Source organism: Sus scrofa, chromosome 3 (genome assembly GCF_000003025.6).
Source record: "Sus scrofa isolate TJ Tabasco breed Duroc chromosome 3, Sscrofa11.1, whole genome shotgun sequence".
In the NCBI taxonomy this organism is placed as follows: domain Eukaryota; kingdom Metazoa; phylum Chordata; class Mammalia; order Artiodactyla; family Suidae; genus Sus; species Sus scrofa.
In genome coordinates, this window is record NC_010445.4 from 30,361,973 (window position 1) to 31,480,212 (window position 1,118,240).

General features: G+C 48.2%; 8 protein-coding genes and 5 long non-coding RNA genes across 30 annotated transcripts; 9 read left to right on the forward strand and 4 right to left on the reverse strand.

Annotated features, from left to right (window-relative positions):
* CPPED1 (calcineurin like phosphoesterase domain containing 1) lies at positions 753–122,278 on the forward strand. Its single transcript, NM_001243581.1, has 4 exons — positions 753–846; positions 24,548–24,766; positions 81,485–81,907; positions 121,822–122,278. Exons 1-4 carry the CDS (start codon positions 777–779, stop codon positions 122,049–122,051), a joined length of 942 nt encoding a protein of 313 aa, NP_001230510.1. The 5' UTR covers positions 753–776; the 3' UTR covers positions 122,052–122,278.
* On the forward strand, positions 148,760–159,924 carry LOC110260089. 2 transcript variants are annotated; one of them, XR_002342914.1, is made up of 3 exons: positions 148,760–152,297; positions 152,812–152,919; positions 157,293–159,924. It is a non-coding gene; the product is annotated as an uncharacterized LOC110260089 (long non-coding RNA). The 2 variants fall into 2 exon arrangements; XR_002342913.1 differs by lacking the exon at positions 152,812–152,919 and adding an exon at positions 152,641–152,769 and having other exon boundaries at positions 150,954–152,297.
* SNX29 (sorting nexin 29) lies at positions 222,735–771,420 on the reverse strand. 6 transcript variants are annotated; one of them, XM_021088055.1, is made up of 21 exons: positions 771,262–771,420; positions 749,092–749,156; positions 744,527–744,579; positions 720,008–720,132; positions 700,112–700,292; positions 696,984–697,054; positions 695,063–695,311; positions 692,325–692,703; positions 686,958–687,076; positions 680,863–680,938; positions 678,861–678,943; positions 638,125–638,188; positions 635,521–635,649; positions 565,637–565,719; positions 492,398–492,504; positions 427,762–427,878; positions 398,391–398,446; positions 394,531–394,612; positions 323,101–323,241; positions 278,005–278,144; positions 222,919–228,420 (listed from the first exon to the last, which is right to left on the reverse strand). In XM_021088055.1, the coding sequence occupies exons 1-21, from the start codon at positions 771,266–771,268 to the stop codon at positions 228,291–228,293; spliced, it is 2,457 nt and encodes an 818-aa protein (XP_020943714.1). In that variant the 5' UTR covers positions 771,269–771,420; the 3' UTR covers positions 222,919–228,290. The 6 variants fall into 6 exon arrangements, with proteins under 6 accessions (XP_020943719.1, XP_020943717.1, XP_020943718.1 ...); XM_021088056.1 differs by having other exon boundaries at positions 223,023–228,420; positions 771,123–771,377; XM_021088057.1 differs by lacking the exon at positions 771,262–771,420 and adding an exon at positions 749,794–751,115 and having other exon boundaries at positions 223,023–228,420.
* On the forward strand, positions 771,431–777,569 carry LOC100739121. Its single transcript, XR_298185.3, has 2 exons — positions 771,431–771,862; positions 775,559–777,569. It is a non-coding gene; the product is annotated as an uncharacterized LOC100739121 (long non-coding RNA).
* On the reverse strand, positions 775,700–779,890 carry TNFRSF17 (TNF receptor superfamily member 17). Of its 2 annotated transcripts, none has more exons than XM_021088062.1 (3): positions 779,646–779,890; positions 778,544–778,612; positions 775,700–776,209 (listed from the first exon to the last, which is right to left on the reverse strand). In XM_021088062.1, exons 1-3 carry the CDS (start codon positions 779,761–779,763, stop codon positions 775,923–775,925), a joined length of 474 nt encoding a protein of 157 aa, XP_020943721.1. In that variant the 5' UTR covers positions 779,764–779,890; the 3' UTR covers positions 775,700–775,922. The 2 variants fall into 2 exon arrangements, with proteins under 2 accessions (XP_020943721.1, XP_003124635.1); XM_003124587.6 differs by having other exon boundaries at positions 778,544–778,675.
* On the reverse strand, positions 872,697–875,394 carry LOC102166437. Its single transcript, XR_002342422.1, has 2 exons — positions 874,828–875,394; positions 872,697–873,274 (listed from the first exon to the last, which is right to left on the reverse strand). It is a non-coding gene; the product is annotated as an uncharacterized LOC102166437 (long non-coding RNA).
* GSPT1 (G1 to S phase transition 1) lies at positions 875,183–911,860 on the forward strand. 2 transcript variants are annotated; one of them, XM_021086589.1, is made up of 15 exons: positions 875,183–875,878; positions 887,352–887,396; positions 887,500–887,541; positions 888,836–889,063; positions 890,191–890,224; positions 891,718–891,795; positions 893,460–893,640; positions 894,231–894,385; positions 894,554–894,694; positions 896,859–896,952; positions 898,694–898,774; positions 903,495–903,668; positions 904,459–904,548; positions 904,704–904,872; positions 907,271–911,860. In XM_021086589.1, exons 1-15 carry the CDS (start codon positions 875,521–875,523, stop codon positions 907,321–907,323), a joined length of 1,923 nt encoding a protein of 640 aa, XP_020942248.1. In that variant the 5' UTR covers positions 875,183–875,520; the 3' UTR covers positions 907,324–911,860. The 2 variants fall into 2 exon arrangements, with proteins under 2 accessions (XP_020942248.1, XP_020942250.1); XM_021086591.1 differs by having other exon boundaries at positions 875,241–875,878; positions 888,839–889,063; positions 907,271–907,767.
* On the forward strand, positions 916,422–929,233 carry RSL1D1 (ribosomal L1 domain containing 1). The gene is made up of 9 exons (XM_021086592.1): positions 916,422–917,002; positions 917,720–917,859; positions 919,985–920,123; positions 921,131–921,279; positions 921,367–921,468; positions 923,393–923,486; positions 923,570–923,695; positions 926,297–926,569; positions 928,642–929,233. The coding sequence occupies exons 1-9, from the start codon at positions 916,901–916,903 to the stop codon at positions 928,996–928,998; spliced, it is 1,482 nt and encodes a 493-aa protein (XP_020942251.1). The 5' UTR covers positions 916,422–916,900; the 3' UTR covers positions 928,999–929,233.
* Positions 942,775–945,438, forward strand: LOC110260131. Its single transcript, XR_002342981.1, has 2 exons — positions 942,775–942,898; positions 944,968–945,438. It is a non-coding gene; the product is annotated as an uncharacterized LOC110260131 (long non-coding RNA).
* ZC3H7A (zinc finger CCCH-type containing 7A) lies at positions 970,514–1,010,830 on the forward strand. Of its 8 annotated transcripts, XM_021086594.1 has the most exons (24): positions 970,544–970,658; positions 979,319–979,438; positions 982,405–982,506; positions 983,284–983,323; positions 985,435–985,632; positions 986,586–986,744; positions 986,982–987,062; positions 987,405–987,443; positions 988,105–988,138; positions 988,632–988,915; positions 991,697–991,901; positions 992,974–993,038; positions 993,869–994,055; positions 995,085–995,246; positions 996,598–996,794; positions 997,222–997,322; positions 998,623–998,804; positions 999,207–999,283; positions 1,000,824–1,000,957; positions 1,001,375–1,001,480; positions 1,004,034–1,004,142; positions 1,006,406–1,006,539; positions 1,008,295–1,008,458; positions 1,009,916–1,010,823. In XM_021086594.1, exons 3-24 carry the CDS (start codon positions 982,439–982,441, stop codon positions 1,010,103–1,010,105), a joined length of 2,916 nt encoding a protein of 971 aa, XP_020942253.1. In that variant the 5' UTR covers positions 970,544–970,658; positions 979,319–979,438; positions 982,405–982,438; the 3' UTR covers positions 1,010,106–1,010,823. The 8 variants fall into 8 exon arrangements, 7 of the variants coding, with proteins under 7 accessions (XP_020942252.1, XP_020942258.1, XP_020942253.1 ...); XM_021086593.1 differs by lacking the exon at positions 979,319–979,438 and having other exon boundaries at positions 970,514–970,658; positions 1,009,916–1,010,830; XR_002342423.1 differs by lacking the exon at positions 979,319–979,438 and having other exon boundaries at positions 970,567–970,658; positions 1,001,375–1,001,418; positions 1,009,916–1,010,830.
* TXNDC11 (thioredoxin domain containing 11) lies at positions 1,014,543–1,085,405 on the forward strand. 3 transcript variants are annotated; one of them, XM_021086600.1, is made up of 12 exons: positions 1,014,543–1,014,943; positions 1,023,121–1,023,337; positions 1,027,259–1,027,356; positions 1,031,944–1,032,073; positions 1,044,331–1,044,424; positions 1,063,594–1,063,706; positions 1,065,796–1,065,996; positions 1,071,510–1,072,302; positions 1,074,848–1,074,990; positions 1,075,306–1,075,415; positions 1,078,968–1,079,048; positions 1,082,926–1,083,666. In XM_021086600.1, the coding sequence occupies exons 1-12, from the start codon at positions 1,014,699–1,014,701 to the stop codon at positions 1,083,554–1,083,556; spliced, it is 2,856 nt and encodes a 951-aa protein (XP_020942259.1). In that variant the 5' UTR covers positions 1,014,543–1,014,698; the 3' UTR covers positions 1,083,557–1,083,666. The 3 variants fall into 3 exon arrangements, with proteins under 3 accessions (XP_020942259.1, XP_020942260.1, XP_020942261.1); XM_021086601.1 differs by lacking the exon at positions 1,082,926–1,083,666 and adding an exon at positions 1,084,068–1,085,405 and having other exon boundaries at positions 1,014,546–1,014,943; XM_021086602.1 differs by lacking the exon at positions 1,031,944–1,032,073 and having other exon boundaries at positions 1,014,650–1,014,943.
* Positions 1,083,604–1,093,455, reverse strand: SNN (stannin). The gene is made up of 2 exons (XM_005662128.3): positions 1,093,308–1,093,455; positions 1,083,604–1,086,718 (listed from the first exon to the last, which is right to left on the reverse strand). The coding sequence occupies exon 2, from the start codon at positions 1,086,629–1,086,631 to the stop codon at positions 1,086,368–1,086,370; it is 264 nt and encodes an 87-aa protein (XP_005662185.1). The 5' UTR covers positions 1,086,632–1,086,718; positions 1,093,308–1,093,455; the 3' UTR covers positions 1,083,604–1,086,367.
* On the forward strand, positions 1,093,599–1,107,319 carry LOC106509692. Its single transcript, XR_001307467.2, has 3 exons — positions 1,093,599–1,093,724; positions 1,102,307–1,102,564; positions 1,103,276–1,107,319. It is a non-coding gene; the product is annotated as an uncharacterized LOC106509692 (long non-coding RNA).

Below are 1,118,240 nucleotides of genomic sequence, written 5' to 3' on the forward strand. Positions count from 1 at the left end.
GTCATGGCAGGGTTTTTGCACCCAGGAAGGCCCTACAAAGGCTTGCTTGGTTTTAATCCCTTTTGATACCCCTCAGTCTTGAGGGGAACAGGGGCAGGACAAGAAAGAGAATAACGTTTTGCATAAATTTATTGTAAACTCCATAACGGAACTAAGTTTTAGGGGGGTTTGGTTTCTAATGCAGTGATGATGCTGACGACTGGGAAGGTGAAGATGCCTGGAATTCAGTGTCAGCGATCACAACTGGTGGCTTGGGGAACCTTCTGGGGTCTTTCAGGGTCTTTATGACTCTAAGGCAGGATTCCCAGGTAACATAAGGTCCCCAGTTAAATTATTTCAGATAAACAACAAAAATTTTAGCACAAGCAGCTCCCAAATTGCATAGGACATACTTACCATTCGTGGCTTAACTGAAACCTCAGTTTACGGGCATCTGTATTCTTATTTGTTAAACCTGGAAACCCTACCTTTAGGAAGGACTGCCCCCTAAGCCTGAGTCCAAAGGCCCTCACTCTGCAACAAGCCCCAAGCAAGAAGTCTCTACTTGCCAGGAGCCCCAGTCTATCCCAGAGGGGCCGCTCACGCTTCCGCCCCGCCCAGGCAGCACTAGTGGCGCCCCGAGTGACCGAGCCCTGCGCGCCCGCCGGCCCTGCCCCGCCCCCGAGCAGAGGGCGCAGCCCCCAGCCGGGCAGGCCCCACCCGGCGGTTGAAGTGTGAGGCGTTACGTTGCTCCCTCCCACGCAGTGCACTCAGTCAAGGCCAGAAACTCGCTCGCCATGTCCGCTGAGGAGGCGGGGGATGTTTTCCATAGAGCCCGTGGCAGAACTCTGGACGCGTTTTCCTCAGGTACTGCCCGCCCTTCGCCCTGGGAGGGAATGGTTTCGGGGCTGCGGAACCTTCAGCCGGGGAACGTTCGGTGGGGATACGCACCTCCAGCCGGACCCCAGCGGAGAGTGCACCCTGGGGCCGGGGACCGCAATAGCGGCCGCACCGTGGGCAAGTTGGGCTTTCAGGAGCGCTGTTGGAGGAGTGCCTGGGCGAGGGGTAGGGGTCTAGGAGCCTCGCTGGCCTTGACCGAAGTTCCCTGAGAGAAAATAGAATGAAGCTGCAGAGCATAGTTAATAGCGTGAGCTTTGCAGTTAGACTTGGTTTCCAAGCCCTGCCTTGGACACATTTGTTCAGCGCGTCTTGGCCTCAGTTTCTTCATCTGTAAAACGGGTGTAATAACTGCGAGGTTATGTGTGACACTGGATAAGCGCTGGGTGGACGGTTAGATGCGGTTATTTTTATTATGGTCTTTGGCCATGATGTAGTTTGTGTTCCATGATCGTGGTTCCTCACTGTAATATGAGTTATCCACCAGAATGTGAGCAATGCCCGTCAGAATGGAAGCGAGGGGAGGCAGTCAAAAGTCGTGTTGGAGTTAAGTGCTTGCACTTTGGATTTAGATAACCCACCTCACTGTAAAAGTGGGTTTGTTAATACTTAACTCATAGGGGAGAGTTAGCAGGTGGAAAGGGTTTCTGTGACCCAGTGCTAGGTGCTAAGTGAATGTTAATGTTAGCCCTAGAGCTGTAAGTCAAGAGCGAGGCTTGTTCCTGGTTCCTTGGTCCTCCCAGCATGGAGTCAGAGTCTCCAGTTTTTGTGACCCCAAGGAAGTCACCCCAGCTGCCCTGTGTGATCTAGCTTGTACTCACCTTTTTTGCTGTATGCTCTCTGCTCTTCCCCTTGCCCAGTTCTCCTGCCTCACTGGTTTTCTTGAACTCCATTTGAAGGGGCCAAAGTCTTTATATCCTTAAGGGCCAGCTAGTCTCTGCTGGACTAGCTAATAGCTGGACTGCTGGGCCTGGCTCTTTCTCATCCTTAACACCTTATTTAAAGTTCAGTCACTTTCTCAGATTTTCCCTGGCTGTCTTTACTAAAGTAGGTGTCTCTTATAATTCTGTGTCCTAAAGCCTTTTTCTTTTCTTTCTTTCCAGCTGTTGGTGTGTGTTGGGGGGTGGGGGGCAGCAAGGTTTTGGAAGAGCACGTCGGGCTAGAAATCTAGCTGAGGTAGTTTTAGAAAGTACAGTCTGTGTGCGCATTCCCCAAATATTTTAATAGGCCCTTTTCACCCTATTGTCGAACCCAAGTTTGTGTGCCCAACGTACACTGAGGCCAAACAAATGGAAATATCAGAGTGTGGAGCAGAGAAAGTTTCATTTCATGCCCCAGGCTTGGAGAATGTTAACTCATTCTTGAAAGACCCCAGCTCCCAGTGGTTTTCAGGGAAGGGTTTTAAGGGCAGCATTTACGGTGACAGCTGCAGGGTGCATGACTTCTGTTTCGTTGCTCCTGAGGTGACAGGCTGGTGTTCCAGGAATCTCCGTCCTCAGCCTTCAGGCTCTGATCTGTCTGGGGTCTCAGCATGTAGTTACCATTCTCCACCTGAGTGAGGGCCTTCTTTCCTGCAATAATCACACCGTGTCAGATTGTTGTGTATATCCCTTGAGGAAGAATCAGGACTCTGTTTTGTCTCTGACTTATGTTTCTTGACTGCTTTTCCTTTGTTTCTACATTCCTCACTTCCCTAATTAGTAACTCCTTGAATCTACTCTTTGGGACTCCAGGAAGGTCTAGGAGACTAAAACCTTTTTCTTGGAACAAGAAATAGGCAACTTCGGAGTTCCTGTCATGGCTCAGCAGGAACAAACCTGACTAGTGTCCATGAGGGCGCAGGTTCTATCCCTGGCCTTGCTCAGTGGGTTAAGGATCTGGTGTTGCCTTGAGCTATGGTGTAGGTCGCAGATGCAGCTCACATCCCACATTGCTGTGGCTGTGGCTAGCGGGTGCAGCCTTAAAAAAAAAGAAAGAAAGGAAAGAAAAAGAAATAGGGAACTTGAAAAGGCTTTTGTGTTCTGGAGGGCCCACAGTGTCTGGCGCAGTTTCGTTGTAATGTGAGGTTTTTGAGATTTATCCATATTGAGATAAGTAGCTCTAGTTTGCTCATTTTCCTGCTGGGCAGTATCCATGGTATAAGCCTATACTTGATGATAGATTCCGTTGCTGGGTATTCTGAAGATCTTCCCTTTTCCTCTCCCAAAGCACTCTCTCCCTCCCCCACCATGCTCCAGGAGGCCCGCCTCTGTGGGCTTCATCGGTGGGCTCCTTGCTCCCTGGCTTCCTGTTGGGTTCAGCCACGGGGAGTCCTGACTGGAGATCAGAGGGGGCGGGAAGCAAAAGTCAGGCTGTTTATTCCCTGGTTTATTTCCTGGGGGGTTGCCTCAGGCTGACTGTGTTCCTTACCTGAAATTCCCTGCTCATTTCAAGATAGGCTTTCTGCTGAAACTCTCTTTTCAGATTCGGAACCCCTTTCTTCTTCCTTTCAGACATAATTCTGCTTTTCTTTTCTTTTTTTTTGGCCACACCTGCAGCATGTGGAAGTTCCCTGGGCCAGGGATCCAAGCTGCGCCCACAGCATGGACGCACGCTCCAGCAGGGACAACGCCGGTTCCTTATCCCGCTGCACTGCAAGGGAACTCCTGTCGTCGTGCTTTTCAGTGTTGGACTACTAAACTGTCCTTTGACAGTTTCTTGGCACTCAATTCATCCCAAATAATCCTCTTTTAAACTTTTTTAATTCTCCTAATTTGAGTATGCCAGCTATTTCCTGCTGGGACCCTGATATGATGGCCAGGATCCATCATATTATTTCTGTTTTTCACTCCTGGTGACAAGGCTGTTGTGAACATTCTTTTACATATCTCCTTCTGGGTACATGGGTACATTTCTCCAGGGCATGCGCCCAGGAGAGCAGAGCTCTGGGTTTAGGTGTGGTCTTTCAAACTGCCTCCCAGAGTGCTTGTACCAACCTAGACTCCCACTGGCAGGGAAAGAAGAAAGTACCTCGTTACTCTGCACTAGCTCTTTTCAGTTCAGGAAGTATTGATGATTGTGTTCCTACTGTATTCTCGAGCATCTGGCGGGGGGGGGGTCGGAAAAAGAGAGGGGAGGGCAAGCTGCACACCCTCAGAGGCTCATTATCTAGGCACAGGGCTATGGCACAAAAAATAATTCTTGGCAACTGGTGGGCTCTGTAGGGCACTGCAGTGGGAATTGGAGTTTTAAGTATTGGTCCTGGGTGATGGGGAGACTGTTAAGTGAAATCAGGGAGTAAGGAGTAGGGCTAGGTTTGATGGGATTGATCTGGGCAGTGGTGGCTTTGAAATGCTGTCAGAAAATCTGAGGCAGCGTGTAGGGTCCCGCACGCAGCTGGAGATGGAGGTGTGGATGCCACCCACAGAGAGGGTGGTAGCCAGCGTTGCTGCAGGAGTCAGTGGCATTGCTAAGGAGGAAAGTGTGTAGTCATGGAGGGCGTGTGTGTGTGTGTGTGTGTGTGTGTGTGTGTGTGAAATCTTAGAATCTGCCAACGTTTAGGGGGTAGGAAGGAAGAAAAGACCCTGAAGGTCTCAGAGCAGTAAACAACCAGAAATTTTGAAAGAGAAAACCAGGAGCTGGCCTTGATACCATGGTTGGGGAGGAGGCTACTGGCAGGTGGTCCATAAGGTCAGACGCTGCAGACATGTAGGTGCCTGTTAGCTCAGTAGAGGGTGGTGGGTTTGATTTTATGTCACCCACGGGAGGACAGTTTCAGTAGAGTTTAGCAGGAGCCTCAGGCCTGGAATGTTGGAGGTCTGAGGAGTGGTAGAGAGAATGTGAAATCAGCAAAGGTAGGGTTCTGTTTGGAGCCGTTTGGTGGTGCAGGGTAGACAGAGGATTAATAGCAGCTTGATGGAGGAGCGGTGCTGGAGGGTTTGCAGTAGTAATAATGATGACACAATCAACAGGAGCACCTAACATTTAGCCGGGGTTTTTGGCATGCCAGGCACTGTACTCTATGCTGTATGGGAATTAGCTCATGTAGTCTTCATGATAGTCTTATCTTTTTATAGTTGGGGGAGGAATCTGAGAAAGGCTAGGCAACTTGCCCAAGCTCATGTGATTGGTTTGCACTGGGTCTGGGGTTGAAAAATGCAAAAGGCAGAATAATTATTGGGAGAGCAATATCCGAAGAGAGGGGAAAAGATGGGATTGAGGGCTTGGAAGAGGGGTTGGCCCGGGAAACAAATGGCCTCTTTGACCATCTCTCTCTCCTTCTGTTTTTCTGTCCATCAGTTCACCAGTCTGTCCATCATGTGTCCATCATTTCATCTGTCCCTCTGTCTGTTGGTTGATCCACTTGCCCACTCATCAAATGTACTTGGCGGCGTCCTTGTCCCAGGCATTGAGTAGATGCTGGCGTGCAGTGACCAGTGGAAACCAGCTCTGATTCCTCAGCTCTGGCCCGCACCTCCTTGGAGAGCACGGCCTTAACCTGCCAGTCAGTGTTCACAAACCGGCATAAACCACAGCTGTGGCAAAAGTCAGGGAAGGGAGGAATGCCCCTGGTCAGGAGGTGAGGGGGATTTTACTAAGAACCTGCAGGAGGTGCTTCTCTGAGGAAGGGGGCCGTCACCTGATTGCTGAAGGCTGAGTAGGAGGTACCCGGGTGTGAAGGGGGAGGGCCATGGTGGAGTGGAGACAGAGCAATGTGGGGGTCTGGCTTGGTGGACAGGCAGGGGAAAGGTGAGGGGTGAAAGGGACCCTGGATGTGTATGAATCAGGGTGTTGTGGGATGAGGCCAGAGAGTGGGGAAGGGGGTCACGGAGGAGTTTTGTCTTTACCTAAAGGCACTAAGAGTTTTCAGCTGCATATGTGAGGACACAGGGACAGGCGATCCAATTTCCATTTTGGAAAGGATGGTCTGGCTGCAGCATAACAGCAGAGTTTCTGCCTGCAAGGAACTTGCAGTGCAGTCTGATTGGCAGCTGGAGCTCAGCCACTGGTCTGGAAGCAACATTTGCAAGGCACACATTGTAACTTTGAATCTATTGATTTTCTGGGAGCTGGAGGTACATGTGGTAGAGGTGGGGGCTTCCGCTGGAGATTGGGGTACTGAGGTGTGAAGCTTCCTAGCCCGTTGGAACTGCCCCAGGGTTGCCTTGGGACCAGAGCACAAGAGAGGCACTCACCTGGCAAAGAATAGTGGTGATGCAGAGAGACTTAGAAGGCAAACTGGTGAGACTGGGCGAGGGGAAACGACCCTGTTCTTCTCTAGATGTGGGGCCTGCACCTGGTCCTCTCCTCCCCAGTGGCCATGCTCAGTGGGGGTCATCTAGTGCAGGGTTTTTAGAAGCCTGGCCGTGGAGGATTAGGTTTAGAATCCCCCGTCTTGGAGTTTCCCAGTGGTGCCGTGGGTTAAGGATCTGGCTTTGTCACTGCTGGGGTTCTCGTCGCAGCTGTGGTGCAGGTTTGATTCCTGGCCTGGGAACTTCTGCGTGCTGCAGGCATGCCCCCCCACCCCCACCCCCAAGAGAACCCCCTAGTCTTGTGGGCTCACTTCTTTGGATGTTGAGCACCTTGTCTACCCCCAGACTGCCTCTACCGCTGTCTCTGACTTTTCCCTGGATCCCAGTCCTCCATTAGCATTGCTGGTGACTTTGAGCAGTGCTCTTGAAGGGCACATTGCCAGTCCCCGCTCTGTGGGCAGGTAAAGCCTCCAGCTGGTGAGCTGGTAAGAGCTGCCCCGAGGGCGGGATCGGAAGAGAAAGGAAAGGAACTGGGCTTTTCTGTCTCTTGCCAAAATACACGCTGCCTGTCAAGGAGTGTGAACTAAAGCAACTGTGCTTAAAATCACAGCCCCGATAACCTTCACACTCACTACCGGAAGCCCCCTCCAGAATGAAACCATTTGTTTCTCAAGTGAAGCTTGTCGAGTAAATGAAAGAGCCCCGCCTTAGCCAGCTTGGGCTGCCATAGGCACACACCATAGGCTGAATGCCTGATAAACAACAGACATTTGCTGCTCCCAGTTCTGGAGGCTGGCAGGCCAAGGTCAAGGAACCTGCAGATTTGCTCTCTGGTGGTTCATAGATGACTGTCTTTTTTCTGGTTCATAGATGACTGTCTTTTTTTATGTCCTCACGTGGAGAAAGCAAAGTGAGTGCTGTAGGGGCTCTTTTATAAGGGCAGTAGTCCCAGTACTAAGCCCTCAGGACTGACTTAACCTCCCAAGGATCCCACCTCCAAATATCATCAGAGTGGGGTGAGGTTTCACCGTAAGAATTTTGGAGGGACCAGGCATTGTCCACAGCAAGCTCTTTAAGGCCATTGCCTCCCTGGCAATTGTCAAGTAACCGTATTCCATGCACTTCTTCGAAGAGCGTTGAATGCGAAGCCTGGCTTCAGTCATCCATTCCATGTTAACATAATCTGCTAGGCTCTGCCACAGATGTTTATAGGAAGTGAATTGTACATGTTTCACCTGAGAAGGTTCACAATCCTCAGACATGTTCAAATATTCATTTTAATTAGGCAAATTGATAATTATATTTCCTTGACACGTATCCTAATTAAGACTACTTTCTCCCAGCAAGTGATTGTCTCTCTGAAAAGTTTAGGACGTCTGTTTTGAAGAAATTCTCAAAGGGAGGAATAGCAAGGTAAACTGTGTTTTCAGAATTACCTATATTTAATTATTTTCAGGTCCTAATCAGTTTTTCCAGTTCCTTTTGCCACTGGAGTAGTTTCCCCCTTTGAGACATGGCTCTTCGGTGGTTTTACGTAAAAGGATGATTTCCTGGACATTTTAAACTTCTGCAGCTGTTTCAGAGGAGCCAACTGTATTCACTGCTCCTGAGTATTGCTTGGTCCCGTCTGGAAACCAAGAATAGATGAAATCTCTGAGAAATAACTTGCTCCATCCCTTCCAGGTCTTACCTAAGAACTTTGCTAGAAACAGCAGACCTAGAAATGTTGGTTCAGGTCTAAACAGGGTTGAAAATATTGTGGTGTAAAAAATTCTAACATATCAGAGTTCCCTGGAGGCCTAGTGGTTAAGGATTTGGCATTGTCACTGCTATGGCACAGGTTCAGTCCTTGGCCTGGGAACTTCCACATGCTATGAGTGTGGCCAAAGATAAAAGTGAAATAAATCTTTTAAAAAAATACTAACGTATCAACCTTAGTTCTAACAAAAATAATCAATGAAGAAAGGAAGTGAATTTTTGAATTATGTGGGCTAGACAGTTACCCATTTGAGAAGAGTTCCTGTGACTAAAATCGTAATTTCGATTACTTATCCCCTCCTCATTATCATCATCCATAAAAATTAGTGTGCAAAAATTTCCCATTATTATAACATGCCCAAGAGACAAATGAACTTTAAGTTTTGAATGCCTTTTTTTTCATTCTTTTTTTAAAAAAATAGCTTTATTGAGGGAGTTCCCGTCATGGCGCCGTGGTTAACGAATCCGACTGGGAGCCATGGGGTTGTGAGTTCCGTCCCTGGCCTCACTCAGTGGGTTAAGGATCCAGCGTTGCCGTGAGCTGTGGTGTGGGTCTCGGACGTGACTTGGATCTGGCATGACTGTGGCTGTGGCGTGGACCAGCAGCTGCAGCTCTGATTGGACCCCTGGCCTGGAAGCCTCCATGTGCCATGGGTGGGGCCCTAGAAAAGACTAAATAAATAAATAAATAAGAATAAAGTAAAATAGCTTTATTGAGCTACCATAACATTCATTCATGTTAAGTTTCCTTGGTTTTTAAGCAGTCTGCAGAGTGGTGCACCATCCGAATTTCCGAATATCTCAGTCTCCCCCGCAAAAAGGAAACTCTGTGCCCATTTGCAGTCACTTTAATGTTTCTAATCCCAGCACAGTCAGCTACTGATTTACGTCGGTAGCCTTGCCTTTCCTGTGCACTTCATATAAATGGAATCGTGTAATCTGTGGTCTCTTGTGACTAGCTTCTTTCCCTCAGCATAATCTTCTGAAGATTCACCCATGTGGCAGCATGTGTCGGTGCTTTGTTCCTTTTTTACTGAACGGCGTTCCGGTGTGCACCCAACCACACTGTTTATCCATTCACCCGTTGGTGGACATTTGGACCCTTTTTGGACCTTGGCAGACGCTCCCCCATTTGGACACTGGCTCTCGTGAATAAAGCTCTTATGAACATCCACATAGAGGTCTTTGTTGGACGTACGTGTCGTTTCTCTTGGGTAGATACCTAGGGTTGGAGCTGCTAGGTTAGGCACATAACTGGGTCTTACATTTTGAGGACCCGCCAAACTGTTCTCCAAAGCAGCTGCACCATTTACATTCCTAGCCGCAGTACACAGGGGTTCCCATTTCTCCGTGTCCTCACCCACATTCGTTATTGTCCATCTTTGACTGTAACCAAGCAGATGGATGTGAAGTCGAACCTCATCGTGGTTTTGACTTGCATTTTCCTAATGCCTCATAATGTTGAACATCTTTTCATGTGCTTATTGGCTTTTGAAGAATCCTTGAAGAAATGTCTGTTCAGATCCTTTGCCTTGTTTTTATTTTTTTTACTTTTTATTTTTTATTTTATTTTATTTTTTTGGCTTTTTAGGGCTGCCCCTGTGGCATATGGAGGTTCCCAGGCTCAGGGTCAAATTGGAGCCGTAGCTGCTGGCCTACACCACAGCCATAGCAATGCTATGCTGCAGTTGCGACCTATGCCACAGCTCGTGGCAACACCGGATCCTTAACCCACTGAGCGAGGCTGGGGATTGAACCTGCGTCCTCATGGATGCTAGTCAGATTCGATTTTGCTGTGCCACTACAGGAACTCCATTTGTCTTGTTTTTAATAAGGTTTTTTCTCTTTCTATTACTGAGTTGTAAGAGTTCTTTGTACAATCTGGATACAAGTCTCTTGTCAAATATATGACTTGCACATTCAGTGGATTGTCTTTTCACTTTCTTGATTGTATAATTTGCAACACCAAAGATTTTAATTCCAAAGTTCCAATTATCAACTTTTTCTTTTATTACTTATACTTCTGATGCCATATCTAGGAAATCTTTACCTAAACCAAAATTGTGAAGCTTTTCCTTTAAAGAGTATTTAAGCTCTTCCATTTAGGTCTGGGTCCATACTGAGTAAATTTTTCTGTATGGTGTGGGTGGAGTCTAATTAGAAAATTTTTTTTTTTATTATAGTAGAAGCCTGATAGTTGGTCAATGAAGAGAAAAAAATTAACTAAAGAGAGGGATTATTTGAAAATTACAGGAGTTCCTGTCATGGCTCAGCAGAAACAAATCTGACTAGTATCCATGAGGATACTAGTTTGATCCCTGGCCTGACTCAGAAGGTTAAAGATCCATCGTTGCCATGAGCTGTGCTGTAGGTTACAGACACAGCTTGGATCTGGCATTGCTGTGGCTGTGGTGTGGGCTGGCAGCTGCAGCTCCCATTCGACCCCTAGCCTGGGAATCTCCATATGCTTCAGGGGTGGCCCTAAAAAGCAAAAAAATAAAATAAAATAAAATTAAAAATGGGGGAGGGGTAGCATGAATAGATCTGGGAATGTCCCCATGGGCCCTCCTTGAGGGGTAGGGGCGTAGGTACCTCTGTATAGAGCCCGGGAGGGCCATCAGCTTGCCCCCCGGGCCGAGGTCCGTACCTCCATACAGGGCGTGGGGAGTATTGATGACCCTGCTTGTTGGTCCAGTGGACAGCTGTTAAGAGAATGTTGTCTTCACAGAGAAGAATGACAGATTTTTATATTTGGGTAGTGTGTGATTTTTAATTTTGCCAGACAAGGAAGGGGCAGTGACCCAAGGACTCCAGGAGCCCTGGAACTGCTGCCAGCCACTCTCAAGACCAAGTCTGATGTGGGGCCTGACACCCAGGAAATATGTATTGAATGAAAGAATATCCAGACTCCCCATGTAGCCTCGTTTAAACCAAAAGGTGAAAAATCCTTGTTTACCTAATACTGCAGGTCCTTATTTCTTTTTTCTTTTTTTTTTTTCCCTTTATTTATTTATTTTTTTTCTTTTTACAGCCACACCTGCCACATATGGCAGTTTCCAGGCTAAGGGTTGAACTGGAGCTGCAGCTGCCAGCCTCCATCACAGCCACAGCAACGCCAGATCCAAGCCACATCTGCAACCTATCGCAGGCCAGGGAGTGAATCCACATCCTCAAAGACACTATGACGAGTTCTCATCCCGCTGAACCACAGGGGTAACTCTGGAGGTCCTCATTTCTAAGACAGAGGCAGAGTGCTGGCTGGATCTGTCTAAGGGTTAGCCAGGATGGTGGGTGTGTTGCTGTCATCTCCGTGAGGACACTGTGACACTTTGGTGATTTTAGGTCCCAAACTAGTAGAGGGTTCAGAGGAGAACTCAGGTCTTGGCTCCTGGCCCTCTGTCCTTGCACCCAGAACACACTGGAATCAGACAGAGCACCTCATCTTCTCCCCAGGCACCCCCCCCCCCCCAGTTCGTCTCCTCACCAGCAGCCTGGAAGTCTTTCATGACCTCCCCCTCCTCCCCGTATCCCAGCCTCCACGGTCCTGTCCAGTCACCCCCAGGGCACACCTTGGTTTTGTCCACCTCTGCTTCCCAGGCCACCCCCGCCTCTCACTCGGACAATCCCAACAGCCTCTGCGTCCCCTCTTGTCCCTCCAGTCCATTCCCCGGACAGCATCTAGAATCACTTCCTTGAAACAAAAACTGGGTCTGTCAGCCCTCGCTGTGGCTTTTCTCTGCCCCCTCCTCTGCTCTCCGCCCCTTCCTCTTTCTCCAGGCCGTGGTTTAAAAGGTGCTGATTTCCCATCTAAATGAGGTCCCTGCCATTGGCCTTCACCCGATCTTTTCTTTTATGATACTCTTTACACCTTAGAGTTGTGGCTTTATTCCTGTGACTTTGATGTCTTTTCCTGCCTGTAGATGATAAGTTCCTAGGGGGCAGGAACCCTGGGGCCTAGGGCTGTGTCTGGTGGCAGCAGACCTTTAGTGGTCTTGGTTATGTGAATAAATGAGTGAAAAATGAATACAACACCCCCTGATCATGTGTGTGTATCTGCCTAACCACCATGTTTTTGCTGGACAAAACCAACAGAAACCCAGATATTGAACCAATCAGCACGGCCCTGGCAAACCACCCTGTGGCTGTGCAGTTGGTGTGTTACTGTTGGCATCTGTTGGGGCCAGTGCTTGTTCCTAGGCAGGTGCCCTCCTGGAGTGTTGTGCATCTGCCTCAGGAAAGGTTCCCCTTTTTTTTTGCCTCCGGGGCCTGTTTGCTCAGCCTGTGCCTGCAGTGCTGCCTTTGCCTAGAGGGAGCACCTTCTTCCATTTCTCCCTGAAGCACCACTGGGCCAGCAGCCACCTGGTCTCTTAGTGGCGGAACACAGGGAAGGGCACAGAAAGGTCATAGCAAACCCACCCAAAATGCTCAAACCTGAAGTTCCCTGGTGGTGCAGTGGGTTAAGGGTCTGGTGTTGACACTGCTGTAGCTCTGATTACAGCTGCGCAGGTTCCATCCCTGGCCTGGGAACTTCTGCATGCCTCAGGGGTGGCCAAAAACAAATCAGCAAACAGATCCCACAGACCCCACATGGAGTTCTGCTTTTGAAAAGTGAGAGAGGTGGGAGTTCTCCCTGTGGCTCAGTGGTTAGCAAACCCGACTAGCATCTGTGAGGATGTGGGTTTGATACCTGGCCTCGCTCAGTGGGTTAAGGATCCAGCTTTGCCGCGAGCTGTGGTGTAGGTTGCAGATGCAGCTCAGATCCCACATTGCTGTGGCTATGGTGTAGGCCAGTGGCTACAGCTCCGATTAGACCCCCTAGCCTGGGAACCTCCATATGCTGAAGGTGTAGCCCTAAAAAGACAAGAAAGAAAAAAAAAGAAAGAAAAGTGAGAGAGGTTTGGAAAATGCCTCCCCACCCCGCTGCAGACATTGTCTAGAACTGCATCGGCCAAAGCCAGTGATGCTGAGCGCCTGCTTGGCCAAGTAGTCCTGGCCCATCTGCCTCCTTCCATCTCTGAAGGGTTGCAGATAAAGATGCTGGCAGGTCCTTCATCCCCAAATGGCAAGTGTGGCAGCCAAGCTGTGACTCAGAAGCTTTTGTGTGTCTCAGAAGCTACCTTATGGATGTGTGTAGGCCAAGAAGAGAGGTTGGGTAAATTCACTTTGTACTTAGAAATGTAATTTGGAGACTCTGAGGATTTTGCTGTCCCACTTAATTATTTTGGGGGAGGAAAGGTCCTGAAAGACACTTTTTTTTTAAAGAGTTTCTCGTACCACGTGATTCACCCTTTTAATGGGAACAGTTCAGTGGCTTTTAGTCTATTCACAGAGATGTACCACATCACCACAGTCAATTTTAGAACGTTTTCACCCCCCCAAAAAAAACCCCACAGCTGCCACCCCCTGTCTTCCCCCCCACCAGCTCTAGGCAGCCTCTAATGAAAGACGCCGTTAGCTCTGCTGCATTAAGTTCTGGCAGCCTTATCCGTTGGAACATTTGGATTGTTAAACCAGAAAGAGTCCCCAAATGGTGAAGATTGTTTGCTACTGTTGTGTTTTGAGGGGGGGGTTTAAGCCACTAAAAATAAGATTCGTCCCCAGAGAAAATGAGAGGTATTGCTAAAGACATTTAGATTGTGATTCACTGTGCAGATGGCTACTGCGAGAAACTGCAAAAATTGCATTTCGTTGGCATTTGCTCTTTAGCCAGAAAGCCTCCAGGCAGCTGTAAACGTACCCATCTTTGCCATTTGATAACCAAAGCAATATCCACTTGATGTGAAGGAGAAGACGTTAAGCCCAAAGCATCTAAGTGTGTGTTGTGTACACACATCCACATACATCACATGTTTTGTGAGGCCCATTATGTGCTATGGGAAACAAAGAACTGATTAAGATTTTGAAAGCTCTGTCTAAGACAGGGCAGGAATTAACCATGAGAAACAGTCACGGCTATAGGAGCTCACACTTGACTGCTTCCTGTGTGCCAAGTCCAAATGCTTTACATGTATTAACTCAGTGATTCTTCACAACAGCCCTTTTGAGGTGGGTGAGGTTATTCTTCACTTTGCAGATAAGGACACCGAGGTCCAGAGAGGTTAAGGAACTTGCATTATGTCACAAAGTTGGTAAAGAAAAAAAATTCTCTCTCTCTCTTTTTTTTTTTTTTTTTTTTTTTTTTTAAATGGAGTTCCTGTCCTGGTGTGGCAGAAACAAATCCAACTAGGAAGCATGAGGTTGCGGGTTTGATCTCTAGCCTCTCTCAGTGGGTTAAGGATCCGGCATTGCCGTGAGCTGTGGTGTAGGTCGCAGACGTGGCTCGGATCTGGTGTGGCTGTGACTGTGGCGTAGGCTGGCAGCTGTAGCTCCACTTAGACCCCTAGCCTGGGAACCTCCATTTGCTGTGAGTGCGGCCCTAAAAAAAAAAAAAAAAAAAACTAATATTTTAAAAACATAAAACAAAAAAGCTAAGTTGGTAAAGGGTGGAAATGGGGTTTGAGCCTGGCATCTGAGCCTCAGGCTTTGCACTGTACCAGGACCAAGTTAGGGCTTTGGGAAACGGAGGCTCAAAGTGGTCCAAGGGCTTGAAGCCTTTCCCCAAACCCGTGTCTAGGTATGATGTGTTTGTTCCTGCCCTGTATTCATATTTGTCCCTCGTCTCAGGGTCTGGCCCTTGCTGTGCCCTCTGCTTGGGGTGTGTCCCCACAGGCCCCTCTCCCACCCCCCCATGCCTGGCTCTTTCTCGTCCTCAGACCTCATCTCAGTGTTGCCTCACTGCTCTCCCATCCACCTGTTGCTCCGTCTGTGGTCTCCCTCTCTGTACTACGTCTGTGGGACCAAGGAGCAGGTGTGTAATGAGCTTAGCTATTGACCTGTCCATTGTCCTTCTCACCACCATTCTGGAAGGTCTTAAGGAATGGGACCTGTGGCCTTGCCCCCTGTCAACTGTCTGGTGACAACAGGGTGCCTGTCCTCAGAACATACTTGAGGGTGGGGGGATGTGCTTGGGTTGTGGGATGAAGATCCTCTGAAATTGGATTGTGATGATCATTGTACAGCTACAGATGTGATAAATTCATTTGAGTCATAAAAATAAATAAATAAATAAATGAATAAATTTAAAAAAACACACTTGAGAAGGAGGGAAGGAGGCAGAGGCGCATCAAATGACAGCGGAGGGAGAGAGATTGTTGGGGAGGTGACAGTCGAGCTGGCCTGGAAGGGAGGGATAGAATCTCAGCAGGTTGGTGGCATGGAGAGCCTCTTCTGGAGCAGAGGTGGGAAAGCATGGGGGTTGTTTGAGGTCTATTTGGAAGGATCCTATGGTGTGTCTTGTGCAGGGTTCCTCAACTTGGCCTTGACATGGACTGGATCCTTCTTTGTGTGCGGCTGCCATATCTAATATGGGATCTTTAGCACCGTCTCTGGCCTCTCTCCCCTGGGTGCCAGAAGTACCATGCCTCTCCCACTGTGACATCCAGAAATAGGACCTCCAGACATCATGCCCAGCTGTGGGGATGAAAATCATGCCCAGCTTAGACCCTCCTGGTCTCGTGGGAACAGTAGTCAGTACAGCTGGGAAGGTTTCGGGCCACATTCTAGCGCCAAGTGCTGGAATGAGCATGGACCCGTGGACGTCTTCATGTAGCCCCTCTCCAAATGTTTCCTGAATGCCTCCCGCTTGCTGGGGACCAAGGGATGCACGGAAAGGGAGAGCAAACGTGGGCCTTGCCTCATGGAGAGAAGTCAGTGGCCCTTTAGCTAGGGGGCTTGATGACCAGAGTAAGTGCTTCAGGGAGAGTCATGGTGGCGGTGATGGTCCGGGGTGAACTGGAGCAGGAGTGCTGCGTGGAGCTGTCGTGATGCCCCAGGGGGGCACTGATGAACACCTGACCCAAGTGTTCAGGTGTGAGTGATGATGCCAAGTTAATTCTGTAACTTTCTAGTCCAGTGGAGAAACAGGGCCTCTGAGGTCCCAACTCCTCTATCACTTTGAGGGAGAGATGTTAACAGGAGTCAAAACTTTGAATTTTTAAATAGGATGTATTTCTATAAATTATTTTATAATTTACTATTATTTTAATTATATAATTATTATTCTATAAATCTGGCATCATAATGACAGGAACCTCTTGAATCAGACTACCCGCCATCAGACTTCCTAACCCAGTATCCTGTGATATTACCTCTGTCTTCCAAAAGTCAAACCAGATTGAGAAAATGAGACTTTTATTTACGAAAATTTAATTAGGAAAGCTATTTATCATTGTATCCCCTCCCACCTTATTTGAGGTTGCCTCTAAAGGAAGAGGTTTCGCCCATCATGAGACTATAAATGATTCGAGGAGTAGGTATTAATTAGTGGCATGGCTGGCTCCTGTAGGCCTTTTCCGGGTTGGGCGATGGAAGGCGTGATTCACTGGCTTTTGGGGATGAATTTATAACAGTTGGTCATTGATTAGCTGGTAGTAATGAAAGGATCAATGAACTTTCTAATTCTTGGTACATATTGAAAAGTCACCTTTCATTAAGAATTGACAGATATCCCAAAAGATATAACAACAATGAGTGAGAGGAAATATATTGGCAGAGACAAATCCAAGAAAATGTTTGGATCGTGATATTGAAAGTGCACGCTGTAAAGAGCGATTGCAGTTTGAGTATCTGTCTTTCAGGCCGGATATTGGCACATAAACAGAATCTCACAGGAAGGATTAACGGGAAGGAATTGTGTGAATTTTTAAAGGTTTTAGAGACTCTTTGTATCCGGTTGCTTCGTACCCAGTGACGCTTCAAGGAGACTCCCAGGGCTTACTTGACCCTGGCGTAATTCCACCCCAAATCCACTGTCCTTTTTATCCCTCAGTTTTGAAGGACTGTTTCTGTGGCAGTCTCTATCCATTAGCTGAACATTGCAAGTGGCCAAATCTTGTTACTCTGACTATGACAGATGAATCAGACTTCTTCCTGAGGCCAATTTTTCCTTTAAAATGTATTTAAAAATTAATTTTAAAATTTGATGTAGTTGACGGTAACATACCAAATTAGGGCAGTTTATTTCGGTAGCTTGGAGCTTGTTTTTTTTTTTTTTTCCCTGGCTGGTCATTTGAACAGACCTCGGCGCTCCTAGCTGGATGTACCTCCTCTATGATCCCACCTGTGCAGTCACCTGCACTAAAATCAGGGCTCGGTGCATAATTTTTTTTTTTTTTTTTGGTCTTTTTGCCTTTTCTAGGGCCGCTTCCCCGCAGCATATGGAGGTTCCCAGGCTAGGGGTCTAATTGGAGCTGTTGCTGCCGGCCTATGCCAGAACCACAGCAACACAGGATCCAAGCCGCATCTGCAACTTACACCACACGATGCCAGATCCTCAACCCACTGAGCGAGGCCAGGGATCAAACCACAACCTCATGGTTCCTAGTCAGATTCGTTTCCGCTGCCCCACGATGGGAACTCCTGCTTTTCTTAAATAAAGACTTGCTTGCTGCCTGTGTGTTCATGGAGTTCATTCTTCGACTACTGTGAACAAGAACTCGGATTCCGGTATCATCTTTCCGGGATCATCAGTATACCTGCATTGGTTAAAAGAGGGTTGGTTAAGGTGACTCCCTCAGACAGGTCTCTAGGGACAAGAGGTGGGCTCTTACGAGGCAAGGCTTCAGCCTTCATAAGATGGGCTGCAATAAATGAGTTCACTCAGCTCGGTCCGGGAGGGTCAGGTGTAAACTTGTGGTTCCCTGAGATGAGTTAATGAAGCATGTTAGTGAGTATTATCATCTGTGGCAGACAGTCCCTGCCTCCTGGTGATCCCTGTGTGAGCCCCTGCTTTTGAGCATGGGCTGGCCCAGCAACTGGATTATAATGAATTGAACGTGTTAAAAGTGAGGAGCGGTCAGTTCCATCATCGTCCTTACATAAGATCATCACTTGTTTGCCAGCAAACCCTCTCTCCTGCTGGCTTTGATGAACAAATTTCCGTGTTAGGAACTGCCGCATTGGAGAGGCCCATGTGGCAAGGCACTGCCCGTGGCCTCTGATTGACAGCCTGCAAGAACAGGTGCCCTCAGTCCCCAGCCCACAACCACCATGGTGAGCTGGGAAGCATGTGCTGCCTGACCTGTGTCTTTAGATGAGACCCCAGCCTTGGCGGACACTTGGATTGGATTGCAGTTTGTGAGATGCTGAGTGAGACTACCAGCTTAACCAGCTTAGCAGTGCGGGGATTCTCGAACTACAGAAACTGTGAGATGAACTGTGTGTCTTGTTTTGGGGTCCCGCATTCCTGGTAATTTGTTACATAGGTAGATAGCTAATACACTATTTCTGAATTTGTTTAAAAAATTAACATTGGGAATTCCCATAGTGGCTTAGCAGTAACAAATCCAACTAGCGTCTATGAGGACATGAGTTTGATCCCTGGCCTCACTCAGTGGCTTAAGGATCCAGCATTGCCATGAGCTGTGGTGTAGGTCACAGATGCGCTCAGATCCTGCGCTGCTTTGGCAGTGGTGTAGCCGGCAGCTGCAGCTCTGATTTGACCCCTAGCCTGGGAATTTCCATATGCCGCAAGCATGGCCCTTAAAAAAAAAAAAGGACAAAGACAAAAAGTTAACATCGAAGAGTTTCCATCGTGGCTCAGTGGTTAACAAACCCGACTAGAAACCATGAGGTTACAGGTTTGATCCCTGGCCTCTCTCAGTGGGTTAAGGATCGGGCATTGCTGTCAGCTATGGTGTAGGTCGCAGATGTGGCTCGGATCCCAAGTTGCTGTGGCTGTAGGGTAGGCTGGCTGCCACAGCTCTGATTAGACCTCTAGCCTGGGAACCTCCATATGTCTCGGAAACGGCCCTGTAAAAGACCAAATCAAAAAAAATTAACATTGAAAAATTTGAATTCACTGTAGACAGTCTTACGCCTAGCAGATTGAGGTGTTTTTAGTTAAATGAATGTGTGCTTTACTGTGTCTTAACACAAAGAACCATTATCCAGAGGTTTGGGTCAAATGTTTCAAAAGATTACAATCTTTTTTTGGGACCATCAGGATTAGAAATATTTCTTAATCAACTCATTTTATTCTTTAATTCATTCATTCTAAAGTGCTTAGTTTATCTCAGAATTTGACCTTAGCTTTATCACAGTTGCCAATTAGAGTCCCTGACTGCATTCTTGTATCGAACTTGGACAAAAGAATGCCTCTCTTGTTCATTTGAAAACACACCTTTTTTTTTTAGTCTTTTTGCCTTTTCTAGGCCCACTCCCTCGGCATATGGAGGTTCCCAGGCTAGGGGTGTAATCGGAGCTGTAGCCACCGGCCTACACCACAGCCACAGCAACTCGGGATCCGAGCTGCGTCTGCAACCTACACCACAGCTCATGGCAACACTGGATCCTTAACCCACTGAGCAGGGCCAGGGATTGAACCTGCAATCTCATGGTTCCTAGTCAGATTCGTTAATGGCTGTGCCACGATGGGAACTGTGCCACGATGGGAACTCCTGAGAACACACTTTTGTGTATGCTGCACACACACACTTGCTAATGGGTGCTCTCATATGCCGTGATATCATGTCAAAATCTGCAGTGTTAGAACTCACTAATTAGTCATGTATTTCCTGATTAAGTTCTTACTTTGAATCTTCGAAGTTTTACCAAGAATGTTCAATTGGTTTGGGAAGGCAATTTAAAGGGACATGATTAGATAGTAATGGGTAATACCAAGAAATGTTTAGGACCAAATCACCTGATTTAGACCCAGGCAGGGCATTAGAATGAATACGAAAATTTGCAAAACAACCACAACCACTAACAATAAACCACCCCCTCCCCCAGACATTATTTCAATTTAGGGAAACTGTTGCTATTATAAAACACGTCTAAGCAGCTCCTTGATTAGTTGCAAGCCAGTGCTTCTCAAGCTTGGATTTGCATAAAATCACCTGGGGATTGGTTCAGGTGCAGACTCTGCCTTAGGAGGCCTGGGGTGGGCTTGAGGCTCTGCTGGTGCAGCAAGTTCCCAGGTGATGGCGTTGTTGCTCGCTCATAGGCTGCACCTTGAGGGCTGAGGTGGGGGCTCAGCCCTGCCCCCTACCCCCACTCCGTGGCTGTCTGCAGCCCGTGTCATTGCCACACTGTCATCATCTTCACCTTCTTCCTCAGCTGCTGTTTCCAGGGACTTCAGCTTCTTAGGCTTCCTCGTTTGCGTTGTCAGGAGTTTACCAGCCTGTCTCACCAGGTTCTTTGACTATGGAAATTAAAACCAAAGCAGCCCAACAAACAAAAATCACTGGATCCCTAAGTGTTTTTTTAAAGCGCCCTGATTGTGTATTTCCAGACTTCCGTGGTTCGGGCTGCTGGAACTTGGCTTTCAGGGTGTCTAAAGAGGGAAGTTGGTCTGTGCTGGGGGCAGACCTGGCTCTTCCCGGAAAGGGTGGCATCGCATACTCTCCCAGGCTTTTGTAGATGTTGGTCAGCTAATACCTGTGCCCTACCCTGGGGGTAACTCTGGGCTTTGGTGAAATAACTTAGTGCAAATCTTTATAAAAATTCACTTTCCTGGAGTTTCCCTCGTGGCTCAGTGGTTAACGAATCTTACTAGCATCCATGAGGATGCAGGTTTGATCCCTGGCCTTGCTCAGTGGGTTAAGGATCCGGAGTTGCCATGAGCTGTGGTGTAGGTGGAGGCTTGAATCCTGTGTTGTTGTGGCTGTGGTGTAGGCCAGCAGCTGTAGCTTCAATTAGACCTCTAGCCCGGGAACCTCCATATGCCTCGGGTGCAGCCCTAAAAAGCAAAAAAAAAAAAAAGAATTCACTTTCCTAATATAAAAATCTGCCATTCTGAGGGGTGGCGAAGTACGTGTTTACAGAAGATTCTTCCATCTAGTACTAAGCCTTGCAAGCCTCAAATATCTTGAATTCAGCCTTGATTAAAATTAAGATGGGAGTTCCCGTCGTGGCGCAGTGGTTAACGAATCCGACTAGGAACCATGGGGTTGCAGGTTCCATCCCTGCCCTTGCTCAGTGGGTTAACGATCTGGCGTTGCCGTGAGCTGTGGTGTAGGTTGCAGACGAGGCTCAGATCCTACGTTGCTGTGGCTCTGGCGTAGGCTGGGGGCTACAGCTCCGATTCGACCCCTAGCCTGGGAATCTTCATATGCCGCGGGAGCGGCCCAAAGAAATAGCAAGAAGACAAATAAATAAATAAATAAATAAAATTAGGATGAGACCAAAGACCGCAAACTTCTGTAGCAAGAACTTTAAGAGGATCCCGCTGCTTCTGAGAATGCAGAACCCTGAGTCATCCAATTGCTTTTATCAGATAGGTAAGGTAGATGGATAATGACGTATGAGCTGTCACTCATTTTAGGTCAAATCTGTTTATTTGGTGCTTTATGGTCATAAGATTGAGATTCTTTCTAAAATTTACTAAATAAAGGAGTAATAATGAAAGATTTATTTTAATACCTCCAAAGACGATTGACTTTTCTAGATGACGAGCGTTGGACGTAGGAAACTGTGTTCATTAGAACATTCGCTATAGGAAACTATTTATAAATTCTGTTTGTTGTAGCAGATTGATTTATGCGCCAACCTTGGGGTGACAGTCATCTCCCTGATGAATTTATCCCATTTAAACAGCTCTGCAAACTGCCTCAGAAACAGAAACATAGCTGAAAGCTTTCAGAAGTGCACAGAGGTTATTCTTTGGGTAAAATAAATAAATGGTGCCAACAATTAACTTTAAAACACAAATCAGAATCTCAGTTTTTTTTCGTGACACCAACCTTGAGCTCTTGAAGAAGTTTTGCTGACTCCTTCCTGACCCTTTATCTTTAACGCCTGATCCCTGCATATCTAGTACCGCATCACAAATTACCTGGAAGCTTGGCCACTTGAGACAACTCACTGGCATTACTTCTAAGTTTCCATCAGGATTCTGGGCGCAGCCTAGCTGAGTCCTGCTGCAAGGTCTCACCAGGGTTCCATCAAGATCTCATCTGGGATGTGGTCTCATCAGAAAGCTCGCCCAGGGAGGACCCTCTTCCATGTTCACTCACGTGCTTGTTGGCAGGGTTTGGTACCTGTCAGGTTGCTGCCTGGAAGGCCTCTGCTCTTCACAGGCTGTTGGCCGGAGGCTTCCCTCAGTTCCTTGTCACGCTGGCCTCCCCTCCAGAGGGCTGCTCATCAGGGCCTATGGAGGTTCCCAGGCTAGGGGTTGAATCGGAGCTGCAGCCGCTGGCCTGTACTACAGCCACAGCAACTTGGGATCTGAGCCTCGCCTGTGACCTACACCACAGCTCATGGCAACACAGGATCCTTAATCCACTGACTGAGGCCAGGGATCGAACCTGCATGCTTATGGATCCTAGTCAGGTTCCTTAACCACTGAGCCATGCCGGGAACTCCACACTTGGTACTCTTTGATCATCACCGCCCCAGTGCCCTGGAAACCACCATTCTGCTCTCTGCCTCTGTGCATTTGACTCTTTGGGATTCCATGTATAAATGAAAATCATGCAGTATTTATCTTTCTGTGACCGGCCTATTCCACTTAGCTTCCCCATCCCATCCAGATTGTCCCAAATGGTGGGATTTCCTTTTTTTTAGGCCGAATAGTATTCCATGGTATGTGTACACCACATTTTCTTTATCCATTCATCCACTGAGGAACACACATCTTGGTCTAGCCAGTCTCTGAAGCCACATCCTGTCCCTGTGTTCCGCTTAGCAGACGCATGTCACCAGGTCTAGCCCACACTCAAGGGGAGGGGATTGCACAAGGATATGAATGTCACGACCCAGGGACTTTTGGGGGCACCTTGGAGTCTTTCTGCCACACAGTAAGGGCTCAGTGAAGACGAGCTGAATCTGCTGTGGTGCTGGACGATTGAAGCAGCTGTAGCTCCAATTCAGCCCCTAGCTTGGGAACCTCCTTGGCAGTGAGATGCCCACTACAGGGTTTAGTGCAGTCCTTATTCAGATCCCTTCAGGTCAGTTGTGATTTGACGGAACAGCTGGCATTCTGAGCTGTAGGTCAGGAACTGGTGGATTCACTCCCCTGTACAATTAGTCTGGAAAGTAGGTACAGGTAGGTTTATTTGTTTACATGCATGTCTGAAGTTCTGGAAAAGGAACTAAGGAAGGAGGCCTAAAGCCTGAGATCGACTCTAAGATAGGCATGGAGGGTGGCCATGGAATTTTAAAAGCTTATAGATCTCAGCTTCAATGACACCGCCTCAGAGAGGCCTTCCCTGTGCATCCGATTTGAATTAGCTGTGGCTTCCCTCTTAATCCTCTGTAGAGTCTTTAGCACCCTCTGGGCTGTTCTCTGTGCATTTCTTTGTTTGCTGACCCGCATGAGAACCAAGCCCAGGAGAGCAGGGACCTCACCTGTCTTGGCCTACCTGCTTTGGTACCTGTGTGTCATCAGCACCTCACAGAGGGCCTGGCAGACAGCAGACTCTCAGTAAATACTAAAAAAATGAATGACTCAAACACAGAGACATGAAATGATTCCAAGGAACTTTTTGGAAATTCTAAGATCTTGATGACTTCCAAAGGACATGCCATTTATTCAGCTCACCCTCAGAATACATTCATTTGTTAAAAAGAAAAAAAGCAGTCTCAAGGTTGTGGGGTAGTCTTGCCCCCGAAGTTGATTGTGGGCTGCCGTGAGGCAAGTCATGTCACCTCTGTAGGCTGAGGATAAACTCCGGGGGCTGGTGGGCGAGTCCCCAGAGCCCACTCGGACAAAGGAGGCTCCTGGTTTTCAACATGGATCGGCTTCATAGGGTTTTGTCTGAAGAAAGGATTCTGTGGCCCAAAAGAAGATTGAAAGTCAGTGGGCCTCCATGCCCACTGATGGGCATTCCAGCTCGGCCATAGCAGCTCTGTTTGCAGTTCTTTTGACAGGTTGGGGTGGAGATCCGTGGCCTGTGACACTTGGGGCCAGCAGAACCACTAGGAAGGGCAGCTGGATAATTCATGTTCCGGTGACCTAAGTGCTTTCCAAGAATATAAACAGTCACATCCCCCTAACCCCGTCCTGCAGCCTCACACCTCACCTGCGCCCACATCGTACTGCTTTGGAGATGTTAGCATCATTTTCTGTTTGTTTGTTTCCCACGTTGACTAAGATTTCATTTCTGGCACTGTCTTTCCCACCAGATAACCGGAGCTTCCGAGCTCCAAGTTTTATAATTAAAATTTTGTCACATCCCCTGAAACAGTGCAAATCGTGCCATTAAGCCTGGCGTAAAAGATTTGAAAGCACTTCACCTCGTCATTTAAACATAATACTTCTGGCAGCTTTCAATTTGGGTTTTTTTTTTTAATTCTAATTAAAAAACTATTGAACATTAATATCCTATGTACGGCTGGCCGGGGTGCCTCTGCGCTCCATCTTGGCCATCCAGCTTTTAAACAAACAGCTTGGTTGCGCGGCTGTTACGGCCCACGTGGTTTCGCCTGGCTTTGGGGAATCACCAGGTCCCAGGCATAATTAGTACAAATCAAAATCCTCTAGACTATGACAGGAAAATGGTATGTTTGAACAGCAGCTTATTAAAATGACCTACTTAATTTAAGAAAAATATTGTATCCACTAACCTGGATGCTTTCCTTGACAGATGTTAGAATATTCTCCCTCATGCTCTCTCTCTCTCTCTTTTTTTTTTTTTTTTAAGAAAAGGAAAGGGAATGGAAGGGCCCATTCTACTTCATCCAAGGTGCAGATCCACAGTTTGGACTGATGAAGGCCTGGTCCACCGGGGACTGTGACAATGGTGGTGATGAGTGGGGACAGGAGATCCGCCTCACTGAGCAAGCCGTGCAGGCCATCAACAAGCTGAACCCCAAACCCAAATTCTTTGTTCTGTGTGGGGACCTCATCCACGCCATGCCAGGTAAGACTCGGGTTGTCTCTGTGAACCTCTTCTTCTTCTCTGCCCCCATGGGGAAAAAAGAAAAAAAAGATTTCTTTTAAAAGACATCTCTATTCTATAATGGCTTACCCCTTCTCTTCACTGCTGTTGTAGTTTCAAACATCAGACAGTCCACACTCGCTTTACATTTAGAGTTTGGCAAGATTAATCGCAGTAATTAGGCAGAGCTACAGTTCTGATGATCTGAGCTTACTATGAAAAATGGAACAGGTCCCTGTGTGTCACCTTTCTTCATTTCCCGGGGACAAACTTGAACTGCTTTCAGATCCATAAATGTAATCTTTCATTTCCCTTCTTATCATACTTTGATTTCTCCTGTATTTGTTAGTGCCTTTTCAGTTTCCACTGATAGTCTGTTGTGAGCTGGATTAATGATTTTTTTTTTTTTCAAAAGTTTGCATTTACCTTATGAGACTGTAAAGTCCAGGGGCAGATCTGGGCTTTAGGTATGGCTGGATCCAGGTATTCAGAGGTTGTTATTAGTACTTGATCTCTTCATTGCTCAGCCTGACTTTCCTCTGAGTTGAATTCATGCTCATGCAGGCTCTCTCTAGGTAGTGACTCCTGGGAGCTCTAGGTTTATGTCCTTCTTATTGAAACTACAACAGAAAGAAATGCCTTATTCTTGGTGTCCCAGTCAAAGTTCCAGACCAATATCCTTCCTGCTCACACGTCCCATGAAGCTAGAGTGTGGGGTCAGTTCCATTGCAGCCGAGTGGTCAGAAGAACAGAATGGTTCCCCTAAAGAAAGGTGAGGTAATGGGAATATAAAAATAACAGATGCCTTCTAGAACTCACTTCTTTTTTTTCCCTCCCTTTCCTACAATGATATTCTTCTCTCCCAGACAAGGATAAAGCCCAGTGAGCAGGTATGAGCAAGTGGAAACCACCCATGTCCATCAGGGAGGCAGAGCCGATGCCCAGGGCCACTCTGCCTGTGTCCTGGTTTCTGCTGAGTGGAACCGAGATGACCCAAAGGCCATTGCAGAAAACACTGCATTGCTGTGGATGTTTAGTTTTGGGTAATGTTACCTTGTAAACCAAGACTCTTTAGTCCTGCTGTGATTTCTGATGACTTTAGAAGCCGAGGCACCCTGCAGGAAGCCTGGCTACACTCATTCCTTCTACAAGGGCTCGCTTGGTGGGTAGCCTCTCTCTCGAGGATGCTCCCAGAGTGAATGTGTGAGGATGGGGAAGGGGCTGCCCAGAATTGCTCTCCCTGAAGTCCAGGCAGTGACCAAGAGGCAGAACCCCCCAGACTTTGCCTCGTTCTCCATCTACTCATGTTTTACACAGAGTCTCAAAGGCGGACATGCTCACGTCATTGACTCCCCCTGGGTAGAACTCTGTGATGTCATCCCTGGAGAAGCAGGCTGTCCTGCTCTTGGACCTGTTCCAAGGTGGCAGCATGGGGACGAGGGAAAACAAAGCAGTGGACAGGAGCTAGGGCCCAGGTGGCTGCGATGCCAGCTCCACAACCACCACGGATGCACTGGGTGCACTTGGCCAGCTCCCTTACCTTCTTAGAGCCTCAGTTTCTGAGCCAGGAGCCCCTTGATGCGGTGAGAATGTGAAGCCTCCACAGTCTGGGGTGACGCAATACAGGGCAGATGTGCTCTCCCTCTGTGCAGGTGGTGAGCATCTCAGCAGCTTGGTAGAGAAACACAGTCCCAGGATGGTGCTGAGTTTGATTTTGTGGAGAGGCAAAATCTTAGCTGCCTGTGACCTTGGCTGTCCTTGGCGATTCTTGGCAGAGGGCTCCCAAGTGCTAAGATTGTGCAGCGCTAAAGGGACCACGTAGTACCCTAGTTTCTAAAGGCATCAGGAGTCACAGCAGGGCTCCTGAGTTTTGGTTGATAGGGTAAACCAAGGTAATGCCTTAGTTGATGTAACAGATTAACGCTACTTCCAAGCGGTCTGGTTTGCAGTTAGCTGGTTTCTTTGGAGTCCTTTGGCCCCAAAGGCACCATAGCATCAGCCAGCGCCCTCCCTCTGGACCACACAGTGAGCAAATGTCTGCTTTTACTGGACACTTGAAGCAGATTCCAAATTTACTGCTTTTCTGTCCAGTGGTTTTTTTCCCCCCTTTGAAAATAGAATATTATGAGACTCACTATAATTACATAACATGTTCTTGTAGATGTTTACTGACTTGTTCTGAATTATGTTAATGTATTCAGTCATATTTCAAAATAAGGTTTTTAAAATAAAAAGCATTCCTTGTGATTATATTGCTTCTTAAATAAACGTGTACTGAACGTAAGTAAATTAAAAGATAGAGTTTTTAGGATCAACCCTACCAGTTGGTCAGAAGACCTTGAAAACATGAACTGGCAGATTTTGAATACTTGTTTTATATTCATTGTGACCTGAGCGAAATTCCTCTCTGTTCTGAAGATCTGGTCTGCTTTGTGGCGTTGTAACTGAGCCAGGGAAAGGACTGTAACTGTTTTGAATATCATGGTCTGAGATTTAAACGGAATATTTTTGAAATGAGTTACCATTTTTTTTTGCATTTAATTGCATTTTTTAATATGCAATTAGTGGCTTCCCCCTCATTTAGTTCATACGCAGGGGCAGATACTAGAAAAGTAATTATTTGCTTTGACTTCTTAGCGCATTGTTAATTATCAAATGCATATATTAATAGGCAAACGAAATCAGAGAGCATACTTTTAAGTCTACCATAAATAATATGGGCCAAGCAGTTCCAGGTTCCAATCGAATACAAAGAGCTTCATAAATAGTGCCTTTTCTAATGACAGTCATAATGTGCTTTTGCAATGTAAGTATCTATCATAATCTTCGTTCATCTACAAACACCTATTGTGTACAAACTAAGCGCTGTTTGGAGCCCTCGATGCTGTGGATACAATGGAAACAAGAGCCCAGTCCTTCCATGGAGCTTCGAGTCTGGTGAGGGACATGCCCAAGCGAGGATGTTTAAGCAGCGCCGTTAGCGCCAAGGCCTGCAGGAAAAGGCCTAAGAAATGCAGCGCCAAGCCTGTTTAGTTTTGAAACATATGTTTGCATTCCGCAGGCGTCTTTTGGGTTGTCTTGGTATTTTCGTCTTCCATCAAGCTTCTCTATGATACGTAGCAGATGAAGACTTGCACAGATATTGAGACCATTGCTTTTCAGTCCTTCACCCTTAAGCCCAGGGTTGCTTGCTTCTGTCATCGACCCACGGGTGCCGTCCCCAGCAGCCTCGTGAGGTTTCATGGATGATGTGAGAGGCCGAGGATAGGAATGTGGTGATACAGGTAGAGGGCAGTGCAGGAGCTTCAGCCTTTGCCACAGTTTGTTATTTGCTTGCGTCTCACCCTGTTTGGTCACAAGGGCTGTAACCGCACAAAACGGGCAAAGTGGGACAATTCTTCCCTTGATGCAAAGTCTCCTTGAAGGGTTCTTTGTTTACTGACCTCCATGTGGGCAACTGTTACATGATGTTGTTTCTGTCAGTTCAGCCTCAGGAAGTCCTCTGTTGTGTGTAACGTGAGGCAAGCCTGCATTAGCATTCTTAATTAATTGTTAATTGAAGTATAGTTGATTTACAATGTTGTGTTGGTTTCAGGTGTACAGCAAATTGATTCAGTTATGTGTATACATACACATATATATATGTATGTATATGATGAATATATACATACACAACAGTTATGTGTGTATATAATGAATATATATACACACATATGTGTATATATAATATGTGCGTACACGTGTACACTCATTTTTTTTAGATTCTTTTCCCTTATAGGTTATTACAAAAGATCGAATAACATTCCTTGTGCTATACAGTAGCTTATCTGTCTATTTTATATATAGTAGTGTGTGTATGTTAATCCCAAACTCCTAATTTATCCCTCCCTCTCCCTTTCCTCTTTGGTAACCATAGGTTTCTTTTCAGTGTCTGATTCTATTTCTGCTTGTATCTTTTGTTTATAGGATTCAACATATAAGTGATATCGTATGATATTTGTCTTTCTCTGCCTGACTTCACTTAGTATAGTAATTTCAAAGTCCATCCGTGTTGCTGCAGATGGCCTTATTTCATTCTTTTTTATGGCTGAGTAGTATTCCATTGTAGATAGCATTATTTCAATTGATGGTGTATTAGTTTCCTATGGCAGCTATTAAAAAAATTATGTAAACTTAGTGGCTTAAAAAAACACAAATTTAGGAGTTCCCATCTTGGCACAGTGGAAACGAATTTGACTAAGAACCATGAGGTTGTGGGTTTGATCCCTGGCCTCGCTCAGTGGGTTAGGGATCCCATGTTGCTGTGGCTGTGGTGTAGGCCGGCAGCCATAGCTCCAATTAGATCAATTAGATCCCTAGCCTGGGAACCTCCATATGCCACGGGTGGGGCCCTAAAAAGACAAAAAAAAAAAAAAAAAAAAAAAAGAAAGAAAAAAAACCCCACAAATTTATTCTTTTACAGTTCTGGAGGACGGATGTGTAAACTGGGCCATACTCCTTCTGGAGGTCCCCGCTTCTAGAGGTTGCCCACGTTTCTTGGGTCAAGGCCCCGTCCTACAACTTCAAAGCCAGCAATGTAGCATCTTCTCTCCTCACTGACCTTTGATTCATCCTCTCATATTCTGTTACTCATGCCCTCTTGTTTCCCTCTTATAACATCCTTGGGATCACACTGGCCCACTCAGGTAGCCCAGGGTAGTCTCTTCACCTCAGTTCTTTACCTCGATCACATTTGCCATATAAAGTAACATATTCATAGATTCCAGGGATGAGGGTGTGGACAGCTTTGGGGGACCACTTTTCAGCCAACCACAGATTGGCATAGGATGAATTCAGGGTCTGTTATCTGTCTGGAGCTATGCTTACTCACTCATTAAGGTCCTACAAAGGTGTCATTGTTCTTTCTGTTGTGACCGATGGTGGAAACTGGCTCAGTGCAGTTAAGTACTTTTCCCAGGGTCCCTCAGTCTGTAAGTGGTAGAGTTGATGCCAGAAAGACGTTACCGGAATCCAGGTTCTTGTTCATGGAGCCAAAGAATGAACTTCAAGAACATGCAGGCAACAAGCAAGTAAAGTCTTTTTTTTTTTTTTTTTTTTTTTCTTTTCTTTTTTTTGCCTTTTCCAGGGCTGCTTCCCGCAGCATATGGAGGTTCCCAGGCTAGGGGTCCAATCAGAGCTATAGCCGCCGGCCGACACCAGAGCCTCAGCAACACAGGATCTGAGCCGTGTCTGCGACCTACACCACAGCTCACGGCAACACCGGATCCCCAACCCACTGAGCAAGGCCAGGGATCGAACCCTCAACCTCATGGTTCCTAGTCAGATTCGTTAACCATGGGAACTCCCAACAAGCAAAGTCTTTATTACAGGAAAGCAAATAGCTCCCAGGACAACTGGGAAGGAGAAGAAGAGTCCCCCACTCTATTGTCCTATAGGGGTTTTTATCCCTTAAAGATGGGGGTACCAACATGGGGTCCAGGAAGATGTGTTTTTTTCCCACTGGCCTTGCCCAGTTATCTATATCAGTCCTTGTCCAATAGGGGTCTTAGGGGTGGAAATGTCCCGTAAGTCTCATGGTTTCTTTGCCCTTCTCTTCCCGTAATTGAGTCTCAGGGGTTAGAGATTAAAGTCCTTCTGGACGTGGGTATACCCCCTGTAGTAAACAAGGCAGTAAACAAGGTCTGTGGGGTTGTTACTCCCTGGAGCCCTTAAGCCCCAAATGTTAACCAGTAGCCACATCAAAGACTGCAGCAAAGCCCGTGCTCCTACACTGACTACCTGAGTTATTATTCTGCCTCAGAGTCAGGACCTCACTCAAGTCTGTCCGTCAAGGCACTTGTACGCACTTCTACTGCAGCCTTGTCACCTGAGACTCAGGCAGCAGCCAGGAGCTTGTTTGAAATGTAGTCTTTTCTGTCCCGCTCAGACCTAATGAGGCAGAGTCAGAGTTTTAACAAAATCCCCCCAGGTGACTCTTAATGGACAGTCACGTCTGAAAAGCACTTACAAGGCTGAAACATAGTGCCCTCGGGGTTTTTCTTTTCAGTGTATCATGTGCTACACAAGTTTTGTGTATACACAAGTGATTTGTGAAAATTCCCTTCAGCTCTTCAAGATAAGAGTGTTGGGCAAGAGACCATTGATTGGGAGTTTCCGTCATGGCTCCGTCGTTAACGAACCTGACTAGTATCCATGAGGACGCAGGTTCGATCCCTGGCCTTGCTCAGTGGGCTAAGGATCTGGCGTTGCCATGAGCTGTGGTGTAGGTTGTAGACACAGCTCAGATCCCGCATTGCTGTGGCTGTGGTGTAGGCTGGCAGCTGCAGCTCCGATTCGACCCCTAGCCTGGGAACCTCCATATGCCATGGGTGCGGCCCTAAAAAGACCAAAAAAAAAAAAAAAAAAAAAGAGAGAGAGAGCAGTAATTACCTAGACTTACCCCTGGTCAGCTTACCTCTTCAAGGGGAAGTGCTTTAAGTGTGTGGGTTTCGTTTTCCTTTTTGAACTCCAGTTGGAATAACTAGAGCGGAGTGACCTCTGCTGTGCAGGGCTTCCCAGATGGAACCTGACCAAAATGTTCAGGAAAACAACCACACCCGTGAGTGTGGATTCCTTTAGCGCTGTGTCTTTGATTTGGGTCGTGCACCTGTGCTTCATCCCTTGTCTGCCATTCCAAAGTTCAGCGAGGGCTCCACACTAAGCATCTTTCGTTTAAGGTTGAAACTAACTCAGTTGGCCGTGTCCACTAAAAACATGCACAGCCTGAAAAGTTGAAAGTTAAATTTCATTTTGGGTGAAATGAGGACGAAGCCCAGGAAACAGCATCTCAGGTAGCCCTGAGAAACCGCCCCAAGCAGGCCGTGGGGGAAGCCAGGATAGGTGAGGTTTTGGAACACAGGGAAGGTAGTAGGAACAAAAGGTTTACAGATAACCAGATTTACAGAAAAAGATTACAGAAAACCAGTTTCTGTGAGAAGAATCACTCCTTTGAGACACACCTCCACTGTGGGCCAGTCTTTGTTTCTTTCTGGAGTTCCCTCGGGCCGGGCTTATTGGCCCACCCGTGGGACTGGCTGTTCTCACAGATGACCTGTGATGTCTTTTGTGTTGTCCCCTGAACCACAGCCCAGGAGGCAGTATTTTAGATAGCTCTGAATCACAGCCCAGGAGGCAGTATTTCAGATAACTCTGATTTACTGCCCCAAAGAGGAAAGGGGGAAATATCAAGATCTAAGTCCTGAAGGTGAAGGGGGAGGTGCCTGCAGCAATGTGCACATTTTATAGAAGCTGCTGCTGGTCAACTGGTCACGTGAAGGTTACTACTGGTCACAGACATGAGTCATCATGAAGGATCTTAGTGTTTTTCTAGCTATGAGGAGATGCAAGAAATCTCATAGAATCTTAGGCTCATAGAATCTTCTCCTGAAAATAGCTAATTGTCTGAAGACCTGTTCTTCCAGCTTTCCCAGAGCACAGGGCGCCTCGCGCGTGGTCTCCACCCTGAGCTCCACTCAGGGGCTGCCGCGGGTCAGCATCGGCAGCTGCAGTGGCTCACGTTTTACTCTGAAGAGGCTGATGGCAAGTGCCAGACTTCAGTTTACAGCAGCCACACTTACCTGAACTGACATGAGGCTATTTGTAGCCTCTCTTTATCCTACTTAGAACATTGACACGTTGTGCTGGTGAAACATTACTGTCTTCCGGGGTGGGCTGCTGCCCGAGACCCAGCTCGAGGCATAGTTTAATAGGCACCTTCTGTCCAGTATTGCTATTTTAAAGTTTGAAAAACTCCAGACTTTCAACCAGATCTGGCCCAAAGCATTTTGAATAAAAACATGTTGGATCTGCCGTATTGATACCTTGCAATCTATACATGAAGAAACTTTTCATCACCTGAAGTAGAAGGTTCTTCCCCCCCCCCCATTTACTGTCATTTCCCTGAGTTCACTTCTGCTCACCCACTGTATCACAGTAACCACATTTTGATTTTAACGTTCATATGTTCCCAGGCATCTTATATTTGAATTTTGGGGCCCATTCCCATTGGGACCAAGGTGACTGAATATGAGAATGGAATTGAATTCAGAAGTTGAAAGAGAGGGTATGTGGCCAAAGGTGCTGTTGGCTATAGATAGCGCCCAATAATCCACTTAGGTGGAAAAGGCTGAATTCCAGGTAGAGCAGGACTGGGCTTCTGCAGACATGACTGCCCAAGGCTGAAGTGTAAAGGGACCCGCGGGGACGCGCTCAGGAATGGAGACACTGGGGGACCGTGAAGACCTGCTGATATGTGGAAGTGCGGTTTCCCACAGGACCCAAGTGAGACCTGAAAAGTTCTATTTCATCTGGCTTGATAGCCCCTCACCTTAAATTAGATGTGAAGGACAGGGTCAAGGTCCACCTAAGAGGAGCTGTGGCCATGACTGACAACACTCCTTCCCTGCCTGGAGATTTCTCATTCTGTGATGAATGGGTAGAAGTGGGGAATAAAGCAAGACACTTTGGTGTGCTGGACTTCAGGCGAAGAACAAGCCATTTGTCCTTCTGTGATTCACATAATCCAGGAAGGCTGGTGGTATTCATTTTCCCCCAGCTGGACGGACACAAACATGGAAGAGAAATGTAATTCTGGTACAAGAGGGACTATGATAAGCAAAGCCTCAGAGGCATAATTTTGAAAACCAAAGCCGAGATTAAGGCTGTTGGTATTGTGTGTGTGTGGGGGGGACTTTATCTCCCTCCTGCAATCTTTGTTCAGTTCACCTTCTCCGGGCTTAGTACTGAGTTCCTCAAGGGCAGCGAGTATGTGTGTCTGTAGTAGGATTGAATGCAGGTCAAATAAATCACTGTATGTTTCCCATGGCCCTTAGCAAGTAGCTGGCGCAGGGTAGGCACCCAGTACAAATTTCTGGATTAGGTGAGCAACCAAGTCAGTTATTTAACACATCTCTCTGGGTGCTTACTTTGTGCCAGGCGTGGTTTCAGATGCTTGTGCCACGTCAGTGATTAAAACAGACAGAAATCCGTGCTTGACCTAGAAAGGACAACTGTGGACCCATGGAAACATGAAATTATTTGTTTTTTGTCATTCGCTTCTTTTGTAGGATTCAAACTTGGTAGCTATGGATCCATTTTACTATTAGATTTTTCAAAAATTATACAGGTAATAGGTGAACACCTTCTCTTTGTACATCTTTAAAATCTGTATCTGGAATAAACTGTGTCACCTCTACCCAGGTCCTTCCCTGCGGGTCACCATAGTTAGAAGGGCGTGTGTTTATAAGCAGCCTGGTCTTATAGAAATGTCATCATTCTGTGTACATCGTTCTGTGCCTTGCTTTTCCCCCCTCGAATCTATCTGGAGAATCCTTTTGTGCTGCAGCATAGAGGCTGATGTCAGGCTTTTGGTAACTGCATTGCTTTCTGTGGGTTGAAGTCTCCTAATTGCTCTGTCCTCTCTCCTGGCCATCACTGGGAACGATGACCCGAACAGTGCTGCCACCAGAGCTGCTCCTTGTGTACGAGGTCAGCTTTTCTCTGGGCTTGAAGTCAGGCGGGTTGACCATTGGGGACCTGCTCTAGTGCTGGCCCAGAGTGAATACTAGGCGCTTCACTCTGTAGTTTCCAGGAGGACCTCTCTTGGGGACTGGCCACACTGGTATCACCTCTTCCGTGCAACAGCATCTCAGCCCCTGTGGTACACAGACAGGCACCTGCACTGCCCACCACGCCCTAGGGACTTGGAAGATTCGTTGAATGGAAACCCTTTGGTCCCTATTACAGCAGAATTTGTTCCTATTGTTTTTAAAAGAAGCTCAGTAAACTCATGTTCAATTCCTTGGTATAGTCTTGAGTTGTTATTTTTCAGTGCCTGTTCCAGGCTCCAAGAAATGTGACAATTTAAAGACACTTTACCACACAGCTTCACCTACAGAAACATGGAGGTGGGGGGGTTCCATGGATGCAACAAAGTGATCGCTCCTCGGGTGAAATGTCACCAGGCCCTGGAGTGGACCGGCCTGCGGACCTTGGCTGTTCTTGTAGGTTGTGTGCAGGCTGGATGCTGAGAAGTGGTGGCCGAGAGCAATCAGCCAGCCCAGGGCTCCCCAGCTCCTTCACAGCATTATAAGCACTGCCGAGGCATCCAGACAATCAGCAGCAGCACCTCCCTTTTGCCGGGGCTGATGGAAAGTGGTTTGAACTAATCTACCTAAAGTTGCTAATGAGCACACTCAGAGCATTGCTTGCAAAGTTGTTTCTGATGATGCGTGCCATCTGAAGCAGCGTTGCTGGGGGCAGAGGTCATCCTCCCCCCCCCCACCAGCATCCACCAGCATCCACCACCATGGCCTCATGGCCGAGGGACTGTGCTCAGTGCTGTCCATGGTCAGGACATCTCAGCTGGTCCTGTGCCCCGACCCCTTTGGCAGCTTGGTGAAGCCTTCAGACCACCTCTCAGCAGAATGTTTTCAAATGCATTAAATAAACTGCTTAGGATTTCACAGAAAACCATTTATATTGAAGTGGAGTTATCAAAATATTTTAAAATATGATAGAGTAAAATACATACCTCTCTTGTGAATCTGTTATATAACACAGTCTACAGCAAGGCTCATAACTACCACAGTTTCAAAGCAGAGCTCAGCTTGAGCAATACTGTTGCAGGTTTTGGCAACAGTGCTAACTGGGTATGAAAAAGCCCCGTGGTTTCTTGGTGGTGACAAAGTCACAGGAGCATGAATAACTTTGTGGTTTTCTGCCTAACGTCATAGTAGAAGGAAATGCTAAGTATCAGAAGTCAGCAAAAATATAGTTTTTTCCCATCTAGGTTCACAGATCCCCAGGGACTCCAGTTTAAGAGCCCTGCTCTGTGTGCGCACATGTGAACATATTCTTGTTTGACTGGTTGGAACTGTCTCTTTATTTAGTCAGTGTGTGGACAATATAATTGACCAAAGTACACACTCAATGGCAGCAACTCTTCCTTTAATTAAAGGCTAAAAAGGCTTCTTACTTGTAGCTGGGGAAGGGTGGACATTTGATTATTCCCTGAAAAAGAAATGAGCTCAATAACAAACAGGAGCTAGTTAACAATCACCTTTTAATTAAGGGAAGAAAAAAAATTTTCTTTCCCAAACTGTTTCTCCCTGCTGTCCAGTGTTTGGCTCAAAAACTGACAGTTGAGAGCGCCTTGTCTCATTTGTTTGTTCCAGGGAAGCATTTGAGACGGCTTAAGATGGACAGAAACGGACAATGGGAAAATAGAAGAAATAACCAATCAGGACCAAAGGAAATATAAGTCCATATGGGAAGTTAGGACCAGAGGGCGAGCAATAGAAACAAAGAGGCAGGTCTCGAGGGCTGTTGTGGTTGGTAAGGTGGAGGGTTGGCCAGAGAGAAAGGAGAGTGTTGTCCAGGAAATAAAGTCACAGCCATCTAAGGGGAACAGCGCTTCTTAGAAAATCTTAGATTGAGGAGTTCCCATCGTGGCTCAGCGGAAATGAATCTAACACCCATGAGGAAGCAGGTTCTATCTCTGGCCTCGCTCAGTGGGTTAAGGATCTGGTGTTGACTCCAGCTGTGGTGTAGGTCACAGATGTGGCCCGAATCTAGCGTTGCTGTGGCTGTGGTATAGGCCAGCAGCTGTAGCTCCAATTAGACCCCTAGCCTGGGAACCTCCATATGTCGCAGGTGCGGCCCTAAAAAGACAAAAAAAGAAGGAAGGAAGGAAAAAAGAAAAACCTTAGATTGAAAAGAAACTTTTGAGGTTCCCTTCTACAGCACTGAGTCGAATGATGTCCAACAGGACACCTGGAGGTAGGATGCTTAACCTGGGTATAGGGTCCAAGAATAGGCTTCATCTGGCCCATGATCCCCATCTGCCTGGGCCGAATCCAGTGATTTGCACAGATGCTTCAGGGAGTGGGGTGGGGAGAAGATCTGCACAGCCCCTTCCTCGCGGGTTCTGTGGCTCAGTAGGAGGATAAGGAACCAGGGGACAAAAGGCATTTATGATCTAAGTACTCTTGTTGTCAATTCCCATCTATGGACACTTTATCTTCATTTTTTTTTTTTTTTTTAATTTTAAGGGCCGTACCCATGGCATATGGAAGTTCCCAGACTAGGGGTTGATTTGGAGCTGCAGCTGGCAATGCTGGATCCTTAACCCGCTGAACAAGGCCAAGGATCAAACCCACAACCTCATAGATACTAGTCAGGTTCTTGACCAGCTGAGCCACAGCAAGAACTCCCTCCTCATTTTTTTAATGTACTAGTTCAACTTCAGACTCTTCTTCCAGAGGCAGAAGTGCATTCATTTCCTGTCAATGCATTTAAACATATTAGGCACTCTCTCAGTGTCAGCTTCCTGAAGAAATTTCTCCTAGAGCCCTCTCTTTCCTGGTGGTTCCTCTCTGAGCCTAACAGCTGTCGTCTTGGGATTTCCATCCCTGGTCCCGGGTCTGACTGCCTCTCTCTCATGTTGGAGCTCCGATTCTCTCTCTTATAGCAGAGTGGGACTGTTGAAGCCATTAGGCAGAGAACCCATGGCAGTCTGCTCAGAAGGTCTGCTTGGAGATACCAGGCCAGCCCTCCGAGAACAACTTCAGACCCCACCTGCCCCCTCTGGCCATCCCGGGGGTTTCCTGGAAGTGGTAGACGAACGCCACAGAAGCGTGCAGGGTCCCTGGTGAACTGACACAGTGTAGACACAACCAGTGTATTTCTAGCTCATGCTTAGCTTATGGGAATACATACATCTTTCCTTTTATTGTTTTTGCCCTACTCATTTTCTGAAATTGAGGCATTTCACCTCTTTAATGGGCCTATTATCTGCAACTAAATGAAATACTAAAAAGCATGATCCCAAAGGCGTTCAATTACCAGGTAATTGGTCAAATGATCATATCATGAAATGAAAAACCATAATGAGAGGTTGGAAAAGAGAGCAGATTTCAGTGCCACAGCTGCTGCGGACACCTATTTGGTAACCTGCAGACATTAGAAACTCACCCGCATGTTTGGGATTCTGTATTGCTCTTTCCAGTTCCCAGTTTATTTGAAAACCATGGTAGGTTCTTTTCAAGCTATATTATTTGTGTTGTACACAAAATTTACTGCTCTTTTTCTTTATGTATTATTTGGGTGAAATACTGCTGTCATAATCCATAAATATTCTTGTGAAGAGATTCTGTATTGATCTGTAAGGTAGCAACTTTAGAAATTTCACTTGGATAATACATTTTCCTTAATCTCTTTTTGTTTTTTTTCAGAAGCACCGTAAAGTATATTTTATATCCCACCAAAGGCTCCTATTATGCCAGTTTATTTGATTAATTATCTCCTAAGTTGGTTCATAGTACAGATTCAGCAGAGATTGGCTATAAATGTCTGGGAACCAGTGTAATGAGTTGTAGCTGTTAGGTGCAAAATTAAATGCATCTTGTGTAATATCATGTATAATTTAAAAACCAGTAGAACCTGATTAAACTTGATCTGCTAGCCCTGTGGTGCTAAATCACCATGTGACTAATGTTTATGCTTGCAAAGATTTAGATCAATGAATTTACATACCTCAATTAATTAGGAAAAGATAATGGAAAGGATTTGAGATGGAAAGGATTATGGCTCCATAAATTCTCTGGGACGAGATGAAAGTAAATGTTTTTAATTGAAGGAGTAAATCCTTTTCTTAAGTTCCACTCAAGGCCGCTGGGGCCACGTGTCCCTAATCCTAGTGTCTTCCAGCCGAGTGTCCTCCTGTTCACTGCTTGTGCCCTTGACTTCGGGCGGTTCAGATCAGATCATTCAACCTCAATTCATTTTCTCATGTGCTTGTCTGATTAATAATAGCAACTATGTGTGGAGGGCCGACTTAGCAAGAATCAAGCCCAGCCCTGTCCTCAGCATGCTTACTGCCAGGGAGCGAGGAGGGAAGGGAAAGCCATACAACTGAAATAAGGTGGCCGCCTGAGTGCTGCCAGGCGTGGTGCCTGGCGCTGTGAGCCGATGCAGGGTCCAGCCTGACTGGGTGGGTCAGAGAAGGCTGTCTTGAAACTGGAGTAGTATTGGGTCGCCCCTGCCACACTGCTGGTACAAAACATCACATCAAACACTTCCAAAAGGCATTAAAAAGACTAAGTCAGAGTTCTCACTGTGGTGAAACAGGCTCGGCATCTCCGCAGTGCTGGAACACGGGTTCAACCCCTGGTCTGGCACAGTGGGTTAAGGATCCAGCGTTGTCACAGCTGTGGCATAGGTTGCAACTGCAGCTCAGATCTGATCCCTGGCCTGGGAACTCTGTATGCCACGGGGCAGCCAAAAGAGGGGAAATTTTTAAAAAGTCAATGTTCCTGCCCCCACTGCCCCACTTCTCCTCAGAGAAACCCATGATTATTAATTTTTCATGGAAAATGCTAGAAAATTATCTACTTGCATGTAGAGCGTTTTATAAAAAGAACAAGTGAAAGGAAAAAAGACAGCTCTTATTTGCATCATTTCTCTTGTCTTTCCAGAGCAGGATGTACAGAGCTGCATCCCTCTTTTCAATGGCTGAGACCTGGGCGTGTGTTTGGATTGTCCCGCCGGGGTGGGGGTGGGGGGGTGTTTACATAGTGGCCTGTGTTCTGTGGTGACCAGTTCCTCGGGGGCCCAGCCTGAGCCTGCGCCTCTGTGTGCAAGTACAGTTGTTAAGGACAACGGCTGCGAAGTCGGATTGCTCAAATTCAGATCCCGGATGCCCTGTTTATGAGCCAGGTAACCTTGGACCATTTACCTTATCTCCGTGGAGCTGAGTTTCTTATCTGTAAAATGCAGCTAATAATGGTCCTACGTGGTGGGCTTCTCATAAAACTTAAAGTGCTCAGAGCACGGTCTGGCATTAAATACCATCGAATAAATACAGTTACTTCCACGTGCTTTTTTTAAAATAAAAGCTTTATTGAGCTCTCATTCCCATATCATTGTAATTTACCCATTTAAAATGTACAGTGCTGTGACTTTTCATATAGTGAAAGATGTGCAAACAGCATCACCATCCATTTTAGGTTTTTTGTTGTTTTTTTGTTTGTTTGTTTTTTGTTTTTTTTTTTAGGGCTGCACCCTCGCCATATGAGGTTCCCAGGCTAGGGGTCTAGTCAGAGCTACAGCTGCCAGCCTCCACCACAGCTATAGCAGCACTGGATCCAAGCTGTGTCTGCAACCTACTGAGCGAGGCCAGGATCGAACCTGCAACCTCATGGTTCCTAGTCTGATTTGTTTCTGCTGCGCCACGACGGGAACTCCAATCACCATCCATTTTAGAACATTTCCTCAACCCCCCAAAGAAGCCTCTTTTCGTTCTGACTTCTAGGCCCTTCTCCATCTCCCTCCACTCTGGTCCTCATCCTGTGTCCTAGGCAACCACCAAGCTACTTTGTGTCTTTGCGGATTTGCTTGTTCTGGACATTTGGTGTAAATGGAATCGTTCATATGTGATCCTCTGTGACTGGCTTCTTTTGTTGAGCATGATGTTAGCAGGGTTCATCTGTATTTTGCAGGGGTCAGTACTTCATTCTCTTTTATGTCTGAACAATACGCCATCGTATGGATAGACCACATTTTCTTTACCTGCTTTTACATTTTGTTATTATTCTGTGAGGTAAATTCTTAGAAATAGATTATTGAACCAAATGTTAATGGAAAGTAGAAATGAGGCCTTTGTCCTAATAGATGGTACAACTAGTACATTTGAGTCTTTTTACTCCATCACTAAATAATATCCCTAGTGGTCCAAGAGATCAAATTTACTGTATTTTTTGTATCCCCCAACCCCCAGAAAGGGTATAAATAAAAGAGAGGGTATTTTTAGGGTGGGAATTAGAGCCCCAGGGCCCTAAGTAGAAGGGAGGGCGTGAGGAGGGGGCCATCTCCCTTCCTTCAGGCAGACTTTGAGTTTGCCATCTCAAATAGCTGAAAGCTTGTTCTCATGGTTTTGGGGTTTTATTTGCTTGTTTGTTTGCTTTTTTGGCTGCACCACAGCGTGTGGAAGTTCCTTGGGCCAGGGATCAAACCCATGCCCTGCAGTAACCAAAGCCATAGCAGTGACAACACCAGATCCTTAACCTGCTGAGCCACAAGGGAACTCTGAGAGAGAGCCCTGTTTTTGGTTTTATTTTGTTTTGTTTTGTTGTTGTTTGTCTTTTTAGGGCCATACCCGAGGCATATGGAAGTTCCCAGGCTAGGGGTCCAATCAGAGCTCCAATGCCACAGCAATACCAGATATTTCTTAAGTAATCGTAGTCTCCCCTGGTTCCTTCCTCATCATTAGGTCAACTCGCTGCAAGGTGGGAAGAGCTGGTTCCTCTAAAGTGTAGTGCAGAGCCAGCAAGGTCTTAGGATGAAAGGCTTCCGTTTATCCCTTTTTCCAGAAGAGCCACCTGTCAGGTCAGACGACTTGCCCAGCACCACCTGCTGGGGACGAGATGCTGGGCCAAGCCCTGCTCAGTATCTCAGAGTCTGGACTCCTGGAGTTACAGCATCTTAAGGTGACTCCTTTATCAGCTGCCCCCAAGACAGGCCAGGTGTTCTGCAGTCTCTCGAGACCAGGCAGGTTCCATATGGATTTGGGCAACCTGAAGAACAGCCGAGGCGCCGTGGGTAGGTCAGACATTCCTTTATTGGATTCGGAAAGTCCCGCCTACCTTTTATGATGATATAGAACAAAGCCGGCAATTTGCCAAAACGTTACGTAAGGGGTGGCTGTCCTCTTTCTCTCCTGTGCATGCACATGTGTCACTATCATGTAATAGCTGCTGCATCCTTCCTCGTCGGACCAACGAGGCACTGTAGGCGGAAGGAGCCTGAGTTACTCCATTTTCCCCACACCAGGGCTGGGGGCGGGGACGAGTCTTCCTGACTCGAATTTGATGCTCTGGCCGTCCTTTTGGAGCTAAACCTACAAAACCCAATCTGGCCTGTCCCTGTATTCTAGATGCAGCGTATACCATAAGGGTGAAGCCATGTTTCTGTAAATGGAAGCAGCAGGTGCTGTTGGGTGGCCTCTAGGCCGCCTGCCTACCCTGGGCCACATTGGCCTGATCAGGTCTAGGTGAATAGGATGAGACTGGCATGGGACTCGCCTCTCTTTGTTTAAGAGACCAGGGCAGAGGTATTCAACAATGTTTAAAATTTCACTTATCAGGGAGTTCCCCGTCGTGGCTCAGTGGTTAATGAATCCAAATAGGAACCATGAGGTTGCAGGTTCGATCCCTGGCCTTGCTCAGTGGGTTAAGGATCTGGCGTTGCTATGAGCTGTGGTATAGGTTGCGACACGGCTCAGATCTGAATGTGGCTGTGGTGTAGGCTGGCAGCTATAGCTCCGATTCAACCCCCAGCCTGGGAACCTCCACATGCCATAGATATGGCCCTAAAAAGCAAAAAAAAAAAAAAAAAAGTTCACAAGATTGAAGGAAAAGCTGAAAAACAGACATCTGAAAGAAAGCAGAAGGAAGCAAGTTGCTCTGGGGAGTTGGGAGGTAGAGCTTCATGGAAGATCTTTCCTGCTATTGCTGTGCAGGTGCTACTTCTGCATTTTTCTGATCTGGGGTCTGATGAGAAACCTCCTCCTCCTGGTTTGCAGACAGCCACCTTCTCATTGTATCCCACACGGTGGAGAACAGAAAGTACGATCTCTTGTTTCTGCTCTTATAAAGGCATTGATCCCATTAATGAGACTTCCACCCTTCTGATTGCATTACCTCCCCCCCCCTCAGTTCCTCACATTGAAGATTAGGGTTTCTGCACAGGAATTTGGTGGGAGACACAAACATTCAGTCCATTACATCATGTTAAGAAATTGAGTAGTTTTTCAGAGGAATATTTTTGGTGGTTGATAAAGTAATGGGTTTTTTTTTTTGTTTTTTTGTTTTTTTTTTTGGTCTTTTTGCTATTTCTTTGGGCTGCTCCCACGGCATATGGAGGTTCCCAGGCTAGGGGTCCAATTGGAGCTGTAGCCACTGGCCTACGCCAGAGCCACAGCAATGCGGGATCTGAGCCTCATCTGCAACCTACACCACAGCTCACGGCAATGCTGGATCGTTAACCCACTGAGCAAGGGCAGGGACCGAATCTGCAACCTCTTGGTTCCTAGTCGGATTCGTTAACCACTGCGCCACGACGGGAACTCCTTTTATTTTTTTTTTTTTTGGTCCTTTTGGGGCCACACTCTCAGCACATGGAGGTTCCCAGGCTAGGGGTTCAAATCAGCCAGCAGCCTACACCACGGCCACAGCAACACCAGACCCTTAACCCCCTGAGCGAGGCCAGGGGTTGAACCTGCGTCCTCATGGATGCTAGTCAGATTCGTTTCCACTGATCCACAATGGGAACTCCAATGGGATAATTTTTTTTTAAATTAAAGATAAATTCACACCGTACTGACTTTCTCATAGTTCAGACTAGGTTGAATTTGCTCAGAAAACCTCATTTTGCTGTCGGTCTTCAGCTTATAAATCTGAAAGGTGAGAGAGTTTGGAGTTGGTATTGCCACTCAGGCAGAATAAAATAAGCAGATAATTTTTCATACCCTTACCTACAGTCTCTCTCTGTTTATTCATTTGTTTACATGCCGGAATAGCCCCCAAGTATCCAATTTTCAGAGTTTAATACATTTGATCTACTCAAACTGACACAAATTGATTTATCCCCACCAATCTGAAGACAACTGTGCTGGAACAGAAGGCAGTTAGGGAGAATTAAGAGGGAGCTGTCAGGATTAAACAGAGCTTCCCTATTTGTGTGGTAGCGTAATGGATAACAGGCGAGTTTCGTATCCAGCGTGGCAACTCATTAAAACCCAAACAGCTATTCAGGTGCAAATGATGTTATAAACTAACATCAAGGAGGCTTTTTAAGATCCAAAGGATGTTTTTCACCAAAACCCAGTTACAGCCTGTGATGTTCTTTTAATAGATTTTCTTAAAGAAAGAACGAGCCTTTTCATTTTAAAATAGCGCTTTAACCTCTGCTCTATTCCTGTTGTGTTTGATTTTATAAACCAGAGCTCGTTTATTACGAGAAACTTTTATCTTCAAGGCAAAGCGTGTTTATCTACTCATTAATTCAGGGGTGTATTGGGACATGCCTGGAGCTGGAGGTCAGACCAAACCGGGTTTGTGTTTAGCACTCCTGTCTTCCAGCTTGGTGACGCTAGGAAGCTTTCTTTCTATTTCCAATTCAGTTTATTTATTGAGTTGCCAACTGTAAGTATTTCTCATATATTTTATCATTGAGTCTTCAAAATCTAACTGAGGATTAAGTATTGGGCTAAGAGTTTTAAGTGTTTCAGCACTAAAAAAAAAAAAACCTGAAAAACTAAAAAGCATAAAGAACACCAAAAATAGTCTAAAGATTAGTATAATGTATACACATGTATCTTTTCTACCAGCCAGCTTAACGAAATAAAATATTAACGACACTGTTGAAGCTGCCCCGTGTCCCAGTTTCAGTTAGGGATTAAGGGCATGTGACAGAAAATCCAAATAACAGTGGCAAATATATTTTCCTCTCAGGTAATGAGAAATTTGGAGGTAGGCATTCCAGGGACCCAGGCTGTTCTAGCTTGGTGCTCTTTCATCTTTACGGTGTGACCCTTGTTTTTATGCTTACAGAATGGCTGCTAGAGCCACAGCCATCACATCTGAGATCCATGCAGGAGGAAACACCAATGGCAAAAGAGTTTTTCAGGAAGGCCCATCCCAGAGACCAGAATTGTATTAGAAAATATGATTATTAGCAGAGACTGTTTTTGCTGCCATCAAAATGAGGGTTGTGCTAGGAAGAACAGGCCTATTAGGCAGCTGGCACCTTCTACTTAAGAGGTAAATGCTATCCTAAGTTGAGGTTTTTATTTTTTATTTTATTTATTTATTTATTTATTGCCATTTCCAGGGCCACTCCCTTGGCATATGGAGGTTCCCAGGCTAGAGGTCTAATTGGAGCTGTGGCCACCACCCTACACCACAGCCACAGCAACTTGGGATCCGAGCTACGTCTGTGACGTTATACCACAACTCGTGGCAACGCCAGATCCTTAACCCACTGAGCAAGGCCAGGGATCGAACCCGCAACCTCATGGTTCCTAGTCAGATTTGTTAACCACTGAGCCACAATAGGAACTCCCTAAGTTGAGGTTTTTTAAAAATTTTGTTTCTTTATATTTTTATTCTATATGTATATACCCCTCAGAAATATATAGGCTTATTTTGTGTGTTTTTAAACTTCCTGTAAATAGTGGTGTATCCTGTATATGTTCTTCCACGACTTGCTTTCTGTCGTCCACATTCATATGAATCATTCTAGTTCATTTATTTTTTACAGTTGTTGAGTATCCCATTATATGACTGTACCATCATTTACCATTATCCGTTATTCTGGACATGTAAGATGTTTTCTGTTTTTTGCTACTGTATTTATTCTCTTCAGTTCCATTAATCACTTAATTGACTTATGTTTTTCCTCGTGATGGGTTTTGTTTTCCTACTTCTTCTTCTTTTTTTTTTTTTTTTTTTTTTTTTTTTTTTTGTCTTTTTAGGGCCACATCCACAGCATATGAAGGTTCCCAGGCTAGGGGTCGAATTGGAGCTGTAGCCTCCATCCTACACCATAGCCACAGCAACACAGGATCCAAGCCGCATCTGTGACCTACAGTACAGCTCAGGGCAACGAAGGATCCTTAATCCGCTGAGCGAGGCCAGGGATCAAACCCGCAATCTCGTGGTTCCTAGTCGGATTCGTTAACCACTGCGCCACCACGGGAACTCCCTTGTTTTCCTACTTCTTGGCAATTCTGGTAATTTTTAGTTGGATTGCAGACACAGTGAATTTTACCTGGGTGGGATGCTAGGTATTTTTATCTCCCTATAAATATTTTTTGAGGCCTTCCAGGACGCAGTCATTTAGAAACAGCTAATCCTTTCAGTCTCGCTTTTAAATGTGTTCTGCAGGACCAGAGCAGAGTCTCGTTTGGGACACATTTTTCCCCACTGCTAAAGCAAACTCTTCGAGGCTTCTACCCAACTGCCCAAGCATTATAAGGTTTTCCTCTCTGACTGGTGGGATTAGGAATTGTTCCCGGCCCTGTCTCTTATGGTCCCTGACCGCCATGGCCCAGTTCACCGTCTCGAGGGCCATCCGTTCATACAGTTTTTCCAGTGTTTCAGTCGTTCCAGGCAGGAGGGTCAGTCCAACATGCACTCCTCCTCTTGGGCTGGAAACAGCAGTGCGTCCTCATTGTGGTTTTAATTTCCTTTTTTGTAATTACTGTAGAGCTTAAGCATCTTTTCCCCTGTGTCCTGACCACATGGATTTCCTCCTTCTGGATAGCCTGTTCATCTCAGCCTGTTTTTTCTTTTTCTTTCTTTATTATTTATGTATTTATTTATTGCTTTTTTTTAGGGCCACATCTGCGGCATATGGAGGTTCCCAGGCGAGGGGTCCAAATCAGAGCTGTCCTTTCCCTGCTGATGTTAACATGATCCTGAGAGGTAGATATTGTTCTGAACTATTCGTAATCATCAGTTTCTTCATCTAAGCCCCCCTCCCTTTCTGGCCTTTTAGACAATGCCTGTGCATATGCTGTGTCCCTCAATAAATGATAATACTATAAGAAAGGATAAAGTGCTGGGGTGGTTTGGAGCAAGTCTAAATATTTAGCTGTAATTCTTTCAGGTGGGCCTGTTTTACATTTTTGCAATTACTGGAATAAATTTTCCCATGTCTACTTAAAGTTAGCAATCATACTTTAAAAAATCATCTCTAGGAGTTCCCATCATAGCTCAGCGAAAACAAATCTGACTAGTATCCATGAGGACACAGGTTCGATCACTGGCCTCGCTCAGTGGGTTAAGGATTCGGTGTTTCTGTGAGCTGCAGTGTAGGTGGCAGATGTGGCTCGGATCTGGCATTGCTGTGGCTGTGGTGTAGGCCGGCAGCTATAGCTCCAATTCAGCCCCTAGCCTGGGAACCTCCATACGCCACGAGTACAGCCCTAAAAAGACAAAAATAAATAAAATAAAATAAAATTGTCTCAACATGTATAGTTCCTTCAATATCCCTAAATTAGGAATTTTCTACCTTCCTGATCTCGACATAGAATTTAAAACTGTTCTTATTTAACATGCTTCACATTTCTGCCTTTGTGTCCTACTACGGACTGAATGTTTGCCTCCCCCTCAAACCCCGATGTTGAAATCCTAGCCTCCCCCCACCTTGTAATGGTGTTAGGAGATGGGCCTTTGGAGGGTGATTAGGTCACTGGTGTGGACCCTTCATGACTGGGATCGGCCTTCCTCTGAAAGACCTCAGAGAGCTCTTATTTCTCTTTCTGCCACGTGAGGATGTTGCCAGGATTTGGTAGCCTGGAACCCGACCATGATGGCTTCCAGAACCAAGAGAGATGTCTGTTGTTTGTTTATTTAGTTAGTTCTTTTGAAGGAAAAAAAAAAAAAAAACTCTTTTGGCCACACCTTCAGCAATGCAGAAGTTCCCAGGCCAGGAATCGAACGCACACCACAGCAGTGACAACGCCAAATCCTTAACTGCTAGGTCACCAGAGACCTCCAAATTTCTGTTTATGAGCCACCCCATCTGTGGTGCTTGTTTAGCAGCCCAACTTAGATCTGTCCCTCTGTGATTTCCAGCCGAGCAAGCTCATCCACACAGTTGCTTTTATTGATAGACTGTTTCTTCAGGTAGGAGTTCATTACTAGGTAAGCGATTTTATGAAAATATTTTGAAAGACAGGTCCACAGTTATTTAAAATGTATTTTCTACAAGTATTATGGTCATTTCTATGTATTGCTCTCTTCATGTGTCTATAAGAATGTCTCTATCTTGTCATGTTTTAAGTTCTGTCAACCTTGACCATCAATAAGATGTAAGCACCCATACAGTGATAGGCATTATATACTAGTAAGTTGCAGCACAGTTAAATGAACTGTCTTATAAAATCCAAAGAGATGCCAGGAGTTCCCATTGTGGCTTCGCAATAACAAACATGACTAGTTTCCATGGGGATGCGGGTTAGATCCCTAGCCCCATTCCGTCGATTAAGGGTCCAGTGTTGGCTGCAAGCTGCAGTGTAGGTCGCAGATACAGCTCAAATCCCTCGTTGCTGTGGCTGTGGTGTAGGCTGATGGCTGCACCTCTGATTCGACCCCTAGCCTGGGGACTTCCTACACTGCGATTGCGGCCCTGGGGGGAAAAATTATTCTAAGAGATGTCTTGTTTGTCCATTCAGAGTGTTTTGTCTCATAGAAATTCACACGCCCAACCTGCTTTTTGATTGTGATTCTCCCCAGTGGCTTTATGCACAGATCAGTAGTGTCCAATGAATTTCTTCCCCTAATGAGGGGATGTGAATAATTACACCCATTTCAGAGACTGCTCTGAATTGAACTTCATGCCTCAACTCACAGCCACGGTGAGCGGAGGTCCCTTTAATCACCCGGAGCGACTGCCCTCTCTGTTCGCATGTGATTCTCTGCAGCTCCCTATAAACAGGTCTGTCTCAAATCACTCAGTCTGCAGAACAGCATCCCAAGGAGCATTTATTTTTTCTGTCCGATTTTTAAACGTCTGATAGAAACACCATTCAGAGCATCTCGGGCACCAGTTGGGAGGCAGAATAGCTCTTTCTGATGCTTTACTTTGCTGTCCTGCCCCCTGTATTATAATTATCACCCAGCTCGTTGACCTGAAGTCATTGTTGTGTTTTGTCATAATTGGATCTCGTTGGATTGCTGTGTCAGGCAGTTTTCTGGGTTTAGAAATGGGAATGTTACCCGAGTGCAGTGCTGGCTCCTGAGCGCTAGTAAGCGAATTACTTCCCAAGCATGTTGAATAAGCGTGACCCCTTAGCTGAAAGTCGGTACATCACTAAGGAAAGTGTTTGGCTGCAGTTAATAGCATCCTAAACAAATCCTTAGGGCCCCAGAATATTTCTAGCTTGAAGCACCATTGTGGCTCTCGTCGTCCTGCTTGTTGCCTTGTGGTCTCGAGGTGGGTGTATTCTCCACATATGGTCCTCCTTTATCAGGAAAGCAAATGCTTCCTGAGGACTATGCCCTTTGCACCCTCCTCTACCCTCACTCTGACTCCCAGTGCTCAGGAGACCTGCTGAGGTCCCATCAGCCAGATCTGGGTCATGTGGCCATTCACAGACCCAGGGAGTCTGGGAAAACCGGAAGAGGATTATTCCTCTTGGTGTGGACCCGTCAGGGCTCTTCAGCTGGGCACAGCACATAGTTGCCCTCAACAAAATTGGGTTTCTGCTGGCAAGAGAGAAAGGATGATGGATACTGGGCACACAGGTGGTAGTTGGCCACAGAGATGTAGTCTCCGTCTCTGTCCTCTCATACAGCACAGCACACCCACAGAAGATGGCGTGTAACTGCAGAGTCAAATCTGCATCAGTCCTTTGCCAGGCTCACTTACATAGCTTCCTTGCTCTTAGGGGGAAACAAAATACAAAAAAATACCAACCCCCCAAAAAAAAACCCCCAAAAACTCAAACACTAAATACTGAAAAATTCAAGGTTCAAAGCAGTCTGACCCTGCCCCCCCTCCATAGTCTGGTCTTGGACTGTATATCCCCGTGCTCTCTGTGCACCAGCCCACAGTTCGTTTTAAGATCCTCATCCTTTGTACCCGCCTTCCTGCCACAGGCACCTGCTATTCACTCCCCTGAGGATTCTCTCCTTTACCTCCACTCTCCTCAGCGTCCTCATGACCCGGTCAGGGAAGCTGCTCCTGACCTCCTCAGCTGGTTCAAAGGCCCTCCTCCTCTATGAAGGAGAACATTCCAAGCACCCCGTTTTTCAAACCCTGATAATATAGGCATCCCTCGTTATCCACAGGGGATTAGTTCCAGGAACCCTCCCCACTACACACTCCCTATGCTAAAATCTGTGGGTTCTCAAGTTCCTTATGTAAAATGGCTTCATATTTGTGTGTAACCTGCAAATGTCCTCCATGTGGGTCATCTCTAGATTACTGATAATACCTAATATGATGTAAATGCTAGGAAAATAGTTGTAAATATAATGTAAAAGCTATGTAAATAACTGCTAAGTCAAGTTTTGATTTTTGGAACATTCTAGAATTTTTTTTTCCCACCTATTTTCCATCTGCAGTTGATTGAATCCACAGATACAGAACCTGTGGATTTGGAGGGCTGACTGTACATTCTAATTGTACATTTATTTGTGAGCCTTTTTTTTTTGGTCCTTATCCTCAGTAGAGAATATGCTCCATGAGGGCAGCACCAGACCTCATTATACTCATGATTTGTGTTCTTTAGAATGCTTCCACTGCAGGTTAAAAAGGAGGGAAAACATAGCTTAAATACAGCAGGGCTTATTTTTCTTACACAGTTAACAAATCTAAGTGTTGGCAGCTCCTGACAATGATTAAGTTGCTTAATACTGTCAGGAGCAGTATCTCTGCCATTTTCTTGTTACCCTCCTCATGGTTGCAATATGGCTGCTGTAGCCCAACCACCTCCTCCACATTTAAGAGAAGGAAGGAGAGTTCCCATCGTGGCTCAGTGGTTAACAAATCCAACTAGGAACCATGAGGTTGTGGGTTCGATCCCTGGCCTTGCTCAGTGGGTTAAGGATCCAGCGTTGCTGTGAGCTCTGGTATAGGTTGCAGACATGGGTTCGGATCCCGTGTTGCTGTGGCTCTGGCGTAGTCCAGTGGCTACAGCTTCAATTCGACCCCTAGCCTGGGAACTTCCATATGCTGTTGGGGCAGCCCAAGAAATGGCAAAAAGACAAAAAAAAGGGAAAGATAGAGAAGAAGGAAGGTACCATTGACACCTGACCTTTTCATTTAGAAAGCAAAAGTTGGCATTCCCATTGTGGCTCAGTAGAAACGAAGCCGGCTGGTATTCATGAGGACAAGGGTTTTATCCCTGGCCTCGCTCAGTGGGTTAAGAATCCAGTGTTGCCACAAGCTGCAGCATAGGTCGCAGATGCAGCTTGGATCTGGTGTTACTGTGGCTGCGGAGTAGCCGGCAGGTGCAGCTGCTATTCCACCCCTACCTAGCCTGGGAACTTCCATATGTGGCCCTAAAAAGCAAAAAAGAAAAAAAATGGAAGGAAGAAAGAAAGCAGGAAAGCAAGTGAAAGTTTCCCAGAATCCCTCCAGCCAATTTCTGCTTATATCACTTTGTCACTTGGCCACTTCTAGCAGGAAAGGAGTCTGGAAACCATTGTGTAGGCTTTTTAGCCTCTCTCCTGGAAGTGAGCAGGGGAGTAAAAGGGAAAGAAATGGGACTTAGGCTAGCCCAACCAGGAGTGGTCTGTCCCACCCCTGTTACCCTAGTATTTACCAGAATAAGTACTTTGGTATTAGGATGGATAGGAAAAAAAACCACCTGCTTTGGTTATTTGTTCATTCATTCATCCACTTGTTCATGTGAGCCAGGCATTAGTCACTTAACAGATAACATTTTTCTTATTCTCATGACAGTTTCTTGTAACGTAGATGTTGTTATACTTACTTTACAATTAGAAATGGGGAATCTGGGGGGAGTTCACACTGGGGCTCAGTAGAAACCAATCCAACTAGTATCCATGAGCTTGCAGTGGGCCTTGCTCAGTGGGTCAGAGATCTGGCGTTGCCATGAGCTGTGGTGTAGGTCTCAGACGTGGCTTGGATCCCGCTTTGCTGTGGGTGTGGTGCAGGCCAGCAGCTGTAGCTCTGGATTTGACCCCTGGTCTGGGAACTTCTATATACCATAAGTGCGGCTCGAAAAAAAAAAAGAAATGGAATCTTGGTAAGAAGAAATGATGTGCCTAAGGTTATGCAGCTCTGTAAGGAGCAGAACCAACCCCTCACCCTCACCTCCCCCACCTCCGCTCCCCCACCTCCAGGTCTCACCTTCCAGAATGATTACTACTGATTTTGTGAAAACCTCTGCATTTGATTTTTTTCTACCAGGACATGGTGATTATTAGCCTGACAGAGCTTAGCTTCTACATTAAAAATGTTTTGGAAAAAATGGTTTGCTAATAACATTGCAACTGTGGTTTGGGTTGGTTTTTATATTTGGGGTCTAGTGAGGTGACATTAGTTTTTAGTACAAGGCCTTGGATGGCAGGTTAGTTAATGAGCATTTACCCCATGGTTGGTCGATACTCTTAAGACTAAATAATTTGCATAATCTTTTTCTAAGCACATAAGGCACCTTGCCCTTTATTATTCCTGAAAATTCCAGCATTCTTATTTCAGAACCAGTGAAACCTGATCATTGTCTGTATTGATGTCCACAGCCTACACTTCTGTATTTGTGAACTAAAATATTTTGAGACATTTCATTCCTGCAACGTTTTTTAACGCATGTGGTTTTTGTGATTATTAAAGTAATAGATGCTCAACTGAAGGAAATTTGCGAAGACGATGAATGAGAAAAATCACTCATAATTCTATACCACCCAGAGGCAATAGCTATTAACATTTTTTGGCATATGTCCTTCCTCATCTTTCTGAAATTATTTTTGCATAGTTGATCTCACATGTTATTTGCAATTTTGTGCTCTGTGATTTTTCATGTCACATAAACAAGCCTCCTTGTTACAAGCATCATTGTGAACGGCTGCATAATGTCCCTTCTTTAAGAACACACCATCCTCCATAATGTTTAAATGCTCACTGAAATAAAACAATGATAGAGCACCTTAAGCAAAAATTTTTTCCTTTTTCTTTGTTTTTTTTTTTTTTTTTTTTGCCGAGGCCATGGGGTTGAACCTGCACCACAGCAGCAACCCAAGCCATAGCTTAAATGTGCTGAGCCACCAGGGAACTCCAAAAACATTTTAAATATTATTTTATATACTTAAAGATAGAAACATTTTCTTTTTTTTTTCTTGTTTTTTTATGGCGCACCTGCAGAGTATACGGAAGTTTCCGAGCCAGGGGTGGAATCGGAGCTACAACTGCCAGCCTGTGCCACAGCCACAGCAAAACCAGATCCAAGCCACATGGGTGACCTGTGCTGTAGTTTGAGGTAATGCCAGATCCTTAACCCACTGAGCGAGGCCAAGGATCGAACCCACATCCTCACAGAGACAGCGTTTGGTCCTTAACCTACTGAGCCACAGCAGGAACTCCCAAAACATTTTTTGATAGATATATGCCAGGATCTCCCTCTTCTTTTAAGATTTGATTAATGTGGGAGTTCCCATTGTGGTGCAGCAGAAACGAATCCGACTAGCATCCATGAGGATGCAGGTTCGATCCCTGGCCTCGCTCAGTGAGTTGGGGATCCGGCCTTGCTGTGAGCTGTGGGTGTAGGTCACAGGAGCAGCTTGGATCCAGCGTTGCTGTGGCTGTGGTGTAGGCTGGCAGCTGCAGCTCCAATTGGACCCCTAGCCTGGGAACTTCCTTATGCCACGAGTGTGGCCCTAAAACGCAAAAAAGATTTGATGATTGTGTTCTTGGGTGGCGTATCCCTAAGTGTATGCCTCTTTGCCGATCTCCCCTTTACTCTAGCAGTGTTTGTTCTCTTTCTAAATGTTTGGTGTCTTCCTCATTTTACGGTTCCCCGTGATTGCTTCCTATCTCCCTGGCCCATTGTCTGTGTCTTGATTTCGTCCTGCCCAGCAGGCACCGGAACGCTGACCTCAAGTCCATGTTTATCCAGATCACAGTGGTGGACAGTGCATCTTCTGCCTGAGCATCCTCACCCCTCCCTTCCTCTTCCCAGCCTTTGCGTTCACATTGCCTCCCAGTAGAGTGACTCACAAACACCTGGACCAGGGCCCTCAAGGGTGCAGAGTACCCAGCTGTCAGCTACTCGAATTCTGAGTAACTGCAACTCGTGTTTGGGTGGGGATTACTATAATTCCCATGGCCGGGGCTGACTTCACTAAAGTTACTAGGGAGAAAATATTTTTGGTTATGTTTGGTTTTGGTTTTGCAGCTCAAGGACTGAAAGAGTCCTCTGTGATATGATAGATGCTACAAATTCTACTCTGTGATATGACAGATGCTACAAATACAAGAATCTGCCAGATGAGAAATTTTTACATATTTTTAATTGAAGTACAGTGTATTGACAATGTTGTGCCAATTTCTGCTGTACAGCAAAGTGACCCAGTCATACATATATATACACATTCCATTTCTTATATTATTTTCCATCATGTTCTATTCCAGGAGACTGGATATTGTTCTCTGTGCTGTAAAGTGGGACCTCTGTGCTTATCCATTCTAAGTAGTTTGCATCTCCTAACCCCACACTCCCAGTCCATTCCACTCCCCACTTCCTCCCCCTAGATTTTTATTTTTTTTTAATTCATGTATTTCCTTCAAAAGACAGTTTCCTCCTACTCTGAGTGTGTCACTTGAGTGATTTTTTAGCAACACATCTGCAGAGCATATCCCAACTCTGTGTTATGAAGAATTAAGAACTGGTGCCTTGTCTTTTTCTTCCAGTTGCGAGCTCTTGCCTATGACCTCTTGTTTTCTCTGTGTCTGTAGGAGCCGGTCATCAAATAGCCTAACATGTAAGTTTGCAAGTGGTTATTCCCAACACAGAAATAATTGCTACCTTATAGAGACTTCAGCCTGATGATTTCTCTGCAGATAACGGGCGTGTTCATTAACAGAAGGCCTGCCAGTCTTAGAGCGGCCGGGTGCCTTGGGGCCAGTTCCTGGGCCTGTTCCTAACCAAGCATTGACAAGAACTTCAAGACCCCTCCTGCTTGGCTCCAGCGAGGCTTGTGGTGTGGGCACACCTGGGCTTTTCCAAGAGGCTAGTCTTCTTGCGACCACCAACCAGCCGTACATTCCTCACTCATGGTGTGGACAGGATTGTGGGTTTGCAGGCGTGGTTGCTGCAGAGGATGGCTCAATGGTGAGCATAGGGTGGTCTGAGGCTGTCCATACCCAAAGTGAGCATAGCTTCTGAATTGTGCATGCCTTTATTCCTGCCTTTAGCTCCACACCTGGCTTTTTATAGAAAAATATTTATAATGTAAGGGTGCCGTTCCATATCCATGGCTTAGGGAACCCCCTCTGCCCCACCTCCAAAAAAAAAAAAAAGAAAGAAACCACCCTTCTTTAATGTTGGATGTTTGGGTTATCTCATGGATGTGATGGTGTGAGCCTTGAATAGACAACCTTTTCTAAAGAAAGAATAACCCACATCCTGACACACCTGTCAGCAGGCCCTCAGCTGCATCAAATGCCATGCTAACAGTTTATCACGGAGGAGCGTCAGGCATCCTTATCACCATGATGACTTTTCCTTGGTAGAGCAAGATGCTGGCCATTTTTATATTTTAAAAAACAATCAGATCCTTTAGTCTTGCAGCCAGATGTCCCCTGATACCGGGAGGATGAATCCCAAGAAGACAGAGAGGGGATTACTCACATGTGTGTTCTCTCCAGCCCTTCCCTTCCTCTGTTCCACATCTGGCCACCCTCTGGTGGCCTCGAGCCCCATTGCTGCCCATTCCCCGTGTCCCTTTTCTTCTCAAGGCTCAGGTGGCTCCTCTGGCCTCTGCATCCTCACATGGTTCATGGATTCTTTGGGAAGGCGTGGGTATACTTTGGCCATCTGCTAACTTATGCTTTATTTTTTATTTTTTAATTTTTATTTATTTATTTATTTATTTTTTTTTTTTTTGTCTTTTTGCTATTTCTTTGGGCTGCTCCCTCGGCATATGGAGGTTCCCAGGCTAGGGGTTGAATCGGAGCTGTAGCCACCGGCCTCCGCCAGAGCCACAGCAATGCGGGATCCGAGCCGAGTCTGCAACCTACACCACAGCTCACGGCAACGCCAGATCGTTAACCCACTGAGCAAGGGCAGGGACCGAACCCGCCACCTCATGGTTCCTAGTCGGATTCATTAACCACTGCGCCACGACGGGAACTCCTAACTTATGCTTTAGAAAAGGTGTGGGCGGTAAAATCATTGTAGCCAGAGAGGTTGTTTGAACCCTCAGTCCTAAACATGACCCTTCAGAGGCTTCCCGGTGCTCTTGGAGTCCATACAGGTCCCTGTGGTGGCCTGCAGGGCTCTGCCCGACCTGGTCCTGCCTGCTGCATCTCCTGTCACTCTCGTCCAAGTGCTCAGGCCTCCAGCCATGCCAGTTGCTCTCTGCTTCCTCAGCGGGCTGCGTCCCTTTGACATTCTGTTCTCACATACTGTTCTCACTTCCTGGAAGCTGCTCCGTCTCTCTCCTCTCCCTCCTCCCTGTGCCTGAGCTCCTGCTCCTCCTCCAGGTACTTGTTGTCTTACATGTCACCTATTCATTGAGATCGTCTCTGATTTTATTGTATTATTATTATTATTATTTTTTTTTTTTTGTCGTTTTGCCTTTTCAAGGGCCCCACCTGCCGGCATATGGAGGTTCCCAGGCTAGAGGTCAAATCAGAGCTGCAGCCGCCAGCCTACACCACAGCTCCTGGCAATGCCGAATCCTTAACCCACTGGGCGGGGCCGGGGGTCAAACCTGCCTCCTCACAGACAGTATGTTGGGTTCTTACCCTGCTGAACTGCAGTAGGAACTCCCGTCTCCAATTTTAGAATTGCAGTTCTCATCCCCACCAGCCCTCCTTAACACCGACCCTACTTTATTTTTCTCCGTAACAACTTAGTACCATCTAACAGCCTGTGTATTTTACTTATGTACTGTCCTTGTGGTCTGTCTCTGTCCACTAGTATGTCAGCTCCAAGAGGGCCAGACTTTTTCTTTGTTCCGTCTTCCTCTGTGTTCTTTGTACCTAGCCTAGTGCTGGGTCCAGAGTATTTGTTTGGTAAACATTTGTCAAGCGGATTAGATTTTAGATTCGATGACTAAGCCTAGGTCCCTCCTCCTTCTCTTTGTATCTTCTCTCTGGGGATTTCCTTTCCTTTTTCCATAGTAGCTGGATGTTCTAGACCAGAGCCAGACCCAAAGATATTTAAACCTCTCCTTCCCTGTGGACAGCACTGAGCAGTATTGGGATTCGCACTGCCCAGGGAGATGGTTCTCTGAAGATCGAAGCTGCCCTAGATGTAGGGACCGCACCTGCACCCCCCACGTCCAGCTCACTGCAACCCCGTCAGAACCCACAAGTCTGGGGGGTGAGCTCAGTCAAGCTCCAGGGGCCTGGGAGCTCTAGTTTCCAAGATGGGGGGTGGTCTGAAGTACTTACCCCTCCCCTGGCCCCGAAGCATGTCCAGACTTTCCTCTCTTCCACCATTTGGTTTGGTCCAGAAACCACTTTCTCTCCTCTCTGGGGCACAGAGGGGACGGGCCCCTTTTGATCTCTTAGAGAAACACTTCATCAGCACCTGAGCACCTCTCTCGGACTTCTCACAGCACCCCCGACACACCGCATTCTCTCCCCTCGTTCTGTCTTGTTTATGTAACTAACATTTGTTACAGCTTGCCGTGGGCCAGGCATTTTCTCAGTGTTTTGCAAAGATAAACTCACTTCATCTTCCTGACAATTCTGTAAAGCAGGCGGTTCAATTATACATACTGTGGTTTTTTTGTTTTTTTCTTTTTCGGGCTGCAGCCGAGGCATGTGGAAATTCCCAGGCTAGGGGTGGAATCAGAGCTACAGCTGCCAGCCTGCACCACAGCCACAGCAATGAGGGATCTGAGCTGCATCTGCAACCTACACCACAGCTCATGGCAACACTGGATCCTTAACACACTGAGCAGGGCCAGGGATCCACCTCTTATCCTTCTGGATGCTAGTTGGTTCGTTTCCTCTGGGCCTCAACAGGAACTCCCAGTTATACATATTGTGACACTATGTATAATTGATCTTTGGGGAAGGGACGCCGGGATCTTGGTGCAAATTGCTTCATAGTCACAGGCTGCTCATCCCGTTTGGTTCCCCAAGAGATGAAAAGGGAAAAATAATTATTGTTCTGTGGAGTGGGTCCGAAGGGCAGATTTTCAGGCTCACAGACAGGGGTCTCTCGGGCATCTGTGTACTTTGACAGCAGTGGCTTAAGTTTCTCCAGCTGACCCTTCAGTCAGGGCTCCTGTCGACAGGGTTCACCCCATTTCCTGTCCTGCATTTGACTCATCTCTGAAGTCTGGTGCCAGGTGAGGGAGAGGCGTGGAGCACAGGGGAAGACAGAGCAGTCCTTCAAGCTCTGGCCCTGGCTGGTCTCTGCTGGCACGGAGGCTCGCTGGCCCGGTGGACTCCGTGGGTGCGCACCGCGACTCGTGACCCTGTTTCCGGATTCCACCACTTTCCTCTTCTGCTCTGATGAGGGGCTGTGGGAACCCAGCAGACCCTCTGGGGGAACGAACTGCCTTCTGGAGCCAGGCGTGTAAATACCTTCGGGGATGGGAAAGTGACTTTTTGTTTAATTCTAAAAATTAAACAGCTCAGATCCTGTGTTGCTGTGGCTGTGGTGTAGGCTGGTGCCTACAGCTCCAAATTGACCCCTAGCCTGGGAATTTCCATATGTCATAGGTGCACCCCTAAAAAGACCAAAAAAAGAATAAATTATTTTGTAGTGGTTTACATAGGTTGTGGACTTGGTACTTTATAGAAAACAGAGTTCTGATCAAAAGTTTCACTGCCTGTTTTTTTTTTTTTTTTTTTTTTTTTTGCCTTGGCATGCAGTGGCTTGATGTGGGACTTTAGTTCCCAGACCAGACAAGGATCAAACCCAGGCCACAGCTGTGACAGTACCAAGTCCTAGCCACTAAACCACCAGGGAGTTCCCCAAAAGTTTTGCTTTTTTTTTGTCTTTTTGCCATTTCTTGGGCCACTCCCTCAGCATGTGGAGGTTCCCAGGCTAGGGGTCGAATCAGAGCTGTAGCCACTGGCCTATACCACAGGCACAGCAACGCAAGATCCAAGCCACGTCTGAAACCTACACCACAGTTCATGGCAACACCGGATCCTTTATCCCACTGAGCAAGGCCAGGGATCGAACCTGCAACCTCATGGTTTCTAGTCGGATTCGTTAACCACTGTGCTATGACGGGAGCTCCCAAGTTTTGCTTTTTTGATTTAGTTTTTCATCTTTGTCCATGTTATACATGGACACAGATTAATGAGCCAGATTCTACACAGAATGTTATGAGAAGCAGCAGGTCACGACTCAGCCCCTGCCCATAGGTTACTTCCCAGAGGCCACCACCACCCATGATTTTAGCAAATTTTGTTCATAAGCCCTTCCATGGTTCTAAATAACAAGCCTATACTACTGTTTCCAGATCTTCTTCTTCTTATCTATTGAATTTGCATCTTCATTAAATCTTAATTTTGGTTATACTGGTATTCAGTAATTCTAATAGTTCATCTATACAAACAGTATTTTAAATACTGCTCCCCATTGAGCATTGAAGTATGCTGTGATTATTTCTCTTGCAAATATTGTTTTTACCTTTTGGTTTTGTGGGGGTTCTTTTGTTTTGTTCTGTTTTTTTATTTATTTGTTTGTTTGGCTGCTCCTGAGGCATGTGGAAGTTCCTGGGCCAGGGATCAAACCCACACCACAGCATCGACCCAGGATGCTGTAATGACAAATTGGATCCTTAACCTGCTCCACCACAAGGGAACTGCTTTTGTTTGTGTTTTTGAAATAAAGCTTCTTAATTTTCAAAAGTGTACTAGTTCAATCTCAGTCTCTTCTGCAAAAGGTTCAAGTGCATATACCTTTGGAAAGTATATGTGTTAAAGAATATTAGACGTTTTATCAGTGTCCTCTTCTTGAAGAAATTCTTCCTAGAGTTCTCTATTTCCTGAGTGATTACTCTCTAAGTCTGGAGTTCCCATTGTGGCTCAGCAGGTTAAGAACCCGATTAGTATCCATGAGCATGTGGATTCAATCCCTGGCCTCACTCAGTAGTTTAAGGATCCAGCGTTGCCACACAAGCTGTGGTGTAGGTGTCCAATGCAGCTTGGATCCCGCATTGCTGTGGCCTGCAGCTGCAGCTGCAGCGCCATTTCCACCACTAGCCTGGGAACTTCTCTAAGCTGCAGGTATGGCCCTAAAAGAAGAAAAAAATAATAAGCCTAATACCTGTCACCCCAGGATTTCCTTCCCTGTTCTGGGGTCTGATTACCCCTCTATCATGTTGGATCCTTTATAGATGGTTCAATATCAATCAATATCAATATCGTCTTGTAGCTTCTAGAGAAGAATGTATGTCTGAAAATATCTTCAGTCTACCCTCGAACTTCATGGGTAGTTTGGGTATAGAATGTTGGGTAAGGAGTTGTCTTTCAGAATTTTGAAAGCTTCGCTTCTCTGCCTTTGCTCGTTCAGTGTGGATAGCAAGGGGTTTGATTCCATTCTGCTTCTTGATCCTTTATATGGAAATGGCAACATGTAAAAGCTTCTTTTTGTATCTAGGGTTCTTAAAAAATGCCGTGATGTACCTTGCGTGAATCTGCTTCATCTGCTTAAGGTCATGCCTTTGGTTCTAAAATCTCCTTGAATTATTTCATTGATGATTTTCCTTCTGTGACTTTTTTCTGTGCTCTCCAATACTTGAATGCTTCAGATGTTGCACTTCCTCTTTTGGCGCTCAAATATTATTTCCTTTTTTTCCTATTTCCTTGCTTATTCTATGTTCTGAGACCTTTCCTCAACTTTATCTTTTAAGCCTACTACTGAGATTTTCATTTCTGCTACCACAGCTTTTCTTTCCAAGAGTTTTTTGGTCATCCCTCCTTTTAAAAATAGCATCCCACCATTGTTTAAGAGCAGCAATATCTTCTTTTCCCTCTCTGAGCATATTAACAGTAGTTTTTATTTTTTTCTCCAAATAGTCTGTTTCCTCCTGTTCTGATTCTCTTTGCTGTGTCTTTCATGGGCACGCTTTGCTCAGGTGTCCTTTGATCTGGCTGCCTGCCGCCAATGAAGAGTCCAGCACACACACAAAACCAAGCAGCCCTAGAAAGCTAATTGTCGGGAGTTCCTGTGGTGGCTCAGCAGTGGCAAACCCATCTAGTATCCATGAGGATGCAAGTTTGACCCCTGGCCTTGCTCAGTGGGTCAAGGATCTGGTGTTGCCATGAGCTGTGGTGTAGGTCACAGATGCTGCTCTAATTTGACCCCTTGCCTGGGTGCTTCCATATGCTGTGAGGGCAGCCCTAAAAAAAAGAAAGAAAGAAGGCTGATTGGACCCTTTTTGTGGGAGGTCTTGGGTTCCATGGTCACCACAGTGAAGCTTCCCATCCCCAGTACCAGTGCCTTTAGGTCTCTTCTTTTTGACTTTCGATGCTCCGGAGTGGACTCTTCCCACCTCCTGCTGGAAGCTCCACCTGGCCCCTCCCTTCTGAGGGCAAAGGGAGGAAGAAAGCTGGGTTCACAAAGTCAGGGTGAAACTTTGCTTCTTATTAGTCTTTCTGTCCTCACTCTGGTGCCTCCACCCCCAACAGTACCTGCTGGCTCTCTGAATCCCCCTGGTTACTCTTTACAAAAACTAAAGTCTCCATCTGCCCAGGTGTGAAGGACAGCAGTCCAGTTTTAGGGAATTTCAAGCCATCGTTCTTTGTTTTGCTGTTTCATTCCCATTTCCAAGGATACCTGTGAACCACAAATTCCTGGTATCTGTAATACAAAGCAAAATTTTTTCCCTTCATTCATTTTCTTTACTTTTTTAAAAAAAAATTAGAGATAATATAAATAAAGTGAAATGCAGTTCATCTAAAGGGAAGAGCTTCAGGAGTTCCCTGGTGACACAGTGGGTTAAGGATCCAGGCTTATCACTGCTGTGGCACCAGTTTGATCCCTGGCCCAGGAACTTCTGCATGCCCTTAGTGTGGCCAAGTAAATACATAAAGTGAAGAGTTTGAAAATGTGTATCCACCCTTAACTGTCATGCAAATAGAAATGGAGAACATTTGCCACAGGTCAGAAGCCTCCCTCCTGTCTCTTTTCTATCAATAACCTTTCTCAGTACCAGTTGATTATGCCTACTCTGTGGGTTTTTTTTTTTTTTTTTTTTTTTTTTTTTTTTGCTTTTTAGGACTGCATGTGTGGCACATAATAGTTCCCAGGCTAGGGGTCCAATCAGAGCTGCAGCTGCCGGCCTGCACCACAGCCACAGCAACACGGGATTTGAGCCTTATCTGCAACTGACTGCAGCTCACAGCAACGATGGACCCTTAATCCACTGATCGGGGCCAGGGATCGAATCTGTGTCCTCATGGATACTCGTCAGGTTCATTACCACTGAGCCACAGTGGAAACTCCCATTTTTTCCTATTCTTGAATTTCATAAAAATGGAACTGTACAGTACAGTGTGTACTCTTTTGGCTTCTACTGTACATAATGTCTGAGATTCATCCATATTTTTGCACATAGCATCCATTTGTTGTTGCTGCGTAGTATCCATCTAGGGATTATATCATAGCTTATTTACTCATTCCACTGTTGATGGCTATCTGAGTCATTTCTCTTTGGGGACTACTATAAAGCTGCTAGGTACATTCTTGTTCATGTCATTTAATAGACCTGTGCGTTCATTTCTTTGAGTGTATTCCTGGGAGTGGATTTGCTGGGCCATTGGGAAGATGTAGGTTTAACTCTGATAAATACCACCAAAGAGTTTTCCAAAGTGGTTGTACCAAGCCACTTGCTTCTTGACTTTTCCCACTGCTGGCTGAATATTTAACTTTCTAAATTGGTTAAGCCCATTGCCACTTGCCCATCTATCTGCTTTCTGGTTTCCAAATATCTGTGGCTCTTTTCTCCTCCCCTGTTATCTTTGTCCTGGGGAATTTACTATCTCTGCAGTTGCGTTTGTGGAAGGAACAGAGCTAAGTGTGTGTTTTTAGTCCATCTTTAACCGGAAGCTTCTGTTAAGATTTTAAGATGGCTTTTAGCTCTCTCGGTCTCACCAAACATAATCATCCCTGTGTTTTCTGAGTCATTTCTGCTTAATGGTTTTATAAAAACAAAGTTTTATGGCTCTCAGCCTTTCACAAGTTACTCCAAACATTGTTTTCTTTGTTCTGCATTGCCAACACAGTGATAAGATAATTTTGGTTCTATGTCTTTATCAGATATAATGGTTAATTAACAACACAGACAGAAGGTATAGTTTGTTCAGATTAATTCCATTATTTTTTTCCTTCAATTTGCAAAACCCTGAGTATACTATTTAGGATTTTTAAGCTGATCAAATAATGTCTAGGTCTAGGCAAATTTGAATACCATACTTTATAATATCCCACATTTAACCTTGTAGCATCCCAGCATTTAACCATACAGCATCCCAACATTCAGCTTTGTAATAGCCCCATATTCAGCCTTGTAATAGCCCCACATTCAACCTTGTCGCATCCCAATATTCAACCTTGTAGCATCCCAGCATGTAACCTTGTAGCATTCCAAGCATTTAACTTTGTCCAATCCCAACATCCAACTTTGTAGCATCCCAGCATTTAACCTGTAATATCCCAACATTTGACCTTGTAGCATCCCAAGCATTTGTCCCAGGTGTTCCCATCACTCCTGGAACATCTTCATCATTTTGGTTTGTACTCCAGGACCAGGAGGCACAGTGAAGCTCCTAGAGCCATGAATTAGGAGTCAGATTGTGTTTCCCCAAAGAACCAGTGGTGTATGTTGACTCCCACTGACTCCTCTGTGGCCTTCTTCTTGTGTAGAGTTGGCGACAGTTAGGGAAAGATGGCAGCGACGAGCCCGAGACATCTTTGCTCACAGTGTTGGTGACCCTGTGGCAGAGAGGATGAAAGACACCCTCGGTGCCCGAGATGCTCCCAAGCTCCTAGATTCTGGATGTCCGCATCCATTTGCCAGCCAGGCTCTTCCTCCAGAGAGCGAACCCTTTGTCCTTGACTTAAACTCCTCTTTATCCATCCATCTTGCCTGCATCACAGAACTGGCGAGACCTTGTCTCTCCTCCCCTGGTTGTATCACTGCATCTGATGTGGTTTTACTCATTAGAATAGGCTTAGCATGAGGAGGGGACCCAGTCAGCTGGCCAACCAGACAGGTAGCATGTTGCAGTGTAGTAACAGGCTTGCCAGGATGCAGTCATGCCAGTAAGAGTTCCATGAATGATAGCTGATAATGTGTTTGTTATTTCTTCGCACAGACACGGTTTCTGATTAACCAGGAGAGTTACAGGCTTTACTTGGTCAAACTCAGAACTGTGACCTTGACTCTTTGGAGTCTCAAGAATACTCTTGAATACTCTTCTTCATCTCTGTCTTCCCTGCTTCTTCATCTATCAGAGATGTGTTATCCCCAGACCACTAATTTCATATAGTTTACTTCTATTAATGTAACAAATAATATTTCTCAGTATAACTGACCACATAATTCTACCTTTTCTGATCCTCTAATCAGGTGCATTTAGTATACTTACTACTTTACAAAATATGTTTCTCTCCTTTGGTGTATTAAATTTCCTTATGATCCTTGTTACCTGTGGCTATAAACAGTGGTTAGGTTCCTCTGCTAGCTGCTGAGAGAATTTCTGAAAGGAAGCAAAGTCACGAAATCTGGCAACAGTAAACAGAAATCTTCAGTGTCCTGCTGGAAAGTGAACAGTGTAACTGGGGAGAAAAGCTTGATTGTAACTCTTATGTAGTTGAATTAGTACATTCATCTGCGTCGTGATGGAAGGAAAAAAAAGGCTTTTGTGAGCTGGCCTGTGATCTAATCACCAATTACATTGTTACTTCTGCAACACACCCTGGTCACATTCCAAACAGCCGGTTCGTGAATGAACTTTTGTGCCCAATACATCTTTTTAAATTTTTAAATGATTTTTTTCCCAACATGGTTGGTTTACAGTGTTCTGTCAATTACAATACTTTTTTTTTAGAATGAAGACGACTCTAAGAGGTTAAAAAAGTTTTAAGTTCTAGTGCCTTTCCCTTTTCTTTCAATACAGCTGAATGCTACAAGGGGAATAAATTTACAGACTTTGCAAGTTAGTAAATCGATATTATAGTGCCCACAAGTGCAGAATTATGATGAATTCAGAAACTATAGAGCCTCATCTTCATGGGGAGAATTGGCATTTCCACCAGAATGGAATGCTTACAAAATAGGCTTTGATATTCAGAATCTCCCCTGTAATTCCAGTCACCTCCCTTTGGCAGAGTTGACCATTTGGTCAAAGGGTTTGCTGCGCTCTCTCTCGTCCCCATTACTACTCCCTGGAGAGCCTGTCTGAAATGACCAAACTGGATATATTTCAAGAATGTCTAGAATTCCCTGATATTCAACATGCATTTTGATAGACTAACCATACTTCGTAAACCCAGGAGTCAAGTCATTTATTTTCAAAAGCCCGTGAAGGCTCTTTGTTCTTTATCGTTAACTGAATCGATGCTTCCTTGACGGATGCTACGAGAATGGTCCTCAGCATCGAATGGAGGAAGTGACTGACCTCCTGACAGCTCTGGCACAGCCCTGTGCACACGCTGAGCTTCACGGCACAAGGATGCACTCTTCCCATTCCTCACGCTGTCCTGGGCACCTAGCTGCATGCACCCTTGGGTCACGGCTTTCATCTTTTCCCTGTATCAAGAACTGTTCCATTTAGATGAGCTTGGGCACATTCAGGGTGGCATGGCCATAGACAAGAACTATTACATTTAGAATGATAAGCAATGAGCTCCTTCTGTACAGCCCAGGAAGCTATACCCAGTCTCTTGGGACAGGACATGATAGAAGATAATATGAGAAAAAGAATGTGTATATTTATGACTGGGTCACTTGGCTGTACAGCAGAAATTGACACAATAGTATAAATCAACTATGAGTTAAAAAATTAAAAAAAAAATAGGTACACCCAGTTTCCTATGGCTACTTTATACCCAAAGATATGAGGGCGGCACACAGTTAAGTAAGAAGCAGTGTCATGTGACAGGACTGTTGTCATGATAAAATATCATGTGTCAAGTGCTTTCCTTGGTGCCCTGGCAGATAGAAACCCTCCCTAATGACAGTGAGGGCCATGTTTATGATTGACCGTTGCCAAAACAGCACAGCTTGTGGGTCACAGAGTGAGATTTAGAACACCAGGTCTCCCCACTCCCCCAGTGCCCACCAGTGAACCCCACCGATGAGCCGGTACCCAGTCTAGTCCTCCATGGCCGAGCCCTGGGCTCCATCCGTGCAGCTCAGCCCCTCCCCCTGTGACTGCAGTGAGGCTTCATTTGCTCATTTGTAAACAGTGGTCACAGAACAATGAGATTGTTGCTATGTGAATCCGAAATAGTGTGATTACAAAAAAAAAAGCCTCTCTTTATGCTTTAGCTTTGAAGTAATGCAAATCCCTTCAGATGAAACCTTTATCAAGAATCCTGTCATTTTAGGGCTGGTGATGCTATTGATGAGTAGATGTTCAACTCTTCATGCCTTTGCAAAGTGGCAGGGACGCGTGGGCTGGTGAGCCGTACCATTCAGTTTCAAGAGCGGTCCAGAAATAGGCATGTTTTGAATTGAGCAAGGTTTTCAGAAGATGGCTCTTGGGTAAGATGCCACAAGGCCGTCCACTGCACCATCAGAAGGATGATGTGAGGGTCCAGTGGGATAAAGTCTCAGAAGATAAGACCAAGTTCTGTGAAACTTTGTATAGTGGGGGCTGGGAGAGGTGAGCCATTTGACAGGCTGGTGGCCTGGCTGAAAAAAACTCACCCTGTAGGCAGGTGAGGAGTAGCATGGCCTTGCCGGTTCTGTGATGCAGGAAGGATGGCTCAGGAGGTGTTTAAGTAGAGGACAGAGGGTCAGCTCTCCTGGAAAAGGGCCTGCATGTGTGTACCGTTACCGTGTACCGTCGCAGGGGGTTAGGAGTCAATATACAGGTTTGGGAGGGAAATAGTTCAATCCCTAAGGGCCAGATGCTAGTACCTTTTTTTTTTTTTTTTGGCTTGCTTTTTGGGGCTGCATCTGTGCTATATGGAAGTTCCCAGGCTAGGGGTCCAAGCAGAGCTGCAGCTGCCAACCCTCACCTCAGCCACAGCAACTTGGGATTCAAGCCACACCTGAGACCAACATTGCAGCTCATGGCAATACCAGATCCTTGACCCACTGAGCGAGGCCAGGGATCAAACCCACATCCTCATGAATACTAGTCAGATTCAATCTCACTGCACCACAACCGGAACACTGCTAGCACCTTTTACAGCTTCCCAGGTTGCAGGAAGCCATGCTATGCCTTGAGCTGCCTGAAAATTGGCCACAGCTCTATTAGGAAAAGGGACTCCAGAAGACGGAGGAACGTGTGTAGAGGTTGGTTTGGAGCCAGATAGAAAAGCTGCTGGGCTTCTGTTCTTGTCTGAAAGCCTGGATTGAGGAAGAACAGTTCTGAGGCTGCTCAGCTGATAACCTGCTGCCGAAATTAGGAAGAGGAGGGACGAGAGAGGGGCCTTCAGTGCATGAGCTGGTATCTTCCTATTCATTTCTGTGCTCAGCTGGTCCCAAGTCAGATCAAATCCATACATATCACCAGGCATCTTCCCTGTGCAGAGAAAACACTGCTGGAGACTGCTCGTCGCTGCATAGCCCAGCCTGGGAGGGCCACGGGGGTGGAGGGAGCCAGGGTCTGTGTTGTCCCAGGTGGAAGGGAGCCCCTAGGAGCTGGGGCAGGCAGGCAGGTGAGGAAGGATTTGACAGAGCGCAGCAGAGGTCGTTGGGCAGGAAATCCTTCCCCTCCACTGCACCGGCCTCCACTGGAGAAATCATTTGCTTTGCAAGAAACTGCTCAGAAGGGGCCTCGTCAAGGGCCACATTGATTTTGTTCTTTCTGCTGCTACCTGGTATTGAACCAGGAAGTCCTCTCTAGATCCCCTTGAATGAGTAGCCCGCTGTGTCACCTGACTTTCCCTACCGACTGCGGCTGTTGCGCGATTTAATTTGAGTTTTCCCGGCAGTGGTTGGGTGTAGCTGCATCATCTCTCCTTTGAGTTCTTGCGTGACGGGGACTGGGGACTAGAGGTCTGAGTTTCATTACCTAAGCAACATCCTTTCTTGTTGCTTTGCCACAGAGAACATTGGTTTGCTCACTCTCTTTGAAAAAAAAAAAAGAAAAACTTCTTAGAGTAAATAGATTCATAAACTCTGTTGAGGTCGTTTTGCGGTGTCTCTTATTCAGACCAGCTCCACAGAGGAGAGAAAGGGTTTGGAAGGCGTCAGAGGTGGATGGTTCTTATCAGGACCCTGCCGTGGGATTTTGCGTTCGTGTGTGTCGCTGGCTGGGCTGCGTGGTTCAAGGGAAGCGGACACACACGGGGTTCGATGTTCGTTTCTTGCTCCTCGTCTCTTTGCAGCAGCTTCTGTTTTCCTTTTCCCCCAAAGGGGAAAACAAACGTGTCTTATCGTTCTGTCTTGTACTTGGCAGGTCAGCCCAAACATTTCTGCAGTATCTGCCTGCATGTCGGGTTGAGATAGAGTTTAAGTGATGCTTAGTGGTGATTTTCCCGTCAGGAGATGGAGCCCTAGTCCGGGGGGAAATGGCAATCGCGGGGACCCCTGTGTTCTTGGAAATGAAGTAACCACCTGGGTTCTCAGTAAACAATAAATTGTAGTGCATTAAAATCCTAAGACATTTCAAGGCCAAGACTTCTTCCCGTCCTTCTACAAGTTTTACCACTGCTTCTGAAATGTTAGGGCACTATTCCATGCCTGGCCATCCTGTAGGTACAGTCTGAAGTTTACTTTTAATCTGCCACACCCCGAAGGGTTTAACTGTGGGATTAAAGGAACCAGGCATGGGATTTTTGACCTAATAACAACATAGAATTTTGTTTAATCATGTAGATCTGTAAACTAAGCTTTGACAGACTTGTATAAAACTGAAAACACAGAGTTCCAATTGTGGCTCAGCAGTAATGAACCTGACTAGTATCCATGAGGACACAGGTTCGATCCCTGGCCTCGCTCAGTGGGTTAAGGATATGGCACTGCCGTGAGCTGTGGTATAGGTCACAGATGCAGCCCGGATTTGGCGTTGCTGTAGCTGTGGGGTGGGACGGCAGCTACAGCTCCTATTCAGCCCTTAGCCTGGGAACTTCCATTTGCTGCAGGTGCGCCCCCTGCCCCCTGCCAAAAAAAAAAAAAAATTGTAAACACAAGTAGAGGTCAAAGGCTCAGCAAAGAGGAAGTTTCTTTACCTGAAACACAGATCCGTGGGAGAGAGCCCTGAGCATATGGACACAGGACACCTCTTTGAGAAAGGCTTGCTAGCCGCTGAAGCCAAGCCACAAACAGGTGTCCCATTTCAGGGACAGCTAAGAATATGGAAGCAAATCAGACATTCTTGTGTTTTAGGGCAGGGGTTTCCTCCTCCACCATGGACAGAGCCACAGATGAAAAAAGCATGGTCCCACATTGCTCTGATCTGTCTCTGTCTGTGGGGAGCCATCCCTGGGGAGAAGAATGATGCCAGGTACTTAGCACACCTACAGCAGGTGCCCTGAAGATGATGAGCTGTGCGAAGACGTCTGGGCTCTGCTCTGGGCTTGTGCAGCATCTCTATAAGGTCATCCAGCTTTGTTCTGTTCTGATGACATTCTGATTAGAAACATAACGTGTGTGTGCACACATGCAGTGTGATGTATGTGTAACTAACATACGTGCAGTTAATTATGTGTTTACATTTTAAGGTAATATGTGCATATAGGGAAAAAAAGGCAAATGCTGTTTGTGGGTAAACAGCGGTAAATCGGTTGTTCCCCTCCCCCCAGATGTCAGTTTTGCTCTCAGAGACCACTGTCAGTTTCTTTTTTAATTTCTATTTTTTGGCCATACCTGTGGCATGTGAACGTTCCTAGGCCAGGGATCAAACCTGCACCACTGCTATAAGCAGAGGCACAGCAGTGACAACGCCAGATCCTTAAACTGCTGTGCCATGAGGAAACTCCACTTGTCAATTTCTTGTGTATCTTTTCCAGATATATTTCTAAGTGTATTTGCACTTAGGGTTTACTTTCATAATTTTATATTTTGAATAGAGAATCTACTTATTTGGACCAGTATTCAAAAGTTATAAAAGAATGGGAAGTTCCTTTTGTGGCTCATCGAGTTAAGAACCCGACTGGTATCCATGAGGACGCGGATTTGAACCCTGGCCTTGCTCAGTGGGTGAAGGATCCAGTGTTGCTGTGAGCTGTTGTGTAGGTTGCAGACACAGCTCAGATCTGGCGTTGCTGTGGCTATGGTTTAGGCTGGCAGCTACAACTCCGATTTGACCCCTGGCCTGGGAGCTTCCATATGCTTCAGATATGGCCCTAAAAAGACCAAACAAACAAAAAAGTTACAAAAGAATGTATAGGAGTTCCCATCGTGGCGCAGTGGTTAACGAATCCGACTAGGAACCATGAGGTTTCAGGTTCGGTCCCTGGCTTTGCTCAGTGGGTTAAGGATCCGGCGTTGCTGTGAGCTGTGGTATAGGTTGCAGACACGGCTCGGATCCCGAGTTGCTGTGGCTCTGGCGTAGGCCAGTGGCTACGGCTCCTCCGATTCGACCCCTAGCCTGGGAACCTCCATATGCCGCGGGAGCGGCCCAAGAAATGGCAAAAAGACCAAAAAAAAAAAAAGAATATGTAAAATATTCTTGGAGTTCCTGTTGTCGTGCAGCAAAAATGAATCCAACTAGTACTCAAGAGGGTACAGGTCTGATCCCTAGCCTTGCTCAGTGGGTTAAGTGCCATGAGCTGTGGCGTAGATCACAGATGTGGCTCCGATCTTGAGTTGCTGTGGCTGTAGCTTAGGCTGGCAGCTATAGATGTGATTTGACCCCTAGCCTGGGAACTTACATATGCTGCAGGTTCCGCCCTAAAAAGCAGAAAAAAGGGGTGGGGCGGAGTTCCCGTTGTGGCGCAGTGGTTAATGAATCCAACTAAGAACCATGAGGTTGTGGGTTTGATCCCTGGCCTTGCTCAGTGGGTTAAGGATCTGGCGTTGCTGTGAGCTGTGGTGTAGGTCTCAGACATAGCTCGGATCTGGCATTGCTGTGGCTGTGGTGCAGGCCGGTGGCTGCAGCTCTGATTGGACTCCTAGCCTAGGAACCTTCATATGCTGCAGATGCGGCCCTAGAAAAAGACAAAAAAAAAAAACAGAAAGAAAGAAAATGTATAAAATCCTACTAATCTACTGTCCCTCTCTAGAGGCAACACTTAGTACCAGTTTTTAGGACATCTTTCCAGAGGTAGCATATACACATATGTGTATATAGTTCTCTTTTTTTTTTTTTTACATAAAAAGGGTAGCAAATTATGCACAATATCTTGATCTTGTTTTATTCCCATATTGTAGGCACCCTACCTCATTTTTTTTTGTCTGCGTGGTAGTTCATTGTATGGATAGACTGTATATTTTATTTCCCCAGTCTCCTATCTGTGTTCCCTTAGGTTGTCAATGATGATATGCTGGAGGTCTGGGGGTTCAAATTTTCTGTTCCTAGGAAACAGAATTTAAGGAGGCACTTGCTCTCAGAGTTGTGCAAATGCAGGTCCAGCACTTGCACAAACACGAGAGTGAGCGCCTCCTTAAATTTTGCCATCTCTTCCTCTTATTCCCAGTCTTGCTCTGTTCTTACAAACAAGCCACAGTGAAAATTCTGTTTGTGTCTCTCTCCATCTTTTTTTTTTTTTGGCACATATTGTTGGGAAATACCAGGTGTTCAAATGTTGGGGTCAAAATGTATGTGGATTTTCAAATTTGAATAAAGAAAATCATTTACACTGCAGCCAGCACTGTAAGAGAGGTCCTATTTCCCATGCCCTTACCACAAATTGTATTACTAACACTTTTTGATTGTTGCCAGTTGGATGGATAACACACTGAGAAAAACGTGGTTGAGCTAATTATTTAAGGGATTGGACCTTCCATCAGAGCCCTGCATCTCAACAGAGAAATGCATGGGGCTAACTCCCTCTCCCTTCCCTGACAGTATTCCTCTGTATCCGCTCTTGGCACTGCCCCAGAGGCCGTGTACACACCCTCCTCCACTCTGAGCCCAGAACACGAGCACTGGAGTCAGGCTGGGTTAACCCAAGTGGGACCTAAGTTTGGGGCTGCCAGATTTAGCAAGTAAAAATATAGAATACAACTACTGCATGGGACATAGTTGTACACTGAAAAAATCATCCGTGTGAAATTCACATGTGACTGGGCACCCTGTATTTTCTCAGGCACTCCTGCCTGGCTTACTATCCAGCTATGCCACCTATGAACTCTGTGCCCTTGAATGGCCTCCTCACCTGTGCCTCCACTTCCTCATTTATACCATTAATTCTACCCTGTGGGGTTCTCCTAAGAGCATCTGTGTAAAGCACTCAGCTCAGTGCTGAGCACATAGTAGGCACTTTAAAAAATCTAAGCTTTCTTTACTACTCTGGCTTGTTCAGTCTTCACTTCCTGACTTCCAAAAAGGCACCAGGCTCTCTTTCTGACCTCTCTGCCTTCACCCCGTTATTCTTTTGCCTAGGAAAGCACTGCACCCTCCCCCCACCAATGCCCTCAGTAGGCACTAATTCTTCCTAAGCCTTTTGATATTTGGTTGGAATGTTGCTTCCTCTGGGGATGCTCTTGAATACCTCTCAACTAATCAGTGTCCCCTACTCTGTGCTTCTGCAGGGCCCAGTGCTCCCAACACATAGCTTGACAACTTAACACGATACTGCATGGCCATTGTCTGTTTCCATGTTAGGCCCCCTTCAGACTTGATCTCCAGGAGAATAAAGATGACCTCCTCCTTATTCTGGTGTGGCCATGATCTGGTACACAGTAGGACAGCAGGTGTGCCCTGCACAGACGCCTAGCTGAAGACAAATAAGTTCTCTTCTTCTATCCCTGCGATGACTGGGGCTTTTTAGATTTTTTGCCCCTGGCTTTGTAAGAGCAGTGACCGTGTTTGGAGTTCAACTGTGAATCGCCTATTAACTTTTCATTAGGTTGTGTATTTAAAATCCCAAATGAAACCAAAGATTGAGGGGCATAGCTGCCAGCGCCAAAGTTCAGATTATAAAATGGAATCTTAAAGTAAAAAGAGGCACTCATTCTGAATAAGACCTTTTCATGCATCTGACACCCCAGGAGCTGCAAACAGAAATGAATTGTTCTCATGCCTTCTTCCAAGGGGACAGGCGAGTGCCAGAGGTGAATCTGCGCCCCTGGAGCTTCTCTGTGTCTGGACATGGCATTGTCTTTTCATAGCATCAGGCTTCAGCCATGTCTTGCATGTACCAAGTGTCCAGTAGCATTTCATTAAATTGAAAGTCTTATCATTATGTATGTACAAACCTTACAGTAGCACTAAGATTGGCTCTAAAGAGGACAAAAACTAGAGGTTCCCACCATGGCACAGTGGGTTAAGCATATGACTCCTCAGGTTGCTTTGGAGGCACAGGTTCAATTCCCAGGCCAGCACAGCTAGTTAAAGGATCCAGCATTGCCACAAGCTGTGGCATAGGTCACAGCTCTGGCTCAGACTCAATCCCTGACCGTAGAATTTCCGTATGCCAGAGATACAGCCATTTAAAGGGGAAAAAAGTTTACAAATGATAAATGCTGGAGAGAACATGGAGAAAAGGGAACTCTCCTCCATCGTTGGTGGGAATGTAAATAGGTGCAATGACTATGGAGAACAGTATATAGGGTCCTTAAAAAACTACAAATAGAGTTGCCATATGATCCAGCAATCCCACTCCTGGGCATTTATCCAGAAGAGGAGGAAAAAAAAAAAAAAGAAGAAGATGATGATGATGACAAATACCAGATAGAGGATCACTTTGGAGGGAAAGATAACTTATGGAAGACCTTGGCCAGCAGCACCAAGTTCAGATATTGGCAGAACAATTACATGTTTTTCTCCTCTCTGTTTTCTTATTCAAATACAGTGGAACTTACAATAGGTATTTCAGTGGTCTTTCTCCCCACTGCTGGTATCACAGCCCTGTTCCAGCCTTTATTATCTCTTGCTGAGAAACATAAAATCACCTCACTGTCAGCCCCTCTTTCTCCATTCACCTCCCTCTAAGCCATCCTGCCTGCCTTTGGCAGATGGATCTGCTTGAGGACACAGTCCTCCTCATGTGCACCCTTTTCAGAACATGCCAGCACCTCACTCCCTCCCTGCCTTCCTCACCTGTGTAGGGCAGGTGCATGGAAGGTTGGGGCATTATTTTCAGAAGCACACATCACCTTCGATCTCAGGCATGGGCCAACCTGCGATTCCATCCCAGAACATCCAGCAGGGCTGTGGGTGTGTCTGCAGTGACAGAAATGCAAACACAAGCCCTCCTTAAAGCTCCACATTTCTCAAGTGGTAGACCTTGATCTCACAGGCTGATCCTGAAATTCTCGTGGAAACTCAGGGGACCAAGAATAGCCAGAATGGCCTTGTAAAAGAAGAAAAATATCAGAAGACTCACACTTCCTAATTTAAAACTTAGTAGAAAGCTACAGTAATCAAAACAGCATGACACTGGCATAAAGATAGATCTATAGATCAATGGAATAGACTTGAGACTCCAGACATAAGCCCTCACATTAGGGTCAGTTGATTTCAGACAAGGTTGCCAATATAATTCACTGGGGGAGAGGATAGTCTTTCCAACAAACGGTGCTGGTACAACTGGATACTCATGTGCAAGAGTAGATGGACACTTGGGTTTCCACATTTTAGCTATTGTGAATAATGCTGCACAGAAACCTCTTTAACACTCTGCTTTCAGTTATTTTGGGCATATACCCAGAAGTGGAATTGCTGGATTGTATAGTAATTCTATTTTTAATTTCTTGAGGAACCACCATACTGTTTTCCCTAGCAGCTGTACACTTTATATTTCTAATAACAATGAACAAGATTTGCAGTTTCTCTACATTCTCACCAACACCTGTTATTTTCTGTTTTTTGTTTGTTTTTATTGTAGCCATCTTAATGGGTGTGAGTTGATTTCCCATTTCCCTAGTGACTAGCAATGTTGAGCATCTTTTCATGGGTTTATCAATCCTTATTTTACCCTCTTTGGAGAAGAGTCACTTCAGTCCTTTGTGTACACTTGTGTCAGGTTGTTTGTTGTTGAGTTTTAGAAGTTATCAATATATTCTGGATATCAATGCCTTATCTGATAAATGATTTAGAAGTATTTTATCCCATTCTGTAGATTGCCTTTTTACTCTGCTGATAATGTCTTTTGTTGCATAAAAGTTTTTATCATCATGAAGTCCATTTGTCTATTTTTTCTTATGTTATCTGTACCAGTACACCAAGCTTTATGTTGAAAAGGAACTCTTGGGTTTTATCTGTAATCTGTTTCTTCCCCAGTCTTTTAAATGTCAGTAAATGCCATGACTAACTATCCAATTATTCAGATGTCTGGGAATTATTTTTAAGTCTTTCTTATTCTTGTAATCAATACCAAAAAAAATATTTCTTCTTTCTACCTCCTAAATATCTCTCAGATCCTTCTATTTATACCTCCTGTTCTTCATTGTCAGTATATGGAAGTATGGTTGATTTTAATATATTGACCTTTCATCCAATAACCAAGCTAATTCCCCTTATTAGTTCTAGGAGTTCTTTTTCTTTGTAGATGTTTTGGAGTTTTCCATGGAGACAGTCATGTCTTCTGAGAATAGGAGGTTTTATTTCTTCTTTCTAATCTCTATCCTTTCATTTCTTTTTTTCTTGCATTATTACATGGGCTAGCACTTCCAGTGTAATGTTGAATAGAAGTGGTGAGAGCAGACATTCTTGCTTTGTTCCTAATCATAGGGGGAAAGCATTCAGTCTTTCACCATTAAGTCTGTATTAGCTACAGGTTTTTTGTTGATGTCTTTTATCAAGTGAAGGATGTTTATTTCTCTTCCACGTTTGCTAAGAGGTTTTACCAGTGTATTTTAAGGCTGTTCTGAAAACAATAAAATGATAATCTCTGCCTTAATGAATATTGACAGTAATCAGTTACGCATTTCATGGTTCCACATCATGTTAAAAGTTTGAGGTCAGTGAACGGTATAAATAAGTATGTTGTTACTATCTTTACAGTGTTATTTACCTACTGGTTTAATTGTAATTCATTGCATTAAAACGAAAAAAAAAAAAATACATAGCTTTCCAACCTGCCCCACCAGTCCCATCCAGAGTTGTCCTCAGCATGAGCAGGTAGGTGTGTGCTGACCTTGGGGTCCTTGGTCTCTCGGCACCCACTTCTCAGCAGATGCCTCTCATCCAGTTTGAAGATCTTTCCAAAATAATCCTTTTCCTTCTCTTCTGAGTCATTTCTTGCATTTTTTTTTTTTTAATGTAGCCAGGTCTTAATTTCCTGCTTGCCTCCCTATCTTTTCTGTGAAGCACAGAGCCTTGCTTAATAATAAACTCATGGGAGCTCTGTATCCTTGGCCAGGTTTCCATTTTTTTTCTGCTCCTGGTGCTAGTGAGGTTTGGCTTTGAGCTTTGCTACAATATTAGACTTTTTAAGGAAGCTGTGCTGAGATATGCTATCAGCTTGTTGATTCTAAAGGGTTCCTGATATTCTGACCCTAAGGAAATTCTGATATACACAAATGAGTGTGTTGAACATGATACAAATGTTTTTGTTAAACTTGACTCCTTATCATCTCGAATGTACTCCTTCACTTTGAAACTCTCACCTAAAAATTATTTATATCCCTGGAGAATGCTTTTGTTCCTTCAAAAGTCATATATTGATTGCTCTGTGTACATGGTTGGGTCACTGATAAAGAGGGAGGGATTGATGTATTTCGGTGTGGGGTGGAGGGAAAACAATTCACATTTTGCATACCTGTTTGTACAAAACTCTGGAAATCATCTTGGTGTGACTCCTTACAGCTGCCTTATTCTGAGGGGTGGGGAATTATTCCCCTTCACACACCTTGCGACCAAAGCTCAGAGGATGCAAGTGACTTGCTCAAGCCACACAGCTTATAAGGGGTAAGAGCCAAGGTACAAACCCAGGTGTCACAGAACTCACATCCACATCTTGCCTCCAAGATGGTATAGAAAGTTCTGGGAAAGCTGCACAAGAGAGGTTTATCTTTGATTAAGGGGATCCAGGGAAGATGGACTTCATTTTTTAAATTATTATTCAAGTATAGTCTGTTTATAATGTTGTGACAATTTCTTCTGTACAGCAAAGTGACCCAGCCATACAGATGTGTGTGTGTGTGTGTATATATATACACATTCTTTTTCTCATATTATCTTCCATCATGTTCTGTCCCAAGAGACTGGATATATTCTCTCTTCTGTGCAGTAGGACTCATTGTTTAACCATTCTAAATGTAATAGTTTGAACATCTACCAATCCCAAGACGTCATGTTTTTTAACAGGTTACTGGGGAAATATTTGTGATTTCCCCAACATGAGCATCCTCTAAAGTTGGGGGGGAAAATCCTATTATTTTTCTTTTTGCTTTTTTTGTTTGTTTAGGGCCACACCTATGGCATATGCAAGTTCCCAGGCTAGGGATCACATCAGACTACACCACAGCCACAGCAACACGGGATCTGAGCAGTATCTGCAACCTACAATCACAGTTCACAGCAACACTAGAACCTTAACCCACTGAGAGAGGCCAGGGATTGAACCCGCATCCTTATGGATACTAGTTGGGTTCTTAACCTGCTGAGCTACAATGGGAACCCTCAAACATCCTGTTATTATGTATAATTCTCAGCTCCTCACTTAGATTGCTTTGTAGACAAGGTCTCCTTTCCAACTTCTGAATAAGTCTTTCCTTTTTTTGTCTTTTTGCCATTTCTTGGGGCCGCTCCTGCGGCATATGGAGGTTCCCAGGCTAGGGGTCTAATTGCAGCTGTAGCTGCCAGCCTACACCAGAGCCACAGCAATGTGGGATCCAAGCAGTGTCTTTAGCCTACACCACAGCTCACGGCAATGCCAGATCCCTAACCCACTGAGCAAGGCCAGGGATCGAACCCGCAACCTCATGGTTCCTAGTCAAGATTCGTTAACCGTTGAGCCATGATGGGAATTCCTGAATAAGTCTTTCTTTTGAAGTGCCCATTTTTCACTTTTCAGTGCATGGTCATTAGCTCCTTGAACCGTTTTTTGTGTCTGCCTCAGTCAGTATGTGAAGCATTGCGATGAATCTTTGGCAAAACAGTGGAAGACACTCTTCACCCCAGTGTATTATAAAGCCCTCGTCCTGTGGATCAGGACTTTATAATACACTGTGACCAGAACACTGTAATGAGAGGCAGCTCTCTGAGCTGGAGCACCAAGTTCAAGTTCCCCACTGGTCGTCAACTGAGCTAGTACACATACAGTTCTTAGAACAGTGCCTCTCAGAAACCCCCCCCCCCAAGTCAACATGAATGGAAGGAAAGAAGACATCCATGGGGTCTTTTAGAAAACTGGCTAAGGAAAATAGTGATGAATCAGCCTTGGTTCGTGGAGTCCCTTTGAGATGGTTTATCATGTTCAAGGCCATAAAGGATCCGTCCTTACTGGCAACCTCTTCACATGGGAAAAGAACTGACCAGTAGGGTCTTAGAGGGGAATGCGTGAGTCGGTACAAATGCCCACAGTCCAAGGTCTGCTCAGGAAGCAACATTAGATTAATGGCCTCTTCAAACCAGGACCAGTGAGGAGGCAGATGGGGGCTGTAGCCAAATCCCCAGCACCCCTGAGGGGAGGCTTCCTGCTCCCCAGTGCCAGGCAGGACCTGCTTCTCCTCTCACCTGAGCTCCTCCTGTGGGTCAGCCAGCCTTTCCCCAGCACCCACCCAAGGGATCAGGATCCCCTGAACCTTCTCTAGACCTTAGGATCCTGGAGCTAAGGATTTTTTTCTTTTTTCTTTCTTTTTTTTTTTTTTAATGAAAATAATACACAAGCTTTAAAAAAATTAATTCCCTTTTGTAAAAATTTAATTCTTGGAGTTCACATTGTAGCTCAGCAGATTAAGAACCCAACTAATATCCATGAGGATGCTGGTTCGATCTTTGGTCCCATTCATTGGGTTAAGGGTCTGGCATCTCCACAAGCCGCAGCGTAGGTCACAGATGTGGCTTGGATCCCAAATGAAGGCTATGGCTATGGTGTAGGCTGGCAGCTATAGTTCTGATTCAACCCCTAGCCTGGGAATGTCCATATGCCGTGGGTGTGGCCATAAAAAAAAATTCGTTTTCTAAGTGAAAATGATACATAAGCTTGGAAAATATGAGTAAGAAAGGAAAGAAGGAATCTTTAAAATGTAGTATAAAGGGTTTTAACCAAATGTGAAAGTCTCCTTCACTCCCCACTTCTGTTTCCCAGATTTAACCAGAGTTAACTTTTTCCTTTGTATTTTTCAAGACGCTCTCTCCATAATACACGAGCATGTGTGAGCCTTTTAAAAATTTATGTGTGATTTTTATTCCTCCTTGTCTTAGCTTTTTAATGTAATGCATAGACTTTTCCAGAACATCCGCATAGACCTACTTCTTTCTTTTCATTTTATGTATGTATCTTGTTAGCATTAAATATAAAAACATTTCCGTGAGATATGGGACTTCTGAACTCTTATCTGTCTAATAACATAGCTAAGAGAGTAAGGGAGCTCCACGCTTGGCCGAATGCCAGGGAGACGTGGATCGATCCATAATTACAGTGACACCTGACCCAGTCTCAGAAACTGATACAGATCAATAGGCCAAAAGCAAAGAATAAGGATGTAGGAGCCTTGGATCATCCCTTGAACAAGTCTGAGTGGAGTGGAAATATGAGGGATTCTGCATCCACAAGTGAGAGAATACAGGTTCTTTCTATGCTCACACGGGACGTTTGGAAACACAGGCATATACTTGGCTGTAAAGGAAATCTCACTACTGCTGTCTCCTTGGGGTTGTAATTTCTGACACGGCTTTGTCTTTTTCACCTTCTCCTGAGTTGTAGGGATTCAGTTCCTCTTTCACATCTGCCCATGGAGACCAAATTCCTCGATTTCTGCTTGATGGTCTCCTTTCTTAGCTATAACTGCTTCGTGAAGACTTTCCCGCTGTCCTTTTAATTCGTGACAAAGATGGAATGCTGGGTATATTTTTCATCTGCTTCTGGCAGGATTTTTCAGGAGCGTTTTTATCACCCCCTGCCAAGTTGGGCTGCACTCCTTCGTCATTTTTCTAAGGCTGTCTTTGCGGGATTGCAGCGTGTTCCTCCAAGCTAACAGGAATTACGTCCTTCCCCTGCTTTGCCTTTCTCAACCGTGTTAATAACATCTGATACAGATGGGTGTGCTTCTGTCATTTACTTGACAAATTATCTGACTCACCACTTTGAAAGGAAGGATTTGAGTCTCTCTGGCTCACAGTTCACCCCAGTAACGAAATCAGTACCTTATCCATAGCCGGTCCTCTGTAAATGTTTGTTGAGTAAATTAGCACCCCCCCAAAAAAAAGAATTAATCATTTCAATACCCATTTATTAAAGTTTTAATACATTATTCCAGGAAGTATCCAAATTACAAATGGAGGCCAGGAACCTAAAGGAGAAGGGAACCCATATGGTTCACAGCTCTTTGTCCGAGTGATCATCTCCATACGGACTCTGAGTGCAGGGGGCAGTGTGCTTCCCACGCAGACACTGGGCCCTGCACACTTACATGCTGTCAGTGGGGCATAACATGCCTCTTGCCCATATCGGCAGGGTTTGGCAGGATGCTCGTGCCCAGTGGATGTAGCCGCTCAGATTCTAAGACGTTTTCTGGTAAAGGTGGTCACATAGTCTCCAGGGTCATGTGTATGCTAAGAATCACTTATATAGCTGTCATCAGAGACTAGCATTCAGAGCTCGGTCGACACACCTCAGGGGTGCCCTTGATGACCTCTTGACACAGGGCAGGAAAGTCACAGCTATTTATACTCATTTTCTTTTCTTTTTTTTTTTTTTAACTTTTATCACAAAGCTCAAAACCACAAAAGAGGTTCTATTTCCAGAGCTATTTTTGTATTTTTATTTTTTCCCACTCTTCCTGCCCAGTTCACATCAATGGATAAAAATGCATTCACATCTTTTAAGCCTATGACAAAAATAGGGAAAGAACTCAAGTAGCACAACTGTAAGAAATGCCAATTATGAAAGGACTTTTTTTTAAAGCTTTCTGTTTTTTTATTACTTAATGAATTTTATTAGATTTATAGGTGTACCACAATCATTACAACCAAATTTTACAGCATGTCCATCCCAAACCCTCAGTACATCCCCGCACCCCCCAACCTGTCTCATTTGGAAACCGTAAGTTTTTCAACGGAAGGAAATTCAGCTTCACTAATATTCAGTCAGAATGAGCCTCCACCATCATTCAATCCAAAGCATTGTGTCAGATGGCTGCTTCCACATGGAATTTCTGCAGGAAGGGGGAGAGAGGTTCCCACCCCACTTGATTTGTTTTCTTCCCGCCCCTCCTTTTTCAGCCACTGCTGCAGCATATGGAAGTTCCCAGACCAGGGTTAAATCGGAGCTGCAGCTGCCAGCCTACACCACAGCTACAGCAACCCGGGATCCTTCACCCACTGGGTGAGGCCAGGGATTGAACCTGCATCCCCACGGAGAAAACAACGTGTTCTTAACCCACTGAGTCCCAAGGGGAACTCCTGATTTGCTTTTCAGGCAGGACTACTTTCTGCCGTTTCCAATGTTGAGTGGATTTGTAGGTTATTCTGTGTTATTTGATGCTAACGAGGGCATAAACAGACTCGGTCATTTTAGGGACATGACTCTCACTCTTCCAGGAACGCCCTGGCGGAAGGAGCAGACGAAGGACCTGCAGCGCGTGCTCAAGGCGGTGGATGGCGAGATCCCGCTGGTCTTCGTCAGTGGCAACCACGACGTGGGCAACATCCCCACCCCCGAGACCATCGCGGAGTTCCAGCAGACGTGGGGGGACGACTATTTCAGCTTCTGGGTGGGGGGCGTCCTGTTCCTCGTGCTCAACTCCCAGTTCCTGTTCGACGCCTCCAGGTGCCCCGCCCTGAAGCAGGCCCAGGACCAGTGGCTGGACCAGCAGCTGAGCGTCGCCCGCCGGCGCGCGTGCCGGCACGCCATCGTCTTCCAGCACATCCCGCTCTTCCTGCAGAGCATCGATGAGGAGGACGACTACTTCAACCTCACCACGTCCGTGCGGAAGGAGATGGCAGACAAGTTCGCCAGAGCAGGTAGCGCCTGGACCCCCAGGTGTCTAGGTGGAAGGGTGGTTCTGGAGAAGAGGTGGCCAGATCCTTCCCCTGCCCCTCTGCAGCCTGGCAAAGGGGAACGAGGATGGGACTTCGGGCGGAACTGGGTTCCAGTCCCAGCTCTGCCACTCCCTGGCTGTGTGGCCTGAGAGTCCTCATCTAAGGGAGGAATACACAGAGGATGCTCGTGGGAAGGATTCGAGCATCTTCTCTGGGGATCCAGTGAGCAGTAGCCTGGAAAGCGTTAGAACAGGCCCTAGCTGAGCCCTGAAGTTGTAGCTGCTCACCACTGAGGATGAGACCCTGCACCCAGGAGGTTGTGGGGGAGCGGGGCAGGATCTGAGTGTGGCTATTTGCGCCCCAGGTGGAGGAAGATGCCAGGGATATCTTTTCTCACCTCTGGGAAGCAGGCATTTGCCCAAGGGCAGGTGATACTTAAGAGCGAAACTTCTACCAGTTTGGGACGTAACCTGAGAAATCCTGGCGGGTGGCTGTCATGGGCAGGTGCTGGAGCCTCCTCAGTATTCCTTTAGTGAGTTCTCCTCCAGAATCAGGAGGTGAGGTCTATGTCGTTTGATCTTACCCTGCTGTGAATTTTAAGCTGATTATGCATGTGACACATGCACACGCACGTATTTGCACGTGCACACACACACAAAGAAGACACTCCCTTTGTAGAGATCTCCACTCTCGATGGTGTCATGTGCAATACCTGCCACCTGCCTTATTTCTCCTCCTGGCACCTGTCGCCTCCCTCTCAGGAGAAATGTGTGTTCTGAGCTGATTGCCTCCATCCCTCGCGACTTGGCAGGATTCCAGTTTTGACAAATCCTGTGTCTGGTCTTGGTCCCAATGCCTCCTTTCAAGATCTTTCCAGAGTGTCCTTCATCAAACTCTTCAAAAATTTAAATATATTCTGTGTTAGGGCCAGGGAGAAGGAGGTGGCCTGACCCAGTAAGTAGCAAGCATTCATTAAAAAAAAAAAAAAAAAAAAAAAAAAATCCTGACACTCTTTTCATCTTGAGCATTAAATGTGTTCACATTTACTTGTGAGAAGTACAATAAGCCCTTCTGTATTTTGGAGGCATTTTACAAAGAGCTTGCATAATTGGAGACATTTTCCAACTGTTCCATGGAGATGAAGTTGGAAAACTTCTATTAAGGCCTTTGAAATCATATGCCAGGCTTGAGTTGATGCAGAAAACCCGTTTTGGATGACAGGGAAATGAAGAGTCAAGATGGCATCAGCACCACCGCAGAGACTATTTTGTAACAGAGAATAATGCCGGAGAGAACATTTAATGCCCCTGAAATGATTCCTTTCATAGCAGATGTTAAATGGTGCACATGCCGTCCCCGTGGCTGCTCTTTGTTCTCTGTTCTTGTCAACCACGTCGTGGAGTGGCGGGTGGTTCTGGGCTTCCTGTTGTAGGATGGAGTGCGTGCTGCCATGAGCACCCCTGAATATTGAGACCTGGGGACATTTATAAAGAGAGAGCCCTCAACTCTAAGAGGGACTCTGGTGGGGGTGGGGTGGGACAGGGGATGCCTACCCACCCATCAGGAACCCCAGAAGGTGGCATTCCATCTGGGTGGCACCAGCCACATCCCCTCTTAAGCCTGCAGCCTCATGAGCTCAGGAAGAAATTGTTGGCACGCTTGGGGCTGGGCTGTGTCCTGGACTTGGGCTCCTATGGACCCAGCTCATAGATACCGATATCTGCCACCGGAATGTCATTTGATTAATTTAGAGCAAGATTGAAACCCTCTCCTAAACCCCAGCAGTGCAGTCTTTTCCCGGAGGCAGAGCCACCTGGAATGGAGGCCGAATTACAATAGGAGGTTTCTGAGCCTGAGACAGAGCAGGGCACCTAGCCCCGAGTTTTCTTTTTGCTCCTTTTTTTTTTTTTTTTAAATTGAAGTATTGTGGAATTATAGTCTTGTGTTTGTTTCAGGTGTATGGCATAGTGATTCAATATTTCTGCGGATTATACTCCATTATATTATATTGAGTGTAATCCCCTGTGCTTTATAGTATATCCTTGTTGCTTATCTATTCTATATATAGTGGTTTGTATCTGTTAATCCCAGTACCCCTAATCCATCCTTCCCCACTTCTGTCTCCCATTTGGTAACTACAAATTTGTTTTCTGTGTCTATGAGTCTATTCCTATTTGGCATATCCATTCATTTGTGTAATTTTCTAGATGCCACATATAAGTGATACCATATATTATATGTCTTTCTCTGTCTTATTTCACTGAGCATAATATTCCCTAGGTCCATTCATGTTACTACAAATGGCATTATTTTGTTCTTTTTTATGGCTGAGTAATACTCCACTGTGTGTGTCCAGCTGTCTGTTGATGGGCATCTGGGTTGCTTCCTTGTCTTGGCAACTGTAAATAATCTTATCAGCTCTTAATGGCATTTGTCTCATCTCCTCATTGCCCAGGAAGATGGATGTTTCATGTCCCTTTAATGCTGCCTCTTTCCTATCCCCTTAGCCTGTCCACTTCTTTGGGTCACCCTCCCCTTTCATCTGGGTCATAGCAGCTCTCAGTTGGTTCCCCCTCTTGCTCCTTTCTGGTCCGTTCTCCACCTATAGCCAGAGGGCATGAAGCCTCACAGCATCCACCCTTCTGAGGCCCCCTCTACCCTAGGTAAGGCCGGCTCCTTACCCTTCACCATTGTCTCTGCCTCTTCACTGGCCAGTGTGGCCTCTCATCTTTACCTATGAGGTGCCCGCAGCCCCCCTGCCACCCACTTTCTTCCTCAGCTTCCCTCCCCCCATCCCAGCATTTGTAAGTGTTGACTTGTCCAAAGTCCCCCTAGACTCTGAGCCCCCAGAGCACAGGGGAGGCCTCGCTCAGGCCTTTGCTCATGATAAACACTTCCTCCGCGTTTGTGGAATGAGTGAAGAATTGACCCTCTGACTCTTGCTCCCTCCCTCTCTGGGTGGCTGACCGGCCTAGCTCGTTCCTCTAATTAGCGGCCCTGCTCCGTTCCTCTAATTAGCGGCCCTGCTCCGTGGTGCGTCCCGAGTGTCGGGCACACATCACGTGACCTCCTGGTCCTTCCGTTTTGGGTGAGGCTGCTTCTCTCTGATCACATGCCAGCTTTCCAGGTTCCCGCAACAGCCGATTGCTCTCTCCCCACATGGCCCCCACTGTCCCCACCAGACACCACCTCACCTGTGAGTGGGCCGGCTCTTCTTGGCCGCTGGCCTTGGGCTCTTCACCTAGCCCTGCTGAGCAGATAGAAGCAATGAGAGCGGTGCCCTTCCTGCAGCCTCCTGTCACTTTGAGTGGCTCACCAAACCGATGCCCTTTGTTTAATACCTTTCAAACTCCGAACAAACCATGGGCAGCGTTGGGAAAAGATGGGGGTCAGACGTGGTCACAGGAGCCTACGTGACCTGCTAGGTTTGGAAGCACAGGGAGGTGGGCTCTCAGGGGGAACGCAGGCCCCCACAACTCAGGGATGCTGGAGATTGCTCAGGTCATAGCCACGTGATTCTTGAACTCATTTGGGAAAGCCAGAAGTTCAAGTGACATTTCGTTAAAGTCATTAACTTAAAGACCATGATCAAATTGGGGGTAATGATGACAGATGGTATTTAATACTGCCTCCAGCTTTTTTTTTCCCCCCCACAGCAATATTATTCCCTAATACTATTTCAGTCTCATTTATCTCCTTGTGCTAAAATGCCAGTACTCAGAAATATGTCAAAAGCTCATCAGGATATCAGGGTAGCTTTTAATTATGATAATTGTGTTGTTATAAAATATCCTTTTAAAGAGCACATCCCTCCTCAAGCCGCCGTAGAGGTAACACCCCGCTTCCTCCCAGCGAGCTGAATGAATAATTCTGAATCATTGTGTGGGATGAATAAATGATTTAATAACGAGCGTCAACAATCATCTCACATTGTTGCATTAATTTGTTAAATGGGATGAGGTAAAGGAGGAGGAGGGATGTTACCATACAACGGGCCACCGTGTGTGGGGATGCATTCTGTGAGGCAAAGCCTCCAGCTTCAGCGAGCTCAGGTTTCCTTAGAAACGGAGGCATTCGGTGTCTACTTTTGAGGCTCAATTTAAAAAAAAAAAAAAAAAAAAAAAAAAGCCTACCTCCTTTGTAGGATACAGAAACGCTGTCAATAGCCAGTACAAATAAACAGTTATCGGGATGGGACAGATGCACAGATCCGAAGCGGCACGGTTATTTTCCATCTTCTTTGGCTCTGCCCGAGGATAATCAATTTCATCACATCCACGGGAGGTAGAAATTGGTTTTCTCCCTAATTCACCTGATACCCCGTTGGAGTTGCAAAGACAGTAGGTAATGAAATGTTGGTCGAACCTGGCCATTGTCTCTGTCCCTCATGCCTTTTTCAGCAGCAGGTTAATACGTGACCCAGTTAATACGATTCCAATTTAAAAGCTCAATTTTAAAACTCAAAAGTCTGGCTCTTTAACTGACCCTGTTTCCCTTGATGTCCCGATAGCTTTTCTTTTTTCCATCTTCAACGTAGAGATTAGAACTGTGTAGTCGAAAGCCCAGAGCGAGTTTGGCAATTATGAAAAATTCCAATAAGTTGATCTTTCCTGTAAAAGCTAATGAGTAATTTCACAGAGTTATAGTTTCATCTGTGTTTATGCTTAAAAAAAAAAAAAAAAAAAGGTGTGCAAGAGATGTTAGCCCCGGTAGCCTTATAGGTTTAGAGTTTCAAAGTGTTTTTTTTGTTTGTTTGTTTTGTCTTTTTGCCATTTCTTGGGCAGCTCCCAAGGCATGTGGAGGTTCCCAGGCTAGGGGTCCAATCGGAGCTCTAGCCACCGGCCTACGCCAGAGCCACAGCAACGCGGGATCCGAGCTGCATCTGCAACCTACACCACAGCTCACAGCAATGCCGGATCCTTAACCCACTGAGCAAGGCCAGGGACCGAACCCACAACCTCATGGTTCCTAGTCAGATTCATTAACCACTGCGCCACGATGGGAACTCCGAGTTTCAAAGTTTTAAAGAACAAAAGAGCCTGGTTTCCAAGGTCTGCTTAACAGGGAAGATGAGGTATCCACTCCTCCTCTGACATTGAATTCTGATTTGTGGTAAAATTACCTGTTTCTTCCCGGAAGTGGAGTCCCAGCTATGTTCACCCCTGTAAGCCCAGCCCCTAGCCAGGACTCTCACATAGTAGCCCCTCAGTAAATGACTGTGGAATTGAATTAACTTGATTCACATCTGCTTAGCAGCATCACAGGCAGTATCCTTCATACCTCTGGGTTTGTATTTAGCAGCTGACTTTTGGATGGGCTTGCCGACCCCTCTGGAGGATGCACCGCCTCAAGAGGGGTCCGCAAACCTTCCCTGCAGTGGGTGGGACAGTAAACATTCTGTTTGCGTTGGTCTCCGTAGCATGAAAACAGATGCTAAACTGGGCACGACTGTGTCTCAGAAAAACTTTATACAATACAGGCAGTGTACCTGCAGGCCATAGTTTTCCCTTCCTTGGCTTCAAGAAATGTCCCCGGAGTTCCCGTCGTGGCGCAGTGGTTAACGAATCCGACTAGGAACCATGAGGTTGCGGGTTCGGTCCCTGCCCTTGCTCAGTGGATTAACGATCTGGTGTTGCCGTGAGCTGTGGTGTAGGTTGCAGACGCGGCTCGGATCCCGCGTTGCTGTGGCTCTGGCGTAGGCCGGTGGCTACAGCTCCGATTAGACCCCTAGCCTGGGAACCTCCATATGCCGCAGAAGCGGCCCAAAGAAATAGCAAAAAGACCAAAAAAAAAAAGAAATGTCCCTGATACAGCGTGATGTGCTTTCTCTCCCCTAAGACCTTGCCTAACTCCAGCATGCCTCTGGTGACCCCACTGTCACGACTCTGCCTGGAAGGAACCCCAGGTTCCTCAGTGGAGGGCACGCCTGGCTGAGGCTCATCTCGCAGGAGGCCCACGACATGGTGTGAGGGTGGGAGGGTTCCGGGGGGCACTTAAAATCAAATGTGTGGGTGTTTAATGTGTGTTAGAAAAAAACTATAACTAGTTCATCAAGTGAAGGAAAAGTGGGGCATTCCCGTTGTGGCTCAGCGAGTTAAGAATCCGGCATGGTATCTGTGAGGAAGCAGGTTCGATCCCTGTCCTGGCTCAGTGGGTTAAGGATCCGGCATTGCCACAAGCTGCAGCATAGGTCGCGGGTGTGGCTTGAATCCTGCATTGCTGTGAGCCGTCGGGGAGGCCAACAGCTGCAGCTCCGATTCAGCCCTTAGCCTGGAAACTTCCATATGCCTCAGGTGTGGCCCTAAAAAGAAAAAAACAAAAAGTGAAAGAGAAGTGGTAAGTGACAAATAGCACAGGTGGTTTGCAGGCGAAGCAGAGCTTGTGATGCGGTACCTGGGGGGACATGTTCACGAGGGCAGGGCAGGGCAGGTCATAGAACATCTCAGGTCAGTGGACAGGCTTTGGCTTCAGACAGACCTGGATTCAGTTCCTTTGGTGCCCCTCCCCAGCACCGTGGCCTCACATAATCTGCTGGATGTCTTTCTGCCTTAGTTCACTCATTTGTCAAGTGGGGGTCTCCACTTCATAGGGTTGGTGTGAGACACCTGTGAAGGGAGGGAGCTTAGCACCAGGGCCTGGGACGGGGCCTGTGCCTGACAAAGGGTGGTTTGTTGTTATCTGACCCTGGACCACGGTGTGAGCCCACAGAGGCAAGTGAGCTTAACCAGGCTTCCTCCTTCCCTTAGAGCCAAACTCCCCACCCCTGGGTGCTGGCAGGAGGGGGCAGTGTCTGTGAGGGTGTAAGGCAGGGAGGGGCACGTGGAGTTTGGGAACCTGCTTGCAGTTTGCTAATGTAACTTTATATACTGAAAAAGGAGCAATTAGCAATTCTTTTCAATTCTTTTTTTTTTTTTTTTATTTATCTTTTTTGGGCCACATCCAACAGCATACGGAAGTTTCTAGGGCTAAGGGTTGAATGGGAGCTACAGCTGCTGGCCTGCACCACAGCCATTCCAGATCCAAGCGGCATCTGTGACCTTACAGCACAGCTCACAGTAGCGCCGGATCCTCAACCCACTGAGGAAGGCTAGGGATTGAACCCATGTCCTCATGGATACTATGGTTCATTACCTCTGAGCCACAAGGGAACTCCAATTCTTTCAGTTCATTTACAAACTACAGGAAGTGTAGACAAAAACAAACAAACAAACAAAAAAAAACAAAACAAAACTCTTGGCCTGTGGGCTCTGCAGGAAGGTAGGCTGTGTCTCATGGAGTCTGAAAAGCTTCAGGGTGAATGAGGAATTCAGGGTCTTTTCAGTTTTATCAAAAGGGGATATTAATTTAAAAAGTTGGGAAGCACTAGACTAGATGGAAAATGCCTGTGGAATTTAGTGAGACAATTTGATTCTGCATTTGTTTTTGGAAAGCACCCACCTCACGCATTAATGTGTTAGCCTTGGAATGCATAATTTCATAGTCAGATTTTTTTTTTTTTTTGTCTTTTTGCCTTTTCTAGGGCTGCTTCCAATGGCATATGGAAGTTTCCAGGCTAGGGGTCTAATCAGAGCTGTAGCCGCCAACCTACGCCGGAGCCACAGCAGCAAGGGATCCGAGCCGAGTCTGCAACCCACACCACAGCTCACGGCAACGCCGGATCCTTAACCCACCGAGCAAGGCCAGGGATCAAACCTGCAACCTCATGGTTCCTAGTCAGATTTGTTAACCACTGCTTCACAACAGGAACTCCATAGTCAGATTTTTCTGAATCCAGCAAATGGGTCCACAGCAAATCTCGTCCGATGAAGCCCTCTGTTTAAAATGCACACATGCAAAAACTGTCTTCCTGGGCTTTTTTAAAGCATCTGTAGTATGCAGGGTTTCTGGGGGCCTATCAGCTGGAGGAAACTTTACCCTCTTTAATGTACGTATTGTCTTTAATTCATCTTCAAGGTTTGATCTGTTTTATGTTTTATCAATTCACCATAAAACATCATGCTTTAGTCATCTGATGTCTGTGTTTCATTCACTACAAACCAAGATAAAAGACCAACTGCGGAAGCTACATCTGGTGTGAAGTGATGGATTACACTGCTCACTTTGGAGGTATCCTTAACAGTTGGGCTAATTAAAGTTAAAATCAAGTCCTGATGGTAAATATTTATAAATTGAGAATCTGGCATGTGTAAATGTGTGCGGCTGGTTCCCAAAGTTAAGTCAGCATTTATCCATTCAAGAAAGAGCACGGGGACTGTGTTGGGCGCCCAGGATGGGAACTCACAAAACAGAGTGCTGTAATACCTCCCTCCAACAAAAAATTCCAAATCTCGTTGAAAAATCCCATTGCAACGTTTCAAAAAGGAGCCACAAGTGCATTGGAAACAGCAGTGTCTGTTTAAGTTTATGAAGTCAAAATGTCTGTCTTTTCTTTTTAGGTCATGTTTTTTAAATAGCAATGTCATTTTCAAATGAGCGGTGGGATTCCTTTGTAAAATTGAAAAATCTCTTGCTTAGCTAAATACTTATCTCCTATACTAGTTTGAGTTTTGTTTTTGTTTTCGATTTACTGAACTTGCTTTCATTTAAAAGGTACTTATCAGAGTTCCCGTTGTGGCTCAGGGGGTTGAGAACCCAATATGATATTGGTGAGGATGCAGGTTTGATCCCTGGCCTCGCTCAGTGAGTTAAGAATCCAGTGTAGCTGCAAGGTACAGCATAGGTGGCAGACGTGGCTCAGATCCCGAGTTCTTTGACTGTGGTGTAGGCCGGCAGCTGCAGCTCCGATTTGATCCCTAGCCCAGGAACTTCCCTATGCCACCAGTGTGGCCCTGAAAAGAAAAAAAACAAAACAGAACAAAAAAGGCATTTATTCCCACTGTGACTAACACTATAGATGAATATTTAGAATATTGCTACATAAAATGAGCTGGAAATTGCTTTTGTTTTGTTGTATAGTTTTACAGAACAGAAATGTTTGTATATTGATGATTCATTTGGAAGTAAAAGAGCAGTGCCTATTTGGGTAAAGCCCCCAATGTCCCCCATCATCACAGCCTGGGTAATGGTGATCGTATCAGCAGTAAACAGTGAAGAACCCATGCTGACAGCAGTAAGGAACCTGAGTCCGTTTCAGATTTAAATTATAGACACACAGGAGGAAGGAAAAGAACTCCTAAGTGTCTCCTTTGCACAAGGCACTCCCCTAAGCACCTTGGGAAATCCAGGTGAGGGGTCCCTGCTGCAATGCTGCCCAGAGGCGGGGGGCTGAGTCCAGGGCAGGTGTCCTGCTGCCTGAGCCACGAGCCTCCTGCTGGACCACCTGCCTGGGTGGGGCCCTGTGGTCTGTCTCCCTCCAAGGGCTTAACCTCTATTCCTCCATGATGCCACCGAAGGCAGCTAAAAGCAGGTTTTCTCCTGAAAAAGGCAGAAGATGAACAAGTTTCTTAGAGCCATGGCTCATGTTCAGTTCTTCCTTGCTCCCATGATTGTCACGAGAGCCTCCCCAACAGCCCTCAAGGTATCGGCGTGCTCACCCTTTTCCCGACAAGCAAAGACCTGGAGGCGGAATCACTTGTTCAGGTCACAGAGCTGGGAAGTGGGGATATAATAGCTCAGGTTTTTGTGGAGATTGGATAAGATAACCCAGTACCTTGGCACAGCATCAGGTTCCTGGGAAGTGCTCAATAATGATAGCGCTATTAGTATTATCCAGCGTGCTGTCATCGTGTTCATTATTTTCAGGCAAAAATATTTTTAAGGGACTCAGTGTCAGAGAAATTGATGTATGAGGAGCAAAGCTTCTCCTTTGCACAAGTTCGCACCTCTCACCCACTGCTGAGTGGCTGGAGTGTAGGAACTCAAGGCTTTCCAGACCCTGTTCTTTCTGCTACCCCTCTATTGTCACACCCGGGTCCCATGTCCCCCAGATGGCCCCACCCTATGCCACCAGTGGGTGCTAAAGACCACAGGGTAACCAGCATCCCCAAATACCAGTTTTACCGCAGAAGCCATTTGAAACACCATTAATATCACTTTCACATGAAATAATTCCCACATGTTAACTACTATACTGTAGGTGCTCTTCTGCGTGTACAGACAAGGAAACTGAGGCTCAGAGAGATGCGGCAGCTTACTCAGCCTCACGTAACAAGGAAGAAGCTGAACTGGGCTCCAGTCCCAAGGCTCTGGCCCTAGCCCCTTAATCACGCGAGTTGGGCAGAATAAGAGGGGCTGGACCTTTGTGTGTTGGGGCAGTTGCCACCGGGTCACCTCCCGCTCCACGCTGCACCTGCGTTTCCTCAGGGCTGCCCCTGGGGGAGGAGCCGGTCCAGCCAGCGCTGTCGGAAGGGGCCCTGCTGGGTGGGGGTCCTGCTGGGTGAGGGCCCAGGGAGTCTACTCAGGGTCTGGAGTTCCCTCCGGCCTCAGCAAGCAGCAGTCTTTTTTTCCAGGGTAAGCCCCTCAGCCTTTCCTTTCATCTTCAGTGGGTGGACTGTGCTTGCTGCAGATAAAGATACCTCTTGGAACAGGGAGGAACCTGTACCACCCCTGCAGACTCTGCTCCCCCCACCTCAGGCATACAAGTCCAGGTGAGCTTTGAGCTGAGGATTAGGGCACCAGAAAAAACTCACTGAAAAAATGGAGACTGGGAGTTCCCATTGTGGCTCAGCACAAACAAACCTGACTAGTATCCATGAGATTCAGATTTGATCCCTGGCCTTGCTCAGTGGGTTAAGGATCTAGCATTGCCATTGAGCTGTGGTGTAGGTTATAGATATGGCTCAGATCCAGTGTTGCTGTGGCTGTGGTGTAGGCCAGCAGCTGTAGCTCTGATTCTGCCCCTAGCCTGAGAACTTCCATATACCACACCTGCAGCCTGGAAAAAAAAAAAAAAGAAAAAAAAAGTGACTACAGCTGGTAGAAAATAGTGATTAAAAAAAGGTTGGTTTGAGACATTATCTTGAGCAAAGGATCACATTATGGCAATCAGTTTATTTCAATTTGAATTTGATTAAACATTGGTTGTTGCTGTACATATGCACCAACTCTTAAGGTGAAGAAAGAACCAAGTATTGACTTGGGTTTTCTTGGCTTAAATTTTCTAAAAGAGTTGTTTGACAGCATCCTGCATTTGACATTGGCAGCAGCATAATTGAGGGTCATTATTGTAAGAGAAAAAAGTATTTGCAGATTTCATCAGTTTTCTCAAGGATCTTTTTCTGAATCTGTCAGTAATCTGATTATTTCTCTTCTGTGTGTATGTGTGTGTGTGTTTATTCTGCCAGAGCCTTGTTTGTTGATGACTGCCCCATGATTCAGGCAGTTCCTTGGTGTGACTTTCTTCAGCTTTACACAAAGTCCTGTGTCTTTCGCCTGATTTGTGATTTAAAGGTGTGTCTGCCTGGTTGCACAGGCCAGAGGGAGGGGTTTTTAGTAGGGGGCTGAGTTTATAAGTAATTCATTCATTAATGTTTTCTTGTTATTCTCTTTGCACATAGCTCAGATGGTACCGTAGAGTTTTAGAAGCATAAGGTGATGCGATAACAAAGCATTATCTCATGGCATTAAAAATGTTCCCCAGGAGTTCCCGTTGTGGCGCAGTGGTTAACGAATCTGACTGGGAACCATGAGGTTGTGGGTTCGATCCCTGCCCTTGCTCAGTGGGTTAACCATCCGGCATTGCCGTGAGCTGTGGTGTAGGTTGTAGACGAGGCTCGGATCCCGCGTTGCTGTGGCTCTGGTGTAGGCTGGTGGCTGCAGCTCCGATTCAACCCCTAGCCTGGGAACCTCCATATGCCACGCCAAAAATAGCAAAAAGGCAAAAAAATAAAAATAAAAAAAAATAAAAACGTTCCCCAGACCGCAGATGTTTTCTGCCACGTGGACACACCATGTTCCTTGCACTCTTTTGCCATTATTACACACTTAACTCTTCCTGCTCTTTCTTTGTGATAAATACTACTGTTATGAGGTTCTTTATGCACAGACAGGCCCAAATCTTAAAATAAAAATGCTTACGTGGTTTTATTTATGAAGCAAATGCCTGAAATTGGTGTGGGCAAGGCCGGGCCTGGCCTGGAGTCAAGTTTTGAATTACAGCCGATGTGGGAGTTTTGGAGCAGAGACTTCCTGACACATAGATTTGTTTTTTCTTTCTTTCTTTCTTTTTTTTTTTTTTTTTTTTGCCACCCCATGGCATATGGAGTTTCCGGGCCTGCAACTTACACGGCCACAGCTTTAGCAACACTGGATCCTTTAACCCACTGTGCCGGGCCGGGGATCAAACCTGCATCCCAGCACTGCAGAGACATCGCAGATCCCGTTGTGCCACAGCGGGAATGCCTAGATTTGTTTTTAATATTTGAATTCCTCCGTCCTTAAATCACATTTGAAGATAGATAAGTACTTTGCTTGTTACCTGTTCGATGGGGGCGTGGTTTCCGGTAGAAGGTGAGTTGCCTTTACTTCATGACTATGGCTTCATGCAATTCTCTCCATCAGACGGGTACCCATTCAATTAATCCAGTAGATTGGGGTTTGCCTCCTCTGTGCTGAGCCCACTTATCATGGCAAAGACTGCTTTCATGGGAAAGGGAAAGAAATCTTCCTGTGTGATTGATCCAGTGTCCCTGTCTTCTTTTTTTATTATTATTAGAGTTGATTTACAGTGTGGTGCCAGTGTCTGCTGTGTGGCAGAGTGACCCAGTCATCCATATAAGTAAACATTTTTTTCTCATCTTCCATCATGTTACATCACAAGGGATTGGATATAGTTCCCTGTGCTGCACATATTTCCTGTCTTCTGATCAAAGTTCTTAACTTTGTTGAGGCCTCTGACCCTCTGGCCAGAGGTGCCCATTCCTTAGAAGTGACGCCAAGTGATTTTGGGACAGCAGGAGGCGGTCAAAGGGGATGTAGGCCAAAAAGGTATAAAAATTATATAATTTTTTCTTTCTTAAAAACTGTGAAAGGAGATCTTATAAGATGTTAATATTATGTGTGAGTGATAAAAATATAAATGTTTTATATACACGTATTTTTTTTTTAACCCATCTGAATCTTCTAAGATTCTCAAAAAAATGAAAAAGGAATAAGAAGAAAAGTCCCTAGAAGGAAGTCGAGGTCAGGGGTTGGCAGTTTTTTTTTTTTTTTTTTTTAATTACTCAAATGAATGTATCACATCTGTAGTTGTCTGATGGTGGCAGATTGTTTCTGTAAAGGGCCAGGTCATAAATAGTCTAGGCTTTCTGGGACAAGAGGCAAAATTGAAGACAGTACATAGATGCTTCCATAAACCTAAATGTAGCTGTTTAAAAAATGTAAGACGCATGCTTAGTTCACATACCTTAAAAGCTGTGGTTTCCCAGCCCCTGATCCAGGTACTTAAGCTCAGTCTCCATGGACACCTGTATTTAAGGCTACTGGTTACAGAGCCATCAATTACTTTCAGAAGATTATGCCACTTAGCATTTTCCACACCTAATCTCTTCTACCCACAAGTGAGAGACGGAAGAATCTAGGGGTGGAGGAGATTTTCTTTCTTTGTTCTCAGTTTGCATCTGCTAATAGCACCCTCTGCCTCTGGTGTGTGTTGTTTGTTTCTCACTTCCAAACTGCCTCGAGTTGTCTACAGACCTGGCTTAAGGTTACCCAGCTCCCTGCACCACCCTCCCCTCTGTGCCAGGCACAGCCTTAGGCTAGCGCTTCAGTCCTTTGAATGCTTGATGCCGGAGAAAGCAGTTTCCCAAGCCGTCAAAAGGATGTCAGACATTGCTGACCACACAAGATCTGCGGGAGTCCCACTGACCACCCCATCCCGGGAATGCCCTGCTACCTCTTGCAGTGTCTTGTAAGAGCTTCCAAAGGCCAACTTATGTTGAATTGAAACGCAGGTTACCGGTCACCGCAGAAGAGTTACTGTGCTAAAAAGAATGGGGTAGGGAGTTCCTGTTGTGGCTCAGCGGTAACAAACCCAACTAATATCCATGAGGACGCAGGTTTGATCCCTGGCCTCGCTCAGTGGCTTAAGGATCCGGTGTTGTCGTGAGCTGCTGTGTAGGTCGCAGACACAGCTCAGATCCAGTGTTGCTGTGGTTGTGGCATAGGCTGACAGCTGCAACTCCAATTGGACCCCCTAGCGTGGGAACCTTCATAAGCCGCAGATGCAGCCCTAAAAACCAAAAAAAAAAAAAAGGATAGGGTAGTGTCCCTTCCTTTTGGCTGTATTTAACAGGAAACTCCAACTGGCCCAGCTCAGAGAATAAGGAAACTTATTATCTCCTGTAGAAGGCTGGCAGGGGGTGGGGAAGGGGGGGTGTTCGGCTCTCAGGCTAAGCTGGGGACCAGGATCTTGCTCTGATTCTGCTGCTCCCCTGCCCCATGTGGTCCTTTCTTTAGTTTGGACCATCTCAGGTGGCTGCTGTGGCTCTGGGCATCGTGTTCAGACCTAATGATCCCAAAAGGCAGCAAAAGGGATACTGGCAAGGAGTCAAAACCTTCCCTGGGACCCCAAGCAGCCATCTCCCCGCAGCTCTGTACCCAAACCTGGGCCATAGACCCTCTCCCAGCCGCGTGGGTGGCCATGGGAAGAGAACTGCATCATTGCTGGCTCCAGGCATGCAGCCCATTACGTGCCGAGCAAAAGCAGGATCCCTTTAGCAAAGAGACGGGCCCAGATATGGGGAGGCAACCAGCAGTATTTCCCATGGCCAGGAAGAAAGAACCCATGTTCACACTTGACTTCAAAAACAGGACCGAAAAGTATCGCGTCCCCAATGCAACTTAGTGAGCCCTCTTTGGGGACTAAACACATCATCTCTGCAATGCACAGCTCCACAAGGGAGCTATTGCCCTCCCCCTTTTAAAATCGAGGCTGTTCAGGGAGGTGACGTAGCTTATCCTGTGGCGTTTAAGTGACAGATGAGACCCAAAGTCAGTGCTCGTTCCACTCTCTTGTTAGTAGTAAGATCAGGCCTCCTTTTATCAGGAACATGGCAATTCTTTTCGTAATATCAGAAAACACGGGCACTCCGTTCCTCCTTAGACAGTATTGGCAGAGGGGAGATTTAAGTTTCTCCTCCAGGACACCCACTAAAATACGGCTTCTGAGTTGCCACAAATTCACATATGCATTCACTGCCTGACTATCCATCCTCCAGATGATTTATAAAGCAGCAGCTCTGCTATATTCATTCCAGGGGTGGATATTTAGTTAAATAGACTTGGTTCACTGTCCTCATGGGCCAGTAGGGGACCCGAGGGTAGAAGTAAGAAATTGCAGGACAGAAGTTGAGGGATGTGCCAGGAGCAGGAGGAAGGAGAATCAACTCAGTCCAGCTTGACCAGGGAGATTTTCCCTGCAGTGTGGGCTGAGGCCAGAGCCTTAAAGCAGCCGGGCACGTGTCGGGCTCTGCACCGGAGCTGCTCGGTGACTAGACTGGGGCTCAGGTGTTGGATGACCAGGAACAGGAGCCAGATCCAGCCCCAAGGTGATGGAGAAGCATGGAAGGTTTTACATGAAATGAGGCAATCAGGGTTTGCATTCTAGAAAGATGCCCTTGCCCAGTCTGTCCAGGGTACATTTTTCTTTTTCTCCCTTTCCTGATTTTGTTCAGGACATACGTATGACAGGCTGGAAACACTCCTCTCCACACCCCCTCACACCTAGTGTGGCCACATGTTCCAGGCCTGGGATTTAGCAAGTGGGGCTTCCTGGAAAGCTTTTCATTGGCCCTTCCCTCTTCCTTGTGCTTGGAACTTGGACCTAATGCCTGGAAGCCCTGCAGCCGTCTTGCAGTCTTGAGGACAAGCCACAAGCTGAGGATGGTAGAACAGGACCGAAGGAGCCTGGATTCTTAACAAAATCCTTGAACAGCTGCACCTGCCCTGACTGCTCCGCCTCCTTTCTTTATATGGGATGGACAGCTTACCCTTTGCTTGTGTAAGCTCTGACAGCCTGAATGTCATCCTGACACATCTAGGGGCCGAAAGGCGAGCAGACCAGGTGGCCGCAAAGACCACCCTGAGAATAAAGAGAAGAAAGGGCTGTGGTTTAGATGGAGAAATGAATGGGATGCATGGCCTGCATCCCTGAAGCAGGTGGCTGTGTGCTGGCCCAGGGAGGCGCATGTGGAGGAGCAGGCACTGGGGCTGGAAGGAGCGGGTTGGCAGTACTTGCAGAGACATCAGGAAGAAGGGTCCTCTGCACAGCAGGAGAACTAAGTCTGGGCTGGGAAATGACTCGGGGATTACCAGCAGGTGGGGTGGCTGAGGTCCTCACAGGCTGTGGTCATCTGGGGAGCAGAGAAGGGCGTGGACAGCCCAGGAAAACTGCCATCTAAAGGGCTCGTGGAAAAGCACGCTCATGAGCAGGTGCATCTCTGCCTGATGGGACTCTTTCTTTCCCCAGTCACTAAACCAGAAACCTGCCTTTCCAAGGTCCTTACGTTCCCACGGCCACAGTGCTCCCCTTCCGGACCCACCCAGTCAGAGCCAGAGCACTTCTTCCCCAGTACATTTCATCTGCAGCACCCCATAACATCTCCCTTCCGTGGCTTGCCGCCACCTCTGTCTACCTCCGTGAGTATTTTTGGACGGATTTCCAATTCGATACATGAGCATGCCGTCAGTCAAAACAGCCTTTTTAATGAGCCTCTTGTCCTGACAGCTGTGTTTAAGATAGGCCATGGAAACCGGGTGATGGAAATCTAGAAAATTGTTCACTCTGGATTGGAACCTTCATGTGTGCCCCACGCTCCATCTCACACGCAAGCCTGGTGTCTTCTTTTAAAAATAAAGAGGAAATTATGAATAGCGAAAAAGATGTAATTTGTGCAAATGGAAAAAAGATCTTCTGATCAGATACTTAGAGAAGCATGAGAGGAAGGTATAATTATTGAACATCGCCTGAGAACGTCACGTGCAGCTTCCTGCCGGGTGACCTTGGGCAGGGCTCTGAACCTGGGGGTGGTTGATGTTAGTCCTACCTTCCAAAAGGAGAAAACTGAGGCTCAGAGAGGTTGGTGGACATGCCACACTCACACAGCCTGGCGGTTGCAGGCTGAGATTCAAGCCTTCATCCCCTGATCCTGTACCCCAAGCTGCCGCGACTTTTCTGGCAACCAAATATGAGTATTAATAAAATACAGCCATCTTCTTGCATATTCCACACAGGTTTTAATTTTCCATGTCACCAGGAAAGGGAAAAATTAGGCGTTCCTGCTGTGGCGCAGGGAGTTAAGAATCCAACTGCAGCGGCTCGAGTCACTACAGAGGTGCAGGTCTAATCCCTGGCCCAGCACAGTGGGTTAAAGGATCCAGCTTGGCTCTGAATCAGTCCCTGGTCTGGGAACTCCCATGTGCTGCAGGTGCGGCCATTAAAAAAAAAAAAAAGAAAGAAAGAAAGGAAAATTAAACTGAAAAGTTGAACATACCTCCCATGTAGAAAAAAAATCAAGGGAAGTGAATCTGAAGGTTGTAGGAGCGTTTTATATATATATATTTTTTGGCCGTAGTTCCTAGGCCAGGGATCAAACCTGAGCCATAGCAGTGACAACACCAGATCATTTAACCACTAGGCCACCAGGGAACTGTGGGGGCATACTTGATCCTCAGGTCCAGGTGGGGAAGCAGTGCTGCCCTGCAGTCATCCTTGGGGGCTTCAGACAGGAGAAGAATCGTCTCCCAGCAGCTCCGCTCTGGACCCAGGACTGTGCACACATGTGCTGCAAAGGCGGGGTGACGGCTAGAGTGGGGTGCAGTGGGTGGAGGGGGAGGTGATGTTCCAGACAGGAGCTGGGTCTCCACTGCCTCCAGGTGAGGGTGTGGTGCACCTGTCTCCACCCACTCTTCTTTGAAATTCCACTTCCATTCAGATTGAGCACAGCGCCCCAGCCCCTTCTCTGCCCCTGGGAATGGTAGTTTCATGCCCCTTCCTCCCACCTTCTTGTATATTCAGCCAGGAGGAGCCTTGGGAAGGGAGGAATATCATTTTTGTTGGTGATTATTTAGGGGAAGCAAAAGTGGCATTTACGGCTTTGTGGGGGGTGGGGGGCACACCTGCAGCATGTTCCTAGGCCAGGGATCGAACCTGTGCCACAGCTTCAACCAGAGCCACAGCTGTGATAAAGCCGGATCCTGAACCTGCTGTGCCACAGGGAACGCCTACAAGGCTATTTTTTTAGGGGACAAAACTGGCTGGGAAATTTCAAACTAGAGAAATCTCCTTGCCCAACTCTAGCTCATCCTCTATAGAGAAAAGAAATCTCTTGACCTTGGGTGAAGGTCATTTCAATAATTGGGCCATTACTTCCTCCCCAAGCAAAACAGAGAGAGAGAGTCCAGAGAGGAGGCTGTGAATCCTCAAGACAAGCCAGATGCCTCGCGGCTCGCGGACCGCACATCTGAGCAGATGCCTGAGGGGACCAGGTGTCTGCCCCTTGTGCCACATCCACAAAAGGGAGGCACGATCCCCAGGTTTCCAGCGGTGGCCCAGCCCACCGCTTCTCCTGGTAGTGAAGTCTTCGCCAGCCTTGGGGTTCCCTTCAGAAGATCGGGGTCCAATTATTGTAGCAGATAATGCCTTTCCCCAACCCCACCCGGTCGGAGTCACAGAGGCAGGGCTGCCTGGCTTGGGAGCTTTCCAAGCTGAGGGAGTCCTTCCGGTGCTGATGACCCTGCAGCAAACAGGCCCAGACAGGCCGTCCCCGGAGAGCTGGCTGTGGGGGCTGGGCATGGTGGTGCCTTCCTCCCCGGTGGGTGGCGGCCCCTGGGCCCCCCAAGGCTCTCTGAGGAGCTACACTGAGTGTCCCCAAGTACCTGGGCAGTCGCTGGAGGGCTGGAAGCCTCTGGAGGCACCAGACTCACAGCTTAAAGCGTAGAATGATCATCTGACTGCCTAGATTTCACACACGGCAAATACAGTTTTCAGGTAGCTCTGAGATAGAGCTGCACGTCCTGAGGGGGACAATTAAAAGATAGATTGTTGAGGGAATAAAAGCAAGCTGTAAATCCGTAGATATCCCATTTTTTGTGAAATCACATGTATTTGTGTACCTGTGTTTCTATAGACCTGTATCTAACATCTGATATATTACTATAGACATTTAAATTATCTGAACAGTACACGCTGAACTCCTAAAATGGAAAAGAGATTTCAAGACATTTCTCTCCTCCTTTAAAACAAAATGCCTTGTATTTTTACAGTATTTGATTTTATTTTTAGCAACATGCATTGTTTTTTAGAAAACAAAAAAAAACAAATTTTTACTCAGAAATGTCTTCAAGCTTACGAAAGAGCTGCAAGTCAAAAGAACCCTGTGTTCCCTTTACCCAGATGTATCTGGCATTTTTCCCCAGTTGCCTTACTCTCTTATTATTTGCAAGAGATATTGCAGATACAGTTGTTCCGATCTATTTGAGAGTAAATTGCACGCATCGTAGTGTTTTCCTTTCTTTACACAAAAGGTAGGCTCCTTTGCACATGGTTATTATTATGCTTTTCTGCACATTATTCACATTTTTCTTTGCAGTCATCCCCTATCGGGTCATGGAGATGGCCCTCCATTTTTTTTGTTTGTTTGTTTACCAGCTGCGTGTGTTACGATCGTTTACTCAGCGGTTCTCCTAAGGCATGCCTTGCTTTTGAAGGCAGAAAAGCAGAGATAAATAATGGAATGGAAAATTTAAAACCCCTGAAAAGAGCAAGCTGAGGCTCTAACAGAACGTCTTTGTTGTTTTTAAAGTGGGCGGGGCTGTGGGAGGTGTCAGGTGGCTGGTGAGCATCCCTGTGGCTCAAAAATACAGGCGACAGAGAAGCCACCCAAAGGGACCATCTTAGGTCAGGGTCTCTGGAAGCAGAGCCTGTGAGAGGGTTGCAGGACGTCTGAGGGAGCGGGGAGGGAAGGACAGACTGGGCAGGCAGGTGACAGCTGAGAAGGGTGTGTGCTTAGCTGGAGTCGGGCTTCCCCCTGATCCAGCGGGTGCCCCAGAGCACGAACGGCTCCACAGAAGTGGTCCCACCTTAAGGCAGGGGGCTCGGAACTCGCCCCCCCATATACAATGCTACGTTTTGAGAATGTTGAAGAGTTCAGATCAATTCATGGATGAGGCTAAATCTTCAACGAATGAGAGCTTTTACTATCCTGACGGTTATTCCCTTTTTTCCTTTTTTTTTTTCATAACAACTTTATTGACATACCATACCATTAGCATACAATTCACTCATTTAAAATGTATGATTCCGAGGTTTTAGTATATTCACAGAGTTGTGCATCTATGACACAGTCACTTTTAGAACATTTTCACAGCCCTATAAATGCTCCCTTCAGCCATCCCCCCCAACTTCCTACCCACCCCCTCCCTCCCTCCCTGCCCTAGAAACCTACTTTCTGTCTCTGTAGATATGCCTGCTGTGGACATTGCATATAAATGGAATCATATGATGTATGGTTTGGGGGGCTGACCTTTTGCCCCATGGGGCCCTTGGGTCATGGCCGATGCCCCTGCCCCGTGCTACCCAGTTACCCTCCTGAGCGCTGTGGCTTCAGTTCAGTCATTGAGGTCTCCAGAGAAGGACAGCTGTGAGCTATTAGCAGCCGAGCTGCCCTGCATCTGGAGGATGGACCCACCAGCCTGTAAAGGGACCCAGTGGGGACACCATCAAAGTCCAACAGAGGAAATGGTGTGAAAGGCTCCTTAAGAGTGAAATGAGGGCGTTCCCATCGTGGCTCAGTTTTTAACCAATCCGACTAGGAACCATGAGATTGCGGGTTCGATCCCCGGCCTTGCTCAGTGGGTTAAGGATCCGGCGTTGCCGTGGGCTGTGTTGTAGGTCGCAGACACGCCTCGGATCTGGCGTTGCTATGGCTCTGGTGTAGGCTGGCGGCTACAGCTCCGATTCAACCCCTAGCCTGGGAAACTCCATAGGCCACGGAAGTGGCCCTAGAAAAGGCAAAAGGACCAAAAAAAAAAAAAAAAAGTGAAATGAAAGGGGAGTTCCCTTTGTGGCTCAGCAGTAACGAACCTGACTAGTATTCATGAGGACACAGGTTCGGTCTCTGGCCCTGATCAGTGGGTTAAGGCTCTGATGTTGCTGTGAGCTGTGGTGTAGGCTGGCAGCTGCAGCTGTTTCAACCCCTGACCTGGGAACTTTCATCTGCGGCATGTGCAGCCCTTAAAAAAAAAGTGAAATGAAAGGGATTATCCAGCATAGTAAGAGAACAACAGCAGTGATGCAGAAGTTCTGGATAAACAGAAACATATTAGACATTGTCCTGGGCCATTCCCTTTCAGTCTCTACAAGCCTCTTCCTTGAAAGACCAGCAGGGAAAGAAATTTCAGTGACCGAACTGTCACACCCTTGGTGGGAATTTAAATTGGTTCATTTTCTGAAGGATCATTTAGCAGTCATATCAAAAGCCTAAACTATGGGACTGTGAAAGACTAAATGATTCCCCTGAAATCAGGATGTCTGTTTCACATCTAATTGGAAGTTCCAGCCATTATAAAAAGCAAGAAAAAGCATAAAGGCTCAAAAGAAGAGTGAAGCTGTCCCTGTTTGCAGATGATATGATTGTTTACTTAGAAAATCACAGGAATCTGGAGTTCCCATCGTGGCTCAGTAGTTATCAAATCCAACTAGGAACCATGAGGTTGCGGGTTCAATCCCTGGCCTGAGTGGGTTAAGGATCCAGCATTGCCAAGAGCTGTGGTGTATGTTGCAGACGTGGCTTGGATCCCGTGTTGCTGTGGCTGTGGCCTAGGCCAGTGGCTATAGCTCCAATTGGACCCCTAGCTTGGTGCCTCTGTATGCCCCAGGTATGGCCCTAGAAAAGACAAAAAGACAAAAAATAAAATTAAAAAAATAAAAGAAAATCACAGGAATCTACAGAATAGTCACTAGACCTAAAAAATGAATTTAACAAAATCTCCAGATATAGGACTAGTAGAAAAAAGTTAATTCTTAAATACCAGCTGCAAATAATTGTCAAGTGACACTGTAAAAACAACAATTTAGAATAGCACCCAAACCCATAAAATGCCAAGGAAGAACAAGGGATATCTAAGACTTCTACCTAAAAATTACAAAACATTACAGAGAGTAATTAATACCTAGGTGAATGGAAAGGTAGACCACATTCCTGGACTGGAAGACTTGTTAATATGGCATTTCCCCAAACTGAACTACAGACTCGGCATGATACCAATCAAAACAACTGCGGTTATATTTTGGCTAGGAAACCACAAGCCGATTATAAAATTTCTGTGGAGATGCAAAGTACCTGTAAGAGCAAAACACTTTTCCTTTTCAAAGGAACAAAATTAAAATTAAAAGACTGTTCCAACCTGCTTTTAAGACTAATTGTAAGCCTACAGTGATCCGGACTGGTATTTGTTTTTTTGTTTTGTTTTGTTTTTTTGTCTTTTTGCAATTTCTTGGGCCACTCCTGCAGCATACGGAGGTTCCCAGGCTGGGGGGTCGAATCGGAGCTGTAGCCACCGGCCTACGCCAGAGCCACAGCAACAATGGATCCGAGCCGCGTCTGCAACCTACACCACAGCTCAGGGCAGCACCGGATCCTTAACCCACTGAGCAAGGGCAGGGATCGAACCCACAACCTCATGGTTCCTAGTCGGATTCGTTAACCACTGAGCCACGACGGGAACTCCCGGACTGGTATTTGTTTTTAAGAGATAAACAAATAGATCCGTAGAACAGAAAAGAGAGTTCAGAAATAGACCCAAACGCATATGGTCCATCCGTTCTCATCAAGCGTGGAGGCAGTTCTGGAAGCAGCTCCAGTGTCCATCAGCAGAGGAGCGGATACACACATTATGGCATATCTGTACCGTGGAATGTTTCTCAGCAATGATAACAGGAACAATTGACCCATGGACAAGTCTTTTAAAATTACACGTTCTTGATTCTTCCCTGAAATCTTTCCAAAAGTCTTTCAAAACTATGCTGGATGAAAGAAACCAGAAACCTTCCCCCCCCCAGGAAAAAAAAAATGGACGTTGTGTGATTCTATTTATATAAAATCCAGATTAATCTCTAGGAGCAGAAAAGCAAGTCAGTGGTTTCCTGGGGTGGAAATGGGGGGAGGGATGGCAGAGGACCACAAAGGAAACGGCGAGTGATGGATGGGTGGGTCCGTGACCTTGTTCTGGGTGGTGGTGTTTCCAGGAGTGCACACGTGTTAAAACCATTGCAGTTTATGGTTCTTCAGCTACACCTTAAGCTGTACGCACAGCGGGAGTGTGCTTTGACCCAGTGGTTCCACTTCCTTGCAAAATTTGGAAGCTGATCACCCTGGAGCCAGCATTTTTTTTTTTAATGTATTTGTATATGTGGTGTAGTTAACATTTTTACTCTGCAGACGTGCCTTGTATTTGGCATGGTGTTAATAATTAAGAACTTCTGGGAGTTCCCGTCGTGGCGCAGTGGTTAACGAATCCGACTAGGAACCATGAGGTTGCGGGTTCGGTCCCTGCCCTTGCTCAGTGGGTTAACGATCCGGCGTTGCCGTGAGCTGTGGTGTAGGTCGCAGACGTGGCTCGGATCCCGCATTGCTGTGGCTCTGACGTAGGCCGGTGGCTACAGCTCCGATTAGACCCCTAGCCTGGGAACCTCCACATGCTGCAGGGGCGGCCCAAGAAATAGCAAAAAGACAAAAAAAAAAAAAAAAAGAACTTCTGCTAATGAAACAGTCCTTGCTTGAATTAAGTAGTATGATAATGGCTTTTGTTCATTTGGTGCCTCCTTTGTGCCAGGCACAGTTGAGCAGTTTCTCACAACAGCAGCTTTGCAAGGGAGCTGTTATTATCCTCATTTTATAGGTGATGAAACTAAGTCCATTCTGTCAAGAAATATCAGGGCTGGAATTTGATTTCCACTTCTGCTCCACCCCAGATCTGCACTGTTTAATACAAGTGGCCACTAGCCACATGTGGCCAGTTCGGATCCAGGTGGGCTCTATGTATAAAATACACACTGAGTGAGGTTCCATTGTTGCTCAGCAGTAACCCGAGTAGTATCCATGAGGACTTGGGTTTGATCCCTGGCCTCGCTCAGCAGGTTAAGGATCCACCATTGCTGTGAGCTGTGGTGTAGGTCGCAGGTGGCAGATGTGGCTCAAATCTGGCATACTTTGGATGTGTTGTAGGCCAGCAGCTGTAGCTCTGACTTGACCCCTAGCCTGGGAACTTCCATATGCCGTGGGTGTGGCCCAAAAAGACAAAACAAAACCCACACTGAATTTTCAAGAACTTATTACCAAAATAGTAATATAAAATAGTAATATTTTGTATGTAGGTGTTGAAATTGTAGTGTTTCAGGCACACTGAGTTAAAATATATAACTAAAATTAATTTCACCTGTTATTTTTTCCCTTTTTTCAGTTGCACCTGTGGCATAGGGACGTTTCCCAGGGAAAGGGAGCTGCGGCAATGCCAGATCCTAACCCACTGCCCAAACCAGAAGCACCACAGAGACAGGCCAGATTATCAACCCACTGTGCCACAGCAGGAACTCTTATGTTTTACTTTTTTGTTTTTTTTTTTTTTTTGTCTTTTCTAGGGCCACACCTGCGGCATATGGAGGTTCCCAGGCTAGGGGTCTAATCAGAACTTTTAGCTGCTGGCCTACGCCACAGCAACACCAGATCTGAGCTGCATCTGCAACCTACACCACAGCTCACAGCAATGCCAGATCCTTAACCCACTGAGCAAGGCCAGGGATCGAACCCATAACATCATGGTTCCTGGTTGGATTTGTGACCACTGTGCCATGATGGGAACACCCCGATTTTGTGTTCTTTAAGGCAGCATTCTTTGTTGGGCAACTATGCCTGTCTCCCCTGCTCAGAATGGCATCCATAGTTTTACAAACTAACTACAGTTTACTTTGTCCTTTGTTGCTCACTGTATTTGTGAGAAGCACAGAAGCTTCCAATTTTTGAAGGATCAAGAAACCATGACTGACTTTCGATCACTCAAATGTTTTTTTTTTTTTTTTGGTCTTTTTAGGGCCGCACCTAAGGCATATGGAGGTTCCCAGGCTAGGGGTCTAATCAGAGCTACAGCTGCTGGCTGACACCACAGCCACAGCAACGTGGGATCTGAGCCACGTCTGTGACCTACACCACAGACGCTGGATCCTTAACCCACTGAGCAAGGGCAGGGATCGAACCTGCGTCCTCATGGATACTAGTCAGTTTCATTTCTGCCGAGCCACGATGGGAACTGCTCAAATGTACTTTTTTAGATGGTATGCTTTTCCCTCATTGCTGGGAGTTGCCCTCCTCTCATTTTTGTAACCAAAGTTTTATTGGATCACAGCCATGCCCAGGTGTTGACACACTTGGTGTAGCTGCTTCTGTGTCACAGAGGAAGGCAGTTGAGTAGTTGCAATGGCAGCTGAATAGCTTACAATATTTACTGTCTAGCCCTACGTGGAAAGGTTTGCAGACCTCAGGTCAATTAAGTTGCAGGTGATCCTCAAAAGAAGGTCCATGAAAATATCCATGAAATGTTAATGGGAATGGAAGAAAAAAGACTGTACGTATATGTATGACCAGGTCACTTTGCTGTACAACAGGAATTGAAGGAACATTGTAAATCAACTATATTTTACTAAAAATTTTTAAATAGTGTATAGAAAGAAAGCCATGCCTCCTATAATTGAGATGTCTCTGAATATGAGAAAGATAACAAGGGAGTAATTTGGTGCAATAAACTAGCAATACTCAAAAAAAGGAAAGTTAATGGGAGTTTGGGGATGGGAGGGTTTGGGTCAGTGAAAGGCTGAAACCGGAAGGGAGGGGACGCTTTGAGCACCCCGAGAGAAAGCCAGCCCCCGGCCCAACTGGCTCCTGTCAGGAGACCATTTATTTCCATTTCAGCCAGACTCGGTCCAGCCTCAGGCTGCAGCTGCCGGGCCCTCCAGCTAAGCCAGAATCTGGAGCTCCCGGTGCTGCCCAGGGAAGTGAGTTCTTCCATGTTGGATGTCTGGAGAGGATTCCAGAGCCTAGAGAGGAAATCCGGTGCCTGGAGGGGGCCTGTCTGCAGAAGTTTCTGTTGTTGTTTAGCTCCAGCTTCTCCCGATGTGCTCGTGGTCACCCCTCCCTGACGTGCCCTTAAGCTCCACTTGCCAAGTGTTGTCCTTAAAACCACTGAGCAGGGCCCGAGCTCGGCAAACTCCCTAATGTCTCTCTCTATCTCAGTTTTCCCATCTGCAAAGCCAGGGTCATACCTGCACTTTTTTTTTTTTTTTTTCAATAGGGAAATCATGAGGATTCGGTGATTTCAAAACATGGAAAGGGCTCAGAAGCGCGTCTGGCAGATAGTGAGAACTCATTAATAATGCTTATTATTTTCACCACCATAACCATACCCCTCTTTCAAGTCCCAGGTCAGGCACCGGCAAAGAACTAGATGTCGAAGGTGTGTTTGGTCAAAGCCATCCCTTCCAGGAAGCCTTTTCCGGAGCTCCAGCGCCATCCATGGTCCATGGCACTTCATACCTCTAGGGTGGTAGACAGAAGAGCATCTGCTTCTGAGTCAGTCTGATCTAGGTACATGTCCTAGCTGTGTGCCCCTCGGCGAGGCACTTGGCCTCTGTGCCTCCCCCATCATCTGTAAAAGGGAATGATAGCTTCCTCACGGGGGTCCTTACGAGGCTTAACTGAGATGATGCACAGGCAAAGCGCACTGCTCAGACCGAGAGTTCAGCAAATAAAAACACTGCAAAAGCGTGTTATTTTCACCTTCTGCATTTTATTAGGAAGGTGCTTTACAGGACTACCCAGCTGTAGACTTTCAGCTCTCGATTGCTAGGCATGGTGAGTCTGGTGCCGCAGGGGGCTCCACCAACACCTGGCATCAAGAGGGAGCTCTGCAAATCTTTATTGCTTCAAATTGGCTGAAGAAACGGCATCCTCCCTCGCCCGAGAGCCGTTTCCTTTCCCCACGTTCCCTGGCAGCCCTGGGCCATGGGCACTTAGGCATCTGGAAAGATCCCTGCCAGTGAAATCCTGAAAGCAATTATACTGGAATCTGGAACTCCCACATGGGCAGCTCAAAGCCGTAACTTGATAATGAAGAATGTCGTTCTGAATGAGTCAGGTGGGCCTTCAGCCCGACACTGGATCACCAGCTGAGCGCCCAGCCCTAGGAAGCATGGGCTTTTCCCCTTGGCCTCATAGCCCTCCGGGGCCACTGGCAGGGACCGTGGTCTCCAGGTCTGCATCTTGGCGGCCTGCTGGAAATTCCTTACCTGCAGGAAGGATTGTTTACACCTGCCTTCTGTATGTTCACAGCACAACCTTCCTTTTTTTTTTTCTCCTTTGTTTTTTTTTTTTTTTTTTTTTTAACAAGTCTCATTTTTTCCTCAGCACTGAGGCAGAATAAACTGAGAGTGATTAATGATTTGTGACACAGTTTTCAGTCTTACCGCTGGCAAAGACACAAAGCATGTTCATAAATGTATATTCAAGGGGATAAAAGTCAAAACTGTCCAATTAGAATCTGTTTACACTTTCCAAGCCTAAGGAACACCAAGGCATTAAGGAAGCCAGTATTTAATACCAAAATTGTACCAGGGCACCTCCCAGTTTCTGGCTGATTTGAGGCGCGTCTCTGATATTAGAATATTAAATTATATGGAGATTGCATTCCTGTGCTCTGATTGATTTGAAATGAATTTGAATCAGGACAGCTTAAAAATAGCTTTTATAGCGTCTTAATGACTTGATATCATGGAGGAATAAATAGGAAGCTAATGCCATGGGAGACTGACTTCCTGTGTTGATGCAGGGGCCGTCTTTGCTGGGAATTCTTTTTCTGGTGGTAATTTAAGAAGATGCTTGTCGTTTCCTTACAGCAGTTCATAATGCAGAAACAATCTATATGTAATACTCAATTAAGGACCCATAGAGGCATGTCAGCCACAGATGACTGATGAGCAGCCCGAATGGAAACCCTGCACAACTCTGGAAAACACTGCTAAAATCAATCCCCCGTCAGGCAACCCATGATTTATTAATACATCCCTTACCTCCATTGAGTTGTGAATCAATGGGTCCCCATCAAAAGCTAATAGAAAGCCGAGACGGGTAAAATTTCTTGCCAGTCCTTGTGGCAGGATTGTAACTCAGACAAGGGCCCACACGTCGTAGGAGCAGCTGGCCGCGTCTGTGTCACCCTCAGCAGAGAGCCGCTGGCCTTGCCCTGGAAGGGTCCCCTGCAGCGGGGGTGGGGTGGGGGATGAACACCTCTTGTTTCCTGGGTGCATGTTGCCGGCATCCGCCCTCTCCTGCAAACCGTTCTGCCACCTGAGAGACAGGTGTTATTACCTGTCATACAGGTGAGAAAGTTGAGACGTACAAAGGTCAGTGACCTGCCCAAGGTCCCGAGGGACAGAACCCGAGCCTGCAAGCTTGGGCCCTGACCTCCAAGTGCCTGAGTTCTCATCTGGGCCACCCTGTTTTCTGAGTGACTTTGCCTTAGTTTCTTTCTTTTTTTTTTTTTTATCACTCAATGAATTTTATTACATTTATAGTTGTACAGTGATCATCACAACCCAATTTTATAGCTTTTCCATCCCAAACCCCCAGCGCATCCCCCCACCCTCCAACCCATCTCATTTGGAAACCATAAATTTTTCAAAGTCTGTGAGTCAGTATCTATTCTGCCCAGAGAAGTTCATTGTGTCCTTTTTTTTAGATTGCACATGTCAGTGATAACATTTGATGTTGGTGTCTCATTGACTAACTTCACTTAGCATGATAATTTCTACGTCCAACCATGTTGCTAAAAATGCCAGTATTTCGTTCCTTTTAAGGGCTGAGTAATATTCCATTATGTATATGTACCACATCTTCTTGATCCACTCCTCTGTTGATGGATATTTAGGTTGTTTCCATGTCTTGGCTATTGCAAATAGTGCTGCAATGAACATTGGAGTACATGTGTCTTTTCGAGTCATGGTTTTCTCTGGATAGATGCCCAGGAGTGGGATTGCTGGATCAAATGGTAGTTCTGTTTTAAGTTTTCTGAGGAATCGCCATACAGTTTTCCACAGTGGTTGCACCAATTTACAATCCCACCAACAGTGTAATAGGGTTCCTTTTTTCTCCACACCCTCTCCAGCATTTACTGTTTGTAGGCTTTTGGATGCTGGCCATTCTGGCTGGTGTAAGGTGGTACCTCAGAGTGGTTTTGATTTGCATTTCTCTAATACTGAGTGATGTTGAACATCTTTTCATGTGTTTTTTGGCCATTTGTATGTCTTCTTTGGAGAATTGTCTCTTTAGATCTTCTGCCCATTTTTTGATGGGGTTGTTTGTTTTTTTTGGTGCCTTAGTTTCTTAACTTCTCTGCACCTCAGTTTTTTCATCTGTGAAATGGGCATGTCCCTTGGACAAAGGCCGACAGGAGGATTGAGCGAGATGATGAATGAAGAGACCCTAGTGTCCTGCCACTGACCTCCTTCCGAGCCACCGTGGGACCCACCCTGCCTTAGGGTTTGCCCTTACCTGGGACAAGACCAGGAGACATTGTCAGGGTCCAGAACTCCTGGACTTCCTAGGAGATGGGAAATAGATTCAGATTCCCACTATCAAATACCAGGCTTCTGGCTGTGGTTCCAAGGCCAACCAGGAATATCCCAGAGCCTTGAACTCTGCACAGAACCCAGGAGAATGGACAGTCATTCATATGTCCCCACTTGGAGACAGACTGTAGCCTCCTGCGTGACCATCATCACGTGGTCATTATGTGGTTTCCTGCTTGGGACTCATTGCAATGAGGAGGGAGCAGGGATCTCTCTTACCAGAAGCAGCAAGGTTCTGAACACAGCATCTCTGCTCACCGATAGCCTCTTTCTTTCACACTTATTTCTAGTCCTCTCTAGGGATCTTTGCTCATTTAAAAATCCTCATTCAGTCACATTCCCTGTGACTTGGGACATTAGCAATAAACACTGAGCCCTAGGGGGCTCAGAACCAGAAATGGATGGGACACGCTGATTTGCCAAGAAGCCCCGCTGTGCCACCAAGACCTGCTCTGAAAGGTCTGCCAGTCACTTGAAGGGTCCCCTTCAGTGCCCGTCTCTGCTAATATCAGTAAATATGGGGTGAAATTTATTTTTTTATTTTATTTGTTTTTATTTTGCAAAAGTACGTTTTAATTTACGAGAAAAACTCTAGGAAGTTGCCACGGTTGAGAAGAGAATACATTGGGGCAAAGTGCTGATAATATCTTCAGAGATACTATGCACCATTCTACAGGATGGTCAAGTTTCAAGAGAATATACATTATATGGCGTGAAATTTAAACGTAAATGCGGTTTTACAGCTAATTACGGCTAATGTGAGCAACTTTCAAAATTGCCCAGCATTCCTTCCAGAAGAGTACAGTTTGCAGCTATGAATTAGCCGTAAAGAGCCAAATCTCATAAACATAATTTAGCATGCAACAAAATAATAAAATAATACTAAATGCTTTCCGACTGGCTGTTAGAAGCTCCCCGAGGTGGGTCTAACATGCTCCCGTTTGGGCCTCCGACGGCACGGGCCACAGAGCTGTGAAACCTGGAAGGTGGTGGAGGAAGCAGTCATTTCCGTGCCCCCCCCCCCCCCCCGCCAATTTACAGCAAGACACCCAACCCAGTGGTTGCAGCTGCAGCTTTACACCTTGGTGTGGCAGCCTTTGTCCCTCCTGTCATGCTTTCCTGGTCCATGTCACCTTGATGTTTATAATCACGAAATCAACTCATTATCACTGCAGACATGACAGTAATAAAAACATAAAGGAGTTCCCGTTGTGGCTCAGCAGTAACAAACCCGACCATTATCCATGAGGACGCAGGTTCAATCCCTGGCCCCCCTCAGTGGGTTAAGGATCCAGCGTTGGCATGAGCAGTGGTGTAGGTCACAGATGCAGCTGGGATCCTTAGTTACTGTGGCTGTGGTGTAGGCTGGCAGGACAGAGAAAGCCAATGCCCTCCCCCACCTTCCCCATAATCCCCCCTCCACCACCAAGGCCCTGAAATCACCGGTGTCTAGTTCGTGTCTGTTTCTCTCCTATTCAGTTAAGGATAAAAACACAAACACACACACCATCTTTATTCAGACATTGTTTATCTTTATTTTACAAAAACAGGATCACACAACACTGTTTTGACATCTTGCTGTTCATACTTCCTATTTGGTGCCTTTCAATGGCAATACATGAAAACCTCTCTCTTTTAAAAATACGTGTACTCTGATCTATCCAGTCTCCTGTAAATGAACATTGCAGATCATGCCTCAGTGAACACTGTATATTTATGCCCACAGACACAACACACCTACGTCTGCAGACTCTTCTCTGGGTGTTTCTGAAGGATAAGTTTATATGAAAATGTTGGTGTTGGGTCAACACACAGTAAAATGCAAGAACCTAGTAACACCTGATTACCCTCTGAAATGAGTTGTGTGTTTGCATCCTCGCAACAGGAAATGGAAATAGCTGTTTCTCCCCACCCTTGGCTGTTTGAGGTAGGGAGGCCCGGGTCACTTCCTTCCCACCCCTACCTGTGCACCTCAGCTGGCTGACAGCCACATCTGCCCACAGGTGGGTCTCAGGTCCTGCCACATGAGAGTGGCTGTAGCTCCAGAACTCTGTTCAAAGTCTCCTGGAACCCTACTGCTGTAAACACTTGGAGCATATTTCTTCCACAGCTTTTGGAATCATTGTCAAATGCAGAACAGTTCCTCCACCATGGGGATCCCTCCTGCTGCCCTCTGTGGCCACACCCAGTCCGAGCCCCCCCCCCCCCCCGTGCCTGTCCCTATCTGCTAGCAACCCTGCCTCTAATTTTGTCACTTCAGAATGTTATGGGAGGAGTGCCCGTCGTGGCTCAGTGGTTAGTGAATCTGATTAGGAACCATGAGGTTGCAGGTTCGATCCCTGTCCTTGAGCTGTGGTGTAGGTCACAGACAAGGCTCGGATCCCACATTTCTGTGGCTGTGGTATAGACTGGCAGCTGTAGCTCTGATTTGACCCCTAGCCTGGGAACTTCCATATGCTGCGGGTACAGCCATTAAAAAAAGCAAAAAAAAAAACCAAAAAAACAGAAGAATGTTATGTCAAGGGAATCACAGAGTGTGGAACCCTCTGAGTTGGCTTTTTTTTTTAAACTAGCATAATGTCCCTGTTAGCCATTCAAGGCATTGCATGTTGCGTGAATCACTAATTGATGCCTTATTATTGGTGAGTAGTATTCCATGGTGCGGATATATCAGAGTTTAGTCATTCACCCACTGAAGGATGTTAAGGTTGTGTCCAGTTTCTGGCAGTCACAAAACAAAGCTGCTGTGAACTCTGCATACAGAGTTTAGAGTGAATATAGATTTTCATTCCTCTGGATACATATCCAAGAGTTCCATTCCTAGGTCCTCTGGTAAGCGCATGATCAGTTGTGTAAGCAACTGCCAGACTTTTTCCCGAAATGCCATCTGACTTTACATTCCCATCAGCACCATAGGAGCCATCCAGTTCCTCTGCACCAGCATTTGGTGTTAGAAACATTGAGAATTTGTTGTAGTTGTGATTTTTTTTCCCCTCTTTGCTGATTGAAATCTATATATTACATTTCAGTTCTTTTGGAAATTATCCTCATTTTTTGGGAAAGGCTTAAATTTCAGAACAATTTTAGATTTACATAAAAATTACAAAGATAGGAGGTCCTGTTGTGGTGCCACAGAAACGAATCCAAATAGTATTCATGAGGATGCGGCTTTGAACCCTTGGCCCCACTCAGTGGTTCGGGATCCAGTGTTGCCATGAGCTGTGGTGTAGGTTGCAGACGAGGCTCGGATCCAGCGTTGCTGTGACTGTGGTGTAGGCTGACAGCTGTAGCTCCAACTTGACTCCATATGCCACAGGTGCGGCCCTAAAAAGAAAAAAAAAAAATTAAAGATAATACAGGAGTTCCCATTGTGGCTCAGCGGAAACCAATCTGACTAGCATCCATGAGGGCGCAGGCTTGATCCCTAGCCTTGCTCAGTGGGTTAAGGATCTGGCATTTCTGTGAGCTAAGCTGTAGGTCACAGATGCACCTTGGATCCATCATTGCTGTCGCTGTGGTGTAGGCCAGCAACTACAGCTCCAATTCAATGCCTAACCTGGGAACCTCCATATGCCCTAAAAAGACAAAAAATAATAATAACAAGATAATACAGAGAATTCCCTATGCCTGGTACCCAGCTTCCCAATTAATGAAGCAATGCTGATACATTTTTATTAACTAAAGTCCGTAATTAGATTCTCTTACTTTTTACCTAATGTCCTTTTTCTGCTCCAGGTTCTCATCCAGTATACCGTATTACATGTAGTTACCCTATCTCCTAAGACCCCTCTTGGTTTTGACCATTTTCAGACTTGCCATGTTTTCGATGACATTGACAGTTTTGAGAAGTACTGGTCCGGTATTTTATAGACTATCTCTTGGGATCTGTCTTATGTTTTTCTCATGAAGGAATTGTGGGCTTGAAAGAAGACCACACAGGTCAGTTGGGTCTTTTGCTGGGGGATGGTAGGGTCCTGTGTCCACAGCATCCAAAAATTCCCAGGTCAAGGATTGAACTTGCACCACTACAGTAACAGAGCCACAGCAGAGACAGCATGGGGTCCTTAACCCACTGAGCCACAAGGAAACTCTCCAGTGCCATTTGAATCACAGTCATATCAACCTGTCATCACTGTTTCTCCATGGTAAAGTTTTTTTTTTTTTAAACCCCTCTTTATACTTTACTCTTTGGAAGGAAGTCACCGTGCACAGCCCATACCTAAGGGGTGAGGAATTACACTCTACCTCCTTGAAGGAGGCATATCTCCATAAATTATTTGTTACTCTGTATGGGGTGTTTTTCTCTTTCCCCCACATTTATGTATTTATTCAGTCATTTATTTGTATTAGTAAGGAACCATGGAATTTTTTTTTTTTTTTTGGTCTTTTTGCCTTTTCTAGAGCCACTCCCGTGGCATATGGAAGTTCCCAGGCTAGGGGTCTAATCGGAGCTATAGCCACCGGCCTATGCCAGAGCCACAGCAATGCAGGATCTGAGCCACGTCTATGACGTACACCACAGCTCACGGCAACGCCAGATCCTTAACCCACTGAGCAAGACCAGGGATCAAACCCGCAACCTCATGGTTCCTAGTCGGATTCATTAACCACTGAGCCATGATGGGAATTCTGGAACCATGGATTTTTAAAAAATATGTCTCCTGCCCTCAGTGTTACAGTAGCCATTTATCCAAGGATCTGTAGTTCCTTTTGTTGGAGAATAGGATTAGAAACCAAGATGTGAATGCTGGGTGTGCTCACTGCTCACATGTGTCCAAGCTCTTAGGAACACCTGGCAGAGCTAGGAAGCATGTGTCTGTCTACTAGCCTGTGTACATACATATCTATAAATGTTTTCAGATGTCAGGAGGGTTTCAGTATTAGGCTGAACACAAGTTCAACCTGATGTCTCCATATCTAATCCATTACCACATGGACCATTCTAGCCTCCTTCCTTTCCCATACAGGTTTTTTTTTGGGGGGGGGGGGGGTTACATTAAAAAAATTCACATTCCATACAATTTACTCCAAAATTCAGTGGTCTTCATACATTCACAATGTTGTGCAACCATTGCCACTGTCTATATCCAGACCATTTTTACCATTCCACCAAGAATCCTGTGCTCACTAGCAGTCACTCCCCACTCCCTCTTTCTACTCCTCCTCCAGCAACCACTAACATACTTCCTTTCCCTATGGATCTGCCCATTCTGGACATTTCTTATAAATGGAGTCATATAATATGTGGCATTTTGCATCTTTTTAAACTTATTAGCATAATGTTTAGTATAATGTTTTTAGAAGTGGTAAACTCCTAGTCTTTATTTGTCCAGAAAACTATTATTTTCACCCTGAAACTTGAATGATAGTTTAGCTAAGTATAAAATTTAAGGTTCAGTAATTCCTGTTGTGGCTCAGCAGAAACAAATCTGACTAGGAACCATGAGGTTGCGGGTTTGATTCCTGCCCTTGCTCAGTGGGTTAAGGATCTGGCATTACCGTGAGTTGTGGTGTAGGTCACACACATGGCTTGGATCTGGCATTGCTGTGACTGTGGCTGTGGCCGGCAGCTATAGCTCTGATTAGAGCCCTAGCCTGGAAACCTCCATATGCCATGGATACAGTCCTGAAAATCAAACAAACAACAACAACAAAAAATTTAAGGTTCAGAGTTCTTGTTGTAGTTTAGTGGTAACAAACCCAACTAGTATCCATGAGGATTAGGAAACAAGTTTGATCCCTCACCTCACTCAGTGGGTTAAGGATCCAGCATTGCTGTGGTGTAGGTCACAGATGCAGCTCAGATCTTACAATGCTGCAGCTATGGAGTAGGCCAGCAGCTGCAGCTCCAATTTGACTCCTAGCCTGGGGACTTCCATATGCCATGGGTGCAGCCCTAAAAAAAAATAAGAGATAAAATTTAAGGTTCATAGTTACTCGCCCTCAGCATTTTGAAGATATTGCCTTTGATTCTTTTATTGCTGACATGCTTGCTACCTGTCTAACTGTCATTCCTTCATATTTTTGCCATGATATCTTTTTGAGATTTTTCTTTTCGATGCTCCATAATTTTACCATGATATATGGCATTATGAATGGACTTTTATTTATTTACTTAGTACTTTTCATTTGAAAACCCATATGTTCCTCTTTTTTGGAAAATTCCCAGCTATTATTTCTTCAAGTTATTCTTACTATTATTGCCTCCTTTCTCCTCTTCTGTCTCCTTCTAAGCATCCATTGATATCTCTTAACCCATTCTTTGGGTTCTTTGAAATGCTTATTCGTTTTGCATAATTATGTCTGGGTCTCTGTGATGTTTTCTGATTCAGCACCTCAATTCTACCTTTTATTTCTATGAACTCCCTGTCTGATGAGTGTCTAGTTGAGGGTTTATTCTATTTATTGAGAATTTTGTTTTGAAACTTTTTTTTTTCCCACTGTACAGCAAGGGGATCAAGTTATCCTTACATGTATACATTATATTTACATTTTTTTTTCTCCACCCTTTGTTCTGTTGCAACATGAGTATCTAGACAAAGTTCTCAATGCTACTCAGCAGGATCTCCTTGTAAATCTATTCTAAGTTGTGTCTGATACGCCCAAGCTCCCAATCCCTCCCACTCCCTCCCCCTCCCATCAGGCAGCCACAAGTCTTTTCTCCAAGTCCATGATTTTCTTTTCTGAAAAGATGTTCATTTGTGCTGGATATTAGATTCCAGTTATAAGTGATATCATATGGTATTTGTCTTTGTCTTTCTGGCTCATTTCACTCTGCATGAGATTCTCTAGTTCCATCCATGTTGCTGCAAATGGCATTAGGTCATTCTTTTTTATGGCTGAGTAGTATTCCATTGTGTATATATACCACACCTTGCGAATCCAATCATCTGTCGATGGACATTTGGGTTGTTTCCATGTCCTGGCTATTGTGAATAGTGCTGCAAAGAACATGCAGGTGCATGTGTCTCTTTTAAGTAGAGTTTTGTCCGGATAGATGCCCAAGAGTGGGATTGCTGGGTCATGTGGAAGTTCTATGTATAGATTTCTAAGGTATCTCCAAACTGTTCTCCATAGTGGCTGTACCAGTTGACATTCCCACCAACAGTGCAAGAGGGTTCCCTTTTCTCCACAGCCCCTCCAGCACTTGTTATTTGTGGATTTATTAATGATGGCCATTCTGACTGGTGTGAGGTGGTATTTCATGGTAGTTTTGATTTGCATCTCTCTTATGATCAGCCATGTTGAGCATTTTTTCATGTGTTTGCTGTCCATCTGTATATCTTCTTTGGAGAAATGTCTATTCAGGTCTTTTGCCCATTTTTCCATTGATTGATTGGCTTTTTTGCTGTTGAGTTGTATAAGTTGTTTATATATTCTAGAGATTAAGCCCTTGTCAGTTGCATCATTTGAAACGATTTTCTCCCATTCTGTAAGTTGTCTTTTTGTTTTCTTTTGGGTTTCCTTTGCTGTGCAAAAGCTTTTCAGTTTGATGAGGTCCCATGGGTTTATTTTTGCTCTAATTTCTATTGCTTTGGGAGACTGACCTGAGAAAATATTCATGATGTTGATGTCAGAGAGTGTTTTGCCTATGTTTTCTTCTAGGAGTTTGATGGTGTCCTGTCGTATATTTAAGTCTTTCAGCCATTTGGAGTTTATTTTTGTGCAGGTGTGAGGGTGTGTTCTAGTTTCATTGCTTTGCATGCGGCTATCCAGGTTTCCCAGCAATGTTTGCTGAATAGACTTTCTTTTTCCTATTTTATGTTCTTGCCTCCCTTGTCAAAGATTAATTGACCATAGGTGTCAGGGTTTATTTCCAGGTTCTCTATTCTGTTCCATTGGTCTGTCTGTCTGTTTTGATCCCAGTACCACACTGTTTTGATGACTATGGCTTTGTAGTATTTCTTGAAGTCTGGGAGAGTTATGCCTCCTGCTTGGTTTTTGTTTGTTTTGAAACTTTAACTATTGTTACATCTTCTATGTCCACCATTTCTAAATTTTCATTACCAACTATTGTTGTTTCATTCATGCCTGTTTTGTTTCATAATGTTTTATTCTTTTTTATGGATATTAGTTCTTTATTGGGGATATTTGATATCCTCAACATTTATTTTAAAAATTTTTCATACAGTTTTATATCGCTGATTTCACCTGAAGTGAATTCATGTTACTGAGTTTGTAGACTGTCTTACTTATTAGCATGAGGTTTTCACAGGTGGTAGAATTTTTTATTTCAGGTTTAAAAGGAATAAGAGGTTATTTTTTTGAATTTCATTTTTCCCTCACTTTTTTCTTTCTTTTTTTCTTCTTTTTCTTTTTAGGGCCACACCTGCGGCACATGGAAATTCCCAGGCTAGGACTCTAGTTGGAGCTACAGCTGCCAGCCTCCATGAGAGTCACGGCAATGCAGGATCCTAGCCGTATCTGCAGCCTACACCACAGCTCACAGCAATGCTGGATCTTTAACTCACTGAGTGAAGCCAGGGATCAAACCCGCATTCACACGGATACTAGTCAGATTCTTAACCTGCTGAGTCCCCATAGGAACTCCTCCCTCACTTTCTCTCTTGATGCACTTCTCCCTGTCTAGAGGTTTTGGTCACTTCCAGATGGCCCCCATCTGGGGCCAGGCCTTATAATAGTGCTTTAGAGTCCTGGCCCCATAGTCATCCTGGGAAAAGATGTTACAGGTTTTATTTATTTATTGTCTTTTTTTTTTTTTTTTTAGGGCCACACTCATGGCATACGGAGGTTCTCAGGCTAGGAGTCTAATCGGAGCTGTTGCTGCTGGCCTATGCTAGAGCCACAACAATGCCAGATCCAAGCTGCATCTGTGACCTACACCATAGCTCATGGAAACGCCAGATCCTTAACCCACTGAGCGAGGCCAGGGATTGAACCCACAACCTCATCGTTCCTAGTCAGATTCATTTCCGCTGCACCATGACGGGAACTCCTGTTACAGGTTTTAGACTTGAGCCTGTGTGCATCCTTCCTTCCTAGACCCATGGGTGGCTATATGCCTTCACCCAGGAGACAGATCCTACCAGCACATGAAAACCAAAGATGAAGCATTAAGGAATTATGTTGATAAAGAGACATTATTACAGTTTAGTTATACAAACTCACCATTAAATAAATTATATTCAGAAGCAACAGTAAAAAAGACTCATACTCAGCCCTTAGCAGTTTCTCATTATCTTGCTCCGTATCTCTCTCGCCCTTGCTCTGTGGTTGCATACAGCTCTCGTATCTGTGTGGTGGAAACACTGCATGTCGGGGTGCTTCCACTTCTGCTTCAGTGACATTGCACTGGTCATTTGAAATCAGCCACCCTGAGAGTGTTGATGCCATGGACTATAAACATTACAAATCAGGTTTGGTTTTTTTTTTTTTTTTTCCCTGAGGTGCTTGTTAACCACCCCAGCCCACCACCCTGCTCCAGGGCAGCGGGCAACAGTAGTTTCTTTCAAGCTCCTCCCATAAATGCAGGTCTCAGCGCCACTCCTGTTTCAACCCAGGAGCTGGGCTTTATTTCCTCGTCTCAGAGAAAGTGCTTTCAGTCTCAGTTATAAGAGCTGAACTCCAGGAACATTGTAACCCCACTCATTGCTCTGCATTCCTGCTTTTTTGTTTTGTTTTTTGTTTCTTGTCGGTAGAGCTCTTGGCTTTGGTTTTGTAGCTACTTCTGTCGTTTGGTTTTCTTGTTTGTATCTTATCCATCATGTCTAAGTTTACAGAGAGGGGGATGCATTAAATGTTGAACATGCTGTGCTATCTTGATTAGAACTCCATAAGCATTTTTCGTAGACGTACGCCCTCTCTGCTATGATTGTTGTTGTTGTTTTTGGTTTTTTGTTTGTTTTTGTTTTGTTTTGGCCACAGCATACTGTGACTTGATGTGGGATCTTAGTATCCAGACCAGGGATTGAACCCAGGCCACAGCAGTGAAAAGTGCCGAATCCTAACCCGTAGACCACCAGGGAGCTCCCTCCTATAATGGTTTATATTGGCTTCAAAATATTTCCTTCATCTCTCTCAAAGTCATTCACCTTATCACCCTCTTTCTCCTTGTTCCCTGTACCAGTTATGACAAACAGGTTAATCAAGCATCATGAGTTATCCTTGAAAGGATTTTGGATGTCACATAGGCTGCCTTATTTGTTACATACTGAATAATATGCATTTTCTATAATAACAGGCTGTTGTTCCCTGAAGAAACCCTGGGAGCCCCAAGTGACCTAAATGGAAATCTTGACACCCTAATGTTCTTCTCCCTTCCCTGCAGGGGTCAAAGCCGTGTTCTCAGGCCACTACCATAGGAATGCTGGGGGCACTTACCAGAACCTCGACATGGTGGTGTCATCAGCCATCGGATGCCAACTGGGCAGAGATAGCCACGGGCTCCGCGTCGTGGTGGTCACTGCCGAGAACATCGTCCACCGATACTACAGTTTAGATGAGCTGAGTGAGAAGGGAATAGATGACGATCTGCTGGATTTGATGAAGGAGAAGTGATTGCCGATTATGACTTGCTCACGTTTCCCTTCTGCTGTTCATTTCAGATACAGCAGCTGCACACAACCCCTTATTGAAATAAAGTGTACCAGGAAAATTTGTGAATTGATGTCCTTTGGCTTAAATCAGAGGGCTGGGACCTGTCCTAAATGATACTCGAAACAAAACTACCCTCCCTTTTAAAAAGCGGCATGGCCGGAAAGAATAAATGATATTAGTAGACTGTCTCTGCATGGGTGATTGGACATGTTCTCCTAATGATGTGTTTCTCACGTCTGCTCTGAATTAGATGGTTTTCTGGTCCCATGTGGCAAACCTCTCCATGTCAGCTTCCAGCACGACTTGCTATACAAGAGCCATCTCTGATGAGGATTCCTTGAGCAAACTGCATCTGATTATATAGTAAGTTGTGGCCACAACTCCCAAAGTGGGAGGTTATCTCCTTTCCTTCCTAACAAAATTAATTGTGTCCCATTCCTAGAGCCAGAGACTCATCTTAACAAGGAGCTAAGTAGCCAGCATTTGCTGTCAAAGTCTTCTGTTACTGCTGATGACGCAGATGATACAGGTCAAAGCTTGAGTTCACCTTCTTGACGCTGAGAAAAGTCACCTGTGCACATACATTGTCCATATTTCAAAACCTCATCCCAGAGATTAGAATCGAAGCCCTGAAGGTCGACCTCTGCAGCCACAGGCCGTGTGTCTGAGCTCATTCACACTCGCATCTGATGTGCAGAGGCTCTGTCTGCACGTGGATGTTCCCGCGTGATCACAGTGATGCTCCGTTGATGAGGCTCTTAGTTCCGTTTGCTCTGAAAGAAAGCATGGGAATGGCTACAGAGTTCTCAAGAAGCCAGGCAGAAGATACAAACGATTACATTTAGAATAGATCTGCAGAGTTCTCAAGAAGCCAAGCAGAAGATACAAACGATTACATTTAGAATAGATCCGCAGAGTTCTCAAGAAGCCAGGTGGAAGATGCAAACTATGACCTTTAGAAGGGATAATCAGTGAGGTCCTGCTGTACAGCATGGGGCATTATATCCAGTCTCTTGGAGTAGAACGTGATGAAAAATAATATGAGAAAAAGAATGTATACAAATGTATGACTGAGTCACTTTGCTGTACAGCAGAAATTGACACACCATTGTAAGTCAACTATGCTTTAATAAAAAAAAAAATTTAAAAAGCAAACAAACAAAAATTCCTATGGGGCAAAAACAGTGCTTTGGGCCAGGTTATCTGCATTGGCACTGACTTGATTAAATGCACCAGTGCAGTATCCCCTGGACCAAGGAGTGTGCATGAGTATGAATCAGCCCTGCCTCTGTGTCACCTCTGTTGCTGCTGCTTCTCCACAGCTCCTGGCTTCTGCGTAATTTCATCCACGTTGTCTCTTTTCAGCAGTCATCCTGGTGGACAAGGAATCTGGGTGCTCTCCACCCTGCCAGGGAAACTTCACAGCATTATGCAGTAGCATTCAGTCATCCTAAAAAAATGAACAAAGAAACAAAAAAAAAAAAACTGGTTACGAGTGCACTGCAAAGTCCATTACATTCAAAAGATTTTCTTATTTAAAAGTTTTAGTCAATGTAGCAAAACCATGAGAAATTAAATAGAAAGATAATTGGATATGTAAATTCATAAGGACCCAAAGACAAGAAGTTAATTATACTGTGGATTGGTGACACACCATAGCTCATTGTTATGTGGCAAGAAAATTGAAAATTTTCAAAATGAGAATGCTCTCGTTGTAGAGGTTGGCTGCATTCATGCTTCATAGTTGCTTTTCTTTATAGCAGGTATGGATATGAAAGGTGAAGAGGAGAAATTCAGTAAGAGGCATAACCAGTGAGCTAAGCCTCTGAGGCCTTCAGACGAGGACATCAGGAGCAACAACCAGGATCATAGATGCAGCCGTTGGAGTTCCCGTCGGGGCTCAGCGGAAATGAATCCGACTAGGAACCATGAGGTTGCGGGTTCAATCCCTGACCTTGCTCAGTGGGTTAAGGATCCGGTGTTGCCATGAGCTGTGGTGTAGGTCACAGACAAGGCTCAGATCCTGCGATGCTGTGGCTCTGGCCTAGGCCGGCAGCTGCACCTCCGATTGGACCCCTAGCCTGGGAACCTCCATGTGCCGCAGGTGCAGCCCTTAAAAAAAAAAAAAGCAAAAAATTAAATAAAATAATAAAATTAAAAATAGACTGCGGCACCAGAAACCTAGTAAGATAATTAATTCAGAACTCAGCCAGAATATGTTAATAGAGAATCATGAAATTCTCACCATTTTTAAAGCAGCCAAACAGCTGTATTCCCCAGCAGTGGTAGGTTCAGAAAAGGGTTTGGAAATGAGTGTATATCATCCTGAAAATCAATAGTTACCAATGCATTGGCTTATGGTTTCTTTTGCAGTATGTGGAAGTTCCTGGGCCAGGGATCAAACTCCCACCATGGCAGCAACCCGAGCCACTGCAGTGACAATGCCAGAGCCTTTAATGCACTGCACCACGAGGAGTACTCCAAAAAAGATACATTTTTTAAAAAGTGTCTTACAGTGTGATAAACAATATAACAAACCATGATCATAAGTGCTGTGGTTTGGAATGTTCGTTATGTGCTAAGTACTGTTTCAAGTCCTTTGGCTCAGAGAGGTAGGGCCACTTGGCCAAGGTCACACAGCTCATCAGTGGGGAAGGAAGGACTGAGTTACAAGCAGTCCAGCTGTTGAGCCTATGCTTCCTAACACTCTCCTCTTCCCTGGAAAACATTTTCCACGTTTATACCTGTTTTTGGCCACAGTCCGATATTCAGCACCTCATCTTAGCGGGAGGCACTGGAACTTCATCCCAGGGTTTGCAAAGCTAAGGATGGCTCTGAAGCCCCTTCTCTGCCAGGCGGTTCAAGGTAGCAAAGCCTGTCCAAGGAATAGGTCGTGCCAGACAGAATTTTCGCTGGAGAAGATTGAAAAACTGAAGGGAAACAACAGGCGGACTGCAGAACCCAACTCTGGGAGTTCCCGTCGTGGCGCAGTGGTTAACGAATCCGACTAGGAACCATGAGGTTGCGGGTTCGGTCCCTGCCCTTGCGCAGTGGGTTAGGGATCCAGCGTTGCTGTGAGCTGTGGTATAGGTTGCAGACGCGGCTCGGATCCCTCGTTGCTGTGGCTCTGGCATAGGCCAGTGGCTACAGCTCCAATTAGACCCCTAGCCTGGGAACCTCCATATGCCACGGGAGCGGCCCAAAGAAATAGCAGAAAGACAAAAAAAAAAAGAACCCAACTCTGGACACAACAGCAAGTGGGTCATCAGACATCTCTTCCTTCCGGTTCATAGTTTTCACCCTGAGGGGTGGGAAACCTGCAGCTCTCTCAGGGCAAGGAGTGCCCTTTAAAGCTCCCTGTTCCGATTAATCATTTTACTTGAGGGGCAGGGAAGGGGGGGGATGCTAAAGGAGGAAGGTTATTTAAAGTTATCTATATATACTTCGGGAAGTATGGTCATTTTAATGATATTAATTCTTCCAATCCAGGAGCATGGACTATCTTTCCAAGTCTTTGAATTCTCTTTCATTTCCTTGATTAATGTTTTCTAGTTCTCAGCATATAGGTCTTTCACCTCCTTGGTCAGGTTTATTCCTAGGTACTTCATTTTTTGGGGTATGAATTTAAAAGGTATTTTTATATTCCTTTGTTAATATATAGAAGTGCCACCGATTCCTGACTATTAATCTTGTATCCCGCTACTTTGCTGAATTCATTGATCAGTTTGAGTAGTTTTTGTGTGGTGTTCTTAGGGTTTTTTGTATATAGTGTCATGTCATCTGCACAGAGTGACAATTTTAGCTCTTCTTTTCCAGTACAATTTTACCTTGTATTTCTTTTGTTTGTCTGATTGCTGTGCCTAGGACTTCCAACACTATGGTGAATAAAATTGGTGAGAGTGGGCATCCTTGTCTTGTTCCAGATTTTAGCAGGAAGGCCTTTGGCTTCTATCCGTTAAGTATTAAATTGACTGTGGGTTTGTCATAAATAGTTTTTATTATGTTAAGGTATGTTCCCTCTATAACCCCCTTTGGTAAGACTTTTTAGCTTGAATGGATGTTGGATTTTGTCAAATGCTTTTTCTGCATCTATCGAGATGATCATAAGGTTTTGGGCTTTTCTTTTGTTAATGTGGTGTATGACATTGATTTTTTTTTTTTTTTTTTAGCGTATGTTGAACCATCCTTGTGAACTTAGGATGAATCCCACTTGGTCATGGTGTATGATCTTTTTTATATGTTGTCAGAAGCAATTGGCTAAAGTTTTGTTGAGAATTTTCGTGTCTATATTCATCAAAGATACTGGCCTATAATTTTCTTTTTTGGTAGTATCTTTGTCTGGTTTTGGTATTAGGGTGATGGTGGCTTCATAATGTGATACCTATCAAATTACCCATGACATTTTTCACAAAACTAGAATAAACAATCCAAAAATTTATATGGAAATCATAAAAAATCCAGAATTGCCAAAGCAGTCCTGAAACAAAAACCAAGCAGGAGGCATAGCTCTCTCAGACTTCAGACAATATTACAAAGCTATAGTCATCAAAACACTTTGGTACTGGTACAAAAACAGACATACAGACCAATGGAACAGAATAGAGAATCCAGAAACAAACTCAGACATCTACAGTCAATTAATCTTCCACAAAGGAGGCAAGAATATAAAATGGGAAAAAGACAGTCTCTTCAAGAAGTGGTGCTGGGAAAACTTGACAGCTGCATGTAAATCAATGAAACCAAAACACACCCTCACACCATGCACAAAAATAAACTCAAATGCCTTAAAGACTTAAATATAAGACAAAACACCATAAAACTCCTAGAAGAGAGCATAGGCAAAACATTTTCTGACATTAGTTGTACAAATGTTTTCTTAGGTCAGCCTCCCAAAGCAGTAGAAATAAAAACAAAAATAATCCAGTGACACATAATCAAATTTAAAAGCTTTTGCGCAGCAAAGGAAACCATAAAAAAACAAAAACAAAAAGACACTTTATGGAATGAGAGAAAATAGTTTCAAATGATGCAGTGACAAGGGCTTAATCTTCAAAATATACAAACAAGTCATACAACTCAACAGCAAAAAAAAACAATCCAATTGAAAAATGGACAGAGGACCTGAATAGACATTTCTCCAGAGAAGACATATGGATGCCCAACAAGCACATGAAAAAGTGCTCAACATCACTGATTATTAGAGAAGTGCAGTTCAAAACCACTCTGAGGTACCATCTCACACTGGTCAGAATGGCCATCAATAACAAGCCAGCAAATAACACATGCTGGAGAGGGTGTGGAGAAGAGGGAACCCTCCTACACGGTTGGTGGGAATGTAAATGGGTACAACCACTATGGAAAACCGTATGGAGGTACCTCGGAAAAATAAGTATAGAACTGCCATATGACCCAACAATCCCACTCCTGGGCGTAAGTGAACCTGTCTACAGAAAAGAAACGTGTTCATGGATGTGAAGAACAGACTTGTGGTTGCCGAGGGGGAGGGAGAGGGAGTGGGATGGATGGACTGGGAGTCTGGGGTTAGTAGATACAAGCTGTTGCATTTGGAATGGATAAGCAATGAGATCCTGCAGTAGAGCACAGGGAGCTATGTCTAGTCACTTGTGGTGGAACATGATGGAGGATAATGTGGAAAAAGCATGTATGTAAATGGTAAATGTATAACTGGGTCACTTGGCTGTACAGCAGAAATTGACAAAACATTGTAAATCAACTAATAAAAAATTAAAAAATGAATTTTAAAAAAGTGATCTAAAAGTGGACTGTCAAAGAGTTCCCAATGTGGCTCAGCCGGATTGGTGGTGTCTTGGGAGCACTGGGACGCAGGTTCCATCCCCGGCCGGCACAGTGGGTTGAGGATCTGGTGTTGCCGCAGCTGTGGCTTAGGTTGCAGCTACAGCCCCGATCTGATCCCTGGCCTGAGAACTCCATATGTCTCGTGGCAGCCAAAAAGAAAATAATAATAATAATAATAATAATTGAACTGTCAAGAGTCAGTCATGGAGAACAGACTTGTGGTTGCCGAGGGGAAGGGAGTGGGATAGGCTGGGAGTTTGGGGTTAGTAGATGCAAACTGTTACATTTAGGATGGATAAGCAATGAGGTCTTGCTGTACAGCACAGGAAGCTATATCCAATCACTTGTGATAGAACATGATGGAAGATAATATGAGCAAAAGAATGTACATATTTGTGTGTGTGTGTATATATCTATGACTGAGTCACTTTGCTGTACAGCAGAAACTGACAGAACAGTGTAAATCAACTATAATAAACATGTAAATAAAAGTGGACGGGGGTGGGGAGCTGATCATCTAACTGCATCTGCTTTTGAGAATAAATAAGTTTATCTTAAATCTTCAGTCATGTTTCCCCTCAGATTGGAGAACAGGGGGATAAATTAAACTTCATGGAACCTACAAACAGCATTTCATAATATCTTGATTTTCCGCATTGCAAGATTGTCAATCCCTGATAGAGGGTTTTGAGACCCACATTAATTTTAAGCCTGAATAATAACACTAGAACCATTTACCTTATGTACCTGCAAAAGATCCTGAGGTCTGTATAACCGCAGAATCTGGATATACAAAATACAGTTTAATGTTATAGTCTGTCTTCTAATGTGAAATCTTTTGAGAAAGGGTAGCAAAAACATCATTTGCATTCACTTGAACTCTTAATACTTATTCCCCAAGCACAGTGCCTAAAACAGCTTTGTGCAGTCATGAAATTAAGTAACAATATTATATTGAGCTAAGGGGAAAAAGATTTGGGAATAAATTGTCAAGGCAAGTTCTATTAAAAGCTCCCTTTAATAGACATCGGGGATTGCTTGTTCAGATAACCTTAGCAGCTTTGGGTTGCACATGCAAGAGATAGTACTTGACAGGTATTATTGATTTTTTTTATAACTTCATAAAGTACTGTCTTATGCCATTGGAGAGCTCTTAGGTATATTTATATATAAACAGAATGGATGGGTTTTTTCCTTGGAATAATAAATGACTTCTAGCCTCCTCCAGAAAACGTTTTGACAATTTTCTTTTTCCTTCAGTGGGTTTTGTTTCCATTATTGTTGTAGACATTAGTGACTACACACACACACCAGACACACACACACACACACAAATATATACAAATTGGCTTTTTTTCTTTAGATAAAACCTAAAGGAACAATGTCATTCCCTGTCTTGACAAGTGCCAACACCCCCACCACCACCACCATTTGCCTTAAGTCAGAAACCTGGCTTCTCCCTCCGCTTCTGCCCCCTTTCCAGTCTCTCCTGACTCCTAACACCCCAAGGCACCCCCAAGATCCTCAGCACAATGATTGGGGAGGTCCTAAGGTAGGTTGAACCCAAATCCCATTTGGGCCATTAATGGTTGCCTGATTTGCGGTATTTTTAGCCTCTGCAAACCGTCAGGTCCTCTTCTGTAGAACGAGCATAATAATGGTATCTGGCTGAGGATTAAGTGAAACGGTACGTGTCGCGCTCTTAACCAGGCACACCGTAGGCACTCAGCATCCTCAGAGCCACGGCTTCCATCAAGGTCCTTGAACTATTGCTGCGCCCTCCCAACCCATGTTCCTGCCTCTGCTATGTCTTTCTAGGCCTGAGAGAAAAACTTAAAGCCCACTGGGGTTTAAGTCCTGGCTCTGCCAACCATTCAGTACTTCTGTGGCCTTGGGCAGGTAAGATCCTGTTTGTGGGACTCAGTTTCTTTCTCTCTAAAATGGGTACAATATAGTACCTTCCCCATAAAGTTTAAATGATCTTTTTTTTTTAATTGGTCTTTTTGGGGGCCGCCCCTGCAGGATATGGAGGTTCCCGGGCTAGGAGTCACATCGGAGCTACAGCTGCCAGCCTACACCACAGCAATGCCAGATACAAGCCACATCCGCAAACTTTATCACAGTTCACTGCAGCACCGGATCCTTGACCCACTGAGTGAGGCCAGTGATCGAACCTACATCCTCATGGATACTAGTCAGATTCATTTCTGCTGAGCCACGACGGGAATTCCAAAATGAGTTTATTTTAATGCACTAGCATTTAGACGCAGAATATGCATGCAATAGATAATAATGTCCCTAATCATCTTCGAACTTGGCACGTTTGTTCCCTCACCCCTGCCCCAGCGCAGAGCCAGGTCACAAAGGGCCCACAGTGTCCCCACCCCCTTGTGTTGAGACTCCTAGATTGGCTCCTTAAACATAGATTTATATTCCTGAATTCCTAGGATAACATCCTCGGTGATCATTACAAAAAAGGCGGTAAGAATGGGCGTGGCGGGGGAGCAGGAAAGTGGGGAGGCAGGTGCAATGGTTAGCAGAGCAGCAGCCACGTGTTTATAATTCAGCCTCAAAAAAGAAGAAGGAAACTGCCCTCTAGTCAGTCAGAGACAGGAAGCCAGAGCAGGGGGCAGTCAGCTAAACAGCCCATCACACTTCTGATCGATTCCTATGTATGAACTTACTGCATGCTGAAAACAACTCTGTGAAGGTAAGTGCTTTTATTAGCTCCATTTTACAGATAAGGAAATGGAGCCACAGAGACGTTAAGGAACTTGCCCAAGACCACACAGCTCAAAAGTGGCAGAGCTGGGAACCAGAACCCAGCAATGGGGTTCTGGAACCCATGACCCCAACACTGAACCAAGCTTCCCAGTGGTCCTCTGGGGGCTGGCAGGGGTGCAAGCCTCCAGCCTCCTGCCGGAAAAAGGGTGGAACAATGCCCATATCCCCTTCAGCTACGCAGGGAGGAGTGTCCTGGAGTCACAGCCCAGAAAGCAAATACTTTCCATCCTAAAATGATGTTTCCTCTGACACGTGGAACCAAGTGTATCCATTTAATTATTCAATCCAGTTAAGTATTTTTTTCTTTCACCAATGAATTCTAGCAACGAAGTCCCACATTTCCCCAAAGATCTCCAGCAGAGGGGGTTCTGGGCCATCCCTACTCACCTACAGAGACGCTGTAGCTCCCAGCACAGATGGAAAGTTTTATCGGCTTTATTTACTTCGCCTGACATAATAGGCTGGGGGAGTATAAATGCTGATGTCATGTCTAATGAGTGGTGACCTCTGCCCTCCTGGTCCCGGGTCCGTCTGGCTTGTTTGTGTGCATGGAGCAATGTCATAGAGAATGTCCATGAACTAGCTTTCCCGTGGAGATGCTCTAATTATCATTTCAGAAAAAACGCTTTTTGATGTTGTATAGACAGTTCAGCAACATCTCCCCAGCAAGGCTGATAATTGAAACACCCTCTCTGTGGGTGATGGGTTTTTCTGAGGGTGCTAACACCAGATCCTGGAGAACTGGAAATCAGGAATTCATCTCTGCTTTTCCGTCTGGGACACCTCGCCAATCTTGGCTCGGGTTGGGTCCTTCGAGGGCCCTAAAGGCGATTGTTTGCTGTGGGATGCATTTTGCCAAGCATGGGAAATTCAAATCGAAACACCAATGCAGTCATGGGACCCCGGGGTACCATTTATTGTCATGAAATTGAACCCTGCAGAAAGAAAAACCATTCAATACCTACAGATACAAAAATTAATTGATAGTGATAAATGTCACAATGTGCTTTTGTTTAAAAAGGAAAAAGAGCAGGGGACTCATTTGGATTCCTCAGTGGCTGGGTTCCGTGGAGCTTTGATGAGGTAAAGACTTTCAACAAAGTTAATTACTGTCTGGAAACAGTGCTGTCTGCTCGTCCTGCCTCTTTCAGACCCAGGAAATCTGCCGAGTGCCATCAGAAGGTCAAGGAGGTGCATTCCAAGCTTTATTCCAAGTTTTACATTGCCTTCTTGACCCTTGAATGTGAGTCAGTCCTCAAGCCCCCCTGTATTTTCTCTGAGCTCTGACGGCCCCTGCCCCGTCTGACTCCGGCTGACCAGGCCGGAGCCTGGCTTTGCCTGTGGCTCCTTCTGAGTGTAAGCTGTTCCCCCCCACCCCCGGCCTCTGCCCCAATTCCAAGCAAAGCCATTACCATCAGTGAGGCCTTTGTGCTTCCAGTCAATGCGAGTTCCAAACCATGCCCCCCCTGCCCCCTGCACTGCCTTTCACGAATTTGTGTCTCCATTCCCCAAATTCTTGGCCCCCAGCTCAGTGCTGGGGCTGCACCTCATGGCTCATTCTCACTGACATCATCTGCCCAGCTCCTGGCAACCTGTCCCTCTTTTATGGGAGGCTTTGGGAGCTCATTGTCCATAACAGATCTAACCTTCATCCAGAGTGACTTAGTGACCATCTGAGCCACCCGCATAGCACTGACATGGCTTGCTTTATGCCTCTGCTGCATCCATTGCTCCTGATTTTACTTTGGGGGCTCCCCCCACACACATTAGTTGTTTTGGTGGGGTTGGTGCCATTCCCAGGCTTTGCCACGGTAGGAACAGAAGTGCCTGTGATATATCAGAGTGCCACATTCTGGTGCCGGAGAGGGCCATGTGACCCACAAGCTTATACCAAGGAGGTATAATCCCAGGATTAATGCTATAAACATTGAAAGAAAGGCTGTCTTTCTTCTGGGGATGCCACCAAGGGGAAAACCTACCTGGGATGAAGCGTCATGGAAAACTAGAGCAGAGACATGGGGAAGGAGGGGAGAGAACTAAAAAGAAGAGGTAAGAACTAAAGTGAACCCCTGGATCCAGCCATGCTTGAAGCCAGCCAGTGCCTCATTATTCATTTAAATGAGCCAACAGGAGTTCCGATGTGACTCAGAGGTAACTGACTAGTATCCGTGAGGATGCCGGTTTGATCCCTGGCCTCCCTCAGTGGGTTAAGGATCCAGTGTTGCTGTGAGCTATGGTGTAGGTTGCAGACGCAGCGCAGATCTGGCACTGAGCTGTGGCATTACTGTGAGTTGTGGCGTAGGCTGGCAGCCACAGCGCCAATTTAACCCCGAGCCTAGGAACTTCCATATGCCAAAGATGTGGCCCTAAAAAGACCAAAAAAAAAAAAAAAAAAAAAAGCCAACAACTTTCCTGATGATTATACCACTTCACATGTCGATCTCAACTCCCATTCTCTTCCGCATTTTACTTCTGCAGCTTAAGCTAGAGCCCAAGGGGATTACGGGCATGGCAAGGGAGTGATACACCCTGACCTATCAGGAGCCGACTCATAGAAAAGATACCAGAAAGTCAGGACTATATTTTTCGGGGGAGTGAGCCAGTGCCTCCTAGATGCACATTCGTGACTCTCAATTAGTTCTACAAATATTTATTGAGCATCTGCAACTCGCCAGGCCCTCTTCCAGGTGCAGGGATACAGCAGTGGACAAGGGACATGGGCTCCATGAGGTCCTCTGGCTTATATGTCTGACCAAAAGTGACTTACTGCTGTGTAACAAATCACCCCAAACTTAACAGTCCAAAGAAATAAACATTTAGTATCTTCCATTTTCTGAAGCCTGGGGATAGAGGAGCCACTCAGCTGGGTGGTTCTGTCTGTTATGAGGTGGTTGTCAAGCTGGGGCTGGGATGCAATGATCTGCAAGCTGCAGATCCCTCATTCATGCTCTCACGTGGTTCTCGGCAGGTCTCCCCTCTGCTGGCTGTTGGTCAGAAGCCCATGTTCTTAACACGCGAGTCTATCCATAGGCTGCCTGCAGTGTCCTTGTGACACGATGGCTGGCTTCCCCCAAAATAAGTAACCCAAGAGAAAGAGAGTCCCCAAGACTGAAGGCTTAGTCTTTATTTTTAAACTAATTTTTGACTTCTACATTGGAGTAAATTTATTTTCTTGATTTGTTAAAATTGTATTGAAGTGTAGGAGTTCCTATCATGGCTCAGCAGAAACAAATCTGACTAGCATCCAAGAGGCCGCGGGTTCCATCCCCAGCCTCGCTCAGTGGGCTAGGGGAGCTGTGGTGTAGGTTGAAGATGTGGCATTGCTGTGAGCTGTGGTGTAGGTTGAAGATGTGGCTTGGATCCTGTGTTGCTGTGGCTATGGTGTAAGCCGGCAGCTGCAGCTCCGATTCAACCCCTGGCCTGGGAAGCTCCATGTGATGCAGGTGTGGCCCTAAAAATACGAAAAAGAAAATTTCTTAAAGTATAGTTGATTTACAATGTTGTGTTGATTTCTGCTGTACAGTAAAGAGATTCAGTTATACGTATACACATATCCATCCCCGTATGTGTAGAGTTCCCTGTACAGCAGGTCCCCGTTGATCATCCATTCCATGTACAAAAGTGTGCATTTGCCAGTCTCAAGCCATCAATCCATCCTCTCCCCTTCCCCTTTGGCAACCAAAATTTTGTTTTCAAAATCTGTGATTCTCTTTCTGTTTTGTAAATAAGTTCATTTATATCTTTTTTTTTTTTTGATTCCACACATAAGTGATATCATGTGGTGTGTGTCTTTTTCTGATTGACTTCTAGGTCCATCCATGTTGCTGCAGATGGCATTGTTTTGTTCTTTTTTGTGGCTGAATAATATTCCATTGCCTGTATGTACCACATCTTCCATATGCATTCATCTGTCCATGGATATTTAGGTTGCTTCCGTGTGTTGGCTGTTACAAATAGTGCTGCAGCGAACATTGGGGTGCATGTATCTTTTTGAATTATGGTTTTCTCTGGATAGATGCCCAGGGGTGGGATTGCTGGATCATATGGTAGTTGTATTTTTAGTGTTTTGAGGAACCTCCGTACGGTTTTCCATGGTGGTTGTACCAATGTACATTCCCACCAACAGTGTAAGGAGGGTTCCCTTTTCTCTGCACCCTTTCTAGTGTCTGCTGATTATAGGCTTTTTGATGATGGCCATTCTGAGTGGTGTGGGGTGATACCTCACTGTTGTTTAGATTTGCTTTTCTTTAATAATTAGCAACATTGAGTATCTTTTCATGTGCTTCTTGGCCATGTGTACATCAGAAGGCTTAGTCTTTTAAAACCTAATTGTGATTGTGGCCTGTCATCCCTTCTGCCATATGCTGTTGGTCACAGAGACCAATCCAGGTACAGTGGAAAGAGGTCACGCGGGGTATGAATATGAGGAAGTGGAGGGCACAGGGCGCCATCCTGGAGGTTGGCCACCACAGCAGGGGAGGAAGACCGAACACCACACTCATGAACATACAGCTGCAAATTCAGGTATGTGCTCTGAAAGCACAGACCAAGTTTCTGCGAAAGAAATGACCAAAGGTGGCACTCAGACCAGGGCGGGGATCAGGGATGGCACTTTGATGTGGCCTCTGGGATGGCAGGAGAGGAGGAGTGACAGAGATGGAGGAAGGCAAACCAGACCATTGGTTCTCCACGTTGGCTGCTCATTGAAGTCATTGGGGGAGATTTAAAAAAATACTGATGCCTAGACTCTACCTCCAAAGACTCTAAAAGGCCTGGGGTAAAGTCTGGGCATCAGGATTTTTTTTTTTTAATTACCAAAGTGATTCTAATGTGCAGCCAGATTTGAGAACCCCTATTCTAGGCTAGAGAACCAATCTGTCAAATGTCCTGGGACCAGAAGGAGGATGGCGTGCTTGAGGAGCTGAAAGGATGGAACAGCTGGAAGACAAAGAGGAAGCGACGTGCAATAGGGTGAGAGGTGGGCAGACGCTGGACCACGTGGGGGTCTTGGAGACCACGTTAGGGAGGTTGGTCTTGGAAGGTGTGAGGACGGTGGGGAGGGTAAAATGGTCCAGTGCACAATTTGAAAAACTCACTCTGGCTCAGGTGGAGACTAGATTGGTGGGGGTGGGGGCAGGGGGAGCTTAAATGCCCATGGGGTGCCACTGGGGATGCAGGGACCAGGGTCCCACTTCTCAATGTCACCCATTCTTATGGTCCAATCAAATATTTCATTTTTGGAGTTCCCATGGTGGCACAACAGAAATGAATCTGATAGGAACCATGAGGTTGCAGGTTCCATCCCTGGCCTTGCTCAGTGGGTAAAGGATCCAGCGTTGCCATGAGCTGTGGTGTAGGTCGCAGGTGTGGCTCAGATCTGGTGTTGCTGTGGCTGTGGATGTGGCCAGCAGCTGTAGCTCTGATTAGACCCCTAGCCTGGGAACCTCTCTATACCATGGGTGTGTCCCTAAAAATACAAAAAAAAAATCATTTTCTCTCATGAAAAACTGGCATCAGAAAAGTGATGGGGCTTATTCAAGGTAATAGAGTAATAGGAAGAAGCAGAAGGAAAGAGAAGCCAAACTGGCCTTGAGAATCCAGGGTTGTGGTTCTAAGGGATAAAGAAGAGCAGAGAAGAAAAGAAAATGGTGATTAGACCATCAGGCTAAGACAAAAGCCATGTCTAAAACACACAAGCTCCCCAGTGAGAAGATGGAAAGGTTGCCGGTAATTTGACAAATAAATGGTGTAATTATGAAGCTGTCAGAAAGGGCAGCCAGGGTCAGCCCCCTGACCCATCCCTCTGTTCCCGGCAGGGACGCGGGGTGGGGGCTGGGGGAGAGCTGTCAGCCTTCCTGACCCACCGGGGAGGGTACTGCTCCGTGCCCTGCCTCCCTGCCCCACAGCAGAACCTGTGGCTTCCTCTGCAAGACAGCCAGCGCCTCTGACAGCCCGTCCCACCCCTGCGGTCACAGGCTCAAAGGCTATTTCCAGCACCCCACTTTTATCCACACATGTAACAGAAGGGGCGCTTCCCTTTCCCATTAGTAATGACCCCCTGCCTCTAAAGGGGTGGCTTTTCAGTGTCTTTCTGGAGAGAAAGAGAAGGTGACTCACATCTCACAAGCCTGAGATCATTAGTTTGGGGACAGACGCATGTAGACACAGGTAGATACTTTAAAGTTAATCCCTGTAGTCAAGAGCCTACATATGTCAGGAAAGAAGCAGATGGTGTAAGGTTTGAAAAGCGCACTGCTGTGGCGCAGTGGGTTAATGATCCGGCTCATCTCTGTGGAGGCACCCTTTCGATTCCTGGCCCAGTGCCTTGGGTTAAGGATCCGTCGTTGCCGCAGCTGTGGCGTAGCTCACAGCTGTGGCTTGGATTCGATCCCTGGCCCAGGACCTTCCATATGCTGTGCGTGCAGCCATAGAAGGAAAAGGGAGAAGAAAAAAAAAAAAAGCACACAGAAACCGGAGACAGTATTTCCTCTATGTCCTGGGTTAGATCATCAAGTGGGTCCTGAGTCCTCCTGAAGGTTTAGGGAAGAATGTATGATTCTGGACTGTCAGAGCTAGAAAGACCCTGTGAGAAAATCCAGTCTAGCAACAGCTTAATAAGAGGCACTCTCGCCATCACCGCTCCTCTCACACCCATGCCAGACATTTACTCCTGGTGGGGGTGGTCCCGTGGCTCTTTTTAACCACATGAAATATGACAGAAGTAACAGCATGCCAGTTTTGAAGCCAAGCCTCCAGAAAACCTGGTATTTTTGTGCTTGTGGGGATCCAGCCATCATGCAAAGAAGCTCAAGTCAGATGAAAAGATCTCATGAAAAGAGAAAAGTGCCAGCCCCCCCCGCCACCAGCTGTCCCCTCCCGGACACCAGAGACATGCATGAAGCCAGTTTGTCACAACTGCTGTAGCCACCATCCGACAGCAACCCCACAAGACCAAGTGAGGTCAGCTGAAGAGCCGCCCAGCTGAGCACAGCCTCCCCCCAGAGCTGCGGAAGATAAATAATCAGTAAATAATACGAATACAGGAGTTCCTGTTGTGGCTTAGTGGTAACAAACCGAACTAGTAATCATGAGGACGCAGGTTCCATCCCTGGCCCCTTGCTTGGTGACTTAGGGATCCGGCATTGCCATGAGCTGTTGTGTAGGTCGAAGATGCAGCTTGGATCCCACGTTGCTGTGGCTGTGGTGTAGGCCAGCAGCTGTAGCTCTGATTCAACCCCTAGCCTGGGAACCTCCATATGCCGTGGGTGCGGCCCTAAGAAGCAAAAAAAAAAAAAAAAAAAGGCATTTTACAAAGCAGGAAAGTGAGGTACAGAAAGGTTCAGTGAATTCCTTGAAAAACTTAACCGAGATATGAAAGGTGCATTGGTACTAACAGAGAGACCACTCCAGACATAGGGACTGTTATGTATTAAGATCCTATGGCAGGAGAGAACCATGTCATCCGAGGAACCAAAAGGAGCCACTGTGGGGACACTGGCATTCAGTGAGGCTGGCAGCACCCAGTGATTGGTCCAGGCATGGACATATGGGTTCTGGGTACTTTTGCTCTAAGCATCTTTCCCATAGACAACTTTGTTTCGAACCATTTTTCTGTGAACATTTTCAGTGAATAATAAGGTAATTTTGCCATAAAGGATAAAGAATGAAAAATAAAAGAGAGACATTAAAGAGGACATAATGAAACATGAGAAATGATTAACAAAATTAAAAAGGTATTGTGAATTACAACATATTTGAATGTTTTTTAAAATAAGTGTAGATTCATGACAATACTGTGCAAATAATTGATTTTATGTTATGGGTTATACCAAAGCACTTGTCTTTCCGAGTCTTTTGTTTGTAATATTGTATATATATATTTTTTTCTCTTTTTATAGCCGCACAGTATATGGATATTCCCACACTAGGGGTGGAATCAGAGCTGCATCTGCAACCTATGCCACAGTCTGTGGCAATGCCAGATCCTTAACCCACTGAGCAAGGTCAGGGATTGAATCTGTACCATCACAGAGACTATATCAGGTCCTTAACTCTCTGAGCTGCAGTGCAGCTCCTGTGTGTAGGTATGTACATGCTTGTTGATTTGTTTCCTTGCTCAGCATGGCACTTTTCTGCTAAAATGTCTTCCTTCACTGAGACGTATCTGAACCCTAGGATGCATATTTGTAGCAGCTTTGTAACACATCACCGAAACCTCCTACACTGTATTCTTGGCACATTGTCGCACAGCCACAGATAGACATTCCAAAGTCCTATGGGACATGTGGGTTCCGCACTGTGCCTTTAAGGCCCTCAGTCTCCTTGTCCTCTGATGTAGTGTGTTTCAAAATAAGAAACCAACTCTTGGGCAAATCCTCGTCATCTGTCAGCTGGGAAAGCCATCAATAACGTCACCGACTGGAAGATGTGCTAACAAATTTCAACCCGTTGAAAACCAACCTGTCAAAACACATTGTCAACCAGTTGTTTTGGCTTTCACGGCAAAATTGCCTTCTGGCCAATTAGTTATGTGGCAAAAATGTTTGTGGCAAAGATGCTTGAGGCAAAGAAATTCACAGTAAAAAAAACCAGACACAGGGCAGGTGATGCAGTTCTGGCCATTGAGATGTCGGGGGCATTCTGCTGGGGCTCTGGGGAAAGACTTTCCAACCTGGTTAGGAGAAGGATGTGTTACCAGGAATTCCTCCCTCCTGGCCCACTTGTGGGCATCCTGAGGTTGTGGCGTTTGTGCAAACCTCGGAGGAAGATCAAACCAGAGTGGAGAGAAACAGTCCCAGAATCCATCAAGGGCGGAATGAAGCAACTTTGAAACACCCTCCCCCAGGCTGCACACTCAAGGACCGAATCAATGTCCTTGTCTGGGAGGAGATTTTAACCTGGCATTCTGTTACTTGTAGCCCAAAACTGTGGCACACTTTTTCAGGAGAGAATTAGAGGATTGGCCAGGTGGAAACCAAGTGTGCTGGAGTGACTGACTGCCAAGCCAGGGCTCTCAGCAATTCTCCTGTTCAGAAAAGCCCATGACCCAGACTTTGGTCCAGGGAGAGAGGAGGCTTTGAGGGGATCACAGGGTCTCATGTATCCCCCTCCACCATGCCGGGATCTCTCAGCCTGCAGACGGGCTGTTTCTCTGATGCCACCTCTCACCCATTTCTTGAGTTCTGTGAACTGTTCCAGCCAATGATGGAACCCAAGGAAGGAGTCATGGGAACCTCCCACTCGCAGCCAAGTTGGACAGTCGTGGCGGGTAACTTAGAGACCTAATCTCGTGACTGATGTCTGAAGTGGGGGCGGGGGGGAGGGGGCAGTCCCGTGGGATGGGGCCTTTAGTCTGTGGGGTCTGCACTAACTCTGAGTAGTATCAGAAGTGGATTGTAGGGTACCTCGCCAGTGTTACAGGGAATTGCTTGATGGGTGAAAACCCCACACGTCTGGGGTCAGCAGCGAAGTATGGTGGCAGTGAGGGAGTAGAGGAGAAATACAGGGCTGTTTTTCCCAGAAGCCTCCTTTTCAGCCCAGCCCACTGCTCTCGTCATTTCCTCATATATAAAATGTGAATAATCATAGCTACCTATTATTCATTATGAATATAAGAAATATGGAAGCATTTTGAAGAAAATGACTGAGTATTATATAGGAGTTCCCAGTGTGGTGCAGTAGATTAAGGATCCAGCATTGTCTCTGTGGCAGTGCAGTTCAATCCCCTGGCTCAGCACAGGGCGTTAAGGATCTGGCATTGCTGCGGCTATAGCTTAGGTCACAGCTGCAGGTCGAATTCAGTCCCTGGCCTGGGAACGTTCATATGCTGTGGGTGTGGATGAGAAAGGAAAAAATATATTATGTATTATGTATGACCCTGTTCCTGTTAAACTGTGAATGACTTAAGGGTAGAGGCCACTGCACCTTTAAAAAAAAATTTTTTTTTTTTTGCTTTTTTTCAAGGCTGCACCTGTGGCACATGGAGGTTCCCAGGCTAGGGGTCTACTCGAAACTACAGCTGCCAGTCTATACCACAGCCACAGCAACTTGGGATCCGAGCCACATCTGCAACCTACACCACAGCTCATGGCCACGCCGGATTCTTAACCCACTGAGCAAGGCCAGGGATCGAACCAGCAACCTCATGGTTCCTAGTTGGATTAGTTTCCACCGTGACATGACGGGAACTTCTAAAAAAAAATTTTTATCCCCAGTTCCCAGCAGAGGATTTGGCACAGGCTAGGTTGCTTGATAAATGTTCATTAATGAAATAAAGAGCTGATATTTGGTGAGTTCTTCTTATGGATTATCTCATTTAATTCTTACAGCCCCTTAATATAGGTGAGTATTAATACTGTCTTACAAATGAGAGGAAGGCTCAGAAAAGTTGGTTCTTTTTCCCAAGGTCACACAGTAAATGGTAGAAGCAGGCCTTGAACTCCGCTGTTTCTGCCCTCTGCGCTGACACCTATAATCACATTAGAATGGCCAGGTGGTGGGCTTCCAGGCACAGGAGCTACTTCATAAACCCAGGAGGAAGAGTCGACAGTTTGAAAGGACAATTAGGCTGCACAGAGGCAGTGAGAAGAAGCCAAAAGATCTGGGAGATGATCTGGAAACTTCTGGATTGGACCTGACTTTCTAAGCTAGCAGGGCAGGGGCTCTGCGTTCTTCATGCTCAGCATGCAGACCTCCTCCTGCAGTGGGGCTGGTGACAGATGCATCGAGACCCAGCAGATGCCCCTTGCTCACCCGCTTTAATTAGAGGAGGTGTCAAGACCCATTAGGATCACCTGGGAATTCCATGCTGGGACCAGCACCTGCTCTCACTCCAGGTTGCTGCCTTCCCACCCCAGCTAAGGCTTCATTATATTCATTCGCTCATTTATTGATTCATTTATTATAGTATTTTTTGGAAAGTATTAATCATTTCTATTTCTTTATTGAGGTATAGTTGATTTTCAGATGTATAGCAAAGTGATTCAGTTATACATACATACAAATATATATATATTTTTTTTTCAGGTTATTTTCCATTATAAGTTATTACAAGATATTGAATATACTTCCCGGTAGTTTTGTTGTTTTGAGGGTTTTGGTTTTGGGTGTTTTTTTTTGGCTGTACCTGTGGCAGGCAGAAATTCTGGGGCCAGGGATTGAACCTGCACCATATCAGTGACCCAACTCTGACCCAAGTTGCTACAGTGACAATGTTGCATCTTTAACCCACTGAGCCACCAGGAAACACCCTGTAGTTTTTTGGGTTTGGTTTTTTTTTTTTGGTCTTTTTTTTTTTTGCCTTTTCTTGGGCCGCTCCCACAGCATATGGAGGTTCCCAGGCTAGGGGTCTAATCAGAGCTGTGGTTGCCAGCCTACACCAGAGCCACAGCAACGCAGGATCCGAGCCGCGTCTGCAACCTACACCACAGCTCACGGCAACGCTGGATCGTTAACCCACTGAGCAAGGGCAGGGACTGAACCCAAAACCTCATGGTTCCTAATCGGATTCGTTAACAACTGCGCCACAATGGGAACTCCTGTAGTTTTTTTTTTTTTTTTTTATTAAGCAGATAATATATCCGTGTGGTAAAATTGTCAACCAACACAAGAAGATATACAACAAAATGCACCTGTTTTTCACATCAGACCTCTGAGGCCACCTCCTTCTAAGCCATGGTTATTTAAACAATCTCTTATCTGTCCTTCTGGAAATGTCTTGTGCACACACAGATATGCAAATGCTATTATCTCTAATTTTTAAAACACACATTGAGTTCCCCTTGTGACTCAACAGGTTAAGGATCCAATGTTGTCGCGATGAGGATGCAGGTTCACTCCCTGGTCTCACTCACTGGGTTAAGGATCCGGCATTGTCACAAGCTGTGGTTTAGGTGGCCACTGCAGCTTGGATCCAATGTGGCTGTGCCGCAATGAACATAGGGCATATGTTATCTTTTTGTAGTTTTGTCTGGATAAATGCCCAGGAGTGGGACCTCTGGATGCTATGGTAGTTCTATATTTAGTTTTCTGAGGAATCTCCATAATGTTTTCCATAGTGGTTATACCAGTTTGCATTTCCACCAACAGCAAAGAAGGGTTCCCCTTTCTCCACAGAATCTTTAGTAAATAGCACAATTCCCTTTCCTTCTTTATCGACAATTATTTGAGCCTGATGAAATCTCTTAGCCCTGTTGTTGTCCAGTTTGTAGGCTTTTGGTTCCTACCTATTAATTGTGTCATAACCACACTAGATTCCCATGCTGTTCTGTTGAACAAGATTAAATGAGTAAGATGAGTCACCCTTCTCCAGATATAATGAAGGAACTATCTAGGAGGTGAGCTTTTTTTTTTTTTGTCTTTTTGTCTTTTTGCTTTTCTAGGGCCGCTCCCACGATATATGGAGGTTCCCAGGCTAGGGGTCAAATTGGAGCTGTTGCCGCCAGCCTACACCACAAAAAGTGCTTTTTTTTTTTTTTTTTTTTTTGGTCTGAGATGAGCCTTGAGACAGTAAATGCAGACCTCAATTAACAGAATCACAATTTGATATCCATTGAAACATAGCCTCTCTCTTAAAACAGCCTCATTTTAAAATCAAATACAGCCAAATTAAGATTAGTTTGCTTTTGAAATGAGTCTGGTTAATGGATCATGTTGGCTTTTTTAAATTAGTTGTGTTGGAATTTTTCTTGTTTTCATATGGAGTCTCTGATTGAAATTTTCAAAGGGCTCTCAGGGCCGGGAAAACAACGCCAAGGAACTGTCAGACTTCACTTCACAGGTTTGGGTGAATTCCTCCCTTTTTGAGGTCCACAAAATACCTTGAAGTTTTTGTACCTATTAGAAGGTAGCCTTGGAGTTCCCGTTGTGGCTCAGTGGTTAATGAATCCAACTAGGAACCATGAGGTTTTGGGTTCAATCCCAGGCCTTGTTCAATGGGTTAAGGATCTGGTGTTGCCGTGAGCTGTGGTGTAGGTTGCAGACGTGGCTCAGATCCCGTGTTGCTGTGTCTCTGGCATAGGCCAGTGACTACAGCTCTGATTAAATCCCTGGCCTAGGAACCTCCATATGCTGCGGAAACAGCCTTAGAAAAGGCAAAAAGACCAAAAAAAAAAAAAAAGAAAGAAAAAAAAAAAAAAAAAAAAAAGAAAGAAAAAAAAAAGTGGCCTTTCCAATTGATCTGAAAAAGCTGTTGGAAAACTGTTTCGGAGTTCCCGTCGTGGCGCAGTGGTTAACGAATCCAACTAGGAACCATGAGGTTGCAGGTTCGATCCCTGGCCTTGCTCAGTGGGTTAAGGATCCAGTGTTGCCATGAGCTGTGGTATAGGTCGCAGATGTGGCTTGGATCCCGAGTTGCTGTGGCTGTGGTGTAGGCTACAGCTCCCATTAGACCCCTAACCTGGGAACCTCCACATGCCGTGGAAACGGCCCTAGAAAAGGCAAAAAGACAAAAACAAAACAAACAAAACAAAACAAAAAAACCCAAAGAACACAAAAACAAAGTGTTTCTGATCTCTGGAAGGGTTGGATAGAGAGAAAGGACAAACGCTTCAACTCTGCCCACAAAGGCATAATCCGTCAAACCCCTACAAGTTACAACCAGTCCAAGGAGAAAGATTTCCCCACATCCGGTAAAAAAACACAGACCCAAAGCCAGTAACATCTCAGGCAGTTCCCCTCCTACTTCCAATACTGTTCAGTTCTTAGGCCCACGATTTTTATCTGTCCTCCTTGGCCCCAGTGAGTGAATGAGAATTAGGTCAGGGCAATCCTGGTGTAGCTCCCATTGGCAGTGTTTTAATCTGATATAGGTGAAGGCGACAAACGGTTCATACGTTCCTGAATCTGGTCCTTGTTGGATGCGGAGTGGTGCCAGTGTTGCTCTCCTGAGGTCCTGAGGGAACAAATCTGAGGACACAACTGGAATGCTGAGGAAGGCGGAGACAATGGAGTTCCCAATGGGGCACAGCAGCAACGAGTGCGACTAGCGACCATGAGGATGCAGGTTCCATCCCTGGCCTCGCTCCGTGGGTTAAGGATCCTACGTTGCTGTGGCTGTGGTGTAGGCCTGCAGTTGTAGCTCCGATTCAACCCCTTGCCTGGGAACCTCCATATGCCAATTCTTGCAGCCCTAAAAAAGGAAGAGGCAAATACAGCAAGAATTGGATCTTTGGTGTCACTGAATCACTGACCAAATCTGTGCTGGAATGGATAGGAATTAGTCCTGATGGTTTAATATATTTTAGTTTTCTTCTTCTTTTTTGCTTTTTAGGGCTGCACATGTCACAAGCAAACATACAAAGAACAAAATCTAATTCCTGCAGAGCAAAAACAAAAGGGTGAAATCCAACAATGTCCTCAATGCTTTCAAACAAGGATCTTTTTAATAACAAACAACATGCAAATGGAGAGATGGTGAATCATGACCAGGCATATCGTGGCAATTCACCTGGCAAATGCAAAACCAAAAATAACAGTTGAAGTTAAATTTACTTAGTTAAAGCCAAGCTTTTTCCTAGGACTTTTTCTTTCTCTTTCTTCTTTTTCTTCTCAGGGTCAGAATTCTTTTTTTTTTTTTTTTTTTTTTTTTGAGAACGGGGTCATTTCTTTTTTAATTTATTTATATTTATTAATATGTATTTATTTTGCTTTTTAGGGCTGTACTCTCAGCATATGGTGGTTCCCAGGCTCGGGGTTGAATCAGAGCTACAGCTATTGGCCTGCACCACAGCCACAGCCACGCAGGATCCAAGCCGCGTCTGCAACCTACACTGCAGCTCATGGCAAAGCTGGATCCTTTACACACTGAGCGAGGCCGGGTATCAAACCCAAAATCTCTTGGTTCCTAGTCGGATTCGTTTCCGCTGTGCCATAATGGGAACTTCCAGAATTCTGAAAAAAAAGAAAAAAGAAAAAAAAGAAAAGCATTTCATGAGGTCAGCTTTCTCTGCCTATGCGAAAAGAACCAATTTTGGAATTTCAAAAGAGTTTCATCTTAACCAATTTTCTCCAGAGTCTTAAAGAATATAGAAAATTTTTCCTCTCTTTCTAGGAGCATAGTAAAGACCTCCCAGTTTTGCAAAACACACCCTGGGGGAAGCTGTAAGAGGGAACAGAGCTCTGATTGCCCTCACTTAATTATTCACGGCAGATGTTATCAAACATCAAGCAAACAAATGCAATGCAACACCCGGGATGACAGCTCCCTGGAACCAAAAATCGAGATTCCCATCCATCACAGAGGGAAAATCCCAACCAACGCTCAGCCAAAGGCGGAAATCCAGCCGCAAACAGGAAGGATACCTGGTGTTGTCACACACAAGCCCCGTGGCCAACAACGATTCAACTGAACCACACAAGTCAAACTGACAGCACTGATGGCCTGCACCCAGTCTACACCCAGACTGGGACTTGAACCTGTTACGGCAGCTACCCAGCAGCCCTGCGCTGCAGCGTATCAGCTCTGACGACAGCCGTGTGGCTGTAGTGTACCAGCTCCAGCTGCTCTGTGGCTGCAGTGGATCAGCTCTTTCACCCGGCGAAAAGCCAAGCGAGCACTCGGCGAGGTGGAAAACTCAGGTTTATGACACTGGCGGGCTCAGAGGAGATCGCTCTCCAGAGTCCGAGCCCAGAAGAAGGGTTTCGCAAAGCTTTTATGGGCTACGTCTTCCAGGTCCAAGCTTGGCTCGTTGGACCGGAGTGACGTTAGGCAAGGTAGTGGATGCGGAAACAAATTGACAGAAGCAGATGCGTGGGGAAGGGGTGGTTGGGGCCGTTGGCTGGACTTCGCTTAGTCATCATGGCCGGGGTCTCTCCTTTCTACCTTTTTATTGGGGCATTTTCTCCTACACACCCACAGTTTTAAATTAGAATCACTCCCCCCCCCCCACCGGTGTCTGGACGTACTGAGGTTCAGGTTCTTTGTGCCTCTGAACAGAAAGAATTCAGCCAGAGAGAAAGTGATAGGCAGGAAATAGATTTATCCAGATAGGATGCTCGAGAGCGAGGCAAGCAGGCAGGCAAGGAGGCTCTGCCCTAGGATGAGAGGGGCTATAGCTGCATCATCCCAGAGGGGTGGGGATGGGAAAAGACCGCTTTTTCCTCATTCTTCCAGTAGTGGCTCCTCCTTGGTACCCAGTCAAGGTGCTTATTCAAATCAGCAGAATGTTGGTCCTCAAACTCCTGCCCTTGGTCTGAATCTGAATGCACCCCACCCCCACCTCCCAACCCCAATGACCTGAGGCAATTCTTACGCCTCCACAAGTCTTGCAAGCCTGCCTTGTTCTGATGGCCCTCTTGACGGACAGTGGTCTCCCAAAGTCCCCCAGGTTTCCCTCTCTATCTATTGGCCCTCAAAGGGACTTCCACACCCACCTGCGCCTACTCCAGCCTTAGCACAAGTACCAACACACATACAAACCAAGGACCAGAGGAGGTGTATCCTGGAAATTCCACTTCCATTCCCAGCAGAGGCCTCCAGAGAGGCCTGGCTGCCGAAAGAGAATGGGCCATGAGTGGCTCACCCCCAAATGATACACGCAGAAACACAAACAGCAAATAAGCTACAGATGGAAGATCAGAAGAAGTGTGTTGCCAGAACTTGGCCCCTGATCACTGGTGCCGAATACAAACGCGGAGACAGTTTTGGGCAAAGGAGAAAATATAGCTTTATTGCTTTGCCAGGCAAAGGAGGATCACAGCAGGCTAATGCCTCAAAGACTCTGTGCCCCATAGGAGAGATGGGGGGGGGTTAAAGTTTGGGGAGGGAAAAATAGGGCCACAGATAAGGATCAGGATAGAGGCCAGCTTGCATTGTTTTCAAAGCTGGACTTCGGTGGACTGGAGGTCTTTCAGGAATAAAGACTGCATTAACAGCATCCGTTTGTTGGGGGGTTTAGTTCTGCAGAAGAACAAAGATATTTTTATGTATATTCCTTGAGGAGTGACCAGGATCCCGCCCCAAGGCTGCGCTATAGTTCCTTGACAGCTCCTCTCTGGTCTCTGCATCCCCTCCCTTCCCTGATTAACAACTGTTTGAACCTGTACTTTCAGAGGAACTCGGGGAAGTTCTTGGAGGCTGAAGTTTATTCCCTAAAAACAAGAAATGGGGGACACAGAAAGCCTTGTGTGTCCAGGATCCCACAGGGCCCTGCTTGGTTTCAGGCGTAGGCTAAAATTCCACTCCCATGAATTCCTGTTGTGGCTCAGCAGATTGAGAACCTGACATAGTATCCATGAGGATGCAGGTTCAAGCCCTGGCCTCGCTCAGTGGGTTAAGGAGCCGGCATTGCTGTGGCTGTGGTGTGGGCCAGTGGCTGTGGCTCTGATTCCACCCCTAGCCTAGGAACTTCCCATATGCCACAGGTCTGGCCCTAAAGAGACAAAATAAAATAAAATGAAATTCCACTTCCATTCTCAAGTGGAAGAAGCCGCCGGATTGTCCCAGCTCTCAGAAGAGAACAGGCCCAAAGCGGCTCCATTCCCGCAAGGGAATCAGCCTGTTCAAGTGGGAGCAACCTAACCCCCACCACTGAATGTGGAACGAGCTGTGGACGTTTCTCGGCTCCAAACAGCCTTATACTATGGGTGGCCAGCACCTGTCAAGGACAGTCCCTCCCAAGATCTCCAGAGTGAAATGGGCTCTGGTGGCTGCCGAGGGATCAGGGAAGGGGCTGCCCCCACCCCACCCCCGGCTGGGTTCGACCCGCCAGGGGCACAGACTCCTAGGCTGGCTCCCCACATTGTTAGTGCAAGTCCACCTGCCCAACGCACAGGGAGGCCAAACCAAAATGTGAGATTTTGGAGCAGAGGAAGGTTTTTTGCAGGGCCATGCAAGGACACAGGTGGCTCGTGCCCCCCAAACACCCTGACCTCCCAGAACCCCACACTGTAAAGGCTTTTAAAAGCCAAGTGAGAAAAGAATCTGCAAGAGAATGGATGCGTGTACATGTATCACTGAATCCCTTTGTTGTGCAGCAGAAATGATTACAATCTTGTCAGTCAACTCTTCTTCAATAAAATTTTTAAAAATGGAAAAAAAAAAAAAAGCCAAGGTTGGGGGTGGTGGTATGTCAGGAACTTGTGCACAATTCTCTGATTGGTTGTTGGTGAGGGCAGGGGGCAGGTTCACTGGATCAATCCTTAGGCGCCAGTAGGTCTGGGGGCTGTGTGCTCAGAGTTAGGCAGTTAATTTCTTCCTTTTGGTGGTGGTTTTAGCCTTTGTAAAACAACTCAGGAAACGTGTATCAGATCCTATTAACTAGGTACTTCAGAGAGGAGCGAATGCAGAGGATGTGGGGGAAGGGCCCGGGGAGGCTCCATAGGGTCCTGCTTGGTTACAGAGCGAGTCTGAGGTTGGTTTCTTCTCAGGGCTTTGCTGTGTTTTCCAAATTTTCCAACTCAGAAACTGGGATGTTCAGGGAAAAAAAATGATGCTCTAAAAATCTATATCCACCCTTCCGCCCTCCCTCCATTCCTTCCTTCCGGATTCAGCCCAGATTGAAGGAGACTAGAGAGGTGTGAAGCTTGGTTATAACACCTGATCCTGAACTGGATGCACCTGCCCCAAAGAGCATCATTTGAGCAATCATCACGACTTGAATAAAGTCCCTGGATGAGAGGCGTATGGGAGTTTCGGTTACAATTATGCCATTTTTATGTAAGTTGAAAACTCCAAGACGTGATGGAAGCATCTTATCATCATCTTGGTGAGATAATAAGGCTCTTCTGTTGCTTGAATTCCAAAGCATCGTCATATGCCTCTCAGAACTTAAAAAAGAGTCTAATAGTGGGTCTTTCTGGAATATCTTATAGATGGAAGTCCATGCCCCTTCTGCCATAAAAACTATTGATCAAAGTCAGGAAATGAACATTGATGTGGTACTATTATCTAATCCATGGATCAATTTTCCCAGTAATAGCTTTTACATAAAATTGTTTTTAAATTATATTTTCTCATTCAGGATCCAGTCCAGGATTATATATTGCATTTGGTGGTCATGTCTCTTCAGTCTCCTTTCCTCTAGAATGTCCCTCAGCCTTTATTTGCTTTTCATGACCTTGACATTTTTGCAGAGTGCAAGCCAGTTATTGTGTAGACTGTTCCTTGATTTGGGTCTGCCAGACGTTTGCTCTTTATTAGTTTCAGGTAAGGCATCTTTGGCATTACCTGAACGAGCCCTGATCTTGTGGTTTTCTTTGCACATCAGATGAGGAGGCTCTTGGTGTGGTTTGGTCTCATTCTGATCAATTTTGATCATTCAGTTCAGGTGGTGCCTGACAGTTTTCTCCACCGGTAAGTGGCTACTCCTTCCTTGGTAATCAACCAGGGATCTGTGGAGAGTTATTTTGAGACAAGGTGACAATCCCGTTTCTCATCACACTTCCACTCTTTAATTTTAGCTTCCATTGGTGATTCTCCACTGAAACAAGGATTACGATGCTTGCCGAATCTTACAGCGTTCTTGAGAGCGTTAAAAGCAAGTATGTATCAAAGGACCTTGACCTATGAGTTGGATTTCAAGAGAAATCATGTTAATGTGTCAATTATGTTTCAATAAAGCGGGAGGGGGGGCAGGGAAAATATCCCCAGGGAGCAGTCTGAGATGTGAGCAAAGATTTGGGTACAAAGCTTTTTCATGACATTATTCATAATAGCATAACTTGGAAAGTCAAGCACACTACAGTAAATTGATGTCAAGAAATATGAGGCCGTCCTTTAAAGCAACTTTCTGAAGAGATGTTTTACCATCAAATGCTAAGTAATAAAAGATAAGGTATCAAACGGCATTCGACTACATGCCCTTTGGTATCCTGACTTGGCTCCTAGAAGGGGAAAAAGATGTTGGTGGGAAAACTGGTGAAATTCAAACAAGCGTCGAGTTAACAGCAAAGTACCAATAATGAATGATTCGTTTTAATAAATACATCACGGTATCGTTGCCGGAGGTTGGTCTCTGTCTGCCGGTGGGTGCTGAATTGAAACACAGAGAATAGGGTTTTGGGTAAAGCAGACAAAGGAGGCTCGCAGCAGGCTCATGCCTCAAAGACTGTGCCCCCGCACCCAGCCCCCATTGGAAAGAATTGTGAGGCGTTTTGTAATTAAAAGGAGAAAAACAGGTTTTCGGATAGGAATCAGATTGGCGCAAACAAGCAGTCTTCTTTCTTTGGGGGGATCTTAGGCTTCAAAGCTGGAGTCAGGAGATCTCGGTATGAGCCTCATGGTGATCTTCTGGGTTCTTGCCTAGAATAACAGGGCATATGGACTAGAGATTAGACCGAACTAGGAAAGTTCCTGAAAAAACCTCATGTGCTAATAATCTTTAACCCACAGGCACTTATGTTCAAAGTGCCTCATACTTAATTTACAGGTGATTATGTTTAGGGTGCCGTTAAACCAGGGAGAAGGACAAGGAAGGGCTCTAAGCTGTTCAGTGTTAAAGTGTTCATTTCTAAAAGAAGCATAAGGAGTCTAATTTTGCTCTTAGGGGTATAAGATGCTTGTGTCATTATGTGGGTCCCTTGAGAAGGAACCAGGATCCTGCCCCGAGGCTCTCCTGTTGTTTCTGGAGGGTTCCTCCCTGGTCTCTGCATCCCCTCCCCTCCCTCATCAGGCAACTGTCTGTACCTGCCCCTTGGAACTCAGAGAAGGTCATGGGGCCGGAATGAGGCCCATTTCCTGAGAACATGCAATGGGAGACACAGAAAGACTTTTGTGCCCAGTAGCCCCAAAGGGCCCTGCTTGGTTACAGTATGTAGGATATTAATATTAGGGGGAACTGGGTCTAGGCTATGCCGGAACTTGCTATACTCTTAGTAACTTTCCTATACGTCTGAAATTATTCCTAACTAATAACTCCATTTAAAAAATTGACTTAGCAGTGATGGATCTGTTTATTATCTGATTTGTGGTGGTGGTTTCATGAGCCTATACACCTGTCAAAACATTTTAAATTATACACATTAAATATGAGCAGTTTATTGTGTGTCAGTTATATCTTGATCAAGCTTCTTTAAAAAAAAAAACTATTTGGTAAACTCTCAATTATGTTAACAGACAGGCATAGGAAAAATACTGGATGGAAATCCATCAGAATGACCATTGTCGGTGTCTACAGCTAATAAGATGATCATCTTTTAGAAATAATTTTCTCTAGTTTCCAAATTCCTTGTAATGGACATGCAAGTGAATAAGCAGAGGGAACTCCCATTTTCCAGTGGGGTGGTTTGTAATAGGAAAGCTTCATCTCCTTGTTTGGGAAGCATCGGCTCCTGGTAAGAGCGGCCGCCCTTCTCAGTTTTTCCTCAGTAAGGCGATGCAAGTGATTACAACCTGAAGAAGGAAGCCAATGTCTCCCACATCACCTGGTAACAAAGAGCCTGAAAACAGGCCTGGCATGATGGGGAGGCCGGAGCAGTGCTCCTCAAACATCCCAGGGTGCGAACCTGACCCAGGTGATGGAGATCAAGGCGCTGCCCGAGGCCTGAGGCCCCACCAGCTGTCGCCCATATTCTCCCGCCCGGGTTAAAGCCCACGAGCCCCGGCCCTTAGCAAGCGAGGCTTTTCCAGATCTCTGGTGGACCAGCAGGACGTCCCAGGAAGCCAGAGAGGTGAGTTGCTCCTCTCTGTCCATGCGGGAGGACGTGAGTAGGGCTGGCACAGTCCCGGGGGTCTCAGACGTGTGTCCATGACCCTGGCGACCCAGCCTGGGGCCAGGTCTCTGAGGTTTTCCTCAACTTTGGGTTCTGACCGCTGGCAGGGAGGGAGGAGGGGGTTTAGGGAAGCCGAGCGCGGTGGGAAGGGGCAAAGGCTGAGGGGATGAAGGCTGACCTGTGTCAGGAACCAGCAGGCAGAGACCCCCTGGTCCCTGCGACCCTGTAAGGGCAGGAGGAGGAGGGAGAGCAGGCCACGTGCTGGATGAAGGCTTTTTAAATTGCAAGCTCCCCACTATAGGCACTGCTGCAGGGCGGAGGCCCAGAAAGGAGGACTGCAGCCCTGTCCTATTGTCCCCCACGCTGGCTGTGACCTAACTAGGAAGCTACTCCTGGGACTGTTGTGCTGGGAGCAGCCACCACCTCCCAGGTAATAACTCAACCCTGAAGACACAAATCTTTATGTCTGCAGCTTCTGCAGCCCCTGGGTTTCTACGTGCTTCCCGTTGCGAACACGTGTTGTCCTCTCCAGCGAATCTTTGGAAAGTCACCTCGATGGGGAGGCTCTCCAGGGAGGAACGTGGGTCTTCATGCAAGAGCCTAGAGGGAGGGGGGCTGCCGGGCAGGAGGCTGGTCTCCTACGTCAAAGGGGAGGAGGGTGGCCTTCCTGTCTCTCAGCAGGTGGGAGGTGGGCACGGAGAATCCGGATAAAAGACAAGTGTTCACAGTCTGGTGGGGGCAACTGATAAGCACCTGAGCACCACACTGTAGTTTGAAAGGAATTAAAGTGTAGAGTTGCCTAAAAGAAGGGCCAGCCTCAGCCTGGAAGGTCAGGGAGGACTTCCTGGAGGAGCCAGACAAGCTAGGGCTGGCTCCTTGGAGGCAGAAATCAAGGGTGTTTGCTGGCCGAGAGAGCGGCTTGAGCTCCGTGACCTGGGGCAATGAGGCCCAGGTGGAGGTGGGAAAAATCCTTTAGAGCTGATGGCTCTCAAAAGAGTGGTCCCCGTGTCAGCAGAAGCAGCACCATCTGGGAGATGGTTCGAGATGCATGTTCCTTTTTTTAAAAAGGTTTTGTTTTGTTTTTTTTTTTGGCTGTGTCTATGGCATGCGGAAGTTCCCAGGCCAGGGATCGAACCCGTGCCACAACTGTGGTACAGCCAGATCCTTAACCCACTAGGCACCAGCGAACTCCTAGAAACGCACTTTCTAAGACTCCACTCAGACCTCCTGACCAACAAGGTGGGGGGAGGGCGAGGGACCAGAGATCTGGATTTTAACCAATTTTCCAGATGATGCTGAGGCACGGGGACCTCCGAGAAGAATTGTCATACGGTTCTTGAGCAAAGCAAATGTCACTGCTCTGTCACACATGCCTGGCTAGGCCCCGTGGGGCTGTGGGGTGAAGGGGGTTGGTCTGGGTTCTAGGCCCCGTGGGGCTGTGGGGTGAAGGGGGTTGGTCTGGGTGCTCTGGGGCCTGAATCTTGCATGACTTAGTGGGTCTCGTTAAGGAAAAAAAACTGAAGGAGTTCCCATTGCAGTTCAACAGGTTAAGAAGCCAACATAGTATCCACGAGGATGCAAGTTCAATCCCTGGCCTCAGTCCGTGGGTTAAGGATCCGGCATTGCCGTGAGCTGTGGTGTAGGTTGAAGATGGGTCTCGAATCCGATGTGTCTGTGGCGTAGGCCGGCGGCTGCAGCTCTGATTAGACCCCTAGCCTGGGAATCTCCGTGTGCTGCAGGTGTAGCTATAAAGAGGAATTACGGAATCCTTGATGTAACATTAGCTGCTGGGTCTTGGAAGGGGCTGTTGGAAGTGAGAGAGGCTAAAGGGTCATTAGCTTTGTGTTCGCCTCTGGACGGAGCGGTCTCGGTGTCAGCAGAGGGAAGACAGATGCTGGAGGCAGAAAGCCCTGGACCCTTTGACCCATGCCCTCCCCCATTTTGGTCTGTGGCTTTGCCCCAGGGGAGAAACTCTGCAGCTTATGCAGATGGGATCCACTAGAGGCTGGTAGTGATCCCCTGTGTTGTGACAAGTCTCCAGACATGGTGCTCTGGTTGAGACCCGCTGCAGCTCTCAACCAGAGGACTGTGTCTGGAGACTCGAAGCATGAAGCACATGATGTTGCCTGTCTGTGGAGAACCCTGCAGTGCCCTCTGCTTGGAATAGCACCCAGAGCGCTGGGTCTGCCCTCATCTCCCCCCCACCCCCTCCTTTAACTCTTGCAGCCACCATTGCCCTCCTTTGTTCTCAAACCCACCAGGTACCCCCTTGGCACCTACGGTTCCCTTGAGAATGTCCTTCTTCCAATGTCCCCCTGCACAGGACTCATGATCCGCCTTAGGCTCCATTGTCACCTCTGCAGAGAGGCTTTCCTAGACCTTGCATCTCAACTCGCAGTAGTCACCGCCTGCCCCGCACCTTGTTCTCTTCCCCCACAGCACTTCACTCCTCCTGACATGGCATCCGTCATCCTCGTTACCGCCCTTCCCACCCTCCAGGGTGTGAGAGTGTGATAACTGAGGCTCTGCTTTGCTGGGCACATAGTAGGTGCTCAGTGCCTGGTGGATAAAGAGGGAGGGAAACCACACCCTGTGGGTTGACTTGCACGCCCCCCAGGCTTTAGACTCCTGGGAATGGCTTTTTTTGCTTGGATGTTTGTAAAGCGCTTAGTTCCTGGCACACACGTTCAGTGAATGTCACCTGCCGTCATTGTTACCTGCAAGGCTCCATCCTCCACTTCACAACCTTTGCCTTCCCCGCAAGACCAGATCAGTCTGCCTATAAAAATCTGCGTGCCCTTCTCCAAGTTAAAATGATTAGTGAACTCCCTGAAGGTACGCCTCGCTGTGTGAATCAGAATGTTAGGCTCTGCGGCCCTAACAAGCAAATGGCTCATCTCATTGGCTTCACACGAGGTCTCGTCGTTATGCTGCAGCTGTGCTCCACGTGGTGACTCAAGGTCCAGACGGGCTCCACCCACTCAGTACATGCCCTGCAAGGAGAGCTTAGGATCGTGTTTCAACCCCTAAGGGATTCAGCTTGGAGCTGACAGCCTCACCTCACCGCCCCTGAGAGCTTCTAGGCTGGACCCAACCTCAGGGCCCCACCTACCCAACTGCAGGGGCTGGAACCTGGTGGGTGAGGGAGGCAGCACCAGGAGCCCAGCATCTGCACATGTTGTCCTATTGTCTGCCCAGCCACCTGCCAGGGACTGAGTCCTTGACTTGGGATCACTTCTGTATCCGGGATGCCTAGTGCGAGCCTGACCCAAGATGGTGCTGCCCTGCAGGAATACACCCTCAGGACACATACTTCAGCAAGTGGTTTTGTACCCCAATCCTGCCACTTACATACTTGGTGATCTTAGATGCACCCCAGCCTTTGTAGCCTCGGTTCTCTAATCTGTGAGATGCAGTTGATGGCAACCTACCCCTCAGGGCTGTTAGGAGGCTTGGGTGTGAGGAAGTGTGTGCTTAGTGTGGTGCTAGCACACAGTAGGTGCTCAGTGATTTCCATCCCCCCCCCACCTCTTTGAAATAGTTCCTCTGGAGTTCCCTTCGTGGCTTAGCAGTTAACGAACCTGACAAGTACTCACTGGGGCGTGGGTTCGATGCCTGGCCTTGCTCAGTGGGTTAAGGATCCTGCGTTGCCGGGAGTTATGGTGTAGGTTGAAGACTTGGCTCAGATCTGGCATTGCTGTGGTAGAGGCCTGCAACTACAGTTCCCCCTAGCATGGGGACCTCCATATGCTGCGGGTATGGTCCTAAAAAGATACCCACCCCCAAAAAAATGATGGTTCATGGTACACAGACATACAGCAATGATAAGAATACCTTTGCCTGATACGTTCCAGGTTATGATACTCAGTAATGATTCTGAGTCACTTTGCTGTACAACAGAAATTGATGTTACATTGTGAATCAACTATAATAAAACACTTAGGGCACAGAGGCCGAGATAGGGATTCGATCAACTCGAGGTGGATGTTGGGGTTGAGGGGAGGACACTCTGCCTTGTGATGTGGCCTGTGCATCACCCATCATGTGGAACACAGATTCATTCACTGATGAAATCCCAGCGCCCCCCTTCCTAGCTGTTTACTCTTGGGCAAGTCGGTTGCCCCCTCTAAAGTGGGAGTGACAGGGCCTGATGCCAAGGGCCTGCCACCTGGTAGGTGTGCACAGCTGTTCCCTCCTGCTTCAACGTGGCCTAAAGATACGCTGAGACGAAGCAGTGCCACAGATGGGACCCCGATGCTCCCCGCCTGCAAGGAGGGTCAGGAGCGCCTGTGGGTGCTCAGAGAAGGGACCTTCAACCACGCAGACCAGAACAACGTGCAGAAGGGGAGAGCGCCAGGGCTCAGGGCCAGTCAGTGCTGGTCCCAGCAGTCGGTCACTCGGCCATGATCACGTGACCCTAACGTGATTTTTCTAAGCCTCGGTTCTGCCTGTAAATGGGAGGGGTGTGGGTTCGTGATAAAGGACGGAAAGCACTTGACACTATGGTCTGCTCAACAGATAGAACCCACTGTGCTTTATTATTCCCATTAAATTTTAGTTTTTAAAATTTTACTGAGATAGAGTGGGTAGACAAAGTTGTGGTAGTTTCAGGTATGAACTGAACCAGTCATATTTATCCATTCTTTTTCAGATTCTTTTCTCGCATAGCTTGTTACAGTTTTTTGTTTTTGTTTTTTGTCCTTCTAGGGTTGCACCTGTGGCATATGGAGGTTCCCAGGCTAGGGGTCTAATTGGAGCTGTAGCCGCCAGTCTATGCCACAGCAACTCCAGATCTGAGCCTCGTCTGCAACCTACACCACAGCTCACGGCAACGCTGGATCCTGAGCAAGGCCAGGGATCGAACCCGCAACTTCATGGTTCCTAGTCGGATTCGTTAATCACTGAGCCACAACAGGAACTCTTATTACAGTCTTATTTTTATTTACGATCTAGAATGCAAGAACTCAAGGTATGCCAGTGAGGGCCTGGACTGTGAGCCTCGTGGGAAGAGTCACAGCAGGAATGGAAAAGGATGCTGAGACGGGTCCATCAAGAAGGAGTGTAAGTCTCGAAATACTCATAAATATGGACAGCCGAGGTGACAGGCTCCAGGAAGCCGGGACAAGGGCTGCCCCTCCTTGCAGCCGGAACTCGGGTCTGCAAAGGGTAGATTTATTCTCGAACTGCGCTGTCCAGGATGGTAGCCACCAGCTGCATGGGGCTTTCAGCCTGTGAAATGTGTCTGGTGGGACTGAGAAACTGAGGTTTAATTTTATAGAGAACACATTCGAAAAACTGATATTCAGTGACTGGAGAATTGTTAACTATGTTTGGAGCAACTTGGTTACGTAAATCTTTTTCAACTGAGAATGTTATGGAATTTATAAATATTTCCAGTAAAAATTTAGCACCTGAATTAAGATGCTGGAAACGTAAAAGAGATACTATCAAAGAAATTAGTACCTTTCCAAAAAATAATGTAACTGTCTTATTAATTTTATAGCAAGTTAGGTATGTTGGGTCAAATAAATATATTAAAATTTTCCACCTGTTTTATAATATGAATCCTGTAAAGTATTAATTGATGCATATGGTTTGCACATGTTTTTGGACAGCACTGCTGTAGAGGGTTCATTTCACTTTATTTTTGGCAATGTTAAATATTACTAGTATTTCTAACTTTGAACAATGTGGTAGCCCCCCCAGAAATAGTAATTTTCAATTTTTCTTTCCTGAGGTGAGATGTTTTCTTTGGTTTATTAGCTTGTGATTCTGGAACCCGTCTATGTTCATTTCGCTATTAGAGAATTTGTTTTTCAAATGGGTTCCTGGGTGAGTTATCTGTGTTAAATGTCGTATCACGTTCGATATTTGTTGTCTGCCTTTGAATTCTTGCTTATGTCCTTTGATGTAAAGGAGTTTAAAGTTTTTATATAGTCTAACGTTTCTTTTATGTTCAAGAACCATATTGAGGTTTTTATGGTTTGATTTTTGCTATTAGATATGGGCTTTTTTAATGTGTGAAATAAGGAACTGATGAGAAATTCTGGAGGAAAAATGGCTATTTTTAAATGAGTTTGAATTACTCAGTGAGTATGTGTGTACTTCATTCTGGTGTGTTGGGGTTTGAGGGGAGGGCAGTGTCATATTTTGTCTTTATAGTTCTGACAGCTCTCATAGCACTTTGGTTTGCGTTACCTCGTGTAAGACTCAAAATAACCCAGGCAGGTAGATGGGGCACGTTATCACACGTAAGAAATCATATGCTTACCCAAAGGGGGCCAAGTTTAGGACGGATGGGGTTGGAGCTTCAATATGGGCATTCTGACTTTTGAAGCTGGACACGTGCTGTGTCACTGGGGACCAGAATACTACTTTCTTAGGTCGTTAAGCGGATCCTCCAGGAACTCGAATGAATAGAACACTTTACTCCTGAAATGGGTTCCTCGAGGTAAGTGGACCCCATCTCGTAGGTCTGAGCCTGACTCCTCGCACATCCATGGCCTATTAGGATTCAAGTAGATGTCTCTTAAGATCCTTTTCAAGATTTTAAACACATGGACCATGTGAGTTATTCTCAATTCTTTCAAAGAACTACATTCTTCACAACCTGGATGTTTTAAAAGGGTGGCATATAGGACCAAAGTCATCGTGGACCCCTAGCCGTGATGCCAGCCTTCCCCTCCTGCCTTCCTCTGGTGTGGTCTCGGTCCTTGGTTTAGAGTGTGGCTCTCTGGACCTTTTCCTATATGTTAATATCCGTACCCTTAGAATCTATTGTTCTCATTGAGTGTCAGCAGTATATATGCATGATGTGTGTATCATTCTTTAATTTGCTTCTCTCACCACTTAAATCTCAGAGCAGTATCAGTATGCTTAGATTTCTAACTGCTGTGCAATGCATTATGGTACAGTTACATCAGAGTCTATCCAATTCACCCAGTGGTGGACATTTGGGTGGTCTTCCTGTTTTGCTATTAAACGCCATGCTATGGACACACTTGTTGAGGCTTTCTTGTTGGCATGGGCAAATGTTACCTAGGGGGAGGTGGTGGCAGCTCCATTCTAGGATATGCACTTATTTTACTGACAAAATAGTCTCAAATAGTCATAGCGAGTTGCCATCAGCGACATATAAAAGTAATGATCATTTAAGTTTAGTGATTTAATAGATGGAAATGGTATTTCGTTGTTTACATTTGTACTTCTCTGATTGCTAATAAGGTTGAAGGTCTTTTCATATGACTGCTTTCTGCAAATTTGTCCTTCATAACCACTGCTCAAAATTTTCCTTTTAACCAGTATAAAGGGATTTTTTTCCTCTAAAGTTATGTATTTTTCTCTAGGTAATGATTACTGTTACATGGTACAGATGTCTTCAATGTTGCTTGCCTTTGAAGTTTGTTTATATTTTGTTATGCAGAACCTCAACATTTTAATACAGTAAAATTTATCACTATTTTATGGCTTTTAACTTTTTTCTTTTTAGGGCTACACCTGTGGCATATGAATGTTCCCCCAGGCTAACATTGCTCTATTCATGGCAGCTTTATATTGTTTTAATAAATGGCTGAGTCACCACCAATTACTATTATTTTTCTTTAATATTGCCTTTTCTTCTAATAATGTCTTTTTCTCAGCTTTGAGTGTGAACAGCGCCTTGGTTTAGCATAAAACTGCTATGTCATGGCTTTTCCTCTCAAAATCTTTTAGATTTTGTTCTATTGTAGTCAGATTCTCCCCCCCGCCCCCCCCCAAAAAAAAACTTATGGCATGTTGTGGGTCAACCTTTATCTGTCTGGATATTTTCAGAATACATTTTATCCCCAGAAGAAGGGACTTCACGTGTGGCTCACATTCTATCCTCATAAGAAGGACCTTAAGAATGCTCTTCAGGGCCAAATAATTTGCTCAACTATGTCTTTGTTCCTTTAATTTCTTGGGAAAACCAGCAGTTGTAAGATTCACTAGTCTTTCTTCTCGCCAATTGTCGTCATTTCCTTTGCTTTCTGTCCTTTGGCCCTTTCTTCTGCTCTGTGGGATGAGTGCATTGTCTGATGGGTCATTACCTCCACTGCTTTTAAGTCTGGTTCAGCTTCACTTCTGTATCAAGGAACTCTTCGGGCAGGGCTCTGTATGGATACAGCTGCTTAAGGTCTTTCTTAGAGGTAAAAGCGCTTAAACACTAAGATCGAGGATAAGAATGGACTCTTGAGAGTGGATAGACATCATCTGACTTGATTGCCATGGTCATGTGTTGGAGGGATTTGTACCTTGGATGTGCAGATGACGTGAACTGAGGCCGTTCTATAGCTACTCACCACGTTTCAACCCTTTGGGGCAGGCAGAGCCTGTGTTTCTTAACTTCTGGTCCTCAAATTGGCTAATGATTGAATTGCCCAGATACCTTCCTAAAAGTATTCCTATTGGGAAACAGTTCCACAAGTCTGCTTACAGGAAGTGCACACTAGGGCCTGTGAAAGGCAGGGCCGCCCAGTAGCCAAGAGTATAGGCTCTGGACTCGGTGCAGGGTTTAAATCTCAGACAGCCCACTGTGTGTCCTGAGCCTCAGTTACCATAGCTGTGAAATGTAAAAACGGATCATAATAGCACTCGCTATGGGATGGTGGTGGTAATGAAGATGATCCATGCGTTATGGGTCAAGTTGTGTCCCTCTCCACCTCCCCCCAAGTTCATATACAGAAGCCCTAACCACCAATATGACTGGTTAGAGAGGGGGCGTATAAGGAGGTAATCAGGATAAATGAGGTCATAAGAGTGGGACTTGACTAATAGAACTTGTGTCCTCGTAAGAAGAGGAGATGCCAAAATCGTGTGTGCACAAGGGAAGAGCCATGTGAGAACATAGGGAAGGGGGAGCCCGTCTCCAAGCCAAGAGGCCTTGGAAGAAAACAACCCTGTGGACACTGTGACCTTGGACTTGAAGCCTTCAGGACTGTGAAAGAAAACGTCTGTTAAGCTGCCCCACCTGTGTGGTACTTGGTGATGGTGGCCCTGTTACCGGCCTGGGTTCTTGGCCTGCCTTCATCAGCAGAAATTGATAAGGGGCCAGGCAAGAAATTGAGGCAAGGTTTTATTGCAGCTCCTGCTGCAGCAGTGGCAGTGAGAGCAACAAGGTCCCTCGCTGAGGGGGATGGACGAGTTGGTTCTCTCTATGGGGTAAGGGTAGGGGCAGGCCCAGGGGTCTGGCCAGAGGGGTGACTTAGGTGGTCTTCCCACCCCTTTGATGCCACCGTGTGCAGGGGACATGTGTAGTACCGTGCTTTTGCTCTCAGATCGTCAGAAATGGCAGTTGGCCTGTGTGTGTGTGTGTGTGTGTGTGTCATTCCTTTGGATTATCTTGCCCAGGACTTGCCCCAGCTACCATGCATAGTTATTTTTAGTCGCATTTGGTTCTGTGTATTTTGTTACTTGAGATGTTTGTCCAGATGCAAGAACTGCAGCAAAGGGTCCCAGGTGCCAGGTTGTCTGATCACCCCAAGAGATTCTACGTCCTTATTCTGAAGGAGTAAGGGGCAAAGATCTCTTCCTCTGAAACTTCTTGCTGCTGGACAGGGCTGCAGACCCTAGCCTACCCTATGGGGGTAGAAATCCCTCACTGCCTCTTCCAGGGACCTGAAGGGACCTGGGCTACTCTCTATTGGAATGGGTTGAATTCCTTGAGCCATCATGAGCCTTACTTCAAGTCGTTGAAGCCTAGAAGACAAAACCTTAAGAGGTTAAATAAAGACCCCAAAGGAAAACAGTTGCCATTAAAGGGCCTAGAATGGGAAGGAATGAGGTTAACTTTGGGAGGTCTTCCTTAACTGTGGACCAGACAAAGGAACCAGCGTCTCCCTTGCCAAGAAGCTGTTTTGCTTTTTAATCTCAAGGTTAAAGTTATATGTTTCTCTTCTTTTTGGTTTTGTTTTTGTATTTTAGGGCCACACCTATGGCATATGGAGGTTCCCAGGCTAGGGGACAAATCGGAGCCACTGCTGCCAGCCTACGCCACAGCAACGCAGGATCCTTAACCCACTGAGTAGTTCCTCATGGATACTAGTTGGGTTCTTTACTGCTGAGCCGCAATGGGAACTCCCCATGTTTCTCTACTTCTAGAATGGAAGGCTTGGACCTGGGTCCTGGGTCTCCTCCTGGGACAGCAAAGTCTTAGTCACAGACTTGTAATAGTAGGGAAGACAGGGGAGCACTAGACGACATATAAATCCATATGATGGAGATGAGAAGGGTTATGAGAAAATGAATATCTCTTGCTGGAAAGTTTCATATAGCTTGTGGGGTCCAAGAGGACTAACCAGAGAATCAGTTCTCAATTTCCCTGCTTGTACTAAAGAGCAAGGACTGGTGGATAATTGTTTGCTGAAGCCAGGTGCTTGTTGTCAAGTCTTTGCTTTTACTAAAGTATAGTTGATTTACAACGTTGTGCCAATTCAGCTGTACAGCAAAGTGACCCAGTCATACATACATACATTCTTTTTCTTACATGATCTTCCATCACGGTCTATCTCAAGAGACTGGATATAGTTCCCTGTGCTGTACAGCAAGACCTCATTGCTTATTCTTTTTATTTATTTTTATCGTTTTCTCCTCCGAATCTGTTCCAGTGCCCATGTGTGTGTGTTTGTTTTTTTTTGTTGGTCTTTTTAGGGTCATATTCAAGGCGAATGGAAGTCTCCAGGGCCAGGGGTTGAATCAGAGCTGTGGTGGCTGGCTTACTCCATAGCAACACCAGATCGGAGCCATGTCTGATCTATAACCACAGCTCATGGCAACACCGGATCCTTAATCCACTGAGTGGGGCCAGGGATTAAGAAACCTGCCACCTCATGGATTCTAGTCAGATTCATTTCCACAGAGCTCCTGCTTATCCATTTTAAATGTAATAGTTTGCATCTACCAACCCCAAACTCCCTATCCATCCCACTCCCTCCTCGGCAACCACAAGTGTGTTCTCTGTCTGCGAGTCTGTTTCTGCTGTGTGGATAGGTTCATCTGTGCCATGTTTTAGATTTCCTTATTTAAGTGATGATATATGGTACTTGTCTTTGTCTGACTTCACTTAGTATGATAATCTCTGGTTGCATCCATGTTGCTGCAAATGGCACTTATTTTGGGTTTTTTTTTTAATGGCTGAGTAGTAGTCCATTATGTATGTGGACTGAACCTTCTTAAATACATTCATCTGTCTATGAAGGTTCAGGTTGCTTCCATGTCATGGCTATTGTGAATAATGCTGCAATGAACTTAGAGGTGCATATATCTTTTTGAATTATAGTTTTGTCTAGATATATGCCTGGGAGTGAGATTGCTGTATCATATATGACAGTTGTATTTTTTAGTTTTCTGAGCAACCTCCATGTTTTCCGCAGTAGTTGTGCCAATTTACACTCCCACAGTGTAGGGAGGGTTCCCTTCTCTGCATAACCTCTCCAGCATTTGTTATTTGTAGACTTATTAATGATGGCCACTCTGGCTGGTGTGAAGTGGTACCTCAGTGTAGTTTTGATTTGCTTTTCTCTAATAATTAGTGGTGTTGAGTATCTTTTCATGTGTTTCTTGTCATCCATATGCCTTCTTTGTATAAATGTCTATTTAGGTCTTCTGCTAATTTTTCACTTGTGTTTTTTGTTGTTGTTAAGCTGTATGAGCTATGTGTATGTTATGGAGATAAAGCCCTTGTAGATTGCATCATTTGCAATTATTTTCTCCCATTCTGTAGGTTGCCTTTTTTTTAGATTAGAAAAAATAAAACCTTTAATTATTACAAGTCATTACTGTATAATATTTAATGCAATCTCAAAAAAATGCTGCTAGAACTAATAGGTGAGTTTAAAAATAATGTAGAACAAAACATCAATACACTAACAAAAGCTAACATGTACTTCTATATGTCAAGAATCATGGAGAATTAAATAAAATCCATATTATTTAAAATAGCATTAAAAACATTGGGAGAAAATACGTGTAGACCTGTATAATAAAAGGATAAAATAATACAGAAAAAAATTAAAAAAAAAAACAACTGTACCACATTCAAAGATTAGCATACTCAGGGAACTCCCTAATTGGATCTAAGGATACAACTGAAACAAAATACCAGTTTTTTTTTTTTTTTAAAGATTTTTATTTCTGTTATAGTTGGTTTACAGTGTTCTGTCAATTTCTACTGTACAGCAAAGTGACCCAGTCACACACATATATACATTCTTTTTCTCACATTAAAAGCTTGTAATTTGATTAGGTCCCATTGGTTTTTCTTTGTTTTTATTTCTGTTACCTTGGGAGACCTAAAAAAACTTTCGTAAGTTTGAGGTCAGAATGTTTCGCCTATGTTTTCTTGTAGGAGTTTGATGGTGTCTTGTCTTCAAGTTTTTAAGCCATTTTAAGCCTCAAGTTTGTGCATGAGGATGTGTTCTAGTTTCATTGATTTACATGCAGCTGTCCAGTTTTCCTAGCACCACTTGCTGAAAAGACTTTTTCCCATTTCATAGTATTGCCTCCTTTGTTGAAGATTAATTTACCATAAGTGCTAGGGTCTATTTCTCAGCTCTTTTCTATTGCCTGTTTTTATATCAATACCACACTCTTTTGATTACTATAGCTTTGTAATATTTGTCTGAGGTCTAGGAGAGTTATGACACGTTTGTTTTTTTCCCCCATCTGGAGTTCTTTGGCAATTCTGAGTTTTTTGTGGTTCCATATAAGTTTTCAAATTACTTGTTCTAGTTCTGTGAAAAATGGCATGCATTATTTGATAGGGATTGCACTGAATCTGTATATTGCTTTGAGTAGTACAGCCTTTTTAATGGTATTAATTCTTCCAATCCAGGAGCATGGGATACCTTTCTTTTTTTTTGGCTTTTTAGGGCTGTACCCATAGCATATGGAAGTTGCCAGGCTAGGAATTGAATCAGAGCTGTAGCTGATGGCCTCCATAACAACGGGGATCTGAACCGCATCTCTGACCTACACCACAGCTCATGACAATGCTGGATCCTTAACCCACTGAGCAAGGTCAGGGGTCAGACCTGCATCCTTATGGTTACTAGTGAGGTTTGTTAACCACCGAGCTACAATAGGAACTTCTTTTTCCATTTCTTTGCATCCTCTTTAATTTCCTTGATAAATGTTTTATAGTTCTCAGCATTTAAGTCTTTCACCTCCTGGGTCAGATTTATTCCTAGGTATTTAATTCGAGGGGGGGTTGATTTTATTTATTTTAAATGACTTTTATTTTTTCCATTATACTTGGTTTGCAGTGTCCTGTCAATTTTTTATTGTACAGCAAAGTGACCCAGTCACACATACACTAGACATTTTTTCCTCACATTGTTCTCCACCATGCTCCATCATAAATGACTAGATACAGTTCCCAGTGCTATACAGCAGGATTCCATTGCTTATCCACTCCAAAGGCAATGGTTTGCATCTATTACCCCCAGATTCACAGTCCACCCCACTCTCCCCCTTGGCAACCACAAGTCTGTTCTCCAAGTCCATGAGTTTCTTTTCTGTGGAAAGGCTTATTTGTGCTGTGCGTTAGATTCCAGATATAAGTGATATCGTATGGCATTTGTCTTTCTCTTTTTTTTTTTTTTTACAATTTTATTTTTTGTCTTTTGAGGGCTGCACCTGTGGCACATGGAGTTTCCCAGGCCAGGGTTCTAATCAGATCTGTGGTCACTGGCCTATGCCACAGCCACAGCAACACCAGATCCGAGCCACATCTGCAACCTACACCACAGCTCATGGCAATGCCAGATCCTTAACCCACTGATTGAGGCCAGGGATTGAACCTGCAACCTCATGGTTCCTAGTCAGATTTGTTTCTGCTGCACCACAACGAGAACTCCTGTCTTTCTCTTTCTAATTTCCTTCACTTAATATGAGAGTCTCTAGTTCCATACATGTTGCTGCAAATGGCATTATTTTGTTCTTTTTTACAGGTGAGTAGTATTCCATCGTGTATGTATACTACCTCTTAATCCGTTCATCTATCCATGGACATTTAGGTTATTTCCATATCTAGGCTATTGTGAATAGTGCTGCAATGAACATGTGAGTGTATGTGTCCTTTTCAAGGAAAGCTTTGGATATATGCCCAAGAGTGGGATTGCTGGGTCATATGGTAGTTGTAAATATAGTTTTCTAATGTACGTCCATACTGTTTTCCATAGTAATTGTAACAATTTACATTCCCATTAACAGTGCAGGAGAGTTCCCTTTTCTCTTCACCCTCTCCAGCATTTGTTATTTGGGGACTTATTAATGATGGCCATTCTGACTGGTGTGAGGTGGTATCTCATGGTAGTTTTGATTTGCTTTTCTCTAATAATGAGGGATGTTGAGCATTTTTCCATGTGCTTGTTGGCCATCTGTATATCTTAGGAATATCTATTTAGGTCTTTTGCCGATTTTTCTATTGAGTTGTTGGTTTTTTTGCTGTTGAGTTGTATAAATTGTTCGTATATTTTAGAGGTTAAGCCCTTGTCAGTGGAATGGGAATCGTTTGGAACTATTTTTTCTCATTCTGTAGGTTGTCCTTTGTTGTTGTTTTTTTTTTTTTTATTAATGGTTTCCTTTGCTATGCAAAACTTGTCAGTTTGATTAGGTCCCATTGGGGTTTTTTTTTGAATTTATATAATTTTTATTTTCTATTATAGCTGGTTTACAATGTTCTATCCGTTTTCTACTGTACAGGAAGGTGACTCAGCTACACATACATGTACACATTCTATTTTCTGACATTATCATGCTCCTTCATAAGTGACTAGACATAGTTCCCAGGGCTACACTGCAGGATCTCATTGCTCATCTACTCCAAAGGCAATAGTCTGCATCTATTAACCCCAAGCTCCCAATCCCTATTGGTTTATTTTTGTTGCCTTGGGAGACTGACCTAAGAAAACATTTGTAAGGTTGATGTCAGAGAATGTTCTGCTTATGTTCTCTTCTAGGAGTTTAATGGTGTTTTGTCTTACGTTGAAGTCTTTAAGCCACTTTGAGTTTATTTTTGTGCATGGTATGAGGTATTCATTTATTTATTAGTTGATTTACAATGTTCTGTCATTGCTGCAAAGCAACTTTTTGGGGTGATTTCAAAAGGTATTTTTTTACATTCCTTTTCTAATACTACATTGTTAATATACAGAAATGCAACCAATTTCTGAGTGTTATTAATCTTGCATCCCGCTACTTTGCTGAATTCGTATATTTATTTTTTCTTTTTTTTCCATTTATTGAGTTGAGTAGTTTTTATGTGGAACGTAATTTTTACTCGACTGTGTTGGAAATTTTCATAAGGCATCTCAGAGTAAACTTCTAAATGGCCACTCAGTCAGGTAAATGATGAGAGCTTATCATAGATTTTGTCTTACAGATTTAGCCTCACAATACCTTGGGGTTCTGGCACCTGTTAGGAGGTGGCCTTTTTTATTGGGAACCTTTGAGTTTCCAATTGCTGGAGGGATCAGGTAGAGGAAAAAAATAAATGTTTTAATTTTACTTAGAGGGGTAATTTACCAAACGGCTATAAATTATAGTTTGAGGGGAAGGGTTTTCTTTATATCTAGAAAACACAGAATAAAAGCCAGGAACATGTCAGATAAAACTGATAAATTATAGCCATATCCATCAACTTACCCAATCCCATGTAGTTAGCAGTTTTATAAAGGCCATCAGGTTTACCCAAGTTTAGTGGTATGATATGAAAGTTCTCAGAAGCCCGTATTTGTCAAAAGCTCCTTCTGTGAATCTTCCTGAAGAGCTAATGCTTTATAAAAATGATTCATCAATTGTCTATGAAAGACAGGAGACAAAAAGTCATTGTTGGAGTGCCTGTGGTGGCAAAGAGGAAACCAATCCAACTAGTATCCATGAGGTTGTGGGTTCAATCCCTGGCCTCACTCAGTGAGTCACGGATCCGGTGTTGCCGTGAGCTGTGTTGTGGGTTGAAGATGGGGCTTGGATCCTGGGTTGCCATGGCTGTGGTGTAGGCCAGAAGCTGTAGCTCCAATTTGATCCCTAGCCTGGGAACCTCCACATGCTGCAGGTGTGGCCCTAAAAAGCCCCCCGTCAAAGTGATTGTTAAACATCTGTCATGACGCAGCTGACAAACTTGGTTATAATAACAGAATTATGACTGATAACATCTTGTCAGGACATACCAGACTTTTAGGAATTGCATATATTTTCTACAATAGTTACATTGATAACATTTATTCATAGGATACAACCTAAAAAGATTTAGTACTCATTTAACTATGCTTCTCATGTCATTTATCATACCAAATGAATCCCACTTAGTTGAGGAGCTCTCCTTGAGATGCTCCTGGGGTGCCTTTGAAGCTTTCCAAAGTTAGCCGGAAGTCGAAAGAATTTCAATTAGAATTTGATGTTTGGGAGTTCTGATTGAGGCTCAGTGGAAACAAATCTGACTAGTATTCGAGAGGATGCAGGTTCGATCCCTGGCCTCCCTCAGTGGGTTAAGGATCCGGTGTTGCCGTGAGATGTGATACAGGCTGAAGACGTGGCTTGGACATGGCTGTGACGTAGGCCAGTGGCTACAGCTGTTTTGACCCCTAGCCTGGGACCCTCCATATGCTACGGGTGTGGCCCTAAAAAGACAAAAAAAAAAAATGATGTTTGGGAAGTCTGTCAAAAATAACAAAAAGCAGAGTTCCTGTTGTGCCTCAGCAGGTTAAGAAGCAAATCAGTATCCATGAGGATGCTGGTTGGATCCCTGGCCTTGATCGTGTATGTTAAGTATCTGGTGTGGCCGTAAGCTGTGGCATAGGTTGCAGATGCGGCTCAGATCCAGTGCTGCCATGGCTTAGGCTTGCAGCTGTAGCTAGGATTCAGCCCCTAGCCCAGGAACTTTCATGCCAAGGGTGTGACTGGTTTTTTTGGTTTTTTTTTTTTTTTTTTTTTTTTTTTTTTTATTTAAGAGTTCCTGTCGTGGCGCAGTGGTTAACGAATCCGACTAGGAACCATGAGGTTGCGGGTTCGGTCCCTGCCCTTGCTCAGTGGGTTAACGATCCGGCGTTGCCGTGAGCTGTGGTGTAGTTTGCAGATGCGGCTCGGATCCTGCGTTGCTGTGGCTCTGGTGTAGGCCGGTGGCTACAGCTCCGATTCGACCCCTAGCCTGGGAACCTCCATATGCCGTGGGAGCGGCCCAAAGAAATAGCAAAAAGACCAAAAAAAAAAAAAAAAGTTTGAAATACTTGGTCAGACAGGATGATAAGGCACTGTGAAACAACACTTATTCCTTGAGCTGAGGTGACAAGATTCCAATAGTGAAGACACAGCACGTAAAGGCACAGAAACACATGATCTGTCACCAAAAGCAGCATTCTAGGAACACTTTGTTCTCCTATGAGAGACCAAATCTAGTCTGGGCTCAGCTTATTCTTGATAAAATCTATTTACCTAACTACATCGAATCCAACCGAAGAAAATCCTGACCACATACAAATCTTATTTTTGCACTGATTGCTTTCTGTACACCTTTCTGCAGCCATATTATTTTGTCCCTGTTTCTTTTTCTCATTCCCAAACCGCCAGCTTTAGGATAAAAACATCTCTTTTTCCCCTTAACAAAATGTGTTTCTATTCCTCGTGCCTTTTTACGGACAAGACACATCCTACATAAGCAACCGTGAGCTGTCCTCACATAGAAAAAGCGGGGTGGCCTAGGTGGTATGCCCACCCCTTTGGTGGTGGTGGGTGCAGGGGGCTTGCGGTGTGCCCCGCTTTTGCCTTCAGCGCTTCAAAAGTGGCAGCTGGTCGTCGTCTTTTTTTTTTTTGTATCTTATTGCCCATACTTTGCCCCAACTGCACATGTATGCAGTATTTTTAGTTTCTAATGATTTCTTTGTACTGTGTTGCTTGGGTGGGGAAATGTTTATGCAGATGTAAGCACTGCAAAGGATCCCAGGTCCCAGTCTGTCTCAGCCTCACCAAACATCTCCATAATCACACTCCCTAGCACCCTGTGAGCACGCCATACGTCTTGGCTTCTTCCAGCAGTTATTATCACAGCTATTATCCTCATTGCATAATCTCTTAGGGTGGAAGCAGACAAATTACTTTGAGACCCTGTCCCTCTTTGGCCAACTCCTTGCTTCATCTCATTGTCTCCTGTTGAGTTGCATCCCACATCCAAGTGTAAAGTGACTCCTGTTTTCTTAGCTAATCTAGACGTTGTTCAAGACAGACGCCACGGTCATTTATAGGCTTTTTTTTGCCCTGAAGTCAACAGAGCTGGCCTGCTGTGAAATGCAAACTACATCCGTGCGAAATCAAGAGCTGTGTACTTATAGGACGTTTCCATGTGGCTCGGTGGGTTAAGGTTCCAGCATTGCTGCAGCTGTGGCACAGGTCACAACTATGGCACAGGTTCAATCCCTGGCTTGGAAACTTCCACAGGCATTTCCAAAAAATAAATTTAAAAAATTAAGAAACAGATGAGTACGTGCAGTTAAACATTTCAGAGTTAGGGATTCTCAGTGATGTCAGGTGAGCAACTGAGGTTGCAAAACCTCATAAACAAGCCTGATGGCCCCCAAAGAAAAGCAAATATGCTCAATGGCAGCTTTGATCCTGCAGCACTTTTTAAAAAATCTCTTCGTAAATAGTTTAGCCCAGGCAGCTTGGACGTTTCTCGTGAACTGACAGGATGGTGCAGCGTGTGGAAAGGAGCAAGAATCTGTCAGTCAGTCCTTGAGTTCAAGGGCAGAGGTACTTAGGTGTTCAGTCTGACACATGATCATCGTGTCATGGTCTGTGCACTTGTCCCTGGGAACATGACCGGGACATGTGTCTCCTCCTCATCCACACCCACTGGCTGGAGTGTGGTTTCCATCTACTGTGTTAGTTTTTATTATAATTATCAAACCAGGAAGACTCTAATCTCAAGCATCCTCTAGTCCAGTGATTTTGGGGGAGAGGGAGGAAATGTGTCCTGCAGGTTGGGTCTGTTACCTCTCATTTCAACCAAATTGACAAGCTCTTTTTATCGATTTTACATGTACTTTGGTGTGAAGCCCCAAAGTCAGCTGTGCAGGGGCAGGTAAGACTGATTCAAACCCTTATTCCATGGCATTTGGGGAAGTTCAAAATGCCCTTAAAAATTTTCCAAAATCTCAGAGTTCCCATCGTGGCTCAGCAGTTCATAAACCTGACTGGCATCCATGAGGATTCAGGTTCGATCCCTGGCCTCGCTCAGTGGGTCAAGGATCCGGCATTGCTGTGAGCTGTGGTACAGGATGCAGACATGGCTCGGATCTGGCATTGCTGTGGTGTAGGCCGGCGGCTACTGCTCCAATTCGACCCCTAGCCTGGGAACATCCATATGCCGCAGGTGCGGCCCTAAAAAGACCAAAAAATTTCCCAAATCTGTAGAGGTTTCTTATGGTTCTTACCACGACCTCATCTCTAATGTGATGCTTCTGCCAAGTTCTTACCTGGGTTGAAGTAGTCAGCACACAGCCTCGGCTACCTTGGGCCATCCTGGGCTGGTATCGGCTGGCCTCGGTTTCCCAGTATGTCAGTTGGTTTCACAATAGCCACTGAGACAACCCTGTAAGATCACTGCTGGGTATTTAGGACCCAAGAGACACACAAGCTACATGAGGTCAAAAAGTAAAGAACCACAGTGCTTCAGTGTCTGCTGGGCCCTGAATGCCCAGCAGTGACCTTGCAGGGTCATCTCAGTGGCTATCATCAAACTACATCATGTGCAAAGGGCCTGAGGCCAGGACTGGAGGAGAGCCAGCATGGTGTAGTGGGAAGAGAAGAGGTGTTTGTGTTCAAAGCCTGACTCTGCCCCTTCCTGGCTGTGCGATCTTTGGTAACTGCCTTAACTTCTCTGAGTGTCTTCATTTACCTGGAAAATGGGGCCAAACGCTTCCTCAGAATTATCTTGAGGTTAACCATGAATGCCCCAGATAGACAGTCAACACCAAATTACAGGTAAATATCATTTTCCCATCCTCAGTGCAGATTTTGTTCATTTTCGTACAGAGAGGAGGAAAGAACATGAGCCTCATTCTTTGAGATCGGATATCCAACCCCGTCCCTATCGCTGGCTTTCTAGAAAATTGCCTATGGTGTGTGGGGCTTAGCAAACTTTGGCCAACGGGCCAAATCCAGCCAGTCCTTCCATTTTATAGAGTTTGCTTTCAACACAGCCGTGCCCAGGTGTCCGAGCTGAGTAGTTGAAACGAAGGTCTAACACCTTGCCCTTGAAGGAAGGCATTTTCCCACCCCTGGTTTAGAGCAATGATTTCTTCCCCAGCTGGGATTTACACTCCTGCCAGCCGGTGTGATCAGAGCTGGCCAAGTTCATTCAATGGGCCTAAACCAGCCAGCAAGGTCTCATGGCGATGGGCTCAGGGCTAGGAGGGAGGGTGTGGGTGAGTGGTCACAGGCCCAACCCTCAATGCCCTGCTCTCAAAAAGCTTGCATGCCACTCGAGTGGATAAAGCAAAGGTGGAGTTCCCACTGTGGCTCAACGGGGGTGGGTGGCATCTCTGTAGCACTGGGACATAGGTTCAATCCCCCAGGCTGGCACAGTGGGTTAAAGGACCAGCACTGCCACAGCTGCAGTATGGGTCACAACAGCGGCTCAAATCTAATCCCTGGCCTGGGAACTCCATGTGCCATGGGGTGGCCAAAAAGAAGACAGACCAAAACAAAGCACGAGTGAGCTGCATCCCATAACTTTGGTCTTGTGTACTGACTAGGTTTGAACTTTTAATCTGTTTGGGCCTCAGTTTGCCCATCTATCAAATGGCCCTAATAGGACTCAGCCCTTACCTCTGTATAACTGTTGTAATGACTCAACGAGGTGTTTTTTGTTTTGTTTTGTTTTTTTGCTTTTTAGGGCAACACCCGCGGCATATGGAGCTTCCCAAGCTAGGGGTCCAATCGGAGCTACAGCTGCTGGCCTACACCACAGCCACAGCCGCTCAGGATCCGAGCCGCATCTGCGACCGACACCACAGCTCACAGCAGCACCGGATCCCTGACTCACTGAGTGAGGTCAGGGATCGAACCCACAAGCTCATGGTTCCTAGTCGGATTCGTTTCCACTGCGCCACCACGGGAACTCCTCCTCAATGAGATATTTTTTAAAAGTTGTGATTTACAGAGTGTTTGGGGTGTATGTTGATGTCTCTTATCCTCATTCCCAACTTTGCCTGGAAAGTGGTGTCTGTCCTCCTTAGAATGATGTGAGCCCCTGCCTTACACTGAAGCGATGTGTCCCACCCCCACGGCCACCACACCTGTGCCCAGTTCATGGTCCCTGCCCGGGTGCCCTCCCTCAGACCCCTCGTGTGGACAGACCCCACCAGGTGGCCCTGCTCTGTCGGAGAAGGCCCAGTGCCACTTTCTAGGTAGGGACCCCAGACATTGCATCTGTCTGCCAAGGGCACAGCCAAGGACATCTGGGTCCCTCTAGCTCAGACCTTGACCCTGCTCCACGCTGAACTAAATTGGGGTCACCCATTCCGTCTCCCCATCCTAGTCCTGCCCCTCCCCGCAAAGCACCGGAGCAGATGGTGCTCGTTTTCTCCCACCTTCGTCGGCCTCCCTCCTAATGAAGGTGCCTCTTCCTCCGCGGGGACCCCTCTCAGCAGATGGCAAATGACAGCCCTCGTTCCATGATGAATGTTTCTCTGCGGGAGGGGAGGAGCGTGTGGTGCCCTCAGGGAGCACAGGACAGCTTTTAGAGACTCTGGTAGGACATGGTCGCAGGAATGTGGTAGAAGGGATGTGCCCGGAACCTCAGACTGGACACGGCGTACCTCCTCTATCCACCGCGGGTCCAGGTGAGCCACTGCTGTGACCCTGTGACCGTCTCCTCCTCCAGCGCCTGGTCCAGGCCTCCATTGCCTTCTGCTTGGGGGCTGCAGTAGCCTCTCAGGTGGTCTGCCTGCCTCCAGTATCCCCTTCTCCCCCCCACCCCAAGCCAGGGCGGGCTCTGCAAGAGGCCAGTTTAATGAGGCTGGTTACCACCCAACTAAAATTCCCTGCAGGTGCCCCGCTGCCTTGACGTGGCCACCACCTGCATCCATGTTCAGTGCCTGCTCCCTCCTCTCGTGCAAAGAACCAACCACTTGGAGTTCCCTGGGTACCACCTTCTAGCCCGCCTTTCCAGGATGTCTCTGGCAAAACCACAGCCCCTTCCTTCTGTCACTTGAATCTCAAGCTTCAGCTCAGATACTGCCTCTTCTAGATATTCTCCTTGATTCTACCCCTTCCTCTCCCCCAGCACTAGATTTGGTCATTTAAAAAAAATTTTATTTTTTAAAGTTTTATTGAAGTATAGTTAATTGACAATGTTGTGATAACTTCTGCTTGTGTCACAAAGTGATTCAGTTACACATACACACACATCGGTTCTCTTCCAGATTCTTTGCCCACATAGATTGTCACAGAATACTGGGTAGAGTTCCCTGTGCTCTACAGCAGGTCCCCATTGGCCAGTCCTTCCATATACTTCAGTGTACGTGTGCCAGTCCTAAACCCCCAGGCCATCCCTCTCCGCCACCTCATCTGTCCCCTTTGGTAACCATAAGTTTTTCAAAGTCTGTGACTCTGTTTCTATTCTGCAAATAAGTTCTTTTTGCTTTTAAGGGCCACATCCATGGCATATGGAGGTTCCCAGACTAGGGGTCCAATCAGAGCTGTAGCCACTGGCCTATACAACAGCCATGCCAGATCCAAGGCGTGGCTGTAACCTACACCACGGCTCATGGCAACGCTGGATCTTTAACCCACCAAGTGAGACCAGGGATCAAACCTGCAACCTCATGGTTCCTAGTTGGATTCATTTCTGCTGCACCATGACGGGAACTCCTTCTATCCTTTTTAAATTTTCTTTAAATTTATTTTTTTCTTTCTGTAACTGTACCTGGGCATACGGAAGTTCCCAGGCAAGGGGTTGAATCAGAGCTGCAGCTGCCGGCCTACACCACAGCCACAGCAACACAGGGTCTGAGCTGTGTCAATGACCTACACCACAGCTTGCCGCAATGCTGACCCTTAACCCACTGGGCAAGGCTGGGGATCTGAACCCACATCCTCATGGATACTAGTTGGGTTCTTAACTCACTGAGCCACAAGAGGAACTCCTGTATCCTTTTTTTTTTTTTTTTAGATCCCACATATGTGATAGCATATGATGTTTGTCTTTCACTGTCTAACTTCCCTTAGTATAAGAATCTCTTGTGTTTCTGTAACATCTGCTATGTAGCGAGGAAAAGTACGGGGTGTTTGGGGTCCTGTTGCTCTGTAACAAATTATTATTTACCTTAGGGGTTTAACGACACAAACTTGGCGTTGTATGGTATGGAAGTCTGAAATGGGTCTCAGTGGCCTCAAAATACAGATGTCGGCAGGGCCACATTCCTTCTGGAGACTCTGGGAGAAACCCTTTCCTGCCTCTAGAAGGCTCCTACAGCCCTTGGCTTGCAGCCCTTCCTCCTCCTCCAAAGCCAGTACCAGCAGGTGGATCCCTCCTCATAGCTGGTCTCTCTGCCTTTTTCTGTCTCCATCTTCCATTCTGAAGGCCCCTATGATGATATAGGACCAACCCAGATAATCCCCATATCTCGGAGCAACTGACAAGCATGCTTTATTCTATCTGCCTTCTCAATTCGCCCTGCCCTGGAGCAGGACATACTCGTGTTCTAGGAATTGGGACGTGGACAGCCCCAGGGCCATTTTTCTGCCTGCCACAATTCGTTATTGGGCTTTAATTGTTGCTAGCTTGGCATGTGGGAGACAATGCATCATTTAATAAGTTTAATGTGGATTCATTAGTGATATTTTGGGCTTAGAGGCATCAATACTGTTCTCTTGAGTGTCATTCATACTGACGTGGGGGTGTCTTTCTGGCTTGGACACCACATGAGATCAACATGTGGGGAGAGCCCTGAATTTGGAGTTAAATGGGCTTGGGTCTGAATTTGGCTCTGACTCGTGATGAGCTGTGTGATGGCAGAGCCACCGTTAGTCTCTGATCTCATTTCTCAAATGAAAACAAAGCCCGATGACTTTTATTTAAACCAGGGAAGATGAACAGGAGCAAACGCTGCTGGGACGGGATAGGTTAGAACGATGGCAGAAAAAGGAGGGTCCCTGAGCTGTGGAACCCAGGATCTGGGAACCCAAGGAAACCCCAGCCAGCCTGGCTCTCTGGTATTGCCTTGGTTCTTGTCACTGTGAAAGGATGAAGTTTTGGGCCCTGGGGGGACTGACGTGTAACCCTTGTCATTATCCACGTAGCCGTTAGCCAATAGTGGGTTCTTCGTGGTCTGTGGGTCTCTGGAGGTGTGGTACAAAAAGGTTCGCTTACTGTAGCCAAGCTCTGTGGGCAAGAGAGGTGGCCCCTGATGGGGGTTCTGTTTTTACTACGTCCCTGTGAGTAGACATCATTGACCTCTGCAAGCGCTGCTGGGACGGGACAGGTCATATATAATGTCCATATGCTTCTTTTTTTTGGCGGGGGCGGGGCAGGAGGCTGCACCTGCAGCGTATGGAAGTTCCTGGAACTATAGCCAGTCTCCTGCATAGACCGTGATGGATGATAATATAAGAAAGCAAAGGTATGTATACATATGCCTACTGCACTCTGCTGTACAGCAGAAATTGGCACAACACTTTAAATCAGCTATACTTTCTTTTTAGGGTTGCATCCAAGGCATATAGTGGTCCTCAGGCTAGGGGTTGAATTGGAGCTGCAGCTGCTGGCCTACACCACAGTCACAGCAATGCCAGATCCAAGCTGTATCTGCAAGCTCCTCAGCAGCTCGTGGCAATGCCAGATCCTTAAACCACTGAGCGAAGCCAGGGATTGAACCCATACCCTTGTAAATCAACTATAACTTAAATTTTGAAAGGAGAGTTCCCTTTGTGGCTCAGCCGTTAACGAACCTGACTCAGATCCATGAGGTTGCATGTTTGATCCCTGGCCTTGGCTCAGTGTGTTAAGGATCTGGCGTTGCTGTGAGCTGTGGTAGAGGTCACAGACATGGCGCAGATCCAGTGTGGCTGTGGTGTAGGCCAGCAGCTGTAGCTCCCATTTGACCCCTAGTCTGGGAACTTCCATATGTCACGGCTGTGACCCTAAAATAGCAGAACAAAAAAAGAGTTGTCAGGCTAGGGATCTAATCCTAGCCATAGATGCAGAAATGCTGGATCCTTAACCTACTGTGATGGGCAGGGGATCGAACCCCTACAGAGACCTAAGCTGCTGCAGTCAGATCCTTAACCTACTGCACCACAGCAGGAACTCCTTAGGCTGCTGCTTGATGGGGCAAGTAGGAGAGGAAGCCCAGCCTATGTCCCACGTGCCAAGTTTGTATTCATGAAAGTGGGGCTGTATCTGCCCAGGGGGAGAAATGCTGTTTTCTCACTTGCACAACGTGTGTTTCAGGCAGCCAAAACTGAGTGCATTTGGGGTAGTGAGGGGCAAGGGTGGCCCCCAGTGTCCAATGGAAGCCTAGGAAGCCAGTAGGGACCCGAAAGCACTGTGGTTCTTAGGTTCTGGCTACATGTAGCAATGAACACACAGATACTGATGTACACAAAGCTGATGCCATTTATAACTCAGCTGGTTCCCAAGGGAAATGGTAATTTTACGCATGGACCACATGGGACTTGAGGGTTCTTCTAAACTCTTGGCATGATGGCCTGCAGTCTTGGCCTTGGCCTTCAGGGATGCAGGAGGTGAGAAGATTGCATGGGAGGACCCAGCATGATCAAACATCCCCACCCCAAACCCCCGGGGTCCCCAGGCAGGAAGGTAGCCTTCCTCACCAACCTCAGTGTCTCAGCAAGTCCCTTTCCTCAGGGACCAGTACATCCTGGGCTCCAAAAGACCTGTCTTTCAGTCCTGTCTGGACAGACTTTGTTCCTCAGATCTGCAACCTTCACCCATGAACTTGATTGAATTAAATGCAAAAGGTAACATCACCTTGCCTGGGGCAAAGTCTTGCCACTCCAGGCAGTGGTGCCACCATCCTTATGAACTGCAGTCCGTTTGGATGGGTCTTCCAAGTGAAGCTGCCGGTGTGAATGTGTGGTTCTGCTTTCCCCTCTGTAAAGTGAAAATGATAAATACCACAGAGACCATCTCTCAATATTGGGAATACCACGTAAAGCATTTCCAAGGGGCCCCAGTCCATAGTAAGTGCTCAATGAATGGGGCTTCCATGATGGGGACGGAAAGTCTCACCTAGGATCTGGCTTTCTCTGCAGGGGATCCTTGCCTCAAGGCAACCAGAAACTTCTGGATTGGCAGCAGTGTTTGGGTTTTTTCCAGTGTTTAAGGCTTTTTAAAATTGAGATAGTTAGCACAGGAAAATGCACAGATCTTAGGCATCCAGTCCAATCACAGATGGGGACATCTGTGTGACCCATGCCCTTACCAAGATACAGACACTTTGGTCCCTAGAAAGATGGCTCATGTCCTTAGGCAACTGCTACCACTGTTCTGATTTCTTTCCCTGTAGATTCGTTTTACCTCTTCTAGGACTCCAGGCTGTCTCATGCAGCCTGTTTTCGAGGTCCTTCTCTGAGAGACTTAGGAGCAGGTGGGTAATTCTCCTCTTGCTGAACAGCGTCCCCCTGTATGAACACAGCATCATTGATCTAGTCACCTGTTATTGAGCATTTGCGTAGTTGTGGGGGTTTGGCCACAGTGGATAAAGTTGCTTATCCAAGGCTTTTTTCTTATACAAGGCTTTTTTTGGATATGTATTTTCATATATTTCATGAATGGAATCTCTGGGCCATAGTGAAGGTTTATATTTGATGTTATGAGGAAAGGTCATTCTGGTTGTGCCATTTTACACACCTCAACCATGTGTTGGAGTTGGGTGGTTTCCACACACTTGCCAAAATCTCCAGTTTTTGCCATTGGGGAGAATTGGCATGATGGGCCTGCAGTGGTATCTCGCTAATGTTTACCTTGCATTTCCTTGCAATGAATTATATCGAGCGCTTTTTCATATACTTACTGGACGTTCATATACCTTCATAAAGGGTTCTCCAAGTCTTTTGCCCATTTTTTCCTTTTTTTTAAAGTTATAGTTGATTTACAAAGCTGTGCTCATTTCTACTGTACAGCAAAGTGACCCAGGCATACGTATATATACAGACACATTCTTTTTCTCATGTTACCTTCCATTGTGGTCTATCCTAAGAAATCGGTTATTATTCCCTGTGCTCGCAGCAGGACCTCATTTCTACTCCATTCTAAAGGGACTAGTTTGCATCTCCTAACCCCAAGCTGCCAGTGCATAAAAATACGGAATGCTTTATGGATCTGCATGTCATCCTTGCGCAGGGGCCATGCTAACCTTCTCTATTTCATTCCGATTTTATACGAGCACTATCCTTTTTTATTTTGCCGACTTTTTATTACTGAGAAGACTCATTTATGTATTTTGGATACAAGTTCTTTGTCAGATATACCTTTTATTACTTCTAACCAGCAGCTTTTTAAGTGATGTCTGTTGATGTACAGATTTTTTTTTTTTGATGAAGTACATTTTAATATTTGGAAAGTTTTTTAGTCATTCCGGAGTCTTCTCTAAGACATCTTTACCAATCCCATGATCATTAAGATAAACTTGCATGTTTTCTAGGATCTTTCGAGTTTGAGTAGTAACACTAGGGTGTCATCCATCTCATTCTGATTTTTGTCTATGAAATGATACATAGGTCAGAGTTTACTTTTTTCTCTATGGATACATAGTTGTCCCAGCACCCCTTAATGGAAAGAGATTTTCTCTTCCTGTTAAAGTGTTTTGGCACCTTTTAAAGAAACATGATTTGAGGGAGTTACCGTCGTGGCTCAGTGGTTAGCGAATCCGACTAGGAACCATGAGGTTGCGGGTTCAATCCCTGGCCTTGCTCAGTGGGTTAAGGATCTGGCGTTGCCGTGACCTGTGGTGTAGGTCACAGATGCAGCTTGGATCTGGCGTTGCTGTGGCTCTGGCGTAGGCGGGTGGCTACAGCTCCGATTAGAGCCCTAGCCTGGGAAATTCCGTATGCCATGGGTGCGCCCTGGAAAAAACAAAACAAAAAAAAATGTGATTTCATAGGTGTACATCAAGTCTCTTTTGCTGTTTGATTGTTTTGCGTATCTTTATGTCAAAGTCATAACTTCTTTTCCAAAATTGTCTTGACTGTTTTATGTCCTTTGCATTCCCATATGAACTTTACATTTGTAATTTTTAGTGAGGTTTTATGTATCTGTTGAAATTCATTTCTGTGTGTTTTGTTTTTGATGCCATCGTAAAATTTTATTTTCCCATTATTGCTGGTTATAATAGGATCATTTTTTGGTTCACTTCATATCCTGCAATATTGCTAAATTTGCTTATTGGCTCTAATATGGTGTTTTGCTTTTTAGGGCCACACCCATGGCAAGTGGAAGTTCTCAGGCTAGGGTTCTAATCGGAGCTACAGCTGCTGGCCTATGCCACAGCCACACCAGACCCAAGCCGTGTCTGCGACCTACACCACAGCTCAAGGCCGTGCCTGATCCTTAACCCATGAGCGAGTCCAGGCATCAAAACTACATCCTCATGGAAACTAGTGGGATTTGTTTCCATTGTGTCACAGCAGGAACTCCGTCTAGTGGGATTTCTTTGGTGGCGTTTTTTTTTTTTTTTTTTTTTTTTTTGTAGATTTCTTAGAATTTTCTGCATATACAGTTAAGTATTGTGTAAATAAAAACAGTTTTTAGCTCTAATTTTTACAGCCTTTCTCTTTAGTGATTTCTAGGACTTTCCATAAAATGTTCAACAGAATTTCCAGTCTTACAGGGAAGCTATTTTTCATTAGTATGATGTTGTAGGTTTGATTTATGTGTGTGTGGATACACTTTATCTAGTTTTCTGGGCACTTTGTGTCATAAATACAAGTTGGCCTTTCCCCTGAAGGTTTTTCAGCATCTGCTGAGATCATTTAGTTTATTTTCCTCTTTAATTTTATTTTTTAAAGAAAGTATTGAAATAGCTGATTTTTACAATGTTGCAGTTTTGGGTGTGCAGTAAAGTGATTCAGTTATACATATATATTCTCCTTTCCTCTTTTTTTTTTCCTTTTTTTTTCCCCCCTATTTTTCTTATTAGGGCTACATCTACAGCATGCAGAAGTTCCCAGGCTAGGGGTCGAATGAGAGCTGTAGCTGCCAGCCTACGCCACAGCCATGCTGCATCCCGGCTTCATCTGCAACCTACTCCCCAGCTTCCAGCAATGCCGGATCCTTAACCCATGAAGCAAGACCAGGGATCGAACCCGCATCCTCTTGGAGGCTACGTCAGGTTCTTAACCTGATGAGCCACAATGGGAACTCCTCCTTTACTCTTAGTTGAAAAATCAATACAGTTCACTATACTGTTAAATCAGTACTGCATTCCAGAATCAAATTTCATCTGACTGTTGGATTTGACTTTTCAATATTTTGTTAAGGATATTTGTATATATACTTATAGGAGATAGAGGTCTGTGTAGCATTTGGATTGTTTGACTCAGTTCCTTAAACCTTTGATAACATTTATCTCTGGGCCTGGAGTTTTCTTTGTGGGATGTTTTTAATTGTGAATTTGGATATTTAAGTAGATACAGAATTACTTAGATTTTCTCCTTGGTCAGTTTTGGTAATTTGTGTCATTCAAGGAATTGTTTTTCATTGAAGTTGTCAAATTTATTGAAATAATTGTTCACAAAATTCTTTTGCTCTTTTAATGTCTCTAAGATGATAGCGATGTCTTTTCTTTTGTTCCTAATGTTGATGATTTATTTCATTCCCATTATATCTTAGCCAGTCTAGACTAGTGGCCTATCAGTGTTATCAAGCTTTCCCAAGAATCAACTTTCTTTTCGCTTTTTTTTTTTTTTTCCAAGCATAGTTGACCTACCATATTAGTTTTAGGGGTATGAATAGTAATTTGATATTTTTATAGATTACACTCCATTCAAAGTTATTATAAAAGATTGACTCTATTCCCTGTGCTGTATGTTATATCCATGTAACTTAAAAAAGAGGTGGTTGACATCACTCACCATCAGGGAACTGTAAATCAAAACCACAATGAGATACCACGCCAACTTTTTTTTTTTAATTGATTTTCTCTATTCTCTGTTTTCTGTTTCATTGATTCTCACTGTTTATTGTTTGCCTCCTTCTGCTAGTTTTGGGTTTAATTTACTCTTCCTTTTCTAACTTCTTTAGAGACCTGACTCATTGATTGCACAGATCTCTCCTTTTAGAGCTGCGCCCATCCATCGAAACACTGCTGAAAAAATCAAAGCCCCCACCCCAATCTTACTTCTCCTGACGCTCCACTTACCACACATAAGACTGCTTCATAGTCTCCCCACGTACCTGAGACTCTGTTTTCCTCTTTTATTCCCTCCTCTGCTTCTGTTGGGATGATTTCTGTTGCTCTCTTTTCAAGCCCATTAATCTTTCTCTTTTTGTATGCAGTGTCTGGTTTTTTTAAATTCCACTTAAAAGCAAGTTTTTCATCCAGTGAAAAACTCCACTTTAGATATTGTAGTTTTCAGTTCGAAGATGTCCACTTTTGAGTTCTAAATTTTCAGATTTAAAATGTTTTATTTTTTAACCATTTTTATTTATTTGTTTATTTTGGTCTTTTCTAGGGTTGCACCTGCAGCATATGGAAGTTCCCAGGCTAGGGGTCTAATCGGAGCTGTAGCTGCCAACCTACACCACAGCCACAGTAACGTGGGATCCGAGCCGTGTCTGCGACCTACACCCCAGCTCACGGCAACACTGGATCCTTAACCCACTGAGCGAGGCCAGGGATCAAACCCACAACTTCATGCTTCCTAGTCGGATTTGTTAACCACTGAGCCATGATGAGAACTCCCTTTTTAATCATTTTTAATTGAAGTATAGTTAATTTACAGTGTGTTAGCTTCAGACATGCAGCAAAGTTATTCAGTTAAATATATATAATATATATACACATACATATGTAACATGTATTCTTTTTCAGATTCTTTTCCATTACAGGTTATTTTAAGACATTTATCATAATTTCTTGTGCTATACAGTAGGTCCTTGTTTATTTTATATATAGTATTATACATAAATAATATATAATCTTAAACACCTAATTTATCCCCCACCCCCACTATCTCCCCTGGTAACCATAAATTTTTGTCTGTGAGTCTCTTTCTGTTGTGTAAATAAGTTCATTTGTGTCATGTTTAGATTCCACATATTGATGATATTGTATGGTATATTTGTCTTTCTCTGATTTGAGTTCATATGATAATCTCTAGGTACGAACATGTTGCTGCCAAAGCCATTTTTTATTCTTCTTTATCCAGTCCTCTGTCGATGGACATTGAGGTGGCTTCCATGCCTTGGCTATTGTGAATAGTGCTGCAGTGAACATCTGGGCGCATTTATCTTTTCGAATTGCGGTTTTCTCTGGATATAGGCCCAGGAGTGGGACTGCTGGATCATATGGTAGTTCCATTTTTAGTTTTTGAAGGAAACTCCACCCTGTTCTTCACAGTGGCTGCACCAATTTACATTCCCACCAATAGTATAGGAGGGTTCCCTTTTCTCTACACCCTCTCCAGCATTTATTGTTTGTAATGTTTGTATTGCTCTGTTGAGATTCCCTATGTGTTCCCTCATCCTGCCCTTATTTTCCTTTAAATCCTGGCATATATTGATCATTGATGTTCTGAAGTCCTTGTCTGGAGTTCCCGTCTTGGCTCAGCAGTTAACAAACCTGACTAGTATCCATAACGAGTCTGACTAGTATCCATGAGGATGCTGGTACAATCCCTGGCCTCACTCAGTGGGTTAAGGATCTGGCGTTGCCATGAGCTATAGCGTAGGTCGCAGATGCAGCTTGGATCCTGCACTGCTGTGGCTGTGGTATAGGCTGGCAGCTGTAACTCTGATCTGACCCCTAGCCTGGGAAACCTCCACATGCCACAAGTGTGGCCCTAAAAAGACAAAAAAATAAAGTCTTTGTTTGATAATTTCATCCTGTCTCTTTTTTTTTTTTTTTTTTTGTCTTTTTGCCCTTTCCAGGGCTGCTCCTGCGGCATATGGAGGTTCCCAGGCTAGAGGTTGAATCAGAGCTGTAACCGCCAACCTACACCACAGCCACAGCAACATGGAATCCGAGCTGTGTCTGCAACCTACACCACAGCTCACGGCAACGTCGGATCCTTAATCCACTGAGCAAGGCCAGGGATTGAACCCACAACCTCATGGTTCCCAGTCGGATTCGCTAACCACTGAGCCATGACAGGAACTCCCATCCTGTCTCACTTCTAATGTGTTTCTATTGAGGGATGATCCTTTGGGTTATGGTTACATTTTCTTCTTTAGGGCTGTACCCGCGGCGTAAAGAATGTTTCAATGGCCAGTTACTTATTTGTGAATTTGCTCGATGGTTTAGACACTTGTCAGGGTGCATCTGGAGTCACCTTGGCTTAGCTTAGCCCTAGTCCTAAGTGCTGCCTCCCTGGCATCCCTCCTAAAAGTTCCATGTGTTCAGTGGGGCCTCTCCACTCTGGATAGTTGGAACTCCAATGCTTTCCAGCCCTGTGAGCTCAGCTGTTAGTTCCGCTCGCAGCTTCCTAGTCTTTCTTGGGCGGTTCCTTCCCCAGCAGGTGCTCATGGCCAGGGCTGTGGAGGATGGACCTTTGCACTCACAGCCTCATGTCTGCCAACAAATCAAAGATGCTGGTTTCTGTATCCCCTTCTCTAACCAGCTCCCTTCTCTCCAGGGCACTCGCCCACAGATTCAAGCCAGTTAAGTCCCTCCAAATTCCAGTCTCTCTCCTTCTCTCTCTGTTGGGACTTGTTCCTGCCTTTGCTGTGTCCAGAAGGGATCTCCAGTCAGAAAGTTGGGTGCTTCCTTGTTCCTAATCCTGCACAGTCAGCTGCAGAAAATCAGGGCACAGTTACTTTGTATATTTTACCAGTATTACAGTCATTTATTGCAGGAGGGTTGTTTGGGTACCAGTTTGCCCATCATGCCTGGAGGAGGAAGAGAAGGCAGTGTTTCCACTTCTGAACAAACTGATGAGCTGAATGAAGGGCTTGCTGATAAGCGAAGATGGAGCCAGAACCTTAGCTCACTTCTGCCCTGAAGAACCACAGTGAGGAGATGGGAACACCTTGCACTAGGCTCCTGGGTCTGCTTTTGCTGCTTTTCCTTCTTGTCCTCAGGACAAGGGCAGTGCTTAGAAACTGGCTTGGCCACTGCTGAGAGCCTTCATATTATCCTTATCTCCCTAGATTCTCCACCTTTCAATTACGTAGCTAATTCTTAAGACAGCCCCGAAAGCTAGGCATGGTGTCCCCCTTTTACAGATGGAACAACTGAGTATGGGGGAGACGGCCAAGCTAACAGCACAGCTCCCTGACTGCCAAGGCTTTGCACGCTCTGCTGCAGTGAGCTGCCTGGCAGAAGGCAGACCTGGATGATTTCATGCATAGTCATTCTTTGCTTAAAGCTGGCAGAGTCCTGGGCTTGTCCAAGGTGACCAGGAGTCTGTTGCATGTTCCGGGTTAATGACATCTAACCTCTCCATGAAAAGGAAAATTCAGTCCTTATTTTGAGAGAAACCACAGCCTTTTAAAAATTATTTTTATTTTTTTCCATTATAGTTGATTAACAGTGTTCTGTAAAATTTCTACTGTACAGCAAAGTGACCCAGTCACACACACATATATACATTCTTTTTCTCACATGATCCTCCATCAGTCTCCACCACAAGGGACTGGATGTGGTTCTGTATGCTATACAGCAGGGTCTCATTGCCCATCCTCTCCAAATGCAATAGTTTGCATCTATTAACCCCCGACTCCCAGTCCATCCCACTCCTTCCCCCTCCCCCTTGGGAGCTACAAGTCTATTCTCCAAGTTGACGAGTTCTTTTCTGTGGAAAGGTTCATCTGTGTCGATATTAGATTCTAAATATAAGTGATAACATATGGTATTTGGCTTTCTCTTTTGGACTTCCTTCACTTAGTATGAGAGTCTAGTTCCATCCATGTTGCTGCAAATGGAATGGTTTTGTTCTTTTTTGTGGCTGAGTGGTATTCCATTGTGTATATATCCAGTATCTTCTGAATCCATTTGTCTGTCGATGGACATTTAGGTTGTGAAACCATAGCCTTTGTTTTTCAAGAACTTTTCTAAAAAACTGAGGTATAGTTAATTTACAATGTTACACGTGTATAGCAAAGTGATTCCGTTATATATATATATATTTTTTTTCTTTTTCAAATTCATTTCCCTTATAGGTTATTGCACGATGTTGAGTGCAGTTCCCTGTGCTGTACAGTAGGTCCTTGTTGTTTACCTAATTTTATGTACAGTAGTGGGTATATGTTAATCCCAAACTCCTTGTTTATTTCCCCTGTCTCCCACCCTGCAACCCCCTTTGGTAACCATACATTTGAAACCACAGGCTTCAGAGCAACACAAACCTGTAGATGATCCCTGGGAGGATTTAAAATTTTTTAAAGGATAGTTGATTTACAATGTTCCATCAATTTCTGCTGTACACCAAAGCGACCCAGTCATTCAAATGTATATATTTTCTCATTATCTTCCCTCACGTTCTGTCATAAGAGATTGGATACAGTTCCCTGTGCTGTACAGCAGGACCTCATTGCTTATCCATCCTAAATGTAATAGTTTGCATCTACTAACCCTAAACTCCCCGTCCATCCCACAAGTCTATTCTCTATGACTGTGGGTCTGTTTCTGTTAGGCAATAGGTTCATTTGCACCATATTTTAGATTCCACATGTAAGTGGTATCACATGGTATTTGTAGGAGAATCTCTAGTTGCATCAAATGCTGCTGCAAATGACATTATTTTGTTCTGAGCCCTGGGAAGATCGATGGCAATAATTAGCAGATGTTTAGTCCTAAGTGTGTCCCCTCAAGGAGCTGGGGCCCAGGGGCATCCAGGAATGAATGAGGCATTGTCACTACTCCCAGGTGAGGGACTTTAAATGTATTTAGGGCTGGAAGCTGGTCTTTTTCATCAAGGTCAGTGTCTCCAGAAGGGTTGATATATCTTCCTGGTAGATGTCATGGTGGCCACATGAAATTATCAAATCACATAAAAGGGAAGCTATTCCTTTTCCTCCCCCTTTCTAACCCGACCACACCAGGGAGGACCTCTCACATGGGCGCTGATCTGCCTTGAACATCTAGCACTAATCCCCACCCCCTGCCACCCACTTTTTTTGTCTGATAAATTAAGAACAGGCTGCAGACAACAAATCCTAGTCATGGGTTTACATGGTGTAACAGAAATTAGTCATGGGTTTTATTTATTTGTTAATAACTGGAGTGTTGTGGATGCTGACCAGAGCAGATGTAGCTTGTCAATAGTTGCTTTATTTCTCTCAAGTGATATTAGCTTATTTAAGAGTATAATAATGTTCCTTTTTTTGGTCTTTTTGTCTTTTCTAGAGCCGCACCCAAGGCATATGGAGGTTTCCAGGCTAGGGGTTAGGGGTTGAATTGGAGTGATATCCGCTGACCTATACCACAGCCACAGCAACTTGGAATCTGAGCTACACCACAGCTCATGGCAACGCCGGATCCTTAACTCACTGAGCAATGCCAGGGATTGAACTCGCAACCTCATGGTTCCTAGTCAGATTTGTTTCCACTGAGCCATGGCGTGAACACCACGTTCTTTTAAAATAAATGTCCAGTAAAAAATTTGAGTGGCTTTAAAGGAAAATATTAATAATGCTGCACATGAATATAGCATAAGGCAATAGCTGTCAAGACTTTTTAAAAATGGCGTTACCGAGTAATAACTCACATAACATGCAGTTCACCCATTTAAAGCGGTTCAGCCATTCTTAGAATATTCACAGTGATGGTACAACTGTTACCACTATTGAATTTTAGAATCTTTTCATCACCCCCCAACAAACCTGATAGCCATCGAGACCATCACTCCCCATCCCCTTCCTCCTCCCATCCCCATGGTGACCACTGGTCTATCTTCTGTCTCTCCGAATCTGCCTATTACCAACATTCCATATCAACACGAGCACGAATTTGTTTTTGTGTCTGACTTCTTTCACATGATGTTTCCAAGGCTCATCCATGTTGAAATGGATATTGGGACTTTATTCCTTCTTCTTCTTCTTCTTTTTTTTTTTTGTCTTTTTAGGGTTGAACCCATGGTATATGGAAGTTCCCAGGGTAGGGGTCCAGTTGGAGCTGTAGCTGCCAGCCTACAAAACAGTCACAGCAACATGGGATCCAAGCCGTGCTGTGACCTATATCACAGCTCATGGCAATGCTGGATCCTTAACCCACGGAGTGAGGCCAGGGATCGAACCCATGTCCTCATGGGTTAGTTTCTGCTGCACCATAGCGGGAACCCTGGGACTTTATTCCTTCTTATAGCCAACTATTATTCCACATTCATGCACTAATTATCTGATGGACAGTTAGGTTGTTTCTACTTTTTGGCTATATGAATTATGCTACTATGTTCATTTGTGTACAAATTTTTTTGAGAACATATATTTCAGTTCTCTTTGGTATATACTGAGGAGAATTACCAGGTTATATAGTAACTATGTTTAATCTTCTGAGGAACCGTCAGACTGTTTTTCAAGCAGTGCACCAGCAATGCATGAGTGTTCCTAGTTCCCCAAATCCTTGCCAACACTTGTTATTGTCTGTCTTTTTAATTATAACCATCCTACTAAGTAGGGAGTGGTATCTCACTGTGGTTTTGGTTTACCCTTCCCTAGTTATTAATGATGTTGAATACTTTTCATGTGGTTATTGGCCATTTGTCAGCTTTGGAGAAATGGAGAGGGAAGTTGAGTTAAAGTGTACATTGTGAATGACTTTGTGCCCTGGAAATTGAGAGTAGAGAGTAGATTAGAATGTGATGATATCATAAGAAGGAAGCTGAGAAGTTCCCTGGTGGCTCAGTTAAGAATCTGGTGTTGTCACTGCTGTGGCTCAGGTTGCTGCTGTGATGCGGGTTCAATCCCTGGCCCCAGAATTTCTGCATGCCATAGGTGCATTAAAAAAAAATGCTGGAGTTCCCATGGCGGCGCAGTGGTTAATGAATCCGACTAGGAACTGTGAGGTTGCGGGTTTGATTCCTGGCCTTGCTCGGGTGGGTTAAGGATCCGGTGTTGCCATGAGCTGTAGTGTAGGTCACAGACGTGGCTCGGATCCCGCGTTGCTGTGGCTCTGGCATAGGCCGGTGGCTGCAGCTCTGATTAGACCCCTAGCCTGGGAACCTCCATATGCCGAGGGAGCGGCCCAAGAAATGGTAAAAAAAAAAAAAAAAAAAAAAAAAAAAGACAAAAAAAAATGCTGAGCATATGACACCTTGACCAGGTTACAGCAGGTCCTCAAACGTTACTTTTCTTCCCTTCTATATTAATCACAATTTTTTAAAAGAGATTTTTCTATTGGAACCAAAATATGCCCTCCTGAAACATCCATTTATCGAATCTCAATCATTAATAACCAATTCAACAAATATTCGGGAGGTGGAGAGAGAAAGACCACCTTTTTCTGTACCCAGGGACAGCCTTTTAAGTGTGTGGTTTTAATCTTCTGTTCTTGGGCTAAACAAATTTTAGGACTTTAAATTTTCATTTTTAAGACCCAAGACCCAGACTCCACATCTGGTGACTCTTTCCTGCATTTTCTTTAGTTGGTCAATATCTGTGTTACGGATGTCATTCCAGATGTAAACAAAAGACTCAGAAGAGCAGCAGCTTAAATAATACAGATTGTGCTCTGCAAAATCATCAAGGGCTCAGACTCCTGTCTTGCTGCTTTGCCATCCCTAAGGCATTGCCCTTGTCCACGTGGCCCAAGATGGCGCCCCCTCATGGCCACATCTTAGCCAGCAGGAGGGACAAGAAGGGAGGACAAGCATCTTTCTTTTTCAAGACACTGTAAGCTTTGCTTCTGCGTCCATGCTCTTGGCCAGAACTTAGGCGCATGGTCCCACTCAATCTGAGAAATGCAGTCTGTATCCTAGGTGGGCAGGTGTCCCATGAAGTTGCATGTGCTGTGGAATTCCTCTTGTGGCTCAGTGGGTTTAGGGACCTGATGCTGTCTCCCTGAGGATGTGGGTTGGACCCCCAGCCTTGCTCAGTGGGTTAAGGGTCCAATGTTGCTGCAAGCTTCAGCGCAGGTCAAAGGTACTGCTCAGATCTGCTGTGGCATAGTCCTCAGCCACGGCTCTAATTAGACCTCTGATCCAGGAACTTCCATATGCTGCAGGTGCAGCTTAAAAAAAGGAAAGAAAGTTGCAAGTTTTGTCATGATAGAGCTGGCCAGGCTGGGAAGGGTTCCTTTGACCTCCGTGTGCAGGTGGCCCAGTATGTTTCCTCAGCCCATCTGTATGGCTCAGCTAAACTCGGTAGTCGGACACAGAATGCTCATGACGGAGATGGAAGAAAAGGTCAAGGGCATGTAGAAGAAAGGAAGGCTGGGCAGCGCTCTCAGACACCTTCAGCCCTGTTCTCTTGTCCTTTGTTCCAAAGGCCCTCATCACGATGAATGTGGCTGGGGACACGTGTGAGGTTAAGGGCCTTCTTGGGACAAAACTTTGTGGGCTGAGCCTCCCGTCCTTTTGCGGTGATTATCCTACTGGAGCCCATTGAGAAGAATCTTAGAAACTTGATTTAATGCAGCTGTTGCCAAGATGCAGCCTGGGTGCCCCGAGGACATTAAGACCATTCATTGGAAAGAAATACAAACCTAAATAAAAGTTCTACTTTTGAAACATCTCAGTCTTTAAAGACATTTCTTTTAGGGTATGTGTTTACAATAGTATATTAGAACACCTTTTTTTTTTTTATTAGAGTTGATTGACAATGTTGTGCCAATTTCTGCTGTACAGTAAAGTGACCCAGTCATACATATATGTATACATTCCCTTTCTTACCTGATCTTCCATCACGGTCTATCCCAAGAGACTGGATAGAGTTCCATGTGCTGTACAGCAAGATCTCATTGCTTATCTATTTTATGTGTTTATTTTTGTTGTTGTTTTCTCCTCTGAATCTGTTTCAGTGTCCATCTGTGTGTCCTGTTTTTCAAATGGAGGCCCCCAGGGCTAGAGGTCAAATTAGAGCTGCAGCTGCTGGCCTGCTCCATAGCCACCCCAGATTCGAGCCGTGACTGTGATGTCCACCACAGCTCATGGCAACACCAGATCCTTAACCCACTGAGCAGAGCCAGGAATGGAACCTGTGTCCTCATGGATGCTAGTCAGATTCATTTCCACTGAGCCACTACAGGAACTCCTGCTTATCCATTTTATTTATTTATTTTTATTACTCAAATGAATTGATCACATCTGTAGTTGTATAATGATCATGACAATCTGATTTCACAAGATTTTCATCCCACAACCCAAGCACATCCCCTCACCTCCCAAACTGTCACCTCCGGAGACCATAAGTTTTTCAATGTCTGTGAGTCAGCATCTGTTCTGCAAGGAAGTTCTGTCTGTCCTTTTTTCAGATTCCACATGTCAATGAAAGCATTTGATGTTGGTGTCTCATTGTATGGCTGACTTCACTTAGCATAATAGTTTCTAGGTCCATCCATGTTGCAAAAAAATGCTGGTATTTCATTCTCTTTAATGGCTGAGTAATATTCCATTGTGTGTATGTACCACATCTTCTTGATTCACTCCTCTGTTGATGGACATTTAGGTTGTTTCCATGTCTTGGCTGTTGTAAATAGTGTTGCAATGAATATCGGAGTACATGTGTCTTTGCAAGTCATGGTTTTCTCTGGATAGATGCCCAGGAGTGGGATTGCTGGGTCAAATGGTAGTTCTATGTTTAGGTTTCTGAGGAATCTCTATACTGTTTTCCACAGTGGTTGCACCAATTGAATATCCCACCAACAGTGTACTAGGGTTCCTTTTTCTCCACACCCTCTCCAGCACTTATTGTTTGTAGATTTTTTGATGATGGCCATTGTGGCTGGTGTAAGGTGGTACCTCATCATGGTTTTGATTTGCATTTCTCTAATAATGAGTGATGTTGAACATCTTTTCATGTGTTTCTCGGCCATCAGTATGTCTTCTTTGGATAATTGCCTGTTTAGATCTTCTGCCCATTTTTGGATGGGGTTGTTTGTTTTTTGGGTATGGAGATGCAGAAGGTGTTTATAAATTTTGGAGATTAATCCTTTGTCAGTTGATTGACTTGGAAAGATTTTCTCCCATTCTGTGGGTTGTCTTTTCGTGTTGTTTAGGGTTTCCTTTGCTGTGCAGAAACTTTGAAGTTTGATTAGGTCCCATTTGTTCATTTTTTTTTGTTGTTGTCAATACTCTGAGAGGTGGATCTGAGAAGATGTTGCTGTCGTTTATGTCAGTGTCTGGCCTATGTTTTCCTCTAGGAGTTTGATAGTGTCTGGTCTTATATCTAGGTCTTGAATGCATTTTGAGTTTATTTTTGTGTATGGTGTTAGGGAGTGTTCTGATTTCATTCTTTTCCATGTGGCTGTCCAGTTTTCCCAGCACCACTTATTGAACAAGCTGTCCTTTCTTCATTGTATAGTCTTACCTCCTTTGTCATAGATGAGGTGGCTGTAGGTGTGTGGGTTTAATTCTGGGCTTTCTATCCTGTTCGACTGATCTATATTTCTGTCTTTGTGCTAGTACCATGCAGTTTTGATGACTGCTGCTTTGTAGTATAGTCTGAAGTCCAGGAGCCTGATTCCTCCAGCTCCATTTTTCTTTTTCAGGATGTCTTTTCCTGGGTCTTTTGTGCTTCCAAACAAACTTTAAAATATTTTGTTCAAGTTCTGTGAAAAATGTCCTTGGTAATTGGATAGGGATTGCATTGAATCTGTAGATTGCCTTAGGTAGTATAGTCATTTTGATGATATTAACTCTTCCAATCCAAGAGCATGGTATGTCTTTCCATCTATTTGTGTCATCTTTGATTTCTTTCATCAGTGGTTTATACTTTTCATAGTACAGGTCTTTTGTTTCTTTAGGTAGGTTTACTCCTAGGTATTTTATTCTTTTGGATGTGATGGTAAACGGGATTGCTTCCCTAATTTCCTTTTCTGCTCTTTCATTGTTAATGTATAGAAATGCCGTCGATTTCTGTGTATTGATTTTGTATCCTGCAACTTTGCCAAATTCGTGGATGAGCTCTAACAGTTTTCTGGTAGAGTCTTTAGGATTCTCTAGGTATAGTATCATGTCATCTGCAAATAGTGATAGTTTTGCTTCTTCCTTTCCAATTTGGATTCCTTTTATTTCTTTTACTTCTCTGATTGCTATAGCTAGGACTTCCAGAATTATGTTGAAGAGTAGTGGTGAGAGTGGACTTCCTTGTCTTGTTCCTGATCTCAGCGGGAATTCTTTCAGCTTTTCACCATTGAGAATGATGTTCGCTGTGGGTTTGTCGTATATGGTCTTTATCATGTTGAGGTAGGTTCCTGTTATGTCCACTTTCTGAAGGGTTTTTATCAGAAATGGGTGTTGGATTTTGTCAAAGGCTTTTTCCACGTCTATTGAGAGGATCATATGATTTTTATTCTTCAGTTTGTTAGTTTGGTGTATCACACTGATGGATTTGCAGATGTTGAAGAACCCTTGCAACCCTGGGATAAATCCCACTTGATCATGATGTACAATCCTTTTAATTATTGTTGGATGTGGTTTGCTAGTATTTTGTTGAGGATTTTGCATCGATGTTCATTAGTGAAATTGGCCTGTAGTTTTCTGTTTTTGTGGAGTCTTTGTCTGGTTTTGGTATCAGGGTGATGGTGGCCTCATAGAATGAGTTTGGGAGTATTCCTTCCTCTGTAATTTTTTGAAATAGTTTCAGAAAGAGAGTTGTTAGCTCTTCTCTAAATGTTTGATAGAATTCACCTGTGAAGCCATCTGGTCCTGGACTTTTATTTGTTGGAAGTTTTTTAATCACAGTTTCCATTTCAGTTCTTGTGATGGGTCCATTCATCTTTTCCATTTCATCTTGGTTTAGTCTTGGAAGATTGTACTTTTCTAAGAATTTGTCCATTTCTTCTAGGTTTTCCATTTTATTGGCATATAGTCGCATATAGTAGTCTCTTATGATCCTTTGTCTTTCTATGATGTCTGTTACTTCTCCTTTTTCATTTCTAATTTTATTGATTTGAGTCCTCTCTATTTTTTCTTGATAAGTCTGGCTAGGGGCTTATTAGTTTTGTTGATCTTTTCAAAGTACCAGCTTTTCGTTTCATTGATCTTTTCTATGGTTTTTCCTTGTTTCTATTTCACTGATTTCTGCTCTGATCTTTATGATTTATTTCCTTCTACTAACTTTAGGATTTGTCTGTTCTTCTCTCTCGAGCTGCTTTAGATGTAAAGTTAGCTTGTTTCTTTGAGCTTTTTCTTGTTTCCTGAGGTGGGCTTGTATTGCTATAAACGTTCCTCTTAGAACAGCTTTTGCTGCATCCCATAGGTTTTGGAGTGTCGTATCTTCATTGTCATTTGCTGCCAGGTATTTTTTAATTTCCTCTTTGATTTCTTCAGTGATCCATTGGTTGTTTAGTAGCATTTTGTTGAGTCTCCACCTGTTTGTTTTTTGCAGTTTTTTTCTTGTTGATTTCCAGTCATGTAGCATTGTGGTTGGAAAATATGCTTGATATGATTTCAATTTTCTTAAAGTTACTGAGGTTGGATTTGTAGCCCAGGATATGATCAGTCTTAGAGAATGTTCCATGTGCACTTGAGAAGAATGGGTATTCTGTTGCTTTTGGATGAAATGTCCTATAAATATCTATTAAGTCCATCTTGTTTAATGCTTCATTCAGGGCCTGTGTTTCCTCATTGATTTTCTGTCTGGATGATCTGTCCATTGCTGTAAGTGGGGTGTTAAAGTTCCCTACTATGATTGTGTCATCATCAATTTCTCCTTAAGGTTGTTAGCAGTTGCCTTATATATTGTGGTGAACCTGTTTTGGGTGCGTAGATATTGAAAATTGTTATAATATCTTCTTGGATTGATCCTTTGATCATTATGTAATGTCCTTCTTTGTCCCTGAAAATATTCTTCATTTTAAAGTCTATTTTGTCTGATATGAGTATTGCTACTCCAGCTTTCTTTTGATCCCAATTTGCATGAAATATTTTCTTCCATCCTCTCACTTTCAATTTGTATGTGTCCCTAGAAGCGAAGTGGGTCTCTTGAAGACAGCATATATATGGTTCTTGTTTTTGTATCCATTCAGCAAGTCTATGTCTTTTGGCTGGGGTGTTTAGTCCATTCACATTTAAGGTAATTATTGATATGTATGCTCTTATTGCCAGTTTATTAATTACTTTGGATTTATTTTTGCTGCTCTTTTTTCTTTCCTTCTTGTTCTTTTCTGCCTATAGAAGTTCCTTTAGTATTTGTTGTAAGGTTGGTTTAGTGTTGCTGAATTCTCTCAGCTTTTGCTTGTGTGAAGGTTTTGATTTCTCCTTCAAATCTGAATGAGAGACGTGCTGGGTAGAATAATCTTCTTTGGAGGTTTTTTCCTTTCATCACATTAAGTATATCATGCCACTCCCTTCTGGCCTGCACAGTTTCTGTTGAAAAATCTGCCAATAACCTTATCGGGGTTCCCTTGTATGTTACTTGTTTCTTTTCCCTAGCTGCTTTCAAGATTTCCTCTTTATCTTTAATTTTGGTCAGTTTGATTAATATGTGTCTCAGGTGTTCCTCCTTGGCTTTATTTTATATGGTACTCTTTGTGATTCCTGGATTTGAGTGAGTGGTTCCTTTCCCATGTGAGGGAAGTTTTCAGCTATTATCTCTTGGAGTATTTTTTCTGTCTCCTTCTCTCTCTCTTTTTCTTCTGGCACCCCTATAATACGGATGCTGTTGCGTTTCATGTTGTCCTAGAGTTCTCTGAGACTCTCTTCATTTGTTTTCAAGGTTTTTTCTCTTTTCAGTTCTGCATCCGTAATTTCCACTAATCTGTCCTCCACCTCACTTATTCATTCTTCTGCCTCCTATATTCTGCTGTTAGCTGCTTCTAGTGAGTTTTTTATTTGTTATTGTATTTTGCATCTCTTCTTGTTTAGTTTTGTATCTTGTATCTCTTTGGTCAGTGTTTCCTGTAAGTTATCCATCTTTGCCTCCAGTTTATTTCCAATGTCTTGCATCATCTTCAGCATCAACAGTCTAAAGTCTTTTTTCTGGAGGCTAAGAATCTCCTCATAGCTTAGCTGCTTTTCTGGGGTTTTTCCTTTCTCCCTCATCTGAGTTAGAGTCCTCTGTCTTTTCATTTTTATAGGTTTTTGGTGTGGTGACCTTCTTATAGATAATAGAGTTGTAGCCTCTCTCACTTCTGGTGTTTGCCCCCCTGTGGCTGAAGTCAGTATGGAGGCTTGGTGTAGGCTTCCTGATGGGAGGGGCTGATGCCTGCCCTCTGGTAGGAGGAGCCGATTCTAATCCCTCTTGTGGTTGGGGCTTAGTCTCTGGATGGGATTAGAGGCAGCTGTGTGCCTGAGGGGTCTTTAGGCAGCCTGTTTACTGAGAGGTGGGGCTGTGATCCTGCCTGGGTTGTTTGCCCTGGGGCTTCTCAGCAGCTGACTAATGGGTGGGGCCAGATTTTCCCCAAATGGCCCCCTCCAGAGAAAGGCACTGCTGCTGAATATTCCTGAGAGCTTTGCCTTCAATGTCCCTCCCTCACAACAAGCCACATTCACCCCTGTTTTCCCAGGATGTCCTCCAAGAACTGCAGTCAGGTTTGACCCAGTTTTCCATGGAGACTTTGCTTTGCCCTGGGACCCAGTGCACGTGAAGATCTGTGTGCGCCTTTTAAGAATGGTGTCTCTGTTTCACCCAGTTCTGTAGAGCTCCTGCTCACAAGCCCCACTGGCCTTCAATGCTAGATGCTAGATGCTCCGGGGCTCTTTCTCCCAGTGACGGATCCCCACACGTGAGAGTTTGATGTGTGGCTCAGAACTTTCACTCCTGTAGGTGAGTCTCTGTGAACCAGTTAATTTCCAGTCTGTGGAGCTTCCCACCTGGGAGGTATGGGGTTGTTTATATCGTGAAATCACCCCTCCTACCTCTTGATGTATCCTCCTCTTTTTCTTCTGGAGTAGGGTGTCTTTTTTAAGGTTTCCAGCCCATTGGGTGAAGAGTGCTCAGTCTTTAGTTGTGAATTTTGTTGTTTTTAGGAGAGAAGTTGCGCTCCAGTCCTTCTATTCTGCCATCTTAATCCCATCTCTCTGCTTATCCATTTTAAATGTAATAGTTTGTAACTACTAATCCCAAACTCCCCAACCATCCTATTCCCTCCCCCACCCCCCCCAACCCTAGGCAACCACAAGTCTGTAGAACCCTTTTTTTTTTTTTTTTTTAACACGGCCTCACCTGGTGCATCATGGGAATTCCTAGGTCGGGGTTGAATTGGAGATGACGAGATGAATGGCGTTAGAAAGGAAAACATTTGTCCAGTCTCATCACACCATCCAGCACAAGTTTCCTGACCTTCATGGGTTTCATATCCCATCTTGTGACATGAGAGTGTCACAATCTGCTTTCTGAACATGTGAGGTCTTTGCCTCCCCTTTTCCCCCCACGTTTGTTGTATTGATGACCATGCCTGGCTGCCTTGAATAAAAACAAAGTCTTACTTCAATAGCAAAACATGAGACCTTGAAAGTAAACTGTAGCAAGTAAAACAAGGGCGGAAGAGAAGCCTGCCTTTCCAACAGTTGCCTGTAGGAGTCGGTGCTTTCTCACCCACAGTTGCCTACCTTTCAATGCAGTTTGCAGTCAGTGTGGGAGAGTAAGTAAAACTGCTGGGTTCCCATCATGGATCAGTAGTTAACGAATGCGACTAGGAACCACGAGGTTCCGGGTTCAATCCCTGGCCTTGCTTGGTGGGTTAATGATCCGGCGTTGCTGTGAGCCATGGTGTAGGTTGCAGACACAGCTCGGATCCTTCGTTGCTGTGGCTGTGGTGTAGGCCAGCAGCTGTAACTCTCATTCGACCCCTAGCCTGGGAACCTCCATATGCTACGGGAGGAGCCCTAGAAAAGGCAAAAACCAGAAACAAAAAACAAAACAAAACAAAAAAACTGCTGGGCACAGTAGTAAACTTTGGTTATTTTCCCTCTTGCTTAGCCATATCTTTCCAAGAAATGTTTATTGAGCACTTTTTTAGGGGCTGGGAATGCAGAGAGCAAACCAGAAGCACTGCCTTGGAAAGATGTATGTCTGATGAGTGGAGAAAGACAGTAACAAATTCGTATGCAGAATACATGGCGTGTCAGATGAGAACTATTACAGTGAAACAAAGGCAGGGCTGTATGGGAGGCGAGTCCTGTTAAAGGCTCACTTAGAATTTTTAGCAAAGTGGTTTGGGAAGCCCTCCCTGGGAGAGTGACATTCATTCCAGCAAAGACTCAAAGTCAGTGACCAGACCATGCCATGGTGACCTGTAGGCTGGACTTTCTCACCCTCAGCACCTTGGGCACTCTGAACTGGGGAGCTCATTGCTGAGGCTGTTGTGTGCACTGTAGGATATTTAGCAGCATCCCTGGCCTCGACCCACCAGGTATCAGTAGCACCCACCCCCCAGGTATGGTCATCAACGCCAACTCCAAATAGTCCCACATGTCCTCTGGGGTCCAAAATCACATCCCAGTTGAGTGCTACTTCTCTAAGACAGGAGATTCCCATGCAGAGGGAACAGCATGTGCAGAGACCTCCCCAGGGGAGGAGAGTTCCTGCCTTGTTCTAGAAACAGCAAGAAAGTCAGTGAGGGTGGAGCAGAGTGAGCAAGGCTGTGAGGTCATAGGTCTTGGAGAGCCAGGCCTTTGTAAGTCCCTGTGCATAATGCATGTGTGCATATTCTTATGCCTCACTCGGACACAGGTACTAGTTTTTGTTGGGTACATACCCAGGAGTGGAATCGCTGAATTAGAGGGGACACACACGTTCAACCTCCATTGATGATGTCAGGCTTCCAAAGTGTTTCTCCCACCAGCAGGATCTAAGAATCCAGCTGTACCGCATCCTGGCCAACCCTTGGTATTTCCTGTCCATTTTCCTTGTAGGATTTTCAATAGGTGTGGCATGCTACCAGGTTTGGTTTGGTTTGGGTTTTTTGGCTGTGCCCACAGCATGTAGAAGTTCCTAGGCCAGGGATCAAACCTGCACCACAACAGTGACCCCAGCTGCTGCAGTGATAATGCCAGGTCCTTTACCTATTGTGTCACAAGGGTTTTAATTTGCATTTTCTTGACGACTGAGACACTGAACCCTTTTTCATGTGTTTATCGGCCACTTGGGTGTCTTCTTTTGCGAAGTGTTTATGCAGGTGTCTTACACATTTTTCTACTGGGCTCCTTGTCTTTTTGTTATTGTTTGGTAGGAGTTATCTTCTGGATCTGAGTTGTTTGTGGGATAGGTGGGTTATGAATATATTCTCCCACTCTAGCAGTTTGAAGGTTATTTGTTTTGGTTTTCTATTGCTGCATAAAAATCGCCATAAGCATAGCTGCTGATACGCAGCTCATGTGTATCAGCTCATGCCTGTAGATTGGAAGCCCAGCAGAGTTTGGCTAGGCTCTCTGCTCAGGGCGTCACAAGCTATATCAAGGTATCAGGTGGAGTTCTCCTCTGGAAGCTATGGGGAAAATCTGCTTCTAAACTCCTGCTTATTGGAGAATTCAGTCTCTTGTGTCTGTAGGACCGAGGTCCCCATGTCCTCACTGGTGGTCAGCTGGGAGCTGCTCCCCTCATGACCCTCTCCATCTGCAAAGCCAGCAACAGATGCCAGATTTTTCTCATGCTTTGCATTTCTGGCCTCCCATGTCTCAACCCTATTTTAAAAGGGCCCATGTGATTAGGCTAGGCCCACCCTTTCAATGCACCCAAAGCCAACTGATGAGTAAGCTTAGTTACATCTGCAAAACTGCGTCTGTCCCCATGTATGTAATACAGTTACTGGACTGACAGCATAACGTTTCAAAGGTTCCACCCCCTCTAGGTGGTCACTGGGGACTTAGCATTCTGCCTACCAAATATTTAAACAGACTGGTCTGGGTGGGCCTGACTTGAGAAGGTGACATTTAAGCAAAGACTTAGTGGCACTGTGTCCTGAGGAGAAGATACAGCAACTGCAAGGCCCTGAAGTGGGAACATGACACCCCAGGAGGTCAGTGTGGCTGGAGGAACTGAGGCAGGCTCTTGGGAGCCGTGGTGGGGGTGGGGAGGAGGGTCTTGGGGCTGCTTGTTTAGTATCTTATAGGCTATTGTTCAACACTGGGTTTTATTGCAAGAGAAATGGAAGCAACTGGAAGGATTTAAGAAAGTGACATTTTATGATGGTTTTCCAGGCTGTTGGGTAGAAAATCATGATTATAGGGGCAAGGATAAGAATGGGGGCAGTTATGAGGCTTGTGCAATAATCTCGATAGAGGTGCAATTCCAGCTGTACTGCATCCTGGCCAACCCTTAGTATTTCACCACCCTGGTGAAAGGCTACCAAAGAGCAAGGTGGTAGCCAAGGAGCTGGTGAGAAGAGGTGGGATCCTGGGGTATGTTTGATAGGGATGGCTGATAAGTAGGCTGTGTGAGTTGTGAAAAAGATTACTTCAGAGCTCCTGGCCAGCTCATCCTAGTTACTCAGGGACCCTGGGAGTGGGGGGGGACAATTAGGGATGGAGCAGTTTTAGGCGGAATGATTAGGAGCTCCATTTAGATCTGTTAGGTTTTCGGGTTTTTTTTTTTTTAATTGGTTTTTGTTTTTGTTTTTGTTTTTTTCCTTTTTTGGCCACTCCACAGCATCTGGAGTTCCCAGGTCAGGGATCGGATTAAAGTTGCAGCTGCGACCTGTGCTGCAGGTGCAGAATGCCTGATGCCTAACCCACTGTGCTGAGCCAGGGATCAAACCTGTGTCCCAGCACTCCCAAGAGGCTGCCAATCCCATTATGCTATAGCTGGAACTCCAGCAATGCCAGATCCAAGCCACATCTGTGACCTGCACCACAGCTCATGGCAACACTGGATCCTTAACTACTGATTGAGGTGAGGGATTGAACCTGCATCCTCATGGATGCCAGTCAGATTTGTTTCCACTGAGCCACAATGGAAACTCCTATATATATATATATATATATTTTTTTTTTTTTTGTCTTTTGTCTTTGTTGTTGTTGTTGTTGCTATTTCTTGGGCCGCTCCCGCGGCATATGGAAGTTCCCAGGCTAGGGGTTGAATCGGAGCTGTAGCCACTGGCCTACGCCAGAGCCACAGCAACGCGGGATCCGAGCAGTGTCTGCAACCTACACCACAGCTCACGGCAACGCCGGATCGTTAACCCACTGAGCAAGGGCAGGGACCGAACCCGCAACCTCATGGTTCCTAGTCGGATTCGTTAACCACTACGCCACGACGGGAACTCCCGTATTTATATTTTTTATGTAAGTTCTTTTGTATCTTTTTTTATTAGATTCCGCATATCAGTGACCTCATATGATGATCATCATCTTCTGTCTGATTTCACTGAGAATGATAATCTCTAGGTCCGTCCATGTTGCTGGAGATGGCGTTATTTCATTCTTTTCTATGCTCGAGTAATATTCTGTTATATATGTGACCACATCTTTATCCATTCATCTGTCGATGGACATTTAGTTTGACTTCATGTCTTGGTTATCATAAATGGATATTGCTGCAATGAACTTCTCTGGTGCATGTGTCTTGAATGTTGGTTTTCTCCAGATATATCCCCAGGAGTGGGATTAATTGATCATATGGTAATTCTATATTCTTTTTTTTTTTTTTTTTTTTTTTTTGCTCTTTTGGGCTGCACTTGAGGCATATGGAAGGTCCCAGGCTCTGGATCAAATCAGAGCTCCAGCTGCTGGCCTATACCACAGTGGCGGCAATGCCAGATCCAAGCCGTGTCTGTGATCTACACCACAGTTCACAGCAAAACTGGATCCTCAGCCCACTGAGTGAGGCTGGAGATTGAACCTGCATCCTCATGGATACTAGTTGGGTTCATAACCCATTGAACCACAATAGGAACTCCCTATATTTACTTTCTAAGGAACTTTGATACTGTTCTCCATAGTGGTTGCACCAACTTAAATCCCCTAAAGTGTAGGAGGGTTCCCTTTGCTCCACACCCTCTCCAGCATTTGTTGTTTGTATGCTTTTTGATTGATGACCATTCTGACTGTTGTGAGGTGATACCTCATTGTAGTTTCTTTTTTTTTTTTTTTTTTTTTTTAGCAATTTCTTGGGCCGCTCCCGCGGCATATGGAGGTTCCCAGGCTAGGGGTCCAATCGGAGCTGTAGCCACCGGCCTACGCCAGAGCCACAGCAACGCGGGATCCGAGCCGCGTCTGCAACCTACACCACAGCTCATGGCTAACGCCGGATCGTTAACCCACTGAGCAAGGGCAGGAATCGAACCCGCAACCTCATGGTTCCTAGTCGGATTCGTTAACCACTGCGCCACGACGGGAACTCCCCTCATTGTAGTTTCAATTTGCATTTCTTTAATAATGAGTGATGTTCGATACGTTTTCATGTGCCTGTTGGCTGCCGCCTTTGGAGAAATGTCTGTTTAGATCTTTTGCCCATTGTTTGATTGGTGTTTTGGGTTTTTTTTTTTTAATATAAAGCTGTATGAACTACTTGTATGTTTTGGAGATTAACCCCTTGTCAGTCGCTTCATGTGCAAATGGGAGAACCAGTTGGTAGGTTGTCTTTGGTTTTTTTCCTTTCTGTGAAAAAATTTAATTAGGTTCCATTTGTTTGTTTTTGTTTGTATTTTCGTTACTCTGGGAGGTGTATCCAAAAAGATATTGCTAAACTTTATTTCAAAGAGGCTTCTGCCTGTATTTTCTTCTAAGAGTTTTATAATAAATATTGGTCTTATGCTTAGGTTTTTAATCCATTTTGAGTTTATTTTTGTGCATGGTGTTTGAGAGTGTTCTAATTTCATTCTTTCACATGTAGCTGTCCAGATGTCCCAGCAATTCTTTTGAAGATGCTGTCTTTACTCCATTGTACATTCTTTCCTCCTTTGTCATAGATTAATTTACCATAGGTGCATGGGGTTATTTCTGGGCTTTCTATTGTGTTCCACTGATCTATAGTTCTGTTTTTGTGTCAGTACCATACTGTTTTGATGACTGTGGCTTTGCAGTATAGTCTGATGCCAGGGAGCCTGCTTCCTTCAGCTCTGTTTGTCTTTCTCAGGATTGCTTTGTCTATTCAGGGTCTTTTATGTTTCCATACAGATTTAAAAAAATTTTTGTACTAGTTCTGTGAAAAATGCCATTGACAATTTGATAGGGATTGCACTGAATCTGTAGATTGGCTTGAGTAGGATTGTCATTTTGACAGTGGTGATTCTTCCAATCCAAGAGCATGGTATTTCTTTTCATCTTTTTTTGTCATCTTCAGTTTCCTTCATCAGTGTCCTATAGTTTTCAGAGTATAGGTCTTTGGCCTCTTTAGGTAGGTTTATTCCTAGGTATTTTATTCTCTTTGATGGTAATGGTAAATGATCTACCATTTTTAGTGTATAGTAATGAAGAGATTTCTGAGTATTTTATACACTGCAATTTTACTGAGTTCATTGAGCTCTAGTAGTTTCCTGGTAGCATCTTTAGAATTTTCTGTGTATACTATCACTATCGTCTGCACACAGTGACAGTTCTTTTCCAATTTGGATTCCTTTCATTTCTTTTCCTCCCTTGATTGCAATGGCTAGGACTTCCAAAATTATGTTGAATAAAAGTGGTAAGTTTGGGGGAGTTCTGTTGTGGCTCAGCAGTTTAAGAACCTCACTAGTATCTATGAGGGATATGGGTTAGATACCTGGCCTTGCTCAGTTGGTTAAGGATCAAGCTTTGCTGTGACCTGTGGTATAGGTCACAGATGGGGCTTGGATTCCACATTGCTGTGGCTGTGCCATAAGCCAGCAGCTGCAACTCTGATTTGACCCATAACCTGGGAACTTCCACATGGTGCAGCCCTTAAAAAATTTTTAAAAAGGGCAAAAAAAGTGGTAAGATGGGGAATTCCTTGTTATCTGTGTGTTGTCACTTCTGTGGCTCTGGTTACTGCTGTGGTGTGGGTTTAATTCCTGGCCTAGGAACTTGTACATGCCTTGGGTGAGGCGCAAAAAAAAAAAAAAAAAGGTGGAGAGAATGGACATTTTTCCTTTTGTTCCTAGAGGAAGTTTTCTTTGAGCTTTTCACCACTGAGAATGATGTTAGCTGTGGGTTTGTCATATATGGCTTTTATTATGTTGAGGTAGGTCTCCTCTCTACTTTCTGGAGAGTTTTTATCAAACATGGCTATTGAATTTTGTCCAAAGCTTTTTCTGCATCTATTTATTCTTCAGTTTGTTAATGTGGTATATGAAGTTTGAGATGCTGAGATGCCACATGGAGCTGTTAGGTGAGCAGATGAAAAGATAAGCTGGGAATTGAGGGAGTGGCATAGATGACAGACACACATCTGGGGGTTATCAGCGTGTGGCAGCCAGGAGACAGATGCAGTCCCTCAGATTGCATGGAGAGAAATGGAGAGGAGAGATCTGGGGCGAAGCTCTGGGTGCTCTTTGGGAAGAGGAAGACCTAGCAAGCAAGACCATACAAGGACAGGACGGAAGCCAGCGAGTGTGGCATCCATCACCCAAATGAAGAAAAGTTACAAGAAGGAGATGGTGAGAAGCCTCATGATGCTGCTAATGGTCAAGTCACATGAGGACCAAGATTTGACCATTAGGTTTTACCATATGGAGGTCCTTGGTGATCCTCACAAAGTAGTTTGAGGTCAGTAGCTGGGGAATGCCAGATCAGAAGGGTTCAAGAGAGAGGAATGTGAAGAACTACAGGAGGAGAAAACTGTGCAAGTCAGGATAAGAATGGGTTATGCTGCAGTAACAAACATCCCCCAACGTCATTGTCTTTACACAAGAAGTTTATTTCTCATTGGTGTGTGTTCAAGAGAGGCCAGTAAGAGGGTGCTGATCATTGGAGCTACTCTATTGCCCAGGCTGGTAGAGGGTCTCTCTCAACACACTTGCACAATTACCATGGCAAGGGAGAAGGGAAACGTGCACCAGCCATGCAAGCTTCTACCTGGAGCAGACATTTATCACTGCCTTTCAGATTTCACAGACCAAGTCCCATGCCTACTGAGAATATAGGGAGTTCCCATTGTGCCTCAGCTGTAACAACCCAACTAATATCAATGAGCATATGGGTTTGATCGTGGCCTCGCTGAGTGGGTTAAGGATCCAGCACTGCTGTGAACTGTGGTGTAGGTCGCACATGAGGCATGGATCTGGCATTGCTGTGGCTGTGGTGTAGGCCAGCAGCTGCAGCTCTGTTTCAACCTCTAATCTGGAAACTTTCATATGCCATGGGTGTGGCCTTAAAAAAAAAAAAAAAAAAAAACAAAAAAACAAAAAAAAAAAACGAAAAACTGAAACTTACTTTTCAACAATTTTAGAGGCTACAAGGCTCAAATCAAGGTGTTAGCAGGGCTAGGCTCCATCTGTCAGCTCTAGGGAAGAGTCCTTTCTTAACTCCTCTGGCTTCTGAGAGTGGTCATCCATCCCTGGTGCTTTCTGGCAGGGACCACAGCACTCCAGCTGTGTTCACTTCCTCTGTGTTCACACAGCCTATGTATCTGGATGTCGTCTTCCTCTTCTTCTAAGGCAGCTGTCCATGGATTTAGGACATCCTAATCAAATATGACCTAATCTTAGTAACTAATTCCACCTGCAAAAAGCCTGTTTCCAAACAAGGCCACGTTCTGAGATCCGGGTAGACATGAATTTTGGAGGGACACGCAGCAATGTGTATGAATGGATTTTGAAGGCAGAGCAGAAGGGACTTGCCGATGGATTGAGTGTGGTGGTTAGAGGGTGATGGAAGATGAGTCAAGTGTGACTCTCACGTTTTGGCTTGAACAATGCTGGGGGGAGGTGCCCTTGACCTTGACAGGGGAGATGATGGGGAGGGGCAAGTCTGAGCGAAGCCTTAAGGTTCCATTTGGGGCACATGTAGTTTGAGATGCTCGTCAGAGGTTCCCGTTCAGGGAGATTGCATGAATGAACTGGGTTATCGTGAGTGTGTAGATGGTGTTCAAAGCAGGTGGTAGGATCCTCTGGGGAGAGCGTAGACAGAAAACAGGCCAGTGCTGGTTCTTGAATCTCCAATGCTGAGAGGTTTCCCAGTGAAAAGATGGAACTACTAGCAGCTTCTGTGAATCTTCAAACACAGAGAAGCAGAAATGCACACTTCAGCGGCAACAGTTTTATAACGAGGTCTGTTTTAAGACATTGCCATTGTACCGCAGAGATGAATCTGAATTCTTTTCCACATGTCCACGTAATTTGACCAAGCAACCCACTCGAATTCACCTAATTCATCTCCAGTGGACTGGGGGAGCACTTCCGTTCTTCAAGGAATTGAACAAGCTCTTATAAGGTTCATCAGAAAATTGTCAGCCTCTGGTTGGTCCGGGTGTTGCCTTCCTCTTCCCAGCCAGGGTTGGGGAGCCACAAAAGGAACTTTTTGAGAGACCTGCTCTGCAGCAGACACGGGAGCCCCCTTCCTGGGAAACTGTCTGGAGCACCCCTCAAGATGAGGGTGAACTGAGGTCACATGGTCCCTGTGATGTGTTTTGGGCCTGTGTGCACCCCATTCCCAGCTCAGGGCTTGTCGTCACCTGGGTGTGGGGTGTTTAAAGATGGATGAGCCTGAGAAGACCAACGCATCACCCCCATTCACAGAGTACCTGTTTTTGGGGGGTGGGAAGGCATGAACTGGGACGCAGTGATCAGTAAGGCATAAGTCTGAGCCTTTACTCTCTGGGCAACTGCAATTTAGGGACAAGGACCAGTCAGCATCTTGGCCAGATTTTTCAGAGACGTCTCATAGATGAAGGTAAAAGTGCCTTTAACCAGGAGATGCAGAGGAGAGTCATAAAAGTGAGGGATCACTCATTCATTTACTTACTCATTCACTTAACAAATACCTGAGTGTCTTCTATGTTCTAGCACTGGGGGTGCAATGGTGCATAAGACCAGTGTGGCCCATTCCCTCTAGAGTAGTTGGCACTTGCTGTCATAAGTAAGCAAACTTGCAAATAAGTATTGCAATTCCTGTTGTGGCTGAGCGGGTTAAGAACCTGACACAGTGTCCATGAGGATGTGGTTTCAATCCATGGCCTCATTCAGTGGGTTAAGGACCTGTCATTGCCATAAGCTGTGGTGTAAGTTGAAGACGTGGCTAGGATCTGGCATTGCTATAGCTGTGGCATAGGTGTCAGCTGCAGCTCTGATCCGACCCCTTGCCTGGGAACTTCCAGGCCATAAAGAGAAAAGAATTTAAGTATTGATACAGGGTTTATGAGCGACCTACGGAGAGGAAATAATGGTAGACCAGGGGTCAGGAAAGTCTTTAAGGAAGTGATGTTGATGTTGGAGCCAGGCAGATAAGGCAGGAAGAACAACCCAGGTAGGGGGGACCAGCATGTGCAAAGGGACTGGGGGAGGTGAGGGCTTGGCAGGCTGGAGTCCTGGGGAGATCAGGAAGTCCGGAGTGGAGAGGAGCAGATGGGGTGAGAGGAGGTGAGGGGTGGGCATCAGAGAGCAATCGTGGGGTGGGACCACCTGGACGTCTCGAGCACGCAAACACAGCCTGCAGCTATTGCAGAGCCTGGCTTTCAGCCCCGGCCTTGACTCTGACTTAGCTGAGTGACCTGGGCCTCCTGTTGTGGAACATTTGCCCTTGCGGGAGGAGCCCTTCCACCCAGAGACCTCTGCACTGTTCTGGGAAGGCTCTGAAATCCTTGATGCAATCTTTCTAGATTCGGCAGCAAGGCCATTGCATCTCCCTGGGCCTCAGTTTGCTCATCTGTGAGATGGGGGTAGTAACAGTGCCTGCCTTACAGGGCTGGGGTGAGGAGTGACTCTGTTCAGAGCCCAGAAACTTGCAGGCATTTGGTGGCTCTTTGTGCCTAATACTTCTCCCACTACGACTGCTGTGACCTCTACTGCCCAGCTTCTCCAGACTGTGGGGAGGTGATTGCCTGGGTGCTCATTAGAAACGCACATTCTCAGGCCTCACCCAGCCCTCCAGCATAGAAGTTCTGGGGGTGGATCCAGCAATTGGGTTTTAACAAGCCCTCCGTGCAAGGGCAATTAAAGGTCAAATGTGAGGCCCCCTAGGGCCCTGAGATGGGGGGTGGGTTTCTGAGCATCACTCACAGGGGACCGGGCGCTGAGGGCCAGGCACTGGCAGCACTGAAGGCGTGAGACCCCACAAAACCACTGCCTAGGGTGCCCCGGGAGGGGCCAGGAGCTGGGCCCCAGGGCTGCCAGCCTTGGATGGTCCTGTGCTCACCACAAATAGTGCTCTGTCCCTTGCAGCGACAGGCACGATATGGATGTGCTTGGGGCGGAAGGTGGCCTCTCTGAACCCCAGCTAGTGTCCTGGTTGACAGCTTGTCAGACCCCCCACCCTGGGGGGCGAATTAAAAATCCTGCACCCATAGGACGTCCACTGCATTAGTCCCTTAGCTCCTTCCCAGGACACTGATGACATAAAGAAAACGGAGTGATAAACACTGTGCTTAGGAAACAGCGAGAGAACAGAACAGGGGATGCGGCGGGCCTAAAGATAATGCAGAGGCTAGGACATTCATCAAATAACGATTTGAAAAGAGAGGAAATTGTCTTTTCTGGAAAAGACACCTTGAGGTTCATCTGTTTATTTCCACGCACCCACAGTCCTGGGGAAGGGAGTCTTGGCAAAGGCAACACTTGGACCCAGCAGCCCTTCCTGCCCTTGGCATGTGGTGCTTCCGTTTAAGCCGGTCTTCAGGGCTGTGTGGCCTTGGGCAGGTCGCTACACCCCTCTGGGCCTGTTTCTCCCCCAGTACACCGTAATGGGTCTGCAAGAACTGTCTGTTGAGCACCTGCTGTGGCTCAGGCTCTGTAACTCTCCTCGGCTCTCCCATCCACCCTGTGATGTGTCATGTTGTTCCCACCTGCCAGGTAGCCAGAGGCTGCGGGGTGTAGGGCTCCGTCTCAACTGCTATTCTTCCAGAATCTTCATTGAGCTGTGTCAGAGCCTTTGGGCTTGCAAGGTGCTTTCCCTCCCCCGGCCCTGGGATGGGGGCAATTGTTAGGCCTGCCTCAGGGAACCGTGAGGATTTTAATGAAGGTGGCCACGGGAGCCTTGCCAGCCAGTGCTTCACTTTACAGAAGGGTCTTGCTCCTGGAATGCGCTGGGGGCATCTTGCTGACACTAGGATCAGAGCGCAGAAGGGGAGAAACCAGTGAACACCTGGAGTGGGCGGCCTGCGGGAAGATGCACAATAAACAAGGAGCGATAAATGAACGCGAGATGCTGCATCGCATCTGTGTTGGCAGATGCTGGGGCACTTGAGATGCCTGCATGGGGCCAGTGCCCTGAGGGCTTTATGTATTTTCCTCACATTTTACTCCCTTAATACGATGGCCCATGAGGGAAGAGGTGCTGTATCCTCACTATACAGATGGGCACCCTGAAGCCCAGAGAGGACGAGGGAGATGCCCGCAGTCACACAGGAAGTACTGGAGTCGGCATGCAGGTCATTGCTTGGCAGCAGTCAGTGTCTTTTCATCAGAGGAGCTCGAGGGGTCCTTTCTTCTCTGACCTAGTGTTTCTGGATTTGAGCATCACGTTTGTGAGCAAACGTGACAGCCAGTAAGTGCTGACCGTGTCATCAAAGAGGGAGATCCCGGGGGTCCTTCACGGCAGGCTGGCGTCTCAGAGGAGCTGCCCTCAGGGCTCTCCTCCCTCAGGGCTCCCCAGCCTGTCTTCTCCGTGGGCTGTTAGAGTAGAGGCAGGCCTCCCCAATAAAGCCAACGTAGCAGTAAAGTGTCATGCAAGTATTTTGATTTCCCAGTACATATAAAAGTCATCTGTACCCTAGCCATAGCCTATTAAGTGTGCAACAGCATTTTCTAAAAACTGGTGTACATCCCTTAATTTAAAAATACTTTACTGCAAAAAAAGAGCTGTTATCCGACAACGCAGGTTACCGAAAACCTTCCATTTGTTAAAAAAAAAAAAAAAGTGTCTATGATGGACCCTAAAGCAACGTGTGCCTGGATTTTAGAAGTCCTTCTGTCCAGTAGTTCCCCCTGTGGTGCAACAGGACGGGATCCCCGGCATCTCTGCAGCCAGCGCCCCAGTTTCAATCCCAGGTCTGGCACAGTGGCTTAAAGAACCAGCAATGCTGCAGATGCAGCTTGGATCTGATCCCTGGCCTGGAGCTAACTCCACAGGCCTCAGAGGAGCCAAAAAAGAAAAAAAAGTCACTCGGTCCAACCCCACTTGAATAACAATTCCCCAACAGCCTCCTTGATAGAGAACCACTCCTGTTTGATCACAAGGGCTTCCTCTTTCAAGGAGTCTACACAGCCTGTTATAACTGCTTCTCTTAGAACTTTTTCCATTATTGACTAAATCTTCAAACTTTGAAGTCCAAATTAGTGACAGAAAGATGCACACGAGTGAACTTTCATTCTTTGCTTATTCTTCTCACACCTCTTAGTGAAAAGAGAACCATCTAGGAGTTCCTGTCGTGGCTCAGTGGTTAACGAATCCGACTAAGATCCATGAGGTTGTGGGTTCTATCCCTGGCCTCGCTCAGTGGGTTAAGGATCCGCGTGGCTGTGGGCTGTGGTGTAGGTTGCAGACACTGCTCGGATCCCGCATTGCTGTGGCTGTGGTGTAGGCCGGCAGCTACAGCTCCGATTCGGCCCCTGGCCTGGGAACCTCCATATGCCACGGTTGCAGCCCTAGAAAAGGCAAAAAGACCAAAAAAAAAAAAAAAACCTACCATCTGGGTGCAGATAAACTTGGGTTTGACTTCCCAGCCATGACACATAAAAGCCGTATGCACTTGGGCAAGCGACTTCACTCCTCTGGGCTTCAGTAATCTATGAAATCAGGATAATCATCTTAATTGTGAAAAAGTATCTGTAACACTTAACCTCGTAACCCTTCTTCAGTGCCCAGTTTGGTGGCATTAAGAACATTCATGGTGTTGTGCAACCATCATCCCATCTGTTTCCAGAACGTCTCCATCCTACAAAACCGAAGCACTGTACCCGTTAAAAAGTAACTCCTCAACTCCTTATCCCCGCCCCCCGCCCCTGTACTTGAGTTCGACTGCACTAGATACCTTGGGTAAGTGGAATTACACAGTGGTTCTCCTCTTGTGTCTGGCTTATTTTACGTAGCATGATGTCCTGATGGTTCATCCATGTGGTAGAATGTCAGAATTTCCTTCCCTTTGAAGTCCGAGGACTCTTTATTGCGTGTACATGCTACAGTTTGCTCAACCGTTCACCTGTCAGTGGATGCTTGGATGGCCTCTACCTTTTAGCTGCTGTGCGTTAATGCTGCTATGAACAGGGGTGTACAAACACCCCTTCATGACCCTGCTTTGAATTCTTTTGGATATAGATTTAGAAGTGAAACTGTTGGATCAAGTATCACATGATTAATTTTTGGAGGAACCACCATACAGTTTTTCTCAGCAGCTGTACCATTTTTCATTCCCACCAACCACGCACAAGCTTCCCAGTTCCTCCACATCCTCACTGACACTTGCTATTTTCTGGGGTCTTTTTTGGTGTTTGTTTCTTTTGTGCTTTTTTTTTTTGGTCTTTTTAGGGCCACACCCGAGGCATATAGAAGTTCCCAGGCTAGGGGTTGAATTGGAGCTGTAGCCACAGCCTGTGCCAGAAGCACAGCAACACTGGATCCGAGCCTCCTCTGCGACCACAGCTCATAGCAACACTGGATCCTTAACCCACTGAGCAAGGCCAGGGATCAAACCCGCAACCCCATGGTTCCTAGTCAGATTTGTTTCCACTGAGCCATGACAGGAACTCCTGTTTTGTAATTTTTTTCCCCCATTATAGCTGGTTTACAGTGTTCTGTCAATTTCCTACTGTACAGCAAGGTGACCCAGTTACACATACACGTACACATTCTATTTTCGCACATTATTATGCTCTATCACAAGTGACCAGACATAATTCCCAGTGCTACACAGCAGGATCTCATTGCTTATCCATTCCAAAGGCAATAGTTTGCATCTATTAACTCCAAATTCTCTGACTTACTTCACTTAGTATGAGAGTCTCTAGTTCCATCCATATTGATGCAAATGGCATTGTTTTGTCCTTTTTTATGACTGAGTAGTATTTCATTGTGTATGTATACCACATCTTATTCATTTGTCGATGGTCATTTAGGTTGTTTCCATGTCTTGGCTATTGTAAATAGTTCTGCAGTGAACATTGGGGTGCATGTATCTTTTCAAGTTGTGGTTTTCTCCAGAATATGCCCAAGAGTGGGATTCCTGTATCACATGGTAGTTCTATATTTAGATTTTGAAGGAAACTCCATACTGTTCTCCATAGTGGTTGTACCAGCTTATATTCCCACCACCAGTGTAGGAGAGCTCCCTTTTTCCACACCCTCTCCAGTGTTTATTGTTGGTAGACTTTTTGATGATGGCCATTCTGACTGGTGTGAGGTGATAACCTCATTACAGTTTTTATTTGCATTTATCTAATAATTGGCAATGTTAAGCATCTTTTAATGTGTTTTTTGGCCATCTGTCTTCTTTGAAGAAATGTCTATATCTCCTGCCCATTTTTTGCTTGTTTGGTTTTTTGATATTAAGCTGCATGAGTTGTTGGTATATTTTGGAGATTAATCCCTTGTCGGTCATCTGTTTAAAAATATTTTCTCCCATTCTGTGGTTTGTCTTTTCATTTATTTATGGTTTTCTTTGCTGTGCAAAAGCTTTTAAGATTAATTAGGTCCTGATCGTTTATTTTTGTTTTATTCTAGGAGGTGGATCAAGAAAGATATTGCTGCAATTTATGTCAAAGAGTGTGCTGCCTGTGTTTTCCTCTAAGTTTCATAGTATCTAATCTTATGTTTAGGTCTTTAATCCATTTTGAGTTTATTTTTGTGCATGGTATTAGAGAGTGTTCTAATTTTCTTCTTTGACATGGAGCTGTCCAGTTGTTGCAGCACCACTTACTGAAGAGACTTTCTTTTCCCCACTGTGAAGTCCTTCCTCCTTTGTCATGGATTAATTGACCATAGGGGTGTGGGTTTATTTATGGGCTTTCTATCCTGTTTCACTGATGTACATTTCTGTTTCTGTGCCATTACCATACTGTTTTGACAACTGTAGCTTTGTGGTAAAGTCTGAAGTCAGGGATCCAGATTCCTTCAACTCTGATTTTCTTTCTCAAGATTACTTTGGCTATTAAGGGTCTTTTGTGTTTTCATACAAATTTAAATATTTTTTGTTCAGGTTCTGTGAAAAATGCCGTTGGTAGTTTGATAGAGATTGCACTGAATCTAGAGATTACCTTGGGTAATATAGTCATTTTGACAATGTTGATTTCTAACAGTCCTAGAACATGATATTTCTTTCCATCTCTTTGTGTCATCTTTTCTTTCATCTGTGTTCTCTAGTTTTCAGAGTACATGCCTTTTGTCTCTTTAATTTTATCTTTTATTTTTTAATTTTTATTTTTTCCATTATAGCTGGTTTACGTGTTCAGTCAATTTTCTTTTGTCTCTTTAGGTATGTTTATCCCTAGGTATTTTATCCTTGTTGATGCGATGGCAAGTGGGATTGTTGCCTTAATTTCTCTTCTGATCTTTCATTGTTTGTGCATAGGAATGCAAGAGATTTCTGTGTATTAATTTCATACACTGTAACTTGACCAAATTCACTGATGAACTCTAATAGTTTTCTGGTGGTATCTTTGGGATTTTCTATGTATTTTTCATGTTGTATGCAAATAATGACAGTTTTACTTCTTTTCCATTTTGGATTCTTTTTATTTCTTCTGATTGCTGTGGCCAGGACTTACAAAAACTACATTGAATCAAAGTGGTGGAGTGGACATCCTTGTCTTTTTCCTGACCTTAGTGGGAAAGCTTTCAGCTTTTCATCATCAGGAATGATGTTAGCTGTGGGTTTGTCATATGTGGTGTTTATTATGTTGGAGTAGGTTCCCTGTATCCCTACTTTTTGGAGCTGTTTTTTTTTTTTTTTTAAATCAAAAATGGGTGTTGAATTTGGCCAAAAGTTTTTTCTGCATCTATTAAGATGGTACGTTTTTTATTCTTCAGTCTGTTGATGTGTATCACATTGATTTGTGTATATTTGAAGAATCCTTGCATCCCTGGGATAAATCCCACTTGATTATGTTGTATGATCCTTTTAATGTATTGTTGGATTTGGCTGGATAATACTTTGATAATTTTGGCATCTATGTTCATCAGTGATGTTGGCCTGTAATTTTCTTTTTGTGTCTTTGTCTGGTTTTGGTGTCAGGGTGATAGTGGCCTCATAGAATGTTCTTGGGAGTATTTCTTCCTTCTGCAATTTTTTGGAAAAGTTTCAGAAGGATAGGGGTTAACTCTTCCCTAAATGTTGGATAGAATTCCCCCGTGAACCTGTCTGATCCTGGACTTAGATTTTTTTGGAAGTTTTTAAATAGGAGTTTCAATTTCAGAACTTGTGATTGCTTTATTCATATTTTCTATTTCTTCAGTCTTGGAAGATTCTACCTTTCTGAGAATTTTTTCTAGGTTGTCCATATTATTGGCATAGAGTTGCTCGTAGTAGTCTCGTATGTTCCTTTGTATTTCTGTGCTGTCAACTGTAATTTCTCCTTTTTCATTTCTAATTTTACTGATTGGAGCCCCCCCCCCTTTTTTTTGATGAGTCTGACTAAAGGTTTATCCATTTTGTTAATCTTTACAATGAACCAGCTTTTAGTTTCATTGATCTTTTCTATTGTTTTACTCATCTCTATCAATGATGCTGCTCTGATCTTTATGATTTCTTCTTATTTTTGTTGTTATTGTTCTTTCTCCAATTGCCTTAGTTATCAGGTTAGGTTGTTTGGGGTTTTTCTTCTTGAGGTGAGATGATATTGCTATACATAAACTTCCCTCTGAGAACTGCTTTTTGCTGCATCCCATAGACTTTTTTTGACCATCGTGTCTTTTTTGTCATTTGTCTCTATTTTGTTATTTTCTCTTTGATTTATTCAGTGATTCATTGGTTGTTTGGTAACATATTTAGTCTCCACATGTTTCTGTTCTTGAGTTTTTGGGTTTTTTTTTTTTCCCTTTGTGGTTGATTTCTAGTTGTAAAGCATTGTAGCGAGAAAAAATTCTTGATGTGATTTCATTTTTCTCAGATTTACTGAGGCTTGATTTGTGGCTCAAGATGTGATCTGTCCTAGAGAATGTTGGATGTGCACTTGAAAAGAAAGTGTATTCTGCTTTTGGATGAAATGTTCTATAAATAATAAGTCTGTCTGGTCTGTTGTGTCATTTAAGGCTTGTGTTTCTTTATTGACTGATTTTTTTTTTTTTTTTTTGGTTTGGATGTTCTGCCCATTGCTGAAAGTGGGGGGGGTTAAAGTCCTCAACTATGATCATTTTATTGTAAATTTCTCCTTCATGGCTGTCAGCAGTTGCCTTATATATGGAGGTGCCCCTATGTTGGATGCACATATATTTACAGTTGTTAAATCTTGCAAAGATCCCTTGATCATTAGGTAGTGTCCTTGTCTCTTGTCATATCCTTTATTTTGAAGTCTATTTTGTCTGAGTATTGCTACTCCAGCTTGCTTATGATTTCTTTTTTCAAGGAATATTTTTTCTTCTCTCCCCTCACTTTGTCTTTATATGTCCCTAGGTCTTAGTGGGTCTCTTGTAGACAGCATATATACAAGTCTTTTTTTTTTTTTTTGGTATCTATTCAGCCAGTCTCTGATTTTGATTGGAGCATTGAGTTCCATTTACATTCAAAGTAATTAGTGATATGTATGTACTCATTGCCATTTTCTTAATTGTTTTGGATTTATTATTGTTGGGCTTTTTTCTTCCCTTCCTCTTTTGTTCTCTTATGATCTGATGACTATCTTTAGGGTTGTATTTGAATTACTTTTTCTTTTTTATGAGTGTGCTAATGGTAGTTTTTTCGTTAGTGTATTCTAAGTTGCTTATCTTTTAATTTCAGATGATTTTTCAGCATCTGAATTCATCCTTTCCTCTTCTCACTATTGATGGTTTTGTCCCTGGATGATTTCCTAGTTTTATGTTCACCTTTACTGATTTTCCCATTTATAATTGTCCTGTTGCTGATTGTGGTCTTTTTTCTCTTCAACCTGGAGAAGTTCCTTTAGCATTTGTGTGCAGGTGTGGCAGCCTGATCCTAAAGTTCCTGGTAGTGATAGCAGCTCTCGAGCACACCCAGAGCTGGGCTGTGACTGTGGATATAGTCCAGAAGGGAGGTGGCAGCATCTTATGTGATTCCTCCTGGAGCCCAGTGGTGGCCAGCTGTGGACACCTGGTTGCACACCCTTTGGTGGTGGCTGTGAGCCGTGCACATTCCCAAGGACGCAAGTGCAGAGGTCAGCACCTGCTTGCAGAACCCTCAGTGGCAGCAGCGGGCCATGCAAGCTCCCAGGGAGTCTGGGGGCAGTGGTCAGTGCCCAGTCTCAGACCCCCTAGGGATAGCTGCAGTGAGCCGCACCAGCTCTCAGGGAATCAGGGGCCGTGGGCCCTGTCTCAGCTCCCCCCTCTTCCCCTGGAATCGTGGCAGTGAGCTGTGCATGCTCCTTGGAAGGGGCCCAGAAGGGATCTGTGCCTGTTTGCAGTCACAAGCCCTCTGGGGGCAATGGCAGCGATGGGCCTCATGTGTTCCCAAGAAGGAAAGGAGCCATGGCTGTCACCTGCTCATGAGACCCTCCGTGGAGGCAGTGGTCTGCTCCCACCTCTGGAGCTCAGAGGACCGTGGTGACCAGCACCCACCCTGAGAAGCTCATGCACATGGTGCCTTGCAGCCTGGAAGCCTGCACGCAGAGAAAGAAGCCCCTCTGGTGGTGCCCACCTCACCCAGTGCCCTCCAGCAATGGCGCCTTGCCCTTCTGTCAGGCTAGGGCTTCTTCCTGGTCTCCCTTGATGACGCGTCCCTCCACCCCGGCTCCCTCAGGTTGTCTGCTCACAGGCAACCCCAGTCCTCTCCCTTGATCTGACCGCCCAAGCCTGACCTCACCGGCGGAGTGTCTTTGGCGGCGGGGGTGCGGTGGGCAGCAGCACCAACGGACTTGCAGGTCTGGCCTCAGTGTGCCCGCCACAAACCAGCTGCTGCAGCCTCTGCCAAGCCTCGGAAGCTGCTCCTCTGGTCTCTGCCAGTGGGGGGGCCTTCCTGGTGTGCGGGAACCTTTGCTCTCCGAGAGCTCCCTCCCGGGGCACTGGTCCCCTCCTGATTCCTTTCTCCCTTTTTTTTCCTCTTGTGTCCCACCCAGCTACGTGGAGGTTTTCTTGCCCCTTTGGAGTCTGAGGTCTCCTGACGGGCTTCAGCACGTGCTCTGGGAGGCTCCTTCCACAGGTGGGTGTCTGATGCATCGGCTGGAGAAAGCGCTGCCTGTGCTGGTCCTCTGCCGTCTTGCCCCTCGTTCTTCTCTCGGAGTGTTTTGTCTGCCTTTGTCCCAGGGTAATGCTGGCCTCAACGAGTGAGATCTGTTTCTCTTCCATTTTTTTTGGTGAAAAGTTTGAGGACTGGCATTACCTCTTTAAAGATTGGGCGGAATTCAACAGTGAAGCCATCAGGTCCAGGTCTTGGCTTGCTTGGGAGATTTTATGGTGACGAATGAAATCTTCTTACTAGTTATGTACAAGTTTCTTCAGATTTTCTATTTCTTTGATTCCGTCTTGGTCAAGTTTTGCATTTCTAGAACTGTGTCCATTTCATCTAGGTTATTCAATTTGTTGGCATAAAATGGTTCCTTGTACTTCTAATCCTTTTTATTTCTGTAGAATCAGTAGTAATGGCCACATTGTCATTTCTGACTTTAGTAAATTGAGGCTTGTCCTTTTCCCCTTAATCTATTAGCTAAAAGATTTGTCAGTTTTGTTGATTCCTTCCAAAAACTTGCATTAAATCTTACCTATTGCTTTTCTAGTCTCTATTTTATTTCTGCTCTAATTTTTAGTTTCTTTTTTCTGCTAATTTATTAAAGTCTAGTTGATTTATTACAATGTTGTGTCCTGCTAATTTTGAGTTTCGTTGCTTTTCTAGTTGCTGAAGTGGTAAGATGAGAATACTGATTTTATGCATTAATCTATGTTGAATTAATAAATAATCCCCAGGCCAAAAAAAAAATGCTAATATTTTGGTCTTTCTAGGTTTTTAATAAAAGCATTAATAGCTATCAATTTCCCCCCTTGGCACTGCTTTTTCTGCATCCCGTAGGTTTTGGTATGTTGTGTTTTCATTTGTATTGAAGTGTTTTTTCTTTCCCCCTGTGATTTCTTTTATCCATTGGTTGGTTGAGTGTTTCGTTTTCCACAATTTTGTGAATTTCCCATTTTCCTTCTGTTATGGATTGCTATTAGAGCAATCATGGTTAGAGAGGATACTTTGTATGAAGTTGTTTAAAATCTTTTGAGACTTAACGTGTAGCTTGACATGTGGTCTACCCTGGAAAGTGTCCCGTGTGCACTTGAGAAGCACGTGTGTGAGCTGCTGTTGGGGAGAATGCTCTGTGTGTGTCTGACAGATGTAGTTGGCTTGTTGCATTAAATCCTTCTGTCTTGTTGGTCTCTCCATTAGTGAGAGTGGAGTACTGAGGTCACCGGATATCGTAGAGCCCTCTATTTCCTCTTTCAAGTCTCTGTTTTTGCTTTCTCTCTTTGGATAACTTACTATACGTGTAAATGTTTATAATTGTTATATCTTCTTCCTGTATTGAACTTGTCATTAAAATACATCTTGTCTGATACTAGTATAGATGCCACTCCTGCTCTCTTTTGGTGACTGTTTACATGGAATATCTTCCCATCTTTTCACTTTCAATCTATTTGTGGTTGAGGATCTAAAGTGAATCTCTTGCAGAAAAAATACAGTTGAGTCATGTGTTTTTATTCATTCCGCCAATCTTTTACTTGCAGAGCTTAATCCATTTATATCTAAAGTAATTACTGAACAAGAGGGACTTATTTTGTCGTTGCTATTTGTTTTCCATATGCCTTATAGCTTTTTTGGTCCCTCATTCTATGCATTCCTGTGTTTTGGGTTTAGTGTTGTTTTATTGGTTTTTTTTTTTTTTTTTTTGGTCTTGAAGTGTTACTTTCCCGTTTTCTTGTGTATATTTTCTGTAGCTATTTTCTTTGTAATTATCATGACGATTACACTTAACAACCTACTTTTAAGGATTATTTGAATTTATATCAGCTTAACTTTAATAACATTAAAACTTTACAGCTCCAGCCCCACCCTTTATACATCATGGGACCCCCAAATATAAACTATAATAATTTTTTTTTTTTTTTGCTTTTTAGGGTCACACTTGCAACATATGGAGATTCCAAGGCTAGGGGTTGAATGGGAGCTACAGCTGCCGGCCTACAGCACAGCCACATCAATGCCAGATCTGAGCTGCATCTTCAACCCATGCCACAGCTCACGGCAACACCAGATCCTTAACCCACGGAGTGAGGTGGGAGATCAAACCTGTAACCTCTTGGTTACTAGTTGGCTTTGCTGCTACTACGCCACAAACAGGAACTCCTAAGAGAAATATACCAGTGAAACTTCAAGTACCTCTTTTAAAAATAATTCTTCAAAATGCATCAGTCTCTTAAATTATGTAGAAAACAAAGTGTATAGTTACCGGTCACAAACGATACTGGCTTTTATTTATTGTTTATTTTTTGGCCATGCCCACAGTATGCAGAAGTTTCCAGGCCAGGGACTGAACCCATGCCACATCAATGACAATGCCAGGTCCTTAATCCACTGACCCACCAGGGAACTCCCAACACTGGCTTTGAGACTATCTTGTCAGTTGAGCTTGACTAGGGCTGGGTTTTTTGCCAGCAAGTATGAAAGAAAGGCGGGGGCCTCAAGGATGTCTGGAAGGGAGTGCTGACGTCATGCCCCATAGAACCACTGCTGGGAAAGGCAGGGGTTTGGCAAGAATATGTGAGGAGGACGGGGTTTTCAAAGTGTCAGACTGCAGGCCTGAAGATGAGTCATTGTTGTGCGGCCACTAGAGTGATGTGCTGGGGGGACAGGGTGGATCAGAGCAGAGGATTCCAGAGGTGTGTGCTGCTGGCTGCTGTGCTGGTCTAGAAGGGCTGCAAGAGGCGCAGAGGAATGGCCTCTGGAGAGGGACGCAGAAGCTTAGAGAAGGGAGACGCAGGGAGGGGATGGGGGGGCCCCTGAGCGAGGCATCAATCATCAGTGAGTGAGATTCTGCTTGGAGGGCCATAGATGAGGCCGAGCTTGGGCGCAGAGGGTGTTACAGGTGGATGGCACGAGCTTCCAAGGGATTGATGCTTTTAAGGAGGCAGAGTGGCTGGAAGCAGGGAAAGTGAGAATTAGGTATATGGGTTGAGGGAGAATAAAAAAGAAAAGCCTCTATTTGGGAAGAGCTCAAGCGAATACTGTACTTGGGAGGCAGCCGTGCCGGAGGTGGCTGGGAAGTCAGAGACGTTGAGGCTGAGGTTTTCGGGGAGCTAACTTGGAAACGAGGGTGGTGGTGGTGGGACCAATTAGAGTGTGGCCCAGATGACCCAGCCTGTGGCCATGATGGAAACAGTTCCCCCAGTTTCTCCTTCACCTTGAGGCTGGGGGGCCTGGAGTCAGCACTCAACCTGTGCTTAGGCTTCTCGTCTGTTCGAATACTGGCTACCCTGGGTGGGCACAGGGGTTGAGCAACCTGGAAGCTGCAGAGTGAGGGCGCAGTGCTGTCCATGCACATGCCCCCCCCAAACCCAGCGTCATTTGTACCCCTCTTTCCATTTCATTAGCCCACAAGTGCCCTGCCCACAGCACCAGGCTTGGGTCTGCAGTGCACCCTTTGCCAGGCCCTGGGGGAGAAAACGTCCCAAGACTTGATGGTCTGACTTTTACACACACTGACCTTAGGCCTGAGCTCTTAGCACCCTGAGAATGTTTTCCTCCTTGGTAGCCATCACTAGGTTAAAAAGGTTAAGTATTTGGCTATAGAATATGACTTTTTTTTTTTTTTTGGTCTTTTTAGGGCTGCACCTGCAGCACATGGAGGTTCCCAGGCTAGGGGCTGAATCAGAGCTACAGCTGCCAGCCTGCACCACAGCCACAGCAACGCCAGATCAGAGCCACGTCTGCGACCTACACCACAGCTCGTGGCAACCCGGATCCTTAACCCATGAGCGAGGCCTCATGGATACTAGTCAGGTTTGTTAACCGCTGAGCCACAACGGGAACTCCAGGTATGACTTTTTTAATCCAGCGTAATTTTGGGGGGTGTGGATAGTGTCACAGCCCTTCCTCATCCTCCGGTCACAGCTTAAATGTCCCTTCTGCCGGGGGTTCTCTTGGCGGAGCCTAAGGGTTCCCAGTGGTCCCTCAGTCCAGGGACTCGTGGTCACTCTGGAGACGTTTCTGGTTGGCATAACTCAAAGGGTTCTCCTGGGTGGAGGCTGGGGCTTCCGACCACCCTACAGCGACAAGACAGTCCCCACGACACAGAACATCCAGCCCCAGATGTCAGCAGTGCTGAGGGTGAGACAGCCTGGCCTGGACTGTTGAGAGAGCCTGTTTCTCCAAGCCCTGCTTCTTCCTTCACGGCATTTACTGTGGTCTGTATTTATCTAGATGGGTGACTTTTTAAAAAAGTGTGTAGATATAAATATGTGGCATACATTGCCCATCTGCTTTGCTGGGCAAGTCAGCCCGTGGTGGCAGGGGTCTTTTCGGTCTTGGCCTCTGTCGTATGGCCTGTGCCTGATGGTATACAGTAGGTGCCCAGTAACTATGTTTCTGAGTGAATGAACAGGAACTTGTAGTGAGGGTCTTCCCCCCCCCCCATATAGAAAAAAAATATATATATATGTGTATACATATATATATATATGTGTGTATATATGTATATATATAGTCTTTTTAGGGCTGCGCCTGTGGCACATGGAAGTTCCCAGGGGTCAAATTGGAGCTGTAGCCACTGGCCTATGCCACAGCCATGCCAGATCTGAGCCGCGTGTGCGACCTACACCACAGCTCACGGCAACACCGGATCCTTCACCCACTAAGCGAGGCCAAGGATCGAACCTGCATCCTCACGGATGCTAGTCAGATTCGTTTCTGCCGAGTGCCGATGGGAACGCCTCTATATAGAATTTTGATTCTCCATCTCCAATGAGTACAGATCTGCCTAATAACTCAAAATAGGATTTTATTCCACCTCAAGTAACACCGATGTTCGTCCACTCAAATCCGGTTGTTCAGGGTAACAGGTGAAAATGATGAAGGGCCTTTCTGGAATTTTTTATAACATGTACTTTGAGAGCTCACCTAGTCCCCAACTGCTGAAAAAGAATGGACACAGAGACACAGAGACCGTAAGGGGAACATTCGATTTATAAAATGTCACTGTGTTTATTTCGTCGTCGTTGTAAAGGTGTGTATCTCAACCGGATTGTAACAAAATTACCACAGCTTATTCCAAAAGAAAATTTTAATACAAGAGATTTTAGAAAATTAAACACATTTGTTTAAAAATTCTATTGTGTAAACCTCAACAGAAGATAACACTACATGTTTCAGAGCAAATCTGTGGACTTCGAGGCCTCGCGCACATCCAGACAAGTAGACTAGGCTCTGGATACGTCGCCGTGTTACACCTGACAGACGGCTCCCTGGGCCCTCATCGTGGGTGGCCGGGCCGAGGGCCTCCACCTGGGGGGTCGCCATGGCGCCTGCGGTCAAGACAGTCCTGCCACCAAGAAGTCAGCATCTGATGAGTTAGTGTCCTACCAGATGGCTACACCAGGGATGGGGATGCTAAGGCTGCAGAGGTAAAGACATTCTTTCTGGAATGAATCCTAGACAAGAAGAAGAAAAAAAAAATTCCAATTAGCTCCACCACTGCCTGTTCTGCAGCTCATCTCTGGAGGGTCAACAACTCTGGCTGCAAACGTGTGATTCCCCCATTTCGTCCTTTGCTGTCCTTGGTCCCCATCTTTCTGCTGGGGGGCCCCCTGTGTGGCCTCGAGTGATGGCGGAAAAGGACTCTCAGAGGTGCATGGCTTTTCCCTTTGCAGGTGGTGAAGGCAGGAGGCTGACTTGATCCGGTTCAAGCGGGAGGGGGAGCCTGGGCAAGTCGGCCAGTGGTTTTCAATGATGATAAAAACCATTCCCGTGCCCATTCAGAACCGAACTCCTGGACTCGAAACGCAGATGGATCCAGTATGTTCTCCCAATGGGCGCATGCTTGCTCTAGACTCAACCATCTTTGAAAGAAACAGCCCCTGACCCCACACCAATCGGGTAGGTCAGGAAACCCATTCAGTGTGGTGGTGAGGGCTCCTTGGCAGGAGCATTTTGGCTCCCACCAGAATCAGGCCCATCCCTGGCAATGGGCAGGGCAGAAGGGAACAGAGACATCCTGGCGATGAATGGAGCAGGGCATTTTGGTCACAGCTGGAGACGGGACAGCCGCCCTGCTCAGAGCGGGATATGGGTATGTTCCACCCTCCCTTCCGTTGATCCAGTAGCTCAAGTTTTATTTTAGAAACATGATCAAGACCATGTGTTACGGAGACATGACAAATGAACTTTTTGGCACAGGAATGTTAGATAAAATATACAGTGCTACAATTGTGCAAAATTAGCACAGAAGCCGATCTGAACAGCAGACATCTCATGTTAGCTTTAATGAAACAGTGTACAATATTTGGAAAGATAATCGTTGCAAAAGGCCTTGCTCAGGAGCAGATGCCTGCCCGTCGGAAGTGCCCTCTGTCCCTCGAGTCGCAGGCCAGGGGCAGGGGGAAGGTTCAGCGTGGGTGGCACATTCCAAGTGAGATACTGAGGCGGGGTCAGGATGGGTATTGCCTTTGGAGTTGAACTTGACCATGGCTCGTTCTTCCAGACGCCTCTTAGCCAGAATGATGCTCCGGGCAGGTCCCTCCCTGGCAGGTCCCGGGGGAGGCCCATCCAGGCTCCGGGCTGAGAATCCAGCCTGTTCTTTGCTGTCCGTTACACGCGCAGGTGAGGTCCTCCCGCGAACGGGCACCGGCGCTGGACCCAGGCTGCCAGGCTAGGGATGGAGGCAGGATGCAGCAGGTGATGGGTTAGGAGAGGTCTGCCGGGAGCCTCGGGGACAGGGCCTGGCCTCCAGGTGAGGGGCCAGCCGGTGGCTGTGGGCTGCACTGCATGTGAAGCTGAGCAGTTGGGAAAACTGTCCATGAGGACCCAAGAGAAAAAGGAAAGGTGAGGCCACTGTGTGCCCCGGGCCGCAGAGCCCTGGTTCCAAGTATTAGGAGATAAACGGTACTGCTTCTGACCCACAGGGCTGGCTTCCTATTTCCTGACTCTGGGCCCCAAACCTGGGGATTAAATCTTGGCTCTCCGGTGCGAGTCGTCCTGCTGTGTTAACTCCAGCTGGGTCAGCAAGCCCGCGGATGTAAACACGTTTGATGGCCTCCTTTCTAAAGGCACAACACAGCCCTCCACTGCTGTGACACCCAGCGGTAATCAAAGAACGTGCCTTAACAGGGCCTGAGCCGAGCAGCAGAGCCCCATGCGGGGTGACAAGCCCTTGCCCCCACACGCTGGCCGGAGTCCCTGCCTCGTGCTGGGTCTCAGGATGATGTCAGGGCCACGGCTCCATCAGGTCCTCCCTTTGTGACCAGGAAGCCCTTGGATGGGACTGGTCGTGATGCTGGAGGAGACACCGTGGGATGGAATGGCCTCTGTCGTGAAGCCACCTCCTCCCTGCCCACTGCCAGTCCAACTGGAGAGATGCTGGGCCATTTGAGCCACAGCTCCGCTCTCCGTGAGTCCCTGCCAGTGATGGAGTGGTGTGTGCCCGTGAACGGGTCTAAGGAGCCAAGCCAGGGTGTCAGAGTGACAGCGGGGCTGGGAAAAGGCCCCCTCTGGGCTGAATGGCCACCAGCCTTGGATGCCCTGCTGGGAGATGGGTTTTCTCTTTTGGGGAGAGCCGTCATGCCCAGCTGGCTTTTCCCCGGCTTCTGTCATTTGGGGAAAAGGAGGGGACAAATGAGGTGGGGGCGGAGTTGTCCCTGCCCAGCGAGGTTTCCTCCCCTTTGTGCTAAAGCGGCCCCCGAGCGGACATCCTGGCTCTGCTGAGGGGACTCCTCCTCCCAGGAGGGTGGCACTAGAGGGTCAGGGCCTAGAGAGAAGCGGGCTCGCTGGCTGCTTTGCGTGGGGAAGGCTGCCTCTCTCAGATGCTAACATCAGAGGTACCAAAGAATGTTCTAGTTAGGTCGAGGAGAGAGAAGTGATGTCAGCAGGTCCTTTGTGGGAGGCTCTTTCCCTCTCATGGGTCGAGGGGGTGGAGGACAGCTGCCCTCTGAATTGGATCTGGGGTGACCGGCAGCTGCTAACACACCGTCACGGGGTGGCCTTTTGTGCCCCAGATCTCGGCCTGGACCTCAGCGTTTTGTCTTCCTCCAGGAGCTGGGCGTCCGCCCCTTCTAAGTCCATCCCCCCAGGGCAGAAGGCTTTTGAGCAGCTGGGTGGACTAAATCCCTGCAGGATATTCCATGTGATTCCAAAGGGAACACGGTAATGTGTGTGTCCCCTGCGTGTCTGAGCTGAGATGGGGGCTGGTCTGTGTGCTGAAGATGAGTCTAGGGCTCCCGCAGGATCACAAAGACGGCTCTACAGACAGCAAGCAGCCTGGAAGGGTCCCCGTGGGGCCCCGGAAACATGCATTCACAGTCCGCATCTTGGGAGAGGAGGGCAAGCTTTCCGTGAATTACTAAGCTTTTAAAAAGAGGGAGGCAGAGTTCCTCCTTTTTAAGTACAGTCTTGAGAGCGTGCACGTCTCTCCCTGCTCAGCACCTGTCCTCCGTAGTCTCGGGTGCCTTTTTTGTCACTGTCGTCAACTCCCTGTACAGGAGGCGGAAGCAGGTTCCCGGTGGGGCAGATGGCGAAGGCGAGGCCAGGCCCACGCTCACTCAGACATGTGTCGGGTCAGGAGCCGGAAAAGGCTGGCTGATTGGAAGCCCTGGGGCTGCCGGGGCAGTGGTCCCGTTCAGGGTCTGGTAACCAGAAGGGAACCTTGGGTGCAGGGTCGGCTGTGCAGGCAGTGCTGGGCCAGCCCGACAGCTGGCGTCAGAGTGACCACGTGGAGGGGCCCAGGCTCTGGGGCAGTGGGAGCTTCCACAATGTGCCAGGGGACTTGGTCGATGAGGGCTGTGTGGTCAGGGCAGCGGCCGGCTCAGCATGGGGGGACTGGGGTTCCAAGAAAGCACATGTGTCAGGGACGCAGCCTCGCTCAGGTCCGCTGATCCCCATGGGCTGACCACGGTGCCAGCGTCCATCCGTGGAGCACAGCCCGCTTGCTTTGCACACCTGGCAGAATGTTTCCCGAGAAGCTCCTTGGGCCTCTGAGGGCTGTGGCTGACGGAGGAGCACGTAGCACAAACCTTCCAGAGCTTTCCTCCATGGAGGAAGTGCTCCATGCTCCTCCTGGTCACGCGTCCAGCTGGAAGCTGGGGGGTTGAGACGGTGCCCAGCGGAGCGTGTGGCCAGGCTTCTGCCGACCATCCTTCTCACATGTCCACATCTGCTGTCCCCCAAAAATGCCCCTTTGTAACGATCAGCATCTGAGGGTGGCTTTCGCCCCAGGGTGGGAGAGTATTCCATGATTCTCGCTGGCGAAACTGGCCGAATGGCTCTGGTACCGGAGGAAATGTGATGTGGGAGGGGCCCAGGGTGGCCGCCACACTGCTGCTCCTTGTCCTGCTCTGACCTGCTGTCAGGGTGGGGGGCCCCCCTGCTCGGAGACGTCGGAGCAGGGGGACACTGAGAGCATGCTGGGTGACAGAGGCCGTGTCGCACGCCCGTGTCTTTAGGGCGTGACCGTGATCTGTGCAGAGTGGACATTGTGCCCAAGTTCGCAGAGAGCCAGGCCGAGCCTGCCGGGGCCCTGGAGCCAGGTCTGATGGCCTGAGGCCCACGGAACCTCTGTAGCGAGTCCAAGAGCTGAGTCCCAGCCTCGAGGCCTGTCCTCTGGACTTTGGAGGCCAACGCCCCCGTTTCCTAGAGAGCCCGGAGCGCTCCAACACGCGTCCCCAGGTTCCTGTGGGCAGGCCAAAGGGCCCATGGGCCCAGGTGCCCTCAGGTTTCCTACAGCAGCCAGTCCTTCCCGGACCAGCCATAAGGAGGTAGGGGTCTCCCAGAACCGCAGTTCCTCATCCCTGACGGTCCCTTTGCGCGAAGGCCACGGGACTGTCACGCTGGAGCCTGGTGGCAAGAACTAGGGTGTGTACCGACCACTGGGGGGGAGTGCGTGGGAAGGAGTGAGCCCCTCCCCCCAAAACCCTTCACATCCACAGGCTGGAGCAGGCGATGCCATAAAACAGAAACGAAGGTAACAGTCACTCGGATTCCCATGGGGGCGAGAGTCTGGAGGAGTTTCCTGAACGATCCTTCCGCCCAAATGAGCCGTCAGACTTGTGCATCTCGACCAGCGGGCTCTGAGCCTGACCCGGGGCCCCGCTCTGGGCTTGGCAGGAGGGGAATGGATGTCCCCACAGGGCCCACGTGTCCGCATCTGTCCAGCGAGGAGCCACCCCGCTCTGACTGACCAGTTTAATCAGTGTCACGTGACCAGTGTGGAAGGTGTGCTCTCTGGGGTGGGGACAGGGTGGTCACTCCGAGGTGGAAGGGGCCAGCTGCCATGGCCAGGCTGGAGGCAGCTGGCGCAGCACACAGGGCCCGAGTCTGGGGTTCCGTCGAGGTCAGAGGTCACCGCTCTGGGGCTCCACGTTGCGTGTCTCCCTGGGGTGACCTCGGGACAGCTTCGGGAAGCGGGAAGCCACTTTGGGCCGGCTGTTCTTGGTCAGTGGTTCTCCAGGAGCGGCGATGTCACTGAAAGAGCGAGGAGAACTGGGTTAGGATGGGGTTCCGGAGGCAAAAGTCTACAGGGAGGGGGCAGGGGGAGTGGCCTCCCCGGGCGCGGCTGCTGCCTGGCCGGGTGGCGAGAGCGACATGGACCAACGGGGGATCCATGCTGTTCTAGTCTGTCAACAGCACCCAGCACAACATGGGGCCACAGTTCTGGACCCTCTTTTAAGGCAATGAGAGAAGCTACTAGCCTTGGCTTTCGTCTCATCGTTTTCATTGATCGTCCAGCAAAGGCACGTTTCAAAGGAAAAAAAAAAATGCTTTGGAGAACACTGCATGGAAAGTGATAAAAGCAGAGTTCCCGTTGTGGCACAGCAGAAACGAATCTGACCAGTATCCCTGAGGACGCGGATTCGATCCCTGGCCTCACTCACTGGGTCAGGATCTGGCATTGCTGTGAGCTGTGGTGTAGGTCGTATGACTCTTCGAATCAGGGCATCTTTATCAGGGAGAGTAACCATTATTGAGGCTCAGGATCCCCCTGCCCAGAGATGTGATTAGAACATGCAGCCATGTTCCTCAGATTCTACCTTCTCTTCTCTGCTTCCCACATTCCCCCCCGTAGCTGCCTGTCTCCTATTTAATACCCAGGGCTTTTCTCACCTTCATTTTTCAGTTACTTTGGCCTACACAAAAACCCCATAAACATGGGTTTCGTGCATATTCATATTAAAAAAAATTGACAATGGTTCATCCACCCCAAATATTGGGTGAGTGTCGTCTTAGAGGTGTATGGTGTTGGTGATATGGCTACAGCTCAGAGGCTATACCCCATCTGATTCCCTTCACAGGACATTCTGGAAAAAGCAAAACTCCAGGGGCAGAAGGCCCAGCAGTGGTGGGGAGGGGCTGATCACAGAGGGGTCCTAGGGAACTTGGGGGCACTGAATGGGCTGTTCTGTATCTTGCTGGTGGTGACATGACCCCGTCCATTTGTCAAAACTCACAGAAATACACAGGGGCAAATTTTACCATATAAAAAAGTTTTACTTCAGTCTCAGTAAGCTTGGCTGAGAAAGGCTGTTCTTTTTTTAGGGTTGCACCCAAGGCAGATGGAGCTTCCTAGGCTAGGGGTCAAATTGGAGCTATAGCTGCCAGCCTGTGCCACAGCAACGTGGGATGCGAGCCACGCAATCTACACCACAGCTCACAGCAATGCTAGATCCTTAATCCACGGAGTGAGGCCAGGGATCGAACCCGCATCCTCATGGATACTAGTTGGGTTGTTTTGTGCTGTGCCCCAATGGGAACTCCCAGACTCTTTTCTTAAAAATCTCTGCTTTTTCAGCAGCCAGGAGAACCTCTCCTCCATCTGGGTCTCCCAGGAGTCAATGACCTCGTCCCCTTCCCTTGTGGGAAAGGACAGGGGTCCTGGGGGCAGAAGCCCTGACTCTGTCATTTACCAGCTAACTTCCCGGACAGGACACTGACATTCCCTGAGACTGAGATTCCCCCCTTGTGAGAAGGGACCACATCGGAAAGCCACGTGGGCAAAGAAGCTGAATAGCCATTTTGCCAAAGATGATACACAAGCAACTACGAAGCCCATGAAAAGATGGTCAGCCTCATTATCAGGAAGTGTGGACTGAAGCCACAGCAAGGTACCACCTCTCGCCCGCGAGGGTGGCCACTATCAACAAGACGAGAATGAGTGCTGGTGAGGATGTGGGGGAATGAGAGCTTGGGGAAGAGCCCGGCAATTCCTCAGATGATTAAACACAGAATGATCATGGGACCAGGGCACTCTGCTGTTTGGTACATACCCAGGAGACAGGAAAATGCCCGCACAGAAACGAGGATGTCGATGGTGCAGGCACCATCCTTCTTAACAGCCCCAGAGCATAGATAATTTGGTGTGTCCAGGGGCGTGGGCACAGCGCGGCTCATCCCTACAGAGGGATGTCAGGCAGCTGGGAGCGGCAGCAGCTCTGAGGCCCGATGGCAGACGCTACCCCCCTCCCCCCGGCCCAAAACACCGCTCCGCATGCTGCTTTTTCCCCTTCAAGCAGGAGCTGACGTTCCCACATGAGAGATGTTCTCTCTCTACGAGAAGGAAAGTGATATTCTTATCAGGGGACGAGAAGCCGAGGTGGAGAAAAGTCTGTACAGACAGATCTTGTGAGAATCACTGTTTTCCTTTGGCCTCACACGGCTGACTTTTCCACCATGGACTCTGCTCCACTTTGTATGAAATCGGGGCAGAAACAGCAGGGAGGTGTGGCCAGGCCACTGTGTTGGGTCTTCACTTCCTGACGAGGGCTCCCGTGTCACATGACAGTGCTGGGAGTCTGGATGTGTTTGCTCCCCTGTTTCCTCTGTCAGTCTGATTCAGGCCCAAATGAAAAACCCTGAGAGGGGAGAGAGAAAATGCTGCCCCCACCACGTGCTGCAACGCAGATGCACCTTGCAAACGCTGCGCCGGGTGGATGATGCCACACGCAGAAGCCCGTGGGTTGTGATTCTATTCATGGGAACGTCTAGAGCAGAGCAATCCAGAGAGAGAAAAGTGTGCGCGTGGGGTGGGGTGGGGTGGGGGGGCTTTCTTCTCCAAGCAATGAAAATGTAGTAAAATCAACTGTGCTAATGGCTCCAAGTATCTGTAAACATACTAACAGCTATTGATCTAAAAATGGTCAGACGCTCTAAAACATTTCTGCAAAGACATACAGATGGCCAACAGGCACAGGAAAAGATACTCAACACTACTAATTACTAGAGAAATACAAAACTACAATGAGGTATCCCCTCGCACGGTCAGAATGGCCATCATTAAAAAGTCTACCAATAACAAATGTTCGAGAAGGTGTGGATCAGAGGACAGCCACCTCCACTACTGGTGGGCGTATAAATTGGTACAGTCACTCTGGAGAACAGGGTGGAGGATTCCCAAAACACCAAATACAGAACGAGCCTTGGTATCCTGCCATCCCACGCCTGGGCATCCAGCTGGAGAAAAGTCCCATTTGAAGATGGCCATGCACCTCCATGTTCAGTGCGGTGCCATTTACAACAACAGCCAAGACGTGGAAGTAACCTATCTGTCCACTGACGACTGAAGAAAGAAGTGGGACACAGAGATAATGGAATATGAGTCATAATGAACGAAATGACCTTGGCAGCAACATGGATGGACCCAGAGATTCTCATACTAAGCCAGAAAGAGAAAGACAAATATACATCACTTACAGGTGGAATCTAAAAAATGATGCAAGTGAATTTATTTACAGAACAGACTCACATAGAAAACACCTGGTTACTGAAGGGGGGATAAATTAGGAGTTTGGGCCTTAACAGACACTACTGTGTATAAAAGAGGTAACAGGACCTACTGTGCAGCACAGAGAACTATACTCAGCATCTTGTAATCATCATGGAAAAGAATCTGAGAAAGAATACACACACACAAATGCATAGAACGGATCACTGCTCTACATCGGAAACTAACACTGCAAACCAACTATAAAAAAAAAAACAAAACCTACTGATTCGTGTTCTCCGGATGAACTGTATGGGACAGAAACTACATCTCGTCTTAAAAATTGGCACGTTAAAAAAAAAAACAGCATCACAGGATCTGCTCTGGCAGCTCTGCGTGATGGCTGAAGGATGGCATTCAATGCTTGGACAGAGCCTGGTGGCAGAGGGGGTGCCTAGTAAATGCCCCCCTCCCATCCCATGCTTCTGACCTTTGGCCAACCTCCAGTGAGGCTCACTCTCCCTCTGAGAAAACTGTCCCCACGTCATAACTGAGTCCCATCTCTGGGGGCTGGGGCTGTTGGAGCCATTTCTCGCCCATGAAGGGGTCGTCCTGGAGGCCCAGTTCAAACGAGCAGGCAGGAAACCAGGGAGAAAAAGAGGCAGAGGCTTCCTTCCCCAAACCCCTAAGATGCGGACTGTCCTGAGCCACAGGGACTCATCACTGAGATGGGGACCTCTCTGGGGACGTGGCTTCCCCAGGGCTGACACTGCGCCTGGCACGCAGCTCCGCCAGAAGGCAGTGGACACAGCCTCCTGAGGGGCTGCCCTGGAGAGAGCGCAAACAGCCCCCGCGGGCCTCCCCGTCCTCCGGCTCCTTCGGGGATGGGGGTTTGGAGCTGAGGCAGCGAGCCCCCCCCTCCCCCCCACGCGCTTTCATCAGGTCTCTCTCGGGTTTCATTTCAAAAACTTGCTGTTCTCCTCCCCCTCCCCACTGCTGGCTAGCACCGAGGTGCCAGCGGAGTCCATGCCAGGATCCCAGGGCGGACGGTTCCTTTTAATAAGCCTCTGGGGCACACTGCCTTGGTGTCTACATCCCTGTCCCCAGCACACAAGTGAAATTGACCTGACAGTCTTGACCACTCAGCAGGGAAATGGCCAAGGGGAGAGATGAGTTTTTCACTTCACTCATCAAGTGGCTTTCGAGGGCTGGTCAATACTCCAGTTGCTGGGAGCTGCCTTATGGAGCTTAGAGGAAGCGTCGCACAGGCCACGCCTGCTGCTGGGCTGGACTCCCGAACACAGCAGTGTCCTGCAGAGGATGTGGCTGCTGTCCTCGGGTACCGGTTCTCTGACGAGGTCTGTGTGCAGGAGTCCGGATAACAGAGCTCTGCCTCCAGGCTCTGCAAACCCTGGGGCAGGGCTGCCCTTCCTGCGGCTCTAGGCAATGGAGAGGCTGCAGCAGACACCTCGGTCAAGGTGCACTGGGCCAGACCGCCTTGGACTTGGCCTGTAGGCACGTCTTCAGGCTCAGGACCACGTGGTGGGGATCCACCTCCCCACCCGTGTCACTCCGCTAACATCCCTGAAGATTTCTCTGGGAACTGCAACTTGTGGACTTGGGGAAGGGGGTCTCCGTGGCGTTTCCTCTCTGGGTCCTGCCCCTGGGTTTGACCTGGGTTTGAGAGCATCACCATCCAGACGTGCCCCAGAAATGGCTCCAGCAGAGCAGAGGGATCCCCAAAGGCAGGATGTGGTCTGATTCTTCTCTGGGTCATGACGGTTCCCGACCCCAGAAAACTCCGTGAGTGAGCTCTTCTTCAGTTAAAAGAGGCCTCTGCTTATCAAGTCTTTGGGCCAAAAACAACCCTGCTTCTCATGTAATAGGTCCTCCAGCCGTGTGGGTGGGTGGGGGTGTGTGTGGCGGGGGTGGAGGGCGCTGCTATGACCGCCTGCTCGTCACAGCTGTGAAAACAAGTCGCCTGCAGCCAGGAAGAAGCAGATGCTGGTTTTGGAGGCGCAGTTTGACCCTGGAGCCCACAACTAGATGACAGAGGAAACCTGGCAGGCAGGCCAGGGGCGCTGGTGCTCCTGCAGACGGCGACAGACAGACCGACTGCTCTCGAGACCTGGGGGTGTTCAGCACGTGACGCGGCGCGGGGTTCAATCACAGAAATAAAAGGGCCTCAAGCCCCGGGGGCTGCGCGGGGAGGCCGGCGGCGGGAAGGGCGGAAGGACTGGTAGCGGAACGACCTGTGAGAACGACCCGGGGTCGGGACGGGCCGGGAACCTCCCTTCCCCAAATGCAGCAGCATTTTCTCCACTCTTGGTGCGTGCTTTCCATGTACCTGCTGCTCTGCGCGGGCAGGTTTCTAAAGCTGACACCGCAGCTTTAATGACTCCGCGGCTACAAACATGACAGCTGAGATTCTGGTCTCTGCTCAGATGCCTGGCTGGGAGCCTCTTCAGTTACTGCCCCCTGTTACACAAAGTGGGGGTTCCGGCGTTCCTGGTCTAACTCTCCTGATATTTCAGGAGGTCCACCCATCATGTCCTAAGCTGGGGGGCTTCACCCGAAAGGCTCTTCTGAAAAGGGGCTGGACTTGGGCTGGCTCCCGCCGCGGACCCGTCAGCCCTCATGGCATCTCCGCAGTCATCGACTTCCACCCCGGCCAAACCCAGCCCTGGTTAAGCTGGGCAGCAGACCCAGGAGGAAAAAGGCGTGAGATGGGCTGGCTGGCTGTGTTTGAAGTTCAGGGCTAACCCGACGGGCCCCCATGGTCCTGACCCCTGCCCTGCCCCACCCCCACTCACAGGAGCGACTATTCTGTTCCTTTCCTCACCTCCCACCCCGCCGGGCAGTTCCCGGCTAAGGAGCAAGGGGCCCCTCTTCTCCTCCTGACACAGGAGCACGTGTCCCTGTTCCTACTTGAGGCCAGCACCTCCGTGAGGCCCGGGGCAGTTCCCTTGGGACTTTCTCAAGGACTTGACTCGGCCCTGTCCCCTCCTGTGCTGCTCCTTCACACGTCACTGAGTTCTGGGAGCTGCCTCCACGTTGTCAAAACCAGTGGGCACCCCCACCACTCAGCAGCAATGCCACCCTCTTACTTTTTTCGTGGCCACACCTGCAGCAGATGCAAGTCCCCAGGCCAGGGATTGAATCCGAGCTGCAACCACATCCTTTAATCCACTGCACTGGGCCAGGGATTGAACCTGCACCACTGCAGAAACAAGCTGGATCATGAACCCGCTGCACCACGGAGGGAACTCCCCCGCCACCCACTTCTGATGCTCCTCCCGACTCTGCCGCTTGGTCCCTCAATGGGGGAAGGTCCCGGCAGGGTTCTCACCTCATGTGACTGCAGCCCTGAGGTGTGACCTCATCCCGACCAGCGGCACCCCTCGCATCCCAATGCCAAAGACGCCCACAGGTACATTTCACCCCCAGTTGCCCTCGAGCTCCACCGTCAACTGCCCCAGTGGATGTTGTGGCATTTCCGCTTGGATATTTGACAGGCATCCCACCCAACGTGGGCATTCTGATTTTGCCCATCAAACTTGGGCTCCTTCTCCGGTCGTCTCCATTTTAATCAATGGTGCAACCCCCACCCCATGGCTCAAACCAAAACCCAGCACAGCACCCTGGCTTCTCCCTTTCCCTCCCGTTCCAGATCTAGTCCATCCAGGTGCCCTTGGGTTCTGCCTGGACACACAGACGCAATTTTCCAGTTCTCTCCATGGTGACTGTTCTTGGTCCAGCCACCGTCACCTCTTGCCTGGACTCTCATGAGCTCTCTCTGCTTCCACCTCATTCCTCTGCACCTCATCCAAGTTATCCTGGCATATCCCCACCTGCAAGGCTCCCCTCTTGCACTCCATCAAATCCTTTCTGGGGTCACAGCTCCCCCCACCTTCTGGAGCTGTACTGGGACTCCTTGAATTGCTCCCAAGCCTCACTTAAGTCACCACTAGTCATACGCCATTGTGTCAGCCTGTTTATTAGCACCTGTCACTCCCTGAAATGTCCTTCCCACCCTCTCCTCAAGGGCCTAGAGTAGTGCCTGGTCCACTTAACCTTTTGAGTGATTTCCAAGGGGCCTGTAGATGCCAACCTATCCCCACTGGACCTTGTCCTCCTGGCTGGACAGTGCCTTGTCTTTACCTGCCTTCGAGGTGGTGGTGTTTTTACCAGAACATGGGTCTCATAATCAGAAAGCCCCCGGTCCATTCCTGACTCTACAACCTACCAGCTGTGTGACGGTGAGAAAGCCACTGATGCCTCTGCGGTTCAATGTGAAGAAAGTAAGAGTTCATATTCCCTTAGAGAGGAAATACTACTTTTAGAAGATTGGTAATAGGAAAAATAACTACTTCCAAGGCTTGTTCCATGAGGCAAAAGCTACAGTGCTTATAACAGCGGGGGCACAGAGAGGGTATTAGAGGGTATAAAGGTTGGGGTAGAGGGAGCAGACTAATGCCATGTCCAGAAATACATAAAGAGGGGACAGAGATGTGACTCCCTTAAGCAACAGGTGGATTGGGGGAGGCGGGTACTGGGCCATCCAGGGTGCATGCAGCTCCTACAGCCCATGGGCACTGGGGGAAAGAGTGCAGTGAGCAATGCACAGAAGGTTTTTCAGGAATTCTCTTTGTGAAGCCTTACCACGTGTCCCATAGCAGAACCCCTGCTCTCGCACAAGTGGCCCCAGGCTCCAGCTCCTCTCGCCCAAATCCCCCCACCTGTCCTCTGTGTCCAGCCTGCGGCTGCTCTCATCCGGTGCCCAGTGATCTGGTGACGGAACACGTTGGATTATGGCACTCTTTTGCTCCAAATGTTCCAAGCTTCCACCTTCTGCCATGTGAAATGCTTACAGAACTCTCCAGGCCCTCCCTGGTTGGCATGTCCCCTTCTCATTTCCTCCCCACCCCTGAACTTTGAGGCTCCTCTGTGGGTGCTGGGCACATGCCTGCCCTGGGCCCTTCGCAGCTACTGGCTCTTCCCCGCTCACCCATCCCCCAAAGGAGAGCTTTCTGCCTGGTTCTCTCCCTGACCTCCTCCAGGTCTTTCTGGGGTGTGCTCAGAGTCGCCTTCACTGCCACCTCCCCCTCCCCCCAACCTCCCATCCATCATTCGGTGCGTTATATTGATGGGGGTCTGGTTCTCAGCTGTAACCCAGCACGTAGAGATAATGACACAGTGGTACCCTCTGAGGATGTGTGGAATGAGTGAGTCCTACAGGGCCACCCAACACATCCAGAGAGTCAGCCTTACGAGTCATCAGGAGTGCACGGTGGCAAAAGTTGAAAGGCAGCCGTAGCCAAGCTTTGGTGAGGATGCTGAGAAGAGGGCGGTCACACAGTTGCAAAAGCACGAACTGGTGAAAGCTTTTAGGAAAGCGGAGGGAACTGTGTGCACACACGTGTGCAAGGATGTTCATGGAGTGTGGTTTCCAGTGAGGAAGCGGGGAAACAACATGCCTGCCTGTAGGCAGAAGACTCATTAAATGCACAATGGCAAGTCCATTTACAGCCGTCTGCTGTCACAGAGGATGCAACACACCAATGTCACAGATGGTGAAACACCTTCAAGAGAGGATTACATGAAAACACGTGAAATTACAGAACAAGACAGTGTAGGATCCTCCCCCCCCCTTTTCCTTTTTCAGGCCACACCTGTGGCATAGGGGTCGAATCAGAGCTGCAATTGCCAGCCTGCACCACAGCCACTTGGGATCTGAGCCATATCTGTGACCTACAAGGCAGCTCCGGGCAACACCAGATCCTTAACCCGCTGAGTGAGGCCAGGGATCAAACCCTTGTCCTCACGAATACGATATCGGCTTCTTAACCTGCTGAGCCACAACAGGAATGCCCAGATCCTATTATTATTAAAAATGAAACCTCAAATGCACGTGCACATAAACGTATCTAAAGGCAGAGACTAGAAGGATGGGGGAAGGGCCATGTGTTTGTTCTATAGATTGGCACTGTTTAAACTTTTCAACTAGAACACATCACTCATTTAATAAACTCAGGAAAGAACAAAACATCGCACGGAAGAGCCCGAGCCACTGCCTGGAGGTCCCCAGTTTCACCAGATTCCTTTCTTCTGTGCCAGGGAGGCGAGCATGCACCGGCTGTGCCTGGCTGGCCCAAGCCGCCCAGAGCCTGAGCAAGTCTGGGGCGGCTCCCCAAGCAGGAGCGCTCACGTTGCTTTGCAGCAACCAGATCTACTTGTAACCAGTTCAACTTACCGATTCAGGCCCTGGAGAGACTGAATCGTTCGTCTTCTCTGCCTCCTTCATCACTGAGTTCCCAGCCCTGCTGCATTTCCATCCACATCTGCCCACACGCTCGATTTCCTGCACCGCCTGCCTGGTAGCCCTAAGCACCAGGGGTCTTGAAACATCTCTCCATACTCTCGAGTCCCTATTCTCCAGGGGCACCCCTAGAAAAAACTCAGCTGTGCACCAAGGATATGAACTAAAGACTCGAAAAACTCCAGAAAGGTCCCAGAGCTGGGAAGCAGATGTCTGTGCCTGCCCCAGCCTGCACCCCCAGGTTCAGCCCGCACTAGTGGTTCTGATGAGAGACGGCCAACGGCATTAGAAAGATCCCCTCAGGTTAGGTTTAGAGGTTCTTAAAACAGAAGACTGATCACAGCACACCCCCCAATGACAGCCGTTCAGAGGTTGCCCACTGCTGAGTAAACCTGCCCTTCCCCACCTGCTGCCAAGGCCACGCCCCTCCCCACCTGCTGCCAAGGCCACGCCCCTCCCCACCTGCTGCCGAGGCCACGCCCCCTCCCCCACCCCTCCCCACCCGCTACCGAGGCCACGCCCCCACCTCCACGCCCCTCCCCACCTGCTGCCGAGGCCACGCCCCCTCCACCAGGGCCGCCCATCGCCACGCAGGTGCCAGGAGAACCGCTGTGCAGGCCGGGGCTGAGCCACGAAGGGAAAGCCCGGCTAAGAAGAAAGCAAATCCGTTTATCTCCGAGGTCAAAGGCGGTTTTTGGTGGGTTGGCAAACTGGTTGAACATCCGACAGTGTTGGAATTTCCTGGAGGAACCACCTGAACCATCCTGGGGAGAGGCTCATGAACAGTACTGAGGGTTTTCCAGCATTTTCCCAGCATCTGGGGGGCCCCGGTTTCATCATTCCAGACCAGGTCAGGCCTTGTCACCTAAAGAGGAAGGCGCTCCGCTCCCCACCCCCACCCAGACGCACGCACCAGCTTAGGAGCACAGATCTCTCTGTCTGAGGTGCAGAAACGGATCACTTTCCAGGGCACCCCAAGTCTTTTTACCTCTGTGGGTCAACTGGAGGTTGATTTCCATTTAAATATAACTGGCAATTCTGAGTTTCTCTTACAGGCTTCCTCCCAGAGTCTGTTATGAAAATACCATTCAAATGTAAAAATGTCCCATTCAAAAAAAAAAAAAAAAAAGATAGTAGCTCCATCTTCCTGAAAAAGTTAAGGAAAATAAAGCCAAAGATAGTCCCTAAGGCTTCCACCCTCCTTATCTTAACTCTTTGGCTTCAATATACTTTTCGAACAAAATTATTTCATTATTTTTTGAATAAGGAACACAGAAAGTGGCACAAAATGAAAGAGCATGCAGAGGAAATGTCTCCCCACCCCCACCCTCCAGGCAGCCGTGGTGACTTTTACATGTAGCTTTCTAGAGCTATCCACTGCATAGAGACCAGGTGTGTGTGCGTGTGTGTACGTGTATGTGTAAACACGTGCACGCTACATATACATATATTCCTTGTTGCTGTTTCTAAAAATGGAAATGTGTGCCCTGTGCTACATCTTGCTTTTTCCACTTAACGATGTGTCCTGGGGATTCTTCATATCACACAACATAGTAACATCAGCCTCATTTTTTTTTTTTTTTAGGGCCACACCTACAGCATATAGAGGTTCCCAGGCTAGAGCAGGCTAGAGGTCGAATTGGAGCTGCAGCTGCCAGCCTACGCCACAGCCACAGCCACGTGGGATTATTAACCCAATGAGCAGAGCCAGGGATTGAACCCACATCCTCATGGATACTAGTCAAGTTCGTTACCACTGAGCCACAATGGGAACTCCCAGCCCTAATATGCTTGTCCAGGGGTAGATTGTAAACCTATGAGGCTTTGCGGGCCCTTCAGTCTCTGTTCCAATGCCTCCCGTTGGAGCATGAAAGCACCACAGACAATATGTAAAGAAATGGGAGTGACTGTGTTTCAATAAATCTTTATGTACAAAAACAGGCAGTGGGTGGGACTTGGCTGGTGGGCCACCGTTTACTGCCCCCTGTTGTAAATTCTCTGTGGCTGTCTGATCACAGGTGTGTCCATCTGTCAACGGCTGCACGAGAGCAAGGAGGCAGGGCCTGCTGGCCCCAAGCGCAGGGACCAGGGATGGCCATTCTCCTTTATGAACACTTGACTGCAAACAGAAACCAACCATCTGTTTATCACCCAACACATTTTGCGCTAAATGCTGGGACAGATTTTACTTGGCGACTCCAGTGGCCCACTGAACAGCATTCAGGAAGCCCAAATGCCAGGCACTGGGACTGCTTCAAGCTGCTTTCAGCAGCTTTGTTTTCTTTTCAGAAAAGCATGCAGAGGTTGAGAGTTGAGGCTGCAGAAGGCCTGGAGTAGTAGAGAGAGGCCTGGGCATAGGACTGGGTCCCAGGGCAAGGCCTGAACCCCGCTCCAAACCTTCCCAGCCATGTGGGAGAATCAAAAAGGACACACAGGAGTCCTCGTTGTGGCTGGGTGGAAATGAACCCTGCTAGTATCCATGAGGATGCGGGTTTGATCCCTGGCCTTGCTCAGTGGGTTATGGAACAGTGTTGCTGTGATGTAGGTCGCAGACTCGGCTCAGATTCCACATTGCTGTGGCTGTGGCTGTGGCTGGCAGCTGCAGCTCTGATTTGACCCCCTAGCCTGGGGCACTTCCATATGCTGCAGGTGTGGCCCTAAAAAGAGAAAAAAAAAAAGACACTTATGCAAAGCATCTCAAAGGGGCCTGTAGACACTCAATAGCAGTATGAAGACGAGAATAAAAGTTGTTCAATAAAAGGTCAAAATTTAACCCCTTGGACTTTCCGTCTGCTGTGTCCCCAAGAAACTCATCATGTAACATAAACCCAAAGGGCACAATGCATAGCCAGCTGCAAATGTGGCTATAAGTTCTAGGATGTTCTATGATCTGTTCAGCCCACCCCCTGCTCGGATCCATGCTGGGACGCCTGCCCAAATGTCCTGATGCAACCAACTGTCCCTTCAGAGAACTCTGCCTAGACTCCCTGCCTGCAGTGAGGATCACGCGTTCAATTTTCTGGGCTGCCCCCAGCAGACCAAAACCATCAGGAGAACAGGGGCTCAGCGACCGTATTTTCTGCCATTTCCCCAGTCACCTTGCCCCTTGCAGAACACCAGCTGCCCGAATGGATGGCGGCATCTGTAGGACACACACCCAGGACCCTCCCTGGAGACCCAAGGAACTGAGAGAGAGCCGACCTGAGGCCCCCACAGGTCTAGCTGGAGAGCAGGGCTCACACAGTGTCGGGAGGCCAGAACCTGCCACCCAGCACACTGGCAGGACACCTTGCTGAGCTGGGACCAATGGGGGCCCGGGCAGAGGACACAGGCCTGGTGGCTTCATGTGGCTTAAGAGGAAGAGACTGATTCAAGCCAACTGTTTTTTCTTTCTTGTTTGATCCCTTTGTGGCACATGGAGTTCCCAGGGCAGGGATCACATCTGAGCTGCAGTTGTGACCGATGCCACAGTTGCAGCAACACCAGATCCTTTAATGCACCCATGCCAGGCCAGGGATCAAACCTGCCTCCTGGCACTGCAGACACCGCCAATCCTGTTGTGCCACAGCGGGGACTGTGATTGAAGCCAACTTTACGAAGAGCTGACAGAGGGCTCAGACAGAGGGAATTCCCAGTGGGCCTCACCTTCAAGGTGCATGGGTCAGAGGAGACACAAACGGTCACCAACTGTCTCTACGTCCTCGTACAAGCCAGATGATGACAACACTGTTGGAGAAACATGCCTCCCTAACATGGAGATGCCCCAGGAGGGGCAGGTGGGGCTGGTCACAAGGTAACATCTGAACTGGGCCATGGGGGGTAGGGGGCAGCTAAGAGATCAGGCAGGGCAGGAAGCATGCTCTAGGGCGGAGGGGAAACAGTGGGGTCCTAGGGTCTGACGGCTGCTTTAACACCAAACATGTGCTGCCTCGGGACAACACCGATGTACTCCCTTAGGATTCTGGAGGTTCAGCGTTCCAGATGGGTCTCACTGGGCTAAAACCAAGGTGTTGATACTGAGATCCTCTTCCAAGCTTATGAGTGACCTCTCTTAAATCCAAAATTGGATTCCCTCTCCTGAGCCAATCCTACGGAGGCAGAGCAAAGAAAACGGGGGAGCGAAACCATCATCCACTCGCCCCCACGTCAAAGGCATTTGCTTTCGTCTCCCAGGCCTGCCCTGTGTCTCGAAGGTTGGCCCGGGAGTTAATGATGAGGAAACACGAAGATGGAGAAGCAAAGAATAGCTGTTGGGCCAGGAAACTTGTAACAATTTAAACCATAAACCATTGGTACGGAGTCCCCAGCACAGTTCCCCTGAGATGGAGATGAAGCCTGACACACATTCTTCAGTTGTTTTTGCAGGAAGCAGACCCCTGCCAGATGAAAACTGCTGAGCACAAGCACACAGACCCCAGACCAGGTGAAACCAGAAGACTGGTGATGCTCAAAACGTCACTGATCAATCTGAGAATTGTGCACAAGCTGAGCACACGCCCTGCAGCCCTCTCCCTCACACTGCCTTTTCAAAATCCTTCCCTGAGGAGTACCCATTGTGGCTCAGCAAGTTCAGGACCTGATGGAGTATCAGTGAGGACGTGGATTCGATCCCTGGCCTCACTCAGTGGGTTAAGGATCCATCATTGATGTGAGCTGTGGTATAGGTCACAGACACAGCTTGGATCCCATGTTGCTGTGGTGTAGACTGGCAGCTGCAGTTCCAGTTCGACCCCTGGCCTGGAACTTTTTGCAGCTCTAAAAAGAAACAAAAAGAAAAAGGAAAAAAAAACCCTTTCTTGAAAGCCACCGGGGTGTTCAGGTCTTTTGGGTACCAGCTGCCTGCCTGTTCTCCTTGCTTGGCACCTGCAATAAACGCTGTGCTTTCCTTCAGCACAACCTCGTGTTAGCAGATTGCCTTTATGCATACAGGTGTGCGGACCCAAGTCCAGGCTCTTTAACAGTGTTGGCAAGGCTGTGTTCCTTCTGGAAGTTCTGGGGGAGAATCTCTTTTCTTGCCTTTTCTAGCTTCTAAGGGCCACTTATATTCCCTGGCTTGTGGCCTCTTCCATTTCCAAAGCCAGAAGGGGCAGGACAAGTCCTGTCGCATTGCCTCACTCTGACACTGCCTGCTCTTCTGCCTCCCTCTTCTACTTTCAGGACCTGTGTTGATTATGCTGGGATGACCCAGGAAGCCCAGGATCATCTCTCTATTTTAAGGTCAGCTGACTAGCAACCCTGACTCTCCTTTACCATGTAAGGTATTCATGGGCTCTGGGGATTAAGACCAGGGCACCGGTAGGGGGATGTTATTCCACCCACCACAGGTGGGTAATCCAGTTTAACAATAACCATCATTCATTCACCACCTACTACGTATCTGACCCTTTACCCACAGTCCCATATTTAATCCCCCCAATGGTCCTGTGAGGCAGATAACATTATCTCCATTTTATGGATGAGTCCACAAAGGCTTAGCCTAAAGCCTCGTGCTGGTCCCAGAGTCAGTATCTGGTGATGCTGTGAGTGGACGAAAGGCAATTTGACCACAAAGTCTCTGCTCTCCACCTCTGGCCTAAACCGCCTCTGGGGCTGCCCAGCAGGTCAGCCCACATGACCAGCCCCCTAGTTGCTGCGTCTCTGATGAGCTTCCCTGGTTGGCTGCATTTCACCTGTGTTGTCACACTCTGATGCTGGGGGAACCAAGTGCATCCAGCAGGACCCCACTGGGTGAGGACCTCGGCAGCTTGCACCTGTCCCCCTTGCACTCGAGCCCCTGGGCCTTTCCTGTGCACTCATCTTGCTCTGAATGTGTTCACCAGAATAAATCAGAGCCATGAGGGCAACTCTATTCTGGGTCCTTGAGCTCTCCTGGTGAATCACTGGGCCTGGGGTGGTCTCTGATCCCCGATACCCCACCCTTTCACCGCACTTACTGTGAGTTCTGGGAGTGGGGACAGAGGGTACCTGCCTTACTGCTCTGTCTCTGGCTCAGAAGGGGCTCACTGGCCACTGCATGAGGTGGCTCCTTGACAGGTCAGGTCTGCTCTAAGTCCAGCCATTGAACTCATGAGGCCTACAGAGTCAGGGTTAGAACACGAGTGCCCCAGTTTCCAGGCAGGTCCTTGATGTCCTGTTCCCCCCAACCCAGAGGGTGTCAAACGGGAGCTCTCTGCACACCCTTCACCCACGCCTCCCCTCCTTTGGGGGGAGCCCATCCTCCCAGAGGTGCTAGGAGTAGGGACAGTAAAGGCCAGAACTTTCTCCTCCAAGGGAGAAGGGGCTTTGGTGGGCAGAGGCCGAGAGCCGCCAGCTCAGGGACGGGCTTCAAGCTTGATGACATCCTGCCTGGGATCCTGCCCTAAGAGGCCTTGCTCCTCTGCGAGGAGGAAGGGCTCGGCCCGCTTGGAACCGAAAGTGCTCATGTCTCAGACACCTGCAGACATGAGCCCAACACAGTGCAAGGTGGGCCTCCACCAATGGGGTACGTGTGTCAGTCCCCTCTGCCAGGCAACAGGAGCTGCAGGAGAGACCCCAAGCCTGTGGGTAGCCCGCCAGCACCTGGACCCACTGGCCCAGAAGCTGCCCCTGCCGAGCCCCGTGGGGTGCAGAATGCTGGGCTGAGGCCGTTAGGAGGAAGCCATGGAAAGACAGTTCTGCAGAGGATGCAGGCCTCACGCACTGGCCCCATGGGGCTTTCAGCCCGGCTGGCCTGGCCCAAGGCCGTGGGGAAGCCCTGGACAGACTGAGGGGGGCAGAAGGGCTGTGGGAACAATTGCCTCCTCAAGACCAACCTGGGCAGTGGACAGGCCTCCCGGGCCTCCTGTGGGCACCTCTAGGAGTTTCTTCAGAGCACTTACTAAAGAGAAGAAAGCTACCATACAAACAGCACATTGAGCACCTACTGTCTGCCTAGCAACAGGCCTGGCTCTTAGATCAGCATGTTTCATGGAGCGCGTGAGAACATCGGAGGCAAACGGCCTGGGTTCATATCCCGGCCCTCTCCTGTCGATGCTCAGGGGCCCGGGGGATGTTCTTCCCCTTGCTGCGCTGTCCCTGAAGCCAAGAGGGTCGAGTGAGTGGATACACGTGAGGGGCTGGGTGCAGCTCTGACGTGGGCGAGTTAAAATGAGCTGCTAGCACCACTACCCTGAGGGAGAGTGATAACAAGCCCGTCTCATATATGCAGACACTGAGGTCAGAGAAGACCCCCAGCAAGAAGAAGTGCATGTTCTGTGAGGCAGAACTGAGACAGAGGAAGGAAAGCAGCCGGCCCGGGACCGGGCTAAGTGCCCCTTAGCAGCAGACGGCCACTCTGCCCTGGAAAGAAGCAAACCAAGGCGCCCTCCCACGCCCTCTGTGCTGGAGCCCTAACAGCGGTGGGCTTTCTAGGTCAGGCAAAAAAGGAGCGATTGCTTTCCGGGAGGATTTCTCTGCCACCCTCTTCCTATATATAGAGTAGGAAAAACAGGCTGCAGCCCCGGTGCTACTTTTAGCCACGATGCAACATGACAGCCCCTGCGTGCTTTTGGGGGTGCCCCCGTGAAGGGGGGCTGCAGCAGGGTGTGGGGAGGCCTGGACTCTGGACCCAGCAGGGTCTGCTCTGGAATCTCGGGCAAGCTGCTTAATCTCTGGAGCCTCAGCTTGCTCACCTATAACAGGGCCACAACAGTAGCTACGTGACAGGGCTGCGGGTGAGGACAGAAAAGCATAGAAAGTGTCTCCCACCGTCTCCATGAATGACAGCTACCCTTGTTAGGATTATTGTTACTGTTTTACCAAAGCCACCGATCAGTTTCATCTCCAGACGCAGCCCTGTTCCACTGTCCTGGCTGCCCAGAGCATGGTCTGGACAAGTGTGCTGATGCCACCTGCGGGCTCAGCCGAGAGGCTGTGCATCACCAGCGGCGTCAGCCTGGGATGGCACACAGCTGGGCGCTTGTGACAGTGGTCCAGACTTGACCCCAAATGGATGAGTTTTCCGGGTGCTGACTCAACAGGGCTGACATAAAGCCACTTGGGGGCTAAGGCCACCTCCTCCAAGCAGCCTGCCAGGCTGGTAAATCAGCCCCTACACGGCTGTTTCCTCTGACTCACTCTCATTCACTGCAAAACCCTACACCTGCTCCAGCGAGGACACTGGGGAGGGTCTTTAGAGGTCCTTGGCATGAGACACCCATTTGAGGGGCGAGCTACTGAAGCTCAGAGAGGGGACGTGAGGCATCAAAGGCTCCCCTCCAGCTCTTTAGAGACAAGTCCCCTCCTTCTCCCAGGGGACCTTCTTCCTGGCCCTGCCTGGGCTCCTCAGCTCCCATCACCTGCCCTGGCCACCGTGCTGGGCCCTGATGTAGGAAGGTTCAGGACCTCTACTAGCTGGGGAGCTGCAGGGCGGAACATGGTCCCAGGGGAGTGCAGCCTTGCTGATATGGCTGCTTTGTTCACGAGTCAAGGGAACCATCTGGAACAGAAGGAGGAGGATGGGCAGACCCCAGGCGGAGGGAGGAGAAGCTCCCTGCACAGGTGACCCAGCCTTGCCCCACTCGTCCCGGGGCTTTCCCAGCCTCATGCGTCATACACACTTCTCTCCAAATGCCCTGTGAGCATCTTCTGGGGGCTGCTGGTACCTCTTGAGGGTCAAAGACCAGGCAACTACGTGGTGTAACGAGGAATGGCAGCTCTGCGGTGTGGACCCAGAGGATCAGGGAATTAAGAGGGAGATGGACGTCGCTGTCCTGTTACGGACGGGGCTCTCAGAGGGTTGCCGCCCCGGACCCCGCGGGGGACAAGGGTGTGACTGCATCTTGGGGCTGCCTGACCCCCCAGAGGCAGCGCTTCCCATACATCACAGCCTCGAGGGGAGAGGTCAGAGGACCTCCAGTGGGGAGCGTGCAGCCCTTGCTGTGTCCACCCTCCCGCCCGATGCTCCTTCTCCCTTGGTCTCCAGCGGCTCCTCCTCAGAATCCCCAGGCCGCTGCTCTTCCTATCCTCTCGGCTGGCCCCTCTCAGGTCCCAGCCTCCACAAGGTGGGCGGGCAGCACTCCGCCCCTGCTCCGCAGGCTCATGGCATCAGGTGCCGCCTGTGTGTGATGAGGTCTCGATCCCACTCCTAGCCCAGCCCTCCACCCGAACCCCAGGCCCTTGGCCTCGGGGCCTCCTCGTCTCCACCTGGACATCTGATGAGCACAGCCAACACAACAGGTCCAAGGACGCCTCTGGGTTCCGCTGCCACTCTCGGCCACCGCCACAGCTCTCACGCCAGCAACCCTGGGGCCAGCCCGGCTCCTCTCCTTCCCTCACACCCACACCCACCCGTCCGCAGTCCTGTCTGTTCTACGTTCAGGGCACATCCAGGATCTGACTGCTGCTCCCAGCTGGACCCAGGCTCCATCTCCTCTGGCCTCGGGGACCACGGCATCCCCAGACTGGCCTCCCTGCTTCTTTCCTGGTCCCACGGTGTCATTCACACCAGAGGTCCTTCCCTCTGATGGCTCCCATGTCACTCCAAGTGGCAGCCAGAGTGCTCCCTTGCTTTGAGGGCCCTTTGTGTTGTGACTGTCCGCATCGCCTCCCTGGCCTCACCTCCCCTGCTCTCCTCCTCGCCCTCTCTGCTCCCGCGACACTGGCTCCCCTGCTGTCTCTCAAGCAGGCTGAGCACCCTCTGCCTCAGGACCTTTGCACCTGCTGTTTCCGCTGCTTGACTCAGTCCCTCAGTCCCGTGCTGCATCAGACTGTCCTTGTGTCCTCCCCCAACCACACGAGTTGCAGCCCCAGCAGCCCTTTCCCTACACACCTCCAGGCGGCCCTTTCTGGTTTCATTTTTCTCCATGGTAAGTACCGCCTGACATACCTACATGTATGTGTTCATTTAAGGCCTGTCTCCCCCACTAGAAGGGCAAGGACTTTGCTTTGTTTGCTGTGGAATGATCAGTATCTGAAATGGTGCCAAGCACATAGTAGGTACACAGTAAGTATCTGCAGGGTGGGATGGATGGACGGATGCATGGATGGATGGAGAGATGGACAGACTGAGGACTTTCCCTCCCCATCACCCCTGCCCCAATCCCACCACTTCAGTCTCTCCTGGTCCAGCTGAGGCTGAGGCAGCTGTGCTTCTCCCTGGAATCTGGGATGCTCACTGACAGGCCCTGGGGAGCGTCAAGCCAGCCTGAGCACACCTTGCAGTGTTTGGACTAATTTTAATCCCTTTATTTTTATGTATTTTGAAAGCATTCCTAATCATTTATATTTAAAATCTCCCATAATAAATGTCCCCGCACAGAAGGTAGCCGCTAAAGTGTCTCTGTAATTTTCTCATCATGCTGTCTTAGTTTTCCAGTCAAAACAGCAGCTTTAATCACGATGGTTCTATATGTATTACAAAGTAAAGATCTGCCCTGCCTTGCTCTGTATAATTGTTTTAATTGTCGATTGAGTTAGTATTTATACCCCACTGGTATCATCCTTCTTGGGCTGAATGAAGGATGGAGAAGGAAAGTCACGTTTTTCTTTGGGGCGTGGAGCATCGCTATGTGCTGGCTGCTTCATATTCGCTGCATCGGTACCCTCCCTCCCCTGCCAGGCCATGAGGTCTGGGCCACCGGCTCCATTTTACGGGAGAAGAAATATATGCAAACCATTACATACAGCAAGGTCCTGCCGGATAGCAGAGGGAACTCGATTCAACATCCTGTGATAAACCATAATGGAAAACAATATGAAAGAGAAGGTATATATATTTATATATATATATAAAACTGAATTCTTTTGCTGTACAGCAGAAATTAATGCGGCCTTGTAAATCAACTGTACTTCAATAATCTTTTTCGAAAAGAAATGTGAGATGCAGAAAAGAGAAATGACGCAAGGTGACGCAGCTAAGTGACAGACCGAAGGGACCTGAACCCAGGACTGCCATCCTCCTCGTTCAGCAAACACCTCCCTGACCCCAGATAGCCAAGGGCCCCTGCATCATGTCTTAGGGCGCCTTGCATGGGTCCTGCATGGCAGCTACAGGCATGAGGGAAGCCCTTCCCTGGGTAAGGGGGTCATGATGCACTCTCTTTAATGGTGTCAAGGCCAAGAGTCACCCCCATGACACCCCTCTCCCCAGGGGTGTAAAGCATGAGTCAGACAGACCCTCCCACGGACTGTGCCTCCAGACCCCAACCCAGCCTCCAGGCTGACCTGAAGCTCCCCGGGGACAGACTGGTGGCTTTGTCTTCACAGAGCCCAGCCTGGGAGCCTCGGAGGGGCCAAGGAGGCTCAACAAGTTTTGTCTCTCCAGATTCGGAACTTCCAAGTCTGGGTACAGGTGGTTTTTATCTGATTTTTTAAAAAGTTATCTTAGTGAAGTATAGGTGATTTACAATGTTGTGTTAATTTCTGCTGTTATACCAAAGTGATTCAGTTATACATATACATATATATTTTTTATATCCTTTTTCTTTCTTTTTTTTTTTTTTTTTTTTTTTTTTTGGTCTTTTTAGGGCCACACCCGTGTCATATGAAAGTTCCCAGGCTAGGGGTTGAATTGGAACTGTAGCTGCTGGCCTAGACCACAGCCACAGCAATACCAGATCTGAGCCATGTCTGGGACCTAAACCACAGCTCACAGCAACACTGGATCCTTAACCCACCGAGCAAGGCCAGGGATCGAACCTGCGTCCCTATGGAGGCTAGGCAGATGCGCTTCTGCTGAGCTACGATGGGAACTCCCATATTCTTCTCCATGATGGTTCATGGCAGGTTACTGAACAGAGTTCCCTGTGCTCGACAGTAGGACCTTGTACATCCATCCTGTACATAAGCGTTTGCCTCTGTGAATCCCAGCCTCTCACTCCATCCCTCCCCCACCCCCCTTGGCAACCACAAGTCTGTTCTTCATGAGTTCGTTTCTGTTTCATAGATAGGTTCATTGGTGTCATGTTTTAGATTTCACATGTAAGTCAACACTTATTTTAAAATAAAGGAAAATGCATCTCAACGCAGAGGGAACTGCACGTCTTCTTTCCACGCCTGCACCCTTGCTATGGCTGCACTGTTCTCTGACAAAATCGACTTTACATGAAAGAAGCTTACAAAGACAGCAAGATGGTGCAGAGTAACAGAAGATTCAGTACAGCAGGAAGAAATAGCAATTATACACATTCACTCAGCTAATAACAGACCGTCGAAATATATAAAGCAAAAACTGACCGACTCAAAGGGAGAAACAGACCATTATACAGCTATAAATGGAGACAGTACCTCACTCTCTATAGTGGACAGACCCACCGGATGGAAGATAAGGGAGGGAACAGAGGACAGAACACGATGAAGCAACTAGAGATAACTGACCCACACAGGACACTCACCAGCCACGGCACAACACACTTTTCAAGGCCAGAAGGGACACGGCCCAGGACAGACCACGTTAGGCCACAAACAAGTCTCAGGATGAAGTAAAAAACAGAAGAAAAACGGGCAAGTTCACAAACTGATGTGGAAATGAAACACATTCTTTGTCTTTTGTCTTTTTTTTTTTTTTTTTTTTTTTTTTTGTTGTTGTTGTTATTGTTGCTATTTCTTGGGCTGCTCCCGCAGCATATGCGGGAGGTTCCCAGGCTAGGGGTTGAATCGGAGCTGTAGCCACCGGCCTACGCCAGAGCCACAGCAACGCGGGATCCAAGCCGCGTCTGCAACCTACACCACAGCTCACGGCAACGCCGGATCGTTAACCCACTGAGCAAGGGCAGGGATCGAACCTGCAACCTCATGGTTCCCAGTCGGATTCGTTAACCACTGCGCCACGACGGGAACTCCGGAAATGAAACACATTCTTAAACAACAATTGGATCAAAGAAGCCATCACCCGGGAAATGAGAAAATACTTTAAGAGGAAGGAAAACAACATCGCAACATACCCAGACCCACGGGATGCAGTGAAAGCAGTGCTGAGGGAAAATTTATGGCTATAAATGTTTATATCCAAAAAGTAGAAAGACGTAAAATCAGAACTCTAATTTCATGACTTCAGGAACTAGAAACAGAACAAATGAAACCCAAAGGTAGCAGGAGGAAGAAAATAAGGATGAGAGCAGAGAGAAACAAAGTAGAGAATAGAAAAGCAAGACAGAAAATGAATGAAATCAGAAGTTGGTTCTTTGTAAAGATCAACAGAATTGACAAGCCTTTAGCTGGATGGACTAAGAAAAAAAAAAAGACTCAAATCACTAAAATCGGAGATGAAAATATGGGCATTATTACGGATTTTAAGAAATAAAAAGGATTTTAACAGTGCTATACACAACTGCATGCCAACCAACTAGAGAGCCCAGATGAAATGAACAAATTCTTAAAAACAAAAACCTACCAAGACTGATGCATGAAAGAAATAGAAAATCCAAACAGATATATAACTAGTAAGGAGAATGAATCGGTCATCAAAAATTCCTTGACAAAGGGAACGCCTGGACCTGAGAGCGTCACTGGTGGATTCTGCCAAACATTTAAAAAAACTAATGCCAACCCTTCCCAAACTTTTCCAAAAACTGGAAGAGGCGGGAGCTCATCCTATGAGGCTGGCATTGTCCTGATGCAAAGCCAGACCCAAGACACTACAGAAACAAAATAAAAACTATATGCAAATCCCTGCAGAATACTGATGCCAAAATCCTCAACAAAACCCTAGCAACCAAATTTAGCAGCATATTAAAAGGATTATATGCCATGACCAAAAACAATTTATTCCTGAAATGCAAGGATGGCTCAATATATAAAAATTGATTGATGTACTACATTTACATTACAATAACGGAATGAAGGGGAAAAGAAAAAGACCATCTCAAGTAAGACAGATAAAGTATTGACAAAATTCAACTCTCTTTCACAATACAAATACTCTTGCACCCTTGCCTTTCAGAGTACAACTATGTGCCTGACTGTGCAGCAAGGACTTAATTTTTAAAATACTTCTATGGTACTGTTACTTATTATTATTATACATGGATTTTATTGAAGTATAGGTGATGTGCAGGGTTGTGCTAGTTTCCGGTGTAAAGCACAGCGATTCAGTTACATGTATATTCTTTTTCAGCTCCTTTTCTCATAGGTTATCACAGAATATTGAGTATAGTTCCCTGTGCTCTGCAGTAGGTCCCTGTTGGTTAGTAAGAACTTTAAATGCATTAGTGTCACTCAGTCCTCTTAGCAACCCCAAGAGGGAGGACCTATAATCGTGTCCATTTTATTTATTTATTTAGTCTTTTTGCCTTTTTCTAGGGCCGCTCCCGAGGCATATGGAGGTTCCCAGGCGAGGGGTCTCATTGGAGCTGTAGCCGCCGGCCTACACCACAGCCACATCAACGCCAGATCTGAGCCGCATCTGCGACCTACACCACAGCTCACAGCAACACTGGATCCTTAACTCAGTGAACAAGGCTAGGGATCAAACCCGCAACCTCATGGTTCCTAGTCGGATTCGTTAACCACTGAGCCACGACGGGAACTCCATCGTGTCCATTTTATAAAGGAGGTAACTGAGGCCCAGGGAGGTTAAGTGACTCGTCCAGATTCTCAAAGCTATTAAATGACAGCAGACTTGGGCCCTGCTTTGACATCAGGGCTATGCTTCTGGTAAGAACAATCGCAGCAGCAGCAGAGATGGCAGGAAGGTGTGTCACAGTTACCGTGGGCCAGGCACTGTCCTGGGCACAGTCCTTACTAACGCCCAGCAAGCCGTGTGCCCCTATTCACTCCATTTAACAGACAAGGAATCGAAGACCGGGAGAGCTGAAGTACCTTGTTCAGGGTCTGATGGCTCGCTGGGAGCAGGAGCAGCGTCCAGGCTGGAACCCAGAGGGGCTCCCAGACTCATGGTCTGGGTCTCTGTCTTACACTGTCTGCTGAGGTGGGACCCAACCTCCCTCTCTAACTTACAGTCTGCATTATCAAGTCGTCCTTCCCAGGGTCAGCCTCACCCGGGATCCCTGCTGGGAACTGTGCAGCGCAGAGGCGGCAAGCTTCTGTGAAGAGGCGGAGAGTAAACATTTTAGGCTGTAAGAGTCACAGAGTCTCTGCAACCCTGCCACGGCCGCGTGGAAGCAGCCTCAGACAGCACACGACAGATGGGCATGGCTGTGTTCCAATAAAACGTTACGTATGAAAACAAGCAGCAAGTCGGATCTGTGGGCCCCTCGCTTAGGCAAGAGTGGGGCCAATTCTGAATCATCAGGTCTCCTTTATTTGGAGGCTACAGGCCAGGTGAAGGCCACAGTCTGGGCTCAGAGAACAGAGGACAACAGGCTGACCTTTGCGTTCTGTGTGCCTGGATCCAGAGAACACTGGCTAGTCCGTTTCAAACCAGCTCTTTCCAAAGAGCCCCTGCTGGCAGAGGCCCTCATCACCTTCTCTCAGGACGCGCCGTCTGTGTCTACAGGAGGGCAAAGTGCCAAGCGCTGCAGGCTTAGAACCGAGAGGCCGAACGACATCGGCCTGTGGGCCTGTGAGCGGGGCAGGCAGAGTCCGGGGGTGGAGACAGCTGGGGGCTGGCGGTGAGGCGACTGCGAGCTGCGGCCCTCCACGTGCCCTGGAGTCGACGTCTCCCCCTCCTTGGTGGCTGCAGGTCCTGTGTGTTTAAAAGGTCCACGTGGCAAGGCAGTTACTCACGAGAACTCTGAGGAACTATGTGAGAGCCGGGCCTTTCTCTCATGGCTTTGATGTCACTAGGGGCTAGCAGAGCGTCTGCGCTAGTAACTGCCCGCGGAGCGGGAAGGGCATGCCTGGGCCATGGAGCCTCACAGGTGCTGCCTCCTGGCTGGGTGGGCTTGGGCAAGTTGCTTAACTTCTCTGAGCCTCAGTTTCCTCATCCGTAAATAATATGCACCGAGAATGGGGATGATGACATCGAACCGCTGCTGACTGCCAGTCCATGGGTGGGTGGGGTGGCATCTTCCTTGGCACTTCAGAGTTCTTCTCTGAGGCACTAGCTGTGGGGACCCTCCCTGGTTCCTGGGGCTCTGGAATTCTTCAAGCAGAATTATCACCCCTTCCTTGGAAGCAATGGGCATCCCACCAAAGGGCTCTTGCTGAATTCCTTGGCATGAGGCGCTGCCAGGGTTAAAGGCTTGAGCTTTGGGCTCTTGGCTCTGCTGTTCACCGGCTGTGTGACTCACAGCCAGTTACTTCACCTCTCTGGGCTGAATCTTCCTGCCCCTGAGGAAAGGCTGCGAAGTGAACACACTCTGAGTAGTAGAACTCTCTCAAGGGCCGGTAGGAGATATAAACGGGACCGCCCACAAACCCCCCAACCCCAGGGTCTGACAGAGAATAAGGGACGGAGATGGATGAATCAATGCTTGCTGGACAGATAGGTCCCTGAATGGACCATCTGGGAGAACATCCCTGTGCCATGAAGTCAGCATGTTACACGCGTTGCTTTGAGGCTCCAAAAGGGAAGCGCCTCTCCAGAAGACACAGACAGAAGGGAAGTTCAGTCTTCATGGTTGGCAGAGCCTTGACGCTTCAGTAGACAAGCCCCAGGAACCTTCCAGCACCAGCTCCCCTTTCCAACACTCTTGACCTTTGCTGCCTCATGACTCAGGGTCTGCCTTCCCCGACCCTGCCTGAGTGTCAGGGGACACCCGTCCCTGGGGTCCCTAAGGCAGTTCTCAGGGACTAAGGCTGCGTTTGCGTGTGACAGGGAGCTGCGCCCTGGGTGTTAAGGAACTGGGGTGCCTTGGGTCCTAGTGGACACACACGCACCCCCCCCTCCTGCTGTGTGTTCTAAACAACGAAAGCCTTATTTTAAAACCCAGGCTGGTGGACTTCTTTTCCCCAACTGTCAGCCAATGAGCCTGCTGAAGGACCTTGGCCCCTGCTGATGGGAGCAGCAGGAATTCCTGTGGCTGTGGGATGTGAGAAGTCAGAGTTGGGTCTGGAGTCCGGGGCCTCTGCAGTTGAGCCGTGCTGTGACCTTGGCTGAGCCCCTTCCCTCCCATCCCCCACCTCCTTCACGTGACCTGCTCCTCATCCATTACAAGAGGGCACCAGATTCCACCTTTGTGATGGGACAGGAGCGTTCCTGGGATGTGGTGAGTCCTCCCAGCCTGGACGGGTCTCTTCCAAATACAAGAGAGTCCCTCACATCTGCACCCCACTTGCTGGGAGGAAACTACCCAGGAAATCTGCTCTACAACCCCAATAAACCACACCACCCCCAAATTCATGAGGCCATCCTGGTGAGTGCATTACAATCAGAGGGCTCTATCATATGCCTGGAAGTGCTTCTAAACATAGATGATGCCTGCGGGGGCGGTAAGGCACATTTCCCACTCCACGAGGGGGAGCCAGCGGGGACTGGGCAGAAAATTCCTGCGCGGAAACGTGATGTTGGGGCTCAGTGTGCGTGGAAGGCTGGCCCAGAGGTGTCACAGGCTTCTTGCACAAAAACTCACCACACGGCAGCTGGTGGTGGCTTTACAAGGGACTTATGTTCGTCTCCGCCCCTTCGCCTCTTTCAGGGAACCGCCCCCTTCCTTCTATAATGAAGGCCCCTCCCCTTTGGCCCAGATTTGGCTACTCAAGGACCTTCATGTCCTGGGCCACAGTCATTGGCTTGGAGATAAGCCTACAACCCCAAGCTCAGCCAATCAGAATCTTCCCCAGGACACTGGCCGGAGCCAGTGAAAAGGATGCTCTGTCTTCAGGACCTGCAGCTACAGGGTCTGGAAGGGCCTGTAGCTGCCAGGGGTCATCTTTTCGCCAGAGAGAGAAAATATGCTTAAAAACGAAGCCAACACTGAGTCCTGTTCACAGTATATCAACCTGCAGATCTAGCCACTGAAGCCACCACTCTCCCTGGGCTTTACAGTTACATGGGCTAAGGACGACTTCTTTCCAGCTTAAACTAAGCCAAAGTGGGATTCTGACGTTTTACAAACCAGAGTCCCCCTGTGACATATTCCATGCTTCTGGGACCTTCGAAGACTCAGACATTTAGCATTTTCAGCGCCTCTTGTGGGTCCAGAGAGCTTACGAGATATCTTTATCTCATTTTCCCACTTAGCTAAAAATTTATTTTTGTAAAAAGCTATGAGGGTACTGTGCTTCCACGCGCAGATGGCCTTAGAGTTAGAGACCAGGGATCAAAACCTGCCTGGGGCCAGCGTCCCTGCTCCCAGGGCCTTGCCTTCAAACAGCACAAGCTGAGGAGTGAGACCCAAGTTCAATGCCAGCTCTGAAGCTTGCCAGCTGTGTGATCTCGGGTGTGTTCCTCCATTGCTCTAGGCCTCAACTTCCTCATCTACAAAGTGGGAATAACGGCGGACCCCACCTCTCGTAGAACTGCAGGTGAAATGAGAGCCTGCCTGTAGAATGTGTAACCCCAGGCCTGACACACACACGGGCACCCGTGACACAGCTGAACCTGGGATGGTGACTCCTTTCAGGGATGGTCCAGGCGAGACAATATTGTAGGATGTGAGCTAACTGCTGATTAGGTCTATCCCTGCTACACTAATTTACAGAAATTTTAAAAAAGAAAGGAAAAAAAGAGAACACAGTGTTCCCTTCATAGCTCAGTGGAAATGCATCTGACTAGGATCCATGAGGACGCAGGCTCAATCCCTGGCCTCGTCAGTGGGTTGAGGATCTGGCGTTGCCATGAACTGTGGTGTTGGATTTGGCATTGTTGTGGCTGTGGTGTAGGCTGGCAACTATAGTTCCGATTTGACCCCTAGCCTGGGAACCTCCATATGCCACGGGTGTGGCCCTAAAAAGCAAAAAAAAAAAAAAAAAAAAAAAAGAAAAGAAAAGAAAAGAGAGACAAGTGATGCCAAACAGGAGCCCATCTGGATCTGTCAGGTAAGTCTCCCGAAGGGGATCATACATCCCGTCTGGGAAGGTCCCTAACTTGGGGAATCGAGGAAAGTAGCTTTTGGTTCATTACGATAAACACTCAGGGAGCCTCTGCCATTGCCCAGCGCTGTGCTCCACAGACATAAAGATGGGGAGGGCTGCTGCCCCCTGGATGTTTACACTGGAGGGGGCCAGAGCCGCGTCCACACAGCAGGTCTGCGCAAGGCGCTGACTGCCTGGGTGGAGGGAATCGGGAGAAGGGCCCCAACTCCCGCTGGATGGTGGTGGTCACAGGGTGTCAGGACAGCTCAAGGGAGACTTGATGGGCCCAGGTGGAGACATGGCCGAGGTCTGAACTCGGGAGAGGCCGGGCCATGGAGAGTGGTTCCTCTCAAGTCCTTGACTGGGAGGGGGTGGGGTGGGGTGACTAAAAACTGCATGACAGGGAGTTCCCCGGTGGCCTTGCAGTTAAGGATCTGGTTTGGGTCACTGCTGTGGCGCAGGTTGGATACCTGGCCCAGGAACTTCTGCATGCTGCAGCCTTGGCCAAAAAACAAAAAACCCCGCAAAACAAACAAAAAATTGCCTGACGGGGTGCTTGAGACCTAGGACTCTGGAGTCACACACATCTGGGTGCGAGATCCTGATCCCATCACTCACAAGTTCATTAGTCTCTCTGAGCGTCAGTTTCTTCCGCTGTAAAATGAGCCTAACAGAACAGAAACAGACACACAGACTTTGAAAACAAACTCAGGGTTACCAAAGGGGACAGGCTGCGGGGGTATTGGAGGTTTGGCACTGGCATATGCACATTGAGGTATATTGCATGACTGGCTGATGAGGACCAGCTGTAGGGCACAGGGAACTCTGCCCCACATTCTGTGATGACCTATATGGGACGAGAATCTGGAAAGGAATGGAGGTGCGGACACGTACAACAGAATCACTGTTGTACAGCGGAAATTACAGTAACATAAAGCAACGATACTTCAGTGAAACTTTAAAAATGAAAAAAAAAGAGAAAATTCTTTTCTAAAGAAGAAAAAAAAATGGGGGGGGGCTAAACACGGTAACTGCCCTCACAGCGAGTATTACAAAAATTAAGTAAGATCATTCTAGCAGATAGAGGTCACTCTGGGTGACGGCAAGTGCCCATGACTGCTTACTGTCCTGATTACCAGTAATACCCCTGGGTCACTGAGCATTCACTTCACTCCCTGACATAATACACGTCTACACAGCATATTCCCTCTCTGCACACACAACTGCTCCATGATACTTTGATGCAGAAAATGCAGAAGAAGGCATCCGGAGCTGGAAAAGACGGGTAGGTTCACTGCCCCCGTGCCTCCCACGAGAGCGGCTACAGAGCCTGGAGAGGATGCTCAGGGCAGCTGTTCGAGGACGCTGAGAAGTCAATACGAGAAGGTGGGTTGCAGAAAAGGGCCCGGATTTGATAAACCATTAAACCTGGACTGAGTTCACCACTTCCACCCTCTGAAATCCTTTAGCCTGGACTCGAGGCAGCCTGGCACCAAGAGTGGGCAGAGTGTGGACCGAGAGGGCTCCAGGAGAGCCCTCTGATTCTACCCAAGGGATAGGAAAGGAGGGGCTCAATGGTCGTAAAGAGTTGGGGGGACACCTGTGTTTCTCTTCTCTCTTTCCTCTCCTCTCCTCCCCTCGGTCTGGTCCAGAAGCAACTAAAACTCCGAGGGAGGGTGTGGTAAGATGAACCATGGCCCCCTAGAGAACTCCTGTCCTAAACCCTCTCCTTACACAAAAGGGATTTTGCAGATGTGATGAAGTTAAGGCCTTGCAAGGGGGAGATTATCCTGGATTATCTGAGTGGCCCGGGAGAGACTAGGGGTCAGAGGCACAGAGCAGCTGATGGCAGCAGAGGCTGGAGGGCTGCAAGGAAAGGGCCATGACATGGGCAGTTTCCAGAAGCTGGAAAATGCCAGCCAACAAATTTTGCCCGGGGGGGCTCTAGAAGACACCACCCTTGCTGACATCTTAATTTTAGTCCAGAGAGTCTGATTCTGGACTTCTGACCTCTAGAAACAGGAAGACAATAAACTCTTGCTGTCTGAAGTCACTAAGTTTGTGACAGGTTTGTTACAGTGGCTACAGGAAACAAACCCAGGGGAAATATTCCCAGGAGGGCAGGACAAACCCAGACCCTTGGTGCTTTATAGCTCTGTCCTCCTCTGTGTGGCCTGGACGCGGATATAGTCATAGGAAGCATGCTGACCTTAGCCCAATCTTCACACCTCATACAGAAGGTAACTCAAATGAATCTCAGGACCTCCCATTGTGGCGCAGTGGAAACGAATCCGACTAGGAACTATGAGGTTGCAGGTTTGATCCCTGGCCTTGCTCTGTGGGTTAAGGATCCAGCATTGCCGTGAGCTGTGGTGTAGGCCACAGACACGGCTCAGATCTGGCATTGCTGTGGCTGTGGTGTAGGCCGGCAGCTGCAGCTCCAATTCAACCCCTAGCCTGGGAATCTCTATATACCGCAGGTGCGGGCCTAAAAAGCAAAAATAAATAAATAAATAAATAAATAAATAATAAAATAAAATAAAAACAAAATGAATATCACATCTAAACAGAAGATTATTAAAACTTACAGAAGAAAGCCTAGGGGAAAAGCTCTGTGACCTTGGTTTAGGCAATGAGTTCTCAGGACACTAGAAGCATAACTCATAAGGGAAAAAAATAAGATACTGAATTTCATCAAATTTATAAAGTTTTGTAAAGCTACAAACACTGTTATGAAAATGAAAAGACAAGCTACAGGCTGGGAGAAAATGTTTTGCAAATTATGTATCTGACAAAGGACTTGTATACAGAATATAGAAAGAATCATCAAACTCAACATATCCAAAATACGTAAAGAGCTCAACATATCCAAAATGTACAAAAAGCTCAAAAAATAACTTGGTAAAAAAATGAGCAGAGGACTGGAATAGACATTTTTTCCAAAGGAGACATACAGATGGCCACCAAGCACATGACAAGATGCTCAGCATCACTAATTATTAGAAAAACATAAATAAAAACTACAGTGAGCTATCACTTCAACCCTGTCAGAATGGCTTTTGTCAAAAAAGGTGACAAAAGAAGAAAAGAGAACCCCAATTCACTATGGGTGGGATTGTAAATTGACGCAGCCACTATGGACGACAATATGGAGGCTCCTCAAAAAATTAAAAATAAATCCACCATATGATCCAGCAATTCTACTCCTGGGTATATATCCAAGAAGACAAAAACAGTAATTTGAAAAGATACATGTACCTTAGTGTTCACAGCAGCATTATTTACAATGGCCAAGATACAAAAGCAACCTACCTGTCCATCAACGGATGAATGGATAAAGAAGATGTGGTACATATATGAAATGGAATACTGCTCAGCCATAAAAAAAGATGAAAATTTTGCCTTTGCCACACAAGGATGGCCTAGAAGGTATTGTGCTTATTACTGAAATAATCGAACAAACAAAGACAAATACTGTATGTTTCACTTATATGTGGAATCTAAAAAAGAAAACAAATGAATATAACAAAACAGAAACAGACTCACAGGTATAGAGGACAAACTAGCGGTTACTGGTGGAGAGATACATGGAGAGGGGCCAGGTAGGGGGAGCGGATTAAGAGGAACCAACTATTAGGTATAAAATGAATAAGATATAGGGATGTAATGTACAGTGCAGGGGACAGAACCAATATTTTATAATAACTGTATTTTTTTAGGTCTTTTTAGGGCCACACCCATGGCATATGGAGGTTCCTAGGCTAGGAGTCAAATCAGAGCTTTGTCTTTGGCCTAAACCACAGCCACAGCAACTCCAGTCAGAGTGCGTCTGGAACCTACACCACAGCTCACGGTAACACTGGATCCTTAACTCACTGCATGAGGACAGGGATCGAACCTGCATCCTCATGGTTACTGGTCAGATTCATTTCCACTGAGCCATGATGGGAACTCCTGTAAAAACTTTAAATGAAGTATAATCTACAAAGAGAACAAATCACTGTGTTGTACCCTTGAAACTAATAAAAACACTATAGCATAAAAATCAACTATACTTTAAAAACAAACAACTCAGTTTTAAAAAATGGGCATAAGGCTCGAAGAGATAATTCCTCAAATGGGGACAGAGCAAAGAAAAATGAACACACAGAGCACATGAAAAGATGCTCCATGTCACTGGCCTCTAGGGGAATGCCAATTAAGACCATGATGAGATACTATGATGCATCCTTTCAAATGGCTAAAATAAAAGCTGTGACAATACCAAGTGTGGATGAGGGTACAGAGCATCTGACACAGCACAGCCACTCGGAGACACCAATGGGCAGTTTTTACACTTATCATATGACCCAGCCACCTCAATTTTAGGCATGGACCCTAGAGAAATGAAAGCTTTAGTTCACACAAAAAGCCGCACACAAATGTTTGTAATAGCTCTATTTCAAGTTGTCAGCAACTGGAAACAACACAAATGTCATTCGTGAATGGCCAACTGTGGAATAGTCGTAGGACAGACTACTACTCAGCAATAAAAAGGAACAGACTGCTGATACATCCGCTGACCAGGGTTAACCTCAAGGGAGCTGTGCTACGTGAGAGAATCCAGTCTTAAGAGATTTAGTGACTCCATGCAGATGATGTTCTTGGGAAGATAAAACTGCAGGGATGAGAAGAGAGTGGTGGTGGCCAGGGCTTAGGGATGGGGGAATGTGTGACCACAAAGGGACAGCACGAGACAGCCTGGGAGTTGATGGGACTGTCCTGTATCCTGATTGTGACAGGGGTTATGCAAATCTCTACAGGTGAACTGAACACCATTAAAAAAAGGTCAATTTTACTATATGCTAATTTTAAAAAGATATTTTAAAAATCCAGGTGAGCAGGACTCTGGTCAATATATGAAAGGTGCACACTCTCCCAGAATGCAGTGGGAGGAGCCCTGTCTGAGCCCTGCTGTTGATTTACGGGCACCCTGGGTTCTAATCACTGGGCTCCCTTTCATCTCACTGGCTGAAACAGTGTCTGCCATGGAACCTCACAGTGGTGCCTCCCCTGCGCCTTCTAACCTTCTACCTAGAACAAGCTATTAATCTGCAGTAGCTACACAAATGGCCCTGATGATCCACCTCTCTGTGTCCTGTCCTTCGCCCATGACTCTGCAGAGCCCCCCAGTGTGACCCTGGTGTCCGCTGTGGGACATGCTTTGGCCCAACTGGGATGTATGTTAGCAGACGTGACACAGTCAGAGCTTGGAAGGCGCTGCAGTGATTGGGCTTGCCCTGTTCTCGCTCTCTGCCATACATGCCCAGGCTGGCCCGCTGGTCCCAGCTGCCCCATTATTCCCAGTCAATGCCATCCTGGACCAGAAGGTAGCCAGTGGACAACCCCCCCGCCCCCCCTCCCCCACTCCCCCCGACGTGGAAGCAGACGTAGCCAAGATCAGCTGAACCTCCTAGCTAGTACATGAGCAATGTGTTATTATTATCATATGCCCCCAAAGGGTCGAGATTGTTTATTACACAGCATTAATGTGGCAGAAGATAACTGATACCTCACCCATTCAGGCAACCATTCTCAGTCACTAGCCAGAGACATCATTTGACATGTGCAAGGGGACATGCAGGGAGCTGGGAGATTGTTTGACCCACTGCAAAGAGGGCCGTCACCGAGATTGATTATACTTGAGAGGGACAGACGGATTTGGTCTGCAAAGGGCAGTCAACTTGTGTGTTGTGGTCTCACCCTCCTGGAGAAGTCTTAGCAGGATTATTTTTTTTTACCAACCCCCAAACCGGATGGAGGTTATTGTGCCCAAAATAACTTAATCTGCTTCTCTTGCTCCAAACTGAATTTTCAGATGCTCCAACGTGTAAAAATAAAAGACATGAAGTAGGGCAAGCAATTGTAATACTCTCAAGGCTGCCAGCTCAAGTCATTCTGAGGCTGAGGTGAGTGTCTGAACAGAGAAAATAAAATGTGACTGAAGCTAAAATAGCTCCCCTTGGAGAAGCTCCCACTAGGTGACATTTCACGTAGTCCTCCTGGTGAGCCAGCAAGGTCTGAGCTACTGGCCCCGTTTTACAGATGGGGACACTGAGGCATACAAAAGCCAAGGTCACAAGCCACTAGGTAGTGTGGCTGATATTGAACCCAGGTCTGTCTGATTCCAAGTCTTGCTCTTTTGGTTTGATACCAAGCTGCTGCTCAAACCCTGTGAGAAAATAATAACAGAGCTTTGGCTTATCTGCTCCCATGAAATCTGCCCATCACACGTAGTCAGCACGTACGGGGTTAGCTGTGGCTGCAGGAATAAAACGACTGCTTCCTTTGTTAGCAGGAGGATACACGGCCTGTCCTCGGGATAAACAGAAGGTCTGCTATTTTAGTGGAACGTGCACTTTGCTGGCTTATCACTGGGCTTAGGGATCTAGGGCTTGGCCAAGGGACTGCCATCTTTCTGCTGACATGATCACAGAGCCTCAGCCTCCCAGATCAACTGGACTGATATTTGGGAAGAAAAGGAGTGGCTATGTCTAGGAGAGTCACAGAGGAATCTGTACCGTCGCCCACACACCCTCAATGAGTGTGCTTGCTGTGTGTTTCTCTGGCGGCCGTGCCTTGAAAATGCCATAGTTCCAAGGTCTGCTCTGATCCTAAGGAGCCTGAGGACAGGCCATGTATCCTTCTGCTCACAAAAGAAGCAAGCGTTTTATTCCTGCAGCCACAGCTAACCCCGTAGGTGCTGACTATGTGCCTGATGTAAGTGCCTCAGCACTGTCTCGTCAGAGCTCTGAATCAGCCTCTGGAGGGAGGGCCTATTCTCAGTCCCATTTTCCAGATGGGGAAGTCAAGGCACAAGGTCCTTAAAGGCTCTGGGCCAAGATCACTGAGCTAGTAAACAGCATGGCCTCGAGTGCAACCTGGGCCTGCGTGGCTGCAGCTCTTTCTCTGGATGCTGTCAGCTTGTACCTTGAATGTAAAAGTGGTAAAATGCCGCCTCCCGAACCCTGACAGAATGGCTTATTTCCTGTCGCATTAGTAATTTCTCAACCTGCCTTCCCAGAACAAGCTGGTGAGAAAAACATCCACAACTCTGTCACAGCAAGTTCTTGTGTGTGAAAAAGAAAAAGAAAAACATGGGATCTGTTCTGAGTCAGCAGCACCTGCTTGACGTCTTCTGAGGGATGCTTTGCCAGAGGACGGCACGTGCAAAGGAGAGTGTTCCCAGGGCCCAGGCAGGACTTCGGTTCTCCCTTCTGGTCCAGTTAAGACATCCCAGGTGCATCAGGTTAACAAAGAACAAGAAGGGGCCGAGGCTGGTGAGCAAACACGTTTGGAAGGAGAGGGTGGAAAGTGCCTGAGAAGCAGGCATCCGAGACCGCTTTCCTCCACCCAGTCAAAGCCCTCCTGAGTTCCGGAACCCGCCTCAGCCCTGTCCTCCATTCTTTTCTGCAATATTTACTTTGGGAGGTGGAGGGGGCTGGAGGCAGGTGGAGGGGGCTGGAGGCAGGCAGGGAGGGAGATGGGCAGGACCTTGGGCAGCACCAAGCAATCGCCCCATAACAAATGTGCACCAGAGGCCACAGCAAGAAATGCTTTGACACCAGTGGCCGTGGCCCATGCCAGAGACCCTCCAGCAGAGAGGCAGGTGGCCAGAGACAAGAGTGACAAAGCCAAGCTCCCTTGCCTAGGGGCGTGGAGGACCCACAATTAGAATCCCCAACTTGGAAACAGCCAATTAGAAGATACTTAGGCATGCTCCATCAGGTGCTTCATTTTGACGTCATGGTGACACAGAGTAGAGGCTGCCAACCCACGTCAACTCGGGTTACACTCCTCCATCCGCCAGCTCCAGCTGCGAGACTACAGCAGGGCACGTCACTGTCAGAGGCTCAGTTTTCTCCTCCGAAAAAAAGCCAATGATAACACCAACCTCAGACTTAATGAAAGAACAGCTCCTGGCCTATTTCCTGGTGCTTCCTCCTTAGCTCTTTCTTGGCCGTGGAACTGCAGGGGTTTGCAGCTGGTTCTATAAGATCTGATGACATATCAGCTTCTTGGGCTGGATCAGGGTTTCTCAACCTTGGCATGACTGGGATTCGGGTCAGGTGCTTCTTGGCTGTGGGGGGCTGTCCTGTGTCCTGCAGGATTTTAAGCAGCAGCCCTGGGCCCCACCCACTAGATTCTGGTCCCTCTGCTCCTAGGGTTGTGATAACCATCTGTGTCCCCCTTCACTGCTAGCGGTCCCTGGGGAGGAAGGCAGTATTGCCTCTAGTTAAGAACCGTGGAGTTAGAGGCACCAGGAGTCCCAGTGGGGGTTAGTAGGGCAGGGAAAGGGAGTGAGAAAAAAGAGCAACACGAACAAAATCATAATAAAAAGTCCTACAACAGCTGCTCTGCATGAAACCCCTTCAGGTAAACTGTACCCATGGATGGAATTTGCTTCCTGGACTTAACAGTGAGATAACAAAACTTTCTTTTCTTTTCTTTTTCTTTTTTTCTTTTTTTTTTTTTTTTTTTTTTTTGGTCTTCCTAGGGTCACACCCATGGCATACAGAGAGTCCCAGGCTAGTGGTCTGATTGCAGCTGCAGCTGCCAGCCTACACCACAGCTACAGCAACGCCAGATCCGAGCTGCGTCTGTGACCTACACCACAGCTCACAGCAATGCCAGATCCTTAACCCACTAAGTGGGGGCCAGGGATGGAAACTGCATCCTCATAGATACCAGACAGATTCATTTCTGCTGAGCCACCACAGGAACTCCCCAGACTTCTTTTTCCACCCTAAAAACCTGTGACCAATTTCCTTGCACAGACACCACCGTCCTCCAAGGACCCATGCTTCTTGGTGAGCCATTAAGAAGAAACCCACATAATTACGGGCTGCGTTCTTTCTTACAGGTAAATGGGCACTGCCTACTAGTCACACAAAGATGACAAGAAACAAAAGAACAGCCCTGGAGAAGACGTGGGGGACTCAGGCAGGCATTGTGCCCCAAGGAGGTGAGCATCTGGCTGATCAAGGAGTCTCGCTCGTGGAATATGGTACCTTCAGCCTGGAGGCCGCGGGCGCAGCTGATGGGCTGTGCTTGGATGCTGTCTGTGGCCTGTTCCTGTGGACGGACCTGTCACACATCAGGCCTCAGTCAGGACCCAGGGGTCGCTCTGTCCTGAGCGCCTGGGGTCAAAGCTACCCTGGCCGATACCTTGTCATCCCTGTCCTCTGGGACTGTGTGGGTCACGGCCTGCTTCTGCCCAGCATCTCTCCAGGTGGGACACAGATTCATCTAAAGCACCTTTTGGTTCCAGAAGGCATCTGATATACAGTGGGCCACATGCGGCCCCCAGATGTTGTGTTTGGCCCACAGACAAATGAGTTGCCAACTAATTTAAAAATCAGATTTTATATCAAGATGGGGGTTCTGGTTAATGAATCCAACTAGGAACCATGAGGTTGCGGGTTCGATCCCTGGCCTTGCTCAGTGGGTTAAGGATCCGGCCTGTGAGCTGTGGTGTACGTTGCAGATGCGGATCGGATCCCGCGTTGCTGTGGCTGTGGTGTAGGCTGGTGGCTACAGCTCTGATTCTACCCCTAGCCTGGGAACCTCCATATGCCACGGGAGAGGCCCTAGAAATGGCAAAAAAAAAAAAAAGAAAAAAGAAAAAAAAAAGATAGGGGGTTCTGCCATCTGTTGGAAAATTCACGGATGGGCAACTTGCACATAACAACAACGAAGTAGGGGGAGCAGTGGCCGACTCTCTTAGCCGGACCGCATGAGCTCCACTCCACAGCCTTCCCTGCTGTCACAATGCACTGGCTTTGTTCATCTACGCCACCTGCCTGGACCCTGGAGGTACCTGTATCCCCGGCCCATGGGGATACACTGGGGGTGGCTGCTCTGTCGATCCCAGATGCTGGGAAGGTGTCAAACATCACAAGAAAGATGCTGAGAGATCCCAGAAACGAGTTGAGAGGGGAACCCCGGGGCGTGTCTGTCCCGATAGGGTGCTGGGCCTGGTGGCGAGCTGCCTCGTCCCCCAGAGGTCCACCTGATTGATGATGACAGGGGTCAGAGGTGGAAGCTGAGAGACAATGACCGAGACAGCAATGGGAAAAAAGCCTGTGTCGTTTTTACAAGACTGTTCAGGATCCCCTCGGAGTCCGGAGGTGCTCTGCCCCCACCGAATCCAAACGGAGCACCAACACACCAGAAAAGCCGTCAAAGATTCTGTGAGCCCGGTGGCCTCCAGCTGAGTTATTCCAGGTCCCCCACCGGTCCTGAAACGGGGGCAGGTACAGGGCCCCCCAGCCACCCGTGCTGACTCCCCAGGGGGAAGCTTTGAACCGTGCACAGTGCTCCCCATCAGAATAAACTGCCTCACCCTCTGAGACGGAGGCCAGGGATCCTCTAGGGCCAGGGGCGGCTGCCAGGCCCCAAATCCAGTTCCTGCAGAGAGAGGCCTGCATTTCTAAGCAGAGCCCTGGAGCTGGCCTGTCCCCTCCCAAAGCGGCTGGGGCTCCGCAGGCACCTCCCCCTGCCGCGCCCCCTGACTTGTTCGCAAGCCCTCCCTCGATGAGGGTGGCAGAGACACCGCCACAGTTGTGTGCGCCACCTGCTCCCTGCTGCTCAGCCAACTTGGCGGCAAGGAAGGGGGACAGCTTGCTATTCTTACTGCTCTGGGACTAGGTGTTGATTTGGCAGCTTGATTTGGAAGGCTTCCTCCTTCTTGGGAAAGGCTCTCTCCCCTCCTGCCCCGGGCTTTCTCCAAGTTCCCACCTCCCTCCCTCTGCTCTGTCCCCAGCTTCCACCCTTGGCTGTTGCCTCCTCTTGCTCACCCTCCCCACCTCCGTGACACCTGTTCCTGAGTTCATATCAGGGGAAACTCTCCCTCAAGGAGTACTTCCAAAATCCTTCAAGAAATGAGTCCCGGGGATTTGAGAAGTCAGAATTCCTGGGCGTTCTCGGAAATTCCACAAATCATAAGTTATTCTTAAAACCGTCCCAACATTCTTCATGCTATTTATTCCTTATTGTGAAACTCTAAAATGATTTGCTTAACACATAAGACATATTAAGTTCAGTGATATTTTATGAAGAATCATAGCCTAGAGCAAGTATCCAAATGCTGGGGAACACTAGCGGCCACTGCTGGGCCCTGTTCGGATGGATAATAATGCCATGTGTGACTCTCCTATGAGAGTCCTGCGTCAAAATCGCCAATTTAAGGGCTTTTCGTGCTTCCAAAACTTATTTCTTGGAATGCCACTCGCATGGAGTATAACCATGCACATGCTCTTATGAGCATTTATTTTATTTGCAAGAATGACTCATTGTTTGTAGCAGACAGAGCCCCGAACACACACACACTTATGACACGGCATCAGCTACGACTAAGACTGACTAATCAGATCGTGACTGTTTCTCGCCTACAAGCTCCTGTCCTGGGTTCTGGAACCTCCGACCTTTGCCTCTAGCCCCACGCGTGGCACTTCTGCTCTGGCTTTGGCCTCGGCAGCATGGATTCCTTCAAACCCGGGATGCTGATTAACACTTTAATTTTCACAGGAGGATTACGGTACTTTTTTCCTGATTTCCTGAACTGATTTTTCTTGAGATCTGGAAAATCATACGTGTGCAGGGAAACTCAGGCAGGAGTTCGCACCTGATGCCCAAAGCCCAGAGGCTGCAGAGCCCAGGAGGATGCCCCCGTCTCTCTCCCGCCTCAGGACCCACAGACACCTGCTACACCCAGAACCTCAGGCTCACCTTGCCTGTCCCCAGACCAGCCTCCCCTCTGTCCCCCTGACAATTATCTGCCTAGATATTCAGCCTCAAAAAGAAAGTAAGGAAAGAAGAGAAGGAGGAATGGAGGGAGGGAGGAAGGAAAGAAGGAAAGAGAGAAAGAAAGAGAGAAAGAAAGAAACCCATTGGCATCATTTGGTTCGGGCCTTTGCATCCTCTGGGCTCCGATGGGAGCACCCTGCCCAGCTCCCCAGAACCCACTTCCCAGCTCTGCCAGCGGGATCTTCCCAAAGCACAGACCTGAGCTTCCTCCTCAGAGACCAAGATGGACCTTCCTCCCCGCCAGCTCCCAGCCCTGCTTTCCAAAGCATTCTGATCACAGGGGCAAGCGCCCTCTTCTCTGCCACAGTGGGGGGTGGGGATGGTGTGTGGGGGGTGCTCCCTGCGCTTTGCAGCTGTTCTGCATATCGGGACAAAACACCTCCCCTCTCACGCCTCACCAAATGGGGCACATCAAGTTCATCTGAGAGGGCAGGGGTTAGCGATCTCTCTCAAAACTGAAACACAGACCTGCTGGCTGAGCCAGAATCCCTTCTAAAAACCCATCCTAGAGATCCACCTGCCAAAAGGTACAGTACTGTTGGAGGGAGAAAAATATGGAAAAGCTCTTGAGTGTTCAAAGGGAGCAGTGGTGAAATAAATTATGAAACAGCCATGGCGGTGAGTACTCTGTCGCTGGAGCTTTTGAAAGGGACGAGCCAGCTTTATTACATTAAAAAGGCAAACTACAGCGCGCCGAGTGGAGCCCGGCTCTGGCTTACATAAGTGTTGACGATGCTCGCAGTTACATAAGCAACCCAGCAGTGATCACGGCGGGCGGGGTACGGATGCAGGGCGCGTCGGCTGTGAAGTTTACTTCTATCTTTCTGTAGTGTTTCGGCTTTTTTTTTTTTTTTAATACCATGATTTTATCACTTCCTCCAAAACGTCTGCTCCCCAGACGCTTCTCTTCCCGTGCTCCCTTTCTGCTGGTAAAAAATAGTTACACACATGCAGGGCTTACTGTGTGCGAGGCGCTGCTCTAAGGGCCTGACACACCTGCGATTCATGGAACCCTCCGGGCAGCCCCCCGCGGGGAGGCTGCACACGTGTCCACCGCACGGAGGGCGACGCAAGGCCTGGGGAGCTCAGGCGCGTGGCTCCAGGCCCCGCAGCGCGACCGCAGCAGAGCCCGCTCCACACCACACCCTGGCGTGACCCGCCCCTAGGCTCTCCGCGAACACCCAGTGCCTGCACCCAGGAAGGAAGGAGAGGAGGCCACCGTGGAAGAAGAGCAGGACCTGCGCACCTGCCAATCTGTGGAATAAGACCCTGCCCGGGGGCCCAACAGGCGTTGGTTCACATGAATGCGGAGGGTGTGTGTGGACCCACAGCGTGTGTCTCCACGGCCGCCAGGTTCGGCCCAGAAGTCCCTTCTCTCACCATCGACACAGCCAATCCTCAAATCTCTCTGGGCTCCAAGCACCCTTCACCCTGCCCTTCTCCTCACTCTGGCCCAGCCGCCACCTCCTCCTGCCCGACCCTACAAGGGTTCCCCCCACCCCGGCCTGTTCAGCTTCCGTTCTCCACGCCACATCCAGAGGGAGGGTCGCTTTGTTTGCTGCACCTACAGCATGTGGAAGTTCTCTTGCTGGCAATCTAACCTGCGTCACAGTCGCGACCTGAACTGCTGCTTCAGTGATAACACTGGATCCTTAACCCGCTGGGCCACAGGGGAACTCCTGGAGTGAGGCTTTAAAAATATAAACCAGGTCATGTCACACCCCTCAGTTTGGAGTAAACCCCCCAAGGCCTTGTCACAGCCTCCACAGCCCACATAATCCAGCCCTGGTGATCCCTCCAGTTTCTCTCTCCTGCTCTCTCTGTTCTGGATGCACCGGCCTCATTGGACACACCAAGCTTGCTCCTGCCTCAGGGCCTTTGCACATACTGTTCCCTTTGTCTGAACACCCTTCCCCCAGAAATTCACAAGGTCGTCCCCCAGAGAGGCCTTTCCAGACCCTCTGGTGGAAACACCATCCAGGCAACCCTGTGACTCTCGCCTCTGACTCTGCATCCTTTGTCTTCAGACACATTCTCGTTTGGCAGTGTGTTACTGTTTATTCGTCCATTTTCCATTTCCCCCACTCCTCTTTTTTCTGTTTTGTTCTTGATTATAGCCCCTGGCAGGTGCTCAGTGAACGGTGACCAGATGAAGGAGGAGTTTGCCGAACACAAGCCCCTTTGACGGTTTTCCATGTATCGGCTCAGCAGGGCTTCTGCCCCGGAGGAGTTCCAGGCTCCCCCACTCTTCCAGGGGCTTGTAAAAGCTGCCTGTTCTCCTCTTTGTGGAGCTGATCTCTCTCCATCACCACCCGACAGAAACAGACGGCAGGAGTGGGACATAACTAAGGGGACTGGGGGTGCCCAGGGGACAGGAGGCCATCTGGATAGTACAGAAGAGTCACTGTCGCCCTCATCACTTTCAGAACGAGCGATTCATTCTGATCTCCACGGGCGGGAGCCCTGTGGACGAGGCGGGCTAGTACCCTGGGGACTGCACTTTCTCTGCAGCCCATAATACAGCCCCTGAAATAGCCAGGCCAGCAGATGGAAGTGATGAAGTGGCATTTTACATGTCATCTCTCCAGGCAAATGGGCGCTAGGTCCCCCGGGGAGGGGTCTCTGGGCAAGGAGCTTCTGAGGTGTGGGCGTTCTCCCATGGGAGAGGCCTGGCCCCTAGAGGGTGCGCTGCCATCTGGGCCTGGCCGAGCTCTCAGGCCCCCGGAAAAGCCAGAGCCCAGCTGCTGCATCCAGTTTCACCGGGGGCAGACGCTGCATCACTGCCTCCAGACTGAGATAATTCTGTGGGGGAAGGAGGGAGCGAAAGGTTGCCTTTTGGAAAAATTCATGTTCTGAGTTAGCATTTTGTGAGCACCTACTATGTGCTGAATGCCCAGAGTCCCTGGATCTCAGGGCAGCATAGTGGACTCTTGCCCTGGCCTGTGACTTTCTCTCATAATGACTTATATTAGGCAAATCACTTAAATTCCTGGGATTCCAACTTTTCACTTGTGGGCATGGATGGACGGGGTGATGGAGAAATGGAGGTGAAGGGATGGATGGAGGGAGGGAGGAAGGGAGGGAGGGGTGGTGCCTGAGATCACCCTCCTCCTTCATGGTGGAGCTGGTGGGGCAACAGCACTAACTCCCAAATGCCCAGATTTTCCACCTGGATACCATGGGTCTCAAACTCCTCTGCCTTCGAGGACTGGGAGCTGATGTACATCTGCGAAGCAGGCCAGGGCAATGCAAGAGAGAGAGCAGTGGGGCAGGGAACCAGCCTGGGGCACCCTTACCCCATCCACAGCCATTCACGTTGATACTTTATTTTAAAACACGGCCCACACCGAACTAGTCTGCCAGTCTGGCCACATGATTGAGACTCTCCTGGACACACTTTCTGGCCGCTGGGCACTGCAGACGACTCTGGAGCCTGGCAGGTTTGGGCCCGTCCTCAAAAGCCGTGCGTGTCCAGGGGTCCTAGGAAGGAGCTATGTGACTCCGTGAGTGGCTGCTGGCAAAGCAGAGCATCAGCTGGGGTCCAGGTGATCCTGGTGCACCGGTTGGAGCCCTGCAACCCCAAGCTGGACCCTCGCTCACGGGGAGAACACGACAGCCCCTATTTCAGCAGAAAATATACTTAACAGCTTTGAGAGTAAATGTGGCAGCAGATGCGGGCGGGGAGTGGGGAAAACATCGCCCGTGTTTTCTGCTGAGAATCCGGTTGGGAATTTGTGCTGTGACCTACATTACTCCGGCTTCCACCCCCAGAACTCCTCCTCTCCCCTCCCAGAACGGCAGGACACGGTGTGTCTCCCAAGGATGGATCACTCTGCAGAAAAACATTTTAATAACGTGCTACCCGACAGCACAGCAAATCACTACGTCTCCACCGATGTGTAGTCCAGCTCTGCACAGTGACTTCCTGGAATCCTGGCCTCCCTTCATTATCGCGCCTTCAGAGGAGCACCTGACGTCCCCATCTGCCACGGGTCATGTCTCGGCGGCTGCTTTTCCTTCCAAAATGCCAGGAGGATACAAACAACAGGGGCCCCCAAAGGACGAGGCTCTTAGGGGTGTTGTCTGCTCACCATTTTAGGGGGCAGGCTATGGTCCCCATGTGGGCCAAACACACAGAGTTCGAAATGGAAAAGAAACACCCCACTTCTTCCTGCCCTACTTTCTAATTCAGCCCGCCGCTGGCATTAGCAAGGAAGGCAACGGGAGGCAGAGCGATCTGGAGAGAAAAACTCAACCTGCTGATTCCTCAACTCTCCCATGTGTGCAGATGGCAGAATCCTTGGAAGTCACGCTGCCCCGCGCAGAACACAGTGAAACACTGACACATTAAACAGGAAAAGGTGAAATGGAAAAGTGTGTGTAAAAAGCAGGTGCCTTGGAATCCTGGATTCCAGGCTGCACACGCCTGAAAGTTTCAAGGCCATCTGTGATGAAAAACGAGCAAATCTACCCCCTGGGCTCAATCCCACCTGTGGGGAAGGGACCACGTGCACCGAGGCTCCGAGGTGGGCGAGGTCCTGGGACGCACTTTGGAGCACACGGTGTGATCAGTGCCTCCCGCGTACCTCACATGCAAGGCCTCCGTGGCTGAGCCCCGAGTAAGAGCCAGCATCTCCTGGGGCCCAGCAGGTGATGCGGAGGAGCCAAACCTTGAGAGCAAACGGCAGGGAAGGCTGGGTTCGGGGTTCAGGAGAGGGCGGCGAGGGTGCGTGTGCGCTGAGTGGGGCTGTGCTGTTCAACTGCTGCCAAGTGTGGCTGGGTGGAATGCGGGTGGGGACGTATCATTCTGGCTGCCATGACAAAATGCCATGGGCTGGGCGGCTTTCGTGGGAGACATTTATCTCTCACGGTTCTGGAGGCTGGCAAGTCCACGATCAAGGTGCTGGCAGATTTGGTTCTGGGTGAAAGCTCTCCTCCTGGCTTGCAGGCGGCTGCCTCTTCACTGTGAGCCCACAGAGAACCCTGGTGTCACCTCCTCTTCTTCTAAGGACACTAATCTCATCATTGGAAACCCCCCCCCTTATAACCTCATCTGATCCTAATCACCTTCGAAAGGCCCCACTTCCAAATACCATTAACAGTGAGAATTAGGGCTCCAACATATGAATTTGGGGGGGCACAATCAGTCTGTAACGAGGTGTGACCAATTCTGATTTTTTTTTTTTTTTTTTTGTCTTTTTGGGGTTGTACCTACAGCCCATGGAAGTTCCCAGGCCAGGGGTCAAATCCGAGCTTCAGCAGCCGGCCTACACCACAGCCACAGCCACAGGGGATCCAAGCATGTCTGTGACCTACAGCACAGCAACGCTGGATCCTTACCCCACTGAGCAAGGCCAGGGATCAGACCTGAGTCCTCATGGATGCTAGTCAGGTTCATTACTGCTGAGCCACAATGGGAACCCCCGCCAATTCTGATTTTTCTAGAGAAGCCTGATTCATGATTTTTTGTTGGTTTGTTTAGCTGGGCTTTTGTTTTTTTTTTTTTTTTTTTTTTTTTGGTCTCTTTAGGCTTGCACTCTTGGCACACGGAGAGTACCAGGCTAGGGGTCGAATCGGAGCCTATGCCACAGCCATAGCAACTCAGGACTCGAGCCATGTCTGTGACCTACACCACAGCTCATGGCAACGCCAGGTTCTTGACCCACTGAGTGAGGCCAGGAATCAAACTTGCATCCTCATGGATACTAGTCAGGTGTGTTACCGCTGAGCCACAATGGGAACTCCCTGACACATGATTTTTTAAAAAACCTGTCATCGTGTAATTTTTTGGTGTTGGCAACACTTCAGTTAGGAAAAACAAATAACATGGACCTAAGAATTACCATACTAAGTGAAGTAATTCAGACAGAGAAAGACAAACATCGTATGATATCATGGAATCTAAAAAAAAAAAAAATTGATACAAATGAACTTATTTACAAAACAGAAACAGACTCACAGACACAGGAAACAAACTTACGGATGGTTACCAAAGGGGAGGGGAGAAGGAATAAATTAGGAGTCTGGGATTAACAGATAGACACTACTATTTATAACACAGATTTAAAAAAAAAAGAAAGAAAAACAAATGAAACCTCACTAGAAGTCAAATAAAACAGGCTGGAGGGTCAGGCTCCATTCCCAGGCTGTGGGTTTGTCACCCAGGCCTTCACATTATGGGCCATGGCACCAAACAGGCCAGGCCCCCCAGGTGCTTCTGGGTAACCATGGGGTCACCAGGTAACCTCTCTGGCCTCACTATTCTTGTCTTATTAGGTGGAGCCTTTTGAAATTATTCTTTCTTTCTTTCTCTCTTTTTTTTTTTTTTTTGCTTTTTAGGCCACACTTGTGGCATATGGAAGTTCCCAGGCTAGGGGCTGCATCTGAACTGTAGCTGCCAGCCTACACCACAGCCACAGCAACACCAGATCCAAGCCATGGCAGCACAGCTCATGGCAACAATGGATCTTTAACCCACTGAGCAAGGCCAGGGATCGAACCCACATCCTCATAGATACTAGTTGGGTTCGTTACCGCTGAGCCACAATGGGAACTCACATGACAATTCTGTAAGCCTCCACCTAACAAATGGAGACATGGAGCCCACCTAATTAATAGGCTCTCAGGAAGACTGGATGTGCCAAGCAGGCAAACCTTGAGCCAGTGCCCACAGTAAAGCTCAGCTAACAAGGGGTGGAAGCAGGCAAGGCCACCCTTAGCCAATGAGTCCAATCGTGTTGGGGAGCTGAAAGGGACCTTTAGGGCCCTGAACCAGCATGTGAACAACCTGAGAAAATGAGTCAAGACTATAATAATCACACTTTTTCAGGGTTATCTCCTTAGTTGAGAGAGATGCTTTTTAAAATGAGAAATCTCTCAGGGTGAGCGAGCTTCTGAGCTGAGACAGCAGGCCCACTATTTCTGGGGTCCGCAAAGACAGAAGCTGTCCCATGGAGGCTGGCCAGCATCCACAACTTGGGTGGGTCTCACCTTCCATCACCCACAAACGAAAGAGTCTGCAGGTTCCCACCTGTGATCCCATCTTGCTCACAACAGACAAAGCAGGAGCGGGCAGCCTGCTGGGGAACTAGGAGGAAAGCTGTTTCATTTCAACTGGGGTTGAGACCAATGTTGTCAGGTGTCTCAGGTCAATACTGTCATTTGCTGCAATCACCTACCGAAATGCTTTATGCTTTGTCAAGCCCGTGACACTGAACCCCAGGTTCTCTGGGCTAATTAGGCACAAAAGTTTCTCTCTTGGCTCTGATCATGGGCAACCAGAGCAGCTGGGAGTGCACAGCACCCGAGACACTGGCCTTAACCAGTACAAATGTCACGATTCCGCAGGCTGCTGCCTGGACCGCCTGCCCCGCAGGAGGGACACCAGCTTGCTCACGGGGGCCGCCTTTCTTCGCATCTGCATCTTAGGACCACCTCTGGGACTCAATTTTCATTAGGAAATTGGGCCCAAATGCACCCGACTCAGTGAGCAGGTGACTTCCAACATGCATCACAGGCTGGGGGGTGGCCTTTAAAAGAAGATGGGGACCTCTCTCTTGTGAACTACTGTGGCATTTTCAAAACGGCGAGGTCAAGGCCCTGGTGTCACAGATAGAGGGAGGAAGGGCGTCTTTTTATCACGGAGAGCGCAGTACAATTATAGCTTCTCACAAAGCTCCTGAAAGAATCAGACACACAGAGGAAAGCAGCTTGGCTGCAATTTCAAAGCCCTAAGCAGGTAAGAGGGACAGCCTTGCCTCTGTCTGCCTGGTTGGAAGTTCAGCTTGGAAATTCTAGAAAGTGTGATGCCTAAGGCACTCCCCTCCCCAGACAGAGTAGAAATGAGCCCCTTTTTGAGTCTCAGCATCACTGTTAGAATAAGACAGACCCCCCACACCTGCAGCGCACCCTTTTAAAGAGCTATGGTGAAAGGAAACTTTTATTTCATCTGAGCAAATCAGTGTTTCTCAGATGCCAAGGCCTGATCCCACTTTCAGAGACACACAGCTTTGCTAGACGGGGCTTTTATATCTTTTGTCTCCACTATGATGATATTATTTTAGCAATAATATGCAGTTGACCCTTGAATAATGTGGGTTTGAACTGCACAGGTCCATGTACACAGGGGTTTTTTTCAATAAATGCACTGGAAACGTTTTTGGCAATTTGCAACAATTTGGAAAAAACTCGCAGATAAACTGCATAGCCTAGAAATAGCGAAGAAGAAAAAGCTAAGCATGAATGCATAAAATATACATGGATATAAAAATAACATACAAAATACGTGTTAACTGTTATCGCGAAGGCGAACAGTGGGCTATTGGGAGTTAAGCTTGGGGGAGGGGAGTCAAAAGGTATCCACAGATTTTTCAATGCACGGGGGGTTGGTGCCTCTAAAGCCTTTATAGTCCAAGGGTCAAATGTCCTTATATTCTCTAGCATCTGAAGACTCTATAAAAACTAAGAACTGCGCCATCATTCGGGGTCGCTGAATGCAGACGTGCAAATGTCTCTGTGTAAGGAGAGCTTTATTAGAACAGAGAGGGACCATCAGTGAGAAGGTAGTGACCCCAGTGAGGCCCACTGGCCCCAAGGTGCTGCTCAAACAGGTGTTTCCCAGCAATGTGACCTGAGGAGAGCAGTGGGTGGGTGGGGTCAACACGCAGATCGCTGGCGGTGTGGTAGGCAGTGCGGTAGGTGGCACGTGATACGTTGGGAGAAGCCACCAAACCCGACTGTGGGCAAAGGGGTGGTTTCGGAAAAAGCAGCATCCGTCCGCTGTGTTAACTGATGATTCTGACTAGGAATGATTTGGTAAGTGCTTGCCATGTAAAAGTCCTTAATCTTTTTTTAACCTTTACGAGACACAGAAGAACAAAGATGGTTTATCTAGTATTAACTTGGCTCATGCTTCAGTCATATTAGCATGAAAGTAATATATGTCGGTACCAGCGGGAGCCTGCGAGAAGGTTCCTTGAGTTCACTGCCCACATGCTAAAGAAAGCCCGACAGGGACCACTCTAGCTCCGGAACACCTGAACAGCATTCTTTTCCTTGGATCAAAAGGCACCAAAGAATAAAGCCGATCCTATCCTGCAATTTTTTCCTGGCCTCATATCAACAACGCTTATTGACTCGCTCTCTTGCAAGCCCTTTCAATCCCCAAAGCCTCGGCCGAATCGCTACATCAGCGCCTTCTGGGCTCAGGGAGTACAGCCCGTCCCCAGTGTCCAGGACACAGACACACACTGCAGCCCAACCGCCGAAGAGAGAAGGAAGGATGGGCCCACAGGCGGCTGGGCCGGCTACTCACAGGAAGAAGGGCATCAGCTGGACCAGGGTTTCCTTCTGGGGGCTGGCGGCGAACTCGGGGACCACCTGGATGACCTTGTTCATGACGTTGCGCAGGTAGGTCTGGAGCTGCTTCCTGCGTTCCTCCACAAACTTGGCGTCCTGGGAAAACAGACAACAGACAGGTGTGCTCAGGTACGTGGAGACGACGACCCCGAGAACACGCGACAACCAATCAGAAGCAGCCAGAGCGAGTGCCGCGTCCCACCTGGTGCCGAAGGCGTTACCCGTGTGATCGCGTGACTCACGGGCGATGCTCGAGATGTTATTACTGTCGGGCAGGGGAGCGCAGGCCCGCGAAACTTCCTGCGTGTTCCCGGGAGTGAATGAAGTCCTAGCACCGGTGATGAGCTGAGTTGTGGTGCTGGATAAGGGGACGGACCATGAACACAAACGGTCACTGCTGAGGCCCCAGTGGAGGTCACAGGCCAGTGGGGGACACGCCCACAAATCCAGTGACCACACCGGTCAGCATATAATTGTTCCTGACACTCAATGCCACCCTCCAGAGAGGGTGCTTACTTTTGCCTCCCTGGCAGTTTCCTCAAATATGAATCAATTGCCAATATTTAAGGAAGATTCTCTTAATAAACACATTCTACCTTCTCTGAAACACTAGAAGAGGTAGCGGAAGCTGCTCGGTGTGGCCCCGAGGCAGGCACAGGGCCCTGGTTCAGCACTCACGACCCTCCTGGCTCACCCCCAACCCCCACCCCCCGTGTCTGCCTGGCCCTCGGAGACAGGGCCAGCTCCCAGGTGCGTGCTCTGTCTGCACACTCCCTCGGGGTCAGAACTGGGACCTGCTGTCCCCAGGTTGAAATTCTTGATAACCCTGGTAGGAGGGGGCCACCTCTGCCTGTTGCCCTGGGCTTCCCAAGTTCTGGAGCCCACTCACATGCACCTGCAAGGTAGGAGTGGCTTAGAACAAGGAAACTGGGGTGGGTGGGCACAGGAAGTGATGCTTCTTTCAGACTGAAGGCCCGGGTGGGAGTGAACAGGGGGCAGCAGAAAGAGGGCCGCAGAAGCAACAGGTCATTCACCTTCACAGGGACACGAGAAGTGCGCTCTGCTGAGACTCACGAGACAAAGAGGAAACTGCAGGCCAGGGTGCGGTTGGGTTGCTCACACCCAAGGCTCTACAGGCAGAGTGGGATGCTGCCCCTCTCCCTGCCAGCTGGGGGCTCAGGAACGGTCTGCTGAAGGAACCCACGTGCTCAGGGACACCTGAGGACATGGCCAGGCCCCACAAGACCGTGCCAAGGACCTGAGCACAGCATGGAGAGTCTTTCTTAGGTGGTGTCAGATTTAGCAAATACAAAGGATGCCCGGTGAAATCTGAATTTCAGATAGACAATGAATTTTTCAGTATTCATAACTCCATATTCAATAATTCATAACTTAATAATTTTTCAGTATTCAAGTATGTCCTATACAATAAAATGTACTATTTTGGACACACTTATACTAAAACATTAGTCACTGTTTATCTGAAATTCACATTTCACTGGGTGTCCTGTATTTCATCTGGCAACCCTCCTCCAGTGTCGGGAGGAATCCGGAGCCTCTGCTACTCCCCCAGGGCCACTTGAAGGTCACGGCAAGGTCTCCTCCCCTGATGTGCGGCCTCAGCTGGACCTTCCTCCAGAGGGTGACAGCGTGCAGCACTGCAGCTGGATGCTCCAACTTGACCGCCAGCACCGTCCCAGGCTGGGACTGAAGGCTGGCGGGAAGGGCAGTGAGTGGGAAGAGCCAGGGCCTCAGGCCAAGGGCAGCCGAGGGTCCTGGGCCTGTGCTCAGCCACTCAGGCGCCACTCAGTGGTCTGATGTCAGGGTCTGCTCCACAGTCTCCAAGTTTCAACCCCCCATTAAGCAATCAGATGCTCTTCCTTGGGAAAGTGGTTAATGTGCCAGGTTAGTGCCTAATGGAGCTCATCAGGCCTGGGTTTTCGCCTCCATAAGAAACCAAGGACAGCATGAGAGGCTTTGCTGCAGGCAGGCAAGAAAGGAGCTAATCAGGGAGTTCCTGTTGTGGTGCAGCCGAAATGAATCTGACTGGTCTTCAGGAGGATGTGGGTTCAATCCCTGGCCTCGCCCAATGGGTTGGGGATCCGGCGTTGCCATGAGCCATGGTAAAGGCTGCAGACACAGCTTGGATCTGGCGTTGGTGTGGCTGTGGCTGCAGCTCCAATTGGACCCCTAGCCTGGGAACCTCCATATGTTGCGGGTATGGCCCTAAAAAGAAAGAAAGAAAAAAAAAAGAAAGAAAAGAAAAGAAAAAAGAAAGCAGCTAATCAGGCCTGGAAGAACTCAAGGGGAAGCCTCCTTTTTTGGAGGGAGGATGCTCAAAATACCATAAGCACCAGGAAGGGAATGGGGAGGGCTGCCCATGCTGCTCAGGGGGCTGGGCGACAGGGGCCTGGGAAGGTGAGCACCACCAAAGCCAAGGTCAGAGGATGCTGCCCAGGAGTCACATCTGCCCATTTCCACCTGGGCCTCTTCCTGCCCAGGTCCCAGGGCCAACAGTGACTTGGCAGGAAGGTGATCACCCTGGAGGAACCCAACATTCCTTCTCGAGCTTGCCTGGAAACCTCAGCCACCTCCCGAGGAGACCCGCCATGGCCAAAAGCAGAGGCTGACAGCCGAGCAATTTCTACCTGAGCTGTTCAAAATGAGCAGCCGTGTTTGTGGAGTCTTCATTCATGCTCTATGCGCAGAACCTTCCTAGCACGGCATCCTTCCAATGCTGCTAAGGCTCAGGAAGGGTAAGGAACCTGCCTGAGGCCTCAGAACCTGGAGGCAGCCGAGCAGGACCCCAGGTCATCAGCTGGTGAGCATTGAGAGCTGCCCTCCATCCAGAAGACACTCTTCAATGTACAAGAGGAAAGCCTACGGGTCCTCCGAAATGGGGGCTTCTCCCAACCAGGATGCAGGTCACGGAACCTGCACCTGCCCGTGGACACATGAAGCCGCTGACTGCGTGACGAGAGGGAAGCTGGTCACGGCGGGACCTGACTGCCAGCCTCTGCCTGGGTCTCAATCTGATCCTGGAGGGACAGACACCTTGGGTGACCACACAGGACCTGGCAGGACCCAGTGGGGCCGGGAAGATCCCAGAACTTAAGGGTGACTGTATTCCTTCCCACGATGGTCATTTCACCTTTTACTATGAAAATTTCAAAATACAGCCAAGAGCAGAGTGAATGGAATAGTGAACCCCCATAACCCTTTATCTGATAAAGTCTCAACCTCCCCCGTATTTCAGCATTTTTACCGTTTAGCTACGATGTTTTAACATGTAGTCATCATGACACGTCACCCCTCAACACTTCAAGGGTGTTATTTCCAAAATACCAAGAACATCTTTCGACTGAACCACAACGCCACGGTCATCCTGAACAAAATGAATGATAAATTGTTGGTGTTACCGCATACCTAGTCCGTATTCAAACATTTGAGTTTCCAAGGTGCCTAATGCTTCCGGAATTTTTTAAATAGCGGATGTAGTCCATCCCAGCATGAAGCTGGCAATTTTCCAGCAGGTTGAATGAGACTTTGTTCAGAACAGACTCTCCCTTGGGGATCAAGTGTCTTCTGACATTTTGGTGAAGATGGTTGTGCCTTTGCCACCACAAGCTGCTGCTGGCTTACATGGCTTAAAGCCATTAAAACCAGGGTGTAGGGGTCGGCATCCTCAAATCCAGCCCTGGGAAGCACAGGGCTACCATCTCGCCCAGCCTCCTCCCCTTGGCCCCACCCCCTGCCTGGCCTCCCCGGGGCCCCTAATTCATACCACTTGGATAGCGGGCGGCCCTACAAAACCACCCAAGAGCCCACCCTGCGAGGCCGTCACGTTCCAGACAACGCCCCTCAGGCAGCAGGACCACCTCCACTGCCACTACCGTCGGGCAGCTAAACCACTCGGAGCTGGGGTTTCTCAGCTGTGAAATGGGATAAGGGTGCTGCCCACTCGGGGGAGGCGCCTGGTAGCCAGCATCACCTGCTAGGCTCACGGTTGCTGATGACAGATCAGGATCAGGTGACAGATGCTGGTGGTTCTCAGGGTTCAGCCAGGATGCCTTTCCTCAAGGCGTGTCTGTGTGTATAGGCCGGGGGGTGGGGGGGACAGGCAGCTAGACGGTGGATGTCTAGGAGGGACAAGCACTGGACGCCACCACCCGCAGGGGATCAGGAAGCACACCGAGAGTCTGCATGAGGAACGGGGAGGGTCTCCCTCAGAGGCGACTCTTGAAGACGCTGCTGTAGCATATCTTGGGGGACAGACGCCTGCGAGGAGTCTAGGTGGGGGCCCTCTATGGGGGAAGGGCATGCCAGGGGGAGGGAACAGCAAATGCTGGGGCCGTATGCAGCAGGAGTGTGGCTGGGCTGTGTGGTTCCAGAGAGCGAGACTGCATTAGCCATCGGATGCATACAGCCTTGTGGATGGACCCGGAGAGAAGCCTGTGGCGGTGGGACGGGACTCGGGAGGTGCATTTGCAAAGACGGCTATGGGGGGAATGGCCGCGAGCAGCCTTAGGCAGAGGCTCCCCTCGCCCCCCGCACCCCATCAACACGTCCCATGTCCTGAAGATCACTGCAGCCCCGTGAACACTTGCTGTAGGACATCTAAAGGTGGGAGGTGGCTTGGGGGGGCAAGGCAGGCCTCCTGGGGGAACAGGTCCGGAGAGGAGATGACAAAGCCCCCTCCCCGCTGGGGGAGGAGGATGACAAGAAGTGGCCGAGAACCTGCTCCCCCTGCGCGGGGAGTAAAGGACAGAAAGAGCGATTAGGAGCCAGGACAGGGAGCTGGTCCTTCAGAGACCCCGTTTGTCACTGGGGACCCCAGAAGGAGGTCAGCGTCCACACAGGGCCTGTCCCACTGGGTAGGGGCTGGCACTTAAAGGGCCAGGGAGCCTTTGTGAGTTTTCTGGTTGCATTCTTGGGGCTGCAGCCAAACTGCAGCATTAGAAGCGACGGGGCTGGACAGAAGCCTAGCTCGTGGAATCTGCCAGACTCCTCTGGTGGCCGCTAATGAGTCCTTGCTGCCTGTGGCCCTGCTGTCATTTGCTGCGGCTTTCCTATCATAATGCTATTGTCAATTACGGCTTAGGACTAATAATAGCACTGGGAGTCAGTCCTCGCCTCCTGAGAGAACACTCGGGAGGGGCTAGCTTGATGAGCGTATTTACTTTCCCTCCAGAAAAGGTTAATTTTATTTTGAGCTTCAAGAAGATCAAGACACCATCAAATGAAGAATAACTGCGATGGACTGCGGTTCCCGGAGCAGGTGCTCAGGACCCCCACCCCCTGCACTTTGGGGCATTTCCTTTCCCCGGTTGTTCCCGACAACAGCGCCTTCTCGGCTACCTCCCCCTCTCCAAGGGGACCGTCTCCCTGGCTCTGCACTTTCCAAGTCCCTTTTTATTTTCCCCGAAGAATATCATGGTCTTGTGTAAAATCAACAGAGAGGGTCCCATCCATCGATTCTCCATCCATTCACTGGACATCCAACGAAGGTCCATCCATTCTCACCAGCTAGAGAATTTGGAATGTTAACCACTTGTCCTAGGGGCCCGGCATCAGCAAATGACTTCAAGTGCTATTTTAGAGCCAACAGCCCGGGTGACATGCATCAATGGGCTGGAGTCATTCATTCGGTTATTCAATGACCCGGCCACCTATCCGTTCACTCATTCATCAGCAGATACACCGGGGGGTGGGTTAGTGGGTTAGGGGGGGTTGCTGGGAGCCAGGCACTGTGAGGAAGGGATAAACAGGACTTGGGAGTCTGCCTTCCCAGAGCCCACACTCCATGGAAAGCCAACACGGATCACTCCCAAATAGCGACGAACACACAGGTGAAGGATCTGCACGGGGACACGTGGGTCCTCCCTGAGGATGGAGGGATGTAGTAATTATCCTAATAGCAGGAACGCAAGAGCCAGAAGCAACAGCAGGGCAGGAGAGGCACTACTGTTCGTGCTGACCGAAACTCTTTTCAATCTACCAAACTCGCACTGGCGCCCTCCCTCATCGAACCCTCAGAGGCCCACCCAGCCAGGAGCTTTGTAGGATTCCCGTGTCAGAGAGAGATGCTGAGACTCAGAGGAGAGTGGGCTCGGGCGCCCAGACCCAGGACTACTAAGGGACAGAGACAGGGCTTGGGCCCAGGAAGCCTGCCTCCCAGTCGGTGCCTGAACCCCCTCAGCTCGAAGGCAGAGAAGGATGAGCCAGTCAGAGAACAGCCAAGGATTCCAAAGCCTGCAGTGGGGGGAAGCCCGGGAGTGGGGATCAGAGGGGCGCTGAGAGGAGGGGCAGGAACAGACCTGGGAAGTCACTTTAGAGAACCTCGCCTCTACCCTTGGGGCAATGGGATTTATTTATTTTTTTAAGGGCCGCAGGTGCAGCATATGGAAGTTCCCAGGCTAGGGGTCAAATTGGAGCTACAGCCGCCGGCCTGCACCACAGCCACAGCAACACCAGATCCGAGCTGCGTCTGTCACCTACACCACAGCTCACACCAATGCCGGATCCTTAACCCACCGAGCCAGGCCAGGGGTCGAACCTGCGTCCTCACGGATGCTAGTCAGATTCATTTCCGCTGAGCCATGATGGGAACTCCAGGGCAATGGGATTTTAAGCAAGAGAGTGACAATCAGCTCTCCCTCCCACTAGAATGAATAGAAGATGGTTCAGTTTTAAAAAGCTCTTTTCTGTCCTGGCCACTCTCGTCGGTCCCTAGAGTACCGCCTGTCCTCTTTCAAGGGTGGGTCGGCCGGAGGCGGAGAAGCAGCTAATCTGAACCCGATCCCATCATCCTGGGTCCTGGGGAACAAGCCACACACGGGGTGCATCCACAAACACTGCAGCCCGAAAACTCGCTTCCTTACAAGGATGGTGGCTGGTCTCCCAACACGGATGCCCGAGGGCTCTTTCTGGAAAGATCCTTATGCACTTTTCAAGGGAAAACTGAGGAGAGAAGGTGCCCGTTATGACCACTTGAGACACTGAGAGCAACGAGTAGCTGGGCGTGACAGACCCCCCAGCAGCTCCCCGAGATCCCTGAGCCCCCTGGATAAGCAGCTCATTGGGTGTGTTTTGTTTTGTTTGTTTGTTTTTTAATTGAAACTGCACAAAGCATCTTCACTTGCTTAACTCAGGGAAACAACCACATCCTAAACCTAGAAGAAAGCTCTCCTCCTGACGTTCACCCAGAGAGTGGGCTGTGTGGGGTCAGGACAGAGGGCCTGATGTTCTCGTCTGGGCCACGCAGGTAGGGGAGCGACCTGGCTGGTTTAAACAAGTTTTATTGAACACGTTTATTTTCCAGACAGTCGCCAGCTGGAAGGCACCAGGCGTGAATGAGAGGGAAGGAGGAGGGCTGGATTTGGCGCGTTTGGGGGAGGACGGGAGAGCGGAGGGGAAGGGTGACGAGTTTCTAAGGCGCTCTTGGTGAGAATTGCAGGCCATGAGCCTTGACAGGCACCCACTCATTGAAAGGCCAGGGCCACTGCCCCTCCTGCAGGGACAGGGAAGCAAAGACCTGTAACGGAATTACTTGATGTAGCAGGCTCAGCTCGGCCACCATTAACCAAGCAAGTAGCTTGGTGATAGGCCAGGATGGACCGAGGAAGGCAGGAAATAGGTCTAGTCCCGGGAGGTCAGCATCCCCCTCTCAGAATGTTTACTGAGTCCCTGGGATGCTACGCAGTTACCCATCTAAACAAACATTTCTTGACCCCTCCTCTGCCAGACCTGGTTATCTGGGATGAAAAACACCCAGTTCTTGCCCTAAAGGCATGAATGGCTGCTCAATCATTCATACATTCAAAGCTTCCACCAGGTGCCGGAGTCGAAGGGCACCTCTCGCCCATCTGTGCCTGTCCTGGACGCCCGCCACGTGCCAGGGCCCGTGAGGAGAAAGTGCTGGGGGAGATGAGCAGAAGGGCGGCCCTCACGGAGGGTGCCGTTGAGAACCCCTTCCTTCTTCCACCCTGATGTGCCAGACCCAGTGCCGAGATGAGAGGGCAAGTCCCAGCATCGGCTCACGGGCTGGAGGTGGTCCACAGGCAGGCAGACCCCTGACAAAACTGGCAGAACAGGAGCAGAGCTTCTAGGGTGGAGGGTGGCGCTCTCAGCTGGGCAGCTGGGCATCAGGAGGCGCTTCTGGCCTCGGTCTGGACTTGGGGTAGGGGGAGTGTAGTCGACAGTGATGGAGAAAAGGCCATCAGACGGGGCCCGAGGGAAGGGAGGGGAGCCCGGGCCCAGGAAGTGGGGGTGAGATCGTCTCAGGTGGGGGCGGGGGGTTACGGACTGAGGCTTTGCAAAGAGGCCAGTGGTAAGGCAGGAAGTCAGCTGAGAGGGTGAGGTGGGGCCCACACCCTGGGCGTGCAGGTCGGAAGAGGGAGGGGTGGACAATTTGATGTTATCACGGAACACGCGCCACCCCATGGAGTACTCTGCCTACTCCTGTGGCTTCCTGTGAGGATGGAATTATTGCCCCATTTCACAGCCGGGGAGATGGAGGCTCAGAGACGTCACAGGCTGCCCACACCCAAAGCCATCAAGGAGAATGAGATGGGGCTGAGAGGTGAGCCCAGGGTAGCTCACGCCAGCGCCCTGGCTCCTACTCACCTGGCAATGTTTCCAACAGGATTTACCTGAAGGAGATGGAAGATACCATTGCTTACAGGGAGTGACCTTTTTAGAGTCCGGACGCACATTCCCAGTTGGGAGCACCTGGAGCCCCCTCAAACGCTGAGAAAGCTGGGCAGGCTCAGTCCTGCCGCACGGGGAGGGCAGGGGAGGGGTGACAGAGGCTGCAAGAGGCGGCTCACCCTTCCCAGGGCCGCACGAAAGGGGGCAGGGCCAGAAGCCAAACTGCAGACAAACCCTACTCCTGTTTGTGCAGTAAACTGCTAAACCGCCACCACCTAGTTCCTAAACAATGGGGGGCAGGGGCGGGGGAGGCAAAGAAAACCATGAGCCTTGCCTGAGAAGCTAAAAACATCCTCACAACAGATGCATAAAGAATGACAGCCAGAATGACAGGAACAACCGCAGCAGTCGGCATGTGAGTGCTGCGTCCTTGGCATTTACTGCCTGGTTTCCTCCTCCAAACAACCCTCCCAACGACCCTCCGGGGCAGGTTCTACCTTCACCCCATCGCACAGATGAGGAATCAGGTGTAGGGAAAGGAAGAACCTTGCCCTGGCCCAGGGGTCTGGAAGGTTCTGGAACTGGGATACGAAGCCATGTCTCTGCTCCCTCAAGGGCACCTGCTGATGCGCCATCGGGAAGGGCAAGGGGCTGCCTCCCCGGTCATATGTGAAACAGGACTTTCCGTAGGACACACAGGAAGAGCTAGGACGCTGCTGGTTCTTGGCCTTTGGGTGAGACGCTGCCTGTGACGGGAAGGGGAAGGGCCGACTCAGGAGGACACTGCAGACCCAAAGGTCCCCTCCCAGGAGGCTCAGGGTGCGCACCGAATCCAAGCCTGCTCTTCCCGTTGATCCAAGAGACCTTCCTCCTGCTCCAACAGCCCTGTGTGAGGCTGTGGAGAAGCCCCGCCACTGGCAATACCCGCTATGGGGGAGCGGAGAACAGATCAGCCGCGCAGGCAGGGCAGCTCAAGGAGAGCTTGGAGACGCTGATCTGCAGTGACTTACACTGAATGGAAGGACGGAAGACGGGTCCTGACCCTCACCTCCCATGAAGGCATCCCCGCCCCACACCTGGACTGTGAACGCAGGAAAGCCAGCAAGTCTCTGTTTCAGAAAAGGTACCTTGCCTCCAGGGCTCAGGGTACATTTAGACTTGTGTCCACGTGCTTCTCATAATGACAACGACAATACTAATTATAATACCTTTCATTGTGAGCTTACTTCATGCTGAGCACTATGGGACATTTATCTGCATTATCGAGTTCCCACTGTGGCTCAGCGGAAACAAATCTGACCAGTATTCGTGAGGATGCAGGTTTGATCCCTGGCCTCGCGCTGTGGGTTAAGGATCCGGCATTGCTGTGAGCTGTGGTGTAGGTGGCAGACGTGACTAGGATCTGGTGTGGGTGTGGCTGTGGCTGTGGCTGTGGCTGTGGTGTGGGTCAGCAGCTATTGCTCCAATTTGACCCCTAGCCTGGGAACCTCTATATGCCACAGTTTCAGCCCTAAAAAGATTAAAAAAAAAAAAAAAAAAAGTTTACCTGCACTATCTCAACATGCCTCTGCAATAGCTTTATGGAGTAGAAATTAATGCTGCCCATTTGCAGATGAAGACACTGAGGTTCTGGGAGATTATGTACCTTCCAACCCAGTGAGAGGGGAGCAGAGCTGGGATTTAGAGCCACAACCGGTCTGAGTTCAGTTTATAACCACGATGCTGCCCTCGCTCTTCCGAGTCAATGTATTCACAACGGTAGGAGCCCTACAGCTTTGCTAAAACCCGAAATAAAAATACAAAAGAGTCCTGCAGTGCACACGGGGTGATCCAATACCACACTTGAAAAACTTTCTCTTGGCACAGCGAGAAGTATTCATGGCTGGATGAGGTCTTAACTTTGTATTAACAGAATCCCCATCTGCTGGGGGGGTGGGGTGGATTAGGTACAGGCTTCAGAGCAGCCTGTTTTGCTCCAGACCGGATGCTGTGGCCTCTCTTCCACCCTCCCTGGTGCCAGGCTGAGGCTGGGCCCCTGAGAGGGTGAGCCTGGCAGGGGAGCAGCAGGCTCTGTGGCAGCTAAAGGCTACTTTGCTCTGATATCAATGCTGCAGCCAATGGAAAGTGCAGGCCCAATGGCTGAGGGAGGATGGGGGAAAGGCTGGTTCATGCGCTCACTGGGAAGAACCCAAGAGGGGAAAACAAGGCACCGTCCATGGGCAAAAAGCCTTCCCAGAGCTGCCAGTTCCAGAGACCGGAGGGGCCAGTGGACAACACGGTAAATCAAGGGGGACCAAGGGCACAGGGGCAGCTAGAAGGGGGCGGCCACGACTGGGATCCCAGCAACGGTTGCCTCGTGGGAAAGGAGGCTCACTGTTGCCAGACTGCCTAGTTTTTTTGTTTTTTTTTGTTTTTTTTTTTTTTGCTTTTTAGGGCCGCACCCACCGCATATGGAAGTTCCCACACGAGGAGCTGAATCGGAGCTACAGGTGCCAGCCTACACCACAGCTCACAGCAACGTCAGATCCTCAACCCACTGAGCCAGGGCTGGAATCTGCATCCTCATGGATACGAGTTGGATTCATTTCCACTGAGCCATGATGGGAACTCCCAGACTGCCTAGATTTTTTTGTGAAATCCCAGAAGTTAAAATGTTGAAAATTATAAAAAAAAATAAATAAATAAAGACTAACTTGATCAAACAGAGTGCAGGCCACACAAAGCCACCAAGTGCAGATGTCTGATCGCCTCAGATGCTCCTTAAAACGCTGTCTGCAAGTTTTCAGGAGCTGGGCCGGGGGTTCTTTTTTTTTTTTTTTTTTTATCTTTTTGCCATTTCTTGGTCCGCTCCCACGGCATATGGAGGTTTCCAGGCTAGGGGTCGAATCGGAGCTATGGCCACCGGCCTGCGACAGCCACAGCAACACGGGATCCGAGCTGCGTCTGCAACCTACACCCCATCTCACGGCAACGCTGGATCCTTAACCCACTGAGCAAGGCCAGGGATCAAACCCGCAACCTCATGGTTCCTGGTCGGATTCGTTAACCACTGAGCCACGACGGGAACTCCTGGGCCAGGGGTTCTTTAGGAGAGTAGCATAGTGTGTCCCCAAGAGTCACTCGCAGCCAGGATCTGCTCCAGTTACTGCTGAGCCGGGTAACCTGAGCAAGTCGTGCCACCTCTCTGGACCTCAGTGTCCCCACCTGTGCAGCACAGATGTCAGGTGTGCCTGTCTTGGAGCATCACTGTGAGATTAAATTAGATAATGTGTGTACAACAAAAGCTGGAGCTGTTCTTAGCACACAGAAGGCACCTGATACACAGTGATGTCCTTTTTAGAAGTGGGCACAATTCAAGACCCTTTTGCCTTCGAAACTGCCATATTCTTTTTTTTTTAAGAACACTTTTCTTTCTTTTTTTTTTTTTTTTGCTTTTTAGGACCACACCTGTGGCATACGGAAGTTCCCGGGCTAAAGGTCAAATTGCAGCTGAAGCTGCCAGCCTATACTACAGCCATAGCAATGTGGGATCCGAGCTGCGTCTGTGACCTACACCACAGCTCATGGCAATGCTGGATTCCCCCACGCTCTGAGCAAGGCCAGGGATTGAAGCTGCCTCCTCATGGATACTAGTCAGATTTGCTTCCACTATGCCACAGTGAGAACTCCAAACTACCATACTCTTTAGTCCGGCAGTATCTGGTCAAGTTAAATATAGGACACTGCACGACCCAGTAATTCCACCTTGAGCATCTGTCTCTCCCAGAGGAATTATCATCCTAGACCAAAAGGATCACGTACAAAGAAATGGAGTGCTGTGCTCTTTTCGAGTAGGGGGGAGTCAGGCGCCCTTTGGCGGCATCTCTGGGGGACAGGGTAAGTGAAATGCGGTAGGCACACACCCCTCAAAATATAATGAACAGTGACAGAAGCAGCGCAAAACAATGAAGACTCTAGCATGGCGCCATGACATGCAACAATGCAACACACACAAGAAGGAAACATACAAATTTGCAGCCGTGAGCCAAACACCCCGGAGCACCACCTCGGGGGTAGGGAGAAGAGCAGGAGGCTGCCGGGATCAGGGATGAGGAACAGCGGGCTTGAGCCTTCCGAGTGGACAGAGAGACTGTTGTACAAGGGGCCAGGCAACAGCCTGAACCGGCTGTTTTATATCTGAGGTCCAAAGCGGAACCTCCAAAAGAAGAGCTGTGGCGTTTCCTCGTCTGCACCTGCTCACGGTCGGGACCCCCCTCCACTGGACCTCAAGACCCAAAGGGATCGTGGATTCAGATGAGTCCTGCCCTGAAAAGCTCCACGTCCATCGATTCCTGGGGCTGAGACTGAGCTGGACAAGCCCAAGCAGACATGCAGAGAGCTCTCCCGCAGCTTGTGTTCCAGTCTTCCCTGGGGGGCTCCATGGGCCCCCTTCTCCTCCTCTCCCCACTCCTCGATGCGCCTGCTGTGCCCAGGCGAGCCCCGGACCAGCACGGCGCTCGCTGGGCAGACAGACAGCACCCACACTGCCACTCCCTCCTTATCGACAAGCAAGCCCCGCCTCAATGCCCTGGACCCTTTCCGTCAATTAAAAGTGTCAAGTGTTCTCGTTGTGGCTCAGCAGGTTAAGAACCCGACTAGTATCCATGAAGATGTGGGTTCGATCCCTGGCCTCTCTCAGTGGGTTAAGGATGCGGCATTGCTGTGAGCTATGGTGTAGGGCACAGATGCGGCTTGGATCCCACGTTGCTGTGGCTGTGCTGTAGGCCAGTGGCTATAGCTCCGATTCAAACCCTGGCCTGGGAACTTCTATATGCTGAGGGTGTGGCCCTAAAAAAACAAAGTGTGATGGTCATATGGGGTCTGGTTGAGAGAAGGTTTTAACAGCAGTGATAGCAGCATTATGTCTGCCTCTTAGAGACGGTGGGACTGACTCTAAGTGTCTTAACTGTAGCCTCTACAATAGATCCTTAACTGCTGGTGCTACAGAAACGGCTCTTTGGGCAAAGACAGGTGTAACGGAGGGAAAATACTAACACCAGGCAGTGTGTGTCACACGCCAGGACCTGAGGGGATGCGGTTATGAATATTATTTCCGACCCCAACACCATTTCATAGGTGAGGCTCAAAGCAGGTAAGTACCGTGGCCAGGATCACACAGGTGAACAGCCGCAGGGCTAGGATAGGAGCCAACTCCAGGGCCCATCTTCCGCCCGCTCTGCACAGCCATCACCCCCACCCCCGGGGGCTCCCCTTCAGAGGGGACACGTTTGGGGGAGCAAGCAGGTTCAACGCCAAGGAAGAGAAGGCAGTGCGGCAGCTGCCTCCCTCCCGAGGGCGGGCGGATCTTTGCCAGCACCCCCGGCCACACCCACACCACAGTGGCCGAGGCCAGGCTCCCCCAGGACCCGGCATGACACGTGCGACATGGAGCGTGACGGCCATGCCGGCCAAGCAGGAGGTGAGACCACTGTGACGGGGGAGCTGGGGCCTGCAGGGCCAGCTCCTCTGCCTGGGAGGGGAAGTGCAAGCCTGGGCTGTCAGGTGCTTTCCCAGTTGTCGGATCAGTTGGCAGCTGACTCGCATGCTTGAGAAGCACGGCGCAGACCAAACAAGCAAACGTCTACAGGCCATCTAGAGGCCAGAGGGGGAACCAAGAGGCCATGGGACACATCTCTGTGGCTGGCTCCCCCCAGAACCAGCCAGTGCTACTGGGGGGTGGGGGGGGGCTGGTCCCCTGCTTCTGGGGGCCAAGTGCCTTTCTAAGGAAACAAGCCAGACACCCTGGGAGGGGTGCAGCCCACTCAGCCTCCAGAGCAGGGCTGGGGCCATGGCCTACAGCCCACTTCTCTGGACTCTGTGATGGTACCACTGGAGACAACACTCGGCAGCCCCGCTTGGGGCTGGACATTCAAAATACCGAGTTTTTCTTTACTTTCCACACACACGCCTCAGGGAGTTCCCATCGTGACTCAGCGGAAACGAATCTGACTAGTAACCATGAGGATGCAGGTTTGATCCCTGGCCTCGCTCAGTGGGTTAAGGATCTGGTGTTGCTATGAGCTGTGGTGTAGGTCACAGATGGGGCTTGGATCCCATGTTGCTGTGGCTGTGGTGTAGGCCAGCAGCTACAGCTCCAAGTCGACCCCTAGCCTGGGAACCTCCATGTGCCACGGGTGTGACCTTAAAAAGACCAAAAACACCCAGCCCAAACCCAAACCAAAGAACCACACTACTCAGGGAGCTGGTGGTGTCTCCATTTTACAGGTACGGGCACTGAGACTCAGGATGGATTAACCTGTCGATGGTCAGGGAAGGGTCAGAGCTGAGACTGGAACCCAGGTCCAGCCAACTTCCAGGTTCAGCTACACTGCTCTTCCACACTGGTCCTTTGTTCACGCCGGGGGAGTTTACCAAAAAATCTGCTCCATGCAAAACCTTTGGCTGGGCCTCTACCATGTACCTGGTGCCACACTGGACACCAGAGGGACAAGGAGGTGGAGGACAGGGGCCTTACCTCTTAGGCGGTCTGAGTTTAACGCAAACCTGAATTGTTTTTTTTTTTAATCTATAAGACTCGTGACACAAATGTATTTTTTTCCACATCAACAACCAATTCTTAGAGTTTCCGTTGTGGCGCAGTGGTTAACAAATCCGACTAAGAACCATGAGGTTGCGGGTTAGATCCCTGGCCTTGCTCAGTGGGTTAACTATCCGGCGTGGCCGTGAGCTGTGGTGTGGGTTGCAGACACGTCTCGGATCCCATGTTGCTGTGGCTTTGGGGTAGGCCAGTGGCTATAGCTCCGATTCGACCCCTAGCCTGGGGACCTCCATATGCCATGGGAGCAGCCCAAGAAATGGCAAAAAGACAAAAAGACAAAAAAAAAAAAACAAACAAAAAAAAAAACAAACAAAAAAAACCAACCAATTCTTAAACTTTCTCGACACCAAATGGGTGTCCAGCAATTCAATTCGGTTCTGACACTGTCTGAACTTAGCATTGGACTGCACAGGCTAACGGCTCACCTGCGTCAGAGACCAAGTGCCAGCCTGAGCCACCTGTACATCTGACCATCTGGCCATCAATCTGTGGGTCCCGTGACCCCTCTGGTCAGGTTCAAGAGTGTGAGAAAGGCTCACAGAACTCAGGAAAACAGTGGACTTACCACTGCCCATTTATTATAAAGGATACAACTCAAACAGGCAGACGGCAGAGGTGCCCAGGGCACGGTACTGGGGGGAGGGCATGGAGTCTCCCGGCTCCTCCAAGTGTCCATCAACTCAGAAGCTTTCCCAACGGCGCAGTTTAGGATTTTTATGGCAATTCCATTACACAGCAGTGATTGGTTCAAAGACGGGCCACTGGGGCTAACTCCATCTCTGGCCCTTCTCCCTTCCCGGAGGTCAGGGATGGGGCTAAAGGTTCCGCCCTTCTAATCATGCCTTGGTCTTTCTGGGGACCAGTCCCCCTCTTGAAGCTACCTAGGGGCTCTGGCCACCCTCGTCATTTCATTAGCATGACTAATGAATCAAAAAGCCCACTCTTATCATGCCAGAATTTCTAACGGTTAGAAGCTCTTGCTTGGGTCAGAGCAAATATTTTAACCAAAGATGCTCCGATCACCCCCATCGCTCTGGAGATTACGAGCGTTTCACAAGCTCTCTGCCAGGAACCAGGGATGAAGAGCAATTATGTTACTTCTGACTATATCACAATATCATAAAACCAAATGGAGACAAAGTCGGGAGGATAAAGAGATTCTTTTATGGTTTCACTTGGGAACTTCATTTACCCTGGACAAGGTCTCTGGAGTTCTCCTCTCAGTAAGGTGAAAATAAAGTCAGCATCGAATAAGCAACCACTCCAGCTATAGTCAAAACATGTCCCAACTCAGGGTCCTGGCTTCTTCATCTGTAAAATGGGAGTGGGTGTTGTCACATGCATTTATTCAACCAACATGGGGTGCCAGGCACTGTGCCAGGGGCTGGGCTCCAGTGTGACTCAGACAATAGCACAGAAGTTGGTGCCATAAAGTATCTACATGCTCTGCTCCATTTCTCAGTAACCTCTGCAGTGAGGTGGTGAACAGAAGCGGTCCCTACCAGTTCCTGGTGGGCCAGTCAGGGCCTGTGTGTCTCCCCTATCTGTCTGCAGAGGGCGCTGCAGTTCACCTGGGAGCCATTACTTTCCCCTCCTCCAGTTTCTCCTCAACAGCTCCTTCAAAATGTGTGCCACCCTTCAATCCCTCCAGGCTCAGAGGACCTGCCAATGGCAGAAGAGCTCGTGCCAACCCCACTGCACAGAGGGTCACTGAAGCACAGCCAAGAATTTAATCCAGGCTCCTGGACCCAGAGTCCTGAGAACCAAAGGGCCTTCTGATCTCATGGAGTTCAGGAGTCTTCAAAGGAGGCTCCTGCAGGGTTCCCCAGAAATGTCCTGGGTGGGGGCTGCATCTGGGAGATAAGGGGAGGCTCTGTTGCCACAAGCAGCTTCCCCTTCTGCCTCTTTCAAGTTTCATAGATGGTGATGCTGCTGATAACAATAGCTTCCCTGTACTAACTGGTCACTCGGTGCCAGGCTCAAAGGTAAGTGGTTTTCATATATTATCTTGTTTTTTCTTTGTTTTTGCTTTTTAAGGTTGCACCTGCAGCATGTGGAAGCTCCCAGGTTAAGAGCTGCACTGAAACTGCAGCTGCTGGCCTACGCCAGAGCCACAGCAATGCAGACCTGAGCTGCACCTGTGACCTACACCATGGCTCATGGTAAGGTGGGAGCCTTAACCCAATGAGCGAGGCCAGGGATTGAACCCACAACCTCATGGTTCCTAGTCAGATTCGCTAACCACTAAACCACGACGGGACCTCCCCATGTATTACCTTGTTCAATCCTTACATCCTGGATGGCAGGCACTTCTGATCACAAACACCTGACAATAACATCAACAACTCAAGCTGGGAGTTTGGGACTCAAGTTTGTGGCAGCAGCTGGCTCTAGCCCAATGAATATGTGGGGAGAAAGGGAGGAGGGAGAGAGGGCGACTCTACACTGGTCACTGATGGTGCAGCCTGGGTGCCCCGGGGCCAGCACACGAACATCAGCAACTCTGCACGACAGTCAAGATTCTCCGGCTCTGGCCACACAGCAGCCGGCACATAGTGGGGGCCTGCTCTGTGCCAGGCCCTGTGCCAATGCTACAAATTGGTGGTGAGGAACTTAGCTGGTGGCGGGGGTTGGGGGGGGGTGCAGGCCATCCGGGTTTGAAGCCCAGCCCTACCACTTCCTAGATCTGTGCCCCTGGAATGGTTACTTCAGTTTTATAATCTCTAAAAGAGGGATACTAGCAGTGGCTGCGGTGCCTGGCACAAAGCAAGCACTCTGTTAGCTGTTACCATCATACCTTCTTTGTTGGGCCATTTGATTCTCATAATAGCCTAGGGGTTCGGTCATAATAATTTTCCTCATTGGCCGATCAGCTCTCCAGACATGGTTTCCAGGTCTCATCAGACAAATATAGGGAAAGTGAGTGAGGATTAGGAGGGGGATCGTGTGTTGTGTTGACAAGCCCTAGGAAAGGGACAGAGGAATGAGCAGGTTTCAGCTGGATTTGGTGGGTTTGTTGCGGGGAGGTGTGTAAGCTTTCTAGGCAGGAAATGAACCCGTCATGACTACCGTTTGCTGACCAGAGTGGAGGTGCTTAAACTGGTCTTAATCCCTTGGTGAAGCTTGATGTCTTGGGTCTGGGCTGAACACAGAGGCCCCTCTGTGCCCTAAGATGCTGGCGATCTCAGTGGCTTCTTTTCATCTGTCTTTTACGGGACAATCGAGTGGACAATGGCCTTTGAAATCCTGGCTCCAGCCCCTCTACATCCCTTTAGGTGCCTTTACTGAAGCTGTGATTGTAAGAAAGTGTAATGGGCAACGTTTCTTCTTTCTTACTTTTGTCTGCCCAGTTCCCCTCCCCTCTATCTCTGTTAAGAGGACTCTAAAGAACCCTCTCAAAGATCTCCTGTTCCTCATTTTCAATTCAGTAGTTGGGGCGGGGGGGGGGGAGTGCGGGGGGTGGGGTGGGGGCAGAAAGCCTGCCCTCCTGCCTCCAGCTGCAGAAGCAGGCACAGGAGTCTGGTCCAGCTATTGGAATGTTCCCTGGGGCCACAGAGGTTGATTCGAGAATGAGAACGGAAACACAAGAAGCCTGGGACACGTACTCCCCAGACTACAAAACGCTGTAAGGTATCAAAGAAGATCTAAATAAATAAATAAAGATCTATAAATAAAGCACACCCCATGCTCAGAGAGGGAAAGAGTCAATAGTGTAAAGATGATGAGAGGCCTCAAACTGATCTACAGATTCGATGTGATCCCCTGTGAAAAGCCCAGTTGTCTTTTCCACAGAATTGACAAGCTTTTCCTAAAATTCACATGGAAATTTAACGAGACCAGAAAAGCCAAACTATCCTGAAAAAGAACAACAAAGCCGGAGGACTCGCTTCCCAATTCCAAAACTTACTACAAAAAGCCACAGTGATTAAGACAGTATGATATTGGAGTTCCTGTTGTGGTTCAGTGGTTAACAAACCTGACTAGCATCCATGAGGACCTGGGTTTGATCCCTTGCCTCGCTTGGTGGGTTAAGGATCCGGTGTTGCTGTGAGCTGGGGTATAGGTTGCAGACGCAGCTCAGATCCCACCCTGCTGTGGCTCTGGCATAGGCTGGCGGCCACAGCTCCAACTGGATCCCTAGCCTGGGAACCTCCATATGCTGTGGGTGCAGCCCTAAAAAGACAAAAAGTCCAAAAAAAAAAAAAAGTATGATACTGACATGAGGATGGATAGTTAGGGCTATGGGAAATAACTGAAAATCTAGAAATAAGCTCTCCCATTTATAGTCCGTTGATATCCCCCAAGGATGCCAAAACAATTCAATGGGGAAAGAATTGCCTTCTCAACAAATGGTGCTGGGACAACTGAATATCTACATGCAAAAGAATGAAGTTGGGCCTTTTCTTTATACCATACATACAAACAACCTCCAAACAAATCACAAAACTACAGGTTAGTACTCAAACTGTAAAGAAGAAATCAGGAATAAAGCTTTGTAAGGTTAGGCAAAACTTTCTTATACGTGACAGTAAAACACATAAGGAATAAAATAAAAAATAAGTACATTGGATTTCATCAATATTAAGAACGTTTGTTCTACAATATTAAGGACATTCTGTGAAAAGACAACTCAGCACGAAAGAAAACATTTGCAAATCATGTATCTGATAAGGGACTGTATCGAAAACACATAAAGAACTACTGCAACTCAACAGTAAAAAGGCACATAAGCCAAATTTAAAATGCAGAGGACCTGAATACATATTCCTCCCAAGAAGAGAGCCAAAGAAGATAAGGACCTGAAAGAAAATAAAACCCAAAATGAGGCTCAATGTCATTAGTCATTAGGGAAACACAAACTGAAACCACATGTAATACCACTTCACGCCCGCCAGGTGGCTGTAAGAAAAGAGTAGCTGATAAGTGTTGGGAAGAATGTGGGGAAATTAGAACTCTCATACATTGCTGATGGGAACATGACATGGTGTAGCCACTCTGGAAAACAGACAGTTCTTCAAAATGTGAAACACAGAGTCACCATATGACCCCGCAATTCCACTCCCAGGTGGAATGAAATGAAAGCAAAAGGAAAACATATGCCCATACCAACACTTAGACGTAAATGTCCACAGCAGAAGTATTCATGTCAGCCCCAAAGTGGAAACCCGAACATTGATCGGTCGATGCCTGGATGAGCACTACGTGGTATGTCTATACAATGCAACAGTGCTTGGCCATAAAGAGGAATAAAGTGCTGATAGATATATTGCAGCACAGGTGATCCCTGAACATAAGCGTTTGTGACATCACAGAAGACTTCGAAGCACAGGATTCCATTCACACAAAATTTCCAGAACATACAAATCTATAGACTTTTTTAAAAAGTAGATTAAAGCCATTAAAAAGAAAAAAAAAAGAATGAGCACATCACCCAGAGAGACTAATGAAAGCTAATTCCAGAATTTTTGCTGGAACTACTAGGCAAAGAAGCTCTTTCTTCTGGGCTTGCCATCAGGATGACATAAGCCTGGAACTACTGGAGGCTCCAGCTTGGAGAAAGCCTGTCTGAGAACAAAGCCGGCCCAGAGACAGCAAAGGAGAGAGAGAAGGACAGACGGGGGAGAGGAAACCAGGTTCGGATGGGATCTCACGAGCCCTGGACCAGCTATGTCTGAAGCTGCAACCCATTCGCTGAAAATCCATTTTCGGTCACATTAATCAACTTCCTCTCATGCCTGTGCTAACCCAGGAGGATTTCTGCTCAGTTCCTCACTGAAATGGTGGTTCCCCCTCAGCATCCTCTAATCGCCATGCAGACCACAGACCCCCGCCCCCTCCCCACTTCACTGGGCCTCCCACCCTGTCCCCCACCTCCCAACTCTCCCAGTGCCCAGGCACATCCACAACTCTGCCTCCCACTCGCGTCGGCTCCCATTAACCTCCTAGCCCCTCTTTTTAGCCAAAGATGCTTTGCGCACCTGGGCGGCACCTGGAGCGGGGCTCTGTAACTCAGCTGCTTAAAAATAAACACGAGCGGTGCTATTTCCAACAAGTTTTCCCACCCTATTAATTATTTACCCGACACCTGCTTCACAAAAATGGAGCCTGGTGGGGAAGGAACAGGAAGAGGAGCCAGCAAGGAGCAAGGCGGCTGAAACCAGCAGAGGTGGGTGGCGGCCCTCTGCCAGGGCCGGGGCGACGGGGTGTGATGGAGAGAGTGAGGCCCTGGGGATGCGGGGAGGGGCCCTGGCAGTGCTCTGTGTGCGGCTCCACTGCGGCCTCTCATCCCCTGTCAGAACTGTGTTTTTAAATTCATGAAACAAGATACATAGGATTAGACAGAAAAGCACTTGTATTTTAAGCACAGCTATCACACTCCTGATAAAGCAGGGCAAGTGTTTCTTTGCTAGGGCATCAATAACAAGATCTGGTGGCAGGTTTAATCACTACTGTGATTTCAGAGTGGTGACGAGCTTGAGGACACGTGTGCCATCTGCAACAACGGTCACGTGACAGGAAAAGCCTCCTGACTGATTTCTACTGGGGACAGAGTCTTTATAGACACCACAACCAGAGCTATGGTTTGTGGCCCAAGAGCAGGTGTCCATCAGATTTTAGTGAAAATAAAAATGTGATCCTTGTTCACTGAGCACCTGGAATCTATCCTCAGACCCCATAAGATAAGAACTCAGAGAAGGCCACTCTGAGCTAGTTTCCCCGTCTGTAAAAGGGAGCTAAGCTCCCGCTGTGGTCAGCGGGTTAAGAACCCTACAGAGTGCCCATGAGGACATGGAACTGATCCCTGGCCTCGCTCAGTGGGTTAAAGATCCAGAGTTGCTGTGGCTGTGGCTGTGGCTGCGGTGCAGGCTTACAGATGCAGCTCTGGTTTGACCCTTAGCGTGGGAACTTCCATGTGCCACAGGTGCAGCCCTAAAAATAATTTTTAAAAAATCAATAAAATGGGCCTAGGAATGGTGCGTGCCCACTGTGGGAAGGGGATGCGAGAGGGGAGGCGGGGGATGGAGTTAAGAGGGCCATGTGGCCAGAAGACAGCCTAGTGCCAACCACCACCAGTGACTTCTGAGCTCACACTGTGGCCAGGCATGTTCTAAGCCCCATTTCTATGACTCACTTAATCTTTGCAGCAACCTCAAGAGGAAGGGGCCAATATTTGAGGACACCACGGCACAGTGAGGTGACCTGCTGGTATACACTGCTCTCAGGGTTCACACCCGCGTTCAAAGCCAGGAGACCCGAGACCCACGGTCTCCCTCCACTGCCTCCTAATCCCACCTCCCCGGGGGCCCAGCGGAGATAAATGCCCAGAAGAGGCCAAGAAAAGCTGAGGCAGACTTGACTTTGAGCCGGCGGCCTCGGTTCCAAATCTCGCGTGTCTGCATGGAATGTGCTGTCAACCCTGGTCAGAGGCTGTCCTGAGTCTGGAGACCACACGGACCCCAGCTTTCCACCAAGACCTAGAATCTTTCCATCCCAAAGAGAGGAAAAGCTGCAAGAGCCAAGAAGAGCCTCTGACCCTGCAGGCCTCTACTTGCCGCTGCCTCTGCCTGGAACGTGTATTCTGGGTTGCGTCCTGGCTAACGGCTACACAGCCTCTCTATCTCGGTGTGAATGTCCCCGCCTGGACCCCTGGACTAAATCAGACCCCTTCCATTACTGCTCCTTGAACTGCTCCTATGCAAAACCTCATTTGAAAGTATCTTTATTTATAAGTTTCTTTGTTCAATGTCTGTTTCTGCTAAAATAAATGGTCCAAGAGGGCAGGGACCATGGCTGTCTTTCCCAGCCAACTTAAACCCAGCTGCTTAATGAATATGAATGCGTATCACATAGGAGGAAGAAAAAGCAGCGAGGGACTGAGCCAGCTTGCTTTGATGGTGCTTCCTGTTTCAAGCTGGGAGGTCGACACCAGACACAGGCACCTCCTGATGTACCAACTTGACCCGTGGTGATTCTGCCCACCGCCAGCTCTGGCTCAGAGCCTGACCACCTGACAACACCCCCCTGGATGGGAACAGGAAATAGGGAAGAGCCCTGCTGGAAGGATCCAGGTCAGAGAGTGAACCACAAAAACCCTGGAACGCTGCTTCTTGAACTTTTGTGCGTCCAAACTCACCTAGGAAGCCTATTAAACATGCAGATTCTAATTCAAGCAGACTGGGGACAAGGGGCTGAGTTTCCATATTTCTAACAGGCTCTCAGGTGACGGTGCAAAACAGCACACTTCAAGCGGCAAGTTACAATTTGACACTGTCCTTTGAGGTCCTCTTTGATATTGTTAATCTCAAGCCAGATCTTGGCTGGAAACCCTGGCGCAGAAGCCTAAGTCTGAGAGTGTGCGAGCCTGCCGAGGCCACAAAGGAGAAGTGGACTCATCAGAAGTTCCTGTCCTGGCTCTCTGAGTACCTCACCATGTTTCCTCCAGTAAGTTATTTTTCTTTCCTGGGCTTTGCATCAGTGGTCCCCCATCACTGATTTGCCAAACAGGTGTGTCAGCATTTTCCAAGGATTTTCTAAAAATACAGATTCTAGGGCTTCACCCTTAGAGATTCTAACTCGGTAGGTCTGGGGTGTGGTCTGAGCATCGCCCAGTGATTCAGATACACAACCCTAGTGGGAAAACCACTGAAAGAAGGACTAGCAAGGTGGAACTGTCCGTGGTGCTGACCTGTGGCGTGCAATATGCACTAAACACATCCTTAGAGGGGCCCTCCTGGGAGGGGATAATTCACCACTTTGAGAATCTGAAAAGATGCAGCTATCTTTTTACCCTGCTTGGTTGCTGGCATTATTGGCACACCCACCAATCCTCTGGCGCACAGCAGTGACGCCAACCCGCCAGAAAAGGGAAAACAGTTATGCCCAATTATTTCTAAAATCAATGCCTTTGCGGCATCTGCCACAGTCCCCAAAGCGATGGTGAAAGACATGACTTATAGCTCTCCAGACCTGCCTGAACACTGATGGCATTACTGAGGAAAAGGCCCCAGATGGCAAAACCACTCCTTATTTGTTGCTCTAGTTTGAAGAACGCCTACGCGAAACTCCCGTCTGTGCCTTTTGCAGGGAGTCCCCACTGTTAGAGAGAGGAATGAACAGAGGGCGCGGGGAGAGGATGAGAGACGGAAACGAGGATTAAGCAGAATGCCAGGGCTGCCTGGCTGGCTCATTTTTCTAAGATTTATGCACCTGTCCAAAACGAACTATGGATCCATTACCCAGCACATGGAGTGGCTTCGAACATCAAGCAGAAGGTCAAGCCCAAATGATAGTCCATTGCTAGTCAAAAACCTACTCTCTATTTTTACCCTTGTCTTTCAAAGGGAACTAGGCAATTTTACTTTGGCTGGCAGCAATGGGCAAAAATAAAATTATTTTATATTTTCAGTTTTCAAGTCAAAGAAATTCCATACTGTTCAGTTCATAACTTAATTCTTCCTACGACCTGGGTAAATGTCCCAGGACAGTTCTAGCATGAAATCTCTCTTACCTAGTATGTTATTCAGAGATCATCAGAAATTATCTACGTGTTTATTTTAGGGTACATCATCTGTCTTCCTTCCTCACCCACTTCTGCCCTTAAATTGTAAGCCCTATGCAAGAAAGGCCCTTATCCATTTAGCTTCAGTGGCTGGCGCATAGTAGGTGCTCAAGAAAGAGTGTTGAATGAAGGAGTGAATGCACTATGCTCCTCTTAGAAGTCTGCAGACCTCTGGGCGTTTTTCCGGGCCAGTCTCTTCCTCTGTTCATCCTCCACACTGCTGCCCAAGAAACCTAAGGAGCAGAGCTGCTCTGCTAACTCTGGCTTCCAAAGCGCTGTCTCCTTTGCCTGGAATTCCCCACCTCCCTCAACAGCTGGATCCTACTCATCCTTCAAGGCTCAATTCAGGTCTCACATCTCTTCTGATGCTTCTCTGGTCTCTCTCCCTTCTCCTCCAGGCTGGTCCCCCTTGACGTTTCGCCTACACACTACTCATGCCCTTTTCTCCAGGTGACGGTGCTATAATCTTCCCCTGGGAAATCAACCCTTTTCCACTTTTAGATCATGGGGTGTGGGGTATGAAACTGATTCCCCTTGATTCAAGGCTGAGCACATGAACTGGCCAATACAATCATTATTTACTGACTCTGGAAAAGGCAAAGGACCCAAACTGGGCCAATGAGTATCAGTGCTGAGATTAGAACCCTGAAAAGAGATTTACTCTTTCTGCCTGAGCTGCTAAGGTGAGATGGAGACAGCCTAGGGGCATGTGACCATCTTTGCCATGAGAGGGGAGTGCCCCCTGCAAATGCAGCAAAATCAGAAAAAAAGAAGGAGAGAGAAATAGATAAGCAGACAGACGAGAAACAAAAGAGTGTGTGATCAAAACAGAAAATGACTGGCCAAAATAATGACCTCTGAAGATGTCACTGAGCTCCTGGATCCAGCCATTCCTGAAGTCATGTCTCAAGTTCTCAGGAACACAAGCCAATAAAACCTGCTTTTTAAATAAAAAATAATTTGATTTTGGTTTTTGTCCCTTGCAGCAAAAATCATCCTAGATGAAACACTCTCCCCTTTGTGCCCACAAAACCCAGATTTAACCTCCCCACAGCATTTACTGGGGAAGGGGGGTGATCTACCAATCACCCTATGAAATTGTGAACTCCCTGAGGGCAAGAAACACATCTCATTCCCCTAAGACTTGGTGTACCATAGATGCACAATAGAGATCTATGCAGTCAAGGAGTGTTTATCTGGGAATTAGTGATGCTTTCCACTTGTCCTGTTTTCCTTTGAGGGCCTTTCTGATAAGAACTCTTAGACTTCTTAGGACTTTGGCTGTTTCCAGTCGGCTCTGTTCTCCCAAGTGCTGGTTTTTCAGTTCTCCAAAGTCAGAGATTCCAGAGCTAATAGGAAGGGGCAGATCCAAGGTGTTGGGAAAGCTCATGGTCCAGGGTCCTATTATCACTGTGCTTGCTGCTCACCTGGACTTCATCCAAGGCCAGAGTCATTGCTGGGCCCCTATGCTGTCCAGGTGAGCTGCTGGAGCACCAGGACATAAGGAACCCAAAACAAGCCTGAACCCATTAATGGTTCCTGCTTCTGCACCTTGGCTGATGCTTTCCCCTGACTGAGGGCCCTTCCCTTTCTTCTCTACTTAATTCTCCAAAGCTTAGATGAAAAATCATCCCCTCCAAGGAGTCTGCCCTGAACTCCCAGGAATGAAAAATTCAAAAGTCTTTGGGGTCAGTAAGTGAGAGACGCAGGGTAAGCTAGGGACCCAGGAAGCCTCCATTCAGCTCCTGCCAACTGCTGCCAGCCACAAGACAACCCCAGAAAGACCAGCCTCCTGTGCTGAGGAGCCTGAGTACTTTGACATGCGGACAGGGGTGTACTATTACTGTTGTCACTCTCAGCCTCATCACCACCATCACCATCAACTACTTTGTCTCAGGCGGAATGTGGTCACCGGCCGACGACTTCTGGGCTGGGGCTTCGTCCAGGACGCGGTATGGGACCATCGCCCCACGGAGCACCCTCACCTCCACATGCCTGTCTTTCCTTCACGGCCCCGTCTCGGCAGGTTGGACCCTGCATCACCAGATTGGCTTAGCCCTCCTTGGGTCTGTACTAACGCAAACCTCACCAGCACCGGGAGCAGACATTCTGCCTATGTACTGGCATGTGCCACCCTGCTGTGCCCTCATCCACATGGCAGCAATGTCTCCACAATAAAGATGAAATCAGGAGTTCCCGTCGTGGCGCAGTGGTTAACGAATCCGACTAGGAACCATGAGGTTGCGGGTTCGGTCCCTGCCCTTGCTCAGTGGGTTAAATGATCCGGCGTTGCCGTGAGCTGTGGTGTAGGTTGCCGACTCGGCTCGGATCCCGCGTTGCTGTGGCTCTGGCGTAGGCCGGTGGCTACAGCTCCGATTCAACCCCTAGCCTGGGAACCTCCATATGCCGCGGGAGCGGCCCTAGAAATAGCAACAACAACAACAACAAGAACAACAACAACAACAAAAAAAAGATGAAATCATCTAATTCCTCTGCTTAAAATCCTTATGTGGCTGCCTCCCCCGACAGAGGGACAGACAGATAGTCCCCCCCCCCACACACACATATACCATGTTTAAACAAACAACTACAGTTACAAAATATGCTAATGCTACAAACGGGAAAAAACATGGGGCTAAAAAAGGCCCCTAATGGCAGTTCCTGTTGTGGCTCAGTAGTAATGAACCTGACTAGTATCCATGAGGACATGGGCTCAATCCCTTGCCCTGCTCAGTGGGTTAAGGATCCAGCATTTCTGTGAGCTGTGGTGGAGGTCACACACATGGCTTGGATCCCGTGTTGCTGTGGCTGTGGCATAGGCTGGCAGCTGCAGCTTCAATTTGACCCCTAGCCTGGGTACTTCCATATGCCTCAGGTGCTGCCCTAAAAAAAAAAAAAAAGGTAGGAACAGAGGGAGGGAGGAAGGAAGGAAGGGCCCCTAATGGAGAGAGATCATTTATTCTGGGTGGTTGGGGAAGGGTTCCATGAGGAGACCTGACAGATGAGGAAGACCAGTCAGAGGAAGGGTGAAGGATGGAATGTGCTAGAAGGAGCTGTATGTGCAAAGGCCCTGAGGCACGAAAGGGCTTGAGGGTTCAAGATCTAAGGGGCACATGCACAATGGCGTGAGGTGGGGCAGGGATGACAGTTCCTTGGCCACCGGGATGCTGAGGGGATTCCATGAGAGTGTGTGGGCAGGCTTGGCCCCATGCCTGGATGTAGTTAGCGCTCAATGAACAGCTGCTATTCTTGGTAAGATGGCACTGCTTATAGCAAGCACGGCTTGTTGATCTCCTGCTGCTAGGAAAAAGGCTGCCCAGCTCATGGGGCGCCGGGGGCAGAAGCTAAAAGCCAGCACCAAAGCCTCCTGCATGATACAAAGCAGTTCCATTTTCCCAGGCTTATGAGGATCAGGCACTTAACTCAAAAAAGCTTCTAAACTCATCACCCAAAGAACTTCGCCTCCCCTCGGAAGGCAGAAGAGCTGAGAAAGCAATGATGAGAAAGTTGCAAGGAGGTGGCGACGTTTGGTGTAGAGAAGGACTCCGCAAAGAAGCAAAGGAAATTGTGCCCAACACTTCTCGGACACTCAAGGCTTCAGGACCCAAGGTGGCATGAGGAGCCAAGGAGGGGCTGACTCTGGGCGCTCATGAAAGAACATCACCTGGGCATCGTGTTTCTTCACGCAAATAACCTCTACGGATACTGGGCTTCATGCCAGTGTCTTGGCACGAAGAGCCTGAGGAGACGTCATTGCTCCGCTGGAAAGCGAGGGCATGTAGACAAGTGTACGTTTTGTACAATGTTTGCAAATTATTATTATTTTTTTTGTCTTTTTTTTTTGCCATTTCTTGGGCCGCTCCCGCAGCATATGGAGGTTCCCAGGCTAGAGGTCCAATCGGAGCTGTAGCTGCCAGCCTACGCCAGAGCCACGGCAACGCGGGATCCGAGCCGCGTCGGCAACCTGCACCACAGCTCACGGCAACGCCAGATCGTTAACCCACTGAGCAAGGCCAGGGATCAAACCCGCAACCTCATGGTTCCTAGTCGGATTCGTTAACCACTGCGCCATGACGGGAACTCCTGCAAATTATTTTTAAATACTTTATCATATATAGTATAATTTTATATGTGTGTTTCCAAAGTGAAACTGATTCCCAGCTCATCAGACAGGTCTAGGTCTAAGATGATTCTCTAGAATTATCAGGAAATTGGTCTCAGAGATGGCTTTTTTTTTTTTTTGATGTTTTGAACTTTTTTATTTTTAGTGATTTGTATTTTTTCCATTATAGTTGGTTTACCATGTTCTGTCAATTTCTACTGTACAGCAAAGTGACCCAGTCACGCACACACACACTCTCTCTCTCTCTCTCACACACACACACACACACACACACACACACACACACACACATTCTTTTTCTCATATTATCCTCCATCATGCTCTATCCCAAGTGACTAGACATAGTTCCCAGGGCTAAACAGCAGGATCTCATTGCTCATCCATCCCAGATGCACAATTTACAAATATTGTGGAAAACAGTCAAATAATTTCATTATTTTCTATTTGGGTTGACATGCGGTTTACAGCTATTCTGCGAAACACTGATATATGCAACAATTAATAATCAACAATCAACAAAATGTACGACAGTAGATGTATTAACCAAACATCTGCTGATTAAAAGACCTGAACTGGAACCACCAACTGCCCTACAAGAGTTGAACAATTTGTAGCATGGTAATCACATCATCTTTTGGATATAACATAATGCATCTCACAATATTATATTGAGCGATGAAGAAAAACAACAAGTGTATGCACTGAGGCATCCCGGGGGCTGTGAAGGAAACAGACCTCAAGCACATGAGAGGCACAGGGACGAAGTGGAGGTGGTGGGCTCTATGGTGAGGGGGTGAGAGGGTTTCTTGGAGGAGGAGACAAGAGTTACTTCTTTTTAATGGAAGGCACAAAGGATGATATCCAGAAAATAGAAAAAGATCAGAGAAACCAAGAAGAAACACAAGAACCCCAGTGGAAAAATGACCAAAGGTTATAAACAGGCAAGAGAAGGAAGAGGAGACTCTCATGAAGGGCCAGAAACCACCAGACCCCCAACCTCAGCAGTCACCAGGCAAACACGTGAAAACCACACAGAGATACCATTTCATTTCCAGCATGTTGGCAAAACAGAAATAAATTATAAGTCTAATGATGCCAAATGATTGTTTTTGTCTCTCTTATTTTTTTTAGGGCCACACCCACATGGAAGTTCCTAGGCTAGGGGTCGAATCAGAGCTGTAGCTACCGGCCTACACCACAGTTCACGGCGACCTACACCACAGATCAAGGCAACACCAGATCCTTAGCCCACTGAGCGAGGCCAGGGATCAAACCTGAGTAGTCCTCATGGATGAGAGTCAGATTCGTTACCACCAAGCCACAAGGGGAACTCCTAACGACGTCAAACGTTGTTGAGAATAATGGGAGTCCTCATCCACCTGGTACAGAGGGAACACTTGGTGCCACCTCCTCGGACAGCAATTCAGTAGCAGCTACAGAGGTTGAAGACAAGCATGCCCTGTGAGCCCGCAGTGTCCCTCCCAGCTACACCAGCCATGAGTCTAAAAACACGTGTGCCAGGAGGGGATGATGCTCACTGCAACACTGAATAAGGAATACTGTCGACAACCTAAAGACCCATCAACGGGAGAGTAAATAAATACACACAACATTGAACAGTCATACAATAGAGTCTCAGTAGGTATAGCAATTAATAAATGAGAAGGACATGCATCCAAATGTATTAATCTCAGAAAGGGAATACTGATGAAAATACAAGGCGTGAAAAGATAGAAAAAGACCAGTATCATTTATATGAAGTAATAAAAGAAAACCCACTCCTAAGTATATGTAATAAAAGTATTAAACCACAGACAGGGAATTCCCGTCGTGGCTCAGTGGTTAACAAATCCAACTAGGAACCATGAGGTTGCAGGTTTGATCCCTGGCCTTGCTCCGTGGGTTAAGGATCTGGCGTTGCCATGAGCTGTGGTGTAGGTTGCAGATGCGGCTCGGATCCCGCGTCGCTGTGGCTCTGGCGTAAGCCGGCGGCTACAGCTCTGATTCGACCCCTAGCCTAGGGAACCTCCATACGCTGCAGGTGCAGCCCTAGAAAAGACAAAAAGACAAGAAATAAAATAAAATAAATAAAATAAAATAAATAAAATAAAATAAAATAAAAATAAAACCACAGACAGGAAAGATACACAACTCCACAGAATGGTCCCCTCTGGAGGGAAGGTACAAAGAGGACTTAGCTGTATCTGAAATGGTTAATTTAACTCTAAACATCAATGTTTATTAAATCTGGATGGTGATACATGCACGTTCATTACATTTTTCTCTGTATTCTGGGGCACATTTAAAATATTTTCTAATAAGTTTTTAAAAGCTTAGAAGCAAATATGACAAAATGTGAACAGCTGTTAATTCTAGGTGGTGGAAATAGGAGTGCTTGGTATCTAATATATTTTTCTTCCTTCCTTTAAGAAACCATCACTGTAACAATTCGATCCCAGTGTAAAACCTGGGAAGGAAACCCAGGAGCCAAGCTTTCAGGCAGGCAAGAGCAGCCAAAGACCTGTACACAGTGGTCTTGTTTTACTGTGAGGGTTACATACAAAAGAGAGGCAGGGAGGGAGGGGAGGAAGAAAACCTCCCTAAGTACCCACCCTGGGAAACTCTGGCGCTATCTACTAAAGTGGAACAATCGCCCTTCCTACAGCCTGCAATTCCATACCGCACACCCAGGGCTGAAAAACATACACGCAATTCATGCAGCTCAATTAAAAAAAAAAAAAAAAAACCCACTACGCAATTTAAAAAAAATGGACAGAAACTCTAAATAGACTTTTCTTCAAAGAAAACATACAGATGACCAAGAAGCACATGAAAAGATACTCAACATCACTAATGGCTAGAGAAATGCAAATCAAAACTGCAATGGGGTAGCACCTCACACAGTCAGAAAAGCCATCATCAAAAAGTCTATAAACGATAAATGCTGGAGAGGTGCAGATAAAAGGGAATCCTTCTACACTGTAAACGTAAGTTGGTGCAACCACTGCAGAAAATAGCACGGAGGTTCCTCAAAAAACCAAAAACAGAATTACCATATGAACTAGCAATCCCACTCCTGGGCATATAACCAGAGAAAAGCATAATTTGAAAAGATACATGCACCCCAATGTTCACTGCAGCACTGTTTACAATAGCCAAGACATGGGAGCAACCTATATGTCCATTAACAGATGAATGGATATAGAAGATATGATACATACATATACAATGGAATATTACTCAGCCATAAAAAGAATGAAACCAGACATTTGCAGCAGCACGGATAGACCTAGAGGTTATCACACCAAATGAAATAAGTCAGACAGTTTTGAACTTATTTACAAAGCAGAAACTGACTCACAGTCTTCAAAAACAAAGGGGAGAGGCAGCAGGGGGTGGTGGACCTAGGGGTTTGGGGCTGGCACATGCACACTATTGTACATGGAATGGAGGGCCAATGGGGACCTGCCATATAGCACAGGGAACGCTACTCGATCTTCTGTGATACTCTATATGGGAAAAGAATCTGAAGAAGAGCATATGCGCATAGGTATAACTGAATCACTTTGCTATAGGTAGAAATTAACACAACACTGTAAATCAACTATACTTGAATAAAATTTTTAAAAATGAAACAAAAAAGAAATCACGGCTGAGATGCACCAGAAGACATCTCTGTACAAGATTCCCTTTTTTTTTTTTCATCTTTTAGGGCCATACCCATGACACATGGAGGTTCCCAGGCTAGGGATCAAATTGGAGCTGCAGCTGCCAGCCTACGCCACAGCCACAGCAATGCAGGATCTGAGCCGCATCTGTGACCTACATACACCACAGCTCACGGCAACGCTGGATCCTTAACCCAATGGTCGAGGCCAGGGGTCAAACCTGTGTCCTCACGGATGCTAGTCGGATTCGTTTCCGCTGAGCCATGACTGGAACTCCCGTACAAGATTCTTAATTACAGCACTATGTACAACTGCGCCAGACTGGGAGGCACACAAACATCCACCAACAGTCAAAGATAAAAAAATGCGATAACATCCACACAATGGACTCTTCTCAATGGGATTCATACAACTGAATACTACACAGCAATGAAAAAACAAATGACTGCACCTTGCACGAACATGCATGAATCTCAGAGATGTGATGCTGAGAGAAAGACACCAGAAACAAAAAGGACAGATCTAGGATCCCACTAATGTCAAGTCCTAAGCCAGGCAAAAGGAATCTGTGGTAAGGAAACTAGGAGTGCCCACCCCTGTGGGGCGTGGGTGACATGAGGGGTCTTGGGCTTCTGCTCGTGGTCTGTTTCTTGGTCTCTGTGCTGTTGGCACAGGTGTGTTCATTTTGTGAAAATCCATCAGGCAACACAGTTAAGACGGAAGGTATGTCATATCTCAATGTAAAAAACAATAACCGTGATAACACCCAAAAAGCCCCCCCCCACACCACGAGAGACATGAAGAGGGAGGGGAAGGGGAGAGAAGATTAGAAAGAAGCCAGCATGCATGTCTGAGTGGGCACAAATTACAACTGATGGCAACCAGGTCACTGAGGCTTCTCTGCAGACTTGCTCGCATTTGGGGTTGGGCGGCAGGTCACGTGCAGCATCACCCTGGATCATCGCAAGAGCCCGTGATGCAAGCACCCTCCACCCACATGACAGTGGAGACACCCAAGTCACAGACTTGCCTGAGGTCCCACAGCCAGTGTGTGTGCCAGAGATGGGGTCTGAGTTGTGACCAATGAGACGCCACAGCCCACACGCTTATCCTCTCGGCCTCTGGCAATTTAGAAGCCAGACCCCCTGGCTTCTGAAAATGCACAAGGCTCGTGGCGCTGCAGAGAAAGTCAAGTGGAAGCAGATAGCTTCCCTCAGACATGAGGAGCGGGGAAAGAATTAAAATGGCAGCGAGCGAGTTCCCGTTGTGGGGCAGCGGAAATGAACCTGGCTAGTATCCATGAGAACATGAGTTTGATCCCTGGGCCCGCTCAGGAGGTTAAAGATCCGGCATGGCTGTGAGCTTTGGTGTAGGTCACAGACTCGGCCTGGATCCTGCGTTGCTGTGGCTGTGGTGCAGGCTGGCAGCTGTGGCCTGGGAACTTTCACAGGCTGTGGGTGAGGCCCTAAAAGAACAAAAAAAAAAAAAAAAAAAAAAAAAAAAAGAAAAAGAAAAGAAAAGAAAAAGAAAAAGAAACTGGCGGCAACTTGACACACTGAAAATATTTTTTTCTAGCTTGCTGAAGACAAACCAAGACTGCAATACACAGTTGTCCAAAGTTAATGGGAGTACTGAAGGGGAAGGTAGCAATTACTCTCACTTATGGGAGAAGTGAGTAAACGCTGAGAAGCACTCTTCCAGGTTGTGATTTTAATCACTTGTCTAAAAAGGTGCAGGGGAAAAAGCAGCTACGGCCTGCGTGAGGTATATTTAGAAGGTCTCCAGAGCTAGAAGGAGAGATTAAATAATGACGTGCCAGTCTCTTCACAGCCCCAGAAACATTTACGGCAACACCTGATGCCCAGCAGAGACTCCGAGGGTTGATAACTCATGTCAATTTCCAAACCAGTGGGTTCAGCACTGCTGCCCCAGAGGCCTCAACCCCAGAGGAGAGAAGAGGGGTACTCCCATCTGGGTGGTGAACTGGGAGGGTGACACCCCAGAAGTGGCTAATGCAGTCTTCTTAAAAATTTTTTTAAATTACAGTATAGTTGATTTTCAGTGTTGTTGGTTTCAGGTACAGGGCAAAGTGATTCAGTTTTATATGCATATATGTAACTGAATATATATAACTGAACATACATATATGACTATGATGTGGGTGTGTGTATGTATGTATGTATGTACATATATTCTTTCTCAGATTCTTTTCCTTTATCGGTTATTACAACAGATTAAGCATAGTTCCCTGTGTTACACAGTAGGTCCCTGTGGTTTATTTTATATCCAGTAGTGTGTATCTGTTAATCCCAAACTCCTCATTTATCCCTTCCCACTCTTTCCCCTCTCAGAAACCATAAGTTTGCTTTCTATGTCTATGGGTTTGCTTTGTAAATAAGATCAGTTTTACCATTTTTTTAAGATTCCATCTATAAATGATATATGATATTTGTCTTTGTCTTACTTCACTTGGTATGAAAATCTCTAGGTCCATCTGTGTTGCTGCAAATGGCATGATTTCATTCTTTTTTATGGCTGAGTAGTATTCCATTGTATATATGTACCATATCTTCTTTATCCATTTCTCTGTCAATGGACATTTAGGTTGATTTCATGTCTTGGCTGTTGTAAACAGTAATGCAAAGTCTTTGCAAATTCTCCTGCAAATATTCCCAGTGTTGGGTCTACATCCAGCAAGCAAGTGAGGCCTGAGAATCTTTCTGTGAGCAGTTAGCAAAGAGCTAAGGTGGTGCAGGGAACTGAAGAGAAAAGGAATTGGAAGCTGTACAACACTGGTGTCACACACCGATCTCCGCAGCTTGAATTCATTTGTTCATTGAACATATTTAACTCATCTCATGCTTTGCACCTGGCACTGGGTGAGATGCCGAGAAGACAAAGACTCAGCAGGCCTTGTTCTGCTCTCTAATTCCATGGGAGAATGGGAGAGAGAGAGGACCATGCATCAGGCAGCACAGAGGGAGCCTGAGAAAGAAACCCAGATGAAGGATGGCTAACACTTGGAGCTCAGGGAAGGCTTCCTGGAGGAGGTGGGACTTTCAAGGTCTGTGACCCGCGACCTCTAAGACGATACTCCTGGACTCTAACTCTCTACGTGCTTCATGGGATGGAAACAGGGCAGCAAGTACACTTCTAGTAGCTGGCTCTGGATTATGTGTTTATCAAATGACCTTGATTTTTAGTTTTCGTTTTTTGTCTTTTTTTAGGGCCACACCCATGGCATATGGAGGTTCCCAGACTAGGGGTCCAATCGGAGTTGTAGCTGCTGGCCTGACCTACGCCATAGCCAGAGCAACACCAGATCCGAGCTGTGTCTGTGACCTACACCACAGCTCAGGACAACGCCGGATCCTTGACCCACTGAGCAAGGCCGGGGATCAAACCTGCATCCTCATGGATACTAGTCAGATTCGTTTCTGCTGAGCCACAACGGGAACTCCGACCTTGATTTTTAAATTGGATTTTAATTCACTGTTATAGAAAAGTCCTCCCTCCCTTATGAAATCCATACGCCTATCTGCAGACGCATCACATACATAGTCCAGGTCTGTGTCTTAGCACTGTCTCTCTCCTGAGACAATTCTTCTGGCAAGATGACATCAGCAACTGCTCTCCTGGAGAATATCTTAAGAGGCTTTGACTGTATTAAAGAGAAACACAAATGTGTGATATATAATGAGCCCCGTTTCTTTCTTCTTGTTTAATACATTAAGTACCGGGATTATTTACACAGCAGTTGGCAGAGTGTCAAATGAGAAACAAGCTTGAGTTTATGGCTTCATTCGGCTGGAGCATCTTTTCTCTCCCAAATTTCTCTCTGGAAAACCAGGGGATGGTGCTGGCACTCTCTGCATCTCTGTTCCAACTGGGTGGTGGTATCCACACAGGTTTCTGGAAGCTCTTCCACACGAGGGTGTTGCTGGCAGAGGCCTCTGAGATTCTGCATCTCTACAGAGAAACCTGTGGGAAGGCCTGACTTTCTATAGCATCAGCTCCCAGATGTGGCTGTGGGTTTACAGGGCTTCTCGACCAGGAGGCACAGTGCATTTGCACAAGTCTGACTCAATTCCTGATAGAAGCCCCAGGATCTTGGGTGAGATGCTTAAAGCCTTTGGTTTCTTTTTTTTTTTTTTTTTTTTTGTCTTTTTGCCTTTTCTAGGGCTGCTCCCGTGGCATATGGAGATTCCCAGGCTAGGGGTCAAATCAGAGCTGTAGCCGCCGGCCTACACCACAGCCACAGCAACACGGGATCCAAGCCGAGTCTGCAACCTACACCACAGCTCACGGCAACACTGGATCCTTAACCCACTGAGCGAGGCCAGGGATCAAACCTGCAACCTCATGGTTCCTAGTTGGATTTGTTAACCACTGAGCCACAACGGGAACTCCCCAGCCTTTGGTTTCTTCATCTGTAAGATGTTTTCTATGGGGCTCGACAAGAACTGCATGATAGAAAATGAATACGAAGGGAGTTCCTGTCGTGGCTCAGCGGTTAACAAATCTGACTAGCATCCATGAGGAAGAAGGTTCGATCTCTGGTCTTGCCCAGTAAGTTAAGGATCCGGCGTTGCCGTGATCTGTGGTATAGGTTGCAGACGCAGCTTGGATGCTGTGTTGCTGTTGCTGTGGCTGTGATGTAGGCTGGTGACTACAGCTCCGATTTGACCCCTAGACTGGGAACCTCCATATGCTGTGGGTGTGGCCCTAAAAAGCAAAAAAATAAAAATAATAAAAAAAAAGTAAACAGTGATTAAACTCTCATTCTCTCTAAAAAAAAAAAAAAAAAGGAAAATGAGTACAGAGCTTCCGGTGTATGTGACAGGCTGGGCACAGGCTGGTGGTGTTACCATACACAGAAACACAGATTGTGGGGGTTCTAGAGGGACCACTTATGTCAGGCTTGTCCACTGCACAGGCTCAGAGTCCCGGCACCCTCCACGGCAAGAATGTGCCCCTCCCCCATGCCCCTGTCATGAGCCCCAACGCAGGAACAGGCACCCTGGTGAGCACTTTGCAAACGTCACCCCCTCACACTCACTCAACAACACACTGTCCCTGTACACAGAAGGGAACCTGTGGCACAGAGAGGTCAAGTAACTTGCTCAAGGCCGCACAGCTAGTGAACCCGTAAGAACTTTTTTCCTTTTTACTCTCAGGGTTGGCAAAGTCCTGCTGAGTGCGCCAATGCATGACTGACTGACTCCACACGCTGAGGTTTACTAGGCAAAGGTTTACATCTGTGGGTCACTACGAAGGCGGCAGCTCCTGGCTCTAAAAAGCGCCAGTCAGCGGACTGGGGGAGTGTGAGGGGTGGGGGGCTGAGAAGGGGGATGCAAGCAGGGCAGGCTTCGCACCCACGAGGTTAAGGAACAGACTTCTGGAATCACCCACGAGGTTAAGGAACAGACTTCTGGAATCAGTATAAATGCCCACCAACGGGGCAGAAGCGAAAGACTCTCCACTCCTCTGTGGGTCCCCTGTGGCGTGTCTGGGGTGAGAGGGCTCTGCGAACCATCTGTCCGGCCTGCGAGCAGCCGGGACACCGCCGCGTGAGAGGACCTTGGACAAGGCACATCACCTCCCTGGGCCTCCATTTCTTCATCTGCAAAATGAGCCAAGAGTAAAGGTTTTCCATCCCACGCGAGGGGAGAGCGGCCTGAGACCGCAGCCCCTGGCAAGAGGGACTCTGCCGAGGTGATTAGGGACCTTGAGGTGGGGACGGCACCCTGCTAGGCCGCAGCGAATCTCAAAAGCGGAGACCTGCGCCCTGCGGGGTCAGCGGAAAACGCGAGCGTGGACGGAGGGTCAGAGGAGAGGAAGGGGCCGTGAGCCACACAATGCAGGAAGCCTCGGGAAGCCAGCAAAGGCCAGGGCACGGGCTCTTCCCTGGCGCCTCCAGAAGGAACCAGCCTCGCCAGCACCTAGACTTGAGCCCAGTGAGACCAGGGCCAGAGCCCTGACCGACTGAACGGTGAGACGGTAAGTGTGTGTGGTTTGGAGCCACGAGGTCCGTGGCGCTCAAAGACACAGCCACAAGTGCATGGGGGCAACAGTGTGGAAGGGAAGGAGGTGCCCTGAGCGACTTGCTCTCCCGCTGGCTCCCTCGTGTAAGATTCCCGCTGCCCCTTCGAGCATTTTCTCTCCTGCAGAAAGTAGCTCTGCTTCCTGCTCCTCGCTCCTCTCCAGGCTCAGGGACCCTCTTGGGCTCATGGGACGCCTCTGGGAGAACTGACTGACCAGCCCTTCTCCCTACAAGACCAAGACCTTTTTTTCCTTTTTCTTTTGCTTTTTAGGGCCACACCCGCAGCATCTGGAAGTTCCCAAGCTAGGGGCTAGGGGTCAAATGGGAGCTGAAGCTGCTGGCCTACACCACAGCCACAGCAACACGGGATCCAAGCCGTGTCTGCAACCTACACCACAGCTCATGGCAATGCCAGATCCCTGACCCACTGAGGGAGACCAGGGATCAAACCTGCATCCTCAGGGATAGTAGTCAGATTCGTTTCAGCTGTGCCACAATGGGAACTCTAAGACCGTGAACTTGGCAAAGGCAGAGCCTGTACTCTAAATCCTCTAACTCCCTACACCCAGCAGGACACCCCTCACCTGGAACGGGTTTGCCAAATGGAAGAATTTGCCAGCCTGCGTGCAGTACCCCAACACCTGCTTGTTCTCCACCCTCTGCCGGGGTCCTCAGTCCTGGGGCTACACATCTCAGGGAGCTGCAAGTGCTTTCCATGGCTCGGCAAGCACCAGACAGCTCCTCACAGCATGCTAGTGTATGTGTTTTTAATAAGAATTTTAATGCATAATTTCTCCAACAAGTTGAATTATCTTTGGCTTGGGGGAAAGCAATCTGCCTTGCCTTAAAGCCAAATGAACTTTCTGAGACTGACTCCATTATCCTGAGAAGAAGCGACAGTCCCTCCATTCTCATTTGCTCCCTGAGCAATAACGGAGACTTTCAGGAGCATTACCAAGAAGGCATCTTCCACCTGAGCCCTTGTGCCAGCAAAGTCCGTCTGGACGGGGAGCTCACAGGCCACCCCCTCAGTCGGTGAGGCAGTCGGCTTCCCTGTCTGCAAAGGCCTGCTGTTTCTTGCCTGATCTGCAAAAAAATATTCAGCCCAAAGAACAACCTTCAAAGACACCCAGAAAGTTATTCTACTCACGTCAGATATAGATATATATATTTTTAAATTTCTGCCAAGACTCAGTGAAGTAGAGAAGGAAACAAAAGGGAAGCTTTTAAGTGAACATTTAATTTCTGTTCATTGATTCCTTCACTCAGGTCACGGGTCTCGCTGGTAACAGCATCACGCAACACACAGAGGAGGCTGGGGCAGCCTGGGCCCTGAGGCTGAGCAGCAGAGCTTCTAACTGACCTGCGATGGACACTGAACGTGAGCTGAAAATACACCTTAACTGGCTTAGGCTGCCCAGATCACAGTGCTGTTACCTCAGCCTAACCAAGCCCATCCTGACAGATACAGGCCCCACGGCTGTGATGTTTAAAAGTTAATGAAAAGTTAATGAAAGGGAACCCTTCTGCACTGTTGGTGGGAATGGAAATTGGTACAACCACTATGGAAAACGGCATGGAGGTACCTCAGGAAACTAACTGGAACTACCACAAGACCCAGCAATCCCACTCCCGGACATGTATCTGGACAAAACTTTCACTGAAAAGGATACAAGCACCCCTGTGTTCACTGCAGCACTATTCACAATAGTCAAGACATGAAAACAACCTAAATGTCCGCTGACAGATGGATTAAAGATGTGGTACACATGTACACTGGAATACTACTCGGTCATAAAGAAGAAGAAAGTAACGCCATCTGCAGCAACATGGATGGAGCTAGAGACTCTCATACTCGTGAAGGACGTCAGAAAGAGAAAGACAAATCCCATATGATATCACTTATACCTGGAATCTAATATACGGTGCAAATGAACCTTTCCACAGAAAAGAAACAAACTCATGGACATGGAGAACAGACTTGTGCTTGCCAAGGGGGAGGGAGTGGAGGGCCTGGGAGTTTGGCGTTGGTAGACGCAAACAACTGCATTTAGAGTGGATAAGCAGTGAGATCCTGCTGTGTGGCACAGGGAATTATATCTAATTACTTGTGATGGAGCCTGATGGAGGATAACATGAGAAAGAGAATATATATATATATATATATATATATATATGTATGTATGTATGTATGTATGTATGTATGTATGTATGTAAGTATAAGGGGGTTACTTTACAGCAGAAATGGACAGAACATTGTAAATCAACTATAATAAAAATCTTTTTAAAAAGTTAATGAGTAACTTTAATACACACCTGTTGTGGCTTGACTCGGCTTCACCAGAATACACTTCACAGGATGGGAGACTGATGCTCAGGAAGCTATTTTAGTGTGAGGTGGGCGATGGGCAGAGTGGGGGCCAGGACGGTGTGGAGACCTCTGGCAAGCGCTCTGGGCACCCTGCACCCTTACAACTCAATACACATATGGCACATGAGGCAGAAGAGATGCTTTGCTGAAGACAAATCCTGCATCTAGAAACTACATAACGTGCTTCCTTTATCAGTTTTTTTACAAGTTCAAACTGGGGTGAAGATCGCATTTTACTTCTAAAGCTGAGCAAACAGCTAGACGTTCAGGCTGGACCGACACTCACCTGTTAACTGTGTCAAGGCTCAGCTTAATACGTCCTTGAATACCATCCAGGTCTGGATTCTGGAGCAAATCATTTCATGGGTCCAGACATGGAGCACAGAACTCAATCCACTCGAGAACATCGTGTCTAGACACACTCATGGTCCAAGCCTATCATCTTGAAGGGATCCAACCAAAGACAAGATTCTGATGTGGTCCATTTTTCTAGGCCAATTTAGAACCCAGACTCTCTAGAAAACGTGCCCTCAGGGAATCAAAGCAGGTATCCTGAGCACTTAGGCGCAGCGGCAGCGAGGCGCACAAGCTTGGTCTCTAGCAGAGATCATCAGGGTAGCCTCTTTGGGGCACTCAAGTCCTGAATCCTGACTCATTCTGTCCTTGAAAATCAGACGGACCCGCAGATCTGTCCTGGGCAGCAGCCAGCATGTAGTTAAGGGAAGCAGATGCGTCTTTTCTCTTAGTCACCAGAGGTGACGGGGAGGGGCGCAGGGATCGAACTACAGGGGGAACCTGCCAGGCAATTAAAAGCTAAAGCAGGCTGTAGCTGAAGGAGAGGCTGAGGTCCCGTGACGGCTCCCAGCTCTCAGATGCCTGAGCAACAGAGGGGACTGTGTGACCCAGCCCTGGGGTGGGGAGCAGGGCCAAAGCTCAGGTTCAGAACCGGCCAAGTGCATGTGTTTAAGCCAGGCAGCCTCGGGCCAGGGCCACCAGGACGGGACCTTTAATTCCCAAGCTCATTTATCTGCACGTGGGGCTGCACTGGGTGGCCTGCTGGGACAGACTTCACGGTCAGTGCTGCACTGACAGGGACGGAAGGGCTGGGAGCAGGGCTGCGGGTGACCCACCTCCAAGGGGACCCCTCATTCCTGGTCCCTGCACAGGAGAGACAGGACTGCTTCATGCTCTTTCTAAGCCCAGGAGCTCCAGAAAGCCCCGCCTACTTCTCAGGCCTGAGTGTCACCTCCCTCCACCTGAGCCTCACATGCCACTGAGGTACCGAGGACAGGTGTTGTTCTTGGAGCTCTGAACCGTGTAACTCACGGTCGGAGGGGAGATGAGGTGAAGGGGGGTCGCCTCAGGCTGCAGGGAAAGCACTCAGCAAGGGTGCGTCCCAAAGGAGTCCACGTCCTGGTCCTGGGGCCTGACAGCATCTTACTTTCCATGGAAAAAGGGGCCTTTCGGACCTTGAGATGGGAGATAATCACGGATTATCTGGGGGTGGCGGGGGGCACAGTGATCACAAGGGCCCTGATAGGAGGAAGAGGCGTCAGAGACATGACTGTGCTGAGAGAGGCAGGGACCAGAGTGATGTGACTGGGGCTCTGAAGACAAAAGGGGCCACAAGCCAAGGAATGGGGGTGGGGTAGAAGGTACAAAAGGCAGGGAACAGAGTCTCCTCTGGAGCCCCCGGAAGGAAGAGCTCTGCCCACCCTTTAAACTAGCTCGGGGAGACGGGCAGTGGACTTCTGCCCCCAGAACTGTACAACGATAAACCTGAATCGTTTTCAGCCCCTAAACGCGTGGTAACTTGTGACAGCAGCCACAGGGGGTGGAAAGCCGGTCAAAGACAGACACGTGCCAGGTCTTGTGCTCATCCCCTTGGTGAGAGGCAGGCAGGCCACGTGCCCCGCAGGTGTCCTGGAAGGGCTGCCTCTGCCTAATGTTTCTCCAAATGAGGACGCTGGTTAAGTGGAATCTTGTTTTATGACATTCTGAATGAGCCCTGCGATTTGTGCAGGCCTGTGGGTCAAGATTAAATCAGTATATCATCCCCACCCCCATAAGAATTATTGTATTTCTTGCTATGAAAAAGCATAGAATTTCCAAGTTTTCTGGTTTTTTGGGTTTTTTTTTCTTCCCGCTTTTTAGGGTTGCACCTCGGCATGTGGAGGTTCCCAGGCTAGGGATCCAATCGGAGCTGCAGCCACCAGCCTACACCACAGCCATGGCCACAGCAGATCTGAGCCGTGTCTGTGACCTACACCGCAGCTCACAGCAACACTGGATCCTTAAGCCACCGAGCGAGGTCAGGGATCGAACCCACATCCTCACAGATACTAGCCGGGTTCGTTAACGGGAGCCACAATGGGAACTTCCTAAGTTTTCTGTTTTTACGGGTTTGACTCTACTTTTCCTTAACAGGAACAACAGCCTCAGTCTTTATGCTCTATACCCGTTTAAAATATGATCCCAGCAGACCCTGATGTGATTGGGTTTCTAATCCGTTTTTGCATTGTCTAATCTGGTTTAAACACAGAAATCCCTGAACAGGGAAACGTAAGAGTCAACGATAGTTTCTCTGTGGAACTCCCGAGTGTGGGGAGCAGGTACGGAAACCCCTGTTCTGGTTTTCTATGATAACGGCTGCGGAAAATCCTAGGCAAGGTGTCTCTTCAAGAGAAAAACTAGGAAGTTTGCCGCCAATGAAATCTGCCAGGGCTTTGTCCACATGAGAGCGCTGTGGCTCCCACACTTTGGTGGGCACCACGCAGAGGGTGTGCGAGGACCTCCATCCTGGGCCCAGCCCTGGAGCCTGTATTTCAGTAACAGGGGGTGGGGGGGCGCCTGAGAATCTGCATTTCTACCCAGCTCCAGGTGAGGCCGATGCCACAGATCGGCGGCCAGGCTTTGAGAACCATTGCAGCAGAGGGGTGTCTCCTACCCAGAGCCTGATTTCCTCTCTCATGTCCTGAGAGGGATCAACGTGACCTCATTGGATTCAATAGCCCCCGCCAAGTGAATGCACTGCGATGGAGGCAGGCCTCTGGCTCCTGCTTGACTGGAAGCCAGGGGTTCTCCGGCTTGGCTGTGTCCTGGAATCTCCGGGAGAGCTTTTAAATCCCTCAGTGCTCAGGCCTCGCTCCAGACCAAATAACTCAGAACGGGGGTGGGGGGTGGAAGGTCTCAGGTTTTTTTTTGTTTGTTTTTTTTTAAGGTGCCCAAGGGATCCAACGTGCAGCCGAGATGAAGAACCGCTGCACACAGAGTGGAGGGTGAAAAGACACCAACTGGCTGCAGCAGACAAGGCGACAGGGCCCCAGGCCAGGCTTCAGTACCCGCTGCCCTGCGACACATAACGGGTATTCAGGAAATGCGTGATGAACGAACAAATGCGGGCCGATGGACCAGCCAGCGCCTCCTTTCTTTAGGGTATTTGGATGAACACGCAGAAACAGACCAGGTCATTATCAATGACTAACCTTTCCGAGGCCGTAACCCTGTAAAAAAGGGAGCTGCTCCAGGAAAGCACTGCCTGGAGAGAAACCCCACATTCTCAAGTCCAAACACATATCAGCACAACGACGGATGAAAATGAGAAGCCATTTCTGGGGGGTCCAGAACAGACGTCGGCCAACGATGGCCCAGGGGCCAAGTCCAGCTGCCCCCTCTTCATATAAATAAAGTTTTATTGGCACAGGGACGTGCCCGTGTGCATCCGTCATGTCTGCAGCTGCTACCACAACAGCAGAGCTGGGTACTTTCAGCTGAAATGGTGGGGTCCCCAGAGTCCCAGATATTTACTCTGTGGCCCCGTTGAACAGGTCTGTCAAGCCCCTGCCGCAGGGAGACAAGGACGCACGGGAAACATAACGCTGGAACGGGTGGGCGACCATTCTCTTCCTATTTTTTCTTTTATTAGCCAAGTCTGAGTGAGGTCCTTACAGGAGTATGCATGTTTAAATCACAAACTGAAGGACACCAGCTGGAGCGTCGCCTGTGCCACCTCCCCCCACACCACGCAGTGACTGCACCTACCTTGTTCCCAATGGCCTTTTTGGGTGGGAAGTTGTAGGCCCTCACTTGTGGGTATTTGTTCTGTAACTTGTGGTGCAAACTCCTAAATTCTGTGTACCGCCGATAGATGTTCCATTCATCGTCTTTTATCCGGATGTAGACCTTTCAAGAAGGGAAAGAGAAAATGTAAACATCTCTTAATACTCTTAGTACAGGGAGTTCCCACTGTGGTGCAGCTGAAATGAACCTGACTAGTATCCATGAGGAGGCAGGTTCAATCCCTGGCCTTGCTCAGTGGGTCAGGGACCTGGCATTGCCATGAGCTGTGGTGTCAGTCACAGACGTGGCTTGGATCTGGCGTTGCTGTGGCTGTGGTGTAGGCCAGCAGCTGTAGCTCTGATTTGACCCCTAGCCTGGGAACCTCCATATGCCGCAGGTGTAGCCCTAAAAAGCAAAAACAGACAACAAAAACAAAACCTCTTATTACAAAGGGCTGGGATTCTGGAGACGCTCCCCCTTCTCCATTGGGAAAACACGGTGTATGTCCACCTCTCGTTCCACTGGAGGCCCAGTACCAGAGCAGGGACTCAGGGATGCTGAGTGAACAAATGGACACAGGAGGGAATGGACCTGCCTGGCAGGATGCAGGCACAACACGCTGTACTTCACCCTCCCGGTATCAGCAGAGATCGACAGCCCCATTCATCTCAGAGACACATTTTTCATACATCTGTCACATGCACATTGTGGTGTAACAGACTGCAGGTGAAAGGTTATTCATCTTGCTGGCTATGCATTTCCTTATCTGTGACGCAGAGCTAACAGCACCTCCTCCAAGGTGCCCTGGAGAACACGCAGCCATGCAGGCCAGGCAGCTGGGCCTGGGAATCACGCAGACACGCACCCGGAGGGAGGGGCCAGAGTTGAGATCGGCCCAAGTGGATGGAAGGTCACATCAAGGTGGGACAAACACATCTGGGCCATAAAACTTCTTTACTGTCATCAAGAGGTGACTCTCAAGAGAACACGGTGAGGGTATGAAATGCAAGGGCTGTTTCACTAGCTTTGTACAGGTCCTCGCACCTTCCAGGGACACACAGCAACTGTATCTCAAGGCAACACAGAGAAACGGGAGATCGATGCATTTTAAAAAAAAAAATCATGGAGTTAAGAACAGCCCAGAGAGTCAAGTCTCCGATGATAAATAGCTGTTATAATCTGCAATCAGCGAATGTCAATACGCATCTTAAAAACTCTTTAACCACAGAAGGCGGCATTGCTCGTGAGAATGATCAATGCTGCCTTACAGAAAACCACCCGTGACCCCCAATCCAGACAGTGTAACATTACACAGCTGAACTCCAGTAAGGCAACCATCACGGCCTCGCACGACAGCCGTGTGAGGAAGACGAAGAGGGGAATTTAAACCAAAGAATTTCAATCAACGGAAGGACGTTTCCAGTGGAATGAGATGGAGACACAGGTCTACCGGGTCTGTTAGGAACCCTCAAGCTCAGAGAGCCGGTAACTACAGTGGATGACAGATATCAAGGGGTCTCAAGTGGCCGGAGGGGTGAGTCTAATGCAACATGGTGAAATTCCAAAAGACCAGTGTCGGGTTTTATGATACGATCCGAAAACCCAACCCTGTGCGTTGAGACACGGCACAGCGATGGCCTGTGGGACAAAGACTAAATGAGCTGAGTAAATAATGTGAAAGGGCCACCAAAAAAGACCACGTCCTCTATTTTTTCCTTTTTCTTTTTTGGTCTTCCTGCAGCACGTGCAGTTTCCAGGCTAGAGATCAGATCCCAGGCACAGTTGTGACCTATGCTGCAGCTGTGGCAGTGCCAGATCCTTTAGTCCGCTGTGCCAGGCCGGGGATCAAACCTGCATCCTGGTGCCAGAGAGAAGCTGCCAATCCCGTTGCACCACAGCAGGAACGCCAGCCCATGTACACTTTCGACCTTACAGAAAGGTATATGATATCTTCTAGAATAAAGGAGTTGAAATTGAAATCTCACCCTATTCTTTTTTTTTTTTTTTTTCTGTTTAGGGCCGTACCTGTGGCATATAGAGGTTCCCAGGCTAGGGGTGTAACTGGAGCTACAGCTGCTGGCCTACGCCACAGTCACGGCGACAAGGGATCCGAGCCACGTTTGCAACCTACACCACAGCTCACGGCAACACCGGATCCCCAACCCATTGAGCAAGGCCAGGGATCGAACCTGTGTCTTTATGGATACTAGTGAGATTTGTTTTTGCTGAGCCACAATGGGGACTCCCTTATTCTGTTCTAAATTGACCAAACCAACTTAGCTTTTGGCTGCTGCCTATTGAAAGATGAGCTGAAATATGTTCAGAAAGGCCCAGACTACTTGCTACTCAGTAAAGTGCAGTCCATGGACCAGCAGCATTGGCATCACGTGCTAAGATGGCAGAAATGCAACATCTCGGCCTCCACCCCAGGTTACTGACTCAGAATCTGCACTTTAACCAGGACCGCACGAGGTTCATACACACTTTCGAGTTCAGAAGCCCTAGGCGCTGATCTGCAATCAAATTATCGGAATGAAGACGGGAGATATTGAAGGATGATAACCTGAGCCTCAGGTGCAAGAGGTAGAGCTCTCTGAACTCCTGGGAAGCCTGAAAAGAAGAAGACAGACGCCCCTCTGATGATTCCAGGAGGCAAACTTCCAGCAGAGAGAAACTAGAGAAAGACAGACTTTATTTAGGAAGGACCTTTAGAGCAGCCAAAGCTAACCAGAGAGGAAAAGAGTTTGTCTCAAAAGGTTTCGTGGCAGCAGGTGTCCCAGCAGTGGTGTGCCAACTGCCAGGATTGTGATCACAATCATGCAAGGATTTGATTTATAACAGTCAAGGATACATTAGAGCCCAGAGGCATCTGGAGAGGCCTGGCTAGTTGTGGAGAATAGGGACGTCAGGCGTTCAGTCTCCCCGGACTTCGACATGATGCATCATTAGCAAATAAACCCAGCAGAGCTCACGAGACTTTCCCACAGCACATCTGGGGCATTTTGCATCCTCGCAAGTCACAGCAAGTGCAAGTTCCTCATTCAGTATCAGTTTCCCTCAGTATTTCTGGGAGTAGCAATGTATTCAGGATGAAAAATTTTCTAACTATCTTTTCCTGTGTCCCTTGCAGGTAAGAGCAGCTAATGAGATACAAGCAAAAATCACCATTTGGGGCTTCTAAGGACAGTTCTTAGGAGAGTTCTAACTCAGGTGACAAGTGCCTTTTTACTCTTCTACCTGTCTTTTTCTTTTTCAAACACAGATGTGATGACTGGTGCTCTAGCAATCATTTCATGATCATGAGGCAATCCTGAAAATGGAAGTAGAAAGATAGGACTGTGGGTGTCTGATGACATCATGGGGCCAGCACAACAAATACTACACTATCTAGTCAAAACTTTTCTTTTGAACAAAAGAGAAATAGTCACCTCTAATTTGCTCATGCTATTGTTTTAGAGGTCTTCATACCAGTGGCTGAATGCAATCTTGCCCCGATACATCTTGAGTGGACTGTTACCTGCTTGCAATATATTCTTACCCAAGTCCAAACATTCCCTGGAGAGTGGCAAGTTCAACTGCTCGTCTGAACATCATGAGCACGACTTATTATCTAGATCAAGGGAGATAAACTATGAGCCAGTGGGTCAAATCGCTGTGTCTGTTTACCTATTATTTATAGCTGTTCTCACAATGCAATGGCAGAGCTGAGTGGTCACAGCAAAGACCATGTGGCCTGCAAAGCTGAAAAATATTTATTTCCTGTTCCTTTACAAAGAAAAAACAAAAAAACAAAAAACAAAAACCTTTTCTGATCACTGATCTAGAGATTCAGAAAGTCCTCATTATTGCTATTTTGCTAGCAATATATCCAAATCTAGTGTGAATGGGGCAATGCTTTCCAAATGTTCCCAGCCCTCAGGGCCACGTTGACCTCTGGGACTCAGGGGTTCATACATAACATCGCAAAGCTTTTCTGGTGATGCTGATGAGTGGGTGTTACAGTCTGAATGTCTGCATCTCCAACCCCAACGATGTGTTATGTTGAAATCCTAACCCCCGAGGCGGTGGCCCTGGGAGGTGAGTAGGTCATGAGGGTGGTGCTGGAGAGTCTCCGGGCATATAAGCCATGCAGCTATGGCTGGCATCACGTACACATCATGAATGAGACCAGCACCCTTATAAAAGATGCCCAGGGAGATCCTTCGCCCCTTCTACCATGTGAAGATGGGGAGAAGACAGCGGTTGTGAACCAGGAAATGGGTTCTCACCAGACATCTGCTGGTGCCCTGATCTTGGACTTGCCAGCCTCCAGGGCTGCGGAGAACAGATGCTCCTTGTTTAAGGCACCGAGTCTACAGCCCTTTGTTACAGCAAGTGGACTAAGACAAAGGGCAATCTGGGGAGCCCCGATGTAAAGCACAGATTATGCCTCCTCTCTATGGGTTTCCTCGTCTATACAACGGAGGTAGATAAAAGCACAACGGAGGTGGATAAAAGCACGTGCTCACGAGGTGGGCTGGAGAGTCTTCGGGTATATCAGCCACACAGCCAGCTATGGCTGGCATCACGTATACCACCACGCGGAGGAGGTGGAGAGAGATGTGGGGAAGGAGGGAGAGGCCGGAATAGTGACATCGGCCCGACTGGATGGAAAGTCCCGTCCAGATGGGACAAGCGCAACTGGAGCATAAAACTGCTTCATCTGAATCACGAGAACCCTTTAGGGGCATGAAAAATATAAAGGCTGTTGCATCACCTTTTACAGGCCCTCAGCCTTCCAGGGACACATAGCAACTGTGTCGCAAGGCAAAAGAGCGGGAAAGAGATCGATGCATTTTTAAAAATTCCATGACTAAGAACAACCCAGAAAGTAAAGCCTCCAGTGATAAGTAGCTGTTATAACCTGCAATCAGTGAATGTCAATATGTGACTTAAAAACCTCTTCCACAACGATAAAAACTGGCAGCTCTAATGTGAGTTATACATTCTGATTCTACATTTTTCATAACACATTGAAGAGTCAAATGCTTCACTCTGTGAAAGCCTCGAGTCCCTCCTGCTTCTCTGACGGCCCTTCTTGGCCTTCCACGGGGGGACCTCCTCTGTGGCCCGTTCATTAAAGGTGGAGACTTTCCCTGGGCCCCTTCTTCCCCTCATGAGGGTCCACTCTCGAGAGGGCACAGTTGATGTTTTGGTCAATGACTTCCAAATCTTCATCTTTAGTCTGGACCTCTGATGGGAACTCTGGACTGAGGACCTGATAAAATCTGTGTCTACATCCACACGCAGGGTCTACACTGCAAAGCCTCTCCTCCTCCTACACCTCGCTCTCGCCATGGATGGACCGCTCAGCTGCCCGAGCCAGAAATCTGGGCATCAGCACTGACCAGGGATGTTCTTTGCTCTCACATCCAAGTACTGAGTTGGGGGGGCCTGCCAAGCCCACCTCCAGAGTCAGCCCCGCCCCTGGCTGGACAGCTAGGGCAGGCTCTCGGTGGCTCTTCTGGCCCCTCCCACTTTCCCCCCATTCCTTTCATTTTCGCCTCCCCTGTTCAAACTCCTTCAACAACTGTCCGAGGAGGAGGCTCATGCCAGAGACTGGGTTCTGGGGCCTGTGGAGTGGGCAGCTGCTCTGGGCCCGGGAAGCTCCTGCGTCAGCGCAATCATCTTACTTTAGGCTCCATCTCCTGCTTTGGCAAACCAGGGCGGTGCCAACTTGCCTGCAGTTTCTTTAAATTTCTTTAATCCTTCAAAATTCTTAAAATTAAAAAAGCCTTAAATTTCTTAAGCTCACAAATTTCCTTACAACGAGGATGGTGCCAATGTGCTTGCATTCTTTAAAACAGTCTTAAAACTGTTCAGATCAAATACCCTGTTCTAGAAATAGCTTCATCCCCTGGCCTTCCAACTGTCTCCTAGCAGCACCCCCTGGTAAGGGGGACAGCAGGCATTCAAGAACTCAGAGCTTCGAAAGGCCAGGGTCCATGAGTCCAACCCTTCCTTTTATAAGTCAAAGGACTGCTGAGACTACTGTCCCCTCCTCATCCCACATCCTCCTTGATGTCTGGCTCCAGGGCACCCAGGGCTTGGGGAAGGCCACCTAGATTGAAGATATGAATAAACACGCCAGGGCAATGTCACAGGCGTGATGACCAGGGCAGGGAGGGGAGCAAGCTCCTTGTGTGGGAGGGGAGGGGATGTGACATCGAGACTGAGTGATCAGCAAGGAGATACAAAGCATGGAAGCTAAGAGCACATGCTCTGCGGCCAAACTCCCCCAATTCAAATCTCGGTTCTGCTGCGCACTGCTGGGCGCCCTGAGAAAGTTACTACACTTCTCTGTGCCTCCGCTCCCTCCTTTGAGAAATGAGGATGATAATATTACCTCTCACTGGGTCTTGGGGGGATTAAATGAGTTCCCACATGCCATGGGCTTAGAATGGGGCCCAGTCCATAGAAGATACCATGTGAGTGTTCAATTAAACGAACAATTAAAAATGTAACTGAATGAGCTCCCACGTGGCTCAGTGGGTTAAGAACCTGATGTAAGTCTCCATGAGGATGTGGGTTCGATCTCTGACCTTGCTCAGTGGGTTAAGGATTTGGTGTTGACACAAGCTGTGACCCATGCTGCAGATGTGGCTCGGATCTGGTGTTGCCGTGGCTGTGGTGTAGGCCGCAGCTGCAGCTCTGGGAACTTCCGGAGCTGGGAACTCCCACATGCTACAGGTGCAGCTGTAAAAAGAAAAAAAAAGTGTAATCTACTGGTTAGGCTGCCACTGGGAACTGACAATGGTGTGGACTTCCTGAGTCTCTGATCTTGATCAGCTTTAACATTAACCCCCTCCAGTGGTTTGACTGATGGGGACTGGGCTCTGCTGAGACATCAAGACGGTCACAGCGGGCTCACAAACTGCAGGGGATCCCAGAAGCTCAGCGCCTCCACCACCTACCACGTTCTGTGATGTTAGACAAATTGCTTCTTTCAGAGTTCAGTTTACTCATCTGAGAAATGGGTATAACCCCACTCCTCACAAAAAAACCATGCCTGAAAGCATTTATAAAAATGTCGTAAGTGTCGGAGTTCCCTGCTGGAGCAGTGGGTTAAGGATCCAGCGTTGTCCCTGCAGCAGCTCAGGTCACTACCTGTGGCACAGGTTCAGTCTCTGGCCTGGGAACTTCTACACGCTGTGAGCATGGCCAAAAAAACCTGTCTTAAGTGTCGCTGCTATTACTACTATTGTTGTTGTTATCCCCATCATCATCACGAAATTCTGCAAAGGTGAAGAAGCACTGTCACTGAAGCCACATTTATTACAGCTCTATGGGCTCCACCGTAAGATCTTGGCTTAGGAAAGAACAGGTATGCAGATCACGGCTGAGCCTTAGACCCAGAGCTCAGCACAGATTGTACTGCAGGTCATTCACGTTTTTAAACAAAAACACACTGAGTTCCCACTGTGGCTCAGTGGAAATGAATCTGACTAGGAACTGGGAGGTTGCAGGTTCGAACCCTGGCCTCCCTCAGTGGATTAAGGATCCAGCATTGTCGGGAGTGGTGGTGTAGGTTGCAGACGCAGCTGAGATCTGGCATTCCTGAGGCTGTGGCTGTGGTGTAGGCCAGCAGCTGTAGCTCTGATTGGACCCTAGCCTAGGAACCTCCATGTGCCATGGATGCGGCTCTAAAAAAAAGACAGAAAGCCAAAAAAATAAATAAAATAAAAACACAACTTACTATGCCCTTCCCTTAAAAAGCTCCACTGACACGAATCCCCAAACATGTTATTTCTCAGGGGTACATGAAAGCAGCTCTTCCCGAGAACGGATGCTGTGGCCTCTCCAGCCACCGCATGTGCATCCTGGGACCAGCCCAGCTTCTTCCAGGCCTCGCGTCCGCATGCATAAAATGCAGGGGGGGTGAACTGGATGCTCTCTAGGTTCCTGTGCAGCCTCCCCGGCTCTGGTCTCCTGTGTCCTCAGGCGATTCACAAACTGCAAGGACTTCTGGGCCTCTTCCACCCCCACTTTACTGTGGAGCCCAAGGTGTTCACAGAATCAGGAGGTCTGACCTTGAGCTTGATTTAGGAGGATCTCATACTCAGGGAGAAAGGCAAGAGCAGAACTATCCCTGAAGCCTCTTTCTTCAAAGCTCAGCTTCTCTCTGAGCGAGGGACCAGCCTCTGGGGAACACTGGGCGGTGAGAACTGATGCCCAAGGGGGAAGCCAGGGGCAGAGAAGGTTCTAGATGTTTCCATCCTGTTCAGCGGCTGTCCTGCCTCTGCCAGCATCATTAGCCTGAGGGCCTCGAAGGTAAAGAGTGGCCAGTGGGCATTTCTGGCCCTGGCTTCTGTTCTGCCTGGAGGCCATTTGATAACGAGGGGAGGGGAGTGGAGTTAGTGGCAGGGTCCGCAGAGACCAGCAACACACTTCAGGTCAAGCACCTCTCTCTGTTCTCAGCTTCTGCTGTTGTCTGGACGTTGCTCAAATCCTGGTCCCTTCCATTAGCAAAGCTCGATGAGAATCTGGCAAGAGTGGAGTTACCTGCTGCCAGACCCGAGAGTAAAATGGTACTTTCCAGAATTCCAACAAAACAGAAATACCTTCAACGCTAACACTTGCCACATGTGAAGCACCTACTGTGTTCTGGGCCCTCTGCATGCCTCGCCTCTCACCTGCATGTGAAGCCGCAAGGCAGACGGTACAAGGTCAGCCCTTCTCCTGATGAGGACGTGGGCTCAGGGGCAGGGGTGCCACCTGCCCAGGGGAGGTGGGGAGATAGAGGATCGAACCCGAGTCTGCCTGACGTCTCAGGCCTGGCACTTTCTATCACAGTGCACTGCTGCAGAACCCGAGGCTCCCAAGGGCCCAGGAACCCCAAGTCAGCAAGGCTGGCAGAGAGCAAGCCGAGTTCCTGCTCAGTAGCTCTGAGACCCAATGCCCTTCTCCTGGGCAGACGACACGTCCTGGCTACAGATGCTTCACTGCCCCTCTGCCTTCAGGAATCTAACACCATTACCATCACCCAGAACTACCTGAACATTCCGCCCTCAAAAGCAAAGCTTTTAGCATCTGACGTTGGGAAACTTTCTTTGCAAATTCAGTTGTCCTTGAAGGATACTGAACCAAATTGTATACTTATTTCACCGAAGAACGGAACAGGCTTAGGCCCAAAATTATTAGGTTTGTGTTCTTATTTTTTTTAGTTTGAAAGGGCTCCCACCTCCAAATTAAGTTTAATAGGACCAAGTCCTTATGCTCCAGTCATAATGATAATAACTCCTTGGAGGAATAAAAACAGTTGACCTCTTCCAGCAAAACCATGTCCACTTTAGAAATAAGCACTAAAAAGACAATTTAAGTCCAATCTCCTTGACTCAGCAAAAGAAAAATAGAATAGGAGGTTATTATCTGTAATGAGGAATTGGGGAGAACCCTCTCTTCTCTATTTCAAGAGGAAACGCGAATCTTGAGGTTTCTTTTCCGCTGGGAAGAACAAGCCCAGGAACGCCTATAGTAACACCAGGGGTGGGGAGGGGGGTGAGATTTTGTGCAGAGGAGGCCAAAACGTCAGTCTGGATGAACCGAAGACAGAGCAAAGTCTTGTGTAGACAGGACTCGTACAGACAGGCCACTCTCGTTTGGGAGATGAGGCCCATCTGCCAGGGCCCTCCCAGCAGCTGTGGTGCCCCTCGCCCGCCGGCATCACTCCGCTGCTCTGCTGAGGGCTCTCCCCCAGCTTCTTGCACCTGCTTTTGAACTTCACCTAAATGGACTCACACAGGGTGCACCCCTTGGCTCCGTAATGTGTCTGTGGGATGTGTCCACGTGACGTGTGTGGCACCCGCGCGTCCTCGCTCACTGCTACGTGGTGGGTCTGAGGTACGAACACTCCACCCCTGGGATGGGCACGTGGGTCGCTTCTGCCTGTTACGGGAAAGGCAGCTGTGGGGAATCACGCACTTGGCTTTCGCTCTCATTCCCTTTGGGATCATAGATCTAAATGCGCAAGGTAAATGCTGAAACCTACTGGGCGAAAACTTACAAGGACAGCTGCATGGCCTGGAGGGCGGGCAGGGATGCTTGCCCAGAGCACAGAAGGGCACGATAAGCTTCTGGGTGCTGGAAACGTCCTGTATCTCTGGGCAGTGGTCACACAGATAGACGCAGAGGTAAAAATTAGTACAGCTATAAACTTAAGACCTACACATCTGATGATATTTATATTAAACCTTGATTTAAAAGGAAAAGTCCAAGAAAGTCCAAGAAAGTCAAGCCTACCTATCCTCCAGGTCAATGTGCATTCACAGGCTGCTTGTTTGGAAACAATTGACGGTCAGAGGACAGTTTGCCTAGACTGTGAGTGTCCATGTGGGCCTGACACTCAGACGTCAGTGCTGAGAGGGAGTCCAGGACAGGACTCTGGCCTCAGGGAGACCTGGGTTCAAATTTCAGCATCACCTCTTGTAGCCCAGAGATCCCGGGTGAGTCAACTCACTGCTTCAAGCCTCGACGTTCACATTCACAGATGAAGAAGAGAGGAAACAGGTGGAGACGAACCAAGGGGAGAGAAAGACCGAAGATTAAAGAGCTTGTTTGCGGTGGGCTCAAGTCCCAGACCTGCTTGAAGGATCAGGGGCGGTGCTTGGATCTTAGGCTCGTCTGAGGCCTGGGTTCAGATCCTCCAGCTCAAGACTCAGTGTCTCAGTCTGTCCAGTGCAGACAAGACCAATCCTGTCGGGTGGCTGTGAGCTGCTGTGCCCGGCAGGCCGGACGCCGTGGAGCTGTTAATAGGGTAACCCCATCACCTTCGCTGTCATCTGCCTGTGTACAGGGACTTCCCTATTACAGAATTAGGGATGATTATAGGCTGTGCAATCATGAAATTACAGCAGGTAATTACCATGCCTAATTAATTGTCAAACGCTAGGCAGGCGAGGAAACACAAACAGAACACAGTCTGCGGGGTGGGCAGTTAAGCATCCTCTCTGCTTCCCCAAAACTGTCAACAGAAACGGCGGAGTTCACTAGATGCTTTTTGCCGGTGGGTTTTCAAGTAGGCAAACAAAACCGGGGAGAGGCTGCTGGGGTGTCTGGCTCAGAAAGGAGCTCGGTACCCAGGCAGGGACCACAGCCCTCGTCACACAAGGTTTCCGGACACGGGTGCTATTTCAGGACAGGAACCTCACAGGAGATACTAGATGGATGCTCTTAACCTCTGCCAGGACCGGACCCTGCAGAGAAAGCTGCTGATACGAAGGCAGCAAGAGCTCCAGGTCCATGTGCATTCACAGGCTGCTTGTTTGGAAACAATACGCCGGGCTGCCCCCCTTCCTTCCGCGTGGATCAAATGCCTGCCTCCCCACATCCAGCTGCAGGCGACTTCTTATCCAGACTCCTCCGTCTCAGAACCAAAGACTTTTCTTTTGCGAATTGTTCTACTCAGGAGCGATGGCTAAGCAACGTGAACGTCCTCAGACTTGGAGAAGATGATGCGTCGTGGACCAGAGCCTATCCTGTGCCAGACATTTTACCGACAATTTTCACCAAAGCTTTGCCATTTACATGCCTAAAAGCAGAGCCTTGGAGCAATGAAGCAACATGCCCAATACGACCCAAGGAGTGAGGCGAACAACTGGAAATGGGCTTTAAATGGATGCTACGCTCAGAGTCCCGGAGAAAAGCAAGTGCTCTGAACGCTCACCTCCGAGGCCCTGCAGGACAACTGTTGAATGCACACGGTCAGATGACATCAGGATTAAGAGTCTTTTTTTTTTTTTTTTTGGTCTTTTTAGGGCCGTACCCTCAGCATATGGAGGTTCGCAGGCTAGGGGTCTAATGGGAGCTATAGATGCCGGCCTACATCACAGCCACAGAAACGTGAGATCTGAACCACGTCTGCGACCTACACCACAGCTCACAAGGATGCTGGATCCTTAACCCACTGAGCGAGGCCAGGGATCAAACACGCAGCCTCATGGTTTCTAGTCAGATTCATTTCTGCTGCGCCACGATGAGAACTCCTGAAAGGTTCTTTTAAAACGGTTTTAGGGTCCCAATTCACTTTGCTTCCTTAATATCCAAGGAATGAAATGATTTGTGTGTTGGTTGGCAGCCCGTGTTAATGGATCCTAACAAAACTTTCCTCTTAATGACATGGCTTCATGAGTTATTAACTATAAGTGTCCTTGTTGCTGGAACAAAATGCCCAAATTACCACATGACCACGCTGATGGAGGGGCATTATGGCCGCCAAATGCCGAGAATAAGATGAATGACTTCGCTGGAGAAAACCGACTTTTTGGTTCACTGGGTTATGTAAATGAGGCAGACTTGGAAAGGAGGAAATGCACTGTGTACCAGGAACTGCCAGCAGCCCCACCCCTCGTGCCTTTTCAGGAAGGAGGCCTTTTCAGCTTAGAAGTGGAATGGGACCAGCCCGGGGTCCGTGCCACCTGGAACGGCGACACCACGGTAACTGTTGATGCCAGCTGACAGACAGACTGTCCATTTCGGGGAATGGACTACGGTGCCCTTGCCACACTCCAGCCCAAGCGCTACTATTTCTGGACACTTGACCCCAATTTCATGCATGGCCAACAGGACCCAAAGACCATCTGTCACAGTAGACGGCACCTGACTGGTTTCATAGGTGACAAGAGCTAGACACTGGGCAGTTGTCTTCTTTCCTCCATTCCCTCTGGCCCCCAGTAGAAACCAGTGTTCCCTCCTCAGAGTAACCACTGGTGCCTCTTATGGTACCAAGCTCAGGGCTGGGCCACAGGGAGAAAAAAAGCCAGGCATAACCCTGCCCTCCTGGGGCCCATGGTCGGCCTTATTTGCATATTCCCTTATTTGCATAAGGGAAGGCTGCTGCCCTTATGCAAATAATCACACACAGGAACAAATTTCACTTGAATAAAGAGCTGTAAGGAAAGGGACGTGGTTCTTACAGCTATGCTAGGTCTGGGGATAGGGTTAGGTTACCCAGGTAGGGAGGTTTCGATCTGAGGCACAAAGCAAGGCGTCAGATGGATCAGTCGTGGAAGGGAAACAGGGCTGGGGCAAAGGCAGGGCAGGTTCAGAGGCCAACACGGAACAGGAGAGAAATGAAAGGAGAATGAGGTGAAGATGAGAGGATGCTGGAGGTGGGGAGAGCCGGGTTTCAGGTGTCACAGGGTAGCAAAGTGGGTGGAGCCTCGGGGCTTTGCTGTTCCCTCTGCCTGGAATGCGTATGCCTCACTCCCTCTGGCTTGGGCACCCACAGTCCCTGCTGCTCCCCAGCATCGACCAGCACGGGCACACTAGATATTTGCCTCTTTGTCTGTTTACTGTTTGGCTCTCAGAGCCAGAGGAGAAGCTCCCGGAGGGCGGGGACCTGGCTGATTTTGTCCACTGCTGTTTTCCCTGCCCCAGGACAAAGCAGGCCCTGAATACACACTCACTGACATAAACACAGTTTTTAAAAGGAAGGCATGGTTGAGTGGCTGGAAGGACAGGTCCGGGCAGACACAGGGGCTGTGTTCAGATGTCAGAGCACTGCCGAGCTCGGTCCCACAGGGCGGGCTGTCTGTCACCTCCTGTGTCTGTGTGGGGGCTCAATGGATCTGCGTCCGATACACGAAGCAGGAGCGGCTCAGAGCACCAGATGGTCACCTAGATCTAGCGGATCTGGAGGGCGCGGATCTCCACTGCAGTGAACAGGGCTATTTACGTGAGAGTGAGGGCTCTTCCACTCGGTCCAGATGGTGGAAGACACGGAGGACACAGGAGCACAGACGTAGGCCTCCAAAAGGAGAGGAAATTGAAAAAAAAAAAAAAGAAAATACGAGCGTCCACGAACCGTGGTTGCCTGTTTCTCTGTACTTTCAGTGGCCCTTCTGCCTTACGGAGACTGAGCTACTGGGGTGACACGCAGCTCGTGAGAGGGGAGCAGACACCAGAGCCCAGGTCCACCTGACTCCAGGGCCCACAGCTTCCCATCATCACCCACTAAGCTGGAGACAAAAATGGGGACTCTGGTTCCTTTGCTCGCTGAGTTCCTGACTCTGGAGACCTTCGCCTAAAATCAAGTCTCTGGGAAGCTCCCCTTGTGACTCAGCAGTAATGAACCCAACTGGTATCCCTTACGATGCGGGTTCAATCCCCGGCCTCACTCAGTGGGTTGGGAATCAGGTGTTGCCGTGAGCTGTGGTGTAGGTCGTAGACACGGCTTGGATCCGGTGTTGCTGTGGCTCTGGTGTAGGCCGGTGGCTACAGCTCTGATTGGACCCCTAGCCTGAGAACCACCATATGCCACAGGTGCGGCCCTAAAAAGACAAATCAAGTCTCTGACTAGACAAGTCACGGGCAGGACCACTTCGGGTGCAGGTCAGGTGCAGAAGGACCCACAGAGGACTCAGGGGGACGGTCTCCGCATCCTCTCATACCTGCTTCCAACCCCCTCAGGCCCATGGAGGACCCCAGCCCCACCCACCGCAGCCCCCGCAGCCCGAGCGAAGGCCAGAGGACCGAGGAGGAGAGGGTGGGACTCCCTGTGCTCTGGGATTCTCGGCTCTGAGCTGCACTCCAGGAGGAACCCTCCCCTGCTGGGGCAGTCGCCTGCCCTTTCAAGGGAGGTGGAGGCCAGAAGGACGGCAGAGTCACCCCTCCAAGACCCCTGGACTTGAGGGCAGCCACATCTGAGCAACTGCAAGTTCCCCCCAGGCTGTAGTCTCTGCCCCGATCCCTACACCATTGGCTGAGTCTTATTAAAGTCTGCCCTGGCCTCAGTTGTGCTGGGGGGACACAGGGGACACATGGGACAGGCCCGGCTGTCATACTGGGGTTTGAACAGCAAAGTGAGAGAAGGCACTGTCCCCCCCTCCCTGACCCCAAGACAAAGCAAAGGTGACGACAGGAAGGCAACTGTGCCCAGGTGCCCAGCCATCAAAGGAGGGTCACCTTCAGCGTGGGCAGCAACGTCAGGGGCCAAGGAGCAAACCACGAGGGGCAGAGCCTTGAGTGGGCGAGACGGTTGCCCGGGAGCTCAGGAACGGCGGGTGCCACCGTGATGGCAGCTAATTTCCAGCAATCAAACTGCCAGGGGCTCCCATGATCATGTTTGGAGGATTTTAAAAGGAAATATGACTTCATCCTGTGGTTACAGCCTGCATGCAGTCGGGGTACCTGAGTCACATTTGTAGCACTGAAGTTACAAAGTTGGTTTCTTTTTTTTTTTTTTTCCGGCTGCACCTGCAGCATGCGCAAGTTCCCAGGCCAGGAATCAAACGGGAGCCACAGCAATGACAACCTGCTGAGCCACCAGGGAACTCCCGAACAGAGTTTTAGACTCACTGAAAAGATAACAAAGTCTTCTGCATTTCTCTTTACAGATACTAATACCGGCCAAGTCTTCTGGGGTGAGGGGAAGGGAAAGCAGAAGCTGGACATCTGTTTGCTCCGAAATAATTTAATTTAGGGACCACGGATGGTAAGTATGACTCCAGTCACACGCATGTATGTGTGAGATTACATCCCTGAAAACAACCAGAAGGATTCAACCTGAAACACTAACAGTGGTTATTTTTGGCATGTTGGTACCTTTTTTTACTATCGTTATGGTTTCCCGAATTTCTTCCTTTGACTGAATACTGACTGTGATGATAGAAAAATTAAATGACCTATTTCAAGCAAGTGAGACTCGGGGGCGTGGCTCCATGAAGACAAAGCATAGCTCACGCTCCCTCTCCTCTCCAAAAGCAATTAGATAAGTACTCAAATACAGTCATTTGGAAATGCATGGCCACATCCAAGAACCAAACAATTACCTCAGTGGATTAGGAGGAAACCTCCACGAGTAAGCAGGGTGGGGAAGCAGGCCCCCGGGCTGGGCTCTAGGACCAGGGCGTGAGCGCTCACTGGGGGGGCCCAGGCAGCCCTGCTCCTGGTCAGGCGGGGCGTGTGTGTGGACGAGAACTGGGGTCCAAGATGTTGGAGATGCTGAGCTCCACACATGCCTGAATTCTTTCGAAATGATGCAACTGAAATGCGCTTGGACGATCTGAGGCTCCAAATTGTTTCTCAGCCCCAAACGGCTGTGAGATTGCTGTGAAGTTACTTTGCACCCTATATTCCCGCAGCTAAAGCCTCTGAGAAGGCTGCTGGTGTGGGAAATGAGTGTTTAAAAATAGAGTAGGTCTATGGAGTTCCCACTGTGGCTCAGCGGGTTAAGAATCCGACTAGTGACCATGAGGATGCAGGTTTGATCCCTGGCCTCCCTCAGTGGGTTAAGGACCTGGCATTGCCATAAGCTGTGGTGTAGGTTGCAGATGTAGCTCAGATCTGGTGTTGCTGTGGCAGTGGTGCAGGCTCCGATTCAATCCATACCCTGGGAACTTCCACGTGCCACAGGTGCAGCCCTAAAAACCAAAAGAAAAAACAAAACAAAACAAAACAGAGTAGGTGTCTCTGCCTTGGAAGGAAGGGTCCTATTGAGAACGTGCTCTCTTGGCTGTAAACTCTGCCTGAGTGGGACACCAACCCTGCCTCTACCTCTCATCACAGTCATGCGAGAAGCAAAGCCACCTGTGATGACATGTGGACATTCCTGGGCCAGGGACTGACCCTGAGCCACAGCAGTGACAACGCCAGGTCCTTCGCCGCTAGGCCACCAGGGAACTTCTGACACTGGCCTTCTAAGTGGGGCTGCCCGCGCATAGCCATTGTCTCTACTTCAGGGCACCCGGTGTTTACTGAGCACGTCCTAAGTGCTAACTGCAAGGAGGTAGGCAGGAGGGGCCCAAGAGTCTGGAGCAGAGATTAGGAGCCGTCTGGGGACCAGAGCTACCTGGGTTTGAATCCTGATTTTGCCTTCTTTATGAGCAGTGAACTTTAGTATTTACTAAACCTCTCCAGGTGCCTTCATTTCTTACTGGAAAAGGAGGGCAAGTTTAGCATCTCCCTTCCCTTCTAGGACTGTGTTTAAGACCAACTACTTCGCTTGGCATATAAGTTCTTAACAGAAGTTAGCTATTATTAGCCAAAGCTATGGTCTGCTCTAAAGAAGGTCACACATTAGTGAGGCAGACAGACAAAGGGACAAAAACTATAGTCTCGAGGTAAGGCTATGATAGACGGAAGCACAGGAGGCCGGGAGACCAGGAGAAGCAGCATGGAAAGCAGTGTGGAGGTCATCAAGGAAGGCTTCCTGGAGGAGGTGATGTCTATGCAAAGCCTCGAAGGGTAAGAGGCAGGAGAGGAGAGGGAGTTTTCTCCTTTGCTTCATGACACGGAGACTTTTCCAAATCAAATGAGAATAGAGAAATAGTAAAAATGAAATTGTTATAAAAGTATCTGGTATTAGAACAAGCAGTACGTTCAACTCTGAAGATACCAAAGGAATAGCAACCCCCAAAAGAAGGTTTTAGGGCTTTCCCTTCTGGATAAAGAGTCTCGGACAGAGGAGGACTGTGTGATTACGTTCTAGCTCCAAAGACCCAGGCTGTGTGATGGAGCATCCTTCAGGCAAGCGGTTCTTGTGTAAAAGGATGGGCTGGGAGGCAGTCATTCAGCAAGGATGGTGTTGCTTCCTAATGGGATTAAGTAACCCTCCTCCACCTCCTGCTGCTAACTGTCCTTTAAGAAACTGGGAGCTGCTCTCGGATGTGCAGGATTCGGTTCACACCAGGCCATCGCTCCGCTGCAAGGTGCTTCTGCTCCCAGCACATCAATCAAGCCCGCTCCTGGAGGGAAACCCCGTGAGCTAGTCTAACGCTGTTCTTGCCCTTCTCTTCCCAGTCATGGACCCTTTGATTGCCAGGGGGGAAAAAATTCACGACAGCTTCGGGGAAGTAGGCACTTACTTACTGGCAGGGTGCAAGGGTGTCTCAGACAACTACAGGCTAGAAGCACTGCTGGGCCCTCTGAGAGGCTGGACCGGGGGCCAGAAAGCTGTCCAGGACCAGGCAGGATGCTGCGCATCCCGCGCTCAGCCTGCTCTCTCAGCGCTTGCTTTCTCTACACTTGTGAGCTCATGGTCCAAACATGACACCCCTCAAACCCAGCCCCAGGTATGTTCAGAGTGACCCAGTCAATGCTTGCTGGATCACCAGGGCTCCAGGAGAGAGCCTCGCAGTGAACACTGGTATTCCTTTCTGTTGGGCACCCATGCTCCCTCCTTCCGGCAGTAGCACCTCAGCCCTCCTCAAGGGACCCACTCTCTACCCAACCTCAGTCCCTGTGCTTCCTGGCTCTGACCGAAGAGGCATGCATGAGATCAAAGTCTGGCCAACCAAAGCCCTGCGGGCACCACAGTAAAAACATGTCACCCAAGCCAGGCCAATTGGGAGCTTGTTTGGGAAAAAGGTGAGGGGTTTTTTTAGTTCTATGTGGCCTGTGAGGATGTAAGCTCAGAGCTGCTGGAGACATGACAAGGAGAGAAACCCACCAGAGAATAAAGCCAAAAGAGAGAGGGAAGGGAGGAAGGGGAAGGAAAGCAGGAGGATGGAAAAAAGAGTAGGGGGGTGACAGCCCCTGGATCAAGCCACACCTGAACTTCTTAGTCACGTAAGCCAATAAATTCTGTTTTGTTTGTGATAACAGTTTTGCCACTTGCAATCAAGAAAACATGAACCAAAAGAGAATGTGATTAGGCCGGTATCTGGATAGCTTTTTCCTGGGTCGGTTCCACTCTGGGCCAGTTAGCTTTGGCAAGGGCCTGCCTCTGTGTATCTGTGCAGTGTGTATATGGGAGGAGGGGGGCTACTCCCAGAGAAGTAGAGGAAGATCCCTCCTCCTTGGGGAACCTCAGCTTACTCATACAACGTAAAGCTGCTTCTGGTGCCCTCTGTGGTGACCCTGGCAGCTGTGGGCTGAGATGACCTTGGAGCTGAGCAGACAGCACAAATACTTCCCCCCTCAGTCTAGAAATAGGACAAGTGGTGACTGTCTAACCACAACATGTGGATAACAAATATAGGACTCTCCAATGAGAACTGACCCTTTCTCAAACAACCGCCCAGGCAGTCGCTGAGACGAGACGGCAGAGAATTCTGGTGAGCACATCAAGACTGGGTTTCCCTTCTTCCTGTGCATTTGCTCAAGGTCTCTGCATTTCTACAGACTGCCTCTGCGTGCTTGTCTCGGCGTTATGGAAACGCATCCCCAACTGAAACTCGCTGAGGGGCTTTAGTTAAACAATGTCAACGAGATGGCATTGAGCTTGGGCAGAAACGCTACCAGCTGCCCACTCAGTTCCATGCAGAACTCACAGAGGGAGCATGGCAGACGTACCCCCAAGAGGCCTGGAAGTTTCCTTTAGTGCTCTCGAGAGCCCAAGGTGAAGCTGCTGAAGCTCCCTCCCCGGAGCATCCCGAGGCACCCCAGATGCATGCTCTTTTTAACACAGCTGCGAGCTTGTGCTTATGGGCCTTAATCTTCCTCTCTGAAAAGCATCCAATTTAAGAATTTTTGCAGTAATCATTTCAGAGTAATGAAAAACAAACAGAACAATAGAGAAACGTTTCGGATGAGGACTCTGTGTACCTCTCTCTAATGTTCAAGAGACAGATGAGTCATTAGCAAGAACCCTCTTTTAGCCCCCGTCCAACCAAATTCTGCCTGCATGCACACCACAAACATTGTAATACAGTTAATTTGGTCCATGGACTCATATGGTGCCAATAAGATAGCATGTTTTTGTTTGCTTGTTTTGCTTTTGTTTTTGTTTTCTTCCTTATAATGATGCCAACAAGATACCATGTTTTTGTTTGTTTGTTTTGTTTTAAGATGGGGCTGGGATGTGCCACTATGTGGTAAGAGGAAGAAAGGAGGGAAAAGACTTTGCCTGATGGCTCAGCTTCCTGCCACTCAGTAGGATGATGGCTCAGCTTCCCGCCCACTCAACAGGATGATAGCTCACCTTCCTGCCCACTCAGCAGGATGCCAAGAGGGCAAAGGCGACGTCACGATCACCTCTGGCAATTTGATTCAAACGTTCCTTCAGCACCAAGATGCACGAAGCACTTTCTCTAGAGGTTTTTGGCGGAAAGATGGCGACGGTCCCCTGCCTTCTAGGAGTTCGTGCGCAGGGAGCCCTGAGCAGCTCTGATCTCCCCAGGCCAGGAATGGGACTCCTTCTCCCCTTCCTGGGTCACAGATGCCCTGAAATAACTCATAAAGCCTGGAGACTTTTTCCTGAAAAAAGACAATCACACACACACATTCCACTAGGGTGCAGGCACACACACACGTGCCCCACCAGGTACACACACACAGAGCCCCATCAGTGACACGAACTTTTACAAATCATTGCAGAGCATTCCAGAAGGTCTTGGGGCCCATGCAGCTACCATAGTGAGGAAGTTGAAACTGGTCAGGTCTATGCACTAGAATGCCTAAGTATCACCCACTCTGCTGCTGCGGCGCCCCCCTGCGGGCCAGCTCACACTTGACAGTTCACCCTCACTCCTTGCAAGCAACCCTTGGGCCAGGGTCACGGTTTTGCATTAGAGAGGGGCACACACGACCTCTGAGAGGGGAGTGGGCTTTTCTGGCTTCAAAGACCGACGGTACAGCTGCCTGAGGACACCTACAGCCCCGACTCTGGGAATTCCTCACGCTCCAGTTCCTGGCTACCCTCCCCGGTCCTCCCCTTGTGTGGCTGACAAGATGCACAGATTGGGGGTGGCGGGGAACCAAGGCCCGTGCCCTAACCCTGGGCCCACAGCAGCTGACAGGCCAGCTTTCTCTGCAGGAAGGAGCTATGACAACCAGAGATCTTGTATCTGCTGACCCAAGTTGACGGACGTGGGCAAAAACATGTCCTCTAGGGGCCCTGGGCCCAGGACCAACTGGCCTGTGTGTCACTTGGGTGGGTGGATGCATCAGCAACAGCAATGTTAATACGCCCCCCCCCCAGCCACAACCCCCCACCCACAATCCCCAAATCCCCAAAGCTCTGAAAACCAAAAGGCTCTTGTTTGGTGCAAACTCCTTTGGTAGAAAAATTTGACTGAACCGAAATGAAGGTGCTTGTGAACTCAGCTCAACACACTGAGTAAGAATGCTCCTGATCCACTGCAGAAATACTGAAGGGCTCGATCCCCCGCTACCCCAGGGCCTTCGTCCTCATCATGACCTTATGCCTTTCTAAAATCCGAAAAGCAAAGACATATGAAACCATGTTATCTTGAATTGTGTTGACCTCAAGAGTTTGGAGTAACGGGACCTTTATTACAAAAGGACCTTTTATGGACCTTTAATAGGACAGTCCTTTGAAATGAAGTTCAACTTTATGTTTTAAAATCAGCCCAGAGGCAAAAGGCGAGCTTGGCCAAAATTACCATCTGGAGATCTCTTAAATTGCCCATAAAGTACAGTGAACTTGGCTTGGTATATAACCCTGAGAGGTAATTTGGCTATATAAATGTGTAATGTACACAGTATTGTATGATATACAAAGGCTATACACAAAATCTAATTTGATAGGATTTTTAATTATATAAAAGAGGCAGAACTTGAAGCATTATACTCTGGGAGCAACTTTGCATCAAAGACCAAGAAAAGGGCCAGCAGACTGTGGCCTGTGTTATGCTTCTCTACGCATACTTAATGACAGGAAAGAAGGCTGTTTACAACTATTTCATTTTTTCTCCCTTTTGCCTTTGCCTATAGTGGGACACTGAATTTCTGGCCCAGTTCTTCAACACCCCCTGCCCTAATATACTCCATGTCATTTTTTATGTGACATTGAGGTTCCTTCTACTGGAGACAGATTGTATTTTCTTTGACTTTGGGTTTGGCTGTGTGACTTGCTTTGGCCAATGGAAAATCAGCACATGTAACTCAGGCAGAGGCTTCAGATGCATGTACATGGTTTGGCTGGTCTTATGCACCTCTGCTTCCACCAGGAGAGCACTTCCCAGTCAGTCTGTGGGTCCAAGAAAAATGAGACATGTGGAGAGTAGACCAACTGCTTGGAGCCAAGCCCAGCTACACCAGTCAACTCACAAATAATCCACAGATGTGAACAAGAATAAACTGTTCTAATCTGTTGAGTCTGGGGGCTGTTTGTTACATCACACTACCATGGCAGTAGCTGACTGATACACTTGGCTAGACTAGGTGAACCTGGATAAGTTGAATGTATGTGAAGCTACTCTGCTGAGCACCTATGGTCTTGTCACTGTTTTTCACTGTCCTAAGTGCTTTCCACATGTTTCATTTAATCATCCCAAGCATTTTACAGACTGGGAAACAAAGGCTCTGAAGGATTACATGGCTTGCTCAAACTTACACAGTAGAAAGTTGCAGAGCCAAGATACAAACTCGGCCTGTCTGACCTTCGGAGCCTGAGCTTTTTATCTACTGTGTTATACTGTCTTTCCTTCAGCCTCTGTTGTGCTGGTTGTGAAAGAGGAACCAGGGGACAAGCTCTATTACCATGGGATCTGGGCTGGAAGGAGAACAAATGACAACTAAGTTTAATTTTATGAATGCTGACTCTGTCTCCACAACTATGCTAAGCAATGGAGAAGAGGTAGGAAAAACAAAAGACATAAGAGCTAATACTAAGTATAATGGTAACAAACCACCACCACTTACTGAACAGCAACTGTGCAATGGGCACTGGTGCTGAGCATCCTACTCATATTTACTCCTCATAAAAACTCCAGGAGGCGGGTGATAGTTTCACCTATTTTATGGACAAATAAACTGAGGCTCTGAGTGCCAGATCTGAGAATAAATGCCCAGATGGCTAATAACTACACTCAGCATAACATCTCTCCCCACTCCCACTCTCAGTCTTCATGCATCTCTTTTAGCAACCGGACCCCACTTTCACACCAAATCCTAGGTGTCCACCTGACTGATATAGGAGATAATGGCAGAGCAGCTCTGGTGAAAGCAAGGACATGAGGGCCCCACCTGTCTCCTGATGGCCAAGGCTGGACCCGAGGCACCTCGGTGGAGAGCTAGGTCACCACAATCCCCAATCTGAAGACCCGCTGACTGGAAGTTCAAGCCCACACTCCTTGCTTTGCTCCTGCAGCCCCTCCCCACCTCCTCCCTGCCTGTCTCAGCAGCCCCATCCCTCTCACCATTGGCCCGGGCCACTCGCATGCTGAGCCGTTCGGAGACCCCCGAATTCTCCCTCCCTGACCCGGGGGCTCTGACCCATGTGGTCTCTGTCTGTGCAGACCCTGTGCCTGCAAGGCTTTTCCTCCTTCAGTCTGCCAGGCAAAAACCCACCCATTTCCCAAGACTCAGCTCACTCAATGCCAGTTCCCCTACCCAATTCTACCCCCACGAACGAGTGACTCAGTGACCACCTAACAGCAAGCAATGGACTGATGTCCTTGACAAGTAGGACGAAGACACGCGGACTTCCGTGATGCCCCGTCAAATTCCCCTGTGCAAAGATTTTGCAAAGGACCAGCAACATCCACAGCAGTGAAATCTTGAGGTAGCATAAGAGAGAGAGAAAGAGGTAAGGTGTCTGAGTCCAAAATTCAGTTCAGGGAGGAAAGGGACAAGGAACACTGGCTCAAGCGGAGGAAAGGCTGCATTCCAGTTGCCATGGCGCCAGAGCGGCAGTGGGCAGCCACCGCCACCTAGAGGTCGGTTACAAACACAGCAGATGTTGGCCAAACTTCCATTATTTGCTTGGCATGTGGCTGACCAGGAATAGAGGGGGTTCTCAATGAAAGGGCTTTTGATAGAAGCGGACCAAGAGTCTGGAAGGCACAGCCCTGAACGCCAAGAGCTGTGGGTACTTTAGAAAATGCCAGACATATACCAAGGTCTGATTGGCTACCCAAGCAAGACTTGGGGCTCTCCCCTTGCCCATCTCTCTCCTCAGATTCTTTTCTGGCTATTTAAGAACTCGGCAATGAGCTGTATTGCCTAGCAGCACCTGACTTGTGTGGCAACTCATAAACAGCTACGGAAAAAAAAAATGAACTGAACCCCAAGATCCTTAAACGCTATGTGCTGTATCACCTCTAGCGTTCTGGGAAAGCAATTCTCTTAACTTTCTTCAGAGAATTCTGCAGCAGTTAGGAACTGCAATTGGCTCCAAAATAGCAGAGACCTAATCATTTCAGATTTATCTTCTCCCGGATGAGCAGTCTGGAGGGAGGCAGTCCAGGCTTAGTACAACTACCCCACAAAGCTGTCAGGGACAAAGTGCTGTCCATCTTTCTGTTCTGCCATCCTTACTCTTTGGCTGCCATCCTCAAGGGCCAAGATGGCTGCTGGAGCTCCAGCTATTGCGTCTGAATTCTAGACAACAGGAAGGAGAAAAAGGAGAAGGGCAAAGCATGTACCACCCAGATGAAGTATCTCCCTTTAAGCAGCATTCCTGGGAGGCCACACCCAACATGTCCATCTTGACCACATTGGCCAGATTCATCACATGGCCATATATAGGTGCAAGGGAAGCTGAGAAATTTAATGATTTCCCCTTGGGCACATTGCTCTGTTACTAAAAGAGAAGTGAAAAAAAATGGATATTTTGGATAAGCAACTAGCAGATTCTGCCATACTCCTATATGCCCAACTACTAAATACTGATGGAGGCCAGCAGATAAAAAGCAGCCAAAGATGACCCCCACTCTCTAACCTGACTGAAGACTAAGATTAATGCAGCTGAAAAGATAAATGACAAAAATCAGGCAGGAATACAGTGGACCACAAGTCATGGTGCAATCTTGGAAGGGTTAACTTTTACACAAATAAGAAGGCAGTTCATTATTGAGCACTTACTGTATCCTGAGTGCTATGCTAGTCACTTTATGTATTTTCACCTCTTCATGTTCATAACAACCATTCGAAGGCGGTCTTATTATCCCCATTTTGCAGAAGAAAGAAATTTAGAAGGGTTATGTTGGACGTGCTTGTGGCCACACAGCCAGGGAGAACTTGGAGCAAGAATGGAAGATCTGCCAAGGCCAGAGTTGCCTGCCTGCTCTAGTCCATGAGTGGGGGCTGCTTGGGGAAGGTAGTGGCTATATGTGGAGGAGGATTCTGTGCTCACTGAGAAAGACGGTGATTGATTAGCTATGTCTGCATGGGCATAGTGATGGGGAGGGATGCCGTGTATTTCATAGTCCTGCTTTCAAGACTTCTCGGGCTCTGTTTGTCCATGGGAGTAACACATTTGCAGTCTGACATCTACATCTGCACAGAGGGTGGGCGGGGAGGCACACACTGCCATTAGGTGAAATGGCCAAGAAACCCTTCTGGTTCCCATGCTTTCAGAAAGTGAGAACTTAGCGAGTTTCCAAGACGACGACAACTTCCAAACCCCAAATTATCTCTCTTACTAACAGCCTCAAAGGTAACAAAAAAATGATGGCTACGGTCAAAGCAAGGTGTAATTTTATTTTAAAACTCAACTTTAAAAGGACAGAACCACAGTCATGGGCTAGAGCAAAGGTGACTGGTTCTGTCCTAAAGCACTGTCCCTGCCAACACTGTCCCTGCCTCCTCCTCTCACCCCCAGAGGCTCGTGTGACGGATCCCAGATGTGGGGGGGAAGGTTCAGGAGTCACACGGGCAGGCCACCTCATCTCCACACCCCAGTCACCAGGGCTGGTGCCCCTGCCACACACATACATCAACCGGGCCAAACTCAGCTTAGGTGCCTCATCGTCCAAAAAGGGACCATCCTGCCTCCCAGGAGGGGTCGACTCCTCCCTGCCGGGCTCCGGTACTGTTATCACCACCCCCCAGGGCATATCTATCTTGACACCTGGCCCTAAACAGAGTCCGGTCCCTGGCGCACAGCACTGGCCATTTGATGGCTACCCTCCATTGAGACCACACTCGGAGCCAAACGTCCTGCTAAACATACGCTATGCAGCTGCGCTCTTCAGCCTCAGCCCCACTGACATCCTGGACCAGATGATGCTCCACTGTCAGGGGGCTGCCCTGTGCGCTGCAGGACGTTCGGCAGCCTGCGTGGTCTCTACGTACTAGATGCCGGTAGCAGCTCCCCTCCCCCAGATCTGACACCCCAAAGTGCCCCTAGGCACTGCCAAAGGTCCCCTGAGGGACGCAACCACTCCCGGCTGCTCTGCATTGAAGGACCCCATCTCTGAGAGGCCCAGCAGCTTGTCCAGTGCCACACGACTGTACCCGTGCTAAGCACCTCCCAGCTCTGCCCACGCCTCCTCTCAGCCCTGAGACAGTCTGACGGAGTGGGAACAGCTACGCCTACCCTCCAGGTGATGAAACAGAGGTTCAGAGAGGCTCAACCACTTTCCCAAAGTCAAACAGCTGGGAGCTGACCTTTTCTAGAACTGAGTCCAGAAGGCCTGTATGGCTGACACTGCTGGTGCATGGGCACCCCCTCATTCTGGGGCAGGACGACGGGAGGTGCCCAGCAAGGCCGGGTGGTTTTAAACCATCTATTTCTCCAAGCAATGAAACCCCGGCCTGGTGCCCTTTCCTATTTATTTTAGTGCCCAGAGGCTGCTACATGGGGTATGTTTTGTTGGGAAGGAAAACAGAGGGGTCCTGGGTCACCCTGCACACAGGGCCACCACCAGACTGTGGCATGACGGGCTACAGCAGGTGGCTGCTACTCGGGGGCTAGTCACCAGGACACCCAACCCAATGGTCCCCCTCTGTCCCCACCAAGAACATCGCCATCAAAGGAAATGACACATGAGCCCAGGGCAGCTGGCAGGGAGACTCATCTTCTACCCCAGTGTGTCTCCACGTTCTCACAGCCCCCAACTGGGTTTCTGACCCTAACATGCAGTTCGCAGAGATGTGATGAGTAATGAGGTTATACTTCTCAAGAATTTGGGGGCCACTGTGTAGTGGGTTGTTGAGTAAATAAAAATAGCATTGGGAAGCTCTTCTTCTTTTTTTTTTTTTTTTTTTTGCTTTTTAGGGCTGCACCTGCAGCATATGGAGGTTCTCAGGCTAGGGGTCGAATCAGAGCTACAGCTGCCGGCCTACACCACAGCCACAGCAATGCCAGATCCAAGCCGTGTCTGTGAACTACATCACAGCTCACAGCAATGCCAAATCCTTAACCCACTGAGCAGGGCCAGGGATTGAACCCTTCTCCTCATGGATGCTAGTCAAGTTCATTAACCCCTGAGCCATAATGGGAACTCCTAGAGCTCTTCTATTCTAGGAAAGAAGTGGCTACTGTTTACATAATAAATGGACTTTCTCCTTTGCTGGTGGAAAGTATGCATTCAGTTTAAAACCATGGGTAAATACTAGGCCCTTCATGTTGCTGCTAATGGCATTATTTCATTCTTTTTTACAGCTGAGTAATATTCTATTGTATACATGGTACCACATCTTCTTTCATACTAAGTGAAGTCAGTCAGTGAAAGACAAATATCATATGATATCACTTATATGTGGAATCTAAAAAAAGGATACAAATGAACTTATTTGAAGAACAGAAACAGACTCACAAACTTTGAAAAATGTATGGTTGCCAAAGAGGACAGGTCGGGGAAGGATGGCTGGACTGGGGGTTTGGGGCTGGCATATGCACCCTGACGTATGTGGAATGACTGGCCACTGGGGACCTGCTGTAGAGCACAGGGAACTCTACCCAGGATTCCATGATGATCTATGTGGGAAAAGAACCTGAAAGAGAATGCATGTGTGTACATGTACAACTGAATCACTTTGTTGTGCAGCAGAAATTTTTACAGCAGTTGTAAATCAGCTATGCGTCAATAAAACTTTTAAAAATGGAAAAAATAAAATAAAAGCACATGTAAAAGCCCTGTTATGCTCCAGGACTTGGTCTCCAACTTGACTGCTCAGGACAGTGCAAATCACGTGTCTCACCAGGCAAAGGAGCGCGTCAAAGCTGAGTCCCTCTCCCCGTGGGTCCTGGGTTTGTTCCCCCCTTCACTCCTGAGCTCAATCCTCCATCAGCTCTTGCCAGGACCCCTAAGTGGTCCCCAATCAACCTCACCTGTCCCACTGCCACAATGACTGGCCAAAATCACCCCTCACAGGTGTCACTGCCCTCTTGGAAACATTCTGTAGGCTCCTCATCGCATTCTGGGCAATGCCCAAACTCCCGGGCAGAGCAGAAAAAGCCTGTTTCGCCACCCGGTCCTGGATGTGGGCTGCTTTGGGTCACCTGGTAAAATGGTGCCCTCCGTTTTCTGGGGTCTGCCCTGGATGGCATCTATGACCCAGGCCGAAGCCAATCAGCTCATTCCCTCAAGCACAGACATTGGTTCAAGAATGGGCACAGGAGATTTGGTGAGGCTTTTGCTGGAATTAATGGGAAAGTGATTCTTACTCTTCTCCCACTGACTTACAGTTGATCATATTTACAGCTGCCACAGTTGACTTGACCTATGAGAAGAAAGCCTGCCTGAGAATGTGCCCACAGAGAACAGAGTCGGGAGCTATGGACCTAATTTAGGCCCATGATCAACCTGTGCCTAAAGCCAGACCTACCCTAGGATTAGTCAGTTACAAGGAGTAAATACATTCCTTTTTTGTTTAGGCTGGTTTAGGTTGACTTTTGTTACTTCCCAGTAAAAGTACCAGATACAAATCTTATTACCACTTTCAAGAGCATCTTCTAGCTGAACCTGTGCCAGTAACAGCAAGAGCTGTTCTTCTTACCTGCTTCATTATTTTTTGTCCCATTATGTTCACGCCCTGTTCTTAAGGTCACAGCTTCCTACTTTTGCTATAAGGGTCCTACCCTCCACTTGACATGAAGCCTCCAGAGGGGCAACGGGCTCTGTGAGAAGCTTTGAGGGCTCCACCACCATGAAGCCTGGTGAGGTATCCCCTCCGGGGGCCAGCTCTTCCGAACGAGAATGTTCACTGCTGGCTCCTGTTCTGAGACACGTTCTTGACCAGCTCTTTCGACTCTCTCCTCCGCTCATCAGGTGCCTCTTGGAGGGCCAGATCGATCTTGAATTACCCATTCAATTAAAGGACGTTAATGCATTAAATACGCCACCAGATGATAAAGCACAATTACTGACTGTGCGGTGCTTTTAAGATTTGAAGCAGAGAAGTTAGAAGGAGCTCCCTTGTCTTAAAGCAAATGGAATGAGAAGTACTGTTGCAAGCGTAGCTCCTGGGACTGCGGTGGGGAAGGCGGCAAGCTAGGAGCTCGGAAGGCGGCAAGCTAGGAGCTCGGCTACAAAGGTGTAAACGCACTGCCCCCACCATCCACACACACACACACACACACACACACACACACACACACACACACACACGCACGTTTACCAGCTGCGTATCTGCGGGGGAAGCCACTGGGCCTCTCCAGTGTCTGACTGCCTCATTTGTAGGATGAAAGTAGGAAGTAGTAAGAGTACTTCCTGAGGAGTTCCCATCGTGGCGCAGTGGAAATGAATCCAACTAGGAACCATGAGGTTGTGGGTTTGATCCCTGGCCTCGTTCAGTGGGTTAAGGATCTGGCATTGCCGTGAGCTGTGGTGTAGGTCGCAGACGCAGCTCGGGTCCCAAGTTGCTGTGACTCTGGTGTAGGCTGGTAGCTACAGCTCTGATTCGACCCCTAGCCTGGGAACCTCCATATGCCACAAGTGTGACCTTAAAAAGACGAAAGACAAAAGAAACAAAAAAACCCAGTACTTCCTTTCCACAGTCATCCTGAGGCTGGAACTGGCTACTGTCCCTAAAGCACCTGATGCCAGATGCTGGCGCACAGCAGGTGCCGTGGTGAATACTGTCCACATTCTTTTTAAAAATTTTTTTAAAATTACAGTTGATTTACAATGTTCTATCAATTTCCATTGTAAACCCAACCATCATGTTTCATCACAAATGACTGGACATAGTTCCCTGTGCTAGACAGCAGGATCTCAGTGCTTATCCACTTCAGACTCAATAGTTTGCCCCTACTAACCCCAAACTCCCCGTCCTTCCCTCCCCCTCGGCAACTGCAAGTCTGTTCTCCAATATGGGCCACATTCTTAGGGACAGCTCCTCACTGTGAGGGCTGGGAGGGAGGTGAAGGACTGCAGACAGAAATTCTGGACCAACCATCCACGGAGGCCACATTTCTGCAGGTGAACAAGCTCAGCTTAAGTTCACCCAAGACGGACCACATCTGAGCCAACTATTTCCCCTGTTTCACTCATTCAGCCAGTCTTCTATCCACCTCATGGGTGCTGAGCACCTACGGTGTGTCTGTCCTGTGGGAACGACGGAGGCCTGGGGAAAGAGCCATCGTCCTCAGGGTGCTCCCATCTGATGCAGAGACGATCACAGGCACAGAACATCCCCACGCAGGCCAACACTGCCAACAGAGGATGCCATGCCTCCGTGTCTGAGAGCCCTGAGGGGGACGCCTAGAGCAGGGACCGCAAAGGCTTTCTGTAAAGGGCAAGAGAGGAAGGCTTTTAGGCCATGTGGGCTCTGATACAAAGACTCAACTCAGCCACTGTAGCATAGAAGCAGCCCTAGATGATATGTGATTGAAAAGATAGGACCGTATTCCAATAAAACTTTATTTGCAAAAAACTGTCAGGGGGCCAAAGTGGTCATGGGCCATAGTTTGCTGGCCCCCGATCTACAGTAGCTCAGATACGATGGGCAAGACCTGCACTGTGGAGCCAGGGCTGCCAAGAAGAGGCAGAGAGAAGAGGGGCCTGTGACCTGGGGGGTCGGGCTGGGAGGCAGGGGAGAGGGTCCGGGAAAACCCTTCCCACACCTGGGCCAGGGCGGGCCTTTAATAGTAATGCTGGTTCCCCTGGACCAGCTGATCCAGCTCGGGCCAAAGAGGAGAAGCCAGCACCTGCTCCACCCCAGGCTCTGGGGCCAGTGCTTAACATCTGCTCTATTCATGTGTCACAGATGAGGAAATGGGCTCGGGGAACTGCCACGTGCTGGACTCGGCCACCTTCACCCACCTCGCATCCATTGCAAGGGGGGATGGAGCGGAAACAGACAGCAACAAAGGGCCACCTAGCTTTATTAAGTGCTTGCTGTGTACTAGGAACAGAATGCTCATAACTACCCAGGGAGGAAGGTATATCCCAGTTCCTTTTTATTTATTTTATCTTTTTTGGCTGCGTCATGGCATAGGGAGTTCCCAGGCCAGGGATCAGATCTAAGAGACAGTTGCTACCTTTGCCCCATCTGCAGTAACACCGGATCCTTTAACCCACTGTGCCAGGCTGGGGACGGAACCTGCGTTCTGGTGCTCCAGAGACACCGCCGATCCCATTGTGCCACAGGGGGAGCCCCATCATCAGCCCCTTTTTACAAGAGAGGATCTGAGGCTCCCACAGGCTTGCCAACCCAACCAAAATCACACAGGATGGCCTCCAGCTGAGTCTGGACTGGCTCTAAAACTGAGCAAGACTGAGAGCTGATCGATTAGGGTGCAATGAGCATCGGGGTTTTTCCAGAAGCAAAGGGACAATCTGGTACCAGTAGATGTTAGCGCTTGGTTTACTGGAGTATCTGCAGGGAGGGCCCTGCTTCCCTGGGCTGGAGCTTCGTGAAGAAGTCAGGAGGCGGGGGCTTCAAGAGGAGGGGAGCCGCCCCTAGGTGTGTCTCTCTGACATGAGGATTCTTTCAGGCTGAGCATCCTTAAGAAAGAGAAGACTCAGGAAGTCTTTCTTTTCACCTCTTCCTTAGCTGGCTAAAGAATGTGGATGCGGGGCCCGATGCGGGAAGATGATGATCAGAGACGCCGCCGGCAAAGACACCAAAACACCGGCGGGCGGGGAGTCGGGGCTGAGCGGGGCCTGAGAGCAGCGTCCACTCCTCTCCCGCGGCCTCCGCCCGGCCCAGCGAGCGTTTGCTTTTCCATCTTCATGTGAACAGCCTCCCTCCCCTTTCAAGTCCCCCCCCGCCACCCGCATCCTCTTTGGCCTTTCACTGAGGGTGTGTTTAAGGTGACGGCTTGGGCCGTGGTGCCGAGTCACGCGGTTCTCCTGGGTCTCTCCCAGGTAAACGGTCTTATTAAACTGTGTTTTTCTCTCGTTAATCCTGTCTCGTGTCCATTTAATCCTGAGACCAGCCAGAAGAACCTAAAGGGGGGAGGAAAGCTTTGTGCCCCCCTTCAGCAGTCGGCAGGATAAGCCTTCCCGGCGGGACCCCCGCTCGCTCTGAGGCTGCGGAAGCTGGGAGACCCCAGCCTTGTGACAAGAGAGTCACTCCTCCCGATCTCTGCTGCAGGGTCTATCGCAAGCCAGAGTGGTAAGAGCCCTTTTCCGCTTTTCTAAATTTGGATTAGTGGGAGAAAATATTTGTGGAACTGGTTCTGTGGGTTCAGCGATCTGGGCAACTTGGCAGAGCATGCTAGGCTTCGCTTCCTCTGGGAGAGAGAGGGTCACTGTGTTTCTTTGACGTTGGCTGTTGTGTTGTCAAGAGAAGGCGATTCCATAGCACAGGACACAGGCCTAGGCCCTATCAGCCTGCAGTTCAGACTAGCCCCGTAGACGGGTGACTTAGTGGGACTCGCCAGAATGGCATCTGTGTTGACACATTTTGCTGTTAATACATATATGAGGTAAAAGCTTTTACTCAGGGAAATCTCAGAAACCAAAGCTGCAAAAACTGGAGGGCAGACGCTGAGTATGTAGGAGCTGTCCTGGTGCTCGTCACCTCGGGAGGGCACCCGTGATAGGATAAGTTGGTCACGGAATGGGTTAGACTTGCCCTCGGTCACCTGTTCACCTCAAGAAAATCTCCAGCCAGCAAGGTACCCTGTGAAGTGACACCCAATCCCCAACCCCGAGGTACATCCCCCTCCTGGGGATCAGTCTGGCTCCAAGAGACCCAAGGCTTATTAGCCAAAGCTGGTAATGTGTGCCTAAGAGAAGCCAGATGGGCTGCTTCCTTTGGTCTCAGGCTATGTCCGGAGGCCTTGGCCTTAGAACCCGTGAGGATACCCTCCCTGGTCTCTGCCACCCAGGAGGCACAAGCACTGGTATGCATCCAGCTGGTAGTTAAACAGACCGGGAGTCTCAGCAGCTACAGCCTGTGGGTCAGAAGCCCTGGTGACATCTCTTGGCCCAGCCGAGCCAGCTCTAGGGGCAGTTTGTCATCAGGGGTCTTGGTCCCTAAGGGCCCTCGTTCCCAACCTTCACTGCTTTCCTAGTGCGGGCCCTTAACACCCTTAACCAGCCTTAACACCCGTGCAATCAAGGGCTCTGCTTTCTTAGACTATTTTGAGGAGTGAACTTTATGGAATTATAAGAACTGCATCTTTCTGAATGCTCCTCTGGGGACACCCCCTGTGTCCACAGTTAAGCCATAAAGAGACTTACTGGTTTGAGTCCCTACTAAGATCCTCCCCATCGATGGCCAGATGATGGACCCTTTGAATCAGAAAAACTTCTAAACTGGTAAATTTTTAGAGAACTCTCATCGTAAACACCTGTTTTTTCGGTACTTATGGAAATATCAAATTAAAAGATGTATACAAAGAAATATAATGGCTAGCCTTAAGAACACCCTTAATTAAAACAAAGTAAAAAAAAAACCGTTCAAGTCGGAGAAGGCTTATCAAATTTGCCAATTTACAGCCTTAGCTTCCCCTCATGGGTTTTACGGTGCTAACAAAACAGGAGGTTAATATGACTCAATACAAAACAGCAAGTAATTCAATCTAAAAATGGGCAGAAGACCTGAACAGACATTTTTCCAAAGAGGACCTACAGATGGCCAACAGGCACACGCAAAGATGCTCCACAGCACTAAGCCTCAGGGAAATGCAGATCAAAACCATGAGCTCTCACCTCACACCTGTCAAGACGGCTGTCGTCAAAAAGAACACAAAGAACAAATGGTGGCGAGGATGTGGAGAAAAGGGAACCTCTGCACGGCTGATAGGAGTGTAAATTGGTGCAGCCACTGCGGAAAACGGTATGGAGGTTTCTCAAAAAACGCAAAGTCCATTTAGTTTTGAGAGGATCCACCATTTCCATTTCTGAGGATACATCCAAAGAAAACGAAAACACTAATTCAAAAAGGTCCATGAACCCCAAGGTTCAGAGCAGCACTATTTATATGAACCAAAATATGGAAGCAACCTAAGTGTCCATCCACAGGTGAACAGACAGTGAAGATGTGGTATACAGAATGTGTACACACACACACACACACACACACACACACACGCGCGCGCGCGCGCGCACGCGCGCGGCAATACGACGCCGTCAAAAAAAAGAATGAATTATTGCCATGTGCAACTGCATGGATGGACTTGGAGGGTATTATGCTTAGTGAAAGACATCAGACAGAGAAAGATAAATACTTTGGGTTATCACTTAAATGTAGAATCTAAAATATAAAACACACTAGTGAATATAACAACAACAAATAGAAAAAAGACTCACAGAGGAAAAAAATGACTGGTTACCAGAGGAGAGAGGGGAGAGTGAGGGGCAACTATATGTATAAAATAAATAAGCTACAAGGACACATTGTACAGCATAAGGAATACAGCCAGCATCTTAAAAGAACTATAAATGGAGCATATAATCTTTAAAAATTATTCATCACTACAGTAGAAAATTGACAGACCACTGTAAACCAGCTATAATGGAAAAAAATAAAAATCATTATATGGAAAAAATAAAAATCATTATATAAAAAAATATTTTTCATCACTATTTTGTACACCTGAAACTCATGTAATATTATAAATCAACTATACCTTGATAAGAGTTCCCCTTGTGGCTCAGTGGGTTAAGAACCCGACTAGTATCCATGAGGATGCAAATTTGATCCCTGGCCTTGCTCAGTGGGTTATGGATCTGGCTTTGCCGAAAACTGAGGAACAGGTCGCAGATGCGGCTTGGATCTGGCATTGCTGTGGCTGTGGTGTAGGCCGGCAGCTGTAGCTTCGATTTGACCTCTAGCCTGGGAACTTCCGAATGATGCAGGTGTGGCCCTGAAAACAAACAAACAAAAAACATATACCTCAATAAAAATTTAAATAATTGAAATTTAAACAGAAAAATCAAACAAAGAAATATCAGGTTAACTGACAAAAAAATGGGAAAAGGGGAGAATCCAGGAACCCTTCCCAACAAGGTGGACACGTTTGGATGGTCATTAAGAAAGAAGGTAAATGAAGCACATATTGAAAGAGGGAAAACAAAGAGGAAGCAGAAAGGGAGGAGTCGGAGGATGGAAATCTTTAGTGATTAAGTTAGTTATCATCTCTGAGTCATAAGAAATTGGGCAAATAAAATGGACATCGATGAGGTTAAAACAAAGGTTTTAAATCTGCACCACCTAAGGTAAGGTTGGCCAAAGGGACTTCTATCCATCCCCCCAACATTAAAAGGCCCCAAACAAGTCCACTCTACTTATCCCAGTTTGGAGAAATGTAAAAGGCCAGAAGAAAAATTACACTGAGAAATCGGACTGGCAACCTTTCGGGGCAACAGTTAGGCTCATTAATCAAGCCAAGGACTGACAGGAGGACCTGGGACGGGCAGCCGACCCCTCGCTTGGGAGCCAAGGTCTTCCGGACAAGAAAAGGTAAAATGGCCAGCGATGGAGAGAAGTTTCCAGGACTCCTTGATGTGGGAGCCTCATGAGCTGTGACACCAAAACCCATTGTGGGGGCCCCACCCGGGGCTACAATTATACTGAGGAAAATGTAAAAATGCAAGGGTTGATTATGAAAGTTGGGATGTGTGAGTGGATATAAGGCCAGGAGGCCCTGTCGACACTGCCTTGAGTGCTTTATAGGGAGGGGATGTTGAGTCTGGCCAGGAACGCTTCCTTTACCCCAAACTGATGATGGGGTCCTAGGGAAAGGCATCCGTTTGGAGGTAAAAGAGGTACTGGAAACCATAAATCCGTTCTCTGTGTGGGTCTGTTTCTGTTTTGTATATAAGCTCATTGGTATCATTTTTTAGATTCCACATATAAGTGATATCATGTGACATTCATCTTTCTATGACTTCACTTAGTGTGATAACCTCAAGGTCTACCCATGTTGCACAAATGACACACTTTCACTCTTTTTTATGGCTGAGTAATATTCCATTGTTTGTGGGATATTCCATTACACACACACCCGTCTTCTTTATCCATTCTTTGAGGAATCACTTTGCTGTACATCAGAAAATAACACAACGGTGTAAATCAATGATGTATCAGTTTTTTAAAAAAAGAGTTAATGGGGAGTTCCCGTTGTGGCGCAGTGGTTAACGAATCCGACTAGGAACCATGAGGTTGCGGGTTTGGTCCCTGCCCTTGCTCAGTGGGTTAACCATCCGGCGTTGCCGTGAGCTGTGGTGTAGATCGCAGACGCGGCTCGGATCCCGCGTTGCTGTGGCTCTGGCGTAGGCTGGTGGCTACAGCTCCGATTCGACCCCTAGCCTGGGAACCTCCATATGCCATGGGAGCGGCTCAAGAAATAGCAAAAAGACCAAAAAAAAAAAAAAAAAAAAAAAAAAGAGTTAATGGAACTGTGGTGACAGTTTGTAGGAAAACTGGTTGGCTTTATACAGAATGGTTAAATGATGATGTAAAATAATCTTTGGTAAACAAAAGCTGATTTAAGTTTGCTGATTTCATTAAAATAAGTATGTTATCAGCATTGGGTATAATGCAGCTTTTATTCTACCTGGGTTATTCATCAAATCAGTTCATGTTATCTGTTACAAAATTTCTCAGAAAAAAAAAAATACAGCTTTTGCCTGACTATACTGTGGGGATGGACACTGTGTTTTCCCTGCCTGGCCTGTAAATCTTGGACAATGTTAACTGAACGCCCTTGAGGGAGCCAGTAGGGCTGCCTGAATTGCAGGCAGGAGACCCACGTCCAAGGGCCAATTTGCAAATCTCTACCAATCAGAAGGTAAATGCAGCCCATAATCTCCCCAGACTGAGCTGGGTTCATTCAAACAACAGAACCTGAAACCAGAGCGGGTGGGGGGAGTGGGAAAGAAGCCTTTTTAAAAAATACAAACTAGGAATTCCTGGTGTGGTTCAGTGGTAACGAAGGTGACTAGTATCCATGAAGATGTGGGTTAGACCCCTGGTCCTCATCAGTGGGTTAAGGATCCGGCGCTGCGGTGAGCTGTGGTGGAGGTTGCAGATGTCGCTCAGATCCTACGCTGCTGTGGCTGTGGCACAGGTCAGCAGCTGAAGCTCCGATCTGACCCCTAGTCTGGGAACGTCTATATGCCGCACCTCCAGCCCTAAAAAACCAAACAAAGCCAAAAAACCCACAACAACTGCTGTAAGAAAAGTTCTTTGGCTCAAGCTCTCGACCATGGCCTCTTAAGGAGGCCATGGTCAAATAATACACTAGATCACTAACATGAGGAATCTAATTTTAAAGATGATACAAAAGAACATATTCACAAAACAGCAACAGACTCAGAAATTTCAAAACCAAACTGAGGGAGGGTTACCACGGGGGAAACAGTGGAGGCGGGATAAATTAGGCGGTTGGGATTAGCACACACACACTGCTCTGCACACAACAGAGAAGTGACAAGGACCTGCTTCGGAGCACAGGGAAACGTACTCGATGCTGTGTGACAACCTACATGGGAAAGAATCTGAAAAGGAACTCATAGATTGTACATATATAACTGACGTGCTTTGCTGTATCTGAAACTAACACAACACTTTAAGTGAACTCTACGCTAATAAAAAAATTTTTTTAAAAAAAGATTACTTGTCAAATACAAAATTTTGGTGGGGGGGGGTGCTGCACCTGTGGTATATGGAAGTTCCCAGGCTAGGGGTCGAATTGGAGCTGCAGCTGGAAGCCTACACCAGCCACAGCCACAGCCATACAGGAGCCTCGTCTGTGACCTACAGCATAGCTCACGGCAACACCACCGGATCCTTATTAACCCACTGAGTGAGGCCAGGGATCAAACTCACATCCTCATGGATACTAGCCAGGTTCATTACGGCTGAACCACAACAGGAACTCTGTCAAATACAAATCTTAAAAGACCTCTCCACCAATAGAAAAAGGCTTTACCCTTCTGAACAGATCAAGTTAACTTTTTCAGACTGCCAGAACAAAATCTGGGTGCAACTGTTCTTTTGCAAACCAGTAAGTTTTGGACTACTGTACCCCTCTGATGAGTAAAATCTTCTTAAAACGAAAGCTTTAGGCTCTTTGTTTGCGTCTGTCTGGATGCTCGTGCGTGTGTGTATGTGCGAAGATGTGTGATTCTCCCTCCCCGCCTCGGGATGGCGTTGCCAAAATTCATTTGTATAAGAGCTCTACTTAATCGGCTTAGACAAACAAGTGCTTATATAAAAATTCTCAAAAATATAAGAGAAACTAACCCCATTTTTTTCAAGTTAACGTGATGTAAAATAATCTTTGGTAAACAAAAGCTGATTTAAGTTTGCTGATTTCATTAAAATAAGTATGTTATCAGCATTGGGTATAATGCAGCTTTTATTCTATCTGGGTTATTCATCAAATCGGTTCATGTAATCTTACAAAATTTTTCAGGAAAAAAAAATATAGCTTGGGATGATGGCTGACTTTAATAACTCATGAAAGTTTTCAGAAGTAATCTAAGTATATTTATTAATAATGAGTAAAATTAAATAGATGTAATAAGCAGGATAAAAAGGTTTTAGGTGGACATTTTAACAAGAATTATGTGTTATGGTATACGTATACTTAAAAATAGCTTCCAAAATTTTTTACAGTTTTGCTAAGCTGGGTGAAATGATGAGTTAGGTTAAATTCACTGAATATCTAGATCATTTCCAAAGAAGACAAAATGAAGCACTAGTTACTGAACATGGGGCTATCTACTGGCTTCCTACCGGAGAGAAAGGAAAGGAAACTTACAATCTATCCATAACCCTATCTTATGCCATGTAAAGATTACACTATTTAGGAGCTCCTGCCATGGTGCAGTGGGTTAAGAATCCGACTGCAGAGGCTCGGGTCACTGCGGAGGTGCAGGTTCGATCCCTAGCCCAGTCCAGTGGGGTAAAGGATCTAGCATTGCTGCAGCTGTGGCTTCCATTCAATCCCTGGCCCGGGAACTTCCATGTGAGGCGGGTCCAGCCATAAAATTAAAGCAAAATAAAAAAATAAAAAGAAAGATTACACTATTTAAAGGGGCACATGTTTCCTGCAGTTCCCATTGTGGCTCAGTGGTAACGAACCCGACTAGTATCCATGAGGATGTGGGCTTGATCCCTGGCTCCACTCAATGGGTTAAAGGATCTGGAGTTGCCATGAGCTTCGGCATAGATCGCAGATGCTGCTCAGATCTAGTGCTGCTCTGGCTCTGGCTGTGGCGTAGTAGGCCACCAGCCACAGCTCTCATTTGAGCCCTAGCCTGGGAACTTCCATATGCTGCAGGTATGCTCCCCGCCCACCGCCCCCCGCCAAAAAAAAAAATAAAATAAATTTTAAAAAAATTTTAGAAGGGCATGTTTCATTACATTAAAAAGGGTGTTTATAAATTTGCCAAGCCAAAAAGTGCTAATAATAGTTCATAATTATTCACTTCTTTATCTTCACTAGAAACTAAGGTCTCTAAATAATACATGTGATTCAGGCTATGAGACATAATAAGGAAAACAATCCTGCATGCAAGTACAGTGAGATGTATCTGGGGGTAAGAAAAGGTATGCAGCATGGAAATGTATTTTTATGTCCCAGAGCTGATGATTTCTAAATGGGAAACAGAACAAGGAACAAATGAAAATGGACACAAAGAGCTGTATGAGTTTTGCAAAAAAGGAATCCTGGGAAATGAATTTTACCTGTGATCAAGTTGGGTAACAGAAGCGTAAGTTCAATCGAGTGAATGAATTCCAGTATCAAAGGTACAATGGTACAAAATTAGAATTTGGTTTTTCTGTTAAATAGACAAAGTTTTCTTTCATTTTTGGCCAGCCCCTCATAAAAAATTGTAAACAAAGGTTTTTCTTTACCTTTAATGTAATTTGTATAGAAAAACAAGGATTCTATGTTTTGTCTTTATCAGATCTCCAATTACGTAAAAGAAAAAAAAAACTGAGTCTTTTCAGTATTAAAAGAGCTCAGACTTTTTTGCAACTATTTAAGTTTCTGTATTTGCCTGCACAGTCTCTGTCGCCATGGTTAAATGAACAACTAAGTATGATTTCACAGTGACCTATCATCCCGTTTAATCAAGTGTTTAAAGGCTTTTGATATTTTTGACAAACTTCCCCCAAATCAAATTTTAAGTGAAGTCAATTTTTTTTAAACTTCAAACTAATTTGGAAGTTTCCAGAGGGCCCCTGGAACATTTAAAAGGATTTTTTTCCTCTGTCTTTATAAGAGGGAGACACTAAACTAATTAGATTTATTTGACATGTTAAATTACATGGAAAGCATTGTTAAATAAGAAATAATACTAAGCCTTTTTTATACTGTGTCTGTACAGGTATCTATTATAAATGTTCCAGAAATCATATGAAATCCCTAAAAATCTGACATGTGCTGATATAATGCTGTCATCAAATTTTCAATTGTTACCTTAAAACACTGTGAATCACAAAAATAACCACACTTCTTTATCAAATGAACTCTAACAACGGAACAGCCGTTTTTAAGTCTTTTTTCTTTTTTCCTCTCATTTACAGACAGTTCTACTCAGACGCTTTTACAAAAGCTTCCTGCAAATGTGTTTCGTCTTCAGAAAAATTTATGAAAAGGAATCTAACAAGTACTCTAAAATACAAGTTTCTGATAATTTTCAAATCAGACCACTGAACTGGGTAAGAAATGACAGAACTTTAATGTTAAAAAACCAGTGGCCTCATAAAACTAACAAAAGAATTAGTGATATAGGACTGAATGAACTAGTGAATCTTGTTATAATTTCTATGGCTTTTTGCCTGAAATATTACTGGCCTTTAAAATCATTTCCAGATATAAAGAAATCCTTTCTCTTATGCTATGACTAAAGCAGTTTGGTAAATTACACTTTCATAGTGAAACAGAGTTGAAACATTTACCTTTTTCTCACTGCCTGATCCCTTTAGAATTTGGAAACTCATAGCCAATACCCATTTTCTCATGGCACTATCATTATATCTACATAAGTCCAGTAAGAATCTGTTCTGCTCATAATGGGACACGACTGGAAACTGGTTATGTTACCAATGCTTGGGTGGAACGCCACAGTGGAGAGAAACACGCGCAGATTCAGATACAACCAGACAGCTTCAAGGAACTACGTTGACTTTATGGAGCCAATAAAGCCTTTTAGGGAGAAAAAGGCTGGAACCTTACTCACAGGGTTCCCAGCAGCTTCATCAGGTGAGTGAGGAAGGTCATTTCCCGGCAGGTGCAGGGACCTCAGGATATTTGGGGGGATATATTTCCCCCGCCTATATATATATATCTCCCCTCAGGAAGAGAAGAATTCACCCAAATCTATAGGTATCACAAGTCAGTCTGTAAGCAAGTATTTGGCTTAGCTTCCAGGCTTTGAGAGAAATTTAAAAGTTCAGTTTGGAGATTCCCTATGAAAAATTCTCGTAAAGCATATTTATTTATTTATTAAAAATTGTTATTATAGGAGTTCCTGTCGTGGCAGCAGTGGTTAACGAATCCAACTAGGAACCATGAGGTTGTGGGTTTGATCCCTGGCCTTGTTCACTGGGTTAGGGATCCAGCGTTGCCGTGAACTGTGGTGTAGGTCTCAGATGCGGCTCGGGTCCCAAGTTGCTGTGGCTCTGGCGTAGGCTGGTGGCTACAGCTCCAATTCGACCCCTAGCCTGGGAACCTCCATATGCCATGGGAGCGGCCCTAGAAAAGGCAAAAAAAAAAAGAAAAGAAAAAAAAATTGTTATTATAAATTGATTTATAATGTTCTATCATTTTCGGCTGTACAGCAAAGTGACCCAGCCATAATATATATACATTCTTTTTCCCACACTACCTTCTATCATGTTCTATCACAAGCGATTGGATACAGTTCCCTGTGCTCTACAGTAGGGCCTCATTGCTTATCCATCCTAAATGGAAGAATTTGCATCTACCAACCCTAAACTCCTCATCCACCCCACTCTCTCCCCGCCCCCTTGGCAACCACAAGTCTGTTCTCCAGGTTCATGAGCTTGTTTTTGTTCTGTAGATAGGTTCATCTGTGCCATATTTTAGATTCCACATATAAGTGATATCATATGGTATTTGTTTTTCTCTGACTTCCTTCACTGAGTATGAGACTCTCTAGTTCCATCCATGTTGCTGCAACAAAGCATATTTAAAAGAACCTATATAACCAATCACTATTCTTGCTGTACATACGGATATAATTGGGCCAAGTTTAATGAAACTAAACTTATTTCTTAAACAAATCAGTCTTTGGTTAGCTGTCTTTGGGAGAAATAAGGGTGATTTTAGAGAGGAAAAAATGTTTCAGTAATATGTCTTTGTGGTTATTAGATTCTAATACTGTCCTTTATCTTTGGGGTTTATTAACTACCTATAAACTACACTAGATCCTGAATTCTTATAGTTTTCTCATATCGGGTTAGAACTTTTCAAACTGGTATTTTCGATTTCTCCCATCCTTTTGACTTGGAATCATTAAAGAATTAAAACTGCCTTTTTGTTTTTTTTTCCTGAAGCCCTATAAATTGAAGCTAGACAACTTGATATATATTTCACAAAAATCACAACTCACATGTAGATAATTTTTGGCCCGTTGCACATTGGGCCATTCAGAAAAGATCACCAGAGGGCATTCAAACTGCAAAATAGGAAGATCTGTCAGTCTGTCTCTAGCTGCCCTTGCTCCATCCGAAGATGCTTCAAGCAGGACAAGTGAAAACCTTCTCGGCGGGTTGCCTTCCAAACTCAGAAGCTGGGTTTAGGATTTTCTCCAATCATTAACCATTGTCTTTCTTTTGCTTCCACAGAAGTGCCTCTTATTAAACACCTGGTTCCTTGTCCCACAGACCTAACTGGGAGCTCATCTGCACCACCACCTCCTGAGATGATTTTAACTAGACTGACCTATTGTCAGGGCAAAGAGACTGTTTCAACGAGATGGAACACTCTACAAACTCAACTTCCGGACTGTGAAACTTCTCTGGAAACATTTCAAAGCTGAAACTATCGGGAAACAAAATCTGTCATCCCCGAACGTTTGGCATGAGGATTCTTTTAGGCGGACTGATTTTAAGAAACAGGAGATTCAGCAAGTTTTCTTTTTATCTCTTCTTTAGCTGCCTAAAGAATTTAGATAAGAGCCTGGTCCAAGAAGATGAAGATCTCACCAGAGAGGCCTGCAGAGATGTGGGTGAGGCAAGTGGGGGCTGGGCAGGGCCTGAGGTCAGTCCACTCTGTGTCCCTCCGTGTCTGCCCAGCCCAGCAAACTGTTGTTCACCCAACATCTGCTTTTCCGTCTACATGTCAAATGCACTTCTTCCCTTTGAAGTCCCAAAACCCTACCCCCAACATCCTCTTTTGTCTTTAGCTGAAGAGGGCATTTAAGATGACAGCTTGGGCCATTTTGGCGACTGATTCTGTTTTCCTGGGTCTCTCCTATGTACACGTTATTAAACTTCTGTTTGTTTTTCTCCTGTTAATCCTGTCGTGTCAATTTAATTCTGAGACTGGCCAGATGAGCTGGGGAGGGTAGAAGGAAACTCCTTTCCTTCCTCATAGAGCCACACAGCGGCGCCGCTCCCACTGGTCGCCCGGGACACAGGGCCCTGACATTGGCCCCTGACTTTAGAAGGTCTAACGTAGGAAGGCGACTATATGATGGTGCCAAAATGATACATGTTTAGTAGAAATCATTTTTCCTATTTTGAATTTTGATCATTTCTTCATCATTTCCTATAGTGATATGCATGCAATCCTCTCCTGATGCCGGGTGGTGGCAGCGACCACAGCTCCTCATCAGCCAAGCCAGCACACGGCCAACCGTTCTGTACCCAGACCACCCTTTGTTTTTTATTTTCAGTACACTATCTGATAAATTACACAGATCTTCAACACATTATAATAAAAGAGGCTTTGCATTGACTGTGCCCGGCTGCAGACTGGCAAAGCGCTGACGTAGGCCAGGCTGCGCTATCGTGTCCAGTGGGTTATATCTACCACATGCATTTCGACTTAGGACATTTGCAACTTACAAAAGGTTTACTGGGCTGCAACCCCATGATAAATTGAGGAAGATCTGAACTGCCATTGTCCCCACAGGATCTCCTGAGCAGCTTCCACAGGAAAGAGTGGGTTCTCTGGGGAGGAGGGCTGGCAGAGAAGACCCACGCTGGCCTGGGCGCATACGTGATCAAGGGGGAAACTCCACCTTCCCTGAAACCTCCCTCAGGCCCCTCAAACAGGGGTTGGCAACCTTGACCTGCAGGCGGAGTCTGCTCTGCTGCTTATTTTTGTATGACCCACAAACTAAGGATAGTTTTTGATGTTTTTTAATGGGTGGAGAAAAGTCAAAAGAAGACATATTTCTTGCTATGTGAAAAGTATGTGCGATTCAAATTTCAGTGAAAACAAAACTACCTTTTATTGGAAGCCAGCCACGTCCATTCATGACAGACAGCCTATGAGTGCTCTGAGCCCTTGACTACAAAACAGAGCTGAGTCCTTGAGACAAAGACCATGTGGCCTGCAAAGCCTGAAATATTTACAGTCTGGCCCTTCACTGAAAACAGCTGTGAGCACCTGCTCTAAAGGATGCACAAAAGATAAAGGAGAAAGGAAGAGAGAAAAGGACAAGAGATGGGAGGAGGAGAGGAACACTCCCCGGGGTCAAAACTTACTAAAAGCCACAGGCATGAAGACAGTGTCACACCATCCTAAGCACAGGCATAGACATCTACAGAATAGAATGGAGAGGCTGAAAATAAATCCATTTGTGTACGACATGCTGATTTTTTTTTTTTTTTTTTTTTGCTTTTTAGGGCCATACATGTGACATATGTAAGTTCCCAGGCTAGGGGTTGAATCAGAGCTACAGCTCTCCCAGTGCATACCACAACCACAGCAATGCAGGATTCAAGCCAAGTCTGTGACCTACACCACAGCTCACAGCAACACTGGATCCTTAACCCACTGAGTGAGGCCAGGGATCGAGCCCGAAAGCTCATGGATACTAGGTGGATTTGTTTCTGCTGTACCACGACGGGAACTCCGTCACGTTGACTCTTGATAAGAGTGCCAAGACCATTCAATGCGGAGGGAAAGAAGTGTCTTTTAAAACACATGATGCCAGGACAAGTGGCTCCATGGGCAAAACAATGGAGTCTGATCCCATCTTTACACCATGTACAAAAATTATGTCAAAATGGACCAAGGCCTAAGTGAAAAGCTAAAACGATAACACTCTCAGAGGAAGGGTCTTAAATCTTTGTGTCCTTGGGTTAGGGAAAAGATTCTCAGACATCACACCAAAAGCATGAGAAACCAAAGAAACAGATAAACCACACGTCTTCAAAATTAAAAACGCTCTCACACTGAAGGACACCGTCACCAAAAGGAAACGACGAACTCAGGGTGGGAGAAGATATTTGCAAATCATGTATCTGATAAGGGTCTTGTGCCCAGAAAATAGAAAGAACTCTCAGAACTGAAGGATAAAATAACAACCCGATGTAAAAACAGGCTGAGGATGTGAACAGACCTTCCTCAAAGAAGATACACAAAAAAAGCCAACAAGTACATGAGAAGAGGTGCGGCATCATTAGCCACTGGGGGAAAGACAAGTAAAACCACAATGAGATGCTGCTTCATGGCTCCAGATGACCTCGACGGGGAGAATGAGGCAGGACCCAGCACGTCCACTCTCAGGCGTACCCCCCACCCCCGGAGAACTGAAAGCAAACGCCCCCACAAAACCTCTACTCAATTCCTAGCAGCCCCAAAGGAGAAACAACCCAAATGTCTTCAATGGATGAAGCGACACACAGCATGTGGTCCATCCGTCCGAGGGGCTATTACTCGGCCGTAAAAATGAATGAAGCACAGATACGCGTCACGAGACGGTTGAACCTTGAGCGTGTTACACTAAGAGAAAGAGAAGCCAGACACAAAAAGCCACATGTTGTAAAGTCTGAATGACTCCATTTACATGAAATGTCACGAAAAGGCAAACCTAGAGAAACCCGCAGAGAGAGAGAGAGAGCAGATGGCTTGTTTCTAGGGGTTAAGTGTAGGAAGAGGGGGCACCCTAGCTGCGAGCCCCACCCTTTGTCTCACTATCTGTGCCCATCTCTTTCGGACGTGTGATCCAAGACTTGGCTCAGGTGACACGTGCCCTCCAAGACGGCCTCTCTGCGCATCCACCACCCCAGGACCCCTCTCTCCGCACCCGATCCACAGCACTGCAGCGGCCTGAACACGTAATGCTTTCCCCTGCGAGACGGGGACACAGAGCAGCAGGGCTGGGTCCCCGCGGCTCCATCCCTGCCACTGAGCTCAGTTCGGCCCCGCTAGTGTGCAGAGATTAGAGAGAATGAATGAATGAATGAGGGAGCGAATAAATGAAGAGAGAGTAGGAAAGGAAGAACAGAAGAGGAAAAGAGAAAGAAGGAAGGAAGGGAGGGAGGGAGGGGAGAGAAAGCGAGCGAGCAGGCAGGTGGCCGGCAAGCAGGCACAGGACGAGAGGAAAGGAGAAGGCCATCCGTCATACTGGCTGTGGCTGTGGTGAAGCAGCAGAAGACTGCAGTCCCATTTTACAACAAACTGGCCTTTGGGGTCGTGCTGTGTGCCTGCATCTCACCCTCGGCTGGAACGCACAGTCTTTCAGAATCGCAGGCCTGATGCCCTCCTTTCGCCCAGAGAAATCGCCCAGGCCTAACTGGAACTCTCAAGTTCGCCGACGAGGGAAATACGGCTCCAGATGTTAAAGGGCACAGCCAAGGTCGCGGCCCTGGCACAAAGCACCCTGGGGTGATGGCCACGTCACCATAGGCCGGGGCCCTGGAGGCCAGCATCGCCCTTCTGGGTACAACTGGGGCTCAGAGAAGCCGCCCAGCCACCCCGCATCTGGAGCCCCGCTGGCGTCTGAGCAGTCGGGGCGCGAACACCTGTCTCAGCCACGCAGGCGGCTTCCTGGACGGGCATCTGGCAGGAGGCAAGCAGCCAGGGGCCGCTCCCACTCCACCAGCAGCACACACCTTACCTGGAGGTGTCACGCCTCACCTCATGCTGACGCCAAGCTGTCACGTCTCCTTGGGCTAAAAACGGTGCCATGTTCCAGCTGCCTTGGCTCCTTCCCTCTCTCCACACAGACCTGTCTGTGAGCCCTTCTCCCGCTGCCTCCTGTCGCTGCCCTGTGCCTGTGCCACTGTGGGGCCCGAGCAGAGCACCCAGTGCTATAGGGCATCCCTGGAAAACGGCTTTCTCCTCCGGGAAAGCAATGTCACAGATGATACATCTCGATATAAAGCTCTGGGGTCCGGTGTGGTCCTGATCGAGGCCTGGGTCCCCCCTCTTGTCCCATCCTAGCAACTGCCCTAGGAACAAGGCAGATCTGAGGCCCAGAGACCAGCAGGAGGCCCTTGACTAAGCATGTCCTCCCCATGTGGCACCGGCTCCTGGCAGAACCAGGGGATGCACCCTCCACTGCCCCGGCCGAGCCTCCAGGGAGCAAAGTAAAATAAATCTGTGCTGGGGACCCACTCGTGGATCCACTCCACTCCTGGATGCACTCCTGGATGCAGCTACTGGGGACAATCATTTTAACAAAGGGGGAATATGGATTGAAATTAGGGTTTGCTCAACTGTGCCCGTGTGGCAGATGCCCACAGGAATGCATACAAATGGAAGGAAGCAAAGCCTCACTCAACATCTCTCTGGCAGGTTGTCAGAGCCCCCGCAGGGGCGCAGTTCCCAAGACAGGCACAGAGAAGGGTGGGTCCGGCTTTAGATGAGCAAGTCAATCCCCAGCCACCTCCCTGCCTCTCTTCAATGTAATAAATGCCACTGTTTTCCAAGCTGGAGAGAGGACAGCTCAGGATTTTAAGAGACAAATGCAAGGGGCAACGAGCTCCTTGCAAAGGCCCTTCATTCTCTACATGGGCCAAGGCCAGGGAGTCACCGCAGTTGTCACTCAAGCTGGTCTCAAGGCAGAGAAGCCACATGCTCTTTGCGGAACCTCGCATCGTCCACGTACAGCTCTAGGGTCCTCGACCCTCCCCTGGGCCAGAAGGAGGGCTGACTGGCTTGAGGTCAGGCTCCTCAGGTGCAGCCCAGCCAAGCCCAGCCTCCCTGACCCCCAAAGACTTGCCCCTGCTCCGCTCCTTTTTATACCCAACATAATTGACAGCAGGAGCCCCCAGGGAGGGCTCCCTTCTCCTGGAACCACAAGGAGCTGACTCTATTCCCTGACAGAGAATCACAAAGTGGCAGCTGGAAGGCATGGCCCTGGCACAATGGAAGTGTCCCCTGGAGAGCATGCTGCTCTGGCCCCTCCTTACAGGTGAACTTGAAGGTTCGCTCAGGAGCAAATGGCATCATGGCCTCTGGGGGTCCAGGGCGGCAGGTCCAAGTATGCAGATGCAGGCAGCACTGTCACGGGGCGGAGCCCAAGACGACCCGGAGCACTCCGAGGGTCACCACAGGCCCCGGGGGGCTGGGGGCAATTCCGGGTACACTGCTGTCACTCTGAGAATCGGCACAGGGGAGGGATGAACAAAGGGCAACAGCAGCCCCCCTTTCCAGCCACCAAACACCTGCCCCCCGCCTCGGGGCCAGATCTCTGACCTTGGGGCTCCCTGACCAGTCACTCCCTACGTCGGGTAAATAGAGAAATGAACACAGTTACTGAGCGCTGACTATGCTGCAGAAGCTCTGCTTAATGCTCATGTCAGCCTCCGAAGGTGTTCCTGGTACCAGCCCCACTTTATAGACAAGGAAACAGAGGCCTGGGGAGCCTAGACAAGCTGCCCAAGGCCAGGGGGGTGGTGTCTGACCCCAGAACCCACACCCTTGCTGCCCCAGCATCTCGAGGGCCATGAAACCAAAGGCACCTGGGAAACTCACCCATTACCCCGGACCAGGGAGGGAGTCCGGGAGGTGTTAAAAAGGATTTAGACCTTGAGGGTCTCAAAATAGGGGGCAGAGGACACACCCTCCGGCATGCAAGGCAAGCGCAGGAAACGAACATCAGAAATGCAGACAACTCTGGCTGGAATGAGGGGTTCAAAGAGGGTGGTGGACGGGAGTTGGTGAATCTCTGCTTCTGTAACATATGTTCTGGGATCTGGTAGTGCTTTCATGCAAACACCAGAAAGCTGAGCGGGGCCTTTGATCTCTACAAATCTCATTATTTTCCAGTTAGAAGACCGACTAAAGAGAGCACTCCAATTAGTGGACATTAAAGCCGAGGAAGGGGGCTGGCTACGCAGATGACTCCTTCCCCTCAACACTCCCCTCCCTCTCATGTGTCTTGTAACCGACCAAAGCTGCCAGGACAGTGGCTAAGCACGCTGCGATGACTGTGATTACCCAGGCGGGTGGGGGGCCGGGGAAGCAGAGCCCTGCCACAGCCCTAGAGGAGTGGACAAACCCGCTTCTCAGAGCAGCACGGCTGCATGGTGGTCCCTCCTCTGGGAACCACCTCAGCCCCACCCGTGCTGGAGGCCCTGCCAAAGACCCACCTTGACCCACACCTGCCCCTGAGAAGCGGCCCCAGGCCCAGCCAATCCCACTATCCTGTGCCCCGTGTTCCTGGGTTGCTCAAGGTCACCCAAGGAGCCTTCCCTACAAGTAACACACAGTCACAGCACTGCAGAGAGCTCTCTGCCCACCGGCCTTGGTCCCCTGGAAGAATGCAGACCATACAAGCAGCAGGAGGAGATACACGGCAAAGGGACCAGCTTCCTGGCCTCAAGGATGGCACTCCTGCTGTCACCCTGGCTTCTGTGAGTTTCCATGGTGTTCTTCTGACTGTGTGAGCTAACGGCTCTCATCCACCTTTTTTTAAAAAAACATTTAAACTAACCAAGCTCCTGCCATCGGCCTGTGAAGGATCCAGACCCAGACTGCCCTGTACTTGGACTTGATGGGTCAGATGGAGGGTCTGACTCTGGGTTATACCTCGTGAGCTGCAGCTGTGAGCACTGCCATGCTGCTGGACACACGTGCTGTCTCATGGCTCCTATTTGGGCCCTACCCTCCACTGTGGATGCCATCCCAAGGTCAGGGTGACCTTCGCCTCATCACCCTCCCAGCAGCCCAAGCATCTCTTCTCCAGAAGGGGTCTTTGCTGAACTCTTGCCTACCCGGGCCTGAGCGAAGTGCCCACACCCTGGACCGCACAGGGCACGACATTGATGGCGTTTACCCCCCAAATGCATCTGCTTCCTCCACCAGACCCTAAGGTTCCCTGGGGACAAGGGTCCTGGCTTAGAACATAAAGACCTAGGAAGCGCTCTTAAGTACCAGCACCCATGTGTTGGATCAGTGAATGGGGAGGATGGATTCACGCAGCCGGGGTTGCCAAGAAGCTCGGGACTCGAACCCACGCCAATGACGAGGAAAGGCCTTCCTGGGTGACCCATCAAGGCAGCTCTGGCTGAACACGCCCCAGTCGCCAGCACCACAGCATCCGTCTTATTTGCTTCCCAGCACTAAGTAAGTGCAGAATAAAACCACAGTACGTGCTTATCCGCCCATGGCGCCTCTGCACTAGAATGTACACCCTGTGGGAACAGGGATCACATCTGTTTTAGCTCTTTAGTACAACCCCAGGGCACAGAAAAAAGGCTGGCACAGAAGGTGTCCAGTAAATATTTGTTGGTGGGTTCCTTGGTTGGCTGAAAGAGTGAATGAGCGAACTTCCAGAAAGAAGCCCATGAGCCATCCAGCCTGCACTGCAAGCCTTACCTCATCTCCCGGTGCCAGCGAAGGGCTCAGGTGACAGTTCAGAACACAGGGGCCACCAGAGCATCCTCCCTGAATTCTTAACATTTTGAAGCAGAAAATGTTTACTTTGTCATTTCTTGATGTTGATCGAATCGGAGAAAAATGAGAGAAGATTTTACGTAACACAGATGGGCTCGTTTTCTGAAACTTTTTGCCAAAGGTCAGAATTTTTTTCCCCTCCAGAGGGAAGGAGTATTTCGCTTTCTGATGCGCTCCGCCAAAGCTGGCTTCTTCATTCCACATGGAGCCGGAGAGCAGCGTTGTTCACGCTGAGGATCCATAAGAGAAATGTGAGAACTAAAGGAAGGCCCGGCCCCGAGGAGGAAAGAGAGAGAAGGATTGCAGGCTCCCTCCTCCTCCCAGCGCCCCTCGGCTCAGTGGCTGGGGTGATGCTGTCTGGGTCTGCATGGATGTGGCACTGCCTGGGGGGCCTGGTCACTCCCCCGACAACCCCTTCTCCCCACCACCTCCCCAGCTCCCAGGCTGCTCTCCTCTCTGGGCCCAGGAGCCAGCAGGACCCTCTGCCTCTCTGCCTTGCCCAGCTCGTCCCAGTACAGCATTAGAGACTGCTTCAGGCATCCCTTCCTCCTGGAACCTTCCATGACCGCCCACCCCCACTGGCAAAGAGAGTGAGGGTCTCTCCTCATTCCCCCGTAGCAGCTTCTATAGCACTCCTTACGGCGCTGACAACGAGGATGGCAGGAGTCAGAGAGTAACGGCCACATGCCAAGTACGAACTATATGCAGCCCAGACGCCATCTGAAGGGCTGTACGTGTGATCTCATTTCATTTATGTATTTACTTATTTGCTTTTTAGGGCCACACCTGTGTCACATGGAGGTTCCCAGGCTAGGGGTTGAATTGGAGCTATCTATAGCTGCTGGTCTACACCACAGCCACAGCAACTTGGGATCTGACCTGCATCTGCGACCTACTCCACAGCTTGTGGCAACCCCGGATCCTTAACCCACCGAGGGAGGCCAGGGATTGAACCGGCATCCTCATGGATCCTAGTGGGGTTCTTAACCCACTGAGCCACAACGAGAACTCCCAAACTCCCCAAATTTTTAACATGATGCAGTTTATTCTTTATTGGAATGGTCAAAGACATTAAATCCCTAGGGTAGACTACCATGCAGCTATGAAAGATGGTTTTGACGAAGTGCAGAGTGACATGGGAAAAATTAAATTAAAAGCAAGATACAAGTACATTCATGGGATGATTCCACCTAGAGGAAAAAAATGCACAGAGAAAAGGCTAGAAGGCGGTATTAACTGCAACTGTATCTATGCAGTGGGACTGAGCCATTTGTTTTCCTTCGTTCTAACTTTCCTTTATTTTCCAAATTTTCTATAATGAACATGTACTACTTTTAGCATTTTTTGAAGCTGTTTTTTTTTTTTTTCTTTTCCTTAAAGCAACTGGCTATTATGAACGAGAGCTGAGTCCGAGCTTATTTTAATCCTTAGAATGGACGCCATTCTGAGTTCTGATTAAGGGTAATTCAAGCCTTTGAAATGTCCAAATTGTCTCTGTTGATTTTGGGAGGCGAATAATTGCATTTTATACTAAACTTATTTGCAGCTCCAATACAGCTCAAAACCCTGTTTTGATTGCTTGTTTAGCGAACGAGTAACATCAGAAAATGGGTAAGAATCACATTTGCATGATGGGTGATGAGGCAGGGAATTACAGTTGGGGGTAAAAAGAAATGGGGGGAAAAGAAAACTCCTGAATATTCAACAGCACATCCTGAATGCAGGGCCTTCTCCTGCATTCACAGTCACACCCAACACATTTCCTTTCCCCTCTGTGGAATCTCCTGCATCCCTCAAAGGCAAAAGGCGCACTTGGTGAATAAAGCTGGGGTCCACGCGTTTCATCGAGGTTGCTATCCTTTTTTCTCTTTGGCTGAACCAACAGCACGTGGAAGTTCCTGGGCCAGGAATCAAACCGACACAGCAGTGACCTGAGCCAGGTCCTTAACCCGATGTGCTACCAGGGAACTCATCTGATTTTCTTTAAGCAAACAGCCTGGGAGCTTGCCCTCAGAATGGGTCTCCTTTCTGCCTCCAAGAGAGCTGGCTTCTTCAATCTCCACATCATTTTCAGCACAAGGGAACCCTGATGCTCGTGGTCGACAAGACACTGAGGAGGACCCCTGGGCTCTCTTCCCTGGGACCGCCCCTGGGGTTCTGGCCTTTCCTGATCACAGTCTGGGGGTCTACGGCACTTTTTTTTTGTCTTTTTGCCATTTCTTGGGCCACTCCCTTGATATATGGAGGTTCCCAGGCTAGGGGTCAAATCAGAGCTGTAGCCACCGGCCTACACCACAGCCACAGCAACGCAGGATCTGAGCCACGACTGCAACCTGCACCACAGCTCACGGCAACACCGGATCCTTAACCCACTGAGCAAGGCCAGGGATTGAACCCGCAACCTCATGGTTCCTAGTCGGATTCGTTAACCACTGAGCCACTTTTAAAAAAAAAAAAAAAAAAAAAAAAAAAACCATCAAACAGCTCCAAATATGGCCTGTTCTTCAGGGTCACCACTTTCTGGATTAAGCATCAGTGGTCTAGTGAACAGAGAGCAATTCCTGCAGCTAAAACACGCTTTTCCTGTCATGATGGATGTCCTTGTTTGCTTTCCCCATGATTTTGTCACAAAGAAATCTGCAACGTTGAGGTCAAGGTAGAAAAAAGAAAAAGGAAGAAAACATCCAAAATCGCACTGGCCAGAGAAAATCATTCTGGGGTGACAGCAGAGACTACAAACCTGGCAATCCACGAAGGGTCGAAATCTGAACTACATGCCCACATCTTAAAATAAGAGTTTTTAATGTTTAAATCCAAATTTCTATTAAAAAAAAAAAAAAAGCCTGGAAGATGGGTGACACAGAGCCCAAGTTTCTGCATGGTGACAACTGGCTGGCACTGAGATGTAGTGAACTGAGTCCTGTCTCACCTGGGCTCTGTGGACATCCAGGTTGGCTCAGCTGGTAGAACTTTGCATTTTATTTTCCTTAGGCTAACATACACATTTAAAAATGTTTAGGTCATCCTTTAAATGGGACTAAAAAATTATTCTGTTTAGTTACCTCTTTTCCCCTGTTATGTCATATCTAAGAAATAACCTCCCAAGCTGACATATAAGAGCTATATCACCTTTTTGTTTTTTGCATATTTCTAATAGTTTCTTTTTAAGTTTTCTTGCATTAAATTTTTTTCAGTGCGGTTTATTACAGGATATTGAACACAGTTCCCTGTGCTACATAGTAGGACCTTGTTGTTTATCCACTGCACACAAATTAGTTTGCATCCACTAATCCCAAACTCCCGATCCATCCCTTTTCCACTCCTCCTCTCTCGGCAACCACTAGTCTGTTCTCTATGTCTGTGAGTCTGCTTCTGTTTCATAGATAAGCCCATGTGTGTCCTACTTTAGACTCCACATATTAGTGATAGCATGGGGTATTTGTCTTTCTCTGTCTGACTCACTTCACTTAGAATGATCATCTTTAGGTTCATCCATGTTGCTACAAATGGCATGATTTCATTCTTTTTATGACTGAGTAGTATTCCACTGTGTATCGTCTTTATCCATTCCTCTGTCATGGACATTTAGGCTGCTTTACTGCTTTGGCTGTTGTAAACAGTACTGCAGGACACATCATCATTTTTAAGGGCTATATAATACTTATCTATCTTGGCTGGTTTTTCCATGAGTAAGCATTACTTTTTGAGGTCTCTCATACTATGTTTTGTTTTTTTTGTTTTTTTGTTTTTTTTGTTTTGCTTTTTAGGTCCGTACCTGTGGCATATGGAAGTTTCCAGGCTAGGGGTCAACTCGGAGCTGTAGCTGCTGGCCTATACCACAGCCACAGCAAACATGGAATCCAAGCCACATCTGCAACCCACACCATAGCTCAGAGAAACTCTGGATCCTTAACCCACTTAGCAAGGCCAGGGACCAAACCTGCATCCTCATGGATCCTAGTTGGGTTCATTAACCACTGAGCCACGATGGGAACTCCCATTTTTTTCTTTTTTAATATCATATTACTACTCCACCAGACACTCCAGTTCCCCTCTCCGCAGGGCTCCCCTGCAATGCTCCCTGTAAGAGGCTCATTATTCCTGGCCCATTACCATCTGGCTTGACACGAGAGCAGAATGCCTCAGCTCAGGGCTGCTGCTTTGTTTTGGATCCTGGCAGGCGGACTATGTGGTCCATAATCACAGCTGGAGCAACGAAAGGGGAATTGACATGCAGTAACCTTAATGTTGCCCTGCCGATGACCCAGATTTGAGGAATGTTTGTTACAACAGCATAATATAGCCTCAGCTGACTGATAAGACCAAAGTGTTAAAACTTTATAAAAATAAAACTAAAAAGCTAAATAAAACCACTTTAAAAGACTGCTGTCCAGTGCCCAAGCCTGGCTCTGCTGCTCTTGGCAGGTTGGCTAGGGCAGTGGCTCCATGCACGTGCCCAATCTGGGTCAGAGGGGTCCACATGGGCCCTGCACGAAACCCACCAACTTTTATGGCCGAGACATAGATGGTTACTCTTGTCAGTGGCATCCAAGGGTAGAAGAAAGCAGAACAAAAACCAGGTAGCTTCAAGCAGCAAGATGCTCATAACACGAAGAGAACTTAGAAATGAAGAGTGACCAACGGAGAAGCAGATCCCAACACCCGTGTGGCTCGTGCGCCCTGCAGACACGTGCTCTCCGAGTGAGAACTGACCAGGCCTCCCTGGACACAGCGGGGCTCAGGGCCTGTCCTTCCGTCTCTCTTTCTTTCTCTCTTCACTGTATATATCCTCTTCCATTCTCTTTCTAAACTGCTCCGGTTGATAAAACAGAGTGGACTTCACTGAACTGAAACTGCATCGGGGTTTCCTGTGCAACCAAGGCTCCTGGTCCTTCTCCTTCACCACGGGCCCTGTTGCTGCAGAGCCAAAATGATCCGCTGCCTCCTTGACTAAATAATCAATGTACAGGTGGTGATCTAGAAGATGGAGTCCTTGAGGGGGACCTTATGACACTTGTTGAGCTAATGATTATCAACAGTTTCACTCTGCTTAATCTCCCTGGGGTCAGCCATGCCCGGGCTTTGATCCTGGTTTCTCGACACATGCTGGTGGAGCAGCTTTTTCCTCTCTCCTGCTCCCTCCACTGTAACCTGAGGCCTGCTCACCTAGGCCAACCCACATCACCCACACCTCACCATCAGGCACTCAGAAGGCCTGGTTGGGGGTGGGGAGTGGGGGTGTTTATGGTGAAAAAACTTATATTTAGAATAAAGTGGTTAGACTCAAGTTTAGATGATCCTGAATTTGCTGCCAACACCAAAGCACCAGAGACAGAAACCAGTTGAACCAGAAGCCAGTTTCTTCTCTCCTTCAGGCCTGATCAGGGAAGCGACCTGGGCCATGTTCAGGTCACAGAGCTTCTTCTCAGCCTGCTTGACCTGGTGCTGGTTGGCCTTGACCTCCAAGGTGGAGCCAAGTGTGTTGGTATTTCCAGCTTCCTCACGGCTGACGGAGCCATCAGAGGGAACCTGGTGATGGCAAGATGGTCACCCTGCTTCTGCTGTCAACGGCAACGGGCACCTCCAACCGCATGGCCTGGGTTCGCCTGTTTTTGTATTTAGAGAAGCGCAATCACCTGGTGTGTATTTTTTTTAATCTAGCTTTTCATTCGACATGGTGAGATTCATCCATATTGTTGGCTGTAGCTGTAGGTCTTCTCCTTGCTGTCCAGTGCTCTCATGGGTGAATATGCCTCCGATTATTTATCCATCTTCTGTGGTTGGACACGTCTCAGTGTGGTTTTGCACTTACTTAGTTAATTGATCAATATGTTTCCCCTCATTAGACTCTAACTTTACGATGACTACTTTCTCATCATGGTAGTCCAATCCCCCCCCACCTTTTCTTTAGGGCCGCACTTGCAGCATGTGGAAGCTTCCAAGCCAGGGGTTGAATCAGAGCTGCAGGTGCAACGCCGGATCCTTAACCCACTGAGCGAGGCCGGGGATGGAAACCAGTCAGATTCCTTTCGGCTGCGCCCTAACAGGAACTCCCGTAATCCAATCCTTAACACAGTGCCTGATCCATAACAGGAGAAGAAGGAAGGAAGGGAGGGAGGGAGGGAGGGAGGGAGGGAGGGGGTGGGGGTGGGGGCGGCTAGCAGACAGGAAGGAACATGGGGTTCCCAGAGCACCCAAAATAGGACCCTGCCTCCCAGTACAAGGTCTGTTTCAACAGTCATGTTAAACAACTTCCCAGTTCCTGCCTCTCTGAGCTCCCTTTTTCCTTGCATATTACCTGACACTAAGCCCCTAGGCTCTTAAAGGATTCCTGCTTCTTTACTGCCAATAAAGACACTTAGAAGTTATTAGTAAAAACGTGCAGGTACCCCAAGCCTCTGGCTCCCCAAAAAGGCTGCTGACCAAGATTCTAGTTGCCTGGGGAAGGGCCCTAAGACGGAACATTATCATCGTCATGTTACCAGACGGTCAAGAGAGAAAACTATTCACAGTTCAACCGCCATCTCAACTTTCTTTGTAAAAGAGGCACCAGTGGGGGGGGGGGGGGCAGCAAGCAAATAACACCCACCAACCTCCTGCCTGCCATGGGGAGCAGAGAGTGACAAGGGGGCCTCCCGGCTGGGGACTCATGCCTGAGGCAGCGGCCACACCCTAGAGGGACCTCACGGTCCACTCTGAAAGGGCTCTTCCTTTCCCTGTGAAGAATGCTGACAAGCTCAAGTCCCTGCAGGCCACGCAGGAATAGAAATTGGCTCCTGGAATTTGTAGAGAAGGCATCATCCTCTTAAAACAGAGTCTTTCCGACCCCACCTGCCGTGCTCTGAGACACAGGCACAGGGGAAACCGCGTGGCCCTGCTTCCCTCCGCACCAACTCAGAAGTCTCTAAGTGCACTCTGTGCAGCCTGTGTTCTGTGACAAAAATAGCGACTGGCCTGGACACAAGGTCCTTGTCCAGCTCAACAGCTTCATCTTCTGCCCACATGCCTTGACTCGTCATGCACATTCCTGTTTCCCATTGCCTGTATGTCTATGCTGGCCTGTTCATTCATTTAATAAATATTTATCAGCAGGCACTTGTCTAGGCAGGAGGACAGAGCAGGAAAATAAGAGCGCTCGTGGAGAAAGTATGAGAGACAGACAACAAATACGCAAACGCATAAATAAGTGAAAGATGAGCACTGCCCTGGGACAGCAAGACGGGAGCGCAGAGGGGACTGGGGCTATTAAGCACCTACCAAGGGCCGGGTACTGTGCTTGGCACTCTTCTTAGACATCCTCACCTAGTTCTCACACCAACTCGCCACAGGAGGTGGCTCGCAGCCACGTTTTACAGTTGAGAGACACGGCTGGTAAATATAGAGGTAGGCTTTGCATCCTGATCTCAAGCCCAAGGTGTTAAAACAAAAAAAAAAAAACAAACTAACTAACAAAAAAGCAAAAACAACTGGCAGAAACCAGGGCAGCCGCAACTTTATTTTTCCTGAAAAGAGGTAGAGGATCAAAACGATGGGCACTCAAAGCCAGGACTGGTGCCCTAAGGGGGTGGTGAAAAGAAGCTACTCACACGTGCTCCCAGCAAGTCTGGGCGAAGACCTAGTCAGGGAGAGAGCGCATGCGAGGGTCCCAGGGCACGTACGGGGACTAAATAGGACTTTCCATGCCCCAGGGTCGGCCATGCCCTTGACCGAAGAAGAGAGTCCTGGATCTTTCTTGAGATGATGGGGCATGTAAAGGAAACAGAGGCCTCTTCCTATTCCTATAGCTGTAATGACAACGTTCCCATTGGAGGGATGTGTGAGTTTAAGGAGATAAAACATGGAGAGCACCTGAGCACAAGGGCTGGTAGGTGGGAAGTGCTTGGGAAACACAGCTGCTGCCGTCATCGACCCTCGCCACACCCCTCAGTTCCCGTCTCCAGCCCTCTTCCTCGTCATCTTCATCCTCACCGAGCATCGCCAGCATCACGGGTCACACCCTCCTCCTCACGGACCTTCACCTCGTCCTCATCAACCATCCTCCTCCTCACGCTCCTCAATCCCCTTCACCAACTATCACCATCCTCCTTTCACCATCACTCGTCGTCATTTTCATCCCATCATCATCACCGTCACCATCCTCAGCCCCCATCATCGTCATCCACCATCTCCTCCTCCCCCTTTTTATTGCCCGTCTGTCTTTCTTAGGGAAACTCAGCAAAGACAGAGGTCGTGTTTTCCTCTTAAAGAACACACCGCTGGAAGGTCATCTAGACCTAGGTTTGTAGCTCATTCCTGCTGCTCACCAGGTGTGTTATCTTGGGCGGGTTACTACACTCTCTGACCTGAGCTTATTCATCTGTAAACAGAGAGGAAAATACTTGCCCTTGGGGTGGTGGCAAGGAATCAGAATCATGCATATGAAAGACTCCATAAGAATAAGTGCCTGCTATTACTGGCAGCTTTGTGTATCTCCTTCCCATGTCCTTTTTTCATAAAAATGGGCAGGATCAGGGCAGGCTTGGTAACATGACTCCAAAGTCCAGCGCGATGCTTCCTCTAAATCACGTGCTGCAAAATGCAGTGTGGTTTCCTTTCCGCATCTTCTAGTAACTGAACTATCCTAACGTTTACGTCTTCCTGGCTCCCTGCTGCCAGGCAGCCTCTTGTTGTCTGGACAGACCAGACGTCCATCACCCCAGGGGGGAGACTTCTCCACCTCTGCCACCCTGTGTGACGGCCACCACCCTGTCCCTTGGGACTCCCTGAGACCCTAGTCCGCATCCTCCTCTCTGTCGGCCCCTGAAAAAAAGCAACCTCCACGTGGCCGCCAACTTGAGCTGCTGCCTCCAGCTTGAGACAGCCCGAGCAGTCTGGCAGACGTTCCCTCCGTGGGGAAGTCTGGCACGGAGCTGCAAGTCGCAGTCTCTCGGGGAGCGCCTGCCGGCGGCACAAGGAGATAACCTTTAAAGGTTGGACTCACAGTGCTTTTCTGGATCTGGAAGGGGTAGGAAAAAAGATCCTAGACTTAAAGTGGCAGCCGCCCTCCCCCAACTGACTTCATTAGGAGACAGAGGCTTCTCAAAGCTCAGTCCAGGGAGGGAAAAAAGCCCAAACCACAACAGCTTGAATGGTACAAGTGCATCCGGTTCAGATGAGCACTTACTAAGGCGACGCAAGATCTCCCCTCGTGCCAACACGATTCAGGTTCTAAAGATCATTTGAGGACTCACCAAGCTCGGGGAGGCATCTGCTCACTAATACTCAGGGTTAACTTTTTTTGTTTAAGTCATTATTCCTGTGCTGCTGGCCTCAGGAAACATCCATCACATAAGCATAAACCATGAGAGCTGGCGTTTGAAAAGCTGCCTGGTGGCTGACAAACTGTTTCTAGGTCTGCCTCCCTCCACCTCGGCTGAGTGTCAGGTGGAGCGGCGTCTTCAGGTGAGGAAACTGCAGCTCAGCTCAGCCCGGAAGCTCCAGGTGGTGGTCCCAGCTTCTAGCCACGACTTAACCCCACAGTGAAGAGGAGACGGGCAGACGCTTGGGCCCAAACATCTGATGAGCTGGAATGAAGGATGGGCTAACCTGGGTTCCGGGCCCCCTGCTGGAGAGGAAGCCGGTTCTAAGCCTGGGGGCTGCCGCTGTGCCTACGAGTGCAGATGTGTGTGTATCAAGTTCCCGTCGTGGCTCAGTGGTTAATGAACCCAGCTAGTATCCATGAGGACATGGGTTTGATCCCTGGCCTCGCTCAGTGGGTTAAAGATCCGGTATTGCCATGAGCTGTGGTGCAGGTCACAGATTGGGTTCGGATCCTGTGTTGCTGTGGCTCTGGTGTAGGCTGGTGGTGACCCCTAACATTAGAACTTCCATTTGCTTCAGATGTGGCCTTAAAAAGCAAAAAAAAAAAAAAAAAGACCCTGGCACACCTGTCTTCCGGTCCACAGACACCCAGGTGGCCCGCACCTGTCTGGTTGAGCAAACAGGAACGGAGGCTGAGCCTTCTGTGTCCATCTTCAGAATAGTTACACAAATAATGGCTCCTTCATACTAGGAAACACTCTGCAGAAGCTTAAAAAGAGTGAGGAGACAAGAGGTCTATTGACTGGGGAGGATGCGTGTATCATACCATCCCATTTATGTCCAAGATGGCCAATAAATGTCCAATAAAACTGCAACAGCATCCAGTGGATCCACGTGGGGAAAGTCCTATGTCCCAAGGAGCACTGGCAATGTTTGGAGACATCTTGGGTTGTCATGACTGCGAAGAGGGGAGAGGTGGCACCAGGCAGAGGCCTGGGATGCTGCAGCTCAACACCCTACCTCACACAACGAAGAATTATCTGGCCCCAACTGTCCACTCTGCTGCCACTGAGAAACCCTGGTGTAGAGACACAACTGGCTCCTGACCAACCCTAGGCTATGAGCAGCCTGCAGACGTGGGGCACGTGCTCTCCTTCGGCCCCTTCCTCTTCCACTGGCAGGAGCAGTGTCACTGTCCTTTAGGGAAGCATTGTGCTCCCACTGGCGCAGGCTCAAGAGAAGGAATGTGAGCCTGGCGCCCTTGCGGACACAGAGACTATGGACCAGGGGCATGGCCCCTCCACTGAGAGGCAGCAAGGCTCAGATCCAGGACCCCTGTCAGTACAGGGAGAAGCAGAGGCCTTTCCAGTGGGGCAGCTGAGCCGAGGGGATACAAGCCTGGTGCCCATAGACATCCCGTCATCTGGCCATGAATAGAGCAAAACAACCCTCTGCAAAGACTGGAGATGGGGTGCCCATGCCCCTGAGCCCCTCAAGTTCAAGCTCTGTACACCCTTGGCCTTTTCCAGGCAACACTCCACGAACAGCCTCTGTTTCTCATTCTGGATGGAGCGGGGTTTCCTTCTCCTCCAAGGAAGAGAGCACACGTGAAGATGGGGAGTCCGTGTCCTCAACAATCGAGTGGGAAGCTAGTTGCCCATGTTGCCCCAACTTGAGGAGCCCTGGCTTGGATGTGAACGGGGAGCACACCGCGGGATCAGGCTGCGTGGGGCCGAGGAGAAGCCCTGTCATCCGGGTATCCGGGACAGCTCAGCCTCACCCTCCATCGCCAGCCCTCGTGCCAAGACACAGCTCCCCACCTAAGGCTGCCCACGCGGGAACAAGCGCAGGGACCAGAAAATGGAAACTCTGAAAACTAAAGCACAGGGGCTTCTTGGGGTGACACTGTGGATGCTCTGGGTAGGATCACTGTCCCAGCAGGGCTGTGAGTTGCAGGATGCTCCGCAGTGAATGGATGCTGTGTGCGTGACTTGTGAATGGAGAGATGTTCTTTCCTGACCAGGTTAACGTAGGGGACACTGGCATATGGTTTTACAGATATTGATGAAAAGCAGTAAATTTTCTAAGAATAAAAATATCACCAACCAATTAATTCTGCACATTTGAACTCTGTAACAGAACAATCATTGGTATTAAAAAGCTGCAGATGAATATTATCAGGCGTGACTAAGTGATTGTGCCAGAAAACAATCTTGTTATTCTGCAGCACGCCGCGGCTTGATACGGGATCTCAGGTCCCAGACAAGGGTTGAAGCCAGGCTACAGCAGTGAAAGCACCAAATCCTAACCACTAGACCACCAGGGAGCTCCTGCCAGAAAACACTTTCCCAACATGCAGGGATCCTCTAGTTCCAAACAACTGCCGTAGGCAGGCAGCTTGGGGCTGTCCCACATGTGGGTGATTCGGGCTTCCGGGATTGTCCAGAGCCCTCCTCACTTGATCCTGCTTGCCACCTGCGCTCCTCCCACAGCCCAGAGGACAAAGTCTGCAGCCACATGGAGACAATGGGGACCAAGAGCCCATCCATCCGATGACGATGACAGAAGGCTGCAAACACCCACCTGTGGTGGGCAGACCTTTTCTTCCCCGGGTACAAGGAAGAATGGCGGATCCAGGGAGTTAGGAATTTCCTAAGTCAAGGGCTAAGAACAGGCAAAGAGAGAGAAGAGAAGCAGAGAAGCAGGGAGGCTTGGAAGCGGGGGAGTGGGGGAGGGAGAGGGAGAGGGAGGGAGGGAGGGAGGGGGAGAGAGAGAGAGAGAGAGAGGGAGGAGGGAGAAGAGCCTAGGACACAAGCACAGCAACAAGGGATCCTTAACCCACTGAGCGGGGCCAGGGATGGAACCTGCATCCTCATGGATACTATTTGGGTTCGCTTCCATGGAGCCACCATGGGAACTCCCCCAGAGATCATCTTTTTAGACCAGAGGAGACCAGGCGGTGGGGTAGGGAGTGGTCTGGAAAAACGCGCAGGCCGGCAGGCCTGGAAGCCTGGGCTCCAGACCCCCTGGGCCACATGCCTGCCTGAGACCAGGAGGCTAAACATTCAGGGGACACCTGAAACCCTGGATCTGTCGCCTGACCTTGGCTGGGCTGGGCCCTCCTTCCTCCCTTCCCTGGAAGGCCCCCGCCCCGTCTACAGAGCCGCTCCGAGCCCTCACGTCTGGCCTCCCTCTCCACCTGACGCCCCCTTCTCGGCCTCAGGTGTCCCTGCAGAGATCACCGCCCTCTGCCCTCCACTCCCAGGGCCCCTGGACACCAGCCCTTCCTTACCCCCGCCCCTGCCCCGGACTTTCTGCGGAGGACGTCTGTCACCGTTTGGGTGGACACCCCCAAGCCGTAATCAGGAGACAGCCCCACCGCCCCGTCAGCGGGAGTGGCGTGGCCACAGCCTTCCTCGCCTTTGCAGATCCCCGTTTGAAACGTTCTGCACTCATCTAACTACTAACATCCGCCTTCTCCACCAGGGCTGGGCTGCTTCCATCTCAGATGTACAAGCAGCCCCACCCTCCCTTCCCAGCGGAAGCCGGACACCACGCTCCCTCGCTTTTCCAAAGTTCGCTTCATGCCACTTTGCGTTCACAGAAGACCTACAGCAGCCCCTGTCTTAGCTAACCGAGCGAAATCTGACGTGGACTTTCGCTTTTACAAAGAAAGGTAATTGCTCCTGTGCTTGATGCCATCCTGGCTTATGGAAGGTTTCAAAGGAACACCCTGCTTTCGGAGAGAGGGGGAAGCCTGTACCCAGTAAGTGATGATGGTGACTGCAGAACAGAGAAAAAATGAAAGCTGCAGAGCTGCACGACGAGAAAGTTAACAGCGCCACGACTAACCCTCCAAATCACCCGATAAATGCCCTGAGCAGCTCTCGATAAAACTGGAGTTGTTTTGGGAGTTCCTGTTGTGGTGCAGCAGAAGCGAATCTGACTAGTATCCATGAGGTGGTAGATTCGATCCATGGCTTCCCTCAGTGGGTGAAGGATCCAATATGAGAACTGTGGCCCATTCACAGTCAGAGACGGCCTTAACAAGCAGAGAGAAGACACTGTACCGAGTGCATCTGAAAGAGAAGGGCTCCTTGATAAGTGTCAGCCGTAACCAAATACCAGTGGCCACGCAATGTGAAGACGGCCAGGGGTAACGCAGAACTGGGGATGGTACCCCGTTGAGGCCACCCCAAATGTATTCCAGCAACACACACTGAGCACATACGTGTGTTTAGTTAATCCAGACTTACATGCCAGCCATGCCCGTGACTCCAAAGAGGTGGCATCAAACTAGGGTACCATCTTGGAAAATCTCCCTGGGGAAGGCCAACAGGGTGGCGATGCCCTGGGGTCACGTGCAGGCGCCCTGGAGACGTGTGGACAATATCACTGGTGCAATCCACTACTCAGTAACAGTCATACTTCAATTCAAAACAAGACGAAACCTGGCACCAACAGGGCAGCTCAGGGCTGGCAAAACTCCATTCGACTAGGGCTTGGGCATCAGTGCTTTCAGGCCTCAGGGAGCCGCATGGGGAAAACGAACTATGATACTCGGTTTCGTCTCTGAGCCCCAGACTCTGCCTCCAGCAGAGCTCACCTCTCTGCTGAGCTGCGTGGGGCCGCTGGACACGGCCTCTGCATTTCAGCTGCTTGAATACGGCTCCCACCTCCTCGCCAGACCCAGACACTTTGAGGACAGAGGGTCTCGTTCCTTGCAGCCCCTGAGGCAGCCGCTGCCGAGCCTTTGATCAAGCGGAAGCTAACTAAAGGCCTGTGGGAGACATTCCACTCAGCAGGGAGAAATTCTTCTATGTTCACTTCCAGAGGTAACTGCTTATCACAGGTCAGGCAGTTCTTAGGCCACCAAAGGTAGCATCTGCACAGTAGCTGTGTGCCAGGCACTGTGCTAACCTCCTTACCCATCGTCCTCCAGTGTCACTTAACACGGCGAGTGGCCTTCCGTCCCTCCTACCCCCACCTCTCTCTGCAGCCCTTATCTCACGAGGCTGCTGCGATTCCTCGAGAGCACCTGGCCCCTCGGGACTGGAGGTCGGGAGGGCAAGTGCAACGTCAAGCCTTGCTTGCCAGGGGCCCAGCAGCCTTGAGCACATGCCTGGCACCTAGTCCATCCTCAGCACACAGCGTTGGAATATATAAAGGAATCGTACTCGAAAGGGGGAAAAAAGTCCCTCCTGTTTGAGAAGATAAAAGCCGTCGTTGGGAATAATACTGACACGTACGTCCAAGGGGAGGAAAACGGACTTTTTTTGCTTTTGCCTGTATCAGGCTTTCCCAGAAGCGCTGGGCAGCCCAAGAACAGCTGGAGGTTAATACGCCGAAATCCTCAGAGGGGCACAGGTGCTTGACTTGGAGGGCTGGAAAGTTCTCGGGGAAGGAGGGAGCAAGAACAAAGGCAGAGGTTCCCACAATGTTGCTTATCGTGCAGCACATGAGGCAACCTGGCTGGAAGGAAACTCAGAAGGCCAGGAAGCCACAGCTGCCTGGTCCCCACCGGGGGCGGGGGGGAGGACTGACGGGAACAAGAGATTCCCTCCGGCCTCAGACCTGGGCCGGGGCCCTGGCACCTGCAGGGGTACTTGCGAGGGCGGAGGCTTCTCATCAGCCCACAAGCCTGCAGCTGCTATTCCCATTTCTGTGCTTGGCTCAACCATCTCATCCTTTTCTGCTTAATGAATTCCTCCCTCTCTGCTTAGCTGCACACGAGGCAAGCATAAAGGCAGAGCCGTAGGATAAAGCCAACTAGAGGGCCCGAGGGGCGAGCTGTCTCAGGACCAAGATGAAAAGGGCTGAGAGACGGGAAGCCTGAAAGCGCAAAAACATCACCGCCCTCCCAACCACCTGCAGCTCCATGCAGCCCACCAGCCCCTGTGATCTATTATTAACACGAAAAATAATGGATTTTCCCTGCACCGCATATATAAACACACCCTGCTAGACTGAACCCTGAAAGCACCTGCCCAGAGCACACGGTTTCCTTTGGGGGGGCCGGGGGGTGAGGGGTCTCAGAGGTGGGATGAGTCTTCCTGGGGACCACCTTTCCTCTAAGTCAGGACAGCCCCCTGTGGCCCCGAGGAAAGGGGACTCATCCTGGAAGGAGAAAGCTTTGCTGAAACAAAGCAACCTTCTTTACAAAGGAGACGCAATCAGCTGCGCTTTGCAAATGGAACACCGCAGTGCAGCTGGTCTTTTCTAGTGCCTACGTTCAGAGGCTGAGGTTAATCCCATGTAGAGGACTGATTCCAGCTGTACGTAAACGAACGGCGATTTTCAAAAAGAAAGACCTAAGGATTCAGCGGCTACGTGTACTGCTGTGTTATTTCACTCCAATTTAGTGGCTGTAATGTTTGCTTAAGGAAAAAAAAATTAGTGGATTGCTATAACATGCCCTTATAAACACTATGGTAGGCTATTAAGACGGTGGACCTCGATCCACCGTGTTTGGGGAATAAGACCAAACCTTTGCCAAGGTATAAACTAGGAAGTAATTGATGAACAACAAACGTAACTGTGTTATGTGCAGGGGACAGAAAGTCAAGCCTCATGCACAACCTGTGTTAACAGGGAGAGAACGAGAGAGAAGCTAAGCAAGACCATTAGTAAATAGGGCTTTGCTTTGCTTTTCTTCCATGCTGCTTGTTGCTATTTCATCATTTTGTCTCTGGCTAGTGTCTGCAGGCAGCCAAGCATTCGTTGGCGCCAGAAGTAAGAAATACTTGTGGAAGAAAAATTGGGAAAGGTTCTAGACATCCATTTTACCTTTGTTCTGAAAACTGGTCAAATGCTGCATTTCTTACTTTTGTTTTTTCCTCTATTTTATGGCCAATCCTGCGGCTTATGTATGTTCCTGGGCTAGGGGTCCAGTCAGAGCTGCAGCAGAGGCCTACGCCACAGGCACAGCAACTTGGGATCTGAGCTGCATCTGTGACCTATGCCACAGCTCACAGCAATGCCGGATCCTTAACCCATGGAGCGAGGCCAGGGATCCAACCCGCATCCTCATGGATACTAGATGGGTTCTTAATCTGCTGAGCCACAATGGGAACTCCCCGCATTTCTTACTTTTCTGCCAGAAAACACCTCAGCCCCCACCCTGAGACATGGGAGCAGAGTGTGGAAACCACAGATAAATCTTTTGTAATAACTTGCATTCAATGCTGTCAAGGGACAGCACTTCTGTCCAGAAGCTTCCATGCAAAGTGTCGTCTAGACCTGTATGGGCAGCAGGAGACCCGGCTTAGCTCCCCTACGGTCAGAAGGACCTAACCTTCCAAGACTCCGGGCAGGCTCTGGGGACCCTGACACTGCTCAAACGAAGTTTTGAGGGAGCTTCCCCGAAACCTTTCTGTGGCCAGAGCCGTTGCGGCGACAGGCCCTGCTTTAACCGTCCTCCCGGGCTTTGCAGTACACTGCGGTGGGCCCGGAGCAGGCGCACAGAATCCCCTGGCTGGTGGCAGGGGGGCCCTGGGCCCAGGGTCTCAGGGGTGCAGGTGGCCGTCCACACAGGTAAGGGCTTGGTCAGGCCGGGCCCTTCCCTTCACTATGAAGACAACTGGCCTGTGTGCTCTTGGATTTTTAAAGAGCTGGACTCCACCTCATTCACAGGATCTGTGCAAACTGGTACCCCGTCAGAAGATGCTTTTTATACTAAAAATCATGTTACTGAATGAGCTGCTTCTCTGTGCCTTTGTTTTCTCATCTATAAAACGGGGCTGATCAGCGTTTGTTCCCTCACCGGCCTGGGGTGAGGAGCGAATGAGGTTCTCACGTCACACACACAGGCCAGGGGGCGGTGGCGTCTCCCCGGTATTATTCATTCACATGAGCACCGTCCTGAACGGCCTGCTGTTTTCACTGTCGTTTACCTACCATTTTTCTTCAAGCCGATTCACTTTCTGTAAAATTGATGTTACCAGGACACCGGCCATCACTGTGGTAAATGGAAAAACAGAAGCCTGCGCCGTAAGGAGAAGACAGACGAAAAAACAGATACAGTGAAACAAAACAAGAGAGTTGACTGAGCGGAAGTCTGTGCTGGCCAAGGCGCTCCGCCTGGGCCCGCCTCTGCCTTTGCTCAGAAGAAAGATGAGCGGCATTAGCGGCACAGTGGCCGCCCCAAGACGTGCTCCGCCAGCGAGCAGAGAGCTGAAAGGGGGGTGAGCCTCTCTCCCTGAGGAACGTGTTTCTGACTGTCCAGCCTCTGTCCCCCAAGCCCACCAAGCCCCAGGGATCGTCCTGCTGTCCGCCACTCCGGGACGGACTGTTCGAGATCATCGCCACCCAACAGAAGCTCCCGTGATGATGCAAACAGTCCACACCTGTGTCATCCACTGTGCCAGCCACCAGCCCCATGTGGGTACAAGGCACCTAACAGGTCGCTAGAGGGCCTGAGGAACTGGGGTGTAACAAGTCTTTCCATTTTATTTAAGTTAAACTGAAATGGCCCCACGTGGCTCGCGGCTATCGTATTGGAAGGCACAGATCTACTGAGAAAACTACACGTGCTGACCCTCTTGTCTTGGCTCTTCCAATGAACTTAGGGTTTGTTTTGAGGTTACGCCCTTGGCTTCCCTGGCGGGAGCGCATAGGGAAATTAACGGTGATTTGCCATAGGGATGAAATGGGCATTGTCTACCATATCCGATATTATTGCTTCATCCAAAGCTCTGCATGGAAATTTTAGAGTTCCTTTAGGGAACTGACATATTTTCTTCTCATTAGCAATGGAACTATCTAAAACTGCCACATTTCCATTTTCACATCGGCTGTCAGGAAGCTCAAAGGAAATTTACCAACCAATAAGAAAACCATGTAGGATTATATATATATATATATATATATATGATTTCCACTCTTCCCTTAATGGAAACGCTCTTAGTTTACATTTTCTATGACTCTAATATTTTATCTCTTACTTCCATTTTATTATTCTTTTCTGAGTTTCTCTAGAAATTATCTCAAATGTTTTGTGGAATTATATAAAATGCAATTGTTAACTAAGAAAAATAATGTCCCATGGTGCCAGTATTTAAACGAGTGGCCCTCTCTCCCATCATTTAAACAAAGACCAAAAAAAAAAACCACATTGTAATAAAGACTTTCTGAGATGCTTCCAAGCACAGGCTCAGATTTTGCTCTGAAGTACCAACCAGAAGCACTGCCAGCTAAAAGGAGAAAAACAGAGGTGCTTCTTCATGCACGCCAGGGTCAGGAGAGACAGCAGAGCCCCCCTGTGTGGGATGAAGTCGCTCTGGGTGAGGTGGGGGCTGCCCGGCCTGTGGCTCCCAGGAAAGCTCTGGAAACGGTCAAGGATGGGGAGAGTGTGGCTCGGATGCCACCATGACCACCGTGGAAACCATCTCCCAGGCAACGGCACATTTGCTGTGTCTGTCTCAGTCCATAACTGACTTTTCATAGCTAAAACCTGCCCAGCTGCTTCCTGGGGTGAGGGGCGGGCGGGAGTCAAAAATGAAAGGTCAAGGAAACCTCTCAAGTGATCTCGCGTTTTAATTCGGCTCGAAAATAAAGCTGTCCACTTCACTATTTTCATCCTCCAGCCATCACCTCCCAGCCTTCTGATGACCGCAAAGCAGAACTGAAGGGCACTCAAGTAAGAGCTTTTTTTTTTTTTTTTTTTTTTTTGGTATAAAAAGACAAGAGAATATTCGAAAATATGTCATATTGAATTCTCTTTTCAAGCCAGAGCTGAGAGCATCACAAACAGAGATTCTGTAACACTTACCAAAGTGCTACTGTTGCCGAGCTGAACAAGAAAACAAAAATGTTTGTACAAGCTTCTTTGCCAAACTCTAGCTCATTTGTCCCTAAGATTGCAGGCAAGAAGCACGTATCATGCTCATGCTCGTTCCTATAGACACACAACCACCGTCTGTCCCACCACTAAAGGCCAAACTCGGCAATCATTTTGGAAGATGAGGGACGAGGCCCAAGTGCCTCCTGGACGCCACCTATTTCTAACCCTTGTTTCTAAGCCTTGTTATCATTTCCGTTTCACAGACGAGGAAGCCGAGATTTACATAAGGTCACAAAATTGAAACCAGGGCTTCTACTGTCATGTTCCGTGTCCTTTTTGCACCACCCCAGTCCCTGGGGAAGGTATCTTAATAGCTGAGACCAATTCTTCAGGGGTCAGTTCTCCACAAAGAAAAATGGCAACAAAGCCCAAGGCTGTTCACAAAGCTCATAGGAAATAGGAACAAAACCTAATGAAAATGTGGTGATACACGCTGAGAGAGAGCAGGACCAGAAGCGGCTAAGAGTCACGGCAGAACAGTCCGGGACAAGGGAACACGGAGGGCTGGAGAGCGGGCAAGAGAAAGAGAAAGAGAAAAGAGAGAGAAAGCATAAGTAGGCAGGGCTGGAAGAGGCATCAGAAAACCAGAGAAAAGTTGGAAAACTAGGGTTCCAATTGCTGGGGCACAATCACCTTCAAAGCAAAGATCCCATGGCCCCAGATCCTCAATCCTCCCACAGACGATGGGGGGGTGGGGGGCAGCTCTACCCCAAGGAGGCAGAGGGCACATCTGCAGTTTTCACCTGTCAAGCATCGGTCGCTCCTTCTTTGGAAAAGAGAAGCCTGGCTTTTGTCTGTGGAGACCTGGCCCATCACACAAATCCATGGCCTATCACACAAGTCCATCGCTCATCACCTGAGTGCATCACCCATCACGCGAGTCCATCGCCCACCACGCGAGGCCATCGCCCATCAGGCGAGGCCATCGCCCACCCGTGAGGTTTAGGGATGGGCTCGTGATCCGAGACAGACCCTCCAGAGATACCCAGGTAGGCTGAGAGTCTGGTGCTGCTGAGCTGCCTGGTCAACCCACAGAAAGCACCAGCCTGAAAAGAACGGCCAAGGAGAGAATGACAGCGGATTCTGACCATGGGGCCAGCCGGGCCTGAGGCCAGACCCATGCCTCAACTTTTCAGCTGCTGTGCAAGCCAACAACTCCCACTTCTGCTCAACTGGCCTGAGTTGAGTGGTCAGGGCCACGCCGGGAAGCCTGAGCTGCACAGGGACCTACCGCCCTGCCTCCTCCTGTCTGACAAGAGAACCGTTTCCCCGGGGAGGGTGAGCAGGTGGAGGCTGCCCTTTGGAGGCCATGGCCTTCTAAGTCCAGAGCTCCACAGCCGAGAGGCAAAAGCACCAGCAAGTAACAAACAAGCCTGGATTCCATCCCAGGGGTGACATCCAACTGGAAACCGCTGGTAACTACCTGATACACGTGGAACGCGTTGGCGGCTTTGCCCCGGAGAAACACTGATGGGATCCAGACATTGATGAGCGCCCGGTTGGATCTGAACAAAAAAAAAAAACCAGATCAAAACTGGTCAGTTCAATTTACCCAAAAGAAGGGAGGCGGCTATTTTCTCCTCTAAGAGGCATTAGGCACAATTTATAACAACCTCTATTACAATTAAGAGGAAGCTAAAGGATCAGTTTAAGTCTCATTTTAGGATGGCACCACAGCATACAGAAGGTCCCAAGCTAGGGGTCGAATTGGAGCTGCAGCTGCTGGCCTACAGCACAGCCACAGCAATGCGGGATCTGAGCCACGTCTGGAACCTAGACCACAGCTCACAGCAACGCCAGATCCTTAACCCACTGAGTGAGGCCAGGGATCAAACACACATTCTCATGCATGCTAGTTGGGTTGGTAACCCTCTGAGTCACAACAGGAACTTCCCCAAGGTTATTTTTAAAGGACTTAGTTTACTATGTGTGTGTGTGTGTGTGTGTGTACGTATATAATGGTGTGTATTCTGGAATGAGAGCGAGCTGCCCTTCAGGTTCTACTGAGTGATGGTGGCCCCTAATTTATCTGAACCTGTTTGCTCCTCTGAAGAGGGGGATGACAACAGGAAGCCTCCATGATGCCTCAGAGGGACCCGGGCACTAACACCCACAGGGCTTCTAATGTCTTCAGAGGAGTCATGCTGCCTCTTCACTGTGCCCACTTTAGACCCTGACCCCTGTTCTAAGATCAAACTCCATGCAAGAGCTTGGGAGACCACCATTCATGGTGATGAGAGCCCCAGCTGTCTGGGGGAGGGAGAGGGGATTCCAGGAAGCCAGGCTCAAGGAACTCCTTCTGCAACTTTTCCCAAAACACCGTGTGTGGCTGTCATAAAGCAAGGTTGACATTCAAATGCAAAATCACGTGCTGAGGATGGACAAGGTACAGCGCCTCGCCTTCACCTGTATTATCTCGACTGATCCTCACAGGCTGCTTGGGGGAACTGCAAGGGTTATTTCGGTTATGTGACAGTTCTGCCTCACGAGGTGATGTGAACCGACCTCTGAGTCACTGGGTACCCACCCACCACCACGCTGCCACTGGGCTGGATCCCAACCAGGCAGAGCTGCTAAGTTCACTGTCACTGAAACCTCAGGATCAATCACAACAGCTCTCAAAACCGCTCCATGCCGATTTGGGAAGGGCTAGCTTTTGCGTCTACTCAGAGCTGCTGTGGGGCTAAGAGCGTTTTCTCCAGCTCTTCTTCTCTCTGAAGAGCAGCTCAGAAAAATGCAGCAGCCTCCTGTGCTTGGAACTCAGTGTGAGACGCGGGTGGCAGCTGCAGCCATGACTCAATGGTCTCACAACGCCAGGGCGAAGGGTCTTCACAAAGCCCTGATCCTCTCCGAAGCAGACTTTCTTCTCAGCTCTGAGCCTAGGTGCTGACCTTTGTGGGGCAAAATGAACCCCACTGATAATTCCCCCGGGGGCTCTGAGTACAAAGTGCAATTCTGAGCCACCAAATTGGTCTGTATATCTAAAGACACTCCTTCTGGAAAGGTCCTCCAAATTGTGCTAGTGGCTAGAGTGTTCCCCTTTCATGTCTGTTGGGAGGGGGAGGGGTGCAGAAGTGTAACTAACACCCCGGTTTTTTTTTCTCTCTTTATAGGGCCACACCTGTGGCATAGGGAGGTTCCCAGGCTAGGGGTCGAATCGGAGCTGCAGCTGCCAGCCTACGCCACAGCCACTAGCACATCAGGTGGGAGCTGCATCTGCAACCTACACCGCAGCTTGTGACAATACCTGATCTTTAACACACTGAGCAAGGCCAGGGATCAAAACCGCAACCTCACGGACACTATGTCAGGTTCTTAACCCACTGAGCCACAACAGGAACTCCCAATATGGTTTTCATTAATTTTCCCAGATGGGTGAGGGCTGGACAACCCCCAGGGCTCCGCTGAGGTCACCCAGGCTGGTGAAGCACCTGTCCCTATCAGAACATGTACTGCGCAGTATTAGAACTGACTGCGGGAACAGCTCGCTCCAAGATATGTAAGTGTGAGTTACAGGAATAAAATAGCGATCCTGAGTCTGGAGACCAAGGGAGCTGGAGGAGCCAAAAGGGCCACGGTGGCAGGGGCAGGTATGCCCCCCTGGGGTGAGGGCAGGGCCAGGGGCTGGGGGGGCCTGGGCAGGAAGCCGAGGTCAGCAAGGGCCTTCCCAGCAAGTACAGGAAGGATGAGCTTCCCTCTGGCTTTAGCGGAGATGAGCAGCCTGGGGGAGGTGAGAGGATGTGGCTGGACCAGGCAGGTGCTGCCTGAGAGCGGGAGCTGTGGCTGATTCATCCCTCTGCTGAGGACCTGGTTGCGCCTCCCTGCGGCAGGTGCGTGCTAAATTCTTGCTTTAATAATGAGTCCCTTCTACAGAGTTCACATCGTGGCTCAGCAGTAACGAATCTGACTAGTATTCACAAGGAAGCAGGTTCGATTCCTGGCCTCACTCAATAGGTTAAGAATCCTGCGTTGCTGTGGCTGTGGCTGGTGGCTACAGCTCCAATTTGACCCCTAGCCTGGGAACTTTCATATGCCGCAGGTGCAGCCCTAAAAGTCAAAAAAAAAATAAAGAAATAAAAAAATAAAAAAATCCCTTTTCTGCCACAAGCAGCTCATCCCTGGGCTCTCCTGTGTGGCTGTTACCTGGTCCCCCCTGGGCCTCCACCAGACCGCCATCCCCACGATCCTCTCCACACTGCACCAACCACCCCTCCCCAGGCCCAGAGGAGGCAAACTTACCTTGCTTTTCATCCTTCACCTCTTAACCTCCAACACCCCCGCACCTACCAACCTAACAGCCCCCTTCACCTCCCCTGCTGCTGCCCCAGCTCCGGGGGCCTCCTGACACACCCTGCGCTTTTCCTAACCCCGCTCTCACCACCACCACGGCCCCGCAAGGCCAGTTTTGATCTATGCCTTATGAATGAGGAATGTCAGGCCCAGGGAGGTTAAGCAGCTTGCCCAAGGTCACACAGCATGAGTCCTGCAGCTGAGATTCCAACTTGGCTCGGCCTAGCTCTGACAAAACGCTCATCGGAAAGCTGGCTTTCCCGAAACACCTTCAAATGGGGAGGCTGAACCTTCCCCCACTGAGTACAGCTGATGGAGAGAGGAGGGAGGCTCTGCTTGGCCCAGGACTCGCCCCACGCTCTTTACCAGCCCAAGGGGACTACTGGTCCAAGACCAAGGCGACTTGATCAGAAAGAGTCAGTCTGAAGACCAACTAAATTCCTTGGGAGGTTACCAGGTTATCAGCAGAGGTGCCAGGGTGAATTAAGTCCAATCAAAAAATCAGAGCAATGTACTGAACTATTGTTGTTTCCAATAACACCGGGGTTGCAAACTCCAACTTCGAACAGGAGACATGCATACAGTGGAATGAGTGGAGTGGGCCAGAGCCAGGCAATAGGGAGAGGTGGGGACTGCGGTGAGCCAGCCAGCACTGTCCTGTGTGGGAGAGGCAGCTGCTGCTCAGCTCTAGCTGATGGTGGCCTCATGGGGATTTCTTCTTTAAATAGAGAAATTTAACTTTTCATGTGATACCTTCCAACTCTTAGATGCCGGTGCCAGAAAAAAAAGACAAATGTTTTTCAATACCTAAGGAGGGACATAAAACACATCTGAAGGCTAGACTCAGGTGAGCAACGCCCCACCTCTATAATAACCGAGTCAGCCGTGCTGATTTAAACAGGGACTGCGGCTTCCCCTGTCTCCTGGGATGCAAGCCAAGCAACAGAGCCCTGGGTCTAAAGGGCCCCTCGCGAGCAGATGCTGTGGACTTACATTTCAAAATCTGACAAACTCTGGTCTTCAGATGTTTGGCTCAAATCTCCAGGCACCTGCCATGAGGAGAGGGGGAAGGGGAGAGAGAGAAGACAGGTCAAGTTTCCACGGTTTGACTAATCACGGAAGACCCCCCCCTCAGTCATCCCTGAGCGTTTCCTGTTCAGCGTGAGGTGGAAAAGTCGCTGCTGAAAGCCAATAAGAGGTTTTTTAGGAAGGATGGTTAGAGATGGAGCTACAGTCATAAAAACAGGCCTCCATGAGAAATCTCTATTATCTTTACAGAAAAAGGACTGTTAATCCTACAGATATCATTGTAGGCATGGAAAGGCATGTGATTTCAAAAAGTTATCAAGGCCTAATTAGGAGCTGAGAGGCCAAATGCCAAACACGCAATGGCGAAATACCACTGTCACCACGATGGACGTCACACACACAGACACACCTGTTGTGCAGACACAAAGGCCAACGTCTGTCCCCAAAATGGCTCTAGCCTTTCCCCTCACATGCACATGCAATTTAAGCAGCCGAGCATGGCTTCCTCTTTAGACGCGGAAGGGCCCCATTAGAACAAGACCGGGGGAACGAAACTGAGCCTCCTGGCAGGATGGCAATTATTGTGCACAGCAGACAGCGAATTGCCAGCTCTTCGAGATGTTCAATAGCTCATGGTGTTATCAGACCCCGGGAAGGAGCTTCCTTCTGTGACAGGACCAAGTCTGAGCTGGAGAGACTTGAAGAACGTGGATCAAGGAGTTCCCACTGTGGCTCAGTGGAAACGAATCTGACCAGCATCCCTGAGGTTTGAACCCTGGCCTTGCTCAGTGGGTTAAGGATCCAGCATTACCATGAGCTGTGGTGTAGGTCACAGACACGGCCTGGATTTGGTGTTGCTGTGGCTGTGGTGTAGGCCGGCGGCTGCAGCTCCAATTCGACCCCTAGCCTGGGAACCTCCATATGCTGTGGGTGTGGCCCTAAAAAAGGCAAAAAAAAAAAAAAAAAAAAAAGAATGTGGATCAAAACTAAGAGGAAGTAAGGGGAACCATGTGGAGCAGAGGAGGGAGCGGGATGCCGAGAGAAAGGGGGCGTGCATTTCTCACTGTGCACCTGTCAGGGCGTCATCCTCCACCCCCATCAACTGTAGTAACGATCCCGGGGTGGGTATTGTCCCCCGGCCCCAGATGTGGAAACGGAGGCGTACGGAGGCCACAGAACTTATGCAAGGCTGCACGTGTAGGAAGGAGATACAAATCCAGGCCTGCCCAACTTCAAAGGTTTTTCTGCAACAAACATTAGCCAACAGGAAAAGCCAGCTACAAGGTGAGAGGAGAGGAGAGCTGACCAAGTCTTGCCCCTAGACAGGCACTAGGAGGTGGTCCTTAAAGAAACAGCTTCTGGAGGCAGGAGAAGGCAGTGTTGTGGAGTCTAGGCTCTGGGCCATGCAGCTCAGGATCAAATCCCAGGTCGACCATTTGCTGACTGTGTGGCCATGAGCAAGTTACTTGCCTTCTTTGCGTCATTCTGTCCACAGCTGTCAGATGGGTTGTTCTAAGGACAAGAGGAGTTCACACCTGCAGTGTGTGTGCAGCAGTGCCTGCATGTAGGGGGTTCTTGGAGGCTGACTCGGGCACGATGATAAAAATACAACTAGAGGAGTTCCCATTGTGGCTCAGTGTGTTAGGACCTGACACAGCCCCCATGAGGAAGTGGATTCAATCCCTGGCCTCTCTCAGTGGGCACAGGTTGCAGATGGGGCTCAGATCCCATGTTGCTGCGGCTGTGGTGCAGGCCAGCAGCTGCAGCTCTGATTCAAACCCTATCCTGGGAACTTCCACATGCTGTAGGTGTATCCATTAAAGGAAAAAAAATACAACTATTGAGAAGGAAAACCAGTATATTCTTTTATCCTTGACGGCAGAGGCAGATCTGCCCCGTCAACACTAGGGGTGGCTCACCCCATCCAAGGCAGCCTGGGGGGAGCATGGCCCAAGCTGAGCCCTTGCCAGATTCCTGCAACCAAGCTCAATGGGGTTCTGGGCAGCAGGCTTTGCTAAGGAGCTGTGGCTGAGAGATTCACACCCAACAGGAAGAAACCTGCCAAGCCGCTTGAGAGAATGTCAGCTTCAAAGGACCAGGATCTCCCTGGGCTGGGGGTCGGGGAGCCTGCTGGGATGCCACAGCCTGTCAGGGGAAGAAGCCTCGAGGCTGCATATGCCAAGATCACTGAAAACAGCCACATCCTCTGACCCAGAAACCACACGCCCAGGACTTATCCAGAGAAAACGATCAAAGACGCCGACCAAGATTTCCATCAAAGATCATTCCTCTTTCTGGGCTTGGACAAGTGAAAGGAAAGAAAGAAGAATCTAAAGGTCCAACTACAGAGAAATGAGTCGACAAATTATGCCATGTCCACAGGAGATGTCTGGTTTTAAAAAACGAGTTACACACACACACACACACACACGGGTACATGCACAAAAATAATTCTGGAAAAGCACATGAGGAAATAGTAACAGCGGCTGTCGCCACGGATAGATCGGGCGTGGGATTAGGAAGAAAAAATGCGGCTGATTTTTCATTTGCTATCTTTCTGTACGATTAAAAAAAAAAACCTGTCTTTTGAGTGAATTGCTTTAAAAGAATTTCAATGTGCTTCTGAAGAATGAGACAGCATTCCACGTGCAGTTATGAAAACATCTCCACCATAGACCATCACGCGAAAGCGAGGTCTGATACACTACCCCGGCTGCAAAAACGGAGAATGAAGACTATCAAACTGTATTTGCTGTTGCCTCAGGAAGCTACAGAAGTGAAGTTCACGCACTGCTGGAAGGGGCGCCAGCCTGTGGGTGCTGGGGGTTGGGTGGGGGGGCAGGCAGTGGGAGCGAGACTATTCATTCAACACTCCTTTACATCGTCTGAGTTTTGAAATACTCTATTATGAATTAAAAGTGTAAATGAGGAGTTCCCTGGTGGCCTAGCGGCTAAGGATCCAGCATGGTCACTGCTGTGAGGCAGGTCTCATCTCTGGCCCAGGAACTTCTGCCTGCCTGAGGCCTGGCCAAGAAAATTAGGCAGTAAAAAAGGAAGAGAGAGGGAAAGAAAGAAGAGAGGGAGGGAAGAGGGGGGAAAAAGAGAACAAGAGCCACCTTGCCCGAGGCCCAGGGAACACTACGCCCCGTCCCCCTGGCAGCTCCAGGTCCACACAGGGTGGCAGAGGTGGACAGGGGACAGCCCCCTTCTGGGAGTGGCCCTCACTTCCAGTCCCGAGGGGCATGCCAACACAGCAACAGCACCACGAGGCGGCATCGCTTTCCTGTAACAACCCTTCCTGCCTCATCCTCCAGGAGCTCCGTGGGCAGGGGCGTCGCCTCCATCTCACAGGCAAGGGCAGGGGCCTCGGCGTGCGTAACAGAGAGGAAGCGGGGGTGCCAGGAGCGCAGGCCAACTGCCCAGGCACGGTCCCTCAGCAGCCTCTCCCTCAGCCTCAGTGACGTCAGGAGCTCAACCTTCTCTGGATGGAGCAGCTCCACAATCCCATCTGAGATCTCGGTGGACAGCCAGCACCCACGGCCAGATGGAGGAGGGCGCCCTCCTGAACGTCTGGCTCGGTCCAGGCTCAGACTCCACGTAAAGTAGGAAAACGGAGCCCAGTCAAACCACAGGATGAGGTGAGATAAGGAAATGGTCGTGTTTTCTTAAGCCATCAAGTGTGGGGGTGGTTTGACTCACAGCCGTGGACAAGGCAGAATTCAGCTCCAAAGGGACAGAGGGGGGAGTCCAATGCAGAAGGCCTGCGTCCAGAGTGTGCGCTTTGCTGGGGCCGACGGAGAGCTCTGAGCTGCACAGCCTCACCTGCACATGCCCCGTCCTCTGCGTGCTCGTCTGTCCGCCGGCAAGCCTCACGGATGAAGTAGCCCAGACTCATAGCGAAGAGCCTCGGCTGGGGTGGACGCCTCTGATGGGGAAGGAAAGTCTGCAAGGACACGCCTGCTCAAGAGGAGACCTGCGCAGGTATACAAACTGAGTCTAAAACCGAGGGCTTTCTTCAAGCCTGTTTTCTTTGTCGCCGCGGGGTGATTTGTGGTGCCAGGCCTAGAAGCCAAGGCACAGATCTGGCCTGGTCCAAGGCGGCGGGCTTTCTCCCCAGGAAGCCCCAGGTCCTTTTCCATCTCTGCGTACACAAATCGGCCTCCCCCGATCGTTAGAAAAGTCACATGGCTCGGCAAATGTGGGTTTCTTCCTCACCAATCCCATGACAAGCTGCCTCTGATGGCCCTGCTAGAAAGCAAGCGGGACGGCGGGCAGAGGGCCCAGTGCACGCTGACCACCTACTGTGCACCCAAGTGTTCGCACATTTAGTCCTCAAATGTCCACTGCAAAGCAAGTGTTATTGCAAGTCATGCTCTCCGCCTTGCTTCTCCCAACCGCTCTGTATGGCTGGCTCTTTTCACATCTTCTAAGACTGAGCTAAAATATGACTTCCTGGAGTTCCCCTTGCAGCACAGCAGAAATGAACCAGACTAGTGTCCATGAGGATGTGGGTTCAATCCCTGGCCTCACTCACTGGGTTAAGAATCCGTGAGCTGCAGTGTAGGTCACAGAGGAACCTCGGCTCCCGCATTGCTGTGGCCATGGTGTAGGCCGGCAGCTGCAGCTCCGATGTGACCCCCTGCCTGGGAACTTCCATGTGCCGCAGATGAGACCCTAAAAAAGCAGGAAAAAGAAAAAAAAAAAAAAGCATACGACTTCCTACGACTTCCTCCCTGGCCACCGGAACTAAGCAGACTCCCCACTATCACCCGCTGGCGTTCCCGGGGCTCAGGCACAGCTGTCCCAGGCTGTGTGTTGGCCCCTCCCTGGACAGCCACTTCCACGTGCTCTTGTTCACACAGGCCTGGCACGTTGTGGGCACTGACTGTGAAGGAGGAAAGGAGTGAATGACGGTGTAAGCTCCGTTTCCACGGAAGCGTCCATCAGGCTTTAAACTGCTCTGGAGCAGATCTGAAATCGACGTGCCTGAGGAGGATAGGCTGGTTTGGGGATAAGAGGATCCGAAGGAAGAGAATCATATTCTTTGTCTTCTAATTACAGGGCTCTCGGATTCATGTCTCAAAAGATGAGGCAAAAAAGGCAGGACAATACAGGACAGCAAGACTTTGTCCCCATCCTGAAATGACACCCATAATGTATGTTTTCCCATCACTTTCTCACACATCCCTCTTTTCCGGTAACCTTCCCCTAAGCAATTAGCTCTCACTCTGTACTGCCAAAAATGACGACAACTCCCCATCCCACCAACACCCTGCTTTCACATCTCATTTTGTAAGGAGCAGCACGTGAAATGCACAGCTCTGTCTTCCAGCCTGGTGGCAGGGCCTGAGAACAGACAGACCCAGGCCTGCTGCTCTGAACCAAAGCAGGCCTGGGCTTCCCTGGGCTCTGGGAGGCAGCTGCTGGGTCTGGACCACTTTCAAGGCTCTGTGTTTATCTGTTGGTTTGGTTCTTTTGTTTTACAAATACAATTAGAGGCCTCAGCTGAGGCCAAAGACGCTTCTCCACTGGAGTAAAGAACTGTCAGATAGAGCTTTAAAGAGTTTTTAATTCTCTCCACTGATTAATCCTGGAGGCTGGCACAAGCGCAGGCTAAGCACCCTGCTGTGAATTCCTTTTTGCCGTATCTGTTTTGTCCAAGAGACTCAGGGTCTTGAGGGCAAAATTCTCAGAGCTCCAAGTGGTATCAGGCATGTACTAATTGCTGGGAGAACATTCTCACTGGATGGATAGATGTACAGACGAGCCAATGGACAGACGGGTGAACGGGTGGTTGGAGGAGGGCAGGGATTGGGGGGTGGGAGACGTGAGAAAATTACCTGATGTACTAAGAACGGACATCGAGTTTCTTTCCAAGCAATGAAGACGCATGGACAACAAATACAAAGACCTGTCATTCAAAGACAGTCACTGCAGCACCATTTAGGAGCAATTAAAGCCTGGAAACAAGTTATATAAAACAGCAGGACATTTGGAACCAGGCTGTGCTATCACTAAGAGAGGAGCATAGATCCCCTCTGCTGACAGGGAATGATCAGCTACAATGCGTAACGACAAGAGCAAGAAGCCGAACGACACGGCCAGCCAGTGAGCTACTACTTCCCTGAAGAAGTTGGGAGACAGATGTGCCCATGTGCTTGGATCTGAATTGACCATTTCTAGAAAGACACCCAAGAAACTGCCCCCAGTGGATGGCTTTGAGGGACGAGCACTGAGAAGCAAGGGTCAGTGGCAAGAAAATATACACTTTTATGGGAAAACATCACAACTTGTAAATTTCTTTACCATGCATCTGAGTTGTTGCCCTTCTAAAAACTAAATGTGACCACCTCAAAATTGTACAGTGAAAGAAAACAGTACTATGTCTGTAACGGGGAAAAAAGCCTAACGGGGACTGCCTCTGAGAGAGGGGTATGGGGACCCCCTGGGATGAAAGTGGGGTTCTGTATCTGCAAAGGCACGTGGGATACACAGGCGTATGCACTTGTCCAAACTCAGTGAGCACACAATTAAGATGCATGCATCTCACTGTCGTGTGGCACTGCTATTTTCCCTTAAAAACTGTAAACAAACAAGGATAGGCACAATCAATAACACTCAGGCTGAAGTATTTTAGAAGAAATATGTACTTGTATGTGGAATTTACTTTGAAATCCATCTCCCCCAAAAGAAAAAAAAAAAAAACAGATGAATTGATGGGATGGAGAGAGAGAAGGAAGGAGGGAGGGAGGGATGGACAAACGGATGGACAGAGTGATGGATGGATGATAAAGCAAATATAGTAAAATGTTAATGGTACAATCACAGGTGTTGACTGTGAAATTCTTTCCTATAACGGTCTTAAAATTTTCAAATAGACTGTTGGGGAGAAAAAAAAAGTTCTGGTCGACCATGTACCAGAACGACTTATCTTTCTGGTCCTTGCATAGCAAAGGGTATTAAAAAACCACTGTCTTAGAAAGAGACCTTCAGTCCATGGCTTCAAATACAGGAGGAAAAGTAGTGATGCAGGGTGCTAGGTGGGTAGTTAATGGTTGATTAATAAAACTGCTGTGTTTTCTGGATTCTGGGATATGGTGGTATTTATCTGCTCTTTAAAAATGGTAACGTGCTGTCATTTCTTCCCTCGTTCTAAATAAATGTTTTATTTCTGAAAAAGGACTTGGATTGGGATTGGTCCCTGGGACTGAGCGCTGACTTAGCTGTGGCCTGGAACTGGCCACCACGCATCCGGCCTCGACTTCCTCCTGTGAAATGGGGCGACAGAAGCTGCCCTGAAGGTTGTTGTGAGGCTTCAATAGCGCCCTGCGAGAGCCAGCCCTGCCCCGGCCTGGTGGAGAACACTGCTTGCTAAGCGGCAGTGACTCTCATTCTTTATGAAGTTCAAGGCTGTGGGATGGAAGAGACAGGCGGTTTGGAGCCTAGCAGGGCCCATCCATGTGTGACAGGCCAGCAGCTCCACCAGAGAGGCACAGCCCCTGGTGATTCAGACGTGCTGGGCTCCTCTCAGGGGCCGGATGCTCTGGGTCCCAGGGAGGCTGCAGAGACAGGAGAGATGAAGGCCTGGGGCTCATGAAGCCTATCATCCATCCAGGGAGACAGTCCTTAAACACAGATGACACCGTGACTGTGTGAAAAATCCAGAGAGAAGAACCGGGATGACGAAGGCGTCAGAAGGGGACAAGGAAAAGAGGTTTGGGGGATGTATGGCTGGGCCTGGGGCCCGAAGGAGCCAGCATGCCTCTGTTTGCTCAGACAGAGGGACGCCACCAAGGGGAATTAAGCAAGGGAGGGACTGGGAAAGGACCATCTGAATAAGTCACTCTGGCTGTACAGGAGAGATTGGGCAGCAAGCAAGGGGAACACACACACACACACACACACACACACACAATCTTAACTGTGCACACCAGGTCAATTGCCAACCTGTCTGCCTATCCATCCCCTTTTCATCAACAGATTTGTTCTTTTAAGGCTCACCTGTAAGAAAACTAAAAATCCACCAATGTCTACAGTTTCTCTAGGCTTACTTACTAATATAAAGCCATTCTTTGGTTATGAATTTTCAACCAATCTCTAGGGAAAGATGTGGGCCTCTGAAGAAAGAGCTGGAAGCATTCGACGCATCCAAACTGGCTCCGGCTACAGAGGGGGCAGCCATGGCTGAGGTGTGGCTGTGTCTCCCAGCTGCAGGATCCTATAGCCTTGTGCCACATCAGGGGGTCCTGCCTGCTCCAGACAGGTCCCCAAAGCTCTCAGTAGCTGCCCCAAGGGTTTGGTGGCCAGAAATCCCCCTCAGTGCCCTTCTCAGCAAGAGCAGCTTCTACTTTGACTCATTTCCCACATCAAGGTTCTGAGGCAGAGGTACTTTTGAAGAAAAGGTTACACCAGCAAGATTTACTTAAAAAGAATAAAGTTTGGAGCTCCTGTCCCACTGCACTGGAAACGAATCCAACTAGGAATCTTGAGGTTGCGGTTTTGATCCCTGGCCTTGCTCAGTGGATTAAGGATCTGGCATTGCCGTGAGCTGTGGTGTAGGTCGCAGATGTGGCTCGGATCTGGTGTTGCTGTGGCTATAGTATAGGCCAGCAGCTATAGCTCTGATTAGACTCCTAGCCTGGGAACCTCCATAGGCCTCAGGTACAGCCCTAAAAAGAAAAAAAAAAAAAAAAAAGTTTAGGAAACGCTGAATAACCTGCCTCAATGCATCCTTAACACATACTGAACAGCCAGAGGAACAGAGACCTGGAACAACCAGAAGATGTCAAGGAAACTTGGACTTGTGCCAACTCTAGGATCCCAGCCCACTCTCTCTAGGACTGCGCTGCACCAGGAGAGTGAACCCAACTGAAACTGTCACTTAGAAATTAGCCAGGGACCACCAAGCAGTACTTAATAGCATTAAAATGCATCAAGGAGGAGTTCCCAATGTGGCTCAGCAGATTAAGAACCTGACTTAGTGTCCATGAGGACGCAGGGTGAATCTGTGGCCTCGCTCCGTTGGTTAGGGATCCGGCATTGCTGTGAGCTGTGGTGGAGGTTACAGATGCAGCTCAGAGCCTGTGCTGCTGTGGCTGTGGTGCAGGTCTCAGCTGTAGCTCCAGTTTGACTGAGAACTTTCATACGCTGCAGGTGCAGCCGTAAAAGAAAAACAATGTATCCATGAGGTTTAAGCAGCAGGTCTGAGGCGCTCACTACCACCGACCCACGTGGAGCTGGGTCTGGGTCTCTCTGGGTTGATGTGCTGCAGACACCAGGCTATGAGGACAACAGAAGGTTCCCACCTCCGCCAGGCCTGGTACCCCAAATGCTGTCTTCCTGCAAATGCAATACCCCTCATGAGCGTGCAAAGACAGGCGTGCCACTAGGGGAAACCCGCCAGGGCAGACAGAGGGGTTTGTTCATTTGTACACTTCTGATGCCCTCACCTCTCCAGAATCAAAGCAAGGAGTTGGCAAACTACGGCCCACGGGCCAAATCCATCTGGCTTTTGTAAATACACTTTCACTGGGACGGTGGCGTGCCCAGTGGCTGCTGTTCAGTCACTGTGACGGCGACAGTGTGACCCAAAACACCTAAAATATTGACTCTCTGGGCTTTTAGGGGAAACGTTTCCCAACTTCTGCTGGCGCTGATGCCTGAACAGCAGCAGCAAAGTGATCAGAAAGTTCAGGGCAACACGTCACTCTTCTCAGCAGGAGGAACACAAGTTTGGGCTCCAGCGTCATGAAATGCTCTCAGCGGCTTGAGAGTAAAGAGAGGCCCAGAGCTTGACGGAGGGGGAGGGACAAGGAATGACATTTACGGGTCCAACTCCTTATTCACATGCACTTAGGTCATTCTCACAGCCAACATTTTAACATGAGTGGCACCTCGGGTCCCGTATTCTACAAGAGGCTCAGAGAGGCCATGGACGCAGCAGGAATTCAAAGCCAAGTTTGGCTGAATCCCGAGCTCTGCTCTTTCTACTGCACCTGCTGCCTGCCCCTCCCCCACCCCAAAGACACACTGGCGCAAGAGAAGAATCCAGGCCAGTCACTGAATCCACTCCCTGAGAAGGGAAAGGAAAGAGACTCCGGCAATCGGAGCATGTGCAGGCCTGGGCCCTCGGCGGCTGACGACACGTGGGGACTGTTTCTACTGTGTCAAGTGCAGTGATTACACTGCAAACCTGCAGGTAACAACCACGTGACTCCAGAATGTTTCTTCCTAGCATTCTTTCCAGGGACTGAATTTCCACCCCTTCAAATAAGAAAGCCACATCCTGGAGGCTGCTTCCACCGTGTGCGGTGGGGTGGAAGGGGTGGTTCTTCCCAAGTCCTTTGGTGCTTTGCTTTGGCTGCCCTGGACCTTGGGAAAAGACAGAGGGTCTCATGCCTCAGGGTCAGGCAGACCGGAAGTCGCCACTTACTAACCATGAAATCTCTGCCCCGCTTTGCTCTTATGTAAAACAGGGGCAGGACTCGCGCAGCCCAAGCTCTGCAGCATCCTGTTTATAAACTGCCCAGCGTGCCACCTGTGTGGTTATGAGACATCGCCCTCTGCTGCCACTTCTCAGCTTCCCCTTCACCCCGCAGCAGGAAAAAGACAACGGGAAGGGGCACTCAGGCCAGCTCCCAACTTCAGTGGTCTTGCCTTCCGCTCGTTTTTTAAAAATCAGAGCCCATTTTCCATAACTGAGAGTCCACCATCTCTCCCGAGGCCACTCACCAGCTGCTCCCTCCGGGTAGAGCAACACCGGCCAGGCAGGGAGGAAGGGGCAGAGCGAGCCGTCAGCGTTCTCCGAGGCCCGATATTTGCAGCCCCATCCAGCTGTGCCACCAGGAAAGAGGGCAGGGAAGCAGCCGTTTTCCTCCCAGTTGGTGCTAAGGGACCGAAAACCGAGTGGCCAACTTTGTTTCGGCCACGGAAATCTAGACGCAGCTCTTCTGTGTGATTTGTCTTCTCTGCTCAAACAGAAAACTTCTTGTTTTATTTCTTATCCTTCAACTCCTTCCTTATTAGCCCTGAACTGGCACTGCCTTTGCTGCCTGTCTGCAAATGATGCAGCCAGGGCTAAAAACGGACTTGTGGATTTTCCCGTCACCATACTCTCAAGCTTTTGAAATTTTTTTTTTAAGCAAACCACTCTTCTTGAGTGACATTCTGCCAAGAGGTCCAGTGTTAGCGGCAGCGCCTGGCTGCTCTGGGGGGCAGCATCCTGGTGGCCGTGGGCCACGGGAATGCGTTAGAGGGCAGGGCAGTGGCAGTGAGGGGCGCAGATCCAGGGCTGGGTGCCAGGTGCCCCCTCTCGAGTGGTGTGAGTGTCCGAAAGTGGCTGAGCCCCCTGTGCCTTTGCTTCCTCACCTGTAGGGTAACTACAGACCCTCCGCCTCCCCAGCAGCCTGGTCCCGGACAACAAGGGAGACGATTCATGTAAAGTGTGGAGGAGAGAGTCTGGCGCAGGGCTGCATGGCCACGTCACCCAGAGCCAAGCTGGCACACCAAGGCCCAGCAGGAACCCCCGCAAGGCCAAGCGCATGGGGCCAGGTATGGAGAAGAGCCAAGGCTTCCGGAGGTTTGAGCCCTCAGACGTGTCACACTCACAGGTGCCCGGGGACTGGCGAGGCCTGGGTCCAGGCAGCTGCATCCTCCTGTCCGTCCGGGAGTCACTGCCCATCTGACTGCCGCACTTCCCAGCACAGTGGATTCCCTCTGTGTCCTTTACATGCAAAAACCCTGGAAAGGCGACTTTGAGAAGTCACTCTGAGGCATCTCCTCTGGTCTTTCTGGTCCTTTCAGACCTATTATCTGCCATTTGTCCCCACAGCAGTTGTCCAAAGCGTGGGGCTTTTCCCTCCGTTACCAAGCTGGTGGTGAGGGGTTACACTTCTCGATCTCTCGCTCGGTGCCAGGCCCTGTGCTGTACATTTCAAATGCGTCATACGCCTAAGGGGTTGACGCCGTTACCATCCTCATTCTACAGATTCAGAGATAGACACTCAGAGAGCTGACCTGCTCCGGGGCACAGGGCTATATGGGGCAGAGCTGCGAGTGGACTCAAGCGTGCAGTCCCGAGTCCACACTGGGCTGTAACACGTCGTGAAGGAGCACGGGCTCTGGGATCCGACAAGGCAAGGCTGTGCGCTGACTCTGCACCCCAACAAGGGCCCCCCACCGCGCCTCGCCGCCTCCTCAGGACTACTTCCTGCGGAGGCTGGTTCTGGATTAAGAGAGAATGAAAATACAGGCTCTGGGGGATTGCATGCCAGCGCCGGGCACGGAGGCGCTCAGCAAGCATCCCACCAAGGCATGCACGAGGCCGGGCCAGGGTGTCACTCACTGGTAGGGATGGTCACGTCCGAAGGCTGGGGTAGGAAATGCCTGGAAGATGTGAGGAACAGGATGCCTACAGGTGCAAACCACTTCCTAAATTCACTCGGCCACCCGATCCCCAGCTAGCAGCTCCTGGAACCCCCAGATGGGTGGGAGGAGGGTGGGTCGATGAATTCCACGAACAGCTCGGGCAGTTGTCAGCCAGCAGTGAAAGATGATGGCATGGACGGCAGAACAGGACAAGGACTTCTTAAAGCTGGGCTCCTGTCCTCAGTCACTAAAAAGGCCCATTCCGGAAGCGGCCCCTAGACAACTTGCTGTGTGGTGGTCATCAACGAACACCAGCAGTAACCCCAAAACAGTACCTTCCAGAAATACCCACATGTCAAACATAACACCCTGCCCATATGCATACCCCCGGGTCTCCCACAACCAGCTTATTGATGGCCTCACCGCCACTGGGCAGCCCCACGGGCTGGCATCGGTGACTTAGGAAGCCCACCACCAAAATCCTCCAACAGTGCCCCAAATCAGTCCCCACCGAGCTCGGACACAAGCAGTAGTCCTGCCAGGGAGAGACTGGCGTCATTTTCAACCTTTTATCAATAAGCAATAATTAGTGAGGTCTTGCTAACTAAAGATGCTGGGGACTGTGCGATTTAACATCTGTTTTATGATCACATGTCCCGAAGGGCTGTTTCCCCAACTCCCTTGAAACGGATGACTTTCTAAGCAGCTGTTTTTGGGACAGAGTCAGGGCAGCAAGAACGCACGGTGCCAGCCACACAGCCTGCCCCGGCTTTGTTTCCCACACGCTGAGGGGCAGCAAGCAAGTCATTCCCTGCTCTGAGTTTCCATCTCCTCCTCCTCCGGGAAAGGTAAGGGCAGGAAAAGTGGGTGGATGGTGGCGGGTGGCTGCCTGGTATCCCCTTTCCCCTGGGAGGTCACCCTACCAAGAGATGGGTGATGAACAAACCCTGCCTTGAACCGAGGCAGGGTACCAAATGACCTCGGTCAGCACAGCCTGTCCTTGTGGCCATGGTGACCGGTTCAGGATTGGCTGATGGACTAATAAGCTGGTCCCATCAGAGTGAAGCCTGGTGTTTTGCTGGCAGATCTCATTTGACGGTCTCATTCTTTCTCTTGAGGATGACTGAGAAGACAGATGGGACCGCTGCTCCCCCCAGCTCTGAGCCCTTCTGTTACCGAGTGAAACAAATTCCTTGCTTTGCTGACTCTACTTGGCTTGGGTCCGCTGATTCTTTTACTGAAAGTATCCTACCTCAGGGACGATGAACCCGCCCAGCTCGAGCATCTTTTGTTCTGTTTTGTTTTATCGTGTGTGTTTTCCTAGGAAGGCTGAGCCCTCGAAACAATAGCCAGAGGAAATCCCTCAATCCCCACCGCCTTAGAGAGACTCTGAGCTACTCGAGGACACAGACCACGTCGGTCTTGTCTTTGATCTTCAGTGAGAAGCGCCCTGCATGGAACCCAAGAAACTGGACCCGCGTGGACTGAATGAACAGATCAGTAAGACGGGAGGTCCCGAAACCATGGGACCCTAAATAAGCTCTTCTTCTCTCAGCAGCATCGCCCCCACAGCCACCACTATCCTCACTGTTTAGTGAGAGCTTCCTAGCTGCTGGGCACTAGAAGCTCTTCAAGGACCATCTCACTGAAGCCTCATCACTACCTTGGGAGGCAAGTAAGCTGCCACCTCTGAAGTCATGAGGGTCACCCACAAGTAACTGCTCTTTCTGGGTGCCTGGTAAGACTGCCCTTTCCCACCCACCTGCAGAGACCTGCATCCAGGGGACATGCTTTGCCAGTGAAATAAGCGAGGTGATATGTCTCATATCTGGGTGGAAGAGAGAGTGTGTGCTCAGCCAGGCCGTCTTATGCCCCTACCACAGCCTAGGTCTGGGTGTGAGGATGATGACAAGATGCAGAAGAGGCCCAGCCAAACCTGTGAAGGCCATCCAACATGAACAAGTCAGAAACCCGTGTGTCTTCTGCAATGGCATGCTGGAGTTTTTGTTACCGCAGCACATCCTAACCTACCCTGACTATTACACCACACCTCCCTGGACAGACAGGAAAACTCACAGAGGTAAAGGGTCTGCTCCCAAACCATGCCATTACTGAAGCAGAGAGGCATGGAGAACAGAGAAAGTCTTGGTCACTGTTACCCTGTCCCCGAGGGTCTGTGATTCACACACACACACACACACACACACACACACACACACACACAAACACACACACACACACACACACCCAGCTGACCTAAGGTCTTCACTGCCAGCCTTGCCCATATGCTCCTGGTTAGAAACCTCAGGTACTAGGAAAACAGAGGTGTTGGTCCCTCTGTACCTCAGAAACCAAGAGTCCACCCTAAAATAGCAAAACCTACAGATATCAAGTTTCCCGATCCCTAAGACAGGTGAAGTACAGGAGTGTAAGAATACATAAAATTCAGTGTAATAATACAAAAAGAATGGAGGAAAGAGAGGAAAGAAGTAAAACAGAAACATTATTGAAGACCAGAGCAGAGGGAATCAGTACCCAGAAAGTCCTGCCATAGAATTTCTGTATTATAAATTTCAACACAATTATTCTCTCCATAATCAAAAGGAAGCAATAATTAGGACCCAAATGCCTCATGAACGAAGAGTGAAACAAGACCAGTTCTAAGAATCACTGTGTCCATAAGATAACTAGTGACTGCTGAGCGGAAGCACAGCTTCTCCTGGTGTTGGGACCTGTGAGAACACTCTCCCAAGGGTGCTTCTGAAGGTGACAGGGATGTGAATTAGTGGGTGTGTTCAGCAGAGTTGGTGCTGGGCAGCCTTCTAACATACATCACAGTGGCCTGTGCCCTGGCCCTTGTGCCCTGTGTCATTCCTCCCCCCATGCACCGCCCTGAGTGTGGGTGGGCCCTACTGCCGCACTTCCAACCAACAGATGGAGGTGGCAGTGATGGGAAGCCACCTCCAGGTTAGGTTATAAAAGACCCTAACTTGGGAGTTCCCATTGTGGCGCAGTGGAAATGAATCCAGCTAGCATCCATGAGGATTCAGGTTTGATCCTTGGCCTTGCTCAGTGGGTTAAGGATCCGGCATGGCTGTGAGCTGTGGTGTAGGTAGTAGACGCAGCTCTGATCCTGTGTTGCTTGTGGCTGTGGTGTAGGCTGGGCAGCTACAGCTCCGATTAGACCCCTAGCCATAAAGCAAATGGCTGGGATGAACCAGGGTGGCAAGAAACGGGCTCCAGCCAACAGCCTGGGAAAAATGAAGGCCCTCAATCCAAGAGCCCCTGAGAAACTGAGTCCTGCCAACAAGCACACGGGTGAGTGTGGAAACACACCGGTCCTCGGTCAGGCCTGCGATGTCCACAGCCCAGACCTGGAGATGGTCCACACCCAGAGGCAGCTCCGACTAAACCTCACAGATTCCTGACCCACAGAAACCGCAAGATCATGCATGCTGTTATTTCAAATGGTTGTTTCTGCCTCTAGGTTTTGGGACAATTTGCTATGCAGAAATAGACAACTATTTCGTTTTGGCCCTAAATAAGTACAATAGTGAGTTTTGCTCACTGCTTCTGTGCTATCCCTTAATGAATCACTGGCGTGTTGCCCAGTCCGTCGCGATGATTCTATGTGAGCCAAAATAAGGGGCCTAAAACTTTGATCCTGTAATAAAACAGGAGTACTTCCCACATCTCAGCCCACCATGAGGCACTGTCATATTCACATACTACTCGCGCTACTGTTTACTAATGTTATTTCATCTTACTTTATTTTTGCTTTTTAGGGCCGCACCTGATGCACATGGAAGTTCCCAGGCTAGGGGTCGAATCAGAGCTACAGCTGCCAGCCTACACCACAGCCACAGCAACGCCAGATCTGAGCTGCATCTTCGACCTACACCACAGCTCACGGCAATGCCGGATCCTTAACCCACTGAGCGAGGCCAGGGATGCAACCTGAATCCTCATGGATACTAGTCGGGTTCGTTAACCACTGAGCCACGACAGGAACTCCACTAATGCTATTTTTTAAATTAACTCTGTTTCTTTTTTTTTGTTTGTTTTATTTGGCTGCGCCTCTGGCATACAAAATTCTTAGGCCAGGGACTGAACCCAAGCCACAGCTGACAGTGACCACACCAGAATCCTTAACCCACTGAGCCACCAGGGAACTCCTCAACTCACCTTTTTTACTTATAAAATTTATTCAAAAGGAAATCACTCTAGCAACTAGAAAACCAATTTCATTTGCTATAGAGAGAAGGCAAACTGAATCGATGAAAGCAAAACTTTACTAAATTCTAAGTGTCAGTATTTCTCAACACCACCTGCCTTAGAAGATTTTTTGTTGTTCTTTTTTTAGGGCCGCACCAATGGCATATGGAAGTTCGTGGGCTAGAGGTCAAATAGCAGCTGCAGCTGCCATCCTACATCACAGCCACAGCAACACAGGGTCCAAGCTGCATCTCTGACCTGCTCCACAGCTCAGGGCAATGCCAGATCCTTAACCCACTGAGTGAGACCAGGGATCGAACCTGCATCCTCGTGGACTCTAGTGGGGTTTGAGCCATGATGGGAACTCCGACATCACCTGCCTTAGAATCACCTGGGGCGATGAGAGGTGCCTGGCTCCATTCAGAGATTCTCCTTCTGCTTATCTGGGGTTGAGCCCTGGCTTCCGAGATACCCCTTGTAGATACCCCTGAAAAGACACTCATAGCTTCTGGGCTCTGGGAGGGCCTGGATGCCGTCGTCCCAGCTCGGCTCACGATGGTGCCTCTTGCACCACACTGCTGCAGCGAGGGGAGGCCTGTTCTCTGCAGCTCAGCGCTGGATGCACGGAAGATGCTAACATACATCCAGTGACTAAATACACGCGGTGTCACCCACACTGGACCTTGGGGCTGGGCAGGACCCAATCAGCATTGGGGGCGAAGCGGGACTCCAGATGGGAGTGTGGGGCTCAGGGGGCAAGCTTTCTGCAGCCGACCCTCAATCTTCCATCAACCGTTTCTCCAGTTAAGCTCTGGCTTGTTCCCAAGGAAAGCACAAATTCTCTCTGTGACTGATGGACCATTTCATACCCCAATTGGAAACGCTTCAATTGAGACATCATGAAAATCAGGGGTGGGAGACATGGGAGAGCTCCCTCCACATGACAGCAAATAAAAACAATGAAAAGGGCAATAGTGAGCAACTTGTAACATATAAATTCACGGTCCTCTGTCGGTGTATGAAACTGGCATAGAAGGTTTCGCTTCGGTTAAACCCACCAAGTATTTCCTAAGTTCTCGTAGGAGGCTGCGGTGTGAAGTGAGAACTAATAACTATTTGTTCATTCATTCAACAAATATTTAATACTCTCCACCAGGTACTGGGGACACAGTCAAGTAGAAAATGGACAAAAGAGGAGACAGCAAACAAATAACTCTATGCCAGGAAGTGATAAGTGCTACGAAGAAAAATAACAAAGGGTGAGGTGCTAACTGACTCAGAGTTATGATAAGCTGATATTTGGCCCCAACTCTGGATGATTTGGAGGCATTATCTCATTTAATTCAAACCTCATACAACTCTCTCTTGTGTGGGCATCTCCAATTCCACTTAAAGATGGGGACAGGAGGAGTCCCTGTTGTGGCTCAGTGGTGACAAACACGAGGACACAGGTTCAACCCCTGGCCTCACTCAGCAGGTCAAGGATCCACTGGTGCCCTGAGCTGTGGTGTAAAGGCCACAGACATGGCTCGGATCCAGTGTGGCTGTGGCTGTCGTATAGGCCGCCAACTGCAGCTCTGATTAGACCCGTAGCCTGGGAACTTCCATGTGTCACAGGTGTGGCCCTAAAAAGACCAAAAAAAAAAAAAAAAAAAATGGGGACAGGAAAGGAGATGGAAAAAGATTATTTCACCCAAACGGAAATGACAAAAAAGTGGGGGTCACAATACTCATACCACGCAAAACAGACTTTTTAAAAAAAGCCATAAAGAAAGTTAAAGAAGGACACCATATAATGATCAAAGGATCAAAACAAGAAGAGACTATGACACTCATCAACCTCTAGGCACCTAATACAACAGAGGCCCCCAAATATAAAACTAAACACTAACAGAAACAGAAGGAGAAAATGATGGGGAAGATGAGGACGTGAAGGCTGAAAAAGAAAGACGTACCAGCTCCTCACCACCCGTCCTGAGGACCTGGGGACATCAGCTACCTTACTTGTGCCTGTTTCCTCATCTCCAAAATGGGATCAGGAACACCCACCTCATGTTTTGTCTTGCTGTATTACATGTGAGACACTTGGGAAAGGATTTGCTACAGAAGAAGTGCTCAAAAAATGTTACCTGTTGAAGGCAGGAGTGTAAATGCCACTCCCACTTCCAAGGACTTCATTACCTCAGAGAGAAGCCACAAGACTCAGCCATGAAACCAGAGGGTGATAATATCTATGAACAGACCATATTGCTGGCATATGCCACCCCACGTGGATGCCACCCCAGTGTACATCACCGCACGTGTATGTCACCCCATGTGTAATTACCCCGCATGTATGTCACCGCACATGTATGTCACCCCATGTGTATGCCACCCCGTGTATATGTCACCCCGTGTGTATGTCACCCTATGTGTATATGACCCCACATATATGTCACCCCACCTGTATACAATCCCACGTGCAGTGTGGGTACCAGCACAAGTATCTACCACCAGTGCCCCCTGCCCAACAGGCCCATCTTCTGACAAAGTTCCACTCAGCCTTCAAAACCCACCTCAGATATCTCCTCTTTGGAGGCTTCCCTGACAAGCCAGCAGTTAATTAACCTGCCTGATTCCACATCACTGTCTTATTTGTTAGCAAAATCGTTTTCCTCAGAAACAAGAGCAGCTAGCGCTGCAGACCCAATGGGCAAGAAGGCTCAGGATTCCCACAGGCACCTGCAAGATGGAGCCCATCCCCCAAGAAGAGGTCATTTTTCAAAGAACAGGTCAAGGCAGCCAATGCTGTGGCTTGGTCTCCCGGCGAACAGACAACAAGAGATCGAGGCACCGTCTGCTTTGAATTCCACAACTGGCCAGGGAGTCAGTCTCCATGACACACACACAAAAGCAGCATCTCTTTCCCCTGGAGGAGTCTGTAATTCTGCTCCGAGGAGATGGGAAACATTTCCAGAACCTCTGATGCCACTCAATGCAAAGTGAGCCCCTGCTTACTTCCCAACTCAGCACGCCCAAGCTAATGATGGGTCAGGAGAAGAAGGAAGAATGTGCTTTTTCTTTCTTTTTTTTTTTTAAATACTTAAAAAACAGGTAGAAATCTTGGGGGGAAAAAGGTAAGACACGTGCAATTGGTAGGGAAGGCAGGACTAAGCAGAAGAGAACGCTATTCTTGTGGAGAAAGCTGTTTATTAAATTAAGAAATAAGTACCTATAATATATTTAGAGGGTTTATACAAGTATAATCAATGTAGTTATTACATATTCTTAGAAATACAACATGTGTTAATTTAGCAGAAGTATCAAGTTAGGATCTAGGTGGATACGTCTCAGTCAGCAGGACTGACAAGGAAGGCATAGGGTGGAACCAGAATGGAAGAAGCTGGGAGAGTCTACGTCTTGATGACAAAAATGACATGAGTCAAGGACAGTGCCCCAGCATGACAGCACGGGACAGAGATCCAAGCCCAGGCCCGTCTACATCAGGGTCTCACATCACTGTCCGAGCCACAAGAACCACTTTTGCATGCTAGCAACATTAGACTGAGAGACCCACGTGCCAATAAAATACACGAGAGTCAGGAGCCAAGCAACCCCAGGTCTTGAGGGTCTTCCCGCAGTGGGGGTGGGGGTGGCATACGGGAGCAGCGTCGGTGGAAGGCAGGAGTGAGATGAGGGCTAACGTAAAACAAGAGAGCAGTCTCTGCTGGCAGCAATACTGGGTGTGTGCCATGAGCTCAAGATTTCGGTTTACCCAATTCCAAGCTCCTGGGTCAGATGAAATGCCAGCATTTCTCCTGCTGGCGGGGGTGGGGTGGGCGGGGAGCAGTGAACTCAAGAGAAGAGATCACACAGCCACACGGGAGAACAGCGAGTATGCAAAACGGGGGCACAGAAGCTGCCCTGTGATCTTGGCTCCTATCTCTTCCGAACCAGCAGCAGGAAAGGTCTCAGAGTCACCTGCTCCTCTGTCTGCAGGCCAAGTGACGATATGGGCAAACCAGAGACGCGAGTCAGACGAGAGTCAGCACCCTGCTCTTTACCTTCCTGGGGGAGGGCCCGAGTCTGCCCCAGGCCTGCAGCGCGCCCCACCCTCTGGAAAGACGGCCGCACACAGCATGAGCCAGGGCGGCAAACCCCGACCCCCCGGAAGTCACGGCTGAAGTCCTGAGGGAGCGAAGGGTACACACCTTGATTGCTTTCTACTCTGCCTCCTATTTGCATCGAGAAGGGATCAGCCTTGAGGCAAAGCTTGCATGCGTTGCATTTGCCAATCAACATGAAGCTCTGCCTGTGATGGGACGGAATTTCTGAGTTCCCAGAAACCTTGGGTGGCTGGGCTCTGCCTACCCAAACCCTAACCCCTCTGGGCTCCCCAGTGGAACCCAAATACCCACGGCAATGAGCGAACTGGGCATAAACATGGGCACAGGTGGGCAGACGGGCCTGTGACTCCAGCATGGATGTCAAGGAGCATGTGATCCCATGGGGTGTTTGCCTGGTGACAGAAAAAAAGATGACCGGACTCAAAGAGGGCCTTTTATTTGCTGGCACTGAGCTGTTTCAAGTGGGTTCTGCAAGCATCTTTCCAGATGATTTTGTGTCAAAAACTAATATTTCTAAGCTAAGCTTTTATGGGAGACGTATTTTTAGTAGCCTCTCTTAAATGGCACTTTTAAAAATAATCTCTGTCAAGACGGTAGGCGATTAGAGCACGGATGTCCAAGTGCCGAATTAAAAAGCGTCGTATAATTTAGAATGCGCTGTTTAGAGCTGCCGGGGGACCGCAGAAAATTTGGTACTTGATCATTAGATATTCAGCAAGTGCCATCGGCTGAAAAATATATTTCTTATTAAGCTTCTGTACTTAAATAGCATCAGCCCTCAAATGAGATCACTCCCTCTGAAGGTTTTAAAGATACTGAGAAAGTCCCAGGAAGCATTTTCTTTCAGAGTAAACCTTATTACAAAACTTGGGATGAGCTTTTCTCATCTATCTCACTCCCGAATTTTAAACTTCTCATCTTTCTCACCAGCTCAGTCATTTCACCGAGGGAGGGGAGAGGCCCATGAAAACACTCAGCGGCTTACAGCGAGGATCCGACAGCAGCCAGTCTGCCATTCAGCAGGCTTCAGGAAGGCACCTTTCTGGATAATCAAATATTGGGGCTAATAGAGGGTTTCCATAGATACCCCAGGTGCGTGGTCAGACTCATAGGACATCTGCTGTGTGTGCCATTCTCCGGAGAGGAAAATGTCACAGGGCAGCGATCTGTCCGCAGATGAAAGAAAATGCAACACAACATGGGAACGCAGAGTGACAGGTGCTGGAGCCTAAGTGCCACCGAAACGGATGAGGGGCCAGCCAAGGGCTCGGGAGGGGTGGGGGCAAGAGGGGAGAGTCTGTGAAGGCTCTTGTGGAAGGTGATTCTACCGCAAGCCACCTCAAAGGACCCCGAAAGCAGAACGTCTTGGACGATAAAGAGGAAACAGGAAGGACGTGCCGTTTTTCAAGACGCCTGCGAGGAAGCGCGTCACCCGCAGGCGCTGGAACGGTGTGACTGTTCACGAAACTAGACACGATGGGAAGGGAGGGGGAGGGGACGGACAGAGCAGGACTCGGCTCTCAGAGTCAGCATGGGGACGGACAGACGGACAGCGGCAGAGAGACCAGCACACACGGGCGGGGAGGAGGGGGAGAGAAAAACAGGCAGAGGCAAAGGCGGACCAAGAAAGAAAGGAACAGAGAGAGAAAAAAGGAGGAGCAGGGAAAAAGAGATCCAAAAGACAGAAGAAAAACAGAGACTAAAAGACAGAGGGAGCAACGGCAAGCACAGGGCATCTGAGAGACCCGCACGGTCTGCGCTCCAGGAGCCCTCATGGATGACGCTCCAGGTACCTGGGGGCACAGTGTGGTTCAGGTGGGTGACCCGGGCGGGCTGGGGAGTCGGTACAAGGCCAGTCAGACCCAAGACTGAACGCCCGACCTGCCACTCACCCCAAGGCCTCACAGTGCCCCCTCCCTCTGGGATCCCAGGCCGGGGGCAGGCTCATGGCAGAAACCAGGCTGCCAGGCTGCCAGGCTGCCCCTGCAGCCAGCATGTGGGTTACAGAACTTGGCCCAAACTTCCCAAACGCATTCCTTGGGAAACATATCAGAGAAGAGGCTCCTTGGGGACAGAATTTGGAGAAATAACACATTCACAGCATGCCGGATCCCCCTTTCTGGACACCTGGGAGGTGCCTTTGTGGAAACCGCTGCAGCAAAGCCGCTCTCGGAAGACCCTTCCCCCAGCTTCTATCGCGCACCCCTCCTTGTCATGTGCACTGACCATACCCACGCACCCTCTGAATCACTAGTCCCCTCATGAAACTCTGCCTTCTCCAGATTCCAGATTTCCAAAGAGCCTGTATGATACCCAGAGGAAGCAATCAGTGGGCTAAAACAACAAACATGCTACTTTGACGTACAAAGCAAGACAGGAAAGGGGGAAATGCAGCTTGTGAGCAGGGAGTGAAATATTCGAGAGCTTCCCCTCTGAGGGATCTGAGTCTTTAAAACCCCAGGAGGGTGGTGTCTGGAGCCCAAGAGACACTGGACTTTGCTTGCGAGGAAGGAGGAAAAAGAGAAGAGGGAGCAGAAAGGTGCTGGATGAGACGGTGCTGGATGTGCCACGTGGGCAAGCACGAAGCTGTGCGCCTCGGGGTGAGACCTCACGCTCTCTGCGCCTGGGTTTGCTCAGCTGGAAAATACGCCTGATCAACATGCGTTGTCCTCGGGAGGGAGGACACCCATGCATGCCAAGACCAGGCACCCAGGAAATGGCCCTCGCCACACAGACCAGGGAGGGGACAGGTGAGAGCGGTGACAGGACGACCAACAACCACGGCCAACACCTTTCTTTAAATTTGCTTTTTAGGGCTGCACCTGGCGGCATACAGAGGTTCCCAGGCCAGGGGTCGAATTGGAGCTACAGCTGCCGGCCTACACCACAGCCACAGCCACTTGGGATCCAAGCCATGTCTGCGACCTACACTGCAGCTCACAGCAACACCAGATCCCCGATTCACTGAGCAAGGCCAGGGATGGAACCCACGTGGATACAGTCAGGCTAGTTTCCACGGAGCCATGATGGGAACACCAGGGCCAATGCTTTGACTCAGGGAAGTGATTCTACAGACCCTGAGCCAAACCAGGCTGCACTGTCCTTTCTGCCTAAGCGCAGGTCATCCATTTGCACGGTACTGGGAACAGAGAAACAGAGGTCCATAGAAGGGGCAGGAAGGGGAGGAGGAATCCAAGTTCAATTATATAAAGTGAAACCAAGTTTGCTTCCCTGTGGGAACCAACCTGCGCTTAATGAGCTGCTTTGCCTGCAGCTTCCCCTGTGCTGCGACTTTAATTGACCTCTGCGTCCTGCCATCTCACAAGGTTCTAGTTCCCTGTCTCCATTTATTATTCAAAATAGGAGCTGTTCTCCCAGAGAGCTTTCAGGGCTGTAATCAAATCCTGCTAAAAGGTTTAAAAAAAAAAAAAAAAAAAAAAAGCAAAAAAAAACCATGCCAGCATTCATTCACATCTTACACGGGGGGGGGGGGGAATAATGAGAGAGCCCTAAAAATACTTACATTCCAAAAGGGGGGGGGGAAATCAACCCTTAATTCTACACTCCTTCTCATTAAAATAAGTGATTTAGCTTAAAAATCTATAATATCATAAAAAGATACCACTGAGAGGAAACTGTCTCTGCGCCTGGTTTTTAATTGAAGTACAGCTGGTGTTCTGCATTGTGTCCATCTCTGCTGCACATCAGAGTGACCCACTCATACACACACATGCAGTCTTTTTCTCACCTTAGCTTCCATCACGGTCTACCACAAGAGATGGGATAAAGTTCCCTGTGCTATACACCTGCACCTATCTTAAAAAAAAAAAAAATTATTGGTCCATGGAGTCCTCCTCTGCTCTACGAAAATGCAGTTCTCACGCAACAAACATTTACTGGGCACCTACCATGTGCTGGGCATGGTGCTGGGCCCCGGGGACTCGGAGACGAGAACAGGGCCCTCACCACGTGCCCAGCATTGGGCGGTGTTACTGGCAGCACCTCGTGGAGCCACGCTGAGCCTGGTGCTGTGTCCCTCGCCACCTGCTAGAAGGTTTCCAAATAAAGCAGCCGCGGTCCTGCCCTTGAGGTGCTCAAATATGCTAGCGGCCTGGGAGGACCCCCAACGCGGGCTTGGAAGAGAAGAGCAGAGGTGAAGGGGGCGGGGTAGCTTCCCACAGCAGGTGCCCCTGGATGGAAAGGAAGAGCAGCCCCCAGAACTGAACCCTGGCTTGGCTTGCGGCTGCCTCCTCCCCCCGGCCTGGCTGTCTGGCTCTGGGCCCGAGACAATAATGACAAGGTCAAGGGGCCCATGCCCACATGGCCAGCTCGTCCCAATGGCCTTCAGGCCCTTTGGGCCACCTTACGCCTTTCTCCCTCTAGCCATTCCCACCTGCCCGCAGGAGAGGATCTGACGACAGTTCCAACTGCCTCGGGTGAAGGGATGTCACTGTCCTAAAGGGCATTCAGACTTGAAGTGAAGGGCAGCGGGGCAGGAGGAGAGAGGAGGGCGCAGAGGAAACCGGGACTCCACCACGTACTGCCTGTGGCGGGCATCCGGTCACGCGGCGAGTCCACTAGCATGTACTGAGCACCTGCTGTGTGTGAGTCCCCGGGATTCAAACGGAGCAGAAAGACACAGGGAACTTGCCCTCAAGGAGGGGCACCGGGAGATACGGAGCAGCGAGAGAGAAAGGAAATTGCAGTAAGGGAAGAAGGCGGGGATACATGTGAACATCACGCTCCACACGGAAAATCTGCCCGTTGAGTCTCAGGAGAGAAGAGCTAACACAGAGAGGTGGGTGCCCTGGGCCAGAGCCCTATTCCAGGCAGAGGGGACAGCAGGAGCAAAGGCCCCGCAGACAGAGGAAGCAAGAGGCTGCCTGGGAGCCAAGCAGGTGCTGGAGTGCAGTGAGAAGTCCACAGGGCCTGCACCTCCTGCATCTCAGCTGCCATGTTTACGGAACAGGATGCTGAGCCCACTGGACTGCCAGGTTTGGCCTCAACACCGAAGGAGAAGATGAAGGTGAAGACCCATGTCTGCCTGACACACTGTTGCAACGTGGTGACCCGGAGCTCTGCTGGCGCTCAGGAAGGGGTTCCTTCGAGGGGTGGAGGAGGGCGGAAGAAGGTGGTTCCCCTGTCCCCAGCCCAGTGCCCCAGATTCCGCAAGACGAGATCTCTAGGTCTACCCCCAGCCGAGGGGAGCCCCATGAGCTGCCAGACAGGCTTCTACTCTAAGCCTGGGGTCTCACAGGGATGGTGCACCAACTCCACTGTAAAAATAAAAATGGGAAACAACTGGCCATCCGTCAATAAGGGCCTGGTTAAACAGGCCACGGCCTGGCCGGCTCAAAGGAACACGATGCAGCTCTCTAAGTGCACGATGCAGTTTCCGTGCGAAGTAAAGACCCTCTGATAAAATGATCGCTTAGACCTCTAAAGCGTGTAGCGAAGTGGGAGGAACATAAGCAGAGTGAACAGGGCAGCTCCTAGTGACTACATGAGTCTGTGTGTGCACGCGACTCACTCAAGCACTGCTTGGCTCTGGAAAGACAAACCCAAGACTGATCACTGGCACGGCCCCTGGGCAAGAAAATCAAGGGGCCAGGGATAGGGAGGAGACGGATTTTTCACTGAATATGCCCTTTCAGATGACCTGGCTGTTTCGCAGGGGTGTAACAAGGTGGGTCAAGAGTCCAAGTTGTCATCATTTTCAACTGAAGAAAAAAAAAAAAAAATCCAGGAGTTCCCATCATGGAGCAGCAGAAACGAATCCAACTAGGGACTGTGAGGTTGCGGGTTCAATCCCTGGCCTCGCTCAGCAGGTCGGAGATCCGGCATGGCAGTGGCTATGGTGTAGGCTGGTGGCTACAGCGCTGATTAGACCCCTAGCCTGGGAACCTCCATATGCTGTGGGTATGGCCCTAAAAAGACAAAAAGACCAAAAAAAAAATCCAGACTTTGACAGCAGACAGACCCAGATCTGTCGCTTCTCATCATGTTACAGTCATTGGCTGAGTTATGACCTCATCTCCAAGCCTCAGTTTCCTCTGCAAAATGAGGATCACAACAGTAATTACTGCCAGGGTAATTACTGAGGACTAAAGGAAATACCATTACTTTGAAAGCATTTAGTTAAAACTTTGGCAGACATCAATTACTCAATAAATATTACTATTAAACCTGGAGTGACTTTTTTTTTTTTTTAATTCATTTTTGGCTGGCCCATGGCACATGGAGTTCCCAGGCCAAAAAATCAGACCTGAGCCGCAGCCACACTTAAACCACAGCTGCAGTAATGCCGGATCCTTAACCCACTGCGCGGGGATTGAACCTGTGACCCAGCGCTCCCAAGACACCGCCGATCTCGCAGCACCACAGCAGGAACGGCAACCTGAAGTTACTGATTTGTACTAGTTTATTGTTTTCTCATCCACGAGGAGGATTTGTAATGCACCGAAGATGCTCTGGAAACGCGTCGGCAGAAGGCAGTGGTCCACATTTCCTTCAGCAGAGGGGACACATGCTCTTCCACGAGGTAGGGGCTGAATCCCTCCTAAGGAACAGAACTCACCTGTTGGTCCCTGCCGGCCCTTCAGTTCCCCCTGCAGTGCAGTGGGCTGTGGAGCAGGCAAGGACCCCTGGAACTGGGAGGGGATGGGGGAGAGACGTGCCTGCGCCTCAGAGCGGCTCGGCTCATCCTGGGAGAAAGAGGTGAGCACTGGGACCTCCCCATCCCCCACCCCGTCCTTGGCAGCTACAGGGCTACGGACATCGTGAGAGGAGGAGCTGCCTTAGACGCTGCCCATGGCCTTGACGTGCGGCACGGCTGGGAGGACCGCTGCAGAGGGGTCCTTGGAACATGGCCCACAAGGGCAGCGGGTGACCCCAGGGGCCACCCCCATACCTGCTCCCTGTAATTCCTAGAGCTGGGACAGCATGGAGGAGGAAAACGGACTTCGTGACCAAATCTGAGTTTGTATCCAGCCACACAAGACACTCACTGAAAGACCTGGGGCCTCTCTGAGCCTCTGTCAGCCTATTAGAGAGAAAGCACTGCCTCCAAGGGCTCTTAGTGCACAGTAGGTGCTTTCCAAATGCGGTTCCCTTGTTAAATAAAGCCACGGAGACTCGTACATACTCCTGGACCTGTCAGGGTTAGGGGAGCCCCTGAGAGCAGGGCCACGCTGAGGAGGGTACAGTCACAGGCGGGCCTCACATAAGCAAAGGGGTTCAGGGTCCATCCGCGCTGCCCAGGCTGCCTGCCCAGAGCCTCGGCCACTGGCCTCCTGACGGAAACGCATACCACCACCCCCAAGGCATTGCGTCCAAGAAAGCAAACTGGAAACTTACAGAACTGAGAGCCAATGACCCATTCAAAGGACAGGCAAGGGACAGAGGACCACAGTGAGGGTCACTAGGGCTGCAATGAACCACATCCCAACTAGGAAGACCTGCAGTTCACAGGGCCATGGTGCAGCTCAGTGACAGCACCGAGGCGAGAAAGAGACACAGCAGAGGAACAGGGACTCAAGGAGACTCCAGAGACCCAGCGCCCAGCTGCGCCGTGTGGACTCCATGGAGATCCCGATTAGAGCAAAAAAGAGGAAAAAGGTTTTGCAGTAACTGGAGAAAAGTCAACGCTGACTGGACATTCGATGACAGCAAGGAACTGCTATTAACTTGATGGCAGGAGGATGGCGCTGCGCACGCCTCTTGGTGAGAAATTCCCAAGTATTTATTTATTTATTTATTTATTTATTTATTTATTTGTCTTTTTTTTTGGTTGTTGTTGTTGTTGTTGTTGTTGTTGTTGTTGCTATTTCTTGGGCCGCTCCCGCGGCATATGGAGGTTCCCAGGCTAGGGGTCGAATCGGAGCTGTAGCCACTGGCCTACGCCAGAGCCACAGCAACGCGGGATCCGAGCCACATCTGCAACCTACACCACAGCTCACGGCAATACCGGATCCTTAACCCACTGAGCAAGGGCAGGGACCGAACCCGCAACCTCATGGTTCCTAGTCGTTAACCACTGCACCACAACGGGAACTCCCCCAAGTATTTATGAATCAAGTAACAGCACAGCGTGGATATGCACCCAAGGAATGGGAGTTGGGATGGGAAGGAAATGAGTGTGACTGAAGCAAGAAGGACCCGACAGTCTCACTCACACACACACACACACACACACACACACACACACACACACACACACACACGGCAAATAGATATGCACGAGTGATACCGTGCAGGTAAAAGTTACACAAAATTGAGGCTAGTTACTGCTATGGAAATACATCTCAGTAGTAACATAAACATACGGAGGGAAACGCTAAGTGCCAATTTCAGAATATCAACTATGGGGGTGGGGTGACGTTGCCAAAGGGGCTTTAATGTCTTTTGCAGCATTTTATCTTTTTAACATCTCCCCCCACCCCCCAACCACTGGAAAGCAAACAGGCACCATCTGGATGGTGCCTACCCAGACACAGCCTCGTTTAGTCTCTGCACTTTTCTGTACCCTGGACACAGAACAAACAGAAGAGCAGTGCTGTGGGCAGCAGAGGTGGGCGGGGGGCGGCGGCGGGGGTGGGGGGTCAGACAGACGGCGTGGGCCTGGTGGGGGCGCGGGGGACAACACTCACGGGTCCCCGGAGGTCGATGAGCTCCTGCCTCATCTGGGACACGAGGGCTTCCTTGGCCACCAGGGCCCGGTGCAGGCGCTCGTTGAACTCGATCAGCTCCCCGTGCATCTCCGCCACCTGCAACACACAAGCACCAAAGAGTGAGGCTGGGAGGGCAGACCCTCTCCTGGGACGTGTCCCGCCTTCCGCAAGCCCATCGCCCATCAGCAGGGCACAGGGAAGGTGCTGGGCTGGAAGCACTAACGCTGCTTGCTTACGAGCTACGCAAACCCGTAAGCAAAACACGTTTTTGACATGGTGGATTTGGACACTATGGAATCAATGGTCCCCAGTTTGTGGTCAGAATATGACTATAGCAGGTGTTTTTTGGATCTTGGGCTTTTGTTCCTAAGAAATGAACACTTTTCTGGCAAAGGTGTGCTTTCTCAGCGTAGGTGTGACAGTCGAGAATTTCCCAGGCAGCCTATGGCACAAGGAGAAGGACCAACCCATTCCTGTTCATCAGGACCTTGGTTCTGAAAACCAAGAAAACAGAACCAGAGCCTTGCTGAAGAAGGTGACGGTGACCCACAACTGCAGCCACACGGCTGCGCTATGCTCACTGCTCACTCTACGCCAGGAAGTAGTCCTGCCTCCCGGAGAGGGGATCAGTATCAGAGGTGTCTGAGGAGCTGGCTCAAGGTTAGACGGCTCATAAAGGGCTGCCTCCAGACCCGGGCTCTGGACGCCTGGGCACAGGCCACAACCCTGCCACGCTGTTGTGCAACCCAGGCTATGAGCCTGCGGATTTTTCCACATTTCAATACTCCTGGCTGGTCCCAAACAAATAAAAACGGAGGTTGTTACAGACAGCCTGTGTTTGATGTGGAGAATTAACAACAGGATTTTCGAGCTGTCCTACCAAATAGAACAAAGATATCTCATAGGGTCAAAACATCCAGCAATTTCGCTGACTGTAAGAGCCACCTTATTGGGGCTTAAAACCAAATTCAAGTGTAATTTATTTAGATATTTTAGAGAAGGAGCTTCTTTGGGGCGCAGTGGGTTAAGAATCCGGTGTTGTCAGTGCAGCCGCTTGGCTGGCTGCTGTGGCATGGGTTCTGTACCTGGTCTGGGAACTTCCACTTGCTGCACGAGTGGCATTAATTAATTAATTAATATTTTAGAGAAACGCAAGATGTCATTTTGCCATGCTTGACAGGAACTCTGAAAGAAGAATCTAGCGAGCATCTTAAAGGGAAGTCCCCCCAGAATGCAGAGGTCAAGCAGACCTCACCCCAGCTCTTCCCAAGAGATCACTCCTCTTACACCCCAGACTTCAGCCAGGGACTCACTCACTACATTCTATACGATGCATGAATAATATCAGACCATTTCTACATGAAATAAAAAACAGACTCTCAGAATAAAGACAAGGCATAAGGAGAAGCTTTTTTGCAGGGGGATCATTAACTTGAGTAGACGCTTCAGGAGGGATACAAGGAAGCTCTCCTCTAATCTCGGGGGAAATGCTCCATGGGGTAAAAGGCAAACAGGAGGAACGACATGAAGATATTAACATTAGTCAAGGGGTGTTTTTCCCTTGCCATCTTTCTGCTTTTCCTTACTCTTCAGTTTCGTAAATGAGCACGCTTTCACTTCTCAGACAGAATAACCACTTAGACTCTTGGGTTTTTTTCCGGGCAGCACTTGCGGCATATGGAGGTTCCCAGGCTAGGGGTGTAATCAGAGCTACAGCTGCCGGCCTACACCCCAGCCACAGCCACATCAGATCCGAGCCATGTCTGCGACCTACGCCACAGCTCACGGCAACGCCAGATCCTTAACCTGCTGAGTGAGGCCAGGGATCGAACTGGCAACCTCACGGTAAATTAGCTGGCTCCATTTCTGCTGTGCCAGGACAGGAACTCCCCGCTTAGATGCTTTAAAAGAATTAAAATTCTTCATGCAAAACTCAGGGGAGCCAGGTGCAATTAACATGAACTTAATCAGGCTCCCAATTGTAATTCTGATGATTCCACTAACTTGCTCTGTGAATCTTCACTCAAAGGGGAACCCCTCTGACCCTCAGGGTGCCCACCTTTTCCAAACCAGTGTGAAATGCCAGGTGAAAATGGCACAAAAGACACTGCAAGAACCATACAATTAACAAATGGAGAGAATATGTCACTGAGCCTTTTAACCGGTGGGTTTTTGTTTTTGTTTGGTCATACAGACCTAAAATTAATATTCGTCGGTTGCCTTATGCACGTGACATATGCCGTGTATAAAAAAAAGCTTAAGAGGATCTTTTGGCCTTTCACAAACAAACACAATATCACTAACAATACCTGTTCAACTCCCCACACAGAAATCACATAAACCCTCCAGGAGTTTTCTCAGGGCTGAGAATCCATTTACCACACAGGAAGCAGGAAACACACAACTGCCAATATCGCTGCTAAATACCTGCTAATGTGCCCCCTCGAAATGCAAGCTTTAAATAAATGCCACTGTCATTTCCAAAGCAACATAGGGTTTTGCTCTGTTTTTGTTTTCTCTGGCAGTGGAAGCCGGAGTGTTGAAACAATTTTCCATAAATGCATAAAACATTGAAACATCCCAGCTTCAAAGGGTGTTTATCCTGACTGTCAAAGCCCTGGTTCTCTTTTGCAGCCAGAGAGTAACTTGACCACATCAGACAGAGCTTTCATTTCACCAGGGAATGGGGGAGAAATCCTATGGAACCCAGCAGACAAAATGGAATGGATAATTTCCAGCAGTCATTAAAACGGCAATGAATTTCTCCATGACATATCCCTACATACAGTCATTGATAGAAACAGCTTTCATCTTACATAAACCATCCTGAGCTTCCCAACCCTTGAATAACTCTTTCCAGACTCCAGCATAACTAGAAACGAATTCAAGATTCAGAGCGAGCCTCGGAAGGGAAATGTGAGCTCACAAATTGCTCCCATTATCATCAAAATAAAAGCAGGCTGCACAACCACTGCCTACCGGAATTTCTATGAGGCTCTGAGGGCTCTGAAAGCTGACCTTCCTTCCTTTTTTTCAATAGCTCAGGGAACGGGGGAGGTCAGGGGGAGAGGGAGCGGCCTTCCAGTCCAATTGCCACCAAGCAGCGAGGGTGGTCTTCCCAAAGCAACATCTGATACTGTCACCTGCTGTTTAAAACCTTCAATGCCTCCCACTGCCCTAAAGATAAAAATCCAACCACCTTCCAGAGCTGGCACTGGCCTCTCTCCCTAATGTCACTCAGCCCCATGGGCCTTCTGTGTTCCATAAACATGCGGAGCTCTAGGAGGTCACCGCTTTGCAGCAAAAACGGCAGGTGCAAAGGCCCGGAGGCTTGCAGACAGGTGATTAAGGGATCCAACTCTGGTGCAAGGCAGGCCTCGGCTGGATCACCTAACCGACAGTGTGCTCTCTATGAGCCTGAGGCCTGTCACCTACAAAACAGGGATTAAAGACCACACTCATGCCACAGGGCCGCTGTGTGGATGAAAAGGGCTGCCACGCTTAGCAGGCACCGTACTGCGCCCAGGCGTGGCAAATGCTCAGTGAATGAGAGTTGGTTTTGCGTGGCAGGCGACTGCGTAAAAGGGACACAAAAAAGGCGGCGGCAGACAGGCAGGGCTCCAGAAGCCAGGTGGAAAAGGGCTGCACGTGCCATAGCAAGCAGCTCCGATGGCTGTGGAGAGACTCGCTGTGCCCCAAAGCGGCAATGTCACCAAGAGAATTGCGAACCTTCTTCCAGGCACGGATCTGGGTGCTGGGGTACAGCAAGTTCATGGGGTTCACATCCTGGAGGTGAGACAAATCAGACTAGAGGGAAGAGAGGGTATCAGGGAACGGCTCCCCCAACGACAACACTCAGAAGTCACTTCTCTCATCGGTTCTGACATGCCAGGCAGCCTCCTGGGGCCCATCTGGGCCCTGGATCCCTGCCAGGCAATCACTGTGCTCTGGCACCAGCACTGCTCAGGGCCACTTTAAAAGTCTGTGGGTTTCTTACCACACCTAGCAGTTTATTTCCTTGAAAAGTAATCTGAAGACAGTTAAGGAAGGGTGCCATTTGACGATACTAACGACAGCAGCAAGTCAGAGGCAAGGGCCAAGTGGAGGTACCCTGGCTGGAGCTGATGCAGCCTCACGCAGAGCCTGGCAGGAACCAAAGGGCTGGAACTGAGCCCTGAGTCTCTGGAAGGCCTCAGGAGAACCCTTGGACAGTAGCAGATATGGTTCCTAAGTTGTGTCTGGAAAATGCACAACTCGTGAGCTAAATAAGGTGCAAATGCTTATCAGTCAGCATTTGGGTTTTATCTTTTAGGCTGGAGAGATGGTAGAAAGATCCAACTTTTTATGTATGTATGTATTTATGTCTTTTTGCCTTTTCGAGGGCTGTGTCCCGCGGCATATGGAGGTTCCCAGGCTAGGGGTCTAATCAGAGCTGCAGCCGCTGGCCTACGCCAGAGCCACAGCAATGAGGGATCTCAGCCGCCTCTGCAACCTACACCACAGCTCACAGCAACGCCAGATCCTTAACCCACTAAGCAAGGCCAAGGATCGAACCTGCAACTCCATGGTTCCTAGACAGATTCGTTAACCACTGCGCCACAATGGGAACTCCCCAGACCCAACTTTTTAAATTAGTCATCTGTGGCTTAAACCCTTGCTGGGGAGTCACACAGCACCTCGACTTGCACATGTGTTCAAGCAGAAGTTTAGCTCCAATGGCTGGAGCCCACCTAAATGCCCAAGCCCAGGGGCCTGGTGAAATCTATCAGGTTCCACTACTTTCTACCACTGCCTGCTGCCTAGCAGACATCACTAGTCAATCATTGCTCCCTTCCTCAAGAAGCCATCCCGGCAGCCCTAACCAATCAACCGGCGTGTTGGCCTGCATGATGACACCTATTTAGGATCCCTGGCATAAGGGATGGGGAGAGGCGTCATCAAGAAGGTGACATTTGAGTTGGGCTTTGTAAGATGATGCCTTTGGAGCTTCTGGAGACTGAGCAATCCCTTCCAGCTGGAGCATCAGGAGTATGATCTCCAAAAATAATGTGTCTTTGAAAAAGCTTTTAAGTCTGTAAAAATTTCAGGAATGATCATAATCACCTGCCAAATCATACAAAAAAAAAAGATTATTAATTAAAAAAAAAAATGCCTCCGGCATTCCCTTTCATCTCAAAATGTTCTACCTGATCACATTCGGGTACATCTGGCTTCACCCCACCTTTGGCTGCCTAATTAGATACTTCCTGATCAATGCGACCAAGGCAGCCCCAAATTTTAACAGCAGCGGTGGTTCTTTTAGTCACATACCCAAGCTCTCTGAGGACAATCACTTGATGCCTCAGAATCTACCTAAGTTTTACAAAGTGCACAGGCTGTTTGTGGGTCCCACTGACACTGTGGGGCGGGTTCTGGAACCCCCCTCTGCAGTGGAGTGGGTTCTGGAACCTCCCTCTGCAGTGACGACCTGCACCCACCCCCGTGAAGACAAAGCCCTCACCAGTGCCCAGGTGCCTTAACACACTTTCAAACACCCACTATCCACCATCCTACCCATCAGCTCACGTGACCCTCGCCGCCCTCTGCATGGTGAGCAGGGCTTCCTAGAGATGGGGCCTCGAGGCTCAGATGGGTCAGGCTATGTTCTGAAGGTAACAGAGTCAGAGCCCCTGCCTGTGCCATGCCCTCCACTTTGGGGCACAGGAGAAAGCTGAGCCCTTCGGGGTGAAGGGGACGAGTCAGTCCTGAGAGCAGAGGGAAAGGGCACAGCGGGGACCTGCAGCTCCCAAAGTAAGCAGATCATCAGCTGCTTGGAGAGCTTCTGAGAAACGCAGATTTCTGGGCTTCACTCCCAGAAATGCTGAGTCCATGCAAGGAGTCTGGAGCAGTGCTTTTCAAAGGCCCCAGGAACCGTGATGATCAGTCAGACCTGGGAACCACCGGCAGAGACCAAGGGGGAGAACGTCACACACTTAGGTGTGAACTGAGGCAGGGCCATTCCCTCGTTTTAGAAACCTGGTCAGATCCTGTTCGTAAAATCGGAATGTCATGTCCACTTGTCAGCTCTCACCTTCCAGAGTCTCACAGAGGTGAACAAAGTCACAACCAGGGGAAAACAACATGGAGGCTGCCACCAACACATGCTGCACTGCTACCCCTGCGAAGGACGAAAATCGCCTGCAAAGGTGCAGCCTGCACGGGGCTGTGAGCTGGGGCAGGGATGTGGATGGCTCGCGGCCCATCCGGGGCGAGCACGCAAGTTCACAATAAGTATTTTAAAACAACTGAAGCAATTTCATACTAGTATGAAGCCCAGGAATTCTACAGTTTTTCTATTTTATTTTATTTATTTATTTTTTTTTTACGAAATCACCAGTTTGCAATGAACTGGAAATTAAAACAAAAACCAAAAAACCCGGTTCTTCAGCTCAGAGAGTACAAAAGGTACCTACCAACAACACAGGTTATACTTAAAACAATTATCTTGCATTAACAATTATTAAAACAATGACTAACAATATTGAAAAAGAACCAGAATACAGCCATTTTTACATAAACTTATACAGAGTTGGGAAGAAGAATAAGCACCAGTGTTATCAAATTGGTTGCTCTTTTGGATGCACATACCCTGTTTCCATGCGTAGTTTCAATTTAGGCAGGAAGATTCCTTGAAATGTTAACTGACAGATAACATGTCCAGACCTAGCCCAGGACACAGGGCATGGACATCCTCAAAAAGTGAGTCGCCATCTCATCGCCGTAAAGGATGGTGAGCCTTTTGCACAGTCGCTTGGCTGCGCCCATTTCCCAGAGGAAGAAGGTGAGGCTAAGGGCCTGAGGAGCCAACCATCCCAGGTCACAGAGCTCAGCAGTGCCAGCGGGGACCTGCACCTCAGTTCTCACGACTCTAGAGCCCATGTGCTTTCCACCATGCAACCCTCTGGAATCGGCCCCATAACCCAAGAAGAGAAATGCTGCACCTGTTTGGGGGTGGAGGAAACCTAGGCTCAGGGAGGGTAAGTGACCTGTCCAAGGCCACACAGCTTATGCCCTAACAGAGCCAGCCTGGGAAGACCAGGTCTTCTGCTTTAAAATACAGTCTGCCTCTCCACGGGACAACGCGACTCTCCAAGAAGAAGAGAAATGGGGGCGTGGTTTGTATGGTGGCAGTGGGGGCGGGTGGAGGCTCAGAGCACTCGCTCTGCACCTTCTCTCCGTGAAGTACCTCACAGGGATCCTTCGGCTCCCTAGGAGGGAAGTGCTTGCACCCTGCCCGATTTTACTGATGAGGCAACGGAGGCACAGAGAAGGTGAGCACCTTGCCCAGGGCCACCCAGGAAGCAAGCCACAGAACTGGTTTTCCAACTTCTGAGTTCGTGTTCTAGACTCTCAACTCTGCCTTTCTACACATCCTCCGAGCAGGATGCTGAGCTGGCATCTCAAGACACCAGAGGACCTGGAGAGGGTGAGGAAGTACTGAGCACACGTGCAGAGAGCATCACTGAGTAGGGACACCCCCACACACACACACACTTACCCGGGAAAAGACACAGCCTCCAGCTGCTCCCACGGCCCTGCAGACCCCCCGAGGCCCAGTCTGGCTTTAAATCTTGGTGCTTTACGCAGGAGCACACGTGCCAGCCTGGGAGGGAGCGCTTAAGGGCCCATTTTACAGATGCAGAAATTGAGGCTCAGCAAGGTAAAGTGATGGCCCAATGTCACACAGCCTGCAAGACGGGGTCAGCTGACCACAGGGCTCAGGGTTCTGTGTCTTCTTTCTCCGGAGTCTCTGCAGTTTCCTGCCTTCCAGCCCAAGACAGGCTCATGGAAGCGCGGGAGGCAGCTCCACCCTCAAATGCCACAGAGCCGCTATAAGCAGAGGCCTGAGAGGAGGCCCGCGTGCCGAGGTGACACCGAAGTGGATGCCTTCCCTTAACTTCCTGTGTACCAAGACCTTCTGTGCTCAGAACACAGAGCTTGAGAGAACTGATGCCTAAAAACATTTGGCCGGGATCATGGTTTCAGGGCAGGGGAAGGAAACACCCAGAACACATCAATTATGGGACGCCTCAGAGAAACAGATGCTATGTGACTGCTGGAGCCCCATCGTCGAGCGGCTGGGTCCCAGTCCCCGGTGCAGGCCCTCGTTGCTCCTGACACCTGACCTTTCAGAGGATCGCCAGGCAGAGCCTCGGAGAAAGGGAACACACAGCAGCGGAGGCCACCCGCCCCGCAACACCTTGTCTTTGCTGCCTTCCCTTAATGGCCCTTAAAGAGCAAAGGCGGAACAGACAGGAAGGGCGATGATAAAATAGCAGCCAACACCGTCCAGGCTGCTGTCTGAGACAAATGAGCAACGATGGGAGAAAAAGCAAAAACAAACTCCGAGTCCCCGCCCGCAGCTACAAGACGAGTTCCCATAGGGAGACTAACGCAGAAGGCCTTGCGCAGCCGCGCAGGTTCATGAACAAGTTCCGTCCACCGTCCCCTGTCCTGCGTTATCGGAGCAGCCGCGGGGCAGGGGGTTTAAGGCGCAAACTCCAAAGCCCAGTGACCGGGGATTAAAACCCACCTTCCCCGCTTTCTAACTGCAAATAGTTTCTTGGACCAACCTCAGCTTCTCACCCATAAAATGATGTGAACAGTGCATTTCACGGGGCTTCTGCGAGAGTTAAACAGAGGCACAGAGGCCTTAGCTATAGGAGCCCAGCAGGTGCTGCAGGCCCCATAACTACTGGCCATTATCATGCCATTAAACAGATACCAAGAAAACCATCCGGTGTCACTGGATCCACAGAACCTACAGCCTTAACCACCTGCAGATATGTCCCCTCTCTTCCATGTCGGTCACCCAGGTCTTGGTTGAGAAGCACCCCCTCTCCTGCCCTGCCCAATACGACAGTGTGCCCACTGCCAGCATGTTGCCCTCCTCCCCCTCCCCCAAGCTGATGCTCAAACGGCCTCCCTAAAACCCAAACCTTATCGCATCCATCCTCTGCTTAAAAACCTTTCACTGATGTGGACAAAATGGCAAGAGGTCTGCAGGGCTTCAAATAATACGAAGACGATGGCAGTGCAGGGTCAGGGCTGGGGCTGGAGCCGGATAAGACTGTAGCAGGTACGGGAGGCATATGACACTACGTGGCCTACGTTACAACTTCTCTAGGAGTTCCCTGGTGGCCTACTAGTTAAGGATCTGGCGCTGCCATTGCTGTGGCTCAAGTCACTGCTATGGCGTGGGTCTGAGCCCTGGCCCAAGAACTACTGCATGTCGCAGGTGAGCCAAAAAATAAAAAATCATAGTTTAAAAAAATATCTTGGAGTTCCCATAGTGGCTCAGTGGTTAATGAACCCGACCAACATCCATGAGGATAAGGGTTTGATCCCCGGCCTCGCTCAGCAGGTTAAGGATCCGGCACTGCCATGAGCTGTGGAGTAGGTCGAAGACACGGTTTGGATCCTGCATTGCTGCGTCTGTGGTATAGGGGCTGAAGGCTACAGCTCTGATTCAATGCCTAGCCTGGGAACCTAAATATGCTGCAGGTGTGGCCCTAAAAAGACCAAAAAAAAAAAAAAAAAAGTTTCCATACTGCAGTTTAAGATCATCTTTCAGTGGCTTCCTGCGAATCTCCCTGGCATGGTTTCTAAGCGATGGGCAGAGGAGCAAGGTGGGAAGGGCGGAGGAAGAAATACTTCAAGGGAAACGCTGACAGAGACCAAATGAGAGTACACCTGCCCCCACCTCCCTCTGAGCACGCCTCCCAGAATCCCACCCACCCTTCAAAGACCAACGCAAGTCTTGGCTCCCGCAGCCGCCCAGGCCCTCTGCTGCGTTTACCCGCCCTCTCCATGAACGATGCCTCAACAGCATCAGAGCAGTTACTGTGTCCTCAGCACTCGCTACAGGCCCAGCACTTTCAGGGCCACAGATAAAGGCTCTGTTGTAAGAAAAAGATGTGCCTGTGAGGGGCCACAGCCCCACGGGGTGAGTGGAGCACAGGCTGGACAGAGCTCCCCCTGGACCTCAGACCCCCACACCCTCGTGCAGTGTACAGCATGTACAGTGACGCTCAGCGGCTTTGCACATTTTGCTACGTGCTGCTGTTGCTCCCTTTCCATGGGGGAGGAGACTGAGGCCCAAAGCAGCTAGAACATTTACCCGTGTCACACAGAGATGAGGGCACTAGGGGACGCCTGGACCCACAGTCCTTTTGGCACACAAGGTTCCCACACAAGGAGGTAAGCCACCCAGCACTGCCCCCAGGAAGCTCCCAGGCTGTCACGGAGCACGGATCCCACCCAATTCCGCACATCTCAGGATAACGGCCAAAGCCACCGACAGAGCCAGACACTTCCAGGGCTCGTTTCTGCCGGAACAATGAAGAGTAGGGGGCAACAGAGGAGAAGAGGGCGGAGGCTCCCTTTGGCTAACACAGCAGATAATGCCGTTGAGCCGGCATTCGACGATGTTTGTGCTTAAAACCCACTCCAAGTACAAAACACTCTGCTTGGCTGGGCTTGTGAAAATGGGTCAAGAATTACGTTCAAAGGCGCTGCTGGCCTCTCCTTTCAAAAGCACTGCTGGTACAGGCTTGCTCACTATGGATTGTCAAGGATCCCCGGCTTGGGAGGCAGCTCAGCGCTGGCCTTGTGTGCCTGCCCAGCACAGAAACCCTTCTCCAGCCTGCAGGGCAGGAGGAGCAGGTGCTGGCCATGAGTGGTGAACCCCAGGAAGTTCCTTGTCTCCCGGAGACTAAGATGCTCACAGTCCCCCTACAGTGGGGCAGTGGCACAGCCAGAACACACCGCAGTCCTGGGAGCCTGACAGAAGAAGCCCGGCCTGGGGGGTGGAGGAGGGGTCCAGAGGTGGTCCACAAGGTGAGGCTTGCAGGGTGGGAGGTGTGCCAGCCGGGGGCAGGAGGACCAGCTCAAACCCAGGCCCGGCCCTGCCTGAGCCCCAGGACTCATCTACCCCCCCAGTTCCTGCGCTACAATGTGGAGGAGCTGCCATGCTGAGCCGGCAGGGCTGGGGGGAGACCCAGATGGGACAAGAGCTGACTCTGTGACCTTGTGACTCCCACTGGCACAGGACAGTTTATTCTCATTCCTGAGACCTGGATGCCAGACGCTGGAAGTTAGAGAGTATCAAGAAACTAATACCTGCTCTCTAATTCAGAGGTTTCTTCAGAAAATATTTCACCCAGAGGTGTTGCTTTTACGTTTATTGTGCGGGTTGCTGGCAAGCGCAGAATTTCATATAAAGATGTAAATTCTGAAGTTATGTGGCTCTTTGTCATAGTCTAATGTCTCCCAGGATTCAGGGGAGGCTGGTGCATTTTTAATCAGATTCCTTCAGAAGGAACACACAGGGCTCTCCTGAATGTTTCAAACACAGCTCAATAGATCAGGCCCGAGTTTCAAGAGAAAGACAGTAAATGAAAAACATTCCATTTTATGAGCATCAGAAACTGCTTTTCTCCCTGGATAGCCTCCTTCCCAAACCAAACAGCGCTGGCCTACGGCTGAGAGGCGCCCCTTCAGGTAATGACCGCCCTGCTTCTCAAGGGCAAAGGTCACGGTCATCCACAGCCAGCAGTGACCCATGGACACCTGGGCAGAGGTCAGTGCTGCTCACGTACGCGTGGGCAGAGTGGGCAGCTGCTGGATGATGAACTTGGAGCCCCGCACACGGCTAAGGATGTGAAACTTCCCAACACTTTCCTTGTCAGAGAAACAGAGGCTCTGCCGTCAGCCAGTTAAATGGGTGATGCCTGGCCTAAAAAAATGGATCAGCCTCCCACTCTCTAATGACTCAGCCCTGAAAACACCGATGAGACATTTAGGTAGAAATCCACTTATGCCGAGAAAGAAAATTCGTCATACACCCAATCCCGAGATGCACTGCGTATGCTCCACCTGCAACTGGAGGCACCTCTACAAACGGCTGCACACAGAACAGGACTTTGGCTCAAGGATGCAGTGCGTCGGGGTGAAGCAGCCGAGGGAGGGCCCGGGAAGTGGGGCTCCACGGTTACTTGGCCCCAGAAACTTCCGTGGCAAAATGGATCTGCGTCCTTGGGGGTCTGCACACTTAGGGCCCAAGATGGATTGTTCCAGACCTGGATGAGGAGGGCAGAGGCTGTGAGTGGCTCCCAGGTTCCTCTGGGAGATCACTGCACCTGAGCTGCTGGGCAAACCACCTGCAGCTCACCCCTCCAAGGAACCCCCAGGCCAGCAGGGAGGGGTCCCCCCACTTCCTCCTTCAAAGCCTGGTTTTTAAAACCCCCTTTGATGACCTCAGCCAGTCTCATGGTTTTCAATACCATCTGCACACCAGTGACTGCTACATACACATCTCCCACTGGGATCTGGTCAATCCAGAGCCCCACTTGGGTGTTTAATCGGCATCCCGAGCCTCCTCCACAGAACAATTCCCAAACTTCCATCTGCTCAGGCCAGAAACTCTAGGACCACCGTGGACTCTCCTTGCTGCGTGGCCCACACACGGTCCACAGTGAATGCAGCTGGCTCTCCTTGCAAAGCAGATCTAGACTCCAGCCACCTTCTCCACGTTCCCTCTGTCAGCACACCGAGCCCAGCCCCTAGGCTTCTCACCTGGGCTCCTGCAAAGACCCATGGCCACCATCCGTCTGCTTTCAACAGAGCAGCCGGTGCACTGTCACTCTGCTCAGAAACTCCCTGGTGGCTCCGCATGTCACTCAGGTCAAAGCCAAGTGCATGCAACGGCCTGGGAGGCTGGACACGTCCAGGACTTACATGTCTGACCTCGGGCCCTGCTGCCCCTGTCATCTTCACCGCCTCGCCAGCCACATTTCTGTTCCCGGAACACCAGGGCCTTTGCACCTGCGGTTGCCTCTGCTGAGGCCTGTCCTATCCTGGGTAACTAACCAATGGGCTCCTTCTCTCCCTCGACTTTTGGGCCCTTACCCCAAGGTCATCTGACCAGCAGGGCTTTCCAATCTACCCTGTATAAACCTGTCCTCCCAGCCCACGGCTCCCCGCCCTGGTTCTGACTTTTGTGCAGCCCTCCCTCCCATGTGACTACTCAAACTCACGTGATCCTCACACAAGCAAAGGAGGGCGGTGATGTCCGTCCGTGTGTTTACTGCTGTACCCCAGTGCCCAACACACAGTCAGTGCTTAATAAATGGGTGTGGCGCAGGGGCAAAGAGGGAGTGTCCTTTCCAAGCGAAAAAACATTTACCCACGTCAGGACCGCAGGGTGCGCAACCACAGCGAACGATCTCTGCCCGCGATGCAGTCAGTGCTCCGGAATGAACACGCGCCATGCGCCCCCAACCAGGATTCCCGCGCGGGAGTCGCAGCCCTCGCGTGACGGCCTTAGGAGGGAGACCTCTGGGAGGTGAGGCAGTCACGAGGGTGGAGGCCCCAAGAAGGGGCTTAGTCCGTCCTGGCTGCTAAGACAAAACGCCACGGGCTGGGGAGAGATGGCGCCTACGTCTCCGGGTTCCGGGGCTCAAGGCCAGGATCAGGGCGCCAGCACGGCGGGCGGGGCAAGGGCCTCTGGGGCCTCGGGCCTCGTGACCTCAGCACCCCCCAGGGGCCCGCCTCCTCATCCCGTCACCTTGGGCATCACGGTTTCATCATACAAACTAAAACAGGGAGACCACAAACATTCAGACCACGGCAGTACCCCCGAGACGAGACGAGAAAGCCTGACCTCTCCCGCCGCCGCTGCCGCCGCATGAGGACATGAGAGGCCGGCCTTTCCCGAGAACCGGCTCTGCCGGCACCTTGACCTTGCATGGCCACCCTCTGGAGCCGGGAGAAGTCAGTGCCTGTTGTTTTGAAGGCACCCAGCCCCAACGGACGGAGACACCTCACTCAGGGGCTCTTCTCTGCCCCAGGTAAGAAGAAGGTGATGGAGGAGGAGCTGGGGGGGTGGGGACCACAAGCCTCAGCCAAGGTTGCAGGCCTGGCCATGCGTCCCCAAAGGTCACAGGGCCTCTTGCTGACCAGACTCCCACGGCCTGGCCCACGTGCTACAACTCCGGAGTCCCGCTCACAAAACGTCAGCCCAGCTCGGGTCACCGATTCACCCGCAGCAGAACAGAAGGTGGCCTCCCGTTCCTTCCTGAGCGCAGCGCCTGGCCATCTACTTAGACTCTCTCTGCACACTGTTGTTGCCCACTGGACTGGACGTGGGGTGATTTAGGCAAGAATGCAGTTTCATTCACTGCTCTGTCTCTGGGACAAAACACGGCACCTGGCACACCGTGCACGCTCGAAACCCACCAACAAACGGTGCGTCGGTCGCCGCAGGCAGCCCAGAGGGTCTGACACCAAGAAGTGACAGAAATGCACTCTGCTGCCTCAAGGAGGTTCTTCCCCACAAAAGAAGGCCCCTCTCAACTCCCGCCCCCGAGGTTTCTGGTAACTTCGTCGGAAGATGTATAAACACACACCAGTGATGCTCGGACCCAAGGCGTTTGAAAAGGACCTGGCAAGAAAGTGTGTGGGCGCTGGAAAGGGACGAGCTCCAGAGGCAAGGGGGCCTCAGGGAGACCTGTGGCCTCGTCCCTGCTGGGAGAGGGGGCCTCAGCTCCCACATAAAGTGGGGTGACGGTGCACACCTCACACGGTGTGTGTGTGTGAAGAATCAATCTGATAAACCATGTACACAGAGCCCCAGGAACAGAGCCAAGAACATGGCAAGCGGGACATGGGCCTGAGGGGGGAGGGGAACACAGAGGCCACTGTGCTGAGGGCGAGGGGGGCGGCCCTGGCCAGGGGCCGGGGTGGGGGGAGATTTTTCAAGGGTGGGGGATGGTTCACAGACGAGCTCCTGCGTGGAAAGCCATGGCTGTCTCTGCTGGCAAGGCCCCCGGGCATTTGCTGGCTTCGGAACTGGCCTTTCCCCCTGCAGTGGACATTCCGGGAAGCCCAGGGCTCAAGGCTCTTGCAGTCCTCAGTCATCGGACCCCTGAGTCGGTGTTTGTGCATGCAGTCTGATGGGGCGATGGAGCAAGGGTGTGAACAGACATGCAGGTTCTTGGTAAGCTGCCTCCCCCCCACCCGCAGCCCCACATCAAGTGCTGCAATGCTGCACCCCATCCCAACCTGGGGCCTGGTGTGGACACGAGGCCCCATGTGTCAGGTAGCAGGCAGGGCCCTAGGTGCCTGGGAGGGTCAGCCCTTGCCCTGCAAGTGTCCCCATATCCAAGGCAGTGTAACATTACATAGCAAATACATTAAAAAACAAACAAACAAACAAAAACACCCTAACAGGTCAAGAGAGAAACTACAGAAGGAGGACGTTTCATCCTAATATCTGAACAAAGACCAGAATTTTCATTTTATACTGAGCTCTGCAAACTATGTAGCTAGTCCTGCAATAGACAAATGACAGAGCTAAGGAAAATAATTCTAAGACACCAATGACAAAGGGCTCTTAAAAACTACGAAGTGGAAGGTCCCCTCTCCATTCTTCATTCAATGGGATCAATCTCACCCCTGTCCTAAGGGACTGGGTCAGGGGTGGCCCCATCACGAGTCTATGAGGAGGGAGGAGACATTTGTGGAAGATTCTGGAAAAAGAAGTTGGCTGCCTCCTCTGGGTGCTGTGACCATAGGTTGGGGGCTCAGGAGGTGTGTGGCATACTAGACAGGGGTGCATACCAGAAGCACAGGGGACACGGGAGGACTCCCATCCTTTGTGACCACTTCCACACTCCTGGAGCATGCTTCACCTGCAGCTGCATCTTCAGGACATTCTGAAAAGGCAGCTCCAGGATCAAGGCCCATAGTCAAATTGGTGCCTTGGGGAAAGTAAAGCCTCAGTGGATGTTTTAAAAGATCTATACCTAACAGCTTTGGGAGCACCGTGGCCATGGAACAAGAATGGGCTTTCAGAGAGAAGACAACCCAGATTTGCATTCCAGCTCCATCACCCTCTATCTGGGTGACCTTGAACAGGTGACATGCTTGGTGTCCTGTACTCTAGCATCTTTGTCGAAGGATCTTCTGCTACCTGCTGCCTAGGCTGGTGAAGAAGATAAAATCGAGAAGAGATTCTCCAGGGCCTGGCCAACACTGGTACACAGTGAACGGGCGGCCCCTTTGCCCTCTGTGGCCTCCTCCAGAGCCAGCCTCAGGGGCCGGCTACAGGGAGACACAGCTCCCCTGTACCGCAATGGTCCACCTCGAAAATGGGAGAACGCATGATGTGTCACTCACCACCCCTTTCAAAATACACAAAGCAGGACGAATGTCACCAGCTTAAAAGCAAACCTTGGATAAAGACAGGATCCCAATGCCTCTTCCATAAAGGGATGGAACTTTAAGGCATGACTATAACCACAACACAAAGAGAGCAGTCGGCAGAACGTGCCAGCACATCCAGGCCAACTGAAACTGCGTCGTGATGCATATAGGGCAGTGTGAGCAGAGTTTCATGTCATGTCACAGTGCCACCTGCACAAGATTTTTTTTTTTTTTAATCCCTGCCAAGAATTGCTCTGTAGTCAGATTTATTTATGGCTCCCAGGCTGTCACAAGACGCTGAGCCGAGGCTCTAATGTGAACATCTTGGGTCTACCTGTGCTACTCCGAGTTCCAAACCCAAACTTTCTCCCTAAAAGCTGAGAGACTATGCTACTCAGTCATTTCAACTTTCTGTGAGACACTCTAGGAACAATCAATGCCTCTGGGTCTCTGGTGATGGTCTAATTTAATTTGATTTAAAATGTAAACAATATGTTTATCTACCTCCCTCAATGCCAGCACGATTCTTCTTCAGATATGATAATGGGTGAACAAAGACAGAAAGTGCCCTGGCCACTGTTACACATGCAGACCTAGACTGAAGGTCTCCACGGCTGTGTCTTGACCTTCAGGAGGCAGTGGTAGGGGGGCGTCCCACAGCCCGGGCTCAATCCTGATCCTGCTGGCCACCAGCTGTGTGACCTTGAACATGCCCTAACCGTGGATGAGCCTTCACATTTTCATCAGTAAAAGGCGATGATCAAGGTGCCTGTCTCACGGGACTGCTACAAGAAATAACTGAGGAGTTCCCACTGTGGCTCAGTGGTTAAGAACCTGATAGTAGCCATGAGAATACAGGTTAGATCCCTAGCCTTACTCAGTGGGTTAAAGGACCCAGCATTGCTGCCAGCTGTGGCGTAGGTCATAGATGCTGCTTGGATCTGGTGTTGCTGTGGCTGTGGGGTAGGCCAGCAGGTGCAGCTCTGATTCGATCACTAGGCTGGGAACTTCCATATGCCATGGGTATGGCCTTAAAAAAAAAACAAGGAAGAACTGAAATATGGAGCTCCCCAGTGGCTCAGTGGGTTAAACATGTGGCATTGTCACTGCTGTGGTGCAGGTTCAGTCCCTGACCCGGGAACTTTCACATGCAGCAGACATGACCAAAAAAAAGAGAAATTACTAGGAGTTCCCGCTGTGGAACAGAGGATCAGTGGCATCTCTGGAACACTGGGATATATGTTCGATCCCCAGCCTGGCACAGTGGGCTAAGGATCTGGTACTGCCACAACTGTGGCACAGGTCATGGCTGCGGCATAGGTCGCGATTGTGGCTTGGATCTGATCCCTGGCCCAGGAATGCCGCATGCCTTGGGGCAGCGCCCCCTCCCCCAATAAAATCGAAAAGAAATAACTGAAACAATGTGGGTGGGACACCAAGCATACTGCCCTGCATGCAACGAGAACTACTCTTGGGCAGCACTACTTAGAGGCTTTTTTGAAGGATGGCGTGAATTCTTACACTCCAAGCAGCCAGAGTTTTGGGTAAAAATCAATGATTCTCTCCCACACTGGCAAGAACCCCGCCCCACCCCCCATGCACACTCTCAGGATCTATACCTTGTCCACCTAAGACATGACTGACCACGCGGATCTCCAAAGAAGCCCCAGTCTCTGGGGCACCACTGCAGGAAGCGCTGCTGACAGGTTGGCTGCCTCCCCCTATTGCAGTTCAAGTCACTTTCCACAAAAAAAATCGAGAAGCGACAGTCAGCCGACCTCTTAGGCATCTTGGCAGATGTCATTGTCTGCCACAGATGTGCTGAATGAATGACATGTCTGAAAGCTTGTATATGAAATAAAATTTGAGAAAGTGTTCCTTTAAAAAGACTGGGAAGGCTGATAATTTAAAGCAGAGGGGACCAAGGCACATGCCCAGAGGGATCAGGCAGGGAGACAAACAGGCAGGGTGGCTGGGGACATGCCGGGACCATCTCTTAGATACGGGGCAGCCAGTGCTCAGTCCTGGGTGAGCACAGACCCGTGGCTGCAGGATCCCTTCAGAGCTTCAAGAGAAATCATAAATCAAAGACTTTATGGAGGAAGTTCCCCGTGTGGCTCAGCTGAAACGAATCCAACTGGTATCCGTGAGGACACGGGTTCGATCCCTGACGTCCCTCAGTGGGTTAAGGATCCAGTGTTGTGGCAAGCTGTGGTGTAGCTCTCAGATACGGCTTGGATCCCACATTGCTATGGTTGTGGTGCAGGCTAGCAGCTGTAGCTCCGATTCAAGAGTTTATGGAAAATTCAACACCCAGTTGCTCAATATTGACAATAGACTCCAATGAAAAAAATGGTATTGGCCAAATGAGACAGATCTTTGGGCCTGACGTGGCCCTGTTTGCCAGATCCCAATCTCTGGTTTAAAGGAGTCCTGGCAAATGAATTCATGTTTCAGGGTAAGTTCTCCCTGTCATCAGAACAAGGTCCGCCTTTGCCACCAGCTTCACAAATCAGGGTTAAATGACATTATCCATGTCAAGTGTGTTTCTTGAAGCCCGGCCCAGGGTAACGTTCAAGGGCAGCTGGGCAGCATCTTCCCCTGAAGTGGGACCTTCTATAGAGGAAGATGGGGCCTCACAAAAGCCAAGCCCCGACCTCAGCCCCCAGAGTTTATCCATCAAAATGCCTGAGCGAAGCATGTTGTGTTTTATTTTAAACACCCCGTCTAGGAGAGAGGATTAAGATGGCGGAATCTAAGGACTGGAGGTCAACTTCTCTCCTAAAAACAACAAAATTCACAACTAAAGACTGAGCACTCTCCACCAAAATGGACCAGAAAGCTTAAAAAAGATACCCTACTCCAGAAGAAAAACAGGAGGACACATCAAGAGGTAGGAGGGGTGATTTCGCGATATAAACAACCCCATACCTCCTGGGTGGGAAGCTCCACAGACTGAAAACTAACTGGTTCACAGAGACTCACCTATAGGAGTGAGAGCCCTGAGCCCCACATCAAACCCTCACGTGTGGGGATCCGGCACTGGGAGAAAGAGCCCCGGAGCATCCGGCATTGAAGGCCAGTGGGGCTTGTGCGCAAGAGCTCCACAGGACTGGGGAAAACCGAGACCCCATTCTTAAAAGGCACACATGGACTTCCTCATGCACTGGGTCCCAGGGCACAGCGAGGTCTCCATAGGAATCTGGGTCAAACCTGACTGCAGTTCTTGGAGGACATCCTGGGAAAAAAGGGGTGAATGTGGCTTGTTGTGAGGGAGGGACATTGAAGGCAAACCTCTCGGGAATATTCAGCAGCAGTGCCTTTCTCTGGAGGGGGCCATTTTGGGAAAATCTGGCCCCACCTGTCAGTCAGCAATGAGAAGTCCCAGGGCAAACAACAACCCAGGTGGGATCATACCCCTGCCCCTCAGTAAACAGGCTGCCTAAAGACCCCTCAGGCACACAGCTGCCTCTAGTCCCATCCAGAGACTAAGCCCCACCCACCAGAGGCAGGAGAATCAGCTCCTCCTACCAGAGGGCAGGCATCAGCCCCTCCCATCAGGAAGGCTACAGCAAGCCCCCATACTGACTTCAGCCATAAGGGGGCAGACACCAGAAGTAAGAGAGGCTACAACTCTTGTATCTGTAAAAAGGTCACCACACCAAAAACCTATAAAAATGAAAAGACAGAGAACTATAACTCAGATGACGGAGAAAGGAAAAACCCCAGAAAATCAGCTAAGCCATGAGGAGATTCTCAGCCTCCAGGAAAAAGACTTTAGATTTTTTATGCTGAAGAAGATGCAAGACATTGGAAATAAACTAAAGGCAAAGATGGATAACTTACAGGAAACACTGACCAAAGAGATACAAGATATAAAACGTAAACAAGAAGAGATGCAAGATACAATCACTGAAATAAAAAACTCACTAGAAGCAGCTAACAGCAGAATACAGGAGGCAGAAGAACAAATAAGTGAGGTGGAGGACAGATTAGTGGAAATTATGGATGCAGAACAGAAGAGAGAAAAAAGACTGAAAAGGAATGAAGAGAGTCTCAGAGAACTCTGGGACAAAGTGAAACGGACCAGCATCCGTATTATAGGGGTGCCAGAAGGAGGAGAGAGAGAGAAGGGGACAGAAAAAAATATTCCAAGAGATAATAGCCGAAAACTTCCCTCACACGGGGAAGGAACCACTCACTCAAATCCAGGAAGCACAACGAGTACCACAGAAAATAAACCCAAGGAGGAACACCCCGAGACACATACTAATCAAACTGACCAAAATGAAAGACAAAGAGAAAATCTTGAAAGCAGCTAGGGAAAAGAAACAAGTAACATACAAGGGAACCCCAATAAGGTTATCGGCAGATTTTTCAGCAGAAACTCTGCAGGCCAGAAGGGAGTGGCACCATATACTTCACCTGATGAAAGGAAAAAACCTCCAACCAAGATTACTCTACCCAGCAAGGCTCTCATTCAGATTTGAAGCAGAAATCAAAACCTTCACACATAAGCAAAAGCTGAGAGAATCGAGCAACACTAAACCAGCCTTACAACAAATACTAAAGGAACTTCTATAGGCAGAAAAGAAAACACAGCAACAGGAAACAGAAATTCCACAAATGACAAGGCTCACCAGTAAAGGTATATATACAGTAAAGATATGAAATCATCCATGCACAATTATGCCACCAAAATCAGAAATCAGGAGAAGAGGTGGGTACAAATGCAGGATACTGGAGATGAACTTGCAATTAAGAGACCAACAACTTAAAACAATCTCATATACATATAGACTCTTATATCAAAACTTCAGAACAACTGCAAACCAAAAATCTACAATTGATACACAAACAAGGAATCTCTGGAGAAGAAACATATCTCATAGTAAATAAGTGCATAATCCACCATGAAGGGGGTCATTTGACATCATTCTTGGAATGCTGAAGTCTTCTTAGGTCTGATTCTGGTTTCCTCTCCATCAAAGAATTTATGGTAATTATAACAAAATAATGCAACTGTACAATTAAATAATACAGTTCTACAATTGTATTATTAATAACCATTTCTCTCCACGGTACAATGTAAGGTCTATAATGTCTTGTTTATCACATCACCTAGAATGGTGTAATGCCTATGTTGAAGAATCAATAAGATGTAACAAATTGTGAGGACATATTTATATAGTTACACTGTTTTTAACCAATTTATGCATTTTATATTGTACTTATTTTCAGAGGGTGTATTATTTTTGTTATTCTTACCAGTTAAGTTATTCTTTTTATTATGCTATGTAAAATATTTAATGGTATATAAGGCTTTCTTCTTTATAAATTTTAGTTGCATAATATACACAATTTTAATATAATGCTAATTTTTAAAGAAAAATTAAAATGTAATAGATAATACTAAATAGTAAAGATGAAAGCCATACAAAAAGGGATAAAGTATAGAATAAATTTCCTATTTGTCTCAGCATATTTTCCATTCCACTTCTCCAGAGGGAGTCACTTAATCTGTTTCTTAAGATCCATGATGTAATAATCTGTGTGAATGTAACTGTGTTTAAATATATGTATTTTATTCTGTAAAAAAAAATATTCTGTGATAATCTATGTGGGAAAAGAATGTGAAAGGGAATGGATATGTGTACATGTATAACTGAATCTCTTTGTTGTACAGAAGAAATTATCACAACCTTGTAAATCAACTATACTTCAATAAATTTTTTTAAATGAAAAAAAAAAAAAAAAAAACCCACAACATTTGCACTTGTGTTACAAAGGAAAAGAGCAAGATGTTTTAAGAGTATATTATTGGGACTCATTTTGTCTGAATGAAGAATGAATGAGTAAATTTAGTGAAACAGTTGAAATGTGATTATAAAGATTCATATCGACAATTGGAAATGACCGGGGGGGAAAAAAAAAGGAATAGGCCAAGATTAGTTCAATTGCTTAGAGTGAGACAAGAAGTTGACTAAGTGTAATGAATCGGCAGAAGGTATAAAATGAATGAAGGGCATTTAAGGGAAGCTGGACAATTTTCCCTAGAGCTCTGTTCTCCTAAACTGGCCTCCCTCTGCACAGCACGACTTTTCCAGTGGTTCTTTGGTTGACTGGACACAGATCTCAGAGGAGCACGTGATGAAGCTCCCTCACTTAGGATGGTCAGAGGAATGAACGGGTGCGTATACAATGAATGTGCATTTACAGAGTGAGCTGTTGAAGTTGCCTTGTTTTTCTTGGCAAACAGAAATGGGCTCTGTTAGAGTAAGCACAGACTTTCTAGAAACACTGCCAATGTCTCCACAGAACTTCTCATGTAAGATTGTGGTTAGCTCCACAACCATACCTTGCTCCTTTTTGCTTCTCTATTAGCTAGCAATTACCCAATATTAAACTGGCATTCAACAAACAATATTTAAATAAGTGAGTATTTATGTTCCTAAATGTGCCTAATACTTGGAAAATTATGATATTAAACGTAGAGTTTTCAAGTCAAAAAATAAAATAAAGGCCCTCTGGATTGCTTACAGAGTTAAATCAACATTTACCATTTCGTTGCACTTGTCCTCAGTCCAAACCAGAAAATCTGGAGAGGGTGGCTTCAGAGGGGACCCTGCTTCTGAAGTGTGATTTCCTCCTTGTTTTGTTTTAGCTGAAAGGGATGATCCATCTTCTTTCCCTTCCCAGGGACCGTCCAAAAGGGAAGCCACCCAGACATGAACACATGGCCCCATCAGCAAACAAGAGGTGTTCCCTCCAGGCTGCACTCAGCATGGTGAAATCACAGACACAAACACGGGACACAGGGGGGCTGGACACATCAGGGTCGGTAGCTGCTCCTGTCACTCTCAGTGGGGCCTCAGGGGACAACCAGACTGGACTTGGCTAAACCTACTCTTTTCCAAAGCAGTTACTCAACCTGACACGAGCAGCCCTCCCACCCAGCCCCGCAAGTGCAGGCCCCACGGGGGATGGAGATGATGGTCCAGGTAGGGCCTTATCATCTGCTGGGGAAAAAATCCTTACAGACAATGTGCTGCCACGAGCAGAGTGGAGACCCTGGAGTCAGAACTGGATTTGAGCCTGGACTCTGAACCCCAAAAGGCGAGGAATGCTTGTTCACAGCTACCAGCCCAGCATCTGCAAAGGCACCAGGCCCATCACAGGCACTGGATGAAAAGCTGCTGAATGAAGGAATCGATCAACGAACTCTGAATTCAACACTTCCCCATCACAAAGGCATTGGTCAAATTCATCTCTTTGACCTTCAGGTTTCTGATCTCTCAAACAGGAAAACGATCACCACTGTCCAGTGGCTGTAAAACACAGCACCCAGCACACCAGAGGCGTCAGTACTCATGCTCCACGCACCCCTCCTCCTGCCTCGGGTAAGCGCACACCCACATGAGCCGACATGGGGGCCTCAAAGCTGTCCCAGGGAGGAGCTGCCCTGGGGTTGAGGCTTGAAGGACCCTGGCAAAGGTCCTGAGGAGAAAGGAGGCAGATGAGGCCAAGGGGAAACAGCAGAAAAGCAGACAGGGCTGCGAGGATGGAGGAGGAGACCAGAGCCTGCAGAGGGCAGGGTGGGAGCAGGGGAGCGGAGGAGATGGGGCTGGGAGGGTAGCAGAGACCAGTGTCCATCCAGGAGCCGGAGATGCAGGTGAAGCCAGCAGGTGGACCTAAAGATGGGGTTCTCTCGAGCCAGAAGCATCTACCAAAAAGGGCCCCAGGGGTAGCCCACGGCCATCCCACCAGGCCCCAGGTCTTCCTCACGCTCTTTGATCATGGCCTTAAGTATGATCAGGACCAGGAAAGGTTTGAGAGCATCATTCCAACAGGCAAAAGGGATACACGGAAGAGCGACCCATTTATAAACCACCACCAATAAAACCGCTTTAATGAGACGTTCCTAACAGGCATGACACTAATGAGCAAGCTCGGCAAGGAGCAAATGTTAATTAACTCAGAATCCGTGGAAAACGATGGTGCTTGTGGAGGAAAATGAGCTGCGGTCGTTAGGCAACGAGGTCCGGACGTGTGCATACGGACACAGGTGCGCCAGTCCACGTGCGCACACTCCTCTGCTTCCGTGCTGCAGTCAAAGCCCATCTTCCCCGGCTGCCTTTCTCCCTAAAGTGAGCTTCACAGTGATCACGTTAACAACAGCAGTGACAGCGACACAAGTAACTGATGCTTATGCTGTAAATTATTTAATTCTCAGAGCCACATGGTTTGATGGTGTCCCCATTTCGCAGATGGGGAAACTGAGGTTCCGAGAGGTTAAGGACATGCCCATGATGACACAGTGTATAGGTGCCACAGTCCATGCTCCCAGCCCCGGTATGGGCATACACTGCCTGAAATGCTTTTTGGAACCAGACAGGGTATAAATAAAGAAAAAAATCAAGTTTGGGGCAGCGTCTGCATTCGTTTTTTTGGCACAACTGGGCCCCAGCAATTCGTGCCCGAGGGGACCCCTCAAGAGCACACAGAGAAGGCATCGGTCCTTTCTGTGTCCTGCAACCAGAACTTCCCCTGGGGGTGAAGCACAGCCAAGTCCCCCAGCCTGAAGTTGGGCCAGAGCAGCCAAGGCCAAGATGCTCTTTGTGGAGAAGGGCCGGGCAGGCCTGGGGATCTGCGCCCCTCCCCCAGCAGCTCACACGAGCCCAGGTCCGTGGCAGGAGCCTACGGGGTGAAGCCACAGCCCCTGCCCAACACCGACGCAGCCCGTGAGGCAAGGAGGAGCTGAGCTGTTCCCAGGGTGGGGGGGACAGCAGCAGGCAACGGCGGCATGGACAGCAGCTTCACAGCACAGGCCCTGAGACCCAGGCCTTGTGCCCTGCCAAGAACCTGGCCACCCACTCCACGACCTACTGGCCTGGCACATTGGGCTACTATTAAATCTCCAGGATTCAGAGTCCGCATTCTGGAAAATGGTGACCAGAATGTCCGGAGCGGTTCCGTTCTTGCAGAAATCTTGGCTCAAGGACACCCTCGTGAGTGTCAGCTACCATCTAGAGCCATCAAGCCCCGTCTCAGAGGGGCGGTGCCCAAGGCTCAGGGCAGTCACCTCACTGGCTCCAGGCCAAGAGGGGAGCCATCTGTGCACCCCCCCCGCCCCCTGCCTCCAGTCTCACAACAGCACCATGAGGTCAGCACCGCTGACCAGGGCCCACGAGGCCACAGGGCCCAGCCACAAGACAGTAAACCACGAGACCAAAGTTCACAGCTGGGTCTTTGAAAAAACACAATCCATGTTCTTCCAACTCTATCACGTGCTATCAGACAACCCAAAAATGCGCAATGCCACATAAAACCACTTAGAACAGTGGTGAGCAAACTGCAGCTCGCAGACCAAATCCAGCTCATGGCCTGATTTCTAAGCCAAGTTTTAGTGGAATACAGCCACCTCCACGTGTTTACACCCTGTTGACGCTGCTGCTGCGTTACAGTGACAGGCGGCAGGGCCACAAAGGCTAAACTCCGGTTCGGCCCATGACGGGGAAGGGCTGGAAAACCAAGCTCCATGCATGACTGCCACCCACGGGACCGCTGGGCGAGAAGACCTGAAACTCGGCCACCAGGCCAGCCTTGGTCCAGCCGGAGTCCTGCCTCCCCCACTGTGTGACCCGCAGAGACCTGGTAACCGTCCGCCCTCGGCTTCTTCACATGAGCCGCTGGGTTAAGACGAGCCTGGGTCCCCAAGCTCAGCACAACTGACTTTCGGGGCCGGATCATTCTTGGCCAGTGGTGGGGGAGGGGCGCTGTCCTGAGCTGCAGGGTATTGAGCAGCGTGCCCGGCCTCTAACCGTGCAGCCAGCAGCAACCCCCACAAGCTGTGACAACTAAAGTGTGTTGGGACATCACTCTACTGCCCCAGGGGGAGGACGCGTGCCCCTTGTGGAGCCTCCATGGGGCCTGTGGTAGGATTTGGGGTTACGTGCCGCATGAGAGCAGCGCACTCCTGCCCTGGGGCCCCTCCTGCGTGGCAGAGGGTGGTTCTGAGGCATTAGCAAGATGGCCCCTGAGGACAAGAACCCAGGGCCACCAGAGGCACTCTCTGGAGGCATTTTTATCCCTCTTAATTGGGGGACAGAGCGGAGAGTCTTAGTTTTGTTGGTGCTACTCGGTGAAATCCACTCAGGTCAGAAGAGGGAGGGGACTGAACCACCTCCACGCGGGCAGGAGAGGCCCCGCTGGAGGCTGACCGCAGACCCCAGCCAGGGCGCCCCGCCACACAACCTGGCCTGAAACGCGCCCAGCGGCACACACGGGCACACCGACTGCAAATACCTGAATCCCTTCAGGAAAAGAGCCCTTCAGCTCTTCTGTCAAAGAGCAAGAGTGGCAGCTGTGCCGGTCGCGGAATGGGCTGGAAAGCCCTGCTAAGTCATTCAACGTCGGCTGAACAGGGAAGGGCCACTTCGCATGCGTACAGACGTCCCCATCCACCCTCAGAAAAGGGACAAAGCAGGACTGGGGGGGGGGTGACGTGTGAACCCAGACAGCCAACGCCTGCCCGCGCGGTGGGCTCTGCACGAGCCACGGGCCGACCCGGAAATAACACAGGTCCCTGCTGAGCGCACAGGGGACGCACAGGCCGCCAGTCAGCTCAGGCCGGTTATGCTGCTCAGAGACACAACCCCAAACGCCGCCGGCAGAGCCAGGTCCCAGCGAGGACCCAGATCACCTTCACACAGAGGCCTGGGCCACTGCCTGGGCTCATTGGCCACGCACTCTGCAGGGGGCTGAGACGACAACAACCAGCAAGCCTTGCTCCTGAGCTTGTGGATGAATTTTCTCTATGTTTAGCTCTAAGATACTTGAAACCATCCAGTCTCTTTTAGTATTAGCTACTACAATAAACAAGAGATACCAATAAGAAAGACCGGAGGATACCGATAAGCTAGAAATGAATTTGGTGAAGGGTATTAACAACTGTAGCAGTAAAACCACAAAAGCAACACAGGCTCAGAGATGTTGAGGGTTCGGGTCCAGATCACCCCAAGAGAGCGAGTATCACAGTCAAAGAAGTCACACGAGGTTCTTGGTTTCCCAATGCAGATAAAAGTTACGTTCACACTGTGCTGTCGTCTGTTAGGTGCACAGCAGCACTGTGTCTTAAAAAAACAACAACAATGTGCATCCCTTAATTAAAAAATAGGCGGAGGCAACGAGAAATTATCACACGGAGTGAAGTCAGAAAGAGAAATAACATATGATATCACTTAGATGTGGAATCTAAAATACAGCACAAGGAGTTCCCGTTGTGGCAGAGTGGAAACGAACCTGACTAGGAACCATGAGGTTGCGGGTTTGATCCCTGGCCTCGCTCAGTGGGTTAAGGATCCGGCGTTGCCATGAGCTGTGGTGTTGGTCGCAGATGCGGCTCAGATCTGGTGTTGCTGTGGCTGTGGTGCAGGCCAGCAGCTGTAGCTCCGATTAGACCTCTAGCCTGGGAAACTCCGTAGGGTGGGTGCGGCCCTAAAAGGACCAAAAGACAAAAAGATAATAAATAAATAAATAAAATATGGCACAAATGAACCTATCTACAGAACAAGAACAGACTCACAGACATAGAGAACAGATGTGTGGTTGCCAAGAGGCAGAGGGGAGAAGGATGGACTGGGAGCTTGGGGTTAGCAGACGCACACGATTGCATTTAGAATGGAGAAGCAATGAGGTCCTACTGTGCAGCACAGGGAACTATATCTAACCTCTTGGGACAGACCATATGGAAGATAATATAAGAAAGGGAATTTGTGTGTGTGTGTGTGCATACACAATACATATACATATGTGTGTGTGTATATGTGGGTATGTGTGTATATGTACATACACACACACACGAGAATGGGTCACTTTGCTGTACAGTAGAAATTGGCACAGCACTGTAAACCAACTACACTCTAATAAAAATTTTTTAAAAATACCTTCTTGCTAAAAATTACAAACCATCGTCTGAGCCTTCAGGGAAGCACGTCCCAGTCTTTTAGCAACAACGACGTCAGAGATCACTGATGGCCATGACAGATGCAGTAACCGAGAGAAAGTCTGAAATGCTGTGAGAATTACCAAAGTGCGACTAGCGCTGGGAAGGGAGCCAACGCTGTTGGAAAACGGCGCCGACAGACTGGCCTGATGCAGGGCAGACACCACCTTCATGTGCGCAAACGCAGCATCAGCGCAGCGTGATCAGTGAGGTCTGACTGTGGCTCTGACAAGAGACTAGCCATCGTTCACGGAGGTCACTGCGGGGAGGCTTAAGCTAAAGGCTTTCCACGCGGGTTCTCACCACATCTGCCAAGACTCCAGGACAGGTATGTGTATCTCCATTTTACAGGTGGGGAGACTGAGGCTCCAGAAAGTCGGGACCTGCCCAGGGGCAGATGGGGCAGCAGCCAAGACGGCTCTACAAAGCCGGGCTGGTTTGACCCCATGATGCTGCTCTTGCCACTGTGACACTGTCTGGATGTGACAGTGTCTGCACGTGCCCCCCGAGTGGGGCTGAGCTCCACGGAAGATCCCACGGAAATCGAGAGGATCACGACCCGGGTGAGTGGTACGAAGGGCCCTGCCCGCCTGGCACTCGGCAGCGTGGTGCTGGGACCTCACCCCAAAAGGCCACCTCACTGGAGCAAGCCCAGCACACGGCCCAGTTGTGGGCCCTCCCTGTCCTCCCTGCACACACCTGCGCCTGCATTCCCTGCGTCCCGCACACCTCCCCTCGTGCACACCCGCTGTTCTCATGGGCCAGAGGTGCCACCTGCTACGGACTCAACTGTGTTCCCACCGAGTTCACATGCTGAGATCCCACCCAGTGCTTCGGAACATGGCTGTATCTGGAGACGGGGTCTTGAAAGCCTCGATGAAGGTATGATGAGGTCACTGGGGTGGGCCCGAGGGCACTATGACTGGTGTCCTCAGGAGAGGAGGTCAGGACACAGACATGCTCCGAGGAAGACCTCGTGGGGAAGGCGGCTGTTTGCAAGCCAAGGAGAGGGGCCTCAGAGGACACCGGCTCTGCTGACCCCCAGGTCTCAGACCTCCCAGCCTCCACACTCGGCAGAAAATAAGCTCCTATTATTTAAACCAGCCAGCCTGTGCTCTTTGGCCATGACAGCCGGAGCCAACTAATATTCCAGCCAGTTTCCTCACATTAGACGAGCGCTCTACTGGCTACAAAGGCCACAGGCTCAGCAAGACCCCAATCATCTACTAATAAAGCTGGGGCTCTCCTAGGCCCAACCCCGACCAAGAGACTCAGGTGACCCACCCAGACGACGTGGAATCCTGAACCTTGCGTCGCCCTCCAGTTTTCTCACAGAGCAGCCCAGAGCGCCGACAGCCCGGCTGAAAGCCTCAAGTGTTTCTGCCGGCACCCCCCACACCCAGCCACTCCCAAATGTCTCTGACGGTGGCCCCCAGGAATAAACACACCCCGCTCCCGTCCAATGGGCCGCCCCCATGGGCCCTGGCCGCCAGGCCCAATGACCGCACACACACGCACCCCCACTGCTTCTGCGCCTGTGGCCTCTTCGCTGTCACATTGCGAGACTCGGTACTATTATCACCCCCATTTTACCCCCAAGAAACCTGAAGCACCTGTTCAGGGCTGCAGACTCAGGAATGACCTAGATTCAAACCCAGGCCTCCGGATTCCAGATGCCAGCTGGGGTTGGCCAACTACGGCCCGCAGGCCAAATCCAGCCCTGCTGCCTGTTTTTGCACAAGTCTTAATGCCTCACTCATTCATTTCTGTGTGGTCCACACAGCTAAGGAGATGCTGCAGTGACCACGCGGCTATGAAGCTCATCTTGAGCGGGTCCTTCAGAGCAAGTTGGTCAGCCTTGCTGCAGACGCCTGACCTCGCACCACGCCCGCCCCCTTCTAGATGCTGCCAAAGCCTGAGCGTCCCTCACACCTGACAGAAGAAAAGAAGAAAAAAAGAGAGAGAGGGAAAAATTGTACTTAAATCTAATCCCCCTGATAAAGAGCAAACCGAAAGCTCCACAGATCCTTTTGTTCTCAGGAATTGCCAAGATGTCAACCTCACACAAGATAATAAATAAGAAGCAGCAGCAGAGGGCTTCCCAAATATTTAATTAATGCATTTTATCTGCTTCGCCACCTGGGAACAATGGGCCACAGGTTGGAAGATCAAGTCTAAACCTTACGTGGAATTCTCGGCTTTGTAAAGTGCTTGTCACAACCTTGGTATTACTTAAATGTAGCTTTTTTTCCCCTGCTATTATTAATTAGGTTTTTCCTAACAGTCAGTATCACAATTAACCTTCAAAGAAGAGCTGCCAGAATGCATTTAACTAATTTGTACAAAGCAAACCTTTTCCACGTCACCTCGTGCTGGTTTTCCAGTCCTCCATCGGCCGATGTCCTCGTCGCATTAAAATCTGTCCTGATCCCATGCAAATAAATGCCTATGACATTCTAACAACGCTGCCACTCTTACAAATGCCTTTCCGAGGGGCCAGCTAGAATGGTGACAGTCAAATTGGAGGCATTTTAGACTTTGATACTCTTCTCCCATTAGAAAGGGGCAGAAATGCCGTTCCCATTAGAACCGCAGAAATGGGGTGAAGTGCCAGCGAGGGCAAAATTTTGCAAAGCTTCGGCATGGTCCTGTGGTGCCTGCGCCTTTCACGAGGCCATCACTCAGCAACATCGCTGCAGCTTACCCACCCTTACGGACAATTACATAAGGGGCCAGGGGGGAGAGAGAGCAGCTCTGGGTAAAGTCACTCAGAGCTTGCATCCTGGTTGAAACTTTGCTGTTGTCTCCTTTGCTGCAGTAATTTCCCTTGATAGCTTTCATCACCCGTTGGGAGTTATTTGGCTTTAAAAACAGGATGTCTGGGGAGCTTGGGAGGTTTCAGGAATTTCCCAAGAAGGTGAAGTCCTGGGTCAGGAAGACCACATGTCAGCTCTGGGCTGTGTCCGTGGCACTAGTCGCCATCAAAGGAGCCAGGAGATGAGCAAAAAACCAAGACTTAAGCTTCAAGGTCAACTATACGGGGACAAAAGCAGTGATTGGGGGTGTTCCCACTGTGGCTCGGCGGAAACGAACCTGACTAGTATCCTTGAGGATGCAGGTTCGATCCCTGGCCTCGCTCAGTGCGCCAAAGGATCCGGCATTGCCGTGAGCTGTGGTGTAGGTCACAGACATGGCTCTGATCTGGTATTGCTGTGCTGCAGACTGGCAGTTGTATCTCCGATTTGACCCCTAGCCTGGGAACTTCCATATGCCTTGAGTATGGCCCTAAAAAGCAAAAAAAAAAAAAAAGTGGTGGGTGGGGTCAGTTAGCAAACAGATGGGCTCAGGCCAGGCATAACAAAATCAGTTTTGCTCACCCAGTGTAACTTACAGAAGGAAAAGATTAGCCAGGCACCATTTAAATGCCAGAGGCACCCCCCCCCACCCCAGGGCAAGAATCCGCTGGCTCTGACCGAGGGCCCCCACCTTTGGACACTCCTGTCTCCCTCACAGCTCTCCGGTGGCCTCCGTCCTTCATCAGCACCCTCAGCCTGGGCCTTGCCGGCATCTGCGTGGGCGAGGCCTGCCTTCATAACATCAGGGACTAGGTGGTGATGAGCTGCTGTTTTCTGAGGCTCCGAGGATACGGTCCTCCGTGGAAAAGAAAGGGCCCCCCCAAGAGCCCATGGAATGCTGAGGAAGGGGACTGCGTCATGGAAAACATCCGGGACAGCTCAAATAACCCAGCACTAGTAAGAAAACCTTGCATCTTACACCTGCATGTTGCGTGAAGAGATCTGAAAACGCCCTCCATCGAACCCTGAAAACCCTGTGAGGGAGCCCATACTACAGATGGAGAAACCGAGGCGTGGAGTGATAAAGCCGGAACTCACGTCCATAACGCTTGAGCGCCAGAGCTCTTACTACCCCCACCCCCTACAACCCAGGGTTTCCCCAGGCAGGGACCTCAGAACCCAGGATGGTTTTCTGAGGACACCAAAGGGACCCAGGCCAAGTTCCAAAGACACAGCTCTTCTCTTAATACATGTGCAGTCTCCCTGGAGATTCAGTTCGGTGCTAAGCTCTCGTTTCCCCTCCAGGCAGGCAACCGATTCTGGCCAGAAACTTCACAGTTGTTTTGTACTCATCACAGTACATCTGCAGTTATTTTCTCCAGATGGCAAATGATACTGGTTTTCTTTATAAATAAACTTACTTTCAGCAAAAAAAAAAAAAAAAAAGAGAGAGAGAGAAAGCCAATTTAAAGAGAATATTAAATCAGTACTGGTGGGCAGACGACGGCCAAAACCATGACGGTGGAAGGGAATGAGTCAGCGTCAGGTAAGGGTGTGGGGGCGCAGGGCCTGGGCGTGACCCCGCCTCAGGTGACTGCCTCAAGCGAAGGAAAGAAAGGAAACATCAGAAGGCTAGGTGAGATCTGTTTTCACCTGTCATCTTCAAAGGCTTCTGGGTTTCGCTTGGTGTGTACTAGATCATCTAACCGTGCATCCTGCAAAGAGGACGCTGCAGATTCTTTTTTATCAACTGAGATATTTGGTCAAAGAAGCTCATCCACCCCACCACAGACTCCTTGCACTTTCCCACGGGGCAGATTCCCTCGAGATCCGCACAGATTGCCTGGTCTCTTCCCAGCGTCTGTCCTCCACCCTTCCTTGGGGTGGCCTGATTTCCCCTCGGAACCCCATGTGGTTCTGGGCCAGAGGCCTCTCCCCAGCTCCAGGGTGGGACACGGGATGAGGTGAGCCAGTCAAGGAGCCCCCTCCCCCCACCACTGCCACTGCCAGCTCGGCTGGGCCTACGGGTTCCATGTCAGGTCCTCTGCTGGGAACCGTGGGACAAACGCTTGTCCTGTGCGTCTGCCTCATCGGAGCAGAATAAGCATTCACTAAGCAACCTACCAATAGTTTTCCAAATCCAAGAATGGTTTTACCACCACCGAGTCAGCCTGGAGCCCCTGATTTTCGTCACTGCTGGACCGCAGCTGTGTCCAGTGGGCTGGGCTTGGTTACTGAAAGGCAGCTGCAACCGGAGGGACGGGCAGGAGGGCCTGTAACGCCACACGCTGGTCCCCTCCTGCTCGGGAGGTTAAGGAAGGCTCCCAAGTGGTCCTTGCTCGCCTGGAAACATCAGAACGCAAGCCTGTTCGAGCTTCCTGATTAAAGGTCTCCACAGTCCACTCCCTCCCAGGGCGGGCGCAGGTATCTGCGCGGAGCCGGGCCAACGCCTCCTGTAGCTGCTGCCGCTGTCACGTGCTCTCCTCCTGGGCGAGATGGGGCCTCAGGAGGGCGACCTCGCCCGCCCGGGCCGGGACCGGGGAACACAGCCATGCAGATAAACGGTCACTTGCACTCGTGGGACAGCGGCACTGCCCCAGTGGCAGCTGAAATGCTGTCACTCCTCCGAGGGTCCCTCTGAAGGGGTGGGGTGCGAGCTGGCATTTTTAAACCTGCGTGACGGCTACACATGCTTAGAAGGGAGGTTCCAACTACTGGTCCCACGCTCGTCTCTCGCGAGGCAACAACGCCAAGGAAGCCGCCCGGCCCTGCCCTCCCCACTCTGTCCTCTCTCCGCCCCAGAAACAGCTCTCCCCATTCCGTGCAGCACGTGCAGCCAAGGCAGCCCCGCCGGAGGCGGAAAGCCTCCCTCTCTACCTGCTGTTCCCACGCACCTGAAGCCCACGACGCAAAACAGCGCCCCGGGCCTCCTGTCACCCAGAGAAGGGAAGCAGAAACAACGTCCAGGGAACCTCGGCAAATGCCCGGTCTGCCCCGAGGTTGCTGCTCGTGGTCTGGTTTTCTAAGCGTGGTTTTACTGGCCCGTCTCCCAGAGCAGCTGGGACAGCGCCCTGCACACCGGGCAGCTCAAGCGACAGACGCTCAGCGCTCTCCTCTCTGAAGGCGGCAAGTCCGAGACCCAGGGGTCAGCAGGCTGGGGTCCCCTGGGGAGTCTCTCACCCGCCTGCAGGTGGCCACCTGCTTGCTGGGAGCACATGTGGCCTTTCCTCTGAATGCACAACCCTGGGTGCGTTCGTGTGTCTGAATTTCCTCTTCTTACAAGGGTATCCGTCCTACTGGTGGCTTGTCACTCTTACAACTTCATTTAACCTTCGTTCCCTCCGTACAGGCACCCCCGTGTCACTACAGTCACACTGGAGAGGTTGAGGCTACCACAGAGGAATCTGCAGGAATCTGTGGTAGGAGCGGGGGCACAGTTCAGCACATGACAGAACCCAGCCCCGCTCACTGCAGACTTGCTCTCTGCTGCCTCCGGAGCAGCAGACCCGCACAGCACGGGAAGCCTGCCGTCTAGCCCCTCACATGAGCTGGCTGACTGCCGGCCGAGCAAGGCTCCCGCTGCGCTGACCACCTCATTTCCCCGTGACTCGGGATGACAAGACCCCCGGGAAGCCCAGGGCAAAGCACCAGGGAACTTTCTTTTGCAACACAGTCCCCAGCAGTTTTGCCGCCCCCCCCGCCCCGGGTCAGCCACCGAGGACTGTGGAATCTGAAACCGGAGATCACAAGCCCGAGCCCACAGCGTCATCATTCAGACCCGTCCAGGAAAAGAGGGAAGAGAAGTTCCTGCCGCACATCAGCCGCGCGGCACTCCGGCAGGTGTGTGTCTGCCAACAGCTCCTCCGCTGTAAGTCAGCGGCTGCTCGAGGATGGGTCTGAGGTCAGGGAGGGGGTGGTGCTTCAGGCCTCCTGGCGTGAGACACTGTGGTGTCCTAGGTGTCACTTTTTCTCCACCCAAAGCTACCAAGGGCCCCAGACATGACTGGCTTCTGTTCCTCCTGTGGCTTCTTTCCCTTTCTGTTCAATCACAATTTCAATTAGAGTCCAAAAAAACAAAACAAAACAAAAAACAAAAAATCCAACACCCTCAGTTTCAAAAGCTCACAGGGAAGAAGATGCTAAAGACCCAATCAATTCTTTTTTTTTTTAGGGCCACAGGTGCAGCATATTTAAGTTCCCAGGCGAGGGGGTCTAATTGGACCTGCCGCTACCAGCCTACACCACAACCACAGTAATGCCAGATTCAAGCCATGTCTGCAACCTACACCACAGCTCACAGCAACGCTGGATCCTTAACCCACTGAGTAAGGCCAGGGATCAAACCGCATCCTTGTGGATATTAGTCGGGTTCATAACCCACTGAGCCACAGTGGCAACTCCCCAATTCTCTTTTTTTAAAAAAAGAAAAACAAATCTTAACTAGTGCTTCCCATGGCCCAGGCACCGCTCTAAATCTTTCGTCTCCATTAACTCATTAGGTCCTCACAACAAACTGATGATGGGGATGGAGGCACTGCTATGGCCCTCACTGTACAGATGAGGAAACAGAGACTCAGAAACACTTGACTCAGCCAGGTTCACACAGCTATGAGGTCCAGGGGCCAGAGTCCCATCCAGGCCGTCTGGCTCCAGAACCTGCCCCCAGCCATCCCTCTGCATTTCTTCTCTCTCAGGTGTGAGCCATGTGGACAGGTCACGTTTGCGGGCCAGTCTTCCACCAGTTATTTTGAGAACATAGCAGCAAGGTCTAAACAAAAGCACAATAAGCTCAGACACCACAGAGCTAAGCTCATAAAAATTCTGTCTGTTATGGGAAACCCCTGGTGCAGGATTCAATCTACGGAGTGTCTATTCCTTATGGAAACATTCTCAGCCAACAGCAGCGGGGCCGTTACTCCACACAAGGCACTGGGTAAGGTGCAGGGGATACAGCGGTGACCAAAACTGACAGCACCCTGCCTGCCCGCACGGGGCTTACAGTCAAGTGGTGAAACAGACAGAACAAGTGCTCACAAATAACCAAAGATCGGGACCAGAGACAATGCTGCAAGGGACAAGGACAGGATGCTATAGGATGTACAGTGCAAGGGGTCCCAGTTTATTCTGGTGGGTCAGAGAGAGGCCCTTCTCAGAGTTACCGTGACCTGGTAAATGGAGGTGGACGAGCCATGGATACGTCACCCTCAAGGTCACTAGGGAGGTGAAGGACACACAGGGACTTGTGGCAGCACTGAGTCAATGGGCAGGGGCATATGTGACCATGTGAACGACCAGCCTGGACACGTCAGTACTAAACCAACAGCTAAGAGCCTGACAGAAGGCAGCCCGGCACTGCACTCCGTGCAGACAGGCCTCCGGGATCCCCAGAGCCACTGGGGCTGTGACACGGGCCAGATGACTCCGGAGCCCAAGTGGTTCCAGAGTCCACACTGACAGCTCCTGCCTCTTCTTGGCCTAGATGTGCGCCCAGCAAGCGTTTGCAGGCCCTAAGCAACATGACACTGTGCCAGACGCGTGGGATAAAACGGTGAGGACCACAGACCCCGTGACCACCCACCGGCTCCCCCATTCATGGGACACTTGCATGGTGACAGCTCCACGTGCACCGACACTGCTCCTGGCCTCTCCGACGGCACAGCACTTCCCTCAGGAACAGGACACCTCCTCACCACGTGCCACAGCAGAGGGTTCCCTCCGTCCCCTTAACAAGACCACACCCGCTTCCCCCAGAGCCCTGGCTTGCCAGGCACCTGGGTGTACAGTCACTCCCCCTCACGGCCGCATGCAGGGCACATTGCACCCCCACACGATGGAGGGCAAAACTGAGACTCGAGGCAGCTCAGAGTACCTTGAACCTGAACCTATATCTGTCACCAAAGCCATCAGTTTCCAGAGTGCTCTCCTGAAACCCACTTCTCATCAAGAATGTAAAGATAAGGGAACTGAGGTGCAGAGGGGTGCAGGCACTCAGAGGGGCACGTTTTCATGATCCCCGAAACTCTTGGCCTTAAGACAAAGCTCTGAGGGGCAGAGGTTCTCCCTAACCCACCACCAAGACCAACACTCCACCTCCTCTGGCCACTGGCGCTCCTGGGGAGCTCAACAAGACAGCTCAGCTGAGAAGTCTGTCCTTTGCTCTCAGATCCCTAATAATATTTTTTGAAGGATTTCCAAAGAGCTGGGGAAGCAGAATCAAACATCTTGCCATTGGCCCTGAAGGCCAGGCTGCTGCAGCGGGAGCTCCGCCATCAGCAGTGGGCTTGCTCGAGCCATCGTCACTGAACATGCAAGTTCCCTTCAATTCCTGCTGGGGGGGTCCAGGTGTAATGGCAGCGAAATAATGCGTTCAAAGACATGTACGTGCTAGCCTTGGCCGGAACAGGGTGAAGATGTCAAAAGCCCTGTAACATTCTAATTCTCCAGCCCAAGATTCTGCTATTTCAACAAAACGCAAGATGTATTTAAAGGTCTGCTACAAATCTGGACAGGTTATATGGCTTGTCGGCACTTGGCCTTGCCACATAAAAAAAGGCAAGTGATTTGACCAAATTCTAAGGGGGAACACTGCTTTTTCCTATTCAAAGCCCAGAGAAGCGTAATTAGGAAACTGTAATCGCAGTGTCAGAGGCTTCCAGAGCCCGGATGGGCCCCAATGTCTAAGAGCAATGTGCTTTCCAGGGTGGTATTGGGGGGATGAGGGGCCAGGTCCAAAATTTAAGAAGGCACAAAAAAAAAAAATGGCATTATGATAAGTTTTGCAAAATCAAAATTAATGCCAACAATCTATAGTGAATGAAAACAGCAACATTTTACATAGAGATGAGCAGGACTGGTTTTTCCTTTAGCCTCAGGCTGCGATGAGGCTGGGCTCTGCACGGCTGCCCTTTCTGAAGATGGGGAGACACAGCCTGGAAAAGCAAAGGGACTTGCCACTGTCACTGGGAACTAAAATGTCCGGGTGTCAAAGCCCTCTGCTCTGCGCTCTCAGGATCCCTGCATGGTCCTCCCCGCCCCACTCCAGTCTGGATATCACTGAGACCTGGTGATTCTTACCGTGCTTGGCGCTGCTTCTCCCACGTCAATGGAGGGGAGGGAGAGCAGCCGGCAAGGCGAATTCACACGCAGTGTGTTTTGTTGGACTCCCTGGGTGTATATGATGAAAATCAGCCGCATTTGGATGTTGAGATTTCACCAAAAATGTACACATGTGGCTTGTCCCAACAAAGAAATGTTTCAATACCACTGGGCCCACTTGCCCACGAGGGCTGGAAGCAGCGCCTGCCTTCTGTTCAGCCTCAGCCACACCGTGTGCCGGGCGCTGTTCCAGGTCCTGAGGACGCAGCAGTGGACAAAAGGGATCAAAACACCTGCGCTCAAGGAGTTGACATTCAGATGGGACATGTGAGGGACAGAGGAGGTGAAATAGAGTAAATCGGGAGATGATGAAGATGGAAAAGGCAAAGCTGGGAGAGGAGATCCAAACAGTTGTCCATGGGGAAGAGAGGAGAAGTTTTAAACGGGGTCATCGGAAGACGAAGGAAATCTGCCATGTGCGACGACAGGGATGGATCCCAAGGGCATCATGATCCGTGAAAGGCGGCAGAGAGGACAACAAACACCGCGTGGTCCCCTTACATGAGGAATCAAAAAGAGCTGAACTCACAGGAGCAGAGAGTGGAGTGGGGAGTGCCGGGGTCTGGGGCGGGGGAAAGGAGATGCTGGCCAAAGAGCACAGCCCTGCAGTTACGAGTAAGCGCTGAGGATCCAGTGTGGGGCGTGGGGGCTGTAAATAATACTACTGTACTGTACACTGGACACTGTCAAGAAAGTAGATCTTAAATGTTCCCAATGCACAAATGGTAATTTTGTGAAGGGATGGAGGTGTTAACTGACCTTACTGTGGTAATCATTTCACAATATATTCTGTATTAAATCATCATATTGTACATTTCTTAAGCTTACAAAGCTTATGTTGCCCATAATGTCTCAATAAAGCTGGGAAAAAATAGGATGGTAGAGAGAGGCCCTCTAAGAAGTGGGTATTGGATACACACATTATAATGTTCATAGAAGCACTATTCACAATAACCAAGACGTGGAAGCAACCTAAACGTCCATGGACAGATGAATGGATAAAGCAGATCTGGTACATATATACAATGGAACACTACTCAGCCATAAAAAATGAAATAATGGCATTTGCAGCGATACAGTAGGATTATCTCTAGTTGCACCAAAGACAAGTCAGAGAAAGACAAATATGATATCACTTATGTGTGGAAACTAGAATATGATACAAATGAACCTATTTACAAACTGAAACATAGCAAACTTATGATTACCAAAGGGGGAAGGACAGAGGAGGGATAAATTAGGAGTTTGGGAAGACACTACTATATATAAAATAGATAACCAACAAGGATCTACTGTATAGCACAGAGAACTATACTCAGTATTTTGTAATAACCTATAAGGGAAAAGAATCTGAAAAAGAACATATACATAACTGAATCACTTTGTTGTATACCTGAAACACTGTAAATAAACTCTATTTCGATTAAAAATTTTTTTAAAAAAGAAGTGGGTATCTGAAAAGAGACGTGATGGAGGTGAGGGATTGAGCCCATATCAAGGCCTGGGCCACCTCTTCTCACTCCCATCTCTTGAGGAATGTCTTTAATTTCCTTTAATTTCAGCTTCCTCAGCTATAAAATGGAAAATTCAAAAAAATACCTACACTCAGAGGGCTGCTGTGAGGGCTGAATGAGAGATAGTAGGCATACAGTGTTTAGGATAGTGCCTGGCACAGAAATGCTCCATCTGTGCTGAAACCAGCATCCTCATTTCCCACACTACCACCTTCACCTCCACCAAGAATACCTCCACCATCAATACCACCACCTCCTCCACCTCTACTGTTAAACCTCCACGTCATCACCTCCTCCATCCATAACACCCCCACCACCATCACCTCCTCCATCCCTAACACCCCCGCCACCATCACCTCCTCCATCCCTAACACCTCCACCACCATCACCTCCTCCATCCCTAACACCTCCGCCACCATCACCTCCTCCATCCCTAACATCGCCGCCACCACCACCTCCTCCATCCCTAACACCCCCGCCACCACCACCTCCTCCATCCCTAACACCTCCGTCACCATCACTTCCTCCATCCATAACACTGCCACCACCACCACCTCCTCCATCACTGCCTCCTTCATCCCTAACACCTCCGCCACCATCACCTCCTCCATCCCTAACACCTCCGCCACCATCACTTCCTCCATCCATAACACTGCCACCACCACCACCTCCTCCATCACTGCCTCCTTCATCCCTAACACCTTCGCCACCATCACCTCCTCCATCCCTAACACCTCCGCCACCATCACTTCCTCCATCCATAACACTGCCACCACCACCACCTCCTCCATCACTGCCTCCTTCATCCCTAACACCTCCGCCACCACCACCTCCTCCATCCATAACATCACCACCTCCACCTCCACCACCATCTCCTCTTCCAACAATACCCAACAGCATCCTGATTTCCCATCACCATCACTACCATTTTCTTCTTCTTTTCTCCTTTCCTATCACCGTGAGGATAAGGATGAAAAAAGAGATAAGCCCCTTAAACAAACCAGGCTCCTGTGGGCCTTCTTAGATTTTCTTATGGCTCGATCCTCCCACGCTCTGCTTCCCAAGGGACAGGCTACTTCCTGGCCCAGTAACTCCTCCACTACTCCCTTCATGCTCAAGTAAGGGCCCAGTCTGTGCTGCCGTGGCACTCGACACTTTAAAAAGAAATCTACTTATACTCCTATGTTTTGCATTAAACCCAAAAGCAAAGGCCTTTCCAGCGCTCAGGACACAGTAGGCAGGACCGGCAAATGTCTGGAGAACTGAACTCTTTCTACCGGGACCCACAGGCCTGCCCTTTTCTGACACTCATCAGCGATGAAACCACATATGAACTATTCACATGTGGGCGAGGGGGTTCTAAAGACCGTTATAGACACTGCACACTCAACTCTAAATTCCACTTCCTACAGATTTCAAATCATCAGAAAGCTGAAATAACCACTTTTTTTTTTTATAGTGTCAAACTATAACTGATGCTTGTAATTACGGCCTTGAGGCAAGGCAAGCTCCTTAACTGCCTTCTAAATTATCGAAGATCAAATTATGTTCAGTTGCATTTTAGCGTTAAGTGTGTTTTAATTATATTCTCATTCTTGGAAAATTAGTAACCCACGTGGCTGAAATAGATGATCAAGACGGCTCTGTGAATAAAACATTCTGGGTAAAGCTCAGATTTCCAGAATGTTCTTATAAACCTTATTCTGCCATCATTCTAGGTAAATAAGAACTGATAATTTATATCCTCTTTTTCAAAAAAAAAATCACTTACAAATGAATGTATTATGGAATAATATTTTTAAACCAAGTGAGGATATAAAAGAGGGAGGAGAGGCGGGAGAACAGAGGAAGCCAATAGCAAGGTTAAACGAGAACACACATGCTACAATGTCTCCACTTAGCTCACAATGAGCCTACATTTGTTTCTGAGCTTCCTAGCAACCAAGGCAAAGAAGAAAACATGATCAGTGACCACATTCACAGCATCCAAAAGACTTGAACACTTAGTCAAGAGAATCATTCCTGGGACTTATAACTATGAGAAATTTATCTCATGTAGAAATTACTTATATTACATAAGATGTAACTAATCACAAAATGCTTGCAGTGAATACAATGATGATTTTCAGCAGGCTGTATCTCCTAACACCCCAAGGATAGAGGCCAAAAACCTAAATGTTACTAAAAACACATGACCCAGGCTGGGCCTGGGGAACACTAGGGGACAGTAGGTAGCTAAGGACTGTAACAAGCTGGAAAATTTGCATAGACAACTGGAATTCAGCTCCACCCAGCTGCTGCTATGTAGATATATGGGTCCAATGTTTCCAGACTGTCCAATTTTTTAAATTACGAAACATGTCAAGCACGCAAAAGAAGAAACACCATACATACATGCCAGGAATAAATAACAGTAATAAAAACAAATACCTGTGCACCCGCTGTCTGTGTCACTTAAGATACAGAATCTTCCAGTACTTCTGAGACCCTCAGTCCTCTGTGAGCACTAACCTGATCCTTGTATTTGTCATCCCTTTGGCTTTCCGTATGGTTGACCACGTGAGAGAAATCCTACCCTACCTCCTGTCCAGTCTCTATTTTCTCATCTTTATATATGTGTGTTCTGCAACCTCTCACATAAATCATGATCTCTTCCTGAGATCAACCCACGTGGCTGTGCACAGCTGAGGTCCACTCATTCTCACTGCTGGGCTGATCATGATGCCACATCATGCTTTTAAAACTCTCTCTCTAGATGCAAACGATTGCCTCGGGAATGGATAAGCAATGAGATCCTGCTGTGTAGCACTGGGAACTCTATCTAGTCACGTGTGATGGAGCATGGTGGAGGATAATGTGAGAAAAAGGATATATATATGTATGTGTGACTGGGTCACTTTACTGCACAACAGAAAATGGACAGAACATGTAAACCAACTATAATGGAAAAAAATAAAAGTCATTAAAAAAAACTCTCACTGATGGATATCTGAGTTGAACTGAATGTTCTTCATTAATGAGCAATCCTACAGCCATGACTGTCTGTGTCTTTCCTCCTGCATGTGGGCAAGTATTTCTCTAGGGTGGGGCTCAAGTCTAGATTGACAAGGTCCTGTTGTGGCTCAGCAGTAATGAACCTGATTAGTATCCATGAGGATGAGGGTTCAATCCCTGGGCTCACTCAGTGTGATAATGATCCAGAATTGCTGTGAGCTGTGGTGTAGGTCGAAGACGCAGCTCGGATCTGACGTTGCTCTGGCTGCAGCTGTGGCTGTGGTGTAGGCCGGCAGCTGCAGCTTCGATGAGACCCCTAGCCTGGGAACTTCCACATATCATGGGTGCAGCCCTTAAAAAAAAAAAAAAAAAAAAAAAAATCAAAAAATCTAGATATGATATTGGCCAAATTAATTTCTATTAAAAAAGAATACCTGTATTGCAGCTTCTGCTGTGGCACAGTGGGTAAGAATCCAACTGCAGCAGCTTGGGTCACTGCAAACGTGCAGTTTCAAACCTTGGCCTGGCACGTGGGTTCAAGGATCCAGCGTTGCTGTAGCTGCAGTCTAAGTCACAGATGGAGCTTGAATTCAATCACTTGCCTGGGAACTTCCACATGCTGTGGGTGTGGCCATTAAAAAAAAAATGGCTCAACTGTTCACAGGCAAAAAAACACACCTGAGACAGGATTAAGATGGTGGAATATAAGGGCTGGAGCTCAACTTCTCTCCTAAAAACAACAAAATTAACAACTAAAGACTGAGCACTCTTCACCAAAATGGACCAGAAACCTTAAAAAAGATACCCTACTTCAGAAGAAAAACAGGAGGACACATCAAGAGGTAGGAGGGGTGATTTCGCGATATAAACAACCCCATATCTCCCGAGTGGGAAGCTCCACAGACTGAAAACTAACTGGTTCACAGAGACTCACCTGCAGGAGTGAAAGTTCTGAGCCACACATCAAACTCTCACGTATGGGGATCCGGCACTGAGAGAAAGAGCCCTGGAGCATCTGGCATTGAAGGCCAGTGGGGCTTGTGCGCAAGAGCTCCACAGGACTGGGGAAAACCGAGACCCAATTCTTAAAAGGCACACACGGACTTTCACGTGCACTGAGTCCCAGGGCACAGCAAGGTCTCCATAGGACTCTGGGTCAAACCTGACTGCAGTTCTTGGAGGACATCCTGGGAAAACAGGGGTGAATGTGGCTTGTTGTGAGGGAAGGACATTGAAAGCAAAGCTCTCTCGGGAATATTCAGCAGCAGTGCCTTTCTCTGGAGGGGGCCATTTTGGGAAAATCTGGCCCCACCTGTCAGTCAGCAATGAGAAGTCCCAGGGCAAACAACAACCCAGGTGGGATCATACCCCTGCCCCTCAGTAAACAGGCTGCCTAAAGACCCCTCAGGCACACAGCTGCCTCTAGTCCCATCCAGAGACTAAGCCCCACCCACCAGAGGCAGGAGAATCAGCTCCTCCTACCAGAGGGCAGGCATCAGCCCCTCCCATCAGGAAGGCTACAGCAAGCCCCCATACTGACTTCAACCACAAGGGGGGCAGACACCAGAAGTAAGAGAGGTTACAATTCTTGTATCTGTAAAAAGGTCACCACACCAAAATCCTATAAAAATGAAAAGACAGAGAACTATAACTCAGATGACGGAGAAAGGAAAAACCCCAGAAAATCAGCTAAGCCATGAGGAGATTCTCAGCCTCCAGGAAAAAAAAACTTTAGATTTTTGATGCTGAAGATGATGCAAGACATTGGAAATAAACTGGAGGCAAAGATGGATAACTTACAGGAAACACTGACCAAAGAGATACAAGATATAAAACTTAAACAAGAAGAGATGCAAGATACAATCACTGAAATAAAAAACTCACTAGAAGCAGCTAACAGCAGAATACAGGAGGCAGAAGAACAAATAAGTGAGGTGGAGGACAGATTAGTAGAAATTATGGATGCAGAACAGAAGAGAGAAAAAAGACTGAAAAGGAATGAAGAGAGTCTCAGAGAACTCTGGGACAATGTGAAATGCTCCAACATCCGTATTATAGGGGTGCCAGAAGGAGGAGAGAGAGAGAAGGGGACAGAAAAAAATATTCCAAGAGATAATAGCCGAAAACTTCCCTCACACGGGGAAGGAACCACTCACTCAAATCCAGGAAGCACAACGAGTACCACAGAAAATAAACCCAAGGAGGAACACCCCGAGACACATACTAATCAAACTGACCAAAATGAAAGACAAAGAGAAAATCTTGAAAGCAGCTAGGGAAAAGAAACAAGTAACATACAAGGGAACCCCAATAAGGTTATCGGCAGATTTTTCAGCAGCAACTCTGCAGGCCAGAAGGGAGTGGCATGATATACTTCACGCAATGAAAGGAAAAAACCTCCAACCAAGATTACTCTACCCAGCAAGGCTCTCATTCAGATTTGAAGCAGAAATCAAAACCTTCACATATAAGCAAAAGCTGAGAGAATTCAGCAACACTAACCAGCCTTACAACAAATACTAAAGGAACTTCTATAGGCAGAAAAGAAAACACAGCAACAGGAAACAGAAATTCCACAAATGACAAGGCTCACCAGTAAAGGTATATATACAGTAAAGATATGAAATCATCCATGCACAATTATGCCACCAAAATCAGAAATCAGGAGAAGAGGTGGGTACAAATGCAGGATACTGGAGATGAACATGCAATTAAGAGACCAACAACTTAAAACAATCTCATATACATATAGACTCTTACATCAAACCAAAAATCTACAACTGATACACAAACAAGGAATCTCTGAAGAAGAAACATATCTCATAGTAAATAAGTGCATAATCCACCATGAAGGGGGTCATTTGACATCATTCTTGGAATGCTGACATCTTCTTAGATCTGATTCTGATTTCCTCTCCATCAAAGAATTTATGATAATTATAATGAAATAATGCAACTGTGCAATTAAATAATACAGTTCTACAATTGTATTATTAATAACCATTTCTCTCCATGGTACAATGTAGTCTATAATGTCTTATTTATCACATCACCTAGAATGGTGTAATGCCTATGTTGAAGACTCAATAAGATGTAACAAATTGTGAGGACATATTTATATAGTTACACTGTTTTTAACCAATTTATGCATTTTATATTGTACTTATTTTCAGAGGGTGTATTATTTCTGTTATTCTTACCAGTTATTCTTTTTATTATGCTATATAAAATATTTAATGGTATATAAGGCTTTCTTCTTTATAAATTTTAGTTGCATAATATACACAATTTTAATATAATGCTAATTTTTAAAGAAAAATTGAAATGTAATAGATAATACTAAATAGTAAAGATGAAAGCCATACAAAAAGGGATAAAGTATAGAATAAATTTCCTATTTGTTTCAGCATGTTTTCCGTTCCACTTCTCCAGAGGGGGTCACTTAATCTGTTTCTTAAGATCCATGATATAATAATCTGTGTGAATGTAACTGTGTTTAAATATATGCATTTTATTCTGTCAAAATAAAATAAAATTATATAAAAAAAAAAAACACACCTGTGGGCTAGATATTGTCTCCCGGCTGCTGGTCTGCAGCCTTCAACAGAGGATGACAGCTTCATAGTAAATCGCAAAAGAATAACGCTCTGAGAAGTAAGATGGGAATTTCCGCAGCTTGTACTTCAGCCCATGGACAGGCTTAATTCAAGGTAAAAGGGTCTCAGGAGGACGGATCATCCGACCTTCAGGCAGGTGTTTATGAAGATCATTTCTGAAAATGAGCTTTCGGAGACTCCTGGATGATACCAAGTGCGACCTTATACTCACTTGCACAAACGCAGAGGGAAGACACTGCCACTGACTAAGGGACAGTCCCCATCCTTTCAAAGGCTGTTGGGTCGGAAATCTGACCGCCCATTAGGAGGTCACACTATGCACTAGAAATGATGCTACTGAACCACCTACTACGCACAATGCCTCCAGAGTAGGAATCGGACTTCAATACAAAACTCTGCCGAGAGTATGACGGCAAGTGTGAAAACTTCAATACATTCCAGAAAAAAGTCAATACATGCGACAGGTAATACCTATACTTATGTGATAATTATGGGAACAAAATGTTGTCACAACACACAACAGACCCTGAAGTGTCAATAATGACTATCCCTGAGATGAACTGCAAGTGAAAATTTTAATAAATTTTTAAACTTTTAAATTTATCTGTAGTTTTTTGTTCGTTTGGTTTTGTCTTTTGTCTTTTTAGGGCTGCATTCACAGCATATAGAGGATCCCAGGCAAGGGGTTGAGTCGGAGCTGTAGCCACCGGCCTGCACCAGAGCCACAGCAACACAGGATCCGAGCTGCCTCTGTGACCTACACCACAGCTCAAGGCGACGCCGGATCCTTAACCCAATGAGCGAGGCCAGGGATCGAACCCGTGTCCTCCTGGATACTAGTCGGGTTCGTTAACCACTGAGCCACAAGAGGAACTCTTAGCCATGGTTTTTCCCACAATCATATATTACTTTCATTCCCAGAGAGACATGAGAATGTGAGTAATCGAATTACCTTGATTTGCTGCTGTCCTAAAGTACCCAGAATGGATCCTCTTGAATTAGAAAAGCTTTGTGAAAATGGTAATACTTCTTTTCAAAATGTATTCACCCTGAAATCTGGCTCCAAGATCGTCTACTGTGCGCTGTGAAAGGAACTACTTAAAAAGAAAGTTGTCAAAATGACAAAAGAGCAGATAACATAAGTGACAACAATTATTACAGTGTCAGTGCAAAAAAAAAAAAAAAAAACCAGTTAAACCACAAGGTCCTCTTGTAGAGCACAGGGACCTATACTCAATATCCTGTGATAAACCATCGTGGAAAAGAATACGAAAAAGAATGTGTGTGTGTATATCTATAAATTTCTGTACAGAAGAAATTAACAACACTGTGAAATCACCTATACTTCAATAAAGAAAATTTTTAAAAATATAGAGAAGTATATAATTGTAACTGGAGGAGTTAAAAATATATAGGCACCTTTTAAGTGGAGGAGTTGACTTTCCCTTTTTGGAAAGAAAGTCGTCAGATACATAGTGCTACTGGAACACAGCTGAGCCTCACTGCCTTCCTCTGCACAGCAGCCACAACCCCACTGAGCCTTCATTCAAGTGTTAGGAGCATTACAGGTACAATCTGCCTGGCCTAAGACAGGCACAGCAGCTGACAGTGACAGCCTGAGGATGCCCGTCACCACCTAGGAGGGGGGCTGGCACACTGCCACCTGCTGGCCAAACCCAGCCCACAACCCGACTGACAATAAAGTTTTATTGGCACACAACCACGCCCATTTGGTTACGAACTGTCTGAGGCCGCTCTGGCGCCACAACAGCAGGGGTGTGTAGCCGCAGTGGAGACTGTGAGGCCTGCAACGCCTAATATATTTATTACTTGATAGAAAAAAAAAAGGTTTGCTGACCTGTATTCCAGACACTGTGAAGTGCTATACGGGGGGGGAAAATGCTATAATTCTGATGCATCAAGAAAAAAAAATTGAAGGAAATTTGCTTTTCTTTCCCTATGCATGTAAAAGCTATTTGTACAAAGTTTCAGATGCAAAATGGCATTTTAACCACTGACAGCCAACTTAATCCACTCAATTTTATCACTTTTCATCCAAAGTGATCCATCACTTTGCTTTAAAACCTACGCCATCGAAGCAGCTCAACCTCAAACACCAGCAAGGCAGTGGTTATGTTATTGCCCAAGAAAGCAGGATCTTTCTCTCCTCCTGAGCTCCAGCAAAGGGATGGGAGGTTTTCCATTAATTTTAAAAGCTTTTACTACCAAAGCAGAGAAGTTTTTTTTTTCAAGAAGACAAAAAGGTAGTATTTTTACATTTAAATCCAGTTTTCTTCACAAAGAGAAAATAATTTCTACATAGTAGGACTGGGTTGTTACCCAGAACGCATTCCATTTCGAGAAGATGGGACCTGAAAAGACTCATTTTCAGAAGCATTCATCTCAGGCACCTGGAAATGAAAGAGCTGGGGCCCAGAAGCTGGCCTTTATAGAAGCAAAGTTTCCAAGTTTTTGTAAGACTGGTCTCCCTTCTCAATCCTTACATTGTTAAAAATGAATTTTTTAAAAACCCACCTGGAGAGTGGCGGGGGTAGGGGGGAATCAAGAGAACCTAATTTCAATCTCCTTTGTTGAAAAAGCAGTAACCATTCTTTGCCCAAAACCGGCCACTGAGTTACCTGCATGACCCGGAGAAGTGAATCGGGATATTTTAAAGGTTCTGTGAAGGGAAAAGAAACTTTGAAGAAGTACCTGTCACTGGAGAAAAGAGGCTGACAGCCTGCCCTGGCACAGCGGAGTTTTCAGTCCTGAAATGGGACCTGTGAGACACACGAGGAGGCAGAGTGTTTTCAAGGCTCTGCCTCACCAGGTACAGAGGAAACAAACGCTTCCCTTCGTCAACAGAAGCGGCAGAAAAAGCAGGATGCTGATGGGGGGAAAGGAGCCACGAAGGATGCTGTGAGACAGCTGTTTACTGAGAAATAAAACTGAGAGAGCCGTGGGCAGCTTGGCAAGTGGCAGCTGAGAGGCTGGGGAGCCTGGCAGCCCCTGGGAACAGGCCTGGTGAAAGAGCGCAGAAGCAGTGGCAGTGGATTCCGAGGGAGGCGGGTGGTGGAGGGTCAGGTGGGGTGGGAGGGCTCCCTCCAGAGAACTGGTGACCCCACTATTCCTCATCCTGATCAAGTCAATCACGGGACGGGCAGAGCAGAGAACCAAGGAGCTGGGGGTGGACAGACATCTCCCTGGGGCTCTGAATACACTGGGAACAGTGGTCTAGACCCAGACTGGCCCAGAGCAGTTCCAGCCATGTGACCGCAAGCCAGAGGGAGGTGGGGAGCCAGGGTGTGGAAGGGCCTGAATGGACCCAGACTGGAAGTGGGTGCTCACCTCTTAAAAAGAGGACCACAGCAGCCAGCCAGGACCAGCTAGCAGGGAACAGAAATGATGCTTTCTGCTGTCATGGTGGCGGCATCTGCCCAAAGCTGCCCAGGTTCCTGCCCAGAGGCCAGAGGGGTGAGGACGCTGGCCAAACCTGACCGTGAGTGGAGGGGACACGTCCTCAGAACCCAGGGCTGACTTGCCGTCCCTGAGCGTGCTCGCCAGGCCGTCCTCTGCCCATCAGGGGAGGGAGGCCCAAGTGAGAACTCGACGCACGGCTGCTCTGTGACTGGTGGGGCTCAGGGGTCATTCAACTCAGGAGTGTCCCTGTCTGTCCCCAGCAGATAAGTAAGACCAGAAAGTCCTTCTCCATCACACACAAGCCGCTCAAGGAGAAGACGGGTGGCAGGAAACAGTGCAGACAAATCTCGAATACTCTATAAACACTGCACATCAGAAATCCTCGTGCCCAGGCTACAGATGAGGAAGACTGAGGCTGGGGAACAGGGCCCCACCTAAGGCCATGACTGGGACTCTCACACGCTGGGCAAACCACCCCCACCAGCTCCTGGAGATCAGATTCAAGGTTCTCCTGGGAGTTCCTATGGTGGCTCAGCAATAAAGAACCTGACTAGTATCCATAAGGATGCAGGTTCAACCCCTGGCCTCACGCAGTGGGTTAAGGATCCGGAGTTGCTGTGAGCTGTGGTGTAGGTCACAGATGCAGCTCGGATCTGGTATTGCTCTGGCTGTGGCATGGGACAACGGCTACAGCTCTGATTCGACCCCTAGCCTGGGAACCTTCATATGCCATAGGTATAGCCACCCCCCCCCCAAAAAAAAGGTTAAAAAGGTTTTTCTCAGCAGAGAGCAATGATGAGCTCCAGCCCTGGAACTGCACTCCCAGCTCCGCTGGGAGTTATCGTGTAAAGCTTAGACATCCATCATCTGAACCACACCTGTTTCCTCCCCCACAGAATGGAGATAAGAGTAGTACCATCTCACGGAGTGATTCTAAGGATCAAGTGAGATCAAGCGCTTGGGGAAAACACCGGCACAGTATAAGCTGAACAGATGTAAGCCAGGCAGTGCCAAGGAGCTGAACCACCACTAAGACAAACATCTGCCCAAAAGGACAGAATGGCTTAAAATTAACTGATGAAAGGGATTCCTTGTGCTTTTTATTTTTTAAATCCACTCAAACAGGGCTCCAAAGTGGATTAAATAAATGCAACTGATTCTTTCCACAGAGCTATTAGATCCAGGCAAGTTATTAGGGGGGCTACATAATTCATTTGATTAAGCTTCACCTCAATGAGCCAGGAGAAGCGACAAAACCCCTGAGTCGCTTCAACTGCAATTTCGAGTCTATTTCCAGCGCTGGAAGAGTATTGTTCTGGAAGACAGTCATAAAATGTGTCAGCAACTAGAAACGGTGTGCTTAACCTCCAGCGTCTCACAGAGACGCCTCTGCAAACAGACGCACCATCTGAGTGGCATGGTGGCAGGGTCTCAGCCCCTGCTGCCATCAGAACCGGCTCAAAAAAAAAAAGCTTCCCAGGGGCTGGTGGGGTGGGAATTAGGGATTTGGGGTTAACAGGTACACACTACTATGTATAAAATATGTAAACAAAAAGGGCCTACTGCCTAGCACAGCAAGGTCTACTCAGTATCCTGTCATAACCTATAATGGAAAAGAATCTGAAAAGGACCACATGCTTAACGGAGTCTCTCTGCTGTATACCTGAAACTAACCCAATGTTACAAACCAACTCTACTTCAGTTTAAAAAAACAAAACCAGTTCTACCACCTCTCTGCTGTGTGACTCAGAATATTCTACGCACCCTTTCTGATCTTCAGTTTCCTGACCTTTCAGTGTGACAACTGAATGAGAGGAGGCATGTGATGCCCCTATCTAGTTTTTGACGCAGAGCAGGCACTTATTAATGGTATCAATTGTATTAGTTTGTACTTGATGATTCATTTGTTTATTCATTTCCAGGTGAGCGAGCCCCTTTATGGAAATTCTCTACTTATTTCGCATAAGAAATTTGTTCAGATAGATGACAGCAGCGAGTCCTACAAGTATGGACAGAGTGAGTCCCATCTTGGCTTTTGCAAACCTAAACCACGGGGCTTTGGTCAGCATCTCAGTGCCAGAGAACAGGCAGGTGATGGAAGGTTAGAGCCTTTAAATAAAACCAACAAGAATATCAAGCCACTGGAGCCAAAGTCCCAAGTCTGATGAAAGGCCATGCGGGCACGCTTTTCAGGAGATGTTTCCCCGCCACACCCAAACAGAACTGCTATCAATCTTCAAGCTGGAAGCCCTCAGATGCCGTCCCTGAGGCCCAAACCACAGAGCCTTTTAAGGAACAGAAGAAGTCTTTCGGCCCCATGGCTTGATCCCCAAAACGACACCTTGCTGAACAGGTCAGAAATGCTGGCTGGGTGTTAGAAGGGCATGTCTATCAAACGGCCGAGAGTGGAGAGAGGGGTGGCGGTCCATGGGCGCCAGGGTCAAGGACAATCAGACACAAGAGGCAAAGGAAACAGAAAGCTGTCCAACTGCACAGCTTGCAGAGAAATAAACATTAACCAGAGGCCCCACAACGGAAGAGACTCTGAAAGCAATGATAACTCAGTGCTAGTAAAAAACCTATCTGAAGACGTCTGCCTCTGTGGCACGCTGTTACATCAGGCCGCTGCCTCCTGAGAACTTGGTCAAACCTTTGCCTGTGCTGTTCCCGCAACCCGGATGGCCCTTGCCTTCCTTGTCTCTCTGGCAAATTCCTTCAAAACCCAACTTGGAAATGAAAAGTTCTATACCATCTTCTGGGATACTCAACCCCGCTATCCACCCCAGGTCTGAGTTAATTCCTCTCTTCCCTGAGAAGCTTGCAGGTCTCGGATTACTTAGGTCACTTAGACTATGGCTTTATGAGGCCAACTCTCCCATCAGGCTGTGAGCCCTTGAGGCAAGAGAGAAGTTGATTCATCAACGCGTTAAGAACCTGGCCTTCAGCCATTCATTCATTCACTCACGCACACCTGCACTCATTCACTGATGGCTTCTCTGTTTCCCATCCAGCAACAGTTTCCTTTTTCATCTGGGGACCCACCCCCTTCCCAGCCTTCATCCTCTAAGTATGAATGGGGTCCCTGCCTCGGCCTCAGCACAAGAGGGATCCTGCAACCTGGGTGAAAGGGAGAGGGAACCTGAGCTGCTCTATCAGAGGCTCTTCCGAGGAACGGAGAAAGGCTCTTGCTTCCTCCCCTGAATGCAAGCCTGGAAGAAAAATGATGTGCCCAGGGGTTATCACAGCCATTTGTGACTAGGGGGAGAAACCCACCAAAAATGACATCAACCCAGAAATGGTCAAGGCAAGGGCCAAAGAGAGCGAGGGTGAGAGCGAGACAGACAGGAGCCTGCTAACAGAGCCCACATCCCAAGATGCAGCCACACCCAAAGGCAAACTTCGCCTTCGGTCAGAAACGCTTTGCCGGCATAAAAAGGGTAGGCTGCGCTCTGCTGCAACGACAAGCCCGCCCCGACAGCTCAGTGGCCCAACGGATTAGGTCTGTACTTGCCCTCACAAAGTCTTACCTTTCCAAGTGGTGCCTCAGGGCTCCAGGCTGGCATCATCCTAGAGCTCTGCCACATGGAATGCAGAGTTTCCAGGGTTGTCACCACGAGGAAAACGAGAACAGAAAATTCACAGCAACTCTTCCAGGCTTCAGCCCAGGAGGAGGCTCATCACTTCTACTTACAGCCCATTGGCCAGGACAAGTCACACGGTCCCAGCCTCACTTAAGGGAGACGGGGAAGTACACCAGGTCTGCTTGTGCAGAGAGAGAGAAATGAGACAGGCTAGATGACCACACAGCACGGTCTCTGCCACACCAGCATCAGCCATGTTTTCTGTCTCTGAAACCAAAAGACCCTGCAAGGGCAGAAGCACCAGCTGGGGGCCAGGGATCAGGGGAGCTGCAGGGACCACACCAGTGAACAGGACAAGGCAACAGCGGCTACTGCAGAAGCCACAGTGCAGGGAGTGACGGGCAAAGAACAAGGGAAACAAGAACAGACAAGAGAAGCAAAGACCTGCACAACACCGCACAGCTGGGACGAGGGGTGGGAACGTCGCAGGATGCCCGGGTAAGTGAACCCAGCCTTTGGAGCGCAGAGGGGCGTGGGGAAGGTTTCTAGGATGAGACGTGAAAGCTCAGAAACAGTCAGCCTGGAAAATGGGGAAGGGAGTGGCCATGGAGAAAGAACAGGGTTCGAGGTAAGAAACCAGCCTGGAGAAAGGTCTAAAGCTGGGTGAGGACACGCACATCTGGGGACCAACACCAGTGCAAGGTGCGGCAAAAAACAAAGCCAATGAAGAAGGCCAGAGCGCGGCGCACACGGGCTTACATATAAAGGGGTAGGGTCACAAGAGTCCAAGTAATGTTTTCGTTTGTCTTTTTAGGGCTGCACCCGAGGCATATGGAGGTTCCCAGGCTAGGGGTCCAATCGAGGCTATAGCTGCTGACCTACGCCACAGCCACAGCAACGCCAGATCCAAGCCGCGTCTGCGACCTACACCACAGCTCAGGGCAGCCCTGTGGGCTCCTTAACCCACTGAGTGAGGCCAGGGATCGAACCCGCATCCTCATGGATCCTAGTCAGATTCACTTCTGCTGCGCCACGACGGGAACTCCATGACTCCAAGTTTTAAGGAGGAAAATGGCCCAAGCTGACTGGGCCTGGGGTGGCTTTTCATTATTCCATCAACATGCATTAAAGTCACTGCCTCACCCCTCCCTGTTTCAGCAATCTGCCCCCCTGCACCCCCAGTTCCCATGGCTCCACATTGTTGGGGACAATCCCTAGATGTCACTGGTGGGCTGGGCCCCCTGTCCCTTCTCCCGGCACATCCTGAACACAGAGCCCAAGCTCGACAGCATGGTGCCCTGTCACTCCTTCCCTTCCGTGATCCAGACAACTCCTTCTCGGGGCCCAAGAAGCAGCTTCAAGAAGTAACTTCCCGTCTCGAGATGGAGAGCAAATATAAAACAGGCCCAAAATAGTGTGGGTCTGAAAAGCTGAAAACCAGCCACCATAATTACAAGTATTTTTATCCATCGCCCAAAAAGGAGCAGCGGATCATTTTCCAAGCGTCTCTCCAAGGAAGCTCATCTGCTCCATCTCAGGTGCTCCTGACTCCAGAGATGCGGCCGGAAATGAGGCTGCAGGTTCCATGTAACAGGCGTGGGAGCCGAAGAAGAGACAAGGGTGGGGACACCGTGCGAAGAGCCAGGCCAGGGGAATCACCGTCAATGATGGGCAGTGACCCCACCATGAGACGGGCAAAGAGATGCCCCGAGATGGACAAGAGAAATCAGGAGACGCGCAGGGATGCAAGTGGCCAGTCTAGAGTGTGGGCATGGGGACCCAGGAGCCTGAGGGTGACCTGGAGCACAACCCGACCCCCGCCGGGTGCAATGGGGAACAAAGGCCTGGTGTGGGGGAAGGCCTGCCCGGCCAGAAGGGAGCGCTGTGCAAAGGGGGACCTTTGCCTCTGCTATCAGGGGGCAGGGGGCTGAGCTCACAGGAGCAGGCTGGGGACAGCGGATGAGCTCATGAGGCAGGGGAGCAGGCTGCCCTCGGAGCAAGCACTCAGGCCGTGCACATCGGTGAGGCTTACAAGCACCACGGGGTCTGTCAGCCAGAATCTATTTCTCTTATCCGTCCTTATCCCTTCAAGCTAAGAGCCAGCATGCCTGTCTCTGCTCTCATCACCCAGCTCCCCTTAGAGTTAAACATGAAAGCCAGCCAGCCAGCAAGGCCTGGTTCCTGCTTCTAGCTAAGCAAGCTGGAAGGGCCACGAACTCTCGAGTCAGCCAGGGTCAGGTCCTGGCTCCACGCGGGGAAGCTCTGAGACCTTGGACAGGTGAGTCATCACTGCCGAGCCTCAGGGTCTCTATCTATAAGGATGCAGCAAGCTTTAGACAGTCCAACGCAACGCAATTAGCACAGGGCCTACAAACAGAGTAAGTCCTCAACTTACGCCAACTGCTATGAACGTCGTATCATCGATGTTTGAGCAGATGTCACAAAAGCCTAAGCCCTCAGCACACCAAGCACATCAAAGACCCTCAAAACACATTGGCAGGGGTACCAAACACCGCGTTTCTTTTCTCTTTTGTCTTTTTAGGGCCACACCTGCAGCATATGCAAGTTCCCAGGCGAGGGGTTGAATCGGAGGTGCAGCCGCCAGCCGACACCACAGCCACGGTGACGCAGGATCCGAGCTGCATCCTCATGGACACTACATCAGGTTCTTAACCTGCTGAGCCACGAGGGGAACTCTCTAATCACCCGGTTTCTTCAACGAACAAGTTCCAGGTAAAGAAGGAAGGGAGGGGAGGGAAAAGGGATGGGAAACCTGCAGATGAAAAGAGAGGTCAGGGGTCCATGAACAGAGCACAGCTCGTGGATGGACACCACGTGCAACCTCATTCAAACATGTGTCTGAATCGAAAACCTGAACCCTCACCAGGCATTTGATAATGTTAAGAAATTACTGCTCATTTTTAGGTGTGATATTACAAGATTTTATTCTTTTCAACAATAGAGGGGTCCTTATGCTTCACTAGAGACATCTTCCAAAGTGCCTTGGGGCGGAGGCAGGGCTGTGCTCTGGATCTGCCTTGATGCACTACGAGGCGCTGGCGGGCAGGAGATGTGCAGACAAAGCAAGACTGGCCCCGCGCTGGCCGCCACGGCCGGGGGTGGCGGGTGCAGGCAAGGTCATTGCTCTTCTGTCTGTTCTACATTCAAAGTATCCATGGTAAAAACACATTTTGAAAAAGGTGCTGGAGCTGCCCGGGATCTTCACCGGGGCGCTAGTTCATTCCTGCCCAAGGGCACAGCAGAGGCCCAGAAACCCTGGGAGCCCCGATCCAACCTGCTCCAGTTCCAAGGGCTGACACAACTCTGCTGGTGACACAGTGGTGATTGACATTAGCTGTAATTAAGGCAGGAAGACAAGCAAAGAGGAGGAAAACCAGGGCAAGGCCATGTCGTGTGAATTAGGTGCAAAAGACTTCGTAGGAATTAAAGGAGGGGAGCAAGAAGCAAGGGGCCCTGCCATGTGGGTATTTTTAAGAAACAGGTATTTGGATATTTGGTCCTGGGCTGCTGTTCCCGCCTCACAGCTCCCCAGACTCCTGGGATTTCTTAAGTGTTGACAATGATAAAGATGTCTTTTATGCTAATGAGGTGACTTGTGGAAGCACCGAGGGATGGGGGCTGGCTGCAGGAGAACCAGCCCTGCGCTCAGAGCGTTGGAACATTCTGTCCTACCCGCTGGCCTCCAGGGACAGGAGAGGGGCTGGAGGGTGCATCCATCACCAGGGGTCAGTGACTTGACCAGTCCTGCCTCTATTTTCATGGCTAGGGCAGGGTTCAGGAGGCCCCAGGCTGGCGAACGGTGGGGATCTGGGGAGAGTGGTATGGCTGCAGGGCCGTGGATGCCCTGCGGTCCTTCCCCGACTCCTTGCCCTGGGCAGCTCTTCCGCCCGGCTGTTCCTGACTCACACCCTTTTACAGTAAACCAGTCCTCATGGGAGTGACATATTTCTGAGCTCTGGGAGCTGCTCTAGCAAATTAATCAAACCCAGGAGGGGGTCTTGGGGTTCTAGCCAGTCCACTGGAAGCACAGGTAACAGTCTGGGCTGGCACCTGGCGTCTGAAGTGCAGGGCGCTCTTGTGGGACTGGCCTGCCCCCTGTGGAATCCAATTCTAACTCTGCAGAGTGTCAGAATTCAGTTGAATTCTCAGACACTCTGCTGGTATGGAAAAGCCTGCACACACACACACACACACACACACACACACACGAATTGGGTCCAGGAACCCTTTTGCAGGCCCCTAAAAGAAGCTCTGTTATAAGAAGTCTCTCCCCATAAAAAACAACAAAACAATGCCATCTGCAGCAACACAGATGCAACCAGTGATTCTCTTGCGAGGTGAAGTCAGTCAGAAAGAGAAAGACATTCCGTATGATACCAACTTCGATGTGGAATCTAAAATAGGGCACAAGTGAACCTATCTACAGAACAGAAACAGACTCACGGACATAGAGAACAGACCTCTATCTGCCACCAGGGACGGGGAGGAGGAGGAGGAGCGGGAGCTCGGGGTTCGCAGGTGCGAAATACCACGTTTACAATGGAAGGGCAAGGGGGGGGGGACCTCTATCCAGTCTCTTGGGATAGAACATGATGGAAGATGGTATGAGACAAAGAATGTGTATAAATGAATAACTGAGTCACTGTGCTGTTCAGTAGAAAGTGGCACAACACTGCAAATCAACTACACTTTAATTAAAAAAAAAAAAATTGGGGGAAAAAAGTCTGTCTCTGATATTCCAAGCTGAGATTCCCTGGGACTGGCATGGGCCTCAGGATGAGGGGTTTTTTTAAGGGTATTGCAGTTTGTTTTGTTTATTTGTTTGTTTTTAAGAGCTCTAATCTTTTACAGGTACATCCTGAAGTACTTAGGAATGGCCAACTCGGGTTTGCTTCAAAATACCAAGAGAGATTGGAGAGTAGGGTGGGGTCAGGAGTCACTAACTGCTGAAGCCAAAGGATGGGTATTCGGAGGCTGACTGAATTCTTCCATTTGTGGATCTTTTCCATAATAAAGAGATTTTAAGAACTCCTTGAAGGTTTGGTCTGGCTAGTCATTTACGCTTTAGTGGGAACTACGCCTCCCCCTCTGGAAAGGAGCACTCCTTACCCATTTTCACTCCTGCCTCACAAACGCAAACACCCAGGTGCAAGGGGAGCAAACTGTTTTCCCCTTAGGAGGTGAGAGCATGATCTCAACCTGTTTAGCATCGTGTGATTTTAAAAAAAACAAACTCCCATCATTCTCTTCATTTTGGGCAACAGTTTGAGGGAGAACTCAGCTGAGAGGTCTGCATCCTGAGTCCTTACACGGAATCCAGCCCGTTACTTCAAAGCCTGTTTTGCTTCTCGAAAAAATGACTCCCAGCTAACATCAAGAGTGTTGGAACCCACTGGCGCTAATTTATGAAGCCACTGCTGGTGGTGTAATTGCTCCCAGGGTCCTGGCTGCTTCAGGAACTTCGACGCGGTATTAAAATGATGATCACACTCACAGTTATCCACAGCATGGGATTATGAATGTATTTTCTACCAGCTTGATGCTTAAGCTTACTTTTCCATTAATAGTAACTCTGCCACTATAATGAGAATAAATGCTGCTAATAACACTTTATTTCACCCATGAGCAAATATTCAGGGACTAACCTCATTCATAAGTAGATGATAAGAAGCCTATAATTGGAAAGATCAATCAACTGCTAGCTGAGACCTGAAACGTGGGAGGAAGTCAAGCTCTGTCTGCAGAGGCCAGACTGGCAGCGCCGTGCAGGCAGGGCTGTGACGCAGCCTCGGGACAGGGTGAAGAAGGCCACTGCCGTTGCGTAAAGGAGCTCATAGACATTTCCAAGGAAGCAGGAAGGAATCCTGGAGACAGACTCTACCCTCGGCTAAAAAGGAATCATTATTAACATTCAGGAAATCAGGAGCACCCTGCCCAGAGAAGGAACTGGAACCAGAACAGCTCTGGCCAGTTCACACAGGGGCAAAGAGAGAGTCCCCAGGACTCTGCTGCTGAATTAATGGCTTCTCAGGCACTCTGGCCACTCTTGTTTAATCCAGGTGTGAAAGCCCCAGGTGTCACAGTCCCACCTCCCCCCAGCCCAAAGGAGGGCTAAGGACCCAGATGGACTCCCTGCTGCCACAGCAGGTGAGGGTGGGAGTGGTCATTCCTCCAAAGGGCATCAGGACAGAGGGAGAAAAGAAAGCACAAAGGGACCTCCTGTCCACTGCAGACACTGAACCTGGCCCTTCATATCTCATGCTCAAAGCAACCCTCCAGGAGGTGTTATTGGCCCAATTTCACTGACAGAGAAACTGAGGCTTAGGGAGGTCAGGTGGCCTGCCCAGGAAGGCATGGCCGTGAGGGACCAGCGTGAGCTCGGTCTGACATGGGACACCTGTGCTCACCAAGCCACCAGGCTGAAGAAGGTGGTGCAAGACTAAAGCCCAGATGCCGCCGACATTCTACACTGCTCTTGACGGCACCTGCTGCAAGAGAGTGGGGAGATCTCTGAGGACGAGTCTGAATGAAGAGCACTGTCCTTGAAAGCGGTGGAGAAGAATCCTAGAGCAAATGGATCTTGGACAAGTCATTTATCCTCCAAACCCTTGGTGGGAACAAATCCATTTTCTCTGAGACCTAGATCTTCAAGAGGGTTGGGAAGTACACCAAAGAAGTTTCTGAGCCTCATCCCTAACAGTCCCAAAGAAAAGGAAAGGAATATTCTAGAAATTCCAGTGAGGTGCCCCAATTTTGCAAAACTGCTGTTAAACACATAGCTCTGGGACCCCATGAGGCGGCGGTAACTCTACCTCTGCCCTCGGGCATTTCAGCCCCGCCTCCTAATGATCGTAACAGATGTGTCTGCCTCACCCCTCAGGCCAGAGGGCCCTAGAGACAGGCTCTGCGTCCTGTTCATCTTTGTCACCTACAGCCAGCCCTGGTCACACAGATGCTACCCACAGATGAAACACCAACAACCGGGCAATCCAACAAAGAAGGAAATCTCGGTCTAGGGGTCGCATGCCATCGGAGGGACATCTGGCCTTCAGGCTCCCACCTCTGGTGGCTCATCTCCTAGAAGCATCACCTCTACTGCTCCCAGGGCGGGGGGAGCCACTGAAGGTGGAGGAAGAAGGCTTAGGAGGCACTCGATGAACAGGTGCTACATGAGTTGAACCAGGCGCCTGTCACTCAAAGGCCCCTTCAGACTCTCCACGCTGCCATTGCCCCCAAAACTGACTCTGCCAGAAAGAAGTGTGCCTTATCTGAACTTTCTTCTTCTTAGACATCGAATCCTTCCACTGGGACACGCCGAACCACAGAGGGGCCTTGGACAACCCACTCCCCCCATGAGAGTGCAGAGAAGTCCCGCCATCTCTCTTTAAACATGACCCTGAACAGCCACGACACGGACCAGCATCTGCTCGATAGTTATGGAGCTCCGACTGCATGCTGGAGCCCATTTAGGCAGCAAAGTGATGTCCCCGGCTCCCTCAAGGAGCCCCCAGCCTGGCATGCTGCTGCACATGGCTTCAGAAGCCGGTTACAACTGAGCACAGATGGGACATGCGCCCCGCTGCAGTCGCGAAGGGTATGGGACCAGCGCCCCCCCCACCCCCAGCACGACTGCAAAAGGCCCAGGAGCGGCGTTTCTGTTCAGCGGCTGCTGGCACCCTCCTCCTGCATCTCTCAGACGCTCCTGGTGGCTGGCCCTTCTCTTCACAGTCTCTTTTCTTCCCCTGCACCCGGCCTCCCAGAGCAGAACAGGATTAAGGCTTTGGCCTCTGGTACGAGGCCACCTGGGTGAGGCAAAGCCAGCTCTGCTCCTTACTAGCCAAGAAACCTTGGCCAAGCTACTTAACTTCTCGAAACTGTGTCTGTGAACAGTATCTCCCTCAGGGAACTCTGCTGAGGATGACAGGCATTCATCAGCGTAAAGCACAGTCACCAGAATTAAAAGCATGCACCTGCCGGCTAGCGGCTGATATTCCAGAGGCTCGACTACAATCGGTGTTTGGATATCCTGTTCTTTCCCGGCCAGGGTAGCCTACATGTGCCAGGATTCTCTTTTCCTTCTTGTTTTCAAAAGCTGACCACTGCAGGGTGTCTGGGACAACCTCTGCCCCTCCCGTCTTGGGCCCCCCATTCGCACCAGCTCCTCCCTGTGGTGCTGACTACGGGGCCTGAGCTGTCTATGCAGCGTGCAATGTGGATGTGCAGGTGGGTGGAATGTATTTAATGCTCTGAAAGAACCTAGAGAAAGATGGCTCAGGACCTCCCTCTTGGTTGGGATGAATCACAGAAGAGTCATTCAAGTGTTGGGGATTTTAAATAGTCCTATTCTTTTAAATGAAGTGGTTTTTCTTCCTTTGCCCTTTTGAAATGGAAAGAGGGGTGCAGGACGCTCCCCCTCACACTTTCATCACTTTCAAGGCACCACTGCAATGCGTGTTTCCAACTCTTCCTTGCTAATTTCTTTCTCAGTAAGATGGCATCACGGAGAATGGGCTGGATGAATGCCAGCATAGAGGCTGCGGTGAGGGTGAGGGTCGTGGCGTAAGGAGATGCTAATGCTGCTCCCACATCAGAGACTGACAGCAGCTCGCTCTGCAACCAGCGACAGAAGGAGAGACCTGCGCGGGGCAGCGGATGCCGCTGGGGGCCCAGCTCTGTCCAGCTCAGCCCTCCCCCAGCTCGTGGACCACAGCCATCGGCTCCACTGCTCCTAGGTAAGAGAACCACGGCAGAGGTGAAAGGCGGCTCCGGGCTGGCGGGAGCAGTCTGTCACCCTGAGCACCGCTCCCTCGGACGCGGCAGTTCAACACCGACCTCCCTCGCAGGTGACAGGAACAGCAGCAGTGGTACAAGGGGACAGTAACCTCCCATCGCACCTCCACCTTCCTGCACATGGCAGGGGGCAGGAGGGCACTGACACGGGGAGACATCTGTGGGGTCAAAGCGGAGGGTGACAGGGCAGCCACTGAACCCTGAACCCACCAAGCAACCAACAAAGCAAGCCGGCCCTGGTCCAACTATGGTGCTTCCTCGATGTGTCGAGCAGCCGGTTTCCCAGCCCTCTGGGCCCGTTTCTGCCTGGCGCCCAAAGGGGTCGAGGGACACAAGCACTGGTCTCTAAGCTGTGCGGGTCTGACGATGACTTTATATGTGGGCGCCTCACCCTGGTTCCCCCGAAAGGGACAGAAGCTCCAAGGCCTTTCACCCTGGTCAGAACGCTTCACCCTTCCTAGCTCAACAGCCCTCACTCAGCAAACCAGAGACACCCCTGTCCCCAGAGACCTTCATCTGCCTTCATTCAAGGGCGGTCCAGCATTTACCGCTTGTCAACAGACGGGCACAGAGATGAAAAGGACCGCCTCTGCCAGCCGGAGGTGGGGACCGCCAGGACTGTCACGATCCCGAGGGCCGCTCTCCTCCCCACCTGGGCTTTCTGCCACCAGCCAGCTCTGGTCTCCTGACCCCGAATAAGGACCCGTGGTCAGATGTCGTGGGGGGCAGACCCTGAGGACAGTCCCCTCAGGGCCCAGGCCCTCCCCTCCTGGTCTGACTCCTCCCCGGCTGCCTGTTTTTGCCAAGACCCGGGTCTGCCTCCCCTTGAGCTCGCTCAGAAGTCAAGTTGCTTCTAAAGTCCGCTCCCTTCCGTAGAGGCCACGTAGAAACCCATGAAACAGCCACAGGGGTGGCAGCCTGAACCATGGCAGGGCTCGGGGGCTCCCCAGCAAAGGCCCTGCCTCTGAGGCCCACCCCAGGTCGGGGGGGGGGGAATCTCCATGGCAACGTGGGTGTTTTTTTCCTGACTCAAAAACTAGAAGAACTGAATATAATTATACACGTATGTGCACACCCACGGACAAACACCACCGCCACGGGACCGCCACACGCACGCCTGTACATAATTTATGCATCAGTTACCGAATCAAAAACCTAGTCTCCCAGCTTTACCACGAGTGGTGCACCTTTAACAACCCAATGGAATGTGACCCAGAGATTTTTTTTGTTTTTTGTGGGTTTTTTGTCTTTTTGCCTCTTCTAGGGCCGCTTCCCATAGCATGTGGAGGTTCCCAGCTAGGGGTCGAATTGGAGTTATAGCCACCAGCCCACACCAGAGCCACAGCAACACCAGATCTGAGCTGCACCTGCAACCTACACCACAGCTCACGGCCACGCCGGGTCCTTAACCCACTGAGCAAGGCAAAGGATCGAACCTGTGTCCTTACGGTTCCTAGTCAGAGTCGTTAACCACTGAGACACAATGGGAACTCCAACGATCTCTTTCTTGAATGGTTACTCGCACGCACTAATGCTACTCGTCTACACAGTGTTCTTGTTTCTATCTTGGTTAGATTTTTTTACACTGGAGGGATACACACTTGAACCAAGGTACAGATTCAGAAAAGAAAAAAAAAAAAGAAAAACCTCTATGGCAATATAACCAGCACAGGGCTTTTTATGTACACCTTGCAGGGTTCCCTAGGAATCAGCACAAAACCGGCGAGGCTTGCTCCCTTCTGGGAGGCAGTTCCTTGTAACTTTGACAATGTTCTTCCGCAGATTCTTTTCAATCCCCCCAGGTCACATGCCTCCCCGCCTAAGACTCTGGCTCCTGAACGGGATGCGAGAAAATAGCTCATCTCATCCACATTTTCCCATTTCTCAGCACAAAGTTGGAGGGGATAATTCTCTTCTGTTTTGAATATATCGTCTCCAAATCCAAGGGCACAACTGCTTTCTTTTCTTTTCTTTTTTTGCATTTTAGGGCTGCACCCGCAGCACATGGAGGTTCCCAGGCTAGGGGTCAAGTCAGAGATACAGCTACCGGCCTGCACCAGAGCCCCAGTAACGCGGGATCCGAGCCGCATCTGTGACCTCCAACACGGCTCACGGCAACGCCAGGTCCTTGAGACACTGAGCGAGGCCAGGGATCGAACCCACATCCTCATGCTTACTCTTTGGAGGCATTTCCGCTGAGCTATGATTGGAACTCCTGTTTTCTTATTTTTAACATTAAATGTTGGTGTTTTTCCTCTTATCTCCTTGCCACAGCTTTCTAATTAAATGACATTTTTCCAAGAACCACCTCTTACTTCTATCAACTACACTGGTTTCACCATGTTGTGTTCTATTCATTGGGGCAGGGCGGAGTGTTCCACTGGCTGTTTCTTGAACATCTGTTTAACAGGCTGGGGCTTGGTCTGCAAAGTCCCCAAAGCCGCCTGTCGGGAATAAACGCAGACCCTGGCGGCCTTACCTCAATGAGCTTTCTCTCGTAGGAGCTCGCTAGTTCCTCGGACACTTCTCCCGGCTTCTGCTCAGTGACTGCCACTTCTCCATCAACATTCCAAAGATTTGGTACACCTTTAAGCAAGAAAGACAGTCCGTGAGTATTTTAACAGTAATCAAAAACAATTCTCTCAGTTAAAAAAGAAGGAAGGAAGGAAGGAAGGAAGGAAGGAAGGAAGGAAGGAAGGAAGGAAAGAAAAGAAAAGAAAAGAAAAGAAAAGAAAAGAAAAGAAAAGAAAAGAAAAGAAAAGAAAAAGAAAAAGAAAAAGAAAAAGAAAAAGAAAAAAAAATTCTCCTTTTCCAAATGGCTTCTTCAAAGAAAAGGCTCTTGTTCCAGGAGGGGTAAAATATCATGAATTGCTTCAACACTGCATCATTTTCACACACGTTCAAGAAAGTGAATATGACACTGTATTTAAAAACAGCATTACTCTCCTAGAGACAGACGCACAGGAGTCTGTGGAACGACCTTGACACCACTTTCCACTTCCAGGGAAAACATACAAGGCTCTGGCACACGGAAGAGAGCCTACACCTGCATCTTTTATGCTGGTCACATTTCCTTTTCCCCAACAGAAAAGTTTCCCAGGAGGTAGTGCCTGCCTAGAGCCCGCAGTGAAACGGTGGTGGGGCTCGGATTACATTTAGAACCAACAAGAACTCGCATCTATAAACTGTACGTGTATCGAAAGCAAGACAGCTTCTGGAAAAACTCTGAAACCAATGCACAAGGACAATGCAAAGACATCTGCAAGAGAGATCGGCCCCCGGGTCAGCGCAAGAATTAGCTCGGTAGGTGCCAGGGGCATTGTTTCTGCTACCAGACATCCATCCATAAACACCTGCTTTGTGGAGAAGAGTACAGAGACAGAAACCGGGGAGGAGCCAGAGAATTTCAAGAGAAGTAGAACAACAAAAGCAGGGAAGAGCTCCTGAGGAGCAGCTAAGGAAAAGACCCCCTGCTGTGATTCAAGACTACAGATCTGGGAGTTCCCATCATGGCGCAGTGGTTAACGAATCCGACTAGGAACCATAAGGTTGCAGGTTCGATCCCTGCCCTTGCTCAGTGGGTTATGGATCCGGTGTTGCTGTGAGCTGTGGTGTGGGTGGCAGACACAGCTCGGATCCCTTGTTGCTATGGCTCTGGCGTAGGCTGGTGGCTACAGCTCCAATTGGACCCCTAGCCTGGGAACCTCCACATGCCACAGGAGCAGCTAAAGAAAAGGCAAAAAGACAAAATAAATAAATAAATAAATAAAAGACTACAGATTTGGAGCTCCCATTGTGGCTCAGCAGAAACGAAACCAACTAGTATCCATGAGGACGCAGATTTGATCCTTGGCCTCACTCAGTAGGTTAAGGATCTGGCATTGCTATGAGCTATGATGCAGGTTGCAGATGCTGTTTGCATCCTCCATTGCTGTGGCTGTGTCATAGGCCAGCAGCTGTAGCTCCAATTTGACCCCAAGCCTAGGAACCTCCATATGCCGCGGGTAAGGCCCTTAAGACAAAGTACCAATCTGCCCCAATTCTGAAGTCAAGAAGCATCAGCAATGCAGACGCCTGTGTGTCCTGAGACCAGACACCTGGGTGCCCCAATCAAGTGTGATGAGACGGCAACAAGGGAAAAGAGGAAGCCAAGGCCAGACTTCCAGCTACTGGGATTTGAGGGAGGAGGACAGGCACTGAGGGAGAAGGTCAACCTGGAGAAAGGCTGAGCAAAAATGGGAGTCACTGCACCTGAACTGAGCTGCAGCTCTGCCCACAGCCCCACACCGAGCCCCCCGCAGGCTGGTCAGGGCCGCGGAGACAGCCAGGCCCTGGCTGAACAGTACAGAACATGCAGGAATAAAACCTCCAGATGTCTCCAATTCCAGGAGTGGCCAGGTTCAGCCACTACTGTGGGGAGTGACCTGGGTACAACCTGTTAAAGCTGACAGACGGGACATGTTAATTTACAGGCACATCTGCTCCAAACCTCATTAAAAGACCAATTAAAAACAATTCTTTCTCAAGGCACCACCCTTAAAGAAAAACAAGAATGAGAGAGAAAACAACACAGCAAAGTTTTAGAAGCTGAGAAGCAGACAGGTACCTGGTGTGAGACCTTACAGGCCTGAGAAAAGGTCGTTCTTAGCGGCAAGTGGGCAACTCCGAAAGCAACGTGCTTAAAACGAACAGCTCACACAAACTGTTAACACAAGACACTTCTAGAAGTGGAAGTGGACCCTGGCTAACAGTCAAAAGGAGGGATTAAAAAGTCAAATGCTATATGATATCACTTATATCTGGAATCTAATATATGGCACAAATTCGTGGACATGGAGAGCAGACTTGTGGTTGCCAAGGCGGAGGGGGAGGGAGTGGGATGGGCTGGGAGTCTGGGGTTCGTAGATGCAAACTATTGCCTTTGGAGAGATAAGCAATGAGACCCTGCTGTGTAGCAACAGGAACTATGTCTAGTCACTTGCGCTGGAGGATAATGTGAGAAAAAGAATGGATACATGTATGTGTGACTGGGTCGCTTTGCTGTTCAGTAGAAAATGGACAGAACACTTTAAAGCAGCTATAATGAAAAAAATAATCATTTTTAAAAATTTTATTAAAATTAAAAAAAAAGAAAAGAAAAAAGTATTTTAAGAAGCAACGAGCGGAAGACTATGGGTTTATTTTCTAGAAAAGATAGAAAAAAAAAAAAAAAAGTAGTCACGCCTGAGTTGAAGGTGGAGGTATTTTTATTGAAAACAGAGGTAAAAATAACACCCACCAAACTTCTGAAGTCCTCTCCTGCTTCTTCCCGCCCCCTCTCCCAGCACACACCTCTAAGCAAAGGAGCAGAAAGCCCTTTCCTAGGACTCGACCAGCCCCAAAGCAAAGACCTAAAGAGCCCAACGCGGGGGGCTTTCCGGGGAAGTGGCACAGCCCAGTCACCCCAACAAGAAGTGGTCATAGTTTTTAAATCGGTGTTTGAGTACCTCATTCCTACCTCTGAAAAGACAGCTAGAAGTCACCCCACATTTGAGACAAACGCCTAAGACGAAAGGGACCAGAATAAACACACAGAGAAATCAACTTGTAGGAAAGAAAAACTGAGCGAGAAGAACACTTCAAAAGCAAACTGCCAGCCACACTTCCAGGGAGAGAGGACAAGGTGTGACTGAGAAACAGGAAGAGGGGGAGATTCAAAAAGAACACAGAGAAGGGAGGGGGGAACCTTTGGAAAGGCAAACTTTTGACAGCATAAATGGAACACCACGTACAAGGGAAAAGGCCAAGGAATTCCTAGAGAACAGAGCCACGGGATGACACAACGGACAACACAAAAAGGAAATCGAGAATCACCACATCAGAAGAGCTCAAGATAGAAAAAATCACCGAGAGGAGGAAACCAAAGATACAAGTGGAGAAACGCCCCAGAAGCCGCAGACCCGACAGGTGAGGGTGAAGAGCGCGATGAGTGAGAGCCGCGGACACGGCGCAGAGCAGGAGGGCTCACACCCACGAGTGGAGGGCAGCACCCACAAAGGACGTAAGCTGGGACACACCAAGTGACATCGTCCACAGCCCGAGAGGAATGACTTCCAGCCCAGAATGACACACAAAGCCCAAGCCTTGAGGAGCGGGCGAAGGCGATCACAGGCAGGCAGGCTCCCACGACGATCACCTCCCACGCAGAGAAAGGGAGACATCTGGGAAGAGGCAAAGCACGGTGCCAAGACACAGGGGAGCCAACTCCCTGAGAAAACTCCTCAGGGTAACCAGTGTGGAGAAAACCCGAACGGCCATCCTGAATGGGTAGATGAGCAACATGCGGTACAGCCTTAGAGGGACTATTACTCAGCTTTAGTAAGAAATGACAAAGAATAAAATAAAAAAGAAAGAACTAAGAAGAAATGAAGTATGGGGAGGTCCCTGGCGGTCTAGTGGTTGGAACGCTGCCCGCTTTCTCACCACCGCAGCCCAGGTCCCATCCCTGGCCTGGGAACGGAGACCCCGCGTCAAGTCCGGCATGCGTGGGGCCAGAAGAAAAAGGGAGTGAAGCACTGACATGCGCTGCAACTCGGATGAACCCTGAAAACATGACGTGCAGTGAACAAAGCCAGACACAAAAGGCCTCATGGTGCGTGAGTCCACGAACTGTCCAGAGCAAGAACTGGTCTCCAGAGGCTGGAAGGAAAGAGAAGTGGGGAGTGATTCCAACGAGCGAAGAATTCCTTTGGGTGATAAAAATGCTATCATCTGAAATAAGATAGTTCAGGTGATAGTTATGGAAATACGAAATAATGATGATTGTAGGTGTCCACAGACAGATGAAAGGATAATGATGATGCGGTATATATATCCACACCGGAAAACTATTCAGCCATAAAAAATAAAATAATGCCATTTGCAGCAACAGGGATAGGCCCAGAGATTATTATCCTAAATGACGTGTGCCAGACAGAGAAAGAAAAATACTCTGTGTCACTTACATGTGGAATCTAAAACATGACACAAGTGAACTTAACTACAAAAGAGAAGCAGACTCACAGACGCATAGAACAGACCTGCGGCTGCCAAGGGGGAGGCGCGGGGGTGGAGGAATGGACTGAGAGTTTGGGGTGAGCAGATGCCAACCATTATACGCAGGATAGAGAAACACCAAGGTCCCACTGCAGAACACAGGGAACAACAGCCAACGTCCTGGAATAAACAACAGTGGAAAAGTATGAAAAAGAACATACTTATGTAACTGAATCACCTCTCTGTACACCTGACACAATACAACACTGTAAACCAACGGTACTTCAATTTCAAAAAAGAAAAAAGGGAAGAATGACAGTGGCACAACCTTGTGAATATGCCGAAGCCACGGAGGGGTGCACTTTAAATGGATGCATTTTAGACTGTGTGAATTATATCTCGACAAAAGAGGAGCAGGAGTGAGTGAGAGAGCACAGCACCCAGAGGAGTCAGGCTTCTTCCAGCTACAAGTCACAGGGCTCCAGGAGAGTTGACCTGACGATGACACTAATTCCTCCAAACCTGAACAGACTGAGGAGATTATGTAACTGAGGGAGCATCTGGAGGTGAATCAGTGATAAGGGTGTAGAACACCAGCAAAATCTAAAAACGAAAACAGGTTAAGTATCAATTCAAGAAACCGAAAAAGTTGTGCAAAAATAATGAGCTTGCATCTCATGGCTCAGCTGTGGAGAGTGTTTTCGGAGTTGTAAGAGTGTAACTGGGGCTCACTGATGGGACCAAAATGATAACGACGGTGCTAGATTCAATCACAGCTGGAGGGGTGTGTGTGTGTGTGTGTGTGTGTGCGTGCGTGTGTGTGCATATGTGTGTGTGTGTGTGTACTTCAAGGCCACAGAGGATCAGAGAATGCTACCCTTCATCTTCCACAGTGAGAAACCAATAAACAACACCTACAAAAACCAACGAGTAGCAATAAATACATATTATTCAGAGATATCAAAGTAACTACCAAAAGAATCAGTTAAAAAGTGTGAAGCAGGAGTTCCCGTTGTGGCACAGTGGTTAACGAATCCGATTAGGAACCATGAGGTTGCCGGTTCGATCCCTGGCCTCGCTCAGTGGGTTAAGGATCTGGTGTGGCTGTGAGCTGTGGTGTAGGTTGCAGACGTGGCTTGGATCCCTTGTTGCTGTGGCTCTGGCGTAGGCCAGCGGCTACAGCTCCGATTAGACCCCTAGCCTGGGAACCTCCATATGCCACGGTAGCAGCCCTAGAAATGGCAAAAAAAAAAGAGACAAAAAAAGACAAAAAAAAAAGTGTGAAGCAGCTGCTGATCAGGCCTTGGGAGTTCCCGTTATGGCTCAGTGGAAACAAACCCAACTAGTATACATGAGGCTGTGGGTTCGATCCCTGGCCTTGCCCAGTGGGTCGGGGATCTGGCATGGCCATGACCTGTGGTGGAGATCCCATATTCCTGTGGCTGTGGTGTAGGCCGACAGCCGTAGCTCCAATTCAATTCCCTAGCCTGCGAATTTCCATATGCCATAGTGTGGCCCTAAAAAGCAAAACAAAAAAAAAAAAATAAAAACAAAAGAAGTATCAGGTCTTTTATCATAAGGCTATGTACAAAACTTAAAAAAAAAAAAAAAACTTGGGAGTTCCCATTGTGGCTCAGAGGTAACAAAACCGACTAGTATCCATGAGAACATGGGTTCGATCCCCGGCCTCGCTCAGTGGGTTAGGGATCCGGCATTGCCGAGAGCTGTGGTGTAAGTTGCAGACGTGGCTCGGGTCTGGCACTGCTGTGGCTGTGGTGTAGGCCGGCGGCTACAGCTCCAATTCGACCCCTAGCCTGGGAACTTCCATATGTGGCCCTAAACGGCAAAATAAATGGGGGGGGGGTATTTTTCACAATACTGGAATAATGTGTACGGAAACCCAAAAGACCCTGAATAGCAAAGAAACCTGAATAAAGAAGAACAGAGCTGGAGGTCTGACCCTCCCCAACTTCAGGCGCCACTACACTGCTGCAGTGGCCCCAGCGGTACCGACCTATGGCACGGAGATCAGTGGAACGGGACAGAGAGACAAGAGATAAACCCCATCAGTCAATTAATCTCCAACAAAGGAAGACAAAAGGTGCAATGGGGGAAAGACAGTCTTTTCTGGACGGGGTTCTGGGACTTCCCGTGTGGCTCACAACGTAACGACTCGGCGTTGCCTCTACAGTTAGTGGTTCTGGGCAAACTGGACAGCCACCTGGAGAGAAACGAAATCAGAGCATCTTCTCACACCACACACGAAAATAACCTTAACATGACCTTGACACCTAAACATAAGACAGAAACCATGATCCTCAGAGAAGAGCACACAGGCAGAACCCCGTCTGACATAACCGTTAGCAATACTTTTTTTGGATGTGTCTCTTAGAGCAAAGGAAACAAAAGCAAAAATAAACACATGGGGCCTGATTAAATTTAAAAGCTTTTGCACAGCAAAGGAAAGCACTGACAAAACAGAAATACAGCCTAGTGAATGGGAGAAAACATTTGCGAATGACATGACCGATAAAGGGTAAATATCCAAAAACAACATTTAAAAAAAAACACAAACTTAATTAAAAAATGGTTGGAAGACTGAATAGACATGTTCCCAAAGATATTCAGATGGTCAACACATGAAAAGCTGTTCAATATCACTAATCATCAGAAAAATGCAAATCAAAACCACAAATGAGGTTTCACCTCACACTTGTCACACTGGCCATCACCAAAAAGACCACAAATAAATGTTGTCCAGATGTAAATTAGTGCAGCCTCTGTGGAAAACGGTATGGCGGCTCCTCAAAAACACTGAAAAGAGAACTGTGACATGATCCAGCAATTGCATTCCTGGGACTATATCTGAAGAAAGCAAGAACACGAATTCGAAAGGATACACGCAGCCCCATGTTCACAGCAGCGTATTTACAATAGTCAAGATATGGAAGCAACCTACGTGTCCATCAGCAGATGGATGGCTAAGGAAGATGCTGTTACAGACCTGGCACACCTCCTTGTGACCAGCAGAAGGGACAAGACAGACAACAAGAGACACAACACAAACACTATTGAGCCATAAAAAGACTGAAATTTTGTCACTTGCAAGAACATGAATGGACCTGGAGGGTATTAACCTTAGAGAAATCAGTCAGACAAAGACAAATACTGTATGTCACTGCTTACTTGTAGAATCTAAAGACAAAACAAATGATTTGAACACAATAGAAACAGACCTATAGACACAGAGAACAAACCCATGGGTACCAGCGGGGAGAGGGAAGAGGGGAGAGGCCAGAAAGGGGTGGGGAATTAAGACGTACAAACTATTACAGATAAAGTAAGTAAGTTACAAGGATATATTGTATAGCACAGAGAATAGAGCCAGTATTTTATAGTAACTTTAAATGGAGTATAAGCTAGAAAAATTTTGAGCCACTATGCTGTCTATAATATTGTAAATCAACTACACTTCAATTTCTAACACTTAAATATTTTCTATAAAAAGCAGAATTTAGGAGTTCCTGTCATGGCTCGGTGGTTAACGAATCCAACTAGGAGCCATGAGGTTGCGGGTTTGATCCCTGGCCTTGCTCAGTGGGTTAAGGTCCGGCGTTGTCATGAGCTATGGTATAGGTTGCAGATGTGGCTCGGATCCCGCGTTGCTGTGGCTCTGGGAACCTCCATATGCCGTGGGAGCAGCCCTAGAAAAGGCAAAAAGACAAAAAATTTTAAAAATTTAAAAATAAAAATAGGAGTTCCCGTCGTGGCGCAGTGGTTAACGAATCCGACTAGGAACCATGAGGTTGCGGGTTCGGTCCCTGCCCTTGCTCAGTGGGTTAACGATCCGGCGTTGCCGTGAGCTGTGGTGTAGGTTGCAGACGCGGCTCGGATCCCGCGTTGCTGTGGCTCTGGTGTAGGCCGGTGGCTACAGCTCCGATTCAACCCCTAGCCTGGGAATCTCCATATGCCGCGGGAGCGGCCCAAGAAATAGCAACAACAACAACAACAACAACAACAAGAGACAAAAGACAAAAGACAAAAAAAATAAAAAAATAAATAAAAAAAATAAAAATAAAAAGCAGAATTCGAAAGGAGGCTGCAGTTGGCAAAGGGAGATGAGACAGCATCTGCGCCCGTCAGAGCAGGGCAGGAGCCCCCGTCAGGGAGCTGGATGGAGCTGGTTAGCAGGGCCTGGCGCTAGCACCTGTCGAAGGTGTGACAAGCGTATGACAGCATCGGACTCTGTGCTCTCCAAATACCCTCCTGATGGTGGCCTGACGCTGGCTGCTTTCCTGAGAGGGAGGCCCTGCCAATCAGGAAGGCATGGCCACCCCACCTGCTTGATCTCTGCACGGCCTGTGAGACGTCAGCCCCTGGCCGTCTGTCCTCTGGCACCAGGTCCTCTGTGGGAATATTTAAGAGAAATCAACCATCTCCTGCCCTGCAGGAAGCAGATGCATAAACAAGCTTTTTAACCTTCAAGACTAGGGGTGGACCTTAGGTAGCCATGGATTCATCTCTGCTCAGAGTATCCGAGCTGTACACACTACCTGTCTGTCAGTTCAGGAAAACAAAAAACAAACAAATGGGATTTGGTATGCTCCATCACTGCAGGCATCCCTGCAGTGGGGTTGTGGGGGGGGGGTGGGCTTTGAATGTGTGCCCAGCAGACTGGGGCAACTACCGTACTGAGGCCAAAACATAAACATGGGTCCAAAGGCATGAAGAAGTGAGGGCTGTGTTTCATTCGCTAAACATCTGAAAGCTACCTCCACACACAAGGGGTTCTCAGAAAAATGAAACAGGGATACTGCTTCACCTGGGAGTTCCCATCATGGCTCAGCGGTCAATGAACCTGACGAAGATCCATGAGGATGTGGGCTCGATCCTGGCCTCGCTCAGTGGGTTAAGGATCCGGTGTTGCCGTGAGCTGTGGTGTAGGCCGCACACACAGCTCAGATCCTGAGCTGCTGCGGCTGTGGTGTAGGCTGGCACCTGCAGCTCCAATTAAACCCCTAGCCTTGGAACCTCCATATGCCGCAGGAGGCCTAAAAAGACCAAAAAAAAAAAAAAAAAAAAAAAAAAAAGATATTGCTTCCCCTTACTCAGCTCTTTGGGGTTACCCAGAATCTTCAGAACCCAGCTCATCAGAGCCTCCCTACTGAGCTCAGTCTGGCCGCCTTAGCTTTGCGCCGAAGGTGAAAACGTTTACGTGTGTCTAGTACACAGTGTCCCAAACCCAGGCAACCTAGTCAACACTCACGTCATTACAAGCAAAGTCTACCCGTCTTTTACTTGCCCGTCTTCTGAGTAGCCAGCAATTCTCTTTGGCATGCCCAGGACAAGGTCACCCCAGAAGCTAAATCGAAAAACCTGCCCAAAACAATAAGCCGTCTCTCTATAAATCCAAAGAGACACTAAAACTGTGTTTGGCAGAAGCACAACATTTACTTACTTGAGCTCAGAACTTTGTCTCAGGTTCCAGAAAGGCTGCAGGTCTGCTAGCAGCACTGGCAGGTCATTGAAACTCAGACAACCTGCAGGCATTTCAGCCCTGGGCAGCCCGGCGCCGTGTCTGCGGCAAGTCGCCCACAATGAGCAGGCTCTGTGCTGGTCTCACTGGCAGGCAAGGCACCAGAGAACACATCGGGGGAGGGGGGCGGGGGGGGGGGCGCTGCCTGAGTTATTTTAAGCAAAACTTCAAATACCATAGAGAACAGTGTGGCCAACGGTATGAGAAGGTTACTGCTTTGCTTTCAATTTAACAAGCTTAGCGTGACCCCAGAGGCAAACAGGATGAGATGCCGGTGGTGAAAGAGGATAAAGAACCATTTTTACAAGCAGAGAGGGTTCCCTTGAACATTCGAGGGATAAAAGGAGGTGGGCCAGGTCTGTAAGGGCAGGCTGGGTTGGGTGGGATGGGCACCGGGGCCACTTCAAGCTGGCAGAGGAGAACAGTTCCTCCCGGGCAGGCGACAATGATCCTTACCAGACAGCCGGCACCCACGCTTGTGCCAGCAAAGGAAACAGTTGCTTAGTCACAGCATCCACCACTCTCTAAGTATTCACCGCAACAAGAAGTGAGCACGGCCAACGAGCCCATGTGAGCTCTGCCATCAGACAGATACCAGGTGCAAAGTGTGGCTCCAGCACTTGCAGGTAAGGGACCCTGGACACGTCTTTCCATCATTCACTCAACAACTAGCTGCTTGAGATTTATGACATGCCAGGCATGAGACGCTGGATGCTTACTACGGGGTTGGGGGGAGTAGGCAATGCCAGGATGAAGCTTACACTCAAGCGGGAGACTCAGAACAAAAAACTCTTTAACATGTGAGGCTGTAGGAAACGCGATGGGAAGGTTAACATGATGGCCAAGGAACGCTAATCAAACCAAGCACAAGGACAGGCCTGGCCACAGAGCTACCGTATGAGCAGAAACCAGAACAAGGGGGGACGGAGCCATGCAAAGCCCTGGGGACGACAGCAAGAGCAAAGGCCCCGAGGCAGACAGAGGCCTTAGGTGTTCCAGAAGCAGCAGGGCGGCCAGTGCAGCTGAGGGAGAACGCGTGAGGAAGGGGTGCAGGGGAGATGGCAGGGCCTGCAGGCTGTGGTACTGCACTCTGAGTGAAACGGGAAGCCTCTGGAAGATTCTGAACAGCAGGCGGAATGATCAGACGTCTTTTTTTTTTTTTTTTTTTTGTCTTTTTGCTATTTCTTGGGCCGCTCCCGCGGCATATGGAGGTTCCCAGGCTAGGGGTCTAAGCGGAGCCACAGCCACCGGCCTACACTAGAGCCACAGCAACGAGGGATCCGAGCCGCGTCTGCAACCCACACCACAGCTCAAGGCAATGCCAGATCATTAACCCACTGAGCAAGGGCAGGGACCGAACCTGCAACCTCATGGTTCCTAATCGGATTCGTTAACCACTGCGCCATGACGGGAACTCCCAGACGTCTTTTTTTAAGATAGCTCTACACGACATATGAAGGGGTTCGTGTGGAGGCTGGGAGGGGAGGCGGAGTGGGTGGGGTGGGGGGCGGGGACACAGCTCGGGTCTCCGTTTGAGGGCGAACTTGCCAGTGCACAGGCAGCAAGGTGTGCGGTCGGCTGACGACCTCTAGCGACAGCACCTTCCAGGTGTGCTCCTCCTGTGGGGTAGCCCTGGCCAGTGGCTGCGCACAGAGGGCTATCTCTAGGCAACGTGGGACCCCTCTAAAAAGTCCTCTTGGCACAGAGCTCCCACTGGGCTGGGCGGGCAAGACCTTATTAGATCTGCATCCAAGTCTGAGGCTTTCCCTGCCTGCCGCTGCCCCCTTTATCTCAGAGGCATCACCCCCAGGACTCCTCCCACATGCCTTTGTCACAGCATCTTCTTCCTCGAGAGTCCAGGGCACAGAGCTGGCTGCGATGCCAAGGCAGTGGGCCATGCAAGAGGCGAGGATGCTGGACTATGGCGACAGCAACAGGTGTCGTGACAAAGAGCGGAAGAAGGCGAGCAGGAAGTCAGTAAGAATTGCTGAGAGATTTGACGTGGGGGGCGGGGGTTGGGGGAATTTTGGGCCTCAGGAGCCTGGAGGAATGGAGTCGTCATTTCACTGGGCTGAGGAAGATGGGGGAAGGGGCAGGTGTGCAGGGAAGGGGCGAGGGACCAGGGCCTTGGTTCTCTGACAAGCGACGTTTGATATGACCATGAGCCATCTGCAAAGAACTATCACAAAGGCAGGAGCATCTGAGTCTGGAGTTTGGGGGAGGAATCAGGCTTGAAGGGACAAAATTAGGAGATGAGAACATGAAGATGCTAAGAACCACAAAACTAGAGGAGACGACCCGAACTTTGAAAGCTGGATTTCCTCCAGCTGTCAAATAATAAGTTGGAATAATAACAGCCCCAACCCCCACGCACCGCAGGATGCAACAGCACAATGCAGACAGAGCACTCAGTGTCATGTGGCCAGGACAGATGTTGTCCCCGCTGGGGCCACGCTTCAACCGTGATTCTGCCTCTCTAGGCGCACAGCTGAGCACATCGCTAGGTTACATACTGCTCTCCCAACAAACATGCCCTGTCGTTACAATTAACCCCAGGAAAATGTGTCCAAGGGGTTAAGGGATTGGCCCAAGATCAGACAGCCACCCAAGGGCTGAACCCGGACTTAAACTCAAGCCCGTGTTCCTTCCCCCGCAACACACGGCCCCAGGCCGGTCAGGAGCTGCGTGAGCGAGCAGCGCTCCCTCTCTGGCTTAGACCCTTGTCCCGCAGGCAGTCATGAGGCCAAAAGCTAAGGAGAGGCCGGGGCTTCTCTCTCCCTGCCCTGCTCCTGGTCACAGCACAGACAGAGGAGACCCCACACTGTCACTAGCCCCACACAACCAGGTGTCGCCAGAGCAGCAAGGGCCTGACCTCTCTCAGGAGGGTTTCTGTGGGGGGATCTTCTGAGTCACCACTGAACAAGTTTGGGCTTTTGCGGGGTGGGGCGACCTTGGCTGCTGGTCAGCTAATTTCGACCTTGGGGAAGGGACTCTCTCAAACTGAGAAGTCTTTTTGTGTGTGCTTTTTAGAGCCGCACCCACGGCACATGGAGGTTCCCAGGCCAGGGGTTGAAACTGGAGCTGCAGCTGCCGGCCTACACCACAGCAAAGGCAACGCGGGATCCTTAACCCACTGAGCAAGGCCAGGGATTGAACCCGGATCCCCGTCAGGTTCATTAACTACTGAGCCATGAAGGGAACTCTCAAATGGAGAAATCTTAATTCACCTTACTTTCCTGTGAGAAGCCAGGCCACAGGGCTGGGGAAAGATGGTGGAGACAGATGAGAGGTCGGGGCGCTGGAGGGGCACGGCGGCTCCCAGCTAGAGCGGGACAGCACAGACAGGCTACGGGAGCCACAGAGGCGCAGAGCTGCTGCTCTGTAGCCCCGCGAGCAGAGCCCACCGACGACGACGGACGGACAGCCTCTCTCCTGCGGCTCCAACGACCACTGGGGAGCCTCCCACTGCAGACACGAGGAAAGACAGATGGGGCTTCTCTGCCAACACCGTCAGCGGTGGACACAGCAGCACACGCCCCAGTCGACCCGTTTCAAACTCCTACCCTCTTCCCGACTCGCCACACGGCCCCACTCCTCTGGGGGCTGCCACAGACCTCCCTGGCCACGTGCTGAAATCCCAGAGGAAGCCTACTTCCCTACATGCATATCACACACACACACACACACACACACACACACTTATATAAGGTTGCCTGCTCATGGGTAAATACACATTGCAAACCCTCCAGAAAGTTGAAACCTAATTCTCCAAAAACTTGATCTACACCCAGCCACGTCACAGAGCACTGATTCTGTGGTTAAAAACAGGGCGCAAATCATCTTCGATGTAGGAAAAGAATCTGAAAGAGAATGGATGTAGGCACATCTGTATCCGGGTCACTCTGTTGTGATTCTAAAATAGACAATTACAAAATTATCAAAACACTGGAAATCAACTATACTTCACTAAAATTTTTGAAAATGAAAAACAAAAACAAAACAAAAAAACCAAGGGACACGTGATAGCCAAGCTAAGAAAATGTCACCCAAACAAGGTCGTAACAAGTGACATTCACAGCAACAAAATCTATCTGGTGGCGGGGGGAGGAGGGGGCAGCACCAGGGACCATAGGACGGAGAGGATAGACAGGGGATACTTTCTCATTTTATTTTTATTTATTTATTTTGCTTTTTAGGGCCAGACCCAGGCTAGGGGTGGAATCGGAGCTACAGCTGCTAGCCTGCACCACGGCTCATGGCAACGTCGGATCCTTAACCCACTGAGCGAGGCCAGGAATCGAACCTGCAACCTCATGGGTACTGGTTGGATTCATTTTCCATGGGCCATGACGGGAACTCCAGAGGGATACTGTTTCAGAGCAGATGAAGAATTACATGTGATCAGAAGTGCAGGCAGAGACACAGAGCACCCTGGGTTCAACCTTGGCTCTTTCACTAAGCAGAATGAGATGGGAAGCACGCCACTTCGTGTCTCAGAGCCTCAGTTTTCCCATCTGTAAAGGGGGATAACAATACCTCTTGTGAGGATTAAACAAAAGGATAGAAGCTACTTTTATATTCTCGCTCCAGGCATGAAAGATAATTTTTTTAAGGCAAATATAAAGTGAGAGCCTGCCTTTTTTTTCAAATCAGGGACCTGCTGTATAGCATAGGGAACTCAACCCAATATTCTGCCGTTATCTATGTGGGAAAAGAATCTGAAAGAGAATGGGTGTATGTACAATCACTTTGTTGTGCAGGAGAAATTATCACAACTTGGAAATCAACTATACTTCAATAAAACTTAAAAAAAATGAAAAAAAGAAAAAGAAAGTCTTTTCATTAGAAGGTTCCATCTCCTTGAGTTCCCTGGTGGCTCAGCAGGTTAATATCTGGTGTTATCACTGCTGTGGCTTGGGTCTGACCCCCGGCCTGAGATCTTCTGCATGCCATGAGCACAGCCAAAAACAAAAAGAGAAGTTTCCATCTCTTACAGGTCTTTCTAGAGACATCTGCTCACCTGTTTAGAAGCTGAGCCTCTCTTCCAAGAGATCATCTAACTATGTAACGCATGCATGGGGACAGCTGGGAACGACTGCTGCCTAAAACCAGAACTGTCATCACACCCCTCACCAAGCACATTTTCACCTGCTCATGTGACGTAGCCGAGCAGAGGCTCTGAGGGAAACTTGAGAGCAGTGTTTTCCCCTCTAAGTGAAAAGCAGTTTGACAGTGAAAACCACTTCTGTGACTGGAATAAACACACAGCCAGGCATGCCCGGCAGAGGGATTTCTCCCCAGGATCCAAGTGGAGCAAAAGCATTGGCTCCGGACTTGACCACACTACAGACCCCGGAGCATCAGCTTGTCTGCAATGGGACAGGACGGCAGGGACAGCTCCAAATACTGTGTGTAAATCTGTTCATCCCCAAACACAGAAATGTCTACGTGCAAGAATTCCACTCGTAGGGAGTCCTGTTTCGGCTCAGCAGGTTAAGAACCTGACGGTATCCATGAGGATGAGGGTTCAATCCCTAGCCTGGCTCCGTAGGTTAAGGATCTGGTGTTGCCGCAAGCTGTGGCATAGGTCACAGATGTGGCTCAGATCTGGTGCTGCTGTGGTTGTGGTGGAGGCTGGCAGCTGCAGCTCCCATTCGACCCCTAATCTGGGAAATTCAGATGCCACAGGTACAGCCCTAAAAAGAATTCCACTTGCAGTAGAAATATGTGTGTGCTGTGGGTCCTCCTTGGTGGGAGGGAAGAGGGAGGAGGAGCACGATTGAGACGTGTGTCTGGTTGTCTGAGCAAGGACACAGGGCAAACCCAAGCTGTTCACCTTGGCCACCTGGACGTGGAGAGCCGCGGATAGCAATCAGTGCCTTCATTCTAAGCCTCTGAATCATTTTATTCAGAACAAGCATGTGTGACTTCTGCAATTCCTCCTGAAGCAGCAGAGCCATGCTTATAGGAAGCAGGACCTGTTCATGCATAAGCCCTGCATTTATGGGCTTCAAACCTTCCTTGGGAAATCACTATACAACCTGCCCTTAGGAAAAGGTTTGTGGAATTTCAAAAGCCTGTGTGGAAAAACTGCCAAGGTGCTAGGATTCTGGGCCACTGCACAGGCAGATGTGGTGCAGCTTAAAACGAGGAAATGTGTCCGAGTTCCCGTCATGGCTCAGTGGAAATGAATCTGACTAGTATCCATGAGGACGTAGGTTCTATCCCTGGCCTCGCTCAGTGGGTTAAGGATCTGGCGTTGCTGTGAGCTGTGGTGTAGGTTGAAGACACAGCTCAGATCCCGTGTTGCTGTAGCTGTGGTGTAGACCGGTGGCTGAAGCTCCGATTTGACCCCAAGCCTGGGAATTTCCATATACCACACAGGCAGTCCTAAAAAGACAACAACAACCAACTACAAAAAATTAAGAGGAAATGTCAACAGAATAAGAACACAACAGTTCAACAGGCACAGGAGCTGGAGGCGATGGACCTGGGTTCAGACGCCAGCTGGCCACTTTCTGTGGGCTCCTCAGATGCCCTGAGCCTAGTCTGCTGCATGGGAGGGAGGGGACAGGCACCTGCAGGGCAACACTGGAGGATTCAGAGACAAAAGAGACAAAGCAACTAGCAAGGCCTGGTGCAGACAACCCTCTGTGGGCATGGCGATGGTGGTGATAGCTGTCAGGGTAATTAATAGAACTTCAGATGGTGACAGTGACCTAGACCGGAGCCTCCTAAAAGCTGGAGGCTCCATGGTGTTTCACGGAACCCACAAAACATCCAGATTCTCAGGAGGCACAATTGAGATTCTCAGTACCTCCTGGCACACTAACCAACACCTCTTTGAGTCTGAACGTATCAAGTGACCAAGAAAATCTGCCACTCTTGGAGTTCCCGTCGTGGCACAGCGGAAATGAATCCGACTAGGAACCATGAGGTTGCGGGTTTGATCCCTGGCCTTGATCAGTGGGGAGAGGATCCAGTATTGCCGTGAGCTGGGGTGTAGGTCGCAGACATGGCTTGGATCCGGCGTTGCTGTGGCTGTGGTGTAGGCCGGCAGCTATAGCCCCAATTAGACCCCTAGCCTGGGAACCTCCATGTGCTGCGGCTGCGGCCCTAAAAGAAAAGGACAAAACACACACACAAAAAAAAAAAGAAGGGAAAAGAAAAAGAAAGTCTGCCACTCTTCCTGGAGACGCCATTGAGCTGACCAGGCACACTGAGTGCGGCCTCAGGCCTCTTTGTTTCTGTATCAAGGTTACTTTCTCAAATCACATGTTCACTGCAGGAAAAATCATCTGTTTTAACACTCTCATGCCCCTGTTGTACACACACTACGCCACTGAAACCAGGGACATTAACAGGGTATAAAGCCCAGGCCAGCCAACAAGTCATGTGGTGATCTCTTATATTTCTAGACGGTTGGCGGTCTCTCCAAGGTGGGTACGTACACACACTCTCACTTGGCTCCTACGACGATTCAGGGACTGGGCAGCTGGCCAACAAGAGAAGACACGACTGGGGACATCTACTGGATGCTCACGACACGCTGACACGATGGTCAGCCCTTCACGTGTGCCCACACGTGGCACCCCCTCTGCGTTCTGAGGCTTCGACCTGAACCACGAAGCCACGTCTCTCCCAGCAGCTCCCACCTCGCCTTCGACCACATCCGACTGGCCTGGCAGACAGACAGGGGTCTTCCAGAGCGAGAGCCTGAGTGAGCGTCGGCCACCGAGTTTGCTCCTCTCCAGGAGGTGGGTCTGCCCCCACCACAGGACCACATCCCCCAAGAAAACGCCGAGAGTCGGGAACCCTTGACAGCGAAGATGTGACCTCTTATCTTCTTGTCCCTGTTTCATTCCAAATTCCAAAGTAATACATGAGCACAAGTTTGTAGTTTGAGAAAATTCAGCCCAAGAGAACTGAAGATAGACCCAAACTTGTATCCAAACCTTCAAAAGGTGGAAGCAACCCAAGTGTCCAGGGCTGAGCGAATGGACAGACACAACGTGGTCCAGTCACACAACGAACAGTCGCCGGCTTCACAAAGGAAGGAACTCTGACCTGTGCCACGCGTGGGTGAACCTGCGGATGCTCGCGAGTCACATGAGGACAGACGCCGTGCGATTGCACTTCTATGAAGAACCCAGATGAGTCCGACTCCATAGAGATAGACAGCAGCAGGGCGGTGGCCAGGGCTCGGGAGAGGCAGAAGCGGGGGCTACTGTCTAATGGCACAGCATTTCCGTTTTGCAGGACGGAAAGAGCTCTGCAGGTGGGCAGGGGTGAGGTTACACAACAGTAGGGCTGTACTGAAAACTACCCCGCTGTCCATTTCGAAACAGCGAGGATGGTCAATTACATGTTATATGTATTTTACTATAATTTAAAGGGGGGGGAGTTCCCATCATGGCTCAGAGGTAACGAATCTGACTGGCATCCATGAGGATGCAGGTTCGATCCCTGGCCTCGCCCAGTGGGTTAAGAATCCAGCGTTGCCATGAGCTGTGGTGTAGGTTGCAGATGCAGCTCAGATCTGGTGTGGCTGTGGCTGTGCTGTAGGCCGGCAGCTACAGCTCCGATTTGACCCCTAGCCTGGGAACCTCCATATGGCACAGGTGTGTCCCTAAAAAGAAAAAAAAAAATTGACCCTGTTGTACAGCACAAGGAACCATATCCAATCATTTGTCATGGCACATGATGGAAGATGATGTGAGAAAAAGAACATATATGTACATATAATCAGGTCACTTTGCTGTACAGCAGAAATTGACAGAACACTGTAAATCAGCTATAACATAAATTTCTATTAATTTTTTAAGATTTTTTTTTAAACAAATGAAATACTAACAGATACCACAACACAGATGAACCTTAGAAACATCACAGGACGGTTCTCCCAGGCACACGCTGCCCAGGAGTCGCGCTGTACAGACACAGACTTAGGGACGCACTGCACAGGCGTGGATCTTCCTAAACCGGAAGTGGCACATGCGGTACAGCTACCTTCCCTCCCGCCACCAGCGCTGGCAACCGCGCCCCACAGCACAGACGGGTGTACCATCTATTCTATCCACCTTTGCTTGATCCCCACTCAAATAAGCCCCTCCACAGCCTTGGAGGCATGTGCACATGTGTAGAGCTCTCTTTCCTATGGGTTCCTCGAAGGGGCGCTGCTGGATCAAGGGGTTTTTTTTTTGTTTTTGTTTTTGTTTTTTTAGGGCCGCACCCATGGCATATGGCGGTTCCCAGGCTAGGGATCAAATTGGAGCTATAGCCGCCGGCCTACGCCACAGACACAGCAATGCCAGATCTGAGCCACGTCTTCAGCCTACACCACAGCTCATGGCAATGCTGGATCCTTAACCACTGAGCAAAGCCAAGGATCGAACCTGCGTCCTCATGGATACTAGTCAGACTTGTTTCCACTGAGCCATGACGGGAACTCCCTGGGTCAAGGCTTAAATGTTGAGAGCTAAGGATTGCTCCCCCTCCCCAGGTCCCCACAGAGAGCTCTGTGACCAGCCTCCCCATGTCTACGGGTCTCAGCAGCCTCAATGATGGAAAGAAGCAGGAAGCTTTCTCATCAGCAGCGCTTCGAAGCATCATTTTTAAACCCTATGACCCAGGAGAAGCAGGACCAAGAGTGGCGTGGAGCCGGAGTACACGTGCAGACCTGAGCTCAGGGTCCTGGGGCGGCCGGCTGGGCCACGCCAAGGCAGGGAGACAGGTGCCAGGAAGCCGAAGAGCACGGCAGACCCCTGGTATCCTGGGGCCGGGCAGCCTGCAGGGAGGGAGTCCCCATCCTGCCGTGAGGGACATGGGCCTGGGCTCCGAGGGGTTCAACTAGCCCCCAGGGACATCAGCAAGTACCTCAAGGACGCCAACCACACCAGAAGCCTGATGGACAGAGACAGTCAAAGAAAGCCATGCTGGAGAAGGAGAAGAGGCAGATTTTCTCAAGAGCAAGAGTTGTTCTTGTTGTTGTTGTTGTTGTTTTAAAAAAAAAAACTCGATACCGAAAATTCACAGTCTGTCCTTGCTCCAGGGACCCACAGGACAGCAGTGTCAAGGCTGAAACAGGGGCGCCCAGAACAGAGGCAGGAAGAGAAAAATCATCATCCCTGAGACTCAAGGTCATGGGGACATCTAATGTCTCAGGGGCGAGAAAAGATTGCTTTAGAAAAGAAATCATGTTGAAAGCTCACATCTGCTGAATTCTGAAGAATGCCCCGGGGTCAGGTCCCAACGAAAAGAGAAAAGGGGCCACCGAGAAGCACAGCAGAAGCCTCAATGTGGCAGCAGCATCCGAAGGGGACAGAGGAGCAAACAGGGAAAGCGGAGGTTAGTGGGGAGGAGCAGGGGTCCAGCGGGCGGCGGCGAGGGTGCTGACGGGGCGTGCGGGGCGGGGGCTCCAGGGCACAGTGGTGACCCTGGCAGCGAGGTCCATGGGGTCAGTGTGGCTCGAAGGGTGGACTCTCGGCCATCCCTGTCAGAATCACCGGGAAAGGGGCTGGGTGGAGTAGGAAGTTGCTAAAATGCAGGTTCCTGGGGCCCTCATCACATTCCCAGAAATTCAGTGGGTCTGAGGGAAGGGCCAAGAGTCTGCATTTTTAATAAATACCGGGTGATCTCAATGCACATGCCAGGCCTGCGAACCAGAGTGTTGAGTGATGAGAAAACGTCTTACAGAGACTAGAACGTGGGAAACGACCACATCCAAGGTGTCTCTTCCAGCTGGTCCCTGATCCCGCTGCTCCTGCTCCCCTGCAGGGTGGGGCGGTGGGTCGAGGCAGACCCCAGGCCCTCCCCACACCCGCACACTTGAGGTTGTGAGAACTGCAGGGGAGCAGAAAGAATGCGGCGCCACCCAGCCAGCAACCCCACCAAGCCAACCCTGCCCACACCGCTGCCGCCTCTGGTTCTGACCAACCTGGACGTTGCGTAAGTGTTTCTTTCGCGAGCAAGAGACCTTGACATATTTGGAACACCATGATAATACAATGACAAACCAGAGGCCATTTCAAAAGCCCACACAGATGTCCTGCAGCTCTAACTTCCCAGAAAACCTTGATTACATCTAGGAACACAAAGCAAGGAAGATCTGGGGGCAGGGGTGATCTGGGGAAGGAACTGGAACATTCCCAGCCCAAGGGCTGAATCCACCTCTCTGCCTCTGAGCTGATGGCATGTCTCTCGTCTCTCTGTACTTGACTGTTACAGTCAGATGGTGACATGGGACAGAAGTCCTCCTCCTACTGAGATGCAAGCAAATTTCCCAAAGGAGGCTGGAAGTCCTCAACTGTATATTAGATAAAAAAATAACCACTCTTTCCACATGTGGCACCTCTGACTAGGGAGACATCAAATTCGGAAACCAACTCCCGAATCTTTACAAGTCCCACGAGACACGGGCAGATGGAAGTATTTCTTCCTCGAAGCCAATAAGACAGAGAAATTGTAAAAGTGTAAGAAATACAGGTAGGGCCTGACACAGAGCTCCTAAAACCCTGGGAATCTCCTGACTGAGAGGATGCTAGAAGCATCTTCCGTTCTAATATCTGGTCACCGACCTTGGTTCCAGACACAGAGTTCCTGAATCCCTTGGAGTTTCCAGGATGAGTGAAGTGTCCTTTGTTCTAATGAGGTGACCCTGGGTGTGCTCCTGGAAGGGGCCAGTCACCCAAAGACCAGCCGTGATCAGAATGCAGAACTATGGAGGAGGAGAGGCTGGACACTGAGTATTAACTGAATCCATCGTGTCTATTTAATGAAGGCGCCACAAAACTCCCTAAACAGGATGGCAAACATGTGCATGTGCACAGAGGGTGGGGGGGGGCAGTGCACCCCAACCCCACAGAGACAGAAGCTCCTGTGTTGGGGACACTTCCAGACCTCGCCCTAGGTGGCTCTTCATCTGGCCGTTCATTTGTATCCTTTGCAATATTCTTTGTAATAAACTGGTACACATAAACCTTCTCCTGAGTTCTGTGAGCCATTCTGGCAAATGAGCAAAGCTGAGCAGGGGGTGATGGGAATGCCCTGATTTATAGCTGGCGGGGCAGGGGTACAGGTGGTACGGAGGACCTACGATGGGCGTCTAAGTGGGGGCCGGTCTGTGGGACGGGGCCCTTGAGCTGTGGGGGCTGCACTGACTCCAGTTAAGATCAGAAATGAATTGAGGGGGTTTCCTACTGGCTCAGGTTAAGGATCCGGCCTTGTCACTGCTGTGGCTCAGGTTCCATTGTAGTCTGGAAACTTGCATGTGCCACAGGTGTAGCCAAAAAAAAAAAAAAAAAAAAAAAAAGACGGAGAAGAATTGAATCCTAGGAACCTGGCTAGTGTCAAGAGAGCTGGAGAATCAATCGTCACACATTGGGCGTTGGAAGCATTGCGGGTAGAGTCAAGTACAAACACCTTCAAAAGGCTCTAGAGCTCGGAGGCCGCCGTCTCATTTTCCACCCATCACACGAACGGTGAGTGGCTGCGACGGGTCGGAAGCTCTGGACCCCACGGGCAGCAGGTCCGGCGAGGCTGCTGCCTTCCGAGCGCTCCCACAGGGTTTGCGGCAAATGAGCAAATAAGCAGAGGATGGTTTCTGAAGGCGACCACTGCTTTGCACGACACACTCTGACAGCGCTGCTGGAGGCAAAGGGCGATGAGGCTTCTCTGAGGAGACCAGGAGATGGGTCACAGGAATATCACAGGGGAGAAGGTTCTGGCAAAGGAGTGGCTCTGACGTGGGATCGAGGGCACGTCTTCATGGAGTGTGAGAAACAAGGACAGTGGTGACAGACAAGAACGGGGGCTGGGGGGCAGCCGGGTCACAGGACCTCACAGGCCATGGGGAGAGTGTTCCATCTTATTCTCATGTGCAGGCAAAGCCGATGGGGCATTTCATGCAGGAAAGTCATGTGATGTGAGCTGTTTGCTTATTTTGAAAGCACTCCGGCTTCTGTGAAGAAAGGGGCGGCAAAGGAGCAAGAACGGAAGAGAGGAGACAAGGGTTCCTAGAAGGTTCCATGCAAGAGACGGGGGTGGCCTGACTCAGGCTGCTGGCTGCGAGGTGGTCAGGAACAGGCCGTCACCTCTGGGAAGGATCTCGGCCCTGAGAGGACTTCCTGATGGTTGGGGAACAGGGGTCGAAGTATCCAGAGAAACGTGATGACGCTGGGATGTCCGGTTTGGGCATCATGTGGTGGCCTTACCGAGATGATTGGGGAAGCAGAACGGTTCCCTCCCCAAAACGTGCAGGCCCCCACCCCTAGGAGCTGAGGAAATGCTACCTTAGGCAGAAAAGAGGACTCGGAGACGATATCTGGGCCTTGGGTGGGAGGTTATTTTGGAGGCCTGAGGACCAGCGGTCCAAGGACATACGCCCTTAGATGAAGAGAACTTGGGCTCGAAGCAGAAGTGGGGGCGCCGAAGAGGAAGAAGGAAGACACGCAGCAGAAGGGAAGATAAGCCCCAAGCCTGCGGGTCCTCTGGGTGCTGAGGCTGGTTCTGAGATGTAGGCCTTGCAGACAGCGGCTTGTGGGAGCCAAGGGCAGCCCCTACTGAGAGCTGGCAAAGGAAAGGGGACCCTGGTTCTAGGACCACGTGGAACTGAATTTTTTAGCACCTGAATGAACAGGAAACCGGATTCTCCCCTACATTTCTGCCCAGAGAGACCCACAGCCTCCAGAACGGTAAGGCGGTTTGTGGTTTTAAACCACTACGGTTCTGGAGTTCCCGTTGTGGCTCAGTGGTTAACGAATCCGACTAGCATCCATGAGAATGCGGGTTGGATCCCTGGCCTCACTCAGTGGGTTAAGGATCCAGCATTGCCCGTGAGCTGTGGTGGAGGTTGTAGAGAGCTCAGACCCAGCGTTGCTGTGGCTGGGGCATAGGTTGGCAGCTGCATCTCCGATTCGACCCCTAGCCTGGGAACCTCCATATGCTACAGGTGCAGCCCTTAAAAAAAGGGGGGGTGGACAAATAAACCATATGGTTCTGATCACTGGCTATTGCCACAGGAGTGAACTGGCACCTGAGAAGCCTGTGGAGACACGGAGGGTCTGGCAGAAGAGCGAGTTTCCCTTTCCCTGCTCATTAATCCCAGCGGAGCAGGCACGGAGGCCGGTGACCCCACGCATCTGGAGCTGGGGGGTGGGGGGCGATGGTCACACCCGCCTCCGCTGCCACGATCCCCGGCGGACCAGTGTCCCCGTACAAAGGAACGACGTCCGCCCGACGGCGGCACAGCAGCCGGCACACAGCAGGCGCTTCAGGAACACCTGCCGAGTGAATGCCAACAGCCTCTCTTTAAAAGAATGTCCCACCACACCCCAGCCGCTCACTGCCAGGTGTGCTGGCTCTCTTTTGCAGCCATCCTCCTGAAAGAGCTGTCTACACTGGCTGTTCCCAATCCCTCTCCTAGTCTCTGGTCCATGCTCTCCAGTTAGGCTTTCATACACACCCGCCCCCGGTCCACTGACCCGCTCTTGTCATCGTCACACCAGATGGTCACCACTGGGTTGTCCGCACAGTTAGCTGCCCTGGTCTCGTCTGACCCCCGGACACGGCTCTCACCTCTCCTCTGGGCATGTTCTCCATCCCACACTCTCTTATGCCCCCCTTCCTGCCTGCGCACCCCTTCTCCACCTCCTTTGCTGGGGCCTCCTCCTGCAGCCCCTTCCCGTGGGGGACCCTGGGGCTCGGACCCGCTCTGTCTACACTTGCTCCCTTGGGGATCTCTTCCAGTCTCGGGGCTCCAAATACCACTGAGGCCACACCTTCCAAGTCTCCAGTAGTCCAGGTATCTCCTCTCAACTCTGGATGCACATGCCTCCGGCCCACCTCCTTCTAGGTGTCCACACGGCTCAGACGCAGCATGTCTACACTGGGACTCCTGCTCTGCTCAAAGCTGAATCCAGCCTGGTCAACACCTTCCACCCCACACCCCCTACCCTCTGGTCTCTACAGGGCAGGCAACGCAATGCCTGAAAACTTAAGTCCGATGATAGCCCTTCTCTCTAACTCCAGGGGCTCCGTGTTTCCCACAGGAAAAAACAGAACCTGCTCACAGCGGCTCACAGGGCCCTGCAGGGTCCGACCTTCTGTGACCTCGCCTGCCCGCCTCTCTGCCACCGCAGGCTGGTACCACGCCTCCCCTCCTTCCGGGCTCTGCTCAGACCCCACCTTGCCCATGAAGCTCATGGGCTCTCCCCTCAGGTCACCTCTGCCCGCACTCCGGAGCCCCTCGGCCCCCTCCATTCTCCCTCTTCCTCCACAGAAACCATCACCGCTCAACGGGCTACACGGTACGCACTGAGGTGGTGATGGGGGTCTCCCTCCCCAGCTAGAACCTGACGCCACAAGGTCAGGAACCTCTATCTGCTCTGTTCGCCCAGATGCCCAGAAGAGGGTCCAGCCCATGATAGGGACGTACTGAGTATTTATTAAAATGAACAGAAGAACTAAGGAAAGACCACCTGGAGGAGGATGCCCTGTTCCCAGTCGGGTCCTGCCCCGATGGCGGTGCACTGCCATCTTTTTCTCTCTCATCTCCAGACCTGCCCAGCACAGGCAGGGGTCAGAGGACACCTGCTGAGGGACCAGGAATGACCATTCCTCTGGGATCACTGGGGCCCCAGAGACCCAAGCACCACCCACTTCTCCACTGGGGCCTGAACATTTCTACAGCCCAACCCGAGACCCCTGCCCCGCCGCCCCAACCCGGGGCTGGCAGGCCAGATCATGGGAAAGACGGCTTGGGATGAAGAGGACAATTTGTTAGGCTGGTGCTCAAGCAGATCTGATGAGCAATTAGACAGCTGGAAGAGGCGGCTGCTCCCTCGCTGTGGGCGCCGCGCCACTTGGAGAGGCAGCTGGTGGCCGCCAAGGCTCCGCGTGGCTGGGCGCCCAGAGGCCCTGGGCGGCCGCCTCTCTGGGGTGTGAGCCCAGGGGTGGAGCCTCCCCGCAGCAGTGCTGCCCGCAGCAGGAGGAGGTGTTTCTAAGGCAGGTGTCGGGAGGCACCCCTCGCGGCAGGGGTGAGACACAAAGGACCAGGAAGGCGGCACCGCCCGCAGAGTTAGTGATGAGAAGTAACAGGCCGATGGGTGGACCCCGTGGTTTCAGCTGGCACCTGCTGCGCACGGGCTGGGACCTGGGCACTGCATGTGCCCTCACTCAACTCCCTCATCCATCCTGTCAAGTACACGGAGCCCCCATTCTGGAGGCACAGAACGAACCCCTGAGAGACCAAGAAGTCAGCGGGTAGAGAGGGGCTACAGCTCAGAGTTCCCAAGGCAAAGGGGGAGGTGGCCAGGGAGAGCCCGGGCCAGACCCTCCTGGCAGCTTCTGGGTCTCCAGCAGTAAGTCAGGGAAGGGGTTTGCTTGCTTTTCATGGGGCGGTGGGGGGAGGGATAGTTTCCTCTAAATCTGTCACTTTGGGGGTTGAAGAGGTGGCTTGTAAACAATCTGGTCACTTCCTTGTACTCCCGAAGTCCTCGCGGGTTTGGGGGGAAACCTTGAAAGGGCAGGAGTTGAGATCGTGTGTCATGATGAGCCAGGCCTGGGGTGAAATTTTCTTTCAAATCAATGGCTTCTGTACCATAAAGTTTAGGTCATTAAAAACCCAAAACAGCACCCACTGAGGAGCAATCGTTGTAATGGCTATAATAACACTGTATCTACTGAGTTCTTACCCCTGTTCTCCGTCCTTGCCGCACCTGATCTCTTTTAAACCTGAGAAAAGCTCTAGGAGGCAGGAACTAACACTACCCCCAACGCCCCCCGAAGAGACGCAGACCACTGCGGGATTGCTGGGTGCACACAGGACCCTTTCAGAAAACCTCTCTTTCTGCACTGAGCTCAGAAGTCACCTCCCCCAGGAAGCCCGCCCTGAGCCACCCTGACGGCTCACCCCTCTGTCTTCCCCACAGCCCACGAGCTGTAGCTGGGTCAGCTACCACCCAGTGCTTCATGTCTGGGCACAGAGCCACTGCTTCCCAGCCCTAGCAGACAGGGAGCACTTCCACAGAACAGACACGAGCAAGAGTGTCTTCCCCAAACACAACCCCAAGAGGTGTGTCAGGCCTTGAGCTGTTCCTTTAAGAGTCTGCACCCCGGGGACAAGTGGGCAGCCAGGGCATATGAGGCACAACCAGGAGACACAACCAGCCTGCAGGATGGGTGGCCCCCGCCCCACCAGATCCAGCTGCACTTGGCCAGCCAACATCTACATTCACTCCGTCTGGAAACCCTCCTCTCTGCCTGGCCCTTCCAGCTCCAGCACCCACGGGCCACCTGCCGCCTGGGGCTCCCCCATCTCTTCCTTGGCACCTCACCTCCCTGGACCGAAAAGCAGCAAACCACTTGTCTGTCTCTCTGTGGAGGGCGACACGGGCCTTCCCGTCGTTCATTCTTCCAGCTCCTCCGTCCACCCCACTTGCTCTGGTCTCTGGGCCTTTGCACAGTCTCCTCCACTCACCACGAGTCTCTGGCCCAGTTGAATCCAGCTTATCCTTCCAGGACCATTGGTCCCGCAGGAAGCCTTCCCGGCCTGGCCCGGCCACAGCTCTGAGTGAGGGGCTCCCGCTGGAGCTCCCAACCCGGCTCGCCTCGCTCCACAGAGACTGAGCCCTGATCGCCGGGCCTGCCTCCCCCACCCCAGCCGCGAGCTCCGTGGGGGATCCTCCAGGATCATGGAGCCGGGCAGAGCTGCTGCCCAGCAGGCGATCAATAACTATGCGATAAACATAATGAATGAACGATGAGCAGAGCACTGAATGACAGAGCAGCTCGGCACGCAGATGGATGCGGGTCACGCAACAGCTTAAACGTGTTCACGACGCGCCAGGAGGCCGTCTAAGAACTTCCACACACGACTCACCGGACTTGGTAACGACCCTATGAAGTGGCCTCTGTCCCACTCCAGAGATGAGAAAAAACAGAGGCGCAGAAAAATCCGGCAACGTATCTCGAGTCATTCCCCCGGAGGGTGGCTGAGTAAAAACTCGAAGCCAGCAGGGTGCTTCTACACTCCTCGTGCGCCCCCCGGGGCGGGGGGCAGGGGGAGACAGCTGCTCAGCAGGAGGGCACGGGGCTGCTGCCTCTGCCTGGAGCTTCAGTCATACGCCCCGCTGCCGGGGAGCTGACAGACCAGTGGCCCCGAGGAACCACCCCTCCTGCTACCCCCACCCTGGTGCAGTCACTTTCCACGGGGCCTGACTTGACCCAGAACCCTGCTCCGGCCACCAGGACAATGGCCCGTGAGTGACAAGCAGGGGCTGGTAGGAATGCAGGCCTCAGAACTCCCAGACCTCCAGGCATGAACGGGGCTTGTGCAGACATCGTGGGCAGGAGTGCCGGGGGACGCCGCCCCCCTCCCCGGACCCAGGGCCTTGGCTGAGCGGGGACAGCCCGCAGGCCTGTGAGCCAGGCGAGCTGAGGCCTCGGGTGACAGGGAGCAACGAGGAGCCATCCCAGCTGCCTCCTGGCTGAACTCCGGCCTCACAGAAATGCGAGCAAATGCTATGGCAGTGGTTTGAACAAGCAAAAAGAGGTGACAGAAGCCTTGCCTCTCTTCTACGGGCAGGAGCAGGCCGACACGGCGGGGACCTTCTCAGCAACACACTCATCCCCTCGGCAAACACCCCCGGCACGTGCTGGCGGCTCATCACTGTCGGAGCCCCCCCGGACGCAGCAGAGACCAGAAGAGACCGAGCCCTGCCCTCCAAGAGCCTGCATCCCCCTGGGCCAACAGACAGGCGCACGGAGAAATGAGTTTTTACATCAAGCAGGGCCAAGAGCACCACAGGAAGTCAAAGCCATGTCAGGGGTGCTGTTCTAGAGAGGACGGCCTCTTGATCCCGTGCTGTCTCAGCAGAGACCTGAAGGCAGGCGGAAGCCATAAAAGATCAGGAGGAACGTTGCAGGCCTCGGGGCCGGCGAGGGTCTGGGCTCTGAGCTGAGCCCCACCAGAGAGGAAGGACGGGGTGTCTGGAGCAGGACGGTGGGGGGCGCCAAAGAGGGAAAGGAGGGCAGCGCCAGACTGTATGGGGTCAGAGGGCAACACTCAGGGCCTGACCACGTCCTCAGAATGAAGAGAAGCCTGAGAGAGAGAGAGGCTGAGGAACGAGAGACCTGACTTTCCTTCTGGAAGGATCACCCTGGTGGCAGGAAAGACACATAGCAGGGCAGGCGCGGCCAGAGGGGAAGCAGGGAGCCAGGGAGACTGCACATGGTGACAATGACCCGGGAGAGCTGGGAGAGGCTGGGCGTCTCCCTGTTCCCATGGTAACCCCGCACTAGTCATCAACCCACAGTGGCTGACCTGTCTCTCTCTGGGATAAAAATGAGACTGATCGCCACTCTTGTACAACTTCAGGGATGGAACAGGAAACACAGGCAGCTGCCATGCAGCTGCTTTTCTCTTTCCAGACTCCTCCAACAGCACCTCCTGAGCGTCTGCATCGGGAGCCCACTGGAAAGAAAAGCGGCCCTAGTCTGGGGGCCGCTTGGAAGTGGGACTTCTCAACCTGAACTGAGGCTGAAAATAAACTACACAGTATTGTAGGGCTCCGCTGGGTAACGCCACTACCAGATGCAGGCCCTGCTGTGTGTTTTGTAAGTGCAACTGGGACCCGAAGGCTCTCCGGGAGGAAACGCTGCACCCGTGTCACTCACAGGCCCACTGGCTCCGTCCTCGTGACAAAGCAGGGTTCGCTGTTTGTTTCAGGCACACATTTACTTGCTTCACGGGGAAGAGGCGCTGCTCTACGTTGGAAGATATTTATTTTTACCCAGAGAATCATTTTCAGGGAGAAGCCACAGGAAACAGGCTGTGCGGCCACGGAAAGTAAGTGAGGGCGGGAAACCTAAAGAAAGAACCCCTCTGACAAGGAGGAGTTCCACCAGAACGGGCGGGACGCGGACGCCGGGTCCTGCCCATTTTATTCCGCACATCTTTTCTGAACTTTCAACTGTCATCACCTCCACCCTAAGGGCCAATCACCACGCCCACCCGGCTGGATGAACACTGCGGGCCCAACCAGTCACCCCACTGAGGCCTCTGCTGTGTCAAGTCTCCCTCCGCCACGTGGTGAACGTGAGAAATTTAAAACGCAGGCCTGACCCTGCCAAACTTGTATTTATTCAAAGACTTTGCACTTTCCTCAGAATAAAGATCAAACCCTTTCCTGGGGCCCATGAGGCCCTGGGTGCTCTGGGCCCCACATCATTCCCCTTGAGCTCTGAGCTCCAAGGACCCAGCGGCTCCTCAGTAACCCTGTGTTCTCCGCCTTCCTCGGGCCTCAGGCCTGGTGAGGAGCGGCGGATGCCTTCCTCCCTTCCGATGGGAGCTCCACCACCTCCTCCTCAGAGAAGCCGTCCCCAACCCACACCTACACGCCAGACCTGAGCACATTCTCGGAAGCTGCTGCTTTGGCCAGTGACCGCTGTGGGCTGGGGTCTCAGCGCCCCACAAACTGTCCCTCCTGGGTTGCTCATACATAAAGGCTCCTCGGTGACTCCAGAATGATCAAAATGATCAGCACCCATTTCTGCCCCGAAGATTCATCCAGCTGTGACCCCATCAAAAAGGATTTTTAGCTCTAACCAATTACTATTAGTTGTGCCTCCCGCCAGCATCCTCTCCGTCCCCAAACCACCCAAAGTCCTATGTTAAAACTTCTTCAAGCCAGATGTTCTTAGAGCCATCAGGAGATGTAGCCATCTCTGAAATAAGGGTGTCCCTTATCTCGCCACGTACCTTATTTCAGTATTAATATTCAGCAGCCCAAATTACAAACTCCAAGCAAAGGGATGACAAGACCAAGAGGGGAGACACCCTCTCGGTCACCCTCTCGGTACACCCTTTACAAGGAAAGTAACAGCAGAAATAAAAACACAAACGCCAACATTTATGGCGTGCTTACTACATGCCAGGCACTGTGTTAGTTACCCTTTGTGACCCTTAACCTAGACAAACACTCTACAAAGTAACAGTGTTAACATCCCTATTTCACAAATGAGAAAAATGAGGCTTAAGGAAATGACTACCCCAAAGTCAAAGAGGTGCTAAGTCCAAACACGTAACCCTTCCAGTGTCAATCAAGACAACAACTACCTCACAGAAACTGCATCTCCCCGTCTGACTCACCTCTCCAGAACACACCATCAACAACCCCCAAACCAGCCTAACCCAGAGCAGCCAACACATGTGTGTTTCCAGCCAAAGAAAAAGATGATGCTTCTACAGCAAATGACTTCTGTTTCAGAATCCACAGACCCAGGCCCGTGAGTCCTGGGGAGGGGAGCCTGGGATGGAAACAGTGTCGAGCACAGGTTTTAGTTTGGTCAAAAATAAAGGGGAAAAAAAGGAACAAAAGTACATGTCTTTAAGCACTATACTTTTAAACACGTTTAAGAGAACTCTTCCCTTCAATACAACTAAGAAGAATCAGTATTTTGCATGCCAGAGGAAACATAAGAAGTTGTCACAATAATTCAAAACCCACACAGGTCATAAGAATTGAAACAAGCTCCCATGATGGTTCAGTGGTTAACGAACCTGACTAGCATCCATGAGGACGCAAGTTCGATCCCTGGCCTCGCTCAGTGGGTTAAGGATCCGGCATGGCCAGAGCTGTGGTGTAGGTGGCAGACGCGGCTGGGATTCCGCATTGCTGTGGCTGTGGTGTAGGCCGGCAGCTACCGCACTGATTCAACTCCTAGCCTGAGAACCTCCATATACCACAGCCCTTGAAAAAAAAGGGGGGGGGGTTAAAACAAAGCAATCATAATAGCAGTCGCAGGTCCTGGGCAGTTTCAAGGGCGGGAGAGAGCCCCATTGCTGCACGCGTGACACATGGTGACAGCACCTCACAGGCCTTACATCACCCAGCAACCTCACGATGGGATGGCCTTAGGACATTGACACAATTTGTTGGAGGTGAAACTGGGCCCGGGTCACATTCCACAACGGGGCCACCGTCACACAGCCAATAAGGAGTAATGCCAGGCTGGCACCCTGACACCGACCAATTCCAGGATCCATCAGAAAAGGAGACATCATTCCTCCAGTTAAGGGACCAAGTAAGGAGGAATTTTTGGAGGGAGAAAAAAAGAATCAATTTTCTCTCTTACTATAAGGAAAATATGCCCTTTCAGACTTATTTTTCAAGCAGTGCTGTTACCGCTCAGGTGGGTCCTACCTGAAGCCTTATCGAACAAACATTATAATTAGATCCGCTAATATGTTGCCACAACAAATCTGGAAGGAGAAACCTGACTGTTCTTTTGAGAACACAAAATGGTCCTTTCAAATTAAGTAACAGTAACAAGTGGTGAGGAGTGTGACTCCGGGAAGAGGCGCCTCTGTGTTTGAACAGTGACGAGCGCCGCCTCCCCACCCCCCAACCCCAGTCCTGAGCCGCCCCCGACCCCCCTCTGCCCTCAGCTTCTCCAGGATGGAAACCCCTTGCATTCAGGTCACGCGGGGCCCGGGTCAGTACTGACAAGACACTGTGCTTCCAGGAAGCTCGAGAAGCCCTCCGCTCAGCACATGTCCTTTACTCGGTTACACGAAGGGAGAAAATAGTCGGGTCTTCCCCTCTCAGAATTCGACCTCCCCTTAACATTTCGAGGGGCCGGAGCACCAACCAGGTTCCAGTTAAAAGTCAGCCACCAGCCTCACATCCCAGGACAACCTCAGACCACTGTGTGTGTGTGCGCCCGCATGTGTGTTCGGCCGCACCCGTGGCATACAGAGGTTCCAGAGCCGGGGACTGAACCAGTGCTACAGCACTGGATCCTTAACCTACAGGCCACCAGGGAACTCCTTGACGCGTTCTTACTTAACCATTGATAAACTCATCACAAGGCATCAGATGGTGTTACCAGCTATGAAGGGAGACACCAGGCATTTAAGAAAGAAAACAGCAGGGTGGCAGGGAGGGAGACACTCAGAGCTGGGAGAAGGCCACTAAGAAACCTGCCCCAGTATTCACCTAACAAGCTGCCCGACAGCCCAGCCTCGGGACCAGGGCTTGGTCACACGCAGCAAGTGAAAGTCTCGCCGTGTCCAGCAAATCCCAGCAAACGCATGTTTAGTTTATTCATAGTCAAAGGTGCACATGGATCAGTGTGGACGTGAGAGAGAAGCCAGACCCACACTGAGATATACACAGAGAGAGGGAAGGCAGAGAAAGTCAAGCTATGTGAAGCTCCGTGGTTCCACCCCTCCAACCGGTGTGCCTGGGCACACTCAGGACAAGGGTGGCAACAGCCACTCCCCAGGAGTTGGCAGCCAGGAGCTTCAGTACAAGGCTCCTGCTGAAGTGAGAGGTTGTAAAGTTTAACAAAGAGCGTATGCGTGTGTGTACGTGTCTACAAAACAACCTACCTCTCAAATAGCCTTATGCACCATCAGCCACTTCATCGGGTGGGTCCAATTCAGAAACAACAACCTGTCCCGTTGCTGTGGGAGGAGCATCCCCAAAACGGTAGCTTCCCAAGGGATTCTCGAGCGTGACTCTAACTGTTGTGATTGTCACCATCCGTGCCAGTGAGAACCAAACCTCTACAAAGACACAAAGGGCTCTATGCCACTAAGTAGTGGACACTGGTGTGCTAAAAGGACAATGACAATGACATAAAGTCTTAACAGATATTTATCCTACGTAATCCATATCTGCCTGAGGCAGATGCGACCAGCAGCGCTTCTGTCTGCACAGAGGAAGGACCTGTCAGCAGGGATACGGACAAGCTCACCAAGACCTCATGAGGGCAGAACCAAGCCTGCAATCAAAGCCTTTGGAGTCTTCCAGGCAGATGGATGGACCTTAAACCCAACGAAACTCCTCCTCCACCCAATTAAGTGCCCCACCAGTGTCAGGGCCAGGAAGAAGGCCAGGTCAGTTATCAGCATTCCCAGACAGACCAGAGGCATCTCTTGAGGCCACCAACGCCTCAAGCAAAAGGCCATTCATTCAAAGCTCGGCAGGACCTCTCACAGGAACACAAAACGCCACCCAAGGCCACAGAACAATGTGTCGGAGAAACAGAGGCAAGAAGAAACCTGAAGGTTTACTGTGCTTTTCAGGAATGGGACTTATTTTCATTAACCCTACTGCTTGAACCTGAACTTACAGCCTTCTTCAAAGTACCCATCTTCCTCCTCCAGCGTCCACGCCTGACCTAAAAGGCCCCCGTGTGATGTCCGGCTGAACCCTTACCCCCATCCTGCTGGGAAGCAACATGCACATGATCAATGTCTGCTGTACTTCATCCTTTGAGAAAGCAGCCCCTGAAGAGGTAAAAAACTGGCAAGAGCGTCTTTTTCTGGTGGGCGCCGTGAGACTGATTAGTCTCTGGGAATCAGGCAAGCCAGCCACAGTGAACAGAACTGAACTCCTGGTGTCCACGCTCTTCCCCCTGAGATTCAGCAGCCTAGTGCTCCTGGACAGCCGGCCGCTGTCAGGACAGGAGAGAAGAAGGCTAGAAACGTCCACACGCACAGGATTCGAGGTCCGGACTGAGTGTGAGGGCCTCCCTTTCCTGAAAAAGTCAGGGCACGGGCAGTTTCCTCCAAGAGCCCCCTCCCTGCCCCTCGCTCTCCCAAAGTGCGTCTCTTGTGAGTGACCCAAAGACCCTCCTGTCGACCGAAGAGTCCAGGTCCTGGAGCTGCTGCAATCATCCCAGAGCCATGGGGCAGACAGACCGGTCTGATGATGGAGCCAACACGGCTGAGAGCAAAACTGAGAGACAGACAGACAAGGAAAGAGAGACTAAGAGAGATACTAACCCATGGACAATCACACACCAGCAGAGACAGGCCTAAAGACAGGCCAGGTCCTGGTAGCACCAAGGTCACGGTCAAGCATTACCTGAAGCCAGAAAACATCGGTGACATAAATCAATAAACTCCCTTGTAACAGAAAACCGGATTAACTTTCAGCGTGCCTTGCCTCAACACTACGGCAGTGGTCTCCTTCTGTTTACACCAATAACGCCTAACGGACCACCAGGCCAAACCAGACCAGAAGAGTTTTGCCCAATAATCATTAGTCCTCTTAAAAGCCACCTAAGGCATTTTTATGGGATTCATATTGGAATCCTAGTTCACTATTTTTTTTTAATGGGACCAAAGTCTAAAGTTCATCTAGGAAATGATCAAAGCAACAGTTACCTTTTTTCCAAAACATTAAGCTGAGACCTGTCCAACACTTAGACGTACTACAGTGATAATAAATTACATGATATCATACAAGTGTCACCAACAGATCTGAGGCAACACAAAAGATAAACAGGTACAGATCCTAGAATGTTCCTTTTTTAACTGGTATGTTATGAAAAAGACAGAAAGGCAGTATCACAAGTTATTGAGGGAGAAGAGTCCTTACTAGAGGAGGTAGGATAAAATAACTATCTAATTAGTGGATGCGGGCAGGATGCGGGCAGGAACTGGGACAAGTCGGACCCTTCGCCTCAAGCCCTAAATAAATAAATTCCGGATGTATTAAAGAGAGATTTGCAAGTCTAAAGCAGGTCGATAAGAAAGCACTAGTTCTTAGTACCTATAAGAAATTACTAAATCAACTGAAGAAATCAAGAAGAAAAGTCACCAGATTTCATTTAGTGAAAATTAAAACCGTCATATGTCAAAAAACAACATGCAGAAAAAAAATGAAAGGAAAACAAGTATTTGCAACAGACAAGGCCACATACTGCTATTTATGTAAGTAAGCAAGGAGGCTGCCCAAATCAAAATAGAAAACATAAAAATGAAGAAGAAAAAAAACCAAAAGACTGACAGTTTTCACAGCATAAAACCAAACAGAACAACCAGTGGTCAATACACTTGGAAAAACCCAACCACTATAGAAACATAAACATAAAACAAAATTCACTATCCAACTAGCAAAGAGTTAAAATACTAATGACACCAGCAAGAAGGAATCATACACACACTACACACACAGCCAGCACCAACATCCTCTTCCTGGAAAGCACGCCCTCAGCAGTCTTTGCCCAGAGCCTTAAATGAACTAGTGATTCTCTCTGTAGGACCTGATCCTGGAGAAACCATTGGAATCATAAACTAAAACGCGTGCATAAAAACAGTCACAACAGCAATAAGAACAATAAAAAATGTCAATGCCCAGCCAAAGGGAGTTGTGAGTCATTTTTTGGCTATTAAGATTGTTAAGAAAAAATAGCTAAAAAGGTGTAAAGATGCTCATGATATAATCCCAAATGAAATGAGAGAATACAAAATGCTACACATAGAATGATCCCGTTTTGTTTTACACAGACTCTAGTAAACACAAAGAAAAAAAGATCAAAAACACGTTCTTGAAAAATCTTAATGGTGGCTACTTCTTTCTGAGTGATGAGATTAAAAGTGATTTATTTTTCCTTTCTTTGTCCTAGGCCCTGGTTTAAAAATTCTCTCTAGGGGGAGTTCCCATCGTGGCACAGTAGTTAACAAACCTGACTAGGAACCATGAGGTTGCGGGTTCAATCCCTGGCCTTGCTCAGTGGGTGAAGGATCCGGTGTTGCTGTGAGCTGTGGCGTAGGCCGGCAGCAACAGCTCTGATTGGACCCCTAGCCTGGGAACCCCCATATGCCATGGGAGTGGCCCTAGAAAAGACAAAAAAAAAAAAAAAACTCTCTAGAGAGTTCTCTTTGTGGCTCAGCAGTAAGGAACCTGACTAGGATCCATGAGGACTCAGGTTCGATCCCTGGCCTGGCTTGGGTTAAGGATCCAGTGTTGTGAGCTGTGGTATAGATCGCAGATGTGGTTCAGATCCCACGTTGCTGTGGCGTAGGCCGGGGGCTACGGCTCCAATTTGACCCCTAGCCTGGGAACCTCCATATGCCACGGGTGCTGCCCTAAAAGAATTTTTTTTTAAATCCTAATATGTGTACAGCTCCTTATAATCAAACACACACACACACACACACACACACACACACACACACACATTTTGTTAGTAAAAGCCTTGGTTTAGTAAGTTAAGACGTGGCAGGCATTCCCCAGGGACGCAGCCCTGAACTAGGTACTCTGGGGGGCAAAAGCAAGTCCTCCCTGTCCTCAAGGAGTCTACACCCAGGTGTGCGAGATACAACCCAGGAAATGGTGCTAAACCATTTAAAAATCTCCTTGGCAACCAAATGCTAGATGCTAAGGAAGGTGTCAGGGCCGCCTGGCTACCCACACACCAGCTCTAACATGCATCAGGTTCTCAGCGTCCATCCTGGAGCGCAGGAGTCCCTCCACGCTGCCCACACGACCTCCACGACCTGCCCGCAGGCCTCCCTCCTCCTGCCTTCGGGGCAGAAGCCTGGCTTTACTCAGGAAGCCGTGCACTAACCAAGCCAGAGGACCACATGTCACACCTCCCTGCCCTCCAAGTGCTGCCACTACGTCTGGCTGGTGAGGTGCACGAGGAACTCGTTAGATGGGATGTTCCCACAAGTCCCTTCACCCAAGGACAGGTGGCAGGCAGCCCTGGGCCCTTCTCATCTTCTGCTTTCTCCTGCACACATGCATTCATGTGACGGCTTTAAAAGTTAATATGGGAGACAAGTTGGACGGGATTAAGACAGCAGAATACAAGGACTGGAGCTCAACTTCTCTCCTAAAAACAACAAAATTCACAACTAAAGACTGAGCACACTTCACCAAAATGGACCGGAAAGCTTAAAAAAGATACCCTACTCCAGAAGAAAAAGAGGAGGACACATCAAGAGGTAGGAGGGGTGATTTCACCATATAAACAACCCCATACCTCCCGGGTGGGAAGCTCCACAGGCTGAAAACTAACTGGTTCACAGAGACTCACCTGCAGGAGTGAGAGTTCTGAGCCACACATCAAACTCTCACGTGTGGGGATCCGGCACTGGGAGAAAGAGCCCCAGAGCATCTGGCATTGAAGGCCAGTGGGGCTTGTGCGCAAGAGCTCCACAGGACTGGGGGAAACCGAGACTCAATTCTTAAAAGGCACACACGGACTTTCACGTGCACTGGGTCCCAGGGCACAGCGAGGTCTCCAAAGGAATCTGGGTCAAACCTGACTGCAGTTCTTAGAGGACATACTGGGAAAACAGGGGTGAATGGTGCTTGTTGTGAGGGAGGGACATTGAAGGCAAAGCTCTCGGGAATATTCAGCAGCAGTGCCTTTCTCTGGAGGGGGCCATTTTGGGAAAATCTGGCCCCACCTGTCAGTCAGCAATGAGAAGTCCCAGGGCAAACAACAACCCAGGTGGGATCATAGCCCTGCCCCTCAGTAAACAGGCTGCCTAAAGACCCCTCAGGCACACAGCTGCCTCTAGTCCCATCCAGAGACTAAGCCCCACCCACCAGAGGCATTAGAATCAGCTCCTCCTACCAGCCCCTCCCATCAGGAAGGCTACAGCAAGCCCCCATACTGACTTCAGCCATAAGGGGGCAGACACCAGAAGTAAGAGAGGCTACAACTCTTGTATCTGTAAAAAGGTCACCACACCAAAAACCTATAAAAATGAAAAGTCAGAGAACTATAACTCAGATGAGGGAGAAAGGAAAAACCCCAGAAAATCAGCTAAGCAATGAGGAGATTCTCAGCCTCCAGGAAAAAAAACTTTAGATTTTTGATGCTGAAGATGATGCAAGACATTGGAAATAAACTAAAGGCAAAGATGGATAACTTACAGGAAACACTGATCAAAGAGATACAAGATATAAAACTTAAACAAGAAGAGATGCAAGATACAATCACTGAAATAAAAAACTCACTAGAAGCAGCTAACAGCAGAATACAGGAGGCAGAAGAACAAATAAGTGAGGTGGAGGACAGATTAGTGGAAATTACGGATGCGGAACAGAAGAGAGAAAAAAGACTGAAAAGGAATGAAGAGAGTCTCAGAGAACTCTGGGACAACATGAAACGTAACAGCATCTGTATTATAGGGGTGCCAGAAGGAGGAGAGAGAGAGAAGGGGACAGAAAATATACACAGAGACACATATTAATCAAACTGACCAAAATGAAAGACAAAGAGGAAATCTTGAAAGCAGCTAGGGAAAAGAAACCAGTAACATACAAGGGAACCCCAATAAGGTTATCGGCAGATTTTTCAGGAGAAACTCTGCAGGCCAGAAGGGAGTGGCACCATATACTTCACATGATCAAAGGAAAAAAACCTCCAACCAAGATTACTTTACCCAGCAAGGCTCTCATTCAGATTTGAAGGAGAAATCAAAACCTTCATACATAAGCAAAAGTTGAGAGAATTCAACAGCACTAAACCAGCCTTACAACAAATACTAAAGGAACTTCTATAGGCAGAAAAAAACAAGAGAAGAAGGAAAGGAAAAAGAGCAGCAAAAACAAATCCAAAGTAATTAATAAAATGGCAATAAGAACATACATATCAATAATTACCTTAAATGCGAATGGACTAAATGCCCCAACCAAAAGACGTAGACTGGCTGAATGGATACAAAAACAAGACCCATACATATGCTGTCTTCAAGAGACCCACTTCACTTCTAGGGACACATACAAATTGAAAGTGAGAGGATAGAAGAAAATATTTCATGCAAACGGGGATCAAAAGAAAGCTGGAGTAGCAATACTCATATCAGACAAAATAGACTTTAAAATGAAGAATATTTTCAGGGACAAAGAAGGATATTACATAATGATCAAAGGATCAATCCAAGAAGATGTTATAACAATTTTAAATATCTACGCACCCAACACAGGTTCACCACAATATATAAGGCAACTGCTAACAACCTTAAAATGAGAAATCGACAATAACACAATCATAGTGGGGGACTTTAACACCCCACTTACAGCAACAGACAGATCAACCAGACAGAAAAACAGTAAGGAAACACAGGCCCTGAATGAAGCATTAAACAAGATGGACTTAATAGATATTTATAGGACATTTCATCCAAAAGCAACAGAATACACATTCTTCTCAAGTGCACATGGAACATTCTCTAAGATTGGCCATATCCTGGGCTACAAATCCAACCTCAGTAACTTTAAGAAAATTGAAATCATATCAAGCATCTTTTCTGACCACAATGCTATATGACTGGAAATCAACAAGAAAAAAACTGCAAAAAACACAAACACGTGGAGACTCAACAACATGCTACTAAACAACCAATGGATCACTGAAGAAATCAAAGTGGAAATTAAAAAATACCTAGCAGCAAATGACAATGAAGATACGACACTCCAAAACCTATGGGATGCAGCAAAAGCCATTCTAAGAGGAACATTTATAGCAATACAAGCCCACCTCAGGAAACAAGAAAAAGCCCAAATAAACAAGCTAACTTTACATCTAAAGCAGCTCGAGAGAGAACAGACAAGACCTAAAGTTAGTAGAAGGAAAGAAAGCATAAAGATCAGAGCAGAGATCAATGAAATAGAAACAAGGAAAACCATAGAAAAGATCAATGAAACGAAAAACTGGTTCTTTGAAAAGATCAACAAAATTTATAAACCCCTAGCCAGACTTATCAAGCAAAAAAGAGAGACAACTCAAATCAATAAAATTAGAAATGAAAAAGGAGAAGTAACGGACACCACAGAAATGCAAAGGATCATAAGAGACTACTATATGCCAATAAAATGGAAAACCTAGAAGAAATGGACAAATTCTTAGAAAAGTACACTCTTCCAAGATGAAACCAAGAGGAAATAGAAAAGATGAATGGACCCATCACAAGAACTGAAATGGAAACTGTGATCAAAAAACTTCCAACAAACACAAGCCCAGGACCAGATGGCTTCACAGGCGAATTCTATCAAACATTTAGAGAAGAGCTAACACCTCTCCTTCTGAAACTATTTCAAAAAATTGCAGAAGAAGGGATACTCCCAAACTCATTCTATGAGGCCACCATCACCCTGGTACGAAAACCAGACAAAGACTCCACAAAAAAAGAAAACTATAGGCCCATTTCACTGATGAACATCGATGCAAAAATGCTCAACAAATTACTAGCAAACTGCATCCAACACTACATTACAAGGATTCTACATCATGATCAAGTGGGATTTATCCCAGGGATGCAAGGGTTCTTCAATATCCGCAAATCCATCAGTGTGATACACCACATTAACAAACTGAAGAAGAAAAACCATATGATCCTCTCAATAGATGCGGAAAAAGCCTTTGACAAAATCCAACACCCATTTCTGATAAAAACCCTTCAGAAAGTGGGCATAACGGGAACCTACCTCAACATGATAAAGACCATATACGACAAACCCACAGCAAACATCATTCTCAATGGTGAAAAGCTGAAAGAATTCCCACTGAGATCAGGAACAAGACAAGGATGCCCGCTCTTGCCACTAATCTTCAACATAGTTCTGGAAGTCCTAGCCACAGCAATCAGAGAAGTAAAAGAAATAAAAGGAATCCAAATTGGAAAGGAAGAAGCAAAATTATCACTATTTGCAGATGACATGATACTATACCTAGAGAATCCTAAAGACTCTACCAGAAAACTGTTAGAGTTCATCCACGAATTTGGCAAAGTTGCAGGATACAAAATCAATGCACACAAATCGATAATGTTTCTATATACTAACAATGAAAAAGCAGAAAAGGAAATTAGGGAAGCAATCCCGTTTACCATCGCATCCAAAAGAATAAAATACCTAGGAGTAAACCTACCTAAAGAAACAAAAGACCTGTACTATGAAAACTACAAGCCACTGATGAAAGAAATCAAAGATGACACAAAGAGATGGAAAGATATACCATGCTCATGGATTGGAAGAGTTAATATTATCAAAATGACTATACTACCTAAGGCAATCTACAGATTCAATGCAATCCCTATCCAATTACCAAGGACATTTTTCACAGAACTTGAACAAAATATTTTAAAGTTTGTTTGGAAGTACAAAAGACCCAGAATAGCAAAAGACATCCTGAAAAAGAAAAATGGAGCTGGAGGAATCAGGCTCCCGGACTTCAGACTATACTACAAAGCAACAGTCGTCAAAACTGCATGGTATTGGCACAAAGACAGACATATAGATCAGTCGAACAGGATAGAAAGCCCAGAATTAAACCCACACACCTACAGCCACCTCATCTATGACAAAGGAAGCAAGAATATACAATGAAGAAAGGACAGCTTGTTCAATAAGTGGTGCTGGGAAAACTGGACAGCCACATGGAAAAGAATGAAATGAGAACACTCCCTAACACCATACACAAAAATAAACTCAAAATGGATTCAAGACCTAGATATAAGACCAGACACTATCAAACTCCTAGAGGAAAACATAGGCCAAACACTGACATAAACGACAGCAACATCTTCTCAGATCCGCCTCTCAGAGTATTGACAATAAAAAAAAAAAATGAACAAATGGGACCTACTCAAACTTCAAAGTTTCTGCACAGCAAAGGAAACCCTAAACAACACGAAAAGACAACCCACAGAATGGGAGAAAATCTTTGCAAGTGAATCAACTGACAAAGGATTAATCTCCAAAATTTATAAACACCTTCTGCAGCTCCATACCAAACAAACAAACAACCCCATCAACAAATGGGCAGAAGATCTAAACAGACAATTCTCCAAAGAAGACATACAGACGGCCGAGAAACACATGAAAAGATGTTCAACATCACTCATTATTAGAGAGATGCAAATCAAAACCACGATGAGGTACCACCTTACACCAGCCAGAATGGCCAGCATCCAAAAGTCTACAAACAGTAAGTGCTAGAGAGGGTGTGGAGAAAAAGGAACCCTAGTACACTGTTGGTGGGATTGTCAATTGGTGCAACCACTGTGGAAAGCAGTATGGAGATTCCTCAGAAAATTAAACATAGAACTTCCATTTGACCCAGCAATCCCACTCCTGGACATCTATCCAGAGAAAACCACAACTCCCAAAGACACATGTACTCCAATGTTCACTGCAGCACTATTTACAATAGCCAAGACATGGAAACAACCTAAATGTCCATTGACAGAGGAGTGGATCCAGAAGATGTGGTACATATACACAATGGAATATGACTCAGCCATCAAAAAGAACAAAATACCAGCATTTTTAGCAACATGGACGGACCTAGAAACTACCTTGCTAAGTGAAGTCAGCCATACAATGAGACACCAACATCAAATGCTTTCACTGACATGTGGAATCTGAAAAAAGGGCAGACGGAACTTCCTTGCAGAACAGATGCTGACTCACAGACATTGAAAAACTTATGGTCTCCGGAGGAGACAGTTTGGGGGGTGGGGAGATGTGCCTGGGCTGTGGGATGGAAATCCTGTGAAATCAGATTGTTATGATCATTATACAACTACAGATGTGATAAATTCATTTGAGTAATTAAAAAAATAGAAAAAAAAAAAAAGTAAATATGGGAGTTCCCGTCGTGGCGCAGCGGAAACAAATCCAACTAGAAACCATGAGCTTAGGGGTTCAATCCCTGGCCTCATTCAGTGGATTAAGGATTTGATGTTGCCGTGAGCTGTGGTGTAGGTCGCAGAAGCGGCTCGGATCCTGTGTTGCTGTGGCTCTGGTGTAGGCTGGCAGCTGTAGGTCCGATTAGACCCCTAGCCTGGGAACTTCCATATGCAGTGGGAGCGGCCCTGAAAGGCAAAAAACAAACAGACAAAAAAAGTACATACGCAAGGAGTTCCAGCTGTGGTGCACTGGAAAAAAAATCCAACTAGGATCCATGAGGATGTGGGTTCGATCCCTGGCCTCTCTCAGAGAGGTGAGGATCCAGCGTTGTGGTGAGCTGTGGTGTAGGTCAAAGATGTGGCTTGGATCTGGCGTTGCTCTGGCTCTGGTGTTCGATCCCTAGCCTGGGAGCCTCCATATGCCGGGGTGGGGCCCAAAAAAGACAAAAAATAATAATAATAATAATAAAGTAAAAACTCAAAAGACCGAAAGTGACTGCCTTTCTCAAGGCCAGTCTTTTGGTTCAACAGGATGTGGGACCTGTTGGAGCCCAGGTGATGGACATTTATTTAATGAGATCTGCATCAGATTGACATGAAGAAACCAGAGACATAAAATCCAAACCTAGAGTCCTGGGAAATAAATATGTAAAGCAGTTCTGGGTTAGACATGCAACCAGAGGCAGCATATATTAGAAAGAGAAATCAGGTTTGAAGTCACACACGCTCCACACCCCAGGCAGAAACAAGTCCTACAGAAACAGAATATTGTACCATTCCAATAACCCCCAAATTGTTATTTATTTCTGAATCCTTACCTGTTACTAGTCCATCCCCTCAGGTTTCTATACGCTCCCAAAAGAACAATGACTATAAATCAGACTCCGCACGCCAAACACAGACACAGACACACAGATCAAATTTACAACCTATGTTTTCATCCACCATTTATTGCATTTATGTTTTCTGTTCAAAACATTGATTAATTTTCCTTTCAATAAGAGAAGTGTGGAGTGCAAATCTTTTTTTACCCAGAGCTCTTTTTTTTCCCCATTTCTTTCCTCTGTGTTATTTTGAGTGTTGCTCCTTAATCAGAAAGTAAGAACCCTGAAGAATGGCCCGACACTGTGCAGGTAAAAATACATCAACACAGGAGAGCGAGTGGGGAAAATGCAAAGGCAGAGATGGTGATTTCCGTAATAAAGCGCCTGACGCACGCCAGCACAGCGCACGGGGAAAATCTGCCTGCCCTGCTCCCATCCAACATGCCAAAAAAGGACCTCACGATGAGCAAATGCATCCCTGCGGCTTCTCAAATGGGTACTGCATGCCGCAGGGCCCCCCAGCACCCCGGGATAAGGGGTGGAGGGGGGTAGACTTGCAGACAGCACCTCAGCCCAAGCCCTCTGGGGTGAGTGGTTCCCAGCTCCCCAAACCTGGGGCTGATCAGCGAAGAGGAAGCAACAGTTTCTGCAGCCCATCCCCAAACTCATTAAACGCCAGATAATCAGAGGGGGAGGGAGCAGGTCTGCGTCCAATCACCTGCAAAAATCATCTGATGGAGTAAAGCGCTTCGAAGAAAACGTGAAAGAAGAATGAAAAAAGAAAGGCCAGGAGAGAGAGATTCCCAGAGAAACAGAGACCAAGCCAGAGGGACCTAAAGACAGGGACAGGGAGAGTGAGAGACAGAGGGAGGGGAGGAGGTGGGGGAGGACAGGACTGCCAACGGGGAGTGGGGAGAGAGAAAAAACAGGGAGGAGAAGAGCAACAGAGAGAAGGAGAAGCACGTGCCTCAACAAAGTCCGCCGCCCCAGCGTCACTGAGCAGGTGTTTCCTGAGCTCCCGGACGGACGCTCAGTAGGGAGACAGCTACACTCCCAATCACATCAGCCTTGGGGGCCCAGTGACAGTAACAGAGGTGTGTGCGTGCAGCGCGACGTGAGTCCAAGGAGGAAACGAACAAGGCTCCAACCTGGAGACCCCCAGCTGGGCCAGAAACAGAGGGTAGTTAGTACCCTCCAAACAGCACATCATAAAATTGAGACATAAAACTGGCAGAAACACTGACTTAAAAACAAACCCAAATTAGGTATGACATCAAAAAGTCCAATTAGCAAGAAAATGATAGATGAATTGAACGTCATCAAAATTATCAGAAGGTGACGGTGCCTCAAGAACACCATCAAGAAAGTGAAAAGACGGACAGTTCCCATCGGGGCGCAGCGGTTAACAAGCCGGACTAGGATCCATGAGGATGAGGATTTGATCCCTGGCCTCGCTCCGTGGGTTAAGGATCTGGTGTTGCCGTGAACTGTGGTGCAGGTCACAGACACGGCTCAGATCCTGAGTTGCTGTGGCTGTGGTGTAGGCCAATAGCTGTCACTCTAATTCTATCCCTAGCCTGGGAACTTCTATGTGCTGCAGGTGCAGCCCTAAAAAAGGCAAAAAAAAAAAAAAGCAAAGAAAGTGAAAAAACAGACTTGGAGAACAGACTTGTGATTGACAAAGGGGAGGAGAAGGGAGAGGGATGGACTGGGAGTTTGGGGTTAACAGATGCAAACTATTGCATTTGGACTGGATAAGCAACGAGCTCCTGCTGTAGCGCACACGGAATTATGTCTAGTCACTTGGGATGGAGCATGATGGGGGATAATGCGAGATCAACAATGCATACACCTGTATGACTGGGTCTCTTTGCCGTACAGTAGAAATTGACAGAACACTGTAAATCAACTGTAATCACTGTTAATCAATTATAATGGAAAAAATAAAAATCATATAAACTTAAAAAAAAAAGAAACTGAAGAGACAGCCCACAAAATGGAAGAAAACATTTGTTCCAGCACATATCTGATAAGGGTCTTGTGTTCAGAATATATGAACAACATTCGCAACTCAGTAATAAAAAAAGACAACTGAATCAAACAATGGGAAAGGATCTGGAGAGGCACCTTTCTCAAGATGGGCAGGCGGCCAGGAGAAACAGAGGAAAAGGGTCAGCATCACTAGTCATCAGGGAAACGCAAACCCAAACCACAATGAGCTGCGTCACACCTCCTGGCACGCCTGTGATCATGCTGTGGGGGTGCAGTCACTTTGGGGGACACTGTGGCAGTCCCTCCAAAAGTTAAACACAGAGTCGCCACCTGACCTAACAAGGCCACGCCTGAGCATGTACCCAAGCGAAACACTGGGTAAAATGAACAAAACATGTCCACACAGCAGCCTGTACACGAACGATCAGAGCAACATTATTCACAAGAGCCACAAAGTGGAAACAGCCTGACAGTCCCTTGGCTGATGAGCGGATAAAGAAGACGTGCCACATCTACACACAGACGGAGCCATGAGACGGAGTGAAGAACAGATACATGCTGCCGCGTGGACGGATCTAGAAAACATCACGCTGAATGGAAGCAGCTCGACAACGCGGGCACATATCACACCCCTGTCTCTACCTGAAATGTCCAGAACAGACAAATCTTTAGAGACAGAGCAGATGAATGGTCTACTGGCAGTGGCAGGGGCTGGAGGGAGGTGGGTAGGGAGCGGCTGCATCCAGTGGGGAAGCCAGAACCGGATGGAGAATTACATCAATGATGCCACAGGCGCACGTGGGCGAAGGGGACCGGCGAGCAGCTCCAGTGTTAGAGCTCCTGCACCTTCTGCCTGACCTGCCCCGGAAGCCCTTAGGCCTCGTACCCTTGGCTGAGACCTGAAAGATGCAGGTGTTGGCCATTCAGAAAGGGGAGGGAGCCGGCTTTTTTTTTTTTTTTTTTCCTGGTGGGGGTTTCAAGCAAAGAAGGCGGTCAGTGAAGGACACGGCTCCTGGACCTAGACGATGAGAGAGACCCACGGCACCAGAGCAGACAGGGAGGAAGGAAAGGGCACGTCCGCAGGGCAGGGGACTGGGGAGGAGGGGATGAGGCTCGGAGGACCTCAGGCCAGGAAATTCAGATGAGCGCCGACCTCCAGGAGCAATGAAGGACCAAGGAAGGGTTTTAAGCAACAACACGACAGTCTGAGTCAATCTGCACATTCAAAAGACGAGGACCCATGAAGTAATTTTCAAGATTAAAATAGAGGTGATAGATATGGAAGCCCGACATAAGCTCTGAGCATCCCTGTCAGATGGAGAACAAGGGAGAAAACTGTTCATCAGAGCCCCTCCTGCACCAGGACTGGCTCCATCTCCGGACAGTGGCTGGGGACCTGGGAACACGCCCATTGGGCAGACAGGGAACATAAAGAAGCACCAGCCCAAAGAAAGAGTGTGCCCAGGACCCACTCTGCAGCCAGCCTCTTTCTGACCGACACTAGGGCCCAGCACGGGGCTGGAGGCCAGGGCCCTTCTGCAGGCAGCCGTCGGCACCCCCTGGACACTGGCTGTCGCCATGACCCTGCTTCGTTTTGACAGTAACGAGCTGGGCTTCAGGCTGTACTGGGAATTGACGTGCGGCAAGCTCTGGGGAGAATTACACCTGGGAGTAGCCAGATGGCCTCAAGGTTCAGCTACTTCACTGTGAGGCTGGCAGGAAGATTAAAAACCAGAGCGCTCAAGAAGCCAGCCCGGAATCCAAGCTTTTAAACACATCCACTGCCGCAGTGCCTCAACCATGGGAAGCCGGTAGCAGTAGCGGGGTTTCAACCGGGCTTCCTGAAGCTTCCTCTCCCTTCATGACCATCAGTCCTTATAAGTGCCTTCAAACAAAGGCTTGAAGATTTCATTCTCAAAACATGGACGGTCAATGTGCCTTAACCAAGCCAATCACTGAAAATCTCAACTGGGGGACACTCCAAAGGGGGACACAACTGATGCCTATATCTAGACATTACAGCTCTAAACCCATGAGAGCAAAGAGCCATCATCTTTATCTATGCCAAGCCCTCATACAACCCAAAGGAAACATTCTTAAGACACATACACCAAGGAAATGAGCTGATAATTCACCAAGAGGAAATTCAATTTATAAATAACAGGGAAAAGTATTCCATCTCCATAGCAACTCAGGAAGTTTAAAGACAATCAGCTATATTTGTGCCTACTGGAATTTCAATGGCAAGCATCCGTTAATGCTGGAGAGGATGGCCAAGAGGCCGTGCCCTGCTCTCTGGTGACACGTTCAAGTGGACACAGTCCTTCAGAAGCAACATGGAAATCTGTAATCAACATCAGGAAAAAAAACAAAGCACTTCACCCTGCAATTCTGTTTATGGTACCACATCCCCCAAATTAACTGGAAACATGGGGAATTTTTGGATACAAAAGACACTCCCCATGGCATTGTTCAGTAAAATAATAGATTAAAAAAAAAAAAAAAAAGCCCAACAATAGGAAATGGATTAAATAAACTCTGGCCATATTCTAGATGGCTATCTTGCTGCTATTACAGACTGCAGTTATGCAGTTATATAATGAGAGAAAAAGCCTAGAGACAAATGATGAAGGGGGAGAAGCAAGATGCACAAGCTCCAAAGTGTCTGTGGAGGGGAAGGTCTTTGGAGGGAAATTCTGCCTTCCTAATATTCTCTCTCAGACGGGCCCAGGGTGCTGAGAGACCAGCTCTGGCCCCAGGAGAGTAAACGGTGCTCCATGCTTAACCAGCCAGAGCCCTTCCACATCAGCTGGCTTGACCTTTAAGTGACTTGCTCCAGAGGCTTTTTCTTAAAAGCCACAACCGTTACTTGCAGCCCGAATCATTTCTAGGTGATCAAGCAGCATTTAACTCTCACTTTGGATGTGGTTTTGAATCTTTTTCCAAACTAACTCAAAGACAAATATTTGACGCATGGAGGCCATCAACTGCTCTTTGGCCAAAAAATAAATGCTGAAACTTGTCCTCATGTAATTTTGTGTGATGCAGCTTGAACTCTAGCGATGTTTCCACTGATGCTGAAGGGACCCTCCCAGCATCTGGGTGCGGGTGACGGACCCACGTGCAGAACAGTCCCACTGCCACAAAAGGGCTCTCACAAAGAGACAGGGTGAGTGTGGATTACGCAGTCCTGTACTGACTAAGAAGAGAACTTATCTCAGGACTGCAGCGAGCCCAGCAGCTGGGTTACTAATGAAGAGAATAAATAAAAAGTATTTTTTGGCAATGGATAAATTACTGCTTGACTCTTTGCCCAAACGGGAAGCCAAAAACAACGATGTGTCTCAAGGTTAAGAACCTGCTCCTGAGTCCCAAGAACAGCTTCAAAGCTGTCTGCTGAAGCGCTTTGCAAAGAAATTTGACAACAAATGAAAGCTCTCTAACTTGTGCAGTTTGGGGGTTTGGGTTTTTAATTTGGACCTCTTAGAACAAGGGCTTTCAACTGGGGCCCTCAGGTCAAATGAGGCCTAACATCGGTTTTTGTAAATAGTTTGACTGGCACTCAGCCTCACCTCTGCGCCTGGGGCTGCTTCTGCACTACAAGAGCGGAGCTGAGTAGCCGCGACAAGGACTCCTCTGGCCAGCGAAGCCAGGAATATTTACCATCTGGCCCTTAATGGAAAAAGTTTACTGGATGGAACTCGAGACTACCATCCTAAGTGAAGTGAGTCAGAAAGAGAAAGACAAATACCAGATGACATCACTTATATCTGGAGTCTAACATACAGCCCAAACTTTCTACAGAAAAGAAACAGACTCAGGGACTTGGAGAACAGACTTGCAGTTGCCAAGGGAAGGGGGAGGGAGTGGGGTGGACAGGGAGTTTGGGGTTCGTAGATGCAAACGATTCCATTTGGACTGGATAAGCAGTGAGACCCTGCTATAAAGCACAGGGAACTATGTCTAGTCACTTGTGATGGAGAATAATGTGAGAAAAAGAATGGATACATGTATGTGTGTATATATGTGTGAATGACTGGGTCACTTTTCTGTACAGCAGAAACTGATAGAACATTGTAAATCAAATTAAAATTTTTTAAATAAAATTTTAAAAATAAAAGATATAAAACTAAGAAAACATAAAAAAAAAAAAAAGAAAAAGTAAAAAGTTTGCAGACCTCTGCCCTAGAAAAGTTGAAGGCAATTCATCTGAGTCACCTCACGTGTCCAACAGGACAGGTATGGAGCTGAGTTACCTGTAGAGATCTTGGTACAAGACACACAGGACTGCAGAAGGAGCTCCCAGCCAGCACAGCTCATGGACACAACCCATGAAGACCCAGGAAACCCCCCCCCCACCAGCTTCAAATGTTAGGTAGATCCTGTTGACAGACGATCTCTGCAGAATGCAGAAAGTATTTTATTTGACTGAGGAAAAGGTCATTTGACAATCTAAAGAGTTCCCACTGTGTTCAGTGGGTTAAGGATCAAGGGTTGCCACAGCTGTGTCATAGGTCAGATTTGATCCCTGCCCCAGGAACTTCCATATGCCAAGGAAAATTTTTTTTTTAAATATACCATTCTTCAAAGGAAACAAAAGAAAATAAAAATGTTATAAAGAATATTTATTGGGAGCTGGCTGATGCAGTAACTTTAAAAAAGCATCCATGCATTTGAACAAAACCCCTCTGGATCTGTTTGGCCTCAGGGAGGTCAAACCTCTCAGTTTCTGGGTGCCACCCTAACTGCAAAGTAGAGACTGCCTGAAATGTGCTCTTAGGGCCAAACCAAGTCAAAAATTTGAGGAATGTCTTCCAGTTTCTCACTCACTCATGCGTATATTCAGATTGTATTTACTGAACACCTACTATGTGCCAGGCATACTGCTGGTGCTTTGGGTGTGGGGCCAATGACACAAACCGGAATCCTGTCACCATGGAGGTTATCAATTTCTACAGAGACTGAAAATCAGCCAATCAACAAGTAAATGAAAGTAGCTGCAACTGATGCCAAGTTCTCTGGAGCACTGAGACAGAGGCGGGGGTGGGGGCTGCTTGGGGAGAAGAGCCGAGGAGGCCTCTCTGAGGAGGTGACAGGCCAAGGCCAGCCTGAGAGGTGAGGAAGGGGCTGGCGATGACGCCGGGTAGGGTGCTGAGGACTGAGAGGGAGAGAGGCGCAGTCTAGATGCAGGAGGACAGGACGGCGCAGGGTGCTGGTGGGAGGCTCCCAGGTGTGTCCACCTGGTCGGGAGCGGTGGAACGGGGGGAGGTGGGAGGAGTTACGGCATCGGCATCTCAGGCTTCACTCCAGTGCCAAGTGGCCACAAGGCCTCAGGCAGATTGAACCTCCCTGCTCTCCAGCTTTTTCACAGGGACAACGGGAAGATGGCGACTTAGGTGTGCCCCAGACATGAGGTGGGAGGTGTGTGGCAGGCCCCAGGAACTGGTACAAGGCTGGAGGGGCAGACAACCGCAGGTGGGTGGGTGGGGGGGAACAGGGAAGGGGGGTGCAGGGGTCACAAGAAAGGGCAGGAGGAACAGGTGGGGGCTTGCAAATCATGGTAAGGAATTCGGATTTGTTTAAATTTCAACGGAAAGCCACAAAAAAGTTTCAAGTATGGAGCAAGGAAGGTGGGGGGGGCAAGAGAGGAAGCGGATGCCAGGACGTCACTAATGCCCCAGTAAGAAATAATCAGCCACGGACTTGATGGAGGTGGGGTACAGCGACTGATCTTTTTTTTTTTTTTTTTTTTTTTTAGGGCCACACCCACGGCATATGAAAGTTCCCAGGCTACGAGTCGAGTCAGAGCTACAGCTGCCAGCCTCAGCCACAGCAATGCCAGATCCGAGCCACGTCTGCAACCTACACCACAGCTCACGGATCCTTAACCCACTGAGCGAGGCCAGGGATCAAACCCGCACCCTCATGGTGACCAGCTGGATTCACTTCCGCTGCGCCACAACAGGAACTCCTGAACTTGATCTTGAGGACCTGCTCTGAACAACTGAAAGTGGCCACCCCAACCACCCTGTGGAAGGATTATGAAGCTCAGGCAGGGTTTACTGGGAAGGAAGCATCTGGCTGGATTAGGGATGCCTGCCACAAGCACAGAAAAGGAAGTAATATAGCAACAGATGTCACTATCTGTCCTCTGTCCGTAGAAACTTCCAGCAGTGCTACTCACACTATAGTGTTGTGTACAACTCACCTAGGGGTCTTCAGTTAAAGGACAGATTCTGAAACAGGGGGGCTGGGGCGGGGCCTGAGATTCCACATTTGAATCATGTTCCAGGATGGTGATGCCAACATGGCCTGTCTAGAGACATCCCTCTGAACAGCAAGGACCTGGAGCACGGACTCATTTTTGCCTCACAGGCGGACACAGGAGGAACACCAGCTCCCAGGGAAGGACCCTCAACAAATGCTGACGAAAGCAAGGGGTTGGGGGGGGTGCATGTAGGACTTCCAGCCCTCGGCCGAAATCAAGAGAGCTCTGAAGACTTCCGGGGAGCTGGCCACCGAAAGCACCGCCCTGGAATGTTACCAACAATGCCACACATCGTATGACACATGCTCCCATCCTCACGACCCTGACGAGCACCTGGGCAAGGGTAAGGGGTCCAAAATAAAAAGGGATGTGATGAAAATGTAGAGGCTAGAAATCTGCTGACCAGGACTGGTTCTAACCGCGGGGTTATCACCTGAACTCTAAGCTCTGTGCGATGACCGGGGAAATCCACGAAGGAAAGAAGAGGGGCAGCCGTGTCCCCAGAGAAGCACCACCGCGCCCCCTGCTGGCCCCCCGCTGTGCTGCATTATGACAGCAAGGCTGGCTCTTAGGAAAGCTGCCAAAGGGAGCCTGCACCCGTGTCTGGACCTCAGCACTCTCCTGGTCCAGAATCCCAGCTAATTCGAGAATTGGCAGATTTCTCTCCCAAAGTCGGACCCAAGTCAGCTCTGCCTCAACGACTGCAGCCAGACCCTGCGGAGTGCAGATGGCATCATCTGGCCGGTGGACGCGGTGTTAAGCAAACATCCCCCAAACCTGAAGGCCTGGCTCCCAGCACTCAGCCGCCCCGGAAACCAAAGCCTCCCTTCTAACATGAACAGAGACCCTGCAGCTCCGCATGGCCCAGTCAGCCCCAGGCGCTGCCTCCCATGAATCAGAGTTTACAGGTTCTTTTCTCTCTCTCTCTCCCTTTTAAACTCACCAAATTATACAAGTCTGAATTTTTAAAGAGTTTACCTTAACGGCGCACATTCATTTTCAGGGAGCCATTAAAAAATCATGAGAACATTCTCCTGTTTCAGGAGGTGATTCATGCTTCCCACCAGCACGCGCCTCGCTTTGGGCCTCTGCTGGTTAAGACACCCCAAACTCCCAGACGATATTAATTCAATTTATCCTCTACCTTTCTGGGTGGCTGCGTATTAACATTACACACACAACGCTCTTCGGGTCTCCAGAATGTTGAACAAGACTGTTCTTTAGAGAAGGTAAGAGCCAGAAGATTAATCATGCCCAGGATTAATTGCTGGGAAGGAGTGGGACAGCAAAGGAGTCACTTGTACATGAGGGATTTTTGTCCCTCGGATGAATTCGCCTCTTGCTAGGAATTCTGGAGCATGAGAGCTGCGTGCAGGCTGGTTTCCAAGTGTAAAAACACAGAACTCACCGGCTTCATCTGTTAACTGGGGGCGGCTGCGGGGGTGGGGGGGAGGCTGAAAAGCAGCAGGGCCCCTGCAATACCACCATGGGGATGGCTACGTAAGCATGGGGCTGAGCCTGCAAAAATCAACATTTTTTTTTTTTGGCCACCCCTGTGGCATATGGAAGTTCCTCGGCCAGGGACTGAATCTGAGACACAGCTGCGACCTAGGCCATAGCCATGGCAGTGCTGGATCCTTAACCCACTGCACCAGGCTGAGGAGCGAACCCACATGGCTACAGAGACAATGCCTGTTCCTTCACCCACTGCGCCACAGTGGAAACTCCAAGTCCATGTATTTTTTTTAGCAATCTACATACCTACCTATAGAGGAAGGCTTGCTGCGTTGACAGCTACAGCTTGTTGAGGCTTGGCTGAGCTCTGGTCATAACCCCTACCCAGCCCCTCAACTCTTCAAAAAATCCAGGAAAGGATCTGGCACTTTCCTTGCTGCTTCGACCCTGCACCCTGGACCTGAGCTAAGCCAGATGCCCAATGCAAACTTTCCAACACACCCAGGGCTGAGCAGGCAAGATGCTTTTAGAAGAGAGGTATAATGAGACTTCAGCCATCTGTAATCTCTGACCTCCACCACAGGCGTGGCCCCGCAGAATAATGGGTGACAGAAACCATTTTTTGTTGAAGTGAAGGGAGCTCGAGGTTTACAGGTCAGCCAGAGATGCCAAACACATTCTCTGTCCTGCCAGAACAGAGGAGAGCATCCAGGAAGCCCAACTGCAGGGGGAGGCAGAGGGGCCCCTGGGCTGAGGAAACTGGGCCTGGCTTCTCTCTGACACGTCGAGAAGAAAGGTCACGGCCGGAGCTGAGCTCTGCTGGAGTAAAAGAGAAGATGACAGCATCCATCACTCCTGGGGTCAAGGAGAGCTCCCCAGGCACACACGTGCAGAAAGACTCCGAGGCGGCAGAAAGGGAGGGGGTGCAAGGTCATCATAAGTCCTGATAGGGTCCTGGCACCCTCTGCTCTGGAATCCATCTCTGACAAAAGATGCGCACGCATGTTGGGGAGGTCCTGTGTCCAGTCAGGTGTGAGAATTAAAAAAGATAACTGGCTACAGACAAAGATGCGGAAGAACTGTCCTACATAAGCAATTTAAATCGCCTCTCCGGAGCTCTCCTCACTCAGGGACGCCCCTACCCACATTCCGCTTCAACGGGTGTATTGCCTCTTTGCTTCTGACTTAAATAAACTACTTCTCTGCTCTGTGTAGTCACATGTTATTACCCTGTGACTCTAACAATAAACTTTCTACCTGATTTTACAGTCTTGGCCTCCCTGAAACATTCTTGCTTTCAACAAGGGGCAAGAATCAGGGCAATTCTACTTGTAGCCTCTCGCTAACCTAGCGGCCAGGATTCCTGGTTTTCACCCAGGCTGCCCAGGTTCAGTTTCTGAGCAGAGAATAAGCTCTCACTCCAAGCCATCGCTCACTGCTGTCTCTCCGAGATCCCAACTGGCCTCCCCCTCTGGGAGGGGCCCAGGCCTGATCCGAACCTGGCCTTGTGTGCAGCCAGCAAATCTCTGGCGCACGCTAACGGATCCTGCCCTAGAATGCTGTCACATCTGCCCTGGCTCTTTCATGAGGTGCTGTGAGAACATACAAAAGCACCCGGAGCTGGGACTCCAGCAAGCTTGTCTCAGTGGATTATCTGGTTTTGTGTCTGCTTGCTATTTAAAACAAAAAACTTCTGACTAGAGAAAGATCAAATTCTATGACCCGCCCTGCTTTTGCACAGACAGTTTCTGTAGAGTTCCTCAGAAAGCTGAGCCTGTCTCCTCCATCTTTTGACCTGGGGAACTTCCTTCTCAGCTCCCAACCCGCCCATCAGATGGCACCTACTCTAAGAACCGATGCTTTCCCCAGACCTAGACCAGGCGGGACTCCTGCTACACTCCTGCCACACCTGGACTCTCCTCAGTGCCATGTTAGGGGGTGAATCACGCTGTCTTGTAGCTTCTCCCTACTCGTCCATCTGCCCTTCTCATCCATGAGCTCGGAGGGCAGTGACTTTGTCTCGTGTCTGCACCCAGACATGGGCAGTGGGCCTGCTCCACGACAGGCCCTCTATAGTGATGTGTCAGAGACAGGGAGGGAGCCGGGGAGTGTGGGGAAGGAAGGGGGAGGGGAGGGAACGAGGCAGGGGAGGGAGAGGGAAAGGAAGGGAAGAGGGGCGGAACGAGGGGAAAGAAGGGAGTGGGGGTGGAGGGGGGGGGAAGAATGTAAAATTTGCCACATCGAAAATTTCATTCCTGAAGTCAGAAGCAGGTGCCTCCAACAATCTACCACCCAAGCGGACGAGTGTTTCACATGCTGAGGAAAACCTACCTCCAAGAACAAGGAAGCGGGCAGGGCGCGAGGCTGCCAGGGCAGAGCCAGGCCCTGGGTGAGAGTACGAGCTCCAGCCTCCACGTCACTCTGCCCCCTTGGAGCCATGTGGCCCCACACATGCTGTGAGCCTCCCGGAGACTCAGTTTCTTCTTTATGTAAAAGAGGGGAATGATGAGAACATGCTGGAAATGACCATGGCGTGGAGGCCCGAGACGTAAGGAGGAAGCGGGCACCGCAGCCGGGAGGGAGGCGGCCCCCCAGGTCTAAACGCCTCACCTGGCCCTGCAGGCTGGGCAGCCACAGGGCAGAGCCGCTGCCACGTCCTCCGCGGGCATGCCACTCCCCCCCGGGTGCTCAGAAGGCGAAGCCGGCTCTTCAAGGCCACAAGCCTTCGGGGGGTGGTCTGCACCCCACTGTGAATGCACCTCCCCACGTGCACACGACAAATGGTTAAGGTGGCAAATTTTGTTATGTGTATTTCACCACAGTTAAAAATAAAAATTAAAAAAAGAAAAAAGTTGAAAAACAAAAACAATCATCAGTTAACATCTCCTGAGCATGATGTCACTGGTTTCACTCGATGGTCCTGACATCCCACGGGGGTGGTACATTATCTCAATTTTACACATAAGAAAGCAGGGGTTCGGAGAGGGTACGGAACTTACCCAATGTCACAGAGCTGCTGAGGGCAGAGCGGGGCTCACCCCCACATGGTCTGACTCCAGACACCCTGCTCTCAACCATGAGCACAAAGCATTCCGGAATCCCTCAAGTCCAAGGAGGCACAGCCAGAGTTCTAGATTTGGAATCCAAAGACCTGACTTCACTCCCCAGGTCTGCCATGAGCTGGGTACAGAACCCTGTGCTGAGCCTCAGTTTTCTCTCCCACAAAGTGAAAAGAGGGAGTTCCCTGGTGGCCCAGGGGTTAAGGACTGGGTGGTGTCACTGCTGTGGTGTGGTTTTGATCCCTGGCCTGGGAACTTCCACACACCCACCCCAGGTGTCAAGAAACAAGAAAGTGAGAAGAAGGCTATCTACCCTAGTGACCTCAGGAGGCTGGCCAGAGGTGGACATGAGGGCAACCAAGTGCCAAGCAGACAGCCTCCCACTCCTCACCCTGCGGTCACAAACTCAGGAGAAGCCACCCAGAGGAACGCAGTGTACAAACGCACAGGCTGGTGGTTGCCTTGTATCAAGTGGACTTTTTCCTGTGGAAACTATGGAAAGAAAAGTCTGAAGAAGCAAATAAATCATCACCTTTAACCCCACTAGCTGTGCATCGCTGAGAAACTTCCAGAACACCAGCATGGCCGGAGCAAAACCAGAACGGGCATGAGCGGCATGAGATTAACAGGGAAGAGAAGAAGGTATCGACGTGGGTCCAGGGCACTGCAGAGACAAGCAGGCACAACACGCGAGAGAAAAACCACATGAGCCAAAAATCAGACCCGCCAGAGCAAGGGCAGTTCATTGTTTGGAGAGAAGCAGTTTAACTCCAACAAATGTCTGCCACAGGGGCTGGCAAACGACACCCCCGGGGAAAGCCAGCCTGTGGTCTATTTTATTGTAAAAACCGTACCTTTTAGGAGGAGGAGGAAGAGTAGGACGGGGAGAAAAATAAAGAAAGAGCAGAAAGGGAAGACAACCAGGAGAGAGACCCGCTCCGATGCCCAAGATACTTACCTCTGGGCCTTTGCAAAAAACGTGTGCCCACCTCCAGTCTCTAGGAGATTATGGAAAGTTACTATCCGCGTCCCGTCATTTGAAGGCATCAAGAATTTTGTGCACGTTTTGGAATGAAAGCAAACACCAGGAAGGAGGGCTGCTCAGGCACCAGGAAGAAAGACACCACGCCGTCCGCACACTGCAGGGGCCCTGTACACAAGCAGGGCGGTACACGCCACACTTGGGCACAGAAGCAGCCAGCAAGGCAGGGACCCAGAGCCTGACAGTTGAGGTCCCAGGAGGAAAGAGCAAAAGGAGAGCTCTGAAGACGCATCTGCATCTGCGGGAAGAAATCCAAGCTTGTTTGCGAACCTCCTGGGTGGACAGATCAGGTCCCTCACCCCCACTCATCAGTCATCAATGGAAATTTACCAGCACTGCTTCACCTTCCTCATTTGCTGTGTGATCTTGGGCAAGTGACTAAAGCACTCTGTTTCCTCACTCGCAGAGTGAAGATCGTAACGGCATCTAGGACTGACATGAGGATTAAGTGGACAGCTCCTCAAGTGGAGTAAGCACTAATAAAATGGCAGCCCTTTTAAAAAAAAAAAAAAAAAAAAAAAAAAAAAAAGTCACCCTCTCACATTTTGCTGAACAGTCCACGCAAAGACAGGGAGATGGGAGAGTTCACGCCACCTGCTTTAATTGTGAGTTGACCTGAGACTGGACAGTGATGGTGCCCTATTAACTCATCGCTCTCTCAGAGGTCCACAGAGCCCCCAAGAAGGTATAGGACTATGTGAGGAAGAGGCAGAAGGGGGCATTTTTTTTTTTTTTTTTTTTTTGTATTTTTAGGGCCACGCCTGCAGCATATGGAAGTTCTTGGGCTAGGGGTCAAATCGGAGCTGCAGCTACCAGCCTACGAAATGGTTTCAGAGCTTCATCTGCGACCTATACTGCAGCTTGTGTCAATGCCAGATCCTTAGCCTACTGAGCACAGCCAGAGATGGAACCCACATCCTCATGGATACGCGTCAGGTTCTGAACCAGCTGAGCCACAACAGGAATGCCAAGAAAAGGGCGTTTTTAGCAGAGACCTTGGAGAAGCAGGCAGGGGCATGTCACGCCAGACCCTGGCTGGCACGATTTACGGGGCTCCTCAATTCTTCCAGACCCAGAGCCTTCCCACGAGGTTGTCAAAGTTAATCCCAAGAGGTAGGTTGGTCCCCATAAGCCATGAATATCCCACTTGGCCATCCCTGGGACGCGAATGACATGCAGTCCTGATTTCTCGCCACACCCCTGCTGCTGGCCTGGGTCTGCTGCCCCCACCCTCCAACCCCTCCCCTCCCCTCCCCTCCCAGCTCAGCAGCTCTGTATTAGCAACAAGCTTGCCATTTTTCACAATGATCAGAGATTACTACAGCCTGCCTGGCAGAAAATGCTGAGTGGAAGGAAGGAAGAAAGAAAAAAAAAAGTTCTCTTTTATGCGATTCATACATGGGCAGAAGCTACAAACAATTCAGGGCACTAAAATTAATTTGCTCCCCTGCCAATGAGGAGAGGGTGGGCATCAAGGCAGACTGTAATAAAAACGTACTTAATGTGTACAGCACATATTTATTCATTTTTAGAAAACTGGCAATGCTGCCACCCCCCCCCCCCATAAAATCTGACCATCCTACTCAGCTTCTATTCTTATCCCTTGCTCATTTGCGTAATTTTAACACTGCAGAATATAGCTAGCCTAAGAATATTTTTTTTTATAATTACACCCATCACAGGAACTGTCAGTATCTAATGAAGGATAATTTCAGCTATTATAAGAGGCTTAAAAGATCATTTTCATGAATAATTCGTAATATGAATCATTAAATTCAAACAATGTCAGAAATTTTTTTTAAAAAAAAGAAAAATATTTTAGGTGTCTGAAAGTAACTATCAGGCAGCATCCAGTTTCTGACACGCACAGAACAACACAACACGTGAGGAAGATCTTCCTGTGAGGGGAGAAAACATGCAAACTGACTCGTGTCACTTCCCGCTTCAAGTTTTCCACCAGGTTCCCCAGCCTGAGGATAAAACCTAAGCCTCTCTGCAGGTCACATGGAGTGATCCTCGCTCGGACCCCAGCCTGTCTCTCCAGCTCCAATCTTACCTCTTCCGCCCTCCGGGAAAGATAAACTACCTGGACATGAAACAAACCTCCCAGAACCTGAGGCAGGACCAAGGAGCAGAGAGACAGAGCTTCCTGGTAAATTGCTTGTGCACCTGGATCCAGCTAGACCTGCACCTGAGAAAGTTCTATGAGATAATACACGGTCTCATTAGCTTCAGTTGGCTTCACTGTTTACCAAAGGGGGGGGGGAGTTCTATTACGAAAATAAGGCGGCAGGCCTCAAGAGACCCAGAGGGAATAGCATAATCACAGTTTGCATGGCTGGTCTAGGCCAAAGCCCGCAGAACACTCAGCAGAGGACAGAATGGGAGTCAAGGCTGAGCAGGGGGTGGCAATGTATGTTAATGCGGAGGTCACGATCAATTATGACTGACTGGGCTACACCTGAGAGAGGACAAATCACACATGAGGTGGCTTGGCTAACAGGTGTGTCCACACAGCACAGGAGCCAAGCCTCCATAGTCACTCTCTTCGGCAAAACACAAAAAACGGCTCTCATTTCCAAAGGTAAGTGGTCTGGGTCTCACTTTGCAACTGTAAAGATATTATGTATTAAAATATGTATGAATTTTTACTTAGAAAAATAATGTTTGTACCTTACATAAGGAAGGGGAGGAGGAGGCATGGCCTTGACCATAAATGAAACATCAAACTTAACTAGATTTTCTAGAAAATGATGTTTCTCAGCTATAGGTTGTGGACCTTTATTGGAATGGTAAAAATAATTCAGGGACTCACGACTGATGTTTGTTAAGATGGAACAGAAGAGGATACACAATATAAGAACGTTTTACACATAGTCAAGTTTAAAAGTTATTCTAGGAAGGCTGTGTCTCACATACATACACACACAAATGTGTGTGCCTCAAAAGCATGTTTCTTACTGAGAGGTAGAGTCACAAGGGATTGATAATCACTTTCAGGAAAAAACTTAGATTCCAAAAAAAAGATGTCAGATCAGAGAGCACATCTGATGACATGACATGTTGGTGTTAAACCAAAAGGCAACTGAATGCACGGAAGCCCTGCTTCCCCAAAGCAGCTGCACTTCCGTAACACTTTCCCATGCCAATGAAGCCCGCAGACACAACAGACATATAGGGAGTTGATGAAATACTGTTTGTGATGGCAAAACCCTGGAATCAAGCTAAATGCCACCTATGGCGGAACAATTTTCAAAGTCAGAGCAAGAGCTTCGTGATGAGCACTGATATGCAGACATTAAAAAGAATGACTTCGCGAGTTCCCGTCACGGCTCAGTGGAAATGAGTCTGACGAGCATCAGTGGTTCAATCCCTGGCCTCGCTCAGTGGGTTAAGGATCCAGCGTTGCCATGAGCTGTGGTGTAGGTTGCAGATGCAGCTTGGATCTGGTGTGGCTGTAGCTACGATTTGACCCTTAGCCTGCCAACTTCCATATGCCATGAGTGAGGCCCTAAAAAAAAAAAGACAAAAAGTAAAAATTTCAATTTTAAAAATAAAAAGAATAACTTTGATCTGCATCTACTGACGTGGAGGAAGATTCCTGACTGTTCCTGAGAAAGGCCAAGTAGATCAGATCAGGGGTCAGGAGACCTTCTGTAAGGGATTAGATGGTTTTTCAGATTTTCAGGCCATGTGTCCCTGTTCCAACCACTCTCTCATCCATCGTATCAAGAAGGTACACAGACAATACGTAACGAATGGACTTGGCTGTGTTCTAATAAAACTACTTTATTTACAAAAACAGATGGCACCACACCCACCATACACCCTGTGAGAGACCGTAACCCCATTTTTGAGGGGGGAAAAAAATGGAATAGGTAGAACAGGTATGCCTATGTTTGTGGAGTATCGATTTGCCTAAGTTTACATACATCAATTAACTCTGGTTGTCTCAAGTGGGCAGCATTGAGGGAGATTAACTTCTTTATATGTCTTGGTATGGTTGGCCTTGTTATGAAGGGTATATACATAACTCCTTTGTAAAACTCCAATAAAATAATTATAGAAAACAACATATCAAAAACAAGCCATGCCGTCACTGCTTTTACTGAAATCAACTCTAATACATTAAACCAATATTTTTTATCATTGCAAATAACTGAGAGTCTGTTTCTAATTCATATTCAATTAAATGCCAACTGTCATACTCTCCAGATACAAATTATCCAACAAAGGGAGAACGTATGATAACAACTCATGGGAAACCAAGAAAATACCATAAAGTTTATTTTCTTCTCCCAATGGGAGACCAAACGACAGAGCGAGAGTAGTTTAAAACTTGACCTCAGAGACCTGGGATCCACAGTTAACTGAGTCTGGTAGTTACCATCCACGCCTTACAGATGGCACAGGTGAGTTTATGCCTGCCAAAAATGACATGGTAGTTGAGCACTAAACCAAGATTCAGACCTGTGTCTAAATTTCGGTTTGATCAAATTCTCTTGGCACCGACCTAGCTGATCACTAGCACAATATGCCCATGATAAGTCTAATCCTTCATGCTATGAAAGCACCCAAGATTCACAAGGGAAATGAGCATGGGACACAACGCAATCAGCTACCTTCCTTGTTAAAAAACACAAAGAGGAAGATGAGGCCTGCTTCACCCAAACGGGGGGAGAGTTTGAAAGTGCTGAGCATCTTTCACATTTTACTTCTCCCCATTTCTCCACTGAAATGGACCCCATTACTGCCACTGCCAACAAAGTCAGCACTTTGCTCCCACCTGCTCATCAAAACCAGCATAGCAATTAATTCAAATCTGTGGCAAAAGTGGCTAATATTTGCTAACAGCCACTCTCTTCTGTAGTAAGAAAAACCCATTATTTTTTTCTCAGCACATGGACATCTAGGCAGAAAACAAAGAGGCCATGTTTCCTAGCACCCCTTGCAGCCAAGTGTGGCCACTGCAAAGTGGCATGAGCAAGAAAGACTAGTGAACTTGAAGATTTAGCAACAGAGACTATCCACATAGAAACATATAGAAAGCAAAAAAAATAAAACACACAAAAGAGGCCAGCTTATCTAGCCAGGTCACACCACTGGCTAGAACCTTCTGAGCCAAAACCATGGTCTACACATTCAGGCTCTGACACTTCCCTGTATGGGCAGCCTTCCTGGATGCTGTCCTGTTCTCCTCTGTAAAAGAGGTAAGGAAGGAAGCAAGACAGCAGCAGCCAGCTTGCATGCCCATCAAACCCCACTTCCTATCACCCTGGCACATGTGGGACTGGCAGCTCCCAGGCACTTGGCATATTCTATAGTCATACTATACCTCTGCCTGATTTTCCTATTAAAATCCCTACCAATTATTTGCTATTTTTTTTTAATGCCATCAGTTTTCTTCTTAGCCCATAAAGTTCATGTGTCAGGTGGGGGGGAAGGGATCCCCGAGCTTTTTAGGAAGGATGTGTTTATCCCAAGAGTGTTCACAGACCAAGAACTATACCAAGAACTATACCAAGAACTATACCTACCTGGAAGGATATATTTCAAAATATTAATCGCAGGGTCTGCGATTATTATTTTGTCCTTTTTTACTTGTCTCTTTCTAAATTCTCTGTAAAGAATATGGCTTCATTTCTTAACAAGAGCAGCAAACCCAACTGCTGTTCTATAAGAAAACTGCTGAAAGACAATTTTCAGGCAAGCAGTTGTGAGTCCAGTAGGCTGCGTCTAGCCCAGGGGTATATGTGAGCTTGTGTCTGTTCCAAACCCTTCATTGCACTCAGAAGGAAGCCAAGACCACAGAAGCAAGATCTCAAAACTGTGCATGCTGTTCCTGGCTGCAACCCTGCTAATGGCATTATAATGAGACAAGCCAGATGCAAATGAGGGCAAAAGTAATTAAAGGTAGAGCTGAGCTTGGCCTAATTGGCTCCACCTGGGGCAAGGAGAATTTTTTTTTTTTTTTTAGGTTCTGAGCCTCCAAAACAGACTTTAGGTCAGAGACAAATGGAAAGGTGATGGGGGGGGGGGGTCTGGCAAGGCAAGCAATTTGGGGTACAGCATGTACCCAGAATGCCTCCCGGGAATGTGGGTCAAGGACACCCAGGCAGCACATCACATGGCTCGCCATCCACATCCTCACCTGTTCTGCCTGCTAGCTTGGCTTCCTGGGAGAAAACTGGGACTGGGAAGACCAGGCACCCCCTCTCCTGAAGCCCAGGTTACTGTACCCTCCCAGGCATCCCGGTCTGTGAGCTCCAGAGGGGTAGATTCTGTGTCAGGGCATCAATGAGCCAACCCGCCACTCACCAGCTATGTGGCTCGGGCAGAGCACTTGACCACGATGTTGACCATGACAGTATCTAACGCATAGGACACGGGAGGGACTTCAATGTCAACAGCCTGGCTCCCCAAACACTCTCTCTGACCTCTCTCGGCCTCAGTTTCCTGTAAAGTGGGGATGATAAGAGTACCCACCTCACAGGAAGGAGGCCTAGTAAGCAGTCAGCACAGGGCCGGGCCTATGGTACTTAACCGCATGTTAGCGATTCTTATTATAAATCCAGTCGGTCAGTCACTCATCAAACATCTACTGATCACCTACCAGGTGTCAGGCATCTGTTTTAGAAGCTGAGGGCACAATGGTATCAAAACCAAGTCCGTCTCCACTTTCAGGGAACTTGTGTCCCTGGTCAATGTTTACTGAATATGCCAATATTATTCTACTAAAGAAAGGAAGAAATTAAAATTTTAAAGCACAAAAGAGGCAGCAATACTCTAGGTCTGGAGGTGACCGAGTAGGGGAAAGATGGCAGGGAGGTCATGAGGGTTTCCTGGAGCAACGACATCTGACTGTGAACAGGAGGTATACTAGGCAGACAGAAGATTCTGGAACAAGCAGAAGGTATAAGGGAGAGAAGGCCTTCCACAGAGAGGGGTGAGAAGGGAGTGTGTTTCTTCCGAAATGCAAACAATGAAATGGAAGCCATAAACCTCGGAAATAACCCCAGACCAAGAGATGGGCTTTCTCTCTTTATAGGATGTCTATTTTTCTATTCGGTGCAAGAAAAACGAAAACATTTAGACAAGTCACTCTCGGCAGAGGTAGGAGACATCATTACCCACTCAAGCAAAGCAAAACGACCAGTTGGCCAATGAAAACGGTAATTAGAAAGTTAAAACAGAGCAGTTGTCAGAACCAAAGTGGCATTTAACAAAACAAGCCACCTGTCAGCTTCCAGGAGGAGGAGGAGCCGAGCACCAAAGGAGCCGCTGGCTGACAAACTGCACGAGAAGAATCACAAAGCACGAGGAGGACGATGACGGAGTGTCTGGCCTGCGCCCCTAAGGAGGGGGTTGAAGCGCTCCAAGCGCTCCTCCTGTTCTGTTTCTGGGCTTTTGTTTCCTACCAAACAATAAAAAGGAAATGAACAAAAATCACAAGTCGATACTCGGTATTTCCAGGCAATTGCTTCTGCACTAATTTAGGAGAGGAAAACATCCTGCAGGGGATAAAATCGGGGTGAGCAAATCACACACTGTCTCTCATGGAGGTCTCAAGAGACACATGAGCTGCTTCTAGAACCAGGGGATGGCTCATCTTGCAGTTATGACCCTACATCTTTGATGACGTTTTTCCTAGCAGTGATGGCACTGAGGCAGGGGCGGCCGTGGGGAGCGGGGGGCTTGTGGGGGCTTCAGCACCCCTCCTTCCACCTACCCCAGAATAATTTTCATGAGCCTCACCTTCCTCAAAGCCACCTGGGACAGGGACTCTGGCTGCCTACCCACAATCTATTGTCCCACCTTCTGTGCCAATTAAGCAGCCACTTTCCCCAACTTTCCCTGAAATTAGGGCAAGCCCAAGAGCTTTAAGTCGAATTCACTGGGGCGGGGGGGGGGGGGGGGGCTTAAAGAAAGCTTATTATCCTTAAAGTTTTAAATCTTTATAGAATTCACCTGTGATATGCACACTCTGCCCTTCCCCACTTCTCTTTCTACATGCCTGAAATACAGATGTGATGGCTGGAGCACCAGCCATAATATAGGTACCACGAGGCAATCATGATGCTAAAAAGGCCACGTACTGAGTATGGTAGTGAAAAAGAACACAGCAGCCTAAGTTCCCAACAATTCTGAAATTATTACACTAGCCATGGACTAGACTATTTACTTCTAAACTTATGTGCGATAAGAGGAAAACCTCACAGAAGTGTTGTCTAGGGTTTCTTTTTTATGCTGCCAAGTCTAGTTCTGATACACTATCCCAGATAAACATACAAATTCAATAAAAAGAGCTCATGCTATCGAATCTAATCATGAGACTAATCACGCAGATACAGTCTCAAGACGATGCCTCCAAACACAGCAAAACCACCGACCCCCTCCTACATAAAAATCCGGGCATTACACTGCTCCCCCGGTCACTGCGGATGCAAGATCATCTGTGTTTTCCCTCAACATCCTCTCTTAGCCAAATGCACTCTCCCATTCGCAATCAGAATGTCTGGTTGGGGCTGTTGCCCCCTTACCCGCCTCCAGGAATGGGCCTGTGACCTTGGCTAGGCCCGTCTGAGTTCTAACTCCTCCATCACACACACCCGGTCACCAGGATTCGTTTAAGTGAAATGGGCCACCCAAGCTGGGCCAGTTAGAATCAATCTGGAAACATCTGTGCATGGAGCCAGTAAGGACACCCTCAAGTGCATCTGCAACTTGTAAGTCTTTTTATTAATCTAAAATCAATATGAAAATGTATCTGTTATATCTAGGTGGTCCACTGTCCCCAGGGTATCTTCCTGGTGCTGGCAGCACTGAATGCTTAGCAGGGGCCAGGTTCCAGTGGCGCTACCTGTCTGGATTTTTATTTAAAGGTCAGGAAACCAGCTAATCACACAAATATTGTTTTATCAGGGTAATGGACTGCAAAGCTTTCAGGGAGGTTTACCCTACAATTATCACAATTAGTCACCCACTTTTAGAAATTAATGTACAGGTGTTCTGCTAATGTGCCCTGACCCTCCACAGCCTGGGTGCCCTTCAGAACGCATCGCTGGTCCAAAATAATGTCCACAATTGCCTAGAACTTTACGTATGTCATCGCTTTGGAACTTCAAATAAGGCCAGAAGTCAACACTGTTATCTCTCATCAAATAAAACACTGAAGCTCGAGGATTAAAATTTATTCCAAGAACTCCAGAGTCCCTGTTGTGGTAATGAACCCAACTAGTATCCATGAGGACATGGGTTCGATCCCTGGCCTTGCTCAGTGGGTGAAGGATCCAGCATTGCCATGAGCTGTGGTGTAGATTGCAGATGAGGCTCAGATCCCGCATTGCTGTGGCTGTGGTGTAGGCCGGCAGCTGTAGCTCCAACTGACTGCTAGTCTGGGAACCTCCATGTGCCGCACATGCGGCCCTAAAAAGCAAAAAAACGGGGGGGGGGGATTTGGAGCTGTTAAAATGATAGGCTTGAGATTCAACTCTGATCCCCACAAACTGGAAAATATGTACTTGCCCTTTGCCTCAATGTTCTATCGCCTTTTCCACCCGCCTTCTCGAGGCAAAGGCTTCTCGTCACCCTGGAAGGAGGAGGCCTCAGGGAAAAAGGAAGAAATGCCCAGAGCACGCCTGGCCCACACACACCGCTGCTACTGAGAAGCGGGGAGCCAGCGCTTCTGTTTCTCCCCAGCTCCATCCAGCTCTGAGCCCCTCCTGCTTCAAGCCGGCTCCCCATGTGGCTGATGGTCCACGACTGGGTTCTGGGCATCCAGGGAGGAGAGGGGAAGAGCTCATCTTTCCCGGGATAAAGGGAGAGATTCTAAGCAATCGGGCCACCCAGCCCCAGGCAGAGGCTGCCCCCTAAAGACCAGCGCCTCTGGATCACCTGTCAGACACCACCTCTGCGGGCCCAGAGTGAGAGTGTATCTTATCACCTAGAACATTCTGGTAGAATCAACTCAGGGACATGGGGGGACGGGCCAGAGACTCAGCTTACACCCGGGTGGGTGTTTTGGCTCCTTTGGAGGTGGATGTCCGTCCTCATCAATGGCTCGCGTCAACCGGATTCGAAGTCTCTACCACTGGCCAAGTACCAAGGAGGGCTGGCACATTTGTAGCATATCGGCTCATCTTAAACTTCATTAATTTGAAAGTGATTTCCTCTAAGGCAGTGGTTCCAAGTGATCAGGTGCCAGGATTTTTTTTTTTTTTTTTAACTCCCCAGGTGACTCAGAATGGAGAAGCAGCACTGCTCCAGTCTTGGGGGAAAGATGGGAGCATGGGTTACAAGGAAAAGAGTGGGGAACAGCTCTCTTCAGTTGGTTTGCTGGGAAGATTAAACTGAGAATTGCTGGCAGCCTTCTGCCAGTGTTAAAACACCTGCCTGAAAATGAAGCCAACACGCGGTGGGGGGGACGGGGGGGGCGGGCAGGTGTAGCTAGGGCACCTGAGCTCACGGCAGCAAGTGAAACAAACGTTCCTTCCGCTGACCCAGCCCTTCTCCAGATGGTCCAGTGTGATGGAGGAGGTGCCCAGTCACTGACCTCCTGACCCAGCCCTGCTGCCCTGGCATCTCTCTCAGGGGGCACCCAGCATCCACAGTCATCACAGCTCCCAGCGAGGGACCCCCACTCTGGGCCAGGTTCCCATGGGGAAACTTCCACCGTCACACACTCTTGGCCTCGCTCCCCACCTCCCACCTGAAAGGTGAGATTCTCACTCGGGTACAGGTGACATCCTGAGAAGGGACACACTCCCACAGACTGTCCTCCCTCTCTGTCCCCACTAGGTGAGCATAATTCTGCAGATCCAGCAAAGCCCCATGGGGGGGTCTCTGGCTCTATCCCTGGGAAGCAGTATACTGGGAGTGTCATCCTGGCTACAGGTCCAGATGGAGGGTCCAATTAACTATCAGTAGTAAAAATGTTATTCTGGGAGTTCCCATTGCAGCTCAGTGGAAACGAACCCAACTAGTATCCACAAGGACACAGGTTTGATCCCTGGCCTTGCTCAGTGGGTTAAAGATCTGGCGTTGCCATGAGCTGTGGTGTAGGCTGGCAGCTGTAGCTCCCATTCGACCCCTGACCCAGGAACCTCCATATGCCATGGGCGTGGTCCTAAAATGACAGAAAAAAAAAAAAGTTATTTTGATCACTATTTGTCTAAGCCCTGCATTTACATCTTCTAGGGAACTTGAGGGGAAAGAAGAGCCAGGATTTACTATAAACTCTGAGTAGTAACAAAATTACCTGCTAACCGTGTGACCACCTGAGAAGCATCTGAGGCTAAGGGGTCCACCTGCCCCTTGGCCCCTTGCTGAGCTGCCAGAGGCCTCTCCAGGCAAGAAGCCAGCTTGAGCTTGACATGCATCTAGTTTCAAACTTTACCAATAAGCCTGAGATGAAAACCTGAGTTTGGCAAATGATTTCCCGCTCCCCCACCCCGTCAGGTGAAACTGCCCTGCGGGCACCCGGGGGAGCAGAAAGACTGTCCAAGCTCCCTAACAACAGAACTGGTCAAATGTCCAGTAAAAGTCACACCAAAGTTTTACTGTCAAGCCACTTCTTCATGGACATGACGGCCCTGACGCTGCAGCTCTCAGCTGGAGGGAGCACACAACACACTCCAGGATGAGAAATCCAGAACCACCAATGAAAACATACGCTTTGAGAAGTCTTCTGAAATTATCAAAGAAAACCAGCACTTGGGTGGTGAATAACCTGACCTCACTTCTGGACCACGATAAGGAAAAAAATTCTTGGAGTTCCCATCATGGCTCCGCGGTTAACAAACCCAGCTAATATCCAAGAGGACTCAGGTTTGATCCCTGGCCTCGCTCAGTGGGTTAAGGATCCGGTGTCTCCGTGAGCTGTGGTGTAGATGGCAGATGTGGCTCGGATCCCATGTTGCTGTGCTGTGGTGTAGGCTGGGGGCTATAGCTCCAATTCGAGCTCTAGCCTGGGAACCTCCACGGCACAGCACAGCACGGGTGAAGAAAGAAAGAAAGAAAGAAGGGAGGGAGGAAGAAACAAAATTCTTTCAATTACTTAATAGGTCCCCCCAAAAGTCTATTCCGCATTTGCTGGTAAAATCATTATTCTCTTAGAGGCACTTATCTCCCCCTTTTAAAGCAAGAGGGTGGGACTCTAAAATCTAATATCTATAAAATTAAAGCTTGTCAACCATCTATCATAAAAGTCCATTTGAAGTGGTTTTTTTTCCTAATCCTGAAGGTACATCCCACAGCAATGAAGTGAGGATCCCAACAGAGCCCCAGCAAACTCTTCAACCCTGAAGGCACGTGGGGCTGAAGCCATTTTCCCTACTGATGGGCTCAGTTTCATATACAATTTGTTGTCCAAAAGATGCAAAAATCTTCCTTCAAACTAAAAAGCTTGTATTGCGGAAAACGCACGTGGAATTCCCACCTAGAGTTTGGGAAGCCAGCACACCTCCCCATGCTCACGTTAACATCAGGAGCCAAGGAATCGTGATCAAAAGGATTCTCCCTCCCCAACCTCACCCTGCCCCTGCTCCTCCAACTCCCCAGAAACCCCAAGGCACCCAAGCCTGCCCAGGACAGCCCAAACTACCAACTGCCAAGGGCACCCCACGGCACCCCGACCTGGCCAGGGCACATACTCCATAGTTTCCAACAACTGGAGCCAGCAAGGGGCTGGGGTTGAGGAGTGGGTCCTGATTTGAGTAATAGATGAGATCACTTAAAGATGAAATAAAAGTTCTGGAACGGCCAGAGTGCCATTTTTGAAAATGCGCCTTTTAATGAGGCTGCTTGCTGGCGTCTGGCCAGTAGCTGGTGCTTCTGAGCACTAGGTACGTGGAGCAGAGAGACTGCAGGACTTAAACTGCAACAGAGGACACCAGGCAGAGAAGGTCCCAAAGGCCCGCCTGGTGAGAAACGGAGAGGCAGGAGCCGCACGGGGCAGCAGAACCCGCTGTGTTTTCCCTGCTCTGTGCTGCTGAGGGGCTGGCACAGGCCAGCACTGGCCCAGAGCACTCAGGCTGGGGATTCGGAAAAGGGACTTGGGTCCCTGTGAGAAATCGGTCTGCACGTTGTAGGTTCCGTGGACCCATTATGGGGGGAGTCACTCCAAAAATGCTCCTACTCAGAAACGTTATTTCACAGGGTTGCAGTTTTTCAATCAAATCCAAGCCCAGCGGTGCTTCCCCTCCCCCCATCCCACATTCAATTTTCTCATGGCACCAAAGCAAAGGCCAGGGTGGGGAGAGTGTAGATTTCTCACAAGGTGGTAGCGTGGCCCACGGGTCACCTGCATGACAGTCACGTATCTATACGCACAAATCTAGAGCCTCAGCCCAGATCCACAGACACAGCAGCTGAGGGAAGGCGCTCTCTGCCCAACAGAGGCACATTTAACAGGTCCCCCAGCGAAGGCTCTGCGCGCTCAGGAAGGACCTCCTAAGGCAAAGAACCGGGGATGTACAGGAGAACGACCTGCACTCATCTCCACCCCAGATACGCAGACGAGCCCCTTAAGCTTTCCTGAGCCTCCGGGAATGAAGTCTTTCAAACAGGGAAAATACCTACTCATCAGAGGGGAACTGAGTCGAACAGATGTGAACTTGCTCCGAAAGGGTAAAGGGCTAAACAAAGAATGTTCATCCAAAACATGCAGTGAACAGAACGAAAGACTAGGAAAGCCATGGCTGCGGAGACAACGGGGAGGCCACGGAAGACGTGAGCCCACACGACGAGGTGGATCCCGGGCCACAGGAGCAGCATCTACGAGGCGGCTGGCGAGCCCAGAGAGGAAGCCAGGATTCATTCTGCAATGCGAACCCCCAGGCTGGGAACCCTGACAGACCAGCTGTGAGTGCAGTGAGATACATCATCCAAAAGAAAAAAAGGTGAAAAGAAAATGCACATGCTGAGCCTGGTCAAGTGGAGATTGTGGTAAACACAAAAGCTCCAAAGAAAACTCAAGCCTTGCTGACATCACTCGGCAAGCCACATCGCAACACCAATCTCGCCTCCCTCCAGGACACGGAAAAATAACTACCATTTACCGAGCACACACTGAGCACCGGGTGCCATGCTAGAAGCTACGCATGGATTCAGGAAAGCCCCACAACAACCTCGTGACGCTGTTGTGACTTCCTCTTCCACAGGGTCAAGTTACTCCAAGAGGTCACGTTACAGAGGTTGCGCCCGAATTCAAATTCGGGTCTGGCTGACTTCCAAGACCTGTGAGCGTGGAGCATCTGCCTCTTTGCTAAGACGTCCACTCCCTGAGAGCTTGTTTTTTTTTTTTTCAACAAATCTTATAATGGTCAGTCAGCTGAAGGCTGCGGGACATTTCAGCCCAAGTTAAATAGCCCCTCTTCAGGCTGATTGAGAAACATGTCAGTGGCATCATAACAGTTCAAGAGCAGCCCGACTGCCCAGGGAGGAAGCACAGGGCACCACCTCACTGAGCGAGATGTCGGTCGGTGGTCACTCTTCTATCTCGTTGTGTTCTGATTAAGAACATTAATAATGGCTAAAATGTACCCAGTACTCTATGGCAGGCACTGGGCTGAGATGCCAACGTGGACTGGCCTGTGAGGTACACACTGCCAATGAACCCCATGTTACAGATGTGATGACGGAGGTACAGAGCGATGAAGCAATTTAACCAGAGCTGGGGTTGGTGCTGGTCTGATTCTCTGCCACGTTATTATTCTGTGGCTTTCACCCCTGGCCTGACATGACTTTGTCATGCTGCAGATTCACTACCTTGAAAAGCCTCAAGACTCTAGAGGCAAAATTCTCTAAGTAATGGATACAACTAACACGTTTCCCTAACAAATGGACAACGACTATTGCTAATAATCTAGTAAGCCACAGGCAGTAAGTCTTACAATGTTAGGCATTTATCAAGAATACGCAGAAGGGTTTTCCATCTGATTCCTTTTCTGGAACCCTACCCAGCACTGCTTTTCTAATTCGTCAGCCCACGCACTCATCGCGCACGGCGTGTCTGCTGCCCGGCCGAGGAGGCGATGAAGACGCCGGGGCTCGGCCCCCTCCCCACCGGCTCAGGCGGCTCCTACCTTCCGCCGCGTGACCTTCTCTTTTCAGCATCTGGACAGCTCCAACGTACTTCTTCAGCTGGACTTTGAGCACTTCGTTTTCTCTGTAGGTACAAGAATGTTAGAAACATGTATTTTAAAATGGGCGGTTCAGACCCAAGGCAGGAGGACCATCTGTGTAAAGAAAAATACACAATGTGCATCCCATAAATGTTACTATGTTCTCTGCTTTACAGACCATCATGGGAAAAGACCGTGTTAGCAAGGGCGCGTTTGCGAAGGCTCCGGAGAACTGTTCATTCATGATGGAAATACACGCTAACTGGTTCCAGAGTCCGCAAATTTAGGATGCCGACGACATGAGTTGTCCTCAGGTTATCTGAATCTAACAATCTGTCAGGTGCCAGTTCTGCGTCAGGTGCTCTGTATCATCCTCTCCATTTAGAGAAGCACACACGAAGCACTGCTGACTGGGGGACTTCTCCATGCTCTTATTATTACCCACTACACATGCGGAACATTCACCGATTGCCAGGCATCACGGGAAGCTGTTATGTATCTCATTGAATCCTTCCAAGATCCATATTACCACCACGGCCGTTTTACAGATGAGGAAACAGAGGCATAAAGAGGTGAAGCTGCTGACCAGGTCCATACCCACCCCCATGGAAGACAGCAGGATGGAATATGGAACCGGTAAATTCAGTCCCCGGGCACACACACTGAGGAAGAGGATCGGGAGAGAAAACCTCCGTCTTCTTTTTCCACCCTGCATGGTCTACATTTGACAGATTTTTTTTTTTTAATTGTTTAGTTGATTGACAACGCTGTGTCAATTTCTGCTATAGAGCAAAGTGACTCGGTTATATACACGCATACATGATTTTTTATATTCTTTTTATTACAGTTAATCTAGGAATCTGAACATAGCTTCCTGCACTGTACAGTAGAACCATGTTTTTCCGCATCACCTCTTAAGTATTTATCACGCAACTCAGACTGTATCCACGTGACCTCACTGACTCAAGCACGCGTGCATTCGTCCATCCCTTCTTCATCCTGGGAAACATGTTTATTAATAATATGTCAGGCACATATTATGTGACATATCAGGGTCACAGACATGGCTCGAATCCCCTGTTGCTGTGTCTGTGGTGTAAGCCGGCAGCTGCAACTTCAATTTGACCCTGGCCTGGGAACTTCCATATGCCATAGGTGTGGCCTCCAAAAGGCAAAAGGAAAAAAGGTGTCTTTTATGATTATAAAAAATAAAATATTCATTGCAAAATACTCAATCAGAACACATTTAAGAAGGAATGTAACCCACTCCTGGGCATGCATCCAGAGAAAACCAGGACTCAAAAAGATCTATGTACCCCAATGTTCACTGCATCACTGTATACAACAGCCAAGACATGGAAGCAACCTAAATGCCCATCGACGGAGGACTGGATAAAGAAGATGTGGCACATACACACAATGGACTATTCAGCCATTAAAAGGAAAGAAATAATGGCATTTGCAACATGAATGGACTTCAAAATTATCATGCTGGAGTTCCCGTCATGGCTCAGTGGTTAACAAATCCGACTAGGAACCATGAGGTTGCGGGTTCGATTCCTGGCTTCGCTCAGTGGGTTAAGGATCTGGTGTTGCTGTGAGCTGAGGTCGCAGACACAGCTCAGATACCGCATTGCTGTGGCTCTGGTGTAGGCCAGTGGCTAGAGCTCTGATTAGACCCCTAGCCTGGGAAACTCCATATGCCATGGGAGTGGCCCAAGAAATGGCAAAAAAAAAAAAAAAGACAAAATTATCAGGCTAAGTGTGGTTAGTCAGTGACACCAACGGCATATGCTATCACTTACATGCAGAATCTAAAAAGAGGACACAATGAACTTCTTTGCAGAACAGATACTGACTCACAGACTTCGAAAAACTTATGGTTTCCAAGGGAGACTGGCTGGCGGGTGGGGGAATGGGCTGGGAGTTTGGGCTGGAAATGTTATAAAATTGGGTTGTGAGAATTGTTGTACAACTATAAATGTCAAAAAATTCTTTGAGTTAAAAAGAAAATAAGAAACCCACTGAAAACTCAACACCTTGAAGTAAACCCCACTCACATTTTGTATCCATCCTCTTATCACCCTCCAGGCATGTGCACGCACACACCTAAATACAATTATTCACTGGCAAAACGCCCTTCACATTCCTTTAACCTGTTTTGTTTGCAGCCTTTTTCCTTTGCTTACTGTCCCCTCAGCCCTACCCCATGGGAACCAACGTTAAAACCCCAGTGTGTACATGTCACGCCCCCTCCATGCTCATACGGTCCCCACCAGCCCGATACCCTCGCACAGAGTCTGCTTTATGAAACCAGATCCTATTATAAATTTTCCTGCAGCTGGCTTGTCTCATGTCACAATGCACCACAGTAAGCTTCTGGCTCCATCCATTTATGGGTGGAAGTGCCATTTCGTGGTACGAATATGCCACGTGTTTGCTCAGTGGAAAAACTGCGGACTGCCCACCACTGACTCCGCCTGTCTGTTTATAACACGTCAGACTAGACCTCAGCCCCCGGAGACAGCACTTTGTCTGCAGTTTGCTTTTCGGTGCTGTGGTTTGGCAGAAAGAGCACCAGTCCCATGGGCAGACGCTCCCATATACTTAGGTGTCGCCGGAGACGTCCACCTTCACTTCTGTGAGAGGAAAATAGGAAGGATCCCCTTAATCGTCGCCCTCCTCCTATTCAGCCTGCCACGCATGTTTCTATAGGCAGCGGCACTGGGGGACACACTGAACGTCTGAAGCGAAGTGACTAACACATCTTGAAAAGGTCTGTGGAAGGGAAACTTCTCCCCAATGGACACACTCATACAGCGGGGGGGGGGGGGGGGGGGGCTTAGATTCCCACAGCTGGATTGTGTCATTCATCAGAGCCCACCCCAGATCCCCACACCTGAATCCCCAGCACATCAGCTTAAAACAAGGGGAGGAGGCGAGAGGCAAGCATTTCTATGTGGCTGAATTGAACTAGAGTCTGTGCAGGACGCCGACCAGGAGGCGGGTTCATCCAGGCGGACCGACAGGTGAGTCTGGCCGGCGTCTGGCTGCTGGGTCTCAGCTCCTTTGCTGACACTGTCCAGGCCCAGCCTTGGCAGCCTCGTTCATCTTCAACTCGCAGCCAGAGCTAAGTGTTCAAGAGGCTTCTTTTCTTCTAGTTTAACAGCATCTTAAGACTAAGTATCAGACCTAATAGATAAAGACCAAAACTTCTAATACAAATGATGAAAGAGCATGGAGACCACACCACGCTGGACAGCTTTGGGAACCATCAGGTCACCCGGCCAACGCGACGCTGATGAGTGTGTTTGCCTTTGCTGGGAAAGGAGTACTTTCAGGTCAGCCAAACTGCTCCTGCACGAAACTCAAACACATGGAGGGCACGCAGACCACTCCAGAGAGGCACCTGGCTCCTGACCCCAGGCAGAAGGAGGCCCTTTTTGTTTTCATTTCTAATTGTGAAGTAACTGCAGATCCAGAAAGCTGCAGAGACATGACTGAGAGGTCTTATACACCCTCGGCCTGGCCTCCCCAACAGTTACACTTCCATCGCCGCAGTCCCATGCAAATCCAGAACTCCAGCAGAACTTCCATCTGCTCAGTGTTTAACTGCTGCTCATAACATCCTGAAGAAAGGATACCGACTCAAATGACCACAGCAGTCAGACAGACTGGGCCCATGAGTAAGGCAAAGCAGGCACAAGCCAAGAGGGCCTGGGGCGGGAGATGTGGCCAGCTGGAGGGTTCGTGCCCCACCAAAAGGTATTTCTTAAAAGCCTAACATGTCGATGGCCCAAGAAAATAATTCCCAGGCTCTGAAGGACTAACTTGCAACCAGCCAACAGAACTTTAATTTGTAGGAAGAGGAGCCATAAAGAATGGATCATTCCCGATTAGCAAGTAAGAACGTCATTTTATTTCCCATCTCATGAGACAATGGATGGATCCATTAACTGAGTACATTCTAACTATGAAAGACCTCTGAAACCCTCCGAGTGTGTGGAAGAGGTGGAGATGACGGCTGAGGCCCATCCCAACAGGGGCCTCAACCCAGCACAAACTGCAGCCGGCATGCAGCTCACTCTCAGAACCAGCTGGTGGCCTGTCAAGGGCTGGTCTTCCCCCGAGGATTTAGTCTTTCAACTGCAACTTTTACATCTGCCTCAAATGAGGAGGTAGTTGGGGCGGGGGCGCCTTCAGCGGTCCCTACAAGGGCGAGGAGCAGCAGGGGAGGGCGTCAGTCAGACAGCCTTGAGCAACCGCAGTGGGAACCCAACCCCGAGAGGGAGACAGACTTGCAGAGATCCCCTCCCCACCATGTGTTTAGCAACCGCCCACTTCCTTCCACGCTGAAGGATGGTGGGATCCGACTTCCTTGCACGTTCAACAAAGGGAGAAAAAACCCAGAGAGGGAACTACAGCAGAACCTCCCAAGCATGGTACAGCCCTGAGATCGTGTGAGGCGCTCTCTAACCTTTTCGTGTTAACCTGGGCGTTTCTTCTGGTATGTTTGCTAAAAACTGATTTTCTATTGACAGCAGTGATGTAAAGAATCCTCTGGAAAGAAATGTAAAGGCTTTCGGAAGTGGGTAGATTAGAAGACAAACATTAAGGAACAATTAACAGGAGTGATGCAGAGACGCGGCAAAGGCCGTGAAGTGGGGCTCAGCACAGACTTGGCCAAATCAGGACAGGAGGAGAAGACTTTTCTTGAAGTGTCCTTCCCAAACTGCATTCCTAGGGATGATACGGGCTCGGGATGTGTGTGTGGGGGGTGATGGTGGTTAGAGTTAAATGTTTAGGAGAAGATGGAGCTGAACAACCTGAGGCAGGGTTCCCCCCTTCTCCTCCTCCCCAGGGCTCCCCGGAGCCTTCGGTGTGTACACACGGACCGCCGATTACCTGTCCCATCGGACAGCCTGCGACGTGCTGCGTTTTCACACTGAGCAGGGCCCGCTCGGAGTGGGGAGCAGGCTCGAGTGGAAAAGCAAAGCGCTGCCCCAGGGACTGAGGCAGAGCTGGGCATCTGAGATGTTCGGAGCTCCTCTTACTTCTTCCGCGCGAGGGAAGAAGTAAGAAGGAGCCCTGTGCCGAGACCTCCTCCAGGTAAACCCTGCGCCTCGTTCAAAAGCTCCCGACACGTGGACACGTGTCATAGGAACAAAGCGGTTCTACCCAGCACACAAGAGTAGGTGCCTCTGGGTGGGGCTCTGAGAGTCCGCGGTGTCTCGTTCCATCTGCACAGCGACTCTGCGAGAGGGGTTTCTGTTTCCACCTTTTATTACTCTCGCAGTACAGATGAAGGAACTAGGCTCGTAACAAAAAATTCACAGAGATGGGGGGGCGTGATTCACTCTCAAACACGTCTCTCTGCCACCTCACGTGGTCTCAGGGGATCCTAACAATGCCCCCGACGTGAGTTTACTGTGCCCATTTTGATGGGAAAGCCGAAGCCCAGACAAACACCATTCACAGACCTGGGATTCAAACCCATGTCCTTTACCACCAAAGACTCCCCCTGGTTTTTATCAGTTTCGGGAATTAAATGAACAAAGCTGAAACCAAAGCCTTGAAAGAGGCCTCTGGGAAATGAGGACTGACGAGCCTGGTCCTGTAGCGGCTCCTGGGCGGTGCGACTGCTGTGCCAGTTCATGCAGGGGATCCTCCTAGGCTGCCGGCTCTGGTCTGAGGTTGAGGACGTGCCCTCGTGGGACACGCTCAAGCCCCTGCTGCCCAGTGACAGACATCTCACAACGGTCAGCGGCTGGTCCGAGGTCAGCTTTTCCCAGATACAAATCGACAGCATCAAACACTGTACGGCCTTCTGACCCAACAATTCCACTTCTAAGATACGACGCTCAGGAGAGAAGAAAGGGCAGAAGTTTCAAAACATTCACAGGAGGACACTGAGAATGTTATCAGAAAGAAACTAACTGCAAATTGCCTGACAAGGGGGTAATACATCAACTGTGGTTTATCCACCTGTAATAGGACCCTGGGAAGCTGTCGACATTGTGATGAATATGCATGTTTATTACTGTGGATAAACATTTGTAATACATCATGATGCGAATGCAGCAGAATACAAAGGAAGTATATTTACCATAATCCCTCACGTATATTTATTGGCATATATTTGCATTAGTAATATATACACCATGGCATCAACAGGGCTTCCTTTTGAATGATGAAATTAGGAGAAAAAAATTTAATATGCCGTCAACACACTTTATAAGCACACTCGAAAAAACAATGCAGGAAGGGTGAGGTCAGCCCTACAAACAAGAGCAAGCCTACTGCTAACAACACACTCGGTGGTGAAAGATGGCACGGTTTCCCCACAGGACCAAGAACAAGCTAGAAAGTCTCTCACCATCCTATTTAGTGCAGTACTGGAGGTGAAATGGGCGGGGGGAGTGTTAAATTTTTTTATTATAGTTGATTTATAATGTTCTGTCAATTTCTGCTGTACAGCAAAGTGACCCAGTTATATATTTATATACATTCTTTTTTTCACATTATCCTCCATCATGTGTCATCACAAGTGATTATACATAGTTCCCTGTGCTGTAGAGCAGGATCTCACTGCTCATCCACTCCAGATGCAATAGTTTGCATCTACGAACCCCAAACTCCCCGTCCAAGGCACTCCCTCCCCTCCCCCTTAACGACCACACATCTGTTCTCCATGACTATGAGTTTTGTTTCTTTTCCGTCGATATCGCTTATGTTCTATACAGTACAAATGTTTTGGGTTTTTTTAAAAGGTATGCAGATTGGAAAAGAAAAACTAGAACGGTCTCCACTGGCAGATGACATGCTTTTCCGCCTACAAAATCTAAAGAATCTACAAAAACTCCTAGGATAAGTAAGTGACTTTTTCTTTTTTTTTTCTTTTTCAATGTCAAATATAGAAATGAATTAAGTTTCTATATGTTAGCAATCAACAATTAGAATACAATATTATAAAAAGAATCATTCATTATAGTTCCAAAAGATGCAATACACAGATGTAAATCCAGCAAAACACATGCATGATCGGGATGTGGAAAAACTAAAAAGACTGACAAGAAGTGAAAACACAACTACATCAATGTATCAGGTTCACAGACTCTAAGACTCCAAACAGTTAAGAAGTCAATTAACAAACTGATCTATAGATTGAACACAAGTCCAATAAAAATCCTGGTAGAATATTTTACACATACACACTAGCTGATTCTGAAATTCATAGGAAAGGCAAAGAAACTATAGGAGCCAAAATCTTTTGAAATAGAAGTAAAATTTGAAAGACTCGCACTACTCAATTTCAAGACTTTCTATGAAGAAATGGCGGGAGTTCCCGTCGTGGCGCAGTGGTTAACGAATCCGACTAGGAACCATGAGGTTGCGGGTTCGGTCCCTGCCCTTGCTCAGCGGGTTAACGATCTGGCGTTGCCGTGAGCTGTGGTGTAGGTTGCAGACGCGGCTCGGATCCCGCGTTGCTGTGGCTCTGGCGTAGGCCGGTGGCTACAGCTCCGATTCAACCCCTAGCCTGGGAACCTCCATATGCCGCGGGAGCGGCCCAAGAAATAGCAACAACAACAACAGCAGCAGAAAGACAAAAAGACAAAAAAAAAAAAAAAAAAGAAATGGCAATCAAGGAATACAGTGTCGGCAAATGACAGGCACAGGCCAATAAAAGGTCCAGAAATGAACTCACACAAATATAAACAACTAATTTTTGACCAAAGTCCAAAGGCAATTCAGGGAAAAGGATGGCCTTTTCAACAGAAGGCTTGACACCCATATGCAAAAAAAAAAAAAAAACCAACTTCAACTAATACTTCGCACCTTATGCAAATATTAACTCCAACTGCATGAGAGAGCAGTGTAAGGCATGAAATTTTAAAGCTTGAGAATGCCTTTATGCCTAACCTGGGGTTAGGCAAGGAGTTCTTAGATTTAACACCAAAAGCATGAGCCATTAAAAAAAAAAAAAAAAGATGTTTAACTGGGTTTCCTCTGTGAAAGACGGTGTGAAGAACAGAGAAGACAAGCTACAGGCTGGGAGAAAACACTTACAAATCAGTTAGCAGGATATGTACTCCAAATAAATAAAGAACTCTCAAAACAAAGCCAAAGACAAACCTAACCAATATAAAAGGGGAAAGAGCCAAAGATGTGAACAGATAATTCATTAAAGAAGATGGCCAGACAATAAATACGCACATGAAAAGACGCTGGTCATCATCAGTCAGAGAAATACAAATCAAAATCAGTGAAATGGCACACAAGCCTATTAAAACAGCTTTAAAACTGTTTAATGACAATATTAAGTGCCAGAGGGAATCTGGAGCGACTGGAACCCTAACACTGCTGGTGACTCCGGAAAACAGCAGAGCAGCTTTTTACAAAGTTGAACAGACACTGGTCATAGGACCCAGAAACCCACTCCAGAGGATTTTTCTTGGAGAATGAACATTCAGGCAAAAATCTCTACGTGAGTGTTTACAGCAGCATTGCTCATAATCACCAAAAAACTGGAAACAACTCAAATGCCCTTCCAGTGAGTAAATGCTTGAACCATGGTCCACCCATTAAAAGGGATACTGTTCATACATAAAACGTAACATAGTATTGACGGATGCACCGACTTGGATGAATCTCAAAAAAGCATCATTCTAAATGAGAGAAACCAGTCCCCAAAGGCCAGACACTGTATGATTTCATGTATATGACATTCTAGAAAAGGCAAAACTGCAGGAGAGGAGGACAGATGACTGGTAGACAAGAGAGAGGCCCCAGGGAGTGGGAGAGTCCGGGCAAAGAGTCTAGCCACAAAGAGGAGGCAGGAGAGACTTTTTGGAGGTAATACAACTGTTCCTTACCCTGACTTTGGTAGTGGGATTAATCTATGCCTGTCTTAAAATCATGCAACCGTACATCTTTAAAAAGTGAATTTTACTATATGGACATTAAAACCAAAAAAATGAGTTAAGAGGAGTTCCCAGCTAGCCTAGCAGTTAAAGATCTGGCATGGTCACTACTGTGACTCTGGTTACCACTATGGCGTGGGTTTGATACCTGGCCTGGGAACATGCCACATCACAGCCAAAATAAATTTTTTAGTTAATAAAAAAGAGTAAGGGAGAGGGGAGAAGGTGGGCCACATTCATCACCATGCCTGCCTAGTAGACAGTTGGGGAGGCACCTCCTGCTGTGTTCATAACATAGGCACCTGGAGAAGACACCATACAGCCATGGGCATATACCAGCTGGGGGTTAGCTGGGGGAGGGGGGTGCAGTGCCAGGAAAACAATGACACTAACACAGTTACCACTTGACAGGGCAGACTTTCTTCCCCCCTCCTTGCTCGCTTTTTTTTTTTTTTTTTTAATTCTGATAAAGTAACAAAATTTACCATCTTAACTACTTTTAAGTACACAGTTAAGTACCTTCAGGTGCAACCGTCACCACCATCCATCTCTAGAACTTGTCTCATCTTGCCAAACAAACTCTGTTCCCATTAAGCAATCACCCTCCCTTCCCACCCCGAGCCCTCAGCAACCACCATTCTACTTTCTGTCTCCATGATTAATATCCTTTCAAGAAAGATGAAAAGATGATTCAGGAAATGTTACTGTCAGCTTCGGTGCAGCTTCGAACGCAGCTTTGAGGAAAGGAGATGGCAATTCAAAACTGGCTTGACAGGTGCCTCCAAAGACTCAGTGAGAAGTAACCAAGCATCATGTCAGGACACCGCCACACAACGAGGCAAGGCAAGCCTGGCTTGCTCCGGCCTCCCGCGCAGAGGTCTGCAGGTTGCTGCACTGCAGTGCGAGCTCCGCACAGTGATAAACTGACAGATTCAATGCAAGCCTCAAGTTTTCTTCCCAAGATGCTGACTTAACTTCGGAATCCAAGGCCAGCTTATGTTTCATTCTAGAGTCAACTACTTTATTATCTTTTTTTCCTTTTGGGGGGCCATTTCAGGGCTGCACAATGCTCACTCACTCACTCTCCCCATTTTCCCTCCCTCCCTTCCTCTCCCTGATCACCAGCTGCCCTGCCTTGAGGACACCCAGTCTGGATGCAAGAGGGCCACGTACATGGTGGGAGATGAGGCCAACTGAGTGAACTTAGATCTTCCAGGTCCAGCAGAGCCTTGAAATAACCACAGCTCTACCCAACGTCCTGACTACGACCTCAGGAAAGACCTTGAACCAGAGGCACCAGCTAGTCGTGTCCAGACTCTAGACCCACAAAAAAAATGAGATAGTAAGAAAATGTATTGTTTTAATCTGCTAAATGCGGGGCTCATCTCTTACAGGGCGGAGAACTAACACGCCTTGACACACATTAATTCATTTAATCCTTACAGCTGTTCTCTGAGGTACCCCGATCCTCAATTTCAAGCCAAGGCAAAGAGAGGGAAGAAGGGCAAAGTGGACAAAGAACCAGACCCCGCACCTGGGTTCTCTGATCACAGAGTCCCTCCTCTGTCAACATGACAGTCCTGCCGTCTGAGTGATTCTGCAACAGGGGAGGAAAGTCTGACTCTGCATGAGATCTGCTCCTTTCCTTTAACTTTAACCTTTGTCCTCTGCACCTTTTGCAAAAGGATGCTGCCTATCGCCTGAAATAGACAGGCTAGCCTCTTCTTCAGCCTCCTGAGAGTATTAAATTTTTAAATAAAAAGTTGCAGAACAGAGAATAACATCTGTTTTGTTAGAAATGTACAGCAACATTGTGACTTGTGTGAACTGACCTACGTGGACAGCTACAAGAACAAAGGATCCACACCAAAAAATCGGTGACACCTAACCACACCCCTCCCTTGGCCGACTGAAAAGCCTTCAGGGAGCTGGGGCTTTGGGCGCACGCGCCACCCAGCTCCTTGCATGGCCCTGCAATAAACCTTTCTCTGCTCCCAACACTGACATTTCAGTACTGTTTGGCCTCCCTGGGCATCAGGCACAAAGACAGGTTCAGTGACAATTTTCATTCCAGCCAAAAGTGTACAGGCCAAACCCTCTCCACAGCTCCATCTACTCACCGAAGCAAGGGAAGAATTCTGAAGACCTCACAGGACTGTGGCAGAAAGCATTTAATTTATTCAGTACCCGAACCGATGATGTACCAGGTATTATTCAGACAACAGCAATGGGAAGGGAAACAAGGATTTCTACACCCATGGAAGTGGCATTCACGAAGGGAAGGTGGTCAAACCTTCCGTTAACGGGGAGGACTCTAAAAGCTAACCCCAGGCCTGTTCATCAGGTAAAACCCAAAAGACTGACAGCTCTAAAGGCTGGCGAGGCCATGGAGCAACAGGAACGCTCATTGTTAGTGGGGATGCAAAATAGTACAGCCACGGAATTCCCACGTGGTGCAGCAGATTAAGGATCTTGAACAGTCCCTGCAGTGGCTTGAGGTGCTGCTGCAGCATGGGTTCGATCCCTGGCCTTTCGATTTCTATATGCTGTGGGTACAGCCAAAAAAAAAAAGAAAAAAGAAAAAAGAAAAGGATAGGAAAAAAAAAAAGGTACAGCTGTTTTGGAAGACTCTTACCATATGATCCAGAAATCATGCTCCTGGGTATTTACCAAAAGGAGCTGAGAACATATATCCTCACAAATCCTCGCACCTGATATTGAGCAGTTTTATTCATTAACTGCCAAAACCTGGAAGCAATCAAGACGTCCTCTGACAGGTGAAAGGATAAACACACTGTGGTCCATCCAGACAATGGAATATTATTCAGTGATGAAAAGAAATGAGCTGCCAAGTTATGAAAAGACACAGAGGAAACTGGAATGCACACTGCTAAGTGAAAGAGGCCAATGTGAAAGGGAGACCAACTGTGATTCCACCTACTTGATACTCTGTGAAAGGCAAAACTATGGAGACAGTAAGGAGATCAGTGGCCGCCAGGGGTTAGGAGAAGGGTTTAGCAGGCAGAGCACAGAAGACTTAGTGAATTTAGTCTGTGAGATACTATAATAGTGGACACAGGACACCCATCTGTCCAAATCCATGGACTGTGCGCCCCCAAGAGGGAACCCTGAGGTTAACAGGACTGCGGTTAATAATAATGGATCTTCTTGCTCATCCACTGTAGCAAACGTAGCATCACCAACACAAGATGGTAATGACGGGAAACTGGGGAGGAGGGCAGTGATGTATGTGGGAACTCTCTGGACTTTGTGCTCATGATTCTATAAATCTAAAACTGCTCCCCAAAAGCCTATTAAATTTAAAGTAAATAAATAAAGCAGGGGAAAAGGATGTTGAGTAGGGATTATTTTAGGTAGGGTCATCTGAGAAGGCCTTTTGACAGGTGACAGAGGCAAAACCTAAAGGAAGAGGACCTCCCAAGGCAGGTAGGCACCTGGAGACCATGCAAAACCTGACTCAGCATGTCTGAGTGGAGCCGGAGATGGCATTCCCACCAAGCCCCCTGAGGATGCCGATGTCCCCAGACCCTGGACCACCTTGGAGCCTGGAGCAGGGAGGTTCTGGGCAGAGGAACAAGGCAGGGAAGAGCCCTGAGGCCAGTGCCTAGCCTGCTCCTGGAACTCAGAAATGCCAAGGAAGCCGAACCCTGAGGGACCCCCAATGTGTAAATTTTATTCTAAGCCCAAAGGGCAGCCAATAAAAGGTGTTAAGCAGGCTATGCAGAAAAAACAAAGAGTGGGGTGGAAACAGGACAAGCGTCAGACCAGAAGGAAGCTGCCCTGATCACCCATCAGGCAAGAAATGACGACGGTGGCCAGGACCCGGAGCACTGGGGTGGTGACAGTGGAGACTGAGAGATGTACTCAGATCTGGTCTGCAGGATTCTAACAAGCCTTGCCAGCTCTCAGGCCCACCCCGAATGCGTCTGTGGGCCACCCTGCAGTCTTCTTTAGAAGCATCAGGAAAGGAAACAAATCATCAAGGAGGTGGCAAGTACCTCTCTCACCGCTCCATTGACTGCGGTAATTAGTGTCTGTAAGTCGAAGCACTCATGCCTGCCCCAATGTCAGAATACACAACTGGCAGCCCCAGCCAGCCCCACTCGAAGGCTAATTACTCAAAACAAAACCGATGAACCTGTTAAGTGCATCTGGTGATTCGCAAGCATCCACGCAACACAGCAAACCACTGGCTCTGCCGCTCCTGCTCCCACGGGAATTCTGCCTTCCCCAGCCAGACCCTGGCATGAGGGTACCTCAGACAGTGGTCTGGTGAGTAACAAGTAGGCACTAACCATAACCACATGTGATCACTAGAAGAATGTGGCTAAGAGAGCAAGGTATCCCCAAAACGACGGTCCCAAGCTGCGCCAACAAGTCAGGAAGAAGAGGCATAAGTGCCCCAGCTCTGTGGGGTTTATGGCCCCCCTCAAGCTCCCTGCAAAATAACACACAAAGCACTGGGAACCTCCATGTGCTGTGGGTGCAGGCCTAAAAAGACAAAAACGAAACAAGACTGAGATGAAATATTTGAATTTGTAGTACTGGTTTTTGTTTCGTTTTGTTGGTCATGATATGTGTGTTTATATAAAATTGGAAACCTAATAAGATAGATCCCCTTTGTAGACTGGCAAGTAGCATCAGAAATTAATATATCATTTAGAGACTGCGACAAAGTCCTTCCTCTGTTAAAGTCCAGAGTAGTTTGATTAGCGGCATGGAATTTGCTTTGTCATAAAACAGAACCTCGTGTTTTTCTCTCTGATTTTTTTCCTCGTATTGCAAACATACAACCACAATAAAGAAGACACAAACATGAAAAAAAAAAATTAACACACAAAGCAGAAAAGCCATGTTTCCAAAACTGTACATTCCTGTGAGTGTCCTCAGACCCCACAACTCCAGCCACCCCCCAACTTTTTCAGGGCTTATTCTTCTCATGGCCGTGGTTAAAGTGAGCACGAGCATCTGGGCACTGCCTTCCACAGGACACTTCTGCCTTCGTGTCCTCTGCAGTCGCCACCATGACAAAGATAAGAAGCTAATACCTGCTCAGCACTGAGTGGGAGGACGGGCGGGGGCGGGGGGTCAGGCAGGTGTTCAGTCACCTACAGGGAGACTCGGTAATTCTCCCAGCAGGCAAGGGCAGAGCTAGGACTCGAGCCAGGCAGGCGGACTCCAGAACCTGGCCGCTCCTCTATACTGCCTAGGTGAAACAAGTACCAGTTAAAAGAAGTTTGCAGCTGGAGTCCTCGGGTGGCTCAGCAGGTTCTAGATCCGGGCACTGTCACTACCATGGCACGGGTTCAATCCCTAGGCCCTGGAACTTCAGTGTGGGCACAGCCAAAAAAAGGGGGGGTGTTGGAGCAATAAAACCCAGGCACCCCGCCAGCATCCAGGCAGTGAGGGATCAGGGCAGAACTAAGAGGTGAAGGATGCTGTTTGGAGCGCCGCCCCCAGGCCACGGTGGGGAGCCTGCCCCAGCTTTCACACAGGCGATGGGCCCCTCCCACACACCCTCCCCCTCCTCCTGCAGCAACCCGGGCTCATCAAAGCAGCTCCGTAGCTCCGGTGGTGGGCTAACCCAGAACCCACCCCCACTCTGCACTCTGGCCATCAGCTCCTCCTTGGCGCCCACACCAGCCGGGCACCTGCTACGGCTCACCTAACTCTCCTGGCTGCGTCAGCTCCTGGTAATATCCATGAATGTTGCAAAGCATCTCCTCGAGGCCTCTTCTCTCCCCTAGCCGGCCTCCAGCACTCAGGCAGGGTTTGGGACCACACCCTCTCTGTCCCCACCATACCAGACAAGATCCGCTCTCAAGTCTAACACTTTAAAACCCCCAGCCTGTGCTCATCCCCCCCAGCTGGAGGGCGAGACCTCGAGGAGAGCAGCCAGATCACTTTTACCTCGTTTCGGCCTCATAACCATGAAGTGTGCACTTGACCAAACAGGAAATAGAGGCTCAGCGGGACTGGTGACTGGCCAAGATCACCCAGGAGGAGTTGGGGCTGGCATCTGAGCAACTCCAAAGTCCACTCCCTCGAGCCCTAGACCAGGGTTCTTGCAATGTGGTCAGAGGATGGAGGTTCCCCTACAGCAGAATCAGCTGGAAGAGCTTATTCAGAGAGCAGGTCTCTTCCGCTCTTCCCTTTTTCAACTGTTGAGTGAAGGTCACTGGAGACCAGTTAGAAACAGGAAGTGTGGTCAAATACTTTAATACACCGTGGACATCAAGAGCCCAGATTCTTCTTCTTCTTTTTTTTTCCTTTGGTCTTTTTTTTTAGGGTCACTCTCAGCAGAGGGAAATTCCCAGGCTAGGAGTCAAATCTGAGCTGCAACCGCCAGCCTACACCACAGCCACAGCAACACCGGATCCAAACCACATCTGTGACCTTGACCCACTGAGGGAAACCAGGGATCGAACCCACAGCCCCAAGGATACCAGTTGGGTTCTTAACCCAGTGAGCCACAACAGGAACTCCATGGAGCCCAGCTTCCTGCTATCAGAGAAGGCAGCAAAAAGACGTCGAGTGAGAAAGCCAGAACTCAGCACGGTGCAGACGGACTGGAATGCAAGGGGTGAGTGTAAACCCACAGGGTCATTTCAGAAGGACCTGGAAGCTACTTCAGAAGGGTTCGCGGAGGATAAATCTGAGGCCATGTGAACATCAAGACAGTGATGGGAATGGGTTATGAATGGAAGAGGAACCCAGGAATCCCAAAGTGAATAAACGGTAAGTTTAACGTACAATGAGATGTTGACACAGGCTCCAACTACCGTCCTGCAAATTCTTCCTGATGGCAAAGGGATCAAGAGCAGCTTCACATTGAGGGGGGATGGGGAGCATGACCTCAATCAGGGGATCAACGTTAACGTGAGCACAGGAACAAAGCGAGGCCAGGCACCACCTGCCAGCGCACTCCGAGAACATGCAACACCTCCGTGATATTAATAGCCCAGACGCAGAGACTGACTCGCATCCTGAGCAAACAGCAAACACAGCAAACTGAGGAACCGTCTGCTAAATAAGCTGGCCTGTAACCTTCCGAGATGTCAAGGTCACGAAAGGCAAGGAAAGAGAGAAACCTTTCTAGAAGGAAGAACTCTAACAAGGACATGCCACAGGTCCGTCTGGGCCCAACTGTTTTGCCAGAATGGGTGCTACTGGGACAACCAGAGAGAACTCACGGGAGGTGAGGACTCCATGGTAGAAACGGTGGCTGTGGATTTTCTGATATCGATGGGTGTCCGCAATTACGAAGGAGAAGGTTTTGTTTGTAGGAAACACACACTAACATTCTATGGTTTAAAAAAAAGGCGGGGGGTGGGGGGAGTTCCTGTCATGGCTCAATGGAATCTGACTAGCATCCATGAGGACGCAGGTTTGATTCCTGGCCTCACTCAGTGAGTTAAGGGTCCAGTGCTGCCGTGAGCTGTGGTGTAGGTCACAGATGCAGCTCAGATCAGACGTGGCTGTGGCTGTGGTGTAGGCCAGCGGCTACAGCTCCCATTCGACCCCTAGCTTAGGGACTTCCATATGCCGTGGGTATGGCCCTAAAAAGCAAAAAAAAAAAAAAAAAAAAAAAAAAGAGAGAGAGAGCTGAAAGTAGAAAGCAGATGCCCTGCTGCAGAGCTCAGCAGCCACACACCCTGGGGTGGGCCTGGCATGGGCATTATAATAACCAGCCTCCAGGACACTTCTGGGCCACACTCGAGCCCAAGAACCATGCACTGCCCTGTGCTCTCCTGCCAGATCCTGATCAGAATGAGAACCCGGACAAGAGCAATGAGCCTTCTAAGGTCGTTCGGAAAACAGGGGTCTCTTCGGCACAAGATATCTGACTACTTCTCCTTTCTTTCCAGCCAAATTCACTAAAAACGCAGGGCCAGGGCTGCCAGAGAATGCGAGTTCCAGGAAGTCTGCGTTTCTCTTCAACTGTTCTCCGCCTTGGGCTGTGCGGCATCTCGTCTGCCAGCTGGAGGGAGTGGGGGAGCCGTAAAAAGCTTGTTTGATTTTTAGTGCTCACTCCCCTGCTCCCATCATGTCCCCATTTCTTTTATCAACCCCATCTCATTAGCCACCTGGTAAATTCCCCCAGAACGGCACACTGGCCCCCACACTTCATATCCAGAGCCAGGGAAACAGCCCAAAAAGCTCCAGCAACTCAGGAAGGTAATTAATTGCAGATGACACACGCCCAAAATATCCTGAGTACAAGGGGAAAATCACAGGGTTCCACACTTAATAGCCGGAATCATACTTGACTGTCATTTCACTCACTCAAAACTCTTTCAAAGTTACTTCTCGGTGCATTTAGATATCGAGCAGGCAGTGCACTGTTCACTTCAGTTCCTTGTGCCATTAAAAATGTTTGCTTTGAGTTCCTGTTGTGGCTCAGCAGTTTAAGGACCTGACACTGTCTCTGTGAGGATGTGGGTTAGATTCCTGGCCTTGCTCAGATGCAGCTCAGATCTGGCGTCGCTGTGGCTGTGGCATAGGCTGGCAGTTGCAGCTCTGATTCAACTCCTAGCCTGGAAACTTCCATATGCCACAGGTGGAGCTGTTAAAAAAAAAAAAAAAAATGTGCTTTGAGGTCAGACGGGCCTAATGGTGAATGCTGCGTCTGCCTCTGTGTGACCTTGGGCAAGTCACTTGACCTCTCTGATCCTGGTGTCATCAGCTGCAAAACAGGATAATCAAAGTACTTACTTCAGAAACCATAGGGAGAATGAAAATAAGTGTGTGTGCAAATGGAAATAGACATAAATTTTCAACTACAACAAATGGGGACACCCCCCCCCCCCAAACAAAACCAAAATCCTCCTGGTCTCTGCCATTACTGCACGAGGCCAGGACACTGGAAAAAGGACTATTACAAGCTTAGGCGCTCCGGATGCCCTTCAGTCTTCTCACTAACCAAAATCCCCCATGACAAGGCTCTTGGGAACCACAGGGGTTTGTCCCAGTCTTTCCCCTTAGTCAGCTGGGGGAAACCCCTCTCCAGGTTGGGAACGCACTGGAGACTCTGCACTTGTCCACGGAGACCCCAGCGCCAGGCCCTCGGGGCTCAACACCACGGCCATCGACACCCTGCCTGGGTGCACACAGCAGCTCAGGCAGCAGGGTCGCCACAAGCCTTGTCTCTGCACCCACTCCTCTGTGTCTAGGCTGCTGAGGGGATGTCCGCCCTTCTCTTCCAGTCCCTCTGCTCCTATTCATTGGTGGGGCCGAGATTTCCTAGAAAAAATACCATGCTGGCCTTTCTTACTCCCAAAGGGGGAAATGGTTCCAGATTCTGATAAAAGGAGTGACAGCAACAACCAAAATAGTCACCTGGGTCAGGTGAGTTCCCCGACAACCTCTTTTATCTGTTCTGTGAGCAAAAGTAACTCGAACACCGTCACTCATCCCTGTAGATTGGTCGCCACCCTCCCTGTGGGCAAAGTCTGCAATAAATACAGGCAGACTCCACAACACACGTCCTGGTAAAATCCAAAGAGATCCCTGAAAGCCTCTTCCCCAAATTAGCCCGGGCCCTATAAATAAAGAGGCCCACTAGGGCATGTAGCCCACAGCGGAGGACCAGAGGGCCCCAGCCTTGCTGTCTGTTGCACTTGTCTCTGTAACATCCCTATGTTACCTGTAAAGAAATCCGATGGCTGCGACTGGAGATCCGGCCAGGACCTCCGAGTAGTAACTACCACGTCCGACCTAGGCAGCGAGTTATACCAAGCCCTCAGATGTTGCTGGTATCCACCCCAGCTTGAAGCAAATCCTCTTTTTAAAGACCACACCCACAGCATAGGGAATTTCCCAGGATAGGGGTTGAATCAGAGCTACAGCTGCCAGCCTCCACCACAGCCACAGCAATGCAGGATCTGAGCCTCCTGGGCGACCTACACCACAGCTCATGGCAATGCTGGATACCCGACCCACTGGATGAGGCCAGGAAGCAAATCCTTTACCATGGCTGATTTACAGAGCGCCTCCTTCTGTATTCTAGCGACCGGGCCAGCCAGTTCCTTTTTTTTTTTTTTTTTTTTTTTTTTTTTTGTCTTTTTGCTATTTCTTTGGGCCGCTTCCGCGGCATATGGAGGTTCCCAGGCTAGGGGTCTAATCAGAGCTGTAGTCTCCGGTCTACGCCAGAGCCACATCAACGTGGGATCCGAGCCGCATCTGCAACCTACACCACAGCTCACGGCAACGCCAGATCCTTAACCCACTGAGCAAGGGCAGGGACTGAACCCGCAACCTCATGGTTCCTAGTCGGATTCGTTAACCACTGCGCCACGACGGGAACTCCCCAGTTCCTTTTTGCTTTCACTTGGGACGAAAAGCAATTTACCTGGACAGCAATGCCTCAGGGCTTTACTCCAAGTCCCTACTTTCCGGGAGTCGGAAGGCGGATCTGGAGGATGTAGGTTGCACAGGGGTTCTACGTTGTTGCAGGACGTAGGTGACTTACGTTTTTGTTTTCCCTCCCAGGCCACCTCCCTGGAAGACAGCATCCATTTACCAAGGGTCTTTAGCCCTAAAGGACAGAAAGTGGCCAAGACAAACCGCAGTTTGTCCAAACCTCGGTTCAGTACCTGGGTCACTTGATATCAGAACAAGGGCTGCCGCTGGAACCAGACCAGGTTCGTGGCTCCGGCGCCTCTCAAAACCAAAACTAAGTGACAGCTAAGAGACTGTTCTCAGGAGGTCCTGTCGTGGTGCAGCAGAAATGAATCCACTAGGACCCTTGAGGTTGCGGGTTCGATCCCTGGCCCTGCTCAGTGGGTTAAGGATCCGGCATTGCCGTGAGCTGTGGTGTAGGTGGAAGACACAGCTCGGATCTGGTGTTGCTGTGGCTGTGATGTAGGCTGGCAGCTGCAGCTCTGATTCAACCCTGAGCCTGAGAATCTCTATATGCCATGGGTGTGGCCCTAAAAAAAGCAAAAAAACAAAAAAACAAACAAAACAACAACAACAACAACAAAACCAAGAGATTTTTCTCAGGCTGGCTGGCTGCTATGGAAACTGGACTCCAAATGCTTCTCTTACGGCCTCATCCCTGAATGTCTTACTAAAAAATGACCATCCCAACCTGACTCTATGGGGGAGCAGAGGATGACAGAGGCTTTAAAGCCTTACAAGAAAGTTGAATGAACACGCCTGCCCTGGGGCATCCCAGTCATCAAGCCCCACTGTTCCTCTGGGTGAGAGAGAAGGGAATGCACTTGGGGACCCCCTCAAAAGCACAGGGATCACCACTGGCCCAGAGGGTCCTACAACCGACGACCAGGCCCTGCAGCCCGAGGCCACCCGCTCCCCCAACCCCGACACTGCCCTTCTGGTTACAGCCCCTGAAGAAACAGTTGAAGGATCTCCTTTGACCATGTTCATACTCACGCGGTGGGAAGGCCTTGTAAATTCTCACCACACAGCATCACAGAGATGCCAGCCATCTGGCCTCTGAGGGAATTCGCTTACTAACCACTCCTCCGGTAAGTCCGCTGCAATAACCTGAACCCTGATATGCTCACCCCCTGTTTTAAGGCAGATGAATCACCCTTGGAACACCATACTCCACACCACCACCTAAAGAAACTTGTCTGAGTAACGCTGACATCTCATGGTTTACGGCTGGCTCTTAATTAAAATGTGACAATGGCAAATACTGCACTGGATATGCGGTGACACCTTTTGATGCAACCCAAGCGGCGACCTTGCCCTTGGCCACTTTGGCCCAAGAGGCCAATTACACACGCTTACCTGAGCCTGTACTTTAGCTGCAGGGCCAGGCTGCCAGCCTCTACACCGGGAGCAAGTTTGCTTTCAGAGTAGCCCATGCCTCTGAGATGCTCTGGAAGCAAAGTGCTTTCCTCGCCTCCGGTGAAACGAAGAACAGCCTTTATGTTCAGGAACTAGTGGATTTCCTAAGCTTGCCTGCTGCTTTGGCTATTATTAAGGTTCCAGGACCTTCTAAACTTGACTCCTTGGAGACTGAGGGAAACCACTCTGCTGACGATTCAGCAAAAAAAGGAGCCAACAGCCCCCAAACCTCTGTCCTGGTCCAAAGGGAGGTTTCCCCAAATGAAAGCTTAGAGAAACTGACTATAGAAGCGAACAATTTGCTTCAGAAAGTGAAGACAAAAAAAAAAAAGATTGAAAATTCAACAACTGCTGGTTTGACCAAAACAAACAAACAAACCACCAACAAAACAGCTCTGGTTTGGACCAAACAATCACCTGCTCCTACCAGAGACTCTAAAAGTTCCCGTTTCTAACCACTATACATGCCCCGAAATCACTGGTCCACCAAGAAAGGGTAACTTTTATGCATCAATACTGGCGGGGAAATGACAAACCAAGAAGCTGCGGAAAGCACTTCCCTTGCTGAGTGCTTTCTATTACGCCTGCCTGACAGACACTTCGGGAAACCTGCGCGTCCTGCTCCTGGACACGCTAACCTGCCCAATGGACCATCCAAGGGTCGGTGAATTGGCTTTGATCCAGCCCTTATCTTATGGGTATAAATATGTTCCAGCCGTGGTTTGTCATATTTACTCATGGACTGAGCCTTCCCTTCTAGACAAGCGTTTGCCTTTGCTGTGGCTGCCATCCTGCTGGAAAGGATCATTCTCACCTGGGGAATCCCTTCTGCACTTCGGTACTCAGTGAGCTCGCTTTACTGGCAAGTAAATGCCAGGGCAGGTCTGCGCTGTCTGGCTAGTGCGTCACTCCTTTCACTGTGCTTAGCATCCTCCCGCCTCTGCGCTGGGCAGACACACTAATGGCATCACCAAGACTAAAGCGAAGGTGACAGAAACACTCCAGGTCCCCCAGCCAAAACCACTGCGCCTAGTCCTTCTGACTCTTGGTCCTACGGCCCTTCAGGAATCATGAACTCTCATCCTTTGAAATAATCACAAGATGCCCAATGCGCTTAGCTCCTGCTTCCTGTGATCCATGGCTGATAAAAGAAAGCATGTATTACTACAGCGGAGAGGCCTCACTGCTTCTATTAAAAAGAGCCATGCTCTAGAGCTCCTTTGTGGTGCAGCGAGATAAGGATCCTGCATTGTCACTGCAGTGTCTTGCTGCTGTGGCATGGGTTCAATCCCTGGCCCAGGAACTTCCACATGCCTTGAATGCAGCCAAAAATAAATAAATAGGAGTTCCCATCGTGGCTCAGTGGTTAATGCACCCGCCTAGCATCCATGAGGACTTGGGTTCGATCCCTGGCCTTGCTCAGTGGGTTAAGAATCTGGCCTTGCTGTGGCTGTGGCGTAGGCCAGCAGCTACAGCTCCGATTCAACCCCTAGCCTGAGAATCTCCATATGCCGTGGGTGTGGCCCTAAAAAGACAAAAATAAATGAATAAATGAATAAATAAATATCCATGCTCTGGCAGAGAACTCTTTTTGCAGCTCATTTCCGGGAGACAGGGACCCCAAACATCACACTCCACAACCTAAGAATTTGGTGCAAAAGCCGCCTCCAAAAGGATGCCCTGGCCAGCCTCACTAGAAGGGCCCTACCTTAAGCTGATAGGGTTCAAGATCCTGCTGACTAACCCCTGGGCCGCCAAACTCCAAGGAGCACACACCATCCTAGATCTGTGTCTCACACCTAAAGAAAACACTGCACCCCAACTGGATCTGCAACCCCCCTGGGAACCTGAAGGTAAAGCTCGCTAGGATGGGAAGCAGGTGCCATCTGAGGCTCAGAGCCTTTCCAAGCTGTCTGAACCAAGCCCATGTCCTTCCTTTCGGAACGGTCTCTTACCTTGTTTTCTGCCTCTTGCCTATGAGAAAGGCCCTCACCCCTATTTTCAAACCCCTTACAAAAGTGGCAAAACCTCTCTGACCACTGGACGTGCCATCAGAGATTTGCCTCAGTCTGTCCGAGAAAACAGTGGCCCTCCGGTTCACTCTAAGTCATTTCACTGGGGTTCGAGATATTCTTTTTTTTCTCCAAATGATTCCACAGGCTCATTTTATAGAGTCAAGATGTTAAGCTTGCCTGAAATTACTCCGTGCTTCAGTTTTACCCAACCCTGGGGTGGGAGAAGATCTTTTGCGTAGTGGTATGAAGGGTTCTGTGGAGCTGGCGACGCACGTCAGGTCATTTGTAAACTTGTTGACGTGCACATAACCAGTGCCTTCTCAGTGTGTAACCACATAACGTCGGAGGCTTGGTCAAGCAACGCTAACACCTCTGTGCCAATGAATGAATCCACAAGAAACTAGCACTTATGCACAGGCCTCATGTATGCCCACTGGTCACACCTTCACGTGTGGAAGTTTGGGAAATGGCCTTTGTGCCTGGGCAACTCGCTGCCTTGACAGGGCGACAGTACAAGGACAGGGCGCCCTTGCTGTGGTCACTGTGCTCTTCTCCCTATATAACCAAACAGAAGCCTCAGGATGGTCCCCCCCATCAAACCTCTAGAACCATCTTAAGCAAGAACTTTCGCGAGGCACGCACGACTCTGGCTTTTGCCTTCGCAGGAAGAGCTTTTCTCCCACAAATTGAAGAAAGCGCCAAGGGACAATCGGAAATCTCTTCCCTGGCATTAGAAGAGGTAGTGGACGCCACAGCCACCACAGCTGCAATTTAGTAAAGGTCACCTAACTCCCTGGTAACGGCAGAACCCTTGATTACCCACTTGCTAAGCAAGGAAATGTCTGTGCAACAGCAAATACCTCTTAGGTGCGGATAAACGCCTTTGGGGAAGGAGAGACCCAGTTGCATAAAATTAAAGAAGGAGCACATTGGTCAGAGCAAATTTCACCTCACAGTCTGCTGCCTTGATTTATGCAGCTGGCTACCTTCAGATCTGGGCGCCTGGCTTAGACCATCTTGCAAAAAACTAGGTTTGGAATGTTGCTTTACATTCTGCTGCATATAGATAGTTATTGTTAAATTCTGTACATACTGCTTGTTGCTAGCTCAGGCCTGCAGGATAATTTCTAGTGCTTATGACACTGATGAAGCCGACTCCAAAGATGAAACATCTCCAAGAGTGAGATAGGACAACCAAAGAAGGTCCCTCCTGGCACCAAGGGTCAGACCACCACATGCAAAGATCCTGATTCTTGATTTGCAATGCTTTTGAAAAAAGATCTTGATCAAAAGAGGGAAATGTGGAGTTAGTTAAAGAAACCTCTGCTAAAATTAGAGTCAGGACAAGCCATAGAGGAAGCACTCACACCCCATGACGCATCATCAATCACTCCAAACAGGTGATGCCTCCTTTACCATCCAGTGTCAAGAAGACTTCTCTCACCCCATGAGAGCCAGACTGCAGTAGCCCAACCAACGAGAAGCCTCGTACTCTCAACTCCCAGATTCCTCCACTGGACTCTCTGATTATTAGAGCCCCTCCCAACTCTCCCCTTTTCCTCATAAAAGCAAGTTCTTCAGATTTTCCTGTGGTCGACCATAATTCACATACCCCGAGCTCCATTTCTCTGGCTACTCCCAAATAAACTCCCTCTGCCAATAAAATAACTGGCTATTATTAAAGTTGACAGAGGTGTCTGGTGCCCAGTAAGCTCTAAATAAATGTCGGGTGTTATTTTTTATTATTACCATTCTCATTCGTCATAAATTATAAACCAGGGTTCCCGTGTCATTGTATTCTAACTCAAAGAGGTCTGTTTTTTCCATGGAAGCCAAAGGCTACGGAAGACTTGGAGTGATGCTCAAATTGTCCCTGAAAGGATCTCCAGGTCAGGCATCAATATTGAGTCCTCGTCCCCAAGCCTGTCCCCTCGTGAACTCAATGCGTCATCAATTCAACCTCAGCCCTCAGAAAATATTTGTCTGCTTTCCCCAGGCAGGTGTAGGTCCCTGCATTTCCCACACTAAGTCGCAATGAATCGGGCTTCCAGGAGGGCCAGTATGGAACATGCTAAGGTCAACCATATGACCATCTACCTTGGTGAAGAGTGAATGCAAACAGTGTCACTGCCTAAGAATGGATATTCAAATACACCAAACTCCCCAAATGAGGGAAGACTAGGCGAGCGGGGTAGGTAGGAAACGGCAAACTGTTTCCCGATGTGCCTCAAGAAGAACGTTTATGGTGTCCAGGAGCAGAATCCAGAGAGCATGTGACTAGCCCAGAGGTTCCAAGTCATGAAACTCCAGGAGCCCGTGAGTAACGTAAGGGAGGGAAGCCGCTGGGAGAAACGCCCGCCGGGCATCGTGTAAGGGGCGGGGTCACAGGAAAGGAGAGAACACACGCCCGCGTGCAGGGGCAGCCACCGCTCAGCACTGGCAGCACGCAAGTGTGGCCCCAGTGTCCCCAGACAGGCAAACTCTTCAAGAGCAGCTGGAAATCTGGATTTCTCTGCAACGTGTAGGTCTTAAAACACGGATTCACAATTTTAAAAAACATATATCTCATATACCAAAGAAAACACATCTGTGAGCTGAAGTCCATCTGGGGCCACCAAACGCTGCCTCTGCTCTGGACTCTCGCCCATCGGTATCAAGGTTTAGAATCTGTAAGACCCAAAGTCTACTCCTAGCTCGTGCCCCTTTATTAGGCCAAGAGGAAAAGGCTTTAATACCCTGCGATCCTGTCAAAAAGGCCTAAGCTGAATCTGATCATGAGGAAAGAGATGACCAAGCCACAGTGAGGGCTGTCCGACACAGCAAGTGGCCAGGAGAGAAAGGCAACGTCAAGGTCGTGAAAGACAAAGAAACTGCAGAACTGTTCCAGATTAAAGAGAAGAAAGAGAAGGGGCAGTTCAATGCAATGGCTGCTTCTGGACCGGATCCTAGATCAGCTAATTAAAAAAAAAAAAAAGGCCATAAGAGGCTTAATTGGCCTAAATGGAGACAAATGAATATGACCTGCTCTTTACATACGAACACGGCACCACTGTGCAATTTCCTGAATTTGATCATCACAGCACAGCGACGTAAGAAAGTGCCCTTGTTCTAAGGAAACGAAAGGACTTGAGGGCAAAGGGTCATAATGTCTGCAACTAACTCTTAAATAAATGGGTCAGGAAAAAAGTCATATGGGTAAATGCAGCTAGAGATGACAGACAAATCTATCTCAAATAAGGCAAAATATCAACAACTAGCTACTCTAGGTAAAGGGTACATGGGAATTCTTTTACAATTCTTCTATTTCTTCAGCAAATTTAAGGTTTAAATAATGGGTTTTTTCCCTTCACTCTGTAGAATCAAAGACTCCCAACGGCAAAAATACGGGCTTATCATAACAGCCCACACAGTAGGGTGGCACAGCTTAACTGAACAGCTCATAATTGGCACTGAAAAGCCAAGAAAATTTGCTTGGTAAATATAAATACAGCACATGAAATATTAAATAGTATCTGGGAATAACACGGCCCAGCCACTCTTGCTACTTTGATAAACCTCTTGGTTCAGGGGGTGCAGTTCACGAAATCTGCCCACCTCCTTTATGGCAACGCCAGGAGGCCCACCGAGAGCCTACAAAACACCGCAGCGCCTAGGAACAGAGGGAGCTCAATCACCGTTATTATCGCACAACGCGCACAGAAGGAGACAGGGGAGAGGCCGGAAAGGGGTCTCTTTCTTGCCGGGCAGGGTCGCGTCTAGGGATTCTCGTCAGCCATGGAGAAGCTGTTCCCGACACAGCGCTTGGAGAGAGAGCCATCCTGCATCCGAACACCAAGTTGAAAACTCAATTTGGCTCTTGAACAAGCCTCAATAGTCTCATCAAATCCCGGCCTCTTGAGACCACAGGCAGCAAACATGGACTGTGAATGAAGCAAAAGAAAAAAAGTAACAACAAAATTCAACAGTGGAGGCCAAGCATCAGAGAGAGAAAGACAAAGGTGACGTAAGACGAGAGAGATCACCGCGCATCCCAGCCCCAAGGACCCTCCGGCTTGCAGACACGCTTCGGTGACCCTCAGAGCCATGTGCGGATGGGGTGGGGGATGGGGGAGGGAGTATGTGTGTGTCGGGTGTATTTTTTTTAATTAGATACAAGTAATTAAAAATCAAGAGAGTTCCCTTAAAGATCTAGGCTTCCAACTTCTCTCAAAAATCCAAGTGTCCACACAGGCTGCTGCTCCTGCAGATGGGACAGGTGCTTTCCAGGTGTCCACGCCCTCCCTCTGCCCCCTGGCCTGCTTCACCCACTCCGTCACCCAGCTGGCCCTGGCGCAAGCTCCTGTGTGAGACCCCTTCACTGTGCGTCACCACTGGCACCCCGCCAAAGTCCAGGGGCAGCTGTGGGATGGGGATTTCAGGGTCAACACATGAACATGATACGGAAGTTAGGTCACCCCCGAATTGGAAGCCCAGGTTCACCCAAAGAGCCCTCCCCATGTGGCAGCTCGTGGTTCCGTGACTACAGCCAAACTGCCTTCAGTCTGCGCCAACAGGCCCTTTTGCCCTGATGCGAAATCAGTCCCAAAAGACCTAGCCAACTCAAACGCATTTCTCCGCAAACAACTATTTCCCTCTCAACAGCTAATGACAGCGAGTTGACAAAGAAAAAGCACAGGCAGCTCCGTCAAGCGTCAAGCTGTCTGTCACTGCTGCTTGTCTCCACTTGATTAAACATCTTAATGTGGTCAATTCCACAGCACCCCGTGGGGACAAATCATTGAAAAGCTACAGAAGACCCTAAGAAATGTAAGGAGTGTCTCGTCTCTGGCACCCAGGCTCCAGGCAGAATACTCCCCGGGGTCAAGACGGTGGGCCTGGAAGATTCTTAAGATGGCTTTACCCACGCTGGTGCCCAAACATGAATGGACACGCATGGATTCCAGGACACTGGCCGTGAAGACCAGGAGGGAACCGGATGCCATGGTTACAAGGTGATCTGAAACTCTCAGGAAGACAGCCAGCCGCAGGAAGACTCTGGGAGGTCCAGGTCGGAAGTGTTCTTCCATGAACAAGGCTGCCTCTGGAGCAGGAGCTCTGAAAGCAGGAGCTGGGGCCAAACCAACCCCTGACTCCCCAGCATCCAGGACTGCGCACGGCACAGAATTTGGACTGATGACGTAACCGCAAAACACCTCTGCATTGTATCCAGGGAGGAAATGGCTAAAAAAGACACTTCAGGAACAATTCAGGATTGTGACTGGAATTTTTTCTTCATAAGGGAATTGTCAATTTTCGCAAGTAGATAACACTGTGGTAATGAAGCAGAGTATCCTTGTTCTCGGGAGAGAAATGTAGAAGGATTTAGAAGTAAAGAATCACAATGTCTGTCAGGAGTTCCCGTTGCGGCTCAGTGGTTAATGAATCCGACTAGGAACCATGAGGTTGCGGGTTCGATCCCTGCCCTTGCTCAGTGGGTTAAGGACCCGGTGTTGCCGTGAGCTGTGGTGTGGGTCACAGATGCGGCTCGGATCCTGTGCTGCTGTGGCTCTGGCGTAGGCCGGTGACAATAGCTCCGATTCAAGCCTCAGCCTGGGAACCTCCACATGCCACGAGAGAGGCCCAAGAAATAGCAAAAAGCCAAAAAAAAAAAAGAATCACAATGGCTGAAAGAACTTTTAACGGTAGAGATTAAAATACATACATATATTAAAAAATATATATACAGGAGTTCCCATTGTGGCTCAGCAGTAATGAGCCTGACTGGTATCCATGAGGATGTGGGTTCGATCCCTGGCCTCGCTCAAAGGGTTAAGGATCCAGCGTTGCCATGATCTGTGGTGTAGGTGGCAGACACAGCCTGGATCCTGTGCTGCTGTGGCTGTGGTGTAGGCTGGCAGCTGCAGCTCCGTTAGACCTCTCCCTAGCCTGGGAACCTCCATACGCCTCGGATGCAGCCCTAAAAAGAACACCCCCCCCAAAAGAAATACATAAATATTTATATACACACAAATGTTTATTCATTTCTATGTATTAAGAAAAACAGTGAAAATAAAGACAAATGTGCAAGCTATTAACAACTGGTAGATCTAGGTAAAGATGAAGTTTGGACCCCAGGTCATTGCACTAGTTTTGCACTTTTTCTATTGGTTAGAAATTTTTTTAAATTAAAAGTTAAGGGACTTTTTGGAGTTCCCGTTGTGGTGCAGCAGACACAAACCCAACTAGTAATCATGAGGATGCAGGTTTGATCCCTGGCCTCACTAAACGGGTTAAGGATCTGGGGTTGCCATGAGCTGTGGTGTAGGCTGCAGATGTAGCTCGGATCTGGCGTTGGTGTGGCTGTGGTGTAGGCCAGGAGCTGTAACTCCGAATGACCCCTAGCCTGGGAACTTCCATATGCTGTGGGTGCAGCCCTAAAAAGAAGAAAAAAAAAAAAAAAAGTTAAGGGACTTTTTTAAAAATAAGGCATGCTTAATGAATAAATACAGCCATAAGCAAGGCTCAGAATTACATTTCTGTGTCCCACTGAGGGTGAACGGTGCAGCTGCTTGGGCTGCAGGCAGCTGGCAGGAGGTCCTGCCGCCCAGGTCCCTCTGACACCACCCAGGGCTGAAGGCACCACTGCTGGGCCCCTGGCTGGGCAGCCCTGCTCTGAATGAACACGGCGTGTTAGGAGCCAGCAGAGTAACCACTTTTGTGAAGTAAAATGAATTCTGATCCACTGCAACCAAGCTAACTGTTCCCCTTCACTGTCACCCTCACTGGCAGCATCCTCCTTTTGTGCTCTGTCTGGTGGGATCATTATTAAGGGGGCATTTATTAGTACTGTTTTAATGTCTATTTATAGAAGAGGATTCTGGGACCTGAGGAGTGATGGCGGCATATGTTCCGGATCTCTCTAAATATATAGAGCAAAACCAAGCCTGTGGATAACCCGAAAAGCTAGAGGACAAGGAAGCCCAGAAACCCCCAAATAGAAACAGGTTAAGGACAAACTGACAGCCCTGAGGTCTGCCCGGCATCAGCATCTGTGGAGGAGGAGGAAGAGGGAGGCAATAGCAGGGTGTCTGGTGAGATACTCTGGAAGAAGGATGCCCAGGCCACCCAGTAGTCCCTGAAAGCAGAGCATGCTGGGCTGGGTTGGGAAGCAGAATAAACCTGGGAGATGGTTCCCTCCCCCAACAGCAGACAAGTGCCAGGGACGCAGGTGAACTCCAAAGGGATACCTGGGGCTGGCCTCCACGCACCCTCCAAACCGGCCCCTCAGAAGCCCTTCCCGGACAGGACCACACAGGAAGGAAAACGAAAAAAATGACTCAAGCAGAATCGTGACTGAGCCGTACAGAGACACGAGAGGCAAAGGGAAGAGAAGAGCTAGATACAAGTCACGGGTGGGCTTGCAGAACAGACCTGTGGGTGCCAAGGGGGAGGGAGGGGGAGGGAGTGGGAGGGACTGGGAGCTTGGGGTTAAGAGATGCAGTCTTTTGCCTCTGGAGTGGATGAGCAATGAGATCCTGCGGTGTAGCACTGGCAACTACATCTGGTCCCTTATGATGGAGCATGATAATGGGAGAAAAAAGAATGTATACATGTATGTGTAACTGGGTCACCTTGCTGTATAGCAGAAAATTGACAGAACACTGTAAACCAGGGGGAAAAAAAAAGTCAGGGAGGGGGTTCCCTGGTGGTCTAGTGGTTAAGGATCCAGCATCATTTCTATGGCTTTGGATCACTGCTGTGCTGTGAGCTCAATCCCTGGCTGGGAACTTCCGCGTGCCCTGGGCATAGCCAAGAAAAAAAGAGTTCCTGCTGTGTGGTGCAACAGGTTAAGGACCCAGCGCTGTCTCTGAGGTGGTACAGAATCGGTCCCCAGCCTGGTGCAGTGGGTTAAGGATGGAGCATTGCTGCAGCTGTGGCATCGGTTTCAGCTGCAGCTCAGATTCGATCCCTGGCCTGGGAATGTCCATATGCTGCAGGTGTGGGGAGAGAGGGAGGGAGGACAGACGGACAGAACCAGGAGGTCTCAGAAAACAGGCTGCCGCACACCTGGTGGCTCCGTGAACACAAGAGGAAGGATGATGTGCAAAGGGAGGAAGGGCTGCCCTCGACCCCACCCTCCTCTAAGTTTCCTTTCTTGACGACACAAAAAGAAAAGCAACATAAGAACTAGCCCCCCCAAAAAAAAAAAAAATCAGAAGTTGTAAGAAGAGAGGAAGAAGTGGAACGTTTCTCCAGACAAAGAAGATGTGCCAGAAACCCCCCATAACCGCAGCCTTCTATTTCAATCCAGGCTAAAAGCCAACGTGGAAATGGTACAAGACCTGAAAGAACAACATGAACCAAAACTAAGGCTCACAAAGATTGATCAGCTTGTCCCAAGTGCTCCCAGCCAGTAAGCAGTGGACCCAGGATTTGAACCTGCTACCAGTCAAAAGAGGGGAGAAGAGACACCCACTGAGAGTGTGCTCGTCTGCTGGGGCTGCCATGACCAAGGGCCACAGACTAGGTGGCCTGACAACAGAAACTGACTTCTCCAAGTTCTGGAGGCCAGAAGCCCAAGGCCAAGGTGGAGGAGGTATGATTTCTCCCAAGGCCTCTCCCCTGGGCTTGTAGGCAGCTGCCTTTGCTCAAGGTCCTCCCAGGGCTGTTCCTGTGAGTGCACCTTCCTGGCGTCCCTTGGATTCCAGCATCTGCCTCTGGGGAGCAGAGCCTGCCCCCGTGACCTCATCTAGCTTTAATTACCTCCGTAAAGGCCCTAACTCCACGCAGGGTCACCAGGGGGTAAGGGCTCCAGCATCTGGAAAGCCATCCCACAGTCTCTAACAAATAGTTTGGCCCCTGCTTCCGAGGGGGGACCACAGCCCTCTGCAAATGTATACCCGCGGCAGTGAGTAAAACGCAGTCTGGACACAGATGAGTAACAACTGAGGAAACCCTGAAACACCAACCCTAAAAACAGAATAATCCCCAAATAATTACTCCCAAGCCAATCTCCCTTTAGAAACTACCTAAGCGGTGAATGAAGTATAATTAACGCTTTTTGTTAAGCTTCTCAGGAGCGGAGACTAAGCCATGTACTAACCCTCCTACCTCAGGGACAAAAGGATTCAGAGTTTTGAAATTTTAACGACACTTTCCATGCACAGAACCATTTTTTCCCCCAAAATCCAAAAAGGAGAACCACCAAAGACAAACCTCCGTCAACGTGCTGCTTGTTAGGAAGGGGGGAGAACACAGCCACGTTCAAGTGAGCCGCCCGGCACAGGGGCCATTTGCACGTCATTCGGAAACCTCCTTATCTCTTTATTAGTCCTGATTCATTAAGCACCAACAGCATTCTCACATGCGAAATAAACCTATTCCTCCAGCTTTTAAAGGAGCTTTGAGAATTCTCGTGTGCTAGTTCGAAGGCTGCCTTGAAAGCTTGTGGCTGCCACGCGAAAGCTCGTGACTGCCACGCAAGCAGGTCTGTCTGTCATGGTCAAGTCCTCTTCCAGCCCAGCTCAAGTTGGCTGGCGCTGAGGCTGCTACATGGGTGGCGGAAACCCAATGCTAAATTGCTCTGCCTCCTATCTGCCCGGGGCGGACACTGGCAGCAACAACCAGATGAGATCGCCTGTTCCTTTGAGCAGAGGTCAAGGCTGAAAACCTGCCGTGACACCGCTTGCCCCACCTGTAGTTTCAGCGGTCGGGGAGGGGGGTGCCAGCTCTCTTGAGGAGCTTCACTGCACCACCCCTCCCCTGTGGTTACCCCAGCAGCCCAGGAGCCCAGAGAAGTGCCCAGCCAGCTCCGGGGCGATGCCGCTCTCCAGTATGAGATGGGCCTGCCCGTCCAGGTCAAAACTTTGAGCTCCCCAGGTTCACTTCAGCTGAACCGTCAACCAGCAGCAGGGGGCAGCACTGAGGGACCCACCCTGAAGTGAAGTACAAAGATAGGAGGCCAGGGAGGAAGGCCTCCCTTCTCCCAAAGGCTCTACCAGGCTCCAGAAGCAGATGTCTGGCGCCTGGCTGGTGGACAGGCTTCTCTGGAGCCACATGTGGAGGAAGCCGTGGGTGTCACGGGGGACAGGGTAAGAATCCCAAGGCAGAAGACCCAGACTCAAGACTTAACTCAGGACCTGGCCACTCAGCAGCTCTGTCAGGGATCAGCAAACTGCGGCCCACAGAGCAAATCCAGACCTGCCCGTTCCTGGCCTTAAAGCCTCCCTGGTACAGAGTCACAGCCGTTAGTTGATGTGTCACCTGCGGCTGCCGAGTTGTGTTGCAGCAGCAGAGACCAGACGGCACACAAACCGGAAAACATTCACGATCTGGGCCTTTACAGACAAAGCCTACGGACCCGTGCGCCACGTGAGACCTCATGTAAGTTACTGTACATATTCGAATCTGTGACCGTCATCCTCCAAATGAGACCTGCGTGATGGTCTGTCTGTCCTTCGTGTCTCCAGGGGTTAAAAAATCACAGTCATTCCTTGAAACATTCATACTCTTGACGATGACAAGTCTCTGAGCCTTCAGTATGTGCCAGACAAGGTTCTGAGCACCTCGCCTGGAAGACTTCCTTTACTCCTTCCAGCAGCGCTGGCGGGAGGTGCTATTACGAATCCGCTCTCTAGCTGAGGACACGGAGGCTCAGAGAAGTGAAGGGTGTGGACGAAGATGACACATCTCTAGTGAACAGTGGAGCTGGGGATCAACCCCAACCCCAATCCATCTGCCACCCTCTTCTCTTTCAGGCCCTGGGGACATGGGTGCTGGGGGTGTCAACCACCAGAGCAGGGAAAGGACACATCTCAGCCCCACACGGGCCTGTCTCCACGCTTTCCCTCAGCCCTGCCCTCTCCTTCCTTCTGCTCCGTCCCCATTTAAATTGCCAAGAGGTGTTCACCATCTTCGGTTTATTTTCACAAACAGACACAGCCCACTTCTAGCTGGTGAGCCAAGCCTAGCAATGTGAGAGGCACCTCTGGTCCAGATTTGCATTTCATTCTTATGCAACACTGCAAGGTGTTAAGCAGGTAAGAAAACAAAAACACCTCTAAACAGGGGGAGTAACCCTTCCCAGATGAAACATTTTTGGTGCAGTTCTGAAAGAAACATGTGTGTCCCAGAACTAGGGCACTGGTCAGCAGCAGCAGGAATGTCCGCTGGGAACTGTGCGGTTTACCAAGTCAGGGTTCTCCTGCCACCCTCACAAAAGCACTGTGAGAGGTAGGCACACTTGGTGTGTGCTGGATACTGGCCCAAGGAGGTCAAGAGACTTGCCTGAAGGCACACAGTTGGCAAGAAGCAGAGCTGAGAATTAAAACTAAGTCCTGAAACAACTTAAATGTCCACAGACAGATGAGTGGATTAAGAAGATGCGGTATATATATACAATGGAATACTACTCAGCCATAAAAAAGAACAAAATAATACCATTTGCAGTAACATGGACAGAACTGGAGACTCATACTAAGCGAAGTAAGTCAGAAAGAGAAAGACAAATACCATATGATGTCACTTATATGTGGAATCTAATATACAGCACAAATGAACCTTTCCACAGAAAAGAAACTCATGGACTTGGAGAACAGACTTGTGGATGCCGAGGGGGAGGGAGTGGGATGGACTGAGAATTTTGGGTTAATAGATGCAAACTATTGCCTTTGGAGTGGATAAGCAAAGAGATCCTGCTGAGTAGCACTGGGAACTATGTCTAGTCACTTATGATGGAGCCTGATAAGGTGAGAAAAAAGAATGTATACATGTATGTGTGACTGGGTCACCTTGCTGTACAGTAGAAAAGTGACAGAACACTGTAAATCAACTATAATGGAAAAAATAAAAATCATTATTAAAAAAAAAAAAAAAACAAGGAGAATAGTCGCCCTTCCCCCGCCGTCCCTGAACCATGGATCCAGGAGAATTAGAGGCCACCTCAAAAGTGCACTGACAACAATCATTAGAGAAACAGGAATGTGACCCAAATGCTGTACGATGCCTAAAAGCAAGGCTCCCCGCCCTTTCAGCCAGGAGAAATTCCTCTGTTTTTTGCTTCCAAAACCTGCCAAGGTGCCACCAGTGAAGGGAACGCTTCTACTCTTGGGTCTTCCCTCTTCTCTTCCTTCTGGAAAGTGACTTCAAGAGAGTCTTGGGAGCCTGTCAATCACACACCCCACCTTCCCTACCGGGGTGGGCATCTGACCCTGGCTGGCCCATCCGCCCCTCTGGAATCAGTGCCTGAGCTGGGAGGTCCTGTGGCCCATGCAGGGCCGGCTGGGGTCTTTGCAGAGGGACAAGGGTGCCCAGGTTGCTGAGACCCTGACCTGCAAGAGGACTGGAAGCCTGGCCATGTCTGCCACCTTTGGAGAAAGACCACTGGAGCATGACTTCCTCCCAGAAAGACAGTGCCGGGGAAGGACTGAGGCCGGTGACATCAACTCCATTCTGGAGCCAGATCTACGGGAAGCCAATACCATCCCTTCGGATATTCCCAGTTACACCAACCTGGCTTGTTCCTTGGGTTTTGGTTTTGTTTGTTTTATATAAATGAATTTGAGTTGGGATTCTTTAATCTGCGACCCAAAGAGTCCTCACACATGTGGCTTCCCCTACAGTCGCCGTTCCTAGAGACGACACCCACAGGCCAGAGAGGAGGGCTGCGGCCCCAACGACACTCCCCTCCACAGAGACGGACAACCACGCGGACCCTGGATCATGCCCCAGCCAGAGCTGGCTCCCACCCTCGGGCAGCAGTCTCCCTGCCACAGCTCAGGCCACCACCACCGCCTAACCAACCCGCACTCTGAAGACAGCCCAACCAACTCACGCCCCGAGAACGCACGTCCAGGTCTGATCTTGACTGTCACCTGTCTGGGGACGATCACAAGACGGAAATAACTGGGAGGGATTCTCCCCTCCTTGCTTGTAAACGTCGGCTTTTCAGAAAGGCTTATGCAACAGCGGACCCCAGAGCTGGGTTCAACCTGGTGCCCTTAGTTATCACGTGAAGATGACGGGGCAGCTTTTGAAAAACCCCAACTAACCGCAGTTGTAATACAATCCTGCAGGAACCCCACAGCTTGTCCAAGAGCCTCTGCGAACCAGGGAGGAGGGTCAGAGCCCTCCTGTGGGTCCATGAGGAGCTGGAGAAGGGCACCCTGCCCCTGGTGAAAGGTTTCCCCAGCTCTCCTCCAAGCTGCCAGAGCAATCTAAGACCTACAAATCACATCGGGAGTCCCCACGTGGCTCAGCAGTAACAATTCCAACTAGTATCCATGGACGCAGGTTTGATCCCTGGCCTTGCTCAGTGGGTTAAGGATCTGGTGTTGCCGTGAGCTGCGGTGGAGGTCGCTGCAGTACCTCAGATCCTGCATTGCTGTGGCCATGGTGTAGGCTGGCAGCTGTAGCTCTGATTTGACCCCTAGCCTGGGAACCTCCATATGCCATAGGTGTGACCCTAAAAAGCAAAAAAAATAAAAATTAATAATAAAAATCACATTACTTCTCCAAGACCCCTAAAAGCATCAGCCATCATTTTTCTCCTGGGCTCCTGGGTCCTAAGTAAATCCTACCACTGTCCACCTGGCAGCCAGTGCCTCCTGCATGTCTCATGGGCACTGCAAGCAGTTCAGTCCCTGGCTGACATCGCCATCAACACACACACGCACAAGCATGCACCCCCCAAGTGCACACACACCTTCTACAGAGGTCAGCCATCACCCTCCACTGATCCCTCTTCATAACCAACCCGCCTCCAGGAGCCCACCTCCCAAGCTCCTCTCAGGGTGCCCTCCTCCACCCCCAGTGCTCCCCAGGGAGCCCATCTGACCTCCTGGCTGCCTGCCCACATCAGGGGCCACTTCAGCCCTTTCTCCCACACAGCAGAGTGGCCCTCCCCAAGGACCAAGCCCACCTCACACGTGCTGGGAATGAACCAGAAGCAGTGGCTGCACGAGCCACATTCACACACCTGCACACAAGCACACACCCACACACAAGCACACACCCACACACAAGCACACATTCCCCACATGAGCACACACACGCAAGCATGCACCTGCACACAAGTACACACTCACACACTTGCACACATTCACACAAGCATGCACCTGCACACAAGCACACACTCACACACAAGCACACACCCGTACAGAGTACACACCATGCCCTCCCATCCCTCACCTTCTCCCCATGACTCCTGTCACCCCCCCAAAGTTCTGATCAATCAGATGTCACATCCTCCTGACACCTCCCCAAGCCCCAGGCACAGCAGGAGCTCCCCTCACACCCCTCTCAGCAGCCACAGCACAGATGTGCAGGGAGTGCTCAGTGGTGGCAGTCACTACCGCATGTCACCTTCAGTACCCACCCTGTCACCCCACACAGTCTGGTGCCCCTTCCTACCCCTAGGCTGCCATTGAGGAGACCAAGTTCCAGTGAGAAAAGTGACCTCCGTGGTGTCATGAGGACAAGTGCTTCCCGCTGGGGCTCGCCCAAGCCCTGTCCCGGGTCCCCTTGGCCCCCATGCTGTTACCCTCACGGCCCCTCTCAGACCCACGTGCTCACCAGGGCTCCTCCAACAGGGATGTGGCACAAGCTGCTCCACCACCAGGAGCCTGGAGCTCAGGCAGGCCGATTTCAAGCCCAGGGGCCTTTTTTTTTTGATGGTCATGACTGGGGGGGGGCAGAGGGTGGAGCCTACTGGCATCGAGTGGGTAGAAGCCAGAGAGGCTGGCAAACTCCTACAGGGCACAGGACACCCCCAAAAGAGAATCACAGGCCCAGACGTCAGGAGGGCTGAGGCTGGGAAACCCCCTCTAGACCATAAGCCCCAGGGAGCGAGCCCATCAACTTACTTTCCTGTTTCTTCTAGGAAGGGTCGTCCCTGCGGCATGTGGAAGTTCCCAGGCTAGGGGTCAAATTGGAGCTGTAGCTGCCAGCCTACACCACAGCCACAGCAACGTGGGATCCAAGCTGCATCCTGTAACCTACAGCATAGCTCATGGCAATGCCGGATCCTTAAGCCACTGAGTGAGGCCAGGAACCAAACCCACCTCTTCATGGATACTAGTCAGGTTTGTTACTGCTGAGCCACAAGGGGACTCTCACTCGTATATTTTTTTCTTTTTTTTTTTTTTGTCTTTTTGCCTTTCCTAGGGTCGCTCCTGTGGTATATGGAGGTTCCCAGGCAAGGGGTCTCATCAGAGCTGTAGCCCCCGGCCTGCACCACAGCCACAACAATGCAGGATCCGAGCCGTGTCTGCGACCTACACCACAGCTCATGGCAACGCTGGATCCTTAACCCACTGAGCAAGGCCAGGGATCAAACCCACAACCTCATGGTTCCTAGTTGGATTCGTTAACCACTGCGCCATGATGGGAACTCCTCACTCGTATATTTTTAAAATGAACAAATTCCTCTAAAGGCCCACCGTGCTTTCCTCTCCACAAAGCACATCCATGTGAGTCCTACCCAAAGGTGCAGCCACGAGAACAAGGTCCCTCAGGGGAAAGGTGGCAGAGGCCAGACCTCAGCCAGGCCCAGATCTCCAACTTAGCCCCTGGACAAGCCCCACAGAGCCTCATGGGATGGTTGCTGGGGAGAATTCCCAGGCACAGATGGAGGCATTCCGGCTCACTGGATGTCAGAGCATGGCTCTGTCGCAGGTGGCCTGGCTCGCACTTTGCACCCACAGGCACGACCCTGCTGCCAAAGGGCATCAAGGGGTCCGTCTACAACTGGGCCTGATGGCAACTACACACCCCGGTATCCAGGGAACCCAAACACTGACAAATCGGCACTTGTCCCCACACTCTCTCCTGTCTATCAAGCCTGAAGGAAACTGAACTGGTGTCCCCTCTTCTCCTGTCTGTTTTTATAATAACACTTTAATGAAGATACATTCACATCCATACGATTCATCCACTTCAAGTGTACAATGAAAGGACCATGTCATGATAATTTTTGGCCGCACCTGTGGAATGGGGACGTCCCTGGGCCAGGGATCGAACCCGCACCACAGCAGTGACCTGAGCCACAGGAGGGACAGTGCTGGCTCCTTAACCTCCTGAGCCACCAGGGAACTCCTGGTTTTTAATGCAAACAGCACCATGATTAATTTCAGAACATCTGACCCCTCTGAAGCCGGCAGCTCCTAGCAGCGAGCTGGTTCTGAGCTCACCTCCCAAGTCGTCCTTCCGTCACAGCGATGACCTTTGGGAGGGGAAACTCTTTCTGTGACGGTTCTGCCTGACAGGTACCGCTCAGAAGTGGGACAGCCCCCTCCCCACCCAGCCCCAGGCGCCAACGCGCAGCCCTCTCCAGACAAGATTCAGGGCAGCAGGAAAGCAGCAGCTACAACTTTAACTCAGGCCCGTCGTTGCAGGGACTCCTATTATCCTCCAGCATCTCTTCAGAGGACAAGCTATCAAAGTGCACAGGCAGGACTTTATGTAACCATCTAACAATAACTCAAGATGTTATCAGTAAAACATTCTGGCAGCAGAGGTGAACTCAGGAACGTGCTCGAATTGCCTCCCTGTGACGAGGGATGAAAAGAAGCCCCAAAAGTTGTTCTCAAGGAGGAAACCAGGACACAAAGTGGGTCAGGCTCCCAGAGGCACGGCAGGTTTTCAAGGCCCCGGTTCACCCATGCAACTGCCCGCCCAGGGTCCCAGATGCATCCCCGGGGCACTGGGGCCCCACCACTCTGTCCCATCGTGAGAAGATGCTTCCAACTGGACACCGAAGTAAGGAGATGGACAAGTGCAAGCAGAAGAACAGGACAGGAGGTGCAATCTCAGGTAGAGAATAAAAGTTGGGTTCACTTCCCTGTGTGACCTTTTACCTTGCCCTGTGACCTGGGGCAGGGGTTTCTGCAGCTTCTGAGCCTTGGCTCCCTCATCTAAAAGGAGAGCTGAACTCTCCTATCCCCTGCTGCTCACCCCAGGGCCTTTGCACATCCTACTGCTTCTCCCTGAGGGTTCCTCCCTCAAACCTAACCTGCTCAAGTATCACTTCCATGAGAGAATCTTCTTACCCCCAGCCTCCATCACGTATGCTCCCGCACTAGGAGTCCTTCCCACCTCTCTTCCCCACAGCCTACACGTTCCCTTCCGAGCACTTCTGTTTAGGATCATACGTTTACTAAAATGAGTGCCTGCCACTCTTCCAGTGAGACACGTGCCTACTGGTTCATCCCTGTCTCCTAGTGCCTGGCACAGCGCTGGGCATGCTGGACAGACTCAGTGCTTTTATTTTTCACTGAGGGTCAGTGTGGCATGGTAGCTGAGAACTTGGGCTCAGAACAGCAGTTGGGCAAACACTTTTAAAGGGTCAGAGGTTTCTGTCACAACCACTCAACTCTGCTGCTACAACGCAAAAGCCACCAGAGACGATTTGTAAATGGGTGAGTGTGGCTGAGTTACAGTAAACGCTTTATTTACAGAAACAGATGGTGGCCCCGCAGGCCACTGTTTGACAACTTCTGCTCTAGAGTCACAGCATGAATTCACAGTATGTGAATTCGAGTCCTAGCTCTCCAGCAATGGACTTGACCTCTTGGTAGCTCAGAGGTCAGATGAGCTAGCCCATCTGACACATCAGACTGGGCTGTAGGGGGATTAAACAGTGGCCAGAACACAGTAAGCACTCAATGTGCGTTGTCCTCATCACTAAAGTCATCATCAATGATGGTGCTGATGAGAGCATCAGGGACCACACCTCCCAACCCGAGGCACTTAGCATGTGGTGGCTGCCATGGTGGTGACCTTATTAATGATGAGGCTGAGGAGGATGAAGCCAACCCTGATGAGGAGACAGGCAACCAGGGGAGGCCCAGGAAGGAAACAGAGAGCTCAACAACTCTTCTCGGGTGCACAGAGGCTCTATGACATCTGACACATGCCAGTCTGGACGGCCAGACAGGTGGCCCGCCAGTCACCTCTCCCAACTGATCCATTTGCTTCTCTGGCAGAGCTCAGACAGGGACCATTGTGGCTCCAGCTCTCGGGCTGTCCACTGAAGTCAGGTTTCTCAAGAGGCAGGGAGACCAGGCCAAATGACATGGCACCTCCATTTCCAAGGGACAAGGACCTCTCCTGCTGAGAGCTGGCCAGGAGGTTAGTTTTCCTGGTTCAGCCAGCAAAGCTAAGACTTCAGTACAGGGTCGGTCCCCCACGAAGTCAGGCATTCCTGTGGATGCAAAGCAGACAGGCATGGAGCTCATGAGCCACGTGGGGAGTCCTAACAAAATGGCCCTGTGTGACCAACATCCCTGAGCTCTGGCTGACCCCTCCCCCAAGGTGAGGTCCAGGCAGCAGTCCCAAGTTAATTCTGTCTTGCAAAATAAACTAACAGAGCAATACTTAATTAGTCACAGCTATTGAATTCACAGTGCTCAGTCAGACCAGGGATTCTCTAGAATCATTAAATGACAGTATATCAGGTCCTCCTGCTCTTATACACACACACACACACACACACACACACACACACACCACACTCTGAAGCTACTGGTGGCAGCTTGCAAACAAATAATAAAGAGCCTCAGAGGGATGAAAGACACACAGGATTGTCGCACTTTAAATGAGTTATGGATCTGCAATTTGCCCCCATCCTGTTCCCCCAAGAGGGCAGGGCGGTCACCTGGGAAGGAGGTGGGGAAAGGATGGGACGATGAAATGACCCACATGACACGATCCGCTCCGACCAAAGTGAGCATCCGAGTGCTGGGCCCCCGGCACTCGCGTCCCGCCCACACGCAGGGAGGTTCAGCGGTGGGCGCCCCGGGCCTTTGCGCAGGCTGGCTCCTGTGGGTGGCAGCCCTTCCCCCGCTGTCACCCGGCTGCCTCCCCCGGTGTCGAGGCTCAGCTCGGAAGCCTTCTCGGACCCTCACCCCCAGGGAGGCTTCCTCCCCTGCTGCCTTCCCCCGACCCCACCTCTCCACACCCTCCAGGGCGCACTGGTGCGGCCTCTGAGTTCACCTCTCCCGTGAGCCTGGCCTGCTCAGTGACTGGCACACGGCAGAGGCCTGATTGGCACTGGTATTAATGAACAAAGGGATCCACCTCACTGACCCTCCAAGGCCAACCTTCAGCCACGTTTATACTATTACTGCAAGTTCTACGAGTACCACGAATACCACGAGTACTGCTACTGCTACAAGTACTTAGCAGTACCTACAGCTAATACTGACGAAACACACACTGCTACCCTGAACACATCACACACTTTTCCTACAATTCTCCAAACCACCCTCCAAGGCAGCTCCACTTCAGCGGGGGAACGGCCCAGGGAGGCCAAGCAAGGAGCCCAAGGTCACACAGACCCTGTGCCGTGGAGCTGGGGGACGCTGGGCACTCAGGCTCAAGACTTCCTCCTTACCCGGCACGGGGCCAGGCCTCGCACATACCAGTCACTCTCAAGCTTTTTACTGTATCCTGTGGAACCTATGCTAAGGTTTCCTTACTTTGTCTAATCGACCCATTTTTTTTACATTACCTGTCCTAAGCCATGGAACTCTGAAGTCACAGATTTGATGGGTTATGTTCTATTTTCTAAAACTTAGTCAAGTAAATATGGAAGTAAAACATATTCATCAGTACCGCGAGAGAAACCAACACAAGTTCACCATTTTGGGAACACAGCCCAGCACAACAGCGCCCCCCGCTGGCCAGCTGGTGTGCAGCCTCACCTGCAGCTTCCAGAGGACCTAGTCATGGGATTCTGAGGACAGTACAGGCGAGGCACTGCGGGGGCTGGGGTGAGCAAGGAGGGACACACACATGAACAGGATACATCTTGGGGCAGCTCTAGCTTCTGCTCTCAGCATGAACATTACCTGCATACCTGTTCTCCCCAGGATGCTCACCTGGGAGCTGACCTCCCCACCCACCCCACCTCCAGGGCTGGGTTATCATTTGGAGCTGGCTAATTGGGTCTTCATTCTCCCCAGCAACAGGAACTAACTCAGGGATAGGCACGCATTCTGGCCCCATGTGAGCCAATGAGAGTCAAACCTGAAACTTTTGTTTGACGGCTCAGAGCCCAGAAGCTCTGCCTTGCCCACTGGACAAGAAGACCAGAGGGCTGGAGCTGCTGTGGCCATCTCATGCCTGGAAGACACAGAGTGGAAACTCTAGCAAAGAGGCTCAGACACAGAGAAAAGAAGTGGACACTGGATCCAGCCATACCTGAAGCCAAAATTTAACTGGGTCTTGAGAGCCCATGAATCCCCTTTCTGCTTCTGTCAACTTGCATTGGAGTTTCTGTCACTTACCATCAAGAGGATACACAGGCCCTCCACAAGTGCTCAGGGAAGCAAAGTTTATTTCTAATAACTGCATGATAAAAATAAACCTATAAACGAGGGCTTACAAAAAGCATTCAGCTGAATAAGCATTTCGGAAACTAAAGGATCAACGATTCTGACTGAATAGATCATTCTTCCCCTGTCCTTAGGCATAAGTCAGTTGACCTGAGACAAAAAATGACAGCAAGTTATCTTTTCATGCCACTAAAAGGCTGAACGGCTTGACAAGCCACATATTGTGCCACCAGTAACTAGAAAGCACGGTGCAATAGGGAAAAGGGTGCTTGCAGATGGAGTGTCACTCAAGCTACTCTTTGCTTCAGGACAATTACCCAGAAAAAGCATGTTTTGCGAGGCAGACTGCGTGATAATGACTCCAAAGCAAAAACATGGGCTTCCTCTATTTAGACTCACGGGAAGCTGTGTCTTTTCTACCTAATAAGAAGTTAAGGCCTCTTCAAAAGTTCCGATAAGTGTTCCTTATCTGTTCCTCAAAAGTCTGCACCTGACCAATTCTTGATTCATTCATTCGGTGGCAATGCAAATTTGAGAGCTGCCGTGGGAGAAGTGAGTCAAAAAAGCATGAGTAAACACACTCCATGCCCAAAATAAGAAAATTCCAGGATTCCAAACAAGCCAAATGCTCAGACTGCTCACCCAGCTTTCAAATGCCAGCCCACTTCAAAGTGAGACGTTTAAAGAAATATTAACCCCTGAAAAGGGACACACTTGTCAATAGGCCTGAACCGGCTCAAAGCTTCAGCGCCAGGCTGGAGGAACGATGCAGCGGCTCAACTTCTGAAAGCAGCAAACCTACACCATCCAGGCTTTGCACGTATGTCGTCGAAATCCCTGTTACTTGACAAGTCACTGTTGTACCAGTTTTCTTAAATGGGTGTGACTAGCATCCTATTCCCTAGAAACTGCGAGTACCTGGAGATTCTGATTCCCGGACTCCTTACAGCAGCCTCCACAATGGGGCTCCTGGAGTGTCACCGGCCTAACTTTACACCTCACTCCCTTTCAGGGCTGCTGCTCTGGCTACACCGACCCTCTTGACATTCCTCACACTTCCCGCACTCCTTCTCACCTCAGGGCCTGTGCCCGTGCCCTTCCTCTACCTGGAACAGTCGGCCCCTAACCTTGGGAGGGCTGGCTCCTTCCCCTCCTCCCAATGCCAGCTCCTCTGTGCCTGTCCCACCCCCGACCAAAAGGCTGTCCCTAAGCAAGAAAGCAGCTGCCCCCACGTGTCCCCACCAGCTTCGCATCAGCAGTCTTCTACGGTCTCCCCAGTACTCACGCTACCTGAAATTTTTCAGTTACAGTGGACCCCTGAACAACGCAGGGGTTAATCCACATATAACTCAGAGTCGGCCCCCCGCACTCACGGTTCCTCTGCGTCTTGGAGTCCACCAGCCGCAGCCCCTGGGGCGCTGTACTCACTACTGAAAAATACCTCACATAAGCTGACCTGGGCGGCTCCAACTCGTGCTGTTCCAGGGTCTCTGCTGCTGCCGCTCTGTCCCCAGCCCACCCCCATCAGAATGGCCGGACCGGCCCACATCTGCTCATCGCCCTGCACCAACGGTCCTGTCATCCGTCAAGGCAGAGACGGAGTCTGTGCCGCTACCATCCATCGTCTCCCACGCCCAGTTCCACCTGGTCCCGGCTGAATGTAAAACTCAGCCTTAAGGAAGAGACATCCTCCCGAGACCCCACCCCAGACCGAGACCCATTCTTGGGCAAGAAGCTTCTGGACAGTCTGCTACCAGCCTCCCAACACACCCTCCATTCTACTCGCAATGCCATGCACGTCTAGTCATGGGCATTCTTCAATTCCACCTCCCTCCATGTCCTCCACTGTCTCCAGGGCAACGACCACCAAACCCTGAAGCACCAGGTACACAGGGCTCCTCACCATCTGGCCTCTGTCCAGTCGGTCACTCTGTCACCCTGGGTTGCAAGAGTCTAGGTCCTCAAACATACCACACCCTCCCACCCTTTTGAAAAGCCTTCCTCCCTGCCATCCCCTCTTTGGCCACCCTGCCAAACCCCTGATCATCCTTCAAAATGCAGCTCAAGGGTTCCTCCCTTTGCAGGCCAGACCCCCCTCTTCTTGGCAGGTGAGCTGATCCACCCGGGAGCTCCCATACTGCCCTTCCCTCTGTCATCAGAAGCAGCAGATGAGCTGTGCAATAAATGTATGCTTGGGTGTCTTCCAGGGCTGCAGGGTTAGTTTTGCCTTTTCTTTTTTTGGGGGTGAGGGGGGCACACCTGAAGGATATGGAAATTCCTGGGCTAGGGGTGGAACTGGAGCTGCAGCTGCTGGCCTACACCACAGCCACAGCAACACCAGATCCAAGCTGTGTCTGCAACCTACACCACAGCTCACAGCAATGCCAGTTCCTTACCCCACTGAGCGAGGCCAGGGATCGAACCTGCATCTTCATGGATAATAGCTGGGTTCTTCTTCAGCTGAGCCAGCCACAACGGGAACTCCCTGTCCTATTTTTTTCATTGTTGACACGGTGCAGCACAATGACCTACAGGAGGCACTCAGTAAAGTGTGTGCATTCAGGGCCCATTCATGACACACCTGCTATGGAAGAGGCCCCATTCAAAGCTCAGGCCCAACTGAGGAGGACAGGAAGCTCTCATTCAGAGTTCCCAAACTATGGCCCAGAGGCCAAATCCATTGGCTGCCTATTTTGTTGTTGTTCTTTAACAGCTTTATTGAGATACAATGTAACCACCACAAATTTCAGCTCTGCCTATTTTTATAAATAGTTTTACTGGAACAGAGACACACCCATTCCTTCATGTCTTATCTGAATGTTTTCTAACTATAACACAGACAGACTTTAGTGGCTAAAACGGAGACCGAATGGCCTACGATGCCAAAAACATATACTCTCTTGCCCTTTACAGAAAGTATTTACTGACCCTGGTCAACTTAGGAAGACTCACTGGTCAACTTAGGAAGACTCCCTGGACGAGGCCAACCAGCCAACCAGGTCAAAGATGATTTCAAGGTCAAAGTGCGGGAAAAAAAGTCCTGAGACGAGGACAGAGTGACCAGGAGGGCAGACAGACAAGGTGCCTCGAGGCGGTGACAGCCGTGCTGAGCCTGGATGCCTGAGAGGGACCCAACTATGCCAAGACCCCAGGGGGAGCACATTCCTGGGGGGAAACCATCGAGCACAAGACCAGGGAGCTAGATCGAGCTGGTGTTTCAGGCACAGCCCAGCAGAAAACAGATGGCCCCAAGAGGGGGACTGGGGGGTCAACGAGGAGATTCTTTACTGAGGGGTAAGGTGAAGGGAAATTAACACAGGATGGTGACAAACTTGGAGGCTGGCAATGCTGGAAAATCCCCCCACACACACTCCTCCAGGCCTGATGGGGGAGGGAGGGAGTGGTTTCCAGAACCCAGCAGGATACAGGAAGAGCTGTGGCCTCTGGAGAGAAGAACTCGACCCAGGGCCTCACAGGCAGGGAGCTGGAGGAACAAATGCCCCAACCTTGCCCTCCTCCTGCCAGTGCCTCCTGCTGGACCAAAAGTGCCCAAGCCCCACAGGAAACCGGGGACAGGGGAGCCCAGGGACCACGCCCAGCAGGGAGCACTTCCTGGGGGCAAAGCAGAGAAGCCTGGTGGTAAACTGGGAGGGGAAACAGTCTCTGCAGCGCCCCTTGTACATCTGAAGGTCAAAACAGAGGTCAGTGTCACTTCGAGGGCTGTCAGTGGGATTAGGACGGCTGTGAAAGTCCCTGAGAAATGCACTCTTTAGTGGGAAATGCCTGACGCAAATGAAAGATGAAACTGGTATTACTGCATCTCTATCAAAAACGTTAATTGGGGTCTGCTCTGACCAGTTGTAATATGTCAGCATTCCTGAGAGGAATTAGGAGAGAAAAGGGTGGAATTCCCATCGTGGCACAGTGGTTAACGACTCGGACTAGGAACCATGAGGTTGCCGGTTCGATCCCTGGCCTCACTCAGTGGGTTAAGGATCTGGTGTGGCTGTGAGCTGTGGTGTAGGTCGCAGACGCGGCTTGGATCCCGCGTTGCTGTGGCTGTGGCGTAGGCTGATGGCTACAGCTCCGATTAGACCCCTAGCCTGGGAACCTCCACATGCCATAGGAGTGGCCCTACAAATGGCAAAAAGACAAAAAAAAAAAAAAGAGAGAGAGAGGAAAGGGTGACTGCGAATCTCACAATCCCATGGCAGTAACTGTTCCCAGCGCAGGGCCAGCAAGGGAGGCCGTCAGGTCTCTACTGCGTCAGACCCAAGACAGAAAGTTACCATTGTCCCCACGTTGATGTTCTCAGGTCATCAAGAAACAGGATGGGAGTTCCCGTCGTGGCGCAGTGGTTAACGAATCTGACTAAGAGCCATGAGGTTTCGGGTTCGGTCCCTGCCCTTGCTCAGTGGGTTAACGATCCGGCATTGCCGTGAGCTGTGGTGTAGATCGCAGACGTGGCTCGGATCCTGCATTGCTGTGGCTCTGGCGTAGGCTGGTCGCTACAGCTCCGATTCGACCCCTAGCCTAGGAACCTCCATATGCTGCGGGAGCGGCCCGAGAAATAACAAAAAGACAAAAAAAAAGAAAGAAAGAAAGAAAGAAACAGGAAATGGCGTTAACACTTGTGCCAAGTTATTTTTTAAAGCGTTCAACAAATGGTCACTGTGATGAACATCAGATTCTGTTTAGCTTAGAGTCCTTGTGGACTTTTTCCTACCTTTTTTATCGAGATATACATAATTGACAATTCTCTCCTTTAAAATGAACAATTCTGGAGTTTCCACTATGGTGCAGTGGTAAGGATCCAGCACTGCTGCAGCTGTGGTGTAGGTCACAGCTGCAGCTCGGGTTCTATCCCTGGCCTGGGAACTTCCATATGCCAGGGGTATGGCCAAAAGTAAATAAAATAAAATGCACAGTTCAGTCATCTGTAGTATATCACAAGGTGCTACAACCACACACACCACTGACTCCACGGCCCTTACATCGCCCCAAACAGAAACCAGAATCAACCAGCAGTGACTCGCAGCCACCGCACCCCGACCCCCAGCTGCTGATGACCAGTCATCTCCTCTCCATCCCAGAAAATCTGCCTGTCCTGGGCATCACCTGCGTGTGCGAGCAGGCAATAACACCACGTGATGCTGAACTGCTCTGTTCACATCATTTTTCTGGCTGTGTCCTTTCAAAGCTGGTGGGCTGGTCAGCAGGACAGGCAGTCCTTCTGCCACATAACCCAGGAGGCCGGCCTAAGCGATCGACGTCAAATGGAAGCCAAGCATCCTCCACCCGGACAAGAGCTGTTTCACGTTATCATTTACCATCGATTACCACGATGGCCGCCTGCGGTGCAAATGCGGAAAGGAAGCGCCACGGAGGCAGTTCTTGGGGGGCCAGCAGACCCGGGAGGGGGACGGACTGGGGATATCCAGCCTCGCAAACATCATTACCACCCCTGCTACCCACCCACGGTCTCCATGCTCCTCCTGGCTGTGGGGAAGCTCGCCATCCTCACGTGGTGTTGGAACCATTTGCATGAGATGTTTACCTAGCCTGCCCTTTCCGGAAAGGGCCTTCCTTAGGGTTCACAGAGAAAGAACAGATTTTCACTGAAGAACCAACTCTGACCAGAAGTGATGAGCTAGATACTGGGGTACCTAGAGGCCAGGGTCCCAGATTCTGGGGCTACAGCAGACAGCAGTGACTGATCAGCAGCGTCTGCCATGAGCCCGGGATGCAGGAGGAGCAGCAGCAAACGACCCTGCAGTTCCACGTCTCCTTTCCATGTTCACAGCAGGGAGTCCCGCACCACAATGTGTGAGGTCTCCCAGTCAGAGAGACGATTTCTATTCTCCTGCTGGTGAGATAAACACGTCTAGTTAACACACCACCCCGTCTCCAAGGAGATGTGGTCCAGGCGGCCTCGAGTCTCATCAACACATTTGGTGAAATGTCATCACTTTGAAGAGAGAAGTTCAGCCCAAGACACCTGAAGCCAAAGGGGAGCCACTGCCATGAGAGCAACCCAGGCCCTCCCGCCTGCTCCGTGCTGGGCTCTCTGCTTCCTGACTCCGTTCAGAGATGCAGCCAAGAGCCAGCAGCTCTGAAAGAACAGAGGGTGGGGAAAGCGGCCAACTCCCTGTAACACTGGGCAGCCCCGCCTGCAAATGGGGGTTAGGCAGAATCCGGATTAATGGCCCTGGAGAGGAGCCAGCCACTGCTGGGAGCCAAGAAGCCCTTCGCTGGACTGGTGTCCTCGGCGGGGGTCAGGGCTAAGCAGGCTAACTGCTAAGATAATGCACAAGATGTGCTCTCTACCAACACCCACTGTCACTTCCAGAGTTTTCCTCACAGGGAGACAGAACAAAAACCAGCAGCAGGTGTGCTGCAAATGCCAAGCTCAATCCAACTCCCCCACCATGATTAGAGAAATGACTTAACCCCACAGAACAAGAAGACGGGGCTTTGAGCTGGGATGAAGTTGACAGCTGGGCACAAACTGGGAAAGGTGGGACAGGGTCTTCATTTAACGGCCAATAAGCAGGTTCTGATCACAGGGCTCCCGGCTCCATTTCCTCCCTCCTCCTCCCACCCCCATTTTCCACACCAAGAAACAGGCTCCAAGGTGCCTGGGGTCACGCAGCAGGAAGTGAGGGATCAGGACTCCACCCGGGTCAGCCTGACTTGTCAAGTGTGTGTGACATCCCGCCTGTCGGCACGGGCCCCTCAGTGTCACCGGCAGAACAGGGGAGGCCACAGAGCTCGCCATCACTTAGTGTCTTCAGGCTGGTGTGGCCACGGGTGCAGGATGAACTAGAGAAAATTCTGGGCCCACGGAGCTCTGAGATGGCCAGCCCAGCCTACCCTTTACACGGCACCGACCTCGACTCCGACTCAAGCAGGGCTGTCTTTCCTTGGAGACAGGCCAGTACCAGGCCACCAAGGGGCCTGGGGTCCTGCCACCCGAGCCAGACCCTTCCCTCTACTTGTTAGCGACGGTATCCCTGGCTCGCCCCATCCTTGGGCTCTCGTGAAGATACACAGTCGGCATCTCTTTTTGTTTGGCAGGGGGAGGCGGGGAAAGAGTCTTCCCTCATTTTTTTTGGCCGCACTCATGCGGTGCGTAAGTTCCGGGGTCAGGGATCAAACCTGCACAACAGCCGCAACCAGAGCCACAGAAGTGACAATACCAGACCCTTAACCTGCTAAGCTAGCAGGGAACTCCCAACATTCAGCATCTCTTAACATTAGCTGTTCCTCCCGGAGGCTGGATAAACTCCATGTTCTTCTGAATTCCCTGACTTAACACAATGTTTTTCTACCACCGTCATACGGAGACTACTTCCAAGCGCACAGAGCTACAGAATCACACCGCCACCAACCTCCTAACCCAAGCCATTTCCTCCGCCAGGGAGTCTCCTGACCAGTACCATGTGAACCAGCATGCAAGCAGCTGTGGTGGGGCAGGGAGGCCTGACAGCAGCCATGGGCCCGGACCAGCGAAAGCCCAGAGCAGGGCACCCAGCAGGGAGAACCACTGGGGAGTAAGAGGGAAAATCTTGCACATGAACCAACCTACGAAACACAGCAGACTCCCAGACATAGAAAACAGACTTGTGGTTGCCAGGGGGAGGGGGGAGGTGGGATGGACAGGGAACTTGGAGGTGGTAGATGCGAACTATCATATTTCGAATGAAGAAGCAATGAGGCCCCACTAGGAGCACGGGGAACTACATTCAGTCTCTTGGGACAGAACATGATGGAAGATAATATAAGAAAGGGAATGGATATACATGTATGACTGGGTCACTTTGCTGTGCAGCAGAAATTGGCACAACATTGTAAACCAACTATACCAATAAAAAAAATTTTTTTTAAAAAAAGAGGGAAACCTTTGTTTAAGCTGCACTCATTCATGCCTCCAGTTCCAAAGACACCAATCATCCTCTGTGTGCCGGGTTCAGGCCCGAGGATGGGGAGCCAGAGATGAGAGGCAGAGCCAGGAACCCCTCCCTCCGAGTCCAGTCGAGGAGACAGACTCTAACTGGAGACGCGCCCAAACACGAGCTATAAACAAGTGGGAGTGCCCGGAGGAAAAGACAGCTGCTCCGTCTCAGGGGCCTCCTGGGGGAGCGGAGAGCCTGCCCATCAAGACCACTCAGGCCGAGGGCAACCGCATCAACCCCCAAAAGGAAACAGCTATTTTCTCTCTCCAGGCAACTACAGTAAGCCGGCTGCCCAATGCCCCCGAAAAGACATTGCATTCCAGTGCTTCTAGAATTCTTCTAAGAGCAAAAGAGAGCCAAACCTCCCATTGCTTACATGTCAAAATCTGTGCAAATAAAAAGGATTTTACCTCTAATTGTTCACAATGCTTTAATAGAACATACCCCGAGAAACCACCTCCCACCGGCTGAACCTCCAAAGGGAAAGGAAATCATCGCCATAACTCAAACGCCAAGAAGGCAGAGGAACAGAACTAGCACGCGCCTGACCAACGGCTTTCTATTGTTCTTCAATTTAAAGCTCAACAATTTGTCTTCCTGCCACAATGTCTTGCTACATAAAACTTTCTGAAGAAGGTGCTTTCGCCATAAAGATTCAGGGAAAGGCAAGCCGTGGGGAAGCTACTGGACTGCTCTGTAACGTGGCAGGAGGCTGGCTGAGAAGTTTACAGGGAGAACAACACAGAAGGTTCCGTGCTGATGACAGTTCTGGAAGAGGAAACGTCCCTCTGTGCTGCTGAAAATGAGGGATGCGGCCCCTTTTTAAACCGTCACCATCCTCAGCTGAAAGCAGCCAGGGCTGGGACCCAAAAACCCCTGGAGTAACAGGCATGACAACAGATGTTTGTCCCCACTGACAATCACACAGGACAAAAAAACCATCTGATGACTGGGAAGAGCGGATGTCAAGGGGGCCTGACCACAGGATCCTGAGGCAGACGGAGGTTCAAGCCCCAGCCCTGCACTGTGCACATGACCTCAGGCAAGCGGCTTCATCTGTCACCCCCCTGGAAGTGGAGAAAATCCCAGGAACCAGCTCGCTGACCGCTGTGCGAGTGGCCTGAGTGGACGTACCTGAGACAGAACAAGCCCTGTGCACAGAAGACACGTCAAGGATAGTGATTACAATACATTCTGCCTTAAGAGAAGCAGACTCAGATACAGAGGACTAGTGACTACCAGTGGGGGCCAAGGGAGGGAGGCTGGAAGGGACAAACTCCTGGGCGTAAGACAGGCTCAAGGATGGATTGTCCAGCGTGGGGAATAACAGAGCCAATATTTTGTCATAACTATAAGTGGAAAGTCATCCTTAAAATTATACAAATTCTTTTAAAATACATCTTTCCCATAAGTAATGGGCGGCATCACATCCCATGGGGCATGCGCTGCGTCGTCTCTCAGCCGACACCAATGAATACAAATGGGTCTCAGTGTGTAGGAAGGCCCGGCTGCCCACCCTTCTGGGGACATCGGCTCAGCCCACTCACGGGTGAGCAACTTGAGGACACGTTCGGGGTCAGGCAGCAAGGAAGGGGCGGGCTTTTGAAAGGACAGTCCTCCGAAACCCAGGGCGCCGTCCACCAAGCCACAGCCCCCCTCCAGATGCTGCCTGAGGCAGAACCTCCAAATGTCAGGCGTGCGGTGCCCTGGCCCCCCAGCCCGTAAGCCCAGGTGTGGAGGTGACCATTCAAAGGTGGGTTCAGGACTCCTCTTAACAGGAAGGAATGATGGAAACCAAGGATTCTACAATGTGATGCGCTAGGGAGAGAGTATTTATGCAAATCGCCACGGCTCCTCAGAGAGCCCAAAGCGCCCATGTCAACACTGTGATCAGAAAAGAGGAGAAAAAGAAGGGGGATAGGAAAGGAGATTTCACCCAGAGAGATGAGTGCTTCAGGCTTCCAGAAGGGGCTGTACTGGGCAATCGTCCACTCACTTAACAGTGGGAAGCTACTGTCAGCTGGACGGGGGCACCGCCATGGCCAAGCAGGTCCAGCCACCACGAAGGAAGGTCTATACCACACACAAACACAGAGAAACGGACAAGAACAGGGGGCATGAGCAAGCTGAAAACCCAAACAGGGTGAGAGACGAGGACCGGGGGAGGCGGGGGGCAGCTCCCTTCAGAGAAGAGGCACGGGAATGGCCAGCAATGACCCGGGAGCGAGATGCTCCAGAAGGCGTGGGCAGAGACCCTTGGCAGGAGGAGGACGCAGGTCACATGGGGCAGGGCTTGCACCAGGGAAAGGGCGTGGGTCTTCTGGGGGTTTTTCTGGGTGCCACAGAAGGTTCAAAGCATGAGAGTGACCTGAACTGATGTACACTTTAAAAGTGAAGTCAGAACTGATTCAAACAAAGCTGCTGTAAAAATGTGAGGCAACCAAGGACCAACCTGTTCAACCAAGTTCAACCAACTTAGAAACTTGAGGATACCAAGGGCTTGGTGCTAATTTTAAGTATGATAATCACATTCTACATGGTTCTATTTTTTCTATTCTTATCTGTTAGAGATTGAAATGTAATGAAGCGTTTATAGGTGACACAGTATCTAGGATTGTCTCTGAAGTACTCCAGCAAAACAAAGCTGACAGTGACGGTGAAAGAAGAGTGATAAAATGCGGACGACTGCTAAGGCTGGGGGATGGGTGAATGGGGTCTGTTCTACTCTTCTATTTGAATATGCATTTGAAAGATGCCTTTTTTAAAAAGTTAAATAAGCAACCAGTTATTCAAAGGTTCGCTCTATGGCCATGTGGCAGAGGGGGGAAAGGCATCTTGGCCTGGCTAAGTTCCTGTGAATGCCAAGGTCACATCTCTATTAGCAATAAACCTGGAGGAAAACCCAGGTCGAATCCCGCCTCATGCTCCCCATCCCGGCACGTCTGCTACTTAAATAACCCTGCCTCTTGCCTTAGCTGAGCAATTTCTATTTCAGATAAAGGAGCCAAAACAAATTACCCCAATCTGCACAAATGAACTAAAATCACAGGCTGCATCCCTACTGGTAACCCCGGGACAACCTCCTCCTCGTAAGCGTGGGACCAGCCGACACTGTGACCACGGTAATTACAAAGGGATGCGGGTTCGCACACACCATCTCAAGATGTGACTGATGGGCAATAATTTGCTCATTAGCTGTCATTGCTGGGCCCTGAGTGCAGATTTTTAAGTTGCAATGCTTCTCACTCTGCCACGTAATGGCTTTGCGTTAACAAAGGACGCACAGGCTGAGGAATGAAGTGAAGGTCTGCGGTGACAATACGGTGCCAGCAGGGACTGGGCTGGGTCTGGCCTTACACCCAGGAAGCTGTGCTGGGCATGGGAGGTACTTCGCTTACATCCTGTCCATCCTCCCCTCACCCGTGCCCAGCGGAGCCCACTGGGAAGACGCGCTAACCCAAGAATGGACAACTAGCATCGCACTGGTCCGTGTGGATGCTGCTCGCTGTCTTGCCCACCCTACCGGCTCTCTGAACTCGCTGGCCTTGCTTAGCTCTGACCAGCACTGTCTCCTGCCCGAATGGCTCAAAGCCCCTCGAGACCAGACCACCCCCGCCACCCACGGCTGGCTTTCTTGCATCCTGTTCTCCTTGGGGCCCGAGGGGGAACCCTCCACAGAACAGATCTGATGCACTACCCTCCTTCTGAAAGGCCTTCCCCAGTTCCCACTTTCCAAACACCTCACAGGGGCTGCTGAACTCTATCTCCAGACTGCCTTTCCAGAACCTTCCCTAGTCATTTCCCAAACATAACATAGGACTCTGCAGTGGAGCCCTCTACAGCTCCCCTTAACATGTCATCCTGTTTCATGCCTCTCTCCCTTTGCACACTGCTCTCTCTTCCTGGAATGCCCTTCTGGGAGCTCCTGGAACACAGAGGTCAGGTCGTCATCATCCGTGGATGACATCTAGAAAACATCCTTGACTGAAGGTGGTGGTAAAGATCCTGGGATGATCCGACGCAACCTCCATTTATTAACTTCAGACAATGGGCTGCGTTTCTTTACCTGCACTGTCTCACTTCATCCCCGCCATCGCCTTCCAGGTGATACTATGTTATCTCCATTTTACAGATTTTTTAAAATTGAGGCTCAGAGAGTAAAGTAACTTGCCCATAGTCACAGAGCTTAATACAGGGACTGGAGCCAGGATCTTTCTAACTCAAAAGCCATTTTATTTTGTTAATCACCACGGGCCAATGAGATACACTGACGACCACAGAACAGAACTTAAGATACCACATCACTCCAAGTAACAACAGAATTGGATTTTTCCAACTAGAGTTTACTATGTTCAAGGCACTGAGCACAGACCACTAGTTACCTTTCAAAATACCTGTTCTTTCCTTTATCTGTTTCATTTAGGGTAACAATATGTCCTACTAAAAAAAACATATTCCTCAGCATCCCTAACAGAGTGAGCACAGGCCACTGACATAGGAGAGACACTATTTTGAGTGACTTACAGGAAACCTCCTTAAAAGAAGTTGACACACACTCTTTTCTCCCTTCCCCTGCTTCACCCTTCCTGCTGCCTAGGAAACAAATGCAATGGCTGGGGCTCTAGCAGCCATCTTAGACCATGAAGGACCTTAGGAACTTAAGCCAGAAACACAGCAGAGCAACAATGTAGAAGTCGTTGACAAGTGCTCAACTGTTCATCTGACAAATTTCTGAGTTCTGTTATGTGCTAGGCATTGTGAAAAGATAAGACAAAGCTTCCCTTCCCTCCTTCCTCCCACGAGGCTCACTGCAGAAGAGAAAAAGGCAGTTCACACTGATTGTAATCAGTAACATATTAGGAGATGACAAATGCTATGGAAAAAAGGAAAAAGAATAAAGTAAGAGGGACCGAGGACGCAGGAAAGGGAAGAGATTGCGCTGTGAGATCTGACCAGCCAGTGACTGAATGAGGAGGGAAACGCGCTCTCATAAGATACAGTGAACCCTGCTCCGAGTGCAGGCATCTTGAGAAAGGAAACAGCCTCACAAGTAGGCAAAGAGCTGTGGGAAGCATCTGGGGGGTTAGTTCGGCCCTAAGGACCCCTTATTCCATGTTTCCAGAAACGGAGACTCAGACTCAAAGGAAAACATGTTCCATACTAGCCGATCCCTCTGGGTGTGGGTCACCAGGGCAGGTGGGGGGGAGGGTACAGCTCAGAAGGTGGTGGGTGTTCCAAGACCCCCGCCCTCTGCTTCAACCCGGGCAGCTCAGGTCTCGGTAAGGTTTCATCTCGAGCTTCCAAGAAAGCTTGCATTTGAAGAGACAGCTCTTCTGCTCAAAACAAAATGTTCTTGAGATAGTTGTTTGGCAGGAGGAGCCAAGTGTCAGGGGGTAAACTTCTCAGACGTCTGTGCTCTGTCTGTAGTTGGCACCTGGGGTGAACTCGATGAACTTTTGTTTGCTCGTGGAACCAATAAACTTTGCAAACTTCCAGAATCACCAGCCTTGACAGTTGTCTCTCCTTAAACCGCGTTACTGCTGCTGCCAAGAATATCTCCCCTCTGCAGAGCTTCCTGCCGCTCCCCTCCCTGGCTCCAAAATAACAAGAAGTTGCTTGGCAGTGACGTCACTACCGCTGTCACCGCTTGCCGGCTATATTTAAGACCCAGGCTTCATGTTCAGTGACATGGAAATTGCCACCTTGTGAACCGTACCGGAAAGGCAAGGTTTGGAACATTATTCTCTGCAAAGAACCAGGTCACCCACTCTGCCTCTCCCCAGGCAAAGAGGAAAAAGCCAGGGCGCCCACCAGGGCAAAGGACTCCAGCTCCCGGGATCCGCAACATCCGGCTGTTTAATTCCAACCATATCCTCTCAAGTGACACAAACGCTGACATGCACTTAAGCCCGGCTTCTCTCCGCCCCAACTGTTGGCCTTTCCCGGGCTCTTCTGCTAAATCCCTCAAAGTCATTCTGTTATTTTTATTTATTCCTCTTGACTTTTCCATCCACTTCTGATTAGAAAAGACGGCAAACGGAGCGTTAATGAATGGTAAATGCATTTCCCTCCCTAGCAGATCAGTATCGTAACCTTCTAATGGGTGTTCTATCACATGTATTGGCTTGGGTAATTTTTTTTTTTAGCTTCTCCTGCTTCTGTGCTTTGATGGGGAAACGTGATGGGCTGAAGCAACATTTCAGACACAATCGTCTCCCTTTTCCCTTAACAGCTGCGCATTTTTCGCCTCTTGATGAACCGCCCAAGCCCGTGTTCGATGCACATTTCGTGGGGAACATCTGGCGCCAGCTCCTAATGGTTCTGACGTGTCACCATTCCACAAGGGCACGTGTCTCAAAATGCAGATGTTCGGGCAAATATACCTTGCTGCTTAATCCCTAAAAATTCTAGTCCATCAACAAAACCTGAGTCTTTGACTGGATTTCAGAAGCATTCAAGAAAATAAACAGGCATGTGGCTTTCTCCCGGGTGTACAGCGACGGCTGTGACAGATGCTATGATGCTCCTGTTGCTCCGTCTGTTCCCGGCCGTCAGCTTCAGTTGGAAAAATATCTACAAAAATTGACACTGGCCACAAACGTCTGAAAGAGTCATGAAGGAATATATACGGCTCTCTGCTGTTCATGATGTTTGCTATGGTGCTTCCAAAATTCTAAGCTGAGATGCTAATACATTGGGCATTTCTACTCTCTGACCTGTGGAGGGATCCCCAGGTCTCTGCTCCCCAAAGGAAAAAAACAGCAGGGAAATCACTCATGTCAAGGACACTCCCACCTTGCACAGTCACAAAAGCAGAAGCCAAGTGCTGATGAAGGAAGACGGAACCAGCTCAAGCTGGTGGGTGGGTCTTCCTGGCCGGCCCTGGAATCAGAACACCATATAACCTGGGCCATTAAAGCCTTCCTATGCTTTGCCCCGTGACCTCGCTTCCGGAATACAGACTGAGGAAAGCAGCAGTCAGAGGCTGAATGAGCTACAGACAAAGGGATGTCATCTGAGCCTTTACCTGCAAGCTTAGGAAACGAGATGCAGCCTCAAAACGAACCCATGTGGGAGTTCCCATTGTGGGCTCAGTGGTCACGAACCCAACTGGTATCCATGAGGACGTGGATTTGATCCCTGGCCTCACTCAGTGGGTTAAGGATCCGGCGTTGCCGTGAACTGTGCTGTAGATCACAGATGCAGCTCGGATCCCATGCTGCTGTGGCTGTGGCATAGGCCCACAGCTGCAGCTCCAATTCAACCCCTAGCCTGGAAATCTCCATATGCCACAGGTACGGCCCTAAAAAGACAAAAGACAAAAAAAAAAAAAAAAAAAAAAACTAACGCACATAGAAACCACTCGTTAGAAATACTGTCCACCAGGTCCTCCCAGACCTGCTGGATCAGAGTGTAAGGTCCACCATGACCCCCAGGCGCCTGGCAGGCACATTATGGTTTGAAACGTGCTGTTCTGAGCCTCAGGCTGGCAACCTGAGCGGCACATGGGAATCGCCTGAGCAGTCTGGGTCTTGCCTCCAGAGATTCTGATGTAATTGGTCTGGAGGGCAGCCTGGCTGTAGCAGTTTTAAAAGCTCCCCTGGTGACAACAGTGTATATATGACATGTCTAAGCAAGGCAGTTAGTGCCTCAGCCCAGAGAATTCTTTATTAGATAGTTAGTTACATGTGAGCAACAGCAGGCTAGATTAACTCCAGAAAATGACTCTTTGCAGCCTTGAATGGAGGAATAATTTACTCGCACAAAACCAATAATAACATCACAGATGCATTCTACTTAGTACTTAGCCAGCGCTGCTCATGCATCATCTTCTGCATAGGATCTAGAAGGGAGGTGGAGTTCCCTGGTGGCTCAGCAGGTTAAGGCTCCAGTGTTGTCACTTCTGTGGCTTAGCTTACAGCTGTGGCACAGGTTCAATCCCTGGCCCAGAAACTTCCCCATGCTATGGGTGTAGCCAAAAAAAAAAAAAGGGAGAGACTACTACTGTTGAAGTTTTCTAGACAAGAAGCACTGGGGTGAAACGGATAAGCAATGAGGTCCTGCTGTAGAGCCCAAGAAACTATATCTGATCACTTGTGATGGAACATGATGGAGAATAATGTGCAATAAAGAATGTGTGTAAAACTGGGTCACCTTGCTGTACTGCAGAAATTGACAGAACACTGTAAATCAACTATTAAAAAAAAAAACAAAAGAGGCACTGGGGTGAAATGACAGCTAAGATCATGCACCTACATGCTAAACAAGCACGTGCGGGGCCCTCAGAGCAAGCCTCCTTAAATTATGCACCTTAGGGCCTCGCTCCGCTTCCCCTGGTCCTGACCTTAAAAGCTGGACTCAAGTCCATGTTGGCCCCACACTTCCTTCCAAGAACGACCAACTTAACTGGAGCACAGGCAATTGTTGGTTAAAGTCTGTGTTTATACAGTCCTTCCCCGATTTTCAGCACCTAGAGGTTCACTGCTGTATCTCGTTTCTCTCTGACTGACCCAGCTGAACACAGAAGAGATGTTTGACGAGTGAATCAACTAATGAGCGAGAGTATTAAATAACCAACCACCCTTGACTGGATCCCAGCAGCACTGAACTTCCGTAAAACAGCTCCTCCTACATCATCCGATCTCCTGCCCTGACAGGCACATCTTGTGTGCGTCCCTGTCCCCATACGCCAGTCCCACCCCATGCACTCAGCTCTCCTTGGCTGCTCCGGTCTAAGTCACTAAAGACCTGTCAGCTGCTGACAAGGACATGCTAAAGAATGACGAAGAGCACAGCTCACTCAGCTAATGAGACTCAGCCGAGCGAAGGAGCCAGCAACCTTGGGGAACCAGCTTCAAGCCCAAGGAGAAGTGAAGGGTGGGAGGGTCGGGAAGGGCCAGGGCACCAGGGGCTCAACAGACAATGCCGTGCGGTCAGGGTTCATCGGTCCCTGGCCAAGTGAACAGGACCAGAAGGTGCCTGAACACAGGCACATGTGCCAACGGTCTTGAAAACAAGAACCCCGTGGAAGAGGCTAGAGCAGCGATCCTCCCCGGGGACAGCACTGCCCTCGAGAGGGGTGGACAGTCTTAAAGCTCCCTGGGTAACTGGAATGCAGAGGAGAGCCTAAGCAAGACCCAAGTGTGGAGATGCTTTTGGTCACCGGCCTGCTGACAGCTGCTAGCAGCAGGAGAGAGTGGGGCCCGGGCTCCAAACTGTCCTCAAAGACCAAGACAGCCCCCGTAGATCCAAGAGCCAATGACAGCCCACCATGTCCTCAACCGCCCTGACGGCTCCAGAGGTGGGTGAAAAGCTTCTTTGTGATCTGAGCCTGTCCTCAGATTCATCAAGCACGTGCTGAATAGGCCAGTTTTCACCCTGGGGGCCACACATGCTCTGCACTTTCAATTTCCTGGACTTCTCAAGCATGACTTCTGATCTTATCACCTTAAAATCCAAACTCAGGCATTATAAGTAGACATGCGCACTTAACTGCATCGTGTTTTTCTAGAAAAGTCATGCCTAAACAATGCATGTTATAACCTACTTTGTACCGTAAATTGCTTTCCTTTTAATTCTCCTTCATATTAGAGGTAGGGTGTAATAATGACACAATTATTTGTACAGGTAGGGTAAGTTGGCTACGAATTTCATTTCAAGAGAATAAAGAGGTCGGGTTTTTTGCTTGTTTGTTTGTTTTAAGGGATGCTGAGTCTGCAACTGAGTGCTGCCTGGGGGGCCATCTTGTCACCACGAGAGAAGAGCAGGCCTGGGAACAAAGCTGCGAGGGGACACGCGGAAGGATGCAGGTCCCGAAAGACACCCCTGAGCTGCTGGGTCCAGCTGGGCAGAGAGCCAGCTTTTCTCCCAAACTTTTCAGTCATGTGATCCAGTCCACAGCACCTTTCCATAAGCCAGTCTCAGGTAGGTTTCTGCCGCTTACGAAGAGCTCTCGCTACCTACCCATAATCGATAAGATGAAAATTGATGGTTGAGGGATTTCCAGAGAGCCCTCAGTCCCAAAATGCAACCAGAATATCATCTTAGGGCACTTGACAACATGAGCAGGTCTGAAGCTGAGCTCCGTGTGACTCCTCTGTGCTGAAAGATGGTGCTGTCGGGGGTGCCAAGAGCGGACGGTCCTCAGTACACCTCGGACCAGGTGGCGCTGCCACTGGCCCTGTGGTCCCTGCACTCCCTCATCTAACTGATATTACAGAGCACCTGCTGGGGCCAAGCCTGGTGCTAGGGGCAAGGAAAGCAAGGCGAAGCACAAAGGCACAGTCCCTGCTCATGGGGCTCACAGCCTGCACACCAGACAACAGAGACAGACAGCAATGGCAGGGCAGCTACAGCGGGATCCTGGTTCCCCTGGAAGGATGGCTCAGAGGAAGCGCACCTAGCCTGTGGCTGGGCAGGAGATGGTGGGCCAAGCTTTCTGCATCTGTGAGTGTTCCTGAGATAAAGCAAGAAACAGAAAACCCAAACCCAAATGGTTTAACAAGCAAAGGGGATTTACCAGCCAACACAAGGGGGAAGCCTGGCTTCTCGGGGAAAGCAATTTGCACAGCCCACGGATGTCATAAGAAAGGCCCAGTTCCCTCGCCCCTCCTCTCTGCGCAGCCAAGCTGTAGCAGAAGCTTCCCCCTCGGGCTGTCTCCCTCCTGGCGGTAAAGTGGCTACAGAAGTTCCAGCCTCTACACGCTCGCAGCACATGTTCCAAAGGGAGCCACCTCGGCCATGCACCAGGGGACCAGCCTCTTCCAAAGTCCTGGCAAAGCTCAACCACATCCCCATGGGCAGAATTAGATCCTGGCCCCATTTCCTGCACCAAGTTCAGCAGCCACACCTAGTTGGATCAAGTCACCTTACCTGAGCCAATCATTATGGAAAAGAGATGGAATTATCTTGACCAGATCAGACAAATCAGGGATGACCCTTGGTGCTTAGGAGAGAGTTCAACCCCATCACCAACCAAGGAGAAAAAAAGTTAAAAAAAAAAAATCAGGTTGGGGCTGATGCTCCAGTGTGGCAGAAACATAGCAGGGCTTGTCAGGAAACACAACAGCCACCAGAGCTTCCTCCAGTCAAAGAACCCCTCTCTTCCTCCCCAGCTCTCGGCTCACCACCAGATATCAAAGCAAGTGCTCATTTGATGAAAGACCTACCGCACCTTATTTGTGGTCTCTACTCACCCTGATGGCAACGTCTTGCTTTGTTTTACATAATGGGTTTGAAACAGTCCCCAGAGCATGTTTCTTTCATGAGACAGAACCGAGCAAGGGGAGTTCATATGAGAATGACAAATCCTCCCCTTCTCAGTCTCATGCATGACTCTGCCGACCTGGCTCTGGGACTTTATCTCAAGCGGTTCCCACCGCTCCCCCAGCCCCCACAGAGGGATGGCAAACTCTTGTCCATGGCAGACATCACCAGTCACTAACAGCACTCTTACCTGCTGAGCCCAGACGGGACCTCAGAATCCTCTCCTCAACCCAGAACCCCAGGCAGTCACGCTCCCCGAGGTGGCAACAGGATGAAACCTACTGGCTCTCCCTGTCAGAGTATGTATTCCCACTGGGGGTTGGTGATGAAAAGGAACAGACTCTGGGCTCCAAACGTCATCCCTAACCCAGGACAGGCTCAAAATTCAAGCCAGTATCTGCCAGATTTGACATTCTCAACTTTGACTATGTGCCTCTTGAGATTAAAAATGTAATCAATGCCTTTAGATGGACACGAGACATGCACTGTTCCTTCTCACAAAAGGCAAGGCTTCATCTTTTTCCAATAATTTAAAATCAAAAAAAGTCAGAGACTGAGCCTTAGGGCAGAAACAGCTTAAAGCCCTCAGAGAAAGTCAGTAAGGGTCTCCCGGGGGCAGTGGCATGGTGTGAGCAGGGCTCCCGAGGCCTCCCTTACAGACGGCGCCAACCAGTCCTGTCTCACAGGCAGGACGCAGTCACAGCAGACCACTGCTCGGCAGCCCAACGGGGACAAATAAACAAAAAAACAAAAAAAAAAACAAAAAACAAACAAAAAAAAAAAAAAACAAAAAAAACAAAAAAACAAAAAAACAAAAAAACGGGGACAAATAAACATGCCAGGCAGGCGAGGCTGGAAACATAACACCAGGAGGGGCTGAAGGTCAAATGAAGGCCAGTGGCCAAAAGCTCCAAGATGCTCATTGCAGGGGAAGCTGGGTTGAGCACAGGAGCCACAAGATTCTGGCCTGGCTGAGCCCTGGTCAGCACACGTGGCCAAAGCACCAGCCAGCAAGACCAGGACACCTTTACGATGGGCCTCGAGCTGCCCTGAGCCCTTCCGGGGCCTGAGCTCATGTATCTTCCCCATAATTCTGTCAGGAAACATAACAGACACAATTGCCCTGCACGCTGCTTGCCCTGGGGACCTGGCCAGGCTGCCAGGCATGGCCTCTGCTTGCTCCTGGTCACCACATGCCCGAGAAGAGTCTTCCTAAGACATTACCTGTGAGCATCGGGAAAAGAGAGTCTCGGAGTTCGCATTGTCGTGGCTCGGCAGTAAGGAACCCAACTAGTGTCTGTGAGGATGTGGGTTCAACCCCTGGCCTCACTCAGTGGGTTAAGGATCTGGTGTTGCCGTGAGCTGTAGTGTAGGTGGCAGACACGGCTCGGATTCTGCATTGCTGTGGCTGTGGCGTAGGCCGGCAGCTGCAGCTCGAATTCAACCCCTAGTCTAGGAACTTCCACATGCAGCCCAAAAAAACCAAAAAAAAAAAAAAAGTCTCTTTGGATCTTGCAGGGGACCTGTGCCCTCAGAGACCCCTACCTAACCGTGCCATTCACACATGGAGGACACAGAGCCAAGAGCTGGGAGAGAGAGCACTGACCTCACGGGAGCGCCCAGGCCCAGTGACCCAAAATTCCCCTGTGGACTGAAGCTAACCTGGATTGGGTTTCTGCCACCAAAAGTATATAGATACGAGTTAAGAATATTATGCCCCAGTTTACAGACAGGGAACCTGAGACGTGAGCAGTTACTGCGTAGCACAGCCAGGACCAGAGATGGTGCTGCTTCCCCAGCAGAGGAGGAGACACAGCCCTTCCCCGCCAGGCCACATCCACGGCATCCTGCCCAACACCACCGCACACGAGGGGCAGGCAGGCCCCAACGCCGCCTTGTATACCTTTAAAGACCACGAACCAGAGGTTCAGAAGGGGGAAGGAAACCGCCCCAGTCACACAACTGGTACCGAGTTCTTCTTAGCACACCACTATGCCTCAGGACGGAAAGTCATGATGCAAGACTGCTTGGGAGGCTGGGCCCAACGTGAGACACAGGCCGGAAGGCCCTGAGAAGTGCTCTGTGGAATGATCCAGTGGGTTCTCCTCAAGACACACTGGCTTCCCCCTATCGGTAACGACGACTAGGAGTCTGCTCCACAGACCTGGCAGGCTGATGGCTGAGATTGTGTTTTACTCACACAGAGAAGACACAACTTGCCCTGACTCCCTAGGAGCCACACAAGGCAGCCTGGTTAGTCAGGACTCAGGACTGCAACAGAGAGAAGACCACTCACAACCTGCCTCAAATAACAGAAGGAACTTATCAGCTCACATTAACTGAAACATCCAGAGTAAAAAAAACAGCTTCAGGGAGAGATGGACCCAGGAGCGCAAACGGTCTCATTAGGACCTGTTGATTTCTCTCTCTCCCCATTTCTCCACTGTGTTGTCACCATGTGGGGTCAGGATCTTCCCCTGCAGCAACAAGGACAGCTGCCAACAACTCCTGTCTTCCAGCATATTCTCCCAACAATGCCAGAAGTGGCTCTTACCCAATCAACTTGTCCACATGCCCTTCTGTGACCCCATCATGGCAGCCAAGGGATGGAACAAGCTGGCTGTCCAGGCCGGAATCATCTTCCCTGCTCTGGAGCCCAGGGAGGGCAGTGGTAGGGCCAGTCCCACCAAACCACAGGGACAGAATAGGGAGGAGAGGAAGATGGGGTATGTCTGCCCCAGAGGGAAACAGAGCCTGGTGGCAGGTGGCGGCAGGCACCTCTAAGGCAGCCCCCAGTGACCCCTGCTTCTTGGTCTTCACATCCACATGTGGACCCCCCACCCCCATGCTGGACCAGGGCCGAGCTCTGTGACAACAGAATAAGGCAAATGTGATCACATGTCATTTCTGAGGTTAGGTGACAAAAGACACAGTGGCTTCCATGGGGAGCGTCTTTCCTTGCTCTCGGGTTACTCACTCCGAGAAGCCAGCTGCTAGGTCATGGGCAGCCCTACGGAGAGGCCCACATGGCAGGGAACTGAGGCCTCCTGCCAACAGCCACTTGAGCGAGCCTGAAGGTGGACCCCTCAGCCCCAGCCAAGCCTTCTGATGACCGCAGCCCTGGCCCAATGGCTTGACCACAATCTGAGGGGAAACTGCACCCTTCTCACATTCCTCATGCACAGAAACTGGGGGATCATCAGCCTTCACTGGGTTAAGCTTTCAAGTTTAGAGAAACTTTGTTACACAGCCAGAGGTGACCGATACAAGGAGCAGAAACAGAAAGCATCTGGCAGTAATCCCACAACCTTGTCCCTTGGCTTCCCCCAAAGGGGACTTTTGCTCACGTAAACTGTGTTTTCTTTCTGCTAACACCTGTCTCATTGCTTGAGTTTTCTTAATTCCACAGGAAATAAGGCAATCAATTATTCAGGAAAATGAGACTTAGCGACCCTGAACCTCTGATTGCAATGCCTGCAACCAGGAAGGAGCAGCTGCGTGGCGCCAAGGCACTGGGCTGGTTACAGACCTTGCTCTTTGTTGAGCTCCAAGAGCATGAAAAGCTGTTAATTTTGAGCAAAATGAACGTGTAACGAATAAAACACCGAGTTTGCTCAGGGATGTTTCAGCTTTCTAACGCTGCGTGCAGGGCCAAGAAGACACACATAGCCCCAAACACAATTCTTAGCATTAGAATATTCACAGCAAAAAAAAAAAAAAAAAAAAAAACTCACATTCTAGAGGCTGAACAAGCCTAGTTCTTAATTCTTTCTGCATCACTGCCATAAAAACATAACTTGTGATTAGGCAAGGTTTCTTAGTAATGTAATTATTATATTAGAGAAAAATGATGGTGAGAGTTAACATTTCTGAGCTTTTATGAAGCACATGCATTGAGCCAACACATGGTCTCTCATTTTATTATTCAACCCCTCTGGGAAGCAGAGCACTCTCACATCCTATTTGACAGCCAAGGAAACAGAGGCAGAGAAATGAAGTGACTTGCTCGAGGTCGCAGAGCTAATAAGCTACAGAGCCGTGATCAGACCCCCGGGTCCAATGCCAGAATCTGGGCCGCCAATCACTAGGCTGAACCACCTGCATTATGAAACCTGCCACCTGGACACACAGGGACCTGGAGCAGGGCCGCCCTGGAGCAGGCATGTGGGCTTTGCCTGCAGCCTGTAACCCTTTGCAGCCGTACCCTGCCTGTGTCCCATCAGGGACAGCCCCCGGCCCCCAGCAACAACTGGCCACACAGGGTCACCATCTGACAACACTGACAGCTGCTCCTTCTGGGGCCAGAAGCCAGGCAAAAGCCGCGACGGTTGACAGAGGTCAAGTCCGGCCGGAATACGTCAGCAGTGGAACTCTGAATCACTTCCACGTACCACTGCTGTTTGCTTTTGTCTTGACTTCTCCTTCTGGAGTATTTGCCTGTTTGATACATGCTCCTTCTACCTGCAAACTGCCAACTTTCAGGCACCTTCAACTCTCAGCTCCCCACTGTTAAAACGGGGAGGCTTCAGATGATAAAGTGGCTCAGTTAAGAAATTCCTTTCTTCTCTTCCATTCAGGGGCTAAATGAAATTTCCCCCCAGTTAGATCATACACTAAAATACATTTACCATAAAATACACTTGCAATGGCTGCTGCCCGGCACCTTACATGCCGGCACACGCATCCCCTCACCGGGTCCCTGCAGGCGAATGAGACCAGCCTCTCTGTCTCAGCAACGAGGAAACGCAGGCTTGCAGAAGTAAAGCCGTTTACTCCAAACACACAATGTGCAAGCCAAGGAGCAGGGACTCAAGGCTGAGTGGACTTCTAACACAAGAAAAAATGACAGGGAACAGGAGTCTGTCTGTCCTCAATGACTCAGAACCCGAGTCGCCACAGACTTCAGTCTTTATTGAGAACATACAACACAAGGACACCACAGAGCCCTTGCACGGCCAGGGAAAGGGTGGCCCAGCTGAGACAATGCCAAATTAGGCACCTGGGGCTTATTCATAAGAGTCACTTAACTGTCTCCGATGCTCCTGAGATGTCACTTTGAAACATGAACAAAGGAGAGAAGCTCAAATTAAAATTCAATGTGGGATCACGGTGCCAACTTTCAGTCACACGTACATAACAGTCGCGTCGGTCCCACTCACACCAGCTAACGGCACGCGGACGCGAGGCGCTGCTGCTGTCGGCTTACATAACCCCGGCTCCCTGCACGGCCGCAGGACACGTTATCTCCTGGTCTTCTCCTAAAGCGGTTTTAAAGAACAATCTGATAAACGGCTCATCTTACCTAAAAGGGGGAAAACACTGGAATGACACACAAACATCCAGCACTCAGAAATGGTTAAATATGGTGCCTTAACTCAATGAAATGCCATCATATCCAGGCGTACAAAAACGGGCAACATGAAGCTTCAGTGGTGGAAGCGGGCAGCCTAAGAAACGACAAGCTGTGGACTTTTAGTACACAAAAAGATATCTGCATGTGAACAAATTCAGTAAAAATGCATGTTTTGGAGCCCCGGTTGTGGCTCAGTGGGTTAAGAACCTGACGTAGTGTCCGTTGAGGATGTGGGTTCGATCCCTGGCCTTGCTCAGTGGGTTAAGGATCTGGTGTTGCCACAAGCTACAGTGCAGGTCACAGATGCGGCTGGGATCCCGCATTGCTGTGGCTGTGGCACAGGCCAGCAGGTGAAGCTCCGATCCAGCCCCTAGCCTGGGAACTTCCATATGCCACAAGTACGCCCTTAAAAAAAAATTTTTTTTAAAGCAAAAACGCATGTTTTTAAGGGAGGTGGGGCTTGGGGGGGTTGCTTTACAGTTCTCTTTAATGAGACATAAACAAAGTCACAGAAAAGGAAAGAAGATGGCTCAAATAAAAAGAGGTTCGGGAGTTCCCGTCATGGCGCAGTGGTTAACGAATCCGACTGGGAACCATGAGGTTGCGGGTTCGATCCCTGCTGTTGCTCAGTGGGTTAACGATCTGGCGTTGCCGTGAGCTGTGGTGTAGGTTGCAGACCCGGCTCAGATCCCACGTTGCTGTGGCTCTGGCATAGGCTGGCGGCTACAGCCCCGATTGGACCCCTAGCCTGGGAACCTCCATATGCCGCAGGAGCGGCCCAAGAAATGGCAAAAAGACAAAAAAAAAAAAAAAAAAAAAAAATCACCAGATGTATGATGCATGACGTATGCCATAGGAAATAAAAAAATTGTATATAAGCTTGGTTGATTCAAACAATAAGCGAGCAGTTCTGCAGAAGCATCAGGTCTGTGTCCATTCTTTAAAAAAAAAAAAAAAGAGGTTCGGAGCTCCCATCACAGCACAGTGTTTAACAAATCCGACTAGAAACCATGAGGTTTCGGGTTCAATCCCTGGCCTTGCTCAGTGGGTTAAGGATCCGGCATTGACGTGAGCTGTGGTGTAGGTTGCAGACGCGGCTTGGATCCCACGTTGCTGTGGCTGTGGTATAGGCCAGCAGCTACAGCTCCAATTAGACCCCTAGCCTGGCAATCTCCATATGCCGTGAGAACGGCCCTAGAAAAGGCAAAAATACAAAAAAAAAAAAAAAAAAAAAAAAGTTCAACCACACTCTGAACTAGGGGAATGCAAATGAAAAGAACTCTGCCTGTGTTTTCACCTGTGATTTTATCCAAGACCCCAAAGTCGGATGTGCCCTGGGGCCCAGCCTCCACAGAAGACAGGTTGACGACCACTACCCAACTCAGAAAAGCACTGTGCTTTGACCCAGCAGTTCTACTCCTGGGATTTTTCCAGCAAAGAGAGTCTGATGAGAAGAAAATGACAGATACAAAGGTTATTTGATGTGCCATGACGAGAAGGATTCAAAGGCTACGTTCTGGGGCAGTCAGACAATGAGGGATTGGGAGGTGTTAAAAGATGGCAGCCCCATCTCCACCGGCAGACAACAGCCTCTGCGCTGCAAAGGGAATGGTGTGCAGAATACGGTACCTTTTGCATCAAGGAAGAAAAGGAGGAAAGACGGAGATGAAAAGAAGAAAAACATTCATGCATCCAAATGTACAAGCCTGCATGAGTACATGGAGCATCTCTGGATCAGCAACCCTGCCCACTCCAGGGGCGAGCCACACGGCTGGGGACCCCAGAATCTAGCCTATGGCCACACCACCCTGAATGCATCCGATATTGTCTGTGGACCACAGAATCCAACCATTTGGACCTTTTTGTATTTTGAGCCATGTGCATACATACTATTCATTATTTATTCAATATTTACTAAAATAAGTTACATTTCAGATGCATAAATTTTATTTCCATGGGTTGCTGTCAGTTTTTTCATTAAAAAGTGCTGATGGGAAGTTCCCCTGTGGTGCAGTGGATTAAGGATCCAGCATTGCTATAGCTGTGGTGCCACAGGTTCCATCCCTGGCCCAGGAACCTGCACATGCCGTGGGGACAGCCAAAAAACCAAAGTGCTGCTGGAAGGTGTGCTTGGATTTTACCAAAACCTCCCCCGCCCAGCCCGGTGGCTCTGCGCCCCCTACCTTGTCAACGCCTGCACCTTCGTGATGTGCCGTTCCTCCTGCTCGGCCACCCTCCTCTTGAAGGTGTCGACCTCTTGCCGGAGCGCAGCCGAGTGCTCCATCTCACCGTCAAGCAGGTTCCGCAGGGACCTGGGAAGAGGGGACTCCATCTGTTCAGACGCTGTCAACCCAGAGCCACCCAGAACACAAGTATTTACCTAAGTCAACTCCTAACTCATCCGTTTTCCACCAGGCTCTGCATAAATCCCAGTTCAAGTGGCTCTCCTACAAACTGATGTGCGGAGACACCGGACCTGCTCCAGAGCCTCCGATCCATAATTAGCATGACCCCTGGGGAACCATCCACTTGGAGCTCTGCAGCCCTGAGGGCAGCTTGAATCGGGGCGGGGGAAGAAGTCGAGCAAACTCAGGGCGAGCCTCCTTCAAGATGCCCCATGCAAAACCGAGGCACTCTGTCACAGCCACAGTGCATGAGATTTCACCAAGGAAGCGACACCAGGACAGGCCAAGGAACAACCTGAGCCATGGAAACAGAAGGCGGGCTCCGTTTACCGGACAGAGAGCAGGCTCCTCTTCCAGGGGCTGACCTCTTGCCGGAGCACAGCCGAGCACTCCATCTCACTCCTCCTTCGCCAAGGAGAAGGAGGTCTCCTTCGCAAGCACCCTGTAGCCCTGCTCCACTGCCCCTCCAGCTTCAGCGGGCAGATACAGTGTTTTCTGGAGCTACGTGATTCGACCTCGCCTAGAACGGGCATGATATCTGGACTGTGTTAACTCTCCCAAACACACACACCTGCCTATCTGCCAGCCTTGGTCTTAAATAGCAGAGAAGACAGCAGCTCTTCCAAAAATAAACACACGTTAACACCTAGAAAGGAGCCAAGCAGGGTTCTTCTGACCACCCACCTCGCTGGGCCCCAAACGGCTATTTCCAGAAAACATGTGCGAGCTTTGGTGCGGCTGCATCCTCAATACCACGTGACATCAGAATACAAGCCCAAGGGCCTGTGCCTCCCACCCCCCTGCTCCCTGAACCCCGCCAGGCCTAGGTTCCCTCAAAGTTCTGTGGAAATGCCCCCTCTTGGGGCCTGGAACCACCCAACACAAACACGGTGTGATTATTTTTCTTTCTCTGAGGAGAAGAAATTACCAGAAGTGACCACTGTTCCTCGCAAAGGAAGACAAAACCTATAGCTTTTCCCAGGAGAAGGGCCCCAGCGGGAGCGAGGAAGAAAGCATCCTCCACGTCTACCGCCCCCTGCTGGAAGTTTATTTTAGCTGGGAAATTGCACTGTCTGAAGACTCCTTTCTTAAAAACCTCTTTTGTTTTCCACGGCATGCTTGTGTACTCATCTCTGTTTCATAAAGGAGGTGGGAGAGGCTTGTCAAGCAGGCCCCAGACAAGGCTGTGAGAGGAGACCCATGACTGCGTTACCTGGGACACAATTCCTACGCGAGGAAGGAAGAAGAGAGCCACGTGCACACACACGCATGTGTGTACATACACACACACACATCCCAGGACACGATTCCTGCTCTGAGTAAAGGAATAAGAGGGCAACATGTGCGTGTACACACACACACACACAACCCCACACATACACCCCGCCCCCAGGGGGCAGCCTAGCCCTGCTCAGCACTGCTCAATGGACAAGTGCCAGTAAAGCCCGAGGCTGAGCTCCCTGCAGCCAAGACAAGGCCTGACACCAGACAGACAGGAGCAGCAGGGCTGATGAGCGCCTGGTGTCCAGCACGGGCTTCCACAGGGAATCAAAGTGAATGAAACCCTTGGGCCCCTCAGTGTCTGCGGCTGGGCTTTTGGGGAAGCCAAAGAATGCGAATACCACCGTGCCCTTGCTGATTTGACGAAGGTTTAAGTATTCTAGCACTTGGAACGCGGCGGACAGACCCTCGATTAAAGGTTACCCAGCACTTCGGGGGGTCGGACGGGGACGGCTGGTGGTGAAAATGGTCTAAAATCGACTATGGTGACGGCTGCACCCACCTGTGAATGTACCAAAAGCCATCAAATACTTTAAATAGATGAAATATGGGATGTGTGGATTAAAGCTCAAAGGCTGTTTAAAAAAAAAAAAAATTAAAAAATAGGAGTTCCTGTTGTGGCTCAGGCGGTTAAGAACACAACACAGTGTCTCTGAGGACACAGGTTCAATCCATCCCTGGCCTCACTCAGTGGGTTAAGGATCCGGCATCGCCACGAGCTGCAGCAGATGCGGCTCCGATTCAGCCCCTAGCCTGGGAACTTCGCTGAGCTGCAGGTGCGGCTGTAAAGAGAAAAATAAATAAATAAAAAATAATTGTAAAAATTAAAAATAAAAAAGAATTAAAAAATAAAAGAGACTGCCTTACAAATTCTCGGCTTGTTCTAAGACCGTACCATGATCATAAGGTTCTCATGCCTTGCTAAAGCTCAGGGTAGAGTCTCTATGCTAAAGTGGTGCATCCAAGACCAAAAAATAAGACACCACTGGTCACAATTCTGCCATTAAAGCCAAGCGTCCTTCACATGGCGATATTCTCTGTGCCCCAGGAGCAGCCTGGCCACGGAGCAGAACTGTTCCTCCAGCCCGAAGAGCTCAATACCTGTTCTCTTCCTCCAGCTCATCTTTCCTGTTCATCATGGCCACAATGGCTTGTCGCAGCTCACCTAGAGGGAGAAAGCAGAGTCCAAATTAACCGGCAGATCCCGCCCGCCACACCGCCCCTCAAGGTCTGCATTATGTGCTATTTAGAGCGACTTGTCTAGACAAGTTCCCTTTTCCCTTTCAAAAATAATTCCTATACAGTCTAAGCAATCCAGTGGGCTCAGTCAATCTCTCTTATTAGCCACATAAAACCCAAGGGCAGGGCAGGATGAGACTCAATGCGGAGGCGTTTCCTGAGTGAATAATCTCAGCTGCTCCAGCAGAACCAGGCTTGCGATGTCTAAGTGCTCTTCCAAGGCCCTGCTACAGGACAGCATCTGTTTTGAACAGCGACGTGTGGTCCCAGTCACAGCTGTTTATCAGCCGCAAAACAGACGGCTGATCACAGGACAAGCAACTCCACGAGGACGCAGAGATGCTCGAGTTTCCTGAGATGTGGTTTCGCTGCACTGACTCCCAGACTCTGGGGAGGGGAGGGGGGGGGCTCTCCACCACGCAGTCCAGGATTCCTTCTAGGAGCTACTCCCCTGTTTTCTTCCACGCAGGAAAGCCTCCACCAACAGAAAATCAATTAAAGAAGCCCCCAAGTTCCCAACTACATCAAACGTAACACCTGTCCCTGTTTACCCACTGTTTACATTCAAACGTCAACCTCAAGACCAGGAACTTACGAATTTCTCCTGGAGAGACGGACTTGTTTTATTTTTTTTCTAATGGACACTGTGAACTTTTTTTTTTTCCCCTCTTGGGACCGGCTGCAGGGAAGCTCATGGCCCAAACTGCACATTCAGTGGGCACACATGGGCTTGTGGTCACCATGATGGGCCCTAATCCTCCCTCCCGTCTCCAACCTGTATTTCCACCCAGTGCTAATCTACTGTGACCTGTCTTGCTCTATTTTTTTTTCTTTTCAGCTGTCCCATGGCATATGGAGCTGCCAGGCCAGGGATCAGATCTGAGCTGCGGGAAAGAGGCATAATTTGCTGGTTTCTTCCTTGTAGCTAAAATCCAAATCCTTCTACTTGCCAAGCTCTGTTCAAAGCCCAGACAGGGCTGGCGCTACCTCGTTCAACCCCGTACATACACCTAAGAAACCCCACCCCACACTTTTGGGGCACAAATAAATTGGAAAGGAGGAGGAAATGGGGGGAGGAAGATGACAGAGATAAACAGGCGGGTCCCTCGGTCCCCTCATATTCAGGATGCCCAGGCATAAAGAGGCCACCAAAGACCCTGAGGCAAGACATGGCTCCCGGGACCCTGCTGTCCTCTGGCTGCATCAGAGGAGACAGAAGCCCTTGGCCCGGGTCTCAGGGGAGGAAAGGGAACGAGGGGCCCTCCTCCCTAGCCCAGAGCAAACACTAGAAGCCCTTCTGCTCAGATGAGATGAGACCAGGAACAGACCCTCGCCTGCCTTCTTTAACCCAGAGCAGCCACATCGGCATCACAAGGACGTGACAAGGTCTAGGCCGTGGCTTCCCCGTGGCACTTGTGACACTGGGTCACACAGCGAGAGCCCAGGCCTTCTAAGGTGCCAGTGACGTGTCCCTCTCCTGCTGTCACCAACGAGTCACCAAGGAAGAGTCCAAATTCCTTGTGTCCACGTGAACTCACGGAGCACCTGCGAGGTCTGAGCACAGAGCACCGCTCTTGGCACTGAGGGGACCAAAGTCTCTGCCTGCAGTGGGCAGACCTCCCCTCAGGAGGGCAGACGGTCAAACATGCCAGCACGGAACAGCCAGGATGACCGGATGTGCAGGAGGAAGCCAGGGATGGGCAGGGTGCCCTTCGTGGGGTACAGCAGGGCTACTCATTCATCGACGCCTGACAGCAACATCGGGCTGGAAGAACCAATCTAAGAGGCAATTAAATAAGCTGAGCAAGCACACACGTTGACCCATCAGAGCCAAGACGGAAACCCGGCCTTCGCCAGGCTGGGGGGCAGGCACGTGGAATGCATGTGCGTATCCAGAACCGAGGGCGCCGCATATCCTGGTCCAGGTAACAAGGCCACAAACCGGAACCCAAGGGGCTCGGCTCCAGGCACACGCAATGCCTTCTGCTTTTCGCAAGGTTCAAACATTTTCATAATGGAAACAGTGGGAAGGAAAGGTATTTCCAGAAAAGATACTACAGAAAAACAGAAAGAGCAAGGAGAGAGCAGGACCAAGAAGAAAAGAGGGAAGGAGGGCAAGGCCCGAGGCAGAGTTAGACAGCCTGGAGAGACAGGAAAGAGGCCACACTGCTGCCCCGCAGCCCCGCGGGAAGGCTGGGAGCTCACACCCTCGTTGTCAGTAACCATTCCCTGAGCGCCTGTCTACTGGCTACAGGGCACCTTCCCGTGGAGACAGCCAGGCTCCCAGCTGGAGGGAAGTGTACCTCACAGGGGAATTTTTTTTTTTTTTTTTTTTTTTTGGCCGATCCCATGGCAGGCGAAGTTCCTGGGCCAGCAATCAAATCTGAGCTGCAGCAAAGATTCAAGCCACAGCAGTGACAATGCCAGGTCCTTAACCACTAGGCCACTAGGGAACTCCAACAGAGGATTTTTTTTTTTTTTTTTTTTTTTTTTTTTTTTGGCCACTCCACAGCAAATGGAGTTTCAGGGCCAGGGATCAGATCCAAGTCACAGTCTTGACCTAAGCTGCAGGTGCAGCAATGCCAGATCCCTAACCCACTGTGCCAGACCAGGGACTCAACATGCATCCCAGTACTCCCAAAATGCTGCCAATCCCATTTTGCCACTGCAGGCTCTCTCAGCAGAACATTTCTTTTTCTTTTTTCTTTTTGGGCTGGACACGCAGCATATGGAAGTTCCCAGGTTAGGGGTTGAATCAGAGCTATTGCTGCTGGCCTAAGCCACAGCCACAGCAACATGGAATCTGAGTCGCGTCTGCTCAGACGTACCCCCCAGCTCACAGTTATGCCAGATCCTTAACCCACTCAGCGAGGTCAGGGATTGAACCCACAAACTCATAGGCAGTATTTGGGTTCATTACCACTGAGCCGCAAGGGGAACTCCAGAGGATTTCTTAATGGAGGACAATCACACATGCCTACAATGGGTCTGTCTGACTTTGCATCCAACATGGCCAGGTACCTAAGGCCCTGGTTCTCAGCCTCGAACCAGGGTCTCAGACACAAGGAGTGAGAAGAGCACCCACTTTCTCACCTCCCTGGGGTGCTATAAGGTTCTGAGGAGAGATTTGATAAGACGATGCTATGAAAAGGCACTCCCTCTTACAAACTGCAAAAGGGGTGTAGGAACAATCTAGAAGAACTCAATGTAGTACTAAATTTAACTCTTTTTTTTTTTTTTTTTTTTTTTTTTTTTGCTTTTTAGGGCTGCACTGGCAGCATAGGGAGGTTCCCAGGCCAGGGGTCAAATCAGAGCTACAGCAGCCAGCCTACACCACAGCCACAGCAACGCCAGATCCTTCACCCACTGAGTGAGGCCAGGGAATCAAATCCAAAATCTTGTGGTTCCTAGTCAGATTCATTTCTGCTGTGCAGAAATGGGATGGGAATGCCAAGATTTAACACTTTTTTAAACTAAAAACTCTGATAAACCTGTAAAAAAAAAAAAAAAAAAAAAAAAAAAAAAAAAAAAAAAAAAAAACAAGCCAGTGATTTATTCCCAAGATGCCAGAGCCATGGGGATTGGGGGAAGGGAGAATCAAGATTTAGTGTATAACTGAAGACAAGCAGGGTAATGTCTCTTTGGCTCCTCTTAGAAACCCAGAGCAGCTGTGTACTGCAGGCGCAGACTCGGGAGATTGCTCCTTCACTCCAAGGCCTGTCTGATATCTCATTTTCTCAAGGCACTGCTCGGGGTGCAGTTCGCAACTGGTACAAACTTCTCACAGAGCAAAGGACTGGATAGTCATTATTCCAACGTGAGGCTAGAAAAAGTGCTATCTCCCTTAAAACAAACAAAAAAAACCCTATCTTTTAAAGCAATTTTAGGTTCCCAGCAACGTCAGAAGGAAGGTACAGATTTTTCCAGCATACCCCCCCCACACACACACAGGCATAGCCTCCCCCACTGTCAATATCCCCCAGCAAAGCGTCATGTCTGCTACAAGTGACGCTGATGCTGACGCATGGCCATCACGTGAGCACAGTTACCTCAGCGTTCACTCTTGGTGCTGCGTGTGCCATGACTTTGGAAAACAGCATGAGGACACGTATGCACCATTACGGTATCAGACAGAAGAGGTTCACCGCCCTAAAAACCCTCTGTGCTCTGCCTGCTCATCCTCCCTCCCCACTAAGACCCGATGAAACCTCCTCATACTCAAAAGGGTCACGCCAGCCTTCTGTTCTGCAGCCGCACATCATGCTGGGGCCCGACTTACACTAACGAGCTGCGTGCACTAGCTGGGAGCTGGCTGAGAGCACCGCACAGCGCATGCGCCCAGAACGGGCACGCCCACTGCAGAGGCGCCGGGCCGGGGGTCTGCACCCCGCAGGACAGGGGCAAGCCCCGGGGCCCTCAGCTCCCACTGGGCGGAGCCTGGCCCGGGGAAGCCGCGCACCACCCACACACACGATCCTTGTGCTGGGATGCTAGTGTCCCCAACGGCGTCGCCAACGCCTTCGTCTGGCCTCAGCTGCGGAGACGCGCATCTGCCTGAGCAGCCTCGGACCCAGCCACGCATCCAGCCTTGCTGAGCCTCTCCCAGGCCGTGACACTGCGCTGTGCTGTCCTTCCCCACAGAGGTGGACGCCTCTCCTTGAATAAGCGCAAGCCCAACGAGGCATTCTCATTGCAGTAAAAACACCTCACAGGCCATCTCCACTGTTCACAGATGTCGAGGGCCGCACACGGGCACAGTGGCCTAAAGCTTTTGCTGGCTTCCCTGAAGCTTCAGAGCTGGTGAAGAGCAACGCCTCACTTCTTCCTGGCCCAGCCCCTGGCAACCACCCTTCTGCTCTATGCATCTCAGTTGGACTCAAATTCCTCACTTAAGAGCAATCGTGTGGGCTTTGTCCTTCTGGGTCCAGGTTATTTTACTTAGCTTAATGCCTTCGGGGGTCATCCATGTTGTCACATGTGGCAGGAATTTCTTCCTTGTTAAGGCTGAGTAATATTCCAGTAGATTGTTTCACAGATGTACTCACATGTTCAAGCACTCCCCATCCCAATCTGATGAAACCCATCTATTCAGGCCCCAATGAAAAGGCAGCTCCTCTGGGAAGCCCTCCGCGATTCCCCTACCCCTCAGCAAGCTGTACAGCACATCTGGGGTCCCCAGAGCTCCCACACGCCAGGCACTTAGTCAAGGTTTATGGGAAATACGTGATGCAGAGGGACGGCTCCTGTGTAAGTGCAACACGACCAACACGGAGAGAGCAAAGCTAACAGCTGTCACATGGGGGGGGCACTCCTGTGTCTAGTAGCACATCACACCTGACAAGCCTCATTTCAGTCCTCACAACCACCCGCTGAGGACGCTCAAAAACACAGAGCAGGAATCCACCCTGGGACAGACCGAGCTGTCTGCAGGGCCCCAAGCCACCTTCCGAACCCTAAGACTGAAGAGTGTGCAAACTGTCCAGGCAGGTCCAAGAGCTAGAGAGAAATAAAGTGCTTCACGGGTACCTACAGCGGCAAGAAGGTCAGGAGGGGCTTCTGGTAGTTTCTGTCCCAATGGCAGGAGCAGGACCCACAGAAGGTTGCTACCAACAGGCCCCAGGGCTGTGGAGATCTGAGTTCAAGCCCAGCTCAGCCACATACTGCCTGATAACTTCAAGCAGGTGTCCCCTCACAAAGCACAACATGGACTAAGGACACACTTCCTGCTGGATGCTGAAAGAGAAAACCGAATTCCCCAGGCGGTGCCTGCACTGCAGCCCACATAGGGACGTGGTTCAAGATGCCAGATTTCAGAGCATGATCTCGAGAGTCAGGAGCTGGGTTCAAATCCTGCCTCTACAGCTGGGGAACCTTGGGCAAGTTACCCACCCTCTCTGAACCAAATATACCTCAACAATAAATGGTATCTTTTTTTTTTTTTTTTTTTTTTGTCTTTTGTCTTTCTTTTGTTGTTGTTGCTATTTCTTGGGCCGCTCCCATGGCATATGGAGGTTCCCAGGCTAGGGGTTGAATCGGAGCTGTAGCCACTGGCCTACGCCAGAGCCACAGCAACGCGGGATCCGAGCCGCGTCTGCAACCTACACCACAGCTCACGGCAACGCCGGATCGTTAACCCACTGAGCAGCGGCAGGGACCGAACCCGCAACCTCATGGTTCCTAGTCGGATTCGTTAACCACTGCGCCACGACGGGAACTCCAATAAATGGTACCTTAACAGTCGCTATCTCACAGAAGCCTTGGAAGGATTCAGTGCCCAGCACATTGAAGGTATTCAACAAATGCTACTCATCACCACAAGCAGTGCCTTTCCCCTCCCTCAGTGGCTGGGATGGACACATGGGGACAAGGCAGCAGTGACCACCCAGGCACAGGCAGGGTCCACTGGGCACACTTTTACAGGATTTACCGAGCTCCTATGTACCGCAACCTTGGGAAATAAAAAGGAGTATTTTTTAAAGTGGTCTATGCCTTAGAACAGCAGATTAGATAATAAAATTTTATGAACTGTCAAACCAGCTCAGCACAGGTTCATCACCAGCGCAGCACGTCGGAGATCAGACCCAGACCGTGAGGTGTCAGCTGGAGGAGATGGTCAAAGTGTCAGGATTCTGGGCTTGTAGGCACAGCAGGCGGGGATCCCAAACACTGCCACCCAGACTTTTGGAGCTGAAAGGTGGGGAGTCCCCAGGGAGAAGAAAACCTGGAGGGGCAAGCGTTTCCCAGGAGAGCCCAGGAAACACACAAATGCTCTTTGCAGAAAACAGCCATGAGTCGCTGTAATGGGACATCTTGGCCGCAAGTCCACCTTAAAGGGACCCCAATCACACGGCACAGAGGCCGCAGAAGTGGGGGGAGGGCGGTGGCCATCACTGGTGATCCGCACCACCATCCTGTTACACCCCGGCCTCACCCGTCCCACACGCTGGGCATCTCCGGCCTCCTGGACCACGGCCTGCATCTGCAGCAACATCAAAAGGACGGAGGACACAAAGATACAAAGACAGGTAAAGCAAGACTCTGATGCTGCCAGTCCAGTCTCAGAAAAAAAAAAATCCATCACTGTCAGATTGTCCCCTCTACCGTCCCCATGTCGCCATCCACAGAACATTCATGGCTAACGCTGAAGAGAAAAACGGCCTGAGAGGAGTTCCCATCGTGACGCAGTGGTTAACAAATCTGACTAGGAACCATGAGGTTGCAGGTTCGATCCCTGGCCTTGCTCAGTGGGTTAAGGATCTGGCGTTGCCGTGAGCTGTGGTGTAGATTGCAGATGCAGCTCGGATCCTGCGTTGCTGTAGCTCTGGCGTAGTCTAGTGTCTACAGATCCAATTCGACCCCTAGCCTGGGAACCTCCATATGCCCCAGGAGCGGCCCAAGAAATGGCAAAAAAAAAAAAAAAGGCCTGAGAGCTGGTATCACCCCCACCCACCCACCCACCCCGCTCTGCTGCCACCGCCAAAAAAAAAAAAAAAAAGTGCTCTTTCGACAGGCCTTAACTTGAAACGCATTTGCTACGGGGACTATCCTCGGGTGAGTCATGTTGGGGCTGATTTCCATACTTCACATAAACATTCTGCTTCTCTGAGCTCCAGTGACACGCACCGCAAAGGCGCTCCCTCTAACTCGTCATCTTCTCTCCTCTCCCCAGCGCCACGCATCCCGTTATGTGTTTAATCTCCCTCACTGTGATTTCTCTCTTTACTGCCCGCCATAGCACACATCTCGAGAGACAGCAGCGCAGCCTTTCTGCTCAGCGGCCTCTGCAGGGCCCGGCTGAGTCAGGGTCTCCCTCTCCTGAGGCGGAAAGGCAAAGAATGACCCATGGAGAGGTCAGCTCCAATTCAGAAAACTGAACGGCAGATCTGGCCAAGAAGACAGGAGAACGTTAGCGCAGGAAATCGATCTGGGATAAAGAGCATTTCGAGTCACTTCGGAAAGGATGGGTTTGTCCATAAATGTTGCCAGGGCAAGGGACCGTCTAGGGAGCAAGAAACAAGACTTAAATCTCTGCTGCTGCTACGTGTCGAAATAAATTTCAGACAGAACACTTTAAATATGTGAGATGCAGCAATGAAAACCATATAAACACGGGCACGAACGTTTGTGCCGTCTTGCAGCAGCGGAGGCCCACCTTAACATGAAAGCAAACAACAAGTCCTTTACAGAATGATAGCTTTACTTAAAAAAAAAAAAAAAAACTTTTGCACATGGAGGGCCAATCTAACAAAAAAAATTGAAAAACTGGTCCATGGTGGAAACTAAGCTCTTCCAGGCAGTTTACAGGCAGAGTATAAAGAACACAGGTTGGCATTCCCGTCGTGGCTCACTGGTTAACAAATCCGACTAGTATCCATGAGGACACGGGTTGGATCCCTGGCCTCACTCAGTGGGTTAAGGATCCGGCGTTGCCATGAGCTGTGGTTGCAGGCGTGGCTCGGATCCCGAGTTGCTGTGGCTGTGGTGTAGGGCAGCAGCTACAGCTCCGATTAGACCCCTAGCCTGGGAAGCTGCATATGCCGCAGGTGTGGCCCTCAAAAGACAAAAGACAAAAAAAAAAGAAGAAAGAAAGAACACAGGTTTTCTAATCAAATCCCAGACCCCAGACCTCTCAGCTCTAGGCCCCCAGGCCAGTGACAACCTCCTCGCCCCTCAGCTGGAAGTACGGAATTAACACTCCGACCTCACAGCACAGGGCAGGGCTTGGCATAAGTTTTGCTGGATCAGGGACCATGGGCCTGGCTTTAACAGCTGCTGCCTCCGACACTGTGCTCTGGCCCCTCAGGCTGTCCCTGCTGGGCTTCCTCCCTGTGCTCACTAGTTCCCCAGAGGCAGCAGCATCCACACCCAGGACTGGACCACTGCCTCCACCCCGCAGACACCCGGAGCTCCAGCCCATGTGCAGAGCAGGCCTCGGCTGGCTCACACTTGGCCCATCCATGCACTGTCTCCCCACATCAAACCCACTCTCCTCTCTTGAGCCTCTGAGTCTTGGCACAGGCAATCCTAGAAGGCCCAGCAGGCCTCCAGTTTCCAGTGTGGCTGGTGAGACCTAGGGCAGCAGGCTGACTCCACTGACAGAGGCTCCCAGAAGTTTAGGATGGGCCTAAACAGCCTGTGACTCGGGATGAAGAATGGGAGCAATGTGTCTGGCCCAAGAGCAAAGTTCTAAGTTGGTCCACCAAGATCCCTCTGTCGAAAGCTGAGCTGAGGACAGTCCGCTGGGCCCCTTCTGTCACCCGGTATGGCTGGCCGAGTTTGGCTGAGCGGCTGACATCTGAATTGTTGCACATGAGCCACAGAGCACTGCGCCCTGACAACGGGGCAAAAGCACGGGGGCGCCCAGACTCTGAAAAGAGTCCCTACCGATGTAGTAAACTGGCCACTGGCCAGTGCGGTCTCTTGCTAAGATGGCCAGGACGCCTCCCTGAGACAAGCTGCAGAGACCGAGCAGTCCTGGGAGTGGGGCAGGCACATAGGAGTGGCCACCCAGCACCCAGGCCCCTGTGAGCCCCCTCATCCTCAACCTCCTCAACCCTGGGGTTCTAACCAGAGCAGTTCCGTGTTGCAGCCAAACAGGCCAGGGAGGGTTCAGGGGGCCTCTCTTCCCTAAGCCCCACCATGCCTGCATATTTTCACCTCGAGGGAAGCTCTATCCGTTAAGGTGGGATGGCTCTTGGCCAGGTGTGACCGCCCAAGCCCCACCCCAAGCTTATGAGCCCCTGGAGAGCAGGTGCCTACGAGACCTGTACAGCGAGTCAAGGGCCAAGCGTATACGTGGATTAATAAACGAGTGAATGACTGACGTACACCAACCGCTAGCATCTGCCCCTCATCTCCAGGAACTGAGCCTGGGATGGGCCAGGCAGAGACGTCAAGCGCCTTTAATCATAAGTTCAGGCCTCACCAGAGGAGCTAACTACTGGTTCACAGCTGTAATTTCCTGCCCCAGTGACAGGGAGTCAGGCTCAAATTGCACTTTTTTCAATATGTGTCTCAGGAATGGATACACAGGGAAGGGAAGGGACGAGTTCTTCTATCTCACAACCATGACCTCCAACCAGGTGAGCCTGCAAAACCATCCCCGGCCCCAACCCCCTGGTACATGAATCCGACCACACAGTCACGTCAGCAGAGCAGGGCCCAGCCTCCATCGGCCGAGGACCCAAACAGAAACGCAGACACACCCCAAGCGACACGGCTCTGTTCACACATCGAGTATGGGCGTCAAGGCTGCTATAAAAAGTCCTGAAACAGTGACGTTGGGGTGGGCAGAGCCTCGGCAAGCCCTCCAGGAGGGCAATTATCTTGAGATCAACTTGCCTTCCACTCCCTTTCCAAGATTAAAGGGAGAAAACACGACAGTAGCCGTCTGGGCGGGCGCAGGCTCTCGCATATACACAGATCTGTGTAATACTTCTTTGGCTTTCTATCGCCGCCTCTTCCTCTAAAGACCTCAAAGAGCCTTTACAAACACTCCCCGCGGGCCCAGACTCAGTTATATTTAAAGAGAGGGCTCGAGAGGGCGCACGCGCAGAAATAAACAGGGCTCTTCTGTGCACACTTACTTCACCTACGACGCCACTTCCCAAACGGGGACTGCTTTTTATATCTTTTTCTGCCTTCCCACTCCCTTTCCTTTTATCTCTGAAAGAAAGGATGGACTACATTGAGCTCCAAAACATAACTTTTTAAATCGATCTGGGGCCCATTCTGGTTTCCTGTTCTGTTCCTCTTTCCTGCCTCGCCTGAAAGGCCCACTGCCCACCCAGAGTTGCTACGTCGCAATTTGTTAGGATGAAAATGTTACAATGCCCCAAGACACGTTCCCAGCGTTCAGGTGGCTGCTGTGCACTGTTTTCTGTCCGCCCAGCAAGGCCAAATGCACCTCAATCTCACTGGATCTCACAACATCCCTGAGAAGCGAAGCCTGTTACACTCATGACACGAATGTGGAAGCAGAGACCCGGAGGGCGGACGGGACTTGCCCTGTGCCACACAACCAGGAGCGGGCAGTGCAAGGACCCAACCTGGTCAGGCTCCTCGTCAGCCTGCCCCTGACCTGCAAGGCAGCACCAGGCCCGCCTACCCACCCAGGGTGAAGCACCTCCTCTCCACGCAGCCCGCCCACCGTCCCCGCTGTACGGCCTCCAGCCACCCTCCCAAACGTCCTCTGTCCTCCGAGGCAATCAGGAAACTGATCAAGTTCTGCCCCTCCCGCCCAGCACCCCCTGCTTTAAAACTACTGTTTCTATATCATCTGCAAATGAGACAAGATTTGAGGAATCCATGGAAATGGAAGGAGGACCAGAAGAATATCACTGGGGATAAGAAACATACCTTGCAACATTGTGCTAAAGTTCTAAGTCTTTGGGGACTTTTCTGCATGTGTAATTGAGGGTTCTCTCGCTCGCTGGTGTGTGTGCTCTCTCCCTCACACACACATACACACACACACACACACACACACACACACACAGTGTTTGTTTAAAGTAACTGGCAATACAAATATTACAGCAGGTAGCCCCAAAGCGGATGCAGACAGGACCAAAAAGTAACGACAGTGTATGCAATAAAGCCTCAGATGGATGGGGACAGGGCTCCAGCCCCTCACAGAGAAATCAGCATCCATGTTTGCATGTGAATCTGACTTGAAATGCTGTTAGCAAAGGTTCTGAGCAGGCAGGCCCTCGAGATCGTGGCTACCAGCCCCCACCTTGAGCGCCCCCCCTCCCCCCGCCCGCCGAAGTGCCTAACCACCCATCAACCTGCAAACAGCGGAGACAAGGAGCACTCACGGACACAGCGCCTTCGGGGAAGTCAGCTTTCTGCTGCACGTGAGAGAATGCCAAGTGTGTAGAGCTGGAAGAGGCCTGAAAGGGCCTCTGAGGGAGGCAGAGGCCTCCAGGAGACGGAGAGAATGGACAGTGGCTGGACACCCCCTCCAGGGCAGCTCCCCAAGAACCTCAAAGTGATTAACTCAGGGGCCAAAAAGGGTTAGAGCACTCCTGCCCTGCCCAACTCAGAAAGGCCTAGAAAAGGAGCTCCCATCATGGAGCAGGGGCACAAAGCTGATGAGCATCCATGAGGATGCAGGCTCACTCCCTGGCCTCCCTCAGTGGGGGAAGGATCAGGCTTGGCCGTGAGCTGTGGTGTAGGTTGCAGACTCACAGACTCGGCTCAGATCCTAAGTTGCTATGGCTGTGGTGTAGGCTGGTGGCTACAGCTCCAATTCAACCCCTAGCCTGGGATGCTCCTTTTTAGGTGCTGCCCTGAAAAGCGAGAAACACTCACACCCATGCACACACATGACCTGTGCTGTGCAAAACTCATCTCTTTGGACAGAGCATGTCCTACACGCTGGGCCCCACCCCTGCCTGCAGTTTGACTGGCCAGCTCCTGAGGCCAGACAGATGTCTAAGCCCTGGTAAGCCAAGGACCCACCCTCTTCCCCCAGGGTGTGGAGGAGATGCCCATTCCTACCAAGGAACGGAGCTCCCAACCAGGAGGAAAACAGTGGTGGTAGCGCTGCTCTTCCCACTCGTTTGAAGCGCTGGCCCCACAGCCTAGGCATGTATTAATCAGATGTAGACCCCCTACAGGACGGTCTCTCGGGGCTGACGGGATCCGTCAGCGTCCCCGACGTTCACGTCCCACCTCATCACGAGACAAGACAACCCCCTGCCCCTTTCTTCCCAAGGCAGTTCTCTCGTGGGTACGGGAGCGTGGTCTGGGGGCTGGATGCTGGGTGTGGACAGAGAATGAAGTCTCCGCCAAAAGAGCCTCTGGGAAAAACAAAGTCTGTCTGCCCCAGATGTCACTCTCCAGGGTCTAGACTCGGCAGGGCCTGGAGAGGATAAGCGGGCGCCCACGTGGTGGGGGAAGGTGGCCTCAGCCACGTGGGGACCAAGCGGTGATGGTGGACAGGAGGAGGAGGGGTCTCCAGACATGCTGGGCTGCACGTCGGAACCACCTAGGAAGCTAACGCACAACAAAAACCACCAAAAACCACCCCTCAGCCGGCACCACAGACCAGCTAATCCAGAATGGGGATGGGGCCCAGGCCTCAGGGTCTTTGTGTAAAGCTCCTCCCTGACCCCAGCATACGGCCCAGGTGGGTAAACAGGGCAGCAGGAGACCCCGAGCTGAAGATGGCTCAGCACGGCAGCAGGGGCAGCCACTGACATTCAAAACCTCCTACTGTAGGCCAGGCGCCATCCACAGAGCCCCAAGGTACCTACTGGTCTTATTTTTCAAATGCCCAAACCAAGGCTCAGAGAGGTGAAACAACCTGCTCTGGGTCACACAGCTGGGAAGCCAGGGTGGCTGGAGGCCTAGCTGCTCCCCACCAATAGGCTGCCGGCCAGCCGGCTGTGGAGGCCTCTGTCCGTGGTCCTGAACGGCCACAGTGGCTTCTCTGGGAAAGTATGCAGGTGTTTCCTCCTTGGGAGAAAGGCGGCTGGTACCTGTACCCCAACTTTCCGACAAGCTCTACTAACTCTTGCAGCCCAGCCTCTGTCCATGGCACCACAAGAGCGTTAAAGGGAACACAGCACCTCCCGCAAGGAGGTGTGGGGTGTTAGCGTGACCAGGGAGCACCCAGAAGGGAAAAGTCAATGAGAGAAGAGACGGGGCCTCAGGGTCTAGCTGCCCCTCTGCAGGTCACAATTTTTCACCCACTATCACCCTTCAAGGATACATCTGGGCTTGGCTGTTTTAAAGGAACCAGATTCCTTGTTTCACAGCCCTGGTGGTGTCAGCCCCATTTTACAGGTGGAAATCCAAGGACTTAAATTCCTAATGACAGCACCTAACAGGGCACATGCCACATGCCAGACAGCAGGTGAAACTCAGTGCATAAATTGCCTCATTATTAAGCCCTCCAATCAGCCCCGCAAAGCATATGCTAGAATCAAACCCCTTTATAAACAAGGAAGCTGAGACACAGAGATCAGCACAAGGGCCATCTACCCGTGGGTCCCAAAACCATTACTGTCCCCCCAACTCCAGTGGGGTCTCAGAATAGAGGCAGCCAGGGTTCTATGCCAGATATTTGACCACAAAAGTCAACATTCTCAAGATTTTCATTAAAGAACCAAACCTCAGCAGGTTCTGGGCAGAGTCAGCGCAGCCAGAGGTGGTCGTCATGCTTTCCCAGTGTCTCCTCATCATTCCTCCACCAACAGAACCCTCAAGAGCATCTGAGGCCTTCCGCCGGATGCTGGAGGTCTGAGAGCGGTCCCATGCTCTTACTTAACCTGGTTCGAGCCGGCTGCTGTGACCTTGACGGAATCGTACCTCAGATACTGCACCTTGGGATCTACAAGAGCTGGCACTGGCACTGGGGTGGCCAGCAAGCTGGGAGATGCAGAGGATGAGAAAACGGCATGATAAGCAAAGATGTGTGACGTGACAAGGAACAGACAAAGACACCAGATCCATGGTCGGCCCAGTTACTAGCTGGCAAGGTGCGTCAGGCATGTCACACCCACTCTAGGTCTCAGGTGTTCAGTCTGTAAGATGAGGTTGGACAAGCTGACCCTCTGGGACCCTCCCGGCTCTGAGAGGCCGTGAGCATCCGTTAGCTCAGATAAGCCTTCGGAGCTTCTGGCTGCTGCCAGCAAACGGGGAGCACCGGGCACCCCCAACATCTGCTCTACCCGTTGGACAGCTGCCCTTGGCTGCACTGCCAACTGCAACCAGCAGAAATGTGACCTCAGCCTGTCCAAAGCCCCGTGTCTGCCCAGGGGGCAGAAACACCAACACCTGCTGAGACCGGCCTCCTGCACAGCCCGGTGGTAGGGTTAGCGGACAGCAGGAAGACTGAGTGCGTGCACAACACCCACAAATAATTAGGACATCAGCTGCACGGCTTCTGTCCGCCCTCAAGCTGTGGGCTGTCATATGCACAGGCAACTCTCAAACAAACCCAGACACATAATCTACAATTAATTACAAGCACACAGCTCCTGAGAGGGCATGGGCAGCCCTCACGCCAGTCTGAGTCATACCAAGTCACCCTCTTCCACACCTGACGCTCTGATGTCTGCTCTGCAGCACGTGAGCTCCCTGTCACCGAGATGCCTGGGTTCCAGTCCTGGCTCTGCCACCTCTCTCCAGTGCAGCCGTGGGTGTGTCACTTGCCCTCTGACTCGGTGGCCCCCCCCTGTGAAACGGGTATGATGGCACCCACCATGCACCTCCCAGGTCACAGAAGGAAGGGTCACAAGGAGCTCATCAGTGAAAGGTGAGCTCCCATCTGGTTCAGCCGTCACCCCTCCAGTCCCTCCTTGGTTGTGGCCGGCAGCGAGCGGAGGCAGAACCATGCTCCTGACTCTTAAGAGTCCAGCAGGTGAGGCCCGGGAAGGTGGAGAGACAACCAAGACGCACCCAGGACACAAGGGCCCAAGAAACCACAGGGTCCTGGGCCCTCCTGACGCCATCCCGGGCGGCACTGCCCAGCCCTGCTGCCAATGCCACGCACACACCCTGTGATGCCAACAATTCAAGAGCAGAGCCACCTCTAACGCCAGGCAGGATACGGGGCTCACATGCCACGCTGCCCTCAGGGTGGGTAATGGGGACCCCTGGCCCAGAAGAGGTGGGTGCTCAGGACCACCCCGCTGGTGGAAGAATGTCACTGGACCTGACCAGCAGGGGGCTTTGACAGTCACCAATGTAACACCTTCGTTCCCACGGCACCTTTAAAACCCAGCTCAGCCGTCCTGGACTCCACTGGAGGAAGCCTATGCTTCTCCCTGGGGCGGCCTCAGGCCAAGAGGATCAGTGTCACCGTTTAGTCACAACCTCCCTGCTCGGAGGCAGCTCTGTGTGAGCAGGAGCCAGCCTGTCACCTCTGATTTTCCCTCCAGGCCGGGCCTGGCGCTTTGCCTGACAGCTCCTGCACGTGGGAACCTCAGTTCTGCTCAGGGAGATGAGAGGTCCACTGGGTGGGCCAGGGGCAAGGCTGCTCTCTTCCTGAATCAAGGAGGCGACAGCAGGGCACCCCCTTCTCCCTTCCTCCCACTCGAAAATGGCTATGGTCACCAGAACAGCAGCAACCATCTTGCAAACAAGAGGCAAAAAACATTAGGATGAAAACCAACAACTCAGAGATTGGGGCAGAGAGAACCTGAATCATTGGCTGCACTGAGCTGCTGAACCATGCCAGCAACCCCCGACCCCATGTTTCCTGTTTTAAGGGAACAAAGAACTCTTGCCTCAGCCGCTGTCAGTGGGTTTTCTTTTCTTTTTTTTCTTTTTTTTCTTTTTTTTTTTTTGGTCTATTTAGGGCCACACCTACGGCATATGGAGGGTCCCAGGCTAGGGCCTGAATCGGAGCTACAGCCCCCAGCCTATATCCACAGACACAGCAACGCCAGATTCGAGCAACGCCAGATTCCTAACCCACTGAGCGAGGCCAGGGATGGAACCTGCAACCTCATGGTTCCTAGTTGGATGCGCTTCCACTGCGCCACAAGAGGAACTCCGTCAGCAGGTGTTCAATGCTTGCAGCCGAAAGCCTTCCTCAGGGTCTCACGCCCTCCACACCGCACCCCTACTGGGCTCACTTGAACTGGACAATGACACCAACCCTCTTTGCCTCTAAAGCCCTCGCTGGGACCAGCCTCACCACGAGCCCAGGTCCCACTCGGAGCAGAGCTACCCACCCCCGAGCCTCAATGTCCCCCTTCTGTTACGATGGGATCACACTACCTACACCGCGGGTTGGCCTGGGAAGTGAAGGCAATCAGGTAGGTGACAGAGTGACCGTCCACCCCACAGAGCAGGCCCTCAATATTCACACTTCCCTGGAGGCAGCACGGCCAGAAACCACTCTGCTCGGTGAGCAGGTGGGCCTGGGTTCGAGGCACCTGGCCCCGTCAGGAACCAGCTGTTCTACCTCAGGCAGATGAGTTGGCCTCGCTGAACCCGCATCCTCACCTGTCAAACAAGGAGATCAAATCCACCTCCTTTACCGCAGTGGAGACTCCAGAACGAGGGAGAAGCCCCAGGAGGAGCGGGAAGGCGGGCCCCTCCCTCCCTCCTGCCCCCACCCCCAGGCAGAATCACCCACCCCCACAGTATAACTGAGCAGAACCTGGGGGTCTTCCCCGACAGACTCCCCCCCACCATGTCCCCTGCCCACAGAGAAACTTGAGGCTCCTAGGCCTTCCCTCAGTTCCACAGAGCAAACGACATCAGAGAACAGAGAAAATTAAAGGAAAACAGTCAAGCAAGACAAGATAATCACAGTTCAGCCATTCAGCAAAGTCAAGGCCCTTTCGTTGCTCCTCAGGGGCGATCACCTTCTGAGCCACGTCCTTTGAGCCGTTCTGCAGCCCCGAGACTCCCGCCAGGCGGAGGAAGTTAACCTGCACGCTGCCCACACGCTCCCAGAGCCCAGGCCAGCTGGAAGCAGCACTGGCGCAACCACCGCCCCCCTCCCGTTACTCCACCACCGAACAAGCAGAAGATCGTCCAGGAGCCCATCACACCCCCACAGCCCCTCCCTCGCCTGTCCTTAAAGCCTTTCCCGGAGAGCCGTTGGGGGGCTGGGGCTTTCTGAGTACAGGCTGCCTGCAGTAAATGCTGCTCTTCCCTGCACCTCGACCCGGGGCAGCAGGTTGGCTTTACTGCGCCGGGTCGAGCAGACCCAAGTTCGGTTCGGTAACAACTGTAAACCTCCCAAAGGAAGCGGAGGAGACACCAGCTCACCTTAGTGCGGCCACGTGTGTGCAGCGCCCTTTGCCCAACACGGTCAAGGTCTGGGAGGAAAAGCACTGCCCCAAAGAAACAGACTGGAAGCCTCCTCCTAGCAGAAATGGGCACCCTGGATGCGGCTGGGTGCGAGCCGCGGAGAGGATGCGCTCCTTCTCCAGGTCGAGCCCTCATCTCCAGCGCTTAAAAGGCCGCAAGGGACGGCCATCCTGCCTGGGGCCTGGGGCCTGGGGCCTGGGGCCTCGGAGCACGAGGAAGACGGCCTCCATCGCCTGGTTCCTCAGCGCCAGAAACGGAACCACCCCCACCCGAGGCAGCAGACCTCCCTCTCCCTGCACACCTGCGGTCTGGGTGCCCTCGGGGTGGAGAGTTAGGGCTCCTGGGCCCCATGGACTCCTCACATGAGACTCCAAACCCCCAGGGAAACCCGAGGGAGGGAGGAGGGGGCCAGGTGAGGCCTCGGGCTGATGGCCGGGGGTAGGGGGGCCTCCAGCTGGGAACACGCGAGGGCGGGACAGCCGGCACGAGGCGGGCACCCCGGACCCTGCCTGAACGGCACCTGGACCCCCGGGTCACACGGCGAGGCCACCCAGAGAACCAGGAGGGGCGGGGCGGGGAGAAGCCCCTGCTGCTGGGACTCAGGGTCCCTCTCAGAGCTTCCGACCAGCGAGGGAGGCAGACCTTAGACACACGGAGGAAAACGCTACCACAGCCCGAGGCAGAAATGGCCAGACCCTGAAGAGACAAGCTCGCCAGGGGGCGTGGCCGATGCAGGTGCGGATGCTAAGTGGTGGGAAGTCCTTCAGGTGGGGGTGGGGGGGAGAACGTTCCAGGAGGAAGGAAGGGCCTAATTCAAGTCCCGGAGGCCAGTGTGGCTGGACTGAGGGACAAGCGCGCGGACGGGCAAGAAAGAGGGCAGACAGGTCTCAAAAGCCACAGCAGAAATGTGGATTTTGCCCCAAGTGCAGAAAAAGGCCCTGCGGGGATCCGAGGAGGGGAGGTGGGGAGGTGAGACGGAGGGGCTGACAGGCCCGCGTCCCATCTGCCCGGGGAAAGCGCCGACCCGCTGCCGGCGTCCGCTCCTTTCTAGGCGTCCCTGTGCACATGCTGTTTATCTAAACCCCGGGCCCTGGAGAAGTACCGTTTCTGTCAATCAGCAGGCTTGCTCTCCCAGGAGCCAGCCTGCCTTCCAGGGCCCGGGGCCTGCAGACCCCAGGGTGGGCAAGTGGCTGGATACAGAGGCCACTGGAGACCCAGCACCTGGTGGGAAGGGACGGTGATGGACGGGGTGGCGTGTTTTCCAAAGCCTAGACCTTAGTCCTGCCAGAAGCCCAGCACCTAAGGCTTCTGCAAAGCAGGGGGTTAAGCAGCCACGGCCTCACAGCGGCTCCTCGCAGCGAGGCGCCTCTGGTCCTTTGTCCTCGCACTGGGCTCAGCGGGAGGGAGGCCGCCCTGGAGGCTGGCATCTGGGATCCTCGCAGTCTACCGGCTGAGGCATCTGTGGAAAACCCACTCCTCGGGACAGAAGAAGAAAATCGGTGCCAAGCTCCACCTTGAGAGCTAGAAAAGTAGTCTTTAAGCAGACGAATGCACAGGCACCGTGGGGAGCAGCAAGAGATATTAAACTGGGGAGGGAGGGCTGCCGAACCCCATGAGGGCTGGGACTGGCTGAGCAGCAGTAAACAGATAATATTTCCACTTCTTTCCTGCCTTGAGAAACGGGGGGTGGGGGGATGCGCCCGAGCAGGGACAGGGCAAGAGAGTCACCTGAGACCTTCTGCAGCTGAGAAGCTCCCCCTGCACCTCGGAGCCGGAGGCTAACTCCAGCCACCACGCACAGCCCCATCCACTTTTTTAATGATTTTTTCTTCCACCCCTCCTCACTTTAAAGCACCTGCAAATTCCGCACTCACTCTGCCCTGTGAGGAAAGCAGGCAGGTGAGCTCACTCCATCTGAAAGATGAGAAAACTGGAAGCTAAAGTGGTTAACCCTGGGGCCTGAAGGATGTTCATGTCTTCCTCATGAGAACTTTCTAGAGTCTGGCACTGGGCTTCTCAGCTGGATAGCTTCCCACTCCCCGTGTCCTCGTGAGGCTGCCACTTGGCTTGGTGAACAGAGCGGAGGCTTCAGGGCTGAGTCGGGCTTAAGTCCCTGTTCCAGCAATCAGCAGCTGTGTAACTGAGGAGCGAACGGACCTCCCCGGTCCCCAGCTGTGGCATCTGGGCAGAGGGATACAAGTACCAACTCACAGCATTGCTGGGGGAATTCAGTGAGTTACAGGCTATAAACACGCCTGCCGGCATGATGCCCAGTAGGTGCCCTACAAGCCTGGATGCCTCCAACCCTCCCCTATGAGAAGAGACGACACGTCTCCAAGACCCAAAGGGTTAAGGGGTGGAGCCAGAACCAGCATCCAGGTGCTCCCAGCCCACCTGCTGCCCTGGTCTCCATGGCCAATGGTCCTGCCTGATGGAGGTCCCCAACCACGTATCCCCAGGCCTGGCAGAGCACTTCCCTTCAAAAGGCACCAGGACTGGCATCCCAGCCCCAACAGCCTGAGGAAGGCGGCACCTCCCTCAGCCTCAGCCCAACCCCTTCCTCATTTCCACCAGGGTTTCCCAGAGTGTCACGGGAGGTTAGGAAAGTCAGCTTCCTCTGCCACCAGGAGGGCTACTCATGCCCTGAGGACTGTTCAGGAAGGGCCTACCCTCCAAAGCCAAGCCCGTCTGCCCTCTCAGCTGCAGCGGCATAATTATCCTCCTTGGGGCGGCAAAGGGCAACTGATGCATCCACGGGAAATCTCTGTGGCTCAACACTGACCCTTCCCTTTGTCCCGTGCTTTTCCAGCAATTCCTGATACAATTCTACGTCTCATTCTGGGGCTGTCAATCAATCCTTGGCCTTAAAAAAGATGCCCAAGTCATTTCAGAGCTTCCCCAGGCCCTCTTCCTATCACTGAAAACAAGCTCTGTCATCTCTCCAGGCTCTAGTTTTTCATACATGAGACGAACAAAAGAACGCCTTCCTGCAGGATGCGGGGAGTGGTGATGGCTGAGGACAGGGCTCGAGGCAGAGTCCTGCCATACACGGACACCTAGGAATCGCCTGTCAATCGCCTTGATGAACCACTCACAGGGGGCCAGGCACCAGGCATGACGGTGCCAACACACAGTGGATGCGGAAGGGGAGACAAGAGGTGACCCCTGAGCCAGCCTCCTGCCCTCAAAAACCTGCTCAGAATGGGCTGATGGGTGATGCAGACCAAAAACAGGAGGCGTCACCAAAGCTTGTGGGAGGGAAGGCTCAAGAAACACTTCCTCAGAGGAAAAGTGCTTGTGCAGAGGCTTGGAGGATGAGCAGTGGTTACCCCCAAACTGGGAAGGCCCGCGTAACAGAGACAACCACTTATGTCAACTGCGGGGTGGAGGGAGCCCAGTGAGGTGGGGAGGAGCTGGTACCCACCTTCCACAGTAGGAAGAAGGACCTGCTGTGGGCACCACTGCAGGGGGTGCCACTGTGCACATATGCCCAGGGGCTGCAGAGGTTCTGATGTGTCCACTGAGGTCAACTGTATTTTCAATGCTGTTTTTAACATGAAAATCTCCCAAGGATGAAATAGATGAGGCAGGGGCCGCTCGCGGAAGGTCTTGGACTTGCTTCTGGAGGAGGCGTGACCTCTGAAAGGATGTGTCCAGGGCCGGCCACGTGAATCGACATGAGCGCTAACGTTTCTCACTCCCACACACACGCACAACAGCTCACGAGCGAGGGCTGGGATCCCGAGACGTCTGGAGCGGCGTCAGCTTCCGGGTCTTAACCACACGCTGTGGTTCCGCAAGATGCTCTCTACAGGGGGAGCTTGGAAAGCGCATGAGAAATTCTCTACAGTGTCTTACAACTTCTTGTGAGGCTTCAAGTCTTGCACAGAAAGAGGTTTTAATGTGTGTAGTATATATTACACAGAGAACAGGTACACATACACATTTTATGTGTGTGTATATGTATGTGCGTGTGTATGTGTGTACATACACACACATACACACACACATCCAGAAACCGTGCCAGTCAGACTGACAGTGCTGACCTCATCTGGACCCCGTGCCATCCTCCCCCTCCCCCATAACCGGCCACTCGGACCTTCTCTTGCAGCTGCTAGTGACCCTCTACCTTCTTGCAGGCGAAGCGAGGTGAGTGGAAGCAAGGCTGGAAGCCTGGGGTTGGTGCCCTTAAGAGAAGGGGCCCCGCCTCCTCCCTGGTAGGAACGTGGACAAGGGCAACGTCGGAGAAGCGACAGGGCAGCGGTGAAAAGGGCACCAGGTCCCAAGCTGCTCTGTGGGAAGAGAGAAAATCCTATCTCGTTTACTCCTGTGTTACTCCGGATCTTTGTTACAGAGCAGCTTCCTGCCAGACAGGCCCCTAGATGCATTTCCTGACAAAGCCACCAAGGCATTAGCGAGGTGACTTTCCAGTCCCATCCCGGGGCCCACGCGAGCCAGGATGAGCGGAGGACATTTACGGAAGCCGAGCTTCCTGGGTCCTTGGTGGGAGCCTCCGGGATGAAGCCGTGATGACCTTGCCCACGTGATTTAGATGGAGGTGTCGCTCTGTCCCGTGGAGGGGCCGCCCCAGTGCAGACGGGTGATGGACGGTCCCCTCTGTAAAGCAGCCACTCTGCCTCCTCCCAGGCAGACCAAACGGCATTAAATGTGGTCCCTCGTTCCCAACTTGTCAGCTCAATTGCCTGAACTTAACACGAAGAGAACTCAGCTCAACTCCCTCGCTAGAGTGATCTCCACTTCGGGGAACGTGACAGGACCCAGGGATGAATCCAGGAGGGGAGGGAAGAGGAGGGTGGAGGGGTCAGAACGGGAATCCCCAGAAACACAGACAGCACTTGGTACTATTTTGTGAGTTTTCTACTGCTAACTTACTACCTAAAAAAAGATCTGCTTTAAGTCATCAGTGCTACTCAGAAGAGGGGGGAAAAATCTAATTTAGATGAAAGGGTCAAACCGCATTCAATATTCATCGGATTTTTTTTCAAAAAAAAAATTTTTTTTTTTTTTTGGTCTATTCTAGGGTTGCTCCTGTGGCATAGAGAGGTTCCCAGACTAGGGGTCTAATCGGAGCTGTGGCCGCAGGCCTATACCACAGCCATGGCAACATCAGATCTGAGCCACATCTGCAACCTACACCACAGCTCACAGCAACGCCGGATCCTTAACCCACTGAGCAAGGCCAGGGATCGAACCCACAACCTCATGGTTCCTAGTCAGATTCGTTAACCACTGAGCCATGACGGGAACTCCTCTTTTTTATTTTACTATTTTTTATGGCTGCACCCGTGGCACAGGGGAGTTCTCAAGCCAGGGACTGAATCAGAGCCACAGCTCTGATCTCTGCCACAATTGTGGGAATGCCAGATCTTTTAATCCACTGTACCAGGCCAGGAATCAAACCCACACCTCTGCAAAGACCTGAGCCACTGCAATCAAACTCTTAACCCACTGTGCCACAACAGGAACTCCAAAAATACTCTTTGAAAATTGTATTCTTGGAGTTCCCGTCGTGGCGCAGTGGTTAACAAATCCAACTAGGAAACATGAGGGTTTGGATTCAATCCCTGGCCTTGCTCAGTGGGTTAAGGATCCGGCGTTGCCATGAGCTGTGGTATAGGTTGTAGACTCGGCTCGGATCCTGCGTTGCTGTGGCTCTGGCGTAGACTGGTGGCTACGGCTCCGATTGGACCCCTAGCCTGGGAATCTCCATATGCCACAGGAGTGGCCCCAGAAAAGGCAAAAAGACAAAAAAATAAAATAAAGTTGTATTCTTTGTGCAGTCTGGTTTCATATTTGGGTTAACTGTGGTTCTGTGAAGAAAACATTCTATTTCTCATACTCTGAGGATGGAGGCTGACATCCCAGAAACTCAGTGTAAGCCTCCATCTCTTCCCTGGAATAACTGGCCAGGGAAGAGGAAAAAGCAGTGCCAACAAAATGCAAGCAGGTCTGAGATTGGAGCCAACCGGACACGCCGTTGGGAGTGAGACCACGCCCACAGGCCCGGCAGGCAGACGCAGCAGCACTGGGCAAACCTTGGGCATCGTTTCCTGGGGTCCTTTTCCTGGGCAGAATCTGTCTTTGGGCCCTATCTCTGGAAGGCAAAGAAGGCCCTGACTATGATATACGACAAAAAAGCCAAGGGTCACCAGCTGGTTTTAACAAAGATTTGCACAGGAAAAGGAACAGATTTCCACAGCGTTCAGAGCATCACCGATTCCATAGGCGACAGGGAACACTCCTGAATACAGCGTGTGATAAATAACGCCTGAGCCCACAGAGAATCCGGAGCCAACCTGGGTGAAGCCACGCGGCCAGGCACCTTGAGGACAGGACCTGCCCCCAAAAGGCTGGCCTCACAGACCTGTGGGTGTTTGTGTCTGCTGTCCCTTGAGAAGACTCTCCTGACGTCTAAGTACCAAACAACACCGAGACTTTCAACCAAGGCACGTGATTGTCAGAGAGTCTGAGGCCAAGGAGTGGCCACTGATGTCAGGGAAGTAAATCCTGGTTTGGATCTGCCTGCTCTGGAGCGAGGGCCTCAGTCAGGGCCAATTCCAGGAAACTGCAGTCAGCAGAGGTCATTTTTTCAAGTCTATTTTGTCTCCTTTTTACCAGTAAATGTTAGAAGGGCCCTGATCACACAGTGAGGCCTCTAGGAATGAATGAATAAATTAATGATTACAAGAACACCGTGGAGAGATGATAAATGGAAACAAGAATGCATTAAAAAGACATCAAAGGACAGCTGTGATGAACCGAAGTTGCCGATATAAAAACGATTAAAATTAATTAGGGGTCAACTGTTCGTTAGAGGAAGAACACAATGACGGAGGAACTAAAGGTTCTGAAAGGCAAAATCAGGCAAAAAGCGACCCTAGGACATCTCAATTGAGATGAGAAAAAAATAGGAGTTCCCATCATGGCTCAGTGGTTAACGAACGTGACTAGTATCCATAAGGACACAGGTTGAATCCCCGGCCTCGCTCAGTGGGTTAAGGATCTGGCGTGGCTGTGAGCTGTGGAGTCGGCCAGCAGCTATAGCTCCGATTCGACCCAAAAAAGAGAGAGAAAAAAAACAACAGAGCCTTGAGCAAGGAGAACAAAACAGGCTCCCTCCTTCAGCCCAGAAAGGGCTCGAATCAGGAGGCATCCCTCTGCCTTCTAGCAAGAAGCTAATTGATCATTTCTAAAAAGCACTCATTCAACAAATGATGGTTCAAGAAGAGTGTTGAGGAGTTCCCACTGTGGCTCAGTGGGTTCAGAACCTGACTAGTATCCATGAGGACGCAGGTTTGATTCCTGGCCTCACTCAGTTGGTCCCGGATCCGGTGTTGCTGCGGCTGTTGGTGTAGGTCGTGGATGCCACACGGATCTGGCGTTGCTGTGGCTGTGGTGCAGGCCAGCAGCTGAAGCTTCGATTTGACCCCTAGCCCAGAGTGTCCATATGCCCCGGTGGTAGCCCTAAGAAGACCGAGGGGCAGGGGCGGAAAGAAGAGTGTTGAGCTGAAGTATCAGCTAAAAGATTAAGAGACGCAATTTCAGTCCTGGAAGGAACAGGGCTGGGGTTGAGAGGAGACCAGGGCCAGGTCTCTTAACCATGGGCATGTATCACAGCCATCATCTCATTTGGAAAAAGCCCCTCAGGCCGTCCTCCTATACAGGGAGTCCCAGACCCTCCTCCATGAGGCCAGCCCTGCTGCCCCACCCCAGAATCAACTCTCCACCCAGTGGACACGGTTCAGGCTGAGACCTTCCTGGGCTATAGAGTCCCTGATGCTTTCCTGTCTCATTCAGAGTGAAAGCTAAAGCCACCCCACTGCCCTCCCCCACCATCCAAGGCTCACCGTGCTTAAGCCACACCAGTGCCCTCCTACCCCAGGGCCTTTGCACTGGCTGTTCCCTCTCCTGGGAGCACCCTTCCTCACTCCATCCAGGCCTCTACTCAAAAGCTGCCTGACCAAATGGGCCATCAGACAGCAGGACGCTCTGGCAGCTCTCTGTCTACGCTCTTGCTCTGCTTCATTCCGCCTCAGACAGACCCGCGCTTGGTATACGCCTTGATGCTGTGCTCTCCATGCTCCCTCCCGGAATGTAAGTGAGCACCATGCTTCCTGCTGGAACAGGTTTTCACCTGAGTGGGGTCTGACCCCAGGGGAACAGGTGGCAATGTCGCAAACATTTCCGGTGGGAATTGCCCAGGGATGCTGGGAAACATCCTGCAAGGCACAGGATGGCCCCCAGCAGAGAATAACCCAACACAAGGGCAACGGTGCTGAAGCCAAGACTCCTGTTCTAGGGCCCACATGGTGCCGGGCACACAGTAGGTCCTAAGTACCTGCTGGCCAGATGCCTGCGTGAACACTGACGAGCAGAGGCGGCAGGTGCCAGGCTTGGGGGGCGAGGCAGTGAGGACACATGTGCCCCTGTCAAGGACTCCCTGTGACGTCCAGCAAGGCCCTTCATCGCCAGACTGTAGCTTCTCCTCATCAGAAAGTCAGGGATAAAACAGACCCGCCTCGTGGAGCTGTTGTGAAGACCAGATGGGGGAAGAGAACGGGCCTAGGAGGGCGCCTGACCCACAGCACACAGTAGGTACCTACTCGCCATGCACACCTGGCGCTCACTTCACAGGGCCGCCCGGAGGCACCGGTGTGTGTCCAGGGGCCTCTGGTCAAAGCCTGCATCTGAACCGGCCAGGGGCCAGGATGTCAAGTCATGGAGTGGGGGCGGCTTCCTGGGGGACTGGGCACAACTGGGCACTCTGCTTTCTCCCCCAGGAACGCCCAAGTGAGGAGCATCCCCTCAACCAAAAGGGCCTAGAAAGCTGCTGCAGCTTTTCCCAAAGCGGTGACGCAGCCTGGACAAGAGGACCATGGCCTACGGAGAAAAGACGGCCTGTTCACTAAGTGGTGCTGGGAACACTGGACAGCCGCGTGCGAAAGAATGAAATTCCAACACTCCCTAACACCATACACAAAAATAAACCCAAAATGGATTAAAGACCTAGATACAAGACCAGAGACTAACACTCATAGAGGAAAACATAGGCCAAACACTCTCCGACATAAACGAAAGCAACGTCTTCTCAGATCCACCTCTTCAAGTTATGACAGTAAAAACAAAAATAAGCAAATGGGACTTAATGAAATTTAAAAGTTTCTGCACAGCAAAGGAAACCCTAAACAAAACCAAAAGACAACCCACAGAATGGGAGAAAACCTTTGCTAATGAATCGACTGACAAGGGATTCATCTCCAACATTTATATACACCTCCTACAGCTCCATACCAACAACCCCATCCAAAAAATGGGCAGAAGATCTAAACAGACAGTTCTCCAAAGAAGACATACAGATGGCCGAGAAACACATGAAAAGATGTTCAGCATCACTCATGGTTAGAGAGATGCAAATCAAAACCACGATGAGGTACCACCTTACACCAGCCAGAGTGGCCAGCATCAAAAAGTCTACAAACGATAAAGTGCTGGAGAGGGTGTGGAGAAAAAGGAACCCTATGACACTGTTGGTGGGATTGTAAATTGGTGCAACCACTTCAGAAAACTGTATGGCGATTCCTCAGAAAACTAAAAACAGAACTACCATTTGATGCAGCAATCCGACTCCTGGGCATCCATCCAGAGAAAACCATGTCTCAAAAAGACACATGTACTCCGATGTTCATTGCAGCACTATGTGCAATAGCCAAGACATGGAAACAACCTAAATGCCCATCGACAGAGGAGTGGATCAAGAAGATGCGGTACATACACACAATGGAATATTACTCAGCCATTTAAAGGAAAGAAATAACGGCATTTGCAGCAACATGGATGGACCTAGAAATTATCATGCTAAGTGAAGTCAGTCAGACAGTGAGACACCAACATCACACGCTATCACTGACATGTGGAATCTAAAAAAGGACAGAATGAACTTCTTTGCAGAACAGATACTGACTCACAGACTTGGAAAAACTTACGGTTTCCAAATGAGACAGGTTGGGGGATGGGGGGATGCACTGAGGGTTTGGGATGGACATGCTATAAAATTTGGTTGTGATGATTGTTGTACACCTATAAATGTAATAAAATTCATTAAGTAATAAAAAAAGAAAAAAGAAAAAAACAGCTCCATTGCTCTGGGGGAGGCCTGATTTAGTGCCCAGTCCGTGGTAACAGAAACTTCAGATAGGTGGGGAAAAGAAAAACAAAGACTCCACACTTGAATTCAGATTTAAATGTGACCCAAAGCCCAACCTTGAATGGCTTAAGGAATAAATATCTGGAAAAAAAAGAAAAAAAAAAAAAAAAAAAAAGAGGGCCATGGCCTTAGGCAGAGCTGCTGCTTCTAGGCTAGCAGGACGCCCCCCCCAAACCCAGCCCTGCCCCCACACTGAGAGCCAGGGCCAGAGGAAACCCAGAGGCTGGGGAAAGCCACACAGACACAGGCGCACCTGCCCTGTCCCCTGCTTCCCACCCCCTGATGAGTGACCTCAGGGGTGGCATTGGTGCCTGCCTGCCTGCCCACAGGCTCTGCTTTGCAGGCAGCCTAAGTGATAACAAATCTACCACTGTGACCTGCATCCTTCTGTCTGTCGAGAAGAGGTGCCATCTAAGCTGAGTCTTAAAGGATAAAGAAGCGTTACCCAGGCCAGAAAGGGGGTGGGGAAGGGGGCCCCAGGCAGACAGACCTGCACAGACGGTGTCAGGGGCACAGGACCCCAACGGTGTGTGCAGACCCCTGGAGCAGCCTGGAGCTGCTGAGACTGTGGCACCTTGGCAACAGGCGTGGGGACGGTTGAAGGCAAGGGCCAGGCCTGTCCCTCTGACCCCCTATCCAATCCGCCAGCTATGCTCTCCCAGCTGCTGATCTGCAAAGGCCAAGGCCCCGCAGAGGGGCTGGGGCTGAGACGCAGAGAGGAAGGGAAGCTCCCCACCAAGTCCGGCCATGTCTGGTGAGGGCTTTTCCCCAATGAGATGTATTAGTATATAAAACAACAACAAAAAATTTTTTTCTGTCTTTCTAGGGCTGCACCCACAGCAGCTAGGGGTCAAATCGGAGCTGTAGCCACCGGCCTACACCAAAGCCACAGCAACGCTGGATCTGAGCTGCACCTGCGAGCTTTACCACAGCTCACGGCAACACTGGGTCACTAATCCACTGAGTGAAGCCAGGGATCAAACCCAAGTCCTCACAGACACTACTGCCAGGTTCTTAACCTGCCGAGCCCCAAGGGGAACTCCAAAACAAAAATGTTAATAGTAACTTTGAGAGCTACTATTTAAAAGGTGGGGGAGGAGGAGGAGTTGAAGGGCGGGGGAGGAGGGGGGAAGAACTGGGCCACGAGCGGCACACAAGCGCCCCCTCGGTGCCTGGGGGTACAGCACTTCACAGGTGCCTGTCATTACCACCTTCTAGAAATAAGGAGAAAGGGGGTCCAGGGAGGGGAACACAGGAGCAGAGCAGATAGCAAGGCTCCTCCCCTTTCTGGACCCAACACAGGGTGACCCACCCAGTTCCACTGACGCCCAGCCAGGGCTCCCCCAACACCCGACTCAAGCCCCGTGACTGCCCCCCTCTTGCAACTCTATAAAGCCAGCTGCCCGGCTCTTCTGGTGGCACATTTCAAAGAGAGCTGATACTTCAAACAAGTGCTTCAGGTGCCTCATTCCCCTGAGCAAGAAGCCAGTTCTGGATCGTCTCTGCACTGCATCCAGCTTACATAAGCAGCTTCCAGGCCCAGCTGAGAGACAGAACTGGAACCTCAAGTCCAAAGTCAACCTAGCTCCAGAGTCATGAGCACCCCCGCTCCAATGTGTGTCAACAAATCGGGAGTCTGAGGGGTCAGCAGGAAGGCAAAAGACCTCACCTGGAAGAATGAAATTCAAAGGGAAAAAATTAAAAATCTCGTTTGGCTCAAAAAAGAACCCAGAGCACGGACACGAGGCTGAGACCCGGGGAGCTCGCGGCCGCCCTGCCCAACTACAGTCGGGGGAGAGCTTTGTGATGGCAGTGACAGTGACACCCCCGGAGCCGGCAGTCGCCCTGCACGAGTGGCTGGTGGAAATGCCCCGGGGAGCAGGCTGGGCAGGGGCTTCGGGCAAGGCTGCACAGCCTTCCTGGACCAGCCCGCCCCTCTTGGCAACGTGGGGACCAGCACCCCTCACGGGATTGCTGTGGAGGGCGAGTGGCCCCCAGGGACCAGGCAGCAGCTCCCCATCGCTTCTTGATGGCAGGAAAGCCCCTCCAGACAGCCTGGGGGTCCTGCAATTACTCTTTCATGGGCCCTTGCACAAGGCGGTCCCTTCCCGTGTAGTACCCCCAGCCCCCTTGGTGAGGCTCCCTTAACTCCGGCACCCTCTCCTCCTCGAGCCTCAGCCTTGCTACCCTCCCCTCCTGACTCTCACTGGTTTCCCCTCCCAGCTCGGGGGTGGGGGGCCAAGAAACTATCAGCCCCAGCAGTGGGTCTGAGACCCCTGCAGTTCCGGCTAAGGTGCTGAACCTGCACTACTAATGTGAAACTTGGATTAGGATTTCCCGCTTTAGGGGAAACACACTGGGCGGTGGGCGGGGGGTAGTGTCACCGTGGAGGCCACTCAGTGCCCGTGACAAAGAATCCATCACTTCCGAGGGACTCAACTGCCTTCCTTTTCCCCCACCCAACGGCTCCTCGTTGCTGCACCTTTAGCACCCCTGCCCTCTCCCCCAGGCTCTAAAGCCCCTGTGGGCAGAGTCTGCGCACTAAGAGCTCACATCTACCAGGCACTGGGCGAACTGGCCGAAGCCCTTGATCTGTATTAGCGCCTCCAGTCCCCACAACAAGCTGCTTCTCTATAACCGGCATCTGTTTGTTTTGTTTTAGCTTTTGTTTTTTGGCAACGCCCTCGGCATGCAAAAGTTCTGAGGCCAGGGATCTAACCGGAGTTTCCAGCAATGAAGCCAGATCCTTAACCCACTGCACCACCAGGAGACTCCATAACTGGCATCTGAATGATGCTGAAACTCAGGCACAGAGCCTCTTGGTGGCAGGGCTGGCTCCCGGCACCCAGAACAGTGCCTGGGATGTGAGAGGTGCTCTGTAAATGTTTGTGGACTGAATAACAGTTCAATAAAGAATCAGGACATGTCTAAATTCCATCTGGAATATTCTAATTACCAAGTCTGTCACTGAAGGTCTAGTAGATAAAATTCAGTGGGAAGTTTCCTCTTGTAAGAAACTTGCTCAGCCTGAGGCTTTGTGTTGGCTGCATCCACCCGACCCGCTCCTGTGGTTCAGGCTCAGAGGGCTTGGAGCACAAGCAATGTGATGGCTGCTACCCCAGCAGCTCCTGCTAAAATTGCGTCGGCAAACCCTCGGCCTTGCCATCCGCCCGAATCGGCACCACACACTCTTCCAGCTGCCCAGTGTTTGCCACTGCGTTGCCAGGCGACAAGCCCGACCTCCTCGCTCATACTGAGAAGCCCTTCCAACAATAGCTGGGAGGGAAAAGGACCGGCTCAACAAGGCCTATTGACAACCAAGGATGTTTTTCTTGACCTCTCTGCCCCGGCTCAAGATCAAAAGCAGGGACGAATCAAGAGGATACAATCAGGTTGATCATCTGGGCTTAACGCTCTCCACCACGACCCACCGCTGCCACCGCACAGTGATTAAGATCCAAAGAGCCCTGTATAATCAGTTATACCTCACAAAAAGCAATGACAAAGGAGGACTGTTTTCTGATAGGCTGGATATTCCATTTCAAAGCAAGACCAGACACCTAAACCTCCCCTTCAGAAAGTCACTGAAGGCAGTCAACACGGCCACAGTGTTGCTAATGGCGTATAGGATGCTCTGTGCATGTGCGATGCTTTTAACTAGACAAGACCATCACTCCCACCACCCCCTCACCCCTAAAATAGGGCACCAGCGCTGGACATCAAAAATTGAGCCAGCAGCAAACCCCCAACTGCAGAAGGAGAGCAGGGAAGAGGGAGGCAGAGAAATGGCCAGAGCGCCCCCTGGTGGCTCTGGTGCTGCTCTTCCTGCAGCAGAAAGGCTGAAGCCACTTTCTTGCAACTTCCAGCTCCCAAATAATCATATATTCAAAGAAATTAACTCGAGAGTAGAAACTCATTTTCTAAAGAGAAAGTAAAAGAATGCAAGCTGACATGAATACCAATAAATATCAACTGAAATAACTTTCGGTAAGTTCCAGGAAAACAGCACCAATGAGTCGAGCATGCGGGGCGTGACTGTCTGCAGCTCGGAGGCTGGGATCACTTACCCTGGTACCTTCAATAGGTGTTTGTCCTTATGCACCCTACAGCCCCCCAAATCACCTTCAGCACAGGCATGATGGAACTAAACGGCTCCCAGATGCACACGGAAGAACAAACACTTTCTCGGATCTGTCATTTCGTTCAGGTTTGTTTTTTATCCTAAGTTTCATTCCCTGAACCATGCAGAAGGCAGGTAGTTTTCAAAAAAGATGTCTGAAATAAAATATGGGGGGGTGGGGGGAAGAAGTTCTCTGGTGGCCTAGTGGTTAAGGATTCGGCATTGTCACTGCTGTGGCTCAGGTTCGATCCCCGGCCCGGGAACTTCCATATGCCGCAGGCATGGCCAAAAATAAATAAATAAAATTAAATTCCAAAAAAATATGGTTCCTGGAAAATAGCCCCGCTGTCTCCTCCTCCTGTCCAGGGTTTCTAGTCCCGGGCACTGCGGTCCGGGGCTGGATCATCCTCACCAGGGGGCCCGTCCCGGGCTCTGGAGGGTGTCTGGCAGCATCACTGGGGTCACCCACTAGAAATAAGGAGAAAGGGGGTCCAGGGAGGGGAACACAGGAGCAGAGCAGATAGCAAGGCTCCTCCCCTTTCTGGACCCAACACAGGGTGACCCACCCAGTTCCACTGACGCCCAGCCAGGGCCCCCCCAACACTCGACTCAAGCCCCGTGACTGCCCTCCTCTTGCAACTCTATAAAGCCAGCTGCCAGCAGGGATGCCCCTTCCCAGCTGCGACAACCAAAAACATCCCCGGAGGAGGCGGGATCAAGATGGCGGAGGAGTAAGATGCGGGGCTCACCTTCTCCCACAAACACATCGAAAACGTCCCCAGGCCTTGCTAAGTGTCCCCTGGGTGCTGAGATGGCCCCTGGCTGAGAACCACTGTCCCATCTGATCACATCTCCATTCTCGAGGCTGCCAGCCCCACAGAAAGAGTGAACAGACTCCTCTCTGATGCAGGGGGAAGACAGAGGGGGCCACGGGGGGAGGTTCCCGTTCCTCCGCGGGACGGATGATGTCGGGAAACGGGGACCTGGCTCTCTGTCCACCTGCAGGTCAACAGCGGGGCTCAGCGACCGTTTTCAGGACAACCCGCCCGCAACGCGCCCCCCCGAGGCTGTTCAAATAAAACAGCACCCGAGCACTGAATGTGCCGGGCACTCTGCCAACATTGCTTTTCCCATTTTTCTTAGCAGGGTGCAATTGACATCAACTGTCTTGAGGATTTTTCATGTATTAATTCATCTAATCCTCAGGGCCCTCCCTATCAGATGTGTACTACCAGCAGGCTCATTTCACACAGAGGAGAGCCCTGAGACATGGCAGGTTAAAGAACGGCCCTCTGCAGCCAGCCTAGGCGGAAGGACCGTCAGAGAGCAGAATGGCAGCACTGCGAATCACACCGCAATCACTAGGGTGTCAACAGACACTGGCTGCAATTATCACATACTCAGTACCTAAAGTGTTTCTTACTCTTTTCTAAGATCTGGAATCCTTTGATGGAGAGTGATGAAAGCAGGGGAACTTCTCCCGAGGAAAACCCACATATAAGCACAGATACACAATCATGATTTTGCACACAACTGCGAGAGGCTTCTGAGGTCACTGAAACTACCTATGGGCCCCAAAGAAGCAAGCAGACAACATCCCCGGCTCTATGCTAACATCCCACAGACTTCACAGGGATCCTGCAAGCAGGTAATACGACCTCCATTTCTTGGACTGGGAAACTGAGTTCAGAGAAGTTAAGGCATTTGCCCAACGTCGCACAGCTCTTGAACAGCAGCACTGTGGCCTGCCTGACTCCAATGTTCCTTCCACCCCGGAAGCTGCCTTCACAGTTTAATTCATCCATGACTGCCCACACCAGGGCACTATGAAAAAACAAAGGAGGCAGAAAGCATAGGATTTACAGGTCTAATCTAGCAGCCCTGAGGAAGGCAACTTGGCAGTGACGGCATAAGGGCTTCTGGCCACTGGGAGTTAAAATCTGAAGGTGACATGCACCTTTCACAAAGAAGGCTGATTCTCCTTTGCACGTGCTGGAAGACAACATCTTTTCAAAGCCCCCCCCCGCCCCAGGAGTCTGGGCACACACACCCACACCCGCCTGCCGCTTTCCAGCCCAACATGCTTCCGACCTCAACCAACACCTGGCCCAGCAGAGAAAAAGTCGTGGCCAAATGTCAGAGCCAGGATGCTCATGGATCCCAGCTCCCCCAGCCAAAGGTCATTCAAAGTCAACTCAACAGTCAACACTTTGGCCAAGGAGAGTCAGCAAGGGGAAAACGAAGGTGCCCGCGATGATATGAGGCCAGCTAACGAAGCCAGGCGTGACGCGAGAAACATCCAGACTTCGACAGCCCGGCTCTGCAGTGGCTGCATAAGAGGATGTGGGTTTCCTGACTCTTCTCCCAGGACAGATGGGTAGAAGCACAAGGCACTCTCGAGGGCAGCATCCCCACTTTACAGCTGGGGAAACTGAGGCCCAGAGAGCTCCAGGGACCCCGCCCACCATCAGGGGCGGAATCAGAAGCAAATGCTCCCGATTCCTAGGCTGCTGCTCCCTCTGCCCAGCTGCCGCCTCCCTGATGCAACGGGGAGAAAGGGGGAAATGCACGCACTCCTTCACTCCGCAGGCGGGGCAGCTCCCGCTCCCAGGTTTTTGGCGGGGATCAAGCTAGAGATGCAGCGGTGATGCAAAGACAGGCACCCGCCCTCAGGAAACTCACTTTCAATGCATTCCTACCGAAGCCTCTGTAAGTTTCTCATGGGTGTTAGAACTAGAATAAACGTTCATTCACTCCTTCAACTAATGTGTCTGGAGCTGCAAGTCCACGGGAGCCAGGATTTCAGGCACCAGGGACTGGTGGTGAGCAAGCAGGCAAGTGGCCTGACATCAAAGAGCTCACCTTCCAGGAGGAAACTGATATAAACAGCACACCCAGGCCACGGCATCACAAAGTGGGTGATGAGACGAGGTAATGCAAGCAGGCTCCTTCGGGGGCAGGGAGTGCCAGGGAAGGAAAGCCTCTCAAACAGCGTTGTTTCAATAGACCTGAATGCATTCCAGAAGCAGCGGTTTCCAGAACAGCATGGGGAAGGACCTGAACTGGCCCCCCCACATCCTCGTGGCAGGACCTTCACCGCAGCCTCTCTCGGCCTCCGTTTCTCCAACGACAAAATGAGGCCAACACTCCCACTCCGCAGAGATGCTATGAAATTAAGTGATAAAGCCTGGTTCGCAGTAGGAAAAAAAATGAGAAGAGATCCGTATTATTAATCTTTTCCAGGCACTCCTTTTAAGAAGATCTGGAATTGTTCCAGAAGTAAGTACGAACTTACGGATGGGTCTGATACCTGAAGATGGGCAGAGGTTGTCTGGAAAGAACCCACCTGGGAACGTGAGACCAGGCTCTAGAATTCTAGGGGGTTTGGCTCTGACAAGGGCTTACAGCATGGACCCTTGGGGCTACTGAACGAGTTAGAAACTGATCCCCAAAGAAAATATCCAGAAATGATTTCAGGGAGTTCCCTGGTGGCTCAGTGGGTTAAGGATCCAGCCTTGTCACTGCTGAGGCTCAGATTTGATCCCTGGCCCCAGAACCTCCATGTGCCATGGGCATGGCCACAAAGAAAGAAAGAAATGACTTCAGGAAGAACCGACCTCCCTGGAGGCATCAGAGCCCAGCTGCCCACCACCTCCACCTCTGCCAGCCGGTTGCAAAGGCAGCAGTCAGGTGGCTGAAGCAGCATAACAAAGGCAGAGACCACCGCTCCCAACCCCATCTGCACCAGGAAGAAGAGAGACAGGGGGCCGGGGGCAGGGCTGGATTGGAAGGTGGGCAGAACACAGCCCTGGAAGCCTGGCTGCATGACCCTGAGCCCCGTCCCGGGCCTGTGCCTCGAGGAGCTCCCCCTCTGTACAATGGGCCTTGGCGCCTGCACCTCATGGGTAGGGGAGAAGCCAGGGATGACGTCAGGGAGGCAGCCCAGATAACACCCACTGCCTTACCATTTATTGAGCACTAATCACTATAATAATTATTACGGAACAAGAGCCCCCATGAAACAAGAGCCCATGAACCACGTCTGCCCGTGAGACCTTAGTAGTTGCTACCCTGCCTGTGATGACAGCCTGTTGGTCACACAGAGTAAAGCAGTCAGCCAAAAGCAGAGACACCAGCTGTCCCCAAAAGACTCTGGGTCCGAGTCAACCTGCATCGTGATGGCTCATGGGGCTTCGCTCTTGCCCACAGCCCCCATCCGCACCCTCCCGGCCCCCAGACTGGACGCACAGGACTATTTAATCCAAAACTTGATTGAAACATGGTTTCCACAAATTATGTTTAAAAAGATGCTAACTAACAGTTAGATGGAACTGCAAAATAAAACATGGAATTTTATTCATCATATAATTTGGTGTTTGGAATAAGCCAACTTAACCAGCAAATGATGACAAGGTGGAAAGCCATTCTGCACCAGTTCCAATATGGAAGGAGAAGGTCTGCTGGGTATTTTTGAAGACATTAGAGGAGTTCCCGTTGTGGCTCAGTGGGTTAAGAACCTGACTAGTATCTACAAGGATACAGGTTTGATCGCTGGCCTCGCTCAGTGGGTTAAGGATCCAGCATTGCTGTGAGCCATGGGTAAAGACTGGCAGCTGCAGCTCTGATTCAACCCTTAGCCTGGGAATTTCCATATGCTGCAGGTGCAGCCATAAAAAGAAAAAAAAAATCATAAAGGCATTATGATTTCTCGTGTCTAATTTCATTTCAAAAACATATGCCTTTCTTTTGCCTCAATTCCTGTATATATAAACTCCTTTTCTATGTACTCATTAAAAAGAAGGTCATGTTTTGATCCCATAAAAGAGTAGCAAAGATTTTTGAGATAAAAGTGGAGAAAAGGAAAGGGAGTTAAAAGGATGTAAATAATACTCATCACTATTATTTCAAGCAGATGTGAAAACGATAACCTCCGGTGAAACCCCCTAAACCATATACAATGAAGAAACGCCCCAAGAGTTGCAAAGGTCACGCGGCCTGAGGAGGGGAAGGTGGTGATGGAGAAGCGACAGGGCTAGTTCCTGGACCAGCCACTAGGTGGCATATTAACCTCCTAGGTTAACAGCTGGGTGGAGGGGAGTGGAAGGTGTGGGGGTGGGAAGAGGGAAGGAAGTGGGAATTGGGAGGGAGGCAGAGAGGCAGCACTTGATGAGAGGTCAGCAGCCCAGAGTCATGGCCCCAGCACACTCTGTGCCTCGGTCCATCAGGCCGCTGAAACCAAATACAGCAGACCAGGTGATCTATAAACCACAGGAATGAATTGTTCACAGTTCTGGAGGCCGAGATCAGGGAGCCAGAGATCAGACGAGGGCCCCCTGCCAGGCTGCAGACGTCTCACTGTGTCCTCACAAGGGGACAAGGAGACGAGTGTTCATCACATTCTTCCACGCAGACAAGGAATCAGGGCCCCGGGAAGTTTGTGAACTTGAACCCAGGCGACCTGGTTTCAGAGAGGGCTCCAGGTGGGCCACAGTTCCCACCCAGCTGGACCCCGCACGTCCCAAGTACGGGGCTGCAGGTGCACCTGCTGAGACAGTACAGACTGCAGAGGCAGGACCAGGGGTCTTCTGCTTTGCTCGTAACTGTCTTTACTACTCCCCCCAGTAGCTAATTTTTCACACTAGGCCTTGGGGTTTTCTTAAGTGCCAAAGGGCCAGTGGAAAGAGAGCCTAAGGTGGGACTGGTCACACATCTTCTCCTGGGCAGCACATAACGACAAGAATATACTCCCCAAAGTCCGGACAAAACCCCTCACCATTTCAGGGATGACCAAGTCGGGGAGGCTGCTTTCAATTACCCAGCCTCATGGGGCCACTCACGTCTTCCTCACCCTTGAATCAGAACACCAGCTGCCCCCCAAACTCCACTCGCCCTTCTTCAGCCATGAAAATCCTATTTTTTGGCAGGGGTTGGGGGGCGGGGCACACACTGTCTGCCTCCTTAGCAGCCAGGAGGGGCCCTGGGACTGATGTTGGCTGTAGGGACCAACCAAGGAAGGAAGCTGGGTGCACCTTCTAGGAAGAGGCCTTCCTGCCTGGGGGAGGGGCGGGGTTCAACTTATGTGTGAGACAGATCCATCCTACAGTCTGGTGAAGTCTACGGGGTTCTTCTCAGAAAAATGTTTTTGTTGGAGTTCCCGTCATGGCGCAGTGGTTAAGGACCCCGACTAGGAACCATGAGGTTGAGGGTTTGATCCCTGGCCTCGCTCAGTGGGTCAGGGATCCGGCGTTGCCATGAGCTGTGGTGTAGGTTGCAGACTTGGCTCGGATCCCGAGTTGCTGTGGCTGTGGCATAGGCTGGAGGCTACACCTCTGATTAGACCCATAGCCTGGGAACCTCCATATGCCGAGGGAGCGGCCCTAGAAAAGACCAAAAAAAAAAAAAAAAAAAGGTTTTTGTTTTCTTTTTTTTAAGCCACACCCACAGCATGAGGAAGTTCCCAGCCAGGGATGGAACCCACAACAGTGACCTACTTGAGCTACAGCAGTGACAATGCCAGATCCTTATCCACCAGGCCACAAGGGAACTCTGGGGGAAAAAAGTTTAAAATATATAAAATAAGGAGTTCCCTCTGTGGTGCAGTGAATTACAGATCCTGTGATGTCTCTGCAGTAGCTCAGGCTCAATCCTCAGCCCAGTACAATGGGTTAAGGTTCTGGCGTTGCCGCAGCTGTGTGGTCCATCACAGTTGTGGCTGGGATTCAATCCCTGACCCAGGAACTTCGATACACTATGGATATGGCCAAAAAAAAAAAATCTTTTAATAAAAAAATAAAATACATAAAATACCCAAATTCACAAAGGAAACTGACTATATCAAAACAGAATTATCAAAAAGTAAAAAAGAAAAGTAACAGAGCAGTATACAGGATTCTTTATTATCACATTAAAAAAATGACAGCATTTTCAAGCAGAAGTGATACCATGAGATTTTTTTCACATCACTGTTGTTACAGGTGCCTGTGACTTAGCAGTGACAAGTCACCCACTTTGCTAAGCCACTAAGGTTCTTATGGTTTGCTGCTACTTTCATAATTAAAGGAAATACACCCTAAGCGTCCATCAACAGATGAATGGATAAAGATGTAGTACATACATACAATGGAGTACTATTCAGTCATAAAAAAGAATGAAATTTTGCCACTTGAGGCAACACAGATGGACCTGGAGGGTATTACGCTTAGTGAAATCAGTCAGAACGAGAAAGACAAATACTGTATATTATCACTTACATGTGGATTCTTAGAAATAAAACAAACGAATATAACAAAACTGAAACAGATACAGAGAATGAACTAGTGGTTACCGGTGGGGAGAAGGAGCGGGGAGTGGTAAGACAGAGTGGGAGGTAAGAGGTGCAAACTTGTAGAAAATAAACCAACTACAAGGATGCATTGTGCAGCACGGAGAACAAAGCCAATATATTATAATAACTTTGTATAAAGTACAACTTTATACAAAGGTCCCCACCCAGGGGATATGGAGGTTCCCAGGCTAGGGGTCGCGTCGGAACTATAGCTGCTGGCCTACGCCACGGCCACAGCAACGTGGGATCCGAGCCACATCTGCCACCTACACCACAGCTCACAGCAACGCAGGATCCCCGACCCACTGAGGGCGGCCAGAGATCAAACCCACATCCTCATGGATACTGGTCGGATTCGTTTTCGCTCTGCCACAACGGGAACTCTCATGATGACCATGAAGCTATATGCCAGCCCAGCCTGCCTACCTCTGGACAGACAGATGAATTTCTATCTCATTAAGCTCCAGTTGGTTGGTTTATTCTTTATCACATGAAGCTCACTCTAACCACCTAATCTTTTTTTTTTTCATTTTTGGCCACCCCACAGCATATGGAGCCTCCGGGCCAAGGGATCAGATCCGAGCTGCAGTCTCAACCTAAGCCACAGCTGCAGTAACACCAGATCCTCAGCCCACTGTGTTGGGCCAGGGATTGAACCCGCGTCCCAGTGCTCCCAAGACACCACTGATCCCATAGCACCACAGCGGAAGCTCCTCTGCCCTAATCTCAATCGCTACGCCGCCAATACTTTCTCTGCGTGCGGAGGCTGCAGTGTGGACCCAATGATCTGCAACCTTCATTTACCTTCAAGAGACACACCTTCCCTTCCTTACAAAAATGATGCTTCCAGAGCTACAAAGGAAAGCCAACTAGAGAGGTCCTCCATAGCTGACAACCTTGCAGGAAGCAAACCCTGAACAACAGAAGATTCCCTCCGCCCGGATGCCGCTCCACCTCTGAAGCGCGTCCTTAGGGTGTGCATGCACCCAAGCATCGAGTCTAACCATAGCCCGGGGAGCCTGGGCCCAGGGAGCACACCTGTGACTTCATCCCACACTCCGCATGGTCCGCGGCCACGCGGGAGCGAGCACACAGGCACTGACGCGAGGTTCTGCCCTGCCGTCGGCAGAAGCTGCTCAGGACGTACTTACTCACTGTCATCGACTCCGGGACGGAGGTGGGAGGTAACAGGCCGCTCAGAGGACTTCCTTGGCTAGGAGGACTGGCTTCCACACTGGGAGAGGGAGACAGAGGGGAGTTATGCTCGGCCACTGCAAACACAAGCTCGCTATTCAAATTCCAGCGCGTGGAGTTCCCATTGTGGCTCAGCGGGTTACGGACCCGACACTGTCTCTGTGAGGTGCGGGTTCAATCCCTGGCCTGGCTCAAAGGGTTAAAAGGATCTGGCATCACCATAAGCTGCGTACAGGTCACAGATGCGGCTCGGATCTGGTGCGGCTGTGGTGGTGGCTGTGGCCAGCAGCTTCAGCTCCAATGTGACCCCTAGCCTGGGAACCTCCATATGCCGTAGGTGCAGCTGTAAAAAGGAAAAAAAAAATTCAAGCAGGTGCTTGGCTCACTCAGCATTACTACTGGCAGGAAGAGGAGGCAGCCCTTTGATGACTGTCCATCCTCCTTATCTGTGGGTTCCATATCTGCAAATTCACCTACTGCCTAACGTTTACCTGGAACCCAAAAAACTCAACACTTTGGTGCCAAGCTGGTCACCCGGGAACACGCACAGAGTGGCTGCAATTCTGAGTGCTCCCAGCTCACGCCAAATAGGCTGCAAGCCCTGCCTTCTTCCAACCGTCACTCTGTCCTTTTGGCGGGTTATTCAGGGCCACATTTTTCACATTCTTGCACTTTTTGTTGGAGATGCTGCACCTAAAATGGCTCTCGCCGTAGCGCTGGAGTGCTGTCTGGTCTCCCTGGATCGAAAATGGACAAATCCGGTTGGTTCGGGCCTGATTTTGAGCTGGTGGCCGTGAGTTCAACGTCAGTGAATCAACAGCATACGTTACAGAGAGTGTCTTTCAACGGAACAGACCTCAGACAAAGCTAAGTACTGATCTATTGACAACAACGTGACCAGACACACTCCCAGGAACCCAAGGGCAATGGTTCCATCCTCACGGGGACTTTACAGAACATGATGGCCACAAATGAGACCTGGCTGTGTTTACAAAGAATCTGCAACATGGAAAAAAACATGTCGCATCCTTCATGAAAACAGCAGGACCAGGATCTGGTTAGCACCCCCTTTGGGAGGAAAAGGACCAAAGTATCATCAGGGAAACGGAGCTGGCGTTAAGAGTGACTTTTTTTTTTTCATGTACTGCTGCATTTTCCAAATTTTCTAAGATAAACAGCAAAAAGGATTCAGCGTCCTAGATGGAGCAGGTGACACTGACCCCTCCTGGCATCGTACTAGTTGGTCCGAGCCTCCCACAAGGAGTGCAATTCTCAGAGAGCAGGGCCCTGTCTACTCCCGGTGTGGCTGGAACACCCGGCATGGCTGGTGGGGATCAGTGACCGCGCCCTGGAGCCAAGGTCGAAATGGCAGGTGCCACATCCCTGAGCCACCAGGTGAACACCAGGGCGAGGGGGAAGGAGAAAGCTGTGACAGCAGCAAGGACCACAGGGTCATCGAGAGGTCCTCAGTGTCCACTCTGCTCTGTCAACACACGTCCAGTGACTCTGCACAGCTCAGCTTTCCCTGGAAATGCTTTCATTTGAAAAAAAGAAACCAACGTGGTGCTTGCTACTGAACGCCAGGCTAAGCCCTTCCCACGCTGTGGATGTCAAAGGGGCTTGAATACTGTGCACTATTAAAATGGTAAAATGTAATGCAGGAATTGTTCAATTGTTTATCATCAAATATTAAGATCGAGCGCATTACGACAGAGGTGACACCCAGGCACAGCCCCCGACGTGGGAAAAAGACAGGTGATACGAAAACGGCATTGGACAAACACCACATCCAGGCCTGCGGCCACTGGCCACTCCGCACTCTGGGATTGTGAGACCAGACCTCAGCTAAGTGCACGAGAAGTGAGGCCTGGCCCTGCGATCCCAGCCGGCGCCTGCCTGTCCCTTTAAGAAGAAGGGAAGGCAGAGCCGAGAAGAGGACAGTCGGGTTCTGGTGCTCACCTGTACCGAGGTCCAGGCTCCGGGAGCACGTGGTCCTCCGGCCCCGTCCCGTTCTCCAGGCTCCCGAGCGGGGCGTCTGTGCAGACAGAATGACACAAAGTCAGCTTTCTCCTCTCATCCATTTACTCGGTGAGACAAGGACGCTGTGCAGACACTGGCTGGCCTGCTACATCGGTTAGCTTACACACATTCCCCACTGCACCCTGGATTCTAATCTGCCACCCCGTTCATTTTGTTTGGCCGTAATCTCAGATTTGGCATCAGTCACTGACTGGAGGCCCTATACTCCCACTTAACTTTTTTTTTTCACTGAAGTACAGCTGACATGTAAGACTGCATCAGTCTCAGGTGTGCAGCCCAGTGGATCGACATTTACATACGTTACCAATTGATCACCTCGATAAATCCAGTATCCATCTGTCACAACTCAATATGCCAATCCTGTCACACCATAACGACAACATTATTGACTATATTCTCTGTGCTGTACGGTACACCCACCGACTAATTTATGAACCTTTCTGATCTTGAGCCACCTGGAATTACGCAAGAAGTCCATATCCAGAGCCCCCCTCAGAACCAGGGGATAAAATAATAAATCAGCTGCGGGACAGAAACGGCTCCCGCCTGCAGCGGCTACAGACAGACACAAGAGGGCAGCACGGCCCAATCACCAACATCATCTGCTCCGTCAATGCCAAGCGCTGCCGCTTTCTAAAGAGCTGCTTGCCCGGCCCCAAGTGGGAAAGGCACTGGGAAGAAGTGAGGCCATAAATCACCTCTGGAAACCACAGACGAGGGGCACTAAAGGCTTTCATAAGCGTATTAGCTGCTGTCAAAGTCTCGTTCCAGGAAATAGAGCAAATCCATGCCCCTGGGGCTGGACGGTGACATCAAGGCCAATGTCACCCAGGAGGACTCCTGCATGTTGGACAAACTTGTGATATGCCAATGCCCCCAACCAGGCCCGGACCGGGACAGGGGACAGGGCACACATCTGGTGGTCCTAAGCCATCTGTCGTGTGACCCGCTCCATTTACTCAAGATTCCCAGCTCTTAAGGGCTGGAACTAAGGGAAAAAACGTTTCCTCGCCTCCTCTTCGACGCCGCCACCCCCGCCAAGCTGGTCCACGCGCTCCGACCTCTTTTAAGGTGGAAGGGGAAGCAGAAAGCGTCCACCTCTCCTCTCAGGTTCCTCGCTCCCTAGGGTCACCGAGAGTCAGGGTACAAGCTCTGCCTACCTGCCTGGGTTCGAGTTCCTGCTCTCCAGCTTTAATTCAGCAAGTTACCCAGCTCCCTTGGGACTTGGTTTCCTCATCTCTGAAATGGGCTGACATGGGTGCCTACCACACATTTTAATACTGCCCACCACATAATGAAATTTCACATTTTGATGCACACACTTGACTGAGGGCGGCGGGGAGCGTTGGCCAGCATCGGCTCGCTCGGTGATGGAGCCTGGTAGCCAGTCAGGCCCCCAAGGCCCCCTTCCCTCCATCCCGGTCCCCAGCGCCTCCTAGGAGCTCTCCACTCTCAGCCTTCATAACAGGAGGGGCCTCCTCCCCCATCACTGTCTTGGTCTCCAGGGCCTGCATGGAGCTATCTCTGCATCACAGCTCCATGGCCTCTGACCCAGTAAGGTCCTGGCTCCAGCTCTCAGGCCCTTGCCTCTGAATTCTGGCCCCACATCTCCAACTGCCTGCCAGAAAGCTCTACTGGGACACCTACTGGGCCTCCCAACAGCTCATGACCAAACTGCTCCCACTGGGCTGTAAGCTCAGAAGACCGGGGCACCCCGCCCTGCCGTCCCAGAACTAGTCGGGGCCCAGACCCGGCAGTACTATACTATCCGCTCCCACTCCCTGCTCCCAGCAGCTTCCACAGCTGTCCCAGTTCCTGGGTCAGTAGCTTCCCGGGGTCTCCAGCAGCAGGTCCCCTCAGCTCTGTTTCGGCCTCTCATCTAACGCTGATTCTACTCCCTGAAGCCAAGATGGGACTCCAACACACAAAGGAAACCCACAGCTGCAGTGAAGGCCAACGGCACCCGCCAGTGGGCCAGATGCCATGCCCACTCGGCCCAGGAGGACTTTCCCTCCTAATACACGTGATACACGTGTGACCCCGGGCCTGACGCACTGGGGCCACAGAGCAGAGACAGACTATCTCACTCACCCTCGAGACCCCCCTCTCCTCTGTCCCCAACGGGATGTCATTCTTCCAATCACCAGACATCCACTCCCATCAGCATGTCCCCACCCCTGCATCCATGCACTCACTTGAACCCCACCTGAGGGCCTGGCTCTGGCCAGGGTCTATCAGGGTCACAGTGAGAACAAAACAGACATGGCCCTGGGATTCCCGTCGTGGCTCAGCGGAAACAAATCTGACTAGTATCCATGAGGATGCAGGTTCAATCCCTGCGCCTCGCGCAGTGGGTTAAGGATCCGATGTTGCCCTGAGCTGTGATGCAGGTTGGAGACATGGCTTGGATCTGGCATCGCTGTGGCTGTGGCGCAGGCTGGCAGCTGCAGCTCTGATTCGACCCCTAACCTGGAAACCTCCATGTACCATGGGTACAGTCCTAAAAAGACCAAAAAAAAAACCACAGACAGCCATGGCCCTGCCCTCATGGACCTCAAAGACCAGCAGGAGGTAGGTGTCACTAGGTGAGAACACTAAAGCAGATTACAAACCAGCCTGGAACAATGGAGACACCTAGGCTTCAGGCCTTGTGAAGCCGAGGCCTGGCCTGGGACAGTCCCTAAGTTGGCCCTTGGGCTTCAGCTTAAAGGCAGGAGGAGCCTGGGGGGAGAAAGAAGTGGACACCGGCCGGAGCTGCAGGGTGAGTGGGAGGCCAGGTGGGCACAGTGAGGACTTGGGATTTTACCCCGAGTTCAGTGGAAGGGTCTAGAGCAGGAGACTGATGTGTTCTGATTTACATTCTAACGAATCACTCTGGCTGCTCAAAGGACGGACAGGTGGACGGGGTGGGGGACAGGCACAGAGAGGTCCTGAGAGGCTATTTTTTTTTTTTTTTTTTGTCTTTTCTAGGGCCACTCCCGTGGCATATGGACGTTCCCAGGCTAGGGGTCTAAGCGGAGCTGTAGCCACCAGCCTACACCACAGCCACGCAACACGGGATCTTAGCCGCATCTGCGACTTACACCCCAGCTCACAGCAACGCCGGATCCTCAACCCACTGAGCAAGGCCAGGGATCGAACCCGCAACCTCATGGTCCCTAGTGGGACTCGTTAACCACTGAGCCACGACGGGAACTCCCTGAGAGGCTGTTCTGCAACAGCCCAGCAGGAAATAAGAGTTAGAAGAGGGCAGTGGACACACGCAGGACACTCGGACTCTTCATTGCTCCTCCTCTAAACCCCAGGCCGTCAGTGAGGAGCAGGAACGTTCGCATGCACACGCTGAGCAGAAGGGGTGTTCTGTCCCCTCAGTTTATGGTTCTCAGGTGAAAGAACCCTCAGGGGCTTCTCTCCCCAGCAGCTTCAAGCAGATGGTACTGAAAGTGTTTTGCTTGGTTGTGGGTAATGACACACCAGGGGCGGGGCTGGAATCCTCCACCTGCTTGTCAGGTGACCTGGCTGGGTCTCCCTTCTCTGAGCCCCTCCCTAACCCCAGAGGGGCAGCCCGAGGAGCAGCCGCCCCTAAACCACAGTGGTGCCTCTTGCAAGGTTCGGAAGGATGATAATCCTGGGTTCAGGGTCCCTTCTCTGCGGCCTTCTCCCTCCCCAGACTTGGCTACCAAATCATCCATCCTTCCCGCCACAGGCCTCTCTCCCTGATTTTTTCCCCCACCCCCCACTCTCTCTAAATACTTGCAAGTAAAAGACATGAAATGGCTCCCAGTCCAGGAGGAGGGAGATCTGACTGTCACTAAAGTAGGCAGATGTCCGTCACAAGGGACCCTAGTTAGAGTGAAAAAAGGAGTCTTGGGAGAAACTGGCAGGGCACAGCCAGGCCAGCCTCGGCGCCCGGCCCGCGCCTGCACTGAGACCAGCTTCCGGCCAGGAGGGACTGGATACGACTTGGCCTTCCAACCAGGTAACAGCTCCTGCAGCCCTGATTCTAGCCCCTTCGTTGTGCAGCTCTAGACAGCGCCCTTCCCATGCACGGCGCCCACCCCCGGTCTGCCCCTCGGCCGCCGCGAGCTCCCCAGACCCCTCACAGGGCTCTTACTGCAGGAAATTAAAATGTGGCAGACTGGTTCACCCCAGCATCTCGGACAAGGACCACCAAGATCAGCTGGAGCTCGGGGTCCCATCAGCAGTGACAAGGTGGAACCTCGGCGTCTGCGAGGCTGACAGTCGGAGGTGGGAACGCCGCCGGGGTGGGGAAGGGGGGAGGGGAGGCCTCCTTGCGAGGATCCAGGCGGGCGGGCGGCCAGAGAGCTGGGTTCTGTGACTAAACCCCAGCCTAAATGACAAAGAGCCATGCCCCGGGTGCCGCTGACCACCACCCCAGGGTGCGACGGTCAGGGAGCCCAGCTAAGGAACGCAGGAGCTGCTGGGACACAGCCTGGTGCGTGTATTGGACGTGACGGCCTAGCGCATCCATGACCAATGCACGGGCCCATCAGCAGGGGGCGAGAGAAGGTGAGTGGGTGCCATACGCAGGCACTGGGAGCCCCCCAGGGAGCCCAGACACACATGAGAACCATCTCTTCCCAGCCGGCCCCCAGCCCTCCACGGGCATCCCGCCCATGGCCGCAATGCCGCTTATGGGCAAGGGACCCCAGACGGTGGTGGCTCAGACCCAGGCTGGTCACCTGCCCCGCAGAAACGGCAGGGGCTGGCCTGGCCAAAAGCCCGGAGCTTGGCCCACCAGCCCGTCCATCCCTGGGCTTGCACTGGCTGGTGTGCAAGGCAGCACGGCCGAGGCGGTGGTGTTGGCACCTCAGCCAAGTGCAGGCCAACGTGGAAGGCGGGGAGAATGACGAGGGCACACGGACAGACCAGGAGGGAGAGATGGGGGCAGGTCCCCACAAGGAAGCCGGCAGGACCTTGCCAGGCCGGGGTCCCTTCGTCCCAGGGTCCCCAGCACCCTTTCCCAGATTAATTCAGGGAATCTCCACCGCAAGCCTGAGAGGGAACCCCTTCCTCATGGGCTGCAGTCAAGAGTGGATGAGTTAATCCAGATCGGTCACCATACAGCTCAGACGCACTTCAAGGCCTTGTGATGCATGCTGGCTGTCACCACCAGCCACACTTTCCTGGAGGGGAGACCAGCCTGGTGGACACCAGTCACCAGGTGCTGGTGCTGACCGAGCAGTGCCCTGCCCCCTCAGCGGCTGGGCCCGGGCCGAGTCCCCAGACAGCTGCCACTGTGCCTGCCAGGCTGTGCCCCAGCCAGTCTGGGTGGGTTTCTGCTCCTCACACAGGGACATAAACAACAGCCTATCATTGTGTTCAGAACATCCACAACTTTCTGGGCAGTCGGTGGGCCCCCATCCACAGTTTCCTAAAGCTGGGCCCAGGAGTAGGAAAGGGCACCTACGTGGGAAGCCAAGGCCTCACTGACCTGGTGGTGCTCTAGGGCAGTGACAGTGATGAGCACTTCCCTGTGCCAGGCACTGCACATACCCACCCCACCAGGAAAGTCGGGCTCACCCATGCTACCCGCCCTCTCCCCCATCAAGACCTGGTCTAGCTAAAGAAAATAATAACAAAGCACACACACAAGCCTGCTCAACCACACAGAACAGGTCAGACGTGCTTACGCACTCCAAAGGCAGGTTATAAACAAGCTACTCCCTGGGCCCCATTGCTCGGCTGTAAGGGGTACGAGGGTCTTCAGAGCTAAGGGTTTCTGTGACCATCCCTTCTTCTAAGAGGCAAAAATAATGGCCACCATTTGTGAGCAGCTTGTATACACATGACCAAGTTCAACAAATTACTGGCAAGAAGAAAACCAGGCCCAGCACCTCAACATACCCGGTTCAGCACAGAGAGAAGCTACCCACCGTCGCTTCTGAGCTCAGCAGGCCCCCTCCGGCCCCGAGCCCATGCCTCCTTGCTCACTCCCACCACAGACGCTCCCGCTGGTTCTGGGGGCCGGGGCGTAACCAGGAGACACGTACCTGTGGGGCCATAGGAGCCCACTCCGCTGACCGGGAAGAGGACGTCGGCATCGCCATGCAGCACCTGCAGCGGGGCCCAAGCGTGCATCTGGGAGAGGCAGGCGCTGCCGTCCAGCGGCCTGGGGCAAGAGAACAAAGACGCGTCAGGGCTGAGGGCTCCGGGTACTGCAAGCACCAGCTGGGCCTCCACCTGCCTCCTCCTGGGAGCACCCAGAGCGCTGAGAGCCGGAGGCCTGGGTAGAGTCAGGAGCTAGCCCTCCCACACTCGCCCCTTCAGCCCATGTGGACTGAGCACCTCCGACCTGCCAGCAGGGCGCTCACACACCCTCTGTGCGCAAAGAACCTACCAGCGGTGTGTCTACCCTGCCCACGTGAGGCTTACAGTCTGGTGGGGATGTGGGCGTGAAATGTGTGTGAAGCGTATAAAAGAAGGTGTGAAACAGCGGCTCAGGTTTGTTGAGCTGGTCGGGACGGTCATGCAAGAAGCGAAGTTTGAGGAAGCACCAGCTACCTTGGTGGAGAGGGCGGGGGGGGGCCACCGCCTGAAGTGGGAGGCGGCACAGTGGGCACAGGGTCTGAAATGATGCAGCCACATGACCCTGGACTAGCGTCCCTTCACCCGGCTGGTTCTCAGAGCCTCGTGAGGGAAAGGACAGGGCCAGACCAGATGACGTGTGGGTCCCTTCCAAGACGGGGGGTCAGCTCAAATATTAACCAAGCTCATGTGCTCTGCTAACACTGTCCGCCTATCCAGCAAGGACAAAACTAAAAGGTATGATCTTTGCAACGCCAGGCTGGCTCAGTTAAATCTGAGCCAGTTCAAGTTTTTGCCCACGGCAGCATTTGCCACTGGGGAACTAGGCAACACTGATAAACGCCAGGATGCATTTGTGAGGTGTTCTACAGTTTATAAACTCATGCCGTAACTCAGGTGTAAAGGAGACCAAAATAGCTGATAATCATAGAGGGAGGGAGGGAAGCAGAGCAGAGGGGGAGGAAGAGGGAAAGGGAGAGGGAGGGGAGGGGAGATGGGGGGGGGAAACAAGTCAAAAAGATGACGCGACCTGTCGAAGCTCATCCCTTGGACAGAACCAAGGCTTGGAGAATCCAGCCCTGGTCTTCCAGAGCCAATTACAATGGCTGTCCTGGCCACTGCCCACCAGTTACATGATGTATACAGTTCTTTCTCCATTTAGAGCAGGGATTAACGCAATTTTTCTGAAAAGGACACAGGAGGAATAATGCTAACAGAAGTCAGCAGCACGGGTCTTGCGGTCCTGCAGGTGACGCCTGCACGAGGCCAGAAGAGGAAGCGCCCCCGCCCGAGTGCCCGGCAGCAGATCCGGGCTCCAGGGCGAACTTGGCTCTGCCTCCACAATCTCAAAAGAACGGCCGTCCTGGGGCTACCCTCCAGCAGCTGGGGACCAAGGGGCGCCTCTCAGGACAAGGCGGCAAAACCACAGCTTCTCCCAGCCGCGGCACTGTTGGTGTCACAGGGCACAGATAAAGTGACAGGAAAACCCCTTGCTAAAATATATTCTTCTCTTTTAAGTAAAGGATAAGAGGAGTTCCCGTTGTGACTCAATGGTAACAAACCCAGTTAGTATCCACGAGGATGCGGGTTCGATCCCTGTCCTCACTCAGTGTTGCCTGAGCTGTGGTGTAGGTCTCAGATGTGGCTCAGATCCCGTGTTGCTGTGGCTGTGGTGTAGGCCGGCAGCTGCAGCTCCATTTCAACCCCTAGCCTGGGAACCTCCATATGCCGCAGTGCAGCCCTAAAAGGCAAAAAGAAAGAACGGGAAGAAAAGGACAAGAAGCAAAGCCAACGCTTGTAAATCAGGAACGATGAGACTCTTCCTTAGACAACAGAGAGTTTTCCTTAGTCATCAAAGAAGTGGTTTAATTGTCAGCAAGTAGTGGTATAAACCCAATTTTTGGCCAACAGAGCATCTTAAAGGCCACTGGAGCGTTTGACTTTGCCAAAGACCACGTGCTTCTCCTGGTCTGGACACTTTCCCGCCCAAACCTGGCAGAGCTGTTACAATGCTGAAGTTCTGGCCCCGCCAGGCTCCTAAACCTTTCTTGTGAATATCAGCTTAGGATCAGAGTGAAAAGATTACTCAGTAGGCCATCTCATGGCTCCTCTGCTCCTTCCCTGAGATGCTCTGCAGAATGTTCACTCAGGACTTCCCCTTGATGCCAGGGAGCTGGCTCTTCATAATCTACAGGAGGCCTCATGGTCTCCAAGGGCCCGGCCCTGTCTGGGTCACCCTGCACTGTTGTGTGTCTCACACATCACAATGCTGGCAGCCCCCCAGGCTCACAAAGCTGGTCTCCTCCTCCAGCCTCCCCTCAGTGGTGCCAGTCTAGTAGGAAGAGGGGGGACTGTGTTTGTGGCCAAAGAACTGATTCACGGAGTGAGGAAGCTCAGAGATGCATCCACCCACAGAGACAGAGACCGCAAAGGGCATCTCCCAGAGGGGCCAGAAAGAAGAGGTATGATGGTTAAGTCTACGTGTCAACAGGGTGAGGCCCCAGTACCCAGATCTGTGATCAAACATTATTCTTGGTGTTTCCACGAAGATATTTTTTTAGATGAGATTAAAAGGTAGGTCAGGAGACGTCTAGTAAAGCAGATTGCCTTCTAGAATTTGGGTGGGCCTCATCCAATCAGGTGAAGGGCTTAATAGAAAAAGACTCAAAGAACAAATTCTGCCAGCAGACTGCCTTTAGGCTCAAAGTGCAATGCTTCCCTGGGTTTCCAAACTTCCAGCCTACCCTGCAGATTTCGCCTTTTTTTTTTTTTTTAAAGGACTGCGCTTACAGCATATGGAGGTTCCCAGGCTAGGGGTCAAATCGGAGCTGTAGTCACCAGCCTATACCACAGCCACAGCAATGCCAGATCCGAGCCGCATCTGTCGCACCTACACCATAGCTCACAGCAATGCTGGATCCTTAACCCACTGAGCAAGGCCAGGGTTCAAACCTGCGTCAGTTTCCTTTCCACTGAGCCATGACGGGAACTCCTACCCTGCAGATTTTGGACGTGTCAGGTTCCACTATCACATAAAACAATTCCTTAAAATAACTCTCTCTGGATAAATACGTACATCTACACACACGCGCGTGCACACACACACACACACACACTTTCTCTCTCTCTCTATTGGCTCCGTTTCTCTGGAGAACCCTGACCCCCACGGCACGTCACCAAACAAAACATTCACATCCAGAAGCATGGGCCACGGTGCAGTGAAGCCACACTGGCACGCGCCTCAGGAGGAGAAAAAAGCCTCATGCACGAAAATGGCCACTTCAGAATGGCTGATAAAAGAAAACAAAAAACAAAAACAATGCCAACAAGCTAAATACTCAAACAACAGGGGAACAGCAAATCATGACATACTGATCTGACCAAATGGCAACCTACAGCCCATGCAGAAACGTGGAATATACCTGCCAGTACGTATAAGCTTGGCAGCACAACCTGACCTTAACCCCAGTTCTGCCCGCTGCTTTGACAAATCTTAACTTGCTGAGGAATCTGGTCTTTCATCTGTCAGGTGGGAGTGAGGCCCACTCCCCCCGGCCCCCCTCCCCCCAGGGCAGCTCTAGGTATGCGGATAAGGGGTATCCACAGCTTGCTGCCTCCCACATATCCCAAATGATCAGTGAGTTAACACTGGAGTTCCTGGTTGGTGCAGTAGGTTAAGGATCTGGCCTTATCACTGCTGTGGCTCTGGTTACAGCTGTGGCACAGGTTCGATCCCTAGCCCAGGAACTTACCTATGCTATGGAGTGGCTAAAAAATACTACTAATGAAGTAATGCTACTAACGTGGGCATCCATGTGAAGGAGGGTGAGACTAAAACTCAAAAACAAAAATAGCAACAATCTCGTGAGAAAAGAAAACAGTGATGCAACACGTGATGCAACACGTGAAAATGCAGAGTGCAGGGCTGCAGGCACCCGGCACCCCGTCATCAATGACACCACGGGGTCTCGGCCTCTTCATTTCTCAGCTTCTCAGGCTGGGCTGGGGGTCAGCCGTGGGTGGGATGGCACTGCCTGCTAGACAATGCAGGTGGAGAGCGAACTTGTTTATTTGGCACAAGGAGTAAGACCAAGCCCAGGAATTATTACCGGAGTCACGGTATGACAGCAGTTGTGTTGTCCCAACGTGCCAGCACCTGTGCCCAGGGCCACACACGCAGGGTCCCATTGACCAGACAATCACTCTACAAGGCAGTGCTGGTTTTCTCCCAGGTCTTAGGGGAGGCTCTGGGAGGTGAAGGAACTCAGCCCACCTAATCCAACCTAGACCCCATGTAGCTAGTAAATGAGAAGCCAGACTGTCTGGATTCAGATCCAAGCTCCTAACGATGCTTTTCTGTTTCCTGCCTTCGCATGCACAGAGCCCCTCCTGCAGGGATAAGTGGACTGCTGCTCCTGAGGGAAGGTGGCGAATGGAGGCCAATTACTGCCGTTCACACCCCTGCAGACGAACACAGAAATCACCAGCCTGTCACTGTGCCCTAGAATACCCTGCCCCTCTCCTAAGCTCCCCGCACTGGCGGCAAGTCAGAGATGCAAGCAAAATCCAAGCAACAAAAATGAAAAACATAGAAAGAAAGCCAGGCAGTTCCCGTTGTGGCTCAGCAGGTTAAGAACCTGACTAGTACCCATGAGGACATGGGTTCTATCCCTGGCCTGGCCTAGTGGGTTAAGGATCCAGCGTTGCCGTGAGCTGTGGTGTAGGTCACAGACGAGGCTCGCATCTGGCGTGGCTGTGGCTGTGATGTGGGCTAGCAGCTGCAGCTCCAATTCGACCCCTAGCCTGGGAACGGCCACATGCCACAGGTGCAGCCTTTAAAAAAAAAAAAAAAAAAAAAGGGAGTTCCCATCGTGGCTCAGTGGTTAATGAATCCAACTGGGAACCATGAGGTTTCGGGTTAGATCCCTGGCCTCGCTCAGTGGGCTAAGGATCCGGCGTTGCTGTGAGCTGTGGTGTAGGTTGGAGACATGGCTCGGATCCCGTGTTGCTGTGGCTATGGCGTAGGCCAGCGGCTACAGATCTGATTAGACCCCAAGCCTGGGAACCTCCATATGCCGCACATGTGGCCCTAGGAAAAAAAGAAAAAAAAAAAAAAAAAAACAAGGAAAGAAAGCAAGACTCCCAAGGCATACATCCTGACACCAACTCTGCATTAAGTACCTTCACATGGTGTATGTGCTCCCTCTCCCTTAGCTCACAGGAATAAAGCCAGCAAGCCAATGCCCCTTCCTTCTAAATCCAGATCTGAGGAATGAATAATGCCCTTAACACGTAGAAACTTGCAGCCTAATTCTACCCAGCTCGGAGCTTACTTCTCGGGCGACTCTGAGTGGCTGGGGCGCTTCCTTCCCGGCGTGTTCCCATATGCATCATCCTCATTTTCATCCACGTCCTCGTCGTCGATGCTTTTCACATCCAGCTTCTGGTACCCAAGCTCCCCGTTCAAAGACAGGGAATCGATTTTCCATGAGTTGCTGCTCTGACTTCCATTGGAATTTGGCCCAAAGGGGCTTTCAAAGGCCGACATGATATTGATGGAGGAGCGGTCGGAATTCTCCTCCGAGCTCTCCCCGGCCCCGGGGATCTTCCTGACAAACACGTCGCCCGAGCTCTGCTCATCGTCCTCATCATCAAAGGAGATGATGTTGGTCACCTTCTTTTTCTTCTTCCGCTCCTTTTTACACTTAGTGTCTGGCAAAAAAAAAAAAAAAAAAAAAAAAGGAGATTAGAAAAAGGAGGCAAGATAAAGTGAGGATCGAGCCATCTTGCTTCTAGATTGGGGAAGATCCTCTACTATTCCACTAAAATATCAATTTGAGATAAATTCATGTTTTTAAATATTTGGGGGGAGGGAATCTGTTTTATGAGACTGAGCAAAGCTGATGTGAGACCCTACTTCTGATCTACACATATATGCCACAGAGCATCCGTTATGATCATTCCTTCTGGAGTTCCCACTGGGGCGCAACAGGATCGGCGATGTCTCTGGAGCACTGGGACGCAGGTTTGATCCCCGACCCGGCACAGTAGGTTAGGGATCCGGTGTTTGCCACAGCTGCAGTGTAGCTCGAAACTGTGACTCGAATCTGATCCCTGGCCCAGGAACCCCATGGGCCACAGAACAGCCAAAAGAGAAAAGAAAAAAAACAAAAAACCATTCCTTCTCAGCAGTCCTTCTAAGCACTTTAATTCAAAGGCTGAATCACGACTGAAAAGATTTTTACTGTTTCACTTTGGAAAATACTCTTGTGGCTGGGAGATGAGACCAAGAAAACCAGGGTGGGAGTTCCCATTGTGGCTCAGCAGAAACAAATCTGACTAGCATCCATGAGGATGCAGGTTCAATCCCTGGCCTCACTCAGTGGATTAACGATCCGGTGTTGCCGTGAGCTGCAGTGTAGGTCTCGGACACAACTCGGATCTGGCAATGCTATGGCTGTGGTATAGGCTGGTGGCTACAGCTCTGATTCCATCTCTAGCCTGGGAATCTCCATACGCCACAGGTGCAGCCCTAAGAAGATGAAAAAGAAAAAGAAAAGAAAGAAAATCACGGTGGGGTTGTAGTCAGTTATCTAATGGCCACAATTCATCCCAGGCCTGCCCAGACACCCCTTTACAAAGGGACTTTGCTGGTTCTTTACAAAGAGACTTTGCTGCCCCTCCCATCAGGGGTGGCATCTCTTTCTCGGCCCTCCTGAATCTAGACTGGCTTAGTGCTCCACTTTTAAGAACAGAATGTGGCAGAAATAACAGTGTGAATGCTAAGCCTTACCCTCTTGTAACAGCCCTGAACCTAACACAGACGAGGCCAGAACAGCTTACTGGAGGATGAAGAGGCCATGTGGAAGGAAGCTGAGATGCCCCAGCCAACGGTTAGCGCTAATTTCAGATGCACGAGTAGGGCATCTGAGATCTCCCAGCTCAGTCACCAGCTGGATGCAGCCCCACGAGGGAGCCCAGGGGAAACCAGCTGAAGAACCATCCCACCCACCCATAGAATCATTTTTCAAAAATGACCAATTGTGGTTGTTTTTAGACACTACATTTTGGAGCTGTTTGTTACACAGCAAAGGCTAACTGAAACAGAAGTCAAGACTGCCTTGGGGACCCCTGCTTCGATGAGCCACTTTGTTCATCCATCTTAATCATCAAGCTTGGGTGTGAGACATTCTGAACTGATTCCAAAAATATGCAATCCATCTCAACCTAGGTGGACGTAGTGACAATTCACCAGTGTCACAACTCTGAGACAATGTCAAAAGCAGGGTTCCCAAAATGGATGGAAGAGATACCCCTTTGGGTGTACAAATCCCAGCATATCTGTTCCACAGAATATCAACAGGTCTGTTTCTCTGTCATTTGCATGGGGGCTCTACTCAAGAAGGGGAGGGTGGGACAGGGAAAGCCAGTGTGGACCCAACACTCCACAGGGTTCTGAGCTTTCACCAGCACTAATAATTCCCAAGGGATGCACACGATTACTGCCCTGTTTAGGCATTTGAGAACCCCAGGGCTGAGGCCTTACCCCCCAATCTCCAAGTTTGCTATGTCAACATTCTGGAAGCCCTAGAAGGCTTAAGAGGTATTATAAGCATCTCACCAAATTAATCAGAACCAAATCAACGTTCTCTCGCCTCCTCACAGCCTAGAGTCAAAGATGACCAACCCTCCCCTCCCCGAGCTGCCACTGAAATGTCATTCCCCCAACCCTCTCCATGGCACCCTAGGCTGGGCTTTCACCCCCCAACCCCCTGATCAGAGGGACAATTAAACAAATGAATGGGTGAGGGACTAAAGGAAGGAAGCTCAGCCTCCCCGCCTCGAAAGGCCATCACCCCCCGCCCCGTCTGCTCTGACCGAGCTGTTGGCTTGGCTGCCCAACCGTCTTCACATCCCAGCAAGGCTCGCGGACCCCTTTCCCAGTGTGTAAGGGTAAGACAGATACACCTGAAAATGCTGGCCCATCAGATCCCACTCCCCTCGGCGCCTTCAGGTGCCACGACCTGTCAAGCTGCGGCCCAGGCCTCTGGTCCAGCCCGTTCCCGCTCACCCGCACTGGTGTGCGTGGACACGACGGGCAGGGGGTCGCTCTCCTGCTCCGGCTTGATGAGGATGGAGACGGCGGAAGAGGCCGTGATCTCCCTGAAGAGGCTGCTCACGCCCTGGGTGGACTCCTTCAGCAACGAGGTCACGTTCTGCGTGGACTCCTTCAAAAGGTCCGAGACGGTGGGAGCGAACTTACTCTGCCCGTTTAAATCCGTGTTGTCGATGTTGATGGCGAAGAGGATGGAGTTCAGACCTGCCCCCCCCGGAGGGAAACGTCTAGAGTGTCTGCTGTTCAACAGTCACACCTCGACCACGATGAAAAGGTGCAGAACTTACAGAACACACGCAGGTCCACACTCATCTGAAATGCTGCTCAAAACCACCTATGGGGCGTTCCCGTCATGGCGCAGTGGTTGACGAATCCGACTAGGAACCATGAGGTTGCGGGTTTGACCCCTGGCCTCGCTCAGCAGGTTAAGGATCCGGCGTTGCCATGAGCTGTGGTAAAGGTCACGGACGAGGCTCAGATCCTGCGTGGCTGTTGCTTTGTTTGTGGTGTAGGCCAGTGGCTACAGCTCCAATTTGACCCCTAGCCTGGGAACCTCCATATGCCGAGGGAGCGGCCCTAAAAAGACAAAAAGACAAAGCAAAAAACCACCCATAAAGCTGGGGGCTGGAAACACCTGCCGTCACTGGAGTGGAGTCTTTCCAATTTCTCTCCCTACCCATCAGGAAGACAGCTGCACATAAAACCATGGGGAGGTTAGGTCGTAAGTTCTGGAGTCGGACGGGCTGGGCTGAGTCCCAGCACTGCCACGTACATGCCCTGAGACCTTGGTCAAGCCATTAATAACCTCTCGGAGCTTTAGTTTCCTTATCTGTAAAACGAGGATGACAGCATCTCTCCCACAAAGTACTAAAGACCATCGCCCACCAAAAACAGCTCAAGAAGCAGTCAACAAATGTCCCCACAGGAGTTCCCATTGTGGCACAGTGGAAGCAAATTCGACTAGTATCCATGAGGATACAGGTTTAATCCCTGGTTCGCTCAGTGGGTTGGGGATGTGGTGTTGCCATGAGCTGTGGTGTAGGTCGCAGGTGCAGGTCAGATCTGGCGTGGCTGTGGTGTAGGCCGGCAGCTGTAGCTCCGATTCGACCCCTCGCCTGGGAACCTCCATGTGCCACAAGTACAGCAGCAAGTGAAAAACAAAAACTAATATCCACCCGTATCATTCCCATTATCACTTTAGTCAAAAACTCGCACAAGCCTCCTACAGCCCAGAGGACATCGTGGTCACCTGACTTGTCCTCAGGGTGGACACACCCACCATGACTCTCAGCAGAGGGACTGAGCGTAAACTTTCAGGAAAGAGAAAAAAAGGAGGCAGCAAAAGATATGGGAGAAAGAAGCAAGTTACCAGTTCTGTTGGGTTCACCCTTTGAGTGAGAGTCAAATGTGAAACAATTTAACAATTTACAATCAGCATCAATCCAGGCTTTCAGGCTGACAAGTCATATATTTGATTCCCGATCACATGTAATCCCCTGGCAGCCCTATCAAGGTGACTGCCGTGCTATCAGGACTGCCAACCTCGCAGAAGAGGGTAACAAATGCTCATAGGGTCTGCCCAGGCCACCTGCTCAAAGGCAGATCTCCTGTCCCCAGCTCCCTGGATCTTTCTATTATACTTGCAAAGCTGCGGCCAAAATCCCTCAGTCGTATGCTTTCCCAGCCAGGGTATCAAATTCTGGAGAAATGGACTCACGCTCACTGCCACTAAGGGAAGGACAGTGGCAAGGGACTCATTAAGGCAGGAGGGATGGAGACAGTCTCAGCAGCCCGTGGAGTTACACATTCACTCCCAGGCCGCCTCCTCTGCTCACCAGGCTGCCAGGACCCGCCAGCCAGCCCAGGCCCGACTCACCAGCTGCCATGGTAGGAAGCATGCTAGACCTTTCTTCATCCATCACAAAGGCCCAATCTTCATAAAAAGTGCTGCAAATTGAGAGAGAGAGGAGAAGGCTCTGAACAGTGGTTCTCTCCACCTGCTAGCCGGACAATTCCATCACACAGGCTCCCCGGAAAAGCCGTGCCTGGTCCTCCCACAGTGCACATCTGAGGCCTCTACTGGGCGGAGGCTTCTGGGTACAAACAAAGGTTTGAACGCATGTATCCCACGACTTCCTCATCGGTCCCCTGAGATCTTCAGAGCCCCTGAGCTCGAGGGTACTAAAATAGGCACGAGATGTCGATGTGGTTTTCATGAAGCAGAAAAGAAGGGGACAAACAGACAGGTGACGTCCACTTAAGCAGTATCTCCAAGAGAGAGACAGGAAATCCAAGCTGGCCCACAGCGCCCCCTGATCGGGTTAATACAAGAAGAGATGATTCCAGAAAGAAATTACAGAGCACTCTGGCTCCATCAACCAGGGCATTTCTATGTAATACCTGCTTGGGCTGCAGCCCCAAAGTACAAGGGATCCCTAGAGAGGGCTGGGAAACTACACAGGCCCTCAAATCTGAACAGCACCGGGGGCAGAGAGGCTTCCAGGCCATTCCACTGTCCAAGGTCATTTGGCAACAACTAGTACAGCCTGGGCTCACAAGCGGGTCTCCCACTCCCCTGCCCCAGCTCCTATCCGACCCCCTGCTTAGCAATAAGCAGAGATCCTCACCCGCCTGACCTCCCCGTCAGGTCAGAGGACTGTGAACTAAGAGAAGCAACCCTCAGAGTCACTGAAGCACAGTCAGTGAAGGGTGACCTGTGGTTCAGAAACAACCAGGTACGTTAAACAGACGCAACATTTTCCACGTACTTAAACCAGCAAAAATGTCAGCGGACGCACACACCACATGTTCAAGGGGCACTGCAACTAGACCTCTGATTTCCCAAACTGTGATTCTTTACAAGTTGGAGCCAGTCTTCAGCATGTAAATGAACTTGGCTTTTCCCCCATAGACTGAGAGTGGCTAGTGATTCAGGTAAGTTCAACTGAGATTCTTAACAGCTGATTCACTTCAACTGCTCACTGCTCTATTCAACCTTGATTTTCAGAGTACGACTCTGAACTCCCGCGATCCCTTGGAATCCATGGGATTGGTTCCAGGACCCGCCCTGGATACAAAAATCTGCAGATGCTTGTATGAGGTGAGGCAGCGTGGCTGGCCCTCCCTATCTGCAGAGTCTGCCTCCACAATCAACTAACTATGGATCTTAATCATGGCACTCAATCCTCGGCCAAAATGAACAGCTAGAAAGAGCTTCACAAAAGAAAACTATTTGAAGAAACCTGAGGCTGTGCTCCTTAACGAAAGCTGATTAATGCTCAGAGGTACACGCAGACACTGCAGCCCAACTGGGACCCTAAGCAGCACACAGGTACAGCCGGTACCGTCGTCCTGGCCCCCAGCCCTCCCATTTGGGACCCACAGAGTCTGAACATACAACTGGACAAGGCATCACACACAGCGTGAACAGAACTTCAGGAGTATTCTCAAGCCTTAGCACACAATCCCAGACCACCTAACAAACTACTGGTACAGAGGTGGCCGCAAGCAGCAGAAGCAACAGAAAGGGAGAACTGCGCCTGGGAACACAGGGCAAGAGAAGACCTGCCAGCAGGGCATCACGGCACCGATGAAACGCCAGCTTATTGAATTAAATGAAATTCCGCTGCTGAGGATCTCGGCACTGCGGATGCGGAAGGTACTCGAGGGACCGGGCAGAAATGATCGTTGTCCCTTTGTATCATCAGGTAACACAAAACATCAGGTCTAGTCCACCCGACCCGGAGGGAGAGAGACAGACGGAAAGAGGTCATAAACGTCAGCGCACAGGCAAAATGACACCAACAAACACAGTGCTAGCAGAGGGAGGGCTTGTGAGTGATGAGCGGTTTAAGTTCTGTCCCCAGCAGGCTCCCCAGCACCGTCGAATGTTTTTGAAAGGCAGGAGGCTGGCTTCTGACAGCGTGTTCAGAGCCCCCTCCCCATCGCTCTGGATAACCGTACCTCCCCCTCCCCACTGAGCTTGCCTGTGGCCGTGAGACTTGATGAACAATGACACAGGAGCTGAAGTGAAACATCAGGGCGGGCAGAGGCTTTAAGAGCCGGTGCGTCACTCAGCCAGAGCCCTTCGTCCTGCCTCAGCTACAAAGCATATGTAGAGATGGAGCCTCCCTCAGCCTGGGTCCCTCAGATGACCCCCCTACCCCCATCGCCACCACCCATGACAGACATGCTGCGGGGGGAAGAAATAAACTTGGCTGTCTCATGCCACTGAGGTCTATACAGTGTTTGTTATGGCGGAATAACCTGGCCTCTGCTAACTCACAGGACGAATTTTATGATCAAGAAAAAAAGAAAACAGGAGTTCCCATTGTGGCTCAGCAGTAATGAACCCGACTAGTATCCATGAGGATGAGGGTTCGATCTCTGGCCTCGCCCAGTGGGTTAAGGATCCGATGTTGCCCTGAGCTGCGGTGTAGGTCGCAGAGTGGCTCAGATCCTGCATTGCTGTGGCTGTGGTGTACGCTGGCCGCTGCAGCTCTGATTCAACCCCTAGCCTGGGAACCTCCATATGCCACGGGTGTGGCCCTAAAAAGACAAAAAAAAGAAAAACATAATAAAATGGGATATTGTTTTTTAACAACATATGACTTCTCTCCCCAGCTTCAAACTTCCCTATTTCTTCCAGTCAGCTGGGGATTGATTAACCTCAAAAAAGCCAGAAGGAGCTGCACAGCAGCCAGCACACAGGAGAGACACGACACAAAACTGGGCGCTGAATGCCCAGCACCTAAAGAGAGAGAAACCCTGAGTCTGAAGGAAACTCAGATGAAGAGTCCCCCTGGGGAGGTGCAGGCTCCCTCCTAAGAGGGCAGCCCTCTCTGCAGCCCAGGCCTCAGCAACAACAAGCATCACCTGCGTGCTGAGCACAGGCAGCTTCCACGCAGGGCCCTTTACAGGCCTTCGCATCTATTCTCTGGCCAACGGGCCCCGCAGCAAGCAGGCAGATGGGCGCCCCCCACCCCCGGGGCCCCGCCCGGGTACCTGAGCCTGGCGCGGTCGGCCAGGAGCGAGTGCAGGTAGCGCTCCAGCGAGTGCTCGTTGAGGGCGCAGCGGAGCCAGGCGCGGCCGCGGCCGGCATCCGAGGCGATGTGGCGCAGGGCGTAGAAGCGCTGCAGCTCGTGCCTGCTGAGGACCTCCTTCACGTAGAACCAGAACACGGGCTCTGCGGAGATAGCGGGAGCGCAGCGTGACCCTCGGCCCAGGACTCACGTCCCCCCCGCAGAGTGACGGTCCCCGAGCAGGGTGAAGGGTGAGGGAGCGGCTTCTTAGCGCAGGAAGGGAAGATACCCAAGAGGATACCAAAATTACAAATGATCCCCCCCGGAGTTCCCTGGTAGCTCAGTGGGTTAAGGATCCGGCACTGTCCCTGCTGTGGCGTGGGTTCCATCCCTGACCTGGGAACTTCCACATGCCAGGGCTGCGGCCAAAAAAAAAAATTTTTTTTAAATGAACCCCCCGCCATCCACCAGAGGTGACCCATGCATGACATTTTCAAGACCGTTTTTTTTCCCTGCACTTTGCTTTTTTATTCAAAACTGACTTCTGTGATGGCTGAATTATGACCCCCAAAGGTTAACATATCCTAACCCCTGGAACCTGCAAGGGTTCCTTATATGGCCAAAGGGACTGTGTGAGTAACTTGGGGATCTGATCCTGGGTATCTCTGTGGGCCCGACATAATCGCAGGTGTCTTCAAAAGAGGGGGGCCGAGGGAGATGAGATGCAGAAGAGAAGGCAGCGTGACCAGGGAAGCAGAGACTGGAGTGAAGAGCACACAGGGGCCGGAAGCAGTGACGCGTGGACCCGGCCCTGCCATCACTTTGACTGTAGCCCAGTGAAAGTGACTTTGGGCTTCCTCCGCTCGCCGCAACTCCAGGAAAATCCATTTGTGGTGTTCTGAGCCACAAAAGTTTGTGGTAATTTGTTCAAGCTGCCATAAGAAACTAATACGCTCTCATAGTATGTACTGTATATGTGTATGTGCACACATGCATGTAACATAAATATGCACAAATGCCACTTTGTATCTGGGCTTGTTTCTTTTCTTGTCTAGATCAAGAACATTTTCCTGTAATATTTAAACATCTTTGAAAATATGGGAGTTCCCATTGTGGCTCAGGGGTAACGAACCTGACTAGCATCCATGAAGACATGGGTTTGATCCCTGACCTTGATCTGGCATTGATGTGAGCTGTGGTGTAGGTCACAGAGACGGCTGGGATCTGGCATGGCTGTGGCTGTGGCTGTGGTGTAGGCCAGCAGCTGCAGGTCCTATTAGACCCCTAGCCTGGGAACTTCCAAATGCTGCACATGAGGCCCTAGAAAGACAAAAAGAAAAAGGAAAAAAAAAGTCTTTTAAAATATGATTTTTGATGACTTCCCAAACACAACTATTTCACCACTGCTGGGAACATATTACGTCAATCTTATTAAGCCAATCTTCTCTAGACGCTGCTTTGCACACCCCTGTACATAACTAACTGTCCTCATTTCTAGCTCCTTAGGAGAGATTTCCACAGGTCTGAGAATAGGGACAGGTATGAGGATTTAGGGGAAAGCTAAGTATGTTTTTATCCATAAAGTCGTCATCCTGTCTCCTCATATCCTGCCTTTCCTGTTCACATGGGCACAGACTTTTTCACAGGTGTAATTCTAGTGTAGACCTAATTTTGTGATCAGTCTCCTTTACTTAACGATGGCTCATCAACACATCATGCTGCCGCTAAGAATAACAGCGACAACAGCAACAGCCGCTGCCACTTACTTCCTGAGCATTAACGGCGTCGCAGCCATTGCACTAAACGCGTGACTTTTAACCTCGGGCCTCACAACCACCAAGGCCATGTCCAAGTCAAAGACAAGGCTGAGAAACGCCCAGTGACACACGGTAATGCGTGGTACAGCAGAAAGGGTCCTAGAGCAGCCTGGCTGCAGACCACTCTCTCGCAGGGCCTGGCCAAGTGAGGTGGGCTCTGCCTCCAAAGCAGTCACGTTCAGAGCTGCTTAAGATCCAGAGGCAGGAAGTGCTAACTCTCTGCTGCCAGATGGGGATTCCAGGAGCTGAGCTGACTCAGGGACCCCTCCGAGAATGTGACGACATCTCCGAAGCTTCCCCCCAGAAGGATGCAGACACACATCTCCACAAACTGGACCCCGGCTTACTGAGCTCGCTCTCCTACTTCAGTTCAGCTCAGCTAGCAGGGACTTCATTCTTCCTGGGAGCCGGGAGCTGTGCCACCAGGCAGACAAGAAAGACTCGTCCCTAACAAGCTTCCAGTCTAGTGAGCAGGACAAGGGGTGAAGAGAGCTTCAGTGGAAGGACCCTGGCCGGGTCCCTCGACCCTGCTCAGTAAGCTTCAGTCTCCTCTCCCCTTGAGATAAGCCCCAAAGTGCAGAATCTCCCAGGCTTGCTGGGGTAACTGGAGGAAAGGGAGGTGAAACACTGAACAAGACACCCAGCCGACAGTGACCAACCGCCGTTTGCCAAATAATTACCTTCTTATTATCCAGCATTCATGCCTGCGTGCTGTTTTGTCTTTTCCCTTTTCTGTGAACACCACCTAATCGTGTGTGCACGTATGAGCATGTGCACACATGAGCATATGGACACATGAGCGTGTGCCCACACTGTGGATCCGGCCAGCCTCTGAGGTCACTTTGAATAAACATCTTAGGAACAACTGGTAAAACCACAATCGGGGCAGTTCACTCAGAACACCTTCTGTCTCAAGCCCTGAAAGCCAAACTAATCCCCTTCTGAAACCCATTGGATCAGCCCAAATCACACAGCTGGGTACCAGCCCTCTTCCTACTTGAGGCCTCTCTCAGAACACAGAATAGGGACTCTGGCGAAAGCCAGATTCTGGGCCAACCAGCCAGCCAGACAACCGTCTGTGGATCCATCATGATTCCAATCAAGTGATTCACACTTGCACCCTGTCTTTCTCGAAAACTGCAGTCACCTCCCTCCAACCTTGAACACACATGAAACATTTTAAGGTATGTTTTCACCTTGTGATTTCGAGACCTGCTTACTGCTACGGAATCCTTCTCAAGCTTGCGAGAGTGATGCTGCTGATGCTAATTATCACCCCAGCAGGGCTCCACTTCCTCTGCCAGAATTAATGTGGTCTATTCAAGTGCAGCTCACCTGCCTCTTAACATCTGCAGTGCCCATAATTTAATTTGGGAAGATATATTGACCTCTGATTGCTCTAAACTGGAGGGTTTAAAGGGGTGAGGGCTTCTGGTTCTGCAAACGTCTGAGAGCCATCTGCCAACCAGAACAGGAGCCAGGAAGGGGTGAGGTTATTAGCTACCTGGGCATTATCTGCCAACAGAAGATGACTGAACGCACAGGGCCTGGCGAAGTTTCTATCAGGCCTCACCTTTCCTTGATGCCAAAAATTCGAGAATGCATACTCTGGAGGGGAGAGACCCTGGCTCAAATAATAGTTCAGGTGTTGTGTGACCTTTGGCAATATGTGACGTCCTTCATTTTCCTCATCTGGAAAACGGGAGTCGCAGTACCTGCCTCTGAGGTTTGCTATGAGGGAAAAAATGAGAAAATAAGGTACCTGACACCAAGGCACAGGGGCAGGCACACCGTACCCCTCCCCTTCCTTCTGGTAGCTGCACCCTCTTTCCTAAGGGTTCCATCTTGTTCCCTGGGAAGCTGCCTTTAGCACTACCAACCACTCCCTCCCACAGGGGTGAGCAGGGAACCCAGCCTAGGTGACAGCAGGGAGGGTACCTCAACTCACCTCACTCAGCCCACCCTAATTGGGCCTTGTCCCAAACGTCACACATGACCTTAGTGTGATGAATTTTTTTCTGTACTGATTTTGGTGGTTTTGAATATTGCAAGAACATATTATATATATATTTTGGCTTTTTAGGGCCGCACCCATGGCATATGCAAGCTCCCAGGCTAGGGGTTGAATCAGAGGTGCAGCTGCTGGCCTACACCACAGGCACAGCAACTCCAGATCTGAGCTGTATCTGAGACCTACACCACAGCTCATGACAACGCCGATCCTTAACCCACTGAGCAGGGCCAGGGATTGAACCCACGTCCTCAGGGATACTAGTCAGGTTCATTACGGCTGAGCCACAGCGAGAACACCACATGTTATTTATCTTGACTGCTGATTTGTCTGGTGTTCCCTTAAATTCTGCAGCTGAAGTAAGAGCTTTCTGGCCTCCCCCTAGTCCCAACCCTGGACCACTGGGCCCTCCCCACAACTTCTCCTCGAACTACTAGAAGAGAGGCGTGGTCTCTTTCCAGAACTAAAGTCAGCAAACAATGGCCTGAGGGCCAAATTCAGCATCCCCAGCCTTGCTTTTGTAAATTAAGTTTTATTGGAACACAGTCATGTCCATCTGTTGACAAATCATCGACAGCTGCTTTCCTACTACAAAGGCAGAGCTAAGAAGTGGCTTCAGAGACCTGTGGCCCACAAAGACTAAAGTACTTACTATCTGATCCCTTAAGGAAGAAGCTTGCCAACCACCATTCTAGAAGCAGGAGCTCCAACAACCACGTAAATCTGGAGCAACCTGGAGCCATTTTTCCTGATCATGTGAAGGGGCCCACCTGGGAAAGATGCCAACGCAGAGAGAAGAGGAGCTAAGTGACTAAGAGACAAGTGTGGGGGTACTGAGCCCCCAGTTCCACAGTTCCAGCTCAACCCCTAGTTTTCTTAGTTATTTGAATCCATAAATGCCCTTTTCTGCTTCAGTCTAAGTGGCTGGCTCACTGTCACTTGTGACCAGAAGAAGACCAATGCAAAAAAAAAAAAAAAAAAAAAAAGATGAAAAAAGGAGTTCCTATGGTGGCTCAGTGGTAACAAACCCAGCTAGTATCCATGAGGACTCTGGTTCAATCCCTGGCCTCGCTCACTGGGTTAAGGATCGGGCGTTGCTGTGAGCTGTGGTGTAGGCTGCAGACGTGGCTAGGATCCCGAGTGGCTGTGGCTGTGGCAAAGGCTGACAGCTACAGCTCTGATTCGACCCCTAGCCTGGGAACTTCCACATGCTGCAGGTGCAGCCCTTAAAAAGAAGAAGAAGAAGAGGAAGCAGCAGCAGCAGCGCAATGCAGTGACCTAGGGCCTGTTCTTAACTATCTGACAGTCATCCTGGGGACTGACAACTCAGCAGCCCTGAGCGACGCCCACAAGTACTGAAGCGGGGAAGGCATTCCTTAAAAAGCAACAAAGAAGATGCTCAACAAGAACCAGAAAACTCAACTACAAGGAGCAAGGCTCCTTGGAAACAAAGAAAGGCTTATTTTTCTCCCATACTTAGTCTGGAGGTAGACAGCTGGTTCCAAGGTCCCACCACGGACAGAATCTCCAACCTGACCGTCACCTCCCTATCCTCACATCCACAACTGGAGCAGAAGAAAGCGGCTAAGACAAAGCCAGCTTGATCACCCCTTTTTTTCAGGCAAGGACAGTAATCCCAGAAAACCACAAGGGAGTGGAAAACATGTCAGGACTGGCTGAGGCACTCAAGAGCCATGACCTAGAGAAGGACGTCCCACAGCCCCAAGCAAAAGCAGGATTCTGTTAAGCCAAAGAAGAAAAGAGGAGTGGACTTTAGGTAGGAAACAAACAGAATCAGCCAAACACGGTACCAACCACCGCAGCAACCAAGGGCAGGCCGAGGGCTTCCATATTCCAGCCCTGCCAAGTCCCAGTCTGTTCCCAGTCTGGACGGGCCCAACTACTAGACACAAGTGGACTGGCAATGCCGCGCTTCCAGCGGGGCTGTGGCTCTGTCACTTGGCTACTGCACAGCCAGGGGCCAGACTGCCGCCTAGAAGGAGAACACAGGGACTGTGCTTTCAACATGAAGAAAGCATGAATGAAGACTTGTACAAGAATGCATGTGTGCATACGTGTAACTGAATCACTTTGTGGTACAGCAGCGATTATCACTCCCTGCTGAATCAACTATACTAATAAAGCTTTTTTTAAAAACAAATCTTGTACAAAGTATGTAAACTTGGAACGTTTTATTTTTTGCTTTCTTAAATTGTAAAATACACATAATAAAATCTACCGCATTCCACTTTTTTTTTTTTTTTTTTTTTTGGCTTTTTAGGGCCACACGTGCAGCACATGGAAGTTCCCAGGCTAGGGGCTGAATCAGAGCTGCAGCGGCCAGCCTACACCACAGCCACAGCAATGCAGGCACTGAGCTGCATCTGTGACCTACACCGCAGCTCGCAGCAATGCCGGATCCTTAACACACTGAGCGAGGCCAGGGAGTGAACCTGCATCCTCATGGATACTAGTCGGGTTCGTTACTGCTGAGCCACAACGGGAACTCCCATACCACTTTAACTGTTTTCAAGCGTGTAATGCAGTGACGTGAAATACATCCACACCATCAACCACTCTCCATTTCCAGAACTTTTTCTTCATCCCCAAACAGAAACGTAAACACTAACTCCCCCCCCCCACCCCGTCTCCCCGCCCCCAGCTCTGGCAACCGCTAGTCTACATCCGACTCTATCTCGAGGAATTTGACTATTCCAGATACTACACAGAAGGGGAAACATACACTACGTGACTTTTTGTGTTTGGCTACTTTCCCCTGGCATGTTTTTAAGGTTCACCCCGTTCCCGTCTGCGTTAGTACTTCAGGTACTGCTATGGCTGAATGGCAGAGCTTCATACACAGTATGGACCACACCTTGCTATCCATTCATCGGTCCGTGAACACTTGGGTTCTTCCCACCTTTTGGCTCCTGTGAAAAATGCTGCTACAAACATCTGTGTACAAGTATCTGTTTGAGTCCCTGCTCGCAGTTTTTTTAGGTATGCATCTAGGAGTAGGACTGCTGGATCGTTTGGTAATCCTATATTTAACTTTTTGAGGAACTATCAAACTATTTTCCATAGCAGCTGCATTGTTTTACATGGATACTTTTTTTTTTCTTGAGTGAAGACAGAATTGTCTTTATTCCTCTGCAACTAAAATTAACACTGCTATGAAATTCTCTTTCGTTTAGGAAAAAAAAACTTAAATATGCCTATTAAAAGTCATTTAGCCACTTCCAGAGGGTTTTTTTAATTGTAGCATAATTCACACTTAATGTAAAATTCACCACTTTAACGTGTATAACTCAGAACTTGATGAGATGCCGGATGGCTTCCGAAGACTTCCGCAGATTTAAATGTCAACATCCCTACTGACTACACAACAAGCACCAGTTATCTTGGTGGGGGTGAAAGGAGGTCACGAAAATACATCAAGAAGCGGAGGATAAACTCCACTTACTGCCACACAGGACCAGGCTTCTCACCACCTCTCTGCCTCACCTGGGTCCTGGCTCCTGTCACTCCCCCCATGACAGCCTTGCTTCTCCAGGCTGTTCCCCCAACAGGCCAAGTCTGTTCCCCTCAGGGCCTGTAGGGCCAGGAAAACAGAAGCCAGACCAGCTAGGCCACTGGAGGCACTTCACGCAGGACATGTGCTACAGAGACGCAGGAAAAGCCAGAAAGACAGAGGAGATAATGAGGCCACCTGGGGATGACAGCTGGGCTTTCTGACACCAGTTATCCCAGGGAACCACGGTGACACAAGGCAAAGGCGGTGACAGAGCAGCAGCTGGATCAGGGCAGAAGCAGCCAGGAGCAATGTGGGAGGACAAGACGAAGGCCTGACCAGGAGCCACGTGGGACCTCCCCGGACCACGGAGGAAGCACGGCCGCTGCCAGAGATGCCCCTGAGGCAGGACTCTGAGGAAGAATATCCCAGCTTCCCTCCTCCCTCACCTTCTAAACTCATCACCACTGACCCTTGGGATGGACCAGGGAACCCGGCGAATACAGTATGCAGGGAACGGGCAGGAAACCAACGTGACAGCAAACAAAAAACTGTCACACACATCTGAACCTGCTGAACCATTCAGAATTCCTTCCCAATAACAGCCTGGCTCACTCCCTCCGTTCCTTAGGGCTCCAATCAAACATCCCTATAGAGAGGTATCTCTGGGAGTTCCCTTGTGGGACAGCAGGTTAAGGATCTGGCATTGTCAACACAGCAGCTCAGGTCACTGCCATGGTGAGGGTTCCATTCCTGACTTGTGAACTTTCACATGCTGTGGGCACAGCCCAAAAAAAAAAAGAAAGGAAAAAAAGAGGTGTCTCTGACCACTCCATACAGAAGAGGAAAACTCCACCATGGTAACTGCTAGCTGCTCATCCAAACTCATCCCCTCCTCTACCTGAACCCGCAGCCGGATTACACATCCCGGTCTGCTTGGCAGGGGCCCGGGGACCCAGAGGTGCCATGACTCCCTGGCACCCCTCGCCGGCCCGATGCATTCATTTCTGTCAGCTGTCTGGCCCCGTGAGCATCTGAGCCTGAGTTCCGAACTCCAACCCCTCAGCACAGCACACCCGACCTTCACCCAAGTGACATCCAGGTCTAGGGCACCGCCTTCATCAGCAAAGGGAACCCTGCTCCAGCAGCCCTAACACTGCGTCCTGTCTCCTTTTAGGGATGTAAGCCATCCTCCACGGAAGAGCCACTTTCATGCTGACAGAAGCAGAGCAAACGACCCGTGGAACCAACAGGCTGGGTAATAACTCAAAACTGACACCTCTGAGGCCAGATCCGAGTCTTAACTCACAGGATGTCAAGACTAAACACCTTTGAAACAGCCAGCAGTCCCCTTTGGCCAAGGGGCGTCGGTCCAGCTACATCAGATCCTAATGTGCCCCTTGGTAAAAGGCCACTGGCCCAGGGCTCTCTGCCTCCCCAGCTGTCAAGGACCCTCGCCGGGACCCTGTGGACATGGCCCAAATCCAGCAACTCTGGTCAACCCCTCACCTGCGGGGGTCAGCACTGCGGTTCTGGCTCCCTCCGCAAGGCCAGCATTTGCCCACCAGCTGTTGACCACCAGTCCTGGCCATTTTCTCGGCCCCTTCCGCAGACATCCCACCAACGTCTTTTCCCCAGAACGAGCTGATTTGCAAGTGCATGAGTTCCACAGAGGGAACTGAAACAGGACAGGGATGGGCCGGCGGGGAGTGGACTTCCCCTCACCAACAGAAGGACGGGCCTGGGCTCTCCTGGCACATGCAGCTTCCTCCGCAATTAATTTTCTTCAGAGATGAAACTGTTACCCAGGTTGACCCGGTGAAGCAAAATATAACTTCTGATTTGAGTTAAATGCCACCAACCACGTTCAAAAATCCCCACCGAGGATCAAGGAAGCGGGTTCTCTAATCGCACAGCTGGGCAAGTATTAATACCACCTGCTCTCAACCGTGAAGCGTCCAGACGGAAGGAGGCGGGTCTGGCCTCCCTCGAGAATAAGCAGCACATCCTGAGGTCTGGATGCTCCAGGCATTCTTCTAAATGTCCTTGGTCTGTGGGTGACCAGGCTCTTTGCAATACACTGGAGCTACAAAGGTGAGCAATGGACCCGGCCCTCGACCCCCGGGACAGGGAGCCCAGACTCCAGGGGGTGCCCCATGGAGGTTTGGTGAGAGGAGGACTCAGGACAATGGGGGCGGGGCAGGGCGACCTCTCAGAGAGGGGCCGTCTAGCTAAACTGGTGGGGGGCACGCAAACGACTTTTGGGGAGAAATGTGAAACTTCCAGACAGATGAGATCAAAGCCATAAGGAGAGACCACTTCACATCCATGCGAAGTGGCCATTATCAAAAACTCAGAAAAATAACAAGTGCTGAAGAGAATGAGGAGAAGCTGGAACTCTTGGGCATTGCTCATGGGACATGAAAATGGAGCAGCCAGTACAGAAAACAGTATGGTGGCTCTTCAAAAAATTAAACATAGAACGAGTTCCCTGCTGGCCTAGCAGGTTAAAGACTCGGTGTTATCACTGCTGTGGTTCATGTTCGATCCCTGGCCAAGGAACTTCCACATGCTAAGGGTGAAGCCAAAAAAAAAAAAAAATTAAACACAGAATTACCCTCAGATCCTGCAATTTCACCTACAAGTATTTACCCTAAAGAACTGAAAGCAGGGACTCAAACATTATCTGTACCCTCATGTCCATGGCCACATTCCTCCCAACAGCCAGCGAGCGGAAGCAGGCCAGGTGTCCATCGACAGAGGAGTGAATAAACAAAGCGTGGGCTATCCATCAATGGAAACTGTTCAGTCTTTAAAAGGAAGGGAATTCTGACACGTGCTACAAATGCGCAAAGCTTAAAGACATCACACCAAACGAAATAAGCCAAACACAGCAGGACAAATACTGTATGAGTCTACTTATATAAAGCACCTGGAGCAGTCAAATTCACAGAGACGTAAGCAGAACGGTGCTTGCCAGGGGCCAGCGGGAGGGCCACACAGAAAGTTACCACTTGACGGAGACGGGCTCTCTGCTTGGGAAGATGACAAAAGGTTCTGGGAGTTCCCGTCGTGGCAGTGGTTAACGAATCCGACTAGGAACCATGAGGTTGCAGGTTCCATCCCTGGCCTTGCTCAGTGGGTTAACGATCCGGCGTTGCCGTGAGCTGTGGTGTAGGTCGCAGATGCGGCTCGGATCCCGCATTCCTGTGGCTCTGGCGTAGGCTGGCAGCTACAGCTCCGACGAGACCCCTAGCCTGGGAACCTCCATGTGCCACGGGAGCAGCTCAAGAAAAGGCAAAAAGACAAAAAAAGAAAAAACGTTCTGGATGTGGGTGGTGGTGATGGTTGTACAATGAGAATGTACTTAATGCCTTTGAAATGTACACTCAGAAATGGTTAAAAGAGTCATGTTTATGTTATATACATTTTATGACAATTTTAAAAAGACAGGAAGAGAAAAATAGAAGTCTGAGCAGTTGTGAGGGAAAAAGGAAGAGGAGGCTGGGAGGAAGCCCAAGGGCTGGCCAGAAACCTGGCAGAACCACTCACTGAGCAAGGAACACAGGACGAACACGGGGCTGGGGGTAGGGGGTTCAGTCTTGGAGACTTTGATGAGCTCGCAGTACACCCACACGGAGAGACCCAAGAGAAAGGCAGGGCATGATCTGTGGGAGATCTAACTTCGAGTCATCCACGCAGAGACAGCAATGCTCCCCCAGGAATTCAGACAGGATGTGTAGAAATGAGAGTCAACCACAGAATCCGAGGATAAATAATATTTAACGTTTGAGGGTGTAGAAGTGATAAGCCAGGAAAGATCTGCAAAGAAGCAGAAGGAACACCAGGAGGTTGTGGCAGGACAAGGTTTCAAGGTCAGAAGTGCCAAAGGCTGCTGAATCAATAAGGAAGATTTAACGTAAATTCTACAAGCCAGGCACCTGGATAATAACCGGTGGGCCTTTGCCCCTGTGACAGACTGCCGCCACAGAGTCTGACGATGACACACTAGAGATTAACAAGCACATCAAACTCCAAGGGTGTGCCACTGAAATGTCACTCCTATAAATCAGGATGTACCCCCTCAAGATTTAGCTCCCGAAATTCTAACCACTGAAGATGATGGCCTTAGGACATGGGGTCTTTGGCTGGAGCCCTCCCTAGTCACGAAGGTGGAGCCCTCTTGAATGGGATTCGTGCCCTCATAAAAGAGGCTCCAGGGGGAGTTCCCGTCGTGGCACAGTGGTTAACGAATCCGACTAGGAACCATGAGGTTGTGGGTTCCGTCCCTGCCTCAGTGGGTTAAGGATCTGGCATTGCCGTGAGCTGTGGTGTAGGTTGCAGACGCGGCTTGGATCCCGCATTGCTGTGGCTCTGGCGTAGGCCGGTGGCTATAGCTCCGATTCGACCCCTAGCCTGGGAACCTCCATATGCTACGGGAGCGGCCCAAAGAAATAGCAAAAAGACAAAAAAAAAAAAAAAAAAAAAAAGAGGCTCCAGGGGGCCCCCTGCTCCTTCCACCATGTGAGGACAGCGAGAAGGCACAGGCTGTGAGCGAGGAAAAGGCAGCAGGCCCTCTGGGGTGCTCCTGGTTAAGGAAGCTCAGGAATCATGAAACAGAGTACGGAGCACATTGAATGATGGCCTTCTTTCCAACCCAAAGGTGTTAACAATATGTTTTTATGGAAGAACTCACATACTTCCAGACACTAGGAGGAAGGAACACAGACCCGGCGCCCTGAGTGCCCGGAGCTGACCATCTAGCAGGGTATGCGGACAACGGACAGCTGAATACAATGTGACAGTGGCATACAGTGGCATCCTCTGACCTTTCTTCTCTAGGACAGAGGCTGGCAAACTTGTTCAGTAAAGGGCCGAATAGTAAATACTTAAGATTTTATGGGCCAGATGGTCTGTCAAAACCCTGCCTACAAGCAGCCCAAGACAGTAAGCAGATGAGTGGTGGGACCTAGTTTGCTGACCTCTGCTCTTGATGACCCTAACTTAATCCTTGCTGCTTAATTTGCTCATGGATTCAAATGGCGGGGGGGATCATGACCTTCCAGAGAGCCCTCTTTCTAGAAGCAAGATGCCATTATGATTAAAAGTAGGAACTTTTGAATCACAATCATGTACGTTTAAGCAGAAATCCCAGCTCTGCCACCTTTCAGCTTTTAATTTTACTTTTATTTTCTCTTTTTAGGGCTACACTTGTGGCATACGGAATCTCCCAGGCCAGGGGTCGAATTGGAGCTACAGTCACAGCAATGTGGGATTCAAGCCGCATCTATGACCTACACTGCAGCTGGTGGCAACTCAGGATCCTTAACTCACTGAGCGAGGCCTCATGGATGCTAATCGATTTCTTAACCTGCTGAGCCGCAACGGGAACTCCCCACCTTTCCGCTTTCAGAACATTAAGGCAGTGGTGTCATTTCCCTGAGCCCTATTGTCTTCATCTGTGAAATGAAGACCCTGTCACTCCCTAGGCACAGTCGTTTCAGCAACAAAACGGAACAATGAGCGTGGAGGGTCCAACGACGCCCCTGGGTCACGGGGATGCTCAACAAGCAACACCAGCAACACCAAGGAGGCCAGACCTTCGGTTCATCAAAAAGAGCAGAAGACATCCAGGGGTCTCTTCCGAGATGAATGTGCTCATCTTAGCTTCTCTCCCATCTCCGCAGCACAGGCCTCTGGACCTTTTTGAGTTGTCTTGCTTTCCCTTTTCTTTAAGTTTGGGTGATTTGGGAGATGAGTAAAAGTTCCCATTGTGGATCCATGGTAAAGAACCGGACAAGTATCCATGAGGACATGGGTTCGATCCCTGGCCCCACTCAGTGGGCTAAGGATCCAGCATTGCCATGAGCTGTGGTGTAGGTTGCAGGTGTGGCCCAGATCCCACAGCTGTAGCTGTGGTGTAGGCCAGAAGCTACAGCTCCAATTAGACCCCAAGCCTGGGAACCTCCATATGCCACGGGTGTGGCCCTAAAAAGACACAAGAAAGAGAGAGAGCTAGCTCTTAATCCTTGGCCAAGGAACCGCTGCATGCTTCAGGCAAAGAGAGAGCGAGAGATTCAACTCAAAATGCCTTAAAACATTAGGGAATTAAGTATCTCACATATTATGTCCAAAGATAGGAAGGGCAGTTCCAGAGGTGGTTAATTCAGTAACTCAGTGACATAACCAAGGATCTAGGTACTCTGCATCTTTCTGAGCTCCCATCCTGCATGTACTGGCTTTCCAGACTTGTCCCTTCCTCATAGTCACAAGATCACTGCCACAGCTCCAAACATCACGGTCTCACACAACAACCCAGGGGCATAAAAGAAGCCTTCTTGTGTCTCCATTTAAACAGCAAGGAGCTTTCTCAGAAACCTCTCAGCAGACCTCTTCTTTCTTCCCTGGGGTCAGAATTATCTCCTGCCCTAAGCCAGCCACTGGCAAGCTGGAAATGTTTGTGGCTGGCCCGATCTGATCCAGATTCATTCCTCCAGCAGCTAGCCTCAGGCCTAAAGCTTGTGACCACTCAGCATCAGAACAAAACCAAAGCTCTGTTAGCAAGAAAGAAGGGATGGGTCTGCTGGGTGGGGAATAACCAGTGTCAACTGTAATTATTCACGCTAACTTGCATAACTGGAGTGGGAAGTTTAAACAAATCTCAGGACCAGGCTTTGAAAATGCAGGCTCTCACCAACACCACCAAGTCAACTGTCTGTGTACATCAATCCAGTCACTTGTCAAACATCAGAGCAAATGACTCTGGAGTTCCCTAGTGGCTCAGCAGGTTAAGCATCCAGCATTGTCACTGCTGTGGCGAGGGTTCGACCCCTGGCCTGGGGATTTCCACAATATCATGGGCATGGCCAAAAGAGAGAGAGAAAGAGAGAGAAAATGGCTCTGCTGAGCCCAGCAGGCTCTCACTGGGGTCTGAATTCTAAAGGAGACACACTGGGTGACCTTACTCCAAGCTTCTCTGGGTCTTCTCTGGGTCATCCATTCAAAGGGACCACAGTTTGGGAAGAAGACTGCTTCACAGGCTCACCAAGACACAGCTGAGCTGGCAGCGTGACTTACCAGCATTTCATAGGTCACGGGTGTCTGGGTAAAAACTCCCCAGGTCAAAAAAAAAAAAAAAAAAAGGAAAAGAAAATAAAGAAAAGAAACCTGAATGCTAGGCTGAAGTCAAAAACAAAACCAAACCACCTGACAGCACACTGCGGAATGGGAGGTGGCCGCGGGCACTGATCAAAAATCCTCATAAAAGGGACGGAAAACTGCCTGCAAAAGCCCTTTCCCAGGCGACAGTTTCTCTCCGGAGGAAAACCTGGTACCTGCTCTGCAGAAAAGCAACTGAAGAGGGTCGTGCACACAGGGGCACAGCTGGCCCCCAGGAAAGGCCCAGGCTGCAAGCCTCACCCCCAGGGACCACGGTCAGCGATGGATAATCAGCTTGAATCAGGCCTGCTCCCCCACAAAAACCAGCAGTTGAAAAAGCCAGGCTTTCTTTCTGTCTTTTTAGGGCCGCACCCACGGCATATGCAAGCTCCCAGGCTAGGGGTCTAATCGGAGCTGCAGCCACTGGCCCACGCCAGAGCCACAGCAATGTGGGATCCAAGTCCACATCTGCAACCTATACCACAGCTCATGGCAACGCTGGATCCTTAACTCACTGAGCAAGGGCAGGGACGGAACCCGCAACCTCATGGTTCCTAGTCGGATTCATTAACCACTGCGCCACAATGGGAACTCCAGGACATTTTGTCTCCCTGGAGCCACAGCAAGTGCCTTTATCGGGGGAAAGGCTGCGGACGGCAGGGACGTGCTCACGTGAGGTCACACTGGAGAAGGTGGGCCTACCCCGAAAAGGACTGGCAATCACCTACAGCGAGGAGGGGACCCAGAAAGACGGGGTCACAGGGGAGAGAAGGCCCCGGGAGGACACGACGGGGGTGACAAAGCGGCAAGCCACCGAAGGACAAAGACTGCCGACGAGCACCAGGAGCAAGGAATACCTCCTCCCTCAGGGCCTCCAGGAGGCACCAGGCCTGCTGGTCCCCACAACCCTGACAAAGTCGACTTCTCCTGGTCACGTGAGGTTGCCCCAGGGCGTGGGAACTGGCTCCGGCAGCCCCGGGAAGCGGACGTAAGCGGGAAACCCCACAGAACTACATCCCGAAACAGGACAGAAGCAGAACTCCCCCAGCCCTCAGGAACGCACTCGAGTCGAGGTGTGAACGAATGCCACCCTTGACTGGACTAAACTGATCTGCGTCTCCCCTCGCTGCCTGAGAAGCAATAAATCCTGTCTGAAGGAGGTCCCGTCCTGGCGCCATGGAAATGAATCCGACTAGGAACCGTGAGGTTGCAGGGTCCATCCCTGGCCTCGCTCAGCAGATCAAGGATCTGGCATTGCCGTGAGCTGCAGTGTAGGCCGTAGACACGGCTCGGATCTGGCGTGGCTGTGGCTGTGGTGTCGGCTGGCGGCTACAGCTCTGATTCCACCCCTCGCCTGGGAAGCATATGCTGTGGGTGAGGCCCTAAAAAGACAAAAAGACAAAAAAAAAAAAAAAAAAATCCTGACTGAAGAAACAGAACATCACCCTGAGCTTCAAGTTCTCTCTACAATTCTTCATACACAGCACCAGGCACCCAACTCTTGTGCGAAGACAAGAATGTGTTCAGAATCAAGATGAAAACAAAAAACAGAGGACCTCTGCTACAGCCGAATGAGAAGGTTAATAAACCCTCTCCTTCAAAAAACAACTACAAAACTGAACAAAACTGACAAGAACAACTGTTTCAGCCCGCTAGTCACCAGCCTTGACGGTTTCCCCTCTGAGAGGTGCTTCCGCTCAAAAACTGCTGAATCTCAGATCAGAACAGTAGGAACAATAACAACCGAGCAACAACAAATGGCAACCAACGCTCCAGCTCAAGTGTCAAGGGCAAGAGGGAGGGGTGGGGGCCCGTGGCAAACTGGAGCGCTTTTGTCCCATCTACAGGAGGCAGGGGTATCGGGCTCCAAAGTCAACAGTAAGTGTGAGCCCAGAGGAGTTCCCCTGTGGCACAGAAGGTTAAGGCTCTGGTGTTGTCACTGCAGTGGTTCAATCCCTGGCGCAGGAACTTCCACGTGCCAAAGATGCAGTGCCACACACACACACACACACACACACACAAAAGGCAAGCCCAGAGTCACAGATCCTCAAGTTTAAGAAAACCTAGAAAGCTGTATTTCACTGTAAAATCTCAAAACTTTTAAACACTGGCAACTTAAAACAACTTATGTCAGTTTTCATACTCAGTCGTACATGCACCCCAGCCCCAGATGACCAAATGCAGTCGCACCCCGGCAGACTCTCAGCATTAGCGATTTTCAGCAATGTCATTTAGTTCGGTCATTACGCACAAGTTCTGCTTTTCTCTCTTCAACTAGAAACAGAGCTCGTGCAATCGCTTTGTGGATGAATGCACTGTTATTCATTCTCTCCTGTCACTTTCAGTTCAGCTGAGCTAGAGTGATCCGCAGAGGGACAGTAACGGGTACCAGGCTGCTGCCAGAAGATGGGGGGGGGAAGGGGGTCAGGGAAGAGCCAGGAGTCTGACACTGGTCTGATCTGGGCTGGAATCCTCAGCTCTACACTGACCAGCTGTGGGAACGAGAGTCACTTGTGTGAGTCTCAGTGTCACCATCTGAAACGTTCGGACATCACCGCCTGCGCTGGGAAGTTACTGGCATGTCATCATCACGCACAAGCTCGGCTGGCCCAGCACCAAGGCCGTGTGCCCCACCGCAGCCCTGCAAGGCGGGCCTGGCATCACTCTTAGTTCACACAGGAGGAAACAAGATGCTCCGAGAACAAGACGTCCCAGAGAGCTCGTGGGTGACAAGCCACTGACAAATCCTCACCATCCAATCACTCCGCTACACAGACGGCCCGGCCCAGCAGCCAGCAGGGAGCAGAGCAATGCTCGCTCCCAGCCAGGCCTTCGCTTCAGATTTCATCTCCTTCATTCTGCTGGGTAAGGTCATTGCAATGGCTTTAAGAATGCCAGGAAGCCATTGATCTGATCTTTCCCAACTCTTAGCAGCAGGAGAAAACAAAACAAAACAAAACACCTGCACCCTCTCGCATGAGGTTTTTAATCAAATGTTCAATGGCAGGAAAGAGGTTTTCATCAGCCAAGGACCATCCTGCACCCGTGAATGGTTAATTAACACTGCTGACAAGGATGACACGAGCCCTTGGCAGCCACTCCCAGGGTAAGCCACTTTGGGGGTAAGCCTAGCACGACCTCCTCTGCGGAAACAAAGCCAGAGGCTGCTGGTCCATCCACCTCTTTGGGGTGCAAGCAGAGGAATCATGCTGAGGTGCAGGAAAAGAGCAAGAGCAAGAAAGCTGGCGGCGCTGTGCACACATGCGGGTGCTACTGTGACTATGAGGGGCTGAGTAACAAAAAGACAAGAATTCTAGTCTGCATGGGAATAGAAAGAGCCATTCGCCATGGTCTGAAGGTCAGAGCTTTAGGAGAGGATGAGATGGAAAAAGCTGCTGAAAGTGTAAAGCGTGTTTGGGAGAAGAGGGTATCGGGTTAAACACTGATGTGGGGGTGGGGTCTGTGGGGTCTGAAGCAGGGCCTTGACATGAGGTTCTTCCGACCACCCTCCAGGCTGACCAGACCATCTGCCTCTACAGGTGAGAACAGTGACTGCGGCGCAGCAGGGCGTGTTCCCAGGGTCATGCCAGACTGACCCTCAGAGCCTGACTCCAAAGCCAAGACTGCCTCGGTCACGCCCAGGAGCTGCCCTGCCCCAGTCAGAGGAGCCCAGAGCCCCGGCGCTGGAGACTCCACACAAGCGTCTCTCAAGTGGCCTCCCCACCCCACCCCAGACAGGTAAGAAGGAAACGAGAAGACACATGAGGGCCCACCCAGCAGGCCGAGGAGGGTTCTCGGAAAAGCCACCTTTCTCAAAACCTGGCCAACCAGCCCTAAGCCGTCCCCACACAGAGGCTCAGGGAAGCACCTGCCCTTAATCTGCCCCCGCGCCACCTGAGGCCGACATCTGAGATGGGCGGGCAGCTGGCAGCGTGTTCTCCGAGGACTGAGGCCCTGGAATGCTGGCTCTTCTCTGAACCTGCCCCCTTCATCCCTGCCTCGTAAGGAGGAGACGCGGAACACAGAAGAAAAATCAAGAGTGACAGAAATCCCTCTTACAACTGTCGCCTGACCCCAATGGGAACCACATCCATTTCTGGAAATGAGCAACTAGTGAGACAAACAGGAATCAAAGATTCACCGAAGGGCTGAGAGAAGAAGGGTGAGACGCCAGCCATGAATGAAAGGGAAGGGCATGGGTCTCGGCTTGGTCGGCAGAGAATCTCCCAGATGCCTCTACCAGACACGGCAGGCGCTGATGTTTCTCTGCGCAAGGAGGTGAACTAGCAAAAGGTGACACATTCCACTCAGCAGTGACACTGCCATCACAGTACCAGGAAAGACTTGGGAATTCAGTGCGGCAGCCACAAGCAGGGTCTAAAAAAAACCTGCTCTTTAAACCTGGAGAAAGAAGAAGGACACAGGATTCTTTCTTTCTTCCTTCCCTCCCTCCTTCCTTCCTTCCTTTCTTGGGCCTCACCTGCGGCATATGGAAGGTCCCGGGCTGGGGGTGGAATGAGAGCTGCAGCTGCCGGCCGACACCACAGCCACAGCACCGCCAGATCCAAGCCGCATCTGTCATCTACACCACAGCTCATGGGAATGCCAGATTCTCACCTCAAGTGAGGCCAGGGGTCCAGCCTGCATCCTCATGGATACTAGTCAGGTTCTTAACCCACTGAACCGTATGGAAACTCCCAGGATGTTTTTTATATGACATGATACATGCTTCAAAGTTCAGATCCAAGCAACTCACGGTGAACAAATCACATCTGCCCCGTGGAGAAGACGGAGGTCCAACCACTCCCAGGGCTGGCATGTGAACTGATTTAATTTACAGAAAAGACGAACGAAGTGCTTGCACTGAGTACCCATGAATGTTAGGAGTTATTACTATTACCCCTGTCATTCCGAGACCCAGGAACACGGGACAAGGGAAATACTTTGACAACTTGAAAATGGACGGGAACAGCATTATAAGCTCACAGACCTGAGTGGTATCTGTTGCTGTTACTGAAGATAGATTTAATTATAAAATGCCGTGCTAGCTCCACGCATAAAATTAGAACAGATTATTCATTTCTCAGCAACTGCCGCCCTACATTGGTGAAATAAACACCTTGGCGGTGGGCCCCCCAAGCCCCTTGGAGACCACAATGTGTGGCTCTGAGAATTCTGCGCCAAGGGTGACCTCATTTAAATTAAGATGCCAGCCAACACCGGTTACCGCAAGTAAGACAGCCTTGCCCTGGATTTCCCCGCCACCACGCGCCACCAGCCCCCACTGGTCCTGCACAATGACTGCCTTGCCTGCTATTAAAAAACAAATAAAAATTCAAAGAGAGCAAGAGAAAGGAGGGGAGGCATCAGGCCAAGCAGTACCTGTTTCGGTTTTGCTGGCAAAGCCGGCTGCCTGTTTGATCGCGGCTGCTGTGAGGGCTAATCCTCGACTCCTCTTCAGGCCATGCTGCAGGACGGCCTCAAACTGGGCACACAGACAGGTCACCCTGCGAGAGAACCAATGATGCATCAATCCACCCTGTGAGGACGGAGAAACAAGTGGGTGACCTGTGCATCTCCAGGGAGCCAGGGAGAGAAGGAGGGTACACACCAGACACCTGGAATTACAGGCAGGTAACTGACATGTAACTGACTCCACCACTGTCTGCCTTTATGCTCATTTCACATAACTTGGGGAAGCCTTACAAAGTCTAGCCAAGTTCATCAGACCTGAAAGTAACAATTCACAAGAAACAAGGGGAAATAGAATTGGTGCCAGCCACCAGGGGAGGGGGAAAAAAAAAGCCAATTTAAAAACAAATCAGTTCAGTGTAGAGAGGGTTGGGTGTTAATTGTATTCAATTCACAAGGTTCCACTCTAATTCATATCATGTAGGTTATGAAACAAGATTATCTTTTAAGAGATTGAATTCACCAGCCTGCCAAATTGGAAACACTGTGTAATTTCATGGCCTGTTACATACCCTAAAAAAATAATGTGAATTCTGACTCTTGTTCTTTCTTTTGTTGTAAGAGATTACACTGTGAAGGCAGATCCAGGGTTGATGGAATTTTCAATTAAGTTACAATGACTGTGCATATAATTGAATTGACTTCTCAACAGCCAAAGAAATGGGAGATGCAGGAACACGTTCACAGGGAGATGAGGTCACAGGGACCATGCTGGATTCTTGACTATGCTCCCAAGGCCCCTGGGACCCCTGGCCCCCTTGGGGGTGTTGGCTTTGGAGATACTTCCATTCATTTCCATTCACAAACGTTCAGAAATCCTGAACTTCTATGAGCCAAGCACTGTTCCAGGCTCTGAGGGTGGGAAGGTGGGAATGAGACAGACGAGGTCTCGGCCTCCCAGTTTCCGCGGTTCTAGAAGGGGCACGTACACAAACAAACAAGCTAACCAGACCATTTCAGTTGCTGAGAACTTGGAAGAAAATAGAAATAGGATGAGATGGTCAAAGGGCAGGAACAGACGTAGATTCTGTGACCTGAATGGAGGTAATCTCAGAGTTATGACCTGGATGTGACAAGAAGCAGCAGGCAGGCCAGAGGGGCCTAGGCCCAGACCCCGAGGCCACCACCATCCGGCTCATCCCTGCCCACCTGCAGGTGTTTCCTGCTCCACCCACCCCAACACCTGAGGTAATAATACGAGTGCTTATCACTCTGTGGGGGTAAAACACTCTCACATCCAAGATTTCACTAGCTCCTCCCATCAACATTTTGATGTGGCTGAGGCAGGTATCATTATCTCCACTTTACACATCAAGAAACTGAGGCTTGGACTTGCCGTTGTGGCTCAGCTGTAACAAACCCGACTAGTGGCCGTGAGGAATCCACTCAGTGGATTAAGGATCCAGCGTTGCCACAAGCTGCGGTGTAGGTCACAGATACAGCTCAGATCTGGTGTTGCTGTGGCTGTGGTGTAGGCTGGCAGCTGCAGCTCCCATTCGACCCCTAGCCTAGGAATTTCCATAAGCCTCAGGTATGGCCCTAAAAAGACGGGAAAAAAAAAAAAAAAAAAGAAAAATAAAGTAACTGAGGCTTAAAGACATTTAAGAAACAGTACATAATAGGTACATAATTAGCAGCACCTCTGTACTCCAGCCCTACCCAGCCCCCCCGCTGTTCCAAGGTCGTTTCCACTGCTCCCTATATGACCCCCCACCACAGGCCAGTCTACTCGTCTTCTGCCTACACCAGAAAATCCTAACACAGCATCAGCAAACACAGCGCGTGTACACTTACTCTCGAGTCTGTGCCCATGACAGACCTGACTAATCCATCCAGCACTCGAGGCCACCACTGCCAATGATCAAAGCTGGCTCTCCCCAGGAAGGCCACCTGCATCCCAGGCCTAACGCTGTCCTCAACTCCACCATGTAGTTTCCAACTCCTCCCCCGACTTCCCGGCTCCCCGCACTCAGCTCACGCGGTGCCTGGTACTCAGCATGGGCCTCGTAAATGCTTTTTCAGTGGGTAGGTAAAGGGGTGATTAAGCTTGAACCCTGGGTCCCAGAATACTCTCCCACATTGAAACAACCCTTTCTGCTGGGTAGATGTCACTTTTTTTTTTTTTTTTTAATTGTCTTTTGAGGGAACCACAGCTGCTGGCCAATGCCACAGCCACGCCATATCCAAGCCGTATCTGCAACCCACTTCACACTCACGGCAACACCGGATCCTTAGCCCACTGAGCAAGGCCAGTGATTGAACTTGCATCCTCATGGTTACTAGTCAGGTTCTTCACCCACTGAGCCACAAAGGGAACTCCAGATGTAACTCTTAAATGTCACTCTTAGCCGTCCGTACCCTAGTCTCTCTGCACATCCAGGCAGGCACATGTCTGGAGCTTCCTGAAAGCTGGGACGCTCCCCTCCCAAAAAAACTACCTAAATCCCACAGGAACCAAAACAGAGGCATAGCACAATGGAACCTGACCGGGGTCCTGTCTCAGAGGGGAAAAAACAAATACCTTGGGGAGTTCCCATCGTGGCGCAGTGGTTAACGAATCCGACTAGGAACCATGAGGTTGCAGGTTCGGTCCCTGCCCTTGCTCAGTGGGTTAACGATCCGGCGTTGCCGTGAGCTGTGGTGTAGGTTGCAGACACGGCTCGGATCCCGCGTTGCTGTGGCTCTGGCATAGGCTGGCAGCTACAGCTCCGATTAGACCCCTAGCCTGGGAACCTCCATATGCCGCGGGAGCGGCCCAAGAAATAGCAAAAAAAAAAAAAAAAAAAAAAAAAAAAAATACCTTGGGCTGTGTTTAGAGTTCTCCATAATAAACCACAGGCTGCACCTTTAAACCTGCAAATACAATGATTAACTCAACAATCCCCGTCAGCTTTTTCGGCCCCAAGGCTCCTGTCAGTGACGTCCCTGCCAGCTCTCTAATAGCATCTGGCCCCTCAGGGGATGGGATGCAGGTGCACAACACAAACGCATCCCCAAGGTTTGGGTTACATCAGCGCTATCACCTTCCAGACTGGTCACAATCGGCCCAACACAGCGGAAAATGCAGCTGGTGGTAGTCCTACGAGGAGTTCATCATGAGGCCTGCCTTGCTCAAGGCCCTTCGACTTCACACGCTCCCCATGGCCTCTGTTCAGCTCCCCACTTGACCTGAGCTTTTACCTCAAGACCTCGCTCAAGAGTCCCCTCCTCCAGGAAGCCTTCTCGAGTTTCCTTGTGCTGAGCTTCTTTCTGCTGCAGCACCTGATCGATCTGTCTTAACCATCTGCTTTCCACAGCTGTCTCCTCTTGCGAACCCGAGCGGCCTGACGGGCAAGGGTCCCATCGCATTCCTCTTGGTTGCACTAGCACCAAGCACGATGCCTGGCTTCCGTGGTAAGTGTCGCTAAAATGGTCTCTCCCCTCGAAGAACTCAGAACATGGACCTGATGTATACTTGGGGAGAGATGCATCACAGGAGATCCTGTACCATTTGGAATCCAAATCCAAGTTCGGGAGCCGAGAACACGCCTGTCCAACCGGGTGACTCTATACCCTGGGGCTTGTGCTGGGCACGCTATGGGCACTGACATACAATCACTCCACTTCTCGATGCAGATGTATGATAACTCATGCAAGATGAAAGGGGCACCTGCTTTCCCAGAGCTCTTTATTTTCTCGGGCTCTCCTATCTCCCAGAATGCTCTCTGTTGAGTGCTCTCTGGCATCACGGGGGCGGGGGTGGGGGGTGGGACTGGCTGCCTCCATGGCATTTGCTCAGGTCTAACTTATACTCTAAGTTAGTGAACTGGTTATGTTTTTAACTAAGTGGGACACTTAACAGTGAAAGTTTTAATTTTTTTTTCTTTCCTTTTTTTTTTTTTTGCTTTTTTAGGACCAGACCTGGGACATATGGAAGTTACTAGGCTAGGGGTCGAATCAGCGCTACAGCCACTGGCCTACACCACAGGCATAGCAACGAAGGATCTGAGCCACATCTGTGACCTACACCACAGCTCACAGCAACTTCAGAGCCTTAACCCACTGAGGGAGGCCAGGAGTGGAACCCGCATCTTCATGTGTATTAGTCAGATTCATTTCTGCTGAGCCACAACAGGAACTCCAAAAGTTTTAATTTTTTAAAAACGTACCAGCCAGGGTTCCCATCCTGGCCCAGCGGAAACGAATCCAACTAGGAATAAGGCTCGGATCCTGCGTTGCTATGGCTGTGGTGTAGGCCGGCAGCTGTAGCTCCAATTAGATCCCTAGCCTGGGAACTTCCATATGTCGTGGGTGTGGCCCTAAAAAGACAAAAACACAAATAAATAAGTAATAAAAACGCACCAGCCAAGTAAATCACATCAGGTTTTTATGCACACAGCTGCTTACCAGATGAAAGGATAAACCCTATGTGGTGCAGGTCCCATATCGGTGCAATGGAACACTATTCAGCAGTAAAAAGGACTGAAGTACTGATGACACGGTACAAGGATGAGCTTTGAAAATATGCCAAAAGAAAAGAGTCAGACCCAGAGCCACATGTTGTAGGACTCCGTGAAATGTCGAGAAAAGGTAAATACATAGAAGCTAAAAGTTTACTGGTGCTTGACGAAGGGTAGAATCAGCAATTAACTGTAAACTGGCACAAGGAAACTCTTTGGGGTAATTAAATTGTTCTGAGGGAGTTCCCGTCCGGGGCGCAGGGGAAACAAACCTGACTAGGAACCATGAGGTTGCGGGTTCCATCCCTGGCCTCGCTCAATGAGCTAAGGATCTGGCGTTGCTGTGGCTTTGGCTGTGGGGCAGGCCGGCAGCTGTAGCTCCGATTTGACCCCTAGCCTGGGAACTTCCATGTGCCACTAGTGAGGCGCTAAAAAGGGGAAAAAAAAGCAAACAAAACTGGACTGTGGTGATGGCTGCACCACCCCATAAATTTACTTTTTAAAAAACCACTGCAGGGGAGTTCCCGCTGTGGCTCCTTGGTAACAAAACCGACTAGTATCCATGAGGACGCAGGTTTGATCCCTGGCCCTCGCTTAGCGGCTTAAGAATTCAGCGTTACCATGAGCTGTTGGTGTAGGTCACAGACGAGGCTCAGATCCTGCTTGCTGTGGCTGTGCTGTAGGCTGGCAGGTTCAGCTCTGATTTGACCCCTAGCCTGGGAACTTCCATGTGCTGCGGATATGGCCCTAAAAAGACACACACAAAAAAACAAATAAATAAAAAAACAAACCAACACTGCACGGAGTTCCCATTGTGTCTCAGTGGTTACAAATCTGACTAGTATCCATGAGGATAAGGGTTCAATCCCCGGCCCAGTTCAGTGGGTTAAGGATCTGGTGTTGCCATGAGCTGTGCTGCAGTTTGCAGAGGCAGCTTGGATCCTGCATTGCTATGGCTGTGGTATAGGCCAGCTGGTGCAGCTCCGATCCAACCCCTAGCTTGGGAACTTCCATATGCCACAAGTGCAGCACTAAAAAGAATAAAATAAAATAAATTTTAAAAAATAAATAAATAAAGGAGTTCCCAGAGTTCCCGTCATGGCTCAGTGGTTAACGAATCCGACTAGGAACCATGAGATTGCGGGTTCGATCCCTGGCCTTCCTCAGTGGGTTAAGGATCCGGCGTTGCTGTGAGCTGTGGTGTAGGTGGCAGACCCGGCTCAGATCTGGAGTTGCTATAGCTGTGGTATAGGCCGGCAGCTATAATTCCGTTTCAACCCCTAGCCTGGGAACCTCCATGTGCCCCAGGTGCGGCCCTAAAAAGCAAAAATAAATAAATAAAATAAAAATTAAAAACCCCACTGCATTGCACACTTACAAGGAGTAGCCTTACAGTATGTTAGACTTCAATTAAGCTATTTAAAAAAAAAAATGCCCTCAAAGTGCTTGGAAAAAGCTTGATGAAGGAGGGAAGGAATTAGTAAGTGGAAAATGAAATAACCTCCTCCTGCCTAATTTAAAAGTGTCCACCGCCACAAGCACAGCCAGGCACCACACGAGCCTAACTGGTTTACGAAAATTCTGCAAACACCAGTTTTCCTGAGTCGTGTCCCAGATTTCAAGACTGCTTAACCTGGCACATTAATCTAAAAGAGGAATCCTCAGAATCCTGTAATTTTCTATTGCAGATGTTAGACATTTATGGTAAATGTTAGACAGACAGGATCGGCAATAAACGCTGCATTTTAAGAACCGCGTCAAATTAACCTGGTGACAGAGGGCACGAATTGAAATCGATCCTTTCACTACGTTACAACTTTATGGGAAGCTTTTGGTGAAAATCAAGTACAGTCATGAAAATGGACTGGATTATTCTCATGCGGAAAGCCCGCCGGTCACCTGGAACAGAGTGGACCGTACCCACAGGAACCGGTCATTACGAGCATCAGCCGTTCCTCGGACTGATTGATTGATTGACTGATTGATTGGTTTTAGGGCTGCATCCAGGGCATGTGGAGTTTCCCAGGCTAGGGGTCCAATCAGAGCTACAGCTTCGGGCCTATACCACAGCCACAACAATGCTAGATCCGAGCCGTGTCTGTGAACTACACCACAGCTCACGGCAATGCCAGATCTTCAGCCCACTGAGCGAGGCCAGGGACAGAACCTGCATCCTCATGGATACCAGTCAGGTTCATTTCTGATGCGCCACAATGGGAACTCCCCATTCCTCATATTTTAGACAGTGCAATCACCAGCTAGCCTGGCCACAACAAGCCCATCACATGACAATCATTTGAAATGGGCCATGCCCTGCATTTAGGTGGTCAAGACTCACATCCTTTAACCACTGAATTTTACTGGCAAAAAATCAACACTTGGCTCTAATTTACAAGTCAGGTGAAGATTTAAGAATGAAAATATTCAAAACAACACTATTTCCACTATTTAAATTATGTGGAAATTTAAAAACACATAAAGATTTGACACTTAGGGAATTAAGTGATAATACAGTACATAATCAAAGGCTCTTGAGCCCTTAAAAATATTACCAAGCTTCTAATAAGTCAAAAGGCTTATAACACAAAATGAAAAATAAATAGGGTATGAAACTGCATATTAAGTATGTTTTTACCTATGCTAAGAAAACAGAATAAAAAAAAAAAATCTGGGAGTTCCTATCATGGCTCAGCTGAAACGAACCCAATTAGTATCCATAAGGATGCAGGTTCGATCCCTGGCCTTACTCAGTGGGTTAAGGATCTGACGTTGCCATGAGCTGTGGTGTAGGTTTCAGACGAGGCTTGGATCCTGTGTTGCTGTGGCTGTGGTGTCGGCTGGCAGCTGTAGCTCTGATTCGACCCCCAGCCTGAGAACTTTCATATGCCACAAGTGCGGCCCTAAAAAGAAGAAAAAAAAAAAAAAAACTGAAGGGAATTACGTAAAGAATTAAGAGCCACTGGTAAAATAATTACTGCTGGAGTTTCTGCTGTGGTGAAGTGAAGTGGCATTTGTCTCAGTGGCAGCAAAGGTTCAATCCCCAGCCCAGCACAGTGGGTTAAGGATCCAGCATTGCTGCAGCTGTGGTACAGATCACAGCTGCAGGTCAGATTCCATCCGTGCCCAGCTACATCCATGTGTTAAGAGATCAGCCAAAAAAAAAAAAAAAATGACTAGTGACATCTTTCTTGCCTCTATCCTTTTCTGACTTAGCTTTTTTCTAAGACAAGCACTTAAAAAGTATTTATATCTCAAGAACCAGAAATATTGCTACTTTGACTTACAAAGAATGAAGAAATGTGGCAACAAAGTTATGGTGAGAAAAAAGTCATCCAACTATTAAAATGCTTACACAGAACTTGAAATATTTTTTTAAAAGTTTAGAGTTCCTATGTGGCGCAGCAGGTTAAGGATCTGGTATTGCCACAGCTGTGGTGCAGGTCACAACTGCAGCCAGGGTTTGAGATCCCTAGCCTGGAAACTTCGACATGCTGCAGGAACAGCTAAAAAAAAAATTTTTTTTAATAAATTTAAAACATCAGTTCTTCCCAGATTAATGTATACTTTAATACAATTCCAATAAGGATCACGGGAAGGACCTAACCCAATGTGGTTTTGGGTAGAGGGATAAACAAACAATGGAGCAGCAGAGAGAAGCCCCTCACCCCCAAAAATCCAAATAAATACGGAAACATTTAATATATAATAATGGTAGCACTTCAATTCAGATGGGCAAGAGTGGGCTATTTAAACAGTGGCATTGACACAAGGGGCTACAGGGCTGAAAGAAAAGAATAAACTTGTCTCAAACCACCACAGAAATTCCAGATGGGTTAAGATCCAGAAAAATATATGTATAAAAAAATAAAACTATAAAAATAATAAAGAAAAATACAGAAGAATCTCAGGACAGGATATTCTCAAAGCACAATTTTATTTATTTATTTATTATTATTACTATTATTATTTTGTCTTTTAAAGGCCATACCCACAGCACATGGAGGTTCCCCGGCAAGGTGCCAAATCAGAACCATAGCCATGGGCCTACACCAAAGCCACATCAACACCAGATCCAAGCCGTGTCTGCAACCTACACCACAGCTCACAGCAACGCCGGATCCTCAACCCACTGATCAAGGCTGGGGATCGAATCCAAATCCCCGTGGATACTAGTCAGATTTGTTTCTTCTGAGCCATGACGGGAACTTCCTCAAAGCACAGCTTTAAAAGTTCACAGAATTAACCATATAAAATTATTCACTTTCAACAAGGCAAAAGATATAATAAATGTGGTAAAATAATAAATGATAGACTGGAGAAAATATTTACATCATATATAACTGAAAAAAATAAGAGGCATAGTATATGAAGAGCTTCTACAAATGGACAACAGAAAGACAGGCAATTCAAAAAATAAAAAACGATTAAAGAAGGTGAACAAGGACATTACCCTGTAGCACAGCAGGTTAAGGATGCAGCCTTGATAGAGTTCCCGTCGTGGCGCAGTGGTTAATGAATCCGACTAGGAACCATGAGGTTGCGGGTTCGGTCCCTGCCCTTGCTCAGTGGGTTAATGATCCGGCGTTGCTGTGAGCTGTGGTGTAGGTTGCAGACGCGGCTTGGATCCCGCGTTGCTGTGGCTCTGGTGTAGGCCGGTGGCTACAGCTCCGAATCAACCCCTGGCCTGGGAACCTCCATATGCCACGAGAGTGGCCCAAAGAAATAGCAAAAAGACAAAAAAAAAAAAAAAAAAAAAAAAAAAGGATGCAGCCTTGTCAGCGCTGGGGCTTGGGTTCAATCCCTGGCCCAGGAACTTCCGCATGCCTCAAGCACGGCCAAAAAAAAAAAAAAGAGAAAGAAAGCAATAGCAAAAACCAAGGACAAAGCTAGAAACAACTTCAACATCCATAAACAGGAAAATGGTACCTAAGTTACAGCACCTCCACAATATAAAATGCTACACAGAAAGTTTAAAAGAATGAGCTAGAAAATCTGATCCACCTAGAAAGCACTTTTCCCACATGTTAATGTCTGTGAAATCCAGGAGTTCCTCATAATTGATGAACTTATACAATTAAAACGGGCACTGACTTTTCTTTCTTAATTATACATGAAGAAGCCATGATGGTGAGCTCCCCATTATGTTACCTACTGACCAGAACAATGTCCGTATTATGTGGCCCAGCTTCCTTTTATTCAAAGAGCAAGCTGTGGAGGCACATAACTGGTAGGAGTCCCATCTGAAGGAGGAGGGAGGGAAAGAGGAAGGGGAGGGACTTCGATGAAAATGTCCTCTCCGCTCTGTGCACCATCGACCACCCAGGTGGACGTCAGCATCCTTGAAAAGCCAGGCAAACTCGCCTAGAGCTCGGATAATGAGAGCTGAGGCTGGGCACCATCTCGGCATGACAGCCCCAGCGTGCGAGGCTCTCTCCCACCCCTGGCTGGGCCGGGGTCCCAGGACCAGGGGGTCAAATGAGAATGATGCTCTCAATTCGTCCGCTGAGCTTCAGCCTAGAGCCTCCTCCCTCTGCACGAGGTAAAAGGATTGAAAGGAAACTGCAGCCCAGACATAAACAGCCAAAAAGATCTCTGAGGAAGATGGCATCCACCTAGAGGAAACTAAAATCGTTTCAGTTTTATCTCAGAAATCAAACAAAGATAAATTCCAGAAGGATCAAAGGCTTAACTGTCAACAATAAAAATCTTCCAAGAAAATGTAAAAGACCACATTCTAACTAACACTGAGGAAGGGTCCGAGAACACTGAAAACCCAGAAACTGCTCAGCTGGTACACGGATTAGTAAAAAGACACTTAGCTATGTAAAAAAAAATTATTTATTTTTATTTTTTTGATGTTTATTTATTTATTTTCTCTTTTTAGGGCCACACCAACAGTATATGGAGGCTCCCACCCTAGGGGTCAAAATTGGCGGCCTACACACACCACAGCCACAGAAACTCAGGATCTGAGCCACATCTGCAACCTACACCACAGCTCATGGCAACACCAGATCCTTAACCCACTGAGCGAGGCCAGGCATCGAACCCGCAACCTCATGGTTCCTAGTCAGATTCGTTTCCGCTGCACCACAACAGGAACTCCCGGTAAATAATTTTAAATGTAGTAATAGATACTATTACCTGTGCTTATAAAGATAATGGACAGGTTTTTTTTGATATTTGCAATGCAGAAAACAGGTGTAAGGTGATATACAAAGAACATTCACAAGTTGACAAGGGGAGAAATAATCCAACAAGAAATTAGGCAAATAATAGGAAGCAGCTCTGCACAAAAGAGCAAAGCCAAATAGCCAACAAACATTTAAAAAAAAAAAAACTGAAATTCACTAGCAATCAAGAAATGCAAATTAAAATGACTGTGAGCCACCACTTTTCACCCATCAGACTGATGAAACTTCAAAGCAACGCTCAAGACTATTATTATTAGCAAGAAAGAAAAGGGTGGTTTCGTGCACTGCCGGCAGCAATTTTTAGAAACATAACTGACCACAACTATTAAAAATAAACACATACTCTTTGGCCCAGCAACCCTACTCCTAGAACTCTTTGTCAAAGAAATTAAATCCTGAGTAGATAAGAAAAGAGGCTGAAGAATGGCTACGGCGTCACCTCCCAAAGTAGTAAAACTTGGACGCAAAGTCAGTGCTACTTCACAGGCAACTGCTGGCACATCTGCCTCACGCAATACAACGCAGCCTTTTATGAAGAATTTTTAGGACTCTAACTTGGAAAGACTTTGAAAAGGCAATGCCAAGAGAGAAAATACAGATGCAAAACATTACATCTAATGCCATTTTTGTAAAACAACGGCACTAACACCTGTGAATGTGCACAGGCGTATTGTATTTGTAAAAGGTCAAATGAATGCAGATAAAAACACAGAATAAATGATCCTTGATCATGAACATACGTTACCCAAAGAGAGGGAGAAAAGGATATGGTAGAGAAAAAAAAAAGGGGGTGGGGGGGATAACAGTTGACAAAGAACCAGAAAAAAAATGCAAGCTTGCTAACAGTGAAAACTCACAAGGCCGTGGTTTTCCAGATACTAGAGGTGTGAAGGTTTGAGGATGGCACACAGAGATGTAAAAATAAATCAAACGAATGTCCTACTAGAGGAACCAGAAACAGAAAAAAAAAAAAAAGTTTCAAATGGGTTAAATCAGAGTTCCTGTTGTGACTCAGCAGGTCAAGAACCCGACATGGTGTCCATGAGGATGCAGGTTCGATCCCTGGCCCCGCTCAGTGGGTTAAGGATCGGGCACTGCTGTGGCTGTGCTGGAGGCCAGCAGTTGGCAGCTCCATTCAACCCCTAGCCCAGGAACTTCTATGTGCAAAAGGTACGGCCCTAAAAAGAATGAATGAATGAATGAATAGGTTGAATTGTCATTTCTGACCATTTTCAAAAGTTCTAATACAAGAATTTCCGTGTGGCTCAGAGGGTTAGGGATCTAGCATTGTCACTGCTGTGGCTCTGGTTACTGCTGGGTATGGGTTTAACCCCTGGCCCAGGAACTTCCACATAATGTAGGCACAGCCAAAAAAAAAGTTCTAATATGAAAACAGTAACTCTCTTCCCTGGGGTAGACAGACCTCCAACTTCAGTCTAGATGCAAACACTACTTGGCATTCTTCTGGCAGATGAAGAGCTTTAAAATCAGGAAGAGGTGGAGTTCCCTGGTGGCTTAGTAGGTTAAGGACCTGGCACTGTCACTGCTGTGGCTCTGGTTGCTACTGTGGCAAGGGCTTGATCCCTGTCCCAGGAACTTCCACATGCCTCAGGTGCAAACAAACAAACAAAAAAAAATCAAGAAGAGGAAGTGGCAGCTGAGAAGAAATCAGCTGAAGGAGTTGGTAAGTCAAAAAGGAAAAAGAGAATGGAGAAATATCAGAGCCCCTAGATGCAGGCGTGAATAAATGGGAAATGAGGAAACAGGAGAAGCCACATTAAGTCAGTGGCCAATGGAATCTTTGAGTTTGGTCAAAGTTCATAGCCTGAGGAAAAAAAATATTCCACACCAAAAGCTTGATTTTTTTTTCTTTTTTTCTTTTTTTTTTTTTTGCTTTTAAATGGCTACACCTGAGGCGTATGTAGGTTTCCAGGATAGGGGTCGAATCGGAGCTGCTGCTGCTGGCCTACACCACAGCCACAGCAACACAGGATCTGAGCCGTGACCTACACCACAGCTCACAGTAATGCCAGATCCTTAACCCACTGAGCAAGAGCAGGGATCGAACCCGCAACATCATGGTTCACAGTTGGATTCGTTTCTGCTGCGCCATGACTGGAACTCCACATCCGGTAAATCTTATCAAGCCTCGGTCCTAAGCCTCACGTCTCTCCTCCCACCACCACCTCCACTCAGCTTCCTGTCCACTGGGCAGAGCCCCGCTCCCTGAAATCCCAGACCCCATCCCAACTGCCATCTCCTGGCAGGCTGAACAGCTGCTCTGCTCCTGAAATGCAGTTCCTTCATCCTTCTCATCCCACGTGGCTATGGGTACACGGTCCGTGACACGATTATAGGGGGAACAGAAATGAATGTTTTTAGGTGAATCATTTGTCAACAAAAAAATATAACCAGCCATCAGTCTTTGATTTCACAGACGGTATTACTTATGCCAAGTCCAAGAGAGAGAGGGGCCTTGAAATTCCACCTCAAGCCAATCTCTAGCTCAGATGGTATACAGAAATGGCAAACATTGTATTAAAAAAAAAAAAAAAAAAAAAAAAACTCTTGGCAAATTGCAAGAGTTTAAGAAATAACTGCCTAGTAGATAAAGTTCAAACACTTTCCCATGACAGGAAGCCAAGACTCTACTGACTTGCCAGCCCACCCCCCACCACATACAGCACATCATCCACACTTCCACTACTTTCTCACAGCCCTGCACCTTTGCATCTGCTTCCCCTGCTGCCCGGGATTCCCAGCCTGCCCATGTGACCCCGAAAGACCCTGTACTGGCTCCTCACATGATGCAATCATGACTGAGGCCACCATGACGGTCTGCAATTCACAGGCCCACTGTGCAGGCTCATTTTTGAGTTCCTTTAGCACAGCAACCATCTCATCCTGTTTGCAGCCCCAAGGCCAACCCAGGGATCTCTACTGAAGGAACGAATGAGCAATCATTCCAGCCTTTAGTTTCCAAATGAGCCAGAACACTGGTATGTCTCGTCACAGAAAAAAGATGTATGGAGTTTACTGAGCTCTCACTGGGTGTGCCAAGCAAACATTATTACAGGTGTTCTCCCTGTGGCACAGTAGGTTAAGGATCTCGCACTGCTACAGCTGTGGTGTAGGTGGCAGCTGCAGCTTGGATTCATTCAATCCCTGGCCAGGGAACTTCCATTTGCCCCACGCACGGGGGGAAAAAAATATAAATATATATATATAAATATAAATATACAATTACATCTAATCCTCACTTCAACCCTAGGCAGGGGGTACCACGATCATCACCTAATTTTACAGATGGTGCAAGAGAGGCCTAGAGGAGCTGAGCAAGTCCTAAATTATATAGCTGGTAACTGGCCATGTGTGGGCAGGCTAAGCATGAAGATAGCCATGCCTGACGCCAGAGCTCGTACTCCATGCTCAAGGCCTTGCTCCGCATCGGAATGGTGGTAATGATAATGCTTACAAATGATTTCCTATGGACCAAGCACTGCTCCCAATAACTACCAATGTAAACAATATAGATATTTATTAACATTCAGATAGAAATGTGCTCAGATTAGCTAAATGCCCTAGGGCTCCCTTTTTGTCAAAAGCAATCTTTTTCCAAAAAGAAATCAATTCACTTGATCAATATAGTAAAACAAAAGAATAAGGAAGTGGAACTATCCACTATGGAGCCTCAAAGTGGAAATCAAGGGCTCAAGGCAGGGGAGGGAAGAAATCCAACTAATGAACCCCAGAGTTTTTTTTTTTTTTTTTTTTGCCAAGATGAGAAGAATTAGAACAGCCAGTCAACACCTCAAACCACTAAGAGGCTGGTAAGAAACTTACGACAAAATGAAGATTAAAAAACCACATGATGAACATTCAGAGACATTTAAAAGAGGAAAAAAATGTCTGAAAAAGCCACTCGATTTCATAAGTATCCGGAGGAATACACAGGACAGTTTTCAACCGTGCTAAGAAATAACATTAGAGAACAGCAAAGGGCAGCTGGTTTTGCATTTTAGCTTCCTAATAAGTGCAAAAATGTTTTCAGTTCCTTAACAGGTAGAGGGGAAAAAAAAAATCACCAAAACAAAGCACTTCTTTCCTGGCATGTTCTGTGGTTGTTTTTTTGTTTTTGTTTTGTTTTTTGGCATTTTCTTTTTTTTAATTTATTTTTATTTTTTATAATGATTTCTACTTTTTCCATTATAGCTGATTTACAGTTTTCTGTCAACTTTCTGCTGCACAGCAAGGTGACCCAGTCACACATACATATATACATTCTTTCTTCTCACATTATCATGCTCCATCACAAGTGACCAGACACAGCAGGATCCCATTGTTCACCCATTCCAAAGGCTATACTTTGCATCTATTAACCCCAAGTTCCTAGTCCATCCCACTCCTTCTCCCTCCCTCTTGGCAACCACAAGTCTGTTCTCCATGTCCATTGATTTTCTTTTCTGTGGAAAGGTTCATTTGTGCTCTATATTAGATTCCAGATAAAAGTGATATCATATGGTATTTGTCTTTCTGACTTACTTCACTTAGTATGAGAGTCTCCAGTTCCATCCTTGTTGCTGCAAATGGCATTATTTGGTTCTTTTTTATAGCTGAGTAGTATTCCACTGTGTACCTATACGGCATCTTCTTAATCCAATCATCTGTAAAATGGACATTTAGGTTGTTTCCATGTCTTGGCTATTGTGAATAGTGATGCAGTGAACATGCAGGTGCGTGTGTCTTTTTCAAGGAAAGTTGGGTCCAGATACATGCCCAAGAGTGGGATTGCTGGGTCATATGGTAGTTCTATGTATAGATTTCTAAGGTACCTCCATACCTCCATCGTGGTTGTACCAGCTTACATTCCCACCAACAGTGCAGGAGGGTTCCCTTTTCTCCACACCCCTTCCAGCATTTATTTGTGGACTTACTAATGATGGCCATTCTGACTGGTGTGAGGTGGTACTTCACAGTAGTTTTGATTTGCATTTCTCTAATAATCAGGGAGGTTGAACATTATTTTCTGTGCTGTTGGCCATCTGTATATCTTCCTTGGAGAAATGCCTATTCAGGTCTTTTGCCCATTTTTCCATTGGACTGTTACCTTTTTTCTGTTGAGTTGTGTAAGCTGTTTGTATATTTTAGAGATTAAGCCCCTTGTCAGTTGCATCATTTGAAACTATTTTCTCCCATTCTGTAAGTTGACTTTTTGGGGTTTTTTTGTGGTTTCCTTTGCTGTGCAGAAGCTTGTCAGTTCGATTAGGTCCCATTGGTTTATTTTTGCTTTTATTTCTGATGCTTTGGGAGACTGACCTGAGAAAACATTTGTAAGGTTGATGTCAGAGAATGTTTTGCCTCTGTTTTCTTGCAGGAGTTTGAAGGTGTCTTGTCTTACATTTAAGTCTTTCAGCCATTTTGAGTTTATTTTTGTGCATGGTGTGAGGGTGTGTTCTAGTTTCACTGATTGCATGTACAGCTGTCCAGGTTTCCCAGCAAGACTTGCTGAAAAGGCTTTTTCCCCATTTTATGTTCTTGCCTCCTTTGTCAAAGATTAACTGACCATAGGTGTCTGGGTTTCTTTCTGGGTTCTCTCTTCTGTGCCACTGGTCTGTATGTCTGTTTTGGTACTGGTACCACACTGTCTTGATGACTGTGGCTCTGTAATATTGCCCGAAGTCTGGGAGAGTTATGCCTCCTGCTTGGTTTTTGTTCCTCAGGATTGCTTTGGCAATTCTGGGTCTTTTGTGGTTCCCTATAAATTTTTGGATGGTTTGTTCTAGCTCTGTGAAAAACGTCATGGGTAATTTGATAGGGATTGCACTGAATCTGTAGATTGCTTTGGGTAGTATGGCCATTTTTACAGTATTAATTTTTCCAGCCCTGGCATGTTTTGGAAGAAGAAATGCTCCCCTCTGATTTCTCTGACACAGTCACCTGAACAAGCCAGAGAAATTTACAATTTCTGAATGAGACAAATACCCAAAGCCAACTCAATGCACTCATGATGGGACAGACCTAGTATGCAGAGCATACCTGCCCAGTGTCAAGACACTGGACACAAAATTCTAACGACAATAGTAACTACAAGGAACTTACTAGCTGCCAAGCACTGTTTTAAGGGCTGCTGATGAACCAACTCACAACAAGTCTATGAAGTGACTGTTATTAATACTCTCCCCATTTTCAGAGGAGGACACTGAGGCACAACAGGAAAGGCAGAAACTGGCCCACAGCCCAACACGTGCAGGAACTGGAAACACCAGGATTCAAACTCTGATCTAACTCCGAATCCCATACCCGCTCTGCTGCCTCATGGTTTGGATGGTGGCTCTTCCTTTGTTTGTATGTTTGTTTGTTTGCTTTTTAGGGCTGCACCTGTGGCATACGGAGGTTCCCAGGAGAGGGGTCAAATCGGAGCTACAGCTACCAGCCTACACCACAGCCACAGCAACGCTGGATCCGAGCCACATCTGCAACCTACACCACAACTCACGGCTACACCGGATCCTTAACCCACTGAGTGAGGCCAGGGATGCTAGTCAGGTTCATTAACTGCTGAGCCATGGGATCAAACCCGCAACCTCATGGAGGCTAAATGAGTCCCATACAGCTGAGCAACAACAGGAACTCCATGTTCTTAAGCCATTATTTCTGCAAGGCAAACTATTCAAAAGATACGTTCGCTTCCCTACAAGCCAGCCTGACTGACGGACTGGGGAATTATTTTATTTTTTTATTTTTTTGTCTTTCTGTCTTTTTAGGGCCGCACCCACAGCACGCGGAGGTTCCCAGGCCAGGGGCCCAATCGGAGCTGCAGCCCCCAGGCTACACCACAGCCACAGCCACGCCAGATCCCAGCCGCGTCCGAGACCCACACCCCAGCTCACAGCAATGCCCGATCGTCAACCCACTAAGCGAGGCCAGAGATCGAACCCACAGCCCCACAGTTCCCAGTCGGATTCGTCAACCACCGGGCCATGACTGGAACTCTGAGGGGAATAATTTTAATGAGCACAAGATTGAGTCTTCGTCCCTCAGAGAACACAGAGCAGAAGAACAGAAGGCAACAAGGAGAAACGTGCAGGATGGAGCCCGCGCTCCACGACCGCAGCCACCACTTCCTCCTGGGCAGGTTTCTGAGGACAGAATCAGATGGGCGGAAACAAGCCCGGCGTGTCACTTCCCCTGGTGCAAACACCGTCTCCCACTGGACAGGAGGACGGTGCCCCTGGCCGTGTCACCTCACAAGACTAAACAAAGCTCGCGTGCGCGCGCGCACACATGCCCTCACACACGCATGCTGTGCATGCGGGGTTTCTGAAGAATTAGGCATCACAGAGGCCCAACCCCAGCTTGGGCACAGCCTGCTTTTCCTTCCTCCACTTCAGGCGTTCACAGACCCCGCGGCCACTTGGCGAGGATATTTCTATTATTTGCTTGTCTTGAGTTTGACTCACTTTTTCCGCTCATATAAACTTCGTTTAAAAGGAAAAACCCTGTTGCTATTGCACATGGAAAGTCAGCACTATGGCTCCTCCACAGAGTATCCCAAACAGTAACTGCCATCCAAATGAAGTACGAAATTCTGTCTCTGGGAGCTCCCGTCACAGCGCAGCAGAAACGAATCCGACCAGCATCCCTGAGGACATGGGTTCAATCCCTGGCCTCCCTCAGTGGGGTAAGGATCCAGCGTTGCCATGAGCTGTGGTGTAGGTCGCAGACACAACTTGGATCCAGAGTTGCTATGGCTGTGGTGCAGGCCAGCAGCTGCAGCTCCAATTCCACCCCTAGCCTGGGAACCTCCATATGCTGCAGGTGTGTTTCAAAAGACAAAGAGAAAAAAAAAAAGAAAGAAAGAAAGAAAGAACTGAAAGGAGAATAACTGAGCCACTGGGCAAGTGTAAGGAATTTAATGCCATGATATTCAACACTTGAATATCATGGTTGAGCACCTGCCATGATACACATCTCTCGTTGGGGAAACTTGGTGAGAGAAAAACAAGAAGGGGTGAGGTAGAGAGTGAGGCCGTGCCGTCTGCGCTCCAGCCCCCCGCCACTGCCTGCAAACCATACAGCCCACTACCCAAAGTCGGTGCCCCCAGCATGGACCCTTAGCGGGTGATAATAAACAAATGCTTACGAATGACCAGCCTCCAAGCTTTTACGTCTGTGAATGTAGGGGAGTGATCCGTCTCTTGCCCATCCACACCCTCAGGGCATTGCAAGGATCAAACAAGACCTGTAACAGACTCGAGTAGCTTCAAACCCCACAGAGCTATCTCAAGAAGGAGTAGCATTATAAAAAGGCCGTGACAAGGACACACATTGGGCATCTGGCACCCTGTATTCATTCCGCCTTCATAACAGCACCCAGATTTCATTTGGAAGGTTTGTATCTTCCTCACTGGGGACTCTGCTGGTGGGATGACAATGAACCCTTCGCACCACATAAGCCAAAGAGGTCCCAGGAAGCTGCTTCAGCCAATCCTTCTGCGGGTGGCCAGGAGGCCACATGACCTGAGACTAACCAATCAGGTGCTTCCTCCCTGGAAAGTCAACCTTTTTGTTTGTTTGTTTTTTGTCTTTTTAGGACCGCACCTGCAGCAGATGGAGGTTCCCAGGCTAGGGGTCTAATACTAGCTGTAGCTGCTGGCCTACGCCAGAGCCACAGAAATGCAGGATCCGAGCCGCATCTGCAACCTACACCCCAGCTCACGGCAACACCCGATCCTTAACCCACTGAGTGAGGCCAGGGATCGAACCTGCAACCTCATGGTTCTCAGTCGGGTTTGTTAACCACTGAGCCATGAGGGGAACTCCTGGAAAGTCAACCTTAAGCAGAATGAGAGCGAGTCAAAAACAGCTGGCGTTCACTTCAGCAGCAGGGCCTGGACGGGCCCGTCCCTGCTAGGAAACCATTTTGTGGACACTGGTTCCAACTTAGGAGACTTTCCAAAGTTGTTCTGACTCCTTGTTTCCAAATCTGACCTGCCATCAGTTCCACAAGCTCCCAATATCCTCAACTGGAGTAAATTTCTACGCTTGTTACCAGAGAGCCCTGGCACATACACCAGTGCATCAGCCTTTCCAAGGTTCTGTTGACTTTAAAAAAAAAAATGGAGAGTTCACGTGGCTCAGCGGTAATGAATCCGACTAGTACCCATGAGGATACTAGTTCAATTCCTGGCGTTGCTCAGTGGGTTAAGGATCTGGTGTCGCTGTGACCTGTGGTGAGGGTGCAGATGCAGCTCAAATCCTGCGATGCTGTGGCTGTGGTGTGGGTCAGCAGCTGCAGCTCCGAATCAACCCCTAGCCTGCGAACTTCTAGGTATGACCCTAAAAAGGTAAACAAAAAAAAAAAAGGTGCAACCCGAGAGATATGTTTTCTTCAGCAGACATTCAAAGGACTTCCAGCCCAGGACAGAGCATCTCAGTTAACAGTGAGAAACTATTTCAAAGAGGAAGAGGGGGGCAGGAAGGGGGCGCAGGTTACTTAGTTTTTGCGATAAAACCAGGGGTTGGAACATCTAAAGATTACTATTAGTAAAAGAAAACCAGATATCTCAAATTACGGAATTGAGAGCTTGTCTATGGGAAGATGTAAGAGTCTGGGCTCACTGGAATCTTTCCGCTGGCAGGCCCCGCAGACGCTAGAGGCCAGCATCCTGTGCTTTCACATCCCGAGTCCCCTCAGCTTGCCCCTTCTGTGTGACTGCAGCAGCTGACTGCTGGAGGCAGGCATCGTGTTTCTAGCCTGAGCTCCCTCAGGGTGCACCACTGGGGCAGCTGTAATGTGGTGGCTTGATGGCGGCAGCACCCTTTGTTTACTGACATAGTGGCAATATTTCACTTCCCGGTTCCTACTGATAGGAATCCAACCAGCTGGCCTCTTCAGCTGCAACCACAAGCCCAACGCTCACAGTCCTGCCTACAACTTTTTCTAAGACAAGACAATAAATTCGAAATGGCGTTCAAAGATAACACTTGAGGACGCAGGTTCGATCCCTGGCCTCACTCAGTGGGCAATTATAGCTCTGATTTGACCCCTAGCCTGGGAACTTCCATATGCCATGGGTGCAGCCCTAAAAAGACAAAAACAAAACAAAACGAAACAAAAAACTGTATCTTTGATAGAGTTCCCATCGTGGCTCAGTGGAATCGAATCTGACCAGTATCCATGAGGATGCAGGTTTGATCCTTGGCCTCACTCAGTGGGCCATGAGCTGTGGTTTAGGTCACAGACGAGGCTCAGATCTCACAATGCTGTGGCTGTGGTGCAGACCAGCGGATATAGCTCCAATTCAGCCCCTAGCCTAGGAACCTCCATATGCCACAGTGTGGCTCTAAAAAGACAAAAAAAAAGAAAAATCTCTTCCAATTATCCATCTCTTAGTATTATCATTAGTAGTATTTTTTTTTTAATTTTTTGTCCTTTTACCACTGTACCTGTGGCATATGGAAGTTCCCAAGCTAGGGGTCAAATCGGAGCTGCACCAGCCAGCCTACACCACAGCCACAGCAATGCCACATCCAAGCCACATCCTGCAGCAACACTGGATCCTTAACCAAGTGGATGAGGCCATGGATCGAACCCGCATCCTCACGGATACTAGTCGGGTTCTTAACCCACGGGCCATTTGGGAACTCCTATTAGTAGTATCTCTTAGTTGCTAGACTCCTGAAGGATACTGACGGGGGCAGACACACATATAGGAAGTCCCATTTTCCATATGTTCAGAATCACATGGGAAGAAACCCTTACCTTCAACTGTTCCTCTGAGAGTACAAGAGAGCATCGACAAGGCTCACTACCCCACATCAGCCCTTCCATTTGTGGTTCAGCACCTGCCTTGGCAGGCAGCCTGGGCCGGTATCACAAGCTGAGTGATGAGAGTCCCAGCCAGACTGCACTCCCTTATAAGAGATGCAACTAACAATCCCGCACGGCTGGCACCTTCATATCCTGGCCCAGGATCTGCTTCATTTTCACCAGTGGCACAGCAGATAGGATTCTGGTCACCTTTCCCGGTATGTGGGTTTTCGAAGAGCATCAAGCGATCCTCTGACACCAGCTGGTTGTGTCCTACAATTCAACTCACTTCTGACACTGTCTACCTAGAGACAGCATCGGATGCTGCAGGTGAAGGGCTTAGTCCCACAAGACAGCACCTCCCCCCACCACCAACCCTTCAGATGCCGGTCACAGGTCCAGGCTGTCGCCTGTGCTTCTGACTGACTAGCTATATGTCTTGGAGGTTCCCACAGCCTCCTCCTTGGGCTCAGTTAATCTGCCAGAGCGGCTCCCAGAAATGAAACACCATGCTTACCAGATTCGACCCCTGGCCTGGGAACTTACATTGCCCTGAAAAGCAAAAAAAAAAAAAAAACAAAAGAACATGTCGTCTCCCAGACATGAACCACAGTGTTGTGGTTGCCAAGTGGGAAATGGGAGGGTGTGGGATGGACGGGGAGTTTGGGGTTGGTAGGTATAAACTATTGTATTTAGGATGGATAAGCAATGAGGTCCTGCTGCACAGCACAGGGAACTATATCCAGTCACTTGTGACAGATCATGATGGAAGATAATATGAGAAAAGAGTATGTGTGTGTATATACGTGTGTGTGTGTGTGTGTGTGTGTGTGTGTGTGTGTGTGTGTGTCTGGGTCACTTTGCTGAATAGCAGAAATTGACAGAACATTATAAATCAACCAAAATAATAAAAATTTTTTGGAGTGCCCATCACAGCTCAGTGGTTAACAAATCCAACTAGGAACCATGAGGTTGTGGGTTTGATCCCTGGCCTCGCTGAGCAGGTTAAGGATCTGGCATTGCCATGAGCTGTGGTGTAGGTTGCAGATGCAGCTCAGATCTGGCATTGCTGTGGCTCTGGTGCAGACAGTTAGCTACAGCTCTGGTCAGACCCCTAGCCTGGGAACTTTCCTATGCCGCGGGTGCGGCCCTAAAAAGACAAAAAATAATAATAATAATTTTTTTAATTTAAGAACATGTCAATCAAACATTCAGAGATGGATTCTCTCAGGAAATAAACAGCATAATTATGAAAAAAAGTGATAAATAAAGAACTCCTAACTACATACCCCCCACACACACACACACAACACACACACACGTGCAGAGGCACACCCTCTGGTCCAGAAGATCCAGGATGGGGTGCAGCATCCCATTATAAGATAATAAGCCTCCCAGATGATTCTGACGCAGGTGGACCTTGGGTCCCAAAATGAGGAACCCTGTGCCGACCTCAGCCAGGCCCAACATGGGCCCTCAGGAAGAGCTGAAGCGATAAATCAGTTCAATGCCACAAACATACAGAGAACCTAGAATGTGATGGGCACAGAATGTCTGCAGAACCCTGAGAAGGAAAACAAGAGAGAAGCCCACCCTCAAAGTGCACAGACTGGTGGTGGCACAGATATTTAAACACCTGACCAGCTGAAATAGAAGGCCACGTGCGTGCTCAACCAAAGAATCGCTTGGAGTCCTCTTGGGGTGCAGCGGGTTAAGGGATCAGTGTTGTCATTGCTGTGGCAGGGGTTCCATCCCTGGCATAGGACCTTCCAGATGCTGAGGGTAAGGCCACACAGAAAAAAAAAAAATATATCTCAATCTCACAGAGCACCTTCTAGATGCTTCTAGGCACTGGGGCTGCACTGGTGAACAAGACAGCCAAACATCCCTGCCTGAACAGAGCTAGCGTTATTGTATGGGCGACAGAAAGAAACAAAATACAAAAGCCTAATGTACAGCCATTAGTTTAGAAAAACTAAGCACAGAAGAGGCAGAGAGAGAGCATCAGGGAAGGGAGAGAATTTTAAATCCACGTGGTTTCAAGTTGTTCCCATGATGTGATTAAAACATAGCGCCACATGCTCAGCTCATGGCTGCGTGGAAGGGTCACAGCAGAACCGAGAAGGGCTGGGGTCAGAAGGTGGGGAACAGGGACAGTCTCCAGGACAGGACCAATGCTGAGCACGTCAGTTCCTCTCCCTGCCCTTCCTTTGCGGGAATGTTCCTCTGGGGCTGCCGAGCACGCTTCGGCCTCAGGGACTTCACCGGGCATCTTCAGCAAACACCTGCATCTCCCCGCTCTGCCAAAACACGTGCTGCCCCGGCCAGGCAGTGGCATAAGCACATGCAATTACGTCAGCCTTTCCTGATCATGAAGGTCAATGGTGATTTTTAGGACCTTTTTTTTTTTTTTTTTTTAATTATAGAAGGGACATAAAATCACAGCATATAATATGGGGAAAAAAGTCAGAAAGTATAAAGATTCCCAACAGTCTTAACCTCAGCATTGCCTCTATTCACATTTTGGTATGTTTTCTGCCAGAGCTGTTTCACATGGGTAGGACCACTCTGCATCTGTATTCATTGCGTACCCTGCTCTTTGTATTTTTATTAAACATATTATCTTTAAATTACTATATACACAGTTTTCTACTTTAAACAAATTTTGTACGGACACCAATTTAACGGCTAGATCACGTTCCTTTCTACCGAGGCTTCACACTGTGTTAACCGCTTCCCAATGGTTGAGCATGTCTGAGTTTTCACCATGATACATCACATGAAAATAACTTTATGAGGAAAGGCATGTCAAGTAATCCCCGCAGGAGAGACTTCTAGAAGGAGAATCATGGAAGCTGGACACACTTGAAACAAGCAGCGGTTACAGGTAAGCCAAAAGGAATCGGCAGAATACAGAAGCTGGTCAATCTCCGGTCACCTTTTTGGTCTTGATGGTAAGAGGGGTCAGAAGCTACCTATTTACCTGCTGTCAGAATCCGAGGCGATCTCTTTTCTCCCTCCAAAGCGGATCTGGCACTGCAAGGAAAAAGAAGCTGCTGAGATCAGCTGTTGGGATGGGACACACAAACCCAAGACATAGGCGGTGGACACTCCAGCCTTCCAGCCGCCACATAAAGGAAGCCCTTATCTCCCACATGTTCAGAAGTGAGCCTTGTGCAAAAACAACACTGAGAAGAAAAGAGAAGCACGAGGCCTTTTGCAGATTATCTAGGAAGTTTCTTCTGTCAGCAGCGGACTATCTATATAACACAGAGCTCTTAGGCAATAATTAAAATGTCCACAAATCCGTAATGATGGGCCCCTTCTGAAAGCGCCTAGAGTTGTTATGGCTGGCTATGAAGTTAGAAAAGCACAGGAGTACCCACTGTGGTGCAGCAGGTCACAGACCTGGCATTGTCTCTGGGGTGGCATGGATTCAATTCCCAGCCCAGCCCAGTGGGTTAAGGATCCAGTGTTGCTGCAGCTGTGGAGTAGGTCACAGTTGCAGCTCAAATCTGATCCTGCCCCAGCAATTTCCATATGCCTTGGGAGTGGCCGAGAGAAAAAAAGGTTATAACCGCATAAACCAAGCTTCAAAGAAGTCATCCGGTTGTGCTGAACGACAATTCACCCAGGGAGGGAGAAGCAAAGGCAAACAATTGGTTTTTTTAAAACTGTGCTGAAATACAGATAACATAAAATTTAGTATTTAACTATTTTTATTTTATTTTATTTTGTTTATTTTTAGTTATTTATTTATTTATTTATTTATTTATTTATTTATTTATTTTGGTCTTTTTGCCATTTCTTGGGCCGCTCCCTCGGCATATGGAGGTTCCCAGGCTAGGGGTCTAATCAGAGCTGTAGCCGCCAGCCTACACCAGAGCCACAGCAACGTGGGATCCGAGCTGCCTCTGCAACCTACACCACAGCTCACGGCAACGCCAGATCCTTAACCCACTGAGCGAGGCCAGGGATCAAACACACAACCTCATGGTTCCTAGTCGGATTTGTTAACCACTGCGCCATGACAGGAACTCCTATTTAACAATTTTTAGTTGAGCAATTCAATTCACAATACTGTGCAACCATCACCATATCCACTATCTCTTTTAAAGGTATAGAATCTCCACTCTGGGTAACAGGTTTGCAAGATTCATGAATTTATTATCCAAAATATATGCATAGGGATAAATTCAGAGTTTGGGATTAACAAATACACACTACTATATGTAAAATTTGATAATCAACAAGGACCTTTTGTATAATATAGGAAACGCTACTCAATCCTCTATGATAACCTATATGGGAAAAGAATCTCTAAAACAATGGATATATGTACATGTATAACTGAATCACTTTGCTGTACACCTGAAACTCCCACAACATTGTCAATCGACTACAAAATAAAAATTAAGAGTTCCCAACGTGACGCAGTGGAAACGAATCTGACTAGGAGACATGAGATTGCGGGTTCGATTCCTGGCCTCGCTCAGTGGGTTAAGGATCTGGTGTTACCATGAGCTGTGGTGTAGGTGGCAGACGCAACTCAGATCTGGCATTGCTGTGGCTGTGTTGTAGGCTGGCAGCTACAGCTCCGACTACACCCCTAGCCTGGGAACCTTCATATGACTCGGGTGCAGCCCTAAAATGACAAAAGACAAAAAAAATTAATTAATTTAATTCAAAAAAAATTTTTCACTATGGTGCAGTGGGTTAAGGATCCGGCATTCTTTCTGGAGCAGCTCAGGTAGCTGCTGAGGAGTGGGTTTGATCTCCAGCCCAACATACTGGGTTAAGCATCTAGCATTGCTGCAACTGTGGCATAGGTTGCAGCTATGGCTCGGATTCAATCCCTGGCCCAGGAACTTCCATATGCTACAGGTGGGGAAAAAAAATTAAAAATTAAAAAAATTAAAGATAAATCATATATATATTTAAATAATACTTTTGTCAAAACTCAGAAATGCACACTTAAAACTGGTGTATCCACAGTTCCTTGTGCTGCAGCAGGTTAAGGATTTCTGGTGTTGTCACTGCAGTGGCTCAGGTCGCTGCTCTGATTCAGATTCAATCCCTAGAGAGGGGACTTCCACATGCTATGGGCACAGCCAAAAAAAAATAAAATTGGTGTTGGAGTTCCCATTGTGGCTCAATGGTAACAAACCCAACTAGTATCCACGAGGACATGTGTCCAATCCCTGGCCTCACTCAGTGGGTTAAGGATCCAGCATTGCCATGAGCTGCAGTGTAGGCTGCAGAGGCGGCTTGGATCTGGAGTTGCTATGGCTTTGGCGTAGGCTGACACTGCTGCTCTGACTTGACCCCTAGCCTGGGAACTTCCATATGCCACGGATGCAGCCCTAACAAAAAAAAAAAGAAAAGAAAAGAAAAGAAAACTTGGTGTATCTTACTACATGCAAATGATTCTTTAATAAAGTTGGTTTTTAAAAAGCATATATATATATAACAATTTCATCCCCCAAATAATAATAATAATGCTAATAATAGCAGCTCAGGGCAGAAGTTCCAATTTAGCTCTGTGTACCTGCTACCTGTGAAGTGCTTCTACCTGCCTCTTCACCTTCTTATGTTATTTTCCACTTCTGGCACAAAGAAAAGAGACACTGATCGTGCGGGCTCCGCATTTACGGTGCACGAGGCACTGGCCATGGCCCTTTCCTCACTTTAACAAGTGCAGTTCCCTCAACAACCCTATGGAGGTCAGTGACCCAGTTACAGAGAAGAGGGACGCTCAGAGAGGCTGGAAGAGGTGTCCCAGCACACACAGCTGTGAAGGGACAAGGTGGCATTCGAGCCCCGCTACACCTGAGCCTGTGTCCTTGCCACCGTACCTGGACCCCCGGGAGGCAGATGCTCAACTCTCTGGGCTCACTTGGCCCTTCACGTACATACTTGTCTCCCTCTATCATGATTACACACAAATAATTATCAGTCTCCCTACCAAAATCTGAGCTACCTACAACTCCCAAGGGCTGGATCCTGGCTCTGCTGCTTCTTAACTATGACACCTGCAGCAAGTTACCAGACTCTTCTGAGCTTCAGTTTCTTGATCTGTAAAATGGATATAAATGCCAGCACGATCGCACAGGGTGGTGGGAAGGATTAGACGTAAAGCACTTAGCGGAGAACCAGGCCCAAGATGAATGTGCAAGAAGCGGTGCCTGTCTGGTAGCTGCAAGCAGGCAAACTGAGGCCAGCCTCGTGTCAAAGCTTGATTCACACCCAGCCAAAAAAAGCCAGGCATCAAAAATAGCATCAACCAACCAGAGCAGAGTCCATCTGGAGGAGGCAGACGATCTGGAGCCTGGCCTCATTGCTTTTTGCTTTTTTTTTTTTTTTTTTTGGCTTTTGTCTCTTGAGGTCTGCACCCGCGGCATATGGCGGTTCCCAGGCTAGGGGTCAAATCAGAGCTGTAGCTGCTGGCCTACACCACAGCCACAGCAATGCCAGATCCGAGCCATGTCTGCAACCTACACCACAGCTCACGGCAATGCCGGATCTTTAACCCACTGAGCAAAGCCGGGGATCAAACCTGCAACCTCATGGTTCCTAGTCAGATTCATTTCCGCTGCACCACAACAGAAACTCCCGGCTTTTTTTTTTTTTTTAATTAAGGTATAGTTGATTTACGATGTGATGTCAATTCTGGCCTCATTTTTATTCTCTTGCTCATGAGGTCCTAACTCTAACCACCACCACGGCACCCTGAGGAGTTGCCCTGGGAGTTCCCAGTGTGGCTCAGTGGTAATGAATCCAACTAGCATCCATGAGGACTCAGGTTCAATCCCCGGCCCCACCCAGTGGGTTAAGGATCTGGCGTTGCTGCCAAGCTATGGTGTAGGTCACAGATGTGGCTCAGATCTGGCGTTGCTGTGGCTGTGGAATAGGCCAGCAACGACAGGTCTGTATTCAACCACTAGCCTGAGAACTTTCATATGCCACAGGTACGGCTCTTAAAACAAACAAAAAAAAGACATTCCCATCGTGGCGCAGTGGTTAACAAATCTGACTAGGAACCATGAGGTTGTGGGTTTGATCCCTGGCCTTGCTCAGTGGGTTAAGGATCCAGTGTTGCCGTGAGCTGCGGTGTAGGCCTCAGATGTGGCTCAGATCCTGCATTGCTGTGGCTCTGGTGTAGGCTGGTGGCTATAGCTCCGATTAGACCTCTAGCCTGGGATCCTCCATATGCCATGGGAGCAGCCCAAGAAAAGACCAAAAAAAAAAAGTTGCCCTAAAACACAACTGCCTGGAAATGAGGCTTTGAAACCCACATCAATGCCCTTCTCAAAGGGACAGCACTGTAGGACGGCAACGGGTTCTCCAGAGGGCTTTATGAAGTCAGGACACGGGAGCTCCTTTGTCCCTACCTCTGATCGCTATCAGATCCAGGGAGAACCATTAGCCTGGAGGGGCTCGCTTACAACGTGGGAGTGTCTGTGTAGACAGAAGGGCAGAAGTGACTTCTACATTAGCTACCTGTCACTATGACCTGACCTCAAAGTCAAACGGGAGCTTTCATCTTACCTGTTTCACTGCATCCAGCAGTCGCTCCAGCAGAAACTGTCTTTTCATGTCATTGTTCTGTGATCCTAAAATACAAGGAGGCTTAATTAGTTCTGTTGGACATTCGCCTCCTAGTGAGACTTTCTGACATCCAGGGTGTGGCCGGCCCCAACCAGCATCAGCCTTCTCTCTGATACAGTCAACGATAAAGACCAGGTATCACTAATCTACATCATTACAATGAACTCGGTCCGCTGACCTGTCACAGGAATGCAGCTGAACAAGTATTTCCCAAATCGGAATCATGTTGCTGGAACGGCTTGACTCAGGGTTTCTCGACCCTGGTGTCACTGACATTGGACCAGATACTTCTGCGGCTGCCCTGGGAACTGTGAGGATGTCTAGCAGCATCCCTGGCCTCTGCCCACTAGGCACCGTGAGCACACACACCACACCCTGGTTGTGGCAATGCAAATGTCTCCGGGTAACACCAAATGTCCCCCGCTGAGCATCAACAGTCTAAGGGAAACTCTAAGTTCCCTAGCACAACAGGCACTGCCCGTTGGCTGACCTCCCCATCATGTCCCACATCATTTTCCCATGAAAAAACCTGATTACTCCTTTTCACAGCCTCCCTTGTAAGGTGGACCTTGAGAAGTTCTAGCTTATGAGATGTAAGCAGAGGAGCACTGGGAGGGTTCTGGAGAAAGTACCCATCCTTACGAAAGAACAGATGCTAATGGCTTCATCCTTTCTTCCATCCTTTGTGCCTTCATCATAAGCAGATCAGGTGGAGCCAGAGCAAACCTTGCCACAGTGAAGCAACAAGCCTGCAGGGAAGACCGAGAGGATCACAAAGACACCAGCCCTCGGTCCTTTTGCTGCTCAACCAATACTAGCGACCTCCTAGCTCTCGCACAAGAAGTAATGCCACATGCTCAAGGCACACGGTACATTCGGCCATTACTCACAGCCAAAAGCATTCCCAGCTAATGCACAAGGCAATGGCCAAACGTCCATTAAGAGAATGTGGGGCAAGGACACTCTAAAGCACCAGACAGACCACTGTCAGAGCTGTATCTGATGCTCCACAAGGGGCCCAGCGACCCCTGTCAACAGAGACACACCTACACCCTATGCTGTACCAGACCCAGAACACAGGAGTTTCAAAGGAGGCTCAGGTTTAGAGCTACCAGAGCAGCTGCTCCACACCACAGGCCTTGAGCTGCCACCAAGCTGCTTCTCTCCTGGGCACCTGAGCATGGGCTTCACCAGGGAGTACTCGCAAAGATCAATCAGTTCATCCAAGTCAGGCCAGGGCCACCCGGCTGATAACAGTCACGCCCATGGGGCCCACCTCTTGCCTGCCAGGCACAAAGCTGCGTTCTCTGAATGCCCTGCGCCCTGTAATTTGCATGACCACCCTACCAGCCAGGTATGAGGATCCACACCCGCAGACGGGAAATTGAAGCCCAGAGATGACAAGCAACTGTGTGCACTGACCAGGTGGTTATTGAACTACCACTGAGCACCGAGCAATGTTCTAAGTGCTGGGGACACAGGCGTTAAACGGTAGGAAAGAGGGAAAATTCCACTAGGAAGAAACGAAGAAGCTCCTAAGTTAACCAATAAAGGAGATGCGGTTAGAGAGCCATACTAGGGGGAAAAACCTGATATGGTTTTACGGGATGATGATGAGACACTGAGGCAGCAAGAGGGCGACGGCGGCCGGGGCGGCCATGGACACCTCTCCACACGCAGGACAGCTGAGCTGAGCCCTTTGCCACAAGGAGCACGGGACACCAGGGGTCTGGGCAGAGCAAACAGCCAGGGTGCAGCGGCCAGAACAGCTTGGCTTCTGCTCTTCTAGGACCAGAAGGAAGTCTCTTGTGACATGGGCAAAAAGCAGAAAAGGGGAAGCAGAGATCAGAGAGGCAAGCAGGGGCCAGTCACAAAGCCTCCTGGACCATGATAACCATTTAGGCTTGGGGGGTTTTTTTTGTTTTTTGTTTGTTTGTTTGTTTGTCTTATTAGGGCCACACTCGTGGCATATGGAAGTTCCCAGGCTAGGGGTCAAATCGGAGCTGTAGCTGCTGGCCTACACCACAGCCACAATGGATCCTTAACCCACTGAGTGAGGCCAGGGATTGAACCCACATCCTCATGGACAGAAGCTGGGGTCATTGCCACTGAGCCATGTCAGTTCCTAGGCTTTGTTCAAATTTGAACACTCATTGTTCAACTGTGGCCCTAACTGGAGACCATGCCCCTCAAGGGCTCTCTCAGGACGAATCCCCCGCTTCCTCCCTCACCCTGGGCCTGGAGACAAGCCCCGTCACTCTCCAAGGACACACAGGAGTACAACAGAGGAATACAACTGACTGCCCAAAAGCCGCCACTGTTATTTGTTCTGGAAGAGGTCTTGGGAAAGAACAGTCCACGCATCGTTCCCACCAGACAACAGGCCACCTTGAAGCATCGTTCGGGATGATCAGAGGCCCCATGCATCCAAGGCCCTCATGCAGCGCTCTTGACCGCTGTGTCTATCAATACATCCTGCTCCGTGCCGAGCAGAGGCCTAGTTTCTGCTCTTCTCTAATGTCTGAGCAGAGAAGTCGAGCTTGCTTGCTTCCTTTTTCCAAGTACTGCACCCAGCAAGTCTACCTGCTCTCAGGCAATGCCAGCTGGAAACCTGACAAGGTTTTCCCTCTGACGCGCGCTCTTGCCAGGAGTTCTAGGGACCTCTACATACAGCACAGGGAATGCTACCGAACATTGTGTGATACGCTATCGAGGGAAAGAATCTGAAAGACCGGCTGTGTGCACATGCATCACTGAATCACTTTGTTCAACAGCAGAAATGATCACCACATTGTCAGTCAACTATATCTCGATGAAACCTAAAAAAAAGGAATTCATAGGATAGGACTACCATATAACCCAACACTTCTGGGTATGTACACAAAAGAACTGAAAGCAGGGTCTTGAAGAGATATGTGCATGCTTATGTTCACAGCTGCACTATCCACAGGAGCCAAGATGGGAAAGCAACCTAAGCGTCCATGGACAGGAGATTCGGAGAAGCAAAAGGTGGCATAAACCTACAACGGATATTACTCAGCCTTAAAAAGGAAGCAACCTTGGAGTTCCCGTCGTGGCTCAGGGGTTAACGAATCCGACTAGGAACCACCAGGTTGCAGGTTCGATCCCTGGCCTCGCTCAGTGGGTTAAGGATCCAGCGTTGCCGTCAACTGTGGTGTAGGTCGCAGACGCAGCTCAGATCCCATGTTGCTGTGGCTGTGGTGTCGGCCGGCAGCGACAGCTCCGATGAGACCCCTAGCCTGGGAACCTCCATATGCTGCAGGTGAGGCCCTAGAAAAGGCAAAGACACACACCCACACACAAAAAAGGAAGCAAGCTCAGCCACAACATGGATGAGCCGTGAGGAATTACGCCGAGTGAAATAAACTAGACATGAAGAGATAAATCTGTATGATTCCACTTACAGGAGGTACTTAGAGTAATGGAAAGCAGAGCAAGTATAAATCAGGGTGTCAAGGGGAAGGGCAGGGAGAGACGAGGGGTTATGACTTGACAGCTAAACAGCTGCAGCGCCGCAAAATGAAGAGTATGGGGATGGATGGTGCAATGGGAAGGTATTTGATACCACAAAACTGTACGCTTACAAACGGTTAACATGAGGAGTTCCCTTTGTGACTCAGTAACAAACCCGACTAGTATCCATGAGGACGCAGGTTTGATCACCATCCTGCTCAGTGGGTTGACAATTTGGCACTGCCGTGAGCTGTGGTGTAGGTCGCAGATGTGGCTTGGATCCTGCGTGGCTGTGACTGTGGCATAGGCTAGCAGCTGCAGCTCCAATTCAACCCCTAGCCTGGAAACTTCCATATGTCTCGGGCATGGCCCCCCGCAAAAAAAGAGAGAGACAAAATAAATAGTAATCCATGTGAAAAAAATACAGTAATAATAAATCAAGGGAAAATGTATAAAGAAAATAAAACTCTGCATCATCTCGCCACCGCTCACTGTTGGCACAGTAATTCTCAAGCCTTCCCATGCATGCGCCTCTCCTGGGATCTTGCTAAAAGGCAGGTCTAATGCAGAAGGGCTGGGCAGGGCCTGGGCTTCTGCGCTTCTCCCCAGCTGCCAGGTGATGTGGATGCTGCTGCTTCCTGACCCACCCTCAAACAGCGAGGATTAGGCACCTACCCCTAATGACATGCACAGTGACCCTAGCTCCTTTCTAGAGTCATCTGCAGCCCCCTCCGTCTCACCTGGCAGAGCCTCTCCCAGGGGGGAAGCAAGTCTGCTCCCTGGAGAGAAGACGCTGGAAGCCCGTGCACATCTCCACCCACCACGCACTCTCCCTGACTGCGACTACCTGAGGGAGACAGGCCTGATCCCAGAAGGGGCACCTGTGGCCATCCCAGCCCTCAACAGGGATTAAGAGAAGGCAGTCGCAGGGGCGGAGAGAGTACAGGTGGCCTTGGGGCATTTACTGACCGCAGGAGGTGCCCAGGAGGCCCCTGGCCATGAGGAACGGTGGGAGGACGCTAGTGGGAAGTCACAGGGCATCGTGAGTCCTCGTCCTGGCTGGGCTACTTGCTGGCCATGTGACAGGGACAGTCACTTCCCTTCTTAGGGCACTGCTTTCTGCATGAGATCACACCTCCTGGCCCTGCAGACTGCAAACATGGAATCTGTGTTGACAGGAGAGCAATCAGCGCTGCTGGTCTCCTTCTTACTTCTCCCAGGATCCTCCCAGGACCAACAAGAATCCTCCGGTCTCAACTGCTGCAACCACCTAAGCAGGGCAGGGAGCCAGCGCCCACCTACCGGGCCTCAACTGTGGACTAAGCCATTAAGGGACTGGCATCTAATCCTTGACAAAGAAGGGAAGATGGCTCCATCCAGCAGAGGACTAGACCTTCACCCAAGGCCAGTCCCAGGGGAAGTGCTCAAGGAGGGGTTCAATTTCAAGTCCACTGGCTCGGCCATCCACTAAATCCTGCTCCCTTTCAACCCTTGGCAACCCGCAGTGACAGACCCACCACTAGTTCAGGAATGATTTCTCTGTAAAACCCCAGCCTTTCTGCTTCCTTCCTTTTCCAAAAGCAACCCTCTGTCAACACAATCAACCAAATGAACCAAAAAAGGCTGCTGTTTCTTTTCTTTTTTTTTTTCAATTAAGTGTAGTTGATTTACAAGATGTGTTAGCTTCAGGTACACAGCAAAGTGATTCACAGAACAGGCTTCTTTTTAATTTCTTGTTAGATCACCATTAAAATAAAAAGAGAAGATGTAAAAGCGCCTCAGGGGACACTCCCAGGGGTCCACAAACCTGAAAGAAATGCCATCATCCCCGTGGGGCTCGAACTGAGAAATCAGTCACCAGGTTTGGGTGCACACCTGCTGTTTTAGATTAATCTCCAAAATTTATAAACACCTTCTGCAGCTCAATACCGAAAGAACAAACAACCCCATCAAAAAATGGGCAGAAGATCTAAACACACAATTCTCCAAAGAAGACAAAGAGATGGCCAAAAAACACATGAAAAGATGTTCAACATCACTCATTAGTAGAGAAATGCAAATCAAAACCATGATGAGGTTTTGTATCAAAAAGTCTACAAACGATAAGTGCTGGAGAGGGTGTGAAGAAAAAGGAACCCTATTACACTGTTGGTGGGATTGTAAATTGGTGCAACCACTGTGGAAAGCAGTATGGAGATTCCTCAGAAAACTCAAAATAGGGAGTTCCCGTCGTGGCGCAGTGGTTAACGAATCCGACTAGGAACCATGAGGTTGCGGGTTCGGTCCCTGCCCTTGCTCAGCGGGTTAACGATTCGGCGTTGCTGTGAGCTGTGGTGTAGGTCGCAGACCCGGCTCGGATCCCGCGTTGCTGTGGCTCTGGCGTAGGCCGGTGGCTGCAGCTCCGATTCAACCCCTGGCCTGGGAACCTCCATATGCTGAGGGAGCGGCCCAAGAAATAGCAACAACAACAGCAGCAAAAGACAAAAGACAAAAAAAAAAAAAGAGAAAACTCAAAATAGAACTACCATTTGATCCAGCAATCCCACTCCTGGGCATCTAACCAGAGAAAACCACGACTCGCAAAGACACACGTACTCCAATGTTTATTGCAGCAATATTTACAATAGCCAAGATATGGAAACACACCTAAATATCCATCGACAGAGGAGTGGATCAAGAAGCTGTGGTACATATACACAATGGAATATGACTCAGCCCTTAAAAGGAACAAAATACTGGCATTTTTAGCAACACAGGTGGACCTAGAAATTATAATGCTGAGTGAAGTCAGTCAGACAATGAGACACCACCATCAAATGCTTTCATTGACATGTGGAATCTGAAAAAAGGACAGAAGGAACTTCTTTGCAGAACAGATACTGACTCACAGACTTTGAAAAACTTATGGTTTCCAAAGGGGACAGTTCAGGGGGTGGGGGGATGTGTTGGGGTTGTGAGATGGAAATCCTATAAAATTGGATTGTGATGATCATTGTACAACTATAAATGTAATAAATTCATTGAGCAAAAAAAAAAAAAAAAAAAAAAAAATCTTTAAGATCCTACACTAATTTTTACCACAAGTCTCCAGGCTTCAGTGACCTTCTGGGGAGACGGAGCAGGAGTTAAGAGCAGGACAGGCTGGGTTCCAATTCGACATCACCAGCTGTGTGACCATGGCCAAGTTACTTAACCTCTCTGCACCTCCTACAGCTATTAAATGAGTGAATGCATATCCTGCATCTAGAACAGTGCCCGGTACACACCAAGCACTACACACCTGTTAACCATTACTGCTGTGGTTGTGGGCAATCCTATACCCCAGAGGCCAAAGACCAATGGCTCTAAGAAGTACTTTCACCCAGCTACCTGCCCTCCAGAGCACAGGCGAGTTAATCCATCCAGGCCTCTGAGATGAACTCGGCTGACCACAACAGGAACTCCTGAACTGTCACTTTAAAACAGTTGCTTTGACAACTGTCAAATTTCTAATTTAACAATTAAAAATTGTTTTAATTGTATTAAAAGTTTACATGTTTCGGAGTTCCCGTTGCGGCACAGTGGTTAACGAAACTGACTAGGAACCATGAGGTTGTGGGTTTGATCCCTGGCCTTGCTCAGTGGGTTAAGGATCCAGCGTTGCTGTGAGCTGTGGTGTAGGTCACAGACGAGGCTCGGATCCCACATTGCTGTGGCTCTGGCATAGGCCGATGGCTACAGCTCCAATTAGACCCCTAGCCTGGGAACCTCCATATGCCGCAGGAAGTGGCCCAAGAAATGGCAAAAAGACAAAGAAAAAAAAAGTATACATGTTTCACATTATATGGATTTCACTCGATTAAAAAAAAATTTTTAGGAAAGACTGTAACAGGTAAATAGTGGCCCAGGTCACATTCCTAGAAGTCCCCTGGGATGGGACAGGCCTCCAGATAGCGTCCAGCCCCCACGCTGAATCACACGGTGGAAAAGCCAAGCTCACTTCTCCAGGTTTCTGAATATGCCGAGCACAGTGTCTTTCTGATGCCAGTAAGTCCTTAACTTCTGCATCAGTCAGCCTCTTAACAGGAAACAGCAGACACTCAAACACCGGGAGTTCAAGGAGGTTCACTTATAAGGGGCCCTACAGTGGAGTGGTGTAGATAAGCGATTCTCAACCAGGACTCTGCCCCCTCCCCGAGAGGACATTGGGCACAGCTGATTTTTAGCACAACTAGGCAGCTGCTACTGGCATCTGGTGAGTAGAGGCCAGGGATGCTGCTACATGTCCTAGCGTACAGGGCAGGCCCCCCACCGACAAGGAATGATCCAGCCCAAATGTCAATAGTGCCACAAATGGGCAAGTCTGTCCTAGCACAAGTTCGATTACCCCATTTCACAGATGATGAAACTGAGGCTCCAAGAGACTATAAAGAACTTAAACCTCGCCTTGTGCTCTGAACCCCATCTCCTCTCACCTGCTCAGGGACATACTCCCTTGCGGACTTTTTCACACAGAGTCAATTTTTCTTTGCATCTACGCAATCTCTACAGCACATGAGGATGCCGGAATATCTCCCCCCGGTTTAATAAAAACCCGGTCTTGATCCACAGAGGACCCAATTTCTCTGCTGCCCTGCCCAGCACTGCCCTTCCTGCACAAGTACAGTCAGGCCCCCTCTGAAGGTCACCCCTTCCAGACGGCTGTCCCCAGCTCTGGCCAAAGGACTATTTTGCTCCCCTCTCTTCCTGCACTGAATTATCTATCTACACAGGGGCCATAACATCTGGAAGCGCAGATGACCGTGTAACAGATGACTTACTGACATATCAAACACATGATAGAGTCGATGATATTATGTGATTCGTTCAATGTACCCTGCAAACCTGCAATTAACGTGGCATTTCTACAGAGCCCTGTAAGCATGTGGGGTGTTGGCGCCGATGATTTGTCTCTCTGGTTTTCACCGAAAAAAACCTGCACCTTCAACATCCCCTGGAACACAAATCAGCAGACTTTTTCTGTAAAGAGCCAGAGTAAATATTTTCGGCTTTGGTCATAACTACTTAACTCTGCTTATGGCTCAAAAGGAGCCCAGACAAAACACTAATGAATGAAGCCAGCTGTTTACACAAACAGGCCCTGGGCTGGACCTAGGCCATGGCCATGGTTTGCAGACCACTGCCCTCACGAATTAATCAGAGGGTCGTTGGTATTTTAAAAGTTAAAATTACAGTGTCTTTGTTTCCAGATTTTATCGCCACCCAGGAAGCAGTAGATGGTGACATGTTAGGGATCCCCAGCAGGTTGTAGACCAGGCCCGTATCTTAATCATGTTCCCATCTACCCTCACTCTAGAGCCAGCTCCACAGCAGAGCCTCGCAAGGGACAAGCCCTTCATCAGCCTGTGGTTCCTGGGAAGATTCATACTCAGTCACATCCGCAGGCATCCATCTGGGATGCCTGGTGCTCTCAGCCCAGTGGGGAGTTGGGTGCTGCTGCCTTTGTAGTTGACTTTCCACCCCAACCCCCAAATCCACGACCATTCCAATAATGAAACAGGAAGAAAGCAAATGTGAAGGAGGAGGGGGCAGAAAGCACAGCCCCACATCGGCCTGAGTCATGTTCAAGGCCAAGATGAGACCCCTCTGATGCCTCCAGGGTCAGGCAGAGGGTGGAAAGGCGTGGAGCGGGCAGGAAAGCAGAAAGAGGGTGGAGCAGAGGCGGTGGGAACCAAGGCAGATGCCCCTAGAGAGATGCGCCTGCTACTGAGCCCCGGCTGACAGCACGGCAATGCCAGCACAGCATTGCCCCATCTCCTGGTTTTTCAAGGGAAGCTAGAAATTCAGATTTTTCTATCCATTAGTTGGCACCTAGTTATACTCTTTTTAGAGCAGGGTTTCAGCCAACTCTGCATGAACCAAACATAACGTGCCTGGAGGCCAGATGTGCTCACAGTTTTCCATCCGGAGATACACATTAGCCCTTTACCTCCACATGCAGGGTGGGTGCTGGCAGTGCCAATAACAGACAAAGGAACTGAGGCCAGGAGACGATCATGTGCCCAAGGAACAGCCCAGTGCAGACAGACCTAACATTTTACCCCGGAGCCCAGGCTTCCAACCTCCACAAGACCAGGTAACCTCTTGGACAGACCAACTTGAAGGCAGAAAAAGGGCTCCCTTTCAAAAGGCCACCAAAGGAAAACCGGGCTCTGATGGCTGACTCAAGTGTCCCCTTCTCTGAAAACCGTCCTGCCTGGATCCAATAAACTGCTCTCTGAACTGTGCTCCCTTGCCCTCCAGCCACACAGCACCCCTGGTACAGTCCCAATTGCAGAAAGGATCATGGGGGACCCTAAGCCTGCGCCTTGAGCCCTCCCTGGGCAGTGAGCCTTCTCAGGAATGGAACAAGCTTTAACACGCCTTTCCTCACAGAAGGCGCTCAACAACGGCTGAAACAAGACTCCAGGGTTCGGTTCTGTGGTTCCTTTAAATGGAGAGGACCAGGCGGGGCCAGGACACAGCAGCCGCCTCATGCACACGATACCCAGCGTGAAGGGCTGGCTTTGTGCAGTAGCACAGCAACTGCGAAAACGGACAGTCATTCGTCCCCAAAGTCAGGGCGCTGGTTCCCAGTACATGGTGGGGTAAAGTGGCACAGCTGGGTGAGGACAAAAGGACAGACTGTCCGCCACCACGCAATGAAAGAGGAGGCTCTGCTTGGAGGCAGATGGGCTCGGGCCATCCAAGTGGCCTTGTATATGCCGAAGGACAAAGACGAGGTCAACAGAATTTTCATATTCGGACAAAGAGTTCGCTCTAGAGCAGGGGGCAGCACACATTTTCTATAAAAAACAAAATGGTAAATACGTTAGGCTTTTCAAGCCATAGGGTCCCTGTCACAGCTACTCAAATCTGCCATCGTTGTGGGAAAACGGCCAGACACAATAGCAAGAATGGCTGTGGCTGGGTTCCAATAAAGTTTTATTTACAACACAGGTGGCCAGCCCAGTTTGCCAACCTTTGCTGTAGGAAAAAACATGAAGAAGTTTCCGCCGTGGCGCAGCAGAAACGAATCCCACTGAGAACCATGAGATTTCAGGTTCGATCCCTGGCCTCGCTCAGTGGGTTAAGGATCTGGCACTGCCGTGAGCTGTGGTGTAGGCTGGTGGCTACAACTCCAATTGGACCGCAGGCACAGCTCAGTTCAGACGTTGCTGTGGCTGTGGCTGTGGCGTAGGCCGGCGGCAATAGCTCTGATTAGACCCCTAGCCTGGGAACGTCCATATGCCACAGGTGCGGCCCTAAAAAAGCCAAAAGACTAAAAAAAAGAGAAAAAAACAAGAAAATTAACAGCATCCACTCTGAAGAGATAGTGTATCTTCTCTCATGACTGGAGAAATGACAATTATAAACTTAACAAATTAACCCCCACATTACCATTATATAGCTACTGAATTCACCAAGAAACATTTTAAATGAAACTCCCCATTGCTGGCAAAGCTCCAAGGAAACACAACTGCCAGACTAGCCATCATCAAAAAGTCTACAAGTAAGAAAGGCCAGAGAAGGTCTGGAGAAAAGGGAACCCTCTTACACAGTGGGTGGAAATCTAAATTGGTGCAGCCACTATGAGAACAGTATGGAGACTCCTTAAAAACTAAAACTAAAATCACATTCCTGGGTACACATCTGGAAAAGACAAAACTCTGATTTGAAAAGAAAAAACCTCCCCAATGTTCACAGCAGCCCTATTTATAATAGCCAAGATATGGAAGCAACCTAAATGTTTGAGAGATGAATGGATAAAGATGAGATACATATATACAATGGGATATTACGCAGCCATAAAAAAGAATGACATACCAGCATTTGCAGCAACTTGGATGGACAAAGAGATTATCATATTAAGTGAGGTAAGTCAGAGAAAGACAAATATCATATATCACGTATATGTAGACTCTTTTATTTTTTTATTATTTATTTATTTTTTTTTTTTGCTTTTTAGGGCCAGGCTAGGGGTCAAATTGGGGCTACAGCTGACAGCCCACACCACAGCCACGGCAACATGGGATATAAGCCAAATCTGCGATCTATACCACAGCTCACAACAACACTGGATCCCCAACCCACCGAGCAAGGGCAGGAATCAAACCTGCATCCTCATGGATACTAGTCGGATTCATTTCCACTGTGCCACAATGGGAACTCCCAATGTGGAATCTTAAAAAAAAAAAAAAGTACAAATGAACTTATTTAAAAACAGAAATAGGAGTTCCTGCCGTGGCACAGCAGAAACAAACCCGACCAGTAACCATGAGGATGTGGGTTCAATCCCGGGCCTTGCTCAGTGGGTTGAAGATTCAGTGTTGCAATAAGCTGTGATATAGACTACAGGCACAGCTAAGATCTGGCTTTGCTGTGGCTGAGATGTAGGCCGGTAGCTGTAGCTGATTCAACCCCTAGTCTGGCAATGTCCATATGCTGCAGGTGTGGCCCTAAAAAGGCCCTAAAAATAAATAAAAACAGAAATAGGAGTTCCTGCCATGGCTTGATGGTAACGAACCTGACTGGTATCCATAAGGAAGCTAGGCCAACCCCTGGCTTTGCTCAGTGGGTTAAGGATCCAGCATTGCTGAGCTGAGGCATAGCTTGCAGATGCAGCTTGGACTCTGTGGCTGTGGCACAGGTGGGCAGCTAAAGCTCTGATTTAACCCCTAGCCCAGGAACTTCCTTATGCCTTGGTTGCAGCCCTAAAAACATAAAAAAAATTAAAAAACAGAGAGAGAAAGAAAGAAGAGAGAGAGAAAGAAAGACAGAAAGACAGAAAGACAGAAAGACAGAAAGACAGAAAGAAAGAAAGAAAGAAGGAAGGAAGGAAGGAAGGAAGGAAGGAAAGAAAGAAAGAAAGAAAGAAAGAAGAAAGAAAGAAACGAACGAACGAACGACACCCACAGACACAGAAGACCAAGCAACTTGTGGTTACCAAAGGGAAGGGGGTTGGGATACATGAGGAGTTCGGGATTAGCACTACTGCATATAAAAGGAATAAACACCAAGGACCTACTGTAGAGCAATGGAAACTATACACAATACCTTCTAATAACCAATAAATGGAAAAGAGTCTGAAAAAGAATACATACGTGTGTGTGTGTGTGTGTGTGTGTAACCTAATCACTTTGCTGTACACCTGGAACTAACACAACATTGTATATCAACGATACTTAATTTTTTTTTTTTTTTGCTTTTTAGGGCCGCACCCACGGCATATGGAGGTTCCCAGGATAGGGGTTGAATCAGAGCTACGGTTGCCGGCCTACACCACAGCTCACGGCAACGCCAGATCCTTAACCCACTGAGCAAGGCCAGGGATCAAACCTGCAACCTCACAGTTCCTAAGTCGGATTCCTTTCCACTGTTCCACAACGGGAACTCCTCAATGATACCTAAATTTTTTAAAAAAAGATGAAATCCCCCATTGCTGACAAAGCTCTGGAAAACAGATGCACCACTGGTAATTGTACAGGGTGTATTGGTAGAGTGTCCTGGAAGGCAATGTGCAGGGAGAACCAGAAGCTCCAAGAATCTCAAAGCACCTTCTCGAACCCTGGGAAACTAAGCGAGGCAAAAATGGCAGAGGGTGGGGGTGGGGGTGGGGGAGTAACTATTTCAACAGTCCCCCCATCTCCCAGTCCTCCAGGTACTGAGGATGGCACTGAACCGCCATCACTCACTTTCATTTCCGTCTTCTGGTGAGGGAATGAAGAGTCAGGGAAGTCTGGGGGTTTGGGGTTGGGAGATACAAACTGTTACACTTAGAACGAATAAGCAACCAGATCCCACTCTACAGCACAGGGAACTGCATCCAGTCTCCTGGGATAGACCATGATGGAAGAGACTATAAGAAAGGGAATGTAGGAGTTCCCATCGTGACTCAGTGGTTAACAAATCTGACTAGGAACCATGAGGTTGCGGGTTCGATCCCTGGCCTCGCTCAGTGGGTTAAGGATCTGGCGGTGCCGTGAGCTGTGGTGTAGGTGGCAGACACGGCTCGGATCCCTAGTTGCTGTGGCTGTGGTGTAGGTCGGAGGCTACAGCTCTGATTCAACCCCTAGCCTGGGAACCTCCACATGCTGCAGAAGCAGCCCTAGAAATGCCAAAAAGACAAAAAAAAAGAAAGGTAATGTATATATGTGTATGAGGGGGTCGCTTTGCTGTACAGCAGAAATTGGCACAATGCTATAAATCAACTATAATAAAAATTTTTTAAAAAAATCAGAGTTCAACGACTTGCTCAGTTCTTCAAAGGGGGAGTAAAATGCATGACGGCCTGACTGCCCCAGTGTTTTCCACTGCAACGTGATGCCTGACTAAACACCAGGTCAGGGTGCACGGTTCCCGCAGCGCTCTAGAACAACAGCCCCCAAACCAAATCCAGCTACTGCAATTCCCCTAAATAAAGTTTTATTGGAACACAGCCATGTCCTCTCATTCACACAGTGCCTGTGCTGCTTTTACACACAGGGCCGAGTCGCTGCGATGGAGACCGGATGGATGGCCCGCAGAGCAGAAAACACTGCCTGTCCGGCCCTTTACAGAAAGCATGTGCCAAATCCATCTTAGACCATCGCAAATGGAATTTACTTTCTTTTCCTATCATGGGAGAAAGGGTAAATAATTGCGGCACATCAGTTTAGTGGAAATGTTGGGCAGTATTTTTAAATAATTGTGAAGAGAAGGAACACAGGTAAATGCCATAAGTGGAAACACTAATTCAAGGGTAGACTCCATGCAATTAGGTAAAATGCATGTGCCTTGAATACGGACTGAAGGGGAGTACCTAAAACACTAAATACTTGATATGCCAGAGAAAAGGTATATTTACAGGCATATTCTGTGTTCACAATAGTCTTTAATGTCGTTTGGGGGCTTTTCTTTTTCTTTTAAGGTGGAGGAAGAAAGAGCAGGTTCCGAAATGGGCAGAGGCAAGCAAGGGGAAACAAGATGCCGTGGGCCAGGATCCCCCGGCTTCTTGCCGGGGGGCAGAGGTCGGGGCTGGGGACGGGGCCTCACTCCCTGGAGGCTGAGCACTGCTGCACCCCACAGCCTTCCCATCCAGCTGCTCAGGGGCCTCGCCCCTCGCTCAGATGTCACCTTCCTGGCGAGGCCTTCCTTGCCCACCCCCATTCCAAATGCCAAGACCCCGGCCCCTTCAGTTCCCCCTCCATCCAGACGACAAGTGGGACAGACGCCACCCTTGGGCTCTGGGCTGGGCACGTGATCCAGACCTGGGCAGCCTGGGCCACGGTGCCGGGTTCCAGGATGGCCAGGCGGCCGGCAGGACCGCTGGGAGTCAGTGCAGGGCTTCTGTCGGAGCCATCAGGAAAGAGGCCTGCTCTGCTCAGGGCTGCTCCATGGTAGGATGTGACCCAAGAGCTGCCAGTGGCCCCCTGCCTCCATGCAGGGGAGGCTGTCTGAGGGTGAGGCCACCAGAGAGAAAGCAGAGCTGCGAGTAGCACAGACAGTGGTCCTGATGACTTCAAGTGCCAGCTAAGCCTGAGGCCAGCGCGATCCCTAGACCTTCTCATCACAAGATGCTTTAAACTCCCATGCTGCTGGAATCAGCTTCTGCCACATGTAACTGAAAAGAGCCCTGGGAGGTCCCTGGTGGCTCAGGGGGTTAAATGGGCATGTCATTGCTGTGGTATGGGTTGGATTCCTGGCCTGGGAACTTCCACCTGCCACCAACACTTTCATGTCAATGCCATTCCAGGGAAAGCATCCTAAAGACATCACCTAAAGGAAGGAAAACTAGCTTGAGCGAAAACGTTCACTGCATCATTACTTATAACAGGAACAACAAGAAAAAAGCAAGGGGAGGAAGAGAAGTTTCCACAATAAAGTCAATAATTTAAAAATTATGGGGGTTCCCGCTGTGGCCCAACGAGATTGGAGGTATATCTGAAGCACTGGGACACAGCTTCAATCCCCGGCCCAGCACAGCGGGGTACAGACCCGGCATTGCCTCAGCTGCAGTATAGGTCGCCACTGCAGCTGGGATCTGATCCTGGGCCCAGGAGCTCCACGTGTCTTGGGGCGGCCAATAAAAGAGAAAAAAGAAAAATAAAAATTATGCTACATGTAAAAAATTATTAAGTCCATAAAGTGATCAATATGAAGGCCATGCAACGATATGATAAAGTTTTATCCAGAAAGGTTAAGGGTAAAAGCAAAATGTAAATTTATGATAGTGATAAAACTACTTCAGCCTATATGTGCTTCTCAATCTTTTTTTCATTCCCTCCTAGGATCACTTTTACATATTTTTTCTTTCTTTCCTTTCTGTTTTTTGGCTGCACCCACCACAAAAAAGCTCAGGCCAGGGATCAAACCCAAGCCACAGCAGTGACAACACTGGATCCTTAACCACTAGGCCACCAGGAAACTAGATGTGTTTTTCTTAATCAACCCTGCAGTGAAACTTTAATGCCACAGATAAATCATACATCATGCATATCTTTGCTGTAGACCTAAGAGTAGGCATTTTGCCCCCACGAGGGTGATATTACCCCGCTGAGAACGCGAGGCCCATGTACAGCCAAGGAGGCAGCAGCATGTGAGGTGCTTTACCTGGGATTCCCACTGCCAGAATCTAGAGAACTTAGTTCCAATATTTAAGACCTCTGAGTACCTGACTTCCCAGTGGCCCCCCCAGGCACAGCCACGTGACAAGGGAGCGGGAGCGTGGAGACCCTGGGATTGAGCCCAGGGCCACTGGCTGCAAAGGAGGCACTCAATGTCTGCTGACGGGGGAACGCGTCCTTCTTGCCATCTGCCAAGTGGGTCACCCAGGGCCTTCGTGAGGGGCGAGACGCTGCTCTCGTCACTTTTTCTGCTTTGAATGAAAACCATAGCTCTTCTTTTTCCATTCACTCATTTCAGCTGAGTCTATTTTTTAACTGAAGTACAGTTAATTTACAATGATGTATTTCAGGTGTACAGCAACGTGATTCAGAATATATATAAATACTGGATGTGTGTGTATATATATTTATATATACACTGAATATACATATATATATATGTATATATTCTTTTTCAGATTCTCTTCCATTCTAAGTTACTACAAGATACTGAATATAGTTCCCTGGGCTCCACAGTAAGTCCTTATTTATCTGCTTTATATGTTGTACTACAAATCTGCTAACCCCAAATTCCTAATTTATCCCCCCCATCAGCTGATCTTTTATTCCAAATACAAACCACTGCTGGAGATGCCCAGTCAATGCCAAAGAGAAAACCGTGACCTTCAACATTCTAGAAAAAAAAAGAGAAAGTTGCCAAAAGATACCAAAACATCAGGCAAGAAATAGCAGCAAATTACCCACTAAGCCCCCGACTCTGGTGTTTCAGGCCCTTAGAGCTTGTCTGTTTCACTAATTATTTGACCTCTCTGGGTCTGCCTTTCCCCAGCCCTTAAAAGGGGGACTTCAGGGTCTTTCTAACTTAAGGATTTGTGGCAGAATAATTATTCAAGGACCTTCAGGGGTTTCCTGGTGGCCTAGCAGTCAAAGAATGTGGCTGTCACTGCTGTGGCACGGGGGCGGGGGGCTGGGGAAAAAGACCTTCAAATGAAAAGTCCTACAGAAGACAGTGTTTGAGAATCATAATGATTTTCTTTTCTTTTTTTTTTTTTTTAGGGCCGCACCCACAGCATATGGAGGTTCCCAGGCCAGGGGTCAAAATCAGAGCTACACCACAGCCACAGCCACGACAGATCTGAGCTGTGTCTGTGATCTACACCACATTTCATGGCAACACCAGGTCCTTAATCCACTGAGCAAGGCCAGGGATGGAACCTGCCTCCTCATGGATACGAGTCAGATTTGTTTCCGATGAGCCACGACGGAAACTCTGACTTTCTGATTCTACAAGTTCTACTTTCCCAGTAAGAGCAAAAGCATTATCAGAAAATCAGAATTCCTTAGCTAGCAGAGCCCAGTAATCAAGTAGTCCTACACTGGATTCCTTAAAGAAAAACAAGTAAATCGTCACCCTATCACCCTGAGACAACCACCCACATCCAGCAGGTATCCATACCCCTGGCAATTTGTTTACTTCTGCATACATATATGAATCCACAAGCATGGTTTTATGTGCTTGTTTTAATGTGTGTCAAGGTATATATTTTGGGTATAATTCTGCACCCTGCTTCTTTTTAGGGAAGATCAGTGTTGAGATACAGCCCCAGTGATGTGTGTGAATCTATTTTATTCCTTTTCACATCTTGGAGGTTTGCATCATGTGACCACCCCGCATATATCTGTCCCCTCCCCTATTAATGGGCACCTTAGTTGTTTCTGGCATCATCATGCCCAGTTATCTTGTATATGCATTACCTAACCATTCTGCTTCCTGGTTATCTGCGCATCATGTGTTCGGCCTTCTACCCATCTGACCTCTGACTCAAAATGTTTTCAGCTACAAAACACAGCAGACGCCAACTGCCAATTTACAGGCTATGCAAGACACTAAGTAACATGCACACCACACCAAAAGGACGGCATCAGCAAAATCCCACAAAGAAACCTTACTGGATAAACTGTTCCCTTCAACAAAAATTGCAGGGGGGCAGAAAAAGAGAGAGAGATGAAAGGGGAACCTGTAGTTTAAAAAAAGACTGTGTGCTTCAAAGGATACCATCCAGAAAGTAAAAAAAACCACCCACAGACTGGGAGGGAAAAAAAATTGTAAGGGTCTCTGATAAAAGACTAGTATCCAGAAACTATATAGAATTCTTACAGCTCAATAATAAAAACAACCAAACATTTTTTTAATTGGACAAAGAACCTGAAACAGACATCTCTCCAGAGAAAAAACACAAATGGCCATAAGCACGTGAAAAGATGCTCAATGTCATTACACATTAGGGAAATGCAAATCAAAACCACAAAAAGACACCACCTCACACTCACTAGAAGGGCTACTATCAAAAGGTCCATGGGCGAGGACATGAAGAAACTAGAACCTTCATGCAGTGCTGGTGAGAATGGAAGATGGTGCAGCTGCTTTGGAAAACAGTCTGACAGTTCCTCAAATGCACCCGGCAGCTCGCCTCTTAGATAACGACCCAAGGGAAATGAAAACATGTGTCCCCACAAAAGCTAGTCCGTGACTGTTTCCAGCAGCTTACTCATTAACAGCCAAAAAGCAGAAACGAGTCAAATGCCCATCCAATGTTGAATGGATAAACAAAACGTGGAACACCCACACGGTGGAATATTATTCAGTAGCCAAAAGGAGGGAAGTACAGAAACATGGACAACACGACGAATCTTAAAAACATGACACTGCATGAAGAGAGTCAGACACAAAGGGCCGCATATTGCAGGATTAGACTTATGTGATCGGTCCAGACGAGGCAGATCCAGAGAGACAAAGTAGATTAGTGGTTGCCTGGGGCTGAGGGAATGAAGAACAGCTGTTAATGGATCAGGGGTTTCTTTTTGGAGTAATGAAAATATTCTAAAATGTATTATGGTGATGGCGCAATTCTGCAAATATGCAAAACAGTTTAAAAAATAAAAATTAAACTTGAAAAGAGAGGCTACAAAAAAAATTAAAGGACTAACCAGTTTGCATTGTTTCAACCTTAGACACTGAGCTGTAAAAAATACACTATAAAATTATAAAGCAACCATGGAAATCTGAACAATGAGTACCTCCTATTAATGAACTACTAATCTTTTATAGGTACAATAATGGAATTGAGCTGTTTTTTAAAAAGGAGTCCCTACATTTTAAAGATATATATTTTTTAAACTGTACAGATGAAATGATGTAGTGTCTGGGATTTGTTTCAAAATAAACTGGGGAGAAAGGTAGGAGGAAGACGTGGGGGAAGTGGTCATGAGTTGGTAATTAATTGTTCCTTAGACTGTTCTGTACTAAAAAAAAACAGAAGAGGGGAAATATTTCCATGTCACGTTATTTTATGTGCCAGTTATTAATCCTATATGTGGAAAACCCCATTTCAACTGTATTCTCAAGGAACAAGTGAAAATACCTTGGACTTCCCCTTCCATCCTCAGCAACCACTTTTCCCCTCGGTTACCATCTTTCCAAGATCCTCAGTGTTATATCCTTAAAAAGCCATTTGTTGGCTTCCGTCTGTAATTTATTCAACCTTGGACCTAACAGGTTTTCTTAATTTAAAACAATTTTACGGCCACACCCATGGCATATGGAAGTTCCCAGGCCAGGGACTGAATCCAAGCTGCAGCTGTGACCTACATAGCAGCTGTGGCGATGCCAGCACCTTTAACCCGCTGCACCAGGATGGGGATTGAACCCGCATCTCTGCAGAGACCCAAGCCACTGCAGCCAGATTCTCACCGCACAGCACCACAGCAAGAACTCCTGATTAAATTTTAAAATTTCCAGAGTTCCCATTACGGCTCAGTGGTAACAAACCCAACTAGTATCCACAAGGATTCAGGTTTGACCCCTGGCCTCACTTAGTGGGTTAAGAATCCAGCACTGCCATGAGCTGTGGTATGGTTTGCAGATGTCACTCAGAACCCCAGTTGCTGTGGCTGTGGCATAGGCCAGCCACTGCAGCTCCAGTTCGATCCCCAGCCTGGGGATTTCCATATGCAGCTTGTGTGGCCCTAAAAAACCAAAAAAAAAAAAAAAATTAAAACTTCCTTAGCTTTGATCTTTGATATTAGCTTGCTCCTTGAAGGATACATTGTAGGTTTCCCTTGGCTTGTCAATTTCAGGGACTCCTGCCATGAAGGCTGCAGAGAAAAACCTCCACAACTGTGAGCTTGAGGCACAGAGGCCTTGGTCCCGTTGAAAGGAAGAGATTTTCTTTTTGTTGTTCTTCTCTAAAAGGAGGTCTTAGGCCAGCCACAGCCCTTGTCCCAGAGCTGGGCCAGAAAACAACCCCACTTGTTACAGAAACAACAGCAACTCCAAGCTCCTGACTACACGTCTTTGTCACAGGCACAGAACCAATCCCTTTGCCTGAGTAATGTTACTTGGTCATTTCAACACACCTAAGAGAAAGGTACTATTATTTATCCCCATTTTGTTGAGACTTCCAGAATGGTCGAGTAACTTGCTCTAAATCACACAGCTATAAGTGGCAGAGTGCGGATGTGAACCCAAGCTGTCTGCCCCCAGGGTCTGCACCTATCCTAGGCCATATTACCTCCTGGGTTGAAACCAGCTCATCACATCTCTGCTGTGGTATCACTAACGAAAGGAGCAGAAACTCTAATTAGGCCAAAAATCAGCTGACAACAGACGCTGGACCATCTCCCAGGAAAAATCCCCCTCCCCAGCTCCCTCATTAGGACTATCAATTTCACAAATCCAGCTCTTGACCAGCAAAACCAAAGGCACCCAACGCATGGGAAATGATCCACAGAGATAACTTAAAAGTTAAAGAGAGACACATGGCCTTCGCCTTGCCCCTCCTTGACCTCCAGAAATGCCTGGATGCAAGTCCAGGGCAGCAAGGCTGCCTGCAGGGATTCTTTAAAGGCGACTCCACAGTGAGGGGAAAACAGGCAGAAGGAGGGTAGGCGGGTCCTCCTAAGTAAATCCAGATCCCAGTCAGGGCAGCTGGGAGGCTTCCCTGAGTCACTGCCATCTCCACATACAACACTCAGGAATGACTTAGCACCAAAACACCAACAGATCTCACGAGTGGAAAGGGCTGAGAACACACATCCAAGTGTAGGGACTAAACTTCAGAAACCCTGGGGACAGGTGGTCCACACGTACCTCCCAGGCTCCCACCCAAACCACCCCTATGTCCCTGGTGGGAGGGAGAGGGTTGGACTGGGAGGAGCAGAAGAATGGTCCCCAGATGGACTCAGCATTGGCCAAGAGGGAAAGAGCTGCAGGGCGGGACAAGGAAGACCTCAAATGAGCCAGGAAAAGCAATGGAAGGAGCTGGAGTATGAAAAAATAACCAAAATACAAAAGCAAGGACCAGAGAGGGAAAAGGAGAACCTGGAAACAACGAGTGACTGGATCGGCAAAGCACGGCAGGGAGAAGAGGAGAGGGAACACGAGGGACAGGAAGACAAAGAGGCAGGAGAACTCCGAATCCCCTGGGAACCGAGAGCTAGGGGGACAGGGGGTTCAGGGGGCAGCAAGCCAGGACTGAGAGGCCACTCTCTGCCTATGTGGGGGCTGGAACGACTGGGGACAGGGGCCTGGGTAGTGGCAATGACTGGGGAGCAGGGAGACTGGACACTGGAACTGGGGCTCAGTGGGTCTAGGAGTTAAGAGGGACTGAGACAAGGGAGGTCTGAGAACTGGGGTCTGGGAACTGGGCAAGGGGGTCGGAGGACCGGGAGGACTGGAAGGGACTGGGGATTTGGGGGACAGGTGTCCAGGAGCTGGCTGTACGTGGTGGGCAGGAGTCAAGGGACTAGCAGTGCCTGGACCTGCCCGGGACGCCAGAAAAGTGCAGGTGACCAGGGGCCAGGAACTGGGCGTACATGGGGTCCGGAAAGTGGGAGCGATGGGACGGGGTCCGCGAGCGAGCGGGACGCGGGGACTTGGGGGTCGGAGTGTGCAGCTGGAGCGCCGGGAGCCGGGGCGGCCAGGGCGGGTGACAGCGGCCAGGCCGCCACTCACCACTCATGGTTCCGCTCCCCGGACCGGTGCCCGCGGTGCCGCCGCAAGTGCCGCCGCCAGTGCCGCCACTGCCGCCGCAGCGCTCCAGACAGGCCAGGAGACAGCGCGCCCCGCCCCGTTCGCCGCCCCGCCCCGGAAGTGGAGCGCGGCCGCCGCGGCCCCGCCCCGCGACCCGGAACGTAAACACCGGCGCCCGCCCGCGGCGGCAGGGTCTGGGCGGTAAGGGCTGTGGAGGTAGCTGGGCTCTTCCGGGCAGATCGGAGACCTAGGCAGGGACGCCCCGCGATCCGGGGTGCGGCAGGGACCGGACGGGCGCCTCTCCGCCATCCTGGGCTTACTGTCTGTGGGGGAGCCAGACATTGAACACGGCCACGAGAAATGAGGCAACAGAGTTCCACTGAGAGCTAGGAGCGGAAAGGGGAGATTAAAAAGAAGGGATGGGCCAAAGCGTGGAGACGGGGAGATGAACAGTCCTAGAGGACCTCTCTATGGCGACCACTTGAGAGACCTGGATGGTAAGAAGGAGATGGCCTGGGAAGATCCGCAAGAAGCGTGTTCCAGAAGCAACCTCCTGCCTCAGGAAGTTGACTGGACTTAGAGGGTGAGTGAGAAAAGGGGCGTGCGAAGAGATTCAAGAGGTTGAGTGAAGGGCCTTGCAGGCCATGGAGAAGGGGTTGAACTTTTCTGTCCTAACTCTGAGGTGATAGGGGAATGGGAAATCATTGCAAGAATTTAAGCAAAGGAGTGACACAAGCTGAATTAGGTTTTAAGACGATTCCTCTTCCTGAGCTGAAAATGAATAGTAGCGGGTCTGGGTGAAGGAGCAGGTGGTTAGGGGCCGTTGCAGCTGTCCTACAAGAGATACTAGTGCCTGGGGCTGGGGTGGTGGGGCAGTGGAGTGAACGTGGATGGGTGGAAGGATCGAGTTTGAACACATGTTCACAATAGTCTTAATAAACCCAGGTTCCTGCCCCATTTTACAGATAAGGGAAAGAAAATTCAGAAAGGTTAAAGGAGCATTTTTCCAACTTGTTTTGCACACAACCCAGAGTAAAAGAAAATGCATTTTACACCACAAGCCAGTACACAAATGCCCACACTTAAGATGTTTTAACATTTCTATAGGCAATGTAGTCTCTTCAATTTTTCTTTTTAACAGTGCTGACAGAGACAGTGGATCCACTTCTAAGTCTTGATCCACAAAACACTGACTTGAGGCCCCACTGGGAAATGAAGCCAAATTCCAGCCCAGTTCACAGCCTTATGGTCTTCCTACTACATTGTGTCTCAACTGGTAATCTCTGCCTCCTGAGAATTTACCTTTTGGACTCAGCAGAGGTCAATAGATTTTTGGCAAAGGATGCTCTGCAACATTATTTATGATAGAAAAAAAGTGAAAGTACCAAAGCCTGGTTACAGAAGAATAGCTTAGCAAATCATGGCCCACCTCACAAAGAATCTCTTGCAGTAGCTGGAAAGGCTGATTATAAAGATTATGGACTACTATGTAGCACAGAGAACTATATCCAATATCCTGTGATAAACCATAGAAAAATACGAAAAAAATGTAAACATATATACAGCTGAATCACTGCTGTGCAGAAGAAATTAACACATTGTAAATCATCTCTACTACAATAAAATAAATCTTTAAACAAAGATTATGGAAAGGCCAGTGATAATACAGTAAGTAAAAAAGGCCCCATGTGGAATTCCCATCATGGCGCAGTGGTAAATGAATCTGACTAGTAACCATTGAGGTTGCAGGTTCCATCCCTGGCCTCGCTCAGTGGGTTAAGGATCGAGTGTTGCTGTGAGCTGTGGTGTAGGCCGGCAGCTAAAGCTCCAATTTGACCCCTAGCCTGAGTACCTCCATATGCCACAGGTGCGGCCCTAAAAAGCAAAAAAAAAAAAAAAAAAAAAAAAAAAAGGCCCCATGCAAAATGGTCTATACACCACGATTACAGTTGTGTCAAAATACAGCCATGTGTAGGGACTCTGAGAGAATATAAAAATGAAACCAACTGTGTGGTTGGTGAGGTTGTTTTTCCCATTTTCAAAATCGTCCTTTACAATTGTTGCTAATTTGTTAATCTAAAGAGTCAGTGTTTCTGGGAGTTCCCGTCGTGGCGCAGTGGTTAACAAATCCGACTAGGAACCATGAGGTTGTGGGTTCGATCCCTGGCCTTGCTCAGTGGGTTAAGGATCCGGCGTTGCCATGAGCTGTGGTGTAGGTCGCAGACTTGGCTCGGATGCCACGTTGCTATGGCTCTGGCGTAGCCCGGCAGCTACAGCTCTGATGAGAACCCTAGCCTGGGAACCTCCATATGCCGCAGGAGCAGCCCAAGAAATGGCAAAAAGACAAAAAAAAAAAAGAGTCAGTGTTTCTGAATCCTCCCTCTCCCTGATTGCCCCCTAGAAAGCCTAGTTTAGGGTCTGTCTGCCTCTGTAACCTTTGGTGAGGCATCACACGCCTGCTTCATGGAGTTGTCACGAGGGTTTGTGTCACACCTTCTTGTAGTGCCCTGTACCGGTTCTTCATGGTACTTGAGACGAGTGAGTTCGGAGACTGTAGCATGTGCCTTACATTCTCTACCACCCACTCAAAGTATTGTAATTCCTTCTTCCTGAGATTGAGCCTGGTACTGGAGGACCAGGTCAGAAACCTAATGTCAGCAGCTATTCTGGGCTTTTGAAAAATAGAAACTCACTGAGTGTCTAAGGGGAGAAGGAAGGCGGCTTGTGAGAAGCTAGGAGCAATATTCCTAGGCCATATCATAGAAAAAGGGTGCACCTATCCTCGGAGACTAGACCTCAAAGGGAAGGACTAATAAATAATGTGATGGTGTTCTTCCCACCATGGCTCAGTGGAAAGGAATCTGACTAGAATCCAGGAGGATGCAGATTCGATCCCTGGCCTCGCTAAGTGGGTTAAGGGTCCAGCATTGCCCTGAGCTGTGTGTAAGTCACAGACGCGGCTGGGATCTCGCCTTGCTGTGGCTGTGGTATAGGCCAGCGACTATAGCTCTGATTTGACTCCTCATCTGGGAACCTCCATATGCCAAGGGTGTGGCCCTAAAAAGACCAAAAAAAAAAAAAAAAAAATTTGTGATGGCAATGTAACTAACACAAAGTACTTTTATGGGGAAAATATCTATTTATACAAATGTGTGTGTGTGTGTTTTCATTTAATCCTTAAAACAATATTATAAGTAGATACTGTTATTATGCCCATTTAATAGATGGGGAAACAGGCATTGAGTGGTTAAGTAACTTTCTCAAGTTTCCCAATGTCTACGACTTCCTAGTAACAGACCCAGGATTCAAACTCTAAGAGCCAGTGCCTTAATCACTATACTCTGTTGTCACCTATGGCCCTCAAGGGCCTGGAAGGGACCCCACCTGGGGTTCAGAGTTCCCACCAAGTTTCCACATATCCCTAACCTGACACAAAAGCCACAAAGCCCCAAGACCTTGAAGGTCTATGCTGTGATGCCAGTGGGCATCTTACCTATGATCAGAGGAAGCAGATTACCAGTCAAGAAAGGAAACCAAAAGAAAAAAAAAAAAAAAAAAGCAAATTACCAGCCCTTCCATAACAGCCCAGGACTTTTACACAACCCCAGGAAGGGAACCCTCCCCCAGTAATGACTAAAATTGGAGCCCAAAGAGATGGGAAACTCAGAAATGGAAATAAATTGATGTGAAAAGAAAAAAAGGAATAGAGCAGAATGTCTGGGTTTAAATCTGGTTCTGCCATTCGCTGGCCTTGATCTGACTCAGTTCTGTTATCATCTGTAGCACGGAGCTAATAACCGCCCCCCTAACTTGTGGTTTGTTGTATGTGGTAAATGACTGCATACAGATAAAGCATTTGGAACAATCCCTGGCTGTTAGGAAGCCAGATAAGTGCATTAGGTCATAATAATGACACTTAATACACCTTTATCACAATTTGCAACTACACATGTACTACTGATTATAATGATGCCTGATGCCTTCATTAAGCTGGAAGCTCACAAGGTCAGGAACCGGCCATGCACTGCACACAGAAAATGAGTGTGGCCGGCGACTTCCTGCTATAAGGCAGTCTGTTAACCATCCAGCTTATCTCTGTGAAACCTCCGGTTCCATCCCGGCCCCTGGGCAGTGGGTGAAGAAACTGGCATTGCCACAGCAGTGGCTCAGATTCGATCCCTGGCCAGGGAACTTCCATTTGCCATGAGGGTGGCTGAAAAAGAAAAAAAAAAAAAAAAAAGGAATTAGTGTGACTGACTCTAGGTTCTCCTCCATACAGAATGCGCGGAGGATAACCTCGCTTCCCTTTCCCACTAAAGAGAGAAAGCCAGTCTCTCCTGAAACGTGTGTCTGTGTGTGTAGAAGAGAAGTGATGTCGGCATAGAAATGGGTGACGATGGGATCTACGCATTGAGGTGCCTTTTTTTTTTCCAATGGTCAATTTAATCATGAAACCGACGAAGTTTCCACAGCTAAGTTCCCATCAATAAGGTGGAAGGAAACATAAAGGTTTTCCAGAATTAGAGGACCAAGATCTATACCACCCACCGAGGAGTCAGGCGTCCTAAAGAGACGACACATCATCCTTTCCTTCCAACAAAAGACTTTCCAAGTAGCTCTCTGCCATCGAAACGGTGCGTTAATCATCTGGTAGAAATTGATTTCTCCAATGCCAGGGCACTCTCGGCAGCTAGCAGGCTGCTGCAGTAGCCATTTGTTTTCGTGGTGACAAGGATGGTGGCGCCTTCCTCCATGGCTGGGAGTGGAAAGAAATGGTCGGAATCGACCTTTGGTTCGCTCTGGACACAGTCTTCACACGTACATTCCTCTACCGTGTACTCCAGGCCTCTCGAAAGCAGCGTTTCCGCACCCATCCGGCCCTCGCTGCCATTGCCCAGGTCAGCGCCAGCACCCTTCTGGGGAACCGATCCTGAGGACGCAGAAACGGCACTGTTAACCCGAACTCTTCAGGGCACCTGGTCGTGCCAGACTTCGCAGCGCACATGGGGGATCCGAGCAGCACCAGGCGGATCTCTCATGACTCAGTGAATGAGAGGGCCCCAGAGTCGTGCGTGAACGGACAGCCCATGGGCCACACTGGCTTCAAAGACATGCGTGGTTTAGGGCAATGCAGGGTTTTTTAAGTGTTTGCTCATCTGTTTTATGGTGACCCTCACTTAAAAAATCAAGAGATTACACATACAAATCTACAAATCTAAACAACTGGGCCCCCCTCTTTTTTTTGGTCTTTTTACAGCCGCACCCATAGCATATGGAAACTCCCAGGCTGGGGAGTCAAATCAGAGCTGCATCTGGCAGCCTACACCACAGCCACAGAGACTCTAGATCTGAGCCGTGTCCGGACCTATGCTGCAGCTCGTGGCAGCGCTGGATCCTTAACCCATTGAGGGAAACCAGAAATCAAACCCACATCCTTATGGATGCTAGTCGGATTCTTAACCCTTTGAGCCACAATGGGAACTCCACGGCCACTTGGAGTGGACATTCCTACATGGGAACAAATGGGAGTCAACGGCACCTGTCTACTCCAAGCAGGGCCCAGGCTCCCCTACTGCAGAAGCCTCCAGAAGCCCCACTACATTAGTTTTTCACCCCCTTGGCCCTTGGACATATGAAGGTACTGACCCCTTTAACACATACGAAAGACAAATTACCATATGCAGGCACACCAAAACCAGTCTCAGGTGATGCACTAGTGTGCAAAATAGGGAATTCCCGTTGTGGCTCAGTGGTAATAAACCATGAGGACGTGGGTTTGATCCCTGGCCTCGCTCAGTGGCTTAAGCATCCAGCGCTGCCTCGAGCTGTAGGCTGCAGCTATAGCTCCAATTCTGTCCCTAACCTGGGGACAGAATATGCCTCAGGTGTGGCCCTAAAAAGACCAAAAAAAACCCCAAAAAGAATTCAAAATAAAGATGCCTTTCTTACAGAGCATTTTGTGGCCAATTCCTTTTTTTTTAATGCAGCTCTCATGACCCCATGAGGCAGGAGTCCCCACTGGCTGCCCCTGAAGGCACGTTCTACTGTCTTCCCAACCTTCCACCGTGTCACGTCACTCCATCTTCCAAAACATCACACTTAAAGTCACCTACCTGTCTCTCAAACCCCAGGTAAAAAAAGACAAATGAGTAAGTGACATGGAACAGCCACCTCCCTCTCCTCACTGTATACTGAAACGAAAATGAGGTGGATGCTTTTCAGATTATGCATGGAAAATACATGCATAAAGAAATAGGGCAAAAAAAAAAAAAAAGGAAATGGAGCAGAGCTACAAAGTATTTGATAAACAAACCATGGGCAAAGGTACAGAAAAAAAAATTTTTTTAGGGCCGCACTCACAGCACATGGAAGTTCCCAGGCTAAGTGTTCCCACTGTCTATATGCCACAGCCACAGCAATGCCTTATCTAAGCTTAGCCTGCAACCTACACCACAGCTCAAGGCAATGCCAGATCCTTACCTACTGAGAGGGGCCAAGGATCAAACCCTGCATCCTCATGGATACTCGTCAGGTCCGTTATCACTGAGCCACAACAGGAACTCCAAAAAAAAAATTTTGGGGGGGGACCGTGCCCAAGGCACACAGAAGTTCCTGGGCCCAGGGTTGAACCCAAGGCGCGTTGCCATGACAAAGCCGAATCTTCAACCCAGTACATCACAAGGGAAATCCAGAAATATATTTATCTTAAGAAGCCCTTAAGTAGAATGGTCATTTCTCTGGGGATGGTTTTCTATTGCTTAAGAAAGATAATCATCTTTGAGATGCTTGCTGAAATAATCCAGGAGCAACTGGTCTTCATTTCTACCATTTTTCAACAGTAAAATGGTCCCTCAAGCAAACACTTACATTTGTATTAGAATATGGACACAGATCTTGCCAAATATATTTTTCCTGATAGGAGCAGACCTGGCTCGCTGTTTCAGGTGGCATGACATTTGATCCATGTGCTAATTTCGGCCAGAGAGAAGGATGTTCCCCAAGGAAGCCTCAGTCCCTCTGAAGAGTAATTACCGAGGGAAGAATGTCTGTGGGGAAGGCTGACACCTGCAAAGGAGGGTGTAAACACCGGAGAGAAAGCTCCCTTCTTCCAAGAATTTCCTTTAACATAACTGTCGTCTGACACACTCTAAAGGGCTCTCCCCAAACCCGGTGCTCAACAGGACAAATGAAAACGAACTGAAACTCACAAGCGCAACCTCCTGGAAACAGATTTCAAAAGATGGGCCATCAAAGTCAAACCAACCTGGGTTTCTAAGTTCGTCCCTCAGTGGTCCGGAGCTCCTCTTCCTTAGCAAGAACATCAAGATGAAAACTGTCAAAGAAACTATCAAGCTCAGGCCCAAACAGGTCCAGAGAATCACATTTGTTCCTTTCACTGAATTAAAAAAATGTCAGAGAGAGAATGAACTAATAACGTCATATTCGCATCCAGTAAAGGTTGTTTTTTTCTCTCTGAGTCTCCCTAATGCCTTGGCACTGACTTTTAAATTCTAGATAATGCTTAATTAGGAGAGGTGATTTAAAAAAAAACAACCTCTGTGGTTAAGAGTGCTGAATGAAATCGGGTTCAGTTCTGAATAATTACTTTGCTCCTGTCGGCATTTAAATAATTGCTTTATTTTCTTACTCTTTTTGATGCAGAAAATCTCACCACCTTCCCGGAATGTTACTGCTCTGAATAAATAGTCAGTAGAGAGAGAATACCTCACACCAGTTGTAACCGAGCAGAGGCTGTGGGGCTCCTGAGCACACAAGTCTTTCTGGGTCCTCCGTCCTGGGCACACAAGTCTTTCGGGGTCCTCCCTTTCTGGTTTTTAGGAAATGAGCCCCAGCCTCCTTAACCTTCCCTGAGTTCCAAAGGGCAGCTGCTAATCAGGGAAGGGAGGGGATGCAGAGACCAGGGAGGAGCTGTCAAGAGACAGCAGGGCAGCCTTGGGGCGGGGTCCTGATTCCTCCTTAAGGAATATACATAACAATGTCTTTGAGCCTCGGTGCAGAACTAAAACCCCCAACACCTGGAAACACTACTGGATGAAACGGTCTTCATTCCAGGGAAGAAGGAGGACCACTAGCTTTGAAAGACATTGCAAGCTGGGCTCCATCCTGATCCTTATCTCTGCCCTATTTTCCACTCCCGAAGCTATCAAAGCACATCCTAGCCCCCTTCCAAGGTGGGCAGTCTTTAAGGCATTAGCCTGCTGTGGCCGCCTTTGCCTGGCAAAGCAATAAAGCTGTCTTTTTCTCCTTCGCCCCAAGTTCTGTCTCCACATTTCTATTCCGAAACAGTGGACGGAGGCCGAGTTTTCAGCAACACAATGAACAATTGTTCAAGCAGTATTACTTACTTGTATTACAATAATGCTGACACGTTACAGGCGGGGTATTAGAGCATCGAAGGCGACAGGGTTTGCAAGCAATCAGCAATCTGTCAAAATATTCATTCTGGTAGCACTGCTGAGCCATCTGGAACTTGGTCGCAAAAAGAAACAAGGAAACCACAGAAAGAACAGCATGGAAGGACCCGTAAAATCTCGTCGAGAATTCCCCAGAAAAATGTAGTGACAGCAGCTAGAATGTCAAGGGGGAAAAAAAAGAACGTTGCGTCGATGCCTTGGTTCTTATGGGGGCTGACGCCCAGGTCTGTGGCTGAGGATTTGAATACCAACACTACTTCCAGTTTCTTTCCAGTTTCAAAGTTTGAGTCTTGGGTATCGTAAGAGATGGAGTATACCTACCCAGAGCAAACCATACCTGAAACAGAAACTCCTTATTTATAGAGGAAATTTCTCAGCCAGGTGACAGTCACAGGATGTAGACAACCCTGAAACATTAAGCAGAAGGTTCAGTAACCATTTTCGGAGCATCTGTTCGTGAGCTATGCTGTGTGATGGGCCCCAGGGAGAGAGACCAGACAAGGTCTGTGCCTTTAAGAACTTAAAATCTAACAGGGAAGATGATGGGGCGGGGGGAATGGGATGGAGTAGGAGTTTGGAGTTAGTAGGTGCAAACTATTATATTGAGAATGGATAAACAACAAAGTCCTACTATAGCCCAGGGAACTAGATCCAACCTCCTGGATACACATGTTTAACTCAGTGACTTTGTTGTACAGCAGAAATGGGCACAACATTATAAAGCAACTATAGCAGTAAAATCAAAAATAGGGGAGGTAGAAATTCACTCAACTACAAAAGAATATAGTAAGAAGTGACAGAATGTGAGAGGAAAGGAATAGCAAGCACGCTTGCCAGGTTTTAAACCTAGGAAGATTGGAGTTCGCGTCAGGGCTCAGCAGAAATGAATCTGACTAGGATCCAAGAGGAGGCAGGTTTGATCTCTGGTCTCGCTTAGGGGGTTAAGGATCTGGTGTTGCTGTGAGCTGTGGTGTAGATTGTAGACACGGCTCGGATCTGGTGTTGCTGTGGCTGTAGTGTAGGCTGGCAGCTACAGTTCCAATCAACCCCTAGCCTGGGAACCTCCATATGCCGTGGGTGCGGCCCTAGAAAGACAAAAATAAATACATAAATAAACCTAGGAAGAATCCCAGAATTCCAACACATACGGAATTCTAGGGTAAAAATTAAATTGGCAGAAGATAGGTTTGGGACATAACAATAACAATAATAATATGTTAAAATTAATATAATATTTTAATATATTATTAATAGCTATGTTTTATTGTTGAAAATTTAGGAAAAAAAAGCAGTTGAGCCTATAGAAAAATTATGCATAGTTGTAGCATCCATAAATAATCAGTTAATATTTTGATGTAGCACAGAGTTTGCCGATAGGCCTGCCAACGTGTTCTGTTGGCCAGCTTCTGATATTGATCTTTCTGGAAGGATTTCTGTAGGTGGATAGATAGATTGGTTGGTGTAGTACACTTTACTTTTTTTTTTTTCTTTTTTTTTTTTTCTGCTTTTTAGGGCCATACCCGAGGTATATGGAGGTTCCCAGGCTAGGGGTTGAATCGGAGCTGTAGCTGCCGGCCTCCACCATAGCCACAGCAACACAGAATCCAAGCCGTGTCTGCGACCTACACCACAGCTCACGGCAACCTCATGGTTCCTAGTCGGATTCATTTCCACTGAGCCATGATGGGAACGCTGCATTTTCCTTTTCACCTAAATGGAACCACAGGTGTTTGCTTTAAACCATACTGATGATGCCGGAAAGAAGTTACTAGGATCAGGGTTCTTCATGAAGCCAGAGAATGAACTTCAGGAACACACAGGCAGCAAGCAAGCAAAGTCGTTATTAGAGGAAAGCAAACAGCTCCCAGGACAGCTGGGAGGAGGAAGAGCCCCCTTCTCTATTGTCCTATGGGGGTTTTTATCCCTTAAAGATGGGGGGTACCAATGTGGGGTCCAAAAGATGTGGTTTTCTCCCCCTGGCCTTGCCCAGTTACCTCTATCAGTCCTTGTCCAATAGGGGTCTTAGGGGAGGAAATGTCCCGTAAGTCTCATGGTTTCTTTGCCCTTCTCTTCCCGTAAACTGAGTCACAGGGGTTAGAGATTAATGTCCATCTGGGCCTAGGTACACTCCCTAGAGTAAACAAGGCCTGTGGGGATGTTACTCCCTGGAGCCCTTAAGCCACACATGTTAATCAATAGCCACATCAAAGAAGGCACCGAAGCCTGGGCTCCTACACGGACCACCCGAGTTAATATTCTGCCTGACTGAGAGATACCCATACAGAGATATCCAGAGGTCAGGCAGAAATGCAGGACTCGGAGTTCCCGTCGTGGCTCAGTGGTTAATGAACCCGACGAGCATCCATGAGGACGCAGGTTCAATCCCTGGCCTCGCTCACGGCGTTGCTGTGAGCTGAGGTGTAGGTCACAGACATGGCTCAGATCTGGTGTTGCTGTGGCTGTGGTGTAGGCCTGCGGTTACAGCCCAATTTGACCCCTAGCCTGGGAACTTCCTTATGCCTCGGGTGCGGCCCTAAAAAGACAAAAAAAAAAAAAAGAAAAGAAAGAAATGCAGGACTCAAGTAAATAGTAAACAAGTGACAAACTTCAAATTCAGGAGAGTGATTACCTCTGGAGTGGAAAGGGACGGAAAAGAGGCTTCACCTGTATTGCTCGAATTTTATTAAGCTGAATGGTGGATACGCTGGCATTTACTGTGTTCCTCTATTTTTTTTTTAAATTATGCTTTTTATTTATTTATTTAGTCACCCCCTGGCAGGAGGAAGTTTCCAGGCCAGAGATCGAAAAGGACCTGGAGCCACTGCACTAACGATGCTAGATCCTCCACCCACTGAGCCACCAGAGAATTTCCTGCTCTTATTCTTTTGGGGTTGTTGTTGCTGCTATCTATACTTCTTCATATTTTTTGAAAAGTACATAATAAATACTAAAACAAAGATAATAAAATACAATGCAAGAATTAAAAACCACTTTTTTTTTTTTTTTTTTTGGTCTTTTTAGGGCCATACCTGCACCATATGGAAATTCCCAGACTAGGGGTCCATGCACAGCTATAGCTGCCAGCCTACACCACAGCCACAGAAACCCAGGATCCGAGCCACAGCAATGCCGGATCCCAACCTCCTGAGTCTGGCCAGGGATCTTACCTGCATCCTCAAGATACTAGTCGGGATTCGTTTCCACTGCACCACAATGGGAACTCTTTTTTTGTTTTTTGGGTTTTTTTAATGAAGGGCTTGAGCCCAGGGAAAAGTTTGAAGTTAGATCCATCAGAATCTCCCATTCCTCCAGGGTTTCAGGCGGTGGGGTCAACAGATGTGGCAGCCTGGGTGGGACAATCGGTTGCTGAAAGGGCTGTCCCAGCAGGTGCCACGCCCTCAGGCTCCTTCCAAATGATGACCTTTGGGAGACAGGAAAGGACACAGGAAAAGCATGATTAGAGGAGGGCAAGGACAAAGATTAGCTTTCCTATCAGCCAAGCGAGGCGAGTTTCTGGAAGGGATGGGAAGTGCGGTCAAATTCTGCAGAAAAGTCAGGGCCGGTGCACTGAGGCAGAGGATCACTGGTGGCCTTTGAGAATGTCCATGGTTGGAGGCCACACTGCAGGTATTTAAGGAGTGGAGAGAAAGAGGAGGCGGCCACCGAGGGAAATCTGATGGCAACTGGAAGAAGTGAGCTGTGAGAACTCTTGGAAAGGAAAGCACTACTGCTTCTGACAGATGTACTGGCCCAGGTGCCTGAGGTCGCACGCACACGGAGATTCACTGCAACATCACTTGTGTTCACAGGAGCCTGTCCACTGGGGACCTCACTGCAGACTTAGCCAGCTATCCAACAGAATGAGACCAGCACAACGCCAAGTGGAAAACACAAATCACTTAATAGCGTGTTTATAACCTCTGCTGTGTTTACAAATAAAATACATGGGCTCTATATAGACAGTTATAAACGGGGGGCTATGTCTAGAAAGATAGGAGACTGATAGAATTACTGCCTCTGGCAAGTGACAGGAAGTTCAGAGTGGGAAAAAAAAAAAAAAAAAAAAAACCTTTTCATTGAAAAGTCTTTGGTCCTGTTTAAATAACTATTTTTTAATAATAATGATTATTTGTAAATAAGAATCCTCTTTTTTTTTTTTGGTGACACCCACAACACGTGGAAGTTCCCAGGCCAGGGAGTGACAATGCCAGATCCTTAACCTGTTGCATCACAAGGAACTCTGACACCACCTTTCATTTGTTTTGATTTTTTTTTTTGCTTTTTAGGGCCACACCCACGGCCTACGGAGGTTCCCAGGCTAGGGGTCAAATCGGAGCTACAGCTGCCGGCCTACACCACAGCCACAGCAACACAGGATCCAAGCCTCATCTGCGACCTACACCACAGCTTACAGCAACGTCAGATCCTTAACCCACTGAGTGAAGTCAGGGATCGAACCCGCAACCTCATAGATACTCGTTAGGTTTGTTAACCACTGAGCCAGGATGGAAACTCCTGGCATCTCTCTTAAGGACACTAATTCCATTCATGAGGGCTCCATTCTCAGGACCTAATCATCTCCCAAAGACTCCCACCTCCAAATGCCATCACACTGAGGATGAGGTTTCAACATAAGCACTTGGTGGGGGGTGGGGGACAGAGACATCCCGTCTGTAGCAGCTGGGATCTTGGAGGAAGGAAAAGAGGAGAGTGAATGGAACATTTTCCAGCGCTGAAGCAGACAGGCTAGGGGAAAAGAACAAAGATTAGAGACGTCGGAGGGACCACTAATGGGCAGAGGCTGGGACCATGTGAGTCACAGCACCCAGAGAAGCCCTTCCCAGGCCCTCAATGGGCCTTAAGAGCAGTGAAGGGTTGCAGAGGTTTTTCTTAACCCCATGTAGGCCCCTGGCATCTTGGAGATACCCAGGAATGGCTCCATCCTTAGTGAGGTCATGGCAGATGCCTCCAGCCTGGCTGCCAAGCCTCTCAGATGTTCTGAAGAGGCTCCCAGGGACCAGGCCCAGGGGCTTCATCTTGCTTCATGCTCACTCTCCACAATCATCTTCTCTCTCCTGGTCGTTTCAAGCTCGAAGCAGAGAGTGCAGGCACCTGGAGCTGCACCACATCAGCGGGCAGTGATAACAGTCCGCTGAGGCCCCCCAGGGGCACTCTGGTCCCTCTGGTCCCTCCCTTTCCCCAGGATGGCTCTTCAGCTTGTTCAGCTCTCTCTTTGATTCTGTGGGGAAAACCACGGTCCTTCCAATAAGGGCCCTTTGGGGCTTACCACGGCCAGAGTCAATTTGGGTTGGTTGCTATCAACCTATAAATAAAAATAAAATCCTTAACCACATTACCCCATTCTTAACTAATTCTTCCACTCATGCCTGAAATGTCGACAATAGACACAGATCAAGGGAAGCTATGCCCTCCCCTCTGCTCCTAGGATGGGGTGACTAGTGAATTCTGGCATCTCAGGGTCAGATGATTCTCCTCTATTACAGGGAAGGAGATGGAGAAACAGAGACTAGGAGGAGACAGAGGTAAGTGTGGAAAAGGGTTTGGGAGATGTCATACTAGTCAGGGCTCTTTCTATTACAAATGACATAAAAACTTAAGTTTGGAGCTCCCGTGTGGCTCAGTGGGTTACGAATCTGACTAGTATCCATGAAGATACAGGTTCCATCCATGGCCTCACTCAGTGGGTTAAGGATCCTCATTGCCATGAGTTGTGGTGTAGATACGCTTGGATCTGGCATTGCTGTGGCAGAGATGTAGGCCAGCAACTGCAGCTCTGATTCTACCCCTAGCCTGGAACTTCCATATGCCATGTTACAGCCCTAAAAAGCAAAACAAAACAAAACACAAAAACCCCCCAAAACAAACAAACAAACAAAAAAAAACTTAAATTCAAGAAGAATTTACTAGCATCACAACTGAAAAGTCCAATGGTAGGATCAGCTTTAGTGGCTCAAGTTATGTCCAGGTGCTTTTTCTAGGTCTTGGCTCCATACCCAAGTCTTTCCCTCATGATCACAAGAGAGCTGCAGCACCTCCAGACCTCACACACTCATTCCTTATAATCTCTCCCTAGTCATCTCATCTGTTCCCATGGTTCTGAATATGTTACCAGAGCTCCCGTTGTGGCTCAGTGGTAACAAATCCAACTGCTATCCAGGAGGACGTAGGTTCAATCTCTAGCCTCTTTCAGTGGGTTAAAGATCTGGCATTGTCGTGAGCTGTGGTGTAGGTCACAGATATGGCTCGGATCCCTCGTTGCTGTGGCTGTGGTGTAGGCCAGTATCTACAGCTCTGATTTGACTCCGAGCCTGGGAACTTCCATATCCTGCAGGTGCGGCCCTAAAAAGACACATACACACACACACACCCAAAGTGGGTTACTTTCCAAACTATATATCCAACTCCAAACTATATAAATCCAGACCCATCTACCAACTGCATGCTTGACATGTTCCTTTCAAGTCTGAGAGCTACCTCAAACATTAGTAAAGTGCATTTGGAGTCTCCGAAAGGGAGAGAGTATATGCTGCCTTTTCAAACCTACTTTCATTCAATTCTTTTTTTCAAGGACTACCTATGAACATTAAACAATATGTTCTGTGGAACACAATTTGGAGAAAATCAGGCCAAATTATCTTTACAGCTCCAGTTCTCAAAGACTGTGATTTGGGGATTTGGTAGAATGACAATAAAATAGAAGTATGGGAGTTCCCGTCGTGGCGCAGTGGTTAACGAATCCGACTAGAAACCATGAGGTTGCGGGTTTGGTCCCTGCCCTTGCTCAGTGGATTAACGATCCGGCGTTGCCGTGAGCTGTGGTGTAGGTTGCAGACGTGGCTCGGATCCCACCTTTCTGTGGCTCTGGCGTAGGCCGGCAGCTACAGCTCCGATTGGACCCCTAGCCTGGGAACCTCCATATGCCGTGGGAGCAGCTCAAGAAATAGCAACAACAACAACAACAACAACAACAACAACAAAAAAAGACAAAACAGAAGTATGGTTTTAAAATAATGATTTTCTTAAAATTCCATGGTAAAGTTATGGAGGTAACAACACCCCCAAAAGAGTGCTGGTGGTCTACGCTTGCTCTGTATAGAAAGAACAGAGAGGAAACCCAATCCTCAAGTCAGCATCAAGCGTCAGCACTCACTCAACACTCTAAAGAAGCAAAGAGACGCTGCCTCAAACTTCCAAAGCCAGCAGCGTGTTCTGCAAGGAAAATTCCATCCAATTAAAAGATCCTTTTTCCAAATTACTCAAGTACCAGCAAGTTTTCACAGCAGAACACTTTGACCTTTAGCTCTTAAATCCAAACCAACAGTACACAAGTTCTTCCAAGAAGTTGAGTAGGTTTTTCATTGGGAGAGGGAAATCCAGACCTGTACTAGTCAGGGTTCTGCAGGGAAACAGAACCAACAGGATGTATAGAGAGAAAGAGGTTTATTAATAAGAAATTGGTTCCCACAATTACGGAGGCTAAGAAGTCCTAAGATCTGTAGTTGGCAACCTGGAAACCCAGGGAAGTCAACAGTGATGGTGCAGTTTCATTCTGAGTCTGAAATTCCAGCTCAAGAGCCAATGGTAGAGGTTCCAGTCCAAGAGCCAGCAGGCTCGAGATCCAAAAAGAGCCGATGTTTCAGTTTGAGTTTAAAGGCAGGAAGACAGTGATGTCCCAGCCCAACAACCAGGCAGAGCTTCAGCTCTCTGGATGAGGGCCATCTGCTTTACTCAGTACATTCCTTCAAGTGTTAACCACATCCAGAAACACCCGCACAGACACCCAAAATAACATTTGATCAGGTATCTGGGCACCCCTTCCCCCATCAGGCTGACACATAAAATTAACCAGCACAAGGCCCTTGACTACCCATCCAACCTTTGCCTTCTGTTGACCTCCCTGAATAACCTCTGTGCCAGGCTGTGCCACCCGGTTACTCCGGGAGCTGTGTCTCCCAGAATCCTCATCCCCATCTGGCCACCAAGGAACACGCATGAGACATGGACAGTGGATGGGAAGCGGCAGCACTGTTTCGAAGGACATCGTAGTCACATGCACTGATGGACGGTCACAAAGATGCCTAATGCACTCAGGCATATCCTTTGATTTTTTAGAGCCGCACCTGTGGCATATGGAGATTCCCAGGCTAGGGGTTGAATTGGAGCTACAGCTGCCGGCCTACACCACAGCCACCGCAATGTGGGACCCAAGCCGCATCTGTGACCTACACCACAGCTCACGGCAATGCTGGATCCTTGACCCACTGAGCAAGGCCAGGGATCGAACCCACATCTTCACGAATACTAGTTGGGTTCGCTGACCGCTGAGGCATGACGGGAACTCCCCAGGCATCTCCGTATTCCCCTTTGCTCTACAGCCAGCTCTTCCGCCCACCTGCTGGCCCTGCTGACCAACAGCGGCTCCAGCCCCACCATCCTGCCATCAGCTTAGCTGCTGATTCACAGAGGCAGGGGCCACACAGAGGCAACCTAGGCAACTCGACGAGCTCCTGCTCACGGCTCCATGTTAGTAACTGGACGCTCCTGACTTCTCAGATCAACTGGCAGGTGACTCCTCCAGTCTTCGCCTCCCCAGCTCCTCCCCCACTGTGGAAGGTCTGATTCCTACAGTATGTCCCTTATAATGTAACACACATGGGAGCTCAGCTCCCCTGACCATCTCTTAACTGATCGGCCTCTTTAGTCTTGCGGTTTTGAACCTACCGTTTACTTTTATTTTATTTATTTATTTATTTATTTTTAGGGCCGCACCTGTGGCATATGGAGGTTCCCAGGTTAGGGGTCCAATCAGAGCTGTAGCCACCAGCCTACGCCAGAGCCACAGCAATGCAGGATCCGAGCCGCATCTGCAACCTACACCACAGGTCACGGCAACACGGGATCCTTTACCCACTGAGCAAGGCCAGGGATCGAGCCCACGACCTCATGGTTCCTAGTCAGATTCATTTCTGCTGCACCACGACGGGAACTCTGAACCTACCGTTTAAATACTCACTCAGAACTGTCCAGCTCCTGCCCTCAGAGTGGCACAACATTATGATAAAAGAACAAGTTTTTTTTTTGTTTTTGTTTTTGCTTTTCTTTTTTTCTGGCCACACCTGTGGCATATGGAAGTTCCCAGGTCAAGGTCGAATCAGAGCTGCAGCGACCGGCCTATACCACAGCCACAGCAATGTGGGATCCAAGCCACATCTAGGATCACAGATGATGGCCACAGAAGCCATCATCTGTGACCCTAGGCCACACAGCCTACACCACATACATTTATCAGGCATGCCTCAGGTCATTAAATGACAGATAAAATGAGGCCTGCAGTCAAGTTCAGCCAGACAATGATCAAGACCAAGACCAAGGACAGGAATTTAAGGGAAAGGTGACATTCCAAAGTAGGAGAGGACCTCCTGTTGTGGCTCAGGGGGTTAAGAACCTGGCACAGTGTCTGTGAGGATTCAGGTTCGATCCCTGGGCTCACTTAGTGGGTTAAGGATCTGGTGTTGCCGAGAGCTGTAGTGTAGACTGCAGATGCAGCTTGGATCTGGCATTGCTGTGGCTGGGGCATAGGCCGGCAGCTGGAGCTCCGATTCAACCCCTAGCCTGGGAACTTCCATATGCCACAGGTGCGACCCTAAAAAGGAAAAAACAATGAAAACAAAACAAAAAAAAAACAACCACCCTTCTGCTGATCTGAATAAACACCGTGAGAGCCCTAGTTTGACCTCATAGGGTCAAATACTCCCTTACCTGATACCAAGGAGGGGCTAGTGATGTAAGTCTGACGTCTCCTTGAAGAATGAGGAAGAAAGCAGTCTTCTCCCTCTCCCCACTTTTCTTGGATTATATAAATATAGCCCACCTAGTCCTCAGGGCAGAGCCGCCTCACCTGCCCACTTGTATTTCTCACACACCTCCTATCTTTTTGTTTTTTGTTTTTGCTTTTTTCCGTCTTTTTAGGCCTGCACCCACGGCATATGGAGGTTCCAAGGCTAGGGGTGGAATCAGAGCTACAGCTGCCGGCCTACACCACAGCCACAGCAACTCAGGATCCGAGCCACGTCTGCAACCTACCCCACAGCTCACAGCAACACCAGATCCTTAACCCGCTGAGCGAGGCCAGGGATCAGACCTGCGTCCTCATGGATACTAGTCAGATTCGTTTCTGCCGAGCCACGACGGGAACTCCAATAAACGTCCTATCTTAATCTATTTCTTGCCTATCACTTTGTCTCTCGCTGAATACCTTCTGCACTGAGACGCAAAGAACCTGAGCCTCAGTAAGTCCAGACACCAGGTAAGTGATTCTAATTAAAAACCCGGGGGTTCAATTCCCAATCTAGGTTTAGGCTGGGTTCGGAGTCAGAGGTGTTTCAGTTTCAGTCATGTGTTGAGCCCAAAGTCCAGAGAGAAAGCCAGGCAGTCTGGAAATTCTACAGCTTCTACATTGCAGGCTTGAGGCCAATTTTTTTTTGCGGGGGGGAGTTATTTCTTTGCTCTTAAGGCCTTCAACTGATTGGATGAGGCCTGTCCACATTATGGAGGGAAATCTGTTTTACTGAAAGTCAAATGATTTTTTTTTTTTTTTTGGTCTTTTTTAGGGCCACACCCATGGCATATGGAAGTTCTCAGGCTACGGGTCAAATTGGAGCTACAGCTGCTGGCCTACACCACAGCCACAGCAACACAGGATCCAAGCCCGTGTGACCTACACGACAGCTCATGGCAATGCCAGATCCTTAACCACACTAAGTGGGGCCAGGGATGGAACTTGCAACCTCATGGATACTAGTTGGGTTCGTTACCACTGAGCCACAACAGGAACTCCAAAGTCAACCTATTTGAATGTTAGTTATATCTAGTAAATATCTTCAGGAGTCCCCTGGTGGTTCAGTGGGTTAAGGACCTGGCGTCATGTTATGGCTCAGGTCACTGCAGTGGTGTGGGTTCAATCCTTGGTCCAGGAACTTCTGCACAGCCCCACCCCCCCAAAAAAGAAAGTATCTTCATAGCAACATCTAGACTGTATGACTGGTGATCGCTGGAGCTACTCCAAACATTACAGATCCCTCCTTCTGAGCACAGGGCAGGATTGTACCTTCCACACGCCCGTTGGAAGTTACAAATAGATGAGAAAGTTTCTTTTGAAGATAAGCAGAAGGGATACATGTCACTTGAAGACAGAGGCCAGTGCTTAATTCCATCCCATGCTCTTTCCCTCTGCCATGTTGCCTAGCGATGCCCCAGATGGTGACGGCTCTGAGGGCCTGAGTTCCAATGGGAGGACAATAGAAGCACAGCCCCAGCTGACCCAGGAGGGACACAGTTAAGAGCTGAATAACTGTGCCCCCCAAATTCATTTGCTGAAGCCCTAGCTCCCCATGTGATGGTATTTGGAGGTGAGGCCTTTGGGAGGTGATCAAGTTTGGATGAGGGCATGAAGGGTAAGGCCTTCATGAAGAAATTATTGCCCTTATAAGAAGAGACAATAAAGAACTTTCTTGAGCGCTCTCGTGCCATAGGAGGACAGTGAGAAGGCAGCCAGCTATAAGCCAGGAAGGGACCTCTCACCAGACACCAAATCGGCCAACACCTTGGTCTCAGACTTCCCAGACACCGAAACTGTGAGAAATAAATTTCTGTTGTTTAATCCACCCAGCCTATGATATTTTGCGACAGCGATCTGTGCAGCCTGAGACAGACACATCACGTGAATACCATCTAGAGTGATGTTTGTTATGCAACACAACCTCACCTATCCTGACTGACACACAGTCCAAAGCCATGGCACTAACCCTTGTGCAGCACTACCTCCTCACGATCCCTAATATTTTATGAGAAAGAAATATTTCCAAACAAACCCTTGTAAGTGTGCTGCAGTCCAAAATGAAAGAAACCTCAAAAGAACACCAAACAAACAAGAACACAAAGGAACAGCAAACACTAAGCCTGAACACTGGCCCTCTGGGGTATCCATAAACCACAGACGATTTGGTTTCTTCTTCGACTTGCAGCAGTGCCTGCGGGAGTCCGGGCTTGTGCTGAGTGGAGCTGGAGGAGATGAAACAGCTGGCACCCAGGCTCTAATGAAGCACGGGGCGCTCAGCATCCCTGCTGGGCGAATCCGGCAAAGCCAATGGCAATGCAAAGACGCTTTTCCTCCCAACCGCCTTTGCACTCAGATCTCTGCACATCCCTCAGAAGGCTGTTTGCTCGTGGACGGGAAAAGGCTAATTTGACGTGGGGCCAAGTGTCAAGGCCCTCTGCTGGTTTTCTGAGAAGATTCCCTTTGAAGACCCGCTCCTCTGAACCCCTGCCTTTCCTCAGCACGATCAGAAATGCCACCTTCTGTTGGCTCTTTAGAATTTTTCAAAGTGGCTTCGCTGTGATTTCCAGGGCTTTCTGATTGCTGGCAACTGTAAGACGCATCACATCAGGGAAGTTTGATTTCTTGTTTTTCAAACCACTGACTTCTCCCCGTGACCCTTTTTGTCTCCACCAACAACCAACAACCAACAACCAACCACCAGACACAGAGCATGCTGACAGCAGCGCCTGCCTCAGGAGATGATTGGAGAGGCAGAGAAAAAATCCCCTCACTCCCTAAATATCCATCACATGCCCACTACAAACTTACCAAGCACCATGCCAGGCACCAAGGTGCAACAGTGAGTTCATTTTATCTTATTTTATTTTCATTTTTGGCTGCCCCGCAGCATATGGGGTTCCCGGGCCAGGGATCAGATCCAAGCCTCAGTTGCGACCTAAGCTGCAGCTGCAGCATAACCAGACCCTTAACACACTGTATCAGGAACTCTAACAATGAGTTCATTTTAGATGTGGTTCCTGCGCTAGTGGGGTTTAGAGGCTGGTGGAGAACACAGGAAAAAAAAATTAATAAAGAAAAGACCTACGATGGTGAAAGTGCTGTTAAGGAAAAAGAAGGATTCTGAGAACCTAGAAAGAGACGAGTGCGGATGGCGGGTGCAGGGGAAGGAAACGCCACTGTGAGCTGGGGCCCACCTGAGAAGCAGTCACCAAGATGGGATGAGACTGTGACAGGTTTTGGGGGTAAAACACGTTCAGGGAGGGAGCCAGAGAAGAAGGAAGATCTTCGGACTATATGGCAAATATATATTATACACTAACATTACTGTGTATATAAATGTAGAATATATATATATATACAGTGTGTGTAATATACACTGTATGTGTGTATATATATATACACATTGCACATACAGTAACACCACTGTGTATAGATGTATCATATATCCATACACAGTGTATTATATACATAAATTAACAAAAAATCTGAAGTAAAGCCAACAGATCAGGAGACAATCAATGTCATTGAAAAGATAGTTGATTACTTACTCATGGTTCTCAGGAGGAGGGGACAAGCCACACCATGGGGGGAGCTGCAAATGGAGAAGCACCAGGGTGAGTCCAAGGGCAGAGGGAGAGGGAGGAACTGTGGGTGAGGACCACGCAAGGCAGAAGGAGCAGTCAGAAACCTTCGCACAGGCTCTGGAACGCAAAGGCTATCCCTCAGAGTCTGGGACCTGGTCCTTGGCTCATCAGGGAAGGTGGATGGTGACCTGGAGTATGAGAGCCCCATAAGGGAGAAGGTTGGTTTGGATTTGAGATGAGGGCACCAGCTCTCAGGGGAGTTTTTTCTGATCTCTAGGTTTTGGCTAATCCTGGGAGGGGCAGTCCCTCCAGGGTCAGCAAGGCTCTATATGTCAAAGCATCAGAACAAAGAAATGTGTATCCTGGAGTTCCCGTCGTGGCTCAGAGGTTAACAAATCCGACTAGGAATCATGAGGTTGCAGGTTCGATCCCTGGCCTTGTTCAGTGGGTTAAGGATCCAGAGTTGCTGTGAGCTGTGGTGTAAGTTGCAGACGTGGCTCGGACGCTGTGTTGCTGTGGCTCAGGCGTAGGCCGGCGGCTATAGCTCCGATTGGACAGCTAACCTGAGAACCTCCATATGCTGCTGGTTCGGCCCTAGAAAAGACAAAAAAAAAAAAAAAAAAAAAAAAAAGGATTGTGGTTGCCAAGGGCAGGGGACAGGCAGAGGGAGTGGGGTGGTTGGGGAGCTTGGGGTTAATAGATACAAACTATTGCCTTTGGAATGGATGAGCAATGCAATCCTGCTGTGTACCCCTGGGAACTCTGTCTAGTCCCTTATGATGGAGCCTGATAACGTGTGAAAATAGAGTGCATACATGTATGTGTAACTGGGACACCTTCCTGTACAGCAGAAAAAAAATTGTATTGGGGAAATAACTATTAAAAAATAATAATGTCAAAAATAAATAAATAGAGATTACAAAAAAAAAAGAAATCTGTATCCTGGCTAATATAGGACCTCAGAAGATACTGAGGAATTCCTATTCATTTAGTTAAATGTGATTATGTAAAGAAATGTTCAAAATTTGTATAGGTGCATACTGAGGTTTGTGGGGATGAAAATATAGGATACGTGAGGTTTGCTTTAAAATAACCTGAGCAGGGAGTTCTTGTCAAGTATGTCAGGTAGGCAGCTATAGCTCCCATTCAACCCCTCGCCTGGGAACCTCCATATGCTGTGGGTGTGGCCCTAGAAAGACAAAAATAAATAAATAAATAAAATACCTGAGCAGAAATAAAGGTGGGATGAGGGGAAGAGGGAGGAGAATGACAAAGCAACGCAGCAAAACCACGACAGCTCTTTCAACCCTGTGTATATAGGGTTCATTACAATATTTTTCTGTTTTTCATATATTATTAAATTTTTATGCTATGAAATTTAAAAATTGAGTGAAAAATATATGAAAGAATTTATTCCAAGGGATTATTTATGGGTGATTCTTATTTTTATCTATGTTAACTAATTTTTCCCAATAAAGATATATTATTTTATAATCATAAAGAAGTCATTTTAATTACAAAATTTTAAATGGGCATTTTCAAGCAGGATTTTTCTTTTTTTTTGCTTTTTTAGGGCCACACCCATGGCATATGGAGGTTCCCAGGCTAGAAGGTGAATGGGAGCTGGAGCTGCCGGCCTACACCACAGCCACAGCAACACCAGATCCGAGTCAGGTATGTGACCCACACCACAGCTCACGGCAATGCCGGATCCTTAACCCACTGAGTGAGACCAGGGATTGAACCCACATCCTCATGGATACTAGTCGGGTTCGTAATCTGCGGAACCACAAAGGGAACTCCTCAAGTGATTTTTTAAATGTATAAAGTACTTGAAACAGTTGTAGTATGTATTGGTAGCACACAACTTGAAATACCTTGGGTTTAAATCCAATAAAATCCATCTATATACCATGTTAATTAAAATATAAAATTATTTAATATCTTGACTGATGACATATTGAATAAAGTCAGTATGGTATACCGGTTAAGATGATCAGTGAACATGCCAAGAACATTATTTACGAATATCCTATGGCGGAGAAAAAGAGAGGGCATGATTATTTAATGGTTCTCTCTCTCCCATCAAGACGTCACGTTCAAGAACTTTTACATTCTCTCCAGTACTTTTGGGAACAATACTCTTTCCTAAGATATAAATACCTTTAAATCATACACATTTGTGATTTAAAGAACTGAGTAGCAAAGTGAGACGGCGCTTTCCTCTATTCTGGTTGTGAAATCGTTCAAGCATCTGAAGCATGAGCTTGTTTCACAACAGCTCCACTTTGCTTTCTTTATTGTTTGTTTGTTTCACTTTTCTTTCTTTCTTTTTTTTTTTTTCTTTTTTTGTCTTTTAGCCTTTTCTAGGGCCTCTCCCGCGGCATATGGTGGTTCCCAGGCTAGGGGTCTAATCAGAGCTGTAGCCGCCAGCCTACGCCAGAGCCACAGCAACGGGGGATCCAAGCCGCACCTTCAACCTACACCACAGCTCAAGGCAACCCTGGATCCTTGACCCACTGAGCAGAGCCAGGGATCGAACCTGCAACCTCATGGTTCCTAGTCGAATTCGTTAACCACTGAGCCAAAATGGAAACTCCCTCCCACATTCTTCTGACCTTAACTTTCTCCTCACTTTGCTTTCTTTATGAAGGGGATTTGAGTACAAAACACAGTGAGAGGGAGTTACCTGGTGGCCTAGCAGTTAAGGACCCAGCATTGTCACTTCTGTGGTGCAAGTTCAATCCCTGGCCCAGGAACTTCCACATGCCATGGGCAGAACTAAAAAACAAAAAACACACTGAGGAAATTGAGGAGGAACCCCAAGATCTAAGCAAGTGTCTGTGTTCTGTGACCCATGTGGATGGCCATTTATCACAGTCATCGTCCATAAGGTTTCCTCTGGGGAGACGGAGCAAAATACCCCAGAACCAATGCCTCTGAATGCGAAGAGTGAACCCATGCCATGACTCAAGGCGACTGTCCCTCCCTCTAGGACACAGAATGCAAAGTTGCCTGTCAGAGTTCCCGTTGTGGCTGAGCAGGTTAAGAGCCTGACATAGCGTCCATGACAAAGCAAGTATGATCCCTGGCTTCGCTCAGTGGCACAAGTCACAGATGAGCCTCTGATCCAGATCCAGTGTTGCTGTAGCTGTGGTGTAGGTGGGCAGCTGCAGCTCCAATTTCACCCCTAGCTGGGGAACTTCATATGACACAGGTGTGGACGTAAGAAGAAGAAGAAGAAGAAAAAAAAAGTTGCCTGTCATGCATCTTCTTTGCTTCACCCCCCTTTTTTTTTCTGGCTGAGTCCACGCCATGTAGAAGTTCCCAGGCCAGGGATCAAACCCAGAGCACAGCAGGGACCCAAGCTGCTGCAAAAACACCACCAGATCCTTAACCCACTGAGACACCAAGAAGTCCTGCTTCACCTTTGCTAATATATAGTACGCCCCCCGCCCCCCATGGCTTTTGCTCTCATTTAGATGCAAGAGCAACTTCAAACCATAGGGAACGTTTCTGCATCAAGGCATCACATCGTGGAGTCAGACGGTCTGACCTAGGATCCCGGCAAAGCACCTGTTACTAGTCAAGTGGCTTTGTCAAATTTCTTGTCAGAGCATTGGAGCTTTGCCTGCTTACTCTGTGTCAAAGAAAAAAAATTAATCAACAGTCCATCTAAGAAAGAAATGGAAAATTTTCTTCGATCCAACCTACGGATTATAACCTGGGAGACAGTCTTTCAGAAAGCTCTGAGGGGAAGCCACATTATGGCTCAGTGGATTAAGAATCTGACTAGTAGCCATGAGGACACAGGTTCGACCCCTGGCCTCACTTAGTTGGGTGGCGATTGGGCGTTGCTGTGAGCTGCAGTATAGGTCGCAGACACAGGTCAGATCCTGTGTTGCTGTGGCTGTGGCGTAGACCGGCAGCTATAACTCTGATTCAGCCCCTAGACTGGGAGCTTCTATATGCTGTGGGTGCAGCCCTAAGAAGAAAAAAGAGAGAAAGCAAGCAAGCAAGCAAGCTCTGAGGACTGTTCTGCCCATTAGAGGTCAAAGCACAATTATGGAAGTTTTTGAGACAAAGGGTTAGAGTCATAGAATGGCTTACTGAGAGTCTACACCATCCAGATCTCCACACATAAAGCCCTGAGGACTGTGTCATGGGTCATCTTGGCCCCTACGAGATTAAGGAGGAAGGTTATCTTCTAAGGCGGTCTGGTTTACGCAGATGCACAATATATACTAAAGAGGAGGGAGGTGGCCCAATTGGGAAAAAAAATTAAATTTTTCTTGTCTCATCCCAATATATGAATTATATTTCATCATATGTAAAGGAGAAAGGATAAAGTGATAACAACTATCATGAGTTGTTGTGAAGATTAAATGAGATAGTACTTGGGACACGAGGGATGGGATGGGGCTGTGAGGGGGGAGTGGTCAATCACCGATGGTATTCAGACTTGTCTTGGGAGACCAGTGTGGGCACGACCTGGCACTCGGTGAGAACGCAACAGATGACAGTCACTTAAAAATTCAATTTGAGGAGTTCCTGGTGTGGCTCAGTGGTAATGTACTGACTAACATCCGTGAGGATGCTGGTTTGATCCCTGGCCTTGCTCAGGGTGTAAAGGATCTGGCATTGCCATGAGCTGAGGCATAGGTCACAGATGAGGCTCGGATCCCGGAGCGTTGCTGTGCTGTAGGCCAGCAGCTGTAGCTCTGATTCGACCCCTCGCCTGGGAACTTCCATATGCCACGGGTGCGGCCCTAAAAAGCAAAAATAAATAAATAAATAGATAGATAAATAAGGCGTGCAGTTGGGTGGTTTTCGTATACACATGAGGTTGTACACGAATCACCATTATCTATAATTCCAGAACATTTGCATCATCCTTCAGAAAACTACTACCCATCAGCGTTTGCTCTCTATTTTCCAGCCCCTAGCAACCCCTAATTTGCTTTCTAACTATTGGCTTATTCTGGACATTGCATATAAACAAAATCGTACCATGCGTGGCCTACTGTGTATGACTTGCTTCATTCAGCAAAATGTTTCCAAGCTTCATCCACCTTGTAGCAGGTGTCAGCACTTCTTTCCTTTTAATGACTAAATAATAATACCCTGTTGATTTAACCAACACCAGCATTCTTTCCTTATTCATCAGTTCATGGATATTTGGATTTTTTCCACTTTTTCACTATTATAAATAATGCTTATGAACATCTGTGTGCAAGTGTACAAGTCCTTATGCGGACACACATTTTCAACTCTCTTGGGTATATACGTAGCAGTAGAGCTCCTAGGCTATGTGGTAACGTCAGGTTTAACTTTTTGAACTGCCATCATTTTATTTTTTACTCACAATGGTTTTCATCTTGATTCCTTGCTTCCACAACTACCTCGCATTCAACGGTATCTGATCCATAGCCAGAGATCAGTGTTTCCTAAAATAGATTTTTTTTTTTTTTTTTTTTTTAGGGCCAAACCTGCAGCACATGGGGGTTCCCAGGCTAGGGGTCTAATCAGAGCTGTAGCTGCTGGCCTACATCACAGCCACAGCAACGCCAGATCCAAGCTGTGTCTGTGACCTACACTATAGCCCAAAGCAATGCCGGATCCTCAACCCACTGAGAAAGGCCAGGGATGGAACCCGCAACCTCATGGTTCCTAGTTGGATTCGTTAACCACTGAGCCATGACGGAAACTCCCCTAAAATGGACTTTAAAGACCCCTATGTCCCAAAAGATGTTCCCCAAGAAAAAGATTTCACATTCAAACAAGTCTGGGAAAATTATGTATGCCATATATTGCAGTTATAACGCATGTTTATGTTGTGAAATAAAATTCATATTTTATGGCAAGAAAAATTTATTATTCATTTATTTATTTTTAAATACTCAATGACTTTTATTACATTTATAGGTGTACAACAATCATCACAACCAAATTTTATAGCTTTTCCATCCCAAACCCTCAGTGCATCCCCCCACGCCCTAACCTGTCTCATTTGGAAACCATAAGTTTTACAAAGTCTGTGAGTCAGTATCTGCTCTGCATAGAAGTTCCTTCTGTCCTTTTTTCAGATTCCACATGTCAATGAAAGCATTTGATGGTGGTGTCTCATTGTCTGACTGACTTCACTCAGCATGATAATTTCTAGCTCCATCCATGTTGCTAAAAATGCCAGTATTTCATTCCTTTTAAGGGCTGAGTCATATTCCATTGTGTATATGTACCACATCTTCTTGATCCACTCCTCTGTTGATGGGCATTTAGGTTGTTTCCATGTCTTGGCTATTGTAAATAGTGCTGCAGTGAACACTGGAGTACATGTGTCTTTTCGAGTCGTGGTTTTCTCTGGTTAGATGCCCAGGAGTGGGATTGCTGGGTCAAATGGTAGTTCTATTTTGAGTTTTCTAGGGGATCTCCATACTGCTTTCCACAGTGGTTGTACCAACTTACATTCCCACCAACAGTGTCATAGGGTTCCTTTTTCTCCACACCCTCTCCAGCACTTTATCGTTTGTAGACTTTTTGATGCTAGCCATTCTGGCTGGTGTAAAGTGGTACCACATAGTGGTTTTGATTTGCATTTCTCTAATGATGAGTGATGCTGAACATCTTTTCATGTGTGTTTTGGCCATCTGTATGTCTTCTTTGGAGAACTGTCTGTTTAGATCTTCTGCCCATTTTTTGATGGGGTTGTTCATTTTTTTGCTATTGAGCTATAGGAGGTGTTTATAAATTCTGGAGATGATTTATTTGCAAACATCTTTTCCCATTCTGTGGGTTGTCTTTTCGTTTTGGGTTTTCTTTGCTGTGCAGAAAGTTTTAAGTCCCATTTGTTTATTTTTGTTTTTATTGTCATTACTCCAAGAGGTGGATCTTATTTATTTATTTATTTTTGTCTTTTTAGGGCTTCACCTGCGGCATATGGGGGTTCCCAGGCTAGGGGTCGAATCAGAGCTGTAGCCGCCGGCCTACGCCACAGCCACAGCAATGCGGGATCCGAGCCGCGTCTGTGACCCACACCACAGCTCACGGCAACACCCGATCCTTAACCCACTGAGCAAGGCCAGGGATCGAACCCGAAACCTCATGGTTCCTAGTCGGATTCGTTAACCACTGCGCCACGACAGGAACTCCTCCTCTAAGAGTTTTATAGTATCTAGTCTTATATCTACGTCTTTAATCCATTTTGAGTTTATTTTTGTATATGGTGTTAGGAAGTGTTCTAATTTCATTCTTTTACATGTGGCTGTCCAGTTTTCCCAGCACCACTTATTGAAGGATCTGTCTCTTCTCCATTGTATATTCTTGCCTCCTTAGACAGGAAAAATTTAAATACTAAAATTTTTTCTCTGCCCTTCGGCCTCCTCTCTCCCCTACTATACACACTGTGTATCTGCATTATGTACAGACCAAGCTTCCCCCATCGGCAGAAATACCTGCTCAGCCACAAAGAGCAACATTCTCCTGGCGTTGATAAGACAACTCCTGGAGTTCCTGCTACAGCACAGTGGGTTAAGGATCTGGCATTGCTGCAGCTGTTCCATCCTTGCCTGGGTATTGCAATGTGCTGCAGGTGTGGCCGAAAAAGAAAACAACAAGAAGACAAATCCTTAAAAGATAACACTCCTTCTTGATCTTGTATTGGGTCACAGGATCCTCCATGATAGCACTTACATCTGGATCATGTAAACCGTCAGCACATCATTTGATGTACAGTCCTCTGTCTCAAAAATCTTATATAACTGTGCCTTGACTTCTAATGGTTGGATCAGTTCTCAGAACTTTCTGAGATGTTCTTCCCAGGTTATAATCCTCAAATTTGGCTTGAATAAAATTTTCCATTTCTCTTGATTGATTTTTTTTTTTCCTCTTTAGGGCCCTACCTGTGGCATATGGAAGTTCCCAGGCTAGGGGTCAAATTGGAGCAGCATCTGTAGGCCTACACCACAGCTTGCGGCAGGGCCAGATTCTTAACCCACTAAGCAAGAGCCAGGGGTCAAATCTGAATCCCCATGGACACTATGTCAGGTTCTTAACCCAGTAAGCCACAATGGGAACTCTGATTAATCTTTTTGTCAACAATAAATTAAATGTTCTGTGAATATTCTGCATAGAGAATACTGTGCATTCCAATGCTTCCCGACCATATGTGATCACGGATCCTTTTTCACAAAACACTGATTAATAGAATTGATGTTCTTAAGGAACCCATTTTGGGACATGCTGTTAGCAATGTACACAACATAGGCTGAAAGGTACAGGCATTTGTGACTATCGAGATATTTCTCCAGCCAAAAAGCGACCCTTTAGGAGTTCCTGTCGTGGCGCAGTGGTTAACGAATCTAAGAACCATGAGGTTGCAGGTTCGATCCCTGGCCTTGCCCAGTGGGTTAAGGATCCCGTGTTGCTGTGGCTGTGGCGTAGGCTGGCGGCTACAGCTCCGATTGGACCCCTAGCCTGGGAACCTCCATATGACGCAGGAGCAGCTCAAAAAGACGACCAAAAAAAAAAAAAAGAAGCGACCCTTTAATGAATCTCAATATTTGGCAGAACACATCTGATAAAAAAGAACTTTTAATTAAAAAATTTTTATTGGAGGAGTTCCCATTGTGGCGCAGCGGAAACAAATCCGACTAGTAACCGTGAGGATGCTGGTTCGATCCCTGGCCTTGCTCAGTGGGTCATGGATACAAAAGAACTTTTTCACAAAACAGAACCAGACTCAAAGATTTCTAAACCAAACTTAGAATTACCAAAGGGGAAACATGGGGGGGACGGATAAATTGGGAGATTGGGATGGGACTGTCATATACACACTACTATATAAAATTGATAAGTACCAAGAACCTGCTGTAAAAAGCACAGGGAAATTGACTCAATACTCTGATGGCCTGGATGGGAAAACAATAAGAAAAAGAATAGATGTATGTATATGTACAACTGAATCACTTTGCTGTATACCTGAAGCTAATACAATATTGTAAGTCAACCATACTCCAATACAAAATTTTGTTGTTGTTGTTGCTTTTTAGGGCCTCACCCACAACATATGGAGGTTCCCAGGCTAGGGGTTGAATTGGAGCTACCGCTGCCGGCCTACACCACAGCCACAGTAATGCTGGATCCAAGGTGTGTCTGAGACCACAGCTCACGGCAACGCCGGATCCATGACCCACTGAGCAAGGCCAGGGATCGAACCAGCATCCTCACGGTTACTAGTCGGATTTGTTTCCGCTGCGCCACAATGGGAACTCCTCCAATAAAAATTTTTTAATTAAAAAATAAATTTTTTTTAAAATTGGGAGCAAGAGATAAGTTCAACAAAAGTGTTTACCCATTTGAACTCCTGCAGGTGGCAGTGCCAAAACTAAGCGATTTTCCGGATTTATATGCAAACCAATTCCAACAAATGTGTTTCTTTTCCGTCTCATGCATCTTAGAGTCCTGACCAATACAGCTGAGCTACAACTGGCTTTCTCTGATAGGCACTCAGTCTCATCAATGGGAAAAGGTTACCAACAGGCTCCTTAAATAACACTGCTGGATTTGCGAGTGGCGTTGCCAGCCTGGGAGTATTGAAAACCTCTGACCAAGAAGCATCAGGAACTGCTTCCCTTTCCCGTTCTGTTGTCTGTTTGCCATAGAGTTTGATCATAACCAGAACACACTATACTATCAGGACCTAGAATATCTTGATGGGACGCCCATCAGTAAGGGAGCGATTAAGCAAAGTACAGTAAGTGCATACTAATTAATAAGATGTGAATCTCCTTTAACGATCTCCAATTACCCAACCAGCTGGATTAACCAACACTCACCCGTCAGTCCACATGATCCATAGTCTGATTCCCACATCAAGAATGGGAGTAGACATTACCCAAAGCAATCTACAGATTCAATGCAATCCCTATCAAATTACCCATGACGTTTTTCACAGAGCTAGAACAAACCATCCAAAAATTTATAGGGAACCACAAAAGACCCAGAATTGCCAAAGCAATCCTGAGGAACAAAAACCAAGCAGGAGGCATAACTCTCCCAGACAGAGCCACAGTCATCAAGACAGTGTGGTACCAGTACCAAAACAGACATACAGACCAGTGGCACAGAAGAGAGAACCCAGAAAGAAACCCAGACACCTATGGTCAGTTAATCTTTGACAAAGGAGGCAAGAACATAAAATGGGGAAAAAGCCTTTTCAGCAAGTCTTGCTGGGAAACCTGGACAGCTGTACATGCAATCAGTGAAACTAGAACACACCCTCACACCATGCACAAAAATAAACTCAAAATGGCTGAAAGACTTAAATGTAAGACAAGACACCATCAAACTCCTGGAAGAAAACATAGGCACAACATTCTCTGACATCACCTTACAAATGTTTTCTCAGGTCAGTCTCCTAAAGCATCAGAAATAAAAGCAAAAATAAACCAATAGGACCTCATCAAACTGAAAAGCTTCTGCACAGCAAAGGAAACCACAAAAAAACCCCAAAAAGACAACTTACAGAATGGGAGAAAATAGTTTCAAATGATGCAACTGACAAGGGCTTTAATCTCTAAAATATACAGACAATTATACAACTCAACAGAAAAAAAGCCAACAACCCAACAGAAAAATGGGCAAAAGACCTGAATAGGCATTTCTCCAAGGAAGATATACAGATGGCCAACAAGTACATGAAAAAATGCTCCACATCACTGATTATTACAGAAATGCAAATCAAAACTACCACCTGACACCAGTTAGGACGGCCATCATTAGTAAGTCCAAATGCTGGAGGGGGTGTGGAGAAAAGGGAACCCTCCTGCACTGTTGCTTGGAATGTAAACTGGTACAACCACGATGGAAAACAGTATGGAGGTTCCTCAGAAAACTAAACATAGAACCAATATGACCCAGCAACCCTGCTCTTGGACATACATCTGGACAAAACTTTCCTTGAAAAAGACACATTCACCCGCATGTTCACTGCAGCACTATGCACAATAGCCAGGACATGGAAACAACCCAAATGTCCATTGACAGATGATTGGATTAGGAAGATGTGGTGTATATATACACAATAGAATACTACTCAGCCATAAAAAAGAACAAAATAATGCCATTTGCAGCAACAAGGATGGAACTAGAGACTCTCAAACTGAGTGAAGTAAGTCAGAAAGAGAAAGACAAATACCATATGATATCACTTATATCTGAAATCTAATAAATGGCATAAATGAACCTTTCCACAGAAAGGAAAATCATGGACTTGAAGAATAGACTTGTGGTTGCCAAGGGGGAGGGGGAGGGAGTGGGGTGGACTGAGAGCTTGGGGTTAATAGATGTAGACTATTGCCTTTGGAATGGATGAGCAACGAGATCCTGCTGTGTACCACTGGATACTATGACTAGTCCCTTATGATGGAGCAAGGTAAAGTGAGAAAAAAGAATGTATACATGTATGTGCAACTGGGTCACCTTGCTGTATAGTAGAAAATTGACAGAACACTGTATACCAGCTACAATGAAAAAAAAAATCATTATATATATAAAAAAAAAGAATGGGAGTAGACAATGACCCACCACACTTAGTGAACATTTCTCCCAGTAGTTGAGTTGTATACTTATTCCAAAAGTCAATTGTGGGAGTTTCTGTCATGGCCCAGCAGTAATGAACACGACTAGTATCCCTGAGGATGCGGGTTCAATCCCTGGCCTTGCTCAGTGTGTTCAGGATCTGGTGTTGCTGATAGCTGTGGTGTAGGTCACAGACAAGGCTCGGATCTGGCGTTGCTGTGGCTGTGGTCTAGGTTAGGAGCTGCAGCTCTAATTCAACCCTAGCCTGGGAACATCTGTATGCCTCGGGTGAGGCCCTAAAAAGACAAAAAAAAAAAAAAAAAAAGTCAATTGTGTGTGTTTCCAAACTTATTTACAACATTTGTACTTGTTCTTATAACTGTTTCCATAAATATCACTTAAACCAGTGAAAATGTGAAAAATAAAGAGTGTGTGTTATGAAAACTAAGTTAGATGCTTTGGAAAGACTTGATAAAATCACATCAATTTTTATTTAGGGAAATATTCTCTCTTTGTAGAAACCAATTCTTAAGTTTTCCTATTTTCATAACTGTCTTTGTTTCTATCAATGTCGTGGAATATTTTATAGACCCATAAACCCAAACCTCTCAGGCTGAGTGGAAATATGCATACTATCCAAAATACCCACAAAAATGCCTGAAAGTACTAAATTTTTTTAATGGCCACATCCACAGCATATGGAAGTTGCCAGGCCAGGAATCTGGTCTGAGCTGCAGCTGCAACCTACGACACAGCTATAGCAATGCAAGGTCCTTTAACCCACTGCACCAGACAAGGGATCAAACCCACGCCTCCACAGCCACCCAAACCCTGCAGTCAGAATCTAAACCCACTGTGCCACAGCGGGAATCCCTAAAAGTACTGGACCTCTTCAGTTCCCATCGTGGCTCAGTGGGTTAAAACCTGACTAGCACCCATGAGGACGTGGGTTCAATCCCTGGCCTCACTCAGTGGGTTAAAGGATCCAGCGCTGCCATGAGCCGTGGTGTAAGTCGCAGATGAGACTCGGATCCCGAGTTGCTGTGTCTGTGGTGTAGGCCGGCAGCTGCAGCTCCAATTAGACCCCTAGCCTGGGAACCTCCATGTGCCTCAGGTGGAGCCCCAAAAAGCAAAATAAATAAATAAATAAATAAATAAATAAAAGAAAAAAGCAACTTGCTATATATTTTCTCCGACACATTTAATGTTAGCAGAAATATTTAATTAATGTATCCCTTCAAAGAATAACGAAAATATGATCTCTCATTATGTGACAAAAAGTATATCCTACCCGATAATTAACATTTCAGAAAATGCATTGTCCTGAAAGCAGAATTATTTATGATGGTAGGCAGAAGTTTTCCTATCTATGCCTTTCTTTTTTTATTTTTTTATTTATTTTGTCTTCTTAGGGCTGCACCTGCAGCATATGGTGGTTCCCAGGCTAGGGGTCAAATCAGGCACAGTGATGCAGGAGCTGAGCCGTGTCTGCAACCTACACCACAGCTCACGGCAACGCCAGATCCTTAACCCGCAGAGTGAGGCCAGGGATGGAACCCGTGTCCTCAGGGATGCTAGTCAGGTTCGCTAACCACTGAACCATGACGGGAACTCCACTTTTTTTTTTTTTTTTTTTTTTAATGGCCATACCTGCAGCATATGGAAGTTCCTGGGGCCATGGATTGAATCTGAGCTCCAGCTTCGGCAACACTGGATCCTTTAACCCACTGCCCCAGGCCGGGGATCAAACCCACGTCTCCACAGCAGCCCGAGTCACTGCAGTCAGATTCTTAACCCACTATGCCACAGTAGGAACTCTCCATTTTGTTTTTAACTTTATATTTTGACAAAATTTCATGCTTAGAGAAATGTCAATATTTTACTCTTGCTCTGTAATTCTACCTCTTGCTAGAGTGAGCTCTCTCTTTATACATAATTATTGTCGTTTTTATGAATGATTTAGAAATCAAGTTGCAGACATGATACTCCTTCACCATTATATACTTTAGTGTGTTTCCCCTAAAAACAAGGGCATTCTATTACATAGGTGCAGTATGATTATAAAAATCAGGAAATTAATATTGACAATAATTTTTTTGTCTTTGGAATCAAAACTACCATGAGATACCATCTCATACCAGTCAGAATGGTCATCATTAATAAGTCCACAAATAACAAATGCTGGAGGGGGTGTGGAGAAAAGGGAACCCTCCTGCACTGTCAGTGGGAATGTAAACTGGTACAACCACTTGAAAAACAGTATGGAGGTTCCTCAGAAAACTAAATGTAAAACTAGCATATGATCCAGCAATCCCACTCTTAGGCATACATCCGGACAAAACGTTCCTTTAAAAAGACACATGCATCCACATGTGCACTGCAGCACTATTCATAGTAGCCAAGACATGGAAACAAACCAAATGTCCATCAACAGCTGAATGGTTTAAGAAGATGTGGTATATATACACAATGGAATACTACTCAGCCATTAAAAAAGAACAAAATAATGCCATTTGCAACAACATGGATGGAACTACAGACTCTCAAACTGAGTGAAGTAAGTCAGAAAGAGAAAGACAAATACTGTGTGATATTGCTTATATCTGGAATCTAAGATACAGAACAAATAAAACTTTCCAGAGAGAAGAAACTCCTGAACTTGGAAAATAGACTTGTGGTTGCCAAGGGGGAGGGGGGAGGGGGGTGGACTGGGAGCTTGGGGTTAATAGATGCAGACTGTTGCCTTTGGAATGGATGAGCAATGAGATCCTGCTGTATAACACTGGGAACTATATCCAGTCACTTGCGATGGAGCCTGATGGAGGATCATGTGAGAAAAAGAATGTATACATGTATGTGTGACTGGGTCACTTTGCTGTATAGTAGAAAATTGACAGAAAACTGTAAAACAAGTATAGTGGGGAAAATACAAATCATTTATTTCATTAAAAAAATTTTTGTCTTTGGTAAATTTTTTCTTAAAGTGTCATTGATTTACAATGTTGTGTTAGGTTCAGGTATACAGCAAAGTGATTCAGTTATATCTATATATTCTTTTTTCAGATTCTTTTCCATTATAAGTTATTACTATATATTGAGTATAGCATAGTTCCCTGTGCTTTATGGAAGATGATTAAAATTAATACTATTATCAGGCTTTATTCAGATTTCACTAATTTCCCATTACTGTCAATAGAAAAAGAAAAACATGTTTTCCTGGTCCAGAATCCAATCTAGGAACAAAGCAGTTGCTGGTCTCCTTGAATCTGGAACTGTTCCTCTGTCTGTCTCACATGATCTGGGCATTTCTCAAACAGCAGAAGCCCATTATGCTTTAGGATGTCCCCTGGTTGGAGTTTGATGCTTTTCCCATGATTAGATTCAGTTTATGCACACTGGCCCTGCTCAGTGCATCATATCAAAGGCACAGGGTGTATATTTGCCACATTGCTGGTGATGTTAGTTTGGATTATTGGTTGAGATGGTCTCAGCCAGGTCTCTCCGCTCTAAATTATTTTTCCCTTTCGGCTGCAGCACATGACTTGGGACCAAGGCCCTCAGCTTTGCCTATGACCCCAGATGCATCAAGCTCCTTTTGCAATGAAAAATACATTTTGAGAATGAAACGGACCCGGAGCAGAGGCGGAGAGCACAGGACAGTGTCCGGGTCTTGGTGCACAGAGGGGCCCCACCTGCCCATCAGTTCTGACAACCCAACGGGGCCAGTTTAGGAAGCAGATGAGATCATGGGCTTGAAACATTTAAAATTTTGATGTTAGCAAGAAACAAAGCCTCAGTCCAGTTCAGGATGCTGACAAATTTTAGGTGTGGCCCTAAAATACCTTTCCTAACAACTAGCCCCAGCGTGAAGCTTGACACAGTAACAAGACTAGCTAATCTACAACTATCTTTAGACAGCTTTGTCAGGTGCTTTAATTTACAAAGGTTATTTTTATTTTTTACTCTATTTATTTACTTATTTTGCATTTTAGGCCCATACCTGCAGCATATGGAGGTTCCCAGGCCAGGGGTCGAAGTAGAACTGCAGCTGCTGGCCCATGCCACAACTCACGGCAATGCCAGATCCTTAACCCGCTGAGCGAGGCCAGGAATTGAACTCGCATCCTCATGGATCCTATTGGGGCTCATTAACCACTGAGCCACGAAGGGAACGCCACAAAGTTTATTTTTAAATCCCATTCCTTTGACTACAGATTGTATATTTCAAAGTATCCTTTTAAAAACTTGGGGGTTTTTTTTGTGCTTACAATTTTTTCTATAATAGGTAATTGTAAGGATTAACCCTGACCCCTTTGACAGAAAACAGTTCAATAGATTCCTAAGAGTCAGGGAGGAGTTTGTTGCATAGCTTTGGGAGGGGTGGGTATTTGAAGGTGGTGATTGCATTTGTCAAATTTCAGAGTGAGTTTTCTGAATGTAAATTCTACTTCAATAAACATAACTTTTAAAAACAAGCTAATACTTTTCAACCTTCCTGATTTATAAATACCTTACTAGAGTTTACTTTGAAACTATGCAAATATCCAGTTTCTCAGCAATCTTTCATCTCCTAATTTTAGCATCCATTGAAGATTTTTGTCTGAAACATCACTGTGGTGGCTGCCAGATGGTGACTTTCTAATTCCAGCCTTTCTTGCACATGTACAAGTTGGCATTGTTCTGGAAGGAAGAGCTTTCCCTTCTTCTCCAGCTATTCATTCATCTATTTAATATCACTATGGAGTTCCCGTCATGGCTCAGTGGTTAACGAACCCAACTAGTATCCATGAGGACTCGGGTTCGATCCCTGGCCTCGATCAGTGGGTTAAGGATCCAGCATTGCTGTGAGCTGTGCTGTAGGTCACAGACAAGGCTCGGTTCCCATGTTGCTGTGGCCGTGGTGTACGCTGGCAGCTTCAGCTCCGACTCGACCCCTAGCCTGGGAACTCCACACGCCATGCGTGCAGCTCTAAAAGGATGAAAAAAAATATCACTATGGATAAATGGTGAACCAGGGATCCCAGGCCCTTCTGACTCCCTGACTTCTAACATGTGGCCTCCGAAGGCATCATGGAGGGAAGAAAGACACACAGAAAAGCACACAGGGGCTTTAGGGCTTGGTCTGCAAGTGACATATCACATTGTGAGTAAATTTTATGTGTCAGCTTGATGGGGCCACAGAGTGCCCAGATGTTTGGCTGAACATTATTTTGAATGTGCCTGTGAGGGTGTTTCTGGATGAGATTAGCATTTGAGTTGGCAGGCAGAGTAAAGCAGACTGCCCTCCCCAGTGTGGGCTGGCCTCATCCAATCTACCGAAGGCCTGAATGGAACAAAAAGGCTGAGTAAGGGAGAATTTGCCCTCTGTGCCTGTCTTGGAGCTGGGAAATCAGGCTTCAGGCTTGGACTAGAACTAAGACATTGATTTTCCTGGGTCTCCAGCTTGCTGACTACAGATCTTGGGACTTCTCAGCATCCATAACTGAATAAGCAATTCCTTATAATAAATCTCTCTCTATATATATACCTTTGGTTCTGTTCCTCTGGAGAACCCTAATACACACATCCATGTATTTCACATATCTTTGCTCAGTCCTGGTACCTGGCCCCCAACCTAACTGCAACCGCAGCCGGGACGTGCAGTCTTCTTGTGAGGACGTGGAATGGGTGAGCCTTGAGCTACTCGTTGCCATAGTATGTCTTTCTTATGATTCTAATTTTTCATTAAGCAGCCAAGTGAAAATGCCACTTGTATTAGTTAAGAAGGCGTCTATGATCTACTCAGCGATTAAAATAAGAGGGACATGGAGTTCCCCCGTTGCACAGTGGGTTATGGATCCAACTGCAGTGGCTTGGGTCACTGCTGAGACATGGATTCGATCCCTAGCGGGGCACAGAGGGTTAAAGGATCTGGTGTTGCTGTGGGTATGGCACAGGTCACAGCTGTGACTCAGATCTGGCGTTGCTGCGGCTGTGATGTAGGCTGGCAGCTGTAGTTCCTATTTGACCCCTAGCCTGGGAACCTCCATATGCTACAGCAGGAGGCCTTAAAAGAACAAAGACGATGACGAAGTCATCTACTGGAGAGGGTAATATATAAACAAACCAACAAAGAGGAAGAGATGGAATCCAGGCAGCAGAAAACCCAACTCAAGAGCAAGGGACCAGAATCTCAGGGGTGACGAGAAGAGAGTTCCCAGGAGAGCATCTAAGTGCTGGGCTTAGAGAAAAGACAGTCCCAAAGGAAGCAAGTCGAAAGGCTCTTAGAGAGTCACTCCAAGATGAGGCTGATGGAAAACCGAACGCATGTGGCGGTGGGGAGAGGAGGTGGGGACAGCTGGGAGAGAGAGCTTACAGCTTAATCAGCAGTAAGAACACAGAACAACATACACAGGAAAACGTAACAATTACTAATGTCAAGAAAGTAAACAAAAAATGGGTCCCCAGACTCCATGGTATTTTACATGGCTCAGCTGTAAAAGGCACATTCATATCTATAATGATGCAAATATTGATCTACACAAGATTTTGGTACCCCAGTGATAGGAGGACAGAAGTAAAGGGGTGCATAAAGCTGAAGTTTAAAAAAAAACACCCTGAAGTCTAGGGGTTCCTATGGTGGCTCAGTGGTTAACGAATCCAACTAGTGTCCATGAGGACATGGGTTAGATCCCTGGCCTCCATCAGCAGGGTAAAGATCCAGCGTTGCCTTGAGCTGTGGTGTACATCGCAGATGCGGTTTGGATCCGATGTGGCTGTGGCGTAGGCCAGCGGCTACAGCTCTGATTTGACCCCTAGCCTGGGAACTTCCGTTACCTAGGGTGCGGCCCTAAAACAAAACAAAACAAAACAAAACAAAAAAAAACCCTGAGGTCTAAAGCCTCATCTTCCATCCTGGGGGGTCAAAAGACAATGCCTGAAGCAGAAAATAATTTGTAGAAGTCTAAGCACATTACTGAGAGTTAGAGAAGGTTCAAGAACAAATTGTGCTTACCTTAGAACAGCACAAACAGGGCAGTAGGAACAGGGCAAGCTAGGCCTGCTGTTCTTCCTGCATAACTTGTTCAGCGATTGGATTCTTAAACTAGGAGTATGCATAGCTTAGAATTTTTAAAAGTGTAAATGAAAAGTCATGCACAAACTGCCCATTTCTCTACCCACAAGTGTGTTTGCAAATGCATAGAAAATATCTGGAAGGAGACGCATGGAGATGGTAACATGTATGCCTGTTGACCTTGGAATGAGAAGAACTAGGGGCCAGGTGGAGAGGGAGAGGGGAGAGTTGAAAGGTCAAGAGACACTACCATTTTACCTGTATTGTCTTCATCATATACAATGTGGATTTATATTTGTGCAGCCAAAGACCATTTCATTTTTATTTTTTAAATTTTTAGATGTTTATTTTTTCTATTACAGCTGATTTACAATGTTCTGTCAATTTCTGCCAAAGACCATTTTAGAAGCTTTTACTTTTTTTTCTTTCTTCTTTTTAGGGCCGTACCCGCAGCATATGGATGGAGCTGAACTGGAGCTGCAGCTGCCGGCCTACACCACAGCCACAGCAACGTGGGATCTGAGCCTCGTCTGTAACCTACACCTCAGCTCAGGCAATGCTAGATTCTCAACCCACTGGGCAAAGCCAAGGGATCGAACCCACATCCTCATGGATACTGGTCGGGTTTGCCACCCCTGAGCCAGGACGGGAACTCCTACTGGGATCTTAACCCACTGAGCCACAATGGGAATTCCTAGAAGATTTTGCTTTTTAATAAAATAAGACAATGGAGAGCGTTTTCCTACCAGGGGTGGCCCAGTCATGGTTCAGTTCTCATGGTCTGCCCAGCACATGCCCAAGAGTCAATAAAATATCCAGTCTTCCTTTTCAACAGTCTTCTGTCAGTGACTCTCGGAACCCAAGGACCCACAACCACTGCTGGGATGGGTCCAGAAATAGACACATCACTAGGCAGAAAGTTCATGAAACATAGGGGCACACGCAGGAGGGAAGGAGGGACGGGCAAAGCAGGCTGCTCTGAGAGGTGGCTGTCCAAGGCGTTCATCCCACCCTCCCAGGCCACTGCACTTTGGCCAAAAGCTCTCTCTCTCCTATTAACGGATGGGAGGATTTCTAATTTTAATAAAGGATAAATAAACTACTATCAAAGCATGCTTGTATTTCTGTTCTCAGTCATTTTTACTCCCTTCCCTGATGGCACTATTTTTAAAACTTGCTGAATCAAACCAAAGCAGCTTCAGAAAAGCAGCTGACCACATCACAGCATTGTTCAATTCTACAGAAAGCCTGACTCTGAAAGAAACCTTTTTTCCTTCTTTCTTTTTTTTTTTTTTTTTTTTTTTTTTTTGGTCTTTTTAGAGCCACACCCGCAGCATGTGGAGGTTCCCAGGCTAAGGGTAGAATCAGAGCTGTAGCTATAGGCCTACACCACAGCCACAGCCACGCCAGATCCAAGCCCCGTCTGCAACTTACACCACAGCTCACGGCAACACCGGATCCATAACTGAGCAAGGCCAAGGATGGAACCCGCACCCTCATGGATCCCAGTCGGGTTCGTTAACCGCTGAGCCACGACAGGAACTCCAAGAAACCTTTTTTTCAAAAGAGAGTTTCTCACAAAATTAGCCTTTTAAATCAGTGAGAACTTCCAATTTTATTAAATAGCTGGTGCATTACCGAGAGCTCTGGCTCGATAGGAAGGTGCCTGTAATATTTAAATTCATTTCACTTATGGACCTTTTTTAGCAGCTAATGGATATTCCCTTTACCCTGTGCTTGGTTCCCCAAAGCTGCGGTGCTATAATACAATTATGAATATATGAATAATTTGCACACATTAAATTTTGGAATTGCTCTGAAATGTGTTACCATGTATTTTAAACAATTTTGGGGTGGAAATTTCCTTATTAATAGGTTTTCAGAAATGGAGAGCCCCAATTCTGAGCCACGATTAAAGTGAATTCCTTTATTTCTACATTTAAGATTTTGCCTATGGTGCAAAGAATGTAATTCTATTTTATTTTATTTTATTTTATTTTATTTTATTTTATTTTATTATTTTATTTTATTTTATTTTATTTTATTTTATTTTATTTTATTTTATTTTATTTTATTTAGAGCTTCACCTCTAAATGTGGAAGTTCCCAGGCAAGGGTCGAATTGAAGCTACAGCTACCAGCCTACGTGCCACAGCTCATGGTAATGCCCACTGAGCAGGCCAGGGATCGAACCTGTGTACCCCTGGACACTATTCAGGTTTGTTACTGCTGAGCCACAAGGGGAACTCCCAAATGATGTAATTTTAATATGTGAGCCTACTTTAAATTTTTCATTTAACATATTTTCGTTGTGTGCTGAATGATACACCAACTTTCAAAATAGGTGTCTTTTCCAAACTTCAACAGACCAAAAGGCCAGGCAAAGTCTGCTTTTTAATCAAAGCCAGCTTTGAATACAGGATTTTTCAAACATTTGCCCCATCTTAACAAAGGACTCGTTTTATGTAGCCTTGGGTCTCTAGCCTGAATCCAATACGAATGCTGACCTGAATGGTGAAAGTTCTTGTGACCAGTTCTTGGGACGCACTGGGCCATGTGCTACATGCTTTGCATTGATTCTCAGTGAATCCTCACACGAACCTGGTGAGGTAGGTGCAATTATTAGTCCCATTTCACACATAGGGAGACTGAGGCTAAGAGTTAACGGAGCATGCCCAAAGTCCAACAGCTGGTAAAGGCAATGGGGGAAGAATAGAGGGTCTCCAGGGGAAAAGTGAGAAGATCAGATTTGTGTGAAAAAAAGAGTTCCCTTGTAGCATAGGGGGTTAAGGATCCAGCATTATCCCTGCAGCAGCTTGGGTTACTGCTGTGCTGCAAGTTCCACACCTCACCTGGGAACTTTCACATGTTGTGGGTGCAGCACCCCACCCCCCAAAAAAGGGGAGAAAAAGTTCAGCAGCGAGGAGATTAATGAAAGGCTCTTGCAAAAATTCAGAGGGAAACGATGACTGAATGTGGGAGTGACGGACGCGATACAGAGGGATGAACACAAGACAAGCTGTAGGGAATAAGATGTTACAGCTGATGATACGGGGGAACTGATTCATCCAAAAATATATTTGCTGAGTTCTTACTGTGTGGTGGACACACAGCCAGGAACCAGGAATACAAAAGAGAAAGGAAACCTTGTCAAGCGGAAGAAAAAACCATAAGCAAATAAGCAAACGAAATAATTACCAGGAGTTTCCGTTGTAGCCCAGTGGAAAAGAATCCGATTAGTATCCATGAGGATGCTGTGGCTGTGGTGTAGGCCGGCAGCTGTAGCTCTGAGTGGACCCCTAGCCTGGGAACTTTCATTTGCCTCAGGTGCAGCCCTAAAAAAAAAAAAAAAAAAAAAAAGGCAAAATAATTACCAACTATACCAACGATATTTGTTTACCAGGTAACAACAGTATATACACAACTGGGTGGCTTAAAACAACAGAAATTTCTCTTCCCACAGTTCTGGGGGCCAGAGGTCTGAAATCCAGGCGCCAGCAGGGTGGGTTTGTCTGGAGGCTCTAGGGAGAGCCCTTCCTCACTCCTTTCAGCTCCCGGAGGCGGCCAGCAATCCTTGGCCTTTCTCGGCTTCGGAGGCATTCCCCCTAGTGGATGTCTATGTGCAAATGTCCCTCTTAGGAGAACATCAGTCACAGGATTAATGTCCACCCTGATCCAGTATGACCTCACCTTAGCTTGATTTTACCTGCAAAGATCCTACATCCAAATTAAGGCCATGTTCACAGGTACTGGGGGTTAGGATTTCGACCTATCTTTTGTTTATTTATTTAGTCTTTGTAGGGCCACACCCTCGGCATTTGCAAGTTCCCAGGCTAGGGAGGGGTCAAATTGGAGCTACAGCTGCTGGCCTGCACCACAGCCACAGCAATGTGGGATCCAAGCCATATCTGTGAACTACACCAAAGTTCACAGTAACACTGGATCCCAGACCCACTGAGCCAGGTCAGGGATTGAACCCCCACTTCGTGGATACTAGTCAGATTCATTTCCACTGCACAACAGGAACTCCAAGAAGGGCCACTTATTGAAGAGATGGGCTTTTCTCCACTGTACATTCCTGCCTCCTTTGTCATGGATTAAGTGACAATGTGTGTATGGGCTTATTTCTGGGCTCTCTATTCCTTTTTTTTTTTTTTGCTTTTTAGGGCCGCATCCACAGCATATGGAGGTTCCCAGGCTAGGGGTCGAATGGGAGCTACAGCTGCCAGCCTACACCACAGTCACAGCAACACCAGATCTCCGGTGAGTCTGTGACCTACACCACAGGTCACAGCTGTGCCGGATCCTTATTAACCCATTGAATGAGGCCAGGGATCCAACCTGCAACCTCAAGGTTCCGCTGCACCTTGATGGAAACTCCTGGGCTCTCTATTCTATTCCATTGATCTGAGCAAGGTCAGGGACCAAACCTGTGTCCTCATGGATACTAGTCAGGTTCCCTACTGCTGAGCCACAATGGGAAATCCCTGAGCTTGTCATTTGAGAACCCAGATGAAGGGTGATGTCACCGAAAAGTCTGGGGTTGGGGGAGGAGGGCTCTAGTGCAAAATGATGACTGAGCCCTGAGAGTCCCCATTTGGAAATCTGCCCATTAGGTGCCTTTATGTAATGGGGCTAAGTGGGGACCATGGAATCCTGTTGCTGGTCATTATCTAGCATTTAACACTCAGGAGGGCAAATTCCTTTCTACCGCTGACATTCCGTAGTTTCTCTCGTGCTTCAGAGTCCTGATGAGGGGGGCAAAAATGACCCCAATGCCACTTGGCCAATGTACCTGACTCTGCACGGATGTACAGGGCCGTCCGTTTGGTGTGATGGGAGAACACTCCAAAGCCCCCAACACTGCCCATCACAGAGCTAGAAAATCCTCCTTTCATCTCTAGATGAAACAGGGAAGAGCAAATCGGACTCCGTATTGGATCTATTTCTTTAACTTTAACCTTTGTAGCTTTGGCTACAAGGTAATCACTGAAGGGACATTGCTATAGCTTCAGATGTACACAATGGCCCATCTCTAGGAAACCTGCCTCCCTTGTAATGAGAACTCAGCTAAAACACGTTTATTTAGCTCATAGGAAACCTCCTGACCAGGCCCGCTTGTGAATGGCTGCAGATGGAAGAAAGTCCAGAGTCTGACCAGAACTAGGACTTTACCCCTCCACCTTCTAGTGTAAAAGAAGACCAAATTCTTTTTTTTTTTTTTTTTTTTTGTCTTTTGTTTTTTGAGTGCCGCACCCGTGGCATGTGGAGGTCCCAGGCTTGGGGTCGAATCAGAGCTGTAGCCACTGGCCTGCACCAGAGCCACAGCAACGCCGGATTCAAGTCGCATCTATGGCCTACCCCACAGCTCATGGCAACGCCAGATCCTTAACCCCCTGAGCAAGGCCAGGGATCGAACCTGAGTCCTCATGGATACTAGTCAGGTTCGTTAACCATTAAGCCACGACGGGAACTCCAAGGAGCCCAAATTCTAACTCAGGGAAGATGGCTGTTTGGGACCCTAGCTCACCATCTTCTTGGTCTGCTGGCTTTCTGAATAAGGTCACTATTCCTCGCCCCAAGAACCATCTCTCGATTTACTGGCCTGCCGTGCAGTGGACAGTACAAGCTTGGACTCAAAGAGGCCAGAAGCTATTACTTACACACCACTTTCCCCACTAGAAGCCTTCATCACCTGAAACCCACTTACAGCTGGAGAAGTGTCTTCAGCCAGTATTCGCACCACTCCCAAGCTGACTTCAGTGCCCTTGGAGTCCCCAGGTTGGGCCTCAGAAGGGGATTTTATCAGGCAGCCTGGTCTGCTCTAACCTCTATCTGATTTATTGGTTCTAAAAACCAAATCAAAAGGTAAGAACTAGGTCCGTGGGGGGTCAAAATTCCAGCTTGAGGCCTGGATTCAAAATCCCAATTACAGGAGTTTTCTTGTGTTGGGGCAGGTTAAAGATCTGGCATTGTCAGTATAGTGGCTTAGATTGCTGCTGTGACATGGGTTCAGTTCCTGGGCCAGGAACTTCCACTTGCCACGTGTGCAGCCAAAACAAACGACAACAAAAAAACCCCAAACCCCAGTAACAGGACTTGCTCAAGTTACATAACTTTCATGGAGTCCCTTGGTCTCTCTGAGAGCCTTCTATTCCTTGAGTAAAATAAGATTAATTAAATGCCCATCTGCAGGGACTGGAGGCTTCTGTGAGCTAGATGGGTGAGGCCCTGGTGCCACAGTGGCTGGCACAGGGTCAGGGTCCAGACTCAGGTCATTCGTGCATAGAGAGCTAGGCTGCCAGCAGCTGCTCTGGGTATTGCTGTGCCCCTAGGGGCCATCTTGGCAATAATTGGTGCTGCCTAAATAAGGAGGCAGGGCCTGGTTGGAAGTGCCCACCCTGCCCCCTTTAGTTCCTGGGGTGAAGCCAACTAAGGAGGGAGCCTGAGGACTTTTCAGAATATGGCCTGGAGGGCCCTGGGAGAGACTTGGCTCTGCTACCCAGAGTGTCAGGGGCTCAGCCATGAAATAGAGGCCCCCACCAGCCAGATGTTAGTGGCCATCAGGACAAGATAGCATGGGGGGGGTGCCCATCCAACTGGATATTGTTCAAGGAAGCACCATCTAAATAGGAAAGGGCAGAGGAAAGATACTTGCATGATTCATGGACCAATGGCAATTTCCTGCCTGCCTCTGGGATGAATAATACATAAGTAAAAACTTATGGCGGAAGCAAAGCTACTGGATCTATGGGGATTCTGCAGTGGACCAAAGAGGCCTGGGGCTGGCTGAGTCATCCATGTGGGTGAGCTTTGTCTTGTCTGCAAACTGGGGCACATGAATGTGATTAAATGCTTGCCTCCCCCCACCACACCCCCACCACAGTCTCCAAGAGGAAGGCTTCTAAACAGCATCACTGGGTAACTTTCCACCGTCACTAATGGGAAGAGCTGGGAAGAAAGGTGGAGAATTTCTCATCCAAAGATAGCATCTCTCTAAATCCTTAAATCTCTCTCTCTCTCCTTTTTTTTTTTTTTTTTTTTTGTGGTGTTTTTTGTTTGTTTCTTTTTTCCCTTAGGGCTGTACCCGCAGCATATGAGCTTCCCAGGCTAGGGGCTTAATTGGAACTACAGCTGCCAGCCTACACCACAACCACAGCAATGCTGGATCCTTAACCCAAAGAGCAAGGCCAGGCATTGAACCTGCGTCCTCATGGATAGTAGGCAGATTCATTTCTGCTGAGCCATGATGTCGGGAATTCCTAAATCCTTAAACCATTATGGAGGAAATGATTTGCTTCAAAATGATACAGAGCTCAAGTTCCCTCATGGCCTAGTTGAAGATTCAGAGCCATCACTGCTGTGACACAGGTTGGATCCCTGCTCCGGCAGATTCCACATGTCTCAGTTGTGGCCAAAAAATAAAAAATAAAAAAATAATAATACAGGAGTTCCTGCTGTGGCATAAAGGGATTGGCAGCACTTTTGGAGTGCTGGGACTCAGGTTTGATCCCCAGCCCAGAACAGTGGGTTAAGGATCCAGTCTTGCCGCAGCTGAAGTATAAGCTGCAATAGCAGCTCGGATCTGATCCCTGGCTTGGGAACTCCATATGCCACTGGGGCAGAGAAAAAAGAAAAAAAATACAGAGCAAGTGGAAGAGGGTGGAAAGACAGATCAAACTAGTCAATCAGAGTGGATGGGCAAGTGGGAAGTAGGGAATTTTTTTTTTTAATGAAGTTACTTTTATTCATTCATGCACATGTGATTTAACCAATTTGCTTAGCTAATTGATCAAACTGAATGAACTCTGACCTGTGACAAGTCAGTACAGAAATGATATGATGGGGTTCTAATAGATTTGATCGGTTGCATGGGTGCTACTACAGTCAAAGAAATGCCCAATGTCTCCTTAGCAAAGAAAATCTAAAAGCTTTTAGCAGCGTAGAAATGACATGAATTAGCAATGTGAGCGCACACTGACATTTGAGTCAGAAGGAAGAAGTATGTTTAATAGTCTTTTTAATTCAAGGAAAAGGATAAATCCTAGAAAGAGCTGATAGCCAAGCTAAATGGCTTAGCTCCTCAAACTACTTCTTGTTTAATAAAGACTAGTTGACTATGTCAACATGGGAATTTTTTTAACTACTAAATGTTTGCTGTTTTTAAATAATTAAAAGGTCTTTAAAATATAATAACCAATACCCAATAGGTATCAAAAGGCTTTTTAAGGAGCTCCTGTCATGGCACAGCGGAAACAAATCTGACTAGGAACCGTGAGGTTGCAGGTTTGATCCCTGGCCTCAGTCAGTGAGTTAAGGATCTGGATTGTTGTGAGCTGTGGTGTAGGTCACCGACGGCTCGGATCTGATGTAGCTCTGGCTGTGGCGTAGATAGGCAGCTGTAGATCCCATTGGACCCCTAGCCTGGGTACCTCCATATGCCACGAGTGCGGCCCTAAAAAGCAAAAAAAAAAAAAAAAAAAAAAAAAAAGGCTTTTTAAAATCAATATCCCTTCTTTTTAGCAAGTGGTGCTGGAAAACCTGGACGGTTGCATGTAAATCAATGAAACTGGAACACGCCCTCATACCATGCACAAAAATAAACTCAAAATGGCTTGAAGACTTAAAACATAAGACAAGACACCATCAAACTTCTAGAAGAGAACATAGGCAAAACATTCTCTGACATCAACCTTACAAATGTTTTCTCAGGTCAGTCTCTCAAGGCAACAGAAATAAAAGCAAAAATGAACCAATGGGATCTAATCAAATTGACAAGCAAAGGAAACCAAAAAGAAAACAAAAAGATAACTTACAGAATGGGAGAAAATAGTTTCAACGATGCAACTGACAAGGGCTTAATCTTTAAAATATACAAACAATTATACAACTCAACAGAAAAAAAAGCCAACAACCCAATGGAAAAAATGGACAAAAGACCTGAGTAGACATTTCTCCAAGGAAGATATACAGATGGCCAACAAGCATGTGAAAAAATGCTCCACATCACTGATTATTACAGAAATGCAAATCAAAACTACCACAAGATACCACCTCACACCAGTCAGGATGGTCATCATTAGTAAGTCCAAATGCTGGAGGGGGGATGTGGAGAAAAGGGAACCCTCCTGCACTGTTGGTGGGAATGTAAACTGGTACAACCACGATGGAAAACAGCATGGAGGTTCCTCAGAAAACTAAACATAGAACCAATATGACCCAGCAATCCCACTCTTGGGCATCTATCCAGACAAAAATTTCCTTGAAAAAGACACACGCACACCCGTATGTTCATTGCTGCACCATTCACAATAGCCAAGACATGGAAACAACCTAAATGTCCATCAACAGATGAATGGCTTAAGAAGATATGGTATATATACACAGTGGAATACTACTCAGCCATAAAAAAGAACCAAATAATGCCATTTGCAGCAACATGGATGGAACTAGAGACTCTCGTACTAAGTCAAGTAAGACAAATACCATATGGTATCACTTATACTTGGAATCTAATAAATGGCACAAATGAACCTTTCCACAGAAAAGAAACCGTGGACATGGAGAACAGACTTGTGGTTGCCAAGGGGGAGGAGGAGGGAGTGGGAGGGACTGGGAATTTGGGGTTAATAAATGCAAACTATTGCCTTTGCAGGAAAAGCAATGAGATCCTGCTGTATAGCACTAGGAACTATATCTGGTCACTTGTGATGGAGCATGACAATGGGAGAAAAAGGAATGTATATGTGTATGTGTGACTGGGTCACCTTGCTGTACAGTAGAAGACTCACAGGACACTGTAAACCAGCTATAATGGAAAAAGATAAAAATCATTTAAAAAAATACAAAAATAAAATCAATATCCTTTCACCAAGCAATTCTACTTTTAGAGATTTAGCATAATGAAATACACTGCAGATTAGTAGAAAGAGCTGTGTAGTTTATAACAGCAAAAAATTGAAAACAACCAAAATGTCTAACAATAAGAGACTGCTTAAAATTATTTATGGAATACTAGACAGCTGCTTTTTTTTTTTAAACAAACGATGTGAGGGAGTCCCCGTCGTGGCTCAGCGGTAACGAACCCAACTAGTATCCATGAGGACTCGAGTCAATCCCTGGCCTCGCTCAGTGGGTGGAGGATCCAGCGTTGCTGTGAGCTGTGGCATAGGTCACAGATGTGGCTCAGATCTGGGGTTGCTGTGGCTGTGGTGTAGGCTGGCGGCCGTAGGTCCAATTCAAGCCCTAGCCTGGGAACTTACATATGCCATAGGTGTGATCCTAAAAAGAAAAAAAAAAAAAAAAAAAAAAGATGTGAAAACAAATAAACTAAGAAAAAAAATTGTATTTTAAGTTACAAAGGGATAATTTCCCTAACATATAAAAAAGCTCCTGCAGATCAACAACTCACCAAAAAAAAAGGGCAAAGAATATGAAAAAGAAATGTGTGTGCATGTGTGTATTTGCACAGATAAGCAAAAATCACAATTTGATAACACATCCTATTGGAAATGAAAATTAGTAAAACCTCTGAGGAGAAAATTAAGTGGTATCCATAGATATTACAATATCTGTAACTATAGAAATATCTATTGCTAAATTAACCCAGCAATACCACTTCTGGCAATTTATTCAATATGCATAAAACACAAAGATAAACAAGCTTTTACACTACAGCACTGTTAGTGATTTTTAAAAAAGACTAGCAACAACTTAAAGTTCCAAAAATAGAAGACTGGTTAAATAAATTGGGATGAAATTAATTCAGCAGAATTATGATCAGGAAAGTAGGATGGACAGGAAGTTTGGCGTTGGTAGATGCAAACTATTACATCTGGCATGGACAAGCAATGAGGTCCTACTGTACAGCACAGGGAACCATGTCCAATCTCTTGGGATAGAACATGACGGAAGATGGTATGAGAAAAATAATGCATCTATATATGTATGACTGGGTCACTATGCTGTACAGCAGAAATTGACACAACAGTGTAAATCAAAAAAACAGAAGTATGACCAGGGACCAGACGTGACCATGAGACCATGAGCACTCCAGCCTGCTCCCAATTCTAACCTGACCCTGAGAATCCACAGGGAATGGAATTGGGTTCGAGCCAGTCTTTTCTAGACTCCAAGAGGCAGTGACTCCAAAAAGCATCTGGGTACATGTCAACCATGGAGACAAATTTTATATTCTAACGTGGAAAGATGGCCACAATACACTATTTTGTCAAGGGAAAGGGTTGCGGAATAGCATTAATGCATGATGCTAGGTGTTGAGAACATAAAGCGATAAATAAGGAATTAGAATGTCAATTCCATGAAGAAAGGAAAACTTTGCTATTTTGTTCTCTGTTATAGCTCCAGTGTCTGGCACAAATATGTACTCAGTAAATATGTGTGGGAAGGAAGGAGGAAGGGAAGGAGAGAAGGAGGGAGGGAGGAAGGGAGGGAAAGATAGAGTCCTGGTCCCCTCGTTGCCCACAGTTACTCACAGCCTATTGCAGACACAGGTGTGAGCAGATGCGACCGAACTGTGCAGAGAAATTCTGGGGGAAAAGGGCTCTGAGCTGATAGGGCCTATGCAGAAACTCTCAGCCTTATGTTATCCACCCCACCCCACCGCCACTTCAATAGAAGTGAAAAGTCATGGCCATGGAGCCCATTTTCAAACTCAAAGTTTATCCAGCTACAGGGAGCCTCCTTCTTTCAGGACAAAGCTTAGCTTTGCAAATGAGAACCAGATTATCCAGGCTGAGTTGGGGCCAGGATGAATATCTCCACACTGGGTCTTAGATGGCCAAAGTCGCTTGGAAAACAATGTACTTTGTCGATTTCTCGGAGACTGGCTTAGACAATTCAAAGGTGACACCTACTGTCGTTATGGGGAACTACACAGAAATCCTACACAGTGGTTCCGGAAGAGGGAGCCTTCCTGGATCCCGGCCTTTCATCGGTTTCCAGTTAGCTCAGTGAAGTTCTCAGAGAGGCCTTGCAGAACAGGGAGAGCTTGCCTGGGCTCTATGAAAAGATCCTCCAACTCAAAAGCCCACCAAAGGCAAAAAGAATACATCCTCTGGAGGGGGCAGGGGGCGGGGGGCGGGGGGCGATAGCTTGCCTCTGCCTGAATCAGCTGGTGACAATTTCACTACTGGGTTCTTATTTCTTTCCAGTAGCATGTGCTTAATTACAGTTGCATTTGAATAGCCAAAGCCTAAAAACTTTCCTGAGATGAACAACTGAAGAGAACCCTGGGGTCTGTCTCTGACCAGCTGTGCAGCCTCAGAGCCGCTCCTTCGTCCCCCTGAGCTTCATTTTGTTTCCTCCCTTGTAAAATGGAGATGATGACACCGATTTTGCAGGACTGCCGTGTAGATTTAACGAGAGGTCCTATGTACACATAACGTAACAGAAAAGGCTGCTAAGTGTTGATGCTGTCACTATCATGGGTACCATTTACTGAGTCCTTATTAAGCCTTTGACATGTGCTGCCTTTTTACATGCTCCCAGCAACCCAGTAGCTAATAGTTCTGTCCTCATGGGGAAAAACGAAGCTCCAGAGACAATGGTCAAGGTCATGTACTAATACACGGCCAAGTGGGATTCAAGCCCAGGCCTTCGACCTCAGAACTCCCGTGGGGCATCACCCATTCCATAGGGGCTCCTGTGTGTCATTGTTCAGGAGACCAGTGGAGATGGAATGTACTCCAGTTATAACAGGGGCCAAGGACCTGAACAGACAGAAACATCTCCAAGGAAGATGTACAAATAGCCAACAAGCCAACATCATGAGCCATCAGGAAACTGTACATCAAAACCACAGTGAGACACCACGTCAGATCCACTAGAATGACCTTAAAAGCAGACAGATAACACCAACAATAAAAATGGGAAATAACGGTGTTGGTGAGGATGCGAAGAAACCTGAACCCTCATACGATGCTGGTGGGAATGTCACATGGTACAGCCACCTCGGAGGACAGACTGGAAGTTCCTCAAAAGGTTACAGACACATAGAGGAGTTCCTGTCGTGGCTTAGTTGTTAACAAACCTGACTAGTATCCACAAGGACGCAAGTTCGATCCCTGGCCTGGCTCAGTGGGTTAAGGATCCAGGGCTGCCGTGAGCTGTGGTGTAGCTCACAGGCGTGGCTCGGACCCCGAGTTGCTGTGACTGTGGCGTAGGCCGGCAGCCGAAGCTCTGATTAGACCCCTAGCCTGGGCACCTCCATATGCGGCGGGTATGGCCCTAAAAAGACAAAAGACCAAAAAAAAAAAAAAAGACTTTTGTGTTTGTCACACAGCTCACACATCGAGCAAACCTTACTGAGATACACAGCACAGTTTTGCTCTGGGAAAGCAGAGTTCATGGACCAGGTCCTAGGATAAACACCAGCTGAAAAACTCAGAACTCACCACTGAAGGACCCAACTCATTCTAGCCACGGGCCAGACCCAGAGTCAGTTACCTGAGGGCTTCGGAAGCTGGGCAAAGCCCATCTGGACGCATAGTGATAGGTCCTCCCTCAATTAAGTTGCTCACCGACTGTCTCTGTTGCTGTTGGCAGTGGTGCTTTACTATCCTGATGAAAGATGGGCATGGTTGCTGCTTTCCAGGAACAACTCACACTGTATCACAGCGGGTGGGTGATCTAGTAGCTGATTTCTTGTTCTCTGGCCTGTCCTGTCCTGTTTCCAAATGCTACAATTTCTCTGGGGCTCTGGGGAGTTAGAAGAGGGGGGCATGCCTTCTCCTTGACCCCTCACTCTTCTTTCATCAATTTACCTGCCAGATCCTAAGCCAAAATGAACGCCAAGAACCTTCTCCTTAGAGTCCAAATAAAACTTACCAAATCATCCGTGTCTTAGTCTGTTGAGCTGCTATAACAAAATACCACACACTGGAGTTCCCTGGTGGCTTAGAAGTTAAGGATTTGGCATTATCATGGCTGTGGCTCAGGTTCAATCCATGGCCCAGGAATTTCTGCATGCCGATGGTGCAGCCAAAAAACCCCTCAAAAAACAAAAAAAAAAATCAACCCCACCCTATCCCACTCCAACTGGGTGCTTTTTATTTTTTTTCTTTTTAGGGCTGTACCTGTGGCATATGGAAGTTCCTAGGTTAGGGGTCAAATTGGAGCTGCAGCTACAGCCTATGCCACAGCCACAGCAACGCTGGATGCAAGGTGCAACTGTGACCTATGCTGCAGCTCACGGCCCCACTGGATCCTTATCACACTGAGCAAAGCCAGGAATCAAACCCACATCCTCATGGATACTGGTCAGGTCCTTAACCCGCCAAGCCACAACAGGAACTCCTAGACTGGGTGCTTTACAAACAATAGAAATGTACTGCTCAGGGTGCCGGAGGCTGGAAGCCAGAAATCAAGGTGCCAGCGTGGTCAAGTGAGAGGGTTCAAGTCTGCAGACTTCTCACTGTCCTCACAAGGCAGAAGGGGCAAAGGCGCTCTCTGGCGCCCGTTTTATAAGGACACTAAACCCATTCTAAGGGCTTTGTCCTTTCGGGTTTTTTTGTTTGTTTGTTTGTTTGTTTTGTCTTTTTGTCTTTTGTTGTTGTTGTTGTTGTTGTTGTTGTTGCTATTTCTTGGGCCGCTCCCGCGGCATATGGAGGTTCCCAGGCTAGGGGTTGAATCGGAGCTGTAGCCACCGGCCTACGCCAGAGCCACAACAACGCGGGATCCGAGCCGCGTCTGTGACCTACACCACAGCTCACGGCAACGCCGGATCGTTAACCCACTGAGCAAGGGCAGGGATCTAATCCGCAACCTCATGGTTCCTAGTAGGATTCATTAACCACTGCGCCACGACAGGAACTCCTGTCCTTGTGTTTTAAGCACCTTCCAAACACCCCTCCTCCTAATACTGTCACATTTAGAGGTTAAGATTTCAATCTATGAATACAGGAGGAACACAAATCTTCGGACCGCAGGAATCTACAAGAGTAGAAAGCAAAGACGTCGGCAGATCTAGTGAAGAGATCCGCCCTGCCTTTCCCAAAGCCTCCCTGTTCCTGTGGGGAGAAGGTGGGAATTCTGTGTCACCCTCCTCCGGGAGATGACGAAGGGGAGGCGGCCCCCCGCTTGGAGTGGGCACAGTCTACAAGGCTGGGACGCCACAGCTCAGAGGAGAGGAGACACCCACTGGAAACAAAGGATCCCTGTATTCATCTTCATCTTCTCCAAACATCATCTTCACCTCCCGTAGTAGCATCGACCACACTGCCTGCGGCTTTGTGAACTGCATATATATTCTGTTTGCCCACCAGTATTATAACCATAGAAGCCAGGGAAGATAAGGTCTTTCTCTTGGAATCTTTCACGTAACCACATAAATAGTTATAAACCAAAACTCTGGACCCATGGAACGACAGGCTGAACAACAGTCCTCCATAGAAACCTACATCCTACCCCAGAACCCGTGAGTGTGATCTTACTTGGCATAAGGCCCTTGGCAGGGGAGTGTGCAGATGAGTCAAGGCTCTTGAAGTGGAGAGATTATCATGGATTATCCAGGGAGAAGGAGAGGTGACGACTGGAGCAGAGGTTGGGGTGATGTGGGGCCATGAGCCAAGGAATGCGGGCAACCTCTAGAAGCTAGAAAAGGCAAGGAAACATTCTCCTCTGGAGCCTCCAGAAGTCATGCTGCCCTGCTGACCCAATTTGGACTTCTGATTTAGAGCTGGAAGGGAATAAATTTGGTTGTTCTAAGCCAAAGTTAGTTTGTGGCCAGTTGTTACAGCAGCCATGGGAAATCTACATGGCACCGTCTTCCTCCTCCTCTTCCCTCTCTTCACCATCATGACCATCTTGGCGAATGTTGATTGAGTTCTCTGATGTAATCCTCATTGAAATGGATAAATGGAAGGTACAAGTCTTACCCCTATTTTATAAATGAGGAAACTGAGGCTCAGGAAGATTTCATAATGGAAGGGTTTTTTGGTTTTGTTTTGTTGGAAATAGCAGAAACAGATCTGGTGAAGGCAAGCCAGAAAGGGAGACTGAGCCTGAGCAGGATAAATTGTGGAGGAAGTACCATCTTAGCAACATGGCGAGCGCTGAACACGTGTCTTCCCTGGCAACACTTTGACCTCCAGGGCACTTTCCTTACAAATTTCTTGTCTTTCATTCGCGAAATGTGTATTGAGAGCCTACTATGTGCCAGGCCCTAGCTTAGGGCTAGGGGTATCATGTTGAACCAAAATCTAGCATAATTCCTGCTCTCATGGCACTGTGATGCTTACAGCCAAATGAGAAGATGCATTAATCAAATCATCACCCTGAGAGGTAATACACCACCACTGTGCTAAGTGCCGTGAATGCAAAATCCAGGCCCTGGAAAAGGATAGGGGAGCGACAGGTGAGCCAACATGCCAGGAATGAGTAGGAGTTACTAAGAGTTGGAAGAAAAAAACCACCCACCCCTCAGTGGTTTCCTAGATGACAATAGAACATTAAAAAATGTTTGGTCCTCTTGGAGTTCCCATTGTGGTACAGTGGAAACAAATCTGACTAGTAACCGTGAGGTTGTGGGTTCGACTCCTGGCCTGACTAAGTGGGTTGAGGATCCAGCGTTGCTGTGAGCTGTGGTGTAGGTTGCAGACACAGCTCAGATCCGGTGTGGCTGTGGCTGTGGTTGTGCCTTGCCATTGTAGCTCTGATTCGACCCCTAGGCCCATCTGTAAAATGGGAATATTTCTTCAAGGCTAGGCACCACAAAGAAGCAAATTCTTCAGCCAAAGCCAGTCCATACAATCTTGGGGCCACAGTGTAGGTGGAGCAGAAAAGGATGAAATATACAGAGTGCCAGGTGTGAGTACTGTGCCAGCTGTACAGTCATCCCACAGTATCCATGGGGATTGGTTCCAGGACCCCAGAAGATACGAAAATCCATAGATGCTCAGGACCTTATGGAACTACAGACATCCTCCCATACACTTTAAATCATCTCTTGATCACTTATAATACCTACTACCATGTGGATGCTATGTAAGCAGTTGCCAAAACAGATGGTAAATTCAAATTTTGCTTTTTGGAAATTTCTGGATTTTTTTTTTTCCCAAAAAAACTTTGATCCATGGTTGGTTGAATTCACAGATGTGGAAATTGGATAAAAAGGGGCAAATGTACTCCAACCAGCAGCCAAAACATACCCAAGAAAAATGTTAAGAGACCCACAGTCCTGCGGTCCAGGCTAAAGCAGGGCTGCCAATCCTCCTGCTCCCCAGGGCAGGCAGAAGGAGGGATAAGAGCAGGCCGAGCATCAGAAAGACAGCCCAGGCCTGAGGGTAAATGGGAGGCAGGGAGGAGCACCGGGGACTGTGGACAACTGGAGAGGACACGTGCCTATCAGCTCCCGTCAGGGCCACGTGGGAAGATGGGCCCGGCCCTGCCAGAGCTTGCTATGTGTTAAAAGATTCTGAAAATCTGGATTTTTATGTGAATTTGTCCAATTTTATTTACTTATTTATTTATTTGCTTTTTTAGGGCTGCACCCAAGGCAGGAGGTCGAATCAGAGCTACAGCCCCGGCCGACACCACATCCACAGCAACAACAGATCCGAGCTGTGTCTATGACCTACACCATGGCTCCCAGCAATGCCGGATCCTTAACCCACTGAGCGAGGCCAGGGATCGAACCCGCAACCTCATGGTTCCTAGTCGGGTTTGTTTCCACTGCGCCACGACAGGAACTCCTATTTTATTTATTTTTTAAAATTTGTTTTATTGAAGTATTGTTGATTTACAACATTGTGTGAATTTCTACTGTATAGCAGAGTGATTTAATCGTGTGTGTGTGTGTGTGTGTGTGTGTGTGTGTGTGTGTGTGTGTGTGTGTGTACATCTATATATCCTTTTTCCTATTCTTTTCCATTATGGTTTATCACAGGGTATTACAGGGGAATGCAGTTCCCAGTGCTATGCAGCAGGACCTTATTGTTTATCCATTCTCTACTAATAGTTTGCATCTGCTAATCCCAAACTCCCAGACCATCCCTTCCCCTTGGCAATCTGTTCTCCATGTCTGTGCGTCTGTCTGTTTCGTAGGTAGGTTCATTTGTGTCATATTTTAGATCCCACATACAAGTGATATCACATGATATTTAACCCTCTCTGTCTGACTGACTTCACTTAGTATGATAATCTCTAGGTCCATCCATACTGCTGCAAATGGGACTATTTTATTCCTTTTTTGTTGAATTTGCTTGGTTTTACCTTTTTTTTTTTCTAAGGGTCACACCCACAGCACATGGAGGTTCCCAGGCTAGGGGTCCAATTGGAGCTATAGCCACCGGCTTATGCCACAGCCACAGCAACATGGGATCCAAGGTACATCTGTGACCTACACCACAGCTCACGGCAGTGCCGGATCCTTAACCCACTGAGCGAGGCCAGGGATCACACCTGTGTCCTCATGTATGCTAGTCAGATTCGTTTCCACTGAGCCGTGACAGGAACTCCGAATAAGCCTGATTTTAAATATTGGCAATTAATTTTAGAATATTAAACACAATACAGCCAAACAAAACATGTCTGGTAGCTGCATATAATCTGAGGATGGCCGGCTCCAAGAGCCCATTACTATGAAAACATACAAGACCGATGTCTCTCCCTCATCAGGACCAGGAGTTCATGGCGGAAGGTGAAATTCAATAGGTGGAGTCCAGCCCCATCTCTGCCTGATTCGGGGTGTGGTCTTGAGCACATCATTTCCCCCTGATGGACTTCAGGACCTTTAATCTACGAAAGGAGGGGTGGACCAGGTGACCTCTAATATCTCTTCCATCCCTCATATTCTCATACTGGGCCTCCTTTAAGACTCCACCCCAAAGAGAACCTGGGGCACAGCCTGTTTATTTTTTTAGTTGTGGTTAAATACACATGTCATTTACCATTAGTGGCATCTTGTACATTTTTAACATTGTGCAACTTTTTTTTTTTTTTTTTTTTTTTTGCTTTTTTAGGGCCACACCCACGGCACATGGAAGTTCCCAGGCTAGGGGTCACTCAGAGTTACAGCTGCCGGCCTACACCACAGCTCACAGCAACACCAGATTCCTGACCCACGGAGCCAGGCCAGGGATCGAACCCGCACCCTCACAGATTCCAGATTGTTTCTGCTGCACCACAAAGGGAACTCCCAACATCGTGTAACTTTTACTTAATTCCAGGACATTGCATCACCCTAAACAATCTGTCTTTCGAGTGCCTGAGTGTCAAGGAAAAGGAAGCTCATATCTGATTCTGAAATTTATTGCTTCAAGAAAAAAAATCAAAACCCCCTGATAGGTGGGATGCAAGCAAAAGGAGGAAGAGAAGGAGAGAAGGGCCAGTCACAGTGTAAGTCTCAGGGGCATAGCCTCTCGGGGGCATAGTCCTGTAACCAATTGATGCCAACCGCAAGACTGGCTCCACTCCTGAGGTCTCAAAGGAGCTGTCATCACCAGCTGAGCACAGACGGAGGGCCCTTGCTGCCTTGGGCCCAGCTGTTATTTTCCATTCAATTACAAAGCATTTCATCCAGCAGGAAAGCCCTCCCAGAGTTGGCAACTCCATATCCCCAACAGACACACCAGCAGAATGAGATAGAGAGATGAATCTGTGAGTTCCAGGGGATCCGGTTTCGGGGGACCCTCACCTGCACCCATAGAAAGGCTGATGGTTTAGAGCTCGACACATTGTAATGAGAGTAGCATCAAAGTTCCTCCCTCCTTAGCAAGAAGGGAAGTGAGAGCAGCCAGCCCTCAAGGCTCCCTTCCTCTCCCCATGGTGTTTGTGTAGTCAGCTTCAAGGTGAACTGACAAAGTGGGGTCATGGCACAAGTTGGTCCATAAGACTAACTGTGCCCGGTTGAAAGGCCAGACTGAAATGACGTTATTGGTGTTTGCATGCTCTTCCGTTTATAAAATGATGCTGAGAGCAGATGGAAGGGTTTTCAAAGTTTTGTGTGATTTTCCTTTATTTAATTTAGAAAAGGAAACATTGACTTTTCCTTCACCCAAGTCATTAAAATTAAGTCTAAATTCTGGTGAAACCGTGACTTACTTGTAACTCAAAGCTGCCCCAGAGCAGGGTGGGTTACACAGGCAGCCTAACACCATACTGCTGCTTTTAATTGTTCTCATGAAGAAACATGTCAATCGTTCAAAAAGTAACAGAGAATAAAGAATCCTCATACACCATTACCTGGCTTCAAAAATTATCAACTACTGGCCAAGCTGGCTTTTCTTTCTTTCTTTTCTTTTTTTTTTTTTTTTTGTCTTTTTGCCTTTTCTAGGTCTGCTCCTGAGGCCTACGGAAGTTCCCAGGCTAGGGGTCTCATCGGAGCTGTAGCCACTGGCCTACACCACAGCCACAGAAACACAGAATCCGAGCCACATCTGCACCTACACCACAGCTCACGGCAACGCCGGATCCTTAACCCACTGAGCGAGGCCAGGGATTGAACCTGCAACCTCATGGTTCCTAGTCGGATTCGTTAACCACTGAGCCACGACAGGAACTCCCAAGCTGGTTTTATTTCTAGCCCCACCTACTTCTTCCTGGGTTATTCTGAAGCAAAATTCAGACAACATATCATTTCAACTGTAAGTATCTCGGTATATATCTCTAAAAGGCAAGAACTCTTTTTGAAAACTTAACTGCAATATAGCATTACACTGATAAATTTTTTATCGAAGTACAGTTGATTTATAACATTGTGTTAAGTTTCAGGCACACAGCACAGTGACTCAGTTATACCTATATATTTTTTCCCAATTCTTTTCCATTATAAGTTATTACAAGATACTGAATATAGTTCTCTGTGTTATACAGTAAATCCTTGTTTATCTATTTTATTTTGTTCTATTTTGAATTTTAATATTTTTTATTATGTTTTGAAGACTTTCCATTATAGTTATTATATACCATATATGATGATATATAATATATATTTATATTATATAACATTATATACAGTGTTCTGTCAATTTCTACTACACAGCAAAGTGGCCCAGTCATACATACATATATTCTTTCTCTCACATTATCCTCCATCATGTTCCATCACAAGTGACTAGGTATTATACAGCAGGATATCTATTTTATATATACCAATAGTTTCTTCTATATATATATGTGGTTGTTACTGCTGTGTTTTTTGGGGGTTTTTTTTGGCCACACCTATAGCATGCAGAAGTTCTGGGCCAGGGATCACACTCTCACCACAGATGGAACCAGAGCCACCACAATGACAATGCCAGATCTTTAACCCACTGTGCCACAAGGGAACTCCATATACCAATAATTTCTTTTTTTAAATTTTTTATTATTTTTTATTTTTTCATTTTTTTTGTCTTTTTGCCTTTTCTAGGGCCACTCCAGCGGCATGTGGAGGTTCCCAGGCTAGGGGTCTAATCGGAGCCATAGCCACCGGCCTGCACCAGAGCCACAGCAACTCCGGGATCCGAGCCGTGTCTGCAACTTACAGCACAGCCCACGGCAATGCCAGATCCTTAACCCACTGAGCAAGGCCAAGGATCAAACCCACAACCCCATGGTTCCTAGTCGGATGCGTTAACCACGCACCATGACGGGAACTCCTAATTTCTTTTTTTTTAAATGGTTTTTACTTTTTCCATTATAGTTGGTTTACAGTTTTCTGTCAGTTTTCTACTGCAAAGTGACCAGTCACACATACATATACACATTCTTTTTCTCACAGTATCCTCCATCAGGCTCCATCACGAGTGACTAGACATAGTTCCCAGCGCTCTGCAGCAGGATCTCATTGCTTATCCACTCCAGAGGCAATGGTTTTCATCTCTTAACCCCAGATTCCCAGTCCATCCCACTCCCTCCCCCCCCCCTTGGAAACCACAAGTCTATTGTTCAAGTCCATGAGTTTATTTTCTGTGGAAAGGTTTATTTGTGCCATTTATTAGATTCCAGATATAAGTGATAGCATATGGTATTTGTCTTTCTCTTTCTGACTTACTTCACTTAGTATGAGAGTCTCTAGTTCCATCCATGTTGCTGCAAATGGCATTATTTAGTTCTTTTTATGGCTGAGTAGTACTCCACTGTGTATATAAACCACATCTTAATCCATTCAACTGTCAATGGACATTTATGTTGTTTCCATGTCTTGGCTATTGTGAATAGTGCTGCGATGAACTTTCAAGGAAAGTTTTGTCCAGATATATGACCAAGAGTGGACTGCTGGGTCATATAGTAGTTCTATATTTAGTAGTTCTATATTTAGTTTTCTGAGGTACCTCCATACTGTTTTCCATAGTGGTTCTACCACAATAATTTCTTAATGTTATCAAAGGTCCTATATGTCTAACTCCTGACTCTTTCTCTCTCTGTTCCCTCTCTCTGTTGCTTCAAATCAGGATCTAAATAAGATCCAGTCGTTGCAGTTGGTTGATATGTTTCTTTCTTTCTTTTTTTTTTTTTAGGGCTGCACCTGTGACATATGGAGGTTCCCAGGCTAGGGGTCTAATCGGAGTTATGCCACAGTCACAGCAACACCAGATCTGAGCCGAATGTGCGACCTACACCACAGCTCACAGCAACGCTGGATCCATAACCCACTGAGCGAGGCCAGGGATCGAACCTGCAACCTCTTGGTTCCTAGTCGGATTCGTTTCTGCTGTGCCACAATGGGAGCTCTGGTTGATATGTTTCTTCAGTGTCTTTTAATCTACAGATCCTCTCTCCATCTCTGTTTTTTTCCTCCCTCCAATTTATTTATTGAAGAATTAGTCCACCTGTCATTGATCCTATAGAATTTCTATGTGTGTAATGCTGCTGTGAACATTATCACACAAGTCTTTACAAGGACATATATTTTCATTTCTCTCAATTATAAATACCTAGGAGTGGGTGAATCATATGGTAAATTTATATTTACACTTTTAATAACTGCCAAACTGCTTTCCAAAATGGCTGCACCATTTTATATTCCTACCAGAAACAAACGAGGGTCCCGTTTCACCACATCCTCACTATTTGTTAGGCTGTCTTTTTGATCACATCCTGGTAGAGATGGAGTGGTATCTCCTTGTGGCTTTAGTTTGCATTTCTCTAATGACAACAGTTGTTTAGCATCTTTTCATGAAGCATTTCCTCCCTCTTAGGAGTAAGACATGAAAAAAGAGCTGTCTCCTTTCTTCCAAACAGATGTGAGGTCCACGACCTTCCCGCTATTCTAGGACCGTGTGCTTCAGAGGAGGGCGGAGCTCGGATAGCTGCATAGGAACAGCTTCAGGTAACTGATGAAACAGAACTCAAAGCTCATCCTTCTTCCAGACCGCTGCGGTCCCTCTGCGGTTGCAGAAGCAGGCTTGAGTTGGCTTTTCCGCAGCTCGCATTTCACTCCCTAGAGCGGAGGAAGGCACGGTTCCTTATCAATTCAGAGGCAAAAATCAAGCATCTGGAATGAACTTTGCACCCTCACTGAGGTGAGGACTCTGTGAGGTGAGGATCAATCCAAACAGTACAAAAGAAGCAACTGCCACTTGCAGAGGCATCAAGAAATAAGAACAAAGGAAGGTTCAGAGAAAAGGATGAGGTAAAAGCGGGAAGTGGAAAAAAAAAATACTAGGCATTCCCATCAAGGTGCAGCAGAAATGAATCTGACTAGGAACCATGAGGTTTCGGAATCGATCCCTGGTCTCGCTCCGTGGGTTAGGGATCTGGCATTGCTGTGAGCTGTGATGTAGGTTACAGACGCAGCTCAGATCTAGCATTTCTGTGGTTGTAGCGTAGACTGGCAGCTATAGCTATTAGACCTGTAGCCTGGGAACCTCCATAATCCTGGGGGTGCAGCCCTAAAAAGACAAAAAGACAAAAAATAAAAAATGAAATAAATAAAACTAACTAAATAAAAAGCAGTCACTTTCATGAAGAATCAAATCATGGTTTAAAAAAAAAAAACACACTAAACTGAAACACAACACAGAACATTATTTTAGCCCAAGATAAGAAATGTATAATAGCTACTTTATGAGAAAGTGCAAGAAATTAATATCAGAATGAATCTATTGTATAGAATGCATAATGCATTGCATACCTTTCTATTTAAGTTGTTAAAGTTACAGAGTTTTCATTATAGAGTATAGGTTCAGTCATTTTCCGTTAATCCTTTTCTCATTTTAACAAAGTCCCAATAGCCCAAATACTAGAGATTAGATAATAATAACTAATACTGGGATAGATACAATATGGAGGAAGTTATATGATTTTAACAGCAAAATAATTTCTCTTCCTTCTATGAAGGAATTTTCTTGGTTGGTGAAGATAACCAGATAGGAGTTCCCGCTGTGGCACAGCAGGTTAAGGATCTGGCATTGTCTCTGTGGCAGTAGGGTTTGATACCTGGCCAAGTGCAGTGGGTTAAGGATCTGGTATTGCCACAGGTGTGGCATAGGTAGAAGCTGCAGCTCAGATTCGACCCCTGGCCTGAGAACTTCCATATGCCAGGGGTGTGGCCAAAAAAAAAAGACTAGATAAGTGCTTGGGTTAGAAAGTGAGTCTCAGAGTTTCTTTCGTGGCTCAGTGGTTAACGAATCCGACTAGGAACCATGAGGTTGCAGGTTTGATCCCCGTCCTTGCTCAGTGGGTTGAGGATCTGGCGTTGCCGTGAGCTGTGGTGTAGGTTGCAGACGCGGCTTGGATCCCACGTTGCTATGGCTCTAGCGCAGGCTGGTGGCTACACCTCTGATTAGATCTCTAGCCTGGGAACCTCCATATGCTGCAGGAAGCAGCTCTAGAAAGGCAAAAAAAAAAAAAAAAAAAAAAAAAAAAAGTGAGTCTCTTCTTTCTTAGGCCTTAGGGTCATATGATACAAAAGCTTCAAAGGAAGTGAAAGCTACCCACCACCACCACCACCCCAAAAAAAGAGAGAGAGGGAGAAAGAAGCTGGGCTCCCAGGGGAACTCCTAGAGAGAGAGGGTGGGGGACAGAGATAGGAAGAAGAGAGAAGAAACAACTGGCCGTAAAAGCTCCACTTAATTGGCTGTTGCGGAAACTCAACAAGTTGAACTCACCTTGGGTTTGAAATGGTGTGGGAAAGAGCACATAAACAAACCAGAACCCCAGAGGCAGGGATGCCAGGAAAATGTAAACCTCCTGGGAAGAAACAGAAATCAAGGGGAGGGCTTTAAATTTCCACAGGCCCAGGGGTGTCAGATGGAAGGTGTTTCAAAGATAACTTCATATTTCACCTGCACCACTGTGGCAGGAAGGTCCCCAGCTGGGAATAGAGAGCTAAAATAAACTACTGAATATTAAAGAAAATGAAGAGTCACCAAGATGTCCATCTCCCCAAAATTCTATGTCCAGATAGTTTTATAAGTGGATTTACTAAACTTTTTTTTTTTTTTTTTTTTGTCTTTTGTCTTTTTAGAGCCGCACCTGCAGCATATGGAGGTTTTCAGGCTAGGGGTCTAATCAGAGCTATAGCCACCAGCCTGCCCTAGAGCCGTAGCAACGTGGGATCCGAGCCGCATCTGCAACCTACACCACAGCTCATGGCAACACCGGATCCTTAACCTGCCGAGAAAGACCAGGGATCAAACCCACAACCTCACGGCTCCTAGTCGGATTTGTTTCCACTGCGCCATGATGGGAACTCCTATATATTTCTAATTTTCAATTACATCTCAACAAAGCTCTTAAAAAAAGAAAGAAAAATCCTATGTAGAAAATTAGCCAACCAAATCCAACAGTGTATTAAGAAACAGTGTATATCACGACCAGGTAGGGTATATCTCAAGAATGCAAGGATGGGTCAACATAAGAAAATCAAAAAAAAAAAAAAAAAAAGAAAGAAAGAAAATCCATCATTGCCACTTATCACATCCGTAGTCTAAAGGGAATAAATCATATGGTTTTCACACTTCATGTGGAGAAAGCATTTAAAATCATTCAATCAAGAATATTATACAGAGTGGGCAAAATAACAAAGTAGTGCCCCTTCTAGCTTTATGAGGAATTTGCATTCAACACTTTATTGAGTGACTACTATGCTAGATGTGCTTCTTACATGTACCCTTTAGCCATCATTACAGTCTATGCAGTAGGTTCTAGGATAACCTTCATTCTATAGATGCATACTGGGAAAGCATCCTTCCCCACTGTGAGCCATGAGGCCCTGAAGCCACTATCTTCCCCTCTGACAAACAGGAACTCCAGGCACAGTGAGTCTGCTGGTCTGGGTTGGAGGCCTCTGGAGGGCATCATTCCCATTCAGTTTGCCAGGATACACAGATCAGCAGAAACCAGGCTTGGAAGTCAGCAAAGAGGAAGATTGATAGACTATGGCCGTCACCAGTGTCCTCTCCCGTGAGAATCTGGTTCCAGGCAGAATCCTAACTTTATTATTTATAGCTCTCCTTTCCCCAGCTGGAGGGGGAGCTCTGTGTACTTAGCTGATGGATGACTCAGCCAAGATGGAAAGGCTGATGAAACTCCAGTGAACTGTCAGGAAGAAGTGAAACTGGTAACCTCAACTGCTCTAGATGCCAGTGAGGGCCCTGCATCCACACACTGCAGAGAGATCCCAGCAGACTCTGGGTCGCACTCTTAGAGATGCCTATTCCTGGGGGTTCATCCTGGGGGTGGGGGTGGGGGGTGTTCTTTTCTTTTTTTTTTTCTTTTCTTTTCTTTTCTTCTTTGCTTTTTTAGGTCCACACCCACAGCACATGGAAGTTCCCATGGTAGAGGTGGAATCAGAGCTACAGCTGCCCGCCTACACCACAGCCACAGCAACGTGGGATCCAAGCCAAGTCTGTGACCTACACCACAGCCCAGGGCAATGCCAGATCCTTAACGCACTGAGCCAGGCCAGGGTTCGAACCCGCATCTTCATGGATACTAGTCGGATTCGTTTCCAAGGCGCCACAATGGAAACTTCCCTGGGGGTTCATTCCTTTCAGAGGCACTCCCTACGTCCTCCTCATTCTTGCTGACCACTACTGTTTTCTGGCTTTCATGCTATATCTACCCATTGCGGAAACCTGGGTTCAAATCCCACTTCTGACAGTTACTAGTTGAGTGGCCTCCAGAGAGTTGCTGATCTTCTAAAGCTTCAGTTTACTCATCCATAAAGGGAGTCAGTAAAAATAGCTACCTCTTAGGCTTGTCATGAGGAATAAATATGGTGATGCATGCACAGTGCCTGGCATACGATGCACCCATTACATGCTAATTACGTGTTAGCTGTTACTGTTACTGTTGTTGTTGTTACTTGCTATTACCGTTGGCCCATCCAAGGATAAAGGGGAAGGGCAGCTGGTGGCAACAGCTTTCACCAAATCATTTAATCTCTTAAAGTCCTTGATCAGGACTTTGACATGTAGTTCAATCTCCCAGCTGATGTCTGATCCCACCAGGTTGTCTGTGACACCGTTCTCTTCCAGCAGGTGGCCCATTCCATCTAGTGGACTTTTGGAAAGTTCAATCTTATTGCAAAGGACACTTGGAGTTGCTGCCTATGCGAATGTTTTCCATTCACCCATCCAAATCCACCCTCTACCTCCTCTAGCCTGCTTTCTGCTCCAGGAGGCTGATGGGTGTGGACCACATCAAGAGTAGTTAATCCTTGCCTTCTTGCTTACAGCTGGGTTCAGCCAATTGAAGACACTGGCAGGACAAGAGTGCCCAGGAGGAGGAAAGAGGCTGGGGTATTAATATCCTCAGCTCCCTCCCTGCCAAGACACAGCCTGCTGGCTGCATTCCTCTACCAAAGGCCACAGCTCTGGCCAGGCAGCCCTCTGCTACATCTATAGCTCCTTTCTCTGGGCTTTGGTAACTGGTCTCTGTTTCCAGATTCAAACAAGAAGATAAGTGCTGTGATCAGACACAGAGATGGGAACAAAGAGAAGGGGCTTTCAACCCAGACGAGGGGGAGAAAGAGGGTCAGAAAACATTTCCCTACTAGCTCCTGAAATTGCAAGTCTTCTGGCTGTAATCAACACTAGCAATTTTCAGAAGTTCCCATTGTGGAGCAGTGGAAACGAATCTGACCAGTATCCATGAGGATGTGGGTTGGATCCAGCATTGCCGCGAGCTGTGGCGTAGGCTGTAGACAAAGCTTGGATCCTGCGTTGCTGTGTCTGTGGCGTAGGGCGGCAGCTGTAGCTCTGATTCGACCCTTGGGAACTTCCATATGCCCTGGGTGTGGCCCTAAAAAAAAAAAAAAAAAAAAAAAACCTAGTAATTTTCCATATGTTTATCCAGAAGCATCTGGGGCTGGTAAACTGGTCTGGTTTCCAGCACTTTATAACAGGTCAAGGTGAGCTCAGGAAGGCAGGAAGTGGTCGGTTTTGCTCACTGATGTGTCCCCAACCCAGCACATGGCACGAGGCTGCCACGCTGTACAACTCCAGGGACACCGTGTACTTTGTATCTTCTGTGAATTGCACTCCATCCCCCAAGAAGTGGGGAACTGTGTCAGGAGGCCCTCCGTCAATACAGATCTGCCGAATAAATGGATGAATGAATGAGCTCCAGTCCCCAAACCAAACCAGCCACAGACTCATTTCATTTGGAAGATTTTTCTATGGATCGTGACAAGGAGAAAGGAAAAAAGCCTCAAGTATGGGAAAGTGATTGCATCAATCAGCTTCTCCAGAAAAAAAAACAGAACCAAAAAGAGACCCCCCCCCAAAAAAAAAAAGGTTTATTGGCTCATGTGATTGTGAGGCTGAGAAGTCCCAATGTATGCAGCTGTGAGCTGGAGGCTCAGGAGAGCCGATGTTGTAAGTTCCAGCGGAGTCTGGAGTCCCAGGGCAGCAGGACAGCTGTCCTGGCTTGAACACAGGCAGGCGGCACCAACTCTCCCGTACGTCTCCGTTTTGTTCTACTCAGTTCTCCAAGGGATTGAATGAGCCCCTCTTCACACACACACTCACTGGGGAAGGGTAACCCAGTTGACTCAGTCTATGGATTCGAATGTGAGTCTCACCCAGAAATGCTCTCCCACGTTTGGAACAATGTTGAACCAAATATCTGGGCACCCTGGGCCCTCTCAAGTGGACACATAACATTAACCATCACAGATATAAACATTTCAGAGACCTTACAGCTAAGAGTAGCTCATGACCAGAAAGCATTTCACCTGGCTTCCTCTCACCTTAGTGGTTGGGCCTCTGTGTTCCTCCTCTCACACCTTGGAGCCCCACCCAGTGGGGGAGTATGCACGTGTGCACGCTCACACACACACACACACACAGAGCTGGCATCACAGCCCGGGATCCTTAACCCACTGAGCGAGGCCAGAGATCCAACCAGCAGCCTCATGATTCCTAGTCACATTCGTTTCCACTGCGCCACGACAGGAACTCCTATTTTATTTTATTTTAAAGCTTTATTTTTTTAATTTTTATTTTTATTTGCCTTTTAGGGCCACACCTGTGGCACACAGAGGTTCCAGGCTAGGGGTCCAATTGGAGCTACAGCTTCCAGCCTGCACCACAGCTGCAGCAACATCAGATCTGAGCCATGTCTGCAACCTACACCACAGCTCGTGGCAATGCCAAATCCTTAACCCACTGAGTGAGGCCAGGGATAGAACCTGCCACCTCATGGTTCTTAGTCAGATTTGTTTCTGCTGCGCCACAGAACTCCAGCCATTTTTAAAAAACTAATAAAAAGAGAGGCTCTGATTATGATATTCAGCCATTTTTTAAAAACTAGAAAAAGGGAGGCTCTGGTTATGGTAATTATTATTACTATTATCATGCCTCTTTATAGATGAACCTGATGCACAGAGAAATTTGACTACTTATCCAAGCTGGTACATGGGGGAATGAAATCTCCCTGAGTCTAGGGCTTTAAAACCACTATTTTTTTTCTATCTTATGCTTTGATTTTTTAATTTTTATGTATGTTTCATAATGTACATATTATATTAGTGCCATAGGACATGTTATATAATAAACAAATATATATTAGGCACAAACTAAAGTTTTGGTTCAACATCAAAATTCAATCAGAATCTGAATTGATTGTGGACAGTTTCTTTTTCTTTTTGGTTGCACCTGTGGCATGCAAAAGTTGCCAGGCCACAACACAAGAGTGACCCAAGGTACAGCAGTGACAACACCAGGTCCTTAACCCACCTTGCCTCCAGGGAACACCCTGTGGACCACTATTTTTGTGTTATCTTCTTAACACTGGACCATTAATTCATGACAGGCGATGCCAACAGAACAGCATAAATGTCAAGTAGACATGAGATCAGTGAGAGCTGGTTCACTGTGACAAAGATAAAATCATTTTCACTTGAATATCCTTGCCCAGATCAGCACAAGTCTTTTGTGTCCCTGCCACATCTAACACTTCAAGGCTGAAAAACTATGGGCAAGTGGAGAGAAAAACCAAATGCATCCTCAGAAACAAATATTCAATAAGAAGGGTGCAAATATTTATCCACAAAGTATCAGAAAATATCAGGCAAAGCATAATTCTCTGATTTAATGTTTAATTAGAAATTGAATTATGGAAACACTCAGTTTATTATACAAAAAACAAACATTTCAAATGAACACTATTTGTCTGGTTTGCTAATTGGAAATCAGCCAGTCTTTCTACCCAAGCAATTATAGACAGGCTCTAATCGCCTGGCTGGAAAGGAGACACAGCTTGCTGAGTCGAATGCTGCTTCTGTTATTAGCGCAGTGACATTAACAGTGTTTAGTAACAGCCAGGAGGATTAGGACCCATCAGCCTGGGGAATCTGACAAAAGCAATTGAAACCCCAAAGAAACAGGACATAATTACATTTTACAAGAGATAAAGGCTTAAAGTACTTTCTGAACACTAAACTACTACAATGTACCTCTCTCTTAGAATGTGGTGGGTAGTATAGGCAGCCCTTCTGCTCCAAGAGGCTTTACAGAATGTGGGAGTGAAAGGCTCTGAAAATGTACCTATTCTTGGACCTGGAAGTTCACATTCAGGAATTTAACTTATGGAATTAAGGAAGCCTTCAAAGATTTGGTTACAAGAATGCTCATCATCATATTGCTTAAAATAGTGAAGAAAAAAAAAAAAAAAAGCCCTACCATGACAAATTGATTTAATCAACTATAGAGTATCTAGACAATGGAGTACTATGTACATAGCTATGAAAAAATGCCACCCGACTAATTACCGTGATGCATAAGGAAGAGACATTTTTTCCAAAGATATGCAAATGGCCAAGAAACACTTTAAAAATGTTCAACATCACTGATCATTAGGGAAATGCAAATCAAAACTGCAATGACATACCACTTCACACCTATTAGGATGGCTACTATTTAAAAAAAAACAACTAGAAAACAGCAAGTGTTGATGAGGATATGGAAAAATTAGAACTTTTATTCACTACTGGTGGGAATATAAAATAGTGCAGCCACTGTGGAAAACAATATGGTGATTCCTCAAAAAATTAAACTAATAAGTACTATCTGATTCAGCAGTTCCACTTCTGAGTATATACACAAGAGAATCAAAAGCAGGGACTGGTGGAGTTCCCATTGCAGCTCAGCAGTTATGAACCTGACTAGTATCCATGAGAATGCAGGTTCCATCCCTGGCCTTGTTCAGTGGGTTAAGGATCCAGAGTTGCCATGAGCTGTAGTATAGGTCACAGACATGGCTCAGATCCTGCACTGCTGTGCTCCAGTCTGACCCCTAGCCTGGGAACTTTCATATGCTACAGGTGTAGCCCTAAAAAAAAATGAAAGAAAGCAGGGACTGGAACAGATATTTATACACCAATGTTAAGAGCAAAAGCCAAATGTTCTTTCATAACAGCCAAAGGTGGAAACAACACAAATGTCCGTTGATGGATGAACAGATAAGCAAAATGTGGTATATCTATATATATTTATATCTATCTGCCTGTCTATCTATCTATCTATCTATCTATAGTGGAACATTATTCAGCCTTAAAAAGGAAGGACATTCTGACCCATGCTTCGACATGGATGAACCTTGAGGACATTTTGCTAAATGAAATAAGCCAAACACACACACATGAAAAGGCAACTACTTTATGACTCCAGTGTACACTTTCCTGTGTAGCAGAGATGTGTTGACCAAGCTGGCACAGGATTCTAGTCATCTTAACATTTGTCTAGGTACATAAATGACCTTTTTTCTTTCCATAATAGGTTCTGGAGATTTTCATAATCATGAATCAGTCTTTGAGTCTGATAACCTCTGAATGATTTGACAAAAATACACAAAGCCAACTCACCAGACCCTGGACCCCTAGGACTATATGAAGGCACAGCTACTCTTTGAGGCTCAGTCTGCTGGTGGTGCCCTGGAATTCAATAAAAACTGTGTTATGAGAAAGGCAAACAGGTCTCAGCACGAGTACCACTCTCTCTTGCTTGTCCATAAATAATGCTGAGCTGAAATGTTGCAAGTAAATCCAAAGCTGTAATTTAAAATGTATGGAGACAGACGAAGACAAATACCATATGATTTCATTTACATATGGAATCTAAAAAACAAAACATGGAGGAGTTCCCGTTGTGGCGCAGTGGTTAACGAATCTGACTAGGAATCACAAGGTTGCAGGTTCGATCCTGAAGCAGGAGCAACCCAACTTGCTCAGTGGGTTAACAATCCGGCGTTGCAGATTGTAGCAGATTGTGGTGTAGGTTTGCAGACGCAGCTCGGATCCCGCATTGCTGTGGCTGTGGCGTAGGCCGGCAGATACAGCTCTGATTCAACCCCTAGCCCGGAACCTCCATATGCCACGGGAGTGGCCCTAGAAAAGGCAAAAAGACAAAAGAAAAACAAAAAACAAAAAAACATGGAGTTCCCTGGTGGCTCAGTGGGTTACGGAGGATCCAGAGTTGTCACTGTTGTGGCTTGGGCTACTGCTGTGGCACAGGTTTGATCACTGGTCTGGGAACTTCCTCATGCCACAAGCACAGTAAAAAAAAAAAAAAAAAAAAAGGCAAAAAACCCACAAAAACAAAACAAAACAGAAACAGACTCATAGATACAGAGAAAGAACTCTGTTTTATCTATGGTGGCTGCCTAAAAGATAGGGGTATGTGGTTGGGTGAAATATGTAAAGGGATGAAGAGGTACAAACCTCCAGTTATAAACTAAATAAGCCAGGGGGTTGTTGGGGACATGGCTCGGATCGTCAGTGTTGAAAAACGAGACACATGAACACGGGGAGATCTCGACAAGGCTCCTTACTTCTGCAGAAAGGCGCGGGCACTCCAAAAAGCGCAGGCGCAGAACAAAGGACCCTCCCCTATTTATCCCTAACGCAGGTGATCTACGTGTGCCCTTCCCATTGGTCGGGTCAGGGCGCACATTCTTCCTGGTTGGCTAATTTGAAACAAATTGTTACCGGGAGAAGAGGGAAAGAGGAGGGGGGGTTGCAGGAAGGCGAACAGGAGCAAAATCGAGTCACCAAGATTTCCTTTGATAGAAAAGACATTATGTTACTTTCCACAGGGTGTAATAAACAGCATTAAGTACATGTAACATACAGCTCGGGGAATGTGGTCAGTAATATGGTAATAACTCTGTATGGGGACAGATGGCTACTACACTTACTGTGGTGGTCATTTCACAGTGTAAGCAAATGTCAAATCACTGTGTACTACACCTGAAACTAAGAGAATATTGTGTGTCAACTCTCCCTCAATCATAAAGAAAGAAAGAAATAGAAGTTCCCGTGGCTCAGCAGTTAGTGAATCTGACTAGCATCGATGAGGACGGGGGTTCGATCCCTGGCCTCACTCAGTGGGTCAAGGATCCTCTGTAGCTGTGAGCTGTGGTGTAGGTTGCAGACACAGCTTGGATCCCACGTTGCTGTGGCTGTAGTGTAGGACGGTGGCTACAGCTCCAATTAGACCCCCTAGCCTGGGAACCTCCATATGCCGAAGGTGTGGCCCTAAAAATGACAAAAAGACGAAAAAAAAAAAAAAAAAGAAAAGAAAAACAAAGAAAAATGCAGGGAACTTAAAGAAACTGTATAGTAACTACCTGTGGTCACATGCACACAAAAATTAACCTTAATTTTTTTTAATTGAAATATAGTTAATTTACAACATTGTGTTAGTTTCAAGCGTACAGCAAAATAATTCAATTATACACATATATTTTTTCAGATTATTTTCCCTTATAGGTTCTTACAAGATACCGAATATAGTTCCATGTGCATACAGTTGGTCCTTGTTGTTTATTTGAGATACAGTAGTGTATATATGTTCACCCAGGCTCCTAATTTGTTTCCCCTTCCCTCTTTTTTTTTTTTCAACTGAGGTTTTCATCTCAGCCCAATTAGCTCAGGGTCATATGGAACAAATCTGTAATCTCATAATATCAGAATTATTGAGTGCTTACAGCAAGGAAGACCATACCCTGGGGGAAGCATGGCAGAGAGTTTCTCAAAGTGTGAGGGGTGGACTACTGCCAAGAGGATATACAGAAAGAGAAGAGTTTGGTTGAATTTTTTTTTTTTTTTCTTTTTAGGGCCTCACCCACAGCATATGGAAGTTCCCAGGCTAGGGGTCTAATTGGAGCTGCAGCAGCTAGCCTACACCACAGCCACAGCAATGCTGGATCCGAGCCACATCTGTGACCTATACTGTAGCTTGCGGCAATGTGCCAGGTCCTTAAACCACTGAGTCGGGTCAGAGATCGAACCCACTTCCTCACGGATACTAGTCAGGTTCTTAACTCCCTGAGCCACAACGGGAACTTCTGAGTGAAATTTAATTGAAACAGGGTTTGGAGAGGGTCAGAGCAAAGCAAGGCTGTAAGTCAAGAGGTCAAAGTCGGGTCTGGATGTCAAAGGGGACCCAGGTCCTGTTGTCGTCGAAACCGCAATTATAATTGATGTAGACTTATATTCGGAAACCTCTTATTGATGCTCTGCCTGAACTGGAAATTGAAGCAGCTTCTCTGTGTCAAAGCTACTTAGATCCTCCTCGCCATAAGCGTGGAATGTTCTGGAGTTCCCTTGTGGTGCAGTGGGTTAAGGATCTGGTGTGGTCACTGCAGCAGCCCAGGTTGCTGCAGGCGAAGCCAAAAAACCCCCAAAAAAACAAAAATCAAGGAGTTTCTGTCATGGCTCAGCGGTTAATGAACCTGACTGGCATCCCTGGCCTCACTCAGTGGGTTAAGGATTGGGCGTTGCCGTGAGCTGTGGTGTAGGTCACAGATGCGGCTCAGATCCCACATTGCTGTGGCTGTGGTGTAGGCCCGCGGCTATAGCTCCAACTGGAGCCCTAGCCTGGGAACCTCCATATGCCAGAGGTGTGGCCCTGAAAAACAAACAAACAAAAATCAAAAAATCAAAAAGCCCTGGAGTTTCCACTGTGGAAGAATGGGATTGTTGGTGCCTCTGGAGTGCTGAGACACAGGTTCCATCCCCAGGCCAACACAGTGGGTTAAAAATCCTGCATTGCTGCCAACTGCAGCTTGGATCTGATCCCTAGTCCAGGAACTCCATATGCCATGGGGCAGCCAAAAAAAAAAAAAAAAAGAGTGGCGCTAGAGCTTTAGACAACAAAGTTTCTGATTGTCACTGATTTTATAAAAAAAATTTTCTCATTGAGTGAAAAGGCAATACCTCCTCAAAGAAGTGGGTAGTCATAACACTTTGCAATGGTTTTTTTTCTTTTTTTTTTTTTGTCTTTTCTAGGGCCGCTCCTGTGGCATATGGAGGTTCCCAGGCTAGGGGTTTAATCAGAGCTGTAGTCATTGGCCTACGCCAGAGCCACAGCAACGCAGGATCTGAGCCATGTCTGCGACCTACGCCACAGTTCACGGCAATGCGGGATCGTTAACCCACTGAGCGAGGCCAGGGATCGAACCTGCAACCTCATGGTTCCTAGTCGGATTCGTTAACCACTGCGCCACCACGGGAACTCCGTGCAATGGTTTTTTTTTTTTTTCTACCTCTCTTATACCAGCCTGATGAAAAGCCAGGCCAATTTTTACTTCCTCGGTCCAAGCTGTCTTTCTTTCTTACAAATATCGATAAACTTTTTGTAGAAATAGGGTATTTCATATGTACTCTTTACAGTTACAATAAGCATATGTAAAGACAGACTTAGAAAAAAATCTAGAAAAACCGGGGCACTGCATAGGAGCTAAGTGTATGCAGCAAATGGATCAAAGTTTCAGGCTCACTGTGGAGCTGAATGATAACAAGGTCTTGAGGTTACTGCCATAAGAGGGATCTGATACTACAAAGTATTTATAAGGTGGCTACTTTTTTTTTTTTTTTTTTTTTTGTCTTTTTAGGGCTGCACCTGCGGCATATGGAGGTTCCCAGGCTAGGGGTCCAATCAGAGCTGTAGCCAATAGCCTACACCACAGCTCACGGCAATGCTGGATCCTTAAGCCACTGAGTGAGGGCAGGGATCAAACCTGAGTCCTCATGGATACTAGTTGGATTCCTTAACCCCTGAGCCACAAGGAGAACTCCAAGGTGATTACATTGTAACTGTGAGCTGTACTTTAAGAAGCAGTTTACTGTATCAACAGCAACCACTCTAAACAATATTATTTCCAAGGAGTTTCCACTTCAGTGATACACTCTGCCTAAGAGGAAACTCAGTAGTGTCCACCATGGACAGCGTCTAGGACAGGTGACCTGCCTGGACATCAAGTCGGAGGGATTCTTAGAGGGATTCTCCACTACGCCACTTTACATGCCCCCCAGCGATGCACAAGGGTCCTAATCCCTCCACCTGCTCACTAACATTTATTTTTCTGGCTTTGCGTGTTTGTTTGACAGTAACCAACTGTGTGAGGTAGTTTCTCGCTGTGATTTTTTTTTTTTTTTTCGTCTTTTTGTTATTTCTTGGGCCGCTCCTGGCGGCATATAGAGGTTCCCAGGCTAGGGGTCTAATTGGAGCTGTAGCCACTGGCCTACACCAGAGCCACAGCAACGCAGGATCCGAGCCGCGTCTGCAACCTACATCACAGCTCATGGCAACGCCGGATCGTTAACCCACTGAGCAAGGGCAGGGACCGAACCCGCAACCTCATGGTTCCTAGTCGGATTCGTTAACCACTGTGCCACGACGGGAACTCCTCACTGTGATTTTGATTTCCTTTTCCCTAATGAGTACTGATGTTGAGCAAATGCCAAGTGCTTACTGGCCATTGGTTTATCTTCTTTGAAAAAAATACCTATTCAAGTTTCTTTGCCCATTTTTTGATCAGGTCATTTTTGCTGTTGCTGCTGTTGAATTATAGGAGTTCTTTATATATTCTGGATATAATCCCTTATCAGATACACGATTTGCTAATATTTTTCTCCCATTCTGTGGGGTTTTAGATTTTTTTTTTTTGTCTTTTTTTGTCTTTTTTGTCTTTTGTTGTTGTTGTTGTTGCTATTTCTTGGGCCGCTCCCGCGGCATATGGAGGTTCCCAGGCTAGGGGTCCAATCGGAGCTGTAGCCACCGGCCTACACCAGAGCCACAGCAACGCGGGATCCGAGCCGCGTCTGCAACCTACACCACAGCTCTCGGCAACGCCGGTTCGTTAACCCACTGAGCAAGGGCAGGGACTGAACCCGCAACCTCATGGTTCCTAGTCGGATTCGTTAACCACTGCGCCACGATGGGAACTCCTAGATTTTTTTATATGGGTTCCCTGGTGGCCTAGTGGGTTAAGGATCTGTGTTGTCACTGCTGTGGCTCAAGCTGTTGCTGTGATGCAGGTTTGATCCCTGGCCCAGGAACTTCTGCATGCTGAAGGTATGCCCCGACACACACAATTTTTTTTTCTTTTTTGGCCTCCTTGTGGCACATGGAGTTCCCGGGCCAGGGATCAGATCTGAGCCACAGCTGCCAACTAGGCCACAGCTGTAGCAACACCAGATCCTTAACCCACTGTGCTGGGCCAGGTTGAACCTATGCCCCAGCTCTCCTAAGACACCACCAATCCTGTTGTGCTACAGCAGGAACTCCAAGAAAAATTTTTGTAATAAGTCACAAAAAACAGATCATGAGGCATGAGGGAGATATTCTGAAAAACCAAACAGTGCAGTCATATTATACATGTATTCAACCTGGTAAATCCAACTGAATATGTGAGAGAGAAAGTGAAACAAAGAGAATCGCCACTGCAGTAATGCACGTGTTTCTGCCTTCCATCCTCTTCAAAAAGCACAGAACCCACAGGGTGAGCCGGGAGGAGGGACATGCACCTGCTGGTCCCTGAGGCTGTCTCAGTCCCCAGGCCTGTCACACAGGGAGCCCCCTCTGTGCTCAGCACAGTTCTGGTGTTCAGAATCCAACTGTCCAGTGCAGAAGCCACAACGGAACTATTTAAATTCATTTAAACTAAAATTTCAGTAACTTGGTCTCTCCGGCCACATTTCAAGCACTCGACAGCCATGGTACAGGTACAGAACATTCCCGTCATTGCAGAAGGTTCTGGTGGACTGCACTGGTTTAGAGATATGCATCTGTTTTGGCGACACCCATGGCATGCAGAAGTTCCCAGGCCAGGGATCAAACCCACATCACAACAGCAACCTGAGCCACTACAGTGACCATACCAGATCCTTAACCCACTGTACCACAACAAAACTCCAAAATATGCATTTTTTTTTTTGGACATCATGGGCCCCTAACATAAGCCAGGTTACAGAACTAAAGAAACAGCAAGCACTTCCAACACTGAAGGAAAAATGGGCTAAGAGGCCGGGTATAGAGGTCCTCAAAGGGTGCTCCTCAATAGATGACAAAGCCACTTTTTTTTTTTTTTTTTTTTTTTTTTTTTTTTTTTTTTGGCTTTTTAGGGCCACACCCAAGGCATATGGAAGTTCCCAGGCTAGCGGTGGAATAGGAGCTACAGCTGCTGGCCTACACCACAGCCACAGCATCGAGGGATCCAAGCCATGTCTGTGACCTACACCATAGCTCATGGCAACACTGGATCCTTAACCCACTGAGCCAGGCCAGGGATCGAACCCGAGTCCTCATGGATCCTAGTCATTAACCACTGGGCTGAGACGGGAACTCCTCAAAACCACTTTGGACTCTATTCCACTTTCTCCTTACGCATGGACTTGGCTGTGACCTCTATCTAACCTTACAGATCCAGATGAGTATTTTTCGTTTTTCTTTTTTCTTTTTTTTTTTTTTTTTTTTGTCTTTTTGCCTTTTTTAGGGCCGCTTCCCTCGGCATATGGAGATTCCCGGGCTGGAGTCAAATTGGAGCTGTAGCCGCCGGCCTACACCAGAACCAGAGCAACTCGGGATCCGAGCTGTGTCTGCAACCTACACCACAGCTCACGGCAACGCCAGATCCTTAACCCCCTGAGCAAGGTCAGGGATCGAACCCACAACCTCATGGTTCCTAGTCGGATTCGTTAACCACTGCACCACAACAGGAACTCCGAGTATTACTCAAATTGAGAGCCAGGACCCTATATAGAGTTCCTCAAAGTGTTAGGGGTGGACCACTGCCAACAGGATTTAGAGAAAAAGAAGAGTTTGGGTGACTATATTTTTTTTCTTCTTAGGGCTCACTCATGGCAGGCACATGGACCTTTGTTAGAAAAGCAGAACCCTGGGCATCGCACAAGGGATGCAGAGCCAGCATCTCTGGGATGGGAACCCAGGAAACTGCAGTTTTCGTTCACTCCTTAAGTGATTCTTTTATGGACAGGCATTCGCAAACACAGCTTAAAAACTGGGCGCTGGAAAGCCGAAGAAACTATACGCTTCCACAGAGCTGTAATTATGAAAAACAGCAGGTTATATGAACCAATTTAAGCAAAACCTACCTCATACCGCTGCATCACTGCTTTATGTGCTCTCCCTGCCTCCTAATAAGGGTATGTGCATTTGCACACTTGCTGTGCGTCTGCCCTGTAGCACTCTCAGCCATCCTTTAAAGCTCACCTTGGAAACCACCACCTCTTCCAGGAAGCCTCCCTGCTACCCATACAGTTAATTATTCCCTCCTCAATGCTACTTCACCTTTCACTTTCTCTGTTGATTAAAATATCAAGGAGTTCCTGCCATCGTGCAGTGAGTTAAGAATCCAACTACAGGAGTTCCCTTCATGGCTCAGCGGTTAACAAACCGAACTAGGACCCATGAGGATATGGGTTCGACCCATGGCCTTGCTCAGTGGGTTAAGGATCCGGTGTTGCCATGAGCTGTGGTGTGGGTCGCAGACACAGCTCGGATCCCGCGTTGCTGTGGCTCTGGCGTAGGCCGGTGGCTACAGCTCCGATTCGACCCCTCGCCTGGGAACCTCCATATGCCGCGGGAGCAGCCCAAGAAATGGCAAAAAGACAAAAAAAAAAAAAAGCCTTTTGGTCTTACTTATTACATTATATTCTAGGTTCGTGTACTTGTTACTATTTTTTTCTTTTTCTTTTTTGGCCAACCCCATGGCATATGGAAGTTCCCAGGTCAGGGATGGAATCTGAGCTACAGCTTTGACTTACACCACAGCTACAGCAATATCGGCTTCCTAACCCACTGTACCAGGCGGGGATCGAACCAGTGCCTCCACAGAGACAAGCCAGATCATTAACCCACTGCACCACAGCAGAAACTTCCTACTCGTCACGATTAGCACATCTCTGCCAAGATCATGAAGCCCTTGGGAGCATGGACTTGGCTCATCCATCTATGGCTGCCTGGTGTCCAGCACAGTGACTGGCAAGGGATGAGTATTATGAGCTGAATAATTAAATTAATGGAACCTAGGTGGAAAGCCCTTGGACCTCCTTATTTCATCATTTAACTGAAATTATGCTCACTCTAAAAGAACTAAGGGTGAAGTATACAGAGGGAAGGAAGTGGAAGACAAGCAGACCACTTCTTCTCTCCCTAAAGCTGTTCTAGCATCCTCTCCCTTCCACCATCCAAGCCACCTACCGGTGCTGAGACGTCACAAGACGACACTTGATTTAAAGCCCAGGCCGTCTCATATGTATTATAACACCTCTTAATCTTCTGATACCGCGACTTGCATCAGGCTCTGTAACTTCAGACTCCAAGAGGGATCCTATAGCCTCTCCAGCTTCTCTTGATGCTCCCTCCTCTGCTCTTGTTCACTGGGGTGTGCCTTCACTTCCTCTTTGCTTATCAAGTAATTAACTTGTTTTCCAGGTCTGCAGAGGAGGACTCAGAGAGGGAGACAGAAATATTGTGTAGACCGTCCAGGTTGGCTCCCCCCCATTACAGACGGACCTTGTGCCACATCACAATCACCAGTCCCCCACTGTGCCCTTAGTATGAGTTCTGATGTCCTCTGATGACCCTTATCGACCTTCTCAAAGCCATAGGCGGAGCACTCCTTGTCTGGCGCAATTGAGCCCTTGGCTACTCTCTGGAAGGAGATCAGGTGTCAGCTCACGGAGCTGCATTTCTCGCTCCTTCAAGTCCCTCTGCAACTTTCCATACCATAAACTTTGCCTCCTTACGCTGCTCAGGAGTGAAGCTTGTGAGGGGCTAAGGCCGCGCAGGTCAGCAGCTGTTTCCCAAAGCCTGGGGCAGTACGTGAGATGATTTTAAGAGGAATACAGGAAGATGGTGTATGGTAAAGAGGCATGGCATGAAATAACACTGAGTCACACGGTGAGACAATGATTCTCCATTCAATTACCCATGGATTAGTCCTAAAGGACTGTCCCAGATGAATTCTACTCTGTCTTTAAACACATTTCCAAGGCCTGCTAACCTCCATTTTTCAAAAAAAGTTTTATTGGAGTAGCGTCGACTTATAAAGTTGTGTTAGTGTCAGGTGTTACAGCAAGATAAGTCAGTTATACATATGCATATATTAACCATTTCTTAGATTTTTTTTTCCCATATAGGCCATCACAGAGTACTGAGTACATTTCCCTGTGCTACACAGCAGATCCTGGCTACCTATCTCTTTTATATACAGCAGGTGTATATGTCAGTCTGAATCCCCTAACTTATCCCTCCTTCATCCTAACGTTTCCCCTTTGGTAACCATAAGTTTGATTTCAAAATCTTTTGAGTCCATTTCTGTTTTGTAAGTTCTTTTATATCATTTTTTAAAAATTTTTTTATTATAGTTGATTTACAATATTCTGTGGTTTTGTTTTTTTTTTTTTTTTTTTTTTTTAATTGTTTTGCCACACAGGCAGCATGTGGAAGTTCCTGGGCCAGGGATCAAACCTGCACCACAGAGCAGTGACCAGAGCCATAGCCACGAGGATGCAGGAGCCTTAACCCACTAGGCCATCAGAGAACTCCTTTCATATCATTTTTTATTAGAGTCCACATATTAGTGATCTCATGTGTTTGTCTTTCTCTGTCTGACTTACTTCACTTAACATAATTTCTAGGTCCATCCACATTGCCGAACATGGCATTATTTCATTCTTTTTATGGTTGAGTAATATTCCCTTGTATATATGTACTACATCTTTTTCCACTCCTCCGTTGAGGGACATGTAGGTTGCTGCCATGTCTTGGCTGTTGCCAATAGTGCTGCAGTGAACACTGGGGTGTATGCATCTTTTCCAGGTATAGTTTTCTCCAGATATATGGCCAGCAGTGGGATTGCTGGAGCATATGGTAGTTCCACATTTAATTTTTTAAAGAACTTCCCTAGTGGTTGCACCAGGTCACATTTCCACCAACAGTGTAGAAGCCTAACCTCCACTTCGAACAAAGACTGGGCCTTGAGTAGGTGGCAGTATTGAGCCAAAATATGATAACATTTTGTTTCATGTGTATGTATTTTTAAAACTAAAAATGAAAATTATTTCATGGTAAGGGACACCTGTTTTCTACATGCTGTAGTAAACAAACTTTCCTTCTAAAATAATTTTGGTGGTAGAAAAGTGTCCATTTAAAGAAAAAACATGGGAGTTCCTGTTGTGGCTCGAACACGACTAGTATCCATGAAGATGCGGGTTCTATCCCTGGCCTCACTCAGTGGGTGAAGGATCCAGTGTTGCCGGCATTGCCGTGAGCTGTGGTGTAGGTCACAGATGCGGCTCAGATCCCACATTGCTGTGGCTATGGCGTAGGCCGGCAGCTGTAGCTCCGATTAGACCCCTAGCCTGGGAACCTCCATACGTCGTAGGTACAGCCCTAAAAAAGACCAAAAAAAAAAAAGCAGCCCCCTCAATGGATGCTATTGATATGACTACTGCCCTGACTACCTCCAGACCACACTTAGGGTGCCAGGTAAACTCTGAGAAGTAGGCCCCTGCAAGGGTCCATCCCTGGCCACAGAAGCAACATCGTTATTTCTGGACGCGTCCCACCCTGGCATGACTGGATGCTCTCTGCCTTCATCTGCTCCTGGGTGATCCATCAGTGGACTCGCCCCGCTCTTCATCCTCCCTCCTGAGCGCTGACAGCTTTTCATTCACATCTTCATTAACGGCACATATACTTATTAAGCGTCTGCTCGGCACAGGAGAGACAGCACCGAATGTATAAGCCGACGCCACAGCCCTCAGAGCACCTCCACTGCAGACGCACGCAGACATGGAACAATTTCAGGTAGTTTGTGCCCAATCTCCTCCCATAAAGGGCACTTGCTCGCAATATGAGAGCAGAAACAGGAAGGCAGAAGATGGCCTTGCTCCAACTCAGAGGGGCAGGTGCAGGTCAGACGACTGACATTTTCTGCTGCTCTGTCTGTACATGTCCACAACCATCCAGGAAAATGCTTTGAGTATTGATTTGGAGGGTACAAATAAATTCTAGCGAGTAGGCGAAACTGGCAAATAGTGAATCTGCAAATAATGAGGATGGATACATCAGGGTGCCGCGACAGAGGGTGTGTGGGCACGGGGTGCTCATGCTGTATCCCTGTCAGGAGTGCCTGTCACAGTTTGCTGTTTTTGGCCACCCCACATTTGTTCCCTCTTTCCCATGAAAGATAGATTTCTGGTTCGGAAATACTTTGGTGGGTCATCTTTCTCCTTCTGGGAAGCAGTCCCGTAGGAGTACCTTCCATGTCCACGTCACCCAGAGGAAGGATGGGACAGGACCTTGACCAATCAGCAGCTCTCTGCCTGGATTCTGAGTCTTTTTTTTCTAACCTCATCCATTTGGATTCTGAGTCTTGAAAAGAGGTGATACATTGACCAGACTTCGCTAGTAGCGAGGGGCTGTCCTTGGCATTTTCTGGGTCTTGGCCCGCTACCATTCCCAGTCTCAAACTAGGTCTCCAGGCCGCTCTCAACTCAGCAACCAGCACAGAGCCTTCCGGCACATGTCCCCTGACAAGTCAGGCAGAAGTGGTCCAACCGCTAAAACAGTCGCAGAAGAAAAAGTCTGGTCCTACCTCAAGAGACTGGCAAATGAATGCACAGTTACAGAGTTTAAGTCTACGTGTGTCATTTAAAAAAGCAATTCCTGAAGTTCCCATTGTGGCTCAAGGGTAACAAATCCAACTAGTATCCATGAGCATGCGGGTTGGATCCCCGGCTCTGCTCAGGGAGTTAAGCATCCGGTGTTGCCATGAGCCGTGGTGTAGGCTGCAGACATGGCTTCAACCTGGCATTGCTGTGGCTGTGGCGTAGGCCCGCAGCTGCAGCTTCAATTCGATCCCTAGCCTGGGAACTTCCATATGCTGTGGGTGTGGCCCTACAAAGAAAATAAATAAATAAATAAGCAAGCAAGCAATTCCTTATCTAACCTGTTTTCTCAGGAAAGTACTCTATTATGATACGCAACTGGGCCACAATGTCCCTGCCATCGGAGTAGACAATGAACAAATAAACCTATAAAGTCATATCTTAGGCAGTAATAAATACTACAGAGAAGCCCATGCTGAGTCACCACTTAGGTTGAGATCTGCAGCAGGAGAGGATGTCAGCCCTCCCAGCAGAGGAAAGATCAGGCGCAAAGGCCCTGAGGTGGGTGTGTTCTGAGCAGGTTTAAGGTCAGGAGGCTGAGCAGAGTGATCAGAGAGGTGGTAGGAAGGCAGGTAGGACAGGGCCTTGTGGGCCTTGAGGAAGATGCTGACACTCATCGTGAGAGGCAGGATCATCTCAGGGAGCCTTCTGAGCAGGAAAACGATGGGGGATGAAGACAGCTCCTAGGCAGAGAGCAGACGATGGAGGCAAGGCAGGAGTGGCCAGCTCCGCTAGAAGGCCTTTGTATTCCACACCCCATTCTTCTCCTTCTCCTGCCTCACTCCCTTCCTGACATTTTTTCTTTTTCTTTCTTTCTTTCTTTCTTTTTTTTTTTTTTTTTTTTTTTTGTCTTTTCTAGAGCCACTCCCACGGCATGTGGAGGTTCCCAAGCTAGGGGACTAATTGGAGCTGTAGCCACCAGCCTACGCCAGAGCCATAGCAATGTGGGATATGAGCCTCGTCTGCAACCTACACCACAGTTCACGGCAACACCGGATCCTTAACCCACTGAGCGAGGCCAGGGATCGAACCCGCAACCTCATGGTTCCTAGTCGGATTCATAAACCACTGAGCCACGATGGGAACTCCCTGACATTCTTTCTGTTCCTAGAATGAGCTACCTCACACCAGCATGAATCTGGGTGAATCTGAATTCCCAACAAGCCTGCAGGTAAAACTGATGGTATGAAAATCTGAGAACCACTGTCCTTAGGTATGTTGCAAACAGAGGCCTTGAGTACCAAAGAGGGGAACTCTGTCCCAAGGGTTGCAAGAGTGAGGAATTACGTATTTAAGAGGATGAGACTGCTGCTTCATAATTCACAGGATGACTCTCTCGTTTTCTTCCAAACTCCACCTTCATCCACACACATCATTCTAGACCCTCCGACTGACTGCTGTTTAATAACATAAAGGAGGAAGAAATCTTAGGTTTCTGGCTGAGGCTCTGTCAATGATCAAAGACAGATGGACAAGAGAAGAACACACATGCGCATGAGCACCTGCCTCGGGCTGCAGGCTGGAGCCCTCAGAGATGAGGAGCTCAAAGGGCTGCTTACAACTTGGGCTTATGCAGCATCTCAACCAAAGGACAGTGCATTCTGAGAGAAGTGACAAGACAAAGGAAAAGGGCTTGGAGCATCTGGGGCAGTAAATTGTGGTGGGAAGGGAAATTTATGGGGAATTAAGGTAGAGAAGGGCTAGTACTAGGCAAATCCGTTGTGTAGATTCCTCTCGGCAGAGAGTAACTAACCTGTCCTTCAGGTAGACAGAGGGGCAGGGAACACATTTACGATTTGCATATTGGCAACTGGGGGGAGGCCAGAGAGCTTTTTCTCTATCTTATTCTTCTCAAATGTCTTCAACTGAAAATAGTCCTGAATGTGTATGTATATATACATACGTATATACATGAGACCGGGTCACTTTGCTGAACAGCAGAAATTGACAGAACATTGCTAATCAACTATACTTTAATAAAAAAAAAAAAAAAGAAAAGAAAGAAAGAAAATAGCCCTTGTGCCAAAGAAGCATATGTTAGGGTGGCATATTCTGCTAACTCTTCAATAATTAGGACATTTGAAATAAATAGAAACTTATTCTGTTATAGAATTATTGGGCCATACTCTTCCCCAAGATCTCTAGTAATTGAAGGATGCATATCATACAGAAATTACGGTGAGGATCATTCCCTCGGGTGAACTCCTATCCATCTTTTGGAACTCAGCGGAGGGGTCACCTCCTCAGAGAAAGCAGCTGGATATTTCCCTAATGAAAGTAACTGTTCCCTACTTTGCCCTCCTCTTAAACCTTGCAGAGAACATTCTCATCCAAAAAAAAAAAAAAAAAAAAAAGAATAACTATAAGAGGCAATTGATGTGTTAACTGTACTAATCATTTCAAAATGTGTATGTGTATCAGGTCATTCTGAACTTTAAATGTATTATAGTTTTAGAGTTCCCACTGTGGCACAGCGGATTTTAAAGAATCTGACTTGTGGGGAACTGCCATGGTAGTGCAGCAGAAATGAATCTGACGAGTAACCATGAAGATGTGGGTTTGATCCCTGGCCTCCATCAGTGGGTTAAGGATTTGATGTTGCTGTGAGCTGTGGTATAGGTCACAGACAAGCCTTGGATCCCTAGTTGCTGTGGCTGTGGCCGGCATATGTAGCCCCAATTCAACCCCTAGCCTGGGAACATCCATAGGCTGCAGATACAGCCCTAAAAATAAAAAAAGCATCTGACTCAGGATGCTGCAGAGGCATAGGTTTGATCCTTGGCCTGGTGCATTGGGTTAAGGATCTGGCATTGCTGTAGCTGTGGTGCAGGCTGTAGCTGCAGCTTGGATTTAACCCCTAGCCCAAGAACTTCCATATGCTGCAGACATGGCCATGAAAAAAATTGTTTTAAATGTATTACAGTTTTATTTGTCAATTATACCTTAGTAAAGCTCAAAAAAAGAAAATTAAGCAGCTAAAAAAGCACCTTGCGTAGATCTCTATTATTGCATAAATCATATTTTTAAAAATTATAAAGTATTTCTAACACCAAGAGCTACAGGGCAAAACCTTTGCACACCTCTCATTGACAGTGAAATGAAAACATTTCCTGGCAGAACCTGCTTGCCTGCCTGCTTGCACCTCTCCCAAGCGTCCTATCCTAGTAAATCAATTTCTTGCCTTAAAAAAAAAAAAAAAAAAAAAAAAAAAAAAAAAAAAAAAAGCAAATATTTCCATCAGACTTCTTTTTGAAATAACAACTAACTAGTTACATATATGGCTAAAGACATGTCCTCACTCCATTTCTTTCCCTCCCTCTTCCAGAGTAAAGAATCAAGGGGGGGAAAAAAAAAAAGCAGGCTGGGAATCAAGCTCAGAAAGGCAATCAGCAATTCTGACGCTCCCTGGAGGAAGAACTCCCATTACAAAAGGTGTAAGAGAACTAGATGGCTGTTGATGAACCAATGAAGCAAGAATAATGACAGCGACGAAAACTGAGGATAGTCTTTAAAATCACTCGTGTCCTCATGAGACATGACACCATAAAACTCCTAGAAAAGAACATACCCAAAATATTCTTTGACAGAAACCGTGTGAGTATTTTCTTAGGTCAGTCTCCCAAGGCAACAGAAATAAACAAATGCGACCGAATCAAACTTACAAGCTTTTGTCCAGCAAAAGAAACAACAACAACAACAACAAAAGACAACCTATGGAATGGGAGAAAATAGTTGCAAATGATGTAACCAGCAAGAACTTAATCTCCAAAATATACAAATAATTCATACCAAAAAAAAAATTTGAAAAATGGGCAGAAGACCTAAATAGACATTTCTCAGAAGACATACAGATGGCCAGCCGGTACATGAAGAAAATGCTCAACATCACTAATTATTAGAGAAATGCAGGAGTACCCATCTTGGCGCAGTGGAAATGAATCCGACAAGGAACCATGAGGTTGCAGGTTCAATCCCTGGCCTCACTCAGTGGGTTAAGAATCCAGCATTGCCATGAGCTGTGGCGTAGGTCGAAGACATGGTTCAGATCTGGCATTGCTGTGGCTCTGGCATAGGCCAGCGGCTACAGCTCTGATTGGACCCCTAGCCTGGGAACCTCCATATGCCACAAGTGTGGCCGTAAAAAGACAAAAAAAAGACCAAAAAAAAAAAAAAAAAAAAAGACAAATGCAAATCAAAACTACTCTGAGGTACCACCTCACACCAGTCAGAATGGCCATCATTAATAAGTCTAGGAATAACAAATGCTGGAGAGGGTGTGGAGAAAAGGGAACCCTCCTACACTGTTGGTGGGAATGTAAATTGGTACAGCCACCATGGAAAACAGTAAGGAGATACTGCAGAAAACTAAATATAAACCTACAAAATGATCTAGCAATCACATTCCTGGGTGTAAATCCAGAAAAACTAATTTGAAAAGATACATGCACCCCTATGTTTATAGCAGCATTATTCACAATAGCCAAGACATGGAAACAACCTAAATGTCCATCGACAGATGAATGGATTAAGATGATGTGGTAAGAGTTCCTCTTGTGGCAAAGCGGAAATGAATCCGACTAAGAACCATGAAGTTGTGGGTTCGAACCCTGGCCTCATTCAGTGGGTTGAGGATCCGGCATTGCTGTGAGCTGTGGTGTAGGCTGCAGACACATCTCGGGTCTGGCCTTTCTGTGGCTATGGCGTAGGCTGACAACCACAGCTCCCATTAGACCCCTACCCTGGGAACCTCCATAAGCTGTGGGTGTGGCCCTAAAAAGACAAAAAGTCAAAAAAACAAAGATGTGGTACATTTACAAAATGGAATACTACTCAGCCATAAAAAAGAATGCAATAATGCCATTAGCAGCAACGTGGATACAACTAGAGATTCTCATCAGTGAAGTTAGGCAGAAAGAGAAAGACAAATATCATATTGTGGAAAGTAACATAATGTCTTTTCTATCAAAGGAAATCTTGGTGACTTCATTTTGATCCAGTTTCAGCTGAATCAACCCTGGGACCCTGCTCCTCCTTACCTCTTTTCCCAGCAACAATTTGTTTCAATTAGCCAACAAGGAAGAATGTGCACCCTGACCTGACCAATGGGAAGGGGACACATAAATCATCTGCGTTAGGGATAGATAGGGGAGGGTCCTTTGTTCTGCGCATGCGCTTTTTGGGGTGCCCGCGCCCTTCTGAAGTAAAAAGCCTTGTCAAGAATTCTCCTTGTCCACGTGTCTCACTTTCCCACACTGACAACCCAAGCCAGAGTTATCTTAATTTCCAACAATATGATATCATATGTTTGGAATCTAAAATATGGCACAGACAAACCTATCTGCAAAACAAACAGACTCACAGGCTGTTTCTTCATCTTTGACCTACACCACAGCTCGTGGCAATGCTGGATCCTTAACCCACCGAGCAGTGCCAGGGACTGAACCTGAGTCTTCATGGATACTAGTCAGGTTATTTCTGCAGAGCCACAACGGGAACTCCCACAATTTTTGAAAATAAAAAATTACAGATAATATAGTTATTTTGTTCATTATAATTGCTAATATTACTTATTCGTATAATACATACATTATGGAAGAGATTAAAAGTACTGAAGCTAGTTGGAATTTCTTCTCCTCTTCCCACTTGTAACACACCTTTTCCAGCCAAGGGGTCTGCAGAAACTTGCAGGGACCCTGGAAGGAAAGGTGCCAGGCTTTTAGGTGTAAAACACCGCAAGCACTAAGTTAATAGTTAATACCGCAGGAATAATGAACCCTGATGACTGCAGAAAGAATCTGGCTTTTTATCTGAGTCAACTGATGACTATCAGACCCGCTCTGCTTTCCATTATGGGTCTTTTATGTTCACAAAGGGGGTGTAATGAGATTATCCGTAGCACTGAGACAGCTATTTCAAATGTAAATCAATAAGCCGGTTGAACCTGGGAGGGCGGCTATTTAGACACCTTTTCAAGGCCAGGCTCTGCTGGCACAGGAAGAGGGTTGGGGCATGCTGGCTGAAGAAACAGGTGGCTCTGAGGGTGGTCCTGGTAGTTTCATTCCGCTTGAGGGAGACAAACCCATTTATAGGGAACCCCAGGGGTCAGCGCTCATTAAACCGCCTGGATTTTGGTCACGGAGGGTATCGAGGGTATTCGGGATTATACTGGCTAAGAGCTCTGGATACAAGCATTTCCTTCAGATGAAGGGGCAGTGATGTCAGAGATGCACTCACAGAAGCCTCTCTGACTCCTGAGGACTCCAGAACAAGAGGTTTTCCTAGCAGCTCACTGGGGAGGTGGTGAACACACAGGAGCTGGTGAGGAAGCCAATCTCAGCACTATGTCTCAGTCTGAAAGTTGCTGTGATCACGATGGCATCAACAAGCTTTAACAACATTATAAGATAGGGTAGGGGGTTCCCAGGGAATGAGACCCAGGCATGGCTCTCTTGACAGGAGAGAGGCCGTTTCTGCTGAGGCCATTTTGTGATCTAAACCTGGCTTGCCCTTGAACAGGGCTCAGTAGGTGATGATCTTAAAGGAAATAAGGAGTGCAGGAACAAAGGAAAAGCAGTCAAGAAACAGTGGTTCCTCGATAAAACAGAAGCCTGGGACCCACCTAAAGGGATATACATCACAATCTGATACAGCCTTTGAGTTCTGCAAGAAATAAGGCCCCTCCCAGGTGGAGGACAGAAGGATGATGTTGACCTTCGTAATATTTTTCTTATTTTTTGGCCCCACCCACGGCTTGTAGAAGAAATGGATCCCTGGGCCAGGGATCGAACCAGTGCCACCACTGTAACCAGAGCCAGAGCAGGGACAATGCCAGATCCTTAACTCACTGAACCACCAGAGAACTGGCACAGGAAAAAATGTCAACATCACTAATTATTACAGAAATGCAAATCAAAACTACAATGAGGTAGCACCTTTACTTTCAATCAAGTAAAGCACGGACCCTGTCGACCTTGGCCCCAATTCCACGCTGACTCTCCTGTGCTCAAGCCCCTTCATGACCATGCATGTACCCTTTGCTTAAAACATCCCCAGTTTTGCTGTTTGGGGAGACACTGCTTTGGGGAAGACTCCCCAGGATTCTCCTGACTTGCTCCAAGTATTAAATCCTTCCTTCCCCACTCTTTGGCTTGGTTGTGTCTTTTGGCTCAACACCCACCCAGAGGTGAACCCTGTTTTTCACGCAACAATATCATTGTTGTCACCATCATCATCAGCTGCTATCAACGCAGTCTTTCCTTACCTTTTTAAATCTCCCACTGTTCCGTCTTCTTTGTGAAGAATTATTTATGTATCTGTGACTCATTGCAACTCCTTTTCTGCTCAATATCAGCTCTTAGGTCATTTCATTCCAAACTTAATTTCTGTTAATCTAGACTTTAAAAAAACAAACAAATACCCTCAAAACTGCACAACTCAAATTGGGACTTGAACCCACGGGCTGGGACTTGAACCCAGCCAAACCCCGACTGGGACTTGAACCCACTGTCTTTTAAGTAATATCACACTGAGTCTCATGACTTACTGAAGTTCAGGTTCTCTAGGTCTCAGCATAGAAGGAATTCAGCGAGACCTAGAGAATTCAGTGATAGGTAAGTAGTAGATTTATTGGAGTTCCTGTCGTGGCGCAGCAGGGACGAATCTCACCAGGAACCATGAGATTGCAGGTTCAATCCCTGGCCTTGCTCAGTAGGTTGAGGATCCGGCATTGCCATGAGCTGCGTTGCCATGAGCTGTGGTGTAGGTTGCAGACACGGCTCAGATCTTTCGTTGCTGTGACTGTGGTGTAGGCCGGCAGCTACAGCTCTAACTAGACCCCAAGCCTGGGAACCTCCATATGCTGCAGGTGCAGCCCTAGAAAGACAAAAAAAAAAAGGTAGATTTATTGAGCGAGGTGGTGTGGACCATCTCAGAAGGTAAGAGCGGCCTGGAAGATACACATTCCAGAGACAGAATACTGGCTATCTTAAAAGGCAAGAGAGCAGCCCTGGGAGAAACACACTCCCAGAAGGCGAGGGGCTCTGAAATACAGGGTGGTGAGTTTTTAAGGCTGGGTTATTTCCTAGTGAGTGTTGGGGGGATGAAGGGGCAGAGATTTCTAGGAAGTGGGCCACCACCCACTTTTTGGCTTTTTATGGTCATGGTGCCTGTGCGTGTGTTGTTTAGATGCTGATGTAATACCCTGCGTACAATGAGGCTCAAGGTCCACTGGAAGTCAAACCTTCCCTGTCTTGGGCCTAATTGGTTCTAACCAGTTCTGGATGCATCTTCAGTAGCTTTTTTTTTTTTTTTTGTCTCATTCCAGGGCCGCACCCATGGCACATGGAGGTTCCCAGGCTAGGGGTCCAATTGGAGCTGTAGCCACTGGCCTGCACCACAGCCACAGCCACGCCAGATCCGAGCCACGTCTGCGACCTATACCATAGCTCGTGGCAATGCCGGATCCTTCACCCACTGTGGAAGGCTAGGGATCGACCCGCAACCTCATGGTTCCTAGTCGGATGCGTTAACCGCTGAGCCACGGCAGGAACTCCTAGCTCTGTCATTCTTTAAGGTTGTGCCCCGCCCCCTTCCCTCCTCTTTCACCATGAAATTTGGTGACTCGGTCACAACTGTGAATGTACCGAAAACCACTGAGTTGTACACGTTAACTGGGTGAAGGGTATGGCATGCGAATTAAATCTCAATAAGCTGTTAAAAACAAACACACCACCAGAACGAGAAAGTCTAGCCAAAGTGCAGAGCCAGTCAGTTCACCACAGTGTTGGTTCCAATTCGGACAACGTGTTTGCTGGGTGAGGAAATCAAGCAGCAAGCAGCGTATTCTCTGTATTACTATCTGGGCTTGCGTACTCCTCGGGTTCCCAAGCATATGAATAATTCAGAGTTAGCTCTGCTCAGCAAGAACAAAACCCTCGGTAGGGATAAACTGGGGGTTTGAGGTGAACCCAGACACACTACCATAAATAAAACAGGTAACCAACAAGACCTATTTGTTGCACAGGGAACTATACCCAATATTTTATAATAACCTATAAGGGAAAAGAATCTGAAAAAGTAGATATACATCTGAATCACTGTGCTGTACATCTGAAACAGAATATTGTAACTCAATTATCCTTCAATAAAAAAGCTTTTTTTTTTTTTTTTTTTTGTCTTTTAGGATGGCACCTGTGGCATATGGAGGTTCCCAGGCTAAGGGTGGGGTCAGAGCTGCAGCTGCCGGCCTACACCATAGCAGCACGGGATCTGAACCCACAGGGATTGAACCCGCATCCTCATGGGTGCTAGTCAGATTCATTTCCACTGCGCCACGACAGGAACTCCTAAAAAAGCTTTTTTAAAGGACAAAAACCCTGTTGAGGACTCAGTACTTTCACAACTGAGTAGTACTGAATGCTGTAATTGATTTCCCAACAACCACTTTTTTGCTTTGGATAAATGATTTATATCTGGACCAGTGGTTCTCAAGCTTGGCTTCACAGGCCTCATGTGGGATGTATTTAAAATGCATCAATGCCCACAGTTCTACCCAGGACCAAATAAATGAGAATCTGGAGATGGGCTGGGTTTAAAGCCCACCCCCCAGGTGATTTCAATGTTCAACCAACAAGGCAAACCACTAGTTTAAGAGATCTAATTTCCACAATAAGATACTGAAGCAGGAGATACATGGTCCCAGGCTGAGCAACTGGAATTTGTTCCCTGTGGACAGATACTTCAAGATAAAGATGATGGCAAGAGCAAGGAGCAGCTGGGCATTACTTGGAGAAAAGATAAAGAGATTGGGCGTTCCCCTCAAGGCTCAGCAGAAATGAATCTGACTATTATCTATGAGGACGCAGGTTCACTGCCTGGCCTCGCTCAGCAGGTTAAGGATCCAGTGTTGCCGTGAGCTGTGGTATAGTTCACAGACAAGGCTCCGAACTGGTGTGGCCCTGGCTGTGGTATAGGCTAGTGGCTGCAGTTCTGATTCAATCCCTAGCCTCAGAACCTCCATGGGCCACAGGTGCAGCCCTAAAAAAGTCGACACACACACACAAAAGGATAAAGAGATCACATATTTTTCATCCTTGAGGTCAAGGAGACCCCCCATACTACATATGTGCAGAGAGGTGCTTCAGGGATCAGAGAAGGGAGGGCCGACAAACCATAGCACAGGTTCTGTCAACATCCCAGAATCCCTTGCACTAGAATCTCTCTTGGCTAAAAGATGATTGTGCACATAGGGGAGGGCCCTGAGTCAGGTCAAATGTGGACTCAAGGCCAGACAAAGCAAGATGATTATCCAGAGGAGGCCTGGAAGGACTGCCCCCATACAAGCGACTTAAACCACCCCCAAGGCCTACGGCTCTCTCTCTCTCTCCCTCCCCTCATTCATCCCTGCCTCCCCAACCCAGGCCCGCCTGCGCTTTCTCTGCATATATCTTCTCTCTTAATACACACTTTATTTGCCTCACTACTCTCAGTCTCTGCCATTTTTTTTTTTTCCCAGAGGCACTGGGACTGGGCATCTATAGCAAGCCTGCTGGCCCTCGAGGTCCAGTGGTTAGGGTTCAGCACTCTACCCCTACAGCCAACAATATCACTTCACGTCCATTAGAATGGTTATGGTTATTATTTAAAAATAAAAAAAAAAAAGAAAGAAGAAAGAAAATTACAAGCTGGTAAGGATGTGGAGAAATTGTGCACTGCAGTGAAACCGTCAAATGGTAGAGCGAATATGGGAAAAACTATGGTGGTTGCTCAAAAAATTAAACACAGGAGTTCCTGCTGTGGCCATGGGATCAGCAGCATCTGGGGAGCGCTGGAGCACAGGTTTCATTCCCAGCCCGGCACAGTCGGTTAAGGATCCGGCACTGCCATGGCTGCGACTTAGGTTGCAACGGGGTCTCAGATCTGATCCCTGGCGCAGGAACTCCATATGCCAAGGGGCTACCAAAAAAGAAAAAAAAAAAATTAAACACAGAATTACTATATGATTCTGCAATTCCACTGAAAGCAGGGACTTGAGCAGAATATTTGTATACTCATATTTGTCACAGCATTATTCAGAGTAGCCAGAAGATGGGAGCCACCCAGTGTCTGCTGACTGATGAATAGATAAAGTGTAGCCTATGTAGACAATGAAATATTATTCAGCCTTAAAAAGGAAGGAAATTCTGACATATGCTACGACATGCATGAAACCAGAGGACGGTGTGCCAAGTTAAATACATTATTTATCACAATGGGATTCCATGTCTATGAGACACCAAGAATAGTCAAAGCCACAGAGACAGAAAGAAGGGTGGGTGCCAAGGGCTGGAGGAGGGGGATTCACAGGGAGGAAATGGAGTTAGTATTTGATGAGTACGGAGTCTCAGGGTGGGAAGACAAAGTTGTGAAGACGGATGGTGGTGATGGTTGCCCAACAGCGTGAACACACTTAACGAACTGAACTGCATACTTAAAAAGGCTCAAGTGGCACCTTTTGTCTGTTTGTGGGTTTTTAATTTTTTTTTCTTTTTAGGACCACACCTGTGGCATATGGAATCTCCCAGGCTAGGAGTAGAATTGGAGCTACAGGTGCAGGTCCCGGCCTACACCACAGCCATAACAACTCGGAATCCGAGCCATGTTTGTGCCCTACACCACAGCTCATGGCATGTTGCCGGATCCTTAACCCACTGGGTGAGGCCAGGGGTGGAACCCATAACCTCATCGTTCCTAGTCAGGTTTGTTAACTACTGAGCCACAAGGGGGACTCCTTCAAGTGGTAAATCTTATGTTACATTTATTTCACCACGGTAAAAAGAGAGAGTTCTCCTTTTGAAGAATGGGTAGGTGAATCAATTCAGGCCAATGACATGGGAGGAGATACATCATACAAGGCTTCTGGGAAAAGCTTCCTCATTCCTAGGGAGTTTCCATTGTACTGCAGTGGCAATGAATCCGACTAGTAACCATGAGGTTGGGGATTCTGTCCCATGGCCTCCCTCAGTGGGTTAAGGATCTGGCGTTGCTGTGAGCTGTGGGGTAGGTCGCAGATTCGGCTCGGATCCTGCACTGCAATGGCTGTGGCTGTGGCATAGGCTGGCAGCTGTAGCTCTCATTAGACCCCTAACCTGGGAACCTCCATATGCCGTGGGTGTGGCCCTAAAAAGCCAAAAAAAAGGGTTCCTCATTCCTAGAAGGGAGCTGCATGCAGGATGAGATGCTCTGTCTTGTTTCTCTGGATGTGGCATCTGGAACCTTCTCTCTCATCTGGAATGCTGCCTGAGAATGAAGCCAACACCCAGTGCAGCAGACAAACAGAAAGATGTAGGTCATTGATGATGTCATCCAGCCACCAAACCAATGGACTAAGAAGTCAGTCCTATCCTATGGTTTATAGTTATGTACGATAATACATTATGGTGAAGTTTAGCTTGAATTGAATTTCTGTAACTCGCTGCTGAAAGGATCCTGACATTTGTACAAGTACTGTTGGCTCAACAAAAAATTGGAAATAACCTAAAAGTCTATCAGTAGGGAAATAGGTAAACAAACAAAAAAGATATATAAACATAGATGGAGAAGCTCTCCTGAGGCACAGTGGGTTAAGGATCTAGCATTGTCACTGCCATGGCTTGGGGTACTGGGTGGTTCGGGTTCAGTCCCTGGCTCAGGAACTCCCACATGCAGCAGGTTCCATCAAAACAAACACACAAACAAAAAACCCCATAGATGGAGGTACTCTAGAGCACAAACACAAGAAGTCAAAGCAGGTTTTGTATACTGTATATAAATTTTAAAACAATACAGTGTATCTTTCTTGATTTATATGTTATATGTATACAAAATATGTCTTTAAATAGATTAGATGGATCACATTAAATATGTAATAGTGGTTGCCTTTATTGAGAGGGTAGAATGGGACAGGGATGGGGGTAAAAGAGAGAGGTGGCATGTACACTGGAACTGTTGTATTTTTTATCTTAAAACAGCAAACAAGATTTTGAGATGTTAACAACAGACAATCCAGGGATTCTATGTAGGTATATGAGTGTTTGTGATTTTTTGGTACAATTCTATGTTTATAAAATCATCAAAGGTGGAAAAAAAATCCCTCTTCCTCAATGCTACCCTTGGCCCAAACAAATTTTTTTTTTTTTTTTTTTTGGTCTTTTTGCTATTTCTTGGGTCACTGCCTCAGCATATGGAGTTTCCCAGGCTAGGGGTCCAATCGGAGCTGTAGCCACTGGCCTACACCACACCCACAGCAACGCGGGATATGAGCCACATCTGTGACCCACACCACAGCTCACAGCAACACCGGATCCTTAACCCACTGAGCAAGGCAAGGGATGGAACCGCAACCTCATGGTTCCTAGTCAGATTCGTTAACCACTGTGCCACAAAGGGAACTCCAGCCCAAACAAATTTAATTAAAGAAGGTAGGAAAAAATTTTTTGGTAAAAACTTGGCAGCTGACACTAATATCTGTATAATTATAAGTGGGCTCTAAGGGTTCAGAAATATGGCTTTTTGTTAGTATGAGAGTTTTTAACCTTTTAATTTTTTATTTTGAAGTAATCATAGGATCATACGAATTTGCAAAAATGATAACATCTTACATAACTAAGCAGAATCAAGACCCTGAGATGACTACAATACAATTAAGTAGACTACACTTTACTGGAACTCCACCTGTATAATATTTTTAATTTTAAATTTTTTTTGGGGGGGAGGCATGGCATGCAGCAGCTTGATGTGGGATCTCAGACCAGGGATTGAACCTGGGCTGCAGCAGTGAAAGTGCCAAGTCCTAACCACTAGACCACCAGGGAACTCCCTATTTAATCTATTTTATTAGTATCATTTTTTAAGACACAGTGTAGATAGCTTTTATTTATCTATTTAACTTCTTTTCACTTTTTAGGGTTGCCCCCTTGGTACATGGAAGTTCCCACGTTGGAACTTGAGTTGGAGCTACACCTTTTGGCCTATACCACAGCCACAGCAACGCAGGATCCCTGTCTCAATGATCGAGGCCAGGGATCCACCCACAACCTCATGGATACTAGTCAGGTTCATTTCTGCTGCGCCATTATGGGAACTCCTCTCTCTCTTTTTTTATATATTTATTTATTTTTGGCCATGCCTATGCCATGTAGAGGTTCCTGGGCCAGGGACTGAAACCACCCCACAGCAGCGACCCCAGCCACTACAGCGACAATGCCAGATCCTTAACCTGCTGTACCACAAGAAAACTCCTTGTGTTTTTGGCTGCTCCAAGGCATATGGAGTTCCCAGGCCAGGGGTAAGGGTGAACCTGCGTCCCAGTGCTCCTCAGATGCTGCTGATCCCATTATACCACAGTGGGAACTCTGAGAGCTCCTTTCTTTTATTTTTGATGTCTTTTGGTGACTAAAAGCAATTTGCTTATCAAGGAATTAAAGGATAAACAAAAAGTGGTATATCCATACAGTGGACTAGTACTCCATCATAAAAAGAATAAAGCACCAAGGTGTGAATTAAGTTTTAAATAAACCTATAATATTTTATCTGGAAAAAAAAAAAAAGAATGAAGTACCAATACATACTACAACATGGATGAACTTTGAAAACCTTTTGCTAAGTGAAAGAAGCCAGACACAAAAGGTTATATGTTGTATGACTCCATTTACATGAAAGGACGAGACCAAGTGACTCTTAGAGCTAGAAAAGGAGATTGGGGTTTTCAGGGCAGTGGGGAGAGGAGGGGGCGAGCATGTTCCCATGGGAACAGGAATTGTTCCTACAAGTTCTGTGTTTCCTTACGGCCTGATCAAAATGTTTTGGAAATAGATAAAGGTACTGGTTGCACAACATCATAAAGGCACTAACTACCACTGAATTGTTCACTTTAAAATGACTAATTTCTTGTCATATGAGTTTTATCTCAATAAAAAAAATTTTTTTAAGCAATTTGCTTGTTGTAAGGTTAAGGATCCAACATTGTCACTGCTGTGGCATGGGTTCCATCCCTGGCTCAGGGAACTTCCACTTCTACATGAGGTGGGTCGAGAGCCAAAAAAAAAAAAATATATATATATATATTATATATACGAAAACTTATAATTTCTTCTCCCATCTGCTCTCCTCTCCACATCCACTTCCACCCTACAAATACATCTTTGGCTGACTGTTTAATATGTAACTGTCCACATTTTTAAAAGCTTTAGAATATCCAGAGAGATACATATGTTTCCTTCTCTCCTGAATCTTTCCTTAGTACTTTATCCACCTCAGCCAAGCAGTGTTATAGGTGATGGGAAACTCAATGGTGAATAAGAGAGATGCACGGAATTAATTTTCTAGTAAGAGATGGGCAGGGAGCATGAGCAAAATAAAAGCAGACACAACAGTAGAGAGTGACAGGGGCTGGTGGAGGGCCAAGGTGGCTGGGAGAGGTCTCTGAGCTGAAGACACAACATCTGAACAAAATGACAACAAGCTGGAGAGGTGAAGATCTAGGGAAAGAGCAGCCAAGGGAGAGGAAAACAAGTTTCTAGAAATAAGACTATACTCGGTACACTGAGTCACCAGGTATTTCTCCTTTACCATGTATTACGCACGTATTTCCATGTTGGCATCTAGTCTGTTTCATTCTTTTTAATGTTATCACATATTATTGATACACCATCACTTATTTAACCACTTCCCTGATGATGGACATTTAGGTTGTTTCCAGTTTGGAGCTGCTGCAAAAAAAGCTGGAAAGAAGAGCTTTTCCCACTTGTGCTCAAATTTCTGTAGAAAACAACTCGAGGAGTGGGACTGCTGCATCAGTGTCCACGCGTGACCACACATTTTCACCCACCAAAAGCCTGGAACAGCTGTGAGTTATTCTATCAGTCTCATGTTCAGAAGCCTAAAAGATAAACTCTGAGGTTAAAAAAACAAAGACGATGTACTTGTTCAACAGGTGCAAATGCTGAGACTGATTTAAAGGCAGAACAATTAAGGGTGGGAAGACCACAGAGAAAGAGAGAGAGAGAGAGAAGGAATGCCAGCAGGGGGATTTGCTTTGAAAGATAGACATTATCTGCAGTGAAGTGGCTCAGACCTTGAACAAGAATAGCTTTGCAAAGTAAAGCTGTTGTCAAGCTAACCTTGTGCTTCCATCACACAGAACAGCACGATGTCCTTGGAAAACTATTTCTTAACGTTGATAGTCCTGCATCTAAACCACCCCAAATGAGTATAAAAGGGCAGTATCGTCCCAAACTCCCTACTGATTCACTCATTTATTCATTCAAGAGTTTGTGTTTGTTTTTGTTTTTGTTTTTTCTAGGGCCACACCCATGGCATATGGAGGTTCCCAGGCTAGGGGTCGAATCAGAGCTGTAGCTGCCGGCCTATGCCAGAGCCACAGCCATGCCAGATCCGAGCTGCGTCAGTGACCTACACCACAGCTCAGGGCAACACCAGATCCTTAACCCACTGCGCAAGGCCAGGGATCAAACCCGCAACCTCCTGATTCCTAGTTGGATTCGTCAACCACTGAGACACGATGGGAATTCCCATTCACAATTTATTAAGCATGGTTTCTCTGCCAGGCATTATACCAGGCAATGGGGATATAAAGATGAATAAAAGATTCTGACCTCAAGTGCTCAAACTTAGCACAACAGTAATTAACAAGAAGAGCTTATTTCCTGCTTGCAGCTGTTTCTCAACCCTGGCAGGTCAAGGCTTTCAAAAACCAATAGAGTGGATGCTTTCCTGAACATCCATAACCATCCTATTCAGGGACAGGGAAGTTAACGACATCAACTTTTCTAAGCTGCAGTTTTAGCAGTTTCTTTGTCCCTAGAAGCACCAGGCACAAAGAAACTCGACTAATTTAATTAGATGTGAAGAACTAACCTATCGGGGTGATCACCCACTGCCCTCCATCCAGGCAAAAAGTCTTGAAGTTGGGGATCCAATGACAAAGGGCGGCAAGGTTCGCTATTTGAGTCAGCGGCTCGCCTTGGCACTTTCTTGGGAGCAGATTGGGGAGAGCAAATCTTGAGCGAGAAGGCAGTTGAAGCACTTTCAGACATGTGTTTTCTTCTTGTGAAGCTCATTCAATAGCGATGCAGGTCTCCTGTATAGGAAAAAAAGTCTGATTTTTATATCAATCATTGGGATATTCTCTCTCAATTTGAGGACAATCATTTAATATCAACATTATTTTTTTTTCCTTATTTTTATTTATTTTTTGGTCTTTTTTAGGGCCACACCCACAGCATATGGAGGTTCCCAGGCTAGAGGTCTAATCGGAGCTGTAGCTGCTGGTCCATGCCAGAGCCACAGCAACTCGGGATCCAAGCAGCGTCTGCAACCTGCATCTGTGACCTACACCACAAAACCCACTGAGCGGGGCCAGGGATAGAACCCACAACCTCATGGTTCCTACTCGGATTCATTAACCACTGAGCAACCTTGGAAACTCCAATATCAACTTTAAAGTGGGACATTCTTAAAGATGCAGCGAGGTCTTTAGAGAACCCTAATAATTGGCTGTAACCAGAACTTTGTATTAATGAGAGTTATACATCTTTTGTGTGTGTGGGGGGGTGGAATCAATGTCCAGAATATTTCCAGAGCAATGAACCACAGACCCATCTAGAAACTTAAAGTCAGCCTTGTTATAATGGATGTCTCCGGTTTAATATTAATTTAATATTAAACCCAATTTCAAACCACTTTAGAATATGATTATGTTTTCAAAGGTAACAGACAGCTCTGTTGTGATTTGTCTCATTAGGCTGAGTTCTTTTATCTTTAAAATAGATGTTTAAAATTAATACCTAGATTTAGGTTTTGGAGCTTAACATAAGGTTTTTAAGAAATATCTTTGTGTGTTCTCTGTACAGACTGTACTCTGTAATTTCTAGCAGATAAATGACACTCTGCTAGACTGGCCCTCTGTCTAGACTTCTAGCAGGAAAATATCAACAATATGTTTTTCTCTGTTTTGGGCTCCGTAACGGTGAATTACAGGAGAACTTAACAGGTATTAAGAACAAGGCTATTTTCCCACTTCAAGCAGTTGGGTCTAGGTTTTTATCTTTCACTTTTTCTCTTTTCCTGGGTTTACCGAACCGCGACCTGGCCGCATGAGACGCAGTCAATAAAGTACTAAGGCAAAACCTGAGCAAATCCTACCCTTCAAAAGAAAACCACTTCACCTAAGGGTGCAAACGAAGTTGGACGCACAAAAATAACCCTGTTAGTTGGCTACATCATGGAATACGGCAATCCTCTGTTTGGTTTGCAAAGCCCTTGGCAGGGAGGAGGAAGGGATGGAAAAGTTTGGGTGAAGGCTTTATGACTAGTCATACAGGCAGTGAGTCATTGTAAGTTTCCAGTTAATAATCCCCTCTGCCGAGGCAGAGCCTGGGCCCGAGCGCTTTACAAGCCACTCTACAGTTCAAGTTGTCATGTCTCACGGTTTTATGGTCTCGTCCACCAAGTGAATACAAAAAATGAAAGACACCCCGCGTCGTCTTTGAAATGTGGGGCAAATTCTGGCTGGGGGCGGGGAGGAGGAAGGTGGAAAGAAAGAGAACAAGGTAGGGAGGCTGTGAGGCAGGGAACACAGAGGGCTGGTGAAAAGAGAAGGAATTTTCAGGAGTTGAAAGCTTTTCTTTCCACCTTAGATCTGCTGTCCGTTTTCCCGCGTCCAGTGCGGAAGGACAGAGCGGACACCCCCGTGGGCTGAGAGACCTGCAGTCCGCGGCCCCGCGAGAAGTCGCGCCAGGGCTCGCTCCTACCCCGGCCCCCACCCGGTGACAGGTGGGGCCGCTGAGAGGTGACCAAACCTCCGCCTTCTCGCGCTGCCTGCCGGGAGACGGCGCCGCTTCCGGTTGCTCCCGGCCCCGAACTCCGACTCCCGTCGGCCCCCGGGAAAACCGCAGCGGGGTCGCGCGGGTGCTGCCGGAACTCGTAGTTCCGCCTTCGCCGCGACTCGTAGCCGGAAACGGGGCCGGCCGGAGCCGAAAACTACCGAGGCGAAGGTACGGGTGGCGGCGAGGGGTCAATTCGCACCAGGCGTGGGGTTGGCGCTGAGGCGGTCGGAGGTGGTTGGAGGTGGTTGGGGTTGGGTGGGAGGAGATCTGCTAGCACACACGAGGAGGGTTGAGCCGTTGCTGCCGCCGCGGTCGTCGTTGCGAGTGCGAAGCCGGGATTAAAGGTGCTGCCGCGACGACGCCGGAGATTGTGTAGTTAGCTCTCCCAGCCTCTCTGCCTCGCAGCTTCCCGGGCTCAGCGCGGCCTGCTCCACCCCGGCCCATCGCCCCCGCCTCCATTTCCCGCCCTCTCTTCACCACACACACGGCCCCCCCGATCATGGATCCGGGCAGTGGTGGCGGCGGCGGTGGCGGAGGAGGTGGGAGCAGCAGCGGCAGCAGCAGCAGCGACTCGGCACCGGATTGCTGGGACCAGGCGGACATGGAAGCCCCCGGACCGGGACCGTGCGGCGGCGCCGGCGGCCCTTTGGCAGCGGCGGCGGCCGAGGCCCAGCGTGAGCACCTCAGCGCGGCCTTCAGCCGGCAACTCAACGTCAACGCCAAGCCCTTCGTGCCCAACGTCCACGCCGCGGAGTTCGTGCCGTCCTTCCTGCGGGGCCCGGCCCAGCCGTCAGCACCCCCAGCTGGCGCCGCCGCCAACAACCACGGAGCCGGCAGCGGCGCGGGAGGCCCTTCGGGTAAAAGGCCGGGACGCCGCTCTTTCCTGGGTTGCGGGAGGAAGCCGGGCGGGGAGGACAGGAGCAGCCGGCCTGGGAGCCTGAGCCCACCTGGGATGGGGATCGGAGTGGGGTCGGGAGCGCGCCAGGCCAGAGGCGCGTGGTCGTGGGGCCAGGCGGCACGTGGGGAGCTGACAGCGGCGCCGGCTGTCCTGGGTGGGGCGCCCCGGGGCCAGGGTGGCGGCCTGCGCAGGGTGGCGGCGGTGGAGGGCCGGGCGGGGTGGGAGCAGCGTGCGGGGCACACCACTGGGGCCGAAGGCCCGAGACCCGCGGCCGGCCTCTTTTTCCGTGGGGCCCCACTTCCCCGCTGGAAGTGGGGACCGTATGGGACGGAGGGGGACCGCCGCTGGACAGTGCCACGAGGCCTAGAAATGAGGACAGATGGAGCCTAGGGTCGGTCGGGTGGTTGTCGAGAGCGCTGAGGGCTTGGGGAGGACGAATGCTGGAGTTTTCCCTTCACCTCGGTCTAGACGAGAGAGCGTCTCGCCGCGATTTCTGTTATTGAAACTGTAATTACGTTTTAAATATCTATGGCACGGAACCATCCTGAAGGAATCCCAGGATGCATTGCAGTCTTGCGATCCGGCAGAAACAGTTGGCTATCAATAGATCTTTTTTCACTCTTAGCATTTTGTAAGCTTGTGGAGTTCACAGATGTCACAGAGTTCGTTTCTCACTTAACATTAAAGTGTGTACGTTGATCATGTGCCCTTTTTCTCACGTGGGACTGACTTTTCTCCTTAGTTGGTGATAGGTTTAGCATTTTTACTGCGTTAAAATCTTTTACCTTATTCAGGTTACTTGGTATATATAACTCGCTCTCCGTGTTCATGTGTCAGGAATTAGTCTATTCAGACACCTGAGCATTTGCTAGAACTTCATAGCTGTCGCGTGCCGTTTTGACCATAGCTAGTAGACTTTCTGTGGTTTCCAGTTCAGTCTTCAAAAATCTTCCTGTATTTAGGCGCTGCTTAAGTGGTAGCATGCTTTCAAGCAGGGATTTTGTAGGAATGTCAATTGAGTGAATTTTATTTCTCTTTAAAGTCCTATATTGTAATATTTCTTACACAAGTAAGACATCTTAAAAGTGCTCTAGGAGTTTTGTTTTTTCAGAAACTTTGGCTACAGTTTTCTCTCTAGAGGCAAAAAGAGAGTTTGGGGAAATGCTTTTGGGAAGTATGTATGTGAACACACGGTTTGGATTTGGTTGTTTGATTGACTGGTATTTTTAATTGTGTGAGTAGCAGCTGATGTTTGCCCTTTGAACAAGGAAGCTTAGCTTTGCTTAGATCAAGTCCTTTGGGCCACGTAAACTTACTAACTCCTAAAAGTGCTTATTTCCCTGAACCTTAGCGTGTGGATTGCTTTCATCCAGCCATTTTCTTTTTTGGCCCTCCCTCCTAACTCTGGAGGAATCACCAGTCCCACTCGGACTAGACCTAGGACTCCATTTCCAGCCTATGTAGCCCTCAGCCAGTCATCCAGGGACGGCCATCCTTAGACCTCCTGAGAGCAGTGGTCTGGAACAGTGTCACTGTTGAGTAGACATTGCCTCTTTTGCAGAGGACTATCTTTTCTCTTCCTGATATTTCCTGATATTTGCAGTTTTAATCCTTTCCTCTGTGACACTACTAGAAGTTGGAGAGATACAAATCTGTAGGGAAGTGGTTGTCCCTACCTTATGGTCTTTTTTTCTTTTTTATCAGAAGGCTATTTTGGTATAACTATCAGCTGCTTCTACAAAATGTCAGTTAATGTTAAAAAAAACAAAACAAAAACACAAAACCCACCTATGCCTGTTTGGGAAAATATGGATTTTCTAAATTGAGGTCCAGAGGTATGTGGCACTGTTGGATTACGTGTTCTAGCCCTTGAAAGGTCCATAAATTAGCACCATCAGAGGAGAGAACTATCCTTGGAAGAAGCAGGGAAAAAGTTGGAAATAGCAATTAGGTTGATTTACCAAGGGAAAACCAGAAATTTTGCAAGTTTTTGGGTTTTTTTGTTTTTTGTTTTTACAGTGAGGAAATACACGTAAGTCTAGCTTTTTTTTTTTTTTTTTTTTTTTTGTAGTTGATTTACAGTGTTCTGTCAGTGGCTATGGTGTTTTGTTGTTGTTAAACCATAGCTGAAATTGATGGTGGGTGTATGTTGAACCAGATACCAGGAGAGCTCTTGAGAAAGTCTAGAGAGAACACTGCAATGAATGACTTTTAAAATATGTCTGAAATGGAGTTTCCATTGTTAAGAACCCTACTAGTATCCATGAGGATGTGGGTTTGATCCCTGGCCTAAGGATGGATCCCAGCCTTGCTGTGAGTTGTGGTATAGGTCGCAGTCGAGGTTCAGATCCCAGAGTGTTGCTGTGGCTGGCAGCTGCAGCTCTGATTCCACCCCTAGCCTGGGAACTTCCATATGCCACAGATGCAGCCCTAAAAGAAAAAAATAATAATAAAATAAAATGTCTGGGGTAAATATCTCTCATTCCTGAGAGAAGGATAGTTTTATCTTTTTCTTTCATTCTTCCATATCTTTCTTTTTCTGTCTTTCCCTCTTTCTTTTGAAATAATTTCAGTGGTGCTTTGAGCAACCAGTAGAGGAAGATGCATTTGCACAAAGAGTCATTCACTCTCACTGGCAGGCTGCTGGTTAATGCCTGTTTCCAGCTGTCCCGAGTCAGAACCTGGGATTCATTGTTGACCTCGGTGCAGTCCTCTACAGAGCCAAGTAAACTGGCCAAGTGATGATCTTTGAGACTGTAGAGCTAGAATGAATGCAAATGTAGACGACAGGCGTTGTGTGACTAGAACATACATTTTCTCCTTCCCTTCCTTCCTTCCTCCCTCCCTTCTTTCCTTCCACTCTTTCTCTTTTTCTTTCTTTTTTAGGGCTGCATCTGTGCCATGGGAGGCCCCGGGCTAGGGGTCAGATTGGAGCTGCAGCTGCCATCCTATGCCACAGCCACACAGGATCCAAGCTGCATCTTCAGCCTACACCACAGCTTGTGGCAACACTGGATCCTTAACCCACTGAGCAAGGCCAGGGATCAAACCCACAGCTTCATGGATACTGTGTCTGCTTAACCCACTGAGCTGTAATGGGAACTCCTAGAACATTTTCTATGATAGAATATACTTTTTTAGTTCCACTTAGTTTTTTTATTCTTCAGTGAGAAACAGGTTCACCGGTGTTATTCAAGGTTACCTGGTAGCTTAGAAATTTATTGCTCACAGTTCTGGAGCCTGAAGTCAGATCAGGGTGCTAGGCCGGTGATGCCTCTTTCTTCTTCTGGATAGCAGTCTGCTGACTTGTGTCCTCACAGGGCTACAGAGGCAAGGGAGGTCTCTGGGGCCTCTCTCTCTCTCGCTCTTTTTTTTTTTTTTTTTTTTTTTTTTTTTTGCTTTTTAGGGCCATACCTGTGGCAAATGGAGTTTCTCAGGCTAGGGGTCTAATCAGAGCTGTAGCCACCGGCCTACGCCAGAGCCACAGCAACGCAGGATCTGAGCCAAGTCTGCGACCACAGCTTATGGCAACACTAGATCCTTAACCCACTGATCGAGATCAGAGATCAAATCCACAATCTCATAGTTCCTAGTCAGATTCCTTAACTACTGAGCCAGGACGGGGCTCCCTGGGACCTCTCTTTATCAGGTACTAATCCCATTCAGGAGGGCTCTGTCCTCAGGACCTAAGGCCTCCCAAAGGCCCCACCTAATACCACTGCTTTGGGCATTAGCATTTCTACATAGGAATTTTGGGAGGAATACAAAACCTTGAGGCCATAGACCTTGGACTTGTAGACACAGCCACAGCTTATGAAGTAATGGTGTAGAGTTCTGTTATCTCCATCTCAACACCTCTCAAAACTCTGCCATTGTAAAATGAATGTAGAATAAAAACTACCAGTCCCTGGAGTTCCCATCATGGCAGCGGAAACAAATCTGACTAGGAACCATGAGGTTGCAGGTTTGATCCCTGCCCTTGCTCAGTGGGTTAAGTATCCAGTGTTGCTGTAAGCTGTGGTGTTAGGTTGCAGATGCAGGACGAGGCTAGGGTCCTATGTTGCTGTGGCTATGGCATAGCTCTCTTTGGACCCCTAGCCTGGGAACCTCCATATGCCATGGATGTGACCCTAAAAAGCAAAAAAACAAAAAAACCCCCAAACCCCACAAACTACCAGCCCTCAGTAAGTCCTTCGAGGGGCATTAGCTCCAGAATGTTCTGTTTTGTAGTGTTTGGGTCTTGCTGATATTCCTTGTGGTGGGGGAGGGACTTTTTTTTTAGTAATTGGTATGATTCACAAGCCATCTGAAAAGTTTAGTGTTTTTTTTAGTATATTCACGAAATTATGCCCCATCCCCACTTGGTGAATGCTTGTGAATCACTGAATTTTCCCAAAGGTGACCTCCTCAGGCCACCAGAGAAGATTCCCGAATCAAAGTAATGGCTGTTTGGTCCTGAAGGGCTCCTACATTTTATTGTTATGTGAAAAGATACCAGCCGACCAATAAGTCTAGATAGATGAAAGATAAGGTTCTTGACTGGTTCTTTTTGCTTTTTAGGACCTCACCTGTGGCATATGGAAGTTCCCAGGCTAGGGCTCAATCAGAGCTACAGCTGCCGCCTACACCACAGCCACAGCAGCCCCACTGAATGAGGCCAGGGATCAAAACCGCATCCTCATGGATACTAGTTGGATTTGTTTCTGCTGCACCACAATGGGAACTCCAGTGTTGTCTTTCTGATTAGAGAGAAAGGAATGAAAAAGAGACTAGATACTCTTTTGCAATGAGTTAGCAGTATTAGAATGGAATTTTTCAGTATTAGAATGGAATGTTAATCTCTGGTTTTGCTCAGATAGGTATATTGCAATTAGTGAATAGACATGCCTGCCTACAGAATGAGGAATTTTCTGTGCTAGACACTTGAAGTGACACCACCAAGAGGAACAACTGGTTCTCAAAGAGTCTAGAAAGGGATCAGATACCCAATATACTCTTAAGGGAAGACACTTAGTAAGAGGGCTGTACACAGGGTCTAGAGGACTTTCAAAGCTGAGAATTGTTCACAGGTGCCCTTATATAAATAATTTCAGTCATGTCATCCTAATTATAAAACTAAAGATCAATTTTCAACCAAGTGTTCTTTGTGAATACCATAAGATTGGGGGTGGTTTGTTTGCTTGCTTTCTATGGCCAAACTTAGGACATATGGAGGATCCCAGGCTATGGGTCAAATCAGAGCTATAGCTGCTAGTCTACACCACAGCCACAGTAATGCAGGATCCAAGCTGTGTCTGCAACCTATACCACAGCAACTCTGGATTCTTAATCCACCGAGCAAGGCCAGGGATCAAACCCGCAACCTCATGGTTACTAGTCGGATTTGTTTCTGCTGCACCACAAGGGTAACTCCTGTTTATTTCTTTTTTAAAAAATACAATTAACATGTAAAATTCACCCTTCTTGTGCTTCCATACTTTAAGTTTGCTAGAAACCTGCATCAGTTATCTTTGTCCTACTTGTGGATAGAGACTTACTTATTTCATATCAAATAGTAGTCAATTACTATGATTCTAGCTATTGGGCATATTAATTTAGAATTTCATTATTCTAGTCACAGTTCTTAAAAATGTGGGTAAAGCAAGAATTTGACTTCTAGTCGAAGGTTCTTGATTATTCTGAGGTCCTCAGACTCCTTTTTTAGCTGTCAGTTGCTGATTCATACCAAAGCTTCTTAAAATTGTGTCCTCTTTTTCCGTAGATTTTAGCAAAGCATTGTCTGGGCTATGGATGTAGTTGGTCTTTCTCATAAATGACTTTGTTCTAGAGAAACCTAGTTGATAAAGTACTCCAGGTTAAATGAGTTCCCCATCATACTCTGCTTTCTAGGTGAGGGAAACACTTAGCAAGGATTTTTTTGAGTTTCTTTCACTAGCCTAGCCTAAGAGTGATCATACCAAATTCCAGACCACATTCTGAGCAGGTAACTGTATGTCACTTCACTTGACAGAAAAAGTGCATACCTTAGCAAATTCCTGTGTATAAAGTAAATAAACTCCAAGGATATATTTACAGCACAGGGAATACAGCCAAAAATTTACAATAACTATAAATGGAGTATAAGCTTAAAAAACTGTGACTCACTGTTGTACATCTGAAACTTACATAACAGGGTACATCAACTGTACTTCAATTTAACCAAAAAAAACATACTTCAATTAAAAATAAAAAGTGTCCCGTAGAATGTCACTGGTGCAATTTCCTGGTTAGCTATTTCTATAGAATTCCAGTGGGTTACCATACTATTGAGCAGTCTGTCCATCTCCTTTGTGTAGTTTGGTTGCACAGAGGTGTTTTTCTGTTATCTTTGTGCCTTATTGTGATATCTGAAATTGTTTTGGTTTGTGTATTTTAAAATACCTCATTGTTTTTGCAGTAGATAGGATATAAATCATAAATAAGACTTTTAGGGTTGTTTGAAAAAATAGAGTGGAATTTTAGTTACACTACAGTAAAGTCTAATCAGGTTGATACGTGGCATTGCTTTTGTGACTGAATAAATAGGTTCTTAGAATGTTAGGGCTAGAAATGACCCTGGCAGTAATACAGTCTCCTCATTTTCAGATGACGAAACTGAAGCCTAGAGATGCTGAGTGAATGCCTAAGGTCATTCACAGACTTAAGGACACAGTCGAGTTTAGAATTCCAAATTTGTCAGCTGCCAGTTTAGTGCTCCCTCTGCGACACCATGCTGTTTAATGTGGGGGGAAAAAAGGCAAGGCTAGAGCTAATTACTACAACCAACATGGATTTTCTGAGAGAGTGGCCCTGGAATTTGCCTTTCTTATATTTCATTCTTAAGAGTTTTTGTAATTATGGGGTTTTGAATTGCTTGTTGTAATAAGTTTGTTAAGCACTTACTGCATGATTAATATACCTCGTGCTTAGTGGGGTGAGGATCCAGTATTGTGATGGCTCAGGTCACTGCTGTGGCATGGGTTCAGTCCCTGGCCTGGAAACTTTCCCATGCTTTGGGCACAGCCAAAAAGAAAAAAAAAAATTAGGGTTCAGAGAAGCTAAGCAAATAGATGTGGTGACATCTGTGAAAAAATGGAGTAGTTAGGATTAGAATCTAGGTCTGATTTCAGAGCTTATTCCAGTAATAGTAACTCTACTAGTCCTTTCCTTGTGATTGGATAGTAAAAGATCTTTTTCCCCTGAGCTGCTTTTCAGAAATTTGGCTTACAAGTTTGTGCACTATGGCACAATCTCCATGCCCTTTCTCACTCAGTAGTAGCTGGGTGACACTGTCATAAGTAGGCAGTGCTCTAATTTGAAGCAATTTTTTTTTCTTTTTGTCTTTCGTCCTTTTGGGCCGCACCCGAGGCACATGGAGGATCCCAGGGTAGGGGTCTAATCAGAGCTATAGCCACCAGCCTACACCACAGCCACAGCAATGTGGGATCTGAGCTGCAACACCGGATCCTTAACCCACTGAGCGAGGCCAGGGATTGAACCCACAACCTCATGGTTCCTAATCCGATTTGTTTCTGCTGTGCAACAATGGGAACTCCTGAAGTAATATTTTTTAAACAGCTGTGATCACCACTCTCTATAACATTGTGCCTTTTTATTTTTAGAGTGTTAGATAATAATTAAGGCAAAACCATGGATAACTGTGTATGTTCTGTGGCCTTTTCTTTCTGATGTCCGCCTTTACTATTTTCCAGTGATGGTTGTGGGAGAAAAATACCTCAGCCTGCAATTTTGATGACTTCGTATGGTCACCTGTTTGCTAAAGAATTTGTAGTTCCTAGAGTTCCCATCATGGCACAGTGGTTAACGAATCCGACTAGGAAGGATGCGGTTGCGGGTTCGATCCCTGCCCTTGCTCAGTGGGTTAAGGATCTGGCGTTGCCGTGAGCTGTGGTGTGGGTCACAGATGCGGCTCGGATCCTATGCTGCTGTGGCTCTGGCGTAGGCCGGTGGCTACAGCTCTGATTTGACACCCAGCCTAGAACCTCCATATGCCACAGGAGCAGCCCTAGAAAAGGCAAAAAGACAAAAAAAAAAAAGGGAATTTGTAGTACCTTACTCAAGTTATACTTTAATGTCTCTTGAATATTGCTTCTTTAACCCCCTTCTTAGAAAATTGGCTCATATAAAATTGTGTTGACTCTATTCAACCCTAATAGAAATAAAAACTGCGGAAGTTACTTCAGTGAAGACTAACTATATGTTTATGCAGTATACTGTGGCAGCCTGTGGAGGTTATAAGAATATAGAAAAGTCTCCATGTTTTGGAAAACCAGTCATTCTAGAAGTGCATTATCTCCTAGGAAACATGAACAAGCTATGTGTATGTGTGGGTATCTATAACTGAAAGAAGGGTCATATCTTAGAGGAGTTGAAGAGAGCTCCTTAGCCCTTCGGGGGTGGGGTTGATGGGGAGTGGGATGGAAGTAGAAAATTAGATGAGACAAGTTTGTACCGTAATTGAGGAGAATCCTTAAGAGGAACTAGAACTGGGTACATGTGGCTATTTAATTTTAAAATTACAGTTCAATTCCTTGTTCATAGTAGCTACCTTTCAAGTGCTTAATAGCCACAAGTGACTAGTGACTGTCATCACAGCACAGTAATAGAACATTTCCATCATTGCAGAAACTTGTATCGGGCAGAATTGTCACACTGTATCTCACTTCCATTCAGTGTAGTACTCTTGTGACTTGTGTGACAGCACTGAAGTTTTAATTTTTTTTCTTTAATGAACATGCCATTTAGCTAACAGGAGTAAGGTATTTTAGTTAGGATAGCTATTTTACTTATTTATTTATTTGGCCATGCCCATGGCATGCAAAAGTTCTGGGCCAGGAGTTAAACCCACACCACAGCAGCACCTTGAGTCACAGCAGTGACACTACCAGATCCTTAACCCGCTGAGCCATCAAAGAAGTCCTAGGACGGCTATTTTACTTCACTTTATTATTTTTTCTTTTTAGGGCCACACGTGTGGCTTACGGAAGTTCCCAGGCCAGGGGTCGAATTGGAGCTGCAGTTGCCAGCCTACACCACAGCCACAGCAACGCCAGATCCTTAACCCACTGAGCGAGGCCAGGGATCGACCCCACATCCTCATGGATACTGGTTGGGTTTGTTACTTGTAGATGACAAGCTAGGGTTTAAAGCCCGAGTCAGCTCAGTTCTATCTTCTTGCCACTTGTGCCACCTCCTCCATGCCTAGTGTGGCATGAACTTAATTCATTTAGCACTGCCTGGCTTTTTCTAAAAATTGAGTGATTTTTCCTTGCCTTATCTATAAACTTTGAAATAGGGAAACAAAAAATATTTATCTATATTATGTCAAGTATAATGCCTGTTAACCCTCCAAACTGAGTTCAAAAGATTTTTTTTTCCCCTAGTTTTTCTTTTTCTTTGGCTATGCCCACAGCATGTGAACGTTCCTGGCCAGGGATTGAACCTGTGCCACAGCGGCAACCCAGGCTGATGCAGTGACAACACCAGATCCTTAACCTGCTGTGCCACAAGGGAACTCCTCCCCACCCCAAGTTTCTGTCAGTCACATAGATCATCTTAGATCTAATCATCTTAGATCTTTCATTCTTCCTTTCTTCCTACTCCTGTCAGATATTGCCTTCATTATCTCTGCATTTAACTCCTCCTCTCTAGCTGTACTGCTCCTTTGTCCTGATGGCATACTTTCTTATAAGTAGTGATGTTGGTCTTTCTGCCTTGTAGTATCCTTATGTCTCTAGTTCATCTAGAGAATGATCTTAAGTGACACTTGGCATGTCATATCTTTCCTCAAAAAAATTGCCTGCCTTTTACCCTTCAGAGACAGGAATTACTTTCTTCAGCATTTTGTGTTATTGAAGATTGGGCCCAACATTTTTTGTTGCCTTATTGGTGTTAATAATTTCTGAGTACTGATTTTAAATAAGAGTTTTGGAAGTTCCCTTGTGGCACAGCTGGTTAAAGATCCAGCATTGTCGCTGCTGTGGTGCAAGTTCAGTCTTTGGCCCAGGAACTTCCACTTGCCATGGGCACAACCAAAAAAATAAATAAAAAATAAATAGGGAGTTCCCATCATGGCACAGTGGTTAACGAATCTGACTAGGAACCATGAGGTTGCGGGTTCGATCCCTGCCCTTGCTCAGTGGGTTAAGGATCTGGCTCCAATTAGACCCCTAGCCTGGGAACCTCCATATGCCGTGGGAGCGGCCCAAGAAATAGCAAAAAAAAAAAAAAAGACAAAAATAAATAAATAGGAATTTTGCAGGTTATGAATTCACTGTTCTTTATTACTTGGTGTGCAGGATTCATGTGACTTCAGATTCTTTGATGCCTTTTTGCATCTTGTAGATTCTTTAATGCAAGAGTACTTAGATTAATATCATTTAAGTTTATCAGCTCTGAAAATAAGTTTATATTCTGGGGCATCAGTATATCATACATCTCTTCTAGTGATGTCATAGGAAGATGTGCAGTGTGACAGTTGTGGAAACGATTGTTGCTTGACCCTAGATGCCTTTTTTTTTTTTTTTTTTTTTTTTTTTTGCTTTTTAGGGCCACACCTGCAGCAAATGGAGGTTCCCAGGCTAGGGATTGAATCAGAACAGCAACTACCGGCCTATGCCACAGCCACAGCCATGTGGGATCTGCGCTGCATCTGTGCTACAGCACAGCTCAGAGCAACGCCAGATCCTTAACCACTGAGCAGAGCCAGGGATCAAACAAACCCTCATCCTCATGGATGCTAGTTGGGTTCGTTAACTGCTGAGCCGCAAGGGGAACTTCGACCTTAGATTCTAATATAAGACAAAATTGGCATCACTGTAATCACTTTTCCTGAGATGATGTAAGGGCTTACATGCATTTCAGAGACTGTGTATGAATGTCCTTTTATTTTATTGTTACCAAATAGACTATTCAGGGATCTTGATGATAACATGTATGATTATAGAATCTTAAAAAGGCCCAATCGTTGCCTTCTTGGGCTAGACCTACCAAGAGAGAAGTAATGTGTATTTATTGAGCAAAGTCTCACTGACTTGATGTGAATGTACTCGGCTGCAGATTACTTTTACAGTATCTGTGAAGGAAAAGTTTATGAAGCAAATTCAGAGAATAAGCATGCTTTCCGAATACATTTCAGTTACTGAAAATATTTTAATTGGCTGTAATTGGCAGTTTTTTTAACATTCCTGCTGCATGTGGAAGTTCCCAAGCCAGGGATTGAACCAGGTAGATTTTTTTGGTATATTAAAGAGACTCTTTGAAAGCTTGAATTTACCATAGGTCTGAATTATTAAGGTTTTTGTTTTGTTATTGAACTCTATTTTTACTGTATTTTAAAAAATAAAATGGATGTATAGGTCTCATTTTTAATAAAACTTATTTCTATTAAACAGCACCTGTGGAACCTTCTCAAGAGGAGCAGTCATTGTTGTGTGAAGGTAATTTTCTATGATGTGACTCTTTGACTACCTAATTGGGAAAACATTAATTTGTCTAGATATTGTTTTGTAAATATATATTATATCTCAATTCCTTGTCTAGGTTCAAATTCAGCTGTTAGCATGGAACTTTCAGAACCTGTTGGTAAGAAAATTTCTGACCATATTAATACAGTAATATGAAACTCTTTCACTCTCAAGATTTAAGGTGCAAATGTAAGTGTTATGATTATTACAATGCCTCTATTTAAAACTGACATTGAGTATTGGCTGTTAGGATTGAGAAAGCAGAATCTGTTGAGCATTAATGCTGCCATGATAAATCTATGACGGCAAATAGGAAAGAACAGAACCAGGTGGAAGAATGCTAAAGTCAGTTTGAGCCATTCTGTGAAAATTTTCCTTCCTCTTTCTTTCTTCCCCATAATTCCCAAGGTGATTAATAAGGTTGATGCTAAAGTTATATAACTTGCAGAGGAAAAATAAAAGGTCTCCTAAATCTTTTCACACTTTTTTGTCTTCTGATTTTGAACTTTGAACTCTCTTTTACGTCTTTGTGGGTTTTTTTTGTTTTTTTTGTTTGTTTTTTTTTTTAGGGCTGCACCCATGGCACATGGAGGTTCCCAGGCTAGAGGTCGAATCAGAGCTATAACTGCCAGCCTACACCACAGCCACAGCAACTCAGGATCTGAGCCGCATCTCACGGCAACGCTGGATCCTTAACCCACTGAGCTAGGCCAGGGATCAAACCCATGTCCTCATAGATACTAGTCGTGTTTGTTAACTGCTGAGCCACAATGGGAACTCACTCCCCCCCCTTTTTAGGACATCTTGACACTGGAGTAACTGGGCTCTTAGGAATCTTAGATCTCCTGTTCCTGCTTTATTTTTCCTTATGAAGCTGAAGCTTCATTAAAGTAGCAATCTCTCATAATCTCTGAATCAGAGCTGTGATGTCAGCAGTGAGGCCAGCTTGCCTGTTTCTGTCATGAAAGAGATTTTCTGTGTGTGTGTGTCTCTCTCTCTTTTTTTTTTGTGTGTGTGTGTGTGTGTGTGTGTCTTTTTGCCATTTCTTGGGCCGCTCCTGTGGCATATGGAGATTCCCAGGCTAGGGGTCTAATCGGAGCTGTAGCCACCAGCCTAGGTCAGAGCCACAGTAATGTGGGATCCGAGCCGCGTCTGCAACCTACACCACAGTCACGGCAACGCCAGATCCTTTAACCCACTGAGCAAGGGCAGGGACCGAACCCGCAACCTCATGGTTCCTAGTCGGATTCGTTAACCACTGCGCCACGACGGGAACTCCTCTGTGTGTCTCTTGATGTCAGGAAATAGAACTGAATATATATATAAAGTTCTATTTGCTTTTTGAAACTATCTATTTTATAATAAGTTTTATAACAAACTTCTTTTGGAATACTAAAAGTGTCTTATTTCAGTAGAAAATGGGGAGACAGAAATGTCCCCAGAAGAATCATGGGAGCACAAAGAAGAAATAAGTGAAGCAGAGACAGGGGTTGGTCCCTTGGGAGATGGAAGGCCCACAGAGGAAAGTGCCCAGGAAATGATGGAGGAGGAAGAAGAAATACCAAAACCCAAGTCTGTGGTTGCACCGCCAGGTGCTCCTAAGAAAGAACATGTAAATGTCGTGTTCATTGGGCACGTAGGTAAGTTTTATTCATAGCAGTGATAAGAAAGGACCAAAGTCGTCAGGTACAGCAAACGTAGAACATCTTAGCTACTTGAAGATGTAATAAAACTGAACTAAATTGATCTAAAATGTCTTGATTTTTTTAACTCAATAGGTTTTTTTAGCTGGCCCCAGATTGCCAGCTCTTTGTTCTTCAAGGTTGTGATAGCGTGGAAGCTAGAAGAAAAAGCTTCAGAATGTTTGTATATAGTGCATAATTGGTCTGTAGGCTGCTGCTGATGACTTAGCATCTTATGGGACCTATTATTATAGAAAATGTGCCTGTATTTTTTGCCTGAATTCAGTTAAGTTTTGGTATTAACTTGACTAGGTATTTTAGTTTCCCATGTTTAAGGAATTGATAATTTGGAGTAATTTCTGGATGTTATCACATTGCTGGCTGAGCACACAAAACAAAGCCATATCTAATTTACTTAAGATATTTTCTGACAATCTGACTTAAGCCCAAAATTGTGAGAATAGAGAATTATGTGCCCCATTTTCTTTATCTTATCTCTGCCTTCACCTGGATTTGATGATAAATCCTTTTGCTATTTTTTTTTTTTTTTTTGCTGTTTTTTTTTGACTGTACCCATGGCATGCAGAAGTTCCGCAGGTCAGGGATCCAACCCACCAGGGCTTGAATCTGGGCCTCTGCTGGATCCTTAACATGTTGCATCACATGAGAACTGTTCTTTTAGTAGCAAGAACTCCTTTGAAATTTGTAAAGGAGTACCTATATTGGCTAAGAGTGAAAGCAGACTATTGAAATATAGTTTACAGGTCTTTGGCCTCTTTTGCTCTTCTTTGAGTCTCCCCTTGAGTAATTTATATTCTTTTGCTCCAGAAAGCCAAGGAGCAATCTGTTCAAGAATTCTTAATTTATCATTAAAGTAGTTTTAAGGTGTCTTACTTTCAAAGGGAACTCATGACCAGAATTTATGACCCAAATTCCTATCATTGCAGTTGCTTTTGCAAGCTGTAGTTACATATGTTAAATGGACCTTTTAGTTGTGTTTGTATATAGTGATTGTGTTTTGGTTGTTTTGGTTGTTTTTTCCACACCTATGGTGTGCATATTTTTGATGATGTTGTTACTTTTAGATGCTGGCAAGTCAACCATAGGAGGACAAATAATGTAAGTATATTTTTGGGTAAATGTCTTGTTACCACTCTAAGTCTCTCATGGAACATTAATTAAATATATTTCTAAAAGTTATCTTTTAGATTTGTTAATAAAAACTAATGTAGAACCGTAGATTATAAGAAATCTTAGTTTGCCTTAAATATAATTTTCTAGGGAATAATGAATCTGGGGGAACTGGTTTTTTCTTCATCAACTCCTTAAATGTTTGTGGATTTATTCAAAGATAGGTAGCCTGGCTAAAGTGCTAAATAATTTTTTATCATATCTAGAAGGCTTCTAGGTATGAAAATACCATTGTTGACTTCTAGAGGTGTGTTGTAAAATGGAAAAATATTTTAAGTTAAAACATCCATTTATTTATTTATTTATTTATTTATTTATTGTCTTTTTGCCATTTCTTGGGCCGCTCCCACGGCATATGGAGGTTCCCAGGCTAGGGGTCCAATCGGAGCTGTAGCCACCAGCCTACAACAGAGCCACAGTAATGTGGGATCTGAGCTGCGTCTGCAACCTACACCACAGCTCATGGCAATGCCGGATCCTTAACCCACTGAGCAAGGCCAGGGATCGAACCTGCCACCTCATGGTTCCTAGTCAGATTTGTTAACCACTGAGCCACAACGGGAACTCCAAACATCCTTTTATTCTCTCTTAAATTAGGCCCATTTCTTTAAGCTGTATCATCAGAGGATCTAGAGGGCCTGTCTTCATTGTCTTGCCTTGTTCAGTAGTCTTGATCTTGTCATTTACTTCTGAAAATGTCCACAACAAACCCTAATAAAATGGGCTATTACGTGGGAATCCTTAACTAAGGCTCTGTGGAAGGAAGTGACAGGCCTGTTGGATGTTGTGTTTTAGGAGAGTGTATATTTGGGAATTTTCTTTGGTATTTCACTAAGATTCTACACTCAGAATGGTTAAGAGTATGCACTACAGATTGCATTTAGTTGCTATGACTCCTTGGTCTTTTCTACCTTATGACATTCCCTCTACCTCAGTTTTGTCTTTCATTATCTTCATAATTTGAGGAGTGTTTGTTATTCAGTTAATTTATGGGATATTCTTCGATTTGGGTTTGACTGATATTAACAATATGAGGTTATACATTTTGACAGGAATGTCAGAAGATCGGTTGTGCTCTTATCAGAGCATCCTGTTACAGGGCACATGATAGCAATAGTATTCAGTATGTTTTGTTCACTCCTGGTGATAGTCATGATTACCTGGTTAAGGTGTTGTCTGCCAGAATTTGTCACTGTAAAGTCATTATTTTTTCCCATTTTGGGGGGGAGATAATTTGATACTATAAATATCTTTTCCGTTGAAACTTGTGATCGTTTCACCATCTACCCCAGTGGTACCTTTACTTTAAGGTAGCTGTTTTATGGAGTTTGAAATTCCAAGAGCTTTTAAAGATTTTCTAACTTTACAACTGAATATTTTGTAATTAAATGTTTATTTTTCTTTTCTTTAAACATTTTCAGGTATTTGACTGGAATGGTTGACAAAAGGACACTTGAAAAATATGAAAGAGAAGCTAAAGAAAAAAACAGAGAAACTTGGTAAACTTTTTGACATTATAAATTACTCTTAGGAGTTCCCGTCGTGGCGCAGTGGTTAACGAATCCGACTAGGAACCATGAGGTTGCGGGTTCGATCCCTGCCCTTGCTCAGTGGGTTAACGATCCGGCGTTGCCGTGAGCTGTGGTGTAGGTTGCAGACGCGGCTCGGATCCCGCCGTTGCTGTGGCTCTGGCGTAGGCCGGTGGCTACAGCTCCGATTCAACCCCTAGCCTGGGAACCTCCATATGCCGCAGGAGCGGCCCAAGAAATAGCAACAACGACAAAAAGACAAAAGACCAAAAAAAAAAAAAAAAAATTACTTTTAAGGAAACTCTGCCTACTTCATGAGGTCTAAAGGTTTCATAACAGGAAAAGTCTCCAATTCTCCTCATTACTACCCAGTAGATCAGTTCCTGATAACTACATAACTTAAAGCAGAGAAAATGTGGAAACAGCCAAACATCCAGGATAACAATAGGAGACTTGTGGAATAAATTATAAAATACCCATTTAATTGAGTCTTTACCTAGCCAATAAAATTTCATTTATAGTATAGTAACCAGGAAAAGAATGGATGTTACAGTGGAATTTGGGGGTGAAAGCAGGTAACATAATAGTACTTAGGATATGATCATTAACTATGTGGATAAACATTTGAAAGAAAAAAGAATTATTGACAGTTGTTGCCTTTGCATGGTGAGAGAAAGGGCCAACTTTTTCTTTCTCAGCTAAGCTTTATCTAAATAAGACATTGATGGGTTTTTTGGTTGTTGTTTTTTAAATTCTGTATTAAGGGGAAAAATACTAATCAGTGTAATACTAAAAGATAGATTACCTGCTATGAAATACAGAGGATGAGGTAATTTAAATTACTAAGGGTTTTGGTTTTGTTTCATTTTGTTTTTTGGCTGCACCCATGGCATGTATGGTTCCCAGGCCAGGTATCAAACCCAAGCCACAGCAGCAACTACACTGGATCCTTCACCCATTGCACCACAAGGGAATTCTTAGTGGCCTTTAGTTTTGAAAAATACCCTTAGACAGCCATTATTTGTATTATACTTTGTGCTTGATGATTGTAACAGTGAAATGTAAAGGAACTTGTTACATAACTCAGAGTGATCTTGGCATTGGTACTAAGTAGTTTTTCTCTGTTCACAGTTCTCATAAAAAATGTTTCCTTATAGAATATATAATTGACAGTGGTATATGTAAAAGCTTCAAGTGTTTAAATCAAAATAATACAAGTTTTAGTCATTTAATTTTTATTTCTACCCAGTGCTGTTCATGATTTAGCTGGGAATTCCCATTGTGGCTCTCAAAAATGAACTTGTCTAGTATCCATGAAGTGGTTTGATCCCTGGCCTCGCTCAATGGGTTAAAGATCCAGCATTGCTGTGAGTTGTGGTGTAGATCACAGATGTGCCTCGGATCTGGCATTGCTGTGGCTGTGGCTGTGGCAGAGGCCAGCAGCTGCAGCTCCGATTCGACCTCTAGCCCCTTCCATTTGCCACACTGTGGCCCTAAAGAAAAAAAGAAAAGAAACTGCTGTATGTTGGACATAAAGCTGATGTCATCAATTAAACCTTTAATGTTAGAAGAATATTTTTGAAACTTGGATGTTCTTACCATGAAATAAAATTCTTATTTTAAAATTATTTCAGGTACCTGTCTTGGGCCCTAGACACAAATCAGGAAGAACGAGACAAGGGTAAAACAGTAGAAGTGGGTCGTGCCTATTTTGAAACAGAAAAGAAGCATTTTACAATTCTTGATGCCCCTGGCCACAAGAGTTTTGTCCCAAATATGATTGGTGGTGCTTCTCAAGCTGATTTGGCTGTACTGGTAAGGAAAGACATTTCCAATTCATCCGTGTATTTGTTAGCAGCCCAACTTAAAATTTAAATAGTTTACCTTCTAAAAGCAACTGTAATATATAGAGTCATAATTTTCACTTTTTTCTCACTAATCTGTCCAAGAAATCTTCATAATTTGATTTAGTCATGAAAACGTTTTAGCTTTTCTCCATCACTGCTATTACTTACTGTTGTGTCAGAAATTAGTGTCCACTGAATGCCAAGCCTAATCTAATTTGTACCCAATAAATGTACTGTAGGTACAGTAATGAATAAGAAATATCTGTTTAAAGGTCCTTAGTCATTTTGCAATTTGGAGTGGGGAGGGGTAGGTACATTCACACTAAATCACATATATGTTTGAATTATAAAATACAAAGGCATCCTAGATTTTGGAAAATTGGGAATCTGAAGATTTACCAAAATCTTAAAGCATTAAGACATTGTGACATTCAAAAGTATTTGTTATGCATTTACTTCTATTTTTTTGAAAGAAGTGTCTGATAAACTAAAAGATATTTTATTGCTAGAAGAGTGTACCAGAATGTATAAGGATGAATATTTCATTTTTTGGAATAGGTAATCTCTGCCAGGAAAGGAGAGTTTGAAACTGGATTTGAAAAAGGAGGACAAACAAGAGAACATGCAATGTTGGCAAAAACAGCAGGCGTAAAACACTTAATTGTGCTTATTAATAAAATGGATGATCCAACAGTAAATTGGAGCAATGAGAGGTAAGCTTGGATGCCTTGAGTGTTTTTTTACAGACGTTACTGGGATAAAGGATGGTATGGTTACTCTATGCTTTTTTGCCTTGGGGTTTTTCTAAACCTTTGTTTAATGATGGCATTTCAGTTGGTTTACCTTAAAATTCAGTTATTTATATTTATAAATATTAATAGATATGAAGAATGTAAAGAGAAACTAGTGCCATTTTTGAAAAAAGTTGGCTTCAATCCCAAAAAGGACATTCACTTCATGCCCTGCTCAGGACTGACTGGAGCAAATCTTAAAGAGCAATCAGATTTCTGTCCTTGGTACATGTAAGTAACCTTTTCTTCCTTCTAAAAAAATGTTTGTGTCTGAAGAAGTAATTAAAGAAAATACTGACAGTGACTTTGGCCATCTTTTAATTGAGTTGTCTTTTTGTTACTGAGTTAAGAGTTCTTTATGCACTGGATACAAGTCCCTTATCAGATACACTGTTCGCAAGTATTGTCTCCCATTCTGTGTGCGTTGTTTTTTTGTTTTTGTTTTTGTTTTTTTTTGTTTTTGGAGTTTGCCATTTCTAGGGCCACTCCGGCGGCATATGGAGGTTCCCAGGCTAGAGTCAAATCAGAGTGGTAGCTGCTGGCCTATACCACAGCCACAGCAATGTAGGATCCAAACTGTGTCTGTGACCTACACCACAGCTTACAACAATGCCAGATACTTAACCCACCAAGTGAAGCCAGGGATGGAACCTGCATCCTCATGGATACTAGTCGGGAGCCACAATGGGAACTCTCTTGATGGTGTCTTTTTTTTTTTTTTTTTTTTGTCTTTTGTCTTTTTTGTTGTTGTTACTGTTGCTATTTCTTGGGCTGCTCCCGCGGCATATGGAGGTTCCCAGGCTAGGGGTTGAATCGGAACTGTAGCCACCGGCCTACGCCAGAGCCACAGCAACGGCGGGATCCGAGCCGCGTCTGCAACCTACACCACAGCTCACGGCAACGCCGGATCGTTAACCCACTGAGCAAGGGCAGGGATCGAACCCGCAACCTCATGGTTCCTAGTCGGATTCGTTAACCACTGCGCCACGATGGGAACTCCTCTTGATGGTGTCTTAATACTGATGAAGTCTAGTTTATTTCTCTCTTTTTTTTCCCCCCACCTCTTCGGCATGCTGAGGTTCCCAGAGCAGGAATTGTACCTGTGCTATAGCAGTCACTCAGGCCACAGCCATAACACTGGACTAGTAACCCACTGAGCCACCAGGGAACTCCTATTTTTTTTTCTCTTAATTGAGCTTTTAGTATCATGCCTGGGAAAGTGTTGCCTAATCCAGTTATAAAGAGTTCACCATGTTATTATTTTCTTCTGCACCTACTGAAGCTCTTAGATTTAAATGGGTGTTTCATTTTGGATTATATATTTAAGACAAAAGTCTTTTTTTTTTTTTTTTTTTTGGTCTTTTCTAGGGCCGTTTCCTGCAGCATATGGAGCTTCCCAGGATAGGAGTCAATTCGGAGCTACAGCCGCCAGCCTACGCCAGAGCCACAGCAACACCAGATCTAAGCCACATCTGCAACCTACACCACAGATCACAGCAATGCCCGATCCTTAACCCACTGAGCAAGGCCAGGGATCGAACCCGCAACCTCATGCTTCCCAGTCGGATTCATTAACCACTGAGCCATGATGGGAACTCCTAAGACAAAAGTCTTAGTCTTTAGTTTAGTGGGTGTTTAAATTCTTTTTGAATTTTGTTATTTTGTCCCCAAGATTATTTTTGCTATTCTGGGTCACTTGAATTTCCATATGAACATCAGGACCAGCTTGACAATTTCTACAAAAAGGCAGCTGGAATTTTTTTTTTTTTTTAGGGCTGCACCCACGGTATGTGGAGGTTCCTAGGCTAGCGGTCCAATCAGAGCTACAGCTGCCGGCCTACACCAACAGCTCACAGCAATACCAGATCCTTAACCCACTGAGTGAGGCCAGGGATCAGACTCGCAACCTCATGGTTCCTAGTTGAATTTGTTTCCGTTGGGCCACAACGGGAACGCCAGGCAGCTGGGATTTGAATAGGGATTGCATTGAATCTATAGGTCATTTTGGAGGAACCATTGCCATCCTAGTCCAGATACTGCAATTTTAAAGGGGAAGGTATTTTATAGAAGCCTGATTTCAGAGCTTGAAAACTCCATAAAAATTAAGTAATAGAGTCATTTTGTTATAGAATGTGGGCTATTTGCTATGAAAATTTTTCTGAATCTTTGTGTTTATGGGGAAGCTTTAAGTTTATGAGGAAGCTTTTTCATTATATTGAGCTATTTTGGGGTTTTTTTTTTTAGAAATTTCTGTGTAATAAATGAGATGAATTTGTTGAATGAGGAGTATATGGGTAGAATGAAAATATTGTTATAACCATATTTTTTGTATAGAATCATATAATTTGAAACTTTAACATTTATGTTGACTCTTTGGATATCATTATGTTCTCAGTGGATTACCATTTATTCCATATCTGGATAATTTGCCAAACTTCAATAGATCAGTTGATGGACCAATCAGGCTGCCAATTGTGGACAAGTACAAGGTAATTAGAATATTTTTGGGTTTTTTGTTTTGTTTTGTTTTGTTTTTTTGCTTTATAGGGCCGCACCCTCAGCATATGGAGGTTCCCAGGCTTGGGGTCTAATCAGAGCTGTAGCTGCCGGCCTACACCACAGCCACAGCAATGCCAGATCTGAGCCACGTCTGGGACCTACACCATAGCTCTCGGCAACACTGGATCCTTAACCCCCTGAGGGAGGCCAGGGATCAAACCCACAACCTCATGGTTCCTAGTTGGATTTGTTTTCGCTGCACCACAATGGGAACTCCTATTCAGTTGGGGTTTATGGGGGGTGATGAATTATTTTGTTTAAATTATGAAATAATTTTTTTTCCTTGTCTTTTTAGCTATTTCTTGGGCCGCTCCCGCGGCACATGGAGGCTCCCAGGCCAGGGGTCGAATCGGAGCTGTAGCCACCGGCCTACGCCAGAGCCAGAGCCAGAGCAACACAGGATCCGAGCCACGTCCGCAACCCACACCACAGCTCACGGCAACGCCGGATCGTCAGCCCACTGAGCAGGGGCAGGGACCGAACCCGCAACCCCATGGTCCCTAGTCGGATTCGTTAACCACTGTGCCACGATGGGAACTCCTGAAATAATTTTTTTTAATGGATGCATCCGTGGCACTTGGAAGCTCCCAGGCCAGGGACTGAATCTGAGTCACAGTTACAATCTACACCACAGGCAATGCCCGGATCCTTTAACCTACTGTGCTGGGGTGGGATCAAACCCAGGCCCCCACAGCAACTGGAGCTGCAGTTGGAATTCTTAACCCTATGTGCCACAGCAGGGACTCCTGAAATAACTTTTAATTAACAGTATAACATGCATGTCTCTTTTTAGTGGTTATGTATTCAGTGATAGACAGACCATAATTTAATCAACAAGCTTAGTTTATTTCTGCTGTTTTCAAGTGAGCAAGTGATCTTTTTTTTTTTTTTTTTTTTTTTTTTTTTTTTTTTTTGGCCATGCCTGCAGCATGTGGACATTGGATGATTCATTGTTTTAACTAGATATTCAACTTTTTTTTTTTTGCTTTTTGTAAAGGCTGCACCTGCAGCATATGGAAGTTCTCAGGCTAGGGGTCTCCTTGGAGCTACAGCTGCTGACCTATATACCATAGCCACAGCAACTCGGGATCTGAGCCAAGTCTGCAAACTACACCCCAGCTCAATGCAATGCTTGATCCTTAACCCGCTGAGTGAAGCCAGGGGTCCAACCTGTGCTCTCATGGTTCCTAGTCAGATTCGTTTCCACTGCACCACAAGGGGAACTCCTCAACTTAATTTTTTAAGTACTGCAGTATCAGTATGTAATGTTTTGCTCTTCTCAAATACTTCATTCTTTCGTTAGCTAAATTTCTTGAACAGGTATTTTTTTTCCAGTCTTATACAAGGGAGGAAAGTCTCAGTTTTTTGGAAGAATCTGAATTTGAACAGAAAATTCCTATCTTCATACATAAACTCCTACACTGTTTCCTGCACTATTGTTTTTTTTTTAAATCCTAAGCATGCTTATTAATTAGTATTATAATTATATGTATACTTACGACACTATAGAATATTTGTTAACCTGTGTTTAGGATTAATCCCAAGCATTCTACTATTTGAGCTAAAGATGAGTAAGCCCTGCAAGATTTCACTTTGGGTTGTTGAACAGCTGTAGAGTAGTAATAGAAGTCTGAGACTTGATTTTTTTTTTTTTTTCTTAAATTTGAACAGGATATGGGCACTGTGGTCCTGGGAAAGCTGGAATCAGGATCTATTTGTAAAGGCCAGCAGCTTGTGATGATGCCAAACAAGGTAAGGATTGGTAATGCTCTTTCTCATTTAGGTTTTTTCTTGAAAATATTAGCAAGGAGCCAGAACTTCTCAAAATCTTAGGGATTTCATTAAAAGAAACAACTTTTTAAACGCAGGATTCCAATTCATTAATGTTAATACAAAACTTCATCAAGAGTATGTGGTGTTTGTTAATGTGGAAGGAGAAGGGACTCTGCTTGCACCATGTTGGAGGTAAAATGGTTACAGTGGTCAAGTGATTGACTTTTGTTAACACACTGGATTAGTAGTGAGCCGGGATGAAAACTCAGGTTTAATCATGATATAATCAGCTTTCTTAGTTTTTGTACATAGTTATGTTGGATACTATAAAATAATGTGTCCAAGCTATGCTCCTAATTTGTTTTGAAAAGAGGACCTGCCTTTATCATAAAGGGTTCTCTTTCTACCTTATTGTAATTTCTTTGTTATTGGAGAGTGTTTCACTAATAGGCTAAAAATATCCATAAACTATTCCTTTGTGTTATTTCTGACTGTTCAGTTGCAGATGACATGAACTTTTGTTGTTGTTTTGTCTTTTTAGGGCCGCATCCTTGGCAATATGGAGGTTCCCAGGCTAGCTGTCAAATTGGAGCTGTAGCCGACCTACACCACAGCTCTTGGCAGCCCCGGATCCTTAACCCACTGATCGAGGCCAGGGATCAAACCTGTGTCCTCATGGATGCTAGTCAGATTCGTTTCCCCTGAGCCACAATAGGAAGTCCTGCAGATGACGTTATTTAAGAAACTGTTAGCTGTTTTCCAGAGGACTTTGCTAATAATCCAAAGGTGTTGTTTATGTAGGAAAATAAGCCTGAACTATCAGAACCTCCAAACAGATTTTGTTAGATTTAACTGAGAACTTCTTTACCATGCAGAGTGAATTACAAAGGGTATTCATTGTCAGTGTACTATTTAGATATAACTGGAACCTTACAAATTATAATTTGGGGTTTCTTGATGCCTTATACTTTGGAGACCAGAGTATCCTATCATAGTATATTTTTTTCTGAGGTAGTTATCTCTGCAACTTGCAAGTCACTGACAAATAAATGAAAATTATGGGCAATTTGAATCCTTGCTCTATCTTGTATGCAGAGTGGTCACAGAAATCCAGTTTGCTTGTGGAGATGGAAGGCACATTTGTGCTTATACGGGGCTGGTGGGGGGGATGAATGGGGAATAGCTGCTCTTTGGGGGGTGATGAAGACGTTTTGGAACCAGATACTGGTGGTGGTGGTACAACACTGGGAATGTCCTAGATGCCACTGAATTGTACAAGGCAAAATGATTTAAAAAGGTAAATTTTATGAGTATTTTATCACAATAGAAAGAAAAGTGCTTAGTATAGGCATGAGAACTCAGTGCTGGGCTACTGGTGAAGGGCCTCAATGTAATAGTGCTCTAGAGAAGCTGTCATTTATACTACTAACTAAGCAGGTCAGTGTAGCGTATCATACAGTTATTAATCAGGCCTTAAACTCAGTTCACTTCAGTCCCTTGAGTTTTAGTGGAATAGAAATTTTTTTTTTTTTTTTTGGTCTTTTTGCCTTTTCTAGGGCCGCTTCCTGCGGCATATGGAGGTTCCCAGGCTAGGGGTCTAATCAGAGCTGTAGCCACCAGCCTATACCAGAGCCACAGCAATGCGGGATCCGAGCCACACCTGCAACCTACACAACTCACAGCAACGCCGGATCCTTAACCCACTGAGTAAGGCCAAGATCGAACCCACAACCTCATGGTTCCTAGTCAGATTCGTTAACCACTGGAGCCACGACAGGAACTCTCTAGAATTAAATATTTTAAAAGATATAGATGCCAAACTAATTTTACATTAAAAAATTAGTAGGTAGGCAATCTACAGAATGGGGGTAAATAATTATATATCATAAATCTGGTAGGGGTTGCTACCCATAATATATCAAGGAGTCCTATAACTCTACAACAAAAAGAAGCAACCTGACTAAAAAATAAGCAAAGGACTTAAGTAGAAGATCTATAAATGGCCAACAAACACAATGAGATAACACCTCACACCTAGCTCGACGGCTACTATCTTAAAAACAAAACAAAACAAAAAAAACAGGCGTTCTTGTGGTGGCTCAGTGGTAGCGAACCCAACTAGTGTCCATGAGGATGTGGGTTTGATCCTTCGTCTCTATCAGTGGGTTAAGGATCTGGCATTGCCATGAGCTGTGGTGTATGTCAGAGATGCGGATCAGATCTGGCCTTGCTGTGGCAATGGTGTAGACCTGTAGTTGCAGTTCCAATTCAACCCCCTAGCCTGGAAACTTCAATATGCTGCAGGTGTGGCTCTCTTAAAAAACAAAACAAGCCAAAAAACCTCAGAAAATAACAAATGATGGTGAGGCTGTGGAGAAATTGGAACCCCCTGTGCGCTGTTGGCAGAAAAGTAAAATTATGCAGCTGCTGTGGAAAACATAATGGTATTTCCTCCAAAAAATAAAAAATAAAAATGGAAGCAACCTATAGTATCCATAGATGGATGAATGGGCAAATAAAATGTGGTGCATACATAAAATGGAATATTATTAAGCTTAAAAAGGAAATCCGGAGTTTCTTCATGGCTCAGCAGAAACAAATTGACTAGTATCCATGAGGTTAGGTTCTATCCCTAGCCTAGCTCAGTGGGTTAAGGATCCAGTATTGCTGTGAATGGTGGTGTGTGTAGATTGCAGATGTGGCCCAGATGCAGTGTTGCTGTGGCTTGTGGTCTAGGCCAGCAGCTGAAGCTCAAATTCAATCCCTAGCCTGGGAACCTCCATATGCCAACGGCGCAGCTCTAAAAAGACAAAAAGGAGGGAAATCCTCGTTTGTTTTTGGCCAAGCTATGACATGAAGTACCAGCGAACCCATACCACAGCAGTGACCCAAGCCACTGCAGTGACAGCACTGGATCCTTGAGCCACAAGAGAACTCCAGAAAATCCTAAAATGCTATGTAAACCTGGAAGACATTATACTAAGTGAAATAAGCCAATCACAAAAAGATAAATCATGTATGACTCCACTTACATGAGGTTCTCAGAGTAGGCAAAATCCTTAATAACCTTTTATAAACTAATTGTAGTTTTAAAATACGGATTAGAGATTAGACTTGATCTTTTGTGTTTAGCTATAAAAGCCCATATCTGGGGGGAGATTATTTACTTTAAAGAATTTGCTCACAAATATGGCTGTATTATCAGTCCTTGGAATGAATTTCAACAGATATCATTAAGGTATAAGCTGCCTTTTGAGAAAGAAAGCCATTTTTGGTGGAGGTCGAAGTCAGTGGGGAGCTTCTAGTTTAGCAAGTGACAATTGGTAGAATTCTGGTATGGAATATAATGATTCTGGATTCTCCACTGCTTATCTACCATCATGAGAAACTACATTTTTGTCTAGAAAGCTGTTACTTTGTTTTCTAGCATGTGTTTTAAAAATATGAATTATTTCTAAGGGCAGAAATGGAGTAAGATAAAGGAATACTTAATGCATACTGTTTTTAACATTTCCCCCCATCTGTATGCTTTTATTAAAAAAAATTTATTGTGGTTAAAAGACAGGTACATTTTTTGGAGTTCCGTCGTAGCACAGTGGTTAACGAATCCGACTAGGAACCATGAGGTTGTGGGTTCAATCCCTGGCCTCGCTCAGTGGGTTAAGGATCCAGCATTGCCGTGAGCTGTGGTGTAGGTTGCAGACAAGGCTCGGATCCTGCGTTGCTGTGGCTCTGGCATAGGCTGGTGGCTACAGCTCCAATTTGACCTCTAGCCTGGGAACCTCCATATGCCACTAGAGCGGCCCTAGAAAACGCAAAAAGACAAAACAAAACAAAAAAGACAGGTACATTTTTGTAAATCAACTATAATAGAAAAAATTAAAATCGTAAAAAAGACAGGCAAATTTTATTAGTGACACTTAGTACTTCAGTGTTGTGCAGCCATCACTGTTATCTAGCTCCAGGGTATTTTCATCACATCGAAAGGAAGCCCTGTATCTGCTGAACAATCAGTATGCTTTTTTTGTCTTTTTTGCCTTTTCCTGTGGCATATGGAGGTTTCCCAGGCTAGGGGTCTAATTAATTGGAGCTGTAGCCTATGCCAGAGCCACAGCAGCATGGGGTCCGAACCACATCTTCAACCTACACCACAGCTCCGCTGGATCCTTAACCCACTGAGCAAGGCCAGGGATCGAACCCGCAACCTCGTGGTTCCTAGTCGTTAACCACTGAGCCATGATGGGAACCCCAGTCAGTATGCTTTTACAGCTCAGTTGTTCAAATAACTTTAGAGAAGTACACCTTGGATGTTTGGGGGTTGATAAGAAATGTTAGCTGTATCTGTTAACTGCTAGAACTTAATAAAAATTTTTGCAAATTTGAAATCTAAATATTGGATTTAATGTTTCAATTTTGAAAAGATAAAGATGTTTATACTTGTTCTATTTGGAAAATTGTTAGGATCTGATATTAAAAAGTTGACAGGATAATCTCTTAATTGGCAGTTTGTACTTCAAGGATATGATTAAGTTCATGTCATGCAAATGTAATAGTTTTATATTCAGGGAAGTATTTTGGCTAATCAAACAACCGCATAAAAATGTGACTTGTCTCAGAAATCTTCAGCAAACAGATCATTTTCTGTTCTATAATGCAGTGTGTGTGTCAGAAAAATCTCCATTCTTGGTTTCTTTTTAAGCACAATGTGGAAGTTCTTGGAATCCTTTCCGATGATGTAGAAACTGATTCTGTAGCCCCAGGTGAAAACCTCAAAATCAGACTGAAAGGAATTGAAGAGGAGGAGATTCTTCCAGGGTTCATACTTTGTGATCCTAATAATCTTTGTCATTCTGGTCGCACATTTGATGCCCAGGTAAACTAGTTATTTTAGTGACTGTGATGATCTTTAACTGTCTAAATGAAACTAGAAATTAAATGTCCTTTGTCTTGATTGTTGGTGACATGCCATTTGGGGCAGAAACGGAAGTGAAATTGAATGAACTATATATATACATATATATATCTCAAAATAGCTGTGATGTATATCATGTACAGTCTTTAACATGGGACAAGTACTGGGTAGATAATATTTTAAGTTGCCTTTTATTTCCTGTTGATAATATATATTAATATTTTGCTCAAAGTGTAGTTGCCCTGGAAATCATGGTTTTTCTGCTCATTTGGAGCAAATAACTTTCCAGACAGGAAAATACACATAATTTCTCCATGTTATTAGCAAAATGACCTCCCTAAGAGAAGAGAGTAAGTAATTGGTATAGCTCACAGAATTTTTGAGTTCTGTTATATGATGACTAGTCAAGTTAGAATTTGACATCAGATACAAGATTTTTAGCTTTGGACCTTGGATATTGGGAACTAGATAAAACTGTTAATTTCACATCTAGGAGAAAAAAACCTGGCATGTGAGCAGCTATGATTAACTTAATTCCCTGGTGGGGTGTGTAGAGGAAAGCTTCCCGGAAAAGAAAAAGTCTACTTGTGTTTTTAATGTTTGGGCGCTTGCCAAGATGAGTAGTGTAAGGATATCAGAGTTCATGCTTGAAGGTGGAGTGTAAATTAAGTTGGTGCCCTACTGAGTTTGGGGGTTACACATTGAGTTATTTTTGGCCTAGGGATAAGACGTGACTATTTTTGTTTGACAGATAGTGATTATAGAGCACAAGTCCATCATCTGCCCAGGCTATAACGCGGTGCTGCATATCCATACCTGTATTGAAGAAGTCGAAATAACAGTAAGTTTTAAAATAAGTAATTAGGGTTTTTGTTTGCATGTTTAAGACCATTTCATCTGGATGATTTCAGTGATGGTATTCTTATTTGCACACCTAGTCTTTATTTCAATCTTCTATTTGGCATTGTTCTGATTGCTTCCTTTTTTCTTGGATAGGCCTTAATCTGCTTGGTAGACAAAAAATCAGGAGAAAAAAGTAAGACTCGACCCCGTTTTGTGAAACAAGATCAAGTATGCATTGCTCGCTTAAGGACAGCAGGAACCATCTGCCTTGAGACCTTTAAAGACTTCCCTCAGATGGGCCGTTTTACCTTAAGAGATGAGGGTAAGCCTTTAAATTGATGTCTAGCAGTGCATCTAATTGGCTGAGTGTTGGTAATCTTCATCTTAGTGCACAGTACAGGTTTGTAGAAAACCTGATTCTTTGTTCTATAATATATTCATATGATAAATGTTGAATGAATTGAATAGCAGACAGAATTGACAATTCATTTTAGTAGTAATGCTCTAGATGAAGGATCTTAATTTTGATATCTTGCAGGCACTGAGTTTTGAGAGTTGTTTTATTTATATAATGAGACATTTTTGTGATGAAATTCTTTGTAATATGTGTGATTAAAGCTCATCTTGGGGAGTTCCCGTCGTGGCACAGTGGTTAACGAATCCGACTAGGAACCATGAGGTTGCGGGTTCGGTCCCTGCCCTTGCTCAGTGGGTTAACGATCCGGCGTTGCCGTGAGCTGTGGTGTAGGTTGCAGACGCGGTTCGGATCCCGCGTTGCTGTGGCTCTGGCATAGGCCGGTGGCTACAGCTCTGATTCAACCCCTAGCCTGGGAACCTCCATATGCCGCGGAAGCGGCCCAAGAAATAGCAACAACAACAACAAAAAAGACAAAAAAAAAAAAAAAAAAAAAAGCTCATCTTGAAGGGCTTTATGTCTTGTAGAGCAATTTTTTGCTGAGCAAGCCTCTGAAGTAGTTATTTTATCTTTATTATTTTAAAATCAAATTTGATAAACATTAACCACACTGAAATGAGAGATAAAAGGATAAAAGGGGTACTTAACCTCTCATGTTTTCAAAGGTTTAATAGTCATGTTGTTTTGTATATATCACCATTTCTGCCAATCTGAGTGAACTGGAATAGCTATAATTTTCCTGTCTCACAGGCATGAAACTCTGTGGTATCATGGAAACAAAATCACTTTTATTAAACATTTCTCTATAGATTGTTATCATAAATAACTATTTTTAAGACAATAGAAAACTTTATATTGAAATGTAGAATAGTCAAGAGTTCCTGCTGTGATGCAGTGGATTAAGAATCCTACTTCAGGATGTCCCATTGTGGTGCAGGGGAAAGAAATCCAACTAGGAACCATGAAGTTTCGGGTTCGATCCCTGGCCTTGCTCCATGGGTTAAGGATCTGGCGTTGCTATGAGCTGTGGTGTAGGTTGCAGAGGAGGCTCAGATCTCGTGTGGCTGTGGCTGTGGCATATACCAGGCAGCTACAGCTCCTATTAGACCCTTAGCCTGGGAACTTCCATATGCCACAGGTGCAGCCCTAAAAAGCAAAAAATAAGAATAAAAAATAAAAAGGCAACTTAGTGGTGCAGTGGGTTGCGGTTCTGGCACTGCCACTGTTGCAGCTGCAGTTCAGATTCAGTCCCTGGCCCAGAACTTCCACATGCTGTGGGTGGGGCCATTAAAAAAAAAAACAGAATAGTCAGTTCACATTATTAGTTCCAGTTTCATTCAGCAAAAACTTTACTGTATCTCCTGCATGGCAGGAGCTGTGCTAAGCACTGGGAATTTGATGAACATGATCCTTGAGCCTTATTTCAGAGAAGTCTATATAAAGATGGTATCCACTTAAAGTCATTATTTTAAAACTCTTCTTGGTGATAGGATTAAACCCAATAACCAGTTTTACTGTTAATATAACAAAATGAGAATTTTAGTTACCAATTAAAACCTGATAAAATTGGGCAGACAAAGGAAAATAATGAAGCAAAATTTTTAACCCCAGGGTTACTGTGTGTTTTTTTATTTTGTTTTGTTTTGAACTAAAAAATAGTAGCTTGGCCTTTAGGTTTTTCACAAGACTTAATAAGTTCTATATCTCTTTGTGAACCCTTTTTAACAGTATTTATTGAGATAATTTATATACCATGAAATTGACCCCTTTTAAGTGTACAATTCAGTGACCTTTAGTATGTTTACAGAGTTGTGCAGTCATCACATTCAAATTTTCATAACATTTAGTACATCTAAAAAAGGAACCCTCACACCTACCTGTTTACAAAGTCTGCTGCCTGTTGCCACCCCCAGCCCTAAGGAGCCACAAATCTACCTGTTCTCTGCCCTTCGAGGCTGTGCCATATAAATAGAGTCATAAAGTTTGTGGCCTTGAGTGTCTGGTTTATTTTACTCGGCATGTTTTTGAGGTTCAGCCACGTGGTGGCATGTACTGTACGTAATCCATTCCTTTTTATTGTCAAATACTATTCTGTTGTATGATATCTACATTTTACTTGTCCAGGCACAGGTTTTTTATAAAGATCATCTTCAGTTCCCCTCCGCTAGTCAGAAATCATGCCTTTGATGGTAAAGCCAGTTAATTGGTAATTTACATTGTAAAATAATAGTTTTAATAAGTTTTAATATCTGTCATAGCCTTGCTGTTAACTACTGAAAAGATTTTTTAAAAATTTTATTTCTAGGTAAGACCATTGCAATTGGGAAAGTTCTGAAACTGGTTCCAGAGAAAGACTAAGCATTGTCTTGATGACCCTGCACAATACTGTGAGGAAAATTGACTGCAAAAGCCTACTTCACACCGCCTTCTCTTATTTTCTGCCCATTGACAAACCTCTCCCCGTATTTTGCAAAGACAAAATCCACAGCAAAAGTCCACATTATGTCAGCTTTCTCATATTGAGAGCTCTGCTATGCCACTGTTGAATTTTTCCCAAGATTTTTTTCTTCCCTTTCAAACTCTGCTTCCTTGGACAGATTTGGCAATAGCTTTGTAAGTGATGTGGACATAATTGCCTACAATAATGAAAACCTACTAGGAATTTTTTTATTTTTCCATTTTCCCCTTAGGCATACTTAGTCTCTTTTTTTCCCTAGGCAGATCATTCTGAGTGTGCGAGTGTGTGTGCACATGTTACAAAGACAACTACCATGTTAATAAAATATTCAATTTGAAACCCTTTTCGGTATTTGAATTGCTTTTGAATAATGTTTTTTATCTGGATAGAACATTGTTGCATTAGCTTTTTAACTTTACCAAGTAATTGAATACATTTTATTACTTGGACTTTTCTAAGCTCTCCCTTATCCACTCCTTTAAATGAGGCATTTACAATGTTCAAGTTTGTATGAAAAGAAAGAACTAGTTTGACCCCTTGTTTTGATGGTTAATGCATACATACAGTACCTTTATGCAACTGTGACACTGCTTTACTAGGTCTACCAGTTATTTCCTGCCAATTTATATTTTAACATGATTTCTTAAACAGTAAGTGTTTTTAAAATACATGAACTGCATACTATAGTTTTTATAAGTATAAAGCATAATGAAATCATACCCCTACAAAAAATTCCATTAACTTGTTAAATTAGTGGAATTTACAATAAAGAAAGCATGCTGAGACCTGGCAAAAATGCCTCCTTTAGTATTTATAAGAGCTGCATGCATCTAGTATGAAAACCATTATCAACTGCAAGTGCCAGTTTTACAGATTACACAGTTTATTTACTATTCATATCAGTAGTTTTAAAGGTTGGATGATCCTTGCTGATTAAAGCTAAACCTCATCCAGCAACCAAATGAACACATATTGCGAACCATCAGAATCTGCACAGACTAAAGTAACAGTGATAAGCAGAATCAAGCACAGTGTGTTTCTCTCAATTATTTGAAATTGACTGTTTTCTTAAATATAAAGCTGAAATTGCTAAATTATGATTTGGATGAACGACCATGCAGCATTGCATAAGAGTAAATGAAAAATGGAAGGGAGAATTTCTGGGTGTATTGGAAGGCCCCCCCCCCAATTTTGAGTGTTGCCATTTTTCAAAGACTTGGCTTTTTTTAAGAATCAGTGTATCTCTAAATGACATGTCCCTTCCTTGTAATCCTCTGCCTCAGAAAAGAAAAGCCTAGTCAGACTTATTTCCAGTAACAAAACAAGAATTAGTTTAATCCTGTTACCTTAACTATAGAATTCCCATTCATTTCATGAATGAGGGTACATCTTATGGACAGAACCACAGTTATTGTCCTGCAGCTTCCTGTAACTATACTCACGACTATTAAAATTGCGTGAAATTTACATTTTATTCTGTCTGCAAATTTCTGGGCTTTTAATTTTCTGGGATATGTGGGAGCTTTAGTTAGTACATACAATTCTTTTTGTACTTCCACATGAATAAGCAAAATACCAGCAATTGCTTAGATTTTAATGAATCTTTAAAAGCTCAAAAATCATTGAAATTATTTCCAGAGATAGATTTCCATTTTTAGATTGAACACATTTTTTAAAACCAGTTAATGTTTGCTATTAAAATATTTACACTTTTAGAATATGTGCATGTTGCCAAGACTCAAGTAAAACAGGGATATCAACTGTGAAGGGCCTAACCTCTCAAAAATAAGAGAATAAATATACTTATGAAATAAAAATTTCCATTGATTCTTGCACATTTATGCAACTAAGATTATTTAGAGGGAACTTGTTAAATTAGCCAACACAATACATTTTTTGGTGGGCTTTGAAGTTCTTTGGGAAGAAAGCTCACTTAAAAGTTGATGCATTTTAAACTCGTCACACTGCCGCCTTACTTGTCTGGGGAAATGAAATGTCTGAAGTGAACTGGCAGTGTGTGGAGTTGTTGGACCTTTAAAAAGAGCAATACAGATTCCTACGTTGTCATTTTGTCTTCTGTTAAGTACAAGTATGTCTCTATTACTGACAATGCAAAAATAGGGTAAAATTGGCTTGCAGATATAGGCTATTGAAGACCTAAACATTCTTTTGTTTTTAGCATAGATAAGTTAGAATCACAATTTTCTTTGCATCTTTTTACATTAATGATCTGTATTATACAGCTTTCCTGCTAGATTATTTAATTATAGCTTTTTAAATTAATGAAGTGAATTTAAGAACGATATTGAAATCAACATCTAAGTAATTGCCATTTTAAGCCCCAATTTCTTGCTGTGGGAGGGGGAAATAATCTAGTTGTTTTTACTCTGCAAACAATTTACTCAGTGGAAATCTAGGTAAAATCAAACCAGAAGAGATGGACTGAGTACATAATGCCATGAAATTGTGACAAATAGTAAAGTGTTCTTGAATAATTAAGCCCATGTATATTTGTTTCAAATTGAAAGTCTTGAAATATGTGATAACTGAATGTAAAAACTGTAAATTGTAAAAGAATAGATTGTTCACTGCAACGGGGGTAATTCATACTTGTCTGCTAGTTACATAAACTACAAGAATTGCTTTTACAATATGGGATGGACTTTGAACGTAATGCAGTTGATCAGTGACTGGCATCCTCAGCTGAAGTGCTGCAATGTTTTGACTCATTTTCAACCAGCTGCAATTTTGCAACCCAAGAAAAGGGTGAACTTATGGTCAAAAACTGCTTTCATGATGAACTTTTGAAAATCAACTCATCTCCCTGGCAATCTTCTGAAACACTAGTTATGACTGCAATTACTCTATGGTCTTTGATGGCTGTGCCACATGACAGCACTCTGGCACCTTTCCTCATTGGCATGGACTTCCTCATGGACCGCTGCTTCATGGATGACAGCTTCATTGCTTTGGGTAGGGATTTAGATAGTCAAGGGACAGTTTTTAGTACAGCTCTTAACGTCAGGCAACTTAACTTTAAAAAATCCTTTGTGAAAATCCTGGTAACAGTACTATATCTCTGATTGTAGGATGATTAAATGTTCAGTGTTGGCCTATCTCACCAGAATAAACTGTGCCATTAATCCTCTCACAGACATACGTAAGGTAGATTGCAATCAACAGAATTTAGCAGATGATTTTCTGTCTCCAAATAATATGGCATATATTTCCTCCAGATATTGCCAGTGAGTCTAGCAAATGCCATCTAATACATTTATGATTCTTGTTCCTTTTCTCTAGAGATCTGCCATGGCAGCAACTTAATAAATGTAGTTACACATGCACAACTCAAAGACTTCGTAGGTTTAAATTTGGCAGTCGATTGGTTGTATTAGAGTTCATGGTAAATGGAATAGGAAGTGTTTTGATCTTGTAGTTCAGTGGATTCCATCTGAACTAATTTACTGCCAAATTTCAGGTAGGATAGATTTGGTTCAGCTTGTGATGGTTGTGGCTCTAGGATAGCCTCGATTTTCAATATCCTAGAACATAACTAAGTCTTCCCTTCAGTAAATACACTTCCACGTACCTCTAATCCTATGCTTCCTTGAAACACTAATGTGCAGAGTTGTTTACTAAGAAGTGTTGTTAGGGGCCTGGAGGTGTGGCAGTGTTCTCCAAAATGAGGGAGATGTAAACAGGTACCATGTCTGATTAGGCAGGATTTCTTAAGCGAATGGGTATTATCTTTTCTGCCCTGTCACACATGCCACTGTGCCCTGTAATACTTAAAATGGCAACCTCACGTTGGTGAACAGCAGTAGAAGGGCATTTTGTGCTTCCTGAGGCTCCCCTCGCTCAGCCAGGCACATTAGCTTAGCGCTTCTGATGTCAGCCCAAGTCCCTGCTACCTACCTCCTTTCCTGCTGCCCGGGAAGTGTTTGTGCTGGAGCTGTTGCTCCTGTGCTCCTCAGGTGATCATCCACATGCATTAGGTGAAACTGAGGTCTCAGCCCAAGGGGTCTGAATTTTAAGGACTTAACCTGGGATGCTCAGAAATCGACACACCATAGTTAACTAGTTTCTTCTCTTTGTTCTAAAAGAAATGTGGATCTCTCTCAGGCCAGGATTTAATGACTGATTCTCTCTAGACAGCAGGTTAATACCCAGCTCTCTTTTTTTTTTTTAAGCAGAATTAAAGGGAACTGATTAGGTTTGCTGGGTTTTTAACCTAATTGCAAAGCACGGCAGAATGCTCTAGGTAGGAATTACGGGAATCCAAGAGAAAGAAACCCTTCTTCTGATTTGTAGCTACCTACTGTGCCTGACTTGGTGCCTGTGTGAGGATTAAGCCCTTAGTTTGCTCTTGCAATTATTCAAATGACAAGTTAATTTGCTTTTGTAATAACAATAAAAATTGTCATCTTCCCTTTTGAAGGGTTTGTTTGTTGATTATCACCTGTGTGGCATCATGTCCTTGAGTGTATGTCTGTTTTCTCTCTGGTCCTCGGTGTTTAGTCTGGGCATCAGACTACACAGGCACTGCACTGCCGTGTGTAGAAGGACCAGCCATAGAGGATTTGAGACTCCACGGCACATGGAATCAGTTTCAGATAAACAAGTTCTCTCTACCAATAGTCATCTTAAAGCAGGAAAATCAGTACCTTGGATGCTGTAGTTTTGTCCTGAAGAACTATATCTCCCAACCTAGAATAAAAGGACAAATTACAATGAAATGAACTTTAAAAGTTCTCCAAATCTAAAAGAACGAAAACTCAGTCTGAAAAGTCACGTACTGTCATGGCATCCTTTTTTTGGTTCTTTATCCTCTAAATTCAACATTTTAGCCTTTAAAGTGAAACTTTTGTTACAGTGAATATATCTTTCCTTTAAAATTCATTAAATTACTTGCGTGAAATATTTTACTGTTTTCTACTAGAACTAAGGTTACTTAAAACAAAAAACCAAAAATCCTATAGTTGACAAGTATCCTTTTAATAACTTAATTACTATTATTTGTGATTTGATCCTTCTGTTAGAAATGAGGCAAAAATTTTCCCTCTCAGTGTGCACTGGGGGAAATATTAGTTGCATGTTTTAACTCATCCCATTGACTGTATTTGATCTCTTAAACATCTCACTTCAATGGAAATGATGAACATGCCCAAATACATAAAGAATAAGCAGTAAAAGGCCAGAATTTTTTGGTTTGAGTTTAGTTAAAAAGGAGGCTACTGATAATATGTCTACCGGCAAAATAATTTAGCTAGAGAAGGCATAACAAGAAAAAATTATTGAACCTGCTTTGCACCCTTAATTGTGATTATCATTTGGGCTGAGATTTCACCCCTCTGAATTGAGCAGTAGTGCCATCCTCCTAAGGCGCTTAGGAGCTGCACAAGTTACTTAAGACAGAAGTAGATCTTAGATCTCCAGCATCATCTTTGCTATTTCCCACCTGGTAGACACACTCAAGTCTGGGGAATAAGAAAGAAATTGTGAAAGAATTAGATTCCAAAGAGTATTATTTGTAAAGAAGTTCCAACAGACAGATCTTGTACACAGGGGAAGCATTTTTAAATTAATTTAAAATTTGCAAACAATAAAACGCACAGACCTTAGGTTTACAATGAGTTTGTCAAGTGTATTCCTATGTAAACACCCCCATCAACATAATAAAGCATGCTCATCACTACAGAAAGTTCCTCTCAGGGAGGGAGTTCCTGTCATGACTCAGCGGTGACGAATCCGACTGGGAACCATGAGGTTGTGCGTTCTATCCCTGGCCCCACTCAGTGGGTTAAGGATCCAGCGTTGCCGTGAGCTGTGGTGTAGGTTGCAAGGTGTGGCTCGCATCTGCTGTTGCTATGCCTATGGTGTAGGCCGGCAGCTGCAGCTCAGGTTTGACCCCTAGCCTGGGAACTTCTATATGCCAAGGGAGCAGCCCTAAAAATTAAAAATAAATAAATAAAAGTTCCTCTCTGCTACCCTTTCCAATCCACCCTCTCTGCCAATGCAATCACAGTTCTGCCATAGATTAGCTTTGCCTGTTTCTGAATTCCATCATGTTTGAGAGATTTACCCATGCTGTGTCTATCAGTATTACTCTCTTTACTGCTGAGTAATATTTTATTTGATGAGTATCCCACAAAATTTTTTTTAATCACTACCTGAAGGGAGACTTGTTTTCCAATTAGGATTCTTTGTCATGTTGGTTACAAATACAAACAGTCCTCTTTGCATTATCATTAGAAATGCAAATGAGTAAATAAAGCAGAGAGAAAAGCTTCGCCTCTTTTCTCTTTTACTTGCTTTTATAAAGAAACAGACCATTTAGTCTCCCCAAAGGTGGTAAAATAACATAAGCTCCCTTCTAACCTTTTAGTCCTGAGTGCTTGCTTCACTGTGGTCCTGTGATGTGCCCTGTCAATTATAAAACTGGATTGGCCTGACTTTCAGGATACTAGAGGCAAATTCACCTTCGTATCTCTACTGATTAACTCTTTTAAATCTCACAGCTAAGTCCTTGTTTTCTTTATTGGTAAATTTATTAAATTACGTGCATGAATAAGTTCTTTTATTGATCCCTTACTGATGATCCAGCATAATACTTTACAGTGGCTACTGAAAACCTTCCAGGAGCTCTCACTGTTGCACAACGGGATTGATAGTGTCTCGGGAGCACTGGGACGCCAGTTCAATCCCTGGCCTAGCACAGTGGTTGAAGGATCTGGCATTGCTGCAGCTAGAATCTGATCCCTGGCCTGGGAGCTCCATGTGCCTCAGGGCTGCAAAAAAAAAAAAAAAAGAAAAGAAAAAAGGAAAAAACCTTCCTAATTTTAGTAAAGATGCAATTTGAACTGTCAATGATGGGAGTTTCCATCACAGCTCAACAGAAACGAATCTGACTAGTATCCATGAACTGTCAATGACATTCACCAGTTACACACTGGTACTGGTTAAAAAACACAGTCCTCCAAGAAGTTGTCAGCTGCTTGTCTTCCATGATAAAAGATGACCAAAGGTGGAGTTCCCCTTGTGGCTCAGCAGGTTAAGAACCCAACTAGTATCCATGAGGATGTAGGTTTGATCTCTGACCTTGCTCAGTGGGTTAAGGATCTGGAGCTGCAGTGCAGGTTGCAAATGTGCCTCAGATCCTGAGTTGCTGTGGCTTGGGCCGGTAGCTGCAGCTCCGATTCGACCCCTAGCCTGGGAACTTCCATATGTAACATGTGTGGCCCTAAGGAAAAAAAAAAAAGAATTTGTGGGCAATGACATTGTTTTTTAACTACTATGATACCACAGCCAGATTAACTTTCCTAAGAATAATTCATCACTAACTGCCTACTCTTCTTCTCTACCAGTTTAAAAACCTTGTGTCTGTATGATTTCTCCAAAGTATAAACCTTCAGCTTGATAATAAATTTCTTAACTTACCACTCTAGCCTCATCTCGCACTTCTCCCCTCTGCAGAACTCTACCCCAGCCACTTACTACTTCCAAACAACACCATCTTCTTTCACCTGAATCCATGCCATTCCCTTGCCCTGGAAGTGTGGTTCTCAAATTTGAATTCAGGCAACACAACATCTGACAACCCTAACCCTAACCCCTAACCCTAACCCTAACCCTGATGATCTTTTCAGAATCCTAGGAAACATGCTACATGAAGGCTCATGTAACCATCCACAGCATTGTGCTGAAAGGAATTCCATCTTGTGCTAAATTCTAGAAAAGACAAGTGGGAGTAGATGCCAAAGATTTAAGAACATTTCTCCCACAAGTTTTTGGTTAAAGACAGAGTCAGTAATGAGAGATTAGCAGCAGAACACCCCTTCCTCCAGCTTTGGCAATATGGAAGGAGCTTTTTTTTTTTTGTCTTTTTAGGGCAGCCAGTGGTGGCATATGGAAGTTCCCAGGCTAGGGGTCGAATTGGAACTGTAGCCACCGCCCTGCGCCACAGCAACCCGGGATCCAAGCCACATCTGACCTACATCACAGCTCAGGGCAACACCAGATCCTTAATGCACTGAGCGAGGCCTGGGATGGAACCTGCATCCTCATGGATACTAGCTGGGTTCATTACCTCTGAGATGCGATGGGAACTTCCAGGAGCATTTCTTTGAAAGCAACTGACACAGAAAGCCTCCTACTTCCAGTCTTTCACCTGGAATATTCGTAGCTACTTGCAAAAAGAACCACACTGGACATCCATCAAAAAGCTCCTAAATAAACTTTTATCTACGTGGTGAACGGCCATACAGCCCTTAAAAAAAAGAGGCAGAGCATTAAGTACTGACTTTAACAACTTCCAAGATTTACAAAGAGGAAAGGGCAATGCACAGAACAATGGGTATATAGGCTACCACTTATGTTTACAAAAAAAAAAATTTAAATTGAAACTCAGGAATTCCCGTCGTGGCACAGTGGTTAACGAATCCGACTAGGAACCATGAGGTTGCGGGTTCCGTCCCTGCCCTTGCTCAGTGGGTTAACGATCCGGCGTTGCCATGAGCTGTGGTGTAGGTTGCAGACGCGGCTCGGATCCTGTGTTGCTGTGGCTCTGGCCGGTGGCTACAGCTCCGATTCAACCCCTAGCCTGGGAACCTCCATATGCCACGGAAGCGGCCCAAAGAAATAGCAAAAAGACTAAATAAATAAAATAAAATAAAATAAAATAAATTGAAACTCAGCCATTCGCAAAGAGAAAAAAGTGTAAGTATTTCCTAAACATACCTGGAACATCCCTGGAAGGTTCCGGGACACACAGGTAACAGTGATTACCTCTGGGGATGCGGGGACGGAGGGAGACCTCCAGTTCTCCAGCCTGCAGTTTTATATGTACATGTTCTTAGCTCCCGCCTCTGGGAGCCCCAAAGCTCAAGAGACTGGCTCCTGCCCATCGTTCGGGCCCCCACCGCTTAACCATGCGTCAGGTGTTTCCTGTGCACGAGTCCACGGAATCGTCACTAGCCGGTGGGGAAGTGCCCACCACTCTTGCGGTGGACGCTGGCTGGGCAGCAGCAGGTGGGTGGTGGGGCCAAGACTCCCCGCGCTCCCCATACCCCACGCCGCCTGCCCAAAGTCGAGGTCCACGGAAAGCGGTTGTCCCCACTGGCTGGGTAGACAGGACTCCTCTCCTGCCTCCGGGCGCTCGCTCGACTTCTCACTCGGAAGAGCGAGAGCGAAGTGTCGCCAGGCTGCTCCCAGCACCTCACGAAAACCGGGAGCCAAGGTGAGGAGAGGTAGCTCCTCAGAATAAAACTCATACCGCAGGCTGAGCGACCTCGCCAATTTGCAGGCGCCCGCCAAACCCTCACGCTGCGACAACAGGGGGCACGGCCCACTCGCCCCCGGAAGTGACGCAATGACCCCGTCTCCGCCCCCCGGCTTCCGGCTACGGGCTTGGATTCGCGCGTGCGCACGGGGAGCCGCTGCCGAGATAACGCGCGCTAGACCGCACGAGGTGAAGGCGTAATGGAGGGCTCGGCTTCTACCCCGGCGTCCGCTGCTTCAACCGCAACTTCGTCTTCGACTGTAACGACCCCCGCCTCACTCGAGCAGCTGAATGAAGAGCAGGTAAGCGTTCCCTGGGGAGGGGGATTTCGAAGCAGAGTGGCCGTGGCCTTTGAGGCGCGGGGTGCCGAGTGCTTGCTCCCCGCCTTGGTGGACGGCTCTGGGTCTTTGGGAGGGTATCTCTGTCGCTGTGCCCTCGGCTTGCCGGCTCCTTTGTACACGCTGGTAGGCGTCTGCCTCGCCCAGCCCAGCGGCTGGCTCTCTTGAGTGGGTTGCAGTTAGAATTTAGGGTCTGGGATGAGGCCCACCCGGCTCTGCTTCCCCGCCTTTTGACTTTGGCCAAGTCGCCTGATTTTACAAGCCTCGGTTACTTCGTATTTAAAATAGGCTCTGCTGCCCTCCTCCCTTCTCTCCAGAGTCAGAGGAGGTGATCCACGTAAAGCACCGTAACCAAGGGCCTGGCACATGATAATCGCTCAGGAAATGCTCGATGCAGGTGTACTGCGCTTTTTCTGGAATTATTGCTTTCTTGATCGAGTGCAGGGGAATCTGTTTCCCAGCTGACTCTGTTTTATGTAGGAGAGGCGCTTTTCTGTAGACGATGCTATTAGCGGATACTTAAATGGCTACATTCCTCTGATTACACATTGCAGGATCCTAATTGATATGGTTGTGGAGGTTACCTACTAAAATAGAATTTGAACAGAGGCAAATTCTGGGGAGGGGGTGACTGCCAAGTTCGATTGTGATTTAACTCCTTTGTGTATCTCCACTTTGCAGATTAAAAAGGCTGTGGAAACTCTCTTGGCACATTCCAAATCCAGGAAGAACGCGAATGGATTGCTTTTGAATGAGAATGAAAATTTCTTTTTAATGGTGGTATTATGGAAAATTCCAAGTAAAGAACTGAGGGTCAGATTGTAAGTTTTGATTTTCTACCTTTGCTGTTTTTATCTACTTGGCCATTCCATGGAACTTTTAACAGTTGATTGGCAGCTTTATTTCTAGTGGGAACTTTGCAGACTCAGATATCCGAGTTGAAGTAGTTATGCCTTTAAAAACCATAGACGTGCAGATGTGCTTTTATTTTCTGGAGAGTTCATCAGTTTCCTGGCTGCTTGGAGGATAATTGGACCTAAGCAGTTCTGTTGAATTTGAAAAGTTAGTGTTTGAGAGAACAAAGGTTAGAATAAATGAAACAAGCTTTGTATCTTCAAAGATTCTGTCATCTTTCCACGTCAAGCTAGTTCCAAGCTAAAATTCCCAAGGTCCCAGCCTCCTTTATACAGAGACTATTAAAAACTTGGCAGTGAACTCTTTACGGGAAAGAAACCCATGGCGATTGCTTGGACTCTTGGGTCAGAGATGCTCTCTTGTGCGGAGTTGCCAGACTTAGCAAACAGATAATACAAGCAATTTTTTAGTATAAGTAGGATACATGTAATTTTGGGAGCATAAATGTAATTTTATTTTAGTAGTGTTATTTCTCTTTCTCGTGCTGCACCGGCAGCATATGAAGGTCCAGGCTGAGGGTCAAATGGGAGCTGTAGCCACTGGCATATATATATATATATATATACAGTCTTTTTTCTCACATTATCATGCTCCATCGTAAGTGACTAGATATAGTTCCCAATCCTATACATCAGGATCTCATTGCTTTTCCATTCCAGAGGCAATAGTTTGCATCTAGTAACCTCAGACTCCCAGTCCATCCCACTCCCTCCCCCTCCACCTTGGCAACCACAAGTCCATGAGTTTCTTTTCTGTGGAAAGGTTCATTTGTGCCATATATTAGATTCCAGATATAAGTGAGATCATATGGTATTTGTCTTTCTCTTTCTGTCTTGCTTCACTTAGTATGAGAGTCTCTAGTTCCATTGATGTCGCTGCAAATGGCATTATTCTTTTTTATAGCTGAGTAGTATTCATTCCACTGTGTATATGTACCACATCTTCTTAATCCAGTCATCTGTTGATGGACATTTAGGTTGTTTCCTTTTTTTTTTTAATGGTAGCATAAATCAACTACTATACTTTACAATCTTATTGAAGTATGGTTGATTTACAATGTTTTGCTGGTTTCTCCTGTACAACAAAATGATGCTCTCTTCTTAAACTAAGGCAGTGTTACCTCAGCTCACTTCCTAGTTCACATGTTCTGAATCTTTTTTCCTTTTTGAGACTCTGCATGATGCATGTTTGCTGGTACCTGTAGGTTTGTACAGGTTTCTGTTTCAGCTCCTACGAGTTACATTGTGTATGGAGCCCAGGGCTTTCTGCAAGGTCAAGTTCTGAATCAGAACTATCCTAAAGTAAAATTTTTTTAAAAAAACACAAAAAACAAAAACCTGTCCTGAGGAAACTAGATTAGTCAAGCACATCACAGTGCATATGCACATATAGCAACATAACTCTTAACTGTATCCCAAATATTAATTGAAATTAAATTTTGACCTTTGGCTATTTATGGGAATTAGTCTTTGAATCTTAAAACTCTCCTTTGTACCTTTGAAAACTAGTGGTTTTTTGTTTTTTGGCTTGATGTGGTCATCTCAGTTCCCAGACCAGGGATTGAATCCCAGCTGTAGCTGTGTGAGAGCATCGTCTCAACCACTAGACCACCAGAGAACTCCGGGAAACTAGATATATTTTAAAATGCTCTCAGTAGCACATTTGCTTAAAAAGTGTGAGTGAAGGAGTTCCCTTTTTGGATCAGCAGCAAGGAACCCCACTGGGGGTTCGATCCCTGGCCTCAGTCGGATCAGTGGGTTAAGGATGCAGTGTTGCCACAAGCTGTAGTGTAGGTCACAGACGTGGCTTGGATCCTGTGTGGCTGTGGCATAGGCTCGCAGCTGTAGCTCCGATTCAACCCCTAGCCTGGGAACCTCCATAGGCCAAAAGTGTTGTCCTAGAAGGACCCAAAAAAAGTGTGAATGTGGTTTATTGAAATGACAGTCAATTTATTTTGTTTTGTAGCATATAAACGTGCATGTCCTCAGTTATAAAGCTTTATTCCTTGGTTCCTTCTCATGTATTTTGCAGGTCCTTGCCTCATGGTATTCGATCAGATTTAACAGATATCTGTTTATTCACCAAAGATGAACCCAATTTAACTCCTGAACAGACAGAACGTTTTTATAAGAAGCTTTTGAACAAGCATGGGGTTAAAAACATTTCTCAGGTAGGAGCAGGTTATTTTCAAGACAAAAGATTGGATTCAATTGAAGTTATAAGTAATGTATTCCTATATTACCTAGTATGTGTTTCTCTCCTTGGATTTTTTTTGACTGTGCCCTTGGCATGCGGAAGTTCCTGGGCCAGAAGATCAAACCTTTGCCACAGCAGCAACCCGCAGTGCTGCAGTGACAACGCTGGAGCTGTAACCCAACGAGCTTCACAAGAACTCTGTCAGTGGCTTTTATATCTTGAAGGTTTCTCCATTGTGTTGCTTCTCTCTGCTTCCAGGGCATCCTGGATTTGCCTCTGAATTGACATTTCTCACCCTTTTTGTAGGTGTTGGTGCATTTGTCTAGCTAAGGGTCTTGACTCATTTGCCTCTGTGTTCCCAGCACTTAGCCTGGTGTCTGTGCCATTTCAAGGCACTCATGTGTTCGCTAAACGGTGACTCCAGGGCATTTTAAAATCCGAATACAAATTGCCCCAATGTTTCTTCTTCTTCTTCTTGTTCAAGTTCTTAAGTTCAGGTGTGCAGCACAGTGATTCAGCGTTTTGGGGTTTTGGGGGGTGGGGGAGACCCGCACCCTTGGCATTTGGTCGAATCAGAGTTGTAACTGCTGTGCTACACCACAGCTCATGGCAATGCTGGATCCTTGACCCACTGAGCGAGGCCAAGGATCAAACCCACGTCCTCATGGATACTAGTTGGGTTTGTTACTGCTGAGCCACAACAGGAGCTCCATTGATTCAGGTTTTTGTTTTGTGTTGGGGTTTTTTTAACAGATTATATTCCATTATAGGTTATTGCAGGATATTAGGTATAATTTCCTGCGCTATATGGCAAATCCTTGTTCCTTATCTGCTTAATATATAATAGGTTGTATCTGCTGATCCCACGCTCCTAATTTGTCCTCCCCTCTCTGCTTTGGTAACTGTAAGTCTGTTTTGTGTCTGTGAGTCTTTCTGTTTGGTTTATAGATGCATGTTTTTACGTTTTCTTACATTTCCTAGATTATCCCCTTCCGAACTCTAAAAAAGGAATATAAAGCCTATGAAGCCAAGCTCCGCCTCTTGGGCAGTTTTGACTTCTTCATTACGGACTCCAGAATCAGGCGGCTCTTACCCTCACACCTCGGGAGGCATTTCTACAACAGAAAGAAGTAAGTTTCTCAGCAATGACCAGACTCTAGCCGCATGGGGTGTATTGGTGTCTGTGCGCTGCTCTGACTGCCTGTGTGTTGTTGTAGAGTTCCGGTATCTGTGAACCTTCAGGCCAAGAATTTGTCCAGAGAGATCAGTGACTGTGTTGGGGGAACTGTCCTAAACATCTCGAAAAGTGGTTCTTGCAGGTAGGTACAGGCCCTAAGGTGTGCTTCTCTTTATTCTTGTATGTAAGGATGACCGCACAAAGTTTTTTTTTAATGCAAGGAAGTGTCAGTGAAACCAGATTCTTCTGTTAAAACTCAAAATCATCCTTTAGCAGTATTCAGTTTTCTGGAATGGCGCTGCCCTCTAGAAGGTTCCACAGCAATGGAGAGTGTCTGTGGCTCTGTGGTCCCACAGGAGAACGAGCCACATGGCCCATAGAGCACTTGAAACGTCGCTGCTGCAACCGAGGAACTGACTTTCTCACTTTATTTGATTGTGATTAATTTAAATTATAAAAAGGGCACGTGTGTTGACATGTGCCGTATTGGACAGGCCCCCTCTGGGAATACTTGAGGGAAGCAGGAGAATGAAACGGATGCTTAGGGGACCTGAGTGGTTCTGGGCTTCCGTGTGGACCAGCACCGTTTATCCTTCCAAGCGAAGGTCCATGTCAGCCTTGCTCGAGCTGCTTGTGAAGAGAGTTCGTGTCCCTCCTGTTGGACCAGCCCGCCTCGTGTCTTTGTGGTGGTTGGCACACTCCTCTTCTCTCGCTGGGTGGGAGGGGGTTGCTGAGCTGGGGTGGGTGGACTCCCCACGCCCAGAACTTGATACCAGCAAAGACCTTTTAGGGCAGTGATCGCCTCCTGGCTGCCAGGTGGACAGAAGGCAGCTCAGCCTTCTTATTAGGCTGAGGAGCAGTTTCAGTTTGAGGGCCCAGGGGAGGGTAAAGTTGGTGGGGAGGAAGGGGAGTTTTAAACATGTTCAAAATCATGTCATAAAATACTTAATCTGATGACTGGGACGTCTGTGGGGAGGGGGTGGGCAGGGGTGTAGGGTGCAGCCCTTCTCCCTGGGCTACCCTAGGAGCACCTGTGTACCCGGTGGTCACATTGATCCCAAAATAGGACCAGCAAGGAGTTCCCTGGTGGCCTAGGAGTTAAGAATTTGGCTCAGGTCCCTGCTGTGGTTTGGGTTTCATCCCTGGCCTGGGAACTTCTGCATCCCCCGGGCACGGCTGAAAGAAAACCAGGACACTAAGATGCCTTGTCTCTGCTCACCAGGGGTGGCAGCCCTTACCAGTGCCCTCAGGTAGGGTAGGGCAGGGTATGGCTGAGGGAGACTGGTGGACTCTTGTGTGGCCTGCCGCCTGCAGGTGGGCACCCCCCTAATTGGGTGTAATTGATCGGCTGAGAAGAGTCGATGGTCACACCTGACCACTCCGCTCTTTGCTTTTAGGCTGACGTCATGGTAGTGGCTCATAGGAAGCGGTTAACTCGAAGGTCAGAGGCCTGGTTCAGGGTGTACTTGCAGATCAGGGCAGCGGGCACACAGTGGGCAGGGCACCGTCTGGCTGGAAGGAGGGAGGAGCACCAGCTCCTCTCATCCTCCTCCTGCCGATGCCCTGCCCACAGCCAGCCGGTCTTTCGACTCCGGTGGGGGAGAGGATGGGGGCTGGCAGGGACCGGCAGCCCCAGTGCCTGGACATTGGGCACCTCCGGCCGCCCCTGATGGCTGCGGCTGAGGAGATGCTTTTGCTTTTGGGGGTAGTTCCTCTCAGAACAGCCTCTCCAGGGGGTAATGGCCCTCTGAAAAGCTCGAGGACTGACCTGCGTTTCCTAGAACGAAGGCGAAACTCCCTGCGGTCCTGCCGCTGACCCTCCCAGCCTCACACGGTTAGGTGCCAGCTCCTCAGTCACTTCGTGATGGTGGGCAGATCTCAGGAGGAGGGCATTTCTAGAATGTGGAAGATGATGTCTTTCTTTCAAATAGAGACCCTAAGGATGTGAATGTTTCTGCCTTTTAAAAGTTGGGGGAGGATTGTGTGTTTGTATTTCTCACGTACCTGCCTGTGCTTGTTTTGAAACACAAGTCGTCCTCTAAACTCTTTGTGTCGTGACCTCTCAGCACCATCCGCATCGGGCACACGGGGATGCAGGTTCAGCACATCGTTGAGAACGTCCTTGCCGTGGCAAAAAGGCTCTCCCAGGCCCTGCCGGAGGTACGGTCTTGTGTGCGCCTCGCGGTCGTTGCTGTGCAGGAGGCGGAGCACGTCCGGGTGATGTCCTTGTCCTCTTGTTGCAGAAGTGGGAGAGCGTGAAGCTCTTGTACGTGAAGACGGAGAGGTCGGTCTCCCTGCCTGTCTTCTCGTCGTTTGTCAGCAGTCGGGGCGAAGCGAAGGAACTGCGCGCCACAAATCAGAAGAAAAAGGTTAGTCGAAGTTCAGGTCCTGGGTAGGCTTAATCAGGGATGTGAGCGCAGCCAAGCAGAGGGAATAAGAGCACAGATGAGGCTCAAAGGGGCCTGTGCAGTGGCTAGAGCTGCCGGGATTAAGAGGAAAACCAGGAGTTCCCGTTGTGGTTCAGCAGAGAGGAATCCACGCAGTATCCATGAGGATGCAGGTTCGATCCCTGGCCTCACTCAGTGGGTTAAGGATCCTGTGCTTCCACGAGCTGTGGTATAGTTCAGACTTGGCTTGGATCTGGCATCGCTGTGGTTCCAATTTGTCCCCTAGCCTGAGAGCTTTGTATGCTGCCGTGGGTGCAGCCTAAAAAAAAAAGGAAAAGAAAACCAAACCTTAGGCTATTGAGTGAGTACCTGATATTTAAGGGCAGAATTTCAGATTTTTGAGGCTGACACATAGCTCTTGGTGTTGGTTTGTAGGCTTTCAGTGCTACCAGCACTGTTGCATGAGGAGCTGCAGGGGAGGAAATGAACCGTTTTGCTGTTGGTTGGACCAGTCTGGTTTATTCAGCCTCTCCTGCTGTGTTAACCCATGTGCCCAATGAGTTTCTAGACACGGTCTTTTAAATTTTTTTTTCCCCAGAAGTTCCATGTTTTGTTCTTTTTCAGCTTGGCATTCTCTTTTTCGGTTTCGTTGTCTATAAATAGTCTCCTAGTGTGTCTTAATTCTTGGAACACATTAAGCATAGTTGTTCTTTTGTCTGATACTCGGACAGCAGGCGTCTCGGCAGTGCAACCGGTTGTCTCTACCTGCTGGTTCTTGGTTATTGCGGACTGTGGATGCTCGTTCCGTTTGGAAAATGATTTGTAGAACTCATTTGAAGGCTGGGCTGAAGATCTTTCCCCCGAGAATTTACATCTAGGTCATCTCCGCCAGGCGCCTCGAGGACACTCTCAGCCCAGAACCACCTAGAACCATGTTCAGGGCTTGAGGTCCCCTGAGTGACTCAGACCCACCAGCTCTGCCTCCTTTTCATCTCTGTCCTGAGGGTCTGACTCACTGGGGCCCCAGTTTATTGAGATGGGGGTTTCTTCTTCGAATCCTTGCCTGGGTGGATGCAAGGATTTGCTCTCTCCACCTGACACTCCTGCCCAATCTTCGTGGCTGTTAAAAATAAGAGATCAGGGAGTTGCTGTTGTGGCTTAGCGGGTTATGAACCCGGCTAGTATCCATGAGGATGCGGGTTCGCTCCCTGACTTGCTCAGTGGGTTAAGGATCTGGCGTTGCTGTCGCTGCAGCGTAGGCCAGCAGCTGTAGTTCCAATTCGACCCCTAACCTGGGAACTTTCATAAGCGAAGAATGCAGCCCTAAAAAGCAAAAGAAAAGAGAGAGATCAGCAGAGTCTCAGGGCAGACATTTCTTACTGTGTGATCAGCTCATCACTGCTTTTATGGGAAAAAAAAATGGTTTAAATTTTACCTCTCTCTTTTTCAACTTGTTTTCTTTGGGAGGATATTTGAAAATAACGTAAACTGCTGTTACTGGAAGCAGGAAGTCTGAATTTTTTGCTCTTTTTTCAGCGGATTCACTTGAAGCCTTTGTGAAGGTGTTGGAATTGCTGGTTAAGATGGAATTCGGATGCTCTTATAGATGTTATTTAGCAGTACTCTGTGGTCAGGATAACAGACCGTCTCTGTCCATGGTGGGATTAGTTCCAGGCCCCACAGTTGCCAAAATTGGCAGGTGCTAAAGTCCCTTCTGGAAAGTGGTGTGGAATTTGCATATCATCTACACACATCCTTCCATATTCTTTAAGTCTCTTCAGATTATTTAAAATATCAAATGCAATGTATGTACAATGTAAATAGTTGCCATAGTGCAGCACATTCAAGCTTTGTTTTTTTGTGGTTTTTTTTTTGTTGTTGTTGTTGTTGTTGTTGTTGTTTTTCTTTTTTGCTATTTCTTGGGCCACTCCCACAGCATATGGAGGTTCCCAGGCTAGGAGTCGAATCGGAGCTATAGCCGCTGGCCTACGCCAGAGCCACAGCAATGCGGGATCTGAGCCACGTCTGCAACCTACACCACAGCTCACAGCAACACTGGATCCTTAGCCCACTGAGCGAGGCCAGAAATTGAACCCGCAACCCCATGGTTCCTAGTCGGATTCGTTAACCACTGCGCCACGACGGGAACTCCAAGCTTTGGTTTTTGGAACTGTTTGGAAATTTTTTCCCCCTGAATGTTGTTGATTCAGGGTTGGTGGACCCTGCAGATGCGGAAACCACCTAACTCACATCACATCCTGCACAATTCCAGATCACTCGCACCTGGCCTATAAGTGAGGTTGGTTCCCGCACACTCTATGACTGCACACTTCAGATCCTGGATCTGAATATGCTTTGCCACATAAGATACCTCTTCAGCTGTGACTCAGGCAGAGTGGAGTTGGAGTTCATTTTGAGTTCACGTGCTGGCGGTGGGCCTCGTTTGCTTGGATTTCATACAGATCAAGGCCCTTTCACGGAGCATAGGAACAACCTGACTGCACGTGCTAGTAACTCTCTGCCATTTACTTACCAACAAAATTTCCCCACTAAAATTATGCTTGGGTGTTTCTTTATATATAGGAAGGAAAGAAAAGCCAAAAGAAGAAAGAACATCTTAAAACACAACAGGAGAAAAAGGAAACCACAAAGCTGAGGAAAAAGGCTGGGAAGGCTGCACCAGCCCCAAGTGTAGATGATGCGGCTGCTAAAACTGGCAGTGCTCCAGCCAAAGGTCCTGGCCCCCAGAAGAAGGCCAGTAGGGTGAGCGCCCCACCTAAAGCGCAAGACGAATCCGAAGAGGAAATCCCACTGCTGGTCCCACTGAAGGAAACTCCAGCTACAGGAAGCGTGGAGGTATTTTCTTTTCCTTTTTTCCTTTTTTCTTTTCAGGGCCACACCTGCAGCACTTGGAAGTTCCGGGGCTAGGGGTCAACTCGGAGCCGCAGCTACCAACCTACACCACAGCTCGCAGCAGTGCCAGATCCTTAACCCACGGTGTGAGGCCAGGGATCGAACCCACATCCTCCTGGATACATACCAGTTGGGTTCATAACCTCCTGAGCCACAACAGAGCTCCGAATAGACCCCTAGCCTGGTAACTTCCATATGCTTCGGGAGTGGCCCTAAAAAGACAAAAAACAACAACAAAAACCCCATCGTTACTGGGGGAGACCACTTGAAAATAAGAGGGCTGGAGGGCCATCCTCACCGTGTGCAAGAGACTCGCAGCCCCTGTGGGCACAGGTCAGGCCAGGGCTGTCACTGCATGTTACCTGCCATGTGTTTTTCCCCAGCAGTCATCCTTAAACTCTTCAGTGGTGTTATACATTTCATCTACCAGTGAAAAGATTCCTTTTAGAGTGTCCCCAAAGCGCTACTACATTTTTTACTATACTTGAAATTATTGTAAATGACCAGAATATTGACTGTAGGTGGTATAATTGATTTTAGAAGAAATAAGCTGCTGTTGTTATAATGAGACTGGCGGGTAAAATGTTGGAAATTAAAGAGTGGAAAGCGGAGTTCCCATCATGGCACAGTGGCTAACGAATCTGACTAGGAACCATGAGGTTGTGGGTTTGGTCCCTGGCCTTGCTCAGTGGGTTAAGGATCCAGCGTTGCCGTGAGCTGTGGTGTGGATCGCAGACATGGCTAGGATCCCACGTTGCTGTGTCTCTGGCGTAGGCCAGTGGCTAAGGTCCAATTAGACCCCTAGCCTGAGAATCTCCATATGCTGCAGGAGCAGCTCAAGAAAAGGCAAAAAAAAAAGTAAAAAGCATACCTGCCTGGGTGACATTTACAAGTGTGGAAATGGGGAGTTCCTGTAGTGGCTCAGTGGTTAACGAACGCGACTAGTATTCATGAGGACATGGGTTCAGTCCCTGGCACCGCTCAGTGGGCGTTGCTGTGGTGTAGGCTGGCAGCTACAGCTCCGATTCAACCCCTGGCCTGGGAATCTCTATATGCCCAGGTACAGCCCTAAAAAGACAAAAATAAATTTTAAAAAAATCGTGGAAGTGGGGAGTTCCCGTTGTGGTCCAGAGGGTTAACTGGACTGGTATCCATGAGGATGTATGTTCAGTCCCTGGCCTTGCTCAGTGGGTTAAGGATCTGACGTTGCCATGTGCTCTGGGGTAGGTCGCAGGTGTGGCTTGGATCCTCTGTTGCTGTGACTGTGGTGTAGGCTGGCAGCCGTAGCTCCAGTTGAACTCCTAGCCTGGGAACTTCTGTATGCTTCGGGTGTGGCCCTAAAAAGACAAAAAGACAGTGGATTTTTCTAACAGGTGTCTCAGTTGGTTTTCCCCACGCACTGTTTGGGAATCGCCTGTGAATGCAAGGAATTTTCAACTGTAGGTGAAGAGTCAGGTTAGGTCCCACGCCTCACCGCTGTGCTTCCAAGAGCCCTCAGCTGCAGCCACAAGGAGGGGCGCTTTTCCTCTGATGGAACCAGGGAGATACCAGGGTCCTTTTTATAATTGTTAATAATGTTTACGAGGCAAAAGGGAAAAGCCATTCCTCATTCATTGTGCTGCAGTGTCCTTTTGGGGGGTTCCCTAAATTTGAAGAACAGTAAATAACTCTTAGAGTTACACTGTCAGTTGTGTCTCCTGTTCCACCTTACTCTCCACCGCTGACTTAACTTTCCTTTTTTTTTTTTTTTTTTGGTCTTTTTAGGGCCGTACCTGTGGCATATGGAAGTTCTCAGGCTAGGGGTCTAATCGGAGTTGTAGCTGCTGGCTACACCACAGCCACAGCAACGCAGGATCCGAACCGTGTCTGCGACCAACACCACAGTTCACGGCAATGCCGGATCCTTGACCCACTGAGCAAGGGCAGGGATCGAACTCACAACCTCATGGTTCCTAATGGGATTCGTTAACCACCGGGCCACGACAGTCACTCCTTAACTTTCTTCTTTTTGTTAGATACCAAAAGATGCCACCAGAAAGAAGTCTCCAAAAAAGAGACCTGGTCAGAGTCCTGGTCCCAACACATCTCGTGGGAAGAAAAGAAAGGCCCCCCCAGCTTCAGAGACCCCAGCAGCTTCAGAGACCCCAGCAGCTGCAGAACCCAAGACCCCAGCTAAAGGCCCAGGAAAGAAGGCAAGAGTCAAAGAAGAGGTGGAGAAAGAAAGAAACTCTTTGCTGGGGAAAAAAGACCCACGGCAGACTCCCAAAAAGCCAGAGGCCAAGTTCTTCACTACCGCCAGTAAATCTGCGAAGAAAGCTCCCCGTACCCCCAAACAGTGGCCAAAAAAACCCAAAGTACCCCAGTCAACATAAACTCAGAGACTTGACCAGCAGGAAACTCATCAGAGCTATCCAAAGAGCTTTTTAAAAATACCTGGGTCCTGACCCCCGTTGCAACCTCTGAGTGAGACCTAGACTTAAATGTTTTTTAAAACCTCCATAATTAATTGTGCTACATGTTCATAGGTGTAAGAACCAATAGTTTGCTGTAAATGGAGTTCATTGCTTTTCTGTGTGTTTACTAATGTAATAGAAGGAAAACACAGTGCTTCTCTGTGGTTGTGTTTTTTTTTTTAATTTTGTCTTTTTAAGGCCACACCTGTAGCATATGGAAATTCCCAGGCTAGGGGTCCAATTGGAACCGCACCTGCGACCAACAGCACAGCTCATGCAACACCAGATCCATAGCCCACTGATCGAGGCCAGGGATCGTACCCGATCATTACGGATACTAGTCAGGTTCGTTACCACAGAGCCGTGAAGGGAAGGCCTGTGATTTTATTATTAAAGTATGACATTTGCTCCTCAGTATACTGTTGGCATTCCATATCTTCTTGGTTTTACTTGAATGCCTGTGGTGTGAGCCTTTCCTCCTCTGCTTTAAATCATTTGTTCATACTACAGCTCCACGATAGTAATTTGTGCAGACCGAGCCAAAGCTTGTCTGCAGGTCACTGGTGGGCTCGCTACCCTCGAATCAGCCGTGGAACTAATGACCAGCTCCAGTTTCTTGGCCTCATGCTGAAATGGTCCATATTGGTGGGTCTTGGAAAAAGCCTTTGAGTCACAACTAAAATAATTGATTCCAGGGCCCTGGTGGTGATCAGACAAGGTTGCAGATCACTGAATCCGCATACATTTGTTGGGGGGTTAACATGGAGTTGTTCAGAGAGACACCGAATTGAATTCTGCACGCCGGAGGCCAGAAGTATTTATCATCCTTAAGCCTTTCCTATCTCCCTCCAGATCAGATCGCTCCTCATCCTACATGGAGTTACTTAGAGGGGACAGCTCTTGGGCAGGATGCTAGGGAGAGTAGACTTTTTTAAACTCTGGGTCCTTGTCAAATAGGTCCTGAGGCAGAAAATGACTTTTCAGTTACCTGGCCTTTGACTGGATTTGAATCAGGGTCTTAGGAAAGGTACATGTGAGTCATGTACATAATGACTGAATACAAGCTTTAGATGGTTTGCCAGCAAGGTGAGTCGAGGCAGCTTTTTTTTCTTTTCTTTTTTTTTTTTTTTGTCTTTTTGCCATTTCTTGGGCCGCTCCTGCAGCATATGGGGGTTCCCAGGCTAGGGGTTGAAGTGGAGCTGTAGCCACTAGCCTACGCCAGAGCCACAGCAACACAGGGTCCCAGCTATATCTGTAGCCTACACCACAACTCACAGCAACGCTGGATCCTTAACCCACTGAGGAAGGCCAGAGATCGAACTTGCAACCTCATGGTTCCTAGTCGGATTCGTTAACCACTGAGCCATGACAGGAACTCAGAGGCAGCTTTTTAAATCATGGAAGTCCCTGAAATATAAAACCATTTGATTGTAATTCCACTGTCAGGTTTTTAAAAGCGCGTCTACTACATCTAATGTGTAGTAGGGGTTAGCGTGATTGATGTGTTCTTTGTAGAAACTAGGTTCTCCAGAAAAGTGGTCAGAGACTTATTCGAAGATAAAGTCTTGATGTGTTCTTTGTAGAAACTAGGTTCTCCAGAAAAGTGGTCAGAGACTTATTCGAAGATAAAGTCTTGATGTGTTCTTTGTAGAAACTAGGTTCTCCAGAAAAGTGGTCAGAGACTTATTCGAAGATAAAGTCCACTGATCTCCATGGATGAGTGCGGACTCACCCACATGATCTCCGTGGATCTTCTGGGGATAGCTGTATTGTTCGTTTTTTGGGGGTTTTTTGGGTTTTTTTTTCAGGGCCACACCCACAACATATGGAGGTTCCCAGGCTACGAGTCTAATTGGAGCTACAGCCACTGGCCTAGGCCACAGTCACAGCAACTCCAGGATCCAAGCCGCCTCTAATGACCTACATCACAGCTCCCGGCAACATCAGATCCTTAACCCACTGAGTAAGGCCAGGGATCAAACCAACAACCTCATAGTTCCTAGTCGGATTCGTTTCCGAGGCACCACAATGGGAACTCCGGTTTATGGTTTTTAATCCCATCCTCCAGCCAACTAAAGGTTTTGCTACACCAAGTGGTCATTTGGCCTGTAGTTGAGTTCCTGTTACATATGCAGATGTTCCTTCCTTGTCCATTATGTACCTAGTTTCACTCTAATAAATTGTCATAGTTCTGTGTATTGCAAAGAGCAGATTCATTTAAGTTTGAGCAGTGTGCTAATTTGACAATGGAAGGCCACAGTTGAGCAGTTAGAGATAATTCTGAATTGCAATGAAAACATGCAAAACATGGCACTAATTTCCAAGGTTTAAGTATGGAGGACACCTTACCCGGTGGCTCAAAGGGCTATGAGCCAATAATGGACCCCCCCAGGGGCCAAGGGGAACACTGCACACCTATGCAGTAGTGTACACTCTTGTGGGTTAAGAGGTCGAGTACATGGCTTACGTCTCATTGGAAGTCAGTGCTAGGTTTTCTGGATTCATATGCATAGAGATTTAATGAGCAAAACCAGAACTGGTGGGAGAAATTTGCAACAATTTTATTCTGAGGAAATATTTTTAGGGCCACACTTGTGGCATAGGGAGGGTCCCAGGCTAGGGGTGGAATCAGAGCAGCAGCTGCCGGCCTACACCACAGCCACAGCGACACGGGATCCAAGCCTCGTCTGCGGCCTACACCACAGCTCGTGGCAATGCCAGATCCTTAACCCACTCAGTGAGGCCAGAGACTGAACCTGCATCCTCCATGGATACTATTCGAGTTTGTAACCCTCTAAGCCACAACAGAAACTCCCAACACTTTTTCTCCTTAACTGTTTCCTTTCTGTTTTCCCCCAGGATTTTATGTTAATCACATTACTGTAATTTGTATATAAAATAATTTCTATTTATATATATTAATGTATGCTTAACTCTCTTATTGACTATTTGATCCTATCACTATACCATAAAAAGGCATATGAAGCTCCCAGGCCAGGAATTAGATCCAAGCCACAGCTGCAACCTACACTGTGCTGGGCTAGGGATTGAACCTGCTCCAAAGACGTTGATCCCGTCACATGACGGCAGGAACCCCTTCAATTTTTTTATTATTTTTTTATTTTATTTTTTGACTAACTCACAGCATATGAATTTCCTGGGCCAGGGATCAGATCCGAGCCACCGTTGCAACCTGAGCCACAGTTGCAACCTAAGCTTCAGCTACAGCAGACCCGGATCCTTAGCCCACTGTGCCCAGCTGGGGGTTGAACCTACATCCCAGCATTCCCAAGACGCAGCCAATCCCATTACACCACAGCAGGGACTCTGGGAAGCCCTCAATTTAAAATTCCTGTGTCGGGGTTCCGTCGTGACTCAGTGGTTAACGAATCCAACTAGGAACCATGAGGTTGCAGGTTCATTCCCTGGCCTTGCTCAGTGGGCTAAGGATCCGGCATTGCCATGAAATTTAATATCGTAATAGTTGTTTTTCAAATTAAAAGGAACATGGGAGTTCCACTGTGTCTCAGAGGTTTACAAACCCAACTAGTATCCATGAGGACGCAGGTTCGATCCCTGGCTTTCCTCAGTGAATGAAGGATCCAGTGTTGCTGTAAGCTGTGGTGTAGGTCATAGACGCGGCTCAGATACCGAGTTGCTGTGGCTGTGGTGTAGGCCAGCAGCTGTAGCTCCTATTCGAACCCTAGCCTGGGAACTTCCATATGCCATGGGTGTGGACATTAAAAAAAAAAAAAAAGAGGGAAGGAAGAAAGCAATGAAGCTTGCGCTATAATGTAGGAATTCTTGGTTATTCTTTTGGAGAAAAACTCATATTTCAGGCATTGTACAAATTCTGGAAAACCTAGGATTTGATCATTTTGTCTCGGACAGTGTCTTTTTTAACGTTCCTGAAGTGATGAAGAGTGGTGATTTCACAGCAAGATGTGTTCAGATTTTCACTCAGTAAATGGCTTTTGTTTGTATATGATAAGAAAGACGATTGATCTGTGAGTTGGCTGATAACCCCATTCATTAGACGCCAGGCCTTCTCACATGCGTTCTGGTGTGTTCAGAAAATGCCCAGCAGTCTCTTTCTCTCCAATTCAACCCCTAGCCTGGGAACTTCCAGACACCGAAAGTGCAGCCCTAAAAAGAAAAAAAAAAAGTTTCAGTTATTTCTAAACGTGTATTCCAGGAGTTCCCTTCTTTTTTACCTTTTTTCTTTTCCTTTTCTTTCTTTTTTTTTTTTCCTACACCACAGCCACAGCAACTTGGGATCCGAGCCGCGTCTGCAACCTATACCACAGCTCACAGCAATGCTCGATCCTTAACCCACGGAACAAAGCCAGGAATCGAACTCATGTCCTCATGGATTCTAGTCAGGTTCGTTACCACTGAGCCACAACAGAAACTCCTTCTTACCATTTATATTTTTTGTATTTTGTTAATAAAATTTCTATTACAATGAAAAAAAACAAGTTATCTCTTCTTAATTGTACTTCTTTATCTACAATTATTTGGAATAGTCCCCAAACTGAAAATAACCTCAATATCCATCAGTGGGGGAATGAATACACTGAGATAGACTTTACCCAAGAGTGGAATACTACATAAGAGGAAGAGATTATTGATAAACAAAGCAAATGGATGAATATCAAAAAAATTAAGTGAAAAAAAAAAAGCCCAGAATACATAACAATGCTCTAGGAGTTTCTGTCGTGGTGCAGCAGAAACGAATCTGACTAGGAACCATGAGGTTGCAGGTTTGATCCCTGGCCTCGCTCAGTGGGTTAAGGATCTGGAGTTGCCATGAGTTGTGGTGGAGGTCACAGACATGGCTCCGATCGTGTGTTGCTGTGGCTGTGGTGTAGGCTGGCAACTGTAGCTTCGATTTGACCCCTAGCCTGTGAACTTCCATACGCTGCAGGTGCAGCCCTAAAAAGCAAGAATAAACACTATATATAGAAAAAGCTAAGTAATCCACAGTAACAAGCATATCAGTGGTTGCCTGGGAGTGGGAGGAGGCAGGTGTGGATTATAAAGGGGCACAACGAAACTGTGGGGGACAGTGGATGTACTTATGATCTTATTTGTGCTGATGCTTTCACTGTTATACACATATGTCAAAACCTATTGAGGAGTTCCCGTCGTGGCGCAGTGGTTAACGAATCCGACTAGGAACCATGAGGTTGCGGGTTCGGTCCTTGCCCTTGCTCAGTGGGTTAACGATCCCGCGTTGCCGTGAGCTGTGGTGTAGGTTGCAGACGCAGCTCGGATCCCGCGTTGCTGTGGCTCTGGCGTAGGCCAGTGGCTACAGCTCCGATTCAACCCCTAGCCTGGGAACCTCCATATGCTGCGGGAGCAGCCCAAGAAATAGCAACAACAACAACAAAAAGACAAAAGACAAAAAAAAAAAAAAAAAAACCTATTGAAATGCACACTTTTTTCCCCCCCGCATTTTAGGGCCACACCCACAACATATGGAGGTTACCAGGCTAGGGGTCAAACTGGAGCTACAGCTGCTGTCCTAGACCACAGCCACAGCATCGAGGGATCCAAGCCACGTCTGCAACCTACACCACAGCTCATGGCAAACCACCAGATCCTTAACCCACTGAGCGCGAGGCCAGGAATCAAACCTGCAACCTCATGGTTCCTATCTGGATTCGTTTCTGCTGCACCATGACAGAAACTCTTGAACTGCACACTTTAAATATGTGACCTTTTTTACCTCCTTTGTACTTCCAAGAAGCTGTGAATAAAGAAACATAAATTATAGAGTTCCTGGAGCTACCCTGGTGGCTCAGCGGAAACGAATCTGACTAGCATCCATGAGGACGCAGGTTCAATCCCTAGCCTCACTCAGTCAGTTAAGGATCTGGCATTGCTGTGATCTGTGGTGTAGGTTGAAGTTGTGGCTCGGATCTGATGTTGCTGTGGCTGTGGTGTAGGCTGGTAGCTGTAGCTCTGATTGGACCCCTAGCCTGGGAACTTCCATATGCCACATGTTCGGCCCTAAAAAGCCAAAAAAGATAAATAAGTAATTGAATAAATGAGGGAGTTCCCGTTGTGGCTCAGTGGTTAACAAATACGACTAGGAACCATGAGGTTTCGGGTTGGATCCCTGGTCTTGCTCAGTGGGTTAAGGATCCAGCGTTGCTGTGGCTCTGGTGTAGGCTGGCGGCTACAGCTCCCATTAGACCCTTAGCCTGGGAACCTCATGGTTCCTAGTTGGATTCGTTAACCACTGAGCCATGATGGGAACTCCCATGTTGTATTCTGTTTCAGCTTGGCGTTCTCAACTGTCATTCCTTTTTTTTTTTTTTTTTTTTTTTTTCTTTCTTTTCTTTTTGGGACCACACCCGGCATATGGAAGTTTCTGGGCTAGGGGTCGAATCAGAGCTGCAGTTGCTGGCCTACACCACAGCCACAGGTACGCCAGATCCTTAATCTCCTGAATGAGGCCAGGGATCGAACCTGCATCCCCATGGACACTAGTTGGGTTCTTGGCCCGCTGAGCCACAACAGCCACTCCTCACCGATCCTTGATATCGTCACCTCTCATTCTCTCCTGCCCCTCACGTGACAGTTCTTGGATCGGGGATGCAGTTCTCCAAACTTTGGACGCTGCTGTCTCCATACATTCCCATGTTGCCTTCACTTTCTTATCCCACTTGGGCTTCTTATTCTTCTTTTGTGTGTGTGTCTTTTTAGGGCCGCACCCACAGCATATGGGGGTTCCCAGGCTAGGGGTCCAATCAGTGCTGTAGCCACTGGCCTACACCACAGCCACAGCAACATTAGCTCTGAGCTGCATCTGCGACCTACACCACAGCTCACGGCAACACCAGATCCTTAACCTACTGAGCGAGGCCAGGGATCGAACCTGCAACCTCATGGTTCCTAGTTGGATTTGTTTCTGCTGCGCCATGACGGAAACTCCAGGTTTTTAATTTTTAATCTGTATTTCCAGTCTAAATGTTTTCAAGTTTTTGTCAATAACATTTCCTTTTCAACAAAAAATAGTAAACTGGGAGTTCCCATTGTGGCTGAGCGGTAACAAACCTGACTAGTATCCATGAGGATGGGGGTTTGATCCTGGGCCCTGCTCAGTAGGTTAAGGATCTGGCGATGCTCTAAAAAAAGAGAGAGGATGCAGGTTCGATCCCTGGCCTCTCTCAGTGAGCTATGGTGTAGACTGCAGACGTGGCTCAGATCTGAGGTTGCTGTCGCTGTGGCGTAGGCCGGCAGCTACAGCTCCAATTCGACCCATAGCCTGGGAACCTCCATATGCTGTGAGTGCGGCCCTAAAAAGACAAAATGACAGAAAGAGAGAGAGAGAGAGAGAGAAAAAGAAAGAAAGAAAGAAAGAAAGAAAGAAAGAAAGAAAGAAAGAAAGAAAGAAAGAAAGAAAGAAAGAAAGAAAGAAAGAAAGAAAGAAAGAAAGAAGGAAAGAAAGAAAGGAGAAAAAAGCAATTTGGCCTTTATTCTATCTCTTTAACTTCCTGTACTATTAGGAATGGCCCCAAACTGGAAAGAATCTAAATGCTGGCAAATGAGGGATTGGCCAAACCAACAGGTGATTGATCCTTACTGAGCAACTTGTTACTCGAAATAAAAAGGAACAAACTAAAGAAACTCAAAACAACAGGATGAATGCAAAATAATTATCCTAAGTGAAAGAAGCAAAATAGAAAAGATTACATACCTGATACTATCTACATAACATGCAAAGTAATCTTTAGTACCAGAAGGCATAGCAGGGAGGGCCTGAGGACAGGAAGGAGGGGGGCGTGGGCTACAAGGGGCCATAGGAAACTTTGGGGGCAATGGATAGGTTTACGATCTTATCTGGGCTGATACATTTCTCAACAGACATCTCTGTCCAAACCTAGTGAATGGCACACCTTATTTTTATGTTTGGGCTGTGTCAGCATCATGCAGAAGTGCCCAGGCCAGGGATCAAACCCGTGCCACAAGAGTCAAATCACTGCTCCTTAACCCATTGCCCCACAAGAGAACTCCTTGAGCTGCACGCTTTAAATGTGTGCTTCTTTGTATCTCCGTAAAGCTGTGAATAGAGCAGTATAGAGTGAATAAGTTTAAGCCGGGTTTTGGCACCCTTTGCCGATATTAAGAAGCCTCTCGTGCTGTGTGAAGTCCACACACCTGGTTCCGCTGCTGAGTCCTCCATGAATCCCATGAACCAGGTGATGTGCTTTCAGCAAGAGTCCCGGGACTCGTAGGCTCAGGGCAGTTGGGAAACCCCGGCACAAAGTAGCTAAGAAGGCAGCTCCCTCATCGCGACAAAAGCATCCTCAGGTGAAGCAAATGAAACCACCATCGTCAACAGCCAGGGGACAACAGATCTGTGATTTCCTAGTGTTTCACGTGAGTGTAGGTTCCTCAACCACCGCATGGCAGGGGTTTGTCACCAGGTTCTTCTTTAAGGAGGTTTCTCTGCCCCCAGCATCTTCTATCACTGGATTCGTTGGGAAAAAGCGAAGCTGATGGGTGGTCTCGTCCTGGGACTCCACGTTACTGCAATTATGCAATCAAGACCCTTTTCTTATAAAAGAAACACGAAGAGCAGTGTTTAGCATTTCACGTTGATGGATATTTTCTGGGTTTTACTGTGAAAGAGCTGCATTTAGTGCCAGGTAAAACATGCTGCAATTTTTTTTATATTTATGTAAAAGTATAGATGTGAGGAGTTCCCACTGTGGCTCAGGGGTTATGAACCCAACTAGTACCCATGAGGACGCAGGTTCGATCCCTGGCCTCGCTCAGTGGTTTAAGTATCTGGTGTTGCCGTGAGCTGTGGTGTAGGTGGCAGACGCAGCTTGGATCCTGACTTGCTGTGGCTGTGGTGTAGGCCAGCAGCTGTAGCTCCCATTCAACCCCTAGCTTGGGAACCTCCATATGCGGTGGGTGTGGCCCTAAAAAGCAAAAAGAGAAAAGAAAAAAATTCATTTAAAAGCACCCCCACATTAAGTGGGAGGACGGGTTCCTCATTCCCCCTTTGGATTTATCTGACCTTTTTTCTTCCTCTAACCCCTGCAGCTAAAACTCATCATGATCCTGGCTTTTCAAGCCAATAATCAGTGGACATGGTTTCAAAGAATAATGCAAGAGGCGTTTTCACGAAGATTCTGGATATGCTTCTATTTGTTCTATGCTGCTATTATAATATTATTTCTCGGCAGCGTTTTGATAACTTTGTTCTCCGGGCACACTCCTTTCTCCCTTGTGAAGACAATGATCGTTATCGGCCTCGTGTTTTTCTGCCTCACTGGATTGATGTACTTGCAAGAAGCAAACAAGGTGTTAGCGTTCACGCAAGAAAAATTTTCAAGGAATGGAATTTCCCAGGATCCTTTCAAGGCTTTAGAAATGGAGAAACCAACCGTTACTGTTATAGCATCTTAAGCCTGGAAATCTTTGGGATGTTAAATATTTTAAAAGATGTTTGAGCAGTTTTAAGTAGAAAATAAACTCTTGGAGTTCCCATTGTGGCGCAGTGGTTAACGAATCCGACTAGGAACCATGAGGTTGCGGGTTCAGCCCCTGCCCTTGCTCAGTGGGTTAACGATCCGGCGTTGCCATGAGCTGTGGTGTAGGTCGCAGACAGGGCTCGGATCCCGCGTTGCTATGGCTCTGGCGTGGGCTGGTGGCTACAGCTCCAATTCGACCCCTAGCCTAGGAACCTCCATATGCCACGGGAGCAGCCCAAGAAATAGCAAAAAACAAACAAACAAACAAACAAAAAAAAACTCTTGCCTTTTTTTTTTTTTTTTTTTTTTTTTTTTTTTTTTTTTTTGTCTTTTTGTCTTTTTGCCATTTCTTGGGCTGCTCCTGCGGCATATGGAGGTTCCTAGGCTAGGGGTCGAATTGGAGCTGTAGCCACCGGCCTACGCCAGAGCCACAGCAACACGGGATCCGAGCCGCGTCTGCAACCTACACCACAGCTCACGGCAACGCCGGATCCTTAACCCACTGAGCAAGGCCAGGGATCGAACCCGCAACCTCATGGTTCCTAGTCGGATTCGTTAACCACTTCGCCACGACGGGAACTCCTTTTTTTTATTTTTTTATTTTTAAAGCTTCTTGATTTGGGACTATTCTTTTCCTCTACTGCCTCTGGGAAATCTTTTTTTTTTCCTTGTGGCTTCTTTTATGTTGTTAAATTTTATGGGGTGCCTGGTGGATTTACATGTTGTATTAGCATCATGTTTATAGCAAAGCGGATCAGCCATGCATATACACACCTCCATTCTACCCCCGCGCTCCTCACAGGTTACTACAGACCGTTGAGTAAACGTCCCCCTGCCTCCCAATGTCTCCCTCCCCCTCCCCCTGGTGTCCCCCTTGATAATCCTAAAGTTAATTTTGAAATGTTTGAGTTCGCTTCTGTTTTATACACAAGGTCTTATCTATGGTTTTTATTAGATGCCATATATACGTGGTATCATGATATCCGTCTTTCTCTGGGAAATATTTCTTCTTATAGAAGCTCCCGTTCTTTCCAGGTCTCGTCCGATGAATCAGCCAGTTTCCTCCACTCTGTTTGCCACAGTTCTTGCTCACTTCCAACCATCACTGAGGATCCAGTTGCTGCCTCTTGCTCTGGCGTCTCACGTGGACTCCTGAAGCTTTTGGGGTGCACACCACTGACTCACTTGCAACCCTTGGGACCCACCTCATGGCCAGGCTCCTTTGCAACATCCCAACCTTGTCTATGGTCCTGTCCTGTAACTTTTCATCACGTTACCTGTGAGTCCCCAGAACATCCCTTCAGGCAACCCTTTCCCTCACCGCTGAGCCGCTCTCATCCCTGGTCCACTTCTCTGCCAGTCCTCGTCTGACGATCTCCGTCGCGTCACGCAGCTTTTTGACACTGAGGTCGCCGTACCTTCCCACAGCGCCTCCACTTCTTTCTTGTCTGTCTTGGGCTTCCTCTTGGCATTAGCTTTTCCTCTTCCTCCCCTCATAACGATACATACCTGGTGACATAGGAACCTGATTGAACAGAGTTATCCCTCTGTGTACATGAATCCAAAGAGGTAAGCACGTTGGAGTGAATCATAAAAGAAAGGTGACTGCCTCCTTTTAGTCACGATCATTCACCCCGGACGGTCACAACCCCTGCGCTGCCTTGTCCTTCAGTGCAGGCAAGGGGTTGGAAGAATCTTTCCTAATCAGCCAAAGAAAACCTGTTCCTTCTCCTTTCACATGTATGGGTCCCATACTGAGAACGCTGGCTCAACTTCCTCACAGTAGCAATCCTACCTTTCCACAAGCCCTACTCGATAGCCCTGTGTGCCTTGTTCTAAAATGAGAAAGGGGAGTTCCCATCGTGGCGCAGTGGTTAACGAATCCACTAGGAACCATGAGGTTGCGGGTTCGGTCCCTGCCCTTGCTCAGTGGGTTAACGATCCAGCATTGCTGTGAGCTGTGGTGTAGGTTGCAGACGCGGCTCGGATCCCACGTTGCTGTGGCTCTGGCGTAGGCCGGTGGCTACAGCTCCGATTCAACCCCTAGCCTGGGAACCTCCATATGCCGCGGGAGCGGCCCAAGAAATAGCAACAACAACAACAACAAAAAAGACAAAAGACAAAAAAAATAAAAAATAAAAATATAAAGGAAAAAAATAAATAAATAAAGGAAAAATAAAATGAGAAAGGGAGTTCCCCTTGTGGCTCAGTGGTTAGCAAATCCGACTAGGAACCATGAGGTTGAGGGTTCGATCTCTGGCCTTGCTCAGTGGGTTAAGGATCTGGCATTGCCGTGAGCTGTGGTGTAGGTTGTGGACGCGGCTCAGATCCCTCATTGCTGTGGGTCTGGCGTAGGCCGGTGGCTACAGCTCTGATTAGACCTGGGAATCTCCATATGCCGCAGGACCGGCCCTAGAAAAGACAAAAAAATAAAAAATAAATAAAATAAAATAAAATGAGAAAGGAGGAGTTCCCTCTGTGGCGCATCAGAAACAAATCTGACTAGTATCCATGAGGATGTAGGTTCCATCCCTGGCCTTGCTCAGTGGGTTAAGGATCCGGTATTGCCGTGAGCTGTGGGGTAGGGTGCAGACACGGCTTGGATCCCGTGTTGCTGTGGCTGTGGCGGAGGCCAGTGGCTACAGCTCCGATTGGGCCCCTAGTCTGGGAACCTCCATATGGCTGCAGGTGTGGCCCTAAAAAGACTAAAAATAAAATTTAAAAAAATTTTAAATAGCTGTCTTTTTGTTTTTGTTTTGTCTTTTTGCTATTTCTTGGACCGCTGCCGCAGCATATGGAGGTTCCCAGGCTAGGGGTCGAATCAGAGCTCTAGCCACCGGCCCACACCAGAGCCACAACAACGAGGGATCCGAGCCGCGTCTGCACACCACAGCTTACAGCAATGCTGGATCCTTCACCCACTGAGCAAGGGCAAGGACCGAACCCGCAACCTCATGGTTCCTAGTCAGATTCATTAACCACTGCGCCACGACAGGAACTCCAAATAGCTGTAATTTTTTGCCTTGACTTTTCCACCATTGAAGTATGCATTCGTCCCCTAGATATTTTTGAGGTATCTTATAATTTTGAGACTGAAAGTCTGTAAGAAACTAATATTAAGTCCCACCTCCAAAAAATAAGGATGGTGTGTTTTCTGACAGTCTTTTTCTCCATATACATAGGGTGTTCCTGTTCCTTTTTCTTTTTTTTTCTTTCTATGGCTGTGCCTGGAGTATATGGAAGTTTCTGGGGCCCGGATTGAATCCCTTGACCCAAGCCACAGCTCTGGCAACACCAGAGCCTTTAACCCACTGCTTTGGGAGAGGAATCAAACCCCCAACGCTGCAGTGACTGGAGCCACTGCAGTTGGATTCTTTTCTTTTTTTTTTGTCTTTTTGCCTTTTCTAGGGCCGCTCCCATGGCATATGGAGCTTCCCAGGCTAGGGGTCTAACCGGAGCTGTAGCCACCCACCCACACCAGAGCCACAGCAACGCGGGATCCAAGCCGCGTCTGCAACCTACACCACAGCTCATGGCAACTCCAGATCCTTAACCCAATGAGCGAGGCCAGAGATCGAACCCTCAACCTCATGGTTCCTAGTCGGATTTGTTAACCACTGAGCCACGATGGAGCTGGATTCTTAACCCACTGTTCTGCAGGGGGAAATCCCTCTTTTTCCTTCTTCATTCTATCTGTAATATTCAACTTTTTCCTAGTGAGACTTTTCAAATGAAAGGAAAAAGTTGGAGTTCCCATATGCTGCAGGTGCGGCCCAAAAAGCAGGAAAAAAAAGAATCCCCTGGCGCTGTGGAAAACCCTCACTCCTGGTCCCTCTGCTCAGGCCTCCGTGAAGCACCAGGTGAACTGAGTTTTCAGTAAGAGCCTCGGGGATTCTCAGGCTCAGGGCAGTTGAGAAACCCTGGTAAAACTGGGTGAGAAGCAGCCTGCCTTCCCCCACCTTGACCAAAGCATCCTCAGATGAAGCCAAATGAAACCACCACCATCAAGAGCCAGGGGACAGCAGACCTATGATATTCTGGTGTTTCACATAAGCACAGGCTCCTTAACCACTGCATAGCAGGGGTTTGATCACCAGGATCTCCCTTAAGGAGCTTTCTCAGCACCCCCAGCATCTTCTACTAATGGATTAATTGGGAGCAAGCTAAGCTGATGGGTGAAATGGCTTGTCCTGTGACTGCATGTTACTGCAGTTATCCAATCAAGATCCTGCTCTTATAAAAGAAACACAAAGAGCTGTGCTGGGTGTTTCGTCTTGAAAGGCGTTTGAGTCTTTTGGCTGTTCAAGAGCTGCATTTAATAGGAGGTAAATAAATCTCCTTTTTTGTCCCTATAATCGTAGTTGTGCCTTTGGAAACCACTGCAGGCATTCTTATCATTACTAGATGAGGTCAGGCGCATATTTTTGGATTTCCTGAACATTGAAATTCCTCATGTGTGCGTTTCCTGCTATGCCTTTTGTTTTCCTTTCTTTTGTCAATATTCTTTGTTCACAAGGCTAATTAACCCTCTATCTTCTATGTATATAAAACATATTCTCTTAATTGGTCACTTACCATAACTTTGTGATGTCTTAGGTTATCGGAGAGATTTTTTTTGTGTGTGTCTTTTTAGGGCCATACCTGGTACAAAGTGGCATATGAAAGTTTCAGGGCTTGGGGTAGAATCAGAGCTGCAGCCACCAGTCTACACCACAGCCACAGCCATGCAGGATCCGAGCCATGTCTTCGACCTACACCACAGCTCATGGCAATGCCGGATCCTTAACCTCCTGAGCAAGGCCACGGATTGAACCCATGTCCTCATGGATACTAGTCGGGTTTGTTCCTGGTGAGTCACGATGGAACTCCTTCTTGTATAGTTTGATCAATATGAATATTTCGGGAAGACAAGGATAGCTCCAAATTAGGAAAATTGATGAACTCTGTCATAGTAATAAAGGAAAGCAGGGGGGAAAAAGAAGTCCCTGTGCTGCAGGTCAGAGTTCCCTTATGTTGTGTCTGGAGTGCATGTTGCTTTTAGCATGTATTCCCTGACGTCTGTGTCTCAATCAAATAACGGGGCTCTTGTTTGTGTTCCATTTCATCTACATCTGAATGAGTCAGTCTTACATACACCACCAAGTAATACTGATATTCTCACAAAATGCAATGCGTGTCCTGAGTCTTGACCTGTCCTCTAGCAAACCCCAGGACTATATGATGTACTCAATTCAGAAGCGGTCTCTTTGGAGTTCCCATTGTGGCACAGCAGAAAGGCATCTGACTAGGAACCATGAGGTGGCGGGTTTGATCCCTGGCCTCACTCAGTGGACTTGGTTGCCCAAAGCTGTAGTGTAGGTCGCAGAAGTGGCTCAGATCCCTCCTGCGTTGTTGTGGCTGTGGCCTGCAGCTGTAGTTCTGATTCGACCCCTAGCCTGGGAACTCCCATATCCGTGGGTGGGGCCCTAAAAAGACAAAACACCAAAAAAAAAAAAAAAAAAAAAAAAAAAGCTCTCTCTGAAAAGGATCCAGAAGTTTGTAATAGATACCTTCGTGTAGATTATCAAAATATTTAAAGTAATTTAGGATTACATACTAATCATCCCTGATTTTCTAGTAACTCCCAGATTATCTTAATAACTAGCCCTTTTTGTTACACAACCAGGACACTTGCTAACTCAAGTTAGCAAGTAATTCATAGAATTCGAAACATCTAAAAGCAATGTCACTCCCATGGAGAAGAGACCTGTGGTTGCCAAGGGGGGAGGTGGGAGGGAGTGGTGTGGACTGGAGTTTGGGGTTGGTAGGTGCAAAAGATCGAATTTAGAATGGATGAGCAGGAGTTCCCATTGTGGCGCAACAGAAACGAATCCGACTAGGAACCATGAGGTTGTGGGTTTGATCCCTGCCCTCGCTCAGTGGGTTAAGGATCCAGCATCGCCATGAGTTGTGGTGTAGGTCACAGACATGGCTCGGATCCTGAATTGCGGTGAGCTGTGGTGTAGGTCAGCAGCTATAGCTCCTTTTGGACCCCTAGCCTGGGAACCTCCATATGCCGCTGGTGTGGCCCTAAAAAGCGGGGGAAAAAAATTGATTAATTAAATTAAAAAATAAAAATAAATAGAATGGATAAGCAATGAGGTCCTGCTGTATGGCACAGGGAAATACATCCAGTCACTTGTGATAGAACATGATATAAAATATGCGAAAAAGAATATACATGTATGTATAAGTGGGTCACTTTGCTATAGAGTAGAAACTGACAACATTGTAAATCAACTCTACCATAATATAAAGATGAAAAATAAAAGTGATGTCACTTCAAACTAGGAGGATAGGTTCCCAGTCAAGCTGCTGATTTCTCTCACCTTCTCTCTTCCTCAAAATCCTGCAGAAAAGACTCATCATGATCTCTTCACCTCGAGTTGATAGACAACTGACCTGGTTGCCAAGAATAACCCAAGTCAAGTGTTCCTATCGATTCTGCAAAGTGTTCTTTTTATTCTTTGCTGGATTACTCGTACTGACTTTTGGAATCGCGATGGCCGCTATCTCTCGGGACCGTCTACTGTTAACCCTGGCAATGACTATTGTGTCCACTGCCCTTGTTTTTCTCGTCGCTCTGGGAGTGGTGGTTTCTGATGAGGTGTGCGGGAAGCCGGAGGAACCTGCTGCTCTCCGGGCGGAAGAATCTTGGGGGTACAGAATTGAACACGTTGATGTTTAGGCGGAAGCAATGGACCTACCAAGAGTGAGCAGCTGCCTCTTTGATCTTCTCCGCCACCTGGATCTCCTTAGGTCTTTGGACCTTTTTAAAGGTTCTTGAGCATTTTTTAATGGAATAAACATTGACTTTTAAAGAGCTTATCTGATTTTGGAATGTTCTCATTCCCCATTGCCTCTGTGAAATCGCTTCCTGGGAAAAGCCTTTTTCTCTCAATTATGGCAGATATACCAGATCTCTCCTCCCTGTTTCTGCATCTACCTACCTTCTTGTTCTCTTCCTTCCAGCATCCATGATCTGCCTCTTACTCTGGCCCTTTGCATCAACTCCTGCAGATTTTAACGTGCACAGCAGGGACCCGTCTAAGACTCTGGGTTCCCGGCTCTTGGCCACCCTCTCTTGCGATGTCCCCATCTCATCTCTGCTACCACTTCCTTGGTGGTGTCCTGTCCTTTCGTCACTGCCCTTTGCGAGCCCCTATAACATCCTTTTTTAGACAGCCCATCCTCTCACTATACAGCCTCTATCATTCTTGGTCAATTTCTCTGGCATCCCTCTTCTGCCTTCCTTCTGGTTACGTTCCTGCTTCCTATAACTTCTCATTGTGTTACAATTCTCCGTGCATGGTCACATATGGACTTATTTCAACCACCACCTGGATACAAGAGATCAGAGAGACACATGTCTTAGAGGAAATCATGCAGAAAGGTTGACCGGCTGCCTTCAAAACCATGATCATAGGAGTTCCCATCATGGTTCAACGATTGATGAATCCAACTAGGAACCAGGAGGTTGAGGGTTCGATCCCCGGCCATGCTCAGTGGGTTAAGGATCCGCCGTTGCCGTGAGCTGTGGTGTCGGTTTCAGATGTGGCTCGGATCCTGCGTTGCTGTGGCTGTGGTGTAGGCTGGTGGCTACAGCTCCGATTAGACCCCTAGCCTAGGAATCTCCATAAGCCTCGGAAGTGGCCCTAAAAAGACAAAAAAACAAACAAAACATGATCATTAACCCCAAAATGCACTCTCCCTACCCCCCACCCCTGCTGTCCTGCCATGCAGTCAACTCTGACTGGAGAATGGAAGATTCTTTTGTAAGGGAATTGGCAAAAGAGGAGTCATTCCTTGTCCCCAGGAAGAGGTGGCTTCTTAATGTTTGATGTTATATATACCATCCTACTAGATTGGAAGATTCAGAAAGGCAGGGATTTTTTTGGACAATTTTGTTCCCTACTGTGTCCCTGGAGATCAAACAGTGCCTGGAACACATGAGGTTCTCAATAAATATTGAATTTAAAAAATAAATACGTAGGAGTTCTCAGTGTGGTGTAGCTGATTAAGAATCCAGCATTGCTGTGGCTGGGATGTAGGTGCAGCTGGAGCTTGATTCAATCCCTGGCCCTGGGAACTTCCATCTGCCGAGGGTGCAGCCAAAAAAGAAAAAATAAATACGTTGCCTTTATATATATATAATTTTTTTTGTCTTTTTTTTTTTTTTTTTTTTTTTGCTATTTCTTGGGCCTCTCCAGCATATGGAGGTTCCCAGGCTAGGGGTTGAGTCGGAGCTGCAGCCACCGGCCTACACCATAGCCACAGCAACGCTGGATCCGAGACATGTTTGCAACCTACACCACAGCTCACAGCAACGCCGGATCGTTAACCCACTGAGCAAGGGCAGGGACTGAACCCGCAACCTCATGGTTCCCAGTCGGATTTGTTAACCACTGCGCCACGACGGGAACTCCTGCCTTTACATTTTGCCTTGTGACAGTAACTTGATGAAATGTTACAGGAAATGAAAATCCATTCCCAAAAAGAGACTTCTTCTGTCCATTTTCAGCAAGGACCTAAAAGGCTATTTGGGGTTCCAGCCATTCTGCCAGCCTCTCACAGCAACAATTCCTTCCTGTCTTTTTTTTTTTTTTTTTTTTGTCTTTTCTAAGGCTGCACCCGTGGCATGTGGAGGTTCCCAGGCTAGGGGTCTAATCGGAGCTGTCCCAGAGTGCCGGCCTATACCAGAGCCACAGCAATGCGGGATCCAAGCCGCGTCTTCGACCTACACCACAGCACATGGCAACCCCGGATCCTTAACCCACTGAGCCACTGAGCGAGGCCAGGGATCAAACCTGCAACCTCATGGTTCCTAGTCGGATTCGTTAACCACTGAGCCACAATGGGAACTCCTTTTTCAAGTATTTTGGATCCATGGTTGGTTGCAGCCCTGGGTAGAGACCCCATGGATACAAAGGGCAGATACAAAGGGATTTTATACAATTTCGATGTGTCAATTATACCTCAATAAACCTGGGGAGAGGGGGAAGAGGACTCATTAGTAATGCATAAAAGAAAATGGGTCATTGGAGTTCCCACTGTGGCTCAGTGGTAAGGAACCCCACTAGTATCCATGAGGATTGGGTTCAATCCCTGGCCCCGCTCAATGGGTTAAGGATCTGGCATTTGCTGAGAGCTGCTGTGCAGGTCGCTGAGGCAGCTTGAATCCCACATTGCTGTGGCTGTGGTTTAGGCTGGCAGCTGCAGCTCCAATTGGACCCCTGGCCTGGGAACTTCCATGTGGAACAGGTGCGGCCCTAAAAAGAAAGTGAATCAATCAATCAATCAAACCAATATAGCTGGTACCAGCCAAAAAAAAAGAGAAAAAAGAAAAATGGGTGAATTCAGAATATTTATGCTGAGTGCAATGAAAAAAGCCAGACACAGAAGAATCTATTTTATTTAACTGTATTTATTTTGGCTCTGCCTGCAGCATATGGAAGTTCCGGGGGTGAGGGATAGAACACTCACCATAGCAGTGACCTGAGAGGCAGCAGTGACAATGCCAGGTCCTTAACCTGCTGAGCCACTAGGGAACTTCTGATTAACAGGAATTCTTGAGTTTGTCTTATAGAGCCACAGATAGGAGAACAGCTTATAAAAACCCCTCTGCTTGTAAACTCTGTTCACTTGTTACGCTCACTTTAGTTATAACTTTTCTTGCTTTCTTTTTCCTCCTCTTTAGCTGCACACCGTCCCAACACTGTGAGCCTGGTTATTTCATAGGAACTTGGAGTTAGCTCTTATCTGGTGCGAACCAGCCAAGGCTGGTTGGGACCACGGATCCTAAACCTGGGCCCCGGAATTCCCTTCATGGCTCAGCGGGTAAGGAACCCGACTAGGATCCATGAGGATGCAGGTTTGCTCCCTGGCCTCGCTCAGTGGGTTGAGGTCCAGCATTGCCATGAGCTGGGGTGTAGGTGGCAGACGGGGCTCAGATCCTGCGTTGCTGTGGCTCGGGTGTAGGCCGGCAGCTGTAGCTCTGATTCCCTCACCTAGCCTGGCAACTTCCATATGCCAAGGGTGTGGCCCTTAAAAAAAAAAAAAAAAGCTAAAACTGGGCCCGCACACGTGTCTGATGAATGACGCGTGACGTCAGAGGAAAACTCCACCCTCAGATCTTGCTAAGTGCCTCCTTTTTTGGATACGCAGAAGCATGCAGCCCAGACATGCCTGAGCAGAGCTTTTACCTCACATCTCCTCCAACCTCCACTCCCCTATCCCCCTGCCTAAGACCGTCCTGCCTGTCATTTAAGCATCCCAGTCCCCTTGGCTCTGGGGAGGCAGAGCTGAGGTTTATTTGCCTGTGTCTCTTTGCTTGCCGGCCTGGTGGATCATTTCTTTCCCAGCAGCAAACACGTGTCTCAGCACACGGCTTGCTGTGTGCTGGGCAAAAGGACCTGGCTGGGCAAAAGGATGAAGATTCCCCAGAGATGCTTGTGGAAGGCTGGCTCTGGAGAACTGTGTTTCAGCAAGAGCCCCAAGATTTGTCTAGCCCAGGGGGAGTTGGGAAACACTGGTACAAACTGGGTGGTGGGTGAGAAGGAAACTTCCCTCAACTTGACCAAACCATCCATCATCAGGTGAAGCCCAATGAAATGATCCCCCTTAACAGCCAGGGGAAAAACAAATGATAATTTCCTAGGTTTCCTCTATGGCACAGGATCTTTAACCACCATATACGAGTATTTGTTACCAGTCCCTCCTTTAAGGAGCTTTCTCAGCTCCCCAGCATCTTATACCATTGGATGAACTGGGAGAAAACAAGCCGATGGGTGAAAAAGGGTCTCCATGTGAATCCATGTTATTGCAAATACCTAACCAAGAGATCCTGTCTCCGATAAAAGAAACAAAGAGCTGTGCTTACCATTTCATCTAGAAGGATATTTGCCTGCTTCTGTTGTGAAGGAGCTTTTTTTTTTTTTTTTTTTTTTTTTTTTTTTTTTTAATGCTCCTGCAGCACATAGAATTTCCCCGGCTAGGGATCAAATCAGAGCGGCAGCTGCCAGCCTACACAGCCTCTGGATCCGAGTTCTGTCTGTGACCTACACCACAGCTCATGGCAACGCCGGATCCTTAACCCACTGAGTGAGGCCAGGGTTGAACCTGCATCCTCATGGATACCCAGTCGGGTTCATTACTGCTGAGCCACTATGGGAACTCCAGGAGCTACATGTAATACCAGCTAAAGCATGCTACAACCCATATTTATATATAAAAGGAGTGATGTGTTTGGAAGTCATGAAAGATGTTCTCTCTTTTTTTATTTCTAAGTGAGGTCAGGGGTGTCTTTTCAGGTTCACCCACCATTGCGTTTTCCTAGATATGGGTTTGGTTTTTGTTTGTTTTGCTATCCTGTCTGTTTTTCTACAGTTTTTCTTTTTTTTTTCTTTATACGGATACTAGTTGGGGTCTTAATCTGATGGGAACTTCCCGATGACCATTTTTTTATTTTTACTTTTTGATTTTTAGGGCCATACCTGCGACATATGGAGGTTCCCAGGCTAGGGGTTGAATCGGAGCTGCAGCTGCCGGCCTACGCCGCAGCTCATGGCAGCGCCAGATCCTTAACCCACTGACCAAGGCCAGGGATCAAACCCAGGGTGCCTAGTTGGATTGGTTTCCGATGAGCCACACTGGGAACTCCCTGATGACCATTCTTATAAAGAGTATGTCACTTTCTCACCTGCGGCCCAGCCCTGACTACACATTAGAGTCAGCTGGGGGCCTCCCAAGGCCCAAACCCCATCCTCAAGGATTCTGACCTATTGGCTGAAATGAGGCCCGTGGGCTTTTTGTTTTTCTTAAAGCTCCCAAGGTGATTCACATGTGTATCAAGGGCAGAAAACCACTAACTTTGTCGTTAAGAAAATAGCAGAAGATGAAACGACAATCGAAGGACCAGCTTTAGCTCCTGGCTGGAAGATACGATCGGCATAAGATAGATCCATGCTGTCCTGATTTTCTGCAGAGCTACTTGGATGCTCTCTGCTTCCACATGATCAAGAGGGTGCTCATTGCCAGTCCTGTTCTCGAAGGTCCTTCACGGCCTGGCGGGGAGCCCCGGGCACTGTGCTGAGGAGGGAAAAACCTTCGTCCGAGGTTTGATAATAGCATCCCTGGAAAACCCACCTTATCGTCATGATCTCATCAAGCTCCCCTCCCACTCAGAAGACAAAGAAAGGGCTTCAACTCTGCTCTGATGGCTGTGCCATTTGGTTGGAAAGCCTGCTAGCTGCTTTCTTGGAACTGCTCCTTGTTTTTGTTTACATGCTGCTGGGTAAGTAGAGCTAGACTGTCTTTCATACAAGTGTTAACTTTTTGCAGATTCAGGCATCAAGTTAAGCAAACTGTGTTTGCGTCCCATTTTGATGAGTGTTTTTTTTTAAAATGAATGGCTGTGAAATTTAAGCAAATGGTTGTATCAGCATCTACTGCAGTGATCATTTGGACTTGGCATGTAGAAGTTCCTGGACCAGGGATCAAACCTGTGCCACAGCAGCAACCCGAGCTGCTGTGGTGACAATGCCAGGACCAACTGTGCCTCAGAAGAACTCCTTGGGCTTTTTTTGTATACTTTTAAAATGTGGTAGTGTGTTCTGCTAAGATTTTATCATGCTAAGCCGTATTTCTCTACCTGGAATAGCTGCTATTTGTTTGCTGTGCATGTGTGTGTTTTCAATACAGTGCTCAATGCTGAATTCAACTAGAGAGTATTTCTAATTTTATGTGAAGCAGTCATGTTGCTATATAGTTCACAGAGTTTGTTGATAACGTCTTTGTCCCCTTCCTCACGGACACTGTCAGATTCTTAATCCATGGAGCCACAGCAGGAACTCCTATCTGCCTCTTTAAAAAATAAAGGTGGGGGGAGTTCCGGTGGTGACTCAGGGGTAACAAACCTGACTAGTATCCATGAGGATGCAAGTTCAATCACTGGCCTTGGTCAGTGGGTTAAGGATCAGGCATTGCTGTGGCTGGGGTGCAGGCTGGCAGCTACAGCTCTGATTCGACCCCTAGCCTGGGAACTCACATATGCATCAGGTGCAGCCCTAAAATAAATAAACAAGCTCAGAAAACGAAAAGCATTTCACTGTAATGAGTCTTTCTTGGAGATGAATGTAAAGAAGGCATTCAAGAGGTCACACTTAAACATGAATGTAAATTTGGAAGGTCTGGAAATTTCTAACCTGACGGTGAAAGAAGAGAAGGTGGACATACAGATGACGGTGTTGAGCCTTTCCACATAGAGATGCTTTGGGCACAGACTTCTCTTGCAGAATTCGGTCTTTCCACTCATGCACAAAGCTACAGGATCTCTGTTTTGGGCACCAGAATCTTGGCCTCAAACATCTCAGTTTCCAAAAGCTGGACCTGGAATTCGAACCATGGTCTGTTAGGCTCAAGCCTCAGTTGTCCTGTGGATCCAGGGATTTGGAATGGAAATATAATCCCCGCAACCCACCTTCCCAGCAGAACTGCCAACCAACACCTGCTACCTTGACGGTTCCTCCACTTTGTCAATCCCAGCGGACACTGCCCAAGACAGAGTGCGTTCCAGAATCCAGCTGAACCCAATCCAAGTTCAACAACAATAGCTGAAAACATCTGGGAGCGTTTTTGCCTCTGAAAGTTTTCCTTCTTTTTTTAAATTTTTTTAGATGATTTTTATTTTTTCCATCATAGCTGGTTGACAGTGTTCTGCCCGTTTGCTACAGTACAGCAAGGTGACCCAGTCACACATACATAGATACGTTCTTTTTTCTTTTCTTTTTAAAACAATTTTTTTTAAATGAGAAAGTGTTCCTTCTCAGTCTCTTTATCAAGATGCCCCTGTGAGTGGAAGAGAGTCAACCAGTTTTCCAGGAGTAGAGAATAAACTTCCAGGCTTGTTCTTGTTTTTCTTAAATTTAGGAAGAGATTTCATTCCAGTCTGACATTTATTATTATTAACATTATTATTCTAGGAGTTTGCGTGGTGGCACAGCAGAAATGAGTCTAACTAGGAACCATGAGGTGTCAGGTTCCATCCCTGGCCTCGCTCATTGCTGTGAGCTGTGGTGTAGACCGGCAGCTGTAGCTCTGATTTGACCCCTAGCCTGGGAACCTCCATATGCTGTGGGTGCGGCCCTGGAAAAAAAAAAAAGCCAAAAAAACATTATTATTCTAGCAAAGTATCCAGTTAACCTGAATAGAACTGGGGTCCTGTGTTCTCCCTGGGGCTCCATGTACTTGAGGCAAATCTGTGAAGTACAGGTGACACCCCAGCTTTAAGAGGTAACACATAGATGTGTTTCAAAAGCTCATGGCAATTTTCAGCCACATGGATGCACCTAGAGATTCTCATACTGAATAAAGTTCTGTCAGAAAGACAAAGACAAATATGTACCATATGTTATCATTTACATGTGGAATCTAAAATGTGACACATAGACGTTCCCATGGTGGCACAGCAGGAACGAATCTGACTAGGAACCGTGAGGTTGCAGGTTTGATCCCTGGCTTTGCTCAGTGGGAGCTCCAATCTGGTGTTGTTGTGGCTCCGGCATAGGCCGGTAGCTGTAGCTCTGATTAGACCCCTTGCCTGGGAACCTCCATATGCTGAGGGTGCAGCCCTAAAAATAAAAAAAAAAAATACTACTACTAATAATAAATAAAGTGTGACACAAATGAACAGAAACTATTGAACAGACATCGATCTACTGAACAGAAACAGACTCACAGACATAGAGAACAGACTTGGACCTGCTGGCGGGGAGGGGGGAAGTGGAATGGACGGAGAGTTTGGGATTGATAGATGCAAACTCTTCTATTTAGGATGGAGAAGCAATGAGGTCCTACTGCACAGCACAGGGAACTCTCTCCAGTCTCTTGGGATAGACCATGATGGAAGATAATATGAGAAAAAGAATGTATATATATGTATGACTGGGTCGCTTTGCTGTACAGCAGAAATCGGCCCAACACTGTAGATGAACTAAACTTTAATTTAAAAAATTATCTAGATTGAAGGACAAACAAAAAAGTTTATGACCGACGGCTTCTTGAGGTTACGTAAAAGGGTGTATCAGACTGCAGCATTTGAAAATTCTTCATGGAGGACAAAACTCCTGAATAAAACCTAGCCTTTACTTTGCCATCTCCACGTATTAGACTCAACAAACTGATGGTCTATCCAGTCATATTCTTAGAGAGTAGATTTTGGATCATATCTAAGTATTATTCCAAATGGAAAGGAGTACTAAGCTTTTGCATATCTATCCCATTACTTTTTTTCGTTTTCTGTCTTTTTAGGGCCACACCTGAGGCATATGGAAGTTTCCAAGTCTAATCAGAGCTGCAGCTGCCGGCCTACACCATAGGCGCAGCAGCTCTGGATCCAAGCCACATCTGCAACCTACACCACAGCTCATGGCGACGCTGGATCCTTAACCCACTGAGCGAGGCCAGGGATCGAACCCATATCCTCATGAGTCCTAGTCCAGCTTGTTATTGCTGGGCCACAACGGGAACTCCACTTTTTTTTTATTTTTTATTTTTTATTTTTTTATTTTTAATTTTTTTAAGTTGCAACCATCACAGCAAGGCTCACCATGTGTGACGATCTACAGCCTCGAACCTGGAGGGCAAGCTTACCGAAAAGCACGTGGCAAACACCTTAGGTTCGCTACTGGGATCCCACACTCGTCACCGGCCTGGGATTCGTGACTTTGTCGATTGGCATTGCTGTCACAGTCAGAGCTTTTGACAACATGGTTATCCTCCTTGGAATGAGGCTTGTTTGCCTGGGTGTCCTTCTCAGTATTTTTGGAGGTGAAACACGAGTATCACCTACTCCTCCTTCCAGAGATCCTTGGGAGCCCGAGAAGCAGCCGAGAACATTCACCTTGTCGGCCAGTACCTGCTTATAATCTCATATTTAACCCGAACATCTCTAGCTCTCCGACGTGGTTTTATGTACCATTTTCAAACTGGAAATAAAAGGCTGAAAACTGCACTGAAACTTTTCAAGGTCCCCGTCTTACTTTGAGCCAGTTTTTTCTCCCTACAGAAGCCCTCCCCCTTCTAAGTGCTCACCATCCACGTCCTGGGGCTGTTCCCTCAGGAGTCCTCTGTCCCTGTGCCACCACCATGCCCCCGCCCCCTGTCCGTCGTGGGCATCTCCTTGAGTCCCACAGTCTTATTATGGACTCCTATTATGCCTCTTACTATTTTTTCCTTTTTTGGCTGCCCCGAGGCACAAGGAGCTCCCAGGCCAGGGATCAGATTAGAGCCTCAGTTGTAACATACACCACAGTTGCAGCAACAGTGGATCTTTAAACCACTGTGTCAGGCCAGGAATCGAACCTGCGTCGCAGGGCTCCCAAGACACCACCGAGCCTGTTGCGCCACAGTGGGAACTCCTCACACCTCTTAATCTTGGTGACTTGACCATGAAGAGATGGTCATTCGTATAGGAGCTGCTGCTTGGTTCTTGTTGGTATTTTTTATCATGACTTGTGTTGAGACACATTCACCTACCATTCAGTCCATCCATTGAAAGTGTGCAGTTCAGTGTTTTCGAGCAGATTCACCACTATGCCATCAACACCAAGTCAACCGTAGGACCTTTTCATTGCCCAACCACCCCCCGCCCACCAAACATTATAACCATTAGCAGTTGATTCCTATTTAAACCCAGACATGGGCAACTAGGGATCTGCTTTCTCTCTCTGTAGATGTGCCTGTTTGGGACATTCCGCGTACACGGAACTGTATGCTCTATGGGTTTCTGCAGCTGGCTTCTTTCACTTAGGTTTCTAGGGTCATCCATGTATGGCAGAGAGCAGTCCTTTTTATTGCCAAATAATATTCCGGTGTATGGATAGATGACATTTTCTGTAACCGTTCGTGACTGCCTTGGTCCGTTCATTTCTGAGCTGATCTCTGCAGAGGTCTCAGGGTTCTCTCTCTGCAGCCCCCTCCTCTCTGATTCTCTGCCCTGAGAAGTCTCTTTGCCTGACCTCCCCTCCTTCTTGGTCCCGTCTCTCCAATTCGGGGAGCCGGCTGGGCTCTGTCGGGGTCCTCTTCCCCCCCACCGCAGCCTGAAACACTCTCCAGGCAGTGAGCTGGGGACGGCTGGAGGGCTCTGTCCTGGTCTGTTGAGGCTGCTCTTCCAGAACACTGCAGAGCGAGGATCTCAGAAACAGCAGAAGTTTCTCTCTCGCAGCTCTGGATGATGGAAGCCTACGGTCACGGTGCCAATATGCTCTGGTGCCCGTGGGGTCTTTGCAGACCGCTCACCTCTTCTGTCTCCTCGCACGGCGGAGAGAGGGTGAGAGCAGAGGCGCCTTTAATAAGGGCACTAACCCCCTTCATGCAGGCTCCACCCTCATGACCTCCTGCCTCCCAAAGGCTCCCTGCTGAGTCATCCTACTGGGGAGGTTAAGGCTTCAACATAGACATTCAGAGGGGACACATTTAGTCCATAGCAGGTGCTTCTTGCTAATTCACTTCCTGTCCCCCAAGGATCTGTCCCACGTGATCAGATGTCCAATAGCAAAGCCAGTGCTTCCTGTATTTCATCTGTTCTTTTCAGTTTTGGGCTGTGCCTGCTGCATGCAGAAGTTCCCAGGCTAGGGAACAGCCGCAATGATGCTGGGTCCTTAACCTGTTGAGCCACAGGGGAACGCCTCATCTGTTCTCCTCATTATGTTATGTTGTATGCAGATGGGTGTTTCTGGTCCCCATTATACCATCCTAACTCAAAGCAGAAGTCTTGATTTAATCAAATTTAAATGTAAATAGTCACATGTGGCAGTGGCTTCTGCACTGGACAGCACAAATTCTGAGTCTCATCAGAGCATATTGGATGTATTCTTTTACGTATTTTTTTCTCCCCATGCGAGGCTGCAATCTCTCTGAAGAAAACTTCTCTTCATCAATGCATTCGTAGCACCCAGCTTTTTTTCTTTGTTTGTTTTGGTAGGCTATTTCTAAAAGCAAAGTACGGTTGGTTTACAATGTTGTGCCAATTTCTCTGCACAGCAAAGTGACGCAGTCATACACGTATATCCACTCCCTTTCTTATATTATCTCCCATCATGGTCTATCCCGGGAGACTGGATAGAGTTCCCTGTGCTGTACAGTAGGGCCTCATTGCTTCTCCATTCTAAATGGAATAGTTTGCATCTACTAACCCCAAACACCCCATCCATCCCACTCCCTCCCACCTCCCCCTTGGCAACCACAAGTCTCTTCTCCTTGTCTGTGAGTCTGTTTCTGTTTTGATTGGAGGTTCATTTGTGCCATATTTTAGATTCCACATATAAATGCTATCATAGGATATTTGTCTTTCTCTTTCTGACTTCACCTAGTATGAGAATCTCTAGTTGTATCCATGTTGCTACAAATAGCATTCTTTCTTTCTTTCTTTTTTTTCCCTCTTGATTTTTATGGCTGCTCTTGGAGCATATGGAAGTTCCCAGGCTAGGGGTCAAATTAGAGCTATAGCTGCTGGCCTATGCCATGGCCAGAGCAATGCCAGATCCAAGCCACATCAGTGACCTACACCACAGCTCATGGCAATGCCAGATCCTTAACCCACAGTGAGTGAGGCCAAGGATCAAACCCACATTCTCATGGATATTAGTCGGGTTCATTATGGCTGAGCCATAACGGGAGCTCCATTTCATTCCTTTTATGGCTGAGTAGTATTCCCTTGTATCTATGTACCACATTTTCTTAATCCATTCATCTGCCAATGGACATTTAGGTTGTTTCCATGTCTTGGCTATAATGACTAGTGCTGCTATGAACATAGGGGTGCATGTATCTTTTTGAATTATAATTTCATTGGGATATATGCCCAGGAATGGGATTGCTGGGTCATATGGTGGTTCTATATTTAGTTTTCTGAGGTACCTCCGTACTGTTTTCCATAGTGGTTGTACCAATTTACATTCCCACCAAGAGGGTTGCCTTTTCTCCACAATTTCTCCAGCATTTATTTGTAGGCTTATTCCTGATGGCCATTCTGACCACTCTGGGGTGGTACTTCATTGTAGTTGTGATTTGCGTTTCTTTAATAATTACTGATGGTGAGCATCTTTTCTTGTGCCTACTAGCCATTTGTATATCCTCTTTGGAGAAATGTCTATTTAGGTGTTTATTTTTAAATTTATTTAGTTCCTCTTCCAATTTTTCAATTGGTTTTTTGTTGTTGTTGTTGGGTTGTATGAGGTATTTGTATATTTTGGAGATTAAGCCCTTGTCAGTTGCATCATTTGCTACTATTTTCTCCCCTTCTGCAGGTTGTCTTTCTTTTCTTTTTTCTTATTTTGTCTTTTAAAGACCGCACCCATGGTTTATGGAGGTTCCCAGACCAGGGATTGAAGTGGAGCTATAGCTGCTGGCCTATACCACAGCCACAGCAACACCAGATCTGAGCCTCGTCTGTGACCTATACCACAGCTCACAGCAATGCTGGATCCTTAACCCACTGAGTGAAGCTGGGGATCGAACCTGCATCCTCATGGATTCTGGTCAGATTCACCTCCACTGAGCCATGATGGAAACTCTTCCTTCTTTCTTTCTTTCTTTCTTTCTTTCTTTCTTTCTTTCTTTCTTTCTTTCTTTCTTTCTTTCTTTCTTTTCTTTTCTTTCTTTTTTTTTTATGGTTTCCTTTGCTGTGCAAAAGCTGATAAGTTTGATTTGTTTATTTTCATTTTTATTTCTATTGCCTTGGGAGACTGACCTAAGAAAACATTTGCATGGTCGATGTCAGAGAATGTTTTGCCTATGTTCTCTTCTAGGAGTATTTTGGTGTTTCACGTCTTATATTTAAGTCTTTAAGCCATTTTGAGTTTACCTTTTTTTTATGGCTTATAACTCAGCTTATAATAAGGCTTCAAATAGTTGTTGAATGAAAGACAGAAGAATATATTAATCCACTCGCTTTGAAAAAAATCTTAGAAATCAACTGGCCCAATCCCCCCATTTTACAGATGAAGAAAGTAAGGCCCAGGGAGATCACACAATCTACCCAAGGTCCTTCAGCAAAAGACAAGCCCAAACTTGAATCAAACTAAGGCCTTGAACCTGAGCTTTCCAGTTCTCAGCCCAGCGCTTACTTCACCATGTCACACCTTTTGTAATATTTAATTTAGTAAAATTGTGTTTTAGAAGACAAGTTTTATTTGACATTGTCTCAACACTAGGATGGAATTTCCAGTATGTCAATGAACTTAATATTATTTAAGCTCCAACATATGCTGTTGTCACAAAGGAGCCCATGTGTAACTGTGAAATCTAGTCAATGACAATTTCTTGGTTTTGATAGTATAATAGGCACAACCCTGGGAGAGGCTGGGGGAAGGGCACATGGAACTTTCCTACATATTTCTTAGCAACCTCCTGGGAATCTATAATTATTTCAAAATAATCAATTAAAAAGTTAAGTGGTATTAAAACATAGAATTTTGTAAAATTTTATAAAATTTTATGAGTTTTATAAGAACCATTGTCCATTTTTCCAGTTTTACATTGGAAAGGAACCCCCCAAAATTCTATTGTAATTATAAGAATTGGCCACAAGGTGGCAATAGTGGTCTGCCAAAGCTCTTTGATTTTTTTTTTTTTTTTTTTCCTCTCTCCCTCTCTAAAGAGTTGTCATTCAGGAAGAAAGGACTTGGCCATCTTAAAGAATAAGGACTATTCTGCCTTATTCAGATTTCCCGTACTGGCTCAGCGGTTAACGAACCTGACTAGCATCTGTGAGGACGTAGATTCGATCCCTGGCCTCCTTCAGTGGGTTAAGGATCTGGCATTGCCATGAGCTGTGGTGTAAATCGCAGACGAGGCGTGAATCTGACATTGCTGTGGCTGTGGTGTAGGCTGGCAGCTACAGCTCCAGTTTGACCCCTAGCCTGGGAACCTCCATGTGCCATGGGTACAGCCCTAAAAAGACCAAAAAAATTGATTAGTATGAATGGCTTTTGTCTATAAAATTAACAGTTCCTCACTCTGTGTGTGTGTGCACAGGCGCATCTGTGCCCATCAGCAGAGGACATTTAAGAAATTTTTTATTTTATTGATGTTTAGTTGGTTTGCAGTATTGTGTTAATTTCTGCTCTACAGCAACATGATTCAGTTATACAGTTTCTCACTGTTTTAAAGCTATCTTACTTTACAACCTTTTAGGAACTTACTGAATTGGTTTTAAGGGATAAATAATTTCCAGAGCTGCTACTAAAAAAAAAAAAAAAAAAAAAAAAAAAGTGTTGAAAAGCACATCACAGAATTTTACCACCAGAACTACGGCTACTTTTGTTGGTAAACATGTTGACCTTTGTCACAGAGTTGACTTCCTTAGAGGACAGTTTGCTCCCTGACTGGTCACCTCTTATTGTTGACTTTTCCTTCCTTGTCTTTTTGCATTTCATTCCCTGAACTTTTCTCTGATCTTATCAGTCTCTGCTTTGTTTCCTCCTGAGAGGATCACTGCTATCACAGGGATAACTCAATCACAAGAGGATGTCATCTAATAATAGCTTGATTTTCGTTACTAAGTATAAAATGTTACGAAATACTAATTTGAAAGGTACATGCACACCAATATTCATAGCAACATTATTGCCCAGGTATGGAAGCAACCTAAGTGTCCATCAAGAGATGAATGGATAAAGAAGATCTCACACACACACACACACACACACCCCCAGAGAGAGGAATATTACTCAGCCATAAAAAAAGAATGAAATTTTGCCATTCACGGTAACACGGATGAACTTGGAAGGCATTATACGAAGTGAAACAAGTCAGACTAAGAAGGACAAAAAGTTTATGATATCGCTTATTCGTGGAATCTAAAAAAATACAACAGAGTAGTGAATAAAACAAAAAAGAGGCAGACTTAGATATACAGAACAAACTAGCGGTTACCAGTGGGGAGATGGGACGGGGAAGGGCATTATAGGGATGGGGGATAAAAAAGGTTATTATGGGATTATATGAAATCATGGGTGTGAAACTTCTGAAATTGTAAAGCATGATAGAATTGAAAGAATTTTGCATTCAATAAAAAATTTTAATTGTTTAGAAAATTTAGCGAAATGTTATAGACTTAATTGTAACAAAAACTCTACATAAAACCTTAGACAAAAATGTTAATGCAAAAAAAAAAAAAAAAAAAAAAGACAAAAAATTTAAGGAGTTCCCGTCGTGGCGCAGTGGTTAACGAATCCAACTAGGAACCATGAGGTTGCGGATTCGATCCCTGCCCTTGCTCAGTGGATTAACGATCCGGCGTTGCCGTGAGCTGTGGTGTAGGTGGCAGATGCGGCTCGGATCCCGCTTTGCTGTGGCTCTGGTGTAGGCCAGGGGCTGCAGCTCCGATTCAACCCCTAGCCTGGGAACCTCCATATGCCGCGGAGGGGCCCAAAGAAATAGCAAAAAAAAAAAAAAAAAAAAAAAAGACCAAAAAAAATGTTAATGCCATATACACTTTAGAGGAAACAAAATGTGGAATTGAATAAACAGATATGACTTGAGGAGTTCCCATCGTGGCTCAGCGGAAACAAATCTGACTAGTATCCAGAAGGATGCAGTTTTGATCCCTGACCTTGATTTGTAGGTTAAGAATCCGGCGTTGCTGTGAGCTGTGGAGTAGGCCAGCAGCTACAGCTCTGATTCGACCCCTAGCCTGGGAACCTCCATATGCCACATGTTTGGCCTTTAAAAAAAAAAGAGAAAAGGAGTTCCTATCGTGGGTCAGTGGTTAACGAATCTGACTAGGAACCATGAGGTTGCAGGTTCGATTCCTGGCCTTGCTCAGTGGGTTAAGGATCTGGCAGTTGCCGTGAGCTGTGGTGTAGGTCACAGACATGGCTCCAGATCCCGTGTGGCTGTGGCTCTGGTGTAGGCCAGCGGCTACAGCTCCGATTCGATCCCTAGCCTGGGAAACTCCATATGCCGTGGGTGCAGCCCTAGAAAAGGCAAAAAGACAAAGGAAAAAAAAAAGGGGGGTATTTATATAGTAGTGGGACACATTTCTTTGCGAAAAGCTAAGTAAATAGCACTGTGGTCAATGATATATGTATTAAATATCTGTGTTCCAGTCTCTGTGGGTTTCAATGTGGAGGAAAGAAAATATAGTCTCCACCCTTGTGCGGTCAACAGTCTAGTGAGGGGGAAAAACATGAATCAAATAACATGCAAACAGGCGTTCTCCTGTGGCTCCGGTGGGTCAAGGATCTGGTGTTGCCACTGGGGGTTGAAAGCACATGAATACACACACACACACACACACACACACAGACACACACACACACGCACACACGCCACGCACGCATTTGTTTCTCTGTATATATGCACCTGTAGCAGTGCATGCCTTTTTTTCTTTTTCCTTCTTTTTTTTTGCTTTTTAGGGCCGCACCCGTGGCATATGGAAGTTCCCAGGCGAGGGGTCAAATCGGAGCTACACCGCAGCCACAGCAAAACTGGATCCTTAACTCATTGAGCAAGGCCAGGAATCGAACCTGCATCCTCATGGATACTAGTCCGATTCACTTCCACCATGCCACAACGGGAACTCCAGTGCGTGCTTCTGGAAACATCTCTTCTAATGAAGACACATGCCTTAAAGATCATGCTTGAAGGATGGATGCTGAATGTTAGGGAGAAGAGTTGGTTTGGGGCTTTTTTTTTTTAAAATTGATATTTAAAATTTATAGCACAACCAGACAAGCATGATTTAGATTTAGGAATTATTCACATTTATTCCTTTTTTGCAAATGTCTTTACAATACGTTCATTTACATTTTTGCTATAAATCAGTTTAGAGCAGCAGATGTAGGTTTGTGCTAAGTACATTTTATAACAACTTCACAGAAGGTAAAAATGGCTTTGGCCATGTTTTTGAAAACATTACTCAAGGGAGAACTTACACACTTTTCATATTATGGTTTCTGCAATTTCCTTTTTTCTTAATTATTTTTAAAAATTTTGTTCTTGCTTTTTTAGGGCCACACCTGCGGCATACGGAGGTTCCCAGGCTAGGGGTTGAATGGGAGCTGTAGCTGCCAGTCTACGTCACAGCCACAGCAACGCAGGATCCGAACTGTGTCTGCCATCTACACCACAGCTCACGGCAACACCGGATCCTTAACCCACTGAGCAAGGCCAGGGATCAAACCCTCATGGACGCTAGTCAGGTTTGTTACTGCTGAGCCGCGATGGGAACTCCCTGTTTCTGCAAGATCCTAATAAGCTTTGGCACCTTGCCAAAGCTATAAAAGACAGTAAAATTTATGATCCTTGAGCGTGTTTAAGAACGAAAAACAAGCACCCTATTGTAGATTACTTGGATTAAAGGAGGCTGACAGCAGTTTCCTTTAATTGAGGCAGTAAGTATTTTTTAAACTGCAGTGTCAATGGTGACTTTTCCTCTCTCTCTCTCTCTCTTTTTTTTTTTAATGAGAATTGCAAAGTTCAGGTTTGCTCTTATTTATTTTTCTCTTCTGCTGAACCCACAGCATGTGGAGGTTTCTGGGCCAGGGCTCAAACCTGTGCCACAGGAGCAATCAGAGCCACAGCAGTGAAAAGGCAGGAGCCTTTACCCACTAGGCGATTAGAGAACTCCCAAGTTTTCTTCTGATTCCATGTTAATCCTCATTTACACGTGTTCGGACAGGCTCACATATTAAAAGACAAAGATCCCACATCTACAGATCAAGTTTCATTAATTTGGTTTTGGTTTGGGTCCATCGCAGGGATCGTGCGCCTCTTCTTTCGTCTATTTCCCAAACCCACATCTTGGGGAATCTTCAAACACCAAGGTGAATGTTAGGTATCTTGAGCATAGGAACCCTGACTGTAGATTTTGGAATTCAGCAAACTGTCCTGAATGTCGTTGGCATTTATATTTGTTGAACGGAAGAACAGAGCTCCCTGGATCCCATCCAGAAGGACCAGTGCCAGGTGGCTTGTGTTCCAGAGGCTGGAAGCAATACAAATTATGGGCAAGGATTCATCAGAGGATGGAGAGGCAAATCAGCTGGGAATGGGTATGGAGTGGAATATACGACACATGGAAAAGGGATTCTTGTAATCCCAACTTTGGGGCGGAAAGAAGTAGGGGACGAGTTCCCTGGTGGCTCAGCAGGTTAAGGATCTGGCATTGTCAGTGCTGTGGCTCAAGTCACTGCTGTCATGCGAGTTTGATCCCTGGCCTGGGAATTTCCTCGTGCCAAGGGCATCCCCTCTACTCCCCCCCCCCAAAAAAAAGTAGGGTAAAGACTTGGACCTGGGCTTGGGAAGGGAGTAGTCCTGATTTCTGCCATTCCTCCATTTCCAGAAGCTACTTGCAATTGGCTTCATTCTTCTTCTGAATATTAAACGTGTCTCCCCCAATACAAGCAAGGAACAAAGTGATACATTGCAGCGCTAAACTTCATATCGAGGGATGAAAACCAAGGGAGCCGCACTTCAGAATTGAATTGAAGATTTGGTTTTCCACCGCCCTGCAGAGTATCCTTTGGGGCATCGCCAAAGAATTCCTGGAAAAAAAAAAAAAAAAGCTGATAAAGTAAAACAAAGTCTGTCTCATTATTCCGCCAGTTATTTATGTATCTGCTCCCTTTTTTCCCCCTCTGGGATAATTAGAGCTCTCTTGCCTCATGCAATGTTTAGGAACTCGCTTGCAATTAGTTACACATTTAAGCTGATGTCCAGGCAGGCAGCGCATGGGCAGAGTTTTTAACAAGCCATCTTCAAAGCTGAATAACAAGAGAGAAATACAAGAGAAAGTGGAGAGGCAGCAAATGTCTCCTCCATAAAATATTTACAAAGCCAAATAAAGGAATCCAGTCAGGGGTTCCCATCGTGGCACAGCAGAAATGAATCTGAGTAGCATCCATGAGGATGCAGGTTCGATCCCTGGCCTTGCTCAGTGGGTTTAGGATCCAGCGTTGCCATGAGCTGTGGTGTAGGTCGCAGACATGGCTTGGATCCTGTGTGGCTGTGGCTGTGGCTGTGGCGGGTGGCTACAGCTCCAAATTGATCCCTAGCGTGGGAACTTCCATATGCCAAATATTCGGCCCTAAAAAGAGATTTAAAAAAAAAAAAAAGGAATCCAGTCAATATTTGGGGTATCTTTCTTTTACTTTAGAATTTCATCAAAGCAGAATTTGGAAGAAGTATAGTCCAGGTGATTCACAGTGATCACTCAATTTACTTGATTATTCAAGAAGGAATGTGGTAATATTAACCCTTTATATGCTGCAGATTCGGATTCCGGCACAGATTTCCACATGAGCACCGACAAAATTCAGCGCGTGTGGCTCGTCAGCATCTCGTAGGGTCATGTGGCAAACATTTAGCACGTGCCTTTCATGATCTGAGTGGCTTTAAAATTGAGGGTTTTCTTCTTCTGCAACAGGTATGTCATGTTTGCAAACAGCTCATTTTTTATTTTCATTCTTATTGAGGTTGGCCCTGTGGTCAATTCATTTCTGTAGATGATGTGACAATGGCCTCAGGATTGTGGGTTTATCTCTAAGGTTTCATTTTTAAGCCAGTGACTCTCAAGTATTTTTCCACCCCAGAAACAGCTCCTCCAGAGGCAGTAACTCCAGGGGGACTGGGGAGCATGCCTCACAGTTTCTGGGGGTGCAGTGGGGTGCAGGTGTCCCTTCCTACCCCCAAGGCTAGGCTGGAAAGCTTACTCCATTCAGTAGTCAGCACCTCCAGGGAAATGTAACTTCTAGTCATTGAACATCCTCTGTGCCAGGTGCCTCACAGCCACATTATTTTTAAATTTTTTTTCTTTCTTTTTAGGCCCACACCCTTGGTATATGGAAGTTTCCAGATTAGGGGCTGAATTGGAGCTGCAGTTGCCGGCTTACACCACAGCCATCGCAACTCGGGATCCAAGCCCCACCTGTGACCTATGCTGCAGCTTGTGGCAAAGCTGGGTCCTTAACCCCAGGCGTGAGGCCAGGGATCAAACCCGAATCCTCATGGAGATGCGTTGGGTTCTTAACCCCCTGAGCCACAGTGGGAACTCCTATATCAGCATTATTTAATCCTCCCCATGGCGGAGGGAGTTTTCGCCACATTTAAAGATGATGAGCGCAAGACTGAGATGTAAGAAGCTGGTTCGGAGCTATCCAGATGGGTAAGGAGTGAGTTGGGGTTTAACCCTTTTTCCCAGTCTGTCTCTTTCCACCACTGTGCTGCCTCCTACGGACTTGCATCTTGGATGTTCCCTGTCTCAGTCTGTTCCTGCTGCTCTCACAAAATACCATAGACCGGGGGGCGTAAACAGCAGGCATTTATGTCCCCCAGATCTGAGGAAGTCCAAGATCATGGTGTCCAGTGAGATCCTCTTCCAGGACTGCAGACGGCTGTCTTCTCATCGTGTCCTCACCCGACGGAGGGAAATCATTTCCTGGGCCTCTGCCATAAGGGCACTAATCCCCTTTGTGAGGGCCCCACCCTCATGACCTAATCACCCCCAAAGGCCCCACCTTCTAGTATTATCACGTTGGGAGCTAAGATTTCTAATATACGAATTTTAGTGGGGGGCACACAAACATTCATTCCATAACCTTCGCTTTATCCGGGGGAGCTTAGGTGAGAGTGTATGGTGTTTATAAGGACACAGAACACCTTTTTCTTTTTTTTCTTGTCTTTTTAGGGCCACACCCAAAGCATACGGAAGTTCCCAGGCTAGGGGTTGAGAATCAGAGCTGCAGCTCCCAGCCTACGCTGCTGCCACAGCAACGCCAGATCGGAGCCACATCTGTGACCTACACTGCAGCTCATGGCAACACCAGATCCTTAACCCACTGAGCAAGGCCAGGGAGCAAACCCATGTCCTCATGGATGCTGGTGGGGTTTGTTACTGTTGAGCCATAACAGGAACTCTTAGAACACCTTTTTCTTTGGAGAGGACTTAGGATGTGAATACATAAGACTAAAACCACTTTTGTCATGTGTGCATGCCAACGTTGGCTGAGAATCTTGGAGAACTTCATACATGAAACAGGACTGCCACTGCAGTTTCTGCCTGGGTGCAGGAGCCGCCGTCCAGAGATGCCCAGGGCCCCAGAACTCCCTTCCAAATTCCCAGGTGTGTGCTAGGAGGTGGGGTTCTTTCTCTAAGGTGCCTAGTTTGGTGTCCAGCTAAAAAGAAAACTAAGGCAACCAAAAAAGAGACCCATTCACTGAGTCCTTACACATTTGCGAAGTGACAGGACGATGTGCAGAGGTGTGGAGAATCCAAGACCAGTAAGAAGGTGGGAATCACAAACTCACACACAACATACCTTGTTAGGGAAAAACGAAATCTCAAAAAAAGAAAAAAAAAAAAAAAAAACAGGCTTGGGGAGTTCCCTTCGTGGCTCGGCAGAAACAAAATCTGACTGGTAGCCACGAGGACGTCCGTTCGATCCCTGGCCTCGCTCAGTGGGTTAAGGATCCATTGTTGCTGTGAGCTGTGGTGTAGGTTGCACTGGTGGTTCTGTGACTGTGGTGTAGGCCAGTGGCTACAGCTCTGATCCAACCCCCTAGCCTGGGAACCTCTGTATGCTGCGGGTGCGGCCCTGATAAAGATGAACAAAAACAAAAACAAACAAAAAACCAAAAACCAGGCTTGGAGTTCTCGCTGTGGCACAATGCATCAGTGGTGTCTTGGGAGCACCAGGACACAGGTTCAATCCCCAGCCCTGCACGGTGGGTTAGGGATCTGGTGTTGCCCCAGCTGCAGCTTAGGTCGAAGTTGTGGCTCTGATCTGATCCCTGGCCCAGAAACTCCACATGCTGCGGGGCACCCAAAAAAATAAATAAAGGCTTTGTTTGCGTTCTCGTCTTTAGAATACAAATGTTCTGGTCCTAAGAACTCTTCTGTAGGGACAGATGGAGAGCATCCTGGATTACCTGGATTGGCTCTGTATCATCACAAGGCTATTTATAAGGGAAATGAGAAAGCAGGAGGGTCAGAGATGTGCCATCAGAAGCAGGGTGGGAGAGGCACAGCATACAAAGGCTTGACTAGCCATTGCTGCCTTTGGAGAAGGCAGGCAGCCCAAGAAGCTGGGAAAGGCGAGAGAACAGATTCTTTTCTGGAGCCTCCCGAAGGAACCAGCCCTGCCCACACTGTGACTTGAGCCAGGTCAAGTTCAGACTTCAGACCTCCAGGACGGTAAGATAATGTGTTGTCCTAAGCCACTATGTTCGCGGTGCTCTGCTACAGCTGCATAGGGAACTCACAGAATCCCATGAAGTTCTCCCCGTGCAGAATAAGGTTCACCTTCATGCAGCTTCGTAACACCCTTTAGGGCCTGGCCTTGGCTCATCTCCTACCTCACCTCCCTGAGATCCCACCCAGCTATTGGTGGTCCAGCCTCTCTGGCCTTTCAGCATCATCTGACTTAAAATGGTTCCAACTCTCCATGCACCCGTGCCGCTTGGCACCTCTCGTTCATCGGCAGATCTTAGCTCCAAGGTTCCCGGGGCACCTGTTTGAGAAGTGTTTATGGTGTCTGGGGTACACTTCTGGGGGCTTGGAATAGAGAACAAAACGGGAAGGGTCTCTGTTGTCCTGGGTGGGGGGGTTGGGGGGGAGGCAGACCCCACACAGGCACCCAAACGATTAAACAAGGTCATTCCAGTCAGCGATGGCTGCTCTAAAGAAGCCAAGAGGGGGCAGGGATAATGGGCAATTATTTTATTTTTTTGTCTTTTGTCCTTTTAGGGCCGCACCCAGGGCATACGGAGGTTCCCAGGCTAGGGGTCTAATCAGAGCTGTGACCACCGGCCTATACCACAGCCACAGCAACACCAGATCTGAGCTGTGTCTGCGACCTACACCACAGCTCATGGCAACGCCGGATCCTCGACCCACTGAGCAAGGCCAGGGATCAAACCCGCAACCTCATGGTTCCTGGTTGGATTCGCTTCTGCTGCGCCACAATGGGAACTCCAGCAATTTTATTAGGTGGCAGACAGGGAAGGCCTCTCCAAGAGAAGATGTTTGAGACCTGAAGTGACCAGAAGAACCCCTTCCTCAGAGGGGCTTCCCCTAAAGCCAGCCCCTGTCAGTTCTACTTGAATGTTTCTGTCACAGCACATACCTTGTGTCGTGGACTGAACTGGGTCCATCGAAACTCACATGGTGAAGCCCTAACCCCTAACAAGAAGATAGGGCTTCCCCGGAGGTAATTAAGTGAAGTCATGAGGTGCGGGGGGCAAGCCAACATGACAGGTGTCCTTACAGGAAGAGAAATGCTTACATACCCGGCAAAGGCCCCGTGAAGACACGGCAAGAAGGCTGTCCTCTGCAGGCCAAGGGGAGAGTTCTCTTCACAAACCAACCCTGCCAACACCTTGATCTTGGACTTCCAACCTCCAGAACATGAAAAAATGAATTCTAATTTAAGCCTCCAGGTCTGTGCATAGAAAACGGACTTAAGCAGGTGAAACGGACTTAACCTTGGGGGGCGGGGAGAAGGGAGGACTGGGAGTTTGGGTTGAACAGATCCAAGCTAGTATATACAAGCTAAATAACAAGGTTCTACTGGATAATACAGGGAAGGAACTATATTCAGTATCTTGTGATAAACCATAATGGAGAAGAATACGAAAAAGAATGCGTGTTATGTAGATGTGGGTGTGCCTGTGTGGATATATGAGTCACTTAGCTGTACAGCAGAAATTAACACATTACCATAATTCAATTAAAAAAAAAAAAAAAGCCTCCAAACCTGCCATATTTTGTTACAGCAGCCTGAGCTAATGAATACATCTGGTTTGTAAATCTACTCAGACCACTGTCAGAGTCACCGGGCTAGTTTCTCCCTTTTTCTCACCCCTCCTATGGCTCAGTCTCTGCACAGTAGCCAGAGAGCTTTTCTCAGGTGCAAATCACATCCTGTCACTCCCAAATCAGACCCATTAGTGCCACACAGAATAAACTCCAAAGTCCCCCATCACCCGCCCACCCTCCCTCCCTGCCACCAGCCAAAGAGGACTCTCCTGTTCAAGCTCCAGCCTCAAGGCCTTTGCACTCGCCCTTCCCTCTGCCTGGAGAACATTCTCCATCTCCCTGGCCATCACCTTCTCAGAACCTTCCCAGAGTCATCCCTCTACCGTAAGTGAAGCCCGCCCATCACGGTCTCATTCCCCTGCTGTAATCTCGGTTTACACCGTCGGAAATGGTCTCCTTCGCGTCTCGGAGGGTCCCCACCGCTACTCCCCATCCCGCTATGGGACAGAGACCCTGCCTTGCCCACTGCTGAGCCCTAGAGCACAGTGGGCTGTTGAAAATACAGGTGGATGAGGTGGCATTTGGGCGGAGACCTGAAAGGCAGGGAGCCAGGCCCGCTCAGGGTCCAACCCAGAGCTGCTCCTGAGCTCTGCCCCCCTTCCTCTGCTGTAGGGGTGTAGGAATGGGGACAACGATGCTTGTTCTGAGGCTCCGAAGGGTTACAATTGGCAAAGTACGAAACACCGGCTTAGGATTTGCTAAATAAAGTGTCTCCGGGGAGGCCTCCCCATACCCGAAACTAGGTCAGCTCCCTGGTAGACGCTGTTCTAACTCCCTGCTCTTCGGCTCCAGGGCCGCTGCCCAGAAAAAACACCCACGGCGCATGTGAATTGCACGTCCACCCAGAATTAGTTCTCAGCACCGGCGCGTCCGAGCATCCCTTGGCCCTACTCGCTCCCTCCCGCGGTCCCAGCCCGCTGCGGACCGCGCTCCCGCTCGGGAGGCGGCCCCGGAACCCACGGCGGAGGATCTCTGCAGCCCGGCCCGACGTGGCGTCGCCGCCGCCACCGCCCCCGGCGCCGACGCTCGCGGTCGCAGCCAATGGCCGCGTCTCCCGGGCGGCGGGCGCGGCCTCCGGCCACTAGAGGGCGCCGCGCGGGCGCAGCGGAGCCGCCGCCGCCGCCGGTCGCGGAGGGAAGGTGAGAGCGAGCGCCCAGGCCGCTGCCGCCGCCGCCGCCGCCCGCTCACCGCGCGCTGCTGTCCGTCCCCCGGCGCGGCCGTCCCCGCAGGTAGGTGGGTCCCGCCGGGCCCCGCCGCCCTCCCGGCCCGCGCGCCGCCCCTCCCCCGCCGGCGCCCCCGCCCGGCGCGCCCCCGCCGCCGCCTCGTGCTCGCGCGCGCCGGTAACGGACGCCGGGCGGGGGAGGGGCGGCGCGCAAGGCCGCCCCGCGGCAGCCGAGGGGGCGGAGGGCTCGGCCACAAAGGGCGCGCGGCCCCTGCGGAGGGGCGGTCCGAGCGCGCGCCGCCGCGGGGCTCCGCGGGCGGGCGGGTCCTTGTCCCCTCCCTCCGATGGGGGCGGCGGGGGTCTCACCCTGGGGGCGCGTGTCCCCCTAGCGGGGCGTAGAGGGCTCCCGCTCCCTCCATCCCATGCTTGCGTGCATTTCCGTTGGCAAAATACCTCCTCTCTGGTTATTTAACTAAAAAAAAAAAAAAGGATTTTTTTGTTTTCATTATTTCTCTCTGTTTCTGTGATCGGGGACCCCTAATTCAGTACCGTAGGTTTGGGGGCGGGAAGGATGAGCCCGGTGCGCTTGGCTCGTTTATTTCGGGCTGTTCCCCCCCCCCCTTTTTTTTTGCGCGGGGCGCACGTCTAGGACGCGCGGCGAATTGTTTCCTATCTTTTTTGTGGATCTGGAGACGGCCAGGCTTTAGGTTTCTTTCCCCACCCTTAAAGAATGAGGACCTGTCAGTTCCCATTAGCGTGAATTTCCTGTTGGGGACGGTCATTGCCGGGGTGTGGTCCAGCTGGAAAGCTCCGGCTGGTCCCCGAGAGGTCGCGCCTGCACCCTGATTGGGTGAATTTATCGGGAGTTGAGTATTTTCCCTGTCCCCCGGAATGTAGGCATGAAAGAAGGTGCCGTGTTTGGTATTTAAGGACCGAGGGTCTGCCCAGACTCGAGGTGCCCTGCCCGGGAAGGTGGCCACTGGCCGCAAGGAGCTGTTGAACACTTGGAATGTGGCTAGACGGAGTTGAGATGTGCTCCCAGTGAAAAAGACACACCTGATTTTGAACGCTTAGTAAGGAAAAAAAGTAAAGATATCTCATTCATAATTCTTTCCAAGTTAAATAATAGCGGTTGAGATGATACTGTTTTGAACATAGTGGGTTGACTCAAATATATTATTGTCATTGGTTTCTTTTTACTTCTTTTTAACACAGTTACTTGAACATTGAAAATTAAATGTACGACTGGCATATTTCTGTTGGACAGCGTTCAGCTGGAGCATTGGAATGAGGGCAGGGGTAGTAGGAGCTTCTGCCATCTGTTTTCTCTTTGCCTGCTTCTCTGATGGCATGTGGCCTCCTCTCTCCTAGACACTCTTCCTTCTCACCCTCCGCTGAACTGTCGAGCCCATGGCTTAAGGAGGATTTTGTCCTCATTTGCAGTCAAGTTCATGGACAGAATTTTCTTTGGGGAAAAAATGTCATCTCCTGTGCACTGGAGTACACGGTGGAAATAGTTGCAGAGGATTGGACTCAGTCGGATCATAAGTTATTGAAGCTGCGTGTTTGCAATATTTGCGTGTGTGTGATACAGCGAGCCTGCTCATGTTCAGGGCCTCTGCCATCTGAAAGCCTTTCTCCAAGTTACTCTGACTTTTGCTTGGGGGCCCCTGTCATGCCCTGACGTCACTACACCCATTTCCCTTTCCAGCCCTTAGATAACTGTCAGGGTTTTTTGCCAGTAAAAATGGTGGTTGGCACCATATTGTCCCCAATTCTTGATTGACTGTAAATCCTGCCAGTTTGGGAGGATGAAATCAATGTTAAGTGAGAGAGAATCAATTACTATAGAATGTCAACTCTAGGGAGGGTGACTGTTGGAAAGATATGAACATTCCAATGAATGTCTGTATCCTGTTGCCGGGGGTGCTCTAGAAGGGCTTTTTAGAGAAAGTGTGATGTGTGGAGACTTGATTCCCAAATAATATCTCGAATTTTTTTTTTTTTTTAATGAAAATGCTTTTTCTCTGGGATCTTATGATCGGAAGTTAAATTTGTTTTCTCCAAAGTGTGAAGTGTTTACATCTCAGAAGGCAAAACTTTAGATAGTATTTCTAGGGGGGGAGAAAAACTTTAGATAGTATTTTTAGTTGGGAGAAATAGTAAAACATTGATCCAGAAGTTAAAAAATGTATGCTTGTGACAGTACATCTATTTTAATTCACACACACACACACACGTGACAGAAGCATATTAAGTGAGGTGAAAATTTCCTCTGATGTAAAGAAACCAGGCTACTCATCCTTATTAGGTTTTGCCCCAACAAGACATTTGGGATTTAATTTCGTTGGGAGTTTAGCGATGTTTTGTTCATCGGTGCATATGAATTTCCCATACCTTGTGAAGCCTTAGGAACCATGTGATGGAGGCAGTCAGAGAGAGGCTGAAAGTTTTGTGTTTCACAAATAAGAAAGTGGAACCTTTGCATGTTATTAGACTCCCGGAGTCTGGAGCAGGATATTTATCTGGCACTGCAGAACCTCCTCTGTAGTCACCGACCCAGGGTCTGGGGCCCCTGGGCGGACGGTCTGGAAAATTTCACGTCTTTCCTGTTCATCTTCCCTCCCAAGCGGAGTTCTTGTGTGTGGTGAGCTCTTTCCCGGGCCTTCAGGGGGCTGGGCTCCTTAAGAGGCACCCTGCACACATCTGAGGGCAAGTTCAAAGAGCAAAGCTCCGGGGCGGGCGGAGGTGGGGTGGCAGAAAGTAGGAACATGCTTCCTGAAGGTGTTTCGCACAGCCTTCATCCGGAGGGCTTCTTTCTCCATCAAGGGGAAAAAGTGTCTCATCAAATATCCAGCAGGAGAGTCCGAGTTTCAAGAGGGCAGTGGAACGTTGTAGGGAGAACCAGGTAATGCGGGTTCGCTCCCTGGGCATGTGGTCTCTGAGGGGTGAAGTGTATCCTGCTGCTGCCGGAAGAGTTCCCACAATGAGCTCACACTGTTGCAAGCTGGCCTGGACCCAGCTGTTACTTCAAGCGCGTTTGTTTGTTTGTTTGTTTGTTTGTTTGTTTCTGCCATTTCCAAGAGAGGCTGGAGGCTGAGGGCCGCATTTACTACACGTGGGTACTCATAATAATGTCTCACCTGAAATTTAGGACTAGCTTCTTAGGGAAAAATACAAGCCCTGGGCCCCATGCCCTGGGGCCTCCTCTCTGGTCCTGTGAGAGGCTGTCTTGGCCCGAAGGCTGTTGAATATTCATTCCTCACGTCTACACCCATGACGTCGTGGGCGGATTCCACATGGAGATCATCCCTGGACTGCTGTCCTAACTCCCCGCGTCCCTTCCACTTGTCCAGATTGTCTTAAATTACGTCCCTTGCACACGTCATCGTGTCTGCCTGCGTGTGCAGAGGCCTGTGTTTATTCTGTTCCTCCTGAGTGGCTGTCAAGTGCCCACCTGTCTGCCAGAGCTGTATTTGTCTTGCCCAGCCCAGCCCAGGGCCAACTCGGACGAGCTCGCCCCGCTCCAGGCAGCACTGGCACATGCAGGGCAAAATAGCTCCGTGGATAAGAAGGCAGGCTGGGCGCCAACCCGGCCGGCTCGGCCACTCCCAAGCTGTGTGACCTCTGTGACTGCGTCACCCCTCTGTGCTTCGGCTTCCTCCTACACCCACCTCCTAGGCTCCTCGGGAGGATCAGATGCTTTGACCCACGTAAAGCACTTAGAAGAGTGTCTGGAGTGCAGGCCGAGCTGGCCGTGTTTGCCGTTCCTTCTGTCCCTACCGTGTGTTGTAGTCACATTTCTTTGCCTTGTTGTCCTCTGCTAATGGGAGCTGGATTCTCAAGTTACCATGAAAGGCCAAACTTTCATGGTTTTGCATTCCGTGGTTCAGCATCGGACTAGACTTGGCGCTAATGGGTTTCGCCGAACAGGTGCTGAACCAGTAGTTAAGGGATTATGTAGACCAGAGCTCTGCGTACCTTTCCTTCTGTAAAACTTCAGTGAGTAACAGCTGATTCCAGAAAGGTGACGTGTGTTCCTGCCGGCGAGAGTAGTTAACTGAATGAAATTCCGATCTAACTGAGTGTCTTGCTTTAAAAAGTACTGTTCAGAGTTGCACCCCCCCCATTTCCTTTTCCTTTAAGGCAGAGAGGGTGTGTCTGAGTTGCTTTTCCCCTGGTGGGGTCAGTGGCACTCGTTGCCGCCCCAGCTTTGGAGGTCACTTACTGTCGCTGCCTCCTGTTGATTCCCACTCTGTGACTTCCTCACCACCTGGCTCGACCGGCCTCCGAGGCCGGCTCGTCTCCTGTCACCTCCTCTGGTGCCATCCTTTGGTTTGTCGTGCTTTTGACATGGGACCCCTTCATTCAGTCTTCCTTCAAGGGTTCATTGACCTGGTCCTGGAGCATGTAAAACAGCCAGGACGAAGGACAGGGACCCCTGGAAGGGAGCAGGGGTAGGAGCGGGGTGTGGTGACAGTAGTGGGCTGAAGGCTGGCCTCTGACATTGAAACCAAGACCCTGGGTTGACAGGAGCCAGCGCTGGCAGGGCCTCCTCGCCTGCCCGCTCGCGTCTCTCACAAGCGACCTATCTGGATCTGTTTCTTGCCTATCAATAAAAGAAAAAAGAAAAGAAAGGAGCCAGCCCCGCGCAGATCTAGGAAGAGTGTCATGGGCAGTGGGAACAGCAAGCACTGGGTCCCGGACACAGAGCCCTTGACTCATTCCAGGAACCTACAGGAAGACAGTCAGGGCGACAGGGCCTGGGTGGTGCGTCATGCTGGGGAGTCTGGGTCCCATTCTGAGTGCCTCTGGGCCGCCAGTGGAGGATTTTCAGCAGGGCTGTGACAACCGATCTGTGTTTGTAGAGAGCATTCCTTTCAGTTCCATGTGGGAAACAGATGGGGGAGGGGATGGAAGCTAAGGGCAGAGCAGAGAGGAGGCTCTGGGGACGTCCACGTGCGACTCCGGCAGAGGGGGTTCTAGAGCTGTCAGGCTTGGGGTGCCTGGCATGTCTTTGACAGTATCACCCATAGAGGCTTTGCCAGTGGATTGGTTGGATGTGGTTAAGAGAAGGAAGGTGACTGGTTTGAGCAAATGGCCAGAAGGTGATTTCATTCTGAAAAGGTAAGTTTGATCAAAGGGTTAGGCTTGGGAGGAGGGTATAAGATTGGGGGGCATTCCAGATAGAAATGTTGAGTAGGAGTTCCCGTAGTGGTGCAGTGGTTAACGAATCCGACTAGGAACCATGAGATTGAGGGTTCGGGCCCTGCCCTTGCTCAGTGAGTTAACGATCTGGCGTTGCCGTGAGCTGTGATGTAGGTTGCAGACGCGGCTCGGATCCCGCGTTGCTGTGGCTCTGGTATAGGCCGGCGGCTACAGCTCCGATTCAACCCCTAGCCTGGGAACCTCCATATGCTGCAGGAGCGGCCCAAGAAATAGCAAAAAGACAAAAAAAAAAAAAAAAAAGAAAAAAGAAATGCTGAGTAAAGGTCACAAACAGGGAGTTCCTGTTGTGGCTCAGCTGGTTATAAACCCAACTAGTATTCACAGGGATGCGGGTTCAATCCCTGGCCCTGCTCAGTGGGTTAAGGATCCGGTGTTGCCGGGAGCTGTGGTGTAGGTTGCAGACGCGGCTCGGATCTGGTGTTGCTGTGGCTGTGGTGTAGGCCAGCAGCTGCAGCCCTGATTTGACCCCTAGCCTGGGAACTTCCATAAGCCATGGGTATGGCCCTTACAAAGCAAAAAAAAAAAAAAAAAAAAAAAAAAAGTCACAAACAGACCCAGAATTTTGAATGGGGCTTAAACATGTCAGTGTAGAATCGAGAGCCCTTTTGTAAATGGTGTTTGGGCAATGGGTAGCTCTTTGGGAGGGAAATGTGTGAGAGTGTGTGTGTGTGTGAGTGTGTGTGTGTGTGTGTGTGTACGTACCCTTACATTACTCCTTACAGTAAACTGGTGGATCCAGTTAAGAAAAAAAAAATTAATGAAACCACGAGCATAGGGGAAGACATGGAGCGTGATTTTCTGATCTCAAGAGTGGTGCAGGCACTTCTGAGTATGTCAAAATCCAGAAGCCACAAGAGAAAGTATTGATAAATTCAGTTACTTAAAAATCAAACTTGTGCTGTCCAAAGTGCCATAACCGATGTCAAAAGATTGACACCACCTTGGGGGAAATAGTCATGCCATCACAGAGGACTGCTTTCCTCGATTCATGAAGAGCTCCCATACATCAGAAAGGCCCAGCCTGGAAGAGAAAGGGGGTGCAGGAACTGAGGCGATAGTTCACAGAAAAGGAAGTACAGCGGGCTGGTAATCTGAAGAGATGCTCAGCCTTGTTCGTGATAGAAAGACTAAAACAAATAAAACCCCAACCACAGTTGTCACGTTGTTGTTTCTCACCTCCCTGGTTGCCAGCAATGGAAGCGTTTGACGATGTTTTGGTCAAGTGGTGAAATAGGAACCCTTGTGCTCTGGTGGTGGGCAGGGTCGCTTGGCGAGACTTGGCAAGAGCTGGCAAAATTAAGAAACCTACGTACGCTTCATCCTCGGGAAGTTCTTTGGCAGCATGCGTATATGAAATGCCCTTAAAAGTTGGCAACAACCAAAATGTCCCTCCTGGAGGCCTGCTGAGGTGATGCTGCGGCCGTGTCGTGGAACACGCTGCATGGCTGTTACCTGGAAAGCAGCTGGATGTGTGCAGCTGTGGACTGAAGAAAAGTCAGGTGCAGAACCTGTTAGGAGCCCCGGTCTGTATAAAAAATAACATATGCATAGGATATTTTTAACTTTTATTTTGCAATAATTATAGACTCACAGGATATTGCGAAAGTGGGATCCCATGACCCCTCATCATCTTCCCTAGTGGAGCTGTCTTAACTAACTAGTGCACTGGCACTGCCAGGAGACAGGCATTCGTATGATCCTGGATACTGTTGACCCAAACTTCGCACCTGACTCAGTTTTACACTCATTTGTTTGTGTGTGTGTGTATGTATGGATACACGTTTATACCATGTATAGAGTCATGTAACCACTACTGCAATCAAGATACAGTATTGTTGGAGTGCCTGTTGTGGCTCCGCGGGTTAAGAACCTGACTGATATTCATGAGAATGTGGGTTCAGTCTCTGGCCTCTGCTTGTTGGGTTAAGGATCCGGTGTGGCTGCCACCTGCAGTGTAGGTTGCGTACTTGCTGTGGCTGTGGTGTAGACTGGCAGCTGCAGCTCTGATTGGACCCTTAACCTGGGAACTTCCATGTGCTTCAGGTGCGGCCCTTAGGAAAAAAAAGATGCAATATTGTTCACAGACTGTCTTTGTCAGGATGCATAACATTTGGGTAACAATGATGGATTGATTGTCCTCAGAAGGTCAGAAGGGGGGCTGAGTGTTAGGGTTGGGAAGGTGACATTCCTTTTTGCGGTCGTAATATTAAAATTCTCCTTTTCCAACAGTGTGCATGGTCTGCGACATCCAGGGAGAACCTTCAAGTAGAGGGGGTGGGCGTGGGGAGCCGGGGCTTATCGGAGGGTAACATCTGGGCAGCTCGAGAGGTCCCAGGAGTGTAAGTGGCTATGGGGGGGGGGGGTCCCACTTAGAGGTCAACTGGAGACGAAGCCCCCGTTTCCAGGAGGGAGTTGACTCCTGTCCTATGCTGCTGAGTTTGAAGAAGAAAAGCGGCTGTTGGACTAACATTATCAAATTCTTCCTTACTTTAAAATTGAGACCACGAGTTTGCATTGTGGCTCTGCGGGTTAAGAGCCCAACTAGTATCCCTAAGAATGTGGGTTTGATCCCTTGACTTGTTCAGTGGGTTAAGAATCCGGCATTGCCACAAGCCGTGGTGCACATCTGGGAGCTTCCGTATGCCGCAGGAATGGCCATAAAAAAAAAATAATAATTGAGGCCAGATTTTGACTAGATCCAAAAAGAGATGGTGTATTAAGCATTTATTATTATTACTATTTGTCTCTTTAGGGCCATACCTGCAGCATATGGAGGTTCCCAGGCTAGGGGTCTAATCGGAGCTGTAGCCGCGGCCCACGCCACAGCCACAGCAGTGGGGGATCGGAAGCCACATCTGTGACCTACACCACAGCTCACAGCAAGCTGGATCCTTAACCCACTGAGCGAGGCCAGGGATCAAATCCGCGTCCTCATGGATGCTAGTCGGGTTCGTTAACCGCTGAACCATGATGGGAACTCCAGCATTTATTACTTTTTCTTTCTTTCAAAGTGAAAGGTGGTGGGAGACTTCACCGATAAAACTAATCTCTGGTAGAAAAAAATCAGAACAGTGATTTCCTTGGGTGGGCAGTCACACCAGCTGGAGAAGGGTGCTGAGGGAACTTTCTGGGTCTGGGTTTTCTGAGTAGATCATTTGTCAAGGTTTTCTTTAAAATGTGTGCATTTTACCTTAAAAAAACTGGTAACAAATGTTAGACCCCAGAACCATATGTATGCTGAAGTGTCTATTAGTGGATCCGAGTTGATGTCTGCAACTCACTTTGCAGTTTACCAAAATTGGGTTGATAGATGGATAAAGATGGGGAGATGTAATAATTAGAGCAAAATATTAACTGTAGGATATAGATATTCTATAGGTATATGGTGTTCACTGTAAAAGAAGATTTACTGTGTGTAAAATTTTTTAAATAAAATTTAAAGGGAAAAACTACAGAGCATGAAACACTGTCATTATGTTTTTTTCTTTTCTTTTTAAGGCCACCTAGCCTTAAGGTGTGGGTTCAATCCCCAGGCTGGCACAGTGAGTTAAAGGATTGGGCACTGCCACAGTTGCAGCTTGGATTCATTTCCCGGCCTGGAACTTCCATGTGGCACAGGTGTGGCCATAAAAAATAAAAAAATAAAAAAAAAAGAAAAGGGAACTGGAACATCCTAGAAAAGTGGGGACCATCTTTTTTTTTTTTTTTTTTTTGCTTTTTTTTTCAGGTCACACCCACGGTATGTGGAAGTTCCCAGGCTAGGGGTTGAATCAGAGCTGTAGCTGCCGGCCTACGCCACAGCCATAGCCACAGCAACGCCAGATCCTTAGCCCACTGCACGAGGCCAGGAGTCAAACCCACATCCTCACAAACATTATATAGGGTTCTTAACCTGCTGAGCTACAACAGAAACTTCTGAAACACTGTCGCATTATATTTAAATATCACCTGAGGTTATGTTCCTAAATCTTCTAACTTGTGAGGGAGGCATGGTATTTTATGCCCTTAAGAATCTGCATCTTGGAGTTCCCTGGTGGCTCATCAGGTTAAGGATCCAGCATTGTTACTGCTATGACTCGAGTCACAGTTTCAATCCCTGCCCCAGGAACTTCCGCATGCCAGGGCATGGCCAGAAAAAAAAAAAAAAAAAAAAAAAAAGCCTGCATCTTATTTTCTTTTAATCACCTACTTGAGTTGTCAGCTCTTTGCCTCCTGCCCTTTGTCCTTAAGGGCCAAGGTTCAAGGTTTTTGAGCACTTTCTGAGGACACAGCTCTAGTACTCTTCACTTGGTGGGTTATCATTACTCAGGTGTCCCCCTTCTGAGCCAACAGATGGGTTTTTTGAGTGAACCTCAAACTCATTCCCTACCTTGCCAGATACTGACAGAGAGAAGAGGTTTCTTGCCTTTGGCTTCTTTTCTTTTGTCCCAGTCCCTCCGGCCTGATGGCCCTGGACCCTCAAGTGTGGCTCCAGGTACCTTTGACCTCTAAGGTTCTGACTCCACTTTAAGTCAAAGAGAAAAAAGGCTGGGTGGCTCCATGAGTCACCTTTCTGAGGAAGGCCCCAAAAGGTACACAGACTTCTTTTAATACTTTCTTTTCTCAGAGGTCATTTATTTACAGGGTTAAAATAAAGTTTTAAAGGTTTACAGTGAAAAGACACTCATCTCCTGCCCCCAGCACAGTTTATTCAACCATGTCCTTTTTGACAGGCATTGAGTTAATTACCCTTCTTTTTCTCTGAGACATAGTGCCTCCTTAAAGAAGTTTGTAAGTGGAAGTCTGAATTTAAACGTTTTTTATTATGGAAATGGCCAGACTTGTCCACGAGTAGAAGGAGGCCCACGTACCTCTTCCTCCTCCTCATTCAGCTGAGCGTTTCCCATGTTTTTGCTCCTCGTGTTTCACGCCCGCTCACCACCCCCATCCCGTTAAGCTCGATTATCTCTAAACAAATTCCAGAAATAATGCCATTTTACTCCAGTGTCAAGGGCTTTTTAAGCTTTTTATTTTGGAAAATTTCAAACATAGTGTTTAAAGCAAATCCCAGAGCCCATGTCCTTTCACATATAAATACTCAGGAGGCGTTCCCGTCGTGGCACAGCAGAAACGAATCCACCAGGAACCATGAGGTTATGGGTTCGATCTCTGGCCTTGCTCAGTGGGTTAAGGATCCGGCATTACCTTGAGCTGTGGTGTAGGTCGCAGATGCGGCTCAGATCTGGCGTGGCTGTGGCTGTGGTGTAGGCCGGCAGCTGTAGCTCCAACTGACCCCTAGCCTGGGAACCTCCATATGCCTCGGGTTCAGCCCTAAAAAGCAAAAAAAAAAAAAAAAAAAAAAAAAGATTCAGGAAAGTAATCCACTTTTAGATACAAGGTCAAAATATTTACAACCGACAGGCTTTAAAAACCAGTGAGAATTAGTAGTGATCAGCCTCTGGGGCCTTCCCTTCCACCGGCACTTTATTTTTTGAAAAAAGGTAGACTTCAAAATAAAACTTGCCTGCAAATGGTAAGCAGTAATGAGATGGAAACATCGCAGCCGTGTACCCGAAACAGGGGTGCCGGTCCCCGTACATCACGTGGATCCACATACGTGCTTGATGTGACAGGATGCCCTCCTGGGATTAGCGCTCCGTAGTTCTCATGGGGGGAGGGGGGGACTCTGTGGCCCCTCCCCCCGCCCCTGCCCGCCAGAAGGCATTTAACGGGCTTCTGAGACGCTTCGGTGCTGCTGGCATCTAGTGGGTGGAGCCAGCACTGCTGCCAACCTCCTGCAGGGCACAGGCCAGCCCTCCCCCTCCGTCATGGAGACGGCTCTGGCCAAATGGCTGAGGTCGAGAAGCCCTGGTTTAGGACGTTGGCGGATCTTGTTTTACCCCAGATCTCTTCTCTGTGGGTCCCCGGCTGCTTTCTGGGAACTGCCTAACGAACATTAACTAGCTGGGGTGCATGCCAACGGTGTCGGCATCTGCCAGTGTTACACTGAAGGCAAACCCTTACCTCCCAGAAAATTCCCATTCGAGTAACTTCATTTCCATCCTCACTCGTTATCAGTTGTATCACCAAGGATGATTTCAAAAGTCCGGTGGAACCAAATCCATATTAAGGGTTAGGCTCTGCTCACAAGGAAGTCAAAATCCCTCGGAGCAAGCGGATGTGAAACCTTTTCACTTCTGGAGAGCTTCCAGAAGCAACACAAGGCCAGGGCTGTTCGAGGGGCTGCTTGCGCGTGCACGGAGACAGGCCAGAACCAACACCGTGGCTGAAGGAGGCGAGGATGACGACAGGGGAGAGAGCAGTGGCTTTTCCAGGGGGATGGTTCAGGAGGGGCTTAGGAGGGGCGGGCGGAACCTGCACGGCTGTGCAGGCTTGAGGAGGAGGAAGCCCTCTGCTCCCGGGCCCCGGACGGCAGGGACCACGGACATCCCTCACACAGTGTCCTTGGCGTAGAGGACCCTAGTCAGGTCGTCGGGGATGGACGTGGCTGCAGCTCATTGTGTGACAAGACCTAGGTTGTGGGTGTTGCAGCTGGGATCCAGGAGCCCCGTGCCTTATGGAATTTTGTGCCTGTTTCTTTCCAGGTTTCTCATTTAGAAAGTGGATGTGTGGGGTAACATGTCCAGTGTGTCCGAGGAGAGAAGAAAAAGGCAGCAGAACATTCAGGAAGGCCTGCAGTTTATACAGTAAGGGCTCCGTGCATCCCACAGTAAAGCCTTTGTGTGGCTCTGCGTTTTGCAGAGATGAAGCAGCCGTTAGTCCTGTTTCCGCAGTCCCCTTCGTTTGGGTTGGACACTAGATACTTTTGTTCCAGCCGCACTTGCTGCCCTTGTCTTTGATTTCTCTGTGCTCTGAAGTGGATCTGGCTGTCGGTGATTTTGGGGGGCTAAAGCCCTTTCGCATCCCCCCGCATGTCAGACCGAGGAGTGGGAACCTCATCTCTCGTGAGAACAGTTCTGGTGGGTGGGGGTCAGCGTCCGTCCGCACACATGGCTTTTGTGGTCCGCTCTGTGTCAGGAAGCCTGTCTCTAGCTGGCTTCATGAAGCAGGTCACCGACGGGACCACGGCTCGAGGGGACGTGTTCAGGCAGAAAGGCCTCTTTGTCCCTCCTGGGAGGGACACATTCTTCCCCTGGGTGCTACAGTAAGTTGGACCCAGCAGGACTCATGGTTCTGTACTATTTTTAAGCTTCTTTGGCATTTGAAGAATCAGGCCCTCTTTTAACAGACGTAGACGTGAAAGGAGAATGCTGTACTTACTCAAGAAAACGCAAAGGACTAGTTTTAGATTTTGTCCCCCGTGAGTCTGGTTAGAGAATGGTGGTGGTGGTAAGAGGAGGCGCAGGTCTTTAAGATGTGCTTTGAGCCAGTGGGGAGCTCACAGAACCTCGGGTTTAAGGTGACCCCTGGCTAAACAAGTCCTGTTGAGAACCTGATTGTGAAAATGAATTTCTTGTTCTTAGGTCACCGCTGTCGTATCCAGGAACGCAGGAACAATATGCGGTAAGGACTCTGGGAAGATCTGCCTGAAAGCTCTGCACGTAGCCTGTGGACAGTATGCTGTGTTGCCCCAGAGGCAAAGCCGCATGCGCATGCGGCCCCCTGTCTGTTTTGTAAATCAAGTTTTATTTACAGCCACGCCTGTTTGTTGATATGTTACCTGTGGCTGCTTTCAGGAAGTGGTAGTCGAGGCAGAGACCATATGGCCCACATAAGCCTGAAATACTTACTTTCTGGGCACTTTTAGAAAAAGTTTGCGCATATACATATATATATGAGACTGTTTTTTCAGCCTGCTTGTACAGTTGTCTCATATTTTTTTTTTTCTCTGTAAGTGCAGGTGTTTTTTTCTTTTTAGGGCTGCACCTGCGGCATGTGGAGGTTCCCAGGCTAGGGGTCAAATCTGAGCTACAGCTGCTGGCCTACACCACAGCCACAGCAACACCAGATCCAAGCCGTGTCTGCGACCTACACTGCAGCTCATGGCAGCGCCAGATCCTTAACCCAGAGTGAGGCCAGGGGTTGAACCTGCGTCCTCATGGATACTGGTCAGGTTCTTAACCTGCCGAGCCATGACGGGAACTCCTCTTCATGCGGTTTTGCATTCATTTCTTTGGGGTCCCTTGCCTTTCATCAAGAGTGAGTGGGACAGAGTATGTTGAGAGGGAGGGTGCAGAGCATCCTCTGTTTTCCTGTAGAAGTTCTGCCGGTGGTAAAGGGCTGACTGGGTAATAAGAGGGAAGAGCTAGAGGAGACTCTAGTGAGTTAGAAACAGCGAGAGCTTAGTCAGAGCCCAGTCAGCGGGGTCTTACACGAAAGGCCCTCATCTCTGCAGACTGTTGGTTTCTCTGTGGGCTTTGGCGCTTCTGAAGGTCACTTCTTTCTCTCTGCCTCCCCCTCCTTCCCCGTCGCTTCACCCTACCTGCCTGTCTGCCTGCCTGCCTGCCTTTTCTCCACACGGATGTAGAACCGTAAAGTATGAGAGCTCAAAATCACCTGGGACAGCCCTTTTATTTTTCAGACGTGCATCTGGGGTCCGGAGAGGTGAAGTGGCCTGTCTCCGGTCCCCTCAGTTGCTCACGGTTGACCTGGACAGGTGTCTTTATTAGTTTCATCCGCTTAAACGGGACTGGGTAAAATGAGACAAAACAGAGCTGAAAGTTTATCGGATCCGTTGCTGGGAGAGAACTGTTAAAATCTTAAAGCATCGGTAGAAATCATGAAGGAGACTTAAGAGCCTTTGTCCCTCCGAAAAGAATGTGTGTTCCTACACAGTAAGAAAAAGGTTTGACGATCCTCCCCCTACATCAGTTAATGACCTGAGCCAGTGTTTGCAAAAGAAATACAAATGTCCATAAAAACGTGCGGAAGTTCAGCTTCCCTGGTCATCCGATACGCGGGTAAAACAGGGTACCATTTGCATCCAGAAATTGGCAGCTGTTACGTGTGCACGTACCTGTGTTGCTGGGTGTGGCTGTGAAGCGGGCCACTCTAAGTATTCATTGTTACTGCATTTTTTGGAGGCAGTTTAATTAATTAATTAATTAATTTGTCTTTTGGGGGCTTGCCCTCAGCAGTGTATGGAGGTTCCCAGGCTAGGGGTTGATCAGAGTTGTCGCTCACGGCCCACACCACAGGCACAGCAACAGCAGATCCGAGCTGCATCTGAGACCTACACCCCAGCTCACGGCAACGCCGGATCCTTAACCCACGGAGCGAGGCCAGGGATCCAACTTGCGTCCTCATGGATGCTAGCCACATTTGTTTCCGCTGAGCCACAATGGGGACTCCAACGCCAGATTCTTAACTCACCTGGACCTGCATCCTCATGGATGCCGTGTTGGGTTCTTAACCCACTGAGCCACAGTGGGAACTCCAGCAGCATTTTTATTGATCATACCTTGGATTTTCTCTTGGAAAAAGCAAAGAGGAAGGAACCCCCAGCTGAGGTAGCCGTGGCTTGGCCTGGATTTCATGATTTCTTATAATAATGCGTGTTGCTCTGGCAAATTATATCTTCCGAAGCCTTGGGTACAAAAGTCAAAATTTGCTTATACTCTGACTTGTTTCTTAAAGGGTTTCAAGCAGTAACTTTTTTTCTTTTCTCTTTTAAGGTGTATTTAGGTGCTCTCGTGAGAAATCTTTTTAACGAAGGGAATGATGTTTATCGGGAGCGTGACTGGAACAGCTCCGTAAGCCAGTATTCAGAAGCTTTGAGTATAGCTGATTATGCAAAGTCTGAAGAAATTTTAATCCCTAAAGAAATCATTGAAAAACTACATATAAATCGTATTGCTTGCTATTCTATTATGGTGAGTGGTGATTTGTATTTGCTTTTTATTAAAAAATTTTTTTTTTGCGTTTTAGGGCTGCACCCACAGCATATGGAAGTTCCCAGGCTAGGGGTCTAACTGGAGCTAGAGCTGCCGGCCTACACCACAGCCACAGCCACTCCCGGAATCCCAGCTGCATCTGTGACCTACACCACAGCTCATGGCAACGCTGGATGCTTAACCCACTGAGTGAGGCCAGGGATTGAACCTGCAACCTCACGGATACTAGTCAGATTTGTTTCCATTGCACCACAATGGGCACTCTGAGTTGTGATTGTTAAAACAATGTTTCTAGAGAGAAAAAAGGTTTTCAATGACCATATATTAGTAAAGTCCATTTTCTAGTTTCACTTCATAAGAAAAATGTAGTGACTGCTTTTAGAGTGTCCTGAAGCTTTGAAAAATCAGCATAGGACAACTGATTAGGGATTTAAAAATTTTTTTTATTACAGTCTAGTTATGTTACAATGTGGGGCCAATTTCTGCTGTATAGCACAGTGATCCAGTCATGCGTCTATATACATTCCTCTCTTCTAACTGAGGGTGCTGGTTCGATCCTTGGCCTTACTCAGTGAGTTAGGAGTCTGGCATTGCCACAAGCTACAATGTAAGTCCAGATGCGGGTGGGATCCACTATGACTGTGGCTGTGGTGGAGGCCTGTATTTGCAGCTCTGACTAAACCCCCAGCCTGGGAACTTCTGTATCCCACAGGTGTGGCCTTAAAAAAAAAATCCAACCACAGTGGCTTGGTTCTCTGCAGAGGCTTGGGTTCCATCCCTGCCCAGGAACTTCCATATGCCATGTGTGTGGCCATAAAAAATAATAAATAGATAAATGAAGGGAGGGTCTGAATTTGTTTGCATTTACAGGGAGATAGTGTTTTAAGGCACAGATTGTTTGATTGCTACCTTTATTTGGTCTTACCTGCTAGGGCTTCCATGATAAAGTCTTAGAAGACTGCGAGACAGTTCTCAGTCTCAATGCCAGTAACTGCAAAGCTCTGTATCGGAAATCTAAGGCTCTCAGCGATTTGGGAAGATACAAAGAGGCTTACGACGCTGTAGCGAAGTGCTCCTTGGCGGTGCCTCAGGTATGGAATTTCTGTTTTAGTTCGTTTGTTCACATCATAATCATTTTACTGCTTCTACGTGGAGAAATGGCTCTTAAGGAGTTAGGTTTTCCAGCCAACTGTCCACCTGCTTTCATTGGGAATCATTTACCGTAAAACAAGTGTCCTGACAGAGTGTAACTTAGAACTGTTTTGCCTCTTTGTCTTTCCAGTTAGTAAATAAAACCCTCCATTAACCACACCCTCCATTTTTTCCAGGATGAACATGTAATAAAACTCACGCAAGAACTAGCTCAGAAATTGGGATTTAAAATAAGAAAAGCATATGTCAGAGCCGAGGTGAGCGGAAGTTCTCTCTGTAAGGTATTTCCATTTTGTTTCCCTTTTTCTTCCTTCCTTCCTTCCTTCCTTTCTTCTTTTCCTCTTTTTCTTTCTTCCTTTCGTCCTTCTTTTCTCTCTGCTTTTTAGGGCCACACCTGCAGCATGTGGAAGTGCCCAGGCTAGGGGTCGAATTGGAGCTACAGCTGCCGGCCTACACCACAGCTGCAGCCACGCCAGATCGAAGCTGCATCTCTGACGGACACCACAGCTCACTCCGCTGAGCCAAATGGGAACTCCTCGGTTTGTTTTCTAACTTAGCGTCAGTTCTGGTTTTAAATTAGCATCTTAATTTTCTTTCAGCTCTCACTAAAATCAGTTCCTGGGGATGGGGCTGCCAAGGTAAGGTTATAACTTCTGTAAGAATCATAATAAAAGAAAAAAAAAAAAGAAGAAGAGAGAGGCATTAGCAGTTCTGCTTTTAATATTTTTGGTTTGTGTCTATTTTTGAGACCTTTTTATTCTTCAAACACATAAGTGGCCAGAGCTTCCTGTCCTACAAAAAGAAAATAAACAACTCAGTAATATATTTTATTCTCAATCAGCGTTTCCTGAAGTCCAGTGAAGCATCTTACAGGATGTTGGTAGATGTTAGGTTTTATTAGAAAAAGTGGGTGAGGACCGTGTACTAATTTTAGGAGCCGCTGGGTTAAACGTAATGAACAAGTTGTTGTTTTTCTACAGGTAGGTCTTCTTAAAGCTGTTAGGATGTTGCCATGAGCTGGGGTGGGAGTGGTGTCTAGACTAGACCCTCTGCAACTGGGAGGCTCCTGAATACCCTTAGAGAGAAATATTGGTCTGCAAGAAACAAGCCCTGATAGGCCAGCCCCGGGACACTCCACACGTCACAAAGGTTTACATATTTTGTTGGTTTCCTGGATCTTAACTGGAAGGAAGTCAAGTGTGAGAGCCTGCATTGTTCCCTCAGAGTGAGTTTTATAAGCTTGCTTTATAGTTTAGAATCCTGGAAATATTTTTATCTATTATTTGGTTTCATTTCTAGGCTTTGAACTGTTCTGTGGAAGATATTGAGCCAGGTATGTTTTCACACACACGTAACATGTTACTCTTAGACACGCCAGCTATAGACGTCATGCATCTTAGAAAGCTGTCAAATAAGATTCTTCTGTGATTACTGGTAGTAAAGCAAGAGTTTCAGAACCACCTTTGTGCCTCTGGATGTGCAGTGCGTGATTCACGATCCTAGATGTCAGGGAGCAGTCGATTCCCGTGAGGTGGTCTCCCCCCCAACCCCTGGGAGCTCCACCCAGAAGGGGCCCAGGCATTTTGAGAAAGAAGGAGAACTTTTCACAACTGAGTATATCTATTCTTGGGCAGAACAAAGCATTTTTAGAATTACTGTTATAAACTCTTTATTGGAATTGCTTTTATTGATGTATCTATTTAGCTTTGTAATTGCTTTCATGTTTTCACCTAGCTCTTGGTTTTCTCTGTTGTTGGCTGTTACTAAACAGTAGTATTTTATAAACGCGTGGCGAGTGAGTGAGTACGTGTCTGTCCATGTTACAGATTTATTAACTCCGAGGCAAGAAGCAGTTCCTGTTGTCTCTATACCTACTTCCAGTTTTTCTCACCAAGTTGGAAGTGAGCTGGCCTCAGTTCCTGTTATGCCCATAGCTTCGGTGTTGCCGCTGCCGGTGGAAGAGAGTTCTCTGCCGTCGACCGTGTTGGCAAATGGAGGGAAGATCCCCTTCGTTATGCCGGAACCGTTTTTAGATGATGGCGACATGGTCCTGGGAGATGAGATAGATGAGCTCCTTGACTCTGCGCCTGAAACTAATGAAAATGTTATGGTAAATTTCAGCGGGACTCTTTTCTTCTGAAGGCAGGGTTAATTTTTTAAATTGTAATTGATGTAATTTAAACTCATTTTCTAATTTAATTTTTAGAAATGAATTTAAAAATTGAATTTTAATTTTTAAAAATTATCCATTGACTAAACTTTGGGTTTCTTGAAATTTCCTTCTGTCTTTACCACTGGTAACTGGCTGATTTGGTTCTTTTTGTTAATTAAAAGAAAAAGGAACATGCTAAGAATCACATTATGGGGAAGAGCAGTTAACATTCTGACCAAAAATAGGAGTTCCCATCATGGCTCAGTGAGTTATGAACCCAACTAGTATCCACGAGGACTCGGGTTCAATCCCTGGCCTTGCTTAGTGGGTTAAGGATCTGGCATTGCCGTAAGCTGTGGTGTAAGTTGCAGAGGCGGCTCGGGTCCCAAGTTGCTCTGGCTGTGGTGTAGGCTGGCAGCTGCAGCTCCTATTTGACCCCCAGCCTGGAAACTTCCATATGCTACAGGTGCAGCCCTAAAAAGACAAAAAAAAAGACATTTGATATTTAAGGGAAAATTAGTTTATGGATTAAGGATTTCTCATCCCCTAAGGATAATTCTCTTGTAACCATAAAGCAAGTGTCAGCACATTTTGTCTCACAGGCCCAGTTTGGCCACTGCCTGTTTTTTGGTTTGGTTTTTTTCCTTTTGTCTTTCTTTTTTTGGTGGGGCCACCCCCTGGCATATGGAACTTACTAGGCCAGGGATCAGATCTGAACTGAGCCGCAGTTCCACACCTTCTGATCCTTAACCCAGTGTGCTAGGCCAGGGATCCAGCCTGCATCCCAGTGCTGCAGAGATGCTGCTGTCCCATTGTGCCACAGTGGGAACTCCCCACTGCCTGTATATGGCCTGCAGACTAAGAATGGTTTCTAGATTTTTACATGGTTGGAAGAAAAAAAAAAAGAATACTATTTTAAGGCACATGGAAATAAATACCGTACGACACTACAGCAAGAGTTGAGTGGTTGCAGCAGGGACCATGTTACCCACACTTCCCTCATTAACATCCAGCCCTTTGTGGAAAGTCCACAGGCCCCAGCCGGAAAGTATATTGAAATAGTGGCAGCACCAAGAGTAGGGTGATGATGGGGGAGAAACTCAGAGCTGGTTTCCAGGGCGGGTGACCTTGGTGATGTCCCCTTGGAGCCGATGGGAGGTGAAGCGGAGGGCAGGCAGGCCTGGGCTTGGTTCCTGCCCCTATGATCTCGGGCAGGGTATTTCACCTGCAGTCCCTGGGTTTCTGCATCCGTATAATGGCGCTCACAGTAGCCTACATCTCAGAGTCAGGCGAGGTAAGTAGATGGCATATGATTTATCATAGTGTCAGGTACATGGAAGCTCTTGATAAATTGTTGCTTGGCTGGGGGTAGGTGGTGTTCTCTTTGTTCTTGTGAGGCTGTACAATCACATCATCAGAAGATGGGCCCCGCTTGTACAGGCTCTTCCAGCTCCCTTCTCTCTCTCTCTTTTTTTTTTTTTTTTTTTTTTTTTTTGTCTTTTTGTCTTTTTGTTGTTGTTGTTGTTGCTATTTCTTGGGCCGCTCCCGCGGCATATGGAGGTTCCCAGGCTAGGGGTCCAATCGGAGCTGTAGCCACCGGCCTACGCCAGAGCCACAGCAACGCGGGATCCGAGCCGCGTCTGCAACCTACACCACAGCTCACGGCAACGCCGGATCGTTAACCCACTGAGCAAGGGCAGGGACCGAACCCGCAACCTCACGGTTCCTAGTCGGATTCGTTAACCACTGCGCCACAACGGGAACTCCTCTTTTTTTTTTTTTAATTTTTATGGCCACACCTGTGTCATGTGGAAGTTTCTGCGCCAGGGATTGAATCTGAGCTGCAGCTGTGGCAATGCTCAATTCTTTAACTCACTGCACCAGGCTGGGGATTGAACCCACGCCTCTGCAGTGACCCAAGCTGCTGCCATCGGATTCTTTTTTTTTTTTTTTTTTTTTAGTCTTTTTAGGGCCTTCCCCCCTGGCATGTGGAGGTTCCCAAGCTAGGGATCAAATTGTAGCTGTAGCCGCTGGCCTACACCACAGCAACAGCCATGCCAGGTCCAAGCCACATCTTCGGCGTATACTACAGCTCACGGCAACACCAGATCCTTAACCCACTGAGCGAGGCCGGGGATCAAACCTGTGTCCTTATGGATGCTAGTCAGATTCGTTTCCTCTGATCCGCTATGGGAACTCCTGTAGTCAGATTCTTAACCCACTGAGCCATAGCAGGAACCCCACAGCTTGCTTCTGAGCATTCTTCTTCTTCTTCTTTTTTTTTTTTTTGTCTGCGCCTGCTGTATGTGGAAGTTCCCGGGCCAAGGACTGAACTTGCACCACAGTAGCGACCCGAGCTGCTGCAGTGGCAGTGCTGGCTCCTTAACATGAAGAGATCCTTAAGGGAACTCCTTGAGCACCCTTCCTCTGCCCCAGCCCCTCACACATCCTTACAATGGGTAAGGAATACAGGGAATCTTATTTTGAAAAGGAACTGTGAATGCTGCATGTGGATTATAGCAATACCAGGCATCACACCTCTGTCTCCTTAAAAAGTGGGCTTGAGAAGAAATAAGCTCTGTAGCTTGGATTCTGCTACCGAGTCTTGATTTTGATTTCAACCTTGTTATGGAACAAAGTCACCCAGTGGAGTCATTTGTTTTATATGCGGATGTTAACAGCGGCTTGGCCACCTTGGAACTGAGTTTCCTGGATTTTAATCTGGTGTTTCCTCTGCAGCCATCAGCCTTAGTCAGAGGCCCCCTGTCGACGGCCACTGTCACCCCAAACATCCCCTTCTCGGCGTCTCTCCTGGGCACCCTGCCCATTGGTGCAAGATACGCGCCTGCACCCTCCTTCTCGGAGCTCTTCCCACCTCTGGCTTCATCCTTGGAAGATTTCTGTTCTTCTCTAAAGTCGTTTTCAATGAGCGAATCCAAACGAGGTAAGAAGCGAGCCACTTACGTGAACAGTTAATTTTCTAAAAGCAGACAGTTTGGTTTGACACGTGTTTCACTTACTCTAGGTAGTTTGGTTCTTGAATTCTTTTCATTGTATCTGAAGATGTAAAAATGAAACCTTCCGCTTAGAATTCATCTGGACCTAACTGGGCCTGTGTGGAGGTCAGGAGGCCAGGTGTGAGAGCAGGAATGTGTGTGGCACTGGGGTTTTTTTCATAGGATAGTTTGTTAAGCTGAGTGCCTCTTGTTTTGAAGGGCAAGATGACTTTCAGGATATTTTCTCAAAAAGGGGTACCCCATCCTAAATGGTCTTAAAGAGAGGTGGTCCTTTGAAATTCTGAACTAGGCAAACACGTAGTTAAGACTAACTTAAGATCAGTTTTTAGAATGACAGATCCGTCTATTTCAGGCTTCATCCATTGAGCTCTGCAGACTCTGCCTGGTGCTCTTAGGGATTGCTGAGGCTTTGGCCTTACTCCTGTTGCCGTAATTCTGTATACCTCCAACACTAACGAGAAAAATCTTCATGTGTTTTGAAGCATCGCTATGGTTAAAAGGACAAAAATGAAAATAAGTGATTTAAAGATGGACAATTGAAGAAAGTAAAATTTGTGGGAGACAGAAGGGCAGAGAGAAAAAGAATCGAGTAGTTAGGCTAAGAAAAAGAAAAGCACTGGAACCACGCTCATTTTCTGAATGTTACGGCGAGTTCCTCCTTCACATTTTCGGAAGGAGAGGGTGTTTTCCCCATTTTGCATAGGAGTGATTTCCTTCGTCTTTTTCCAAACCGTCCCCCTTGGTAGTCCCTGCCTTAGCTTGAATCTCTGAAAGTCACCTTTTCTTTAAATGTGTTGGTCTAAGGGATATGTATGCCCTTGGTTTTTGGAAGAGAGGAGCTCGCCCGTCGCCCTCTTCGAGGGTCAGGAATGAGCAAGAAAGGCGCTAGGAATCGGGATGGGGAGATAGTGTGGGAAGCCACCGTCAGCTACTGAGCCCTGATGTTCTTATTCCATGATTAGAGTGAAAAGGTCTGTTGAAGTGTTTTTATTATTTTAGATCTGTCCACCTCAACTTCTAGAGAGGGAACATCGCTTAACAGCAGTAATTCTTCCCTTTTACTTGTAAGTGCCACTTCCTCTTTTGTAAATACGTTGCTTAAATTGCAAATAGGTTTTTTTACTTGAGTAACTGAATTATTTGAGTGAACGGGGACGGCTCCCTGAAGTTTTATGTGTGCTGTGGGAAAGCGTGCTAAAATAAGACCCTTCTGGAACGTCCAGGAATAAATGCTCTTTGTTCAAAGGCTGGATCTGTCCTCGTCAGTTCATCACGTTCACAGGCAGTGTAAGAGGCTTTAGCACAGCGCGAACAAGGGAATCCAAGATCAGGGCATGAACAGCGTGTCGGCCGATGAAGCAGAACAATTGCCCATCACTTGTAAACAACTCCTGGTGCATCCGGAAGAGTGGGGGAGGGGCTCAGAGACCTGAAGAGAGAAAACCGTAGCAGGAAACCGTTTTTAAGTAGAAATTCGGGGAGTTCCCAGTGGCTCAGCGGCAATGATCCCGACTAGTATCGATGAGGACTCGGGTTTGATCCCTGGCCTTGTTCAGTGGGTTAAGGATCCAGTGTTGCTGGGAGCTGCGGTGTAGGTTGCAGGCAGGGCTGGGCTCCTGCGTTGCTGTGGCTCTGGTGTAGGCCGGCAGCTGCAGCTCTGATTTGACCCCTAGCCTGGGAACCTCCATTTGCCGCGGGTGCAGCCCTAAAAAGACAAACATAGCTAAATAAATAAATAGAAAAGCAGCAAGGGCAGAACAGTCCCAACTTCAGTCTGGGCAGAACGTCTTATTTTTTGAGATGAATTCATTTCCTTCTTTAGTGATAGTGCAATATTTGTTGGCTGTTTTTTGTTTTTTTGTTTTGTTTTTTTGTTTTCTCATTCTTCTTGCAGATGAATGGACCGAGCAGTTTGTTTGCTTCGGAGAGTTTCCTGGGCCTTTCAACTCCCGCCAGGAATGAGTTTGGAAACATTTTCACAAGTGCAGTAACTAAGCCACCTTCTTCAGTGACCCCAAGACATCCCCTCGAAGGAACCCATGAACTGAGACAAGCTTGCCAGATCTGTTTTGTAAAATCAGGTCAGGACCAAACAAAGGAGCAGACAGTGTTAAACTAGTCCATAATCTGAGAGTTCTTAGGAATTTGTAAATAAATGTGGAAAACACCAGCTGTTGTGACTCTTCAATCTCTGTTTGAGTTCTTTCTAAAGAAGCAGCAGTTATTGATTAAGGGCCTTTGGAGTCTAATAGGATAAGTCTCTGCTCTTATTTAACATACCTTTATGTATAGAATCATACGGAGTAGAATGTTTACCTGCTTCTGAAAGCTTTTTTTTTTTTTTGTCTTTTTGCTATTTCTTTGGGCCGCTCCTGCGGCATATGGAGGTTCCCAGGCTAGGGGTCCAATCGGAGCTGTAGCTGCCAGCCTACGCTGGAGTCACAGCAATGCGGGATCCGAGCCGCGTCTGCAACCTACACCACAGCTCACGGCAACGCCGGATCCTTAACCCACTGAGCAAGGGCAGGGATCGAACCCGCAACCTCATGGTTCCTAGTCGGATCCGTTAACCACTGCGCCACGACGGGAACTCCTGAAAGCTTTTTGAACTATCTGTGAAATCCTTTGTATTTCAAATACATGTTTAAGAACTTGATCACATTCAAGTTCATCAAGACCTAGAAGAAAACATTTTAAGACTAGTATGTGATGTAATGGCTGTGAAAACATTACCGTCCATTCTGTTGGATTGTTTCATATCTTCACCCCTAAGGCAGGTGATATGAACACAGTTTACTCTAAAGTGGACTCACATTCATTTTTCTTCTTAGTTGTTTATTTAACTGTGTTCTTTACCTTTTGAAGCCATCAGATTCTTATTCTAATAGTTAACTGAGAGTTATGTTTGGGGAGGACGGGTTGGGTGAACTTCGTATTGTCTGACGAACAGCAGCAGTGACTTCGGTAGCTTGTTTACATTTGGGGGGGTATGAAAAAGGGATTTTTTTAATGGGAATTTAATAATCATTATCCATCTGCTTCTAACTGTGCCTGTAAAATGAAATGGTACTTTTTGCATGTATGACCAGTCCTTTTTATATCTTTTTCAGGCCCTAAGTTAATGGATTTCACTTACCTAGCTAATATAGATCATAAATGTAAGAAAGATATTTTAATTGGTAGGATAAAGAATGTTGAAGATAAATCATGGAAAAAAATACGTCCAAGACCAACAAAAACAAATTATGAAGGACCTTATTATATATGTAAAGGTATATGCTATAATTGCTTAATCAGTGCCCTTTTACATAAGTGAAAAATTTATGTGCTACGTGGCATTCCGGTCGTGGCTCCCTGGTTAATGAACCTGACTAGTATCCATGAGCTGGCGGGAAGGATCCCTGGCCTCGCTCAGTGAGTTAAGGATCCGGCGTTGCCATGAGCTGTGGTGTAGGTCGCAGACATGGCTGGGATCCCGTGTTGTAGGCCGGCAGCTACGGTTCCAAATCGACCCCTAGCCTGGGAATTTCTGTATGTCACAGGTTCGGCCCTAAAAGGACAAAAAAAAGTTTATTTGCTACATTTGTGTTTTTGTTTCTGTTTTGGCCCAACCCTTAGCATGTGGAAGTTCCTGGGCCAGGGATCGAATCCCAGCCACAGCTACAGCAGTGCCAGATCCTTAACCCACTGCACCTCAGCAGGAGCTCCACTGCATTCTTTATGCTTCCAGTACTAATGTTACTGAAAATGTTTAGACGGAGTTCATAGCAAGTTCCTTTGATGGAGACATTAGTATTTTTTATATTATTTTTACTTTTGTTTTTAAATTCCTGTCTAGTTGATGTTTTATACTTATGGAAATAGGGTTTGGCCAGATTTTAAATAGGAAACTCTCAAACTTTAGATTCTCTGATTTAGTCTAAACAGAATTAGGACACTGAACTAAGGTTTGAAAATGTTGCTTTACCTGTATATGTGACTAGGTCACCTTGCTGTACAGTAGAAAATTGACAAAACACTGTAAACCAGCTATAATGGAAAAAATAAAAATCACTATAAAATTTAAAAAAAGAAAAATAAATGTTCTTTTAAGTTGCTTTCAGGAGAACTTAGTATTTTCATTTTTGTCAGGGTATCAAGGCTTTTCCCCTGTCTGAAAGAAAAATAATTTAGAATTTTGGTGGCATTTTTTTTTTAAGAGTTAATATTATTCCTGCATAGTTATATGCGTGTCATGGTATGAAGCTACCCATAACTTGTTAAAAGAATTCAAACAGGGAGTTCCCATTGTGGCTCAGCAGAAACGAATCCGACTAATATCCATGAGGATGCAGGTTCAATCCCTGGCTTCACTCAGTGGGTTAAGGGTCCGGTGTTGCCCTGAGCTGTGGTATATGTTGTAGACCTGGCTCGAATCTGGCATTACTGTGGCTTTGGTGTAGGCTGGCAGCTGTAGCTCTGATTGGACCTCTAGCTTGGGAACCTCCATATGCTGCAAGTGCAGCCCTAAAAAGCAAAGAAAGGAAAGAATTCAAATGATGCCCTAAGCGTGTTCAATGATTATTGGCTTTGGGAAAACAAAGGCTTCCTTCTTAATCGTCTGTCAATCCCCTGTTTTTCTAGATGTTGCTGCCGAGGAGGAATGTAGATATTCAGGCCACTGCACATTTGCTTATTGCCAAGAAGAGATAGACGTCTGGACCCTGGAGCGAAAGGGGGCGTTTAGTAGGGAGGCTTTCTTTGGCGGCAATGGAAAGATCCACCTTACCGTATTCAAACTTCTCCAAGAGCATCTTGGAGAATTTATATTCCTGTGTGAGGTACTTTCTCTAAACCTTATTTTCTGCTCTAAAATCAGTGGTCATCTCTGGCCCATAAGGCCAGAAGTATCAAGCACTTAGCCCTGGTCCTGCTGGCTGATAAAAAAACATTCACTCAGCAATGGAAGCTACTACTGCTGTCCAGAAGAATAATGTTAAGACTTCATACTGAATGTTGGGAGTCCCCTGGCGGCCTTATGGTTAAGGATCTGGCATTGTCACACTGTGGTTCTGGTCACTGCTGTGGCACAGATCAGTCCCTGGCCCAGGGAAATTCTGCATGCCGTGGGGGTCGTCCCCCCCCCCCCCCGCCAAAAGGACTTCCTTCTGAATGTTAATTGGTTTAAGGATGTAAGGTATAAGTATGTATGGCACAAAAGTTATATCGTACTATGGTTTTAATGGTAATTCTTTTTCTCTGTTGCAGAAATGTTTTGATCATAAGCCTAGAATGATAAGTAAAAGAAACAAAGATAATTCTACTTCTTGTTCTCATCCTGTTACAAAGCACGAGTTTGAAGACAATAAGTATGTTGGTAGTTTCTAATTTTTATAGTGCCAGAATAGATTATTTTTTTGCTATTTAAATTTTTTTTTTTTTTTTTTTTTTTTTTTTTTTTTTTTTTTTTTTACGGCTGAAGGTAGAGCACACAGAAGTTCCCAGGCTGAGGTTTGAATCGGAACTCCAGCTATGGGCCTACACCACAGCCACGGCAATGCCAGGTCTGAGTCGAGTCTTCGACCTATACCACAGCTCACAAGCAATGCTAGATCCTTAACCCACTGAGCGATGCCAAGGATTGAACCCACATCCTCATGGATACTAGTGGGTTCATTTCCACTGAGCCACAGGGGGAACTCCAGGTTCTTCTTTTTAGATCCAAATAAAATCAGAGTCCTATCCACCCAGACACTCCCCCTCTCCTTTTGTTGTTGTTTTGAAAGATGATGATGATTCTGGAGTTCCCTTCATGGTGCAGCAGAAACAAATCCGACTAGGAACCATGAGGTTGTCGGTTCAATCCCTGGCCTCACTCAGTGGGTTAAGGATCCGGCGTTGCTGTGTGCTGTGGTATAGGTCGAAGACGTGGCTCAGATCTGGCATTGCTGTGGCGATGGTGTAGGCCAGCAGCTGTAGCCCTGATTCAATCTCCATATGCCGCCGCCTCCTGTGTGTCCCTAAAAAGACAAAAGACAAAAAAAAAAAAAAGATGACGATTTTTAAATGACTAATAGGTTTTTGCTGGGAATAAAAAAATGACTTATTCATCCTGCTCAATAGCACTGGGAATTATGTCTAGTCACTTATGATGGAGCATGATAATGTGAGAAAAAAAAATCTATACATGTATGTGTAACTGGGTCACCTTGCTGTACAGTAGAAAATTGACAGAACACTGTAAACCAGCTACAATGGAAAAAATAAAAATTATTAAAAAAATAAATAACTTACTCAATTGGTATTTAATATAGAGAAGGAATACTGATTTATAGCTTCTCACGAGGTAGATTTAGGTGTTTTATAGCTTATCATGAAATTATCCTCTTCCCTCTCCAATTGATCCAGCAATTATATATGTACAGTGATTTATTTTTTCTAATAAAGATTTTAAATGCTCGAGTTCCCTGGTGACCTAGTGGGTTAAGGATCTGGTGTTGTCACTGCTGTGGCATAGGTTTGAATCTGGCCCAGGAACTTCCACGTGCCATGTGTGTGACCCCCCCAAAATAAAATGCTTTCTGTCTAGAACTTTACACTTTATGTGTGTGTACATTTTTTGACGCTTTGGCAGAACACTAGTAACATGTCACTCTGTTTTCCTCTGAGGTGCCTTGTCCACATTTTGCGAGAGACAACAGTAAAATACTCCAAAATCCGCTCTTTTCATGGCCAGTGTCAGCTTGACCTATGCCGACACGAGGTTCGCTATGGCTGTCTGCGGGAAGACGAGTGCTTTTATGCACATAGCCTCGTGGAATTGAAAGTCTGGATGTTGCAGAGTGAAACAGGTAGGTTTATGCGGGCTTGAGAAACGTCTCGAGAGCAGCCAGGGTTTGATGCAGCAGAATGGGGGACCTTTATCCATCCACCTGCAGTGGCAGCACTGTTGATTTCCTCCTGAGCTTTCGACTGTGTGGGGCTTCATCTTCAGGCCTGTTTTGAGGGTGCTCTCAGGGAAGCCATTGCTTGTGCAGGTTTATGCCTGTCATGTGCGTGTGTGAGGAAGAAAGATTCCTCAGCGGGCACCAGGCGTCTTATTTGTAAATCTTCCACTTTGAAAGAATAATGTGCTACTGATCCTTGGCAATAGATTATGCTGCGTGGGGGTGGTTAGAGTTGATTGCAACTGTGCCTGGATTGGTGCACATTTATTGTGCAGCGAATCTAAAACAGGCTTCTGCATTTCCCAGGAATCTCACATGACGCTATTGCCGAGGAATCTAAACGCTATTGGCAAAACTTGGAAGCAAATGTACCTGGAGCACAGGTATTTTTGGTGGGGCCGGGGGTACTTTCTGCATTTGGTATCCTTTCTGAAACGTTCCAATGGATGTGAGTTGTCGGCAGATAGAGTTTGCACTACACTTACATACAATCCAGTGACTTTCTTTCTTGTTTTTTTGGGGGGAGGACTGAGGCAGGCAACAGTTTGATGTGGGATCTCAGTTCCCAGATCAGGGATTGAACCCAGGCCGCTGTGGTGCAAGTGCCGGATTCTAACCACAAGACCACCAGGGAACTCCTCCAGTTACCTTGGTTTTTTTGTTTTTTCGTTTTTTTGTTTTTTTTAAATGGCCACTCCCATGGCATATGAAAGTTCCTGGGACAGGGATTGAATCTGAGCCACTGGTGCAACAACACTGGATCCTTTAACCTACTGCACCAGGCTGGAGATGGAACCCAGATCTCTGCAGCAACCTGAAGTATTGCAGTCAGATTCTTAACCCACTGTGTATAGCAGAAACTTACCCCCAGTTACTTTCTTACGGTTTATTGAGTTGAGTAATTCTTTTTAGGGCTGCACCCGTGGCATATGGAAGTTCCCAGGCGAGGCGTTGAATCTGAGCTACAGCTGACAGCCTATTCCACAGCCACAGCAGTGTGGGATCTGAGCCGCGTCTGCAACCTACACCACAGCTCACAGCACTACCAGGTCCCCAACCCACTGAGCGAGGCCAGGGATCGAACCTGAATGCTCATGGATACTAGTTGGATTTGTTTCCACTGCATCATGGGAAACTCCCGTGTTGAGTAATTCTTAATGTGAAAAAAATTTTTCTGCATTTTAATTGTTCATCATTAAAATAAAAAAAACCCCAGAAATCCTGGAGTTCCCGTCGTGGCTTAGGGATTAACGAACCCGACTAGTATCTATCAGGATGCGGATTTGATCCCTGGCCTTGCTCAGTGGGTTAAGGATCCGGCGTTGCTGAGAGCTGTGGTGTGAGTCGCAGAGGCGGCTCGGATCCCGTGTTACTGTGGCTGTGTCGTAGGCTGGCAGCTACAGCTCCGTTTCAACCCCTAGCCTGGGAACCTCCGTATGCCTAGGGTGCGGCCCTAAAAAGACAAAAAACAAGGAAAAAAAAAATCTGTAACATCCACCAAGAATGTAGGATATAGTTTTCTTATTCCGCTTAATTGGCAAAACAGTCGGGGGTCTTGGGCTATGGGAATTCTTGGAGTGAGGGGGGTGGGTTGTGTCTGTAGTTTTGCTTACCATCCGACAAAACCGCTTTATCCAACACTCCTTCCTCTCTGCCACCCACCCCCCCAAAGCCTGGCCATTAATTCCACGGCCCGTTTACATAACTTGAGGTTTGGCTTCTGTCTATAATCTGCTTTTGTCATGTTCTCAAGCATTTAGGTAGAGAATTGGAAATTTAGTTATCCGATTGTATAACGGTCAAATCATCAAACTAGACCAAAATATAAATTGTATGTTATTATGGAAAAAGGCGATTGAGCAATTGTGTTTTCAGAAGACTAGTTTACTGTTCAATTAAATCTAATCTTTTTCATTGTTCAAGGTACTTGGCGATCAAATAATGCCTGGATCTCTTAATATGAAGATAAAATTTGTATGTGCTCAGTGTCTGAGAAATGGTCAAGTCATTGAACCAGACAAAAACAGAAAATATTGTAGTGCAAAAGCAAGGCATTCGTAAGTAGCGGGTGTGTGGAAGTGGTGCCTCTTTCATCATGCTCTGTCTCATGGGTGTAAAGTCTCACTCAGGAGAAAGAAAGATTAAGACTGAAGAGAGCGGAGGCAAGTCAGCAATGTAGGAGTGATTGCAGAGCGAAAGGGAAGAGGTTCTTAGGCATTTCATAGCTCAGAATTCGACAGAATTCAGTAGTGTCTTTCCTGTATTTTGCATTTCTGTGTTTGGGATTGGTAGAGAGTGTCTGTTCATAAGTCCCAACAGGCGATGAAATGACAGAATCATCAGGCACTGCTTTTAGAAGGGTTGAGAAAAAAAGAAAAAAACCTCTGGTCCTTTAGGTACAGAGCTCGTACCTGCCCCTTTATGTCGTGTCTTTGCCAGTGTGTTTTGTTTTTTCTGAACTCCATTTTTCTTAGGTGGACCAAAGATCGGCGGGCCATGAGAGTGATGTCTATTGAACGTAAGAAGTGGATGAACATCCGTCCTCTCCCCACAAAGAAACAAATGCCTTTACAGTTTGATGTACATACGTAATTTTTAAGCCACTTTTTTTTTTTTAATTAGGCGTTTCAAATCATTAGAAACTAGTAGTAATGCAGGTGGAAATTGGAGCCCTTTAAGTAATGCTCATCGGAATAATGACGTTGCAGGGGTCCTCTCGTTTTCCTTCCCTCTGTGGATGTGTGGTTCTGGGACAGTTTCTAGATGGATGGGAGTTGTATGAGTTCCTTAGAACGAATCAGTAGACAGTGGACTTGAGGACAGTGATGGCTACGACTCAGCTTATTCTCCAGATGAATGACTCTAGGAGCAGATGGGAGAGAATTTCATTTAATCTGATTCCTCAGCGTGGGTGTCAAACCCAAGGCCTGGCGTTACCACGGATGCTGTGGATGAGTTGTGCTTAGCGCGCCTCTTTCTTTCACTAAAGCCGTAGGCGCTCGCTAAGGAGTACCCAACTTCCTAGCATTTTCTTGATGTGAGCCGAAGGAAATATGGTCCGTGTGAGAGGGACACGTCTCTCAAAAGCCCTCAGAATGAAAACACCAGACCCCTTACTGTGTGGCATCTCACTCATGAGGGGCACGTTTCCTATGGGTCCCTCTAGGGCCTTGCCTGGTCTTAAAGACCATTGTTCTGGCAAAGCCCTGGCGCTGGCCCGACTTTCCTCTTTGAAAGAGAGAGGGTCTCGAGGAAGTCAACTCGACCGTGTGACCTAACAGACAGGGACCCTCAGAGCAGTGGCAGTTGAGAAACCTGCCCCAATGGAGGAAGTAGGGAGAGTACCTTTGCCCAGAGAAGCGGTGCAGAGGGGTTGTGGGGTGTTGCCCCACCCCCACAACACCCCCCACCTCCACACACCCCGTGCCCCCGCCCTGGCCCGTGAATGAGACTCCCTCTCTGAATCGCCGGAGTTGATGGGTCTATCTCCACCACCCAGGGCACCTTCGTTGGCTGAAACTGACACAGGTCACGAGGCCAGTCTTTGAAGGTGGTGGTGTGTTTGTGTTTCTCCACAGTGGTTTCAGACTCAGATTTGGGTGATTTGATCAGTAGGTTATGTAGGACGGGAGGTTCGCTGGAACCACTGATCTCTTGTACTTTAAAAGATAGCAGAGATTATGGGTATATTCCTCAAAACTTTGCTGAAATAAAGACAGCTGGGGCCGCTGCCTAGGGCTGCTGATTATTCTCTCATCTCAGACATGCTGATCTATCTGCAGTGTCACAGGAGCTTACGTCCCCTTTTTTTCTGCCATACTAGGTATTATTGAGGGATCCTTTTTTCTAAAAGAAGAAATAATGTGTGTGTGTGTGTGTGTGTTAGTGTGGGGAGGTGGAAAGACGATGGGCTTCAGAGTCTGCCCGAAGGGTCCAGTTGCTCACCCTCAGTCTGCGCATCTGTAAATGGGAATAAGCCCACCCCAGGGAGGACCCGAGATGGTGTTGTGTAAAAACGCAGCGCAGAGCGGCCTCCCCTTTCGTCTCTGCTCCCTGCTCCTTGTCAGTGAGCTTTGTGAGATGATGGTCAGTGTCTCCGAAGTAATAATTCCCAAGTACTTCTTGGGGATTGACTGGGGAGGGAATATGATAAAGTCCATCACAAGACTGTTTGACTGACCACTGACCTCACGCAGCCAACTTCAAGGGCGGGGTCCCTGACCAAGGGCCACGGGAGGGAAGAAGCAGGGCGAAGGGTCGATTGCTTTTGATTTTTAGCAAAAGCCAAATGCTCAGCATGTACTGTGCAGTCAACTACTATGTAGAGCCAGCTCCTGCTGGAACACGAATAAGCTAACAATTAATTGTCCTAGGATTGATGCTCTTCAAAGACGGGTACATTGATGATGTTTAAGAATGACTCTCGGTGAGGGTGGTTTTCCTAGTTCTGAATGGTCATGCGTCTTAGGGGAGTCCGAGTTCTGCTGAGTGCTGTCACTTTATTTTCTTACCAACTCTTATTGTATCTACTTGGTAAAGTAATCATGCAAATGACCAGAAGAGGTATCATTTGAACGCTGTGTAACTGGCTGGTCTGGTTGGTGGAATAGCTGTCTTTGGACAGTGCACAGCTAGTGAGTTAGCGCTGAGCTGAGCTGCCAGGATGGGCTGCAAGTAAAGAAGTGTCTGAGATCCTGCAGTTCCTCCACTGCCACCCAGGTGCTGACAAGGAGGCCTCCTGGGGTCAGGGAGGGAACAGTAGGAGCCATCAGACGGAGGGGGCCGGAGACGTGTATTGTGGAGATGAAAATGCTCTGTTGTGTTCAAAGCAGAGACTCTGAATAACTGAGTTTGGCGACATCTTCTTGTAAGAAAATGTTTCATGTTTGAGTTCCATGTGTACTGTCTTTCGGAAATGTTCTTTTGAAAAATTTTGAGGCAGAAGGCTGAGTAGCATCTCATGTCTTTGGGGCTTAGAGTCGATTTGAATAGAGCCAAGTTAATCTCGTTGAAAAATTGTATTACTGAGCATTAGTGTGGATGATAATATTTATTTTGCTGAAATATAAAAATTAGGCGGTTCTATGAAGCGTGCTCTATCTTAAAGCAGATGCTATTTCTTTTTCTATACAGCTGTGCAATCATATTGCCTCTGGAAAAAAATGTCAGTATGTTGGGAACTGTTCCTTCGCTCACAGTCCCGAGGAGCGAGACGTGTGGACATACATGAAGGAGAACGGGAGTAAGTTGATGATTAACCGTGGCCTGGACATCGGGCCCATCCGGCTCCCCTGCGGGTTTCTCTCCTCTCTGTAAACATGCCCCCTTCCCGCCCGCGCGCCCAGAAAGCAGCTCGCCTTCCCAGCAGTTACACCGTCTTGTCAGGGAGGCAGAATCGGACTCCTGATCCTGGGTGCTCAGGCCAGGCTTAGCTGCGAGCGCGTCAGGCAGCGCCCTGTGATGTCTTGGGCGTGTGCCTGAGTCCACGGCCTGGGCACGCTCAGGCCTTCACGACCGCTTAAATCAGAGCATCTGCTCCCGTGCCGAGTCAGCCCGGGAGTAATCAGCTTAGAATTGGAGGTGTCTTCAGGGAGCCCTTATTGGAGAAGAGGCCCAAGGAGAGACTCTTTATCTCAGTCAGACTTGAGGTTTATTGTTAGAGCCTCAGACATCCTTTCACTTTTGATGAGAAAAGGTTTTTCTACAAATGTCATTGTTCGTCATTCTTCTTTTTTTTTTAACGGCCACACCTGTGGCGTGTGGAAATTCTCAGGCTAGGGGTCAAGTCAGAGCTGCAGCTGCCGGCCTACGCCCCAGCCACAGCAATGCAGGACCTGAGCCCCGTCTCTGACCCACACCACAGCTCACGGTAACACTGGATCCTTACCCTATGAGTGAGGCCAGGGATCGAACCTGTGTCCTCCCCGACACCGTGCTGTGTTCTTAACCTCCTGAGCCACAACGGGAACTCCGTCATTGTTTAAATTCCTAAGTAAACTGATGGGAAAACTACTGAAGATCCGTGCTCTCTGGATTGCAAGAACCAGCTGGATTTAGGCATGTCCCTTCAGCCATGTAAAAATTCAGTACTTTGTGTGGACGGGACTCCTGGCTGGCTGGCTTGGAGTGGGGACATTCTGAAGAGGTCCTTGCATATCAGGGCTCCTGCAGTGATTCCTGCTATCACTTGTCTGAAGGAAGAATTTTCTAGTTTCTCTCTAAAACCTTAGTCTGATGGTACGTTGTTAGAAACACCTGTGCTGACAGGAAAGCGGAGTTTCGGCCAGAGCCTCATGGACAGATGGTTTTCTTTCTCAGCTGGGGATGAACTTTTGGTGCACACAGCCTTCTCCCCTTGGTGATGCCTGGCAATGCCGGAACCACTTTGGCTGCATTTGCAGCATGCAGAAGTTCCGGGGCCAGGGATCAAACCTGCGCCACAGCAGTGACCATGCCAGATCCTTAACTGCTAGGCCACTGGGGAACTCCTGCACATTTTTATTGTCAGGACTTGTGAGGCTGTGCAACCAGCCTCTCGTGGGTAGAGTCCAGGGATGTTGTTCGCCATCCTCCAGGGCACAGGATGGCCTCCAGCCGCGCACAGTTAACCAGCCCAGGACGGTGACAGTTGTGAGGCTGAGAAACTTGACCGGAAAGCCAAATACACTTGTTCTAACCATAGGAAGATGCCGCCCCTACCCAGGACCTGGTCGCAGCCGTGGTATAAGAAATTGCACCCCTGTGTGTCGGTCCTCGGAGTCTGCGGCTGGACTGATGGATGCCCCTCAGGGTCAGAGTCTCAGCCCCAGCAGTAGCATGTTTCTCATTTTTCTCAGTAAACAGGATAGGGTCAACTTCAGGTCCCCTGAGCCATGTGAGCAGCCTCTGTAGTTAAGGCAGTGATAGTGTGTGACATGGGGTGGTGTGAAGCCCCCACCCCCAGAGACCTTCCTTTCCAGCAGTGCCCTTAAAGTGCCTTCTGATTTGTTTTTGTTTTTTTTCTTTTTAGGGCCGGACCTGGAGCATGTGGAAGTTCCCAGGCTAAGGGTCGCATTGGAGCTACAGCTGCTGGCCTCCACCACAGCCACAGCAACGCCGGATCCTCAACCCACTGAGCGAGGCCAGGGATCGAAACCGTGTCCTCATGGATCCTAGTTGGGTTCATTACCACTGAGCCACAGCGGGAACTTCTGGCTTCTGAATTTTCAACACCTCGAAGTGTCTTGCAGATACAGGGAGGAATTAAACTTGAAAACTAATGCTTGTGCCCTGACAGCCCCGAACTTGGTTCTTACCCCCGAGAGCTTCCCCACTGCTTAGAAGTGGACCATCCGCCCCGCATCTCACGCGATCAGCTTCCGCTCAGCCCTTTTGAGTTTCTTTTGAAAATTATGTCGACTGATAGAGTGCAAAAAAAGGGAAAAGAGTGCAAAAAAAAAAGTTTTTGCAGTATTTCAATGGTGTATTTAAATATTTGCTGCTGAAGGGAATTCATTTTTCTTTAGTACAAGATATGGAGCAGTTTTATGAACTCTGGCTAAAGAGCCAAAAAAATGAAAAAAGCGACGACGTAGCCAGTCAGTCCAACAAAGACAACGGGAAGCAGATTCACATGCCTACGGATTACGCGGAAGTCACCGTAAGTACCGTGGCTGGGGTGCCTCACCTGTGCTTCCAGGCCTTTCTGTCCTCTCCCACCTTCCCCACAGCCTGGCACCCTCGCTCCTAGCCTGGCAGCTTCTTACACGCTGGGCACTGCTGTGAGTGTAAGTCTCTCAGCCCCACAGACTCCTCTCCCAGATCCTTTCTCGACTCTGGAGCCAGAATTGCGAGTCTGAGTCCTGCTTCCTCTCCTTCGGAGCCCGTGTCCTGGGCAGCTTACTCAGCGGCTCCTGGGGGCGGTTGTGGTGGCGTCGGGAAGTGTCCCAAGCCTGCACGTCTGTCCTGGGGCTTAGGAAACGTGCCCTCCGCCCGCAAGTCCTCTTGTTTCCACTCACTCTCTTGCAGTGGCCTCAGCCTCAGGGTTCTAGGCATGGAGCCATCTGTGATCTTTTCCTGTTTCGACTTCCTCCCTCCTTCCTTCCTTCCTCCCTCCCTCCTTCCTTCTTTCCACCCTTCCTATCTTTGTCTTCCTTTCTTGCCACACCTGCAGCATATGGAAGTTCCCAGGCTAGGGGTTAAATCCGAGCTGCAGCTGCCGGCCTACACCACGGCCTACACCACAGTTGATGGCAACGCTGGATTCTTAACCCACTGAGCAAAGGGATGGAACACACATCCTCAAGGATGCTAGTCAGGTTCTTAACCTGCTGAGCCACAAGGGGAAACTCCTGTTTTGGCTTTCTGTTAAATTTTTCAAAAAAAGTGAAGGGGCTCATCTAATGGCAGTCTTGAGCCCACCATCCCAAGTGAACCTATGTTAACAGTTGATTGTATTTGCTTCTGTAAAGTAAATCTCACAGGTAGAAGTTGGAACCCCGGTTGTCCCCCTTGCCAGAGGAACCAGAGCCAGTGTGTGTGTTTCCAAGCCAGCTTTACACGCCTTTGACTCTTCCTTCCTAATCTCTCACTCTGCCTGGCATGTTTTTTAAACCGACACAGGCATATGTGTTATTCTGCTGCTTGTTTCCTGTTTTGTTTTTGTGGCCCCTCCCTAGTAAGCCATTCAGGTCCAGGTCGGGTACATGACCTGGCCTCGCCTACTGTCTCTGCCCACAGCACGCCCTGTGAACTCTGCTCTTTGTGCCAAGGCTCAGCACTGATGCCCTCACTGCTTTTTCTTTTTTTTTCTTTTCTTTTTTGCTTTTCTAGGGCCGCTTCATGTGGCATATGGAGGTTCCCAGCCTAGGGGTCTAATTGGAGCTGTAGCCACCAGCCTACACCACAGCCACAGCAACGCAGGATCCGAGCTGTGTCTGCAACCTACACCACAGCTCACGGCAGCGCCGGATCCTTAACCCACTGAGCAAGGCCAGGGATCAAACCCCGCAACCTCATGGTTCCTAGTCAGATTCATTAACCACTGTGCAACAACGGGAACTCCTCTCACTGCTTTTTCTGAAGTGCTGCTTGGGTTTCCAGAGCAGGGTCAGCCCTGTTTGCACACCGTCTGTCCCCTCCTTGCCAGAGCCTGCCTGCACCCCCGGCCCAGCCCGTTGCCCCTGCTCTCTGATGCCGGGGAGCTGGCCTGCCTCCCACTGTCGGGACCATCTCTCTGACTTGTGTGTTCTCGCCCAGCTTCCCCTTCCACAGCACGGGGCTCGCTGAGATTAGAGCCTGGGTCTCAGGAGGAGTCGCTTCTAGGCGCCCTGGCTCCCTGAACAGATGTGAGCCGTCGGGGGACGGGGGACGCAGACAGTACCTGCTGACGGCTGCGTGTCTCTGTGCCGTTTAGGTGGACTTCCACTGCTGGATGTGCAGGAAGAACTGTAACAGCGAGAAGCAGTGGCAGGGCCACATCTCCTCTGAGAAGCACAAGGAGAAGGTTTTCTACACCGAAAGTGACCAGTACTGCTGGCAGCACCGCTTCCCAACAGGATATTTTAGTATTTGTGATAGGTACGCAGGCCTTTTTACTCTCCTGTGATGATCTCGCGTGGATTGCACGGTCATAGTGTCGGTAGGCAGAGCACCTGGGTGATAACGTCTTCGGATCCGGGATGCTTGGATTTGGGCTGAAAGTGTTAGTTGCTCCTTGAACATTCCCCGACTCTTCCCCGTGACGTGAAAAGGTTCGCCAGTCTGCCCAGACGGGCGTGAGACGTCTTACGATGACTTGAGTTCTCATTCGAGTTCATTCGAGATTCCCCGCTATCTCTGCCCCTTTGCCACAACCTTTCCCGTGGTGGGGCCGATCAGCTTTGAAACCGCCTTTGAATTCTAGTTCACCTGTACACCTGGCACTTTCTCAGGTCAAAGGAAAATATGGCTATCACTCCTTTAAGTTTACTTAGAAAACTGTTCAGTGAGAAACTAGATAATTTTGAATTGCCCCTCATTTTGTTATTACCTGTTTATATGTGATTTCCAAATTTAGATCCATGTAATACGAAGAACTATTGAAGACTTTCTTTACTTCCTGACACTTTTTTTTTTTTTTTTTTTTTTGTGGCTGTGCCCATGTTATGCAGAAGCTCCTGGGCCAGGGGTATAACTTGAGGCACAGAGTGACAATGCCATGTCCTTAACACTCAGGTCCGCCAGGGAACTCCTCTTGCTGCCATTTCTGACTTCTTTCTACTGCATCAGGAAGGAGTGTGGTCTTTTTTCCCCAGCGATCAATACTTTCCATTAAATAGTGCATTTAAACAATTTATTTTTATTTTTTTGTCTTTTGTCTTTTTCTGCCAGACTCTCACACAGACAATTCCTTTGTATCTTTTTTTTTTTAGGGCTGAACCTGTGGCATAAGGAGGTTCCCAGGCTAGGGGTCGGATCATAGCTGTTGCTGCCGGCCTACATCACAGCCACAGCAGTGCCAGATCTGAGCTGCGTCTGCAACGTACACTACAGCTCATGGCAACGCCGCATCCTTAATCCACTGAGCAAGGCCAGGGATCGAACCTGCAGCCTCATGGTTCCTAGTTGGATTCATTTCCGATGTGTCACGACGGGAACTCCTAAACAGTTTAAAGTACTAATTTCTCTGTTGTAGATGTCAAGGTGCTAGATCTTCCTAGGATTAAAATTTTTGAATTAAAAGTTTCATGCAAATCATAAAGGTAGTGAAGGGCACATTTTAATGTTTTTTTTTCAGTTTTTAAATTTTTTATTATTTTTTATGGCTACGCCCGTGGCGTATGGAAGTTCCCAGGCCAGGGACTGAACCCGAGCTGAAGCGACAGAAATGCCAGATCCTTTAACCCGCTGTGCTGGGCTAGGGAATGAACCTGCCCTCTCTCAGCTACCCGAGCCACCGCCGTCAGATTCTTAACCCACTGGGCTACAGCGGGAACTCCTTTAACGATTTTTAGAAACAACTTGCGGATGCTTACTAAGCTGACTTGTCCTGACAGGTATATAAATGGCACCTGCACGGAAGGAAGCAGCTGTAAGTTCGCACACGGCAACGCTGAACTTCAAGAATGGGAAGAAAGAAGAGATGCCCTTAAGATGAAGCTCAACAAAGCCCGAAAAGATCACTTAATTGCCCCCAATGATAATGACTTTGGAAAATATAGTTTTTTGTTTAAAGATTTAAACTAACATGCTGGCTTTTATGTATGTTACCTAATCAGAGCATTGACCAGAGAAATTGCAGGTTCTACGGCACGTGGCAGAGGAGCTGCAGATTTTCTGCTTCTATTGGCGTTTCTCTTCCCTCCTGAGCAGCAACCCACAGTAGATAGGAAAACGGGCTGTCTGATGGGTCTGGCCAGGCTCTCACGGCACCTGTGGCATCAGATGGCCAAGTGACCGCTACCGGTTGCCATCTCTTGAACAGACTTTTGGATGAATTGTGTTGGGGAGGAGGATACGGTGATGTTGAGGGCAACTCCTCGAGTTGGTCCTTCAAGACAGATCCGTGATGGTGAGAGAGAAACACTGTGCTGGGATCAGAACACGTGGCGGATGAAATGCTTCACATGTTTTAAGCCGAAGGAAATTTGTCTAATATAATAAAGTTTGCTACTTAATCTGTACGTAGGTTGCTAAAAAGGATTTTCTTAACTCAGATTTTAAGCCAAATAACCATTTAACACTAGTATATGTTAAATGGGGTATTTTTCTGTATTTGTATGTTTCACTATAATAAGGGAACCGATGATGCGTATTGAGAATATTTTGAAAAATAATCAGGTTGACTCAAATTTTATTTCTTGGTCTTTTGCTGTTTAAATAATGATTTTGAACGATTAAACTTGTACTGTTGGTATTGTGTCGTGTATGGACCAATATTGCCTGTAATAAAGATTTTATATATAGATGTCTTTCATTTTTTCACGTGGTTCTTGCCCCACAAAGAGTTGTTAATATCAGGTACTCGGTAGCACAGGGAAATTATACCTAGTATCTTGTAATAAATTGTAATGGAAAATACAATCTGCAGAACAACCAAATCATGCTGTGCACCTGACACTAATACAACACTGTAAACCAACTACAATTTTAAAAAATTGTAGTTGACACTACGGAATGTTAAATATGGGTTTTCTTGTGTAAGAAACACAAAATACCAAACCAGAGACTCAGATTTAAGGAAACCAGTGAAGGGTTTAAGTAGAATAAATATTTGAAACAGGTGGGTATCATTGCTTTCTAATTTACCATAGTAACTCTAAAAAATAAACAGATCTGGAGTTCCGATGTTGCTGCAGATGTGATAAAGGTCATAGCTACTGCTTGGATTCAGTCCCTGGGGCTTGAGAATTTACATATGCCATGGTTGCAGCCAAAACAACAAAAACAACCACCAAAACAAACACCCAAACCAGATTTGGCTTAGAAACAATAGTAATGAAACAGTTAAAAAGAATTTTAAAATGTTGGGTGGGGGGAAATGATTATTCATAAAAAACAGGAAGAGCTCTGATTTTTCCCCCTCCCCTTAGATTAAAATTAACAAGCATTATTTCTCTGTGGTTCTAAGAAAGAATTAATATCTCAGAGAAAAAGATCTAATCGTTCCCCCAGCCCCTACTCAAAAGCCACCACCTTGGTCATTGTAGAAAAAGTGGCCATAAAATTGGTCAGTGTGGACAAGGAACAGCCAACCTGGCCTTGAAGAGCAGTGCCACCTGACCCAGATGATCTCATGTATTCTGAAATGAATTTATCATTGTTTCAGGAGAGTGTCTGGTGCCTGAGCAGCAGCCAGTTGTCCAGGAAGAGTAAAGGAACCGTCCTTTTGTTAATCCAGGGAGGTTTCCTGGCCTGAAAGACCCCACCCTGCATTGCCATAAGATATTGTGGGTCTCATGAGATAACGCAGAGGCAGCAAAAGCACTCTGAACCTTATAAAGGCCTGTGCAAACAACAGGTGTCCTGTGGACGTGGAGGGTGGGTTCTGTTCTAGCCATGTGCAGTGACTTTGGAGCGTTTTTGTAAATACCATACCATGTAACTCAAATCAATACAAAGAAGTCAAGAGAACTAGAAATGTATATAAAATAACAGGGCTCGGCATTGCCGTGAGCTGTGGTGTGGGTCGCAGATGAGGCTCGGATCCCACGTGGCTGTGGCTTATGCAAGCAGCTGCAGCTCCGATTGGACCCCGAGCCTGGAAACTTCCGTACGCCTCGGGTGCAGCCCTAAAAACACAATAAATAAATAAAACAATAATATAACACTGTGTTGTTGGGTTTGTAGTAGCTTATAAAAAGTAATCATAGTGTTAAAAAAGGAGCTATATTGGAACAGTTTCTATATCTTGCTAGAATTAAGTTACTATAAATCTGAAGTAGATTTGGAAACAATGTATATTGTATCCCTAGAGCAGCCACTAAGAATATAAACTCAAAAAAAGATTTTATTGAGTCCCCTCCTGGCTCAGTGGGGTACAGACCCTGAATTGTCACTGCTGTGGCTCTAGCTATAACCAGCTTGGGTTGGATCCCTAGCCTGGGAACTTAGGCATGCTGCGGGCATGGCCAAAAAAAAAAAAAAAAAAAAGTTTTAAATCATGAACGGAATCAACAGCCTTTTAGAAAATACTTACTTAATACAAAAGAAGGAAGTAAAAAAATGACGTGAGCTATACAGAAACCAAATAGCAAAATGGCAGGCAAGTGTGAGCTACTGCCATGTTGGGTCTCCGTGGTTAACACCCTGAATGCTGTGGGCCATTTTGGGAGTTCCCGTCAGGGCTCAGCAGAAACGAATCTGAGTAGCATCCATGAGGACGAAGGTTTTTCGATCCCTGTGTTCACTCAGTGGGCTAAGGATCCAGTGTTGCTGTTATCTGTGCGTAGATTGCAGATGTTGCTGTGGCTGTGGTGTAGGCCAGAGGCTACAGCTCCGATTCAACCCCTAGCCTGGGAACTTCCACATGCTGTGGGTGTGGGGTCCCCCTCCCCCAAAAAGCGCATTTTGTAGTTCCTGCTGTGGAGCAGTGGAACCTGACAGGTGCTAAGGATCGGTGGTGCTGTAGCTGTGGCTTAGGTTGCCACTAAGGTGTGGATCTGATCCCTGGCCAGGGAACTCCATATGCCTCAAGTGGCCAGAAAAAGGAAAAAAAAAAAAAAAAAAAAAAGTGCCTTTTACACCCTTGGAAACCTTGCATCGGGGTCATATGGCTGGCTGCACCATCTCAATTTCTGGGTTTTGGGGTTTTTTGTTTTGCTTCTTATTGCCTTAGTTCCATCTGAGTTTTATTTGCCAGTTTTGCAGTTGTTGACAGCAGAAGTGAAGTCTAGCTCTGTGGCCCCAGCAATTGGGTAATTATGGACATTCTCTTAGCTCCAGGTACACCTGTCTCACTCAGGGAAGCAATCCCTTCCTGTCACTCTCAAATCACAATTAATTCATCCTTCCCCGACTTGTCATTTTTAATCAAAAACATTTATTTGCTTTTTAGGGCTGCAGGTGCAGCATATGGAATTCCAGCATAGGGGTGGAATTGGAGCTATAGCCACCAGCCTACACTATAGCCACAGTAACGTGGGATCCGAGCTGCCTCTGTGACCTACACCACAGCTCATGTCAACGCTGGATCCTTAACCCACTGAGCAAGGCCAGGGATCGAACCCACATCCTCAAGGATACTAGTTAGGTTCCTTTCTGCTGGGCCACAATGGGAACTCCACAAAACTTATTTAGAGAGGAGCTTTTAGAGTTAGAGGATTTGTGGACGGCAGTGGGTCGCTGAAGGGGTTTGTTAACCAAATTGCCGTTGGGTCTGAATTCCTGGCCTACTAGCTTTGTGGCCACAGCCAAGTGGCTCTTTCAAGCCTTGGTTTTCCCAGCTGTCAAGTGAGTAGGTGCCCAGAGCCTCTGCTCCCAGAGCTGTGGTGTGGGGAGATGGTGCTCAGGTGCAGGGCACTTCTCTGGTGCAGGAAATGGACACTGGGAGACAACAGGCACTGAGATTTATTGAGCACGCACTATAGGCCTGGCAGTTTCCATCAATTCACTTAACCCTCAAGGCAGCTCTGTGCGGGCGGTTCTGATATCACCCATTTCACAGATGTGTAAACCGAGGTCACGACCTCTCCAGCCTCACTCCTGGATCCCAGGGCACTTCTCCATCCTGAACGCGTTTTCCTTCCGTTAAGCGGGGAGAATAAATGGCACCTCCGTCCTCTGGGGCCTGTAGTGACACCAGCAAGCACGCCTGCTGTCACCATCAGGGCTCTTAAAAATCACAGGGCCGAACGGGTGACCCTGGGAGCGCTGGGCTGCTTTTATTAGGGTTGGACCTGGCGTGGGAGCAGCCCCGAGGCTAGGCTCAGACTCAGTGGCCCGGGGCTGGGGGGGGAGGGGCGGGGGTAAAAAGGGCCTGAGCACACGGCACCCGAGCGCCCTCGCAGACTCCAGGGACGGGGGCGGGGCCTATGGGACGAGCTTACGTCGGCGACGGTGCCCGCGGGGGAGGGTGGGAGGGTATCGGCGCAGACTCCGTGAGCGAGGGGCGTGGCTCTTCGGGGGCGGGGCTTGGGTGATGGCCGCGCAGACTCCGCGGCCGGGGGCGGAGCCGCCTGCGCTGGGGCGGGCAGCGCCGCGGCAACGGGGCTGACGTGGAGGTTCAGGGTTAGCTGGCGCTGCGGGCTGCGGGATTGGGGAGCGACGGGCCGGGCCGGGTCCTCCGGCCCGAGGCTGCATTGGTGGCGACGGTATAAAGCCGGCGACGGGGAGCATGTAATGTCGGAATGCGGAGGCCGCGGCAGCGGCAGCAGCAGCAGCGACGACGCCGCGGACGAGGGTGGCGGTGGCGGCGGCCCCGCGGGCTCCGGCTTCCTCAGCCCGGCCCCGGCTTCGTCCTCGGAGGGCAGGCTCCGTCGCGGGCTGCACGGCGCCTCCCTCATGGCGCGCCGGCGGCCCGAGCTGCTCTGCGGGGCCGTGGCACTCGGCTGCGCGCTACTCCTCGCTCTCAAGTTTACCTGCAGGTGAGGCGGCTCACAACCCCCGGTCCCCGGCCCGGCGCCCCCTCGGCCTGTCCTGCGGCGCGTGGCCGCCTTGGGGCCTCAGGGTCGTGGATCGTAGCGGCCTCCGGGGAAGTAGAGCCTGACTTTGCCTGGAGGAATGGACTTGACCTTCCTGAAGCATGCGGTCATGCCCGCCGCTTTCCCTTCTCCACGGGCAGCCAGCGCTTTGGCGAGGTGTGGGGCTGCTGCCTGGCGCCCCATTTTAGTACCGAGGAAGGTGGGCCAGGCTCTGAGCTGCTTGTCACCTGTTGGGGTTTCTTGGGGGTGCACCTGTCACTCCTGCCCTGGCTCTAGGACCCTCTTTCGTTGTCAGTTTTATCTCCCTTTGGTAGGCACAGACACCCTTTAGCGTCCCGGACGTTGAGAATTCATGCACTCATCGGTCTAACGATTATTTATCCGCACCTGCCATGTGCGGAGCGCTCATTCAGGTGAACAATGACGGTAAAAGTCCCTGATCTCCATTCCTGGGGGTGGTACAGGCAGTAGACAAATAAACGATATAATTCTAAAGGACTTCACCAAGTGCTGTGCAGGGAATGGAAGCCATGAGGGTGGAGCAGAAAGGCCTTCCTAAAGGAGCTACCTAGGAAACTCACCCAAGAAGGGAAAGGGAGCCAGCATGGGGGAGATTGAGGAACAGCAGGTGCAAAGGTCCTGAGGCTGGAGAAGACCGCTCTTTTCCTGGCGCTGGTAGGAAGGCCTGAGAAGGCTGGAGCCGTCATGAGCAGGAAAAAAGAAAGTTAATCTGTCACTCTTTGGGAAAGTACACAAATAGAAAATTTACTTTAAATTTCAGGAGTGCTTTTGGACTCTTCAGTCCACAGTGTATCTCCTGGGACTCCAATTTATAAATCTATGGCATATTAGCCAAGAGGAAGATTTCAACTTGGAACATTTTTACTGAGTCTGTTAAAGCATAGTATGTGGCCCGTGTTGTCAAAGAGATGTCAGAGGCTTGGGGATTTTAGTGGAAAGGGAACAAATTAGAGTAATTGTCACTGAGCATTCGCCACATGCCAGGTGCTGTACTACCAGCTGGGTTTCTTACCTTGGGTCAGATAGTTCTTTGTTGTGGGGGGGCTGTCGGGTACACTGTGGGATGTTTAGCAGCATCCCTGGCTTCTACCTACTAGATGCCAGTTCTGTACCTACTACCAGCACCCACCCCCACCCCAGATGTGACAGCCCACAATGTCTCCAGGCAATACCGGATGTCCCCTGGGAAATGGAATCACCTGTTTGGGAACTACAGATTACATGAATGCATTTCTTCATTGAACACATAATCTGGGCGCCTAGTGTGGATCACTTAACATCTCAATCCCCAGCAAAGTCTGGATGCTCCTTATTCAGGAAGGAGGGGAACTTTGGTTCTTTTGCAAAGTGAGCCCCAAATCACATCCACCTGCTAAGCGGCTGCGCTGAAATTTGACTCCTTTCTTGCCAGGAACTAGACTCTTCGCCTTGTTCTTTATCATGTCCTGCCCAAGGAAATTAGACCAAGTATTTTTCAAGGTAGAATATTGCAAGGGGGGGATTTGGGTTCAAATTAGGAAGTGAGGTTTCGTCCTTCAAAGGGTTGGGAGCTTACTTGAATCAGTAGGGTAATAAGGTTTGTTCTGAGGGAACTGCGACTTGATAGATAATGAAAATCCTTTGAGATTTCAGTGTAAATCCAGTTACTAGAGCCGACTAAGCAAGTTTCCCACCTGCTTCAGGCAAGGAGAGTGATTCAGTGATGAGGGTGCTCGTCTGTCCAGATCCTTTCTGTGCCGCTGGCAAATCTGACAATCTTTTTTTTTTTTTTCTTTTTAGCGCTGAACCCTCAGCATATGGAGGTTCCCAGGCTAGGGGTCTGATCGGACCTATAGCCACTGGCCTACACCACAGCAACACGGGATCCGAGCCGCGTCTGCGACCCGCACCACAGCTCATGGCAATGCCAGATCCTTAACCCACTGAGGGAGGCCCTGGGATAGAACTTGAGTCCTCATGGATCCTAGTCAGGTTTGTTAACCGCTCAACCACGAAGGGAACTCCAAATTTGGCAATCTTTTAATAGATTCAGATTGATTTTTTTTTTTTTTTTTAGAGTCTCCTTTGAATGGTGTCACGGTACTATTTTATTTCTCTGCAACTGAGTCTAACATTCTTGACTCTCCCTATTTTACTTCTAAGATCTTTGCGTTAATGAGGACAGAGGCTTCAAGGAGAGTAGAATTCTTTTAAATTAAATTTTTATTAATAGTTTCAGGCCTAAAATAAGTGGCAGCCCTCTTTAGTATCTTAGCTGAGTTCACATCAGATCCGGTTAAGAAAAGGTTGATTTGGAGTTGAAATCTGATGAATAATTTTGCATTTCTGGGCTCTCAATCTCTGTCCTCCTGGCTTTTCTATGCATTGAATCTCCATGATCCTCACTTTCCTTTCATCCTGATTAGGAGGGGAAAAAATTGCATGCATGTGTGTATCTATCTTTGTGTGTGTATGTGTTCGTTTTGCTCTATGTCATTTTGTAGCTCAAGACAAAAGGAAGGATTTGGAGAGTATGATTCTGGTACAAAAATTGGGAGTTGCAGGAGTCCCCTTGTGGCACAGCTGGATAAGGATCTGTTGTTGACACTGCATGGTTCAGGTAGCTGCTGTGGCTTGGGTTCTGTCCCTGTCGGGAACTTGGCATGCCATGGGCATGGCAAAAAAAAAAGGAAAAATTAGGCTTTCCTTGTTTGCAGCTGACGCTTGATTTTTTTGGTACCTGAGACTCACACTTCAAAGCTACAGGAAATCTTTGATCTAGGTATATTTTTTTCAAAAATGATAGCAAATTTAGGAGTTAAATGGAAACTTGCGAATGTTTCTTACAGAGCTGAGGCCTGTGTTTCTCTTCCCTGGTTAATGTTTGCTTTTTGCTTATCTGGCTCGTTTTACTTGAGGAGCTGCTCTGAATGGGCAGAGCAAGAGTCCTAAGTTGATAGTTAGCCTCTGGCTCTCACAGACCTACATTTTTTTTTTTTTGGTCTTTTTAGGGCCATGCCCACAGCATATGGAGGTTCCCAGGCTAGTGGTCTAATTGGAGCTGTTGCTGGCAGCCTACACCACAGCCACAGCAATGCTGGATCAAAGTTGCATCTGTGACCTACACCATAGCTCATGGCAACGAAGGATCCTTAACCCACTGAGTGAGGCCAGGCCACAACCTCATGGTTCCTAGTCGGATTCGTTTCCAAGGGAACTCCTCACAGACCTACATTTTCCCTCTGATTGCAATCTTTAACTCTTTGCTTTTTTTTTTTTTTTTTTTGTCTTTTTGCCATTTCTTGGGCCGCTCCCACAGCATATGGAGGTTCCCAGGCTAGGGGTTGAATTGGAGCTGTAGCCACCAGCCTACGCCAGAGCCACAACAACTCAGCATCCGAGCCATGTCTGCAACCTACACCACAGCTCACTGCAACACCGGATCCTTAACCCACTGAGCAAGGGCAGGGATCGAACCCGCAACCTCATGGTTCCTAGTCGGATTCATTAACCACTGCGCCACGATGGGAACTCCTGCAATCTTTAACTCTTAACACAACATTTGAATAGTAGAAAAGTAAGATCTCCAAAGAGCAGCATTTTGCACCTGCTGAAAATCTGTCAGGGCCTCCCTTCCCTCTGCACACCTGCCTTCTTGTCACTCAGCTCTCAGCTTAAACAATAACCCCTGGACCCCACCCATCCAGGAGCTTCCAGGTCCCTGTCACATCACCTTGTTAAGTTCTCCACAGGGCGTGATCCTTTTGTGTAGTTTTGTTTGTTTATAGGTTTGGTTGTTTGCCTGTCTTCCTCTCTGAGAAAGTAAAGCCTCTTGAGAGCACACGCTGGCTCCTATGGCCTCAGTGCCTCCAGAGCATGCCTGACCCACGCTGACATTTGCTCAGTGCCATTTTTTTTTTTTTTTTTTGGAATTATTGTGTAAGCTACTGAGTTTTTCACCTTATGATGATATTTTTTCTAGACAAAGCTCCCTGATTGCAGGGTTAAAATGTTCATTTGAGTGAATAAATAAGAGATTTGCTACACTTTTTTTTCCCCCATTCCCATGACATACAGAAGTTCCTGGGCCAGGTATCGAACCACAGCAGTGATAACACTGGATCCTTAACCTGCGAGCCACCAGGGAACTCCTGCTCCAACTTTTAACAGCATTATTTTATGATGTTAATAATTTCTGATTAAAATGGGGAAGTATATTTAAAACTGTCTTAATTCAGGAACCTGACAGCTTCTAGAAGTAGAGAAGCGTATGGACTCTTCTTCACACTGAAAGACCCAAGACTCTTAGAGCAGCTTAGATCTTGGGTATTTGTATGATTCCTTTTTTTTTTTGGTTCTGAATATCTGATGTCTCCTTCATATCTCAGAGCTGACAGCACATTCCTTCCTGCTACTTCTCTGTGTGCTGAGAAACCAGATTATCAAGTTCATTTGGACACATACAAAGATAGAACCCAAGTAGCTGGTCCTTAGGATCATCCCTAGTAAGGCAGACGGGTCTTCTCACAATCTCTTTTTTTTTCTGTCTCTTTTTTGCCTTTTCTAGGGCCGTTCTTTCGGCATATGGAGGTTCCCAGGCTAGGGGTCCAATCGGAGCTGTAGCCACCGGCCTACACCAGAGCCACAGCAACTTGGGATCCAAGCCGCGTCTGCGACCTACACTGCAGCTCATGGCAATGCCAGATCCTTAACCCACTGAGCAAGGCCAGGGATCCAACCTGCAGCCTCATGGTTCCTAGCCGGATTCGTTACCCACCGTGCCACAGGAACTCCAACATTCTGGTTCTTCTCAGCTTGTTCTTAATAGTGTACGTCTGTGTTTAATTGGCTTTCACATATGTTCAGATGGGGGGAGTAGGGTAGGTTTTTCATTACACAAATTTTTGAACTCGAGACTCCCAGGAACTGCCAAACAGTGGGGATTTCACAGTGAAAAAGAGATCCAAGGTCCCTGGCCTCAAGGAGTTAATGATCTGGTAGAGTCGACAGATAATAAACTGGTAAAATAAGTAATTACAGATTATGGTGAGGGCTGTGAAGGCGACTAACAGGAAGCTGAGCGAGAGAAGTTCGAGGTCTGCCTGCTGCAGGTGGCGTCATCGGAGGAGTCCTCACTGAGGAGGTGACATATCAGCCAGGCTTTTCCCTCATCAGCTTCTTTATAGTATAATTGGCATTCAGTAATGTTCACACATTTTACGTATATAGGTCAGTGATTTTTGGCAAAGGTGACGACCTCCATCCTCTCAATCAAGATATAGGACGTTTCCTTGTCCCCAGAAAATTTCCTCAGTACCCCTCTGCAGTTCGCCTTCCCACCCCATTCCCAACGATGGACAACCACGGATGTGATTTGTTGTAGTATAGGTTAGTTTTGCCTGTTCTGGAATTTCATATAAATGTGTTCATATTATATGTATTATTTAGTGTCTGGCTTCTTTCAATATAATTATTATTATTATTATTTTTGTCTTTTCAGGGCCGCACCTGCGGCATATGGAGGTTCCCAGGCTAGGGGTCGAATCAGAGCTGCGGCTTCGACCTACATCACAGCTGACGGCAACGCTGGATCCTTAACCCACCGAGTGGGGCCAGGGATCAAACCCAAGTCCTCATGGTTCCTGGTTGGAGTCATTTCCACTGTGCCACAGCGGGAACTCCACAGTATGATTATTTTGAAACTCATCCAGTTATAGTATGTATCAGTTCTTTTTTTTTTTTAATTGCTGAGTAACATTTAATTGTAAGAATACACTAGCTTATTTATCCTTTCATCTAATGAGTTACTCTACTTTTTTATGCTTAGCTTTTTTTTTTTTTTTTTGGCTGCACCCTCCCATGACATGTGGTTTATCTTTTCTCATCTTTATGCTTTCATCCTGTCTTTACTTTTAAAATGTGTCTGTTTTAGATAACATATGGTTGGGTTTTGCTTCATTATCCAGCCTGGCAATCTCTTCCTCTTAATTAGGTGGTTTAGTCTTGTTTTTGTTTTTTGTGTTTTTTTTTTGCTTTTTAGGGGCCACACCCACCGCCTATGAAGTTCCCAGGCTAGGGGTTGAATCGGAGCTGCAGCTGCTGGTCTTTGCCGCAGCCACAGCAATGTGACGTCCAAGCCAAGTCTGTGACCTACACGATGGCTCATGGCAACTCCAGATCCTTAACTCACTGAGTGAGGCCAGGGATTGAACCCGCGTCCTCGTGGATACTAGTTGGATTCTAAATCCACTGAGCCACAACAGAAAGTCCAGTCTTTTTGTTGTTGTTGGCGTTTGCTGCATGCAGAAATTCCTGGGCCAGGGATTGAACCCATACCACAGCAGTAATAACACTGCATCCTTAACCCCCTGAGCCACCAGGGAACTCCAGGTCTTTTTATATTTAGTGTAATTATTGTTATGGTTGGGTTTACATCTATCTTCTGGCTATTTATTTTCCATTCTTTCTCATTTTTGTTCCTTTCTTGGTCCTTGTCTGTTTTCTTTTGGGTTGATTGAATACTTTTTAGGGTTCTGTTTTTATTTCCTTATTGGTTTCTTAGCTGAGCTGCTGACATGGTTTTAGACCATGTGAATGCAGATAGGTGGACAGCTCAAGGTATTTATTAAGACCCTTTACCTTGCTAGGATGCAGCCTCAGCCGAGACCTTTTTGTCTTGATGGGGGAGTAATGGCAGCCCTGTGACTTCTGACTGCTTGTTTAGTCTTCTTTCTCCTCCTGGGAACCTCAAGCACATACTTAGGAAGCGTGTTTTCCAGTTAAAACAGGGTGTTGCTATGTTACTCATCTTTGATAGAGCTGGAGAAATCTACATGATTATTTCATTATTACTTTTGCCTGAGTTGCCCTAGAGAAGTACAGGCCAACTCCAGCTAATAACCTTAATGTGAGTTGACTGTAATTATTTCCTGTGCTTCCTGGTGCCACATATGTCCCCCGCTCCTTAATTCTTTTTTTTTTTTAATGGCCTCACCTGCGGCTATGGATGTTTGGGCCAGGAATCTGAGCTGCACCTGAGGCAACACCTGATCCTTTAACCCACTGTGCCGGTCCACATATCAAACCTGCACCTCTGAAGCGACCCGAGCAGCTGCAGTCAGATTCTTTTTTTTTAGGGCCACACCTGTGGCATATGGAGGTTCCCAGGCTAGGGGTCAAATCTGAGCTATAGCCCCTGGCCTGTGCCACAGCCACAACACCACCAGATCCAAGCTGAGTCTGCGAGCTATGCCGCAGCTCACAGCTACGCTGGATCCTTAACCCACTGAGCGAGGCCAGGGATTGAACCTGTGTCCTCATGGATACTAATCAGATTTGTTTCCACTGAGCCATGACGGGAACTCCTGAAGTCAGATTCTTAACCCACTGTGCTGCAGTGGGACCTCCCCACCCCTTAATGCTGAGTGAGCTCACTGATGTCTCTGAAGCCCTGGAGAGGAGGAGGGGCTCCTGTGGAGAGTAAGGCTGCAGAGACGAGGTTGGAGTCTTTTGAGTGGGGAAGGCACGAATCTGGATTATTCAAAGACACCCTTCTCTCCTGCTCTCCACTGCCTCCCAGCCCACACCTGGGCAGACAGTGTTAGAGAATTGTTTTGTTTTGTTTTGTTTTTGCATAGACCATAAAATTGACTTTTTTAATGTTTAATTCATTGGTTCTTAGTATATTTACAGTTTTACAACCAGAGCTACAATTTTATTTTAGAAACATTTTCCATCATTCTGAAAAGAAATGTAATCATTTACAATCACTGTCCATTCCCACTTCTGCCCTAAGTGAACACTCATCTGGTTTCTGTCTTTGTACGTGTGCCATTTGGGGACATTTTATATCAGCGGACTCCTACAGTGTAGAGAGTTGTTCTTAACACGGTTTTTAACGTGTTACTCATGCCTTGCGGTTCTCTCAGCACATGTTGCCTTCACCTAGCACAGATGATGACTTTTCTACTCCAGGACACTGTTGGGGCAACACCACAGCATGGTGTTCATAGTAACAACATTATTCCAAAGAAGACCGAAGTTTCATTCTCCTTCCACACAAAGCTGGTGTGAAAGGAAGATAAACTAAGCAATCGTGTTTGTGTTTGCTCTTTTTTTAGTCGAGCAAAAGATGTGATAATACCAGCAAAGCCGCCTGTCAGCTTTTTCTCCTCGAGGTCTCCGGTTCTTGACCTCTTCCAGGGGCAGCTGGACTACGCAGAGCATGTCCGCAGGGACTCGGAGGTGGTGCTGCTGTTTTTCTACGCGCCGTGGTGCGGACAGTCCATCGCCGCCAGGGCCGAAATTGAACAAGCAGCGAGGCAGCTTTCAGACCAGGTAATGCCAACATTCAGCTGATGAGTCAAATGACTGTCGTCCATGGGCAGGGCTGCTTGTCCTTATCCAGGCACCATACCCTGATGGCTGATGTGGCCAGGGCAAGGGCCAGGAGACTGACTTGGTAAACTGTAAAGCCAGGAAACAGGCCTTGAGATCGAGGTGGTCATGGTTGGTGAGAGGCAGAGAGGTGATGCGGGCCAGTGCTCATCTTGGGTTGCCCTGCTGTTTGACGGAGGTGGGAAAACTGAAAATCCTTCTTGAGTATATATTTGATAATTGCTGCTGAGTTATTTTACGTAAGAGTAATTTATGTGTCACGACTGCAGTGTCACAGACCTCTTAAATACCTGGACTAGAACTATGCTGAAGGGGTGTTTAATGAATCCACCTCTATGCTAGATAAGAGGGATCTAAGGCAGTTAAATATATAGATGGGCCTTCTGTCTGGCAGTGGTTTTTCACTCCAGTGGATCCCAGTTGTCCTTTATAACTCAAGTATTTTTTGATGTCCGTTTTTCTATCCTCAAAGGAAATTCATAGATGATAAAGCTTCCCTGTACATACAGTTTCAAAATAGCCAATCTAATGCACTAATCATAACAGAGAGATGGAGGAAAAACAAAAGTGGTACCTAATTAAATCATATGTGCTTCAGTATGTAAGTGCTTGGGCCAGTTATGTCCCTGTACCTTTATATAGGTGTGCTGTGAATGGGACAGTCACAAATGCAAGCCCGCAAAGGTATGTTGTCGCGGCAGCTCAGGAGCCGTGGGGGGGATTGCTCTCAGTGATCTGATTTTTCTAAATGATGAACAGCTCTTGGTGAAATTCTGAAGCAAATCAAACAAAGCTTTCTGCCCTCAATTAAATACAAGTTGCCAGGAGTTCCCGTTGTGGCTCAGCGATAACGAACCCAACCGGTGTCCATGAGGATACGAGTTCGATCCCTGGCCTCGCTCAGTGGGTTAAAGATCAGGCATGGCCGTGAGCTGTGGCTGTGGTGTAGGCCGGCAGCTATAGCTCTGATTCGACCCCTATCCTGGGAACCTCCATATGCCTCAGGTGCGGCTGTAAAAAAATAAAGAAAAAAATTCAGTGAACATAAAAGCCATGCCTTTTGGATTCACATATTAAATGGAGTTAGGTTCTGACCTTGAATGATAACAGACAGGTCTCCCCAGCGTCAGTGTTTGGCAGGACATTGAAAAGCCCTCAGCATGATGGGGTTGACTGCTCCCTGTGCAGAGCAGCTCTGAGCATCACGGCCCCTGCTCACCACGTGTCCTATGGCTTCCCCTCTCCTTGCAGCTGGCAAAAAAGCATCTCAGGCTTCTAGGAGGCTGCTGAGAACCCCTGATCTGAGGGAACTTGCCAGGGCAGATGAGTTCCGGAATTTCCTTTGGAACTCCCAAGTGGTTTTTTTCTTAGACACAGTGTTATAAATGGTGGCTAGGCTTCCTGCCCACTGGTAGCAAAACTTATTTATTTATTTGGCCATGCCCGCTGCATTCATAAGTTCCCAGGCCAGGGATCAACCCAGAGGCATAGTGGCAACAATGCTGGATCCTTAACTCCTAGGCCATCAGGGAATGCCAGCAAAGCCTTTTTTCTTTTAAGAACAGCAAAGCCTTTTCAATATATCCTTGAATGTGGTACCCTCCTGTTTAAATAGAGCTCTCCATTATAACATTGTTATCAAGGGGGTTGTACTTTTGTGTCCCAGCTTCTGACCCTGTCTTTCCTTTACCCCCGACCCCCAACTCCCTTAAAAAGGGCTGTTAGTAACCAAGCCTATGCTTGCAGGCGGGAGGCAAGCGTGAAAGGAACTGCCATGAAAATCATTCCCCAGGTTTTCTGAAGTAGAGAACATGAGGGGAACAAGGGGAGAATCCCTTGTATTTTAGACAAAGTGTCAGTTACTTGTTTCCTTACCTCAAGCACAGGAGTCCTTCAGGGTGGTTGTCTGGACAGTGTGCCGGGGGATGGGCTGCAAGTTGCTGCAGGTAGTCCTGTTCTCCCGAAGCTGGGCCTTGGGCTCAGAGGGCGAAGCAGTTTGTGAAAGGTCACAGGACAGTTGGAAGAGGTTACAGTGCCATCCGCAACTGATGGGCCCTGCTTTTTTCAAACATTTTCCCCAGCTCCTTCTAAATTGAGAGCTTATTGTTCTTGTTCTCAGTAGGGAAAAGGAGTGGGTTTGTTTTTGGAAACAGGCAAAAATAACTAAAATTAGCAAACATGATAGATTGTGCTCTATTTTTGAGTAAACTTTAGTAAAGATACTCTTGCTCTCTTCTCTTAAATAGACCATAAAAGGAGCTCTTGGGGAGTTCCTGCTATGGCACAGTGGGTTAAGAATCCAACTGTAGCGGCTCCGGTCCACGAGGGTTCCGTACCTGGCCCGGCACAGTGGCTTAAAGGATCCGGCATTGCTGCAACTGCAGTGTAGGTCATAGCTGTGGCTCGGATTCAGCCTTTGGCCAGGGAACTTCCATATGCCACAGGTGCAGCCATTAAAAAAAAAAAAAAAAAAAAAAAAAAAAAATTAAAAAAAGGAGCTCTTGAGAGTTTCCACTAAGTTTTTTTTGTTTGTTTGTTTGTCTTTTGGCCATTTCTTGGGCCGATCCCGTGGCATATGGAGGTTCCCAGGCTAGGGGGTCAAATCGGAGCTGTAGCTGCCAGCCTACACCACAGCCACAGCAACACCAGATCTGAGCTACATCTTCAACCTGCACCACAGGTCATGGCAACATCAGATCCTTAACCCACTGAGGGAGGCCAGAAATCGAACCAGCATCCTCATGGATACTAGTTGGGTTTGTTACCACTGAGTCACAACAGGAACTCCCTTCAGTATTTTATCATAGCAAATTTTAAACATATACAGAGGTGAAGGAATTTTACATAAACCTGCCACTTAAATTCTATTAACTTTTATCATGCTTGTTTTCCATGTACTTATTCATCTTACACTCCCTGTAGTCAGTGGTTCTCACCTAGAGGCAGTTTAGTCTCCCGGGCCCTTTGGTGCTGTCTGGGGATGTTTTTGGTATCCTTCTTGAGAGGTGGATGCTACTGACTTCTAATGTGCAGAGGCCAGGGATCCTGCACATTGCATCCCTGCATCAGGCATGTGGGACAGCCCCCCCCCCACCATGAAAATAAACAAGAACAACAAAGACTCTGTAACAGTTCAAGCCCCAAATGTCAGGAGTGCCAAAATTGAGAAACTCTGCTGCAATCTAACTATTTATCTTATTTTGGGCACCTTTCAAAATAAATTGCAGACATTGGAACACTTCCCCTTAAATATTTCAGCATCTACCTATAAATGTATATTTAATCCATATTTTTGCTATCTAGTAGTACTTTTTTGGTATTTTTTAAATTATGGTTGATTTACAGCATTGTGCCAATTTCTACTATACAGCAAAGTAGCCCAGTTATACATATATATATACATATACACACACATACACATTCTAATAGTACATTTTAGAGCATAACTTTAGTCATCTATTATCTTTTTGAGTTTTTAATATAGTCATTAAAAATGGTCCTTTGAGATTTGTGCTGTTTCATCTGTAGATAAGAGTTTTTCATTCTCAGATGCTCAGTTCGATGGGCAAAGACGTATGCTTCTGTTTTGGTGTTCTCATGCTTAGGAAGAGTTTGGTGGTATTCATTCACTTTAGAACTCAAAGCAGATGATTTTCCTCTTGGGCCAAACTCCAAAATATTCAGAGTCTTTCTTTATCATCGTCGTGGTAAATGGTGACCTTCTGTGAACGCTCAAAACAATTTTTTTCATACTTTCTGTTTCAGAGAGGCATAGTTCCATTTCTATAAATTTTATCTTTTAAGTCTTGGCAATTTTTCAGTTGGTATTTATAGTCATGTGAAACCTTCTTTGGCTTGCAGGTGTTGTTTGTGGCCATTAACTGTTGGTGGAACCAGGGGAAATGCAGAAAACAGAAACACTTCTTTTATTTTCCTGTGATATATCTGTATCATCGGAGGTAAGAACTTTTAAGTCGTGTTTCTAATTTCAAGTAAGATTGTCAGTTTCGTCATGATTTTTTTTTTTCTGTTAAAAAGTATCCACTGTAGAAAATTGAGAAAATACAGACAAGCACATCTTTGAATTTATCAGCCGTTTGTAATCACTGTGTGTTTTAATATCCTCCTCTGACTTTACATATCCACCCCCCTTTTTTTAAATTAAAAAATGGGATCATGTAATAAGACTGTCACCTAAACTGCTTCTTCTTTCTTTTGTGAACATTTTTTCATGTCATTATGTAAAGCATTGTTTTTAATAGTACCAGTGACTCCATTGTGTGGCTGTCCACTTCAGCTATTCTAAAAGCATTTTATGGTATAAAAATACACAGAAGTCCTTATCCCGTTACCTGGCAGCATAGCATAGTCAAGAGGGTATCTTAACGTCTTTTCAGTTGGGAAGAAAATGCCTGCAAGTCTGCCATCCTGTGATCTAGCATTCTGAAATCCACAGAGCTCTGCACACCCCGAGCACTGTCGTAAACATTGTTCCCAGGTGTGTTCACCTGGCCTGAGGTCCCTTGGGGACGCCGGTGCTCTTTCCACCACGTTGGGTGCGGCTGTCCTCATCCTGCTGCAGGAGTGCCGGTGTTTGGTTTTGGAGCACCGCCTGCGCCTTGCTGTGGGTGAGGAGTCGTGGCCCAAATCTGGCCTGACGGGCTTTGGAGACGGGAGATGGGAATTTTGGACTCTGTTCTTTGAGATGGGCTTGAAGCTTGTTGCTTGTTCAGTGGGTTAAGAAGAGTTGATCCCTAAGAGCTTTACTTTTCAGGCATTATTTCCTCCCTTTAAAATTCCTGGGCCTGACTCAGTGGGGATCCATAGGAAACATCACCAAACTCCGAGGTGTGGATTTTATGTCACCTCCCACCCCACCCCCATATCTCTCTCATACAGTTTATGCTGCACAGAGTGTTGATTCTCAGGAGCTATTAATTTGTATTTGGGCAAAACCACGTCTTCCTGCCCCATCTCCACCCACCCTCACATTTTCCTCTGGGTATAAGGACAGTTTCTCAGAGTAACTTTCTGCTGATTCCTTTTAATTATTATTATTATTTTTTTGAGTCTTTTTGCCTTTTCTAGGGCTGCTCCCGAGGCATAGGGGTCCAATCGGAACTGTTGCTATCCGCCTACACCAGAGCCACAGCAATGGCTAGGGGTCCAATCGGAACTGTTGCTACCCGCCTACACCAGAGCCACAGCAACGTGGGCTCCGACCTACACCACAGCTCACGGCAACGCCGGATCCTTAACCCACTGAGCAAGGCCAGGGATCAAACCTACAACCTCATGGTTCCTAGTCAGATTCGTTAACCACTGTGCTACGACGGGAACTCCTTTTAATTTTTATTCAAAGATAACTATAAAGTGTTACACTTGTAAGTTCTAAAACTCAGTGCTCTGTAATGGGTGGTGAGCTGGCCCTGGAGAGATCTCTGGGTTTCTTTTCTTTGGGAAGAGGAAACAGGGCACAGAAGACTGGCAGGGAGTGTAGGCCTTACCAGTATATGTAACCAAGTCAGCTGCCCAGAGCTAGGCTTAACTTGATATGAAGTCATAAAGTCACAAGAGTTTCCTTGAATTGGGGTACAGATGTCATTTTGGGATACATGGGTTGCAACATTGTCTCATACTATTTGTTTTCTTAGTTTTATAGAAAGATTGAAAGGATGCAAAAGGAACTTGAGCAATACCTAGTCCAGCCCTCTCATTTTAGAGATGAGGCATTTGAGGTTGGTGCTTACCTTGAAGTGCTTGCCTCCTCCTCTTTGCCCCTTAAGGTTTAGACCCTGTAATACTTCAGCAGCTACCCTTCCCAGGGTACCAACAACAGGCAAGACATACCCCAAAGGTAGCCTGCTCATATTCTCTTTAAGAATTTTCAGTTCCCGTTGTGGCTCAGCAGTAACGAACCCGACTAGTATTCATGAGGATGTGGGTTCGATCCCTGGCCTTGTTCATGGATCCAGCGTTGCCGTGAGCTGCAGGTATAGGTAGTACACATGGCTTGGATCCCGAGTTGCTGTAGCTGTGGTGTAGGCTCCCAGCGGCAGCTCTGATTCGACCCCTAGCCTGGGAACCTCCATATGCTGCAGGTGTGGCTCTAAAAAGCGAGTAACAAAAAAAATTTATCAAGCCCTGTGTTTTATGCATACACACATGAATGAGCGTGTTCCTGTAGCTAAACTCTCTGTGACCAGTAGGTGATCTTGAGGTTCTTTTGGTTAACCGTGCTTGCAAATGTGGCTCTTACGGCTCATCACTGGGCAGACTGCTGTGTTTGTGTGTGTTGTGGCTGCTGCTTGTATAATGGCTTCACTAGTAGTAGCTGCTTATAGAAATTAATAAACTTTTCTGTTTTGTGAGTAGATTCCATTTTTTTGTTTTTGTTTTTGTGTTTTTTTGGCTCATGTGATACCAGTTACAGAGGAGGTTCATAAGGATCCAGAAGCAGGAAGTAGTTCTCAAAACACTCTGCAAAGTTCACCTGCCCTAAGTTAGCTTGTCCTAAGGCGATGGCTGGAGTGTGTTGGTAAAACATGCTGCACATCCTGCATCTTGAGATTGTCTCATCAGGTCCCAAAGACCCTTGTAACCTCGCATCAGAGAACCTCAGCAGAGCCTGTTTGCTTGGGTGGATGAGGTTTCCAGATCAGCTCCTTTTTGCTGAACAAAATAAGATATCAGATTTTTTTTTTTTTTTTTTTTTTGTCTTTTGTCTTTTGTCTTTTTAGGGCTGCACCTGCGGCATGTGGAGGTTCCCAGGCTAGGGGTCTAATCCGAGCTGTAGCTGCTGGCCCTACGCCACAGCCACAGCAACACCAGGTCCAAGCCATGTCTGCAGCCTACACCACAGCTCACAGCAATGCCAGATCCTCAGCCCACTGAGCAAGGCCAGGGATCGAACCCGCAACCTCATGGTTCCTAGTCAGATTTGTTTCCTCTGCACAATGACGGGAACTCCTCAGATGATTTTTTTATTTCTTCCTTTAAATTAAAAATTGGTTGATGGGGTTGGTGATGGTGGTAATTTTTAAACTTGAATTAGTTAACAGCTTAGTTGTAGTAAGTCTTGAATCGATAGAATTGTTTACCCACTCTCCCAGCTGTGTGTGTAGAATGCCGTTTTTACTTTTTTCATGCTGATAGTCCTCTGTCTGGCATCGTATTCTGCAGTGCATACTGAAGAATTGTGTTTATCTCATCACATTGTATGTGTCGTGTGTTAATTTCTGTAACCGTATGTCATAGTGTTGTGGTCACAGCACTTACCTAACTCCTTTACTGTGCTCTGTTGTGTTGCTCTTAACAGTAAGCTTAATGTCCGTTTCTGTTTAGAGAGAACAGTGGTTGTGGAGTTGCAGGATTTGACCGTTCTCCCCTGCCCCTGCCACGTACCGTCCACTTGTGTTAGAGCAATGTCTCTGTTGTGCAGGATTGAAGAAAGCAATGTGAGGCTTCTGATTAGCTTAGGAGGGTAACTGAATGTTGGAAGTATTGCTGAGCAATGCTAAATCAAACTCCTGCACGTCCCCACGCACAGTCGAAAGGGAAAATAAGGAAGATCCTGTGTTCGGGTCCCTGACTTCATCCCTTCACATAATTTTCTCTCTCTCTCTCTCTCTTTTTTTTTTTTTTTTTGGCTTTTTGCCATTTCTAGGGCCGCTCCTGCGGCATATGGAGGTTCCCAGGCTAGGGGTCAAATTGGAGCTGTAGCCACCGGCCTACACCAGAGCCACAGCAAGGCAGGATCCGAGCCACATCTGCGACCTACACCACAGCTCACGGCAACGCCGGATCCTTAACCCACTGAGCAAGGCCAGGGATCGAACCCGCAACCTCATGGTTCCTAGTCGGATTCGTTAACCACTGAGCCACAACAGGAACTCCCTAATTTTCTCTTTTGTAGTAAAGCTTTAAGTAGGTTTAGAGTTCATTTTGTGTAAGTGCCTTTCAGAATATTTTATAACTACTTGTTAGTAAGCCAAGAACCAACTGCTCAACTTGTTCCTTATTTCAGAGTGACTTGAAAAGGAAAGTCTTTCCCCCTCCATTGACTTGTATTACTAAGATCTTGGAATCCTTTAGCATTTGGCCAGTTCCCAGGGTTACCTTTCTTTTCTTTTTTTTTTTTTTTTGATTTATAGGAAATCCTATAAAATTGGATTGTAATGATCATTGTACAACTATAAATGTAATAAATTCATTGAGTAATAAATAAAATAAAAAAAGAAATATTATAGTGGGAATTAATTTTGTTTTCGGAGGCTAGAATGAATGTTCTTTGCTGTGAAATTCAGTTTGCAGAATTAAGCTCATATAAAAGTAAGCACTTGTATCTCCCCTCACATAAAATGCTTGTTCTTAATGCCCCCCCCAAGTCACCTCCTGAGGCAAAGAAGGCTACTTACTTATGAACCCGTTGAGATCTTAAAGCAAGACATTTTCATTTTATGGTGTTGATGATTTCAGTTATATATTGCAGGTTTAATGCATGGTGTATTATTTTTATTTTTTTATTTTTATTTTTTTGGCACTAGTTTTGGACCAATCGAATACAAAGGCCCCATGAGTGCTGTTTACATTGAGAAGTTTGTCCGCCGTGTGATGAAACCACTTCTCTACATCCCATCTCAATCAGAATTACTAGATTTTCTCTCAAACTACGAGGTACCTATCTTTCCTATCTTCTCCTGTTCCCCCAGGCTTCACTGGGTTGCACTGGGTCGTTCGTATTAGAACAGTTTTTATACTTTCTGATTTGCAGCAATGAAAAGCTCACACTAGAGAGAAGCTCCAATTAAATGCTTTTTGAGATCCATGATTATAGGGATGGTTTGGCCAAGTGAGTTTTTAGAGAACAGAATACTTAGAAAACCCTGTCTGTCTTTTTATTCAGGAATTTTTAACAAACTTTAAGTTTGTCTCACAATTAACTTAGAATATGTAAGAATTAACTGACAATTCATATGCAGCAACCGATTTCTAAAAATTTTATTTGATGCTTTGCAGCATTTTACTATGAGATATCTGGTGTTTCTTGTCAGTTGTTTAGATTAAAAAAACCAAACAAACAGGGATATGTTCCTTTTTTATTATGAGTGCGTAATGGTGTCAAGGTCATTAACAGAGTTTCCTGGTGTGGCTTCTGTACTGCGTTCCCATTGCCAGTTTCAACCCTGATGAATTATTTTGGTGGAGTCTTCAATGAATGTTCTGGGCATGCTTCCTGTTGAGAGGCCAGTGTAAAGCTTAAAATAATCTCAGTAAATGATAAAAATAGTTCCACAAAAAGATTCATTCGATCCCGTGTAAAACCACACTTGGGGGCACAAGTGAAAGTGGTCCTTAGCTACAACCAAATCAAGACCATAAGTGCCAGCTAGAGGTAAAAACTGCATGAATCCAGACCTCACCAATTGAGAATTTAGTAATTGTCGCTTGGGTGAAGTGTACCTTTGGCATTATATATATTTTATGTAGATGGGATATGAATATTTTATGTATATTTAAATATATTTTGAAAAGATTTCCATTTAAATTACATTAAAAACAACAAAAATTTTTGGTTCTCTAATTATAAAACTATAGGCTGTAAAACTCTTCTACTGAGTTTCTCTTCATTTACTCTTTCTAAGCAGGATGTGAATTTCTTTCCCCAGAACATCAGTTACAGTTTTTTTTTTTTTTTTCATTTGTGTTAGAAGCCCTGTGTATGTGTTAACGATGAGCAGACCCCCAAGCAGCAGTGTTCCGTCTAGTTCCTCTGCCTGTAGCTCTCAGATGTGCGTGAGAGCGAGTGCTTCCTGACTCTTAGGCGGATGAAGGGTGGGTTTCCGAGCCCCTCATGGGCTTCCTCTCATCTTGTCTGGGAGGCTGGTGGACAGGAGATACAGTGAGGGGCAGGGCTCCTGGGCCAAGTCCTTTGGCAGAGCTAACTGGGACTGTGACTCGAGGCAGGTCACTCACTTGCCAGGTGTCATGGCCCGAAACAGGGTTTTCTTGAGACTCCTTTTAACTTTTAGGTGCAATAATTTTGATTTTTTTTTTTTTTTTTCCCTGTCATTTTTAAGACCACATCCGAGTCATATGGAAATTCCCAGGCTAGGGGTCGAATCAGAGCTGCAGCTGCCAGCCTCCTCCACAGCCACAGCTATGCTGAATCTAAGCCACGTCTGCGACCTGTACACCACAGCTCCTGGCAACACCGGATCCTTAACCCACTGAGCGGGGCCAGAGATCGAACCTGCATCTTCATGGATACTAGTCAGGTTCATTACCACTGAGCCACAACGGGAACTCTGAGTGATGTGTGTTTTCACGTAGACTTGCAGTAAGTGACAGGCAGAGTCCCTGGAGCTGGTACAGCAAAATGGTAAAGAATCAGGATTCCGACAGGCTTGAATTCAAACTCACCTCCATCACTGATTAGCTGTGTGGCCTCCTGCTAGTACTTAATCTCTTTAATCCCACATTTCTTCATCTGTATAACAGAGATTAAATGAGATTGAAGAAAAAAAAAAAAAAGAAAATGCCTACTAGGATGTAGTCCTGATAAATGAAAATGTATCGGTAAAAATGACACTGTGGAAAAATCCTGGATTTGCGCACTACTCAGAGAACTTAAAATGTGCACAACACCTGTTGGAATTCCCTGCCTATATAAAAACACTGTTTGTTTATTTTGTAATTAAGGTGATAACAATTGTCCTGTAGGGACCGAGAGATCTTGCTGCTGTTAGGCTTCGTTGAGACTCTCGTAGAACACCGTGCCTGGATGGGTACCCTCTGTCTTGCTTGAAATTTTCACGCAGTGTCTTCTAGAAGGTAAAGAGGGGAAATGGGAGAAGAGCTATGGAACATCACCAGACAGCACATCGCATGCGCTTACCCTTCCCCCAAAAAGTAGGGGGAAAACTGAGATTGTTTAGCCCTCTAAAAAGAGTACAGAGAGCGGCTTTCTTCTTGTTTCCATCTCCATCAGAGATTTGTCTCCAGAGAGTTGTGAGCCAAGGTTGTGTAGTAAGAAGGCCTCAGCTAGGGCTCTGGAGGCCTGGGTTTTAGCCCTGATAAGAGCAAGGCTCTGATTTCTGAATCTTGTGCAGATTTCTTATCTCTGGAGTAAGGAGAGTTGGCTCAGATCATCTCTCCTGACTGTTTGGGCTTTGAGGAAGTTTAGATGTTGGAAAGAGGCAGGCAGGAGAAAGTTCATCAGCTTTTGGTTGGAAAAGGTCAAAGCCTTTGAACACGCATGTTGGAGATCTTCCTGATTCTTCTCTCTTTGTCCCCTCTAAGATGTTTGTAGTGTCCCTCTATTTGGATCTGCAGGAGAGAGACAAGTGCACGTATGGTTATGACTGAGCAGCAAGGACGACTCCTGACCTTGAGCCTCTGCCTTCTTTGAGCCTGCTTTTCAGCAGCGCTTTCAGAGGTGCTCCAGGTCTGACACTGAATTCACATCAGACTGGCTCTGGTGCCAGTGGCATTACTCAGGCTTGTTTTGGCAGCCCACTTAATTAGAAGATGGAGAGCAGTGATCAGACTGCCTGGAAGATGGACCCAAGAGAGGGCTGCCAAGATGGGACCCTATGTAGCTTCTCTCGGCCTTTCACGTGGCTGCCTCCGGAAAGCTACAGGTAGCTTTTATTGTGTTAGAGTCATCTCTTGGCTGGGCTTCTCTTCACTGAGGTTGTTAGGTTGGCAAGAGACAGTATTTGGTTAATTGTGAAAGAACCCGGGAGTCAAGCTCAGCAGGGTTTCAAGTGTGAAACTGTTTATCTTGTGAAACGTACCAAACGCTGCCTAGAGAGAAGTGATAGCAATTTCATTCACTCTCTGTACGACAAAATTCCAGATCCAGAAATGAAACCACTGTCATGGTTTTTACAGTTGAATAAATAGGAAAGGTAAAGGGATTATTTTTATTATTATTATTATTTTTTGTCTTTCTGCCCTTTTTTTGGGCTATTTCCACGGCATATGGAGGTTCCCAGGTTAGGGGTCAAATTGGAGCTGTAGCCGCCGGCCTACGCCAGAGCCACAGCAACTCGGGATCCAAGCCACATCTGCGACCTACCCCACAGCTCATGGCAACGCCGGATCCTTAACCCACTGAGCAAGGCCAGGGATCAAACCTGCAACCTCATGGTTCCTAGTCAGATTCGTTAACCACTGACCCACGACAGGAACTCCCAAAGGGATTCTTTTTGGAGGCCCCACTCTGAACAGCGTAATATATTTTCAGGCATTCCTCTAAAATTAAAGTTTCTCAGCCTCAGCATTGTTGACATTTGGAATCAGATAATTCTGTCTTGCGGGGGGCTGTCCTGTGCGTTGCCGTATGTGTAGCAGCATCCTTGGCCTCCATCTACCAGATACCAGTGGAGCACCTTCTCCCCTTTACATGTGACAACCAAACATATCCAGGCATTGTCAAATGTCCCTTGGGGGAGCAGAATCACCCCAGTTGAGAACCACTGCACTAAATTAGTATTTCCACAAATAAAGCCTTAACTGTGCCTCAGTGGTTTCAGTACAAACGCATGTTTTTTCATGGAGCACACCAAGTGCCATAGTCTAATTGTTGCAAGTGTATCTGCTTATAACAGTGGCAGTGGAGAAAAGATGAAAATTAAGCGGTTCCTTAACTAGAAAATTCTGGAGTGTTATCTTTGGGGAACCAGAGCCAGGAGGGAGTTATGTTGTCATCAATGGAGCTGACCCCAATACTCAACTTTTTACTCAAAATATTTATCTGTACCACCCCCCAAAAGCATGCATCCTAAATATGCTAAAAATATTGCTAATTTAAAGAAGTCTTAGGAGATTCCCTTGTGTTGTAGCTGGTTCAGGATCCAGTATTGTTGCACTGTGACACAGCTACAGCCTCGGCACAGGATCAGTCCATGGCTTTAGGATGCATGCTTTTTGCGGGGGGTGGGGTGGGGGTGGGGTCCACTATGCCATGTGTGTGGCCAAAAAAATAAAAATAAGTCTCAGTATGAAAGATACTTGTTTTGATCAAAAGTCTTATCTCCTAACGTTAAAAAAAAAAATATTTATTTTTGCTTTTTTAGGGCTGCACCTGCAGCATATGGAGGTGCTAGGGTCGAATCCCAGGCTAGGGGTCCAATCGGAGCTACTGCTGCTGGCCTACGCCACAGCTACAGCAACAGCCACAGCAACACCAGATCCGAGCTGGGGCTTCGACCTACACCACAGGTCACGGCGATGCAGGATCCTTAACCCACTGAGTGAGGCCAGGGATTGAACCCACATCCTCATGGATATTAGTCAGATTCATTTCTGCTGTGTGTGCTGCAACGGCAACTCCTAAAAAAATTTTTTTTTTGCTTTTTTGGATGCCTTGCAGCATATAGAGTTCCCAGGCCAGGTATCCGACCTGAGCTGCAATTGCGACCTACATGCAGCTGCTGCAACACCTGATCCTTTAACCCACTGTTCTGGGCTGGGTGGGGATCTAACCTACCTCCTGGTGATGTAGAGATGCCACTGATCCCGTTGTGCCACAGCAGGAACTTCCTGATGTATATTTTTTATAAATATAGATATCAATATCGTGTATTTAAATTTGGGTATATCAAAATTGGGTCAAAATAATGATTTAATGTTTCTGTGGTACTGTTAAGGTGTGTTAGGATGGCAGTGTTTTTTGCTTATATCTCTAGATGTGGTTTTTGTTTTGTTTTTTGGGTTTTTTTTTGCTTTTTAGGGCCACATCCATGGTATATGGAAGTTCCTAAGCTAAGGGTCAAATTGGAGCTGCAGCTACCGGCCTACGCCACAGCCACAGCAATGCTGGATCCTTAACCCACTGAGCGAGGCCTGGGATTGAACTTGTGTCCTTGTGGATGCTAGTTAGATTTGTTTCCTCTGAGTCATGATGGGAACTCTGGAAATTGTAGATCTTTTCAACAGATTAAAAAGATGAGGTAGAGAGGGTATGATTTACCCTAAGTGGAGCCTGGACTGTAGCCCTAGTCTTCTGGCTCCCCACATTCTTCCTTGTACACAAAGGAATGTTTAAGGTCTCTGAGTTGAAACTTCACTGTGTATCTAGGAGTTAAAACTTTGAATATTTAATTATTTTATGTCATTTTTGAACCATTTTATTTTATTTATTTTTTTATGTCTTTTGTCTTTTCAAGGCTGCACCTGAGGCATATGAAGGTTCCCAGACTAGGGGTCTAATCGGAGCTACAGCTGCTGGCCTATGCCAGAGCCACAGCAATGCTGGATCCAAGCTACATCTGCGACCTACACCATAGCTCACGGCAGTGCCGAATTCTTTCTTTTTTTAAATTGTTTTTTAATTACTCAGTACATTTTATTACATTTGTAGTCGTACAACAACCTTCACAACCAGATTTTATAGCATTTCCATCCCAAACCCTCAGTGCATCCCCCACCCCCCAACCTGTCTCATTTGGAAACCATAAGTTTTTCAAAGTCTGTGAGTCAGTATCTTAAACCTTTCTTTTTCATGAAAGAAGAAGGTTAAAAGTTGGGCCCTTAATTTGACTGTAACTTTTTTCCTTTCATTTTTAGGAATGGTTCTAAGAATAGTTAGCGATAAAGGATGGGCTGTGGCTATTGACTTACTGTTAAAGCAGCAGAGTTTTACCATTTCCTGTTATTAATGGGGTCATTAGCATTTGTTCTACAGAATTGGGATATTCTACGTATGATAAGGCATACAATATTTAGGCAGGGGAAAGTCTCGAATTTTCTTCCCAGGTATGCACTAAAATCATACCTGCCTTACAAATAACGACTGTAGTTAAAACTTAGTGAATCTGCTGATGGACCCTGCAGAGGGAGATCAAGAGCTTTAAGTCATCTGCGGCAAACCAAGTAAAGAAAGTCTGCCTTCTTCATTTACTCCGATTGTGGGATTCCTCTTCCTGCCCATTGATGATACAGAGGACAATTTAATCTATTGCTTGTGGATAACATTAGTCAAACATAACCCAGTGCCATTTTTAGTTTGGTGAACTGTGAGGCGATTGGAAAGGAAACAGGACTGAGTATGGTGATGTCACTTCCACAGTGACTAGTTTCAGGGCTCTTCTGTAGGTATTTTTCAGACATGTGTCTTCAGTATCGGCGGCTTCTACATCAACAGTGCTTTCCTTTCCTTTTTATATTTTAAAGCATGTGACAAAATCATCTGATGTGTTCCTTACCATCTACCCACCGAATACCAGCAGTATTATTTAGAACTCTCGTTATCTGTGGCCCAGTTATTTTTGAAATCTTTTCATGAATTTCTGTAATCTATCCATTTCTGTAATCTATCCATTTAAGAGCAGTGATTTAGCACACATCCATTCATTTGTTCTTAGCACTTTTGGTAAACCAAATCGTTTTCAATTTAAGTGAGATAAGAGAAGGCTTGGGAATCATTTGGAGGGAGAAGCAGGGTGTGGGGTGGGGTAAATTGCCAGGTGACAGAAACCTGAGCCCTTTGGGGAAAAATCTAGTAGGATGCCTGGTACCTATTGTTATCCTGTGTTTGTTAGCAAAAGTCTGCTCTGAATGTTGTGCAGATAAATAGATACTGTTTCTTTCAATTCATAGTTCTATGCGACTGTAAACTAAGTAGTTTTAAATTTTTTAAATGTGAGTTAACATTAGAGCAGAAATAGTTCAGTTGCTGTTGAGTAAAAAAAAACACACTGAGGTAACTACTCTCAGGGCCACTAGGGGGCGTGTACACCATCTGTTGGCATTTATGCTGCTGGCAAAGAAATATTTTATGCTGATGAGGATGTGCTGGCCTCCTATAAATGGCCTGTTTCCAGCCTCCTCCTTAGAGCAGGTGCTGAATATACTGTACATCATGCAGTGGAATTGAAAACACACAAGCTGGGTCAAGTTACCGTGTGGTGCTCATCATGTTTTGTTCTTCACTAAATTGTCAACTTGATGGAAGAGCTTTGTCTCTTTTATCTTTTTTTTTTTTTTTTTTTTTTTGTCTTTTTAGGGTCGCACCTGCAGCACATGGACGTTTCCAGGCTTGGGGTCCAAATCGGAGCTGCAGCTGCTGGCCTAGGCCACAGCCACAGCAGCACCAGATCTGGGCCGCATCTGCAACCTACACCACAGCTCATGGCAGTGCCGAATCCTTAACCCACTGAGCAAGTTCTGGGATGGAACCTGAGTCCTCATGGATGCTAGTTGGGTTCATTAACCGCTGAACCACAATAGGAACTCCCTATCTTATTTCCAAATTTGTGTTCACACAGAAGCTCAGAATGTGGCGTCATTTGGGAATATGGTCTTTACAGATGTCATTAGTTAAGGATCTCAAGGTGAAATCTGGATTTAGGGTAGGTCCTAAATCTGGTGACTGGTGTCTTTACGAGAGGAGGGGACAAGGTGAGAGCCATGCGAAGACGAAGGCCGGGCCTGGAGTGATGCAGCCCCAAACCAAGGGACGCCTGGAGCCATCAAAAGTTAGGGGAGAGGCAAGGAAGTGTTCTTTCCTGGATCCTCCAGCGCGAGCAAAGTGCCAAAACAGTGGATTTGGGCTTCTGGCCTCCAGAACTGTGAGAATGAATTTCTGTTTTTTTAAGCCCCAAAGTTGGTGGTCATTTGTTTTGGCAGTTCTAGGAAACTTAATATACAAGGTAATCTCAGGTAATGAGTGCTACAAAGAGAAAGACGGGTGATGAGATGTGAGGGCAGGGAGGGGGCGTTACTGTTTTGGAACACCGAGCAGACCTCTGAGGAAACTCCCAGTGGAGCCTCAGGGATGTGCTCCTTCCCTGAGGAACTGGGGGGAAAGTGCGCCAGGCGGCGAGAGCATTAAGTGCAAAGATCCCGAGGGAGGACCAGGCCGGTGGGGCTGGAGCAGAGCGGGAGCCGGTGGAGATGAGGTGTCTTGGGACCGCTGTGTGTCCCGATTAAACCTTTGATGAGCGGGGCGAGTGCAGGGAAGAGGGACCCTGGCAGCTGGGTCCCTGTGGCTCTTCACCTGGCAGCCATCCTGGCAGGCATCTGGGAGGAGATGATGGAAGCTCTGTGGCTGGAGCCATGGGTGGACCATCGCCACACGCTGGTGAGCATCGGAGTGAATAGAGACAGCCCGTGTGCCAGCAGGCTCCCAGCCCAGCCCCAGCCCCAGCCCTGTGTCCTGCTGGCCCGCGTGCTCGGCCAGCAGACCCAAAAGAGCCTCAGAAGGAAATGAGTCAGGGGCCAAGGTGTCTGCTTTGAGCCAGCCCCGGCGTTTATTGGCAGCCCAGCAAACAAGGAGTATAGACCTAGAACAGTCCGTGTGTGTGTGTGTGTGTGTGTGTGGATGTGCATGCGTTTTGTTCCCCGCACTTCCCTTCTTCCCGATTTAAGAAAGAACTGTGGAGGAAACTGTGGCGTATATAATTATTTCTTAAATGTAGCTTCGGTTGGGGAGACAGTGAAACTCTGGGGAAATGCTTTCAAAATTTGTTTTACTTAAAGCATAACCAGAGCCAGTTTCGTATTCCTAAATGATAATTTGCAATGGAAATAACTATCACTTCATTTTATTTCCTCTTTTTATTATTTTGAAATGTTAATTTTGTTATATTCTTAAACATGCCACTGTTAAAATTGAGTAGATTGTCACAGTATTGTGAATATTTGAAAAATAGTACCTAAAATATACTTTGTTTTTTTGTGTTTTAGGTAGCTAGTATTTTATAAACAACCTTTAATTCTCTGATATAGTTGCTGAATCTTATGGTCTATTGCTTTGGCAATGAAAAGTAAAAATAATTTTGCTTATGGGGTTGTTTGCATTATTTGTGGAATTTCTTTGGTCAGGCTACTTGGAAATTTCAATACTGAGTCTTCTAAGGAGCCAGGCTTCTTCACCTGAGCTACATAGCCACTTGGAAAGCTCAAACAGTGGTACCATCAACAAGAAGAAACCCTTGCTCTGTAGAAAGGTCCACAAAGGACCCCTGCAGGTGGTCTAATCTTTATTCATTTTTAAAGGTTTAATTTGGGTTTCCTAGGAAGACACGTAATTCAGTTGTTTGCACTTCCATTAATATGTGGTTACATGAACATGTATGTAGTTGATACACGCATGTAGATACATGTTCACGGGCCATGTCGCTTATGTGGCCACCTGAGACAACATGAAGGGAGAAGAGAGGTTTTTTTTTTGTCCTTTCTATGGCCGCACTCATGGCATATGGAGGTTCCCAGGCTAGGGGTCGAATCGGAGCTGTAGTTACCAGCCTACGCCAGAGCCACAGCAACTCGGGATCCGAGCCAAGTCTGCAACCTACACCACAGCTCACGGCAATGCTGGATCCTTAGCCCACTGAGCAAGGCCAGGGGTGGAACCCGCAGCCTCATCGTTACAACTTGGATTCGATAACCACTGCGCCACGACGGGAACTCCGAGAAGAGAGTTTAAATTCACCTCATTTAATATTTAGCCATGAAACATTTCTTAATGTTTAGAACAAATTTAATCCGTTTAATTTTGGTTCGGAGATTGGTCAGAATTGAAACAAACTTAAATGAGTCTATTTTCTTTCCATTACTTCTCGTTTTTATCTTGTATCCAGTACTAAGTGATTAAAATTTCTAAAGATCTTGTCTTCCTTTGTTTGTGGTAGAAAGGCTTATTACACCATCATAGCTGGGTTTGAAACCTTAAGAACCCAAACACTGTGTAAGTCTACTTTGAGCCATTTCTTTTTTTTTTTTTGTCTTTTTGTCTTTTTTTGGTTGTTGTTGTTGTTGTTGCTATTTCTTGGGCCGCTCCCACGGCATATGGAGGTTCCCAGGCTAGGGGTTGAATCGGAGCTGTAGCCACCGGCCTACGCCCGAGCCACAGCAACGCGGGATCCGAGCCGCGTCTGCAACCTACCCCACAGCTCACGGCAACGCCAGATCGTTAACCCACTGAGCAAGGGCAGGGACCGAACCCGCAACCTCATGGTTCCTAGTCGGATTCGTTAACCACTGGGCCACAACGGGAACTCCATTTTTTTTTTTTTTTTTTACTTTGAGCCATTTCTGAATTGGCTTCTTAAAAACATTTAACTTTACTTTCTGATTTCCTTAGTTGTTTGAGGAATTAGTTATTTGCTGGATTTTTCCAGATATTAAGATTAAACATTTAGACCATCTCGGTTTCCATCAGAATGAAAACCAATTGATTTATTTAAAATGGAATCTTAGGGAGTTGCCATCGTGGCACAGTGGTTAACGAATCTGACTATGAACCATGAGGTTGTGGGTTCGATCCTTGGCCTCGCTCAGTGGGTATAGGATCCGGCGTGGCCGTAAGCTATGGTGTAGGTCTCAGACGAGGCTTAGATCCCGCATTTCTGTGGCTCTGGCATAGGCCAGCAGCCACAGCTCTGATTGGACCCCTAGCCTGGGAACCTCCATATGCCGTGGGTACGGTCCTAGAAAAGACAAAAGGACAGGAAAAAAAAAAAAGGGAAATCTTAGAGTTCCCATTATAGCTAAGTGGGTTAAAACCTGACTAGGATCCCTGAGGATGCAGGTTTGGTCCCTGGCCTCACACAGTTAAGGATCTGACATTGCCACAAGCTGTGGCATATGTCATAGGTGCAGCTTGGATCCTACGTTGCTGTGGCTGTGGTGTAAGCTGGCAGCTGCAGCTCTGATTTGACCCCTAGCCTGGGAACTTCCATATGCTGTGGGTGCAGCCCTAAAAAGGAAAAAGAAAAAAAAAATCTTATTAGAATAAACAAGTGATTTCTTTTTGAAGGATAGTAGGATCCACTACCAATCAGCAATTTCCTCTTTTATACACCATACTGAGTTAAAACTTTACCAGCACGTTAAATTTCTGTGTAATTTGGATCTGACTTTTGTACCAATGATCAAATCAGCTCCACAATTATGTCTTGGGAACATGGTGTTTTTCCTCATACATATGCTCTAGGGGCTGGAAAGGACTTTTTAACATTTGCTTGATGCTTTATAGATCATCAAGCTCATTCTTTTCAGTAACCTCATGATGAATGGTCCTCATTTGCCAGATAAGGAAACAGACTTCCCATTGAAGGGTTCACTCAAGATCTGTGTGAACTGAGCTGTCGGACTGGAGCTCAGGTCTTCTGACTCTTAAACTCAGCACTCTTTTCTCAAGGATCTCACTGTTTGGCTTTTAAGACATACTTAAAGATCAAAATCAGACAGAAGGAGTGCCACAGGGCCTTCTAAGAAAGAAGAAATTATTCTGAACAGGAAGGCAGAGTATGTCCACTAGGGGACAGTTGATGGGTTTGGCAGAATGTGGGGTCATTCTATGCTTAGCTTGGGGAAAAGGAAGGAGCAGGTGGAAATTGGGGTGGAGGAGCCAGAGGGCTCTCAGCAGACTGCCCTGACGAGAGGGGAGGGCTGGCATTGTGGAATGCTGGGCTCTGGGTGTCGGGGGAGGAAGGAGCCCCTCCAAAGACATCGGTGGAGCCAGTCAGGTAACCTGAGTTCCAGTAACTGTGAAGGTGTTTGGAGTGAGGGGAAGAAGCGGATGAGGAGGAAATGGGAGAAATGTTAGAATCTCGTTTGCCTGGAGTTGCTGAACAAAAGCAAGTGAGTACTTGAACTTGGTGGTGAGGTTTCAAACCAGAGCCCTAGGAGAAGTGTCTGCAGAGGGTGGAAGGACTTGCTTAGGGAGAGGGTGGGACGTTTCAGCTCTGAATTGCCCCTGGAAAAGCTGCAGCCCATGCTTCACCCTTGTCTGAATAGAGGGAAAGGTCAGCCCTAATCGGCACCTTTTTTTCATGTGGTTAATTCAGCTTTTTGAAAAGTGAAATGCAGCCAATTGCAATTGTTCGATTATGATGGCCTATCTTTCTTGTTTTGAAATATTTCCCATTACCCAGTGTCCGTCGATACCCCAGTCACCGACTTCTGCTCTTGTTCTGCAGCCTGGAGTCCTTGGGTACTTTGAGTTCAATGGTTCACCCCAGCCTCCTGGTTATTTGACCTTCTTCACATCAGCATTGCATTCGCTGAAGAAAGGTAAACACGATTCGTATTAAGACGTTAGTACTTTAACAGCAGTGTATGTATATTGGTATCTTCTTTGGCAGATGTTATCTTGATGATTATATTTTAATTTTCTTGGTTCCTTTTCTCTGTATGAGATAATTACATTGTTTTATGTCCTGTTGGCAAGCAAAATTTTGTGCTGTTTCTAGTCTCTTAAATGTTTAGAGGCTATTATTTTTTAAAATGTAGCTTGATTAGTGTCTGCAGTGATGTATTTTGCACTTTAAATTGTCCTGTATTATACTCTCTTTTTGTGTGTGGAGTGGTAAGTTTGTATCAGTTTTTGGTGGTTGTGTACCATAATTTAGGAACACATTTCCTTCAAGAAGTATTTCTTTATGTGTGAAAGTCATGTCATATTACAGCATAAGCCTTTTGCCACATTCACTATTCTCAAGTTCATGTATTTTTTTACTTAGCTAAATCACATACATTATTTGAAGTCCTATTTTTTATTTTATTTTATTGTAATTAATAAATTAATTTGGGCTGCACCCCTGGCGTGGAAGATCCCAGACCAGGGACTGGACCCTCACCACAGCAGTGACCCAAGGTGCTGCAGTGCCAGTGCCAGATCCTTAACCCACTGTGCCACAGGGGAGCTCCTGAAGCCCTCCTAGTTAAATTAAACACTGTATCCTGCCCGTTTTTTTCGCGTTGATCCATGTTCTTTCTGCACATCAGCCACGACCTCACATCAGTTTTCTGTCAGGTACTTTCATCTGCTCACTTGTCTTCCCCTCACTTGTCACCCCTCTGGTCCAAGCCCCTCCCCACCCCTAGACCAGACCAGTAGACACTTAACTGGTGTCCAGTCTCACCCCTTCTTCCTCACATCAGGGCCTTTGCACGTGCTGGTCCTTCTGCCTGGACTGTGCCCTCGACCTCCTCAGCCCGCCATCTGTCCAACCCTTCTTCATCCTTGAGATTCCTGCTCAAGTAGTCCTTCCACACTTTCCCCCCTTGGGGAGAGACTCCTTGTTTTCTGTCATAGCCCTTTGCATAGTTTGTATTTCTGTGTGTAGTTATGAGACAATTTGTTCACTGTCTGTCTTTCCTGGACTGTGAGCTTTCCGAAGGTGGGGACTGTGTGTCTGCAGTTCAGTGCTCTTTCTCCAGCATCTGGCATATGGCAAGGGCTCATCACTATGTGCCAAGCGAGTGATCAGATCTTTCTCCCAGTAGGTCAACCAAAAATACATAACCATCCTCCTGTCACTGGATATTAGATTGCTTCAGAGTATACGATTAATACATCTATGTGACTGGCCATTGTAATATACACTTTGTCTTAAGATTTTCTGTGTAGAGACTCTACTGTATTCATGTTTTTCACATGGGAGACATTGGGAGGAGAAACGGCTGTCCAGGAGGTGTCTGTGCCTTCTGTCCAATTGAAAGACTGAGTTCACAGCGTCAGGTGACTAAGAAGGCTCAGTGAGTCAGAGGATGAGTTTTGAAAACAAAATACCACCAATTTAAACAGCCTTCAGTAGACATTCAAAAATCTTCTTAGAAAACTAAATAAAGTTTTTCAAAGATCTCAACTGACCTTTATGTATAAAAGGGTAACCTAGAGTCATTCAGGAAAATGATGGTAGCATTCAAGTCCTTGAAGAAGCCATCTCAAGATTTGGAAGGATGTCTTGTTTTGTTTTTGTTTGTTTTGTTTTTTTCTTTTTCTTTTTGTGGTATATGGAGTTACCCCGCCAGGGATCAAATCCAAGCCATAGTTGCGACCTACTGCCAGGCCAGGGATCCAACCTGCATCCTGGAGCTGCAGAGGCGCCCCTGATCCCATTGTGCTACAGTGGGAACTCCTGCTTTGTTTCTGTTTTTGTTTTTGCCGTCCTTATGTCATATGGAAGTTCCTGAGTCAGGGATTCAACCCTTGCCACAGCTGTAACCAGAGCCACAGTAGTGACAATGCTGGATCCTTAACCCGCTGAGCCACAAGGGAACTCCTAGAAGGATGTTGTTATTCCCACCAACTTATATTGTGTGTTAATGGTTCATTTTAAATTACTTTTTCATTCAGAGGTTTCCAAAATATTGCTTCTTTTTGGAAAAACTTTTTTGTTTGTTTTTTGTTTTCTTATCTTTTTGCCATTTCTTGGGCCACTCTCGTGGCATATGGAGGTTCCCAGGCTAGGGGTCTCATCGGAGCTGTAGCCGCCGGCCTACACCAGAGCCACAGCAGCACAGGATCCGAGCTGCATCTTCAACCTACGCTATAGCTCACGGCAACGCCGGATCCTTAACCCACTGAGCAAGTCCAGGGATCGAACCCGCAACCTCATGGTTCCTAGTCGGATTCGTTAACCACTGAGCCACGACGGGAACTCCTGGAAAAACTTTTTTAAGTACAAGATGGTAGCCTTTTTTTTTTTTTTTAAGTGTGGTTGACTTACTCCTGTTTTTTTCTTTTTTCCCTTTTTTTTTTTTTTTTTTAAGTAAGGAAGGTAATAAATGGATAAAAACTACTTGAAGGTACAAAACAAATCTCCTGGTCAGATTACTAATTTTGACAAATGATTATATGAAATTTCTTCTTGGACTAAACCTAGTTCAATTTCCCTTTTCTCCATTTCTTCCCTGTCTTATGATTGTAGTGATTCTAATGCATATGAATTTCGCAAGAACTGAGTTCATTCTAATTAATAATTTTTTACCCTACTTTTGTGGGTAAGCTCCCACTAATGAACCACTTTTAGAAGAAAAGGCAAATTTGGAAGGATGCGTTTCCATAAAATGTGCGCTATGAAGGATGACCTAAAATAAAATCTCGCCTTCGGCATCTGGGCTTTTTCCCCTTTGCTTTCTTCTCCCCTGCAGTCAGATGGTATTTTATTTATTAATAGCCAGTGTTCAGTAAGAGAAACACGTGCACACTTTTTTTTAATAGGACAGTGTAAAATGTACATTCTAGGTCATTGCTGTGTTTCAACTGGGTGCACAAATTGAGGCCTGAGGAGTGTTTGACACACTTGGCATTTGGTTATAGAGAGCTTAACTGAAGAAGTGTTTAGACTACTGTAGAAAGCAGGTGTCCTGGTTCAACAAGTCACAAGCATATATAAAATGAACATGATGGAGTTCCCATCATGGCTCAGTGGTTAACGAATCCAACTAGGAAGCATGAGGTTGTGGGTTCGATCCCTGGCCTTGCTCAGTGGGTTAAGGATCCGTTGTTGCTGTGAGCTGTGGTGTAGGTTGCAGACGTGGCTTGGATCCCGCGTTGCTGTGGCTGTGGCTTAGGCCGGCTGCTACAGCTCTGATTAGACCCCTAGCCTGGGAACCTCCATATGCTGCAGGAGCGGCCCTAGAAAAGGCAAAAAGCCAAAAAAAAAAAAAAAAAGGATGTCTTTCCATTGTGGGTTTTTTTTTTTTGTTTTTTTTTTTTTTTTTTTGCTTTTTAGGGCTGCACCTGTGGCATATGGAGGTTCCCTGGCCAGGGGTCCAATTGAAGCTGCAGCTGCTGGCCTACACCACAGCCACAGCAACACCAGATCGGAGCCATGTCTGCCACCTGCTCACGGCAATGCTGGATCCCGACCCACTGAGCGAGGACAGGGATTGAACCCACATCCTCATGGATAATCCAGTCGAATTCGTTTCCACCGAGCCACAGCAGGAACTCCCTGTTTTGTTTGGTTTTGGTTACCTTAGAAATAGCCAGGACACTCTCATAGCGGTTTCTTTTCTTTTTCTTTTTCTTTTCCTCTTTTTAGGGCTGCACCTACGACATACAAAAGCTCCCAGGCTAGGGTTCGTGTCGGAGCTGCAGGCCTACACCACAGCCACAGCAGCACTGGATCCTTAGCCCACTGAGCAAGGTCAGGGATTGAACCTGCATCCTTATGAGTTCTAGGTGGGTTCTTAACCTGATGAGCCACAAGAGGAACTCCTGACATCCGTTTCTTGAAGCTAGCTGGCCATCAGCCTGCAAATATTTTGCAAATGTACCATATAGGAAGCATCATGCAGGGCGCTGGGCCTGCACAGAGGGGAATGCACTGCTGCCTTCGAGCATTCGAGGCTTTAGCTGTAGGATCTGGTTCCCTGATGCTGTGGCACTCCCTTTAGGCTGTGTGTCTAATGTTTGATATGTTTACACATTATAATAAAGGAACTTAGCGAAAACTTATTTACCACCTTCACATTTAGCGGATCCCTCCTTTAGTTGCTTTAACTGTTTCCTTTCCTCTCCGTGGCCTGCCTCCTGTACTGATCCCAGGCCTGGTGCTAATCGTCAGTTCTCGCCGCCCTCTGTTAGGCGCCGTGGGCGGTGACCTTGGTTGTTTTCCAACACCATCTCACTTTTAGTCATTTCTTATATAGCAGTTCTATGTTTTTATGTGATTAAATCTGTAGGTCTTTTTCTTGATTTATCATTTTCTATAAAATTTGATCACTCATTAGTTCACTTTCTTCTTTATAAATTTACCTTTTTTTTCTTTTTTTTGGCCACACCCACAACATGCAGAAGTTCCCAGACCAGGGGTGGAACCTGCCCCATAGCAGCAACCCTGAGCCACAGCAGTAACAATGCTGGAACCTTAACCTGCTGTGCCACATGGGAACACCCCTTTTTTTGTTTGTTTTTTTTTTTTGTTTTTTTTAAGCCCATGCTTGCAGCATGTGGAGGTTCCCAGGCTAGGGGTTGGAATTAGGGCTGCAGCCACCAGCCTATACCACAGCCACAGCAACACCAGATCCAAGCTGCATCTGTGACCCACACCACAGCTCACAGCAATGCTGGATCCTTAACTCATTGAGGCCAGGGATCAAACCTTCGTCCTCATGGATCTTGTCAGATTTGTTTCTGCTATGTCACAGCAGGAACTCCTGGAAAACCCTTTTTTTGAGTTTCAAATTAATTGGCACTTTATACTACCTTGATTTACTTTGGCTTAAATACAGAGCACAGCTGACTTCCCTCCCTTCTTATTGGCTAATCAGTTAGCCGATAATGCTTCCTTTATCCCTCAATTTGATGATGGCTGCTTTATCACAAAATATTTTCTTACATGTAATTGGGTCTATTTCTGTGTTTTCTCTTGGTCTAGATACCTCTTTTTGTATGAGTAAATATCATTTCATTTCTTGCTTTATAAATAATTACCTGGTGTAGTCTGGGCTTCGCTTCCTCTAGTTCTTGTGTTTTATGGAATATTCTTTTATATCCATTCATGTATTTGGCTAAATTTTGGTTGGAATTTTATCAAATGTTTAGGTTTGACTTCACGTAATTGACATATTCATAAAATGTAGCTTCCCTTTCTTGGATCACAGCAGGATTATTCATTTATTCAAACCTTCCTTTCAGTTTTTATAATAGGCCTTTTTATAATGAGGCACCTCCCTCGTTCTTGGTTAATCCTTTCAAAGAGCTGAATGATTAACTGCGGGCCGGCGGTCTTGTGTGTGGTTTGGAATCCCTCGGAAGCCTTCTCTTGTACTTCTCCGCTCTGCCCAGGCCGAGAGCCTGGTCTTCTTGGAGCATTGCCACCTTTTGATCTTGGCAAACAGGCTTTTTCTTCTTTTGCCTATAGAAAATCAGACTCTTTCACTCTTTGCTATGAAAATATGTTCTGGTAAAATGTTATATTCTGCTGTGACGCAGTGACTCTTCTTAAAAGAGAAACTTTGCACCCAATTTTGATCCTGTTTTTCACTCAACTTTCAAAAGGGGTGCAGGGCCGCCTGCGGGGGAGAGCAGAGGCCTGGGAGCTGGCAGGGTCTGGTCCCTGACCTCGGTCTGCCCCTAGCAGGGTGTATAAACTTGAATACAACATTTAACTTTTCTGTGTTTGAGTTTGTCTTTGTAAAATGGAGAGGGGAGAGGTTGGGGTAAATGCTTTTCAAGGCCACGTCATGTGTGAAGTTTGTTGTGTGTGAGCAAAGTCATACTCTGAAAACCTGTGGTAGTTTAATGAGAAAGCCATTAGCCAGAAGCTCCAGAAGGAAGAACCGTGTCTGTTTCCTAACAGCGTCTACACCAGGTATCATGGCCCCTGAATGACGGCGCAGATGCAGGCCTGCCTCTTCCCTTTCCCTGGAGCATTCCCTACCTGCTTCTCTTTGGGTAGTTGGCCTGCCGTATCCATAGGTTCTGCAGCTGTGGATTCAGCCAACCTGGGACCGAAAACATTAAGAAAAAAAATTCCCGAAAGTTGCAGAAAGCCAAAATTGCATTTATCGAGCACCTGGCAACTGCTTGCACAGCATTATGTTATATTTACAAGTGTTTACGTAGTATTTTCCCTATGTTAGATATTATAAGTAATGTAGAGATGATTTAAAGTACACCAGAGGATGTGTGTAGATTATATGCAAATACTGTGCCGTTTCACAGAAGGGACTTGAGCATCCATGGATTTTGGTATTCGGTGGGGTTGGGGAAATGGCTTTTGGAACCACTTCCCTCTGGATACCAAGGCATGGCTGTGTTTCACGGTGTTCTCACTGTGGACCTGACTGCATTTCTTTCCCACCAGAATTGGAGCTGGTTTGTGCAGATCCTATTTATTGAGTGTCTTGAGGCCAAGGTTTTGTCTTTTTTTTTTTTTTTTTTTTTTTGCTTTTTAAGGGCCACACCCACGGCATATGGAGGTTCCCAGGCTAGGGGTCGAATCGGAGCTGTAGCCGCTGGCCTATACCACAGCCACAGCCACGCCAGATCCAAGCCATGTCTGCGACCTACACCACAGGTCATGGCAACGCCGAATCCTCAACCCACTGAGCGAGGCCAGGGATTGAACCTGCAACTTCATGGCTCATAGTCGGATTCGTTTCCGCTGCGCCACAACAGGAACTCCAGGGTTTTGTTTTCTTAATCCTACAGCTCTAACTCCCTACTTGGCCAGTTTAGCTAAAAGTTTGTGTGAGTAACTAGTAAAGGACACTTTACCTTGAAATTGCTCCAGAGGAAATGATTTTGGTGGTGGGAGGACAAGTCATTTTGAATCCCCCCCCCACCGCGTCCCCTCAGGCCTGGCCTTTCGGGTTCCATAGGTCAGTGTGTGGGAACCACGCGGCAGGAGCCGGTGGGCCTGCCTGGTTCATTCTCCTGGCTCTTTATTCTTAGCTTCTCACCGTCCCCTGCCACTAGAATCCTGCTAAATAGAACTCACATTCCCATGACACTTAAATGTCATCTTGAAAATACTCTTAACTATTTCCTTTCTTTTTACCCTTTCAGAGTAACTTTAAGGATGTAAGTATCTCAAAGTCAAAAAGATGGTTCAACTGACCTATTGGTGAAAATACACTAAACTGTTAACTGAAGTTACCGTTTCCACTCCCTTCTGTCACCCTTAGGAATTCTTAAACATCGTTGAAAAGGAACCTTGTAGCATTAGTTTTCTAAGGAACACCTTTGGAAAATACTGTTTCAGTGAGGTTTTTTTTTTTCTTTTTCTTTTTGTTCCTTAGGGCCGTACCCGCAGCATATGGACGTTTCCAGGAGAGGGTTCCAGTTGGAGCTACAGCCGCTGGCCTACACCACAGCCACAGCACCACCAGATTGACATGCATCTGTGACCTACACCACAGCTCACGGCAGCGCCAGATCCTTGACCCACTGAGCGAGGCCAGGGATCAGACCCGTGTCCTCATAGATACCAGTCAGATTCATTTCCGCTGCGCCACAACCGGAACTCCTATAATGAGTTTTTAAAATAGGAATTTATTAGAGGGAAAAGTCATTCCACTGGAGGGTCCTTTCACTCCACCCGGTGGCGTCTGGTGGTGCTGTGATTGGCTGGTGGAATTGAGTCAGGCCCAGAAAAAGCTCCCTTCTTCATATCCTCATTCAGGAATACAGCTCTTGGGGAGCACTTTTTTGTTAGACTGTGAAATTTTATACAACATCAAGAAGTCCAAAGGAGGATTTTCTTACTGTGTAAGTGACACTCTTAAAGGCGTTGAACAGACAAGGGGTGGCTTCGTAGGCAAGGCTGGCTCTGAGATTGCTTTATTTTCTCAGGTTCCTGGTCTAACTCGGGAGTTTGGATCAGGCATTGGGTTTAACAATTCTCTGTGAATGAAACAGGTTATGGATCACTTGGTTTTCTCAGACAATCTGATTTGTTGTCACTATTCTCTCTCAGGGAAATCTTTTTCTAACTAATTGCCTGTGTTCTGAGGCCCTCTGGGTAGTGATTAGTATCCATTAAATACCTTAGAAAGTCCATGCTTTTTGTTTCCATACCTAAAACTGATCTTTTTTTTGTTTGTTTGTTTGTTTTTTGTTTTTTTTAGGGCTGCACCCATGGCCTATGGAGGTTCCCAGGCCAGGGTCCAGTTGGAGCTACAGCTGCCGGCCTGCACCACAGCCACAGCTACTCCAGATCCGAGCCGCATCTGCAGCCTACACCACAGCTCATGGCGACGCTGGATCCCTAACCCATTGAGCAAGGCCAGGGATCGAACCCGCAACCTCGAGGTTCCTTTTGGGATTCATTGCTGCTGCGCCATGACAGGAACTCCCAAACTGATCTTTTCGATTATGTTATTTTTAGCAAGGATGTGATCATATTTCATAGGAAACTGCTTTTATTACCATTATGATATCTCTGAAGCCTTGTAAGTGCTGCTGGATGAGAACTAAGGCCCAAACCAGACATCCCTGTGCTTTGAGTTAGATTCAGAGCGTGACTTTTTTATCAATTCAGTGAGCATGTCGGGATCCACCATGTGCTACTCTGTAAAGATGAGGGAAACTCGTTCCTCACCAGCAGTCGTGCCACCAGCCAGTGTGGCCAACAGGTGGGCCTGCCCCCGGTGTGAATGCAGTGACAAGTCTGTGACAGGCGTCACTGGAGCATGGAGGAGGGGGAGTGTTGAGGTCACGTCAGGGAAGACTGGAGGTGGGGAGGGTCTCCCAGGGGGATGCGGGGTCGGCCTTCAGGTAGGCGTGTGCGGGTGGACGGGGTTGAGAAAGGCAGAAGGTGTGCGGGAACCACATTAAATGGTCGTTTGTAGCTATTTGATTCCATCTTTACTTCTGATTGTTGTGGGATATTTTCTGCCTTCTTAAAGGTGTCCCGTTTAGGAATATGCACATGTGCGTGTTGATCTTTCTATCCATTTTGCCAGGGTCGTCAGGTTTCTTTTGGTGGTGTTTCGTTTTGTTTTGGGTCTTTTGAAGCTGAAAGAAGACTCCTAGACCAAGAACCAAAAACATTTAGATCTTGAAAACCTCTCAGGGATCACCTGTAGTACAGTCGCAAGTTGATAGTAAAACAACTCAGTGCAGGGAGTGCCCGTCGTGGCTCAGTGGTTAACGAATCCGACTAGGAACCAAGAGGTTTCAGGTTCGATCCCTGGCCTTGCTCAGTGGGTTAAGAATCCGGCGTTGCCGTGAGCTGTGGTGTAGGTTGCAGACGCGAGTTGCTGTGGCTCTGGTATAGGTCGGCGGCTACAGCTCCGATTAGGCCCCTAGCCTGGGAACCTCCATATGCTACAGGAGCGGCCCCAGAAAAGATAAAAACAAAAACAAACGAAAAAAACCCAAAAAACTCAGTGCAGACAAACCCAGTTCCTGTCTCCCCGTGACTGCTTTCTGTGTAACACTGAGCATGATAAGCTGATACTGGACGGAGCGCTTTGCCTGGATGATCCAGTCCTCACCACCACTCTTTGAAGTAGGAAATGTTATCATCTCAGTGTCACTGTCCCAGGTGAGGCCCTGGACCTGTGAACAAGCCACGTTACATGGCAAGAGTAAATTGAGGTTGCACATGGAATTGAGTTGCTTGGTCTGTTGGCATCGAGAAAGTGAGATTATGCTGGATTATCTGAGTGAGCCTGGTGTAATCAGGATGATTGTTAAAAGTGGAATAGAGAGGCAAAGGGCACTGTCAGAGAGATGCAGTGTGAGAAGGACTTGTGCAGCCGTCACTGGCTTTGAGGATGGAGGGGGCCACAAGCCAAGGCAGGGAAGGCAAGGAAAGATTCTCCCCAAGAGCCTCCAGAAGGAACATTCCCTGCTGACACCTGGATTTTAGCTCACTGAGGCCCATTTTGAACTTTGGCATCTAGAACAGTAAGATAAATTTATTTTTTAAGCCACTAACTTTGTGGTAATTTGTTAGAGCAGAAATAGCAACCTGATAAAGTCAGGTTCCAGTAAATGGAGTATGAGCTAGGGACCCAGGACCCCGTTACTCTAGCTGCCTCTGCTCTCCTGGGATGTGGGGCAGGTGGCCTGGGGCCGTGTTTGCCCACGATAACTGCTTAAAATGCAGTGCCTTGCCCTAGTTAATACCTGCCTTCCTGGAGTTCCCCTCGTGGTGCAGGGGAAACGAATCCAATGAGGAACCATGAGCTTGTGGGTTTGATCTCTGGCCTTGCTCAGTGGGTTAAGGATCTGGCATTGCCGTGAGCTGTGGTGTAGGTCTCAGATGTGGCTAGGATCTGGTGTTGCCGTGGTTCTGGCATAGGCTGGCAGCAACAGCTCCAATTCGACCACTAGCCTGGGAACCTCCATATACCGCGGGTACAGCCCTAAAAAAGACAAAAAGACAAACAAACAAACAAACCTGCCTTCCTGCTTTTTCAAGGCCCAGCTGAAGGCCTGTGGGATTTATAACTGTGGTCCAGCCAGCAAGAGGGAGACATGGGATGGAGATTTCCACTGTCAGGCTCCCTTCTTGGAACTCCTGTTACACTAGTTGCCTGTGTACTTAGCAGCTACCATTGTTTTCTAAGCTTCCCTTAGAGTTTGTGGTGTCTTCCTAACAAGAAGTCGGCAGGGACCGACTCTCCTAATCAGTCCCGTTAGTGGCAGGTGTCCTGTGTGGTCAAAGCTCACCCAGTCACCTCTTCTCACTGGCCTTCAGGTTTCCCCTCTGCAAAGTGAGGGAGCTTTGCTCTGGTTGCCTCCAAAGGAAGCTTCAGCTTGAAAATGTGTTGGCCCTTGGCCTGTTTTTTAGGCCTGGGAGCTAAGAATTGTTTTTGTATTTGTGAAGGGTTGTTTAAAAAAAAAAGAGAGAAAGAACATGTGACACGTATGCTAGGCCCTGAGAACAGCATAAAAGGGGATGGAGGAAGGCCTTCTAAGCAGATAGGTTTCTTTTGTAAAGTCTTTCCTTCCCTGAGGCTGTTAAAAAAAAGAAGAAAAGAAATTTAAATTGAAATACACGCAAGAGAAGTATTGAGTTGATCGTTTTCATATTAGGCTTTGGTTTAAATGAGACCACTGGTGTGAGGGTGTTTAGTTTACTGTCATGTTAGTATATAGGACAGTGCATATTTAGCTCTGTAGTTTATATTCCCCTAGAATAATGTATTTGGAACTACATTTTTTTTTCCCTTCCTCCCTAACTCACGAAAAAGAAAAAAAAAAAAAAAATCATGGCTAAGGATAGTTCCATGTTTATTTAGAGTTTCACAGTGTTTTGGCAAGTACCAGCATTTGCATATTGTATCTTTGGTGCCCAAATGCCAGATGTTTTCCTAGATAATTGCTTTGTGCTTTATATTAGGAATTTTGAAAATACACAAATCTCAGAGTCACATTCCGGGAAAAAATGTAAGCAACAGCTACAGTTCATACTTTGAAAATAAACATTTCTGTAATCTATTGCATTTCTTGGAAGAGTTTTTCCTTTTGATGAATGCATTCAGCACTGGAAATGTGTGACGTCATCATCCAGTGAATGACTGTGAATCACTGTCAGTGCCGAGGAGCTCTGGAGGGGCTATTGTTATCCCTGTGTATATAATCCTACCTTTTTCTTTTTTCTTCCTTGTCTAAAACCTTGGGAAGAAGACTGGGAAAGCAGAAGTTAATAAAAATGACAGAGTATAGAGCAAAATGAGACTTGTTTCTAGGATGGAAGGTACCAAGGTACAGGTTTGCCTTTGGGGTTTGTTTTGTTTTGTTTTGTTTTTTGCTTTTTAGGGCTGCACCAGTGGCCTATGGAAGTTCCCAGGTTAGGAGTCAAATCGGAGCTGTAGCTGCTGGCCTATACCACAGCCACAGCAACTCAGGATCCTTAACCCACTGGGCGTGAGGCCAGGGATCGAACCTGTGTCCTCATGGATGCTAGTCAGATGCGTTTCCGCTGAGTCATGAAGGGAACTCCCAGGTTTGCCTTTTGGAATGTCACTACTGCCCAGACAGAGTAAGGAAGTGAGAGAAACTTTCCCAGGGGGTAAATACCTTGTTAGCTATGCTGATTAAAAAGCCATGTGATTTAGTCCAGTGGTATTTAGTTTTGAAGTGTATCATGATATATTTGTTAGCAGTTATCTCTGTCAGTATTTTTCTTTTTCTTTTCTTTTTTTTTTTTTTTTGTCTTTTTCTAAGGCCGCATATGGAGATTCCCAGGCTAGGGGTCTGATTGGAGCTGTAGCCACTGGCCTACATCACACCCACAGCAACATGGGATCTGAACCACGTCTGCGAACTACCCCCCGGCTCATGGCAATACCGGATCCTCAACCCACTGAGCCAGGCCAGGGATCGAACCCACAACCTCATGGTTCCTAGTCGGATTCGTTAACCACTGAGCCACGACGGGAACTCCAGATTTATCAGTGTTTTTCCTGACCTGATGCTCCGTTGTGTTCTGTGGTCCCTGAGAGATGAGCTCACACAGAAGCCGCCCAGAGAGCAGATGGCCAGTCCCGATGTAGAAGTGTCCACGTTGTTCGGCTCTGGCATTTCTGCTTGTTCTTTGGGTCGCCTCAGGTACCTTATTGTGGAACACCCCGTGCTCTTTAGGCCTCCGAGAGAATTGATTGCAGAAGCTCAGCAGTTTAGCCCTAGAGTCACGAGGAGAGGGTGGGACACAGTCCTAAAAGTAATCACGCGCTGCTATTGGGGGACTTTCACGAAAAAAACTGAAGAAATGTCATCTTCTGTATCCTTCCCAGATAACTTGTCCAGTATTAAGACTCACTATTTTAGCCTAATCTTCCTGAGTTACATAAATCTTGTTTTTTCCTCAGTGCCACAGTGCAGTAGAACTATCACAGGAACCATGTAGGTATTTTAAAATTTTCTGGTGGCTGCATTAAAATTTAAGAAGTAGTAGGAGAATTTGAGATTTTTTTTTTCCTTTTTTTTTAGGGTCACACCCACGGCCTATGGAGGTTCCCAGGCTAGGGGTCCAATTGGAGCTGTAGCCCCTGGCCTACACCACAGCCACAGCAACACCAGATCTGAGCCATGTCTGCGACTTAAACGCAGTCCACGGCAATGTCAGATCCATAACCCACTGAGCTGAGCCAGGGATCGACCTGTGGCCTCCTGGATACTAGTTGGGTTCATTACTGCTGAGCCTCAATGGGAACGCCTAATTTGAGATATTTTACATTTTTTATTGAACCAAATCTTTTATACCTCACAGCATATCTCAATTCAGATGCTGAACTTTCACTGGAAATACTTGATTTGTATTTAGAGTTCATAAAATTTTCAGTTGAAAAAAGTGATTTACCTACCAAATATTGTTTTATGTTGTTTTAATGGTACTATAATTGACTTACAGTATTATATTACTTTCAGGTTACAAACCCAAGTTGTTTTAAACATGCTTAAATGTTTTCCAGTAACTGAGTTATCACTTTTACATTAATTAAAATCAAAGTTAAAAATTTAGTCCCTCAATTGTTCATATTTCAAGTGTTCACATATGGTCAGTGGCTACCACATCAGATGGTGCAGCTCGGGACCTGGGCCTCATTATCCAAAAAAAAGCAATTATTTTCTAAGATACCGAGTTTCCTGCAGGCATATCCTTGAGTTAATGCTTCAGAGTGTGCTCCTGGTAGCTCTTAGTTGGGGAGTGTGAATTGTGTGGCTTTGCTTCTGGCAAGACCCTTCATTATTAATTTTAAAACACAATTTAAAAAAATCTATTAATGGAAAATCTGAAAAAAATATGTATATAACTGAATTCTGAATTACTTTGTTGTACACCTGAAACTAAAATAGTACGGTAAATCAACTATACTTCAGTTAAAAAGAAAAAAAAAAGTGTTCTCTTTTGCTAACAAAAGAAACTATTTATTATTCTTTCTGGAATGTTTGAGGATTGTAATATCTTGTCCCACTGAGGTCTCACCTTAGAATGTATGTGCTTTACCTTAATACTGAACCGAGGTTTTACTGTTAAAAGTGGAATTTAAGACAGTGATTAAAAGCGAAATAAAGTAGTCTGATATTAAAACATTATGCAAAAGGCCAAAACCAAAAAACCTTGGTGCAAACCTGAAAGATCACAAGTGAGCCAGATGAGTCCGAATGGAAACCAGATGGGATTTCATCTCTTTGCATTCCCCGTGTGTCCTTGGTGGCGGCCACAAGATAAATGGTGACAGTGGTGTGTGGAAGGCACGGGAAGGACAAGGGAAGTTCCGCCTGTGGGGGTGTGGGGAGCTGGGGTGGAGCATTCTTCTAGTGATGGAAAAGAACCCCAACCTTGTACAAGATAGTTGACTTATTGCAGGGGTCAATCTGCAAAAAGTGCAAAAAGAAATGCAATGGAGCAGAGAAGGCTGTTTGTTCCTCAAGCAGACAAAACCTCATGGGCCTGATAGTGTTGGTTTCTGCTCACCCCGTGCCGTGAGGGGGTGTGGTGGAGGGTGCATGATGCATGGGCCTGGGTGGGGCCTCTGTATGCAGTGGGTTGCCTTGTAGCTGAGGGACACAGGGCCAAGGACTCAGCACCTTTTGTAGCAGGCAGCAGACAAGCCAATCTTCGTGCCGTGGTCACCTTGACCTACTTGGTGTCTGTGACAAGCTGCAGAAACTGCTCCGTAACACCTGCTTTCACCCAGATGTCCTTTCAAGGTCTCGTTTCATCTTGCAGCCCTCTTCCTGACACCTTGCCCTGGATGGTTAATAGAGACTATAAACTGGCCAGTGGCCTGGCCAACAGACCTTACTGCGTTTTTTAATCATCATCATCATCATTATTATTCACTAAGTAGAATCATGCCATTGTTGGACCATTGGTGGGGGAGGGGAGATCATTATTCTGAATTTATGTTTGAATCATTCAACACATTCACAGTCCTTAATTAAAATATCGAAGCTTCATTAATTTTAGGACAGAGTTATTCATTTTATAAATGACAAAGACCCCTATTGTAGAAAGCCCTGGAGCCCTGTTTAACGGAGAATGTGCTAGATGTGAACATGAGACGTGTTATTTTCTCGTGTCACTCTTACACCGTAAACTTCCTCTGCTGATTCAAGTACTCCTTGTACAGAGGACACGGCGGATTTAACTGCTTCTTCCCGCAGGGTGTCCGTTATGTGCAGGAACTTTTAAAATGTGGGACTTCTGTGAATTTCTCCTTGTGAAAAATCAAGTTTTGAAACTGGAGTATGTTTGGGCATGTGAGACCCTGTCCTGTGCAGCCGTGCTGCCTGTTCTCATTAGAGCAGTTCAGCAGGCTTTCGAGTGGCCCCTTGCACCCTCGGAGTCAGGTTGTCGTTACTTATTCCGCTCCTCCAGGAAATCATGGCGGTCACTTTGGCGGACTCTCAAGCGAGCTTCCTACTGGCTGTTTTTCCTTCACTTCTCTTTCAATCTGTGGCCACCGACCAAGATTCAGCCCTCCCCCGGGAAGCGGGGGCTCTGGTTCCACCAATTCATATCATCTCTTGGGTCCTGCCTTTTCTTCGGACAGCTTTCGGATCCGAAGTGACATGTTGAGGCCACTTTTCTTTACAATTAAATTTTGAACTAACTTTATATACTTGCAGGAAACTTACAGAAATAGGACCGAGGGTTCCCTAAGCCCCACCTTCAGCTAGCTTTGCCTGGTGTTAACGTATTATTTCACCATTTGTTATGGTGCTTTTGTCAGAACAAAGAAATTGGCATTGGTACAGTGTTATTAACTAAGCTGTAGGCCTTATTTGACTCTTGCCAGTGGTTTGCGCTCACGTCTGTTTTCTGTTCCAGGATCCAGCTTGGGGTCCCACATCATATTTAATGGCTTTTCTCTCCTTAGTCTCTTCCTGTGACAGTCCCTCACTCTTTTCTTGTCTTCAAGACATTGACACTTTCGAAAAGCACTGGTCGTGGTTTCTTTTGTTGTTTAAATCGTTCCGGCTTTGGCCATTAGGCGCCTGTGTCCTTTGAACAAATCTCCCCTCGCTTTTATGAGGACTTCTTTACTTCTTTCACAAGATGTTTTAGGCTCATCTTGGGCTTCCTTGTGCCCCAGCTCTGGGGTTAGCCTCGTCTCCAAGGAGCTATGGTTTCTTCTGGCTGCACCCCTGGCATGTGAGAGGTCCCTGGCCAGGGAATCGCATGGTTTCCTTCATTGAAAAATGGCGTTTAGAGGAGTTCCTGTCGTGGCTCAGTGGTTAACAAATCCGACTAGGAACCATGAGATTGCGGGTTTGATCCCTGGCCTTGCTCGGTAGACTAACGATCGGGTGTGACCGTGAGCTGTGGTGTAGGTCGAAGACGCGGCTTGGATCCCGCGTTGCTGTGGCTCTGGTGTAGGCCAGGTGGCTACAGCTCGGATTGGACCCCTAGCCTGGGAACCTCCATATGCCGCGGGAGCGGCCCAAGAAATAGCAAAAAAAGACCAAAAAAAAAAAGAAAAGAAAAGAAAAATGGCATTTAGAAACCCAGGTCTGGGAGTTCCTGTTGTGGTGCAGTGGAAACAAACCTGACTAGAAACCATGAGGTTGCGGCTTCAATCCCTGGCCTCGCTCAGTGGGTTAAGGATCCGTGTTGCCATGACCTGTGGTATAGGTCGCAGATGTGGCTCAGATCCAGCGTTGCTGTGTCTGTGGTGTAGGCTGGCGGCTGTAGCTCTGATTAGACCTCTAGCCTGGAAACCTCCATATGCCACAGGTGCAGCCCTAAAAAGCAAAAAAAAAAAAGGAAGAAAAAAAGAAACCCACATCTGGGCCCAAGCTATGCTCTTTGGTCTCGGGTGTGGTGACTTCAGGCCCTTTCAGCAGATGGAGCTAGGATGTATATGTGTTTCTACCCACACGTACGTGTGCCTTTGTAGTTCTATGCCTGTTACCTGTGTGTCTATCAGAAGTCTTGAGCTTATGCTAATTCTCTCTGATCCCAGTCGAATGCGGCAGAGGTCTCCTTAGCGTTCCCCTCTTCTTATTCCTGCCCTGAGAAGCCTGCCTCTCATCGTCTTTGGTCTTCCAGTATCCAGTCAGGAGACTGCTTGCGGTTCTTTTCTGGTTCCGTTCTTCCTCCCCACCGGCCACCCGCATTCACGGTGGTATGATGCCTTCGCAGAACAGTCAGGGTTATTTGTTAGCGCATGTATTCCACACCGGATCCCCGAGCAGGTTGGTGGGTTTGGTGATCTTAGGGTCTGCGTGTGGGAAGCTTTGCTGTGGCTCTCCTCTGATACCTGGAAGAAAGAAGGGCGGCTGCTTCACACCTGTTCTCTGCTTCCCCTTCCTTCCCTGCCCCCACTCTGCCCCCGCGCCCCTCCCCACGTCACCCGTTGCTGTCATTTCTGGCTTATTCTTCCTGTGTTTCTTTGGTTTTGTACCATTTAAAACTCATCCAGGTGGTGGTAGATTGTCCAGCCTGGCTTTGGAGGACACGGTAACCCCTACCCCATCCTCAGCAGCCACGCCTCTGAGAGGAAGAGGCCGCCCCTGCTGGAAGGTGGGGCTTGTGTGAGCACGCTAGAAGCTTCGTGAGTTTAGTACCGTAATATTTTAGCTGCTTAGATATCACTTGGTAACATTTGCAGTTTAACTCTTAGTGTATTTAATGTCTACTAATAAAGCAGAAAGGGCATAGGAAAGAGTGTACCTTTTCCTATACTGTCTTATCTATCCACCCTTTTTTAATGCTAGACATTTTAGTCCGTTTTTAATCACACAAATATTACAGTAAATACATTCCTGGCGGGGGGGGGGGGAAACTTCGCACATTAGGATAAAGCCCCCTTTGATCTCCACCCCCGAACGTAAAACCATTTTTATGATCCTTTCAGGTTGTGTATACATTTCTAAACATACATGCCTGCAGGGAAAAAAATGTTTTGTGAGCATGAGGTTCTCTTCCACCCAAACGATGTACTTTACCTTTGTTCAGCTTGCTTTTCACTCACATCTGTCGTAGAAAAGCTGTTCGTGATGCAGAGATAGCCCCTCCTCGCTGTCTTGAACATCTGCAGGGTATTTCTTGGTGGCCGGCCTCGTGTGTGTGACTCTCCGTGCACTTGTGTGGACCCTGAGACGTGGACTCGGGGGGCTGCGGGCTGCATCTGTTTCACCGTCGTTGTCAGTGTAACAAATTGCTCTCCCGAGTAGCAGCCACTTTGCCTTTTCCACCAGCATTGCATCAGATACCCGTTTCTCTGCTGCTTATCAATATTTGATATTTCCTGTGTCTCAAGCTTTGGGCGTTTTGGGGTGAAAAGTGACATTGTCGTTTGCTTTCCTCTGAAGTAGGTCATGTGTATTATTAGGCTTTTGCATTTCCTTTTCTATGATTTGCCCACTTGTAACTGCTTTCTTTTTCTTACTAATTTATGTGAGTTCCTCGTACATGCTAGACTAAAACTTAGCTAATATGTATCTATGGGGAGATGAATATGCATGTACCCAGGCCCTGCTTTCAGTGCTGGGGTAACAGCAGTGAACAGGTTTCTAATTTCACAGAACTCACGAGGAAGTTGGACCAAAGAAAATCGAAGTGAATCAGTAAGACTGTGTAAATGTTAATAATTGCTATAAAAGAAAAGAGAGTGATGGTGGAGAGAGGGCCTGAGTGGGAGGGAGCCCCGTTTTCCCCTTACAGACCATGCCAAGGCAGGTAGGTGGTCAGGGAAGGCCCTGACCCTCCGAGGCGGTGGGGTTGAAGCCTAGATCTGAATGAGAAGGAACTGGCCGCAGAAGTGTCCAGACAGAGGGCAGCACGTACCTGGGCTCCGAGGTGGGGCTGGTGAGTGGGGGACCGTGGACGGGCACAGCCCAGGTGGTCGTCAGGGCCGAGGTGAGGTCTGTTTCTGGAGTTGGTTTCTTCAGCTCCTCCTCTTGTGTCCAGGCCAGGTGACCAAAGAGAGCTTGGCTCTGGGGAACTTGTGCATCACAATTTGGTCAGTGGGTTTTGTGGCTGTTTGAAGGCAGAGGCCTTTTCTTTTTAATAAAGGACAATTTTCTGTTTCAGATTACCTAGGAACAGTACGATTTGGGGTTATCACAAATAAACATCTTGCGAAACTGGTATCCTTAGCACACTCTGGAAGTGTGTATTTACATAGACATTTCAACACATCTCTTGTAAGTATTTTGAAATCACGTTTATATTAGCGCAGTGGTTCTTAATCTTGCTTAGGTCATGGCCTTCTCTGAGAATTGGATAAAATCTCTCGGGGCACCCTCTCTAGAAGAATGCGAATGATTTTATATGCCAACTGAGAGTCCCTACAACCCCACTCTGGAGCCCACACCCCCACTTGAGAACCCGTGTGTTAGAGAGCTCTCGAATTGAACATCTGGGAAAGTCTGTATTTATAGTCTTAGATTTTGGCACAGCCTTGTTAGTTTTCCTTCTTGGATGAAACTGCAGGATCCTTCTGCTGGGGAAGTGTTAGTCTGGGCCCCCATTCTCCAGGGTTACGCTTCCAGTGGGCGATGTTCTTTGTTCATTTGTTCCATTTATCAAGAGGAGTCATGGGACATGCTTCTCCTTTTGCTGACGCAGTGGGTTTTGAAGTTTCTCGTGAAGCCACAGGGAGAAGTTGATGGCTTCCCACCCCAGAGAGGCTCGGTTTTCCATTGTTGTCCTTGTTCCTTGATTTTATTTGCTTTTTGGTGAATCAAGCCCAACTCAGCTGTCTCTGAGCTTTCGGCCTCAATCCTGCCTAGTCCTGTGCTTCTGCTCTATTTATTGCTACTTCCTCAGTCCCAGCGCTGAGAGTTTGTTTGGCCTCTGACTTCATTGGCAGTGTCAGTGACTTACTTTCAGGTTGAGTGAAGAGCGGTGTCCCTGTCCCCAGTGTGCCCGGCCCCCTAAACCCACTTGCCCCTCCGATCAGCATGCAGGCCTCCTGCCTGCAGAGGCAATGCTCGGTTGCCGGTCCCCCTAGCGTTTACATATCTCTTGTGGCCCAGATGGCTTTCCTTCTCACAGTTTATATTCCAGAAATCAAATATGTTTTTGTGTTTTCCAAATAGACATGTTTATTATGATGGTTGAGTATGTTTCTCCCAGCTCCCCCAGCCCGCTTTGGGATTCACTGCTCGATGGTTTCTCCCACCGCACACCCACTCTCCTTGTGCCTCTGTCTGAGCTTCTTGTGACCTCATCCGCTTTTGCTGTCTCTCATTTTCCTTCATCCTTTGTTTTATAGCATACTGTGCCACCACCGTGTGTCATGTTCATGTATGGATGGTAAAGCTTACTGAGGAAGAAATTTTAAATAGAGGGGAAGGAGGTTAGGACTGTGAGAGCAAGGCTGAAACAGATGCAGGGCTCCCTGCCTCAGTTCCGTCCTTTTTAGGGCCGGTTGGTGTCGCAGCAGAGTTCCTTTTATCAAATGAAATATTATTGGGGTACCACTGTTTAAAAAAAAAAAAAAGCCGTGGACATCTTTGTTATGAGCCAGTTTAAACCTCTATCTTGAGGAGCATAAAATAATCTCATTGTATGGACCTCTCCAAAGCACTGGGGGGAATTTTGTTTAAAACCTGGTGATTTCGATCATTGGAATTTAGAAAATAGTTTTAGCTTGACAAACTTTGATAGAGAAGATCAAAGCAAAAACAATCCAGGTGTATCTGTCCATTCTGTACACGCAACGTGTGGTCCATGGCCGTGGACAAGTTCTAGGTCACCCGTGGATTCAGTCAGGTATTTGTTGAGGTCCCGCTCTGTGCCAGGTGTCTAGTCACTGGGGATACAGGTGAGACAGTAGAGACAGAGTGTGCCCTGAAAGAGGGTCCAGGGGGACCAAGGTCAACCTCAACATGATCCTTGACTCCAGCATTTCTGTTCCCTTCGAGCTTCCTTGAACGTCTCCTAAAAGACCCCATACCTTCGGTCGCTCCCCTCGCTCACGCGGGCGGTCGGGGTCATTGTCGCCAGCCGCAGGCAGGCAGGCGGGCCGGCAGACAGGCTCATGTGTCTGCAGGGGAGAAGATGAATCACACGCTGTGAAAGGCACCTCGTGCAGCTGCTCTGGCTTTTTCCAGCTGCTCGCGAGGCAGCGCCATGGGGAGGTGCCGAGCCGGGGTCTAGCTGTGCAGAGCCGCCGCTCGGCCTCCTCCTCCTCCTCCTCCTCCTCCCCTTCGACGGGCGGGGGGCGGAGGGCGCCGCCGCACCTTGGTCCTGCGCTGCCTTTTATCCTCTGTGCCTTTGTCCTCCCAGGTCTTTCCCAGGGAGGTCATCAACTACACGGCGGAGAACGTCTACAAGTGGGCCCTCGAAAACCGAGAGACGCTCCTTCGGTGGCTGCGGCCACACGGCGGCAAGAGTCTCCTGCTGCAAAACGAGCTGAAGAAAGGACCAGCGCTTTTTTTATTTATACCTTTTAATCCCCTGGCCGAGAGTCATCCCCTGATAGATGAGGTAAGCGGCGTCCTGATAGAAGGCGTCTCGTGAAGCCTGGGAAAACCTCATGAACTTGAACGTTTCCCATTGCACCTTCGGAGCAGTGTCCCCCAGTAGCTGAGCGGCCGCCAGGAGCCACAGCTGCATTTCTGGGGCCTTACTCCCTTCCCTCCAAAGGGGCCCCGGGTAGCACCCACCCCAGCCTCTCCGGCCACACTTAGGGCCGAGCACTCAGGTCTCGGAGAGTCGGGGGCAGGGAAGCCACGCCACGCCTCTGCAGAGAAGGCCCCGAGCGAGGGCCCTCTTCCTGTGGCGACCGATGTCAGGCAAAGGGCAGCACAGGCAGCGGTTCGTGTGGCCTCGGGGATGCCGTTGTCACGGGGGTCTGGCCAGACTGTTGCCCTGGGCATCCTCAGCCCGGCAGCCAGCAGTGGCCGTGGTGACCTCGGGATCTCGTGCTTTTCTCAGCCTTCTTTGTCTCACCGAGCAGTTTTTGGAGAAAACGGCCACCAGGAGCCAGGCCCTCCCTCCAGCCTTTTCTGCTTCCTCTGGTGCGTTCACTCTCTCTGGATGTGAGTTTATTTTATACATGGATCGTTTGGAGGCACTTAGAGCAGTAAAAATCAGCAGAGAGCGCCTGGGATTGCTAAATTGGATTTACTAGGGGTTTTAGTTTTTTCCTTCCCTCAAGGATCCCTTAATTGGCCAAAACCAATTTCAGGCAGCCAGCGTACCAGGCCGGGCTAACCAGACGCTGCCGCTCTCCAGCCTCCACACCAGCCTGAGGGTTCTCGCCAGGCCAGGCCCCTCCCTTCGCTGCTCTGGAGCCTCTTTGTTGAAGTTATTGTCCCTGCTGGGCCTTCTGAACGAACGCTGCTGCCCTGGCCTAGAGGAGCAAAGGAGAGAGATGAAATAGCTGTGTTTCTTCTCTGGTTAGGGAGAACCTGAAGTAATAAGACTTCATTTCTTTAGAAAATCTGCACTACACAGTTTTTTTTTTATGAAGTAAGACACTCTTCTTTATTGCATCAAAGCCCTTAAAGGTCTTTGTAGGGAAGATGGGCTTTTCAACCAAGGTGTTAGCTCTGTGTGCAGATTTTTACTTCAGCGTCTCGAGTTTCCTCCTGGAGAATTCCGTCTTGTCTGGCTTGAGCGTGTCGGGGGCCTGGGCTGGGTGGTGTTTGGTGACTGGACTCCTATTTCCTCTGTTCTGGGGGCTGGGCTTGGGTTTAGGCACCTGGCGAGGGGGCCCTTGGTTTCCACGCCTTTGTTCCCGGATGGACGTCTTCCCCCATGGCCCCTAACTCCGTCATCTATGGCCAGGCCTTCTTTTTCATCAAGGTTTTGCCAGAGGCTCTTTCCTCAGGGCTCATGGCATTCCTGCAAGCTTCAGAGACTCCCCTAACCTCAGCCTCTATTTAAGACTGCTAAAAATCAGGTGGCATCTTAGCAGTGTATGGATTACTTAGTCAAGTGCAGTGTATTCCCCTGTTTGTTTCAGATCCATTTAGCAACTGCTTATTGAGCGCTCTGCCAGGGAGCTGTGGGGGAGAAAGACGGGGAAGGCTCAGCCTTGGTCTCATGGTCTAGGAGGCTCGTCCAGTAGGGGAGCAAGAGCCTCCTTATAATTCAAGACACAGGAAGGTCTGCCCCCGGAGGGACTGGAGGAGAATGGGCACTGTCCTGGGAGGTGGGGGGCTGGGCAGGAGGGAGGCAGGCAAGGCTGTGGGAGAGGCGTGTACTGGAGACAGACCTTCAGGGTGGCCAGGCTCGTGATGGCTTGAAAGCAGCTTACTGAGGGGAATGGCCTGAGCAGAGGCCCAGGGTTGGGGAGGTGCAGCTGGTTTAGATATTAGGAAGTGCTGTAGGTTGTATGGTCTCATAAAGGACTGATGGGAGAAGGTCCAGAGAAAAACCTTTGAGGGAGAGGCCCTCGGGTGCTGCTTGGAGGACTTCAGGATTAATCCTCGCCTCGAAGTCTCATTGACAGTGGAGAGATGTCAGCAGAACTGAGTTAGCGTTATTCAAGTTTTCCTAGTAGCCGTGTTCCGGAGCCATGAGAGTAGTAAGATCCTGACCTTGGATGGGGGGCGGGATGGAAAGTGGGGCTTGTGACCAGGGAAGTGGTGACACAGTGACGAGTGGTGAGCAAGTCATCGGGTTGGCCAGGGTCGCAGGAGTGAACACCTTACTTAAGTGGGGTGAATTCTAAAGTCAAAGCCTTCTTTGACTATGGAAGAGCTGAAGTCTTAAGCCTTATTTTTCCATTACGCTTTTCGGTCCACCTTTGGGCAGGCAGTTGAGGCCAGCGTTGTCGAGAAAAGAGGGGTGATTGTAGAGTGAGGGTGGGGGAGTTTGGGGCAGCTCTGGTGGGGAACGTGGTGGCGATCCGTCCGTGAGGGACGGCCATGTCGGGGGCCATGTCACGAGGCCCAGTCCCGGACTGGCAGCTGCTCTCCCACAAGTGCACGCTCCCCCCGCAGGCAGGCACGGCCTCAGGCCACTGACCCCCGGCGTCCCTAGAGAGTCCTCGAGAGATGGTGAGACCTCTCAGTGTGCTTATCAAGAGAAGTCTCAGCGCAGCCAGCCAAGAGTCCGCCTGAGTTCTTAGCTTTCCCGGGGCTGCTCGGGGCGCTCCCTGTGTGTGAGTCTGGTGGACAGAGGCGTGGTTATCTTGTCCAGACTTACAGATTTTCTGATTAAAGAAATGGAAGGAAGCATTTATAGTGCAAAGTTATTTGCCAGATTTGCTTTATTAGTTCACATGAAATTAAATATGACATCAAATGATTCACACATGGATGTAACTGGGGTGCATTTTCCGTCCTGAGCGGTCCCGCTGTGGCGCAGTGGGTTAAGAATCCAGCTTGTCTCTGCAGCTGTGCTGATTTGATCCTGGCCCTCAAAGTCGCACATGCCATGGGTGTAGCCCAAAAAGAAAACCAAAAAACTGCCTGTTATGAAGAAGGAATACAAAAGTAAAAACTGGTTCAATTTATATGAGAAAAATAGGATTTCCTCACTCTTCAGCAGCATTACTGTACAAAATATTTTCTTCAGTTAGGAACAACCTTTAGATGGCTGTTTTGTTTGTGAGAGATTAAGAATGAAAGGTGTAATTCCCATTGTGGCTCAGCGGGTTAAGAACCTGACTAGTTTCCATGAGGATGCGGTTCACTGGCCCTGCTCAGTGGGTTAAGGATCTGTCCTTGCCATGAGCTGTGGTGTAGGTCACAGATGCTGCTCGGATCCCACGTGGCTGTGGCTATGGCATAGGCCTGTGGCTGCAGCTCTGATTCAACCCCTAGCCTGGAAACTTCCATATGCCACGGCCCTAAGAAGACAATTAAAGAGATGCGGGGAGAAGACCTTTGAAGTTATTTTGCTGTCTTTAATGTACTTTTACTTAGACTTTTCATAAAAACCTGCAGTAAATACAGTCCTCCCCAGGGGATTAGTTCTGGGACCCCCACAGATACCAAAATCTGGACCATGCTCCAGTCTCCTAAATGAAATCGCCTGGTGTCTGCAGCTAACCTGTGCACATCCGCCCATATACTTAAATTGTATCTAAGATTCTTACAATACCTAATGCAGTGTAAATGCTGTATAAATAGTTGCCCTTGTGCAGCAGTTTCAAGTTTTGTTTTCTGAAACTTTCTGGAATCCCACCCCCCCCCCAAATATTTTCAATCCATGGTTACTGAATTACAGATATGCAAGATATTGGAAAGGCGATAGTACTTGGATTTTCGTGGGTTTGGGGGGTCGGGAGGGGGTGTAATCTATTATATCTTTGAGTATAAAACAGTAGCAAGATGGAGCAGAAGGGCAGCTGGCTGTTAATGAGAAAAAAACAAAATACTGGTTTATCATTATCTCAAGTAACCCTTAATGTCGTAAATTAACTTTCTGTTCGTATCGTATGTTATAAAATTTGAGTTTTAAATTGGAAAAGCATCTATTAAATGGTTTTCTACAAACACACTCTCTTTAATGGAACAAAGTTCTAAGCGATTTAACACCTTTTAGCTAACCTTGCGGGATTTAATTTAAGTCAGCACACAGTTCTATTTTAGGGAGCATGCATGCCTTTGGATTATAATGACTTGCTCGTCTTTGTCAGAAGACTGGTGTGGGTGTTGGGTGGTGAAAGGTAAAGAGTCTCAGTTTGGAACTGGAAGCGTCTTGGAATGAAATGTGAATCTAAGTGTCTAATGCAGCTCTGACAGTAAAGCGGTTCATCTCACTGCGCGGTGGCCGTCACCCAGAGGTGCCCGTCGTTCACCGGGTGTTTATTGAGCATTTGTTCTGTGCCTGGCTCTGTGTAAGGCTCCAGGGAGAGCAGGGTAGATCAAACGTGCCTGCCTGTGAGGATCCATGAGCCTGTAGGGAAGAGGGGTGTCTCGACAGACAGTCGTGAGACTCTGGGAAGGGCCTCTGGGACCCTGAAGATGCAGAACCTACCTCTTCTCGGGTGGGGGTGGGGCTAGCTTTACTGGAGCAGCCATCCTGGTGCTTGGTCTTGGGGAGAGGGGTTGAGGTTTTTGCGGTGGAGAAGGTCCTGGCCAGGCCTCCTCCATCTGACCAGCCAGGCATGGATGGCATCGGGAGAGGGCCTGGTCTGGTCTAAAGATGGGGGTGTGACACCAAAAAGGCAGCAGCAGGTCAGATTGTGGTAGGTTTGACCCCCTAGGTAATAGGGAGCCATCGAATGTCATTTGGTAGCAGAGTCTCGTGCTTCGAGTTGTATTTTTAAAAATAAGTGGTGGTAGTGGAGAGGCTCCATTAAGAGCAGGGAGAGCAGATGGAGGAGATCTGTGATAGCGAGGGCCCGAGCGGAGGCTGTGGCTGAGAGGGTGCAAAGGAGGGGCTGCCTGGGGAGGCTGAAGTCAGAGCTGACAGGCTGGGAGGCTTGTGGGGATGCAGAGGAAACAGAGGATCAGCTGAATTTCCAGGTCGATGTTGCCATTCAGAGAGGGGGGGCGCTCAGAGAGGGGCGCCGGATGGATGAGTATGGGTCGGAACAGGTTGAACGCGTCGCCTCCTGTGAGGCTTACATTTATTTGGAAACGTGTTGTGCAATATTTTGATCCACTAGTTGGGTGCTTAGGAAGTTTTTATACTCGTGGTGCGATGAAGAGGGAAGGCCTCATCTGGAGGAGTTGGAAAGATGTCGAGGAAAGCGCACCCCACTGGGAGTTGAGATTTCAATTTTGTTCCCGGTTCTTCGACGACCTGCTCGTGCGTCGTGGGGGGAGCCGCTTCCCTGGTCACGTGGTCGACCAGGACAGCTCCCTCTCAGGCCCCGCGTGCCCGAGCAGGTGGTTCAGTGCTTGTCGACACCGACACCGTCTGAAAAACAACCCAGACCTCTTTATCAGCAGCGGCTTTGGGCATGACAGCTTCCTGTTTGGTGCTGTGCTTCCCGGCCGTGGTTCCTTCTTTCCAGGCCTGACCGCCCCGGGGTCTCTCCCCCAGCCCCCCCCCCCGCCCCCCATGCCTCTGACCAGCTCCGTCCTGTGTTTCAGATCACCGAAGTGGCCTTGGAGTACAACAACTGTCATGGGGACCAGGTGGTGGAGCGGCTCCTTCAGCACCTGCGGCGAGTGGACGCCCCTGTGTTCAAGTCTCTGGCCCCCGAGCCCCCTGCCCGGCTGCTGGACCCGCCACTGGGGTCGGCGTCCCCCTGCTGCAACACCGTGGTGCTGCCCCAGTGGCACTCCATCTCCAGGACCCACAATGTCTGTGAACTGTGTGTCAACCAGACAGCCGGCGGTGTCAGGCCGAGCTCGGTCAGCGTGCCCCAGTGCAGCTTTTTCGATATGGCAGCAGCTCTGGATTCCTTCTACCTCAAGGAGCAGACCTTTTATCATGTGGCATCAGATAGCATAGAATGCAGCAATTTTCTAAGTTTCTATAGCCCTTTCAGCTACTACTCTGCATGTTGCAGGACCATCAGCAGGGGCGGGACGGGCCTCATTGATTCTGAACAAGACGCCTTTGAGTCCCCGACCACTGCGTTTTCTTCCCTCGAGAAGAAATGCGAGGTCGATCCCCCCAGCTCTGTTCCTCACATTGAGGAGAACAGGTATCTTTTTCCCGAACTGGACGTGACTAGCACAAGCTTCACCGGCTTGAGCTGCAGAACCAACAAGACCCTGAACATGTACCTTTTGGATTCCAATTTATTTTGGTTATATGCCGAGAGGCTGGGTGCTCCAAGCACCGCTCAGGTGAAAGAATTCGCCACCATCGTTGATGTGAAGGAAGAGTCTCACTACATCTTGGATCCAAAACTCGCTCTGATGAAGTTCACCCTAGGTACCGTGGGCAGCACAGGGTTCTGCCTCACTTAACTAGGTAGCTGTTATGCGGGCATCTCATTATGACTGGCTCTTAGCGCCTGTGAAATCCTTCTAATGCAGCTGGTCAGAATTTTACAAGAAGCTAATTTGTCTCTTAAACGGAACAGAAACTTTCACAGTCCACTTGTTGGCCGAGCTTGTCCCTGAGCCCTGGGGGCTAAGTGACCAGTGTTCCAGATTGTCAGGGCTGCCACATCTCTGAGGTGGCGCAAGTCCCAGGCGGTGGGAACCTGGCCACTGAGACGGACAGGGGGGCGGAGAGCCCCTCTGGTGGTAACTTCCCAGGGGCCCATGAATGTGAGCCCTGACAGCAGCTTCATTCTGACAGAACCTGAACAGAAAGCAGTGAAATGATAGGCCCTCCTGTCCCCCCTTTCTTGTCTCACAGGTTTAACTGTAGACGTGTCGAGGCATCCGCCAGACCCAGTTTGTCCTGCGGCTGTTTTATGACAAGTTGAGGAAGGCCGCTCTGACCTTGGGTGCCTAGATTGTCACAAAGGAGGGTCAAGTGCAGTCAACAAGCGACATGTTGCAAAGCAGCCAAACCCACTTTGTGAGGCGAGGGGCGAGCAAGGTCCCATCATAGGATCGCACCCGAGAGCCTGCCCTTAGGGCTTGGCGGCAGCGCTGCTCTGACCCACACTGTCCTGTTCCCAAGGGCTTTGCCAGTGTCCTTGATGTGCACCCAGGGAAGCGAGGTTTCCAGACCGTGTTGGCGCAGCCTCGTTGGAAGCATGGGGGAAAGTCGGTGTTTGCCACATGGAGACAGGAAGAATTTGGTGGGGAGGGAAGCCTTTTATTTATTTGCAAGCTTGGAGAGTATTGAAAGCAAGAGTAAACCCAAAGCCCCTAAATAATGATCATTGTAGCTGCGGCTTTTTTTTTTTTGTCTTTTTGTCTTTTTTGTTGTTATTGCTATTTCTTGGGCCGCTCCCGCGGCATATGGAGGTTCCCAGGCTAGGGGTCTAATCGGAGCTGTAGCTGCTGGCCTACGCCAGAGCCACAGCAACGCGGGATCCGAGCCGCGTCTGCAACCTACACCACAGCTCACGGCAACGCCGGATCGTTAACCCACTGAGCAGGGGCAGGGACCAAACCCGCAACCTCATGGTTCCTAGTCGGATTCGTTAACCACTGCGCCACGACGGGAACTCCGCTGCGGTCTTTTTAAGTCCAGGTGAAGCTTGTTCTAATATTAGACACGTTTGAAGAGGCATATATATTTTTTCCCTACATCAAATTATACGTTAAAAGCATGAAGCCTCCTGAGTATTTCGAGGAACCCTGTGACCAGTCACTTTATGAAGCGCTCACTCTGTTGATATTGCAAATTGCTCCTAATCTGTGTTTCCTAAAGTTACATTTTGGTGTCCTGAGCTTTCTTAAAGTGAAACAAGCCTGTATTTTTAAAGTGTTTATTGGATTTTCCTTCATTCTGTTGAGTAAGGCTCAAGCATGCCGTGAGCTGGTGCTCTGTGCTCTCCGAATTGACGGGTAATTGGAGAGGAGCCTTCTTCATGTTTCTTTTCAGCTCTTCTGTATCTGCTCTGAAGCATCTAGCTCCATGTTTTTGTCCTGTGGTTGGTGTCAGCATTTGTCAGGGTCCTTGTAAAAAAAAAAACATTATCACATGTCATTTTTAGTTTGGAGAGTTCACTCTTAAGTCATTAGTCTCTGAGGCAGTTTCAGAATTTAGGCTTCCTTCAGATTAGGAAATAATTCTTGGTTTCATGTGTCAAAAAGGTCACCAACTAAGTGACATCCAGATGCTGCTGATGGGTTCTCTTCAGGAGTCACAGGACTCTAGTATTCCCTCCTCCTCCCTCTGGGGAGCATGTCCTCGAAATGGAGAGAGTTAGAAGAAAGAAAAAGAAGTGAAACTTAATTCATGTAGCTTCAGGTGATACAAAGGCATCTGAAGACAGTGGAGCTGGTGGGGAGGGTAGAGCTTGTTGGTTCACCTTAGAGTTTTGGATTATTTACAGGTTTTCCTTAAGTGTTTTCCCACTTATTATGAATTGAGTTTATTTGTCTTACCCTTTAAGAAAGGGACTTGAAGAACGTCAGTAATGGAAACCAATATCGCAGCTCCTTGTCCTCAGATGAATGCGTGGTCACACACCTTGCACCTTTCAGCAGCTGGTGTGATTACCGCCTCGGTAGTTAAGCTGAAAGGTCTTGCTGTGGTGGCAGTGGAGTCCCCGTGGTGGCACGTCCATGACTTAGACAGGCTCAGGTGTCTCTTCGGGGACCCGTGCTGTTAGAGAAACAGAGCGTGGACTCCTAGCCCGCACGCACGCCTAGTAGAGCATCGTCATCTGAAGTCTCAGGCTCTGCCCCGCTGCTCGGCTTTGTTCAGGGCTTTGCCTGGAGGTGAAATGCTGAAAATGTGGGCCTGGGAAGCCAGCCCCATTCCTCACACGAGGGTTTAAAGCAGGCCCGCTGCTCTCTGTGTGCGTGTGCGGAGGGAAGCGCTGATCTCCTGTCCCCTTTCTTTGTAGAGTCCTTCATTCAGAACTTCAGCGCTCTCTACAGTCCCTTGAAAAGGCATCTTATTGGAAGTGACTCTGCCCAGTTCTCGTCTCAGCGTTTCATCACCGAAGTGACGACTGACTCCTTTTGGGAAGTGGTCCTTCAAAAGCAGGTATGGATTGGTGAGCAGGGCAGAAATCACGCCACCTCCCCCTCTGAAAACTATCTCCAGAGCTGCCACCGTCGAGGGGCGTGGTTGGTCTGTACAAGAGACGGACCACACGGCAGTCTTATTGCAGAGCATGCATGGATGACATGGTGGTTTTGTGATTGCAGAGTGTCCTTAAGCAAGCATACAATTGGAAATATCTAAGGAGCGCGTTCTCACTGCAGTTTGCGCATGAGCAGGATGTGCTGCACGCCTGCCGGGTTCCAAGCACGGCGAAGCCCTGAGGAGCCCAGTAACCGCGTCTTCCTCTTCCCACAGGATGTGCTGCTGCTGTACTATGCGCAGTGGTGCGGCTTTTGTCCATCCCTCAATCACATCTTCATCCAGCTGGCCCGGCTCCTGCCCGCGGATACGTTCACCGTGGCCAGGTAAGGAAAGCTGGGCTGCAGCACGCCGGGCCGGGCGCCTGTCTTCACGCGCCTTACGGCGTAGCCACTAGTTTGCAGGGGTCTGCCTGTTTACTGTTGACCTTGGGTAAGACTTGGTTGGTTGTCAGCTTAAAGCCCCGAGCCAAACCTCATTGGAGCCAAAGTTTTCCTGATGAACCCTGAGTGTCCCTTCCATGGTATTGAGTGTGTTTAGTCCCGATTGAGTTCCTAGAAGGGCGGGTGTCGTTCTGAGGGAGCAGTGCCGACCTGTTGGTCAGATGGCCCCCCAAGTGGTCAGCTTTCTGGCATATGTGACACTGGGGCCTCAGCGCAGCAGAAGGGGGGCCAGTCTCTGGTGTGCTGCCAACTGGCCCTGGGACCCGAAGCAAATCTCTCCACCAGGCCTCATTTCCCTCCTCACGCCTAAAAGTAAGAGGAGTGATTGGCTGATATCCACGCCTTCCAGTTTTGTGATTCCGTGGTACGTCCGTGGGCTCTTTAGTGAACAAAAATTTTTTAAGCCATTGTTTTGTTAAAAAAAAAAAAAGTCCACAAGGCTCCAAGTTTTTGGATAAGGTAGTAGGCGGTTTGAGGGGGAAATTATTTAGAAGTAAGCTGTATCTTCATTTCCCCTCCAAAGAAATCCCTTCAGATTGATAGGCTTAAGTATGAGATCAAATCATAGAAAAAATAGCAGAATAGAGAATATTGGATTTGCTAGTTCCATTGAGAGATGGAAACTTCCCAAAACGAAACAGTTGAAAGAATAAGGAAAAGACGAATAGATTCCCCTAGAAAAATGTGCAATGAAATAAAGAAAATAGACTCAGAAAAGAACAACAGCTATATTTTTACAGCATAGATAGCTTACCTGTTGTAAGCTATTACAACATGAGTAATAACTAGAGCCAAATTTGATGAGTTCCTATGCTGAGAGATTTTTACATATACGTGTTATCTGACTCACTCTCTTTCTACTGAGGAAGAAACTGTTTCGGCCCAAAAAAAGATCAAGCAGTTTGCCCAGACAGGGACCAGGATTCAGAATCAAGTGTTCACACTCCAGACCCTGAGAAACGAAAGTGGTTTAAGAAACTGCTGAGAAGACATTGTGGTTTGTACATGTAACAGAATATTATTCAGCCTTAATTAAACATTTAGGAAGAAAATCCTGACACAGGCTACAACACGAGTGACCCTCAAGGATGTTCCTGCAAGTGAAATGCGACACAGAAGGACAGAGATGCTGTATGGGTCCGCTTACATGAGGCCCCGGGCGCGGTCAGATTCATAGAGACAAACGCAGAGGGCTGGTTGCCCGGGGCTGGGGCAGGGGAGAGTTGGGAGCTGTTCTCTGACGGGGACAGAGTTTCTGTTTTGCAAGATGAAAGAGCTCTGGAAACGGGTGGTGGTGATGGTTTCACAGCGTTGTGAATGTACTTCAGACCACTGGATGCATATATACTTGGAAATGATAGGCGTTCCCTGGTACCCTGGCGGTTAAAGATCTGGCATCGTCACTGCTGTGGTTTGGATTCAGTCCCTGGCCCAGGAACTTCCGCATGCTATGGGCTCGGCCAAAAAAGAAAGAAAGAAAGAAAGAAATGGTTAAGATGGAGAATTTTATCTTATATATATATTATACCACAATTTTTTTACATGGAAATTAGGTGGGGCCAAGCTGCTGAGAGGGACTGCAGTGTGAAGACAGGACAGGAACAGCCTGTCAAGTGAGAAGAGACAGTAAATAAAGCCTGGGGGAAATTATAACCAGTAAACGAAAATTAAAACAATAACAGGGTCATGTACACTCATTAAACTAACCAGTACTCTTACATGGCAGAATCTTGTGTTGATCAAATAAAATGAAACCAGCACAGTCAGATAGAGCTAATAGGATAAATAAATGGGCATAAACTTTGTGGAATGCGGCATTTGCAAGACGTCACAAAAATGGGTATATATTTTTGAGCCAGTTGATTTCACTTTGGGGAACTAAGGAAATGGGACTTCCAGAGAAGCGCGTGACCATCACTGTGCCTTATTTATATCCCACAGTAGGGAAAGGGTCAAGTCAGTAAATTATGGGTCGGTGGGCGTATGATGGGATATTTACCCCTTCATTGGAACAGTGCTCTTCATGCAGTTGACTGACAGGAAGAGAGGATGAAATATGACGGAAACATGGTCGCTGTTCTTAACAGGATGTAGGCATGTACCCCACGGGCTGAATGAGATGCCCAGAAAGAAGGTCCCAGGTAGCCTGGTGGAATTCCGAGGGGATGTTTACATATATGTATTTTTCAGTTCTTACAGTTTGTCTTTTCTTTGAAGTAAAAACCGGGAGGGAAAACACATTTGACTGTAGAATAAACTGTTCCATACCACTTGTTTTAAAAATAGAGCTCTAATGATACACCTCGTGGGGGGGGGGGTTGACTTGGAAGGGGCAAAAGAGAACATGTGGGGCCATGACAGTGCTGTGTCTGTACTGAGAGTGGTCACGTGCTGTATAACAATTTCAAAAACTCAGAGGAATGTGTATTTAAAATTGGTACATTGTCATGCATATAACCTCTAACTCAATGAAGCTGATTTTTTAAAAGCAAAAAAAGAATAATAAAAAAAAAATAGGACTTTAATGTTTTAGGTGGGCTTTCTCAGGCAGAGGCAGGAATGCTCTTTTGTTAGTAAAGCTATTTAAAACCATTATGATTTGGTTATGTCATTTTTTTTAAGTTAAAATTTTTTTTTCCTTTTTTGGCCCCCCGGGGGCACATGGAGTTCCCAGGCCAAGGATCAGATCTAAGCCACAGTTGCCACCTAAGCCACAGCTGTGGCATCGCTGGATCCTTAACCCACTGTGCCAGGTCAGGGATTGAAACTGTGTCCCAGCACTTCCAAGACACCTCTGATCCTGTTGCACCGCAGTGGGAACTCAGGTTATATCATTTTTATTTTATTTTATTTTATTTTTCTTTTTTAGGGCTGCACCCATGGCATGTGGAGGTTCCCAGGCTACAGGTCGAATCAGAGCTGTAGCCGCCAGCCTACAGCTCACAGCAACACCAGATCCTTAACCCACTGAGCAAGGCCAGGGATCAATCCCGAGTCCTCATGGATACTAGTTGGGTTCATTACCACTGAGCCACAGCAGGAACTCCCAGCTTGATGGATCTTGCGCAACGATTTCCTCTTTCCAGAGCGGATTCAGGGATTACAGTCCTTGCCCAGGTCCTGTCAGGTGGGTAGATGACTCCTGAAGAGTCAGTGAGGGTTTGTTTGTTTTTTGGGGTTTTTTTGGAATTTCATGTTTACTCTCAGGACGTGACGTCTCGCTGGGTGAGTTAGGGGGACCGACCCAAGGCCTGAAAGTACCGGTGCTTCCGGCCGGCGCCGCGCCTGCTGCCCCGGTGCGCGCTTCTGCGAGGCAGCAGCCCAGGCCGCATGGACAGACGGTGGGCATGCTGCATTCTTCACTGTCGGAGAAGATCCTTTCATGCTGGAGTGTCTTGGGCTGATCCTTTACTTTTCCTGTTTCTCCTTTGCCAGGATCGATGTGTCGCAGAATGATCTTCCTTGGGAATTTATGGTTGACCGTCTTCCTACTGTCTTATTTTTTCCCTGTAACAGGTAATGCTGAATGTTTTCAATATTTGGGCAGGTGGGGTTCTTTTGCTGAAAAAAAAGAGTTTATAAAGTACTTTATGGAAGTGAAATATAAATCATTAGTCATTGCTAAACTATTTTGAATAAAATATTCCAAAAAAGTACCATTAGGCACCGAGAGTAAAAGGGCTTTGGTTCATCACCCTGTCGGGTGCAGTGTCACCCTGTCAGGTGTAGCCCCTTCTGCAATGTGGGTTTTACATGGATGTGAACGTGGCCACAGGCACAGGCATACTCTTGGCCTCATGAGCGCCTAGTGGACGCTGGGCTTGGCAGCAGAGAGCCCCGTGGGATGGAACAGCAGCTCATTCGTTGAGCTCCCAGGGGGTCGGGCCCGGCCTGTCCCCTTTCCCAAGAGCCTTTTCTCATTGAGCTCTGCTGATGGCTCTCCTGCCGGCTGCACCTGGATCGTGGGGCCTCAGGGAGCCTTCTCCTTAGGGTACAGACTTCTGTGACCTCCCCACATCTGTCTGAGGCCAGTGCTCCCATCAACTCCCGTGAAAGCCCAGCGAGCAGGGACGGGCTCTTAGCAAGGGGATGCTGACCTGGTGGCTAGTAAATGCGGATCCGGATGTTTTGGTAGAAGGGAAATTAACCATTGGCCTTTTAAAGTCTGGCAAACCAGCTGTTCTCTTTGTACAGATTCCCTTTTGTTTTTAAAGGGATGGGTCCTCGGGGACCTGGTCACATGGCTCCGGCAGTATCTTTACAAGGGAAGAGCATTGGCGGGATGGTTTTCAGTGACGTCCCTCCTGCGCTCACGGTTAGCACTTATTGCAGCCACTGCCGTGTGTTTCTCTGGGATGGTGCTTCCTTTATGTGTACTGAATCATTTCCTTGGCGTTTCCTCTCTATCTCAAAGAATTTTGGCTGAAATATTTAAGTGGTAGTAGGGTTTTGTCTAACCCTGCACCAAAAGCAGAGCTCACCCAATTTCACCGCCGAGTATGCCGTGATGAGCCTTTTTTTTTTTCCTAAGAAGTGTCTCAAATGCCACACAGTCAAGGAACCATGGACAGTAACACAAGCAGTTGCATCTGTGTGGACGGGGGTGGGGCATGAACTTGAATGCAGCATAATTTTCAAATTCCAAACATAGTTTGCAAAAGCGTCGAAGTCACAACACCCCGCACGCACATGCTTTTCCATGAAGTTCTCAGCAACTAGAATTGTTTCATGCTCGGGTCGAGTGCCTTTCATTCTCAGTGTGCCTGATGGGGTCGGTCAGCTCCGAGATGAGCTCACTCTCTGTACCCTGCAGGAAGGTCACTGCCACCCCTTCCTGTTTCCCTTGAGCAGAAAAGTCGAGAATGTAAATACTGAATAGGAAACTGTCCAGTTCTGTTTGGAGAGAGCTTAGTAGACCAAAGCCTTACTGCTTTGGAAAGGAATTTTTCTTATTTCCTAAAAATGAATGGCAGTCACAAGTGGAGTAAGCACCTCCGTAGCTAGTCCAAAGCAAGCGCTCAGTTCACTCAGAAGGTAAAGAAAGCGGCAAAGGATGTGAGCTGATGGCTCATAGGAGAGGAAATGGAAAGACTGATAACTTGCAGCAAGGCATTTTTCACAGCGCACATGCTTATGTTATTTTTAGTGAAAAGATATAAAAGTGTACATGTGTTTCGGTAAAATATAAGTTTACACACACACTGGGTTAAAATGTGTGCAGAGGGAAGGTGTCCAAATGTTGACAATGGTGTTGGAGGAGTGAGGGTTACAGGCGGTGAGGGGGGTGCCTCTTGTATTTTTTTTATGTCCTTTGCACATTGTCCGAGGAGAGCACATGGTATTTTATAATCATAAAAGAGAAAAACTATCCGAAAGAACTTGTCTTCTGCCTCAGTGCACAGCCTGGGCCTCCTGCTCCTGGCAGGGCCGGCCTTCCTGTGCAGGTGCATCTGAGAACCACTCTGTGATACTGCAGAATGCAGGTGCCTGGGCCAGCCTGGCCGGGAGATCAGAAAGGGGGTGGGAGAATCACCCCAATGTGTCCCCTGGGAAGGACCTAACTCCTCCCTCAGTGTTACAGCCCCTTCTTTGGAGCAGGTCCCTTTTGTCTCCTTCTTTGTCATCTTATATTTGGCCCTTTACATGCTCGAGTGCATAAGGAAGCCCCTGGTGAATTTAGAGAAGAGTCAACAGTGGGCCCTTGCACCCCCTGCACTTCCCAAACGCTTACTGTTCTGGAAGCAGTTTATCGATGCTCCATGTCCTCGCCACTCCTGAGAGGTGGGGAGGCATTTTAGCACAGCCGTCGGGTAGGTTCATGGAGGCTGCTCCAGAGATTCGAAGAGGATGCTCACCAGGGTCCTTTTCTGCCCAGAGACACACGCTGAGGGGTCTCGGCAGCTCCGTGCGGCCATGCTTCCCACCGACTGTCCTTGACGACCAGTTTGTGCCGCAGAGCTTGGTGGCAGATCCGGCCTCTGCGTGTTTGTCCTCGCCCGCTCTTCAAGGGGCCGTTCTTAGCTATCAATTGAATGGCTGGGAGGCCCCACTTGAAGGCTTCCGTGCTGAGAAAACTAGGCTTTAAAGGAAGACGTGATTATACAGTTACCCCAACAATTTAAAAGTTTTTCCATTTACCTGAAAGTTTCCATAAACATAAAATGGGGCATATCTGGTTTTGATTTTTTTCCCTGTGATTTTTTTTCCCATAGGGAAAGGGCTACCCTTTGCTAGTACCCCTTTTGTCTTTTCTTGGGTATTTGGTCACTGGATGTGTGTGTGGAGAGCATGGGCAAGCTTTTCATGAGGGGTTTCTGGTTAGTTTCTTTAAGGAACAGTGTGATTTTTTTAAAGCTCCAGTCACTGAGCCCTCAGGTAACTGGTGCAGTCCTTGCAGGCGTCCTGTGAGGTAGGTGAGATTCTTATGACGCCCTTTACAGACAAGGCAGTGCAGGGCCACAGAGGAGCCACGCGTCCAGGTGTGCTTGTGACGGAGCAAGACCCTGGAGGCCCCGAGAGCCCGTGCCCTTCACGGATCCACTCTAATGCTTGACACGGTCGCCCCGCTCACGCACAAAGCTGGCGGTTTTGATTTGTTGCGGCTGGTGGCGTGTGCTCGCAGGGGGATATATCTGCGGTAGACATTTTGGTCATCGAATGAATGACAAGTGCCAAAAAGGAGTTTTCTCCATGAGGATTTGCAGCAAAGCTTTAGGGAATAACCCCACCACCACCCCCTGTTCCTTCCTTTCTCTCTGCTCTCAGGGCCAGGCAGCCCCTTGGGTGGTCTCTTTGTCAAGGCTCGGGGTTCCAGTAACACCTTCCCCATTGTGATAATAAAATGTGTCTCCAGATGTTGCTCAGTGTCCCCAGAGGGGAGGGGGTGCAGTCACCCCTGTTGAGAGCGCCTGTCTTGGATAACGTGTCAGAAGTGCTTGCTGAAGAACCGGGCTGAGTGTGTGAGGTTTTTCCCATCTCCCCATGCACGGTGGATGGCCGCTGCAGTGACGGGTGGCAGCCCTGCTCCAGGACACCCTTCCTGGCATGCCCCTGGGCCTCAAGAGCACACAGAGGCCCCTCTGCCCGCGCTCCCAGCACCCTGCATCCCTGGCTTTAGGCCCGGCCAGCCGGGAGCTATCTTTCTTGGAAGGTTGTGAACAGAAACCAAGTTTTGTCCTCGGGAAGAGACACACCTTTGAGATCGGTCACCTTCACTGCAGAACCAGCATACGGGACATCCTCAGCCTGGTAGAGCATTTTTTGTCAGAAGCTGTTTTCTGTGCTGCCTTTCTCTTGGCAGGAAATGAGCAGCCTGACCTTCGGTGGCAGTCTGGCTTTGGACCAAGGATGTCCGTGTGACTCTCACCTTAGACTCCTTTCCCTTTCTCTCCAGAAAGGACCTGAGCGTGAAGTACCCCGAAGACCTTCCCATCACCCTTCCAAACCTGCTGAGGTTCATTCTGCATCACTCGAACCCTGCTTCCTCTGCGCCCCGGAACCCGGCTCACCCTCCTACCAAAGAGTGTCTTCAGAGCGAGGCCGTCCTGCAGCAGGGCCACATCTCCCACCTGGAGCGGGAGATCCAGAAGCTGCGGGCGGAGATCGGCGCCCTGCAGCGCGCCCAGGCGCAGGTGGAGGCCCGGCTCGCGAGCGCGCGCAGGGACGAGCACCGGCTGCGGCAGCAGCAGCAGGCGCTGGAGCGTCAGCATGGGCTGCTTCGGTTGCACAGCCAGCAGCTGCAGAGCCTGTACGAGCACAAGACCCGGGAGCTCGAGGAGGTGGCCCGCAAGCTTCAGGAGCTGGCTGACGCCTCGGAAAACCTGCTCACCGAGAACACGTGGCTCAAGATCCTGGTGGCCACCATGGAACGGAAGCTGGAGGGCAGGGACCGGCCGCAGGACCGCGCGCCCTCGGCCCACCCCGAGCCCGCGGGCACCCCGCGGCTGCCCGCCGGCACCCCTCCGCCTTCCAACGTCAGCGCCACGCTGGCCTCTGAAAGGAGCCAGGAGAACAGGACAGACTAACTTGAAATGACATGACGAAATCAGAGGCGAAAACTGTACATTGGGAATATATTTATGCAAATTTTATTGAAATTTATTGTAAATAAAGATTTTCTCAGTGGTCTAGAAAATCACCTTGAATGTCATTCAGCCTTTATTGAACAGGGATGACATCCCTTCCACTTATTGCACAAACTTGGTAGCTTTGAGGCAAAAACAGTAGCACAGTCCATTTGAAGATGTGTCTGAAAAATTAGTCCGTATTTTAGTGGCTCAGTGTCGAGTTCCCTCCCCACCCCCCTCCTGTTGCTTCTGCGGTGATGAAAGGTTAACTTGATTGACGAGTCAGAAAACTGGGATGCAACAGTCGGGCTATTCAGAAAGAATTCCATGAGAGGTCATAACTTAACTAAGCCATTGGAGTGTGTGGCTCTGGTGTCTAAGCTAAAAAAAGTAGCTATTGAGAAATAAGAACAGTGAGAGCTATTATGTATGGTTCACCAGTTCTGCAGGCACTTTCTCTTTTCCCCAGAGACCCCCACCGTGCCCGTGACCCTCGCCCGCACTGCCGCTGTGTCGATGGGCCTGATGCAAGTGGCACAGGTGGCGTGGGATGAAGACCCTCCAGGAGTGAAACTAAGGAGAAAGTGACGCTTCGTCTTCTCAAAACCGAAACTGCCCTGGCACGGTCAGAAGTTCAAGGCGGGTCTGGCAGGCAAGTCAGAGTCACACTCACGGGGACTGCAAACACCAGTCCCAGGAGCTCCTCGGTCCCTCGGGTGAAGGACAGCCAGCCTCAGGTGTAGGCTGCCGGCTGCAGAAAGGAGAGGTAGAACGCCTGAGGTTCTGAAACGCGAGGGCACTGGAGCAGACGGCCTACATCTTCCCTGTTTTCCGGGCGCCCTTCATTCGAAAGCACCCTTTCTCTCTGCCTTCCAGTTGGCACCTTTAGAACCCCTGTCCCTCCTTCCACCCACACCCTGGTCCTGGGCACCCCAGCCCACTGGGCCTCTGCTGGTCCCCAGGTGGGGACCAGAAGCATTTCCTCCCCTGCACTAAAACCTGGCTGCCTCCCACGGATGCCTTAGCAGCCCACCTGGGCCTCAAGCCTGCCTTCAGCTCAGATTGCCTAACTAGCTCCCCCTTCCCCCAAGCGATCACTTAATGTCAACCCTTAATTTCGGGGTATGCTGCTAAAATAAGTGTTCCCTAAGCTCCCTCCTAGGGGTTCTAGAAAGTAGATTGGTTCAACATCTTTTTAGAGATTTGGATGAGGCCAGACGAGCTGCCTTCAGTCTGACCAGAAGGCCAGAGCTTCGGGGGTGAGGGTAAGGGGTAGGGTTGGGGGGCAGCCCCAGGCCACCTGGGAGATTCCTGCCTGCACTGCTGGCAGGCCAGAGTCAGCCTTCGGGCCCATCCAGGGCTGGCCTCCAGCTGACTCCCAGGGATGTGGACACAAACCACATTTTAATCACAATAGGGTAGCATGTGCTGTCAGTGGTGGGATTAAGAACTAAGTGAGTTCACCCAAGCAGACACAAGGATAGAGATGCGGGCTCGGGGTCACTGGCCCGAGAACCCCCAATTCCTCGCCTTTGCCAACCTGAAACTCTCTGCAGCCCCCTCCTCTGGGCACCCACAGTGCCACTGGCTGCTGGGGGCTCCTGTGTCCACATGCACATGAGAAATGACTGTCCCCTGCACTTGGCGCTCTGACAACAGGGTCAGGGGACCCTCCTGGGTGAGGAAACTGAACCCAGTCCCCAGCAGGTGGGGAAGAATCTGAGAAAAGGGCAGGGGGAAGGAACCGAGCCCCCTCCCCCCACTCCCCTCCAGTGCAGAAAATACTAAATACAACAAACAAAAGCCACAATTTTCTCTGTGCTGGGCCAGCTGGGTTTTGGATACAGACAGCCACGGCGGGTCTGGTGTCTTCTAGCGAAGCCTGCGCGCCACGTACACAGAAAGCTGGCTGGGGACAGTGGGTGGGGGTGGGGTGTTTAGCATGCTCAGGACTGCGGGGGCCAGAAACTGCTCTGCCACCAGGACACCTGGCAGCCTCAGGACTCATACCCTGACTCGTCCTTCACCGGCTCCCAAGCAGCTGCAGTAGCTTCCTTGCAATGACTCCACGAGCAACAGGAACTGGCACTGAACGACCTAACCTACCAAAAGGGGGAGGGGTGTGCCGCTGCCCCATCCCCTGCTCACCAACCACCCCAACAGGTCAGCTGCGAGACCTAAAACCAACATGTCACGTCCGCTACACACACACACACACACACACACACACACACACACACACACACACGTATATTAGAGGCCCCGGCCAAGTGCAACGTGGGCCTTACACGTCTAAGACCCTCCCCTAGAGCCCCGACTCAGCTCAACGTCGGTATGGCCAGTCCCATGTGCTCTATACGCTATTTTTAAAAATCAGCAAAAGAGGCTTAAGCACGTGCTTCTGGGGCCTATTTACAGTTCACAGGCTTGTGAGTTGACGCGTTATACAGTAGTAGCTCCATCGAAAACAGGCTCAGCTCAACATTCAAGTAACAAAAGCGCTGCAGGGCCATGAGCCCCAGCAAGGTCAGGCTTGCCCACTGCCTGCAATGGGCAGCCCTACCAGGAGGCCAAGGGGTCGCCCACGGCCACCAAGCCCTGGCTCGGGACAGCCGGGACCCTGGGAGTCAGTGCATGCGATGACGAAGCCCGGCAAGGCCATGCCAGCAAGTGTCAACCCTTCCTCTCAGACGGCAGCGTGTCTGTGGTCTCGCCCCTCCATGCCTCTCGGCTGGCTGCGAACGGGCCCGGGAGCCTCCGCGTCGAGGCTCAGCCATGGACTTCCGGGCCGGTGGGGGTCAGCTTGGCCTTCCTCTCCACGCACGGCCCCTTGGCCGAGTACTGCACCAGCAGGAAGGGCTCCTTGGTCTCGCCATCCCCGACGATGCTCTCCTCGTCCTCCGATTGGCTGATGCGCTGCAGCCGCAGGTAGCACCAGCAGCCCAGGATGAGCGCCCCCAGGGCCGCGATGGCGATGAGGATGACAATGACCGTGACCACCCCAGTGGTGGGGCTGTGGTCCATGATAGACATGGTCAGCGCCTGGCGAGCGCGCCTCACAGGAAGGCGTTGCGCGGGGGCGGCTCAGCGAGGCTGGAACCCAGGCTGGACACCAGAGCCCTGAAAGGCAAGACAAGATGAGAGCTACCGTGGGCAGTGGGACCACTCCCAGGCCCTGGCTGGGTCTTCCACGGGGTCTACTTTTTCATCAGCTCTTAAGCCTGACCGTCCTGCCCTCATCCCTGTGAAAAACAAGCTGGTCGGCCTTGGCTGTGTCTTTGTCTTGATGCCACCCACGTTCTCTCCGCTCACCCCAGCCGCTTCCCTTTATTACCTCCGATACCCTCAGAGCCTCTGCCACCAAGAGACAGTCACCTGCGCTCAGCCACGAACCTGAGAGGCGCCAGAGGGCACCTGAGACCTGCGACCCTGCTGCAGCGGAGGCTGAAAGAGGGTCTGTATAAGGGGAGTGTTCTAGAAGCCCAGCACCACTCGGTGTTCAGTAACTGTTCACAGATTGAAAGGAGCCAGGGCTTCACAATGGCCAGAGATGAGAGACTCAAAGCAGGGAAATGACATCAGCCCCCCCTCTCGAACAGGCGACATATACAGTCTTCTGGAACACCTGTGAGGGTGCAGCCGACGATGACGACGACGGCCTTGGCCCACAAAGGAGCTGTAGCGGGCCTGGCGCGGGAGAGCTCTGAGGAGGGCAGCAAGGAGCGGGACCAACGGGCCCTGCCTTCCCCAGGCTCAGCTTCTGGTGCAGGAGCCAGACCACAAATGGGTCAATACACCAAACCCCTGTCGCTACAAATGCTGGCATGTGATGCTGGGAGCAGCGGGGACGATGCCGAACGGGGTGGGGCAGGCGATGCTCAGGGAGGAATGGCCAGCCCCTGAGGAAGAGCGTGCCTGGCAGAGGAACACCATCTGCTAGGGCTCTGAAGGCAAGAGGGCCGCTAGCAAGTGCAAGGAGTCAAGCGCAGCAGCTGGTGGCTGCTGCTGGAGATGAGCTGGTTTGCGTCCGGGTGGGGAGGGAGGTTCGTGCCCCAAGGCTGACAGCTACAGCCCACTGAGGTTGGAGGTGCTGGGTCCCAAGACTTTGCACCTTATCTCCTGCCTCGCCATAAACGGAGCGAATAATAGTAACTAACACCAGGTGGGTATGAGGCTGCAGGAGAACCTAGGACGGGCACAGAGTGGGGCTCAGCTGTCTGAACCCCTTTGTGGGAGAAGACTGACATCGATGCAGGTAGACAGCGCTGGAAGGGGAAGATCTCTCTCCAAACAGGATGGACTCTGCTGTCCTTGAGCAAGGACAGCCTTAATTACAAATGATTCTCATCCACACCAGGGAGTCACCCGCATCCCCAGCCCAAGGCCAGATTTGCCTGAAAGTCAAAGGCAGCCAAGTCAACGCCCTTGAGTCTGGCCGGGGACCAGGCCCTGGGAGAACCCTGCAGACCCCCAAGTATGGCCCCGCCACCCATGCCTACACCTGCAGAGGGGGTCCCAGGCAGGAGGGGGCGACATCTCTGGAGTCTGCCCCCTTCTGACCACCTCCAGGGTCAAGCTGCTGCCATCACTCTCAACAGACTCCCTGGTCCACCTGTGAGGGCCCACTGCAGCCAGGGCCCGTCACTCAGAGCAAAGGCCCCAAGTGCTTCCGCTGACCCACAGAACCTGATGTGAAGTGACCCCCACCCCCCCCGCTCCTCTCCCACTGACCCCACACTCCCTCCAGGCCTCTGCCCAGCCAGGTCCCCCTGCCCAAACACGCTTCTCCTCGTAACCTTCCTCGTTCAGTGGTTCTCAAGTGGGGGCAACTGTGCCTCTCCCCGCCCCCCCCCAGACATCTGGCAACTCTGGGGACATTTTTGGTTATAATAATTGGTCGGGGGGAGGTGCTACTGGTATAAAGTGGATAGAGACCAGGGGATACTGCTGAACCTCCCACACTGCACAGGACAGCTCCCAACATCGACAGTGTGGAGGCTGAGAACGCTGCCCTAGCTAACTCCAGCTCAGGGGGAGCCTTCCTGACCCCGAGCTCCAGAAAGCCCTTTTCCTTCTGCGCTGCACGCCCTCCTTCCTCCAGGGCACCAGCATCAGTCTGCTTTTGTGTTGGGGCCATCGGGCTGGAACCCGCCTCCCCATTGGGCTGTGTGCACCGATCCTCCTGGCTTCTCTCCTGCCACCCAGCAGGGCTGCCCTCAGCTCCTACAACCCTGCTCAGCCTGTCCTCTCGGGCCTCCAGATGGGACAGGTGACCTCCCCCAACCCAAAGCCTGAGGACTGCAGTTGGGTGAACCTGTCCCGAACCCCAGGCTCTTGTCCCTCTAGGGAGCACACCCAGCTGCCCAAGTGCCTCCCCACCTCCCCCTCTCCACTGGCACCCCATCCAGGGCCTGCCCTCCGGCTGGGCTCCAGGACAGGAAGGCAAGTCACTATCAGTTCGGAAGGGGAAGTGTGTCTGTTTGGGGAGGGGGGTCGGGGACAGGAAGTAGGCAAACAATAGCTGCATGACCTGGGGAGGGGGGACCCCAGGGGCCAAACCAGCTGAGCCTAGGAAGTGCCCCCGAGTCCTGGGGGAAACCAGCAGACCAATGAGCAAACTGAGGCGGAGGCAGCCCAGCTCCAAGGGACCCTCTGCGAGGAGTCTGCGCCCCGCCCCAGGCCAGGAGGAGGGGCAGAGCCAGGTGACCAGGCCACCTGTGGTCCCTGCCCCCTCCACCCCATGTGTGCATTTGTTCCTTCATTCACTGGGCAAGTATTTTCTGCAAATGGAGCTTTTAAAAACCTGATGGCATCGCCCCCTGCTCCCCTGCTCGGAAGGCGCCCTGGCACCGGCACCAGGGAGAATCCAAATTCCCTGCCTCGCCAGCTTCTTCACCTCCCCCCAACCCCGCCTCCGCCTCAAGGCCTCTGCACTTTCTGTTCCTTCTGCCTGAGTGTCCTTCCCTGAGTGTCCCGTGACAGGCTCCTTCCTGTCATCTGGGGCTTTCCTGGATGGTGCCTCTTGGGGGGCTCCTGCCCAGAACCCCCAGGCTCCAGAGGCCCCCGCCCCGCACTGGCCATGGCCTTGTCCTCTTCCTTCGAAGCTCCTTGAAATTTTCTTGGGTTCGGGAAGGTGTCTCCCTGGCTGGCGTCCCCTTCCTGCAGGGCCGTCTGAGCCTGGGGAAGAGGAGGGCACTGGCCATGCTGCCCACTGCTGGGTCCCCAGTCCTGTCACCGGCACACAGCAGGTGCTCAATAAATGCCAACTGCTCCAAGCCCTAAGAGGTAGCAGTGAGTCAGAGGAGAGCCTGCTCGAGTGGGGAGTCTGCAGCCCTGAGCCAGCCCCCAAATTCTGAAGCCACCCCGAGTCCCCACGCCCGCCCTAACACTCAAGGGAGCTGAAGGCCTGTGTGGGAGGACAGGCCTGGGTGTGCACGTGGGTCCTGGGTGGGCCTGGCTCAGCCTGTGAAGGGGTGGCTGTCCCCACGTGTGCCATGGGGAGGGGAGAGGAGGGAAGAGGCCACTGAGATGCAGATCCCAGAGGAAGCCGAAGCTGAGAACCCCTCTGGCCTGGGCTGACCCCACCCCTGCCTCATCTCTTCAGGGCCCCCCTTCTGCCCCTCAGAGCTAAGGTGTCTCCTGCCAGTCGGCTGACCCTGCATCCTGATTCAGGAAAGCCCACTGTGCAGGACCGGGAGGACCACAGCTGGGGCTGGGAAGATGCCCAGGATGGCAGGTGGGTCACCTGGGCCCCCTCAGGACAATCATCAAGGTCATTAACACGCAGCCTGTACTGTCACTTCTGCCTCCCGGTGAGCCTAGGCTGGCGCTGCTCACTCTCACCACCCGCGTTTCACAGATGGGGAAGCTGATGTGGGGGAAGCATGATGGACTGTCCAAGACGGAAGGAAGGAAGATGGGCCCCCGGAAGTGGGACCCAGCAGAACAAAGTCGGGGCGGGGAGGTGGGGGAATCTTCCAAGCGCAGAGGGCCAGATCAGCCTGGGGGCTGAGCACAGCAGCGCTTGTGGTCTCTGGGCCCTCTGGGGGTGGGCGGTGATGGGCCACACTCCCCTTGACCTCTGTAGCAGCTCCTCGCCGGCTCCTTCAGTGAGGACGAAGGCTGGCACTGGAAGCCCAAGGCCATTTGGACCCCCTCAAACATACAGTGCCCATCCTCCACCCTCCCTCTGCCCTCCTGCCTCCCTTGGATCTCAGTGCTCCTGGAGAAACAAGCTCCAAAGCCCAGCCTCGCAGTCTGCAGACACCAGCTCTCTGAGCTCCCCACCCTCTGCCCATTGATGGGTTCGAAAGGACAGTCCTTGCCTTGGCCACCAGTGAGCTGAGGGCAGGCATCTCCCACTGTCCCACTGCCACAGTGTAAGGTCTTCTCCAGTGCAAGGTTGGGAAGCCCAGCGGGGCCCCGGCCAGCAGCAGAGCAGGGTCCCCTCCTTTGCCCCATCCCCATCGCTCCACTCACTGTCGTGAGTGGTTCCGACTCCATCAAGCAAGCTGCCCTTAATGGCCTCAGTTTCACAGCCTGCAAAGCGGGGACAAGTTCTTGCCAGGCTGTGGAGAAGCTGAGAAGCAATAAGAAATGTGAAATCAGAAGGGCTATGGGGCCACCAGGTTTGTGTGTCATCAGGCATCTACCTTCCTGGGTGCCACAGGGAGGGAGGACAGAGGACAGACAGTGAGCCCTTAGGGGCACCTCTCATCCCCCGCCAAGGACCTGCTCCCATGAGGGTACAGAGCCTGGTCCAGGCCCAGTGCCACAAACAGCCCCTTCCTCAGCAACATGCTGCCACCTTCTTCTCACTTAACTGGGCACATCACGAGTGTCGCCCTGCCCAGCTGGACACCTGCTTACCACCCTCACCCTGCCCTTGCCTTTACCTTCTGGGGCTGTACTGCTTACAGGGGACCAACCACCCCTGCAGGGGCTGCCCCTCAGGGTTAAGCCATGCCCCCTCCACCAACAAAGCCATCTGTCAGTTATGCCAACAAACTAGGCTCAGTCTCTTTGAGGGACCCCAGTTCACTAACCAGAAACACTTCCTGCCCGATTTCTGATTAGAAACCTACGATTGTAGGGCGGGTGGGGCACAAGGCTGCAGGTGGAGCATCTGTCCGTGCCAGGCCTGAGCAGGCCCTGGGACCCAAGGACACATCACACAGGCCCCATTCTCCAAAAGCCAGGGCAAGAGACGTGGGGACACAGATGGGAGATCAACAGTGACTGGGCTGTGCCCAGCTCTGCAGCCACTGTCATCTCACCCTCCACCACCCACCCATTACACCCAGTCCTCTTGAAGAGGAAACCGGCATGGTGACCCCCTAGATTCCCCTGTGCAAAAGAGGAAGCTGGCACAGGCAAAACCCCAGGGACTGCCCCAAGGTCAGTCCGGGTCTCCTGTGCCCCCACCCTGTGAATCAGCCATGGGTCGTTCTCACAGAATGCCCCAGGGTCAGCCCATTTGCCCAACAACTTTGGTAATAACCGCAGATGACCGACAAAAGTTGGCAATGATTACTATGTGCCAGACACTGGACTAAACACTTCTCACAGATCACCTTCTTTCAGGCTCAAAACAACCCTAGAGTCATTACTATGCCACTCAGCAGATAAAGAATCTGTGGCTCAGAGAAGTTAAGTCGATTGCCCAAGGTCACACAGCTCAAAAGTAACTGCGCAGGGATTCAAACCCAGGCAGCCTGGATCCAGAATCCCGGACTTCAACACGGATACTAAAACCTCATGTTATTGACAACCCTCCCTCTCCCCACTCCCGTGCCTGAGGGGTCAAGGGGGACAGATGAACCCCAGTTCCCCTCCATTGGATCAGGCTGGGTGACTGGGACCCAGAACTCTATGCTGGGGACACGAGATGACAAGCGTCCGCACAGCTCCCGAGTGCCAAGCGCGAGCGACGTGCAGGCAAGGTGCCAGGCGCGCTCCACGCACCGTCTCATTTAACCTGGCCAGGCGCTTCCGTCGTCTCCTCGACACTACCAAAGAGCTAAGCGAGGCTGGAGGGAGGAAGGGGTTGGCCCAGGGGGCGACAGCTGGAGGGGGAAAGACAGCTGGAGAGGCAACTCCAGTATGCTCGACTGGAGGGGGGGGTTGGGGGAACGGGGCACCACGAGACCCAGTCATGCCCACGCCGCGCAGTCACTGCCGACGGAACTGGGCACCAAACACCGCAACCCGTCCTCAGTTTCTCCACCAGCGAATTGGGCGCCAGACGTTGCCAGGACCCCCACCCCAACCCATGGAGTCCTCCTGACCACCCCGGGGGCTGCCAGGAACCCGCCTCCTGTTATTTCTAAAAATCCCTAAGTGTACCGAGGAGCCCTGAGGCCGGTCTGGGGTGCGGAACTGTGGGCCGCGATGGGGGGCACGCATCGTGCAGGGGGAGACACCCGCTCCCCCGCAAAGCCGTCGCCGCCCCCCGACGCCTCCTTTGTCCCGATCTCGCCGCAGCTCAGCGGACAAAGAACCCCCGCCCGCGGGCGCGGCCCCCCGGAACAGACCCTCCCCCCAAGCCGCGCCCCCGCCCGAGCTGCCCCTCCCCCGCCTCAGAGACCCCCCGCCCGCGGCCGAGCCGCCCCGCGCGCGCGCGCGCCCCCACCCCATCCGGGGCTCTCCCTTCCCCTCCTACAGCCTCCCGCCCAGCCTGAGCGCACGGTCCACCCGGCGCCCCGCTCACCATGGCGCCGTCCGCAGCCCGGCCCGATCGCCCCGCAGCAGCCCGGCGGGCCCGGCTCCGCCCGCCAGCTAGCCCGGTCCCGCCGCCTCTCACGGTCTGGACGCAGAAGCCCCGCTCTGCGGCGGGCGGGGCGTCTCCGGCTCCGCCCCGGACGGGGGCGTGGCCCTCCTGGCGAAGCCAATAGGAGCTCGCGCTGGGACGGCTGGGCGGGCCGGGCCGGGATGGGGTCACGTGCGCGCGGGGCGGGGGCTGAGCGCAGCTGGCATAACTGGGGGCGGGGGGCGGGTTCGGCCGCAGCGCGCGCGGATTGGGCGCGGGTGGGTGCGGGGCCCCGGGCCGGGAGCCCTCCTTCCGTCCCCTCGTAGGCTGCTCGTACTGCCGCCCGCTTACAGAGGGGAAAACCGGGGCGCTCAGCAGGTAAGAGTGTGGCGTGGTTCCCGGAAGCAGGGAGCGGCAGAATCCTGGGCAGGAGCAAAAGAGAGGCAGGACCTCTGAGTTAAACGTCCTTCCTTGGGGAGAGAGCGGGTCATTCACTCGCTTCTTAGTTTTTAATTCATCATCCATCCATCCATTCAACATTGATAAAACACTGATCATGCGCTGCGTGCCCCAGTGCTCACGAGAATAACCACGAACGAGACAGACAAGGAGCCTGCCCTCAGGGAGCTCTCATTCTGCTGCAGGCTGAAGCTGTGGGCAATTTGCAGCCCCTTGGCCTCTTACAGTCGTGGCTATGAACGTAATAACCCCGCGAGTAGGACCCTCACCAAGTGCCACGCCCTGTACTGACCTCCCAGCGCATTTCCACGAGATAGCTGAGAAAGGAAGAGCTGTTCATTTTGCAGTTGAGGCTTCAAAGGGCTGAAGTGCCCCAGCCCACATGTAGTGAAGGCAGGATTCAGGCAATTACAGACGGTTAGTCCACTTGTTCACTCAAGAAGCCAGTCCAGCAGGAGGACACTCCCCCTGGTGGCCCGCTGGGGGCCCATAAGAGGGGCAAGGCCTCTGTGGCCCAGGCTCCCTGGAAGGCAGGAGTGTGCAGGTGGAGCCCCTCATCCTGGGAGCTGGGAGTCTTGGGTGGGAATATCTTCGCCAGCCTCAAGCAGAACCTTCTGGGAGAAGGTGGAGGGCCCAGTTCTCCAGGCCCTGGAGGCCAGGCTCACCTTACTCCCTCCGCTCTAGCTTCGCGGGTCTCGCCATCCTCTTTCCAAGGCACCAAGCTGTTTCCCATCCCTGGGCCTTTACCTGTGCTGTTCCCTCCCTCATCTCCACCCAGCACAGTCCCCTTTGTTATTCTCCGGCCTTTGTTATGCCGTGCAGAATTGTACACTTGCAAGTGCCTGTGATGTGTGGGTATTGAATGAATGAATGAATGGGCAGACTGCACCCTAGCCACATGGCCAGCACCAGGAGGTGAGTTGAGGGTTAAGTAAGAGTGGACAGAGAGGCAGAGGGCTCTCCGGTTCCAGGCTGGCTCCCCAGAGGCCAGAGCCAAACAGCACAGAACAGCTCCCGAGTCTGCTCAGCGCTGCCCTCAGGGCCTCCAGGCCTCCTGCCCCGCCAGCCACACCTGGGAGCCCAGGGTGAAAGGTGGCAGGGTCTTCCCACAGAGCCAGTTTCGGTGGCCGCTGTGGTCTCAGCCTCAAGTGGCCGAAGACCTCATTAGTGGTGAGGACATGGGAGGGGCAGGCTTGGAGCCCCAGAGCCAGAGCTGACAAAGAGATGACAGGAGAAGCAGGGACACTTTGGGGGAAAAGATTCTGGAAGGAAAAAATGGTGAGGGGGGAATGCAGCATAGCATAGAAGGCGAGAGTCAGACTGCCAGGTTCCATGCAGCCTTTCCTACTGGCTGGCTTTAGAAAAGCAGCCAAACCTCTCTGTCCCACAGTTCTGTCATCTATAAAAAGACAACTGACTTTGGATCTTGGGCAACTGACTGTATTTCTGTGAGCCTCAGGCTCCTGGTTTTCACAGGGACAGCCCACCTCTGGGGGGCTGGGAATAGGTCACCTGAGCCCAGCCATTCACTTTGCCCAGAGTTGCTTCAGTACCATCAATAGCAATGAATAAAGAGTAACAGCGACAAACCCCATTCTGGGCACTATATGTGCATAAATGCATTTTAACCCCCATGTTAAGATGGGGAAACTGAGGCACCGAGTGGCCCATGTGCACAGAAATCACCTGGGGGCGATGGTGGTGGTGGTAGCGGTGGGCGGGGGCAGGGTCTTGTTAAAACGTAGATTCTGACTCTGCTGGTCTGGGCCTGAGGTTTTGCGTTTCTCACAAGCTCTCAGGTGGTACTGATGGTTTGGGGACCACACTTTGAGCAGCAAGGGGCTAAGGTATTTGCTAGAGATCACTGGTGGTGAGCACCAAACCCGGGTTCAAGCCCTGCACTTAAGCTCTCCCCAGGCCGCCTGCCCCCAGCCCCCGCTTTCTCCCCTGCAAAGAGGCAGGAAGTGCAGCTCCCCTCCCCAAGCCCGTTTCCTCTCTAGGGGCCCCTACCACCTCCCTCCATGGGTGACATCTGGCCCATAGAACCTCCCTGCCCCCAGCGTCCCAGGGGTCCTCCTTGTCCACAACATGAAGATTTTCAGATGCTCATTAGCCAAGAAGATAATTAAGGGCGAGGGATGAGCTCACCCTGGCTCCCCGGGGCTTGCTGGGGCCCAGCTGGGCCTGCCCTGTGTCAGCCTGGCCCTGTGCCTGCTTCCCTTGGGGCGCTGGGGGGGCTGGCACAGGGAGGGGCCTGCTAGAGAGTGGAGAGGCCTCATCCAGCCTTGGGGAGACTCCAGCTGGGCCTCCCTGCCCAGCCAGCCCATGGCTCTTAGGGTTCCAGGCCCAAAAATGAAATGAAAACTGCTTGGCCAGAGGGAGGTTCCCCAAAGGTGAGAGGTGAGCCACTGGTGAGTTCTGCCGGGGTGAGGTTAGGTGGGACACAGAGAGGGCTCTGAATCACACAGCAATCCTGGTCAAAGGGAGAAATCCTGCCTTACTGGTAGGCGGCTTTACCATCTCTCTCTGTCTCTCTGTCTCTGTCTCTCTGTCTCTGTCTCTCTGTCTCTCTGTCTCTCTGTCTCTCTGTCTCTCTGTCTCTCTCTCTCTCTCTCTCTCTCTCACTGGCTTGGCCCCCTTATAACTGGGAGGGAGCAGACCTCCTGCCCACGGTCTTGGGCAGTGCACACTCGAGCTGGCATTTAGATGATGTTGTTTTTCTGCAGTTGATGTTACTTCCTATTTTTGGCACAGATACTGCTTTTCCATGTATGATACTGACATACCCATTCCTTTTTATTTATTTTTTATTTTTGTAATTTAAAAAAGTTTAAACATTTTTTTTTTCGCCTCATCTGTGGCATGTGGAAGGTCCCGAGCCAGGGATTGAACCTGCGTCAGAGCAGTGATGATGCTGGATCCTTAACCACTAGACCACCAGGGAACTCCCTATTCCTTTTTAAATCAGTCTATTTAGGGGGGCAAAAACATTAGTGAGTTAACTTAAAAGCAAAATGCAACAGAAGTGGAGTCCCTGCTGTGGTGCAGTGGGCTCGGCGGTGTCTCTGCAGCGCCAAGAACATAGGTGCTATCCCCGGCCTGGCACAGTGGGTTAAGGGATCCAGCATTGCTGCAGCTGCAGCCAAGGTTGCAAGTGCAGCTCAGATCTGATCCCTGGCCTGGGAACTCTACCATGGCCGAAAAAGAAAAAAACAAGTGTAACTGAAGTAACTAGAGACAGTCTGAGGAATTGGAGCAGCAAGGACAGTGGCAGATGAGTGGGAACCTGCCGGAGGTGAACCAGACAGCAGCCCGCAGCCCAGTCCTCTCACTGCAGGGCCAAACAGAGCCCTGGATGGCAGGGACAGAGATATCCGCTGCGCTTCTGTGTCCAGTGGGAAAGTCCAGGTGGGTTGTCAGGTGTTAGGTATGGGAAAAGTCCAATTTGGAGTTCCCATCGTGGCCCAGCGGAAACAAATCTAACGAGTATCCATGATGATGTGGGTTGGATCCCTGGCTTCCTTCAGTGGGTTAAGCATCCGGTGTTGCCGTGAGCTGCGGTGTAGGTCACAGATGCAGCTTGGCTCCTGGGTTGCTGTGGCTGTGGCCTGGGCTGGCAGCTGGAGCTCCTGTTCGACCCCCTAGCCTGAGAAGTTCCATGTACCATGGGTGCAGCCCCCAAAAGCAAAACCAAAAAAAAAAAAAAAAAAAACAAAACCCCAGAAAAGTCCACCTGAGTTGTCATGTTGAAGGGAGCCTGGGCTGACTCTGGCTTCATTCCTGGGATTTGTGTTAGCAGCCTGATGAAGGGCAGACTCGTGGGGCCACTCCCTCCCTGAAGGCTACCTGCCTTTCCACGTGCAGTCCCGACCCCCCCCCCACGAGACAGACAGACAGACACACACACACACACACACACACACACACACACACACACCTGAGCCCTGGAGCCCCTTCACGAGACACACACACACACACACACACCTGAGCCCTGGAGCCCCTTCCCCCTCACTGAATCGTTCTTGTACTCACTCAGTTTTACCTTCATTCCACCCGTCTTTATGGAGCACCTGCTGTGCGCCAAGCACTGTGCTGTGCCCTGGGGAGACAGCCATGGATCGGCCAGGGCTATCTCAGCCCTTCTGGGCTCTACATTCTCCTGGGGGGAAGACAGATGATAAACACAGAAACGCGTACACCGTAGGGCTTGTCAGGTGCTCTGTGTGCTGTGGGAAAGTGGCCAGAGAGTAAGGTGAGAGGAGAGTGCGGGTGGGGGGCTCGCGGAAGGTGCTTCCTGAGCTGGGATGCTTGCAGCCTCTTCTTGGCCCCAGACAAACTCACAGACATGGAAGCGGGGAGATGATGCGTTGTGCAGGAGTCCCTTTTATTTCGATGGTTAGAGAATTTGTTAGGGAGCTTCCGGTGCAGAGAATGGTGGGCTGATCATAACCCAGATCGTGGCGTAGTCTCTTCTTTGGTCCTTGCATGACTTGCTTGCCTTAAAATCTTCCATGGTTCTTGTAACCATGTGATACACACTAGCGAACCCATCGATCAACAGCTGGGACCCGAACAATGTCCAGCATCCAGTCGTGAGGTCTCCCCTTCGCACCCCCACCGTGGTCTCCATCATCTTGGATCCTGTCTTCATTTCTCCCTGCTTTTCTTCCTGAACGGTTTTTATTATACCGACATCCTCGAAGTATATTTTTTACGGTAGTTTCTTCTAACTGATGTTATTAAAAGGATATATTAGCTTCCCAGGGCTGATGGAAGAAATGACCACAAACTGGGTGGCTTAGAACAATAGAAATGTATTCTCTTGCAGTTCTGGAGGTTACAAGTTCAAAATCAAGGTTCCCTCTAGGCTGGAGGGAAGGATCTGTTCTCTCCTGGCTTTGGGTGGGTGCCAGCCATCCTTGGCCATTCTTGGCTTGTGGGTGCCTCACCCCAATCCCTGTTTAAGATGTAGTCTCAGGAGTCCCCGCTGTGGTGCAACAGGATCAACTTCATCTCCACAGCACCAGGACGCAGGTGCAATCCCTGGCCTGGCACCATGGGTTAAGGATCTGGCGTTGCCACAACTGCAGTGTAGGTTGCAACTGCAGCTGGATTTGATCCCTGGCCTGGGAATTCCATATGCCATGAGGCAGCCAAAGACAGAAAAAAAAAATTTTTTTAAAGATATATTCTCAGAAACTTTCAAGTGTGTAACAGATGATTAATAGTCACCATGCTGTACGTTAGATCCTCAGAACTTGTAACTGAAAGTTTGTACCCTTTGACCCACGTCTCCCCATCCCCCCCTGCCCCCCCCCCCAGCATTCTCTTTTCTGCTTCTATGAAATCAGCTTGATTTCTTTCTCTTCCCCATAAAAGTGATAAGCGTACAGTATTTGTCTTCCTCTGTCTGGCTTATTTCACTTAACATATAGTGGAATAACATTATATTATATTTCCATCGATATTTCTAGGTATCTCTCTATATATATTTCTGCCACATTTACTTTATCATTTATTTAGGGCATTCCATATCTTGGCTCTCATGGGTGATGCTGCCAGAAACATGAGAATGCTGATGTCTTTCTTGTCAAGATTTCATTTCCTTTGCATATACACCCAGGAGTGAGATTTCTGGATCGTAATGCTAGTTCTATTTTTAATTCTTGGAGGACCCTCCATCCTGTTTTCATAGTGGCTGCTCCAATGTACATCCCACCGAAATACACAAGGATCCCCTTTTCTCCACGTTCTCACCAACGCTTGTCTCGTCTTTTTGATGATATCCATCTTAATGGATGTGAGGTGGTGTCTGGGGTTTTAATTTGCATTTCCCCGATGATTAGCAATGTTGAGTACTTCTTCAGGTACCTGCTGGCCATTCAAATGTCTTCTTTGGAAAAATGTCTATTCAAGTCCTTTGCCCTTTTCTTTTTTTTTTTTTTTTTTTGTCTTTTTGCTATTTCTTTGGGCCGCTCCCGCGGCATATGGAGGTTCCCAGGCTAGGGGTTGAATCGGAGCTGTAGCCACTGGCCCATGCCAGAGCCACAGCAACGCGGGATCCGAGCCGCGTCTGCAACCTACACCACAGCTCACGGCAACACCGGATCATTAACCCACTGAGCAAGGGCAGGGACCGAACCCGCAACCTCATGGTTCCTAGTCGGATTCGTTAACCACTGCGCCACGACGGGAACTCCCCTTTGCCCTTTTCTTTGTTGTTGTTGGCGGCATCCAGGGCATATGTAAGTTCCGGGTTCAGGGATCAAACCCTTGCCACTGCAGTAGCCAGAGCCACTGCAGTAACAACTCCAGACCCTTAACCACTGAGCCACAAGGGAACTCCTATTTATTCTTTTTTCCTTTTTTGCTACTGAGTTGTGTGAGTTCTTTATATATTTTAGGGTACTAACCCACCTTACCAGATATCTGGTTTGCAAGTATTTTCTCCCATTTTGTAAAGGCCCTTCTCATTTTGTGGGTTGTTCGCTTTGCTAAGCAGAAGCTCTTTCGTTTGATGTTTGATGTAGTTTCACTTGTTTATTCTAGCTTCTGTTGCTTTTGGTGTTTTATCCAGGAAATCATTGCCAAGATCAATGTCAAAGAGCGTGATCCCTGTGTTTTCTTCTAGGTTTCAGGTTTGATCTATTTCGAGTTAATTTTTGCAAGTGGTGTAAGGCAGGGGTCCAGTTTCACCGTTGGGCAGGTGGTTGTCCAGTTCCCAGCTCTGTTTATTGGCGAGAATGTCCTTTCTCCATTGTGCAGTCTCGTCGCCCTATCAAAAATCAGGTGACTGTGTGTGTGTGGGTTTATGCCTAGGCTCTCTATTCTTTCTCACTCATCTCTGGGCCTGTTTTTATACCAGCATGTTTTACTATAGCTTTGCGATGTAGCTTGAAATCAGGAAGTGTGATTTCCACACTATGTTATTCTTTCTCAAGGTTGCTTTGAATACACAGGATCTTTTGTGGTTCCATACAAATTTGGGGGTAGTTTTTTTATTTCCATGCTGAAATTTTCGTTTCCTTTCTCAGCTGTACCCATGACATAGGGAAAATCCTGGGCCAGGGATTAAATCCGAGCTGCATCTACAGTTTGTTTATGCAACAGCTGCGGCAATGCCAGATCCTTAACCTGCTGTGCCACAGCTGGAACGCTCCTTCATCTATATTTTCTACTACATGTTCTGAAGCTTTGTTTTTGACATTTAAGTCCCTAATAGAGCATTGTTTCATCGTATTATGTTTACCTATAATTTCTACTAAAAATTTCTAAGTGTTTTTTCTTTTTAGGGCCGCAGGTGCAGCATATGGAGGTTCCCAGGGTAGGGGTGCAATCAGAGCTACAGCCGCCAGCCTGCGTCACAGCCACAGCAACACCAGATCCGAGCTTTGACCTACATCACAGCTCATGGCAACGCCAGATCCTTAACCCACTGGGCGAGGCCAGGGATCCAAGCCAGGTCCTCGCAGACACTCTTGGGTTCTGAACCTGCTGAGCCACAGCAGGAACTCCACCTCGGAATTCTTAAGAGTGACTCTTTAGGAGTTCCTGTCGTGGCGCAGCAGAAAGGAATCCAGCTAAGAGCCATGAGGTTATGGCTCATCCCTGGCCTCACTCATCGGGTTAAGGATCCGGCGTTGCTGTGAACTGTGGTGTAGGTCACAGATCCTGAGTTGTTGTGACTGTGGTGTAGACCGGCAGTTGTAGCTCCGATTCAGCCCCTAGCCTGGAACCTCCATATGCTGTGGGTACAGCCCAAAAAAAGAAAAAAAAAAAGAGTGACCCTCTAACAGATACAATGTAATGAAGAAATAAAAAATTAGGGACGGGATCCCTGTAATTCTCCAGTTGTCAACATGTGGTCTCCAGCATCGCCTGGGAGCTTGTTGGAAATGCATGTCCTCGGGCCCCCGGCCAGGCGGGCTGGATCAGGAACTCTGGAGGTGGAGCTGTGTTTCAGCAGCTCCTCCAGGCGAGTCTGGTGCACACATGAGTCTGAGACTCACTTTGATGACACAAGTTGCTGTGTTGAGCTGTTCCATTGGAGGGGCCCACGAGGCAAGGAACTGAATGCTGCCAACATGTACTAAGTGAACTTGGAAGTGGGTCCCTCCCCAAATCATGCCTGTAGATGAGACGCCTACAGAGGTGCTTGCCAGGGCTCCCTGGTTCCTGATGCACCAAGGAAAAACCACCCACACTGCCCTGGGCCCCCTGCCAAGCCCCAGCCCCACTGCGCTGGCTCCCCTGGGGGAAAGGGTTGGACGGTGTCTCCCGCAGGTCCTGACTTGTCATGGTGGGGAGACGGGAGGGGAGCGAGGCAGGAAGGCAGCTCTGGGTCTTGAGCATCTCCGCCTGCTCCTGTATCCTCTGCCCCCTTCCTCCTTCCTTGCACTGCAGCCACATTTGGCCACCGAGGTTCCCTGACACCTCCTGTCTTCTCCCTTCTTCCTTTGCACAGGCTGTTCCCATGGCTGTTCCCTTCTCTCTTGTTTCAGACTTCTCCACACTGTTCAAGACCCTGCCCTGGGGAGCCCTCCCTGCTCTGTGGCCACTGCCCAGCCCAGGTCTCACCATAGCATCTGGTCCCCAGCAGGCTGAGCCCCCTGAGGCTCGGGGTCAGGTCTGTGCCGACTTTGCAGCCCTGCGACAGTGGATTCTCAGTAAACGCTTCCTGAGAGCAAAGACATGAGGGCTGGAACCTGGCTCCCCTGCATGCAGACTACATCTGCCAGGTGCGGTGCTAGGAGAGGCAGGTAAGAGAAGGTTCCGCCTCCCAGCACGTTTCCTTCTAAGGGGAGGCAGAGGCTAAACAAATATATATGACCACCCTGAACAGTTCCTGAAGGCAAATAAGTGACAGTATGTGGAGCGGGATGTGACCTTGACCAGGGTCTGAGGTTTCCTGAAAGAAGCCGTGTTTGAGGCCTGATCTAAAAGCTGAGCAGGAACAACTACCCAGGGAGCTCCCGTTGTGGCTCCTTGGGTTTTTTAGGGCCGTGGATGTGGCCCTAAAAAAGACCCCCCCCAAAAAAAAAATCATGAAGTTGAATTTCAGAGAGGGATAAATGCTCCAAGGAGTGATGCGATGGAACCAAGGGGGAGGGTGGGCTGGGGGCTGCAGGGGGCGGGGGTCAGGGTCATGCAACCTCTGAGGATGCAAAGAGGTAGTGGAAAAGCATTGCAGCTGGGGGAACAGTCAAGGCAAAGTCTTGAGGTTGGACGAGAGACCAGGGGGCTGGAAGGGGAAGTCGTGGTGGGAGAGGGGCCCTGGGGGTGGAACAGGCCTGGACGGCCCTGGGGAGCTTAACCCTGGGGAGGCCTGGGGGGTTTCAGGCAGGAGTGATGGGCTCCATTCCCCCTGACCTGCCAGAATCTCCCTTCTCGCTCATTCTGGAAACCCCCTCAGCCCCAGTTCCCTATTTCAGCCCTTTCCAGCCCAGCTGCCTCCCTCACCCCCGTTACAGGTACTCCCTGGGCTGGAATTTCCCAAGATCTGCCGTCTGGGAGGGGAACGAACACTGGTGACCATCATTGTCAAGGCCACGGTGCGTGGACCGCCGACCCTGTGCCCCGCCTCGTGCTGGACACTGTGACCTGGCCCCTCAGCCCCTCACTAGAACCCTTCAGGTTTTCCTGCCCCGCTGTGCAGGCCAGGAGACCTGGATGCAGAGTGACTTGCTCACGGCCATGTGCCCAAAGGCAGGAGCCAAGACTGGAACCCAGCTCAGGCGTATCCTAAAGGCTTGTCAAATCCTACTGGAGCCTGGGGACAGTTTTGTGCAAGCGGGAGTTCCAGATTCTTCTGCCTCTTTCCCACCTGCCTCCCTTCACTCCCCCCACCCCCACTTTGGTAAAGGTCGCCGCCAGCTCCCTGGTTGCTGAGCCTGATGCTCCAGACCCAAGCTGCCCCCTCTCCTTGGCTGCCCCCTCTTTCAGGGGCCAGTCCTGAAGTGCCACTCTGATAGGCCTTGTTGCAGCTTCGCTACCCAGTGTATCTGGCTAGGGGTTCTCTCTCCCATCTCCTCCCCCCGCCCCCCCCCTCCAGCCACCATTTTTTTGAAGATAGGGCCTCTTGTGAGGGACCAGACAAAGTGCTTCTTCTTCCTCTTTTTTTTTAGGGCTGCACCTGCGGCATATGGAGGTTCCCAGGCTAAAGGTCAAATCACAGTTGTCGCTGCCGGCCTATACCACAGCCACAGCAATGCTAGATCCAAGCTGTGTCTGTAATCTACACCACAGCTCACGGCAATGCCAAATTCTTAACCCACTGAGTGAGGCCAGGGATCAAACCTGTGTCCTCATGGATGCTAGTCAGATTCATTTCTGTTGAGCCACGTTGGGAACTCCCTTTTTTTTTTTTTTTTTTTTTTCTTTTCTTTTTAGGGCTGCACCTGCACCATATTGAAGTGAAATTCCCAGACTAGGGGTCACATTGAAGCTGCAGCTGCCAGCCTACGCTGCAGCCACAGCAACACCGGGTTCTTAACCCACTGATCGAGGCCAGGGATGGAACCCGCATTCTCATGGATACTAGTCGGGTTCGTAGCCTGCTGAACCACGGCAGGCACTCCCTCTCCCTCTCCCTCCCTCTTGAGAAAAAAAGGACAAAATTAAATTGTGGCGAGTTATCATCGATCTCGAGAAAGCCGCACTGAGGTCTGTGGGCACCTTTCTTTGAAGATGCACCTCACGTGGTTGCAGTGGATAAGGGGGCGCTGGAGGCCAGGCCAGCTGGCCGGTCCCTGGTGTCCTCATAGAATATCGCAGGGCGGGCAAGCTACTCCCACCCTAGAGCCGCCTAGGGAGGTGGCGGCCCCCACAGCCCACCCCTTCGGCCATAAGAGACTCCATGAGGGGCTCACTGCCACTACCCTGCCTTCCTTGAAGCAGTGTCCTCCTGGGGAGGCCATGTTCTAAAACTGCCTGTGGTGATGGGTGCGTAACCCCATGAAGGCACCAAAAACCACTGACTTACACTCTTTAAATGGGGGAATTGCAGAGTGGGTGAATTATAGCTCCATGTATCTATTTGAAAACACACACAACGCAGTTCCCCGGTGGCCTAATGGTTAAGGACCCAGTGTTCTCACTGCTAAGGCATGGGTTGCTGCCGTGGTGCGGGTTTGATCTCTGGTCCTGGACTTTTGCATGCTATGGGTGTGCCCCCCAGGAGAAAAAAAAACCACACACACCCTTAACCTAAGTGTCCTGTGTCTTCCCCAGGGAGGCCAGACAAATGAAATGTGGGGAAAAAAATCATGACAACACTCAAATATTACCTGATAGGGACAATCAAAGCTAACAACTTCTTTTTCTTTTTTGGCTGTGCCAGCAGCATGCAGAAATTCCCAGGCCAGGGATAGAACCTGTGCTACAGCAATAACCAGAGCCACAGTGGTGACAACGCTGGATCCTTAACCCACGGTGCCACCAGGGAACTCTCTGGGCTAACACATCTTTAGTGCTGGTGACATGCTGTTAACTGCTATGACTCTCACCCCAGCTCTGTCAGGCAGACCTTATTATGTTCCCCCTTGACAGATGGGGAAACTGAGGCACACGGTGGGGAATGCGACTTGCCAAGTTCACATGAAAAGACATGTCAGGGCAAGATTTAAGCCCCAGGAGTTCCTGTTGTGGCTCAGCGGGTTAAGAACCCAACATAGTATCTGTGAGGATGCAGGTTCCATCCCTGCTCTCGCTCAGTGGGTTACGGATCTGGCGTTGCCCTGAGCTGTGGTGGTGGTTGCAGACGCAGCTCAGATCCCGTGTTGCTGTGGCTGTGGTGTAGACTGGCAGCTGTGGCTCCAATTATATCCCTAGGCTGGGAACCTCCATGTGCTGTGGGTGTGGCCCTAAAAAGAAGAAAAAAAAAGATTTCAGCCCCACCGTCTAGCTCCAGTACCCTCTCATCAACCCCGGACAGAGACAGCGGTAAGGAAGATACCCGTATAATATCAACAAGTGTCCCCACTAGTGGTTCCTCCATGTTCCTATCAGCATCAGTGACCCACAGGCTGGTCTAGTTTCAGACAACACCCCCCCCTTTTTTTTTTACTGGAATCATGTGAAGCGTATCTTTTGAGAAAGATGCAACTTCCTCTAAATCATCTTATTTCAGCTCTACCCCCTCCTCTGCCCCCCCGCCACCCCCCCCACTCCCCCACATACCCCTGCTGGATTCTTCTATTGCACGTCTTATTGTCCTATCATTTCATTCATAAATTCTGCAGAATGCATCTCTGTGATAAGACCTCTTCTCCAACAATCACATTTTCGTTTAATTACCACTTTCATACCCACAAGAGGTTAATGATTCAGTAACATCCTCCCAAGTCGACCCCCACGCCCGTTGTTTCCGAAATGTATTAATGAGAACTTGGGCCAAATCAAGAGACGATGTTCATACATTGCATTTGGCTGGGATAGCTCTTAAATCCCTTGTACGCTAGAAGGATTCTTTTTATTTCCTTGACGTTTAGTCGTGCAGAAAGTGTGAGATCCTGGCTCTTTGGCATTGATTTGCTGCCTCTTAAACGCCCTCCAGCAAAAACGGGAAGGGTGGTGGGTGGAGGGGGTAACGGGTGATGGGAGCCTGGCCCAGCCTCCGGGCCTGGTGGAGAGTCTGGTATTTCCACCTCGCTGGTCATCTGGAAAGAGAAAATACTGGGCCTTGGCGGAAAGGAGCCGCACATTGATGTTGGCAGCAGCTAAATACATGCATTTGTCCGTTTTGTCACAAATGCTGTCAATACTACCTTTCAAAGCATATCTGGGAGTTCCCGTCATGGCGCAGCAGAAACAAATCCGACTGGCAATCCATGAGGTTGCAGGTTTGATTCCTGGCCTCACTCAGCGGGTTGAGGATCTGGCAACGCTGTGAGCTGTGGTGTAAGTGGCGGACATGGCTCAGATTGGGCATTGCTGTGGCTGTGGCTATGGCCAGCAGCTGTAGCTCTGATTCGACCCCTAGCCTGGGAACCTCCACATGTTGCAGGTGTGGTCCTAAAAAGACAAAAAAGATGAAAAGAAAAAAAAACCATCTCTGAAACCTTCCCTTTTTTTTTTTTTATTACTCAAATGAATTTATCACATCTGTAGTTGTATAATGATCATAACAATCTGATTTCACAGGATTTCTATCCCACAGCCCAAGCACATCCCCCCACCCCCTAAACTGTCTCCTCCGGAGACCATAAGTTTTTCAAAGCCTGTGAGTCAGCATCTGTTCTGCAAAAAATTTCAGTCTATCCTTTTTTCAGATTCCGCATGTCAATGAAAGCATTTGATGTTGGTGTCTCACTGTATGGCTGACTTCACTTAGCAAGATAGTTTCTAGGTCCGTCCATGTTGCTAAAAATGCCAGTATTTCGTTCCTTTTAATGGCTGAGTCATATTCCATTGTGTATATGTACATCTTCTTGATCCACTCCTCTGTTGATGGATATTTAGGTTGTTTCCATGTCTTGGCTATTGTAAATAGTGCTGCAATAAACATTGGAGTACGTGTGTCTTTGCGAGTCGTGGTTTTCCCTGGTTAGATGCCCAGCAGTGGGATTGCTGGATCAAATGGTAGTTCTATTTTGAGTTTTCTGAGGAATCTCCATACTGTTTTCCACAGTGGTTGCACCAATTTACAATCCCACCAACAGTGTACTAGGGTTCTTTTTTCTCCACACCCTCTCCAGCATTTATCATTTGTAGGCTTTTTGATGCTGGCCATTCTGGCTGGTGTAAGGTGGTACCTCATCGTGGTTTTGATTTGCATTTCTCTAATGATGAGTGAGGTTGAACATCTTTTCATGTGTTTTTTGGCCATCTGTATGTCTTCTTTGGAGAACTGTCTGTTTAGATCTTCTGGCCATTTTTTGATGGGGTGGTTTGTTTTTTTGGTATGGAGCTGCAGAAGGTGTTTATAAGTTTTGGAGGTTAATCCCTTGTCAGTTGATTCACTTGCAAAGATTTTCTCCCATTCTGTGGGTTGTCTTTTTGTGTTGTTTAGGGTTTCCTTTGCTGTGCAGAAAGAAACCTTCCCTTTCTTGCAGTAGATGGGCGTCTCCCACAGTCCAGGAGAGAGCTGATAGTGGCCTGGGTTTTAGGTGAAGAGGGAACAGGTTCCAGGAGTATTCTGGAGGGGTAATTGGTTGGGTGCAGGGGCCACGTGACCCAGGGGGGAAAGACGTCCAGGTGTCCTTTCTCACCGAGCCTCGGGCTCCTGTACACTGATCGCCCCTCCCAGGGGAGATGACACGCCCCAAAATGAGGGCGACTCACTGTTCAGCATGGACGGCCAGCACCCCAAGCCTTCCAAAGAAAACACCAGATCCTTAACCCCATGAGTGAGGCCAGAGATCAGACCCGCATCTTCATGGACACTGTGTTGGGTTCTTAACCCATGGAGCCACAACGGAAACTCCTTTCTCTCCTTTTGGTCCATGTGGAAGTTCCCAGGCCAGGGATGGAACCTACGCCACAGCCCGCGACCTGAGCCACAGCAGTGACAATGACCTCGCTGAGCCACAAGGAAATGCCCTTTTCTTTTTCCCCTTCCGCTTTGATGCTGACCATCCTGCCTGAATGAAGAGGCAGCTAGAAGATGAGGAAGGGTGTGATTCCAACCTCACTCAGCCGCCTACCTGCTGCCTGACCTCAGGCAATTTACTCCATCCTCTGGGACTCAAGTTTCCTCATCTATAACACGAGCATAACCGTACAAACCTCTTAATAGGCTCTCTAGGAGGATTAAATGGGGTTAAGTAATTTTCCAAAGGGCGAGTCGGTATTTGTAAAGTGCCTAGAAACATGCCCAGCACAAGTAAATAAACTGTCCTGCTTCTCCTGAGTCCTGCTTCCTTTTGACACTTTTCCTAATTTCTAGCAGAGAGGTCCGAGCTTCATCTTCGACATTTTCTACCTGGGATCAGCCATTTCTCGGAGGAGCCCTGTTCCTTTTGGGGATACATGGGATTTAGAGTCCACCATCTGCACATTCGGGGGGCTCACGGCTACCAGGTTATCATTGCAACTAGGCTTACAGCTGGATCACGGTCGCTTTCATTCACATTTAGGATGACAAGGTTTTTCTGGCAAAACATTGTAAGTCAGGAGTTCCCGTGGTGGCGCAGTGGTTAACGAATCCGACTAGGAACCATGAAATTGCCGGTTCGGTCCCTGCCCTTGCTCAGTGGGTTAACGATCCGGCATTGCCGTGAGCTGTGGTGTAGGTTGCAGACGCGGCTTGGATCCTGCGTTGCTGTGGCTTTGGTGTAGGCCGGCGGCTACAGCTCCGATTTAACCCCTGGCCTGGGAACCTCCATATGCTGTGTGAACGGCCCGAGAAATAGCAAAAAAAAAGACAAAAAAACAAAAACAAAAACATTGTAAGTCAACGATACAAAAATAAATAGGGGGAAAAAGATTACAAGGTTATCATTGAACTTCTTTGGCTTTACGTATCTTTTTTTTTTTTTTCCCCTGTCTTTTTAAGGTGGCACCCTCGGCATGTGGAAGTCCCCAGGCTAGGGGTCCACTCAGAGCTGCAGATGCCAGTCTACACCAGAGTGACAGCAACGCGGAGTCCGAGCTGCATCTGCGACCTACACCACAGCTCACGGCAACGCCAGATCCTTAACCCACGGAGCAAGGCCAGGGATTGCACCTGTGTCCTCATGGATGCTAGTCAGGTTTGTTTCACCTGAGCCATGACGGGAACTCCGGTTTTACCTATCTTTTTTATTTTCACCCAGAAAATCTTGGTTCCTGACAACATTAAGACAATTTCTTCTCCTCTTTATCCTATATGACAAAGCTAACAGGTTCAACCTAGCAATCCCAACATAATCACTACCTATAAAATGACTGAGTGCAGTTGAAGATTTTGTTGTGCTTTTGTTTCTTTGTGATGCTGTGGTCCTTAGGATAAAGCCCGTTATGGATGTTCAACCAAAATGCTGCTTTTTTGGGGGGACACGCCTGCAGCATGCCGAAATCCCTGGTTCAAGGATCCGACCTGAGCCACAGCAGTGACCCAAGCCACAGCAGTGACAAGGCCAGATCCTTAACCTGCTGAGCCACTGGGGAACTCCCAAAATGCTATTTTAAATTTACTTCCAATAATCCTTCTTAGTGTGGTTGCCGAGTTGACTTCCAGTTAGGTTTCTTCACGTCTGTTGGGTATTTTTACTTGAAGGGATTGCTTTTTTTGTCTTTATAATTTTGTAAACTCTTTGCATTTACAAAATACAAACTCTAAAACCAGATACACCCAGAGAAGCCTAGCTTCTGCTTCTGTCCTTTTTGCTAGTTACCTTGCTCCCCGTAGGTAACTGCCTTGTTAGTTTCTGCTTTATGCTTCCATTCTTTCTTTCTTTTTTATTTTAGGGCCCCACCTGCGGCATATGGAAGCTCCCAGGCTAGGGGTCAAATCAGAGCTGCACCTGTAGGCGTACACCACAGCCTCAGCAACTCAGGATCCGAGCCACTTCTGTGACCTATGCTGCGGCTTGGGGCAACACTGGATCCGCAACCCACTAAGCAAGGCCAGGGATTGAACCTGCATCCTTGTGGATACTAGTTAGGTGCTTAACCTACTGAGCCACAGCAGGAACGCCTATCCTTCCATTCTTTTTGAAAATATAAGCGAATGTATGTATACCCCACACATATTCCGAAGATGGGCTGCTTTGCAGACACAGTGCTGCTCCTTGGATTTGGGCTTTGTTTTTTTCACTTGATCGTATAACCTGGAGATCACGCCAGTACACTGTTGAGAGAGCGTCGTCATTCCTTTTCATAGCCGGCTGTGCCGTCCACTGCATTCAGCCAGTTTCCTCTTGTGGATGCTTGTGTTGTTTTTAGTCCTCTTAGTGCTGCAACAACAACAAACTTGGTGTCTTTGTGAATTTGTATTTTGGACGGTGTATTTTGGGGGGAGATTCCTAAGTACTCTCATGGGATTAAAAAAAAAAACTTTCTTGAAGTTTGAGTTCTCATTGTGGTTCAGCAGGTTAAGAACCTGACATTGTGTCCGTGAGGATGCGGGTTTGATCCCTGGCCTCACTCGGTGGGTTAAGGATTCGGCGTAGCCCTAGAAAAAAAAACAAAACTTTCTCTTAAGACTTTAGTTTTTTAGAGCAGTTTTAGGTTCCTAGCAACATTGAGAGGCGCTCGTGGGATTTTTTTTTTTTTTTAGTCGTAACTGAAATAGATATTACCCAGGGGTTCTCGAGGCTCTGGGTGTGCAAAACAGCTGTGCGCTTGCGTGGGTGGAGGTGCCACCTGCTGAGGCAGGAAGCACTGAGAGGCTCTCTCTACCCTTGTGTGATGTGGTTTGACAAGTGAGCTGGCCTTTGTGCCTGGGGGGGGAGTGGGACTTGGGTGTGGGGACGGAGGTTGAGGTGGGGTGGAGTATGCAGCAGTGCTCCAGTTTCCACTGAAGGGGAGCACAGGGTGGCTCTAGTCTGTTCCTGGAGAAGGGGGCAGGCTGGGTCTGGCACACCCGACACTCTCCACCCCAGCTCCTTCAGAAGGGACAGCCAGCATCTCACAGGCAGGAAGCAGGTGGGGGAGGGGGCCAGTGTCTCCACCACTGCTGACTGCAGTCCCCTCTGAACCCCGACTGGCATAAGGGACACCCCTGCAGTTCAGGGAAAGACAGCCTGAGCCTGGCCCCGATCTGGGAGACCCAAGTTCGAATCTCAGCTCCGCTCCGTGACCTTGAGCAAATGGCTTAACGTCTCTGAGCCTCAGTCTCGTCCTCTGTCCGGTGGAGATGAGCACACTGTGGGAGGATACCCGAGAAGTGTCTGACCGGGACCTGGTGCGGAGTAGGTGCTCCCTGCCCCACGGCTCCATGGCAGAGTTGGGACTCAGCTGTTGGAAGCCCGGGTCCCTTCCTGAGCTGGAGCAGCTGGGTGCCCTGACCTGAGGCACAGGGTCACATCGGAGGGGAAGGGTGGCTGCAGAGGCGGTGGTCGCCCTCTGGTCCTGAGGCAGGTGGACTCCAGGAGAGACGTTTACAGCCAGCCTCTGGTTTACACTCCCTGAGGCAGGAGATGGGGGACACACATGCACAACCAGCCTCCGATCTACACTCTAAGACAGACATGACAACAGGCAGGAGGCAAAGAACTGGCTCTTGTCCTCTGTGAACTCGTCAAACAATGGTGATGACAGGAGCAGAAGAGGGGCTGAGCCCTGCTTGGACAAAAGACCAAGAAGTCACATAGTCCCCATTTTCAGGGTCAGGGAGACCCCCAAAGGCACATGTGCAGCGAGACCCCTCTGGGTCAGGAAGGGAGGGGGCGCAGGACCGTAATGAGTCTAGCTAACCTTCCTGCCATGCTTTGCTCTGGAATCCATCTTGGCTTCAAGATGCTGACGCAGCTCGGGGGAGGGTCCTGGGTCTGGTCAGATGGGAAAGATCAAACAAGATAATCGGCTAAAGGACACAAAGACCCAGAAGAACTGCCCTGTGTAAGTGGTTTAAGTCACCTCTCCCGAGCGCTCCTCATTCAGGGGGGGTGCCCGCACCCTCGCCTCTCCTTTGGGTGTGTATCGCTGCCCTGCTTCTTCCTCAGACTACCTCTCGGTCAACTGTATGCCTGTTTTTTACAGTCTTGGCCTCCTTGAAATTCGTAGGTGGAAACGAAAAGGAAGGCCTAAGAAAGAGTAAGTCCGAATGACTCATCGACCCACCCAGGCCCAGACCTGCAGGCTCCACTTTATTGGAGCTCCCCAGGTAACACAACCAAGCCCAAGAAGCAGGTGGCCTCCCAAGGACAAAGACAGCCCCAAGGAAATAGTTACGTTTTTATACCATGATCTCAACCGCCACTCCGGCCCTTTAGAGCTCAGCACGCGACCCCCCACCTATAACACCTGATTCTCTCCCAACGGCGGGGGCTCTGAGTCTCCTTGCTCAGGGCTCCTGGCCACTCTGTGGGTCCCTAAACCTTGCTTGAGATGCCCCTGCTCTGGTCAAGTCTCTCTCTCTCCCCAGCACTCACGCTAACAGAAACAGTCTTGCTTTCAACAGGGGGCGAGAATCAGGGCGATTTGGCTCATAGCCTCTAGCTAGTCTCGTGGCCAGGATTTCTGGTTTTCACCCGGGTGGCCCGGGTTCAGTTCCTGAGCAGAGAATTAAGATCTCGCTTCCAGGCATCACCCACTGCTGTCCCTTCGCCATCAGTCCTGCCCTGAGCACTTGCCTCCACCCAGGGTGACCCCAAGTGCCCTTTCACACATGTTGACAGGAAAATCACTAACTGCAGACTGGACCCTTTGCTACTGGATGTCAGCCTGAGCCAGGGGTCCCCCCAAGATCCAATCACTCTCGGATAGTGGAGGAACCCACCCCCTAGCAGTGACAACGCTGGAGCCTTCAACCACCAGGCCACCAAGGAACTCCAAGGATCATCTTTTTTGAGAGGGCAAAGTCAGGACTCTCATACAAATATTAAATCTTTGAACATATGTCAAAGATTTTCTTTGCCTCGTGAACTTATGAGGGAACTAGTAAGATGTTACAGCCAATTCAAAGGTGGATTAAATATCTAAACCCCCCCCCACACACACACACACACTGAGAGAGAGAGAGGCAGGCAGTTAGGAGTGCTGAAAGGAATTTACAAATAGGTGCAAAGCTGGTCCCAGTGCACAGGGCAGTAGTCAATGCATCTCTACCGGACTCAAGTTATTTGCATTTCTGTGGGGAGAAAAATTTGCATTACAATCAGTTTTCTACACCGTGTAAAATCCCTTGAAGACGAAGAAAGGCCAAAATAACCCAGAAGGCTGCACTAGGCAAGACGCCGCCTCGTCTTTTCGCCCATTTCAGAACTTTTCATAATTTTTACACACACAGAGTCACGGTCACTGACAAAGGCAGCCATTCACACCCACCCACGTCACAGGCACGAGCCTCACACTGTGTGTGTGTGTATCTCCTTGACTCTCTCTCTCTCCTGCAGATGGTGATTCAAGCTCCCACCTCTGCACCTTTGCTCCAGCTGCTCCCCTGCCAAGCACACGCCCCCATCCAGCCTCCGTCCACCAACCTCTTGGCCGTCTTGCAAAGCCCCTGCTGAATGCCCCTCTGAGCAGGAATCCCTCTTGGCCCTCCACCCCCATCCTTATCCTCATGCTTCCACTCCGGCATCCGCATGGAGGAGGAGTGTGGATTTCAGAGTCTGTTCAGTCCGTTTTTGTTTTGCTTTGGCCTTGCCCCCAGCATGTGGAAGCTCCCAGGCCAAGGATGGAACCTGTGCCACAGCAGCAACCCAAGCTGCTGAAGTGACAATGCGGGATCCTTAACCTGCTAAGCCACAAGGGAAACTCCAGAGTCATTCAGTCTGGGTTTGAGTCCCAGCTGTGGTACTTCCCTGCTGTGTGACCTTGGGCAGATCACAGCATCTCTCTGAACCTCAGTCTCCCTGCTTAGGAAATGGGATAATAAGAGGACCAACCTCTGGGTTATTTTGTTCTGTTTTTAAGGCTCAGTTAGCAGAGGCAGGGAATGCTCTTGGCAGAGGGTCTACACATTCTAAGTGCTCAGTAGAGGGCAGGCCTTGCTGCTGTGAAAATGGCTCCTAATCCACTGGCTGGCTGCAAAAGCACTCCTTCCATAGGTTAGTGGGTAGGGGTCACCTTCAAACAGCTGGGGTGGTTGGGGGGGTGTCTCCTTGGCTCTTTGACTGCCCCAGATGCACCCCCAGGCAGCTGCTGTCAATTCCCAGAGCTGGGATTAAGCAGAGAGGCTGCCGGGAACCCCAGCCCCAGGAGGGCTGCCGGGGCCAATGGCTGCAGCTGGGCTGAAGTCCCCCGGGCCGCGGTGATGGATGGGGGGCTGCTCGATGGAGGAAGTGGCGGCTCTGGACGCCAGTTGGCCAGACACTGATGGATGTCACAGGGGACCAGAGATGCAGGGATGCAGGGAGGACCAGAAGGTCTGAGGGCAAAGGGAGAACCTGAAAGAGCCTTCCTGGAGCTCAGCTGGACAAGCAGCCTGATGGACACAGAGGACTGGGTGGGGGGGCCGGCATTGAGTCTGTTTCTGTTTTGTAAATGGATTCATTCATATTATCTTTTGGATTCCACATATAAATGATATCATATCCTAGTTGTCTTTTTAGTATGGTATTCTCTCCATCCACCCATGTTTCTATAAATGGTAGCATTTCATTCGTTTTTAGTGGTTGAGTAATATTCGTGTGTGTGTGTGTGTGTGTGTGTGTGTGTGTGTGTACTACACTGTCTTTATCCATTCATCCGTCGATGGACATTTAGGTTGTTTCCCTGTATTGGCGATTGTAAATAGTGCTTCAGTGTACGTGGGGGTGTAGATATCTCTTCTTCTCTTTCTTGTTTTTGCAGATATCTTTTTGAGGCAGTGGTTTCTTCCCTAGGATAAATACCCAACATGCGACTGCTGGATTGTCTGGTAGCTCTCTTTTTAATCTTTTGAGGGACCTCCATACTGTTTTCCATAGTGGCTGCGCCAACTTACCTTCCCACCAACAGTATAGGAGGGTGTCTGAGGTCCATGGAGGACCGCTGAGGATTGCAAGCAGGAGAGTGACGCATGAGATGTGTGGTTTTTAGAAAGAGAATCCTGGCTGCAGTTGGGAGGGTGGATTAAAGCGAAGCCTGGAGGCTAGGAGGCCCTTCTCCCCCACTTCCAGGAACCCTGGGAGCTATCTGCTTTCCTTTAACAAAAACTTTGCTTGCTTGCTTGCAAAAAAAAAAAAAAAAAGAAAAGAAAAGAAAGTGAAAACTGGAGGCTGCTTGAAGGCGTAGGTGATGATGCAGGAGAGGCTGAGGGCCCAGCTCGGGCAGGGATGGGGGCTCAGACATGACAGCATTGAGGGTGCTGAGTGGACAAGGCTGCAGGCAGTCGTTTCCTGGGCAGATGTTACCACAGAGGCAAAGATGCCCACCTTACTTGTTTATTTAGCCCTTTGCTCTGCGCTGCTTGCTGTGGGCTGCACATGCAGCTCTGAGGGAGGAGACCCTGCCTCTGCCAACAGTGGGACAGTAGGGACAGTGGGAGAGAAAAGGGAGGGCAGAGCCCAGGATGGGAGCACTTTCCTCAGTGCGAAGTGGTTGTTGCACTGCCCCCATCCAGTCCTCATCTCAACCCTATGAGAAAGGCATCAGTGTTATACCCAGCCGGCCTGCAGTGTTAGAATTTAGGCCAGTGGCTGCCTATGGGGACAAGGAAGGGAGCAGTGACTAGAGGGTGAGCAGTATGGGATTTTCTGGGACACTGATAATGTGGTTAATTCACAAGTGTTTCTCTGTGAGGATTTGTTGAGCTGTGCACTTAAGATGTAAGCCTTTTTTTTTTGGTAAGATTTTTATGGCTCAACCAAAAAATTATATATATATTTATATATATTTTATATGCATTTTATAAATGACAGAGCATTGGGTTTTAGGGCGTTCATTGGCGTCCTTAGGGTGCATTAGCAGATGGTAGAGCAGAGATGGGCACCCAGGAGTGCTTGTCTAGAAACCTAGTTCTGGTCTCCTTCTGGGTGTGCTTTTTTTTTTTTTTTTTTTTTTTTTTTTTTCCTTTTAGGGCTGCACCTGTGGCATATGGAAGTTCCCAGGCTAGGGATCAAACAGGAGCTGCAGCTGCCAGCTTGCCAGAGTCACAGGGATGCTGGATCTGAGCCACATCTTTGACAGAGGCTTCAGCTTGTGGCAATGCCGGATCCTTAACCCACTGAATGAGGCCAGGAATGGAACCCTCATCCTCACGGGGACTATGTCCCGTTCTTAACCTGCTGAGCCACAGCAGGAACTCCTCTGAGTGGCTTTTTTAAAAAGCTGCCCTTCGGAGTTTCTGTCGTGGCGCAGTGGTTAACGAATCCGACTAGGGACCATGAGGTTGAGGGTTCGATCCCTGGCCTTGTTCAGTGGGTTAAGAATCTGGCGTTGCCATGAGCTGTGGTGTAGGTCGCAGACGCGGCTCGGATCCCGCGTTGCTGTGGCTCTGGTGTAGGCTGGCAGCTACAGCTCTGATTGGACCCCTAGCCTGGGAACCTCCATATGCCGCCGGAAGCGGCCCTAGAAAAGACAAAAAGACAATAAATAAATAAATAAATAAGAAGTTGCCCTTCCAAGAATGACCTGCAGAGGGAGACAGAGAGCAAGGGACGCTCCACGGAGGCCAAGAGGCACCCCGATCAGAAGGGGGCGCTGCTGTCACAGGCGGCGGCCCACGGGGCGGCTGAGACAGCGGAGTTTTGGTTGGAGGCAGGGGTTGATCCGCCCCCGGGGACTCAGCTGTTACCTCCGTTTTTACAGAGGAGGACCTGAGGCCCAGAGAGCTGGAAGGACTCTCTCCAAGGGTGAACCAGCATCTCAGGATTCCCCTAGTCCAGCGCTCCCGACCAGGAAACTGAGTTGCCTTTCCCAGGTGGGAGGGGGGCACCAGAGGTCAAGCGTGGAGTCCAGGTCTGCCCCCCTCCCCCGCGCCCCAAGGATTGTCCCTTAGGAGTCGGCCTCCGAGGTTTCAGCGATGCCCAGCACAGCCCTGCTAGGAGGCAGGAGGATGATGGAGGCGCGCTTCCAGATGTGGTCCAGGGAGTGAGCCAAGAGTCCTTGAAAGGACCTGCCGGGCTTCTCCCAGTGTGTGGGCATCCATCAGGCCCAGTATAAAGGGCGGTGTATGTGGGGGTCCGGCGACGCAAGGTGGCGCCCTTCAGGCCGGGGCGTCCCGCAGTTCATCTCCTGACCTTTTCCATTTTCTAACTAGAGGAGCAACAGCAGCTGAAGGTCGGAGCAGTGGGATGTCTCCCTGCAGGTGCTGGCGCTCCAAGGCTGGTATAATCCGTCCCCTACAACTCCTCCCCCGTGGCCTGGGTTCTTCCTGCTCGCCAGCAGTTAACTTTAGCAGGTGGGTGGGTGGGGAGGGAGGTGAGAAGCCAGTGGGTTCAGGCTCTGCAGCTGCCGCTCACACCTTGTGACCTGGGACTGCATTGGCCACTCTGAACCTCATCTGTAAATTGGGGAGGCCCAGCCCCATTTTGCCAGAAAATGGCCTCTTGTGTGAAATGAAATGCCCCATCTGGGCCTGGCACGCAAATGGGGGTCTCTCTCTCTCTCTCTCTGTGGCAGATCCCATTTGACCAACAGGAGCCTGCAGTGGTGACAGCCAGGATTTAAGGCATTGCTGATAGAAGTTTTTAAAAAATAGGAGTTCCTGTCGTGGTTCAGTGGTTAACTAACCCAACTAGTATCCCTGAGGATGTGGGTTCAATCCCTGGCCTTACTGAGAGGGTTAAGGATCTGGTGTTTCTGTGAGCTGTGGTGTAGGCCGCAGATGTGGCTCGGATCCCACATGGCTGTGGCTGTGGTGTAGGCTGGCAGCTACAGCTCCGATTCGACCCCTAGCCTGGGAACCTCCGTATGCCGCCGGAGCGG

Coding starts and splice junctions, on each gene's coding strand:
- TNFRSF17 (XM_003124587.6), bottom strand. CDS start 779,763: ATGGCTCAGCAGTGCTACCAGAATGAATATTTTGACAGATTGCTGATT. Junction 778,676..779,645: donor TCAGCATTATTGTAATACAA/GTAAGTAATACT, acceptor TTTTTAATTCAG/TGAAAGGAACAAATGTGATT. Junction 776,210..778,543: donor GGACGAACTTAGAAACCCAG/GTTGGTTTGACT, acceptor CTGCGTCCTCAG/GATCGGTTCCCCAGAAGGGT.
- ZC3H7A (XM_021086593.1), top strand. CDS start 982,439: ATGTCCAGTGTGTCCGAGGAGAGAAGAAAAAGGCAGCAGAACATTCAG. Junction 983,324..985,434: donor GAACGCAGGAACAATATGCG/GTAAGGACTCTG, acceptor TTCTCTTTTAAG/GTGTATTTAGGTGCTCTCGT. Junction 988,139..988,631: donor TGTGGAAGATATTGAGCCAG/GTATGTTTTCAC, acceptor TCCATGTTACAG/ATTTATTAACTCCGAGGCAA.
- SNX29 (XM_021088055.1), bottom strand. Junction 492,505..565,636: donor AGAAGGTCACGCGGCGGAAG/GTAGGAGCCGCC, acceptor TCTTGCTTAAAG/GTGTACCAAATCTTTGGAAT. Junction 398,447..427,761: donor TCATCGACCTCCGGGGACCC/GTGAGTGTTGTC, acceptor TCCTCATGGCAG/GTGCCTGGAGATTTGAGCCA.
- CPPED1 (NM_001243581.1), top strand. CDS start 777: ATGTCCGCTGAGGAGGCGGGGGATGTTTTCCATAGAGCCCGTGGCAGA. Junction 847..24,547: donor TCTGGACGCGTTTTCCTCAG/GTACTGCCCGCC, acceptor TTTTTTTTTAAG/AAAAGGAAAGGGAATGGAAG. Junction 81,908..121,821: donor AGACAAGTTCGCCAGAGCAG/GTAGCGCCTGGA, acceptor CCTTCCCTGCAG/GGGTCAAAGCCGTGTTCTCA.
- GSPT1 (XM_021086589.1), top strand. CDS start 875,521: ATGGATCCGGGCAGTGGTGGCGGCGGCGGTGGCGGAGGAGGTGGGAGC. Junction 890,225..891,717: donor ACCATAGGAGGACAAATAAT/GTAAGTATATTT, acceptor AAACATTTTCAG/GTATTTGACTGGAATGGTTG. Junction 903,669..904,458: donor GTCGCACATTTGATGCCCAG/GTAAACTAGTTA, acceptor TTTGTTTGACAG/ATAGTGATTATAGAGCACAA.
- TXNDC11 (XM_021086600.1), top strand. CDS start 1,014,699: ATGTCGGAATGCGGAGGCCGCGGCAGCGGCAGCAGCAGCAGCGACGAC. Junction 1,023,338..1,027,258: donor CGAGGCAGCTTTCAGACCAG/GTAATGCCAACA, acceptor TTTGGCTTGCAG/GTGTTGTTTGTGGCCATTAA. Junction 1,065,997..1,071,509: donor GTCATCCCCTGATAGATGAG/GTAAGCGGCGTC, acceptor CCTGTGTTTCAG/ATCACCGAAGTGGCCTTGGA.
- SNN (XM_005662128.3), bottom strand. CDS start 1,086,631: ATGTCTATCATGGACCACAGCCCCACCACTGGGGTGGTCACGGTCATT.
- RSL1D1 (XM_021086592.1), top strand. CDS start 916,901: ATGGAGGGCTCGGCTTCTACCCCGGCGTCCGCTGCTTCAACCGCAACT. Junction 917,860..919,984: donor AAAGAACTGAGGGTCAGATT/GTAAGTTTTGAT, acceptor TGTATTTTGCAG/GTCCTTGCCTCATGGTATTC. Junction 921,469..923,392: donor TCGAAAAGTGGTTCTTGCAG/GTAGGTACAGGC, acceptor GTGACCTCTCAG/CACCATCCGCATCGGGCACA.